The sequence below is a fragment of the Geotrypetes seraphini genome, chromosome 10 (assembly GCF_902459505.1).
Source record: "Geotrypetes seraphini chromosome 10, aGeoSer1.1, whole genome shotgun sequence".
In the NCBI taxonomy this organism is placed as follows: Eukaryota; Metazoa; Chordata; class Amphibia; order Gymnophiona; family Dermophiidae; genus Geotrypetes; species Geotrypetes seraphini.
The window spans coordinates 101,871,395-102,832,586 of record NC_047093.1 but is presented as its reverse complement, the minus strand read 5'-3'; the positions used below and the strand labels follow the sequence as shown (position 1 = coordinate 102,832,586).

Below are 961,192 nucleotides of genomic sequence, written 5' to 3'. Positions count from 1 at the left end.
CCAACCAAGTTTGTGGAGGTCTTCTGTGAAGTGATTGTCTAATGCATGCACCCTTCAGTGCTACAGAAATAATAGTAGTAGTAGCTGATGTGGGACTGAACTGTTCAGAAGAGATGTTGGCAGCCGAGGAGTGGGATTCAGAAGACTTGAACTGCCTGTACTTTTCCAGCTGTTGTAATGCAAGATAAACAGTTCTACCATATATAAACCCTAGAGTGCACCAGTCTCTAACAAGCAGAACAGCTCATCGGGCTTTGTACCATCCTTAATACAGCCACACACACTCAGTCTAGTTACTTATATGAATCATTTATTTACTCTGGTTAAAAAATAACCTTTAGATTAACAAATTAGTGCCATAACATGTGCATTAATACCCCTTTACCTCTCTGGGATACTGATACAGAGTTCAGGCAGACATACAGCAGCACTACTGCCCTACACTGGTGATTCTTATACCTGCACTGGGGTAACCCCAGCCAGTCAGATATAAGGAAAACCTGCTGGGATTCTCCTAGTACAGGTTTGGGAATTGTTGCCCTACAGAGTCATTCACAAAAAAGCTGTGAGTTTTCATTTGTGGCAGCCAAATGCAAAATGTGTCCCACAGCATTTGGTGTCTTGTCATCAGCTTCATGAATCTTCACCCCAGCCAGTCCAAGTCATCATCATCGTCGTCATCACTGAAGATAGGAGCAGAAGGTCGACCTTTCATACTCTGAAGGCAACAAAAGAGAAGGCATTAGTATTTGATATTCAATTGCTTACAAATATTTGTGGGACCTTCATCCTCCTAAGAGCGGTCCCTTGCAAGTTTCCAATAAAGCTTGCAAACTTGTCCAATAAAGCTAAAGGCTCTAACAACTACAGTGTAAGTTGTAAGGATATAAAAATGCTAAAATAAGTCAGATCTAGCTGATTGGGAAAGCACATAGAGAATCTAACTGAGCTCTCCCCACAGTCATAGCAAACAGCACAATAACTGATGAATGTCCCCATGTAATGTCACCATCTCCTACTGGTGTCCTTATACTGAATCCACTTTTAGACAGAGGTACACTAATTTTAGACAAACTAGGAGTACACATTAGTTTATCATTTATAATCCATGTTTGTCCAAGGTAAAGAACAGATGTTCTTGGCTTTCTCTCACTTCTGGCTTTATTCACAGGCCTTCCTCTACCTTTAAATCTTTTTAGGGTGTGGGGTTTTTCTATACATGACATGTATTGTCAACAGTCCTTCAGCTATGTGTGGTTGTCACTGTTTGTACATATCAGTCTAATATCTGCATGAGAATCAATGCAATTGTGCTCTCCCCCTCTCAATTTTACTTTGATTCTTAAATATGAGAGATGGCCAGATGATCTCTTAAAGCAGCATTTCAAATGGTAGAGAACTGCATTCTGCCTCTCAGAACATTTTGGTAGCTAAAGTGCTGTATAACTTCCCAACAAACGTCTTAGTTTATGGCAAGGTAGAAAGTACTAGAGAACCTGTATTTTTAATGTGCAAGTCACATTCCAATTTCGTTTCCCCCCCAGTGACAGGTTGTAAACTGAAAAAACACCATGAACACCTTCTCTCACACCAAGCAGCATCATGGGGTAAAGACCTAGAACAATTGCTTTCGCCCACTACTTATGAGGAATTTAGGAAACGTCTAAAAACACACTTGTTCCTAAAGCATCTAGACAACTGATCCTCTCTTTTCTCTCCCCTCTATAGCGATTAACTTATCCTATTGATCACTCTCTCCTCAACAATGAATTTCCTGTCCTATTAATTCTCTTTTTTCCTCCCCTCAATCAATTTGTTACCTTTGCTTAATCTTCTGTAAATTGCATAGAACTTCACGGTATTGCGGTATATAAGCTGTTATTATTATTATATTGTAAAAAAACATAACAGAAGCAAGCATTGAGCCATACCACCTCCTCGTCCTCTTCTTCCTCCTCTAGTCTGGAAGGAGCGTCTAACTTCAGCAGTGTAGGTGGTGCCATTTTAAACAAGCCCTCACTATCATGTTCATCCTCAAATTCACTAAAGAAAAATATAAAAAGGGTCACATAAGAATGAAGTGTGTACCGGCATTATAGAGTAGAGACTGGCTGAATGATTTGTGATTCACTCTTGTGATCCAATAGGGTGCAAGCTATGACTCTCTTGTTAGCCTATTGATCTAATGTTGCTTAAAAATTAAAGGTCATATTCTAAGATTGCTTGATCAGAAATCAGTATTAGAGAATGACACGGGGACAAATTTATCCCTGCAGGAACTCAATTTCCCCATTCCGCCCCGTTGAGTTTTGTCCCTGTCCCATTCCTGTAAGCTCAGCCTTAACTGCACAAACCTCGAATACATGATTTTAAAGTGTTTGAGGCTTGTGCAGATGAGGACAGAGTTTGCAGGAATGGGGCAGGGACAGGAAAAGAACTTCCTGGGACGGTATGGGAAAATGAGTTCCTGTGGAGACGGGGAAAAATTTGTCCCCATGTCATTCTCTAATCAGTATATTCATGATAAAAATACCAATCTGCTGGATCAGCCAGCAGCCCTCTTTTACACAGTGACAGTAGTTAATAAGAAACTGGGGGGGTAGGGTTGTCAAGCAAATTTCAGGATTAGGTTTGAATAAGGGAGCTGAGTGTGAACCTAAAAGGCAAAAGTAGAGGAGTCTGCTAAGCATAGGACATGAGTATAAAGCATAGAAGCAGCTTTGGTTAGCTTGCAAACGGAAATGTGTGAGTAAGGACTAGTGTAGCCTTTCTTCTTCCTGCCTGAACATGAAACAATCATGGTCTGAACTGCAGATTTGAATGCAGAAGGAAAAGGGGGCAGATCTTGGACAGCTTATGTTAACCATAGCCTTTCCTGAGCATGCAGGACCCAGTGGCATAGTTCATGGTTCTCAGCCACTTAAATGATATTGCAATAGTATTTTTGCTCCAGAGATTACAGGATGGGCAGAATTTGGCATCTGTGAAAGGTAGACCTTAGGATAGGGCATCACCACTATTGGTGCTCCACTAGCTGTAAAGTTACTTTGTGTTAAGGGGCCTCCATGGAAAAGCAGAAGTTGGAATACTGGGAGGCTGTGCAGGAAGTGGCTCACCAGCTGACCCAGAAGGCTCACCAGCGCCGCTGACATAAGCTTGCCAGAGCAAGTTCAGGTGTAAGGGTATAGAGGACCGAGAACCTCCTTCAAGAGGAGGGTTAGAGCGCTTTCTTTTCACTTTGGGGTCATCAGAATCTTTATTAGGTACTGGCGCCACATTACTGGACCCCAGGAGGGTAAAATTGTCCCCCAACCATCCTAATAGTCATTTGGCAGCACTGGTCAGAGGCTGAACCAGAGGTTTTTGCCTCCCCAGCATGCACTGCATAACATGTGGCATAAAGGTGCTTTTCGGGCATAAACTTTGCATGAATTCATGTAAATGGAGCACAAGGACTCCATCCCTGATGGTTAGAATAAAAAAAATGAGGTTTTTTGAAGAAGTTTGATAACTTAAAATTCAAATCAGGAAAAATTCAAGATGGCCGCTGCTCGGGTTTCCTTCTGAAAAAAATGACTAACTCCAACGAGGACCAAAAACCCAGTGATTTTAGAATTTCTGGGATGGGGAAACAAGGCTACAATGAAATATAATCTTAAAACCAGAATTTGGTGCTCAAACTGTCCTGTGGGCTGTTAGCCCTACTCACAGGCCAGATGCTGAGAAGATGTGCTACAGCTTGCCACAGCTGCCTCTTCTGCTGACAGTCAGTCCAGAGCCAGACTGAGGCTCAACCCCGTGGACCTTCAAACGCTGCGAAGATGGGGGAGGAAAGTACAGCCGACTATGTGTGCATTCTGAAGAAACGCAATTGGTGCCCCTACAGCCTGCACTAGCACTCCTAATCAAGTCATGCAGTGAGTAAACAGCAAGGGAAACCCTCGAGCTCCACAGTTCAAGTAGGATGGCTCAGCAGGTCCTCACAGGATCCACCTGTCCAGCTGCAGACTGAAGTCTACTCCTCTCACACAGGGTAGGCAATCACTGGAACTGAACAGGAACACAAAATCCTGCAAAAAATATTAGAAAACCAAAAAAGACCAAGCAGGTCAAAGTTGGTCCTGCAGGCTCGCTTGCAGAAGAAATAACTGACTGGGGGAAGAAGAGCAGGGAGGAGGAGGTAAATAGTAATTAGTATCTCCTGCAATGGACTCGCAGGAGCAGATGCATGACCCTTGGTTCAGAATACCATCCCGATTGCACTGGAAACAGATGATATAGAGCAGGGACCTCAAAATCCCTCCTTGGCTGCAATCCAGTCAAGTTTTCAGGATTTCCCCAATGAATATGCATTAAAAGCAGTGCATGCACATAGATCTCATGCATATTTATTGGGGAAATCCTGAAAACCCGACTGGATTGTGGCCCTCAAGGAGGGACTTTGAGACCCCTGATATAGAGTAATAAAGGATTACAAATACTCAGACTACTGGTCTCCACTCCCATTTCACCACTACTATACAACATTTACACAACCACACTAACTTCAATAGACTTGGATTCTGGAGAATGGCTCTTCTAAGCCATCAATGTCCATCAATGTCGGGATCCTCGACAACATGGATTTACTAAGGGGAGATCATGCCAATCCAACCTGATCAGCTTCTTTGATTGGGTGACGGAGAAGCTGGATATTGGGGAGTCCCTGGACATCGTGTACCTGGACTTTAGCAAAGCATTCGATAGCGTACCACACCGCAGGTTGCTGGGCAAGATGAGTTCTATAGGATTAGGTGACACATTGACGCAATGGGTTGGGAACTGGCTTGGAGGTAGGCTTCAAAGGGTGGTGGTGAATGGCACCCCCTCCGAAATGACGGAGGTGATCAGTGGAGTGCCACAGGGCTCAGTCTTGGGCCCAATCCTATTCAACATCTTTATAAGGGACTTGGCAGAAGGGCTTCGAGGTAAAATAACATTATTCGCCGATGACGCCAAACTAAGTAATGTAGTGGGCAAATGCACAACAGACAAAGATTCAGTGCCCGACAACATGATGCACGACCTACTCCTGCTGGAGCGCTGGTCTAGGACATGGCAACTCAACTTCAATGCCAAAAAATGCAAAATTATGCACCTGGGCAGCCAAAATCCATGCAAGTCTTATACCCTTAATGGCGAGATCCTAGCAAAAACGGTAGCAGAACGAGACTTGGGGGTGATTGTCAGTGAGGACATGAAGTCTGCCAATCAAGTGGAGCAGGCTTCATCCAAGGCAAGACAAATAATGGGTTGCATACGAAGGGGTTTCGTCAGCCGTAAGAGGGAAGTCATTATGCCATTGTATAGATCCATGGTGAGGCCCCACCTGGAATACTGTGTGCAATTTTGGAGGCCACATTATCGCAAGGATGTGCTGAGACTGGAGTCGGTGCAGAGAATGGCCACCCGGATGGTCTCGGGACTCAAGGATCTTCCATATGAAGAACGGCTTGACAAATTACAGCTATACTCGCTCGAGGAGCGCAGAGAGAGGGGAGACATGATCGAGACGTTCAAGTATCTTACGGGCCGCATCGAGGCGGAGGAAGATATCTTCTTTTTCAAGGGTCCCACGACAACAAGAGGGCATCCGTTGAAAATCAGGGGCGGGAAACTACGAGGTGACACCAGGAAATTCTTTTTCACTGAAAGAGTGGTTGATCGCTGGAACAGTCTTCCACTACAGGTGATTGAGGCCAGCAGCGTGCCTGATTTTAAGGCCAAATGGGATAGACACGTGGGATCTATTCACAGAGAAAGGTAGGGGAGGGTCATTAGGGTGGGCAGACTAGATGGGCTGTGGCCCTTATCTGCCGTCTATTTCTATGTTTCTATGTTTCTATGTTTCTTTTAGTCCCTGCTGATCCGAACAGAGAAATCCCGAGCATCAAAGTAACTAGAGAGATAAGTAGCATACAAAACTGGGCAGCAAAATACAGTCTAAGTCAAAACACAGACCCTCCCCCCCCCAAAAAAAAAAAAAAAGGTTTGGACACCATATTCACCTAATCCCACCTGCTAATTTAACAAACAGTATCAGAGTCAACAAATACCACAAAAGTCCTGGAAGTCATCCTAGATATCTCACTGAGCCTAGATGACCATGTAAACAACCTAGTCAGAAAATCGTTTGCTACCCTATAGAAGTTACTGCTGCGAGAGGCAGGAAAAGCTCAGCGAGCAGCGCACGAGGCAGGAGAGGGCTGTGAGGCGCAAGGCAAGGCGAGCGGCAAATACTACAAACAGCATCGGGGTAGCAGCGTGAGTAGCTCCGCCCACCCCCACCGCATCAGCAGTAGGCGCCGGGCCCCTCCATAAAAGGAGGCGAGCCAACGGCGCGCAGCCGTTCGGCGTGCGGCGAAGGCGAGCGGCAAAGGCGAGAGCGCCTTTGCAAAGGGCCTTAAGAAGGGACTAAAACAAGGCTTTACCTAAACTTTTCACTCTCCTACTCGATCAAACACACTCTTCCTCTTTTCTTCTTTTCTTCTCACACCCATACACTTTTCTTACACTCTCAGTCAGATACTTAATCCTCCCTTGAACCTCTCAGACCCTTTATAAATTAAAAAAAATAATAATAATTTTCTTCCTCTTTTTCCTTATATACTCTCTGACATCTCAACCTTTCTCTTTACAGTGATATATCTCTCAAACTTGGAAATGGCAGGGAGGACACGGAATACCAAAGCTACTATCAAGACCAACGCTCCTGCATCCGGAGGGGCCCAGGGGATGGCCAAGGTCTGTACTCAGAAGGAGGAAGGTGACACGGAGCAAAAGGTAGAGGTCTCTGTGCAGACCGAGACCATCCCCCTCCCCCCTCCCAGGGTACACTACAGTCTATACACAGACAGAGGAGTTGGGAGAAGGAAACTTAGACGAGGATATCTTACAAGAACTGCTTAACCTCAGGGAGGAGGTTAAACGCCTGAGGAGCATCAGGGAAGACGAGACCTTCATCGACGATGCCATCCTGGAACTGTCACACATCGCAGAGAGAACCCACGACAGGTCCATTCTCGACACGCCCAAAACTACAGCCCTAAATACAACGATTGGAGTACAGGAGATGATCGGTGACGCCGGTCCTTGGCAACTGGTCACCTCCTCTACAGGCAAGCAAAAGAAACCCACCTCATTCTCACTTTGTTCTTCTTCTTTTTCTCGCCAACAGGATACTTCTACAACAATACCACATCTCACTCTTAGAAACAGATTCCAGATCTTACAAGAAGGAACCTCCGAGGAAATAGCAGAAGGGGCTCACGAAGACACCCAGCTCACAACTTCGAATCCAGGGCCTGCAGACCGACCCCCCCCCCGGAAGGAACGAAGAGTAATAGTCATTGGAGACTCCATGCTAAGGGGCACCGAGGGACCAATTTGCAGGCCTAATTTGCAGACAAGAGAGGTCTGCTGTCTCCCTGGAGCCAGGATCCGGGATATCACCACCAGTCTAGATAAACTCCTAAAACCTAACGATCATTTTCCTATGTTTCTCATCCATGTAGGTACGAACGACACTGCTAGGAATACCACAGAGAACATTCCAAGAGACTTCGGAGCGCTGGGAAAGAAATTGAAGCAGATAGGAGCGCAGGTGGTCTTCTCATCAATTCTCCCAGTAAGAAACAAAGGCAGAGCTAGAGAAGAGCGTATCCATCAGACTAACGAATGGCTCCGCGAATGGTGTGCAGAGATGAACTTTGGATTCTTAGACCACGGCGAGAAACTCCAGGGACTACTAGGACCAGACGGACTCCACCTAACCAGGAGAGGTAAGAACGTATTTGGACATTGACTGGCCCGCCTACTCCATAGGGCTTTAAACTAGGTAAGTTGGGGGAGGATACATACTTATATCCCAGAGCAGTAAAGAACCATCCTGGGGAGGCATGTCGCACTTCTGAATCTGAGGTAGGTACCAATGATATCCACAATAAGTCAGGAAATATTATCAATGATAATTTAGGAGACGCACAATCTCATAAGGGTATCTCTTCACAGATATGGAGGGCTATGTATGTTAATGCACACAGCTTGGGCAATAAAATTCTAGAATTAGAGACTGAAATAATAAACGCCGATCTAGATGTGATAGCGATATCCGAAACCTGGTTCACGGACTCGCATGGGTGGGATATGGTTATATCGGGATACAATTTACTTCATTGCGACAGAGAGGGTAAATTGGGAGGAGGTGTAGCACTGTACACCAAAGAATGCATCAAAACTACTAGAATCACAGATGTTAGATACACCGGGGAATCCCTCTGGGTGAATCTGGCCAGAGGGTATGAAAAATGCCTATACCTTGGTGTGATCTACAGACCTCCCAAACAACAGGAAGACAAAGACATGGAATTAATAGAGGACATAGAAAACATCACACTGCGTGGGGATACAGTAATACTAGGAGACTTCAACATGCCAGATGTAGATTGGAACACACTCTCCGCGACTACATGTAGCAGCAATAGAATTCTAACATCCATAAAGGGTGCACGTCTCAAGCAAATGGTATTGGAGCCCACCAGGGACCAGGCGATACTGGACCTAGTACTCACCAACGGAGATAGTGTCTCGGAGGTCTCAGTGGGTGATACACTGGCCTCCAGCGACCATAATATGATAAGGCTAAACCTCAGGAAAGGCTTCTCTAGGACAAGCACGGCAACGAGGGTTCTGAACTTTAGAGGCACAGACTTCAAAAGCATGGGAGTTTTTGTCCATCAAGAACTACATAAACATGCAAAAACTGAAAATGTAGAGGATATGTGGTCAACTCTGAAATCCATCCTACATGAAGCAACAACCCGCCACATAAAAACAATAAGTAAACGCAGGAGAAACAAAAGACCTCAATGGTTCACCAAGGAAATTTCAGACCTAGTTAAAAAGAAAAAAGAAGCATTTATCACCTACAAACATTCAGGAAACCAGGAGGCGAAAGAGGACTATCTAGAGAGATCTAAAGCTGTCAAAATAATAGTCAGAGAGGTCAAACTCCGAATGGAGGAAGAGCTAGCATGGAACATTAAGAAAGGGGATAAATCTTTTTTCAGCTATATTAGTGACAGGAAAAAAAACAAAGATGGGATTGAACGCCTGAAGCAATCAGACGGTAACTTTGCAGAATCAGATTCTGCCAAGGCAGAACTGCTAAACGATTACTTCTGCTCAGTCTTCACATGTGAAGCACCGGGAGATGGTCCACAGATTCAGACGGGAGATAACCAGAAAGACCCGTTTCAAGACTTCGAATTCACGCCCAGTAGCGTCTACAACGAACTATCGAGACTCAGAGTAAACAAAGCCATGGGGCCAGACAACCTACACCCCAGGGTGCTCAGGGAGTTAAGTGAAGTCCTGGAGGAACCACTATCTGCGCTTTTCAACCTTTCTTTACGCACAGGAAAAGTCCCCTTGGACTGGAAAACCGCCAACGTAATCCCACTCCACAAAAAAGGCTGCAAAACAGAGACAGCAAACTACAGGCCAGTGAGTCTCACGTCTATAGTGTGTAAGCTCATGGAAACTCTGATCAAACAAAATCTTGACATAATCCTGGATGAAGGAAACCTACGTGATCCCCACCAACACGGGTTCACCCAGGGAAGATCCTGCCAGTCCAATCTCATTAGCTTTTCTGACTGGGTTACTAGACAACTGGATGCCGGAGAATCACTGGACGTGGTATATTTGGACTTCAGCAAAGCATTTGATAGCGTCCCACACCGAAGGTTATTGAACAAGCTGAAATCGACAGGATTGGGGGACACTCTAACTACATGGGTTGGAGACTGGCTAAGTGTTAGACTACAGAGGGTGGTGGTGAACGGTACCCCATCAGAAGCGTCGGACGTGCTCAGTGGAGTGCTGCAGGGCTCGGTCTTGGGCCCGATTCTATTCAACTTATTCATAAGTGATATGGCGCATGGACTTAGAGGAAAGGTATCACCGTTTGCCGACGACGCCAAAATTTGCAACATAGTTGGCAAAAGCTTGTTACCTGACAATATGACACAGGACCTACTGCTGCTGGAACGATGGTCAACGACTTGGCAGCTGGGCTTCAATGCTAAAAAATGCAAGGTAATGCACCTGGGCAAGAGAAATCCACACAGAACTTATGCACTAAATGGTGAGACCTTAGCTGTGACCACGGCAGAGTGTGATCTAGGGGTGATCATCAGTGACGACTTGAAAGCTGCCAATCAGGTAGAGAAGGCTTCCTCCAAGGCAAGACAAATGATGGGTTGTATCCGTAGAGGTTTTGTCAGCAGGAGACCTGAAGTCATCATGCCGTTATACAGATCCATGGTGCGGCCTCACTTGGAGTACTGTGTCCAATTCTGGAGACCACACTACCGTAAGGACATACTGAGGATCGAGTCGGTTCAGCGAATGGCCACCAGGATGGTCTTGGGACTCAAGGATCTGACAAACGAAGAAAGACTAAAAGAATTGCGGCTGTACTCACTTGAAGAACGAAGAGAGAGGGGAGACATGATTGAAACGTTCAAGTACATCACGGGTCGCATCGAGTCGGAAGATGATATCTTCTGTCTCGTGGGACCCTCGACCACCAGAGGGCACCTGCTGAAAATCAGGGGAGGGAAGTTTCATAGTGACTCCAGAAAGTACTTCTTCACCGAAAGAGTGGTGGATCATTGGAACAGGCTCCCACTGCAGGTGATTGAGGCAAGCAGTGTGACGGATTTTAAGAGAAAATGGGATGCTCATGTGGGATCTTTAGGGGAGTAAATTCAGGGGGGCGGGCACTTGGAATGGGCAGACTCGATGGGCTATGGCCCTTTTCTGCCACCATTTTCTATGTTTCTATTTCTTCCACCAACATTACAGGATATCCTGTCTTCACTAGATTACTGTAATGCATACTCTCTGGAATCACAATGAAAGCAATGAAAAGAATTCAACTGATACAAAACACAGCAGCAAGACTTACATTGTCTCGTAAGCCTTCTTGAAAACAGACTAAAGCCTACTCAGGGCAAGGACACCTTAAACTGCAACAAAATACCATAGAAACCTAACATGAAAGATAGCTATCCTTATAAACATTAGTAATAATGTAACTGAATTTCACCTCTGTCAGATATATATTTAAATTTTTATATGTCTGGCAGCTATGGATTAAGTCTATATGTATTAAGACCATGCTTCTAGTACTTTTGTAACCCGCCTAGAACTCCAGTAAGTGAGGATTTGGTGGGATATACAGTAAGTCTGAACATAACACAACAAAATGCTTCAGGAGTTTTGGAGGAGAAATTAAAGGGAAAATAACCTCTTCAGATGGAACGTGAGTTTTTTTGCTCCCTATGATGTGTTTGCATTATTCCATAGTCCCAGTGTATTATTTTGTACCTTGCAAATGGCCTGGGGATTCAACGGTCATTGATCTATTGCCTTTGCGGGGTAATCCAGCCTTTCCTCTGGGTGGGGGAGTCCCGGGAGTACTTATTATGGGAAGAGAGAGGAGTTTCTTGACTAGAACATCTTTTGGGGGCAAATTTGCTGGCTAAGGTGGGGGAGATCTGGGGAGCACAGTTCGCGTGTCATCAAGCGGAGCATTATTTGGGATCCCTCGACAGAGCACAATTGCACAAGCATTTGGGGGCCAGGCTGCGGGAGTTGTTTGCTCGGGAGGAGGGGGGTGTCCCTCTCGGTGTCTAGCATTCATGCTAGTTTGCAAGAATTACAACTAGTTAAGGATTACCATCTCATCCGGGGTAAATGGGAGGAGGACTTGCAGATTAATTTGGGACAATGGAATGTAGCCCATATACTGAGGGCTACCCCTGGGGTAACCCCATGTGCTTGGTTGTGAGAAACATATTATAGAGTGACCTTATGCGCTTATTATACTCGTACACAGTTGTATTACAGTGGAGGTCTGCCAACACCGCTGTGTCATAAATGTGGGACGGGGTGTCACACATTGGGGTATGCCTTTTGGTCCTGCCACATTATCCAGCGCTTCTGAAGGTGCATCATTTCTTATATGTCAGGGTTAATTGGTAGAGTCTTGCATAGTACTCCGGCCCACTTTGTATTGAATTTGCCAGAGGCTTTTGGCCATTTGCCTAGGGGACATCGGGCTCTCTGTAGGACGATGATCTTACTGGCCAGGAAATGTATTCTTCAGTGCTGGACGGTCCCTAACCCTCCGGCGTTTTGGCATTGGCGGAACCAGTTGCATCAGTTAGCCACCTGGGAGGCGCGAAATGCCGGAAGGGCTAGGAACCAAAAGATGCTGTTCTTGAATATCTGGGAGCCATATCTGCAGTCCTTGCATCCAAAGGGACGCAGTGAGGTTTTAAGATGGGTGTCCTAATCTGGGTGCTCAGTTTGTAGGGCTGAGAGAGCAATGGTAAGCAATGGTGGGGCGGGGTGGAGAGTAACACTGGGGGGGGAGGGATGGGGGGACTTGGGGAGGGGAGGTGGGGGGTATTGAAAGGTTCTGGCACTTAGTCACGGGTATGTTCTGTGGGGTTAGGTGGGGGGGGGGTTGGCATCTTCAGAGCTCATCAGAGTCCAAGGCCTCGGAGTGCCTTTCCTCACCTCTGGCCTCGCTTGCCCTGAGTAGATTAGGGGGGTTGTTTTGTTGCTATTATTCTTCTACACATGCTTGTTACATTGTATATGATGCATCATTGTTTATACTGTGCACCATTTGTGTGCCTTTGCATTGCTTTTGCTGTTGTTTGCATCAATAAAAAATTGTTTGAACCTAAAGGGAAAATAAGTATTACTGCTTTTACTTCATAGAGGCAAAAGCTATTAAAATAGATCTCCAGTTATAAGAACAGGAGAAAGTTATTTCCAAATAGAAATATAGCTTTGTAAATAGTGACAATGTTAAGTTATGTTAAATGTATGTTGAAAAAATTCAATAAAAATGAGATAGAATTAGAGAAGGGGCTAAGGATGCAGAAGGAAGAAGGGACAACAAGTGGAACTGCCTCTTCTGGATGGACCCAAGGGAAATGTTTTGAGAGCCAAGGTATGGAAACCCCCCCCAAACATTTTTATATAAGCCCCCTCTTTTGCCAGATGAGCACCAGGTGAGTTATGTTAAGTAACTTTTGTATGGGCCAGGACAAGCTTGAGCTGGAAGGTCAATGCTGGGTTGGGCTCCTTCTAAATGGATAAATGTTCTCTGACTTGGAATTAGAGATGTACAAATGGAGAATGGAGCCCTCTCCCCAAATCCTTGGGCAATATGATATGGAGAATCAGAGCTCCTTATTGTTTATTGAAAGCTTTTATACAGCTACTAATGGCTGGGAAGCCAATTCAGAGTGGTTTACCTGAGATTCTGTAATGATGTTGCAATATATGAGCTTCTGTAAAGGAGTTACAATACATGAGCTTCTATGCTGGTGGTACAAAACTGAGTTTGAGTGTTTCTGTGATGGTTTACCATACAAGAGTAGAAGAGTGTTACAGTACAGATTTAGAGTTTCTTAGGTTCTGAAGGTTCAATGTTTCTATGCTGTGAGGACAGACTTTTATTACATGCATAGTCTTGTCATATTGCTTAGGGTAGTGCTTGAAACTTGCCAGCATGAAGACACAGAAAGATGAGCTATTGTCTAAAACAGATTCTGGAGGTTGAATTATCTTCTTTCATGTAGTTCTCGGAAATACTAAGAGAATCCCTGAACATAGCAGATAGTTAGATGTGTGTTTGAGTGATAGCATGAATACTAAAGACAAGGAATAGGAACTAAGTGGAACCTGAGCATGTTTGGAAAGACTTCTCATTCTTTCAGAATCCTGAAAGAAATGGCCCATGTTGACATCACCAGATGATGACCTTTTCTTATATGGCAAATTCAGCCTGTTTATAGAAAATTAATACTTAGGCCCTGATTCTGCAAAGTGCGTCCCGATTTTAGACAGCTGTAGGCGTCCTACAGCTGTCTAATCAGCCAATCGGGATGCACGTTTAAAAAAAAAAATGCTCCCCGAGCAGGCCGCCTATATTGAAGGCACCTCCGCCTAAGCTCGCCTAAGAGCCCTAGGCGAACCAAGGCAGCCCTACACGTCTCCCTAGTAGAGGAAGAGACGCTTACAATATAGGCCAGCAAAATGCTGGCCTACATTGTAAGCAGAAGCAGCCGTTATACTTATCGCAGCAAGTTACAGTTACACGATACGGGTTAGAGTAGACACGATAAGTATAGTGGCCGCCTGTCCCCCCACCCCAATTGCCGGCAGGAGGGTGCTCAACCCCTCCTGCCGGAATGCTGCCCACCCGACACCCCGATCGCCGGCAGGAGGGTGCCAAACCCCTTCTGCCAGAGAACGCCCTCCCTACCGCGCTAATACTCCCCAATGAGCCCCCTAACCTCCCCCAACTAACCTCTAATTGTTGGCCGGCCGGCTGGGTCTTGCTGCCGTCGAGCCGGCAGGTCCGCCTTGTCGAAATGAGGCGGGCCCGCCCCTTCCCGGCCCATCCCTGCTAAGCCTAAGGCCTGACTGGCCCAGGCGCCTAGAGCCTGGGCCAATCAGACCTTAGGCTTAGTGGGGATGGGCAGACCCGCTAAGCCTAAGGCCTGATTGGCCCAGGCGCCTAGAGCCTGGGCCAATCAGACATTAGGCTTAGTGGGGATGGGCAGACACGATAAGCCTAAGGCCTGATTGGTCCAGGCTTGTACAGCCTGGGCCAATCAGGCCTTAGGCTTAGTGGAGATGGGCCGGGAAGGGGCAGGCCCACCTCATTTCGACGAGGCGGGCCTGCCGGCTGGACGGCAGCAAGACCCGTCCGGCCAACAATTAAGAGGTTAGTTTTGGGGGGGAGAGGTTAGGGGGATCATCGGGGAGAGCGCGGCGGGGGGGGGTGTTAGCATGGGGGGGGATCCGGAGGGGGATGTCTTCCAGCAGGAGGGGTTGGGCACCCTCCTGCCGGCGATCAGGGGCATACCTATCGCGTCTACTCTAACCAGATTCTGTAACCGGCTTCTGCAACATGGACACCGGTTTCAGAATCGGGGTTAGTGTAGGCCCGATTCTGTATAGGTCATCCCTCCCGGCCGTCCTATACAGAATCCGGGCCTTAATGTCCACATGCTAAGACAGTAGTCAAATTTCCTTCCCCTACCTTAAGGAAATTCACATTTCAACACACTTGGTAATGTGATCTTGGTAATGTGATCCTATAAAATTTATCATATTTTCAAATCTTTTATCAACTGACCTGAGACTGGAATTATGTTTGTCCTTCAATTCTGAAGAGCTTCCATCCTTGTTTACATTAACCTCTGCCATATCCAGTGTTGGAACAACCAGCAAGCTTGTGTCTCTTTTAGAGATAGGCTCCTCTGCTTTACTACAACTATCAGTATCTTCCTTATTTTTCAATGGAGAAGTTGTTCCTTGTTTTTCCAACTCTTTTTCCTTCCTTTCTTCCTGATCCTCCTGTTTATTGTTCCATAATAGTGCTTCAGCAACGCTTGCTGTGGTATCACAGATGCTTCCTTCCTTAATTACTACTTCAATTATGGGTACTAGATTTTCCTCATTCTGAATTGTCCTACTTTCTGTAGGTACTTCACTATGCTCAGAGAGCACCAAGTGCAGAGCCTCCTCCATCACTGTTTGTCCTATACATCCCATGTCAGCAGCAAGTATCTGAGTGAAAGATTCTGGGATTTCTTGGGATATTGGTAAAACTGTTTTAATAATGACTGGCTCTTCCTCTTGCACTTTTGAGCTCCCCTGTTTAAAAGGGTCTTCTGCTTGAGCCTTATGAAAATTCACCTCTTCTGTACTTGCTGTCCTAGTCAGTTCCAGGTCCCCTGTTTCTATCTGGTGCTCACTGCTCTGGGTTTGAACGTTGTTGACAACAGCCTGAAATTCTTCATCTAGTTTAGGAGGAATCTCCTCCTGTATCCCTTCAGCATTTTCTTCCACCCTCTTCCCCAGGTTCATCTCTTCATTCTCTTCACTGCTGCTCTCTTGCTTCTCTTGCTCTGGTGGCATGTGTAGCAGATGGACGGTTACAGTCTGAGGAACAGATTAAGAAAAGTAGGATTAGTGGTTCAAGAAAAAACAAACAAAAGGTCTCTTGGTCTGCTGCTGTATTTTGTTCAATGATCAGCACAAATTGATTTTTTGGTGGGTTTTTTAAAATCCATAGCTGCATTTTTATGGGAAACAAATTTTAAATGGGAAAAAGACAAGCAATTCCCTATTGTCCATGCCAAAACAATTCAGACAAGCGAGCTGTCCCTCTGCCAGTAAAGGGGGATGATGGTTGGGGGGAGCTTAGGTCTAATTATATTCATTTCAGAGCACTGGTGTTACTTCCTTTCTTCAGATGGTATAATTGTAGACCTGCCAGTAACTGTGTTACTGACATGTCTGCCATAGTCAGCCACAATGGCCCCAGAAAAAAGGAGAGGCAGGAAGGATGCTCACTCCCTCTTGTCACAGAAACCCAGACCCCTCCCTCCCTTCCACCAGTCCAACATTTTTTTTTCTCTCTCTTCCTCCTGCATACTTCTCCTCTGGTCCTCCTTCCCTCCCCCAACCAACATCTCTCTCTCTCTCTCCATGAGTCCAACTTTTCGCTCTTTGCCTTCTCCCCCTTCCCCAGAGTGTAACATTTCTACTTCCCTCCTTTCTGTCCTCCCCATACATCTCACCCTCGCCATGAGTTCAACACTTTCTGCCTCCTACACGCTTTCGCTCTATCCTTGCCTCTTCCCTCAAGTGGCATCCCTCCTTCTCACCCCCAACCCAACATGCTCTCTCCCTATGCACCATCTCACCCTCCGCTCCAGTGTGTAGCACCTTTCCTTTCCCTCCCTTTCTGCCAGTTCCAGCAGCACCTCTTCTCCGCCCTGTCCAGCAGTACCCCTTCCCTTCTACCCCTGTCCAGCAGTACCCCTTCCCTCCTCCCCCCTGTCCAGCAGTACCACTTCTCCTTTGCCTGCTCCACATATCCAGCAGTACCCCTTCTCCTTTCCCAGCAATACTTCTCCTCTCTCTAGTTTCAAATTTTATTAAATTTTAATATACCGACCATCAACAAGTATCTAGTCGGTTTACAAATTAAGATAGGATAAAACTAATACAATAAATAAGATATTTGGAGTGGGGTTGTGAACATTCAGACTTTAACTGGACATACTAGATAGTGATGGTAAGGAAGAAAGCGGGGAAGGGAAAAGTTACATTGTTAAAAGTTAAATAAAAAATAAAAAAAAGAAAGGAAATGGAAAAGGGAAGGATAAAACATTAGGAATGGGATCGCTTCATGAAAGCGGTTGGAGTGTTTAAGAATAGACTATATTCAAGAGCAAGAAAACGCGTCTTGAAATAAGAATGTTTTTAATTTGGTCTTAAATTTATCGATTGATTTCTCGTGGCGGATTTGAGATGGCAATGCGTTCCATAAAGTAGGAGCGACTACAGAAAAGTTGGTTTTCCTGGTGTAGAAAAATTTCTTAATAGAGGGAATGGAAAGCAGGTTCTGATCTGCCGATCTAAGGGTCCGTGAGGGAAAGAAAGGGATTAGAAGTTTATCTAGAAAAGAAGGTTGATTGGTAAGTTTGATTTTGAAAACTAGCATGATTGTTTTATATGTGATGCGATGAGTTAAGGGTAGCCAATGAGCTTCTTTCAGGAGAGGTGTGACATGATCAAATTTCCCTAATTTGTATATAAGTTTTATGGCCGTATTTTGTATAAGTTGTAGTCGTCTTAGTTCTTTTTGAGGGATTCCACTGTAGAGAGAGTTGCAATAATCAAGATGAGAGATGACAAGTGAGTGAATTAGAGTAGTAATTGCTGCAGTGTCAAGGATAGATGATAGGGAACGTATAAGCTGAAGTTTGTAGAAGCAGGTTTTTACTACTGTACTGATTTGATCATGAAAGGTAAGATCCTTATCTATGTTTCCTGGATGGGGCATATGGAGGTAGTCTGGATGATGATTCTACCTAAGTTTTTGTATTTTTTTCAGGTCTTGCCTATTGAAATCCTAAAGCAATATTTTCAGAGTTGGCATAGAAGCTTGATGCGTTTCATTTGGGGAGGGAGAAGACCCAGGTTGGCACGGTTTACCATGATTAAGTTTAAGGCGGAAGGAGAATTAGGTATTCCTCATTTGGAGCATTACTATCATGTGGCGCAGTTACGGGCTGGGGTTGAATGGCATGTGGTACCATTAAAGCTGTGGGTGCAGGTGGAACAAGGCTTATTGGAGAGCTATTTAGGAGAACGGGATTTGGGATCCCTGAAGTGGCCCTCGCTAATCTGTTCACTAGGTGGATGTTGAGAGTCTGGAAAGGGGATGCTCGCCAGGTATTGGGAAGGGTTAAGGGGTTGCTCCATCTCTCGTTGCAGTTTACATCTGATTTTGTACCGGGTAGAGAGGGGGAATATTTAAGAGATGGGAGCGACGATGGTTGTAGTACTTTGGCCAATTTCTGGAGGGGGAATCCATTAGGGCCTTTCCAGTGATGAGCAATTTGTTTCAGGGATCTTTTCCTACTTGCAAATAAAAAAACTACCTCATGAGGGCACATCAGATTGATCCTATCATTTATAGGAGTTCTAACTTTGAACAGATGCTAGGGATGCCTATACAATGGTGATGCATATCTAAGCTGTATCAATTGGTGCATAGGGACAAGGGTCGCAAACCGTCTTATTTATTGGCTTGGGAAGCGGATTTGGGGAGGGTCCTTGAGGGGGATGAATGGGAGAAGATAGTGTTTCGGATCCATCATGTATGCTAGGGTGCCTGTATTGGTGGAGAATGCTCTCAAATTGCTGGTGCGATAGTTTATGACACCTTTTACCCTGAGCAAAATATCCGCCACTAGTACTGATACTTGTTGGAGGGGATGTGGGCAGCGGGGTACATTTTTTTCATATGTGGTGGAGTTGCCTGGAGCTTCAGGTATATTGGGGACAGGTATTTGGCTATGTGGAACAACTTCTTCAGGTGCCTTTGGAGGAGAGGGTGGAAATAACACTCCTGGAGATGCCCGGAGGGGGGGTGTTGATGATACTCAGGATAAAATGGTTAAGCTAGCATTCACAGCGGCTAGGTTGACTGTGGCTCACTATTGGAAGAGCTTGACTATGCCCACTTTGCAACTTATGTGGGAAAAACTGGGCTGGATGTGTGATCAGTATAAGCTCTCGGCCTTGTTGACTAGGACATGACAACAGTATTTGGACATTTGGGGTAGATTCTTGGCAGTGGAGGGATTGGATTTGGAGAAGAATGACCAGATTGATGGGGGGTGTCTTCGGAGGGGGTTGGGGGTCCCGATAGTTCTTTTCATTATTCTATCTCTTGGTTAGTTTACATTTGTTGTACCTGGGGTGTGTAATTGTTGTGGGTATGGGTTGGGAGGCTTTTGCCTGCTGTTTGGGGATGTGGGGTAGGGGTGTGGGGTTATAGGAAGTTGAACTGTTCATCGTGTGGGAGGGGCTTGTTTTCTGTATTGCAGTTTCTGCTTGATAACATGCTGCTTGTGTTTTGTTTTTTTCCTTTTAAATAAATAATTACAATAAAAAAGAAAAGCCAAGTGAGGAAAGCCATAGCAAGGGTCATCATTCCTAAGTCAGGCTTAGGCCTCCCTTATACATTCCTAGTTCCTTCACAATTTGGATAGGCTCCTTTGGCTATGGATGGACCCTAAAATTACACAGTAACATCTAAAGCATTGATTTCCTAAGTCATCAAGAAGACAATTGCCTCTACCCACATCAGCAAGAGTTTGCAGCAACCAGAAGGCTGAATGGACCCCTTGATGAGGACTAAGGAGTTTTTGTAACCAGTTCAAATTTATTAAATCCCTTTCCAGAAGATAAGAGCAGGACAAAGACCTTGTCTTCACTGTGTATCCACTCTTCAGTGCTCAGGCCTGGAGAGTCTCAGCTTTGGCCACAGATGTGAGAATTGTGGCTTCTTCCTTGCCAGTCTATGTTGAGCCTGAACAGTAAGGAAGGTGAAATTTAAACATACCTCTTAATTCCTCAAGTATGTTATTTGGCTACAACTATCTTAATTTGAACGTACTGTATATCACCCAGAACAGTTTTTCAACTTTAAGTTTTTTAAAAGTGATTACTGCAATCTTTAATATATGGCAACCATCTTGTCTATTGTGGAATGGATGGGAGAAAGAAGGAGGACAATAATCAAACATTGAAAATCCTGAAAGATGCCAAAATTGAACTTGATTTTTACTCATGCACTACTGATTTTCTTGTTTAGGGTATTGTGTTTTAGAGTCAAGAATTCAGATTGACAAGTTTAGAAAACTGAATAGCAAATGTACTGTTGCCCTTGCTGAAGTTATTTGGGGCTGTTTCTCATGGTTCAGGCATTATATTCTGCTTCTCCTTCTGGATTGCTGACCAATGATAGATGTTTTTAGTTTCTTCCAGTTCAGTTTTGATAGTGATTTAGAAGCTTAAAAAATGTTGTCATCATCTTCTATGGGGTTTTAATTGGTTCTTGGCCTTGACAAAAGCAGCACCTAACGTCCTATAAGTGGAATAGAATTCAGTTTTTGCACTTTTTGTCCTGTCTTCATCTAGTGGCAGAGGGACATAACCCACTTATCTGGACTGGTTTAGCACAACTCAAGGAGAAGAAATTAACAGATTAGTTAAAAATTCTCCTTCTCTTAGGTAAACTCCATATGGCACAGACTTCTCACATGTTCCACTATTATGAACTAAAGGTTAATGTCACAAGCAAAAAAATTGAAATGTTCTTATAAACCAAAGGTATATGAACACTTTAGAGTAGTATATCAGAAACTGTGTGCCCCAGAAGATTCCAGGTGTGCCCCGAGATGCCGGTGAGGAGGAAAGGCATGGGTTGACTGCTTATAGGATGTGCCTCTTGTGGCAAAAATCCATCTTCTGTACCATTTTTTGTGTATGTCTGAAATCAGTATGGGATCTTTGTGACATACACTGCATAGGGAGGATGGAAAGGATGAAGAGAGATGGGGAAAAGAGCAATATACCAAAGGTTACTATTGTTGAGAGATACCACCAGAAGTGAGATGAGGAAGATGTGGGTAATCTGCAAACCACCAAAGATGGCATTACCTTCTATACAGTTAATTTTCTTTCATTAAAGGTCATTTAATATTAAGACAAAGCGGGCATAGGCAGCACCAATTATTTAACCTCTTCCAACACACACAAACTTCTGAAGTTCCCAGCAGAATGCAGAGTCAATAGCTACGAGACTGATTTCAGCTTGACTGTCAGTACCCTTTTGTTTCATTCCAGGACCACATAATCAAGTCTGCTTCCCAGAATCCATAATTCCCTCCTTTGAAGAATGTTTATAATTTAGTATCAGACAAAAAAGAAGAACAAGTCCTACAAATATATCAAAAACTCACAAGAAATAGGGCAGTTTAGATGACTTTCCTAAGAGATCAATAAAGATGTGTGCAGATCTTTTCTTCAAATAATAGTCTTTATTGATCAAAATAAACTGAACAAGGATCTGAGTTTCATAAATGCAAGATTGCCTTCATCAAGGGTTAATCTCTATGACATCTTCCATACCAAGTAATTGAAGAATCAAGCGCACTTTAGTAAGATTATCATGCCTTTATGCCTTTATGAAAAGATTATCATGCCTTTATGCCGGGCCATGGTACGCCCCCATCTGGAATACTGCGTCCAACACTGTTTGCCGAACATGAAAAAGGACATAGTACTACTGGAAAGGATGCAGAGAAGAGCGACAAAAATGGTTAAGGGACTGGGGGAGTTGCTGTACAACAAGAGGCTAGAGAAACTATGCCTCTTCTCCCATGAGAAGAGAAGACTGAGAGGGGACATGAATGAAACATTCAAGATATTGAAGGGAATTGACTTAGTAGAAAAACAGAGACTGTTCACCCTCTCCAAGGTGAAGAGAATGAGAGGGCATTCGCTGAAGTTAGAAGGGAAAAGATTCTGTACAAATGTAAGGAATTTTTTCTTCACCCAGAGAGTGGTAGAAACCTGGAATGCTCTTCCGGAGGCTGTTATAGGGGAAAACACTCTTCAGGGATTCAAGACAAGGTTGGATAAGTTCCTACTAGAACAGAACATACACAAGTAAGGCTAGACTCTAATAGGGCACTGGTCTTTGACCTAAAGGCCGTCACGTGAGTGAACTGCTGGGCACGATGAACCAGTGGTCTGACTAAGCAGCGGCAATTCTTAAGCATGGAGGATATAAGTGAGGAGAGATATTGGGAGGCTTCAGCTCTAGTGAATGCACTTGTAAGTCAGCAAGAGGAGTTTAAACTGTATTTGGAAATGGATAGGGAGCAAAGAAGTGACTCGAGGAGAGGGGTAATGTGAGAATAGCACTCTCACAAAATATGAGTCGCGCAGCAGAATTTTAAATGGATTGAAGAGGTGAAAGACAGGTGTGCGGGAGGACTGAGAGAAGTACGTTACAGTAGTCTAAGTGAATTTTTTGACTGGGTGACCAGAGAACTGGATTGAGGATATATGCTAGATGTAATTTACTTAAGATTTTAGCAAAGCCTTTGATACAGTTCCTTATAGGAGGCTCTTGAACAAACTTGAAGGGCTGAAGTTAGGACCCAAAGTGCTGAACTGGGTTAGAAACTGGCTGTCAGACAGAAGCAAGAGGGTAGTGGTTAATGGAAGTCACTCGGAGGAATGAAAGATGAGTAATAGGGTCCCTTAGTGTTCGGTGCTGGGGCCGATCCTGTTCAATATGTTTGTGAGTGACATTGCTGAAGGGTCAGAAGAAAAAGTTTGTCTTTTTGCGGATGATACCAAGATTTGTAACAGAGTAGACACCGAAGAGGGAGTGGAAAATATGAAAAAGGATTTGCAAAAGTTAGAGGAATGGTCTAATGTCTGGCAACTAAAATTCAATACAAAGAAATGCAGAGTAATGCATTTGGGGATTAATAATCGGAAGGAAACGTATATGTTGGGAGGTGAGAGACCGATATGCACGGACGGGTAAAGGGACCTTGGGGTAATAGTGTCCGAAGATCTAAAGGCGAAAAAACAGTGTGACAAGGCAGTGGCTGCTGCCAGAAGGATACTGGGCTGTATAAAGAGAGGCATAGTCAGTAGAAGGAAGAAGGTGTTGATGCCCCTGTACAGGTTGTTAGTGAGGCCCCATTTGGAGTATTGTGCTCAGTTTTAGAGACCGTATCTGGTGAAGGACGTAAGAAGGAAAAAACCAGGGGAAAAAACAACACCACAATATGCAAAAATCAAAGTGGAATTGTCCAGATAAGAATGATGTGCACTAAAAAATGTCCTCCAATTTGTCTAGTATTATGAAGATCTTTATTGTTCAAACATCAAAATCACACATGCAATGACTCAATGACTCGACATGCGCATGTTTTGGCCAACAGGCCTGCCTCAGGAGTCTTAAAAGTCATGAGGATTTGAACACTAATCAATTAAAGAAGAGTGCCATGCTGCATGAAGTACGAGTGCTGTCAACTGACACATGCATCCAATACATAAAGCAGTCCAGAGGAGGGCGACAAAAATGATAGGTTTGCGCCAAAAGATATATGAGGAGAGTCTGAAAGCCCTGAATACATATACCCCTAGAGGAAAGGAGGAACAGGGGAGATATGATTCAGACGTTCAAATACTTGAAAGGTATTAACGTAGAACAAAATCTTTTCCAGAGAAAGGAAAATGGTAAAACCAGAGGATATAATTTGAGGTTGAGAGGTGGGAAATTCAAGAGCAATGTAAGGAAATTCTACTTTACAGAGAGGGTGGTGGATGCCTGGAATGCGCTCCTGAGAGAGGTGGTGGAGAGGAAATCGGTGATGGATTTCAAAAAAGCGTGGGATGAACACAGAGGATCTACAAACAGAAAATAATAGTAAATATTGAACTAAGGCCAGTACTGGGCAGACTTGCACGGTATGTGTCTGTATATTGGCTTTTGGTTGAGGATGGGCTGGGGAGGGCTTCAGTGGCTGGGAGGATATAGATGGGCTGGAATGAGCTTTGACGGAGACTTCAGAAGTTGGAACCCAAGCACAGAACCGGGTAGAGCTTTGGCTTGTTGCCCAGAAATAGCTAAGAAGAAAAAATTTAAACAAAATTTAAATTGAATCAGGTTGGGCTGACTGGATGGACCATTTGGGTCGTTATCTGCCATCATCTACTATGTTATTATGTATGTTAGTATGTGCGAGGTGAAGAGAGCGTGGATAAGGGTTTTACCAGTATTGCCTAAACTCAGATCCTTGGGTTTATTTTGATCAATAAAGACCGTTATTTAAAAAAAAGATCTGCACATTTTTATTGATCCCTTAGGAAAGCCATCTCAACTGCCCTATTTCTTGTGTGTTTTTTATAATCCAGTATCTTCATACCTTGATGGTGTTCATAACAACATTCAGCACAGCTCTACCACTATACACCTCTTCTAGCTCAAACTCCCTTCGTAGATGCTGGAACACATTGTTCATAACCTTCTTGACCTGGGAGATAAAGAAAAACAGCACATGTTTTGCTCTAGAACATCTTGCACAGTGGTAGAAGATCATGGTGAACCAAATCTCTCATCTCACTGCTTGCTTCTTGTATCTTAACTGGTTCAATTACAAAGTCAAGAACTTTTACTATGATTTTTTTAAAACCTTATAACTGTATTAGAGAATGACACGGTGACAAATTTTTCCCCATTCCCGCAGGAACTCAATTTACCATCTCGTCCCCGTGAGTTCGTTTCCTTTCTCTGTTTGAGGCTTGTGCAGTTAAGGCAGAACTTACAGGAATGGGGCAGGGACAGTGATAAACCTAATGGGAATGGGATGGAGAAATTGAGTTCCTGCAGGGACAGGGACATATTTGTCCCCATGTCATTCTCTAAACTGTATCTCCTAGACATCCATGTAGGAATCCACTATAAAATATTTAACAACTGATTTCCTGGTTCTCCTAGTTGCAGTGTTGTGTTGTGATCAGTCAGTTACATGAACAGCCAGAGATGATGAGCCATGTGTATGAACCTCTTGGTCCTCTGTTGACATCCACTTAAGGAAAAACACTTGCTCTGATTTAAAGATCAAGCCTAAAAATGCCTTAACAACACAAGATAGCACATCATAGTAGGCTGCTAGCCCTGCAATGGCTGAGAAACACCACACATTTTTGACATATTTTAAAAATATGTTTGAGCATGTTTTGCACCATATTGGTCAGTCTGGTTATTGATGGTAAAAACAGTATCTAAGTAATTAAACTGAATTTAAAAAAAACTGATGGAAAGACCAGATAGCATGGTGGGGTGAAGGAGGCACATTATCTGCTAGAGCTCTACCAGAGTTTTAAAAATCACACCAAAGAGGCTCTAAACACTGTCATATGGTTTTGACCATATGATAGTTTCACATGATATCCATGCTGATGTCTTCTTATTTGCTGGGACACATGAAATGAGGATGCACTGTCACTAGAAAGATACATAGCCTTGGAAGACAGACAAACAAAAAAAAACATCCAGTTTCCCCCCTTGAGTAACACAGTAGAATGATCTACACAGTCCAGCTACTACCCAACATTCAAAATTTCAGGAACAAATGGACTGCAAATGAAAATTGGCATCTACTACCGACCCCCAGGGCAGTCCGAAGAAATTGATGGGGAAATGACAGATGAGATTAAATGCAACTGAGGCAATGCAGTTATCATGGGTGACTTCAACTATCCGGGGATAGACTGGAACCTAAGCACCTCTGGCTGCGCTAGGGAGACCAAGTTCCTGGATAGTGTAGGCGATTGCTTCCTGGAACAACTCATCAAGGAAAATACGAGAGGAAATGCAATTCTGACTTAATTCTAAATGGACTGCAAGGACTGGCACAAGGTGTAGAAGTAGAAGGGAAACTGGGAAGCAGCGATCACAATATGATCTGCTTCGACCTGGATGCAGGTGAGAAACATCGGTCCAAAACAACAGCCACAGCGCTGAACTTCCAAAAAGGGAATTAGATCAATTAGAGAATGGTAGATCTCTTTGGAGATTTGATAATGCATTGCTTGTGGATGACAAATTTTTGGAAAATTTTAAAACACAAATTAACGATTTCTTTCAAATAAATTTAGTAGAGGATACATCTATAGAGAATGTATGGGATGCATTTAAAGTAACTATGAGGGGTAATATTATATCATATTCAGCTTTTATTAGGAAACAGATTAAAATACAATATATAGAATTAGAAAAAGAAATAAAAATATTAGAAGCTAAATTGGTAAATAAATGGGAATATGAAGTTTTGCAAGCTCTTTTGAAAGCAAAAGGTAAATATAATGAATTAACTTCAAAAATGATAAGAAGAGATTTGTTTTCCAAGCAAACAATGTATTATGGAAATTCTAATAAGGCGGGGAGATTATTGGCAAATTATCTTAAAGCAAAAAAAAGAAGAACTAATATTAATGGAATAAAAGATGATAATGGTATAATAACAAATCAAACAAATATAATATTAAAACAATTTTTAAAATTTTATAAGGACCTGTATTCTTCCGAGCCTTATTTGGAGAGACAAAAAGATGGAAAAAATTTTTTAGATTTAATTAATGGACCTAAGGTTCCTGATCATATAAAACGGAGTTTAGATGAACCTATATCATTAAAAGAATTAGAAACAGCATTGAGATCTCTTAGAGTTGGATCCGCTCCAGGTGGTGATGGTTATACAGTAGAATTTTATAAAACATTTCAAAATATCCTTTCCCCACATTTACTAAATTTATATCAGACACAACTTATAAAAGGTAATATTAAAGGTACTATGGCTGAATCAATAATAATTGTTTTGCCTAAGCCAAATAAAGATCCTACTTTGGTTTCAAACTACAGGCCTATATCTTTGATAAATGTTGATAATAAACTTTTGGCGAAAATTTTGGCTTTAAGATTAGCCAAAGCTCTCCCACATATTATAGATATGCATCAAACGGGTTTCGTTGCTAAAAGACATTCCTCTAATAACTCTAGACTATTGTTTCACATGTTAAACTTATCAAAAAAAATGGATGAACCGGCTTTTACAGTTTCATTAGATGCTGAAAAAGCATTTGATAGGGTAGAATGGAATTTTATCTATCAGGCTTTAGAATGGTTTGGTATAGGTTCTGGATTTATACAAATGGTAAAAACATTGTATAGCTTCCCGATTGCAAGACTAAATATTAATAATAAGATATCTGATGGTTTTCAATTGCAGAGGGGAGTTAGACAAGGTTGTCCTTTATCTCCTTTGTTATTTGATGTTGTATTAGAACCCTTATTGTTAGCAATACAGCAAACGAGGGAGATACAAGGTATTCCATATTCAGATATGGAATATAAAATTTCGGCTTATGCTGACGATATTTTACTTTATTTGAGAAATCCAGAGTCTACCTTATCTTCTTTATTGGAATTAATTGATAAGTTTGGCAAATTTTCAGGTTATAAAATTAATTGGAATAAATCTGAAATTATACCCTTGAATGTTCATTGTGTAAAAGGATTATTTGATACTTTTCCATTCATATGGAAAGAAGAAGGATTTAAATATCTTGGCATTCAAGTTAAAAATACAATTGAAGATACTGTAAAAGAGAATGAAAAATACGTATTAAAAAAAGTTACGGAGCTATGTGAACAATGGAACCCATTACATATTTCTTGGTGGGGAAGAGTTCAAACTATTAAAATGATGATGTTACCTGTAGTTTGTTACCAAATGAGTATGATACCTATTTATTTTCAGGGGTCCTTTTATAAAAAGCTTAATAGCATTTTAACAAAATTTCTTTGGCTTGGTAAAACACCTAGAATAGCTTTAGTAACTTTGCAAAAATCAATTAAGGAGGGAGGGGTAAATTTTCCAAATTTTTATAGGTACCATCAAGCCTATATTCTACGTCAGGGTATGTATTGGATCCTCCCAGAACTTATAGATAATGTACCAGATTGGTTATATTTGGAATGGCGCCTTATGTTTCCCCTAAATTTAGTTCACCTTCCAAGTATTAACATGCCTAGAAGATACAGAGAAAACAAAATATTAATGGATACTTGGAAAACGTTGAGATTTATTAGTAAATTAATACCTATCCCAATAAACAAATCAACAAATCAATCTCTATGGATAAACTCCAAGATCAAAATTGGCGGAGCTCAAATTCTTTGGAAGAACTGGATTATTGCAGGCATTAGATCTTTAGATGACGTTATTTCAGAAGGTAAACTGCTGGATTTTTCACAATTGCAACATAGATTTGGTCTTAGTAAAACACAAAGTTTTAAATGGTTGCAATTGAAGCAGGCCATTCAGGTTGGGTTCCCTGAATGGAAAACATTGAATAATCAATATAGTTTAAAGTTCTTATGTTTTCAAGCAGACTTCCTAGGACATCAAGCCGCATTGTGGTATAAATTAATATCTGGATATTTGAATAAAAAACCAAAAAATGGTCTAAGAGATATTTGGAGCATTGAGATTAAGCATCAAATTAATGCATCTCAATGGCCACTAATTTGGTCTTGGAGAATGAGATGTACAGTGTCAGCATCTATGAGACAAACTTGGTTCTTTTTATTACATAGAGCTTTTTGGACCCCTACACGTTTGCAAAAATTAGACAGTTCTAAGTCTAGTAAATGCTGGCACTGTAATCTGGAACCAGGGACATTAGATCACTTACTTTATCATTGTCCCTACATTAAAACTTTTTGGAATTCAATTTGGCCACAAATTAACAAATTAATGGAAAATCATATAGCAATATCATATGATACGGTATTATTTGGAATGATGATGAGGAAAAATAGTCAAATTTCACCAGAAAATAACAAGCTTTTATTAATAATGACAGGGGTTGCCATTCAACATATAACCAATAATTGGAAGAATTATAATAACCTAAATTATACATTTTGGTGGAATACAATATGTCACATATTTAAAATGGAAAGAACAATAGCAATACAAAGAGGGACATATACTAAATTCATAAAAATATGGGGGCCATTGACAAAATACTGCAATGAATAAATATTAAGATTTCTCTTCTTCTTTTCTTCTTTTAAGTATCTTTTTTATGACGCACATAGAGGGGGGGTAATGAAAATAATATTTACATAATATGTTATAATATGTTATACAATATGTATGAATGAAAAATAATAAAAGGGTGGGGGGAGGGAGAGGGGATATAAATATATTTAGAATATGATGTATTAGATATAAAAATGATATTGTGTATTTATCAATTGTAATTTAATATTTTGTACATTTTATGTAAAATTTGAAAATTAAAAATATATTAAAGTAATAAAAGGGTGGGGGGAGGGAGAGGGGGAAAATCAAATTTAGATATATAATGTATTAGATATAAAGGTGATACTATGTATTTATCAATTGTATTTTAATATTTTGTACACTTTATGTAAAATTTGAAAATAAAAAATAATGGGAAAAAAAAACAAAAAAACAAAAAGGGAATTACGAAGGGATGAGACTCATGGTGGGGAAGAAGATTAAGAAAAGGATAAGCAGCTGAAATGTCAAATTGCAGTATTGTCTGATGTCCTGTACTGAGTAGTTGTTTGGTTTTTGCAATTAAAGTGAGGATGAGAAGTTCAGTGCTGTGTTATTGACGGAATCTGAATTGGGTCGGGTGGTGACATGAATGTTGCTCGATGTAGACTGCAAGTTGTTTACATATGTGGGTCTTGATGATTTTTGTTAGAATAGGTTTGCAAGCAATGGGTCTGTAGTTGGAGGTCAAGGAGAGATATGCCTTTGGATTTTTTTGGTATAGGAGTAAGTGCTATTTTTCCCATTGTTTCTGGTAATTGGCCTTGGTTTAGGGAGGTATTGAGAAGGTTAGTGATCCAGATGATGATTTGCTTGGGCGCAGTTGCAAGGAGGTAGGTGGGGCAGTTGTCTAGGGGACTGCGATGAGCTGACAGTTTGGATAGTAGTTTTGTTGTATCTGAGATGGACAAGCCAGAGAATGAAGTCCAGATTTGATCTGCATTAGTAGGTTCTGTGGAATGCCTCAGAGTGTCAGGAGAACGATGTTCCATGATAATCGCTTTGGTTACATCGTATTGAACTGTCTTGATTTTATTTAGAAAGAAGTCTGCTAGATCTTGTGCTGTGATTTTGTTGGGGTGACCTGTGGAGTCTTGGTTTGGTGGGGTAGTGAGCTGTGTTCTTGTGTTCAACTTTTTCTCCATTACCTTTCCAGTCATCTGCATAGTTGTTTATTCTCAGTGATTCGGTGAACCAGGGGGACGTTTGATGTTGCTTTATTTTTCGGGAGTGGGGGGGGGTGAGGATGTCCAGTGTGCTGGTTATGGTATGGTTCCAGCTTGCTATCATTGATATAGTGCTGTAGTGCAGTTAAAAGGGGTAATTAGGGATTTTGTTACTATGTTCCAGAAGAGGTTTGGTTGTGTCCTTCCTCGTACTAATTTTTCTTCACTGGTGGTTTTGTCACTCCGGTTCTCCATTTAAAGGTTTAGGTGAAAGTTTAGGAGGTAATGGGCAGTCCATGGTACCGGGGTCCATTTGATGCCTGTAGTAAGATTGGTGGGAGTAGTTGCAAGTATATCTAGGGTGTGACCTTTTTCTTGTGTGGGTCCTAAAGGCATTACAGTGATTTCCCAGTCGTTGAGTAGTGTGTTGAATTTATGGACATCTTTGTTCTCCGTGGATTCAAGAGGGAGGTTGCTATCTCCGAGTATAATCAGTTTGGAGTGTTGGCTTGTCAGGTTAGTTATTAGTTCTGTCATTTTGAGGATAGAGCTTGATTGAGAGTTGGGGGGGGGGAAGTTCTATAGATCAGAAGAATTCCAATGTTGTTGAGTGTGGAGTTGGGCTTGTCTTCCAGTTTGCAGATGATATATTCTAGATCTTGATGGGTAGCCGAGTCTAATTCAGTGATGGTGTATGAGCTTTTGTATCACTGTCCACTGATACTGGCTTTCTGGAGATCTATTTAGAGCAAAATTACTTTAATCCTTAGGATTCCTATACAATTATCTTACGGGATAATTTTATTTGGTACATCTCCGATGCCTGAAAGTCCACTTGATGATCATAAAGATAGGCTGCTTCTTATAATGTCCAGAGTTGCAGTACAACTAATTACAGTCTCTTCCTTTGTAGAAATTGGAAAAATTGGGATCATTAAACTTTTCATTCTGGTGGGAGACACTTTGTCTATACAGTGGAACCTCGGTTTGCGAGTGTTTTGCAAGATGAGCAAAACACTCAGCAAACTTTCATCTCGCAAAATGAGTGTTGATTCGCTACATGAGCTCTCACTATGGTGGCCCAAGGGTGGGTACCTGCTTGTGGGTGCTGCAGCCCTTGTAGCGTGGTGGCTTCCTTTCCCCGGGGTACCCGTGCGGCTCTCTTCCCTCTTCGGCCTCTGCCTCTGCTGTTCACCAGCGCCTCGCAAGTTCCGATTCAAGCCGGCCATCCTCCAGACGCATGCGCAGGACCTCTGAACTCCCCCTTCAAGCTGGCGCTGCTCCAACAACACGCGCACCACGTACAAGCACGCCGGACGTCCTGCGTGCTTGTACATGGTGCGCATGTTGTTGGAGCGGTGCCGGTGTCAGAAGGATGGCGGCCGGCTTGAATCAAAAGCCTGGAGGCACTGGTGAACGGAAAAGGCATCGGCCAAAGAGGGAGGAGAGCCGCACGGGGACCCTGGGGAAAGGAAGCCACCACGCTACAAGGGCTGCAGCACCCATAGGCAGGTACCCATCCCTGGGCCACCATAGTAAACCTTGGTTGTGGAACGAATTGTTTCAGTTTACATTGTGGCCTATGGGGACATGTGCTTTGATATACAAGTACTTTGAATTACGAGCATGCTTCTGGAATGAATTATGCTCGTAAACCAAGGTACCACTGTATTATCGATATGAAAGAATGTTGGCAGAACGAAAAGGTGAATCCTGAAAATTTTAAGAGATTTGGGTTCCATTAGATTCCTTTGTCAAACATTTTTAAATTTAGATGATTTCTTTGATGGATATCTACCAGATTCAATTTTTCTTTATTCCGCTTCATACACATCTAGGATGGGACGGGGGGGAGGGAGGGTTATTGTTTTGTGAATTAAGAATAGCATGAAAATGTTGTTGGTTGATTTTCTGCTATGTTCAATGTTCCACTTTATATAAGCTGTTTTATAAAATCAATAAATAGTTATAAATAAAGCAGGGTTAATAATAATAATAACTTTATTTTTATATACCACAAACAGTTCAGAGTGGTTTACAAAGGAAGAGACTGTATACAGACAGTGATATTACAAAAAACTTGGTAAGATTAATCAAATCTTTCCTGGAAGTGTTTTAGAGGTACATCAAGGCAGAAATGGAGTCAAAGAAATTTATCAAAGAGATAAGTTTAAAGGTTTGCTAAGAAGGTTTGGTAAGAAGGTGCGTTTGAGATAACGTTGGTTAGACATTTATTCCATTTGTCTGCTTGGAATGATAATGTTCTATTGAGGAATCTCTTGTAGATACAGCCCTTCAAGGATGGAAAAGCGAACAAGTAGGCACTATGGCCCTGATTCTGTATAGGACTCCCATCCCGGGTGTCCTATACAGAATCAGAACAAAACCCGCCCAAACTAAACCCGATTCTGTCCATATTGCAGACACCGTTTTCAGAATCGGGTTTGTTTAGATGCAGCCGCTATACTTAATCGCAGCAAGGGATCTCCCTGTTGCAATTAGTATAGTGCCGCGGCTACGGCCGCTAGTCTCCCCTCTCCCCCCCACGATCGTGGCAGGAGGGTGGCCAACCCCTCCTGCCCAAAGAACCCACGATCGCCGGCAGGAAGGTGCTCAACCCACCTGCTGGCAGGAGGGTACCCAACCCTCCTGCCGGACCCCCCCAATGACCCCCCCATCAAAATGCCCCAATCCCAACGATACCCCCACCCCACGAAACCCCCTACCCAGGAATCCCCGCTCGAGCTTACCCAGAAGTTGGCCGGACGGGTCTCACACTGTCCGCCCTGCAGGCCCGTCTCCATCCAAATGAGTTGGGCCCGCCCCTCCCCTGCCCAACCCACAGGATCATAGGGCCAGATTGGTCCAGGCGCCTAAGGCTCCTCCTAGGCGAGCTTAGGCGGGCTTGCGGGCCTCCCTTGGCTCCCAAAGGCATCTTCAATACAGGTGACCTGCCTGAGGAGCATCTTTTTAGAAAACGTGCCTCCTGATTGGCTGATTAGACAACTGTAGAAGCCTACAGCTGCCTACAATCGGGACGCACTTTGCAGAACCTGGGCCTACATGTACAAGTTGTGCCTGGAAATTCAAAATAATGAGATAGATAGATGGAGGATGAACTTGTTATGATTTTGAAGCAAAGGCAAGCAAACTTAAAAATAACCCTTCCTTCCACAGGAAGCCAGGGTTATTTTTTTGTAATACGAGCTCACATGATCTGATTTCTTGAGACCGTAGATGATATGGACTGCAGCATTCTAAACGATTCTCAGTCATTTGATGGTTTTCTTAAAAGATCCCAAGTATATAATATTAAAACAGTCTAAGATACTTAAGATCAAAGATTGATCCAGCAGTCAAAAAGAGAAGAAATCAAAATAGTGTTTAATGGTACGAAGTTTCCATAAAGTGAAAAAACATTTTTTAACCTGAGAGTTAGTGTGATCTTCAAAAGTCAGGCTTCGGTTCGGTCCAAGATAACACCCAGGATATTGATGGTAGAATTAATTGGGTGGTCTGACCATTTAATCTCAAAGAGGTATCCGTGATCTTGTTATTAGGACTTGCCAAAAAGGGGAGGAATGGTTACTTTTGATTGGTTACAAGATGAGTATGGGCTCTTGCACTCCGATGTGTTACCTTATGCGCAACTGAGACTTTTTTTTTACATAAACGGACCTACTGGGATTTGGTCTTGGTGGAACCAAATTGGAAATAGCTTTGTGGAAATGGATTGGGTGGGGAGGGATTTCCCGCCTAAATTGGGGTTTATTACTCAGGGAGGTGCCTGAAGATAGCTACAAGCATGCTTGGGAGAGGGAGATGGGGAGAATGTTGGCTGAAGCAGAATGGGGTAGGTGTTATAGATGCCTCTTTTCTTTGCCGATTTCTGCTTCTCTTTTGGAAAATGGGTTTACAATATATTACCACTGGTATTTGACACTGGAGAAATTAACTCACCTTGGGGTGTCTGGTTCTGATAAATGTTGGAGGGGGTGTGGGCATTTAGGATCCTTCCAGCATATTTGATGGACTTGCCCTAGGGTTAAGGACTATTAGAATATGGTAGGGCAGTTAACTGTCCAAATTCTAGGGAGACATTTTCCGGTTTTGATGGAGTACTGTTTGCTTAATGCGCCTGTACCTGGGTTTCTACCTCAAGAGCACTGCTTTGCCCTTTTTGAGGTTATGGTAGAGAGGGTGGTTTTGGCTAATTGCTGGCATTCTGCTAAGCTACTGGAGTGGGGGCAATTACTTAATTGTTTGGATTTTGTTCAGCTTATTTGCAAGTTGACAGCAATGCGTTGGATGCATATGGAGCCCTATCGGAAAATATGGAATAGCTATGTATCCTGGCGGGCATCTTCACTCCACTGTGGGCTTGAGATGGGTAAGATGGGGTTGGGAAGGGAAAGGAGGGTGGGGGATTTAGATGGGGGGAGGGATTAGCTTGGGTGGTGGGAGGATGATTATTGGGCAGGGGGGAGGTGCTATGTTGATGGTTCCTTATTAGGCAAGGTGATTATTGCTAGTAGCTAGGATGTGTTGGTTTATGAGAGGTTCCATGACTTCTGTGTGTAATTGAGTGTTTCCTTTTGATGTGTATTACAGTTTGTATTTTCTACTCAAAAACTTTAATAAACACTTTTTTTTTTTTGGGGGGGGGGGAAGTTAAAGTGGCGATACACTCTTAAAGCTGTCCGTACCAGGGCTCCATGGATAATGTCACCCACATGTGAGAATATGCTGCCTGCTTGTCCTGGGATAAATTGTATTACAAATTGTTTATGCTAATAGAATTCATTAAAACCTCATTTTTTGTTTCTGATGACTTTAATCATGTATTCCAGAGATAATCACACATGCCAGCATAAAAAAAAGATATTTGAGCCCAAACTGTTGAATCACTTCCTCTGATGACTGTACATATAAAAATAGGGAAAAGTAATGACCTCAAAAGTTTTCCCTCCAACCAATGCCCACAGCCTATAAGAGCAGTCCATCACTACCACCTGAGTCTTGACTACTGAGACCTACATTTTGTAACTACTGCAGAAGTGCCTCACGCTTGAGCAAATAAGAAAACCAACACTGCTTTTGACACTATCTCTACTTAACAAAAAAATATCTGAAAGGAACATCAATGCTACTTCTATTCCAAATCCCTTTTTAAAATCCAGAATGGAAGGGATCTGTTATCTTGAATTAACTACTATGTTCTTCAGTGTTCCCTCTAAGCGGGCGGGTGTTGTGAGCAAACTTTTTTCACTGTGAGCTAAAAATATCGGGCGCCAGCAAGTTATGAGCCAAATAAATATGTTGCTTTCTACCACAGAACTTCCTTACGTTTGTATGGAATCTATCCCCTTTCAACTTTAGAGAGTGCCCTCTCGTTCTCCCTGCCTTAGCTACTAAGTCTATTCCCTTCAGTACCTTGAATGTTTCTATCATGTCCCCTCTCAATCTCCTCTGCTCAAGGGAGAAGAGGCCCAGTTTCTCTAATCTTTCGCTGTACGGCAACTCCTCCAGCCCCTTAACCATTTTAGTTGCTCTTCTCTGGATCCTTTCGAGTAGTACCGTGTCCTTCTTAAAGTACCAGTGCTGGACGCAGTACTCCAGGTGAGGGCGTACCATGGCCCGGTACAGCAGCATGATAACCTTCTCTGTCTCTTCAGTCCAGCATCTGCCCCTTCCATTCATTGTCTGTCTTTCCCTGCCATCTCTCCTCCTGCCCCCCCCCACCTCCCAATTTGGTCTAGCATCCATCATCTTCCTTCTGTTCCCCTCATGGTCTGGCATCTCTATCCTTCCCTCCCCCCTGTGGTTTTTAGCATATCTCTCTTCTCATTTCCTCCACTCAGATCTGATCATTCTCTGCTCTCTCTTCCCTTTTCTTCTCTGGTCTTCCTTCTCTATTTTCTGCCTCCATCTAAATTAAATTCTTTCTTACTATTTAGTCCCGTTTCCCTCTTTTCACTGTGTCTACACACAGCTTGTCACCCCTTTCCCTCACCCCTCCATTATCTTACTATTTTCTTCCCCCTTTATTTATCTCCTCCTTCCATCCAGTATGTGTTCTTTCCCCACTTCCATTCAGCATCTGCTCTCCCTTCTCAACTGACATCCATCTGCCTTCTGCTCTCTCTCCCTTCTTCTCACTTCCATCATCTGTCCCCTTCTCTCTCTCTCTCATCTCCTCCATTCCTTCATCTGCCCCTTCTCTCTCTCTCTCCCCCCCCCCAACTTCCATCATCTGCCCCCCTTCCCCTCACCTTTGTGGGTCACTTTCTTTCCCCTGAGGGTGGCTCATGTCACAGGGAAGCTTTGGCCGAGCAGAACCGCTTGATTGACAGTGGAACTTACTTGATTGATGTCGATGCTGGGGCCCGTTGCCGTTTGAAGGAAAAAAAAAAAGGTGGAAAAAAGGAACCTGTAAAGGCGAGAGGAAGGGAAACCTCCAGGACAGCTGCTTTTTGCCCTCCTTCAGCGGCCCAAGAGTTCAGACCAGCAGCGGCAGCTCTGTATGCTTTTAACTTCGGCACAGAGCTGCCCCTAATCAATAGTTTAGCGCGGTTTCATGAGGCAGCCTCGGGGCCTTTGATAGCCGGCCCGCTTCGATGATGCGATGTGGGCCGGCCTAGCAAAGGCCCCGAGGCTGCCTTATGAAACCGCGCTAAACTATTGATTAGGGGCAGCTCTGTGCCGAAGTTAAAAGCATACACAGCTGCCGCTGCTGGTCTGGAGGTGCGGAGACAAGGCAGGAGGCAAACGCGGTGGAAGGCAGGAGTCCCGGCGAAGGCAGGAGTCCCGGCACAGCGACTGCAACAGGAAGTTGCAAGTCAGCTGACGCCGGCCTTTCGTTGCGGCGGGGACCGAATCCTTCGCGGACCGGCAAGATTTTGTTTGCGGACCGGCGGTTGAAGAACTGTGCTTTACACTGTGTGCGCTGTGACGAGAAACTTGTGCGCTGCGAGGTAATATTTTGTGCGCCAGCGCACCCCAGCGCAGCTTAGCGGGAACACTGAAATTTTGTTCTTATACTTGTTGAAAAACTGCCTTCTATTAAAGTACTAAAATAAAGAATGTTTAAAAACAGGTCTGAAGTTACTTCAAATACATCACATCCAAGTTGGATTTGTTCTTTAAACAATTGTTCACTGTTGATCACTCTCACCTCAACAGACTTGGTTTATAGAGGCTCAGCTCTCCTCTCTTAGGGTATGATGGCTTGGATAGACTCATCTTCTCAACAGCAATGTAGTCTGTGGAGGATCAACCACCTAATCCCACTGTTTACCTTAGTTGTTCACTGAGCTTTCACAGTTTAGATCACTGCTGTTCTTCCCATCCCCTCACCTATTGCAGTATTAAGCTACTACGGACTAAGCCACCACTCACTATACCCACCCCAATCTCACCTGCAGAGCAGTGGCTTGATCTGTTGAAACTTGTTTTATCATAAAATCTGGCAGTTGCCCAGGGTCTGAAGACTTAAGACAGGCTCACCTGCTCACCAACAGCCTGGTTTGTGGATCTCCAAGCCTTTATAAAGACCTGTCTCAGCTTGTCCAGTTCTGCCCGATATGACTTGTGAATCTCTTCCATCTCCTCCTCTGCCTCCTGCCGTTCCAGTTGAGATTTCATTTTCTGCTCTGCAAGGTCCTGTATTAAAATGCATGACCTTATAGCTTTTAGCAGATATGACCTTGATTGATTGTTATCTAAGATGCATTTAGCTTTTTGCTGGTCTTACTTTAGAAACAAAGACAAAAAACCAATGAACACAGTACCGAAGAAAATAATTCATGAAAATACCTCTACCCTGTAGAGCAGGGGTGCCCACACGTTTTGGGCTTGCGAGCTACTTTTAAAATGACCAAGTCAAAATGATCTACCAACAATAAAATAAAAAAAAACACAACGCACACTGTATGCATAGAAAATGTTAATTATCATTCCTATTCCAGGGTTTTTCAAAGAGGTCAAAGCAGATGACTCTATGCACTATCACCTCAGTAACAACCATACAAAAATAGACAAATATACCCCCCTCCCTTTTTACTAAACCACGATAGCAGTTTTTAGAGCGCAGGGAGCTGCGCTGAATGCCCAGCACTGCTCTCGACGCTCATAGGCTCTCTGCGCTAAAAAAACTCTATTGCGGTTTAGTAAAAGGGGACCTTAGTGTAAAATATAGACAGCAGATATAAATTCAGACACACTTTGATCACTAAATTTAAAATAAAATCATTTTTCCTACCTTGTCTGGTGATTTCATGAGTCTCTGGTTGCACTTTCTTTTTCTGACTGTGCATCCAATCTTTCTTCCCTTCTTTTAGCCTGTATGCTTCCTCTCCTCCAGACCTCGTTCCCTCCCCAAACTTTTCCTTCCTCTCTCCCTGCCCTTTCTTTCTCTCTGCCTCCCTTTCTTTTTTTTGTTTCTCTTCTTTCCTTCTGTCTCCCTGCCTGCCCTTTTTCTTTCTTTCTCCCTGCCCTCCCCCAAGCCACTGCCATCGGGGACCAAGACCCAAACCGCCACCAATAACAGGCCCCAAACCGCCACCAATAACAGGCCCGAAAGCCGTCGCCGCCCCAACCTCTCCCTGCTTCGGCCGACCAGCATCGCGATCGAGCTGTTGGGGGGAAATGCTGCCGGGTTCTGCCTTCGCGGAAACAGAAAGTAGGCAGGACCCGGCAGCAAGAAGAGGAAATGCTTCACTAACCTGTCTCCTGCCTTAGCCCATAGCGAATGCTTGCTTCACGGCTCTCAACATGTGCGTGCCGGCTTCCCTTCTTCCTCCCCCCCCCGGAAATAGCTTCCGGTTTCGGAGGGAAGAGAAGCCAGCACGCACACGTTAGAGCCCAGAGCATAAGTTCGCTACAGGCTGAAATCTCCAAGCCAGTTTTTTTTTTATGTTCAGCAGCGGCGGCAGCAGCAGATGACAGCTGGGCGGACCGCCCAGCTAAAAGGCCCTAGAGAGAACACTGGAGAGGAAGGCTGATCGGCCCGGTAGATCAGGACGGCAACACGAGTCTATCACGGAGCCCGGGATGGGCTCCGCGATCGACTCGCGTTGCCTTCCTGAACTACTGGTCGATCGCGATCGACGTGTTGGGCACCCCTGCTGTAGAGCTACAAATTTGACCAAAAAAAGGATAAAGGAACTGCACAGGAGCATGAAGCTTATTCTAGTGCCAACACAAGCAATTATACTTGTATTAGTCTGTCACAGCATATGAGCAGATTTATTTACTAGTTAACATTCTATTAACACAAAACAGCCTCTCGTTTCAGCATAAATTGTCTGGCTCTTATTGCCAGTTTCTACTATGTAGCAAGCACTATGGTAACATGAAAGCAGCTCTTGCCAAGGCATTACATTGAGGGAAAGCAATTAGAATAATATAGTGCATCTGACGGAATGGACACATCCCAAAAGCTCATGCTTTGAAAAATTTATTAGTTTATAAGGTGCAATTTATTTTTATCAGTATCAGTGACAGCACTGACCATGAACAACAAAAGATTAGGTTCTTACCTCATTAATTTTCTTTCTAGTAGACAAGACACTCCATTACTGAACCTCTGGGAAGTCAACCTCTTCTCGTGAGAATTCTTGTAGGGAGCTTCATTTGCATTCTTTTGCTCTGAATCCCATCTTCCTGGGCTGTCCTCCAATTCCTCAGTTCATATCAAAGCAGATGTCAGCCCTGAAGAGGAAGAAGGGAAGGGTATGGGGACACACTCTGAGAAATATGTCTGTTCTGTTCCTATTATTAAACATAATCACTAAATATATACAGCCATGTGAAAAAATTAGGACACCCCATGAAATATTCAGTTCTTTCTTAAGAAATGCTCACATATCGATGTCAAATCTTTTCTTTTTATTTTAAATCTCTGGAAAAGAAAGAGATGTAATTGCAGGTAAACAACAAACATTTTCCTTGATTTACTCATGAAACAAAAGATATCCACAAAAATGTGTATTCTAACTAAGAAATAAATTAGGACACCCCCACATTTCCTCCCACTTAAAGTGGCTCAAATCACACACTCTATTCCTGAACTTTTGGGACATATTAAAGCAGTCCCTTGAGTTTACGGTGGGGCAGATGCCATCAGAAATGAAAAGTCAAATGTGGAGGAAATGAAGTCAAATGTGGAGACCTGTTCGGCCACCACATCCACGCTGTAAAACTTCGAGCACGTATGGAGAGAAGACCAAGTGGTCGTTCTACAGATTTCTTCAGGGAACTGCTGAATATTTTCCCATGAGAAGGCTAGTAGAGTGCACCTTTACAAATATAAGTGGACAATTTCTACTTCTGATATGGGCTGAAGAAATGGCCATACGGATCCATCTTGAAACGGTCGCTTTCGAGACGGGTTGACTTTTACAGACAGCTCCATCCAGAATGAACAGATGATATGGCAATCAAAATTCGTTTGTGATTAGATACCGCAGCAAATCGGCGCCCATCTAATAATTTCAACACCTGATCACTCAATCCTGAGGATGGGAAGGCAGGCAAGTGTACTTCTTGGTTGATGTGGAAACTGGAAATCACTATTGGCAAGAAAGAGGGGACTGTGCGCAAGATTACGCCTGACTTCGAAATCCTGAGAAATGGATCTCTGCAGGACAAAGCCTGAAGTTCTGACACTTCTTGTGTGGAGGTGATCGCCACCAAAAACACTGTCTTGATAAGTGAGCTTTCACAGTTTAGATCACTGCTGTTCTTCCCATCCCCTCACCTGTTGCAGTACTAAGCTACTACGGACTAAGCCACCACTCACTATACCCATCCCAATCTCACCTGCAGAGCAGTGGCTTGATCTGTAGAACCTTGTTTTTTCATAAAATCTGGCAGTTGCCCAGGGTCTGAAGACTTAAGACAGGCTCACCTGCTCACCAGCAGCCTGGTTTGTGGATCTCCAAGTCTTTATAAAAACCTGTCTCAGCTTTTCCAGTTCTGCCCGATATGACTTGTGAATCTCTTCCATCTCCTCTTCTGCCTCCCATTCCAGTTGAGATTTCATTTTCTGCTCTGCAAGGTCCTGTATTAAAATGCATGACTTTACAGCTTTTAGCAGACAATTATCAGCCCTGGTGCGCTATGATCTTGTGCTGAAGTCGGCCTACACTGGGCCCTGTAGGGGAGGCATAAAAAGATTTGACTTTGGCTAATGTTGCAGCAGAGCATCCAGGTCTTTGCTTCTTGGCTTGTACCTTCAACTAAAGAACCAAACCACCATCAAGATCAAATATTGGATGCCCCCACCAATCCACCATGCTAGTAAAGGCTTCCGGATGAGGAAATCTACTTGCACAATGTCTACTCCTGCCACATATAACATACCATAGTAGATGATGGCAGATAAAGACCCGAATGGTCCATCCAGTCTGCCCAACCTGATTCAATTTAAAATTTATTTTTTTTTCTTAGCTATTTCTGGGCAAGAATCCAAAGCTCTGCCCAGTACTGTGCTTAGGTTCCAACTACTGAAGTCTCCGTCAAAGCTCACTCCAGCCCATCTACACCATCCCAGACATTGAAGCCCTCCCCAGCCCATCCTCAACCAAACAGCCATATACAGATGCAGACCGTGCAAGTCTGCCCATTACTGGCCTACTTCTTTAATGTTTACTATTATTTTCTGATTCTAGATCTTCTGTGTTCATCCCATGCTTTTTTGAACTCTGACACAGTTTTCCTCTCCACCACCTCTATTGGGAGCACATTCCAGGCATCCACCACCATATCCATAAAGTAGAATTTCCTTACATTCTCTTGAGTCTACCACCTCTCAATCTCAAATTATGTCCTCTGATTTTACCATTTTCCTTTCTCTGGAAAAGATTTTGTTCTACGTTAATACCTTTCAAGTATTTGAACGTCTGAATCATATCTCCCCTGTCCCTCCTTTCCTCTAGTGTATACATATTCAGGGCTTCCAGTCTCTCCTCATATGTCTTTTGGTGCAAACTTCCTATCATTATGTTGCCCTCCTCTGGACCGCTTCAAGTCTTCTTATGTCCTTTGCCAGATTAGGTCTCCAAAACTGAACACAATTATCCAAGCGGGACTTCACCTACGACCTGTACTGGGGCATCAAAACCTTCTTTCTTCTATTGGTTATGCCTCTCTTTATACAGTCCAGCATCCTTCTGGCAGCAGCCACCACCTTGTCGCACTGTTTTTTTGCCTTTAGCTCTTCGGACACTATCACCCCAAGGTCCCTCTCCCCATCTGTGTGTATAAGCCTCTTACCCCTCAGCATATATGGTTCCTTCCAATTATTAATCCCCCAAATACATTACTCTGCATTTCTTTGCATTGAATTTTAGTTGCCAGATATTAGATCATTCCTCTAACTTTTGTAGATCCTTTTTCATGTTTTCCACTCCCTCCTGTGACTACTCTGTTACAAATCTTGGTATCATCTGCAAAAAGGCAAACCTTTCCTTCTAACCCTTCAGCAATGTCACTCACAAACTTATTGAACAGGATCGGCCCCAGCACCGAACACTAAGGGACTCCACTACTCACCTTTCCTTCTTCTGAGCAACTTCCATTAACTACCACCCTCTGGCGTCTGTCAGACAACCAGTTTCTAATCCAGTTCACCACTTTGGGTCCTAACTTCAGCCCTTCAAGTTTGTTCAAGAGCCTCATATGAGGAACTACGTCAAAGGCTTTGCTGAAATCTAGTTTTGCTGAAATCTAAATTACATCTAGCATATGTCCTTGATCCAATTCTCTGGTCACCCATTCAAAAAATTCAATCAGGTTCGTTTGGCACGATTTAGCTTTTGTAAAGCCATGTTGCCTCGGATCCTGTAACCCATTAGATTTTAGAAAATTCACTATCCTTTCTTTCAGCAACAATTCCATTATTTTTTCAACAACCAAAGTGAGGCTTACCGGCCTGTAGTTTCCTGCTTCATCTCTGTGACCACTTTGTAAATAGGGACCACATTTGCTCTTCTCTAGTCCCTAGGAACCACTCCCATCTCCAGAGATTTGTTGAACAAGTCTTTAATAGGACCCTCCAGAACCTCTCTGAGCTCCCTCAGTATCCTGGGATGGATCCCGTCTGGTCCCATCGCTTTGTCCACCTTCAGTTTGTCAAGTTGTTCAGAAACACTTTCTTCCGTGAATGGTGCAGAATCTACTTCATTTTCTTGTGTAACTTTGCCAGACAATCTCAGTCCTTCTCCAGGATTTTATTCCATGAACACAGAAGTATTTGTTTGGTACATTTGCTTTTTCCTCATCACTCTCCACATATTGGTTTTCAGCATCTTTTAGTTTAGCAATTCCATTTTTCATCTTCCTCCTTTCACTAATATATTTGAAAAATTTTTGTCTCCCTTTTTTACATTTTTAGCCATTTGCTCTTCCGCCTGTGCTTTCTTCAGACATATCTCTCTCTTGGCTTATTTCCTTTCTGTACTCCTCTTCTTCGGGGGTTTTTATATTTCAGGAACGCCAACTCTTTTGCCTTTATTTTCTCCACCACTAGTTTGGAGAACCATATCAGTTTCCTATTTCTCTTATTTTTATTTATTTTCTTCACGTAAAGGTCCATAACCATTTTTTTTGCTCCTTTCAGCTTAGACCAGTGTTCTTCAACCACCGGTCCGTGGACCGGTGCCGGTCCCACAGAAATTTCCTGCTGGTCCACAGGGCCAGTATGTGCATCAGACCCAAAATAGTGTTCTTAAACCACCGGTCCACGGTGCGATCGATGCAGCATTATCTTCGAGCCAGCTCCCTCTTCCTCACTGATTCAGTGCACAAAGCCACGGGCAGTGACTCCTACAGGCATCCTGCGCCTGAAATGGAAGCCTTCTCTCTGACTTTGCAACGTCAGAGGGAAGGCTTCCAGATGAGGCACGGGAAGCGCAAGGAGCTGCTGCATGCAGCTTTGTGCACTGCATCAGTGAGGAAGAGGGAGCCGGCCTGAAGATAACACCGGGGGCGGCATAAAATGGCCAGGCAGGAGCAGGCTAGAAGGTAAGGCATAGCATGGAGGGAGGGAGACAGCAAAGGTAGGGGGGAATGATTTTATTTTTGAATTTAGTGATTGAATAATGTAAATTTTGAGAATTTACATCTGCTGTCAATGTGCTTTGTGTAGTTTAATTTTGTGGTTAACCATTATGTGTTGTTAATAAGATTATATTGTGTATCTGTGAAAAATGAATGGAAAAAATAGTGTTACAATTAGTACTATTATGGGGGCGGGGTCTGGGGTGGAGATTGGGCAGAGATGGGCGGGGTCTGGCCCACGACTTAGCCCAGTGTTCTTCAACCGCCGGTCCAAGGACCGATGCCGGTCCACAGAATAATTATTTTATTTCTGCCGGTCCATAGGTGTAAAAAGGTTGAAAAACACTGGCTTAGACCACTGTTTTTCCACTTCTCCTATGTCCTCCCATCCTAACAACTCTTTCTTCAGGTACTCTTCCATTTTATTAAAATCCATATGTTTGAAATTTAGGACTTTAAGTATTGTGCGGCTGCTCTCCACTTTAGCTGTTAAATCAAATCAAACTGTTTGATGATCGCTACTTCCCAGGTGAACACCCACTCAAACATTAATAATAATAATAAATTTATATACCGCAAAGCCATAAAGTTCTATGCAGTTTACAAAAAATAAAAAATTACAATTAAGAGGAAAAGTTAGCTAAGCAAATACTTAGAAATAATACTATAATGATCTAGTACAGTGTTTTTCAACCTTTTTACACCTATGGACCGGCAGAAATAAAATAATTATTCTGTGGACCAGCATCGGTCCGTGGACCGGTGGTTGAAGAACACTGGGTTAAGTCGTGGGCCAGATCCCGCCCATCTCTACCCAATCTCCACCCCAGACCCCGCCCTCATAATAGTACTAATTGCACCTTGCACATCCCGTGCCTCATCTGGAACCTTCCCTCTGACGTTGCAACGTCAGAGAAGGCTTCCAGTTTAGGCGCAGGATGCCCGTAGGAGCCACTGCCCATGGCTTTATGCAATGAATTAGTTAGGAAGAGGGAGTTGGCTCGAAGATAACGCCGCATCGATCGCACCGTGGACCGGCAGTTGAAGAACACTGTTTTGGGCCTAATGCATGTGTTGGCACTGTGGACCGGCAGGAAATTTCTGTGGACCGGCACTGGTCCATGGACCGGTAGTTGAAGAACACTGATCTAGATGGCTCATTACAATATCCTTGCCAGTTATCTACCTAAGTGTTTCATGAAGAAATATGTCTCCTGAATTCCACATAGGAATCAGAAAGCATAATCAGATGTTCCAGATCCTTATCCCATAATGCTGTTTGATATAACAAAAGATATTGATGATGTTTTTTAAATTTACAGCCTCTAACAGGCGGAAAAACAAAATTCAAATGCAAATTTCACCTATGTTTATTGGTTGCAAAAGAAAAGAGCTCAATTATATATTTAGGAGATAAACCAAACAGAGCCTTGAAGCAAAAGCAACCAAACTTAAACTTCATCCACGCCTCCATTGGCAACCAATGCAGTGTTCGATAGGAGGGTGTTATGTGATCATATTTCTTCAACCCCAAAATCAGCCTGACCACATTTTGAACCATGTGCAATCGCTGCATATTCCTCTCCCCATTTGTGAGGACCAGATCCGATATTGCTTTTTCCCTCGTGGGTTCCGTCACCATTTGTTTGAGCAGAGCCTCTTGAAGGACATCCACAATCTCCCTACTTTTTTCCGATTCCGCAGACGGAACTTTCCAGTCTGCATCCGGCAAGTTGAAATCTCCCAAAAGTAGCACCTCCTCTTTCTTTCTAAATTTTTGGATATCCACAATCAGATCTTTATTAATTTGCTGTGATTGAGTCAGAGGTCTGTAGATTACACTCATGTAGACAGAAGTTCTATCTTCTCTTTTCAGAGCGATCCATATCGCTTCTTCCTCTCCCCAGGTCCCTTGCATTTCATTCGCTTGGATATCGATCTTTACATAGAGAGCTACCCCTCCACCTTTTTGCCCATCTATGTCCTTCCTAAAAAGATTATATCCCGGTATGTTTGCATCACATCCATGGGATTCACCGAACCAGAAGATGGGCCTCTACCCATCAAAACAGCATCTGGGATCCACACGAAGAGTAGTACTCTTGCTGCCCCACTAGGCTACCGCTGTTGGGTTGTCTAAGAAAACTTGTACTGCTTTGTTCTGTAGTTCACTCCCGATCGTCTGAAGCGTGAGGAGGGTGGATCGAACATTCATGTGGTTGATTGACCTCTTTCTCTGGGAAGGGGACCAGTGTCCCTAAACTGAATGCCTCTGCAATGCATCCCTGAGGCATACAGGCTGTCATCCATCATCAGGATCACCCAAGTAGAGATGCAAGGGGGAACTCCTCTGGTAACAGAATGCAATGAGCTTCCACTGTGCAAGGCCACTGCTGACGAAGCACATACCTCTACAAGCACCATCAGTAGAGGAGAACATCCTGGAGCGGACGCAAGTGCACCCTTGCCCAGGGTACTATGTCCATGGATGCAACCATGGATTCCATAACCTGCAGATAATGCCAGGCCATCGGAGCAGACTTGCTCTGAAACTCCCATATCTGATGCAGAAGCTGCTCTCTAAGGCTTCCAGGAGGAACAATTTATTTTCCCTTGCATCAAACCAGATTCCCAGATACTCCAAGATCTGCATTGGCTCCAGGTGGCTTTTTCGAAAGTTGACCACCCAGTCCAGCTTCTACAGCAGTTGATTTACTTGGTGAACCACTAGTCTGCCCTTGAATTCGGACTGAGCTCTGATCATCCAGGTAAAGAGGGACTTGTATATCTCTTTTGTGCAAGTGTGCTGCAACCTCCACTATCATCTTGGTGAAGGCCCATGGTGCTGAGGCCTGCCCTATGGGCAAGACTATGAACTGGTAGTGTTGCTCTAGCACATGGAACTGCCAAAACTTCCTGTGTTCTGGAAAAATGGGATTGCGCAGATAGGCCTCCATCAAATACAAGGAGGTGAGAAATTTCCCCAGCGCCACTGAAGTAATCACCAACCTCACCATCTCCATTCAGAAACAAAGTAATTTGAGGGCTGCATTCACGGCTTTGAGGTCTAGAATCGGCCTACAATCTTTTGAGCCTCTTTTGGGCACTATGAAGCATATTGAGTAGCTGCCGTTGCCCAAGTCTTCCTCTGGTATGGCTCTATGGCTTCTAGATCCAGCAACCTTATTCTAGTTCCAGCAATATTTTCACTGTTGTTCTGACTTTGGCTGCTTTTCCAGCTTCCAAGCTGAAGAGTTCAGAAAAAGGTCCAGTAGAGGATGAAAGAACTCAAGCTTGTACCCCTCTTGTAAAATGTCCAGATTCCAGCGAGCTGTGGTGATCTCCGCCCACACTCCCCAATATGCTGATAACTTTCTGCCAATGCATGGAAGGTCAGCCAATGGCTTGGCATCACAACTGCTTCTTGGGAACTGTTGCAGAGTGGGATCCTGAAGATTAGGGGCACCTAGTCCCTCCAAATCCTTGTCTTGAGCTTTGAATTGATCTCTGTCATGAAGGCTCTGTCGAGAACTGGCGATATTATCTGAAGACCCAGAAATCACTGCAACCTCACCTCCTAGGGGTTCAAGGTCTGCTGACTAGTAAAAACTTACACTTGTGTTCCCATACACTAGCCATACAATTGTCCAGACCATTCCCAAAGAGTAAATGTCTCTGACATAGCAATTTACTCAAGGTCTCCTTGGAGGAGGAATCCCCCGCCCACTGTCTGATCCATTTCTGCCTGTAGGATGCTATGGAATAAGTAGACATCATACTTATGTCTCTGATAAGGTCATACAGAGCATCAGCTACACAATCCACTCCAGACATTATAAACTCTTGATCCCTCCTGGCATTTGCCTCTGGATCATGGTGCAAGTCAGAATGGCAAATGACAAAAGATGCCACTGCAGCTGCATTCAAACCTGAAGCTCTGGTTCCGATTTTATATATTTATCTTTTATTTTTAGTATTTAAATACCACTTATATCCTAAGTGGTTTACATTCAGGTACTCAAGCATATTTACCTATCTTTCCCAGTGGACTCCCACTCTACCTAATGTACCTGGGGCAATGGGGGATTAAGTGACTTGTCCAGGGTCACAAGAAGCAGAATGGGATTTGACCCCACAACCTCAGGATGCTGAGGCTATAGTTCTAACCACTGTGCCACACACTTCCCGAAGAGCTTCTTATGAACCAAGTCCAGCCTGTGGTTCTGGGATCCTTCAATACCACACCACCTTCACTAGGAAGGGAGGTACACTTGAGAACCTGCACCACCAGGAAATCCACTTTTGGAGAAACAAAGAGCTGGTTAAATTCAGCATCAATTGGGTAGCGTCCTGCCATTGCTTTGGCCATCCAAAAGGGCCCCTCCAGGACCTCCCAATGGTCCATGAGTACTGTATTTTTCTTTTTCAACATCCTAATGCAGTGGGTTTCACTAATTTTTAAATGAGAGCCATTTGGGGTCCAAAAGGGCTGACAGAGTCAACAAATATCTTCCTACGTGGGGCTATGACACAATGCTTCATGCCATTCATTTCTACCAGAACATCTGGCCTTGATCACACATGCAGAACAAAGATAAACCCTATGCAAATACTGGACTACAAATGAAAAATCCTAATATACACAAATGAAACCCTAAAATGCCAGACTCTGCATGCAGTACAGCACCAGGCATAGAAAGAAATGCATTTCTTCCTGAACAGTGCAAAATATAGACAGCATATGCAAATTCTGAAAACTTACACATTTCAATCACTAAACTGAAAATAAAATAACTTTTCCTACCTTTGTTGTCTGGTGATTTTATTTTTCTACTCATCTTTTCCCAGTCTCTGGTTGCATTTCCTTCCGTCTGTGCTCTTAACTCTGTTTCCAGGGCCGCCTTATCCATTTGCTGTTTTTCTCTCCTTCACTTTCTGCCTCATATACATCTTTGTTCCTTAAGTAAATTCACTATGAACTATGAAAACAAGGTAAGAAAAAAGTTGCTGTATAATCAAGAGAACTGACCCCTAAAGGTAATATGTCTGCAGAGGGTGATCAAAAAATTATATATAAAAAAGCTCAGAGATATGAAACTCTGAAGGGAAGGCTGAAAAACCTCCCTTATGTAAAGAGTTGGTTGGAAGATTTTTGGACATTCGGAAGTTACATTTTCAACCACCCAGCAGTGATGTGATTGCATGTCACGAAGCTCACTAGGAACGCCTTGAATAGCACTCAGGACTGCTTTTGATAATGCACTAGTCGGGTCTCCTGAGGCAGGGATCGAAACAGGGCGACGTTGGGACCCCATAAACCCTGTTTTCAAGCTAAGTGAACGCATTTTCATCTTATTTATGCAGTGACTTTTTGCATGATTGATATAAGAAGAGAGAGAAATTATCATCATTTGAATCAAAAAAAAATTTTTAATACCATTTCAAGTCACATCAAGTCTTTGAGCATGATCAAAAATTTTTATGAAGTTGCAATGACTGGAAGGTGAACTCTTTACATAAGGGAGGTTTTTCAACCTTCCCTTCAGAGTTTCATATCTCTGAGCTTTTTTATATATAATTTTTTGATCACCCTCTGCAGACATATTACCTTTAGGGGTCAGTTCTCTTGATTATACACCATATACATCTTTGGCACTAACTTTAAACATTCAACTTTTTTTTACTTCCTCCTCAAATCTATCTACTTTTCCTTGTCTTCCCTTCCCATTTATTCAAGATCTCCTCCCTTCCTCTGCTCATCTATCCATAAACAGTATTTCTTCCATCTCTCTTCCCTCTCCTTTGGCTGGGATCTTTATCCTCTCCTTACCAAAGTCTGGCATCTCTCTCCCCTCTTTCCCTTTCTTCCTCCCCTTTTGTGGCCTGGCATCTCTCTGCCTTCTCTTTCCCTTCTCCTCTACCTCCTTCCCTTCCCTGATCTGGCATTTCTTTCCCTTTTCCTCTCTCTCCAGTAGTCCATCTCTCTTCTCTCTTTCCCTTCCTTCTTCTTCCCTACCCTAGTCTGGAATCTCTCTCTCTCCTCCTTCCCTCCTCCTCCAGTAGTCCATCTATCCTTCCCTTTCTTCCTTCTTGTGGTCTTGTAACAAGAGGGCATCCGCTCAAACTCAAGGGTGGGAGACTTCATGGCGACATCAGGAAGTACTTCTTCACTGAAAGGGTGGTTGATCGTTGGAATGGTCTTCCACGTCAGGTAGTCAAAGCCAGCAACGTGCTCAACTTCAAGAGATGATGGGATAAACATGTGGGTTCACTCCGGGGAAATGCTTAGGGGAGGGTTCTTTTAAGGGGAGGGTTCTTTGAGTGGGCAGACTTGTTGGGCTGTTGGCCCTTTTCTGCTGTCATACTCTATGTATTTATGTATCGAATTCCCCCCTCCTCCCCCCACCCCCCTCTCTAAGGGAACCATCGCTGCAACCACTTGGACTGTAGCACGAGTTGCAGAAAAGGTCTCCGCAGATCGCCATTGACTCATGAGCCTTGCAATGAAGACCACTGCCCTAATGAAAAGGGAAAACAGGTGGTCTGTGCTTTGTGTACTGCTCATGAGTAAGCTCTGTGTAGCAGAGGATATGGAGTCTCTATCTTTAATTCCTATAGGGAGTCTGTGATCACTTCCAAAAGCACTGAAGGCTTAAACAGTCAGGGCCTCTCCAAGATCAGAGGCCTCCACTAGATCTGGATCCCCCCCTCCGGATAGGTAAAGCAGAACCTCCTGGTTCAGAGGATCCTGACTGGGAGAGTAAAGGCATCCAAAGAGAGCCCTCTCCATCCCAGTCTTCCTCAAACTGGATCTCCCCCCATCCTTCGCACGGCACTATAGCTGGGGAATTGCGCTCGGGGGTGAGGGGTGGGGACCCTGGCACCCCCGAGGATGTCATGTGGTCCTTATCAATCCTGTAAGCTTCAAACACCACAATGATGAATTCAGGGGGAAAGCCCTGTCCAAGATGTCCAGACAGCCCCTGTGGATGCTCATGAGCTCCTTTCTGGGACTCCTTTCTAAGCTTTGCCGGGAATGCACTTGTGGTGCTCCCTGGCTCAAACTTGGATTTTTTTCTCCTGGCCCTTGTACCATCTGGGTATTAAAATCCCCTGAGGGACCAGGGGAGGCTAAGCCATTGGTTCCCATCCCCCCTCCTTTACATACTACACGGTGCATGGGACATGGACAATTCTCAGATGGCCATCTGAGAATCTGGCCTAAATCCAAGGTATCCTGGCCTGAGGAGTCCATCATATATGTTTTTAAGCAAAACTGAAGTCTTTTGAGGCAGATGAAGGCTTCTATTTTCAAATCAGGAAATCCAAGATGGCCCCCATGACAGCGATTTTAGCATCAAAAACAGCCCAGAGGAGCTCACTGGGGAATAAAAAATAGCAATTTTAGGATTTTAGAGGTGGGGGAACCTAGCTCTAATCTCAGAACCTAAAAAAAAAAAAAATAATAATAATCATAATCATCTTACAGACCCTCCCCCCTGATTTTGTCTGTCAGGCTGCCAGCCTGTTATTCATTGTTATGCTGTGTTCTGGGAGCTGCATATATGGAAGCTGCAAACAGCTTACAGGGAGAACCTCTGTTTCAACAAGCCTGGAATCTGAACTGCTTGTGTCTTCTGACTGCCTCTCAGGCCCAACAAACCAGCCAGAGACCTCAACCCCCAATGGATCACACACACGCAAACATGGGGAGGAAAGCAGATAGTCCTGATCCTGGAAAAACTGCCTTGGAGTCACTCATCCTGTGCTCAAGCTCACAACAGATGAACCTGGGGTGAGCCTTGCTCCCAAGGGAATGGTCCCTGAGCCCCCACACTAATTTATTTAAAACATTTCTAATCCGCTTTTCTCCAAAGTGACTCACAACTTAACATACATAGTTTTAAACATAGTGCAGGCTGTCCAAGCGGCTGAATTGCAAAGCACTCTGCCTCCTGGAAATAGACTCTCGACCTCAGAGTCTGCACTCTCCCACAGCCAGACATATCCCACAAGAGGGATCCTCTGTAGTACCAAAAAGCCTCACAAATGGTAAATTAAAAAAGACCAAATTTAATTGAAAAGTAACACAAGCAGAAAAGACAAGCTCCTACCATCTTGCTTGTAGGAAGACAACTGAGGAATTGGAGGACAGCCCAGAAAGAAGAGAAGTGGAGAACAAGAATGCAAATAAAGCTCCCTACAAGAGTTCTCACGAGAAGAGGTTGACTACCCACAGGTTCAGGAATGGAGTGTCTGTCGCATTAGAATTTCTTTTTTTCTCATTCTTTCAGTTGGTAGAAGGTAGAAGTTAGAAAAGAAAAAAAAACAAACAACTGGAAAAATATTCTCTTTAGAGGCCTGACAAATCTCAGGCACTTTCAGACAAAACTCAGGCACTCAGGAATGTTCCTTCTAAAAATGAAAGCTTGTTTTTGTGGCAGAAGCAGCCAGGCTAGGGTTACCAGAGGACAAGGAAAACTCAGACATGTCCTCTTTTTAGAGGACTGTCCGGGTGCCTGGACGGACTTTCCAAAACCTGGTAGTTTGTCCAGATTTTGGAAAGCCTCGACCTCCCGGTTGTAGTGCCTCTGAGCATGCATGGATGACATCACACGCATCAGAGGTCCTCCAGATGCGGTCTGGAGATCGGAAAAGAAAGACGTGGCTTTGTGGGGGGCAGGGCTGGAGGTGGAATGGGGTGGAACCATGTGTTTGGGTTTCTCCATGGATAAATCTGGTAACCCTAAGCCAGGCATGATTAGGGAAGGAAAACTGCTGCATAAAGGGTCTGAACTGGATACCTATGTGGGAGCAACTAATGAGGAAGGAGGTTGCGCCTGCTGGGCACTGCTGAATATGTATGGAAGAGTGTCAAGACCATTTGTCTCATGCCACCCTTCGGACAGACTGATGAGGCTTGGGCTACCGTGTTAGGTGAAGCCAAGAGGTAAATGCATCAGGGCACAGCTTTAAGGGGGATGGTCATATGTGGCTAGCAACAAGTTTTGGAAAGGAGAGAGGCCTGTATTTCTGCCAGTGTTATGGCATGGCACATAAAGGGCTTTATTGGGAAAAACTACCTTAGTAAATCAAGCCCTAATGAACTGCAGCAGACAGAGGATATGCCCCTCTCCCCCCACCCCCCAAAAACACTTTGGTGAAGACAATTATAGGAAAGAGGTAATAGCAAATGTTCTATAATTAACAAGTGTTGGATGGATTCTGTAGCAGCCAAACTCCATTTTATTGTGCAGGTTGAGCACAGAAATGTGCATTTCCTGCCATTTTACCTTTTCTAAACTCTTCTTCTCCACCATTAAGTCTGCAACTTCCGCCTCCAGAGATGTGATTTTTACCCCCAACTGTTTATGGCTCTGCTTCTCTGCTTTGAGATGACACTTAGCATGCACAGATGCCTCTTGGAACTCTAAAAATAACAAATGAAATACATTGTTTACTAGAATTGTCGAAAAACTTGACAATTTCAGGGGCATTCAAACTACCATGGCCTGGGGATGGCAGGGATATAAAATTCTTTACAGCAACCCCATGATAAAACTTTAAAAGGGACATTATAAATTCAGTGAAGAGCTCAAATCCAGCAACAGAATTAAGCAAGCACCAGAGGATATAAAGTTACTTTCCTGTCACAGGTGTTTTCTGAGGACAGCAAGATAATATATTATAAACATACACACTGATAGCATATTTTATTTTGGGAGCTGAAAGAAATGGGCCTAGAAGAGTGGAGTTGGATTCTAGATCTCAAATAGATTCCCAAAAAAGACTGACCAAATCAACTGTTGCATCAAGGATCCTGTTCCAAAAGGGAGTGAGATGGGAATGTGTGGACGGAAGACTATGGTGCAGTTCTGTAAATTTCCTTTATGAAGACTGATCTCTACTGGGCTACTGACATTATGAAATGTGATATGACCCTCTGGACATAGCTCAGCATGGGCATTAAATAAAGGAAATACACTGTGCTAACCAATTAGAAGGGATAATAAAACCCCCATCCTGTTTGGGTCAAAAAAACCAAAGTTCGGTAAGCTTTCTATGCGCTTTAATAAACTCCAGAAGGCAAGATTTGCAGTCCAAAGTGAGCAGTGTACTTTCAAGTTTGTGGGTATGATAATGCACCAGTAGGGACTAAGCTTAAACTAGGCAACTGGAGATAACCTCCTGGTGGAGAATGAATGCTACACTTTATTTGGACAAAATGTTTTGAGTGTACCTTAGAAGTGCTTGGCAAATCTTTGCGAGAAAAATATGGAGAATGTAGGTCTTAGGATATCCTGGGAAGCTGCCAAGGCAGTTATTTAAGGGGGAGAGGAGAAGATCATTGCCTAAACGTGAGGGAGAATAAAGAACATTCTAGAGCTTTCAAGTAGTATACAGAGAGCAAGGAAATTTTTCTTGCTATCAGATATTGAGTAAACCAAACAGGAATATTTCTTACTTAGGAAGAATTTCAGAACCTATTAGACAGTTAAAGCAGTACAGTAAGTATGAAATAAATAAAACTGCATAAATACTGTCTACACAATTGGGGCAACAAAACTCTTAGCCTCTTGTCATGAAACAACATTCTTTCTGTAGTCACACAGGTAAAATAAAGGGGATCACAGAAGGAAAGCAAAGTTACTCTGTTCTCAGAGGACAGTAGGACAATACATGTTACTTTTAGGGCTGCAGGAAGATTAAAAAATGTAATTGGGATTAATCATGTTGTGTGTTAGCAATCACTAATACTAAGATTTTTTTTTTTAAATGCAACAAACACAAATAAAAAATTCCTGAAATTAAGCAAAAATCACTTCTTTATCTGTAGTTTCTTCTCTATCTTTTATCTACTACCTAATCCGCCATTTTCTCTCACCCTTTCAGTTCTATCTTGGTCTCTCCTTTCTCTTCTGCTCAGACCAGTATCTCTCTTTCTTTTCTTTTCTCCACCCGCCTCTTATATCCAATCTCTCTCTCCCTACTTCTGTGCATCCAGTTTTCCCCTATTCGTCCTCAATCACCTCATTGGATTTCTCTTCCCACCCGCTCCCCAAGTTCAGCATCCTCTTTCCCTCCTAAAACCCCTCAATGTATCCTTCCATACCCCCTCCACAAGTTCAGCATCTCTATTCCTCCTTGTCCCCCTGTGCAGCACTTCTCTCCCTCCTTGCTCACCCTCCTTTTCCTCCTTCCCCAATACAGCACCTCTTGCTTTCCATGCCCCCCCAAGCCCAGACTTTATTTCCTCTTCCATGTCCCTCATGCAGCACCTCCCTCCATCCTTGCTTGCCTTCCCCTCAATGCAGTCTAGTGCTTCTTTCCTTCTCCTTGCCTCCCCCCATGCATCACCTATTTCTCTTCTTGCCCTCTCAATGTTGCAACTCTCTCCCTCCTTGCCCCCACAGATTACCTGGTCTGCGTTGGGATCAGCCTCTTCTTTGGATCTGAAAGAGGCACTGGTGTCAACGTCAGTGTGTTTGTGCTGGCGCTAGATCTGCCTGACTCCGAAACAGGAAGTTACATCAATAACTTCCTGTTTCTGGGTTAGGCAGAACTAGTGGCAGCATGGACACACCGACACCATTGTAACATAGTAAATGACGACAGATAAAGACCTGAACAGTCCATCAAGTCTGCCCTGTAACTACATGCATTAAAATTTCATGATTGAATATCTTCTTTTCTCTTTGTTTCTTCTGGGCCACAACCCTTAGAAGTCCTTAGGTTCCAACTACTGGAGTTGTCACTGAGCTTATTCCAGCCTATTCAAACCATCTCCTTTGCGGGATTCAGACAGTGAAAGTTTGCCCATTCATATTCTAGTTAGAGATCCTTTATGTTCATCCTACACTTTTTTGAATTCCATCACTGTTTTCCTCTCCACCATCTCCCTTGGGAGGGCATTCATCACCCTCTCTGTAAAAAATAATTTGCTAACTTTGCTCCTAAGTCTACCACTCCTCAACCTCAAATTATGTCCTCTAGTTTTACCAATTTCCTTTCTCTGGAAAAGATTTGATCCTATATTAATACCTTTCAAATATTTAAATGTCTGTTTAATATTACCCCTGTCCCTCCTCTCCTCCAGAGTATACATGTTGAGATCCTCCAATATCTTCTTGTATGTCTTTTGGTGCTACCATTTTTGTTGCTTTCCTCTGGACTGCTTCAGGTCTTCTTATATCCTTGGCCAGATGCAGGTTTCCAAAACTGAACACAATACTCCAAGTGGGGGCCTCACCAACAACCTGTGCACCAACACCTCCTTTCTTATGCTGGTTATGCCTCTCTCTAGACACCCTGGCATCCTTCTGGCTACAGCCACCATCTTGTCACACTGCTTTGTCGCCTTCAGGTCCTCAGACACTATCACCCCAAGGTCCCTCGCCCCATCCATGCATATCAGCCTCTTGCCTCCCAGCACATACATCTCCCTCAGATTTCTACTCCCCAAATGCATCACTCTGCACTTCTTTGCATTAAATTTTAGTTGCCAGATATTAGACCATTCTTCCAACTTTTGCAGATCCTTTTTCACGTTTTCCACTCCCTCTAGGTTGTCCACTCTGTTACAAATCTTAGTATCATCCACAAAAAGGCAAATCTTTCCTTCTAACCATTTGGCAATATCACTCACAAACATATTGAACAGAATTGGCCCCAGCACCTTGAGGCACTCCACTACTCACTTTTCCTTCATTTGAGCAAACTCCGTTAACCACCACCCTCTGATATCTGTTCACCACTTTGGGTCCTAACTTCAGTAGGTTAAGTTTGTTCAATAGCCTCTTTCAGAGCCAGAGAAGCGGGGTTCTGACACAGGAAGATCAGGTAACAGTGATTACATTTTTTAAATCAGTGTTAAAAGATTTAATGCATTAATCACATCTGCAGCCCTAATTACGATGAAGGGTTGACCTCATTTTAAATTTCTAGAAGCTGTTGGCAGTCTCAATTGTGCATGAATGCATACCTTCCTGACTGCCTCAGTCACATGGAACCAGATAGTTAAATATGAAAATTTAAAGAACATAACTCCTAGAGGAGGTGGGAGGTATGTAAAAAAAAACCAACAACAAACAAACCTATGTTCTGCTGCCCTTGGAGAATACCTCTGAGGACAAGCATGACTATATATACCAGGGTCAGACATAATATATGATCTCATATCCCATACTCTTGATAACTTAATGCCTGAACCTTCTGAGAAAGCTTCCTGCATCCCTTATGCACGGTTCAATCGCTCAACAACGGGTAAGATATAGCATACTGGGTTTCCCCGCCCAGATGACTGTACAACCTAAGAGAGATTTGAACTCATAATGGGAACTGTTTATCTTCATAGCTTGGAGATTCTGCAGGACAGGGGACGTGCTGCTATAATGTTGGAGGTAAGAGAGGCATCTGCGAAGGGCAGACTGGCTGTTTAAGGGTACCGCAAGCTTGCCTTCATTTCAAAGAATAAAAATAAAAAAGTATGGGAGATGTCAGCCTAGCAATCAGCATTTTCAGTTGGCATAACTAATGTCATCAAAGGCCTATGGGAAATTATATCAATCTGACTCTGGGATGTTGATGCAGATAGACCACATACAGTAAGCATCCAGGCAGACTGTTTCAAATAACCTTAATTCAATCAGTGCTTAGAGGACCTGGCAGTAAAAAGGTGCTCTAAGAGGTGTTAAGAAGATGTGTTAATGTCTGATACTTAGGATGGACAGCTTAGGATATAGAATGGATCCAGTCATTGTCAGAGGCATACTGAAAATTACATTTAACTTCAGTCTATTCTTCTCCTGTCTAGCACAGTTTACTAAGGATAGGGATGCTTAACTTCTATTGAAGTTCAACAGATTCTATATCTATAATAATAAAACACTAAGCGTGCATGTGCACTCGCGCCGCGTGTTCCCTGATCCCTGATCTGTTGGGATCTGGCGGCAAGAGTGCGCATGCGCGCTTACTAAGTCGTCGGCTGTCAGGAGGAGGGCTTTGAGGGAGCCGGCTATAACCGTGTCGCCAAATTACGAAACACTATCTTGACATAACGTAGGCAGCAGCACGCACGCTTTCTGGGAGGGGTGGAAAGGGAGCTTCCCTGGGAAAGCCACCAGCTGCTGCACTAAATCATTTGTGTTTATTCTCTTAATTTATTGAATCATCAAAACCTATCTAATTTATAGAGACCGCATTTTTTTGGTTCCTTGCTCTCTCATTTTTATTAATCTGAATGAATTATTCCGTTGGATTTTAATGATATAAATGTCTCTCCCTTTGTACACTACCCTCATTTTTAGAAGGATTGCAATTAATTTTTATCCTTGTCTATACTATACATTTGCTGTCGCTACTTAGAATATTGAAGCTTTGTATATGTTCATTATCAAATTGATTACTTGCTTATATCCTTAATTGTTATGTGCATTGTTGTCCCTGTTACCATGATATGTCTTAGACTTCTGATAGATAATCTTGTATTTGACAGATGCTTTCCTCCTTTTATTTTTAATAACTCCTACCTTAGACTTCCTCTTCTATATTTAATTCCTGCTCTTCTGTATATGCTACCAATTGGCTATGGAGAACACAGGACCTGCATTGTGTTTAAGTTACCTATTCCTTTTACACCCTTGTAAACTATATATGAATTACACTTGTGCAATGGATAATCTTACTAATGGATTCTCGAACCTTTGAACCATTATAATTTTTATTGTATTTATGCTGAATATGATATGAACTGTTTATTCTTGCTTCCTTTATTAAAAAAAGTATTTTAGGCCATTATTCTCATTTCAACACTTTCTTCTTGTCTGAGTTCTAATTTTTTTTTCTACCCTTATCTGGTCTACTTTTCAGTGTCTGGCTTTCCCATCTCAAGTCCTAGAAACTGGAGGCTGTCTTCTTACACAGGCGTCTCTTGTTTGGTTGCTTTTCCCCCTTTATCTCAATCACTTCTTTCTGGCTGAGCTTTTTTTTAGCTCTCTATACCTTGCTTATATATTCTCCCCCAGAGGCCCCTTTCTTCTACTTTCTCTCTTTTTCTGTTCTTTGCTATGCAGTATTTTGTACATTTAAGCCTTACCCACTATTATCATGGCCCCCAATGATATGTTCTCCAAGCTTACTTTTGTATCCTGGACTGTTAATGGTTTGAGACACCCCGTAGTAAAGAGGAAAAAAATTTTCACTCATCTAAAGAAACTTAAATCATCCATTGTCTTTTTGTAAGAAACACACATTTCTAACCTATCTCATTTCATAGGTGCTAATGACTGGCTGACTCACATCGCTGAAGCACCGGCGCTAGGTAGGAAATATGGGATTGCAATCTTATCTCACAAAAATGTTCCTTTCCAACCTTTTGGAAATAAAAAAACGATGCTGAGGGTAGTTTGCTTGTTGTTAAAGCACGCATCTTCTCACAAGAGGTTCTCCTCGTTAATGTTTATGCTCTCCTGAATTTTTAAGCAATTATTCCACACTATTTCTGATTTTGATCCCCTTCCTCTAATACTGGCAGGTGATTTTAACATGCCTTTAGATACCTGGCTTCACACTGTTCCATTACTTCATCTAAGGAGAATCATACCTTGCATTCTTTGCTTAAACATTATGGCCTCACGGAGTCCTGGAGACTACTCGGAGAGAGCCAGACCAGAAGGCTTTGAGCATGCGCAAATGCTCAAAGCCTAGTCCAGCCCGGCACAGGAAGAAGGAGGATCTCTCTCGCACTGCCCAGCCCAGCCCAACCCAACGAGGGAGGATCTTCATGCATTGGTGCTGGTGCCGGTGCCCAATCGGATAAGAGTTGTCTTTGCGGTGCTGGGGGGGATGTAGGATCGCCGGGGAGGGGGGGGGGTGACGCGAGCGGGGGGGGGGGAGGATGCCGGTTCACAGGGGGAATGCCGGATTCGAATGAAAAAAAAAAATGCTCTCTCGGGTAAGCGAGCGGGGGGGAGGATGCCGGTTTGCAGGGGGAATGCCGGATTCGAATGAAAAAAAAAATGCTCTCTCGGGTAAGCAAGTGGGGGGGAGGATGCCGGTTCAGAGTAGGCGGGAGGAGGTTTTAGCATGCGCGGTATATGGCGTGTGCGCGCTATATTAAACTTTTTTAACATAAATTTGTGTTCCTCGCGCGCTATACCCGTGTGCGCGTTTTACACGGGTGCGCGGTATATGGGTGAAAATACGGTAATTTTCCTAGGTTAACATTGGTACCACCTAGAGAAATGTTTAAGAGATATTTCCTTGAAGTTTTGGGGGCCCTGGAAGATTCGATACCTCCTTTATCACGAGTTTATTACCTACCTAATAAGAATCAATCGTTAAAAAGGTCTTTGGACCAAGGCTTGCTGAATGTACCAGAGTTATTGGAGAAAACAGATAAAGAGACAGCAGAACCAAACACCTTGATTATAACAGTAGCTCTTTCTATTGATAAAGTTTGGTTGTTAAAACTATTCTTTAAAAACAGATAAAGAATTTATGGGCGTTAAAATACAGATATTTCCTGATTTGTCACGGGAGACTCAGAAGCGTCGTCGCAAATTTCTTATGTTGAAACCAGGTGTTATATCTTTAGGTGCTACTTTTTACTTGCGACATCCTTGTAAGTGTATAGTGCATCACTGCTCAGTTAAATATGTTTTCTTTGAACCTAGTCAGTTGACTTCCTTTTTAGCACTCTCCCGATTGGAGACAGAAAAATCATAAGCCCTAAGATTATAGATTAATCCCTGCAATCAGTCTTATTGTCATTTCTATGTATAAGAATATACAATTTGTTTAATCCTATTTCTTTTATTCTCGCTAAGAAAATCTTAGATCCAAATTGAGGACTTGAGCATATTAGTTATAAATTATTCCAATGTTAATTGAATTATTTTCTTGTTTTATATAGAATCACTAATCTTGCTTTCTGTACAAGTTATTCTTGGTTGTTTTGATTTGAAAATCAATAAATATATTAAATAACACCCTACCTGCTACGATGCAACATAACAGTGATATCTGTATTAATACAGATTAATACAGTTTAAAAAGTTATTACAGTCCTGGCACCCCTTTCACTTCTCCTGGTGGGGCAGAATAGAAACTATTAAAATAGTTCTTGCCCCTAAGATTACATTTGTACTTAGCATGATACCTCGAATATTCCCAGCTTTGTTTTACAAAATAATTGATAAACATATTTCTGCCTTTATTTGGAAACATAAGCCTCCCAGAATTGCTCTCAAGAAACTAAAAGCTCTGAAAGATAGAGCCAGGGTTTTGCTGCCTGACTGTGTATCATAAAGCTTTTATACTACAACAATCCAGCCATTGGTTTTCCTTGGCCTCTGACTAGTGCCCTCTTTGGTTACGACTGGAACACACCCTTTGTACAACCTCTCCATCACTTACTGCGTTATTGACCTCAAATACACCATTTCATAAAACTAGTCTTATCATCTCCCAATCGGTAACCTCCTTGCTCAAATTGGATAAATCTCTAGATTTCTCAATTACCAACTCTACACTAGTCTCTCTTTGAAATAATTCATGCTTTTTGATTAACAAATCACCAATATTTTGGGCTCAACTTGGGATATGGTCATTGGCAGATGTTTGCACACCTTCCCTACAACTTTTGACCTTTGCAGAGTTACAAAATAAATTTGCTCTCCCAGCATCAGCGTTCTACCAATGGCTACAACTTTCTAGTGTAATCAAAAAATTGAAAATCCTACATGCTTGTGTTGCAGGAGTTCCCTCCTTGATCCCTCTTTATTCTAAACTTCTGGCTCTGGTCATATAGCGTTGCAAATATATAAGATTATCATCAAATCCCATTTTGATATGAACGTTTCTTTACGCAAATCATGGGAGCTTGACTTAGGTTGTCAAATTCTTGACAGACAATGGGCAGTCACTTGGTCAAAAATCATTAGAACCATTCCTTCGGCTAATTCGACACAATCTATGTTTCTCTTGCACCACAAAACAACTTGGACACCACAAAAGCTACACGTAGCTGGCCTTATTTCCTCTAATCAATGTTGGAATTGTAAGTCATTCCCTGGTACCTTATTACATACTAGTCTTTAAGCCCGTTACATTAACGGGTGCTAGAATATATGTTTGTCTGTCTTTCTTTATTTCTGTCTCTCTCTGCCGCTGTCTTTCTTTCTTTCTTTCTGTCTCTCTCCCTGCCCCTGTCTCTTTCTTCTATTCTTTCTGTCTCCCTCCCTCCCACTATCTGTCTTTCTTTCTATCTGTCTCTCTCCCTGCCCCCTTTGCAGCAGCATTTCTCTCCCCTCCTCCACTTCCCTGTGCAGTAGCTACATCAGCATTCCCTCCCCCTCCATTTCCCTGTGCTGCAGCATTTTCCTCCCACTTCCCTGTACAGCATTTTCGTCCCCCCCCCCCAACTTCCCTGTGGTCTCTCTGTCTGTATTTGTTTTGGTGTTTGTCTGCTTGGCTGCTGTATGTGTGCTTGTTTTTTTTCTGTGTGTGTTGGTTGGCAGGTAAACTTGCTTCCCAGTAGCGGTAGCTGGATGGGGCTGGAGACCGGTTGTTGAGGGGTTGGTATTATCCAATCAGTGGTGATACTGCGAGGGCCCAGTTCTAGATCGCCTTTCACTACCATCCCAGCGAAACACAACTGGTGGGCCAACTGTTGTGGAGAGAATAACCGGTCCCGGGGAACCAGCGGAGGAAGCAGCCGAGAGCTACCCACAGCCGCCATCCAGGATCTTTCCTCACATATCACCGGCCGGCAGGGAGCTGAGGATGAGCGTCCGGACCTCCGAGCAGCCCCTGGAACCGCCCGGCAGCTCTGACCTGGCCGATGTTGCTCCGGCCCGGCAGTTTCCCGGGGGCGAAGCTGCCAGGCGCCCTAAGGCAGCTCCTGAATGCGGCGCTGCCCTCCTGGCATAGTCGGTCGACGCTGAGCCGCTGGTGGCAGAGAACCGAGCCGTCCGCGGACGGACTGTGTGAGGTGGGCGGCTACACGGATCACCGGGGACTGCTGGAGCTGGAGCTGCCGTGCGAGCTGACGGAGGGTGTGGTGGTGGGTGGGCAGGGGCGCTGCTGCTGGTGTCGGAGCTTCGTGATGGTCTGTGTCTTTCAGGACTTAAAAAACTTACCAAGACCGCGAGAGAGGAGCCTGCACGGACCGAACAGGCCGAGCCCCGACCAGTTTAACATTCCGGCGGCTCCTCTCATGATCGCCGCCTTCTCCGATGCAGGAGCCCGAGCCCCGACCAGTTTAACGCTCTGAGGGCTCCTCTCACACTAGCTTTAGGGCCTATAAGCTAATAGATCTTAGTGCTAACGCCCGATGCATGGTAAGTGCGCATGCACACTCTTGTGGTCACATCCCGATAGACCAGATCTCAGGGAACACGGCTTAAGAGTGCGCATGCGGTTTAAGCATTTTATTATTATAGATGATGGTTGAATGTCCCTGCTTGCAAACCTTTTGTACTGATGTCTGGTATGTCATTCAGCTCATTTTTAAATTTCAGTCCAACTTAACTCCCTGTATAATTGTGTTGAAATCAGAGGCTCCCTCTATTGATATTTCTAGATCCCAACACACATGCTTCGATACACTTCTCATTATTGCTTTGAGACTCATTCTATCCAAGTGGAAATCATTTGATTCGCATACTGTGCATTTTTGGTTCCAATCAGTGTTGCTACAACATAGCGCAAAATGTTGATCTCTTCTACTTTGCCTCTGTCCACTAAAGTTGTGACGAAGTGGGCCGCTTTCAAAGACTATTTGGACTCTCTCTAAAATTCTATTAATTCCACATATAGGACTACTTTTCGGCTCTCTTCTCTTCTTCTTGACCTCTGGGGGATCTCCTCCTTTTCCCCCTTACCGTCTTTTCGTAGTCCTTCCTTGCCCCCTTTATTTCCTCTTCCTCCCCCTTTTATAAGCCTTCCTCCCTTTTTTCTTTTCTTGTACCACAAAACTGGAGGAACTGTTATTGCATTGCTAATTGGTCTAAAATGTATATGGCATTTCTCCACAACAATTATTGTGAATGTTCATTGTTGATATTGCTTTGATTTCTTTTTCTGTATTTTGAAAAATTTCAATAAATTATAAAAAAAAAAAAAAAAAAGACAAAACACGCTCGAGAAATGGGCCGCGACATGGCAAATGAGGTTTAACGTGGATAAGTGTAAGGTGATGCATGTCGGTAACAAAAATCTTATACATGAATACAGGATGTCCAGTGCAGTACTCAGAAAGACCCCCCAGTAAAGAGACTTGGGAGCACTGGTTGACAAGTCGATGAAGCCACACGCGCAGTGCGCGGCAAAAAGGGCGAACAGAACGCTAGGAATGATTAAGAATGGGATCACAAACACATCAGAAAAGGTCATCATGCCGCTGTACCGGGCCATAGTACGCCCCCACCTGGAATAATGTGTCCAGCACTGGTTGCCGTGCATGAGGAACTATCTGTACACCCCTCTCTACCTACCGATACACAAAAAGCAACAGTAACAATTGGACCCAAAATCTAACATTTTACCTGTGTACATATAAATCAGCAGATCAAGAAGTAAGTACCCATAATTACACCAATCTCCTGCATCTGCTTCTTGACATGCTGAAGCCCATGGATTGACTCTGCTAACCGCAACCTCTACCCCCTTCTCAAGCATGTCAAGCACATATCCACCCCTCCCTATAGTCGAGCCCTGGTCCCAAAAACCAAAAGGCCTAGAAAAAATGAATGGAAATATTTTGTAACATCACAGTTTAAGGAGTTGTCAAGCTGCAAAACAAATCAAGAAGCTTCCTCCAGTTTATCAAAAAGTTGAGGTTTCCTTTCATAATAAATCTTCAGCTTGGCTGGATAGAGAAGGGCAAATTGAATATGCTTCTGATGGAGCTCAACACATAATGGGGCATAGGCTTTGCATTGTAAACATAGAAACATGACGGCAGATAAAGACCAAATGGCCCATCTAGTCTGCCCATCTATAGTAATCATTATCTCTTTCTCTTTCCAAGAGATCCCACATGCCTAGCCCAGGCTCTCTTGAATTCAGATACAGTCTCCACCACCACAGAGGGTGGTGGATACATGGAACGCGCTACCGGAGGATGTGATAAGCAGAAGCACGCTACAGGAATTCAAAGAAGGTCTGGACAGGTACCTGGAGGACAAAGGGATTGAGGGGTACAGATAGGAGTAGAGGTAGGTAATAGGGATAGGATTAGTGGCAGTTACAAAATTAGTCAGGGACACTGTTCAGACAATTAGGCCTGAGGGGCCACCGCGGGAGCGGACCGCTGGGCAGGATGGACCTCTGGTCTGACTCAGTGGAGGCAACTTCTTATGTTCTTATGTTCTCTGTTTGCACCATCTCTTCTGTGAGGCTGTTCCATGCATCTACCACCCTTTCCGTAGAAAAGCATTTCCTCAGATTATGCCAGAGCCTATCACCTCTTAACTTCATCCTATGCGCTCACATTGCAAAGTTTCCTTTCAAATGAAAGAGACTCGACTCATGTACATTTATATTACGTAGTTATTTAAATGTCTCTATCATATCTCCCCTCTCCCGCCTTTTCTCCAAAGTATACAGACTGAGATCTTTAAGTCTGTCCCCATATGCCTTATCACGAAGGCACAACAGCAAAGTGGAATTGACTCAATCAGAATGGCATGCACCAAAAAAGTGTCCTTCAGCTCATCTGATAAATATAAATGCCTTTATTCTTCCAAATTCATCCAATGACTCTATGACCCGACATGTACATGTTTCGGCCTAACCGGCCTGTCTCAGGAGCTTGAGTCCGGCTCCTTCTGCTCCTCGTCGCGCTGGCCCGCCACCACAACTAAAACGCCTTGTAAGCCATGGGATATTTAAATAGAGTTGGCGGGTGACAGCAACTGGGCCCTTGTAGAGGCGGAGGAAGAGTGGAGGGGAGAACAAGACCAATCGGACCCTCTCTTTCTGGAGGACAAATTGGGTCCTCTCTTACAGGAAGAGTGGAGGTGAGGAGGACTAGCCCAGTCCAGCACCGGCGTCACTGGAGGCAAGAGGACTCTGCAAGTCTGCAGGCACACACCATTTTAGTAGCCTTCCTCTGGACCGACTCCATCCTTTTTATATCTTTTTGACAGTGCGGCCTCCAGAATTGAACACAATATTCTAAATGAGGTCTTACCAGAGTCTTATACAGAGGCAACCTAGCATTCTTCTAGTTTTTGCTATCACCTTTTCAACCTGTTGGCCACTTTAAGATCATCACATACAATCACACCCAAGTCCTGGTCTTCCGTCGTGCACATAAGCTCTTCATTCCCTGTCTGCTAAAAATTCCCTCTTCATAATTGTATCCTGATATTCACTGATGTTAGAATATTTTCAATTGTAAGATGTAAAATAGTTATTTATATATTACTTGTTGGAATATTCATATTTATCTCTATCTCTACCTCTGTCTTTATATTTTTATCTTTATTTTTCATAAATTGTTTCTTCAGGTACTTTAGTTAAATTGTGAGCCTTTGGGACAGTAAGGGAAATTTTCCAAGTACCTATCTTATTTATTTTTATTTACGGTATCTTTGTAATGCATCATTTTTGTAAACCGCTTAGAAACCTCACGGTTATTAGCGGTATATAAGAATTAAATTAAATTCAATTCACCCCCTAAACTGTATAGTTCCTCTGGATTTTGCAGCCCAAAAGTATGACCTTGCATTTCTTAGCATTAAATTTTAGCTGCCAAATTTCAGACCATTCTTCAAGCTTCACCAGGACTTTCTTCATATTATTTACACCATCCAGCATTTCTATGCTATTGCAGACTTTGGCATCATCCGCAAAGAGGCAAATCTTACCCGACAACCCTCCATCAATATCATTTATAAAAATCTTAAAAAGAACAGGCCTAAGAACAGAAACTTGAGGCACATCACTGGTAACATCCCTTTCCTCAGAGCGATCTCCATTGATCACTACCCTCTGTCACCTTCTACTCAACCTTTTCCTGACCCAGCCCGTCACTTTGGGACCCATCCCAAGGGCACTCAGTTTATTTATTAGATGTCTGTGTGGAACCCTGCCAAAGGCTTTGCTAAATTCTAAATACATCATAAGAACATAAGAATTGCCACTGCTGGGTCAGACCACTGGTCCATCCGGCCCAGCAGTCCGCTCACGCGGCGGCCCCTAGGTCCAACACCAGTGCCCTGAGACTAGACTTACCTGCGTACGTTCTGCTTCAGCAGGAACTTGTCTAACTTTATCTTGAATCCCTGGAGGGTGTTTTCCCCTATAACATCCTCCGGAAGAGCATTCCAGTTTTCTACCACCCTCTGGGTGAAGAAGAACTTCCTTACATTTGTACGGAATCTATCCCCTTTTAACTTTAGAGAGTGCCCTCTCACTCTCTCTACCTTGGAGAGGGTAAACAACCTGTCTTTATGTAATGTAATGTAATGTAATTTATTTCTTATATACCGCTACATCCGTTAGGTTTATCTACTAAGTCTATTCCCTTCATTATCTTGAATGTTTCGATCATGTCACCTCTCAGTCTCCTCTTTTTAAGGGAGAAGAGGCCCAGTTTCTCTAATCTCTCATTATACGGCAAGTCCTCCAGCCCCTTAACCATTTTAGTCGCTCTTCTCTGGACCCTTTCGAGTAGTACTGTGCCCTTCTTCATATACGGCAACCAGTGCTGGACACAGTATTTCAGTTTGGGGAGTACAATGGCCCAATACAGCGGCATTATAACCTTCTCCGATCTATTTGTGATCCCCTTCTTAATCATTCCTAGTATTCTGTTAACCCTTTTCGCCGCCGCTGCACATTGCGTAGATAGCTTCATTGACTTGTCGACAAGTACTCCCAAGTCTCTTTCCTGGGGTGTCACTTGAGAGGCGCCCTTACAAACGCCAGGTCCCAGGTTCAGTTCCCTCACTGAAGATTCACCAGGAAGTAGAATCAAAGAGGCACAGCCAGAGGTGATTGCATAAAGAATATATTATAGAAATAGTCTTACAGAAAAGCAATATTCTGAAGCATTACAATGAAGCATTACAATTAAGTAGAGAGCAAAGCAGTTTCCCTGCCTTACAGAGTCCAGAAGGAAGCGTGAAGTTCCAGGGAAAGGCAGAGAGAGAGAGAAAAGGGTTATGCGGTGATGGTCCAAGCTTCATATTCCATAGATAAAGAGAAGGATAGACAGAGAAAGAAAGAGAAGGATAGACAGAGAAAGAGAGAGAGCTAGAACTCTTGATGTATTGCAGAAAGGAGGCTTTTATAGCTTGGAATCTTATTCTGTGTATAGAAACTATTGTATGTCCCAGTATCTTTCTGTTTAGAATTTGTAAACTGTTTGAAACAATGGTTAATTTAAGTGATAAGGAGGGTGTGATACTTGCAGGCATGGTAGATGGGATTAGTCTCTGGCTTCTTTGTCCCATTCAAGCAGCCTATCTTCTTGATCTGTGCACCTGGACCCATTGTCCTAAGCACCCTCTTAATCAGACATTAACACTTTTTAGCTAATCATGATTCAATCAGGGCTACTTAAAACATATCAATCAGGGCTACTTAAAACAGTCTCCCTGCCCTCAGGGTCTATCTGCATTCACATGCCAGAGTCAGATTGATATAATTTCCCATAGGCCTTCGCTGACATAAGTAATGCCAACTGAAAATGCTGAATGTTAGCGATAGCTATGCTGACACATATATTATGTACATGTCATCTATTTTAGTATATACTTGTAAAGGCAATATTTATAAATAAAGTAAAATTCTGGAGTCTCTCGTGGCACACCCAAAATATCTTTGGGGCACACCACTGTGCCATGGCACACAGTTTGAGAGACACTGGCCTAAAAGTGTAGTAGTCATGATATGACCGCCTATCTGCTATTTATAGAATTTTTAAAAAAGGGAAACTTTCACCCCAGCCCCTCCCCCCAAAGAAACATCAATTCAGGCACCATATAACAAACATCATCTAAATTAGAGAACAAAACTAACAAATCAGCTTTTATCAATGACCTGTATAGAGTCTTTATTATTTTTACCTATAGCAGGAGTGTCAAACCCAATCATATTAAGGGGCCAAAATCCAAAACACAGGCTAAGTCATGTGCCAGACCCCGCCCATCTCCTCCCAATCTGCCCCCTAGACCCTGCCCCCATAATAGTACTAATTGTAACACCATTTTTTCTATTCATTTTCATATATACACACACACAATATAATCTTATTAACAACACATAATGGTTAACCACTAAATTATCTACACAAAGCACATGTATGCTTTTCAACATTCATTCCTACCAGAAGAAATATGACCATGTTATGTTATTTTATTATGAACTACACTGGTTGCCTATGAAGGCCCAGGTATTATTTAAGTTGGGCTGCTTCTGTTATAAGGTTCTATATGGCGTAGCCCCCTACTTACCTGGTCAATAGTTTCTCCATAGCTACACATAAATACAGCAGAAAAACTCATGCTTTGTTTAATTTTCCCTCTATAAAGGGCTATAAAAGCAAGAAATTCCACAATCATTCCTTAGCATCTCAGGCAGCTTCGCATGAAAAAGAATTTTGATAATTGTTGCTCACAGCTGTTTTCTATAAACACTTTAGAAAACAGTCGAAAACTTACTTTTTCTCTAAATACTTGACTACTTAATTCATTTTATTCCACAGATCATGTCTACTGTTTTTAATATTTTGTAAACCGTGTAGAACTTCTGGTAACGCAGTTAATAAGTACAATGTTATGTTATGTTATGTAACACAGATAACCCCTATGCAAATATGGGACCGAAAAAGCACAGTTACTTACCGTAACAGGTGTTATCCAGGGACAGCAAGCAGCTATTCTTGGCTGATGGGTGACGGCACCGACGGAGCCACGGTACGGACAATTTTAGAGTGATTGCACTCTAAGAACTTGGAAAGTTCTAGCAGGCCGCACCGCGCACGCGCGAGTGCCTTCCCGCCCGACAGAGGCGCGCGGTCCCCAGTTAGGAGAAGCCAGCTAAGAAGCCAACCCGGGGAGGTGGGTGGGACGCAAGAATATCTGCCTGCTGTCCCTGAATAACACCTGTTAAGGTAAGTAACTGTGCTTTATCCCAGGACAAGCAGGCAGCATATTCTTGACTGATGGGTGACCTCCAAGCTAACAAAAAGAGGGATGGAGGGAAGGTTGGCCATTAGGAAAACAAATTTTGCAAAACAGATTGGCCGAAGTGTCCATCCCGTCTGGAGAATGCATCCAGACAATAGTGAGATGTAAAAGTGTGAACTGAGGACCATGTAGCAGCCTTGCAGATTTCCTCAATAGGCGTGGAACGGAGGAAAGCCACAGATGCTGCCATAGCTCAAACTTTATGGGCCGTGACAGAACCTTCAGTGACAGTCTGGACTGAGCATAACAAAATGAAATGCACGCTGCAAGCCAATTTGACAATGTACGTTTAGTAACAGGACGTCCTAATTTATTCGAATCAAAGGACAGAAAGAGTTGGGGAGATGATCTGTGGGGCTTAGTACGGTCTAAATAGTAAGCTAGAGCCCGCTTACAGTCCAAAGTATGCAGAGCCTGTTCTCCAGAATGCGAGTGAGGTTTCGGAAAGAAGACAGGCAGAACAATGGATTGGTTGAGATAGAATTCAGAGACAACCTTAGGGAGAAACTTTGGATGTGTACGCAGAACCACCTTGTCATGATGGAAGACCATAAAAGGTGGATCCGCAACTAGTGCATGTAGCTCACTGACCCTCCTGGCAGAGGTAAGAGCAATAAGGAAAAGTACCTTCCAAGTGAGAAACTTGAAAGAAGCGGTAGCCAAAGCTTCAAATGGAGGCTTCATTAAGGCGGAAAGAACTACATTGAGATCCCAGATAACAGGAGGGGCTTTAAGAGGTGGTTTCACATTAAAAAGACCCCGCATGAACCTGGGCACCAAGGGATGAGCTGAGAGGAGTTTTCCATGGACTGGCTCATGAAAAGCAGCAATAGCACTGAGGTGGACTCTGATTGAAGTAGACTTGAGGCCAGAGTCAGACAAAGAAAGAAGATAATCCAACAAGGTCTCCACTGCAAGGGAAGTGGGATCATGATGATGAAGAAGACACCAGGAAGAAAACCGTGTCCATTTCTGATGGTAACATTGCAGAGTGGCCGGTTTCCTGGAGGCATCCAGAATGGAACGAACGGGCTAAGACAAAAGAGTATCATGAGAAGTCAGCCCGAGAGAAACCAAGCTGTCAGGTGCAGAGACTGAAGGTTTGGATGCAGAAGGGTCTCCTGATGTTGCGTAAGCAGCGAAGGAAACAATGGAAGGAGAAAAGGCTCCCTGGAACTGAGTTGAAGTAGAAGGGAGAACCAATGTTGCCTGGGCCACCGTGGAGCAATCAGAATCATGGTGGCTCGTTCCCTCTTGAGCTTGAACAAGGTCCTTAACATGAGAGGTAGAGGAGGGAAAGCGTACAGGAACAGATTGGACCAATCGAGGAGAAATGCATCCGCTGCCAGACGGTGAGGAGAGTAGAGTCTGGAGCAGAATAGGGGCAGCTGGTGATTGTGAGGAGCTGCAAAGAGGTCTACCTGAGGAGTGCCCCACTGAGTGAAGATGGACTGCAGAGTTAAAGGATCGAGTGTCCACTCGTGAGGCTGGAGAATTCTGCTGAGCTTGTCCGCCAAGGAATTCTGTTCTCCCTGGATGTAGATAGCTTTCAGGAATAGATGGTGATCTGTGGCCCAAGCCCAAATCTTCTGGGCTTCTTGGCACAAGAGGCGAGAACCTGTCCCACCCTGCTTGTTGATGTAGTACTTTGCAACTTGATTGTCTGTGCACAGCAGGAGGACTTGAGGAAAGAGAAGATGTTGGAAGGCCTTGAGGGCATAAAACATTGCTCTGAGTTCCAGGAAATTGATGTGATGCTTCATTTCCTGAGCTGTCCAAAGTCCTTGAGTTTGGAACTCGTTCAAATGAGCCCCCCAGGCATAAGGGGAGGCGTCGGTGGTGATGACAAGTTGATGAGGAGGTAGATGGAACAGAAGACCTCTGGAGAGATTTGAGGATATCAACCACCATTGTAGAGACTGACGAAGAGATGATGTTACAGATATGTGACGTGAGAAAGGATCCATCGCTTGGGACCACTGGGTAGCTAGGGTCCATTGAGGAGTGCGCAGGTGAAGACGTGCAAGTGGTGTGACATGAACTGTGGAGGCCATGTGACCCAAGAGTATCATCATTTGCTTGGCAGAGATGGAACGTTGTGGAAGCACCTGCTGACATAGAGATTGAAGCGTTTGAAGACGGTTGGACGGCAGGAACGCTCTCATGAGGACTGTGTCCAAGACTGCTCCAATGAATTGAAGTCTCTGCGTGGGGATGAGATGAGATTTGGGTAGATTGATCTCGAACCCCAGCAAACGAAGAAATAGGATGGTCTGGTTGGCGGCCTGAAGTACTGTTTGAGATGAATTGGCCTTTATCAACCAATCGTCCAGGTAAGGAAACACCTGAAGGTGGTGGGAACGCAGAAAAGCAGCCACCACAATCAGACATTTGGTGAACACTCTTGGAGAGGAGGCAAGACCGAAGGGTAGTACCTTGTACTGGTAATGACAACGATTGATCATGAAGCGTAGGTACTGTCTGGAGGCCAGATTGATCGGTATGTGAGTGTATGCTTCTTTGAGATCGAGGGAACATAGCCAGTCGCCTTGATTGAGAAGAGGGTAAAGAGTGGCTAAAGAGAGCATTCTGAATTTCTCTTTGACTAAGCATTTGTTGAGATCGCGAAGATCTAGGATGGGTCTGAGATCTCCTGTTTTTTTGGGAACTAGGAAATAACGGGAGTAGAATCCCTGCCCCTTTTGATCTAGAGGAACTTCCTCTATGGCGTTCAGAAGGAGGAGGGATTGAACCTCTTGAAGAAGGAGTGAAACCTGAGGAGAGTTCGAAGCAAACTCTCTTGGCAGACTTTGGGCAGGAAGTGTCTGAAAGTTGAGAGAGTAGCCGTGGTGGATGATGTTGAGGACCCACTGATCCGAGGTGATGGTTTCCCAACGGCTTATGAAAAGAGTAAGGCGTCCTCCTATGGGCTGCGGAAGGTGGGCAGCAGGATGGAGACTGGCTATGTCCTGGAGAACCAAGTCAAAAGGGTTGAGTGGATTTTTGTGAAGGGGGAGGCTTCACTTGTTGTTGCTGCTGTGCTGGTCTAGCAGCTTGTCTCTGTTGTTGCCTCTGACGCCTGGGTTGTTGTGGGGCCTGTGGTAAAGGACGAGCCACAAATCTACGCTGGTAGGCCAACTGCTGGCGAAAAGGCCTGGTAGGTGGGGTCTTCTTTTTGGTTTTGAGAAGAGTATCCCACCTGGTCTCATGAGCTGAGAGCTTTTGTGTAGTGGAGTCCATGGATTCTCCAAACAGCTCATCCCCTAGGCAAGGTGCATTAGCCAGTCGATCCTGATGATTGACATCAAGTTCTGAAACTCTGAGCCAGGCCAGGCGACGCATGGCCACCGACATAGCCGTGGCCCGAGAGGTCAGCTCAAAGGTGTCATAGATCGATCTGACCATGAACTTATGGATTTGTAAGAGCGATGAAGAAGTTTGGCGAAAAGCAGATCTTTTACGGTCAGGGAGGTATTTTTCAAAAGATGACAAATTCTGAATGAGATGCTTTAGGTAGAACGAAAAATGAAAAGCATAGTTCCCAGATCTATTAGCTAGCATCGCATTCTGGTATAACCGCTTGCCAAACTTATCCATGGCCTTACCTTCTCTGCCAGGAGGGACAGAGGCGTATACACTAGCCCCCGTGGATTTCTTTAAAGTAGATTCCACTAGTAAAGACTCATGGGGGAGTTGCGGTTTGTCAAAGCCAGGAATAGGTATGACCTTATACAAGGAGTCTAGTTTGCGAGGAGCTCCTGGAATGGTCAAAGGTGTCTCTAGATTTTTATAGAAAGTCTCTCGCAAAATATCATGGAGAGGCAATTTCAAGAATTCCCTTGGAGGCTGGTCAAAGTCCAGTGCATCGAGAAATGCCTTGGATTTTTTGGACTCAGCCTCCAAGGGAATAGAGAGAGAGTCGCACATTTCTTTGAGAAAAGAGGTAAAAGAAGATGCATCAGGCTTAGAGGACGGATCTAAAACAGAAGGGACCTCGTCCCCTGACGAACACTCTCCGTCAGAGAGAAGCAGCTCCTCTGAATCACCCCATAGATCAGGGTCCCTCACCTGAAAACTACGGTCCCGAGACTCCGGTGTGGAGGGTTCTAGGTGTCGAGTTTTGTGAATCGACTTACCAGACCTCTGTGAAACGGTACCGGGAGATGTTATCGGGCGTGCCGGTGCCGAAGTTTGCACCGCCTGGTGTAAAGACCTCGGTTCCGGCGCTAAAACTGGCATGGATACCGAGGAAACTGTTTGTACCGGTACCGACAAAGTGGATGCCGATAAAAGAGGCTGCTCCACTGCCGGTACCGGTAGCTCAGACCGGACCGGGACTGGAAGGCTCGGTGTCAGAAGAGCAGGCAGGAGCTGCTGCAATTGCTCTTTAAGCTGAACTTGCAGGACGGCAGCAATTCGCTCGTCCAGCGAAGGCACCGGTACTGCTTTTTTCTTCTGCGGTACCTTTGGTGCCGCTCTACACTCCGAAGAGGAACCCGAGGTCGAAGGGCTAACCTCAATCGGAGCGGAGCGCTTCCGTGGGCGCCTCGAGGTCGGCAGGATTGGGCTCGCTGCCACTGAGACCGGAGGGCGCTCCAGCGGGGAAGGCTTCTTAGCCGGCTTACCTGAGGAATGCGACGCCGGCGCGGTATCGCGCGGTGTCGATGAAGTAGGTGCCGACTGCATCGGGGCCGAAGTCGGAGTCGGTGCCGCCGAATCCGACATCTCGGTACCAAACAACAACCGCTGTTGAATTTGGCGGTTTTTAAGAGTTCTCTTTTTCAGAGTGGCACAGCGGGTGCAGGTGGACGCCTGATGGTCAGGACCGAGGCACTGTAAGCACCAGTTGTGCGGGTCGGTGAGAGAAATGGGCCTCGCGCACCGCTGGCACTTCTTAAAACCGGGTTGGGGGGGCATGAATGTAAAAACGGCTTCTGTCAAATCGAAGGCCGAGGCCTCGATGGTGGCAGCAGGCCCCGCCGGGGCAAACCCGAAAAAATGAGAAAAAAAGAAAAGAAAATTCTTCTTTTTTTTTGTAAAGAAAATAAGTAAAGAAGGGAATAAAATACCGAAAAGTTTACGCGAGCGGGAAGGCGTTAGAGGAAAAATTTTCAACAGCCGTTGAAAGTGCGTCTTCTTAGCTCCGTGGAAACTAAGAAACTGGGGACCGTGCGCCTCTGTCGGCGGGAAGGCACTCGCGCGTGCGCGGTGCGGCCTGCTAGAACTTTCCAAGTTCTTAGAGTGCAATCACTCTAAAATTGTCCGTACCGGGGCTCCGTCGGTGCCGTCACCCATCAGTCAAGAATATGCTGCCTGCTTGTCCTGGGATAACTAAAAGTACTAATACAGTATATAGAAATGAAACCTTAAGATTCAAGACTCTGCATGCAGTACAACCCCCAGAGAAATAGAAACAAATGCACTGTTCTTCCTGAACAGTGCAAAATATAGACAGCAGATGAAAATTCTCAAAATTGACACAATTCAATCACTAAATTTCAAATAAAATCATTCCCCCTACCTATGTTGTCTCCCTCCCTCCATGCTTTGCCTCAACTAGGTGCCTCCCTCCCCCGGCTGTCTTACTTTCTGGATGGCTCCCACCTGGCCGTTTTATGTGGCCCGTGGTGCAATGTGGCGTTTCCATTGCCACTCCTGGTGTTATCTTCTGGCCAGTTCTCTCTTCCTCACTGCTGTAGTATGCACAAAGCCACGAGCGGCGGCTCCTACGCATATCTCGTGCCTGAACCGGAAGCCTTCCCTCTGACATGGCAACATCAGAGGGAAGGCTTCCGGATGAGGCATGGGATGCGCAAGGAGCTGCCACTCACGGCTTTGTGCACACTGCGGCCACATTATACCGCGAGCCACATAAAATGGCCAGGCAGGTCGGATTCGGCCCGCAGGCCTTGAGTTTGACACCTGTGACCTAAAGGTACAACTTCTACCTATGCAGTCCAATATTACTTCTGTTCTGGCCTCTGTCCATCCTCCCTCCATCATGTACTACTCTCTTTCTCAGACTGAAGAGATAAGTGGAAAAAACAGAAATAAATCATAGCTAGAGAAAGAAAACGAACATTCAAAGCATAAACCTGGACAAATATAGAAAGGTTAAATTATAATTTTCTATTTTCATTGAATCTATGATTAGAAGAACTTGAATGGGTGGGAAGGAAGTCCTGTTAGCTTGCAGTGCCCACTCAGTTCATCTACTTACAGTATTTTCAATGCCCTACCTATAAGCTGAGCCCGCAGCAAGTTCAACTGCTCCCTGCGCTTCTCGGCCTCTTGCTGGGCAGTTGTCAATTGACTTCGCAGTTCCATTTCTTTCTTCTGTTGGGCTGCGATTTCAAGCTGCAGGCAGGAGATCTGTCCCATTGCAGCTGCCAGTTTCTCTGCTACCTTGGCCTAAAAACAGCACAATCACATATTAAAGATCCTTTATTACTCCTGGTGAAATTCTATGCAAAACATTTAAGAATTCTGATAAAAATGAGCAAATTCTGCAAGTTTTAAAGTCAAAATTTTTAAAAAGAATTTGCTATTTTCAAAATGTAAACAATATACATTAAGAAAAATGTAAGCGTAGCAAAATCTTCATGCTAAATCCCAAGACAAACATCAAAGACTGTATACTTTTCACCAGAAAATTATCCACCTATACACCCCATCCATCCCACTGCTGTCCATCCTCCACAAAAATCCAAGAAGTGGTACCTAAACACATATAACAACTCCAACATTCAATGTGCCAAATGTCAACATAAACATTGGAGCATAGTAACATATGAAGCTCAAATTAACCCAAACTCTGTTTAAGCTCCAAATAACTGCCCCATATTAATTCAAATTGCTGCCACTGATGGGATAACAGGGCAGATAGTCAATAATGACCACAAACCCACCCAAGTTGAACATGAACCTGTGCCAAAGTAAGAAAAGGAGACTTGTCGTCATTGTTGGACAACAACCATTCTAGCTGCCCTAAAGGCCAACAACAGTAACATCTTGAAGACCCCCCCAGGATCCACAATGAAACCCCTAGAAAGGCAATCACCATATCTTATAGTGGACCAATTTATTCACATGCTCAAATACTTGTGCCCCCCCAATTTTTTTTAAACAAGGAGCAGCTCCATAACATACGTTTGAAAGTTCCCTCAAACCCACACCCTTTCCAGCATTTATTCTCCCCATTTTTAGATATTACACCTAACAAGGCTGGTGTCATGTACCATCGAATTAACATTTTTAATAGCATTTTCCAAATTTTGAGGTGCCAAGGCAATATGGTGAGGACGCAGCAAGTGGTCTCCCCAAATCTTGTTCCCATGCCAGCATATACTTTTTTTTGCACTCCTTAGCCACCTGGAGCTGCTTATATTTAATGAAATACATCCTTGCCTAAGTGGTGCACCTAACAACCCCTCAAATACAGTTTTCATCAAAAAAGCTGAGAATCTCAATCAATATATCTGTATACAGTACACCCCCATGAAGTCGCGGTTCAGACTTTGCGGACTCAGTCATTCGTGGTTTTTTCCAAGTCTCCCTGCTCATAATTATTTCCGCTCAGAGCCTTTTTAAAACAGTCCTATGTGGTATGCAAGGTATGCCTGCTAGGAGTATCCCTAAGGTAGCAGAGCCAGTTGTGGCTGTTTGAGACATTCCAGCTTTGAGAAAACAGAAAATCCTGAAACTGGTGTTGTTTTCTCCAGAAGCACCAGAGGGAGCAAGAGAGCAGATGGGTATGAAGTGCAATTCACATTGAACTGAAAGTAAATAGTTTTAATCAGGAAGCAGGCAGCTGCATAGTGCCATAGAACTCCTTCACCTGCTGGTTGGGGGTGGGGCACTTGCCTATTAAATGCTAGATGCACTTCTAAGAGAGGAGGTGTCCTAGGACAGGAAAAGAGAGCGGTCCATATTGAGGAAGTAGCCAAGCCACTTGGCCAGGGAGAAGCCAGGGCTGAGGGTCAGGCAACAGGAGAATTGCCATAAACCATGGACCTAAGAGAGGCAAATGTAGACCAACAAGCAATAGTCAGCTGTTTGAATTAAGGCAACTTTGGTAGAACACACAAACTGTTTGAACTAAGGCAACTTTGGTAGAACACACTTTAGACTCCCATTTAACTTTGGTAGAACACACAAACTTGATGGTGAAAAAATGCTTTTTCACATTATGGAAATTAAAGACCATCAAAAATTATTTTGATTTTTTATCCTTTAGACTGTTGGTGCAGGCATTGTATTATCCATATTGCACTACTGTAATATTGTCTACTTGGGCGCACCAAAGAAAATTGTGAGAAAATTAAGAATAGTACAGAATACGGCTGTTCGCCTGATACTTGGAGTGAAGAAAAGCCAACATATCAGCACTGGTTACCAGTGGAGGCACAAGTAATGTTTAAATTCTCATGCCTCTGTTTTAAATCAGTTTGGGGATTGGCACCTACATACTTGCTATCTCATTTCATGCTATATAACCCCATGAGGATAACCAGGAATTGTAACCTATTTGCTTACCCGAAGATTTTAGGCTGCAAACATAGGTCTTATTTAGACAGGATGCTTGCTTTTCAAGCAAGCAAACAACAGTTCTGGTTGGGTAACTATATCAGCAGAGCCATGCTGTCCTATGGCGCTTTTAGAAAAGAAATTAAGACAGTATTATTTGACGAATTTATCTCTTAATCTGTGCCTTTATCTTTAACATAATTAATTTTACTCCATTAACTTTAAATTTTTAATGTCTTTTTTAATATAACAGGCTGTATTCCTTTTCTTATTATTTTGTATTTCACTGATTGTCCAGTTTTTCTCTTTTGTGGAAACCACCTAGAATTCTTCTGATTTAGGCGGTATTGAAAAATGAAGTTATGTTATTATTATGAAATGCTGACCGTGTTTAAAAGTGGAGTGGTTTTGCCTCTTGCTGATGACCAGTGCTAGACACTTTTTGAGTTTCTTCTTTTATAATAAGGATCTCTTTGCTACACAGTATTGTGTGATACCCAGGTTCTAGGAGGAACTATTGAAAGTTTTATTTTTCTTTTGTTTTTTCTCTTCTCTGGGATTGTGTAAGAGACTGGCTAGTGAAGAAGCACAGGGCTCTGAAAAGAAGTTTGTTTTCTTTTCTGCTCTAATTCACTGAGATTTATGTTTGAACTCAGGGTGAGAACAGAACTCTTTTGCAAAGATTCTACCTGTGTGCACTTCTGCCTGCCCTACATATGGCTTAAAGCACACCTGAATAAAGACTCTGAGGCACAGAGAAACCCAGGAACTGTTTCCAAACGTTTTTTTCTTTTATTTGTTGCAAGTATGAACTGATGCTGAAATTTCCTTTGATTGGGAGCATTCTGACACTATATACTGTATTCTGATTTTTGCCTTTTTTGAATTGTTCTGTTTGGACTTTCTTTTGAAGCTTGGAAAAGCCAGATACCTTTTTGAACTGAGTTATAATAAAGCATAGTTCATATTTCAGTTACAGATGGTGTGAGATGTCTTAATGGTTAAACACCAGTACTCAGTAGTCTCCTAAAACCTGTGCAACTCCTAGAGGCACGTGCTAACCCCCGTCTCATGCCACTCAGACCAGCTGCAACCAGAGAGTGGTTGTGACAAAGTGGTGTCCTTTATGGGATAATTACTGAACATAAGAACATAAGAAATGCCTCTGCTGGGTCAGACCCGAGGTCATCGTGCCCAGCAGTCCGCTCACGCGGCGGCCCAACAGGTCCAGGACCTGTGCAGTAATCTTCTATCTATACCCCTCTATCCCCATTTCCAGTAGGAATTTGTCTAATCCTTTCTTGAACCCCAGTACCGTACTCTGCCTTATAACGTCCTCTGGAAGCGCATTCCAGGTGTCCACCACACGTTGGGTAAAGAAGAACTTCCTAGCATTTGTTTTGAATCTGTCCCCTTTCAACTTTTCCCTGCCTTCTGTTGGAGACTGCGTGTACAGCACCAATGAGTTGGGTTTTTTTTTTGTAAACAGTACTTTAAGCTGTGAGTTTTTTCTTTTTAAAACTGAGTGAACGGTAAGCGGCTGGAGTGTGGAAGGCATGTGATAGAGTGGCATGGGACCAGATGGAGAATCCAGGGATGACATCCACGGGCAGGAACAGCAGACCCAGACGGCGGAACCTGTTGGGGCCCAGTTGAGATCCAGGAATCCTGGCCAGCTGTCTGACCCAAGGCCTAGGTTTACCAGTTCTTCTGGTAAGGGTACCAAAGGGGAGACTGGTGAAGGATAACAGGGTTGGCAGCATAGCTGGGGGATGGTAGTCTGGATCAGGCTCCAGGAGTACTTTAAAAGGAAGCCGCACTTGGGTTTTATTTCTCTGTTGTTTTCCTTTCAGCCACAGCATGGATGTCCAGCTGCTCCTAGCCTTACTCGCCACAGAGCGCCAGAAGCAGTCCGAGGATGTAAAGGCTCTCCTCAGGAGTCATCAGGAGCTTTGGTACAAGCCATGAAGGATCAGATACAGACACTTGCATTGTGGCTGCAGGGAGCCAGTACCAACGCAGCCAGCACAGAATTACCAGCAGCACCAATACTCCAGTAGGATAGAACCTTTTACCTAACATACAGCTATGTAAGATAGGTCCTACCGATGCCACAGATGACTTTTTGTATGCCTTTGAATGGATGGCAGTGGCCATAGGTTGGCCAGAGCAGCAATGGGCAACAAGGCTGATACCCTGCTTAGCTGGAGAATCGCTAGCAGCTTATCAGACCCTTGGCCCTGAGCTGGCGAGTAATTATAGAGACCTCAAAACCCATATCCTAGATTATTTGGGTTATAGTAAGGAATACTACAGACAGGAATTTAGAAAGGTTCAGATGTTTGAGAAGGAGCAGCCGAAGGCACTCCTACACTGCCTTAGGAAGTTAGCGGAACGCTGGCTACAGCCATGCCTGGCTGATTCGCAGGCTTTATTTATGGAACTGCTTTTTGAACAGTTCTTGGAGATGGTTCCAAGAGATCTTAAAACCTGGATCAAGAGGCAGGGATGTCACACTCTTGACCAAACTCTAGTTAGCTGAAGCATATGTTGACTCCCATCTTGCTATGGCGCCTGGATTAGGTGAACACCTGGGCATGCTTTCAAGGCAGGGTCAGGCTGCACTCACTAAGGATAGTGTTAGACCTAATAGCAGCAGATCCCTGGCTCAGAATAATCCCAATCTTCAACATTTCCAGGGAAACCAGACATTCTTTGTTTTAAGTGTGGGAAGCCCGGGCACACCCAATGCCTTTGTAAAGACAAATTGATCTTGATGGGGTCCCACAGTGTCGGTAGGGAACAAGTCGACGACTCCCCCCTCCCGCACCAACCGCTGCCGCTCCTGTCTGAAGCGGCCTGATGAGGTTCGCGGCCGGCTGTAGCGAACCTCGCAGGCCGCTCACCACATGAAGCACGTTCCCTCTGACGCGATCGCGTCAGAAAGAACATGCTACCATATGGAGAGCGGCCTGCGAGGTTCAATACAGCCACCCATGAACCTAAGCAGGCCGCTTTGAACAGGAACAGGAGCGGCAGCAGGAACCATGGATGGATGGACGGAGGTAAGAACGGGAGGGGAAGCCAAAAAAGAAGGGCTATGGAGCAGGCAGAAAAGGGAGCTGTTTTGGTGGAAGGGTTGTGCTGAGTGCACGAAGCAGGCAGGCAGGCATTGCACAACAGGGGGAGAGACAAAGGGGGCTGCTTTGGGGGGATGGTTGTGCTGGGGGCCGACAGCAATCATGGGGGGAACAGAAGAGGGCCACGGAGCAGGCAGGCATGGCACAACAGGGGGTCAGAGGGAGAGCGAAAGGGGGCTGCTTTGGGGGAGGGGTGTGCTGGGGGCAGAAAGCAATCATGGAGGGGGGAGGAACAGAAGGGGGGCCACGAAGCAGGCAGGCATTGCACAACAGGGGGAGAGGCAAAGGAGGCTAATTTGGGGGGATGGTTGTTCTGGGGGCAGAAAGCAATCATGGGGGGGGAGGAATAGAAGGGGGCCATGGAGCAGGCAGGCATTGCACAACAGGGGGATAGGGGGCTGCTTTGGGAGGAGAGTTGTGCTGTGGGCAGACAGCAATTATGGGGGAGAACAGAAGGGGGCCACGGAGCAGGCAGGCATTGCACAACAGGGGGAGAGGGAAAGGGGGCTGCTTTGGGAGGATGGTTGTTCTGGGGGCAGAAATCAATCATGGGGGGGCATAAGGGGGCCACAGAGAAGGCAGGCATGGCACAACTGGGGGCCAGGGGGGAGGGAAAGGGGGCTGCTTTGGGGGGATGGTTGTTCTGGGGGCAGACAGCAATCATGGGGGGGAACAGAAGGGGGCCAAGAAGCAGGCAGGCATTGCACAACAGGGGGAGAGGGAAAGGAGGCTGCTTTGGCAAGCAGGGGGGCCAGGGAGACAGACAGAAAGAAAGACGCACAGACAGGGGACCAGGGAGAGACACAGACACAAACAATGACAGACAGACAGCATCCAGTGAGAGAGAGAGAGACAAATAAAAAACAAAAAACAGACATACAGACATCTACTCTAGCACCCGTTATTGTTAACGGGCTTAAATACTAGTTGTTAATAAATGGTCACAAGATCTCAACATACAACTCATGGACTAGATTATGGTCTAAAATTAATAGACTATTACGATCTGCTAGCATGTCCCAATCTCTATTATTTCTAATGTGGCGTGCCGTCTGAACGCTTTATAAGATGAAAAAAGCCAAATTAATATCTGATGATCTATGTTGGCATTGTTCAAAATCCAAAGATTTGCTTTCACATATGCTCTTTTCCTGTCACATGATCCAACATTTCTGGATGCAAATATGGTCTTTCATATGTTCCATTTCAAATTGTACTGCAGATTTATCTTTTGATATTATTATAATGTGTTTCTTACATCCTTGCTTTAATCTTTGTTTCTGTGATCCAAAATTAATTGATATAATGATATCTATTGCCAGTGGCGTACCTAGGGTATGTGGCACCCGGGGCCCATCATTTTTTGACACACCCCCCCCTATGTAAAAAAATATTTTTTGTAATGACCATGAAACGGAATAAATGGTCATAATAGAAACAGGCAGTGAAAATTTTCTTATATTCCAAACATAACATAACATAAATTATGTCTGAATTGTCATGACATCAGAAGTACATATGGAGTAGTTGCAGGTGATGCTTGGGACAGTTCTGATTGTGTTAGTTCGGTTTTATGTGTTTTTTGAATAGAAGGGTTTTTATTTCTTTTTGAAGGTTTTGTAGTCTGTGGTCGAGGTCAATAGGTTGTAGAGTTGGGGGTCGAGTGTTGCAGCTCGAATGGCTAGGAGGTTGTCGAACAGTTTTTTTCTTTTGACGTTTTTGGTTGGAGGGTGTGTGAATGGTGCGTGAGTTCTCCTATGTCTGGTTGAGGTGGATTGAATTATTTAGCTGAAGAAATTAGTTACCCCCTCATCCCACACACATTAATTCTCTTCCATTTTTGTTCCCATTATAAAAAACACTGATAAGTTCCCAGAAAAAAAATACATTAAAATAAGAAGTGAAAACAAAGGCCCCTACAGATGAGAACATAACATAAGAATAGCCTAACTGGGTCAGACCAATGGTCCATCATGCCCAGTAGCCCATTCTCATGGTAGTCAATCCAGGACACTAATACCTGGTCAAAACCCAAAGAGTAGCAACATTCCATGCTACCGATCCAGGGCAAGCAGACACTTCCCCCATGTCTTAATAACAGATTATGGACTTTTCCTCCAGGAATTTGTCCAAATCTTTCTTAAAACCAGCTACACTATCTGCTTTTACCATAACTTCTGGCCACTTCATTTTTAAGTTTAGATCTTTCCTTTCAAACAGAGACCTTGCTAGATGTCAAATACAGCACAAGGTAACTTCACATGGACTTAGCTGTGCAGGAAATGTGAATCTCCTCATACACCCACCATATAGTGCAAAAATGTGCAAAGGTCTGTTTTTTTCTTTCGATCACTACATAGCCTAATGCCACACAAGCAGCGCTGTTACAAACATATTCTGTAGGTCAATGCTAAGGATAACAAAGTTTCCTTCCTTGGACCAGAAGGAGATAAACCACTGGAAGAGATCCCAAAACAACACCCAAAGACCCACTCAGTGTGTGAACCAGTTGAGTGGAGTGGACTAACTGGGGGGTGGAAATGGGCCCGGAGTTTGCTCAGCAGAATTTCCCAGACCACCTCTTCCTCTCAACACATTGACACGCTGCCACCATCACCACTAGGAACACCTCACTGGGTAGGCCAGCTATGCTATAAACTTTATAAAACACATTATTATATTTTCTTATAAAGCACATATTTTAACTGACCTCTCTGACATCCTCAGCCTTTCCATTCACAAAAATAGAAGGAAGAAAAGTTCCCATTTCCTGCTGTCTCATGTCCCCGGCCTATACAATATTTTTTTTCTGCAGACCCTTCAAAAGTCTGACCAAATCCTCGTTTCACTTGCATTATAAAGTACTGAGGATGCCATCTCTCCTCAATCCCAGGTCCTAAAGTCTAAGACAGTAGCGCAAACTAATGCTGCCAGATACAGGAAAAAAATTTTTTGATTCGATTCAGCCCTATTGAATTGGTTTTTCAATTCGATTTTCCTGCCCAGTTGGGTGATTTTTTTCAAAACTCCTGGTGGGTTTTATAGCTTTTTCACCCCCTTTGGCTTCTCCTAACCACACTGGCGCTGTGGTGTAAATAAAATAAAGAAACAAAAAGGACTTTTCCTCTTTCTGTTAAATCCTAGCTCACGTTTGCAGTCCAACACCAGCTCTGGCAGGATACACATTTCAAATCTGACATATTATAATCACAAAACAGAAAATAAAATTAATTTTTCTACCTTTTGTTGTCTGGTTATATTTCAAATCTTGTTGGTCCAAGGCTCTGGTTTTCTTCTGATAACTTGCTTGCCAGGGTCTCCTTCTTTCTGCATGCTAACCATCCATCTGCCAACTCTGTCCTCCCTTTCCATTTCCCTTCCCTTCCCAGGAAGTCTGGTATCTTTCCTTTTTTTCATCTCCCTCCACAGATCCACCTTTTCTTAAATACCCTTTCATCCGGCATCTCTCCCTCCTTCCCCACCATCCCAGAGTCCACCATCTCTCCCTTTCTTTTCCTAATTACCCTCCTATCCAGTATCTCTATCCCTCCTCCACACCATCCCTTGTGTCCAATTTCTCTCCCTTTCTGTTCCTTCCCTCCCTAAATCCCATGGTCCATCATCTCTCTCCCTCTCCTCTATTTTCAGACCCATTATTTCTTCCCCCCCCAAAGTTTGGCATATGCACGTCTCTTTGAACACCCCCTTCCCTCCGTGTACTTCTAAATCATGGTCCCCCCCAAAGGCCTGTCCCCCCTTAAAGGTCTGCCTGTCCCCCCTTGTAGGCCTGTCCCCCCCTTGTAGGCCTGTCCCCCCTTTAAGGCCTGCCTGCCTGCCTTTCCCCCCCTTGAAGGCCTGTCTCCCCCTTGAAGGCCTGTCCCACCCCCTTGTAGGCCTGTCCCCCCCTTGTAGGCCTGTCCCCCCCTTGAAGGCCTGTTCCCCCCCTTGAAGGCCTGCACCCCTTGAAGGTCTGCACCCCCCCCGAAGGCCTGTCCCCCCTTGAAGGCCTGCCTGCCTGCCTGTCACCCCCTCCCCCTTGAAAGCCTGCTTGCCTGCCTGCCCGCCCCACCCTGAAGGCCTGATGCCCCGACCCACCCCGAAGGACCGCTCGCCCCCTTGGCCTCCCCGCACCACCTATGAAGCAGCCGCAGCAGGATCGCGAAGTCAGCGTCAGCGATCCCTGCGCTGCTTCCTGCGCCACGGTCCCGCCCCTCCTCTGACGTCAGAGGAGGGGCGGGATCGCGGCGCAGGGATTGCTGACGCTGACTTCGCGATCTTGCTGCGGGCTGCTTCACAGGTGGTGCAGGAAGGTCAGTGGGGCGAGCGGTCCTTCGGGGGTGGCGGGGGACTGAACGGCAAGGCCGGGAACACCCCCTTAGGGCTGGCACCCGGGGCGCACCGCCCCCCCCCGCCCCCCCCTTGGTACGCCACTGTCTATTGCTATTCAATAGATTCTCTGCAATTGGAAATCTGCATCTTTACTGAATTACACCTTTTGGTGGAACTCTATATGCCTCTTTAAGTGATTTGAAAAACATGCTACAGATAGTTGAACCACGGACAGATGACTCCTAATCGTAATAATATTTGGAAACCCACTGACATTTATTTACAGTCTATTTGATCAATTCAATTGTTTCCTGACAGTTCCTTCATCTACCTTGATATGTGTATATCTTTTGATGTTGTTTACTTACCTGAACTGTGTTTATTTGTTACTGCCTTTTTATAAATAACTCAATAAAAAGATTGAACTTAAAAAAATATGTTTGGTTGTAACTCCCTGCAATCAGGACTGAGGTCTATGCCTTCATGCAAGGAATTGAATGCTGATGAATCACCATTGTAGTGCTGGACTAAAGCTGAATTTTAAGCTCATAGTATTCTCTGTACTGCTTGCCACAGACATATGGTTTCTTTTGACTTTATTTTGAAAATTGATTTTTTGTGAAAAGCTAAATGTGTTTTGCTCTATGCTATACCCTTTTTGGCCACTGAGGTCAGAATAAAGACCATTCTTGGCTTTGAGAGATTCCGCCTGAGTTTTGTATTTGGTTGGTTGAACCCAGTTCTTTTCTTTGCTCCAAGGCCTAGTCAGTTACCTAGGGCCAAGTAGAAGACCTGAAGTTACCCCTGGTAGTAGGGGACACACCAGATCATAGTTTTTGTCATTTTTCAACTCTGCTCTGAGGAGTGTTTGTGACACCACCCCTACCTCTGCTGCGCACACCGCTTTCCTGTCCCTTCACCTCTGTAACATTCCTGGTGCGAGCAGCAACCCCCAACCTGCTCTCTCACCTGCATCAGCTCTTCTTCTGACATCACTTCCTGGATCCGGGATACAGAGGAAAGAGCCTAAGGAAGTCCCAAGGGGAGCAGCCTGAGGCATCTGAGCCAATTAGGGGCCTTAGGCCCTTCCCCGTGCATAACTTGATGCACCAGAAGGGGAAGGCCCGGTATTGTCGACTGAGTACCCCTCCTCCTCCTAACTTAAAAGGTATGGTGGGGGGGGGGTTGAAGGGGGCCTCTGGTGGCAGGAGGGTAGGGGATGATTGGTGGGGGAGCAAATGGCGGGGGGGCCTTCTTGACAGGAGGGAGTGTGCAACCCTCCTGCCATTTATTATGGGTTCAGAGGGACAGTGGCTCAGGGGTGCTGGCTCGGGGGGGGGGAACACATTTGTCAGGGGTCATCAGGGAGGGCTGCCATCGGTGGCGGGGGACTTATTTTCATTTTTTTTTAATGGAACAGATATTTTGTGTGTGCAAAACATGCCAAATATCTGTGTCATTGAAAAAAAAATGAATAAAACAAAGCAAAATATGCAGACCTGTCGGTAACAGTTACCGACAAGTTCTAGCATAGTCGGTTTTTATGATCGCTAAAACCCCGTTTGGAATAGCCAAGCGATATTAGTGCATCAATCGATTGGTTATTTTGCATGGGGTTTTTGCTAATTTGTATGGCCGAATTGGAAAATGGTTGATCGAGGGGAAACTCAAAAAGACTAAATGATTATCTATTACAGTGGTACCTCGGTTTACGAGTGCACCGGTTTACGAGTGTTTTGCAAGACGAGCAAAACATTCGCAAAATTGGTGCCTCGGAAACCGAGCGCGCCTTGATTTGCGAGCGCCCCCCCCCCCCGCGAACCAGCACCCTCCCCCCCCACGATCTGGCATCCTCCCCGCCGCCATCGGGCACCCCCCCGCCGTGACCTGAGGTCCCCCAACCCACCCGAACCCTCTTCTTACTTTAGTGTAGCCTCTGCACCGGCACTGGCACCAGTGCCAGTGCCGGTGCAGAGGCTACACTAAAGTAAGAAGAGGGTTCGGGTGGGTTGGGGGACCTCAGGTCACGGCGGGGGGGTGCCCGATGGCGGCGGCGCCGGATCGCGGAGGGGAGGGTGCCAGTTCGAGGGGGGGCCTTCGTGGGGGGGGAGCAGCGCTGCTGGCCTCGGGGGGGAACCTATCAAAGCGAGTTTCCATTATTTCCTATGGGGAAACTCGCTTTGATAAACGAGCATTTTGGATTACGAGCATGCTCCTGGAACGGATTATGCTCGTAATCTAAGGTATCACTGTAATTAAATAAAAATATCAAAAAAACCATAGACTGAAGTCAAAAGGAACTGCAGAGAATTTTTAACTTAATTGTTATTTAGACAAACAGGAACAAGAATCAGACTATGGAGTAAATTTTCCCATTCTGGGATTTCTTACAAGAGAAAGAAGACTTCTTTTCTCTTACTCCTAATCACATCATTGGCTTGAACCTCCCTCCCTCCAAAGACTAAAAATAATTATTTATTAAATTGATATTTATTTCATAAGTTAATACCTAATCTTAAATTAATTTATTTAGAAAAATCTAAAAATCCTCTTTAATTCATTACTCTAAAAAAACTCTCTTTAATTCATTACTCTTTCATGGTAAGGGATTTTATCAGTAAAAAACTGCAACTCATTTCAACACTCAAAACCAGCAAACAGCTGTACTATAATTTTCTATAAAGTGCACTAGTGCTTCAAAGTGCCTTATAGAAAGTGCTTATGTGCTATAATACTTTAATTGATTCAATAATTTCTCCAAACTTAAAGTACTTAGCTTTTTTTAGAAAAACTAGGGCCGTTGCTTAAACTTTTAGTCTTCCGACAAGGCCTGCGTTTCGCAGGATAAAATTACATCCCCGCTGCGTCAGGGCTAGGTCTCATTACCAACACTCCTCTAGTGTTTTCTTGAATGGGTTCTTGGCTAGCTTTCTCATTCCAGTTCTCCCCAGGACTTAAATGCAGCCACGGCTAGGGAAGGTTTCTCTCCTTTGGGATCCTCTCACTCTGGGACCTCTCCCTAATGATTCTCCTCTGTGGCAGATAAACACCTTTCTTTAGTGCATCTAGCCCTGTGTTACAACATATTCAATTTTGGTCTTCTAATTCTTGTTCTAATTCTGGTAGCAGGAAGCTGAGCAAAAAATATTGGGAGGAAGTTAGAAATTCAGAACTGAGCACAGACCTCAAAAATAGTGGCAATCCATCAAACCCTCCAGCCCTCTGTACTTGCTACTAGTTGTACCTTTTCTTGCTCTGCATGTAGCACTCTTGCTAGAGTATTCTCAGTTGTGCTCTTCAATGAGTCATTTCTCTGCTCCATCAGAAGGTTACTATTCTCCACATACCTTGGGGAAGGACACAAAGGGAAAAGGAATGTTAACAGGCTGGCAGAACAGAAGAGAAAATTACATTACTTTTGAAAGAGCAACTGAGTACCTTCCTATGACTAGAGAAAGGAGAAATTATATTTTTCTTTTCTTTAGTCAGTGACACTATTCTAAACCCTTGGTGTTATCCTTTCCTACTGGCAGATGGAGACAGAGGAAACTGAATTCAGACAGTGACATCACCAGCTTATGGAGAGGTGCTTCCTGGAACAATCCAGTATGCAGCACTCATGCCCCATCAACCACTGCAGCTGCAATGATAAGAGAACAAACCACCATAAAATGGTACTCATTACCCTGCAAATACCTGGATATAGCCATATCAAAGGAACCCATATGGCTGCCAATAAAATGAATTTCTCTTTCTTTTTTTTAGAAGCCCTGAAAAGAAAGCACAGAGCACACACAGGCTGAGGTCTTCCAAGGGTAGGCCTTCAGAACAGTGAGGCTGACTATAGAAAATTATAAGAAAATAATTTCTCTATTCTTAGCATCTGCTTCACTGTTCTGAACCAACTGGATGTACCAAAGCAGATCTATTGAGTGGGGGAAGGACAAGGCCCCCCAAATGATGGCTCTGCCAAAGTCCGAGTGGGTTCTGGTCAGGTCTAATCTGTAATGCTTAGCAAAGAAGAAAACAATAAAGTCACCAGCTTGCAGACCACCTCAGAGGATACTGCCTGAGCTTGTGCCTAAGAAGCAGCCTGAGTTCTAGTAGTGTAGGCTATGAGGTCCTGAGGCAATGGACTATTCTTGCATATGTAAGCAGACTCAACAGCCATTTTATTGCATTCAAAAAAGATATAGTGGCACTAGAAAAGGTTCAAAGAAGAGCGACCAAGATGATAAAGGATATGGAACTCCTCTTGTATGAGGAAAGACTAAAGAGTTTAGGGCTCTTCAGCCTGGAAAAAACAGCTGAGGGGAGATACGATCAAAGTCTACAAAATCCTGAGTGGTGTAGAACAGGTACAAGTGGATCAATTTTTTAACTGCATCAAGATTTACAAAGACTAGGGGACACTCCAGGTTACAGAGTAATACTTTTAAAACCAATAGGAAGAAATATTTTTTCACTCAGAGAATAGTTAAGCTCTGGAATGCATTGCCAGAGGATGTGATATGAGCGATTAATGTAGCTGGTTTTAAAAAGGATTTGGATAAGTTTCTGCTGGAAAAGTTCATAAACTGTGTATGGTAGATCAGGACAATATAAGGAATAATAAAAATCAGTTTATATACCGCAAGGCCATAAAGTTCTATGCGGTTTAAAGAAATTGAATAGAACTAAAAAAGTTAAAAGCCAATAATTTGAGACGCTAAAATGATCAAAATAGTGCACAATAAAATTTTTACGAATTAGCTGCCTAAATACTTCGAAAACAGATATGTTTTTAGATGTCTACTAAATTCCCCATTAGAGAATGACACGGGGAAAAAATTTGTCTCCACAACCACCAACCCTGTCCCTGCCAAATCCCCACAACCACTGTCCCCACCTCCACAACCTCTGTCCCTGCCCCGTTCCCGCAGCATCCAAACAAGCCTCAGTACTGTAATATTTAGCTTATTTCTTCCTTATAAATCAAAGTTCTGGCTGCTGAACTAAAGAAAGAGATGTTCAGCTGGCAGGGCTTTATTTATAAATTTTTATCAACACAATTAATAAACTACTTTATCCTAAAGCAAAAAAAAAAGTTATATATATATATATACAGTGGTGCCTCGCATAACAGACGCCTCGCACAGCGAACGCTGCGCACAACGAACTTTATGTCTTGATCCGTACAACGAACTTCGTTTCACACAACGAAGTCGCCCGAGCTGCATACTTCCGCGCAGGCACTGCGCTTAACTGCCCTCTCTCCGCCTGGTTCCCTCTTGCCCCCCCGACTCCCCGACACGATCGGGGCAAGAGGGAGCTCAAGCCCTCTTGCCCCCCCCGACTCCCCGACACGATCGGGGCAAGAGGGAGCTCAAGCCCTCTTGCCCCCCCGACTCCCCGACACGATCGGGGCAAGAGGGGGCTCAAGCCCTCTTGCCCCCCCGACTCCCCGACACGATCGGGGCAAAAGGGAGCTCAAGCCCTCTTGCCCCCCCGACTCCCCGACACGATCGGGGCAAAAGGGAGCCCAAGCCCTCTTGCCCCGCCGATTCCCCAACTCCCCGACAATATCGGGCCAGGAGGGAGCCCAAGTCCTCCTGGCCACGGCGACCCCCTCACCCCACCCTGCACTACATTACGGGCAGGAGGGATCCCAGGCCCTCCTGCCCTCGACGCAAACCCCCCCTCCCCCCAACGACCGCCCCCCCCAAGAACCTCCGACCGCCCCCCCAGCCGACCCGCGACCCCCCTGGCCGACCCCCACGACACCCCCAACCCCCTTCCCCGTACCTTTCTGTAGTTGGCCGGACAGACGGGAGCCAAACCCGCCTGTCCGGCAGGCAGCCATCGACGGAATGAGGCCGGATTGGCCCATCCGTCCCAAAGCTCCGCCTACTGGTGGGGCCTAAGGCGCCTGGACCAATCAGAATAGGCCCGGGAGCCTTAGGTCCCTCCTGGGGGCGGGGCCTGAGGCACATGGGCCCAACCCGACCATGTGCCTCAGGCCCTGCCCCCAGGAGGGACCTAAGGCTCCCGGGCCTATTCTGATTGGCCCAGGCGCCTTAGGCCCCACCAGTAGGCGGAGCTTTGGGACGGATGGGCCAATCCGGCCTCATTCCGTCGATGGCTGCCTGCCGGACAGGCGGGTTTGGCTCCCGTCTGTCCGGCCAACTACAGAAAGGTACGGGGAAGGGGGTTGGGGGTGTCGTGGGGGTCGGCCAGGGGGGTCGCGGGTCGGCTGGGGGGGCGGTCGGAGGTTCTTGGGGGGGGGGCGGTCGTTGGGGGGAGGGGGGGTTTGCGTCGAGGGCAGGAGGGCCTGGGATCCCTCCTGCCCGTAATGTAGTGCAGGGTGGGGTTAGGGGGTCGCCGTGGCCAGGAGGACTTGGGCTCCCTCCTGGCCCGATATTGTCGGGGAGTTGGGGAATCGGCGGGGCAAGAGGGCTTGGGCTCCCTTTTGCCCCGATCGTGTCGGGGAGTCGGGGGGGCAAGAGGGCTTGAGCTCCCTTTTGCCCCGATCGTGTCGGGGAGTCGGGGGGGCAAGAGGGCTTGAGCTCCCTCTTGCCCCGATCGTGTCGGGGAGTCGGGGGGGGCAAGAGGGCTTGAGCTCCCTCTTGCCCCGATCGTGTCGTGGAGTCGGGGGGGCAAGAGGGCTTGAGCTCCCTCTTGCCCCGATCGTGTCGGGGAGTCGGGGGGGCAAGAGGGCTTGAGCTCCCTCTTGCCCCGATCGTGTCGGGGGTGCCAGGGACTACACGGAGTCACCCACCGTACCACCCGATTCGGGTAAGCGCAGGTATCGGTGGGTGGCTTATTTGCGGGGGGGTGCCTTATTTTACATTTTTTTCTAAAAAGGGGGGGGCTGTCTTATTTGATGGCCCTGCCTTATCATCGGGGAAACACGGTAGAAAAAAAAAAAAAAATGAACAGTTAAGTCCCAGTTTTTGCCGCTGAGACTCTGCCCTCTCACTGTAAAATTAGACTCTACTTAGTCTGTCTTTAAATTTAAAAAATGTGTGTTGTTTTAAAAAACAATTATGTTTTTAGATGTATCTAAATAAAAATAATAACCAAAAATTTATCTTTTTTTATGTCATCTTAGCATATTTTATGCTACAGAACGAATTATTTTGTTTTACATGTATTCTTATGGGAAAACGCGTTTCACACAACGAACGTTTCACATAACAAACTTGCTCCTGGAACGGATTAAGTTCGTTGTGTGAGGCACCACTGTATATATAAATATAAATTTTTTTCTACCTTTGTTGTCTGGTTCCTGCTTTCCTCATCTTCTCCTCATGTATTTCCTTCTATCCACTGTCTGCCTTCTCTGTCTCTTCCATATGCTTTGTTACTGTGCCTCTCCCTTCTATCTCTCCCTCCACCCTCCACCCCCCAATTGGTCTGGCATCCATTTTCTTCCCTCCGCTCCCCCAGTTCCCTTCAGCATCTGTTCCTCCGCACCCCACCTTCCCCAGTTCCCTTCAGTGTCTGAGCCTCTCTACCCCAGCTTCCCCAGTTCACTTCAGCATTTGTTCCTCTGTACCCCAGGTTCCCCAGTTCCCTTCAGCATCTGTTCCTCCCCACCCCACCTTTCCCAGTTCCCTTCAGCATCTGTTCTTCTCCACCCCACCTTTCCTCCCTTTCTCCCTCCCTGCCCCTTACCTTCACGGCAGGCAATTTCTAAATGTGCTTCCTACCAGCAGCTGGAGCGTTGAAATCATGTGTGGCTACAGGAAAGGTCGTCTCTGATGCAACTTCCGGTTGCCACACGCAATTTCAATGCTCTGGCTGCTCATAGGAAACAGATTTAGAGAAACTGCCTGCCCCGAAGGTAAGGGACAGGGAGGGAGATGCTCAGGCGGTGGCGGCGATTGGGCAGCAGCAATCCGTAAGGAGGGAGGGAGATGTTTGGGCAGTGGCGGCAGTGGCTATCAGTAAGGAGGGAGGGGACGCGATTAGTGACCACGCGCGTTCCTCGCTTAACTGCGGAGACAAGACCATTCACCGCTCCACGGGGCAATGAATGGTCTTGTCCCTGTAGCCGCGGTGAACATTGTTTTCCTCCCACCGTTTTGGCGGGTTACCTGCAGCTTACCGTGGGTAGCAGCCACCATGTCATTCTCTATTCACCATAAGTATTAGTAAGCAAAAATATTGCTCTAAATTCTTACCCCATAATACTGCTTGATATGAAAAAAGATTTTGATGATGATTTTTTAAGTTTACATCCTCTAACAGGCGGAAAAACAAAATTCAGATGTGAGTTTCTCTTATGTCTGTTGGTTGCAAAAGAGAAAAACTCAATTATATATTTGGGAGCTAAACCAAACAAAGCCTTAAAACAGAAGCAACCAAACTTAAACTTCACCCGCGCCTCCATTGGCAACCAATACAGTACTTGATAGGAGGGTGTTACGTGATCGTATTTATTCAACCTAAAAAACAGCCTGACCGCCACATTTTGTACTATTCGCAATCGTTGCATATTCTTCTGGGAAATTGCCAAATAGGCAATAATGCAGTAATCAAGCTGGCTTAGTATAAGAGACTGTACCAAAATTCTAAATGATGAAACATCAAAATACGCCGTAACGGACCAAAGCTTCCAAAGAGTAAAGAAACCCTTTCTGACCAAGAGTCCACCTGATTCTTCATAGTCAAGCCCTGGTCCAGTATTATTCCTAAAACTTTAAAGCTAGTCAGAAATGTATTTAGTTCAATAAAAAGAACCACTTTATTTTCATAAGAACATAAGAGATGCCGCTGCTGGGTCAGACCAATGGTCCATCGCGCCCAGCAGTGCGCTCAAGCGACGGCCCTTTTCGTCAAAGACCAGTGCCCTAACTGAGACTAGCCTTACCAGCGTACGTCCTTGTTCAGTAGGAACTTGTCTAACTTTGTCTTGAATCCCTGGAAGGTGTTTTCCCCTATAATAGCCTCCAGGAGAGCGTTCCAGTTTTCCACCACTCTATGGGTGAAGAAGAATTTCCTTACGTTTGTACGGAATCTAACCCCTTTCAACTTTAAAGAGCGCCCTCTTGTTCTCCCTACCTTGGAGAGAGTGAACAACCTATCCTTATCTACTAAGTCTATCCCCTTCAGTATCTTGAATGTTTCGATCATGTCCCCTCTCAATCTCCTCTGTTCGAGGGAGAAGAGGCTCAGTTTCTCTAATCTGTCACTGTACGGCAGCTCCTCCAATCCCTTAACCATCTTAGTCGCTCTTCTCTGGACCCTTTCGAATATTACCATGTCCTTCTTCATGTACGGCGACCAGTGCTGGACGCAGTACTCCAGGTGAGGGCACACCATGGCCCGGTACAGTGGCATGATAACCTTCTCCAACGTGTTTGTGATCCCCTTCTTAATCATTCCTAGCATTCTGTTCGCCCTTTTCGCCGCCGCCGCACATTGTGTGGACGGCTTCAATGACTTGTCAATCAGAACTCCCAAGTCCCTTTCCTGGGAGGTCTCTCCAAGTACCGCCCCGGATATCCTGAACTCTTGCCTGAGATTTTTCTTACTGACATGCATTACTTTACATTTATCCACGTTGAATCTCATCTGCCATGTTGATGCCCATTCCTCGAGCCTGTTATGTCACGTTGTAGATCTTCACAATCTCCCTGCATCTTCATTACTCTGAATAACTTTGTGTCGTCCACAAATTTAATCACCTCGCTCGTCGTACCTTTGTCCAGATCGTTTATAAAGATGTTGAAGAGTATGGGTCCAAGCACCAAGCCCTGCGGCACCCCACTGGTGACGCTCTTCCAGTCTGAGTATTGCCCATTCACCCCCACTCTCTGTTTCATATGCTCCAGCCAGTTTTTAATCCACGTGAGTATTTCTCCCTCGATTCCATGGCACGCAATTTTCTGAAGTAGTCGTTCATGCGGAACCTTGTCGAATGCCTTTTGAAAGTCCAGATATACATTGTCAACCGGGTCACCCTTATCTATCTGCCTGTTTACTCCCTCAAAGAAGTGCAGCAAGTTCGTCAAACAAGATCTGCCTTTGCTGAACCCATGCTGGCTGGTCATCATCAGACCATGTCTGTCAAGGTGATCAATGATGCGGTCCTTTATCAGTGCCTCTACTATCTTTCCCGGTACCGAGGTCAGACTCACCGGTCTGTAGTTTCCCGGATCTCCCCTCGAACCTTTTTTGAATATCGGCGTAACATTCGCCACCTTCCAGTCCTCCAGAATCTTTCCCGTTTTGAATGACAGATTGGCTATTAGTTGAAGTAGTTCAGCTATGGTCCCTTTCAGTTCCTTGATGACCCTCAGATGGATGCCATCCGGTTCCGGGGATTTATCACTCTTAAGCCTATCAATCTGCCTGTATACCTCTTCTAGGCTGACCGTCAACCCTGTCAGTTTCCCGTTTTCACTTCCAGCATATAACCTGATGGGTTCCAGTATGCTGTGTATATCCTCTTTGGTAAATACAGATGCAAAAAATGTGTTCAGTCTATCGGCGATTTCTTTGTCCTCCTTTAGTGCTCCCTTTATTCCTTGGTCATCCAACGGTCCCACCGCTTCCTTTGCGGGTCGTTTTCCTTTAATATATCGAAAGAACGGCTTGAAGTTTTTCGCCTCCTTGGCTATTTTTTCTTCATAGTCTCTTTTTGTCGCTTTTACCGCCTTATGGCACCTGCGTTGGTGTTGTTTGTGCTTATTCCAGTTTTCATCCGTTTTAGATCTTTTCCATTCAATAAACAAGGTTTTTTTGTCTTTGATCACTTCCTTAACCTCTACAGTGAGCCACGCCGGTTCTTTATTCTTTTTCCTCTTTGATCCCTTGTTGATACATGATATATATAGATTTTGCGCCTCGGTGATTGTATCCTTAAAAAGAGACCAAGCTTGCTCCAGCGTTCTTATATTGTTTATCCTCTTCTTAATTGTCTTCCCCACCATGCATCTCATCCCATCGTAGTTTCCTTTTCGGAAGTTTAGGGCTATGGCCGTCATTCTGGGCCAACATTTCGCCCCTATTTCCAGGATGAAGCTGATCATATTGTGATCGTTGTTTCCCAGCATCCCTTCTACTTCTACATCCTGTGCCAGTCCATTTTTGGTTTATTTAAATTTTAATGTAATGGTTGGAATATGTTAGCTTCTGAAATTTATGCCTGTATCTTTATATTTTGCACAGTACTAGGGAGCATGCATCACTGTTTATGCTTTTCTGGTCTTATACTATGGCTTTTTATAGGGTTCAGTTTAATTTTTGTCTACATATTTCTATTGTTAGTTTTTGGTTACTTTTCAATATTTAGTGAGGGCCAATCTGTATTCTGTGCTTGTAAAAGACACCAGGTATTCTGTTGGCGATGCATGTTGGTATAGGATCAGTCTGAATTAATCTTGCTTGTTTAGGTTTCCAGTGGGCATATTGATATCCTAGTGCTCGCTGCAATGTTTTGCAATGTTTATAGTGCTACTTTTTCCTTCACAGGACCTTGTTATGCAACTCCTGGTAGTTGGTGATATTATAGCAGAATTGCATTATATGCCCTGAGTAACTTTTGTAAGTTTTTTTTTAGGTGAAACAATTTTTATTGAAAAAGCCAGAAAAAAGAACAATGTAGATATAGTGGTTCAAGAAACTATACAACAAAAGTCCTTCAGTCCCAAGATCCCACACCAACCCACCACCCTACTCCCCTCCCCTGATCCCTTGCCCCGCACAACAATAAACCAAATTAGAGAACTACAGAAGTAGCCGCCAGAAGAATACAGAGGGCGTATTAATCCTGTTGAAGACATAATAAAGGAAACTAGTGGCATGGTAGCTAAGAAGGAGCAAGTATCCCAACCCACCAAACTGAGGAGGTCGAAACTGGACCAAAGCCAAATCATGACATTCAGGGCCCTGGATTCCGATGAGTCCCAAAAGACAATGCATAGGATCTCCCCCTCCAAAGGCCCCCACCCCCCAAACCCAAAACACCTAAGGAAATGCAAACCAAAGAAAGAAAGAAACAAATATGCCAAGCAGGGGAAAGGCCACTCCGAGACTGCGAACCCAGCACCACTCAAGTCAAACTAAATAGGCAAGGTATTAAGAATCAGACTACAGGTTCTGTGCGACAAGGAGTATATATAAGGACCCCAGACCTGCAAAAAAACTTAGATTGGGCAAGGAGTGACGCAACTGATACCTCTCAAGCAACATCAAAGCATGAAAGTGTTTGCGCCAAGTCCAAGAAGGAGCGCGATCTGAAACCCACTCCCCCAAAATAATTTTCTTAGCTACCAACCCAGCCTTGCGCAAAAATAGCCGGCTAACACCCGGGGGAAAGCGAAAAGCCTCATATTTATCCAAAAGAATCTCCACCAGATTGAGAGGGATAGAATGGCCTAACAAAAATTCCAAATAGCGGACCACTCGCCTCCAGAACGCCCGGACCACCGGACAACTCCAGAAGGCATGGAAAAAAGATTTAGGAGCACCCTTACATTTCTCGCATTGTGCGGATTCTGCAAAACCAGAATGAAAAAGTTGAACCCTTGTGAAATATGCGCGATGAAGCACCTGAAATTGACATTTCCGGAGATCAGCCGAAACTGAAAGGGTTGAGTTATGTTGAATAAGGCAGCCCATGTCTAGATTTGCTGGATACAGGCCCAGATATGGAGCCCAGCGAGTGCATAAGGACTCCTATGACCTAGGCAGAGCAAGAGAGCTCAGTGCCCGATGCAACGCGGAGACAGACAGGCCGTCCTCCTCAAATTGGTCAAAAAAAGCACGGAGCTTAGTCCCTAAACCCAGCTGTAGGTCCTCCACCGCTAGAGAGCGCACATAATGACCCAACTGTAAATCTGCAAAAAAGTCAGCTGCCTGAATCCCGGCTCAGTGTTGGAAAGTACACCAAGGGGGAAGAGTACCATCTGAAATGAGGACATGCTGCAACACAGTCAAACCCAACTGGGCCCAGGGTCAAAAGGGGGCAGAAGAGTGACTGGGCAGAAACTGAAGGTTCCCTTGGATAGGCAGTAGATCAAACAGCCCTGGATTTCCCCCCCCCCCCCAAGCTGAATATCAAAAGCCTCCAACTATCGCATAAGGAGCCCAATAAAAAGCTAGAGTGCAAGTAGGAAGGAAGAGAGGATCGAGGAGCATGTAAAAAAGAAGATAAATGCCAGGGGGAATAGAAAGCTTCTTCATAATCAAAACAGGTATAGTCTTGTTGGTCCAGGATCCAATCCCACAAATAACGAAGTAAACAAGCAAGATTATATTTCTGCAGATCAGGAACACCCATACTGCCTCGCGACCAAGATCCCAGCATGTAACAGAAAACCATGCGAGGCTTCCGTCCTCCCCAAATAAATCGAGATAAGAGCTGATATGACCTATGAAGATCCTTCCGCAAGAGACAGATAGGCAGCACTTGTAGGACATAGAGTCATTTAGGAAAAATAACCATATTAAAGAGATGAATGCGACCTTGTACCGAAAGGGGGAAGAACTTCCAATTATCCAAGCATTGGCGAGTAGTGTCAAAAAGCAAATGCAAGTTAGCCTGTTTGATAGAGAAGACAGAGGGAGTCAGTTGAACACCCAAATATTGGAAGGTCCCATCCGTCCACTTCAAAGGGAAAGTCTCCGGCCAAGCACTGTGAACCTCTGAGAGCGTAGGAAGGGCCAAAGACTTATCAAGATTCAGCTGAAAGCCAGAGAAATCCCCATACTCAGCCATCACCAACAAGAGAGCAGGCAAGGCCGTAACAGGACGGGTAAGATGAACCAAGAGATCGTCCGCAAATGCCGATAATTTAAATTCCACCATACCGATGGTCACCCCACAAATATCTGGGTTGTGCAAGATGTCTCGTACGAGAGGATCCCAGGTAAGAACAAACAAAAGGTGGGATAGAGGACAGCCCTGCCTAGTACTCTGCTGAATTTCAAAAGGGTCAGAGAGCAGCCCATTAACCCAGATAGCCAAAAAAGGAGACGCATAGAGGGCAGAGATATCGTCAAAAAAAAAAAACCCATCAAAGCCATAATGGCGTAGTGTGGTGAACAAGAATGTCCAGGAGACCCAATCAAAGGCCTTCTCCTCATCGAAGCTAACCAACAGGGAAGGCGTATGACGAGAAGCCACATATTCCAGAGAAGTTAAAATGCGTCGAATGTTGCGCGCCACCCTACGATGGCGAACAAAGCCCACCTGAGGATCAGCTATAAGATCAGAGAGAATACGGGCCATCCGGTTGGCCAAGATTTTAGCAAAGAATTTAGACTCAGTGTTAAGAAGAGAGATAGGCCGATAGGAACTGGGCAAGGTGGGGTTCTGCCCCGGTTTCAAAAGCACCATAATGTGAGCATCACGCAGAGACAGTGGTAAAGACCCCTGGGCAATGCAGGCATTAAAGGTGGAAGTCAGCACCAGAGTAATTTCCAGGGAGAGCAATTTATAAAATTTGGTGTGAAAACCATCAGGTCCAGCTGCCTTCCAAAGCTCGCTAGACTGGATCACCAAGGCAACCTCCTCAGCTGAGATAGGAGCATTTAACATCCGTTGATGATGATCAGACACTCGAGGAGCGTGAATATTATTAAGATATAACTCACTCGGCATCTCTGGGTCCCCCAAACATGCATAAAGTTTCTGATAAAACTGGCAAAAAACCTTCACAATCGCTTTGTCAGTACAAATCAGTCCCACCTCCTCCCCCATCACCCGGAGCACTTGCTAAGGGCCATCCGAAGCGCGCACCACGTTAGCTAAAAGCCGCCCTCCCTTATTATCATGTAAATAAAATTGATGTTTAAAATATTGAAACGAGCGGACAGTCCGGGCCCGCACCAACTCATTCAAAAAGGCCTGGGAGGCCAACAAAGTACTTCTGCGGGTAGGGGTAAGATGACAGGCATACCATATCATGTCTGCCCGAACCTGCCTTTCCAAGCATAGAATTGCTCTGTCTTGAGCCACCTTCTTGAAACTAGCATAGGCAATAATCTCGCCATGCAGCACTGCTTTAGCCGCATCCCACTACAGCACAGGATCATCTTGATGGGCCCCATTGTGTAGCTGATAATCCTTCAATTTCCGAATTAAATGATCGAGAAACCCAGGATCCTTATACAAAGCCAGAGGAAAGTGCTAACAACTGCCACCACCACCCGCCCCCATAGTCAAAGTGTACCAAATAAAGGCATGATCAGAAACGCAATAGGGACCAATCCCTGCAGAATGGGTAGAGGAAAAAAGACTAGTAGACAGAAGCCAGTAGTCTATCTGAGATTGGGCGCCATGTGCTCGGGATAGATGAATATAGTTGCACTCCCCAGGGTGGACAGTACGCCAAATGTCTACAAGATCCAGAGAGGAGCAAAGGTAGGGAATACCCCAAGAAGAATCCATGCACTCCTGCAGGCGGGAATCGGATTTGTCAACAGTGGGATCATGAACAAGATTAAAATCACCCCCTAGCACCTGAGGCATGTCAGGGAAGTCACTCAAGGCCTTGAACATAGTATTGTAAAAAGCCTTGTCATAGACATTCAGCGTGTAAATATTACAGAGAAGCAAAGGTTGCCAGTCTAAACCTATATCAGCTAAAACGAACCGGCCAGAAGGGTCTGCATACACCCCATGAACTGTCACATCCAAGGTTTTCCGGATGAGAATCAAGATCCCTGCTTTCCGCCTCAGCGCTGCAGCCCACATTACCCCCCCCAACCCACCAGCGAGCAAATTTATCATGTTCCAGAGAGGTCAAGTGTGTCGCCTGTAAAAAGGCAATATCCGCCTTGTGGTGATTCAAAGTCTACAGTATCTTTTGTCGTTTAACAGGGGAAGTAACCACATTAACATTCCAAGAAATTAGTTTAACCATTTGAAATCTGAATAACCAAGAGCAGTGATGAAAATAATAGCAAAAAAAAAGGAAGGAGGGGCCGTCCCAGCATACGGCCCCACCAAGTCCAAAGCCTCATAAGAGCGATGTGTAAATTCACCCAAAGCCCAAAAGAGGGGCCACAAACCCCAGGGTGACCTCCCCCAGCTCGGCTACAAAACCAAAATGAAAGACAAAACAAAAAAAAGGAAACCCAGTAAACCAGAAAAAAAAGAGCAGCCCCCTATCCCAAGCCCATACCCAAATGTCCCCAGTCCCCCTCCCCCCAAGGAAATAGTCCCCATACTCCCCAGAAACACATGTGTCTCTTGGGACTACCCAGGGCTGCCCCGAACCACCCAGAGCCCCGCTCTCCCAAACAGAGATCAGAGATGAATCAAAACATGGAAGAACAGCGGCATGTAACCCCTCACAAATCCCACAAAAACCCTGATACAATTGGCGCAACAGAGCCCACCAGTGTGAGGCAAGTATGACAAAGAAAACCCATACCCCCGCCATAAACACCAAGCCACAAACCACATCTTCTCACCACACCCATGCACCCAAATGCCACCAAACCCAAGATGCGAAGTGGCCCCCAACCTCCCTGAACTGCCCCCAAAGTTGGTTACCAATTCAGCCAAAAGGACCCCATCACCAGGCAAAACCCCAGTAGACAAGGAACCAAAAAACTTAAAAAGAACTCCAGCCATCTCCCCTATCCCAGCAAACCAGAACCCAGCCATTCGTTCACCCACACACACCCAGCAAGCAAAGCCCCCCCCCCAAAAATACTCAACAGGTGCCCCAATGTCACAACGTGTTGGAGTATCATGATGTTAAAATCAATCCAGGAGTAGGCCTGCAGTCTCCAACATCCCGCCGCAAGGAAACCAGGGACAGCTGGCAACGCAGAACTCCAAGTGTCGCAATGCAGGCACCAAAGTGATCAAAGTAAGGCCCACATAGCTAGCTCACTGAGTGGAAGCAGCAGATTGTGACAAAGGGAGAGCAGACAACACCCATCGGGGTATTGCGGCGCGGCATGCTCTACCGGTTCAAATGCAGAAGAAATTGAGAGAACTCAAAAGTAACAAATGGGAGCCACTGCATCATCAATCTCAGCAAACTGAAATCAAAGTACCTCCGGGAATAAATCCAGGGCCGCAGTTAGCTCGCAGAGCTGGTGGATGGGACAGCCATCTGAGCCACGAAGCGAATGGCGATCGCCAGCTGGTCAAAAAAGTGAGGCTTGCCTTCATAAAAAAATCTTCAACTTTGCAGGATATAACAGGGCAAACTGCACGTAATTACGATGAAGATCCGCACAGAGAGAAGCGTAGGCCCGACGCTGGGTGGAAACACGTGGCGAATAATCCTGGAAGCATAAAACAGTGTGATTTTCAAATATAAGAGGCCCCTTCGATCGGATTGCCCGCAGGATTTCCATCTTGTGCACATAGTTGAGGAGCTTAAAGATTACCACGTGTGGCTTCTCCTTCGAGGCACACTGGGGCCCAAGCCAGTGGGCACACTAAATCCTCACTGGTCCCACCTCAGAGCGCAGATCTAGGGTGTCCACAATCCAGTGTTCCAAGAACCCACGAAGCCTGAGGTTGCTGCGGCGGGAGCAATTTTTGATATCATCTAGCTTGTCCTCCAAAGTCTGGAAGCAGGTTTGCATCTCCGTTTGCATGCTGGTCACCTGGTATATATTGTCTTCCAGTGCCAACACATGCTGGCAACAGGCAGTAAACTCTCCTGTTAATGATTCCAGCCGCCCATCCATAATATCAAGTTTATCAGCGATAGATTGCAGGCGCTGGTCCAGGGATGATTTTATCGCACCTTTCACCTCTGTGACAACCTCCTGTAGCCAGACCGAGCTCACAGTAAAGCCCTCTGGACCATTGCTTCCGCCATCTTAGGCTCCGTGGTCTTTGCTTTCACTTGATCTTTTCGCACAGTTTTTGAGGCCATAACCCCTAACACAGGTGGGAATCTGAAGGGGCACCCGGTACACTGCCGCAAGATAGAAAATGCAGCGGAAAGGGGCAAAATTCAAGCAGTCCAAATGCTGATGAAGAGAGTGGGGTTGAGGAGCTCGAGACACACACATCTGCCCTCTAACTCAGCATCATGTGACCCCCCATGGCTTTATTATATAAGATTGATTATGTGTGTCTGACGTCTCAGATGACTGTGCATAGGACAGGGGGGCAAGTAAATGATTTTCATAAAGTGTGGGATGTGTATATGCAATGGAGGGAATGTAATGTTTATGGAGGATATGGCTCTGAGGAAGTGTTGGGCTGATAGGGTACCAGGGTAGGGGTGGGTGGGGGAGGGATGTGTTCATTCATTGTTTGTATAAGCCTTGACTCTGTTTTTGCTGTTTGTTGGTTATTATATGTATTTGCTGGAAAATTTTCTAAATAAAAATGGAAAAAAAAGAAGAAAATTTGGTGGGTGAATATAGCTTCATCAAGATAAAATTTTTGCCCCCCAATAACACTCCTCTTATCCAGCCCATGGACCAGCAGGTGATCTCGAACTTCAAAAAAAGGCTATGTTCCAGAGTTGTTTTGAAGTTACAAATGAAACGGAACTCACCCTCTGAGAGTTCTGGAAAGACCACTATAATATCCTCCATTGCCTAAGAATCATTGAGAAAGCACAGAGGGAAGTGTCTTTGAGGTCAATGATCTCTGCCTGGAAAAATCTCTGGCCTGAATGTGTTGCTGAAAGGAACTTCGAAGGCTTTGAGGAACCACCTGTTGTTCCTGACATCGTATCTCTGGGCAAGTCCATGGGTCTTGAAGTCAGCAAAGAGGATGTCAATGAGTTAGTGGACGATCACAGGACTTAGCTGACAACAGAGGAGCTTCAGCACCTCAACCAGCAGCAGCAGAAAGAAGTTGCAGAGGAAACTTCTTCAGAGGAGGAAGAGGGAGACACTGGTACCATTCCCACTGCTGAAATCAAGGATCTTCTCAACATGTGGTCAAAAACCCAAGCAGTCATTGAGAAGTGGCACCCCGATAAAGCCCTTGTTAACAGGTGTAACATCGTTGAACATTTTAGAAAAGTTCAAAAAGGTCACCCATCATCAGACCACTTTGGAACGTTGGTTCTCAAAAGACACCATGACCAGTGACCCCAAGCCCTCTACAAGTGGTACCTTAGCAAAGAGCATAAAAAGGAAAAGAATGCAGACACAAGAACCACCAGAAACGCAGTTACCTGATGTTACCATGGAAGGTGACTTGCCTTCCAAGTAATAATCTCCCTCCTCTTCCTCCAGCTTCCACATCATCATTCCTTTTTAATTTTATTACTTTACATTTTTATTCAAATATTATATTTGGTTAATATTTTATCTTAAAATTCAGTGTATTTACTGTTAAAATCATTTGAAAATCCGAGTTTGTGGGACCAAGGAATGGATTAATCCCGTTTCTATTATTTTAAAGGGGAAAAACTGTTTTGGAACTCGAATGGGGTTCTGGAATGGATTAAGTTCAGATTCCAAGGCATCACTGTATCTGTATTCCCTTCAGCAATGATCATTTGCTTTTCAGGCAGCTAGTTCAGATGACAAACTTTGAAAATTGTTATCATCATCTTACCTGCACTTTAGAAAATTATTGAAATCATCTTTGTTCATTAGATTTTTAAGAAATTGATGTCCTTGGTAACTTTTAGTCCTTTATGAATATTGATTGCTTTTAATGACTTTTGTAGATCGCTGTCATTGTACAGTTCCTTCTTTCTTTGTAAACCGTATTGAACTGAAAGGGATTTGCGGTCTAGAAATGGAAATGGGAAAGAGAAAGAGATGTGTGGCTGTGCGGCTGTGACCAGCGGAGCAGGGAGCGGGGAGCTATGCCAGGAACAAGAGCACAATCAGCACAAACTACTACCTGCTGAAGATAGAGAAAAACACTATATTACTCCAGGAGCACCCCTGCTTATGCTGGTGATATCACTCGCAAAATTCAGTTCTTTCAACCTCCACCTGCTGGAAGGAAGGGTTAACAAAGTTGGTTCAGAACAGTGTAATCAATACTAACAAATAGACCTTTACCAATGCCCTCATATATTTTGTCATGTGCAATTTAGATTGCAAACGCAATGGGGTAGGATTTTCAACCTCAGTTTTATTTTTATGTTACAGTGTAATATTGTCTCCCATAAAAAATTAAAACTACACTACTCTGCCCAATATTTCATCCTTTAATGGGCAGACAATAGCCTCCTTCTCACTACTCCTCGCGCCACTACCACCACCAATGCACTATATCTCCCAGAATACACTGCATCCCCTTACCTTTGGTTGCATTGGATGAGGGCACTAATCTTCTCATTCTGCTCTTCGATTCGACTACTCTTTTCAAACACTTCCTGCTTTAGTTGCTCATTCTCCTGACAACAGAAAAAATATGATTTCTTACATGCCATTCTCATTATACTACTTCATTTTGGAAACATTTCAGTAAATCACTGACCTTAAGCATTTTAAATTAGTATTATAGTCAATATATGTTTTTATTAATATTGTACACCACCTAGAAGTCTGATTAGGCAGTATAAGAAATTTTAAATAAACTTAAAACTGACAAACACACATCAGGAGATGATTCCCATGAGGCATGACTGATACTCAAAGCTTTCAGCAAGACAACTAAGGACATCCTGCATGGTGCGCCTGTTGTTGGAGCGGTGCCGGCTTGACGGGGGAGTTCAGACGTCCTGCACATGCATCTGGAGGATGGCCGGCTTGAATCGGAAGCTGGGAGGCGCTGGTTAACGGCAAAGGCATCGCCGAAGAGTGAGGAGAGCCGCACGGGGACCCTGGGGAAAGGAAACCACCACGCTGTAAGGGCTGCAGCACCCACAGACAGGTACCCACCCACCCCTGAGCCACCCTAGTGAGACCTCGTGTAGCGAGTCAACACTCGTTTTGCGAGACGAAAGTTTGCTGAGTTTTTGCTCATCTTGCAAAACACTCGCAAACCGGGTTACTTGCAAACCGAGGTTCCACTGTAGTATGTGTCACAAGAAACATTCATTTCATGTTTGTAAACATGAGGTTATTTTAGGATTAATCTAGAAGTGATCTACTTTTGAATGTCTTATTTGGATGTTCTTTATGTGTATAGATTTTTAAACTTATTTTTATACTCTTGTTATCTTGAATTGATTTTTATTGCTATGTTTAAATATGATTATATATATATTTTTTTGTTTGTTTTTAGTTGTTCTTTTGTTTTTAACTCATACATGTACATATGTGAGTTAAAAGACACAGTTTGGTTTATTTACAGACTCCTGAGGAAGGTACTTTTCAGCACAGGCGTTGGAACAGGGTAAGCCACAGGGGCCATGGGCTCCCCAAAAACTGGTGCCCGCCTGCCCTCCCGACTCCGAGGGTTTAACTTAAAATGATCAGACAGCTGCCGCCATGCAGTTTCAAGGAACAGACCTGTCCCTGGAAGTAGAATGAAGACTTCCGGGGGCAGGCCTTCTTCCTGATGCTGTGCGATGGCTGCCCAATCATTTAAACTTGAAGCTGCTGCACGATTTCGCCGGGGCTAAGGCATAGCATCTTGGTCCCCCCAAACAAGACAGCATTCTGCTGCCCCTGCTTTTCAGTACCGAAAGGCTTGCAGCGTTGAGCCTTTGTATACAATAAAGATCGCGTTTCGGAAACCTCTCACTGTTCCCACTTGTTTTTCTACAGAGATAGGAAGAAAACCAGGTGAGAACAGAACCCTGGAATCCCAGAGAGGACAGCGTATTAAGGAGTAGGTGGTGATCAAGTGTTTCTGAATTAAGATGGATTAAAAGCAGGATATAGAAAACTAAAGCTCCAGTGCCTGTGTGGCCTTTATTCAGAGTCATGCCCTACTATCTTATGTATACTTGTGCACTGGGATAAGATGTGAAATTATACTAATTTTCATCTTTCAAGTTTTACTACCATTGTGCACAATCCATTGTTCACTAGGAATGAATCCTGATTATCTTAGGAAGTGGGTAACATGGGGCTTGTCCTGTTGGGGCAAACCTTTTGGCGATGATTTCTGACAAATTTGCTCACTACTACCAATTGTCTCCTGGTAATATTTTTCCTTATAACCATTGTAGACAATATGCTGAAGTCTTCTGAAGTGTGCGGCAGCAGCCAAAGAACAGAATAACATAGTAACATAGTAGATGACGGCAGATAAAGACCCGAATGGTCCATCCAGTCTGCCCAACCTAATTCAATTTAAAATTTATTTTTTTTTCTTCTTAGCTATTTCTGGGCAAGAATCCAAAGCTTTACCCGGTACTATGCTTGGGTTCCACCTGCCAAAATCTCTGTTAAGACTTACTCCAGCCCATCTACACCCTCCCAGCCATTGAAGCCCTCCCCTGCCCATCCTCTACCTAACGGCCATACACAGACACAGACCGTGCAAGTCTGCCCAGTAACTGGCCTTAGTTCAATATTTAATATTATTTTCTGATTCTAAATCTTCTGTGTTCATCCCACGCTTCTTTGAACTCAGTCACAGTTTTACTCTCCACCACCTCTCTCGGGAGCGCATTCCAGGCATCCACCACCCTCTCCGTAAAGTAGAATTTCCTAACATTGCCCCTGAATCTACCACCCCTCAACCTCAAATTATGCCCTCTGGTTTTACCATTTTCCTTTCTCTGGAAAAGATTTTGTTCTACGTTAATACCCTTTAAGTATTTGAACGTCTGAATCATATCTCCCCTGTCTCTCCTTTCCTCTAGGGTATACATATTCAGGGCTTCCAGTCTCTCCTCATACATCTTCTGGCGCAAGCCTCCTATCATTTTCGTCGCCCTCCTCTGGACCGCCTCAAGTCTTCTTACGTCTTTCGCCAGATACGGTCTCCAAAACTGAACACAATACTCCAAGTGGGGCCTCACCAATGACCTGTACAGGGGCATCAACACCTTCTTCCTTCTACTGACTACGCCTCTCTTTATACAGCCCAGAATCCTTCTGGCAGCAGCCACTGCCTTGTCACACTGTTTTTTCGCCTTTAGATCTTCGGACACTATCATCCCAAGGTCCCTCTCCCCGTTCGTGCATATCAGCTTCTCTCCTCCCAGCATATACGGTTCCTTCCTATTATTAATCCCCAAATGCATTACTCTGCATTTCTTTGCATTGAATTTTAGTTGCCAGGCATTAGACCATTCCTCTAACTTTTGCAGATCCTTTTTCATATTCTCCACTCCCTCTTCAGTGTCTACTCTGTTACAAATCTTGGTATCATCTGCAAAAAGGCACACTTTTCCTTCTAACCCTTCAGCAATGTCACTTACATACATATTGAACAGGATTGGCCCCAGCACCAAACCCTGAGGGACTCCACTAGTCACCTTTCCTTCCTTCGAGCAACTTCCATTAACCACCACCCTCTGGCGTCTGTCCGACAGCCAGTTTCTGACCCAGTTCACCACTTTGGGTCCTAACTTCAGCCCTTCAAGTTTGTTCAACAGCCTCCTATGAGGAACTGTATCAAAGGCTTTGCTGAAATCCAAGTAAATTACATCTAGCATATGTCCTCGATCCAGCTCTCTGGTTACCCAATCAAAAAATTCAATCAGGTTCGTTTGGCACGATTTACCTTTTGTAAAGCCATGTTGCCTCGGATCCTGTAACCCATTAGATTCAAGGAAATACACTATCCTTTCTTTCAGCAACACTTCCATTATTTTTCCAACAACTGAAGTGAGGCTAGGCATTTTTAGGAAATGGTTGGTAAATAAAACCAAGAATGCTATAATGCCTCTGTATCACTCAATTGTACAGGTGTAGAACAACAAAAAAAAAAAATTAATGTCATATGTGCCTAACGTGGCCAAATATTTCTGTTCTGTGTTTATGGCTGAAGCGCCGGGAGTGGGACTGCAGAAGACAAATGTGAATAGGGATGGTGGAGTGGTAGACCCTGATCAATTTTCAGAGGGTTGTGTTCATAAGGAGCTAGCTAAATTAAAAGTAGACAAAGCAATGGTGCTGGATGGTGTACATCCGAGGGCTAAAGGAACTTAGAGAAGTTCTGGTGGCTCCATTGACTGACCTTTTCAATGCTTCTCTAGAGTCGGGAGTGGTACCAGAGGACTGGAGAATGGCGGATGTGGTCCCTCTACACAAAAGTAGAAGTAGGGAATTATAGGACTGTAAGTCTGACTTCTGTGGTAAGCAAATTAATGGTTTTAAAACAGAAAACAGTGAAGTTTCTGGAAACCTGTGGATTACTGGACCGGAGGCAACATGTATTCATTAGACGTAGGTTTTGTCAGACAAATTTGACTAATTTCTTTGACTGGGTGACCAGAGAATTGGATAGAAGGAGTGCACTTGATATGGCATATTTAGATTTTAGCAAAGCCTTAGGCAGTGTTCCATACAGATGTCTAATAAATAAACTAAGTGCCCTCGGGATGGGCCCCAAAGTGACGAGTTGTGTCAGGAACTGGCTGAGTGGAAGATGACAGAGGGTAGTGGTCAATGGAGATTGCTCTAAGGAAAGGGATGTTACCAGTGATGTACCTCAAGGCTCTGTTCTTGGGCCTGTTTTTTAAAAACATTTTTATAAGCAATATTGCTGAAGGGCTGTCGGATAAGATTTGCTTCTTTGCAGATGATACCAAAATCTGCAATAGAGTAAACATCCCGGATGGTGTGAACAACATGAAGAAAGACTTAGCGAAGCTTGAAGAATGGTCTGAAATTTGGCAGTTAAAATTTAATACTAAGAAATGCAAGGTCATACATTTGGGCTGCAAAAACCCGAAGGAATGGTACACTTTAGGGGTTGAAGAACTTATGTGCATGACAGAAGAGCAGGAATTGGGTGTGATTGTATGTGATGATCTTAAGGTGGCCAAACAGGTTGAAAAGTTGACTACGAAACTAGGATGCTATGGTGCATAGGAAGAGGTATGGCCAGTAGGAAAAAAGAGGTATTGATGCCCCTGTATAAGACTCTGGTGAGACCACATTTAGAATATTGTGTACAATTCTGGAGATATAAAAAGGATGGAGTCGGTCCAGAGGAAGGCTACTAAAATGGTGCGTGGTCTGCATCATAAGGTGTATGAGGACAGACTTAAAGATCTCAATATGTATACTTTGGAGGAAAGGCGGGAGAGGGGAGATATGATAGAGATGTTTAAATACCTACTTGGCATAGATGCACATGATGATTATAATCAGGAGTACAAAAAGCACAGTTACTTAGCGTAACAGGTGTTATCCAGGGACAGCAGGCAGATATTCTCACATGTGGGTAACGTCATCCATGGAGCCCCGATGCAGACAGCCTCGCAAGCAGACTTGCTTGTAGAACTTAGAAAGTTTGCAACTGCCTTGCCACGCATACACAAGTGCCTTCCCGCCCAGTGCAGGGCACGCGTATCCTCAGTTCAGATAGCTAGCAGAGAAGCCAACCCGGGGAGGTGGGTGGATTGTGAGAATATCTGCCTGCTGTCCCTGGATAACACCTGTTACGCTAAGTAACTGTGCTTTATCGAAGCAAGTAACTGATCGAGGCAAGGATCATCTTCAAATCTGCCTGCCTCTGCTTCAAAACCTTAAAAGGCTTATCCCCAATCTACATGTCACACCACTTTGTATTCCCAAGCTCCACTCACACACGCAACGCCTGTCTGTCTGCCTTCCCCTCCCTAAAGGGCTGCATCTACAAGAGATTCCTTGATAGAACACTGTCATTCCAAGCAGGCAAATGGAATAAATGCCTAACCACCATCATCTCAAATACTCCCTCCTACCAATCCTTTAGGAAATCAATTAAAACCTATCTCTTTGATAAATTTTTCTGACTCCTTCCGACCTTGTTGTACTTCAGAACTACTTATTGCATCCCTGACACCAATGTAATTTGAAACTATTCTTTGTAACATTCTCTGTAACACTCTCTGTAACATCGTCTCTGTAATACTATTGCATCCCTGACACCAATGTAACTCGAAACTACTCTCTGTAACATCATTGTCTATGCACAGTCTCTTCCTCTGTAAACCGCTCTGAACTATTTGTGGTACTTGCAGTATACAAAAATAAAGTTATTATTATTATTATATTATCCCAGGACAAGCAGGCAGCATATTCTCACATGTGGGTGACCTCCAAGCTAACCAGAATGGGATGGCGGGAGTGTTGGCAATTCAGGAGAATACTGCCTGGCCAAAATGGCCATCCCATCTGGAAAAAGAATGCAGACAATAATGAGAGGTGAAAGTATGAACAGAGGACCAAGTGGCAGCCTTAGATAATTCCTCAATAGGAGTGGATCTGAGGAAAGCTACTGGTGCCGCCATGGCTCTGACGTTGTGGGCTGCGACTTGACTCTGTAGATGCAGTCCAGCCTGAGCATAGCAAAAAGAGATGCAAGAAGCCATCCTTCCCTCCCTTCTGTGGTTTTTATCATCTCTCTCTCTTTTCATTTCCTCCACTCAAATCTGATATCTCTGTATCTTTCCCCGTTATCTGGCATCTCTCTCTCCTTTCTCTTCCCTGGTCTTTCTTCTCTATTTTCTGCTGCCGTCTACATTAAATTCTCTCTTACTATTCAGTTCTCAGTTTCCCTCTTTTCACTGTGTCTACCCACAGCTTACCACCCCTTTCCATCACCCCTCCACTCTCTCACTAACTCTATCTTCTTCCTCCCGTCCAGCATATGACCTTTTTCTCTATACCCTCCTTCCATCCAGTATGTGTTCTCTTTCTCCACTTCCATTACTAAACTAAACTAAACCTTAAGTTTGTATACCGCATCATCTCCCCAATCGTAGAGCTCGGCACGGTTTACAGGAAATGGTGTAGAAAAGGAACTCCAGAGAGGGTAACAGGACAGTGAAGAGAAAGTTTAGAGGGACTTAGTATAGCAAGGAGGAGGACATATTACATTTTTGAGAATAGCCAGGTTTTCAGATGTTTTCGGAAAAGTTGGAGGACGCCCAGATTCCGAAGTGGGGCAGAAAGGTTATTCCAGAGCTCAGTGCATCTGAAGGAGAGGGCTGCACTTAGTTTTCCTGGAAGGGATATGTCTTTTAATGAGGGGAAGGATAGTTTGAATTGTTGGGTGGCTCTGGTGATGTTGGGATTTGAGGAATTCCAAGATAGTGGGAAAAGGGGAGAAAGGATGCTATGTAGGATCTTGAAGGTTAGGCAGGCGCATTTAAAGTGGACCCTAGAACTACTGGAAGCAGTGAAGTTTGGACAGGAGTGGGGAGACATGGTCAAATTTACTCTTTGCGAAGATTAGTTTAGCCGCAGTGTTCTGGATCCGCTGAAGTCTTTTATTTATCAGGCTTAAGTAGATGGAGTTACAATAGTCCAATCTGGAGATTGTACGAGGACAGCAAAGTGAAAACAGGATCTTGTTTTCCTCAGCATGTGAAGGCTGAAAAAGCATTTGAGGTGGTCATTGAAGGATAGTGTAGAGTCAATGATGATGCCCAGAACTTTGCTAGAGAACTCAAGCTGCAGTGTGGTGCCCAAGGGCAGAGGGATGAGGGTGGGTAGCTGATCTAATTTTAGGCCGAGCTAAAGTAATTTTGTTTTGGACTTGTTTAGTTTCATTTGTACGGTGAGGGCCCAGGATTGGAGGCTTGTTATACATGAGGAAATGTTCTCAGAGAGGTTGGTGAGGTTCGAGTCGGTCTCGAGGAGGACAAAGATGTCATCAGCATAAGTGTAAAGTGTTTCCAGGGGGAAAAGGTGGAGGAGTTTCAGGAAAGACATATAGATGTTGAAGAGAATAGGGGATAAAGGTGAGCCCTGCGGAACTCCACAAATCGGTTTCCAAGGAGAGGATGAGGTGCATTCATATTAACAGTGTAAGAGCGGGAGCGTAAGAATTTCGAGAACCAGTCTAGGACTGTAGAGTTAATGCCAATCTCAGAAAGTTGGAAAATAAGAATATCATGATGGACAACGTCAAATGCTGCAGAAAGGTCGAATTGTAGAAGAACAGCAAACTTATTATGAGAATGAAGTTGTTGAACCTTTGAGATTAGTGAGGCCAATAGGGTTTCGGTGCTGAAGTTGGGTCTAAAGCCATATTGGTAAGGAAGGAGAATGGAGAATCTCTCTAAATAGGATGAGAGTTGGGTAGATATAATGGACTCTAGCATCTTGGTGAGGAGGGGAATATTTGCTATTGGGCGGTAGTTGGAAGGTGAGGAGGGGTCTAGGTCAGCTTTTTTCAGTAGTGGGGACAGGGCAATATGACCCATTTCTGCAAAAAAATAGGCCTGACAGTAGGGCAGAGTTTTATAAGTTTGGTAAGAGATGAGATGAGATGGCCTGTGCGGGAATATTCTCATATAGGTAGGAGGGGAATGGGTCCAAGGCGCAGTTGCAGGCTTTCAGTTTGAAGCAGAGTTTAGAGACCTGGGATTCGTATACATGCTCAAAGGCAGTCCAGGATATGTCAGCTGGGATAGGGTTGGAGACAATCAGGGTAAGGTTGGAGTCGGAGGGTATCAGGGAGTTGTAAGAAACTGCTGGTGGGAAGGAGCATCTTAAGGTAGTGACCTTTTCATTGAAGAACTTTGCTAGATCGTCAGCTGATGGAGAGGAGGGGGGCATGATGGAGTCGTATTTAGAGGTTAAGGAGCGCTAGATGTTAAACAATGCACTACTTTGGTTGTTGGATCTGGAGATTTTATCACCGTAGAAGTTTTTCCTTGCTTTTTTTAATACTGTATTGTAGAACTTCATATTGACCCTCCAGGACTGTTTGTCTGTAGGGGATTTAGATTTTTTCCATTTGCGCTCCAGTGCTTGACATTTCTGCTTCAGTTCTCTGTGATATGGAAGGTACCAAGGGGCCTTATGGGAGTAGGAGACAGTTTTAGTGGAAAGAGGGGCGAGAGAGTGGTAGGTGGTCTCGGAGAGGGTGACCCAGTTGTGCCAGATGGTTTCTGGGATTGCAGGCATAGGAGTGGAGGAGAATTGATTGAGAAATTTGGTCTAGAACAGTTCACTCACAATTTTTTTGTGGAAAGTAATGGAATATGAGGTGCGGGGTGAGGAATCAATGTGCGACATGAAAATGGGGAGACAATCTTTAATATTTTGTACACTTTATGTAAAATTTGAAAATAAAAAATAATGGGGAAAAAAAAAAGAAAATGGGGAGACAGAAAGCCCCTAAGAAGTGGTCGGACCAAGGGACGTGTTTCCCAGCGGGTGTCATCGACTGAAGTTTTGTAATCTGTAAGATCAAGGAAGCTGATGATATTTAGTGTGTGCCCCTTTTCATAGGTTGGAAAGGAGGCAGGGTGGGGAAAACCTAGAGAGGTGAGGAAGTTATTAAATTCAGTCGTATCCTTGTTGGTGATGTCATCTAGGTGGAGACTGATATCCCCAATGATCAGTAATCTTTGAAATTTGAGGAAGGCGTTTGATATAGTCTCGAGAACTAGCTCGGAGAATTTGTTCCAGGGGGTTGGTGGACAATATAGTAGCAGAACGCTCAGTGGGTGAGGGTGGAGTTCATCGGTGACTAGTAAGGTGTGGCTACTTTTTTCGAGGAGCTGGACATCAAAGAATGATTTGTAGAGGAGTGCCAGGCCATCTCCTTTTCGGTTAGTTCTGGGGGAGAAGAGGCCTTGGTAACCATGGGAACAGAGATCATTTTGTGTAAATAAGTCATCTTTTTCTAACCAAGATTCCGTGATGCATAAGAATCCAGGGTTAAGATCCTCAAGTAGGTCCTTCAAAATTTGAGTCTTGTTGTATGCGGATCTGGCGTTGCAATAAAGAGTCGGGACTGGCGTGAGAGAGTCAGAGGCATGGATGGGAAGATTGGCAGGGGAGACAGGCTTTAAAGAGGCGTGGTTGATTCTTTGAGGGTTTTTTTTTGGAGGGATGACTTCTGGTGCGTATAAGTGTGGGGCTTCTGAGGCCAGGGCAAATGTTACTGCCATTTGTGGAGTCAAGAAAGTTGGGAGAGGGGGGTTTCAAGCAGAGGGTGGTAATGAAAGATGAGCAGAGTAGGAGAAGAAGGAGCCACGGAGGTAGCTTCATGGTGAGAATTAGGGTAAGCCTTTGGGAGAGCTGGGAGGCAGGTCTTAATTGTTTCACGAATAAGTAGCTTCGAACTGAGGAAAGGCTTAGCATTGACTCGGGGAGAGAGCGTGGGATATATTTAATTTCTGAGTGGTGGTTTAAATCAGGAGAGCAACTCGGTAACTAGTTGCTGCTAATAAGACAAGAGCAGGGGTGAACTTGAGTGTCTATTGGATTTAAGTGGGAGCTAGATTGGAGGTAGAACCCGGTAACTATTCCATTCAGCATCTGCTGTCCCCTCTCAACTGGCATCCATCTGCCCTCCTCTCTCTCTCCCTTTTCCCCACTTCCATCATCTGCCCCTTCTCTCTCTCCCTTCTTCCCACTTCCATCATCTGCCCCCAGGCAATTCCATTGTGTTATCCTACCCCCTCACCTCTGCTGCTGCTTTCCCACGCTTCTGACATCTCCCTCCCTTCCCTTCACCTTCGCAGGTCACCATGCTTTCCGATGTGTGGTTTTTTTGGTTTTTTTCCAAATAGTGATGTCCCCCTCCCCAGCCTCAACAGTGAGTACATTCGGCAACCGTTATCTTGTAAGCAGTACTGCTCAGCCAAAGCTTCCCCTATGATGCAAGCTGCCTGGAAGGAAACAGGAAGTTGCGTCAGAGAGGATACTTTGGGTTGAGCATCGTTTGCAAGGTAACGGTTGCCGAACATACTTGCCATCGATGCCAGGGCTTGTCACCGTTTGGGAAAAAAAAACATTTGAAAGGAAGGTAACCCACGAAGGTGAGAGGAAGGGAGGGAGATGGGCCAACTAGAGGAAGAAATTCTCGGACCTTCAGCAGGCCCCCCCTAACAATTACGAGACCAAGGCATGTGCCTACTGGGCCTTCTCTTTAATCTGGCCCTGATTCCTTTGAGAAGCAGCATAAAATCTGTTTTACTGCTTGGGATCTTGCTAGGGACCTGGGTTGGCCACTCTTGAAAACAGGATACTGGGTTTGATAGACCTTCAGTCTATCCCAATATGGCAATTCTTATGTTCATAGGTGGAGCCGAAAAATGAAGATGATGCCTTCTAAACAAACTCAAGAGTACGAATATACAACCCTATTGGTGAAGACTCATATGCTTTTTTGCACTAGAAAGAGTATTTGCTGAGATTTTTTTATATTCTATAATTGCTTTGATCTTGTTGTTTCCTGCTCTGGTGTTGATAGTAAAGATTAAATAAAACAACAAAAAGATTGTGGAACAGAAGATTGGATGTACATGTTTGTAGTTTAATAAGCATCCAAATAACTTAAAAACAATCCACAAAGAGTGTATTCAGTCACAAGTGACTCACAAAATAAAAACTGGTACATCCGATCTTCTGTTCCACAATCCTTTTGTTGTTTTGCTGCTTCATTTCCTTTGTGGAATCTTTTGGGGCTACTTGGTTTTTGTAATAAAGATTAAGTACATGAAGAACAGCTCCAGGACAAGCTATACCTGGATGATGCACTGAATATTGTTCAAGATCATGGCTGTCTCCATAGTAGCCGAGGAACGCCTTGGCAAAAGTGAATCACTGGCATTTTGCTTCTGAATCTCATGTACCTGCAGGGGGATGGGGAAAAGAAAAGCAAAAGATGTCAATGGCTCATCTTTGTTAGACATTCCCATCCCCTACTGTAAAACACTTATGCAACACTTTTTAGAACTTTGATTCACAGCTCACCGTACAAGCAAGCTGGTCAATTTTATCAGCTATTTTGTTGAACGCCATTCGGATCTCTGTATTATGCTGACGTGCTTCTGTCATCAGGAAGGAAGTAACATCACCAGATCCTAGAAAGAAAAGGGAAGAGATAACATTATCAGGATGAAATTTCAACACTCCCCCACGCCCACATACTGAATTCAGCTTTAGGTAGGAAGGCTCTTCTCTAGTTTGATAAGCCCAATTTTTTTATTGGTCATTCAAGTCAAGTGAGACAACATTTTCTACCTATTCCAGTAACCATTTCTGTCACTTTTCACAAAAATAGTTACAGGGAAGTTGGAAAGTAATGAAAGCACTTCTGAAGGACAGTGTAGGTTCTGGATCTAAAGGATATCATGGAAGAGGGTGATTTGGATTTAGTGGTGATCACAGAGACATAGTTCACGGAGAGCCATGACTGGGATATAGTTATATTGAACGGCACAGAGAGGGACATAGAATACCAAACCCATAACAGCAAAAAAAGCACAAAGAACCTCATTGAATAAGATCTTGTCTTTATTGATCCAACATGAGCCATGTTTCAGCATACTACACCCGCATCAGGAGTTGGCCAATGAGCAAAATACTTTGGGGATCAGAATCAGTCCTAAAGTCTGAGCACAGACAGCAATCTCAAAGTCGTCTGTTATTTCAGCAGGAAAGTGAAAGTGCAGTGCTCAATGCTACATTTAAAAAATTGCCCAGACATGCTTTCTGAAGCATGGTTGAGATGGCAATCTGGCTGACACATAAGAATAACCATACTGAGTAAAACCACAGTTCCCACAGTGGCCAATCCAGGTCATAAGTATCTGGCAGAAACCCAATAGTAGCAATATTCAATGCTACTGATCCAGGGAAAGCAGTGGCTTCCCCATGTCTGTCTCTATAGCGGTAATCACATCCTCTGGAAATAAGTTCTAAAGCTTAACTATTCTTTGAGTAAAAAATATTTTCGCCTATTTGTTTAAAAAGTTTTCCATGTAATTTCGTTGAATGTCCCATAGTTTTTGTATGTTTTGAAAGGGTGAAAAATCAATTCACTCCTGTTTTTATGCCACTCAGGATTTTGTAGACTTTGATCATATCCTCCCTCAGCCATCTTTTTCCAAGCTGAAAAGCCACAACCTTTTTAGCCTTTCCTGATACGAGAGAAGTTCCATCCCCTTTATCATTCTGGTCGCTCTTTGAACCTTTTCTAATTCTGCTTAAGGTTACCAGAATTCCTCTATAAAAAATAAAAAAGAGGACAATTGGCCATGCCCCGGGCCACACCCTGCGCCATCTCTGGCCCTGTCCAGTTCTGACCCAAACCCACCCCATTCCACCCCCAGCCCCACACAAACCTCGTGTTTCCTGCTCTGAGTTCCAGGCCGTGTCTAGAGGGCCTCCACAAATGAATGTCATCACATCAACATCCGTACATGCATAGAGGCACTCCAGACATGTCCCCAAACTCGGGGCTTTCCAAAATCCAGACAAATTGCTGACAAATATCTTCCTACTCAGGGCCAAGACACTCATAAAGCTTAACAATATTCATTCCAGAGAAAAAAAAACCTCTGTGGAGTGACGATGTTCCTAAATGGACTTTATTTGAAAATGTCAAAGTTACAAAGGTACACTGAAATCATCCACATAAAATAATTCCATCCACATAAAAGTAAGAGCCTTAAAGGACCTAGTCCGCTAGGGATATAGGACCCAACACAGTCCGCGTTTCGACAAAAAGTCTTCTTCGGGGGTCCCTGGGGGGTCCTATAAAGGTGAGTACGTGGGAAACAATTGTGTGGTGAGCCTGGCCTTGGTCACATGTGCAGAACACAGATAAACCCTACACAAATACAGGACCACAAACTAAAAAGCACAGTTACTTGCCGTAACAGGTGTTACTGGAGACAGCAGGCAGATATTCTCACATGTGGGTGACATCATTCATTGATCCCAGTATGGACAGTGAAAAGTGCACTAGCATTTTAAGAGCTTAAAAGCTTTCAGACTGCCTGTATGGACCCTAAGGGCCACTAGAGAAGGATAGAGCAGTGTTTCTCAACATGCGAAACGCGTACCCTTGGGGGTCCGCGAACCGCCTATTGGGGGTATGTGGCCTGGCTGCTGCCAGGGATCCTTCCCTGCCTCCTGCCAGGGATCCCTGCCTGCCATCGGGGATCCTTCCCTGCCTCCCTATCTGCCTGCCAGCTGCACCACCCCCCACCCCCACCCCCGAAGCTGACCCTGCCACCAAAGCCGGAGCCAACATGCTCCATTTCCCCTCCCCTCCAACAGCAACTCTGCACAGGGATGGCCATAGCACGTTAAGGAACTCACACACTGCTGGCCCACAAGCCTTCCCCCTGATGTCAATTCTGACATTGGAGAGAAGGTTCTGGACCAACCAATCACTGCCTTACTGGCCCGGAACCTTCTCTCCAATGTCAGAATTGACATCAGGGGGAAGGCTTGTTGAGTCGACAGCGTGCGTGTGAGTTGCTGCACATGCCATTATGAACTGTCCCTTCACAGAGTTGCTGCTGGGGGGGGGGTGATGGAGCGTGTCGGCTCTGGTTTGGTGGAAGGGTCGGCTTCGGGGGTGGGGGGATGGTGCAGTGGGCAGGCAGACAGGTAGGGAGAGTGGTTTCGGCTTCAGTGGATCTCCGGCGGCGCCTGCAGCTTCTGGAATTATATTTAAATGCCATGGTAAGAAAGCACCGGCTCCCATCCTCCGGTGGCATCGAATGACAGAGGCAGTCAGCCAATTGCAGTTTTTGATGAATGGTATTTTTCTACACTCATTTTTGACAAAATGATTAATTCTTCAGCTATTTCAAGAAATATCTCTCTGTCCTGCAGACAAAACAATCCTGAGGTACTGATTGGTTAATATAATTTGTTCTGTTCTTAGAGATACATGACATTGTTTTCAGGTTATCTGAAATTTGCTGGAGAAGCTTCAGTAAGATTGAAAAACGAGATCTTTGGAGGCTTACACAGCTTTCTTAACAATTTATATTGAACAGTATATTGAATAGATTAAGGACGGAAGGAGGGGAGAGATAAATATGGGAACATAATAGAACTTGAGACACTAGATTTGATGAATATCAGTGAGACACTAGATTTGATGAGTTTCAGTGAAAATCTTCACCACAGACTTTCACTGAAATATCCTCAGGTTTTTACTGTAAAGCAGAGACTCCCCAAAATGGCCAAGCATTGCTGAATTCACTGAGTTAGGTTGGCACATGTCTGAGGCTCTCATTCAGTTAACCCTTACTTCTGTAACCTTAGTGTTATCAGCCAGACTCTGTAGTTTTTTGAACAATTTTCTTTAACAATTTGTAGTAAAGAATAAGCACTCACTATGTGATGATTTTAAGGCAGTCCAACTTTGTTTACAGAATCTTCTCACTCAACCAGCACATCCTATCCAAGGGGAAGCTGGAAGTGTGTCGACACACCTTGTGGGGAACAACACTGTGCGCCAAACTTAGATACTGATTAGGCTAGCGGAAATAAAGGGTGAAAGCCTGGTGAGAGGATAATGTTAGACCTAAGTTTTCATGCAGTCATGTGGTCTCAAAAAAATGGCCACTGTTTTCTCTCAGACTGAAGAAGGTGGTGGGCTCCAGTAAGCTAAATTCAAACACTCTGGGAGTAGCTAAGCACTCTGGGAAATTGAATCCATAGAGCACACTTTGGGCTCCTTTTACAAAGGTGCGCTAGCGGTTTTAGCGCATGCACTAGCCGCTACCGCCTCCTTTTAAGCAGGCAATAATTTTTCAGCTAGCGCACATTAATCTAGTGTGTGCACTAAAAACGCTAGCGCACCTTTGTAAAAGGAACCCTTTGTTTACACATTTTAGAACAGACAATCTATATATTTGTTTTATACAAGAACTGAGAAACTGCCCACATAAAATGGGGGCAGAACAATCTCTGTGTTTTTACAGGTCATTGCAGAAATAATTCTTTTTTCTCATGCTAGTTTCAAAGCAAATGGAGCAGACTTACAACATGATGGCACACTTAATTGTTAATTTAAAATAATAACAATGTTAAATGTTATCACTTAGAATGCTTACAGTGTTAGCTCACCCCATAAAAAGAAAAAAAAAATATCCATGGCACTGCACTGTAGAAGGGCTGACATCATGTTTAAGATACCCATCTTAGTGATCAGAAACATCACAAGTTGGATAGAGAATGGGTGAGCCACTGTTATTTCTCCAAGTGCCAGTGATCAGAAGAGCTGGCACCACCACCCTAATCAAAAGAGCATTCCTATATACATGTTTCTCATGGTAGGTGGGTGATAGTTCATTGATCCTTGAATTGCCACCCCTATTTGACAGTATTTTATTTATTTATTTATTTATTAATTTTTTGAGCCCATCCTTCCAAAAGAACTCAGAATGGGTCACAAATCAGGTATTCAAGCAATTTCCCTATCTGTCCCAAAGGACTTCCAGTCTATCTAATGTCTTTATCACTTGAAAATCACTGACCATTGAGAGATTTCTTCAAAACTCAGAACAGGAAATAATAAGGGAGCCAGGTCAGGACTGTAGGGTGGATGGTTCAGCTGCTGAAACTCACATTCTCGGATGGCAGCCTGTCATGAAGCAGCAGCATGCCAGCTATGAGTTTTCCTCATCTTTTCTCCTTGATTGACTCCCACAAAGTGATCATTGTGTTGGTGTAACTCTTCCCAGTTGTCTTGTGTGGCATGAACTCCAGAAGCAAAAGCTCATCATTCCAGAAGACAATTGCCATGACTTTGCCTGCAGATTTTTGTGTCTTTAACTTTTTAGGGTGGGGGATGACTTGTGCTTTCACTGCATTGACTCCATTTTGGGTGATAGACCCAAGTCATCTCCAGTCACCAAACAATGAAAAAAAATTCATTTGGTGTTCAGCATTTTTGGAGCCCATCTTGCACTAAAACTTTGGACATGCCCAACTTTTCATGAATTATTTTCCAAACTGTACCTGCCGAGATGCCCATTTTTTCAGCTATTCGGGAAACCTTAATTCATCTGACAAAATTAAATCCTCTTCTGTCTTGCACTTTTCTGTGGAAGTTGCTTCCATGGGCCATCTAGTGTGAGGGTCATCTTCAAAGGACTCTTCTACCCCACTTAAACAGCTTGTTTCAAAATTTTACTTTGTAGGATGATTGGGCAGACTCACCATAAACTGCAGTCATATATTCATGGATCTCCTTTGGCCTTTTCCCTTCTTTTGTGAGAAATGTTGTCACTGAACAGTGCCCCAAATCTAGCAGTTTCTTACTTTATTTGCACGAGGATTCTCTTAACATCCTGTCTTTTGGTATGTTAGACTTGCACTGAGCCACAACTATGCATTAGTAACCTTGAGACATGCCACAACATGCACAGACTTGTTTCAACACGCTTGCTACTTTCTTTCATACTCAGGTAAATTATTGAATTCCCATCGTACCTGGGAAATGCTTATAAGAGAAGGTGACAAGCTATGCTTCAAAACTGTTTATTGGCTAATATGACAGATATTGTTGAAGGAATGAGGGCATTGTGTCTTTTCTTAAGAAAAGCAATGCTAATTGCAAACAGAAATTTGTTACTATACTACTATACTGGATGGGAGATTCTCCCCCAAGTCTCAAATTATGGCATAACCAGATTTATGTTTCCAATAGACAGGGACAATGTAGCAAAAAGAGTCAGAAAAGTAGCTGAGCTGTAATTAAGAGACTGACTCAAATCAATTAAACCAGCATATGAGAAGGACTCGTTATACTGTAACGTAGCTCAGAGACATATAACTCTGAAGGGGGGGAGGTAACCCCCTCTTAGGTTAAGAGTTTTTCATCCAATCATAGCATGATATTTAGTAAAAACGAGTCCAACTCTTGAAGGTATAAGTTAATTAATAACTGTATTCAATACTTGAAATAAAACTGCTTGCAAAACTTTTAAAGAATACAAAAAAGTGATTGCATTCAGGTTGTGCTGAAGGTGTGAAAATGTACTTAGCTGAGATACAACTTCTCAGGGTCCCGACGCGGCCCCGTTTCGGCGTCTGCTTCAGGAGACCCCGCCAACCGAGAGTTAGATTTTTTCAGAAAAAGTCACACCATGTATAAATTCTTTAACTGTGATCAGTCAAAAACTAAAAAGTTGCACGGAACTTTTTAGTTTTTGACTGATCACAGTTAAAGAATTTATACATGGTGTGACTTTTTCTGAAAAAATCTAACTCTCGGTTGGCGGGGTCTCCTGAAGCAGACGCCGAAACGGGGCCGCGTCGGAACCCTGAGAAGTTGTATCTCAGCTAAGTACATTTTCACACCTTCAGCACAACCTGAATGCAATCACTTTTTTGTATTCTTTAAAAGTTTTGCAAGCAGTTTTATTTCAAGTATTGAATACAGTTATTAATTAACTTATACCTTCAAGAGTTGGACTCGTTTTTACTAAATATCATGCTATGATTGGATGAAAAACTCTTAACCTAAGAGGGGGTTACCTCCCCCCCTTCAGAGTTATATGTCTCTGAGCTACGTTACAGTATAACGAGTCCTTCTCATATGCTGGTTTAATTGACTTGAGTCAGTCTCTTAATTACAACATAACCAGATTTATGACTTATTGACTATGGAAAGATTAGGCTACAATTGGTATATAAATACTAAATAAAAGAAAAAGAAATAAATTATCTGTAGAAGAACACAGGAGACAGACTAAGAAACGTTTTTTAAAGTTGTGGCTGCCTTATTTACACACATTACCTGAGAGGGTAAATTTAACTTTCATTAGAATGTTGAACCTGTAGCTTTAACTCTGACTAAACATAAATCTTTGCATATACTGTATGCTTCTAAAAGATCTGTTATAACAAGAATTGTGTCTGAGTTTGCTGTTTCTTTATATGTTGTTCATGAGCATTGCAAAGACAATAAATATATTTAAACATGAAAGCCAACACTAACATGCAGTTGAAAGAAGTCTTCATCAAAGCCTTGGAAAAGAGAAATTTATGTCTCCCTTACCTTGGAAATGAGATGGCTGTGAGATTACGGTTGGATACATCTCTCCTATGGCCTGCAGCTGGGAGGAAGGAGTAGGAACTGGGGAGTAAGTGTAGGCCACACCTGTATATGATGACTAAGGAGAACCAAGCAAAAACATACTTAACACTGTATTGGAGTTCAGTAACAAGCAAAAAAGTCAACATTTTTTTCTCTATTTGAAAAAAAACAAAACAAAAATAAAATAAACTTTCAAATAGTTTCTCAAGTAACTTGACAATTTCATTATGCATCAAAAAACGTTATGAAGTGAATTACAAAGCAGCTGAAAAGAATGGCCAAAAGTTCACTCTTTGTAATTGTCATGGTAGGCGAGTTTTTCCATTCCTTTCCTGGAAATTAAAAAGGTATGAAAGACAATGGGTGAGTGGAAATTGCAGAAAACCTGATGAGGTGAGGGGAAGGCTAAATCTCTACCTCCTCTGCTCAAATTTTCAGTGCTTCTCTGCAACCTGTACTGGTAGCTAAAAATGTTTTCTTTTTTCTTTTCCTGAGTGGATGAATAAATCACTTCAGTGACATTAAAAATGTTAAGTGGGGGACCAGAGGGAGGTGCAGGCACGTGCATACACATACACTGTATATCAGAACAAAAGTCTGCTCAACAGTGCAGTCTTTCCCCTCCCCCCAAGTCATTATCTTCCTACTTTTCTGTTTCATATCCAGAATCTCCTTATTGTCACTTTCCTTCTCTCATCTCCATTTTCCTGATATGCCAAGAAGTTTGTTATTTGGGAACACTGTTGAATTTAAATCTAATCAACTACCGTATTTTCGCGGATATAACGCGCGCGTTATACGTGATTTTACGTACCGCGCATACCCCTCGCGCGTTATATGCCTGAGCGCGGTATACAAAAGTTTTTAAACATAGTTCCCACCCCGCCCGACGCCCGATTCACCCCCCCAGCAGGACCGCTCGCACCCCCACCCCGAACGACCGCTCGCACGCGCTCCCACCCGCACCCGCATCCACGATCGGAGCAAGAGGGAGCCCCAGCCCTCTTGCCCGGCCGACTCCCCGACGTCCGATACATCCCCCCCCCCGGCAGGACCACTCGCACCCTCACCCCGAAGGACCGCCGACTCCCCAAAAATATCGGGCCAGGAGGGAGCCCAAACCCTCCTGGCCACGGCGACCCCCTAACCCCACCCCGCACTACATTACGGGCAGGAGGGATCCCAGGCCCTCCTGCCCTCGACGCAAACCCCCTCCCCCCAACGACCGCCCCCCCCAAGAACCTCCGCCCATCCCCCAGCCGACCCGCGACCCCCCTGGCCGACCCCCACGACACCCCCACCCGCCTTCCCCGTACTTTGTGTAGTTGGGCCAGAAGGGAGCCCAAACCCTCCTGGCCACGGCGACCCCCTAACCCCACCCCGCACTACATTACGGGCAGGAGGGATCCCAGGCCCTCCTGCCCTCGACGCAAACCCCCCTCCCTCCAACGACCGCCCCCCCCAAGAACCTCCGACCGACCCGCGACCCCCCTGGCCGACCCCCCCACCCCCCTTCCCCGTACCTTTGGAAGTTGGCCGGACAGACGGGAGCCAAACCCGCCTGTCCGGCAGGCAGCCAACGAAGGAATGAGGCCGGATTGGCCCATCCGTCCTAAAGCTCCGCCTACTGGTGGGGCCTAAGGCGCGTGGGCCAATCAGAATAGGCCCTGGAGCCTTAGGTCCCACCTGGGGGCGCGGCCTGAGGCACATGGGCCAAACCCGACCATGTGTCTCAGGCCGCGCCCCCAGGTGGGACCTAAGGCTCCAGGGCCTATTCTGATTGGCCCACGCGCCTTAGGCCCCACCAGTAGGCGGAGCTTTAGGACGGATGGGCCAATCCGGCCTCATTCCTTCGTTGGCTGCCTGCCGGACAGGCGGGTTTGGCTCCCGTCTGTCCGGCCAACTTCCAAAGGTACGGGGAAGGGGGGTGGGGGGGTCGGCCAGGGGGGTCGCGGGTCGGTCGGAGGTTCTTGGGGGGGGGCGGTCGTTGGAGGGAGGGGGGTTTGCGTCGAGGGCAGGAGGGCCTGGGATCCCTCCTGCCCGTAATGTAGTGCGGGGTGGGGTTAGGGGGTCGCCGTGGCCAGGAGGGTTTGGGCTCCCTTCTGGCCCAACTACACAAAGTACGGGGAAGGCGGGTGGGGGTGTCGTGGGGGTCGGCCAGGGGGGTCGCGGGTCGGCTGGGGGACGGGCGGAGGTTCTTGGGGGGGGGCGGTCGTTGGGGGGAGGGGGTTTGCGTCGAGGGCAGGAGGGCCTGGGATCCCTCCTGCCCGTAATGTAGTGCGGGGTGGGGTTAGGGGGTCGCCGTGGCCAGGAGGATTTGGGCTCCCTCCTGGCCCAATATTGTCGGGGAGTCGGCGGTCCTTCGGGGTGGGGGTGCGAGTGGTCCTGCCGAGGGGGGAGAAGAATCGGACGTCGAGGGGGGGCATCAGGCTTTCAGAATGGGGACAGGACTTCAAGGGGGGACAGGCAGATCTTCAAGGGGGACAGGCAGACCTTCAAGGGGGACAGGACTTCAAGGGGGGACAGGCAGACCTTCAAGGGGGGACAGGACTTCAAGGGGGACAGGCACGGAGAGGCGGGGCAGTGCACCGAAAGTCAGGGCGGGTGAACGGTGAGTCGGGGCAACCAGAGGAGAGTCGGGGCAGTGCACCGAAAGTCAGGGTGAGTCGGGGCAACCAGAGGAGAGTCGGGGCAGTGCACCGAAAGTCAGGGTGAGTCGGGGCAACCAGATGAGAGTCGGGGAGGGCGAAAGGAGAGTCGGGGTGGCCAGAGGAGAGTCGGGGAGAGCGAAAGGAGAGTCGGGGTGGCCAGAGGAGAGTCGGGCAGCATGCGCGTTATATGCCTGAGCGCGGTATAGAAAAGTTTTTGTACATATCATCGTGATTTCTGCGCGCTATACCCCTGTGCGCGTTTTACAATGGTGCGCGTTATATCCGCGAAAATACGGTACTTATAAATCAGGCATGTGGTAAAAGGTGAATTTAATAAGTTTAGGCTGTTGAAATGATAAGGTTGTTTCTGTCACATGATGATTTCTTTACCATCTTGTAACAACCAGTTCTTGTCCCAGTAGATTATTGCAATGTCCTTATATATGGAGCTTCTAGCTTCCTCTATTAAAGCACTGCAACAGACTCAAAATGTGGCTGCTTGGTACTAGATCTCAATAACTGGAAAAGTTAAGAGAGACTGGTCAAGTAGTCAGGAAAGCAAAGTTTCAAGTTTTTATTAAAATTTGATGCTATTGCTTATAACACTTCTAAGCGATTTACAGATAAAAATTGGGAAATCATACAGAAATAAAAAAAAGCCAAAGATGCAAATGGAAGAAAAAATAGTCATCATGATAAAATGGGAAGACAAGATATTTTTTATTGATTTCTTGGAAGAACTGCAAAATGTTCTTCTACAATGTAATGTAACTTTCCCCATGTCCCTACATGAGCCTCTTACCTTGTAAATTGCCTTGAACCTGGATAAGTATGCTTCAGAAATTCAGATTAGATTAAATTAGAAAAGTAGCATTGTGAGACAAATTTGAAAGGGAGAAATATGTAGAAGCTAATAAAGATAAGGCTGAAGTGCTTAAAAAATCTCTGTTTTATGTTCACAGCTGAAGCGCTGGAAGTGGAACCACAGAAGACAAACACAATTAGGGCTGGAAGTGTAGAAGACCATAATCGATTTTCAGAGGATTGTGTTTGTGAGGAGCTAGCTAAACTAAAGGTGGACAAAGCTATGGGGCTGGATGATATACACCTGAGGGTAAGAGTCTGGATGTTCCACAGGCTGACCTTTCAAATGCTTCTCTAGAGCTAGGAGTGGTATTGGAGGAATGGAGAAGGGCAGATGTGGACCCTCTCCATAAAAGTGGAAGGAAGAAGTAGGAACAATGACCTGTAGGTCTGACTTTAGAGGTAAGTACATTAACGGAAACACTTTAAAAACTGACGTTTCTGGAATTCAGTGGATTAGAAGACCCAAAGCAACATGGATTCACTAGAGGTATGTTTTGTACTCATAAGACAAATCTGATCGATTTCTTTGACTGGATGACCTGAGAATTGGATAGAGGGAGAATACTACCATGTTTACCCGAAATTAAGCCCTAGTATGATTTTCGGGATAGATCTTAATATAAGCCTTACCCCCAAAATGAGCCCTAGTTGGATCAACACCCGAAGTCCCTCCCGAATGTCCCTGACACTACCCAGTTTTCCGGCGACAGCACTTTCTCTCCACCTCCCATATGCAGCATCTTTCCTCCCCTCTTACCTATCCCCTTGCGCAGCATCTTTCCATCCCTCCTTCCCAACCTGTGCAGAATCTCATCGATCCTCCCACCGCGAGGCCCACATACCTCTCTTCCAAACAGCAGCGGCGGCAGCACTGAACAGGCTGCTTCGCGGCCTTCCCCGCCAGGGCCTTCCATCTACTGTGCCATGAATGATGTCATCAGTGATGTGGCACAGGGAAGGCCCCGGCGGGGAAGGCCGCAAATCAGCCTGTTCAGTGCTGCTAATGCTGCTTTTTGGAACGGAGGTATGTCAGTCTCGTGGTGGGAGGGTGGTTGGAGTTCTGCTGCATGGGGGAGGGGGGAATGGCTCTAGACTTTTATTTCAGAAATGTTATGACATCTGAAATTAAGTTTATTTAAGGATGATCTGTAATTTGTTTAACCATTTAAAGCTCTGTTTTTTAAGGAAGATGTGGCATACAAGAACAATGCTTAGCTTAGATCTAACGCAACACAATGAAATTGCTTTCGGGGTTCTGCTGCACCGGGGGGAGGGATAGAAAGATGCTGCACAAGGGGATGGGTGAGAAATGATAGTTGTACACACACAAAAAAAATAAGGCATCCCCAAAAATAAGCCCTAGTGCGTTTTTTGGATCCATAATTAATATAAGACAGTGTCTTATTTTCGGGGAGAACACATTAGATGTGGTGTATTTAGATTTTAACAAAGCCTTTGACAGTGTTCTACTCAGGCATCTAACAAATAAACTGAGTACCCTCGGTAAGGGCCCTAAAGTGATAGATTGGGTCAGGAACTGGTTGAGTGGAAGGCAGCAGAGGGAGTCAATGGAGACTGCTCTGAGAAAAGGGACATTACCAGTGGTGTACCTCAAGGTTCTGTTCTTGGGCATGTTCTTTTTAACATTTTTGTAAGCGATATTGCTGAATGGCTGTCAGGCAAAGATTTGCCACTTTGCGAATGATACTAAAAGAAAGATTAGGTTCTTACTTTGATAATAATCTTTCCTATAAACGGAAGCAAAGATCTTGAATTAATGGATAGTCATCTCAAAACTGCAAGTTTCCTTGCATAAGGTGCCAATCATCTTCCTGCATGGCTCCACCTCTCCTCCCAGAAGGCTATGCTGCAGCCCCTCAGTTTGTCCCAAAGCAATGGTATTAACTAACAAATAACACACAGAAAGTAGGGGCATGGAGAAACTCCCCGCTTAATAGTTATAACTCTGTTCTGCTCTGTAAGTAACATGCATATACCACATGATATAAACATTTAAATGCATAACAAGGTGGAATAACATTAGCTACCTACCTGAGTACAACTTGCACTAACATTTAAGGAGTTTCATACAAACTCTGGATAGGCTCTTACACTTTTGACCCTGCTTGAAAGGGGAATTCAAACAGCTGTTGATACATACTTGTCTGAGGCAGATAGCGCAGCCTATCACAGTACCCTTCAAAAACAAGAAGCAGGTGATAGTAACATCTGAAGGGTGGTCTTCAGGATCTATGCTCCCGTTTATAGGAAAGAAGATTATCGAGGTAAGAACCTGCAATGGGAGCAGAGATCTTTAACTAATCGGATGTACCTAAGCAGATGAGCTTGCTGTCAGCACTGAGGACCCAAAAGCTGTGTTTTGGCGAGCTGCTATATCGACCCTGTAAAACTTTGTGAAAGTACAGAGGGTGGAACATGTTGCCGCCCTATAAATCTCCTCAGGTGGCATCATCCAGGTTTCTGCCCAGGGAGCTGCCACTCCCCTAGTTAAGTGTGCTTTCAATGAGATCAGGGATTGTTTCTACTCCTGGTGTATGCTGAAGATATTGCCATGCAAATCCATCCATCCAGCCTTCCATGCCAGCTCAGATTCGTTAAGATGAACAATGGCAATGGCAGACAGTCAAAACTCATTGGCCACTTCGAGGTATATGAGAAAAACTCCTGGTATCTAGCAACTGTGAAATCTTAACTTCTTTTCTGGAATCTGTTGGATTGAACCAGACCTCTTGATTAACATGAAAGGCCAAAACTACTTTCGGCAAAAAGGAAAGAACCGTCCACATCGAGACTCTGGCCTCTGAGAACTGGAGAAACGGATCTCTACAGAACAAAGCTTGCAACTCTGAAAACCTTCTTGCTGAGCTGATAGCCACCAAAAGGTGGCTGTAAGGTCCATAAGCAATACTCCTTGAAAGGGCTCCTACGGTGCCCGACAGAGAGACTTTAGAGTCAAATTAAGGTTCCCTGTTGGAAAAGGATGTCTCACCTGTAGACATAACTGCAACATTCCTTGGAACATCTGGAGACATCCGGGTAAGAGGCTAAGAGGCCTTATCCACTCACACTTGAAAGCATGGAAGACCTGCGATCTGTACCTTGACCAACCCAACTGCTAGGCCCTTCTTGAGGACATCCTGGAAAAAAGCCAGGACTATAGCAATTGAAACCATAGAGGGTTCCACTTTCCTGCTTGTACATCAGCCTCAGAAGCTCTTCCAAGTCTTAGTATAGGCGCAAATCATCACTGCTTTCTTGGACCGAAGAAGGGTTGCAATAACTACCTCTGAATAGCCTTTATGCTCTAGTGATGAGTGTTCAAGAACCATGCTATCAGCCCCAAAGTGGTCTGGATCTTCCAGGGCAATTGGACCCTGAGAGAGCAGCATTGGATGAACTGGGAGACTGAGTCTCCTGTCTTTCTTCAGATGCACTAGATCCATGTACCAAAGCCATCTTGGCCAGTTCTGGGCAACAAGAATCACGAAACCTGAGTGGGCTGATATTCTTCAAATGACCTTGCCTATCATGGAAACATGCAAAAAGAATACCACCTTGCCTTGGGATATAAACAGTCTGACAAAAGGCAAGGGAGGCGTCTTTTCAACCATAAGAACATAAGAAGTTGCCTCCGCTGGGGCAGACCAGAGGTCCATCCTGCCCAGCGGTCCGCTCCCGCGGCGGCCCATCAGGCCACTGCCTGAACAGTGGTCTCTGACTAATTTTGTAATTTACCTCTAATCCTGTCCCTATAACCTTACCTCTACTCCTATCTGTACCCCTCAATCCCTTTGTCCTCCAGGTACCTGTCCAGACCTTCTTTGAAGCCCTGTAGCGTACTTCTGCCTATCACATCCTCCGGCAGCGCGTTCCATGTATCCACCACCCTCTGGGTGAAAAAGAACTTCCTGGCGTTTGTTCTAAACCTTTCCCCTTTCAATTTCTCCGAGTGCCCCCTTGTACCTGTGGTTCCCCTTAGTTTGAAAAATCTGTCCCTATCCACTTTTTCTATGCCCTTCATGATCTTGAAGGTTTCTATCATGTCTCCCCTGAGTCGTCGCTTTTCCAGGGAGAAAAGCTCCAGCTTTTTCAGTCTGTCAGTATTTGAGAGGTCCCCCATACCTTTTATTAGCTTAGTTGCTCTTCTCTGGACTCTCTCAAGTACCGCCATGTCTTTCTTGAGGTACAGCGACCAGATCTGGACATAGTACTCCAGGTGCGGGTGCACCATTGCACGATACAGTGGCAGGATGACTTCCTTCGTCCTGGTTGTGATACCTTTCTTAATGATACCCAACATTTTGTTCGCTTTCCTTGAGGCTGTGGCGCACTGCGCCGACGCCTTCAATGTTGTGTCCACCATCACTCCCAGGTCTCTTTCAAGGTTGCTCACCCCTAGCGGTGATCCCCCCATCTTGTAAGTGAACATCGGGTTCTTTTTCCCAATATGCATGACCTTGCATTTCCCTATGTTGAAGCTCATTTGCCACTTTTTGGCCCACTCTTCCAGCGTTGTCAGATCTTTTTGGAGGTCTTCGCAGTCCTCCATGGTTATGACCCTGCTGTATAATTTAGTGTCATCCGCAAATTTAATAACCTCACATTTTGTTCCTGCCTCCAGGTCGTTAATAAATATATTGAACAGGAGCGGTCCCAGCACCGACCCCTGCGGAACTCCGCTCGTGACCCATTGCCAGTCTGAGTAATGGCCCTTTACTCCAACCCTCTGTTTCCTGTCTGCCAGCCAGTTTTTGATCCATCAGTGCACCTCCCCTTGCACCCCGTGGTTCCATAGCTTCCTTAGCAGTCTTTCGTGTGGTACCTTGTTGAAGGCTTTTTGGAAGTCAAGTTAAATGATGTCTATGGATTCCCCTCTATCCACCTGGCTGTTCACCCCCTCAAAGAAGTATAATAAGTTCGTGAGGCATGACCTGCCCTTGCAGAAGCCATGTTGGCTCGACTTTAGCTGCCCATTGTTTTCGATGTGTTCCTAAATGCTGTCTTTAATCAGTGCTTCCATCATCTTTCCAGGGACCGAGGTCAAGCTCACCGGCCTGTAGTTTCCTGGGTCTCCCCTTGAGCCTTTCTTGAAGATGGGCGTGACATTTGCTATTTTCCAGTCCTCTGGGATCTCTCCAGTTTTTAGGGATAGGTTGCATATTTGTCGAAGTGGCTCAGCTATTTCGTTCCTTAGTTCCTTGAGTACCCTTGGGTGAATGCCGTCCGGACCTGGCGATTTGTCGCACTTTAGCCTGTCTATCTGCCTGAGGACATCCATCTTGCTCACCTCTAGTTGGACCAGATTTTCATCCTGATCTCTTTTTCCGATCTCTTCGGGTTCCGGAATGTTGGTTGTGTCCTCCATTGTGAAAACTGACGTGAAGAACTCATTTAACCTGTCCGCTATCTCCTTTTCCTCTTTTACCACTCCCTTTCTGTCTCCATCATCCAAGGGTCCTACTTCCTCCCTAGCTGGTTGCTTCCCCTTGACATACCTGAAGAATGATTTGAAGTTTGTTGCTTCCCCTGCCAGTCTTTCTTCATATTCTCTTTTTGCTTTCCTAACCACTCGGTGACACTCCTTTTGGTGTCTTTTATGCTCCTTTTGGTTGTCTTCTGTCTGGTCCTTTTTCCATTGTTTGAATGATGCCTTCTTATTGCTTATTGCCTTTTTCACTGCATTTGTTATCCACACTGGGTTTTTTGTTCTATTTTTCTTGCACCCTTTCCTGAACTTGGGGATGCACAGATTCTGTGCTTCGTGCACCGTGCCCTTGAGTAGGGTCCAGGCCTTTTCTACGGACTCTATCTTCCTTGTGGTATCGATGAGTTTCTTTCCCACCATTTTCCTCATGGCATCATAATTCCCTTTTATGAAGTTGAGTGCTGTCGTTGTGGTTCTTTTCACCTTTGATGGTCCAATTTCTAGCCTGTACTGGATCGTGTTGTGATCGCTGTTTCCTAGTGGGGCTAGTACCGCCACCTCCTTAACGGGTCCCCCTTGATTAAGTCTTTATTTAAACTAGTGGTCCCAACATTTGGCTTTTATACCGCAGGATGTTAAAGCTCTATGCGGTTTACAAAAGAAAAAATTATTACAATTGAACAGAATAGCTTAGTTGCTCAAATATTTAGTAAACAAGTACGTTTTTAAATACCTTCTAAATCTCGGCATACTGAAGACACCTTCCTCAGGGGACACTTTGTAAAAAAACAAAAACAAAAAAACCTCTGAGAGAAAACGATGTTCAGAGCTGTGCAAAATGAAAGTATCATGGGCTAAGGGGGAAACACATACAGCAGCCCCATCTTGGGCCACTGTTGTACTAAGGTGTCCATGCCTGCGCTTCCGGGTTCAGCTTTCTTGTTGGTCACTGTTGCCATAAGATCGAATATTAGTCACCCTGCCATACAATGCTTTCGAATGCTCTTTGGGATAGGTACCACTCCTCAGGGTTCAGGGTTGCTGGCTCAGGTAGTCGGCATGAACATTTTTCTCTACTCCTGCTATGCAAAGTGGCTGAGAGCACCTGTAGGTGAACTTCTGCCCACTGAAACAACAAATGTGTTTCAGTCTCAGGGGATTGCCCTTGATGCCTCCCTAGCTGTCGACATAAGCCATCGTCGTGGCTTTGCCCCAAAAGACCCTGACTGCTTGGCCCTCCAGATTATCTTACCAACTCTGCATCACTAGCCAAATGGCTTGCGACTTCAGACGGTTGATTGACCATTTCTTCTGAGAGGACGACCATGTCCCCTGAACTGGATGTCCATTGCAGTGACCTCCCCAGCCATACAGGCTGGCATCTGTCATCAGGATCACCCAAGAGTCTATGTGGAGTAGCATTTCCTTGCTCAAGACCTATGGACAGAGCCTCCAATGTAGGCTGTGGCATGCCTCTGGGGTCCAGGCCAGTTACCTGTGAAGAGAATCTGTTTCAGGCAACCAGCATGACAACAGCATGTCCTGAAGGAAGTGCAAGTGGGCTTTCACCCAAGGCATTACTTCTATGGGCGCTGCTATCGATCCTAGCACCTGTAGATAATGCTAGCCTATGGGAGCATGCATCGATAACATTTTTGTAATCTGGTGCCTCAGTTTCTGTCTGTGTGCTTGGGAAGAAAAACACGACCCACTACCATATCGAAGAGAACTCCTAGGTATTACTGGGATTGAATTAGCTCTAGGTGGCTCTTCCAGAAATTGATTATGGTGATGTGTTAAAGTTTAGAAAATTACTGAAACACATTCCTTTGCTCAAGCCTGATGCATGATGGACCTCAGGTCTGACCCAGCAGAGGCTCGGCTTATGTTCTTATGTTATGCTCTTAATTTTTGTTTTACTTTTATTGTTTTGCTTTATATTGGGAGATAAGTTATGTCCTTTGATATTATGTATGTTTATTGTGATCCACTTAGGCATTAAACAGATTATAAATATTTTAAATAATTAAAAAAAAAAAAGAAAAAAGAAAAAAAGATTATCCAGCGCAGATGCTATAGTGCCTGCACTACCTGTTCCACTGCTCTCTCTCCCTCAGGCATGGATGAGGCTCTGATAAGCCAGTCATTCAGATACGGGTGTACTTGGACCCCCTAAATTGCGCAAGTACACTGCTGCAACCACCATTACCCTGGTAAAGGTGTATGGTGCTGTTGTGACCTCGAAGGGGAGAGCTGGGAACTGAAAATGTTGTTCCAACACATGAAAAACTGCAAACAAATGTACAAAGATGCAGACTAAATTTATTATACCAAATTATTTGGTATAATAAATTTAGCCTGCATCTTTGTTTGTTTATTTTAAGTTTTTCTTTGTTTTTCCTTGTGTTATCTTTTTACTGCAGACTTTGTTGGTTTTCTTTTTGTTGTTTGTTCCAACACATGAAACTACCGAAACATTCTGTGAGCTGGAAATTTGAGAATGTGGCAATAAGCCTCCATTAATTTAAGCGAAGCTAGGAATTCTCTGGACTCCACTGAGGCAATGACTGATCTCATGGTCTTCATTTGGAAATGAAGCACCTTTAGTGCTGTGTTGACTGCCTTTAGAACCAGAATCGACCGCTAGTCTAAGTCTTGTTTTAGCTCAATGAAGTATATAGAATATCTGCTTAGACCTGATTTGCTGTCTGGGACAGGGTCAATGGCTAGAATATCCAAGAGCCATTGTACAGTTGCTCGGACTTTTACTGTTTTCACTGACTGTTCAGCTAGAAAGCCCAGAAATTGTTCTTGCAGAGGGCCAAGACCTACTAGTCTGAGCAAATCTCCACCCAGGTCTCCCAAAAAGCACAGTTATTTACCGTAACAAGTATTATCCGGGGACAGCAGGTAGATATTCTCACATATGGGCGATGTCATCCAAGGAGCCCGGTATGAACAGTTTGAAAGTGAACTGTCACTTTAAAATTTTTAAAGTGCTCGCAACTATCCGCACTGCTCATGCGCAACTGCCTTCCCACCTGAAGAGGCTCAAGGCACCTCAGATCCATAAGCAAGCTAAGGTGAGATGTGAGAATATCTGCCTGCTGTCGCCAGATAATACCTGTTATGGTAAGTAACTGTGCTTTATCCTAGGTCAAGAAGGCAGCATATTCTCACATTTGGGACTCTCTCGCTTATTACAATTGTTTGGTGGGAGAGTTGGCCATTAAGAGAATAAATTTTGTAACACTGGCCAAAGTGACCATTCCATCTGGAATAGGATTCCAGACATCAATGAGAGGTGGACTGAGGACCAAGTAGCTGCTTTGCAGATTTCATCAATGGGAGTGGAATGCAATAATGCAACTGAATCTGCCATAGCTCAGACCTTATGTGCTGTTACACGACCCCCGAGCTGCAGTTCAGCCTGAGCATAGCAAAATGAAATACAGGCCACCAGCCAATGTGGAAATAGTTCTTTTAGATACAGGGTGGCCCAATCTTTTAGGATCAAAGGAGATGAACAATTAAGGAGATGTTCTGTAAGAATGAGTACTTTGAAAGTAATAAGCCAAGGCTCGTTTGCAGACCAAGGTATGAAGAGATGTTGCACCTGGAAGAGAATGAGGTTTTTGAAAGAAGACTGGAAGCACAATCTATATTGATTGAAGTGAAAATCTGTGACCACTTTTGGTAAGAATTTAGGATGGGTGCATAGGACTACCTTAAGGCTGGTTTGACTCAGATCTGCTGCTAGTAAAGAAAGAGCTCAGAAAAGCAGAAAGAGCATGGCAGAAATCAGGAACCCAAGAACACAGACTAACCTGGAGACATAAACTAAAAAATTACAAAAACCTCATTAACGAAAAAAGAAAAAAATTTTACTCTCACAAAATAGGTAACACTAAGACCAACAGCAGTAACCTATTTAAATTGGTTAATGACCTTTACAACATCGATACCTTCACAAATATACATGAAGAAGCCACTCTCACTGCCAACTCCCTTGCAGACTTCTTCAACAACAAGATCCAAAGATTAAGATCAACTTTACCTACCAGGTCCAATCCCCTCGAACAGTTCCCCATCCTACCAGACTCTAATACACCTAACTCAGACACGGGCATAATTAAACCAGACTCAGGAGCCAGAACAAACCTTAGCTGGAAACAACTCTCAACAATTGACTGGAAAGCCTTTAATACCTACTATAATAAATACAACCACTCCTTCTGCAAATTGGACACATGCCCACCAAACATCATGAAAGCGGCCCCGAGCCGCTTCAAAGCAAACATGATGACATGGGTTAACTCTCTATTATCCGCAGGAAGCTTTCCACCAGAGCAAGGTCACATCATGATTACCCCCATTTTAAAAAATGCAAAAGAATCACCAAACTCCCCATCCAACTACAGACCGATCGCAAGCATCCCCATATTCACCAAAATAGCAGAAGGGGTAGTAAAGGCAGAACTCTCCACATACCTTGAAAAATTCAACATCCTAAGCGACTATCAATCTGGCTTTCGCACGGAACACAGCACCGAAACCATCTTAGCCACCCTTCTTGACCATCTCTAAACACTCTTTAGTCAGGGCTCTAGTGCATTGATTATACAACTAGACCTAACCAGTGCCTTCGACCTGGTCGACCACACCATTCTCCTTGAATGCCTGTCACACATTGGTATCTCTGATCAGGTCCTCAACTGGTTTCAGGGGTTCCTAAAAAACAGATCCTACAAAGTACACCAGAACAACGCTTTCTCATACAGCTGGGAAAACACCTGCGGGGTACCGCAGGGCTCTCCTGTCCCCCACCCTGTTCAATATCTACCTAGCCTCCCTAGGTAACCTACTACACACCCTCAAGCTCAAATTTTTCATCTATGCAGATGATATCACTTTAATCATCCCTTTTACCAGTTTCTCACCTGAAACACTCGATCACATCACAAATATCATCAACCAGATTGAGCTCTGGATGCTAGCATTCAGGCTGAAACTAAATTCCGACAAAACAAAATTTTTTCTGGCCTCTCCCAACGACAAAATCAAGGACACCACAATCCTACTGAAAGGAAGGCCTTTCCCCCTTGAAAACACCGTAAAAATCCTGGGTGTTATGTTGGACAGACATTTATCCTTAGAAACTCACACCGACCTCAGCGTCAGGAAATGCTTCGCGGTACTCTGGAAACTCCGCACCATAAAGAAATACTTCAATGACTCCTCATTCCGCCTTCTAGTGCAATCTGCCATTCTCAGCATTCTAGACTACTGTAACATTATCTACCTGAACTCCGCGAAGAAAACCACCAGGAGACTAAAAGTGATCCAAAACACCGCCGTTCGCCTCATCTTTGGCCCTTTCTACCACCAACTTCACTGGCTGCCTTTCGAATCCAGAGTGCTCTTCAAATTCGCATGCTTCTGCTATAAATTGGTTAATGGCCTCTCGCCAAGATACATCAATCCCCTCTTTAACCTTTACTGCTCCAACAAGAAATCCCGCAGAATTCAACTGTTCGCCTACCCCTCACTAAAGCTCTGTCATCTTAAAAGATTCCTAGACAAAACCTACGCCTTACAAGCAGCCAAGATGAACCCATAGATCACCCAAATGATTCTAGAGGCTCCCACTTACCTCGACTTCAGAAAAACACTCAAAACTTATCTATTCAACAAACAAGTCCCGTAACGCCACCTCTCCAGAATTACCTGGCCACACGCTGGACCCTTTCCCCCCCTTTATTGATCGCTGTCTTCCAGCTCCCCTACCCTCCTCCTTCCTCATCAGCCAAGTTCGGCTAAAGTTGTTGTAAAATCGGCCAGTTCGGCCCAGCCCCCCCTCTACTGATCGCTTTCCTCCTTCTCTCCTTCCCTCTTCCGCTTCATCAGCCATGTTTGGCTGAAGGTGTTGTAAATCCAATACATTGTTTGTAAATCGGCATGTTAATGCGGATCCTAATGTAATTGCTGTGAACCGCCTAGAACTCGTTGGGCATGGCGGTATATAAGAATAAAATTATTATTATTATTATTATTAACATGGTGGAATACTGTAAAGGGTGGATCCCACACTAACATCTGAAGCTCACTCATGCGACGTGCAGAAGTGATGGAAATTAAAAATACCACTGTTGAAGTGAGATATTTAAAATGAGCAGAAGACATTGGTTCAAATGGATACTACACCCAGCTAGTGATAACAACAGTAAGATCTCAAACCACCGGAGGTGCCTTAAAAAGTGGTTTGATATTAAAAAGGCCTGCCATAAACCTGGAAACAAGAGGATGTGCAGCCAGAGATTTATTGTTGACCTGAATATGGAAAGCACTGATTGTACTCAGGTGGAGTCTGACTGAAGTGGTGTTAAAAACTGAGTTGGATAAGTGAAGAAGATATTCCAACACTGAAGATATGGAGGAGGATGAAGCATCAAGATGCTGAAGATCACACCATGCTGAAAACCATGTCCACTTCTGTTGATAGCACTGCCCTGTGGAAGGTTTTCTGGATGCAGGATCAGAGAGATAAGCATCTGTTGAGGTCAAGCTGAAAAGTAGCAATCTGAGTGAGAAGAGACGGCAAGATCTGCAGGGTTATTGGATCTTTGACCGTGAGCTGAAGTAGAAAGGAGAACTATGGTTGTTTGGGCCACTGAGGAGCTACGAGGATCATGGTGGCTGATTCTTGAGTGAGTGGGATCAGTGTTTTAAGTATGAGAGGAATTGGAGGAAGTGAATCAGTCAAGGATTTGCTCAGAGATCCCTACAGCAGCGAGTCTTTGAAGTAGTAGTTGGTGGTCTATGGTATCAAAAGCAGCTGAAAGATCTAAAGAAACAAGAATAACTGATTTGTGCTGATCCAGAAAATATTGTACAGATATAGTTAGACCTATAAGTGAGTGTTCCGTCAAGTGATTTTTACGAAAACCGGTTTTATCTTTAAAATTGTACTTCTTGCCCATTATCCAAGTTCCAAGTTTATTAAGTATTTGATTAATCGCTTATTCCAAATTCTAAGCAATGTACAAAATATTAAAATATTAAATTACAATAATCAAAGGGAAACAAACTGTATAAATATGACTGACACGACAAAACGAAATACAAAAGAAATGGAATGGGAAAGAAATACAGATTAAAAAATAGTAAAGAAGACATGTAAGGGAAAAAAATAATAGGGAATGGGAGAACAGTAAGCTTCAGAGAACTGAAAAGCCAGGGCACAATTGAATCCTCTTGTTTCCACCTGTTATGGTTTTATGTCTCCAAAAGTCTGTCGCCTCATGTCTTTTTAAATTTGTATTTTAGCTATTGTATGCTTTTATGATTTTGTACACTGCCTAGAAGGCTGATTAGGCGGTATAAGAAATTTTAATTAAACTTGAAACTTGAACAGCTTCAGTTTTGTCAAAAAAATTAGAGATCTGGTTAAATACATTTTTTTCAGTTAATTTTGAAAGAAATGGAAGATTTTAAATTGGCCTATAGTTGGAACAGTCCCGAGTGCTTTCTTTATTATTTTTGATCATAGGATAGATAACAGAATGTTTCCAGGATGATGGCATTGTCACTATGGTAAGGCTTTTGTTGATTAATTTAAGAATGAATGGGCCAAAAATCAAAAAGTAGTGCTTTAAGATAAAGGGAGAAATCGAATCACAATTTGAGCCTTTAAGATTTAAGGATTGCATAATGCGCTGAATGTTAGACAAGGACGACCCAGACGACATTGTATATCTAGATTTTCAGAAGGCATTCGACAAGGTCCCTCATGAACATCTACTTCGAAAAATTGTGAGCCATGCAATCAAGGGTGATATACTCACGTGGATTAAAAACTGGTTGGCGGATAGGAAACAGCAAGTGGGGGTAAATGTTTGGATCTGGAAAAGCGTCACAAGTGGAGTGCCGCAGGGTTTGGTGCTCGGGCTCGTACAACATATTTATAAATGACCTGGAAATTAGTACGAGTGAGGTGATTGAATTTGCGGACGATACAGTTATTCAGAGTAGTGAGGACAAGAAGGATTGTGTTTCTCAGATATACTATGTTTGCAGAAGTACTTACACCTGGAAGAAAATGAAAGAGCAGAAAAAGCCTACCAAAGTAACGTCCTGTTCCTGGTTAGCTGAATAGCCAAAAATGCTCCCCCTTGGGGTCATCTGTATAGTCTGATCTTTAAGAAAGTCCTCAGAGTTCAGTCTCAGATTAGGAGGCTGAAACCAGCCAGAGGTCTTTCCTCAAGGAGAATTTTTCAGTTAGGGTGAGAGGATTCACACACCCCTAAAGTATAGCACGCTTAACCTGACTTAAGAGTTTTCCAGACCTCTATCCCACTTACTACTCCCCAAAGTCTCAAGAAGGTCCTAAACAGATCCAAAGAAGCCTTTTAGTCAATAGCTCTCTCCTCAAGCAAATATATGCAAATCATATATGCAGTTCACAGGCTGCTGTGAAAACTATCTTTAATGCTGAACCTCTACAACCTCTCTTAGAACCAGGCTTATTGAGTGTTAGGCACTAAGGCAGCATTCCTCCCCTCAAGAGTCATCTGTGGAGTCTGATCTCTAAGAAAGTTCTCAGAGTTCAGTCTTTATTTTGTTCATTCTGCATAATCTAGATATAACCTTATATTTTGGGAATATGTACCATCCTCTGACCATCCTCTGTGTATATGAAAGGTAAACAATGTATATGAATGTTGATATAAAGGGATGCCCCTTAATGAGGCTCGGGGTAGCTCATCTGTGGAATGAATGCATGTGTTGCCCAGAAGTTCCTCCCATGGAAGAACCGTAATGGGTTACCCGGTTTGTGAGAGGCTGTGAATGCAGGCAAAGCATCCATGGTATGTATTATTTCCTTTTATTAATAACTACTATATTTAGTTTTAAAAGAAACTAGTGTGTGATGTCTATTATACAATAGAAGGACAGTAGGTAAAAAGGGTTTTGTGCTAGCTTGTTGTGACAGGTATGGCTAGGCAAAACATGTGGTCATAGCCTGACAAAATGAAGGGCTGAATTGGAGGTCTGGTCTCAGCTCTGGGGAAGCTGTTGTGGCTTGTGACAATCCTGCAACCCCGAGGCTTGTCACAGAGAGATTTGGGAGGAATTACAAGCCCAGATGCAGGAGGGCGAACCAAGTCAGAGCCCGGGGGAGTAAGTCAGCTGACTATCCTGTGAACCCAGTAGGAGAAAGGGAAGCAGGTCCAGAAAGCTGGGACTGCTCGGATAATGTCTGGAGGTCAAACGGTAAAGATTGGCCTGATGGGTTTGCAGAGTCTGTGCAGCAGAAGGCAGCACAGCAGGGAGCCTGGAGAACGGTTCAAGCCAAGGGAAGAAAACTTTCTCCCCTGCTGGAAAAGGGGAGTGGTTTCTTCCCTCAGCTTAAACGGAGACTCTCTAATGAACTAGGGAGGAGAGCAGGATCATGGCAGAAAGGAACCAGCAGATTCCCCAGGACAGCAGCAGAGCCGGAGCCAGAATCCCAGCATGAGGCTGAACTAGCCTGGAAACACTCAGTGTCCCTGTCTCTGACCGATTGGGACATGCCAGAGGTACAGGTTAGACACTCTCCTGTGGATCCATGTATGCCTGAACCTATGTTGATAGGAGAAAGCTATAACTTAGGAGAAACCCAGAGTGAACCCATGGAAATCTCCTAAGGAAAGGTGGGGGCAGGGAAAACATTTCTTCTGCCTACTGGTCTTCTGCTGATCTGCTGGAATGTGGGAAAAGCTAACAGGATGTTAAAGTGGTGTAAACTGCCAGGTTGTGTTCCTATATGCTGGATGTGAGAAAAGCACTAGAGCTGATGGGAGGTGTTTAGCCTAGCTTACTAAAGCAAACGCTGTGCAGGGAATCTGCCTAAATGTTTGTGAATCATAATACCAAACTGTGCAGGCACAGCTGTTAGCTAATTACATTAGCAAACTGTGGGAGGTAATTTAACTCCGTGTGCTTTTTGAACTGGATAAAGCTCCAACTAAAAGGACTGTTCTGTTTGACCTGCATTATCTCCTGCAGTACAAACGCAGGAAAATTGTTGCCAAATAAACAGGTTCTACAAGACTGCTTAGAATAAGAGAACCTGGAACTTTGAGGGCAGTTAGCCCCTTTAATGAATGCACTCTGGTGAAGGAAAATGCTTGTACTATGAGGCATTTAGGAAGTCCAGAGTAGTGGGAATTATATTTTTGATTTTGAATGAACTTTTTTCTGTGTACAAAATTTATGTTAGACTGGTGAAACTGGTCTTGCCTGAGGTTGCCAAGGCCAGTGGCCCAATAAAAGCTATGATTTATTATTGAAGCCATTCTGACTACTGGAGTTTTCTGTGCCAAGAACACACCACATCTAGCCCAGGAAAACCATAGGGGTATCCAGCCTGCAAGGTAGCCCTACTTTAAAGGGGCTCACGCCAGGTGTTAGAAGTGTGTCACTGCCTAGCGTTGGAAAACCGCTCGGCCAAAGACTAGGTGGTGACAGGCTGCATCATGGAGGGGGTAGCACTCCTGTGAGCTCCAACACTTCTCAAGCACTGGCATCCTGGAGCTCAAGGCACCAAGCTTCGAGGATGTCTAATGATGGTGCTTCTTTGCCCGATGTTGACCCTACGGAGGTGAAGATAGATGTATCTGTCTTGTCTTCCTCTTGGGAAAATATCTTTTTCCAAGGATGAGCAACTTTCTAAGCCAATAACTATTTAAGAAATTTTACAAGTAATTAAAGCTCTGCCTCTTGGCAAGTCACTGGGCTTGTATGGGTTCTCAAATAAGATAGCAAAGTTGCTTACCTGTAAAAGGTGTTCTCCGTAGACAGCAGAGGAATGCAGCCACACTTGCTGATGAAGTCCTTTGACCGAGCTTGCATGCAGGAGCTCTCACCTAGAGCCAGTAGACACTTATTTTCTACTGCACATGTGCAGATTACCTTGCCTCTGGGATTTTGCCTTCCAACTGTCAGTTATGTAACTAGCTAATAGAACTAGTGAAAAAAGGGGATGGTGGGCGGGCATGTGTGGCTGCATTCCCCTGCTGTCTATGGAGAACACCTGTTACAGGTAAGCAACTTTGCTTTCTCCAGATACAAGCAGGGGTAATGATTTCTTCCAGGAGCTCAATTCGGGCATTAAATTGAGAGAGCTGGGTGGACATATGGGAGATGTTCTGCTATATTTCTGCAGTAGTCTGTAGATTTTTCTGTGTGAGTTCTGTGAGGTGCTAAATGTTGTCGATTAGCGAGTCATCAGGGCAATCATGGAGGTCAGGCGGGAGTGGAGTGTGTTGGGCCTTCTCTGGCATAGGCAAGTCTTTCTTTGATCACTTTGTCACGAAGTGAACAGCTAAGGCACTGTCGTTCTTAGCAAGTTTTGAAGCCATGCTGTTAAGAAAAGTGTTTTTCCGATCGCTAGGCAGTGGCGACAGGTTTTGGCTGGTTATTTTTGATAAAACGGCCCCGGAGCTGGCAGAGAGATCGTGCTAAGCAGCCATGCTGTGCAACGTCACATGACACCCCCTTTTCTTTCTTTTTATTTTTATGCAATGCATCTTTCCCATTTACCTTAATGTACCTTTATGTCTGTACTGTTCATTCTAATCTGTTGTCTACCTTTTTATATTTTTTAAATTTTTACTTCTGTATAATTGTAAACTGATTTGCATTTAAAAGCGGTATATCAAGACTAAATAAACTTGAAACTCTTCTTTCAGCTTGCAATTTTAGAGGTCTGTTTGGGATATATGTTGATAGTTTTCCTGACATGTAGGCTGGGAGCATATTGTCAAGGAATTTGAAGGCTAGTGTTAGGGTTTTGAAGATACATCTAATGGGTAGCCAGAGTGCCACAGCCAGTGCTGGAGTGATGAGATTGGGGAAATTTAGATTTTTGAGTAGGTGAACTGCTGCGTTTTGTACACATTGTAGTCGTTGCATGTTCTTTGAGGATAGCCCTATGAATAATGAGTTGCAGTAGTCCATGCAGGATATTATAAATGCTTGCATAGTTTAGAGCAGTGTTTTTCAACCTTTTTACACCTATGGACTGGCAGAAATAAAAGAATTATTCTGTGGATTGGCATTGGTCCATGGACCGGCGGTTGAAGAACACTGGGCTAAGTCGTGGGCCAGATCCCGCCCATCTCTACCCAATCTCCACCCCAGACCCCGCCTCATAATAGTACTAATTGCACCTTGCATGTCCCATGCCTCATCTGGAAGCCATCCCTCTGATGTTGCAATGCCAGAGAGAAGGCTTCCGGTTCAGGCGCAGAACGCCCGTAGGAGCCGCTGCCCGTGGCTTTGTACACTGAATCAGTTAGGAAGAGGGAGCTGGCTCAAAGATAACGCCACATCGATCGCTCCGAGGACCGGCGGTTGAAGAACACTGTTTTAGGCCTGATGCACGTGCTGGCCCTGTGGACCGGCAAGAAATTTCTGTGGACCGGCACTGGTCCTTGGATCGGTGGTTGAAGAACACTGGTTTAGAGAATTCTACTACGGAAAAGTATGGTCTTATTTTTTGTAATTGGTGCCGGTAATAAAAAGAGGTTGATACAATCTTGGAGATATGAATTGTGAGTAATAGGTCAGAGTCGAGTATAACTCCAAGGCTGTGCACTTGGTCTTTGGCCGTGAGAGAGTTGTGTTATCCCAGGAAAGAGAAGGGTGAGGGTGGGTACACCTTTTCTTGCGAATCCATAGTAGTTCTGTTTTGGGTGCATTTAGTGGTAGTTTGTTGTCATTCAATTTTTTTATTTCAGATAGACAGTGTCATAGTTTTGAGATTTGAGTGGCTTGGTTGTTTCCTAATGAAAGGTTAAGTTGGATATCGTCTGCAAAGGAATGAGTTAGAGAATGACACGGGGACAAATTTGTCCCCATCCTTGCAGGAACTCAATTTCCCTGTTCCATCCCTGCGAGTTTTGTCGCTGTCCCTATCCCATTCCTGTAAGCTCCGCCTTAACCGCACAAGCCTCGAACACTTATAATTTAAAAGTGTTTGAGGCTTTCAGGAATGGGGCAGGGACAGGAAAAGAACTTGCTGGGACAAGAAAATGAGTTCCCGCGGGGATGGGGAAAAATTTTTCCCCATGTCATTCTCCATTTCATATTTTGAGGCGATGTCGAATACTGGTCTGATGTACACGTTAAAAAGCAGTGGTCTTTCTCAGACCACAGCTTAGGGGAGGAGAATTCCATAGAGTAGAGAGACTCAAAAGAAGAAAAATAAACCAATAATTGGAAATGTCTTAACAGCTATAACTCCATATTTATAACTACTGTTCTACAGTTTCTGATATACCCCCTTTTGCCAGAGTCTTCAGATCCAAAAAGGATCATAATTGGTCCAGTACAAAGAAAACATATTTAATTCCCAGAAATTTTATTAAACATTTACAGGGTAAACTAGTAGAAATGTTCCACCAAGAGCTAATGTCTCCTTTCTCATCGAAACATAAGAACATAAGAATTGCCGTTGCTGGGTCAGACCAGTGGTCCATCATGCCCAGCAGTCCGCTTACACGGCGGCCCTCTGGTCAAAGACCAGCACCCTAACATAAACTAGCCCTACCAGCGCACGTTCTTGTTCAGCAGGAACTTGTTTAACTTTGTCTTGAATCCCTGGAGGGTGTTTCCCCCAATAACATTCCTCCGGAAGAGCGTTACAGCTTTCTACCACTCTCTGGGTAAAGAAGAACTTCCTTACGTTTGTACAGAATCTATCCCCTTTCAACTTTAGAGAGTGCCCTCTCGTTCTCCGTACCTTGGAGAGGGTGAACAACCTATTCTTATCTACTAAGTCTATCCCCTTCAGTACCTTGAATATTTCAATCATGTCCCCTCTCAATCTCTTCTGCGTAGACCTGGTGACATCTGGGAAAATCCAAACTTTTTTCCCATGAAACATACATTGTGAATTTTGGAAAATATAATTTCATGATAGTGTTCAGGTCCTGCTCAAAAACAAATGATATCAACAGGGTAGCACTCTGATAAAGTAGTTTCCAACAACTCAGTGATATTTAAAGAAATATTTTGCTGAATCTGTGTTTCCGGCATAGCTCCAGTAACTTTTTAAGCAAATAATAAATTCAATTTAAGGCAAATAATAAATTCAATTTATCGGCAGTATATGGTCTGAGGAAATTTTTAATATTTCTATCAAGAATCTTTTAAACATATCTAATGGAGCCACGCCATAAGCTTTAAGAAAATTCAATATATAAATGTTTAATCTCCGATTATAATTTTCCAGCTGTTCAGTTTTTCTAAGCAAAACGTTCCTCTCTTTAATCAGATCATTAGTAACAGCCTGAACGTCTATCACGGTTGTTTTAACTTGTTGAATTTCATTAGAAAATTCTTTAGTATTTTGAAAAGACTTTCCAAGAGTATCCACAGTACTTACAAGACTCGCAATCTCCTGTGAAGACCTGGTCATTGAGGAATTCAGCCTCTCGAGAGCTTCCCAAATACTCTCGAGAGTAATAACCGCCGGTTTTGATGTTAACAAGCTGGTTTCCAAGCCGGCTCTTTGTTCTCCCTGGCTTGCTGGAATTATCGCGAGTCCAGCCCCCTGACCTGGGGTTTCCCCTGGCTCCACCTCCACATAGGGGTCTCCTGGCAGGACCGCAACTGCAGCAGGGAGTGGTGGAGAAATAGTTCCTGGAGGGGAGAGTGATATTTCCAGCTGAAAGTCTCCAGCCGCTTTCCCAGATGAAGACAACCCGAGCATTCCTTCAGGTATACCTCTGGTGTTATTGGAGGCGGCAGTGAAATCCAAAATTGAGCGCTGAACAGGGGTAGATGTCCTGGTCACAGTAGAGTTGGCTCAGACACTGCCCTTGCGCTTCGTATGCGGCATTTCCAAAACAGGAACTAGAGCAGGCAAAAAGCATGCTATCGGGTTCCGATGTTAATTCAGTCGCCTCCGTGCAGCCGCTATCTTGACTCCACCCCCTCCCTATTTTCAGCTTTTCTTACCTCTCTTTTTATCAGCCTTAGGTTTTCTTTTTTTAAAAAAAAATTATTTTTATTAATTATAACTTTTTCACAAGTATAACAACTTGTTTAAGGAAATACAGAGCCATATTTCAACATGAAATTAATCTAAGTACAAACTAAGACTCCACCTTTTTTGTCGGGGTAGGAACCACTGAAAGGTTTCAATGACATCAAGGAAAAACTAGCCAAGGTGAAATGAAAAGGGGTTGTGGTGGTGGTGGTGGTGGGGGGGGGTGGTTCACACTTGCAGCTCGCTTAGGCCTTAGCCCTTGGCCAGGACTGCAAGTGTGAAAAAACCCAAGAAACTTAAAAATGCCAAAAAATACATTACAAATTTAAGTAGACTAAGAAAAAAAAAAAGCCCCATTCTATTTACAAGTAAAAATTCCAATCTGTCTCTCTTGCACCATAGCACAGAATAAAGATATGGAGACAGGCCAGGGCAATTAAAAAACAAATAATAAATTTTTTAAAACACATTTTATAATCTTTCCTCAACATCAAAGTCTACATAAGCAATATATTTTCAGTACCTGAAAGGACTGCATATTTCCTGGACTGGTAGGCTGCACCTGGACAGTTGCAATAGGTAGAAAGGCAGTAGAGGTGGGCTGACGCCCAGAAACTGTATGGTGAGGTACTAACAACAAAAGAAAGAGAACAAATTAGAAAGTACATTAGCAAAAAAACAACACTTTTAGAATCGCTTTTACTACTCACATTATTCATAATAACTTCTTCAGGCTTACCTTGTGTTGTTAATTGAGGGGGGATGATGTGGCTTAGATGTGGAGTACAGTGGACTGGAGGTGTGGCTACTGGATGTGCCGAGCCCCTCATTGCACTGGGATCCTGAAAACAAAGTGCCATATGTTTCTCTCAGTATCTCACAAAGGTTAAAAAAACAACCTAGCTCTGGACTGAAACAATACAGAATATTCTAGCATCTCAATCCAATTCTTTTAAGGTATGTGTATTCTGGCTCCATTCTTTAAGATCATTCAGTCACTGTATCTACTGCTGAGTTTCACAACTCTCTAATTTGGTAGGATAGCCTACCATTTGTAAACTAAATGTAAGAGGGGTACAGCACTGGCTCTTTTGTCATATTCTTGGCTACCACACAATGTCCCTCATTGCACTGGGATCCTGAAAACAAAGTGCCATATGTTTCTCTCAGTATCTCACAAAGGTTAAAAAAACAACCTAGCTCTGGACTGAAACAATACAGAATATTCTAGCATCTCAATCCAATTCTTTTAAGGTATGTGCATTCTGGCTCCATTCTTTAAGATCATTCAGTCACTGTATCTACTGCTGAGTTTCACAACTCTCTAATTTGGTAGGATAGCCTACCATTTGTAAACTAAATGTAAGAAGGGCACAGCACTGGCTCTTTTGTCATATTCTTGGCTACCACACAATGTCTGGTAGGCAGCATGTGATAAATGATGGAGATGGACCCCATCAGTCATTTTGTTTGTGCCTATTAGAAATATTATGCCAGCTATTTTCTGGCCTGCTATAGTTCTGCTTTGGAAAAGCCATTATTCTACCCACTGTTGGTACATAGCTTAGTTATGGCTATGGCATAGGGTTTTCCAAGCTCCTGGTACCACACTGTTCAGTTCAAACACATTGCTTCTAGCCATCTACAAACAAATTGCAACAGGTTAAAGAATTAAAGTTAGAAGCAGAGCTCAAACTTTCTGTTTTAAAAAAGTGTTTCTGTTCTTTGCCAAAAGGAACAGGAAGCAGTGATTCCGATTTCAATTAGGTGTTAATTAAGGTTCTGTGAGGAAGGCAGAATAGCTGTAAAGGTCATATGATTACTAAGGCCCAGATGCACTAAAAATAGTGATTCAATCGTTGTTGGCCGATTCTTGGCTGATTTTGAAACAGCGATTGATTCACTATCTTTTTTTGCATGCAAATAATTTGCATGGAGGTGCAAATCATTTGACACACACAAAATATCTGGCCAACAAAATAAAATGAAGAAAAAAAAGCCGCCCCACCCCCTGACAAAGCACTCTCTCCCCCCAAAAATTTGGCCATCGGCGCTCCTCTCACCGCACTCAAAAATATGGTAAAAGGGATGCTGACTCTCTCCTGCCATTGGGCCGACTCCTTCCTTCCCCCCTCCCAAAACAAACAACAGGGGGGATGCTAACTCCCTCCTGCTACTGGATGTGGATGCCCCCTCCCCGTACCTTTAAAAGTTGGGAGCAGGAGGGGTGCTCAGTCCCTCCTGCTCTGGAGGCCTCCAGCGACAAACTGCAGGACTTAGGCCCAGCCCTGGTGCATGTGATGCACGGGGAGGGGCCTAAGGCTCTAATTGGCTCAGGTGCCTTGGGTTACTAAGGAAGTCCTTGATTGGCTCAGGTGCTTCAGGCCATTCCCAAGGGAGAAGCCTGAGACGCCCGAGCCAATTAGAACCTTAGGCCCCTTCCCGTGCATCACATGATGCACAGGGGCGGGTCCTAAGGTCCACAGTTCGTTGTTGGAGGCCTCCGGGGCAGAAGGGACTGAGCACCCCTCCTGCTCCCAACTTTTAAAGGGAGGGGGGGATGGGGCGTCCAGGGGCAGTAGGGAGTGAGCAACCCTCCTGCTGTTTGTTTTGGGGGAAGAAGGAGTCGGCCCGATGGCAAGAGGGAGTGGGCATCCCTCTTGTCATTTTTGGGGGGAAGGGTAGGAGCGCTTTATCAGGGGGAGGCTTTTTTTTTTATTGGCCAGATATTTTGCGTGTGCAATACACACAAAATATCAGTACCATTAAAAAAAAAATGAAATAAAACCAGGCAGACCTATTGGTAACACAGTTACTGACAGGTCTACAGCAGTCATAAAATCCGATGCAAAATAGCCAAGCAATTGTTAGTGAATCAATCGCTTGGCTATTTTGCATGGGGTTTTACTCATTTGCATGGGTGGACTGGATCAGATAAGAGATTCATCGGGCAGCAATTTTGTGAAGCTGATAGCACTGCAGTTTGATGTTTATTAATTTATATTAATTTATATTACTTTGCACTGAGCACTTTAAATATTATTATTATTGATTGTGCACAGTGGGGCCCATGATGGTGCATGGTGAAACTTGAAAGAGAGTCCCGCTTCATTACGTTAAGCCAGGAGCACTGGTTTCCAGCGCACCATAGCTTTGACTCTTGCACTGAGGCCTCACTAATATATATATATATAAAAATATGAAGTTTCCCTCTGTTGTAGGATTGTGATATTTGACTGCAGTGCTACCCACTTTTCTTGATTTATACTTGGGGATTTTGTTATCATTGCTTGCATCCATTTTTGGCATTAACTTAACATTCAATTTTTCAGCTTTCCTCTCAAAATCTACTTTACCATGTTTTACCTTCCCTACCCCCCCTCTCTCTCTCCCCTTCCCTCCCCGTTTCCATGGTCTGACATCTCTCTCCTTCCCTCCATTACCCCCAGTAGCCAACATCTCTCTCCTTCCCTCCTAGTGGTCCGACATCTCACTCCTTCCTTTCCCCCTTACCAGTCTGGCATCTCTCTACTACTACTACTATTTTTATTATAGTGCTTCCAGACTCCCCTCCTTCCCTTCTATTCCATGGTCTAGTATCTCTCTTCCTTTAGTCATCTCTCCTTCTACCACCCTCACCTCCCAGTGAAACATTTTTCTCTCCTTTCCTCTTTTCTGCCCCCTGCAGTCCATCAACCTTCTCTTCCTCCTTTCAAGCCTCGCTCCCAGTCCAACATTTCTCCCTCCTTTCCACCAGCCCAACATTTTTCTCTCTCTTCTTCCTACATGCTTCTTCTCCTCCGGGCCTCCTTCCCTCCCTTAACCAACATCTTTCTCTCTCTCTCCCTCCATGAGTCCAATTATTCACTCTCTGCCCTCTCCTCCTTCCCCCAGAGTGTGACATTTCTCCTTCCCTTTCTGTCCTCCCCATTCATTTCACCCTCTCTGAGTCCAACCCTTTATACCTCCTGCACACTTTTTTTCTCTCTCTCTCTCCTTGCCTCTTCCGAGTGACATCCTTCATTGCCATTCCTCAACTCATGTTCTTTCCTCATGCATCATTTCTCCTCTGGTCCTACAGGAGATGCCTCTCACAGTGAGAGGCAAGTCAGCTGGCCAGTGCTTCTTTTCCTCCTCAGTAAGCTGCGGCACACTTGGAATCTCAGGAGGCACACTAGTGTGCCATGGCATACAGTTTGCGATAAACTGCTCTATGGTGTCAAAAATAGCCTCAATTGTATGAGTTATGTTACTCAACGATGTTATCCAAGGGACTATAATAGTGATATCGTCGGCATAACTAAACAACTTTACATCAAATTTAGACAATCTTGGTCCGAGAGAAGAGAGATAAACATTGAAAAGTGTCAGGGACAGGGGTGATCCCTGAGAACTCCGCAAGGGTTTTTCCATGATATTGAGTTGACATCATTAATTCGGACTTGGTAGGTGTGCGATTCCAAAAATCCCTGAAACCATGAATAGACTTTATCATGGATACTAATGCCATCTAGGCATTCCAGAAGTTTTTCTTTGGTCAACCAGATCAAAGGCACTACTTAAGTCAAACTGTAATATAAATACATTACTGCCTTTACTGAATAAATTGTGAAGGTAGTCAGAACGGAATCCAGATTGTGAATCATGTAAAAGAGAGTATTGCTCAAGGAAATTTGATAGTTGCAGTTGTACCATTTTTTCCAGTATTTAAAAAGAAAAGAAATTGAAGCAATTGGCCTGTATTTGGAAACTGTAGATATTGGTTCTTTAGAATTCTTAACAATAGGCGTGATAATAATTTGACCTTCAGTGTACAGGAAAGAACCTGTTTTAGGAGATGAGACAACCAAATATATAAATCAGATTTAAGATTTGGTGGTACTTTTTTCATAAGCGCTGGAGAACAGATATCTAATTCACAAAAAGAGTTTGCATATTTGTTATACAGTTTGATGAATTGTGTCCAGTCCTGTTTTTCAAAAAATAACCAAAATTGGTCTGCATGGATGTTGTTTTGTTGAAAAGGTGGTTCATGGATTACCATGTCTTCCTTAAAGGAGCAAGATGATCTTAATTTTACTACCTTTGAACTGAAGAAATTGGCTAAATCATTGGAGGATGGAATCGATATATATAAGAAGGTTGTATATAGTAGGAAACATTAAAGGCATTGTTAACTATCTGAAATAGCTTTTTTTGTATTGGTGGTAACTTTACCTACTTTTGAGGAATAGTATATGTCTTTCTCTTTTCCTTTATCAAGAGTTTCCCCTATCTAATTTAGTTTTTAACCATTTTTTCCCCATCCATCTGGCTGCTCTTTTCATTTTATGTAATTCTGTATTATACCATTCCTTATTTTTATCTGAACGTTTCTTAACATAGGGCTCCTTTTACAAAGCTGTGCTAGCGGTTTTATCACACGCACTGGAAATCTACTGCCTGCTCAAAAGGAGGCGGTAGCAGCTAGCGCGTGTGGCAATTTAGCATGCGCTATTCCGCGAGTTAAGGCCCTAGTGCGGCTTTGTAAAAGGAGCCCATAGTGTTTGGGAGCCATTTCATCTAAAATAGTTTTGCATGTACATTCCCAGTGAGTGAGGAAATCTGTGGTACTCTCAACTTGAGCTGGCAATTCAAATCGTTTCCAGAATTCAACTGGATCTGGTATATTTCTGATAGCAACTTCATGTTTTAACGTAGGTGATTTTACCTTAAAGACTTGCAGCCAGGACAGATTAAAATAATAGATGAAATGATCTGACCAAATTGAAGGGCTCCAGGTTCTGTTAGTTAGGAGGATCTTAGGTGGAAGGTCATCTTTTGTTGTTAACGTCACAAGATCTAAATGGTGGACCTTTTGTGTGATTGTAAAAATTGAGGAATAATAAAATCTAAAGTTGCTAAAAAAGCTTTTAAATCCATCACTTCTGGGTTGTCTTCCTCCTCTAAATGGAAATTGATATCCCCTAGCAAAAGATTATGAGAAGTGTTTAACGAATTATATAATATAAACTCATAACAATCCTCTTTAGCTTTAGACCAATGGCCAGGAAGAATATAAAATAAAATACAGGAGAGAGAATCTGAAAAATCAGTCCTGCTCAATGTACAAGATATTATTTCTAGGTAATTTGTCATTTTGACATCCGGTAGTTTAAAATTAAAATCATCTCGAATTATAATTGCTAAGCCTCCACCTCGCCTTCCATTGTGACAAAGGGGGATAATTTGGTAGCCGGAATGGAGCAAATCACCAATAACAGGGTCCTCATCAGATAGAAGCCATGTTTCAGTAATAAAGAGACAGGTTAGATGTTCGGTAATGATCTAGTCTCTTATAAGTTTAACTTTTCCTCTAACTGACCAAGTGTTTAGATAAGCACATTTAATGTCAAAGCAATCCATCAGTTGACACTTTCTAGTGGGATTGAGATTAATTACTTTTAAATCTCTTGATCTTTTCTGGTATACTCTGGATTGTCTATGGTTGCTCAGATGGACTTTAATGGGATAGGTCACAGAATCATTCATTTGAATTGTGCTGTAAGATGGTTGTTGAGAAGCAATTTGAATTGTCTGTATACAAAATGTTAGAAGCCTAAAAAATAAGATAGGCACATTACAGTATATAGCATTGAATGAAAGAGTCGATATAACAGGCATCTCAGAGACCTGGTAGAAGGAAAACAATCAACAGGAAACCATGCTACCTGGGTACAAATTGTTTCTCAATGACAGAGTAGATCAAATTGGAGGATGAGGTTACGCTATATGTTAAAGAGGGAAATGAATCCACAAAAATAAACATTCTGCATGATATACATAGCAGCATGGAATCCTTATGGATTAAAATTCCATGTCTCATGGAAAGGAATATCAAGTTTCAAGTTTATTAGGATTTTAAATACCGCCTATCAAGGTTATCTAAGCGGTTTTACAATTAGGTACTCAAGCATTTTCCCTATCTGTCCCGGTGGGCTCACAATCTAGCTAATGTACCTGGGGCTATGGAGGACTGAGTGACTTGCCCAGGGTCACAAGAAGCAGCGCGGGGTTTGAACCCACAACCCCAGGGTGCTGAGGCGGTAGATCCAACCACTGCGCCACTACCGTCCCCCAAGAAGATGAGCCGACAGATAAGAAATGTTTACAGGGATTAGGGAAGCTGGCAAATTAGCTAACACTATAATAATGGGTGATTTAAATACTGACTGGATAAATGTCACATCAGGGAATGCTAGGAAGGTAAAATTCCAAGGCTGCTTCTTTGAGCAGTTGGTCCAAAAACCAACAAGAGGGGGATGGTATTTTAGATTTAGTCCTTAGTGGAATTCAGGGCATAGTATGAGAGGTAACTGTGTTGAGTTTGCTGGGAAACAGTGATCATAACTATTAGATTCAAACTGACATATAGTGTTTCATAGTTTATTAAAATTTTTGATTAAACGCTTAACATAGCATTCCAAGCTTTGTACATTAAAAATAATTTTAAAAATATAAAACGGGGAACGGACAAGTAGTAGACAAATCCTCATATATTAGACATACTTAATTTGGGAAGGGGTGATTGTAAACAAGAGGAAAGTAGGGAGAACTACAATTTTTTGAGCAAAGTAAACTTGAAAAGAAAATACAATGGGGTAAGGAGAAGTAAGGAATAGATTCAAATTATAAAGATTGAAGATTGAAAATCTCATTCGTAAGCACCTTTAAACAAAAAACATTTCAAATTACTTTTGAATTTGTCCAACCTTTGTTCAGCTCTAATAAAAAGTGGGAGTGAGTTCTAGATGACAGGAGCAGTGACCAAAAAGAGAGGATGGGAGAGGGCAGGGAAGGGAGGGGTAGGGTTGGTTTGTAGGGGAATTCAGTTCTGGCAGTTAGTGGGTGGGGGATTTTTCTACTTTGTAGTTGGATGACTGAGAGACACTGGAGCTCACTCTACTCCAAAGGGGGGATTTTCAATGAGAAAACAGAGGGGGGTTGAAGGCTGGGCTAATACTGATCAACATCTGTTTCATAGGGGTCTGCAGGTGGAGGTGAGGCAGCAATGGCTTGATCCTGAGGGCAGATATGTCATAGCTTGTGTGGAGATTGATGGGTGCCTCTTGCTTCTATGTAATACTTACATGTACGATCAAAAAATTTTTGCACTTTGATATCTAAGGAAGTACCCGTCCTTATGGGAGGGGACTTTAACTGAGTATTTGACTCTAATATGGATAAATCCCAGCCCAGAGTAGGGGATCAGATGAACATAGGGAAAGGCCTTCCAATGCTGTGTTCAGTTCTGGATTTGCTTGAAGTCTGGAGGGTGTTTTTCCCTGTACCTTTTCCTTTTATTTTTAATATTGTATCCTTACCCTTTTCTTCCTTCATTTTATTTTTGTCTCAGCAGTTACTTTTAGTTTTGTTTGTCATTCCCCTGATTTTTAACTATTTTTAAATACATTGTAAAGATGTAAACTGCTTAGGTTTGTAAAAGTGGTATATCAAGACTTAATAAACTTGAAACTTGTTGCATCCAGGGGAGCGAGACTACACACACCTTTCCAAGCACATGCATCCCAGTCTCGAATTGACTACTGACTGGCTTCAAGCATAGTTTTTTCTTACATCTTGTGACCAGTCAGATAGGCTCCCTGCCCAGGTCCCAGTTAGAACAAGAAAAATTGAAGCAATAAAGGAAACCCGGAGTGGAATTGGGAAGGGACAGACTGTGGTTAGATGTAATAACGACCTTAACCACCGGGGGAGCCCAAGGGGTCCTTGGAACTCAGCCAGGGCTGACAAAGCAGGGTGTCGCCCTAATGTACTTAAGCCCAGGAAGGAGAGCAGAGAAGGAAGCAAGATAGGGAGAAGATTTAATCCTTTCCTCCCTAGGGTGCCCTCGCAGCCAAGCAGGAGCAACGATCCAGTCCCTATGGAGGTGCTGGAAGAGGGGTCTGCTGAAAAACCTATGTTTTCCGGTGAGCTACCCATGGAATTGGGAGAAACATTGGCAGAATGTGCTCCTGAAGTTATTGAGGACATGCAGGTGAACTTTGTTGCTCTCCACAAACAGTGAGTGTGATTTGGGAGTGTTGAACTGTTGGAGAAACATTTTCTTCTGTTTTTTTTGTGTGCAAGCTGAGGAGTGATTTCTTTGAGGGAGAGGTTTTGCTGATATCTTGGGCGGGCATAGTGAGAGTCAAGTGAAAGACTTTTGTATGCAAAACCTATCACTCCCCAGTTTCCTGGCAGTGTAGGAAACTTGCCAGAGGCTTGTAGGAACTGTACAATTGTTGTGCTGAGAAGAAAAGTACCTGGAACTGTTTTGTGTTTTTTTTTTGAATTTTGATACTGACTGCATTTGCAGCAGTCAGGGTTTTGACCCAGTGGGGTTGCAAACCAGAGACACAGCTGAGGTGTCCTTATCCCTAAATATAAGTCAAGGACTTGTGGCTTTGCTACTGTTTTTTTGCTGACTTGTTTAAGTTTATTATTTTTGTTTTAGTCCTGCTGTACAAAGCTATTCTGACCAGCTTAGCAGCTTTATTGAAAAGACTATCTACCTGGAGACAAACCAAATAAAAATAAGATTATTTGTTTGCACAGTAATGGTAGTGATTTTGTTTTGATTTTTCTCTTTCTGGCCATTGTATTGGGAAGAGTGTGAATCCGATCCTGCAGGGCGGCTCCGGTCCGGGCCACACGTCAAGGTGCTATCTTGTGGCAGTCACTGAGTGCTAAGGAATCCTATTTTGTGCTACAGTGGACCACAATCTCTGGGGGGACATTAAATACTATGATTTCAATTCACCTTCAGTTTGAAGCCTCTCAGAGGCCACCATATTCCTGGAATTTTCCACTATTCTTATATAGGGACCCTAAATTTCATGGTCCATTGCAAGCTAAATGGGCAGAAAATAAGTCTTCATTTGGATAATCCACCGTTATACTGGGAAGCAGCTAAAATGGTCCTTAGAGGCGAAATTATCGCTTATATAGTAGCTAGTTGTAGGGCTCGGGACATTCAATTGGAAAAACAGACACGCGCCTTGCATCCTATGGCACCCCTTAAAGCTAGACTTCTGACTTCTCAATGTGAGCTTCAGGAGTTAACTTCATGATAGAACTAATAAATCGTTCATTTATTATCAATACCAGCTGTTTCTTCATGGAAACAAGAGAGTAAAACTGCTGGCACAGGTGGTAAAAAAGGAAAGAGGCTCCACCAAAATAATATAGATGTGGTCTGGGGCCAGGGATAGAATGCGGGGTGACAGAGAGATTAGCATGCTTTTTCCAGATTATTACAAGACCTTATACACCAGGCAGCAGGACTTGATAGTGGGGGGCATCTATTTGGACAGTCTCTCTTTGCCTTACCTTTCAACAACCACATGGACCAAGGTCAATGCTGTAAAAAAAAAAAAAAAAAAGACTAGCTCCAAACTCTCAACAAGGCAATTGGGACTGTGGGTTACTTTCAGGCTGTTGCATAGAAAACCTTAATTACAATTCTTAGACTTAGGGCTGTTCGATCAGTTTATGGGAACTTCTCATAGATAGTAAGAGTTCACCAGGGTCTATTTGCACATGGTAGCACACTAGGGTGCCCAACAGGAATAACCCACAAACATCCTTTGTGTCCAGCCCTGAGTGTGTTTTTTAAAAATTAAATAAAAAAACAGTGCTAGTGACTTGTGTAAAAAGCACAGTTACTTACCGTAACAGGTGTTATCCAGGGACAGCAGGCAGATATTCTTGACTGATGGGTGACAGCACCGACGGAGCCCCGGTACGGACAATTTTAGAGTGATTGCACTCTAAGAACTTGGAAAGTTCTAGCAGGCCGCACCGCGCACGCGCGAGTGCCTTCCCTCCCGACAGAGGCGCGCGGTCCCCAGTTAGGATAAGCCAGCTAAGAAGCCAACCCGGGGAGGTGGGTGGGACACAAGAATATCTGCCTGCTGTCCCTGGATAACACCTGTTACGGTAAGTAACTGTGCTTTATCCCAGGACAAGCAGGCAGCATATTCTTGACTGATGGGTGACCTCCAAGCTAACAAAAAGAGGGATGGAGGGAAGGTTGGCCATTAGGAAAACAAATTTTGCAAAACAGATTGGCCGAAGTGTCCATCCCGCCTGGAGAATGCATCCAGACAATAGTGAGATGCAAAAGTATGAACTGAGGACCAAGTAGCAGCCTTGCAGATTTCCTCAATAGGAGTGGAACGGAGGAAAGCTACAGATGCTGCCATAGCTCGAACTCTATGGGCCGTGACAGAACCTTCGAGTGTCAGTCCGGTCTGAGCATAACAGAATGAAATGCACGCTGCAAGCCAATTAGACAACGTACGTTTAGAAACAGGACGTCCCAATTTATTCGGATCAAAGGACAGAAAGAGTTGGGTAGTTGATCTGTGGGGCTTAGTACGCTCTAAATAGTAAGCTAGAGCCCTCTTACAGTCCAAAGTATGCAGAGCTTGTTCTCCAGAATGAGAGTGAGGTTTTGGAAAGAAGACAGGCAGAACAATGGATTGGTTGAGATGGAATTCAGAGACAACCTTAGGGAGAAACTTTGGATGTGTACGCAGAACCACCTTGTCATGATGAAAGACAGTAAAAGGTGGATCCGCAACTAGTGCATGTAGCTCACTGACCCTCCTGGCAGAGGTGAGAGCAATAAGAAAGACCACTTTCCATTGAAAAGACCCCGCATGAATCTGGAAACCAAGGGATGAGCTGAAAGGAGTTTCCCATGAACTGGCTCATGAAAAGCAGCAATGGCACTGAGGTGGACTCTGATGGAAGTAGACTTAAGGCCAGAGTCAGACAAAGAAAGCAGATAATCCAACAATGTCTCCACTGCCAGGGAAGTGGGATCAAGATGATGAAGAAGACACCAGGAAGAAAATCGTGTCCACTTCTGATGGTAACATTGCAGAGTGGCTGGTTTCCTGGAGGCATCTAGAATGGAACGAACGGACTGAGACACCGGAGGAGCCTGAGATTGGCGGTTTGCCCCGCCCCCTAACAGCCACTTCGGCACCGCCCACTGTGAACCGCCGAAGAGGAAGGCTATTTCAAGTCCGTGGCCTGATCGCCACGAAGAACGCACGGATGGCTTAACGGCTCCTCTTACACACCTGATTTAATATAATCTGTGCTTTTGCAATTTGATTTTCATTACATTTAAATGCGTAGCAATTTAAAAGTGTGCATCAAATAGAAATGCCGGTAAGACCGGCAAAAACACCTAAACATAAATTATCCTGCTCAGAACTTAAAATGGCGACGTCAATGGGGAGATTGGGCCCAAGAAATCTCAAAAATGGTCACCGAGGCCCTGGAAGAAAAATTTCTTAAATTACAACTGGCTGTAGACTGTATTAATGATCGTTTTGAATCACACGCTGGATGTATTGCAGCAGTGGAGCAAAGGGTGTCTGATAATGAAGATGCAACTTTGCAAGATCGTGAAAACGTAACTGCATTGCAAAATCAAATAGCAACACTGACAACACGTTTGGATGACCAGGAGAATCGTCAACGCCGCAACAATCTACGAGTAGTGGGGCTACCTGATCTCCGTACTGATCAGGATCTATACTATTTTTTTCAACTTTGGCTCCCAAAACAACTTGGCCTAGTGACCCCTGACTCTGGTTTTCCATGCGAGCGGGCACACCGCTTGAGCCAACATACAGAGAATAACAACCGCCCGAGAGCAGTTATTGCTAGATATATCAACTGGAAAGATAAAGATCTTATCATACAAGCCTTTCAAAAATATGGTCGACTTGAATATGAAGGTCAAAAATTACTTTTGTTCAACGACTACTCCCTACATGTATCCACCCTTCGCAAGACGATGGTGCCACTATGTTCTACATTGCATCATCGAGGAGTGAAGTTTGCACTTGTGTATCCAGCGACTTTACGCATATGGAGAGAAGGGAAATCACACTCATTCACAGACAAAGCAACCGCACAACTATTTATAGACTCTATACCTGAGCCAAATACTACCCCAACGGGCTAATATTATCAGCCATATAGTTTACTTTGAGGTATCTGTCTGATTAAATCAATTCCAAATTTAATATTTTAATCTGAGCCAATAAGCTCTTATCTTAACATGTTATGTTATGTAATGAAATACAAATTTTATATAACCTACTAAATTAAGCACACTAATCTTCACATTTATATTACTGATTAGGTGTGGATCTTGTTAGATGTTAGATGCTTCACATGTGTCATTCTTATATGCTCATAGAAGCATCCTTAAAATATTTTAATATGTACATGATAGTTTGGTTTATCTATTTTCTGACCACATATTATGAGGTCATTACTATTTTCTTCTTTCTTATTTTAATGTCTTTTCTACTTTTCTTATTAGACAGGAGTGTCTACCTTATCTCACTAATATATCAGATATCTTCTCTCGACAAATGTGATATACTGCATATCTCTCCAACGCAAATCATATATTATGGCTGACCTACATGTTTTTTCCTTTAATGTGAATGGCCTGAATCATCCCATTAAATGAAAAAAGATATCCAATTATGTGTCCAATAAACATCCAGACGCAATTTTATTACAAGAAACCCACCTCCCATCTGCTGCCGCCACGAAATTTCAACTAAAGGGATACTCTGCTCATATATACTCCCCTGCGACTTATCAAAAGAAAAATGGTGTTTCAATCTTTCTTAAAGATAAACTCTCTCCCATTATTCATTCAATTAAAACAGACACGGAGGGAAGATGGTGTCTGGTACATGCTGCGTTGCACTCAATAGACTTTGTTCTTCTCAATATTTATGGCCCGGTTAAAGATCACCCGGATTTTTTTAGAGACATTCAACTAGCACTAATTGAATTCAGTTCTTGTTCTCTGATATTGGGTGGAGATTTTAACCAAATCCAAGACTTGTATATTGATAGATCTTCTTCCTGTAAACCATCCAAGACCAAGTCTTTCACAGCTCAACAGGCCCTAAAAGATGCTTTCTCCCTTGTAGATCCTTGGCGACTACTTCACCCGAAAGGTAGAGAATATTCACATTTTTCACCACCACATAATACATACTCGAGAATTGATTTCTTTCTTATATCCTCCTCTCTCATTCATGACCTTACTAATACTAGTATACATCCAATCTCCCTTACGGACCATGCTGCCATTTCTTTATATATTTCTATTTCGGCTCCACATAATGAATCTCCTTCTTGGCGACTAAACAACGCCTTACTCTTGGATGAAGAAACTGTTGAAAAAATCAACTCATTTACATTAGAATTCTTCGAAAATAACTCTAAAGATCCTGAAGTTTGTCCTTCCATAATCTGGGAAGCTTATAAAGCAACCCTTAGAGGTGAATTGATAAAAATTGCCTCTTGGAAAAAAAAAACAGTCCATGAAAAAAGAAAAAGAATTAGAAAACGCTATTAAAACATTAGAAATACAACATATGTCTAATCACTTACATGACCCAACTAGTCTCCAACATATCCAAAAATTTAAATATGAATATAATACTTTAGTTTCATGCACAGCCAGACGAGATATCTTCATTTCCAATTCTGGTCACTATATGGGGGATAATCTTATGGGTCGTCCACTGGCCAGATACCTTAAAATTAAATCCAAAAGATTACATATCACATCTATCCAAAATTCATTAGGACAATTAGTCAAAACCAGATCTTCAATTTCTTCTCAATTTGAAAATTTTTATACTTCATTATATAAATCTGAAGTTGTGGCTCCTGAATCAGATATAGACTCTTTTCTTTCCTCCTTATCTCACCCGACCATATCGGAGCCTGTTAAATTGGAACTAGATTCTCCGATAACCATAACAGAAATAGAAACTGCTATATCTTCCCTACCGACTGGAAAAGCCCCAGGTCCGGATGGTTTTACTAACGAATTTTATAAACTATTTCGAAACATCTTAGCTCCTCATCTTCTTACATACTATGATTTCCTCCACTCCTCTCCAGATAAACAATTTAATTTCACAGAAGCCACCATCGTTGTAATCCCTAAACCTGACAGAGACGCTACCTTGGTCAAAAACTTCCGTCCCATCTCTCTCCTTAACTTAGATTATAAAATAATGGCAAAGTTACTTGCATTAAGACCCACCAAAGTGATTCCACATCTTATACACAAAGACCAAACGGGATTTATTAAACAAAGATATATAGGAGATAACCTACGACTTTTTCACCACATCAATGCTCATGCTAAAACATTGACAGACCCAATAATAGGCCTAGCTATAGACGCTGAAAAAGCCTTTGATCGAGTGGAGTGGTCTTTTCTTTTCAGGGTCCTAAAATGGTATAACTTTGGATCATTTTTCACGAAATGGATAAAAACATTATATCATAGTCCTAATGCTCGTATTCTAATTAATAACTCTTTATCCAATAAATTTCCCCTTCACAGAGGCACTAGACAGGGCTGTCCTCTCTCACCACTATTGTTCAATTTAGTGTTGGAGCCTCTTCTCTCTGCTATTCGACAATGCCCGCTAATTAATGGTATTCCCTCCTCTGATCGAGACTTCAAACTAACAGCATATGCTGATGATGTATTAATTTTTCTAAGGAACCCTCAATCTTCTCTCCCTCATCTTATACATATCATCAAACAATATTCTAGCTTCTCAGGATATTCTGTAAATTGGGAGAAATCAAAAATCTTTCCTCTGAACAATAACATTCTTTAATCAGACTTGGCTAATTTTCCATTCACATGGTCAAATGAAGCTGTGAAATATTTAGGGATTTTAATACACAAAGATCCAGTCTTTGCTCAAGATCTTAATATATCCAAAATCAAAAATTTAGTTCTTAACACTACATCTAGGTGGTCTCCACTTTATTTGTCTTGGTGGGGTAGAATAGCATCCATCAAAATGACCCTAGCACCTCAAATTAATTACATCCTCTCAATGCTTCCTCTTTTATGCCAGAAATCATTTTTCCATTGGCTAAATAAGAAGCTATCTGAATTTATATGGAACAAGAAAAAACCTCGAATTGCTCTAGCCAAGCTGAAGACCTCTAAAATTAACGGTGGTCTTAACTTTCCAGATTTCTACCACTACTATATTGCTTCATTAACTAAATATGGAGCTTACTGGGTCAATGACTCCTTCTCTCAAGACCCTCCTAATTGGTATGAAATGGAATGTTTTCTATGCAAACCTTTACACATCTCTTGCCTATTAACGATATCAATACCCAGACATTTGAGAAAATACTCTCTTTTGAATTCAACGCAGCATGCTCTCCATCATTTAGATAAAATAGCTGATATCTCAATTAGTGTTAGCCCACTCATGTCCCTTTGGAATAATCCCAATATCCAAAACCAAGGCAAATCCCTTTCATGGAAACGGTGGCAACGGACAGGTATATGGTTTGTTCATCAATTATATACTCTTAATAAACTAATCCCTTTTGATATACTTTGCTCCACATACCTACTAACATCCTCTGCTTATTCACAATGGATCATACTCAGTGAAATACTGTCTTCTGTACAGATACAATATGACTTCATATCTTCTAAAAATACTATTTACCATTGGTCTTTACGGTCTCTATCAAAAGGGAAAGCTATATCTTTTTTTTATAATATTCTAAGAGACCAATCCTTCACTTTCTCATATCATGCTATGAAACACTGGGATAATATAATAACCATTCCACTTTCTGACATTGACTGGGAACTCTTTTGGTCTTCAACAAACCGCCCACTTTTATCTTCTAGAGTTTCACAATCAATGCTCTTTGTAATGTGGAATGCAATATGGACCCCATTTCGTATGTGGAAAGCCAAATTAAAACAAGATTCTATCTGCTGGAACTGTTTGAAAGAGGAAGGAACTCTTGATCATATGTTCTTCCATTGTACTCTGGTCCGTTCTTTTTGGTCCAAAATCTGGAATACCATACAATCTATCACCAACTGCTCAGAAGAGATTTCTATGGACATTATAATCCTTCGACCTCAACACCCCTGTTTCGCGCAATCAAATTGTCCTCCTAAACTCATTGATACCATGTTTGTGACTGCTCTCATGCATATTCTGAAAAATTTGAAATCATCTTCGTTATTAGATTATACTTTTTGGTGGAACTCTCTATGTATGTACCACAGATTTGAATCATATGCATATGAAAATAAAATTTCACTCCGTAAATCCATGAATTGGAAAAACAAAAAATCACCCTGGTCATTTTTAGATTCATATGTACATTCTACTATGTAGACACTCCTGTCTTCTCTTCTCTTTAAAATTTTTTTTTTTTTTCTTTTCTTTCTCTCTTCTTTTTTCCTCTCTCTTTCAATTTTTACTTTGTCCTATTTCACTTTCTATTGTCATACATCACCACAAACAAATCCAATACTCTGAGCTTTTCTTAATAATATGGGCCTTTATAAATAACTGTATATTAATGCAAAATGTTATACTACTTTTATGTATTTGAATTGCTCCTTGTATTTTTTAAAATACTGAATAAAAATTTATTGAACTAAAAAAAAAAAAAAAAAAAGAACGAACGGGCTGAGACAAAATAGTATCATGAGAAGTCAGCCCGAGAGATACCAAGCTGTCAGGTGCAGAGACTGTAGGTTGGGATGTAGAAGGGTCTCCTGATGTTATGTAAGCAGAGAAGGAAACAGTGGAAGAAGAAAAGGCTCCCTGGAACTGAGTTGAAGTAGAAGGGAGAACCAATGTTGCCTGGGCCACCGTGGAGCAATCAGAATCATGGTGGCTCGTTCCCTCTTGAGCTTGAACAAGGTTCTTAACATGAGAGGCAGAGGAGGGAAAGCGTACAGGAACAGATTGGACCAGTCGAGGAGAAATGCATCCGCTGTCAGACGGTGAGGAGAGTAGAGTCTGGAGCAGAAGAGGGGCAGCTGATGATTGTGAGGAGCTGCAAAGAGGTCTATCTGAGGAGTGCCCCACTGAGCAAAGATGGATTGTAGAGTCAATCGAGTGTCCACTCGTGAGGCTGGAGAATTCTGCTGAGCTTGTCTGCTAAGGAATTCTGTTCTCCCTGAATGTAGATAGCTTTCAGGAATAGTTGATGATCTGTGGCCCAAGCCCAAATCTTCTGGGCTTCCTGGCACAAGAGGCGAGAGCCTGTCCCACCCTGCTTGTTGATGTAGTACATCGCAACTTGATTGTCTGTGCACAGCAGGAGGACCTGAGGAAAGAGAAGATGTTGGAAGGCCTTGAGGGCATAAAACATCGCTCTGAGTTCCAGGAAATTGATGTGATGTTTCATTTCCTGGGCTGTCCAAAGTCCTTGAGTTTGGAATTCGTTCAAATGACCTCCCCAGGCATAAGGGGAGGCGTCGATGGTGATGACAAGTTGATGAGGAGGTAGATGAAACAGAAGACCTCTGGAGAGATTTGAGGACATCAACCACCATTGTAGAGACTGAGGAAGAGATGATGTCACAGATATGTGTCGTGAGCAAGGATCCGTCGCTTGGGACCACTGGGTAGCTAGGGTCCATTGAGGAGTGCGTAGGTGAAGACGTGCGAGGGGTGTGACATGAACTGTGGAGGCCATGTGACCCAAGAGTATCATCATCATTTGCTTGGCAGAGATGGAACGTTGTGGAAGCACCTGCTGACATAGAGATTGAAGAGTTTGAAGACGGTTGGACGGCAGGAATGCTCTCATGAGGACTGTGTCCAGCACCGCTCCAATGAATTGAAGTTGCTGAGTGGGGATGAGATGAGATTTGGGTAGATTGATCTCAAACCCCAGAAGTTGTAGAAACAGGAGGTTTGGTTGGTGGCCAGGAGTACTGTTTGAGATGAAACGGCCTTGATTAACCAATCGTCCAGATAAGGAAAGACTTGAAGGTGGTGAGAGCGTAGAAAGGCAGCCACCACAATCAGACATTTGGTGAACACTCTTGGAGAGGATGCAAGACCGAAGGGCAGCACCTTGTATTGGTAATGACAATGATTGATCATGAAGCGAAGGTACTGTCTGGAGGCCAGATTGACCGGAATGTGAGTGTATGCCTCTTTGAGATCGAGGGAGCATAGCCAGTCGCCCTGAGAGAGAAGAGGGTAAAGAGTGGCCAGAGAAAGCATTTTGAATTTTTCTTTGACCAAGCATTTGTTGAGATCGCGAAGATCTAGAATGGGTCTGAGATCTCCTGTTTTTTTGGGGACCAGAAAATAACGGGAGTAGAATCCCTGCCCTTCTGATCTAGAGGAACTTCCTCTATGGCGTTCAGGAGGAGGAGGGATTGAACCTCCTGAAGAAGGAGAGAAGACTGAGAGGTGTTCAAAGCAGACTCTCTTGGCAGACTTTGTGCAGGACGTGTCTGAAAGTTGAGAGAGTAGCCGTGGCGGATGATGTTGAGGACCCACTGATCCGATGTGATGTTCTCCCAACGGCTGATGTAACAAGAAAGACGTCCTCCTATGGGTCGAGGGAGATGGGCAGATGGTGGAATACTGGCTATGCCCTGGAGAACCACGTCAAAAGGTTTGGGTAGACTTTTGTGGTGGAGGAGGCTTCACCTGTTGCTGCTGGGCTGGCCTAGGTGGTTGTCGCTGTTGCTGGCGTTGACGTCTAGGCTGTTGAGTAGCCGGTGGCAAGGGACGGACAGCATAGCGGCGCTCTTAGGCAGATTGTTGGCGAAAAGGCCGAGCAGGAGGAGTCTTTTTCTTAGTCTTCAGGAGAGTATCCCACCGAGTCTCATGGGCAGACAGCTTTTGTGTAGTGGAATCCATGGACTCTCCGAAGAGTTCATCCCCCAAGCAGGGAGCATTCGCTAGGCGGTCCTGATGATTTACATCGAGCTCTGAGATCCTGAGCCTTGCCAACCGACGCATGGCAACAGACATAGCCGTGGCCCTAGAAGTCAATTCAGAAGTATCATAAATTGACCGAACTAGGAATTTGCGTAACTGGAGAAGAGAGGAAGAACAGGCATGAAAAGCAGATTTCTTGCGGTCAGGGAGGTACTTTTCAAAAGCAGCCATGTTTTAAATGAGGTGCTTTAAATAAAATGAAAAATGAAAAGCGTAGTTCCCTGACCTATTGGCTACCATGGCATTTTGATATAAACGTTTGCCAAATTTGTCCATGGCTTTTCCTTCTCTGCCAGGAGGGACTGAGGCATACACACTAGCTCCCGCTGATTTCTTAAGTGTGGATTCTACCAAAAGAGACTCATGCGGGAGCTGAGGTTTGTCAAAACCAGGAATGGGGATAACCTTGTATAAGGAGTTCAATTTACGAGGAGCTCCTGGTACAGTCAGGGGAGTCTCTAAATTTTTATAAAAAGTCTCTCGTAAGATGTCATGGAGAGGAAGTTTGAGAAATTCCCTTGGAGGCTGGTCAAAGTCCAGAGCATCAAGAAATGCCTTGGATTTCTTAGACTCAGCCTCCAAGGGAATAGAAAGAGATTCACACATCTCTTTTAAGAAAGAGGTAAAGGATGTGGAATCGGAATCTTGTTTAGAAGAGGGATCAGCAACAAGTTGATCCTCTTCATCAGAGGAACACTCACCCTCAGACAGAAAAAGGGTCTTCAGAGTCACCCCACAAATCAGGGTCCTGAATCTGAGAGCCACGGTCTCGAGACTCCGGAGTGGAGGGTTCCAAGTGTCGGGTTTTGCGCGCCGACTTACCCGACCTCATAGACACGGAGATGTGACATGCTGCGTCGGCACCGAAGTCTGCACCGCCTGGTGTTGAGCTCTCGGTTCCGGTGCTAAGATTGGCATAGAAGTCGAGGAAGCAGTGTGAACTGGTACCGACAAAGTGGATGCCGATAAAAGAGGGCGCTCCACTGTCGGTACCGGTGGCTCAGACCGGACCGGGACTGGAAGGCTCGGTGTCAAAAGTGCGGGAAGGAGTTGTTGCAACTGCTCCTTAAGTTGCACTTGCAGGACAGCAGCAATCCGCTCGTCCAGCGAAGGCACCGGTACCGCCTTTTTCTTCTGCGGTACCTGTGGTGCCGCTCTACGCTCCGAGGATGAGGAACCCGATGTCGAGGGGCTCACCTCAATAGGAGCGGAGCGCTTCCGTGGACGCCTCGAGGTCGGCAGGACTGGACTCGCTGCAATTGAGACCGGAGGACGCTCCAATGGGGAAGGCTTCTTAGCCGGCTTACCTGCGGGATGCGACGCCGGCGCGGTATCGTGCGGTGTTGACGAAGTAGGTGCCGACTGAGATAGGGCCGATGTCGGTGCTGCGGAATCAGACTTCTCGGCGCCAAATAACAACCGCTGTTGGATCTGGCGGTTTTTTAGAGTTCTCTTCTTTAAAGTCGCACAGCGGGAGCAGGTGGACGCTCGATGGTCAGGACCAAGACACTGCAGACACCAGTTGTGCGGGTCTGTAAGTGAAATTGGTCGAGCGCACCGCTGGCACTTCTTAAACCCGGGTTGAGGGGGCATGAAAGTGAAAACGGCTTCTGCCAAATCGAAGGCCGAGGCCTCGATGATGGCAACAGGCCCCGCCGGGGCAAACCGAAAGGAATGAAAAAACAAAGTTTTTTTTTAATAAACTAAAGAAAAGAAAAGAAATAAAGGAAACTTTATTTCCAGAAGGGTTTACGCGAGCGGGAAGGCGATTACAAAAAAACTCTTTCAACAGCCGTTGAAAGAGACGCGTCTTCTTAGCTCCGCGGAAACTAAGAAACTGGGGACCGCGCGCCTCTGTCGGGCGGGAAGGCACTCGCGCGTGTGCGGTGCGGCCTGCTAGAACTTTCCAAGTTCTTAGAGTGCAATCACTCTAAAATTGTCCGTACTGGGGCTCCGTCGGTGCCGTCACCCATCAGTCAAGAATATGCTGCCTGCTTGTCCTGGGATAACAGTTTTTTACAAGCCCTAAAACAATACCCACAGTGCCAAGTGCATAGTTTTGTATGAGAGTTTGAAAAAAATTCAACAATGATGATAAATCACTTCAAAAAGTCCCCATGTATCATGAGCAAAGTCATATTCAAACATCCATCAAGCTCTGATAAATATCAAAAGGGGAATTTATCTTGATGAAGCCTGCAAAGTTGCGTCTGTTATGCAAACCATTAAAGTTCATTAAAGGGAGTGCCCTACAGAGCCCCATTTTGTATTCTTCATCAGGAGCAAACTCAGGGGCACATTACCCAAATAAGAAGTACGATGCTGCTCCTCATGAATGCGGCTCATACAAAAGTGAAGTTGAGTTTGGTTTTATAATCAGGAGAAACGCCGTTAAACCCTGCCTCCAGCTAATCATAGATCATTCAAAGCACTCTTCGAGGGAATTACATCATAGCTCAGAGCCTATCAGGGGGACAAGGGGGCGTGTTTGGAGTGGCTACCATGATCTTAAATTGCCTGCTGTGAGCCAATCCACTCCTTCATTCATGCCAAATGGGGCATAAAATTTTAACGTATAAATCCAATATTGCTCCCTTGCAAGGAGAAAAGCTCTCCTAGTCCCTTGAAATGTCACTGAAATGTGCTTAATAATTGACCATCTCATGTTTACAAACAAGTGCTCGGTTTCTACCCCATGGCTCAGCATAGGGGCATTTTGTCTGCTCAATGCTCCCATCTCTGAGATTTATGGAGATTTATTCAAGGAGCCTGGCACGGACGCATTTAGATTGGAGTTCTACAAACTGCTAAAAGAGGATTTGTTACCCCTGTTAGCTACAGTATTCAATCAGATTGTTCAGATGGGTCAACTGCCAGGTGTACATAATAGCACTTTTGAAACCGGGAAAGGACCTGATGCACCCATTCTCCTATAGGTCCATCTTGCTGATCAATGTGGAAGCAAAGCTCTTAGCCAAAATCATGGCAAATCGACTGGCACATCACTTACCTTCTTTGTTGGTGGAGTCACAGGTTGGGTTTGTACGTGGTCACAAGGTGACCAAAAATGTGAGAACAATCTTGGCATCATTGGCTTGTAAACGGATCCTGTCTATACTGGTCAGCTTTGACACCGAAAAGGCCTTTGACCGTGTATCCTGGAATTTTCTGTTCAAAGTACTTACAAGATTCATGATAGTAGGTTTTTTCCAAGATGCCATGAGAGCGTTGTACATGGGACCCCAGGCCATTTTATGGGTCAATAATATTTGATAGAGAGGAGTACTAGACAGGGTTGCTTATCGTCCCCTTTGCTATTTATCCCGACGCTGGACCCTTTATTGCGGTAGATGTTGACAAACCCGGAGATCCGGAGGGTTCAGATGGATCCCACAGAGTTTAAACTTTCAGGGTTCGCCAATGATCTTCTGGTCCACATTATGGACCCCCGGGTCTCCGTGCCCACCCTTATGGACAGTTTTCGGGAGTATGAAGATTTTTCCGGATTCAAGCTTAACTTAGAAAAATTTTTGTCATTGCCTATCTCCTGGAGATTCCTGGACAATGAGTGAAACCCTTTCCATGGGAGTATAAATACTTTCGGTATCTGGGTGTCATTCTTACCCCAAGGACTTCGGATCTATACGAATGTAATATCACCCCTCTCATGGAGCACACTAAAGGATGTCTCGAGCGATGGTCTGTGCTGCCAGTGTCACTACGAGTAGGATCCATTTATTTGGCATGGTCTTTTTTCCTAAATGGCTATACACATAACTATTTTTTCTGTGGCCCTCCAAGTACCTACAAATCCAAAATGTGGCCCTGCAAAGGGTTTGAGTTTGAGACCACTGCTTTAATGAACAGGACAGCATCAGAAAGGCTCACCCAAAAACTAGTGACTGGCCATTTTATTGAGATTATGATATCATCAATTCATTAGTAAAACATACGCAGTTGGCACATCTTCCAATTAGATTACAATTGTTTCATTAAAATCCAATTATAACTTGCATACTTCAGGTTCTATTCAAGTCACATGGTTTCTGGTTAATCATACTTCATAAGTAATTTTCCCTAGTAACAATGATGGTTCAGGCATTACATGCTATTGGTGTCACCTCTGTCAGTCACTTAGGACATGATGCCCTAGGACTCACCTATTTCTCAATCTTACAGGAAATAACAGCTGTGGCACACATCTATTTTAAAACTTTACATTTGCTAACCAAGCAATATTATTTTACTGTAATTCTGAAGCATTTCTATCCTTCAGCTTCAGTTTTTATTTTCAGGTCTGAGGTAAGGGGTGTCTAATACATATTTGGTTATGTGCCCCCCCCCTTATATCCTGCTTAATACAATTAGTGCCATCAGCCATTTGACCAAGTTGCTATAGTGTACAATTCCTCTGTCAGTGGAGGGCCTGCTGCTAGATCAATATGAGATCTTCAAGTTAGCTAATAAAGGACACTGCCTTTTGGTGCGTAAATGCACCTTAGTGGGTAAAAAAGTAATTTTGTCGGTCTGACTGAGTGAAGATGCCCCCTCTTTCTGGGGTTGGAAAAACAAGCTACATGCCTTGTTGTTATTGGAACTTAATTATGCTAAATTCACTTTGAAGCACAAGAACCATGATTTTAGGGTTTGGGAAGTATTTATCTTCTCTCTTTCTCCAAGAGCAGGGGTGTCAAACTCAGGCCCGCAGGCCAAATCTGGCTCGCAGTGTAATTATATTTGACCTGCGAGAAAATACCAAGGCCCTGATTCTCTAAAGTGCATCCTAATTTTAGGCGTCCTACAGCTGTCTAATCAGCCAATCGGGATGCACGTTTAAAAAAAAAAAAATGCTCCCCAGGCAAGCCTGAAGGCACCTCCGGGAGCCTAGGGAGACCCGCAAGATGCCTAAGCTCGTCTAAGGGCCTTAGGCGGGCCTTAGGCTGAACCTAGGCGGCCCTACGCGTCTCCCTAGTAGAGGAGAAGCTTAAAATGTAGGCCAGCAAAATGCTGGCCTACATTGTAAGTAGACGCGGCCGCTATACTTATCGCGGCAAGGGATCTCTCTGCCGCTATAAGTATAGCGGGCCGCGGCCCCCTGACCAGGAAGGTGCCCAAACCCTCTGCCCGAAGACGCACCCCCCCCGACACTACCGACCGCCCCCCCCCCGACACTACCGACCGCCCCCCCGACATTACCGATCCCCCCCCGACAATATCGATAGCTGGCAGGAGGGTGCCCAATCCTTCCTGTCCGAAGACGCACCCCCCCCGGCGCTAACCCCCCCCAAACCTCCACTCCACCAAACCTGTTCTTAGAAGAGTCTTGCACGTCTTGAGCCGGCAGGCACGCCTCGTCGAAATGAAGCGGGCCCGCCCCTTCCCGGCCCATCCCGCCGAAGCCTAAGGCCTGATTGGCATAGCGAGTCCGCCCATCCCCACTTAATGCACTGCTGAAATCTAACCTCCATTTTCCTCAAAGACTCAGTGTTTTGTTATTCGTGATTTCACGGTTTGTAAACTTTTTCAGGAAGCATACTAAGGTGAATAACAAGAACGAACTGTATATATATATAACCAATCATAATGTTGCAACACACCTCCAGCTCAGAGTCACTGGAATCAGGCTGAGGAGCAGTGGTCCCTGTAAGGAAGGGTAGCATTGGCTGTCCCATTTTAGCCATTCGAGAAATCAACTTTGCTTTTGTTATATCTGGATTCTGTAGAAAAATAAATCACTTTATTTAAAAAAATGCATCAACTTAAAAGTACAAAAGTTGAGTTACCAGTCATATCATAGATGTGAGATCAGAAATTGGGTTTTAGAGAAAAAGAACACCCCCCTCCCAAAATTTTTTTTAAAAAATAAATATGTTTCATAGCTCTACAATGTTTGATAATGTTTTAGATTCTCCTATTGTCTTAGTCTGCAGCAACAGCAGCAAAAAAAAACAAACACCTTATAAGGATGTGAAAAAGTAGTCTAATGGTTAGAACAGTCAGCTGAGAACCAATAGAAACATAGAAAATGACGGCAGAAAAGGGCCACGGCCCATCTTAGTCTGCCCACTCTAATGACCCACCCCCTAACTTCCTCCATGAAGAGATCCCACATACCTATCCCATTTTTTCTTAAAATCTGGCACGCTGCTGGCCTCAATTACCTGTAGTGGAAGATTATTTCAGCGATCGACCACCCTTTCGATGAATAAATATTTTCTGGTGTCGCCATGAAATTTCCCACCCCTGATTTTCAATGGATGCCCTCTTGTTGCCGTGGGTCCTTTAAGAACAAATATGTCTTCTTCCACCGCGATATGACCCGTGACATATTTGAACGTCTCAATCATGTCTCCCCTCTCTCTGCATTCCTCGAGTGAGTATAGATGCAACTTACCCAGCCGTTCCTCATACGGAAGACCCTTGAGTCCTGAGACCATCCTGGTGGCCATTCTCTGAACCGACTCAACTCTCAGCACATCTTTTTGGTAATGTGGCCTCCAGAATTCTACACAGTATTCCAGATGAGGTCTCACCATGGATCTGTACAACGGCATTATGACCTTGGGCTTACACTAACGAAACTTCTACGGATACAATCCATGATTTATCTAGCCTTGGATGAAGCTTTCTCCACTTGATTGGCAGTCTTCATGTCTTCACTAATGATCACTCCCAAGTCTCGTTCTGCTGCAGTCCTTGCCAGGGTCTATTTAGGGTGTAAGTTCTGCATGGATTTCTGCTGCCAAGGTGCATGACCTTACATTTTTTGGCATTGAAACTTAGTTGCCAAGTCTTTGACCAATGCTCCAGTAAGAGTAGGTCCTGCATCATACTGTTGGGTACTGGGCTTTTGCCTACTATGTTACATAGTTTGGCGTCATCGGCGAATAATGTAATTTTACCTCGAAGCCCCTCAGTCAAGTCTCTTATGAAGATGTTAAATAAGATTGGGCCCAAGAACGAGCCCTGCGGCACTCCGCTGATCACCTCCGTCATTTACCACCACCCTCTGAAGTCTACCTCTAAGCCAGCCCTTAACCCATGCAGTTAATGTTTCCCCTAATCCCATCAAACTCATCTTGCTCAATAACCTGCGGTGTGGGATGCTATTAAACGCTTTGCTGAAGTCCAAGTACACGACGTCCAGGGACTCCCCCATATCCAGCTTTCTTGTTACCCAGTCAAAGAAGCTGATCAGATTGGATTGGCAGGACCTTCCCTTTGTAAATCCATGTTGATGGGGATCTCGTAGATTCTCTTCGTTCAGGGTTGTATCCAATTGGTGTTTGATTAATGTTTCCATAAGTTTACTCACTATCGATGTGAGACTCACCGGTCTGTAATTCGCAGCCTCTATCCTGCATCTCTTTTTATGGAGTGGAATGATGTTAGCCGTTTTCCAGTCCAACGGGACTCTTCCTGTACTTAGGGAAAGATTGAAGAGTGCAGATAATGGTTTCGCCAGGACGTCACTCAACTCCTTGAGCACCCTGGGGTGTAGTTTATCTGGTCCCATAGCTTTGTTCACCTTGAGTCTTGATAGCCCACTACTGCTCTTTATGATCTTAAGCAAGTTGCATAATCCTCCACTGCCTCAAGTACAAGCTTACAGTATATACTCGAATAAAAACCAAGGTAACCTTCCCCCCCCCCCCAAAAAAAAAGGAGGATATAAACTGGGGGTTAATATTCAAGTGCAGTGCCTTGCACTGCCAGGCTCTGCACCCTGTTCCTCCTCTCTCCCTGCTCTGCCAAGCTCTGCATCCAGCCCTCTTCACTCATTCTCTCCCCTTTCCAGTCTCTGCCCTACCCCATCCTCCCTGGTTCTGTACCCCTTCCCCCCTCCTTTCTTATGCCTTGCAGGCCTCCACCGGGCCTGCCGTATGTCCTGGAGGTCCAGCGGTAGGTCCAGAGAGCAGAGATCCTCCCACCTCCTGTCCCAGCCAATTCTAAGAATTTTTACTTCCCTCCCGTCTCCCCGTGTATATTTAGAATCCCTGGTGGTCCAGCGGTGAACCGCAGCAGGAGCGACCTTCTTCCTTCACTCCTGCCCCTGCAGAGCCGCTAGCTGATTGACTGATTTTTTGTTACCTGTTCGCCGGACCTCCACAACCCCTTCACGGACCGGGAGCACGTGGGGCAGAGCGGGAGCAAAGCAAGACTCGATCTGGGCGTGGGAGCGAACTCCGCCCCTCCCCTCCCGACGGTGCACCGCTGAGCCAGTTGGAAGGCTCAGCAGGATCCCCCCAAGGTTTAAACTTCGTTGGTTTTACTTTTTTGCCTTTGTTACCTCTTCGCCGGACCTCCATAACCCCTCCACGGACCGGGAGCACGCGGGGCAGAGCGGGAACAGAGCAAGACTCAATCTGGGCGTGGGAGCGAACTCCGCCCCTCATCTCCTGACGGTGCACCGCTGAGCCAGTTGGAAAGCTCAGCGGGATCCCCCCAAGGTTTAAACTTCGTTGGTTTTACTTTTTTGCCTTTGTTACCTCTTCGCCGGACCTCCACAACCCCTCCACGGACCGGGAGCACGCGGGGCAGAGCGGGAGCAGAGCAAGACTCAATCTGGGGGTGGGAGCGAACTCCGCCCCTTCCCTCCCAATGGTGCACCGCTGAGCCAGTTAAAAGGCTCAGTGCTCAACGGTGCGCAGCCGTTCGGCGCGCCATCGAAGGCACGTGGCAAAGGCGCTCGCCTTAGCGAGAGCGCCTTTGCGAAGCGACCAAGAAGAGACCAGACATCCATACCAGACCTCTCTACCACAACCTCCATTCCTAATATCTCCTTCCACAACTCATACTCCTACCCAAACAAAGTACATGAACAACAACCTAATCACTGGCTGCCTATTACCATCTGTTCCAACCTTCATAATAAAGCTAACACCACAAACAAACACCCAGATCCTCCTATTGATAATCCTTCTTATCTCCAGCTGTAAGGTAGAAGCAAACAATCTACCCAACATTCCCACCAACTCAATTACAAACAATACACATCACCCTAACAGGAGAGCTCCATCAGACAGAAACCCTAACCACCAAACAAGCATTCAACACCCCATAACAACTACATGGGGAAGAAGAGCAACACAGAAAAAAGACACATTTATCACCTACAAACATTTAGGCAGAGAGGGGGCGAAAGAGGACTATCTAGACAGATCTAAAGCTGTCAAAACAGCAGTCAGAGAAGCCAAACTCCGAATGGAGGAAGAGCTAGCACGGAAAATTAAGAAAGGGGATAAATCTTTCTTCAGCTATATTAGTGACAGGAAAAGAAACAAAGATGGGATAGTACGCCTGAAGCAATCGGACGGTAACTTTGCGGAATCAGATTCTGAGAAGGCAGAACTACTAAACAAATACTTCTGTTCAGTGTTCACCCGCGAAGCGCCGGGAGCTGGTCCACAGCTGCAGACGGGAGATAACCAGAAAGACCCGTTTCAAGATTTCGAATTTACGCCCAGTAGCGTCTATGACGAACTATCAAGACTCAAAGTAAACAAAGCCATGGGACCGGATAACCTACACCCCAGAATGCTCAGGGAGTTAAGGGAAGTCCTGGCAGAACCATTATCTGTTCTTTTCAATCTTTCCCTAAGCACAGGAAGGGTCCCCTTGGACTGGAAAACCGCCAACGTAATCCCACTCCACAAAAAGGGCTGCAGGACAGAGACAGCAAACTACAGACCAGTGAGTCTCACATCTATAGTGTGATCAAACAGAATCTTGACACAATCCTAGACGAAGAAAAACTGCGTGATCCACACCAACACGGGTTCACCCAGGGTAGATCCTGCCAATCTAATCTGATTAGCTTTTTCGACTGGGTTACTAGACAACTGGACGCCGGAGAGTCACTGGACGTGGTACATTTGGACTTCAGTAAAGCATTTGATAGCATCCCTCATCGAAGATTACTGAACAAGCTGAAATCGATAGGATTAGGAGACACTCTAATTACATGGGTTGGGGATTGGCTGAGCGGTAGACTTCAGAAGGTGGTGGTGAACGGTACCCCATCCGAAGCATCGGACGTGATCAGTGGAGTGCCGCAGGGCTCGGTCCTGGGCCCGATTCTATTTAACTTATTCATAAGAGATATGACGCAAGGACTTAGAGGAAGGGTATCACTGTTCGCCGACGACGCCAAACTTTGCAACATAATAGGCAAAAGCTTATTACCTGATAATATGACACACGACCTACTGTTGCTAGAACAATGGTCAACTACTTGGCAGCTAGGCTTCAATGCTAAAAAATGCAAGATAATGCACCTGGGTAAGAGAAACCCGCGAAGAACTTATGTACTAAATGGTGAGACCTTGGTTAGGACCACGGCGGAACGCGACCTAGGAGTGATCATTAGTGAAGACATGAAGGTTGCCAATCAAGTGGAGAAGGCTTCCTCCAGGGCAAGACAAATGATGGGGTGTATCCGCAGAGGTTTCGTCAGCAGGAGACCTGAAGTTATGATGCTGTTGTACAGAGCCATGGTGAGGCCTCACTTGGAGTACTGTGTTCAGTTTTGGAGACCACACTACCGAAAAGACGTGCTGAGGATCAAGTCGGTTCAGCGAACGGCCACCAGGATGGTCTTGGGGCTCAAGGATCTCACGTATGAAGAAAGATTTAAAAAATTGCGGCTGAGGAAAGAAGAGAACGGGGAGATATGATTGAAACATATAAGTACATCACGGGACGCATCGAGTCAGAAGATGATATCTTCTGGCTCATGGGACCCTCGACCACCAGAGGGCATCCGTTGAAAATCAGGGGAGGGAAGTTTCATGGCGACTCCAGGAAGTACTTCTTCACCAAAAGAGTAGTGGATCATTGGAACAGACTCCCACTCCAGGTGATAAAGGCCAGCAGCGTGACGGATTTTAAGAGAAAATGGGATACTCACGTGGGATCTTTAAGGGAGTAAATTCAGGGGAGAGGATACTTGGAATGGGCAGACTTGGTGGGCTATAGCCCTTTTCTGCTGCTTTTTTCTATGTTTCTATGTTTCTAACCTAAAATCAAATCTCACCAGAATACAAAATCTCTCACCTACCCTAAAACAAATCAGAATCACCATACTGAAACCACAACTCTTAAATGTGCCTACCTAAACATCAGAGCCCTAGGCCCAAAACCAGACCTCATAAAATCTGGTTAAAAAACGAAAATCTAGACTGCCTCTTCCTCACAGAGACCTGGCTCACATCAGACACAGACCCTAGAATCACAGAAGTCTGCCCTCAAGGATACAAAATTACAATGACTTGCAGAGAGAAAAAAAGAGGAGGAGGTTTAACAATCATAATTAAAGATTCCCTAACCCTAAACATACTAAAAAAGACATCCACCCCACACATGGACCTTCTAGCATGTCAAATATCAGCCACCACACTAAAAAACTCACTAAACTGCATGCTCTGCTATATAACACCGGGAAACTGGGCTAGGCCTGACTTTGAAAACTTCATATACCAATACTCACTTACATCTACACACAACCTTATCCTAGGAGACCTAAACCTTCATCTTGAAGACCATTCATCCAAACCCGCACAGGACCTCCTGTCCTTCCTCAAAGCCTTATCCTTCCAAATTTTAAACCCTAAAACGACTCATGAGAAAGGGCACCAACTTGATATTGCAGCCTTCATGTCCCACCAAACATCCAATCTAGAAATTCAAACACCTACTGGAACTTGGTCCCCTTCCCTCTGGTCAGATCACCACGCATACACCTTCGAAATTAACTGGACCAAAAACAAAACCAAACTTACATCCAAAACAACAACCTACACAGCACGCAAATACATCGAGCCTACCATATTCTGGTCAAAAGTAGATGAAATAATCCAAGAAGACAACCCCATAGACTTCTTAACACACTGGAGCAAACTGAGCAATAACATCCTCGACGAACTAGCCCTGAAACGAACAAGATCCGTTTCTTGGTCCCGAAACTGCCCTGCAAAACACTCTGTCATCTGGAGGCAATTCCCCTTAGAAAGAAAGATAGGTAGACAGTTTTCTAAAGAGATTTTGCCTGTTTTATTATCAGTCTGCATTCATTTATATATCTTCAGTGGTATTAGCAGATGACGTAAGTACAGACCATATCTAGTGACAGGATACATAGGCTTCAAAGAAGTAATCAACACCAGAAAAGGGGGGGGGGGATGAATGAGCAGGATATGTACTTCATTGTTTAAATCTTAAAGGTGTCAAGAGCTGTGGGGGGTTGAGCCTTCATTGTCTCAGACAACTAACTTCGTTAACATAAATTAAATGACCTCTTCCCAAACCATTAAGAGAGTAAACATGAACATTCTGCATTTGATTACTTCCAGCATAGACAAAGACAGAAAACTTATCCTTTCCTTTCAAGCCCCACTACGAACCAAAACCAGAACCTGCAGAAGTTCAGACCAATGGTTCAATGACGAATTACTCACACTCAAGAGACAATGTAGACGTCTGTAAAGAAAATGGAGAAAAACCAATCTAGACCACATAAAAACCTCCTGGAAAAAAGCGAACAAGCAATACAAACTTCTATTAAAAGAAAAGAGAAAAAAACACTATACTAACCTAATAGGCACGGAAACCCAAGACACCAAAAAACTATTCCAAATATTAAAAGATCTAACGAACACCAAACCTTATATGACCACAAACAATAAGCTCTCCCCTTCAGCCTCTCTCCTTGCAGAATACTTCAAGAATAAAATCACAAACACCAGAGCTTCCCTCAAAAATAACCCAGCCCACCTAATTGACATCATAACACCTCCCACAGAAAAAGAATCATGCGCTGCAGACAGAACTTGGTCCCAATTACCTAAGATACACTGGACCGAATTCAACAAACTCTACAAGAAATACAACCATGCATTCTGTGAACTCAACCACTGCCCACCTTATCTCCTATCATCAGCGAGCACTAAGTTCCGTACCCTACTCCTACACTGGATACAAACCATGCTCACAGATGGCACCTTCCCAACTAATCTCAGCGAAATCATCATCACCCCAATCCTAAAAGACCCTAAAGGTCCAACAGATAACCCATCCAATTACAGACCAATTGCCTCAATACCTCTATATATCAAACTAATAGAAGGGCTAGTAGCCAAATTCCTCAACAACTATCTCGAAGACCATGACCTACTCCATCCCACGCAATCTGGCTTCAGAACTAACTTCAGGACTGAATCACTATTAGGCTTCCTTATCGACACAGTAAGACAACACCTCAGCACTGGAAAAAAAATGCTACTAATACAGCTGGACCTGACAGCAGCTTTGACCTAGTTGACCATAACATACTTCTCCAAATTTTGGACACTAGAGGCATCTCAGACAAAGTATACTCATGGTTTGAAGGCTTCTTAAAATCCAGATCATACAAAGTAAAATCAGACAAAGAAAAATCCAACCCATGGTCCAACCCCTGTGGAGTCCCACAAGGATCTCCTCTTTTCCCTACCCTCTTCAACCTATATACAGCCTCTCTCGGCGTGTACCTGAACAAACAAGGTCTAACCTCTTACAGCTATGCTGATGACATCACCATCCTCATACCCTTTGACCAACCAAAGCTAGCAATGACAGACACACTACACCGAACACTAGCTACAGTTACTACGTGAATGGAAAATCACAAACTGAAACTCAACCCAGACAAAACTAAATTCATCCTCCTAGAAAATAACAAAGTCCCTACCACTACCAACTTAGTAATCAACTCTATCAATTACCCTCTACAAACCTCCCTAAAACTACTTGGAATGACTATTGACAGGGGATGCACCATGCAAACACAAATAAACAAAACGATACAGAAATCGTTCACAGTCATGAGGAACCTTAGACAGGTCCGAAAATTCTTCGAAAGACCACAATTTTTGCTTCTAGTACAATCACTAATCCTCAGTATACTCGACTACTGCAACATCCTATACCTCCCCTGCCCAGGAATAATGATTAAACAACTACAAACAACTCAAAATACAGCTTTGAGACTCGTCTACTCTTTGAAGAAATATGATCACAACACGGAGGCATACATCAACTCACACTGGCTTCCAATCCAAGAAAGAATACAATTCAAATTTTACTGTATACTATTTAAAACTATTAACGGGAAAAGCCCAACCTACCTAAACAACCGCTTTATCCAAACTACCTCTACCAGGCATAGAAAAACACACACCCCTTTCACTCACCCCACAATCAAGGAAGTAAAACAGAAAAAACTTTATGATGGCCTACTAGCCACTCAAGCAGCAAGACTAGATAACCAAGTCTCCATCCTACCGACATCAACTCCTGACTACAAGAGGTTCAGAAAGGATATAAAAACTATACTCTTCAAAAAATTTCAGAGTAAAGCCTAATACCATGAACACCTCCCCTAACCCTGATCCTACCTTTCCCTCTCTCAGAAACTACCTCTGATCTAACTTTGTAACCCTTCCCTCCACAACTCTTATTGTAATCCGCTTTGAACCGAAAGGTAAAGGCGGAATAGAAATCTGTAATGTAATGTAATGTAACTTGCGGCAGCCATTCAGCTAGCAGCTCTGCATAGACAGGAGCAAAGGAAGGTCACTCCTGCCACGGTTCACCGCTGGGCAACCAGGGATTCTTAGAATTGGCTGGGACAGGAGCAGTGGCATACCTAGCATATGTTAGAGTAAACACTTTCAACACTGAATGTGAAGATGTCCAAAAATGTAAGACAGGAACAGCATAGACCTAACTCAATCCAAAAAATGAAGGAAAAAGCCTCAGAAAGGGCCCTCCCACCTCACCAAAACGGCTCAAAGAGGTGGTCGAGTGTTCACCTCACTGGCAAAAAACCTTCATTATGTGATAAAGTCTTATGCTGTGCTGTGATGTGCCAACGAAAATTAAATAATAGAGGAATTATTCCACTCATCTTCACTGATCGGTATACCTTCCTTCCCACTCCACACCATGGTCTGGCATCTCTATCTCCTTCCCTTTCTTCCCCCCATGCCATGGCATCTCTTCCTCCCCCTCCATGGTCTGGTATCTCTTTTCCTTTTTTCGTTTCCCTCCCTCCCATGGACTTGGCATCTCTGGTTCTTCTCCCTTGTCTTTCTTCTCCCTCCTCCCCACTCTCTCCCCAGTTGGGTGCTGCTGCAGCAGCAGCAGCAGCATTTCTCTCTCCCCTTCCCTGTGCAGCAGCAGCATTTCTCCCCCCTTGCCTGTGCAGCATTTCTTCCCCCCTTGCCTGTGCAGAAGCAGCATGTCTCCCCCTTGCCTGTGCAACATTTATACACCTCCCCATCCCTGTTCAGCAGCAACATTTCAATGCCTCCCCCCCCCACTTCCCTATGCAGCAACAACAGTTTTCTTCATTGCCCAGCATTTCTGGCTGATTCCCCTGCTCAAAGTCACGGGTGTCTACACCTCACATGATCCGCGGCTGCGTCGGAAGCCTTCTCTCTGATGTTGTGACATCAGAGGGAACGCTTCTGATGCAGCCACGGATTGCGCAAGGAACCGACGCCCGCAGCTTTGAGCAGGGGAGCCAGCCAGAAGCTGAATAACGCCGGAGTGAGCACCTGCGGGCTCCCCTGTTTACTGCCACTGCTGCTGGTTAAGGAAAGCAGCAGCGGCAGAATAGGGAGGATGGCCGGCTGTGCACCCCCTTGGGGCATGCATCCGGGGCGGACCGCCCCCCCACCCCGTGGTACGCCACTGGACAGGAGGCGGGATGGATTTCTGCTGTCATAGCCCACTGCTGGACCATTTAAAAGGTAAACTGGGGAGGGGGAGGGAGGTAAAAGTTTAATATTAGTGTTGGCCACGACAAGAGGTGGAATGGATCCCTCCTGTCTCGGCCCACCATTGGCCCACCAGGTTTCACTGCAGCCCCGGCAGAAGCCTGCAACAAATTCAGGAAGAGGGGCAGGACATCGCTGACCCAAATTAAACAGAGACCCTCATTTTTTGGACCAAAAACCTTTGCTTATATTCGAGTACCGGTATATACAGTAGACCGAGTCCTGCAAGTACAGGATATACCTCTACTGTATCTGAATTTAACTTGGCTTGGACCATTACTAAAAAAGGTTTAAGCTAAATTCCAACAGGCCATTTGGCTATTACTTCTCTTCTCTGCTTGACAGAAACTGGAAAGTGGCTCCAAATGGAAGCTGATCATAACCCTTGGAAATCACCCCCAAAAAACTAAGAAGCTTTCTGTCAACACAGACCTACTGCACTACTAGATAGCTGTAACAGAATTCTCTGAGACCAGCAGGACATGTATTTTTACATATAGGTAATGTTATCTAATAGAGCCTTAGTGTGGATGCTACTCAGCACTCTATTTTTAAGAAATCTTTGGCAGCATTGCACTGCACTGCACATACTCAAGTGCATTCCTGTTTGACATGAATACAAAGGAACAGCAATACAATATCAAAGTTAAAAGAATACAACTCCTAGGGGAAGTGGGAAGGATGTTCTCAGAGAACAATCAGGATATATATTCTCACTAGTGTTTAAGCCCGTTACATTAATGGGTGCTAGAATATATGTCTGTCTGTCTTTCTTTCTTTCTGTGTCTCTCCCTGCCCCTGTCTCTTTTTTCCTTTCTTTCTGTCTCTCTCCCTCCCGCTGTCTATCTTTCTTTCTTTCTATCTCTCTCCCTCCCGCTGTCTATCTTTCTTTCTGTCTGTCTCTCTCTCTCTCTGGCCCCGTCTGTCTTTCTTTCTTTCTGTGTCTCTCCCTGCCCGCTGTCTTTCTGTGCGTCTGTCTTTCGTTCTCGTGCACTGACTGCCTGTCTTTCTGTCTCTCTCCATGACCCCCCTTCTGTCTCCCCCCCAAAGCAAACCAAGATTGCTCCCTGGCCCTCTTTCCCTTCTCCCCCCCACTTCCCTGTGCAGCATCAGCATTTCCCCCCTTCCCTGTGCAGCAGCAGCATTCCCCTCCTTCCCTGTGCAGCAGCAGCATTTCCCCCCTCTTCCCTGTACAGCAGCAGCATTCCCCCCTCTTCCCTGTGCAGCAGCAGCATTCCCCCCTTCCCTGGGCACCTACCCCTTGCCTGCTCCCCCTGTCATGCAGTAGACTTTCTCCCTTCCTTTAACTTCCCCCCTGTCCAGCAGCACACATTCCGTTCTCCCTGTCCTGCAGTAGCCCTTTTCCCTTACTTTTCCTTCCCCCCATCCAGCAGCACCCTTTCCCTGCTCCCCCTGTCCTGTAGTAGGCCAGCCATCAGTAGCGCTTCTCATCCCCTCCTCCCCTCTCCTCCCGGGTCTCACACGATGTTGGCAATGGGTAAAATCGGCGCTGCAGGCTCCACTTACATGCCGCAAATCAAACCGCCACAGACTCCACTGCTGCTCATGTGCCGCACATAGAACACGGCCACGGAAGCAGTAATCATGGTGGCAGGGATCACGCCATTTCAACAGCGCATGCGCGGGTAAGGGCTTTACTATATTAGATGTATGGGAACCCCAAACTACTGAAAACAACAAACAGAAGACAAAAGGAACTTGCAATGGCAAGGTCAACCAGAAACCAACTGACCTTACCTTATTATCAAATAATTTTTTATTGAGCTCAGCACAACAAAGGTACAGAAGACACAAACTGGCAATGTGAAGCTCACATTTCAAAAAGAATATAAAATAAATCTCCAACAGTCAACCCCTCCCCCCCCAACCAACGGGAGGCCGAGAACCAGGGAAGCCCAAGTCAAATTCAACTGAGGTTCCTTGCAACTATGGGCAAATTACTTAACTCTCAATTGCTCAGATATGAGCTTAGATTGTAAGTCATGCAGGAACAGGTAAATACATTCAGGTACAGTAGGTAACTTACCTTGAGGTACAACTGAAAAACACAAGCTAAATTCAAACACTTTCCCTTATATATCACCAAGGTATAGCAAGGAATTTTCCTCTATACACTTAATATGAATGTAGTTCAATATCTTGTAATCTGCTTTGAGTAGATTCTAGTGTGGAATATGCAACCCTACTATAGTATCTGTCAGAAGAGTCATGCATAACACTTATTTCTCTTGCTGCTTTATTTCTTGGTCAGTGCTTTAACACTTACCTCACTGACAGAATTGGACTTGGCCTGAACAGCAGTCTCCCTAAAGCAAGGAAAGAAACATTTACAGAGTGTTTGGGAAAATGGTCAACAACTGATACTTGTCTCTTGCACCTGTTAGAAAACAGACTTAAAATCAAGGTATATAAAATGGATTCTCTGGCTTTCTTGGCTCATATGGCCTGCTACTACCAATCAGGTAAAGGCTTATTAACTACTTGTAGAGTAAGATGAAAATTTACATTTCTGCAAAATCAGAGGCTAGAGGGCCTATACAACTAAACTACAGAAAGGAGAGAAAAGTGATGTCACAGCCCAGAATGGCTGCTTAGTACCAGAGCTCTCCTGAAACCAAGGATTATCAAGCAAGAGGATATTCCTCTTAACACAATTCTGCTGAACATTAGACAATATTTGGAACAGTGATAATGACTGCAACATAGAAAGTGGTGGATCTAAAACAATATACTAACTGGGAGGCATGTTTGCTCACAGAGATTCAAGTTTTATGGTAGCTGCTGACCAAATGCAAGATGACATGGCATAACACATAGTGAACAGGAAAACTCATAGCCTAACTGTAAAGAAAAAATCAAAGAACTAAACCCCACAAAAAGACAATAGAAAATCGTACGAGTGGGGATGGAACTGTACACATCAACCAGAGATAAATTTAAAAAGTAAATATTTATTGAAATCTTAATACAATAGTCTTTATCATATATTCACTGTGTGTTGTGGACCCAACACGGTTCGTATTTCAGCATTTGAGCCTGCCTCAGGGGTGTAATTGACATCTAAAGGATGAATTATTAATATTAGTATAACAATGGACCAAAAATGTAATAAATGAAAAGAACAATAAAAAATAGTTACATGAAAAATATCAGCAAGACAAATGAACCCAAGAATATACAGCCAAAGATCATGCAACCATGAAATTTTGTGTAAACTGTCATTTTATGTACATAAGGTTTATAAATGAAAGTGTAGTGTTTAAAGAGGAAAAATGTGTGTGAATAAAATGGAAAGAATAATGTCATGTGAATAGTGGATGGAAGTTCATAAAAGTTGAGTACAGCAGACCCTCAATATTCACGGGGCTTAGGGGCAGAGCCGGCCAGCGAATAGTGAAAATCGCAAATAAGTTTTGGGGCCAGCTCTGATCCACCCCCGCCTCCCTCCTGGAGCAACGTTTCTAAATTAAAAAGCAAGGCGCAAAATAATCACGAATAACCAAATTCGTGATTGGGCAAACCGTGAATTGGGAGGGGGAGATGTATTTGGAAAAAATGTCATACCCAGCAGGTGGCGATCTCATGACGCCAATGATTGTTAAACAGACCACATGAAATCTCCAAAAGAAATACAATTTAAATTTAAGATATGATCCGCTCAGAACAGACGAGAGAAAAACGAGAGAAATGTATTAAAGAGAAAAGAAAACACCAATAAAAAGACATGAACACACAACAGGAATGAAGAATAAAAATAAAAAAGATTAAAGATCGGAATCAAAGTTTATACCAAAAGTGCAAGGCACAAAAAAATGGACATTATATATAAATACTTCTAGGGATAGCCCACATAATTAAGAAATGCCTGTGGTGATGAATCAGATAGAAGCCTAGAAAAAAAGGGTAGCCTTAAAAGAAAAATACATTAAGAGACAAGAGCCCAACATGGCCTAAATAATTCCTAAGAAAACATGTTTGAAAATGAAACTAAAAACGTCATTTAAAAACTCACCCTCCACTGGGATAAGCAGCAATATAAGATTAGGTTCTTACCTTTGCCAATCTTCATTCTTATAAATCCACACTTTATTCCGGGACCAGTGGGTTATTTCCATTTACCTGCCAGGACTTTATAGGAAGCCTCAAATTTCAGAGGCTTAAACCCCTCCCCCTCTTACCTCATCACTGTCCCTGTGAACATCAGTTAGTCTTAAAACAGCCAGGAACATTTGTAGAGGATAACAACAAGAGAGAGGTAAATGGGGAAACTCCCCAGCAAGTAAGTCAATTCTGCTCATATTAACAAATGCAAAACAGCAACAATGAAAAATGAGAGAACAGGTTATGAAATATTAGAAACCTGAACGACAAAACAGTGCTATAACGAGACACTGTCAGAAGGGGGCATCTGAACTAAGGACCCCCCCCCCCTAAACTAAGTGCTAAACCCATTCTGATGGCACTCTTATGAAGGCTGGTCGAGTGCTAGTCAGAAAACAGAAATCCAGCTTACCAGTACATGTAAAGGTAGACTACCAGAGAATCAGCAAGGTATAGGGTTCCCGGAATAAAGTGTGGATTTACAAGAAGATTAGCAAAGGTAAGAACCTGTATCTTTTTTTCTTGTACAATCCCACTTTATTTCGGGACAAGTGGAATATAACAGAGCAGTCCTGAAAATTCAGGGTGGGACTGATGAGTCTGCTGCCAAAACAGAGGCACCAAAAGCAGCATCCTGCTTGGCTGTCACATCGATCCTGTAAAACTCGATGAAGGTGTTCAAGAGGACCAGTCTGGAACCTTAATGTAGTGCTGTCTGGCTTTGCCATGGCCCCTTTTGAACTGCTGAGAGATGCTTCTCTCTGGGATTTAACTCTCCAGACTGCTTTTTTTCTGGTTGCTCTCTCTTAGGACCGTAGAGTTTCCGAATGGCAGGCGTTGTCTTGTCGACACCCTTTGCTCCGAGTTCCTGAGAGCAGACAGTTCCTTCTTTTTTTGCAGATGGTGGTTTTGGCTTTCCATGTCCATCCGGAAAGTATGTTCGCCGGTTGTTCAGCTGACGGGTTTCAATCTCAGGATCGTCTGCCAAAGGACTTGGATGTGCGCAGGATGCTCCTGCATTATTGGTGGGTCTTTCAAGAGTTTTGCTCTCTGACTACCTGTTGTGGTGGCTCATTTTATTCTGCGGGGTTCTCCTGCTTCTAAGGCTATGATCTAGATGGATCCACAGAGCCATTTAGTCCACTTACATTCTTGTGGGGCAACTGTCCCCTATTTATGTTAAGCCACTTTCTGCCAGGAGTGTAGCTTCTTCATGGATGGAAGTTAGATCTGTTTTTCCTGAGGAGATTTGCAGGGCCGCAGCATGCCAATTTCTACAGAATGGATGTTGCTGCCAGACAGGACTCTGCCATTTGGGTCCTTGGTCTTAGGAGATAGCGCAGCAAGCCCCCCTAGCTTTCTTGGGGAACTGCTTTTATATGTCCCTATGGTCTAGAACAGGGATCTCAAAGTCTCTCCTTGAGGGCTGCAATCCAGTCAGGTTTTCAGGATTTCCCCAATGAATTTGCACTGCTTTCAATGCATATTCATTGGGGAAATCCTTCAAACTCGACTGGATTGCGGATCTCAAGGAGGGACTTTGAGATCCCTGGTCTAGAATGTCTCACCTATTGCACTAGAAAAGGAGATTATGTACTTACCCTGGTAAGCTCTTTTCTAGTAGATAGGTGAGACATTCTAGACACCCACCCTGTCATTACTGTGCCTGTTTCAGTTTCAGATTCAGTCTCCTTCTGCTTATCCAATCTATTTATTGGAGAGTAGTCAACCCTTTGTGGTTAATAAGAGTTTGTATATATGTATAACCTGTTGTGGGAGTAGTTCTGAACTCCTTTGACGCCTCTGTTGGCTGTTAACAGTACTGTTTAGTTGTTTGAGCAGAACAATAGTTTAGCCCAGGGGTGCCCACACTTTTTTGGCTTGCGAGCTACTTTTGAAATGACCAAGTCAAAATGATCTACCAACAATAATATTTTTAAAAACACAAAGCACACTGTACACAGAGAAAATGTTAATTATAATTTATATTTGGTGTTTTTTTTTTCAAAGAGGTCAAGGCAGATGACTTTAAAATAAGCAATGTCACTTCAGTAACAACTATACAAAAATAGACAAATATACTCCTTCCCCTTTTACTAAACCGTGATAGCGGTTTTTAGCACAGGGAGCTGCGCTGAATGCCCCACGCTGCTCCCGACGCTCATAGGCTCCCTATGCTAAAAACCGCTATTGCGGTTTAGTAAAAGAGGGCCATAGTGCAAAATATAGAGAACATATATAAATTCTCAAAACGGACACATTTTGATCACTAAATTGAAAATGAAATCATTTTTCCTACCTTTGTTGGTGATTTCATGAGTTTCTGGTTGCACTTCCTTCTGACTATGCAACCAATATTTCTTCCCTTCTTTCTGCCTCCTGCATGCTCCTCTCCTCCAGCCCTCATTCCATTCCTCAACCAACATCTCTCTCTGTCCCTCCATGAGTCCAACTTTTTCTTCCTCTCTCCCTGCCTGGCCCCTGCCACCCGACACACTCCATTCCCTCCCCAAACTTTTTCTTTCTCTCTCTGCCTTCTTTCTTTCTTTCTCTCTCCCTGCTCCCCCTTTCTTTCTGTCTTTCTTTCTCTCTCCCCCTTTCTTTCTTTCTGTTTTTCTCTCTCCCTGCCCCCCAAGCCACCACCACCGATTTAAGCCTGCTTCCCCAACACTGCAAAAGCCAGGCCCATGCAAGCTCCGGGCCCACAAGCCTCTCCACCCCTCCCCACGACATCAATTCTGACGTCGGAGAGGAAGTTTCGGGCCAGCCAAGAAGCAATTGGCTAGCCCGGAACTTCCTCTCCGACGTCAGAATTGATGTCGTGGGGAGGCAGGGGGAGAGGCTTGTGGGCCCGGAGCTTGCATGGGCCTGGCTTTTGCAGTGTCGGGGAAGCAGGGAGAACACAAAGGCAAGTCATCCAAAGTCAGACATAAGCAAAGGCACATTTTTGAAAAGTACGTCCTGTCACCAACACTCCTCAGAGCACAGCTAACCTGTGACAAACACTGGAATTCTGGCGTGTCCCCTTTAACCAGGGGTATCTTCAGGACTTTTTGGTTGGCACTAGGCGACTGCTTAGGCCGGGGAGAGAAAGGTAAATATGACCTCCTAAAACACCACCACTCAGACAAAATGCTCCAAGGCAAAATAAGGTGTTTATTCTGACCTTAGCGGTCTAAACAGTGTAATACAAAGCAAAGACACTGCAGTATTTCATCCAAAAATAAAGTCAAAGGAAAATGAGAAAATACAAAAGTCAAAAATCCCTATATGGGTTTGTTTTGTCCAGAATCTTGTACTTTGTTACAGTCCTGCATTTTCAATGATATCCCAAACATGCTTTACATTTCTTCTCAGCAATATTTGTCAGAGGCATGAAACAGATACTTTCAGCAGTCAGGCAAAGTTCAGAACAAAACCTTCCTACAGGCAATATCATGTATCTTATCAGGCAGTAAGCCTCAGCACAGCCTTGCACAGCACAGCTTTGCAAAAACCCCAGCGTTTCTTCAGCTATCTCATGGCAGGCAAAAACAGCTGTGAGAGATTAGCTAATTAGCTTCCAAGGAACGGTAGCCACAGCAGGATTTCCACAATTCAAAAATAAACTCATTTATTCCACTCTCAGGCTCTCTAGCCCAAACTTTACTTTAAGTAAATCCAGTGGCAGCATTCAGGTAAGTATTGTGCTTAAATCAAAAATAATATAGCTTAAAACACATAGAAATGCTTCAGGTTTGTTTTTTTTTCCTCCCACAGAAAGAAAGCATGAGAAAAAAAAACATCAACTGTTTCACAGTTACTCACTCTCTCTCTTTCTCATTCAATGTCCATGGATTCTGCCTGGCTTTCTATCACAGGACCAGCGGTTTGTACCTCCATGCTTTCCACACCATTAGGAAACTGGAAGCCTGAGGTGGGGAGGAACTCTTCCACCTCCTGCATAGGCCAATCTGGAACTTCTGGCTCTGCTGCCTGGCTCCACAGCTCCTGCCCTGCCTTGGGCTGTGGGAGTGACTCACCCTGGTCACTCGCTCCTCTCCTTGCTGCTTGCATCAGTCTGCTCTTAAGCAGCTCAGAGCCAATCCCCTTCAGCCTTTAGAGGGGGATAGGCTTTGGTTCCAAAGCAGCCTTTCTCTGCCTGGGTTTACTTGGTGCAGCTAAATTCCTTGTAGCTTCTCTAGCTGCCCTATAGCCTGACGGCTGCTGTTGCCAGTCTGCCTGCCTCTGTTCCATACTAGAGAGCTGCACGGGAACGGGGATGACGGGAATCCCGCGGGACCCGCGGGTTCCCCCTTTGGGTCACGGGGATCCCGTGGGGACGCCTCCGAGGGTCGCGGGGTTCCTGCGGGGTTGGATCGCAGCGGGGTTGGTCGAGCCGCGAGGGTAGTCTCCTTCTCCTTACCTGCCCTGTCGCAGCACACATCCGAACAGAAATCTTCCCGATGTCAGCGCTGACGTCGGAGGGAGGGCTTAAGCAAAGCCCTCCCTTCCTCCGACGTCAGCGCTGACATCAGGAAGACTTCCGGTCGGCTGTGTGCGGCAGGGCAGGTAGGAAGAAGGCAATGGCGTATGAAAGAGGGGGGAGGGGGCGGACCGCACCGGAGAATGTGCACAGCCGGTAAGATCCCCCGATCGACCGACAACAGGCCCGGCCGACAAATCTCCCTGCCCTGTAGCCGCGAATCTAAATTACCTCTTACAGCAGCTTCACTACTCCAGCTGCTGTAAGAAGGTAATTTAGATTCGCGGCTACAGGACAGGGAGATTTGTCCGACCGGGCCTGTTCTGTTGTCGGTCGGGTGCAAAAGCGCCACAAAGGTGGAGGCAGGGAGGGAGGAAAGGTGGAGTGGAGAAGAAAAGACGCTTAAGGGGGGAGAAGGCCGCTAAAAGTACTGGGGAAGACAAAGGGGTGGAAAAGAACGCTGAAAGGACATGGGGTAAACGGGAGAAAGGGGGGGGAAGGACCCTGAAAGCACTGGGGAAGACAAAGGGGTGGAGAATGCCACTGAAAGGACATGGGGAAGACAGAGGGGGGAGAAGGCCGCTGAAAGGACATGGGGAAGGCAGAGAGGGGAGAAGGATACTGCCAGACAGGACATGGGAAAGATGGTGGGGGAGAAGGACACTGAAAGGAAACGGGGAAGAGGGAATGGGAAGAAGACGCTGGCAGGGAAGAAGACAGAGGTGCCAGACTATGGGGGGAGCGGAGGGAAAAAGATGGGTGCCAGACCAATTTGGGAGGGGGGAGAAAGGGAGAGGCACAGTAACAGAGCAAATGGAAGACACAGAGAGAAGAGAGGCAGTGGATGGAAGGAATTGAATGAGAACATGAAGAAAGCAGAAACCAGGCAATAAAGGTAGGAAAAAATTATTATTATTTTTTTTTTTGCTTAAGGATAAAGTAGTATATTAGTTGTGTTGATAAAAATTTATAAACATTAGAGGCTCTGGTAGAAACCCGTTTACAAAGTATGTATTCTTCCCAATTAATATTTCCAAATTAATAAAGTCTTTTTGCTTATTTTTAAATGGGTTTCTACCAGAGCCTTTAATTCAGTAGCATAATTAAATGAAATAACTATTTCTGTAGTTTATAGGGACAGGCGGGGACGTAGGGGATTCCTCGCGGGGACGGGTGGGGACGGAGGGGATTCCTCGCGGGGACGGGTGGAGACGGAGGGATTCCTCGCGGGGACGGGTGGGAGTCCTCACGGGGACGGGTGGGGACGGGTGGGACTTTGGCGGGGACGGGTGGGGACGGGTGGGATTTCTGTCCCCGCGCAACTCTCTATTCCATACCATTATTGCTCTGATTATAGGGGCAAGAGGAGTCAGCCTCAAGTTGACCGCCAGAATCAACCTGGTCAGCTCTTCTGCACCGGATCTTACCAGAGTCAAAACTAGAGCTGGTGCTGGGTTTGTCACAGTCCACAATTTTTTTTCCACGAAAATCGTCTAACTATACATCCAGCCATCTGATCATCCAGGCTGGATATACCACATTTTCGTCCAAATATTTGTCCAAGTCAAAAACGCCTAGGAAAAGACCTTTTGGACGTGGGAGGGGTCAGCAAAGTGATGGACTGGACACCCAGATATGGCACCTGAATAGTGGGGTACCTTACAGAGCACTGCTGTGAACTTCACAAAAAGGGTGCCACATAAACATCTCACTACAGCTCCCTTATACATCATGGTGAACACCCCAAAATACCCCCAAAATCTACTCAACCATCTATCTACAACCCCAATAGCCCTTATAGCTGCAGGAGCCACCTATATGACAGTACAAAAGGGTTTGGGGGTATTTTGGGGAATGCATGTGTTTCACCATGAATGCAGTGATTACAGTGGCTTATGGGCCTAGATCCTCCTCTCCATGGTTCACTAACCCATCCCCAAGACCACTTAAGCCATCTCTGTGGAGCTCTACTAGGCTTTCCTATGGCAGGCTGCCATGTGCTGATGTGCTGGAGGCAGATATTTAAAGTTGTGATTACGATTTTTAGGGGGGGGGGTCGGTGATCATTGGGGTAGTGTGTGGGGGTCTGTACTTTGTGTCTGCAGTTCTTATATGCTCACTTTCAATTGCTTTTTGTGATTTAGACCATGTTTTAAATGGCCTAAGTCACAACGTCCAAGTTCCGTCTAGGCTGTGTTGTAAAACCTTCGGTTATACATGCAGTACGACTATGGACCCACGGCCCGCCCAAATCCCACCCTCGACACTCCTCTTGAAATGCCCCATTTAGCTCTGAAAAGCTAAGTCACTATCATGCATTGAATAACTTTACATTGTTTATCATGTTTACAAACAAGCACAGACACTTTATAAATTATTATAAGTCAAAATGCACACTAGTTGAAAATATCACATTATAAAAAGTTCCAGTGAGGACGGCTACCACACAATTTCATCGTGTGGCATTCTGAGGAACAAAGTGTGATTTGAACATATATGCAATGGTGGACTGTTTTTGATTACCACTTAGCTCTGGTCATTCAAGCAGCACTGGGAAGACCTAAGTCATTTTTAAATACGTCCAGAACCCAGTTCGTTTATCGGCACTTTGATGTCTTTCATTGAAAATTGTCCAAGTGCTGATTTAAGCCGGTTTTTAGACGTTTTTCTGTTTCAATTATGAGCCCCATAGCATCTGTGCCCATCAAAAAAAAAAGATTTCCTGCCTCTCAGCTGTTTGGGCTTACCTTGCCGGCTTTGCACATGTGTGAGAGTCACTCTCACAGCGATCAGTCGGACAGGAGAGATGGGTATTATGATGAACCGCCACGTTAATCATTTGCCTGCAAACCTTTTAGTACATCAATAGCTCTTTTTGAATCGGCCAAAAATCAGATCGGAGCAGACCCACAATGTCTTACCAGTCTTCTTTCGTGCATCTACTGGCTAGACTTCCAATTTTTCCCTTTACAGCTGAATTCTTGTCCTGGCAGTTTACGAGGGAGTACTGAAAAGTTCTCAGCCCCACCAAGAAGGAAATGATGTGGAGCCATAAAACTTACAAGTTATTCCACATATTCACCCATAAGTTCAGCACACTTGGCACATTGTGTCTGAAGTTTCTGTAACTCTTCCAAATAATACTCTGATGTCTGGTCACTGAAATACTGCTCCGCTGCTGAAATCACCTCCAAATTCACTTGAAAATTGTTTGGAAACAGAAAATAGTCAGATGGCGCAAGTTCTGGTGATTATGGTGTAAGGTTTGTGCACTGAAACTGCAACTGCATCAAAACATCCATCGTTTTGCCAGCCTTTTGAGCAGGTGCATTTTCTTCCACAAAGAGAACTCCTGTCTTCAGCTTCCCTCTCCTTTTTTCTTTCAATGCCTCCTTTAATCAATCAGCACAGAAAGTTACAGTAGCATTCTGCATTATTTGTTTGGCACCTTGGAAGATAGTCATTACACTACCTTCCTAATCCCAAAACATTGTAGTCTTCATCATTCCTGCTGACTTTTAGGTCTTGAATTTCCTTGGCCTTGGAGAACCTGAGTGCCACCATTGCATGGACTGTCTCAGGATCATAGTGGTGAAACCATGTTTTATCAGCAGTAACTAGTCATTCCAAAAAGTTGGTACCAGATCACTGAAAATGCTACAATCAACTTGGAAGTGTCCACTTGACGTTATTTCTTGTCAGCATTCAAACATTTGGGCCCCCACTTGGCTGATAGCTTCTGCATACCCAGCTGCTCATAGATTATACACCCAGGATATTTGTAGTTTCTTAGCAACTGTTTTAGCCAATATCTGCTGATCTGCCAAAATCATGTCATGGACATGGTTAACAATTTCAGGAGCTGACACCGTTTGAGGCCTCCCAGACCTTTTAACATCTTTGGTCTTGAAATCTCCACGCTGAACGTTTGTACATTTCTTCACTGTGGAGTATGATGCGCATTTGTCACTCAGGGGAAGATTCTCAAATGTTTGCAGTAAAATCCAACGGGCTGCTATTGTAACAATTGTAAAAAAAAGGTGAATTATTCTTTAAAATACCACAGGATGGACGCTAAATTTGCATGTGCCGATCACTGCTGATAGCAATTGGCACATGCGCAGAATAAACCCACAATTTTTTTTTTTTTTAAAGACCCCAAATCAAAGATCAGAATAAGGGATGCCCACTCCCTCCTGCTGCTGCCAAGCAACCTACCTGACACACACACCGTCCCGTCCCCCGGCAGTAGGAGGGATGGCCACTCTCTCCTGCCTCTGCCGTCAAGTAACCCCCACCCTCCCAAAACTCCATCAAGCGACCCCACCAACTGCCATCAAGCGACCCCACCACAGGCAGCAGGTGAGATACCCACTGCCGTCATGCTGACGACCACCCCCTGTGCCTCCGATGACCCAATGCTCCCTCCCTACCTTGTTCATGATGGATGGCTGAATGGATGCCTGCAATTCTGATTGGCCTAGGCTGCACCGGGGAAGGAAAGGCCAGCCATTTTAAAGAGGTGGATCTATAGGTTGAAAGGATTAGGCATTCCTCCAGCCAGCCATCGTGAACCAGGTAAGGGGGGGGGGGTCGTCGGAGGAACGATAGTGGTAGCAGGAGGGAGTGGGCATCCCTCCCGCTGACTGGGAGGGTGTTGGGGGGGTGCACTTTACTGTGACGGCAAGTGTAGGCATCCCTTCCACTGCCAGGGGGGAGGTCTGCTTGACGACAGCAGAGGGAGGGAGTGGGTATCCCTCCTGCTAGGGGTGTCGGGGGTACAAGGCAAAATCTTTCTGGCAGATCTTAGCTGTCAAACCTTACTTTCCTGTCAATGCCTGAGCCGATCAGTGCTCAGGTGCTGACCAGAAAGCAAGGTTATGACAGCTCAGACCTACTGGAAAATTTTGCTCGCAAATGTAGGACAGCAAGATTAGGGAATCACTCGGCGATAATAGAGAATTTCCAGGAGTGCTCGTTTAACTATTAATGACCTCATTCTAATACATTTACATGGCAGTCAGATTCTGCCAGGAAGCTCAGAAAAGAATGTGGTGAGCCCTTTTGAGAATTGGTCGGTTGAATACTTCCATGCTAAACCGGCTAGAACTGGTTTAGCGACCATGGTTAAAGGAACGGTGGATTTTGAGAATCTTCCCCTCAGTGTTTGCATAAAACTTTCAAGGTAAGGACATAACTTTGGAATTTTCTTTTTCAGCAATAGAAACTTCATGACGGCTTGGAATTCCATACTTGAAAATTCCACACTTTTTGTTGACATTTTTCAAGCAATGATCTGAAACAATGTCAAAACATAACATTAAGATTCTGCAAATTGGCACTTTACAAAATAAAATAACACTCTTTTCAGCTACAGTTGCAAAAATAACACTCAGAATTTCCAACACCCTGGAAAGCTGCAGTGATCAAACCATTGCTGAAGAAACCCTCCTTAGATACACACACGCCAAGCAATTCGCATCAAAGCTCCTTGAAAAAAACAGTGCTCCACCAAATATCTATATTCATCAAGAACCAGAATGTCCTCTCCACTCACCAATCTGGATTCAGGAGCTATCACAGTACCGAAACAGCATTTCTAGATTTAATAGATGACTGCTGACAAAGGTCAGGATGTACTTCTCATCCAACTGGACTTGAGTGCAGTCTTTGACACACTTGACCATGAGATCCTACTAGCCAGATTATTTGAAACTGGGATCAAGAATACAGCACTTTCCTGGTTCTCATCATTCTTGGACCAAAGGCAACTATGCTTCCTAGCGAACTCAGTATTCTCTAAACCGAGAACCGCAAAATATGGAGTATCTCAAGGTGCACTTTTATCCTCACTTCTATTCAACATCTACATCAGAACAGCCCTTGATATTGCAAAGAAACATGGAATCAACATACACTCCTTCACCGACGATATACAACTCTACATTCCTACGGCAAGGCGCGGTACTCACAATTAGAGACCCTAAAAACCTGCCTCGTGGAGATTAAAGCATGGATGACAACCAACAAACTTCAAATAAACCCATCCAAGACTGAACTTTTATGGATTGGCCATGATTCATGTTCTGCCTCTTGTCCTTGCATCTCCTGGGACAATATCACTCAGGTACCCCAAGACCAAGTGTCCAGGTTGGGCATTACTGGACGTTGGTCTGACTCTTTCAACACAAATCTCCAAGGTAGCATCCTCCTCCTTCTACTACTACTTACAGCAACTAAAGCCCATCTGCCATTATTTCACTAATTCTGGCTTCACCCAATTGTTTAGTTTAGTTATATGCCTTTGTTTTATCCACCTAGACTATTGCCTAAACTATCGCCTAGACTATCCGCCTAGACTATTGGTCTACCGGCCAAAGAGCAGAACCACCTACAGAGAGTCCAAAATGCTGCAGTGCGACTCCTAAAAAACCTTGGCCCTTTTGACCATATCTCTCCAGCATTGATCCAGGTTCACTAGCTCCCAATACAACAACGCAATATCTTCAAACAACTAGTATTAGCGTTTAAACGCTTCCACAACATGACACCTGATTATGTAGAGAAGAAACTCCCAATATACCACTCTCAGCTGTCCCTCCATTCACAATGGGAACTCAGGCTTTCCAACCCTCCAGCAAACAACTTCCACTGGGAGACAGCCCAAAAGCAATCATATTCATATAGCATACCTAAATTATGGAGTCAACTCCCTCTTGCCATTAGGGAACTGATAACCTACTGACCTTCCGGAAAGCAGTAAGGACGTTTCTTTTCATGGACTGAATCAATTCTGGTCTCAAACTTTGACAGACCTTGCTTCAATGTATCTTATCTCAGAACATCTGTGTCTTCTACTGTTCACTGCAGATATGTTAATACCCATTTATGACTCTATGATTTATTTTCTTAGATTCTACAAAGCATGCATTCTTAGCCAGATATTCTTTATAAGTTGTAAGTTATTGATTCTATAGCTTTGTGTTTTGATCATGTAGCATGTTATTGACTCTGCAATGTATGTATCTGTACAGGTCATTGGTAAGGCCCCACTTGGAGTATTGTGTTCAGTTTTGGAGACTGTATCTGGCAAAGGATGTAAGAAGTCTTGAAGCAGTCCAGAGGAGGGCGACGAAAATGATAGGAGGCTTGCGCCAAAAGATGTATGAGGAGAGACTGGAAGCCCTGAATATGTATAACCTTAGAGGAAAGGAGGGACAGGGGAGATACGATTCAGACATTCAAATACATAGAACAAAATCTTTTCCAGAGAAAGGAAAATGGTAAAACCAGAGAACATAATTTGAGGTTGAGGGGTGGTAGATTCAAGAGCAATGGGTGATGGATGCCTGGAATGCGCTCCCGAGAGAGGTGGTGGAGAGGAAAACGGTAACTGAGTTCAAAGAAGCGTGGGATGAACACAGAGGATCTATATTCAGAAAATAATATTAAATATTGAACTACGGCCAGTACTGCACGGTCTGTGTCTGTATATGGCCATTTGAGGCAGGATGGGCTGGAGAGGGCTTCAATGGCTGGGAGGGTTTAGATGGGCTGGAGGAGGTTTTAACGGAGATTTCGGCAGTTGGAACCCAAGCACAGTACCGGGTAGAGCTTTAGATTCTTGCCCAGAAATAGCTAAGAAGAAAAAATTTAAATTGAATCAGGTTGTGCAGACTGGATGGACCATTCGGTTCTTTATCTGCCGTCATCTACTATGTTATGTTACTATCTGTTCCTGAAAACTTTGTGTATGTATCCTTGTAATCCGTTCTGGGCTCCTGGGGAGGACGGGCTACAAAAATGAATAAATACATTTATGAAGTTGGTTGAGCTGAGAACTTTTCAGCACCCCCTTGTACTCCATTGGAAATTCAGTTCTCCAACTGCTTCCATGTTAGTAATTCTAGAACTTTGTGAATCTCATTGCAAATATATAAGCTATGGTATTAGTTTATAGATATGATTTCTGATGATCGCTTGTGTGTCTGTTTTATTATGTTTTTACAAAATTATGTATGTAAATTATGTAAACCGTTTAGTTTTAAATGGTATAGAAATTTTACAAATAAATTAAAATAAAATAAGTGCTTCCCAATATTAGCTCTCTGTATACAACAGTTTTGTTCAGTTAATTACCCAGGTTTGAGAAGCAGCATTGGAAACTCCATTGAGAAACCATCTGTGCTGGAAACTGGGGATAGTGCAGCTGAGTCTCTTGAATCAATGCTCTGTCTGTCAAACCCAGAATCCTTTAACTTCACCTAAATAAGAAATCAAGCATTAAGCCTTTGTAATAACAAAACAGAAAAGAACTAAAAAAGGGGTAGAAACATTTAATGCTTATGCACAAGCGAAAATTAAGAGCCTGCCTTTTTAAATCCTGTTTGCATTTACTCTTTCCTTTCCTCCCAAACTTGTTTAACTACCCTCCAGCTTCTCTCACTAAATTTCTTGTGTCTTACACAATCCACATTTTGGCCCAGATTCTGTATAGGACGCCTGGGAGGGGTGTCCTATACAGAATCGAGCCTACACTAACCCCAATTCTGTAACTGATGTCCATGTCATAGACGCCAGTTACAGAACCGGGTTAGAGTAGACACGGCCGCTACACTTAACATGGCAAGGGATCTCCCTGCCGCGATAGGTATAGTGGCCACCTGTCTCCCCCCCCCCCGACGATCACCAGTAGGAGGGTGCCCAACCCCTCCTGCTGGAGGTCCCCCCTCCACGCTAACACCCCCCCTGCAAACCCCCCCAGATGGACGGACGGGTCTTGCTACCATCCGGCTGGCAAGACTGCCTTGTCGAAATGAGGCGGGCCCGCACCTTTCTGGCCCATTCCCGATAAGCCTAAGGCCTGATTGGCCCAGGCTCCTAAAGCCTAGGCCAATCAGGCCTTAGGCAGGCCCGTCTCATTTTGACAATTTATTATTTCTGTAGCACTACCAGATGCACGCAGCACTGTCATGTCCTGGAGAATCATTATCAGTCCTTGGCTCTTTTTTGGGGGGCTAATGACAGCTGTTTGCACCATCACCACTCTGATGGTTGTGCTAGCGGCTAACCTGCGCAAGAAACTTCCTGTGGGCTGGCTAAATAGGAACATACAAGTAGGCCTTTGTCAGATCCAAAGAGGCAAGAAACTCTCCCAGGGTCACCATCGCTATGACAGAATGAACCATCTTCAAGAGCAAATGTGGAACTTTGAGTGCTGCATTGACTTGAGAAAGGACTAGAATGGGTCTTCAATCATCAGAGCCTTTATTTGGCACGATAAAGCATAAAGAGAATCTGTCTGAGACCAAGAGTTTGGGCGGCACCAGCTCTATAGCCTGAATGTTGGATAACCTCCTCAAAGTAGCTTGAACTTTGTCCTTTTTTGGGCGCCCTGTAGAAGAGACAACAAACCAATCTGGCAGAGACTGAGCAAATTCCAGCTAGCAGCTAGACCAAATAAAAGTCCAGAACCCAATGGCCAGATAAACTCTGGACTCAGGCCAGAAGAAATGCTGAGAACCTGCCCCCTATACATAAAGGGACCTCCCTCGGCCTGGCATCATTGTGATGACTTGGAAGATGAAGCAGCATGGGAAACAGAGGAATGGTTACTCTTGCATCTGGAGAATCTCTGCCTGTAGTCCTAGAACAGGGGTGTCCAATGTCGGTCCTCGAGGGCCGCAGTCCAGTCGGGTTTTCAGGATTTCCCCAATGAATATGCATTGAAAGCAGTGCATGCACATAGATCTCATGCATATTCATTGGGGAAATCCTGAAAACCCGACTGGACTGCGGCCCTCGAGGACCGACATTGGACACCCCTGTCCTAGAACAATCTCTGCAACATGGAAATGTAATACAGTCAAAATCATTTGTATCTAGGAAAAGAAGAGCGCCCTGAGTCTCTAGAGGTTCTGGGTCTACCATCAGGCAGAAAATAAGTAAGCAGACACTTTATCCAGGACACGTATAATGCCATACAGGGAGTCAGCCACATAATCCACACCAGATAATGTTGAGGAGGAGTTTCATCTCCCTCACTCTCCAAAGTACGCAGCCTGGACAAACATAAGTGAGATAGCCTTGACCACAAAGCCACCGCCTCAAAAAGTCTCCTGAGAACTACATCCACTCGACAGTCCTACATGTCCTTGAGCACCACACTGCCTTCTCTCGGAAGAGAGGTATACTTATTGACCTGGGCAACCAGGAATGCACTTTAGGCTGACTAAAAAATTACTGACATTCCCGAGACATGGTTCTTGCTACTTTGAGAGACCCCTCCAGAGAATCCCACTGCTCCGAAAGTAAAAGTTAACATCAGGATGCCCAGGAAATGCCGAGAAGTGAACCCTCAATTCCACACATAAGGGAGGAGGAAATAGAAGAAGCCTGATGAGTGACTAAATCCAACTCCTGCAGAGACTCCAAAATAAGATATAGCAAAGCAGATGACAAATATCATCCGTCTCTCCTAGAAAAAAGGTCTCCCAAGCCCTGAACAGTGGCAGACATGTCTTGTGAGTTTATGCTGCGAGGAGACAAGTCCGAGAAGCAGCAGGACAGCACAGAAGTATGGCTCTCATGCAAGGCTTTCCACAAAAAATTCCAAACTGAGCGAAGGCATCTGGACTAGAGAGCGTTGAGTCACCCTATGACAACAGTATTTTGCGTTTCTTGGGCTGCGGGGTATCCGCGTCCTTACACATGGACCGGTCACTATTTCCATGCCCCAAAAATAAAAAAGTGGCCGCCTCAATAGGCTAGCTGCCCTTCTTGGCATCTCACTATGTAGATGAGAGGTTAAGCTGGCCGCTCCTACCTCTCTGGTCTGTGCCATGCTGCATGTGGCGTAAGAACACTCCTGATGCGCAAACCTTGCGCACTCTTAGCATGAATTTGAGGTAGAAGAGCCCAAGGACTCCATCCCAACAAGATTTGAGGCAACAACCGCAGTTTTGGAAGTGCAGGGATCCTTTGAAAAAAAAAGATCGCTAAAAAACCAAGATGGCCATCAAGATTTTTTGCGCATAAAATCAATAATTAAACTAACTTACTGAAGTTAAAAAAATGACAATTTGGGGGTTTTTCAGGAGGGGGCACATGCAGGAACCTTAAAAAACCTGAATTTCAGACACTCTCCGATTCACTTCACAGGCTGTAACAGCCTTACTCACTGTGATCTGTACTGCAATCTGCTGTAGCCTGCCTCAGCTCTCTTAAAATAGCTGGAATGGAGAAGAATCACTGTCTCATGCTGGAAATGCCTCTTTTCACAATGACATTGTGTCTGACCACTCTCCCACCCCCGCAGACCGACAGATGCACTACCAGAAAAGGGGGGGAAGAGACGAAAAATGCAGCCGGCACCCTGCGAGTCACCGCTGAGCCTCCTACGAATACCAAACAGCCTGCGCATGAACCCCTGCTAAGCAGTAGGTGAGAATGAAAGGCGGGATGGCCCCGAGCTCCAAAAATACTTGTGCAGGCTGGCTAACAGGTATCACCAGGGATCAGTCTGTCAGCTGCAGACTGCAGTCTGCTACTTCTCTGTGCAGGCAAAGCAAAACCAAGGATGAAAGCTCCAACCACTGAAGATACCGACAACATCGAAAAAACACCGAATAAGATAACAAAAGGGGACAGCGGAACTAAAACACTCCTTCTAGCTTGCGTGGAGAAGAGAAAAACTGCAGAAGGTAGTAGAACTTCCAGTGAAGAAGGAGGGAACATAGAAAAAATCCGGAGTGGATTTCTTTTGCTTATGGCTCGTAGCCATGGGGAGATAACCTACTTGTCTAGAATGACACACCTATTACACTGGAAATTAAATTATATACCACAGACATCATAGCACCTTAGAGGACAACATAGAGGGTTTTTCTGTTTCGGTTGAAAATGAAATCGCAGCTAAAATTCGACACTAGGGTTCAACTGAAACTGTCATCCCCTAGAAGAAAGTGGGCACCCTGAGTTCTGCTATCCCACTACACATAGGCTTTTCTGCATCAGAGGAACATGTGGCCACTTTAACGACTGAACTGCAGGAGACCAGGGATGTTGCAGCGCAGGCAGCGTTGAGTTTACTGAATTTACAAGCGCAGGTTGAGGATCTAGAAAATATATCTCGACGAAGTAATCTGTGGTTTAAAGGAGTTCCCGACGTCGAGAAGTTTAAAGACTGTAAACAGGTTGGGCGAGTTTTGCATCCAACTTCTCATAGTGGAAGGCGGAGAGGCTCCCGAGATCATCATTCTGCTGCATACACATCACAGTTTGGGACCCGCTTGTGCTACAGGACCATGAGACATAATAGCTTGTTTTAGAGACTACATAGGTAAGGAGCAAGTTCTTCAGGCAGCAAGGTGCTATCCGGACTTTCAATGGAATAAATCTCAGTGGGAGTTTTTCAGGATCTAGCCTTGGTGACCTTACAAAAGAAGAGTTTTTCTGGAGGTGAACCAGGTTTTGCACTCAGAAGGACACCACTACAGCTGTCTTTTCTCATTTGGCATCTGAATGACTGTGAATGGCAAGTCACGTAAGGTGGACACGGTGGCTGATGCTTGGTTGGTGTTGAAAGACTTGGGATGTTGGAGTTTACCGGAGCTCCCCCAGAAGCCGTCCAGCGCTAAGGGCCTTGGATCAGCTGGAACCTGGCAAGACAGTTTCACGCAGGCTAAAAAAATCTACAAAAATTGTGTCATGAGATTTGGACGGACTGGTTCAGCTTGATTGTGTCTACCAAGAACAAATGCTAGTCTTTTCTGGACTTTTGATAAAATACAGGATGTGGTTTGTTTGGGAAGTTATGAGCATTGCGTGCATGTTGAGAGTTGAATGGTGGAAGGTTGGCTGTTTTGGATATTGGAAATGTTGCTGTGTTATAGTGTTTTTCTTTTGTTTAGGAGAGGGGGGCTGAAAGGAACAAAGGCCTTCTATTGATGACTTCATTTTTCTCAGAATGGCTGATCCTGATGGAGTAGGATCAGAATGTCAGGGGAGGGGAGGGGAGGGAAGGGGAGGTGGGGAGGGAGGGAAAAACAGGTAGGAGGTTTAAGAGTTAATTGCAGGAGCAGAAGGGGAGGGTGGGGGAGCATATGAGGTTTATGATTTGTTCCTAGAATATAAATGGAATAAATAGTCCCGGTAAAAGGAGTGTGGTTTTTCAAGAACTGAAAAGATTGCAATGGGATATTAGTTTGTTACAAGATACACTGCAGCTACAAGATGCGGCTCTATTGAAATCCTCCCACTTTGAACAGATTTGGACACATCAAGGGGCAAATCCACATAAGAAAACAGGGGGTATTGCCATCCTGGTTAGGCAAGGGCTTAGAGTAGATGTCGATCAAATTTACCAGGATAGTTCAGAGAGGTGTCTTGCTTTGTGGGGCACTTTGCAAGGTTGTTTGATAATTATAAACATTTATGACCCTAATACTGCTCAGGCAGAATTTTACCAGACATTCCAGAGAGATTTATTGGGGTTTGTGAGGGGTTCAGTTTATTTAGGAGGGGACTTTAATGTACCACCTGATGTACATTTGGATCACTCTAAGGGAGGGAGGGAGGGGTACAACTAAAACTCACAGTAGGGCTCTGTTATCTTTGATGCAAACCTTGGGTTTGGTAGATTGTTGGTGACTTTCCCATGGGACACACAGAAACTATACTTATTTCTCTCATGCTCAACAGACTTATATAAGAGTTGATGGTATTTGGATACATAGAAACTTGTGCGATACGGTGCAAAAGCTGAGATAGAAGTTATTCAGATATCTGATCATGCCCCTACTTGGATTGCATATGTAGGAAATCATCAGGGAGGAGGAGCACATTTTTGAAGACTGAATGAAACACTACTGGGGTCCCTTAAAGTGGTGGAAGAGGTGCTTCGACTATTGTTACTTTTTTTGAATTTAATGATAATGGAGAGGTACAAGATGGGATTCTGTGAGATACTTTAAAAGCTGTGGTGAGGGGTATACTCATTAAAAAGGGGGGCAAGATTTTAGAGAGAAAGGGCGCAGAAATAATTACATTTAAGTTTACCAGGAACGTTTGCTAGTTTTTGGTTGTTTGTTTGTTTTTTTTTTTAGAACTACAGGATAAACACCATCAGAACTCCCTTATCCTTCACCACCATCAACAGGTGAGAGCAGAATTGCATATACTACAAATGGATGAGATCAAGCTTAGTCCTCATAAAATCAAACTGAACATCTATGAACACAGTAATAAATTGAGTGCTATGCTGGCTAGATATATTAGTATTAAACAAGCTAAGGCTACCATTACAAGAGTTAGAGATGGACGGGACGAGTTACAAGTCACTGATCTTGCTGTTCGCAAGGCCTTTTCTGATTACTATCAGCAGCTTTATGGTACATCTGAACTGCGTGGTCATGGGGAAGTTCTACGGTTTTTGTAAGGGCTCCCTATTCCTCAGCTAACTCAGAGTGAATATGAACCCCTTCATGAACCTATTTCTTTGGGAGAAGTTAAAGGAGTTATAATGTGACAGCAGGAAAATCCCCTGGACTCAATGGATATATTAGTAAATTTTACAAACTATTTAAAGAATTGTTGGGACCACTATTGGTTAGGGTGGCTAATGGGATACAAGAGGGACATTCATTACCAGCCTCGATGGGTGAAGCGGGTATATGGGTGCTTTTAAAACTAGGCAGAGATCCACAGAATTGTGGGTCTTATATACCAATTTCCCTACTAAATGTGGATGCCAAGATTATTGCTAAGATACTTGCCATTCAATTGGGTAAAGTGTTACCAAGTCTGATAAATATGGATCAAGTCGGTTTTATACAGAGGCAGCAAGTGAGTGATAATATCAGATGTACCTTGCATTTGTTGTGGGCATCTAGTCAGAAACCTGATAAAGCTGTACTTCTGACGGTCGATGCCGAGAAGGCTTTTGATAAGAGTTATTTGGGATTTTTTGTGGATAGTAATGGAACGGATGGGCATGGGTGGCCCCTTTTATGAATGGGCGAGAGCATTTTATGCATCTCCTCGGGCTTGTCTCAGGGTTAATAATGCTTATACTGATTTTTTCACAGTAGCATGGGGGATCCGGCAGGGGCGTCCCCTCTCAACTTTGTTATTTGTTATTTAATAGAGCCTTTGGCTATACTTATTAGGGAGCACCCATCTCTATGAGGGAGCCCTTAGTGGGGCTGGATCATCATATTGCCTTGTTTACTATATATATTAGAGACCGTGCAGAATCCATACCCACCCTTTTATCTATTTTTGAGGGCTTTGGGAAAATTTCTGGGTTCAAGGTTAACCTGGATAAATCGGAGTTTTTAAATCTGACCCTTGAAGATGCGGACGTTCAATATCTTTTAAGACGTTTACCATTTCGGTGGGTGAGGACAGGGATACGATATCTGGGAATTCAGATCTCCCGAGATTTATCTTGTTTATATGAGGTCCACTAAATACACATAATTAGGAGAGTTCAGAAGAACTTGCAGAATTGGCATGGTTTGTTATTATCCTGGTGGGAGAGAATAGCAGTAGTGAAGATGAATATTTTACCGAGGTTGCTGTTTCATTTTCAAACTCTGCCTATCCCAGTGCCTTGTCATGCTATAAAGCGGTTACATGCTTCATTTAAGCGCTTTATTTGGCAAAGGAAATCTCCACGTATATCTCAGAAAGTTTTGTAGGCAGCCAGAGCACTGGGAGGGAGGGAGGGCTGTCCCAAATTTGCAATGCTATTATCATTCTGCTCAGTTGCATTTGCTACTGGATTGGGAAATAGCTGATTATAAGTGGGGAGTGCAGATAGAACAGCATTTGGTGGGGTCTGGGAAATTGAAGTATTGGTTTTGGACCTCCCTTTTAGAAAGGATGAAGTTTCAAGAGGTGGAAAACCCTTTTCTGCAGCATTTGATAAAAATTTGGGTTTGGTGAAACGTACTTTGGGTGGGGTAATACAGTTTCCACATTAGCTTTAATACGTGAGGAGCCACAGTTCATAGCAGATAGAGAGAATAGAGTTTTTGAAAGATGGGCACAACAAGGACTAGTTTCCTTGAGGACTAGTTGGTCCTCAAGGGCTGCAATCCAGTCAGATTTTCAAGATTTCCCCAATGAATATGAATGAAATCTTTTTGAATGCACTGCTTTCAATGCATATTCATTGGGGAAATCCTGAAAACCCAACTGGATTGCTGCCCTCGAGGACCGACTTTGACACCTGTGATTCAGAGACTTACTGCATATGGGAGGTCTGGTGCCTTTTGAAGTCTTGCAGAGAACATATGCTTTGCCAAAGAGGGACTACTTAGCTTATCATCAAGTTAGACATTTTATTCATTCAAAAGGCTGGGATAGGATGACTCTGGATAAGGGGGAACATCTTGAAAAGTTCTGGCGGACTTTTAAATTATTGCCGAGACCAATTTTGGTAATTTATCAATATTTCAGAGGGCAACAATTATATACATTTATTTTTATGATAAACTGGGAGGGTCATATAAGTGGTATTACGTCCCAGAGAGATTGCAAAAGATGTTTCCACAGGCATTGAACCGCTGTTGGCGCGACAATGTACTACTGTTCTAGGTTCCTTTTCATACATCTGGTGGGAATGCCTGATAATGAAGCAGTTCCGGAGAGATGTTGAGGACTGTTTGTCTGGGTTATTGGGCAGGCTCTGTTTGCTGGGATTATATAATATTTGCCCTTTAAATGGCAGACTAGATTATTATGACTGGGGCTGGCTGTGGAAAAATGTTTAATTGCTTCTCACTCAGGAGTGGAGCTTAAAATTGAGAACTATGGGAGATCTCAAAATATTAGTAGCAAAGAGACAAAGTTATTATGCCTGAACAATGATTTCAGAAAAATTAACATTTATGAAAGGATAGGAATACTCAATTCTTGTACAATCCTTCTGGAGCCTGAACTATCAGGTAATGCATCCATTCCAGCCTTGGCTGCAGAACTTAAAAATAACACCAACCCCCTCTGCGATTCACCTGTGCGGCCACTCCCCTTGAAGTTCAGTTTGATTCTGCAGCCTTGCTGAGAACTTCTAGTTTTCTTCTGCTCGTGATTTTATTTCTCAGTTCCTAGTATTTTATTTTCTTCGGTACCGCGGGTTTGCCCTCGTACTGCGGATCAACTCTGTTTGAGTGATCCTTCGGCAGGAGATCACAGACATTTTAAAGTTTGTCTGCTTCTGAAGGGTGCTCTGTAAGCCTGAAACTGCAGTAAGCCTTCTGGACAGCCTGCAGATTGAATCAGGTCTCCAGGTTCAGGAGCCATCTCTCCCCTGGTTCGTCCGCAAAGGGGTAGAGCGCAGGCTGCTGCAGTTCCGAGGAGGTATGCTGGGATCAGAACCGCGCCGCTTGTATTCCCTGATTTCCCTTAGGGGTCCTGGTGGTCGTGATCTGAGGTGACAGGGAAGTTGTGGTGGCTAGAAGATCTGAAATATCCAGTTTAATCAGCTCCTGAGGTAATGATCTCCCTATGCCTGTACTGTGTATTGCTGGCTGCCATTGAAATGCATTGCAACACATGTCTGTGGTGTCTGTGAGTCACAGACTTTGACGATTTGGAGGGGTCCTCAAATCAGGGTTTTGGGGGGGTTTCCCTGCATGCCCTGGTCCCCCCCACCTGTAAAATCCTAAAATCGCCATTTTTAGCATTTTCCTGCATTTTTAACGGCTGTTTTTCTGTCACAATCGGCACCCGCGGTGGCCATCTTGGATTTTCGTAAAAGTTTTTTAAAGTATATTTTTTGGTCTTAGAAGCTTCGTTTTTGCTCCAAACTTCACAGATGGCCATCTCAGGACAGGATGGCATGGATTCATGTCTTAGATGCAGCGGATGGTGGCTGGATTAGCGGCCGTTTATCCCATGTGCTGTGGGCCATGGGGAGGAGTGAGACATAAGAACATGTGGGCAGGAACCAAGTGTTTCTGATGGATTCCGGGACGGTCAAGCTTCGGAGTGCAGTCAGGACATGTTAGTGGCTCCAGCCCCGACAGCCTAGCAGTATCTGCAGGTATTGGGTCTATTGGTGACGACCATAGTTGTGATCCGTGGACAAGGGCTCACATTCATTCTCTTTAGTTGTCCCTTCTGTCCCGGTGGAATCCTCAGCGGGATGTGCTGTGGTGAAGTTGCCATGCTTGGCAACGACTTTCAGCTGTGAGGTGTTATGGTTCAACCTGGTTTCTCTGTACAGAGGGCTCCCTCTGCGCGTCTTGAACTGGGTGCCTCTGGCGACGAACGCAAGTCTCTCCGGTTGGGGAGCAGTTTGCCGGTCTGTGCCGGTCCACTGTTAGTGGACTGCTTTGGAGAGCAGATGGTTGTTCAATCAGCTGGAGATGTGTATGGTCTGTCATTCCTGCTACGATTTCACGGGATTCTCTGCGTATTCTCGGACACTGCACCTATGTCTTCTTGTCAGAGGGGCATGAGGAGTCCCCTGCTGAGCCTAGAGGCTTGGATGCTCGTTGCCTAGGCAGAGAAGCGTCTGCTGGCCTTGTACTCCACTTCTGTGGCAGGGGTGGACGATGTTCTGGTAGACTTCCTCAGTTGTCAGATTTTGGACCCGGGAGAATGGTCCCTGTCCGGGCGCGCGTTCGAAGCCATGTTTCATCGGAGGGGTCACCCCACCTTCGATCTGATAGCGTCCTCGGGGAACCGGAAGGCAGACCGGTTCTTTAGCCACTGATGGGAGGTCGACAGAGCAGGGCTCGGCGCTCTGGTTCAACCATGGACTTTTGGGGAACTTCTATGGCTTTTCCCCGTGGTCTATGATAGGGCACGTTCTGGGCCGGGTGGAATCTCATGCAGGTCCGGTGTTCCTAGTGGCCCCTAATTTGCTTGGCTGTCCTTGGTATGCAGACCTGGTACGGTTGAGGGGTCTGTGTCTTCCTTGCCATTGAAGATTGCTCACGCAGGGCCCGATAGCCTTTCCAATTCTGGATGGCTTGGTCTTGTGACCTGGGGCTGTATGCACAGCCTTGAGGGCTAGGGGCTTCTCTTCTGCTGTCATTGCCACGTTTCTTCATGGCAACAGGAATTCGATGGGGTCAGCCTCCGCGAAGGCCTAGAGGTGCTTTTCGGCCTGGTGTGCAGTACTTCACATGGATCTTTTGGCTCCATTGGTGGCGCCTGTTCTGGCCTTCCTGTGGGCTGGCCTCAGGAAGGGTCTGTTGGTTTCTTCTTCCAGGTCTCCATTGCGGGACTGTTGTGTTTGGGTCCCTCTTCTCTCGGGGGTTCTCTGGTGTCTCCCCATGATGTTGTAGGCTTCTTACGGGAGGGGGGCGGGGAGGCTGTGGCCTCTCTTGCGACTGCCGGGTTCTCCAAGGGATCCAAGTCTGGTTCTCCACTCACTGGCTCATCTGATCTATGAACCCCTGGCTGGGATTTCTCTGAGAGATGTTGCCCTTAAGACTGATTTCCTCGTTACGGTCGCTTCTGCTCAGGGTCTGTCGGAGCTTCAGGCTATGTCATGCAGGGATCCTTTTCTCTGCATTACGGAGTCTGCGGTTGTTTTGAGAGCCGTGTCTTCTTTTCTTTTGCACATGGGGTCAGCAGTCCATGTCTCCCAGAAGTTCGGTTACCCACTTTTGTCGGGTTCCAAGTCTACGACCCGTGTTTTGTGGTCTCTGGAGGTGCGGCGTCTCCTTTTGTGATGCCTTGAGGCTACTAACGACTTCCGTCTGTCGGACCATCTGTTTGTCCTGGCGGACCCGCACACCAGAGTCGGCCTGCTTCCGAGGCTACCTTCTCGCATTGGTTGCATGCGGGCAGTTCCACGGCCCATGTGGCGGCAGGGAAGCAGCCTCCCCTCAGCGTGAGGGCTCACTCTCCTGGAGGAAGGGCTTTCTCAAGGCTGAATCTCATGTGGTCTCACATGAGGAGATTTGTCGGGCAGCAACGTGGGTTTCCCTTCATATTGTTTTTCCGGGTTTTACTGGCTTGATGTGGCAGCGATGGGTGTTGCGGCCTTTGGCCCTTCTGTTCTGGCGGCGGGCTCATTGGGCCCCCCCTGAGATTTGGGACTGCTTTGATACGTCCCGATAATTCAGGCTCCAGAGGGATTGTACAAGAATGAAAGATTAGGTTTCTTACCTCTGCTAATCTTCCTTCTTGTAGATATCCTCTGGAGCCTGAACTCCCACCATCTGTTTGGTCCAATTCGCAGGTTGTCTGCCATTAACTGGTAAGTTGGCTTTCTCTCTTTGACTAGCCTCGCTAACATTTCCCCGCTTGTCCTTTTATTTAAGCTTATGGGGTTTTAGGGGTCCTGGGATGCGCGGGGGGGCTTTGTGAACGGGGTGGGGGGAGCAGTGCCGCTGGCCTTGGGGGGAGGGGAATGTATCAAGCGAGTTTCCATTATTTCCTATGGGGAAACTCGCTTTGATATACGAGTATTTTGGTTTACAAGCATGCTTCTGGAACGAATTGTGCTCTTAAACCAAGGTTCCACTGTATTCCTAAGCCTGCTAATTTAACTCCCAAAGCAGCCCCTAAGAATACTCACAAGCCAAGCCTTCCAGCAAGGAAATCTCCTCAAACTATGCCTAAAACATCCAGCATTGGTTTAGCTTTCTCCAAGCCAGCTGTAGGGAAACAGCCAGAAAGACTACATGTCCCAGCAGCCATAGGGCCAGAGAAAGGAAAGAGCAGGAATGGAATACTGGCCACACCCAAACAAGCTCAAACTGGTTTAGGCCAGGTGAGAAGTTCTCTGAGGGCAGGCTACCCTAATACACCTGCAGGGTGGACTAATTAGCTCCCTGCAGTGAAAGAAAAAGGTTTAGCTTTCCCACAGAGACAGTTCCAGGGCCAGCCTCAGAGTGCACACTCGCTCCAGACCCAGCAAGCCAGAGCCATTCAGCAGGCTGCAAGCAGCAGATTGCAAGCACAGAGAACCAGAAAGCCACAGTCAACCTTATGACAACAACCCCAGGCAGAGGTTGGTGAAGAAGAGGCTTTGAGAAAGGTGATTCTGTGTTTGAACAAGATAGTGAGAAAGGTAGTAGGGGGGGTGATGACCTTACTTGTGATATGGAGATAGAGAAACAGTTTTGTCTAGCATGGAAGAGATGGAGTTATGTTAATCTCCTCAGGATAAAGGGGGCTGGGTGAAATGGATTGTGCACCAGATCAAGATACAGCTGATATTTTGTAGAACCCTTCTAGGCCACCAGGCAGCCATTTTTGTTAAGGGAACTACAGGATCCCTTCCTTGGGCTACTAAGTAAATCCCAAGGGGAGTTGTGCCTGGCAAAAGAAAAATTTGCAGTTTGGACAAGATTTTTTTCCTTTTCTGATACTGAGGGCTTGGAACTGAAAATTGTTTTGTTGTCTGAATGCTGAAATGATACACAAGAGGATACAAACCTGAAAATCTCATATGGAAGTTTGTTTATGATTTTGTGAACAATAAAATTATACCAAGAAACTGCACCATTATTGTTGAAACTCTTTATTATACCAATACAAGGCTAGCAAAAGAACCTCGAAAAACCGCTCGGCCGAGGTTTGTGTGCACTAGGGACGGTCATTTGCTAAGCCCAGCTTGGCCGCGCCCGGTCACAAGGGGGATATTGAGTAAATTTTGGTACAAGGGGACGTCCTGAAGTATTTAAGGATGGTCCCACCCATATGCTGGCAGTGGCAAAGGAACTTGATTTTCTTTACTATGTGTTCTTTATAGTTTTTCATCTTTTCTGAATTGGTGTATTTTTCTCTGCTGCTTTGCTTTAAAATGTATCACTGTTTGAGCTACTGCTTGTAGTGTTCTTTGAAAATTCAATAAAAATTTAAGTAAAAAAAAAAAAGAAAGTCAAATTCTTCTGCACTAAATTAATTGTAGCCTCTGTGTCTTTCTACCTGAATAAAGTTTAGAAGATCAGACCCCAAAGGTTCCTTCGACTAGTGCTGTTTTCTATAATCCAAGAACTGTGTTCCAAATAAGACTAAAGAATCTGGTTCATTTGTGAATTATGCTTTTCTAGCACACAGATTTTATTGAAGAGCTCCATAAAGCCTTATAGAAAATTAAGGAAAAGCTAGTTCTTTAACTACAGGCATACCCCACCTCAACCAGATTCAAGCCTTTCCTGCTATAAAATGCACCACTTGAAATATGTTTGCATGGTTGTGGTTTGTTGAAAACAGCCCAAAAGTTTTCACTTACCCGTTTAATCTCCACTTCAAATGCCAAAGTAGAATTGGGGGGAATATGATTGGCAACTCCCTGAGAACCATATGCTAAGGCAGGTGAAATGATGACAAGTCGCTTCCCACCTTTCTTCAACCCCACCATTCCTTCTTCCCAGCCCTGTGTAAAAAAGTATAATTGATCAGCAAAATAAGAATCACAAAGAATAGATAAGATTTGTTTAAAATGAAAAAATCCACAAATAAAATTGTTCTCAGAATTATTTTTTTTTTAGTAGAACAAAAGAATCGATATTTTGAAAACAGAAAAAAGTACTGAAGAACTGAAGTTAGCAGGGATGCAAACAGAGAATCTTCCATGGGTCCACAAGCCTGCCTGAACTGAAGGAGATACAACCTTCTGGTGGGATTTGGGGCACTATCATGTTTACCAATGGCCTTGCTGAAGGGATAGTCTCATAATAGATTAGAGCACAGTTCTTCAACCGCTGGTCCGCAGGAAATTTTTGCCAGTCCGCGCAGGGCCCTTCAATTTCCTGTCGGTCCGCGCAGGGCCGGCAAGATCAACAGCTGAAGTTTGCGCTGGGCCGGAGAGATCTTGGGGAGCCTCCGACAGTGGCTTTCTCCCCTCTCTGCAGCTCTCCTTTACTTCCCAGCGAAGCGATTCACGAAGGCAGCCTCGGGGCTTTTGCTGAGTCGCGGCTGCCTCTGATGATGCAACTTCCTCTTTCCTCAGAGGCGGCACGACCCAACAAAGGACCCGAGGCTGCCTTCCTGAATCGCTGTGCTGAGAAGTAAGGAGAGCTGCTGGGAGGGGAGAAAGCCACTATTGGAGTCTGGGAAGCTGCTGGGCAAGGGGAAACAGGGACAGCTGCTACTAGAGAGGGAGAAGGAAAGATGCTGCTAGGAGGGGAGGAGGGAAATGAATCTGGGGAGCTGCTGGGTAAGGGAAAAAAGGGACAGCTGCTACTGGACCTGGAGGGAAGGAGAAGGAGAGATGCTGCTGGGAGGGGAGGAGGGAAAGGAGTCTGGGAAGCTGCTGGGCAAGGGATAAAAAGGGACAGCTGCTACTGGAGAGGGAGAAGGAGAGATGCTGCTGAGAGGGAAGGAGAGAAAGGAGTCTGGGAAGCTGCTGGGCAAAGGAAAAAAAGGGACAGCTGCTACTGGAGAGGGAGAAGGAGAGATGCTGCTGGGAGGGGAGGAGGGAAAGGAGTCTGGGAAGCTGCTGGGCAAGGGAAAAAAAGGGACAGCTGCTACTGGAGAGGGAGGAGAGATACTGCTGGGAGGGGAGGAAGGGAAGAGAGTTACTGCTGGACAGGAGGAGGAGGGAAGGGAGAATGAAAAAAGGAAGGAAACAGCTGGCAGAGAGATTAGAGGAGGGGAAGGGGAGACACAGGCATGAGAAAGTAGAGAGATTGATGATAGAAAAATAAGCAGAGAGGGACAACGATGATAGATCTGGTGTAGGAGAGATAAAAATGAAGAGAGCAGTGAAGCTGGAATGAATCATGTAAAAAGGAGAGAGGGGGCACAAGCTGGATGGAAAGGGGAGAGGGGCATAGAAAGAAGACAGATACCATATGGAAGGGGGAGAGAAATGACAGTGGATGGAAGGTGCAGAAGCTGGATTGAAGAGACAGAAGGCAGATGCTGGAAGGAAGAGAGTGAAAAGAAGATAAAAGCAGAAACCAGAGACGACAAAAGGTAGAAAAAAATAATTTTATTTCTATTTTGTGATTAGAATATATCAGATTTGAAATATATATCCTGCTAGAGCTGGTGTTAGACATAACTGGGGATTGCAAAACCCAGGCAGTGCTTCTTTAGCTTCCAGCTGGCTTAGGGCGCTCTCTGATCAGGGGGCAGTTGCCCTAGTTGCACTCCCCTAAAACTATTCCTGTCATGTGTGACTGCAGTATTCTGTGTAGCATTCTGTAATAATTTGGCTTGTTAAGTTTTCTTGATAGTAATGGGGATATATGTGAAGGGGAGGGGAGACAGGGGTTTTGTTGATCCTTGCTCTGAATTATTTGTATTTAAAAAAAATGACAATTGTACAGAATATTGTTTCTTTTTATACTTTAATAAAATACATTCAATATAAAATCATAACTGAGGCTTGTGTGGATGGGATCAGATGATTTGTGGGGATTGAGCTCGCGGAGATGGGGCGGAAATGGGGTTTTAAAATTTTAGTCCTAGTAGTTTGCCGGTCCACAAAATAATTATTTTTTTTCTGCCGGTCCACGGGTGTAAAAAGGTTGAAGAACACTGGATTAGAGTATCACATTTGTGTCATGTGACTTGCGCCACAAATTGCTAGAGTAATATCAAGAGAATTATTTAAACTACCCTCTGTACACTCTTCTTCATATGTAGCAGGATCCTGAACAATGAATTAACTACCAATCAGGTTGTGGGGCTAATTTTCCCATTTACCACATAGACTTATTTATATATTTAAAACATTTATAGATCGCTTAATATCTAAGCAGTTTCCAACAGCAAACACACATAAAAATTTATATTGAACTTAGTTAAAAAAAAAAAAATAAATTACCATAAAACATATTAACATAAAAGATCAACATTCTCAAAATCTCATCTTCTATGGTGACAATTAATGCTGCCCGATTCAAATCGATTCACCAATTCACTTTGTATGAATCGATTAGAATTGATTTTAAAACACAAAAAAACAGCCTCCTGATTCGGCTGGCTGGCCGCTGCTGCTCCTGCTTTAGAGGGCGAGGGGGCAGGGTCAGTTGTGAAGTGCTGGTGTCCAGCTTCCCCCGCATCCATTTACCTAATTCCAGCAGCGGAGCAGCCTGCAGAGAGGATCGTCAGTGCTAGCGATCTTGCAGGTTGCCATCGGCCTCTGGAGCTGTTTCCTCTGCTGCGATCTTGCCTCTGATGTCAGAGGAGGGGGCAGGACTGCGGCAGAGGGAAGACAGCTCCAAAGGCCTATGGCAGCCACCAAAGATCACTAGCACTGGCAATCTTCTCTGCAGGCTGCTCAGCTGCTGAAATTAGGTAAATGGATGCGCAGGAGGTAAGGGGGGAACACGCAGGCCTTCGGGGGGGGGGGGGACGGGGACAGGCAGGCCTTCAGGGGTAGTGGTACAGGCCTTCAGGAGGGACGGTGCACGCCTTCGGGGGAGGGGGATACTGGTGTAGAAGTACATGGAGGAAGGGAGGGAGAGAGGGAAGGGGGTTCAAAGAGATGTGCATATGCCAGACTTTGGGGGAAAGAAATAATGGGTCTAAAAACAGAGGAGAGGGAAAGAGATGGTGGACAATGGGATTTAGGGAGGGAAGGAACAGAAAGGGAGAGAAGTTGGACACAAGGGATGGTGTGGAGGGGGATAGAGATACTGGATAGGAGGGTAGTTGGGAAGAGAAAGGGAGAGATGGTGGACCCTGGGGTGGTGGAGAAAGGGGGAGAGATGCTGGATGAAAGGGTAGTTGAGAAAAGGTAGATCTGGGGATGGAAACGATAAAAAGGAAAGATGCCCGACCTTAGAGGGAGGGAAGGGAAACAGAAGGGGAGGACAGAGATGGAAGATGGATGGTTAGAACGAAGAAACCCTGGCAAGCAAGCTATCAGAAGACAACCAGAGCCTGGGACCAACAAGATTTGAATAATGACCAGACAACAAAAGGTAGAAAAAATAATTTTATTTTCTATTTTGTGATTACAATATGTCAGATTTGAAATGTGTATCCTGCCAGAGGTGGTGTTAGACCTCGAACATGAGCTAGGATTTAACAGAGCGAGGAAAAGTCTTTTTTGTTTGTTTATACCACAGTGCCAGTGTGGGTAGGAGAAGGCAAAGGAGGTGAAGAGGATAAAATAAATCCAAAAGCAAAACAAGAAAAACCAATGGGGCCTCCTTTGCCCTCTCCTACCCACACTGGCACTGTGGTATAAACAAACAAAAAAGACTTTTCCTCTCTCTGTTAAATCCTAGCTCATGTTCGAGGTCTAACACCACCTCTGGCAGCCATGCCTCCTGTGAACTCAACCATTGCCCCTCATATCTCCTTACCACCTCTAGTGTAAAATTCCGCACCATAATTCTACAATGGATTCAATTCACGCTCACAGAAGGCACATTCCCTGCTGACCTCAGCGAAATCGTCATCACCCCAATCCAAAAAGACCCAAAAGCACCACAAAACCACCCATCTAACTTTAGACCTATAGCCTCAATTCCGCTATATGTCAAAATTATAGAAGGCCTAGTAGCCAAACTCCTCTCCAATTACATAGATGACCACAACCTACTCCACCCCATGCAATCAGGCTTCAGAACAAACTTCAGTACAGAGACACTACTAAGCTCCCTTATGGATACCATCAGACAACACCTAAGTACAGGAAGAAAAATGCTTCTCATACAACTGGACCTAACTGCGGCATTCGACTTAGTGGATCACAACATCCTACTACAGATCTTAGACGCAATAGGCATCTCAGACAAAGTATACTCCTGGTTTGAAGGATTCCTAAAACTCAGAACCTACAGTGTAAAATCAAACAAAGAAAAGTCAGAATCTTGGTCAAACCCCTGCGGCGTACCACAAGGATCTCCACTATCCCCTACCCTCTTCAATCTCTACACTGCTTCTCTAGGAACGCATCTGGACAAACTGGGCATAACCACCTATAGTTATGCGGATGACATCACCATCCTCATCCCATACGATCAGTCTAAACCTACCATGACAGACAAACTTCACCAAACACTTGAAACAGTCACAACCTGGATGAAAAATCACAAACTTAAACTCAACCAAGACAAAACCAAATTCATCCTTCTCGAAAATGACAAGGTCCAAACCACAACCAACTTAGATATAAACGCAATCAAATATCCCATCCAAACCACCATAAAACTACTTGGCATGACCATAGACAGATGCTGCACTATGCAACCGCAAATAAATAAAACAATTCAGAAATCATTCGCAATCATGAGAAATCTGAGGCAAGTTCGAAAATTCTTTGAAAGAACACAATTCCAACTTATAGTTCAATCCCTAATACTAGGTATATTGGACTACTGCAACATCCTCTTCCTTCCTTGCCCTGCAACCATGATTAAACAACTCCAAACAATCCAAAATACAGCTTTGAGACTCATCTACTCATTGAAAAAACATGACCACATCACTGAAGCCTTCATCAACTCACATTGGCTCCCAATCCAAGAAAGAATCCAATTCAAATTCTACTGCATATTATTTAAAACCCTACACGGAAACAGCCCATCATACTTGAACAATCACCTCATCCAAGCACCCACTACCAGACACAGAAAAACGCACTCCCCATTCATACCCCCCCCAATCAAGGAAGTAAAAAGAACAAAACTACACAACGGCCTCCTAGCCACTCAAGCCGCAAGGCTGGACAACCAGACCTCCAACCTTCTGATGACCACCCCAGACTATAGGACGTTCAGAAAAGAAATAAAAACCACACTTTTCAAGAAATTCCTGAAGCAGCAATAACATCACGACCTCTAAGTAACTCCAAAACTGACATTTGATCTACCCATTACTGCACTAATAATAACAAATGAACCCCACTATGACCACCTATTAACTCTTTTACAAACCACCTCACCCTCAACAACCCGCTAAATGTTTAAATGATCTACAACTTACCTCTCGAGCTAATCATTGTAACTTTATTTCTAAATTAACCTTTTGTAATCCGCCTTGAACCGCAAGGTAATGGCGGAATAGAAATCCCTAATGTAATGTAATGTAATGTAATGTGTTGTACATGTTTTTAAGATTGTTGCATTTCAAATAAATTCCTGCACCCTGTACATTGTCCTGCAGTTTTGTTTTGGCTTTCGTTTTATAAAATAAACCCACCAGGATGTATGATAAAAGCACCCGATTGGGCAGGAAAATCAAATAAAAAAATCGATTCAATAGGCTGAAATTTTTTTTCCTGAATCGGGCAGCACTAGTGACAATATATCAAGGCAGTTGGAATGAAATTAGCCTCATTACAAATAGGCCTCAACAAAAAGTTGTATCTTTAAGAGCTTCTTAAAGTTAGTACAATTTGCACATAATCCTAGATGTCCAGGTAAATTATTCCATAGATGTTCACCAGCAATACTAAACATTTTTGATTTTGAAGCAATGTACTGTACTTACAAACTAGTTTTAAACTAAAAGCTCTCTAGGGTTTCCCTCTAAAACCTGAGACCAATGGGTAGATTTATATGCTCTGAAGAAGGTGCAAATATCTACATATTAAGCATACAGTACATGGGTATTTTAAAATGCAGCCTTTGTATGTAATATGCCTCATTCAGTCTTCTTCACAGTGTGGATATCCATGTAAAAAAAAAAAAACCCCAAAAAATTGTTTGCACCATGCTTGGTTGAAATAGTCTCAAAAAGAGGTAGGGCGTTACAACTCAGTATGATAGGAAATCAGTATTTGATGCCAGTGTCTAACTTCTGCTCCTGGGGTATAATTACCTAGTCAGCAGCTACTAGCAATTTGTAGAACAAAACCCATAATTTTGGTCCTTGTTATTGGCTATGTTTATCTTGGACCTTTTTCATTTGAAATTTCCTATTAAAAACAAAACACAACACAGGCCTATGCTGTCACTGGATATTAACATGGCTTTAAACGAAATGAAAGGTACTACTTTCAGCTTCTCAACCCTTATGGCCTTGTGAGTTTTGAGTACCTCACCTGAAAGGCTGCATTTTTTTGCTAGCTGTCACTGGTCCACAGAGTCAACAAGGTATCTAGGAATCATAACACCAGATGCTGATACTCCAAAGTTTAAAAAGTGTTTTGAGAGTACTAGTAGTTTCCATCAATTTCCTATGTGATCTATTACTATAAATGAGAGAAGTGTTTCAGAGTCAGAAAAAGGGATCCATGGGAATTTGAGTCTTGAGCCTTACAAGAAATGCTGGGCAAGCCATTGGGTTCGGTCTGCCTGTCACATTGTAGATCAACTTAATCAACTCATAGCATGAAGAACTTTCACCATGTCACAGTCCTCATGTTCTGCTTCAACCTAGCATTCAAATCCTCTCAAGCACTCAAACAGTGAGGAAGAAATTCATGCTCTCAGCCTTAATGCTATGGTCAGGGGCTGAGGTCACTAAAGACTACGTGGCCAAGGTTTTGGCACTAGCTGGTCTCGATATTGCAGTCTGACCCTTGTCATGTACTCTGCAGCTAGGTTCAAGTTGGACATGGTTAGATCTATGAGGCATGCTAGAACACACACAACAAAATAAGGTGGTAAATATCCCCCCAATCTAGAGGAAAAGCAAAATTCAGAAGCAAATAACCCCCTTCCCCCAGTATCCACTAAATGTCTTTTAACCTTTAATGAATGCCAAGAGATTTTTGCTTAATTTTAAGTTCTGAGGCAGCAATCAAGCCTCTCCTGTTTGATCACTGAACAGCAGCCTTAAAAATGAAGCATAATTTGATATAAATTTCCACACAAAAATGTGAAATGGGGAATGGAGGGAACTAGGAAAATAAAGATCTGGGAAAATTTATTATAGTTTTTTGATTAATTAATTAATTTATAAGATTTTAAATTTTTTACAAGCATTTCACCACTTGATACAGACCAAAAAAATATACATATGGTAACAAACATAGGAAAATATTATTATAGTTTGTTTATACCATGCACTATATTACTACTAAACCACTGGCATACCAAGGGTTGGACGGAGAACAGTTCGCACAGGATGCAGGGAGCTCGGGTGTGTTGAAACGGTCACGAGTCTGCCGGCACCCGCCCCTCTTATGTCAACTTCCTCTTCCAAAGCAGGGGACCAGCAGAGCTGATGACCGCACACAGGCAGAATGCAACTCCGCAACCAATCTATGTACCTTTCCTCTGCCTGGAGGAGGGGTTGCTTAGCCCTGGGTTCCTGCCCCACCAGGTATGCCACTGTATTAAATATTTCATAATTAAAATCTTTTGCGAGGGGGGGGACGCTAGTGAGCACCATTGAAGATGGGCGTGTGGTGAATTAGCTCCAGCAACAATCTCCAGAAAATCGAAGAGAAACACCATTGAATCCATTAATTGGTGGATCGTTTGAATACCAAGTTAATTACAAATATGTCACCGGCAAAACCTAGCAAGCGCAAGAATGCTGAACCTTCTTCTCCACTGAAAAGCACAGATGGGAAATCTGAGGACATATTGACAGCCTCCCTCGTGGAAGAACTGTGATCGATTTGCGACTTGATACTGGACACTAAGCAGGATATATCAGAGCTGAAAGAAGATATAACCAACCTGAGAGAGGAATTCAGCAACATACCATAATTGAGAGGAAGAAGGAAAGGGCAAAAGCATAAATAATGTTGACATACCATAACTGTCGCATCGCGTCTGTAAGAGAGGAAAAGGGAGAAGTTAGCTCTTTCCCGCTAACTTCTCCCTTTTCCTCTCTTACAGACGCGATGCGACAGTTATGGTATGTCAACATTATTTATGCTTTTGCCCTTTCCTTCTTCCTCTCAATTATGGTATGTTGCGACTCTCTTTTTTAAAATCTAATCTAATTTCCATTTTATATACCGGATCATTCCAGTAAGGACTCGAGCAGGTTAACAAAGTTTAAAAGAATATAATGTAAAATAATAATAAAGATAATAGAAAAATTTTTCTACTGCTATACTTTTAAATCTTTCTGCACTCTTGTCTTATGGATATATATCTGGGATCTATCCCCCAATACTGTTCTTCACTGTCTTGCTTACACGAGAGTTTTTCCCTGCAACAGCTTTCTTTATGCCTTATTCAACATTGTTCGCTGGGATCTATAGTAATTTGTCTATACTACCATTTTGTCTCATATTTCTACCTTTTGTGGCTGCTTTACTTTACTGGTCACTTCCTATAGAGCTAACTGACACCAAACCCTACCTGACCACTAACAATACCCCTCCCCCTTCTCAGCCACCCTCTTAGCAGAACACTTTAAGAACAAAATTACAAATGCCAGAGCTACCCTCAACAGTACCCCAACCCACCTAAAATAAATCACAATACCCCCCACAGAAAAAGAATCAACGGCTGCAGAGAGAACCTGGTCCCACTTCCCCACTTTACAATGGTCCAACCTGAACAAACTCTACAGAAAAGTACAGCCACGCATCATGTGACCTCAACCACTGCCCACCAAATCTCTTAAAAACCGCTAGCACAAAATTCCGTGCCATTCTCCTACAATGGATACAAACCATGCTCACAGATGGCCTTTTCCCAAATGACCTCAGTGAAATCATCGTCACACCAATCCTAAATGACCCTAAAGAAGCAAAGAATCAACCATCCAATTACAGACTCATTACCTCAATACCTCTCTATGTCAAACTAACAGAAGGGCTAGTAGCCAAACTCTTCACCAACTATCTGGAAGACCATAACATACTCCACCCCACGCAATCCTGTTTCAGAACCAACTTCAGCACATAGACACTACTAGGCTCCCTTGTTGACTCAGCAAGACAACACCTCAGCACAGAAAAAAAAATGCCACTCATACAACTGGATCTGATTGCAGCATTTGACCTGGTAGACCAAAACATCCTACTGCAAATTTTGGACACAATAGGTTTCACTGATAAGGTATACTCATGGTTTGAAGGATTCCTAAAATCCAGAACCTACAGAGTAAAGTTGGACAAAGAAAAATCAGAACATTGGTCCAACCCCTGCAGCGTACCCCAAGGATCCCTACTATCCCCTACTCTCTTCAATCTCTATACTGCCTCTCTCAGTGTGGACAAACTAGGCCTAACCTCATATAGCTATGCAGATGACATCACCATTCTCATACCTTTTGATCAACCCAAGCCCTCTATGACAGACACACTACACCGAACACTAGAAACAGTAATAACATGGATGAAAGATCATAAACTGAAGCTGAACCCAGACAAAACAAAATTCATCCTCCTCAAAAATAACAAAGTCCCAAGCATAACCAATATAGAAATTAACTCAATTACCCCATTCAACCCACCTTAAAACTACTAGGAATGACAATAGATAGATGCTGCACCATGCAACCACAAATCAATAAAATAATACAGAAATCATTCACAGTTATGAGAAACTTAAGAGAAGTTAGAAAATTCTTCGATAGAACACAATTCCGGCTCTTAGTACAATCTCTAGTCCTAGGTCTCTTAGACTATTGCAACATTCTCTACCTCCCCTGCCCAGCCACAATGATAAAACAACTACAAACAATCCAAAACACAGCACTGAGACATATATATTCTTTGAGGAAATACGACCACATTACGGAGGCATACCTCAACTCACACTTGCTTCCAATTCTGGCAAGAATACTATTCAAATTCTACTGTCTACTATTTAAAACCATAAACGGCGACAGCCCAACCTACCTGAACAATCACCTCATCCAAACTACATCAACTAGATACAGGAAAACCCAGACTCCATTCATGCACCCTTCAATCAAAGAAGTCAAACAGAAAAAAACTATATGATGGCTTCCTAGCCACACAAGCAGCACAACTCGACAACCAAATCTCCAATCTACTACTTATGACCCCAAACTACAAAACATTCAAAAAAGAAGTAAAGACACTACTTTTCAAGAAACTCCTGCAAACGACTTAATACTACTAGCTCCTTCCCACCTCCCAATACCACTTCCCAATACCCTCTCGATTCTCCAAAGCAACCTCATCTACTCCTTATCTCCTCTAGAAATTACCAGATATCTTATCTTCTTCTTGTAATACATTTTTTGTAATCCGCCTTGAATCGCAAGGCAATGGCGGAATAGAAATCTCTAATGTAATGTAATATTTCTACCTTTTGTGGCTGCTTTACTTTACTGTAGAGAACTCCTAAAGAGGAAAGATTAAAAAATGTATAAGACAGGTACTTTTCTTTTTTCACTCATACACTCAGAAATGTGTAGTTCAGCCAGGGGTCGTTAAAAGCTCACTATTATCAGAATAGCAAACATCTAGTATTTTTTCTAAATCTTCATACACAGTGATGGGGCGGTAGGTTTGGCTATAGGAGCTTCGGCCCCTGGCTGAACTACACATTTCTGAGTGTATGAGTGAAAAAACAAAAAAGAAAAGTACCTTTCTTATACAATTTATTTAATCTTTCCTCTTTAGGAGTTCTCTACAGCATTGGTATTTCATACAATTACCTCCTAAAACTTGCAAGACCTAACAAACTAATTAACCCCCTACTACCTTCATATATTGCTTTACTTTACTGGTCACTTTCTATAGCGCACGATGTAAAAGCCCCTTGGATTGCTCTTAATTATAGCTTCCTATCTACACATTTGTTTCTACTTTTTCTTAGTCTGTCTCTATATCATTATACTGGCATCTCTTTCTCTCCTCATTGGGCTTTGACTACTTTATACATATTGTATGTTTTGTTCTCCATATTATTGCTCTCATCTTATTGTTCTGCACTTGCATCTCTAAGGCAATGCAGTTCTGCATTGCAGACATTTTGCATATCGTTGTTTGCACTATTATCATTTTTATCAATGTTTGGTTACACTCTTAGATTTACTGTGGTATGTTTTGCAGAGTGCTCTCATTACTATGTTAACTTTCCCTGCTGCAGGATTAAGGTTACATCTTGCTGTTGTTACTTGAGTAGCATGCCATGCTTACACCTGTTACTGCTATTACCTGTACATTGGAATATCTGGTATCATTATGAACTTAGATATCTTGTCTATTACATATCATTTTTTCTCTGTGTGGGCATCTTCTCCATATGCCTTTCAATAATACCACCTGTATATTTGAGCATCTGGGTACATCACAAATTCTGCTGCAGTGTTTCTTATGGAATAAGCATCTGAACATAGTCTGGGAAGGAAGCCAGTCCTTCCAGCTGAACCAGAGCCAGCACAAAGCAGCTCCCCCGCGGACCCTATTGACTGGGAGATGGAGGAGCTTGCTGATAGCCATACTAAGCCAGTCACAGAAACCCAGCCAGAGGATTATGCCATGGAGTTTCAAGAGACTATATTTTGCCTTAGTGAGGGGCAGATGGTGTGTGAGTAGGCTGTTACGCCAAGCAGTTATTTTTTCCTTTTTCACTGGAGTTTCATTTTTGATGGGGTTTTCACAAATCTGCCTGAGTGTTTGTGCTGGGGACATTGTAGGGTGTGTCCAGCCACCCTGAAGAACTATAAAGCAGTAGCTGCATTTTTTTGTTTGTTTGTTTTATTTTGGAACAGCCTGGGCACTGCTCTGAGTTGTGCTTTGAGGGTGAGGAATTAAAAACTGTGCCTGTCTTTTGGGAGGGCAGCAACACTTGAGGTGTACGTGCCTATCTCCTCCCAGCCTGTTGGGAAATTTGGCTCTACCCAACAGAGCTTCAGCCAGAACCAGAGTCTGTGCTTTTCAAAAGGAAAATGTTTGTATGAATGGACTAATTTTGATAGGCAGGCTAGTGTGGCCAAAAGAAAAGTTTTTGGATTTTTGTTTTTGAAAGTTGGACTTTATCCATTGCACTGGTTGTGCTTTTTGGACTTCAGTGACATACTTTGAGCTAAAGGAGAACAGTGTGCTTAGAGCTCAAGTGTGGAAAGCTGTGAAACTACTTTACCTTTGAATTTTATTTAAGGATACGAGCGTCCTAGGGAGCTCGTGCCATACCTACCATCCTGTTTAAGTTTTGTTTTTGCCATTAAAGTGTTTTCTGCATTATACAACAGGGGAGTCTCAGTGTGCAATCTGTGGGAGGCGCTGAGAGCTGTGTTCCACTGCCTTCATTCAAACTCTGGGACAGGGATTCAGAGGAGCAACTAGGCCTAGCCAGGATCCTGTCCCACAGTCTTCGGGCAGGAGGGGTTGGGCTCCCTCCTGCTGCGATCTTTGTCGGGGGAGGGGGGGAGGGGGGAGGGGGGAGTGTCTTTGGGCAGATGGGGCTGGGCTCCCTCCTGCCGCAATCTTCGTCGGGGGGGTCATCGGGCAGGAGGGGTTGGGCTCCCTCCTGCCGCCATCTTCATCAAGGGGTCTTCGGGCAGGAGGGGTTGGGCTCCCTCCTGCCTCGATCGTTCAGGGAAGGGGGGGATTGGCAGCCGCGGCCACTATAATTATCGCGGCAGGGAGATCCCTTGCTGTGATAAGTATAGTGGCCGCGTCTACAGTAACCCGGTTCTGTAACCGGCTTATGTAACATGGACTTTGGTTACAGAATCGGGTTTATTTTGGGCGGGCGTAGGCCCGATTCTGTATAGGACATCTGTCCCGGGCGTTCTATACATAATTCGGGCCTTGGTCTACTATAAAAGACATTTTTTCTTTAAGTATAGGCATATCGGATTCTATTATTATTTATAAGGCTTCATCCACTATGTTAAAGCTATCAGATAAGCAACATAAGTTGTTTAATATTCTCATAAATATTACTTTGAAGTTGATTATGTCTAATTGGAAGTCATTTGACTTGCTAAATGTTCATTACTGGTGGCAACCTGTATTGCAATATCACAATTATGAGTCTATATTATCTACAAGTTTTTGTATGCCTAAACGAAAGAGAATTTGGAAACTGGTTGAAATTTACCTTAAATGTTTATCATAGACAATATTATTATTTAGTACTAATGATAATATTCAAGTTTCTTTCTTATATAATTACATATATCTCACTATTACTATTGTTCTCAATAGCCTCTGAAACTTTATATTTCTTTTTTTTTACACCTTTTCTCCCCCCCTTTTTTTATTTCTCCCTTTAGAACATTTTGTAGGAAATGGGTTAATATATTTTTAGATATAATGTTTGTTATGATTTTTATTGTATTATATATTATGTTGATATTGAAAATTGATAAAATTTCATGAAAAGAAAACATGTACAATTTTGCTTGTATAAGGAGTAAAGACTAAAGCTAAAATTGCATCTAAAAAGCTAATTCAGTTATAAGAATCTAGGACTCCTGAGGCAGGATTTTAGCCGAAACACAGCCTGTGTCAAGCTGAATCATGACACTGTTTTATGTGCATGGTTGTTATTAAATTCCCTTTGGTTTGAAGACCTGGACTGTTTTGCTCTTTTTGGACTGATTTGTGTATGTGCAGAAGTTAACATTCCCTTTTGATTTAGTTGACTGCATTCATAAAACCCAACTGGCATGAGATGATCTACAGTTCTGGATAGACATACTTGTATGAGCCATTAAGCAGGCGAATAAGTATACGAACAGGACGGGGCATTAGGATTAGGATTCTTTGTTAACTGAAAGAGATTATCGAGGTAAGTACCTAATCTTCCCTTCTGTTACACAAAGCATATGAGTCCTGATAAGTGGGACATATCAAAGCAGTTCTTGGAATCTAGGATAGGACAGATGAGCCTTCCCTTAATACTGAGGACTCAAAGGTGGTGTCCTTTTGCGCTTCTACGTCTACTCTATAAAACTTAGTAAAGGTATGAAGTGTGGACCATGTAGCCACCCTGTAAATCTTTTTGGATGGGATAGTCTGGGCCTCCATCCATGAAGATGCTACATTTCTCAAGGAATGAGCTCTCAAAGATAATGGTAGCTGTTTGCCAGAGTCCATGTACGCTGGTGATATCGCCATTCAAATACATCTGGAAATAGACGCTGGCTTGCCTACCCTGGACTTACTCATTAGGACAAAAATACGGTCAGAAGAGTTGAAAATCATTTGCCACTACAAGATAATAAGGAAAACTCTCCTTATATCCAGTACCTTCAACAGTTTATCCTGTTCCTTCAAACCAGTGGTCTGAAATGCCAGCAGGCAGACCTCTTGATTGACGTGAAAAGCTGAAACTACCTTCAGCAAAAAGGAAAAAACTGTGCACAGAGAAACTCCAGGTTCTGTATGCTTGAGGAAACGGCTCTTCGCATGAAGAGTGCCTGCAACTATGAGACTTGTCTCGCCAAAGTGATAGCCACTAGAAAGACTGTCTTAACCGAAAGATCAAGCAGAGACACATCTTGCAAAGGCTCATATGGAGCCTTACTGAGACCCTGCAAAACAATGTTAAGGTTCCATGACAGACAAGGTTATCTTACCGGAGGATGCAATCTGAGTGCCCCCTTCAAGAATCTGGCTATATCTGGATGAGAAGTCAGTGAAACCTTTTCCACTTGGGCTCTAAAGCACAAAAGACCAGCTACCTGTACTTTAAGAAATCTAACCGCTAGACTCTTCTTGAGTCCACCCAGGACTACTGAAATTGGCTCAAGGGCTCCACATTGTCTTTAGCATACCCAGCTGAAACAACTTCTAGGCCTTAGCAAAGATCATGACCATCACCGGCTTCTTAGCTCTAAGGAGAGTAGTAATAACCACCCCAAAAAGCACAGTTACTTACCGTAACAGGTGTTATCCAGGGACAGCAGGCATATATTCTCACATGTGGGTGACGTCATCTACGGAGCCCCAGCGCGGACAGCTTTTCAAGCAAACTTGCTAGAAGTTTCAAGTTTGCACACTGCACCACGCATGTGCTAGCCTTCTTGCCACTAGAGGGCGCATCCCCACCTCGTGGTCCTCAGTTCCATAACATAGCAAAGAAAGCCATCCCCGGGGAGGTGGGCGGGTTGTGAGAATATATGCCTGCTGTCCCTGGATAACACCTGTTACGGTAAGTAACTGTGCTTTATCCCAGGACAAGCAGGCATGATATTCTCACATGTGGGTGACCTCCAAGCCAACCAAAAAAGGGCAGGTGGGAGGATGGCAAATTATGAAAACAGATTACGTAACACCGACTGGCCAAACCGGCCGTCGCTTCTGGACAAAGTGTCCAGACAGTAGTGGGAGGTGAACGTATGAACCGAAGACCAAGTGGCAGCTTTACAAATATCCTCCATAGGCGTAGATCGGAGGAAAGCCACAGAAGCTGCCATCGCCCGGACTTTATGACCCGTAACACGACCCGCAAGCGGGAGACCAGCCTGAGCGTAGCAAAAAGAAATACAAGCAGCTAACCAGTTGGACAAGGTGCGCTTTGAAACCGGGTGTCCCAAACGATTAGGATCAAAGGACAAAAATAATTGAGTAACCTTCCGAAGAGACTTGGTACGGTGGAGATAAAATGCCAACGCCCTCTTACAGTCAAGGGTATGAAGCGCCGCCTCACCAGGATGAGAATGGGGCTTCGGAAAAAACACCGGAAGGACAATAGACTGATTGAGGTGGAAATCAGACACAACTTTAGGTAAAAATTTGGGATGGGTGCGGAGAACCACCTTATCATGATGAAACACCGTGAAAGGAGGATCCGCCACCAAAGACTGTAGTTCACTAATTCTACGAGCCGACGTGAGTGCAATCAAAAAGACTACTTTCCAAGTAAGAAACTTAAGGTGCGACTTGTCGATGGGCTCAAAGGGAGGCTTCATAAGCTGAGCCAAGACCACATTAAGATCCCACACCACCGGAGGAGGTTTCAGAGGAGGATGGATATTCACTAGCCCCTTCATGAACCGCGTCACCAGAGGATGAAGAGAGAGAGAACGACCCTCAAGATGCCGATGGAATGCAGCAATGGCACTGAGATGTACCCGAATGGAAGTCGTTTTCAGGCCAGACTCAGACAAATGCAAAAGATATTCCAGAATCGAAGCCACAGGCACCGAATCTGGTCGCAGACTATTCAAAGAACACCAGGATGTAAACCTGGTCCATTTCTGAGTATAGCAAAGCCGAGTCGAGACCTTACGCGAGGCCTCCAAAACGTCCCTCACGGCCTGAGAGACCGGACACGCAGTCAGAGGGAGAGAAACCAAGCAGTCAGATGTAAAGACTGAAGATTGGGATGCAACAGCGAACCCCGACTCTGAGACAGCAGAGAGGGAAACACCGGTAGAAGCAGCGGTTCCCTGGTACTGAGTTGAAGAAGAAGGGAGAACCAGGGCTGCCTTGGCCACCGAGGTGCAATGAGGATCATGGAGGCTCCGGTCGATCTGAGATGAACCAGCGTTCTCAAAATCAGAGGGAACGGCGGAAACGCATAAAGGAACCTCCCCTCCCATTCGAGGAGGAAGGCATCCGCTTCGAGACGATCCGGAGTGTAGATCCGAGAGCAATAGAGAGGTAACTTGCGATTCTCCGGAGAGGCAAACAGATCCACTTGAGGAGTTCCCCAGCGGTTGAAAACCTCGCGAAGTACTCGGGAGTTCAGAGACCATTCGTGCGGCTGGAGAAGACGACTGAGTCTGTCTGCCAGCTGGTTCTGCTCTCCCTGAATATAGACCGCCCGTAGGAAGATATTCTGGGAAATCGCCCAGTCCCAAAGACTGAGAGCCTCTCGGCATAGGGGCCAAGAGCCCGTACCCCCCTGTTTGTTGACATAGTACATCGCTACCTGATTGTCCGTCCGCACGAGTACTACCTGGTCGTGCAGCAGGTGGACAAAGGCTCGCGCAGCCAGAAAAATGGCGCGAAGCTCCAGCACATTGATGTGGCACCGACGGTCTTCGACCGACCACAGACCCTGCGTCCTCAGACCGTCCAGGTGCGCTCCCCACGCGTACTCGGAAGAGTCCGTCGTCAAGACCTTGGTGTGAGGAGGAACGCGAAACAGCAAACCCCCTGACAAAGTGGAAGAGTCGGTCCACCAACGGAGCGATCGACGTAAACAAGGAGTTACTGATATCCGGGAAGACACCGGATCGCGATCCTGGCGCCACTGCGACGCCAGAGTCCATTGCGCGATTCTCAGGTGCAAGCGAGCGAACGGCGTGACGTGAACCGTCGACGCCATGTGACCCAGCAAAACCATCATGTGCTGGGCCGACACCTGCGATTGCCCTCGACAATGGCGACTCCACCGAAGCAGAGTCTCCCGCCGGGGCGGGGGAAGGAAAGCGCGAAGGCGAACCGTGTCCAGCACGGCTCCAATGAACTGGAGAGACTGCGCCGGACGCAATTGGGACTTTGGAAAGTTCACTTCGAACCCCAGGTCCTGTAAAAGACTGATAGTCTGTCGGGTCGCTAAGATAACCCCCTCCCTGGACGGTGCTTTGATCAGCCAATCGTCCAGGTAGGGAAAGACCTGTAGACCCCGCGAGCGCAGGGCCGCCGCCACCACCACCATACACTTGGTGAAGACCCGAGGGGAGGATGCCAGCCCGAAGGGAAGAACCCGATACTGCAGGTGCAAATCCCCGACCTGAAAACGTAAGAACCTGCGGTAAGCGGGATGCACCGGAACATGGGTGTAAGCTTCCTTCAAGTCCAGGGAGCACATCCAATCCCCCTCCTCCAAAAGAGGGTAGAGAACCGGAAGCGATAACATACGGAACTTCTCCCGGACCAGGAACTTGTTGAGCTTCCGGAGGTCCAAAATGGGGCGCAAGTCCCCGGTCTTTTTTGGGACCAAAAAGTAACGGGAGTAAAACCCCTGGCCCCTCTGATCTCGAGGCACCACCTCGACCGCCCTGAGGCTCAACAAGGCCCTCGCTTCTTCCAGGAGAAGGGCCAGCTGGTTCCGATTGGGAGGGCAAGCCCCGGGGGGCAAGTCCGGAGGCGGACAGGAGAAGTTCAGCGAATAGCCGTCTGAGATTATCCCGAGCACCCAGGCGTCCGACGTGATCACCGACCAGGCCCCGGCGAAGGCCGTCAGCCGACCCCCGATGGGGAGGGGGTGGCTCGATATTGCGGTGAGGGCCCGCCCCCAACCGCCCATCCCGTCAAAAGGACGGCGCGGCCTTGGCGGCCCCCTGCGCGGCAGGTTTAGAGGGGCCGCCTCTACTCTGCTGGGGCTGTCTTCGAGGGGGCGGTCTGGAGAAGGCCGGTGTGGACTTCTGAGGGTATCTCCTCGGAGGCTGCCTGAAGGGGCGCTGGGCAGGCGCCTTAGGCTTCGGTTTCACCAGAGAGGCCAGGGAGCGTTCCTGCTTGGAAAGTCGCTCCGTCGCCGCATCCAAAGTGTCATCAAACAGTTCCACGCCAACGCAAGGCAAATTAGCCAGGCGTTCCTGCAAATTGGCCTCCATTTCGAGGGTACGGAGCCACGCCAGCCGGCGCATGGCCACTGCACAGGCGGACACCCTCGAGGCGAGTTCAAATGCATCATAAACCGCGTGGAATAAATATAGGCGCAGCTGGGTCAGGTTGGAACTAAAGGTGGCGAACCGGTCCCTATGCGACTCAGGCATCACCTCACGAAAGGAGGGGAGGTCCTTCACCATCGTACGGAGGAAGGAAGAGTACGAGAAGGCATAGTTCAGGACCCTGGTCGCCATCAGAGAGTTCGCATAGAGACGGCGCCCAAATTTGTCAAGGGTCCGGCCCTCCCTACTAGGCGGGACCGTCGCCGAGACCCGGGAAGGCTGAGATTTCTTGACCGCCGATTCCACCAGGAGCGAAGTATGGGAAAGTTGGCCCTTCTCAAACCCCTTGATGGGAAGGGTGCGATACTTAGACTCCATTTTGGCGGGGACCACAGCGACCGTCAATGGAGCCTCAAGATTCCTCAGAAAGGTCTGACAGAGGACCTTGTTAATTGGAAGGCGCGGCGACTCCCTGGGGGGGGCAGGAAGATCCCGCTCCTCCAAAAACTCCTTGGTGTAAGTGGACCCTTCAGACAAGTCAACACCCAAAGCCGCAGCCATATCCTGCACAAACCTGGTAAAGGACGAGGGTTTAGCAGGAGGAGAGGGAGACCGAGACTTCCCGGCAGAGCCGAAGGGCGAGGCCTGGTTGGAGTATCTGGGTTCCCTACCCGACCCCGACCCCAAAGAGGCACAGTCCTGCGACCTCGACGGAGTCGGAGACCGGGTGCGCCTGGAGGAACCCCTCGGGGATCCCCCCGGGGTCCGAGGCACCGAGGCCCGCCCCTTCGGCCCGGGCGAGGAAGCCCGAGAGCTCTCCCTGGCCGGAGACCGGAACAAAATGGGGTTATCAACCCGCAAATCCCGAACTTGCAAGGCACTGCCCCTGGCCGGTGACGAGCGACCACGCCGCCGAGGCGAGGTCCGAGATCTCTTAGCCTTCCTCGGCCTGCGCCTCGCTCGAGACCTGCCCGAGGGAGACGAACCCCTCGAGGACCCCGAGGACGACGACGAAAGTCTTCGTACTCGGCGCCCCTTGTCCTTCGGGCGCACACTACGCTCCGGCGGATCTCGCGAAGCCGGGTCCGAGGGAACCACCGAGGTCGAGGCCGTGGGCGCCTCGGGAGCCGAGGCCCCGGTACCCGAGACCGAGGTCGCCAACTGCGGGGCCACCGGGGCCGAAGCCTCCGAGGCCGAAGCTGCCGAGGCCGAAGCCTGGTGCAGCTGGTCAATGGCCCCGGTGAGCTCCGAGGCGATTAACGCCCGGAGCAATTCCTGGAACACGGGGATTGACATCCCCTGCGGCAAGACCTGCCGCTGCTCCTCAGAGGGCGACCTCGGTCTCGAGTATTCCCTCGGGGCAGCGGACGATGGCAACTTGGGCTTCACTGAGGCGGGCCCACCCGCCGACGAGCCCGAGGATGGCTTCTTGGATGGAGCTGAGGAGGGAAGCGGAGACTTACCCGAGGCCTTGGAAGAGGGCAGCTGCTTCGAAGGCACCGAGGCCCGAGGCGAAGCCGACGGTCCCGAAGCTGAGGCCGAGGCCGATGTCGAGGCCGAGGTCAAGGCCGGGGCCGAAGCCGAGGCCGAACTCGAGGCCTTCCCCGGCGGGGACTCCACAGAGAAAAGTTCCGCCATGCGGGCCTTGCGGCGTTTAAGTGCCCGCTTCTGAAAGGTGGCACACTTATCGCAGGATGCCGTCGGGTGTTGGGGCCCCAAACACCGCAAACAGCACCTGTGCGGGTCAGTAATCGAAAGGAGCCTTTCACAGCGCCCGCACTTTTTAAAGCCCGTTACGGGCCGGGACATGGGCCCACAAGAGAGCCGGGAACAAGCGAGGTTCCTCGGCCACGGCTACCGGGAGCCCCCGGTAGTAACGAATACGAAAGTTTTTTGTTTTTTTTTTTTTGAAAAAGAAAGAAACAAAGCAAAAAGAGACGAAAAAACGCAGCGACCGTGCGAAAAAACCCCACACAGCCGCGGCGACAGAAGGCAAAATTAGCACAATTTCTCCACAGGGCTTCTGGCTCCGCGGATGAAAAAGAACTGAGGACCACGAGGTGGGGATGCGCCCTCTAGTGGCAAGAAGGCTAGCACATGCGTGGTGCAGTGTGCAAACTTGAAACTTCTAGCAAGTTTGCTTGAAAAGCTGTCCGCGCTGGGGCTCCGTAGATGACGTCACCCACATGTGAGAATATCATGCCTGCTTGTCCTGGGATAATACCCTTTCTGCACTAAAGCTGCATGCTCAAGAGCCATGCTGTAAGCCCAAAGTGTTCCATACTTTCCATGAGCACCGGACCCTGTGACAGTAAATCTAGATGTACTATGTATAGAATATCTGACTAAGCCCCATTCTTCAGGAGGCACCAGCTCTATGGCTCGTATGTCTAATAGTCTTGTCACCATCGCCTGGAATTTGATTGCTTTCTCTGGCCTCCTGACCATAGAGTTCACAAATAGATCTGGAAATGGGTGAGAGAATTTGAGCTTGTAACCTTCTCAAATGATGCCCAGCACCAGAGGTCCAAGCAAATCAGCTCTCAAGCCTCCCCATAAGCTGACAACCTCCCACCTATCTGCAGATACAGGGCAACTGACCTGGCAACATTGGGATTTCTTGGAGGCTGCTGTGGTGCAAGAACTAAAGGAACAACGTCACCTACTGTGTTTCCCCCCAAAATAAGACCTACCCCGAAAATAAGCCCTAGTGATAAAGAAGTACAACTCGGCCCCCTCCAACCTGTGATGTCTCCACTGCCGACAGCTGGAAAATCACTTACAGCACCTGCACGGGTTTCCCTGCAGCTGCTGAACGCTCCTCTGACCTGCCATCTCTCCACCGCTGAAATCACTTACAGCAGCCACATGGGTTTCCCTATGGCTGCTGAACGCTCCTCTGACCTGCCATCTCTCCGCTGACAAAGCACAGTTACTTACCGTAACAGGTGTTATCCAGGGACAGCAGGCAGATATTCTTAACGTATGGGTGACGTCACCGACGGAGCCCCGGTACGGACCTTTATAACTAGAAAGTTCTAGTTGGCCGCACCGCGCATGCGCGAGTGCCTTCCCGCCCGACGGAGGAGTGCGTGGTCTCCAGTTAAGATAAGCCAGCTAAGAAGCCATCCCGGGGAGGTGGGTGGGTCGTAAGAATATCTGCCTGCTGTCCCTGGATAACACCTGTTACGGTAAGTAACTGTGCTTTATCCCAGGACAAGCAGGCAGCATATTCTTAACGTATGGGTGACCTCTAAGCTAACAGAGAGGGAGGAGGGATGGTTGGCCATTAGGAAAATAAATTTTTTAACACAGATTGACCAAAGTGTCCATCCCGTCTGGAGAAGGCATCCAGACAGTAGTGAGAAGTGAATGTGTGAACTGAAGACCAAGTAGCCGCCTTGCAGATTTCCTCAATAGGTGTGGAACGGAGGAAAGCTACAGAAGCAGCCATAGCTCTGACTCTATGGGCCGAGACAGCTCCTTCCAGTGACAGGCCGGCCCGAGCATAACAGAACGCAATACAGGCCGCAAGCCAATTGGACAGCGTTCGTTTAGAGACAGGATGACCTAGACGGTTGGGATCGAAGGATATAAAAAGTTGAGGAGAGGAGCGATGAGCCCTGGTACGGTCAAGGTAGTAAGCAAGGGCACGCTTACAATCCAGCGTGTGGAGCGCCTGTTCTCCAGGATGAGAATGGGGTTTGGGGAAGAAGACAGGCAGTACGATGGACTGATTGAGGTGAAAGGCTGAAACCACCTTGGGGAGGAATTTCGGATGGGTGCGCAGAACCACCTTGTCATGGTGAAAAACAGTGAACGGTGGATCGGCGACCAGTGCATGCAGCTCACTAACCCTCCTGGCAGAGGTGATGGCAATGAGGAAAAGCACCTTCCAAGTGAGAAATTTGAGCGAAGTAGTAGCAAGAGGCTCAAAGGGAGGTTTCATGAGGGCTGACAAAACCACATTAAGGTCCCAGATGACAGGAGGAGGCTGTAGAGGTGGTTTGATATTGAAGAGGCCTTTCATGAACCGGGAAACCAAAGGATGAGCCGTGAGAGGTTTTCCGAGGATAGGCTCATGAAAAGCAGTGATGGCACTGAGGTGGACTCTGATTGAGGTAGACTTGAGGCCAGCATTGGACAGAGAGAGCAAATAGTCCAGTACGGTCTCCACCGCCAATGAGGTGGGATTGTGATGATGCAGGAGGCACCAAGAGGAAAACCGGGTCCACTTCTGATGGTAACATTGGAGTGTGGAGGGTTTCCTGGAGGCATCCAAAATTCGACGGACAGGCTGAGACAGGTGTTCCGGAGAAGTCAGCCCGAGAGAAACCAAGCTGTCAGGTGGAGGGAAGACAGATTGGGATGTAGTAGAGACTGATGCTGCTGTGTAAGCAGAGTAGGAAAGACAGGAAGAGGAATGGGCTCCCTGGAGCTGAGCTGAAGCAGGAGGGAGAACCAGTGTTGTCTGGGCCACCGAGGGGCGATGAGAATCATGGTGGCCCTGTCTTTGCGGAGTTTGAACAGGGTCCGCAACATCAGAGGAAGTGGAGGGAAGGCATAGAGGAACTGATCCGTCCAGTTGAGCAGGAATGCATCCGGGGCCAGACGATGCGGAGAGAAGAGTCTGGAACAGAACTGGGGCAGCTGATGGTTGTGAGGAGCTGCAAAGAGGTCCACCTGCGGGGTGCCCCAGCGCGCAAAGATGGAGTGGAGAGTGGGAGGGTCCAGGGTCCACTCGTGAGGTTGAAGGATGCGGCTGAGATGGTCGGCCAGGGAGTTCTGTTCGCCCTGGATATAGACAGCTTTGAGGTAAAGGTTGTGGGCTGTGGCCCATGTCCAGATTCGGAGGGCCTCCTGACAAAGGAGACGAGATCCGGTGCCGCCCTGCTTGTTGATGTAGTACATGGCGACCTGGTTGTCCGTGCACAGGAGAAGAACCTGAGGGTAGAGAAGGTGCTGGAAAGCCTTGAGAGCATAAAACATGGCTCTGAGTTCCAGGAAATTGATGTGATGTTGACGCTCCTGAGGGGTCCAAAGACCCTGGGTGCGGAGACTTCCCATGTGAGCCCCCCATGCATAGGGGGAGGCATCCGTGGTGATGATCATGGAATGAGGGGGTGGATGAAAAAGGAGGCCCCTGGAAAGATTTGAAGAGTTCAACCACCATTGAAGAGATTGCCGAAGAGACGATGTCACAGAGATGGGATGAGAAAGAGGATCCGTGGTCTGTGACCATTGGTTGGCGAGGGTCCATTGAGGTATCCTGAGGTGGAGTCGCGCCAGAGGAACTACATGGACTGTGGAAGCCATGTGACCCAGAAGAATCATCATCTGGCGAGCAGGGATGGATGGTTGGAGGAGCACCTGTCGACAGAGGCGAAGCAGAGTCCGGTGCCGGTCGGCAGGAAGGAACGCCCTCATCAGATCGGTATCGAGAACTGCTCCGATGAACTGAAGGCACTGCGTGGGGAGCAGATGTGACTTGGGATAATTGATCTCGAATCCCAAGAGATGGAGGAAAGAGATGGTGTGGTGAGTGGCTTGCAGTACAAGCGGAGACGTAGTTGCTTTCACCAACCAATCGTCCAAGTAGGGAAACACTTGTAGGTTGTGGGACCTGAGACAGGCCGCTACCACAATCAGGCACTTGGTGAACACCCTGGGTGATGATGCGAGACCAAAGGGTAGCACCTTGTACTGATAGTGGCGATTCTGTATCTGAAATCGGAGGTAACGACGTGAAGTCTGATGGATTGGAATGTGAGTGTAGGCCTCTTTGAGGTCCAGGGAACATAGCCAGTCGTGTTGAGAAAGAAGAGGATAAAGCGTGGCAAGGGAGAGCATCCTGAATTTTTCCTTGACCAAACACTTGTTGAGGTTCCTGAGGTCGAGGATGGGACGGAGATCCCCTGTTTTCTTGGGTACCAGGAAGTAGCGGGAGTAAAATCCCTGACCTCGTTGGTCTGGTGGAACTTCTTCGATGGCATTGAGAAGGAGGAGGGATTGGACCTCCCTGAGGAGGAGAGGAGTTTGGGAGGAATGAGAAGCAGACTCTACGGGAGGATGGTCTACAGGAAGAGTCTGGAACCTGAGTGAGTATCCGTGACGGATGATGTTGAGAACCCACAGGTCTGATGTGATGGCCTCCCAGCGGCGTAGAAAGATGGTGAGGCGGCCTCCGATAGGTTGAGGAAGAGGCATCGACGGTTGTAGACTGGCTATGCCCCGGAGAAAGGAGTCAAAAGGGCTGAGGAGGTTTAGTCTGAGGGAGAGGCTTGGTCGCCTGGTGAGATTGAGAGCGAGCCTGAGAGTGTTGTTGTTGTTGTTGGCGAGGCCGACGAGATTGCTGTTGAGGGGGATTAAGTGGCCTAGCAGAAAAACGACGCTGGTAAGAGGACTGAGGTCTGTATGGTCTTGCAGGTGGAGTCTTCTTTTTAGGCTTAATGAGGGTGTCCCATCTTGTCTCATGAGCCGAAAGTTTTTGTGTCGTGGTATCCAAAGACTCCCCAAAAAGTTCATCACCAAGGCAGGGCGCGTTGGCGAGGCGGTCTTGGTGGTTCACATCAAGATCAGATACTCTCAGCCAGGCGAGGCGACGCATGGCTACAGCCAGTGCAGAGGCTCTGGAAGTGAGCTCGAAGGAATCATAAATTGAGCGCACCATGAATTTTCTGAGCTGAAGGAGGGTGGAAATCTGTTGTTGAAATAATGGAACCTTGCGCTCAGGGATATATTTTTGCAAAGCAGAAAGTTGTTGTACCAGGTGTTTCATATAAAATGAAAAATGAAAGGTATAATTGTTGGCTCTGTTAGCCAGCATGGCATTCTGGTACAGGCGTTTACCAAATTTGTCCATCGTTTTTCCCTCTCTGCCAGGAGGGGTGGAGGCATAAACACTGGAACCATGAGATTTTTTGAGAGTGGATTCTACCAGGAGGCTCTCATGGGGTAATTGGGGTTTATCAAATCCCGGAATAGGGATGACCCGGTATAAACTGTCCAGTTTCCTAGGGGCACCTGGAACTGTAAGGGGATTCTCTAAATTTTTATAAAAAGTTTCCCATAAGATATCATGTACGGGCAGTTTGAGAAACTCCTTGGGAGGTTGGTCGAAGTCCAAGGCTTCTAAAAAGGCCTGGGACTTCTTGGAGTCGGACTCAAGTGGTATGGAAAGAGCCGCAGACATCTCCCGAAGGAATTTTGAGAAGGAGGATTGCTCGGGCTTGGAGGTGGATTCAGCCATGGAGGGTTCCTCATCTGTAGAAGAGGCATCCTCCTCGGTACCGATTGGGGATTGCTCCCATAAGTCTGGGTCCCTGACGGCCGGCTCAGTATGGCGGGTTTTAGAAAGGGATTTTCCAGATCGCATGGATACGGTGCCGGGGGATGAAGACCGGCGTCGATCCCTGTCCCGGGAGGAGTGGTGCCGATCCCGGTCCCGAGATGACCGGTGTCGGTCCTGGGGCCGGGAGGGGTCCTCCGCAGCGCAAGTCTGAAGTGCAGGTTGAGCCGATAAGACCGGCATGGAAGTGTTCATCGGTACCGAGGGGGTGGATACCGGCGGAGTGGTGCGAGGCTCGGGCCGGACCGGTACCGGAAGGAGCGGTGCCAATAGGGTCGGAAGCAGTTCCTGAAGTTGGTGCTGTAGCTGTTCATGCAATTTGTCCTGGAGGATAGCCGAGATACGGTCCTCCAATGGGGGCACCGGTACCGTTTTAGTTTTCTTGGGTACCATCGGTGCTGCTCTACGCTCCGGCAATGAGGAGGCCGATGAAGAGGCACTCACCGTGATCGGAGCGGAGCGTTTACGGGGTTTGCGGGACGCCGGAAGGACCGGTGTCGCCGCTGTGGCTGGAGGGCGCTCGAGGGAAGTGGAAGGCTTCTTAGCCGGCTTACCTGGCGCTATCGACCCCGAAGAAGGATCAGGCGGTGTCGATGTTGACGGTGCCGATTTAGTCGGTGCCGTCGACGCCGGGGTCGGATCCATAGCAGAACCGGTGCCGAAGAGGAGATTCTGCTGGATTTGTCGATTTTTAAGTGTGCGTTTCTTGAGAGTAGCACAGCGGGTGCAGGTGTCAGCCCGATGTTCCGGACCCAAGCACTGCAGGCACCAGTTATGTGGGTCCGAAAGGGAGATCGGGCGTGCACACCGCTGGCACTTCTTAAAACCCGACTGGGGGGGCATGAAGGGAAAGACGGCCTCCGCAAAATCAAAGCCGGAGGCTTGTATGATGACAACAGGCCCCGCCGGGGCCGGTTGAAAAAAGAAAGGGAAAAAACAAAGTTTTTTTTTTTCAAATTAGAAGGGAACAAAAAAACCCGAAGGGAAAAAGAGAAAAAATAAGAAATTACGCGAGCGGGAAGGCAAAAAAGAAGTTTTCAACGGCCGTTGAAACCACATGCGTCTTCTTCGCGCCGCGGAAACGAAGAAACTGGAGACCACGCACTCCTCCGTCGGGCGGGAAGGCACTCGCGCATGCGCGGTGCGGCCAACTAGAACTTTCTAGTTATAAAGGTCCGTACCGGGGCTCCGTCGGTGACGTCACCCATACGTTAAGAATATGCTGCCTGCTTGTCCTGGGATAAAATCACGTACAGCAGCAGCATGGGTTTCCCTGCAGCTGCTGAACGTGCCCCCAGCCTGCGCGGGTCGCGAATGTTGTCTCTGGCGCCGGAAAAGCAATTACAGCAGCCACACATGCCGCCAACCTGTGCAGGTCCTGGTTGCCTCCACCGCCAACAGAATTTAAACCTTACTGCCCAATAAAATAAACTGTGCTTTCCTACTTCTGCACAGGGAGCGGATTAATAAATTTTTTCAGCTGCTTATAGCAGTTGCAGTACGGCCTGAAACCGGGACTTCTGGTGGATGCCCCAGGGTCCTAGAATCCACTGCCAGTGCAGCTCCATTTCGATCTGCTGCCTCTGTAGCATTGAACTTGCTCTCAGTCTGTCATCACCTTCAGGTATTGGGCACCAGGGAGCAATAAACTCTGCCCCCCCCCCCCAAGAAGACTTCCCAGGACTTGGGCTCTATAGTCCCCCACTATATTGAAGCACTTGAAGTGGTATCTCATAACCTTGGGAAGAATCCTTTGAAGCATACTTCCCACCACTCTACGGAAATAATATTTTGACTCCCAGCAAGATGAGTGCAAAAAGAAAGAGCTATTCTGTGGAGTAGGACTCCCAGGGCAAAAATCTTACTGCTTTCTGTGAAAAGAAAAAGTTGGATATCCGAATGGTCCGAAATGGCGAGCAGAATACAATAACTTCAGTTAACAGGCATACAACAAAAATGCTAAGAAGCGCAAGTGTGGATCAGGTCGCCAACCATTATTTCCAGAACTGGAAGACATGATCTGTGAATGGGTTGCTGACTGGAGAGCAAGGGCATTGGTTGTGCGCAAGGCTGATATTCAAGCATTTGCCCTTACAATGGCACCACTGTTAGAAATATCCTCAGAACAATTCAAAGCATCACAACACTGGCTGGATGGCTTTCTTCAGCGATATGAACTGTCTCTAAGAAGATTGACAACAATATTTAAGCTAGAAGATGCTGAAGTTATTAAATGTGCACTTGAATACAAGTTCTTTGTTGATGACATTGACTTTTATAAATACCAACTTTCTATCATGATTGCTATGGATGAAACTGCAGTGTTTATGGGCCAAGGAACCCAAATGACAATTGATCAGCGGGGTGCATCTTCAATCTACATTCCCTCCACTGATTATGAAAGTTACCTGTATTTTGGCAATTCGTCTGGATGGAAATAAAGCCCCACCTCTAATCATCGCTAAGGGCAAGAAGGATAAGATCGAACATGTTTCAGGCATTTATGTTCTTGAAACTGAAAAAGCTTGGTGCACACAAGCAGTTATAAGGAAGTGGGTCAATTTAATGCTGTCACTTGTTTTGCGAGGCAGCCAAAGAGGTCTGCTAGTCTGGGATTCAGCCAGCACACACCATGCTAAAGACATGAAGAGCTTCCTTCAAAAGAGAAGAATAGATCAAATAATGATTCCCGCAGGAATGACTGGCTATCTCCAGACTCTTGATATGCCATTCAAGGACCATTTGCCTATCTAAATTAATGACTACATTGAAAAAGGAATAGTCTTAGAGACATTTGGAGCATTGAGATAAAGCACCAAATTACTGCATCTCAATGGCCATGACTTTGGTCTTGGAGGTTAAAATGTACAGTGTCAGCGTCTATGAGACAAACTTGGTTTTTTCTTTTACATAGAGCTTTTTGGACCCCTGTTCGTTTACAAAAGATAGATAGTTCTAAGTCTAATAGATGCTGGCACTGTCATGTTGAAGTAGGGACATTAGACCACCTTTTATTTTATTGTCCATTCATCTTATCATTCTGGAAAACAATTTGGCCTCAAATCAATAGGATGTTAGAAAATCCGGTAGCCTTGATCATATGATACTATTTTATTTGGCACAACTATGAGAGCAAAAAGTCAAATTTCGGCAAGCAACAACAAACTTCTGTTTATTTTAACTGGAATAGCAATACAGCAAATAACATATAATTGGAAAAAACATGACATGTTAAACTACAATTTCTGGTGGAATTCTGTATGCCATATATATAAAATGGAACTTACTATTGCAACACAAAAAGGATATGTGAGTAAATTTCAAAAAGTCTGGGGACCGTTAACAGATTTTTGTAATGATTACTTTTCCCAGGATAATATTTTTTTGATTAGAGGAGATCGGGGTGGGATTTTATTTCTGATTATTATATACTATACCAATATTTAATGAATTCTTAATAAAGTTGAATTTAGATATATTTGATTGGGAGTGAGGGAGGGAGGGGTGTGGGATTACTATATTCAATAAGAAATATATTTATTTAGATTTCTTACATATTAATATAACTTTATATAATATTAATTTCTAAAGAAATGTTAAAATTGATGTTATTATGTGAGTTAATCAAGTGTGTATATTCAAGTTTCTAATAAGTTTATTTGAAACACTTGTTGTAACATAAGAAAATGAATAAAGATTTATAAAATAAAAAAAAATGAATAAAGAAGTTAAAAAAAGAAAAAAGAAAAAGGAATGGAGAGAAATCAGTGTGGAAACTTTGTGAAGCCTAAACTGCAAGAGGTTGTGACTTGGGTGAAGAATTCATGGGATAAAATCACTAACAGTTGTGTTGCCAATGCACTATGAGCAGGCTACATGGACAAGACGTGCTCATTTAAGGAAAGCTCCATTGCTAAACATGAGAGATTGGGGCCAATGGTTGTAAAGGAAATGGAGTCACAAGAAATTCATGATGTAATTTGTTGTTTGGAGAGTTATGATGATGTTCCAGAAGATGACTAACTGTATTTGACTAACTGTTTATTTTTGTTCATGAATACCGGTAAATGTAGATTGTTGTACATGGAAAAACAGTTTGGAAAGTTATAGTATGATGATGCTTCAGAAGATGGTGACATGACTGTATTTGAATAAAAGTATATTTTTGTTCAAGAAAAAATGTGGAAAAATAAGACATCCCCGAAAATAAGCCCTAGTGTGTTTTTTGGGCCCAAAATTAATATAAGACAGTGCCTTATTTTCGGGGAAACATGGTAGTACTTCTGTAGCTTTGTCTAGATCCTTGATATGATCTCTAGTTGAAGGCTCTTCCCGAAAATTGATGAAATTGCTGAGAGCTTTGAAAATTAGCTTAGGGGCTAGTGGTATGCTGTCAGGCAAAGCTTTAGGGCAACAATCTGTCACACATTTGCCCTTTAAAAGGGAGCTGTTCAGCTTTGCTTTAGAAGCTGAATCTCCTGCCCATTGCCTGATCCAGAGCATTCTACGATCGGAGACAGCATAAGCAGAAACCTTACTCATGACTCTAATTATATCATACAGAGCATCTGCTACTTGGTCAACTCTCGCCATCAGCAGCTGGAGGTAAATGTCATCATCCATTGAGGGAGTCTGATGCATTCTGGTATGACAAGCGCATGCCATGAATGAGGCCATCTAGCTTCCTTGATTCCCAAGGTCAAGGCCTCAAACTGTCTTTTGAAGACAACATCTACCCTGCGATCTTGTGCATCCTTTAAAATGACACCTACCTCATTAGGGAGGGAAGTACACTTGGTAACTGAGCTACCAAAGAATCCACTTTAGGCTGAATAAACAGCTGCTGAAATTCAGGAGTCATGGCATACAGCTTGAACACTGTCCTAGCAACCCCCAAGGAGCCCTCCAGGGTTTCCCAGTTCTCCCTGACTAGCAAAGTAATGTCAGGATGCAAAGAAAAAATGCAGACTGGATCTCAGATCCGCTCATAAGAGAGCGCTGTGTAGCCAGGTCTGTAGAGGTTCCAGATTTAATTCCCACTGGGAATCTGTAATAACTTCCAGCAATGATATGGGCCACCATCATCTCCTAACAAGCGGCCTCTGCTTGAAATTCCAAATCTCCTAAAGTGAAGATTCAGTCTGGGGAAGTAAGGGTATGGAATAGAGAATTACAGTGCAGGCTAGCTATACAGGTTCCTCTACGGTTGCCCTGCCAGTAGCAGACAGCTCATCTGAAGGTCTGCGTCCTCTCTCAGGCAGAGTTGCTCCAGGGTCACTGAGGACCTCGAGTACCGCAAGCCTCAAAATTGGATAAAAATATCCAAAAATAATAAAAAGAGCACATCAAAAAGACACCTTCCAGTTTATTTGCAGAAGGAAAAATTGAAGGAAGGCAGTACAAGCCCACTGAGGAAGGAGGCAGAGCTGAAGAAAATGTATTGATTCTTTCTGCAGCAGCTTGCAATTTGGGGGGCTTTAACCCACTTGTCAGGACTCGTATGCTTTGTATAAAAGAAATCATTAAAAAAAATTTGTATTGCAACAAGCAGCAGGAAACAATTGTACAAAGGGTAAAGGGATGGGGCTTGATATACCACTTTTCTGCAGGTACAATCAAAGCGAATCTCTTTCAATTGAAAGGCAGTTCCAGAATGAGAGGGCATGGGATGAAGTTAAAAGGTAATAGGCTCAAGAGCATTGGAGCCAGTTCTGTGGGTGCTTGAGCATCCCCAATATTGAGCAAACTCCTTAACTGGAGGGCAAATTTCCATTGGGTTTAGCACCCCCAATCATTTTACAAAGTTGGCTCCCATGCTCATGAGTAATCTAAGGAAATACCTTTTTATAGAAAGGAAGGTGGTATATGCATGGAATAGTCTCCCAGTAGAGGTGGTGGAGACAAAGGCTGTCTGAATTCAAGAACGCATGGAACAGGCACATGGGCTCTCTTTGGGAGAGGAGGAGATAGTGGATGCTGTGGATGGGCAGACTGAATGGGCAATTTGGCCTTTATCAGCTGTTAAGTTTCCATGCAATGGAAGGTTAAATGACTTGCCCAGAGTCACAAGGAGATGCAGTAAGAATCAAATTCAATTTCCCAGGTTCTCAAGCCACTGTACTAACTACTATGCTTTCCCTCCTTCAGCATAAGATTAGCTTTACATTAGATCTTCGAAACATCTCCCTAATAAGAAACTCATTTTAAGTATATTAAGAATAGCCTTACTGGGTCAGACCAATGGTCCATCAAACCCAGTACCTCATTCTCACGGTCACTAGTACCTGGCTAAAACCCAAGGAGTAGCAATTTTCCATACTACTGATACAGGGCAAGCAGTGGCTTCCTCCATGTCTTTCTCAATATCAGACTATGGACTTTTCCTCCAGGAACTTGTCCAAACCTTTCTTAAAACCAGCTATGCTATCCACTCTTACCATATCCTCTGGCAACGTGTTTCAGAGCTTAACTATTCTCTGGGTGAAAAAAAAATTTCCTCCTATTGGTTTTAAAAGTATTTCCCTGTAACTTCATCGAGAGTCCCCTAGTCTTTGTAATTTTTGACAGAGCGAAAAATTGATCCATTTGTACCTGTTCTACTCCACTCAGAATTTTGCAGACTTCAATCATATCTCCCCTCAGCTTTCTCTTTTCCAAACTGAAGAGCCCTAACCGTTTTAGTCTTTCCTCTTATGAGAGGAGTTCCATCCCCTTTACCATCTTGGTCACTCTTCTTTGAACCTTTTCAAGGGCCACTATATCTTTCTTGAGATAAGGGGACCAGAATTGAACGCAATACTCCAGATGAGGTCGCACCATGGAGCGATACAGTGGTATTATAACATTCTTAGTCTTGTTAACCATCCCTTTTTTAATAAATCCTAGCATCCTGTTTGCTTTTTTGGCTGCAGCCGCACATTGGGCGGAAGGTTTCATTGTATTGTCTACGATGATACCCAGATCCTTTTCTTGGGCGCTAACCCCCAAGGTGGACCCTAGCATTCAGTAACTGTGATTCAGATTATTCTTCACAATGTGCACCACTTTGCGTTTGTCCACATTAATTTCATCTGCCATTTGGACGCCAAGCACTCTAAGTCCACTTGCTATCCATAGTGTTTTTATTCTATCTTAATGGCCCCTTCCCACTCTTGCTAACACCCCACTTTCTTTTTCTTAATTCCTAATCACAGAAGTTCCTCCATGCCTAACTATAATGGCTGGCACTATTTTTCCTGCATGCTGAACATCTGTGGACTCCAGTTTTATAATCACCATCATTCTTAAGGTATTCAATTTAAATTGTGCTGACATAATTTTGTTAACGTTCTACTAACTAACCAATACTACCATAGGCAAATTAAATCCTACTAATAGAAATACAGTACTCTCCGAAATTCGCAGGGATTCCGTTCCAGGACCCCCTGCAAAGTTTGAAAAACCACAAATGCGGTTTTTAGGTAGGGGAGACAGGAGAGGGCAGCTGGAGAGGCAGGAAAGGGCAGCTGGAATGCTGGCGGGTGAAGGAAATCACCCGCGGTCTGCTCCGACCGCCTCTTCCTGTAGTAAAGTCGGGCTACACCAATCAGGAGCTGCGTGTCAAAGCAGCTCCTGATTGGTGTAGCCCAGGGGTGTCAAAGTCCCTCCTGGAGGGCCACAATCCAGTCGGATTTTCCAGGATTTCCCCAATGAATATGCATAAGATCTATTTGCATTCACTGCTTTCATTGTATGCTAATAGATCTCATGCATATTCATTAGGGACATCCTGAAAACCCGACTGGATTGCGGCCCTCCAGGAGGGACTTTGACACCCCTGGGCTACACCAATCAGGAGCTGCTTTGACACACAGCTCCTGATTAGTGTAGCCCGACTTTACTACAGGAAGATGCAGTCGGAGCAGACCGCAAATAACCAGATCCGTGATTTACGAATCCATGGGGGAACACTGTGCTATCTAAAAGTTTATCTCATCTCAGTATTCTTAATTATTTTATTACACTAACATTTGGTCATTTTACCCTTAGGTTACTACAACCTAAGTTGTTCATGTCAAATTACACCTGTTGTACACCACCTTGGGTGAATTTCTTCAGAAGAGGCAGCTAATTTTTAGTGTTCAAAGTTGACTACTTCAAGTTTGTCAATCTATAAATATTAACAAAATAGATCACATGACCTATTTGTAATGCTTCAAATGAGGGTGCCTGTAAAATCACACAAACATAACAGATAATAATAATGCTTTACCTTAATGACTTTCCCAGATCCCAGTTTCAGACGCAATAATTTGTCTTTTTTTATGTTCGAGTCAAACACCTAAAAAATAAATCACCAATATGAGGGAAAAAATCAGATCATTCCAAGTCCATCAATGAATACAAGCATTCTGTCAGTTAGAATGATCAAATGGTGTTTGTTCTGAATAACTACATGAACTACGTGATCAGACCTTCTTCCATCTCTGGAGGAGGCCAAGGAAATAATTATCAAACACAAAAGTATAGTTTAAACATTCAAGGCCTTGGGGGTTATTGGCTCGTCTTACTAACTGGTAGGGTACCAACCAAGATTCTCCCTAAATTACAAGTGTCTGGCCATTTTATTGGATTTATGAAATCATCACTTAATTCATTATTAAATATACGCAGAGTGAGAGAACTCTGGGGAGATTCTGAATGCTATGGATTTAAATAATTGTTTAGAATCCTCCCTGGAACTGGTCACCCAGAGAGGTGCAATTAAATTACAATTGCTTCATTGGGGTCTAATTTGGCAATAATGCTTAACCAAGTAATAATATTTTTACTGTAACTCTTAAGCATTTCTATCCTTCAGCTTCATCTCTTTATTTATATACTGCAAATACTCGAATATAGGGGTATGATTAAAAAGATACAAGAGGGGCTATAATAAAAGATACAAGGGGGGTTATGATTAAAGGTACAAGTGGGGGGTATGATTAAAAAGATACAAGAGGGGATATGATTAAAAAGGTACAGAGGGAGATATGATTAAAAAGGTACAGAGGGGGATATGATTAAAAAGATACTGGGGGCTATGATTAAAAAGATACTGGGGGCTATGATTAAAGGTACAAGTGGGGGGTATGATTAAAGGTCCAAGGGGGGTCTGATTAAAGGTATGGGGGATGATTAAAAAAGGTGCTGGGGGATATGGGGGGATGATTTAAGGTACTGGGGGGGTACGTGGGGGATATGGGACCTGCCTGCCTGTCACTAGGCCACTAGGCCTGCCACTAGGCCTGCCTGCTCTGTGCCCTGTCCCTGCCCACCTTGTGCCCTGTCCTGGCCTACCACTGGACCACCAGAGGGGGGAGGGGGACAAGGGACAGAGCCTGGCAGGGAGAATTTGGTTCAGAATGGTTCTTTTCCTCCTCTAAATCTAGGGTGCGTCTTATGGTCAGGCGCGTCTTATGGTGCGAAAAATATGGTAACCAAGAATTTTGATTTACCGGATGATCTCAAAACTTATTTACAACAACAAGGCCATGCAGAAATGAAGTTTCAATCTTCTCCCAATGACTGACTGTGGATATTTCTGGACTTTTGATGAGTCTGACTCTGGATTATATATTTGAGTTTGATGATATGTTAGGAATGCCTGCTGGGTTTGCTATAATAATAATAATAACAGTTTATATACAGTTGCTATCTGTTATTGCTTTCTTTATTTTCTTTATGGGAAAAATTTCTAAGCTAGCTGCATATCTGTTTCTTTTATTTTTCTCTCATTATTGCTGCAGTGGCCTGGCAGGAGCCTTTTGAGCCCCTTGGCATGCATGTTACTCACCTCATAGAGGGATTTTCCCTTATGTTCCTGGAAGTTCTTTTTTTCACCTCTCTACATAAGACTCACGGATATTTCCACCCACTTTTGGGTGGAAAAAAAGTGTGTCTTATAGAGCGAAAAATACGGCATGCTTCTAACAAGGAAGATCCTGGCTTTTTGAAATAAATTTTTTTATCTCCTAGAGCTTGTTAGTGCTATACCATTGTTAATTGATGGAGATTTCAATCTTTGTTTGGATCCATATATTGACAGGTCTTCGTCTCGCAAGGTGAGTCACTCCTTCATTCGTTCCACTCTGAAATCCATTTCGGAGGAATATGGCCTAATTGATCCTTGGAAATTGTTGAATCCAATAGGATGGGAGTATACTTGCTGTTCGGCTCCTCATTCATCCTATTCACTTATAGATTATTTTTTAATTTCTAAGCAATTAATGCCTCAAGTGATATCTGCTCATATACACAGTAGCCTTGTATTGGATCATGCAGCAGTAAGTATAACGATCTCGGGGGAGTTTTCTTCGACTCTACATTCTAGGTGGAGATTCAATACCTTCTTATTAGCTGATGATCTATTCCCCTTGCTGAAGTGGAAAGATTTATTACTGACTTTTTTCGGCTTAATGATGATGTTTCTACTTCAGTTATGGAGCAATGGGACTCTATGAAAGCTTTCTTTCGTGGTTTCATTATGTTTCTAAATGGCTGGGGAATGGCCAAGATGGTGGCACTGAGTAGTTGTTTGTGAGTTTTCTCTTATCGATTTTGTTGGCATCTCACTTTTCCTCATCTCATATTATGCCTTATAAACGTAAAGGTATTGTGAGGGTGGTTCCCCCCACGACAATCTCATAACCACCAGTTCAACAAACGATTGAGCGATTCCTTGCCAGAGTTTGTCCTGGGAACGGGAGTCGGGCCTCACCGCGAGAGAGGGAGGAGAAGGCCCGATCTTGCTGGGACATGAAACATTTTTATCGCCTCCAATATCAGTTGCGCCTCCCTGCCCAGCATTGGCCGCTGCCGAAGGAGTAGAATCTCAGGCTTCTGGAGCTGCAGCGAGAGTTCTCATGTGTGGAGGCCCTAAGGTGGATGAGCTTCCGCTGAAAGATATTACATCAATGGAGTTAATCTTCTCTAGAGAGGGACACACTTGAGGTGATTTGGAAAATTTTACAGAAATTGGACGCTGTAACATTGAATACATCTGAAGAGGTACTTTCTCTTCGAGGGAAAACAGACTAACCCCCTCTTTTAAGAAACTGTGATAGCAGTTTCTAGCGCGGGGAGCCGTGCTGAATGGCTCGCACTGCTCCCGACCCTCACTGAGTTCCTATGAACATCGGGAGCAGCGTGGGCCATTCAGCGCGGCTCCCCATGCTAGAAACTTCTATCGCAGTTTCATAAAAGGAGGCCTAAATTTCTAGATCTTTAAATCAAAGTAACATTGAGACAAAAAATTCAATAATTGAAATTCAAACTGAAGTTCAGACTCTTCAGGATTATAACTCTCTTGTAATTAAAGATAATACGATTTTACATAGAAAGATTAAGAATAAAGAAAATTATAACCGAAGACTAAGGGCTCCTTTTACAAAGGTGCACTAGCTTTTTTAACATACGCACCGGATTAGCGCGCGCTAGCCAAAAATCTACTGCCTGCTCAAAAGGAAGCGGTAGCGGCAAGCGCATAGGGCAATTTAGCGCGTGCTATTCCGCGTGTTAAGGCTCTAGCGCAGCTTTGTAAAAGGAGTCCTAAATGTGTGGATCTTGAATTTTCCCAAAATGCCTGGAATTGCTCCACTTGACATGTTCAAAAATTATTTGATAGAGATAATAAAACTTATTCATCAGAATATTTGAGTATCTACCTATACCTTTTAAACAAATCCAGAGAGTAATGGAAGAGAATAATGCTCAATCTGCTCAAATAGATCTTAATAAAATTTCAGCTATATTAGAAGAATCTATTACAGACTCTTCTACTGTAGGCTTCTTTCATATTTGAACAGGATTTAAATGCCTTTATGAAACAATATTTTCGAAATTCTAAGGAACTATTTCATGGTAAAAGAATATGGGCCTATTTGAATGTAACAAGATCTACACAATAAAGAAGAAGATAATTTCTTTCTATACGACAAGAGATGAGGGCAATGGGTACCATGTTTTTACCTGCATACCTATGTAAATGTATTGTCAAATTTGCAGAACTTAAATACATTTTCTTTGTCCTGGAGCAATTGAAAATCTTTCTGGAATTAAAGAAAATTGCCTCGACATAACTGAAGAATGAAATAAGTGACAGATTTAGCAGTACTATAGCCTTTCTTTAAATGATATTCCTTTAATTTACTTCTCTTTATTTTTGGTGCTTTCTCCCCAATTCTTTTTGTGGTCCAGAATGTGAACTCGCAGGCCTTGAGCATGTGCAGATGCTCAAGGCCCAGCAGAAGAGGAGGCCGATTTTCGGGCACCGGCACCAAGCACAGGACATGCCGGTGCCAGTGCCCAGATGACGGTATGAAGCGGCGGGGGGGGGGGGGGGGCCCAATCACGTTGGGGGGGTGCCGCATCGCAGGGGGAGCAATGCCGGTTCTCGTGGGGAGAGAACGTATCAAAGCGAGTTTCCATTATTTCCTACGGGGAAATTCGCTTTGATAAACGAGCATTTTGGACTACGAGCATGCTCCTGGAACGGATTATGCTCGTAATCCAAGGTACCACTGTATACCTCTTTGATCGAACCTATTATAAATTACTAGAATCTAAAATTAGTAGGTTCTTATGGTGCAATAAGCCTCCCAGAATCTCCAGACCTTTTTTGCAGCAAACTAACCTCCTCTTTTACTAAGATGTACTATGCTTTTTAGCACGCGTTAATCACACACTAAACGCTAACGTGTGCATGTTATCCTTTGAAAACGTTAGCAAATCGTGAGAACTGACGGCAGCCACTTACAGAGCAGTGCGGGACCAGGCAGGAAGCGCAAAGATCATGCTCTGTTCTGCAACAAGAAAGGCAGCTGTCCAGTAGGAGACTGCGCTGAACCACCACCAGTTAAAAAAAAGGTACTGGGGGCTGCAGGCTTCCCAGCACTAGACGCACCAACATGCAGAGGAGGAAAAAGCAAGAAAATAAAATTCTGAACCAAACTTTTTTACTTGGTTTTTCCTCCTCTACATGTAGGTGCATTTTATGGTCAGGTGCATCTTATAGACGGAAAAATATGGCAATTACTGGGACCCTACATCACACTAGTGGCACGGGACAGTATTACTCCCTTTGTCTCAAGAAAAAATTGTAACTGAGAGGGCTCAAAGAAAATATAGGAATTTTGATCCAGAAGGATCAAACATTTACACTTTGAGGTCTTTTTTCCTCTGTTAAATTATACTGTACATCATTTGCCATACTTAGTGTTCACATATTACCTTGGGATTTATATTTGTCAAGGTATTTTTATTGAAAGATTTTATAAAAGAAAATAGAAATGCAAACCAGTGGAAAATACTAGTACATTAACCAGTGAATATGAGATGAATATAACAATAGCATGGTACATAATGTAGCAAACATAAAGTTATGTTGAAGTAACAGCAATAAAATAGTGGTACCATAAGAAAACATCTCAATAAACAATAACAACTATCCACTAACAGGTAGAATGAATCATCCTGGGAACAAATAAATAAATGGGACTAATAAAATAAAATGGGGTGTACTATGAACATGGTAATCATTTGTTATTAGGAGAAAGGTAGTCTTTTAACAGATTCCACCTGGAATGAAAACGAGGCATCCTGTTATATGATTTTGCAAGGTGAGCCTCCATTCTATACGTTGAACAGACTAAATTCCACCATTGTGGATGGGAGGCCTTAGATAAATCTTTCCATGTTGATAAAAGAATTTTTAGGGCTAGGGTGATTAATATATCCAGTAAATAGAAATCCATTTCAGAGATTAAATGGTTAAGTGCGAAAGATTTAAGAAGGAGCATTTGATAGGAAAGGGCAATATTTATGTTGAAAATTGAGCAGATTGTTTTCCAAACAGCATGCCAGAATGTTTGGATCAGTGGGCAGGAATATAATAGATGGTGCAGAGATCCTTCCTCCCTCTTACAAGACCAGCAGTTTTTAGAATATGAAGCATCTATCTTGTTAGATTTGATAGGAGTCCATTGTGCTCTGTGAAGAAAGAAGAACATATTCTGTAGGATTGAGGCAGATCTAGATGTTTTGAATGTGGAAGTAAAGATGGAGGACCAAGCAACGTCAGATATAGCCATCCCAATATCATGCTCCCATGCTGATTGCAAAGATGACAAGTGATTGGGCGAGAAGGATTTAAGTAATTTATAAAAGTGAGATGCTGAATGACCCTGAGCTAGAAATTTCTGAGAATAGGTGTACAAAGTAGGTGAAGAAAGGGAAAGCGAGGAGAGAAGACCTGATTTTTTAATAGCTGACCGGAGCTGTAACCATCGGAGAAAGTTAGATTCGGTGAGGGAAAAAGAGGCCATCATTTCCTGAAAGGTGAATAGTGATTTGTCTGAATGACACACTGACCCCATATCCCATATGTGATGATGTTGGGACCAGGAGGGCCAGGAGAAGGGTTTCTTATCTATCAATAAAAATTTGTTAAACCAGAGAGGACAAAATGCTGATTTATTCCAGGGTATCTCCATCAGAGAATCAAGAGTTGTTAATACCTTGTGGGTGGTGTACAGGACAGGATTATGTTTAATATGTGGAAAATTGTGTGTTCCCATAAGACGGAGTAAGGGGAAAGGATATATAAGGGAAAACTCTAAGCGTAGACAATTAGGGATATCGGTAGATGTGGGATTAGAAAGCCATTCTGCACCTTGTCTCAATATAAAAGCTTTGTGATAGAGAAGGAGATCTGGGAAGTTAACCCCACCTGAGATACGTGGAGCTTTTAGTTTCTGGAGAGAGATTCTATGGGGTTTTTCGTTCCATAAGAAACGCAAAAGTAGGTTCTCAATTTGTTTGTATATAGAAGATGAAAATAACACAGGAAATATGCTGAAGATGTACGTAATTCTGGGAACCACCATCATTTTTATGGTGTCTAAACGACCCCACCAAGAAAGGTGCAAGGGGGACCAGGAGGATAAAGAGTTCTGAATTTGTGTGAGAATTTTGGAAGAGATTAGTTGTTGGGACGATCTAATATCTCTATCAAATAATAACCCTAAGTATTTGATACCTGTGGTGACCCATGTAATGGGTTGAGTCGCTTGAATGAGGGAAGGACTACAATCATGAAGGGGCATGATCTCGGATTTATCCCAGTTGATTTTATATCCTGAAAATAAGGAGTATGATGAGATTAAGCGTGTTAATGCAGAAAGCGAATGTTCGGGGTCGGAAAGATATAAGAGGACATCATCTACGTAGGCAGAAATTTTTATTTCTATTGATGCAATGGAAATTCCTTAAATATCGGGGGAGAGGCGGATGGCTGTAAGGAGGGGTTCTAGAGCTAAATTAAATAAGAGTGGGGACATAGGGCATCCCTGACGGGTGCCTCTGTGTAGGGTGAATGGAGCAGACGCCTCATCATTGACAATAAGTTTGGCAGTGGGGGAGTTGTAAAGTAGGGAAATCATATGAATAAGGGATGGGGGAAAACCAAATCTAGAAAGGACGGCAAATAAGTATTTCCACTCCACTCTATCGAACGCTTTTTCAGCTTCTAGAGAGACAAGAACTGATGGTTGAGTGAACGATTGAGAGGAGTGGAGTACATGACATAAAAGTCTAGTGTTGTCTGCGCCATAGCGACCTTTCAGAAATCCCACTTGGTCTCTATGAATCAGACAAGACATTATCTTTTCTAAACGAAAAACCAAGATTTTAGCATAAATTTTATAGTCCAAATTTAAAAGAGATATAGGTCTATAGTTCTTCACAAGATCAGGGTCTCTGTTCGGTTTTGGTAGAACTATAATGTTCGCTTCAAGAAATCTATGTAGAGTTGCCGGAGCTTCCTGGATACCCTGGTAATAAGAGAGTAAATGAGGAGACAGAAGGGCTGAGAATGATTTGTAGAATTCTGAAGATAGTCCATCGGGTCCAGGCGCCTTAGCTGAAGGTAGAGATGAGATGGCACAAGTGACTTCATCAGTGGAAATAGGTGTTTGCAGGGAATGACGTTGTTGGTCAGATAAAGTCGGTAGATCAAGTGAATGGAGGAAATCTTGAATAGATGAGGAGGAGGAGGAAGAATCCGAAGTGTAGAGGTCTTCATAGAATTTACGAAAGTCTTCTAAGATGTCCTTGGTTGTATGGTGAATATGACCAGAATTGGTTTTGATGTGTGTGATGTGGTTCTTTAAACGTTTGCCTTTCAGGTAAAGAGCAAGAAGATGGCCTGATTTGTTGGAAGAGGCATAGTATGTGGTTGATCGTCGGAACAAGGAAGCAGAAGCCATGGAACTGAAGAGTTCATTATATTGGAATTTGAGTTGCTGCAACTTTTTGTACAACTCAGGATCATGATGGTTGTAGAGTTGTGATTCATAAGTATGAATGTCATTTTCGAGTAGGTATAATTTAGATTTTTTTTGTTTCAATTGGAAGGCTGAGAAGCTGATGACTTTTCCACTTAGCCATGCTTTGTAAGTTTCCCATACTATGGAGAATTTGCTAACTGAAGAGATGTTAGTATCGAAGAATGATTGAGATTCTTCCTTGATATGCGAGATGAAAGAGTCATCATGTAAAAGAAAGTTATTAAATCTCCATTGCCTGGATGTGGAAGATGCAGCCCAATTGAGGTGGCAGGAGACAGCCGCATGATCTGAAATAGTGATGTCATGTATGCGTGATGAAGAAACAATGTTTAATAAGTCTTTAGATCCAAGAATATAGTCAATTCTTGAGTAGGTTTGATGGGGTGCAGAGTAGAAGGTAAAATCCTTAGTGGATGGATGCAATATTCTCCAGATATTTGACCAGCCGAATGAATCCATTAAATTTTTAACAGTAGATCTAACTCGAAGTTTTGCTGGACGACATTTCGATGAGCGGTCAATAAAGGGGTCCAGAGGGAAGTTAAAGTCACCTGCAAAAATGGTGTCTGTGGTTAGTGAGGAGTGGCAGTGTTTGGAATGCTTGAAAGAAAGAGGGGTCATCTGCATTAGGGGCATAGATGTTGAACAGTTTTATCGGCCTCCCAGCTATGGAGCCCTCCAGAAAGGACCAGCGACCAGAAGGATCAAATTTGTGAGCTTGAAATTGAAAATTAAGAGATTTCTTTATTAGAGTGATAACCCCATTTTTCTTTCCTGAAGCAGGGGCAGCAAAGCAATGTTGAACCCACCCTCCAGTAAGTTTATTAGCTTCTTCTGCACTAATATGTGATTCTTGTAGGAGACATATATCTGCTTCAAGGTGTTTGAGATAGTGTAGAATTTTCTTTCGTTTAATAGGACTGTTGATTCCTTTGACGTTTAGGGAGACGATGTGTAGTTTAACCATTAGAGAGCGGTTGATTGAAAGGGTCCAGTGATGGCTCTCGGAAGAAACATCTAGACACTGCATAGCATAAGATGAGGCATGGATGAAGGTATGAATACCATGAGTTGAACTTGTAAGTGTCACAGTATATAAAAAGAGAGGACAAAAGTAAAAAAAAAAAAGAGGATGATTCAGTCTGACAAAGATCTGGATCAAAAAATAGAGAAAGATCCAGAGATGGGATCCCATGCTGACAAGAGGTGCTCAGTTAGTCCTCCCCTCGAGCCAAGAATGAGTATCAAATAATGTTATTTAAACCTCACAAACAGTAAATTAGATAACAGTTCGAAAAGAAAGGTCAAGTCATAGCTCTTACTGTGTTATCCAAGAATTTTTGTAGGTCGACTGGATCATCAAAATTCTTTGTGGTGTTATGGTAAGTAATCTTCATCCTCGCAGGATAGAATAACCCGCTCCTATATTTTTAAGCTCCTATATTTTTAAGCTGAGGTCTCATTGCCAGGAAGGCTTTTCGTCTTTGTGCTGTTGTTTTGGCCAGGTCAGGGACCATTATAATTTTTTTACCATCCAGGTGTATTGCAGGAGAAGATTTAGCAGCTTGCAGAATTTGGAGAGCTTGAGTGTAGCGCAGAAGTTTTAGGACTACAGGCCTGGGAGGTTTGGCTGGCAGTGGCGGACCCGATGGGACCCTGTGCGCTCTCTCAATCTCGAGCGGAGAGTCAAATTGGAGCTTTAGGGTGGTAGGAATGAAGGAAAGCAGGAAAGACATGAGATCAGTTCCTTCATATGATTCTGGAAGTCCAATAATACGGATATTACTCCGGCGCATTCTATTAGAGAGATCTTCGATGTCACGTTGCAGTACATTCATCTTGCGAAAGTCACGTTGGATTTCAAGATATTGCGAGTCATGCGTTGCGAGTCTTTCTTCTGCCAGATCGATGCGAGCATTTTGTTGCTTGAGTTGAGTAAGTATGCCCCCGATTTCATTTTTAATATCAGCCGTAGCGGCTAGATTTTCCTGCATCAATTCTCTTAACACGTGGAGATCGTGGGAAATTGAATCACCCTGTGCTGTAGCGCCAGGCGCGGAGGCCTTGATCGGGGAGGCGGTTCATACCTGGATCTTTTCGGCGCTGGATGCGCCGCCGACGGACCCGGTGGAGGAGCGGAATCAGGCTTATTAGCCTTAGTCGACATTCCGCTGCAGATGATCAATGCGTACTGACCTGAAAAAGCGCTTCGTGAGGTTAAATTTAGATTTTCAGCGAGGCTCGGATCGGAGCGAGGGCGCTAAGCGGCCATCTTGAAAACGTGCACGTGACGTCCCCCCTTGGGATTTATATTTGAACATTAATTTGAGTTCTGCACTTGAAACAAGTCAGTTTGCACTACATAATAATGGAGACTATGGAGAAATCGTGGAGCACTGGTCTTAGTTTTTCAGTTGATAAAGCTAAGACATTAATGAATGCATTTGAAACATTGAGCACACCGACATGTCCAGGGGAAACATCAGACAATAATGACTTTTTGATCAAATTTAAATATTTAGCCAGATTAGAACTAAATGGCTCAGCTCTTGTGGAATACTGCTACTAGTCATTGACTGGAGCAAAAGGGTCATAAACAAAGAGAAGGCCACTTTGGATAATGACCTCATTAATTTAAAATCCAAGGTGGGGGAACAAGAATTTGAGAACAAATTTAAAGATATTACAACTCAGGTCGATAAAGATTATGAAACCAGTAGAGTTTATCTGTGGATATACAGGAAGAAAAACCCCAGCACGGCAGCGGTTCAAATAGGCACTCAATCTTCTCAGAGTTCATCAGTGCACAGCGATTCTTCAGATGATGTTTTGGCCACAAGAAGAAGGAATTACCGAACACCCAGAGGGGCAAGAAACTACAGAAGAGGCCGGGAATTTCGAGCACAGAATCAATACCAGCCACGATTAATTTATCATCACATCCATTAACAATGGATGAAGAAAAGATTCTGTCACTGTGTTTATCTTTTGTTCCATTTAATCATTTCAATGGTTTTCAGTTTTGGATTGATTTTGAAAGGTTTATACGATCTCTACAATTAAAGATATTTTTTCAAGATAAGGGTACTAATGTTGTAAGCCAAGAAATAGCATTTGTGGGAATGCTACAAAAAATATATGAAAGAATAGGGTCAAGTAAACATCTTTTGTGACCAAATTTAGCACAAAGCTTCAACAGTTGGCATTCAGTTATTATATTAAAATTGTGCCAGTATCTGTCAACTTGAGATCTCATCAGGAGATTTTTTTAGTACAAGGTAAGTTGAATAACCCTGAAGTGTTGGAAAAAGATGACCTTATAGTTAGAATTTTATCACTGAAAAAAAGTAGCCAATTTTTCTACAGAAGGTCTAGTAAATTTGTCAGCCTACCGAGATGTTGTTGTTGATAGATTTTCACAGTAGAAATAAGGCCTTATTTTGTTACCATAATATATTTTCCTAGCTTTAATGATCTCATAGTTGTATTCCTTTATCTTTCTTTTCCAATTTGTCTTATCTATTTCAGCATTGCTTTTTCTCCACTTACTTTCTAACTTTCTACACACCTGCTTAAGTTGATGATGGCAGAGAGAATACCAAGAGGCATTTTTCTTGTGAAAAATCTCCTTAGTTTTAAAATAGTGGTCTCAAACTCGAGGCCCAGGGGCCACATGCGGCTGCCAGGTACTATTTTGAGGTCCTCGGTATGTTTATCATAATCACAAAAGTAAAATAAAACAGTTTCTTGATCATATGTTTCTTTAGCTATAAATGACAATACAGTGGTGCCTCGCATAACGGACGCCTCGCACAGCGAACGCTGCGCACAACGAACTTTATGTCTTGATCCGTACAACGAACTTCGTTTCACACAACGAAGTCGCCCGAGCTGCATCCTTCCGCGCAGGCACTGCGCTTAACTGCCCTCTCTCCGCCTGGTTCCCTCTTGCCCCCCCGACTCCCCGACACGATCGGGGCAAGAGGGAGCTCAAGCCCTCTTGCCCCCCCCGACTCCCCGACACGATCGGGGCAAGAGGGAGCTCAAGCCCTCTTGCCCCCCCGACTCCCCGACACGATCGGGGCAAAAGGGAGCTCAAGCCCTCTTGCCCCCCCGACTCCCCGACACGAGCGGGGCAAAAGGGAGCCCAAGCCCTCTTGCCCCGCCGATTCCCCAACTCCCCGACAATATCGGGCCAGGAGGGAGCCCAAGTCCTCCTGGCCACGGCGACCCCCTAACCCCACCCTGCACTACATTACGGGCAGGAGGGATCCCAGGCCCTCTTGCCCTCGACGCAAACCCCCCCCTCCCCCCAACGACCGCCCCCCCCAAGAACCTCCGACCGCCCCCCCAGCCGACCCGCGACCCCCCTGGCCGACCCCCACGACACCCCCAACCCCCTTCCCCGTACCTTTCTGTAGTTGGCCGGACAGACGGGAGCCAAACCCGCCTGTCCGGCAGGCAGCCATCGACGGAATGAGGCCGGATTGGCCCATCCGTCCCATAGCTCCGCCTACTGGTGGGGCCTAAGGCGCCTGGGCCAATCAGAATAGGCCCGGGAGCCTTAGGTCCCTCCTGGGGGCGGGGCCTGAGGCACATGGGCCCAACCCGACCATGTGCCTCAGGCCCTGCCCCCAGGAGGGACCTAAGGCTCCCGGGCCTATTCTGATTGGCCCAGGCGCCTTAGGCCCCACCAGTAGGCGGAGCTTTGGGACGGATGGGCCAATCCGGCCTCATTCCGTCGATGGCTGCCTGCCGGACAGGCGGGTTTGGCTCCCGTCTGTCCGGCCAACTACAGAAAGGTACGGGGAAGGGGGTTGGGGTGTCGTGGGGGTCGGCCAGGGGGGTCGCGGGTCGGCTGGGGGGGCGGTCGGAGGTTCTTGGGGGGGGGGCGGTCGTTGGGGGGAGGGGGGGTTTGCGTCGAGGGCAGGAGGGCCTGGGATCCCTCCTGCCCGTAATGTAGTGCAGGGTGGGGTTAGGGGGTCGCCGTGGCCAGGAGGACTTGGGCTCCCTCCTGGCCCGATATTGTCGGGGAGTTGGGGAATCGGCGGGGCAAGAGGGCTTGGGCTCCCTTTTGCCCCGATCGTGTCGGGGAGTCGGGGGGGCCAGAGGGCTTGAGCTCCCTCTTGCCCCGATCGTGTCGGGGGTGCCAGGGCCACACGGAGTCACCCACCGTACCACCCGATTCGGGTAAGCGCAGGTATCGGTGGGTGGCTTATTTGCGGGGGGGTGCCTTATTTTACATTTTTTTCTAAAAAGGGGGGGCTGTCTTATTTGATGGCCCTGCCTTATCATCGGGGAAACACGGTAGAAAAAAAAAAAAATGAACAGTTAAGTCCCAGTTTTTGCCGCTGAGACTCTGCCCTCTCACTGTAAAATTAGACTCTACTTAGTCTGTCTTTAAATTTAAAAAATGTGTGTTGTTTTAAAAAACAATTATGTTTTTAGATGTATCTAAATAAAAATAATAACCAAAAATTTATCTTTTTTTATGTCATCTTAGCATATTTTATGCTGCAGAACGAATTATTTTGTTTTACATGTATTCTTATGGGAAAACGCGTTTCACACAACGAACGTTTCACATAACAAACTTGCTCCTGGAACGGATTAAGTTCGTTGTGTGAGGCACCACTGTATTATTATTAAGACTTAGGCAAAAGGAAAGATTTATAAACTTTAAAGAGTTTTACCTCACGCAAAATTGTAATTTCTTTAATAAGACATTAACTATTTTTTTCTGAGGCCCTCCAAGTACCTACAAATCCAAAATGTGGCTCTGCAAAGGGATTGAGTTTGAGACAACATTATACAACACTTGGAAGATCACAACTTAATAAGGGCTAGTCAACACGGCTTTAGGAAAGGGAAGTCATGTCTGACAAATTTGCTTCAATTCTTCGAGAAGGTGAACAAACAATTGGATAGTGGAGATCCAGTGGACATAGTTTACTTGGATTTCCAGAAAGCGTTCGACAAGGTTCCGCATGAAAGGCTTATGAGAAAACTTCTGAGCCATGGAATAGGAGGAGAAGTGCATAGATGGATTGGCAAATGGCTAGAGAACAGAAGGCAAAGGGTGAGCATAAATGGGCAATTCTCGGACTGGGAGAGAGTGACTAGCGGAGTGCCCTAGGGTTCGGTTCTTGGGCCTATTTTGTTTAATATTTTTATAAATGACCTTGAAGAGGAAACAACATGCAATATAACGAAGTTTGCAGATGATACAAAACTATGTCGGGTAGTTGGCTCTCTAAGGGACTGCGAGGATCTCCAGAAGGATCTAAACCAGCTGGAAACTTGGGCGAAAAAGTGGCAGATGAGTTTTAACATAGACAAATGCAAGGTGATGCATCTAGGAAAGAAAAACAAAGAACATGAGTATAAGATGTTGGGGGTGACATTAGCCAAATGCGAACAAGAAAGGGATTTGGGGGTACTGATAGACAGAACCCTAAAGCCTTCAGCTCAATGTGCGGCGGCGGCGAAGAAAGCAAATAGGATATTGGGCATGATTAAGAAGGGGATCACGAGTAGATCGGAAGAGGTCATAATGCCACTTTACAGAGCAATGGTCAGACCTCACTTGGAATACTGTGTCCAACACTGGTCTCCATATCTTAAGAAGGATATAACTCTGCTGGAGAGGGTGCAGAGACGAGCCACGAAACTAGTCAAAGGTATGGAGAATTTGAGCTACGAGGAACGTCTCAGAAAAATGGGTCTGTTCGCCCTAGAGAAGAGAAGACTGCGAGGGGATTTGATAGAGACTTTTAAAATATTAAAAGGATTTGATAAAATAGACCAGGAAGAAGCATTGTTAACATTTTCAGAAGTCACACAGACACGGGGTCATAGCCTGAAACTGAGTGGCAGCAGGTTCAGGACAAACGTCAGGAAGTTCTGTTTCTCACAGCGAGTGGTTGGAGCTTGGAATGCTCTCCCGGAGGAGGTTGTGGCGGAGACTACTGTTCTGGGTTTCAAGCGCAAGTTGGATGCACATCTTCTTGAAAACCATATTGAGGGGTACGGGAAATCTGGGTCTCCCAAAAGGTGTACTTAAATGGGCCACCGCGTGCGTGGATCGCCGGACAAGATGGACTTCGGTCTGATCCAGTGAAGGCATTTCTTATGTTCTTAATGATTCAAAAATTAATTTGGATTTTTCAGTCCAAATTTTTAGTATTGTATCAACGTTAAGTTCACAGGGAGAATTAGGTAAATTCTGTATTAGTTGTTGCCAAAATTTTATCAGGATTAATTTTACTCTTTATCTTAATTGTTTCTTTCAAAGAGTCATTTTGAATCTTAGCCAAAAAAATAGGGGTTCTAAAACAGCCCAGAAAATGATCAGTCCACGGTTGTTCGTACCATTCAGTTTCCGAAATTGAAGATCTTAAATGGTTAGAATCTACATAGCAGATGTCTAAAGAATGACCAAGGTCATGAGTAGTAACTTGTGAAAAATTAAGGTCTAAAGAATTTAGGAAAGATTTAAAACTGACCACGTCATTATTGTTCTCATCCTCAAGGTAAAGATTAAGGTCACCTACTAATTGTAATCTAGGAAATTTTAATGAAGCATGTAGGATAATCTCTGAAAGTAGATCAACAGACTTATTCCAAGAAACAGGAGGCCGGTAAAGTAATACTATACCCAAAGGGTAGGTTTGTAATTCATCATTTATAGTTAAAATCATATATTCTAGATTTGGACCATTATTTTGCTCGAGTAAACTAATATCTAGAAAAGCACGATAAATAACAGCTAAACCACATCCCCGTTTATCCACCCTAGATGAAAAGTGACCTTTAAAACCAAATGGAACCAGTTCCTGCTGAGTGAAAGTATCTCCAGTAGGCAACCACGTTTCTGTCACAAACAAAAGACCAACATCATTGTCAGTGATTAAACATGGATAATCTGTTGCTTTTTACATATCGATCGAGCATTACAATAGAATAAATGCACTGGGGTAAGAGAGTCAGTTAGAGACTTAGAAGGAAAATTTTCTATAGCTAATGATCTTAACACATTTAAATTCCTATGCTTCAAGGTTTTTCTACGAAAGAATCTCCTGCTACTAATATGTCTATCCTGAATTGAGTTGTTTAAATCCAAAGATAAAAATGAGGAAGGATAAACACGAACAAAGTTACAATATGTAAAAAGCAATAAACAACACAGCCAGTAATAAAAATCCATAATCAATTAATAAAAGCAGTAAAAACTAAATATAAAATCTTAGTTAATATTTGGTTATTCAAATAACAGTACTGTAAAATAAAACTATACTTTTCATACCAAACAGCTGCTATGCTTAAAAGAAGTATGCAGGAGCGGAGGGAATTATTTCTTACTATGTGAAATAAAACATTAACTCTTGGAGCAATATTTTTACTAGTTTATCCTTGTAAATGTTTAGTAAAATTTTGGGGAGTTAAATATGTCTTTTTTTACACCAGATCAATTACGATTTTTTTGGGATTTAAAGAACCTGGCAATGGAGTAGGGTCAGAAAATTATAGAACAGCAGTTAAAGATTAACCCCCTCTTCTACAAAGCCGCACTAAAGGCTGCTGTGCGGTAACGGCACCAAAGCTCTTTAAATCTCTATGGGCTTCAGGGATGTCACCACGCTGCTTTGTAGAAGAGGGGGTAAGGGAACATTGCTGTTAAGCCTGTTTCTTGCTGACTTTGTTTTCCTCTTTGAGTCTCTCTTTACTCTATCATACCCGCCTCCTCCATAGTGGTAGTCTGAGGAAGATGATCCATTTTTCTGTTTTGTAGTTTAGCATTATTGCTGAATTTTCCAATTTATGTTTTCTTTCTGTTTTTCTTGTACAAGAGGATTCTTGTGTATAATATTTGAAATTCAATTTAAAAAAAATAAAAGAAAAATTAATAGTCTATAAGTCGCAGAGTGGTCTGTTGCCAGGAATCATAAAATATAAGATTAAAAAATCATATAAAAATCTAAAACCAGTAAAATTAAGAAAAAAAAATACCAATCCATTTAAGTACATTTTTAAAGAGGTTCAAAATTTTGAGTATGTAGGCTCACAACATAATTCATTTAGCAAAGAATTCCATAAATTTGGAACTGATGCAAAAAAGGCAGAATTATGAGTGGACTTTAGTCTAACTAGATGAATAAGTGGTAATGCTAATCTGTTTAAAGTCACTGAACTCAAAGTTCAAGATGGTTTATATGCAACAAGCAATTTTGCAAGGTAATCAGGCTGCTCACTGTTTAGTATTTTAAATGACAAAATTAATGCTTTGTGCATCAACCTATATTTAATAGGAAGCCAATGATATTCTCTACCCTCTTCTACCAGTGTCTGCCGCCCCTCTCCCACCCAACCCACATTCACCAGCACTTTCCTCTCTCTTCCCCAACCAATATACACCAGCGCCTGCTCCTTCTTTCCCACCCACCTCACATCCACCAATGTCTGCTCCCTCTCTCTCCCCTACCCCATATCCACCAGTGTTTGCCCCCACCACTGATGTTGCTTTCACGAATCAGCAGCAGCAGCAGCAGCAGCAACAACAACAAACTGAAACAAACCAGCTGCGGGACCTTCCCATACATATCAGCTGCAGGACCTTCCCATATATATCCTCAGCTGCTGGCTTTTCCACAGAAGATGTGGTGATGTCAGGGGTATATATGGGAAGGTCCCACAGCTAGTTGGTTTTAGTATGCCGCCACCGCTGCTGCTGCTTCAGGAAAGCTACAGCACAAGATGGAAGAGTGATACTGGAGGGGTGCTTGTTCTGACTCCACTGGCTGCGTGGTGGGGCTGAATGGCTGCGCAACCTCCTGCTAAAAGATGCACAGCTGCGCAGCTTAGGGGGAACATTGCTTGGAACTATTTTGTTCTCTGTCTCCTTCCATTAGTGAATAGACATAACATTTGTCTGGACTGGTCTGGACTGATCTGGTATGATGACAAGAAAATATATTCTTAGATCAGTCTATCTAGAATGAGCAGCACTTCTTCCAAAAGTCCCATAAAGTGACATTCCCTGCATGATGTATTAATACCTCAACCAAGTTTCTCAAAAATCAGAAAAGATTCTCACCTGTCCAAGCCCATGGTTTTGAAATAACCAGCCTGTATAGGCTACCTCCATTGAGTCTCCTACTTCTACCGCCCGCCCTTCTCCCAGAATAAGTTCTTGGTACAGCACAGAGTCCAGGGATAACCTGCAGTTCCATTTGGCAATGCAGATCTGCAGAAGAAAAAAAATGCTTAATAGTGAGCACAATTACAACTCAACTGCAAGAAATATTCTGATATTTTTGGATAATCAGAATCCATTCAAATTGTTTTCTCTCTATCCTGTATTATATCAGCCAATCTCCTAACAGCAGCAGAAGCACAGACCTATTTACTCTTTTCAGTGAGTAAGACAAGAAAAGGAGCTACAAAAAATATATTTTTTTTGTCCTAGTAGATTCCTCTTGTTCATTTGTCCTCTGTTAAGCTATGAAACTGTAAACTTTAATTCATCTAAATGAGCGATTCCCCTTTATTTTCTTCCCAACTCAATCTAGTTATCAATACAACAATCCTCAATCACAGTCTGTACAGACAGTGGCTCCATTTGAAACCTAGTTGTCACACATGAGCAGAAGTCAGGTCTGGAGTAATTTCAGGACTTTGAAATTAAAGTACACAGTATGTCATTAAGCCACTAGGCTTGCTTAAAATTAGCTTGTTTCAAAAGGAATTTATTTATTTAATTCGTTTTCTATCCCATTGTCCCCAAAGAGCTCAGAACGGGTTACAAGTTGAACATACATAATGAAAGATTAGGTTACTCACCTCTGTTAATCTTCCTTCTTGTAAATAGCCTCTGGAAGCTTCACCTGAGGGTTCTGTATCTATTCCAGCCTTGGCTGCAGAACTTACAAATAAATCTATCCCCCTTTGCTAGGTCATCTCTCTGGACACTCCCCTCTAAGCTCAGTAGGTAGTAAAGCCAGGAGGATCTAGTGTAAACAGGAAACACAAGAAAAGAGAGAAGGGGTGCAGGGACTCCCTGCTACAAATCGATTCTGCTCATGATAACCAAACCCATAATCAACGAACGCCAAAAAAGCCAAATTTAGCATAACAAGAAAACTGAGTAACTTTCCACTAAAGGAGACACAGCCTGAAAATCAGAAGGGGCACTAGTGTGTTACTAATTGAGAATGAGAAACAAATTACTATTGAGAGATGTTTGGAGATGCCGATTGTTAATAATCAGAAGTAGTTTTAATGAGATGAGATGAAGATGTACATAAGTGTACAAAGTACATGCAATGAAATTGAGAACATCCAATTCCAATAATTCCTTAAAGTTATATAACAATATAATGCAATTGAAAGATATGAGAGTTTGAGAATTTATAGTGAAAAGTAAATAGTAGTCAAAGACATCAAGAATACTAAAATTGGCTACTCAAGATTCATCTCTGTGATAATAGGCAGTAAAGCAATGTAACAGCGTCATTTGATGCAAAAGTAGTAAATCATGTGTCATATATACTAAGATATACATGAGATACAAACATATATATATTGATCATTTTGAATAGACTTTTAACATTTTATGTATGTAACCCCTTGTGAATCGTTTTTGGATAAAAACAGTATAGACATTTTAAAAATAAATAAAATTATTGTATTACTCCTTTCTTTCAAGCAATTTACATAAATATAACCCCCGCGGCAAGCCTAAAAACTAACTCCTCGTCAATAGAGGAGTTAGCAACTAGCGCGGCAGGCGGTTCAACGCGTGATATTCCGCGCATTAACCGCCTACCGCACCTTGATAAAAGGAGCCCTCAGTATAGTATAAATCAATTGCTCAGAAAATAGCTGAGTCTAACATTTGCCTAAAAGAATTCCTCTCTCCACATTTTCAAATTTGGCTAACAAGGCCATTCCATAGCTTAACTCCTACACATGTAAAAGTCATAGCGTTCGTATCTACATGTTTAGGATTGGCCTTTGTTTTCAACAATACAGCACCTGCAGAACGCAGGGACTTTTGTTGGTGCTAACGAGACATCATATTCTTAAAAATTTCAGGCATCGTACCATATAAGCATTGATGACATAACATGTTTGCCTTGTACTGAATTTGAAACGCAACTGGCAACCAATGCAGTTGTTGAAGATATGGAGTAATATGAACATATTTTGATGTTCCAGTTATCAACCTAGCTGCAGGATTCTGGACCACCTGCAATGCCCTACATCTGGTCTTAGTTATTCCTAGGGTACAGGACATTGCAGTAGTCCAGCCGTGACAAGACCATTGCTTGTACAACAGCATGGAAGTCAAATAATGACAGCATATTTGCACTATTTTTACTATTTGACAGTTCATAGTAAGCCCTGGGTCCAATTTTACTCCTAGTACTGTCATGGACTCCCTCACTAGTAGAACCTCATCCATTACTTTTAATATTTTTGGCCATTTAATGTGGTCTGGTTTCCCACAAACATTACCTCAGTCTTGTCTACATTCAATCTTAAACCCTGCTTCTCCATCCATCCAGAGATTTCACTCATATAACTACTCATCAACTTTTCCAACGCATCTCCCCATACATACACTGGAAAAAAATATATATCATCCACATAAATGCGGTATTCAGCTCCTAAAGATTGAAACAACTGACCAATGGTAGCCATACAGATATTAAATAAAAGCACTGAAAGCGCCGAACTTTGAGGAACTCCACGCCACACCTGTAAGTTACTCGAAATTTTAGTCCCATTCCTTACTTGAAAAGTATGGTCTATCAGGTATGAATTTAACCATTTAAAAACGGTACCACCCACCCCAAGATCTTTCAATCTCTGCAGCAACTTCTGAAGATCTACAGAATCAAAGGCTCCTGATATATTCAAGGATATCAAGCAGAAGATTACATGCTGATCCAACCCTAAGCACAAAATATCTAGTAACAATGTCAATAATAACTCTACACTATGGGCTTTCCTGAAGCCAAATTGATTGCAGTCCAAGCAACCAATTTCTTTCACAAAGTCATCCAATTGAGGCAAGACAATCTTCTCCAGGACTTTACCAATAAAAGGTACTATTGAAATCGGTCTAAAATCTTTCATTACATTAGTATCCAAGCCTTTCCGTTTCAAGGCTGGCCTTACAGTTTATTATTTACAGTCCTTGGGAAAAACTCCCTCTCTCAGTGATTTATTAACTATTCTTGTTATCTCAGGAGGAGACACCTTCTCTGCCATCTGTCTCATGACAGATGACGAGAATGGGTCCTGGATAGCGCATGTAGGTGTACAACTATGAATAGCATTACACACCTCCTTCTCATCTATATTAACAAATTCTATCCATCTTCCTGGTTCATTATCTATTTGCTCATCCAAACTATCATCCAGTGAGTGGGGTTGATTTCCTATCATTTTACCAACTAAGATATGTGAATATTTCTCTGGGTCTGTCACAAGGAGGTTCAAGTACTTAGTATAAGCAAATAAAAATAAGAAATTGAACATAAGTGACCTTTCCATTCCAGCTTGTGAGATAGATAAATTATCATTAGTAATTACCTGGAAATGGTAACCATTGATAGTCAATAGCACCCTGAGAAAGGTATATATTGTGAGGTGTACAGAGTACATGGGGAAGAGAAAAACTGATATCTTGAGATTCTAATTATCAAAATAACATAACTATAATATGCAGCTGAGAGAATGCAAAATTAAGTACATGCAGAGCAAAACAGGCATTTATCAGAGACATTATTAGTATCAAGTGGGAACACAAGATCCACAACAGTATAATAGATGTCAGCAGAGCACTGTATATAAACTGAGTGGCTGCATTGGGGAGATTCAACATGCGAGATAAATTAGTATACTGTATAATTGGCAGTAAATCTCAGAGGTATGGTGACATATATTATCATAGTCAGACAATATGGTGAGAGGTGTTTTGAGTATCTTATATTTACTACTAACCTTATTTATAGTAGAGTCAGTAATAAATGAGGAAATTTATAAATGAGAAAGTGGAAAGAGTGGAAGAGTTACAGCTAATTCCAATATTGGAAAGCACCAAACTATTCATATAAAATAAATACTTTGATGAGATTTAGTTAAGGAAAACTGTTCTCTCTTTGATTAACGGCAGCAACTGACGAGATGTCCATAAAATTTTAATGAGCGCTGAAACAGTCACTGCCATCGCCAGTCCCAAAACCCCCACCACACGCCAGCAAAGGAGGAAAGAAGGGGATATATTATTCAATCACACTATGTGAGAAAATAGCCAATAATCAATTTCAGTTTTAGAAAGCCAGTATTGGCATTAAGGAGAGAATTTTAAGTATACGAGAGTATTCAGACAATACGATGAGAGATATGTTCAGTATCTTATATTTACTACTAACATTATTTATAGTGAAGCCAGCAATAAATGAGAAGATTTATAAATGAGAGAGTGGAAGAGCTAATTCCAATATTGGAAAGCACCAACCTATTTATATAAAACAAATAAGTTGATGAGAAGGAAGAAAAATGGTTGACTCAAAAATAGGACAGGGGCTTAATATTCAAGTGTCATACCCAGCCAGGATCTGTACCCAGTGTCCCCCCTCCCTTAAGTCCCTCCACTACCAGGCTCTAAACTCAGCCCCCTTCTTTGCTAGGCTCTGTACCTAGCCCCCTTCCCTCCCAGGCTCTGCACTCAGCCCCCTTCCTACCAGGCTGTGAACCCAGCCCCCTCACTCCCTGCCAGGCTCTGCACCCAGCCCCCTTCCCTCCCTGCCCTATCAGGCTCTGAAATCAGCCCCCTTCCCTGCCAGGCTCTGCACCCTGCCCACTTCCCTCCCTGTCCTACCAAGCTCTGAAAGCCCCCTTCCCTGCCAGGCTCTGAACCCAGCCCACCTCAGTCCCTACCAGGCTCTGCACCCACCCCTTCCCCTCCTTGCCAGGCTCTGTATCCTGCCCCATCTTCCTTCCCTGTACCCTCTTCCCCCCTCTAGTTGTGTAGTGGTAGGTCGAGACAAGAGGGATCCCTCCCGTCTCCCGTCCAATACAAACAATTTTTTACCCCTCCCCCATATACCTTTTCCCTGGTGGTCCAGTTGGTGTATGGGCAGGAGCGAACTTTCTGCGCTAAAGCTCCTCCTTCCGATCTTGTGGCCAGCAGCCAGCAGTGCACCCAGGTCGGCAGGCAGGAGCAAGCTTTTCGAGCTCCCGCCCAGCCTTGCGCCGGTCCCTAAATGGCTGCCACCAGTTCTTGTGAGTCCCAAAAATCTCGTCCTATATTCGAGTATATACAGTAGTTGAGGAAAGCTGTTCTCCTCTTCGATTAATGTGCACTGTGGGCTCCAGCCCCAGTGATGGCGGAACTCACCCAACGCCCATAAAATTTCAATGAGCACCGAAACAGTCACCGCCATTGCCTGCCCCAAAATCCCCGCCACATGCCAGCAAAGGAGGAAAAAAAGGGATGTATTATTCAATCACAGTATGTGAGAAAATAGCCAGTAATCATTTATAGTTTTAGAAAGGCAGTACTGGCATTAAGGAGAGACTACTCTACTGTATTATTAATATGCATACTTGCATGCATTTCAAGTAAACGAGAGGAACAGGAACCAATAGTGACAAGGCATAATATGCATGCAGTAAGAAATTCCTTTAAAGGTTAATGATATAAAAATATATAGTGATATAAAATGTACATAAACATTATAGTACCAGATCTGCATCGCTGAGAGTATCTTTGGAAACATCAACAAGAGAAATTAACTAGAAACTTTAAATCTTGAGATATAGTTCAATCTGGAGAAAAAAACATCTTTTGTAATATAAAGCGTATGAGGTTGAGAATAATATATGTGATATTTGTCAGTTGGTCTGGGGTGAGTTAGACAAGGTTTCAGATGTGAAGGAGTTCTGTGAGCCTGTTCAAACTGCAGGCAGATCTGTTGAGATATTAAGGAGTTGTGGAAGTTGCTCCACAAGAAATTTAGTGAGATTTGTTCCTTCAGAGCTTTCTGCAAGTCCTATTATTCTAATATTGTTCTTCCGGTTCCTGATAGAGAGATCTTCAATTTCCTGTTCCAGTTTTTTCAACTTTTGCTGCATCTGTTCTTCAAACTAAGCTGCTGAGATTGCAGCCGTGTCAGCTCTGGTTTCTAGTGCATCAATTCTTGTTCGACAATGCTTGAAAAGAAGCAGTAAGGGATGTCAGATCTTATTTTAAATCACAAGTAACTTCATAATGTTTAGTAATGAGATCCTTTAAAGCTCTAAGCTCCTCATCACTATTTCTGAAGGTGTTGCCATGTGTTTGCTGGCAGATGATTTATCTGGTAAAGGAGGATCATGTTTCTGGCGTTTAGAGCCTGATGAAAGAGAATTTGATATTCTGCTTTGTCAGATTTGTTCCCAGACATTGTTCTAGTTTTATCAGGAAAAAATCCAAATAATATATGCGCTCAATTTGATTTTCTGGAGCTGCAAGGAGGAAAGGCTTTATGCAGCCTTCTTAGTTCTCAGCTCAATAGCGCACCCCCCCCCCCCCTATTCTTGCTATAAACTTTTGGTTTGAAGGATGCTGTGAGTACTCTCCTGAAATTCTGGAAGTCTGTCAGATGGAATATACTGTTGAAAATCAGCTAATCCTTAATGAGTTGTTTAAGGTAAAATGACATATAGAAATTACAACTGAAAACCCTATTAGCCAACAAAGAATTTTGGAAGAGGCAGTACCCAAACTTGTCCATAGTGCGGCCTTCACATCCTGGTGGAGCAGTAGCATATACTCTAGTACTTGAAGATTTTTTAAGAGTACATAAGAATTGCCACTGCTGGGTCAGACCAGTGGTCCATTGTGCCCAGCAGTCCACTCCCGCGGTGGACCTTAGGTCAAAGACCAGTGCCCTAACTGAGACTAGCCTTATCTGCGTACGTTCTGGTTCAGCAGGAACTTGTCTAACTTTGTCTTGAATCCCTGGAGGGTGTTTTCCCTTATAACAGTCTCTGGAAAAGAATTCCAGTTTTCTACCACTCTCTGGTACCACCAGTAGAGACTCGTGTGCCAGTTGTGGCTTATTAAAGCCAGGACAGGACTGAAGTCTATGTAAAGAATCTATCTTCCTTGGAGCTATAGAAAGAGTGTGAGGAGTCTTCCAGTTCTTAAAAGAAGCCTCCTTAAGGAAATTGTGTAGAGGCAATTTAGGAGGTTCATCAAAGTCCAATGCTTTAAGGAGCTCTCCTCTGGGTTCAATATTCGATTCCATCTTAACAGGCAAAGCTTTTACCATCTGCCAGATGAATATGATAAAACAAAATCTTTCTGGATGGAGGAGATAGGCAGTGGAGGAGATAGATCTGATGGGATGCCGTATGACTCTGGAACAGATAAGTTAGGTTCAAGATCAGAGTCAGTGTCTCATTGAGAAACATCAGAATCAACATCTGCAACTCCAGGAAATTCTCTACATGAATAAGAAGAAGGATGCTTCTTTGTCTGAGAAGTACAATGACTGTGAAATTCCTTCAGTGATGTTGGTACCGGTCTGATGAAGAGGAAGATGAAGTGCATGGATGAGAATGTCTAGATCTTGATCTGCTTCGAAAGGAACAGGAATCAATACTGTGTGATACGCACTTAGATTTAGAGGAGTGATCATCGGTACCATGTGATCTCAATGTCTGTCAATTGAGCCAGAACCCTTGGGCCTCGATGTACCATGCTCAGGCTAGGCTGGTACCGGAGGGAGTTTCTGTAAGCACTGGTGCTGTATGCAACTTAAACAGGTCACTGAGCTCCCTCCGAACAAAACTCCTTCATTTGGTCCTGGAAGGACTGCACTGGTACCATTGGCTCAATAGCCGGAACCATCAGTGCTGCAGTGTGTCGAGGGATAGGTAACCTCGATGAGAAAGCATGCCCTAAAGGAGATGGACTGCACAGGAGATCGATGATAGCATCAGTACTTGAAGGACTTGATGCTGATGATGCCTGCGATGCTGGTGGAGTAGAGGACAGCTTCTTAGCAGATTTACCTGATGCAGGAACAACATCTGATGTTGTGGGAGGCATCTATGTCAGTTCTCTGGCTGGTCCAAATAACTTTATCTGCTGAACTTATCAAGCCTTAAGAGAGCGTTTTTGCAGCGTCAAACAGCTAATACAAGTGTCCACTCGATGCTCCGGGCCCAGACACTGAATACATCAACTGTGCAGGTCAATGATGGAGATGGACTGCTGGCGCAGAGTGCACTTTTTAAAATCAGAAGAAGGTCTCGACATGTGAGGGAAAATCTCAGTGGCTAAAGTCATAAAAATTCAATGGTTGCATCCTGAGAAAAAAAAAGTTAGAAAATACCAAAGAAAAAGGGCCCAACTGAAGAAAATAAAGAAAATAACATTTAGAAAAAAAAATTATTTTTAAAGAAGAACCACAGGAAGACTATTACTAGTAATATAAAAAGAAAGAAAACTGAGCCAAAAGCAAAAAATATTCTGGGAAGACAATGCAATTTGGACAGAGCCCAAAATACAACTTCTTTGCTCCGCAGAGAATGAAAAACAAAGGAACCGTAAGCTGATGATTATGCTGCCTGCTTGTCCCAGGATAAAACTCAAATAGGCAAGCTACTTAGGTTTATAAACTAACTGTATGTAAATATATCAACAGATTACTAGTACAGTCATGAAACCAAGATGTGTTTATGCTCAGCCTTGCTGTGTCACCTGTTCATTTCAAAGATCTTTACCTGCTTATTGAAGTCACAGGCTGCTTTCTCTGACTCAAACATAACTGACCAGTTCTGTCTCTGATCATCATAAAAGTTGCTGTAATTATTGGGTTGAACCTGAGAAAGACAAGGAAAAAGTTTACATTGAAGCAAAAAGATGATCCCATTTCATACCACAAATTTGTACACCTTACCACAAAGTCAGTAATAAATGAAGAAATTGTGGGGTTTTTTTGTTTTTTTTTTTTGCTTTAGTCCTACCAGACTAGTCTGGACTACTGAGAATAGTTGGGTCTGTCGACCAGCAGATGGAGAGCTCTTTGTGAGTTCCCCCAATGGTATCACACAGCTCTGAAATCATGCTCATGATCGTAGCGCCAATCAACAGGAATCATTCAACACCAACAAGTTAGGCGGAACATCAACTAACATGTAACAGTTCCACAGTCAGGAGATATGAGAGACAGAGCAGATTGACCCTCAACTAACACTCAGCACTTCCACAGAGACAGGTAGTATATGAAATGGATTTGAGAGAGGAAAATTCTGCATGTCAGTAGAGGCTCAAAGTCAGGTGTAACTGAGTAGATTCAATCTCTACTGATCGGCCACACTCCACTCAAACTGGGCTTCACTGTCCTTTAGAGATCCTACATACTTGTCCCAAGTTTTCTTGAATTCAGATACTAATTTTTGTCTTCATCACCTCTATTGCAAAGCCATCCCATTAATTCACCACACTTTGTGGAGTATTTCCTCTATCCCCCTTCACCCATGAATTCACCTCACTTTTTATGAAGTATTTCTTCTATCCTCCTTCACCCATGAATTCACCACACTTTTTGTGAAGTATTTCTTCTATCTCCCTTCACCTACATTCTATGTTTCAAGTTTTATTTAAAATTTGATATTCGATTAATCATACTAGTAAGCGATAAGCATAGCTAAAAATTTTACAACATTCAAGGGGTACCATATGTCAAACTTACAAAAGATGTACAGGACTTACTGTGCCAAAGGGAAAGGAGGGTACAAAATAAAATATCGGATAGGAAAGAAGACAAGTAGGGGAAGGACAACAGGATGGGTGAGTAGGAACCAAAAGAAAGTGGAGAGGAAAGCAACTAGAAATGAAGTAAAGAAATTAGAATGAAGAATAAAAGAGAGTAAAGCAACTACTACCTCAGCATTAAAATTGTTTAAACAATATTGTTTGGAGATTCTAAAAGTCCCTCAAAATTCTTTTCCGTCTATTTCCAAAATTTATTATATTTTCTTGGGAAAGAAGAAAGCTCCGGAAGATCATCAGGAACCTGCAATAGATGTATTGGACTTGACAAATTTATTAGAGAAATCAGACTCAGAACAGCTTACATTTGCTACATTGTTCAATTAGCCCTAGATTCAGACAGTGGCTTTTGAAGTTGTTTTTCAAATATAAAGATGTTTTGTTTCTGCATCAAAAATAAGAATGTATCCAGATGTGTCCAGATTAACACAAAAAAGATGAAACAATGCTTGCTATTGAGACCCCAGGTTTTAAAATTGGGTGTTACCTTTGTATTGAAATTTCCATGTAAATGACTGCTTAACTTCAAAGGAGCTATATATTTTTTGTTTGATTCTACACAATTATCTAGATTTATTTTAGAAAAAGAGGCGAGGTCTGCAAGTACTCCTGTCAATTCTCAGGAATAAAAGTTTGAAGTTAGAAGGTTGGGTTCACTCCAGGTTAGATGTCTGATTTCTTTAATAAATGGAGGGGGGGGGGAAGGAATCCAAGATGGCGGCAGCCCCGGGACAGCTTCTCTAACTGCTATCTATAGAGCAGTCCATTTCAATTCCTAAAAACTCTAATGCCGCATTTGAAGCATAAGGGGACAGTCCGGACTGATTCCCCTGCACTCCGGACCCCAACCCCTACCCAACGCTCCATTCCGGACTTTGTTACCGTACCTAGGAGTTCCAGACCAAATGTTGGAGGGATGTCTGGCGTTTCCTTGGGGAAAAGAGGAGCCGAGGTATCGGACTGGGAGATTTCTCTCTCCCCTCTGGCTGCTGTGCTTCCACCATGCCCAGACTATCCTGCAGCTGATTTGAGGGAGCCCAGCAAACCTTCTTTCGCGAGGGAGACCCCAATTGCAAGGGCAGAAGCAGTGGAAGTCTTGGTTGAACAACAAGATTTGGAAGGGAAGGTGGCAACCTCCACTCCAGCAAGATCATCTCCGGTGGTTACATTAGAGAGCATTTGGAATGCTCTCTTGAAGCTCAACTCTTCTGTTGACAAATCTTCTCAGGAGCTAACAATACTTGTGAGTACTGTTAATTCTTTATCTGAAAAATTTGAAGGAACTAAGCAGCAATTAACCTCAGAGGTTAAGCAGGTGAAAGAAAAAGTAGAAGATCTCCAATCTTTATCCTTAGGATTGGTTAAAGACAAAATTCTTCTTAACAGAAAAATAGAACAATTGAAAAACTATAATCAAAGGCCTAATGCTCGCTTGTTAAATTTTCCAAAATCATTAGGAGTCACCCCCCATTCAAATGTTCAAAAAATTATTGATTGAAGTTTTTAACTATTCTGCTGACTGCATTCCACCAGTCAATCGTATTTACTATATACCTCTTATAAAAAAGGACATGAGAGCCACACCGGATGAAGGTGTCCAGAATCCATCAGACGCTGTTTTGAATCTCACAGATTTTTTTGAGACTTCAATAACTGAGACCTTAGAGTGCACCACGTTAATTGTTTCCTTTGTCTTTGAGCAGGATATATCTGCTTTACTTAGGCAATATTTCCTTAATCCTCAAGTACCATTCCTGGGGGAAAAGTTTGGATCTATCCAGACATTACCAGATAGACGCAAGAGCGCAGGAAATTATTTCTTGCTATGAGAGTCGAAGTCATAAAGCTGGGTAGGAATTTTCTTTTGGCTTACCCCTGTAAGTGTATTATAAAGTATTTGGGAACAAAATATGTTTTTTTCACCTGAACAACTACGTACTTTTAAAGATATGAAGGGGGGGCGTGGCTTGGACGCGAATGATGACGGTCGGGTGAAGGAGAAGCTCCGTATAAACAAGCTTATTTTGCAGAGATTACTACAAAAAAGTAATTTACTATAATCTAGATGGAGTGATGATTAAGGTCTACCTCCTTGGCTAAGACGGAGAAAGTTTGAGAGACGATCGAAAGTAAAAGTAAAAGTAAAAGTGCCGTTTCTATATCCAAAGAAGGGAGGTGTAAAAAACGGGAGCTTGACGGAGTTTAAAACTGTTGGTGAGCTGTCTAACAACAAAGATAAAAATTTTCTTCTTTGTAAATGGTATATTAGAAGAATACCGTAGTGCCTGTTATGCTGTGGAGATAAGCTATTTTGAAATGGCATTCTCCTGCCGGTGATAAAGCGAAGTTTGCTGTAGAACATACTTGGCAACGGTTTTTTTTTTTTTGGAGCCATTTCCTTGCTGCCAATTTCGAAAGAATATATGACTTTACTTCACTGTGAATGATTAATATAAATATAATATAAATGTAAACCTCCTCTGCTGAAATTGAAACAGAATCCGATATAAAAGCTTTGGCTGTGAGAAAGATTATAGAATAAAGGAGTAACGGTTTTTTTTTTTTTAACATGAAGAAAAGTAATATCGAGATAATTGAGAGGCGCTGAAAACTGATAAAGACATATACTTCAAGAATACTAGACAAAGTATTGCTCTCCTTGGTAAGGGCTGCGATTGGGCTTATAAAAGGAGAGAAAAAAAAGGATTATCAATCATTCAGCGCTGATGTAAAGTGACTAACAGAATTAGTAAAATAAACATATAAAAGATTGACCAGCCAAAAAAAAAAAAAACCTAAGGGGAAAAAACGCTGTTAATTTGAGTGTTATTGCCTTCATAGAGGCTGAGATAAGGCATGAAAGAAGAGAAATAGAGAGAAGGACTACTGACATTTTTTTTACTCACAGCAATAGAACTAGAGACAAATAACTGACAGTTGCTCTAAGAACACTGAAATAAAAGTCTTGAGTCTGTTCTAAATACAAGATTGAGACAAAAAACTAAGAAAAGAAAAAGGCTGAAAAAGAAAAAGGAAAAAAAAATTTTTTGTCTATTTTAAAAAATAGAAACAAATCCTGATAGAATATCACCATTATTTTCTTTATAAAATTGATATAGCAAAATTGTAAAAACATAAATTGAAGACTCAAAAGAAAAGAGAAAAGCGGCAAAATATTGAAACTGATACAAAGAGACAGTAAATATAAGCTGAGATAAAGAGAAGAAAAGAATAACAAAAGATGACATCTAAAAAACAACAAAACAAAAATGATTCAGAAGCAAGTGGTTCCGGTATTGGTAGCAGCAATAAAAGATCAAAACCAGAGCCAAATAACACACCCTCAAAAGTTCCGTTACCATCAGATGAAACCCCTGACGTCATGGAAGAGTTGAGACAAATTAAAGAAATAGTATTAGACAGCAATAAAAAATTAAAAAAAGCAATTGAAGATGCTGCAATTCTCACCAAAAGAGTGGATATAGTTGAAAATAAAATAAATGACATAGAAAACAATACAGAACAACTGAATACAGACATGAGAAGATCTAAAATAATATGGAAAGAAGTTGAAGAAATTAAAAGAGACTTGGAAGACAGCAGAAATCGAGAAAGAAGAAATAATTTAAGGATCATCGGAATTCCGGAAGGGGTAGAAAAAAATGACCCTATAACATTCCTGGAACAATTTCTACCTAAAATACTACCTTTAAAATTCAAAACTGCATTAGAAATAGAAAGAGCACACAGAATACCAACACAGAATAAAAACCTTCAATCAAGACCAAGAACTTTAATATTCAAACTATTGAGACACCAACAAGCAGTAGAAATCTGCCAACTAGCAAAGGAAAACAAAAACCTCAAATGTCAGGATGCAAGAATCCACATAGTTCCTGACTTTGCAAAAGAGACTGCACTACGAAGAAAACAATTCCTGGACATGAGACCCCAACTGCGAGCTCTAGGGGCTAGATATGGCCTTCTTTATCCAGCAGTAATGAAAATTACCATTGCTAACAAGACTCAAAATTTTCTAGATCCTACAAAACTTCAAGATTTCCTCGATCAATATGAACAGCCAATGACCTCATAAACAAGAACTTATTATCGAATAATACTAATAACTATTTTGAAAGGAAAAGATAATCTCCTGAAGGTTGGACTGTGGAGAAATCTGTTCATCCTTTGTGACTGCCTTCAAACATATACCTAAGACTTAAAAATATAAGTTATAATATTTGAATTATAATATTCATTATTTTAAATTAATTCATATCTAACTGAATTTGTGGTATACAATGTTGTCATAAGTAATAATTTCCTTAAAGAAAGGGAAAAGAAAATAATTTAAACTTAATATTTAAAAATGAAAACATTTCTAGACACCACTTAGAAATTACTGTTAAAAAACAATTACTTTATTATATAATACAAACCAAAATATAATAATAAACTCAAAAAATAAATTATACATTGGGAATTTATAATAAATTAAAACACCTCTAAAGGGAAAATATAATTAAAAAAAAAATAAATAAATAAAAAAAAAATAAAAAATAAAATAAATAATAATTGTAGTAAATATAGTTAAATATTTTAATAGCTTGTAGGAGTTATATACACCTAACCTCAAAATGCGTATCCAAGTGGTCATATTAAAATGGGGGGGAAGGGAGGGAAGGGAGGGAAGGGAAGGGGGAAATATAATGAAGAATGGGAAAAAAAAAGGAAAAGGGTATATTCTAAAATATTTAAAAATTGGGAAAAAAAAATTAAGAAAACTAATTCATATAATTTTAAGGAAAATATATCAAAAATGCATAAATGGATCTTAAAATAATATCCTTAAATGTTAATGGTCTAAATCATATGATAAAAAGGAAAAAAGCTCTATTATTTTTAAAAAGACAAAACGCGGATTTATGCTTTATACAAGAGACCCACCTCTCAAATATTGAATCTAGTAAACTACAAGGAGGTTGGGTCAAACATTGTTTTTTCTCACCAGCTACAAAGAAAAAAGCAGGTGTTGCTATTCTGGTAAATAAAAAATGTACTGCTACATTCAAATTAAAGGCAACAGATATTAATGGAAGATGGATAATTGTGGAAATGAATATGGGAAATACTACCATGACGTTGTTTAATATATACGCCCCTAATTCGAACCAAAATGAATTTTTTAAAACTCTTCAACAATTGATATTGCCACTGGCTACTTCAAATCTAATAGTAGCTGGGGATTTTAATGCTGTTATGGATCCTCTATTGGACAAAAACCCAAGTAGATATATGAAATCAATGGGATTAGATAATTTAATACAAACTTGTGATTTAATAGATATTTGGCGAATACTTCATTTTAATGGACGGGAATTTTCATTCTGTTCTCATGTTCACAATTCCTTTTCAAGAATAGATTATATTTTTATATCAAAACACCTAGCACATCAAGTAACAAAAGCTGCCATTGATCCAATTATTTTATCTGATCATGGTGGGGTATGGATTGAAATTAAGATCACAGATCAAAATACAAATAGACCAATATGGAAGTTTGATAATACATTGCTTGCTGATCCAATATTTCGTGAAAATTTTCAAATAAAAATGAAAGATTTTTTTCAAATGAATGATAAAGATGAGATCTCTAGAGAAACATTATGGGATGCATTTAAAGCATCAATAAGGGGACAAATCATTTCTTATTCGGCTTATCTTAACAAAAAAAATAGAAAACAATATGCTAATTTAGAAAAAGAAATTAAAAATTTAGAATTAAAACTAATAGAAAAATGGGAATATTCTATACAACAAGAACTATTAAAACTCAAAGGTAAATACAATGAAATATCATCAAAAATGATAAGGAAAGATTTATTTGCACAGCAGGCATTGTATTATGGAAACTCAAATAAGTCGGGAAGAATATTGGCAAATTATCTAAAAGTGAAAAAAAAGAAAACAAAAATAATTGCTATAAAAGATGAAAATGGTGAAACACTTACACAAATTGAACCAATCTTAAAACAATTTCTAAAATTCTATAAAACTCTTTATTCTTCCGAGACTTATTTAAATAAAGAAAAAGAAGGTTTAGAATTCTTGAAATTATTAAAGGGTCCAAAAGTTCCTGAACATATAAAACGAAGTATGGAAGAACCAATATCACTAAAAGAATTAGAAACAGCTTTGAAATCCCTTAGAGTTGGATCCGCTCCAGGTGGGGATGGTTATACAGTTGAATTTTATAAAACATTTCAAAACTTTTTATTACCCTATTTATTAAATCTTTTTCAATATCAACTTAATAAAGGTTGTACAAATGGCACTATGGCTGAATCATTAACAATAGTTTTGCCAAAGCCAAATAAAGATCCCACTTTGGTGTCGAACTATAGACCAATTTCTTTAATAAATGTAGATGGAAAATTATTAGCAAAAATCCTTGCGTTAAGATTGGCTAAAGCTCTCCCACATATTATAAGTATGTCTCAAACAGGATTTGTTGCTCAAAGACATTCATCTCATAACACTAGACTAGCATTCCATATATTATACTTAACAAAGAAAATGAACGAGCCTACTTTTGCTGCTTCTTTAGATGCAGAAAAGGCTTTTGATAGAATAGAATGGACATTTATGTATCAAGCAATGGAATGGTTTGGTATAGGTCCTGGATTCACACAAATGATACAAACATTATATAGCTCCCCTTCTGCTAGATTATACATTAATAATATGTTTTCAGAAAAATTTAATCTACAAAGAGGAGTTAGACAAGGTTGTCCTTTGTCTCCTTTACTGTTTGATATAGTTTTAGAACCCTTAATATTAGCAATCCAACAAGTAAAGGAGATACAAGGTATAAATCATTCAGATAAAGAATACAAAATATCAGCTTATGCTGACGATTTACTATTATATTTGAGGAATCCGGAAACTACCATTCCATATCTACTTGAACTAATAGAAAAATTCGGAAAATTTTCAGGATATAAAATAAACTGGAATAAATCAGAAATACTTCCATTAAATATACATTGTACAAAAAGTTTATTTAATTCATTCTCTTTTGTTTGGAAGGAAGATGCTATTAAATACCTTGGAATTTGGATTACAAAAAATTTGGAAGATACAATGAAAATTAATGAAAAAAATTTATTACAAAAAGTGACAGAGATGTGTGAGCAATGGAACCCCTTACACTTATCATGGTGGGGAAGAATACAAACTGTTAAAATGATGATATTGCCTGTAGTTTGTTACCAAATGGGAATGATACCAGTTTTCTTCCAAAATTCTTTTTATAAAAAATTAAATAAGATATTAACAAAATTTATTTGGCTTGGGAAAAACCCCAGAATTGCATTAGTGTCATTGCAAAGACCAATTGCGGAGGGAGGGGTAAATTTTCCCAACTTTTATAGGTATCATCAAGCCTATATTTTACGTCAAGGTATGTATTGGATCCTCCCAGAACCCACTGGAAAACTTTAAGATATATAAGTAATCTAACTCCTATTCCAATTAATAAATCAACAACTCAAACAATTTGGTTAAACCCCAAGATCAAAATAGGCGGTTTCAAAATAATCTGGAAAAACTGGATAATAGCAGGTATTCGTATTCTAGACGACATAATAAAAAATGGTAAAATGCTGGAGTTTTCACAATTGCAACATAAATTTGATCTTAATAAAACACAATATTTTAGATGGTTGCAATTGAAGCAATCCATTCAGGAAGGGTTCCCTGAATGGAAAAATCTTACTAATTATCACAGCTTGGAATTCTTGTGTTTCCAGATAAATTCAATAGGACATGAAGCTGCACAGTGGTATAAATTAATATCCGGATATATAAATAAAAAACCAAAAAATGGTCTTAGAGACATTTGGAGCATTGAGATAAAGCACCAAATTAGTGCATCTCAATGGCCACGACTTTGGTCTTGGAGGTTAAAATGTACGGTGTCAGCATCTATGAGACAAACTTGGTTTTTTCTTTTACATAGAGCTTTATGGACCCCTACACGTTTACATAGAATTGATAGCTCTAAATCTAATAGATGCTGGCACTGTCATGTTGAAATTGGGACATTAGACCATCTTCTATTCTTTTGTCCATTCATCTTAACATTCTGGAAATCAATTTGGCCTCAAATTAATAGGATGTTAGAAAACCCAGTAGCCTTGACATATGATACTATATTATTTGGAACAACAATGAGAACAAAAAGTCAAATAACATCAAATAATAACAAACTTTTATTTATTTTAACTGGAATAGCAATACAACAAATCACATTGAATTGGAAAAATCATGACAAATTAAATTACACTTTCTGGTGGAATTCTGTTTGTCATATATATAAAATGGAGCTTACCATAGCAACACAAAAAGGATATATTAATAAATTTCAAAAGATATGGAGACCATTAACAGAATTTTGTAATGAATGATTAAATTTTCCCAAGTTAAAATTGATTAGAAGGGAATGAAATGGGATTTTATTTTTGATTTTTACACACTATATCAATGTTGAATGAATTTACAATAAAGTTGTTTTTAAATATTATTGATTGATTGGGAGGGAGGGAGGGGGAATTCTACATTCAAAAGAAATTATATAAATTTAGATTTACTGCATAATATTATAAAAATTGTATAACATTAATTTTCTAAAAAAACTTAAACTTGATGATGATAAGTATGTATATCAAGTGTATGTATTTAAGTATTTAATAAGTTTATATGAAACACTTGTTGTAACAAAAGAAAATGAATAAAGATTATATAAAAAAAAAAAAAAGAAATTGTCAACAGGGGGAGTTTAGTGCTTACAACACAGTAATGTAAAAGGTTGGAATTTTTTGTGAAGTCAATACCTGTATGTTTGCTTTAGAGGGTTCTCTTCACCATTTTCTGATTCCTTTCCCTGGAGGGTTCTATTGTGGTCTAAGGAAGATATTTCTTTTTGCTATCTATGTTTAAATATACCTCATTTTGATTTTCTTATCTGTATTTCTTTTGCAAGAGTTATCTTGTATATTATTTCTAAACTCAATTAAAAAATAATAAATGGTAGAATAAATTAGTCTGCGGTTATATTGAAACTCCTCCTTCATTGTGGACTAACAGTTGAAAGAATGTTTAATTTTTCCTTGTTATATTATTTTCTTCACTAGTATTTTAGCCCGTTACATTAACGGGTGCTAGTTGTCTGTCTTTCTTTCCCTCCCCACTTCCCTGTGCAGCAGCCACAGCAGCATTCCTTCCCCCTCCATGCTCCTATGCAGCAGCATTTCCCCCCACCCTACTTCCCTGTGCAGCAGCCACAGCAGCAGCATTCCCTCTCCCCACACCACTTCCCTGTGAAACAGTAGCATTTCCCTTACCCCCCTTTCCTTCCCGCGGTCCTGCCCCCACACAGTACCCTGTGCACCAGCAGCATTTCCCGGCCTTCCCTGTGCAGCATCAGCATTTTCCGCCACCCCCTTCCCAGCCGCCGCGTTGAAATTAATAGAAAAGCGCTGCACCGTGCTACCGCTGGCTTCGGCATCTTCTATCCACTGTGGTCAACCCTAGCGGAAACAGGAAGTAGTCAGAGAGGGCGGGCCACAGTGGATAGAAGACGGCGAGGACTGCGTTAGCGCGGTGCAGCGCTTTTCTCTTAATTTAAAGGCGGGTGAGCCGGCCAGGAGGAGGCTTTGGCGGTGGTGGTTTGGGCGGGAGGGGGGAGTCGGCAGCTGTGCTGTTTCTCCGAGTTGTCTGGCCGCCGCATCGCACTCCTCATCGCACTCCTGCTTGCCACGGACCTACTGATCACAGATCAGAGATCATGGAAGCACGCAGGTAAGTGCGCATGCGCGGCTAGGGTTTTATTATATAGGATTATATAATTTGTATTACGATGGATACTTTTTTTTTGCAATATGATTGTATTGTCATAAAAAATTTCAGGAGCTCTAAACCACGCCCCCTAAGCCAGGGCGGGAAATCAGACTCAGGCATTTCTCTAGTAGGTTTCTTTCCCTTGCTTCTAACAGCCCTCTGGCTTAAAGGGACTGAACTACATACCTGCCATAGTGTAAATCCTGGCTATTCAGAGACAAAAACTCTGAATTAGCTCTGTATTTGTCACAGTACATCACCCATTAGATTGTGACTATACTCATAAAGCCCGGGCACATCAATCTATGTCGTGCATTGACATTATTTTGGTAGGCGAGTGTTTCCTAGAGTTGTTAAAATGCATATCTGTAGTTCAACTTTGTCAGTTCATGGTCTGATTTGCAGGGGGTCCTAAGGGGGATGCGTAGAGGATGGTGATTTCCAGATCATTTATATCAGGACTCCCAATTTCAGGCACTGCTGGTGACTAAATGGCAACAGTTTGTTGCAGATAATGCACAGCATGTGACGGTAAGTCGGACCTTAGGGATGAGATAATTGCGTATGTGGCCCATAAGCGTAGGGAATATGTGAGGGAGGTACTTTATTTTGGAAAAACAGGTGGATCGATGTAAACGGTGGTGGATTGGGACGTGTACTGCTGTGGTGAGACATAACTTGCAGGATGCTTGGGTGGCTCTTAATTTCAAAGTGCATGAACGTGTAATTCGGTCAGATTATTATTACAAACATCATTTTTTCAGATTTGGGAATCATACGGGTACCTTATTGGCCAGCTTGACTCATCCATAGGGGGGTGGGGTGTACAAGGCTGTGAGACATGTGAGTACAGTAGTTACAGATAGTCAAAAGATCGGGGCCTTGTTTGCTCAATATTATGAATGTTTATATCAGTTTAGGGCAGTTCCCCCCTGAGCAGGTTAAGGCCTGTGACCTTGTTGAATGTCCAAGTTCTGCAAGAGGAGGACGCACAGGGGTTGCATGTTCCATTATCAGGCGCTGAAATTAGTGAAGCTACGCAGTAGGCCCCTTTGAGAAAAGCCCCAGGGTCTGATGGCCTATTAGCTGAATTCTATAAGTTGTTGCGGGATCACATTTCTTTACCGCTAAAGGCCTATTTTGATAAGGTTCTGCAGAAGGGGTCCTTTCTTTTACATGCTAATCTATCCACCATTATTGTTTTACTAAAGTCTAGAAAGGACCACTCACTTCTGAAACCTTATAGGCTTATATCATTAATTAACTTCGAGGTGAATTTATTGGCTAAGATTTTGCCTCAGCGCCTGGCTCCTCTGTTCCCAGGGAGGGAGAAATCACAACACTGAGGTGCAAGATACAGATTTTTATCATTTAAACTACATTAACCTGCTCAGATAGGGAGATGATAGGTTAAAATGATCATAGTGTCTAAAATCTAATAGCAATAGATCTTATACTGATAACATTGGGCATTTGATGTGACATTTTCAGTGGTTAATGATAAGTGCAGTTACTGTACTAAACATCATCCCCACTCAAGACTCTGCATGTTGTAACCCTTACCGTAAAGATGAATTCTGGATGAATCCTTGCAGCTGTGACTGGCTGCTGCTGGCTGACATACAAGAGAATCCTGTACTGGAGTCCAAAAACAAAGAAAAAGAAATTGGTTAAAATTACTAAGGTTCCCACCACAGTTTGGTTTTTAAGATCTGTTGAGATATGTCTAAATAAAAAGGAAACCAAGCTATGATGGAAAAAAAAATCCAGTAAGAATAAATTGTATTACACCTAGAAACAGACACACCTTTCCTCCTTCCCTCTGCATTTCCCTAAGCATGTTATGGTAGGCTTACCAGAATAAGGGAGGGGGGAGCGAGGAAGAAATACAACCTAAGTAATTATTGAAATTCAGGTTTCTAAGTAAATACGCTTAATTTTAGGAACTAAGCACAGAGATCCAACACAAAAAAAATGATTTTCAACCCAGTCCTTGATCAGGGAACAAAATTAAATTTGTAGGTCTACCTTGTTTTTAATGGAGGTCCATTCTTACAATTTGTTTTATGTAATTTTATTAAATTGTAAACTGCTGTGACCTGTAGAAGCCAAATAGTACAGTAAAATTTAATATACATTAAGGGGTCCTTTTATCAAGGCACTGTAGGGGTTTAACACGCGGAATACCGCACGTTAAACCGCCTGCCGCACTAGTTGTTAACGCCTCCATTGACGAGGCATTAGTTTTTTGGCTTGCCGCAGGGGTTAGCGCGTGATGAAATGTCCGACAGGCTAACCCCCGTAGCGCACCTTGATAAAAGGAGCCCTAAGTGTATTTGGTGCTTAACACTAGGCTCCCAACTTGAGTGCCTAAATATAAGCATGTAGCAACTTTGTAGGCACCTCAACAACTTTGCAGGTGTCTCAAAATTGAGCAAGTTTTCAGCTAAAACCCAAGTTTATAAAAAATTTGCCAACTTTAATGTACCTGAGCTTTTTTAAAAAAATTTTGGGTGGGAGAGTAAGCAGGCAGGCAGTAAGTTGGAGGCTGCTCGCACCGAAGTTAAAAATGTACGGGGAAAGGAAGGGGCAGGCGCATGGCAGAGGAAGGAGTGGGACGGGACGAAGAGGAGGGTTGCTGGCGCCCTGAGGAAAATGGTGCCCAAGATGGACTGCCCCTCTCGCCCACCTTTAATATGCCACTGAATTTTTCATTCATCTGCCGAGTTTTTAAAGTTGCTCTATCAACGCACAGCAATATGCAAAAGCTATGGGTGCACTCTCACCTCTTTGGTGGCATGATTTGCCAGAATAGCTACTCCAAATTTGCCTTGTTTCACATATTGACCGTTGACACTTTAAAAGAAAAAAGGTAATATATTTTAGTAGGAATAGGCATCAAAGTGCCAGCTCATGCTGGCAAAGACTGTGCTATTTTCCTGTACACTATGCAACTGTATCTCTGCTCCTGTTTCACACATTCTTGTCCATTAAAACTGTGTAAACTAGAGAAGAGTAAAAATGTAAAAAAAAAAAAAAAATTATTTTGTTTACTTACCCAAGATCAAAAGGTCCACCGATTTAGTCACCAGTTTACTCCAGAAAGTCAAAAGTTATGTTCTAAATGTTTCAAAAAATGAAAACTGTACCTTAGCAGTATGATGATGATGAAGTGTAAATTCTGAATCCACCTCAAACGTATGACAAAGTGATGAACACACTTAGGAGTAGCCTAGCAGTTAGTGCAGTGCACTGGGAACCTGGGGAAATGGGTTTGATTCCCACTGCATCTCTTTGTAACTCTGGGCAGAGTCATTTAACCCTCCATTGCTCCAAGTACAATAAAATTGTGAACCCAGTAGGGGCAGAGAAAGTGCCTGTATATAATAAATATATTGACTGTGTCAGTATAGCTATCGCTACCATTCAGCATTTTCAGTTGGCATTACTTATGTCAGCGAAGGCCTATGGGAAATTATATCAATCTGACTCTGGCATGTGAATGCAGATAGACCCTGAGGGCAGGGAAACTGTTTTAAGTAGCCCTGATTGAATCATGACTAGCTAAAAGGTGTTAATGTCTAATTAAGAGGGTGCTTAGGACAATGGGTCCAGGTACACAGATCAAGAAGATAGGCTGCTTGAATGGGACAAAGAAGCCAGAGACTAATCCCATCTCCATGCCTGCAAGTATCACACCCTCCTTTATCAATTAAATTAACCATTGTTTCAAACAGTTTACAAATTCTAAACAGAAAGATACTGGGACATACAATAATTTCTATATTCAGAATAAGATTCCAAGGTATAAAAGCCTCCTCTCTGCTCTATCAATCTATCTATCTATCTCTTGGCTCTCTTGTCCTTTCTTTCTCTCTCTCTCTGGCTCTCCCTAGAACTTCAGACTCTCTGTCACTTTGTCTCTGAACTATGTAAGGCAGGGAAACTGCTTTGCTCTCTGCTTAATTGTAATGCTTAATTATTGTAATGCTTCAGAATATTGCTTTTCTGTAAGACTATTTCTATAATATATTCTTTATGCAATCACCTCTGGCTGTGCCTCTTTGATTCTACTTCCTGGTGAGTCTTCAGTGAGGGAACTGAACCTGGGACCGGGCGTTTGTCAGGGCGCCTCTCACTTAACCCCTACCACTTAATATTGTGGGGGCCACGAACAAACCTGACAGACTGCACCACACAAATCCCATTATATAGTTTACACTTACTCTGTTCCCAAGAGAGAACTACAGAGCTGGTTAATGGCAAGTCACTAGGTTGATAATTTTCTGGTCATAGGGGTAAAAATTATCAGATCACAGGGGAGAAAACCAAAAGACTCTCCGCTTACCATGGTGAACAGCATACTTACAATCGATAAGCATGGACTGCAGTAGCAAACAGCACTTGTGGAGCTTCCGCTGCTGTTAAATTAGATGTCTTTTTATCAACTAAAAGCAAAAAATAAAATAGACATGTAAGCATCAAATTAGTTACGTTTGAGGTTCTTACATTACTTTAAATTTATAAACTGCCTCTAATTTTACATCCAGGCTAGTCTCGCAATTATTTGCACTGCTAGCTCTAAATCTCATGTTGACAATTGCAGCCTGTCCTTTCTAATCAGGACAGCAGAACATACACTTCCCCCTCCCCATTTGCGGTTTCAACACTCATGATTTCACATATTCGCGATTTTTATTGGGGAGGGGCAGGGGGAGGGGGAACCCCCCATGGTTTAGCATGTTTCCACCTCTCTCCAGCCTTCCTCCCGGCATCCTGGCCTTACCTGGTGGTCTAGCGGACTTTCGGGGCAGGAGCGATCTTCCTACGCTCCTGCCCCTTGTAGATTGCCAATAGGAAATGGCTGCTGTGAGCTCCCGTCATAGTCTTGAGAGACTATGGGAACTCACGGCAGTCATTTCCTATTGGCGATCTGCACGGGGCAGGAGCGTAGGAAGATCGCTTCTGCCCCGAAAGCCTGCTAGACCACCAGGTAAGACCAGAATGCTGAGGGGAAGGCGGGGATGGGTCAGAGCCGGACGAGAAGATATTTGCGGTTTTTCTCAATTCGCGATCCGGCTCTGCCCCTATCTCCCGTGAATACCGAGGGAGAAGTGTATACAATTATATACTGCCTCATGTCTTCACAAACGGATGTTCAAAGGGAGTTGTGTAAAATATATTTTACAAACATTATAGTATAGTCTTGATTATCCTACTTGAACAGGACCAAAGTGTCAAATAAGTGAAAAGTCAGATAATACAGGAGACAATGGTAACCCTTTAAAAATGCATGGAAAAAATACTTTAGGCCTAAAGAACAGGCATAGGTTACATGTGTTTAAACTATTATAAACATAGAAATATGATAGCAGATAAAGGTCAAATGGCCCATTCAGTCTGCATAGCCACAGCATCTACTATATACTCCTCTCCCTAAGAGATCAACAGTAATTATCAACAACAACAAAAAAATAAAATTGTAGAGGGTTCTTTCGAGGCCTGCACTTCAGTAAGAAAGCTAAGAAGCAAACTAGTGGAGATGAGCGAGTTGTGAGAATATATACCGTATTTTCACGCATATAACGCGCGCGTTATACACGATTTTTACAAACCGAGTATAACCATGCGTGTTATATTCGTGAGCGCGTTATCCCCTTTTTTTTTACATAGTTCCCCCCCACCGACGTCCGATTCACCCCGCAGGACCGCTCGCACCCCCACCCCGAAGGACCGCTCGCACCCCCACAGCCTCCCCACCCCCCATCATGTAGAAGCTGCCTACCGTCGTCCTGCTGCTTCCTCTGCCGGCGGTCCTGCCCCTTCTCTTAGCCCTGCGCCTACGCTGCTTCCTCTTCCGGCGGTCCCGCCCTTTCTCTGACGTTTTACACGGGTGTGCGGTATTTGAGTGAAAATACGGTACCTGCTGTCCTCAGAGAAAGCACAATTGCTTACCGTAAACGTTTGTTATCCAGGGACAGCAGGCAGATATGTGGGTGACATCATCCACGAAGCCCTGGTGCAGACAGTATTAAAAGTGCACTGTCACTTCAAGTTTTAAGAAAACCTTGCGACTGCCCGCACCACACATGAGCAAGTGCCTTCCCGCCCAACGTAGGCTCGCGGTACCTCAGTTTCGTAAGCAAGCTAAGAAACCAACCAGGGGAGGTGGGTGGGTTGTGAGAATATCTGCCTGCTGTCTTTGGTTAAAGTACAGTTACTTACCATAATAGGTGTTATCCAGGGACAGCAGGCAGTTATTCTCACATGTGGATGACGTCATCCACGGAGCCCCGGATGCGGATAGCCTCGCAAGCAGACTTGCTTGTAGAAACTCTAGAAGTTTTGTGACTACTGCACTGCACATGCACAAATGACTTCCCGCCCAGCGTAGGGCGCGTCTCCTCAGTTCAAATAGCTAGCAGAGAAGCCAACCAGGGGAGGTGTGTGGGTTGTGAGAATAGCTGCTTGCTGTCCCTGGCTAACACCTGCTACAGTAAGTAACTGTGCTTTATCCCAGGACAAGCAGGCAGCCTATTCTCACATGTGGGTGACCTCAAAGCTAACCAGAATGGGATGGTGGAAGCGTTAGCAATTCAGGAGAATAAATTTTGTAATACTGCCTGGCCAAAATGGCCATCCTGTCTGGAGAAAGCATCCAGACAATAATGAGAGGTGAAGGTAGGAACCGAGGACCAGGTGGCAGCCTTGCAAATTTCCTCATTAGGAGTAGATCTGAGGAAAACTACAGAGGCCGCCATGGCTCTGACTTTGTGGGCTGTGACTCGACTCTGTAGATGCAGTCCAGCCTGGGCATAGCAGAAAGAGATGCAAGCAGACATCCAGTTGGAGAGGGTGCGCTTGGAAATTGGATGCCCTAATTTGTTTGGATCAAAGGAAACAAAAAGTTGAGGAGCAGTTCTATGTGGTTTGGAGTGGTCTAAGTAGAAGGCCAAAGCACGCTTGCAGTCCAGAGTATGAAGAGCCGATTCTCCAGAGTGAGAATGAGGCCTTGGAAAAAACACTGGAAGCACAATGGATTAACTGAGATGAAAATCTGAAACCACTTTAGGTAAAAATTTAGGATGAGTACGGAGGACCACCTTGTCATAATGGAATACTGTGAAAGGTGAATCAGCATCTAAAGCTTGTAGCTCACTGACTCTCTGAGCAGATGTAAGAGCAATAAGAAAAACCACTTTCCAAGTGAGATATTGAGATGAGCCGAGGCCATTGGTTCAAAAGGAGGCTTCATCAATTGAGCAAGGACAACATTGAAATCCCAAACCACTAGAGGAGGCTTGAGAGGTAGTTTGACATTGAATAGTCCATACATGAATCTGGAAACCACAGGATGAGCAGAGAGGGGTTTCCCCTTCTACCGGCTGATGGAAAGCAGCAACTGCACTGAGATGGACTCGAATGGATGTTGACTTGAGGCCAGAGGTATATAAGTGCAAAAGATAATCCAAGACAGAAGACAAGGAGGTAGCTTGAGGACAGTTAGGGAAAAATGCTTGAATAATTTGTAATCCGCATAGAATTGTAGGATATGCGGAATATAAATTATTATAAAGAAATAAAAAGAATCCTTGCGATATGTGATGCACCAATTAGAAAATCTAGGCCATTTTTGGTGATAGCATTGTCTAGTGGCAGGCTTCCTGGAAGCCTCTAAAATGTCCCTAACAGATTGAGAGGTATCAAGCTATCAGGTGTAGAGACTGCAGGTTGTGATGACTCTGTGTAAGCAGAGATGGAAAAACTGGTAGAAAAAATGGCTCCCTGCTGCTGAGTTGAAGTAGAAGGGAGAACCACGGTTGCCTGGAAACTATCAGAATCATAGTGGCATGTTCGGTCTTGAGTTTGATAAGAGTCCTGAGAATCAAAAGGAATGGAGGAACGCATAGAGAAACTTGTCCGTCTATTCCAGAAGAAAAGCATCTGCCTCTAGTCAGTGAGGAGAGTATATCCTGGAGCAGAACTGAGGCAGTTTGTTGTTGTGGGGAGACATGAAGAGATCTATCTAAGGACTCCCCCACTGAGAGAAAAGAAGAACATAAGAATTGCCGCTGCTAGGTCAGACCAGTGGTCCATTGTGCCCAGCAGCCCCCAGGTCAAAGACCAGTGCTCTAAATGAGTCCAGCCTCACCTGCGTACATTCCAGTTTAGCAGGAAATTGTCCAACTTTGTCTTGAATCCCTGGAGGGTGTTTTCCCCTATAACAGACTCTGGAAGAGCGTTCCAATTTTCTACCACTCTCTGGGTGAAGAAGAACTTCCTTATGTTTGTACGGAATCTATCCCCTTTCAATTTTAGAGAGTGTACTCTCGTTCTCCCTACCTTGGAGAGGGTGACCAAACTGTCTTTATCTGCTAAGTCTATTCCTTCAGTATTTTGAATGTTTCGATCATGTCCCCTCTCAATCTCCTCTTTTCAAGGGAGAAGAGGCCCAGTTTCTCCAATCTCTCACTGTACAGCAACTCCTCCAGCCACTTAACCATTTTAGTCACTCTTCTCTGGACCCTTTCGAGTAGTACCATGTCCTCCTTCATGTATGGCGACCAGTGCTGGACACAGTACTCCAGGTGAGGGCGCACCATGGCCCGGTACAGTGGCATGATAACCTTCTCCGATCTGTTTGTGATCCCCTTTTTTTATCATTCCTAGCATTCTGTTTGCCCTTTTCGCCGCCGCCGTACATTGTACGGACGGCTTCAGCGACTAGTCAATCAGAACTCCCAAGTCTCTTTCCTGGGAGGTCTCTCCAAGTACCACCCCGGACATCCTGTATTCGTGCATGAGATTTTTGTTAACGACATGCATCACTTTACACTTATACATGTTGAACCTCATTTGCCATGTCAATGCCCATTTCTCCAGCTTGATTATGTCACATTGCAGATCTTCACAATCCCCCTGTGACTTCACTACTCTGAATAACTTTGTATCGTCCACAAATTTAATCACCTCACTCGTCGTACAAATATCCAAATAATTTATAAAGATGTTAAAGAGCACAGGTCCAAGCATCAAGCCCTGCGGCACCCCCCTGGTGATGCTCTTCCACTCCGCGTATTGTACATCTACCCCCCCCACTCTCTGTTTCCTATGCTCCAGCCAGTTTTTAATCCAGGTGAGTATTTCACCCTCAAATCCATGGCTCGCAATTTTCTGAAGTAGTTGTTCATATGGAACTTTGTCGAACACCTTCTGAAAATCCAGATATATCTGCTTGTTTACTCCCTCGAAGAAATGCAGAAAGTTCGTCAAGCAAGATCGTCCTTTGCTGAAGCCTTGTTGGCTGGTCCTCATCAGATCGTATCCGTCAAGGTGATCAATGATGCGGTCCTTTATCAGTGCCTCTACCATCTTTCCCGGTACCAAGGTCAGACTCACCGGTCTGTAGTTTCCCGGATCGCCCCTCAAACCTTTTTTGAAGATCGGCATAACATTCGCCACCTTCCAGTCTTCTGGAATCTTTCCCGATTTGATCGGCAGATTGGCTATTAGTTGAAGCAGTTCAGCTATAGTCCCTTTCAGTTCCTTGATGACCCTCGGATGGATGCTTTCGCTCTTAAGCCTATCGATCTCCAGCATACCTCTTCTACACTGACCGTCAACCCTGTCAGTTTCCCATCTTCGTTTCCAGCATATAGCCTGATGAGTTCCGGTATGCTGTGTTATCCTCTTCGGTAAATACAGACACAAAAAATGTGTTCAGTTTGTCAGCGATTGCTTTGTCCTCCTTTAGCACTCCCTTTTTCCATGGTTATCCAACGGTCCCACCGCTTCCTTTGCAGGTCATTTTCCCTTACTGCCTTATGGCACCTGCGTTGATGTTGTTTGTGCTTATTCTAGTTTTCGTCCATTCTTGACCTATTCCATTCCTTAAACAAAGTTTTCTTGTCTCTGATCGCTTCCTTCACCTCTACAGTGAGCCATGCTGGTTCCTTGTTCTTTTTCCTCTTGGATCCCTTGTTGATAGGTGGTATATATAGATTTTGCACCTTGGTGACTGTGTCCTTAAAAAGGGACCAAGCTAGCGTTTTTACAGTGCTTATCCTCTTCTTAATCTTCTTCCCCACCATGAGTCTCATCCCTTCGTAATTCCCTTTTTAGAAGTTCAGTGCCAGGGCAGTCGTTCTGGACCGATGTTTTGCCCCTGTGTCCAATGCGAAGCGGATCATATTGTGTACACTGTTTCTCAGCATCCCTTCTACTTCTACACTTTGTGCCGATCCTCGCAGTCCATTTATAATTAAGTCCAGAATTGCATTTCCTCTTGCATTTTCCTTGACAGCATCCAGGAACTTGGTCTCCCTAGCGCAGCCAGAGGTGCCTAGATTCCAGTCTATCCCCGGATAGTTGAAGTCACCCATGATAACTGCGTTGCCTCCCTTGCAGTTGCATTTAATCTCGTCCGTCATTTCTCCATCAATTTCTTCGGACTGCCCTGGGGGTCGTTAGTAGATGCCGATCTTCGTTTCCAGTCCATTTAATTTTGACCCATAGAGACTTTAACTTATCCGTCTGTTGTGGCGTGTTCTCTCCTGTAGATTCAATTCCCTCCTTTGATGTACAGTGGTACCTTGGATTACGAGCATAATCCGTTCCAGTAAGAAATAATGGGTCTAAAAACAAAGGAGAGGGAGAGAGATGATGGACAATGGGATTTAAGGAGGAAAGGGAGAGATGTTGGACACAAGGGATAGTGTTGGGGGGGATAGAGATACTGGATAGAAGGGTAGTTGGGAAAAGAAAGGGAGAGATGGTGGACCCTTGGGTGGTGGGGAAGGAGGGAGAGATGCTGGATGAAAGGGTAGTTAAGAAAAGGTGGATCTGTGGATGGAGATGAAAAAAAAAAGAAAGATGCTAGACCTCCGAGGGAAGGAAGGAAAACGGAAGGGGAGGACAGAGATGGCAGATGGATGGTTAGCACGGAGAAAGAAGGAGACTCTGGCAAGCAAGTTATCAGAAGACAACCAGAGCCTGGGACCAACAAGATTTCAATAATGACCAGACAACAAAAGGTAGAAAAAAGCACAGTTACTTACCGTAACAGGTGTTATCCAGGGACAGCAGGCAGATATTCTTGACTGATGGGTGACGGCACCGACGGAGCCCCGGTACGGACAATTTTAGAGTGATTGCACTCTAAGAACTTGGAAAGTTCTATTAGGCCGCACCGCGCACGCGCGAGTGCCTTCCCGCCCGACAGAGACACGCGGTCCCCAGTTAGGATAAGCCAGCTAAGAAGCCAACCCGGGGAGGTGGGTGGGACGCAAGAATATCTGCCTGCTGTCCCTGGATAACACCTGTTACGGTAAGTAACTGTGCTTTATCCCAGGACAAGCAGGCAGCATATTCTTGACTGATGGGTGACCTCCAAGCTAACAAAAAGAGGGATGGAGGGAAGGTTGGCCATTAGGAAAACAAATTTTGCAAAACAGATTGGCCGAAGTGTCCATCCCGTCTGGAGAATGCATCCAGACAATAATGAGATGTAAAAGTATGAACTGAGGACCAAGTAGCAGCCTTGCAGATTTCCTCAATAGGAGTGGAACGGAGGAAAGCTACAGATGCTGCCATCGCTCGGACTCTATGGGCCGTGACAGAACCTTCCAGTGTCAGTCTGGTCTGAGCATAACAGAATGAAATGCACGCTGCCAGCCAATTAGACAACGTACGTTTAGAAACAGGACGTCCCAATTTATTCGGATCAAAGGACAGAAAGAGTTGGGGAACTGATCTGTGGGGTTTCGTACGCTCTAGATAGTAAGCTAGAGCCCTCTTACAATCCAAAGTATGCAGAGCCTGTTCCCCAGAATGAGAGTGAGGTTTCGGAAAGAAGACAGGCAGAACAATGGATTGGTTGAGATGGAATTCAGAGACAACCTTAGGGAGAAACTTTGGATGTGTACACAGAACCACCTTGTCATGATGAAAGACCGTAAAAGGTGGATCTGCAACTAGTGCATGTAGCTCACTGACCCTCCTGGCAGAGGTAAGAGCAATAAGGAAAAGTACTTTCCAAGTGAGAAACTTGAAAGGAGTGGTAGCCAAAGGTTCAAATGGAGGCTTCATTAAGGCGGAAAGAACCACATTGAGATCCCAGATAACAGGAGGGGCTTTAAGAGGTGGTTTCACATTGAAAAGACCCCGCATGAACCTGGACACCAGGGGATGAGCTGAGAGAAGTTTTCCATGAACCGGCTCATGAAAAGCAGCAATGGCACTGAGGTGGACTCTGATGGACGTAGACTTAAGGCCAGAGTCAGACAAAGAAAGCAGATAATCCAACAATGTCTCCACTGCCAGGGAAGTGGGATCAAGATGATGAAGAAGACACCAGGAAGAAAATCGTGTCCACTTCTGATGGTAACATTGCAGAGTGGCTGGTTTCCTGGAGGCATCTAGAATGGAACGAACGGGCTGAGACAAAAGAGTATCATGAGAAGTCAGCCCGAGAGATACCAAGCTGTCAGGTGCAGAGACTGAAGGTTGGGATGTAGAAGGGTCTCCTGATGCTGTGTAAGCAGAGAAGGAAACAGTGGAAGAAGAAAAGGTTCCCTGGAACTGAGTTGAAGTATAAGGGAGAACCAATGTTGCCTGGGCCACCTCGGAGCAATCAGAATCATGGTGGCTCGTTCCCTCTTGAGCTTGAACAAGGTTCTCAACATGAGAGGCAGAGGAGGGAAAGCGTACAGGAACAGATTGGACCAGTCGAGGAGAAATGCATCCGCTGCCAGACGGTGAGGAGAGTAAAGTCTGGAGCAAAAAAGGGGCAGCTGGTGATTGTGAGGAGCTGCAAAAAGGTCTATCTGAGGAGTGCCCCATTGAGCGAAGATGGACTGTAGAGTGAAAGGATCGAGTGCCCACTCGTGAGGCTGGAGAATTCTGCTGAGCTTGTCCGCTAAGGAATTCTTTTCTCCCTGAATGTAGATAGCTTTCAGGAATAGATGGTGATTTATGGCCCAAGTCCAGATCTTCTGGGCTTCCTGGCACAAGAGGCGAGAGCCTGTCCCACCCTGTTTGTTGATGTAGTACATCGCAACTTGATTGTCTGTGCACAGCAGGAGGACTTGAGGAAAGAGAAAATGTTGGAAGGCCTTGAGGGCATAAAACATCGCTCTGAGTTCCAGGAAATTGATGTGATGCTTCATTTCCTGAGCTGTCCAAAGTCCTTGAGTTTGGAACTCGTTCAAATGAGCTCCCCAGGCGTAAGGGGAGGCATCGGTGGTGATGATAAGTTGATGAGGAGGTAGATGGAAGAGAAGACCTCTGGAGAGATTTGAGGATATCAACCACCATTGTAGAGACTGACGAAGAGATGATGTCACAGATATGTGACGTGAGCAAGGATTCATCGCTTGGGACCACTGGGTAGCTAGGGTCCATTGAGGAGTGCGCAGGTGAAGACGTGCGAAGGGTGTGACATGAACTGTGGAGGCCATGTGACCCAAGAGTATCATCATTTGCTTGGCAGAGATGGAATGTTGTGTAAGCACCTGCTGACATAGAGATTGAAGCGTTTGAAGACGGTTGGATGGCAGGAACGCTCTCATGAGGACTGTGTGCAAGACAGCTCCGATGAATTGAATCTCTGAGTGGGGATGAGATGAGATTTGGGTAGATTGATCTCGAACCCCAGAAGTTGAAGAAACAGGATGGTTTGGTTGGTGGCCAGGAGAACAGTCTGAGATGAATTGGCCTTGATTAACCAGTCGTCCAGGTAAGGAAAGACCTGAAGGTGGTGAGAGCGTAGAAAGGCAGCCACCACAATCAGACATTTGGTGAACACTCTTGGAGAGGAGGCAAGACCGAAGGGCAGCACCTTGTATTGGTAATGACAACGATTGATCATGAAGCATAGGTACTGTCTGGAGGCCAGATTGACCGGTATATGAGTGTATGCTTCTTTGAGATCGAGGGAACATAGCCAGTCGCCTTGATTGAGAAGAGGGTAAAGAGTGGCCAGAGAAAGCATTCTGAATTTCTCTTTGACCAAGCATTTGTTTAGATCGCGAAGATCTAGGATGGGTCTGAGATCTCCTGTCTTTTTGGGAACTAGAAAATAACGGGAGTAGAATCCTTGCCCCTTTTGATCTAGAGGAACTTCCTCTATGGCGTTCAGAAGGAGGAGGGATTGAACCTCTTGAAGAAGGAGGGAAGACTGAGGAGTGTTCAAAGCAGACTCTTTTGGTAGACCTTGGGCAGGAAGAGTCTGAAAGTTGAGAGAGTAGCCGTGGTGGATGATGTTGAGGACCCACTGGTCCGAGGTGATGGTTTCCCAACGGCTTATGAAATGAGTAAGGCGTCCTCCTATAGGCAGGGGAAGATGGGCAGATGGAGGGATACTGGCTATGTCCTGGAGAACCAAGTCAAAAGGGTTGTGAAGGTTTTTGTGGAGGAGGAGGCTTCACCTGTTGTTGCTGCTGTGCAGGTCTAGTGTTTTGTCTTTGTTGTTGCCTCTGACGCCTGGGTTGTTGAGCTGCCGGTGGCAAAGGACGAGCCACAAATCGACGCTGGTAGGCCGATTGCTGACGAAAAGGCCTGGTAGGTGGGGTCTTCTTTTTTGTTTTGAGGAGAGTATCCCACCTAGTTTCATGAGCCGAAAGCTTTTGAGTAGTGGAGTCCATGGATTCTCCAAACAGCTCATCCCCCAGGCAAGGTGCATTAGCCAGTCGATCCTGATGATTGACATCAAGTTCTGACACTCTGAGCCATGCCAGTCGGCGCATGGCCACCGACATAGCTGTGGCCCGAGAGGTCAGCTCAAAGGTGTCATAGATCGACCTGACCATGAACTTTCGAAGTTGTAAGAGCGATGAAGAAATTTGGCGAAAGGCAGATTTCTTACGGTCAGGGAGGTACTTCTCAAAAGCAGTCAGATTTTGTATGAGATGCTTGAGATAGAATGAGAAGTGGAAAGCGTAATTCCCTGACCTGTTGGCTAACATCGCATTCTGGTACAACCTCTTGCCAAATTTGTCCATGGCTTTACCTTCTCTGCCAGGAGGGACTGAGGCGTATACACTAGCTCCCGTGGATTTCTTTAGAGTGGATTCCACTAATAGAGACTCATGTGGGAGCTGTGGTTTGTCAAATCCAGGAATCGGGATGACTTTATATAAGGAGTCTAACTTGCGGGGGGCTCCAGGTATGGTCAAAGGTGTCTCTAAATTCTTGTAAAACGTCTCTCTCAAGATGTCATGGAGAGGTAATTTGAGATATTCCCTTGGAGGTTGGTCAAAATCCAGTGCATCAAGTAAAGCTTTGGATTTCTTTGACTCAGCCTCCAAGGGAATAGAGAGAGAGTCACACATCTCTTTTAAAAAAGATGAGAAAGAGGTTACATCTGGTCTAGAGGATGGGTCTAAAGCAGAAGGATCCTCATCACCAGATGAACATTCCCCTTCAGAGAGAAGAGGGTCCTCTGAGTCACCCCACAGATCAGGATCCCGAATCTGAAAACTGCGGTCTCGAGATTCCGGTGTGGAGGGTTCCAGGTGTCGGGATTTGCGTGCCGACTTACCTGACCTCATAGACACGGTACCGGGAGACATTAAGGGCTGCATCGGTGCCGAAGTCTGAACAGCCTGGTGTTGAGCTCTCGGTTCCGGTGCGAGGACTGGCATGGAGACCGAGGAAGCAGAATGTAGCGGTACCGACAAAGTGGATGCCGAAAGAATGGGCTGCTCCACTGTCGGTACCGGTGGCTCAGACCAGACCGGGACCGGAAGGCTCGGTGCCAAAAGTGCAGGAAGGAGTTGTTGCAACTGTTCCTTAAGCTGCACCTGCAGGACAGCGGCGATCCGCTCGTCCAGCGAAGGCACCGGTACCGCCTTTTTCTTCTGCGGTACCTGCGGTGCCGCTCTACGCCCCGAGGATGAGGAACCCGAGGTCGAGGGGCTCACCTCTATTGGGGCGGAGCGCTTCCGTGGACCCCTCGAGGTCGGCAGGACTGGGCTCGCTGCTACTGAGACCGGAGGACGCTCCAACGGGGAAGGCTTCTTAGCCGGCTTACCTGAGGGATGCGACGCCGACGCGGTATCGCGCGGTGTCGACGAGGTGGGTGCCGACTGAGACGGGACCGATGTCGGTGCCGGTGCCGCAGAGTCAGACATCTCGGCACCAAACAATAATTGCTGCTGGATCTGCCGATTTTTCAGAGTTCTCTTTTTTAAAGTCGCACAGCGGGTGCAGGTAGACGCTCGATGGTCAGGACCAAGACACTGTAGACACCAGTTGTGTGGGTCAGTGAGTGAAATTGGTCGTGCACACCGCTGGCACTTCTTAAATCCAGGTTGAGGGGGCATGAAGGTAAAAACGGCTTCTGCCAAATCGAAGGCCGAGGCCTCGATGGTGGCAACAGGCCCCGCCGGGGCGAAATTGAAAGAAGTGAAAAAAAAAACCAAAGTTTTGTTTTTTTTTTTTAAAGAAAAGAAAATAAAAGAAAATGAAGGAAATAATATTTCCTTAAGGGTTTACGCGAGCAGGAAGGCGATATGAAAAAAGTCTTCAACAGCCGTTGAAGAAAACGCGTCTTCTTAGCTCCGCGGAAACTAAGAAACTGGGGACCGCGCGCCTCTGTCGGGCGGGAAGGCACTCGCGCGTGCGCGGTGCGGCCTACTAGAACTTTCCAAGTTCTTAGAGTGCAATCACTCTAAAATTGTCCGTACCGGGGCTCCGTCGGTGCCGTCACCCATCAGTCAAGAATATGCTGCCTGCTTGTCCTGGGATAACTAATTTTATTTTCCATTTTGTGATTACAATATGTCAGATTTGAAACATGTATCCTGCCAGAGCTGGTGTTAGACCGCAAACGTGAGCTAGGATTTAACAGAGAGAGGAAAAGTCTTTTTTGTTTGTTTATTTTGTTTACACCACAGCGCCAGTGTGGTTAGGAGAAGGCAAAGAGGGTGAAGAGGCTGTAAAATAAACCCACCAGGATGTTTGAAAAAAAAAAAAAAAAAAAAAAGCAATTGGGCATGAAAATCGAATCGAATCGAAAAACCAATTCAATAGGCTGAATCGAATCAAATTTTTTTTTCCTGAAACAAGTAGCACTAGTGCACATCCGGCCGGGTCCGGAAGCTCCCGCGCTGCTGAAAACAGCATCTGAGCGCGGCTGCCGTATTTATTCCAGAGCAGAGTTGGCAGCCACGCTGAAGTGCACGAAGGTCCCGCGATGACTACTTCTGCTGCCGTTGCTTCGAAAGAGGTAAGTGACATCGGAGGGGGGGTTGACCGGCAGCAGCAGTCATTGCGGGACCTTGCCGCAACTCCCTGCATTTGTCGGCCCAGCCCCCCTCCGACGTCACTTACCTCTTCTGGAGCAGAGGCAGCAGAAGTAGTCATCGCGGGACCTTGCTGATGGAAGGGTGGTGGAAGGAGAAAAAGGGAGTCAGGGTGGTATGGAAGCATGATGAAGGGTGAGAAAGGGGGCAGATGCTGATGGAAGTGGGGGGAAGGGAGAGGAGAGAGTGAAATGCCAGACTATGGGGGTGTGGGAGAGATGGAAGGGGGAGGCATAAAGTTTCTAGAAAGTGAATAGAAAGAGAGAAGATATATAGAAGGGGCAGAGAGAGGGTAGACAGTGGATGAAAGGAAGAGAGTGACAAAAAGATGCTTTAGGGGAGATGCATCGCTGTTTCTGTGGTGTTGCATTGTATGCAGAGTCCAGCTTCTTGGTGCTTCAGTTTAATCTTTGTCTACGTATTTTTATTCTATCTCCCCATTTACAAAACTGTAGAGCGTTTTTTAGCGTTGGCATCTGAGCTGTTACCACCATGGCTAAAAACCACACTACAGTTTTGTAAAAGGGGGAGGGGATAGTTTGTGATTACATACTAGGCGAAGGTGTTTTCTGTGTTTGAAAAGACATGGTTTTCTGTTAGGATTGACTGTGTAGGGTTGATCTGTACTAGTCTGGCTTGTTTAGTTTTACAATGGGTGTATTGATGTACTGCTCACTGCAGTGTGTAAGATGCTGCCTTTTCCTAGGTACACTCTTGTGTGACGTGTGGATTGTTACTAAAAATCATGTTTTTCATACTGATGGGGGGGTCAAAAAATGATGGGCCCCGGGTACCACATATGCTAGGTACGCCACTGACCCCTGGTCTAGAACCTTTGCTTTTGAATGAGCCCTCTCTATACCCATCTTAATATTAAACCGTACCATGCAGTGATCACTGGATGCCAAATGATCACCCACTGTAACATCAGAAACACTTAACTCATTTGTAAGCACTAAGGGCTAGATTCACTAAAGATCGCGACTTAATTGTTGTTGGTCGATTCTCTGGCTGATTCTTCAACAGCGATTGATTCATTATCAAGTTTGCATGTAAACGATTTGAACGGAGGTGCAAATCATTTGCATGCAAACCCAACCAATTCAATCGCTCATTGAGCGATTGAGATATGCACACAGCCTTAACAGAAGTGACAAGGAAAGCAGCCTCCTGTCACTGCTGTTAGGGCTTCTGCCATGCCATGCCCCCCCCCCCCGTGCCAGCAACCCACAGTCACCCCCCCCTCAAATAAAATTTTTTTTTTTTTAAAAGGCAGGAAGGATGCCTTCCTGCCACCGGATGCTCCTGCTGCCCCCCTAAATCAAGAAAAAAATTATAGTAGGGATGCCCACTCCTTCCTACCACCGGATGCTCCCCCCCTCCCGAGCCAAGAAAAAATGGCAGGAGGAATGCCCACCCCCCCTGCCACCAGACGGCCCCTCCATCTCCAGGCCCCCATGCCCCCTTACCTGTACTGAAAACAGCTCCAGCTCCTCCCACGATGACACTGGGCCTTAGGCCCCTCCCCTGTGCATCATGTAATGCATGGGAAGGGGCCTATAAGGCCCTGATTGGTTCAGATGCCTCAGTCTCCTCCCTTGGGAGGGGCCTGAAGCATCTGAGCCAATCAGGGTCTTAGGCCCATCAGAGGGGAGGGACTAAGGTCCAGTGTCGTCGCGGGAAATGTTTTTAGTACCTCCTGCTCCCAACTTCCAGGTACGGTGCATGGGAGAGGGGGAGGGGCATCTGGTGGAAGGAGGGAGTGGGCATACCACCAGAAATTTCCGCTCCTCCGGAACCAAGAAAAAAATGGCAGGAGGGATGCCCACTCCCTCCTGCCACCAGACGCCCCCTCTCCCTCCAGGCCCCCTTACCTGTACTGAAAACAGCTCTTGCTCCTCCCACGATGATAGGTCTACAGCAGTCGGGTTTTAGGATCGGTAAACCCGATGATGGCTACCATGAGAACAGCTCAGGGCCAGGCAGGAGCACAGAAAGATTGCTCCTGCCCGATAAACCGCTGGGCTGTGAGAACTCAAGGCAGCCATTCAGGGAGGGGCTCAGCACAGGGCAGAACTGCAGAAAGCTCGCTCCTGCCCGGTGCACCACTGGACCACCAGGGATTCAAAAAGATACACAGGGGGAGCCGGGAAAGAGATAAAAAGATTGTCAAAGTCAGCCGGGACAGGAGGGATCTTTCCTATTCTGGCCCACCAAGTCATACAGGAGGCCTGCAAGACATCGGGAGAGAGGGGTTTAGGGTACAGGACAGGGAAGTGGGACAGGGTACACAGCCTGGCAGGGAGGGAGGTGTGAGGACAAGGTAGAGAGCCTGACAGGGCAGGGAGTGAGGGGGGTTGGATGCAGACCCTGGCAGGGCAGAGCACATGAATATTAACCACCTGCAGCTTATATTAGAGTCAACCTTTTTTCCTCTTTTTTGGGGGGAAAAAAGGTACCTCTACTTTTATTTGGATCGTCATATTCAAGTATATAAGGTATTCCCTTCATTTCCTCATAACTCACTCACTGTATAGCACAGCTGGCTAATATACCTCAATCTATAACAGAGCTGGGTGATAAATGGAGTTAAGGAAGAGAAATCTGTAAACACTGCAGGTAGACATGGAAAGCTCTTTCCTCAATTTCAACACTCTCCAGAATTTCCTATTCTCAAACTTTCTCACCTCACTCTGAAACAGAGCTAGCTGGCTGATTTAAAGGGAGAGAGGGATGGAGTCTATAAACGTTGCAGGCAGAGATAGAAGGTAGAGAATGACACGGGGAAAAATTTTGTCCCCGTCCCTGCGACTACCGTCCCTGTCACTGCCCCATCCCCACGACCACTGTCCCTGCCCCGTCCCCGCGACTACTATTCCTTTAAGCGTCTGTTCCTTTCCTCCACCACCCTTCCCTCTCGCCACCTCCCCGCCCTTTAGCACCCCTTGCACGGCCCCCTCCCTCCTTCCTACCTACCCGAATCTATCTATCTCCCTCCTTCCCTTCCCTTTACCTTTGCGGCACATTTTGAGTAACTTCTTCAAAGCCGTCAGAGCCTGCAAGCAGTAGCGTGCGTGTGTGAGCAGAAGCTTCTCTTCTGACACAACCGGAAGTTGCGTTACAGGAGAAGCTTCTGCCCACACACACACACACGACTGCGGGTAATATCCACCATGTCATTCTCTAATGGAAGGCTCTTTTCTCAATTCCAACACTTTCCAGAACCTCCTGTCCTCAAACTCTCTTCGATTTAGTTTTTCTTAATTTGGGGTTCGGCCACTAGACTACCATGGATGTTGTTAGGGGGAACAGGAGGGGTGGCTAGACCACAACGGAGGGCAATGCAAGTATCCAGAGCACAGTGGTCATGGGGGGGAGGAGAGAGAGAAGACTAGGAAGGTGCCAAAAGTAACTTTTAACCAAGATGCTGGTATACATTTTCCCCAGTAATTGCATGACCAGAATTTCTAGGGGGGAGGGGGAGTTTTTTTGGGTTTTTTTTACATGCCACGGGATAGCAAGTTTAATGCATTTGCATGTATTTAAAGGCAATTCAGGTATGAGAGTTCGTGAAATCCTTCCTGATTTGCTATCCCATGATAAAATTGAGCTAAACCCACAGGAAGTTTTCAGCATCAGATCTGAGAGAGGAGGAAAAGAAGCTGGGTAAGAAAACAAACCCTGATTTCATTTTTAGTTTTAGTCTCTTCATGAAGCAAAATTTCTATACCTTTGTTAATATACTTACTGGCTACTGCTTGTGCTTTTTTGGGCTGTTTAGGTGCAGTGTACTGGAAGGACTCATTCTCCTTGCCCAATGCTCTCTGATCCAGTCCAAAAAGAGAAGCCAGTTTGGTCCTAAAATAAAACAAAACAATAATAAAAAATGAATTACATAAAATCCAGTACTCTTAAAGAGCTTTTAAATAAATGAAGACAACTTGTTTAATTGTTTAAAGAGACACACAAACAATTAAGGCTTACAAGGTTTGTGTTTTTTGCAAGATTAAATGGAGATCTGCAACAATGTGATTTTCATTAAGAGTCTGGAAATGAGGAGCATATACTAAAGCTTGAATCAAGGTCAAGTATCTTATAACTAAACCCCTCCCCCCCTTTTACAAAGCCATGCTAGCAACTGCCGCTGTAGTAACTGCCCCTAAGCCCATGGAGATTTAAAGGGCTTTAGGGCTTTTGATGTGCTGCAGCCACTAGCACAGCTTTGCAAAAGGGGGGAAATGTTAAGATTTAATAGCCCAACTATCTCAAAACAAACAGGATTAGAAATCTTTACAAGCAGCTCTCTAAAAAGCGTGGAGGGGCATAATCGAAAGGGACGTCTAAGTCCGTTTGCGTCTAAGTCGCAAGTCATCCAAAGTAAAAAACAGCCTAGGACACATTGAGTGGGGAGAAGACTGAGGAGAATTAAGACCTTCATAAGAATGAAGGTGGAGAAAGAGAATAAGGAGTAAGACTTTCATTAAAAGTGAAGGTGAAGATTCAGACCCTCTTGCAGACCATGAAAATAAATATTTACTGTGTAGCTGCATTAAAACTTGTCCAAGTCTCATGCACATTGTAAAAACCATATCTCATTGTGTCAGCATTAACAAGAACCTATCTAGGAGTGAAAGGTCACTTGGACACACAAAGTCAGAGGCGTGAAGAAAGTACAAGAGGTTTATTACAGCATTCTTCGAAAAAACACAATTTCAGCTCCTAGTACAATCTCTAATCCTAAGTATCCTAGACTATTGCAACATCCTCTACCTCCCCTGCCCTGCAATAATGATTAAACAACTACAGACAATTCTGTCTCAGAAGTCACCCCCAAAGCAAAAGAAGTACTAAATTGGATGGAGCAATGGATGACTGAATTCAGACTAAAACTAAACTCAGAGAAAACAAAATTTTTCATAGCATCGCCATACCCACTCGACACTAAAGCCCCAATATGCATCAATAACCTTAGTTATCCCATTCAAACTACTATGAAGATATTGGGAGTAACACTGGACCAGAACCTGACTATGAAAGACCAGGTAGACTCCTTGATCAGAAAAATCTTTCTCACCCTCTGGAAGCTTCGGTCCATCAGAGTTTACTTCGATGCCTTATACTGAGTCAACTCGATTATTGTAACATCGCCTACTTGGCACTCCTCCAGAAGTATATGCAGCGATTGCAACTAGTTCAAAATGCAGCGGTTAGACTACTTTGTGGACTGAAGAAGTTTGATCACGTGACACCTTCCAAGCGACACCACTGGCTGCCGATGGAGGCAGGTGTGAAATTCAAGTTTGGTTGTTTTTGCTTCAAGGTACTCTATGGCTTAGCCCCTAAATTCATAACAGACCTTTTCTCTTTCACAACCAACATACAGAAGCGAAGCTCACATCTGAACTTTGTTTCTCCACTGGTTAGAGGCTGTAAATTTAAAAGTCATCACCAACATCTTCTCGCACATCAAGCAGCATTATGGGGTAAAGGCCTTGAACAATTACTCGTGCCTACTACCTATGGAGAATTCAGAAAACGCCTAAAAACACATCTGTTCCTGAAATACTTAGGAAACCAACCTAATCAATCTTAATCCTCAACAAATGATCGCAAGAACTATCAATCACTAAGTCTGTACTTGTTTATTCACTCAATCTGTAACATTTCTAATCATTGTAAACCGCATAGAACTTCATGGTCCTGCGATATATAAACTGTTATTATTATTATTATTAGCGTCTTTTAGCCGGGGCGCTCCGCCCAGCTAATTTAGGTAAGCGCTCGGCTGTCTTCCTCAAATTACATGCTTCCCTCTCAGTGTCCTCTGGATTCCCCCCTAGTCTCACTGTCTCACCTTTAAAACGCTTCCCCCTCAGCATATTCCCACCGGTCATGCTGCTCCCGCCCCACCACCCACACACTACCTCCCTGCTGCCTGTGCCCCGCAACTCATGCATCGCCTGCCCGCAGTGCCACCGCAGCCTGATCCTGGACAAGCGGGAGCTGCGCAGCTTCGTCAGGAACTGAGTGCTCGAGAGGGTCATCGACCGCTACCAGCAGAGCAAGGGGATGGCACTCAAGTACCAGCTCTGTGTGAAGATCCCCAAGGAGGCAACAGTGATGTGCGAGCAGTGTGATATCTTCTGCTGCAAGCCCTGCCACCTGCACAGCCACCTGCCTTGCAGGCCCTTGGCTAAGCACTGTCTGGCACCCCCCGCTCAGGGCCAGGTGAGCCGCAAGCTGAGCCCCCGCAAGATCGCCACCTGCACAGACCACGAGCTGGAGAACCACAGCATGTACTGCGTGCAGTGCAAGATGCCCGTCTGCTACCAGTGCCTGGAGTTGGGTAAACACTCCAGCCACGGGGTCAAGGCTCTAGGGGTCATGTGTAAGTTGCACAAGGTGAGTGCATGAAATTAGTGTGTAAGACAGTCCTAAACATAGAGACAGACAAATTTGGGCGTAAAATGTCAACAGACACAATTTTTAAAAAATACCTTTTTTTACCACTGCACATACATGCCCCCTGAACGTCAGACAAGAATCTAGTAAAACCCCTAAATATTTTACCTCCGTGGATATTGCAATAGTAGTACCTATCAGGAAGAGCATATCCCAATGAACAAACAAAACATATAACCTTTGTTTTCTGAACACTCAGTTTCAATGTTACAATTCATTCAATTATTAATCTCTGTCGCCGCTGAACTGCCTTTCCAAAATCCCCATCAATAGGGAGCTTAAACTAAACATCATCCGCATAAAGCCGATACGAGACCTGTGCGGACCACAGCAGTCTACAGAGGGGGATGAAATAGAGATTAAACAAAACAGCTGACAGGGCCCTGTGGCACACCTATTGTAACTTTGAGACATAAGGTGTGCCCACTGGGCAGGCAGGGAAAATGCTTGAGTACCTGAATAAATTCATGTAAACAGTTCTGAGCTCCTCTGGGAGAATACTATAGAAAATTGAATGAATAAATAAATAATGTGGAGAATCCACAGTGCACCAAAGGTGCAATGCCTACTTTTATTATCATTGGCTCATAATCAATGTAAATTTTGGGAAAAAGAAGAACAGTGTAAAAAAAAAACAAAAAATCTCCCCCAAAAAGGAGAAAAAAGAAACCATTCCCAAAAATCCAAAAGAGCAATATCTTGTAAAGAGCACTAATCCAGGCATTTGTCAGATTCTAGAACTTTGCAGCGCACGAAGATGACTGGGTAGAGGATTAGCTCTGTTGTGACAGGCAAATTTTATTAAGATTTTGGCAGTTAAAATTAAAGAAAAGTGAAGGAAAAGAGAGAATTGAAGTAAGAAATGGCTTCGGGTAAAACTAGTAAAAGTAATCCGGTGAATTCAGGAGCAGGAAGTAAAAAAAGAACAAAAATTGATTCGGTATCCCCGACAGCGGTCCCTTTGCCTCAGGAAGAAATTGATAACAGTGATTTGATGAATGAACTTCAGAAAATTAAAGAAATAGTAAGTGATAACGCTAAAAATATAAAAGATGTGAAGAAGGAAATAGAGAGTCTGACAAATAGAATGCAGGCAGTTGACTTCAAAATTGAGCAGTTAGAAAAGCATGCTGAGAAATCTGAGGCAGAGATGCTGGTGTGTAAAAAAGATCACAGAGAAATAGAGGCGTTGAAAAAGGATTTTGAAGACTTATCAAATCGTGAAAGAAGGAATAATTTGCGTCTGATTGGGATACCTGAGGGGATTGAGCAGAATGATCCTATTCAATTTGTGACTAATTTTATCCCAAAGATCTTGCCATTTAAAAGTTCTTTTCCTTTGGAGATAGAAAGAGCACATCGGATACCGATGAAAAGATCAAATAGTCAGAAGGGTCCCCGTCCAATAATCTTTAAGCTGCTAAGACATCAGCAGGTGGTAGAGATTATAAAGCTGGCTAAAACAAACAAGGATCTTAAATGCCAGGATTCTAAGATCTTTATAGTACCTGACTTTGCAAAAGCTACAGCCTACAAAAGAAAACAGCTTTTGGATTTAAGACCTAAACTGAGAGCAATGGGAGCAAGATATGGATTGATATACCCTGCTATTATGAGGGTAACTTATGAGAATAAAACTTATAATTTTGAAGAAGCAGGCAAATTACAGGAATTTCTAGATCAATATAATTTGCCTATGGTTTCATGAAATTATTTAGAAAATGTAATAAATAATATACTTAGATTATTTTTGGTTTATATTTTTGAGTGAAAATTGAAAGATATTTTATAAAGAAGGAAAAAGTGGAAAAAAAATAGAAAAGGAGAAAATATTTTCTAGAAAATTGTTGCAGTTAGGTTTAAGGGGGATCAACATTTCAAACAAGATTTAAAGAAAAGAAATGAAAAATTTTAAAGAGACAATAAGAAAAGAAGAAAAGAAGATTTTGACAAGGTAAGAAGAGAGATGGAGCATATAGGAAGTGAAGAAAATATGAGGAACAATTATAAGATTTGGATGGTTTCTTAATGTGAATTTATAATTTGCATTTGAGAGTGACTGAGATAATATGAGGACACATAAATGCTGCATTGGAGAAATGTGGGAACTTAGAATATAATAAGATGAAAAATACAAAAGACTATTGATGTAAAGAGAAGAAGATGTGAAGATGGACTGATGGAAATGACTTGAGCATTATTTAGATTTACAATTTGCATCTGAAATTGACTGAGATATAAGGATGATGTTGCAAAAATACTTTATTGGAGAAAGATGAAATAGCAATCTGCAAGAAGATGGAATAAGAGACTGAAACAGCAGGATGAAGATGTACAAGTGTTACAGTTGTGCAGAATGGAGAATAGACTGTAATAGATTGAAGATGCAATGAAAATTAATGAGAGTTTTAAAAAAATATGAGGTCTGCTTGGTTGAAATGTTTGATCCTTCTTTTGATGTAAGGTTAAAAAAAAAAAAAAAAAATGAATATTATAGGATGGAGTGATGTATGTTCCATTGAAGTTGTGAGAAACTTAGCTTAAAAAAAAAAAAATAATAATAATAATATTAATCTTGGGGGGGTATATATTGTAAGAAATGGTTTCCGAAATATTGGGTATATACTTTTATAAATATATTAGAGGTATAGGATGGAAGAATGTTTGGAAATTTGAATGAGAGGGGAAGTATATAATAAAGAATTATAGTAAATATAGGTATTTAGGGTATTGAAGAATGGATTGACTGCAGGATAATTTAGTGTTGGTTGTTTGAAAGATTAGAGAAAGAAAAATGAGTATGTTATTGCCTGTGGGGAGTTTATTTTTGCTCAGTAATATGTGCGTTTCGAAGTTTGCATTTGTGTTAGGGGAGGGGAGGGTGGGGGATGGGAATAGGGGGGATGGGGAAAGAGGGGAGGGAGGGAGACTCATATATTGGTTTAAGGAAAAAGAAAAAATGTATATTTTATGTTTGAGTGGATTATATATGTATTTTATATTTTATTTGTAAAATGGGTTTTAAAATTTTTTCTTTGAATGTAAATGGCCTTAATCACCCTATAAAAAGGAAAAAGGTATTGGAATATATTAAACAACAAAATATAGATATATGTTTCTTGCAAGAGACACATTTGTCTGGAACAGAGTCTATGAAGCTGACAGATAAGTGGATAAAACAATGTTTATTTGCACCAGCGGTAAAAAAGAAGGCAGGAGTAGCAATATTGATTAATAAAAAATGTTCAGCAACATTTAATATGGTAAAGGCAGATCCTCAAGGAAGGTGGGTACTTGTTGACATGAGCATGGGCAGTAATACAATGGCATTACTAAATATATATGCACCTAATTCGAATCAAAGTGAATTCTTTAAATCTCTACAACAATTAGTTTTACCACTGGCTACTACTAATTTAGTGGTGGCTGGGGATTTCAATGCTGTTATAGATCCAATAATGGATAAAAAGCCTAGTAGAATTATGAAATCAATGGGATTAGAAAATTTGATACAAGCATGTAATTTGAAAGATATATGGCGTATTCTTCATTTTAATGATCGGGAATTTACATTTTGTTCACATGTTCATCAATCGTTTTCAAGAATTGATTATATATTTGTTTCAGATCAGATTGTACAGCAAGTTGTAAAAGCTGACATAGAACCAATAGTAATATCTGATCATGGTGGTGTGTGGATAGAAGTTAACTTATTAGATCAAGATAATTCCAAACCTGTATGGAGGTTTGATAATACTTTGCTTGCTGATTCTAAATTTTGCACTGAATTTCAGATAAAAATGAATGAATATTTCAGACTTAATGACCTAGAGGAAATGTCGATTGGAATATTATGGGATGCTTTCAAAGCAACTATGAGAGGACAAATTATATCATATTCTGCGTATAAAAAGAAACAGATAAGAAAGCAATTTGCAAATTTGGAAAAAGAAATTAAAAATTTGGAATTAAAATTGGTTAATAAATGGGAACAAGAGACATTTCAATTATTGTTAAAAAAAAAAAGTGAATATAATGAAATTTCCTCTGGATTAGTAAGGAAAGATATTTTTGCTCAGCAAACGATGTATTATGGTAGTGCAAATAAGGCTGGAAGATTATTGGCAAATTATTTAAAAGCAAAGAAAAGAAAGGAGAAAATAAGCATAATTAAGGATGAATTAGGACATTCTCATTCTCAAATTGGAAATATATTAAAACAATTTTTAAAATATTATAAGTCACTGTATTCTTCTGAGTCTTATTTAGATAAAGAGAAAGATGGGTTGGATTTTTTGAGTTTAGTTAAAGGACCTAAGGTTCCTGATCATATAAAAGGAAGTTTAGATAAACCTATATCATTAAAAGAGTTACAAATGGCATTGAAATCCCTTAGAGTTGGGACCGCTCCAGGTGGAGATGGATTTACAGTGGAGTTTTATAAAGAATTTCAAATTTCCCTTTTACCATATTTATTAAAACTATATCAGGACCAACTGAATAAAGGTTGTATATCAGGCACTATGGCAGAATCTTTAACTATTGTTTTGCCAAAGCCAAATAAAGATCCAACATTGGTGTCAAATTACAGGCCTATATCTTTAATAAATGTAGATGGTAAAATATTAGCTAAGATTTTAGCATTAAGATTGGCTAAAGCTCTTCCGCATATAATAGGAATAAATCAAACTGGATTTGTTGCTCAAAGACACTCTTCAAATAATACTAGACTGGCATTTCAGATGTATTATTTAACAAGACAAATTAATGATCCGGCTTTTTCAGTATCACTAGATGCTGAGAAGGCTTTTGATCGTGTAGAATGGAATTTCATGTATCAAGCTATGGAATGGTTTGGTATTGGATCCGGATTTATACAAATGATTCAAGCACTGTATAGCTCCCCAACTGCTCGTTTATACATAAATAATAATTTTTCAGATGCTTTTAAATTGCAGAGGGGAGTTAGACAGGGTTGTCCATTATCTCCTTTGCTCTTTGATATAGTTCTTGAACCCTTGTTAGCTATTCAACAGGCAAAGGACATAGAGGGTATTCCATGTGCTGGAGTGGAATATAAAGTATCCGCTTATGCAGATGATATATTGCTTCATTTGAGGAATCCGGAAACAACAATTCCATGTCTACTGGAAATAATAGATACATTTGGAAAATTCTCAGGATACAAAATAAATTGGAATAAATCAGAAATTTTACCTTTAAATGTGCATTGTACAAAAGGTATACTTGATTCTTTCCCTTTTATTTGGAAAGAGGATGGTATAAAATACTTAGGTATTTGGTTGAATAAAACACTTGAAGAGACAATGAGAATAAATGAAAAATTTTTATTACAAAAAGTAACAGAGTTATGTGAGCAATGGAATCCTTTACATTTGTCATGGTGGGGAAGAGTTCAAACTGTTAAAATGATGATTTTGCCTGTAGTTTGCTATCAATTGGGAATGATACCAGTGTTTTTTCAGGGGTCTTTTTATAAAAAATTAAATAGTATTCTGGTTAAATTTATTTGGCTGGGTAAAATTGCAAGAGTGGCTCTAGTGTCTTTGCAAAGACCAATTGAGGAGGGTGGGGTAAATTTTCCCAATTTTTATAGGTATCATCAGGCCTATATCATGCGCCAAGGTATGTATTGGGTCCTCCCAGAGCTTTTGGAACAATTACCAGAGTGGTTAAGGGTGGAGAGATCACTTATTTTTCCACTTAGGCTTGATCTTCTGCTTGGTATAAAAGTGCCTAGAATACGTAAAGACAATAGAGTATTAATGGATACTTGGAAAACATTACGATTTGTAGATAAATTAACTAGTGATTCTATTTTAAAATCGAAACAGCAGACTATTTGGGTAAACTCCAAGATACAAATAGGCGGGTTTAAGATTGTCTGGAAGGATTGGATTAAAGCAGGTATAAGATCCTTAACGGAAGTAATTGATAATGGTAAGCTGCTTGATTTTTCACAATTGCAACATAAATATGGTCTGAATAAAAAACAAAGTTATAAGTGGTTGCAATTGAAGCAGGCTATTCAGGTGGGGTTCCCTGAATGGAAATCTTTAAATGATCATTACAGCTTAGAATTCTTATGTTTCCAGGCAGATTTTCTGGGACACCAGGCCGCAAAGTGGTATAAAATGATATCTAATTATTTGAATAAGAAACCAAAAAATGGATTAAGAGATATTTGGAGCATTGAGATTAAGCATCAAATTAATGCATCTCAATGGCCACGTATTTGGTCTTGGAGAATTAAAGGTACGATGTCGGCATCTATTAGGCAAACATGGTTCTTTTTGTTGCATAGAGCATTCTGGACCCCTACTAGATTACAAAAATTAGATTGCTCTAAGTCTAATAGATGCTGGCATTGTAAAATTGAAATTGGAACTTTAGACCATCTTTTATTTTATTGTCCATGTATTCAGGCATTTTGGATATCAATATGGGATCAAGTTAATATATTGATGGAAAATCATGTAGCATTATCCTACGACACAGTGATTTTTGGAATGTGTATGAGGGCCAAAAGTCAAATATCTGCAGCAAACAACAAATTATTGATGATTCTTACTGGAGTGGGAATTCAACAAATAACGACTAATTGGAAAGACTGTTCTAGATTGAATTGTAGTTTTTGGTGGAACTCAGTTTGTCATTTATATAAGATGGAAAGATTTCTTGCCGTACAGAGGGGATATTTTAAAAGGTTTAAGGAGGTGTGGAGGCCATTAATTGAATATTGTAATGATTAAGGGTTATTCTTTTTCCTTAGGGGATAATTTGTAAAAATGGGGGGGAGGGAGAGTCTAAATATGTATATGTTTGGATAAAATAATTTGTTGATAGGGGAGGGGATGGGAGGTGGGTGGAGGGAATTAAAACATGTGTAATAATATTGCTTAAGAATGTCAAGTGAGTGATGTGAATTACTTGTAATAATATTGTACACTTGTTGAAAGAAATAAAAAGGAATAAAGATGAAAAAAAAAAAAAAATAATAAAAAAAAAAAAAAAAAAAAAGAGCACTAATCCAAAATGAAGGTTTCTGAGGCATTGTTATTTAATGATATACAGTAGGGGGCTCATAATCAAAAGAGAAAAACATCCAAAAACTGGCCTAAGTTGGCACTTGGACGAACATTGAAGAGCAAAGGGGATAGCGGTGATCCTTGTGGAATGCCAGATGGATTTCTCCATGTATCTGAGAGATCATGATTAAAACAGACTTGATAGGTGCGTGATATAAGGAAACCTCGGAACCAGTTCAGAACTTCTCCTCTTGATTCCAATTGCGTTTAGGCATTGTAACAGTTTTCCATGGTCCACCAAATCAAAGGCAGAACTCATGTCAAATTGCATGATTAAGGCATTGAGGCCCTTACTGAATAAGTAAACGCAAATTGTCCAGAATGGCCGCAATTACTGTTTCAGTGCTAAATAGAGGCCTAAAACCAGATTGAGTTTCGTGCAGAAGAGAAAATTGGTCGAGATATTCCATTAGTTGGGTGTGTACCAATCCTTCCATGATTTTTTACCATAAATGGAATAGATGCTACTGGTCTATAGTTGGTTATTGATGTTGCTGATTCTTTACAATTTTTTGGGATTGGGGTTATTATAATATGACCATTGTTGGTGAGGAATTTTCCATTGTTTAGGTTATTGATTAGATAATTCAATAGGGATAGTTTAAAGCCTAGTGGAGCTGCTTTCATAATCTCTGGGGGAGAACTTCGACGGTTACAACTCATTCAAAATACCGCAATCAAACTTATTTACAGAATTGGAAAGTTCGAACACGTCACTCCTCTTCTTAAAGAGGCTCATTGGCTCCCAGTCACCCATCGGATAACTTATAAAATCATACTGCTTACTTTTAAAATTAAACATTCTCATCTGCCCTTATTTCTAGACAAACTATTAATCCCCCAAAGTTCTTCTCGTTCCTTAAGATCAACCGATCAAAAACTGCTTTTCATTCCTTCTTTAAAAGAATCCTACTACACCAGAAATACTAACTTTGCTATAACTGCACCCACATTATGGAATTCTCTCCCTCAATTTCTTCGGGATGAAATCCAATTACCAAAATTTAAGACTAATCTTAAAACTTATCTATTTCATGATGCCTTTCCCAAATCCTAATCTTTTCTTGGTTCACCTGTTGATCTCTTTCTCAAAACTAACCTACTCTTCAGCGCATATCTCTCATACCACGCACCCTAACCCCTCGTGTTATATCCCTCCCCTCTATCCCATTTCTTCTAAGATTATGTAACTTTTCCCTTCCTCCCCACTTATCCTCACTGTCAGGTTTGTCCGTATGTTCTATATGTTTTTTCTTTTTTTTTATTTTTCTTACTAATCTTTCTAATACACCATTAAACTATTCTTCCTTTCCTATTTCAAATTTTATTGTTAACCGGTCAGATATTTGTTTTATGATCGGGATATTAAAAACCAATAAACTTGAAACTTGAAACATGAGTCCAGGACACAGTATGATTTAGAGTATTTGTTATATAATTTGATGAAGTTATTCTAATCTGAGTTGTGGAAGGAGCACCAGATCATGTCCGCTGGTATTTCATTTCTTGGTATGTCAATTGATTGATGTTCGTATGCAGCAATTGTCGAGTAGTTAGTTCTTAGGTTTTTGATTTTTGAGTCAAAATGTTGTGCTAGTTCGTTTGCTGAGGGTAATTTGATATTATGCATGGGTTGAGTGTGGCGTCGAATAAATTAGTAACTATGTTGAACAGTTCTTTTGTGTTGGCTCCTTTTGAGCTAGTATTAGATGAGTTAATTTTGGTCGAGTAAAAAGTTTTACGTTTTTCTTTTATCTGTTGTTTGTAAAGTTTTATGTTGGCTCTCCAGATGTTTCAGTCTGACAGTTTTCCTGTTTTTTTCCAGATTCTCTCTAATCATCTTATTGATTGTTTCATTGTTACTAGTTCGACGTCAAACCATTTGTTGAATTTATTTGAGCAGCTTTTGCTCTTTCATATTGGGGCAATTTTATCTAAGATGGACGTGCTAGTTTTCATCCAGTGAGCATAGAAGTCAACTCCTTCTTCTTCTATCTTCGCCTGTAGATCGTATTGTGATCAATATTCCTCTGGATTGATATGGCCCCTTGTAAGTTTCAAGTTTATTAGAAATTTGATGAATTGCTTATACATAATTTACTAAGCGAATTACATTAAAATCCAAAATATGCATACAACATACAATTTAAAAATATAACTAAAAAAAAGGGGGGTTGGACGAACAGACAAGGCTGAATACGAAGGGAGTAAAGGGGTAAAGTTACAAAATTAATAATTTTGAAAAGAAGAGAACTATAGAGGGAAAAAACATAAGGAGGGGTATCCATTTTTTCTTTCTTTTATTTTTGATTTTTGGTAAGGAGTCTATTGCACTGTATATATTCCAATCAGAGGATAAAAGCATCTTTAAACAAGAAAGTTTTTAAATTATTTTTAAAACGGCTAATGTCTTTTTCATCTCTTATGTATTGGGATAGGGAGTTCCAGACTTGGGGGGCCACTATTGAAAACATATCATGTCGTCTAGTGCCAATAACTTTTAAAGAAGGGACTACAAGTAGACTTTGGGCCGTAAAACGAAGAGAGCAGGATGTGTTATATGGAATAAGTATCCTATTTATAAATTGCGGCTCGCTTGTAGATAAGGTTTTAAATACTAAGAGTAGAGTTTTAAAGGTAATGCGATGATTAATGGGAAGCCAGTGTGAATCAACCAGGAAAGGAGTTACATGATCATATTTTTTACCGTTGTGAATAAGTTTAACGGCAAGGTTTTGAATTATCTGTAAACGTTTCTTTTCTTTTTGAGTAATGTTTAATAGTAATGAATTACAATAATCTAGCTTGGCAATGACAAGTGAGTGTATAAAAATATTCAGAGATTTTGGTTCCAGAAACTTGGAAATAGAACGAATCATACGTAATCGATAAAAACAAAATTTAATAATGTTACTTACGTGCTCATAAGAAAAATTATCGTCGATGATGACCCCAAGTATTTTTAATGATGAAACTAAATCAATATGAATATTATTAATGATGAAGGGAGTGCACAACTTTATTCCTTGTTTCCACGGGAAGAGTAGGGCCTTTGTTTTTTTAATATTTATCGATAGTCTGTTAGAGTTAAGCCAATTTTTGATTATCTCTAGTTTTTTGTTAATCTGATATATCTCTTCCAAATTTTCTGGATTTAAAGGATGAGACAGTTGAATATCATCTGCGTAAGTATAAATAGTAAAGCCTATAGATTGGCATAGACTTAGTAAGGGTGAAAGAAAAATGTTGAACAGTAGCGGAGACAGTATAGAACCCTGGGGAATACCATAATTAAGAGAAAAAGATTTTTGTCCGTGGGCGTGTCTTAGATTTTAGACGGGTCCAAATTAGATTGAAATAATATGTGAAATGGTCGGACCAGATATCATGACACCAAGTACCGTTCAAGAGAGAGATAGGGGGGTTTATGATTTCCTTTATAGACATCGCTACCATCGGGTCGGGGCTTGTCACATCGACATGTTTCGCCGTGAGGCTTTTTCAAGATACAGTCCCCCTTTTTTCAATTCAAACTGACCATCCCGATATCCAAAACCTTCTGATCTATCCAAGATCAAAAGCCTCACGGCGAAACATGTCGATGTGACAAGCCCCGACCCGATCCTATTAAGGAAACGACAATTTGTTAAGATAAATTAACTTTTTTTTAAAAAAACTATTTATGGGAAGCACTTTATATACAAAAAGCACTTTATATACAAAAAGTAAGAGAAACTAAAAAATATAAAAGACAAGAGAAATTGAAAAATAAATATATATGGGCAAATGAAGAAGCCACAGCCATAGCCATATAAAAACATGTTTTGTATCGCTAAAAATATTAGCGAAACAATTAATGGCATGTCTGAAGCCCTAAAGAATTTGTAAATTTGACGAATTAGTTCACATTGGTCTGCTGGTATATGATGTTAAAAAGGGACTAATGTTAAGGAAGTGACTGGACATTTACTCTTAAGGAGATGTGCATCTAGTTTACCCTTAAATCCTAGAACGGTGGATTCTGCAATTACTTCCTCTGGGAGAGCATTCCAGGTGTCCATCACTCGCTGCATGAAACAGAACTTCCTGATATTCATCTCGGACCTGTCCCCCCTCAGCTTCAGTCTATGTCCTCTTGCCAGTGTCACATTGGATATTGTAAATAACTGCTTTCCCTGCTCCATTTTGTCGAATCCTTTCAGTATTTTGAAAGTTCTGATCAGATCCCTCACAGTCTCGCATGTTACACCTCTTTTGTCCAAAGCTCATTGGTTACCTATAGAGCATAGGATCACTTATAAAATTCTACTACTAATCTTTAAAACAAAATAGACAGCCAGAATTAATTAACAACTTACTTATCTCTTATAATCAATCAATCAAGGACCATACTATCCACCGCACATAATCTTCTCACTGTTTCCTCATTGAAACATATTAGTACAATGAGGAACACAATCTTTTCTGTAAGTGCTCCATTTCTTTGGAACAGTATCCCCAACTACTTGCGGGAAAATACATCACTGATCAAATTTAAGAAAATGCTAAAGACATTCTTATTCCATGATGCTTTTGTAACCTAAACTGTCCTTTTAAGGACGACTTAGTTTTAAGAAAAAAATTTTTAGTATTACTTCCCCACCCTTCTGTTTTTTCCCTTTAAGTGTTTTCTTTTCTTTCTATTAATTGGAGTTCCTATTATCCCCTCTTCCCTTTTGTTCCTGTTCGCTTTTTGTCTTTGAATCGTTTTTTTTTCCCCTTGGTCTGTTTTAGATTAAATTATACTGTTATTGGTATATTGTTATGGCATTTTTGTACACCGCCTAGAAGTCTTGAGTAGGAGGTATAGTAAATTTTAAATAAACTTGAAACTTGACTCCATCCTGTTTATATCTTTTTGAAAGTGTGGTCTCCAGAAATGTACATAATATTCTAAATGAGGTCTCACCAGAGACTTATACAGGGGCATCAATACCTCCTTTTTTCCTACTGGCCATACCTCTCCATATGCACCCCTAGCATCCTTCTAGTTTTGCCTTTTATAAACTGTTTGGCAATCTTAAGATCAACACATACTATTCACACCCACGTCCTGCTCCTCTTCAGTCTCCTCCATTGCCTCAGGAACAGTACCTGTATATACGTTTGTAAACTGCTTTGAATGTGTAACCACAAAAAGGCGGTATACAGGTCCCATTCTCTTTCCCTTTTGTGCACAAAAGTTCTTCACCCCCAAACTGTACCATTCCCTCGGGTTTCTGAAGCACAAATGCATGACTTTGCATTTATTAGCATTAAATGTTAGCTGTCAAATTTCAGACCATTCTTCAAGCTTTGCTATGATTTTCCTCATATTATTTACACCATCGAGGGTGTCTACACTATTGCAAATTTTTGTACCATCTGCAAAGAGGCAAATCTTACCCAACAGCCCTTCAGAAATATCACTTACAAAAATGTTAAAAAGAAGAGGCCTAAGAACTGAAGCACACCACTGGTAGCTTCCTCGGTGCAATCTCCACTGACCACTATCCTCTGTAACCTTCAAATCAACCAGTTCCTGACCCAGTCCGTCACTTTGGGGCCCCTACTGAGGGCACTCAGTTTGTTTATTAGATGCCTATGTGGAACACTGTCAAAGGCTTTACTAAAATCTAAATATACCACATCTAGCTTTCTCCCTCTATCCAATTCTCTGGTCACCCACTCAACGAACTTGACCAAATTTGTCTCACAAAACCTGTTTCTAGAGCAGGGGTGCACAACTTCAGCCCTTGCCAGGCCAGGTTTTCAAGATTTCCCAAATGAATATGCAAGAGATCAATATGCATACAATGGAAGCAGTGCAGGCAAATAGATCTCATGCAAATTCACTGGGGAAATCCTGAAAACCCGACTGGATTCGGCCCTTGAGGACCAGAGTTGTGCACCCCTTTCTAGAGAATCCATGTTGCCTCGGATCTTGTAATCCAGTGTTTCTCAACACATGGTAAGTATTGTCACAATCCTACCCCTGTAGCTCCGCTTGTACCAGATATGCCTGGGACTATACCCTGCCCAGCCATTCAGCGAGCTAACCACGGGGATAGGATTGTGACCAGCCATAGGGAGAAATATGTATTCCCCTTTAACTCAGATCTGTCTGATCTGCAGGGAGTAGAGGAGGGGGAGCAGAACAGCTCAGAAGAGCCCCAGAGGAACCTCCCTCCCTCTGCATACTCCCAGCTGAAACAAATAACGAGGAAGCCGAGACAAGCTAGGCAAACTTTGCAAGCAACTCCTCCCCCTCAGAAAGCAGGGCGTGATCATTTGAATACTTTTGAGGCTGCCCTGAGGAGAAGGAGTTCAGTTTGTCCTGGGCCAGATCAGGAAAGGGTCTCCACTGATTGTGCTCCTGGGTGTGAGGACATCGAAATGAGGGAGGCAGACGCTGACCCTTTTGCCAACCAGCTAGCACTGCCAGAACCCATGGACTGTGTGGAAACTCCTAGCCTGCCTGAAGATATTCTAATGGAGTAAAGCTAAGTGGCAGGGCTGGGAAGTTTGGGGTTCGTTAGCATACTCTGTGTGATAGTGTCTTGCTAAGAAAATGTGCTGTCTATTGGAAGTTGAATGGGACTTGTGCTGCTTTAACTAAAAAAAAAAACAAAAACACGTTTTTAAAAAAAATCTTTGTTTGCAGTTAAGATAAACTGGCCTTGATTGTGACTCACTTAAATGTGAGTGAGGGAAGTAAACCAAGGGGAGAATTCACTGACCATCCAGGTTGGGTTAGTGGGGCCATTAGTGGCATTCTGAGAATCAGAAAATTAAGTAGTGGATTCGTTTACTCCCCTCCCCCCACCAACAACTTCTGAGTTGGTTGGAGTCAAGCCATAATAACTGCAGGGCTTGTGCCCAGAACTAGGGAGAGTGCTAATAGGTTTCTTTACCTAGCTAAAGGTAAAGTCAGTGGCACTTTAGTTCTGTTTGGTGTTTATTTTTACTTACCTGGATTGCCTGACTGAAGGTAGGAGTTGGAACCCAATCCTGTGGGACCAACTCTATTTCTTTTTATTTCTTTTTTTCTTCTCCATTTACTTTGAAGAGATTGATTTTTGGTTGCTTAAAGTTTGGACTAAGTGGGGAGTAACTCCCACCAACATACCACTGAATAAAGTGGATATTGTATGAACAGTAAAATTGACTCTTTTTGGCCTTTTTGATTGCATGCCTGGAATGTGAATGTGAGCCAGCAGGACTTCCTTCCTTCACAGGAAGCACGCCGGAGTTGCGCTAAAGTGAGCAGAGACCGGACCTCCGGAAACCACAGGTACCGGCTCTGTCACAGTATACCCTTAGGTGTATGCGAGCCACTTGTTGTGGGTACATGACTGCCACTGAGGATATTGCCTGCCCACCCCGAAGGCTTTCCCCCAGTGTCAGAGCTTGCATTGGAGGAAAGCTTTCCAGGTCAGCGAGGGAGTCCTAGTTACCTCCCACCTTCGGCGGCATTTGATGGAAGCTTTCATGCTGCACATAGCTGACCTGGTAACCTTCTCTCCAAAGTCAGAGCTGATGTCAGAGGGAAGGCTTGTGGGTCAGCCATGTGCAGCATGTGAACTGCTGCCTGCACATCCCTGCAAGTGCTGCTGAAGGCAGGAGCAGCCCTGAAAGAAGCTAGTGCGGCTCGAACAAATAAGGGAGAGAGGGGACATGACCTGGGACAAAGGGAGAAGGGGTGGAGGCGCAAGTTGGAACATGGGAGGAGCATGATTTGGGGACAAAGGCTGCAGGGAGGGGAGCATGAACTCAGGACACAGAAGGAAGGGAAGGGGCATGAACATGGGACACAGAAGGGAGGGAGGAAGAGGGCACTAACTTGGGATATAGGAGGAAGGAAATAGGAAGAATTGTTGGGCGTGAGTGAGTGAGAGGGAAAGAGATGATGCACATTAGGAAAAAAAGAAAGGAAAATTGTTAGGCATAGAGAAAGAGAGATGAGTGAAGTAGAGATGCATGAGGAATAGAAGGATGAGACGGAGAACTGTTGGATATGGTGGTGCACAAGGGGAAAGAAAGAAGGTAAAATTATGTCCTTACCTGATAATTTTTTTTCCTTTAGACACAGCAGATGAATTCAGAGTCTAGTGGGATTACATCCATCAACCAGCATGTGGAGATAGAGAGCACTTGATTTATTCTCGGGTATATCTTGGATGTAAAGCCTCCTGGCCAACCAGTATAGGTCTTCTCAAAGTAGTTGAAATAAAACACATAAAGTAAAGCACATAAAAGGCATGAAACTTATGAAACATAAGTGCTACATGCACCATTGACGCTTCAAAATCGAGAATGAAATTTCAGCTGAAAAGCATGCTGATACTGCTCCCAAGAGCAACAAAACCTCGCAACAGAGTGGGGCTCTGGATTATCATCAAGTAAGGACATCATTTTACCTTCCTTGTCATCAACAGCAGATGAATCCAGAGACTAGTGGGATGTACCGAAGCAGTCTAAACATAGGGAGGGAAATAAACAAGTGAACGGGAAATCCCTCGCCTCTAAATCCTGCCCTGCAGCACCTGTCCAAAGAGATACTAAATTCCAGAGAGTATGTCTTCCCCGAACATACAGAGGTTAACGTATACGGATGGATTAAACACTGGTTGGCAGCAGAAAGCAAAGGGTTGGAGTGAAGGGCCACTACTCAGACTGGAGGAGGGTCAGGAGCAGTGTTCCACAGGGGTCGGTGCTCAGACCGCTGCTGTTCAATGTATTTATAAAATGACCTGGAAACGGGGACGAAGTGTGAAGTTATAAAATTTGCGGATGACACCAAACTCTGTAGCAGGGTTAGAACCACGGAAGAATGTGAAGACCTACAAAGGGACCTTAACAAACTGGAAGAGTGGGCAAATAAATGGCAAATGAACTTTAATATAGAGAAATGCAAGGTCATTCATATAGGGAAAAAGAACCCGATGTTCAGCTACAAAATGGGGGGATCAGTGCTGGGGGAAAGTAACCTTGAAAAAGACTTGGGTGTGCTGGTGGATACAACAATGAAATCAACGGCACAATGTGCAGCAGCCTCAAAGAAAGCAAACCGAATGTCCTCAGACAGATAGACAGACTAAAGAGCAACAAATCACCAGGCCCGGACAGCATCCACCCAAGGGTACTAAAAGAACTGAGAAACGAAATAGCAGAGACACTTCACCAAATATGTAACCTCTCCCTAAAAACTGGGGAGATCCCAGAGGACTGGAAAATAGCACGTCACGCCCATCTTTAAGAAGGGATCAAGGGGTGACCCGGGAAACTACAGGCCTGTGAGCTTGACTTCGGTTCCAGGAAAGATGATGGAAGCAATGGTAAAAGACACAATCTGCGAACATATAGAAAACAATGGACAATTGAAGGCGAGCCAGTATGGCTTCTGCAAGGGAAGGTCGTGCCTCACGAACTTGCTGTACTTCTTTGAGGGAATAAACAGCCAGATGGATAAGGGGGAATCCATAGACATCATTTACCTTGACTTCCAAAAAGCCTTCGACAAGGTACCTCACGAACGGCTACTTAAAAAGCTGTGGAACCACGGGGTGCAAGGGGATATATACCGATGGATCAAACACTGGTTGGCAGGCAGGAAACAGAGGGTTGGAGTGAAGGGCCAATACTCAGATTGGCAGTGGGTCAAGAGCGGAGTTCCGCAGGGGTCGGTGCTGGGACCTCTACTGTTCAATATATTTATTAACGATCTGGAGACAGGGACAAAATGTGAGGTTATCAAATTTGCTGATGACACCAAACTCTGCAGCAGGATTAGAAACACGGAAGATTGTGAAGACCTGCAAAGGGACCTAACGAGACTGGAAGACTGGGCAAAAAAGTGGCAAATGAGTTTTAACGTAGAGAAATGCAAGGTCATGCATGTAGGGAAAAAGAACCCGATGTTCAGCTACAAAATGGGGGGAACACTGCTAGGGGTGAGTAACCTGGAAAGGGACCTGGGGGTGATGGTCGATACATCACTGAAACCATCGGCGCAATGTGCGACAGCCTCAAAGAAAGCAAACAGAATGCTGGGCATCATCAAAAAGGGTATCACAACCAGGACGAAGGAAGTCATCATGCCGCTGTATCGCGCAATGGTGCGCCTGCACCTGGAGTACTGTGTTCAATACTGGTCACCATACCTCAAGAAGGACATGGCGGTACTCGAGGAGTGCAGAGGAGGGCGACTAAACTGATAAAAGGTATGGAAAATTTTTCATATGCTGACAGGTTAAAAATGCTGGGGCTGTTCTCCCTGGAGAAGAGGAGACTTAGGGGGGACATGATAGAAACCTTCAAAATCCTTAAGGGCATAGAGAAAGTGAATAAGGACAGATTCTTCAAACTGTGGGGAGCCACAAGCACTAGGGGTCACTCGGAGAAATTGAAAGGGGACAGGTTTAGAACAAATGCTAGGAAGTTCTTTTTTACCTAGAGGGTGGTGGACACATGGAACACGCTTCCGGAGGATGTGATAGGCCAGAACTCTGTACAGGGGTTCAAGGAGGGTTTGGATAGGTTCCTGGAGGATAAAGGGAAAGAGGGGTACAGATAGAACTTGAGGTAGGTTATAGAAGTGGTCAGAAACCACTTCACAGGTTGCAGACCTGAGGGGCCACCGCGGGAGCGGACCACTGGGCGAGATTGACCTCGGTCTGACCCAGTGAAGGCAACTTCTTATGTTCTTATTAAGAAGGGTATTACAACAAGGACGAAGGAAGTCATCATGCCGCTGTATCGCGCGATGATGCACCCGCATCTGGAGTACTGTGTCCAATATTGGTCACCATACCTCAAGAAGGACATGGCGATATTTGAGAGGGTTCAGAGAAGAGCTTCGAAAATGATAAAGGGTATGGAAAACCTTTCATACGCAGACAGGTTAGAAAAGCTGGGGCTCTTCTCCCTGGAAAAGCGGAGACTCAGAGGAGACATGATAGAGACTTTCAAGATCATGAAAGGCATATAGAAGGTAGAAAGGGACAGGTTCTTCAGACTATTGGGAACCACAAGAACAAGGGGGCACTCAGAGAAATTGAAAGGGGATAGGTTTAGAACCAAAGCTAGGAAATTCTTTTTCACTCAGAGGGTGCTGGACACCTGGAATGCGCTTCCGGATGTTGTGATAGGACAGAGTACACTACCGGGTTTCAAAGAAGGATTGTATAAATTCCTGAAGGATACAGGGATTGAGGGATATAGATAGAGCAGTTATCTCAAAGTCCCTCCTTGAGGGCCGCAATCCAGTCGGGTTTTCAGGATTTCCCCAATGAATATGCATTGAAAGCAGTGCATGCACCTAGATCTCATGCATATTCATTGGGGAAATCCTGAAAACCCAACTGGATTGCGGCCCTCAAGGAGGGACTTTGAGACCCTGAGATAGAGATAGAGATAGGTTATGAAAGGGTATAGATAGAAGGACAAGGGGGATTAAAGGATTTAGACAAGGATCACCTTACAGGTCATGAACCTGATGGGCTGCCGTGGGAGCGGACTGCTGGGCGCAATGGACCTCTGGTCTGACCCAGCGGAGGCAACTTCTTATGTTCTTATGCTCTAATCTCCCTAGCATATGTGAGCAGGAGTAATCCTCGCCTGAGAGCACCATGCTGCGGAAACCACAGCTACATCGCCCCTCCATGAATAGAATGAGTGTAGAGCAGCCTCCTATCATGACCATGAGGCCCCAAATAACCTCCTGTGGAATAGAACCATCATGTCTTAGCAATGGTCTTAGCTGATGTCAAAACCCATGAGCACCACCACAGACCAGACCTTCTTTCCCTCACAAGGGTCTAGGGAATCAAGCCTGGAAACAGGACAAGAGAAGACTTCTCCTCTAACTGAAGCCCTCAGAAGCATAAAATCCATAGGGCTCCCACAGGAGGCAAACTGCTGACCAAAGTCAAGAAGAATGCCAGAGGAGAAGCAAGACACAAAACTGTACCCAGGCCCCGAAGTGGCAAGTGCCTTTCCCAGAGCCCCAAAGAGATACAGAGACAACCTCAGACACTGAGGCAGCTGATCTGACTTTTAGTCCAGTCCTCCACATGAATGACCCAGAAGGAGTGGAAAGAAAAACTCTGAACCAGAGAGAAAGAGCAGCAAATTAGCCCACAACTAGCCTAGCCCCCAGCCAGCCAGGATTAAACAAGGTACACTAGGCTGCAAGCAAAATGGTGCCCTGGCCAAGGCCAACCTCCCCCCTAATGCCTTTGCAGTGGCGGCTGGGGCCTGCCGATTAGTGAGGGAAAAGGCATCACTGCCAGAGGTGGCATCCCTCCTCCGAGAGGAGAAAGACTGAGAGCGGGAGGGAAGAGTCTTGGCCGACCGCCCTCAGGGCCTCCTACTGCTCGCTGCTGCCCAACCTAGCTGAAGCCAGTGGCCGCGCACGACTACGGCCAAAACAGCCTCAGTTGCCCTATGCGGCAAAGGAGTTACAAACTCCTCCCAGCGGTGCCTCTCCGAAGAGAATTGCAACCTCTGTAGCCCCTCGCTCACAGAACAAGTGAGCTTATAGGACTTAGGTATCCAGGTTCTTCAGGGGGGAGGGGGGAAGGGACTTGGGAGCCCAGGTGTTGCCTCCCCCCCCAAAGATGGCACTGCACAGCCCCCATCCCGCAGCTACCCTGAGGCCTGGGCCCCAGGCACACCTCTCCCCCGAGGCCTGAGCCCCAGGCACACCTCTCCCCCGAGGCCTGAGCCCCAGGCACACCTCTCCCCCGAGGCCTGAGCCCCAGGCACACCTCTCCCCCGAGGCCTGAGCCACAGGAACACCTCTCCCCCGAGGCCTGAGCCACAGGAACACCTCTCCCCCGAGGCCTGAGCCACAGGAACACCTCTCCCCCGAGGCCTGAGCCACAGGAACACCTCTCAACCGAGGCCTGAGCCACAGGAACACCTCTCAACCGAGGCCTGAGCCACAGGAACACCTCTCAACCGAGGCCTGAGCCACAGGAACACCTCTCAACCGAGGCCTGAGCCACAGGAACATCTCTCCACCGAGGCCTGAGCCACAGGAACATTTCTCCACCGAGGCCTGAGCCACAGGAACATTTCTCCACCGAGGCCTGAGCCACAGGAACATTTCTCCACCGAGGCCTGAGCCAAGTACTCATGTGCTCCCTCACTACCAGAAGGCAAAGGGAGAAGTGCTTGTGCTGCAGCGCACAGGGAACTATACCGGCTCCTGGGGTCAAGCTTTTCTTCTTACGGGAAAGGACTCTCTGACCACGTCCACAGAACATTTCTCCTCTTCACCAGCAGGAAGGGTGGGGAAGGGATCTGGGTGGGCCCAGGTGTTGTCCCTAAAGTTGGCTCAGCCTGAACAACACCCCTAGGCTCTACTGAAGCCGCAGCAACAGGAGCAAACAGCCTTCTGTCCTCAGGAGCTGAAACCAGGAACCAGAATGATAGCAGCCTTTTTCCAGATCCAGGAAACTGGTGCCGGTAGCTACAGCCAAGCCTGGCTCGAAATCCACTACAGAATCCAGGAGCTGTGAGGAACTCATCCATCAGCCTGCTGGAGATAGAGTTTACTGGTTGGCCAGGAGGCTGTGCATCCAAGATATACCAGAGGATAAATCAAGTGCTCTTTTTCTCCACCTGCTGGTTGATGGATGTAATCCCACTAGTCTCTGGATTCATCTGCTGTTGATGACAAGGAAAGGAAAATTGTTAGGCATAGAGAGAAAGATAAGTGAAGTAGAGATGCATGGGGAATAGAAGAAGAGGGAGACATGTTAGATATGGTGGTAGAGAGGAAACAGAGGGACAGATTGAAGGGGATGCAAAGGGGAGGAATGTTGAGCATAGTGATGGAAGAAGAGATGTGGCATGATGGGTGACGGGATAATCGCGCGCCGACAATTCGGCGCAAGACAGAAGCGCACGGGGGAAAAAGTAATTTTTAAAGAGCTTCGACTGGGGGTTTGGGGTGGCAACCCCCCCACTTTATTGGTTAGTGTTTGTGCTGCCGTTGCGGGGGTGGGGGGGTGAAACCCCCCACATTATAGAGAAACGGAACTTTTCCCCCCAAAAATAAGAAAAAGTTCCGTTTTCGCTATAATGGAGGTTTCTAACCCCCCGAGCCCCCCTCCCAACAGCAGCAAATACTAACCAATAAAGTGGGGGGGTTGCCACCCCAAATCCCCCGTCGGACCTCTTTAAAAATTACATTTTCCCCCGTGTGCTTCTGTCTTGCGCCGAATTGTCGACGCTGGATTGTCAGCGCGCTGGCATCTTGCGCGCCACTGTCTATGAACCGGCATGATGCTAGAGAGGAGTGATAGAAGGAGAAATTGGCATGTGGCTGGTGGGCAGTGGTGAAAAATGCTGCACATGATCCAGGGGAAAAGAGGGATAAATGTTGCCAATAGGGGTGGAGGAGAGAGGAAGAAAAGTTGGACTCATGGAAGGACAGAGAGAGATGTTGGTTAGGGAAGAGAATGAGGTTCGGAGGAGAGAAAGTATGCAGAGACAGAAAGAAAGAAATACAGGATGCACAGTCAGAAGGAAGTGCAACCAGAGACTCATGAAATCACCAAAGGTAGGAAAAATTATTTTTCAATTTAGTGATTGAAATGTGTCAGTTTTGAGAATTTATTTCTGCTGTCTATGTTTTACACTATATTTGTCTGTTTTTCTATAGTTGTTACTGAGGTGACATAGCATATTTTAAAGTCATCTGCCTTGACCTCTTTGAAAAACAAACAAACGAATATAAATGATAATTAATATTTTCTCTGCACACAGTGTGCTTTGTGGGTTTGGGAGTTTGGGGTTTTTTTGTTACCATTTTGCATTAATAAGATTATGTTGTGTGTATATGAAAAATGAATGGAAGAAATTGCATTACAATTAGTACTATTATTATTGGGGGGGTCTGGGGCGGAGCTTGGACAGGGAGGTACTCAGTTCATATATGTTAGACTTAGGGAGTATTTGGCTTGAAAAAAAAAATTGAGTTCTTGTAGTGGGCATTTCTCATACTAGCAAATCAAATATTTTTGTCTCAGTATTATATAGCCTCCCCCGATATCAGTAGTCTCAAACTCGAGGCCCCGGGGCCACATGCGGCCCGCTAGGTAGTATTTTGAGGCCCTCTGTATGTTCATCATAATCACAAAAGTAAAATAAAACAGTTTCTTGATCATATGTCTCTTTAGCTATAAATTACAATATTATTATTAAGACTTAACCAAAAGGAAAGATTTATAAACTATAAAGAGTTTTACCTCATGCAAAATTGTCATTTCTTTAATAAGACATTAACTATTTTTTTCTGAGGCCCTCCAAGTATAAGGTGACCATATATCCCGTTTTCAACGGAACTGTCCCGTTATTGGACCGACCGTCCCGTTGTCCTGACCCACCGCTTCGGGACGCCAAAATGTCCTGTTATCAGGGAAAGCGTCCCAAAGCTGTCCACAGGGACAATGGACCGGTGATCGCTTCCCCTCCCTGACGCGCTAAAGTCTACCTCTCTCCCTCCAGCGCCGATTCAAACCCCACCCCCCTTCCTGGTATGCCTCTGCTTCTTGACGCCCAGAAGCCTTCTTCCCGACATCAATTCTGACATCGGAGAGGAAGTTCCAGGCGATTAGTTGGCCCGGAACTTCCTCTCCAACGTCAGAATTGAACGTCAGGAAGAAGGCCTCTAAGCAGCAAGAAGCAGCGGCTGCGACGGACCCGGGGGGGGGGATTTGAATCAGCGCAGCAGGGAGGGAGTGAGGTAGGCAGGAAAGGCTTTGGCATGGCAGGCAAGCAGGTAGGCTGAGGGGGTGGAACATAGGATGGAAGGCAGTGAGGGGGACATAGGAAGTAGAGAATGACACGGGGAAAAAATCTGTCCCCGTCACTGCCCAACCGTCCCTTTCACTGCCCCGTCACCACCATCCCCGCAGCATCCATATAAGCCTCAGTACTGCAATATTTAGCATATTCCTTCCTTATAAATCAAAGTTCTGGCTGCTGAACTAGAGAAAGAGATGTTCAGCTGGCAGGGCTTTGTTTATAAATTTTTATCAACACAACTACATAACATAGTAGATGACGGCAGATAAAGACCCGAATGGTCCATCCAGTCTGCCCAACCTGATTCAATTTAAATTTTTTTTTATTTATTTATTTATTTTTTCTTCTTAGCTATTTCTGGGCGAGAATCCAAAGCTTTACCCGGTACTGTGCTTGGGTTCCAACTGCCGAAATCTCTGTTAAGACTTACTCCAGCCCATCTACACCCTCCCAGCCATTGAAGCCCTCCCCTGCCCATCCTCCTCCAAACGGCCATACACAGACACAGACCGTACAAGTCTGCCCAGTAACTGGCCTAGTTCAATCTTTAATATTATTTTCTGATTCTAAATCTTCAGTGTTCATCCCACGCTTCTTTGAACTCATATACTACTTTATCCTAAAGCAAAAAAAAAAGAAATAGAATTTTTTTTTCTACCTTTGTTGTCTGGTTTCTGGTTTCCTCATCTTCTCATTCAATTCCTTCCAAGCACTGTGTGTCTTCTCTCTGCGTCTTCCATTTGCTCTGTTACTGTGCCTCTCCCTTCACCCCCCCCCCCCCAATTGGTCTGGCACCCATCTTCTTCCCTCCGCTTCCCCATAGTTTGGCATCTGTCTTCTTCCCTTCCAGCGTCTTCTCCCCACTCTGGTCTTCCACATTTCCCTTCAGGGTCTGTTCCTCTCTACCCTCCTGCAATGTCTGTTCTATTCCTTTCCACCACCACCCTTCCCTCCCTCCTTCACCATCTGTTCCTTTCTACCACCCTTCAGCTCCTATCGCGCGGCCTATCTATCTATCTACCTCCCTCCCTCCCTCTTACTTCCGTGGGACGTTACAATGTAATTTGTGCAAGCCACTGGAGCCTGCGATCCTTGATTGCCTCACTGCGGAGACAAGACCATTCACCGCTCCATGGGGCGGTGAATGGCCTTGTCCCCGTCCCTGCAGTGACCACTATTTTTTCTTTCCCCGTTTTGGCAGGTTAGCCGTGGGTAACGACCACCGTGTCATTCTCTAATAGGAAGGAGGCACTGAGGGCACTTAGGACATGGGAAGAGACACTAGGGGCACTAAGGACATAGGAAGGAGGCACTGGGGGCACTAAGGACACAGGAAGGAGGCACTAAGGCCATGGGTAGGGGCACTAAAGATATAGGAAGGAGGCACTGGGGCACTAAGGACATAAGAAGGAGGCACTGAGGGCACTATGGACATAGAAAGGGGTACTAAGGACATAGGAAGGAGGCACTGGGGGCACTAAGGACAAAGGAGGGGACACTAAGGACACAGGAGGGGACACTAAGGACATGGGAAAGGGCACTAAGGACATAGGAAGAAGACACTGAGGAAACTTAGGACATGGGAAGGAGGCACTAGGGGCACTAAGGACATAGGAAGGCGGCACTGAGGGCACTAAGGACATAGGAAGGAGCACTATGGACATAGGAAGGAGGCACTGGGGGCACTCAGGATATGGGAAGGAGGCACTAGGGGCACTAAGGACATAGGAAGGAGGCACTAAGGACACAGGAGGGGGCACTAAGGACATGGGAAGGGGGCACTAAGGACATGGGAAGGAGGCATTGTGGGCACTAAGGACGCACTGGAGGCACTAAGGACATAGGAAGGAAGGAGGGAGGGAATAGAAAGGGACAATTGTTGGGCCTGAGTGCAGAAAGAAAGAAAGGATGCACAGTCAAAAGGAAACGCAACCAGAGACTCATGAAATCACCAGACAGCAAAGGTAGGAAAAATGATTTTATTTTCAATTTAGTGATCAAAATGTGTCAGTTTTGAGAATTTATATCTGCTGTCTATATTTTGCACTATATTTGTCTATTTTTCTATAGTTGCTGAGGTGACATTACATATTTTAAAGTCATCTGCATTGACATCTTTGAAAACCCCCTAAATATAAATGATAATTAATATTTTCTCTGCATATACTGTGCTTTGTGTGTGTGTGGGGGGGTTAATTTTATGGTTACCATTATGAATTAATAAGATATGTGTACATGGAAAAATGAATGGAAGAAATTGGGGGCGGGATTAGGGAGGAATTGGGGGCGGGACTGACAAATAGATGTCCCGTTTTGATGAAAAAAAAAAAAATGGTCACGTTATCCAAGTATCTACAAATCCAAAATGTGACCCTGCAAAAGGTTTGAGTTTGAGATCACTGCCCTATATTAACTACAGAGAAAACCTCCTTCAAACTACTCGGTCACAAAATAGACCACTGCTTCCCAAGAACTGTATTATCTCTGACTGTTGAGGGGAGGAAGGGGTAACCGGCCACAAGCTGAAAAGTGCTACTTCTCCTGTGGTTGTGCTAATATTAATTTATTTATTCGCAACTTGCTATTCTGCTTCAGCTATCAAGCAAATCCGTAAATCAAACCCCTAAGTCAAACACAACAGTTAACGCTCTACTATTAAATTGCTCAGAACAGGTAATCAGCTGAGAAGCCCTTAAAAAGCGCCCGTGTTTGATAGCAGATAAAAAAACTCACCCTCCCGTAGGAGAAAGAAAATCCACATCATCTTCACCATCCCCAAACATGACGATACCAGGTCGGAAACAAGCTGGGTCACCAATTTCAGCAATCGCACATCCAGGCCCGTCAACTGATTCCAGTCATCTGACACCTCTTGTCACAAAACTGCCACAAAATTCCCGGAAAAAAAAAAAAGACGTTATCACGCCTCTGTCTCCTCCTCAAACGTTATCTGTGCAATGTTATTTATGCTGTGCCATGCTCGTGCAGTTTGAAATGCAATTTTTACTTGAGCTCTCACATTTGTACTTGAAGCATCGCAGTTTTACGTGTTCTGGCGATAACGATTCTTCAATAAAACTAGGAAGTGTCACTCTGGGCACTGTTGGCCCCGCCTTCAAGGCAACTCTCAATGTGCGCCCCCGGAATTTGCTTAAAGAATTCATTGGCCAAGCTGCTGAAGGGAAGAGGAACTGTGATTTAGAATGAGGCTTGAAACGCAGTACTGTACATCTGTGCTGCTATACACTTTACGACTGCACTGGAGTCGTGGACTACTGGGTTGAGAGTCGGTGTAAGCAAAAGCAAGGAGAAGGGGAGGATTTTGCTATTGTTATCCTTGTTTTAAAAACGACAGGTATGATGGGCGTATGCTTCTCTGGTGTTGACAATTTTGGAAACAAAAAGATTAAAGAAAAAAAGCAGTTATTTGGACATTGCTACAATGTGTTTGGTCTATAAGTGGTAAGGGGGTTCTTTGTAGTGCTTGCTTTGGGGGAACCTTTTGAACAAGAAGTTGCTCTGTTTGTATTGTACGATATTTCAAACTTCTTCATGGCGAATGGAATTGTAATACTCGTCCTGTAACTCGTAGTCTTTTCGTGTTAAATCACTATTGTAAATGTCCATCCAGTTTGCCCAGTATTTACACGTATTATAACTTCATAATTACATTAAATTGTATTTTTTTTCGGAGTTGTTTCTGGGCCATTAACTGTGAAGTCTGACCAATATTGTCCTTATATTCCAGCTAATGGAATTGTCTTCAAACTTCACTTATCAAACCAATTTATTTGTGGAATACAGACAGACCTTAGAGCAGTGATGGCGAACCTTTTAGAGACCGAGTCCCCAAACTGCAACCCCAAACCCACTTATTTATCACAAAGTGCCAACATGACGGGCTGCTGGGCAGAGGGGGGCAGGTGATGTGAGAAATGTCCTCAGGCGTGTGTGGAGGTGGAGAGGGGGAGGGGAGCAGCCTAACCTCACATCCCTCTGGCTTTCAAGTATCATGTTTTCCCCAAAATAGGACACTGTCTTAATTTTAATTTTGGGTCCAAAAAACACACTAGGGCTTATTTTCGGGAATTCTTATTTTTGTGTGTACAATGATCATCTTTCCCTTCTTCTCCTCCACCCCAATTCTTCCTCTTTCCTTTCTTCCCCCTCTCCCCCCCCCATGTGCAGCTACTTTCCTCCCCTCTCACCATCCCCTTGTGCAGCAACTTTCTATCCCCCCATGCAGCAGAACCCCAAAAGCAGTTTCATTGTGTTGCCTTAGATCTAATCTTGTATGCCACATCTTCCCTATAAAATGAGCTTTAAATAGTTAGCAAATAAATTACAGATCCTTAAACTGAATTTCAGATGTCATGACATTTCTGAAATAAAAAAGTCTTGAGATCTTATAACAGAGCAAATTCATTAGTGTAAAATGAGCGATAAGAGTTTAAACAACTTGGACAAACTACTGGTAGAACTTGTTTTCCAGCTCAAACAGGACTCGCACTCTAAGGAACATAGAGCAAATTCATTAGCGTAAAATGAACAATAACAGTTTAAGCACCTTGGACAGATAATACGAAGCCATTCCCCTGTGCAGCAGAACCCTGATGACTCCGCCAACCCATCCCCTTGCACAGCATCTTTCCATCACTCCTTCCCATCTCACGCAGCAGAACTCCACCGACCCTCCCACCGCAAGGTCGACATACCTTTGTTCCAAACGGCAGCGGCTGTAGCACTCTGAACAGGCTTCTTCGTGGCTTTCCCTGCCTGGGCCTTCCCTGTGCAGCATCACTGATGACATCATCAGTGATGCAGCAGAGGTAAGGCCCCAGCGGGGAAAGCCGCGAAGCAGCCTATTCAGAGTCCTGCAGCTGCTGCTGTTCAGAACGAAGGTATGTCGGCCTCGTGGTGGGAGGGTTGGTGGGGTAATGAACTCTGTGCTGGGGCGATGGTGCGCATGCCCACAGAGAGGGCTCTGAGTTCCCCCTCTGGCACGCGTGCCAAAGGCTCGCTACCTCTGCCTTAGAGTTTGCCCAGCACTGTGCTATTCCAAATTATTGTAGTTCCAGTCAAAGCCCTTCCCAGCCCATTCTGAACCGAGTTGTCATATATGGGACACAGACTATGTAAGTCTGCCAGAAATCAGCTTTAGTTCATCAATTTATACCATTCGTTTTCTAATTAGAGATCTTCTGTGTTCATCCCACTGATTTTTGAATTCTGTCATCGTTTTCCTTTCCACCACCTCCCTCAGGAGGGCATTCCAGGCATCCATCCCCCTCTCCATGAAAAAGCATTTCCTAACATTACTACTAAGACTACTATCTCGCAACCTCAATTTATGCCTCTAGTTTTACCATTTTCTTATCTCTGGAAAATATTTGGTTTTATATTAATACTTTTCAAGTATTTAAATGTCTGTATCATATCTCCCCTGTCCCTCCTCTTCCAGTCTCTTCTTGTACATTTCTTGGCGCAAACCCCTTAACATTTTTGTCACCTTCTTCTGGACTGCCTCAAGTCTGCTTATATCTTTCGCCAGATGCAGCCTCCAAAACTGAACACAGTACTCCAAATGTGTCCTCAATGACCTCTGCAAGGGCATCAACCCCTTTCTTCTGCTGGTTACACTTCTCTCTATACCAGGGGTACCCACACATTTTTGGCTTGCGAGCTACTTTTAAAATGACCAAGTCAAAATGATCTACCAACAATAAAATTTTTAAAAACACAAAGCACACTTTACACAGAGAAAATGTTAATTATCATTTGTATGCGGGAGTTTTTTTCAGAGGTCAAGGCAGATGACTTTAAAATATGCAATGTTACCTAAGTAACAACTGTACAAAAATAGACAAATATACCCCCTTCCATTTTACTAAACCACGATAGCAGTTTTTAGCGCAGGGAGCTGCACTTAATGCCTCTCGCAGCTCCTTGCACTGAATATCCCTCATAGGCTCCCTGCGCTAAAAAATGCTAAGGCGGTTTAGTAAAAGGGGGCCATAGTGCAAAATATAGACAGCAGATATAAATTCTCAAAACGAACACATTTTGATCACTAAATTGAAAATAAAATAATTTTTCCTACTTTTTTGTATGGTGATTTCATGAGTCTCTGGTTGCACTTCCTTCTTCTGTAAATATAATATTTCTTTCTTTCTGCCCCCTCCCCTTTTCTTTCTGTCTCTCTTCCCCTGCCCCCCCAAGCCATCGCGCCGATTTCTCCACTTCCCCGATTCTTTCCCTAACCCCCCCACCCCAAGCCACCACACCAATTTCTCCCTGTTTCCCCGAGCCTGGCCTGACACATACAAGTGCCAGGCCCACAAAACTTCACCTCCGATGTTAATTCTAACATCGGAGAGGATGTTCCAGGCCAGCCAGGCAGCAATTGGCTGGCCCAGAACTTCCTCTCCGACATCAGAATTGACATTGGAGGTGAAGTCTTGTGGGTCCGGCGCTTGTACGCGCCTGGCCTAGCTCGGGGAGGCAGAAAGAAAAAGATCCTCAAAATAGGCAAAACTTAACTGTGAGTGTTTAGGAAGCCAACTTGCTACAGCAGGTACAGGTGGGTCCTTCAGGCTCTTCAGAGAACCCCCATGCTGGATGGAACATCAAGTTCAACAACTTCCTGAATCTTCACTTCTAAACCGATTGCATTTCCTGTTCACAGCTCTTTGGGAACTTTCTCTGTTTGAATTTCACCCAGTTGTTATATTGGGGGATTTATAAACAGGCAACAGATGGCGCTACAGTAGCACCCATAGCTACACCTTTTACTTGTAAATAATACTGATCTAAAAAAAATAAAATAATTGCACTGAATAACCAATCTAGCAAATGTTTTTAACATATCTTTATGTTCCTGAGATAAACTCATAGAATCAATAAGATGATCTAATAATATTATAGCTTGCTGTTGAGAAATGTTAGTGTATAATGCATTAACATCTAACGTAGCCATTATCACAGGGCCTGTAAGATCCATCTTGTCCAATTCCTCAATCAAATGCCTCGAATCTTCAACGTATGAAGGAATCTTTTGAACCAAATCATGCAAATAAAAAAAATCTAGATATTGAGATAAGGGCTGAAATAGGGAACTGGAACTAGCAACAACAGGTCTCCCCGGAGGCAGCGTCAAAATTTTATGTATTTTAGGAGTGAAATATATAGACAGTATCTTCAGATATTTAACTAACAGATTGCGATATTCTTTCATAGAAATGATCTGTTTCATTCTTGCTTCATTCAAGCATTCCATTATCCCAGGACAAGCAGGCAGCATATTCTCACATGTGGGTGACGTCATCCACGGAGCCCCGACGCTGACAGCTTTTCAAGCAAACTTGATTGAAGATTCAAGCTTGCTATGCTGCACCATGCATGTGCATGCCTTCCCGCTCCACTAGAGGGCGCATCCCCACCTCGTGGTCCTCAGTTCTAAAGTTTCCTTGGAGCCAGAAGCCCTGATCTTTTGTTCTCCGTGCGAATTGCCTTCTAGCACCGCGGCTTTGTTATTTTCTTTTTTCAGAGTCGCTGTGCGCTTTCATTTTCGGTTGTTCTACAAAAAAAAACAAAAAACATTTTTGGTCGTGTTTAGGCATCCGGGGGCTCCCGGATTGCCGTGGCCATGTGGCCTCGTTCGGTCATGGCCTTGGTTTTCATGTCCCGGCCGTTGTCTGGTTTTAAAAAGTGCACCCGGTGTGATCAGCTGCTGTCGATCACCAACCCCCATCGGTGGTGCATCTTGTGCCTGGGGGCTGATCATCCTACCGATTCGTGCCCCAGGTGCGCGACTTTCCAATCCCGGGCTCTCCGACGCCGTCGGGCTTGTATGGCGGACCTGTTTGTGGTGGAGCCGGCCTCGGTCCCGGCCTCGACGTTGGTCTCGGCCCCGGCCTTGACCTCGGCCCCGCCCTGGCTGTCCTCGGCTTCGAAGTCCTCGACATCGGCCTCTAAGTCTTCAGCTCCGGGTAAGTCCCCGCTTCTCTCCTCAGGTTCCATGCTGGTGAAGAAGTTGTCCGTGGGGACAGTGTCGGGGCATGGTGGGGGTGCGCCGCCCTCGGCCCCGGTCCGGTCCTCCAAGCCTGTGCCTGCGTCCATTCCAAGGGAATACTCTGTGTCGAGGTCGCCCTCTGTGGAATGCACTGCCACCTCGGATATGCCGTCCATGATGGCGGTCCCGGTGTTTCAGGACATGCTCTGTGCTTTAATTTCGTCGGAGCTGTCCTCGGCGTTGGCCCACTTGCAGCCTGCCTCGACTTCGGACCAGCCTGAGCGGGGCGTTGGGGCTCCTCGGGGCAAGGTGCGCCGGTCCCGGCGGCTCTCATCTTCTGATTCTTCGCCCCGGGCCTCGGGCCATTCCTCGCCCTCGGGCTGGCCTCGGTCGAAGCATCGATCGAAGCATCCTTCGTCCCTGCTCCGTCGGTCGTCGAAGTGTCCCTGGAATTCCCCCCGAGGCGGGGTCGCTCCCCGACGGCCCGTACCGTCGAGGCTCTTCGGATCTCTGATCTCTCTCTCTCTAACCCACAGTTGCTCCGCTCGCCTCCTCGATTGGGTGTCTGGGCCCGGACCACCTTACTATCGAAGGGTTCTCCCCGGGGCTCTCGGGACCCTTCTACGAGGCATCGGCGGGTTTCGCTACTGCCTAACCCGAGGTCTTCCCCGCGGGGGTCCTCGGGGCCTCGTCGGTCCTTGACGCCGGCGCGTTCCTTCGCCATTTCCTCTTGGGGTTCGGAGCAAGGTGTTGGTCGTGAACCCCGCTATTCTCACGAGGCTTCACCCTCCTTTTCGGCAGCTCACCGTTCACGCTCGCCTACCCCTACGGACGGCCGGGCCGGAGCTCGCCCTTCTTCATTCTCGAGATTTGTGCTGGACATGAGATGGGCGCTGGATTTGGACCTTAAGTCAGACTCCAAATATACAAAGAAGTTCCTGGCAGAGATGGACTTGCCTTCCCCGCCCCGGGAGTCTCTCCGGCTTCCCTTAAACCCAGTGCTCCGTCAGGCTTTTCTGCGGAACCTGGAAACTCCGTATGCTGTCACTGCTGTTCCATCTAAGATGGAGTCGAAGTACCGGATGGTGCCGTGTCCGGGGTTTGAGCGGGCCCAGCTGTCTCACCAGTCGCTGCTGGTGGAATCCTCGCTTAAGAAGTCTCACCCTTCCCGGATTTCTGCGGTGGTTCCCCTGGGGCGCGAGGGCTGTACTCTTGATAAGTTTGGACGGAGGCTGTATCAGAACTCGATGATGGCCAATCGCGTTCTGAATTACTCCTTTACTTACACCTCTTATCTCAGGCAGTTGGTGAAATCCCTGCCTGCCTTCCAGGGGGGTTTGCCGGATTCTCACCGGGACGAATTTGGGGAGTTGGTCGAGTCCCTCTCTCAACTGCGTCTTTACCTCTTTCATGCCACCTACGACGCCTTCGAGCTCACCTCCAGGGTCTCTTCATTCGCTGTGGCCATGTGCCGGCTGCCGTGGCTCAGGATCGTGGACATGGATCCTAATCTTCAGGATCGCCTCGCTAATCTTCCCTGTGTGAGCTCGGAGCTCTTCAATGACTCCATCGAGGCAGCTACGAAGCGCCTCTCGGAGCACGAATGGTCATTTGCTTCCCTGGTGAGACCTAAAGCGAAGCCTGTCACTCCGAAGACCTATCGGGCTCCGCCCCGGCGGTACCCACAGAAAACAACTCCGGCTTTCTCAAGGCCGCCTCCTCGACGCCCGCCTCAGCAGTCCCGGGTGCAGTAAAAGCCTCAAGTGCTGGCGGCGTCTAAGCCCACGCCTTCCTTTTGACGGTCTGAGCGGTTGAGGGCGGGCCCCCTCCGCTCTGCCATCGGCCCCTCTTCCCATCAGGTGGCGATGTATTACGTCAACACACAGGGGGGCACGGGGTCCCTGTCTCTTTGCAGGGAGGCCCTTCACCTTTGTGATTGGGCGTTCCGCCACAACATCTTTCTTCGTGTGGTTTACATTCAGGGAGAACGCAACTGTTTGGCGGACAAACTGAGTCGTCTCCTGCAGCCGCACGAATGGTCTCTTCATTCTCAGACTTTGCATCAGGTGTTCAAGCGCTGGGGGACTTCTCAGGTAAATCTGTTTGCTTCCCCCCTCAATCACAAGTTGCCTCTCTTCTGTTCTCGGATATACTTGAGGGCTCGTCTCGAGGCGGATGCTTTCCTCCTGGCTTGGGAGGGAAGGTTCCTTTACGCGTTCCCACTCTTTCCTCTGATTTTGAGAACGCTGGTACATCTCAAGTTGACTCATGCCGATCTGATCCTGATTGCGCCTTGGTAGCCTCGGCAGCCCTGGTTCTCCCTGCTTCTTCAGCTCAGTGTCAGGGAGCCTCTTCTTCTGCCTGTTTTTCGTTCTCTGCTGTCTCAGAGTCGGGGATCACTGTTGCATCCCAATCTGCAGTCTCTACATCTGACAGCTGGATTCCTTTCCACCTGATTCCTTCTCTTCAGTTGTCCCAGTCGGTGCGGGATGTTTTGGAGGCCTCTTGTAAGGCTTCTACGCGGCAATGTTATTCCCAGAAGTGGACTAGATTCACTTTCTGGTGTGCTTCGCATTCTATTCATCCTTCGTCAGCAACTTTGTCTTCAATTTTGGAATATTTGCTTCATTTGTCCCGTTCTGGCCTTAAGACAAATTCTGTTCGGGTCCATCTTAGTGCGATTGCTGCCTTTCATCAGCAGCTTGATGGCAATCCCATTTATGTTCATCCTTTGATTTCTCGCTTTATGAGAGGGCTCTTGAATGTCCATCCTCCTCCTGTGGTTTGGGATCTCAACGTGGTTCTTGCTCAGCTAATGAAGCCTCCGTTTCAGCCTCTGGATAAGTCTCACCTGAAGTTTCTTACTTGGAAGGTGATCTCTTTGCTTGCGCTCACCTCTGCTCGCAGGATTAGTGAGCTGCAGGCTTTGGTGGCGGATCCGCCTTTTACTGTATTCCATCATGACAAGGTGGTTCTCCGCACTCATCCTAAATTCTTGCCCAAGATGGTGTCTGATTTTCATCTCAATCAGTCCATTGTGCTTCCTGTCTTTTTTCCCAAGCCACATTTTCATCCTGGAGAGGTGGCGTTGCATACTCTTGACTGTAAGAGGGCATTGGCTTTCTATCTTCAACGCATTCAGTCTCATCGGAAGGTTCCTCAATTGTTTTTGTCCTTTGATCCCAATAGATTGGGTCGGCCGGTTTCCAAGCGCACCTTGTCCAATTGGTTGGCGGCTTGTATTTCCTTCTGCTACGCTCAGGCTAGTCTCGCGCTGCAGGGTCGGGTCATGGGACATAAGGTCCGAGCGATGGCGGCTTCTGTCGCTTTCCTCAGGTCTACGCCTATCGAGGAGATCTGCAAGGCTGCCACTTGGTCTTCGGTTCATACCTTTACCTCACACTACTGTCTGGATACTTTGTCCAGGAGCGACAGCCGGTTTGGCCAGTCGGTTTTGCGTAATCTGTTTTCCTAAATTGCCATCTTCCCACCATCCCTTTTTTAGTTGGCTTTTAGGTCACCTACATGTGAGAATATGTCCTGCTTGTCCTGAGATAAAGCACAGTTACTTACCGTAACAGGTGTTATCCAGGGACAGCAGGCAGATATTCTCACAACCCACCCTCCTCCCCGGGGATGGCTTCTTTGCTGGCTATATGAACTGAGGACCACGAGGTGGGGATGCGCCCTCTAGTGGAGCGGGAAGGCATGCACATGCGTGGTGCAGCTTAGCAAGCTTGAATCTTCAATCAAGTTTGCTTGAAAAGCTGTCTGCGTCGGGGCTCCGTGGATGACGTCACCCACATGTGAGAATATCAGTCTGCTGTCCCTGGATAACACCTGTTACGGTAAGTAACTGTGCTTTACAGTTTTCAAATATTCATCAGTAGGGTCATTAGTACCTAGATGATGATAATATTACACATTATTTAGTTACATTACATTAGTGATTTCTATTCTGCCTTTACCTTGCAGTTCAAGGTGGATTACATAAGAATTGTTTTGATATTAAGAATTACATACTGATAAGATATTAAGAAGTACATATTGATGAGATATTAAGAAGTACTTAAGGAATAGTTTGAATGTTTTCTAATTTGCTAAGGAGTAGTTGGTAATGCAGGAGAAGTTCGGAGCATTATTGGTTTTATATATTTTTGAAGAGTAGGGTTTTTGTTTCTTTTTTTAAGGTTTTGTAGTCTGTGGTTGAAATCAACAGATTGGTGAGTTATCTGATGGCTTCTTTAATATAGTCAGTAGTATCTAACACTACCACCGCACCTCCCTTATCAGCTCTGGTAATCACATTGCTATTATTATCCTCCTTCATATCCTGAAGTGCTTTAACTTGTTTCTCAGATAAATTATGATACACTGGCATCTCATCCTCTTCAACTTCATTCAATCCTTGTAATACTAATTGCTGGAATGTTTCAATTATAGGGTCATTATGTCCTGGGGGCATCCACTGGGATTTATATTTATATTTTTGCATAAAGGTGCATTCCTCCTGTTCACTATTGCCATCATCCAAACTTTCCTGATTGTGCTGAGAAAAATATACTTTTAAGCGCAACTTCCTAAAGAATCGATATAGATTGACCCTAGTAGTAAAAGCATCATACTGAGAATAAGGAACAAAAGAAAGACCCAATTGAAGGACAGATAATTCAGGACCAGATAATTGTCTAGAGGATAGATTAATGATATTAATCCACTCTTGGCTTGACGCCTTGTTTTGACTCCTTCATAATTCCCTTGTGCTGTCTTGTTGCCTGGTTTTGGTTGTAACCGCAAAAAATCAGTGGCTAATTTACTCCCTTGCTCACTGTTACTAGTGCTATCGCTATTTTGCAGTTCTTCTGTTGACGACGCGCTTAATGAATGATGCTAGTGTGGTTTATATAAATTTGTGATAGTTGTGAGTGAAATTATATATGAGAAATAAATTTTAAATGATTATATGTGTTGCAATTACTAATGTGCTCTCTCTATGGTGTATCAAATGATGTTTTAATGTATGAGAGCAATTGAATCGAAATTATAAATCCCGTTGTTATTTAATAAGTAATGAATATGCATGAGATCTATTTGCATGCACTGCTTTCATTATATGCTAATAGATCTCATGTATATTCATTGGGGAAATCCTGAAAACCCAACTGGATTGAGGCCCTCGAGGAGGGACTTTGACATCCCTGGTCTAGAGAATAACCCAGTAAAGATTCCCACTTCTTGGTGTAGAACTTAGGAGGATCCCCTTTACACAGTAGCGCTTTATAAATGCAAGAAATACTCCTCCCTTTCAGAGTGAGTATCCCACACCCTATCCCACAGTGGGTTCTTAATGCATAAATCCAGCAATGCCCATTTGCAGAGAAATGCGTGAACCTGACGGTACTGGAACTGGTGCATCAACGTAAGATCATAAGACCACATAAGCTCTGACAAAGGGAACAGCTGCTCCTCTACTGAGAATTGACCCAATGTTATGAGCTCTCCCTCCACCCAAGTTTTGTAGCGTACATCTGTCCCACCAATTGAAAAGCCTTCTGCCACTACTAGTGGGGTTTGCTTGAAGTAGGATTAGTGTTTGAACACCATAGCTCAAATTTTAACCCATAACTGTAGTGCCTGCAAGATAAATGGATGCACTTGTCCTATCACTACCCTGAGGTTTTTCAAAGGGAGCCAAGGGAGGTGGCTAAGTGATATGGAATCATGGTATATGGGCAATATATCTACGCATGTCTTGCTGCCAGTGCCACACCAGGCCAACAAGATGCGAAGCTGTGCCGTTGGAAATTAGGGACCCCCATACCACCCCATTCTAGTGGTTGAAACTTCATATCCCGTTTCACTCTTGGGGACCTGTGATACCAGAAATAATGAAATATCCTCTTATGTATTGTTGCAAAAAAGCCCTTAGACCAGGGATGTCAAAGTCCCTCCTCAGGGCCGCAATCCAGTCGGATTTTCAGGATTTCCCCAATGAATATGCATGAGATCTATTAGCATACAATGAAAGCAGTGCATGCAAATAGATCTCATGCATATTCATTGCGGATATCCTGAAACCCAACTGGATTGTGGCTCTCGTGGAGGGACTCTGACACCCCTGCCTTAGACAGAGGGGGGGGGGAAATGCATGGAATAGATATAGGAGCCTGGGTAAAAGCACCATTTTAATTGCATGCACCCTCCCCATCCAAGAGATTTGCTGGTGTTCCCATTTATTTAACACTTGCCACACTTCCCTCATGACATGTGGGTAGTTCAAATGGTACAGCTCATTCAAATTTACGGAGAGGTGGATCCTCAAATATTTAATATCCGTAGTTGCTCAACAAACAGATATTGGCTTTGCAGCCAACGCTTATCATCTGAACTCGCTGTTAAAATTCAAAATATTGGATATGTTCAGATTTATTTGAAATCCCAGTAAATGCCCATGAGTCGTTAAAATGGTCAAAATCTTGGTTAAAGATTCATGAGGCCTATCTACCGTAAGTAGGATATCATCCGCAAAAAGTAACAGTTTCTGCTCCTCCCTCAGCACGGATACTGCATCTCTTTTTATTTTATTTTTTTTAATTCTTTATTCATTTTTAATCTTACATCAAGTGTACAAATAATAAAACATTTGAAATTAAATACAATGCAGATACTGCATCTCAACACAAACATACTTACTTTTGACACCAATAACTCACACAAAGGTATACATTTTCAATAAAAATAATATTTTATTCAATTTATATTAAAATTAAACTTGAGGTTATAATTAAAATGGCAATTATATGCATTTCGATAAAACATAATCCCATAATTGCCCTTTGTATGATGGCTGGGTATATGCTTATATAATTATAACATGTCATCACTCCTAGCTCCAATACTTAATCAGCTCATCCCCTTAGAAGGCAGTATTATTTCAGACAAAGAAAATTCCTTAGATTTTAAAACATAACAGGCTTAAAGGAAGTTTACAAAGTTAGGTACGTTTCTGTTACAACAATTTCTAAAATATTCTAAATATATATTTAGAATTACATAAAATCATATGATATGCACTCTTAAAAGGAAAACTCCTTAGCACCACTATCTTAGTGCAGTAAAGCTACCAGTTTACCAAAGGAATGCAAGAAAGTAAATTAATCTAAAGGAGACTGATAAGTGGGTTAAAGAAGTAAATTAAATTAAATGAGATGAAATAAATTAAATTAAATATTCCCCCCCAGCTCCCTCCACCGCCCAAGAAGAAACCAACGGGGATAGCAGGACCAACCACAGAAAGGAATTAAATATTTTGTATAATCGCTTAGTATAACGATAGGCGATATATCAAATAGCCATTAAACTTTAAACTTAAAGACTTGTTTTTAGAAAGAAAGATATATCTTATCCTTAAATAGTACCTTTTTTTATAAGCAAGCAAAAGATCCTTGTTTTCAAAACAGAAAAGATTCCAGGAAGTATGCATTATTGAAGATAGACAATAATTTTACCCTTAGGGAAAAAAAATGAAAATATCTTTCATGAACAGCATGTCCTTAGTACTGGATTGTAATGCAAGCTAAGTTACCATTCTGCCCATTGTTTACTAAAGGAATATAAAACATACTTTAAATAGAAATACTATTACAATCTTAAAGAAAGAAACCTTAAATGCAAACTTTAAAGAGATTTGTGCTAAAAGCAAAATCCTTCCATGAAGTTTTTCTCTGGAAAAGCAACTGACAGCCTCAGTCTTCAACGCTGAGTTCAACATTCTCTTAATGGTTTACTTTTTTCTTTTCTTTTTTTTTTTTCAAACTATGGGCTTCTTCTATTAAACTGCACTAGCAGTTTCTAGCGTTATGGTCCAGCGTGTTTCCACCCTCGTCTTATTTCCCGGCCAGTGGCACACAGATCAGGAGCGCAGATGTCAGGAGCAAGCTTTACGCTCTCCTGCTCGGCCCTGTGCTGCTTTCCGAATGGCTGCCGTAGGTTCTCGCGGGACTCACGAGAACTTATGGCAGCTATTCGGAAAGCAGCGCAGGGCCGAGCGGGAGAGCGTAAAGCTTGCTCCTGACATCTGCGCTGCTGATCTGTGCGCTGCTGGCCGGGAAATAAGGAGGAGCCCAGCAGAGCGAAGGAATTGTGTGATTGTTTTTAGACATTATGTTTTGTTATTATTATTAATCAATATAGGGTTTGCAGATAACATTATCTTCCCTAGCAACAGCAGCAGATGAATCCAGAGACCAATGGGATAGCTCACATCTACCAGCAGGTGGAGATAGAGAAACTGATTAACAGGTGTTCTTATTGGCTGGCACTCCTCCTGTCTCATCAGTATGCTCTATCTCCCAGTAGGGGAAAGTCGCTATTCACCTAGCTCCTGGATTCTGGCTGTGACTGAAATCCTATTTCTCCTGTTGAGATTTTTCTCTTCAGTGAGTTATCAGTGCTTATTTCTCCTGTTGAGGTTTCCTCTTCAGTGAGACAGGGGTGTCCGGCTGAATGGTGCCGGCTTTAGGGGTTACACCTGGGCCCCCCCAGGTCCCTGCCTCACCCTCCCTCCTATGATAGAGGGTTTGACTGAGTCCCTATTTTTTCTTCTTTCCCTGTAAAAAAAAAAAAAAAGGCTGAGCAACCGGCTTTTACCGGCATATACCAGCACTTACGGGCTCAGACCTATGTATGTGAGTATGCTTCTTTTTAGTTTGGGGGTGTTTCAGTCGCGGATGTGTGTGTGTTCGGGACGTTTGGTTCCTGGGCGGTGATATTTGTATTTGGCACGCTGGAGCTGGTGAACGGTCACGGTGGTGAGGAGTGCTGGTGGTCTCCTTGATATTTTTGGCCCAGGAATTTGCAGTACCTCGGGACCCTCCGGGAGTGTGGCTGGAGGTCGTAGTGGCTATGCTTTTGCTGCGTGCTAGGGGCATGCATTTTTTTCTTGGCGCTGATGGAGTTTCCTCTTCGTGGGGACCTAGGTCGTTCCCGCTCGCGGAAGGCACGCTCGTTGATTGGTTTCCCGGGCGGTGGCTTTGCGGCGGTTGCAGCTATCACATGGGCTCGGAGTGTAAGAAAAAAAAAAGGCAGCTTGCAGCAGTTAGACGCAAGCGTGTTTTCGTCTGTTGGGGAAGCTCCGCCACGGTTTCGGTTATATTCTGGAGGTGGCGGGGCGATGAATATGTACTTTCCCGACAGTGGAGGGGATCCGTTTTCCCGCGCTCGGGGAAAGCACGCTTGGAGTCCTCCTTTGCGGGCGGCGCCACAGCGGGTCGCCTGTTATTTTCCCTGCTGGCTTTGAACGGGTGCAACGACCTCCCCGTTATCAGCTGCGTTGCAGCGTGTAATCTTTTTGTTCACAAGGCCTCCCTAGTGTTTGATTTCACACGTGGTGGTGGAGCAGCCCCATTTGGATGTGAGGCAGCGCTTGAGGTCTTAATGAGTGTTTATTTTTCAAATTAAGGGGCACCACAAGCACAAGGGGGCATTGGGAGAAATTGAAGGGGGACAGGTTTAGAACAAACGCTAGGAAGTTCTTTTTCACTCAGAGGGTGGTGGACACATGGAACGCGCTTCCAGAGGCTGTTGTAGACAAGAAAACATTAAATGGTTTCAAAGAAGGTTTGGATAGATTCCTAGAAGAAAAAGGGATTGGGGGGTATAGATAGGTATAGACCATTGCTCAGGCAATGGGCCTGATGGGCCGCCGCGGGAGCGGACCGCTGAGCAGGATGGACCTATGGTCTGCCTGAGCGGAGGCAACTTCTTATGTTCTTATGTTCTTATTTGCTGCACTTCTAGTTGCGGGATAACCTTGCACCGTAGGATTGGGAGCATATTGGAGGGAGACTTCAGTTTCTGATCCTCTGCCTAGTTCGACTTTTCACGGCACAGGGGGACCGGAAGGTGCAGTACTACAGGATGCGGTTTGCAGCTTGAAATTACCCGGCACTTGGTGGGGGTTTCTCTTTCTTTCTTTCTCTTTGGATCTCCTAAGAGAGCATGTGCATAATTGAATGTTTCTTTTCGCTTCCCTGTGCAGTGCTTTGTGTGTCTGGTTGCATTATAGCATTCATTTTGGTTCTGCGGTTATGTTTATCTGTTAGGGGTGCAGTTTGGGGGCGCAGTGTGTCTGGGAGTGCTGCGGAACTGCTTTCTGTCCCTATGGTGCGGTTCTAGGGGCATGAGCCGCCTTGTTGCCTGTGGGGAAAAAAAAACAAAACCCCACAACAAGGTTGCCCTTTGGGTGCTGTTGGTTTTTGTAGCACCTGGCAGGCAGTTTCAGTTACTGCAGGCGGCTGCAGTTCCTTATTATTTTTGACTCTTCCGTCTTGGTCATGGATACATTGCGAGTATAGTTGGATTTCAGGGGTATCCTGTCTTCTTTGCTGAAATTGTGTTTGTCCTCCAGCTCTTTTTTATTACCGCTGCTGTACTTAGTGAGGATCCTTCCTTCCACGGTCAGCTCTTTAAGCTTTCTCGGGGACAAAGAGCTGGCATATGAGCAGGTCACAACACTGTTATCTAATTCCTGTTGCAATGCTGTTGTTTTCAAAAGGACGCTGTATACAGCATCTTGATTGCATCCAGTGCGTATTCCCTTTAAAGGCCACATGTATTTCACTCACGTGGCATGGAGGTAGGCCTGCTGCATGGGTCACATTACACACCTTGATTTTTTTTTTCTCCCCTAGGAGAATTTCTTTCTTCTTACCGTTCCTCAATTACTCATCCTGCCGTTGACTGACCTTTTGCACGGCATTCTGTGGGGATCTTGACTTCTTCCTAGGCCTCGTCAGGCTTTCTCATGGGGGAGTAGTCCCTATCCTTCAAGGTCAGGGGGGTTGTGTACCTTTTTCAGGATGCTTGCACCTTTACTTCCTACTCAGGTTTACTGTTCGTTCATTGAGTCTCCATGTTTTGTGTTTCTCTCTGAAGTTTTTCTGGTCCTCAGCACGGTTCTTGTAGTTCTTGGGGAACCACTTCTTACATGGTGGCCAGGATGGGAGGCATTGGGCAGGTTGGATTCCATTCTGCTGAATTAGTTTTTCGGGTTCCTCATTTCTGCTGCCTACCTGGGAGTCTATTTACCTTTTCTCTATGAACTCCGAATCGGCACTAGGTTTGCCTGCCTCTCTTGGAGCTGCGCTTTCAGTTTGGCACATGCCATTTCGCCTACCCGAGGCTTCTCGAGCGCTTAGTTAATTTGGGCGCTACCAGGTGATTCATCTAATTTCTTCTTGACTGCCTGTTGTCTCGGATGACTTCCAAACATTTGACTGACGCGAAAAAGGTGGTTTCTTTTCCTCAGTCCTTTACACGTGCATTTTCGAATTTGCAAGCGCTCTTTTCTCCGGTGCTATTGATATGTATGTTGGGATGATGTTTTTATTCATATAGGAGACAAAGGTATTTCTTTCCGGGACCTTAGGTGTGAGATCTCGGTTTCAGATTGGCATTCTTCTTCGATTTCCAGGGCGATGAGTAAGGGATTCTGTACAGTTTCTAGGGTCCATGTTGCTGTCTCCACTGGGAACTTCGGCTTGCTTTTCCCTTCTTTCGCTTCAGCAGTTGCTTTTGTTCTGGTGGTTTCCGGTATCTCAGGGCTCCAATTTTTTTGGTATGTTCCTTCTGCATCACTCTGTTTGTTTTGGTGGCTCGGCGCGATTTCTCTTTTCAAGACATGCCTTGGTCTTTGTTAGACTATCTCATGACCACCGCCCATCCCGGGCAGTCGGGTTGGGGGGCTCTGTGGCTTCCATTCTCAGCTCCAGGAGTCTGGTCTTCTGAGGCGGCTCAGTGTTTGTTCATTCTTCTAGTCTGGAGCAAGGTCAGGCTACTTTTCTGGAGCTTCAGATCATTCTTCCGGTAGGACGCTGACGGTCGTTTTGGTCAGTATTTGGATGCGGGTATTTCTCTACAGCTTGGGCAGTAGGGGTTGTACTCAGTTGGCAGGTGAAGTTGTTCGGCTTCCATTGGGTGGACTCTCATCTTCATCTTCGGTTGGCAGCTCCTTTCATAAATCTAGATAAGAGTTTAGCTATAATCCGTGAAATCTGAGCATGGACCATTTCTGGTAGGTTACAGAGTGCTGGGGGCACTCTAGAGAGTGTGCATGTTAATACCAGTGTTTCTTCTGCATCCTGGATATTGACATTTGTGGCTCAGGCGTTCTTGCTCTTTTGGTGAACGTGAGATCTCCTGGGCCTAATCTTCATGGCCTCGTCTCTCGATGCTAGGCTTCCTTGCTTGTTTGGCGGGCCCAGGGAGTGGGAGTTAGAGGGGGTTACAGCGGGGCTCCTTTGTCGCCTCTGCCTTCTCTTTTTCAGTGTTTGCCACTTGCTGGTGATGGCTTGGATTCCCATCTCGAGCTCGCCTTCCGGGCGCGGTATTGATAGTTTCTCTAGATGAGAAGCGCCATCCTTACTATACGGATTTAGTGAGTCTTTCGACAGACGGGCTATAGATGTGTCCGAGTATCTCTGTCTTTGCTCCCTGGGGTCCAATCAACATGGATAATTGTACTACTGTAGTATTACGTCCTAGCTTTTTGGAAATCTTGGCTGACTTGTACTGGTTAGGCGAAGCAGGTTGTTTCTTCGCTTATCCGGGTGCTACGGACATCTTCTACGGTGGCTTCTGCTTCCTTTTGGAGGTTTTTTGTTTCCTTTCTTGGAAGCTTCTTAACGTTTGAACCACTCCAAAGTTCCTTTTTGACACAAGTGTATGGCCAAGGGCTTAGCGTTCAATTCCATTCCGCTTCTAGAGCCTTTTCTTGGCTTGTTACAAGGTCTGGGTAGGTTGCTCTTCGTTTCCTTCTCAGCTTCATGTAGTTCAGTTCCTACACAGAGTGCGGTTTGTTCGGGCATCTCATGGAAAGCCCAGTTTGGAGTACATTCTTCACGTACTTCTTCACAGTTTACCGAGGGCTTCATTTCATCCTTGTCTTTTGGGATTCCAAAGGGCTGTGCCGTTGAACAGGGTGTTTCTTGTGGCCTTAGCTTCAGCTCTGCAATCTTCTATGTTGCAAGCCTTGTTCAACGGGGATTCCTATTTCTGATTTTCGAACTATGGGGTATCAGTTCGGCTGGTACCACTATTCTTTCTAGGAGAGTGTCATTCTCTCTTTTACGTCATGCTCGTTTTTCCTTCCTTCTTCCCGGGAGGGGATGTTGGGAGCAGTGCTTTTATTTACTGCTTTTTTTTTTTTTGATTCGTATGTCGCGCTCTCCGCGAGCTCGGTTTCTACCAACTGTTGGTTGTTTATATCTCCTTCGATATTCTTCAATGGAAGCCTCAGGTGTATGGCGGCGTCCAATGCCTACTTCGCTCATTGGGTCCAGGAGGACATTCTTTATGCTTGCCTGCTGGCAGGGGAGCGGGTGGCGATTGATCTTCATGACCATTCCGCTGAAGCGATGGCTACTTCTTGGGCTCGACCCAGAGGTTTTTTGCCTTGGAGGAGTGTTTGTCTCGCGGCTAACTGGTCTTCCGAGAGTGCCTTCTCTCCAGTTTCTGCTTGTTTGTGAGCGCACATGCGATAGGGGTTTTTTGGTGCTTCGGTTGTTGCGGACGCGGCGTTTGCTTCCCACCCAGATTGAGGATTGCTTTGCTACATCCCATTGGTCTCTGGATTCATCTGCTGCTGTTGCTAGGGAAGGTAAAATTATGTCCTACCTGTTAATTTTCTTTCCCTTAGACACAGCAGATGAATCCAGAGCCCCACCCGTTCTGGTATTTGGTTGTCGGGTTTTTCGTGTGCGACTTTTCGTGATTGGTGGTGGTTAATGGTTGTATTCTGTATCGTTGCCTCTTGCGATTTGTTCTGGGAAAGAAGTTTTTTACATGCTATGCCTATTGATGGTTAAATGTGCTTGGGCAAGGAGCTATACTGATGAGACAGGAGGAGTGCCAGCCAATAAGAACACCTGTTAATCAGTTTCTCTATCTCCACCTGCTGGTAGATGTGAGCTATCCCATTGATCTCTGGATTCATCTGCTGTGTCTAAGGGAAAGAAAATTAACAGGTAGGACATAATTTTACCTTGTTCATGTTCAAATTATTTATGCATATGTACATTCATTATCAGGTTTAGCAAAGACAAGCATTTTCAACATATCCATTTATTATTCGGTATCAGGTTTAGTAGAGATATGCATGTTTTACATTGTCTTTTAAAGGTTTTATATATATGTGTATGTATATATATATATATATATATATATATATATATACATATATATACATATATATATACACATTATTAGAACATTTGGATTGGTCTGTTTCATAGGTATGCTCTTACGTTTCACATAACGCCGGAGCACTCATGCACTGTTTAAATTACATCACTCAGTGGTCATCATTTTCTAGTTCCAGAACGCCCTGGACTTTTTTGGTTCTGAGTACTGTTGCCGAAGTTTTTAGTAAGTTTTTTTCTTGTGCCTTAGAGGTCCCTGCATAATTTTGTCTAATTGTCAGTAGTGGAAACTGCCTCACAGTTTGATTTTCAATGTCAGGGTTCCATTAGTAAGTGTTTTTGGACATTTTGCCAGCATTGTCTGAATTCAGCAAACGTAGCTAACATTATTTGAATGTTACACTCATCGGAGCCCTGCATAGTGGTTTCACTTTCACATTGTTCTGTATTGTATTAATATTGTTTAAATATGACATTTTAATTTACAGCGAGGTTTCAGAATTTTTTAATCGCAGCAATAAGTTTGTCACTGCATTAGGATGCCTGTTTTTAACTTTTCGACACAGCTGTGATTTATGTCACTGGGCTGATATCATAGCTTACGGTTCCTTCAATCACTTTAATTAGACTTTGAAGGAAGTGGTCCCATTCAGCAATCATTTAATTCCGCTTTTATTTTGAAGCAGTTTTTTTAGTTTGGCAGTAGACCTGCACACATAATCACGGTGGTCACCTTGTTTTCTTGACTTAATACGAAATATATTGTGCAAACCTTTTCTTCTTTTTTTATTCACAGCAACGTAGCATTGACTTGAGAGCCTAATCAAAACACCGTCCGTTACAACTCAGTAGATTCTCAAGGTATGTTTGCTTTTAATAACGCCTATGTTTTAATTGCACTTCATTAGGGCTCAATACATTGTAGATTGTTCATAAGCACATTTAAGGGAGTAAATTTAAGGGATCTTTAAGGGAGTAAATTCAGGGGAGGGGATACTTGGAATGGGCAGACTTGGTGGGCTATAGCCCTTTTCTGCTGCTTTTTTCTATGTTTCTATGTTTCTAACAGGTTTAATCAAGTTTTTAAGCTGATATTTTTTGTCAATGAGACTTCTACCCTAGCTATTGGTCATTTAGACTGCTGTGTTTTTATGCTGTTAGTTCTATATATGATAATACATTGTTTTGCATTTAAATATATATAGTGTTAATAAGGTCTTTATATAATTATGAATTTAATCTTTAGTAGATGTTGTATCTAGCATATTTTAATTTATCATAGGCCTCTGATTGCTCAATTCTGTCCTTGTGTGTTTGCATGGGATTAGTTCTTATGCTTTTTTATCAATGGTTTTTATTAATACTATGATACACATTTTATTTCATAAACATTGTTATTTTATATGTTGTAATATTTATTGTTTTGTTTGGGCCATCTTGAGCTTTTAAATGCATGATGTACACTTAAATTTCATCTTACTTCCATCTCACCATCAGTTGTTAAAAGTTTTTATTTATATCCCATATACATCATCAGTTGTTCAAAAGGTTTTTTATTTATATCCCATATACAGTAAACATAATTGGTTCCACATTATATAAAAATCTTTCGCCATACTATTAATTATCCAAGGTTCTTTATTTATCATATATACAGTAAACATAGCTTGTTCTACATAAATATATATATTTTTTTATGACATGGTTTTAAAATTTCATCTTATAATTGCTGTAAGTTTTAAAGTATTGATTTATGTATATGAGATATATATTTAATTATAATATTGGTTTTAATCTTATGTATTATTAATATTTTGTCTTTATGTGCTATTAAGTATTTCTAAGTTATAAGGTGCTATGTTTATGTCGGTATGCATTTATTCATATTCATATGTTTTTTTACTTGTGATCTGATGCATTTTCATGTTGTTAATCTATTTATGTATGTATATATTTGTAGACTCCTGAAGCAGGCCTGTTCGGCCGAAACATGTACATGTCAAGTCATTGTTATTGGATGAATAAAGCGATTTGAACATTGGATGAGTAAAAGAACATTTTTACAATAGATTGTGGTCATCAGTCTAATTAGAACAATTCCACTCTTCATTTTATTTATTTTATTTATTTACTTACCCATACTAGCTGCTCCATAAAGCAATCCTTAATTTCATCAATGAATTTTACCTCTTTAGCATGCCCTGATGTTACATTTACCTAGTCAATATTGGAGTAGTTGAAATCAATTCTTATGAAAAAATATACATCCCAATTCAATCATAGGAGCCCATTTCCTTTTCAACGTTCAAAACGGATTTTAAAAAAAGTGGAGAAAAAGACCTCAGTTCTGATTCATGATAAGTCAAACTCATGATAAGTCAAATGCATGATCAGTCAAACTATGAAGTGGTAAATACCACTGATGCAGCTATAGGCAAAACATGGCGTGTAGTCGGGAAAGCAACAATACAAAAATAGCTGACATGGTAAAACGGGGAGACAAGACTTTTTTAGATATATTAGTGATAGGAAGAAGTGCAAAAGTGATATTGTGAGACTCAAAGGTGAAAGGAAGGAATATGTAGAAGCTGATAAAGGCCAAATTGCTTAACAAATATTTCTATTCTGTGTTCAAGGCTGAAACGCTAAGAGTGGGACCCCAGAAGACAAACGTGAATAGGGATGGAGGCGTAATAGACCCTGATTGATTTTCAGAGCCTTGTGTTCATGAGGAGCTAGCTAAAATAAAGGTAGACAAAGCTGGATGGTGTACATCCTAGGGTGCAGAAGGAACTTAGGGAAGTTCCGGTAGCTCCGCTGAATGACCTTTTCAATGAGTCTCTAGAGTCAGGAGTGGTACTGGAGGACTAGAGAAGGGTAGATGTGGTTCCTCTCCACAAAAGTGGAAGTAAGGAAGAAGTAGGGAATTACAGGCCAGTAAGTCTGACTTCTGTGGTAAGCAACATGAGGCAACGTGAATTCACTAGAGGTAGGTCATGTCATTCAAATCTGATCAATTTCTTTGACTGGGTGACCAGAGAATTGGATAGAGGAAGTTCGCTAGATGTGGTGTATTTAGATTTTAGCAAAGCCTTTGAGAGTGTTCCACACAGACATCTAATAAATAAACTGAGTGCCTTCGGGATGGGTCCCAAAGTGACGGGCTGGGTCAAGAACTGGTTAAGTGGAAGGTGACAGAGGGTAGTGATCAATGGAGCTCGCTCTGAGGAAAGGGATGTAACCAGTGGTGTGCCTCAAGGTTCTGTTCTTGGGCCTGTTCTTTTTAACATTTTTATAAACGATATTAATGAAGGGTTGTTGAGTAAGATATGCCTCTTTGCAGATGATACAAAAATCTGCAATAGAGTAGACCTGGCGAAGCTTGAAAAATGGTCTGAAATTTGGCAGCTAAAATATAATGCTAAGAAATGCAAGGTCATGCATTTGGGCTATAAAAACCTGAGGGAACAGTACAGTTTAGGGGGTGAAGAACTTATGTGCATAATAGAAGAGTGGGATTTCAGAGTGATTGTATATATCTTAAGGTGGCCAAACATGTTGAAAAGGTGACGGCAAAAGCTAGAAGGATGCTAGGTTGCATAAGGAGAGGTATGGCCAATAGGAAAAAGGAGGTATTGATCCTCCTGTATAAGACTTTGGTGAGACCTGATTTAGAATATTGTGTACAATTCTGGAGGCCACACCTTCAAAGAGATATAAAAAGGATGAAGTCGGTCCATAGGAAGGCAACTAAAATGGTCTTCATCATAAGGCATATTATGGGGAAAGACTTAAAGATCTCAATCTGTATACTTTGGAGGAAAGGAGGGAGAGGGGAGATATGATAAAGACGTTTAAATACCTACGTAATGTAAAGGCGCATGAGTCAAGTCTCTTCCATTTGAAAGGAAACTCTGCAATGAGAGGGCATAGGATGAAGTTAAGAGGTAATAGGCTCTGGAGTAATCAAAGGAAATACTTTTTTACAGAAAGGGTGATAGATGCATGAAATAGTCTCCCAGAAGAGCTGGTGGAGACAGAGACTGTGTCTGAATTCAAAAGGGCCTGGTATAGGCACGTGGGATCTCTCGGAGAGAGAAAGAGATAATGGTTACTGCGGATGAGCAGACTAGATGGGCCAGTTGGCCTTTATCTGCCATCATGTTTCTATGTTAAAATACAAAGGCATTTCAAAAAGTAACAGCAACTTGAATATTTTGAGATACATAATTCAATTAGATACAAATTATATGCACCAACTTATTTATTCCATTGGGAAAAAAACATTTTGGTTCTGCCATCACCCAGGAATGCACCGCTTTTTTGACCTAGTCATCGCTTCCAAATCTTCGTCCTTTCAAAGCGTCCTTCAAGGGTCTAAACATATGATAATAAGAGGAAGCGAGATCAGGGCTGTATGAAGAATGCTGTAAGATCTGAAATCTCAATCTCCAGATGGTGTTCAGAGTTGCAGTGGCTGTGTGAGGGCATGCGTTGTTATGTGCGAAACTGGACGGCATTCTGGGGTAAAAGCAGGTTATATAGAAAGGACAGACTACACCTCGCCAAAGAGGGAGTGAGAGTCCTGGCGGAGAACTTTAAGAAGGCCATTGAGAAGGCTTTAAACTAAAAATCAGGGGAGAGCCGACAGTCGACAACCGGTCGATGGCCCGGACACCAGGAGGAGGTAAATTCAAACACAGATCTGGGGCAAGATCATGATGACACAAGAGGCAATGAAAAAGATCCAATGGATACAGAAAAGGATGTGAGGACCACTAAATTCAGTAAATTGGCACGAATAGAACTTAAATGTATGTACACGAATATTCGCCAGAAGCTTAGGAAACAAAATGGGCGAGCTGGAAGAATTAGCAAATAGGAAACAACTGGATATCATAGGAATAACAGAAACATGGTGGAATGAGGAAAATTAATGGGACACAGCATTGCAAGGATATAAACTATACAGAAGAGATAGGATTGGGCAAAAAGGGGGAGGTATTGCTCTCTATGTCCAGGATGAAATAGAGTCAGTTAGAAAAGGAGACACAGAAGAAAATGGTAAACTAGAGTCACTCTGGATAATGATTCCGGGACAAAAAGAAGCAGACATACAAATTGGCCTCTATTATCGACCCCCGGGTCAGACTGAGGAAACAGACAACGAAATGATGGAGGAAATTATTCGTAATTATAAATCAGGAAATGTGTCAATTATGGGAGACTTCAACTATCCAGGAGTAAACTGGAAATTGGGAACATCTAACTGCAGAAGAGAGATAAAATTCTTGGAAATGATAGGAGATTGCTTCCTTGAACAAATGGTAGTAGAACCGACAAGAGGAACTGCGATCCTGGACTTGGTCACAAGTGGCATTACTGGAAGGACAGCGGATGTAGAGGTTAAGACTCCGCTAGGGACAAGTGACCACAATATGATCAATTTTACCATTGGCATCGGAATGGGGAAACCAATCAAGACTAAATCCACGGCCTTTAACTTCAAAAAGGGGAACTACAACAGCATGAGAACCATGGTTAGAAAACGGCTCAAGAAGGGCAAAGCGGAATACCAAACAGTCGATCAAGCATGGTCTCTACTGAAAAATACCATCACAGAAGCACAGAATCTACACATTCCGAGGTTATCCAAAGGAAAGCGGAAAAAGAACAAAGGTGAACCAGCTTGGTTATCCAGAGAGGTGAAAGAGGCAGTGAAGGAGAAGAGAAACTCGTTTAAAAGATGGAAAAGGGAAAAAACAACGGAGGCCTGGAACTGTCACAAAATCGACCAGAAAAAGTGTCACAGAGTGGTAAGAAACGCCAAAAAAGTCTATGAAGAAAAGATAGCACAAGAAACCAAAAACTTCAAGCCCTTTTTTAGATATATAAAAGGAAAGAAACCAGCAAGAGAGACAGTGGGGCCTCTAGACGACCAAGAAATGAAGGGGTCAATTAAAGAGGACAAACAGGTTGTCGATAGGTTAAATTCATTCTTTGCTTCGGTCTTCACAAATGAGGACATTTCATCAGTGCCAGACACAGGGAGGATATTAACCGGAGGCATAGAGGACAACCTCGAAACAGTAAATGTGACGTTGGACATGATATACGTTCAGATTGACAAACTAAAAAACGACAAATCCCCCGGACCAGACGGAATTCACCCGAGAGTATTAAAGGAACTTAAGGTGGAAATTGGTGAACTATTACAAACCGTAGCAAACATGTCAATTAGATCAGGGCAAATACCAGAAGACTGGAGAACAGCAAATGTCATCCCGATTTTCAAAAAAGGATCAAGAGGTGATCCTGGAAACTACCAACCTGTGAGTGTCACATCGGTTCCTGGGAAGATAATTGAAACACTTATTAAAGACAGCATTGTGCAACACTTGGAGGATCACAATCTAATAAAGGCTAGTCAACATGGCTTCAGGAAAGGGAAGTCTTGTTTGACAAATTTGCTACAATTCTTTGAGAAAGTAAACAAACATGGATACTGGAGATCCAGTAGACATAGTTTACTTGGACTTCCAGAAAGCGTTTGACAAGGTCCCACATGCAAGGCTTATGAAGAAATTACTAAGCCACGGAATAGGAGGAGAAGTGCATAGATGGATCGGTAAATGGCTAGAGAACAGAATGCAGAGGGTTAGCATAAAAGGGAAATTCTCGGACTGGGTGAAAGTGACTAGTGGAGTGCCCCAGGGCTCGGTTCTTGGACCTATTTTGTTCAACATTTTTATAAACGATCTTGAGGAGGAAACAACATGTAATATAATAAAGTTCGCCGATGATACAAAATTATGTCGGGCAGTTGGCTCTCAAAGGGACTGCGAGGAGCTTCAGAAAGATCTGAGACAGCTGGAAACATGGGCGACTAAGTGGCAGATGAAATTTAACATAAATAAATGTAAGGTGATGCATCTAGGAAAAAAGAATAAAGAACATGAGTATAGAATGTTTGGGGTAACATTAGCAAAATGCGAACAGGAAAGAGATTTGGGGGTACTGATTGACAGAACCCTGAAGCCATCGGCGCAATGTGCGGCGGCAGCGAAGAGAGCAAACAGGATGTTGGGCATAATTAGGAACGGGATCACGAGTAGATCGGAAGAAGTCATAATGCCACTTTATAGGGCAATGGTCAGACCACACTTGGAGTACTGTGTCCAACACTGGTCTCCTTACCTTAAGAAGGACATAACTCTGTTGGAGAAGGTGCAAAAGCGAGCCACGAAACTAGTCAAAGGAATGAAAAATTTGAGCTATGAAGAACGCCTCAGGAAACTGGGACTGTTCACACTCGAGAGGAGAAGACTGAGAGGCGATTTGATAGAGACTTTTAAAATATTAAAAGGAGTGGATGAAATAGACCAAGAAGCAGCATTACTAACATTTTCAGATGTGACACGGACAAGAGGTCATAGACTGAAACTGGGTGGCAGCAGGTTCAGGACGAATGCCAGGAAGTTCTGTTTCTCACAATGAGTGGTGGGCGCTTGGAATTCTCTTCCTGAGGATGTTGTGGCGGAGACTACTCTTCGGGGTTTCAAGCACAAGTTGGATATACACCTTCTTGCAAATCATATTGAGGGATATGGTAATTTCAGGTTTTCATAACAGAGAACCTAAACGGGCCGCCGCGTGAGCGGATCGCCGGACTTGATGGACCTCGGTCTGATCCGGTGAAGGCATTTCTTATGTTCTTAAGAACAATTTTACACAAAAGTCATTTGTGACAGTTCCGTATTTTTGGCTTCAACTACTCCTCCAACATATTCACAGTCATCGTTTTTCTGATAGTGCTTCAAACTTGGTCCATTCATATCCCAGAAGAGTGTGAACAGGATCTTTCCAGTGGAAGGTTGAGACTTGAACTACTTCTTGACTAGAGATGATGTCTGACGCCATTGTAAAGACTTCCTCTTGCTTTCAGGCTCATAGTGATGAACCCAGGTTTTGTCCCCTATAACAATACTTGCCAGGAAGCCTTCTCCTTCATTGTTATACCATGCCAAAAAGACTATGGAAGTCTGCACATGAATCATCTTGTGCTATCAGTCAGCATCCTAGGCACCCATCAGGCACACAACTTGCAATACTTAAGAACCTCCACGACAATGATATATATGTATCCTATACTGACATCCAATTCCCTGGCCAGAACTTTTAAAGAAATGTGCTTGTTTTCACGAATAATGGTGTTTGCATGACCTACCTTCTCATCAGTGACAGCCATGCTGGAACATCTGGAGCGTTTCTCATCAGGAATTAATATTCACCCATTTTTAAATGCATCTACCCACTCGTGCACTATTCTGTCCCCAATGCAGGCATCTCCATACTGTTGCAGCATTCTTCTATGAATTTCACGAGGTTTCACACCCTCTGACCACAAAAATCTGATGACTGCTCACTGTTCCTCTACCATGCAAACACCTAAGGGCGCTGCCATTTTGTATATGGTTCCCTACCAATTAAGTACGCCATGCCATCTATTGGGCAGTGTCAACACTTCCTTTAAGAATGTATCTTCCCTGTTAGGGTGTTTGAAATGCCAGGGATTTTCGTTTCATGAAATACTGTCAATTTGCTGTTACTTTTTGAAATGCCTTTGTAGATTCCGTACTGTGGACATTAAAAAATCCCGATTGTTGGGGATGTAGCAGATAGTGTTTGAACAACTATTAACATATAGAAGCATCCTATCTTACTACTACTATTTATTATTTTTATAGCGCTGAAAAGGCATACGCAGCACTGTACATTTTAACATACAATAGACAGTCCCTGCTTACATAAGAACATAAGAATTGCCACTGCTGGGTCAGACCAGTGATCTATCATGCCCAGCAGTCCGCTCATGCGGCAGCCCTTAGGTCAAAGACCAGTGCCCTAACTGAGACTAGCCGTACCTGTGTATGTTCTGGTTCAGCAGGAACTTGTCTAACTTTGTCTTGAATCCCTGGAGGGTGTTTTCCCCTATAACAGCCTCCAGAAGAGCGCTCCAGTTTTCTACCACTCTCTGGGCGATACAGTAGGTATAGGTTTCTGACAGCAGTGAGTAGGAGTTAAGAGTTGAAAGCAGTTTCAAAAAAGTGGGCCTTTAGCTTGGATTTGAAAACTGCCAGGGATGGAGCACGACGTATTGATTCAGGCAGCCTGTTCCAGGCATACGGTGCCGCAAGAAAGGAAGGATGCAGTCTGGCGTTGGCAGTAGAAGAGAAGGGTACAGATAAGAAGGGCTTGCCAGATGAGCGGAGATCATGGGGGAGGGGGGGGGGAAGAGCATAGGAGGAGATAAGTGAGGAGAGATATTGGGAGGCTTCAAAGTGAATGCACTTGTAAGTCAGCAAGAGGAGTTTAAACTATATTTGGAAATGGACAGGGAGCCAATGAAGTGACTTGAGGAGAATGTTTATGTGAGAATAGTGGCTCTCATGGAATATGAGTCGTGCAGTAGAATTTTGAACGGATTGAAGAGGTGAGAGACGGGTACGAGAGAAGTATGTTGCAGTAGTCTAAGCGTGAGGTGATGAAAGTGTGGATAAGGGTTTTGGTAGTGTGTTCAGAGAGAAGAGGATGGATTTTGGTAATATTATAGAGGAAGAAGTGGCAGGATTTGGTGGTTTGTTGGATCTGAGCAGAGAAGGAGAGAGAGGAGTCAAAGATCACCCCAAGGTTGCGAGCTGATGAGACAGGGAAGAGGATAGTATTATAAATAAATAGAGAATGGCAAGAGGGGGGAGGTGAGTTTAGGCAGAAAGATAAGGAGTTCAGTTTTAGCCATATTCAGTTTGAGATGGCGGCGAGACATCCAAGCAGCAATGTCAGACAGGCAGGCTGAAATTTGGGCCTGAACTCCTGTAGAGATATCCGGTGTGGAGAGGTAGATCTAGGAGTCATCAGCATATAGGTGATATTGAAAACCATGAGAGGAGATCAGTGTACCAAGAGAGCGGGTATATATGGAAAAGAGGAGAAGGCCCAGGATAAAGCCTTGTGAGTTTGGCCAGAAAAGATAAGGTGGATACTGGGTGGTAGTTCGATAGTAGAATGGTCTAAGGCAGGGGTGTCATACTCAGCCTATGTTTTAGATATCGACCCCTTATATGATTAAGTCACGGGCCGAAGTTTTTATTAAGATACTTAGGGGTCCTTTTATTAAGGTACGCTAACCAATTTAGCACGCGCTAAATGCGCACCTTAATAAAAGGACCCCTTAGTCTTAGTAGAAGTATAGGGTTACAACCTCTCCAACTTCACACCGGCTCTGTGATGTAAACAAACTAAATAAAGACTTTTCCTCTCTCTTTTAGGTCCTAGTTCACGCTTGCGGTCTAAATCCAGCTCTGGCAGGATACACATCTCAAATCTGACATATTGTAATCACAAAACAGAAAATTAGATTATTTTTTTCTACCTTTTTCTGGTTGTCTGGTCATTATTCAAATCATGTTGGTCCCAGGCTCTGGTTGTTTTCTGATAACTCGCTTGCCAGGGTCTTCTGCCCATTTGTCGTTTCCTTCTTTCTCCTTGCTAACGATCCATCTTCCATCGCTGACCTCCCCTTCCGTTTCTCTTCCCTCCCCTGGAGGTCTGGCATCTTTCATTCTTTTCGTCTCCATCCCCGTAGCTGTAGCAATGGACCCCACCATCCCCAGATCCACCATCTCTCCTATTCTCAACTACCCTTTTATCCAGCATCTCTCACTCCTTCCCCACCACCCCAAGGTCCACCATATCTCCCTTTCTCTTTCCAATTACCCTCCTATCCAGTGTCTCTATCCCCCACTCCACACCATCCCTTGTGTCCAACTTCTCTCCCTTTCTGTTCCTTCCCTCTCTTTATCCCATTGTCCACCATCTCTCTCCCTCTCCTCTGTTTTTAGACCCCTTATTTCTTCCCCTCCCCCCACCCTCAGCCCGGCACCACTTCTTCTCTCCCATCCCTCTGTGTACTCCTACACCAGGGCCCACCCACCCCCTCCCAGGCCACTCACCTCCCCCCTACATGTTTTCCTCCTTTTTAGCATCCTCCGACTTCCCGTTCTCACCTTCAAAGCAGCCTGCGAGTCGGCTCTAGCGATCCTAGTAGGCTGCCATCGGCCTCCGCAGCACGTTCCCTCTGCTGTGGTTCCACCTTTTCTCTGACGTACGGGACTGTGGCAGAGGGAACGTGCTGCGGAGGCTACAGCAGACTGCTAGGATCACTTCAGCCGACCGACAATCCTCTTCAGGCTGCTATGAAGGTGAGACCGGGAAGCCGGGAGAAAGATGGTGGACAATGAGATGGAGGGAGGGAAGGAACACAGGCTATTTTCTTGGAGGCCAAATTTAATTACCCTGCAGGCCAAATTTGGCCCATGGGCCTAAGTTCGACACCCCTGATATAAGGAATCTTCCTTTAGGATTGGATGCGTTTTCCATAATGATAAAATTTATTCTGGTCAATAAGCTCTGTGTAATGATCTGGTTGGCTCAAGAAAGAAGGTTAAGATTGGTAAGTTTTAGAAAAACTAGCTTCTACATTGCTTGTTCTTTTTTTATTGCTTCCTTATGTGGGAGATGGGAGATACATTTTATAAAGCTTTTTTTCCTGTATAATATTGTTTTATATATGGAGAAGACCTTTTTTTAAATAAAATTATCCTGTAGTATATGTGCACATTCATATAGTCACAAAAAAAAAAGATGCCAAAAAATCCCTCTTCAAGCGAGAGATATCGCACAACACAGTGAGGAAAAAACAGCACAGTATTTGGATGAGCACATGAAAATTTATTATAGCAATTCTTGATTGTAGCAGCAAAGAACAATCTTCCAGTGTAGATAGATGTCAAACTTCTACCGGAGACCCAACATGGTCCACATTTCGACAGATTGTGCCGTCTTCAGGATTTCAGAATGATCCACTATTTTATTTTATTTTTTTTAAACATTGGAGACCAAATATGTGTGTCACACTTTTTGACAGTTTGGGCGCAACAGGAAAATAATAAGTGTCCTTATTTAACCTAGTACGTGTTGTAGTTCGTCTAATAATTTTGTATTTTCGTTTTTTTTAAAAAAGTTTGTTTTAATGGTAATTCTGTTTGTTACAATGTTATTTTATCAAGTGCTTTGTACAACGCTTTGCAGAATCGATAAAGCGTTTAATCAAGAAACTAATTAAACAATAAACAATAAGTGATGTAGAAGGTAGTAAAATTAAGGTAACCATTAATTTTTTTCCTCAAAAGGGGACATCTACTAATTTCAGCCCCATCCCCAATCCTGCCCTAACCCCACCCCCGCCCTAGCCCCAGCACAATCCAGCACACAATTTCTTCCATTCATTTTTCATGTACGCACAATATCTTATTAATTCATAATGGTAACCATAAAATTTTTAAAAACACAAAGCACGCTGCAGAGAAAATGTTAATTATCTTTTTTTGTAATTATTTCTGTTAAATTTCAATGATTTCTATTAAATTTCCCTCCCTCCCATCCCTCGTGCAGCAGGACCCTTGCCCAGCTTCCCTTCCCTCCCTCCCATCTCTTGTGCAGGAGGATCCTTGCCCAGCTTCCCTACCCTCCCTCGTGCAGTAGGACCCTTGAGCAAGCCACATGCATCCGACCCCAAGCACTACACCTTGGGCCCCGCTGGCTCTTCCTTTGCGCACTTGGGCTTCCATCTAACTCTGAGCCCGGCAAGAAGCAGGCACCGCCAGGCCAACTACCATCGCCTGCTCCGTCAGAGGAGTGGAGGTCTCTCCACGTGGCCTGGTCTCCCTCGTCTTGGCAAAGACTGGGACCGCAGCTCCCGCTCTACTGACCACCAAACAGCACCCTTTGTCCCTTTCAATTCCCTCCCTCCTATGTCCTGAGTTTGTGCCCCTATCCACTCACTGTCTTCCAGCATTTCTTGTGCCCCGCCTTGTTGAACTTCTCATTTGTCCCCTGCGGCACTCCCTGCATCACTATGTCCAGTATCCCCCCACCCCCCTCTATTCCATCTCCATTATTCTATTGAAAAAAAATCATCTCGACCTTCTGCCCTTCTCTGCCTTCCAGCATTTGTCTCCCGGCCTTACTTACTTTAACTGCTCCTGCTCCTCTTTCAAGTGCTCCTGCTTCAATTGCTCCTCATTCCCCAGCACTGCAGCACTCCCCCCCAATGCACAACGGTGAGTGGTTGGATGGCACGGCAGAAGACGAGAGCGAGACAGCTACCCTACACATGGCTGACCCACAAGCGTCTCTCCAACGTGAACTCTGACGTCGGAAAGAAAGCTTCTGGGCCAGCCACTTACAAAAGAGAGTGGGGCTCCAAGGGGCGGGATGAGGCAGCGTGGTGAATCGCCAGTGCAGGATCAGGGCAGCAGGATTGCGATGGTGTCAGCGATTTGCGTCCCGTTTGTTTTCCGCCGCTGCCACAAGGATCAGGGCAGCAGGATCGCGAATGATAGCAGCGGCAGAAAATGGGACATGGACAATGGCTCTGGACAACAGAACGGTGGGTCTAATAACGGGACTGTCCCGTTGAAAATGGGACCTTAAGTAAGATGCCAGGCCTAAAAAGTTCATTTTATTTTATTGGATTCCTTTCTGCTTTGTTCTCTCTTTATGTAGAGAAAACAAATGGGAAAGGCATATGTGGACCGTGACCTATGAAATTCTTTCCAACCCTTGTGTGTGTGAGTTCTGAATTAGCACATTTAAAATTTAGAGTACGGTAGTAATTCTAGTTAGATGATAATTTAGATCCTTATAGAGTGCCATAGAATCCTTGTTTATCACTGTACTTTTGAGATTGGGCTTCCCTCTTGAGCAACATTTATTTCAATGAATTTTACTTTGATTATAAAGGTTTATCAGTTGCATGTTTTGTAAGGCGTCTTCTAAAATAATGGCAGGGGAAAGTACAAAGATTATCCTTTTCAAATATTTTTAGGATATTATTTTTGCTTTATTCTTTTTTTTTTCCATGGACATAAATATGGCAGTGTTTTCAGTGCTAATTGTATGCCATACATAAAGGTGAATAAATATAATCAGCTACAGATTACTTGCTTGTGATATTCTCTCTAAATTCTGTGTCCACATGCATAAATCATGGTCAGCAGCTAACTTATTGATTGGTTGAAGTCCATCAGTGTTTTAGTCATTGATTAACCCAGGAGGACAAATCACTGATGGAATTATGATTGTCAGCTTTCTCAGGAGTTGTTCCTTAAACAGACTTTGATCGAAGTGAAAGGTATGGTGTTAAGAAGAAAATAAAACAAAGAAAAAATGGCTGGAGCATGAAATCCCAGGCTGTGCATAATCTGTATACAAGTATTTATCATGCTTCCAAAATATTTACAGAAAAGATATTTGAAGTATGAAATTTAAAGAGTAAATGTGCTTTTCAAAAATGGCTTTTGGGAATTACTACACATGAAAAACCCACTGGTAAGGGAAATAAATGTAAGGGAGCTATATTGGTCACTCACTTTTTTCACTTTTTAGGGGATAAGGAGCCTCAGAATATGGAGCTTCTGTACTCAATTTAGGTTGTATTGTGAATAAATTCACTGGCTCCTGCTCACGTCACAGGCTGAAACTCTAGTTCTTATGGGGGTTTTTTTCTTTTAATTAATTTTCATTTTACTTTTAATTACTTTTCATTTTATTAAATCCCTGTATTCATGCTTTAATAAATCCCCTACTTAGAAAGACTTTTTCTAAAATAGTGTTCTCTCTTTTACATCCACATATTGTTTGATGGCCAGCTATAATAATAATAATAACAGCAGCTTATATACCGCAATACCGTGAAGTTCTATGCGGTTTACAAAGATTAAGAAAAGGCACAAATCGATTGACTTTAAGAGGGGAGGAAGAAAGAGGGTTAATAGGACAGAAAATCCATTTTTGAGGAGAGAGTGATCAATAGAACAAGTTAATCGCTATAGAGGAGAGAGAAAAGAGAGGATCAGTTGTCTAGATACTTTAGGAACAGGTGTGTTTTCAGATGTTTCCTAAATTCCTCATAAGTAGTGGGCGAAAGCAATTGTTCTAGGTCTTTACCTAGATGCTGCTTGGTGCGAGAGAAGATGTTCATGGTGTTTTTTCAGTTTACAACCTCTCACTGGGGGGGAAACGAAGTTGGAATGTGAGCTTCTCTTGTGTCTGTTGGCTGAGAAGACGAAAAGGTCAGTTATATATTTAAGGGCAAGTCCGTGTAGTGCTTTGAAGCAGGAGCAGGCAAATTTAAACTTTACGCGCACCTCCATTGGCAGCTAATGCAGCTGCCGGTAGTAGGGTGTCATGTGGTCAAACTTCCTCAGCCCAAAGATCAGTTTGACCGCTGCATTTTGCATCAAATGTAAACTCTGCAAGTTCTTTTGGGAAATTGCTAAATAGGCGATGTTACAGTAGTCAAGTAGACTCAGTATGAGGGATTGGACTAGGGTTCTGAATGCCGCTGTATCGAAATAAGCTTTAATGGATCTGAGTTTCCAGAGAGTGAAAAATCCCTTTCTGATCAAGGAGTCCACCTGGTCTCTCATGGTTAGGCACTGATCCAAAGTTACACCTAGTATCTTTATGGTAGGTTGGATAGGGTAATTAAGATTATTGATACATAGTGGTGATTTGGTGTCAATCTACCTTACAATTCATTTCAATCCAGAAACGGCAAACTTGTTTTTCAAGACTAATAACATACACTCAGTTATATCTGTAGAAGTGAATCAGTACTTATCTTGAGTATACTTCTTTTTTTTTTTCTTTAACTTATTGATGTCATGAAGTTGATTCCATACTTCTTATACTAATGCCGTTGCTCATCATGCATGGACTGTTGTTTTGTCTCAGCATCATGGTGGTGTAACTGTTTCATCAATAGTAATTAGTTATTCCAAAACGTTGGCACCAACTTGCTGAAAATGCTGCAAAATCAACTTGAAAAAGTGTCCATTCAACTTTGTTTCTTGTTGGCATTCAAACATTTCAGCGTCCACTTGGCTGACAGCTTCTGCATACCCAGCTGCTCATGGATTATACATCCAACATGTATTCCTGGATATCTGTAGTATCTCAGCAATTATTTTAGCCAGTATTTGTTGATCTGACAAAATCAGGTCATGGACATGGTCAATTTCAGGAGTTGACGCCATTTAAGGCCTCCCAGACATTGCTGTATCTTTGCTCTCAAAATCCCTACGCTAAAAGTTTGCATACCACTTCTTCACTGTGGAGTATGATGGACATTTGTCACTGAGGAGAAGATTCTCAAAACTTAATGTTGCCTTTAACGCGGTCGCTAAACCAATTCCAGCCGGTTTAACGTTCATATATATTAGTGGCAGATTATCAAAACTGCGTACCATGGTCTTTTCAGAGTTTCTTAGCAGTTTCTGACTCTGCCATGCAAATGCATTACAACAAGGTCATTAATATTTAAACGAGCACTCCAAGTGATTCCCTCTATTATCGCTAGGTGATTCCCTAATCTCGCTATCCTACATTTGCAAGCAAATTTTTCCAGCAGGTCTGAACTGTCATAGCCTTACTTTCTGGTCAGTGTCTGAGCACTGATTGGCTCAAGCTTTGAAAGGAAAGTAAGGCTTGACAGCTCAGACCTGCCAGAAAATTTAGCCCCCTCCCCCTAATACTCCTACAGGAGGGATGTCCACTCCCTCCTGCCACCAAGAAACACCCGCAACACCCCCCCAGCAGCAGGGATACTCACTTCCTCCCACCGCCAAGCAACACCCCAACACCCTTCCCGCCGGCAGTGGGAGGAATGTTCACTCCCGCCGCCAAGCAACAGCCTCAACATGCCACTCCTCTCCCTCCCCGACAGCAAGAGGTAAGCTCACTCCCTCTCTCCACCACTGCCCTACCCCCAATGACCAGCCTGTGCCTCTGACAACCCCCCTCTACCCCCCTTGTTTACGAAGGCCAGCCGGAGGGATGCCTCCTACCTCCGGCAATCAGGCCTGCCTCTTCAAAATGGCGGACCTTCCTCCCCAGTGCATCCTGGGAGGTGGCAGGGAGGGGCCTAAGGCTCTGAATGGCCCAGTTTGCTTAAGGCCCTCCTCAGATTTACGTGAGCAACAGAATATACCCTAAAACAGTGTTGACAATCACGCTGACATCTATACCGAAAGTATCAGGCCTTGATCTAACCAGGGTTGAGAGCTTCAGTCCCATAGCCGGAATACCCTGGCCTGTGAAACTGTTAGAATTCTGCATAAATGCACAACTATCCAACTTCCTTGATAAGGTGGATGGACTCCACAGCTCGTAACACTGCTTTAGAGCTATGCACAGTACTGAAACCCTACTAGTGCAGCTAATTTCGATAGCCAAATCCTACCTGAGAAAGGCAAACAGTCAGTCTTACTACATTTCAAAATTTCAGCTGTATTTGATGCTTACTTCTTATATTCTGCATAGCCAACAAATCATTGGACGATACATTACAGCTCATATAGGCTGTTGAAAGCCTGAGTACATGGGCTCAGACCAACTTCCTTAAGATCAACAAACAGAAAGCCAGGGTGCTCTGGTTTGGGGACTATAACCAACTTCCTTGCAAGTAACTGATGCTTCCTTCAGGTGAGATGCTCACGATACAAAACACTGCTAAGGTACTGGGAGTCAACTTCGACTCCTTTCTATCATTCAAAGACCAGACCACAACCTTGGTGAGGAAGTTCTTCTTCAGACTAAGATAAGTGAGAACAATCAGGTCAGCTTTGACCCAAGACAACATTAGGAAGGTGGCACAAGCTATTCTGCTACACTACCTAGATTGCTGCAACTCCCTCTACTATTGCATCACAGAGAAGGAACTGAAGTGACTACAAATGTTCCAAAATGCAGCAGTGAGGCTAATTTTAAATCCAGCTGTTTTGAGAGAGCTAGGCCTTTTCTGCTTAAACTGCATTTGCTACCAATGAAAAAAATATATATTCACTACACGGCTATCTCATACACCTTCCTGAATTCAAGATCTACACAGCGCTACAAGATTCCTTTCCTGTCTTCTAAACAAGTATGCAGGAAGAAGATGCGTTCCTGTGACTGCACATCTGGAACAGTCTGCCTGAATATCTGCGGCAACCTATCACATACTGCCTTTTTAGGAAAAAGCTTAAGACATACCTTTTCCTCTTGTAACTACTAAACGCCATTTGAAGACTTCGTCCCTATCCCATCAATGTTATTTCAACCTGAGTTATCCATGTTAGATTTGCTTATCTCTAAACTAGAGTCACTAATGTAAAACCCTTTTTGCTGTAAACCATGTTAATTCCATGGAGAAAATTAAAGGATACAAGAATTGTAACTGTGATACCTCAAAAATATTCCATTCCATTATGCAAAAAAATGCATTGGCAAGGAATGTTTTCACAAAATTCTGGGCCCCAATCTGATACACTTGAGGCCCCAACAGAAACTGCAGCCTCCTCTCTTGGGTAGCTCTCAAAACATCTGGAAACACCCAAAGCTTCATACCACAAAACAGTATATGCCTTTTTCTAAAATACTTCCATGGATCCAAGTCCTAAGCAGAAACTAACAAAAACATAGGTAACAATCAATGCAGCCTCCTGAAACTGAGACCTATCAGTCTCAAAGTGTCTTGACTGAGTCACACAAACAGTCAGCTATAACAGAAGATTGTTGAACCTGAATCTCAGGAAACAGAAGATGCAATATATCTTAATTAATTTTTTATATCTTAATTAAACCAGCCCATAGGAGCCCAGAATCTCAATAAACGAATTCTTTATAATTGTTAATGCAAACATTTAAATCTTTCTTTGGAAAATTAGTAATCCTTAAGTTATTCGCCTCTACATATTTTCTAGTAATTCCAGTGTATTGGACAAAGCAAATTTGTGTATTGGACAAAGCACATTTCAAGTATTTAATTTTAAACAGTCTTTCTTCCAAATTTTCCAACTTTTTACCTTGGGCTTCAAAAAGAGTAGAATGTTCAGATACGGTGCTTATCCAGAAACAGCCACCTAGGTACTCAGTCTGCTAGCCAAATCTTTACCAAAAGTACTGTAATCAGTTGGTTTCTCCACAGTAAACAAAGCAAAGATCTCTTCATTAAAAAACATAATACCAGTAAATGAAAGCAAAGGTTAAGTTCAGAGAGATAGGATGGTTGGTAGTAAGATGATATAAGGGCTCATTTTCAAAGCACTTAGACACACAAAGTACCATGGAAACCTATGGGACGTTGTGTGTCTAAGTTAGTGTATCGCAACCTGGCAGATTCCAGGTGTGCTGTGAGTTGCCGGGAAGGAGGAGAGGCGCTGGCTGACTGCTTATAGTCACGGCAAGAAGCACGTCCTGTAGTCAGTCAGCCGTAACCTCTGCTTCTTCTCCTCACCTCTCCTTCTGCAGCACACACACACACACCGGCAGTAATAGAAGGCTCAGGGTCGCGGCTGGAGAACATTTACACATGTGTGGATGTCAACGTGTTGACTTCTGCGCATTTCCAGGTGCCCTCTGGCCGTGAGATTAATGTGCCTCACCTTAAAAAGTTTGTGATTCACTGGTCTAAGTGCTTTGAAAATGAGTCCCATAGTATCTGAATGTTTGGTTTTGAATGGAAATATGCTATACAGTACTTTTATTCCATCCCATTGCTATATAGGGATGCTCTGTGTTTATTCAATATGTTTTTATCATTAATCATTTTTATTGAGCACATACAAAATCTAGCAAAAATGAAAGAATAACAATGTAAACAACAAATATTAGGCTCAAACAATTTTCAGTATCAATCTCTAATTCCACCATTCCAACCCACCTCCCTCCACCCATTTAACCCCCACCTAATATCCAGAACAGATGTATTCAGTTATTTAAACTATATTTTAAATACCAACTAGTTATATAACTAATTTTTCCTACCCGTTTCCCCTCACAGGACTGCATTAAAAAAAACAAAACAACCCACCAACAAATAAATTACCTAAGGTCTTCCTAACAAAACACGACTGCGAGCAATGGGAGTCAATTAATCTAAAAATGGTTGCCAAGTTGTGAGTAACACTCTACCCTGTTTCATACCCCAATCAGAAATAGACATAACCTCCATAAGTACAAGATTTAACATTCTAGCGCTCCAGTGACCATAAGTCGGACCTGTAGGACCTATCCATAAATAGAGAATAGCTTTTAAACCTGAAAGAATCACCCGTTTAAAATTTTAGGTATAGGATGTTGAATATCAAAAATCCAAAATAAGCTATAGCTATTATAATGCCATTTAATATGCCACATACGACTAACTTGAGAAAAAATTATTGACCAAAATTTATGAATCGAAGGACATTCCCAGAACATATGTGCTAAAGTCGATATGTTTTTTAAATTCTGTCATTGTTTTCATTCTCACCATCTCCCCCAGAAGAGTATTTCAAGCATCCAGATCCTTTTCTGTGTGAAAAAGTACGGTATTTCCTGATGCTGCTTTTCAGTTTCCCTCCTGCACTTTCATTTCTTGTCCTCTAATTTTCTAGCTTCTTCTTTTATGATAAACCGAAGTCTGTGCTGCCGAAGCCAAAGGGAGCACTTTGGGTGAGGGACATAAAACTCACCTATGAAACATGGATGCTAGAGAATGACACGGGGAAAAAATCTGTCCCCGTCACCGCCCCGTCACTGGCCCACCATCCTCTGCACCGCCCCGTCACCGCCGTTCCCTTCACCGCCCCGTCACCGCCATCCCTTTCACCGCCCCGTCACCGCCACTGCCATCCCATTCACCGCCCCGTCACCGTCCCCGCTGCATCCATATAAGCCTTAGTACTGTAATATTTAGCTTATTCCTTTCTTATAAATCAAAGTTCCTGCTGCTGAACTAGAGAAAGAGATGTTCAGCTGGCAGGGCTTTGTTTATAAATTTTTATCAACACAACTAATATACTATTTTATCCTAAAGCAAAAAATAAATAAATAAATATAATTTTTTTTTCTACCTTTGTTGTCTGGTTTCTGCTTTCCACATCTTCTCATTGAATTCCTTCCATCCACTGTGTGTCTTCTCTCTGCGTCTTCCATTTGCTGTTACTGTGCCTCTCCCTTAACCCCCCCCCCCCCAATTGGTCTAGCACCCATCTTCTTCCCTCCGTTCCCCCATAGTCTGGCATCTGTCTTCTTCCCATTCTGTCTTCCACATTTCCCTTCGGGGTCTGTTCCTCTCCACCCTCCTTCAATGTCTGTCCTATTCCTTTCCACCACCACCCTTCCCTCCCTCCTTTACCATCTGTTCCTTTCTACCACCCTTCAGCTTCTCTCGCGTGGCCTATCTATCTACCTTCCTTCCTCTTATTTTCATGGCACGTTACAATGTAATTTGTGCAAGCCACTGGAGCCTGCAAGCTCGGTCCCTGTCCCATCCCCACAAACCATCTCGCTTCTGTGCTCCTATTTTCCCCATTTCTAATATCTCCCATATGTATCTGCCATTGCCCCCCCTGTGTCCATATACCATCCCCATGGCATGTCCCCTTTATGTCTCTGTCCCTATGCCCCATGCACATAATTTCCCCTCTTTCTGTTACCTTCCTGTGTCCAGATTTCCCCTATCTTCCTCTTCCATACCAGTGTGTCTCTTCTTTTCAACCCCATCTAGCTTTTTTCCCTCTTTCTTTCCCCCCCCCTGCTTCTAGCATCTGGCTCACCTGCCAGTCCTTCCCTTTCTTTCCTGCTGTGGGTTTTTCTTTCCGACTTCATCCCCTTTCCCTTTCACTCCCTCCTTCCAATTTGAGCCGGGAACACTAGCGATCGCACGGTCCCCGCAGTTCACACCCGCCTGCCCAATCGATTCTAGTGTTTAGCCAGCTCTCTCCCTTCTCCTCACCTTAGTTTGTAGATTTTCTTTTTCGGCGACCCGCACGCTATCAGAGAGCTGCGCACTCGCGGCTGCTCAGTGTTCAATCTTCTGCTCTGCTGCAACTTCCTGTTTCCGGTTGCGTCAGAGCAGAAGATTGAACACTGAGCAGCCGCGCGTGCGCGGCTCTCTGATAGCGTGCGGGTCGCCGAAAAAGAAAATCTACAAACTAAGGTGAGGAGAAGGGAGAGAGCTGGCTAAACACTAGAATCGATTGGGCAGGCGGGTGTGAGCTGCGGGGACTGCGCGATCCTTCATGCCTCACTGCGGGGACAAGACCATTCACCGCCCCGCGGGCGGTGAATGGCCTTGTCCCCGTCGCCGCAGCGACTGCTAGTTTTCTTCCCCGTTTTCGGCGGGTGACCCGCGGCTAAAATGCGGTGGCCGCGGGTAAACCGCCACCGTGTCATTCTCTAATGGATGCCTCTCAAGAGACTACTATACTTCATTGTAATCACTGCACATTCTCTGTGGTGGCACTCTGAGTCACTCTTCCGCTGAACCTCCAACACCTCTTCTTCCACACAGGGAGGCTGTCTGTAGCCCTTGTTGCTCAAAATGGTGTCGCAAATCAAAAAGGGGCTGCCACCTTTCCAAATATAGACAGATCTATCAGCAGTTGAGCACTTGAGATTCCAGATAAGCCTGAGCTGTGCGGCAAAGCCTGTGCAAAGGACCAATAACAGACAAAGGAGTCAACTGCCCCACCGCATCTCAGGGGGTATCTTTTCTATGTATTTATTCAAAAAGGTAAAATTCCACAAGCAAGGAACACAGCTTTTCATTCCAGGAGAGTCGCCATCTTGCTCCATTCATCTAAGCCTGCATAATTTGAGAATGCATGCTGACACAGATTGTACATCATGGCCAGCAGCTATAGGATACAAGAGGCTGAATACTGGCAAATAGAATCAGGGGGGGGGTGGATGCTTATACAGCTCCCCCTCCCGATTCGCGGTTTCTCCAATCGCGAATTCGGTTATTCGTGATTTTGTTTTTTGGCCCTTGAATTTTTAATTCAGAAACGCTGCCCTGGACATCCCCCAAACCTTACCTGGTGGTCTAGCAGCGACCCGGGGCAAGAGTGATCTTCCTACACTCCTGCCCCGTGCAGAGCCGTCATCAAAATAGCTGCTGTGGCTTCCCATTGTAGTCTCAAGTATTAATATTTCGCTCATGCCCCGCGTCACCGCTAGACCACCAGGGAGGCGGGGGTGGGTCAGAGACGGTCCCAAAAATTATTTGCGATTTTCTCTATTCGCGGGCCAGCTCTGCCCCTAACCCTCACAAATATTGAGGGTCTGCTGTAACTGGTTATTTGCTTCATTTCTATGGAAAATGAAAATGGTATAAAACTCATCATCCTTTTATCAAGCCGCGCTACCAGGGTTAGCGCGTCGGACATTTCATCACGTGCAAACCCCCGCGGCTGGCTAAAAAACTAACGCCTGCTCAATGGAGGTGTTAGTGGCTAGTGCGGCAGTTGGTTTAACATGCAGCATTACGTGCATTAAACCCCTACCGCAGCTTGATAAAAGGACCCCCAGACTCCTTTCTCCTTCCTTTTTTATATACTACATCTATCATTCTTCCTTCATTTGCCCTATTATCTTCTCTCTGTGTCTTCCCCTTCTATCCTGTTGCAACAGGTCCCTTCCCGATACGAGCAACTTTAAAGAAAGATAAGTTTAACTTATAAACATTATTTGATTAAATGAAAAGCACATAGCATTTTATAATTAATTTTACAAAAAAATTCAAAAAAGCATTTAACCGGGTTTGATGACGAGGCCAGTGTAAAAAAACTTCTTAGCCATTGAAAACAGTTGGCTAATACTGACATTTCTGAAGACCTGAAGAGATATATAGAAAAATGTTGTAACTAAAGTAAAACATTACATGCATGTATTAAACTGTTCTGGTTTCAAATCTGCGGATGAATAAGAAGTTATTCCTCACCACACTTCCAATAGCTTCCCCCCCCCCCTTCCATACCTCTGTTTCTACAAATCTACAATGGAAAATATTTTAAAAACTGCCTTTCCATGGTTTCCTTACTTATGCAGTGGCATGATGCAAGTATTAATATTTCCTTTCTGTATTTCCTTTCTCCTGTAACAATTGAGTTAATAATGGCCAGCTTGCAAGTTATTTTTAACAAAGCCAATGGCATTAACTTGCCAAGTGGTTCCAGATATGTATGTTATCTTAATTCAGTTTATCCGGATGGATAACTGGACTAAAACACAGGCATAGAAACATGAAGGCAGATAAAGGCCAAATGGCCCAACTAGTCTGCCCATCCACAGTAACCATTATCTCTTTCTCTCTCCGAGAGATCCCATGTGGCCATCCCTGGCCCTTTTGAATTCAGACACAGTCTCTGTCTCCACCACCTCTTCTGGAAGACTGTCCAATGCATCTACCACCCTTTCTGTAAAAAAGTATTTCCTTAGATTACCCCGGAGCCTATCACCTCTTAACTTCATCCTATTCCCTCTCATTGCAGAGTTTCCTTTCAAATGACCTTGCATTTCTTAGCATTAAATTTTAGCTGCCAAATTTCAGACCATTCTTCATGCTTCTCCAGGTCTTTCTTCATGTTATTCACACCATCCAGCGTATCTACTCTATTGCAGATTGTGGTATCATCCGCAGAGGTACAAGTCCTTGCATGCAATGAAGTCAGTACTGGATCAGTTTGTCAGCAGCATATCTGGAGCCTGTCATATTTCACAAAATGTTACCAGAAATTAGTTGTAATTTTTTTTCACCAGTCTGATTTTATATTACTTAGTTTTTTCCAAGAAGGCCCTACTTCTCTGTGCCTTCTCATGTGACTTCAGAAGGATTTCCATTGCCTACCCATCAGCCAGATGTATAAGTTAGTGCTGCCTTCCAAAATATGTTACTCCCAAACACATGCTTACCTTGCCCTGATGATAGGTTAGGCAAAGAGGATTTAAGAAGCTTAAAATCCTGCCCTCTATAATTTGCTCAGACCCCTCTTCCTCCCCTTCCCTATGCCTCTTTCCTCTCCTTCCTCTCCTTCCTTTTCTTATCCTTGGTACCCTTCAATCTCAACCCTGATTCTCCCTCCCTCATGATTTAAGCAGTTCTTTGCTCTAATCTGCAGGAGAAGAAATTGCCGACAGGCTGCACTGCCAGAAAGAGATGTGCAGATGAGGCTACAGAAGCTTGAAGTTATAGTCTCTGACTAAACTTGTGCAAATTGAGCTTTGCCCCCACCCCTTCCAATTACAAGGGTTAAGCCTAGCAGAGCAGCACTGGGAGATGTGCCAGAGCTTGTAATCAGAATAAGAGTGGAAGAACAGTCCATCAGCTCTTCTACTCTGAAATCCCCCCTCCCCCTACTTATTGTTTTTACAGTAGAATCCCAGTTAATTGGCACTCAACCAACCAGAACTCTCAAGCAGCCGGAAAAAAAAAAAATCTCCCCTCTCCCACAAGACCACCTTCACTGCTATCCTCCACTCCAAACCCTCTCCCCGAGGCCACCAGCGCTGTTATCCTCCAATCTAAATCTCGGTCCTTGAGCATCTGTACATGCACAAGGCCACCCTCTCCAAGATTTTCAGAGGGTGAAAGAACAGGAAGGCTTTGAGCATGCAGTGATGCTCAAACCCCTGCAGTGGCCCAGAGTAGAACATCGGTGGCAGGCTTTTTCAGCACCAGCATGCGTATGGAAAGCACTGCCCTGGTCAGTGTGGGGAGGATATGGACAGCAGCACCAATCGTCTTGGACATGAAGGGAGGGAACAGTGGATGTAGCCTTGGAGGGGGGGGGGTGCATTGCATTGGAAGATAGCAGCGCTGGTGGCCTGGGGGGGATTTGGAGTAGGAAAACAGCAGCCACAGTGATCTTCAAGGGGGGGGGGCAAAATCTAAACCAAAACCCATTTATTGGGGCCAAAAATCTTGGTTTATATTTGAGTGCTATATATATAGTAGTTAAGCCTATTTTTAATAGCAACTCTCATGCAACCAGAAACTACATTTATCCGGCATATACCAATCCCCATGGGTGCTGGTTAAGTAAGAGTCTACTGTAATAACAAAGCTAAAGGCAACCAGAGTGGGAAGGATTTGCACAGGTGAGATGGCGGGTAGGAAAACTCACTTTATGTAATGTAATGTAATGTAATTTATTTCTTATATACCGCTAAACTCCGTTAGGATTCTAAGCGGTTTACAGAAAAATAGACAATACTGGTGTTCCAGTTTCAATTCAGCCCTCCATTAGAGACAATTGTCTGCAATCCATCTTCAGAGGAGCTAGGGCATTCTGGCACAGCATTGGGCAAACTTTCTGGTGTAGAATAAGCTAGAAGAAACATAAATACGGGCCAGAGTTGGGAACTGAGGGGCAGATTGCAGCACATCTGTGCTATACAATAATAATGAGCATGCAAAATACTGCCGCATTAAAATCAAAGCAGTAATGGGCAGCACATTGATGATACATGCCACCTTTCCTCTCCATGCTGGATCGGTGACTGGCTCAGACACTGACAGGAAAGGTGACCTTAAAAATAAAATAAAAGACAAGCATGCCACAGCATTTTGCCTATCCTGTCTCATACTGACCTCAAAATTACTTGACCCCGATCCCTCCCAACCTCCCTCTGACATGATCAGTCCCCTCCCTTCCTCCTTCCCACCTTCCCAAACTGTTTCCCTGGTGCAAAGCACTTGCCCAGAATTTAAAACCAAGTTGTTCTTGGTGTCTAATGTTTTCCCTCTCCTCATCCAGCCCCCCATCCTCCAACCCAGTACTTCTTTATAGGACAAGATCGATGCCCACTCTTGTCTCAGGTGCCATCATTTTGAAAATGGTAGGGCACTGCCCTACCTGGTGCATTCTGGGATGCTACTAAGTAACAGGGAAACCGTTTGGCTGGGCGGGAGGAAGGAGGAATGTGCCAGGGAAGGGAATAGGGTCCAGTGAGAGGGTGCTAGAGTGGGGCAGAGGGGAAGGAGATAGTAAGTGAGCTCTACCTGGTAGTAGATGCTGGTGTTGAACCCTCATGGTAGACATCAGTGTTCAGTCCAGCATGCTAGGGTAGCTATGTAGTGTGTATTTTAATATGCTATGTGCTGATGTCTACCATGGCTTTGCAGAAGCCCTTTCAGCATACAACGGCCATTAACACGCAGGTGAACTGCTTGTTAAAGGCGCACTGTAGCCAGCAGTAGCTTTCTGCATCGGTCCCTGAGGGATCCAAGAGTCAGGTGAGTAGAGAACTCTGATAGAGGCTGGTGACTAGGTTTCTAGCTCTTGTTGTTTGAGGATAGAGAGACATGGTTACAGATTTCCTCTTTAGAAAAAGAGGACCCATGGTCCCGTCCCATTCTGCCTCTAGCCCTGCCCCAGGCCCAACCCACACTAACCTCTGGTCTCCTTCCCCAAGCTTGGGGCTGCATCTGAAGGCCCTCTGCGCATGCTTGGACATAACGCAATGACATCATGTGCATGTGTGCGTATGACATGAACATCCGCGCATGCGCAGAGGACCTCCAGATGCAGCCTCAAGCTCGGGGACTTCCAGAACCTGGACAAACTACTAGGTTTTGGAAATCCCTCTGAGCACCTGGACAGTCCTCTAAAAAGAGGATATATCTGGGTTTTCCTGGATGTCTGGTAACCCTATGCAATGCTTTTGCTTGGCTATACCATGGAAAAAAATGCACCATATTGTTCCCATGGGATGGTTACACATCTGTAGTCACAGTAATTCCATTTAAATTTTTATCGCTGCATTTTCTAACAGCTCAGAAGCACTGATACATCAGTTCCTTTTTATTTTTTTGTGTTTATTTTTATAGAAACAGTTTCAGACCTAAAGGTTTTGATAGTACTTATATCGACAGAAATCTTCTCTTACCGTGTTTCCCCCATTATAGGACCTCCTCCTTTAGTAAGACACCCCCCTTTTTTTCCCCACCTGGGAAATATAAGGCCCCCCCCCCCGAAAATAATGCACTATTTGGCAAGCATGTCTTGGCGATCCAGAGTACTGGTACAGTACCGTATGCGTGGTCACACAACTTCCTGCTTCCGCTGTCCAGGAAAACAAGCCCAGGAACAGCCTCTGTACACCGAGGCCCTGATTTTCCAAAAGTGCGTCCCGATTTTAGGCAGCTGTAGACGTCCTACAGCTGTCTAATCAGCCAATCGGGATGCACGTTTTTAAAAATAAAATGCTCCCCAGGCAGGCCGCCCGGGAGAGGCGTCCTATACTAAACGCCGATTCTGTAACCGGCGTCTTTAGAGAATCGGGTTAAATTAGACGCGGCCGCTATACTTATGGCAGCAAGGGATCTCCCTGCTGCAATATGTATAGCGGCCGCGGTTGTTGCGGCCACCTGTCCCATCACCGACAGGAGAATGCCTAACTCCTCCTGTCGGAACCCCTCCCCCCCTCACCCCCAAACTCGTAATCGCCGACAGGAGAATGTCCAACTCCTCCTGCCGGAAAGCCCAACGACCCCCCGCCCCAACTAATCTCCCTCCCCCAACTAACCTTTCAATGTTGGTCAGCTGGACGGGTCTTGCTGCCGTCCAGCCGACGGGTCTGCCTCGTGGAAATGAGACGGCATGCCCCTTCCCGGCCCATCCCCACTAATCCTAAGGCCTGATTGGCCAAGGTGCCTAGCCTGGGCCAATCAGGCCTTAGATTTAGCGGGGATGGGCCGGGAAGGGGCGTGCCGTCTCATTTCCACGAGGCAGACCCGTCGGCTGGACGGCAGCAAGACCCGTCCAGCTGACCAACATTGAAAGGTTAGTTGGGGGAGGGAGATTAGTTGGGGCGGGGGGTCGTTGGGCTTTCCGGCAGGAGGAGTTGGGCATCCTCCTGTCGGCGATTACGAGTTTGGGGGTAGGGGGTTCCGGGGTTCCGACAGGAGGAGTTGGGCATCCTCCTGTCGGCGATTACGAGTTTGGGGGAGAGGGGGGTTCGGGCTTCCGACAGGAGGAGTTGGGCATCCTCCTGTCGGCGATTACGAGTTTGGGGGGGAGGGGGCTCGGGGTTCCGACAGGAGGAGTTAGGCATTCTCCTGTCGGTGATGAGACAGGCGGCCGCAACAACCGCGGCCGCTATACATATTGCAGCAGGGAGATCCCTTGCTGCCATAAGTATAGCGGCCGCGTCTAATTTAACCCGATTCTCTAAAGACGCCGGTTACAGAATCGGCGTTTAGTATAGGACGCCTCTCCCGGGCGGCCTGCCTGGGGAGCATTTTTTTTTTTTTAAACGTGCATCCCGATTGGCTGATTAGACAGCTGTAGGACGTCTACAGCTGCCTAAAATCGGGATGCACGTTTGGAGAATCAGGGCCTTAAATGTTTTTCTGGTTTGTGATACAGTTTTTCTGGTTTGTGATACAGCTTTTCTGGTTTGTGATGACCTGTACCATATACAGGTAATAAATGTCTTTTTTTCAGCAATAAATGTGTACTGTATTCTTCTTCATGGAAAAATAAGACATCCCCCCTGAAAATAAGACCTTGTGCATATTTTGGAGTTTTTAAAAATATAAGACAGTGTCATATATTCGAGGAAACAGGGTATTTGCTCAGTTACAGCATTAGAATTTTACTGATGACAGAACAGACTTTTCCCCTTATCTGGTAGTGAAGCAGTTAAATCTAGAGTGGGAGCACATCAGGAAATTGAATAAATTGCAGGCAGGACGGTTAAGTCACAGTATCAGCTGCACCGGTTATCATACTGTATGAATATGATGACTGGATTCTTTTCACAACCTGTGGCTTTACAGATACAGATGAAATTTGAAGACCATTGAGGCTCAGTGCTAAATCTACAACTTTGAGTACAGTAAGTACAATTCTTATTGTTGGTGTAGTCAGGGTGAGTGTTATACACTGGTGAGTCTCACCGTGACTGCTAATAGTAGTGGTGAAGGAATACAGCAGAGATGGTGGTAGCAGTCCCTGAACATCAGGACTAACATAAGAAATGCCTGTACCGGATCAGACCTGGGGTCCATCTAGTCCGGTGATCAGCACACGCGGAGGCTCAGCCAGGCGTACCCCGGCGAATACCTTAGTCACTCGTATCCCTCGATGTGTCCTGCAAGAAGATGTGCGTCCAATTTTTCCTTAAATCCTAGAATGGTGGTTTCCTCCACCACCTCTTCTGGGAGAGAGTTCCAGGTAACCATGGGTATAAAAGTATTATTGCTATATGCAGTCCCTAGTTCTAGAGCTGCCTAAGGTATACAGTTGGGATTTGGAATGTTTCTGTACCTGGAAGTGAGAGGTTATCAAGATGGTAGTAAGCAGGTGCCTGCAGACTTGCTGGAGCCTGGAAAGGGCCAGACTCCTTGTTCATGGTGGGGGCTGGGTGTTTCAAGCAGCACAGCACTGAAAGGAGACCAAAACAGACTTAAGACCTATTCTTGGGAGGGAATTATGTCTTTTAGGTTTATCTCCTACTCAATGGTCTAGGGTCTACCCAACCAGGAGGATCCTTGCCATCTGACAAATTTCTACACCTCCAGGAGATTTTTGTACAGAGTTGGACATTGATCATTGTTGTTTGGCGTTGGATTGTGGTTCAAGAAATCAGCTCTTCTGTTTCACAGAAGAGTAAAGTTCAGTTGGAAGTTGCAATCTTTGGTGTAGTCTGCATTTCTTTGGAGGAGTAAGAGACTGAGTGGAGTGTGCCAGTGTGAAGTTGGTCCCAGCTCATGGTCGTAAACTGAACAAATTACTTTGTGTGACCCTCCCTTCCCAGCTGCCGAGTAAGCAAGGGACTTACATTGAGATGAAAAACATAAGTGTCTGTTTGAAGAAAGAAATGGCAGTCTGTTAACATGCAGGTGATGAGAGACACAACAAAATAACAACACAGGGTAATTTATATTATTTTTTGGCTTTCAGATCACTTTGGAATGGAGTGTTTCCAAGAAAGGTGGTATAGAAATGTAACTTGTTCTCTCTCAGGAAAGGAACTGCAGTTTTATCAGAGCATGATGACTAACTGGCAGTGTTTATTTATTCTGTTGGTGTACTGTGGCCACTATGCAATGCCTAGATATACTGTAGCTAAAAGAAAGAGAAGGGCACTCTTAAATCAGTATTCTGGCCATTGTTTGTGGATTCTAGCATGGCCATTTCATTGGGAAGTTATGACAAGGCTAGGTTGTGTACAGAAAGACCCTGCATAGTGTTAAACAAGTTAATGTCTAGAACAGGAATCTCAAAGTCCCTCCTTGAGGGCCGCAATGAATATGCATTGAAAGCAGTGCATGCACATAGATATCATGCATATTCATTGGGGAAATCCTGAAAACCCGACTGGATTGCGGCCCTCAAGGAGGGACTTTGAGATCCCTGGTCTAGAATAACTAGTTTGTTTTGTTTGCTTATTTGAAAGTAGTTGACTAGAGATTATTTTGAAAGGATAATAGCTGTCTAGATGCAAATTCTCAGGACACAAGCCCCATTCACTAAGACTTGAGCATGGGATCTTCGAAGTAGGCTTTTGGTTTGATTGTTTGTTAAGAACTGTAAGCATATTTTAGAAGCAGCAATATAACCGTGGAGGAATAGCCTAGTGCAGGGATAGGCAATTCCGGTCCTCGAGAGCCGGAGCCAGGTCAGGTTTTCAGGATAGCCACAATAAATATACGAGATAGATTTGCATCTAAAGATTTGCATTGTGGATATCCTGAAAACTTGACTGGCTCTGATCGTCGAGGACCAGAATTGCCTACCCCTGGCCTAGTGGTTAAAGCAGTAGGCTGAGAATCAGGGAAGTTAGTACAGTAGTACCTTGGATTATCCCAGGACAAGCAGGCAGCATATTCTTAACGCATGAGTGACGTCACCGACGGAGCCCCGGTACGGACCTTTTTAACTAGAAAGTTCTAGTTGGCCGCACCGCGCATGCGCGAGTGCCTTCCCACCCGACGGAGGAGTGCGTGGTCCCCAGTTTCTTCGTTTCCGCGGATCGAAGAAGACACATGTGTTTTCAACGGCCGTTGAAAAACTAATTTTTTGCCTTCCCGCTCGCGTATTTTCTCACTTTTTTCCTATTTTTCTTATTGGATTCCCTTATTTTTGTTTTCAAAAAAAAAAAAAAAAAAATCGTTGAGTTTTCCTTATTTTTTCAGGCCGGCCCCGGCGGGGCCTGTTGCCACCATACAAGCCTCCGGATTCAATTTTGCGGAGGCCGTGTTTCCCTTCATGCCCCCTCAACCGGGTTTTAAGAAGTGCCAGCGGTGTGCACGCCCGATCTCCCTCACCGACCCACACAATTGGTGCCTCCAGTGCTTGGGTCCAGAGCATCGGGCTGACACCTGCACCCGCTGTGCTACGCTTAAAAAGCGTACTTTGAAAAATCGGCAGATCCAGCAAAATATTTTGTTTGGTACCGGATCTGCCATGGAACCGGCTGCAACGTCGACGGCACCACAAAAGTCGGCACCGACGACATCGACACCACCGGACCCTTCCTCGGGGTCGTTGGGCCCAGGTAAGCCGGCTAAGAAGCCTCCCACTTCCCTTGAGCGCCGTCCTGCCACGGTTGCGACACTGGCCCTCCCGGCACCGCACCGGCCCCGCAAACGCTCTGCTCTGATCTCGGTGAGTGCCTCATCATCGGCCTCCTCATCGCCGGAGCGTAGAGCGGCACCTATGGTACCGAAGAAGAAAAAAGCGGTACCGGTGCCTCCCCTGGACGACCGCATCGCGGCCATACTCCAAACACAGTTACAGGAGCAGCTGCAACAACAGCTCCAACAACTGTTGCCGGCGTTGCTGGCACCGCACCTTCCGGTACAGGACCGGTCCGAGCCTCACATTGTCCCATCGGTGTCGACCCCCTCGGTACCGATTAATACTTCCATGCCGGTGCTCTTGGCAGAAACACCTACAGTACATACCCGTGATGCTGCCGACCCTGTCCGGTCCCAGGAACGACATCGGTCTTCCTCACCCGGTACCGCCTCGGTGCGCTCAGGCAAATCTCTTTCAAAGACCCGCCATGCCGAGCCCTCCACACCGATGTCCAAACGTACGCACCCCGACGTTAGGGACCCAGATTTGTGGGAAGACTCCCCTCACGGTACCGAGGAGGACGCTTCATCAACCGATGAAGAATCCTCCATGACCGGCACCGTCTCAAAACCAGAGCAATCCTCTTTCTCCAAATTCCTTAGGGAGATGTCAGCAGCTCTTTCCATTCCCTTAGAGTCTGACTCTAAAAAGTCTCAGGCTTTCCTCGATGCCCTAGACTTTGAGCAACCTCCCAAAGAATTTCTGAAGTTGCCCGTCCACGACATCTTACGGGAAACTTTCTATAAAAACTGGGAAGCTCCCCTCACGGTTCCTGGAGCCCCTCGTAAATTGGATAGCTTGTACCGGGTTATTCCAATCCCAGGGTTTGACAAACCTCAATTACCCCACGAGTCCCTCCTGGTGGAATCTACTTTGAAAAAATCTCAGGGTTCCAGTGTATATGCCTCCACCCCTCCTGGCAGAGAGGGAAAAACCATGGATAAATTTGGTAAGCGCCTTTTCCAAAATGCCATGTTAGCCAATAGAGCCAACAACTACACCTTCCACTTCTCCTTCTACATGAAGCATCTGGTGCAACAGCTCTCCTCCTTACAGAAATATCTTCCTGAACGTAAGGTCCCTCTTTTCCAGCAACATATTTCCAGCCTCCTCCAACTCAGGAAATTCATGGTTTGCTCCATCTACGACTCATTTGAGCTGACCTCTCGCGCATCTGCAATGACGGTGGCCATGCGCCGTTTGGCATGGCTGAGAGTCTCTGACCTAGACATTAACCACCAGGACCGCCTGGCTAACGCACCTTGTCTGGGTGATGAACTCTTCGGAGAGTCCCTGGTCTCAACAACCCAGAAACTCTCAGCACATGAGACCAGGTGGGACACTCTGATTAAACCTAAAAAGAAGACTCCACCTGCTCGCACCTACAGACAGCAGTCTTCCTACCAGCACAGGTTCTCGGCCAGACCTCTCAACCCGCCTCAACAGCAGCCACGCCGACCTCGGCAACAACATCAAACTCAGGCTCGCTCTCAGTCTCACCAACCTGCCAAGCCTCTACCTCCGTCAAAATCATCTCAGCTCTTTTGACTCTTTTCTCCAGGGCATAGCCAGTCTCCCAACATCATTGCCTCTTCCTCAGCCTATCGGAGGACGCCTCCAACTCTTCCTCAGCCGTTGGGAGGTCATCACATCAGACCAATGGGTCCTCAACATCATTCGCCACGGCTACTCTCTCAACTTCCAGACTCTTCCACCAGACAATCCTCCCGTAAAGTCTGCTTCTCACTCCTCCCAAACCCCCCTCCTCCTGAGGGAGGTCCAATCCCTCCTTTTTCTCAATGCCATCGAAGAGGTGCCTCCGGACCAAAGGGGTCAGGGATTCTACTCCCGCTACTTCCTGGTTCCCAAGAAGACAGGAGACCTCCGCCCCAACCTCGATCTCAGGGACCTCAACAAGTGTCTGGTCAAAGAGAAGTTCAATTCGATTTCAAATATATTTATTGAGTTTTATGTAATCAAAACAGAAATACAAAAAGAAAAAAAAAAAGGGTACAATGAACAAGTGAGCAATGAGGTTCAACCGAACCAAGAAAAGTTCAGAATGCTCTCCCTGGCCATGCTTTACCCTCTTCTCTCTCAACACGACTGGCTATGTTCCCTGGACCTCAAAGAGGCCTACACTCACATCCCCATCAATCTGAATTCACGTCGCTACCTCCGTTTTCAGATTCAGCACCGCCACTATCAGTACAAGGTACTACCTTTTGGCCTCACATCATCGCCCAGGGTGTTCACCAAGTGCCTTATTGTGGTAGCGGCCTTCCTCAGGTCTCACAACCTCCAGGTGTTCCCCTACTTGGACGATTGGTTGGTGAAAGCAACTACGTCTCCACTTGTGCTGCAAGCCACTCATCACACCATCTCTTTCCTCCATCTCTTGGGGTTCGAGATCAACTACCCCAAGTCGCATCTGCTTCCCACACAGCAACTTCAGTTCATCGGAGCAGTTCTCGACACCACTCTGATGAGGGCGTTTCTCCCCTTCGACCGACACCGGACCCTGCTCCACCTCTGTCGTCAGGTGCTCCTTCATCAAACCATCCCAGCTCGACAGATGATGGTCCTCTTGGGCCACATGGCCTCGACAGTCCATGTACTTCCTCTGGCGTGACTCCACCTCAGGACACCTCAGTGGACTCTAGCCAACCAATGGTCACAGACCACGGATCCTCTTTCTCATCCCATCTCTGTGACATCGTCTCTTCAGCAATCTCTTCAATGGTGGTTGAACTCCTCCAATCTTTCCAGGGGTCTACTCTTTCATCTACCCCCTCACTCCATGATCATAACCACGGATGCCTCCCCCTATGCGTGGGGAGCTCACCTGGGAGATCTACGCACCCAGGGACTCTGGACCCCTCAGGAGCGTCAACATCACATCAATTTCCTGGAACTCAGGGCCATGTTCTATGCTCTCAAGGCCTTCCAGCACCTTCTCTGCCCTCAGGTTCTTCTCCTGTGCACAGACAATCAAGTCGCCATGTACTACATAAACAAGCAAGGTGGCACCGGATCTCGCCTCCTCTGTCAGGAGGCTCTCCGCATCTGGACCTGGGCCACGGACCACAGTCTCTTCCTCAAGGCTGTCTACATCCAGGGCGAACAGAACTCCCTGGCCGACAATCTCAGCCGCATCCTTCAACCTCACGAGTGGACTCTGGACCCCGCAACACTCCGATCCATCTTTGCTCGCTGGGGCACTCCACAGGTGGACCTCTTTGCAGCTCCTCACAACCATCAGCTGCCCCAGTTCTGTTCCAGACTCTTCTCTCCTCACCATCTGGCCCCGGATGCATTCCTGCTCGACTGGACGGATCGGTTCCTCTATGCCTTTCCTCCACTCCCTCTGATGTTGCGGACATTATACAAACTCCGCAGGGACAGGGCCACCATGATTCACATCGCTCCTCGGTGGCCTCGCCAACAGTGGTTCTCCCTCCTGCTTCAGCTCAGCTCCAGGGAGCCCATTCCTCTTCCTGTGTTTCCTACTCTACTTACACAGCAGCATCAGTCTCTACTACATCCCAATCTGTCTTCGCTCCACCTGACAGCTTGGTTTCTCTCGGGCTGACCTCTCCAGAGAATCTGTCTCAGCCTGTCCGTCGCATTTTGGATGCCTCCAGGAAACCGGCCACTCTCCAATGTTACCATCAGAAGTGGACCCGGTTTTCCTCTTGGTGTCTCCTGCATCATCACGATCCCACCTCATTGGCGGTGGAAACTGTACTGGACTATTTGCTCTCTCTGTCCGATGCTGGCCTCAAGTCTACCTCAATCAGAGTCCACCTCAGTGCCATCACTGCGTTTCATGAGCCTTTCCTCGGAAAACCTCTCACGGCTCATCCTCTGGTTTCCCGGTTCAAGAGAGGCCTCTTCAATGTCAAACCGCCTCTGAAGCCTCCTCCTGTCGTCTGGGACCTGAATGTGGTTTTATCAGCCCTCATGAAACCTCCTTTTGAGCCTCTTGCCACAACTTCGCTCAAACTTCTGACATGGAAGGTGCTTTTCCTCATTGCCATCACTTCTGCCAGGAGGGTTAGTGAGCTGCATGCACTGGTCGCCGATCCACCGTTCACTGTTTTTCACCATGACAAGGTGGTTCTGCGTACCCATCCTAAATTCCTCCCCAAGGTGGTCTCGGCTTTTCACCTCAACCAGTCCATTGTGTTGCCTGTCTTTTTCCCTAAACCCCATTCTCATCCTGGGGAACAGGCGTTGCACACGCTGGATTGTAAGCGTGCCCTTGCATACTACCTTGACCGTACCAGGGCTCACCGCTCGTCTCCTCAGCTCTTTCTGACCTTCAATCCTAACCGTCTAGGTCGTCCTGTCTCTAAACGGACGCTTTCCAACTGGCTTGCTGCCTGCAATGCGTTCTGTTATGCTCGGGCCGGTCTCTCACTGGAAGGTGCTGTCACGGCCCACAGGGTCAGAGCTATGGCTGCTTCTGTGGCTTTCCTCCATTCCACGCCCATCGAGAAAATCTGCAAGGCTGCCACTTGGTCCTCAGTTTACACGTTCACTACTCACTACTGTCTGGATGCCTTCTCCAGACGGGATGGACACTTCGGCCAATCTGTGTTACAAAATTTATTTTCCTAATGGCCAACCATCCCTCCTCCCTCTCAGTTAGCTTGGAGGTCACCCATGCGTTAAGAATATGCTGCCTGCTTGTCCTGGGATAAAGCACAGTTACTTACCGTAACAGGTGTTATCCAGGGACAGCAGGCAGATATTCTTACGTCCCACCCTCCTCCCCGGGTTGGCTTCTTAGCTGGCTTATCTTAACTGGGGACCACGCACTCCTCCGTCGGGCGGGAAGGCACTCGCGCATGCGCGGTGCGGCCAACTAGAACTTTCTAGTTAAAAAGGTCCGTACCGGGGCTCCGTCGGTGACGTCACCCATGCGTTAAGAATATCTGCCTGCTGTCCCTGGATAACACCTGTTACGGTAAGTAACTGTGCTTTACGAGTATAATCCTTTCCAGGAGCATGCTCGTAATCCAAAATGCTCGTTTATCAAAGCGAGTTTCCCCATAGGAAATGATGGAAACTCGCTTTGATGCGTTCCCCCCCCCCCCCCCCCCCGAGAACTGGCATTGCTCCCCTTGAAGGCCCCCCCTGCGATCAGGCACCCCCCCTGCGATCCGGCACCCCCCTGCCTCGAACTGGCACTCCCCCGCCACGATCCAACCCCCCCCTACACGATTGGGCACCTCCCCCCCCCCGACACGATCCGACCCCCCCCCCTGACACGATTGGGCACCCCCCCGACACAATTGGGCACCCCCCCCACCGCTTCTTACCCTCATCTGGGCACTCTTGAAGATCGGCCTCCTCGTCTGCTGGGCTTTGAGCATGCTCAGATGCTCAAGGCTCAGCAGACAAGGGCCGATCTTCAAGAGTGCCCAGATGAGGGTAAGAAGCGGCGGGGGGGTGCCCAATTGTGTCGGGGGGGGGGGTCGGATCATGTTGGGGGGGTGCCCAATCTTGGCAGGGGGGGGTCGGATCGTGGCGGGGGGGGGGGTACCAGTTCGAGGCAGGGTGGGTGCCGGATTGCGGGGGGGGAGGGGTGCTCGTAAATCGAGCCATGCTCGGTTTCCGAGGCACCGATTTTGCAAATGTTTTGTTCGTCTTGCAAAACACTTGCAAACCGGTGCACTCGTAAACCGAGGTACCACTGTATCTCCTTCTGATCGTAGATTTGTCACAACCTTGTCTTGCCTCAGATATAAATTTAGGCCCCAGTGCTCAATCTAACCCTGCAATGCTCAATAGCAAATGGCATTCAAATTTTATGCGCACTAGTAAATTGGAAGCAAGGGGGAGGAATGTGCATGTGCACTCACAGCTTTTGTTTCGATCGCCCCAAAAAAACAGAATGCAAGCACAGGCTGGTGCCATTCTTCTATACCTTTAAATATAAGCCTTTTTTTTTTTTTTTTAATTATGCTTAAATTTTTGAAAGATGGAACAATGGGTGCAGATATGTGCTTGCTTTTTTAGTTTTGATCAGACACTAACTGCGCTTAGAGGCTTCACGGGCTTCCTATCACTTTGAAAAGAACACACAACCAGTATTTTAATATGAGAAATGAATAAGAAATCCTGTTTTTGAACCCTTACATTACATTACATTAGTGATTTCTATTCCGCTTGTGCCTTGCGGTTCTAAGCGGATTACATTAGAAGATGGCTGGACATTTCCAGGCGATGACAATACAATTATTTGTATAACTTTACAAACTTTGCAAACCTAACTTTACTTAACTTTTCGTACATAACTTTACATAACTTTACGTACATAACTTTACGTGGAGTTACTTTGTGTTACTTTACATTATCCTTACCGTGCTTGCATAACTTGCATTAAGTTTACATAATTTATCTTACATAATTTATCTTACATAACTTTACAAGACTTTACGTAGAGTTATTTTATGTTATTTTACCTTATTATTCCAGTACATTGCATAACTTACATTACATGATATTACAAAGCATAACCTTATGTTATATTACAACGCATAACCTTATGTTACTTTACATAATATTACAACGCACAATCTTATGTTACCAAAAAATCGTCTGTTCCTAGGTTGCTATATCTGATTTTTTCGGTATTTGGGGAGACTGTGTTTCTAGATATGAATTGGCTTTACGCCCGATGCAGCTAGATTAGATGTTGCCTATGGGGACGAAGTTGCAGTTGGTTGAGAGTTGCAGTAGGTTATGAAGGGAGAGAAGATGATGGTAGATTATAATATTGGGATGTGTTTTTTGAATAGTATGGTTTTTATATCTTTTCGAAACGCTTTGTAGTCCGTAGTTGTGGTCAGCAGCTTGGATATGGTGGGGTCAATTTTCGCGGCCTGTGTAGCAAGTAGGTTGTCATATAGCTTTTTGCGTTTTGTGCCTTTGAGTGAGGGGTAGGTGAATGGAGTCTGGGTTCTCCTTACTCTAGTTGAGAGGTTTCGGGTTAGGCGGCTGTTTAGGTAGAGAGGTGCTGTTCCGTTTAGTGCTTTGAATAATAAACAGTATAGTTTGAATTGAGTTCTTGCTTGTATCGGTAGCCAGTGTGAGTCGAGATAGGCATTAGTGATGTGATCGTATTTTCCTAGCGAGTAGATAAGTCTGAGTGCTGTGTTCTGTACTGTCTGTAGTTGTTTGGTCATGTAAGCGGGGCATGGTAGATAAAGGCTGTTGCAGTAGTCTACAAGTCCTAGTACAAGTGATTGGACTAAGATCCTGTATTGAATTTTGTCAAAGAATTTTCTTATTTTTCGCAGGTTGCGCATGGTGTAGAAGGCTTTTTGGATGGTTTTGTTAGTATGAGTCTGCATTGTGCATCTCCTGTCTATTGTTACTCCCAGGATTTTGAGTGCTGGCTGTATTGGGTATGTGATTGCATTTGTCGTCAGATCAGTTAAGGTAGGTTCTTTGTCTTTTTCTAGCAGCAGGAATTTGGTTTTATCCGTGTTCAGTTTCAGTTTGTGGTTGGTCATCCATGTTTCTACCGTTTCCAGAGTTATTTTCAGTCGTCCTGATGAGTTGGGGTCTTGGGTATTGAAGGGGAGAAGGATTGTTATGTCGTCTGCGTAGCTGAATGAGACTATATTTAGGGAGTCTAGAGTGGTGCCCAGTGAGGATACGTAGAGGTTGAAAAGTATGGGTGATAATGGAGATCCTTGTGGTACTCCACAGGGGTTTGACCAAGGGTCAGATATGTGGTCTTTTGTCTTTACTTTATAAGTTCTAGTTTTTAGAAAGCCTTGGAACCAGTTGAGTACCAAACCTGTGATCCCTATGGCGTCTAGTATCTGGAGTAGTATGTTGTGATCCACTAGGTCGAAAGCTGCTGAAAGATCTAGTTGGATAAGTAGTATCCTGTTCCCTTTGCTGAGGTGTTGGTGGGCTATATCCATTAGAGATACAAGTAGTGTCTCTGTGCTGTGGTTTTTTCTGAAACCTGATTGTGATGGGTGTAGTATGTTGTGGTCTTCTAAGTAGTTGGTGAGGTATTGTGCTACAAGACCTTCTTGTAGTTTGATATATAATGGGATTGAAGCGATGGGTCTGTGGTTGGCTGGATTATTGTTTGGAGCTTTGGGATCTTTCGGTATGGGGGTGATAATAATCTCGCCTAGTTCTGGTGGGAAGTGACCATCTGTGAGCGTGGATTGTAGCCAGTTCATGAGGTTAGCTTTGAACTTGATGGATGCGGTTGTTAGCAGGTACGATGGGCAGCTGTTTAGGTCACAAGAAGTTTTACTATATTTGTTGTATAGTCGAGTCATGTCGTTCCATTGTATTTTGGGGAAGTTAGTCCACGTTCTGTCAGCTACTAAGGCTTCATCTATTGTTGGTGTTGTTATAATCTCATCGAGGAGGGTTAATGAATTGTTGAATGTGGATCTGATATTGGTGATTTTGTGCTTGAAGTAGTCTGCTAATTGGTGAGCTGAAGGAGATTGGTTTCCTTGAGCAGCTAGGAAAGGTTTGGTGTCTGTGAGTTTTCTTACAATATTGAAGAGTATTTTTGAGTCTGGGTTTTCAGTGCCTATTAGTTTGGAATAGTATGCTTTCCTTTTTTCCTTTAGTTTGATGTTATATTGTTTGATTTGGATTCTCCATGCTACTTTTGTTTGGTCTTGTTTCTGTTTTTTCCATATTCTTTCGAGGTGTCTGCATTGTCTTTTTAAATGGAGAAGTTCAGCGTCGAACCATTTGTCTGAAGGTCTACAGATTTTGTTTTTTGTTTTTATTGGTGCTAGCTCGTTCAAAGTAGCTTCGCTAATGGTACGCCAGTGAGTTACAAATTCTTTGGGGTTGATTTGGTCGAATGCTGGATCTACCTTCTCCCAAAATGTAGTAGGATTGATTTTCTGTCGTGTGTTGATGTGGATTTTTTGGGGTGCGGGTTTGTGGTTGTTTTGAGCCCAGTTTATGGTGAAAGTGTATTTGTAGTGGTCTGACCAGAGGGAGGGGTGCCATATACCGTTGGATGTGTGTATGTTTTGAGTGTCAAGATTATGGGTCGTGAATGCTGCAATGTCCAGTTGGTGGCCTTTTTCGTGTGTGGGTTCGGGGTTAAGTATCTGATAGGATAGGGTGTCGAGATATGAGAGTATTCCCTCTACTTGTTTGGAGGAGTGGTCTTCTAGATGGAGATTTAAGTCTCCGAGGAGTAAGTTGTGGGTGGAAGTTAGTGAATTCTGGAGAATGAATTCTTCGAGTTCTTGTTTTGATGTGGACCATTTCCCTGGTGTGACATAGCATAGAATGCAGGTCAGGTTTCCAGAGAGAGTGTTATCGGAGAGTTGACATGCTAGAAGGTCCAGGTGAGGGGATGAGTTCTTGGCTAGGACTTTTAAGTTAAAGTTGTTTTTTACTATGATGGCTAACCCTCCCCCTCGTTTGTTTTCTCGACAGACAAGCTCTAATTTATATCCTTTTGGGCAGAGATCTATTATGCTTGGGTCGGAGTCTGAAGTGATCCAGGTTTCAGCTAGGAATAGGCATCCTAGATGATCTTTGATTAGCCAATCTTTGATTAATTCCACCTTTGGATTGATTGATCTTATGTTCATGTAAGCACATTTTATTTGTGTGAAATTTGTGAAGGAGAGTTGTGAACTGATTGAGTTGAGGAAGATTCTTGGGTGTGTCAAGTGTTTATGGCTGTTTATCTTGGGTTTTGGCGGAGGTCGTTTACCCCAGAATGTTGGGATGCTTTCTAGGCTGGAATTAGGACATGGTGTCAGAGTTCTGAAGGAGTGGAGTTTCCTGGCTGGTGGAGTTTGCCTGAGGTCTGTTGTAATGATTGGGATGGAGTAAGTATGGAAGCCTGCTGTTTTCCAGTTGGATATGAGGAGGGCGAGCAACAGAAGGACAAGCAGGGTTTTAGGAAGGCGGGTTGCCATTGTTGGTGAGTAGGGTTGCTGGGGTGTTGGTTGCTAAATAAACGATGTGAGTGATCTGATTGAAAGGATTATCTCTTAGCTATTGCTTTATCCTATTTAGGGGAGCTGGTGAGCTGCTTGTTTCTAGTTTGCTTCACTACTGCCGCTTCACTACTGCCGCTTCACGAAGCCGCTCACTAAGGCGCATGCGCCTTTGTCGTGCGCCTTCGTCGGCGCGCCGTGGGCAGTCCAAATTTCACCCGATCTGTCCCTCGCTGGTCACGGGAGAGGGGCGGAGCGGAGCTCGCACGCTCTCCTCTCCTCGAATCTCCGTCGGCTGAGATGGCCCTGCAAAATGGCTGCGCGCCGTGGGCAGTCCAGATTTCACCCGATCTGTCCCTCGCTGGTCACGGGAGAGGGGCGGAGCGGAGCTCGCACGCTCTCCTCTCCTCGAATCTCCGTCGGCTGAGATGGCCCTGCAAAATGGCTGCGCGCCGTGGGCAGTCCAGATTTCACCCGATCTGTCCCTCGCTGGTCATGGGAGAGGGGCGGAGCGGAGCTCGCACGCTCTCCTCTCCTCGAATCTCCGTCGGCTGAGATGGCCCTGCAAAATGGCTGCGCGCCGTGGGCAGTCCAGATTTCACCCGATCTGTCCCTCGCTGGTCACGGGATCTCCCTTCCCCTTCACTGTGCTGGAACAGGGAAAAAGGCCCGGTCTGCAGAGCCCTTAAGAGGGATGGAAAAGCAGGCCAGGTGCCTAAGTGGCTGCTGGGGGCGGGGCAAACCGCCGAACCCTTGACCACCATCCACAAGCTGTGGTAAGTTTTTAGCATTAATGCCAGCATTTGCTTCTTCACTATCTTCTGAGCATTGGGAGGGAATACCATATTACCTCATTAACATCCATTTTAAATACTGTACAAGTTGTAGCCATTTGGAGTGCACAAATTGATACCTGCACTAGTGCACTTTGAATAGGGTTACCAGATTTTACTACTGTAAAATCCAGGCCTCAGGCCCCCCAGTTCTGCCCTGGCCTTGTCCCCCCAGCCCTTCCCCCTTCAACCGGTTCTTGTGCTCAGAGCCACATCAGGAGGCCATCTGCACATGCGCAAGTGTGATGCGATTATGTCACATTCAGGCGCGTGACTTGCATGCGCAGATGCCCTCCTGACGCAGTCCCAAGCTGGAAGCTTTTCAAAACCCAGACAAAGTGCTGGGTTTTGAAAAGCCATCAGGACACCCGGACATGTCCTTTAAAAAGAGGACTCAGCCAGTCAGGTTTTTAAGGATACCCAAAATAAATATGCATGAGATACATATGCATGTTCTTCCTCTTTTGTGTGCAAATATATCTCTTGCATGTTCGTTGTGAATATCTTGAAAATCAGACTGATCTGGTGTGTCCCAAGGACTGGGTTGAGAATCCCTGAATTAAAGCATTGAGCTTGAAAACCTGGGAAGCCATAATTCAAATTCTCTGGAGCAATTCTCTGATCTGATTTGTGATCTTAGACAAATCTGTTTATCTTTCCTTTTGCCTCAGATACCAACTTAATACTAAGCTGTATTAATGCAAACCCCAGTATTTGTGGGTCATATTTACTAGTAACTTAGATGAATTGTAATAATACACTTGACATGCCTTTAGATTACAAATCCGGACGTCTGGTAACCCTAACTCTGAATATTCTGCACACATTAACATGCTCTACTATCTGCTTTAGGTTTTGAGCATCGCAAACACAGGAAAATGCCTATTGTGCCCAATGTAATTTATCTTAAATTACTGAGAAAGGTGTGAGCATATGTTTTCTATCTGTCTACCTGTGACATTGCTATAATAATAATAATAATAACAGTTTATATACCGCAGGATGATTATAAAAAATGTTACAAATTGAATAGAATTGACATAGTAATGCATTTGGAGATTAGAGATTAGAAATTGGAATGAGCTGTATGTGCTGAGAGATGAGAGGCACGGATGGGGAGAGGGACCTTGGGGTGACAGTGTCTGAAGGTCTAAAAGCGAAGAAACAGTGTGACAAGGTGGTGGCTGTTGCCAGAAGGATGCTAGGCTGTATAGAAAGAAGGTGTTGATGTCCCGGTACAGGTCGATGGTGAGGCCCCACTTGGGAGTATTGTGTTCAGTTTTGGAGACCTTATCACAGATTTTATTTATTTCAGTATTTGTATACCACTTATAACCTAAGTGGTTTTACATTCAGGCACTCAATGAAGATCGGTGATGGGGTAGGCAGGCAAACAGGAGAAGAAGCAGAGCCAGCAGCAGCCGAAGCAGCAGAACTGGGAAGTTAATGTCCAGTGAAAGCAGTGCATTGAAATCCTTATGTTATCAGTGGAGCAGCATAATGCTGTTAAATGACATAATTTTAATTTGTTGGATGAGCACACACATCAGTCCAAACTGTTAGGAATCGGGCACTTGCAGCTGTACAGTTGGTTCATAGACAGCACTAATCTTTCAACAGAACAGAATTGTTGTTATAAGCAGTGCTTAGGAACAACTCCTTACTTTGCTCAGATGGCAAAATAATAATAAATACAATGTAGAATAAGTTAGAACAAAATGTTACATTCAGATATAAACCTGGTAGGAAAACTAATCAACACCTGCATGTGGGATGGTGGAAGCTCACTGGAAACTCACCAGCATTTTATGACTGCTTGTGGATTAGCTGTGCAACAGCTCGTTCTGTTTCATAACAGGTAGTAGCTATTTTCTTCCAGCAAGTCTGACTGGAAGAAACAAACAGAGCTGCATTGTGTCATGAGTAAAATAAGGAAGAAGGTCTGGTTTAATATAAATGGGAGGCTGGAGGCAATTTTACCTCTGCACATATGTGCAAAGAACAAATACATTTTGTATTGTGTAAGGATTTTGGTGTAATGTTTACCATATGTTAGTTCACAAGAGACGAGGCCAGTCTTTATCTCCCCCTTCCCCAATCTACCAAGACAGTTTCTACCTGGGTCTCAGCACATCCAGCCCTGACCATAGAATTCACCAGTGCTTCTAGTTAATGTTTATTTTCATAAACCCTCTGGCCTAAATAATTTTGGAATTTGCACTTCTGTTTGCTGCAAAATCTTACTTGAGGTGTAAAGACAAGCAGTCCTGTTAGAGCAGGGGTGCCCGCACTTTTTGGGCTTGCGAGCTACTATTAAAATGACCAAGTCAAAATGATCTATCAACAATAAAATTTTAAAAAACACAAAGCAAACTGTACGCAGAGAAAATGTTAATTATCATTTATATTCTGGGGTTTTTTTCAAAGAAATCAAAGCAGATGACTTTATGCAATGTCACTTCAGCAACAACTATACAAAAATAGACAAATATACCCCCTCCCTTTTTACTAAACTGCGATAGCAATTTTTAGTGCAGGGAGCTGTGCTGAATGCCCTGCGCTGCTCTCTATGCTCATAGGCTCCCTGCGCTAAAAACCGCTATTGCGGTTTAGTAAAAGGAGCCCATAATGCAAAATATAGATAGCAGATATAAATTCTCAAAACAGCCACATTTTGATCACTAAATTGAAAATAAAATCATTTTTCTTACCTTTGTTTTCTTGTCATTTAAATCTTGTTGGTCCCAGGCTCTGGTTGTCTTCTAATAACTTTCTAGTGAGGGTCTCCTTCTTTCTCCTTTCTAACCATCCATCTTCTATCTCTGTCCTCCCCTTCCGTTTCCCTTCCCTCCCCTGGAAGTCTGGCATCTTTCCTTTTTTTCGTCTCCATCCACAGATCCACCTTTTCTCAACCACCCTTTCATCCAGCATCTTTCCCTCTTTCCCCACCACCCCTTTCTTTTCCCAACTACCCTCCTATCCAGTATCTCTATCCCCTCTCCACACCATCCCTTGTGTCCAACTTGTCTCCCTTTCTGTTCCTTCCCTCCCTAAATCCCATTCTCCACCTTCTCTCTCCCACTCCTTTGTTTTTAGACCCATTATTTCTTCCCCTCAAAGTCCAGCATATGCACGTCTCTTTGAACCCCCTACCCTCCCTCCCTTCTACACCAGGGCCCTCTTTCCTCAAAGGCCTGCACCATCCCCTCTAAAGGCCTGCCTGTCTCCCCAAAGGCCTGCACCTTACCCCTGAAGTCCTGCCTGTCCCCCCCGAAGCCTGCACCCCACCCCTGAAGGCCTGCCTGTCCCCCACAAAGGCCTGCACCACCACCCCTGAAGGCCTGTGTCTTTCCCCCCCCCCCCCAGAAGGCCTGCGTGTTCCTCCCTGGTGCCCCTCGCATCCCTTTACCTAATTTTAGAAGGGAGCAGCCCACAGAGAGGATCGCCAGTACTTTAGCGATCCTTGCAAGTTGCCATAGGCCTCAGTAACTGTCTTCCCTCTGCTGCGATTCTGCCTCTGACGTCAGAGGAGGGGCGGGACCACAGCAGAGAGACAGATCCTGAGGCCTATGGCAACCTACAAGGATCGCTAAAGTACTGGCGATCCACTTTGCAGGCTGCTCCCTGCTAAAAATGGTTGCACGGGAGGCCAGGGAGAAAGCCGGACACCACAGTACGTCCTGACTGACCCTCCCCCCTCGCCCTCTAAAGCAGGAGCAGCAGCTCTGCGATCGACTGGGGTTGCCTGAGCGATCAACCGGTCGATCGCAGTCGACATATTGGGCACCCCTGTGTTAGAGCATTGTACAAGTTGTGACCTGACACTGCGGGGAGGGGGGATATCTTTCTGGAGCTCTGATTTCAATAAGTTCAAGGGGAGACGTGCCTAACAAACTTATTGCACTTTGAAGGAATTAACAAACGGATGGACAGAGGAGACCCCATAAACATCATATATCTAGATTTCCGAAAAGCCTTTGACAAGGTACCCCATGAACGCCTACTTCGGAAACTGAAGAACCATGGGGTGGAAGGTGACGTACATAGATGGGTCAGAAACTGGTTGGCGGGCAGGAAACTGAGGGTAGGAGTAAAGGGCCACTACTCGGACTGGAGGAGGGTCACGAGTGGTGTCCTGCAGGGCTCGGTGCTCAGGCTGCTGCTATTTAATATATTCATAAATGATCTAGAAACAGGGACGAAGTGTGAGATAATAAAATTTGCGGACGACACCAAACTATTTAGTGGAGCTCGGACTAAAGAGGACTGCGAAGAATTGCAAAGGGATTTGAACAAACTAGGGGAATGGGCGACGAGATGGCAGATGAAGTTCAACGTTGAGAAATGTGAAGTATTACATGTGGGAAGCAGAAACCCGAGGTACAACTATACGATGGGTGGGATGTTATTGAATGAGAATACCCAAGAAAGGGACTTGGGAGTAATGGTGGACATGACAATGAAGTCGACGGCACAATGCGCAGCAGCCACTAAGAGAGCGAATAGAATGCTAGGTATAATCAAGAAGGGTATTACAACCAGAGCGAAAGAAGTTATCCTACCGTTGTATCAGTCGATGGTATGTCCGCATCTGGAGTACTGCGTCCAATATTGGTTGCCGTACCTTAAGAAGGACATGGCGTTACGCGAGAGGGTTCAGAGGAGGGCGACGCGTCTGATAAAGGGGATGGAAAACCTTTTATACGCTGAGAGATTGGAGAAATTGGGTCTCTTTTCCCTGGAGAAGAGGAGACTTAGAGGGGATATGATAGAGACTTACAAGATGGGCAGTGTGTGTTGGTCTGTACTTTGTGTCTGCTGTGCTTATCTGGTCACTTTGGATACCTTCTTGTGACTTAGAGCTAGTTTTAGATGGCCTAAGTCACAACGTCTAGGTTCCATCTAGGCAGTGTTGTAAAACTTTCAGTTATACATGCAGTATGATTAAGTCTAAGACGGCCCACGTCCTGCCCTCGACACTCTTCCTGACATGCCTTTTTTAGCTCTGGTCATTCAGCATCACTGTGAAGGCCTAATCGTTTTTAAATATGTCTGAAACCTGGTTCGATTATTGGCACTTGGACGACCTGTCTCACTGATCGTCTAGGTGCCGATGTAGGCTGGTTTTCAGACGTATTTCCATTTCGATTATGAGCCCTATAGCACATCTGATGGAGTATTTGTGACCGCTAAAGAAGGAGGTTATCTGTTGAAACACGGCCCCATGTCAGGTCTTTTTACCTGTCGGTGCTTTGCCAATAAAAGAGTGTTTTATATTCTACACTTGCGTGCAGGAGAGTTCTTGGTCCACCCCTACCTTTGAGTGACATTTATTTATTTACTCACATTTATATACCATTTTTCTGATCAAAATAGATAATTTAAAATGGTTCACAGGCAAATAAAATAATAACAGTACAGAACACAGAGATAAATATTCCAGAAATGAAATAATAATGACAGCCAACCCTAATCAACCCGCTTCAATATAAAATTCAGTAAGATCAAATAACTGGGGGTGATTCTATAAATGAGCGCCTAGAAGTACGTGTCACATGGGCGCATCATTGATAATTAGCATTGACCTGGGTATTTGCACTGGGCGCTATTCTCTTAAGGTATTAAGGGGATCATCCTGAAGAAGTCCTTTTTCCTCCAAAACTTACTTGCTCCACTTCATCACTGAAGCTGAAACCGTGGATTGAAGACAATGTTTTATTTTTCTGTTTTTCCAGTTTATGAATTATTTTTAATCTTATTCATTGTTTTGCCACTTGTTTTTGTTTTGTTCTATTTCTATCATTTAAATTTCTCCAGAATTCTTTTGTTCAACGGTTCCTCCTTCTGCTTCTATTCCTTTCTCTCCTCTCTTCTACCTTCCAAAATACTTAGTTCAATACAGTCTTGTTAGAATGTTTATTTTCTTATTTTTCCTCTAACTCTACTTTTCACTTCTTTATTACTCTCTAGGTACTTTAGTTAGATTGTGAGCCTTCGGGACAGTAAGGGAATTTCTAAGTACCTTTCTTACTTATAATTTTAATGTATATTTTCTGTAAACCGCTTAGAACCTAACGGATGTAGCGGTATATAAGAAATAAATTACATTACATTACATCATCCATGTGGGCAGAACCTGGAGAAGAGGAGAATTAGAGGGGATATGATGGAGACTTGCAAGATCATGGGGGGCGTGGAGAGAGTGGAGAGGGACAGGTTCTTCAGGCTTTCGAGGACTACAGGAACGAGAGGGCATTCAGAGAGGCTGAAAGGGGACAGATTCAGAGCCAATGCTGGAAAGTTTTTCTTCACCCAGCGGGTGGTGGACACCTGGAATGAGCTTCCAGAGGGCATGATACGACAGAGTACGGTATTAGGGTTTAAAAAGGAATTGGATGATTTTCTGAAGGAAAAGGAGATGGAGGTGTATAGATAGAGGACTACTACACAGGTCCCTGGACCTTTTGGGCACGATGGACCTCTGGTCTGACCCAACAGAGGCACTTCTTATGTTCATAAGGTAATTACATTACATTACATTACATTAGGGATTTCTATTCCGCCATTGCAGTTCAAGGCGGATTACAAAAGAATTATCCAAGATGTATTACAACAAGAACTTACAAAAAAAAAAATTGGTCATTTTCAAAAAGAGTAAGAAATGGGTAAGGTTATTTGTTTGGGGTAGTTGGCTTTAGTGAGAGGTGGAGTTTGAGACTTGCGGTATTATTTATTTTTTCAGAGTTTTTTGGAAGAGTATGGTCTTTATTTCTCTTCTAAAAGTCTTGTAGTCGAGGGATGCCGTCAGTAGATTGGTGATTTGATTGTCTAGTTTGGCTGCTTGAGTGGCCAGGAGGCCATCATATAGTTTTTTCCGTTTGACCTCCTTAATTGGGGGGTATGAGAATGGGGTGTGAGTTTTCCTATGTCTGGTTGCGGTGTTGTGGATGAGGTGGTTATTCAGGTAGTTTGGACTGTCTCTGTATAAAGTCTTAAATAGTAGGCAGTAGAATTTAAATTGTATTCTTGCTGGGATCGGAAGCCAGTGCGATTGGAGATATGCTTCTTTAATGTAATCATGTTTCTTTAATGAGTAGATAATAATAATAATAATAACTTTATTCTTGTATACCGCAATACCATGGAAGTTCAATGCGGTTAACGAAAGAAGAGACTGTACATTTACAGCGATGTTACATATATGGCAATGATAAGGCATATAATATGGAGGCCTGACATAGACAGGACAATTAGATAAAACAGAGATTGATTAAGAGAGGCCATATAGTGGCTTGGCAAAGTGGGCGAAGTCAGAGAATTTGGAGGCATATCGAGGTTGGGGAAGGGGGCAGGGAAGGAGGGAAGGGAGAGTTAGCGGAATTTGTCGAAGACAAGGTTTTTAGTGACTTCCTGAACAGGTGGTAGGGCGGAGAATTGGAGATGAGGGCGGTTAGGCAATTGTTCCATTTGCCCGCTTGGAATGCTAGGGTTCTATCAATGAATCTCTTGTAGAGGTAGCCTTTTAGGGAGGGAAAGGTGAACAGGTAGGCGTTTCATGTGCGAGAGGGGCCTGCTATTTCAAGGTGCTCAGACAGGTAAATTGGGGAAGAGCCTGTTAAAGTTTTGAAGCAGAGGCAGGCGAACTTAAAGATGATCCTTGCCTCTACTGGAAGCCAGTGGAGTTTGGTGTAGTAGGGGCTAACATGGTCGTATTTTTTGAGATCGTAAATGAGGCGGACGGCCGCATTTTGGACTATTCTTAGACGTTTGATGGTATTTTTATAGGATCCCAGGTAAATGATGTTGCAGTAGTCTAATATGCTTAATACCAGAGATTGAACGAGTAGTCGGAAGGCTAGGTGGTCGAAGTAACGTTTGATGGTGCGCAGTTTCCAGAGGGTGCAGAAGCATTTTTTCACCTGGGCGCTGGTATGGTCATTGAAGGTCAGGGTGCGGTCCAGGATGACTCCGAGGATTTTTATGGTGGGTTGGATAGGGTAATCTAGACCATTCAATTTGAGGGAAGTGTTTGTTAATTTATGGTTGGGACTCGCTAGGAAAATTTTGGTTTTTTCAGTGTTCAATTTTAATTTGATTTGTGAGGTCCATAGTTCTAACTTGGTGAGGATAGAAGAGGTGAGTTGTTCCGTTTCTTGAGTGAGTGAAGTAACGGGAATAATGATGGTGATGTCATCTGCATATATGAATGATTTTAGGTTTGAGTCTGCTAGGGTCCGTGCCAGAGGGGCCAAGTAAATATTGAATAGGGAGGGGGATAGGGGAGAACCTTGTGGGACTCCACAAGGGTTGCGCCAATGGTGGGAGAAGGTTCCGTTACTGTGACCTGGTAGGTACGGTTAGTTAGGAAGCCTGTGAACCAGTCTATTACCTGTCCGGAGATGCCGATGGAGTCAAGACAGCTGAGCAAAATGTCGTGGTCGACCAGATCGAAGGCACTGCTCAGATCGAATTGAAGTATCAGGGCGCTTTTGCCCAATGAGAACAGGTGAAGGAGGTAATTTGTCAGGGCGGTTAAGACAGTTTCTGTGCTATGGTTTGGGTGGAAACCGGACTGGGAGTCGTGAAGAATGTTGAACTTGTCAAGGTATTTCGTGAGGTCGTTGTTAACAAGACCTTCCATGAGTTTTGGAAGAGTGGTATGTTGGCGATGGGTCTATAGTTGGCGGTGGAAGAGATTGGTTCCTTGGGGTGTTTTGGGATAGGGGAAATGAGGATGTGGCCGAGTTCAGTCGGGAAGTGGCCAGTGGACAGGCATAGAGAGACCCAATTGAAGAGTTCGGCTTTGAATGTGGGGGGGGGGCGGATTGGCAGTTGGCGTATTTAGCATAAAGCTTGAGGAATAGATTCCAGTCAGGATTTTCGAAGGAGGTCCAGGACATGTCGGCTATTGAACCTTCTGTACCTGCTGCGTGTAGTTTGAGTGATGGTTCAGGGCTGGGAGCTGCAAGAGACAATTTTAGAGTGTGAATTTTGTTGGCAAAATGGTCGGCTAGTGTGATAGCAGAGGGTGGGAGGTCTGAGATGGGGCGTTTGTGAGAATCTGTGTCGAGTAGGGAGTTAACTAGTCTAAAAAGTGCTTTACTGTTTAGAGAAGGGGAGTTTATTAGTTAGGAGTAATGTTTACTGCGCTTTTCGTTGATCAGTTTTTTTGTATTCTTTGACTTTTAGTTGCCAGGTGAGTCTGTCTAAATCAGTCCCTGATTTACACCAAGTTCTTTCTAATTTCCGAACTTCTCGTTTTATGGCCAGGAGGTCCGTGTCAAACCAGCTGTTTGAGGGGCGAAGTGTTTTCGTGCGAAGTCTTAGAGGGGCAGTGGTGTTAAGAACTTGGTCGCTAAATTTTTTCCAGTTTAGGTGGAAGTTGGGGTCTACTTCGGAGTCGGAGATGAGGGTGTAATGTGTCCAGAAGTCTGCTGGATTTAGTTGTTCTCTTGTCCAGGTCAATTGCTTTGTATGGTTGGGGTTAGGCTTCTTATCTGGTTGTTTTTTGTGCCAGGCTAGTTCAAAGTGCACAGGAGGTGGTCGGACCAGGGGGTGTTTGACCAGGTTTGGTCTGAAAGACTTATATTGGGGATGATGTTGGTATTGGAGAGAAAGGTGATAAGGTCGAGGTGGTGGCCTTTGTTGTGTGTTGTGGTTTGGGGGGGGCTTGGTGAAGCCTAGCGACGTGAGGAAGGAGAGTAGGTCTGCGACATTTGAGTTCTCTTCCTGCTCTAGGTGTAGATTAATGTCTCCTGCTAAGAGATTGTAGGTGCCTGCTGACGAGTTCGTAAGGAGGTACTCGTAGTAATCATCTTTTGCTTGATTCCATTTATTAGGGGGTATGTAGAATAGCGTGACGATTAGGTTATCTATACAGTCTGTTTTGGAGATTTTGCAGGTGAGGATTTCCAGGTCATTGGTTAATTTAATAATAATAATAACTTTATTCTTATATACCGCCAACAATCTTGCGACTTCTAGGTGGTTTACAATGAAGAGAAACTGTACAGACAGCAAATTACAGAGTATAGCATTGAACATCTAGTGATAGTAACAGGAGAGTTACAGGGCTGTGTATTACATGGTTTCACAATGAGTAGCATTATACAGTCGACGATATTCAGAGCATAAGTAGGAGAAGAGAAAGGAGATTGCGCTTTGAGTTACAAAGGTGCAAGGCTGCGAAGGTGAAAAAGATAACATAAGATGTTGATGAGAAGTAAGTTGTTAACTTGGTACATTTGAACGAAGGACGGGCACCAGTGGGAAAAACTGGTAACAATTAAAGATAGAAATTTTGGCAGAAGAGGGTAGACGGACTCCTTGGGATGGGAGGAGGCTCCGATTTTAGGGGAGAAGTCTGGTTAGGTTATAAATTTCTTAAACAATGTGGTTTTTAGTTCTTTCCTAAAGATACTATATGATTCTCTGGCGGCATCAGTGAAGTAGCCTGTCCAAGTTTGCAGTCTACCTGCTTGGAATTTGAATGTTCTATCAAAGAAGGTGCGATATCTACAGCCTATGATATTTGGGTAGGTAAAGAGGTTACGGTTTCTGGTAGGCCTAATAGAAGAGTGGAATTCGAAGTGAGGTAGTAGGTAGCTGGGGGCCAGTCCCCAGATTAGTTTATAGCAGAGGCAGGAGAATTTGAATAGAATTCGTGCTTCAATTGGTAACCAATGAAGGAGTTTGTAGAATGGACTAACATGATCGCTCTTCTTTAGTCCGAATATTAGACGGATGGCCGTATTTTGAACTATTCTCAGTTTTCTCACATTTTTTTTAGATAGGACTTGGACTTCCAAGTCTAGGACTTGGAAGTGGAAGTGGTTTCAGAGAATGATAGCGAGGCCACCTCCTCTTTTTAAGTTTCTTGAGAGGGGGATAATTTTGTAATGTGGAGGGAGAATGTCCCCTATGATAGTGTCCTGGTCGGAAATGAACCATGTTTCGGTTAGGAGAACAATGTCTAAGTGAGTTTTTTCCAGCCAGTCTTTGATGAGTTGGGCCTTATTTCTAGATGAGTCTTAGTGCTGTGTTTTGGATAGTTTGTAGTTGTTTTGTTATGGTTGTAGGGCATGGGAGGTAGAGGATATTACAGTACTCAAGTAGGCCTAGTATTAAGGACTGAACTATGAGCTGGAATTGAGTTTTCTCGAAGAATTTCCGAACTTGTCTTAAGTTTCTCATGACTAAGAATGACTTTTGTATTGTTTCATTGATTTGCGGTTGCACGCACGGGTTAAAACCACGGGCTCACTAGTAAAAAGTCCAAAAATAAAAAAGCAAAGATTTCTTCATGGACAGCAAGCACATTCACAGACCATCTAAAGGCAAAGAAGATGGTCTGCGCATGCGTCAAGATCTCCCCCTAATGATCCGTGTAGTTGGTGGGGGGCGTGCCTCCAATCGGCCTACTTTGCATGCGGACGCGTTGTGAATCGGGCACCGGGCTACGGATCGCCCATGGACTGGATGGGAAAAGAGAGGTTAGTGAATATGGCCCTATGTCATAATTTTTGACCTTTAAGAACCCTGCCAGTTAGAACTGCTGTGTAGAATTAGTTATCCTTTGTGATTCACTACCCTTTAAGAATAACCATTGCCATTGTTTATTAGCAAGCTAGTCTTTAAGCCCATTATATTAATGGGTGCTAGAATAGATATATGTGTGTGTCTTTCTTTCTCTCACTCTCTTTCCTTGGCCGCTGTCTGTCTTTTTTTCTTTGTCTCTCTCTACTTGGACACTGGCTGGCTGGCTGTCTTTCTTTCTGTCTGTCATTCTTTCTGTCTGTTAGAGAGCTGAACGGGGACTACGGGAATCCCGCGGGTTCCCCCTTTGGGTCATGGGGATCCCGTGGGGGCGCCTCCTAGAGTCACGGGGATCCTGTGGGGATGCCCCCTAGGGTCGCGGGGATCCCGTGGGGACACCTCAGAGGGTCGCGGGGTTCCTGCGGAGTTTGATGGTACTCACCGCGAGGCTAGTCTCCTTCTCCTTGCCTGCCCTGCCGCAGCACACAGCCGAACGGAAGTCTTCCCGATGTCAGCACTGACGTCGGAGGGAGGGCTTAAGCAAAGCCCTCCCTTCCTCCGAAGTCAGCGCTGACATCGGGAAGACTTCCGGTCGGCTGAGTGCGGCAGGGCAGGTAGGGAGAAGGCAATGGCATACCAAAAGGGGGGGGGGCGGTCCGCCCCGGTTGCAGCCATGGGGGGGGAGTGTGCACAGCCGGTCAGGTCCCCTTACCTTTGTGGCGCTTCCCCCAACCGACCGACAACAGGCCTGGCCGACAAACCTCCCTTCAATACTCCAGCTGCTGTAAGAAGGTAATTTAGATTCGCAGCTACAGGGCAGGGAGGTTTGTCCGACCGGGCCTGTTCTGTTGTCAGTCGGGTGGGGAAGCGCCACAAAGGTAAGGGGCAGGGAGGGAGAAAGGGAGGAAAGGTGGAGTGGAGAAGAAAAGACGCTTAAGGGAAATAGGGGCAGGGAGGGAGAAAGGGAGGAAAGGTGGAGTGGAGAAGAAAAGATGCTTAAGGGAAATGGGTAAAGCTGAGGGGGGAGAAGGCCGCTGAAAGCACTGGGGAAGACAAAGGGGTGGAGAAGGACGCTGAAGGACATGGGGAAGATGGGAGGGGGGGAGAAGGATGCTGAAGACAGAGAGGGGAGAAGGACGAAAGCACATGGGGAAGACAAAGGGGTGGAGAAGGACACTGAAAGGACATGGGAAGACGGGGGGAGAAGGACGCTGAAAGGACATGGGGAAGACGGGGGGGGAAAAGGACTCTGAAAGGACATGGGGAAGACAGAGGGGGGAGAAGGACGCTGAAAGGACATGGGGAAGACGGGGGGAGAAGGACGCTGAAAGGACATGGGGAAGACAGAGGGGGAAGAAGGATGCTGAAGGACATGGGGAAGACAGGGGGGAGAAGGACACTGAAAGCACATGTGGAAGGCAGAGGGGGGAGAAGGATGCTGACAGGACATGGGGAAGATGGGGGGAGAAGGACGTTAAAAGGAAATGGGGAAGAGAGAGTGGGGAGAAGACGCTGGCAGGGAAGAAGACAGAGATGCCAGACTATGGGGGGAGCGGAGGGAAGAAGATGGGTGCCAGACCAATTTGGGAGGGGGGAGAAAGGGAGAGGCACAGTAACAGAGCAAATGGAAGATGCAGAGAGAAGAGAGACAGTGGATGGAAGGAATTGAATGAGAACATGAGGAAAGCAGAAACCAGGCAACAAAGGTAGGAAAAAAATTCTTTTTTTTTTTTCTTCAGGATAAAGTAGTATATTAGTTGTGTTGATAAAAATTTATAAACATTAGAGGCTCTGGTAGAAACCCATTTACAAAGTATGTATTCTTCCCAATTAATATTTCCAAATTAATAAAATCTTTTTTGCTTATTTTTAAATGGGTTTCTACCAGAGCCTTTAATTCAGTAGCATAATTAAATGAAATAACTATTTCTGTAGTTTATAGGAACGGGCGGGGACGTAGGGGATTCCTCACGGGGAAGGAGGGAATTCCTCGCGGAGACGGGTGGGGACGGAGGGATTCCTCACGGGGACGGGTGCGAGTCCTCACGGGGACGGGTGGGACTTTGGCGGGGATGGGTGGGATTTCTGTCCCCGTGCAACTCTCTACTGTCTGTGACTCTCCCTGGCCCCCTGTCTGTCATTCTTTCTGTCTGTGTTTCTCCCTGGCCCCTTGTCTGTCTTTCTTTCTGTCTGTGTCTCTCCCTGGTCCCCTGCCTGCCTGTATTTCTCTGTTGTGCCATGCCTGCCTGCTCTGTGGCCCCCTTCTGTTCCTCCACCCTCCCAGAGCAAAGCATGATTGCTGTCTGCCCCCCAGCACACTCCTCCCCCCAAAGCAGCCCCCTTTCCCTCTTCCCCTGACCCCCCGTTGTGCCATGCCTGCCTGCTCTGTGGCCCCCTTCTGTTTCCCCCCTCCCAGAGCAAAGCATGATTGCTGTCTGCCCCCAGCACACCCCTTCCCCCAAAGCAGCCCCCTTTCCCTCCTCCTCTGTTGTGCCATGCCTGCCTGCTTTGTGGCCCCCTTCTGTTTCTCCCCCCCCTCCCAGAGCAAAGCATGATTGCTGTCTGCCCTCCAGCACACCTCTCCCCCCCAAAAGCAGCCTCTTTTCCTTCTTCCCCTGGCCCCCTGCCTGCCTGTATTGCTCCCAAACTGCCGTGCTTACCCTCCCTCCATCCCAGCTTCCTGGTCTCTTCTGGCCCACTGGCATGAGCCGTTGCCGCCACTGCTGCTCCTCTGCAAAGCAGCCTGCTGAGGATCATCAGCCGGCTGTAGCGAACCTCGCAGGCTGCTCTCCACCTCGGTAGCATGTTCCCTCTGACCCGATCCCACTCGTCCTCTGATGTACGGGATTGCGTCAGAGGGGAACGTGCTACAGAGGTGGAGAGCGGTCTGCGAGGTTCGCTAAAACCGGCCGGCAATCCTCAACAGGCTGCTTTGAAGAGGGGCAGCAGCGGTTTGTTGTCTGACGGTGAGTGAGGGTGGGAGGGGGGAGTCGCCGGCATGTTCTCCATGTCTGTGGTCGCCAAACTCCGCAAGTGCAGTAGCGTTCTACTGGCACGGAGTTTCAGATCACGGACGCAGGGGTTAGGGTTTTATTATTAGTGATGAAAAACATTCCAGTCTGATACATCTCTAGGAGATTTTGTATGGAGGTTTTTTTTTAAAAAAATTTATTTTGCATAACCTAATTAGGTAGAACTTTGCCTTTAGCACTTAGAGCTTTTATCTCAACCTTGTGAGGAAGATGTCATTGAGAAGGGTTCTGGAAACCTGAGTCAGAGCATTAATGATGCCTTAGGCAACTATAGACCTTTCTTTCTGTGATAATTCTTGAGCCACGTTAATATGAAGCTAGATGTTGCTGCCAATTAGTTGAATTAAGAACAATGGAAAGCCTTCAGGGAGATAAAATTTAGTGATTTCAAATCCATTTGGGAACAATTAGAGGCAATAATGATGTTTGTCCAGTGTCTGCCTACAAATGTAATCTTTTGCATTGTTCCTTGGTAGTTTTATTTTATTCTCTCTGAGGCTGAGACTTTAGATTCTACCAGCTTGGTTTAGTCTAATCTTTATCCAGGACTCTAAAGCAGTTATCTAGCTAGGTGGGATGAAAGAACCATGGGCTAGATTCACTAAACAAACCGATCATATACTGATCATTTTGCGACCCGATTTTCCTCTGACCCCACTAATCTCTGTGCCGATCCAATTCCGATCCATGCATGCAAATGAGGTGAAATGGCATGCAAAGTAGGCAAGCAGTGATTCACTAAACAAATCTGGGACACTGACTGGGCTGGCCGATCAACAGAAGAAGCGACTGCTGGGGCCAGTCGCTCACGTCCTTTCCAACTGTCCTCGCCCTGAAATCCCAGCCCTGCAGCCCATTAAACCATCAAAAAAGCCCCCTGAATCTCTGCCACTCTGCTCTCTGCCCAGAAAAGTGCGACCTGCTCTCTGACTTCCTGACTCTCTCTCTCTCTGCCGTTGCAAACCTCTGGTGCTCTCTACCTCCCCATGCAGTGTCTTTCTCCTTCTCCCCCGTCTCTGTACTTCCACATCTCCCTGTGCGCCTGGTGAATGACAAGACGTCCTGACTCTCCTGCCCTTCCCCAAGCAATGTGAGCCCACAAAGTAAAGTAAAAATAGTAAATTAAAGTAAAAATCACAGCTCTTCCTTCACGGAATAACCTGAATAACCTAAATCACAGTTACTGGATGCTGGAATCTAGGGATACCAGACATCTGGATTTCCACGGATAGGTCCTCCTTTTGAGGGCATGCCCAGGGGTCCGGATGGCTTTTTAAAACCCGGCACTTTGTCCGGGTTTTAAAAAGCTTTTGACGTCAGGACAGTATCCACGAATGTGCAGATGCAATGCAGTGATGTCATGCACACATGCAAAATGTCATCACATTGCATGCTTGGATGCCATCTGAGAGGAAGAGGAAAATGCGGAAAACTCTGGTATAAAGGAAAATACACTTATAAAGTCCTTGTATGATACAGGTGAAGAATATTAAGTCCTTTGGATAACACTAAAGGTGAAGAGACCAGACCTCAAAGAAGAAAAATCCCCTTTTCTCCCTCCTGCACTAATAAATCAGTATATTAACAATGTAAAAGACATTTCTTACTACATTTGCCAGTTGTCATATACTGATTGGGAAATACCCTGCTGAGTTAACTGCTGGGCTAAGCGAAACTTATGAGAAGGAACAAGCAAGCAAGACTTAACTCTTTTGCATGGCAATAGGGCCTCACACCTGCCAGGATATTATGAAAAGATGAACACATCTCATGGTCGAGAATAAAATTCTAAAGAAAATTATTTAGCAAGAGTATCTTGTGATAAGGGCAGGGCTTGGAATTGCTGATGTGGTAGGATTAAAAGGACATATGCGGGTAAAGGATAGGCTTTCTGGTAAACTGGACATACGTATAGCATGACACAAATATTATAAACCAATTAATGAATTAACTAATGTAATGATGTGTAAGAAATAACCAATAAAGATTTATCATGTGATTTAGACCAACATGGTGCTTTCCACCAAGAAATGTATAAAAACAGGCATGTAAGAGGAAGTAGGTAGAACAGACATCAAAGGATCCTCAGGCCTGAAGATCACATTCTGTTACTCTATATGCTGAATGATTTATTCTTGTAAGCTGTTACTGATTTGTTAATAAATATACTTATTGATTGATACCAGTATATAGAGTGTGAGGTCTCTATTAGAGAATGACACGGTGAAAAAATGGTCCCCGTCACCGCCCCGTCCCCGTCTCACCATCCTCTGCACCGCCCCTTCACCGTCATTCCCTTCACCGCCCCGTCACCGCCACTGCCACCTCATTCACCGCCCCGTCACCGCCACTGCAACCCCATTCACCGCCCCGTCACCGTCACCGCTGCATACATAAAAGCCTCAAACGGGTACGATTTTATATACTTTTCTAATATCTCCCCTATGTATCTGCCATTGCCCCCCCCTGTGTCCATATACCATCCCCATGGCATGTCCCCTTTTTGTCTCTGTCCCTATGCCCCATGCACATAATTTCCCCTCTTTCTGTTACCTTCCTGTGTCCAGATTTCCCCTATCTTCCTCTTCCATACCAGTGTGTCTCTTCTTTTCAACCCCATCTAGCTTTTTTCCCTCTTTCTTCCCCCCCCCCCCTGCTTCTAGCATCTGGCTCACCTGCCTGTCCTTCCCTTTCTTTCCTGCTGTGGGTTTTTCTTTCCGTTTTCATCACCTTGGCCCAGAATCCTTTTCCCTTTCACTCCCTCCTTACAGTCTGAGCCGGGAACACGGGTGATCGCACGGTCCTCGCAGCCCCCACCCGCCTGCCCAATCGATCGTAGTGATTAGCCAGCTCTCTCCCTTCTCCTCACCTTAGTTTGCAGGCTTTCTTTTTCAGCGACCTGCACGCTTTCCCAAAGAGCCGCACACGCGCGGCTGCTCAGTGTTCAATCTTCTGCTCTGCTGCAACTTCCTGTTTCCGGTTGCATCAGAGCAGAAGATCGAAACTGAGCAGCAGCGGCTCTTTGATAGCGTGCGGGTCGCCGAAAAAGAAAATCTACAAACTAAGGTGAGGAGAAGGGAGAGAGCTGGCTAAACACTAGAATCGATTGGGCAGGCGGGTGTGAGCTGCGGGGACCGCGCGATCCTTCATGCCTCACTGCGGGGACAAGACCCATTCACCGCCCCGCGGGCGGTTGATGGCCTTGTCCCCGTCACCGCAGCGACTGCTAGTTTTCTTCCCCGTTTTCAGCGGTGACCCGCGGCTAAAATGCGGTGGCCGCGGGTAAACCGCCACCGTGTCATTCTCTAGTCTCTATCTCGGGGTAGGCCTAAACAGCTGGCCGACCTCACATCCCAACATGAACAGGTTAAGGGGTGGGGCTGGGGGTTTTGCCATGGGACCGGATTTTGCTTCAGGAAAATCTGGTAACTCTAGTAAGGTCCACCTTGGGGGTTAGCACCCAAGAAAAGAATCTAGGTCATTGTAGACAATACGATGAAACCAATACGATGAAACCTTCTGACCAATGTGCAGCGGTGGCCAAAAAAGCAAACAAGATGCTAGGAATTATTTAAAACGGGATTGTTAACAAGACTGAGAATGTTATAATGCTTCTGTATCGCCCCATGGTGCGACTTTACCTGGAGTATTGCGTTCAATTCTGGTCTCCTTATCTCAAGAAAAAATTGAGTGGCACTAGAAAAAGTTCAAAGAAGATCGACCAAGATGATAAAGGGGATGAGGAAAGACTAAAAAGATTAGGGCTCTTCAGCTTGGAAAAGAGACTGCTGACAACAAAATACCAGGATCTAAATTGCATATATACTAATGCAAGGAGCCTAAGAAACAAAATGGGGGAATTAGAAGCCATGGCCAGTGCAGAGGACATAGACATCATTGGAATCTCTGAAACATGGTGGAATGAGGAAAACAAATGGGATAAAGCACTGCCGGGGTACAAGCTCTATCGCCAGGACAGGTCAGGACCAAAAGGAGATGGAATAGCCCTATACATAAAAGAAAGCATACAATCGACAAGAATGGACACAGCAGAGACGACCAACAAGCTGGAATCTCTATGGGTTAAAATACCGGGAAGGAAAGGGCCTGAAATAAAGATGGGCCTATATTATCGTCCACCCAGGCAAATCGGAGATATCGATGAGGAAATGGAAGCCGAGATGAAGCGAGAATGCAAAAGTGGCAACACGGTTATTATGGGAGACTTCAACTACCCCGGGATAGACTGGAGTCTTGGAAGCTCAGAATGAGCTAGGGAGACAGAATTCCTGGAGGCTACATAAGATTGCTTCATGGAGCAGCTTGTTAGAGAACCAATGAGAGGGAATGCCACCCTGGATCTAATCCTAAATGGGTTAAGGGGACCTGCAAAGGAAGTAAAAGTAGTGGGACCGTTGGGAAACAGCAATAATAATATAATCAAGTTCAAGGTTGAGGTAGGAGTACCGAAAGGAAAGAGAACCATAGCGACAACTTTTAACTTCAGGAAAGGAAACTACGAAGTAATGAGGGAAATGGTAAGGAAGAAACTTAAGAACACTTCCAAAAAATGGCAAACAGTAAATCATACCTGGTCTTTCTTCAAGGATATGGTGAGCGAGGCGCAAAATCTGTATATCCCCAGATTCAGAAAGGGGTGCAAAGAGGGTCGAACAAAAGACCAAGCGTGGATAACCAAAATAGTAAAGGAAGTGATAGGCAATAAGAAAAATTCATTCAAGAAATGGAAAAAGGACAAAACTGAGGGGAACTGGAAAGAGCACAGGAAGTTTCAAAAAGAATGTCACCGTGTGGTTCAAAAAGCCAAAAGGGAGTATGAAGAGAGGCTAGCAAGGGAAGCAAGAAATTTCAAACCGTTCTTTAGATATGTTAAAGGGAAGTAGCCTGCTAGAGAGGAGGTGGGGCCGCTGGACGACGGAGACAGGAAGGGAGTGGTGAAGGAGGAGAAGGTAGTGGCGGAAAGGCTTAACATGTTCTTCTCGTCTGTATTTACAAATGAGGACACGTCCAACATACCAGAACCTGAGCAATTCTTCAATGGAAGTCAAGCAGAAAAATTAACATCTATGGAAGTGAGCCTTGAGGATGTGCGCAGGCAGATAGAAAAACTAAAAACTGACAAATCCCCGGGTCCGGACGGCATACATCCAAGGGTTCTGAAAGAATTAAAGGAGGAGATAGTGAAACTACTGCAGCAAATTTGCAACTTATCCCTGAAAACAGGCGTGATCCCAGAGGATTGGAAGATAGCCAACGTTACGCCCATCTTTAAAAAAGGATCAAGAGGTGACCCGGGAAACTACAGGCCGGTGAGCCTGACCTCGGTTCCGGGGAAAATGGCAGAAGCACTGATAAAAGAAAATATCAATGAACATTTTGAAAGAAACGAACTTCTGATAACCAGCCAACATGGTTTCTGCAAGGGGAGATCATGCCTAACGAACTTATTGCACTTCTTCAAAGGGATTAACAAATGGATGGACAAAGGAGACCCCATAGACATCGTATATCTAGATTTCCAAAAAGCCTTTGACAAGGTGCCCCATGAACGTCTACTCCGGAAACTGAAGAACCATGGGGTGGAAGGAGACGTACATAGATGGATCAGAAACTGGTTGGAGGGTAGAAAACAGAGGGTAGGAGTGAAGGGCCACTACTCGGACTGGAGGAGGGTCACGAGTGGTGTCCCGCAGGGCTCGGTTCTCGGGCCACTGCTATTTAATATATTCATAAATGATCTAGAAACATGGTCGAAGTGTGAGATAATAAAATTTGCAGATGACACCAAACTATTTAGTGGAGCTTGGACTAAAGAGGACTGTGAAAAATTGCAAAGGGACTTGAACAAACTAGGGGAATGGGCGATGAGATGGCAGATGAAGTTCAGTGTTGAGAAATGTAAAGTATTACATATGGGAAGCAGAAACCCGAGGTACAACCATACGATGGGAGGGATATTATTGAATAAGAGTACCTAGGAAAGGGACTTGGGGGTAATGGTGGAACTCCACTCGTTACCCATTGCAAGTCTGAGTAATGGCCCTTTACCCCGACCCTCTGTTTCCTGCCTGCTAGCCAGTGTTTGATCCATCGGTGGACATCCCCTTGCACCCCGTAGTTCCACAGCTTCTTGAGCAGTCGTTTGTGAGGTACTTTGTCAAAGGCTTTTTGGAAGTCAAGGTAAATGATGTCTAAAGGGGAATCCATAGACATCATTTACCTTGACTTCCAAAAAGCCTTTGACAAAGTACCTCACGAACGACTGCTCAAGAAGCTGTGGAACAACAGGGTGCAAGGGGATGTCCACTGATGGATCAAACACTGGCTGGCAGGCAGGAAAAAGAGGGTCGGAGTAAAGGGCCATTACTCAGACTGGCAATGGGTCACGAGTGGAGTTCCATAGGGATTGGTGCTGGGACCGCTCCTATTCAATATATTTATTAACGACTTGGAGAAGGGGACGAAATGTGAGGTTATTAAATTTGCTGATGACACCAAACTCTGCGGCAGGGTTAGAACCACGGAAGACTGCAAAGACCTACAAAGGGACCTAACGAGACTGGAAGGGTGGACAAAAAAGTGGCAAATGAGTTTTAACATAGAGAAATGCAAAGTCATGCATGTAGGGAAAAAGAACCCAATGTTCAGCTACAAAATGGGGGGATCATTGCTAGGGGTGAGCAACCTTGAAAGAGACCTGGGGGTGATGGTGGACACAACATTGAAAGCATCGGCACAGTGTGCGATAGCCGCAAAGAAAGCGAACAGAATGTTGGGTATCATTAAAAGGGTATCACAACCAGGACGAAGGAAGTCATCATGCCGCTGTATCGTGCAATGGTGCGCCCGCACCTGGAGTACTGTGTCCAGTACTGGTCGCCATACCTCAAGAAGTACATGGCAGTACTTGAGGGGGTACAGAGAAGAGCGACTAAACTGATAAATGGTATGGAAAACTTTTCATACGCTGACAGGTTGAAAATGCTGGGGCTGTTCTCCCTGGAGAAGAGGAGACTTCAAAATCCTGAAGGGCATAGAGAAGGTAGACAGGGACAGATTCTTCAGACTGTGGGGAACCACAAGTACTAGGGGGTCACTCGGAGAAATTGAAAGGGGACAGGTTTAGAACAAATGCTAGGAAGTTCTTTTTTACCCAGAGGGTGGTAGACACATGGAACATGCTTCCAGAGGTTGTGATAGGCCAGAGCACAGTACAGGTGTTCAAGGAAGGTTTAGATAGGTTCCTAAAGGATAAGGGGATTGAGGGGTACAGATAGAAGCAGAGGTAGGTTATAGAAATGGTCAGGAACAACTTCACAGGTCATAGACCTGATAGGCCGCCGCAGGAGCGGACCGCTGGGCGCGATGGACCTCTAGTCTGACCCAGTGGAGGCAACTTCTTATGTTCTTATGACAATGAAGCCAACGGCACAGTGCGCAGCGGCCACTAAGAGAGCGAATAGAATGCTAGGTATAATCAAGAAGGGTATTACACCCAGAACGAAAGAAGTTATCCTGCCGTTGTATCGGCCGATGGTGCGTCCGCATCTGGAGTACTGCGTCCAATATTGGTCGCCGTACCTTAAGAAGGATATGGCGATACTCGAGAGGGTTCAGAGGAGAGCGACACGTTTGATAAAAGGTATGGAAAACCTTTCATACGCTGAGAGATTGGAGAAACTGGGTCTCTTTTCCCTGGAGAAGAGGAGACTTAGAGGGGATATGATAGAGACTTACAAGATCATGAAGGGCATATAGAGAGTAGAGAGGGACAGATTCTTCAAACTTTCGGAAAATAAAAGAACAAGAGGGCATTCAGAAAAGTTGTTGAAAGGGGAATATGAAGAGAGACTAGCGAGAGAGGCAAAAAATTTCAAATCATTCTTCAGGTACGTAAAGGGAAAGCAACCAGCGAGGGAGGAAGTGGGGCCCTTGGATGACGGGGATAGAAAGGGAGTAGTGAGGGAGGAAAAAGAAATAGCTGACAAGTTAAACGACTTCTTTACATCAGTCTTCACGAGGGAGGACACATCCAACATCCCGGAACCAGAGGAAATAGAAAATGGAGATCAAGATAGCAAGCTGATCCAACTAGAGGTGAGCCAGGAGGATGTCCTCAGGCAGATAGACAAGCTAAAGAGCGACAAGTCGCCAGGTCCAGACAGCATCCACCCAAGGGTGCTCAAGGAATTAAGGAATGAAATAGCAGAGACACTTCAGCAAATATGCAACCTATCCCTAAAAACTGGAGAGATCCCGGAGGACTGGAAAATAGCTAATGTCACGCCCATCTTCAAGAAGGGTTCAAGGGGCGACCCGGGAAACTACAGGCCGGTGAGCCTCACATCGGTCCCGGGAAAGATGATGGAGGCACTGATTAAGGACGGCATCTGTGATCATATCGAAAAAAATGGACAGCTAAGGTCGAGCCAGCATGGGTTCTGCAAGGGTAGGTCGTGCCTCACAAATTTGTTATACTTCTTTGAGAGGGTAAATAGCCAGGTGGACAAAGGTGAACCCATAGACATAATTTACCTAGACTTTCAGAAAGCCTTCGATAAGGTACCACATGAGCGATTGCTCAGGAAACTATGGAATCATGGGGTGCGAGGGGAGGTCCACCGATGGATTAAAAACTGGCTGTCGGAGAGGAAGCAGAGGGTTGGTGTAAAGGGCCACTACTCGGACTGGCAAGGGGTCACGAGCGGGGTTCCTCAAGGGTCGGTGCTGGGACCGCTCCTGTTTAACATATTCATCGACGACCTGGAGGCGGGAACAAAATGTGAGGTCATCAAATTCGCTGATGATACCAAACTATTCAGCAGGGTTGAAACCACGGTAGATTGCGAGGAGCTCCAAAGGGATCTTACGACACTGGAAGAATGGGCAAAAAAGTGGCAAATGAGCTTCAACGTGGGGAAGTGCAAGGTCATGCATGTAGGGAGAAGGAACCCGATGTTCACTTACAAAATGGGGGGAACAATGCTAGGGGTCAGTAAGCTGGAAAGAGACCTGGGAGTGATAGTAGACACGACATTGAAGGCGTCGGCACAGTGCGCCACAGCCTCGAGGAAAGCAAACCAAATGTTAGGTATCATTAAGAAGGGTATCTCGACCAGAACGAAGGAAGTCATCCTGCCACTGTACCGGGCTATGGTGCGCCCCCATCTGGAATACTGTGTACAGTACTGGTCACCGTACCTCAAAAAGGACATGGCAATGCTTGAGGGAGTCCAGAGAAGAGCAACTAAACTGATTAAGGGTATGGAAAACCTTACATACACTGACAGACTGAAAAGGCTGGGGCTGTTCTCCCTGGAGAAGCGGAGACTCAGAGGAGACATGATAGAGACCTTCAAGATCCTGAGGGGCATCGAAAAGGTTGACAAGGACAGATTTTTCAATTTGAAAGAAACCACAAAAACAAGGGGCCACTCAATGAAATTGAAGGGGGACAGGTTTAGAACAAACGCAAGGAAATTTTTTTTCACACAGAGGGTGGTGGACACATGGAACACCCTTCCGGAAGCCGTGATAGGAAATAGCACAGTACAGGGTTTCAAGGAAGACCTGGATAGGTTCCTGGAGGACAAAGGGATTGAGGGGTACAGATAAGAGCAGTGGAAGGTTTAGAGATAAATGTAGAGGTAGGTATAAAATTAGTCAGGGACTGCTGCTCAGGCAATATGCCTGATGGGCCGCCGCGTGAGCGGACCGCTGGGCGGGATGGACCTCTGGTCTGCCCTGGCGGAGGCGACTACTTATGTTCTTATGACTGATTCAAAACGAATGCTAGGAAGTTTTTCTTCACTGAACGTGTGGTGGACACCTGGAATGCGCTTCCAGAGGGCGTAATATGGCAGAGTACGGTACTGGGGTTCAAGAAAGGATTGGACAATTTCCTGTTCGAAAAGGGGATAGACGGGTATAGATAGAGGATTAATGCACAGGTCCTGAACCTGTTGGGCCGCCGCGTGAGCGGACTGCTGGGCACGATGGACTCAGGTCTGACCCAGCGGAGGCATTGCTTATGTTCTTATATTGGGTTTAATAACACCCCCACCCACCAAGTAACCTAGATAGCATACTTGCGCTTGCCCGAAGGTACCTTTTTTCGGGTTAACCGTCAAACCTGCTTCCTGCAAAGCTCCCAATACAGCTTGTATAGCCCGTATGTGTGCTTCACAATTGTTCAGTCAGCTCTGGTGTTACCCTCTGTGATGCTTGCACCCCTCCCCCTCTGTCTGCTGCATCTTTGCCTGTTGCATTCTGCCCTGTTCTGCACTCTGAGTTAACCGGCAGTGCCTTTGTATGGCTAAGGTTGGCAATGCTGTCCTTGACTGGCATACTGTATGTCTTAGGGCTTGGTCCCTTTTGCCTGCCACAATATATATTGCATAAGTTCTGACAATTGATCCTTTACTCCTCTAGAGTTTTTTTGAGGGTTTTCTTAATATGGTCTGAGTACTATTCCCTACCAGGCATCTTGTTTCATAAGCCCTGCAATCCCCCCAGCCCAGCTTTACTCCTCTATGCAATATATATGGTCCCTCAAGAGCATTGAGAAGTTAATTGTTTTTAAACAGCGTTCCTCCCAATGATGCAAGCAGGTTATCTTCTGTACCGTTCCATAGCTGCTATCGGAAACACATGCTGCTGGCCAAACAGGGGCGATGTTGATTAGTTCACCAACTCTTGCCTAAGATTGCAAGCGGCATGGATGTGTTCTACACAGAAGCAGCACTGGAAGAGCAGTTGTTAGGGAAAGGTCTCTTCTGCCAACAGATTTAGGAGGACAATGATTAATAAAGAGCCACACATGTATTTAATTGTAGTTTGCAGACCCCCTTGCTCTAGAAAGTATACAACTGTCATCATTCCCCTGTGGCCAGCAATGTCTCTTCTTTGACCGAGTACAAAGATGTGTCAGCTCTGCCACCATACCACAAGGCTAGACCTGAAAAATCTGGCATGCATTTTTCCAATTTTTGTTTTTGTTTGTTTCATAGTGGTGGTATTAGCGGCCACTCATTTTTGTATTTTGGGGAGGAACTTGTACTTGAGCATTTGTTATAGAAATAAGAATGCCTACTGTGCAAAATAAGTCACTCTCTACTGATTAGTTTTAACTTTTTGTTATTGTGTTTTTTTATTCACAGGAGATTGATCAGTTGCTCCCTTTCCTCTAATGATGAATCACAATCATAGTAACCATGGGATGTCTGCTTCCATGGACCAAGTTTCAGATCCCCATGTAGACCACCAACACCATACCACAGCAATGCCAAGTCATGACCACAGCAGCAAGAATATGATGGTAGGTGAAATACAGTGACTAGGTAGATGTGTAGCTATCAACTTCTCAATAAAAAGAAACAATCTTGTAGATATAACCTGAAATACCAGGTTTAAAAAAATGTTTATCATGGTTATTCAAATGGTGTCATATGATAGTAGTACGAAAGAATAATTGAATTAACAAGGATTAAATTGAAAAACAACAAGCAAAAAACAAAAGGAATTGACCATTTGGGAACATCGTCACTCCACAGAGTTTTTTTTGGTTTTCTTTAAACTGAAAAACAACATATCTTATGCAGCAAAAGTGATAGAATCCAGTAAACAAAATAATCAAGAGTAGTCTGTTGCACATTTTAAAATGTTAGAAATCAATCTGATCCCATTTTGAAAATATATACCATAAAACTTTTCATGTCCAATCATACATACAAACAAGTTTCAAGTTTATTAGGTTTTAATATACCGACCATCAAATAAATATCTGGCCGGTGTACATTACAGTAAAATTTTAAAAAAGAAGAGAAGTTAATATATTCTATATTTAGAGGACAGACAGTGTATATTAAAACATAGACTAGACAAACTTGATTGTGAGGGAAGGGGTTGATGGTAGGGTAAAGTTACAATGTTGAGAGAAAAGGGAGAGAGAGGGGATAGGAAAAAAACATTAGGGTGGGGAAAAGTCTTTGAAGTAATTTTTATTTATTTATTTTTTTTTTTTGAAGTTAAATAATTAAAAAATAACTGAGAAAGAGATACTAAACTGTAATAAATGCATCACGGAATAGAAAAGTCTTTAGGCCAATCTTAAATTTATCCAGTTGTTGTTCGTCACGAAGAGATTGAGGTAAAGAATTCCATAGTGTTGGAGCAGTGACAGAGAAATTTATTTTCCGTGTGTAAAAAAAGTTTTTAATAGAGGGAATCAAAAGAAGATTTTGGTTTGTGGATCTCAGAGTACGGGATGAACATTGGGGGATGAGAAGTTTATATAGAAATGAGGGCAAATGAGAAGATTTTATTTTAAAGGTCAGGAGAATAATTTTATATGTAATTCGGTGGGCCACTGGAAGCCAGTGGGCATCTTTCAAGATTGGAGTGACGTGATCATATTTCCCTAGTTTGTAAATAAGTTTTATTGCTGTATTTTGAATCAATTGAAGACGTCGGATTTCTTTTTGTGGGAGACCATTAAAAAGGGAATTACAATAGTCTAGGTGAGAGATGATCAAAGAATGAACCAGGATTGTAACATCCATTCCACATTTATTTTTCTGTTATGTGCTCCATTTTGCCTGTTGTCCATTCATAGTATGGGTCATAGTATCAAGGATAATGATTTGCCTTGAGAGAACTCTCAAAAGTAGGACAACATTCTCTCTATATCTGAAATAAAGGTGTTGAAAGCATTCCCACAGCTTCTTGTAATGTACCCATTCCATTTTTGTTTTAGTTTTATGGGTATGCAATTCGAAGGAGGCCATTGTAATAATTCCATGATAGTCAAGATCTCATTCCAAATTGTCAATTTGGAGCATTCCAAGAAGGAATGTATCAGGATGCCCTGTAATGATTGACATGGCCAGAGAACTAATTTAACATTTGTTGACTCTAGTCAATTATGCTCTGTGTAGTAGTTTATATTGAATTTACAGTAGGTTAGAATCTTTCATGTTCACATCTATATTCTGAAAAAAATATCTGCAAATCAAGCCTATAGGGAGGCATTTGTCCAGGAATTTTATCCCTAGTTTGTAATAAATGTTAAGTATGATAGTTCTATCCATAGTACTATAAACATAGTAACATGGTAGATGACGGCAAATAAAGACCCAAATGGTCCATATGCCTAACTTGATTCAATATAAAAATTTGTTTGGGGTTTTTTTTTCCTTCTTCTTCTGAGCTATTTCTGGGCAAGAATCCAAAGCTCTGCCCATTACTATTCCCAGGTTCCAACTACTGAAGTCTCTGTCAAAGCTCACTCCAGTCCATCTACACCTTCCCAGCCATTGAAGCCCTCCCCAGCCCATCCTCCACCAAATGGCCATATACAGACAAAGACCGTACAAGTCTGCCCAGTACTGGCCTTAGTTCTTCAATATTTACTACTAGTCTTATAGCCCGTTACATTAACGGGTGCTAGAATATATGTGTGTGTGTGTGTCTGTCTGTCTTTATTTCTTTCTCTCTCCTTAGCCGCTTTCTTTCTTTCTGTCTTTCTTTTTCCTTGGCTATCCATCACCACCCCTTGCCTGCTCCCCCTGTCCATTCTCCCTTCCTTTTACGTCCCCTGTGTCCACCACCACCACTGCTCTCCTTATGCAGCAGCAGCCCTTCTCCCTTTGTTTTACCCCTGTCCAGCAACACCTCTTTCCTTCTCCCCCTGTCCAGCAATAGGCGTCCCTTCCTTTTTCTCCCCCTCCTCCTTCTTATCCCTATGATACACTTACCTTGCTCTGCCCCTGATCAGAGGTTCCCGACAGCCGCCCAGTTGCACCCATTGGAAAAGTTCCCTCTGCTGCATCCCGCACCCCTCCTGACGCGACTCCCGCTGTCTTTCTTTCTGTCTGTCTCTGTCCCTGGCCCCCTTTGTCTGTCTGTCTTTCTGTGTATCTCCCTGCCCCTGTGTCTTTCTTCTTTTCTTTCTGTCTCCCTTCCTCCCTATGTCTGTCTGTCCAAAGCAGCATTCCCTCCCCCTCCATTTCCCTACCTCCACACCAGTTCCCTGTGCAGCAGCATTAGCGTTTCCTCTACCCTCCTTTCCCTTCCCGCAGTCCCGACTACAAACCTGGTGATTCCAGCAGCGTGTGCAGCAGTCTCCACACGCTGCTTCGGGTCCTTCTACTGCCCTGATTTACTCTGGCACATCCCTGATGACATCATCAGAGACACGGTAGAGCAAATCAGGGCAGTAGAAGGGCCCGAAGCAGCGTGTGAAGACTGCTGCACACGCTGCTTGAATCGCCAGGTTTGTAGTCGGGCCCGCGTGAAGGGAAGGGGGGGCGGCAAAGGACTCGGATCCCGGGCAGTGGGGTCAGTTTAAGAGCCGGGGCGGAAAGTTGCTGGGCTCCTCGGTGGGGGCGCTGAGCGGCCATGATCCCTCTCCTCCGAGACCCTCCCCGCTGGAGGAACGGAGATCGGCGGCTGGCTGCGGTCCCGGCTTGTGGAGGCGATCGGCGGCTAGTGACGTATAAGCACGCATGCGCACTCCTGCGGTCACAGACCTACTGATCATGGAACACGCAAATAGGATTGTGCATACGCGGCTAGTGTTTTATTATATAGGATTATTTTATGATTCTAGATCCTCTGTGTTCATCCCACGTTTTTTGAACTCTGTCACCGTTTTCCTCTCCGCCACCTTTCTCGGGAGCGCATTCCAGGCATCCACCACCCTCTCCGTAAAGAAGAATTTTCTTACATTGCTCTTTAGTCACCCACTCATCAACCCCATTCCTGTAAGCTCTGCCTTAACTTCACATGCCTCAAACATTTATGATTTTAAAGTATTTGAGGCTTGTGCAGATGAGGACGGAGCTTGCAGGAATGGGGCAGGGATAGGAAAAGAACTCGACGGGAAAATGAGTTCTTGCGGGGACTGGGAAAAATGTGTCCCCATGTCATTCTCTACCCCCTACTTCTAGAAGATCCCACAAAAGAATGCCCCAATCACATCCGGCATGTTAAAATCACCGATTGGTAAAACTTACCCTTTTTTTTAGCTATATTCTGAGGCCCCGTTTCTATAAAGGGCGCCTAAGTCATGCCTAAAGTTAGGCGTGCTTTAGGCACCCATTCTAAGTGGTTAATGAGCCAATTAGGGGTCTTAACAAGTGATAATTGATACTTAGGGGTCAAAGGATGTAGAAGGCACTTTGTAGACGCAGCCAAAATTTAATGGACGCCCATGTTTAAAGCTCACGCCTAACTCAATAGGTTTTGACGTGGAATGGGCGTGGTTTGGGCAATGACTCAATTTGGGCATGCTTTGATTAATTTACATAACACAGCAACCTAGGGCGTCCATCTATCCCTTGACAAACACACGGACAATACCGTCAGAAAAAGTATCTCGGTGCTCTGGAAACTCCGCACCATAAAAAAATACTTTGACGACACTTCATTCCGCCTGCTAGTACAATCCTCCATTCTTAGCATATTGGACTACTGCAATATCATTTACTTGAGCTCCACAAAAAAAAACCATCAGGAGACTCAAAATGATCCAGAACACTGTTGTCCGCCTCATATTCGGCCTGAAAAAATGGGAACACATCACCCCTTTCTACCACAAACTCCATTGGCTGCCATTAGAATCCAGAGTCCTATTCAAATTCGCCTGCTTCTACTATAAAACAGTATTTGGTTTATCCCCAAGCTACATCATCCCTCACTTCGCCCTGAATCGCACCAAGGATTCCTGCAGAATCCAACTCTTCGCCTACCCTTCCCTAAAACTTTGCCACTCTAAAAAAATTCCTCGACAAAACCCTCGCCTTCCAAGCCACTAAGCTAAACCCATGGTTATCCCAAATGGCCCTCAAGGCCCCCAACTACCTCGGCTTTAGAAAACTACTCAAAACCCGCCTCTTCCAAGACCAGGATCCTAACGCCCCTTCCTAACTAAACAATCCCTCTCCCCTCTACATCCTTCCCTCACCCCCCCCCCCCCCAATGGCAACTTTGATCACTTTGATATTGAACCACTTGTAACTCCGCTCAATTGATGTAAACCACTTGTAACCTTGTTTAATTGATGTGAACCGCCTAGAACTCTTCCGGGTATGGCGGTATACAAAAATAAAGTTATTATTATTATTATTATATTGTAGGCAAATGAAAACCAAGTCTACGTTTGAGCTTCAAATAGATCTGAGTTCTATGGACAGAACTTTAGACACTCTTTGGACGTTCTTAATGTGATCTGCTAAATAGCTCTCTGGGATTTATTTTTGCTTTATTAAGCTCATAATATATTTAATAAGGCACCACATAAACAGGGCACATCAAAACAGATATATTTCATGCAAAACCTTCTATTTTTGTGGACAAACAGTAATTAGAGAAAAAGATCCATTAACTGAAGCACAGCATATGAAAAACATAATTTTAGTTTTCTTGCTAAAAAGCTACCCTTTTTTCCAACTAAACTGTGCTCCAATCAGCTCATTCTTGAAAGTAAAGAAAGCGCAGGGCAAAAATATATAGATTGCATACATAACTTCATTTGCAAAGGTTAAAAACAAAAAAAACAGATATGGACCTTAGCATGGCTTCTACGTCATTGCAAATGGAGGTTTGCAGCTGCACAATGGTGACCTCATTGTGAGATCATCAAGGTGCACTGCAAGGTAGAATGCCACAATTAAAATATGTGCGGGGGAGCTGGTTGGGATTTGAACCCATGACCTCTGGAAGATGAGTACAGGGCTTTTACTTATTCAGCTATATTCAGCTCAATAAGTAAAAGCCCTGTGCTCTTCTTCCAGACATCATGGGTTTGAATCCCAACCAGCTCCCCCAGCACATATTTTAATTGTGACATTCTACCTTGCAGGTGCACATTGATGATCTCACAATGAGATCACCATTGTGCAGCTGCAGACCTCCATTTGCAATGACATAGAAGCCATGCTAAGGTCCATATCTGGTTTTTTTTCTGTTTTTAAGCTTTGCAAATGAAGTTATGTATGCAATCTATATATTTCTGTCATGTGCGTTATTTGCTGAATCTACCTGTTTCAAGAATGACCTCATTAGTGAGAAAAAAGGGTAACTTTTTAGCAAGAAACATAAAGCTGTTTTTTTCATGTGCTCGGCTTCAGTGTATATATTTTGAGCTTAATAAAGCAACAATAAAAACCCAGAGAGCTATGAGCAGATTGCATTAAGCATGTCCAAACTGTGCCTAAGTTCCGTCCTTAAAACTCAGGTCTATCTGAAGCCTAAACTATGCTCAAAAGTAGACCCTTACAATGCCTATAAGACCTAGTTTTACAATTGCTATGCAGCTTGCTAGCTCACTCTGTAGCACACTGGTTAAACCTTCTACCCTAATGTTGCTGGTTCGAATCCCAATCGGGCTGTCTGATGGAAGAGAAATAAATAAAAGCATTAAACAGCTCCAACTTCCAGTACAATTATAATGAAAAACAGCATAAAATTGCCATTCTGATAACATAATAATAAAATATTATAACATTAAGGACATTGGATGTCTACTCTAAATCTCACCTAAACATGATTTTTTAAAGGACGCCTAAAAAGTTAGGCATCTAAACAGTGCTGAATGCTGCTGAGCGTGATTCTATAAAGGATGCCTAACTTAGACACCTAAATGGTGCCCAACTTTAGACGTGTTTTGCAGAATCAGGGCCTGAATGTCTACTATTAAACCTCTGTCCACTTCTTACATTTGTGAAGGAGGCCTGTATATCACACCAATTAAATATGTTCACCATTCCCTCTTTCCAAATTGATCCACAGTATCTCTTTCTTGCCCTGTAGATCCTGCAATTGAGTGGCTTTAATATGATCTTTAACATATAACGCTACTCCCCTTCCTTTTCTTCCTACCCTGTCTTTCCTGAACAGATTATAGCCCGGTATACATACATCCCGTTCATGGTTCTCCATGAACCACGTCTCCATGATTGCCACTATATCCAACTCATCTTCTTCCATCACAGCTTCTAAATCCAGAATCTTGTTTCCCATACTTTGAGCATATATACTACTTTTCAGACATTGCCCCCTTTTCCCATCCGTGTAGAGGTATTCAGTAATTTACTTACCTGGGGGCTTTGATCACCCTGCCCCATCACTTCTAGTTTAAAGCCCTCTTCAGTAGATTAGCCAGCCTGCTGCCAAAAAACACTTCTTCCCTTCTTTGATAGATGCACACCATCCCTACTCAGCAGCCCTTTGAAAATCATCCCATGGTCCAGGTAGCCAAAACGTTCTCGACAACACTATCCACGTAGCCATGCATTCATCTCCAGGATGTGAGCTTCTCTGCCCTGGCTTTTACCCTCGACAGAGAGGATGGACAAGAATACCACCTGTGCTTCACCTTCTCTCCCAGAGCCACAAAGTCAGTTTTGATGCGTTCGCAGGGGTATCTGGCAGTATCATTGGTGCCAACGTGGATGCGCAGCATCGGATAATAGTCATCAGGCTTGATGAGTCTCAGCAAGCTCTCTGTAAACCCACAATCATTTTCATCTCCCTGGTTCACAGAAGCCCTAAGAGCAAAAAAAAAAAAAGGAAAGGAAAGTCGGTAAAGCAAAAACTATGTGGTGCAAATTGCAAAGCACAGAGAACAAATAAATCCACTTGGAAGAAGCTCCTCGCAGACTACAAATCAGCAACACACGAGACAAAACAGGCCTATTTCTCCAAACTACTATCAAAGATCCCAAAAAGATCAAATGCCATCTTCACACCATAAACCTGTTCTCAGACTCACAGGGGAATAATCAGTCCGCACTAACAAAATTGTACAGCAAGACCCTCTGTACATTCTTCCATCAAAAAATACATTGCATACATGAAGCCCTAGACTCAGAAGGCAAGACCCTACCAAATAAAAATCTAGCCATTAAGCCTAACACACACAGCCCAGAAACTGTTTATCACTTCAAACCAGTTACCTATAATGACTTCAAACCATAGTAGGTTCTCTAAGCCCCACAACATCTGTCCTAGACACATTCCTTTCTTATACTCTTCTGTCTGTCAATGAAGTCTTCCTAGAATCCATTCTGCCCTTAATAAATGAGTCCTTACTGTCGGGTAAGATCCCACCGATCTGGAAATCTGTGGTAGACAGACCACTTCTAAAGAAACTTCCTTAGATCCAGACAATCCAAGTAACTTCAGACCGGTCTCGAGTCTCCCGTTTATGTCCAAAATTCTGGAAAAGGCAGTACTTGTACAACTACAAGATTTCATAGAAAAAACGACTCCTTCTCTACCTACCAATCAGGTTTTAGGAAATCTCACAGCACAGAAACAGACATATTAGACATCATACACAACTGCTGGAAATTTCTTGATAAAGGTGGCGACATATTACTGATCCTTTTAGACCTAAGCACTGCGTTTAACACCATAGACCATTCCCTCCTCTTATCCAGGCTGAAGCACATTGGAATCTGTGATGTTGCATTAGAGTGATTCTCCTCCTTACTAAGTGAACGATCTCAGAGAGTACTACTAGGCCAGACCATATCTGAACCAAAACCACTCAACTAGGGGGCACATGATGTCGGGACGCTGAATAGACGTGCCTCTTGAGTAGCTCCGGGCCTTGCCGACATTTCTCTCTATTAAATCCTGCTAAAACCCTTCGGTGTTGCGCTACACACGGCGGAATCAGCAGCTCTCCTCTTACTGCCTCGAACACGCAATTTTCCAACCACGGTGCATGTAGATGGCAGCGAAGTCAGCAAGATCCGCGAAGGACAGACCGCGGGTGCAGGATGGCAAGATGGCGGAGGCGCACGAGGCACCTGTGCTTACGCTGGAGGCGGCAGTGGTCCAAGAACTCACCTGCTTGCTAACCTTGGTTATGGAGGATAAACTTCCCACTATTCATACCTTCATGGCAGACATCAGGGAGAGTTTGGACTCCCAGGTGGGTAGGCTTCAGCGAGCAGAGGACCGGATAGCTCAGCAAGAGGACATTACGGCCAACTTTGAAGAGCATCTTCGTACCTTAGAGTCGGCCAATAAATCCATGGCGGAGCGCCTTGAAGACCATGAAAACAGGGGCCGGTGCAATAACTTGCATTTTGTGGGGATCCCAAACTTCATCCGGGATATTGACCTCTGTCAGTGGCTGGAGGACTGGCTGCCTCAGGCCGTCACCCTACCTGATCCTCTGGCACCTTTTTCTATTGAACGAGCACACCGTTTGGGATCTCGCCGTGACAAGGATCCGTGGCTCAGACCGGTCATCGCCAAATTTCTCAACTATGCTCTGAGGGAGCGCATTTTGGCCCACTATCGGCGGGATAAAGATTTTAATCTACAGATGGAGGGCCACAAGGTGCTCATTTTTCAGGACTTTTCACCCCAGGTCTCCTCAAGGCGCCGAGCCATGGTGCCACAGTGCAGTGAATTGTTCAAGCGTAACATCCGCTTCTCCCTGCTATACCCTGCTCGGGCCAGAGTGATCTACAATAATACCACTGCATTCTATAACACACCGGCTGAGCTGGAGGGATTCATTAAAACTTTTCCCGCTATGGCTCTCGGGGACCGCCGCGTTCCCTGACTTTGCTTCGTATCTGGCTTCGGGTGGGCGGCTATGCCAGTTCTCACATTACTACAGAGAGAGTTTTTGTTTTGTTTTATTATCCATGGCACCGCATGCTGAACACATGGCAGTTGCCCAATGATGTTTTCTTTACTTTGTCTGTGCTTATCTATTTATCTCTTGGCTTGCCCATGTCTGGGGACATTTCTCTCTTTATAGCGCTGACCTGCAGATCTCACTTCCTTTCTTCTGATCGGAGGCAGTCCATTGTGGAAGTGACTTTGCTGATCTTATTCTCAGATCTCTGCTGCAGACCGACTCTTTTGCTTTTGCTGCCAGGGTCCGACAGGGCCCTGCCTTGTTGTGCCCTACAGGCCTGATTTATGTCACAATTGTGCTCCCTCACTCTGCAGGGGACCGCTGGCTCTTGGGCTCTGCTTATCTTGTGAACTAGCTTTGCTTACGGACTGCCTCAGTGTCTGCTTTTTTTTATTTTGTTGCTGTCTATTGTGATTCGAGTTTGTTATGCTGTCTGCATGCCTTGTGTTTTCTTCCTATTTACTATGGCTGGAACTGCATTTGGATTTTCTAGTGTGAGGCTGCATCCTGTTTGGGCCGTGCACTATCTGGATGGGTTACTGCCTGTTTTGGTGGGACCTGGGGCTGCCTATTTTTCCTGTTTTTTGGGTTTTGGGTTTAACTGGGACTTTCCCTGCTACAGCAGGGACAGGGGTATGCTTGGGAGGAGGAGGGGGTATGTATGTCTGGACTGTGTGTTAGGTATGTATGGGATGTTGTGTGTGGGTATGCCTGTTTGCTCCTCTCTGCCGGGAGGATCCATGTGCATGAGGTTCTCTCCTCATCTCTCTGTTTTCCACATTGCTGTTGACTGTGTTCTCTGTGGGTGGGATATGGTTGGGACGCCCACCCGCACCATACTCTTTGGCGCAGGTCTGGTTATTATTCTGTGATATTACCGCTATGTTATGACACAATTAAATGTGAAATCTCTTAATGTAGATGGGAACCACTCCCCATTAAGTGCACAAAGATACTATCCTATCTCAAAAAGGAATGCACTGACATAGCTTTTTTGCAAGAAACCCACCTGACTTCTATCGAACACACCAAACTCCGTAGGGAGTGGGTGGGACAGGTGGCCTACGCTTCCTTTACAGCACGAAAGTGTGGGGTGGCTATACTCATTCATAAAAACATACACTTTCACATCCACAGACAAATGGATGGTTCATAGTACTAATTGGGGAACTCTGGGGACAGTCCTTAGTTTTATGCAATGTATACACTCCCAATCTTTACTCTCATGCCTTTTTCTCCTCCTTAGTGGGGCATTTGGCTCCGCTATCTTCTTCTCTACTAATATTGGGTGGAGACTTCAATGTGGTAGCTCATCCCCGCTGGGATCACAAGCCTGCTAGACCGGTACCAAGGAGTCACTTTACTCGAGGGGTAAACTTTCTCCTGAAAGAACTGGGTCTCTTAGATTCGTGGCGCACTTTGCAACCGAATGAGTTTGATTTCTCATTTTATTCCCATTCCCACTCCACTTACTCTCGCATTGATTACATTCTGCTTTCTGCTTCTCTTTTCCCACACTTGTCTGTTGCCACGCTTACTGCTCCCATAGTCTCTGATCATGCTCTTTTGGGCCTTACCTTGCAGTTTGGCTCCCAGACAGGGGATAGGATTTGGCGTATGTCACCTTATCTTTACATGGACGTTAATTTTCATGCTTACTTTCGCAAGAAATGGGCTGACTTTGTACACACCAACTCGGTGGAGGACGCGGGCCCTGTCATCTACTGGGAAGCTGCTAAAGCGGTCATGCAGGGTCATATACTTGCTTATTCCACCTCACTGAAGCATCGTCGGGATGGGGAACTTCTCTCTCTCTCCCGGGAACTTGCCACTATGCGGACCCTTCACATCTCTCGCCTTGACGACACCACTAAAAAGGCCATGGGTCTTCTCAAATCCAAAATAAATGCTTTACTGGACCAGAAGGCGTCGTAATATTTACTGTTACAAATATAAACTTCATCATGGGGCGACAAAACAGGTCACCTTCTGGCCAACTTGGTCCGCCCACACAAAGCAAAATATATTATTACTTCCATTAAGGACCCTGCGGGCGCCACACACACCACCCATCAGGCCATTTCTCAGCAGTTTGTGAAATTCTATACAGATTTATATTTTGCTCAGCTGTTTGACGCTGCCGCTAGTGAGAACTTTTTCCGCAAGCTTGCTCTCCCTCAGCTGTCTGACCATCAACGTAACGCTCTCAATAGTCCCATCACTGGTGAGGAGATTCAGCTGGCCATTAAATCACTGAAACTGGTTAAGGCCGGGTCCCGATGGGTTGGGCCCTGAATTTTATAAACTTTTGGACCCCATGGCATATTTACCTTTGCAGGCCTATTTTGCAGGGCTGCGCACTGCTACTCCCCCAGGGGCTACTCATAACAGGGCTCACGTCATCCTCCTGCCCAAGCTGGGATGCCCGCTCGATGTTCTTGGGTCTTATAGGCCCATCTCTCTTTTAAATCAAGATATTAAAATTTTGGCGAGCATTCTTGCGTCACGTCTAAATATTTTCCTCCCCTCCCTCATACATGAGGATCAGGTGGGATTTGTACCTGGCCGCCATGCCTCCATGAACCTTCTGAAGGTTCTCGCAGTGTTGCAGTCCCCTCACGCCATCTCCGACAGGGCACTTATCACTAGTCTGGATGTCGAGAAAGCTTTCGACATGGTCTCATGGCCCCAACTTTTCAGGACTTTGGCCCGTTTCGGCATCAGGGGCGATTTTGTTGATTGGCTGTTTGCTCTATATCATAACCCCCACTCTCACCTATTGGTGAATGGCGGAGTGTCTGACCCTTTCCTTTTGGGGAGGGGTACGCGACAGGGTTGCCCCCTATCACCGCTTTTATTCCTTTTATCCCTGGAGCCCTTAGCCATCCGGATCAGGCAGGACCTAGCTTTAGAGGGACTTCGCATCGGCAGTCAGGAATTCCACATCAGTATGTTCGCTGATGATATGCTACTCTATGTTAATCATGCTGATCGAACTGTTCCTGCATTAATGGAGCTCATTAGGTTTATGGCAAATTTTCGGGCCTCAAAATTAATTTCGATAAAACAGAGGCTCTCTTACTTGGTGCATCCACTACGGAGCCCTGGTGCGCGGGGCTGGGTGTTGGCATAACGCCTGGGAAGTTGAAATACCTAGGTATTATGCTCTACCGGGATCCTAGTAAACTGTATGCTGCTAATATCACAACCACTATTGGGAAGATCAAGACCCTTTGCCATAAATGGCGTTCGCTACCCCTCTCTTTGATGGGCAGGGTGGCTCTGGTAAAAATGGTGCTATTTCCCAAACTGCTTTATCCACTTCAAACCATTCCAGTCTGGATATCACGTACTGATGAGCGTTCTTATCAATCCATTATTCGTGCTTTTATCTGGGGAGGACGGATGGCCCGTATTAGCGCTCTTAAACTGGTTCAGCGAAGGGATCAGGGAAGGCTCGGCCTGCCTACACTCCGCGTTTACAACGTTGCAGCGCTCCTCCGTTGGATACATGAACAACTCGTATCTTCTCGTCACTACTCTCCCTCGGCTTTGCTTGAGGACTGCTGTTACCCCTGGTCTTTTTCGTCTGTCCTCCATGAGTCAGGGGGAGGGAGTGGGGGGCTTCGTCCTCCTGCGTATCTGTTTTTGGTTCCACTCCGTAAGGCCTGGCACTGGTGGAGGCGGCTGCAAGGAAGGTTACCCTCTGTGTCTCCCTTTCTCTCCCTCCTCCATAACCCGAACTTTGTCCCAGGAATGGAGGGCCTGGCGGGCTTGCGAAGGGGTACGGGGCGAGCACTGACCTTGGGCTCGGCTTTATCTTTGGGTGGGGGCCATTTTCCTTCTCTAGCACAGGTGCAGGCATCCTGGCATCTCTCTCCCGCTCACTCTTTCACATACTTTTAAATCCATCACTACTATCACACTTTGATACGTACACATGGGGAGCAGTGGAACTATGGTAAACTGGATCTGACTTTCCTTTCCACCCCCACTCCAGAGGATAGGATTTCCACTTGGTATGGGGCGGGGAGGGACTGTTCTGGGGAGGGGTGTTTCTCAGCCTTGGTTCGGGAATGGTCCAATGAACTGGGGGTAGTGGTTTCCATACATGATCTCCATATGCTCTTTCAGACACTTTTCCTCCATGTGAAGGCGATCACTTTGCAGGAGACGCAGTTTAAAGATTGTAGCAAAAGAGAAGAACCTAAGGACCGAAGCACAGGGAAAGTAAATGAAGACAACAAAATACCAGGATCTAAATTGCATATGTACTAATGCAAGGAGCCTAAGAAACAAAATGGGGGAATTAGAAGCCATGGCCAGTGCAGAGGACATAGACATCATTGGAATCTCTGAAACATGGTGGAATGAGAAAAGCAAATGGGATTCAGCATTGCTGGGGTACAAGCTCTCTCGCCAGGATAGGTCAGGACAGAAAGAAGGTGGAATAGCACTCTACATAAAAGAAAGCATACAATTGACAAGAATGGACACAGCAGAGACAACCAACAAGCTAGAATCGCTATGGGTTAAAATACCATGAAGGAAAGGGCCTGAAATAAAGATGGGCTTATACTATCGTCCCCCCAGGCAAACTGGAGATATCGATGAAGAAATGGAAGCCGAGATGAAGCGAGAATGCAAAAGCGGTAACATGGTTATCATGGGAGACTTCAACTACCCCGGGATAGACTGGAGTCTTGGAAGCTCAAGATGCGCTAGGGAGACAGAATTCCTGGAGACTACACAAGATTGCTTCATGGAGCAGCTTGTTAGAGAACCGACGAGAGGAAATGCCACTCTGGATCTAATCCTAAATGGGCTAAGGCAGTGGTCTCAAACTCAAACCCTTTGCGGGGCCACATTTTAGATTTGTAGGTACTTGGAGGGCCGCAGAAAAAATAGTTAATGTCTTATTAAAGAAATGACAATTTTGAATGAGGTAAAACTCTTTATAGTTTATAAAACTTTCCTTTAACATTTAAAAGGAAAGATATATAAACTATAAAGAGTTTTACCTCATGCAAAATTGTCATTTCTTTAATAAGATATCAACTATTTTTTCTGCGGCCCTCCAAGTACTCTATTTTTTTCTGCAGCACTCACATTTAAAGTTCAATATCTTTTCTTCCTCAAAACTGGCACATTTCAATCACAAAATTGAAAATAAAATCATTTTCCTACCTTTGTTTGGTAATTTCATCAGTCTCTGGTTGCACTTTATTCTTCTGACTGTGCATCCAATACTTCTTCCCTTCTTTCAGCCTCCTGTATGCTTCCTCTCCTCCAGACCTCATTCCCTCCCCCAACTTTTTCTTTCTTTCTCTGTCTGCCTTTCTCTGATTCCGTGCCCCATTTTTTGCTTTGTTTCTGGTTCCCTGTCCCCCCTCCTTCTTTCTTCCTTCCTTCGTGCCCCATTTTTTGCTTTTTTTTTTTGGCTCTCTGTCCCCACCCCCCCTTCTTTCTTTCTTCCTTCCTTCCTGCCCTCCCCCATGCCACCGCGGAATAGGCTGCTGCCACTGCCGCTGTCGGGAACAGGCAGAGATCTCCCTGCTTCTCTTCTGCACGGGGCCGACCAACTTTCGCCGCCCGACGTCAATTCTAATGTCGGAAAGGATGTTCCAGGCAGCCAGGCAGCGATTGGCTAGCCAGAACGTCCTCTCGACGTCAAAATTGACGTCGGGCCGCGAGAGTTGGTCGGCCCCGCAGGGAAGAGAAGCAGGGAGATCAAAGAACACAGTGCCGGCCTGATCCCCGATGGCAGCAGTGAGAAGAGAAGGGAAGCAGGTTTGGCACCACTGCTCTAGACGAGCTGCGAGCCGCACTCTAGGGAGAACAGTGGACCGCTCCCCCCCTTGGTACGCCACTGGAGCAGCAGCGTGTCTGGCCGGCTCGTTCGTTCAAAGCCGTGGGTGGCGGCTCCTTGCGAGATCCGCGCCTGCGTCAGAAGCCTCTCTGATGTTGTGACATCAGAGAGGCTTCTGATGCAGAAGTGGATAGCGCAAGGAGCCGCCAACCCGCGGCTTTTAACAAACGAGCCGGCTGCTGCTCCAAAAGGAAGAGAATGATCGCCTCCAGACCGCGGGCCGCAAATAAAACCTGGAGAGCCACATGCAGCCCGCGGGCCGCTTGTTTGAGACCGCTGGGCTAAGGGGACCTGCAAAGGAAGTGGAAGTAGTGGGACCGTTGGGAAACAGCGATCATAATATGATCAAGGTGGAGGTAGGAATACCGAAAGGAAAGAGATCCATAGCGACAACTTTTAACTTCAGGAAAGGAAACTACGAAGCAATGAGGGGGAATGGTAAGGAAAAAACTTAAGAATACTTCCAAAAAATGGCAAATGGTAGAACATGCCTGGTCTTTTTTCAAGGACACGGTGAGCGAGGCACAAAATCTGTATATCCCCAATTTCAGAAAGGGGTGCAAAAAGAGTTGAACAAAAGACCCGGCGTGGATAACTAAAATAGTGAAGGAAGCGATAGGCAATAAGAAAAATTCATTTAGAAAATGGAAAAAGGACAAAACTGAGGAAAACTGGAAAGAGCGCAGGAAGTATCAAAAAGAATGTCACCGTATGCTCCGAAAAACCAAAAGAGAGTATGAAGAAAGGCTAGCCAGGGAAGCATGAAATTTCAAACCGTTCTTTAGATATGTTATAGGGAAGCAGCCGGCTAGGGAGGAGGTGGGACCGCTGGACGACGGAGACAGGAAGGAGGAGAAAGAGGTCGCTGAAAGACTTAACATGTTCTTCTCGTCTGTATTTACAAACGAAGATACAACCAACATACCGGAACCTGAGCAATTCTTCAAAGGAAATCAAGCACAAAAGTTAACATCCATGGAAGTGAGCCTTGAAGATGTGCACAGGCAGATAGAAAAACTAAAAACTGACAAATCCCCGGGTCCGGATGGAATCCATCCAAGGGTTCTGAAGGAATTAAAGGAGGAGATAGCGGAACTACTGCAGCAAATTTGCAACCTATCCCTGAAAACAGGCGTGATCCCAGAGGATTGGAAGATAGCCAACGCTACGCCCATCTTTAAAAAGGGATCAAGAGGTGACCCGGGAAACTACAGACCAGTGAGTCTGACCTCGGTTCCGGGGAAAATGGCGGAAGCACTGATAAAAGAAAAAATCGATGAACATCTTGAAAGAAACGAACTTCTGATAACCAGCGAACATGGTTTCTGCAGGGGGAGATCATGCCTGACTAACTTATTGCACTTCTTCGAGGGAATTGACAAACAGATGGACAGAGGAGACCCCATAGACATCATATACCTAGATTTCCAGAAAGCCTTTGACAAGGTGCCTCATGAACGTCTACTCCGAAAACTGAAGAACCATGGGGTGGACGGACACGTACATACATTGGATCAGAAACTGGTTAGCGGGTAGGAAACGGAGGGTAGGGGTGAAGGGCCACTACTCGGACTAGAGGAAGGTCACGAGTAGTGTTCCGCAGGGCTCGGTGCTCAGGCCGCTGCTATTTAATATATTCATAAATGATCTAGAAACAGGGACGAAGTGTGAGATAATAAAATTTGCGGACGACACCAAACTATTTAGTGGAGCTCGGACAAAGGAGGACTGCGAAGAATTGCAAAGGGACTTGAACAAACTAGGGAAATGTGCAACGAGATGGCAGATGAAGTTCAACGTTGAGAAGTGTAAAGTATTGCATGTGGGAAGCAGAAAACCAAGGTACAACTATACGATGGTAGGGATGTTACTGAATGAGAGTACCCAAGAAAGGGACTTGTGGGTAATGGTGGACATTACAATGAAGCCGACGGCACAGTGCGCAGCGGCCGCTAAGAGAGCGAATAGAATGCTAGGTATAATCAAGAAGGGTATTACAACCAGAACGAAAGAAGTTATCCTGCCGTTGTATCGGCCGATGGTGCGTCCGCATCTGGAGTACTGCGTCCAATATTGGTCGCCGTACCTTAAGAAGGATATGGCGTTACTCGAGAGGGTTCAGAGGAGAGCGACACGTCTGATAAAAGGGAAGGAAAACCTTTCATATGCTGAGAGATTGGAGAAACTGGGTCTCTTTTCCCTGGAGAAGAGGAGACTTAGAGGAGATATGATAGAGACTTACAAGATCATGAAGGGTATAGAGAGAGTAGAGAGGGACAGATTCTTCAAACTTCAAAAAAATAAAAGAACAAGAGGGCATTCAGAAAAGTTGAAAGGGGACAGATTCAAAATAAATGCTAGGAAATTATTCTTTACCCAACGTGTGGTGGACACCTGGAATGCGCTTCCAGAGGAAGTAATAGGGCAGAGTACGGTACTGGGGTTTAAGAAAGGATTGGACAATTTCCTGCTGGAAAAGGGGATAGAAGGGTATAGATAGAGGATTACTGCACAGGTCCTGGACCTGTTGGGCCGCCACATGAGCGGGCTGCTGGGCACGATGGACCTCAGGTCTGAGCCCAGCAGAGGCATTGCTTATGTTCTTACATAGGTTCTACATTACACGCGCACGAGGGAGGGTCATGGGGTTGTGGCCAGATGACAAATGTCTCAAAAGTAAAATCCAATCGGGTACGTATCTGCACTCCTTTTTTGAGTGTCCCCGATTGTTCTTCTGGGACTCTGTACAACGCTGCTTGGCTAGTTTACTGCAAGGGGACATACCCTGGAATGAGCCTTCGTTACTATTGGGGGACGCCCAGGAGCTGCAACAACATGGCTTGGTTCTGTCCTCACAGAAATTTGTCTTGCATGCTGCTCTTTTGGGGAAAAAACTTATTCTGAAGTATTGGACATCTGAGGAGGCCCCCCCTTATATTCTATGGATTAATTTGATGACACAGTAAGCACGCTATAGGCTGGATACCTATTCGACTCGCCCGCAGGACAGCTGAAAGCCTACTGCGCTTTATGGCAGCAGTTTTTGGACAATAACGCCTGAATGTCAGTATTCGTATTGTACTGTACTATCTTCTTTGTTGCATCTGATGTGCTGCCGCTCCTGGACCGGCCTCGCCAGACTGAGTGTACCTGTTTGGGGAGGGCACGATCCCTCGGAGGGGAGAGAGCGAGTGTGTGCGCGTGAGTGCATGAGCATGTGTGTGTTGGTCTGTGTGTGTGTAGGGATGCACGGCTGGTGCATCCTATGCGCATGAGATGGCTGCTTGTGTTGAATCGTTTGGGGATTCTGTCTGGTTTACTTTCATAAATGGACGGGGGCTACTGAGTGGCGAATCTTGATAGCCTTCTTCTTCTGGTATTGATGGCCTTCCATTGACATGTTTCTTTGGTCTCTTCTGTTTTCTCGCTGGTTGTACCATCTTGCCCATGTATGAGTTCACACCTGTTCTGATGTACCGTTTTTGTACTGGTTGTTTTGCTTGCTGTTCGGTTGCCTACTGTCTTAATAAACATGATTTAAAAATTTTAAAAAAACCACTCAACTACGGAGTGCCATGGGATACCTTACTATCGCCGCTACTTTTCAACATAGAGTTATGTGAAAAAATTGGGACACCTCATGAAATATTCAGTTCTTAAGAAATGTTCACATATCGATGTCAAATTTTTTTTTATTTATCTCTGGAAAAGAAAGTGATGTAATTGCAGGTAAAAAAAAACAAAAATTGGCCTTGATTTAATCATGAAACAAAAGATATCCACAAAAATGTGTATTCTAACTGAGGAATGCATTAGGACACCCTACACCCTAATCGCTAGTGTTACCCCCTTGGGCTGAAATAACTGCAGTGAGATGCTTCTTGTAGCTATCTACCACTCTCTGACATCGGTCTGAGGAAAGTTTGGCCCACTCCTCAATGCAGAATTCTTTCAGCTGTGAGATGTTTGAGGGGTTTCTTGCATATACAGCCCGTTTCAAATCACCCCACAGCATCTCAGTGGAATAAAGATCAGGGCTTTGACTCGGCCCCTTCAGGACTCTCCATTTTTTAGTTTTCAGCCAGTCCTTGGTGGATTTACTGTTATGTTTTGGGTCATTGTCGTGTTGCAGGGTCCAGTTTCACTTCAGCTTTAATTTTCTTACAGATGGTCTCACATGTTCCTCAAGCACCCTCTGATACACAGTAGAATTCATGGTGGATTCTATGATGGTGAGCTGGCCAGGTCTTGCTGCAGCAAAGCATCCCTAAACCACGACACTTCCACCTCCATACTTCACAGTTGGTATAAGGTTCTTTTTCTGGAATGTTGCATTTGGTGTATGCCAAACATGTCCTCTTTTCTGGTGTCCAAATAATTCAATTTTAGACTCGTCTGTCCGTAGAACACCATTCCAGAAGTCCTGGTGTTTGTCTATGTTCTCTCTGGCAAACTTCAGTCTGGCCTTGATGTTTCTATTAGAGAGCAAAGGTTTCCTCCTTACATACTTCCCATGAAGTTAAATTTGTGCAGTCTCTTTCTGATTGTAGAGGCATGCACTTTCATATCAACAGTAGCAAGAGCCTGCTGAGATCCCGTGATGACATTTTAGGGTTTTTGGAGAATTCTTTTAGCATCTTGTGGTTTTCTCTGGAGGTCAACTTGCTTGGACAACCAGACCTGGGCATATTGGCAGTTTTTTTGGAAAGTCTTCCACTTGTATACTATTTTCCAGACCGTGGAATGGCTAATGTCAGACTCTTTTGAGATCTTTTTAAATCTATTACCAGACTTATAAGCTGCTACAATCTTCTTTCTGAAGGCCTCAGAGAGCTCTTTTGATCTCAACATGGTATTCACTCTCACCGCAACAGTCATGAGCACACCAAACTAAATGTCTGAGGTTTAAGTAGGACAAACCTCCTTCAAAATGCTGAGTAACGATGTTCTAATCATGTGCACCTGATGTGATACACCTGTGTGTAGGGAGGATATGTGGGGGTGTCCTAATTTATTCCTCAGTTAGAATACACATTTTGTGGATTTATTTTGTTTCATGAGTAAATCAAGGAAAATTTTGTTGTTTACCTGCAATTACATCACTTTTTTTCCAGAGATAAATTAAAAAAAAGATTTGACATCGATATGTGAACATTTCTTAAGAAAGAACTGAATATTTCATGGGGTGTCCTAATTTTTTTCACATGATTGTATATGTCAGACCAAATCCATCTTTTGCCGACGATATCCAACTCTACTCCCCCTGGGCCAAAATTGAACCGAGCAAATCAAGAAACTGCAGTGCCGTTTATCCAAAATAAAGGATTGGATGACCATAAACAAGCTAAATGCTTCACAAACAGAGCTCCTCTGGGTTCACATAGAAAACTCCACGTACCCTCATCCCCACCTCTCTTGGGGAAATAATACCCTCACAGCCAAAGATGGCGTCTATAGCCTTGGGAGTAATATGGGACTTGAATCTATCACACTCTGACAACGTCTCCTAAATAGTGTCAACCTCCTGTTACTACCTCCAACAGCTGAGGAGCATCCGTACATACTTCTCTGAACCTGAATTTGCCCAGTTACTATATGCCTTCGTACTGTCTTGTATGGACTACTGTAAGGCTCTACTAGTAGGCCTATCTGCCAAAAACCTATCCCGCCTCCAGTGCGTCCAAAATGCTGCAGTTTGCCTATTAAAAAACTTGAGCATCCGCAACCACGTCACTCCAGCGCTAGCATCAGTTAATTGGCTTCCTATCAAGAAGCGTTGCATCTTGAAAGCCCTAGTCCTGGCATTCAAAACCTTCAAGAAATTGATACCAGGCTATATGATTCCCAAGCTACCAATCTACAACCCAAGCCGACTGTTAAGATCCCAGAAAGAAAGACAACTGTCCTTACCCCCGGGATGCGCTCTAAAAACAGATTCAGCCTGCAGGCATGCCCAATCTCTGGAACCTCATCCCCCCCATCTATCAGAGAACTGAACAACCTATGGACTTTAGGAAAGCCACGAAAACCTTCCTCTTCACAAATTCAGCCCCATGAAAAGTCCAAGCCAAATTGATCTCAGACGAACTCATCAACTAAGCCATAACGCTAAGTTCCTGACCAAATCATGTATAGTTAGAGTATCTCGGATGTTCATACCTACTATAGCCGATTAGTGTTCTTGGATGTTTATATCCACTATAGCATGTGTAGTTAAGTAATTCTGTTATAGCAATTAGGTTATAGTAATTCTGTTTAATTCTGCTCTAGCATGTATAATCACCTACTATATCTCTGATGTTCTCTATTTACCATAGCTCAGTCGTTGTACCACTCGCTTTCCAAATATGTCTTGTCCATATTTGTTCTTACTATGCTGTGTATGTACTTCTGGGCTCTTTTGGGAGGACGGGCTAAAAAAATGAATAAATAAACAAACAAACTGTTAAAAGTTGTTAAAACGCATGCAGATTGTTAAAAATTGCAGGCAGACCTTAGCAAATTGGAAGAGTGGGCATCCAAGTGGCAGATGAAATTTAATGTGGACAAATTCAAAGTGATGCACATTGGGAAGAATAACCCAAATCACAGTTACCGTATGCTAGTGTCCACCTTGGGGGGGTTAGTGCCCAAGAAATGGATGTGGGTGTCATGACAATGCAATGAATCCTTCCGCCCAAAGTGCGGCGGTGGCCAAAAAAAAAAGCAAACAAGGTGCTAGGAATTATTAAAAAAAGGGATGGTTAACAAGACTAAGAATATTACAATGCCTCTGTATCGCTCCATGGTGCGACCTCACCTGGAGTATTGCATTCAAGTCTGGTCTCCTTATCTCAAGAAAGATATAGCTGCACTAAAAAAGATTCAAAAATGAGCAACCAAGATGATAAAGGGGATGGAACTCCTCTTGAATGAGGAAAGACTAAAAAGGTTAGGGCTCTTCAGCTTGGAAAAGAGACGGCTGAGGGGAGATATGATTGTAATTTTTGATGGAGTGAAAAATCGATCCACTTGTACCCGTTCTGCTCCACTCAGGATTTTGTAGACTTCAAAGACTAGGGGGCACTTAATGAAGTTGTAGGGAAATACTTTTAAAACCAATAGGAGGAAATATTTTTTCACTTACAGAATAGTTAAGCTCTGGAACGCATTATCAGAGGTGGTGGTAAGAGCAGATAGTGTAGCTAGTTTTAAGAAGGGTTTGGATAATTTCTTGGAGGAAAAGTCCATAGTCTGTTATTGAGAAAGACATGGGGCAAGCCTCTGCTTGCTCTGGATTGGTAGCATGGAATGCTGCTACTCTTCGGGTTTTGGTCAGGCACTAGTAACCTGAATTGGCCACCATGAGAACGGGCTACTGGGCTGGATGGATCATTGGTCTGACCCAGTAAGGCTATTCATATGTTCTTAATCCCTGCCTTGCGTAAGCACACTGCTGTCATCATCGTCACTCCTGTAAGGATGGGAGGTGCTGTTGCCAAATCGAAATGGAGTGCCGGAAACTGGAAATAGCTTTCCAATGCCTAGCTTATTAAGCCACTGTAAATTGCAACGAGGTATAGGAATTTCCTTGGCATTACCAAGGTTCTGACTGGTCTCCATTTGGCACCTGGGCACCTGCAGTGCTGCACTGAGGTTTCTAGTCATCTGAGTCTTTCTGGGACACAATAAAGTATCCGCCCAAGCCTGATTCTGCATCTGCATAGACTGTATGGCCTGAATCTCCAGAAAATTATAACTGAGTGGTATTAGTAGTCAGTATACAATAAGAATCAATACTCCACTCATATAAAATGATCTGTATTCTGTCACTCATTCTTATACTCCGGTCCTGGTTCTGGTAGTTTGTGGTGGCACATAGTAAATGAAATCTATGATTGAAAACTGAACCACTACAAACTTGAGAGAGTCCAAAGGAGAGCAACGAAACTAGTAAAAGGGCTGGAACACTGCCCATACGCCGAGAGGTTGGATAGGCTGGGGCTCTTCTCTCTGGAAAAAAGGAGGCTCAGGGGAGATATGATAGAGACCTTCAAGATCATGAGGGGCATAGAGAGGGTGGATAGGGACAGATTCTTCAGACTGAAGGGGACAACAAGTACGAGGGGGCATTCGGAGAAACTGAAGGGAGATAGGTTCAAAACAAATGCAAGGAAGTTTTTTTTCACCCAAAGGGTCGTGGACACTTGGAATGCGCTACCGTAGGAAGTGATCAGGCAGAGTACGGTACAGGGATTCAAACAGGGATTGGACGGATTCCTGAGGGATAAAGGGATCGTGGGATACTGAGGGAGGAGCTGGGATGTAACACAAGTATAGAAAGCTAACCAGGTAATAAGTATAGAAACCCAACCAGGTTGTGCATGTGCAAGACCGGAGGGTTAGGACTTCGATGGGAAGATAGGACTTCAATGAGAAACCAAGGTGGCAAGGGAGCCCCTTCTGGTGATTCAGACAGGTCGTGACCTGTTTGGGCCGCCGCAGGAGTGGACTGCCGGGCAGGATGGACCTATGGTCTGACCCGGCGGAGGCACTGCTTATGTTCTTATGTTCTTATAAGTAAACCTCTGTTAGTTTTTTCAAACTGTGAAGTGGTCTGTATTCAGAGCTCCAGTGTGGAATATATTAATCACAAGCTACAATTAAGAAAAAAAGATAAAATAGATTAAAAATAGTTAAAGAGTTATAAGTTAAAGACTAATAGTAAAAATGCACTAAGCAGGATTTTGGCCAGTGATTATAATATGGAGTATACATTTGAAATATATCTACACTGACAGTGAATGTCTCTGAGGCCTTTTCCTGCACAAACAGTGTGCTTAAAAAATGCTTATAAAATGCTCAACACATGACTAATCAACTGGTTTAAGACTAGTATAAGAATGAGTGACGGAATATAGATCATTTCATATGAGTGGAGTATTGATTTTTATTGTATACTGAATCTCCAGAAGCCATTCTACTGTTGCTTGGGCTCTGACTGCTATTAGTAATACCATCAGTCCCCAAATTATTCTATTATACTATTCGAAAGGCTATATTTGGAACTCCCTATCCCTACATATTAAATTAGAACAATCTGTAGACGAATTCCAATCCAAAGTCAAGACATTTCTTTTTAAGGATGCCTTCAACATTTAAAACCTTTTTGCTTCTCCTGATATGCATAAATATTTTGGCAGAGAACTACAAACGTTTCCTAAGAAGCGACCACCCCTTTCTTGTTTCTCCCCTTCCCCTACTCCCACCTTTTATTTTATTTTCATCTCGATGTAATTTAATTCCCTAGTGTACTTCCCCATTAATCATGTACGTTTTCTCTATCTTATAACCCCCCATTTCTTTTATTTTAATATACAATGTCTTTAATTTTATGTTCATTTTAAGTTATAGTTTATGAAATTTAGCCCAACTTCTCTATGCCTATGTACTCTCCAAAATGGACTATTGTAACCCCATCTTCAGTGGAATCACCGGAAAGAATTCAAGCGCCTTCAGCGAGTCCAGATCTCTGCGATCCACTTCCTACACGACCTGGATTACCATGACCCCATCTCCTCAGCCCTCCGTGCAGTACCCTGGCTTCCAGTTAACAAATGCTGTGTGTTCAAAGCCCTTGTTATGGCCTACAAGAGATTCCACCTCATCACCCCTGCCTACATCACATCCAGACTCTCTCAATATACTCCTGCCCGCCCACTCCACTCTCAAACAGAGAAACGACTATACATCCCTCCTGGAAGATCTCTCCAAATAAGAACAGTTCATAAACGCCACTTCATCCACCGTCTTTGGAACCAATTGCCTGCCCAGATAGGATCACCTTTTGGAAAACGCTGAAGACCCATCTCTTCAATTGAACAGTGCTAATGGACTACCTCCTCCTAGCTCCCCTTCCTTTTTCCTCCTCCTCTCCTCCCTCTCCTGTTCCTTGCTCCCTTTCTTCTAATGCCTTGCTACCCTACTGCTCCACCTCCCCTTCTCTCTCTACATCCCCTCACTTGCCTCTTTTTTGAATGCCCATAATTTTTTTGTCCTGTAACTTTACTCTGAATGTCAATTGTAACCCGTTCTGAGCTCCCGGGAGAACGGGATAGAAATCCAAATAAATAAATAAATAAATTTGTAAACCATTTAACCATTTCAGATAAATGGTATATCAAAAAACAAAAACCTGGAACTTGCTTTCTCTGGCCTACCAGCTGGATAATCTGCAAAGAAGTCCCCAAAAAGTTTGAGCTTGTAACCCTCTCGAATGATGTCCAGTATCCATTTGTCAGAACAAATCTTTGCCGAGGCCTTCTTAGACTATTTGGGGAAGCTCAGGCTCTGGCTTGGTATCATTAGGTCTTCTTGTGAATGGCTGCTAGCAGGAACCTGATGTCTGAGTTTGTCTGGAGTCGCTAAACCTCCATCTAAACGCATGAAATAATTTCTGAGCTGAGGATCGTTAACGCTGTTAAATGTCTGTAACCCTGAAAGGAACCACAGCGCAACTCCCCTGGGGCACGTAGTATACTATCTGGCAGAGGCTTAGGACAACAGTCTGCCACACTGGCTGTAAGGTCATCCAACCCTTTGCCCAAGAGTATTTGCCCTTTGAACGGGAGCCTGCTCAAAGTTGCTTTAAATCTGCCCATTTTCTGATCCAGAGCATTCAGCATGAGCAGAGATGGAATAAGCAGACACCTTGCTCATGATCCTGAACTGGACATATAGAGCGTCGGCTACATAATTCACCTCCGACACACCGAGTGGAGTGGAAAGGGTAGATGTGAAACACTTGTTCAGTCTTTCCAAAAATGCTAGGACTAGGGGGCATGCGATGAAGCTACAAGTAATAGGTTTAAAACAAACTGGAGAAAATATTTCTTAAACTCTGGAATTTGTTGCTGGAGAATGTGGTGAAATCAATTAGCTTATCAGGGTTTAAAAAAGGTTTGGATAATTTCCTAAAGAGAAGTCCATAGGCCATTTTTGAGATGGCTTGGGGAAATCCACTGCTTATTACTAGGATAAGCAGCATAAAATCTGATTTACTCTTTGGAATCTTGACAGGTACTTAAGACCTGGGTTGACTACTGATAGGAACAGGATATCGGGTTTGATAAACCTTTGGTCTGTCCTAGTATGACAACACTTATGTTCTTCTTTTTTTTTTTTTTTAATATTCTTTATTCATTTTCAAAATTACATTAAGTGTAAAATATATTCATTCACAGTAACAATAAATATATCACTTATAAACAATCATTGGTACATTATATAAATTTTTATCCCTTCCCCTTTCCCATCCCTCCCATCCATATCTTCCATTATTATATAATATATGTAATAATAAAAATACCCCCTCCCTATATCCTGAACTGATAATTAAAAGGGAAATAATTTTACTTAATCCTTACAATATTTTGTTAATGGTTTCCACACATCCTGAAACTTATGTTCTTCTAATCTGGGGACTACTGGCTAGTGCCACAGTTGTCAGATATAATATTCAGCAGAACTGTCTGGTTAAATGCCACCAAATATTATGTCCTGAACTGATCAGTACTATTTAATCATGTAGGAGATTCTCCTACATGGTTAAATAGTGCTGAATATCCACTCCTCTATTTCTTAGACTATATGCTGTACAGGGTTAGAAAAATGAATTAACTTGTCTTGAGCTACAAGTGAAAAGGCAGGCACTAAACCCAAAAATCAATTTCCCTTCCCTTGTGTTATGAGATTTGTATGGTCTGGTTATTGACATTTCTACTATCTTGTCATTGTAACATGAGTTAAGATATCTGGGTTGGCCATGTTGGAAATAGGATGCTGACTTGATGGACTTTTGGTTTGTCCCAGTATGACAATTCTTATGTTCTTATGCATCCAGAGATCACCATGATGCTGACAGAGCACTGGGAGGTGCCAGAGAGCCCTCTGCAGGTTACCAAGGCTATGGAAAAAAATTGTGCCCAATGGCTCCTGATTTCCAACAGTTTGTTTTGTCCCACCTAGGTGGATTCGTTATTAGCGAAAGGATGAACAGGATAGCATAAAACAGTTTTGAAGCTTTAGCTTTGGATCTATATGTGGTGACTGTTGCTTCCTTTGGGTTGCACACTTGCCAAAGTTGCTCCACTAGACTCTGTCCGTAGAGGAGAGCGCGTACCTTGGTGAAGATTGAAGCAAATAATTCATTTAATCTCTCCGCTAAGACCTTGTCTTCCCTAGGAGCCCTCTTTATCCCTTGGTCATCTAGCGGTCCAACGGCTTCTTGCTTTTAATATACCTAAAAAAGTCTTTACTCTGTGTTTTTGCTTCTAGTGCAATTTTCCTTTCAAGGTCTCTCTTTGCCTTTTTTATTAGCACCTTGCATTTGACTTGCTATTCCTTGTGCTGTTTACAATTATTTTCAGTCGGATCCTTCTTCCACTTTCTGAAGGATTCTCTTTTGGCTCTAATAACTTCCTTCACTTCACTCGTTAACCATGCTGGTTGCTGTTTTAGCTTCCTTTCTCCTTTTTTAATACATGGAATGTGTCTAGTATGGTATTCCAGGATTGTATTTTTGAATAACATATAGAATGGGTCTTAGAACTGCTCATAAGTGAAATTTGAACCATGGAATCCTGCAGGGGTTTCCAGTTCAATTCCTGCAAAGATACTGTAATGACTTCCATCAGATCCACTGGTTTAAAAAGTCTGCACACCATTGGGTCCTCTCCCTGGTCTAAGACTGCCAGACTCTTGGCTGGTAGACCCCATGTGAAACCCAGAATCTTCTCTGAGAATTGAATTTGAGGGAGTAAAGGAATTGACCCTGAACTTCAATCATTCCACCCTTTTCTGACTGAATTTCTGGTTCCTGTGACAAAATTTCCCACTAGGGAACTGGACTTTGCAAAGATAAACCCCCGTGCACAACCACTGGCAACACTACAGACTGTGCAAATTACTCTTTGTATTTCACTTAAGCTTCAAACATCAAACTTACAAGAGCAGAGCCAAATCCCTGACATGGATCTTCTGAGGATCTCTGCAGGGGAACTTCTTGTCTCTTCATGTGTTCAGAGGTGTCTATGCATTTACGTTTCGATGCCGAGTCATCATTCAAGGACTCTAGAAGGGATTTATGTCCCACCAAATGAGCTTCATGTCACTATAAGAAGTTTTTTGATAGAATGTTACCATTTCAGGTCGCTAACCTGAATACATGGCTGGGAAAACCTATACTAGAGGCTACTTCTTATTCTGACTTTAGAAAATCGCTAAAGACACGCCTGTTTAACATGTTTACATCTTAGTTGTGGCACTGTTTACTTCTCTTGCTTTTCTACTTTTAATTGATGCATTTTTGACTGTTTTAATGTACTTTATATATATTGATCGTATGTATTTTTTACTCTGTTATGAACTGCTTCGAACTTTTGGTATAGCGGTATACAAAAAATAAATTATTATTATTAAACCCAGTATTCCTACCCCCTTTACATGCTCTGCGGCACGTAGTGCACAGACACTGCTTAGCCAGGCATGCAACTTGAGGAGTCCATAGTAACCAATTTTTTTATCAAAATTGAGGAGTTTTGAGGCAGATAGAGGCTTTTAAAATAAAATCAGGAAATCCAAGATGGCCACTGCGGTAGCATTTTGACACTAGTAAATGGCCCGGGAGAGCTATACTAAAGTTCCAAAAGTTCAGAAAAGGGAGGTAGGGAACCCTATAGGAAGCCCCAGAAACTCTCAAAAGGTCATTTTCAGGACTACCCCGATGTCTCCCATGCACAGATATAAACTGTACTCGCATAACTGCTTGGTCTGTGCCTGTATCAAGTGTTTAATATCCTCTAGTCATTTGTATCTTCAGGTTGCCTTTTAGACAGTCTTTTAGAGCCTGAAATCCTTGACCCCTCTAGCTCTTCACGCATCTTCGGGCGGGGCAGGGGGGTGGGATGCAGCTGGCACCCGCAATAACCCTCTGGACCAATACGGAGTCTCTCAGCCTGCGCTCAATGCCTGATAAATCAGGGGGATGCCTGCTCCCAAGGGAACACACTCTGAGCTGTTCTTAGGGTCATTACAGGCTGGTTAGATAAGCTCCCTGTGAATGGGTTTGCCCTCCCCCCACCCCCGCTACAGTCTTCTGATACAGAGACTGTATCTTCTCCCAGGTAGAGCTGTCCCAGAAATCCTGAGAAACCGTAGAGCACCAGAAATCCTGGAACTTCAGTTTAAATACCCCAAAAATACTAATTCACCACCTTGCTTACCACTGAAATTACCTGCTGTACCTCTGACATATTTCCGTCTATTCCTAACCTCTCTTGGCTCACCAATTTAATTTGAAATTTTGTTACCAATGTACTTGACAATACTTTCTGTAACATTGCTGTATATGTACAGTCTCTTCCTCTGTAAACCGCTCTGAACTGCTTGTGATATTGCGGTATACTAAAATAAAAAAGACGCCTTCTCAACTTGCAAAAGGAAAAACTGAGGAGCTGAGGCATTATCCAGTGACACAATGAGGCAAAGTTGAAAAATGTAGATGATGCCTTCTGCAGTCCTTGCAGGAGAAGTAACCCATTGATCAAAACATGTCTCTCTTTAGCACTGGAATTGTACATTAGTTTCATGATTTTTAGAGTGACTAGTAGAATTCAGATTGTTGATGTTTTGCTTTTTTGCAGCACATGACATTCTACTTTGGGTACCAACATGTGGAGCTGCTCTTTTCTGGACTGACGATCAACACAGCTGGAGGTTAGAATTATTTTATTATGTACAGTTAAAATATAGAATACTGGAGACCAGCTTATCTACCCATTCTCTGTTATTTCAGCAATATAAAAGATTTCACTTCTGGCTCTAGGCTCATTTCACAATGCCTGAGGATTCTGTGTACTTGGTTCAGGCTTTTATGAAATCTAATATTGCATTTGCTATTGCCATCTTGATTAAGGGAGCTATTTCATCCAGTACCCTGTCTGTGAAGAAGTATTTGTTTTAGCTTATTCCTGAATTTGTCCTCTTTCAACCTCAAACTATTCCACCAAAATACGTGTAATACTTATGCGTCATTTATTCCTCTGAATTAGATCTTGACAAAATGCCTGAAAGCTCATTTTAGTGCAACATGTCTAGTGGTCCAGAACCATAGGGTCTTGTATTTGAACCCGCAAGTTGCTTGCAGAAAACTATCAATCATGTTTTCAACTCCCAGGGAGCTGCTCCTGCCCCCCCCCCCCCCCAGTTTGTTTCCTGCAAGCAAGTTATTCAGAAGTGTTTCTGATCTGATCTGCAGTTTTACTCCATGTACTTTATTTTACCAAAGAAAAGCTTAGAAGACTGGAGACTAATTCTAGACCTCAAGTCTGTCAGTGCAGCTCTAAAGATGTCACACTTCTGCATGGAGACAGTTTGTTTGGTCAGTCATAGCGGCAGTGGCACCAGGGAAGTTCTTCACTTCCCTCGATGGAAGCCTATCTCCACATTCCCATTTTGCTGGCTCATAGGAGGTACTTGCAGTTCCATGTACTGGACCAGCATTCTAGTTCTCAGTGCTTCCCTTCAGTCTAACAAAGACGCCTCACACCTTTACCAAGGTGATGGTGGTAGGGGCAGCATACCTCCGCAAGACTGGGATCCAAGTGCACCTGTACTTGGATGATTGGCTCATCAGAGCTTTGTCCAAGGAGGAAGGCAAAGAAACAGTTTTGAGTGATACAACTCCTCCAAAACTTGGGTTGGATCGTCAACTTCAAGAAGAGCCAGCTGGAGCTGACTCAGCATCTGGACTACCTGGGAGTCTTGTTCGAAATGGCTTTGGGTCTGATATTTCTTCAAAAGCCATACAGACTGAAGCTCCAGAAGCTACAAGCTCTATATAAATTTACCCCCTCTTCTACAAAGCTGCGCGGTAACGGCCCCGAAGTCTATAGAGATTTAAAGGACTTCAGGGCTATTGCCGCCTGGCAGCCGCTAGTGCGGCTTTGTAGAAAAGGGGGTTAGTGTTTGTTTATTAAAAACTTTATATACCGCATAACAGCCTAAAAGAATCAGAGCGGTTTACAATGTATAGTTCACATTCAGCAAGAAAAGAACTCCATTTAAAAATAGAAAAGGAAAGATTAAGAACAAAAGTTAAAAAAAAAAAATTTCCATAAAATATTATAACAAGCAACATCTCAATAATAACAGTTCTAATGGTAAAACAATCCAATCTCAAGGAACCATAATTCATACTTTCAACTAAAAATATTCCATTACAAAATTAATCATAACATAAACTCAGATCACAGTCCCAAACTCTATTCTAAATTGAGAAAGTCAATTGAAAAAAATGTGCTTTTAAATAATTTATATAAGATTCTTCTTTTCTCAAGTCTATGGGCAAGTTATTCCATAACCACGGAACTAAATGTGCTGGTTGCACACATTTTTATCTGTTTTTATAGCTATATAGCTACTGTTTGAATCTTATTATGTTTATTGCTAATGTTAGTTATAGAGCAGAACAGAATTGTACTATCGGGGATGCCTCCCCATTTCCCTCTTTCCAGTTATGGCTTTCTTTACAATGCTGCTTGATTGCTTTTGCATGAACTGAGCAGCTCCCGGAAAGGAGGTGGAGTTGAAAACATGGTTGACAGTTTTCTGCAAGCAACTTGTGGGCTCAAATACAAGGCCCTACAGTTCAGGACACTAGACACATCTACAAGAAAGAAGATTATCAAGGTAAGAATCTAATCTTTCTTTAGATCTTTCCAATCACAGGAAAAAGGAGTGTCTTAATGGTTAAAGCAGCAGCTGGGAACCTGAGAGGTCAGTTTCCAGTTCCACTGCTGCTCCTTGAAATCTTGAGCAAATCCTTTAGTCCTCTATTGCATCAGGTACAAACGTATGCTGTAAGCCCTCCAAGGATAGAGGAATACCTGTTGGACCTGAATATAATGTGCCATGAGCTAGATCCAAAATTCCTTCCCCTTATCATCCCCATTGAGGCTGAAAAATGTGTGTGGGGGGGAGGAGGGGTGTTTGTTGCCTTGTCTAGTGATAATATTGAAGGGTGCGTTGAAGAAAAGCCTGTTGGTCAGGTTCTTAACACCCCATTGCTTCACCTATCACTGTTTTCCAGGTCTCCATTGGTTTCCCTTCTTTTCTCATCTATTCGCACCTTGTCCTCTGTAGTCTCTCTCTTAATCTCCCTCTTTCTCTCAGTCCCTCCATTCTGTCTTTGGTCTCCTCTCTCATAGTCACTTCACCCCCATCTCCAACACTCTTTTAGTAGTTCCCTCCCTGAAAATTATTGGAACTCGACGACAAGATATGTTCTCGGTGATAGCTCTACAACTTTGGAACACTTTACCTCAGCAATTGAGAGAGGAAAATAATTTGAGTCATTTTAAAAGTAACTTAAAAAGTTTTCTTTTTAAAGATGCTTTTAATCTTTAAATTTCGTTCAAAAATTTTACATTACCTTCTTCCAGGTTTCCACCTCTCCCCACCCCTAATGTTTTTCCATTTATGGTTCTCTCCTGCACTCTAAAAATATTGAATAGTAGTTCTGTCCTTTTTTTACCTAGTGTCTCGGTTGGTCTGTAAGTCTGTTGGTCTTAACTATTGTTTTAAAATTTTTAAATGTTATGTTAAAATAAATGATTTTTTTTTTTTTTTTTCAATGTTGTAACTCGCTTAGTAAAAATTAAATTAAGCAACTTATCAAATTAAAATAAACTTGAAACTTGGACTTGAAACTTCCCTCCTCCTTTCTCTACCTAGTCTCAACTACCCTACCTTTATCAGTCATCTGTCTAGCTAGCTAGGTAGTTACCTCCTGAATTAGCCAATTTCATTCACACCCTAGACACCTTCATCATCATCAAATTAGCTATCATTTAACTTTATTAACTAGTTTAACTTAAACTTAATTAACTTAAACTCAACCAAGACAAAACCAAATTCATCCTTCTCGAAAATGACAAGGTCCAAACCACAACCAACTTAGAAATAAACGCAATCAAATATCCAATCCAAACCACCATAAAACTACTTGGCATGACCATAGACAGATGCTGCACTATGCAACCGCAAATAAATAAAACAATTCAGAAATCATTCGCAGTCATGAGAAATCTGAGACAAGTCCGAAAATTCTTTGAAAGAACACAATTCCAACTTATAGTACAATCCCTAATACTAGGTATATTGGACTACTGCAACATCCTCTTCCTTCCTTGCCCTGTAACTACGATTAAACAACTCCAAACAATCCAAAATACAGCTTTGAGACTCATCTACTCATTGAGAAAACATGACCACATCACTGAAGCCTTCATCAACTCACATTGGCTTCCAATCCAAGAAAGAATCCAATTCAAATTCTACTGCATACTATTTAAAACCCTACACGGAGACAGCCCATCATACTTGAACAATCGCCTCATCCAAGCACCCACTACCAGACACAGAAAAACACACTCCCCATTCATACCCCCCCCCAATCAAGGAAGTAAAAAGAACAAAACTACACGACGGCCTCCTAGCCACTCAAGCCGCAAGGCTGGACAACCAGATCTCCAACCTTCTGATGACCACCCCAGACTATAGGACGTTCAGAAAAGAAATAAAAACCACACTTTTCAAGAAATTCCTGAAGCAGCAATAACATCACGACCTCTTAGTAACTCTAAAACCGACATCTGATCTACCCATTACTGCACTAACAACAACAAAAGAACCTCCACTATGACCAACTATTAATTCTCTTACAAACCACCTCACCCTCAACAACCCGTTAATGTTTATAAAATCTACAACTTACCTCTCTAGCTAATCATTGTAACTCTGTATTTTTTAAATTAACCTTTTGTAATCCGCCTTGAACCGCAAGGTAATGGCGGAATAGAAATCCCTAATGTAATGTAATGTAATGTAATTGTAGCAGCTTCTAGCCCTCACTGAACATCTGTTTTCTTCTGCTGGCACTATATAGCTTTTGATGAATCTGAGGCACATGGTACTTGAACTCCTGTGCTGGCTTCACAGTCTAGCAAGAGTTAGGCACTATATGGCTCAAATTCACTGAGAGGAACCATGAATGACTGAGGAGGAGGGATAACATCTGCCTCCTAGTTTATTGCAAGGCCCAGGGGCCAGTGGCAGCCCCCATTGACTCTAATTGTGGCTGTCTGATTTTTTTCCTGGGTACACAATCTTCCCTCACCTTTATCTCGGACCCACTGCTAGCATACCTCAATAGAAGGTGCTTTCTTTAATATCTGTACAATGCAGCTCTCAGTAGGACTGAGTTATAGGCTACTCAAAATAGCATTCTGTTCTCACAAGACAAGAGAGATCATCATGTAGTTAAAACTTATTGCTAACTATGTGGTGCTGGAAGAAAAGAGAATAGCTATTCAACAGGTAGCATGATATACAGGCCTTCAGAGAAAGTATAGGAAGAAATTAAAAACTGGAGAGAGGAAAGCCATCCTGATTGAATGTTTGTCAATGGAGCTAGCAGAATCTCTCAGTTCCAGTGTATTTATCTTAATAATAAAACCCTAGCCGCGCATGCGCACTCTGAACTGCGTGCTTCCATGATCTGTAGGTCTGTGGCCGCAGGAGTGCGCATGCGCGCCTAGTTGTGACAGTGGCCGGCAGAGAATCTGTACGCGTGACTCCCTGCTCTTCAGCTCCTCCAGGCAGTGGCAGACCAAACAGGACCCGATTGCGGAACCCAAGGTAATGTTCTGACCGAAGTTATTTTTAAGTTCTAAGCCGCCGCCGCGGCTCCTCTCACGAGCTGCACCTGCATCGGAGAAGGCTTCTGACGCAGGCATGGATCGTGAGAGAAGCCGCTGCCGCGGCTTAGAACTTAAAACTAACTTCGGTCAGAACTAAGGGAGTCAAGGCCCCAATTGTAACGGTCGGCGGCGGCGTCTTCGCCCCTCTCCCCGGCACACCCGAACCCCCATTCAGCCTCCCATCCGACCCTCCCTTCCCGTGGTCTGGCCGGCTCCCTTAGTCCCTTGCCGCCGCTCCTCTTCTCTTCCGCAGTCCCGACAAACGTCCTGATTCCAGCAGCGGCCGCAGCACTCTAAACACGCTGCTTCGCAGCCTGCTACTGCCCTGATTTGCTCTGCCCGATTGGGTCGGATGGGAGGGAAAGGGGGCTGCTTTGGGGAAGGAGTGTGCTGGGAGGCAGACAGCTTTGCTTGGGGGGAAAGACAGAAGGGGGGCCACGGAGAGACAGTCGAGGGGGAGAGGGAAAGGGGGCCGCTTTAGGGGAGGGGTGTGCTGGGAGGCAGACAGCTTTGCTTGGGGGGAAGACAGAAGGGGGGCCACGGAGACGCAGTCAGGGAGGAACTGGAGGGGGAGAGGGAAAGAGGGCTGCTTTGGGGGAGGGGTGTGCTGGGAGGCAGACAGCTTTGCTTGGGGAAGACAGAAGGGGGCCACGGAGAGACAGTCAGGGAGGAACTGGAGAGGGAAAGGGGGCTGCTTTGGGGGGAGGGGTGTTTGGGAGGCAGACAGCTTTGCTTGGGAGAGGGGAGACAGAAGGGGGCCACGGAGAGACAGTCAGGGAGGAACTGGAGGGGGAGAAGGAAAGGGGGCTGCTTTCTAGCACTCGTTAATGTAACGGGCTTTAACACTAGTTAAGTTATATTTATCATACTGTATCAGTTTAAGCACAAGGCAAGTGACTCCTATGTCTTGGCCACATTTGAGTTCAGCCATACTTGCTTCTGTAAATGACCATTTCTACTTCTGATGCTTAGCTGTGGTTCTTCAAATGCAGTAGAGAAATCTGAAATGAGTAAATTATTGTTGCAGTAAATAACCAGGATTATTTCCAAAGGGAATTCATGACCCTCCTACAGCTTATGTTGTTTCATGGTATGCAATGGAACCTTGTGTTCTATAGTTGGTAATACCATTATGCTTTTGTGCAGTGCTCTCCAACCTGTTGTAAGTATATCGCTGTTAAAAAAAAAAATCAGTCAAACGTAGGACTAACAGTACTGGATCTTCCAAAAAGACAATCTCCATTTGAAGCTTCCCCCTTCTTTTTTTTTTTTTTTGTAATAATTTTATTATTTTAAAAACTACAACAGTGTAGTACATTTGATTGAATACAGAAAAATATTACAGAGATTACACCATTTTATACAATTAGGCCTAGATTCTGTAAAGTGCGCCTAACTTTAGGCGTGCTTTATATGTCCTTGTGGCGCAAATGGCAATCAGCATTATTTAGGCATTGTATAGATGTCTCTAATGCACGCATTCCCAAAAACTCCATATAGACGCCAGATACCGTCCCTACGATGTTATATATAAAAAGGTACTTTTTACTGATTTGTTATCATTATTTCAGGACTGTAAGCTATAACATAATTAACCCAAAGTATACCACCATTAAAAGGATAATAAATACACAGTATACCATGTTTAAAAGGATATTTATAATATATTAGTTTCAGTGGGAGTTGATCTGAGAACATCAGCATGGAAGGGGAGAACTTTTACTCCTGTGCTACACAGAAACTTGTATAGCAATGGTATCATTAGCTCCTATAAGAAGTGTAAAGCATAGGATTTTGAGCTCCGTATAGGCTTCAAATAGACGTGGTTTAAGCTCCAGAAAAGCTTTAACACAATACATGCTATTTAGGTTATCCAATCAGCTTTCTCTGGGCATCCCACAGACATTATTTGAGAGAGGTTTTTAGAAGCGATTCCTTGCTCTAAATAACACTCTCTTTGTCATGAAACATTGCTACAATCAGCTCATTCTTTAAAGCAAACAGAAAGCCCATAACTTCAATTGGCCAAGCTTAAAAACAGAATAAAACACAGAACAGGGAGATCACGTGATGCACTGAGCCAAGGCAGAAGCAGGCTGCCTGAGCTCCCGGGCCCCGAGTCCTGAAGCGCCCTGTTACTAGCCTTTGGAGGTGAGCTGGGAGACAGCGCTTTGCAGCGCTTGCTGTGCACAATATATGGACAGATTTCTGTCCTCTCCTGCGTCGCTGATGTCCACCCGCACTCAAAAAAAGGATCGGGACCGCCCGCAGCACGGCGCTGACAAAATGGCACCGGTCACCTCCTTAGCCGCGATTCAGCAAATAGCGCCGGAAGCGCTGACTGCCCTTACTCAAGCAGTAACAGTGGCAATGCAGCCCAGCATAGAAAAACTTTCTGAACAGCTCCAAAAGCTTGAAAATCTACTTATGGAGACTACTAGCCGCACCACAGCGCTGGAGACTCGGTTTTCCAGCATTGAGGATACACAGCAGGCACATGACACCACGTTACAGGAACTGCAGGCTCTGACTCAAAAACAAGCAGAAAGACTGGATGATCTTGAAAATAGATCCAGAAGATCTAACTTATGTTTTTTGGGGATTCCGGAAATAGTACCCGGTCCTAAGCTCCTGCAGGTGCTGGAGGCCTGGCTGACCAGTTCCTTTCCCTTGAAGGAGGGCCTGGGGCCTATTCGACTGGAGAGAGCACACCGGCTAGGCCGAGAACAAGCAAGAGAGGCGAGGCCTCGCATGGTAATAGCCAAACTTTTAAACTATAACCATAAAGTGGAAATCTTGCGCAAATATAAACAACGTCGGGAGACTTTAGCATTTGAGGAGTCTGAGGTGCGCATTTTCCAGGACTACTCTGTGGCCCTAACGGAGCGCAGGAAGCAATTCTACCCACTTTGCTCCTCTTTGGCTGAAAAAAAAATACGCTTTCTCTTTTTATATCCAGCCACTTTGAAAATTTACCATCAGGGACGCTGGCAGGTATTTGAGGCCGCGGCTGAGGCGGCCCTTTATGTGAACACTCAGGTGTTGCCCCAGTCGGACCTTACATGAAAGAGCACATGGTGTGCTTCCTTGTTTGTCACATGCTCCTGTGTGCCTGTGGCATTGTGGATGCACCGGGATCTCCTGGTTTGGGGGAAGCCTGGATCTTAGATAATATGGCTGTTACTTGCTATTCTGGTTTAAGTTTGTTTACAATTTTGTGTTTTTTCCTGTTCTAGTTCAGAAATTGATATACTGTATATTTGAGCTCATCCTAATGTTCATTTGCTCTGCAGACTGCTCTTATGACTATTGTATTTACTGTATGGGAACTCGGGGCCCGGAGTGGCATTGTTTTGTGATCTTTCACACCTTTGGGACCGCCTAGGGCAAACCTGAGGCTGTGACCACAACCATGCAATTGGGGAGAAGGTTGGGAATGGAGGGGGGGTTTGGGGTTCCAGGGGGGGGAGTCTTTGGCCTACGTGGTTGCTGCTGGTATTCTTTCGATTATTGGGAAGGGTGGGATCAGACCCTGCTGCGAGACTCCTGCACCTGACATTTACCATGGTACTGGTGCTGCTCGGGCAGGTCCTGAGCGTCATGTGGCTGCCCTGGGTATGGCTGGGAACCCGGGGTGGATTTTTTCCACACTTAGCATTTTATATGTTTGTACTAGCCCCTTTTGTACCTGCTGGCTAACACTTTGAGAATAGTATCCTGGAATGTTTCGGGCATTACCTCTCCCATAAAACGAACAAAAATTTTAACACAGCTCAAACGATATAAGGTCGACATAGCCTGTCTGCAAGAAACCCGACTTACAGACTTGGAACATCAGAAATTGAGGAGGTCCTGGGTAGCCGCAGTGCATGCAGCATCTTCAACTCATAAGCGGGCAGGGGTGGTGATACTGATTAGTAAGACATTGCCTTACACTGCGAAAGTAGTAGCCTCGGACCCACAGGGCCGCTACCTCTTGCTGCAGTTGTCAGTAGGCACATATTCCTTTTACTTGATAAATGTATATGCACCTAATACCTATGACCATTCCTTCTTTGAGGGTCTAACTGTCATGCTTCTTGGGCGGGTTACTGATACATTGCAGGGGATTTCAATCAGGTGTTTGACCCGACTTGTGATCGTTCTCAGCCGGGACCTGGTGCAAGTATATCTCATACCAGAGGCCTGCCCTATCTTTGCGCCACTTTAGATCTGGTGGACCCGTGGAGAATTCTCCATACCACTGAACGGGATTACACACACCGCTCCAGAGCACATAACACACAATCTAGGATAGATTATATCCTTACCATGCGCAGAGCATTTCTAAATGTGGATGCAGCGGTAATAGGCCCGGCGGTGATTTCAGATCACGCGATGATCTGGCTAGATGTGAATGTGGGCTTCGGTTTACGCGGACCTGTACGTTGGCGCTTCCCTAGTTATCTATTTTCTGATGACCATTTCAAAACATACCTAACGACTAAATGTGGTGAATTCCTAGACTTTAATGGTCAGCATAGCAATGATCCGACACTGTTTTGGAGCACGGCTAAGGTGGTGCTTAGAGGAGATTGTATAGCTTATGTAATAGCGCGTAATCGCCGTTTGTCCCGGGGAATACTGCGGTTGGAAAAAGAACTAGCAAGCGCTAAGCGTCAGTATACTCTGTTCCCAACCCGCCACGCCCTATATACATGAGCGCACGGTGAAAATGCTCTTGTATCAAAAATTTCGCTACCATCGCTATGGAAATCGGGCAGGGAAGTTATTAGCCTGCTTGACTTCCCAGGCGCGGGGTCACCGTTATGTTCTGGGATTGAGGGATAGTACAGGCCAATTTCACCACAGTACCGAACACATTACACAACTTTTTCAGTCCCACTTCGGGAAAGTATATGGGCGCCAGGACTCGGGAGCTGAACCCCTTATTAAGGACTATTTCACGGATTCCGGTTTACAGCTGCTCTCTGACTCGGATGTTAGGTTTCTTAATGCACCCATCACCCCTAAAGAACTACATAAAGCTATCCACAATCAACGAAATTTTTCGGCTCCAGGGCCGGATGGCTTTACGGCAGAATTTTATAAACTGCTCTCAGACACCCCTGTGCGCCTGTTACAGGACTACTCCCCTGCGCTACAGGAACGCCGGAGGCACTTCTCTCCTGTGTGTTCAGCTTTCTACGAACGAAAACAACGATTCCAGCTTCTTTACCCGGCGCAGCTCAAGATTTGGACTCCTTCGGGATGGCAGATGTTCCACTCTGCTGAAGCCGCGCAAACCTATCTTGATGCGCTACCCGGGGAAGCAGGGCCTTCTTCGGCCCCCTGAGTTTCCTGTCCTGGCTGCTGCGCTGACCTAGCACTCATCTGTGGAGCGCTTCTCCTCTTGATTGCGAGTCCCAGCTTTGTGACTAATGGATGGCCCCCTGCTTCCCTTTGTACCCATTGGCACTCTGGCCCTTGTTGGAGTGTGTCTACTCCCTTGTTTGTTTGGTTATTCTTTGGGTCTCTATATATTACGGCATTTACCTTGCTCCTCTGTCTTCTGATGTTGTCGCCTCCTGGTATCCCCAGCCCTGCACTTTTGGCAGACCCGGTTCTACTTGTTTGGTTGGTTGCTATACTACTGGGTTTACTTGGGGCTTTTGCGGGCCGCCTGCCCGGGTGCGGGGCCTGAAGGGGCTAATGCCGTGCCTTTGTTCCAGATACCTTCTAGGGTTGACCTCTCCCAGGCTTGCCCTGTGGTGGGATCGGTTTTTGGAGGGCTTTCCCGAGCCGCCTGCTCACCATTCCCCCCTTTCTAGTGGGCCTAGTGGGCTCCCTGCTTGTTTTGCACGGATGCCGATCCTTTCTAGTTGGGCTGCTTGTGGGGTTTTGTATGGCTTTGGTCCTGCTGTGAGTGTGTTTGACTGGTGTGTTTGCAGGGGGGAAGAGACTGCTTGTTTCTTGGTTTGACTGGAATTTGCATGGTTTGGGGGTCGCTTTTCAGTTTTCGTTTGTTGGGCCTCTGGTGCGCTGACTGGATGTGGGGGGGTGCTATTCTACTGGCAATTCGAGGGATTCTCTGCTTCTGTGGTTTGCTGCCCTGCCGCATTTGTGGCACTTGTTTCTCCTGATTTTTGCTGAGGTTTGTTTGACTGACTGGATGCGTGTAGTGGTGCCTGGGGTGCGTGTGTTGGAAGTGGGATTGGGGATTTGGGGCCCCATTTACATCTTTGTGTGACTCCTTTCTGTTCCACTTCTGTGGAGCGGTTTTCTTTCTTGGGGTTGGGATGGGTTGGGTGGTGAAGGGTTACTGGGATAGGGCGGGTTGGGTTGGATTTGGGGGGTGGGGGGTCCTCCTTCCTTTTGTTTTTATTCTGTTACTGTCTGGAATGATATCACGGGTTCTCTCCTTGATTTATGCTATTGTGTGTTCCTGCTCTGGGGGGTGGCTGGGCCCTTGGGGTAGTTTTTCAACCTTTTTTCTATTCTTTTCTGTGCCTTTTTCTGATTTTCGGACCTGAGTACCCCGTTTAAACTCACCTCTTGTAATGTTGGGGGTATTACTTCCCCCGCGAAGCGGTCTAAAATCCTGGCTGCCTTGCAGCGGGGTCACTCGGATGTTGCTTGTTTACAGGAAACTCGTCTAACTGACGCGGAACATCTTAAGTTGCGTCATTCCTGGGTTGGGGAGGTTTATTTTGCTTCTTCTCAGGGTCGTCATGGTGGAGTTGCAGTGTTGGTTCGGAAATCTTCTCCGCTTGGGGTGCAAGTTCTTGATAAGGCCCCTGATGGGAGATCTCTGCTTTTGCACCTTACCTTGGGGGACTGTTCCTATCTTCTTCTTGTGGTCTATGGCCCCAATTCCGGGGAGTCGGCCTTCCTACGCCGCCTGCTTACTCTTTGTTCTCAGTTTCCTAGGGATCCCCTTCTTATGGGAGATTTTAATTTGGTTCTGAGCCCTGATGTGGATAAATCTAGTTCCCCAGTTTCTTCTTCTGGCGCTAAGGGTCGTCTTCTTTCTGACTTCTGTGATACTCTTCTGTAGTGGACCCTTGGCGTCTTCTTCACCCTGAAGTCCGTGACTACACTCATCTTCTCGTGCCCATGGCACCTGGTCTCGTTTAGACTATATTTTCCTTTCTTCTTCTTTGTTTCCTTCTGTAAGGTCGGCTGAGATCGGCCCCCTATCCATTTCCGGCCATGCTCCGATCTGGGTGGATGTTGTACTGGACTCAACATACTACCGGCTTTCATCCTGGAGGTTTCCCTTTTTTCTTGCTCGGGATGAGGAATTTCGGACCTTTCTCCAGACTCAATGGGATGACTATTCTACCAATAATGCCCAACCTTGTTTTGGGAGGCTGGGAAAACGGTGATCCGGGGGCATATTATCTCTTTCTTGTGCGTCCGTAACAAAAGCATCAATCAAGGAATAGTTACTTTAGAACGAGCCTTGCGTTCGGCGAAGAGGGCCTTCTCTCTCCATCCTTCCAGGGAGACTCGAGAATGTTATCTTTCCACTCAGGCTGCATTGAATTCTCTTCTTCACTCTCGTTCTCAAAAATGTAAAGCCTTCTATCAGCATAGATTTCTTCGTTACGGGAACAAGCCTGGACGTCTTATGGCCCGTTTAGTTTCTGCTACGACTGGCAGGAAGCCGATTCTATCTTTACGGACCCGGACGGGTGGGATGGTGTCCCAGACTTCTGAAGTCTCTGGGGTCCTGTTTGACTTTTTCCACCGGTTATATGATGCTCCGGATGATGCCTCACCGGACCTGTTGACGGACTATCTTCATTCTTCTGGTCTTCCTCGTTTATCGGCTGACGTGATTTCTTCTCTTAACAGTCCGTTTCGGGCGGTTGAACTGGAGGCTGCCATTAAAACGCTTCATTCGGATTGGGCTCCTGGCCCGGATGGGTTCTCGGGCGACTTCTACCGGCTTCTTTCTCCTACTCTTTATGGTCCTTTGTTGGCGTATTATAATGCAGCCACTGCCTGTGGTTCTTTTCCGCGCTTTGCGAACGAGGCTCTTATTACGTTGCTCTTGAAGCCGGGTAAGACAGCTGATTTACCGGGGTCATATCGCCCCATTTCTTTAATAAATGTTGACCTCAAAATCTTTGCACGCATGCTGGCTGATCATCTAGCTCCTCATTTACCACAGCTTATACATGAGGATCAGGTTGGCTTTGTTTGGGGTCGCCAGTCTGTCCACAATGTCCGCAAGGTACTTCTTGCTCTTGCTCAGTGTCAATCTCACCAAATTCCAACTCTGTTAGTCTCGATGCTTCTAAGGTGTTTGATAGCATTCACTGGTCCTTTTTATTTCGCACCTTAGAGTATGTGGGGCTCGGGGGGGGTTTTCTGGATGCTGTGCGTTCCCTCTACTCCAATCCTCAGGCTTCACTGCTTGTCAATGGGACTCGCTCAGACTCTTTTCCTATTCTTCGGCAGGGTTGCCCACTTTCCCCCCTTCTGTTTCTTCTTTCTTTGGAACCCTTATTATGCACTCTTCGGGGGTTTGCAGAGGTCTGAGGTCTTTCGGTTGGCGCCCGCGAACTTAAGACTCTGGTGTACGCGGACGACTTGTTCTTAATTCTCACCCAACCCGAGGACTCTCTCCCGGCGGCTCTGGATCTCATTTCGGAATTTGGTTTCTATTCAGGGCTGTCTCTCAATTTAGATAAGTCCCTGGCTTTACCCTTACCACCGGCTTTACGAACTGCGTGGAGGGGTGCTTTTCCTCTCCATTGGGCTGATTCCGCTTTGCGATACCTGGGGGTTACCATTCCACTGGATTTATCTAGTCTTTACCGGTTGAATGTGACACCCTTGTTCCAGGTTCTACAAAATAAATTACTCCTTTGGGAAAATCTTCCTTTCTCGCTTCTGGGTCACGTGCACCTATATAACATGCTCCTAGTTCCCTGTTGGCTTTATGTTTTTCAGGTTCTTCCCCTTTATTTGACTTCTCGAGACAAGCGGAGACTGGAGCAGCTGGTCCAGAAGTTTCTTTGGGCTGGTAAAAGACCTCGTTTGTCTTATAAGCGGGCGGCGACTCCCTGGTATAGAGGGGGTTTAGATTTATTGAATCTTAGATACTTAACAGTTAGTTGTGGGATGAGGCATATCAATGACCTCTTTAGGGGTACTTCAGCGTTCACTAACACTCCTCTAGAACTTACTTGTTTTCATTCTACTCACTTTAGTGCCTATCTACATTCTGTCCCTTCTATTGCACCTGAGTCTCTTTCTCTGAAAGTATTGCATCGACCCTTGAAGAAGGTTTGGCGTTGGGTCTGTAAATTTCACACTCTTTCTTCCTCTGTTTCTCCCTTTCTACCTCTAAGCTTTAATGGTTCTTTCCTGCCTGGGATTGATGGGCCGAGTTTTGTTCGGTGGGAAACGAAGGGCATTCATTATCTATTTCACTTGGTTAATGATGATGGTACCCCTAAATCTTTTGCTCAATTGCAAACAGATTTTGATCTTCCCCCTTCTGACTTTTTTGCTTATATGCAAATCCACCATTACATTTCTTCCTTACCTTCTAGCTCCTTGCAGGCCTCCTGCCAAGAGTTGTTGTCCACGGCCTTTACCATTGGTTCACAGGAGCCGGTCCCCCTCAAGTTCCATCATCGCCACTTGAAAGATGAATGCCCTTTGTTTGACCATTCTCGGCTGCGAGATGCTTGGTCTTGTGATCTTGCTGTAGACTTGCCTTCGGACCTACTTCTTCAGGCTGTCCGACGTCTGCCAGCATTTCGTAAATATACCACCTTTTGGGAACAACATTTTAAATTGATTTTTCGTTTATATCTCTCTCCTAAAAGGGCTTATTTGGCTCACTTTCGTTTAAACGCAGCCTGCCTTAGTTGTCAGGCTCCGGAAGCCAGTTTGGGACATATGTTTTGGACTTGTCCTCAGGTACAGCATTTTTGGACTGCTATCTTTGCTTTTGTTGAGAATCTTTGGCATGTTACCATTCGCAGCTCACCTTTGCTTTTGTTTAGGATTATTCCTCACTACTTTCCACGTTCCAAAGGAGTTGCAGCTTTCCTCAAGTGGTCTATCCTGATTGCTTTGAAATGCATCTTGCTGAAATGGCTTGAAGCTGAGGCTCTGGACTATTCCCTTTGGAGGAGCCGCATGATTGCTCTCTTGATGTGGGAGCGACGGGATGTGACTGATTTGTCCTCTCGCCAGGGCCGCCTTTTCCAGACTACTTGGGAACCTTTCTGGACTACTTTGACCCCTCTGGCTCGTAGCCGGATACTTAATTGATGCTTTTTGTTGTGCTTATTCTTTTGTTTCATTCTATGTATAGCTTGCTCTTTGTTTCTTTTTGGTAATTGGAAGGAGGACCCAGGGGTGGGACTGGGGGGGAAGGGGGGTGTTTTGGGTTGGGTTTGGGGGAGGGAGGTTCTTTGGGGGGATATTTCACAACTCTTTTGAGCTGGTTTTTGACTTTGTTGTGTCACTCTGCTGTTTTCTTGACTGCTCAATAAAATATATTTGACCATAAACTGCTCTCAGGGCAGCTTAGTCCTTTTTTGAGGGACTATTACTCCCAGGTAATCCAGGATGAACATTTCCCTGGAGAAGCGAATGAGGCTTTAATCACGTTGATATTGAAGCCTGGCAAAGACAGTTCTGCTCCCGAGTCCTATCGCCCAATTTCTTTGCTGAATGTAGACATCAAAATTCTGTCCAAAATCTTAGCTGATAGATTAGCGACCCTTCTCCCCGATGTGATTGCATCCACACAAGTCGGCTTTGTACAGGGTATACAAGCAGTACACAACGTACGTAAAGCATTGATAGCCTTAGCGCACACGCAACTCCATCACACTCCTATGCTTCTACTCAGTTTGGATGCGGCACAGGCGTTCGACCAGGTCAATTGGACGTATCTCTTTGAAGTGTTAAATTGTATGGGGATATCTGGCTGGTTCGCCTCGGCATTACGCACTTTATATTCCACTCCAACAGCAAGACTACTTGTCAATGACATTATTACTGACCCAATACCTATTGAGAGGGGAACTCGACAGGGCTGTCCCCTGTCACCCCTCTTATTTCTATTATACCTCGAACCCTTTCTTCGCACAGTGTCTCAGGACCCCGACATAGTGGGTGTGGACTTCGGGATTCATTCACTCAAAGTGTTGGCCTTTGCAGATGACCTATTATTTTTGCTAACTGACCCCGCTCACTCTGTTCGATATTTATTGCAAGCGCTTGACGAATTCAACTTTTATTCGGGATTTACGTTGAACTACCAGAAATCTATGGCCCTAGCTAGCCCCATGACACTACAACAGACATGGAGCAGTCACTTCCCATTTACATGGGCTCAGACTTCAATTCGCTATTTGGGGGTACAGATCCCCCAAGACCTTATGACCCTGTACACCAGCAATATCACCCCATTGCTTCAAGACACCTCACAACATCTACAGAATTGGTTCACTTTTCCCTTATCGGTGGCGGGCCGGGTAGCCCTTTTTAATATGGTGCTCTTTCCCAAATGGTTATATCGCTTTCAGGTTTTACCTCTGCTGCTGTCCCATGCCCATAACATTCGTTTAACGAAAGAGCTACAGCGTTTTCTATGGGGTGGTAAGCGACCACGTATGCCCTTGCTACGGATGTGTCTGCCCAGGGATAGGGGGGGGGGCTATGGTTTATTAAATGTACGTTGGTATGCTATGGCTTTTCAAATGAGACATATTAATGATTGGTTTAGAGGAACATCTGATTTTTCTGCTACACCACTGGAGTTATCTTTGCTGGCTCCGTTCCATGTGAGCTATTTTCTACATGTGGCGGATCCGAGGATGTGTCCTTTGGTGTCTCACTACCCCATTTTTACGCCAGCCAGAAGGACATGGAGATGGGTCTGTAAAACAGCCAAATTGTCTTCTAGAGTGTCTTTATATTTGCCTATACAGGGCAATGCAAAATGCCACCTTTCTTAGGTGGCAAGCACAAGGTCTACAATATCTTTTTCACTTGTTTCGGAGGAGGGGAACCTGGTCACATTTGCCGAGCTGCAACGGACTTTTGACCTACAGGCTAATGATCTCTTCGCCTATTACCAGATCCGTCACTATGTTCAGTCCCTCCCAGTGGCTGCCCTTACTGAAGTCTGCAGGGAGGCGCTTTCGGAACTCTTCAGCCTTTCAGCCCAACAGAGGATTCCTCTACGATTTCATATTGTGGGGATCCGGGATTGCCAACCAAGTACGAATCTGGATATATTAGCGACAGCGTGGGCTGAGGACTTGCATTGCCAGTTGACTGCTCAACGGTTACAACGGGTCCTGAATAACATTCAGAAGGTGTCACCCAATATTACTCACTGGGAAAAGCAATTGAAAATTGTTCTTAGACTTTACATTCCACCAGAATGTGCAGCCCAGATGGGGATTACTGCGTCACATTCTTTTTAATTCTTTATTTAATTTTATAATTTGACATAATAAACAGTCAATTCAAAGAAATATTCCAATATCAGTCTCAACCATTGTTACATTATAATCAAAAAGGTAAATAAAATAGCAAAAAGGAAAAATAAACAATTCAATAATAGGAAAAATTTTCCTTAAAATTCTAATTATACTGGATTGGAGAAATTAGACCTCAATAAAGGGGGAGAAAGCTACTTTAGCTGAGTTTCAAATCAAACATTACTAAGAAAATACAGATGGTATTGAGTAGAGGCAAGGAACCTAATTAAACTAAGCGGGTTGTAACTACAATTCTCTCAGGAATATTAAATTTGCTCTTTTGCAGAAATAAATTTTATCAACTGCTGAGGTTCAAAATAAACATGTCTATTCCCCTGATAGACCATCACACATTTACAGGGGTATCTGAGTACAAACGTAGCACCCAGCTGTATGACCCTCGGTCTCAAAATGAGAAACTGTTTTCTTCTCTTTTGGGTCAACCTTGACACATCAGGATACATTCTCACAGTTTTTGTCATAAATGGTATGTCCTTAAACTTAAAAAACATCTTAAGCATCCATTCTCTGTCAGAGTCTATAGCAAACTGTACCAGCAGCGTCGCAGTTGCCGGTGGCTCATTATCCGACCTCTCAAGGAAATTTGTTAGGTCCAAACTAGCTATCAGCAGACAAATTCTGCTGGCCTGGTTCCTGACCCAATGTCCTGGTTGGCAAGTAATATATTTTAGTGAGAGGTGGATAAGAAGTTTCGGGCACTTTCAAAATCTCTTTCAGGTATTTCTTAAACATATCTTGTGGAGAAATAGTTGAAAGTTTTGGAAAATTTATAATCCGAAGATTACATCTTCTGGTCATGTTTTCCAACATTTCAACTTTAAAATTAAGATTTCCACTATCCCTGACCCACACCGAGGCCTGGGACTCCAGAGATTTTATTCTGGTCTCATGTCCATCCACTTTTGTTTCCACACTAGATAGTCTATTTTTCAGTTCCATATTTTCAGAAACAACAGTTGTATATCTTGTAGTAAGTTGCTGCATTTGGGATCCTAAAGAGAGTTGCAAAGTAGATATTGCTTCCCATAATGTTTCCATAGTGAAAACTTTGGGCCTCTGCATGGGAGTTAGTTCAGACCCATGACCCTCTGTTGCAAACAAGTTACCTGATACCTCTGCTGGAGATACATTCAATTTCAAAAAATCCTGAGGAATTTGCAGGTTCAATTTCTCCAAGTGCACAGATAATTCACTTGGCTTCCCTTCACCGCTCTCCGAGACGTTCCCCGCTCTCGGTAGCGTTGGTGAGGAAACACCCTGGGGCGCTCCGACCTCCATCTGCTGGTCTAACGCCCCCGGGCAACTCGGAGGACTCCGCTCCTCCGGAGACAGTGATGTTGCTTTGAGGGAGAGATCTGACGCCTCAGCCAGCGCGTCTCTCCCTGCCGAAGAAAACTCCAGTCGAGTCGTTCCAGCCCCATGCTGGAGGAAAGCGTCCATCGGGCCCACGGCTGCCATCAAAGATTCCTCCGGGAAAACCCGGAGCTTAGACTTCCGTTTGACCATTGTACCGGTCCAGGTAAAAAAACTAACAGCACTGAGTCTTCGTGAATGCTCAACGCCAGGTACTCGCAGCCATCTTGTCCAGCACTACTGCGTCGCATTCTTGCCCGAAATGCAATCAGGCTCACGCATCTTTGAGTCACATGTTTTGGGCCTGCCCCGCAATCCAACAGTTTTGGAGACATCTTGGCCTATATACCACATCACTTTGGGGAAGGCGATGGCTTCCGCAACCAAGGGCGTTATTTGGATTTTATAATATAGCCTCGCCCAAACCCAGGGGAATGTCAGCATTTATTTCCAGAGCCCTTTTGATGGGAAAAAAAGCCATCCTCACCAACTGGCTCTCCCGTGATCCCCCGTCATATGCACAATGGAGATCCCTAATGATAGTGCACGCAACACTGGAGAGACGCATGGTGGGAGACTTGACTCTTGGCCCGGGTCACAAATTTTGTCAGGTGTGGGAGCACTTCTGGCAGGACCTCACACCGTGTGCTCGCAGTAGACTTTTGAATCTTTAAGATTTTATTCCCACTCTCAGCTGTTGGACTAGCCATGGATTCTTGGGGAGGGGAACTGATTATATTGTTGAAAATGTTATTTCCTGAATGGTACTACTGTTTGTATTTGCTTCTTACTGCTGGAATAATAAAAATCATTTAAACATAAAACACAGAACAGAACTGAATGTGGCTTCTAGTTCATTGCAAATGGAGGTATGGAGCCGCACAATGATGACCTCATTGTGACATCATCAAAGTACACCTGCACGAGTAAAAGACAGGCCGGGAGTTGAACTCACAACCTCTGGAAGATCAGGACAGCACTTTTACTCATTGAGCTACAGCACCTTCCGCTCCAGTTTCTCTGACTCCCCTGTCATATCATAGTTTAGTGATCTGCTAAGGTAAAATCTGCTTAGCTTTCATCTCATAGTTAGCTGAGACAAAAGACTGGTAGCTCAATGGCTTAAAGTGCTGCTTTCATTGTCCCAAAAGCCAGAATCTCAAGTTGGGTTCAATAAATGTGACATGGATTCAAATACTGCTGTTTTGTATCAAATGCAAACTCAACTTTTGGAATAGACTGTTTCTAGTATTGCTAATGTTGTACTGTTTGAGATGAAAATTAGATGTGATTGGTCTGTAGCTTGTAATTTTTATTAAAATGAGTATTTTGTCAGCTGAAGGACATGAGGCAGTCGAACCCAGAACAGGCTCACACCCCAACCTTCATTCTAACCCCTGTGCTACAGAATCAGCCATAAAATCAAAGCAAGTCTAACTGGATTATACTGTGCTGTTTAGGCATCCTTTGGGCACCCAAAGAATGCAGAATCGGATGCAGTTCAGCATATCTCAAGCTGTCAGGGTAGAAAACTGACTGAAAGAAGCCACCAAGTTAAGGCACCTAGTTCATCCTCTCCACCTCTCATCTAATCTCATGTTCTCAAATATTATGCTAGTTGCAGGCAGTGAAGCAGGAGACATGCCAGCTACCCTGTTTGCCACCCCATCCCCCCTTTGCAGTTTGGGACTCATGGAACACTAGATAAGACAAAGGTCAATGTGACCAAGGAGCTGAAGTAGTGCTTATTAAAGAAACACTAATGCCTGGCTGCTACTCAATAGAAATAAGCACAAGGTGAAAAATGGTATAAGATTTTTATTGCACAGTCCAGGAAAGCAGCAACTGCAGTTTGATGAGATAGATAACAGGTATGCAGAGTAAGGCACTCGTAGGTCCAAGTTGTTACTATGGTAGAATTGGTAAGGTCCCAGAATCTGCTCCTGGTAGGAGAAGGCAGGCTGAAGAAAAAGGAAGATGGATTGAGACAAATTAAGAGTTGATTGGTGAGTTTTAAGCTGCTTTTTACAAATCCACACATGCACTAACTACTAACATGTGCATAGGATAAAATGCATGCGTTAATCTTTACCACACACTAACGGTGCCTAAACAGTGCTGCTTCAGCGCGCGGTAAAACTTTATGTTATGGTAAAACTTTATGGTATGTTATCCTATGCACACGTTAGTAGTTAGTGCATGCATGGATTTAGCACACCTTTGTAAAACTCACCAATTGACTGTTTTCTCAGAAAATCTTCTATAACTACACCTTTCTGAAGGGGAAAAAAGTGTGAAACATGTTAGTATTGTGAAAATGTAGATAATTCATCACAAGGGCAAACAAAGGTTTCAGTACGTCATTCTTACCTATTCTGTCTGTTTTAGTATTTGAGCTTTGTCCAGGTGCAAGCTCTTGTGCTGAACTCAGTTTGAACAGACCTGGGGACAGGAAATCAGGAGAAAAGGGGGAAAAGGTCAAGACATATGTGGAAAAATAAAATGCAGCACAGTCTCAGAATATCAGCGAGAATGAACAGAAGCAAAATAAACACTGTTCCTTTTTTAATAATAAGGATACCTATCAATTATGACTCTAAAAAGATTTACCTTTAGCTCTATGAGGAAAAGCACTGCTATAGGTTCCACATATTCATGTAACTTGCATATCCATTTTGCTGGCACCAAAGTTTCAAACAGCAAGGGGGGTTTTTTCAGACAAGATTCCTGGAACCAATTATTATCATCACTAATTCTCAGACCTGCTAATGACCCTGTGGAATGGAGAGAATTGTGGCAGATTTCAGAGGAAGAAAAAGTTAATGGAGAATCACCATAAGCATGGGAGTCCAAAAGAAGAAATCAGTTCTGCCTGAGCTTTTATATAATTAAGACACCTAAATAGCTAGCAATATATTATTCTCACCTAGATTTGTTCCTGGAAAGATGAAAAAGGTTAGACAAACATCAAAATTGCAAATTACTATAACTGCTAATGGTCCTATGAAATGGAGAGTTGTGGCAGATGAAAAGGTTAAAATATAATCAAGAAAAGTAAAGTCTCAGAAATAAGCATTGACACAGAATTAGGTGTCCTAAAAGAGAAAACACTGCTCTGATGGACCTTCTTATACTAAGGAAGCCTAAGTAGCGTCTGACGTCATAGGCACCGTTTGGACTTCCCACCAGAAAACTTTCAAATCTGATTGGGCGTGCTTTAGGTATGGTTTGGGCAAACACACCTGTCCTGACTTTTAATCAATTCCTTCCCTTCTCAAAGCTTTTACTAGAAGCCATTTGTCATCTGCTTAGTCTTTAGAGGCACTGTTACCAAATTCTAAACAAAGTTCCTTCTATAGCTCTATGCCTTAAGATGCTACTTTTATCTTCCATAGGTCAGGGGTTCAAGTCTTGAGTGTGGTTAGCAAATATTTGATATTAATTTTTCTACCAGAAAACCTTCAAACTCTTTGGCCATTCCTTTGCTTAAACATATTTGAGTTCATCTTTATTTTTTGTAAACGAACTGGGGTCCAAAAAATCCTATGTAATAAAAATAACCACATTTGCCTCATAGATGCTAATGCTGTACATTTCAACTTCCAAGTCCAAATTCGTGGCCAACGAGATACAGAAATATACTGTTTAATCTCAATGCTCCAAATATCTCTGAAACTATTTTTAGGTTTTTTATTCAAAAATTCAGAAATTAATTTATACCACTGGGCAGCCTGATGTCCTACTAAATCTGTCTGGTAGCAATAGATCTGCAGGCTATAATAATTTTTAAAATTTTTCCATTCAGGGAACCCACTCCGAATGGCCTGCTTCAACTGCAACCACGTATACTGTTGAGATTTTTAAATGACAAATGATTGTTGCAGCCATGAAAATTCCAGCAAATTCTCATTGGATATAACATCATCCAATGTCCGAATACCTGCCTGCATCCAATTCTTCCAGGCGATCCCAGCACTGCCCACTTGAATCTTGGAGTTTAACCATAAGGACTGTAAAGTAGATTTCAATATAAGAACATCTGTTAGTTTATCAATAAATTTAATTGTTTTCCATGTATCCAATAAAATTATGTTGTCACTAGCATAGCTAGGTAATCTGATACTTAATACATGAGAAAGTCGCATTGGGGACATAATTTTCCATTCCAGGTGTAGCCAGTCTGGCAGATGCTTCATGAGCTCGGGGAGGAACCAATACATTCCCTGGCACATAATATAGGCCTGATGGTATCTATAAAAATTTGGAAAATTTACCCCACCCTCCGCAATCGGCTTTTGTAAAGTTACCATAGCAATTCTAGCATTTTTACCCAGCCAAATAAATTTAGTAAGAATACTATTCAATTTTTTATAAAAAGAGCCCTGGAAGTAAACAGGTATCATACCCATTTGGTAACAAACTATAGGCAGAATCATCATTTTTATAGTCTGAACTCTCCCCCACCAAGACAAATGCAGTGGGTTCCAATGCTCACACATCTCTGAGACCTTTAGCAATATGGATTTTTCATTTACCTGCATTGTTTCTTCCAACGTTTTCTGGATCCAAATACCTAAATATTTAATACCTCCTTCCTTTCACAAGAAAGAGAATTTATCAAATAATCCCTTGGAACTGTGAACGTTTAAAGAAAGGACCTCTGATTTACTCCAATTTATCTTATATCTTGAAAATTTCCCAAATCTTTCAATCAGCTCAAGTAAATGTGGAATGGTTGTTTCCAGATTCCTCAAATGAAGCAAAATATCATCTGCATAAGTAGAGACTTTATATTCCCGACCTGCATAAGGAATACCCTGAATCTCCTCTGCCTGTTGAATCGCCAATAACAAAGGCTCCAAAACAATATCAAACAGCAGAGGAGATAACAGACATCCTTGCCTAACTCCCCTCCCCAAACAAAAACGCTCTGAAAAAGTATTATTAATATACAATCTGGCAGAGGGGGAGCTATACAAGGTTTGAATCATTTGAATAAATCCAGAACCAATACCAAACCAGTCCATCGCTTGATACATGAAGGTCCATTCTACACAATCAAAGGCCTTCTCTGCATCCAAAGATACAGAGAAGGCCAGATCATCCATAACTTTTCATAGATTTAACATATGTAACGCCAATCTAGTGTTATTAGAAGAATGTCTTTGAGCATTCCGATGATATAAGGGAGAGCCTTAGCTAAGTGTAAAGCCAATAACTTAGCCAAAAGTTTACCATCTACATTAATCAAAGAAATAGGCCTGTAATTTGAAACTAACATAGGATCTTTATTTGGCTTCGGCAAAACAATAGTTAAGGATTCTGCCATAGTACCTAATATGCAACCTAAGGGACTTCAATGCTGTTTGCAATTCCTTTATCGATATGGGCACTTCGAGACTACCTTTTATATGCTCGGGAATTTTAGGACCCTTAATTAATTTTAAAAATTCTATACCATCCTTTTCTTTATTTGAATAAAGCTCAGAAGAATACAAAGTTTTGTAAAAATTCAAAAATTGTTTTAGAATATTTCCAATTTGTAAATGAGTGTCACCTTTTTTGTCTTTTATCGCAACAATTTTTGCTTTCCTTTTTTTTTGCTTTGAGGTAATTAGCCAGTAATCTTCCCGCTTTATTCGAGTTTCCATAATACAGAGCTTGTTGAGAAAACAAATCTTTCCTGGCCAACTGTGAAGAAATCTCATTATATTTATATTTAGCTTTTAAGAGGGCCTGTAAAGTAATTTGTTCCCATTTCGCAGCGAATTTTGTCTCCAATATCTTGTTCCAAATTAGAAAATTCCTTTTTAAGTTGCTTCCCCCTTCTTGATGTTCCTTCTGAGTGAGAACCTTGCAGACATGAGCTACAGGGTCATTTATCCCAGTGTTTCCCAAATCAGTCCTGGAGTATCCCTTTGAAAGTTATAAGATTGATTGGCATTCACTGCCTCCACTGTATGTAAATCTTTGACGAAAATTATAAAAGGGATGGTATGACTCCCCTATGAGGAAAGGCTAAAGCAGCCAGGGCTTTTCAGCTTGGAGATGAGATGGTTCAGGGGTGATATGATTGAGGTCTATAAAATACTGAATGGAGTAGAAAATGTAGATGTGAATTGCTTGTTTACTCTTTCCAAAAATACTAAGACTAGGGAGCATGTAATGAAACTACTAAGAAGTAGATTTAAAACAAACCAGAGAAAATATTTATTCACTTAACGCTGGAATTTGTTGCCGGAGAATGTGGTGAAATCAGTTAGCGGGGTTTGAACAAAGTTTGGATAATTTCCTAAAAGAGAAGTCTGTAGGCCATTATTGAGATGGCTTGAGGAAATCCACTGCTTATTCCTAGGATAAGCTGCATAAAATCTGTTTTACTACTTGGGATCTAGCTAGGTACTTGGGACCTGGGTTGGCCACTGTTGGAAATAGGATACTGGGCTTAATGGACCTTTGGTCTGTCCCAGTATGGCAAGTCTTATGTTCATATTCATTGTGGATTTCCTAAAAACCTGACTAGCAAGGGGTATTCCAGAACAGCTTAGGGAAATGCTGATATAACCCATTTAGGAATGTATTTTGACAAGGTAGGGAAAAGATGAAAGAGACCTGGGTGTCTCAATAATACAATTAACACTGACCCACCAAGCCAGCCAGCTAAGAGCTAGATGCACTAAAAATAGTCATTAAGACCATGCAGGTCACTGTGAGCCAATTTTGTTGGCCGGTTTCTAAACAGCAATCAATGTTCAAACGGCTTCCTATGCAAATGAGTTTTGCAGAGGGCAGTCATAATCCCATCCAATCGCTTCCTTAGATACCGGCTCTCACACATGCGCAGAGCCGGTACGGGGTAGCCCAAACAGCTAAGTGGCAGGGGAAGTCCCAAAACAGCCTGCTTCCACTCGGTTGTTCTGGGCTTTTTTCTTTTTTTTAATGGTACAGATGTGCATGTGTTGCTCATGCTCCCTAAAAAAAGGTGTCAACCCCCATCCCGATAACCCATTCCCTATTGAGTTAAACTAACACCCCATCCCTCACCCCACTGCCAAGACCCCCTTCCCTACTCCCCATCCTTCAAAAAAAAAAAATCAGCAGGAAGAATTTCCACTCTCTCCTGCCATCGGATGGTACATCTTCTAATTAAATTACAATTGCTTCATTAAGGTCCAGTGATAAATTGCATACTCCAGCAATGTTCTTTTGGTTAGTTATGATCACATGATTTCTTGCATTAGTAATTTTCCCTAGCAACAATAATGACTTAGTTATCATATGCTATTAGTTTCAATCCTGTCAGCTTAGCTTAGAGCACAGTGACCTTTTTCCCTGTTCTAGGAAATAGATACTTCCTCTATTCTGTTAATGGAAAAGGATGTAACTGAGTCGAATATTTAACCAAGCAATATTCTTTTTACTGTAACTCTAAAGCATATCCTTCAGCTTCATCTTTTATTTTTATATATACTGATGTCTTTTCAGGTTTCCCAGGCAAGGGGTGTCTCATACATACTAGGTTATGGGGCCCCTTAATACTTAATGCTTAATACTATTGTTGCCATTAGCATCAGCAATGTCACTGAACCACCTGTACTTGACCATGTTGCTTGACCTTCTTTCACAATTAAACACCAAGGCAGTTTACAAAACAAATAAAGGATTAGACACACAATCAACAGTAGATCAGAGAAAGATGTCCACTTGTTAGTAACGATTGATTTTAATGCATGTTCTTTGAATGTATCCCATGTTCTTTCAGATAAAGTTTTATGGGCCACCTTTCTTCATGGAAGGATGTGTGTACATGTTTCTATGTTTCATATTAATAATCAGTTTTTCATCTTCTCATTTTTCCAGAAATGGCTGGAGCCTTTGTAGCTGTTTTCCTATTAGCTGTGTTTTATGAGGGTCTCAAGATAGGCCGTGAGAGTTTACTCAGGAAATCACAAGTCAGCATTCGCTACAACTCCATGCCTGTGCCAGGACCAAATGGAACTATCTTAATGGAGACGCACAAAACTGTTGGGTAAGAATGAGCTTGTGTAGGAGACAGACATGCTTGAGCTCATACTCCAAAAACATTTGCTGAATGAGAAAATAATTTCTGTCTTGCAGGAAGGAATGGCCTAGTTGTTAGAGCTACAGCCTCAACACCCTGAGGTTGTGGGTTAAAACCCACACTAATCCTTGTGACCCAGGGCAAGTCATATAATCCTCCATTGCCTCAGGTATGTTAGATAGATTGTGAGCCCACCAGGACAGATAGAGAAAAATGCTTGAGTACCTAAATGTAAACTGCTTAGACAACCTCCACTGATAGGTGGTATACAAATAAATAAATAAAATGGTGTAGAAGCCATGGTAGTCCACTTTTAAAAGGTATTATATAAAAGTAAAACACTATATAAAGGAAAAAAAATTGATACCTTATTTATCGGACTAACTTAATACATTTTTTGATTGGCTTTCATAGAAACATGACAGGAGATAAAGGCCAAATAGTCCATCCAGTCCACTATTTCCTCCTCTCCCTAAGTGATTCCACATGCCTGTCCCACACTTTCTTGAATTCAGACACAGTCCTTGTCTCCAGCACCTCTACTGGGAGACTATTCCACACAGCTACCACTCTTTCTGTAAAAAGTATTTTCTCAGATTACTCCTGAGCCTATCACCTTTTAACCTCATTCTATGCCCTCTCGCTCTAGAGCAGGGGTGTCAAAGTCCCTCCTCGAGGGCCGTAATCCAGTCGGGTTTTCAGGATTTCCCCAATGAATATGCATTGAAAGCAGTGCATGCACATAGATCTCATGCATATTCATTGGGGAAATCCTGAAAACCCGACTGGATTCCGGCCCTCGAGGACCGACTTTGACACCTGTGCTCTAGAGTTTCCTTTCAATTGAAATAGACTCACTTCATGTGTATTTATGCCACATAAGTATTTAAATGTCTCTATCATATCTTTCCACTAGTGGCAAGTAAAATGCATGCAAGACAAAAGCGCGAAGACAAATGAGCGCAAGACAAGTGAGCGCAATGACAATTGAGCACGAAGACAATCGCACACAAGACAATTGAGTGGAAGGACAAATCAGCGCAATGACAATCACGCACACGTTCACATTACTATGGTTACGTTAGCTCGTTTTTTACGTGCTCAGAACAGCCCGCCTTCATTTCACTAGCCTCTTTGTGATTGGTTACGTTAGCTCCTTTTTTACGTGCTCGGAACAGCCCGTCTTCCTTTCGCTAGCATCTTTGTGATTGCCACCATTCTGTTCCATAGTTATTTTATTGGGTCTCGAACAAATATGCGCAAAACAATTGCAAATATTTGATAGTAAACCCTTCTACACATGCATGCTGCACATTCATATATATGCGACTCACATTAGTATCATAAGGAGCAATAAGCCAGCACATGCATACTTCGGATATCATCTGCGCATGCGCAGTTCAGTCTCCCCGCGTTGACACCAATGTATTCCGAGTTCTCAGTAAACTATGTTTTTGGAAGACAAACATAAAGAAATTGCACACATTTGATGTTTAACACGTCAATTGTGCGCTGGGAAAATCCGTCAATTGCGCGCAAAACAACGATAACTTTAAAATGAGGACAGACGTCATCACCATGCACAATGGATGCATGCTGATGTCATCACGCGATTCATAGTCAATTCGTATGCCCGCCACGCTGATGTAAATTCTGTGTTTTGCTAAAGTAAGATAAAACAAATATGCTTCACAATTCACACATGCTCAATTAACATGCGCATTTCACTATTCGAATGCGTGCTTTCAACATAATATAATCTGTGCTTGACCTTTCAAATCACAAAGAGGCTAGCGAAATAAAGAGTGGGCTGTTCCGAGCACGTAAAAAAGGAGCTAATGTAACCATAGTAACGTGAACGTGCACGTGACTCCGCTGAATTGTCTTGCGCTTAGATGTCTTTGCACTCATGTTTTTGCACTCGTCCACGCGCTTATGTCTTGGCCCAGTTATCTTGCACTCACTTATCTTGCGCTCACTTGTCTTTATGCTCACATGTCTTGCGCTCACTTGTCAGCGCGCATTTGTCCGCGCACTTATGTCTTGTGCGCATCTGACTATGAACCCTTTCCACTCCCGCCTTTCTTCCAAAGTGTACATATTGAGATCATTAGGTCTGTCCCCTGTCACAAACACTCCTCAGAGCAGAGCTAATCTGTGACAAACACTGGAATTCTGGCGTGTCCCCTATAACAAGGGTATCTTCTAGTTAGCCCTAGGTGCCTGCCTAGGCTTGGGAGGCAAGGGTCAATATAGGCTTCAAGTTATCACTCCTCAGACAGCATTCTTAAATAAAGAATCAAAGCTTTATTCTGACCTTGGTGGTCCCAAAAAGGTGAAACATAAAAGGCAAATATTGGCAAAATAAATTCAGCTGAACAAAAGGGAAATCAAAATATACAAGCAAAAATCCCATACAGGTTATCTTGTCAGAGTTCTTGCACTCTGATTCAGCAATATGCTTTATAATGGTATTCAAACATAACTCAAACTTCTTCTCAACAGTATTTGTTAGAAGCATAAAACATAAATAACTTCCAGCAGTCAAGACAGGGACTAAACAAACTTGTGTCACAGCAAAGGTTAGAAACTTTGTTTGGCAGTAAGCCCCAGCACTGCCTTGCAAAGAACCCCGGTCTCTTCAGCTACCTTCAGGAAGGCAAGGCAGCTGTGTGAGATCAGGTGATTAGCTGCCAGCAAACGGTAGCCACAGTATGTTTGCAAAATTCCAAACAAACTCATTCACACAGTTCACAGGTTCTATAATTTCAACCTTTACTTTTAGAAAAATATCAGTTGCCAGCATTTAGGTAAGTCAATTTCTGAAATCAAACTATTAGTTAGCTTCAAAAGCAAATGGCAAATTCTTCAGGCTTTCTGGCACAAAAGGAAAGGCAGAGGAAAAAAACCCAAAAAAAACCTACATTCACTGCTTTCCAGCTACTCACTGCCTGGCTCAATTTGTGTCCATAAGATCTATCTGGTTCTCATGTACAGGACCAGCAACTTGTACATCCATGCTTTCCACACAATCAGGAATCTGAAAGCTTGAGGTGGGGAGGATTTCTTCCACCTCCTGCATGGGCCAATCTGGCACTTCTGGCTCTGCTGCCTGGCTCCACGGCTCCTGCCCTGTCTTTAATCAAATATCAGAATACATTGAAAAAACTAATATTTTACATCCAAATCAGACAGGATTTAGGCTTAATCACTCTACAGAACATTCTTTAATCGGAATGACTTCATCCATTCTGTATCATTTAGATCATCATACCTCTGTATTGTTAATTTCACTCGACCTATCATCAGCATTTGACACAATTGATCATACCCTTTTAATAAACAGGTTACAATCTATTGGCATAACAGACCATGTACTGCTATGGTTTAAGTCTTACTTTGAAAACCGTTCATCAAATGTTTTTTTCAATAATTCATCTTCAGATTATTTTTCATTTCCCTATGGCATACCTCAAGGATCAATACTTTCACCTTTACTATTTAACATTTTTCTTGCTCCACTCATGACTCTATGTCAATCTATTGGATTTTCTATATTCGCATATGCAGATGACATTCAGTTGATACATCCAATTGATCCTAACAACTTACAAGAAATAACAGCAATTAATGGAAAACTTGATCAAATTCATTATTGGCTAGATTCCAACAGACTAGCCTTGAATATTAATAAAACGAACACTATGCTTTTTCCATGGAAGGATTGCCCTAGACTACTTTCTCCCATCTCCATCAAGGGCATCCCTTTGCACATGGCTCACAATATTAGGATTCTCGGAGTGATATTTGATAATAAATTAACGTATCATGATCACATAAGTCATGTGGTCAAATCTACTTTCTATCGACTCCGACAAATTCGTTCAGTGGCAAAATTTTTATGTGCAAAATCTCTGAATATTTTAATTCATTCATTAGTAATTTCCAAAATTGATTATTGTAGTGCATTATTTAAAGGTATATCGCAGAAAGAAATCAGACGTCTGCAAATTATTCAGAACGCCTCTGTTAAAATAATTTATAAAGCCAAAAAATTCGATCATGTCTCTCCACTTCTCAAAAAAGCACATTGGCTCCCAGTTGCACACCGAATCTTATTTAAAATATGTCTGCTTACATTTAAATCATTATTATTTAAAACCCCCACTTTTATTTTTAGTTTTAATTCCTTATCATACTTCGAGACAGTTAAGATCGCAGGATCAACACTTATTGGCAGTGCCCTCACTGAAAGTTATCAATACAAGGAGTCACACCATTTTCTCAATAACAGCTCCTCAATCTTGGAATGATCTCCCACTATTTCTTCGAGAGGAAAGGAACCTAGATAAATTTAAATCCAAACTTAAGAGCTTCCTTTTTAATGATGCTTTTAATGCATAAATTTTATATCCTAAAAACTTTTTTACTTTTCACTTTTTATTCTATATATTAAATATACATTTTATTTGTTACCCTTCCTATTGTTTTTTCCTTAAATGTAATTAAATTAAATTAATATTGATTGTAACCCTTTAATAAACCTTCCTTTGCCTTGAAATGATATGTAGAAATTATGTATAGCAATGTCTGTAATTATTATTTTTAACTCACTTTGAATATTGTTTGTTATATTTGTCACCCCAATATGATTTCTAATGAGATTGTACATCGCCTAGGAAATGTGATAGGCGATTAATCAAATTTTTCTAATAAACTTGGAAACTTGGAGTGACTCACCCTGGTCACTCGCTCCTCCTCCTCCTCCTTCTGCTTGCATCAGTCTGCTCTTAAGCAGCTCAGAGCCAATCCCCTTCAGCCTGTAGCGGGGGATGGGCTTTGGTTCCAAAACAGCCTTTCTCTGCCTGGGTTTACTTGGTGCAGCTAAATTCCTTGTAGCTTCTCTAGTTGCCCTATAGCCTGACGGCTGCTGTTGACAGACTGCCTGCCTCTGTCCCACACCACTATTATTCTGAATATAGGGGCAAGAGAGGTCAGCCTCAAGTTGACCGCCAGAATCAACCTGGTCAGCTCTTCTGCACCGGATCTTACCAGAGTCAAGACTAGAGCTGATGCTGGGTTTGTCACACCCCATACACCTTATGACATATACCATCAACTATTTTAATTGCCTTCCTCTGGACCGACACAATATTATAAATGAGATCTCACCAGAGTTTTATACAGGGGCAACGATACCTCTTTCATACTGGCCATTTCTCTTCCTGTATACCCAAGCATCTTTCTAGCTTTCACTGTCACCTTTTCAACCAGTTTGGCCACCTTAAGATAATCGCATACTATCATACCAAGTCCCACTCCTCTTTCATGTACAAAAGTTCTTCACCCCTTAAACTGTACCATTCCCTTGGGTTTCTGCTTCCCAAATGCTTGACTTTGCATTTCTTAGCATTAAATCTTAGCTGCCAAATTTCAGACCATTCATCAAGCTTCGTTAGGTCCTTCCTTATGATTTCCATACCATCAGGGATGTGTACTCTATTGCAGATTATGGTGTCTCTGCAAAGAGGCAAATCTTACTAGTCAGCCCTTCAGCAACATCACTTACAAAAATGTTAAAAAGAACAGGCCCAAAAACAGAACCTTGATGCACACTACTGGTAACATCCCTATCCTCAGAGTGATCTCCATTGACTACTACCCTCTGTCGCCTTCCACTCATCCAATTCCTGACCCAGTCAGTCACGTTGGGGCCCATACCGAGAGCACTCAGTATATTTATTAGAAGCCTGTGTGGAACATTGTCAAAGGCTTTGCTAAAATCTAAATGCACCACATCTATCCAATTCTCCAGTCAACCATTCAAAGAAATTGTTCAAATTTGTCTTACAAGACCTGCCTGTAGTGAATCCATGTTGCCTCTGGTCGTTTAATCCACTGGATTCCAAAAACTGCACTATTCTCTGTTTTAAAAGCATTTCCATTAATTTACTTACCACAGAATTTAGACTTACCAGCATGTAGTTCCCTCCTTCTTTACTTAAGAACATAAGAAATGCCTCTGCTGGGTCAGACCCGAGGTCCATCGTGCCCAGCAGTCCGCTCACGCGGTGGCCCAACAGGTCCAGGACCTGTGCAGTAATCTTCTATCTATACCCCTCTATCCCCTTTTCCAGTAGGAATTTGTCCAATCCTTTCTTGAACCCCAGTACCGTACTCTGCCCTATTACGTCCTCTGCTTTTGTGGAAAGAGGCCACATCCGCCCTTCTCCGGTATCACTCCCAACTCTACAGAAGCATTGAAAAGGTCAACCACTATGGGATCTTGTAGCCAATTTGGCAAGATCTATAAACCCTCAGTTACAGCAGCTGAAAGGGAAACTTAATAGTCAAGAAATTGAGATTAAAAACTTAGACTGAAGTAGAGGATTCTAAAACTTCTGTACAGACTGTCCACCAAGAATTAAAAGCCTCCAAGCAAATCACTGAGACATTAATTAAGGACAATATTAATTTGAGAAGGAAGGTGGAGGCAATGGAGAACTTTTCCCGAAATAATAATCTTAGACTAATTAATTTCCCTAGGGCTTCAATGGTAGCTCCTAGGGAAATGTTGAAACGTTACATGTTGGAAGTATTGGAGGTTCCTGAGAAGTCAGTACCTCCATTCACACAGGTTTATTACCTTCCAAATATGGAACAAGACCAACAACAGCAACAGGAATTGGGACATGATTCAATTAACATATCAAATCTGTTTGAACTATCTGATAAAGAATTGGTGACCCCAGCAACTTTACTTCTAACAGTAGCCCTCGCACCAGATAAAAACTGGTTGCTGAGACTTTTCTTTAAAAACAAACAAAAAGAATTCCTAGGCCTTAAAATACAGATGTTCCCAGATTTGTCTAAAGATACACATATAAGGAAACATGAATTCTTACTAATGAAATCTGGTGTTACAGCCCTGGGGGTGACCTTTTACTTACGTCATCCATGCAAATGTGTAATTTATTGCCGATCTCATAAATTTGTTTTCTTTGAGCCGTCTCAACTGACAAAGTTTCTCTCAACGTCACACTTGGAGAAAGATGAGATCTGAGTGCTTTGTTAAAGGAAAGAGTGCCCTAGTCTCACCCAACTAGTTTATTGCCTGGGTAAATGTAATTTTCTTTAATATTCGCTTGCTACCCATTTTGGATCATCTTTGAGGACTTGAGTCAAAATTTAAGCTTATATTTAATTTCTTTTTATAATGTAATTCTTACTTTATTATTCTTTACATAAGAACATAAGAATTGCCATCTCCGGATCAGACCCATGGTCCATCGAGTCCGGCGATCCGCACACGTGGAGGCCCAGTCAGGTATACACCTGATTGTTCTAATCACCCATATCCCTCTATGCCTCTCATAAGGAGATGTGCATCTAATTTGCCTTTGAATCCTAGCACAGTGGATTCCTTAATAACCTCCTGTGGAAGAGCATTCCATGCGTCCACCACTCGCTGCGTAAAGCAGAACTTCCTGACATTTGTCCTGGACTTGTCACCCCTTAGCTTCAAACCATGTCCTCTTGTCCGTGTCACATTGGACAATGTAAATAATTTGTTTTTCTGCTCTATTTTATCGATGCCTTTCAGTATTTTGAACGTCTCTATCATGTCCCCTCGCAGCCTCCTCTTCTCAAGGGAGAACAATCCTAGTTTCTTGAGTCGTTCCTCATATTCCAATTTCTCCATACCTCTTATTAGTTTCGTTGCTCGTCTCTGCACCCTCTCCAGCAGTTTTATATCCTTCTTTAGGTTGGGAGACCAATGTTGTACACAGTATTCCAAGTGTGGTCTGACCATTGCTCTATAAAGCGGCATTATGACTTTCTCCGATCTACTCGTGATTCCTTTCTTTATCATGCCCAACATTCTGTTTGCTTTCTTTGCCGCTGCCGCACATTGTGCCGACGGCTTCAGGGTCCTATCAAGTTATGCTTGATTCATAATGAAACTCAATAAATATATAATAAATAAAAAAAAGGTCAACCAGCAGAACTGCCAGAAGTTCCCTAAGTTTATTCTCTCAAGACTACGGCGGAAGCTCAAGGCAGCCATTTCCTATGAGTGATCTGCATGGGGCAGGAGCGTGGGAAGATTGCTTCTGCCCCGAAAACTCGCTAGACCACCAGGTAAGGCTTAAGGGGGGGCTTACAGGGCTTAAAATAGCCGGGGGGAAGTGGGGGTTAGGGGCAGAACTAGCCCGAATATTATTCATATTTTTTTAAATATTTGCGGGCCGGCTCTGCCCCTAACCTCCGTGGATACGGAGGGAGAAGTGTAAAGTAGAAAAATACATAATTAAACAGCTACTTCAGCGCACCAAGGTTAAGTACATGCGTACCAACCTGACAAAATTTTAAAAGGGGGGATGGTAAAAGGGGGCACTAATGGTTATGCAGCGAAATCAAAAAAATCCAAGATAGATATTCATTGAGTAATAAGTACATAAGTAGTCGCCTCCGCCGGGGCAGACCAGAGGTCCATCTAGCCCGGCGGTCCGCTCACGCGGTGGCCCATCAGGCATATTGCCTGATCTGCGGTCCTTGACTAATTTTATGCCTACCTCAACACTTATCTCTAAACTTTCCACTGCTCTTATCTGTACCCCTCAATCCCTTTGTCCTCCAGGAACCTATCCAGGTCATCCTTGAAACCCTGTACTGTGCTATTTCTTATTACGGCCTCCGGAAGGGTGTTCCATGTGTCGACCACCCTCTGTGTGAAGAAGAATTTCCTTGCGTTTGTTTTAAACCTGTCCCCCTTCAATTTCATCGAGTGACCCCTTGTTCTTGTGGTTTCTTTCAAATTGAAAAATCTATCCTTGTCAACCTTTTCGATGCCCCTCAGGATCTTGAAGGTCTCTATCATATCTCCTCTGAGTCTCCGCTTTTCCAGGGAGAACAACCCCAGCTTCTTCAGTCTGTCAGTGTATGTAAGGTTCTCCATACCCTTAATCAGTTTAGTTGCTCTTCTCTGGACTCCCTCAAGCATTGCCATGTCCTTTTTGAGGTACGGTGACCAGTACTGTACACAGTATTCCAGGTGCGGGCGCACCATAGCCCGGTACAGTGGCAGGATGACTTCCTTCGTTCTGGTCGAGATACCCTTCTTAATGATACCTAACATTTGATTTGCTTTCCTCGAGGCTGTGGCGCATTGTGCCGACGCCTTCAGTGTTGTGTCTACCATCACTCCCAGGTCTCTTTCAAGGTTACTGACCCCTAGCATTGATCCCCCCATTTTGTAAGTGAACATCGGGTTCCTTCTCCCTATATGCATGACCTTGCATTTCCCTACATTGAAGCTCATTTGCCACTTTTTCGCCCATTCTTCCAATGTCGTAAGATCCCTTTGGAGATTCTCACAGTCTACCATGGTTTCAACCTTGCTGAATAGTTTGGTGTCATCTGCGAATTTGATGACCTCGCATTTTGTTCCCGCCTCCAGGTCGTCAATGAATATGTTAAACAGGAGCGGTCCCAGCACTGACCCTTGAGGAACCCCGCTCGTGACCCCTTGCCAGTCCGAGTAGTGGCCCTTTACACCAACCCTCTGCTTCCTGTCTGCCAGCCAGTTTTTGATCCATCGGTGGACCTCCCCTCTCACCCCGTGATTCCATAGCTTCTTGAGCAACCGCTCATGTGGTACCTTATCGAAGGCTTTTTGGAAGTCTAGGTAGATTATGTCTATGGGTTCACCTTTGTCCACCTGGTTATTTACCCCCTCAAAGAAGTACAATAAGTTTGTGAGGCACGACCTACCCTTGCAGAACCCATGCTGGCTCGACCTTAGCTGTCCATTTTTTTCGATATGGTCACAGATGCTGTCCTTGATCAGCGCCTCCATCATCTTTCCCGGGACCGATGTGAGGCTTACCGGCCTATAGTTTCCCGGGTCGCCCCTTGAACCCTTCTTGAAGATGGGCGTGACATTTGCTATTTTCCAGTCCTCCGGGATCTCTCCAGTTTTTAGGGATAGGTTGCATATTTGCTGAAGTGTCTCTGCTATTTCATTCCTTAATTCCTTGAGCACCCTTGGGTGAATGCCGTCCGGGCCTGGCGACTTGTCGCTCTTTAGCTTGTCTATCTGCCTGAGGACCTCCTCCTGGCTCACCTCTAATTGGACCAGCTTGCTATCTTGATCTCCATTTTCTATTTCCTCTGGTTCCGGAATGTTGGATGTGTCCTCCCTCGTGAAGACCGACGTAAAGAAGTCGTTTAACTTGTCCGCTATTTCTTTTTCCTCCCTCAATACTCCCTTTCTATCCCCATCATCCAAGGGCCCCACTTCCTCCCTCGCTGGTTGCTTTCCCTTTACGTACCTGAAGAATGATTTGAAATTTTTTGCCTCTCCCGCTAGTCTCTCTTCATATTCCCTCTTTGCTCTCCTAACCACTCGGTGGCATTCCTTTTGGCTTTCCTTGTGTTCCTTTTGGTTGGCCTGCGTTTGGTCCTGTTTCCATTTTTTGTACGATGCTTTCTTGTCACTGATCGCTTTTTTTACCGCAGCCGTTATCCATGCTGGGTTCTTAATTCGATTTTTCTTGCACTCTTTTCTGAACCTGGGGACGTACAGGTTCTGTGCTTCGTGCACCGTACATTTGAGCAGGGACCAGGCTCTTTCTACGGACTCTATCTCCCTTGTGCTGCCGTTGAGTTTCTTCCCCACCATTTTCCTCATTGCATCATAATTCCCTTTTCTGAAGTTGAGCGCTGTCGTTGTGGTTCTTTTCACCCTGGTTGATCCCAGTTCTAGTCTGCACTGGATCATATTGTGATCGCTGTTCCCCAGTGGGTCTAATACTGCTACTTCCTTTGCAGGTCCCCCCAGTCCACCGAAGATTAGATCAAGAGTGGCTACTCCTCGTGTAGGTTCCGTGACCAGCTGTTCTAGGAAGCAGTCCCTCATGGCTTCCAGGAATTTGGTCTCTCTCTCGCAACTTGAGTGCCCGATACTCCAGTCTATCCCAGGGTAGTTGAAGTCCCCCATCACCACCACACTTCCATTTTTGCATACCTGCCGCAGTTCCGTCTCCAGGTCCCGGTCGATTTCTTCCGATTGGCCAGGCAGACGATAGTATAGGCCCAATTTGATGTCTGCTCCAGATCCTCCTGGTAGTTTAACCCATATTGATTCCAAGCTTTCCGACCTTACTGTTGTTTCCATTTTGGTTGAGGGTATGGAGTCCTTTATGTATAGCGCTATTCCTCCACCCTTCTTGTGTGTTCTGTCTCTCCTGTAAAGTTTGTACCCTGGTATGACCACATCCCATTTATTGTCATCAGCCCACCATGTTTCTGTGATTCCAATTATATCCAGGGCTTTTTGACTGGCTATAATTTCCAGCTCTCCCATTTTGGCCCTGAGGCTCCTCGCATTTGTGTAGAGGCAATATAGGTCCTGATTTGTCGCCCGCCCTGCTGTTTTCTTTCCTTGGCTCGGCGCTCCCACCTGGCTTGCCTTTACTCGGTCCTCCACCTCCCGTGGCGTGTCTGTTCTACCCCCATCCAGTATCCCCTTTTTTGGATGGTCCCCTGGCTCTCCTGTTGCATCTGTGGGCCCTTTTTCTGAAGATTTCCACTTAGCCCTTTTGTCCAAAAGTTCCCTCCCAGTCCCTTTGTCCAAAAAGTCCCTCTCAGCCCCTTTGTCCCAGAGTTCCCAATCGGTCCTTTTACCAAAAAGTGTCCCCTCAGTCCCTTTGTCCAAGAATTTTCTCTCAGTCCCTTTGTCCATCAGATCCCACTCGGTCCCAAGCTCTCTTTTGCAATGTCCTTGCTCAGTATCATTTTTTGATACCAATGTCCGGTGTGTCGAGGCCAGATCGACTTCCGGCTTTCCCCTTCTCCTCAGTTTAAAGCTAGGTCTATGGCGTTTTGGATGTTTCTTGCCAGCTGCCTCGTCCCAGCTGTGCTCAGGTGCAGTCCATCTCTCCTGTAGAGCTTGTTCTTCCCCAAGAAGGTCGTCCAGTTTCGAACAAAGTGAAATCCCTCCTCCTCGCACCATCTCCTCAGCCATCCGTTCATTTCTTGTAGTTCGCTCTGTCTTCTTGCGTCTGCTCTCGGTACTGGCAGGATCTCCGAGAAGGCTATCCTCTTTGATCTCAGCTTCAGTTTCCGCCCCAGGATCCTGAACTGCTCTGTCAGTGTAGTCCGGTTGAAATGAAAGCCAAACAAAAAGCATTCTAAAATGTCACAAGAAAGAGATGAAAATCTGTCTTGTTCCCCGTTTTATCGTATCTGCTATTTTTTTTTTCCATTTGCATCTTTGCTTTCCTGACTATTCGACCTGCCTCTTAATTTTTCCAGATATTTTTGCCTGTCTTCCTCTTTCTCAATCTTTTGTAATATATCTTTTTCCTTACCTTCTCAGCTATTAGTTTTGAGAACCAAAGCAACCTTCTTTTCCTCTTGTACATACACTTCTCCCTCCGTATTCATGGTTTCAGCATTTGCGGTTTCGATTATTCACGGTTTTTAGCTTGCTGGTTCCTCCCCCCAAATTACATCAGCTTGCATAGAGAAATCACGGATTCCAAGCATTTACAGAGAAAAATTGCTGTTTCCTAGCACTTTCTTCACTGTGTTTTGCCTCTCCTTGAGGAACAGGCCAGGTCTCCCACCATGTTATTCGCGGTTTCACCACGTTATTCGCGGTTTCATCACATTCACAATGGTTTTTAATAGAAAACAGCAAATAATATATGAAAAAGTTATTCGCGGTTTTTCTGTATTTGCGGTTCTGTTAATCTCCTATCACAGCGAATACTGAGGGAGAAGTGTACTTTCTTTACAAAATAGTTTGTTACCCTTACAATAGCTCCTTTCAGTTTTGCCCACTGCTTTCCTACTTCTTCCAGATGTTACCATCTAGACAACAATTCCTTGACATAATCCCCTATCTGAATAAGGTGGGTTTTTTAAAAAGTTAAACCTTCACTTTTGAATGAGCCCCCTCTACACCTGGTGATCACTGGATGCGAAATGATTTAAGTTTCAAGTTTATTTAAAATTTTATATACCGCTTAAAATACAATTGTCTAAGCGGTATACAAAGCAAATAAAATATAAAATTTTTAAATCAGTGGGGTGGCGTGACTTAAGACATAAACAATGACAATACTAATTGATACATGTGGAGAGGGGGAGGAAATTGAATTTAAAATAAGAAAGAGAAACATTAACAGGTAAGTACAGTAGGAGGGATTTGCTCTTCAATATCATTCTTTACAGATAGGAGAGTTATAAATTGTAGGCATCTTTTAAATAGGAATGTTTTTAAATTTGATTTAAATTTGTTGGTAGAGGTTTCTTCACGCAGGTGTTGTGGTAGTGAATTCCAAAATGTTGGCGCTGTCACTGCGAAGTTCTTTTTCTGGTGGTGTCATAGAAAAGGTGACATAGGGAAGGAATATTCAGAAGATGTTGGTTACTAGATCAGAGTGTTCTAGAGGAGCAGTAAGGAATGATCAGCCTGTCCATGAATTCTGGGGAATGTAAGGTCTTAATTTTAAATGTGAGTAGTAAGAGTTTATAAGTGATTCTATGAGTGATTGGTAGCCAGTGTGATTTTATTAAAAGATGTATTACATGGTCAAATTTTTTTGCTTGTATATCAGTTTGATAGCTGTGTTCTAGATGATTTGCAGTCTTTTCAATTCTTTCTGACTTATTCATTGATACAATGAATTGCAATAGTCAAGTTGTGAGATTTCTAGGGAATGTAGTAAAATGTTAAGGGATGATGGTTTCTAGAAGATTGGAGATTGATCTCATCATTCTTAATCTTAAAAAACACTTAACCCCCCCCCCCCTTTAACTAAGGCGCGCTAGCTGTTTTAGCGCATGCTAAATATTAGCACGCGCTAAATGCTAACACATCCATAGAATATAATGGATGCGTTAGCAGTTAGCACGCTAAAACAGCTAGCGTGCCTTAGTAAAAGAACCCCTTAGTCTTAATCTTAAAAAACACTCTCTGACTACTGATGAAATGTTATCTTGTCATCGATGATAATATCAAGAGTTTTAATAGAATTAGATAACTGCTAGGCACTGTCAGTTTTCTATCCAACCCATAAGATCCCCAAGAAAAAAAAAAAAAAAATTGTATCCTCACTGGAAAATGTCCAGTAAAATCCTCTGTAATGTGATCATCACTGGAAATGTCCAGTCAAATCTTTTGTAATCCGCCTTGAACTGCAAGGTATAGGCGGAATAGAAATCCGTAATGTAATGTAATGTAATGTAATAACTGAATTGGAATAGATTTGAGACAGATGGAGAAATCAGATTTTCATTATTGTTCCATGAAAATATCAACCCTTTTGATTTGGCTCATTTTTTTGTTTTTTGTTGATATTCTAAATATCTTGTGAGTCAGTTAGATCTATTGGGTGAATCAGTTAGATGTCATCAGTGTAAGTACAGACAGTGAAGCCTATTGATTGTGCAACTGTAAGTAGAGGAGATGTGAAAATGTTGAATAGCAGAGGAGAGAGAATAGATTCATGTGGTATACCATAATGGAAGCAATCTAATGTGGTTTGACCTCAAAATACTTGAGAGGTACAATTTGAGAAAAATGAGGAGAACCAGTTATAAGCTGTTTCTGTCAGTCCTATGGAAGTAAGTCTATTTAACAAGAGTTGATGATCTACTGCGTCAAAGGCAGCTGATAGATCTAATGATACAAGTAGGACAGTTTTTCTTTATCTAGGAGACTAAGAATTGATGATGTGAGTCATATCAGAGTGTTCGGTTGAGTAATATTTTCTGAATCCAGTTTGGTTTGGATGAAGGATGTTGTTTTTTCTGTGAAGTCGGAGAGCAGATTAAAAGATTATGTACTTATCCTGGTAAGATCTTTTCCAGTAGATAGGTGAGACATTCTAGACCATAGAGTTATTTCCCTTTACCTGCATGGACTGCAGAAGAAAACCATTCCAGGTTTTCCACTCCGCCTCTAGAGTATTTCACAGGTTAGCTGAGCTCCTTCCGTCAGTACCCAAGCATGAAAGGACACTCACATCCATGAAGTAGAAGCACCTGTAACGACAGGCTAAACATTGTTCTGCTCAACATAGGCTTCAAAGGAGCTCAGGAACTACTCCCCGAATAGGGTGAACTTATGTACAATTAACTCCCAGCCCCTAAGGGCTAACCAGTCTCCATGAAACAAGATGGTAACAGCAAAGGAGACTGAAATGTAACAATTAAGTCTGAATTCTGAATCTGATAACTGAAAGCAGGCACAGCAAGAACAGGGCACGGAGTCTAGAATGTCTCACCTTGAGAATGACACGGTGACTGTTACCTGCAGCTAGCCACGGGTAGCTGCGGATAACCCTCCAAAACGGGGATTTTTTAAAAACCTGGTCGCCGCAGGTACAAGGACAAGGCCATTCACCACCCCGTAGAGCGGTGAATGGCCTTGTCCCCGCAGTTAACTGAGGGAATGTGCGCAAAATCTCCGATAATGCGGTCCAGCAGCCCCCTCCCTTCTTCCTCCCAAATGCAGTCCGGACATCTCTCTCCCTCCTTCCTTCCTTTCCCTTTCCCTTATCTGGCGATGTTTATTTTTCTCTCAATAAGCAGCTGGAGCCTTGAAGTTGCATGCGGCTGCTGGAAAGTTCTCCTCTGATGCAACTTCCTGTTTCCGGTTGCATCAGAGGAGAACTTTCCGGCAGCCACATGCAACTTCAAGGCTCCGGCTGCTTATTGAGAGAAAAATAAACATTGCCAGAGAAGGGAAAGGGAAGGAACGGAGGAAGATGCTCGGACCGCGGTGAGCTGGATGGAGGAAGGGAGGAGGCTGTAAACAGATTCTAAGGGAAAAAATTTAAACTACTAACCACTTCTGGGGTTGTACAAAAAATGTTTTTTTCACTGACTTGGATTGTATGGTGATACTATGGTTTAACTACTAACAGTGAGCCTTATAATTTGTAGGTTTACTACTAACAGATCACTACAAGACAATTGTTAAAGGCTTAAACTAAGATCACTTCTTGTCATCTTGAAATCTACCCAGCGATGCTGTTCATTAATTTTGTTCAAGTGAATGTGATTGCTACAAGCAGAAGACGTTCTAAGATCTAAGTAGAGGTGCAGGTAGGAAGCTGTCTGTTGATTTTGCAGCTGTAAGAGCTCCAGGAGCAGGAAATGTGGGAGGGAGGGAGGGGGCTGCTAAACTGCATGAAGGGTGCTGAAGGGAAGGGGGGAGAGGAACAGACGCTGAAGGGAAATGAGGAAGAGAGAGAGCGAAGAAGACGCTTAATGAAAGTGGGTAGGAGAGAGAGGGGAGAAGATGCTGAAGGAAAGTGGTTAGAGAGTGGAACAGACACTGAAGGGAACTGGATGGAAGGAGGGGGATAAAGAAAAAAAACAAAAAACACATGCTGGATTGGGAAGGCAGATGCCAGATCTGAGGGGAGGACAGGAGGAGAGAGATGCTAAAAAACCACCTGGGGAGGGAAGGGAAGACAGAGATGCCAGACTATGGGGGGAGTGGATAGAAGAAGATGGGTGCCAGACCAAAGGGGGGGTGCAGGGAGAGGCACAGTAACAGAGCAGATACCATATGGAAGAGGTAGAGAGAAGGCAGACAGTGGATGGAACGAAGAGAATGACAAGAAGATGAGGAAAGCAGAAACCAGACAACAAAGGTAGAAAAAAAATTATATTTCTTTTATTTTTTATTGCTTTAGGATAAAGTAGTATATTAGTTATGTTGATAAACATTTGTACACAAAATCAAGAAAGACAAAAAAAAAACCAACTGAAAAATCAAAAATGATAAACAACAAAAATGTGGGGTGAAATAACTATTACCAAAGATCATAAATAATTTATTAATTAATACCGAAAAGAGTGGTAAGGCTGAGCTTTCATTCAAAATATAAAACTCATTTATGGTGAGACCTCAGAAATTCATTCCCCAACTCACTATAGGGCAGGCTAAGCTGATCCATTTGGGGGATTAATTTATCAATCACCGGTCAATCACCACCTCCAACCTTGATGCAAAATCTTATCGTGTTAAAACAATAAATATTGTAAATATTATAAATATTCTGTAAACATTGTAAGTGTGGAACTTAGCTTTGAACAGCAATGAAACTTCACAATCGTGATCTCAATGTGGCCCGTTTCTCCCATGGTTTTGTCAGGAGATCAAGAAAAATAACTATAACTGAACATGTTCCAACCACATTTAATGTACAGTGACCAATTGGCAGAAAGCTTAATTTGACCCTTGCCCCTATGCAATCATCCTCATTAGGACTTGTGCTCCATGAAGACCACGAGAACTTCTGCCCTGTAATGGCGTCAGCATGAAAAAAACGTTGTGGCAAGACTAAAGTGGCACAGGTGCTCATCCCTCCAGATAACATTCTTTTGTCCTTCAAGTTGTTATTTTAACAAAGCCTCCATTCTAAAGAATGACATGGGGAAAACATTTGTCCCCATCTCTGCGAACTTATTTTATTAATGTATAAAAAGAAACAATATTCTGTACAATTGTCATTTTATAAATCACAAATACAGAGCAAGGATCAACAAAACCCCTGTCTCCCCTCTCCTTCCCTTCACAAATATCCCCTCCACTATTGAGAAAACTGAAGTCAAATACTACAGAATGCTACATAGAAAAATCAAGCTAACAACATACTTCAGTCACACATGGCAGGAATAGTGCTAGGGGAGTGCAACTAGGGTAACTACCCCCGGTCAGATCCCTAAGCCAGCTGGAAGCTAAAGAAGCACAGCCTGGGCTTTGCAGTCCCCGGTTATATCTTAACACTAACTCTAGCAGGATACATATTTCAAATCTGATATATTCTAATCACAAAAGAGAAAATAATTTTTTCTACCTTTTGTTGTCAGTTCATTTTATTCTTCACATCACATTGGTCTCAGGCTCTAGTTTCTGTTTCCGTCTGTCTATTCTTAATTCACTCGCCAGGGTCTCCTGACCATTTGTCATGTCTTCTTTCTCCATGCTCACCATTCATCTTCCATCTCTGTGTATGTTTCCCCCATGTTCAACAAGCATCTCTCTTATCTATGTCCTATACTTCCCTTTCTAGTATTTCCCCTGTGCCCATCTCCCTGCCTTCATTATTTCACGATCTATGATACTCCCCCCCAAAATTCACAGAGGTTACGTTCCAGGAGCACCCGCAAACTTCAAAAAACCGCGAATATTGGATGCGGGGATTGGAGGTGGAAGAGGACTGCAGGGGCAGCGGCTCGCCACTTTGCTGCTTTTTTTTTTTTTAACTTAGATCTCGCCGGAGGTGCCAAGGACTTCTACCCATCTGCAGTTAGCTGCCGATCTGCTCTGCCTCCTGCCGTCTTGTGCTTTTGGGACTTTCTCTGGAGTCATTGTAATCTAAAAACACGCACAGAAAAAATCCGCAAATGACTCATTCCACGAATTCGGAACTGCAAATTTGCAGGGGTATACTGTATCCTCCTCCTCCTGTGTATAGTATCACTCCTCTATATCCCTATTCCCTGCCTGTCCAGCATCTTCCTTCTGCGTTCTCATTCTCTTCTGTGTCCATATACCCTCCCATGTCTAGCATTACCCCTCTGTGTCCATATCCTACGCCCATGCAGATGCATCATTCCCCTTTTTGTCCCTGTTCCTATTCTCCCATCTATGCCCACATTTCCCCTCATTTTGTATATCTCCCTTGTCCAACTTCTCCCCTCTCTTACTCCCTTACACCAATGTGTGTCTCACTCTTTCCTCTCTCCCTCTGCTATGTTCAATATATCACTCACTCTTCCTTCCCCAGTCCCCAGACCATTTCCAGCAACTTTCTAGCTAGTCCATGTGCTGCAGTCCAAGCAGCTCTCTCCCGCCTTCGCAAGTGCAGCAGGCCCCCCCCCCCCCCCAACTCGCTTTTCCAGGAGTCCCCCCTCCCTCCCTATCATGGGACAAACAGCTTTGCACCCACCTTCGCTCCCGATGGTGGATGGCAAAAAAAAGGCTGGTAGGCCCAACCTGGGAGATGCAAAGGGAGAGTCACACTCGCAGGTTTGTTGTTGCTGGGGGTTTTTTGTGCCACCCACCATCTCTTGTTTTTGTCAGGAATCCACTGCCAATGGGGAGTGAGCATTGGTTGTGAAGCACGTGGAAGCTCTGAATCCTTCCAAAGACCAGCCTTCCTCAGCTGGCTATGAGCTTCTTGGAGGGTTTTAGCTCTGTACAATTTCCTACTGATCGTAAAAGATAGTTCAAAAGGAAACTGCCATTTATATTTTAAGCACTCTGCTGTAGTAAAGCAGTGACTTCTAAAATTCCTTCTTCTTTGAAGAGTAACTACCAGATATCCTGATAGAACTCAACTTTAGCATTCTTGTATGTGATTTTTTTTTTTTTTTTTTAATCTTTCTAGCCAGGTTCAGTAATCTCTCTTTCAGAGTGGAAGCATACCATAGTATCATGTGGCAAGTTTAATATCCATTTCTTTAAATAATTCAGACAGGTCCTTGTGGAGGATTTGCGGACACAACTCCTGCACTATCGGGAATACCCGCTCTTTCCCTTTGATTTCGGGATACCCCCAAGGTGTAATTTATTCCATCTTGAGTAGTTTTTTTAGATCTTCACTTTTTTTTCAGAGCAGTAACAGTAGAGCCAATAATATCCACAAAATCCACTGTCTCTCACAGGACATGTGATCATCTAGCTGAGTTTCCATCTCCACCACTCTGTAGCACAGATCTTTTAAGCCACCATAGAGGTCTGCAGTCAGGGCTTTTAACTCCCAAGCGAAGGTGACAGCATCTTGCTGTAATGCATATTTGAGGTCTTTTAACATAGGTTTTAAGTCCCCTTTAGTAAGAGGGGGACTGATTGGCTAATGGATCAATCTTCTCCTGGTCGAAGTCCAGCAAGGCTGCATCAGGAGACTCAAACACCTCTTCGTGCATGTTGATGCCATATGGTTATCCTCTCTCCCCACTGCTGAAAAATAGTGTTTTATCTTGCTTCTTCACCATAACTAGTAGCTACCAAAAGAATGTCTCACTTCTGCTGTGAATAAAATCACTAAACACAAAATTTTAGGAACTATAAAGGGGTTGTGTTTAAACGTCTCTAACATATCTCCCCTCTCCTGCCTTTCCTCAAAAATAGCATAGTTGAAGGGATGGTGTAGTATAAACCTCCCTTAGGTACCTTCTATACCAATATGATTTATCAAGTGAATTCTCCAGGCCCTCAGAGGTGCCACCAAAAGTTCAATAAACTTTCATAACCTTTGGTTTTATGCCCCCTATCGTCATCGGGTCCCTGGTATATTAGTTAAAGATGTGCAATGCTTATTTAGTATGTTTTCAATAAGTTAAATAAATTAAATAGGTTATAAAGTGCAGTTTACTTAACTTGGGTGGTTAGCCAAGAGGGACAAAGTCGCCAACATGTTTCACCCTGTTTGGGTTTCCTCAGGGCACAATCCCTCAAAACTATATTGTGCCCTGAGGAAACCCAAACAGGGTGAAACATGTTGGCGACTTTGTCCCTCTTGGCTAACCACCCAAGTTAAGTAAACTGCACTTTATAACCTATTTAATTTATTTAACTTATTGAAAACATACTAAATAAGCATTGCACATCTTTAACTAATATACCAGGGACCCGATGACAATAGGGGGCATAAAGCCAAAGGTTATGAAAGTTTATTGAACTTTTGGTGGCACCTCTGAGGGCCTGGAGAATTCACTTGATAAATCATATTGGTATAGAAGGTACCTAGGGGAGGTTTATACTACACCATCCCTTCAACTATGCTATAGAATTCATCCTTCTATAAAGAATTCGTATATTCTAAGCCTTATACAGTAATTTCCTCAAAAATATACATATTGACAAATTTCAAATTACCTCCCGTTTATTTTATTTGTTTGTTTTTGTTATTAGTTATTATTTATTTTATTCATATTTCATATCACAGTTGTATTTAAGGCCTGCACTAAAATTTGATTGATTTATTAATATTTTCTTTCTTTCTTTTTAATAATCTTTATTCATTTTTACATCTTACAACAAGTGTATCAATAAATTGACAATTGAAATTAAGTACATCACTTGAATTTCTTTCATATTTAACAGTAATACATAAAATTTAACCCCTTCCCTCCCACCCTTACCATAACATATTTTCCTACGTTCCGATTCTTTTCCTGCTCTCATTTTCTTCTCTTTCTTTTAATTTGAACCTAATATTGTCTACACTTTCTACTCTTATTTGTACAAAGTTCTCATCATTACTTTCTAGGCACCTTAGCATAGATTGTGATCCCTATCTGGGACAGATAGGGAGATCTTGTGTGCCATACTTCCTCATGGTTTAACCAATTTTAATGTCATATTGTCACCTTGTATTCTTTTGTATACCGCCATGAACTGAAAGGCATATGTGCGGTATATAAATAAAGAATTATGTTATGTTATGTTATATTGAGATCTTCAAGTCTGTTCCCATACACTTTGTGATGAAGACTATTAACCATTTTAGTGGTTGTCTTCTGGATGGGCTCCATCCAGAATTGTATGCAGTATTCTAAATGAGGTCTCACCAGACTCTTAAATAAGAGCATCATTTTCCTACTGTCCATTCCACTCTCTATGTATCCAAGCATCCTTCAAGCTTTCATTGTCGCCTTTTCTACCTGTTTGGCCATCTTAAGATCAGATATGCTCATACCCAAATCCTGTTCCTCCATATTGAAAATGACTTGTTGCGAGTTCCAGTGGCAGTCTTGTGAGATTGCCATGGAAACTTGAGGCAGCCATTTTTGGTACACAGTTCACTGCTCCTGCCCCAGCTTGGCACTGGACCACCATGGCTGTAAAGTAGGCCTGGAAAAAGGGGGGGGGGGGGGTGTGGACTGTGGTTTTACAACAGGAGGGAAGGAGGAAATGAGTGGGTATTTCCTGCTTGGGTGGGGGGGGAGGCAAGCCTGCCACAGCTGAACACTTTAGGAAAGGGAGTGAACGACAAGAATGCTAGATGCTTTGGGGAGGGAAGGAATAAAAAAGAGAACTACAGTGGTACCTTGGATTACGAGCATAATCTGTTCCAGGAGCATGCTCGTAATCCAAAATGCTCGTTTATCAAAGCGAGTTTCCCCATAGGAAATAATGGAAACTCGCTTTGATAAATGTCCCCCCCCCGAGAACCGGCATTGCTCCCCCTAATGCCACCTCTGAGATCCGGCACCCCCCCCCGACACAATTGGGTATCCCCCGCCACGTTCAGAACGTGAACTCGCAGGCCTTGAGCATGCGCAGATGCTTAAGGCCCAGCAGAAGAGGAGGATGATCTTCAGGCACCAAACACAGGACATGCCGGTGCCGGTGCCCAGATGACTGTAAGAAGCGGCGGAGGGGTGCACGATCGCGGCATGGGGGTGCACGATCGCGGGGGGAGGGTGTCCGATCGTGGGGGGCGCTCGTAAATTGAGCCATGTTTGGTTTCCGAAGCGCCGATTTTACAAATGTTTTGCTCGTCTTGCAAAACACTCGCAAACTGGTGCATTCGTAAACCGAGGTACCACTGTACTTTAATACAAACCATCAGTTTATATTAGAGGTAACATTTTTTATTGTTTCATATGTGTATGACCCTTGATCAGAAGGGAAACCAGACGTTATTTGGATGGGTTTATATTAGAGTATATACTGTACTTACCTGTAGTAGGTGTTCTCCAAGGATAGCAGGCTTGGAATCCTCACAAATCCATTCTCCTCTCCAAAACATTGTATTCTGTTTATGTTTGAAATGGGCTAGTAAGATCCCAGGCATGAACAGGCACATATTTCTGGTAAAACACACTCAAAATGTATGGAAAAGTGCCAGAGAGATGTTTACATGCAGGTTTTATCAAATTATATTACCCATATCTGAAGATTCCTATCCAGTGCTCCTTTCGGAATACCCTGCAACTGTGTTTTCTGGTGGTTAAATCAAAGCTATCACAGCTACAAAGAATTCTTTGTATTAGTAATATCTTAAAACACTGTGCTCCAGGGTTTTAGAACGATTATTTTAGGTTGTGCTGTGCTTTTGTTTCCCCCAGGCAACAGATGCTGAGCCTGCCTCACCTGCTTCAGACCGTGCTTCACATAGTTCAGGTGGTTATAAGTTACTTCCTCATGCTGATCTTCATGACATATAATGGATACCTCTGCATTGCTGTGGCTGCAGGTGCTGGCACTGGCTACTTCTTCTTCAGCTGGAAGAAAGCTGTGGTGGTGGACATCACCGAGCACTGTCATTAACGCTAGACATTGAACAGGACCTTGCCTTCTATCTCTGTCCATGCTCTAGCAGTGGCCAGTGAACAATCAAGGATCTGTACTGAATCTCCTACATCGATAATTTGTTTTTCCTTGAATTTGGATAAATTTGCATAGTATCTGTATGTAGTTGCAGTCTGATGCTCAGTCTGCCTTTCTTTGCAGTGCATAGAATATCTGCAGTTAAACATGCTTATTTTATTTTGTATAAATGAAATGATGAGTTGGATTAGGAGATTAGATTCACTGCTCCATTTGATTACAGAAGAGAGAGGATTGTGGTTTTCCTCTCTGTTTGGTATCTGAAAGGGACCTGATGCGTTTGGGGGTTTTTCCACAATTACATAGTTGCCATATTTTCTTTTATATATATAGTGATTTTTGTTTTAGAAGAGATAATGTAAGAAAGTGAGCCTAATGGAAATCTTGTGCAGTTCCAAATGAAAATGATAACGGAGATGGATGAACATTTTAATAAAGGATTTCTGTAGAAAACTAAGGTTTCAATGTGAACAAGTAAACTCTCTTAAACTAAAAGGGTACTTTATTTGAATTTTAACAGGCTGTGAGAATATCTACATAAATGTGAGGCAGCATATGATTCCCTCTATCTTCAGAATTTTATTTCTAGAATGAACTTTGTGTCTGAAGACTTTATAAAGAGCTATGGCAGCAGCAGTGGTTCAGATTCAGACATCACACTTGATACATGTAAAGTGTCACTATAGCACAAGCAGAGATGTACTGTACATGTATTTAAAAAGAGATTAGATTCTTGCCTTGCTAATATCTTTTCTAGAAGATACGTGTGTCATTCTGGACGATGGGTAATATCCCCATGCGCATGAGCCATTCAGAAGGAATCCACTCCAGCTTTTGAATCCCTCTTCCTTCACTAGAGGGTTCCGATGATGTACCAAAGCAGGCAATAGCTCTATATAGAAACACATGTGAAGGAGGGGTACAGGGAAACTCCCCAAACTACAACTCTGTTCTGCTCTGACATTGCCATTAAACAGGGAAAACGTCAAAACAATCATGCCAATCAGAAATATTTATGGAGCTCAAGTACTCCCTATGTGTTACAGCAATAGATTATTCTTTATATCCTTAAGGTCTGACTGATATCCAAATTGCCAAAATCACTAAATATATTAATTCACTCTTTAATTATTGCTAAACTTGATTACTATAACTCTTTTTATTAATAAATATCACATAAAAAGAAAAGAAGCGCTTTCATAACGGAAAAAAATATGATCATGTCACTCCTTTTCTGATTAAATCTCACTGGCTCCCAGTTAATCACCGTATTACTTTTAAAATTTTACTCTTAGTATTTAAAACCTTTTCCACTAATGAACCTCAATTTATTAATAAATTACTTATTCCTTATAGTACATTGCGTTCTCTCCAGTCCACTAATCAAAAGCTCATAGTAGTCCCCTCTTTGAAAGTTATCAGAACTCGACGACATGATTTGTCCACAACTTTGGAATACTTTGCCTCAGCATGTAAGAGGAAAATGATCTGAGTCATTTTAAAAGTAATTTAAAGAGTTTTCTTTTTAAAGATGCTTTTAATTTTTAGATTATGTCCAAATTTTATATTAGTTTCCTTCCAGGTTTCTACTTTTCCCTCCCTAATGTTCTTTCCATCAGGGTTCTCCTCTGTACTTTAAAGCATTGAATTGTAGTTCTGTCCCTTCTTACCTTGTGTACTGATTAGTCTGTAAGTCTGTTGGTCTAACCCATCATTTTTAAAATTTAAATGGTATGTCTAAATATATGTTTATTTTTTATTAATGTATCTCGCTTAGTAAATCTAAATAAGCGATTCATCAAATTAAAATAAACTTGAAACTGGACTTGGACTTTCTGATTATTATTAGGCAGGCGCAGGAGATAACTGACAGGGCGGGGGTCCAGAATGACACATGTATCTACTAGAAAAGATATTAGCAAGGTAAGAACCTAATCTCTTTTTCTAGTGCAATAGATGTATCATTCTGGATGGGCGGGATGTAAAAAAGCAGTCCCAGAAATCTAGGTTGGGACCACTATGCTGCCTTGTACTACTGAGGACCCAAAGGCAGATTCCTTTCTTGCTGCTACATCCACTCTGTAAAACTTGGAAAATGTATGTAGAGTGGACCAAGTCTCTGCCCTACAAATCTCAGGAGAGACTGCCTGAGCTTCTGCCCATGAAGAAGGCATGCTTCTAGTCAAATGCGCCTTTGTAAAGACTGGTGACTATTTTCTACAGGCAATATGCTGAAGAAATGGCTCTATAAATCCATCTGGAAATTGTGGCCTTGGAAGCCGGTGTGCAGTGTCTAGCCTGACCAGGGAGTACAAAAAGATGGTCTTACAGCCTGACCTCATTGGTGACCTCAAGATTTCACAGAAGCACCCTTCTCACTTCCAACGTTTCAGAATCTGGTCCTTCTTTCTTGAACCTGTGGATTGGAACACTGACAATCTGACCTCCTGATTGACATGGAAAGCTAAAACAACCTTTGGCAAAAAGGATGGAACTGTGTGCAAAGAAACTCCTTGAACTTGAGGAAATGCTCTCTGCAAGAAAAAGCCTGTAGCTCCGAGACTCTTCTCACTGATGAAATAGCCACAAGAAAAACCATCATGAGCATCAGATCCATCAAGGCAGCTTTCTTTAGTGCCTCATATAGAGCCTAACTGAGGCCTTGTAAAACCAAGGTTCCTTGAAGGAAATGGGTATTTTACCGGTGTCCTTAGCTGCAGCTTCCCCTTTTGGAATCTGGCTATGTCCAGATGAGATGCTAATGAAGCGTTGTGCTTGGACTTGGAGGGATGCCACTGTAAACCCCTTGTCCCTGCAGGAAGGCTAATACCACAGAGATTGGAGCAGAGAAAGATTCTGCCTTCTCTTTAGAATTAAATCTTTTTTATAAGCGAACAAGAGAACACTGAACAGTACAAAATATACAATATCAATTTTGAAAAAGTTAAAAACCTGGTTGTTTTCACAACAGTTAATTTGATTTTAGCTGTCAAATAGTAATTTTAAGCAATTCAACATACTTTTTTTCTAACTTTTTCCATCCATCTAATTAACCAATTTCTGTTTTTATCCCACAGTTTTTACTTATGTTTCATTTTTTAACAAACTTTAAACCGAATCGAGCTCCTTAGGGAGTAGATTCGATATATAAAATGAAGATTAGATTAGAATAGAAAATGGCTAAACCCGAACAAAGAGTGACAATCCCTCCCTCTCACCGCCCCCATCCCACAAATCTCATATGCCATCAGTATGGCAATAAACCATATGGCAAAACAGCAAAAATCCAAGTATCCAAATCCACCCCCACCCTTCCCATCACAGCCAATCATGAGTCTGGGAACACAGGGCCAACAGAAAGACTTAAAGTCCAGGTGGGGGTCTCCACCTATCCAAAAACACTAGTGCAGGGGATACTAAAGACAAGCGCCGCAAAAATCAAGAGCTCAAGATATAAGGACAGGGGGCCCTGGACAGCCCTATAGGGATGCATCCCCTAAAGTGTTCAAAAGACGACTACGTGCTCTCTGGGGCAAGGATCATAAATATGGATTCCAGATAGATAAAAAAAGCTTCCTCCGTTTGTATGTATGTTGCGCATATTGAACTTCCCAAGCAATCTGCCTAGCAATATGAGCTTGCCAAGTCCAATAAGAGGGGGAATATGGAGCAGTCCAAACTTGCAAGATCGTTGTGGCCCACGAGACATAATTTTCGAATTCAAGAGAGGGTTCCCCACCCAGTGACGGTAAAAGCCTCTGGAAAGCCCAATAAAAGGAGCGTGGTATCGCCCGACCCAACACACGTCACACATACGCACAAACTCTTCCCAAAAAAACCTGGGCAGGTCCAAAAAAAATGAAAATAATTAGCGCTTTCCGAAGAACACTTAGCACAAACAGCGCTATCCAAAAAACCTATACGATGGAGCTGCGCTGGAATGATATAAGCCCGATTAAGGAAGCAATAACCACATTCATGGAGAACAAGGTGAGGAATGCCACCCAGGCTGGCCCCAATATCCCAAGCCTGAAGAGAGATCCCAAGATCCTGTTCCCAGGTAGCTCTCAAAGGTGAAAAATTCATGAGTGGGCCCAAAGAAAGTAAAGCTATATGGATCCCAGCAATAGAAGGTCGATCTGGGTCCACATCAAAGAGCTTCGAAACTTACAACCCACAGAAAAGGTCACTGGATCAATGGCAAGGGAAATAAAATAATGTTTAAGTTGATGGAAAGCAGAGACGCATGGTGGGAGACTTGACTCTTGGCCCGGGTCGCAAATTTTGTTAGGTGTGGGAGCACTTCTGGCAGGACCTCACACCGCGTGCTCGCAGTAGACTTTTGAATCTTTAAGATTTTATTCCCACTCTCAGCTGTTGGACTGGCCATGGATTCTTGGGGAGGGGGGGGGGGATGGGAGGGGAACTGATTATATTGTTGAAAATGTTATTTCCTGAATGGTACTACTGTTTGTATTTGCTTCTTACTGCTGGAATAATAAAAATTATTTAAACATAAGTTGATGGAAAACAAAGCAATGCCCCCAACCCGCTAACTCTCTCCGGGAAAACTCCTGTTAAGAAGGAAAAGCGCCTCCAGGATGGAATATGTGCTCCAGAAGAGAAATCCCCAAGACCACTCAGGAAGAAAAAACGCCAGAGGAAATTCCAAATTCCTATGAATCAGTAAAAGGTCAGAGACTCGAGGATTGCCACCAAGGCATGTAATCACCATCCACCACGCATCCCTCAAGGGCCGAACCACCCAGACAGCACGAAGATGAGCAGGAAGGAGATGAATTAGGGTCTGCAACAAAGAGGCAAAGTGGTAGGGTGCGAGGTATGCCCACTCGTAGCATGTATAGCCATATTCCTGTGTTGCTCGCAGCCAATTACAAAGATGTTACAAAAGGCAAGCATCATTATAGGACCGAAGATAGGGTAGACCAAGGCCACCTGCCTTCCAAGACCCAAATAAATGGACAAGGGGTAGCTTAGCCTTTCTATCTGCCCAACAAAACCTATGAAGGATAGTGTGCAACAAGCGAATGTCTTTCTCCCTAATTCTGAGGGGAAGCACCTGAAAAGGAAACAGCCATTGAGGAAACAAAGACATTTTATATAGGTTGATATGCACAACCAACAAAAGAGAAAGCGAAGTCCATGCCTCCAGGCGAGGACAAGTGACATTGAGGAGGCGAGGAATGTTACTAACAAAGAGTAGTAATCCGACGGGGGAGAATAATCCCTAAATAACAGAAGGAATCCTGCACCCATTTGAGAGGAAAGGCCGGGCCCTTCTCTCAACACAAATCAGCCAAGGGAGCCATGGCTTCAGATTTATCTAGATTCAATTTAAAGCCATGCTCCCGGATAAGTTCGAGCAAGATCGGCAAAGATTTCTTAGGTTCCAACAGATGCACTAATAAGTTATCTGCAAAAGTAGCCACTTTAAATTCATGATCCCCTAGCCGAATACCCAAAACCTCCGGATTGCCAATGATATCCCGTAAAAGAGGATTAAGCGTCAATACAAAAAGCAAGGGGGAAAGAGGGCACCCCTGCCGAGTACACCGGCAGATAGGGATTGAGTCAAAAAGACAGTCATTTATCCATAGATGAGCACAAGCAGTGTGGTAGAGAGTTTGGATGCCCTGTGCAAAAGTGCTCTGGAATCTGTAGGCTTGAAGCACCACATAAAGAAAGCTCCAGCATACATGGTCAAAGGCCTTCTCCGTGTCAAAACTAATGACCAGACAAGGTTTCCAAGCCCAGGCCACAGCCTCCATGGCCACTATCATTTGTCGCATATTGCGAACAATATATCTACCCTATACAAAGCCAACTTGTGAATCATGAATCAAGTCAGGCAGCACCCTCGACAGTCTATTGGCCAACACCTTCGCCAAGAGCTTGGTTTCAAAGTTGAGGAAAGAGATAGGTCAATAAGATCCCGCTAACAACAGAGCCTTCCCGGTTTCAAGAGCACCACAGTATGAGACTCCTGAAGACTACTAGGCAAACATGCGGACCGATGCCACAGTAATTTCAGTGCTAACAAGTTTATAGAATTCCACCCAATATCTGTCAGGTCCTCGTGCTTTCATTAGCACACTTTGGGCAATCGCACAGTCAATCTCCTCTTCCGTAATAGGGGGATTAAGCTGATTATTAGCCAAAGGGGAGACCTGCAGAAGCATAATCATCTGCAAATACAAAGAACTCTCCAGTCCCGACTTCCCCAGGGTTTCATAGAGATGTTGACAGTAATCTCAAAAAATAGCCATGATGCTGGTGGTGTCCATATGTTCCTGGCCTGATCATCCCACAGACATAGAATAGGTTTAAGACCTTTAGCGAGCACCACCAAACAGGCTAACATCTTGCCACCCTTATCGCCATGCCAGTAGAATTTATATTTATAATAAATGAATGATTTGCGCGCCCACTGATGTAACAGCGTATTAAAGGCCCAGATTCACTAACCTGCCCGATCTGGGCAGGTCTGACGAATTCTGGAAAGGAAAATATGCAGATGGGAGCAATCTGAGGAATGCCCTATCTGCCTGCCCGGATCACTGGTGTGCGATCCCTGCGCATGGGCAGATCATCTGCAGGGAAAGTAGATGGTCTGCGCATGCGTTTTGTGTCTTTTTTTTTTTTTTTTAACTGGTTTTTGGGCCTGACTCTCCTGCTCCTATCTCCAGCCGAGGTGGTCTGATCAAGCCGGGAGCGGCGAGCAGAGACAGCAGAGGCTCCCGGACTGAAAGACTCTGCCTGCCCCAAGCACCTGGGCTTTAGCCTGCAGCTCTTTTGTAAAATGGCCAGCAAGTGGCTTGCGAACAGTGTGTGGCCAGGGAGCATAAGGGTTTATTCCATGGGTGGGGCGCCTGGTAATTGCGACTCTTCCCTCCTTCCCTGCAGTGCAAGCCTGTGGGTTTAAATCAGGACTGCACTGCGGCATGCAGCCCCGCTTTAAACCCCCAGGCTCGCACTGCAGGGAAGGCAGTAGAGATCAGTCAGCTCTCCCTCCTGCCCAGGGCTTCTGCAGCCTCTGAAACAGGTAGCGAGAGCAGGGCAGAGGCGGCAATGGAGCAGGAGAGTTGGTACAGATGTGTGCAACTGGTCCCCAGCAATCACTTTAGGAGTTGATCGGCCAGCCCAGTCAGATCGAGAATTTTGTGTTGTGAATCGCTGCCTTCCCTACTTTTGAATGTCCCTCCCCTCATTTGCATGCACAGATCGGAGGATGGTCGGCAAATAGGTAAGTGAATCAGGCCGGAGGTGAATTTGGTCGCTAAGGGGTCGCAAGCCAATCAGTACACAATTGGTTTGCTTTGTGAATCTAGCCCTAAGTGCTGTTTGGGTCTGCAGCAATTGTTCTTTAGCCATAGCAGTGGGCGAGGCTCCAAACTGGCACTGATGTTTGCACAAAAGGGTCTCTAAACGGAGAATTTTACTTGCTCTGACTTTTTTCTGATGAATGGAGTAACTAATAATATGTCCCCTTAGGACAGCCTTTGTGGCCTCCCAAAATAAAATCAGATTGGACAAATGGGCAGATAATGAATCAAAAAATCTGGGATCATTATCAAGTTTATTATGTAATTTGATTAATCGCCTATTCCAAATTCTAAGCGATGTACAAGACAGTAAAAATACACAGTTAAAGGGAACATACATAACTAACAAAGGGACTAAGTCTACTAAACATGATAAAAACCACTTATTAAAATCATAATGAGACACTAGGAAAGGCAAGAAAAGAAATACAATCTAATTAATATAGGAGTAAACAATTAAGAGTTAAGAACAGCGGGAAGGGAAAGACAAAACTGATTAAAAGGTTTAAAAATAAACAAAAGAGCAATAGGCAATTCAATTAAATATTGCATGCATCTTTAAAAAGAAAACTCTTTTGAGCTTGCTCTTAAATTGACACGGTGACTGTTACCTACAGCTAGCCGCAGGTAATGTGCCAAATGGTAAGGAAAGACCTGTGTTCACAGTGGCTACAGGGACAAGGCCATTCACCTCCCTGTGGAGCGGTGAATGGCCTTGTCCCCGCAGTTAAGGGAGGGAACGCATGCGGTCACCTATCGCGCTCCCTCCCTCCTTACTGCCACCGCCAAGTTTAAATAGCTCCCTACTCCCTGTCCCTTACCTTCGTGGCCGCGATGTCTAAACTGCCTTCTTATAATAATAATAATAATAACTTTATTTTTATATACCGCCAACTATCTTGCGACTTCTAGGCGGTTTACAATAAAGAGAAGTGGTTTACAATATAGAGAAACTGTAGTTACAATATAGATAAACTGTAGTTACAATAAAGAGAGACTGTACATACAGCGGATTTAAAGGGTATAGCATTGTACATCTGGTAGTTCCAATATTAATAAATATTAACAGCAGTTTGTGTGCCGTGCTGCTTACACATGATTAGAAATGTTCCTTAAATTGAATATAGTGTTCATGGTTGGTGATTGGGTTGGGGTTTATAATTTAATGATTTGGGTATGTTGTGGTATTATAAAGGGGGCTGATGTTCTGGTTCGTTATCTAAGTATTTCAAGAACAGGTATGTTTTTAGGTGTTTCCTAAATTCACCATAATTGGTTGTAGATGCAATTAGTTTTTCTAAGTCTTTGCCCCATGTGGCTGCTTGGTACGATAATAGTTGTTGATGGTATCTCTTATATTTACACCCTCTAGCCGGTGGGGAGACAAATTTCAGGTGTGTTTTTCTTTCATGTCTGTTGGTTGGGAATGAGAAGAGGTCTGTGATGTATTTAGGGGCTAGACCGTTTAATACCTTGAAACAGAGACATCCTAGCTTGAACTTCGTGCGTGCCTTCATCGGCAGCCAGTGTAGGAGTCTGTAGGAAGGGGTTATGTGGTCGTACTTCTTCAACCCAAAAATCATCCTGACTGCTGCGTTTTGTATGAGTTGTAGTCTTTGCATTTGCTTCTGGGGGATTGTCAGATGGGTGATGTTGCAATAATCCAGGTGGCTTAGTATAAGGGATTGTACTAGAATTCTGAAGGTTGAAGTGTGGAAGTAAGCCTTAATAGACCTAAGTTTCCAGAGGGTGAAAAACCCTTTTTTGATTAGGGAGTCTATATGGTCTTTCATGGTTAGACCTTGGTCCAGCATTACTCCCAGGACCTTCATCGTTGGTTGAATAGGGTATTTAAGATTGTTAATGTGTAGTGATTTTGTCGTGTTATGTGCCTGTGGCGAGGCTATAAAGAATTTAGTTTTCTCTGAATTGAGCTTCAGTTTGAAGTCTGTGGTCCATTGTTCCATCATGTTTAGTGCTTCAGTTGCTGTTGGGGTGATTTCGGAGGGCGATGTATTAAACGGGATAATGATTGTGAAGTCGTCTGCATAACTAAATACTTTTACGCCTCGCTGTGTCAGCTGCGTACCCAGTGAGGCTATGTAGACGTTGAAGAGTAGTGGGGATAGTGGGGACCCCTGTGGAACGCCTGATGGATTTCTCCATATTTTGGAGAGGTTACAATTGGAGCGCACTTGATAGGTGCGGGTCGTAAGGAATCCTCGAAACCAGTCCAGCACCTCGCCTCCGATGCCGATTGCGTCTAGGCATTGTAGTAATTTTTCGTGGTCTACCAAGTCGAAGGCCGAGCTCATGTCGAATTGCATGACTAAGGCTTTGTGGCCTTTGCTGAATAGGTTGCGTATGTAATCTAGGATCGCTGCGATCACCGTCTCCGTGCTAAACAGCGGTCTGAAGCCTGATTGGGTTTCATGTAACAGCGAGAACTTATCTAGGTAGTTCATCAGTTGGATTTGTACTAAACCTTCCATTATTTTTACGAAAAATGGGATGGATGCTACTGGTCTATAGTTAGTTGCTGATGTTAGAGGTAGTTTATGATTTTTTGGAATTGGGGTGATTATGATGTGACCATTTTTTGATGGGAATTTTCCGTTTTTGAAATTGTTAGATATGTGAGTCCATAGTGTTATTTTAAAGTCTAATGGGGCTGCTTTCATTATGTTGGGAGGACAGGGGTCTAGGATGCAGTTTGATTTAGTGTATTTGTGATAGAGTTTTGTGAAGTTATTCCATTCTGGGTCCTGAAAGGAGTTCCAAAACATGTCAACTGGTGTTTCATTTTCATGTAGGTTGGCTATTTGCTGTTCATCTGTGTTTTTTGTTGGGCAGTTGTTCCTTAGGTTCACAATTTTTGAGTCAAAGTGTTGTGCTAGATCGTCTGCTGTTGGGAGTTTGTTGTCGAGCGTGGATCGTCTGTGGCGTGTGGTATCGAATAGATTTTTAACTAGATTGAACAATTCGTGAGTGTTAATTCCTTTTGGACTTGTGTTGGATATTTGTATTATGGATGAGTAGAATGTTTTCCTTTTTTCTTTTATCAGTTGTTTATATTCTTTTACGTTTGATCTCCAATTGTTCCTGTCAGTCTTATCGTTTGATCTTTTCCAGATCCGTTCTAGTCTTCGTGTTGATTGTTGATTACAGCAGCCGGAGCGTTGAAGCTGTGTGTGGCTGCCATAAAGGTCATCTCTGACTTCATATAACTTTATTATTAACTTTGACAATCACAAATTTATTTATACAAAATCATAAAATCTATTTTAAAAAATTTTTTAAATATCAATTATAGCACTTAATGAATTATTGCATTCACATGAAAAGGATTGAGGCGGACCAATGATTGAAACCATAATATTGCATTTGTCAATAGCCTTTGGCTGTTATGAGACATAGCAATACGGTCTGAGATTTTGCCTTCTTCCATTTATGATCTATCAGTGCAGTTGAATTGACAAAGTTAATTTTTGTTTCATTCCACTTTGTGTATTTTATTTTATTGCACTCCAAAAGTATCAGGTGAAATCTGGGAAAATATTTTGTAGACAATAACGGAATTGACTTTTAATATTCATATGGATAATTTCCAAGCCCCACATTCAGCTGCTTTTTATACTCATCTGGATTCATTAAATATGATCCAGTGGGTACATCAACTGACTCACACTGGGGGTCACCACTTAGATTTGATTTTCACAGATATATGTTCATCATTTGTAGTATCTGTGAGAAATATATTAGATATAGCTTGGTCAGACCATAAGGCTGTTTTGTTTGACTACACCTAAGTCACCTATCAAATACAAAAAAGATTTGGCAAAATTTGTCAAGAGTTTTAGCCCCCTGAACTAAACTCACAATACAGCCATAATATCTGCTGTCATTATGGGATAAAACTAAGTACAGTTCAACAAAAGAGAGACCTCAGTACTGGGGGAATGCAATTGATTGATAAAGCAGTTTATACTCCGAGACAGAACTCAAGGATGGTAACAGTTGAACTTGTGCTTAAATGAGTCTGCTCCATACTTTCTTAATGTCTCTGATTTTTTTTACAATTATATATGAAAATCCCAATTCCAAAATAAAGTGCTCTTCTTTGTGAGATAAGGTTCATCCATTCAGTGATCACACAGACTGTCCTTGAATCTCCCTTATTAATTTAAGTGATAAAACAAGATCTTCTTCTGAATTTAAAGTTCTCCGTTCCTTACAGCAAGATCAACAACTAGTTATTAAACCAGCTGTTAAAGGCAGTTCGATCGTAGTTTTGAACTGTGATTAATACAAGGACAAGGTTTTACATCAGCTGGGAGATGTTCAAAATTATATCCCTTTGACATCTGAATTACAATCTTAGAGTAGTAAAGTACATAAGAACATAAGAACATAAGAAGTTGCCTCCGCTGAGGCAGACCAGAGGTCCATCTCGCCCAGCGGTCCGCTCCCGCGGCGGCCCATCAGGCCCATTGCCTGAGCAATGGTCCCAGACTATCCCTATAACCTACCGCTACTCTTATCTGTACCCTTCAATTCCTTTATCCTCTAGGAACCTATCCAAACCTTCTTTGAAGCCTTGTAACGTGCTCCGGCCTATCACAGCCTCCGGGAGCGCGTTCCATGTGTCCACCACCCTCTGGGTGAAAAAGAACTTTCTGGCATTTGTTTTAAACCTGTCTCCTTTTAATTTTTCCGAGTGCCCCCTTGTACTTGTGGTTCCCCGTAATCTGAAAAATCTGTCCCTGTCTACTTTTTCTATACCCTTCAGGATCTTGAAGGTTTCTATCATGTCTCCTCTAAGTCTCCGCTTTTCCAGGGAGAACAGCCCCAGCTTTTTCAGTCTGTCAGTATATGAGAGGTTTTCCATACCTCTTATCAGTTTAGTTGCTCTTCTCTGGACTCCCTCAAGTACCGCCATGTCCTTTTTGAGGTACGGCGACCAATATTGGACACAGTACTCCAGATGCGGTCGCACCATTGCACGATACAGTGGCAGGATGACCTCCTTTGTCCTGGTCGTGATACCCTTCTTAATGATACCCAACATTTTGTTTGCTTTTCTTGAGGCTGTGGCGCACTGTGCCGACGCCTTTAAAGACGTGTCCACCATCACTCCCAGGTCTCTTTCAAGGTTACTTACCCCTAGCAGTGATCCTCCCATTTTGTAGCTGAACATCGGGTTCTTTTTCCCTACATGCATGACCTTGCATTTCCCTACATTAAAGTTCATTTGCCATTTTTTGGCCCATTCTTCTAGCGTCGTTAGGTCCCTTTGCAGATCTTCGCAGTCTTCCATGGTTTCAACCCTGCGGTAGAGTTTGGTGTCATCCGCAAATTTAATAACTTCGCAATTTGTTCCCGCCTCCAGGTCATTAATAAATATATTGAACAGGAGCGGTCCCAGCACCGACCCCTGCGGAACTCCGCTCGTGACCCCATGCCAGTCTGAGTAATGGCCCTTCACTCCAACCCTCTGTTTCCTGTCTGCCAGCCAGTTTTTGATCCATCGGTGGACCTCCCCTTGCACCCCGTGTCTCCACAGTTTTTTAAGCAATCTTTCGTGCGGTACCTTGTCAAAGGCTTTTTGAAAGTCAAGGTAAATGATGTCAATGGATTCTCCTTTATCCACCTGTCTATTTACTCCCTCAAAGAAGTACAATAAGTTTGTGAGGCATGACCTACCCTTGCAGAAGCCGTGCTGGCTCGTCTTTAGCTGTCCATTGTTTTCTATGTGTTCACAGATACTGTCCTTAATCAGTGCTTCCATCATTTTTCCCGGGACCGAGGTCAAGCTCACCGGCCTGTAGTTCCCTGGGTCCCCCCTTGAACCCTTCTTGAAGATGGGCGTGACATTTGCAATTTTCCAATCCTCCGGGATCTCTCCAGTCTTTAAGGATAGGTTACATATTTGGCGAAGTGGCTCTGCTATTACGTTCCTTAGTTCCTTTAGTACCCTTGGGTGAATGCCGTCCGGACCTGGCGATTTGTCGCTCTTTAGTCTGTCTATCTGCCTGAGGACATCCTCTTGGCTTACCTCTAGTTGGACCAGCTTTTCATCCCGCTCCCCATTTACGATGTCCTCCGGTTTCGGAATATTTGATGTGTCCTCCCTCGTGAAGACTGACATGAAGAACTTATTCAACCTGTCAGCTATCTCTTTTTCCTCCTTTATCACTCCCTTTTTGTCTCCATCATCCAATGGCCCCACTTCCTCCCTTGCCGGTTGCTTCCCCTTCACGTACCTGAAGAACGATTTGAAGTTTGTTGCTTCCCCCGCCAGTCTCTCCTCATATTCCCTTTTAGCTTTTTTAACCACACGGTGACACTTCCTTTGGTGTTCTTTGTGTTCCATTTGGTTGTCCTTTGTTTGGTCCTTTTTCCATTTTTTGAACGATGTTTTCTTGTCACTTATCGCCTTTTTCACTGCAGTTGTTATCCACGCTGGGTTTTTTGTTCGGTTTTTTTTTGCACCCCTTCCTGAATCTGGGGATGTACAGGTTCTGTGCCTCTTGCACCGTGCCCTTGAGTAGGGACCAGGCTTTTTCTACAGACTCCATCTTCCTTTCGCTACCATTGAGTTTCTTTCCCACCAGTTTCCTCATGCCATCATAATTCCCTTTTTTGAAGTTGAGTGCTGTCGCTGTGGATCTTTTCACCTTTGATGGTCCAATTTCCAGCTTGCACTGGATCATGTTGTGATCGCTGTTTCCTAGGGGTTCTAGCACCGCCACCTCCTTTGCAGGTCCCCCTAGCCCATTGAGGATTAGGTCGAGAGTTGCATCCCCCCGTGTTGGTTCCGTGACCAGCTGTTCCATGAAACAGTCCCTCGTGGTTTCCAGGAATTTGGTCTCCCTTGTGCAGTTTGAGTGTCCAATACTCCAGTCTATCCCAGGGTAGTTGAAGTCTCCCATCACCATCACGCTTCCGCTTTTGCATATCTGCCTCAGCTCAGCCTCCAGGTCCTGGTCGAGTGCTTCCGTTTGTCCAGGTGGGCGATAGTACAGGCCCAAATTTATGTCTGCTCCAGCTCCTCCAGGTAGCTTAATCCATAGTGATTCCAAGTCGTCCGCCCTTACTGTTGTTTCTATCCTGGTTGAAGGTATGGAGTCCTTGTAGTTCAGGATGATCACTCAGGCAGAAAGCCGATTCTTTCAAACTTCCCATCCTAAGACTCCAGTCTTTTATACAGTCCTAAAAAATTCACAAGTCCTTGTCTGCATCTCTGGGGAGATCCATAGTCTTTCTACAGGGTACAGTGCTTGAACCACTCAAAATTTGTTGCAACCCTTTGTGAGGAAAGCTAGGTCATATGTCAAAGATACTACAGATTTAAAAAAAAAAAAATTGCAGATTTGGCAGAAATAATCTGTTTGGTCACTCTGGACATAGTAGCTCTGTACACAAGCATACCTTAGGATGAAGCTCTGAACATAGTTGAACAAACTTTAAATTTGAGAGAACCTTCCAGTAGAGTATCTACATCATTCCTCGTGGCTTTGGCTCACTTAGTATTAATAAGAGATTATTTTTGTTTTGATGACCAATTGTTCCAACAAGTTTCAAGTTTTATTCAACTTTGATGAATCGCTTATTTAGTTTTACTAAGCGAGATACAAAAGTAATAAAATATAAACATATTTTTACACACAATTTAGAATTTAAAATAATGGGGTAGATGATTAGACCAACTAATACAAAAGGGGAGAGAGGATAGAACTACAATTAAGTATTTTTAAAGTTCAGAGGAGAGACATATGGTAAAAACAATAGGATGGGGAATCTAAAAAAAGAAAGAAAATAAAGGAAAAGAGATTAAAAAAGGCAATTAGTAAAGGAATTTTATATAAAAACCGAATGTACTTTAAAGGTTAAAAGCATCTTTATAAAGAAAGCTTTTTAAATTACTTTTAAAACGGGCCAAATTGTTTTCCTCTCTTAAATGTTGTGGCATAGCATTCCAAAGCTGTGGTGCCTTCACTAAGAATATATCATGTCGTTTCCCAATAACTTCCAAAGAGGGGACTGTTAGGAGTTTTTGATTTATAGACCGAAGTGAATGAGAAGTACTGTAAGGGATGAGTAATTTATCAATGAATTGTGGTTCATTTGTAGAGAGAGTTATACATGATAAAAGTAAAATTTTGAAAGTGATTTGATGGTTAATTGGAAGCCAGTGAGATTTAACTAGAAAGGGTGTTACATGGTCATATTTTTTCCCATTATGAAGGCAGTGTTCTGAATTATCTGAATGCGCTTTTTTTCTTTTTGTTTGATGCCTATTAGTAGAGAATTACAGTAATTGAGTTTTGCGATGATTAATGAGTGTATTAATATATTTAATGATGTTCAAAGGCCCCTCCAAAGTAAACACCCCCACAAACATTACAACTTTCTCACAGTGCCCAAACCATCATTTGCACTCATCTATCTCACAACTGAGCCCAGGAATTACCCAATAACTTCTCTCCAAAAATATTATTTTCCAGAAGCACAACACACATCTCACATGCACACAAAGAAAAAAGATGATATATAAAAAATATACACAAGCAAGCAAGATTTTATAAGGCCAATATAGGTATTACAACTGCAGTATAACCACAATTTACAACAGAGGGTGAAGGATATTTATACATGTAAAATAAAAGCAAGAATTTTCTCTAGCAATTCAAAAGCTTTCTATAATGGCTGTCCCTAATTCACAGTATGCTGCATTAGAGGGAGAGTAATCTGATTCACGCTGGGAAACTAAAGTTCAGACAGAAACTCCGGACTCGGAGCAGATAGTAACAACAGTTAGAATAGGTTAGAAAAGAGAGCCATATATCACAGAGGAATGAGAGAAACATAGAAACATGATGGCAGATAAAGGCCAAATGGCCCATCTAGTCTGCCCATCCGCAGTAACCATTATTTCTTTCTCTCTCTGAGAAATCAAAGGCCCTCTTGAATTCAGACACAGTCTCTGTCTCCACCACCTCTTCCAGGAGACTGTTCCATGCATTTACCACCCTTTCTGTAAAAAAGTATTTCCTTAAATTACTCCGGAGCCTATCACCTCTTAACTTCATCCTATGTCCTCTCATTGCAATTTCCTTTCAAATGAAAGAGACTCGACTCATGCGCATATACATTATCTAGGTATTTAAACGTCTCTATTAAATCTCCCCTCTCCCGCCTGAAGTATAGGCTGCTTATTCTACCTCACTGGCGATCCTTCTGAAGGAAAACACGGAATGACATTGTATATTCTAAAACAGATAGTAACATAGTAGATGACGGCAGATAATACTTTTATTATTAGAATAAAAAGTTATAGCAGCATAAGCATATCACAAATAAATCAGTCTGGATATACAATGGAGAGAAATCATGCCAGCATATTTCTGTAAGTATGGCGCGCTTCTCTGAACACTCTGCCCAAGCATGGGGGTTTTATGCAGAAAGTTTTTTTGTTCTATAAACCACACCTCCAGCTCTGTTCATGTATCCCCCTATAGATGCAAATCTACCTCCCCATGGGGTGCCCAGAACAGGAATATTCCTAGAACTTTCATTTTTTCACATGAGCCCCCACTTCTGGGGTTTTTATGCTGGTATCATGTATGAAGTGCTCCTTTCCTGACTTGTAGATTTATTAAAGCGCCATTCAAAAAAAATTATTCTCTATATTCGGGTCCCTTCCTCATTGAAATGATTACCCAAAGTCTTTCAACCAATGTTGTTCCGAAAACCTGGAAATCAACCCTAGTTTTCCCCAAACTAAAAAAAAACAACAAAGCTTAGATGAAACACAATGCTCTAATTTTCTGTCCCATTGCCAACTTACCCTTCATTGCAAAACTCACACAAAAAAAGTTTTTTTTATCAACTCTCAGAATTCTTTGAAAAAACGAATGCCCTTCATCCAAATCAAACGGGCTTCCACATTAATCATTCCACTAAACTGTCTCTTCACAGACTTACCACCATCATCTACTACTTCCTGATCACTGAAAATCAGTCCTTCTGATATCTGATACGTTTGATATGATTGCTCATGACCTGCATCTTAATTGTCTTAAAAACAGTGGTATAACAGACTCTAATCTCCTTTGGTTCTCCTCTTATTTCGCAGATCGGAATTTCAAAGTTCACTCCAAAAGAACATCTTCTCCCACAATCTTTCTAACTTATGGTGTTCCATAAGGCTCTATTCTGTCTCCTCTATTTTTCAACATCTTCCTAGCTCCTCTCTTGACTCTAGCTCAATCAATTGGATTCACCTTTGCTTATGTCGATGACATTCAACTTCTTCACCTCATTAACCCCACAAACATCAACAATATCCAAGAAATCAATACCAAATTGGACAAAATCAGCTTATGGCTATGAACCAACAGACTTTCCCTAAACATAGTCAAATCTTTAGGAATACTATTCCCAGTTAAAAACAATGATACTCGGAGGAAGTGACGTCATCTCGCCGAATGGCAGCTTAAAGCAGGAGCTCCGTCGGGCTTTTGCTTCCTTACGTGCTGAGCGCTTCCAAAGAGCGGGGTTTTTGCCACTTATTGAGTGATCCGGGGTCCCCTTTCTATGGCGACTCACAAGCGCCTCGAAAAATTTAAATTTTTGGGTGATCCGCCCGAGAAATCGGGCTCGGAGGCGGCGAGCAGTGTGGGAGAGAAAAAAAAGATGGCAGCCGGATCGGCGATTCCCTCTGAGTCGGAGGATGAGGGCATACCAGATCAGATGGGGGACGCTGGAGAGCTGCCCCCGAAATCCATAATGGACTGGTTCAAGGATTTAAAAGCTGAAATCGTCGGAGTGAGGGGGGATGTCAGAGCAGTGATAACGGAGCTGAAATCAGAGGTCAGTGCATTGGGAGCCCGAGCCTCGGCTTCTGAAGACCACGTGGCCACACTTACTACGGCGGTGTCTACTACCAAAGATGTTACAGGCCGCCTATCTAACGAGCTCCGGGACCTACAGAATCAAGTTGAGGACCTTGAAAACCGCTCTCGGCGCTGCAATCTGCGCTTTAAAGGAATCCCTGAAACTGAGGCTTACAGAGATTGTAAAGCGGTGGTTAGAGCTTTTTGTGAACACCTGCTGCGAGCTGATGGGGCTGATATACCGGAGACTATTGTGCTGGTGCGTGCCCACCGTAGTCTGGGAGCTGCCCGAGCCCAGGGCACTCGTGATATTATCGCTTGCTTTGGGGAGTTTACCTTAAAGGAAAGGATTTTGCTGGCAGGCCGTCGACAGTCTGCTCTCCGGTGGAAAGATTTGGCTGTGGGAGTGTTTCAGGACCTGGCTTGGACTACATTGCAGAAGCATAGAGCGTTTCACGAAGTCACGCAAGTGTTGCGCTCTGGGGGCCATAAATACCGTTGGCTCTTTCCCTTCGGCATGTGGCTGACCATTAATGGTTCCTCTCGGCGTGTGAGCATGGTGTCGGAAGCCTGGGCGGAGATGCGAGCCCTGGGCTGTGGGACTCTACTGGACGGAGAACGGCCTCCGGCTGTGGCTTCTACATCTGCACAGAGTGAGCCTTGGAGTACTGCACTGCGCTCTGGCAAGAAATCCGCGAGGCCCCAGTCCTGAAAACACCGGTTTCTCTTTTTTTGGTCAGCCTTGATACCAGGCTTTGCCTTGGCTGGTTCTGAGTGGACTTTCTGGAACTTTCTGGTGGAGCTGGAGGCTTTAGTTAGCCCTCTGCTCTATTGGACTGGAGATTTCTAATTTCCTTGTGTTGTTTAATATTTAGCAAGTAATATTGCCAATTTAGCATGTAATATTGCTAATTTCGCATGGTAATATTGCCAATTCTGCATGTAATATTTCAAAGTGCGGGTGTTGGGTGGTTTGGTTACCTGGTTGTTTGGGTTTGGATTGTGATGAGATTTATGGTTTGCCTGCTGGGGGTTTGGTGAGTGGGGGGAATGACTGGGAGTTGAATACAGGGTGGGGGGGTGTGGAGTGGCACATTGTGACAGTGAGTGGAGGTACTCTTTGGGAGTTTCTTGGACTTTGTGGATGGGTGATGATTGCCTGTAGGGGAGGATTGCACTTTCTACACGCTGGCGAATCCTGGAGCTAAGGGTTTGAGGCAGCATAGGGGAGGGGGAGGGGGAGGGGGGTGGGGACTGGGGGGGTTAGGGTGGGGAGGGGGAGGGGGAGGGGGGATGAGAAGCTTTTCACTGTAGGTTCGTGGAATGTTAATGGGCTTAATAGTCCGGGTAAGCGTAGTATTGTATGTAAAGAATTGGCTCGACTGCAATGGGATGTTTGTTTACTTCAGGAAACACACTTGAGGCCTCGAGATGTGGCAGTCTTACGCTCCCCCTTTTATGATTAGATTTGGACTCACCAGGGGTCGACCCCAGGGAAGAAGGTGGGGGGTTTGGCTATATTAGTGCGCAAGGGTTTGGGGCTTGTGGTTAATCAAGTTTATCGTGATGGTGCAGGGAGATGTTTAGCCCTTGTGGCTACTTTACAGGGTCATACCATCACTCTTATCAACCTGTATGGCCCCAATGCAGACCAGGCCAGCTATTTTGGGTCTCTTAAAGCTGATCTGGTTGGTTTGGCGAAGGGCTCTGTTTACCTTGGTGGGGACTTTAATGTTACGCCAGATGTTGTTTTGGATCATTCTGTAAGTGGGACTCGCTCTCCGTCTAGGGCTGCTAGACGGGCTTTACTGTCTTTGTTTTCTTCTCTGGGCTTGGTGGACTGCTGGAGGTTGTCTCATCCCACACAGCGTTCCTATACTCATTACTCCCATGCACATAAATCGTATGCACGTATAGACGGGTTATGGACCCATCGTAATTTGGGGGGGGGATTCGACAGGCTGAAATAGGAGCTATTCAAATTTCCGATCATGCGCCAGTATGGGTGGCTTGTACGGGTTATTGGGCTGGGGAACCCCAATTTATAGCAAAAATGATTATCCCATACAGACCATCTCGCTCTCTAAGATCCTCTTCATCACAACTGCTCTCTATCCCATCGCTTAGAATAATAGGAACACGACGCAATGATATGTTCTCCGTGAAAGCCCCTACATTATGGAACTCTCTTCCAAATTTTATTAAAAATGAAACAGACCTTGTCTCTTTTAAGAAAATTTTAAAGACATACTTATTTCAAGATGCTTTTGATGCATGAAAAGTAATATTTCAGGTTTCCATATTCTTTTTTTCTATTAAAACCCGCTATTACCTAATGTATTTTCCCATTTATGTTAAATTCTAAATATAAAAATTGTAACTTTTCCCCTCCTCCCCAACCCTTCTTGTTTGTCCAATGTTATTTGTCTTTTGTTTAAAATTTTTTGTTAATTTTTTGTTACTCTAATTGTATTACCACATCCTTGTGGTTTTTAAAATGTACATCGCTTAGATACTGTTATAAGCGATTCATCAAATGATTATTAAACTTGAAACTTGAAACTAAATGAGTCTTTATTGAAAGATCCAGTGGTGGTTTGGGTGGTGAGTGTGACGGTAGACCAGTACCTTCAGATTAATGATAATAATACGGTCAGCGATGCGACTCTGTGGGATGCCCTGAAGGTGGTGGTGCGGGGTATTTTCATTAAGTGGGGGGCTCGTCGTAAGCGTCTACGGGCGCAGCGTTCATTGGCATTACATGAACAGTTAGAGCGGTTGGGGAGGCAGCATCAGAGACACCAGGACCCCTTAGCGTATGAGCATCTTCTTAAGGTATGTGCGGAACTTTCTTTACTGCAGATGGAGGAATATGAGTTTTTGAGGGAGCGTTTGCGTCAAACGGTTTATGAGTATAATAATACCCCTGGATCTCGTTTGGCTCGGCTTATTAAGCTGAAGCAGGCGAGAGCAGCTATTACAGCGATAAGGGATTCGCGGGGTACGGTACATCGTTCGGATTCGGCTATTAGCTCGGTCTTCCTTAAATATTATTCTGATTTGTATCGGACATCCGGGGGACGAGATACCACGGCTATTGAGGGATATCTCTCGGAGTTGCGGCTTCCTCGACTTTCGGACGTGGATAGAGATTTGCTTAATGAGCCTATTGAATTGGGAGAAGTCTTGGGAGTCATTGCTAATTTGAAGTTGGGTAAATCGCCTGGCCTGGATGGGTATACTAATCAGTTTTATAAACTTTTTCGGGAGGTTCTCGCTCCGCTATTGGTTAGAGTTGCGAATGGGGTACGGGGCGGTTCCCCGTTGCCCTCTACTATGGGAGAGGCCGGGATCACAGTCCTGCTTAAACCGGGCAGGTATCCTACTGGGTGTGGGTCATATCGACCGATATCATTATTGAATACGGATGCAAAAATTTTAGCGAAGGTCTTAGCGCTTCGCTTGGGACGGGTACTGCCCTCTTTGGTGCACTTGGATCAATCGGGTTTTGTTCAAAGGCGGCAGGTTTGTGATAATATTAGACGAACGTTACATCTCATGTGGGCGGCACAGAGGACTTCTGGCAATTGATGCAGAGAAGGCTTTCGATCAGGTTGACTGGGAGTTCTTGTGGGGGGTGATGACTCGGATGGGGTTGGGAGCTTTTTTTTTGGCTTGGGTGCAAGCCTTTTATGCGGCCCCTAGAGCCACAGTGCGTGCTAATGGGGTTTATAGCGAGTTTTTTTCCATAGCGAGAGGCACTCGACAGGGTTGCCCTTTGTCTCCTCTGTTGTTTGCTCTCTCTATGGAACCTCTGGCCATTCGTATTAGGGAACATGGAGATTTATTAGGTGTGACGATTGGGGATATGGAACATCGTTTAGCACTGTTTGCCGATGATGTGTTATTGTACGTCCGAGACCCGGAGGACTCGTTACCTATTTTAGTGGATCTTTTTTTGGACTATGGGCGGGTTTCGGGGTTTACGGTGAATATGGATAAATCTGAATTGTTGAGTGTAAATTTGGGGGCAGAGGATCAACGTCGATTAGCTGCCAGGTTTCCTTTTCGCTGGGCTCCTGGGGTTATCCGCTATTTGGGGATTCGTTTACCTGTTGACTTATCCCAATTGTATACAGCTAATTATGCTCGGATTATTCACCAAATCCGGACGGATATTCAACGCTGGAATGGGTTTTGGTTGTCTTGGTGGGGTCGCATCGCAGTTTTAAAAATGAATATTTTACCCCGCTTGCTTTTTCTTTTTCAAACGTTACCGATTTCTGTTCCCAATTTGGTGTTGAAACAGTTGCATACTTTGTTTTTTCGTTTTATTTGGCAGGGGAGATCCCCTCGTATTTCCAGAGCTGCGTTGTGGGCGGCCAGGGACAGAGGGGGGCGAGCGGTGCCGAATCTGTTTTGGTATTACCGGGCTGCTCAGCTGTGGCTCCTATTGGATTGGGAAATCGCCGACTTTAAATTGGCGGTACGCATAGAACAGCATTTTGTGGGACGTCCATGCTTGAAACATTGGCTTTGGTCCTCGTCCATTGGAGTCCGGAAGTTGGCGGTTCCAGGGAATCCGTTTTTGGACCATCTCGTGAAAGTGTGGTGTGTCACTCGAAAGCGTTGGGGGGCTGGGGTAGTCCCATCGGTGCTTGGTGCGATGCGGGAGGAGCCCATGTTTCCGGCCGGTAGAGAGAGTTCTGTTTTTGTGCGGTGAGCACAATTAGGGATATACACCTTTCGGGATGTGCTTCAGAAGGGGGTCCTGGTGTCTTTTGAAGCCTTCAGGATTAGTGCTGCCTTGCCCAGAGGAGATTTTCTGGCCTATTCTCAGATACGTCATTTTCTTCACTCCCAGAAGTGGGATCAGGGGTCTATTCAGTCTCTCGATCCCTTGGCTCACTTGTGGGTCACTCTTAGGAACCTTCCTAAACCGGTTTCTGTTCTTTACCAATATATTCGGGGCTCCTTTTCTTTTCCGGCTCTCTACCAACGGGCTTGGGAGGTGGATCTGCATTGTACCTTTTCGGTTGAGGAGTGGGCACTGATTACTACAGAAGTAGGCAAGGCATCCTCTTGTGCACTTATTAAGGAAAATGCCTATAAAGTGGTCATTCGGTGGTACTATACGCCGGAACGTCTACACCGAATGTTTCCTGGTGCTTCGGCATTGTGTTGGAGATGTGGGTTGGCCTTGGGGACTTTTTTGCATATTTGGTGGGACTGTCCTATCCTACAGCCTTACTGGAGGAAGGTCGTGGGATGTTTATCACAATTGTTACAAATTTTATTGCCCTTTTCTCCACAGGGATGTTTGTTGGGTCTTTATAATGTGTGTTTATATTTCTGGCAAACTAAACTTCGACGCTGGGGTTTGGCGGCAGCTAAATGCTTGATTGCTGCTCATTGGAAGCAGGGACTGGCACCTACTCAATTGGATTGGACTTTAAAGCTTCAGTTTATTTATCAAATGGAACTGTCTATTGCAAAGCTTCATGGTTACTATTATACTTACACACGGATTTGGACACGAATACTTGAAAAAATCGAATCTTTGTTTTAAGCTTCTTTCTGGGGGGGGGGGATTTTGGATGGGGGGACTCTCCTGCAGAACCAACAGGGTGTCCCTCTTTGCTAGAGGTAGTGCTGGGGGGTGGGGGGGACATAGTGGAGTTTGGGTTACTGCTTCATATTGGGGGATTGTTGGTATTATTGGGGGCACTTTTTGATGATTGTATTGTTGGGGGAGCTTTATGAGACTTATAGATCTATTGTTGTGGTCTTTGTATGCTTGTTTACAACTCTGTTGTCTCTGATATGCAATTTCTGGTGTGTATAATTTTATACCCAAAAAACTTTTAATAAACATTTATTGATAAAAAAAAAAAAAAACAATGATACTCTAAAAGGACAAATATGTATCGACTCCTGTCCACTTCAAACAGAATCCAAACTAAAATTACTAGGAATCATTCTTGACAAAGATCTTACGTACCACGTAAGATCAAATCAGTTCACTAACCAAAAAAATGTTTCTATAAACTGTCTAATCTATTCTATAACCTCTCTATTCTAGAGCCTGCCTCTATTCAAACCTTAATCCATTCGCTGATCATCTCACACATCGATTACTGCAATTCTCTATACCATGGAATAACTCAAAAGTAAATTCGTCAACTACAACCAATTCAAAACACCACTGTTAAACTCATCTACAAAGCCAAAAAATATGACCATGTCACCCTGCTTCTTCGTCACACTGGTTACCAGTTTCACACCAAACAACATACAAAATACTTCTATTTGCCTTCAAAATTAAGCTCTCTCACTCATCTGCTTTCTTAGATAAATATCTTATCCCACATACACCTTCTAGGGCCCTCAGATCCACCGATCAGAATCTACTGACAATCCCCTCGATTAAAGACCCTGATTACACCAGAAACACCATCTTCTTCGCCACAGCCCCTACCCTTTGGAACGCAATGCCACCACATCCCCACAGCGAAAACTCTAATTTAAAACTAATCTCAAAACATTTGTTTCAAGACGCAAAACTTCAATTAAGATCCTTCCTCCATTCCTCTCCAAGGAAAAAAATAAAAAATGAAAAACTGCTTTTAAGAAGCGACTTCCCCACTCTTCTGTATTCTCCTCCCTGTCTTCCCTCCCTTTTACTTTCATTTTTTGATGTAATTTAAAAATCTTCCTCTTCCCCCAGTTCCTCTCGTATCCAACATGTCCATTCTCTGTCCTTGTCCCAGCTATAATTTGCCTTATATTATTTTTGTTTTTTATTAGTTTTAGAATTGTAAACCATCCAGATACTTGTTGATGGTTGGTATACCAAACTATAAATAAACTTGGAAAAGACACTGAAAACTCTTTACATCAGGGAATAAGCACTCACAAAGATACACAAGTAGCAATCCAGAGAAACCCAGTCCTGGTAACCCATGACTCACACTGAATAAAAGCAGCAAATGTCCAGCTTGTGTTTTAAAAGATCTTTTCATCTCATCCTCTATAAAAAGTATTTCATCTCACGCCTTTCCTCCAAAGTATACAGATTGAAATCTTTAAGTCTTTCCCCATATGCCTTATGATGAAGACCACATACTATTTTGGTAGCCTTCCTCTGGACCGACTCCATCCTTTTTATATCTTTTTGAAGGTGCAGCCTCTAGAATTGTACACAACATTCTAAATGAGGTCTCACCAAAGTCTTATACAGGGGCATCAATACCTCCTTTTTCCTACTGGCCATACCTCTCCCTATGCAACCTAGCATCTTTCTAGCTTTCACCGTCACCTTTTCAACCTGTTTGGCCACCTTAAGATCATCACATACAATCACACCCAAGAGGGGAGAGATAAGCAGAAAGAGAGTAGTCCGATAAGGCAGGCAAAAGTCTCATGAATGTTACTGAAAAAATGCCTTTACCTAAGTGCAGGCAAAAGCTGCAAGAATAAACTCTTAGGAATACTTAGAGCAGACTAGAAAATATTCTTATCAGTATATAAAGTAAAAAGAAGCAAGGATAGGAAGGAAAGATCTCCTTTAGTGTCTCAGGCCCAAAGATATACACAGGCACACAAAGAGATTAGGACCATAATTAGATGAAGGTAGATGCACATAACCTAAAGACAGTTCTGTGAGGTACAGCATGATAGTTGTCAGCAAGCACACACACATACACACAAAGAAAAAAGAGATGTTTTATCAGTCACAAGCATCCAGATTTACATAACAGAAAAGATATTCATACTTAGGAGAGTTCCATTGCGGTAGCAAGAGCTCATGCATATCACAATGGAAGTCCACTGGATATGCGAAATCAGCAGGAAGTTATATGGTTTTGGTCCCATTCCCCTCCAATGGAAATGCCAATTAGTTCTCCCTGATCTACAGGGTCAAGGAAATAAAGTTTCTCAGTGACAGTCATACACACAGGTATTTGTTGCTCCTTGCCCAGAAATAATTTGAAAGATACCATTAATCGGACTGGGCTACAGATGAGACAGACCCAGATGTGCATAATGGGGGCAAAAAGGCACCAAAATATTCATTTTGACAATCTTAGCCTCATGCCCTGAAAACAGTCATACTTTATCTAATGGGACAAAAATCTAACTAAGGTCCTTGGGCCTATATTCTAGGACCCAATTAAAGAGAATAGCCTATGCTAAGAAACATGATGATTGAAGAAAGGCAGGACAGAAGTCAGGAACAAGAAGAATATAGGACAGTTCAAGGAGAATGAGGCCTGCAAGCCTTGTCTAGCTGGCAAATATTTTTGTGCACAATTTTTATGAATATTTTTATCCAGCTTCCTTGGGGCTTAACCCTTTCTCTCTGTTCCCTTTCTCTGTTTGCTCATCAGGGTTTCAGCTTGCTAGACCTAGTGCATATATCAAAAAATGTCAAAAAATTAAAATGGCTTAAACTGTTTAAGCTCCATGTTCTCCATGCACTTGCACATGCTTCAGAGAAGACACCAATTGCAGTGATAGTAACATAGTATATGACAGCAGATAAAGACCCGAATGGTCCATCCAGTCTGCCCAAACTGATTCAATTTAAATTTTTTCTTCTTAGCTATTTCTGGGCAAGAATCCAAAGCTCTATCCAGTACTGTGCTTGGGTTCCAACTGCCGAAATCTCCATCAAAACCTACTCCAGCCCATCTACACCCTCCCAGCCATTGAAGCCCTCTCCAGCTCATTCTCCTCCAAACGACCATATACAGACCATGCAAGTCTGCCCAGTACTGGCCTTAGTTCAATATTTAATATTATTAGAAACATAGAAAAAAAACATAGAAAATGATGGCAGAAAAGGGCCACAGCCCATCAAGTGTGCCCACCCTAATGACCCACCCTCATAACTTCACCCCGCTAGAGATCCCACATGCGTATCCCATTTTTTCTTAAAATCTGGCACGCTGCTGGCCTTAATCACCTGCAGTGGAAGTTCATTCCAATGATCGACCACCTTTTCGGTGAAGAAATACTTCCTGGTGTTGCCATGAAATTGTCCGCCCCTGATTTTCAGCAGGTGCCCTCTTGTGGTCGAGGGTCTTTTAAGAAAGAAGTTATCGTCTTCCACCTTGATACGGCCCGTGATATATTTAAACGTCTCAATCATGTCCCCCCTCTCTACGTTCTTCGAATGAGTATAGCTGCAATTTATTCAGTCTTTCCTCATATGGGAGATTCTTGAGCCCTGAGACCATCCTGGTAGCCATTCGTTGAACCGACTCAATTCTCATCACATCTTTTTGATAATGTGGCCTCCAGAATTGTACACAATGGATCTGTACAAAGGCATTATGACTTCTGTGATAGTGATCTAGTATTGGTGCATTGACAGCGAAGCATGCCTGAAGGGGGAAATATGTTTGTGCATCTTAGCTTTCTTACAAGGTTGCTCCGAGGAAGTAGCACTGATGAAGCAGATGTGGAATGAGTGTTGATGCTGGTGTCAATGCTGGAGATATTGGCTGTTGAGTCGGCTTGTCCAGCTATTCTCGATGTACAAGAAGTTGACCCAAAAAGGTATTTGTACTGCAGCTTTCCTGGCTTTAAGCGATCTCTTCTACAATTGAGAACAGAACATGCAGGAAATGTCTCTGTGTTCAGGACCTAGGGACTGGACACACCACTTATGTGGGTCTGTACCTGAAATGGTCCTGTGGCACTGTGAGCACCGCTTGAAGCCACTAGGAGCCTTGGACATTGAAGAAAAAAACACCCAACGCGAGGTCAAAGAACTCTATGGTAAGCTGGAAAAAGCTCAATACTCCTGCAAACAGGCTGAAGAGAGTCCAAAGAACCAAAATAAGAATTCAGTAAAAAAAAACACAAAATTTTTAAACCAAAAGGAAGAAAAATATGATGAAAATAAGGGAAAAAAGAAACAAGAAAGCACAAAAAATATACAAGTTTGATTCACTTAGAGAAACTCTAAGGAACAGCTTCTCAGCTCCACAGAAAACTGAGGTCCTGACAGCTGACACCGGATGAGAAGTTGTCAGCATACATGTGGTACAGGCGGTCTTAAAGATTTAAAGTGACAGTACATTTTTTGACTGTCCAGGCCAGGTTTCGTGAATGATGTCACACACATGTGAAAATAAGCTGCCTGCTTGTCCTTGGATAAAATAATGTACATTAAAGCACTTGCAGAAATAAGATTGGATGACTTTCAACAAATTGCAGTTAAATTCCTCTCAAACAGAATTATTATGGGTGCACAGAGATACTTACCAACATACTCATCCATTCTGGTAGCCAAAAAACAAATTCGTTACTCTAACTAATCATTCATCACAATTAGTGTCTATTTCTTTTTATTATTGTCATCAATTGCAAAGGCTTCGTATATATTTTTCTGAGTTTGATTTTCTGCAATTGCTGTACACATTGGAAAGAATAACCTGAATCACAGTTACCGGATGCTAGGGTCCATCTTGGGGGTTAGCACCCAAGAAAAGGATCTGGGTATCATTGTAGACAATACGATGAAACTTTCTGCCCAATGAGTGGCGGCGGCCAAAAAAGCAAACAGGATGCTGGAAATTATTTAAAAAGGGATGGTTAATAAGACTAAGAATGTCATAATGCCCCTGTATCGCTCCATGGTGCGACCTCATCTGGAGTATTGTGTTCAATTCTAGTCTCCTTATCTCAAGAAAGATTTAGTGGCGCTAGAAAAGGTTCAAAGAATAGTGATCAAGATGGTAAAGGGGATGGAACTCCTCTCATATGAGGAAAGACTAAAACGGTTAGGGCTCTTCAGCTTGGAAGAGACGGCTGAGGGGAGCTATGATTGAAGTCTACAAAATCCTGAGTGGAGTAGAACGGGTATAAGTGGATCAATTTTTCACTCCGACAAAAATTATAAAGACTTGATGAAGTTGCAGGGAAATACTTTTAAAATCAATAGGCGGAAATTTTTTTTCACTCAGAGAATAGTTAAGCTCTGGAATGTGTTGACAGAGGATGTGCTAAGAGTGGATAGCATAGCTGGTTTTAAGAAAGGTTTTGACAAGTTCCTGGAGGAGAAGTCCATAGTCTGTTATTGAGAAAGACATGGGGGAAGCCACTGCTTGCCCTGTATCGGTAGCATGGAATATTGCTACTCGTTGGGTTTTGGCCAGGTACTAGTGACCTGGCTTGGCCGTGAGAACAGGCTACTGGGCTTGATGGACCATGGGTCTGACCCAGTGAGACTATCAGGGCCGGATTAAAGGGTAGACCCAGTAGGCACGTGCCTCGGGCCAGAGGAATTCAGGGTAACCTGATGCCCAGACATATCCTCCTTTTGCCTTCAGGCGGGCTCATTTGTCTGAGTTTTAGCATTGCAGGGGGGCATAAACAGGAGAGCAAAAATAAAAAATCAGCGCTGCGCTACTCTACTCTACTCTGGAGGACACAGCTGTGGCAGTCGTTCAGACGCACAGCCTCGCCAACACATGCCGGCTAGTCACCTGATGCTGCACTGGAACCTCCTCTTTCCAGTCTTCGCCCTCCCACCTCATGCACACACAGTGCAGTGCATGCCAGACGGCCAAAGACAGAAGGTCTCTGAGCTTGGCGAGGACTCTCATCCTCATTAGGGAAAGGCAAACTGGACAGCTGCCCGTTTCTCTCTCCTTTTTCATCTTAAGCAAGGCACTAATTTCATGCCTTTTGATCTTGGTAGTTGCTCTATGTTTTATTGGTGCAGCTGTTACCCCCAGAACAGACAAAACAGGTTAAGGGTTCAGCCTTGACACCAGGATTCTTCAGAGCAAAAGTAAGGGGTGACAAGGAAGAGGCGAGGCAGAGAAAACAAATAATTCTCCTTGCTTTCCCATTCCGTTTAAGTCCAGTTTTATTGTCCAAATCTGTGTAAGGACAGGATTTGAGTTACCTGTGTTGGGGTAGATTCACAATGGTAAGCAGAAAGTGTTTGTCTCCTGTAGTTACTGATACTTCTGCTGTCCAGTTTTTTATTGATGGGAGGTGGCATCAACGCAGGTGCATATTTACGTTCTAATGTACAAAACAATACCAATTCTCTTCCTCAGTGGATGGAGAGAGAAGTGGGTTGGGCTGTGGAGGTAAGGGGGAGAGGGAAATTAAGGTAACAGGCTAGGAAGGAAGAATTGGAGAGCAAACTACAAATGGGAAGGTACATAAATAGAATACAGTATAAACAGCTAAGAGGAAAAAGTGAACAGGTAGAAAAGTGTTGAGAAAAATAACTATTTGGGTTTCTGACTGGTACTTGTGATCTGGATTGGCCACTGTGGAGGCAGATACTGGGCTAGATGGACCATTGGTCTGATCCTGTATGGCTATTCTTATGTACAGATCCAGGGGGCCCCACGGTCTGAACTTCTCTTCCCCTTCTCTAAATCTCCCTTGCTTCCCGATCTGTTACTTTTCAGTGGGACCCCAACATGGCAGCCGTCCCGAAGCTTTCTCTCTGCGGCAATCTGCTCTGTTGTAAACAGAAAGTTGCGGCAGTGGGAAAACTTCGGGACAGCTTGTGAGAACGGCTGCTGTGTTGGGGCCCCGCTGAAAAATAACATTTGGACAAGGGAAAGGGGAGGGTGGAGAGAGGAGAAGACTTCCCCGGGTGCTCCAAGGCCTGGTGTCATTAACTTCTTTGGGCAGCAACAGCGTTTACAATTCACTGCTTTTGCCAGCTTTGGGCCTTCCTCTCTGCCGGGTCCTGCCTACTTCCTGTTTCCATGAAGGCAGGACCCGACAGAGAAGGCCTGAAGCCAGCAACAGTGAATGCTGCTGCCTAAAGAGGTTCATGACGCCAGGCCTCGGAGCACCCGCTTAGATGTCGCACTGCTGACGGGGATGGGGTGATAGGAGGAAAGGGGGCAGAGGGGAGAGAATTGCTGCACCCAACTGGAGGGAGAGAGAGCGGGAGAAGAAAGATAAGGAAGAAAGGGGGGGAGAAAGGAAAGGAGATGCCAGGGCATGGAGGGAACATAAGAAGTTGCCTCCGCTGAGGCAGACCAGAGGTCCATCTCGCCCAGCGGTCTGCTCCCGCGGCAGCCCATCAGGCCCATTGCCTGTGCAGTTGTCCCAGACTATCCCTATGACCTACCTCTACTCCTATCTGTACCCCTCAATTCCTTTATCCTCTAGGAATCTATCCAAACCTTCTTTGAAGCCTTGTAACGTGCTCCAGCCTATCACAGCCTCCGGAAGCGCGTTCCATGTATCCACCACCCTCTGGGTGAAAAATACTTTCTGGCATTTGTTCTGAACCTGTCCCCTTTTAATTTCTCCGAGTGCCCCCTTGTACCTGTGGTTCCCCATAATCTGAAAAATCTGTCCCTGTCTACCTTTTCTATACCCTTCAAGATCTTGAAGGTTTCTATCATGTCTCCTCTAAGTCTCCGCTTTTCCAGGGAGAACAGCCCCAGCTTTTTCAGTCTGTCAGTATATGGGAGGTTTTCCATACCCTTTATCAGTTTAGTTGCTCTTCTCTGGACTCCCTCAAGTACCGCCATGTCCTACTGGACACAGTATTCCAGATGCGGGTGCACCATTGCACGATACAGTGGCAGGATGACCTCCTTCGTCCTGGTCGTGATACCCTTCTTAATAATACGCAACATTTTGTTTGCTGTGGCGCACTGTGCGACGCCTTCAAAGTTGTGTCTACCATCACTCCCAGGTCTCTTTCAAGGTTACTTACCCCTAGCAGTGATCCCCCCATTTTGTAGCTGAACATCGGGTTCTTTTTCCCTACATGCATGACCTTGCATTTCCCTACGTTAAAGCTCATTTGCCACTTTTTGGCCCATTCTTCTAGTGTCGTTAGGTCCCTTTGCAGATCTTTGCAGTCTTCCATGGTTTCAACCCTGCGGTAGAGTTTGGTGTCATCTGCAAATTTAATAACCTCACATTTTGTTCCCGCCTCCAGGTCATTAATAAATATATTGAACAGGAGCGGTCCCAGCACCGACCCCTGCGGAACTCCGCTCGTGACCCATTGCCAGTCTGAGTAATGGCCCTTTACTCCAACCCTTTGTTTCCTGCCTGCCAGCCAGTTTTTGATCCAGCGGTGGACCTCCCCTTGCACCCCGTGTTTCCACAGCTTTTTAAGCAGTCGTTCGTGCGGTACCTTGTCGAAGGCTTTTTGGAAGTCAAGGTAAATGATGTCAATGGATTCCCCTTTATCCACCTGGCTGTTTACCCCCTCAAAGAAGTACAATAAGTTTGTGAGGCATGACCTACCCTTGCAGAAGCCGTGCTGGCCCGACTTTAGCTGTCCATTGTTTTCTATGTGTTCACAGATGCTGTCCTTAATCAGCGCTTCCATCATCTTTCCCGGGACCGAGGACAAACTCACCGGCCTGTAGTTTCCCGGGTCCCCCCTTGAACCCTTCTTGAAGATGGGCATGGCATTTGCTATTTTCCAGTCCTCCAAGATCTCTCCAGTTTTTAAGGATAGGTTACATATTTGGCGAAGTGACTCTGCTATTTCGTTCCTTATTTCCTTGAGTATCCTTGAGTAGGATTAGGTAACACATTGACGAAATGGGTTGGGAGCTGGCTTGGAGGTAGGCTCCAAAGGGTGGTGGTGAACGGCACCCCCTCCGAAATGACGGAAGTGATTAGTGGAGTACCACAGGGCTCAGTCTTGGGCCCAATCCTATTCAACATCTTTATAAGAGACTTGGCAGAAGGGCTTCGAGGTAAAATAACATTATTCGCCGATGACGCCAAACTGAGTAATGTAGTGGGCAAATGCACAACAGACGAAGATTCAGTGCCCGACAACATGATGCACGACCTACTCCTACTGGAGCGATGGTCTAGGACATGGCAACTCAACTTCAATGCCAAAAAATGCAAAGTTATGCACCTGGGCAGCCAGAATCCATGCAAGTCTTATACCCTTAATGGCGAGATCCTAGCAAAAACGGTAGCAGAACGAGACTTGGGGGTAATCGTCAGTGAGGACATGAAGTCTGCCAATCAAGTGGAGCAGGCTTCGTCCAAGGCAAGACAAATCATGGGCTGCATACGAAGGGGTTTCGTCAGTCGTAAGGCGGAAGTCATTATGCCATTGTATAGATCCATGGTGAGGCCCCACCTGGAATACTGTGTGCAATTATGGAGGCCGCATTATCGCAAGGATGTGCTGAGACTGGAGTCGGTGCAAAGAATGGCCACCCGGATGGTCTCGGGACTCAAGGATCTACCATATGAAAAACGGCTTGACAAATTACAGCTATACTCGCTTGAGGAGCGCAGAGAGAGGGGGGACATGATCGAGACGTTCAAGTATCTTACGGGCCGCATCGAGGCGGAGGAAGATATCTTCTTTTTCAAGGGTCCCACGACAACAAGAGGGCATCCGTTGAAAATCAGGGGCGGGAAACTATGAGGTGACACCAGGAAATTCTTTTTCACTGAAAGAGTGGTTGATCGCTGGAATAGTCTTCCACTACAGGTGATTGAGGCCAGCAGCGTGCCTGATTTTAAGGCCAAATGGGATCGGCACATGGGATCTATTCACAGGGCAAAGGTAGGGGAGGGACATTAAGGTGGGCAGACTAGATGGGCCGTGGGCCCTTATCTGCCGTCTATTTCTATGTTTCTATGTTTCTACCCTTGGGTGAATGCCGTCCGGTCCTGGCGATTTGTCGCTCTTTAGTTTGTCTATCCTCTTGGCTTACCTCTAGTTGGACCAGCTTTTCATCCCGCTCCCCATTTACGATGTCCTCCGGTTTCGGAATATTTGATGTGTCCTCCCTCGTGAAGACTGACATGAAGAACTTATTCAACCTGTCAGCTATCTCTTTTTCCTCCTTTATCACTCCCTTTTTGTCTCCATCATCCAATGGCCCCACTTCCTCCCTTGCCGGTTGCTTCCCCTTCACGTACCTGAAGAACGATTTGAAGTTTGTTGCTTCCCCCGCCAGTCTCTCCTCATATTCTCTTTTAGCTCTCCTAACCACACGGTGACACTCCCTTTGGTGTTCTTTGTGCTCCTTTTGGTTGTCCTTTGTTCGGTCCTTTTTCCATTTTTTGAACGATGCTTTCTTGTCACTTATCGCCTTTTTCACTGCATTAGTTATCCACACTGGATTTTTTGTTCGATTTTTTTTTTGCACCCCTTCCTGAATCTGGGGATGTATAGGTTCTGTGCCTTGTGCACCGTGCCCTTGAGTAGGGACCAGGCTTTTTCTATGGACTCCATCTTCTTTGCATTTCTGTTGAGTATCTTTCCCACCATTTTCCTCATGCCATCATAATTCCCTTTTTTGAAGTTGAGTGCTGTTGCTGTGGTTCTTTTTACCTTTGTTGATCCAATTTCCAGCCTGCACTGGATCATGTTGTGATCGCTGTTTCCTAGGGGTCCTAGCACCGCCACCTCCTTTGCAGGTCCCCCTAGCTCGTTGAGGATTAGGTCAAGAGTGGCATCTCCCCTTGTTGGTTCGTGACCAGCTGTTCCATGAAACAGTCCCTCGTGGTTTCCAGGAATTTAGTCTCCCTCATGCAGTTTGAGTGTCCAATACTCCAGTCTATCCCAGGGTAGTTGAAATCTCCCATCACCATCACACTTCCGCTTTTGCATACCTGCCTCAGTTCAGCCTCCAGGTCCTGGTCGAGTGCTTCCGATTGTCCAGGTGGGCGATAGTACAGACCCAATTTTATGTCTGCTCCAGTTCCTCCAGGTAGCTTAACCCATAGCGATTCCAAGTCGTCCGCCCTTACTGTTGTTTCCATCCTGGTTGAAGATATGGAGTCCTTTATATAAAGCGCTATTCCTCCACCCTTCTTGTGTGTCCTGTCTCTCCTGTAGAGTTTGTACCCTGGTATGGCCACATCCCATTTGTTGTCATCAGTCCACCACGTTTCTGTGACTCCAATTATGTCCAGGTCCTTTGTACTGGTTATGACTTCTAGTTCTCCCATTTTGGCTCTTAGGCTCCTGGCATTAGTGTATAGGCAATTTAAGTCCCGGTTGTTTGCCTTCTTCGCTGGTTCTCCTCATGGTTTGGCGCTCCTGCCAACCTCCTCATAGGTTGCCAGCCCCCGAGCCTTGTTGAAGGAAGAAGGTATGCCAGACCAAGGGAAAAGGAAGGAGGAAAGGAGATGCCAGAGCAGGGGGGGAAGGGTAGGAGACAGATACCACATCTGGGAGGAAGAAAGGAGGAAGGAGACAGATACCAGATTGGAGGGGAAGAAAGGAGAGGGATGCTAAAATCTGCTGGGAGAGATGGAGAGATGGAAGGGAAGAAGACAGATGCCACACCATGGGGGGGAGCAGAGAGAAGTAGATGGATGCCACAACAATGGGCAGGGAGGGAGAGATGGAAGGGAGAGGCCGACAGTTTTCTGGAAGAGGCATAGAAAGAGAGCAGATGTCATATGGAAGAGGCAGAGAGGGCAGACAGTGGATGAAAGGAAGAGAATGATGAGAAGATGAGGAGAGAAGAAATCAGACAACAAAGGTAGAAAAAAATTTATATTTGTTTTATTTATTTATTTTTGCTTTAGGATAAAGTATTATTGTAGCAATGTTGATAATCATTTATTAATAGAAAGTGGAAATAAGGTGATCCTGTTTATTGGACTAATTTTAATGCAGTTTTTACTAATTCAGCGACCATAACTCTTTTCCTCAGGTCAGGACAGGGATACTGTAACAGCAGTACAGTTTACTGACCTGATGAAACAGGTTTTAACCTCTGATAGCTAAGTGAGAAATGTATTAGTCCAATAAAATGGCAGGCACTAAATTTTCTTCCCACCATGCCCCATGACTTCTACCAAAATGCAAAATATAAATTGGTGGGCTTCCCAAAGCCCTGCCAGCTGAAGATCTCTTCCTTTAGGAAGGAAGGGGGGATTTGTTCAAAGGTGTTTGGAAGTTGCATAGAAGAAAAACTGTACTCTGGTAATCTTTGTTTTGAATTTTAAAATAAATGGAAAAAAAAGAATAAGTGGAAATAAAGAAGAAAATGGGTAAATAAATGGGGCATAGTGGGGCAGGAGGCCCAGTGGACTTGTGTGCCAAATTAATCCTGTCCTGGAGGCTATTTTTATGTTCTTAAATGACCAAACAATATATATGAGGTGTAACTTAAGTTAAAAATAATAGCATTGCATTTATGCAGCTTAGGCCTATGAGTTTGGGCAATGGGAGATGTTTACTTTTAAAAATTTCCTTGCAAGTGTTGGTCATATGGAATTGTGGGGGAGGAATGTGGGGTTTTATAAGTTGATCTTTATGCAAAATGATACTGCCTCTTTGAGCTATCTATGCTATCTCTCACTGTATATGGACAAGAATAACATCTTGTATGTTTTCAAGCATGGCTTAGGCCACAGGCCACATAGTGTACCATAGTATGTTCTCTTATTTTGTCTCGATGCTTTATTTGGTTGGATTATGGTGCAGTTATCAATAAAAATGTTTCATTATATAAAAATTTCCTTGCAAGTATTTGATTACTTAGGATAATTCATATGTATTTTTGGATCCTACCCATTTAGAAAATTTGTTTCTTCTAGGTGTGGTTACTGCACAGGATAATTGACTTTTTGTGTTGGGTTACATAGGGGTTATAAATAAAATTTTACCCTTCCAAATATGCAATATTTTGGTTAAAGTTTATTTCTAAATAATTTCCAGTTTATAAAGACATAAGAATCTATCAAACAAAAAATGTAAGCTTTAGCAGCTAAAGTTTCATATGGTATCTTGTGAAAGATCCTTTTCTCTGATGCACAGGAGTCTAGAACTGCACATGAAGACTTGAAGCACTTTTGACTGGTACCCTTGGAATGGCAGTTTCTGCACTATTTATTTAGAAAAAAAAAAGCGATTATATGGAACCAAATCTCTAAAACTCAAAGTTTCCAAACTGTGCAGTATGGCTATTGGGCTTTGGCTGAGGTTTGTAGCCGATTCGGTCATGGATCATTTGCTCTCTGCTTTTAGAGTCACTGCTGAGTGCAACTGCACCATCCACGTTGTTGGCTCCTACCAGATCCACCTCCTCATGCTGCTTCTTACGGTTCTACAAGAAAAAGTGCAAGTGGTTAAGGAAAACAAGGGCACTGGGCCAGCATTTGCTCATTTAGAATTGTGCATTTTTCTAGAATAGCATGACATGTACAGTGACTTTAAAATGTTTTTACTTCCCCAACTTGATTTCCCCTATTACTGCCACACTAAATGATTTCTATAGTCTGTAATATGAGACAAAAGAATCCACCCACTTAAAAACGTGCAAGGCCAGCCGAAGGGAGACTGTAGGAGCTGTGCCTAGTCCTGAGCACATGGTAGAACAGTCCTGAGCACACGGCAGAACAGTGAGCGGAGCAGGGAGCAGAGAGTGTGCTAGCAGGAAGGATCTGAGAGAGGAGCAGAGAAGGCAATGCAATGTTTAAATTTTTTTGGTAAATGAATTCCATTAATCCATTCATAGTGTCACAGGCAATTTTTCTATACGATATTACCACAGATGCTTGGATTTGCATTTCTCAAAACTGTGAATTTGTATCAGAAGAGATAACATGCTGCTTCACAGCAAAAATGTTATAAAATATACAAATTTGGGAACCCCCCCCAAAAAAACCCCAACAGCCTCCATTAGAAACATAGAAAGATGACGGCAGAAAAGGGCTACAGCCCATCAAGTCTGCCCACTCTACTGACCCACCCCATTAAGTCTGAGTGCATATGACTTAGTTCCTTAGCTCGACCTTCGTAGGGATCCCACATGGATGTCCCATTTATTCTTAAAGTCGAGCACGCTGGTGGCCTTGATCACCTGCACCGGAAGTTTGTTCCAATGATCCACCACCCTTTCTGTGAAGAAGTACTTCCTGGTGTCACTACTAAATTTCCCTCCTCTAAGTTTAAGCGGGTGCCCCCTTGTGACCGAGGATCCCTTGGGAACGAATATGTCGTCTTCCAGCTCTACACGACCTGTGACGTATTTAAATGTCTCAATCATGTCACCCCTTTCCCTGCGTTCCTCTAGAGTATAGAGCTGCAATTTGCCCAGTCTTTCTTCGTATGAGAGACCCTTGAGTCCGGAGACCATTCTAGTGGCCATCCGCTGGACCGACTCGGCTCGAAGCACATCTTTAAGGTAATGTGGCCTCCAGAATTGCACACAGTATTCCAGATGAGGTCTCACCATGGCTCTGTACAGTGGCATTATGACTTCAGGTTTGCGGCTGACGAAGCTTCTCTTGATACATCCCATCATTTGCTTTGCCTTGGACGAGGCCTTCTCTACTTGTTTGGCAGCCTTCATGTCTGCACTGATGATTACTCCCAAGTCCCGTTCTTCTGAAGTCCTAGCTAGTGCTTCTCCATTCAAGGTGTATGTTCTGCATGGATTTCTGCTGCCGAGATGCATGACCTTACACTTCTTAGCGTTGAAGCCCAGCTGCCATGTCGAGGACCAGTTTTCCAATGTGATCAGATCCTACGTCATATTATCCTTGAGATTGCTTTCACTTACTATGTTACACAGTTTGGTGTCGTCAGTGAACAGTGCTACTTTTCCTACATTGTTCCTTTGCAAATTGATGTACACAGAATCAACCTCTTACCTCTTAAGTGCTAAGTTTATATCTGCACAAGGAACTGTGTGAGGAGAGGCAGGCAGTAAAAATGAAAGTGAAACTTTTCGAGCAGAATGCTCCACAAGTCTTGGTATTTTTGTTAGTATAGCCTGAAGTTTATAATATTATTCTCCAAGTGCCAATAATCAAAACGGGTTTTCAGACGTATCCAGAGACTTTTTAGGGCCTCTGAATCCTACTATGTGCCCAGAGCCGATAGGGGTGTTTTTGAAGGAGTGGTCCGACCTAGACTCGTTTTACGAGGCTGTCTGGACGGAACTTAGACCTGTTTTCAGATCACCTAAGTCACAACGTATAAGTACCCAGAAAGTATCCACTGCAGATAACCACTGCAGACACAAAGTACAGACCCCCCCACACATTCCCCCATACCACGATAAAAATCGGAATAAAAATGTACATACCTGCGTCCAGAACATCAGCACCTGGCATAGGAAAGTCTAGTAGAACTGCACAGAGATTGCTTAGTCTAGGGGGATGGGATAGAGGACCCAGGCCCATAAGCCACTTCAATGGTGGAAAATGTGAGTCCACCAAAACCCCCTCAAACCCTACTCTACTGCCATATAGGTGATACCTGCAGCCATAAAGGCTATTGGGATTGAAGGTATAGTAGGTTTTAGGGGGCTCACCATGACCTATAAGGGAGTTCTAGTTAGATGTTTATGTGGCACACTTTTTGTGAAGTTCACAGCAGTGCCCTATAAAGTGCCCCACTACTCTGTTGCCATGTCTGGGTGGCCAGTCCATCACTTTGCTGACCCCTCCCATGTCCAAAAGGTCTTGTTCTAGGCGTTTGGGACTTGGATAATTTTTTGGATGAGAATGTAGTATAAAGATAGACATACTAGCGGTCTGGATGATCAAATGGCTGGATGTAGAAGTAGATGATTTTTTTTTTTAAAGTTTTGGACGTATTTTCAAGCATGGAATTTGGACACTGCCGACTTTGGGCGACTAGTGCCTTAAGCCCAAAACGGACTTAGACATTTGTTTTGATTATGCCCCTCCATGGAAATACTACAGGATCTAATTAGTCAGAAATTTTGTAAACTGAAAAGTTTTCAACAGTTTTCTAAAATGGTCATAAGAACTAGATCTAAGTAGCAGTGATCAAAGATCTTTATCATAATGAGCTGCTTGGTAAGAAAGTGTGTGCTTATGATATTTCTTACTTTTGCAGACCTTAATTGCCGGAAATATAAAAAAGGAATGTGATTTTCTACTATTCTTCTGTGACATAAGAAAGCTTTCTGCAAGATATAGTGGAGCAGCTCCGAAGGCGACTGTATAACACAGACATCCTAACTTAAAACTAACCCGGGCCTCTACGGGGAACCAATGCAGCTCTTGACAACAAGGTGTCACATGGTCATATTTCCTCAGACCATAGATCAGTCTCACCGCGGTGTTCTGAACTAAGTTCAATCTAGCCAGATTTTTCTTAGTACTCATCAGATAAACAATATTACAATAGTCAAGTATACTCAAAACCAATGACTGAACTAAAATTTTGAAAGCATCTGCTTCAAAATAAGATCTGACGGTATGCAATTTCTACAAAGTGTAGTATCCCTTCTGAATCACTGCTGTAGCCCTTTTCTGCCGTCGTCTTTCTATGTTTCTAACTATTTCTTCAGCGGCCCTCCAAGTACTGTATCTACAAATCCAAAATGTGGCCCTGCAAAGGATTTGAATTTGAGACCGCTGATCTATAGGGATGTGAAAAAATGAAGACAGCAAACATCCCAAATGATATTGAGAACTCAGAGGTGGGAAGGTGATCAACTGCCAACAATGAAAATAAAGTTGAAGATGACTTCCAATTGGCAGAGGGAGAGGCAGATACAGAAGAATTGAAACTATGCTCTCAAATAACTGGTCAAAAACTGGTGGATTTAGAAGGAGCAGATGTCTGAAATTTCTGAGTGCGTTGCTGCTTTTGTTTCTTCTGTTGTGGTCTGGAAGTAGCAGATGGCTGTATCTAGAGAATATAAAACCACTACATAGATATTCATATACTATTACCAGAGACTTCAATATAGCAGGTATACAGAATATCCAGAGAAAAAATCTCAGTGTTCCAAGAGGCAAACTCGGGGAACTTCTATGGCAATTATGAAATTGTCATAGGAAACACATCCTTGGTCTGAAAAACCGTATCTGGCGAAGGACATAAAAAGACTTGAAGCGGTCCAGAGGAAGGCAACGAAAATGGTAGGAGGCTTGTGCAAGAAGACGTATGAGGAGAGACTGGAAACCCTGAATATGTATATCCTAGAGCACAGGTGTCAATCTCGAGGCCCGCCTGACCATTTTATGCAGCCTGCAGTCCAATGCCCCTGGTGTTATCTTGTGGCCAGCTAACCTTCTCACAGCCGCAGTGCACATGAAGCCACGTGCAGTGGCTCCTCACATGTCCCGCGCCTCATCCAGAAGCATTCTCTCTGATGTTGCGATGTCAAAGAGAAGGCTTCTGGTTCAGGTGCAGGACGCGCGAGGAGCTGCTGCAGGCGGCTTCGTGCACACTGCAGCTGTGAGGAGGAGGGAGCAAGCCACAAGATAACACCAGGGGCATCGGATCGTGGGCCGCATAAAACAGCCAGGTGGAAGCTAGCCAGAAGGTTAGATACCTGCCGGAGGGAGGCACAGCATGGAGGGAGAGAGACAACAAAGGTAGGGGGAATTATTTATTTTCAATTTAATGTTTGAATTGTCAATTTTGAGAATTTTAATCTGCTGTCTATATTTTGCACTGTTCAGGAAGAAATGAATTTGTTTATTTTTCTCTGGATGTAGTCTTGAATCTTAGGGTTTCCTTTGCATATATTAGTACTTCTAGTTTTTGGTCCCGTATTTGCATAGGGGTTATCTGTGTTCTGGTAGGAATGAATGTTGAGAAGCATACCATATGCTTTGCATAGTTTAATTTTGTGGCTAACCATTACACTTTTCCCTCCGTTTTCGCGGTTTCCGAATCTGCAGATTCGCTTATTCGTGTTTTTGGGATGTTGACTCTGTCCCCTCAAAATTACATCATCACTAAAGTTCTTTTTCCTTTTACTGTACCGATAAAAAAGTTTATCGCTTACCATTCACTCTGAAAATCACTGCTTCCATGCTTTCTCCCACAAATTTGCTGCTTCCATGCTTCCCAGAAGAAAAACGCTGCTACCCAGCATCCATAGGCTTCTTACCAGCTTGCTTGCCTAATCCAAGCCCAGACATCGCTGCTTGCTGCTCCAAGTTATTTGTGGTTTCAATAATAAAAACAAAGGCTGACAGGGAACTGGGATTCCAAGATGGCCGTGGAACAGACGTGCTGAGAGGTACGCACCTGAACCGCTTCACTCAGTCTTCTTTTTCCTTTTCACTGAGGCTTTTGTGGCCCAGGTTTCACTGATGCTGAAGAGGAAGGGCAGGAGTGCTGCTGGCGCCTCGCGGTGCTCCGGTATGCCGACTCTCAGCAATATCGAGGAGTTGTTGCGATGGATGCAGGGAGCTGCATCATTAACGTCAGAAGTTAGCCTGCTGAGGGCACCTGGACACGGCAAAACCGGAGCTACGTCTCTTGGGCCGGATACTACATTCAGCCCCAACGTGAGAGCTCCACTCCCGCAACCTCAGATTACCAGTTCTCCAAGTTTCCCCTGAGGCGGCAAATTTGACATCGGAGACCGTGGAGACAGAGCTCCCTGTTCAGGGTGTCTCTGCAGGAGAATCTGGGCTGATTCAGCAACAGGAGGTGAAGAAAACCAGCCAGAGCAAAACCAAAAATCTTTTTCTTCTTCTGAGGGTGAGCATTTTTACACTCAGCAAAAGTTTTCAATTTGGGAGAAGCCTGCACAAGTGACCCTGGAGTCCTTATGGGATTTAGTTGTGAATTTTACCAAGACTATTAGCCCCAATTTCCAGTATATTGAAGGTAAATTGATTCAACATACTAAAGAGCTGAAGGGTTTAAGTGATGAACCTTGAAGCTATTATCCTCCGTGCACACAAACCCCAGCCACCGCCCTCCTCCATGCATGCCCCACTCCCCATTGTGCTTACCATTAGCACTGGAAACCTGCTGCCACCATCAATGCTGTATTCTGATCCGGTGTGGGGCTTTGAGAATCTGTGCATGCTCAAGGCTTGCCTATTCCCCCTTTCTCTGAGAATCTCAGATGGGGAGGGAGATGGCAGGTAAAGCTCCACACAATACAGCATTGACGGTGGCAACATGTTTCCAGTGCTATTGGTAAGCGCAATGTCGGGGAGTGGGGTGTGCATGGAGGGGATTTGTGTGCACGGAGAATAGCGGCTTCAAGATTCATCACGGGGGGGGGGCATGTATTCAGTGGGGAGAGCGGGGGAAGGGAATCGTTCTATTGAAGATTACAGGCCTGGTGGTCATCGGGAGTTAAATGGAGGACAGCCATACCATCAGTCGGGTGGTGGCTCAAATATAAGCCAAGAACCTGTATAAGCCTGGTTTGGCGCAATCTATGCAGAAGCATTAGCAGGGCATGACAGAGACCTTTCTAGTCCTGATCAGAGGGTCTTATATACATGCAAACACATTTAAAACTTTGGAAAAGTCAGGATAATACACAAAAGACCAGGAAACCGATATATAGAATAGGAAAATGGGAATTCACTATTTGTGTGAGGTGTTAGGTGGGACAGGATCATATGGAAATCAGGTACCTGTAGGTACCTGTAGGTACCTGTAGGTACCTGTAGGTGTATAAATAATAATACATAGAGGTATTAAACTGCCTTCATGTTTCTTTCTGTCTCTCTCTCTGTGTCTTTGTGCAGTTTCCTGCTTAGAAAAGGCCTGGGTTGCTAGTGTTCTTTGTCTGGATTGTCATGAAACCTCATGGCTTACGTATTAACAAATGGTCCTGACATTCCAATGCCGGGTATAGAAGAAAAAAAAGTATCGAATATGAATGAAAATATGTCGTATGATTTATGAATGTTTGGGGCCCCGAATAGAAATGAATGTATAAGAATGTGTTTGATAATATGTGTGTGAATGTATATTAAACATAGAATTGGTTTTGAAAACATATTTTATATATTTTAAACCTGAAGAAAATCCTGAGAAGTAGCACATATGCAGTTTGACCTATTTGACCTTTAAGCTAGCCTACCATAGAAACTTGTGAAGGGAGGGCTGTTCAGCCCACAAAGCAATTTCCAGTAGGGGAGGATATATGGGTTTTGTGTGTGTCAGTGAAATTTGAAGCTGTCAGCATTACTGAGTTTTGGTCAGAAGGCTGGTTTGATTTAAACTTTTTGAGAATTACAAAGTGTTTACTGGATATGTTATAATGTGTAGTGCATTCAGATGTAAACAAAAATATGAATTTTTCCTATGTTAAAAGAAATTTTCTTTGTTCATACCTAAGGTTGGCCTCTCTGTTGGCTGATTGGTTGACAAGTGTGATGTCATACTAAGCATTACAAAAGTATAAAAGTGAACCTTGTGAGAGCAGTTCCTTGAGATCATATTTGCCAGGAGAGATGTACATTGACATGCCTGGCTTGAAAGATGCTGATGTCAAAGCTAATAAAAAATAACCGATTGGAAAAGATGTGTGCAATTGTCATTATTCCCGGAATGTCACAACATCAGAGAGGCTTCAGACGCAGGCACGAATCTCGCAAGGAGCCGCCACCCGCGGCTTTGAACGAACGAGCCGGCCAGACACGCTGCTGCTCCAGTGGCGTACTAAGGGGGGGGCGGTCCACTGTTCTCCCTAGCGTGCCGAACCTGCTTCCCTTCCCTTCTCACTGCTGCCATCGGGGATCAGGCTGGCACCGTGTTCTTTGATCTCCCTGCTTCTCTTCCCTGCGGGGCCAACCAACTCTCGCGGCCCGACGTCAATTCTGACGTCGAGAGGATGTTCTGGCTAGCCAATCGCTGCATGGCTGCCCGGAACGTCCTTTCCGACGTTAGAATTGACGTCGGGCGGCGAGAGTTGGTCGGCCCGGTGTAGAAGAGAAGCAGGGAGATCTCTGCCTGTTCCCGATAGCGGCAGCGGCAGCAGCCTATTCCGCGGTGGCATGGGGGAGGGCAGGCAGGAAGGAAGGAAGAAAGAAAGAAAGAAGGTTTGGTGGGGTGGGGACAGGGAGCCAGAAAAAAAAGCAAAAAATGGGGCACGGAGGAAGGAAGAAAGAAGGAGGGGGGGACAGGGAACCAGAAACAAAGCAAAAAATGGGGCACAGAATCAGAGAAAGACAGAAAGAGAAAGAAAGAAAAAGTTGGGGGAGGGAATGAGGTCTGGAGGTGAGGAAGCATACAGGAGGCTGAAAGAAGTGAAGAAGTATTGGATGCACAGTCAGAAGAATAAAGTGCAACCAGAGACTGATGAAATTACCAAACAAAGGTAGGAAAATGATTTTATTTTCAATTTAGTGATTGAAATGTGCCAGTTTTGAGAAAGAAAAGATATTGAACTTTAAATGAGTGCTGCAGAAAAAAATAGAGTACTTGGAGGGCCGCAGAAAAAATAGTTACTGTCTTATTAAAGAAATGACAATTTTGCATAAGGTAAAACTCTTTATAGTTTATATATCTTTCCTTTTAACTGTTAAAGGGAAGTTTTATAAACTATAAAGAGTTTTACCTCATGCAAAATTGTCATTTCTTTAATAAGACAGTAACTATTTTTTCTGCGGCCCTCCAAGTACCTACAAATCCAAAATGTGGCCCCGCAAAGGGTTTGAGTTTGAGACCACTGTATTAGAGTATATACGGTATTTATTTATTGAGCACTCCCCATCATTTTCAAAAGTTGGATCCAGTTGGTGCACTGGAAGTTAAGTGACTTTCCAGATGTCCTAAGGAGATGTAGAGGGAATCTAATCCAGTTCTCCTGGTTCTCAGGCTGTTGCACTAAGCATTAGGCTACTTCACCACTCCAGGGTGATAAATGCATGGAGCAGCCTCCCAGTGAAGGAGTGGGAGACAAAGGGTTGGATTTAGTAACGCCTTATTCCCATTTTGTCTTTTGGAAAATATGATGCAAAGGCAGAAACGGAAGTGTAAAAGGCACAAGATAAATATGAAGACATGAACATGATTAGAACTAAAGTAAGATTAGATGGTCCTTATCTGCTACCAATTTCTGTTTGTAGTTTTGAATCATAATGATCCATAAATATGTATCTAATTTTTATAGAAAATCAATTTAAATAACTGATGGCCCTTTAATTCTTTGCTACTGCCTTCTTCATTTCAAAAGGCCACTGGCAAACATTCTGCAATTCAAATCTTGATTAGGAAATCTCTGGCAGCTTTCCAATATAACTTCTGATCTGGGAACAGCAAGCCTGATTTTGCACTGTTAATCAAAATAAGATCAACTCACAATCATTCCCACTTCCTCTTACCTCCAAATCTTTCCTGATGCTCTCAAATTCTTCTATATCATCCAGTTTCAGTTCCAAGCGAGTTGGTTTTCTGCGTAGCATTCCGGTTGATGTTAGGCACAAACAGCAGTTTAAATTCTTTTTAATTTAAAAGAAAGGAGAGATCAATGGGAAAAATACTTCTTTACACTGGAAAAAATATAAAGTTTAACAACAGAATTATATCTCCAAAACCAGCCTATACATCTTATCATAGCACACAGAAAAAATATTACAGGCCAAATTATCTCCATATACAGGGTGGGCCAAAAGTAAGTACTGGAAGATTAGGTTCTTACCTTAGTAATCCTCTTTCTATTAGAACACATAGGATTCTGTATTGAAGCTGTTGTCCTCCTACAGTTGTGAACTTTGCAGAAAAGCGTCAATCAAACCTCTCAACTCCTCCCCTTCATCGTTGGCGAATAGCTCCCTCTTCAGTTAGTACCAAAGCAAATCAAATACCACTGAAACAAACAAACTACATTTCTGTTCTGCTATGTAAATCATGACAAACGAACAATGATTAACAATAATTAACATGAACTTGAACGTAGCCTTATCCAGGAACCAACCTGCTATGTGTAATGAGCACTAAGAATAGCTTAATATCCTTTTTCCCCCATCCAAATGATAGGAAAAGATGAAACCTTCCACCCAATGTGTGGCGGCGGCCAAAAAAGTAAACAGGATGCTAGGAATTATTAAAAAGGGATGGTTAACAAGACTAAGAATGTTATAATGCCCCTGTATCACTCCATGGTGCGACCTCATCTGGAGTAATGCGTTCCATTCTGGTCTCCTTATCCCAAGAAAGATATAGTGGTGCTAGAAACGGTTCAAAGAAGAGCAACCAAAATGATAAAGGGAATGGAACTCCTCTCGTACGAGGAAAGACTAAAATGGTTAGGGCTCTTCAGCTTGGAAAAGAGACAGCTGAGGGGAGATATGATTGAAGTCTACAAAATCCTGAGTGGAGTAGAATGGGTACAAGTGGATTGAATTTTCACTCCGTCAAAAACTTCAAAGACACTCAAAGTTACAGGGAAATACTTTTAAAAAACCAATAAGAGGAAATTTATTTTTCACTCAGAGAATGGTTAAGCTCTGGAACGCATTGCCAAAGGTTGTGGTAAGAGTAGATAGCGTAGCTGGTTTTAAAAAAGATTTGGACAAGTTCCTGGAGGAAAAGTCCATAGTCTGCTATTGACAAATACAGGGGGAAACCACTGCTTGCCCTGGATTGGTAGTATGGAATATTGCTACTCCTTGGATTTTGGCCAGGTACTAGTGACTTGGATTGGCCACCGAGAGAATGGGCTACTGGACTTGATGGACCATTGGTCTGACCCAGTAAGGTTATTCTTATGTTCTTATATTCTAAGACCTGTGACAGACACCATCAATATATGAGGCAGTAACAAAGAGAATCAGGCACAGAGCGGGTCATACAAAATCCTATGTCTTCTAACAGAAAGATTATCAAAGTAAGAATCTAATTTTCCATTCTGTTGCAAAAACAGGATTCTGTAATAAAGCCAACATACCAAAGCAGTGCCAGACGTCTAGGGAGGGACAGATGAGCCTGCCCACAGCACCAAAGACTCAAAAACGGCATCCTCTCGGACCACCACATCCACACTTTAGAATCTCGTAAAGGTATGGAGAGTAGACTAAATAGCTGCTCTACAGATTTTAAATCAGGTGGAATAGCCCGGTATGCCGCCCAAGAAGCAGCAACACTTCTAGTCAAATGTGTTGAAATAGAGATGTGGCAGTTTTCTTCAGGCAATATATGAAGAGGAATTTGTCATGCAAATCCATCTGGCAATCGAAGTCTTGGAAGTTGGCTTGCCTCGTCATGATTGGCTAGATCAGCATACAAAGATGGTTGAAGAGCATAAAAAGATGGTTGAAGAGATGGAAATCATTGGTCCTCTCCAGGTAGTGGAGACTATTTTTCACACATCTATCCTGTTTGGCTGAACTCATAGGGTGAAATGCGGGCAAACAAATCTCCTGACTGAGGTGAATAGCTAAGACCACCTTTAGCAGGAAGGAAGGTACCATTTGTAGAGAAACACAGACTCTGTAAGCCTGAGGAAAGGTTCCCTGCAGGATAAAATCTGAAATTCCAAGATTCATCTTGCTGATACTATGGCAACCAGAAATACCATCTTGATCATAAGGTCCAAAAGGGGTGCATCTTGCAGAGGCTCGTATGGAGCATGAAATAAGCTCTTAAGAACGACATTAAGATCCCATGATGGGAAAGGCCAATGCAAAGGGGGATGCAATCTGAACGCCCCTCCCCCCTCAAGAACCATGAGACGTCTAAATGGGATGCTAATGATTGCTTATCTCTTTGAACCCAAAAGCACAAGAGGCTTGCTACCTGTACCTTGAGTGATGTGGCCGCTAGACCTTTTTCTAGTCTGGCTTGCAAAAATGTCAGGATCACTGAAACTGGGGCCTCAGAAGTCTCTACCCCTTAATGCACCATAGCTGGAAAGTCTTCCAGGTTTTAGCATAAGCTGCAAATGTTGAAGGCTTCTTAGCTCTAAGAAGAGTCGCAACGACTACTTCCGAATAACCTTTACAAGTTAGGGCTCTGTGCTCAAGAGCCATGCTGTAAGACCAAAGTGTTCTGGATTCTCCATGTGAACTGGACCCTGGATGAACCAGCAGCTTGAGACACCTATCTCTTTGTAGATTCTCCAGATATGAATACCAAGGCTGGTGAGGCCAATCCGGGGCCACCAATATCACCAGACCCTGGTGGCTTGCGACTCTGCAGATCACTTGGGCTACCAAGGCCTCCAGTAGGAACACACTTTCTGTGGGCCAGGACTGAATCAAGGCGTCTAGCCCTGCACTTCTGTTCTGCCTACCTGTACCCTACAACAGGCCAGTGCAAAACTTTAAACAACCTGCCGATTTCCATTAATAGAATAATACACACCAACTTCTACTGAAACTACATATAGGGGCTTCTCGGCAGTGAGAAATAAGAAAATACCATTTTATTGGACTAATCCATTTTTCAATTAGCTTTCAGAGGCCAAATCTTTCTTCAAGACAGTACAGCAGGGGTGCCCACACTTTTTTGGCTTGCAAGCTACTTTTTAAAATGACCAAGTCAAAATGATCTAACTACAATAAAATTTTTAAAAACACAAAGCACACTGTACGCAGAGAAAATGTTAATTATCATTTGTATTCGGGGTTTTTCTCAGAAGTCAAGGCTAAGGCTAACTATCAATGGGACAGTCCCGTTTTCGGACCGACTGTCCCGTTGTCCCGACCCACCGTTTCGGGACACCGAAATATCCCATTTTCAAGCGGTGTGCGGGGACACTGGGATGGGTGATCGCTTTCCCTCCCTGCCGTGCCGATTCAAAGCCCAGTCCGCTGCCGCTGCTTCTTGACGACGCCAATTTTGACGTCGGAAAGGACGTTCTGGGCCAGCCAATCGCTGCATGGTTGGGCCAGAACATCCTCTCCGATGTCAAAATTGACATCGGGGAAGGGAGGAGGAGGAAGAAGGTTTGTGTTCCTACCACATTAGGGAAGCAGAGATAAAGTAGACAACCATCGCGGCCCAAAACAGAGTGCCTGGGGCAGATGCTCTCCTTGCTCCCCAATTTAGTTTAGCAAATTAGTTTGGACCGCTGCCTCCCCCCCGGATCTGTTGTTGTTTGCTCCCCCCTAACGCCAGCCTTAGGCACCTGCCTCCGGGGCCTACCCTTTAATCTGGCCCTGGACGCGATCCGCTCTTATCCACAACCTGTGAGGACCAACTTCTGCCCAGAATTCCTTCCATATTCAGCTTCAACCTAAGTCAGAATTTTTTTTTTTTTTTTGGGGGGGGGGGGGGAATCTTGGATCCATTGTTTGCTTGAATATAATCTGTTTGTAGATGTGGAACGACTGAAGAAAGGAATTTTTTGTTTTCGTGGCAACAGTAGGGAAATCTACTAGATCAGCGGTTCCAGGCCAATCGGGTTTTCAGGATAGCCCTAATGAATATGCATGAAGCAAATTTGCATGCCTGTCACTTCCATTATATGCAAATCTCTCTCATGCATATTCATTAGGGCTATCCTGAAAACCCGATTGGCCTGGTGGTCCTCCAGGACAGGGTTGGGAACCACTGTACTAGATGACAAAGTAATTTTGAGGTGTCGGGGCAGGGGGATGCAGATTTGATGGCTTAAAAAAACAAAGTCCACCTTCTTGTCAATGCTGAGTCAATCATTCATGCATAAGATGACCATACATCCCGTTTTCAACAGGACAGTCCCATTTTCAGACCGACTGTCCCACTGTCCCAACCCACATAAGGATATAGGAAGGAGGTACTGAGGGCACTAAGGATATAGGATGGGACACTAAGGACATAGGAAAGAGACACTGGGGGCACTAAAGACAAAGGAAGGAGCCACTGGGGGCACTAAGGACAAAGGAAGGAGCCACTGGGGGCACTAAGGAAATGGGAAGGAGGCCTTTATGAATTAATAAGATATTATGTGTACATGAAAAATGAATGGAAGAAATTGGGGGCAGGGCTAGGGCGGGATTGGAAGCAGGACCGACAATTAATAGATGTTCCCTTTTGATGCATAGCACAGTTTCCCAGAAGAAGTGGTGGAAACACGAGACTTTGTCTTAACTTCAAAAAAGTGGGGATAGGCTCATGGGATCTCAGAGAGGAAGAGATAATGGTTATAGTGGATGGGCAGACTGGATGGGTCACTTGGACTTTATCTGCCATCATATTTCCATACAGAGGCCCAGCGCTGCTGCCTTCAGTTGTAAGAAGGTTTATGGCCCCTTCTAGCATGGGTGCCCATGCAAGTGCCTTGTTTCAATCCCACTAATGCCAGCACTGCTAATTGGACAAAATACTTTTGAATATTAAATCATGCTATATATCTACGGTATATAATGCTGCATGTATAAAGTATTTTCCAAAAGTTATTTACTTAGATAAATGGGGTAGTTGAAAACACCCACTGCAAGTAAAGTAATATATTGATGATTCTTTGTGTTTATTTGGCTATCGAGATCTATTGCTTTGCTTTAACTGTTGCTGGTCTTTATTGCCCCTCAGAAGAGGCCTTGGTTAACTGCTCACTGGCCCTAAAAGCAACCCCTACTATCCCCCCACAATTAATGGCTGTTTCCTAAAAGACTTCCATTTTTCTGATCTAAACGCATTTTTAAAATAATGGATACGCATCTTAATTAAGCTAAAACCCGGATCCTTCCTAAACTCCACTATCTGCATTACTCACACGACAAAGAACCAGCTGTGATCCAGACGCCTTTTAGCTTCCTTTCGGTGGTGACCTCTTTCCTTTACACCGGAAGTAATTGCGGTTGCGTGGTGCTAGCCGGAGTGGAGGTAAGAAGCTGGAAGTTTAGGTGAACGGGAATTATGGCGATTTGTTTGTTCCCGGGGCATATTCTGGTGAAGGGAGCAATTTCTTTTCTTGTTATATAGTGTGAAGAACTCGGCGATCTATGGAGTCCCGGTTTTGCCTAGTCTGTTTTCGGGCCGGTCTAATGTCTTTTTTTTTTTTTTACGTGAGCTGTTGACGTTTGATTACTGCCATTTACATTTATTATGAAAAGAAACTTGATTTCAAAGCCAACCACAATAAAAAAGCGGGTATTGAACATCGTACTTTTGCTTTAAAAAACAGCACTACATAATGGCTAAAGATGTAAGAATCAAAGTTCTAGCCTTCTTTTTTTTTTTTTTAGAAAGAGTAACAAATAGAACCTGAATTTTATGCCGTCATTGGCTTCACAAACTACGCATCCACTGTCGGAATAAACTTAAGGACCTCTTTTACTAAGGCCGATACGCGGGCTGGCGCGTAAATACTCAGAGGAGTGCACGGGTTTCGGAGCTTTCGTCGCACAGACTGGGCTGCGCAGCTTAGTAAAAGGGGAGGGGGTAAATCTTCAAAAAGGTCTATGACAAAACTGGTCATTGTAACTATAATGATATATCAGTATCTGTAAAATGTCTTCCCCAACTCTTTATATTTATATTAATTTGCCCATTACAAATACACAAAGGCTGTCAGCAGTGCAACAGGACATCTCATACCTGACATCGATGGACGAATGCCTTTCAGCCATGCTTAACCGTGACCATTTATTTTTTTCATCAAAACTGGACCTCTGTTAATTTTCAGTCCCGCCCCCAATTTCTTCCATTCATTTTTCATGTATACATAATATCTTATGAATTCATAATGGTAACCATAAAAAAATTTTTAAAACCCACAAAACACACTATACGCAGAGAAAATGTTAATTATCATTTATATTTGGGGGAGGGGGAGTTTCAAAGATGTCAAGGCAGATGACTTTAAAATATGCAATGTCACCTCAGTAACTATAGAAAAATAGACAAATATAGTGCAAAATATAGACAGCAGATATAAATGCTTAAAACGGACACATTTTGATCACTAAATTGAAAATAAAATCATTTTCCCTACCTTTGTTGTCTGATGATTTCATGAGTCTGACTGTGCATCCAAGATTTATTTATTTCTTTAGCCCCATCCCCTTTGGGTCCAGGTCTCTCTTTCTTTCTCCAGCCCCATCACCTTTGGGTCCAGGTCTCTCTCTTTTCCTTCTGTTACCCTCCCCAGATCTAGTGTCAGTTCTTGGTCTCCCTCTCTCTCCCTCCTCTGTTATGATCTTGTTTCTCTCTGCTCTTCCTCAGGGTCTCTTCCCCTCTGTCTGTACCTCGCATAGTCCTGCATCTGCCTTCTGTCTTTCCCCTTTAGTCCAGGACTTTCTCTCTCTAGTCTTTCTTCTGCTTACAACCCCCCTCCCCATTTCTCTGCCTCTTTCTCTCCTTCCTTCCTCCTTCCTATGACCCCCTCACTGCCTTCCAGCTTTTTTCCCACCCCCGAAGCCAGCCTGCCTACCTACCTCCCTGTCGCACTAAAGCCAGTCTGCCTCCCTCCTTCCAGCGCTGAAGCCTGGCCTACCACTGATTCACACCCCCCCGGCCCGGCCCCCGCTGCTGCTTCCTGCCCGCCGATGCTGCAAATGAAGAAAAGTCCAGGCGCCGGCCCACAAGCCTTCCCAACGTCAATTCTGATGTCGGAGAGGAAGTCCCCTGGAACTTTGGGAAGAAAGTTTGTGGGCCGGCGCCTGGACCTTCCTTTTCTTTAGTTGCAGCGGGCGGTAGCAGCGGTGGACCGGGGGTGGGGTGAGGGTGGGGGTGAATCAGCGGTAGGCCAGGCTTCAGCACTGGAGGGAAGGAGGCTGGCTTTGGCGCTGCAGGGAGGGAGGGAGGGAGGGAAAGCAATCGCCTGTCCCGTTGTCCCCACGCACAGCTTCGAGACTCTATCTTTGAAAACAGGACATTTTGGCATCCTGAAGCTGTGCATGGGGACAATGGGACATGGGATCTAAAAACGGGATGGTCCCGTTCAAAATGGTCCAAGGTTGCTGGCACAAAATTTACAACATACATGAGGTGCCCAAACTTATCTTGATCTCCAATTTTGAAGCTAAAATAGTTAATGGGCTTTCCTTATGAGTACAGTCATATTTCTCTTCTGAGACATAATTGTATAAACCACAGATGTAACAGAAGACGTCGGGGTGGTTCGCATACTTTCTTGACATGATTATACTAACAAAACAAAAATGTTTCAAAAGCAACAACTTGATAACTAAGAAGCAAAAAAATCTTGATACAAAATCGACAATTTAATCTCAACTGTGCTGATGAAGTTTGAAAATTGCTGATGATGCAATAGGCCTACAGAGAACTGCATATTCCAGCTCCGCCTCCTACCCATAATAATTTAATTATATAGCACATTATCACATCATTAAAATTAATACTTTAGCTAAAAAATCTAATTTGAGGCAAACTGTTTTAATATTTCAGAGATTGTTATAACATTTACTCCAAGCATTAGAAAAATATAGCTAAAATGTTAATTTTTTGCATTATAATGCTCTAACCCAGTGGTCTTAAACTTGTGGCCCGAGGGACACATGTGGTTCGCCAGGTACAATTTTGAGGCCCTCGGTATGTTTATCATAGTCACAAAAGTAAAATAAAACAGTTTCTTGATCATATGTCTCTTTAGCTATAAATTACAATATTATTATTATTATTATTAAGACTTAGCCAAAAAGAAAGATTTATAAACTATAAAGAGTTTTGCCTCATGCAAAATTGTCATGTCTTTAATAAGACATTAACTATTTTTTTCTGAGGCCCTCCAAGTACCTGCAATTCCAAAATGTGGCCCTGCACAGGGTTTGAGTTTCAGTCTCAGCAGGTATGGTAAGCTGTGCCAGTCTTCCCTGAAAATGGTTAGTGTAGGCCTGTTGGAAGTTGTTTAGTGGTCTTCTTGTCCCCGTTTGGTGCCGGATTGAGCTTGGGGAGACCCTTTCAGGGGTCCATCCAACCTCAGAGGGGGGGGTCACACTCAACGGCTCATGAGTTGAGTTTCTCCCCCCCATTTCCTCCACCTCCCCCAAATTTTTCTAGAGGTGCCTCAGCTGTAAGCCTTGCCACCAATACCGGCAAGGCATATGGCATAGAGAGCCAGTGGAGTCTGTTCTGCCAGGAAAAAAAAATCCTGAGACAGTGCCAGTCTGAAGGGAGCCTTCAGTTCATTTTTATTGCTAGCCGGAACTTTTTCCCTTAGCTATGTCGCGTATTGTGCAATGAGCACTTTTAAAGGGAAAAATTGCTCATTGTGCTCCAGATGCAAAGTCGATGCGGCTGGCCTGCGCTTGTGGTGTACTGGCCACTGCGAAGGGGAATGAATCCTTGTCGGATTTGGGTGCCGGCGTCCAGGGATCCCCTTCAAGAGTTCCTTGCACACCCAACAGCGGTCAGCAGGGAAACCCAGGCTTCCCTTGCCGCCCACACAGGGATTCCCCCAGCCACTGACAATCAGGAAAATAAGGTTTCTCGTACCACCAATGCTGCTGGGGACTCCCTTACTAATGCTGCCAGCTTGCCTGCTTTAGCGGCTTAGACGGTTCAGGCTTGTTAGCCACTACAGGCCTCGGGGGAATGTTTTTTGGTGAGCTTAGCTCTGATTTTGGCGGGAAGTGCCTCCATTTTGTCTGCTGCCTCGGGTGACCTTCCCCCCTGTATTGGAGAGACAGGGGCAGGTTTCTGCTGGGTCCTCTGCTATGGCAGTAAGTCCCATTTGGCCGGCCACCATGGGGTTTTTCCCCTGATTTTGTTTTCGCCTTGTGTAAGGCTTATCTTTAGGGGGCCGGGGGTCCTGCTTCCAGTCTTGGGGGGGAGGGGGGTTTCCCTCTGCTTCCACTCCGGTTCGGCCCTCCCCACAATGCCAGTTTTTTCCTAGTCTCCTCCTCTCTCGTCCAAGCGGCTGAGGGTCTCTTGGGACGATGATTTTTTTCTATGGGGAGCAGTTTTCTCTTGCTATCCTAGACCCTTTGGGAGACCTCCAGGATCCTCTCAAAGGGATGGATGCCGCTGGTGGCGTTTTTTCGGTTCCGTCAGCTGGCGAGGATGCGTTGGTGGTGTGCATCTTTCAGCGGGAAGAGCTCCAGGAGCTTATTGTTCAGGTCTCCTGCGTTGCATTTTAAGGAAGACGCGAAGGAGCCTCCATGTGTGGTGGACCCTCTGCTTTAGGGGATCCGCTCAGCATCCCGCTCTATTCCTGTGCATCAGGATATTCGTGATATTGTGCTTGCGCAGCAGAGGCGCCCTTTTGTTTTGCGTGCTCTATGGCTTGCCTGTATCCCATCCCAGAGGGGATAGGGATACTTTGAAGTCGCCGGTGGTGGATGCGGTGGTCTCTGCCATCACGAAGCAGCATACGGTGCCTGTTGAGGATGGTACTCAGTTGCGAACCTTTTACAAGGGGTCGGACGAGATCACAACAGATCAGTGGGTCCTAGAGGTGATTTGGGATGGTTATACTCTGAGGTTTTCCCACTCCTTGCCAGATCACTTTATCACTTCTCCTTGGCAGGCGGCATAGAAGAAACGGGCCTCTCGCCAGATGCTAGATTGCTAGATCTCAAAGCAGTAGTGCCCGTGCATTCGCAGGTATTCGATTTACTTCATGGTGCCCAAGAAAGAGGGGACTTTTTGGCCCATCTTGGATCTGAAGGGGGTCAACAGGGCTCTGCGAGTTCTGTCTTTTCATATGGAGACCCTGAAATTGTCATTCTGGTGGTTCAACCGGGGGAATTTTTCTCCTCTCTCGAACTTTTCAATTTTTATCAATACTTTTAAAATTTTTTACCCTCCTTTTGTACTTTCCTTTCATGTGTCCTTTACTATGCTTATTGTAGTTCTCCCTACTTCCCTTATGTATCAGTACGTCATGTTCGTGTGTGTCTGTTATTAATAATTAAGACCCTGTTTTTAATTGTAAATCGCTTTGAATTAATGATATTGCGATACATCAAAATTTTAATAAAACTTGAAACTTGATTTGACAGAGGCCTACTTGCATGTTCCGAATCGCACCTCTTATCAGCTGTTTATTTGCTTTGCGATCTTGGGATGGCACTATCGATTTTGTGTGCTTCGTTTTGGTCTGGCCATAGCTTTAGGGACCTTCACCAAGGTTATTGTCATGGTGGTGGCCTTCCACAAGGAAGGCAGTCTGGTTCACCCCTATCTGGACGACTGGATGATCCAGACAAAGTCTTTTCAGGAGAGTTCCCAGTTACGGCTTGGGTTGTGGAGTTCCTGCAGTCACTGGGATGGGTAGTCAACCTGTCCAAGAGCTGGTTGGCTCTGTCTCAGTGCCTGGAGTACTTTAGAGTTCTTTTTGACACCAATTAAATTCGACACATAAGGTGAGGGGGAGGGAGGGAAATGGCAGGAAACGGCGATCGGGCGGGAGGGGGCTCCTGAACCGTGCAATTTGTGACCGCATGTCGTGTTCCTTTCACTGTGGAGACAAGACCATTTACCGCTCCATGGGGCGGTGAATGGCCTTGTCCCCATCCCCATGGCAACTACTATTTTCTCACTCCCTGTTTCGGTGGGGTAACCACAGGTATCAGCCACCGTGTCATTCTCTAGTTCTTACCTTTGCTAATCTTCTTTCTTGTAAATCCTCACTTTATTCCAGGAACCCACTCTATACTTGCTGAATTATTGAATCTGCCTTACAAGTACTGGTAAGCTGGATTTCTGTTTTCTGACCAGCCTTTTTAAGAATGCCACTTAATTTAGGGGGGTCCCTAGTTCAGGCATCCCTTCTGACAGTGCAGGCTGTGTCTACTTTTAGCACTATTTTGTCGTTCAAGTTTTCAATGTTTTATAACCTGTTATTTCGTATTGCATAAGATGCTGTATTTGTTTATATGAGCAGAATTGCTTTGCTTGCCAGGGAGATCCCTGTTCCCCTCTCTCTCTTGTTCTCCTCTACAGATGCTCCTGGCTGTTTTAAGACTGAATGTATGCTCAGTGATGAGGGAGGGGGTAAAAACTTCAAATGTTTTGAGACTTCCTTCAGATCCCTGGCAGGAGGAAGGAAATAACCCACTGGTCCCAGAATAAAGTGAGGATTTACAAGAAAGATTAGCAAAGGTAAGGATCTAATCTTTCGTTGTTGCTTATTCCCAGGGATAAGTATTGGTTTTCCCCCAGATCTACCTTAATAACAAATCTCTTTTAAAACCAACTGCATTGACTGCTTTTTGGTAATCATCTGCCAAGACACTACAAATAAGTAACTAATGGCACAAATAGAACTAATTTAAAAATTGCTTATCCATGTTATGTATCTTTTTTTCCCCCCTTTATAGAGCTACCAATATTAACTTCTTGCTAACTGGTGCATATGATAACACTGCAAATGTCTGGACTCATCCTGACTGGGCCCCACTGAAAACACTGGCTGGCCATGAAGGCAAAGTCATGGGACTAGACATTTCACTGGATGGAGAACTGATAGCCACATGCTCATACGACAGGGCCTTCAAACTTTGGATGGTGGAATAGGTGGCATGTGTGGTACCCTGGACTGTATGAGTTAAATTCCTTGTTTTGCATGTTCTCAAATTAATACATTGTGCATTGTCTTCTCTATTAGTTTTATGTAGCTCAAACTGGTCTACAAAAACAACATAGCAGCATGCTGCTCCAATGTAATTCTTACCTTTCCTAGAATGCAAGACTGCCAGACAGCTGAAAACATTGGGTGATAATTCTTGTCTATGCTGTGCTTTAACTGTTCATTTCAGTGACCGAGAGGATTTGAACTGGGAACCAAGAACATATACCATATATACTCGAATATAACCCATGATTTTTGGGTCAAAAAATTGGCCCAAAAATGGGGGTCCCGGTTTATATTCAGGCCAGCACCCCCTCCCAGAATTATTGCAGGCTGCTGCCAGGCTCTGCAACTTGTCCTTCCTCCCTGTCCCTCTACCTCCTCTGCCGATCCCTGGTGATTCAGAGGTGCAGCGGGCAGGAGCGAGCTTTTCGCACTCCTGCCCCACTGCTAACCCAATCAGTGGTGGCTGCTGCGAGATCCAGTTTCTTTTGCTGTTGAGCGAGAATTCGCGGGAGCCAGACAAGAAGCCGCTCAGCGTTGAGCAGGAGCACCAAAATGTGCTTCTCGTTGCCCCTCAACCACAGAAGAAACCGGATCTCACAGCAGCTACTAATGACCAGGTTAGCAACGGGGCAGGAGCGCGGAAAGCTTGCTCCTGCCCGCTGCACCTTTGGACTACCAGGGATCGGCAGAGGAGGTAGAAGGAGAGGCCAGGGAGAGGGGATAGGGTGCAGAACATGGGAGGGAAGGGGTCTGGATGCTTGAATATTAAGTGGGTGCTTGAATATTAAGCCACTCCCTCCTACCAACGGAGGCCCCCTCCCCCTCCAGGCCCTCGTGCTCCGTACCTTAAAGTTAGAAGCAGGAGGTACTGAAAACACCTCCTGCACAGGGCACTTGAATATTAAGCTGCCCAACTTATATTTGAGTCAACCATTTTTCCTCCTTTTTGGGGGGAAAATGGGGGTCTCGACTTATATTCGAGTATATACAGTAAACAACTAGAAGGGGCTTATTTACAGAGTATGACTATATGCTGTTTGTGTATGCTATACTTGTCATACATTAACAGGATATAAAAGAGATTGCTATTATACTTATGTGTTCTCTTTCCACAGACATTTGTCCTGGGAGTACAAAATATATTGTGGACCAGTATGGCTTGTTTTTGTGGGGTTTTTTTTGCTTTTAGACATTAAGATCTTTGTTTATTTTTAGAGTATCAAAATCCTGTGCATGAAAGCAAAAGCTTCTTCCCTTATCTTATAATTGAATTGTTAGTACTAAGAAGAAAACATCTCCATTCTCAGAAAATTTCAACAGCTTCCCATACTGCTATTAGTTGCTTTCCTTCTAGGTCAGATGTTGTAGGGTCCCTACTTTGTTACTTCTTCTAAACAATGCCTTTTATAATAAAGAAAAAATACCAGTTTTAATCCACTGTTAAGTAAATTGCAATGAAATACATTTGCATACTAAACCAGAAAGCTAAATCTATGCTACACTAGCAATTCATGCAATTTATATTGGAGTGTGAGAGCAATGTTTGTTAGTGTGTGTAATCTTCTTTTGCATATGCTAAAGTTTAGAAGTCATGAGTAGAAAAGCATTAAAGGAGGAATTCATCAAGCAACGTTAGGACTTAAACACATATTAAGGGAAGGTAATGTTAACTACTAAGAAGTCCATTTTATATCTACTAGCTGCTTAGCATTTACTGCAAAATCTGTAAAGACACCTAAAGTTAGGCACCTAACTTAGGGCAGGATTCACTAAAGTAAGCTATCGAGCTAAACCTGTTTTCACAGGTTTAGCAGTGATCGCTGACCCGATTCACAAAACAGCCCACCGTGTGTTTTTCCCTTCAATCGTTCATTTTCCAATCTGGCCATGCAAAATAGCCAAGTGATTAATTCACTTACATTGCTTGGATATTTAGCATCAGGTTTTACCAATCCTAAAACCCGATTGCTCACCGACAGATCTCACGGACCTCACGGATCTAAAACCGCAAGTCCTTAAAAATCCGAGGTCCGTACATTGATAAGTCTACCTTCGCTTTCCCTTCAGCTCAGCTGAGGCCCCCGGCTCCCTCGCGGACCTCACGGATCTGAACTGCACGTCACATCCTTAAAAATCTGAGGTCCACGTCACTTTTGAGGTCCATGCCACTTTTAGTCTCTGGCTCTGACAGAGCTCTTTGACAATTTAACTCTGACGGATCCTAATGCTTTTCCCTCCCTATGCTAGGATCCGTCAGAGTTAAATTGTCATAGAGCTCTGTCAGAGCCAGAGACTAAAAGTGGCACGGACCTCAAAAGTGATGCGGACCTCAGATTTTTAAGGACATGTGGTTTTAGATCTGCAAGGTCCGTGAGGTCCGCGTTTTACCCCTTCCCAGGATATATTAACTAAAACATTCAGCGATTGTTCAACAGTAAATCATCGTTGTAGCAATGAGAAATAATAGCATCTTTAACATAGTATGTACAGCATTTAAACCAAATGCAAAGAAACAAAACAAACCTTATATTCCAAGTCATATTCCAGAACCATAAATTGACTCTGGCATACCATGCCTAATATAGTGTCTGAAACGATACCATAACTAAAAAGAATAAACAATGCAAAAAGGAAAGAAGATTCACTAATCCAATCAGGCACCCAAACAGTTTCCCTGTCAGTCCCAGCGGGTTCACAATCTATCTAACATACCTGGGGCAACAGGACAATCCTAGACCAAAGGGAGAGAAGTGAAAACAAGTCTTAACTTTCAACTGAGGTTACAAGTTCTAATCACAGATTACCCAGTGAGTTAAAGTCTTAACAATCTTCTTTTCTTTTGCAAATGCTCCTTAAACAGGACACTCTAATTAGAAAGTGTGTGTGCCATGACAGCAAAAGAGAAAATGCAGAAAGGAAAAGGGTGTCAGCAGAAGCAATGTGTTGTAGAGGGCCATCCAGAATATTTTATAACAAAGTACTCCCTTATTAAAGGAAGATTAATTAGAGCCTGTTAATTAAAATAGGCTGGCGCTTACAGATTTTGGATAAAAAACTGGCAACATCGCGGCAGTAATATGGGAATCATGCCCGCACATCCGAAAAAAATGCATGGTTCCATCCCACACTCATTCACCCCATATTGTTTAACCCTTGTCTCGGACTGTTGCTCATAAACACAAAGCATGTCCTATGACTTTCATGGGAAATCTGCTCAGGGCAAAAGTAGCAGTGCGCTGGGGCAGCTTTAAACACTGGAGTAGTGCAGTGCTTAGAAGGTATTCCCTTCCTCTCGAGTAAACAAAAGAGAGAAAATATATTGCACAAAACTAAGATCTTATACCTGGAAGAGATGGTGAAGGAAACCACCATTCTAGGATTTAAGAGAAAATTGGATGCACATCTTCTTGCAGGACACATTGAGGGATACGAGTGACTAAGATATTCGCCAGGGTACGCCTGGCTGAGCCTCCGTGTGTGCGGATCACCAGACTAGAATGGACCCCAGGTCTGATCCGATGCAGGCATTTCTTATGTTCATAGTGAAACACAACCTAGCTTCAGTTCAGATTTTTTTCCCCAAGTTTCAAATAGTTCACATTCTTTAAAAGAGCAAAGCAAGCAGAACAAATCAAAGCAAGAGCATAAAACACTGCCTGTCAGCTGGGGAACTTTGCTTGTATAACCTTCAGCGTTAAGACAAATAAAATATAATAACCTAAGTGCAATATTCGAAAATATTGTCATGATCATTAAAAATAAACCCTGGATGTCCAGCAACCATTATAGTGCACTAATTAGTCACATCCCCTAAAATGTGTTCTTCAGATACACCGTGTCATACACACAAAAAAATTCTCTTAGTATTGACAACGGTAGAAGTGAAGAAAAATCCTTACTCCCCCTCTTTTTTTTTCAGTGCTGCTGAAAAACAGACCAGCATCTCATGATTAAAAGCAGTACTGTATACATTATATATATTGCCCCTCTTGTAAGAAGGAAAAACAAGGAACTTCTAGGAATGCCAAGGGATGGAGGGAAAAAGAAAATTAGACAGTATGCATACCACAATTAGAATAAAACAGAAGGCAAAGCAGTGTGTTTTATAAAAAATAAAAAATTCCCTGTTCTTTTCTGCAAAATGGGTCCTGAGCACTGGTAAATCACAGGACCCTACAATTAGGATCTCATTCGTTTGTTAACATTTGCCGTACCCTGTCATTTGAATATAAAAAATACTTGTATTTCTTGTACCATTTTATGGTTGTATAGAAATTATAAATAAATAATTAAAAAAAAAAATACTGTGCATCATGGGATGTTCAGGGTTAAGACACACTGTCTTATCTATGCAGATCCAAAACAATTTGGTCAGTAAACACTATCTTCGTTGCTTCTAGTGTGTGTCCTTGCCAACAGATAAACTTACAGAAATGCATTTTAGGTCATATCTGCTCTTTCTAATTATTCCTGACTTAATATATTGGACTCTTTTTATTTGTACTGTAAAGCAGTGGTTCCCAACCCTGTCCTGGAGGAACACCAGGCCAATTGGGTTTTCAGGCTAGCCCTAATGAATATGCATGAAGCAAATTTGCATGCCTATCACTTCCATCATATGCAAATCTCTCTCATGCATATTCATTAGGGCTAGCCTGAAAACCCGATTGGCCTGGTGTTCCTCCAGGACAGGGTTGGGAATCACTGCTGTAAAGGACTAAACTTTAAATTAGCTAGGAACCCCTGGGTTATTTAAGGAATAAATTCTTACTTTAAACATTTAAGCTAGGAAATGCTTTCAGCCCCTCCCATCTCACTTTGAAGCACAGTCTCAAAGTCACAGAGTTTCCAGGAACTAAAACAGCACTGTTCACTCAGTACCACATTTCAAGCAGGAAAACTACTGAGAAGCAAAGGCACTATATAATAGGTGATTAAATGTACATTTCAAATTGGGGATAATATTCCATGTTTTTTTTTATTCTTGAGTACTCATAAATGAAAATCAACAAGTAATTTCCTAAAGTGCACTGTATCCAAAATACAGTCGTAAAAAGAAGACTGCAGTTTAGAGCTCTAGAAAACAAATAGGCATTAATAATGGGGAAAAAAAGTGATGGGAAAGCGATGGGCAAAGCCCTTAGCAATCTCTCGGACTGTAAAGATAAAGGGTTTATCTTACAACATTCAATAAACATGAAATTAATCAAAATGAGCTCACATACTTATTGGCAGTCAGTTTTCTATTTACTACCATGCAGATTTTGTCACAAACAAGCAAGGACGTTCCATCATTCATTCAACATTCACTTCATTTGTATTCCTTTCATCAACATATGCTATCCTATCTGCAACCTTTGGTAGCCTCCTGCATTTCCCTTGTATTGTCAGATCCACACTAACTCAATCACAAACATGTGTCTGTATCCAACCTAAATCACTTCATGTCTCCCATATCAAGCAAGACCTCTGCATACTTTCTCACCTACTTTTTCTCTACTCCGTTATGTACAAAAACAATGGTTGTTTAAATCCGTCTACTAAATTTATACCCAGAATTTCCCTAATTCACTCGTTGGTACTGGGGCAAAGCCGGGAAAGGCTTGGTGTAGCCAGAAATGCTCCCTTTTATGGAGAAGAGAGGCTCAGAAAGATAGCAAGAGGACATATATTTTATGGGCATAAAGCCCACTCTCAAAAATATGTCTGAACACAAAGTATGCACCAGCCTTTAACAGGTTGGAAGTTTTAGGAAGAAATATAGTTTAAGGAGAAAAAAAGGTCAGGCACCAGTTCCCATATATTTCAATAATATATGTTCACCAAGATGCACGCTGACAGAAAATGGATATAAACAGTTAACAGTGATAGATTAGATTAGAGTTTGGTTACCAAGGATAGATTTGTAAGTGACTGTTTTCACTTGGTACCAATGGTGACGATTCATAAAAATAGCACAATTCAATGTCAAATTCAAAGTAAAGCATAAAAAAAACCCCTCAAAGCATTCTAAAAGGCAGCATAATACAACAGCCATGTTCTCACTTCAACGTTTCATAGTATTCTGAAAAACACCAAGTAGTACACAAACTAAATGTTAATTACTAATTGCCATATCAACTTGAAGACCTAACAATCATACGATACTCCCTCATACAACTCCCTGCCTTTTCCTTTTGTATTGTAAACCACAAAAGAACAAGAGACAAGTTCAGTGCCCCTGAACTGAGCGATAACAGTATCAGAACAGCAAAGAATCCACGGTCACAAAATTACAAACATATAAAAGTCCCAATGGGACTCTTTGGAATGTGAACATTCGACCTTCACCTCTCCTTCTCTTTGGCATTTCTCCGTCATATCATCCGAGGCCATCGGGATTGAGTGCATTCCTTCGGTGGTCCATTTTATGTGCTTTAAAATGTATTTTTCTTAAATGGCTGAACACTGAGGCTCCTACAACCCACATGTGGCACTCTCAGATGAGTCCCCTGTTGGCTTGGGAGCACAGAGATGTGCCTGATCTTTCTACTGTGCAGGGGGAGCATTTCATGGCTATCTGGGAGCTTTTTTGGAATACCATGACTCCAATGGCCCAAAGTCATGTTTTGAACTGTTGATTGTGACTTTGCTGTTCGTATTTATGCTGCTACTTTATGTGCTTAATATTGGGGACTCTGGTCCTGGGGGGGGGGGCTTGGGGGGTTGGGTAGGGAAGGTGGGGGGAATGTTTTCTATAAAACTGTTTTTTGGAGCACTGCTTGTTAGGATGAATCTTGGTACCTGTGTTTTTATCTGCTCTAATAAAAATCATTTTACCATAAAAGTCCCAAGTGTTATAATTACCAAGGGCGAACCGTAAAACACCTAACTTCAAAAAACAGGACAAGAAAATAAAAAAAAAATCTTACAATAAAGGGCACATTGTTATATCATTTTCTGGAAAGCCCCACCCTTTCTTGTTTTTGGAATGGGGTGTTTCAAGCACTGGGGATGGTGGTGGATCGCCCCTTTGAATGGTCTTATAGGATACTCTTGTTGGGTCTTACTTCTGAATTGGAACAGCAGGGCTACCAAGAGAATGAATGTCACTTCCTTAGGGTGGGCACCTTACTGGCTAAAAAAGTGATCTTACACATGTGGATAGCCATGGAACCACAGGTTTTGCCCAAGTGGACACATAGTATGCTAGAAATGGCCACTTGGAAGTGCCTCCGATGCTCCCAGCGTGGGTCACCTTTGACTGTTTATGTTTCTCTTTGGCAGCGGTATTGGACTCTGTGCCATGTTTCCTCCACAGCTTCAGGGGGGAGGGAGGGGGATGTGGTTAGGGGGTGGGGGGGGAGGGAGGGGGGATAGAGGGGGTGGTGGGTGAAAACTAAAAATTTGATTCAGCTTGGGGCTGGTGTTACTGGCTTCCTGGTGTTTCCACTTCATTGCTGTTTGGCTGCTTTTGTTTCTGTATTTGCTCTTATGTCTGTATAGTGATATGTTACTCTTGTGTTTGTACAGTGGTGTGATGCCATTGCTTGTAACTCATTTCAAGTTGATTTAAATAAAGTTTTTTAAAAAAAACTGCCTGAAACTCCTTCACACAACCTTATACCTATGTAGAACACTGCTGAAATACAAAGAAAGGGATTCTGAACAAATTTTAGTTTCAAAACTAAAATCTCTTTCTAACTGCCTGAAAGTCTTTCACACAGCCTTATTCCTGTGTAGAACAGAAATTTGATTTCTATGTATGTCAGGGATTGAAGACAAAGTTAGACACGTTCCTGTTAGACCAGAATGTATTGTAGCGTGGCCGTCCCTTAGGGCATAGCAGGGACCAGCACACAACCACTGGCATGCTTCCCCAAGATGGAGGAAGTACCTGTGGTGGAGATCTTACCTTGTAGATAAAAGTCAGAATGGCATCACACAGATAACTAATCAAAGTAAAGCAATAAAATTTATTAATCATCCAAACTTGGCCAAACAAAATGTGGCAAGAGAATCCAAAAATATCAGCAATCGTGAGCGAACCAAAACAATAATGCTATTCTCACTAGCCTGGTCTGGTTAATTTCTAAGCGTTCAGCTTATGTCCCAGGTAAGTCCTAATAAACACTGGCCTCAATAGAATAAAGGATAAGTTCAGTCACAAGTAGTCTTTGGGCCAAACACAAAACTATATCTTTGCAATGCTGTAGCTCTTCTCTCCTTTGCAGGGATTAAGGAGCAGAAGGTTGGTGGATTTGCCAAAGTAGTACCTTGCCGAAGCAAAATACAAAAATAGACCCACAAAAACCTACCACATAGATGTTGGGTAATCCTGCCCCAACCTTCAGGGTTTTTCAATTTTAAGAAGGACACTGCTAGTGATGCTTCACTACAGCCAAGCCTCAGCTTGCAGCAGTCATCTTGGCTCTAAAAAAACCTTCCAAACAAGCAGAATAAATTACTAGCATACTTCCTTCTTCTAGCATACACAGAAAATTCACCTCTCCAGCAGTGACTTTCTCCAAAGCATAACAGCAGTTAAATAATTGTCCCAGCAGCCAGCCAAAATCCAAAAAGTCCAGAAAAAGAAAACTTTTCAAAAACAAGCACACAATCCAATTAGCTTACTTCGATTTCTTTAGGAAGCACAAACTGGCAAAGCACTCCAGTCCATCTCCTCTGGTTCCTGGTTTATCTGGGCTGCTTCTTCTGTCTCTGGGTTCAGCATTTCCACATCTACTGGCTCTCGGGAGCTGGGCACGATGAACCACTGATCTGACCCAGCAGCAGCAATTCTTATGTTCTTACGTACGGACTTTAATAAAATGGGAGAGTACCTGAAGAAAAAGCTGTTAGGATGGGAGGACATAAGAAAACTGAAAAACAGTGGTCTAAGCTGAAAAGAGCAATAAAAATGGCTACAAACCTTGAGCTTAACGATGTTGAGTTTGCTTGTTTAGAACAGTCACTACACTCTTGCAGTGTTAGAGAAGAACCATCAGCTCTGTTGTGATGTGTGTACTGTATACTCTCAGTGGTGTACCAAGGGGGGAGGAGGGGGGGGGGCGGTCCGCCCCCAGGTGCAAGCCGTGAGGGGGTGCTCCCGGCCTTGGCGTCCAGTTCCCCCCCCGATGTCCGGATTTTCCCCCAGCCCCCCCTTACCGTTTTCGGTGGAGAAGCAGCCAGCAGCGGGATCGCGATGCCAGCGATCCCTGCGCTGCTTCGGCGCTGCTTCCTCCGCCGTGGTCCCGCCCCTCCTCTGATGTCAGGAGGGGCGGGACCGCGGCGGAGGAAGCAGCGCTGGGATCGCGATCCTGCTGCGGGTTGCTTCTCTACTGTAGGTGGTGCGGGGAGGCCAGGGGGGCGAGCGGTCCTTCAGTGTGGGTCGGGGCATCAGACTTTCAGGGTGGGGCGGACAGGCAGGCCTTCAAGGGGGGGCACAGACAGGCAGGCAGGCCTTCAAGGGGGGGATAGGCCTTCAATGGGGCATAGGCAGGCAAGCCTTCAAAGGGGGGACAGGCCTTCAAGGGGGACAGACAGGCAGGCCTTCAAGGGGGGGGGACAGGCCTTCAAGGGGATCAGGCAGGCAGGCCTTCAAAGGGGGGGAAGGCCTTCAAGGGGGCCAGGCAGGCCTTCAAAGGGGGGATGCAGACTTTTAAGGGGGGGACAGGCCTTCAGGGAGGGGGGGCCCTGGTGTAGAAGTACACGGAGGGAAGGGGGGGTTAAGAAGAGACGCGCATATGCCAGACTTTGGGTGGGAAGAAATAATGGGTCTGAAAATAGAGGAGAGGGAGAGAGATGATGGACCATGGGTTTTAGGGAGGGACGGAACAAAAAAGGAGAGAAGTTGGACACAAGGGATGGTGTGGAGGGGGAAATAGAGATTCTGGATAGGAGGGTAGTTGGGAAAAGAAAGGGAGAGATGGTGGACCCTGGGGTGGTGGGGAAGGAGGGAGAGATGCTGGATCAATGGGTAGTTAAGAAAAGATGGATCTGTGGAGGGAGACGAAAAAAGGAAAGATGCCAGACTTCCTGGGGAGGGAAGGGAAACGGGGAGGATAGAGATGGCAGATGGATGGTTAGCATGCAGAAAGAAGGAAGAAGGAGACCCTGGCAAGCAAGTTATCAGAAGACAACCAGAGACTTGGACCAACAAGATTTGAAAAATAACCAGACAACAAAAGGTAGAAAAACTAATTTTATTTTCTTTTTTGTGATTACAATATGTCAGATTTGAAATGTGTATCCTGCCAGAGCTGGTGTTAGACTGCAAACATGAGCTAGGATTTAACAGAGAGAGGAAAAGTCCATTTTGTTTCTTTATTTTATTTACACCATAGTGCCAGTATGGTTAGGAGAAGCCAAAGGGGGGGGGGAGGGGTGAAAAAGCTATAAAATAAACCCACCAGGATGTTTGAAAAAAAAACAAACACCCAATTGGGCAGGAAAATCGAATCGAAACACCGATTCAATAGGCTGAATCGAATCAAAATTTATTTATTTTTTCTTGAATTGGGCAGCACTAGTTTGCGCAACTGTCTTAGACTTTAGGACCTGGGATTGGGGAGAGATGGCATCCTCAGTACTTTATAATGCAAGTGAAATGAGGATTTGGTCAGACTTTTGAAGGGTCTGCAGAAGAAAAATATTGTATAGGCCAGGAACATGAGACAGCAGGAAACGGGAACTTTTCTTCCTTCTATTTTTGGGAATGGCAAGGCTGAGGATGTCAGAGAGTTCAGTTAAAATATGTGCTTTTATAAGAAAATATAATAATGTGTTTTATAAAGTTTATAAGCATTGCTGGCCTACCCGGTGAGGTGTTCCTAATGGTGGTGGTGGTGGCAGTGTGTCAATGTGTTGAGAGGAAGAGGTGGTCTGGGAAATTCTGCTGAGCAAACTCCGGGCCCATTTCCACCCCCCAGTTAGTCCACTCCACTCAACTGGTTTACACACTGAGTGGGTCTTTGGGTGTTGTGCCTGGGTAGTTGTTTGGGGATCTCTTCCAGTGGTTTGTCAGTATCTCCTTGTGGTCCAAGGAAGGAAACTTTGGTAATCTTAGCATTGACCTTCAGAATATGTTTGTAACAGCTCTGCTTGTGTGGCATTAGGCTATGTAGTGATTGAAAGAAAAAACAGACCTTTGCACATTTTTGCACTATATGGTGGGTGTATGAGGAGATTCACATTTCCTGCACAGCTAAGTCCTTGTGAAGTTACCTTGTTCTTTCTGTATTTGACATCTAGCAAGGTCTCTGTTTGGAAGGAAAGATCTAAGCTTAAATATGAATTGGCCAGAAGTTATGGTAAAAGCAGATAGCGTTGCTGGTTTTAAGAAAGGTTTGGACAAATTCCTGGAGGAAAAGTCCATAGTCTGTTATTAAAACATGGGGGAAGTGTCTGCTTGCCCTGGATCGGTAGCATGGAATGTTGCTACTCTTTGGGTTTTGACCAGGTATTAGTGACCTGGATTGGTTACCATGAGAATGGGCTACTGGGCATGATGGACCATTGGTCTGACCCAGTTAGGCTATTCTTATGTTATGTTCTCATCTGTAGGGGCCTTTGTTTTCACTTCTTATTTTAATGTATTTTTTTTCTGGGAACTTATCAGTGTTTTTTATAATGGGAACAAAAATGGAAGAGAATTAATGTGTGTGGGATGAGGGGGTAACTAATTTCTTCAGCTAAATAATTCAATCCACTTCAAACAGACATAGGAGAACTCACGCACCATTCACACACCCTCCAACCAAAATCGTCAAAAGAAAAAAACTGTTCAACAACCTCCAAACACTCGACCCCCAACTCTACAACCTATTGACCTCGACCACAGACTACAAAACCTTCAAAAAAGAAATAAAAACCCTTCTATTCAAAAAACACATAAAACCGAACTAACACAATCAGAACTGTCCCAAGCATCACCTACAACTACTCCATATGTACTTCTGATGTCATGACAATTCAGACATAATTTATGTTATGTTTGGAATAATGGTTATATATATGAGGTTCAATAAAAGAAAATTTTTACTGCCTGTTTCTAGTATGACCATTTATTCCGTTTCATGGTTATTATAAAAAATATTTTTTTACATGAGGGGTGTCAAAAAATGATGGGCCCTGGGTGCCACATACCCTAGGTACGCCACTGTATAATCTATGTACTTGTATTGCAAGACATTGTTTGTATATCAAGTTAAAATTTAATAAAATGTTCATGTTACTTTCACTTTCTCTTCTGTCCTCTGCCCTGTCTTTTCCCTGGAGGTATGGTGTTTAGAACATTTGCAATGCTGAGGTAGGACGCTTTTAATTGCAATTAATCATGATTAATCAATGTGCAGCCCTAATAAATATATATGGTTTATATATTTTCATGATTTTGTAATAAGTTTAATTGGCTCCTGTCAGTTTGCTGCATGATTTCACTCCCATCCACCTTACTCTAGTTTTCGGCGGGGGTGGGGGGATCTCATCCCCTGCCTTAGGCAGCAGGTTTTGAGGCTCCCCTATACAGAATCCATCACCCTTGCACTGGTTGTGTTTACTCAATTCCTAGATCTAGTTAGCCTTCTAGTGAAGAACATGTGGTCTATTAGCTTATTTGTCAGATGAGAAATGAGTGGTACAAAGGTCTTACCTAGAGTAAATACCCCAGGGACAATCTTTCTATAAGGAAACACCATATCAGTGCTTGTGCTGCAACACTTTGATCTTGTCTGTTTAAATCCTAGCAACAAAACAAGAATGAAACAGCTTACAACTTCAATAAAAACATCACCTCATTCTCTCATGCTCTAATCACATATTCCACATATGTGATACTTAAAAAACCCACTAAAGACACAACCAGTAACTAACCCTGTCCATCCCACACTAGCCCTTGCCTTCCTTTGGGTGTGTGTTTATTTAGTCAGGAATAACAGCAGATTGGTTAGCTGCACCTAGGTGGAGCAACGGCTGGGACTGCTATCAGAAGCATACAGAAGGAATTCCTGTGCCAGGCTGAGAGGTGTACAGCACACTGAATATTTCATGACAAAAGACAGTGCAGGAGCATTGATTTCAGTTAAAGTTTTTGATTTGGACAAGAAATAAACGGTAAGGTTACCTTTCCTGTTTGGTACAACAGTTCATATCAGATGTACTGTGTACTTCTGTCAACTCAGGGAGCAGTTTGCAGTAACTAAGGGAGCAGTTTGCAGTAGTTATGGTGGAGTCCTGTATGCTGACGTCTGTATTTCTTGCTGTATGTGCTCCTAATAAAATGTTTGTTTCAAATTCTGTCCAAACCAGATTTTTTTAGGATATCTCCAGAGGGAACAGGGAATGATTGGAGGGGGGGGGGGGGGTGTTTTTTTTTAATCCACATAGTTAGGAGAACTGCAGCTGCATGTCAGAGAAGGTAATTTTCTTTAGTTCCAAGTGGGAGTTTTTATTTTTTATAATGAATAGAGTCTGGAATGTGAAATATTTTTTGAGTTAGTCATACTGATTAAACAGCCTTCTTTAAAAAAATAAAATGTCCAGTATATGGAGAATCTGCAGTGGCTCTGCTAAACTGCCAGAAATCAGTTGTGGGTTTTCTATGGATCTGCTCTGGCTCTTCCACAGTTTGATCAAGAAAATCTAATAGAACTTCCTAAGATATTTGAGGAAATTCAAAGGTTTTCGCAAACTCATCAAAAAACATCTCTACAAATTTACTTCTATACCATAAATTAAATAAATAAATTAAAAATAAATAAATAAACCTACAGAAAGTCCTAATAAAGTGCACAGGAGTGCTTTCAAGGTGCTATAAAGCACAGTTACTTACCGTAACAGGTGTTATCCAGGGACAGCAGGCAGCTATTCTCACATCTGGGTGATGTCATCAACGGGGACGCTTGGATGTGGACGCTTCTCAAGCAGATTTTCTTGAAGAAACTCGAAGTTTCGAGTCGCCCGCACCGCACATGCGCGAGTGCCTTCCCGCTCAGCGCAGGGCGCGTCTCCTCAGTTCAGATAGCTAGCAGAGAAGCCAACCAGGGGAGGTGGGTGGGTTGTGAGAATAGCTGCCTGCTGTCCCTGGATAACACCTGTTACGGTAAGTAACTGTGCTTTATCCCAGGACAAGCAGGCAGGTATTCTCATATATGGGTGACCTCCAAGCTAACCAGAATGGGATGGTGGGATTGTTGGCATTTTAGGAGAATAAATTTTGTAATACTGTTTGGCCAAACTGTCCATCCCATCTGGAGAAAGTATCCAGACAATAATGAGAAGTGAAGGTATGAACCGAGGACCAAGTAGCAGCTCTACAAATTTCCTCAATAGGTGTAGATCTGATGAAAACTACTGAAGCTGCCATTGCTCTGACTTTATAGGCTGTGACTTTACTGTGAAGGGGTAATCCAGCCTGGGCATAGCAGAAAGAGATACAAGCCGCCATCCAGTTGGAGATGGTATGCTTAGAAATAGGATGGCCCAACTTATTTGGATCGATGGAAACAAAAAATTGAGCAGTTCTGTGTGGTTTGGTGCATTCAAAGTAGAAGGCCAAAGCGCGTTTACAGTCTCCAGGATGAGAATGAGGCTTTGGAAAAAATACTGGAAGGACGATGGATTGGTTGAGATGAAATTCCAAGATCACTTTAGGTAGGAATTTAGGATGAGTACGAAGAACCATCTTGTTATGATGGAACACAGTGAATGGTGGGTCAGTTACTAAAGCTTGCAGTTCACTGACTCTTCGAGCGAAAGTGAAGGCTTTGAGAAATACCAGTTTCAAGTGAGATACTTCAGATGAGCCTTATCGATTGGTTCAAATGGAGGCTTCATGAGTTGAGAAAGGACAACATTGAGGTCCCAACCCATAGGAGGCGGTTTGAGAGGAGGGTGAACATTAAAGAGTCCTTTCATAAATTTGGAAACCACTGGATGAGCAGAGAGGGGTTTCCCTCCAATAGGCTGATGGAAAGCCGCAATTGCACTGAGATGGACTTAGATAGATGTAGACTTGAGGCCAGAATTGGATAAGTGCAAAAGGTAGTCCAAAACAGAAAATAAGGAGGAATGCTATGGCTCCGTATGAGAGAAAACTGAAGACGAGTTACGTTGAAAGGAACCAAGCTGTCAGGTGTAGAGACTGCAGGTTGGGATGAAGCAGAGATCCTTGACTCTGTGTAAACAGAGAAGGAAAGACTGGTAGAAGGTATGGCTCCCTGGTGCTAAGTTGAAGGGAGTACCAAGGTTGTCTTGGCCACCAAGGAGCAATTAGAATCATGGTGGCATGATCGTTCTTCAACTTGACCAGAGTCTTGAGAATGAGAGGGAATGGAGGGAATGCGTAGAGGAAGAGATTCGTCCATTCCAGAAGAAATGCATCTACCTCGAGGCGGTGAGGAGAGTATATCCTGGAGCAGAACTGAGCCAGTTTGAAGTTGTGGGGAGCCGCAAAGAGGTCTATCTGAGGGGTTCCCCACTGTGAAAAAATGTGATGAAGAGGCGAGGAATTGAGTGTCCATTCATGAGGTTGCAGAAGACGACTCAAGTTGTCCGCCAAGCAATTCTTCGCCCCTTGAATATAGACAGCTTTGAGGAAGGTGTTGTGGCGGATTGCCCAGTCCCAAACCTTCAGAGCTTCTTGACAAAGGGAGGCAGATCCCATCCCTCCTTGCTTGTTGACATAATACATGGCAACTTAATTGTCCGTCCGGATGAGGACTACCTGGTCGCAAAGAAGATGTTGAAAAGCATTGAGAGCCTTGAGAATCGCTGTGAGTTCCAACAGATTTATGTGACATTGACGATCCATACTGGTCCAGTGGCCTTGAGTACGGAGACCATCGAGATGAGCACCGCAAGCGTAGGCCGAAGAGTCTGTCATGAGGACCTTCTGATGGGGGGACGTTTGAAAAGCAAGCCTCTGGAGAGATTGGAAGAGAGCATCCATCAACGGAGAGACTTCTTCAAGGAAGGAGTGACTGAAATGTGTCGAGAAGGAGGGTCGCAAACTTGCGTCCATTGAGATGCCAGGGTCCACTGAGGAATTCTGAGGTGAAGTCTGGCAAAAGGAGTCACATGTACTGTAGAGGCCATGTGACCCAGAAGTACCATCGTGTGTCTCACTGAGATGGAAGAGCGTGAAGACACTGTATGACAGAGTTGTAGAAGAGCTTCTATACGTTGTTGTGGAAGGAATGCTCCGAGTTGGACAGTGTCCAGGACAGCTCCAATGAATTGTAGATTCTGTGAGGGCTGAAGTTGAGATTTGGGAAAGTTGATTTCGAATCCCAAACTTTGTAGGAACCAGGTAATCTGTTGGGTCGCTACAACAACCCCTTGAGATGTGGAGTCTTTGATGAGCCAGTCGTCGAGGTAGGAAAATACCTGAAGACCATGGTTCCAGAGAGCTGCCGCTACCACTACCAGGCACTTGTGAACACTCTGGGAGACGAGGCCAGGCCGAAGGGTAGTACTCTGTATTGAAAATGCAGATTCTCCACCCAAAATCTGAAGAATTGATGGGAGGCCGGATGAATGGGGATATGAGTGTAGGCCTCCTTGAGATCCAGAGAGCATAGCCAGTCGTTCTGCTCGAGAAGGTGATAAAGAGATGCCAGGGACAACATTCAAAACTTTTCTTTGACTAAAAATTTGTTGAGAGCCCTGAGATCCAGAATGGGTCGCAGATTGCCCATCTTCTTCGGAACAAAGAAGTAACGGGAGTAAAACCCCCTGTTCTGCTGTTCCAAGGGAACTGGTTCAATGGCATGGAGAGAAAACAGAGCTTGAGCTTCCTGAAGAAGAAGGGCAGTCTGGGATGGATTGGAAGGATACTCTCTTGGAGGAAGCTCTGGTGGAACCTGAGTGAAATGAAGAGAGTATCCTTCTCAGATGATGGTAAGCACCCAGATGTCGGATGTAATTATTGTCCATCGGTTGTAAAAATGATGGAGACGACCTCCTATAGGGGGAAAAGGAGGCAGAGACAGAATGGTGGAGGTTATGCTCTGTTGTAAACAGTCAAAAAGGCTGAGAAGCCTTAGGTGCAGCAGAAGGTTGGGGTTTTTTCAGAGGAGGGCAAGTGTAAGGAATCGGCTTTGGAGCAAAACGCCTTTGATAGATAAGAGCAGGGCGTGCAGGCTTGGCAGGAGCTGGCTTTGGCTTAGGTCTGACTATAGAAGCAAATGATTTTTCATGGTCAGATAATTTCTTGGTGGCTGTCTCGATGGATTCATCAAAGAGGTCGTTGCCCTCACAAGGAATGTTAGCCAAGCGGTCTTGAAGGTTAGAGTCCATGTCAATGGTATGAAGCCAGGCAAGACGACGCATAGCTACAGAGCAAGCAGCCGCTTGGGCAGATAACTTGAAGGCATCATAAGATGATTGGAGGAGATGCAGACGTAATTGAGAGAAAGAAGCAATGACTTCCTGAAACTCAAAATGCATTTGGGTATCCAAATAATCCAAAAACTTTGGTAGAAGAGAAAGAAGAAATTCAAAGTAAGTGATGAAGTAAAAATTATAATTGAGGACTTTAGAGGACATCATAGCATTCTGGTAGATGCGACGTCCGAATTTGTCTATAGTTTTCCCTTCCTTTCCAAGAGGGACGGTGGCGTAAACTTTGGAAGGATGGGACCTTTTCAAGGAGGACTCGACCAGCAGAGATTGATGAGATAACTGAGAATTTTCAAACCCTTTGAGATGCACAGTCTTATATCTAGAGTCCAATTTTCCTGGAACAGCAGGTATGAAAAAGGTGTTTCCATGCAACGATTCAAAAGCTTATAAAGTGGAAGCTTAAGAGACTCTGCCAGAGGTTGAGGAAGATGCATGACTTCAGATACTCCTTAGAATATTTGGAGCCAGTATCCAATTGAACATCCAAATCCACAGCCATCTGTCGCAGGAAAGACGAGAAAGATAGCTGATCTGCCAATGCTTTGCCTCGAGAAGGACTCGAGGTTGTCGAGGCAGCCTGTGTCGAAGAAGAAGCTTCGTCAGGGAAAAAGGCATCCAAGGAACCTGGTGACTTGGATGAAGCAATCGAGACCGGAACATCCTCGGGGTCCAGCATCGGAGACCTCGAATGAGGAGTCGGTGGTCTGGTCGAGGTTGGAGTAGATCGAGGCTTCGAGGAAGAAGATCTGTCGTGAGACAAAGAACTATGCCTGGAAGGATGCCTCGATAAAGGCTTCAAATGTTGGTGAGAACTGTGTCTGGAACCAGATCTCGAGGATCGAGGAGACTTCGCCTCGGAGACGTGGGCAGCCGAAGCCGATGTACGAATAGGACTAGAGGCTGTAGATCGAAGCTCCAGAGGCTTGGTGGAGGAACCTCGATGCACTCTCAAAGACTCTGCTCCTTGTATAGAGTGTGAGGATTCTCGTTGAAGCATTTGCAAAGAATCTGCTCCTTGCTTTACATGCTTGGATGCCAGACCAGACACTTGCAGAGACTCTGCTCCCTACTGCTGAGGCGGAACCGACTGCTGAGCTATCTGACCTGAGGAAACAGGGGAAGATATAGCAGATGACGTCGAAGCAAAAGCCGCTGCAAACGACGAAGGTCTGATGAGGCTCGAGGTGGAAGCAGTAGGTGCAGAAGGAGCCTCGGTGGAAGTCGAGGCTGAAGACGCCTTCGAAGTTGAGGGATCAGTAGGAGACTCCATCTCGAAGAGCTTGTCCACCAAAATGCAACGACGCTTGAAAGCACGAGGCTGAAGTGTTTGGCAAGGCAGGCACGACCTAGGATGATGTTTTGGCCCAAGGCACTTGAGGCAGCGTCCGTGAGGGTCCGTAAGAGAGATCGCGCGCTGATACTTGCTACATCTCTTGAAGCCCGTAGCAGGCTGGGACATAGATGGAAAAATAGCCGCCGTAAAATCGAAGCCCTCGGGCTGCGGCTGAGCGGCCTGTCCCGGAAAAAGAACGGAAGAAGAAAATTTTAAAAAAAAAACTAAAATAAAAGAAATAAAATAAAACAGCGATATGTGAGGGAAAAAACACAAACCGCGGTTGTAGAGAAGGCACAAAGTGAACGAAGTTTAACGCAGAGAGTCAAAGACGGACTTCTCGGCTCCGTGGAAAACTGAGAACTGAGGAGATACGCCCTGCGCTGGGCGGGAAGGCACTCACGCATGCGCGGTGCGGGCAACTCGAAACTTCGAGTTTTTTCAAGCAAGTCTGCTTGCGAGGCGTCCACATCCGGGCTCCGTCGATGACATCACCCATATGTGAGAATACCTGCCTGCTTGTCCTGGGATAACAATGTTATAAAGTGCTCAGTCACCAACCAAAAAGTGCCGTAATACCATGAAATGTACCAGCGCTGGTTGTAATGAGGGACCATCATCGCACTACAGAGTCCCTCTTGCTGCCAGCCAAAAAACAATAGTATACTATATGCTGTAATATATCATTGAAAACTTTTGCTTTCTTTACTTATCTGATTAAAGCAGAAAAAAACTCAGGATTGGAGGCAGATCAACAGCGGTGGTGCAAACGTTGAAATCATTTCATTTAATTCAAAGAGATGTAAACGCTCTAAACAACTCCTGTGTTCAATTAAAAGCTGGCCTCCCTTCGATTCGAGTTTCGCAACAGTGTCATCAGGAAGGGGGCATTATGCAGCCAGAGGACCCGCTCTACTTTTGTTTCCCCCTTCAAGGTTTCAATTCTGTTTTTAAAATTCTGTTTGAATTTATATGTAGCTCAGATCATATGAGAATCTGTGTGTATTTATGTTCTCCTTTACAGTACATGGTCAATAAATATTAAAGAAACAGTCCTCAAAATAAAGTACTGTAGTTTAAATGAAAGTGAAGGATATCAGGCTCTGCCACAGCAGGAAAGCACCTCTCCCTCCTCCTTCCTTCCAGCCGCACTTATTTCTCTTCACACAGCCGCAGACAGCGTTTCATACACGCTGCCCACGGCTGACCTGGAAGTCTTCCCTCTGAGCATAGAGTTGTGGAAAACTTTCTTTTTCCCTCCCAAAGTCTGATTCTAATATTCTTCCCACCTCCTTGAGGACTCTCTTGCATCCCTTTCTATCTGTCCCACTGTTCCCTTTCCTCCACCACATCTAACATTTCTCCCTCTCATCTCTCTTCTCCATACATCCCATTCCCCATACCTCACTCTTCTCCCATCACTATGTTCAATAATTCTCTCCCCCTCTCTCTGCCCAACAATTCTCTTTCTTTATTTTCTCATGTGCACCTCTTACTCAGACACCCATGCCCAACAATTCTCCCTTTCTAAATAAAGCATATAATATAATCCTAGGGCTATCTATACTAGTCTAATATATTCCTAGTAGTTTAATAAGATTTAATTAATTAATCAGCTCAATAATAACATGCAGACAGTAGCCAAGAGGGGTGCTATCCAGTCTTTTGCACTGAATCTCCCGGTTGGCAAGAAGTTAAATGTGTGTGATCGCTGCAAAGAAAACAAATATGCTCCCTTCAGGCTAGAGTAGCGGAGAAGCTGAGGGAGAAAGACTACAGCTAAGCCTAAGGAAGTTCCTGATTGGCTCAGGTGCCTCAGGCCCCTCCCAAGTGAGGAGCCCAGGGCGCCTAAGCCAATCAGGGCCTTAAGCCCCTCTCCGTGCATCACATGATGCACAGGGCGGGGCCTAAGGCCGGCATTGCATCGTGGGCCAGGCGGAGAGGAGCAGGAGGACTTTACGGTTCCTCTTGTTCTCAAAGAATGGAGGTCTACGGAGCAGGAGGGGTGGGTACCGGGGTGGGGGTTGTACCGGGGTGACCTGGGCTGATGGTGTTGGGGGGTTCTGACAGCAGGAGGGAGTCGGCATCCGTCCTGTCTTATTTTTCAGTGCAGGTGTTCAGTGCATGGGGTGTTCAGCCGGCCGTGGGCGACCAGATGGCAGGAGAGACCGGGCATCCCTCCTGCCATAAGAGGTTCGGCGAGTGGTTGACAGGAGCCCTGACAGCAGTGTCAGGAGGCTGCTTCTCCTATCACTACTGTCAGAGCTCATAGAAACATAGAACATGATGGCAGAAAAGGGCCACGGCCCATCTAATCTGCCCACACTAATGGCCCACCCCCTAACTACCTCCATGAAGAGATCCCACATGCCAATCCCATCTTTTCTTAAAATCTGGCACGCTGCTTGCCTCAATTACCTGTTGTGGAAGATTATTCCAGTGATCAACCACCCTTTCGGTGAAGAAATATTTTCTGGTGTTGCCATGAAATTTCCCACCCCTGATTTTCAACGGATGCCCTCTTGTTGCCATGGGTCCTTTAAGGAAAAAGAGATCCTCTTCTACCTCGATACGGCCCGTGACATATTTGAATGTCTCGATCATGTCTCCCCTCTCTCTGCGTTCCTCGAGTGAGTACAGCTGCAACTTACCCAGTCGTTCCTCATATGGGAGATCCTAGAGTCCTGAAACCATCCTGGTGGCCATTCGCTGAACCGACTCAACTCTCCACACATCTTTTTGATAATGCGGCCTCCAGAATTGTACTTAGTATTCCAGATGGAGTCTCACCATGGATCTGTACAATGGCATTATGACCTCAGGCTTACGGCTGACAAAACTTCTACGGATACAGCCCATGATTTGTCTAGCCCTGGATGAAGCTTTCTCCACTTGATTGGCAGTCTTCATGTCTTCGCTAATGATCACCCCCAAGTCACGTTCTGCTACAGTCCTTGCTAGGATCTCACCATTTAGGGTGTAAGTCCTGCATGGATTTTTGCCGCCAAGGTGCATGACCTTGCATTTTTTGGCATTGAAACTTAGTTGCCAAGTCTTTGACCAATGCTCCAGCAAGAGTAGGTCCTGCGTCATACTGTCGGGCATTGAGCTTTTGTTGGGCACTGTGCTTTCATCTGTTGTGTGGTTGCCTACCATGTTGCATAGTTCGGCGTCATCGGCGAATAATGTAATATTACCTCGAAGCCCCTCAGCCAAGTCTCTTACAAACTTACTGCACTTCTTTGAAGGAATAAACAGCCAGATGGACAAAGGGGAACCCATAGACATCATTTACCTCAACTTCCAAAAAGCCTTTGACAAGGTACCCCATGAGCGACTACTTAGGAAGCTGCGTAACCACGGGGTGGAAGGGGACATATACAGATGGATTAAACACTGGTTGGCAGGCAGAAAACAAAGGGTTGGGGTGAAGGTCAATACTTGGACTGACGGAGGGTCACGAGTGGTGTTCCGCAGGGGTCGGTGCTCGGATCACTGCTGTTCAATGTATTTATAAACGACCTGGAAATGGGGACGAAGTGTGAAATTATAAAATTTGTGGATGACACCAAACTCTGCAGCAGGATTAGAGCCGCGGAGGAATGCGAAGACCTACAAAGGGACCTAAACAAACTGGAAGAGTGGGCAAATAAATGGCAAATGCGATTTAATATAGAGAAATGCAAGGTCATGCATATAGGGAAAAAGAACCCGATGTTCAGCTACAAAATGGGGGAATCGGTGCTAGGGGAAAGCAACCTTGAAAAGGACTTGGGTGTGCTAGTGGATACAACAATGAAATCAACGGCACAATGTGCAGCAGCCTCAAAGAAAGCAAATAGAATGTTGGGTATTATTAAGAAGGGTATCACAACCAGGACGAAGGAAGTCATCATGCCGCTGTATTGGGCTGTATCCACCACATTCTGAGTGAAGAAGAACTTCCTAGCATTTGTTCTGAATCTGTTTCCCTTCAATTTTCTTACGTGCCCTCTTGTTTTTGTTTCCCCCGCCAGTCTGAAGAATCTGCCCCTCTCTACCTTCTCTATACCCTTTATGATTTTGTAAGTTTCTATCATGTCTCCTCTAAGTCTCCGTTTTTCCAGGGAAAAGAGCCCCAGTTTCTCCAGCCCACTCCACACCATGGTGAGGTATCTCTATCTCTATCTCCTTCCCTTCCCTCCCCCCAAGCCATGGCATCTCTTCCTCCCCCTCCATGGTCTGGTATCTCCTTTCCTTTCATCCCTCCCATGGACTTGGCATCTCTGGTTCCTCTCCCTTGTCTTCCGTCTCCCTTCTTCCCTCTCTCTCCCCAATTGGGTGCAGCAGCAGCAGCAGCAGCATTTTTCTCACCCCCTTCCCTGTGCAGCAGTAGCATTTCTCCCCCCTTCCCTGTGCAGCATTTCTTCCCCCCCCCCCTTCCCTGTGCAGCAGGAACATCTCTTCCCTGCCCAGCATGTCTGGCCAGTTCCCCTGCTCAAAACAGCAGGCGTCTACACCTCACACGATCTGCAGCTGCGTTGGAAGCCTTCTCTCTGACATCGTGACGTCAGAGGGAACACTTCTGACGCAGCCGCGAATTGCGTGAGGAGCCGATACCCGCGGGTTTGAGCAGGGGAGCCGGCCAGAAGTGAAACAACCACCGGAGGGAGCACAAGCTGGGACGGACACCACTGTTTACAGAAGGGATGCCCACACTTTTTGGGCTTGCGAGTTACTTTTAAAATGACCAAGTCAAAATAATCTACCAATAATAAAATTAAAAAAAAAAAAAACACAAAGCACACTGTACGCAGAGAAAATTTTAATTATCATTTATATTCGAGGGGGGGTTTCAAAGAGGTCAAGGCAGATGACTCTATGCAATGTCACTTCAGTAACAACTATACAAAAATATACAAATACCCCACCCTTTTAATTAAACTGCGATAATGGTTTTTAGTGCAGGGAGCTGTGCTGAATGCCCCGCACTGCTCTCGACGCTCATAGGCTCCCTGCGCTAAAAACCACTATTGCGGTTTAGTAAAAGGGGGCCATAGTGCAAAATATAGACAGCAGATATAAATTCTCAAAACGGACACATTTTGATCACTAAATTGAAAATAAAATCATTTTTCCTACCTTTTTGTCTGGTGATTTCATGTCTCTGGTCCTTCTTCTGGTCCTCCTTCTTTCTCCTCCTGGTCCCCCCTCTTTCTTTCTCTGTCCCCCGGCCCCCTCTTTATTTCTGCCTTTCTTTCTCTCTCCCCCTGGCCCCCTCTTTATTTCTGTCTTTCTTTCTCTCTGCCCCTGGTCCCCCTCTTTATTTCTGCCTTTCTTTCTCTCTCCCCTGGCCCCCCTCTTTATTTCTGCCTTTCTTTCTCTCTCCCCCTGGTCCCCCTCTTTATTTTTGCCTTTCTTTCTCTCTCCCCCTGGCCCCCCTCTTTATTGTTGCCTTTCTTTCTCTCTCCCCCCTGGCCCCCCTCTTTATTTTTGCCTTTCTTTCTCTCTCCCCCTGGCCCCCCTCTTTATTGTTGCCTTTCTTTCTCTCTCCCCCCTGGCCCCCCTCTTTATTTCTGCCTTTCTTTCTCTCTTCCCCTAGCCCCCACAAAGCCATCATGCTGATTTCCCCACTTCCACGATTCTTTCCTTACCCCCACCCCCAAGCTGGCAGCCGATTTCTCCCTGCTCCTTCCCCGAGCTAGGCCCGACACGTACAAGCATCGGGCCCACAAGATTTCACTTCCGGCTCAGTTCTAATGGGGAGGAAGTTGCCGGCCAGCCAGACAGCGATTGGCTAGCCCAGAACTTACCCTCCGACGTTAGAATTGATGCCGGAGGTGAAGCCTTGTGGGCCCGACTCTTTTTCCCCGCCCACCAGCCCGCCTCATCTTTTGTCTGCACCTACCAGTTGCCGGCCGGGTTAAGGAATGACGCTGCGGGGGAGCCGGTGCCAGGATACGGTGGTGAGCGGCAAAATAGGGAAGGTGGCCGGCTATGCACCCCCTTGGGGCGTGCACCTGGGGTGGACGGCCCCCTCCCCCCGCCCCCCCCCTTAGTACGCTACTGAGCTGATGCAGGTAAACTTGAAGAGTATTCTGGATTCCACCGGCAACCAGTGGAGTATCTGGAAGTATGGGGTGATTTGGCTCTCTTCTTTTCTTTTACTGTGGTATTCTTATATAACTTTTAAGGTCAATAAAGAGTTCTAGGTACCCTAGGGAGGCAAATCTTCTAGTCTGTGACTCCCAATCCACTTTCAATTAATTTAAGATCTAAGAATAGCCATATTGGGTAAGACCCGATGGTCCATCTAACCCAGTATTATTAAACACACCACTACATGATATTGAGGCAATTTCCAGTAAATTTTCAATAAATGGTTTTTTTTAAAGTTGCCCACCCAGCTTCGTTGTAGATAAGTTCTTTTGCTGATGGTTTTTTGAGATTCTGTGGTTATCAAGATCTAGTGTTCTGTTTTAACTGCAGCTGCCACTCTAGGGAATCACCTAGTTTAATTAATGGTAAGCCATCCATGATAACCTTTGTTTTTTGTTTTTGGAGGGGAGGGGGTTGTCCTAATCAAAAGGCCATATTTGTTTTTGGAATAAAAGACATGCATTTTATTATTAGGGTCATCTTCACTCCCAAATTGTTTCATTGTCAGCCCTGAGAATCTTCTCTTCATCTGTCTGCTACATTCATTCGTTTCAAATGATAACTACATGAGGTTTAAATAATGACCAAGATAGCAGTACTCCTTGCCCTCCATTTTCTGTCATAAGCTTCGTGCTGGTTTACCCCGCTTGCACTCTCTTCTATCCAGGTCCTGCCACAAACATACTGTACTGCTTAAAGTAGATACATGGAGCACTGAACTCATGCAATGTTCCCATGCAGGAACACAAGGAGAATGGTAGGAGGGCCACAGAACTGATTGAGAGAGAGAGTATGTTCTTTATTTTATTCTTTTTTGATTTTATTATTGCTTTTCATTGAAGTACATGAAAGTGGTTTACATACAGAAAATAGTAAAAATGAAAGAAAAATTAGGCACTAGCTGTGGTCCCTGCTGGGTCTAGAGAATTAGACGTTGTGAAAAGGCTTCTCAAAAAGGTTTTTAAATAGGTTCAAATGCTTTTTAAAGAAAAGGGAGATGAAGATAGGGTGGTGAAGAAAAACGAGATAATGCAGAGAAAATATGGACAGAAATATATGATGAATGAGAGAAAAGCAAGGAAGATTCCTGGAGCAGATGGAGGGGCAATAGGTTACAGGGGAGTGATGCTGAAGACAGGGAGGAAGTAAAACAGTGAGGGGGATTGGGGGAAAAAGAGGGAAGATAAATAAAATGGAATGGTGAAAGACAGTAGATGATGGACTAGGAATACCTGTGCAGAGGAAAGGTGATGGAGATAATTATAGACATCACAAGTTATTACTGAATGCACTTGGATGGCTTTAGGAACGACAGAAGTTGGTGTGGCAGGCAGAGGAAAGAAGACAGACATTAAGAGGCTGAAGAAATAAAAAGCAGATGGGAAAATGAGAAGCTAGAAGACGGGAGGAATGGGTTTTCTCTGTGCATACCACAACAGATATGAACCCTATTTCACTCAGTGTATTCCAGGGGCATGGGGTATGATCTCTCTACTCATTATAAAACTTGCATTGGACCATAGAGCTTCCTTGTGGAACTCATGGAACATGATTTATGCAGGTAAGACATTGGGGTGCATTTGGAAGTTTCTATTTATTTCCCGCCCCACGGGGGCTCATAACACTCTACATCACATGTGTCAAACACAAGGCCCTTAGGGTGAAACCGGCCCACTTAGCCGTTTGGTGCGATCCACGGTGACAGGAACCTCCTTAAGTCCTGAATCCCCTACCTACCAACTCCCCTCCACTTAAATTTAAAATTTTCAGGCTGCCATCGCGAAGCTGGCCTCTCGCTGTTGCCCTGCCCTGGGAGTGTCTTTCTGCAGCATTCTGCCTGCACAGGAAGAGGAAGTGCTGCAGAAAAACACTTCTGGGGCAAGGCAATAGTGGGAGGCTGGCTTTATATTGGCTGCCTGAAGATTTTAAATTTCAGAAGAGGGAAGGTGGTAGGTGGGGGAGTCGGGAATTAGGGTCTGTTGTACTGTATGATCCAAGTGAGAGGGGAGGGATGGGGTTGGGAATGAGAGAAGGACAGATGCTGCACGGGCTGGGGGTTAGGAAGGGAGGGAAAGAGAGATGCTGCTGGTGGGTGAGGGAAGAGAAAAAGAAAATTCTTGGACATAGGTGTGTGGAATGGGAGCGAAAGAGAGATGGTATACATGGAGAAGATGGAGAATTGTTGGATATGATAGTGGTGGAGAGGAGGGAGGGAAAAATGTTACACTGGGAGAAAGGAGAGATGACTCAAAGAAGGGAGAGGTGTCAGATTCCGGAGAAGAGAGATGTCAGATCACTGGAATGGGAAGGAGAGAGAGATGCCAGACCACGGAATGGAAGGGAAGGAAGGGAGAGAGAGATGCCACACCGCAGGAAGGAGAGAGACGTTAGACCTCGGGAAGAGGAAGGGAAGGAGAGAGATGTCAAACCATGGGAGAGGAGAGAGATTCCAGGCTACGGGAAGGAGAGGAGAAGGATGCCAGACCATATGAGGGGGAAGGGGAAAGACAGAGTTGTCTGACTAACGGGAAGAGAGGGATTATATGGTGCACAGGGATGAAGGAGAAGGGGAGAGAGAGGGAGGAGATGGTACACATGGATAGATGGGAGGGGAAGACATGAGAAAAAAGCAGAAAAATGGAAGAAAGTTGAATATTAAAAGTTAATGCTAAAGATGGATTTATGGCAGAAAGTGAAGGAGAGAAAAACAGCAAATGGATGAGGTGGTCCTGGATACACAGTTAAGTGCACAGACAGAAGGAAGTGCAGCCAGAGACTGTGAAAAAATGGTTTGAAAAACAAAATAATTGAACAACAAAGGTAGTGGAAATGATTTTCTTTTCAATGTAGTGATTGAATTGTGTCAATTTTGAGAATTGACATCTGCTGTCTATATTTTGCACTGTTCAGGAAGACATTTGTTTCTATTTCTCTGGGGTTGTACTGCATGCAGTTTGTATATATTAGTACTTTTAATTTGTGGTCCCGTATTTGCATAGGGGTTATCTGTGTTCTGGTAGGAATGAATGTTGAGAAGCATATACTGTGCTTTGTGTTGTTAATAAGATTATATTGTGTGTATACAGTATATGAAAAATGAATGGAAAATGGTATTACAATTAGTACTATTATGAGGGCAGGGTCTGGGGTGGAGATTGGGCAGGGTCTGGCCCACAACTTAGCCTGTGTTTTAGATTTTGGGCCCTTAATGTGATTGAGTTTGACACCCCTTCAAGCTATACCATGTTTGTGTGTGAGTATGAGAGACCACACAACTGATGAGATGCACAGTCTGTATGTGCGTGGGTGTGTCTATGTGTAAAAGCATGTAGCACACATATTATCAAGGTAATGCCACACAGGCTATGATAGACATACTGTAAATATGATTCTTCAACTTCCTGCAGGCTGGTGTAAGAATGAATCTGGCGAAGAAGGACTTTATTATTGGATTTCTCATAGCAGTGACTGTCGTGTCTGGAATCATCACCCTCATTCTCAGCATTGTTGAGGTGCAAAATGTTTTATTGCCAGCAAGCATTAAGGTGGGTGCAGACACATGGATACGCTAAAAAATAAAATAAAATAAACGAGGCATGGGAAAATAAGGGCTTTCTAAGAAGAGTGAAGGATTAAATGAAGTCTGTGTTGAGGACTTCTCTCTTCCTAAGTATCCCAGAAGCCAATATTCAGTAGTGTTTAGTAGTAAAGTTATCTGGAAATCTTTATCTGGGAGTAAATAAAATCTATCACAGCATATAAAAGATTCAGTACTATATTGCAATATATTAAATAACAACAAATAAATACATGAGAATATGAGGAGAGATTGGCGGGGGAAAGCAAGAAACTTCAAACCATTCTTCAGGTATGTGAAGGGGAAGCAACCAGCCAGGGAGGAAGTGGGACCCTTGGATGATGGAGACAGGAAGGGAGTGGTAAAGGAGGTAAAAGAGATAGCTGACAGGTTAAACAATTTAGAGGGGACTTAGAGGGGACATGATAGAAACCTTCAAAATCCTGAAGGGCATAGAGAAGGTAGACAGGGACAGATTCTTCAGACTGAGGGGAACCACATGTACAAGGGGGCATTCGGAGAAATTGAAAGGGGACTGGTTTAGAACAAATGCTAGGAAGTTCTTTTTTACTCAGAGGGTGGTGGACACATGGAATGCGCTTCCGGAGGTTGTGATAGGCCAGAGCACACTACAGGGGTTCAAGGAGGGCCTGGATAGGTTCCTAAAGGATAAGGGGATTGAGGGGTACTGATAGAAGTAGAGGTAGGTTATAGATATAGTCAGGAACCACTTCACGGGTCATAGGCCTGATGGGCCGCCGCGGGAGCGGACCGCTGGGCACGATGGACCTCTGATCTGACCCAGTGGAGGCAACTTCTTATGTTCTTAAAGACCTGCATAGAAAAGAGCCACACCTGCCACTCCATGTACACTCTTTAATGATCTAATATTGGTATCACAAACAGGGTAGTTGGCAATTCACTTTAATGGTAATCACATATAGGCTGTTTTATCGCAATCTTGGAAGAATGGTTTTAAAGTTATGGTTGCAACATAGTCACATTCATTGTCAGTATTTCATTAAACAAACAATACAACATTTTACTCTCTACCAACTCTAGAGCATAAGACCAAAAGTTTATCAAGGCCAATATCCTGTTTCCAACAGTGTTCAATCCTGGTCAAAAGTACCTGGAAAGATCCCATAAGATTTTATGCTACTTATCCTAGAATGGCTTGTGGACTTTTCTTTTTAGGAAATTAACCAAACCATTTTTAAACCCTGCTAAGCTAACTGTTTCACCACATTCTCAGGCAACAAATTCCAGAATTTAATTACACACATGAGTGAAGAAATATTTTCTCCAGTTTATTTTAAATTTACTACTTAGTAGTTCTAGTATTTTTGAAAAGAATAAACAACCAATTCACATCTAGCCATTCTACTTCACCCACTATTTTATAGACCTCTATCTTATCTCTTCTGAGCCGTCTCTTTTCTAAGCTGAAGAGCCCTACCCACTCTAGCCTTTTCTCAAGTTGTCTCATCCCCTTCTCTGTACCTTTTCTAATTCCTCTACAAAACTCTGGTTTGTAGCCGATATGGAAAAGATCACAGCATGACATAACAAGACTCTGACTAAATGGGAGACTATATAGAAAATCTTTCTTGCTCATTGCTCATATAGGCAACCTTTTAACAACCCGCATTAGGGTTTTATATTGTCGGTATCAGTGTCACCCTGTGCTTTTAAAGGAAACGCTGAAGCGCTCAGAATATAGGGATAAAGATATGAGTAAGACTCTGAGGGGTGAAACACCTGTCCCTAATTGAACTATGTATTTTTTCCCCTTCCACTTCTTTTCCCTACCATCACTTTCCAGTATGTCCAGTTAAAGTCTAAATGTTCACAATCCCCCTTCTTTTTTTTTTTCTTTTCAATTATTTTGTATATTGTATTAATTTTATTTTTTTTAATCTTATTTTAACTTGTAAACCGGCTAGATATTTGCTGATAGTCAGTATAGTAAAAATTTAATAAACTTGAAACTTAAAGATAGGCCCAGAGCACTGCAGCACCAAGAATCACCTTTAAATACTTGTGCCAAAACTGTCAAATTGCCTAAGACCTGTTCAGATTTTTATAGGAAATTGACATTAGGGAAAAGCAAGGAACTACAAACCCCAGCATGCCCCAAGGTGGGAAGTATACAAGAGAAATCAAAAAAGCACTGTGGAGCGACGATGATCCTGAAATGAACTTTAATGAAAGACTCAAACCAGGGCTGGAACTACTAGGACAACCAGCCCAGGTGGGAAAAGCTGTAATCAGCTGAGAAGAACCCAGAAGGTTGCTGACATGAGGCAGGGTAGCTCAGCTGGTATAAGTTCTAATCAGAACAGAGTGGGAGAAAAGGGAGTGGCTGCTAGGGAGCAAGAGAAAACAAAAAACCTCTGTGGAGTGACGATGTTCCTAAATGGACTTTATTTGAAAGAGTCAAAGTTCCAAAGGTACACAAAAATCATCCACATAAAATAATTTCATTCACATAAAAATAAATTCATTCACATAAAAATAGGTTATTCACATAAAAGCCTTAAAGAACCTAGTCCGCTAGGGATACAGGACCCAACACGGTCCGCGTTTTGACAGAAAGTCTTCTTCAGGGGTCCCTGGAGTTCCTATAAAGGTGAATACGTGGGAAATAATTGTGTGGTGAACCGGAGGTGAGACACTGCTTGCATTTGCAATAGAAAGGGAGCAAGAGAAGCCTACACCACCTCCCAGAGCAAGACTGACTGACGTTGTTCGTGATCATACGCAACGTGCTGGTGGGACGGCACTCGGCTGCGTAGGCTCAGATAGAGGCTCTCCAACATGCGGAAGGCACCCTATGTGGAAGGCTGGCCGGCGGACGGAAAAGGAATCCCCTGAAGTGGCGCTTCCTGCAACTGTAAGTGCTCGTTTATCAGGGCAGTGCTCAGTTTGCGAGACAAAAGTTTGAGTGTTTTGCTCGTCTTGCAAAACACTTGCAAACCGCGTTACTCACAAACCAAGGTTCCACTGTACTGTATTACTATCCTCCCTCCCTCCCTCCCACCCTGGATGTGCAAGGCGGTAATCTAATAAGAAAAAGTACATGTCAGCTAATGTGACCCTATATATGTAGTCAATGGACTCCACACCTTATTGAATGCATTACTATGTCCCAAACATTCAGCGTTCATTCTCTCATACTTATAAATTGAACATAAGTTTGCCCACCAAAATGTGTAATTAAGTCTATCGCAACTCTTCTAGTTACGTGTAACCATCTAGATAGCTATTCCTGTCATTATTAAGAAAAGCCAGCTTTTATACCGATCCAAAGACGGTTTAAGATGTAATATAGTACCACAAATTATGGCTTCAGAAGTTAACGGAATTGATACCTCAACAGTACAAGATTAATTTGACCCCAAATTGACTTCCAAAAATTAAGTATCAATTGACAATAGAACAACAGATGATCCAAGGTCCCTATGTTAACATGACAATGCCAGCATCTATTAGATTTAGAACTGTCCAACTTTTGCAAACGAACTGGGGGGGTCCAAAAAATCCTATGCAACAAGAAAAACCAAGTTTGTCTCATAGATGCTGATGCTGTATATTTCAACCTCCAAGTCCAAATTCATGGCCATCGAGATGCAGAAATATACTGTTTTATCTCGATGCTCCAAATGTCTCTAAGACTATTTTTTTGGATTTTTATTCAAAAATTCAGAAATTAATTTATACCAGCAGGCGGCCTAATGTCCTAATAAATCTGTCTGGAAGCATAAGATCTGCAAGCTATAATAAGATTTTAAGTTTTTTTAAATCAGGGAACCCACTCTGAATGGCCAGCTTCAACTGCAACCACCTATAATTTTGAGACTTTAAAATACCAAATGAATGTTGCAGTCGTGAAAAATCAAGCAGTTTCCCATTAGATATAACATCATCTAATGTACGAATACCTGCCTGCATCCAATTCTTCCAGGAAATCCCAGCACCGCACTTTAACTGTTAAAGGAAAGATTTATAAATATAAAGAGTTTTACCTCATGCAAAATTGTCATTTCTTTAATAAGACATTAACTATTTTTTCTGCGGCCCTCACAGTTAAAGTTTAACATCTTTCCTTTCTAAGAACTTAAAACATTTCAATCACTATACAGTATTGAAAATAAAATATTTCCCTACCTTTGTTGTCTGCTGACCTCATTTTTCTGTGCTTTTAACTATGTTTCAAGGGCCTTCTTGTCCTTTGACTGTTTTTCTCTCCATCTTCATGTTCTGCCTTGCATCCATCTTTGATGAAAAATAAAGACTGACTGCATTGGTAATAAATATCAGCGGTGAGAGGGCTGATGACAACTTAGAAAAACGCTCAGAAAAAGTGAAACTCTGAGGGGGGTGAATACCTCCCCTTGGGCAAGAGTTTACAATCCAATCATTGCATTTGCTGTTTGAAGCATCACTCTCTGACCGCTGGTAAAGCTTAATCAATTCAATAATTTTGGTTGACAAAATTTTTGTTCAAAAATCTATCATACACGAACTCTCTTGCTCTTTAAACGATACTGTACACTTATCTGTGCAAGCTTGTAAGGATTATGGTAGTAAGGGCTCTAGGGGTCTCAACGTGGCCCCGTTTCGATAATCTTCTTCAGGAGACCCGATACTGCACACTCTGAGACCTTGTGCTAATCGTATCTTTGCAACAAGAGATGATCTAAAATTACAACAGACATTTATCAATCACAGCGCACAAAATATACTTGCAGTGCGCTGTAAAAACTTATACTTGTTTGTAGCAAACATGAAGGTGAGAAGCGCTGTGTATAGACAAGTAGAACATGAAAGCAGAAAATTATCCACATACCGTTTGCCAAATTTAGAAAGTCCAAACGACGGAGACCGCTTCACTCCTCACTGGTTTTATACTACTGTGAGGAGGAGGGGTGACCTCCGACGGAACGTGATGACGTCACTGAACTGCTGACGTCAAAGGTTACTGTAATGATTATGGTGCAATCACTGTAAATAAAGTTCATTTGAAAAAACACCAAAATGTCCAAACTACTGGCCAGATTCACTAAAAAGGCTGAAATCATGGCAAAGCTGGAATCAAAAGCTGAAATCATAAAAAAGCCACCCACTCAATCTCGTTATTAAGTCCATTGGGATGAAGTGTGTTCAGCTCGAAAATCCATTTCTGTTCCTTCTGCCAGAGGAGTTTAGGTATATTACCCCCCTCTGACAGAATGTACTGTGTCTAACACAGAAAATTTTAAACCAGAGATGTCATGACGCTGTTGCATCCAATGCTGTACAAGGGGGGCTTCTTGTATGCCTGAGTTTATTCTACTTATATGTTCACCTATTCTAGTCTTGACACTCCGCACTGTGCAACCCACGTAACATAAGCCACAAGGGCATTGTACTATGTACACGACTTGTTTCGTGTTGCAATCTGAGACAAAAGAAATTGGTCTTCTTTTGATGTTGAGACTCATATCCTGTAAAGGAACACTATACTGGCACATTTTGCAGTGACCACACGGATTATGCCCACTCGTGGCGGTGGGGGTGTTCCGTTGACAGCATAAAAACTGGGAACGAACCAGCCTTTGCTTCAAGTTTTGATTTCTGGAAAACGCAAACCGAGGGGGCTCCTGAAACTCCGAATGGTACTGCATCACATGCCAATGTTGTTTGATAGTGCGTTTGATGTGGAATGCCAGGTGAGAGTAGGGTAACACACATACTAGAGGTTGGTCTTCCCTTCTAGGATGTGGTTCTAACAGTAAGGTACGATTGGCATACAAGCCCCTCTTATATGCTTTCTTAATTACAGTGCCAGGATACCCTTTTTCTTCAAATCTAGTTTTCATGGTTTCTGCCTTAGAGATGTAATCCTGTGTAGAAGTACACAATCTCCGGAGTCTCAGAAATTGTCCGGCAGGGATATTGTCCCTTAGATGTTTTGGGTGAAAACTGTCATATTGAAGTAAATTATTACGATCAGTGGGTTTTCGGTAGATGCTCGTTTGAAAACTCCCATCAATCAACCGGATATTGATATCCAAAAAAGGCACTTGGTGGTAGTCTTTCGTCAGCGTGAAATGCAAGTTAACATCACAACTGTTTAACCAGGCTAAAAAATGGTCCAACTCGTCTGCTGTGCCTGTCCATATACCAAAGATGTCATCTATGTATCTTTTCCAGAAAACCAGATGTTGCCAATGTATGGATGGATACAGAAAAACTTTCTCAAATTTAGCTACGTAAAGGCAAGCTACAGAAGGAGCCACTTTGGCTCCCATGGCGGTGCCTTTAATTTGTTTGTAAAACACCTCTCCAAACTGAAAATAGTTACAGCCTAGTACTATAGAAGCCAACTCCAACAAAAATTTGATCTTACTTCCAGAAATATCCATCCTCTGCAATTCTTCCTTGATGACATCAATGGCATCGCTTTGTGGTATATTTGTGTACAGCGCAGTGATATCTAGGGTAAACAATATGGCACCATGTGGAATGTTGGTGAACTGAGCCAAAAATTGTATCATACTAGCAGAATCCAGAACATATGAAGGTGCTAGGGGGACTCGTCCATTCAGGTAGGAATCCAGCATAGATGATAAAGGTTCCAATATTGATCCTATACCTGAGACTATTGGTCTACCTGGGGGGTTATTGAGTGACTTGTGAATCTTTGGAACAAAGTAAATGACTGGAATTTTAGGGTACTTGCAATGTAAAAACCTATATTCCTTCTCAGTGATAACTCCCCTTTCTACCCCCTGTACCAAGATATTTGAAATGACATCTTGTATGTCTTCTACTGGATCATGATGAAGGACCTCATAGTATGTAGTATCAGATAATTGGCGATGGGCTTCTGCCACATACTGTTCAGTATCTAAAATAACTATACCTCCTCCCTTGTCAGCGGGTCTTATGATAATGCTATCATCTCCAGCTAAGGTGTTTAAAGCTTTTTGCTGTAAACGCGACAAGTTAAAACGGAGGGGAGACTGCTGATGTTCTAGATGGGCAATGTCCTTCAATATAAGATTCTCAAACGTTTGAATGTGAGGATCCACGGTGCCAGGAGGGCACCATGTAGACTTCAAATATAACTTTGCTTGTACTGGAAGTTCTGGATCTGCCATGTTATCATCATGACTAACTGTCTCTTTGTTGTGAAAAAAATTTTTAAGTTTGCATTTCCTAATAAATTTGAACACAGCTATTCTGGTGTCCACAGGTTGATAAGTGTGAGATGGTACAAAAGAAAGCCCTTTGTTCAACACAGAAGTTTCTACTGCAGTAAGATTTCTGTGAGATAAATTGAAAATGCTCGATGTTAAGGAGGATTCCTGGATTGTTTTGCTCTGGTGGACCTTTTTACGCTGGGTTTTGGCCCCCCTTGAAAATGGACATTAGGGCCTCCTGCTGAGGTTTTTTGTCTTTTATCATCTTCAGATGAGTCGGATGACGTTTGAGTGTAGGTGGGGTGTTTTGTACTGCGCCTGGTGGATCGGGATTTGTCCATCCACGCATAGACAAACCCCTTTGTATAATCCAACTCGTCTCGACGTAGTTTTTTAATCTTGTTCTTCCTGAGATCTTCCCTGAACCCTTCTATTTTGGTATTGAACTCCTGTAAAGACTTACTATAATCATCAACTGCTGAACCACCTTCTAATCCCTCTTTAGCTGTTTGAAACTCAGCAGTATATGTTTGTAATTCACTTTTAGTGGTTTCTATAACTAGGAGCATTAGATCTAAGGAGCACTTGTTTAAAATGGCGTTCCATTTGTCTAAAAAATTGACATTATCCAAAAATAGTCTAGGTTCAGTGCGCATACGCAACCCCCGCGGAATTCTTTTTAAACGGCAGTATTCTGCCAAAGTGGCTGCGTGTAGTTCCGCCCTCACCATACGCTTCTGTAACATCTCTAAATGATCCCAATCTGATGGAATGGATATGTTATCCCCAGTGGTGAATAGTTGGAAAGAGGACAGTAGTTCATTTGCTTGCTGTTCATTATATGAGTGCGCTTCCCACCCCATAGTCGCCATGACAAACCCTGTAGTTTAGGTACAACTACGTTAAAGAAAAAAATACAGGGACTAATATATAAAGGTCCAAGTCAGTAAAGATGATTATGATGAAAAATAAAGACTGACTGCATTGGTAATAAATATCAGCGGTGAGAGGGCTGATGACAACTTAGAAAAACGCTCAGAAAAAGTGAAACTCTGAGGGGGGTGAATACCTCCCCTTGGGCAAGAGTTTACAATCCAATCATTGCATTTGCTGTTTGAAGCATCACTCTCTGACCGCTGGTAAAGCTTAATCAATTCAATAATTTTGGTTGACAAAATTTTTGTTCAAAAATCTATCATACACGAACTCTCTTGCTCTTTAAACGATACTGTACACTTATCTGTGCAAGCTTGTAAGGATTATGGTAGTAAGGGCTCTAGGGGTCTCAACGTGGCCCCGTTTCGATAATCTTCTTCAGGAGACCCGATACTGCACACTCTGAGACCTTGTGCTAATCGTATCTTTGCAACAAGAGATGATCTAAAATTACAACAGACATTTATCAATCACAGCGCACAAAATATACTTGCAGTGCGCTGTAAAAACTTATACTTGTTTGTAGCAAACATGAAGGTGAGAAGCGCTGTGTATAGACAAGTAGAACATGAAAGCAGAAAATTATCCACATACCGTTTGCCAAATTTAGAAAGTCCAAACGACGGAGACCGCTTCACTCCTCACTGGTTTTATACTACTGTGAGGAGGAGGGGTGACCTCCGACGGAACGTGATGACGTCACTGAACTGCTGACGTCAAAGGTTACTGTAATGATTATGGTGCAATCACTGTAAATAAAGTTCATTTGAAAAAACACCAAAATGTCCAAACTACTGGCCAGATTCACTAAAAAGGCTGAAATCATGGCAAAGCTGGAATCAAAAGCTGAAATCATAAAAAAGCCACCCACTCAATCTCGTTATTAAGTCCATTGGGATGAAGTGTGTTCAGCTCGAAAATCCATTTCTGTTCCTTCTGCCAGAGGAGTTTAGGTATATTACCCCCTCTGACAGAATGTACTGTGTCTAACACAGAAAATTTTAAACCAGAGATGTCATGACGCTGTTGCATCCAATGCTGTACAAGGGGGGCTTCTTGTATGCCTGAGTTTATTCTACTTATATGTTCACCTATTCTAGTCTTGACACTCCGCACTGTGCAACCCACGTAACATAAGCCACAAGGGCATTGTACTATGTACACGACTTGTTTCGTGTTGCAATCTGAGACAAAAGAAATTGGTCTTCTTTTGATGTTGAGACTCATATCCTGTAAAGGAACACTATACTGGCACATTTTGCAGTGACCACACGGATTATGCCCACTCGTGGCGGTGGGGGTGTTCCGTTGACAGCATAAAAACTGGGAACGAACCAGCCTTTGCTTCAAGTTTTGATTTCTGGAAAACGCAAACCGAGGGGGCTCCTGAAACTCCGAATGGTACTGCATCACATGCCAATGTTGTTTGATAGTGCGTTTGATGTGGAATGCCAGGTGAGAGTAGGGTAACACACATACTAGAGGTTGGTCTTCCCTTCTAGGATGTGGTTCTAACAGTAAGGTACGATTGGCATACAAGCCCCTCTTATATGCTTTCTATACATCCTAGAAGGGAAGACCAACCTCTAGTATGTGTGTTACCCTACTCTCACCTGGCATTCCACATCAAACGCACTATCAAACAACATTGGCATGTGATGCAGTACCATTCGGAGTTTCAGGAGCCCCCTCGGTTTGCGTTTTCCAGAAATCAAAACTTGAAGCAAAGGCTGGTTCGTTCCCAGTTTTTATGCTGTCAACGGAACACCCCCACCGCCACGAGTGGGCATAATCCGTGTGGTCACTGCAAAATGTGCCAGTATAGTGTTCCTTTACAGGATATGAGTCTCAACATCAAAAGAAGACCAATTTCTTTTGTCTCAGATTGCAACACGAAACAAGTCGTGTACATAGTACAATGCCCTTGTGGCTTATGTTACGTGGGTTGCACAGTGCGGAGTGTCAAGACTAGAATAGGTGAACATATAAGTAGAATAAACTCAGGCATACAAGAAGCCCCCCTTGTACAGCATTGGATGCAACAGCGTCATGACATCTCTGGTTTAAAATTTTCTGTGTTAGACACAGTACATTCTGTCAGAGGGGGTAATATACCTAAACTCCTCTGGCAGAAGGAACAGAAATGGATTTTCGAGCTGAACACACTTCATCCCAATGGACTTAATAACGAGATTGAGTGGGTGGCTTTTTATGATTTCAGCTTTTGATTCCAGCTTTGCCATGATTTCAGCCTTTTTAGTGAATCTGGCCAGTAGTTTGGACATTTTGGTGTTTTTTCAAATGAACTTTATTTACAGTGATTGCACCATAATCATTACAGTAACCTTTGACGTCAGCAGTTCAGTGACGTCATCACGTTCCGTCGGAGGTCACCCCTCCTCCTCACAGTAGTATAAAACCAGTGAGGAGTGAAGCGGTCTCCGTCGTTTGGACTTTCTAAATTTGGCAAACGGTATGTGGATAATTTTCTGCTTTCATGTTCTACTTGTCTATACACAGCGCTTCTCACCTTCATGTTTGCTACAAACAAGTATAAGTTTTTACAGCGCACTGCAAGTATATTTTGTGCGCTGTGATTGATAAATGTCTGTTGTAATTTTAGATCATCTCTTGTTGCAAAGATACGATTAGCACAAGGTCTCAGAGTGTGCAGTATCGGGTCTCCTGAAGAAGATTATCGAAACGGGGCCACGTTGAGACCCCTAGAGCCCTTACTACCATAATCCTTACAAGCTTGCACAGATAAGTGTACAGTATCGTTTAAAGAGCAAGAGAGTTCGTGTATGATAGATTTTTGAACAAAAATTTTGTCAACCAAAATTATTGAATTGATTAAGCTTTACCAGCGGTCAGAGAGTGATGCTTCAAACAGCAAATGCAATGATTGGATTGTAAACTCTTGCCCAAGGGGAGGTATTCACCCCCCTCAGAGTTTCACTTTTTCTGAGCGTTTTTCTAAGTTGTCATCAGCCCTCTCACCGCTGATATTTATTACCAATGCAGTCAGTCTTTATTTTTCATCATAATCATCTTTACTGACTTGGACCTTTATATATTAGTCCCTGTATTTTTTCTTTAACGTAGTTGTACCTAAACTACAGGGTTTGTCATGGCGACTATGGGGTGGGAAGCGCACTCATATAATGAACAGCAAGCAAATGAACTACTGTCCTCTTTCCAACTATTCACCACTGGGGATAACATATCCATTCCATCAGATTGGGATCATTTAGAGATGTTACAGAAGCGTATGGTGAGGGCGGAACTACACGCAGCCACTTTGGCAGAATACTGCCGTTTAAAAAGAATTCCGCGGGGGTTGCGTATGCGCACTGAACCTAGACTATTTTTGGATAATGTCAATTTTTTAGACAAATGGAACGCCATTTTAAACAAGTGCTCCTTAGATCTAATGCTCCTAGTTATAGAAACCACTAAAAGTGAATTACAAACATATACTGCTGAGTTTCAAACAGCTAAAGAGGGATTAGAAGGTGGTTCAGCAGTTGATGATTATAGTAAGTCTTTACAGGAGTTCAATACCAAAATAGAAGGGTTCAGGGAAGATCTCAGGAAGAACAAGATTAAAAAACTACGTCGAGACGAGTTGGATTATACAAAGGGGTTTGTCTATGCGTGGATGGACAAATCCCGATCCACCAGGCGCAGTACAAAACACCCCACCTACACTCAAACGTCATCCGACTCATCTGAAGATGATAAAAGACAAAAAACCTCAGCAGGAGGCCCTAATGTCCATTTTCAAGGGGGGCCAAAACCCAGCGTAAAAAGGTCCACCAGAGCAAAACAATCCAGGAATCCTCCTTAACATCGAGCATTTTCAATTTATCTCACAGAAATCTTACTGCAGTAGAAACTTCTGTGTTGAACAAAGGGCTTTCTTTTGTACCATCTCACACTTATCAACCTGTGGACACCAGAATAGCTGTGTTCAAATTTATTAGGAAATGCAAACTTAAAAATTTTTTTCACAACAAAGAGACAGTTAGTCATGATGATAACATGGCAGATCCAGAACTTCCAGTACAAGCAAAGTTATATTTGAAGTCTACATGGTGCCCTCCTGGCACCGTGGATCCTCACATTCAAACGTTTGAGAATCTTATATTGAAGGACATTGCCCATCTAGAACATCAGCAGTCTCCCCTCCGTTTTAACTTGTCGCGTTTACAGCAAAAAGCTTTAAACACCTTAGCTGGAGATGATAGCATTATCATAAGACCCGCTGACAAGGGAGGAGGTATAGTTATTTTAGATACTGAACAGTATGTGGCAGAAGCCCATCGCCAATTATCTGATACTACATACTATGAGGTCCTTCATCATGATCCAGTAGAAGACATACAAGATGTCATTTCAAATATCTTGGTACAGGGGGTAGAAAGGGGAGTTATCACTGAGAAGGAATATAGGTTTTTACATTGCAAGTACCCTAAAATTCCAGTCATTTACTTTGTTCCAAAGATTCACAAGTCACTCAATAACCCCCCAGGTAGACCAATAGTCTCAGGTATAGGATCAATATTGGAACCTTTATCATCTATGCTGGATTCCTACCTGAATGGACGAGTCCCCCTAGCACCTTCATATGTTCTGGATTCTGCTAGTATGATACAATTTTTGGCTCAGTTCACCAACATTCCACATGGTGCCATATTGTTTACCCTAGATATCACTGCGCTGTACACAAATATACCACAAAGCGATGCCATTGATGTCATCAAGGAAGAATTGCAGAGGATGGATATTTCTGGAAGTAAGATCAAATTTTTGTTGGAGTTGGCTTCTATAGTACTAGGCTGTAACTATTTTCAGTTTGGAGAGGTGTTTTACAAACAAATTAAAGGCACCGCCATGGGAGCCAAAGTGGCTCCTTCTGTAGCTTGCCTTTACGTAGCTAAATTTGAGAAAGTTTTTCTGTATCCATCCATACATTGGCAACATCTGGTTTTCTGGAAAAGATACATAGATGACATCTTTGGTATATGGACAGGCACAGCAGACGAGTTGGACCATTTTTTAGCCTGGTTAAACAGTTGTGATGTTAACTTGCATTTCACGCTGACGAAAGACTACCACCAAGTGCCTTTTTTGGATATCAATATCCGGTTGATTGATGGGAGTTTTCAAACGAGCATCTACCGAAAACCCACTGATCGTAATAATTTACTTCAATATGACAGTTTTCACCCAAAACATCTAAGGGACAATATCCCTGCCGGACAATTTCTGAGACTCCGGAGATTGTGTACTTCTACACAGGATTACATCTCTAAGGCAGAAACCATGAAAACTAGATTTGAAGAAAAAGGGTATCCTGGCACTGTAATTAAGAAAGCATATAAGAGGGGCTTGTATGCCAATCGTACCTTACTGTTAGAACCACATCCTAGAAGGGAAGACCAACCTCTAGTATGTGTGTTACCCTACTCTCACCTGGCATTCCACATCAAACGCACTATCAAACAACATTGGCATGTGATGCAGTACCATTCGGAGTTTCAGGAGCCCCCTCGGTTTGCGTTTTCCAGAAATCAAAACTTGAAGCAAAGGCTGGTTCGTTCCCAGTTTTTATGCTGTCAACGGAACACCCCCACCGCCACGAGTGGGCATAATCCGTGTGGTCACTGCAAAATGTGCCAGTATAGTGTTCCTTTACAGGATATGAGTCTCAACATCAAAAGAAGACCAATTTCTTTTGTCTCAGATTGCAACACGAAACAAGTCGTGTACATAGTACAATGCCCTTGTGGCTTATGTTACGTGGGTTGCACAGTGCGGAGTGTCAAGACTAGAATAGGTGAACATATAAGTAGAATAAACTCAGGCATACAAGAAGCCCCCCTTGTACAGCATTGGATGCAACAGCGTCATGACATCTCTGGTTTAAAATTTTCTGTGTTAGACACAGTACATTCTGTCAGAGGGGGTAATATACCTAAACTCCTCTGGCAGAAGGAACAGAAATGGATTTTCGAGCTGAACACACTTCATCCCAATGGACTTAATAACGAGATTGAGTGGGTGGCTTTTTTATGATTTCAGCTTTTGATTCCAGCTTTGCCATGATTTCAGCCTTTTTAGTGAATCTGGCCAGTAGTTTGGACATTTTGGTGTTTTTTCAAATGAACTTTATTTACAGTGATTGCACCATAATCATTACAGTAACCTTTGACGTCAGCAGTTCAGTGACGTCATCACGTTCCGTCGGAGGTCACCCCTCCTCCTCACAGTAGTATAAAACCAGTGAGGAGTGAAGCGGTCTCCGTCGTTTGGACTTTCTAAATTTGGCAAACGGTATGTGGATAATTTTCTGCTTTCATGTTCTACTTGTCTATACACAGCGCTTCTCACCTTCATGTTTGCTACAAACAAGTATAAGTTTTTACAGCGCACTGCAAGTATATTTTGTGCGCTGTGATTGATAAATGTCTGTTGTAATTTTAGATCATCTCTTGTTGCAAAGATACGATTAGCACAAGGTCTCAGAGTGTGCAGTATCGGGTCTCCTGAAGAAGATTATCGAAACGGGGCCACGTTGAGACCCCTAGAGCCCTTACTACCATAATCCTTACAAGCTTGCACAGATAAGTGTACAGTATCGTTTAAAGAGCAAGAGAGTTCGTGTATGATAGATTTTTGAACAAAAATTTTGTCAACCAAAATTATTGAATTGATTAAGCTTTACCAGCGGTCAGAGAGTGATGCTTCAAACAGCAAATGCAATGATTGGATTGTAAACTCTTGCCCAAGGGGAGGTATTCACCCCCCTCAGAGTTTCACTTTTTCTGAGCGTTTTTCTAAGTTGTCATCAGCCCTCTCACCGCTGATATTTATTACCAATGCAGTCAGTCTTTATTTTTCATCATAATCATCTTTACTGACTTGGACCTTTATATATTAGTCCCTGTATTTTTTTCTTTAACGTAGTTGCATCCATCTTTGGCATTAACTTAAGATTCAGTTTTTCCCGCTTTCTTCTCAAAATCTACATTTCCATATCTTCCCTTCCCTTCCTATCTATCTCTCTCTCCTTCCTTCCCTATTTTCATGGTCTGACTCTCTCTCCTTCCCTCCTTCCCCTCCAGTGTAACATTTCTCTTTTCCTTCCTCCTTTCTGCCCCCTGCAGTCCATCTTCCTTCCCTTCCTCCTTTCTGGCCCCCCTCCCAGTCCAACATTTTTTTCTCTCTTCCTCCTGCATTCTTCTCCTCTGATCCTCCTTCCCTCAACCAAACAACATCTCTCTTTCTCCCTCCATGAGTCCAACTTTTCACTCTGCTCTTTCCCCCCTTCCCCAGTGTAACATTTCTCCTTCCCTCCTTTCTGTCCTCCCCATCTATCTTGCCCTCTTCTTGAGTCCAACACTTTCTGCCTCCTGCATGCTTTCTCTCTCTGTCCTTGCCTCTTCTTCACACCCCCGCAATCCAACATGCTCTCTCCCTACGCACCATCTCACCCTCCCCTCCAGTATGTAGCATCTTTCCTTTCCCTCCCTTTCTGCCAAGTCCAGCAGTACCTCTTCTCCCTTCCTTTTACCTCCCCTTTGTCCAGCAGAATCCATTCCCCCTCCTCCCCTTGTCCAGCAGTACCCCTTCTCCCTTCCTTTTACCTCCCCTTTGTCCAGCAGAATCCATTCCCCCTCCTCCCCTTGTCCAGCAGTACCCGTTCTCCCTTCCTTCTTCCCTTCCTCCCCTTGTCCAGGAGTACCTGGTGCATACTGGGCAGGAAGAGAAGCTCTGGCGTCAACTGACTAGCAACTTCCTGCAGCCGCATCATATGCCGGGACTTCTGCCTTCACATATCCGGCATATACACGAAGGCAGGAGTCCCGGCATACGATGAGGCTGCAGGAAGTTGCTAGTCAGCTAACGCCGGAGCTTCTCTTCCTGCCCAGTGTGCGAGATCATCAGCTGATTTACAACTGCCTGTTGCCATCGCGTATGCCGGGACTCCTGCCTTCGCTTATCTGGCAGATGCGCGAAGGCAGGAGTCCCAGCATACACGACGGCAGCAGGCAGTTGTCCAGATTGCGGGATCATATTGCCCAGTTGCCCAGATTGTGAGTTCGGGTACTAGACTGGGGGCCGCAAAATAGCAGCTGGGGGGCCGCATTCGGCCTGTGGGCTGCGAGTTTGAGACTGCTGATATAAACCTACTCTCTGTTTTCTGTCTTTCAACCAGTTCTTAATCCATAATAGGACATTACCTCCTATCCCATGACTTTCTAATTTCCTTAGAAGTCTTTCATGAGGTACTTTGTCAAATGCCTTTCGAAAATCCAAATACAAAATATCAACCGGTTCACCTTTATCCACATGTTCATTCACCACTTCAAAGAAATGCAGTAGATTGGTGAGGCAATATTTCCCTTGACTAATTCCATGTTGGTTTTCTCTCATGCTTATGTATATGTTCTTCTCAAAGCTTAATGAAATAAGGCAATCATAAGTATTTTGTCCAGACTGGAATGATGTAAATAAATAAGTGCTGTTATCTGGACACCTATACAGTTAAATCATTTCTTGCAAAATCCAAACAAGACGCCTCAGCCCCACCACTCCACCGCTGTAATGACTTATACCGCGGGAAGCATGTTGTGGTGCTTCATCATTGGCTGTCTATTTGAAAAGCTATTTGTTATTTTAACTTTTTTTTCTTCTTTCTTTCTTTTTTCTAAATATTATATATAAGAAACTTCATTTCTTGAAATTTTAATATGTACTTTAAAAGTAGATAGTACTTATCTCAGCCAAAACCTGGGGATCAGACCCGACATGTTTCACACAACCGAGTGTTTTATCAAGGGTCTCCCTGTAAAATAAGAAGGAAGCTGTCACATACAATTGTGCCCTGCTCCTCTCCCATCAAAAGTTTTACCAGACTAATACAATTATTACATATTGTGCTCACCAAGGCTGCCGCTGTCATCCGACTCCAATTCAGTATGAGAAAAGATGGCGGCGGCGTCCTTAGCTTGAAGTTTTAAATCCTCCCTCTCTGACATGTAGTGTACCTGCCCCCTGCAGCCATTGGTTCCAAACCGCAATTACATCAGCGATCCCCACTCGATTTCACTGTTCAACCCACGGGGTTCAACAGTGTCCAGCTTAAAAATAAATCTTTGTTCAGACTCATTTAACTTGACATGATTATTCCCTCCCTCTCCCCCTACTTTATTTATGACACGCCATCTCAAATCCTTAATAGTATGTTTAGCTGTCACCCAATGCTCAACCAAGGGTGCTTGCATTACCTCATTACAAATGCGAGACTTGTGTTCTGTCAGCCGTGTTTTTATCTTTCTATTGGTCCTACCCACATATATGAGGTCACAGGGGCACACGATGGCATAAATTACTCCCTGGGTGTTACAATCGGTAATATGTCTGGATTTTAAAGATAACGTCCTCCCAGGGACCTTCCAAACATCTCCCTGAATGGTGGAGGGGCACCACTGGCATCTACCACATGCCCCATGGTGCCCCTCCTCCAATACAGGTCGGGTCCCATATTTTTGGAAATCACACCATTGACCTAGTGTGATCCTCCTGGTGTATGTTATCCTCGGGAAAGACCCTAAAGGTTTATGGGATTGTACAATAAACCAGTATTTCCTGAACATATCTACCATCGCTTTGGTCGCCTTTGAAAAAGGAAGAACACACGTAAGCTGATCACCCTCGCTTTGAGAAATGTTAGAAGGTTCCTGCAGGAGTAAATCCCTCTATGCATATCTCCCCCTATTGAAAGCCTGCTTAATAGATCTTTCAGGGTAACCTCTAACCCGGAGTCTCTCAGTCAGTTTTTTAGCCTGTACTCTATACTCCCCCACAGAGGAGCAAACCCTACGCACACGTAAAAACTGTCCAATGGGTAAGTTAAATCGCAGTTTGAATAGATGAAAGCTATCAAAATGCAGTATAGTGTTACGAGTAACTGGCTTTCTGTAGAGGGATGTGGTAATGCTGCCCCCCTGCACTTGGACCGTAATGTCCAAAAAATCAATTTTTGTCTGATGGCACGTCATAGTAAATTTTATGTTCGAATCCACTGAATTCAAAAATTCTACAAAAGAATCCATGCTTCCCGCGGTATAAGTCATTACAGCGGTGGAGTGGTGGGGCTGAGGCGTCTTGTTTGGATTTTGCAAGAAATGATTTAACTGTATAGGTGTCCAGATAACAGCACTTATTTATGTATATGTTCTGTCATCATATTCTTTATAATTGTCTCTACCATTTTGCCCAGCACCAACATCAGACTCGCCGGTCTATAATTTCCCAGATCACATCTGGAACCCTTTTAAAATATCAGCATCATGGTCACAATCCAGTCTTCCGATACTATGGTAGATTTTAAAGAAAAATTACAAATTACTAGCAATAGCTCTGCAAGTTCATTTATCAATTCTATCAGTACTCTGGTCTAGGTGATTTTCTAATGTATAGTTTGTCAAATTGATTTTTTAAAAAGTTTCTCTGATTCATCAGAATTGAATATCATTTTTAGCATACCCCCCCCCCCCCCAACATCTTCCTCAGTGAAGACTGAAGCAAATAATTCATTTAATCTTTCTGCTATGGCCTTGTTTTCCCTGATGGCCCCTTTTATTGCTCAGTTGTCTAGCAGTCCAACTGATTCTCTTCCCAGCTTCTGAAGATCCTGCTATCACGGCCTTCACTGACAGACCACTCAACTCTCTTTATGCTGGTTCAAATAATATGAATTTAATAATCAAATAGCAATAGCTTACAGGAACAAATCACACAGCATACAGAGTAATAGAGCATACACCAGGCTGGCCAGACTGATGGAGAACTTCCGACGAGTTCTGAAACTATGGTTCAAGGAGCTTTCTTTTATATGATTCTGACAGCTCTGGCCCACGTTGGTGCATGTTACATTTCACACTTTCATTGGTTAATCATATTCTTTATCTCATTTATTAATCTATGGATTGGTTAACATAATTGAGTGATACTGTGTGTCATGCCTTTTTTCATCTACTTCTCCCTTACTTCCCCGTAAATGTCCTATTAATATATCAAGAACCTCCCTTGAACATCTGGGCCTAACGGCTTTTCAGTTCTGTGGTCAGCTCTCTTGCATTCTCATATCCCTTGTTTCCTGTACAGCATTCGTCCTTCTTCTTGTGAAACTTCTTCTCTTTTTCACTAGAATTGTTTTTCTCTCCAGCTGTGCCTTCTGTTTGACCTTGCTTTCAAGAAAGCAGAAATGTCTTTCAGAGCTGACAGTTTCTAGTCAGAGTGTCCATTTTGCTCTTTCAGCAACCATTTTAAGTTTTAGCTATATTGGCCTGTTTTCTGCTATATTGGGGAATTCTTCACCTGGGCTTTTTCTACACAGGACATCTCTGCCCTTCTTCACTTCTTGCTTTTAAAAAGTTTTTACTGTTTGTTTTTGCTTTCAGTGCAATCTTCTTTTGAGGTCTCTCTGCCTTCCTTATTAGTACCTTGCATTTGACTTGCCATGCCTTGTGCAGTTTACAATTATTTTCAATCAGAACCTCCTTCCACTTTATTTTAGATCTAGTAGCTTCTTTCACCACACTGGTTAACAATGCAGGTTGCCATTTAGTCTTCCTTCTCCTTTTTTAATACATGGGCTTCCAGAATGGTTAAGGTAGAGCCCATCTTTACAGAAAAGGTTGATATAAATTTATGACCTTTGCAACTGCTCTTCTAAGTTTCTTTTTTACCATTCTTCTCATATTATCATAGTCTCCTTTTTTAAAATTAAATGCTGTTTTTCAAGTTTTATTAAAATTTGATTGAATCGCTTATCTAAATTCTAAGCGAGATACAAATTAACATATGATTAAGAACATAAATACAAAAAAAGCATAAACATATTTAAAAATAAAAAACAACGCCAATAACCAAATAATTAAAAGAGTTTAAGGAAAACATCAAATGTTGTACTGATTGGTTGACAATTTAACAGACACACATAAAACAGGAAGGAGGCTGGGTTGGAAATACAAGTTATACAGGACAGAAAACCAAATAAGGAACAAACAAAATGGGATTACCTGTGTGAACTTATTCCAGGGATTATTTCAAATCTGGTCATGTTATTATCACTTATCAAGTTGCCCCAGCACCATTACCTCTTACACTAATTCATGCACTCAACTAATAACTAGGTCTAAAATTGCTTCGCCTCTTGTTTCCTGAACCAGCTGTTCCATAAAGCAGTCTTTGATTTTATTAAGGACTTTTATCTTCCTAGCATGTTACATTATCTTCCTGATGTTACATTTACCCAGTTTATATCACCCCTTATTATTGTATTACCCAGTTTATTAACCTCTCTAATTTCTGATAACATTTTAGTATCTGTCCGTTCATCCTGTTTAGGTGGATGGTAATACAATTCTATCACTATCCTTTAAATCATTTTTTTAAATTGAGCATACATAAAAATTAACAATGTAAAAAGAATAGCAATATAAATATAATTTTTTTAAGTATAAATCATTTGTATTAATTAAAATAATAGTATACAATATATAAATGAGTGAGTACAATCATGTATTAACATATAAACACAAAAGTAAACAATTCATAGAGTAATGAAATAAACTATATTTCAAATACAAGTTTATTAAAAGATTTTTTTAAACCGCTTAATCAGGTTTCTTTTTTTTTTTTTTTAAATTCTTTATTAATTTTTAAATTTACAATAAGTGTAACAATATATCCAAACAAATTAACAATAAATATAACACTTAATAATCATCAATGGTACAAAAATATGCTCTTATCTCCCACCCTTTCTTATCATTTAATCAATACCTTATACAATATGTAACAATAAATTTACCCTTCCCTCCCCCCCTCACAATCAAACTTGTAAATTTAAGGGGAAAAAAAATTAAAATAAAATGTCATCTAATCGGTACAATACTTTGTAAATGGCTCACACACATCCTGAAATTTCCTGAAGAAAACCGCGCTGTATTGCAATAAATCTTTCCATTTTATAATCATGACATAAGGAATTCCACCAGAAATTAATCAGGTTTCTAAGCGGTGTACAATAAAAAAATTTACATAAAAACATATTAAAACTGGGGATACTGGATAAAATCTAAGAGTCATAATAAAGCACTGATAAGACGTATAGACCTACTTCAGACAATAGGAAAAAGGGGAAGAACTACAATCGTAAAAGACAAGTGCAACAAAAAAGGGAAAATACAATAGGTTAGGGTAAAAAGTAATAATTTTAATTTAATTTTTTTTTTGTCCTTAAGAGGACAGTTGTTGTCCAAATGCATCCCGGAGCAAGAATGTTTTTAATTTTGCTTTAAATTGTTTTATATTGGATTCACTGCACAAATGGTTAGGCAGCAAATTCCAGAGAGTAAGGGCAGTGACGGCAAAATTATTGGAGCGCAATGCATTGATTAATTTTAAAGAAAGTATGATGAGAAGATTCTGAGACATTGAACGAAGAGATTTTAATGTATTATAAGGAATTAAAAGTCTATTAAGAACATAAGCAATGCCTCTGCTGGGTCAGACCTGAAGTCCATCGTGCCCAGCAGCCCGCTCACGTGGCGGCCCCAACAGGTCCAGGACCTGTGCAGTGATCCTTTATTTATACCCTTCTATCCCCCTTTCCAGTAGGAAATTGTCCAATCCTTTCTTAAACCCCAATACCGTACTCTTCCCTATTACGTCCTCTGGAAGCGCATTCCAGGTGTCCACCACATGCTGGATAAAGAAAAACTTCCTAGCATTTGTTTTGAATCTGTCCCCTTTCAGTTTTTCTGAATGCCCTCTTGTTCTTATATTTTTTGAAAGTTTGAAAAATCTGTCCCTCTCTACTCTCTCTATGCCCCTCATGATCTTATAAGTCTCTATCATATCCCCTCTAAGTCTCCTCTTCTCCAGGGAAAAGAGACCCAGTTTCTCCAATCTCTCAGCGTATGAAAGGTTTTCCATTCCTTTTATCAGACGTGTCACTCTCCTCTGAACCCTCTCAAATAACGCCATATCCTTCTTAAAGTACGGCGACCAATATTGGACGCAGTATTCCAGATGCGGGCGCACCATCGCCCGATACAGCGGCAGGATAACTTCTTTCGTCCTGGTTGTTACCCTTCTTGATTATACCTAGCATTCTATTCTCTCTTAGCAGCTGCTGCGCACTGTGCCGTCGGCTTCATTGTCATGTCCACCATAACCCCCAAGTCCCTTTCTTGGGTACTCTCGTTCACTAACATCCCTCCCATTGTATAGTTTGTGGCAAGGCCGGTGCCGGGTTTTGACTTAGGCCCCGTTCACCGTTCAACCTCGACTGACTTATACGTGCCTTCAAAATAGGTTGAAGATTACAAAAAATAGATAGTAGTAAATCTAATAGATGCTGGCATTGTAAGATAGAAGTGGGGACATTGGATCATTTACTTTTCTTTTGTCCCTGTATTAATTCCTTTTGGAAATTAATTTGGCCCCAAATTAATAATTTATTAGAAAATCATGTTGGACTCTCATATGATACAATATTATTTGGAACAGCAATGAGAAAACAGAGTCCGATATCAGCTAACAATAATAAACTTTTATTAATATTAACAGGGGTCACCATTCAGCAAATTACTCAGAACTGGAAAGATTACCGTACACTAAATTAAATTACACTTTCTGGTGGAATTCAATTTGTAATATATATAAAATGGAAAAAGTATTGGCATTACAACAAGGATATATTCAAAAATTCAATAAAATATGGGGACCATTGACTAATTTTTCTACGGATCAGATATCATAACACATGTATAGAGCATATAGGGGGGGTAGGGAGGGAAAACTTTTGAAATATTATTCTGTTATATAATTCTGATAAAGAGATATTTTAATTTACAATGTAAGAACATTTATTAATAATTTCAAGTGTCTATTATAATTGAATGTAATACATGTATTTCACTTGATGTAAGAATTTAAAAAATAAAAATTTATTTACAAAAAAAAAAAAGAATATAAAAAAAAACAATTGGTCAGAATTAATAAAGTTCTTTTTCAAAGAGTGTCTCATTTTATTGGCCTTGAAACACTTCATTCATTGTAAATTTTCCAGTTCAAAGCAATATGCAAAATAAACTAGGGCTTTCAAAAATATAGCCCTCACCTTCTCGTCAGGTACAAACAGGTAAGTCCCAAACACTACCTGAGCCCAGCTCCAATAGTCCCAATATCTGAGTAGGTAAAGAAAAATACCATACAGCTATCCTAATTGTCCAGGTTTGCAAAAGTCTTTCCAAAAGGTTGCTCCTAGGCTTGAGAGCAATGTTGCAGAGGCCTGATTCGTAACAGGCCTGCCCAACCAGCTAAGCACACTGGTGGGGAAGGGAGTAGCTGAATCCACCTAATATCAGCTTTTAAACAGCTTGCCAAAAATTGGCCCCCCAATCCCAACCCGAGGATGGTTGGTGGATTCTCCCCGCTACTGTTCCTTCACTCAAATCAGCAATACAAGTCCCACACAAACCGCAAAAGGCAAAACTTAAAAATTGCCAAACAAAATCAAACCTGCCTTAAGGTCCCACAAAACCAGGCACCCTTGTAGCCGTGAGCTCCTCACTGCTCACTTGGCTTTACACTGGGGCTTGCATGCATTCAAAAACAAAAATCTTCAAAACAGAAAAAAGTAAAGTTATTGCACTTAACTTTCATCCATAAAGTCCTCCTGTGGCTCCATGGCAGTTTCCAGAAATTCCATGGGTTCAGGGCTGGAGGTTTGGCTGGCTTCAGGGACAGGAGCTGCCTCTGGCATTTCAACATCCTGGCCTTGGGCTGCTTCAGGAGACCGGTCCTGAGAGCCTGCTTCCTGGTCAGAGCCAGGATAGACACCTCCTCAGTGCAGCCTCTAAAGCGTGCAGCTGACCACGCCCTAACCTGTAAAGGGGCAGGGCAGCTTGCTGCTTGCACTGAGTTTTCCTTCGGGCCTTAATTAGTCCCTGCAGCTGGGCTTTACCTGTCCTAGGAGCTTGTTTCCTAGGCTGTTCCTTTAGGTGACACCCCTCCTGCTGCTCTGGGCTATTCTCACCTTCTTCCTGCCCTCCCCAGGGTTCAGGAACTTGGTGTCTCAATTCAAACTCTGCTCCTAGCTGTGAACTAGAGTTTGCCCTGTCATATTGGTTAGCCCTCTTTAGTGTAATGCTAGGGTTAGGAGGAGACTTGCCTGGAACAAGCTTAGCTTTAAGGCTAGGGTTGTGACAAGTTGTACCTCGGGTTTCTGCTTCCCAGATGCAATACTTTACATTTCTCAACGTTGAACTTCATCTGCCATCTCGATGCCCATTCCCCTAGTTTGCTCAAGTCCCTTTGCAATTCTTTGCAAATATACCCCTTCCCTTTTTACTAAACCGCGATAGCGCTTCATTTCCCAATCAGAACAGATATAACCTCCATACATACAAGATGCAACATACGAGCTCTCTACTGACCATAAGTCGGACCTGCAGATTGTATCCATAAATAAAGAATAGTTTTTAAACCCATAAGAATAACTCTTTTCAATAAACCTTTATAACCTTTAGGTATTGAACGTTGAATATCAAAAATCCAAAATAGGTTATAACTATTACAATACCATGGTACCTGCCACATATTGCTGACTTTGGAAAAAACCTCTGACCAAAAACTGCGAACCAAAAGACACTCCCAAAACATATGGGATAATGTTGCTTTTGGGTAATTACACTTCACTTGATCTATAGGCTCTCCAAGGTGCTATATATAAGCGACAAATAAATTTGTACCCTATCGCAAAAAATGAAATGTCAGATAATAAACCATATAATAATTGCAAAAAACATTTACTATGAGTACCTTGTGAATTTATTTGTAATTCAATATTCCAAGCAGAGGCCACTTTATCGTAATCCATGAAAGGAGAAAACATTGAGAGCTCCTTTTACGAAGGTGCGCTATGGGTTTTACCGCATGCACCAGGTTAGCGTGCGCTATAGTGCGCGCTAGCCAAAAACCTACCGCCTGCTCAAAAGGAGGTGGTAGTGGCTAGCACACGTGGCATTTTAGCGCGTGCTATTCCATGTGTTAAGGCCCTAGCACGCCTTTGTAAAAGGAGCCCTGAATGTCTAAAATATTTTAAAGGTACTATCAATTAAGCTTCTAACCAAAGTACCTCTGATAGAGTCTCAAAAATTGTGGAACATAAAAATGTAGAATTCAGCGAGGATTCATAAAATCATAATTGAAGATATAAAAAAATATCATAGTCAGTACGCAGCTGAGAACAAGTTGGCAGAGTACCATCATCTCTAAGAATCTGATACAAGTAAGAGTCCCCCTCTTTTCTGCTCTAAAACTAGTTGATGACATACCAGGCTGAAATGATCCATTACCACTTATAGGAAGCAAGGGATTGAGTTGAAAATTAATTGACAGTTTGTCATAAATTTGACGCCGAGTAATTCTTAAAGGGACCAACAAAAAGTAATAAGTGTTCCTCAGGACAGCAGATTCTAATCTAGAGGAATGCAAAAGATAACTAACGTGATAAGGCTTCCAAAAACAAAGTTCAACCGGAGTCCAAGAAAAATGAGATGTAGAAAGAAACCAATCATGTATATGTCTTATATGACAAGACTCCACGAATTGACATAAATATAGCAAACCAAGATTACCCTTATTTATTGATAGAGCTACCATGCTTCCATACCACCCTGACCCCCTTTCTCTCCCTTCACCACCCTTGCCAAAGAAATCCTCAAATAAATTTATTCAATTGTATCTCAATTCTTTTATAAAAACAAACAAACCAAGAGGGAGCATCTTGTAAATATACAACCATTCAGACAATATAATCATATTACAAAAAGCAATATGACCCATCAATGAAATTGGAAAATGACGCCACAACTAAACACGTGATTTAATCTTATCCAGCAAAGGTTGTATATTTACCTCATGAAGCTGAGCAAGATCTTGTGGGATCATTACTCCAAGATATATTACCTTACCAGGTGCCCAGGTTAAAGGAAAAGTGCTTTTCCATTGAGAGGGTAATGCCGAATAAGAGGGAAGAACCATCGACTTCTGCAAATTTAACTGAAAACCCAAATGAAAACCGAATTTGGCTAAAGCATCAAGCAAACGAGATAAAGAGCACTCCGGATTAGTTAATATGACCATGAGATCATCTGCAAAAGCCATAACTTTCAATTCTCTACTCACAAAGGATAGGCCAGTGATATGGTTAGTGGTTAGGAGAGCGAAAAGGGAATACGAAGAGAGGCTAGCCAGAGAGGCAAAAAACTTCAAATCGTTCTTCAGATATGTTAAAGGGAAGCAACCGGCGAGGGAGGAAGTAGGACCGTTGGATGATGGAGACAGAAAGGGAGTGATAAAGGAGGAAAAAGAGGTAGCCGACAGGTTAAACAAATTCTTCTCATCAGTCTTCACAAGCGAGGACACAATCAGTGTACCAGAACCCGATGTGATCTTCCATGGAGACCAGGAAGAAAAACTGTCAACAATAGAGGTGAGCCATGATGATGGTCTCCAACAGATAGATAGATTGAAAAGCGACAACTCACCAGGCCTGGACGGAATCCACCCTAGGGTACTAAAAGAACTAAGAAATGAGATAGCGGGAATACTCCAGCGAGTTTGCAACCTATCCTTGAAAACTGGCGAGGTCCCGGAGGACTGGAAGATAGCAAATGTTACACCTATCTTTAAAAAGGGGTCAAGAGGAGACCTGGGAAACTACAGGCCGGTAAGTTTGACATCGGTTACGGGCAAGATGGTAGAAGCACTGATAAAGGACAGCATCTGTGAGCACATTGAAAAAAATGGGCTGATGAAAGCGAGTCAACATGGCTTCTGCAAGGGAAGATCGTGCCAAACAAACTTACTGCACTTCTTTGAGGGGGTAAACAGCCAGTTGGACAAAGGGGAACCTGTAGACATCATTTACCTCGACTTCCAAAAGGCCTTTGACAAGGTACCCCATGAGCGGTTACTTAGGAAGCTGTGGAACCACGGGGTGGAAGGGGACTTACACAGATGGGTCAAATACTGGTTGGCAGACAGAAGGCAGAGGGTTGGAGTGAAGGGTCACTACTCGGGCTGGAGGAGGGTCACGAGCGGAGTGCCGCATGGGTCGGTACTTGGACCGCTGCTGTTCAATGTATTTATTAATGACCTGGAAACGGGGACAAAGTGTGAAATTATAAAATTTGCGGATGACACTAAACTCTGTAGAAGGGTTAGAACTGCGGAAGAGTGTGAGGACCTACAAAGTGACCTAAACAAACTAGAGGAGTGGGCAAATAAATGGCAGATGAACTTCAATGTAGGGAAATGCAAGGTTATGCATATAGGGAAAAAGAACCCGATGTTCAGCTACCAAATGGGGAGATTAGTATTAGAGGGAAGTAATTTGGGTGTACTGGTGGACACAACAATGAAGTCAACAGCACAATGCGCAGCAGCCGCGAAGAAGGCAAACAGAATGTTGGGTATTATTAAGAAGGGTATTACGACCAGAACGAAAGAAGTCATCCTGCCGTTGTATTGGGCAATGGTGTGCCTGCACCTGGAGTACTGTGTTCAGTGTTGGTCACCGTACCTTAAGAAGGATATGGCAATACATGAGAGGGTCCAGAGGAGAGCAAAACGAATGAGTAAGGGCATGGAAAACCTTTCATACACTGAAAGATTGGAGAGACTGGGGCTCTTCTCCCTGGAAAAGCGGAGACTCAGAGGAGACATGATAGAAACCTACAAGATCATGAAAGGCATAGAGAGAGTAGAGAGGGACAGATTCTTCAAACTTTCAAAACATAAAAAAACAAGAGAGCATTCGGAAAAGTTGAAAGGGGATAGATTCAAAACGAATGCTAGGAAGTTTTTCTTTACCCAGCGTGTGGTGGATACCTGGAATGCGCTTCCAGAGGGTGTAATAGGACAGAGTACAGTACTGGGGTTCAAGAAAGGATTTGATAATTTCCTGCTTGAAAAAGGGATAGAGGGCTATAGATAGAGGATTACTGCACAGGTCCTGGACCTGTTGGGCCACCGCGTGAGCGGACTGCTGGGCACGATGGACCTCAGGTCTGACCCAGTGGAGGCATTGCTTATGTTCTTATGAATGTCACGCAGTAAGGCACGCAATAAGGGTACCAAATAAATAATAAAAAGTAATGGGGATAAAGGACAACCCTGGCAAGTTCCTCAAGAAATATTAAAATGCGAGGAACGAATCCCATTAATGAGAATAGAAGCACGCAGGCCAGTATATAGAGTGTGTAAACAATCAAGAAACCAACCTGAGAAACCCATTTGATGAAGCATTGAAAAAAGAAAAGACCACTCCACTCCGTCAAAGGCTTTTTGAGCATCTAAATTAGACAAAAGTCCAGATATTCCTTGTGCCTGACCCATCGCCAACGCCATTAGAACTTTACGAACATGCAAAACTGATTGTAGACCATGAACAAACCCAACTTGATCTGGACCAATAATATAGGTAAGTGAATAGAGAGCCTACTGCCAAAACTCTAGCAAAAAGTTTTAGATCGACATTAAGCAGAGTCAACCATATGTGGATCATAAAAACATAGAAACATAGAAGATGACGGCAGAAAAGGGCTACAGCCCATCAAGTCTGCCCACTCTGCTTACCCACCCCCTATCTATGCCCTAATGACCCAATTTCCTTATCTTGACCCTTGTAGGAATCCCACTGGGTATCCCATTTATTCTTAAAGTCTGGCATGCTGTCTGCCTCGATCACCTGCACTGGAAGCTTGTTCTAATGATCAACCACTCTCTCTGTGAAGAAATACTTTCTGGTGTCGCCATGAAATTTTCCGCCCCTGAGTTTGAGCGGGTGCCCTCTTGTGGCCGAGGGTCCCTTGAGAAAGAAAATTTCATCTTCCACTTCGACACGTCCCGTGAGGTACTTAAATGTTTCGATCATGTCTCCCCTCTCCCTACGTTCCTCAAGAGTGTAGAGCTGCAATTTGTTCAGTCTCTCTTCGTACGAGAGACCCTTGAGCCCCGAGATCATCCTGGTGGCCGTCCGTTGAACCGATTCAGTTCTGCGCACATCTTTACTGTAATGTGGCCTCCAGGATCCTTCCTAGGTTTCGGAATTAAAGTGATTAAAGCATCCGTAACACCAAGAGGGAAGGAACCCTCTTCCACACATGAGTTAAAATATCGCACTAACAATCCTGGAAGATGGTAAAGCAACATCTTATAATATTCAGCCACAAATCTATCAGGACCGGGTATTTTGCAGGTAGATAATGATTTAATGACCTGCTGAACTTCTACTGCTTGCAATGGGGCATTTAAAGAGTCTCTCATCTGGGGAGTTAAACTTAGCAAAACAGAATCTTCCAAATATGATTGTACCAATGAGGGTTGTGAAGAGAAGTTTGCAGTATACAGTACAGGCAAGAAAAATACTCACAAAAAATCTGAGAAATTTGAATAGGATCATTAGTATAAGTTTAATAAATACAAGACAAGATACGATCTTTGCAGTTACAGTGCCCAGAATATGGAATTCCTTACCATCATTTATTAAGGAAGAAAAATCACTAAGTAAATTTAAAGGACTGTTAAAATGCTGGTTGTTCAAGGATGCTTTTGAGACCTAATTATCGGAGTCTCTATTGATCCCATTCGTTGCTTAAAATCACTTGTACTCTGTCCTAGGCTCTGAGAAATTGAATTAAAAATTTATAAAAAAAATTAATTTTCTTAATTTTCTATTATATTTTTTGCAATGCTTTTAAAATTTCTTACCCTCCATTTGTATTTTCCTTTTATGTATCCTTTACTATACTTATTGTAATTCTCCCTACTTCCCTTATGTATTATTACGTCATGTCCGTCTGTGTTGGTTTTAGTTAATAATTAAGACCCTGTTTTAATTGCAAATTGCTTTGAATTAATGATATTGCGATACATCAAAATTTTAATAAAACTTGATAACTTGGAACTACTGTCCAGAAGCTGAATTAAGCGAGACCCACTCCATGCCTTAGTGAGACGAGCAAGGTAACAACCAGGTCGATTATCAAAATGAAGAACCCAAAATGTACGATAAAAGGTACTGCACTTAAATCGTTCATGAAGAAGAGTATTTAAAGCCACTTCTGCTATCAACATACCCTCTTTATGAGCCAAGGTAGGACGTCAAAGTTAAGTTTTTTTTGCAGTTTGAAAATGATTTTCCAGATATATAATTTTAGAAGCAATGCAATGATTACACCCCGTGACATAGGCGATAACATCCCCACGTAGCACAGCCTTGGAAGTTTCCCAATAAAGGATCGGATCAGCTTCATGTTCCCATCACTCCACAAGAATTTGTTGGAAATGGGAATAAGCCGGAAAACGCCAATGATCTCTATGAGTACCCAATTCCAAGTCTATAAATATCAAAGCATGATCAGATATGGCCATTGAGCCAATAGTAGAAGAGAGTAATTGAGGAAATAAGAATTGAAATACAAGAATATAATCAATTCGGGACCAAGTGGAGTGAGAACAAGAAAGATATGTATAGTCTCGTTCAGTAGGATGCAATAATCTCCAAGGATCGACTAAATCTAATGTGGAACATAAATAAGGAATACCTTTATGAGGAATAGAAATTTCTGCCTTGAGGAAGACCTGTCCATGGAAGGATCTAGAATTAGAGGATAGGCCTCAAATTTCAAAACAGTTTGAGCCAAAGATTGGAAAAAGGCATGTTCATAAACTGTTGGAGCATAAACCACTAATAGATTAAAAGAGAGGGCACTCAGATTCACCTGCAACAAAAGAAAGCGACAATAAGAATCCTTGGTCAGCAATTTGGCATGGCATTGCAAGCGTTTATTAATTAAAATAGCTACTCCTCCCTTTTTATAATTAGTTGAAGAGCTATATACTTCTCCCACCCAACCAGTTTTGAGCTTCATATGTTCCGTTTCAGACAACTTTGTTTCCTGCAAACAGGCTATGTCTATATCCTGACGCCTGATATAAGAGAGTAATTTAGCACGCTTAACAGCTGAGTTTACACCTGAAACATTCCAAGAAGCAATACGCAATATGAAGGCGATTTAGCCACCATCATCACAAACAGAAGAAAAAGTAATTTTAAATAAGACAAAATAAAAACATCTAGGGGCCCAGCCCATCCCCCAGATATAAATTCGCATCAAAGTCAGATTTCAATGATATATGAAAAACCAATAGCCAATATACAAAATATGCAGTCTTGGTAATCCACCCAACCCTTCAGTATTCTACACCTCCCCTCTCCCCATAACACCCCTCCCCTTTCAATATTTTCCATGGCATATCTGATTTCCCTATTGAACAAATAGGAAATCAGGGAATTAGAGTCACAAAGATGAAACATGCCCCCAAGTCTCAACCAACCGATTAATATCCCATGAATAAAAAATAAAAGCACAAATCTCAAGAAAAGGAAATAGAATAATTAAAAACATTACTATTAGGGACCTAGCCTTGAAAAAGCTTTTGTAGCGAAACATGTTGGCGAAAGAAAGTCCCTAACAGAGAGAGACCATAACATAAAAGCTAAGTTATATATTTATAAAGTATTTAAAACATTGAAAATATTTAAAAATTATAATAGATTAAGAACTTAACAATTAAATAAATAAAAAATAAAAACAAAGTTGATCCGGTGAAGATAATATACATCAAGCTTAACGTGATGAAAAAAGTTTGAATGTGGAGTGGTGCATCTGAGGATCGAGTTAGCATTCTAATGACTGGTTTCTAAAGTGGAACGAGTTAAATAGAAGATCATTTATGAATGAATGCTCACATAGTTTATAGAAAAGAGTGCAGTAATATCGTAAATATATATGTAAGCATATATACAGATAATAAAGGGCTCCTTTCCCAAGCATGCTAGCCACTACCACCTCCTTTTTAGGAGGCGGTAGATTTTCAGCTACCACGTGCGCGCTAAAAATCCTAGTGCACCTTCATAAAAGGAGCCCAAAGAGATGGGTAAATAAATAAATTGATAAATAAATTATTCATATGAGTATACTAATAGACTTACGAGTAAGCATGTATATAAATAAGTGCCTATATAACTAAATTAAATAAATAAATAAAAATTAATCAATTGAACAAATAAGTAAGTGAGCAATAAATATATAAATAACTGAACAAATATACTGATAAATAATTAAATGAATAAATGATAACTAGTTATATATACTGATAAAAATTAAAGGCCAAAGAATATAAAATATACTGTATAAGAACATAAGAACATAAGAATTGCTGCTGCTGGGTCAGACCAGTGGTTCATCGTGCCCAGCAGTCCGCTCAGGTCAAAGACCAGTGCTCTAACTGAGACTAGCCTTACCTGCGTACGTTCTGGTTCAGCAGGACTGAAGGTTGGGATGTAGAAGAGAACCGTGACTCTGCGTAAGAAGAGATGGGAAAATTGGAAGAGGTATTAGCACCTTGATACTGAGTTAAGAACATAAGATCTGCCGCTGCTAGGTCAGACCAGTGGTCCATCATGCCCAGCAGTCCGCTCATGTGACGGCCCTCTGGTCAAAGACCAGCACCCTGAGACTAGCCCTTCCTGCATACGTTTCGGTTCAGCAGGAACTTGTCTAACTTTGTCTTGAATCCCTGGAGGGTGTTTTCCCCTATAACAGCCTCTGGAAGAGCATTTCAGTTTTCTACCACTCTCTGGGTGAAGAAGAACTTCCTTATGTTTGGACGGAATCTATCCCCTTTAAACTTTAGAGAATGCCCTCTTGTTCTCTCTACCTTGGAGAGGGTGAACAACCTGTCTTTATCTACTAAGTCTATTCCTTTCATTATCTTGAATGTTTCGATCATGAGCCCTCTCAGTCTCCTCTTTTCAAGGGAGAAGAGGCCCAGTTTCTCTAATCTCTCACTGTACGACAACTCCTCCAGCCACTTAATCATTTAGTTGCTCTTCTCTGGACCCTTATGAGTAGTACTGTGTCCTTTTTCATGTATGGCGACCAGTGCTGGATGCAATATTCCTGGTGAGGGCGTACCATGGCCCGGTTAAGCAGCACAATAACCATCTCCGATCTGTTCATGATCTCCTTCTTAATCATTCCTAGCATTCTGTTTGCCCCTTTCAACACCGTCAAGCATTGCACGGATAATTTCATTGACTTGTTGACCAGTACTCCCAAGTCTATTTCCTGGGGGGTCTCTCCAAGTACTGCACCGGACATCCTGTACTCATGTATAAGATTTTTGTTACCGACATGCATCACCTTACACTTAAACCTCATTTGCCATGTCGCAGCCCATTTTTTGAGCATGTGTATGTTACATTGCAGGTCTTCGCAATCCTCATGCGTCTTCACTACTCTGAATAACTTCGTATCATCTGCAAATTTAATCACCTAACTCGTCGTACCCCCACTCCGAAGGACCACTCGCACACACTCCCACCCGCACCCGCACCCCCACCCTGAAGGACCGCTCGCACCCCCACAGCCTCCCGACCCCCCCATCATGTAGAAGCTCATACTGGTATCCTGCTGCTTCCTCTTGGCGGTCCCGACACCCGACACGATCGGGGCAAGAGGGAGCTCAAGCTCTCTTGCCCCAGCCAACCGCGGCACCCCCGACACGATCGGGGCAAGAGGGAGCTCAAGCCCTCTTGCCCCCCCGACTCCCCGACACGATCGGGGCAAAAGGGAGCCCAAGCCCTCTTGCCCCGCCGACTCCCCAACTCCCCGACAATATCGGGCCAGGAGGAAGCCCAAGTCCTCCTGGCCCTGGCGATCCCCCCCCGCTAGTTGTTCGGGCCAGGAGGGAGCCCAAACCCTCCTGGCCACGGCGACCCCCTACCCCCACCCCGCACTACATTACGGGCAGGAGGGATCTTCATTTTATAAATATGTTGAAGAGCACAGGTCCAAGCACCGAACTCTGCGGCACTCTACACGTGACGCTTTCCAGTCCGAGTATTGCCCATTTACCCCCCACTGTCTGTTTCCTATCCGCCAGCCAGTTTTTAATCCACATGAGTATTTCACTCTCGATTTTAATGGCTTGCAATTTTTTGAAGTAGTCGTTCATGCAGCACCTTGTCAAACTCCTTCTGAAAATCCAGATAAACAATGTTGACTGGGTCGCCCGACAATGTCGGAGCACAAATTCCTATTGGCTTAACTACAACTGTTTTAATATTAAATTCCATTTTAGTTTTAATATATCAATAAATAGTTTATATACTTAATGATATTAATATAGATGAATGGAGGCCAGAAGGGAATTGTATAATTGGCATATTATTACCACGTGCTCTCATGAGCTCTTCATCTAAGAAGTTACGTTCCAAATTCACTGACGAGACCTTTTAAGACTATTCATCAGATCTTCTTCATAGCTCTACTATATATATCTATTTCTCCCATGCTTTCTCTCAGTAAGCTTCCACCTCATGTCAAGACCTTACATATTCTTGTAGATGAACAAGAAATGGTTCATATTTAAGGCTCTATTAAGCCATTCCGAAAATAAATAAATTAATAATCAAATAGATAAATAAGCAATTAAATAAATAAATAGGAGATTAGATAAGCAATCAAATGCACATTAGTTTGATTTGAAGATACTACTCATTCAGTGATTCCGGAGCCATAACAGTAGATGGCAGGGAGTTCAGATAGTCACTTGCAGAAGAAACAGAATCAAAAGACTGCCAGCCTGTAGAGGAATAAATTCACAATATAGCTGAATAAGCCAATGTAAACTGCAGTTTGCGCTGAGACAGAGCAACACAGTGTGGTAGTGACGCTTGGGTTAGGTTGGAGTAATCAAAACATTCAAGATACTGAAGGGAATAGACTTAGTAGATAAAGACAGGTTGTTCACCCTCTCCGAGGTAGGGAGAACGAGAGGGCCAGTGGCGTACCAAAGGGGAGGCGGGGGGGGGGGGGGGGAAGTCCGCCCCAGGTGCACGCTTCAAGAGGGTGCACAGCTGGCTGGGTCCAGAAGCTCCTGCGCTGCTCAAAACGGCACTTCAGCACAGCTGCCGTACATATTTCAAAGCAGAGTCGGCAGCTGCGCTGAAGTGCAGCAAGGTCCCGCAATGACTACTGCTGCCTCTGCTCTGGAAGAAATAAGTGATTTCAGAGGGGGGTGGACCGGAAGACGCAGTCATCACGGGGCCTTGCTGCAACTCCCTGCGTTTGCCAGCCCAGCCCCCTTCCGACATCACTTACCTCTTCTGGAGCAGAGGCAGCAGAAGTAGTCATCACGGGACCTTGCGATTTGGATGGAAAGGAGCATAGCAGGGTGGTGGAAGGAGAAAAAGGGGGTCAGGGTGGCATGGAAGGGTGGTGAAGGGAGAGAAAGGGGGTCAGGGTGGCATGGAAGGGTGGTGAAGGGAGAGAAAGGGGGTCAGGGTGGTAAGAAAGGATGTGGAGGGTAAGAAAGGGGGTCAGGGTGGTATGAAAGGGTGTGGAGGATGAGAAAGGGGATCAGGGTGGTAAGGAAGGGTGGTGAAGGGAGAGAAAGGGGGTCAGGGTGGTATGGAAGCATGGTGAAGGGTAAGAAAGGGGGTCAGGGTGGTATGGAAGTGGAGGAGGGAGAGGAAAGGCAGATGCTGTTGAAATTGCAGGAAAAGGGGAAAGACATAAGGGTTAAGGATACTGCATGGAATTGGGTTGCTGGGAGAGAAAGGGAGCAGATGCTGATGGAAGTGGGGGGAAGGGAGAGGAGAGAGTGAAATGCTAGACCATGGGGGTGTAGGAGAGGGAAGGGGAGGAGAGGAGAGAGATGCCAGACCATTGGAGGAGGGACGGGAAGAAGATGGATGCCAGACCAATGGAGGTGAAGGGAGCGATGGAAAGGAGAGGCATAAAGTTTCTGGAAGGGGAATAGAAGGAGAGAAGATGCCATATAGAAGGGGCAGAGAGAGGGTAGACAGTGGATGAAAGGAAGAGAGTAACAAGAAGATGAGGAAAGCAGAAACCAGAGAAGGCAAGGTAGAAAAAAATTATATTTATTTATTTCTTTTGCTTTAGGGGAGATACATTGCTGTTTCTGTGGTTTTGCATTTTATGTGGATTCCTGCTTCTTGGTGCTTCAGTTTAACCTTTGTCTACGTATTTTTATTCTATCTCTCCATTTGTAAAACTGTAGAGTGTTTTTTAGTGTTGGCATCTGAGCTGTTACCACCATGGCTAAAAACTACACTACAGTTTTGTAAAAGGGGGAGGGGTTAGTTTGTGATTACATACTAGGTGAAGGTGTTTTTCTCTGTTCTGTGTGTTTGAAAAGACATGGTTTTTTGTTAGGATTGACTGTGTAGGATTGATCTGTACTAGTCTGGCTTGTTTAGTTTTACAATGGGTGTATTGATGTACTGCTCACTGCAATATGTAAGATGCTGCCTTATCCTAGGTACACTCTTGTGTGACGTGTGGATTGTTACTAAAAATCATGCATACCGGGGGGGGGGGGGGTGTCAAAAAATGATGGGCCCCGGGTGTCACATATGCTAGGTACGCCACTGGAGAGGGCACTCTCTAAAATTTAAAGGGGATAGATTCTGTACAAATGTAAGAAAGTTCTTCTTCACCCAGAGAATGGTAGAAAACTGGAACACTCTTCCAGAGTCTGTTATAGGGGAAAACACCCTCCAGGGATTCAAGCCAAAGTTGGACAAGTTCCTGCTTAACTGGAACATACGCAGGTGAAGCTGGACTCATTTAGAGCACTGGTCGTTGACCTAAGGGCCTCCACGTGAGCGGACTGTTGGGCACGATGGACCACTGGTCTGACCCAGCAGCGGCAATTCTTATGTTTTTATGGAGGGGCTGAAAGCTCTGAATGGGGGAGAGTTGTTCCAAGCCATAGAACTAGGACTGTCTGAGCAGATGGCTTATGAGATGGGAGCTCGAGTGAGCAACTCATGGACATTGAGCCAGCCCAAGAATCTGATGAAATGGAGCTATGTAACTCCACTAGAGCCAACAAGCAGCTATGAGGAAGTAATGAACTTTTGTAAACTGTTTTTGTGTTGTGCTATTTTTGAAAAAGTCTGTTCAAAGACAACAGGATTAACAGAGGCAGAGTTTTTTTCATTTTTTGTTTTTCTGTACTGTTCTGTTTCCCCCATTGTGTGTGAGTGGGGGTAGGGCATTGGCTGCCTGTGTGTAGCAGGAAGAGTGAGGAAACTCTGCTTTGCTTCAGTGGTGGGTTTACGTGGGCTATTTTTGTTACAACTTTTTCCATCCAGCAGAGTCACTCTTCAGCAGTTAAACTGCTGACAACCAGTGTCCTAACACTGGAATGGGCTAGGTAAACAGCCATATAAGCCTACATCATATCAGAGGAATTGATTGTTGTACTATTATATATGAAACTAATGAACTGCAGGCTCGCTAGAGCCCAGAACTGCCATAGAACTTTCCAAAGGAACTGTTCCTGAGGGTTTTTTGAATGTTTACCTCGACTCCACTCCCGTGGAGATGATGCGGTATATAAACTTAAGGTTTAGTTTAGTTTAGTTTAGTTTAGTCTAAGCAATCCTGTGTTTTGTATTTGATTTGTTTTTGTTCCCTGCTCAGCTGAATATGAAGCTATCTTTTCCTGTTGAACATTATATTTTTGGCTTGGGAGCCAAAAGCCTTGTTTTTCTTGATTTTCTCCCTGAGGATAATAAAGGGACAAGATATGAGAACTGAAACACCGGTGGTGTGTGTGACTTCATGCTCACGTGCCTTTTTCCTGACTATTCCTATGAGACCCAAATTGACCCCATTGGTTATTCAATTCTGCCATAGATTACCCCACGAGCCATCGCCCTAAGGAGGTCTATGACATATTTCAACCAAGATTAATGGATTTTCCAGTCAACAATGAAGTTGTCTTATTTTCTTTTCATAAAGTAGGAGGGTGTAGCAGGGTGTTTAAATAAATCAGTTCTGTCCCAATTTGTACTTATTTTCAACAGCAGGCATGATTATTTCAGTACCAGGAGTGTCTGCCATAAACGTACATACAGTCACATTGCTTCCCACTTTACATCTGATCAGTTTGACCAGAGGAGCATCAAAAGAGAGGGGATCCGTTATTTTGCAAGAAACCCAAAATGAACTAGTGGATGGATCTTTAAAAAACACACTTTCACATCAAACGTCTCTGGTTTTAGCATACACAAAGTAATACTCGTACTATCTGAGAATGCAGTCCAGAATGGATGCAATTATCACTGTACAACTAGCAGTTTATTAAGGTCAAAACAAAATGATTGATAAATATATGAAAAATACGTTTTGTAAAATCTAGTTATTAGTAGGGAAACATCCAGGTCATGTATACCAAAAACAAAGCTGACAACACATAAACCAAAAATTGAAACGGAGAAAAAATAAACCTCAATTGAGGGAGGTTGGGACTACACAAGCGCCCAACCATCCACACATCATCACGGGTTTATAAAAAAACTCCGTAAACATGTATATGAGTAACTGCTTCACTCGTTTCCATTCATACAAAATCTTATTTTGGTCACTTTTTTTCTTTTTTTCTCCAAAGTCTTTTTTGTGTATAAACGTCAGTGTATAGCAATACAGGCCAGAATCCCAAACTTAACTGAATTAATTAGCAAGGGCTACAGCTTAATTACATTAGTGTAAGAGTTCTTAAAGGTATGGAGCACACAGTCAAAAACGATACAGAAAAAATACACTCATCTGAAAAAGGCTTTTCACCAAAGGCTTCCAACTCATTATCACTGTGCCAGGAAAACAACTGCAGCGTTTCTTGCCCCAGGAAAGGATTAAATATGTATTAGATATATTACACATTTTTCCAAATCTGAGCTGAAGACATGTGACAGGAGTTATTTCCTTGCCTAAATCACAGAGGGTGATTAACATGTCCAAAGTCAGGTTCTTGCCCACTTCCCTACACTAAACTACTCTACTCTTCTACTCACTACCTGAATGACCACTTTTCTACCTAATTATAAATATATAAATGGCAGTCACTCAACTGAGATTGCCAAGTGCTTTCTAGTTCCAAAAGTCCTTCTGAACATCTTTGGGGTTGCAAAGCCTAGCTTCTAGTTTTGTTGGCATTTGCAACTGTGTCCAAAGGATAGAGTGGATGAGCCAAGGATATCACTGTTATTTTTCAATCACAAGTAGGTAAACTGAGTAGGGAGAGAGAGAGAGGGAGGAGGGATGCACATTATCTGGGAGGTGTACAGAGGCAGTGGCTGCTTTTAAGATGAATGAAATGAAATGATGACAATGATCAGTTGGTCCATCCAGTCTGTCTGCCCAATAAATAGGTCAGAGTTGTAACTGCATCTCTGTGCACGTTACCTCCCTAATGTTTTTTGATGCTTCTCCAAGTGTCACATCCCTCTCCCTTGCTTTGTTATGTAGTTTTTAATTTACCTCGTTCCTACTTCATATCATGCCCTATTTTTTCATTATCTTGATTAAACTTCTATATCATATCTCCTCTGCCCCTTCTCTCCTGCAGAGTATAGCTATTTAGGTCTTCAAATCTCCACATACTATCTAGGTCACCTGTGAGTCTCAGGAGTCCTTTAGACTCATAAATTATTTCTGCTGTGCTTGGTGAAATGATTGAACAGTGCTTACTATAAAGGTGTTCTAGGTATCAATAATATTAATAGTAAATAACACTCTCTCTTTCTTCCTTTAGTATGGGATTGTGTTCGATGCTGGTTCATCACATACTTCTCTATATATCTACCAGTGGCCAGCAGATAAGGAGAATGATACAGGCATAGTCAGTCAAGTTCACACATGTGCTGTGAAAGGTCAGTATAAGTCCCTTTGCCTTCATCAGCAATTATGGCACTTTGTGTAGTGTACAGGGAATTGGTTTTCTGGTTCACTGTTCTTTATCTTTCAAGGTTCAATTTACTTGAGTGACTATTTAAAATAACATCTTCAAAGTGGAATACAATAACAATAGAATCACATAGGCCCAGATTCACTAAAGATAGCGATTCAATCGCAGTTGGTCAATTCTCTGACCGATTTTGAAACAGCGATTGATTCACTATCTTTTTTGCATGCAAATGATTTCCATGGAGGTGCAAATCATTTGCATGCAAACTCCCTTACTCAGTCGCTCAGTGAGTGATTGAGTTGGGACAGAACCCTGACAGTAGTGTCAGGAGAAGCAGCCTCCTGACATTGCTGTCAGGGCTTCTGCCGGGTTTAAAAAACATTTTTTTAAAAAATTGACTAGATATTTTGAGTGTATTACACACGCAAAATATCTGGCCAATTAAAAAAAAAAAAAAAAAGAAAGCCCGAGGTGCCTGAGCCAATCAGTGACTTCCTTAGGTAGGAGCCTGAGGAAATCCCTGGCCAAAACATGTCACAAGGGCGCCTGAGCCAATCAGAGCCTTAGGCCTCTTACTGTGCATCACATGATGCACCGGGGTGGGGCCTAAGGCCCGCAGTGCACTGGAGGAGCCAGAGGAGCAGGAGGCACCCCTCCTGCTCCCTATGTAAAGGGAAGGGAAGGGGAGGCAGATGGCAGGAGGTAGTGGGCATCTCTCCTGCTGGGTTTTTTCAGAGTTGGGGGAAGGAGGGAGTGGGCATCCCTCCTGCCGTTTTATTCAGGGATGGAGGGAAGGAGTGAGCACTCTTGTGGCAGGAGGGAGTGAGCATCCCTCCTTCCGTTTTTTTTAGGGTCACTGCATTTGTCAGGGGGCCGCGTTTGTCGGGGGTCATTGGGGGGGGGGCTGTTGGCAGCAGTGGTGGTTTTCCCATTTTTTTTATGAGCAGATATTTTGCTTGTGTATTACACGCAAAATATCTGTGCCATAGTATAGGTCTCTTGTATACAACCCAAGGAATAAAGCTGGACAATCTGCAAATTTTAGAATAGAGCTGGACAATAAGGCGAATTGCAGAATGAAGCGAAATACAGAATAAAGTGGATTACAGAATAAAGCGAAATACTGAATAAAGTGAGTTACAGTATAAAGCGAATTACAGAATAAAACTGGACAGTCAGCAAATTACAGAATGCAAGTAGTGAGGGTATAACTTATTAACAAGAAATAGTTAAAAGGAAAATATGAAACTTAAGTATATAATTTAGGTCTCATGTATGCAACCCAAGGAATAAGGCTGGACAATCAGCGGATTGCAAAATGCAGAAAGTGAGGGAACAACATATTACACAGGAATTAACAGAGGGAAAAAAATAACTTTATAAGTAGTAAGGACAAAAGCATTCTTTTGACCACCTGGAAAACCTTTAAATTTATTGATAATTTAACATCTGTACTGGTACAACAGTCCACGTGTCAATCCTTATGTTTGAACTCCAAGATTCAAATTGGTGAGTCTAAGATCCACTGGAAGAATTGGCTGTAGGTAGGCATATGTACATTAGATGATGTAATATCAAATGGGACAATGCTTGATTTTTCATGACTGCAACAATCATTTGGCATTACAAAGTCTCAAGCATATAAATGTTTGTAGTTGAAGCAGACCATAGTAACATAGTAACATAACATAGTAGATGACAGTCTGCCCAACCTGATTCAATTTAAATTTTTTCTTCTTAGCTATTTCTGGACAAGAATCCAAAGCTCTACCCGGTACTGTGCTTGGGTTCCAACTGCCTAAATCTCCGTTAAAACCTACTCCAGCCCAACTACACTCTCCCAGCCATTGAAGCCCTCCCCAGCCCATCCTCCACCAAACGGCCATATACAGAAACAGACCGTGCAAGTCTGCCCAGTACTGGCCGTAGTTCAATTTTTAATATTATTTTCTGATTCTAGATCCTCTGTGTTCATCCCACGCTTCTTTGAACTCAGTCACAGTTTTACTCTCCACCACCTCTCTCGGGAGCGTATTCCAGGCATCCACCACCCTCTCCGTAAAGTAGAATTTCCTAACATTGCCTTTGAATTTACCTCCCCTCAACCTCAAATTATGTCCTTTGGTTTTACCATTTTCCTTTCTCTGGAAAAGATTTTGTTCTACGTTAATACCCTTCAAGTATTTGAACGTCTGAATCATATCTCCCCTGTCTCTCTTTTCCTCTAGGTATACATATTCAGGGCTTCCAGTCTCTCCTCATACGTCTTCTGGCGCAAGCCTCCTATCATTTTCATCGCCCTCCTCTGGAATGCTTCAAGTATTCTTATGTCCTTCGCCAGATACGGTCTCCAAAACTGAACACAATACTCCAAGTGGGGCCTTACCAATGACCTGTACAGGGGCATCAACACCTTCTTCCTTCTATTGGCTACGCCTCTCTTTATACAGCCCAGCATCCTTCTGGCAGCAGCCACTGCCTTGTCACACTGTTTTTTTTGCCTTTAGATCTTCGGACACTATCATCCCAAGGTCCCTCTCCCCGTCAGTGCGTATCAGCTTCTCTCCTCCCAGCATATACGGTTCCTTCCAATTATTAATCCCCAAATGCATTACTCTGCATTTCTTTGCATTGAATTTTAGATGATAGGCATTAGACCATTTCTCTAACTTTTGCAGATCCTTTTTCATATTTTCCACTCCCTCTTCGGTGTCTACTCTGTTACATATCTTGGTATCATCTGCAAAAAGGCACACTTTTCCTTCTAACCCTTCAGCAATGTCACTCACAAACATATTCAACAGGATTGGCCCCAGCACCGAACCCTGAGGGACTCCACTACTCACCTCCGAGCGACTTCCATTAATCATCATCCTCTGACGTCTGTCAGACAGCCAGTTTCTAACCCAGTTCACCAATTTGGGTCCTAACTTCAGCCCTTCAAGTTTGTTCAACAGCCTCCTATGAGGAACTGTATCAAAGGCTTTGTTGAAATCTAAGTAAATTACATCTAGCATATGTCCTCAATCCAGCTCTATGGTCACCCAATCAAAAAATTCAATCAGGTTCGTTTGACACGATTTACCTTTTGTAAAGCCATGTTGCCTCGGATCCTGTAACCCATTAGATTAAAGGAAGTACATTATCCTTTCTTTCAGCAGCACTTCCATTAATTTTCCAACAACTGAAGTGAGGCTCACCGGCCTGTAGTTTCCTGCTTCATTCCTGTGACCACTTTTATGAATAGGGACCACATCCGCTCTCCTCCAATCCCCAGGAATCACTCCCGTCTCCAGAGATTTGTTGAACAAGTCTTTAATAGGACTCGCCAGAACCTCTCTGAGCTCCCTTAGTATCTTGGGATGGATCCCGTCTGGTCCCATCGCTTTGTCCACCTTCAGTTTTTCAAGTTGCTCATAAACACTCTCCTCCGTGAATGGCGCAGAATCTTCTCCATTTTCTCGTGTAACTTTGCCAGACAATCTCGGTCCTTCTCCAGGATTTTCTTCTGTGAACACAGAACAGAAGTATTTGTTTAGCACATTTCTTTTTCCTCATCACTCTCCACATATCGGTTCCCAGCATTTTTTAGTTTAGCAATTCGTCTTCCTCCTTTTACTAATATATCTGAAAATATTTTTGTCTCCCTTTTTTAGATTTTTAGCCATTTGTTCTTCTGCCTGTGCTTTCGCCAGACGTATCTCTCTCTTGGCTTCTTTCAGTTTCACCCTGTAGTCCTTTCTGCACTCCTCTTCTTGAGTTTTTTTTATATTTCACCAACGCCAACTCCTTCGCCTTTATTTTCTCCGCCACTAGTTTGGAGACCCATATCGGCTTCCTTTTTCTCTTGTTTTTATTGATTTTCTTCACATAAAGGTCTGTAGCCATTTTTATCGCTCCTTTCAGCTTAGACCACTGTCTTTCCACTTCTCTTATGTCCTCCCATCCTAACAGCTCTTTCTTCAGGTACTCTCCCATTGCATTAAAGTCCGTACATTTGAAATCTAGGACTTTAAGTATCGTGCAGCCGCTCTCCACTTTAGCCGTTATATCAAACCAAACCGTTTGATCGCTACTTCCCAGGTGAGCACCCACTCGAACATTAGAGATACTCTCTCCATTTGTGAGGACCAGATCCAATATCGCTTTTTCCCTTGTGGGTTCCGTCACCATTTGTCTGAGCAGAGCCTCTTGAAAGGCATCCACAATCTCCCTACTTCTTTCCGATTCTGCAGACAGAACATTCCAGTCCGCATCCGGCAGGTTGAAATCTCCCAACAGCAGAACCTCCTCTTTCCTTCCAAACTTTTGGATATCCACAATCAGATCCTTATCAATTTGTTGCGATTGAGTCGGAGGTCTGTAGGCTACACCCAAGTAGATAGAAGTTCCATCTTCTCTTTTCAGAGCAATCCATATCGCTTCTTCCTCTCCCCAGGTCCCTTGCATTTCGGTCGCTTGGATATTGATCTTTACATAAAGAGCTACTCCTCCACCTTTTTGACCATCTCTGTCCTTCCTAAAAAGATTATATCCCGGTATGTTTGCATCCCATCCATGTGATTCACTGAACCATGTCTCTGTGATAGCGACAATATCTAGATCTGCCTCTAACATCAGGGCTTGCAGATCATGAACTTTGTTGCTTAGACTGCGAGCATTTGTGGTCATCGCTTTCCAACTAGTTTTCAGCGGTAATCTCCTTTTTCGTTTGGATTTTTGTTTCGTTTCACTTTCCGTTGCAATGCTAAGAAATGAGTTGCTGATATTGCTTATGTTGCAGTCTTTACTACATTACATTACATTACATTAGGGACTTCTATTCTGCCTATACCTTGCAGTTCAAGGTGAATTACAAAAGAGCTAACTGGACATTTCCAGTGAAGTTACAATAGTTTTGAGGGTTTTTTTTTTTTGGTTACAAGGGAGGAGAGGTACCTGGATTAATTCCGGAAGAACTTGCAAATTGGATATTAAATTGACTGTACATTACTGTGTGATATAACAAATAGATTACAGTTAGAGTACAAATAAGATTACGTTACATTTCAGGGATCTGAATACTTGGTTGGTGTTTTGGGGAGGAAGAGATTATTTAAGTGGAGGTTTTGGGGGAGAATTTATCTAGGAGTAGGGGGAAGGGTTGGGTTAAGATATCTGGATAAATTTTTTGAAAAGTAGGGTTTTGATTTCTTTTCGAAAAGTTTTGAAGTCGCCCGTTGCCATCAACAGGTTGGAGATGGAGTGGTTAAGTTTTGCTGCTTGCATCGCCAGAATGTTATCAAACATCTTTTTGCACTGAGGGCCCTTGAGTGGAGGGAAGGCAAAAGGGTTCGGAGTTCTTCTTTGTCTTGAGGTGAGGATCTGGTTTAGGCGGTTGTTTAGATGGGGGGGGGGGGGCGGCGGAGCCGTTTAATGCTTTGAATAATAGACAGTAGAATTTGAATTGAATTCGTGCTTGCATAGGTAGCCAGTGAGAGTCTAGGAAGGCAGTTGTAATATGATCATATTTTCTCAGGGAGTAGATCAGTCTGAAGGCAGTGTTTTGTATAGTCTGAAGTTGTTTTATCATGTTGGCAGGACAAGGTAGATAGAGGGAATTGCAATAGTCCAGTAGACCTAAGACTAGGGATTGGACAATTAGCCTGAATTGTGCTGGGTCGAAGAATTTTCTTATTTTACGTAGATTTCTCATAATTAAAAAAGCTTTCTGGGATGTTTTATTGATTTGGGACTGCATTGTGCAGCATCTGTCTATCGTTACTCCTAGGAATTTGAGTTTGGGCTGTATTGGGTATTTGGTGTTTTTAATTTTCAGTTCTGTAATGGTGGGAGTTTTGACCTTTTCGAGCAGAAGAAATTTTGTTTTATCTGAGTTTAGTTTCAGTTTGTGGTCTACCATCCATTTTTCCACTGCATCTAGGGTTATTTCCAGTTTTGCTGTAGTGGTGAGCTCTGATGGGTCGAAGGGGAGGAGTAAGGTGATGTCATCTGCGTAGCTGAAGGATGTAACATTTAAGTTATCTAAAGTGGCTCCAAGGGAGGAAATAAAGAGGTTGAAGAGCGTAGCTGATAGAGATGATCCTTGTGGAACTCCGCAAGGGTTGGACCATGGTTCTGATTTGATATTATTGGACTTTACCCTGTAGGTTCTTGATTTGAGGAATCCTTGGAACCAATTGTAGACCTTGCCTGAGATCCCAATGGCGTCAAGCATCTGTAGCAGTATGGAGCGGTCGACCAGGTCAAATGCTGCGGGGGTGGTCTCTATAATTGTCCTTCGTACATACACCACCCCCACCTTCTAGTTTAAATGCCTAGAAACATATTGTCTAAATTTCTCTGCAAGGTTTCTTTTTCCTGCTGTAGTAATATGTAGACCATCAGTGCAATATAGCTTCTTGTCCTTCCATGTATTTCCCCATCCTCCTATGTACCTGAAGCCTTCTTGATGATACCAGGCTTTGAGCCATCTATTAAAGTCCTCTGTGTTTTTTCACTCTTTGCTCTCCCTTTCCATATGCAGGCAGTATTACAGAAAAAGCTAAAGTCTTTACAAAAGGTTTCAAGCCCTCACCAAGCTCTCTTCTGTGCTGCAAGTGTGGAGTTGTTGGCCAGGTCATTTATTCCCAGATGGATAACAACATCAGTGTTAAAATCCTTAGTTTCTTCCTTAATTATAGTCTGTATTTGCCTGGAACTCCTGGTAGCTGAGGATCCTGGAAGACTATTTTGGTCTCCTCGCTTTGTGTTCCAAGGTTAATGCCTCTGATGATGGAATCTGCCAACAGTAATAATTTTCTGTTTTTGGCTTTTTAATTTGTGCTTAGGGTGCGCTTGTTCTCTTCAGTTACCTTTATTGGTTCCAGTCCCACCTCCCTTCTGTTTTCTTGAGTATCGCAGTGCACTAGTGGAGCGAAGGAATTCTGTAGAGGTAATATTTGTGAAGGTGGATGTTTCTGTGTTACATGTCGCAGTCTTCCTGAGCCTACTGTGACCCATTTATTCCTGGGCTGTTTTATTCTTTGAGGTAGAGGTGGTAAGTTGGTATGATTTTGTGAAGTGATGGAAGCTACTTTAATTGTATTCAATTCCTGTTTAAGTTTGCAGAGCTCCTCCTTAATACTAGCAAGTTGAAGACAGATGCTCATACCTTTCTTGCTCTGCTTTATTCTCTGAGAGGTAATCGGCCAATTCCATATCTTTACACTTAACTTGATCAGCTCTTTTGACCAGGGACTGTGTTCTGTTTTTACTAACCCCTGATATAAAGCCAGGGCTGGCAATTGTTTTGTCACATTCCCCCCACCTCCACTTAAAGGATGACTACCCTGAGGAATCTGAGGATCCCCAGTATTTCAGGGATTCTGGAAAGAATGTCTTCCTAATGAATTAGTGATGCCTCCTATTCCTCCCCCTACTTACAGGAGGGCACATATTTGGACTGGGGTCTCGGAAATCATCAGGCCATTGTAACACAGGATACTCTACTAGTGCTTCTGCCTCTAGCCCACCTGCACTTTCCAAACCTCCAAGTGCCTGCATCCTCTGGGCTATGACCACTGCAGCCTCTGAAACTTCACCAAGTTCACCCTGTTGTATTTTCCCCATTTGTACCTGTAGGTTGTCTACATTGCCCCCTACTTCATCCAAATAACTTTTTAAGTTTCCCTAGCAGGGTCCTATGCTGCTCTAGCTGGGTGCTAATTGCTTGATTTTGTTTTAGCAAATTTTCAGTTTCCACCCCACTGTCTCTCATTTTTCCCTGAAGGTTTCTATTTTCTCCAGTTGCTGTCTCAACTCTTTCTGTTGAGTCTGTTGCTCTGTGACCTGTTTCCCAATCTGTACTAGATGGTCTGTCACATGCGCCAAGGTGTCTGTGTCCTGCTGGTACTGATGCAGTATTTCATGAGAGGCTTTTTTAGCTGCCATCTCCTAAGTGGCTGTAATAGTCTTTAATTCCTGTTTTAACTCCTTAATTTCCTCTCTTAAGGTCAGACTCCCACATCCTTCTAGGGCAGGCGCCTCTTCTTTATGGGGGGGGGGGAGAGTTACAACCGGAGTTGTCAAAACTGGGTTAAGTTCTTGACCTTGTACTCCCACCCCATCTCTGTGCTGTTGATCAACCCCTATCTGTTTATTAGTCTCCTGCTGACTCCTGGGGTTTGTTCTTCAGATGACCCAAATCCTTTTTCCCCTCTATTGGTGGACGGGAGCTGTACCCAGCACTCCAGTCTGGATGGCCAGATACGTTCACACAACATCTATGATCACCAGGCTGGACTAGATATGGGATGTCCACATGCTTGACCAGTAGGACAGATACATTTCCCCTAAAATCAGGGTCAATAACACCTGCTGCTACATCTAGGGCCTTTTTCAAAGCCAGGCTGGATTGAGAAGCAATCCTCAAATATGATCTAGGGGGACAAGAGACCTATAGGTCCATATAAACCAGAGCCCTCCCTTTAGCAGGAATCTGCTGTTCATGCGCTGCATATAAGTCCCTTACAGACTTGCGTGGGCGTGGTAGCCTTATCAGATAATGGCACCCATCTAATAATGGGTTGCCATCCCCTCAGCCTGGGTCACTGACCCCTTGACCTACCAGGACTCTTAGTGTAAGGCCTCTTCCTAGACCATGTCCCCAATACACATAGACCTTTGTGAGGAACACATTTCCTCTCCCTATTGGCTGGCCTGGCAGGAGAAGTTTCCAAAGCCCGCATATCAGTCCAGTCATGACCTAGTATCAGGGAATAGGGTAAGTTCTCAATAAAGGCCATTTTCAATGTGATCTGTTTGCCCTCCAACTTAAAGAACACAGGGAACAGGGGATATTTATTTTTACGTCCCCATGAACACACGTCCCCATGGCTTCATCTCTATCCTTACTGCTGGGGCTAAGCCCCCTTATTTGCTGCCACGGTCCATTACACTCTACTCTGCTCCAGTAATTATTAGAGCAGTTACTAACCTTTCAGGGTAGTAACTTTGTACTTGGGTAAGACACTCTCTCCTAACTTCCTTGTCAGAGTTACAGACTATCCTTTCTTTGCACTCTTTTTACCTATGCCCTCTTTTCCCATGCCTATAGCACTGAAGAACATTAGGGTATGTGCAGAAGTTGATTTCCCTATCAACTAGTGGATTTAATCATTAATGAACATAAACGTGCAATAAATAGGTCCTGGACAAATAAAAATTAGCACCCTTTACTGAATACTTTCATGAAATGTGTCACAGAAAAACAGTATGATCAATTTAATTGTTAAGACCCGCCAGTCACTGTGTCAAATTCATAAATAAGTCATTGGTCCTTGCAGAGGAGTATTTGATCTATATTACCTCCGGTTCACGGAAGTTTCGCCCCCCACATTTCGCCCCCAGCAATTCGCCCCTCACATTTCGCCCCCCACATTTTGCCCCCAGACACATTTCGCCCCCCGGATGTTTCGCCCCCACACATTTCGCCCCCGCACATTTCGCCCCTGAGTGTCAGACTATTCCTCTCGCAGGCGATTTCTTTGCCGACACGACGGCAGGCTACAAATTCAAAGTGCACAGCTGGCTGTTCTCACTGCCTCTAATGTCGGCCCTGCAGCTCCGGACTTCCCCACACCTGCTCTCTCCCCCCCCCCCCCCCCGATCACTATTATTTTAAATGTTATGGCAGCCACGGCGCTGTATCCATCGGAGGAGACTTCTAACCTCGGCCATGAAGTTGCTGTTGCAGGAAGAGTTCCGGGGCAGGCCGAGGTTAGAAGTCTCCTCCGATGGATACAGCGCCGTGGCTGCCATAACATTTAAAATAATAGTGATCGGGGGGGGGGGGGGGGAGAGAGCAGGTGTGGGGAAGTCCGGAGCTGCAGGGCCGCCAGCTGTGCACTTTGAATTTGTAGCGGTTTTTTTTTTTAAGGAGTCAGGGAGTATGCTGATGCGCCCCCGAACGCCGGCGCCGCCCCCCAGCGCGAAGAGAGTCGCTCGGCGCCGCCAGCCCAAACGCGGCCCGCGCAGAGGCGCGGCCCCCCCCAACGACCAGCCGACCCCGAACGCCACCGCGAGCAGACAACCCCAACGCGGCCCGCGGCCCGGCAGTAGGGGAGCGCCGGTCCGCTGCGGTCGGCGCCGCCAGCCGCTACAGGGGGAGCGCCGGCACGCGCGTTCTGCGCCGCGAGCTGCTGGCCCTAACGCGGCTCGCGGCCTGGGAGGAAGGAAGCGCCGGTCTGGTGCGGTCGGCCATTGGTGCCGGAGGGGGAGAAGGAGCCCCCAAGCGGCCCGGCCGGGAGGAGGGGAGCGCCGGTACGGTGCGTTTTTGCGCCGCGGGCCGCTGGCTCCAACGCGGCCCGCGGTATGAGAGGAGGGAAGACTACCGGCTAAGGGCAGGAATCCGATCCGACGCTCCCGGGCAGGCGGACCAGCCCGCACGTGTGGGGCGACCCGCCCCGCTCATATAGTTGCCAGGAAGAGAGTTGTTCGGTGCCGCGAGCCGCTGGCTCACACGCGGCCCGCGGCCTGGGCAGAGGTGCCGCCCCCCCCAACGATTAGCCGACCCCGAACGGCAAAGCAACCTGCGGCCAGGGAGGAGGGAGTCGGCGGCCCTGAAAGCCGGCGCGGCCGACGCCCCGACTCCTTGCAAGCCGCACCCCCCCTCCTGCACCAGCTCCACGCGGGGAGAGCCGGCAACAAGTTTAAAAAACGCCGAGGGCAGAAAGCCGATCGGCAAGAAGGCGCAGCGCTCTAAGGCGGGCGGACCCGCACGCAAGTTCCGGGCGGGCCGCCCCCACCGTCCTCTCCCTCATCGAGAGCGCCGTCGTGTCGGCAAAGAAATCGCCTGCGAGAGGAATAGTCTGACACTCAGGGGCGAAATGTGCGGGGGCGAAATGTGGGGGGCGAAATGTGAGGGGCGAATTGCTGGGGGCGAAATGTGGGGGGCGAACCTTCCGGATCCCATTACCTCCCCACCAAGGAACAAAAAAATTGTAGGTCACTGAATTGATGGTTAAAAGTCATACAATGTTCAACAAGTGGTGCACTGACATTTCCCCTTCTAATATTGCTCCTATGTTCTACCATCCTAGTTTTGACTTTCCTGGTAGCCTTATTACCTGGTAATTGCTCCAACTTCAAGATCATATAGAAAATCTCTAGAATTTATGTCTCTACAGACATAATTGCTCCAACTTATAACCCTAATATGGTATGCAGGGAAATTAGGGAAATCCCTTTTCTTCAAATTCACTGAACTTTGGAATAACCTCCCTGCCCCGCTGCGGAACCTAGGCTCATTCCAATTATTCCGAAAGCATCTGAAAACCTGGCTTTTCTCCAAAATGTAAAGCTATCTATTTAAAATGTAAAGCTAGCTATCCTCTTCATAACCTCTAATTTCTTATTATGTCCTTCCCTCATTTATTGAATTACCTGTAAACCGTGCCGAGCTCTATCTTTATGGAGATGATGCAGTATACAAACTTAAGGTTTAGTTTAGTTTATCTATATATAATAACATACATAAGCAAATAATGATGTATATCACATTTTGAGTGTCACAATTAGAAAAATATCTAAGGACATATACTCGTCCTGTATGTGGGTGTGCAATTTCTGTGACTGTTATTGATGACAGAGGAGATTACCACAAGAGAAGTGACTGAATGTATTAGAAATATTCTGCTTAGGCATAGGCAGTGTCACTGGAATTGCAACAATTTGTCTCTGGAATTTGCAACAATACGTTCCTTATTCTTAAAGCAAGGGGTTCCAACAGTTCAGTGCTAAGCTTTAACAAATAGTCCAAAATGCAGCTGCAAGGCTAATTTGTGGAGTTAGAAAATTTGACTATTTAACACCTTGGTTGATGAAATTGCACTGGCTACCTGTGCGATTACGCATTATTTTCAAAACATTAACTTTGATATTTAAAGTCATTTACCATGGGATTCCTTGGTATTTATCACAGGCTATGGAAATTTACCGATTGCTCAGAACTTTGTGTTCTGAAGGTGCAATGTGATGGCCTTGATAGATTTCATAAAAATACACTATGACAGCACAAGAACATTAGCCATTTCTATCATGGGAGTAAAACTGTGGAACAAATTAATTGGACCGCTAAGAGCGTTACTGGATATTCAGAAGTTCAAAAAAAATCCTTAAAACCACACTAGTTTTAGAAGCATTCCAATAAAGTTGACACGCTGAATGCTGGTTTTAAGATGAACTGTACTGTAAAGATCTATTTAAAATGCGATTATTCATCTGTAAACCAACACGTTTGTAAAAGTCTTGTCTGTCATATTCTGTGCATGTTATTGTTGTAATGCTGCCTAGAAATAGGCGGTTGATAAATTTTTTAAATAAATAAATAAAATATGGCAATATCTTATGTTATTCCTCCTGCAGCCTTACCCTGGTCGTAACAGAGATGTAAAATATGCTTTATGTATTTCAGTATTGTTTTAAGATCTTACTGTTAGTTATTTCCTGCCAGGACATGTGAGACAAGTATTATGGGAAATGTAGTCTGAGAAATTATACAAACTTTATTTCCATTGGTGTGTATTCCCTCTCAGCTAAACTTGGATTCTCTTTGTCTATCTTCACTTCCTGGCTATCTCTGACCTCTGCCTGATAAGGTCATTCAAGGTACTTCCTTTTCTCGGCCACCTAGAGCTAATCTCAGCTCTGATTGGCCTCTTGCTAGTGCCCCCCTCCTCTTACATGGTGAGCTTCCTTCAGTACCTGAGTGCCCTTACAGTCTTGCTGTTACCTCTGCTGGAACTCACCTTTGACCACACGGTCCGGCCATATGGTTTATGGCCGCATGACAATTCAGGCCACCCTGATGTCCCTCTTTGAGTAGAGGACCATCGTTTTCACCTTTTTCCAACAGACCTTTCGCAAGAATCATCCTGTTACCCTCTCTGGCTCTCGGACTTTCAGTATTCGCCTCGCCCCTTCCCCCCATTCTTCTAACCTTATCACCTTTACATCATACATTAATAAAGAAGCTGTATCCAGAGGGATTATTTCCATCTGTCCTCTGAGAAACTCCACAACTGTGAGTATCTATGTTATATTTACTCAATAAAGTATATCTCAAAAAACAGAAAGAGTATCTGCATTTGAATCTGCATGGAGGGGTTTAACTCCGCTTAAAATATGGCACATAATCTGGGATTTCCTCGTATTAAAGTGGCAAATCTTTACAAGATCTTTTTAGTTTCATTTGACAAAGCTGAAAACTTTAGAGTGCAAACTACATCTAGATTGATTCTATCTTTGTAACTCATACCTATCTCAGATTTAGCTTTCTGTGGTCCTTTTTCTACATATTATTCTGGATAACCATACTGAAAAGATGCATATTCCTAAAGTGGTTTATTATGTTCCATCGGCTCGTTCGAGTCCTAGTGACTTGATAATGATATCAAGTTTTTGTGGCAGAATGCAGTAGATTCCTGGGCCTTTCTTCTGCATAGTATAAATTCGATGTTATCATCATTGTCGCATCAAATGCGATCCCCTACCTCCCAACACTGCCCATCTGCTGCTGTCCAGATGGGTTGTACATCGTTAGTCTGACATCTCCACTGAAACCTGTCCTCCTTGGGAGGCCCTGCTGGTGGTGAAACTTTCAGCTTCATAGATGTATGCAAGCCCCAGTGGCATGACAATCCCATGTACCATGGTTGGAGAAAAGTGGTATAGAAAATCTTAATACATACATAGATGATTTGCAAGTGTGTCACTTAACTATAGAGATATGTGTCACCTCGCTGCTACATCTACACCATTGGATCATTGTCCAAGCTCTCGTAACCTCACGCTTAGATTACTGCAATCTATTCCTAACTGGTATCCCTCAGTGTGCAATCTGTGTAAAACTCTGCTGCATAACTCACCTTCTACCAACCTCGCTACGCTCATGTCACCCCTCTCCTTAAGTCACTTCACTGGCTCCCTATATGCCATTACATACAGTTCAAGATCTTATTGCTGACCTACAAATGTGTCTCTCCTCGCTTCTCTCTCCTTATACACCTCCCTGAGAACTCAGTTCCTCAGATAAGTCACTCTTAGCTTTACCCTTCTCCTCCACTGCCAATTTCAGACTTAGTTTCTTTCAGCTAGCTGCCCCCTATGCCTGGAATAAATTACCCAAGTTTGTCTGTCAAGTCCTTTCCCTTCTCTTTTTAAAAGCAGACTGAAAACCCCACCTTTTTGATATAGCCTTCATAATAATAATAATAATAATAACAACTTTATTTTTGTATACCGCCATACCCCGAAGAGATCTAGGCGGTTCACATGGGTTAGAACAAATTATAAGAGGTTAGGTCGAGGAATTTTTTTGAGTGGCATAGTTTTAGGGAGGGGTAGGCGAAGAGTTGGATTTTGCGGGAGGTCTTATAGTTGTGGTTTAGGGTAAAGTGAGGGGTGATGTAGCTTGGGGATAAACCAAATATTGTTTTGTAGCAAAAGCAGGCGAATTTGAATATGATTCTGGATTCTAGTGGGAGCCAGTGGAGTTTGTGGTAGAAGGGGGTGATGTGGTCCCATTTTTTCAGGTCAAATATGAGGCGGACAGCAGTGTTCTGGATCATCCTAAGTCTCCTGATGGTTTTCTTTGTGGTGCACAAGTAAATGATGTTGCAATAGTCCAATATGCTGAGGATGGAGGATTGTACTAAGAGGCGGAAGGAAGTGTCGTCAAAGTATTTTTTTATGGTGCGAAGTTTCCATAGTGTCGAGATACTTTTTCTGACTGTGATATCGGTGTGTTTCTCCAGAGATAGATGTTTGTCTAGTGTTACTCCTAGTATTTTTAAGGTTTGTTCGAGGGGGAAAGTGGATCCTTTTACTTGAATTCAATCCTTAACCCCACTCCTCTGCCCTCCAACTCAGCCAGCTGATAAACTGTTCCTCTTAACTGTATCCATGACATCCTGTTTGCCTGTCATGGCTATTTAGATTGTAAGCTCGTTCGAACAGGGACTGTTTTCTTACTCTTTGTGACTCTGTGCAAAGCTGTGTGAATCTGGTAATGCTAGAGAAATAATTAATAGTAGTATTTTCATGTCTGCTGCTTTTTTTAAATTTAGGATCAGGGATCTCCTCTTATGTTGATAACCCATCACAAGCTGGAGAAAGCTTGAAAACCTGTCTTGATGAAGCCTTGACCATTATTCCATGCAAGAAACAGATGGAAACACCAGTTCTTCTTGGAGCTACTGCAGGCATGAGGCTTCTCAGGTAACCTAGTATAATAGTGAACTGTAACATATATATAAGGTTCCTCAGATATCCTAGTATTATTCTGAATGGGGTTCCTCAGGTATTTATAACACATGAGACTGCTCAGGTATTCAGCATTGTGGATGACAGCACATAAAGACTGAAATTGCCTATCCAATCTGCTCAGTAAGCTGTTTAAAGTCACTGCTCCATGCAAGTTACTCCTCCATGCTTTAATTCTGGGGGCATTTGTGTGGAAATAAATATACACTAGCCTGTGATCAGTTCAACAAATATCGATATATGAGAATCCACAGAGCTAGCCGGTCACCAGCCAGTCCTTTATATAAGGAATTTGGCATCTTGTATACAAAGGATCAAAGGAATACATAAAAACTAGATTTGTTATTACAAGTTCATAGGTCAGGTTACTAATGACAGCAAACATATATTTTATACCTTTCATGATATTCTCCTTCACCCCTTCACCATCTGGATGCCAATTTATTGAGATTATAGAGTGGTCACTACCCAAAATATAAATGACTTGCAATATTTTCCCTTCCCAAAAGTCTCTGTGTCAAGTATACCCTGTTATTCACATTTAAAACAGTAAGGTAATGCACATCCAGTAAGGTTAGTTAGGGCATAGGCGCCAACTCTGTGGGTGCTGTAGATACTTGAACACCCCCAATGTTTTTGGGACCTCATGTGACCCCATACACACTACTTTACCAAGTACCAAGGAGAGAGGTGCTCCAGTCCAGAGTCCAGTCTCTCTATGCTGCAGCCTGCAAGCTTCAGGATACTGGCAATGTTAATGAGCAGCCCTGGAAGCTTTCGTTCTGCTGCAACATCCTGCCTCTGTGGGGACAGAAAGTTGAATCAGAGGGAAAGTTGAATCAGAGGCAGCATGTTCAGCACATTAGTGCTGCCAGTGGCCCGAAGCATACAAACAGCAGAGAGAGAGAGAGAGGTACGAGAAATGTAGCACCCAGTTGGAGGGAGGGAGGGATAAAAGACAGAGCCGCCAAAAAGGAATGAAGCGAGAAGAGAGAGAGATACTAAACCATGGGAAGCAGAATAGAGGAGAAAGATGGAAGGGAGGGAGACAGAGTTGCCCCCATGGGGTGGGAGCTAGGACAGAAAAAAGGGAAGGGTGAAGAGAAAGATGCCAGACCATGGGGGAAGGAGCGAAGGGAAACAGAGGAGAGAATGCCAGAGTATAGAGAGGGGAGGAAGAAGGCAGGGAGAGATGGAAGGAGACAGCATGGGGTAGGGGCAGGAAAGAAAAGAGAAGGGTGAAGAGAGAGAGATACCAGACCACAGGGAGAGGGAAGGGATGGAGAGGAGAGAGATGGCAGCACATGGGAGGGTGGGTGGAGATATGGAATGAGTTAGCATCTTCTTTAATACCAGGCAGCAGTATGGGGCAAAGATTTAGAACAACTGCTTCTGCTTACCGAAATTTATGGGGAATTCAGAAAACATCTAAAAACACATCTGTTTTTGAAGTATTTAGGAAGCTAATTTGTAAATTTTTATTATGCAATATTCAGATCTTTTAGGGTTTTTTAGTCATTGGTTTTAATTCTCTAATTTTCTTTAATTTATATTATATTTTAAATGATGTATTTTAAACGATGTAAACCACATAGAACTTCACAGCTTTGCAGTATATAAATAAATTGTTATTATTATTATCATTATTATAGAGATGCAACCATGGTGGGAAGGGGAGGGAAAGAGACAGAGATGTCAGACCATAGGATAGGATGGGGGGGAGAGAGAGATATGGAAGGGAATATTGAGATGGGGAGGAAAGAGATGCCAAACCATTGGGAGAAGGAAGGGACAGATGAAAGGGAAGAAGACAAAGTTGCCAGACCAATAGGGTAGGGTGGGTGAGGAAGGAAAGGAGAGGCGAGATATGTCACAGTACGGGAGGAGGGTGAGACAGAGAAAGGTCCATTCACTGATCGTGTCGAGTCAGTATTATTTAAATAAAAGAGACCGAGCACCAACCAGTCACCTTCTTTGCTTGCTTCTTTGCCTGCGGGTTACAGATCACTAACAGCAAATCAGAAATTTCAAGTTTGAGTTCTTTCCGTATCCTTGGATGTATGCCATCTGCTCCAGGTGATTTATCTCTCTTTAACTTGTCAATTTGGCTTAGTTTTTCTTCCAGGTTCACCAAGATTTCTTTCAATTTCTCCACCTTATCACCCTTGATATGCGGTTCAGGTAGATTTCTTACATATTCTTCCATAAAGACCAAAGCATTCCGTCTCTCCATTCTTGGCTTTATCCTCCCTGAGTGCACATTTTACTCCTTGATCATCCAAAGGTCCCACGGATTCCCTCACAGGTTTTGATGTACATAAAAACAATTATTACCATGAGTTTTTGCCTCTTTGGCAAGTTGTTCTTCATATTCTTGTTTAGTTTTCTTTATCAATGCTTTGCATCTAACTTGCCAGTGCTTATGTCTCTTCTTATTTTCTTCATTGGGATCCTTTTTTCATTCTTCAAAGAATGTTTTCATGACTGGAATAGCCTCTTTCACTTTGCCTTTAAACCATACCAGCTCGATTGCCAACCAAGTACGAATCTTGATATATTAGCGACAGCGTGGGCTGAGGACTGCCAGTTGCCAGTTGACTGCTCAATATTTACAACGGGTCCTGAAGAACATTCAAAAGGTGTCACCCAATATTACTCACTGGGAAATACAATTGAAAATTGTTCTTAGACTTTACATTCCACCGGAACGTGCAGCCCGGATGGGGATTACTGCATCGCATTCTTGCCCGAAATGCAATCAGGCTCACGCATCTTTGAGTCACATGTTTTGGGCCTGCCCCGCAATCCAACAGTTTTGGAGACATCTTGGCCTATATACCACATCGCTTTGGGGAAGGCGATGGCTTCCGCAACTGAGGGCGTTATTTGGATTTTATAATATAGCCTCGCCCAAACCCAGGGGAATGTCAGCATTTATCTCCAGAGCCCTTTTGATGGGAAAAAAAGCCATCCTCACCAACTGGCTCTCCTGTGATCCCCCGTCATATGCACAATGGAGATCCCTAATGATAGTGCACGCAACACTGGAGAGACGCATGGTGGGAGACTTGACTCTTGGCCCGGGTCGCAAATTTTGTCAGGTGTGGGAGCACTTCTGGCAGGACCTCACACCGTGTGCTCGCAGTAGACTTTTGAATCTTTAAGATTTTATTCCCACTTTCAGCTGTTGGACTGGCCATGGATTCTTGGGGAGGGGAGGGGGGGATGGGAGGGGAACTGATTATATTGTTGAAAATGTTATTTCCTGACTGGTACTACTGTTTGTATTTGCTTCTTACTGCTGGAATAATAAAAATCATTTAAACATAAACCATACCAGCTCTCGTTTTCTCTTCTTTCCACCTTTAATACGTGGAATACATCTGGTCTGTGCTTCCACTTTGGTATTTTTGAACAACATCCACGCCTGGTTTACACTTCTGACCTTTGCCACGGACCCTTTTAGCATCTTTAACCATTTTACTTATTTTATCTTAGTCACCCTTGTGAAAATTAAATGCCGCTACAGTAGATTTTTTTAGCAACGTCACTCAAGTTATCAGCTCAAGCAGCACCAGCAAGCAACTCAAAATGTGTTGGAGGAGAGTGAAAGTTAATAAGCCCTGAAGAAACGGTTTTGACCGTGAAACGTTGGCTATTATTCAAACATCACTTTTTCCCATACAATAGAGGCAGCAGCTATCTTAGTCCTGCACTAATAATTGAATGTGGTATTTGCACATTCTCTTCGGAAGTTTTTTGCCGATGATGTGGGTGGAAGAGGTTTGAGCATTTATGCCCTACCTGACTAAAAACCTGAGGCTTTTTCTTCCGTTGAGATAGTGCTCTCAAGTTTAAATAGTGGAGTATTCACATTGAGTATTTATTATTTATTACCCACTTTCACCAAATTTAGATATAGTGTTGCAGTTGTAATAAATTTAGCATTTTCCCATTTGAGATCACAGCCAATGTTTCCAGAGGATCTGACACTCGCCAATTTGAATCTTGGAGTTTAACCATAAGGATTGACACGTGTATTGTTGTATTGGAATAAGTGTTAAATAATTAATGAATTTTAATATGTTCCAGGTGGAAGAAAGAATACTATTGTCCTTATATATTCTGGGCAACTTGATACTCAAAATATGGCTCAAACAGAATGGGTTATAAAGTCACTGGAAGTACTAAATATACTGTACTCTTATTCAATGTTGTATAGCTATATGTACACTACCAAACATATCATAGCTACATATGTAAGAAATTTTTGTATGGACCTGCAGGCTGCAGTTGGACACTAAATCCTTCCCACTGCTAACCACTTCATCAGTCCAATTTTTAATGAAAATATCTAGCTATTATATTTATTTCTTCTTTATGTATATCTTCATTTGTATATATCTTCATTTATCAATCCTTTATAATCGTACAATCACTTATATAAAAACCCATTTGAATCAATTTGAATCACTTAGCTCTAGATGTAGTTTTTTTTCTATTCTTTTTCAAATTTCATCAAAGCCACCTCTCCCGACATGCATGTTTCAAATGAAACTTTCTTCAGGGTCAAGAGGAGCTAGAAACATAGTATAAAAACAAAATCGTACTATCATAGCTTCTAATAACTAAGGGCTCCTTTTACAAAGGTGCACTAGCTGCTACCGCCTCCTTTTAAGCAGGCGGTAAATGCTAGCGCACCTTTGTAAAAGGAGCCATAAATATTGTGCCTCAGAGATAGTGTACAAACAGGGGTCTCAAAGTCCCTCTTCGAGGGCCGCAATCCAGTCGGGTTTACAGGATTTCCCCAATGAATATGCATGAGATCTATTAGCATACAATGAAAGCCGATTGTGATTTTTGTAAAGATACTAAAGCTATTCTACCAGTTTTACATTACATTACATTAATGGCTTCTATTCCGCCTGTACCTTGCAGTTCTAAGCGGATTACATCAAAAAGATAACTGGACATTTCCAGGAAGAGGAATACAATTAAAGGCGTTGGGGCCTCATACAATTTTGAAGAGGGGATACTAAGTGGTAGAAAGAGGGGAAAATAATGGGGAGTTAGGACATCAGGATGAATTTTTTGAATAGTAGGGTTTTGATTTCTTTTCGGAAAGCTTTGAGGTCTGTTGTTGCTGTCAGCAGGTTGGTGATGGAGGGGTATAGGATCAGGATTTATTCAAATGATTCAAACCTTGTATAGTTCCCCTTCTGCCAGATTATATATCAATAATACATTCTCAGAAATAAATTTCATAAGAATACCATTTAATTTCTTATAAAATGAACTTTGAAAAAACACCGGTAACATACTCATTTGGTAACAAACTACAGGCAAAATCATCATTATGATGGTTTGGACTCTCCCCCACCAAGAAAGAATTAGTGGGTTCCAATGCTCACACATTTCTTTGACTTTCAGCAACAAAAACTTTTCATTTACTGTCATTGTGTCTTCCAAAGTTCTTTGAATCATAATACCCAAATATTTTATTCCCTTTTCCTTCCAAAGGAAAGGGAATGGGTCAAATAAACCTTTTACACAATGCATATTTAATGGAAGAACCTCTAATTTGCTCCAGTTTATTTTGTAACCAGAAAATTTACCAAATTGATCAATCAATTTCAGTAAATACGGAATGGTAGATTCAGGATTCTTCAAATTGAAGCAAAATATCTCTGCATAGGTCAAAACCATATACTCTCGACATGAATATGTAATTCCCTGTATCTCCTTTTCCTGCTGAATGGCCAACAAGGGTTCCAAAACAATATCAAAAAGCAAAGGAGATAGGGGACATCCTTGTCTAACTCTTCAGACATAAACATTCTGAGAATGTATTATTGATATATAATCTGGCAGAAGGGGAACTATACAAGGTTTGAATCATTTGAATAAATCCTGATCCTATACCAAACCAATCCATTGCTTGATACATAAAAGTCCATTCTACATGATCAAAGGCCTTCTCTGCATCCAAAGAAATAGAGAAGGCCGGATCTTCCAATGTTTTTGCTAAATTTAACATATATAATGCCAATCTTGTATTATTTGAAGAATGTCTTTGAGCAACAACACCCATTTGGTGCATACCGATCATATAAGGGAGAGCCTTGGCTAATCGCAGAGCCAATAACTTAGCCAGGAATTTTCCATCCACATTAATTAAAGAAATAGGCCTGTAGTTTGAAACCAACATGGGATCTCTATTTGGCTTCGGCAAAACAATGGTTAAAGATTCCGCAATAGTACCTGATATACAACCCTTAGTCAGTTGTGATTGATATAAATTTAAAAGATGAGGTAATAGTATAATTTGAAATGGTTTGGAAAAACTCTACTGTAAATCCATCACTACCCAGAGCAGATCCAACTCTGAGAGACTTTGGTGCTGTTTGGAGTTCCTTAAATGATATAGGCACTTCAAGATTTCCTTTTATATGCTTAGGAATTTTTGGGCCATGAATTAATTTTAAAAATTCTATTCCCTCAATTTCTTTATTTGGATAAAGCTCAGAAGAATATAAAGCTTTGTAATAATCCAAAAATTGTTTTAAAACATTTCCAGTTTGAGTATGATTTTTACCTTTCTCATCTTTAATGGCTTCAATCTTTTCTTTTCTTTTTTTGGCTTTAAGATAGTTAGCCAATAATCTTTCTGCTGAGAAAACAAATCTTTCCTAGCCAATTGTGAGGAAATCTCATTATATTTATATTTAGCTTTCAAAAGGGCCTGCAAAGTATTTTGTTCCCATTTTGAGGCAATTGTAACTCTAAAGTCATAATAATTTGTTCCAAATTGGAAAATTCTAATTGTAGTAGTTTCCTAATATGCGCCGAATATGACATTATTTGCCCTCTCATTGTGGCTTTGAAAGCATTCCATATAGTTTCCAAAGAGATTTCCTCCGAGATGTTGAGTTGAAAATACTCATTCATTTTTATTTGAATTTCCTCAAGAAATGTATTAATAAATCTCCAAACAGATCTATTATAATCTTTTTCAGTGCACAGATATTCTATCCAAATTCCAGCATGATCCATCAAAAGGATCGGGTCTATGCTGGCTTTTGTAAACCTGTTGAGTTAAATGATCTGAAACAAAAATATAATCAATTCTTCAAAATGATTTATGAACGTGGGAGCAAAAGGAAAATTCACGAGCATTAGAATGAAGAATCCGCCATATTTCTTTCAATCCACATGAATGCACAAGAATGTCTAAACCCAAAGATTTTAACTGCTTGCTAGGTTGTTTGTCCAATAATGGATCCATGACAGCATTGAAATCTCTGGTTACAATTAAATTAGACATAGCCAGTAACAGGTTTAATTGTTGGAGGTTTTTTTTTTAAAGAACTCAGCCTGATTTGAATTAGGAGCATAAATATTAAGAAGTGTCAGGGCATCATTTCCTAAAGTCATATCAACATGAAGCCATCTGCCCATAGGATCAACTTTAATATTACCAAATACGGCAGAACACCTCTTATTGACCAGGATAGCCACACCAGCTTTTTCCCCCACTGCAGGTGCAAAGAAATAGTGCTTTATCCACCCTCCTTCCAAATTAGCAGCTTCAGATAGTATTAAGTGCATTTCTTGTATAAAATAAACATCAGCCTCCTGCTGTTTCAAAAAATTAAGTATTTTTTTCCTCTTGATGGGATGGTTAAGTCCATTAACATTTAATGAATATAATTTTATAGCCATTCTAAATAATTAAACATAATAATAAAAAATATATCGATTCCAAATTAGTGCTATTTACTTTTAACTCTCCTATTTTATTTTTTAGACTTCTAGTATTTGTATATAGATACTTCAAATTGTGTTTTTTCCTTGTAAGTACAGGCTGCTGAGAAGATAGAGAAAACTTGAGTCTTTCACTCTGCCTTCCTCTTAAACCTTCTGGCTTTCTTTCACCATTATTAGAACTTCTTTACTGGGACTCCTTAAATATGCTGTTTCAATAGTATCCTTCAAGGATACCTCACATCAAACCATCCGCTCCTGGGCAACTGTCAGCTTTCTCCAGCATCTCAGTTTAAAAGCTGCTCTATCTCCTTTTTAAACATTAGTGCCAGCAGCCTGGTTCCATCCCAGTTAAGGTAGAGTCCATCCGTTTGGAACAAGCTCCCTCTTTCCCAGAAGGTTGCCCAGTTCCTAACAACTCTAAATCCCTCATCCCTGTATATTGTCTCAACCACAAATTGAGACTTCGGAGCTCTGCCTGCCTCTTGGGCCTGCATGTGAAACTGGGAGCATTTCTGAAAATGCTACCCTGGAGGATCTGGGTATGCCTAGATTTGACTGGTGTTAGATTTATGAACATTGAACTAAACTATTGCAAGGAAGGAGGATGGAGTATTTTTAATATATGTCTGAACTGTGTTGTTTTAATGTTTGTTTGTTTTTTTTTTAATGTATGTTCAGTTGTTCCCCTCTGGGTAAGGCCAGGTTACAAGTAATAAACTATAACTTTTTGAGTGCTTACTAGCTGCACTGCTTTTTTCTTTCCTTGAGATATTATACAAATATTTATCTTCATTCTCCCTAAACATACCCAATCTTGGCATAAATAATGTCTTCCTTATATATAACCTTTCCTTCTTTCACTCCATTCTGATCTTCTTTCTCCTTTTCTGTTCCTTTGCCCATAAAAAAATCGTGGAAAAAGGAGATCAAATTATCCATTGCATTTATGTCTCCTTGCCAGATTGAATATTTATTTATTTAATTTGTTTTCTTTCTCATTCTACCCAACAAGCTTAGAATGGGTTAAACTATATAGTGTCATTGGATCATCCATCTTTCCACCTCCATAGTAATCTGAAACAGAAAAGACTGCATAAGGAGGGGATTGTGCATTTTCTTATGACTAAATATTTAAAACATATTTTGTATATGACAAATATGTATCTTATAATTCAAGACACTGATGAAACTTCAATAAAATGTTTTGTAACTTTCAGGGAGCAGAATAACACACAAGCAAATCAGATCTTGGATGAGGTCTCCAAGTCCATTAAACAGTACCCTCTGGACTTCCATGGAGCATACATCCTGTCTGGAAATGAGGAAGGATCCTTGGGTTGGGTTACAGTGAACTATCTTCTTGACTCCTTTGTTAAGGTGAGTGGTATGATCAAGAGAGATGTGTAAGAATGAAATTAGTTTGCAAAATGTTTCCATTCATGATGAAGTGGATTTATCAAAGTAAAGCCAGTAAAATGCCGTGGAGTGTCTACCAGAAGTTGTATGAGAAAATACATCAAGACCTGAATACACTAATCTAATCTAATCTATGATTTATGGATCGCTCTATGTCTTTAATGGTTCAAGGTGATTTACAATTACTTTGAGTATATTCAAACCAAGGAAGGGTTACAATTACATATGAGGATAATCAGGAATGGAAAGCTACAGAAGTAGTCATGGTAGTACAATCAACAAGCAATGATTACAATTACTTATTAGCATTTTCAGGTATGGAGAACTGAAGTAGAAGTCACGGTAGACGATTGCAATAAGAGGGGCTCATGAGACAAGAGCTGAATATGCGAAGGGAGCATACAGGCAATTGCTACAGGGATCTACTGTCTCTGAACAATAAGGGAGTAAGTAGTCATTTTTGAATGATGGAAAGCGGTTCTTGGTAGCTTTGGGAAGTCTTTTGGATCATTCTGTTTGGTTGGGATGTGGTTTTCATAGATAAATGTTTTCAGTTTTCATCATGTCTAAGGGGAGTTCATTTCAATTCTTTGTTGTGATGTAGGTTAACAATGAGTTGAATAGATGCCTTTCAGTGAGGGGATGGTCATCTTGGCAGCGTTGAAGAGTCTGGTAGATTAGAGAAAATATGAGTTATTGTATCAGCCATGTTTGAGTGGCATATCTGGTGTAGGATGCAGGATGTTTTGAAATAGATTCTGGCTATTATGGGTAGCCAATGCAGCTTGTAAAAATAATCAGATATTGAATCAAATTTCTTTAAGCAAAAGATAATGAAAGATTAGGTTTCTTACCTCTGCTAAATCTTCTTTCTTGTAAATCTCCTCTGGAAGCTGAACGGTAGTGTAATCAATCACTATCAGCCTTGGCTGCAGGGACTCGCAATGAAATTGTAGCTTTTCCCTCTAGTGGTGATATCCCTGTACTTCTAGAATACCAGTTGGGAGGATTCGGGGGTGGAGTTTTACTAAGATGGCGGCCTGAAGACTGCAGGGAGACGCCGACACGATCTTTATTAAAAATTGACCTAACCTTATGGTGAAAAGGAAATCCAAAGCCCGGGATTTCCTGGAAGAATCTGCAATTCAGATTGGGCCGATGGACTCCTTTGTGCAGCATGTCCCTCGAATGCAGCAACCGGAGGAAGCCTTGACAGGAGGGAATGTGCTAGCTGAGGCACAGGAACCCTCCTTTGAGGGTGTCAGCTTATCTCTGGAGGAGCGAAGTCCTCCGGCTCGTCCCGCGGTGGCGGGATCAGCTGGAGTGGTGAAGGAGCTGCTGACGCAAGGTCTGATTCGGGACGCTCCCACACCGACAGGGTGGGGGGATCTAGCCCTGTGAGGAGACAGGAGGAGAGCTTTTTGCCAGCACTGCAGCCGGAGGAGACATTGGAACCAAGAGAAAATCTTTTGAAGATTCTTAATACTGCAAATGCAGGTACTGGTGTTCTTGCAGAGGGTTCCAGCATTGGGTTTTTGCCTCTACAGAAGCCTGAAATCTTCAATATGGAGTCTATTTGGGAAGCTATATCTACTCTCCAGATCTCTCTGGGAAATCAGATACAGCCACTTTCTCAACGTTGTACTACTGTACTTTCAAAAAGTTTGGAATTAAAAACTAAAGTTTCAAGTTTGGAAAATAAATCAGAGGACCTTGACACCAGATTAAAAACTTTGGAAATACAAGCACTAACTTGGGTTAAGGATAGTGCAAGTCTTCATTTCAAGCAAGAAATAGTGGAAAATTCAATAAGATGTAATTTGCAGATTATTAACTTTCCAAAAGTGTTTTCTATACCTGCAATAATTATGTTTAAATGCTATTTAAATGAAGTTTTGAAAGTACCTGAGTCCTCTTATCCACCTCTTTCTAAAATATATTACCTACCTAAAAGAATTAGGTCGCAAAATCCCAATCAGCAGAATTTATCTGCTGACAGTTTGGATTAATCTAATTTCCTGGAGGGGTCCAAAACAAGAAAGGGGGGCAGGGAGAGAGAAAGACTGAAAGAAAGAAAGGGGGCAGGGAGAGAGAAAGAAAGACTGAAAGAAAGACTGAAAGGGGGCAGGGAGAGAGAAAGAAAGACTGAAAGAAAGAAAGGGAGCAGGGAGAGAGAAAGAAAGACTGAAAGAAAGAAAGGGGGCAGGGAGAGAAAGAAAGACAAAGAAAGAAAGGGGGCAGGGAGAGAAAGAAAGACTGAAAGAAAGAAAGGGGCAGGGAGAGAGAAAGAAAGACTGAAAGAAAGAAAGGGGGCAGGGAGAGAGAGAAAGAGAAAGAAAGGGGGCAGATAGAAAGAAAGACAAAGAAAGAGAGGGGGAGCAGGGAGCGAGAAAAAAAGAGGGGGCAGGGAGAGAGAAAGAAAGACTGAAAGAAAGGGGAAGGGCATGGAGAGAGGAAGAAAAAGTTGGACTCATGAAGGGACAGAGAAAGATGTTGGTTGGGGAATGGAATGAGGTCTGGAGGAGAGGAAGCATGCAGGAGGAAGAAAGAAAGAAATATTGGATGCACAGTCAGAAGGAACTGCAACCAGAGACTCATGAAATCACCAAACAACAAAGGTAGGAAAAATGATTTTATTTTCAATTTAGTGATCAAAATGTGTCAGTTTTGAGAATTTATATCTGCTGTCTATATTTTGCACTATATTTGTCTATTTTCCTATAGTTATTACTGAGGTGACATTGCATATTTTAAAACCATCTGTCTTGACCTCTTTGAAAAAAACCTGAATATAAATGATAATCAACATTTTCTATGCGTACAGTGTACTTTGTGTTTTTTAAATTTTTATTGTTGGTAGATCATTTTGACTTGGTCATTTTAAAAGTAACTCGCAAGCCCCAAAAGTGTGGGCACCCCTGCTCTAGGTTACTTTGCTGCTTATGGCAGCAGTAGTAGTTCGGACTCTGATGGTGGGGACGAGGAGCCAGTGAGGCGGGGGCTGAAAGCGGTGGTGGAGAACAAGGCTCAGGAATGGGTCAAGGCCTTAAAAAGGCTACCGAAACGGGACAAGCTCTTCCAGAGTATCACATAACCCTCCTTTCTCAGCAACCCGCTGAACAATGCCGGCATCCTGAACTGACCAGGATAGTTTTAATTTTAAAAAAATGTTTAATGCTGGTATGTTTCTTTTGGGAGGTGCAGATACCATGATGTGGGAGATGCTGTGGGGAGGGGGTAAAGAAAGGTAGGGCTAAGCTGATGCTTTGCTACAGAGAGGAGTGGGGAAGGGCAAGGCTGATTCTGGGCAGATGAGGCGGGGTAGCAAGGGAAGGCTAGGACTGATTCCAGGCTATAGGACAATTTATTTATCTATTTTACCCCCTTTTACTAAACTGTGATAGTGGTTTTTAGCACAGGGAGCCATGCTGAATGCTCCGCGCAATAATTGATGATTTTACCTCTGCAAAAGCAAGGAAGGTCCACTTCACCTCTAAGGGCTCCTTTTACTAAACTGCGCTAGTGGTTTTAGCACGTGCTTAGTGCGCGCTACAATGCCATGCACACTAGACACTAACGCCTCCATTGAGCTGGCGTTAGTTTTTCCGCATAGCGCAGGGGATTAGCGCATGCTAATCTGCAGTGCGCGCTAAAAACTCTACCGCAGCTTAGTAAAAGGAGCCCTAAGTGATTTTGTTCACATTTCTGATGTTTTATACTGTTGAAGAAATCTGTTCCAATTTGTCAGTTTACAGAATGTAGGGTATTTAAAGTTGTATTATCTGTGGTACTAATGGTGAGTGGAGATTAGGAGGGCAGGGAGGTGAAGGAATCTTTAGTTTATCAACTATGCTTTCTCGTTTTTCCAGCTGGCATAGCAATCGGAGTCCCTAGTATTTTAATTATGCACAGCTTTTTTACACAGCTGGTTAAATATTTGTAGTTCTGACTATTTTAAATATGCAGCTCCGGCTTGTTTATAGATTTTCACAGATATGGTTTCTATACTATCTCATTAGATTATTGTCTCAAGCACTCAGTGTCCTTGGGTTTTTAATTATGCACAGCACTCTTATATAGCTGGTTACATATATGAAGATTTGTTTTTTCAATGTTTTAATTGCACATAGCAAAGTGTATTCATTTTTTTTTTTTAAATCTTTATTCCTTTTTATTTCTTTCAACAAGTGTACATGCAAAGTGTATTCATAAAACCATGTGATATTAGTAGCAGCTCTGACCTCTTTATAGATCCTCACAGATCTGGTTTCTATACTATCTCATTAGATTATTAGCTAACTTATTTATTTATTTAATTCGTCTTCTATCCCGTTGTCCCCAAAGAGCACAGAATGGGTTACAGGTTAAACATACATAATATCAGTACAAGATTACAATACAAGTTTTTATCTTAGTTGGCACACATTAGGTGTAGTTATCCTTATGTGATGCAGACTAGTTCAGTTACCAAATATACAATTCTTTGTAGTCCATGGATCAAGGGCACCCACCTGGACTGGCTAGCAAGGACAAACAGATGGTCAGAAAAATGGAAATCATTGATCCTCTCCAAATAGTTTCATGTTTATTAAAATTTTAATGCAAACGCTTATAACCTAGTTTCAAAGCAAATTCCAAATATAAAAAGGGGTAACAGGAACATTTTCACACATATGTCAACAAAAATAGACGGACTTACAGGCAGCAATGGGAGAGGGGGTGGAACTCCAAAATTTTTAGAAAAAGATAACAATAAAAGGTCACTTAATAGGGAGGGGCTAAAAGCAGAAGCAAACGTTTTCAAAAAACTTTTAAACTTATCTAGAGCAGATTCTCCTCTAATATATTCAGGCAAAGAATTCCATAATTGAGGCGCAGCTACTGAAAATATTTCTGCTCGTCTCGTGCCGATAACTTTAAGAGATGGTACTGAGAAAAGGTTTTTGTCAGAGGTTTTTGTCAGAGTTCTGGATGCAGTATAAGGGATCAGTAACCTGTCCAAAAAGGTAGGCAGATTAGATTGGCAGATCTTAAATGAAAGTAATGCTATTTTATAAGTATAGGATATTGACAACCAATGAGCATTTTTTTAAAAGCGGTGTTACATGGTCGTACTTTTTTGAATTTGTTATGATTTTTATTGCAGTGTTTTGGATAAGTTGAAGTCTCCTTATTTGTTTTTGGGTGATGCCTTTTAGTAGAGAATTACAATAATCGAGTTTCGAAATAACCAGAGAGTGGATAAGTATATTGAGTGCTGATGGTTCTAATACTTGTGTTAATGACCTGATCATGCACAATTTGTAAAAGCAATTTTTCACTGTTTGTGTTATGTGGGCTTGGTATGTTAATTTATGATCTAAAATGGCCCCGAGAATTTTTATGCTTGTAACCTGCTGTAGGGGAATATTGTCGATTTTAATCGGCTCTTGTAGATTCTGATCTTCTTTCCAGGGGAATAAGATAATCTGTTTGACATGAAAGTCTGAAACCACTAAGAAGGATACACCAGCCTCCAAGATCTGGAGAAAGGGTTTTTTTACAAGAGAGACCTGCAACTCTGAAATATGCCTGGCTGAGACAATTTTTAAGCTGGGGTTGTTTTGGGTCCAAAAAGGCTGAAGAAGAACTGACAAATATCTTCCTACCTGGTGACACGACACTAATCATGCAGAAAACAGAAAAACCCTCTTCAAATATAGGCCCACAAACAAAATCCTAAGATGCTGGCAGTGGCATAGTAAAGGGGAAGGACTGTTCTGGGTGCCATCTTTGCAGGGGGCATGGCACCTTTCTTCCTCTCTGCCCTCCTCGTACCTCTCTATATGTTCGCTGGTGCAAGTAGCAGACGTGTTTTGTTGTTCTTTCTCCCTATGGGTATGAGTTGAGACTCAGGGTCCAGAAAATCATTGGGCCACTGTAACACTGGGGCCCCGTACTTAGCTTCCAAAGCTACCGTATCATTACTTTCACCACTCTCTAACTCATCAACCTGTTTCACTAGAGCAGTCATGATATTCGCAATTCTTTCCAGTTCTTCTTCTCTCATCTTATTGACTTGCTCCTTCATTTCGCTCATTCCTCTCTCCACTTGAAAGTTTCTAGAACCTTTCCAAACTGCTGTTTATGCTGTTCAAGCTGGTCCTTCTGAGCCTGCTTCTGCTTAGCCCATTCTTCCGTTTCCCCCTGTTTGTCTGCTAGTTTTTTGCATAATGTCTTTACTTCCCCAGCACATTGATTTACGCCCTGTTGCTGGGCTTGACTTTCTGCAAACTGCATTTTAACCTGATGTAATTGTGTGTCCATCTGGGCTCTCAGTTTTTAAAGCATTTCTGACTCATGGTAGCATTGTGCTAAAATTTCCCCTCCAATTTTCTCACTGAGTTGTTCTGATAGGTCTTTCGTGAAAGGGAAACTAGCTTCTGTCCGTGAACTTTGTATCAGCTTACACTTTTTCTGAGCTGCTTCCAGCTTTCCCTTTAGGGCCAATATTTCTGCTTGGAGGGCTGTTAGGCTTCCCTCCACCGGGTTTTAGGCGGTTGCGGGATCCCCTGGGAGCTGGCACTCAGGTCTATCTCCTTATTGTCTCTACCCCCTGGTTTCTGCCTGGGGTCATCTTCCTGAGTTTCCTCCGGGGAACTGGCTCCTGTTGACCCAAATCCTTTCTGTCCCCTTTTTGTGTCCGGAAGCCGTACCCATTGTTCCAACTTGGCGTGCCAAATTCGCTCGCACACCATTTGGGCGATACGGTCTCCGGACTGGACCCTGTACTCAGTATCCCCCTGGTTAACCAGCAACACGGCCAAATTCCCCCTAAAGTCATGGTCTATTACTCCGGCAGCTACATCCAAAGAGTGTTCTAGCGCTAACCCTGACTGAGGAGCTATCCGTAAATAGGAGCCAGAGCTGTTCCTTTGGCTGGGATGATTTGTGGCTGGGCTGCATATAGGTCAAATCCCGCTGCCCTAGCATAAGCTTGCATCGGCGCATCAGCTTCATCTGAAAGGGGAACCCAGCGAATAGTCAGGTACCACCCCTTTCGACCCGGCCCTCGTGATTGACACCTTCGCCAAGAAGGAAGTCCTGCCTGTTTTCCCCCCTCTTTTACTTTGGCTCCTAGCACCCATCTGGCCTGGTTCCCAGGGGTGCTTTTCCTTTCGTTCCCCAGGATTTCCTCCTGAGCCCCTATGTGAGTCCGGCATAGCCAGTCCCTCCCTAGGACCAAGGGATAAGGGGTTGAGTTCAACACCACCACTTTGATGTCCGCTCTCTCCCCTTTATACTCAATGATAATGGGACAGAGTGGATACTCTTGGGACATCCCAAGATGCACAAAATGGGCACCTTCTCAGCACAATTCCTCAAGCCTTCTGCTCCTCGCACTTGTGCCCAGAACTGGCGGGATACCGCTGATTATTCGGCCTGTGTCTACCAGGGCCAACACTTCTCTCTCTTCAAAATGAAAGGAAGGTTAGAACTGGGTGAAAATTAGAAACTTGTGAAGAGTCTAATGTAGGATTTTTCAAAATAGGATGAACCACTGCTGTTTTCCATTCTGGGAGAATGACTCCAGATTTCGAACTATTAGTAATCATGCTCAACAACAGAGGAGATAGACTATGCTTATTTTCAAGGAGCCAAGTTGAAGGAAGAGATCAAGTAAGCAAGTTATCTTCTTCATTGAATTTGTTTTTTCTAAGGTAACAAGAGAAGGAAGAGTAAATTTTGACCAAGTTGATGAAAGATCAAACAAAAATCTGTCAGATGATGAATCATCCTCTTTACTCAGAAACTCTAATGATGATGAACAAGGAAATATTCCTCTTAGTAGTGATATTTTAGTTGAAAAATAATCAGCTAAATTCTGGGCTGACAAAGAAGAATCGATGGAAGAAGATTTAGAATTAGATAATCTGTTCAAAATTGCAAACAACTTGGGACGATTGGTAGCACGTTTTATCTGAGTTGTATAGAAATTGCATCTAACAGTTTTTAAGAATGCACGATATTCAGAATGCAACAACTGAAAATTCTGGAGATTGAGAGTAGATTGAGACCTACGCCATTTACGTTCTAACATAATTGCCTTTTAAAGGATCGACAATCCATATTAAACCATGGTTTATTCCGTGAGTTCAAATGGAATCTGTTGAGAGGAATTTTTTCCACTATTGCTGATTCTAATGAATGATTCCATAAAGATTCCAGAGGAAGTGACAAGAAATCTGATGGAAAACTAGTAAATAAAGGCGATAAAGAGACACAATTGTAAAAGCAAAATTCTCATGTAAGAAAAGGATTTAAAGATTTATTCAAACAAGAAGATTTAGAAAGAGAAAACTGTATAAGTGAATGATCTGACCAAGGAACCAATGAGATAACAGGAGGTGTAATTGTCCAAGAATCAGAAAATAGTATAAGAACGAGGTCAAGAATGAACATAAAAACATAAGTATTGCCACTGCTGGGTCAGACCAGTGGTCCATCGTGCCCAGCAGTCCGCTCATGTGGGTGACCCCCAGGTCAAAGACCAGTGCTCTAAATGATTCCAGCCTCACCTGCATACGTTCCAGTTTAGCAGGAACTTGTCCAACTTTGTCTTGAATCCCTGGAAGATATTTTCCCCTACAACAGACTCTGGATGAGCGTTCCAGTTTTCTACCACTCTCTGGGTGAAGAAGAACGTCCTTACGTTTGTACGGAATCTTTCCCCTTTCAACTTTAGAGAGTGCCCTCTTGTTCTCCCTACCTTGGAGAGGGTGAACAATCTGTCTTTATCTGCTAAGTCTATTCCCTTCAGTATTTTGAATGTTTTAATCATGTCCCCTCTCAGTCTCCTCTTTTCAAGGGAGAAGAGGCCCAGTTTCTCCAACCTCTCACTGTATGGCAACTCCTCCAGACCCTTAACCATTTTAGTTGCTCTTCTCTGGACCCTTTTGAGTAGTACCGTGTCCTTCTTCATATATGGCGACCAGTGTTGGACACAGTACTCCAGGTGAGGGTGCACCATGGCCTAGTACAGCGGCATGATAACCTTCTCCGATCTGTTCGTGATCCCCTTCTTTATCATTCCTAGCATTCTGTTTGCCCTTTTCGCCACCGCCACGCATTACGTGGTCGGCTTCATCGATTTGTTGATCAGAACTCCCAAGTCTCTTTTCTGGGAGGTTTCTCCAAGTACCGCCCCAGACATCCTGTATTCGTGCATGAGATTTTTGTTACTAACATGCATCACTTTACACTTATCCATGTTGAACCTCATTTGCCATGTTGATGCCCATTTCTCAAGTTTGATTATGTCACGTTGCAGATCTTCGCAATCCCCCTGTATTTTCAGAACTCTGAATAACTTCGTATCGTCCACAAATTTAATCACCTCACTCATCGTACCAGTGTCCAGATTATTTATAAAGATGTTGAAGAGCCACAGGTCCAAGCACCGAGCCCTGCAAGTATTGTCCATTTACCCCCACTCTGTTTCCTATGCTCCAGCCAGTTTTTAATCCACGTGAGTATTTCACCCTCGATTTCATGGCTCGCAATTTTCCGAAGTAGTTGTTCATGTGGAACCTTATCGAATGCCTTCTGAAAATCCAGATATACAATGTCGACCAGGTCGCCCGTGTCTATCTGCCTGTTTACTCCCTCGAAGAAGTGCAGCAAGTTTGTCAAATAAGATCTGCCTTTTCTGAAACCATGCTGGCTGGTCCTCATCAGACCGTGTCCATCCATCCGTCCGTCCTCATCAGACTGTGTCCGTCAAGGTGATCAATGACCTGCAGTATGAGTTGCAGTGCAAACATGTTGAGATAATCCTAATTCTTCAATGAGAGAGAATACATGAAAATCAAAAGATCTTTGTGGTTTATCGTAGTGAATATTGAAATCACCAAGAATCAATAGATTTGAGTATTTCAATGAGATATCCAGAAGAAGAGTTAGAAATGAATCTTGAATTGAAACAGATGGAGCTGGAGGTAAATATATTAGTAATATATGGAGAGATAGCTGCCACCTGAACTCGAAGGACACTATCCTGCAAAAAGTCAAGGATGCGAGAAAGAGAAGCCTGAAAAGGAAAAATGCCCTGTCTACACCAAGAATCAAAGACACGCCAAATCCTAGCATAAGCTGTGGACGTAGACCTTTTCTTTGCTTGTAGAAGAGTGGAAATCACCAGCTCTGAAAAGCCTTTATGCCTCAGCCTTGACCCCTCAAGAGCCAGGCTGTAAGACCAAAGCGTGAGGGATCTTCCGCATGAGCAAGTCCAGCATCACCCTGCATGAGCAAATCCAGCATCACCGGAAACCTGATGGGATCCCCCATAACCAGGCCCATCAGATCCACATACCATAGATGGTGAGACCAGTCCTGAGCCAACAAGATCACCGAATCTCGAAAGTGAGTGATGCAATGCAACACCCGGCTTATCATCGGCCAAGGGTAAAAACATACAGAAGCCTTCCCAGAGGCCACGGGAGAGCCAATGCATCCACCCCCTTGAAATTCTGTTCTCTGTGTCTGATGAAGAACCGAGGAAGTTTGGCATTGCAAGCCGACACCATGAGATCCAACTCTGGAAGGCCCCATTTCTGAACTACGAGTTGGAAAGCCTCTCGAGATAGTACCCATTCTCCTGAATCTAGAAAGTTTCTTGCTGAGGAAGTTCACCTGAATGTTGGCCTTGCCCACAATGTGAGCCACCATCAGAAGCAGAAGCCACGTCTCGGCCCAAAGAAGAAGTGTCCGGTCTACCCATGCTAGCAGAGGGTTCTTCGTGCCCCCCTGCCAGTTGATATAAGCGGCCACCGTGACATTGTCCGATTGAACCCTGGTCTGCGTGCCTTGGATCAGTGACCAAAACTCCCAAAGAGCCAGCTGAATTGCCCTCAATTCTGGAAGATTGATAGAACATTGTGCGTACTCTGGAGACCATGTGCCCTGGGTCGAGAACTGAAGGCACTGAGCCCCACAGCATCGTTACCACCAACCAGTCCAGGGACACAAGAGGCATACCCTTGAACAGATTGGCATAGAACATCCACCAATCCATACTGCACAAGACCTGGGGAGTCCACCGCAGGCGATGACTATAATCCTGAGACACTGGCGACTGCCTGTTGCAGAGGCCTCATATGAAACTCCAAAGTCGCTACCATTGACCCCCAGCACTTGTACATAATCCCAAACTCTCGGATGTGGAACCTGATGCAATGAGCGAATCTGTGATTGTAACTTCTCGCCCCTATCCCAGGGCAGAAATACTCTCCCCTGGGCCATGTCAAACAGAACTCCCAGATGCTCCAAAGATTGCGAGGGAATCGATGAACTTTTCAGAAAATTGACGACCCAGCCTAGTGACTGCAGTAAGGGTGAACTTGAATTCTTCTTTCCAAAAAAATGCCACGACCACCCCCCTTTTAAAAAAACTTTTATTCAACATGTTGATATTGCGTTTTCTCACTAATTATATTCTATATTCACTGACTGTTCAGTGACATCTTCGCCATTTGTATTCTGAAATTCGCTGGTTGTCCAGCCCTCTTCACTGTAACATGTTGATATTATGTTTCTCACTAATTGTACTCTGTAATCACTGACTGCTCAGTGATATCTTCCCTATTTGTATTCTGTAATTCGTTGATTGGCCAGCTCTCTTCACTGTAAACCGCCTAGAAGTCGCAAGATTGTGGCGGTATAGAAAAAATAAAGTATGCTTCTTTGAGATCCAGCGCTGTTAGAAATTTGCCCAGCTGGATCTACCCATTTGCCCAGCTGGATAACTGATCTACCCATTTCCATACGTAAATGCCTGACATTGAGGAAGCGATTGACCCGCTTGATATCTAACATTGGCCTGACTGACCCCCATTTTTTGGGTACCATGAATTAAATGAAATACCTCCCCTGACCCTTTTGATCCTGGGGGAACAGGCAACACTGCCTCCATGTCCAGGAGAACTTGCAGGGTATCCTTTACCGAAACTACCTTGTCTGCTCCTGAAAATGGGGATGCCAAGAAAGAATCTGTGATGAGAGAGGAGAATTCTAATTTGTAATTGTCTCGAATAATGTCCAAAACCCACTGATCAGACGTTGTCTTGGCCCACACCGCCAGAAAGAAGGACAGCTATCCCCTGATCAAATCAATGGAGAGAGCCGAGACCCCATCATTGGGTAGTACGGGAGTCCCAAGGACAGGTCAACTTAGAGTTGGAAGCTTTGTCAGGTCAAAAGGAACCCTTCTGCTGAAACTTCGATTTGGCATTGGAAGAAGAACCAGAAGGGGAATTGTATAACAGCTTACCTGGCCTATACCGCCTGGTATCCCTAAAATGCGGGCAGGATGGCTGTATCTTAAAGGAACTCCTAGGCTTATTTCTGGGACTTGGAATCCCCAAAATCCTTAACTAACTTTTCCAAGTCCTCGCCAAACATCAGATGGCCCTTAAATGGAAGCCGAACTAACCAAAACTTTGACACCATATCCACTGCCCAATGACAGAGCCACAACGACCGTCATGGGAAACGTCACTGCCAGAGACACCACAGCTAGAGACATCTGCTTAGCCGAAGCCAAATGATGTCATACAAGGCATCTGTCAAATACGCCAAACCTGCTTCAAGGCCCAAATGATGTCATACAAGAAATGATGTCAAACAAGGCATACAAGGTCGCTGTGGGAAGTGGCACCACTGCCGTAACACTACAGCCAGAGACATCTACTTAGCTGAAGCCCAAATTATGTCATACAAGGCATTTTCCAAATACGTCAAACCTTTCTCAATATCCAGGAACTTAGGAGGCAAGGCAGAGCCAATCTCCACCAACTCATCCACTATGTGTTGCACCCACTGCAGGTAAGCCTGAGCCGCATACGAACTACACATGGCTGCTTGCAACATCAGTGCCGCCACCTCATAGGATGATTTCACTGAAGCCCCTAGCTTCCTATCTTGAGTGTCCTTCAATGCACCCCCCTCAACTGGCAGGGTGGTCTTCTTGGTGACCGCCGCCACGAGAGCAGCATCCACCTTAGGCACAGGGTACAATTGTCGCATAGCCTTTGCTATATATAGGCCCACCTCCGGTGTAGCCCACTGAGCCTCAATGAGCTCCTGCATGGCCTCATGAATAGAATAGGAATTGGAGGGCTTCTTCGTGACGGCTTCTTCGTAGATGACTGCGGCACCTCTTGGGAAATATGTAGCCCCTGGAGTGCCTTAGAAATAAATGCAGAAGGCTCTTCCCTATGAAAAAGACAATGGGCAAGGGGTCATCCGCCTCTCCAACCAGAAACTCCCCCAGGTCCTGCAAATCTCCATCCCCCACAGACCCCATGAGAGGATGAGACTGATCAGGGCCCATAGTAGGGTATTCCCCTGCCGTGGAACCCACCCTGTGGCATTTTGCCCCTTGAACCCTGACCCGAGCGTTCCTTGGGAGCTGCACCATCGACAGAGTCCTCCCATGAACTGACCCCAGGCTTTTCGCTTTCAGCATAGCACTGTGACGGAGCTTACCAGTTTCGTCTTTTATCATCTAAATTGCACTCTTTTATCCAGTTGTATACCAAATGGTTCCCTAGAATGTGGTTTTAATACTCTTTGGACCCTCTGAGGAAGAATTGTTTTTCGAAACACAGACTGTGTCGGGTCCTGGTTTATTACCTTATGTGGACCATATTCTTTGGATACAAACTGCTTACTTATTGATTAAAGACTTGTTTTTTTTGTACATCATTTTTTCATATGCATTAACAAAACAAATTCAGGGGAAAAAGGCGGAAACCAGAAATCCAGCCTGCATCAATGCTGAATCCGATGTGCTCTGAACCATAGCCACTCCGTCAGACAGATTGCTGTCCTTTGCGGACTCTTCCTGTCCTGATACCCTTGGTGCTCTGCACCCCGCAGACTCAGGTGGGAGAATTGAAGTTGCAGCGTCTGTGCGGGAAATTAAACTGTCCCCAGCCACCATACTTTTCTCCATGAGGATGCCATCCGAGCAGCCCGCCATGCAGAGTCCTAATGGTGTTCGTTGCTTCCCACAGCGCGAACACCATTTCACTCCCTCTGCCGCCATGAACCATGAAGATGTAAACTGCAAACTGGAGCCGCCGACATACACACATGGAATCCAACACACACACACAAAGAATCTACTCACAGAACCCCAAATTCACCAGCCAGCACTGTCGCTCTTGTTAGGGCTAGCAGTTGCAGCTGATCTGGGGAGGATAGTGAGAGCACTAATCCCTCTAAACAGTCTTTTTTTTTTTTTTTCTTTCAGAAATCAACTGTGAAAGAAAAAAAAGCACAGAGACTGAAGGAAATCCCTCAGTCACTGGAGGGGGGGGTCGGGGGGTGGGGCTTGAAAGGGACCTGGGAGGGGGAGACCCAGGTATAATCCTCAAAGCCGCACCACTCAGCCAGACACCCCTGCACTTTCTGAGCCATAGCAACAGTAGTGAGATGCACTTTGCAGCCAGTGAAGCCAGGAGCTAGAGGAATGGCAACCATCCGTCTGCTGGAGAAAGAGCATATTAATTGGCCAGGAGAGATTCCATCCAAGACAAGCACCTGCAAATCAGTTCTCTATCCCCACCTGCTGGTAGATGTGTGCTTTCTCACTAATCTGTGGATTCATTTGCTGCTATTGCTAAGGAAGGGGGTGTTATACCTTAAATCCTCCAGTGGTCTTGTCAGTTTGGGCACCTTTGTGGAACTTAGACGCAACTCAGACAGGTCTAGCTGCCAGCGTCTTAAGTTCCCTCTAGTAATGCTTTGATTAAGGCTGCAGTATGTCCAGGTTGAAGCCTACCTGATTCCCGCCCATAACACACCTCCCAACACATCCCTTTGATCTCTGGACACACAGCAGCTTAGAAGTGCTGCTGCATGTCCAGAAAGTTGTTTTTGATTATTGGCATTTGGACGTGCCGACTTAGGCTAGTTTTTGGACATTTTAAAGTTTTGATTATGAGCCCCATAATAATCTGTTAGATATAAAGTGCCCTGTTGTTGAAAATTGACCTCTCAATAGCTATCCTGGAAGGGTTTTTGTAACTAATCTGTTCACATTTTGTTTTCTAAATTTTGCATTCTTTCAGTATTCTTTCACAGAGGAATGGATACATCCAAATCCAGATCAAACCCTGGGGGCTTTGGATCTTGGGGGTGCATCAACACAAATAACCTTCCATCCCAGTGGTGCCATTGAAGATACAGACACTAAAATGTTCTTTAGGTTATACGGTTATAACTACAAAGTCTATACACACAGTTACCTCTGCTATGGACAAGATCAAGCACTGAAGATGCTTCTGGCAAACCTTACCAAGGTATTAAACTTTATTGCTGGCATACTGTTCTGCTTCACAAGTATCCTTTATCTGTTTCTAATAATTTATTCTGTGGCATGAACTAAAAGTAATCATCATACTTGAACACATTTCCATAACTTCCTATGGGAGTAATAATCAGCCAATAGTAGTCAGTGTTTTGTTAAATGCTGGCCACTTCCAATTGAACTGTGTCTAGTTATTCATTGCTGGGCCAAATCCTGGTACCAGCATTGAATATCTGGATCAAAGGCAGCCAGCCGGAGTTATTCAGGTACTGCTGATATTCATTGATGGCACCTGATTTGCTACCCAGTTGACAGGGGGATGTTGGAGAAGACTAGGGATATCAGGAGGGGTGTATGGTTGCCATATTTGTGAAGACAAAAAAGAGGATACATGACCCTGCCCACACTCCACCCACAGCCCCGCCCATACTCCATCCATTTCCTTGGTCTCTGTTCCCATCCTCTGTACCCTTTTAGTGCTTCTCTCTCCCTTCTTCCAACCCTCCTCCTCCATGAGTGCTTCTCTCTCTCTCTCCTTCCAACCTCCTCTTCTGTGGGTGCTTCTTTCTTTCTCTCTTTCTCCTCCAAACCCCCAATCCCCTCCCATGGGAGACCCCTCTCTCCTTTCAAACTCCTCTCTTGCTGGTTTCTGTCTCTCCCCTCCCTTCCAGCATTACCTTACTCCATGTTTTTTCTCTAGCACTCTCTCTTTTCGATAATGCTTCTTCAGTCCTCCCTCCCTCCATGCTGTTTTTCCAGCCTTGCCTCCCTCCAAGTTAGTTTTCCAGGCATCTCGCCCTCCTTCCATACTGTTTATTCAGCCCCCTCCCTCCTTTCCTCCCTTCATGCTATTTTTCCACCCCCCTACATCCCTCTTTCCATCTGTGCTGTTTTTCCAGCCCTCCCTCCCTCCATGCTGTTTCTCTAACCCCCCTCCCTTCCCTTCATGCTTTTTCTCCAGCCCCCCTCCATGCCATTTCTCTAGCCCCCTCCTCGTTGTTTCTCCTGCCCCTTTCCATGCTGTTTCTCCCCTCCCCTCTCTTCCTCCGAAGTTGCTCTCTAGCTCTCGACTCCCCCACCTATCTCTTCCCCAGACCGGCTGCTGTAATTGAATCTTCAGGCAGCCAGCAGCAGCAACAAGGTAAGCCTGCTGCCATCAGCCTGCTCTGTAAGTCGTCTCTCTGCAGCAACTTTCGGTTCCAAGTAGGTGGGACTTGGAGAGGTAACTTCCGGGGCAGGCCAACAACAGCAGGCTGCTGCTGGCTGTCTAAAGATTCAAATACAGTGCCTGCCCTGGGAAGAGGTAAGTGGGGAAGTCGAGAGCCAGCTAAACCTGAACAGATTTTCCCATTTTTGAAAAACTGTCTGGGCACCTTTACAGACCTCTCAAAAATTAAGGGACATATCTGGGTTTTCCCAGACATCTGATAACCCTACCCAGTTAATGTCAGGAAGCCTTTTTGCTGCTCTGATTTAACCAGATAGTTGGCCAGGCACCCTAATCACCCTGCAGTAACTGGATAGTGCTCTGACAGTCTGCCTGGATTTTCAGTGGTTATGTGTTACTGAAAATCCAGATATGACCTAGTCAGTTCTAGAAAACTAGGCGGGAACCTCTCCTACCTGATTAAGTAGAGCTGGACAAGAGCTTTGTCTCTCAGAGGTGCTCATTGGAAAAATCCTCTTGTTTAATACTTTATCTTTTCCCTACTGAAATTTTTCTAAGAATAAAGGAGAGTGTTTTAGCCTTTATATATAGGGTACCTTTATACACAGGGTACCTTTATAAAGAGCTGCCAACTGAAATCTTCAACAGATCTATAGATCAATCAGTCCAAATTGAAAAACAGCAGCAGCAATCACAATCCTCTTCCTTGGCACGTAAATGTATAGAATACTAGCACTTAAGTATGCAAGTATACACTTACTTGTAAAAGTGACATCAGGGCATCTAAGCACTTCTATAAGAGTGTGCTTAAATGGCACAGCACATAATCGCAAGGGGATAGAGCATGGGTGGAACATGGGCTCGTATATGTATGAAACTTAGAGAATGCTGTAAGTTATGTGCACCCTAACTGCATTTAGGCATCTGTGGTTATGCCAGGTCTATGGCTGGTGTAACTTTAGGCAAAAAACAAAAGGAATAGACCCCAAAATATCCACAGAGAAGAAAATCCAGAGAAAACCCCAAAAATTCTGTGGAGTGACGATGTTCCTAAAAGGACTTTATTTGAAAGTGTCAAAGTTCCAAAGGTACACTGAAATCATCCACATAAAATAATTTCATCCACATAAATAAGTTATCCACATAGAAAGGGCCCTTTCTATTGCAAATGCAAGCAGTGTCTCACTTCCAGCTCACCACACAATTGTTTCCCACGTATTCACCTTTATAGGACCCCCAGGGACCCCTGAAGAAGACTTTTTGTCAAAACGCAGACATGTATCCCTAGCGGACTAGGTCCTTTAAGGCTTTTATGTGGATAACCTATTTTTATGTGGATGAATTTATTTTTATGTTGCTGAAATTATTTTATGTGGATGATTTCAGTGTACCTTTGGAACTTTGACACTTTCAAATAAAGTCCATTTAGGAACATCGTCACTCCACAGAATTTTTGGGGTTTTCTCTGGTGTAACTTTAGGTGCATAAATGTTGGGCACACATAACAGAATCTGGGCACCTCTCATCATGTTTTATTGGGGCAGCTAAATGGCAGTAATCATTTATAGAATTGTCTCCTATATGGGTATAATTGCCTATCTACCAATTTTCAATTACACTATCCAGTAAAGCCGCTGAAAATTCTTATAGGACATTCTGCCTAACACAGAGGCATATTTGTGTGTCTGTAAGTGCTTTGAAAATGAGCCAAATAGTAACATAATAAATATTCCGGTGCAAAAGAGATACGAGTCTTGACCAGTGGGCCATTCTCCTTTATCCGCAAGTTTTGCAGATGTTTTTTTTTTCAAGTTTCAAGTTGGGTTGTTTTTGTTTTAAGGTTTTGTATGGCACTGTTCCACTCTATCTGGTTAATAGATTTTCCATAGCATCATACAAACATAGTCAAAAATCTCACGCCTCGTAAAAACAAGAAATTTCTTGATCATACTTTGGCATTTCAGGTAGCTTCCTATGACAAAGAATTCCAATCGTTGTTGCTTATTTCTTATTCCTATAAACATTTTAGAACTCAGCTGAAAACTTATCTTTTTTCAAAATACTTGGTTAAATAATTAATTCTGTTCTTAATGATGTTACTCATTGTTTATAGTCTTTTGTAAACCACTTGAACTTAAGGTTACGCGGTTAATAAGCATGATGTTATGTTATGTTATGTTCAATCTTCTGTAATGCCCCTCCAGAAATTCCCTATGAATGTCCTCAAATTATTGTATTGTACTGTCCAGCCTTGCCCTTTTGTGACTGTATTGTATGTATATTTATCACCAAATGTACTGTTAAATGTAACTTCTGTGAATGTTGGCTTTTAACCCGTTCTGAGATCCCGAGAGGACGAGATAGAAATCGAATCAAATAAATAAATACAGCTTTCTGTTTCATTTCCTCTTATTTCCCATTCTTTCACTAACTCTATCTCCTTTCCGTTTCTCTTCTTCCTTCCCCCTCTTCCATCTAGCATCTCCTTTCTTTCTCTCCCCTTCCTTCCATCTCACTCTTTCCCTCCACTCAGCATCTCCCCTCTTTTTCTGCCTCCTTCCATCCAGCTATTGTTCCCTCTTTCTCTTTTTCAACCATTGTCTACTGTTGGCTAGGGCAGGGGTAAGGTCTGGAGTCAGATCAGGGGGATTTGGGGTAAAGCCACCGCTGACCAGTGACAGTTTTCATGGCAATGTGTGGTACCAAGCCATGCGCTCCCATCCACTCCCCCATTAGGAATTTTTATTTATTTTTATTTATTTAGTCAATTTTCTAAACGTTCTCCCAGGAGAGCTCAGAATGGTTTACATGAGTTTATTCAGGTACTTAAGCATTTTTCCCTGTCTGTCCCAGTGGGCTCACAATCTATCTATTGTATCTGGGGAAATGGGGGGATTAAGTGACTTGCCCAGGGTCACAAGGAGCAGCATGAGTTTGAACCCACAACCCCAGTGTGCTAAGGCTGTAGCTTTAACCACTGTGCCAAGAAAGCTGCTTTTTCAGTGCAGGAGACAGTACTGGGTTTGTAATTTTTCTAAACATTGTGAGCAGTTTTCTTGTGTCTTTGCTAATACTTTCATTTGCTCTCTAGGAAAATAACTTTTCCAGTTCCATCAACCATCCTTGCTATGCCACAGGATACTCACAAACTATCTCACTGAAGGACATTTACAATAGTCCTTGTGTCTCTGCACCTCCCTCAAACAACCCTGCACAGAATATCACAGTGAATGGAACAGGGGATCCAGCAGAGTGCAAGAGTGCAATTGACAAGCTCTTCAATTTCTCAGCATGTGGCACAAGCAAAATGTGTACCTTCAATGGAGTCTACCAACCTCCTGTGCATGGCCAGTTTTATGTAAGATGATCTTTCTTTGTTATGCCAGTTTACCTCCCTCACCAGTCGAGGCACAAGTCTAGGTTCTAGGCAACATACTTTGTATTTTGTTGCTATGAAATTCAGTTCATTAGTGTGCTTTTTAAAAAGAAGTGCAAGTTAAATTGATTTAACGTGTGTTAAGCTATGAATTAATATATATTAGGTCAATTACTTTGTATTTTTATTTAAAGCAAATGTGTGAAACAAGCAAATTCCAAAAATAAGGGGAAAAGACCAAATGAACTGAAAACAAAAGATGAAAATTCTTTCCCTATCTACATCTCTATCTCCCCCCCCCCCTCTTTATTAAGCTAAATGATCCAATGCTGTTCCAACACTTATAGAATTCTTATGAGTTGAGTGGCAGAGCATTTATCGCCCCTGGCCACAGCAGAAACTTCTACCATAGCTTAGTAAAATAAAGGGCCTAAAATTGCTATTTTCATATAAACATAGAAACATAGAGTATGACGGCAGAAGAGGGCCGGCGGCCCAACAAGTCTGCCCACTTAAGAACCCTCCCTCCCTGTGTACCCCTCTTTCATGCATAACTTTGTAACACTCCCACCTGTTTGTCCCATCGACTTTTGAAGTCTGGTACACTACTGGCCTCGACCACCTGGCGTGGAAGTTTATTCCATCGATCAATCACCCGTTCAGTGAAGAAGTATTTCCTGATGTCACTATGAAATCTTCCCCCTTAAGCTTTAGTGGATGCCTTCTTGTCGCCATGGGACCTGTAAGAAAAAAGATTTCTTCCTCCACCTCAATTCATCCCGTGATATATTTGAATGTTTCTATCATGTCCCCCCTTTCTCTGCGCTCGAGAGAATATAAGCGTAGTCTGGTCAGACGTTCTTCATATGGAATGTCTTTAAGTCCTGAGACCATCCTAGTGGCCATTCTCTGGCTCGACTCCATTCTCTTCACATCCTTTCGATAATGTGGTCTCCAAAATTGGACACAGTACTCCAGGTGAGGTCTCACCATGGATCTGTACAGCGGTAGTATGACTTCAGGCTTCCGGCTGATAAAGCTCCTCCTGATGCAACCCAGCATTTGTCTTGCCTTTGCTGAAGCTTTCATATCTTCCCGGATGAGAACTCCCAAGTCCCTTTCTGCAGTGGTTCTTACTAAGTTTTCGCCATTCAAGGTATATGTTCTGCATGGGTTTCCGCTCCCAAGATGCATCACTTTACATTTTTTGGCATTAAAGTTTAGTTGCCAAGTACTGGACTATTGTTCCAACAAAAGCAGGTCCTGCTCCATAGTGTTGGGCCTGGTTGCGTCACCAGGCTCTTCTGCTCTGCCCACAATATTGCATAGTTTAGCATCATCTTATATAATAAAACCGTATGCGGCGCATGCGCATTCTTATCGGCGTGCTTCCATGATCCGTATGTCCGTGGCCGCCAAGAGTGCAGCATGCCCCGCGCTTACTACGGGCCCACGCGCAGCTGAGTTCGGCACGGCGGTTTCCCCAGATAGGGGAAGTCGAAAATCTCACTCCCGACGCGCAGCTGAGTTCGACACGGCGGTTTCCCCAAATAGGGGAAGTCGAAAAACTCACTCCCGGCTCTCCTCGGCACGGCGGTTTCCCCAGATAGGGGAAGCCGAACAGCTCACTCCCGCCTCATGGTCCTGCCGCCGCTCCTGTTCACAGCGGCCTGCACGTCAACGACTCCCCCCCCCCATCCTCCCGCAACAGCCGCTACCGCTCCTGTTCAAAGCGGCCAGCTGTAGCGAACCTCTCAGGCCGCTCTCCACATGGTAGCACGTTCCCTCTGACGCAATCGCGTCAGAGGGAACATGTTACTGAGGTGGACAGCGGCCTGCGAGGTTCGCTACAGCCGGCCGCGAATCTCAGCAGGCCGCTTTAAATAGGAGTGGCAGCGGTGGCAGAAACCATGGATGCACAGGCACAACTAAGCGCCAGCTCCTCCCGAACTCGCCCGAACTCACACACACACCTAATTGTCAGCTCATTTGAAGAGCCCGAACTCACAGCCACACCTAAACATGCAGACCGGGATCGTGGGAGGATGCGCCCTGGCAAGTGGTGCACAGGGACTTGAGAGGGAGGGAAATTGGCTGGGGAGAAATACAGGCAGACAGCTTTGTGATGTTCCCAGAACAAATGTGGCAGCTCAACCTAACCTGAATGGAAGTAAAGAGGTATGTACGTTCTTCTTTGCTTCCACAGTTGTCAAAACAAATTTCAGACACTCACAGAAGGATAGGAACACTGGACAAGGAGAGAGAGACACACAGACACTCACAGAAGGACAGGGGCTAAAAAGACAGATTAAAAAAACAAACAAACAAAAAAACACCACAGAGGACAAGGACAGAGAGACACACAGACTCACAGAAGGACAGGGGGCTAAAGAGATAGATTGAAAAAAAAAATAAAAAAATACAGTGGACAAGGAGAGAGAGAGACAAAGACACTCAGAATTTCTGGACAGGGATCTAAAGAGACATTGAAAAAAAAAAACACAAGAAACACTGGACAAGGAGAGAGAGACACACAGACACTCAGACTTATACAGATTTGCAGAAAAAATGGACAAAAAAACAATTTATTAAGCACAAAGTATGCAACAAATAGGAAAAATATAAAAACTTTAAATAAATCAACCATACGATGGATATTAAAGCTCTCACATTAAGTTTTCAGTAATTTTCACATATATTCTAGCACCCGTTAATCTAACGGACTTAAACACTAGTCAGCAAATAATGTAATTCTGCCTTGAAGTCCCTGAGTTAGATCCATAACAAAGATATTAAATAGCATCGGACCCAAGACCGAACCCTGTGGCACTCCGCTGGTCACTTTTGATGTTTTTGAGGGAATACCGTTCACCATTACTCTTTGAAGTCTGCCACTAAGCCAGTCTTGTACCCATGCTGTCAGTGTTTTACCTAGTCCTAGTGAGTTCATCTTGTTTAATAATCTACGGTGTGGGCCAATCACACCTTAGGGTTAGTGGGGATGGGCGGACCCACTATGCCTAAGGCCTGATTGGTCCAGGCTTCTAGAGTTAGGGGGGGCGGTGTTCCGGCAGGAGGGGTTCGGCACCCTCCTGCCGGCGATTGGACAGGCGGCCGCTATACTTATCCCTTGCCGCGATAAGTGTAGCGGCCGCGTCTAATCTAACCCGATTTTCTAACCGGCGTCCGTAACATGGACGCCGGTTACAGAATCAGGGTTAGTGTAGGCCTGATTCTGTATAGGACACCTCTCCCAGGCGTCCTATACAGAATCAGGGCCTTAATGCCAGGCCTAATCTAAGTACCAGCGTTCAATATCTGGTTCATACATCACCACTGGAAATTATTTCAGTTCTGGCTGATATTCACACCAGCATCAGATAACTGTTCAGATAAAGTTAGAACAACCTTTTTGCTGTCCTAATCTTTATCCCGCATGGTTCTTGGGCTAAATATCGCACTAATTAGATAAATCCTGGCTATGCCCAAATTCTGCCTCTGAACCACGCAACATAACTAGATAGTGCCACAACAATCTTCCCAGATTTGCAATGCCCTATTCTGTACTACATGATGGCAGATAAAGGACAAATGGCCCATCTACTCTACCCATCCGCAGTAAACATTATCTCTTTCTCTCTCTAAGAGATCCCACATGCCTATCTCAGGCCCTCTTGATTTCAGACACAGTCTCTGTCTCTACCACCTCTTCTGGGAGACTGTTCCACGCGTCTACCACCCTTTATGTTAAAAAGTATTTCCTTAGATTACTCCAGATCCTATCACCTCTTAACTTCATCCTATGCCCGCTCATTGCAAAAGAAAGAGACTCGATTCATGCACATTTATATTATGTAGGTATGTAAACATCTCTATCATATCTCCCCTCTCCTGCCTTTCCTCCAAAGTATACAGATTGAAATCTTTAAGTCTGTCCCCATACGCCTCATGACGAAGACCACGCACCATTTTAGTAGCCTTCCTCTGGACTAGCCATCCTTTTTATATCTTTTTGAAGGTGCGGCCTCCAGAATTGTACACAATATTCTAAATGAGGTCTCACCAAAGTCTTATACAGGGGCATCAATATTTCCTTTGTCCTATTGGCCGTACCTCTCCCTATTCACCCTAGCATCCTTCTAGCTTTCGCTGTCACTTTTTCAACCTGTTTGGCCACATACAGTCACACTCAAGTCCCACTCTTCTGTTGTGCACATAAAGTCACACCCAAGTCCCACTCCTCTGTTGTGCACATAAGTTCTTCACACCCTAAACTGTACCGTTCCCTCGGGTTTTTGCAGCCCAAATATATGACCTTGCATTTCTTAGTATTAAATTTTAGCTGCCAAATTTCAGACCATTCTTCAAGCACACTATTGATATTACTGCCAATGGCAGAATGCTGAGGGTGCAAGAGAAAGGAGAATGCAATGGTGGCCCTGTGGGTAGGGGGCAAAAAGTGATTAATTTTTAAAATCACGATTAGTAAATATCACATTAATTGCGGTGACTTGCTGACAGGGCTAGATGCATTAAAAAGGGTCGGGAATACCACGTGGGTTCACTGCAATCCGATTTTTGGCCGATTCCAAAAGAGCAATTGATGCACTAACAAGTTTGCATGCAAATGATTTACAAGGAGGTTTGCCATAATCACTCAGTCCCAATAGAAGATGAAAGTGAGGTTATTCAAACCTTAACAAGTCAAAACTCCACCTCACTCTATGAGAAAAGGGATTCAAAAGGGTTTAAACGGCTAACTCTCAAAAATGGAGATATGCCAAACCATCCACATTTGATAAGTTGTATGTTTTTAACACTTGCTGTGATCTGTCATTCTCCAATCTTTCCAGAAATAAAACAAGTCAACAGCATCTGATATTTCAATCATTTATTGATTCTTCATAATGCAGAGTTACTAGCATGCTCTGGCGCTCTGCATAATACAGAAATTTTTTTATTACAACATATCTTAATTATTATAATAATATCTTTTTAAATAAATCATTTTATTCAATATTAACCAAATCTCTAAAAACTGTGTATACTGTTTTTCAATTTCTGTTCAGACCCTAATCTAGTACATTAACAATCATATTCAATTCTTCTAATTTTCAAATTTTCCAAAGATTTTTAAAAGGAGAAGTATGACACTTAAAATAAAATGTGTTCTTAATCCTATATTAACAGCTTTTGTTTAAATCAACATGTTATCAAATCAGACAGTTTTAATTGTAACCATATTAATAAAGACATAATAAATAACTATTTCAAAAATTTTTTTTAGTAATAAGAATATAAAATGATTAACTCCTTTCCTTTAAAATTACTTAAACCAATCCTATAAATTCATCATCAATCTTAAAAAATTTACTAAAACCGTGTATTAATTATCTTAATTATTCTATTACTGTAAAGCTTACCATCTCATTACTTCTTTATAATTAATTCCCAGAATAATTTATTATATAAATTAAGTAGTCCTACTTTGTAACAGCTCTTAAGATGATTATGTAATACTTTAACATATTTTTTAAAGCTCATCACCTCTGTGGTTTTCATATAGTTAATTACATATTTCAAAAAGTTACCTATTTCAAAAAATTCCTAAAGTTAAGTACTAACTACCTTAATTAATTACTGAAATTGTATACTAACTACCTTAATTATCTTAATACTCTTAAACTCACCATCTCATTGTTTCTTTATAATTAATTCCAAGAGGTACTTGTTATATAAATTAAACACTCTTACTTTAAAACACTCTTATTTTATGACAGTTCTTAAGATAATTATATAGTACTTTAACATATCATTGTTATATAACAGTTCTTTAACATATCATTATTATATACTAATTCTTGTGATAATTATATAGTACTAATCATTATTTTATAACAGTTCTTAAGATAATTGTATAGCACTTTAACATATCATTAAAAACTAATTATCTCTGTTTTAAAATTACTTAAATTAATTATACTTAAAGTTATTAAAACTATATATTAATTAACTTAATTATTCTATTACTTTAAAACTCACCATCTCATTATTGTTTTATAATTAATTACAAGAAGTGCTTATTGTGTAGATTAAACAATCTTACTTTATACCAGTCCTTAAAATATTAGTATAGTACTTAAACATATCATTTAAAACTAATTATCTCTGTGATTTTCATATACTTATTTACCTATTTCTAAAAGTGCTTCTTCTATCTATTAAAAGCCAAAATATAAAACTAATTTTCTTAGTGACTGGTTAAATTTAGCATCTCATTATTTCTGTCTAATTACTTTTCAGGTTATTTTTAAGAGTTCATTATATCAATTAAAAACCTTACTATTATTTAAGTAAACCCATTTAACTTACTTCATGTGATTTAAAACTTATTAACTTAATACTTTTCTGTGGTTAATTCCCTACACCTGAAGTGTTTGTGCAATCTAACTGGTGAAATGACGATCTTTATTGTTCAAACATCAAATTGACAAATTGACTCGACATGTGCATGTTTCTGTCCTGCTGCTTGCGCCAACGTTGGTTTTAACTCTGATGTCACTTCCTGGCTCTACGACCAGGAAGTGATTTCATAGGGGAGCCAGTCCAGTGTGAGCAGCAGGCTGGAGAAATTACTTGTGCTGGTGAAGATTTAAAGAGGTATGGGGGAAGGGAATGCATGAGTATGGTGTGTGGGTGTGTGGGTGTGTGGGGGGGGGGGGGGGCGGGGGCGCAGAGAGGTGCTGGTGCACCTACCAAGATGATGCCTAGGGCTGTTCACTCCCCTTACTTCACCATTGGCAGCATGTGGGGTAGAGGGAAGGGACATGAGTGTAGTGAGGTTGGTAGAAGATAAGTCATGCAGCAGAAATTTGCACAGATTGCAGGAGCGAGAGGCAGCACTGCGGGAGACCAGTTAGAAGTATATTGCAGTAATCTAAGTATGAGATTACGTGAGTATAACAAGTGTTTTGTTTCTCACATTAATCACAAACAAAAGCCAAGAGACTTTTTCCCCTCTATTGTCTCAGCAGTCTTTTGTTTCTTCCACTGTTTACAAACAAAAGTCAGGAAACTTTTATACTAACAGCTTCCCTATGTAGATTAATCCCCTTTATTCAAAATCCATGGAGAGATTGCCTGGCTCTCCTTCTGCTAAGGAACTAGTGCAGCTTGTCATTTCTTCCTCTGGGGCTTCTATCTTCTGCTGGTTCATAAACCTCTCACTCTCTTACTCTCCTCCCTGGAGCATTTCTTTCAGCAATCCTCCCCTTCATCACTGCCTCATCCTGTCCCATTTCCATGTCTTCCCCCTCTGCTATTAGTGTATTTGGCTGTTCCTCAGCTTGCTCCTTGGAGACTGGTCTGTCTCTGCTTCTCAGGGATTGATCATGTCTCTGTAAAAAGAAAGACTTTGTTCTGTTGTTCCAATGGGACCCAATCCTGCTCTACTCTGAGTATTTCCAGGGTCCTAAAGAATTTTGGGATAAACTTTTCTTCTCCCTTTGTGAGTTTATGGCTTTGGGGAAAGGAGTCATTCCAGGACTCCTCTTTGGCTGGGACAGAGAGGGGCTTCTTTCTTTTAAGGGGAGGTTTTCCTTATTATCTTTCTCTTGTCTCACTTGGGGAACCTCTTTCCTGGGACTTCCCTTCCCTGCACTTCGAGTCACTGGCTCACACTTTGAAAACATTGATGTACTTCTAAAATATGCCAATGTGTTCTAATAATCCTTGTGTGAAAGATGAGAATATTTTAAAGTACAATGTCCAGAGGTAATCTAATCTTTTGACCTGTTTTAAGAAGATCTTCACGTTGTTGGAGTTTAGATTGCTCATATCCTTCTATGATACATCTAATGGGATATCTTCTATGTACAAATCTTTTAGACAAAAGATCTGCTTGTCTTTTGAATTCCACTAGTTTAGAGCAAAGTCTCTTCAATCTTAAAAATTGGCTAGCAGGAAGATTGTTTCTGAGCTGAGTTTGATGGAAACTGGTATAATGTAACTAGCTATTCTTATCAGTTGGTTTTCCATATACTGTGGTAGAAAATCCCCCCCAAAAAATTTGTTCATAATTATATTCCATCTTGAATTTTAAATTGTTATCACAAGAATTAATCCAGGACAAAAATAGATGTAGCTGTTCTACATTACCTTTACACAGAACGAAAATATTATCAATGTTTCTTCTGTATAATTGAACTGTGGAAAAAGGATTATTTTCTAGAAAAGTATGTTCAAAATTGGCTATAGAGAGATTGGCTATATCCAGTGCCATAGAGGCACCTATCACTATTCCTTTTATTTGCAAATAAAATTTGCCATCTAAACTAAAATAATTTTGGGTGGGAAGGGGTAAAACGCGGACCTCACGGACCTGACGGACCTTGCGGATCTAAACCCGTACGGCCTTAAAAATCTGAGGTCCGTGTCGGTCCGTGTCTGTGGCGTTTGTAATTGCTGTTGCTGACAGACCTTGATGAGATTTTTGCACTGACGGATCTGTCTCAGCATAGGGAGGGAAAAGTGTTAGGATCCGTCAGCGCTAAAAATCTCTTCCAGGTCTGTCAGAGCCAGAGACTCGTGCTGGACTTTGGAGACTTCTTTTCCATAATGCACATCCAAAACCTATGTCCCCGCTCTCTTGGCTTCTGCTCTGCCGCTCCAGCACTAGTCTCTGGCTCTGACAGACCTTGAAGAGATTTTAGCACTGACGGATCCTAATACTTTTCCCTCCCTATGCTGAGACGGATCCGTCAGTGCAAAAATCTCAAGGTTTGTCAGCAACAGCAATTACAAACGCCAGGGACACGGACCTCAGATTTTTAAGGCCGTACGGGTTTAGATCCGCGAGGTCCGTCAGGTCCGTGAGGTCCGCGTTTTACCCCTTCCCATTTTGGGTCAAAGCTATTGTTGTACATGTGATGATTAATCTATTAGGTATCTAATTTAAAAAAAATAATTTATATTCCACATATCCTACAATTCTATGCAGATTACAAATTATTCAGGTACTTAAGCAATTTTCCCTAACTGTCCCAGTGGGCTCCCACTCTTATCTAATGTAAGAACATAAGAATAGCCTTACTGGGTCAGACCAATGGTCCATTAAGCCCAGTAGCCCGCTCTCATGGTGGCCAATCCAGGTCACTAGTACCTGGCCAAAACCCAAGGAGAATAGTTAAGCTCTGTATAATGTACTGTATCTAATATATACACTTCTCTGTCCGAATTCACTGTGATAGGGGATTAACAGACCTGCGAATACAGAAAAATCATGAATAACTTTTTCATGTTATTCGCTGTTTTCTATTAAAAACCATCGTGAATATGGTGAAACCGCAAATAACATGGTGGGAGACCTGGCCTATTCCTGAAGGAGAGGCAAAATACGGTGAAAAAGTGCTGGGAATCAGCAATTTTCTCTATAAATGCTTGGAATCAGCGATTTCTCTATAAAAACTGATGTAATGTGGGGGGGGGGAGGATCCAGCAAACTAAAAATCGCAAATAATTGAAACCATGAATGCTGAAACCGCAAATAAGGAGGGAGAAGTGTATGTATAAAAGTATTCTTATTTTTTTTAATGTTTGCTCAATAATCCTTATTTATTCCCTGAAATAATGGATCTTCCTGGTAGATCTACCAAAGATTTATGTATTTTCAGAACTATATATATAGTGGGAATAACAGAAAATTCCACTATCAAAATAGTTTTTTCCTTTAATGTGAGAAATCTGCTCTATGTGCTGTATCCACTAATTCTTTGATTTCAGATTGTAATACTTTAGTTGGATCTGACTCTAAGGTGTTATAGAAATGTGGATCTGTGATCTGTCTTAATACTTCCCTGATATAAGTTTCATGATCCATAACTACAATACTACACCTTTTGTCTGCTGGTTTAATGACCATTTTCAATTCTCTGATAGGAGTTACTTCATAATCCATCAAATTCAGATGTGGACATTTACCTCTTTTTCTCTCTGTTCAATATCTCGAAGAATGCATTCATGAGTAGATCTGTGGAACCAAGTGGAATCCATTTGGAATTTCTTTTGACAACAGATGTCTGAAAGAGACATATCTGTGTTTGAAAAAAAAGTGATGAATTTGGAGTTTTATTTTAAGCCTAAACAAGTCTACTTGTGTTTGAAAAGAGTCATAGTCTGTGGCTGGAATGAAGGATAAACCTTTCTTTAGCACAGAAATTTGATGTGTGGTTAATTCTCTTGAGGATAGATTGCTTGTATGTCTTCTACCAGAGTCTCGAGTGTGTGTGTGTGTGTGGGGCGGGGATGAAATCACCTGCCTCTGCTCCTCTCCCGATCGCTGGAAGGAGGGAAGCATGATTCTAATCTTATCTTCTTATTCTACAGGTTGTTCTGGTGTTGCTAATGGTAATACAGGAGGGGTGGTAGGAGCCATGCTACAAGATGTTGTAGGGCTAGTGGGTGGGTCAGAAACTATGATAAGATCTTTTCTAGGCAAAAATTTAGCCAGTCATCCCACATTCCCAGTTGCCATCAGCAAAAAAAAAAAAAAAGGAATTGGAACCACAGCTCTTCAACAATTTGAGCCAGCAGGGCAAAATACTGGTAATAAAACTGATCCTTGAGGGATCAATTCAGTTCTTACCATGTGCACAACAAAGAATTACCCCTCTAAATAGGATCTAAACTGTTTAAGAACCTGAGCCCTCCCCCCCTGCAATCTGCAACAGAATGGGGTGATCCATTGGTGTACCTAGTATATTTGATACCGGGGACGATCTTTTTTTTTTTTTTAATTTATTTATTTTCCAAACAATTCACACGAAATCCTCTTGTTACAGTAAATCAGAGTATTCAAATCTTAATTTTTAACATGAATAATACCTAAGTCAGCAAAAGAAATAACCAAAATTATAGATGATGAATCAATATTCAACTTAAATTGTCAATTAGGTATATAATTTGTTACCAAATTTAAACTCTTATATGTCCTCAAAAAACAAGAGCATAGAGAAACAATATAAGATAAGATCGAGAGCTCTAAACAATTCGAGCAACTATTTAACAGAAAAGGCTTAACGTGAAAACATTCCCGGCTAATTTCTTATAAAGCAGCCTTTTAATAGGAAAACTAAGATATTTTCATCATGTCCAAGAAGCTTCGAAGTTGCTCCGGTATTAAAAAAACATATTTAGTCCCGGCATATCTAATGAGACATTTGCATGGATAGTTTAACTGGAAGGTAGCTCCCAAGTTTTTTGCCTCTTCCCTCATATCCAAAAACAACTTTCTACGGTCTTGAGTAGATTTAGTAACATCTGGGAATATCCATATTTTTTGACCAAAAAATTGAGTATTAGAATAGTGAAAGAACATTCTTATTAAGGCATTTAAGTCCTGTTCAAAAACAAAAGAGATTAGTAATGTCCCTCAGTATTCAACTACTTATTGTGAGGTTTCCAGTATATCTGTAATATTATTAAAGTCAAACTGTTATAAATTGTCAGCCTGAATTCTTTGAGATGGTAATTCAGTCTTCTTCCTTGGGCGATAATACTGTATATCCTGTTTACAGGAGGAATAGCTTCAGAGGTATATTTTAAATTTTCCATTAAATATTTTTTTTAACATATCCAAAGGGGTAAATGCAGGAAACTTAGGAAAAGTCAACACTCTCAGGTTAAGCCTTCTATTGTAATTTTCTAGATATTCAATTTTTCTTTGAAGAAACATTCTCTCTTTTACGAAGGTACCTGAGAGTTTCTCTACAGAGACAATCTCTGCATTCATTTGATTAAATTTAAGATTTGTTTCAGTTTGAATAGTTTGCAAAGATGCTGATAAAGTATCAGTTGTACTAAGTATAGCTGAAATATCACCTGCGGACTTCGTTGTTGCTACTTCTAGCTTCTGAAGGACAGTCCATAAGTTTTCCAGTGTCACCTGTGGAGTGCGGGTATCTTCCGCGACTTGTCCAGTTGAAGACTTGGCGTTTTCGGGAATGTGGGGCCCCCCACTTCGCAAAGATGACTGACTCTTCTGGTCTTCCGTATTTGCGTGCACCACATCCTCTGATGCTGGATTCGGTGGTAACCGGGCTGCTGGAGGGGATAACGAGGTCTCAAGTCCCAAGACTCTGGCGGCTCCCTCCGCCAAAGTAACCGCTGGGTTTCCACCCTCTATACTAGCCAGCAATCTAGTGAGAAATCTGACCAGCGAAGCTTGTCAGGGTGAAGGAGGGGCCACCCTGAAAAAGCCCTTGCCTTTTGTATGAGGCATCACAAAACTCAGAAGAGTAGACAGTTTCCACAAGTAAATTCACAAGGATATGCGGAGCAGATCGACCTCACTGCTACCATGCCGCCGCCATTTTGTTTCTCCTCTACCCATGCCGATCTTTTTTTTTATTTTTTATTAATTTTTAAAGCTCCCAATAAGTATAACATATAATACAATCATTTATACTTAAATAACACTTAATATATCATCAAATTCTAAACTACATCAAAAAATCCCTCTCCCTTGTATCCAATAGTTATTCATAAGTAAAAGAAATCATAAAATATTCCCATCTCCCACCCCACTCTGGACGTATATGAACCAAAGGGAAAAAATAATAATGTGTATTCTATACAATACTTTCAATCTTTGCAGTATTTTGTTAATGGCTCCCAAATAACCTGAAATTTTTTAAAATTTCCCTGCTGTATAGCAATTATCCTTTCCATTTTGAATATGTGGCATAAAGAGTTCCACCAAAAGCTGTAATTCAGCCTCTTCCAATTTTTCCAGTTATTCGTAATCTGTTGTATGGCAACCCCTGTCATAACGAGCAGAAACCTGTTGTTATTAGAGGATATTTGGTTTTTAGCCCTCATTGACATGCCAAACAATACAGTATCATAGGATAATGCCACTGGATTTTCTAACAAATTATTTGACCTCATATTGATTTCCAAAAAGCAAGAATGAATGGACAATAGAATAACAAATGATCTAATGTCCCAGCTTCAAGATGACAGTGCCAGCATCCATTAGATTTAGAATTATCTAACTTCTGTAACCGAACTGGGGTCCAAAAAGCTCTATGTAACAGAAAAAACCAAGTTTGTCTCATAGATGCTGACACTGTACATCTCATCCTCCAAGCCCAAATATGTGGCCATTGAGATGCAGTAATTTGATGCTTGATCTCAATGCTCCAAATGTCCCGAAGATCAGTCTTTGGTTTCTTATTTAAAAATCCAGATATTAATTTATACCACTGAGTAGCCTGATGTCCCAGGAAGTCCACCTGAAAGCACAAGAGCGGCAAACTATACTGATTACTGAAATTTTTCCATTCAGGGAACCCAGCCTGAATGGCCTGCTTCAACTGCAACTATCTATAATTTTGTGATTTATTAAGACCAAATTTGTGTTGCAATTGTGAAAAATCAAGCAGCTTACCCTGAAATGACATCATTCAAAGTACGTATACCTGCCTTCATCCAATACTTCCAGATTATCTAAAATCCGCCAATTTGAATCTCGGAGTTCAGCCTTAGGGTCTGATGAGTTGATTTATGAACCGAAATAGGTGTTAAATTATTCACACATTTTAAGGTTTTCCATGTATCTACTAGGATTCTATTATCCTTATATAATCTAGGCACCTTAATACTCATCACATGCTTCAACCTCAATGGTGATATGAGTTGCCATTCCAACCATAACCAATCTGGGAGATTTTCCTTGAGCTCAGGGAGGATCCAGTACATACCCTGACGTAAAATATAGGCTTGATGGTACCTATATAAGGTGGGAAAATTTACCCCACCCTCCACAATTGGTTTTTGTAGAGATACCATAGCAATTCTTGCTGCTTTCCCCAGCCAAGGAAATTTTTTTTTCATTCTGAGAATAGTTAAGCTCTGGAACGCATTTCCAGAGTGCGCATAATGTAGCTAGTTTTAAGATAGGTTTGGACAATTTCTTGGAGGAAATGAGTTTTATATTTTGACTGAAAGCTCAGCCTTTCCACTCTTTTCAGTATTGATTAATGAATTATTTATAGTTTTTGGCAATAGTTATTTCACCCCACATTTTTGTTGTTTATCATTTCTGTTATTGAGAAAGACATGGAGGAAGCCACTGCTTGCCCTGGATCAGTAGCATGGAATATTGCTACTTCTTGGGTTTTGGCTAGATAATAGTGACCTGGATTGGTCACCGTGAAAACGGGCTTCTGGGCTTGATGGACCATTGGTCTGACCCAGTAAGGCTATTCTTATGTTTTTACTTCCAGTTTCAGTGAAGGTAGGATCTGGAGGAAGGCCTGACACCGGTAAAGCAGTGAGTTGTGAAGACTGCTGCTACAGGGAAGATGTTCATGACGCCGGCCCTTGGAGCCCTTATGGACTGCACCAGGGCGAATGACCCTCCTCCCATATCAAAAGCAAATGTAAGATTTAAAAGTAACCATCTGATCAAGTAAAGATATGTTAATTAGTTTTTCAGGTTCTTGAACTTTTTTCTTTATCCTGTCTAAGGCAGTTTTGTATTTGATTGTAGTTGAAGGGCTCAGGAGTTCTTTCTGATCTTGTTTGACTTTAACATAACCACAGTATTATATTTAGAGAAAAGCCATATGTTTAAAAGTTTATGAAATTTCAGTAAATATGTTAAGGGAAAATTCTACTTGATGTGTTTTCTGTAAAGAGAATTTGATTTTATGTACCACTGGGACAGACAGGGAAAAATGCTTGAGCCTGAATAACTCATGTAAACCATTCTGGGATAATGGTATAGAAAAAATTGAATAAATAAATAAATTCTATATAAGGCACACCTGGTGAATTTGATACTCATAAATGTAGAATAGGCACCACTTATATGTGCGCTTGCCCAACCCCCTCTCACATCCCCTCCCCCCCTTTCTTCTGCAACATTCCCCTCACACATTTGTAATGCGCTGAATGTCCAGCCTTCTTTCAATGTGAACTGTCTAGAAGTTGTCTGACTATGGTGGTATAGAAAAATAAAGTTATTATTATTATGTTAGCTCACGAATAAGTGGCATAAAATTGGCACTCTCTGTGGATGCCAAAAAAGTAGACACCAATTTACATAATTGCTTCCTTAGATGTATATCTTGACTTCTGACTGGAACCAGCTAATAATATCCTATTGACAGTTACTGAGACATTCCTATTGGAAAATTCTAATCTGTTACAACTCAAGATACTGTTTCTTTTTCTTTTTAGGCATTTTCTGCATTTTATTATACCTTCAGTTTTTTTAACCTGACCAGCGGACAGTCTCTGGGTATTGTTAATGAGACCATCTGGAATTTCTGCACTGAAGAATGGACTAAGGTGAGAAAGACCAAACATGGATCAAAAGTGTCTTCAGTGACTTTAATAATCTTCATCACATACTGCTTGATTGAGGTCATAAGAACATAAGAACTGCCATCTCCGGATCAGACCTTCGGTCCATCAAGTCCGGCGATCCGCACACGCGGAGGCCCTGCCAGGTGTACACCTGTCGTAATTTATAGTCCACCATATCCTTATATGCCTCTCTTAAGGAGATATGCATCTAGTTTGCTCTTGAAGCCTAGGACGGTCGATTCCGCAATAATCTCATCTGGGAGGGCATTCCAGGTGTCAACCACTCTCTGAGTGAAGCAGAACTTCCTGACATTAGTCCTGAACCTGTCCCCCCTTAGCTTCATTACATGTCCTCTAGTCCGTGTCAAATTGGACAATGTAAATAATCTTCTCTGCTCTATTTTGTCAATTCCTTTCAGTATTTTGAAGGTCTCGATCATATCCCCACGCAGTCTCCTTTTCTCAAGGGAGAACAATCCTAGTGTTATAAGTCTGTCCTCGTATTCCAGTTTCTCCATACCCTTCACCAGTTTTGTTGCTCGTCTCTGCACCCTCTCCAGCAGTTTTATATCCTTCTTTAGGTAGGGAGACCAATGTTGGACGCAGTATTCCAAGTGTGGTCTGACCATTGCCCTATAAAGCGGCATTATAACTTTCTCCGATCTACTCGAGATTCCTTTCTTTATCATGCCCAACATTCTATTTGCCTTCTTTGCCGCTGCCGCGCATTGTGCCGACGGCTTCAGGGTCCTATCTATCAGTACATCCAGGTCCTTTTCTTGTTCACTCTTCCCCAGAGTTGCACCTGACATTGTATACTCGTATTCCTTATTCTTATTGCCTAAATGCATTACCTTGCATTTCTCCACATTGAACTTCATCTGCCATTTCTCCGCCCATGTTTCTAACCGACACAAGTCGCTCTGGAGTTTCTCTCTATCCTCCTGCGATCTGATCGCCCGGCATAGTTTTGTATCGTCTGCAAACTTGATGATCTCACTGGATGTTCCTTCCTCCAGGTCATTGATATAAATATTAAAAAGGATCGGCCCAAGTACCGAGCCCTGGGGTACACCACTAGTCACTTTCTCCCAGTCGGAGAACTTCCCATTTATGCCCACTCTCTGCTTTCGGTTTTCCAGCCATTTGCCATCTTTGTATATCCCCCTCTATGCCATGGCTTTGTAGTTTCCTGAGAAGTCTTTTGTGTGGAACTTTGTCGAACGCTTTCTCGAAGTCCAAGTATATTATGTCCACCGGCTTCCCACTATCAATTGGTTCGTTCACGGTCTCAAAAAATTGGAGTAAATTCATCAAACATGATTTCCCTTTCCTGAATCCATGTTGACTGGGTTTCATCAAGTCGTGTGTGTCTAAGTGCCGGACCATGCTATCCTTGATCAGTGCTTCAACCATCTTGCCGGGGACAGACGTAAGACTCACAGGTCTATAGTTGCCCGGTTCCCCTCTCGATCCTTTTTTGAAAATTGGGGTGATGTTCGCTATCCTCCAGTCGTCCGGTATCTGTCCAGTTCTGATTGTCAGGTTTGCAAGTTTTTGCAATAACTCTCCGATTTCAACCTTCAATTCCTTTAAGACTCTCGGGTGAATTCCATCCGGTCCAGGGGATTTGTCACTTTTAAGTTTGTCGATCTGATAGTATATCTGGTCTAAGTCCACTTCAACTGTGGTGAGACTGTCTTCTATTTCTCCTGCAAACACTTTCTCCGCTTCAGGTATTGTTGAGGTGTCCTCCTTCGTAAAGACGGACGCAAAGAAGGAATTTAGTTTGTCTGCGATTTGTTTATCTTCCTTGATGTACCCTTTTCTTCCCTGGTCGTCCAAGGGTCCCACTGCCTCTTTTGCAGGTTTTTTCCCTTTCACGTATCTAAAGAAGGGCTTGAAGTTTTTGGCCTCCTGGGCTATTTTTTCCTCATATTCCTGTTTTGCATCCCTCACCGCCTTGTGACATTTCTTCTGATCATCTTTATGTTTGTTCCAGGCTTCGGTTGTTTTTATGTATTTCCATTTTTTGAAAGAGTCCTTCTTTTCTTTTATGGCTTCCTTCACCTGTTTGGTAAGCCATGCCGGTTCTCTTTTGCTCTTTGATCTCCGATCTTTGGAAATCCTCGGAATGTAGAGATCTTGTGCTTCTGTGATAGTATTTTTCAGTAGGGACCATGCCTGATCTACCGTTTCAAGTTTGTCCACCTTCTTTTCGAGTCATTTTTCTACCATGGCTCTCATGCGATCGTATTTACCCTTTTTAAAGTTCAAGGTGGTGGTTAAGGTTTTGGCATGTTTCCCTTTCCCGATGTCAAGTTTAAAGTTGATTACATTGTGATCACTCGTTCCCAGTGGAACCATGACTTCCACTTCTGTTATCGGTCCCGTGAGGCCATTTAGGACCAAGTCCAAGGAGGCGTTGCCTCTTGTCGGCTCTTTTACCATTTGTTCCAGGAAGCAATCCCCTAGCATCTCCAGGAACTTGGCCTCCCTGCCGCAGTTGGAGGTTGCTAGTTTCCAGTCTATCCCTGGGAAATTGAAGTCTCCCAATATAATTATATTGCCTGTCTTGCATTCTTGTTTGATTTCCTCCATCATTTCTGAGTCAGTTTCCTCCGCCTGTCCTGGGGGACGATAGTAAAGGCCAATTTTTGTATTTGCGCCATATTGACCAGGAATCTTGATCCAGAGTGACTCAAGCTTCTCTTTCATTTCTGTTGTAACCATTTCAACAGAATCTATTCCCTCCTTAACATATAGAGCAATACCTCCACCTTTCTGCCCTACTCGATCTCTTCTATACAGCTTGTATCCCTGTAGTACTGTGTCCCATTTGTTTTCTTCATTCCACCATGTTTCTGTTATGCCAATGATATCCAATATGTCATGTCTTGCTATTGTCTCTAGTTCCCCCATTTTGTTACCTAGACTTCTAGCATTCGTATACATACATCTAAGTTCCCTTCGTGTTACCTTTTTGGACCTTCTACTCTTGGCCGTCCCTGTAGTTTCAATTATGGTATCCTTTGCTGCTCCTGTGTTATCACCCTTGTTTGCTGTGTGGTCGTCCCCTCCTGTGTCTGAATTGTCCCTTCCTGCTTTTTCTCCCTTATTTGCCGTGAGGTCGTCTTCTCTTGTGTAGGAGTAGTTTTCCTTGGCTTCTTCATCGGGGCATCCTGCTATCCGTGCCATCGACCGGTGGTCGACTGTCGGCTTTCCCCTATCTTTCAGTTTAAAGCCTTCTCGATTGCCTTCTTCATGTTGCCTGCCAAAACTCTTGCTCCTTCCTTGTTGAGGTGTAGTCCGTCCCTTCTGTAGTACTTGCTTTTTCCCCAGAACGCCGTCCAGTTGCGCACGAAATCGAAGCCTTCTTCTTCGCACCATCGTCTCATCCAGGCGTTGATTACTTGCAATTCCCCTTGTCTCTTTCCATCCGCTCTTGGTACTGGGAGGATCTCAGAGAAGGCCACCTTCACCTCCCTGATCTTCAGTTTTCTTCCGAGTGAGCGGAGCTGGCCCTTCAGCTCTTCCCTGTCATACTTCCGCCCGCTCACATCATTTGTTCCCACATGGATAAGCACAGCGGTGTCCTCTCCCCGTGCGCCATCTATGATCCTGGAGATCCTGTTGGTCACATCCTTCACTCTTGCTCCAGGCAGACAGGTGACGACTCTGTCCTCTCTTCCTCCTGCGGTGTTTGTCCACATGTCGTATAATGGAGTCGCCTACGATGATCGCCATCTTCTTTATTCGGGGATTCCTTGGGGGGCGTAGGTCCACGTCCTTGGAGTAGGGCCAGTCTTCTTCCTCCAATGAAACTCTTGAAATTGTTTCCTGTTCTTTGGGTGGGGCGATGTCTTCCTGTGCTCTCACTATTCCTCCTGATGTGCGGTTGTCTCCTACCTCGTCTTCGGTTTCTTCTGTGTTTGCATGGGTGTCTTCTCTACTCACATCAGTTTCCTGAGTACAGTTTTCCAGCCCTGGGATCTCTACGTGGTGCTGATGAGCTTCCTCTATGAACATTTCTAGTTCATAGTCAAGTCATAGTCAAGCTGAGTGGTTCTTTGTGCCCCAGCCTGAAAAGCAGGGCTGATACAAGGGTTTTAGGTGTCTTAGGTGAACCTTCAGTCTTGTGCCTCCCTCCACCAGTTTATTTTCAGGTGCGTAATGAAGGCAATTTACAAATGTCATTTACCCGGGCAATCAGCAGGGGGGAGGGTAACTTAACTCCACTTTACCAGTACTTTAAATGCTTTAGGTCTTCGTTGGCAGCAAGCAGAGAAATACTTTAAAAAAAAAAAATCTTTATTCATTTTAAAGCCAAAAATAAGTGCAACATATTATACAGACAGTTTACACTTTAACAGCACTTAATTCTATCAAATTATATTTTATAACAAATACATATATTATCCCCCCTTTCTACATATCCAACAATTGCACTCAAATTGAAAGTATCTCCCCCCTCCCCACCCCCCACCTAGATGTGTATGATCAAAGGGCAAAATCAAAAATTACTTCTTACTGAATTTTGTCAATGGCTCCCAAACATCCATAAATTTCCTATAATGTCCCTGTTGTATGGCCATCATACGTTCCATTTTAAAAGTGTGGCACAGAGATTTCCACCAGAAAGTATAATTTAACTGATCCCAATTTTTCCAATTCCTCAAAATAAGCAGCAAAATACTTATAAGAACATACCCTAATAGCCTTACTGGGTCAGACCAATGGTCCATCAAGCCCAGTAGATCATTCTCATCCAGATCTCTAGTACCTGGCCAAAACCTAAGGAGTAGCAACATTCCATGCTACCGATTCAGGGCAAGCCATGTCTTCCCCTGTGTCTTTCTCAATAACAGACTATGGACTTTTCCTCCAGGAAAATTTCAAAACCTTTCTTAAAACCAGCAACGCTATCCGCTCGTATCACAAACTTTGGCAATGCACTCCAGAGCGTAACTATTCTCTGAGTGAAAAAAATTTCCTCCTATTGGTTTTAAAAGTATTTCCCTGTAACTTTATCAAGTGTCTCTTAGCCTTAGTAATTTTTGACAGAGTGAAAAATTGATCCACTTGCACCTTTTCTACTCCACTCAGGATTTTGTAGACTTCAATCAAATCTCTCCTCAGCTGTCTCTTTTCCAAGCTGAAGAGCCCTAACCTTTTTAGTCTTTCTTCATAAGAGAGAAGTTCCATCCCCTTTATCATCTTGGTCGCTCTTTTTTGAACCTTATATAGCCCTGCTATATCTTTCTTGAGATAAGGAGAGCAGAATTGATCACAAAACTCCAGATGAGGTCGCACCATGGAGCATTACAGGGGCATAATAACATTCTTAATCTTGTTAACTATCCCATTTTTAATAATTCCTAGCATCCTGTTTGTCTACGATGACACCCAGATCCTATTCTTGGGTACTAACCCCCAAGGTGGACCCTAGTATCCGGTAAATGAGCATCACTTTGCATCTGTCCACATTAAATTTCATCTGCCACTTAGACATCTAGAGGGGCATAATAAAAAAAAAGTCTAAATTCCCTTTTGGCCCTAAGTCCTTCCAAAGTGTCCATAACCAAAACAAACGTCCTTGTTTTGATTATGGCCTGCCTCTACTAAACGCCCCGATCACCACTATGTCTAAAAGTACACCCCCACGACGTCTACACTTTTTGCCCATAATGAACCAAAAAAATGCCTAAGCCCAAACGTCCAACAGAAGGGCTTTTAGACGAAGGAGGAGCCAGTCCTTCACCTAAAAGCTGGATTCTGTAACCGGTGTCTGTTAAAAACAACACCGGTTACAGAACCCCCCCCACAACGATCCAGGCAGGAGGGTGCCCAAGCCCTCCTGCCATGTCGAACTGCGAACCCTCCCCACCGACAACATCGGGGCAAGAGGGAGTTCAAGCCCTCTTGCCTCGGTGATCGTGCCCTCCCCCGATGACATCGGGGCAAGAGGGAGCTCAAGCCCTCTTGCCCCGGCGATCTTAAACCCCTCTCCCCCCGCCGAGTACGAGCAGGCTAGGAGGGAGCCCAAGCCCTCCTGGCCCCGGTGACCCCCCCTTCCGAAAGGAATGGGCCAGGAGAGAGCCCAAGCTCTCCTGGCCCCGGTGACCCCCCTAATGGATTGGGCCAGGAGGGAGCCCAAGCCCTCCTGGCCCCGACGACCCCCTACCCCCCACCCCCCACTACAATACAGGCAGGAGGGATCCCAGGCCCTCCTGCCCTCAACACAACCCCCCTCCCTCCCAATGACTGCCCCCCAGAACCCCCAATCGGCCCCCCCCCACTGACCTGCGACCCCCCGGCTGACCCAACGACCACCCCTTCCCCATACCTGTAAGTTGGCTAGACAGACGGGTGCCAGGCCCTCCCATCCGGCAGGCCAGCCGGGTCCAGAATGGGGCCAGATTGGGCCAGGTGATAGAAACCCCGCCCACAGGTGGGGCCTGAGGTGCCTGGGCCAATCAGAATAGGGCTAGGAGGGAGCCCAAGCCCTCCTGGCCCCGGCGATCCCCCTCCGAAAGGAACGGACCAGGAGAGAGCCCAAGCTCTCCTGCCCCGACGACCCCCCCCCTCCGAAAGGAATGGGCCAGGAGAGAGTCCAAGCTCTCCTGGCCCCGGCAACCCCCCCCCCCTCTGAAAGGAACGGGCCAGGAGAGAGCCCAAGCTTTCCTGGCCCCAGCGACCCCCCCTACTGGATTGGGCCAGGAGGGAGCCCAAAATGGTAGTTTCTAGCAAATATGAGAGTTGTTATTTATTTTGTCTCTTTTTCTACTTCTGTACTAGGTAGAAGTCAAATTCCCCCAGGAAAATGTAATACGGCTGCGAGACTACTGCTTCTCTGGTTTGTACATCCTCACGTTGCTGTTGGATGGCTACAAATTCAATGACCAAACTTGGACCAACATCTATTTTCGTAAAAAGGTAACGACTGATCTTCCTATGTGGTGGTGTGCATCCTGTGCAGTTACATCATCTATAATGTTGATCCTGTACCATAGTGCAATATGCCTTTGTCATATGCATTGAATACAATAAATTAAATATGTCCCAATATATATTTATGTGCGTGTATGTGCATATAAATTCTGTTTTTGTTTTTTGTGATATGCAGTGAATACAGCATTAGATGTTGATCTAATCTAATCTAATCCTTAGGTTTGTATACTGCATCTTCTCCATGTTGATGGCTGATAACTTGATTATTTTTTAATTTTATTATTTATTTATAGAATTTTATAATATTACCAAGCATATACATCTTGTACAGCAAAGTGCGGTCAAAACATAATAAACTGAGTCCAAAATTGAAATATGAAATGTACAGTGATACAAAATTAAATTTAAAAATACATAAAGTGAAGATAATCTAATTTGGTCGCACACTAGTCCTCAATAATTGGATCCAAGATTTAAAGAGTAGAACAAAATAAGTCAAAGAAAGTTATCAGGAATGCCATGTCTACTGCAGTACGGAGAGCTAATCTTCCTTAGGTGCAGTTATTCCCTTCTCAAGACGTTTCATTGAGAGAAAACTTATCAGATGGGATAGCTCTGTAAAAATGTACTTCAAAGATAAGTATCTAACTACACATTTACATAGATATCTCAAAAAGAAAATACCCCCTATTTGAGTCACTCCAGGTTTCAGAAGTAGAAATTATTGATAAGGTTATTTTGTGTAGCTCCTATCCTGCTGGATAAACTATCACAAATCTCCCAAAAACATGATAAAATGAAAGTTGATCATGCATCTCCAGGACTTACTTTCCTCACCTCAGCCAGCCAGTTATGTAGATTCATCATTCCTTTGATGTGCTGTGCAGGCTCACTAGATGTGTGTATGATACCTTGCAGTCACATAAGGTACACATTCTATAAAGAGGATGCATCAAGAATCCACATAAATATCCAGAATACTAGCATATAGAAACATGATGGCAGATAAAGGCCAAATGGCCCATCTAGCCTGCCCATCCACAGTAACCATTATCTCTTTCTCTCTCCCAGGTCCTTTTGAATTCAGACACATTCTCTGTCTCCACCACCTCTTCTGGGAGACTGTTCCATGCATCTACCACCCTTTCTGTAAAAAAGTATTTCCTTAGATTACTCCGGAGCCTATCACCTCTTAACTTCATCCTATGCCCTCTCAATGCAGTTTCCTTTCAAATTAAAGAGACTCGACTCATGCGCATTTACATTATGTAGGTATGTAAACGTCTATCATATCTCCCCTCTCCCGCCTTTCCTCCAAAGTATACAGATTGAGATCTTTAAGTCTGTCCCCATATGCCTTATGATGAAGACCACGTACCATTTTAGTAGCCTTCCTCTGGACCGACTCCATCCTTTTTACATCTTTTTGAAGATGCGGCCTCCAGAATTGTACACAATATTTTAAATGAGATCTCACCAAAGTTTTATACAGGGGAATCAATACCTCCTTTTTCCTACTAGCCATACTTCTCCCTATGTAACCTAGCATCCTTCTAGCTTTCACCGTCACCTTTTCAACCTGTTTGGCCACCTTAAGATCATCATATACAATCATACCCAAGTCCCGCTCTTCTGCCGTGCACATAAGCTCTTCACTTCCTGATCTGTACCGTTCCCTCGGGTTTTTGCAGCCCATATGAATGACCTTGCATTTCTTAGCATTAAATTTTAACTGCCAAATTTCAGACCGTTCTTTAAGCTTCACCAGGTCTTTCTTCATGTTATTCATACCATCCGGCGTGTCTACTCTATTGCAGATTTTGGTATCATCCGCAAAAAGGCAAATTTTACCCGACAACCTTTCAGCAATATCGTTTATAAAAATGTTAAAAAGAACAGGCCCAAGAACAGAACCTTGAGGCACACCACTGGTAACATCCCTTTCCTCAGAGTGATTTCCATTGATCACTACCCTCTTGCCTTCCATTCAACCAGTTCTTGACCCATCCTGAGGGCTCTCAGTTTATTTATCAGACGTCTGTGTGGAACACTGTAATTGCGCACATGCGTACTTATAGCTTTCTAGGGTTGTAAAATGAAAATGGAAAAAAAATAATGATGCAAAATATTTTCATAAAATCCAAAAATCTTATTTTTTATTAGATATCAATATTAGATCATAAGAGTACGCAATTAATTTTATTAGCAAATCAATTGAGTATCTTTTGCATCAGAGAATTATTACAGAAGCCAAAACGCTGGCCTTGCTCCTAACAATTCTAATGTCTTATCAGTTACACGTCCATATATATCCTAAATGACGACATTCCTTCGTTACAATCCATCTGCAGTCTAATTGGTTCACATTATTTATTCCCATATAAGACTAGCTTCATATAGGCGTGTCACAAATTACATTCTTATATCTAAAAAAGTTACATTCTCACATTAAGCTTACATATTTTATAAAAAGAAGAAATACATAGATCAATATTATAATACACTTACAAAACTCCTCAGATTTTATATTCTTTCCTGTAAATGTCAGTGTTCTCTATTCTGAGATCTCTGTCTCACAAAGACTGAACAAAGAAAAGATGGAAAGGAGCAGGTACCCCTCCCATCAAGGTTCTACGTAGAAAAAAGTTGCTCTCCAATGAAGTAGAAAAAGTTGCTCAAGGTCAGAGGTCAAACACCATCTGTTGCCTTATCAGGATCTCTTCAGGATTTCAGATATATGAAGATTAAAATAAACTATATTCCTAATCTTTATGTTTTGTTAGTTTATATTCCTAATCTACATTGGTTGTTAACATATTACCTATAACTACCTAAGTAAATTTCTATTATATAATTTTTCCTAACTTTCTGATAGCTAACTTTGGATCAATTCATACCATGATACACATGTGGTTTAGATTTGTCCTTAGCAAACTCAAGTCATGGTAAACCTAGGGCCCCCTGGTATGTGGATACCAGGTCAAAAGCCAACTCCTGTCTGCCTACATTTCCCTGAGGATTGGCCTAGTTCAGGCTGGTCACTCTAACACAAAGAAACTCTATAAGAAACCTAATCTTCTCATCTGGAGTACATTTGATATGGTAGTCATCAATCACAAAAATGTCTTAGCTTGCCTCCCTATATCCATCAAGCACATGACATATATCAAATCCATATGGTAACTTAAAGTCCCTGTTTTTTAAACTTTTTGTATTTCTGATCATTTTATTCCAGATTATCCAATTTTCATTTATTAATTCATAGCTACTAATCCACATTCTCACTTGCTCTTGGATCAGGCCTTATCTAATAGTTTTTCTTTTCTTTCTAGCTAGTAAATCCTGATGCAATGTGAGAAAGTGTAATAGCTGAATTTTTTTATTTCATGTTGGCTCACTCTTACCTGTCCAGGTAAACAAAGCTGGCCCCATTTCAAAACTACTTAAGGTATAGGACCAGGTCCTTAACTGTCAAAGGCTTTACTAAAATCTAAATACACCACATCTAACGCACATCCTCTATCCAATTCTCTGGCCACCAAGGCAAAGAAATTGATCAGATTTGTCTGACAAGACCTACCTCTAGCGAATCCATATTGCCTCTGGTCCTGTAATCCACAAGATTCCAGAAACTTGACCATTCTCTGTTTTAAAAGTGTTTTTATTAATTTGTTTACTACAGAAGTGAGACTTACCAGCCTGTTATTCCCTACTTCTTCCTTACTTCCACTTTTGTGCAGAGGGACCACATCCACCATCTCCTGTCTAGAGACTCGTTGAAAAGGTTAGTCAGCGGAGCTACCAGAACTTCCCTAAGTTCCTTCAGCACCCTAGGATGTACACCATCTGGCCCTATTGCTTTGTCTACCTTTATTTTAGCTAGCTCCTCACGAACACAACCCTCTGAAAATCGATAAGGGTCTATTACTCCTCCATCCCTATTCACATTTGTCTGCTGTGCACATATGCGTATAAGTGCCATCTGTGAAGATTAATAATCTTCACAGACCCAGACACATTTGTACTTACAGCTTTGGTGTTTTTAGTGGGCATTGCATTAGTTGTTTTGCCCCTAATATAGCCATATAAGCAAAACACAGCCACATTAAACAGGAATTCTGTACTTTCCTGTCTAAACATGCTCCCATTGTTATTTAGTAAGTACACAAACACATGATTGCCAATTAAAATTAATTTATTCATAGTCATTTAATGACATAATCTTACATCACAGGCTCATAAATATGATTGCATTTGTACAAAGGGAATCCATCTCTTCAATAGTGTAACTTCATCTTGCTGAAGGGAAGAATTCCAATATGCCATAGGAATTCTGTCACTTATATATATTGTTCCTACCTTCATATGATTGGCTGAAATATTCCTCCTACCATATAAGGCATTTCATACATGATAGGGGAGTAGCTTTCGCTTAACAAAGACATTCTTAGCTTTTATAGATAGCAGGCTTAAAGAAAAGTTCTACAGAATTATATATTTGCTTATAGCAATCTACATAAATATGCATTATAATGTATATATTTTATAAGAACTCCTTAATTCCATTTAGGTTTAAATTTTACCAAAGATATACAAAACTTATTTATTGTAGGTAAACGTTAATTGTACCCTTAGACAAAGAATGTATCCTTAAAAATTTGAATCAAAACAGCTCTGTGACTAAGGGCTAGATTCACTAAGCAAACCGATCATGCACCGATCAGTTTGTGACCCTGACCCGATTCACTAATCTTCTGGCCAATCCTGTCCGCACCTGATCCGATCCGCGCATGCAAATGATGGAAATGGCATGCAAATCTAGGAAGGCAGCGACTCACCAACATTTTCCAGGCACACCGACTGGGCTGGCCGATCCAAAACTGAGCGACTGATGAGGACCAGTTGCTCACTCCTTTCCTGCTCTCTCCCGCGCTGAAATACCAGCCCTACAGCCCTGAAACTCCCTGCTTGCAGCTGACCATGGATACAGATAGGTGGAGAAACTTATGAAGTGTGGGGCAGCCATGTGTGCGCTACGTGGAGGAGCCAGACCAGCAGCAGCAGCAGAAACAGACCTTGGGGGAGTTAATAAAGAAGAGCTTAAGGAAAAGATTCAGCCCTGAAAAAACTCTGCTGAGTCTGTGGAGAAAAATGCCACCCTGACTCTCCTGCTCTCTGCCGCCATTCCCTGCTTTAAAACCACAAGCTCGCACTGCGGGGAAGGGCAGCAGAGAGCAGGAGAGTCGGGGCGGGTTTCGTGTTCAGTTCCGTGTCTGGCAGTTCCCCCCTCGGCTTTTTTAAAAGAGGCTGCAGCAAGTCCGCCTTTGCTGCCTTTGCCTGCCATTACTTCCCCAACCCTTCCCCCTTTGTTTTGACCTCACTGGTGCAGGAGAACGGCGCATGTGCGGATTGCATGTACAGCCATCAATGATGGTCTGCGCATGTGTCGCGATCGGTCTTCAGTGATCCATGGGATCACTTGTGGGCGTGTTTCCGATTAGATGATTTGCATGGGGAGCCTTTAGTGAATGGGTCGTCCAGCAAGACTCGGAAATGGAGCAGAACAGGATCGGACAGGTAAGGGGGCTTTAGTGAATCTAGCCCTATGTCTCTGTAAGCTGACAGTCTGGGCTTTTCTCCTGTGTCTGACTCTGTCTCTCTAAAGCTGACAGTTTCACAGCTACTAAAGAAAACCCATGCACCCAGAAGCCCCCCTTCATATATTAGCCTGAGATCTCAGATGCTTAAACCAATTAAAGAGACTTTTTGCATTCCTACTTTGTTTTGCTTGCTTATTTATTGTGAAAAAGAAAACCCAAAGATTATTCTTCCTAAGACCTAATACAGAATCAGAAAATTAAAGAAAGTTACAGTACTCAAACTTTTGTCGCTCTTTCATATTCCACAGCTAGTTTCCATGGTAACCCAAAGATCAAATAAGTCAAACTCCATATACCCGGAAAATCCAGTTCCTCAGGATTTCCCAGGTTCTTGAATCTTATAAGTGTAAAGGTTTTAAGTTAAATACAATCACACTATCACACATTTCATTCTCTCCTGGATCCAGGGCAAATCATACACATACATATACCTATATGATAATTATTATGAAAGTACAGTAAAACCTTGGTTTGCGAGCAGAATTAGTTCCAGAAGCATGCTTGTAATCCAAAGCACTTGTATATCAAAGTGAATTTCTCCATAGGAAATAATGGAAACTCAGACGATTCCACAACCCAAAAACTTTAATACAAAATACTATACGTACTTGTATTGCAAGACTTTGCTCATTTAGAACAGTCACTACACTCCTGCAGCGTCAGAGAGAGAAGAACCATCAGCTCAGCTGTGATGTCTGTATACTGTATGTACTTGTATTGCAAGACATTACTTGTATATCAAGTTAAAATTTAATCAAATGTTTTGCTTGTCTTGCAAAACACTTGCAAACCAAGTTACTTGCAATCCAAGGTTTTACTGTACATATCTTTAGATACAAACTGTCTTGCTCAGGAATGTGATATCCTATATCTCTTCCTTACCACTACTAGGCTAAGAGCCATCTGGTATTAATTAAGCTTCAAGGCTAACGAGGCTTCAAGCGGGAAAACTTAAACAAAGAAAGGAAGGACAAAGAACAAAGAATCCTTATAATTCTCACCTTCACCTCTACAGATATTTTATATATGCAACCGATTATAATATTGCTTATCCAGCAATATTTACATAAATACTGAATTCCCATTTTTCTTCGCTATATAAATTCCTGGTCTTTCGTTAATTATCCTGACAAATTTTATTTATGTTCGCTATATATACACTTTCTGTCCATGGAAAGATCTCTGCCACACCCTGCTATTTGTTCTGCGCTGTTCATGCCAGATGGTGAAACTCCTCAACATGAGGCACATTCCTGTGTTCCTGGAAGTATTTGGTCTGCTTCTTTGTTTTGCCATGTGGTGAACCAGCTGTCTTCTTGTTTCTTTACATCTGATGATAAAGGCAGTTAGTTAATGCTCCTGGTAGAGGTGGTCCCCAGTTGGTGCTACTGGTATTTATGGTTTGTGACCAGCGGTGATTGTTGTTATCTGATCAAACCATCATGACTAATATGCTACTCTGTCCTATTTTTTTCCAGGCTGGTAATGCAGATATTGGCTGGACATTAGGTTACATGCTGAACCTGACCAACATGATTCTCTCAGAGGCTCCTGTAACTGTGAAAGGGCACAACTCCAGCATCTGGGCTGCTGCACTATTTTTCATTGCATTAAGTATTGCTGCAGGGCTGATAGCCCTTCCACTTTTCTGGTGGTTACAAAATAAATCTTTGCGATTTTGATGCTGAACTAAAATGGGACAAAAACCCCCACAACCCTTCTAGGTGCACATGGCCAGTGACGACTACTACTACTAATCATTTCCATAGCGCTACTAGACATATGCAGCGCTATACATCAAAACATATGAGGGTGTTTCATAAAGTAACAGCAAATTGAATATTTTAAGATATATAATTCAATTAGAGATACAAATTATATGTCATTTTTCTACATAATCAATACATGTCTCACACTATTGCACCAACTTCTTTATTACATTGGAAAAAAACATTTTTGGTTGTGCCTTTAGCCAAGAATGTACCGCTTCTTTGACCTCATCATCATTTCCAAATCTTCATCCTATCGAAGCGTCCTTCAAGGGACCAAACACAGAGGGTGCATGATCAGGGTTGGAGGATGCTGTAAGATCTGAAATCTCAATCTCCAAATGGTATCAAGAGTTGCAGTGGCTAGAGAAGAACTCCTTTAGACAAAAGTCCTCTGTGAGGGCTCCAAAATGGTCCATTCATATCCCAGAAGAGAGTGAACAGAACCTTTCCAGCAGAGGGTTGAGACTTGAACTTCTTTTTGACTAGAGATGATGTGTAATGCCATTGTGAAGACTACCTCTTACTTTCAGGCTCATAGTGATGCACCCAAGTTTTGTCCCCTGTAACGATACATGCCAGGAAGCCTTCTTCTTCATTGTTAAACTGCACCAAAAAGATTGTGGAAGTCTGCACATGAATCATCTTGTGCTCATCAGTTAGCTTCCTAGGCACCCACCATGCGTACAACTTGAGATACTTGAGAACCTCCGTGATAATGGTATGTATGGATCCAATACTGACATCCAATTCCCTGGCCAGAACTTCTAAAGAAATGTGCCTATTTTCATGAATAATGACATCAGCATGACCCACCTTCTCATTACTGACAGCTCTGCTGGGACAACCAGAGTGCTCCTCTTCAACGATTGATGGTCACCCATTTTTAAACGCATCTACCCACTTGTACACTCTTCTCTCACCAATGCAGGCATCTCCATAATGTTGCAGCATTCTTTTATTAATTTCACAAGGTTTCACACCCTCCCAACACAAAAATCTGATGACTGCTCGCTGCTCCTATACCGTGCAAACAGCTAAGGGTGCTATCATTTTGTATATGGGCCAGTTTTAAACATGCTGGGGCCAAGGGCAGATATTAAAGATGGGGCCTCCCTGTCCCCTCCTTCAATCTCCCCACCTGCTATTACTACCACACGTACAACAACTTTTAATGACTTCTTCACACACAAAACACAGACATTTACCAAACACAGAACAAGGAATCAAATAGAAATAGAAACTGAACTGGAAACCCCACGAAATTAAACTCAGCAAATACTTCAATACTGGAGAAATAAAAACAGATTCACATTTTTTTGTATTGAACACACAGGGGTCCCAGGCCCAGGTACCCCAAAAATTAGCCACCTCTCCGGCTGTGGCTGGTGGGGATCTCAAAGCCCTTCCAGCAGAAGATCACCTCCTCTGGTCTGGCAGCCAGAAATCTCCAAGCTCTGCAGCTAGCAGCAGTGACCCTGAGATGCCACCAGCTGCAGAGCTTGAAGAGTTCTGGCTGCTGGACTGGAAGGAGATGTCTTCAGCTGCCAGGGCTTTGGGATCCCCACCAGCCACAGCAGGAGAAGTGTATCTATATTTTGCATTTGGGCAAGGGGCATGGGGGAGGGCAGGGAGAAAATTTGGTGAGATCTGCTCCCTCCCTCCATCACATCAGCTGCCTGATAAGCCACTGAATACAATACAAAGATCTGTATTACACATATCCCAAAGCTAACATATTCCAATTAATAAATTCAAAATAAAACACTTTTTTTTACCTTTGTTGTCTTGACATTTTATTTTTCCATCATGTTGGTCTCCTTTTGTCTCTTCTGCTTTCCTTTGTGTTATAATAATTCCCTTTCCAGTGGTTGCTATCCGTTTGTCTTTTCTCTTCTCTCCTGTCTTGCTTCATTCCCTGACTACACCTATCTCTGATATATTGATATTTCTTTTTTAGCTCTTCCCTGCATCTCTGTCCACTCAAATTTCACCCTTCTATTTCATACTTTTCAGCTACCTACCAACTTTTCATCTCCCTTTCTCGTGCTCCAGCTCTATTTCCCTTCTTACTCCTTTCCCAGCCTCTTATTCCATTCTTTCAACTCACTCTATGCCTCATTACATTTCTACCTTAATACTTACTATCTTCTTCTCATTCATCTCCTTCCCCTGACTCTCCAACATGATTCCACAACTTGTATATCCCCACCCTCTATTCTTTTAGCCCAGCATTTCTTCTCTCTTTGTTGTTTCTGGCCTAACATCTCCTTATCCTTTTTTCTCCACCATCTTCCTAACCCATCTCTCTTCCCTCCTGTCCCTTCCCCCACTTTAGTAAAGCTTTTGATAGCGTTCCGCACCGCAGACTATTGAACAAGATGAAATCAATGGGACTGGGAGAGACGTTAACTACATGGGTCGGTGATTGGCTAAACAGTAGACTTCAGAGAGTGGTGGTAAATGGTGCCCCTTCAAAAACGTTGGAGGTGATCAGTGGAGTGCCTCAGGGCTCGGTCTTGGGCCCGATCCTCTTCAACATATTTGTGGGAGATCTGACTCAGGGGCTTCAGGGTAAAATCACATTATTCGCCGATGACGCCAAACTATGCAACATAGTAAGTGAGAACACTTTACCAGACAGTATGACGCAGGACCTACTTCTATTGGAACATTGGTCTTCGACTTGGCAGCTAAACTTCAATGCTAGAAAATGTAAGGTCATGCACCTCGGCAGCAGGAATCCATGCAAAACTTACACACTAAATGGTGAAACCTTAGTTAGGACCAAGGCGGAACGTGATTTGGGGGTGATCATTAGCGAAGACATGAAGACTGCCAATCAAGTGGAGAAGGCTTCATCAAAGGCAAGACAAATGATGGGTTGCATCCGAAGAAGTTTTATCAGCCGGAAGCCCGAAGTTATAATGCCATTGTACAGATCCATGGTGAGGCCTCATCTGGAGTATTGTGTACAATTCTGGAGGCCACATTACCAAAAGGATGTGCTGAGAGTTGAGTCAGTTCAAAGAATGGCCACCAAAATGGTCTCGGGACTCAAAGACCTCCCGTATGAAGAAAGGCTGAATAAATTGCAGCTATATTCACTTGAAGAACGTAGAGAGAGAGGAGACATGATAGAGACGTTTAAATATATCACCGGCCGTATTGAGGTGGAAGATGATATCTTCTTTTTTAAAGGCCCCTCTGCCACAAGAGGCCATCCGCTGAAAATCAGGGGTGGGAAATTTCATGGCGACACCAGGAAGTTCTTCTTCACCGAAAGGGTGGTCGATCGTTGGAATGAACTTCCACCTCAGGTGATTCAGGCCAGCAGCGTGAAGGATTTTAAAAGGAAATGGGATACACATGTGGGATCTCTAGGGGGGTAAATTCAAGGGGGTAGGGTTGTTGGAGTGGGCAGACTTGATGGGCTGTGGCCCTTTTCTGCCGTCATCTTCTATGTTTCTATGTCTAATCCATCATTTCACTTCCTCAAGGCCCAACATTATTCCCACTCTCTTTCCTCATGTTCTTCCCTCCTCTCATCCCCATGATCCAGCATCTATCCCTCCCTCCCACCAGGTCTAACATTTCTTTCCCTCTATCTCATCCCCTGCTTCAATATATTTCTCTTTTTTTCAGATTGCCCTTATATCCAATATCTTCCCCTCCCCGGGCCTGCCTCCCGGGTCCATCTATGCCATTCTCTTCCCTCCCCTTATCCCATTGTCATTTGTATACCTATCTTTCCCTCTTCTTTACAGTTACCTTTGTTTCTGGGACCATAATTTATTTTTCTAGTCCTCTCCCCTACCTCTGGTCTAGTATGTCCCTTTCTTTCTCACCCTCCCAGCCAGCACCCCTGAGCAAACTTAAAACAGCTCCAGGGGGCCCCACAGTTCAGGTATCTCTTCCCCTTCACCATGGTCCCTCCCTTCCCCTCACCTTCCCTGTTTTCTTTAAAACTCATTCTCATTTTTTGGAGGGTCCTCACTGTGTAGCTGCAGCGAACATCAGCGAATGAATGCCACAAAACTCTCCTTCTGCTGCAATCTGCCCCAGAAACAGGAAGTTGCAGCAAAGGGAAAGACTCATGACATCCATTCGCGCAAGTTCCCTGCAGCTACCGCATCAGGGCCCCTACAAAAAAGGGAGAACAATTTTTAAAGAAGATGGGGAAGCATTGGCATAGTGAGGGTGAGAGACACCTGAGGCGGTGGCACCCCTGCTCCTTCCCCCTGCCTGTGCATGCCCCTTTCACTGACACAAGCGTCATCTCCAACTTCCTCACAGGACCTGGAAGTAATGTCAGAGAAGCACCGAGGCTGGTGCTGCAAAGAGCTAGAGGTACAGTGGGGGAGGAAGTGAAGGTAAACGCTGTGGCGGGGTAAGGGATCAGCAAAAACCAAGCCCCACCCTCAATACAGCCCAGCCCAGTGGTAACAATACAGTAGTCTACACTTTTGTGTCAAAATAAAAAGTTCTTTATTGGCTCCCATTCTGGGACATTGCAACAAGTCCAAGATTCACCAGAGTGCTTCCTGCAGCACTGCTCTGCTTCAAAAGAATATCAGTTCCTCCACAGAAACCCCCCCCCCATAGGCTTTCCAGTAATAATTTGTTAGTCATTTGAAAACAGTACATATGACAGCCTATCAAGAATCTGCTTCTTCTTAAATTTTTAAGTGAATTGCAGCTTTTGCCACCAGTGCTTTTAGTGGCTGTACTATACAGGCTTAGGCTGGAGCCTCTTGTGTTCAGGCTTGGAGAATGCCTTATCCTGGTTTATGGGACCCTGTCCCTGGATTAACTGCCACTATATTAAGGTGCAGGAAACCTCCATGCTCTGCTAATTACTTCACATTCTCATATTACCATGCATTGAGCTTAATCATTAACCAGTATTACTGATTCAGCTCTCCACTGAGCCTCTAAATATTGTTCCAGGCTCAGCCTGGAACTCCAAATAGACGATTTTTGAAAAATAAATTTATTCTAGATTTTTTTTTTTTTAAATGTGCATTTTCCCACTGCTGACTAGAGGTCTACATGGGAACAGGGATTGTGGGAACCCCACAGAAATCCTCCCAGGCAGTGGCGTACCTAGGGTATGTGGCACCCGGGGCCCATCATTTTTTGACACCCCCCCCCCCCCCCTCATGTAAAATTTTTTTTTTTTTTTTTGCAATAACCATGAAATGGAATAAATGGTCAGAATAGAAACAGGCAGTGAAAATTTTCTTTTTTTTTTTTTTTTTTTTTTCAAAAGTATTTTTATTGAGAATGGCAAAAGGTCCAGACAAGCAACCATGGTCTGTACAGAAACTTATACATTATCAAAAAGAACACAGAATGAGAGTAACAGCAACAACAAGCATGAACAAGCCTCTCCCAAGAGAAAATTGCCAATGAGAGGCATAGCAATACACAACAAAAGGCCAAAACTTGGGGCAAGCAAACAAATCCCACCCCAGAACCCACAAGAATAATAAGCCGGACTAGACCCTCAGCCATATTTTATAATGAAAAAAACCCCCACAAGCAACAACACCCAGACCGCTCACCAGACACACCAATCCGCACAACAAGCACCCAAGAAACACCCAGCCACCACCCAGACAAAACTACCAGACACACCTACCCCACCAAGCCCAGACCCAACCCCCCCTCCCCAGAGAGTGCAAGCGCAAAGTGGACCGTGAAAAGGGCAGCTGCAGAAGTGGAAAGCCCCAGATAAGTAGGTTAGCTAAAGAAAGCCCACAGATAGAAGAAATCAGGATAACAGAAGTTCCAACAAATGCTCCCACAGAAAATTTTCTTTTATTGAACCTCATTTATGTAACCATTATTCCAAACATAACATAACATAAATTATGTCTGAATTGTCATGACATCAGAAGTACATATGGAGTAGTTGCAGGTGATGCTTGGGACAGTTCTGATTATGTTAGTTTGGTTTTATGTGTTTTTTTAATAGAAGGGTTTTTATTTCTTTTTTTAAGGTTTTGTAGTTTGTGGTCGAGGTCAATAGGTTGTAGAGTTGGGGGTCAAGTGTTGCAGCTCGAATGGCTAGGAGGTTGTCGAACAGTTTTTTTCTTTTGACGTTTTTGGTTGGAGGGTGTGTGAATGGTGCGTGAGTTCTCCTATGTCTGTTTGAAGTGGATTGAATTATTTAGCTGAAGAAATTAGTTACCCCCCCCCCCCCCATTCCACACACATTAATTCTCTTCCATTTTTGTTCCCATTATAAAAAAACACTGATAAGTTCCCAGGAAAAAAATACATTAAAATAAGAAGTGAAAACAAAGGCCCCTACAGATGAGAACATAACATAAGAATAGCCTAACTGGGTCACACCAATGGTCCATCATGCCCAGTAGCCCATTCTCATGGTAGCCAATAGTGCTGCCCGATTCAGAGAAAAATATTTCATTCGATCCGATTCACCCTGTTGAATCGATTTTTCGATTAGATTCACTGTTAATGACACCGCTTTTTAAGTTTAAACAAAGTATAACAATAAATTTCACAACAACAATAAATTTCACAAAGTACTTAAAAAAAAAAAAAATCACATTTTTCCATTAAAGCAGTTCTGGAGACATTTGCTTGAACAGTCTTTTTTCCCAGTCCATAAGCAAGCAATATGAAAAAGATTTCCTTAATTATCTACTCAAACATTTTTGCTATTTACTTTCATTGTACCTATACTATTATTCAGTAGAAAAAATGGACTTAACTGTGCAGGAAATGAATCTCCTCATACACCCACCATATAGTGCAAAAATGTGCAAAGGTCTGTTTTTTTCTTTCGATCACTACATAGCCTAATGCCACACAAGCAGCGCTGTTACAAACATATTCTGAAGGTCAATGCTAAGGTTGACAAAGTTTCCTTCCTTGGACCAGAAGGAGATACTGACAAACCACTGGAAGAGATTCTAAAACAACTACCCAGAAATAACACCCAAAGACCCACTCAGTGTGTGAACCAGTTGAGTGGAGTGGACTAACTGGGGGTGGAAATGGGCCCAGAGTTTGCTCAGCAGAATTTCCCAGACTACCTCTTCCTCTCAACACACTGACATGCTACCACCACCACCAACACTAGGAACACCTCACCGAGTATGCCAGCAATGCTTATAAACTTTATAAAACACATTATTATATTTTCTTATAAAGCATATATTTTAACTGAACTCAGCCTTGCCATTCACAAAAATAGAAAAGTTCCCATTTCAAGCTGTCTCATGTACACTTTTCAAATCTAACATATTGTAATCACAAAACAGAAAATAAAATTATTTTTTCTACCTTTTGTTCTCTGATCAATATTCAAATCTTGTTGGTCCCAGGCTCTTGTTGTCTTGCTTGCCAGGGTCTCCTTTCTCCGTGCTAACCATCCGTCTGCCATCTCTGTTCTCCCCTTCCGTTTCCCTTCCCTCTCCCGGAGATCTGGCATCTTTCCTTTTTTTTGTCTCCATCCACAGATTCACCTTTTCTCAACTCCCCACCACCCCAGGATCCACCATCTCTCCCTTTCTGTTCCCAACTATCCTCCTATCCAGTATCTCTATCCCCCCTCCACACCATCCCCTGTTTCCAAGTTCTCTCCCTTTCTGTTCCTTCCCTCCCTAAATCCCATTATGCACCATCTCTCTCCCACTCCTCTGTTTTTAGACCCATTATTTCTAACCCCCAAAGTCTGGCATATGCATGTATCTTTGAACCCCCCCTTCCCTCTCTCCCTCTGTGTACTTTTACACCAGGACCCCCCTCCCCCGAAGGTCTGTCCCCCCTCCGAAGGGCTACACCCCACCCCTGAAGACCTGCACCCCCCGAAGGACTTTACCTCCCACCCGAAGGTCTGTCCCCCTCTGAAGGCCTAAACCCCACCCCTGAAGGACTGCACCCCCCCCCCCGAAGGCCTGCACTCCCTTGAAGGTCTGCACCCCCCCGAAGGCCTGTCCCCCCCTTGAAGGCCTGTCCCACCCCCTTGTAGGCCTGTCCCCCCTTTAAGGCCTGCCTGCCTGCCTTTCCCCCCCTTGAAGGCCTGTCTCCCCCTTGAAGGCCTGCACCCCCCTTGAAGGCCTGCACCCCCCCTTGAAGGCCTGCACCCCCCCTTGAAGGCCTGTCCCCCCCCTTGTAGGCCTGTCCCCCCCCTTGTAGGCCTGTCCCCCCCCCCTTGTAGGCCTGTCCCCCCCTTGAAGGCCTGCCTGCCTTTCCCCCCTTGAAGGCCTGCACCCCCCTTGAAGGCCTGCACCCCCCCTTGAAGGCCTGCACCCCCCCTTGAAGGCCTGTCCCCCCCCTTGTAGGCCTGTCCCCCCCCTTGTAGGCCTGTCCCCCCCCCCTTGTAGGCCTGTCCCCCCCTTGAAGGCCTGCCTGCCTTTCCCCCCTTGAAGGCCTGCACCCCCTTGAAGGTCTGCACCCCCCCAAAGGCCTACACCCCCCCCGAAGGTCTGCACCCCCCTGAAGGCCTGCCTGCCCCCCTTGAAGGCCTGCACCCCTTGAATGTCTGCACCCCCCCCCCGAAGGCCTGTCCCCCCTTGAAGGCCTGCCTGCCTGCCTGTCACCTCCTCCCCCTTGAAAGCCTGCTTGCCTGCCCGCCCGCCCCACCCTGAAGGCCTGATGCCCCGACCCACCCCGAAGGACCGCTCGCCCCCCTGGCCTCCCCGCACCACCTATGAACAGCCGCAGCAGGATCGCGAAGTCAGCGTCGGGTACCAGCCCTAAGGGGGTGTTCCCGGCCTTGCCGTTCAGTCCCCCGCCACCCCCGAAGGACCGCTCGCCCCCCTGGCCTCCCCGCACCACCTATGAACAGCCGCAGCAGGATCGCGAAGTCAGCGTCAGCGATCCCTGCTGCTTCCTGCGCCACGGTCCCGCCCCTCCTCTGACGTCAGAGGAGGGGCGGGATCGCGTCGTAGGAAGCAGCGCAGGGATGCTGACGCTGACTTCGCGATCCTGCTGCGGCTGTTCATAGGTGGTGCGGGGAGGCCAGGGGGGCGAGCGGTCCTTCGGGGGTGGCGGGGGACTGAACGGCAAGGCCGGGAACACCCCCTTAGGGCTGGTACCCGGGGCGGCCCGCCCCCCCCCGCCCCCCCCCTAGGTACGCCACTGCTCCCAGGTTCAGGGGATTCCCGCAGGGATCGCCCCTAGGTCCATGAGACTCCCGCGGGGATCCCCCCCAGGTCCACAGGACTACCGCAGGGATGGACGCTGGTTCTCGGGGTTCCCACGGAAATGCTAGCCTACCTTTTTTCCAATGTTCCTTCTAAGCTTCTTTGATCCCTCAGCGCACCAGTTGCTGATTGCCATTCACTGGGAGAGCTCTGTACCAATACCAATCAGGGAGACAGAGCTGGAGCTTGATGGCCAATCATAAGCATTTTCTTGTAGAAGTGCTCACAGATTGGTGGATGTGCAGAGTTCTTCTAGTAGTGAGCCTGGGCGTGAGACCTCCCCGTCAAGAATCTCGTTGGCTCAAGCCTGCCACCACTCACTGTGGCTGTGCAGAGGAGCATGGGAGAGACTGGACAGCATAACGCAACTGACATCTCCAGAGCTCCCAGGCCACCTCTCTTCCTCCGGGGCTCGGTGTGTGAGTGATTTCCGCCCCCCAGTAACAGCTGGGAACACTCCTGAACTGCAGCAGTTGAGCCGTTTGCCTACTCCTGCCTTTTGCCTGCTCACACCGCAACTGACATCTCCAGGGCTCCCAGGCCACCTCTCTTCCTCCAGGGCTTGGCTTGTGAGCGAGCTCCGCCCCCCAGAAGCAGCCGGGAACACTCCTGAACTGCAGCAGTTGAGCCGTTCGCCTGCTCCTGCCTTTTGCCTACTCCTACTGATACCGGCAAATCGCACTACAACCGACTCATCCGCTGATTGTCCGCTGGCTTCGGCCATTGAGAGGAGCGTCCCCCACAGCCACCACCGTGAAGGGAAGGCCATGGTTAGCCCGGATGGCATGGTCACCGAGGAGCCGCGCACGGTCAAAATGGCACAATACCTGTCCAAAAAGAGACAAGTTCATCAGGTTTGGCATGCAGGAGGAGGATGTGAACTTCTTGGATTTGGGGCTTCCGATGTGTTGGCAAGGATCGGATGATACCTGGTGAAATTTGGCGGCCTAACAGTGAAGTCATCTCAATCTGGACTTTAATCCGACTGTTCTGATTTTTTATTTGTCACTTTTTTCCAGTTTATGTTTCATTGTTAATTTCATTCATTGATTTGCCCCTTGTTTTGTTTTATTTTTTAACATTTGAATTTCTCCAAAATTCTATTGCTCAACGGTTCCTCCTTTCTGCAGCTATTCCTATCTCTCTTCTTTTCTACCTTTCAAAGTCCTTGGATCAATGTAGCCTTGTTGGAATTTTTATTTTCTTATTTTTTTCTTCTATTTCTATTTCTTACTTTTATTACTCAACTAATTGTTAATTTTCCAGGTACTTCAGTTAGATTGTGAGCCTTCGGGACAGTAAGGGAAGTTCTAAGTACCTATTCTTTATTTATTTATCTTTATTTATTCATCTTATTTTTATTGTATCCTTTAATGTATATTTTCTCTGTAAACCTATATTACTTATAATTTTAATGCATACTATTGTCTATTTTCTGTAAACCGCTTAGAATCCTAACGGAGTTTAGCGGTATATAAGAAATAAATTACATTGCATTACATTACAAATTACATCTCTGGAGCCGGACTACCCTGCATTAGACTGCTTCAGCCCAGCAGGCACCAACATTAAATATGTAACTTTTTAAAAAAAGAAAAGTGTAGGGGGAGAGAATTGCTGCACCAGGCAAATTCTGTTTGTCAAATTCTGCCTTAAATCTACTTCTTTGGGATAGAATTTTGTTGATATGCCAACCCCACCCGACTGGGGAGAGGAAGGGAGAAGGGGTATTGGCTTTATGCCTGTTCTGGCAGATGTCTGACTTTGTTTTGAATTTTCTTTAAAATTCAATTAAAACTAAAATCAACTATCAGAAGTAATTGCTTTTTATGGGGACAGGTAATTTTTATGGGGGTACTGAGAGGATTCTTCACAGGGACAGGTGGAGACAGGAGATTCTGGTGGGAATAGGTGGGGATAGGCAGAATTCTGGTGAGGCGGAAGGGGATGGGCAGGATTCTGGCAGGGACAGTGGGATATCTGTCCCTGCGCAACTCTCTACTGCTGACTTTGGGTGTTTAGCACCATACGCCCAAATCGGACTTAGATATATGTTTTGATTATACCTCTCTATATGTTCAAGAAGAACCAAGGCATAGCCAACGAGAGATATATGTTGTAGGGTCAATATGACATTATCCCCTGTAGATGACCTGGTACCTTAGTTAATGGAGCTCATAATGACCCAGATAATAAGTTCTGGGAAAGGGGTTATGGCCTGTATTGAGCTGGACCAGGGGATACAGGGGTAGAGCTAACCTAAGCCAATGAGAAAGGGCCAGGTGTGATAGTTTTCTTCCATCCAGGAAGATTGTATCATCAGCTTCAGCTTGCCTTAGGACACAAGAACATGAAATTTTGTGGACTTTCCATTCAAATAGCTGTTTGGTTTAAGATATATAAGGTCCTATATCAGGGAATAGGGAGGAAGACTTCCTTATTTCCTGAATGGGAACAGGCTTCTGTGAAGCTTGAAGGCCAATATGGAAGAGACACTTGGGTAATATATTTTTCTTTCCAACTTAATTTTACATTTAAAGGTTACTAAGTATAACAGCTGAGGAAATTATGTTAATTTTAAAATATATGAACAATATTAATATAACAATAAGAGAAAGAGCATAGTAGAATTTAGATATTTGATCAGTCTGTTTTGAAATATATATGTTTGCTATCCAGTTATACGTTAACCAGTTGTACTAAATTTCTCTCTGTAATTCATTAAAATTAATTCTTACAATAAATCTCTTTAATTTTAAGCTGTGCTTCTGTTTTTTCTTTGTCATCTTTGGGGAAGCACAGCTTAAACAGATTTAGGGACAAAAACCTTAACAATATGATAGTCTTTTGAATCCTTAAAAAATTCCTTCAGTTCTGCTTTAGTCTTTTGAAACCTTTCAGTTCTGTTGGTCAAGGCAGTAGCTGCAAGCTCCTCCCAATTCTGCTCTTACTGTAGTCTCCTGGATGCTATTCTTGAGCTCTGAGAACCGCAAGCTCCTAAGAGCTCTCCTCCTCTACTTCTAGGGAACCTTGTCCTTCTGCTGTGCCGATTGCACACTAGAGACACCACCGCAGGAGAGTCTTCAGGGCTTGCGCCTGCTTTCTAGACCTTACAGACCAGCAATGTATAAATAGATACCGCTTTGACAGTATTCTGTCAGAAGCTGAAATTCCTCTTGCAGGTACCACACACAGGAATAACCCTATATTTGTTTACCTCAAGGTCACCGTTTCCCTCACCTTCCTAGGCACTGGGAGCTTCCAATCCTAGCAGCCAACACAGTACTCACCAAGCCTGCCATCTCTAAGTGCCTCACCCAGTTCCTAGAAGCCTTCCTCACCCACACCCGCAGCCACCCTCACCCACGAATATATCACCTTCCCTAGTCCTAAAGAGCACCATGGATGAATTCTACAGCATAGCACACTTCCCCTCAGCCATAGGTGTAATAGATTGCACATACATTGCACTCAGAGCCCCCCCCCCCCCTCCCGGGAAGATGAAGACAGCTACAGAAACAGGAAAGCATTCCATTCTATGAATATGCAAATTGTGTGCAGTACTCAGGGGGAGATAGTGGATGTGTGTGCTAGATACCCAGGCTCAACCACGATGCATACATCTTCCAGCATTCTGGAATTTACAGGAGAGTGACCTGAGGGGAGTTCAATAGCAGTTGGCTGCTAGGTAAGCACCACAGGGACACAGCAACCCTATACCCCCCCTAGCCTTCCTACCATCCCCCAACACTCTTTTTTGCAAACTCCTACTAATCTCCCACTTGAACTGCACCTCACTGCCATTCCCCATCTCTCCCTCTCTCTCTCCCATAGGTGACAGAGGGTATCCATAGTGAGTGTGGCTAATGACCCTCATTGTGCACCCTCAAAATGCTGAAGAGGAGGAATATAATAGATGACACAGAAGTACCAGAGCCATCATCAAGAGCACCTTTGGCCAGCTCAAGAACCGCTTCAGATGTCTTGACCATTTGGGGGGCAGGGCAACTGCTTTACCGACCTGAGGTTTCTCAGATATACATGGCCTGCTGCATGGTCCATAATATTGCCCTCCGAAAAAGGCAGCCATTCCCAGACCCCCCAAAGCAACACCATCAACAGCCACAAAATACAGATGATGAGAAGCCTCCTCCTCTATGTCACAGAGCTGACCAGGGTGCATTCCAGGAGAAGGTCTGCGCCAGGCAACGCTTAATACAGACTGGCAAGATAGATGCAAAGCATTGATAAAGACGGCTAAGAAAGAATATGAAGAGAAACTTGCAAAAGAGGCAAAAACTTTTAGGTACATCAGAAGCAGAAAACCTGTGAGGGAATCTGTGGGACTGTTGGATGATCAAGGAGCAAAAGGGGCGCTCAGGCCATAGAAGAAAGACTGAATGAATTTTTTGCTTCGGTCTTTACGGAAAAAGATGTAAGAGATCTACCTGAACCAGAAATGGTTTTCAAGGGTGATGATGTGGAGGAACTGAATGAAATCTCAGTGAATCTGGAAGATATACTAAGCCAAACTGGCAAGTTAAAAAGTGATAAATCACCAGGACCGTCTACAGCCCAGACGGAGAGAATCCCAAAGACACCACCTAATATACCAAACGGAATCTCGCTAAAACTCACATGCCACCGCAAATTGCTACCACTTTTCTCTGACAACAAAGATGCACCCACCTACAAAGAAAGCTATTTCACTCCCTAGTGTATCTATACTGGAACTGCTGTAATTTAAGCCACCTTATGGCCACTAAGTCTGTATTTGTAAGTCTGCATGGTATGTCTATACTGTAATTGCTGTAATCTAAACCCTTTTGTCCATGCTGTAAATGCTGAAGAGTCTATGTCTCGCTAAAGTTTGTCCTACCCATACTATGAATGTACTCCTGTAACCCGTTCTGGACTCCTTTGGGAGGACGGGCTAAATAAATAAATAAATTGGTCTGACCCAGTAAGGCTATTCTTATGTTCCAGTAAAGTTCAGTGAAATGAACTGCTTTATTTCTACAAACTGTCTGTTGTAACCACCAAATCCACACCCCTCCCTCCACACCCCCAAATCCACCCCCCCACACACACACATCCACAAGAACGGCATCTAAAGCCCCTAGCCTACTTCCCCTCCCCTTGCCTCAGCTCCTCCATCCCCCACACCCCTCTGGGCCCTCCCCACACCTCTCTGAAGCACAAGAGGCAGCTTCTGCCCCACACCCAACCCTGCCCCATTCCATGCCAGCATGTGCAGATGCCCTTCTGGTGACAGCCCAAGCTGGAAACTTTTCAAAATCTGGACAAAGTGCAAGGTTGTTGTTTTTTTTTAAAATTCTTTATTCATTTTCAAATTTACAATAAATATAACAATATATCCAAGTAAATTAACAATAAATATAACACTTAATAATCATCAATGGTACAAATAATATGCTCTTATCTCCCACCCTTCCCACCCTTTCTTTTCATATAATCAATACCTTATAAAATATGTAACAATAAATTTACTCTCCCCTCTCCCCTTCACAATCAAACTTGTAAATTTAAGAGGAAAAAAAATAAATAAAATGTCATCTAATCGGTACAATACTTTGTAAATGGCTCCCACACATCCTGAAATTTCCTGAAAAAACCGCTCTGTATTGCAATAAATCTTTCCATTTTATAAACGACATAAGGAATTCCACCAGAAATTATAATTTAATGTACTCCAATTTTTCCAATTATACATAATTTGTTGAATGGCAACCCCAGTCATTATAAGTAATAATTTGTTATTATTTGTAGAAATCTGACTTTTTGCTCTCATTGCCATACCAAATAGCACAGTATCATATGATAATGCCACTGGGTTATCTAATAAACAATTAATTTGGTCCCAAATTGATTTCCAGAGATTCATAACAAATGGACAATAGAATAATAAATGATCTAAAGTCCCTGCTTCGAGATGACAGTGCCAACATGCATTAGACTTAGAGCTATCCAATTTCTGTAATCGAACAGGGGTCCATAATGCTCTATGTAACAGAATAAAACAAGTTTGTCTCATAGATGCCGACACTGTACATCTCATCTTCCAAGTCCAAATTCGTGGCCATTGAGACGCAGTAATTTGGTGCTTAATCTCAATACTCCAAATGTCTCTCAGTGCAAGGTTTTGAAAAGCTGTCTGGATGCTCAGACATGCCCTCTAAAAAAGAGGACATGTCCAGGTAAATCCAGATGTATGATAACACGACTCATCCCCAGTATCATTGGTGTCATTGGCTTCAGGTGCAAGCCTGTGAAATTTGGCCATTTGAGAGGTATGTAAGATGGCAGGCATGGTACAGGGCCCAGGATTTGGGGCATGGTGCTGTTTGGCAGTTGCTTTGCCTCTCTGCACTGGCATAGTGCTGGAGCTGGATGGTGTTGTAGGCTGCTGAGCAGGGGACTGGATGGTGTTCTGATTTCTAATGAAGTTCCGTAGGTTGCTCCGTAGGCTTTGGATCTGGATGCTGATGGCTGTGTGACCCTCTGGGCTTCCAAGTCCTGCCTCATGAGCTGATAATTATAAAGGGAAATGTTGTGTCCCAGCAGCCTTTGAGCCAGGCTGATCAGGTGTCTGCACTGTCGATTGGGTCCCCTCCTCTGGGCAGGCTAGCCTCCCTCACTGCCCTAATCCAAGTCAGCACTTGCATCAGAAAATTCATTGGGAGGGGGGAGAATAGGCTGCAAAGAAGCAGCATCCTTACTCTCCCTCACAACAGCTACAGCCTCCTCAGATTGTGCTGCTGCCACATCCTACAGGACTTCAATGGATGTCACAACTACATCCCCTACTGCTCCATCACCATGCGGTGGCAACACTTGAAGACCACAGCATACCAATGTTTCTGCCTTTGCCTCTCCAGGTGCCCATTTTTCATTTTTAAATCTCTTTATTAAGATTTTAATACAACAACATAAACTCTGATAACAAATACATCTGAAATACAATATTCTGTTATATAGAGAATCGGATATTAAAACAGAAAAATAGGCATGTAGAGGCATAAGCCAGAAAAAAAAGTTATGCCCACATGCATGCCTAAGAAAAAATTTAAGAGTAACAAGTAGGTAAGATGATACAATATATGATGAGATACACCATATCAGTCCAGTCATAACATATATTCGGATGTGATATCAGTAATCAATACAGAGAGGGCAATGAAATACAGGGTTCATAGACAGTGGAGCGCAAGACGTCTCCCCCTCCAACAGCAGCGTGAACACTAACCAATAAAGTGGGGGGATTGCCACCCCAAACCCCCAGTCGGAGCTCTTTAAAAAATTATTTTTTCTCCCACACGCTTGTCTTCCGCCGAATTGTCGGCGCTGGATTGTCAGCGTGCTGGCGTCTGGCGCGCAATTATCCCATCACCGAAATACAGTGAGAAAGCATCAGATGTTGGAACCGTTATTTTGAGAGAAACTAGCAAAAGGTGACTGTATCTTTGCAACCTTATAACCATTAATTGAATTGCATGTCGTGTGTTAGCATAACAGTGGCACACCAAAATGTGATATTTAACAGATTAGCTGATTTACAGTTAGAAAAAATCATTTGAATCGTTAATGTGAGAAGTGTGTCTAGTAATCTTTTCTGTTCCCAGTTCAGAATATCAAATATACACTGAGACCTAAAAATAATTCAATCAAATGTCAGTGAAGATGATAGTGGAAGAATTTTGCAGATTATGCTCAAGATGTCCAAAAATCATGAACTAAGGCACAAGAATATATCATGTGTTTTAAATCGCCTAATACAGAATTACAGTGCCAGCACATAGTAGAATCCAATAAACCCGATCTCTGTATACTATCTCTTTCACAAAGCTTTTTGGACTCCCAGAAAATGCTGGGAGTGCAAAAAGCTTTTTGAAAGAGATAGTATAGCGATTGCATTAGATTGCATTAAATTAGTAGAGAGAGTAGGGACCATTGAGCATCTGAGCCATTCCAAGATGTCACCTCGGCCCAAATCCTCCTAGATTTGTTTAAGAGGGGAAACATGTGGTCTCTAAATATTTTATAGAATAGTGATGTAGCCTGAAGCTAGTGATTTGATGGCCAACAGTACCTCTTCTTCACTGGAAATGAGCTTGAGAATAAATATAACAAAACCATCAATGGCTGCCGATGGAGGCACGTGTGAAGTTCAAGTATGGTTGTTTCTGTTACAAGGTACTATTCGATTTAGCCCCTAAATACATAACTGACCTTTTCTCTTTCTCAGCCAACAGACATAAGAGAAGTTCACACTCAAATTTTGTCTCTCCTCCGGTTAGAAGATGTAAATTCAAAAGACATCATCAACATCTCCTCTCACACCAGGCAGCATTATGGGGTAAAGATCTAGAACAATTGCTTATGTCTACTACTTATGGGGAATTTAGGAAATGCCTAAAAACATATCTGTTCCTAAAGTACTTAGGTAACTAACCTCATCCCACAATAACTGATCCCTAGAGTTGTTAGTCACTAGTTTTTAACTTTGTTAAATCCACTCAATTTGTAGCATCTTTCAATCAATGTTAACCGCCAGAACATTGTTAAATCCATTCAATCTGTAACATCTTCTAATTATTGTAAACCGCATAGAACTTCACAGTCCTGCGGTATATAAACTGTTATATTATTATTATAATGAAGGACACGGTAAGTCTCTTAAAAAACCTTGTTGTAAAGAATGTGATTATGTGATTTGTGAGAAAAGATTATTGTAGAATTTTATAAACTCATGTGCTATATCAGAGTTAGATGTGACCACCATACCATTATCTGATGCAATAGAAGCTATTTTGGACCTTTGATTTTTGGCAGCCAGAAATCTGGCTAAGTATCTACCTGCTTTGTTTGCAGCAGAGTAATGGCCAGATTTTGAAACCAGGATATCAAGGCAGGCCAAATTACTTGCATATTGTTTATATTTATATTTTAACTGTAATAATTTAGGTAATAGAGATTGTAGATGTTCCAAAGCCGTAATTTCAGATTCCATTTTTTTAGATATAATATTAGCTGATATCTTCTTCTAAGCTATGTAGCTAATGATTTCACCACATAAGCAAGATTTGAGAGCTTCCCAAATAGTAGTATAAGATTTAACAAAATGTGTATTATCTTGAAAAAAGTCAGAGATAAATTTATTGATTTTTAGAATGAAATCTGTATCTAAAAGGAGAGATGAATTACATCTCCACTGATTGGGATGAGCTTGATTGTAGAGAGAAATATCCATGGAAATTAGTGCATGATCTGATAATGAAATGGGAGAAATAGAAACATTAGAGATATTGGACATTAAAGACTTGGAAATTAAAAAAAAAAAAAATCAATCCATGTATAGGTTTGATGAGGAGCTGAGTAGTAGGTGAAATCTGTACCCATAGGATTGAGAGTTCTCCACGGATCTGTTAAACTAAAGTTCTTAATCAAGGAGTGCAGATCATACCACAATGAAGAGGGACATAATTTAGATGAGGATTGCCTGTCTCAAATTATGTCCAAGGGCATATTAAAGTCTCCACCAAGTATTATGGGATGAGAAATATATTCCAAAATAATATTCCTGAGATCGGTAATGAAGTCTTTACAATCCACGAGGCATATAAATTCAATAAAGAAAAAACTTGAGAGTCAATTTGTAGCATAACAATGGCCCATCTCCCTCTGTTGTAAGATACTATGTTGAAGAGATTTTTAGATGTCACAGGAGAGTCTGAAAAATTCAAGTGGATTTCTTGTAATAATGAAATATCTATTTTTTTCTGGAAAACATAATCTGATACTTTTTTATGTTTAATAGTGTGGTTTAATCCATTTACGTTCTAAATAGCAATTCTAACACTAGCCATAGCAATATATTGGAGAAGATTTCTGGAAAGTTATAATAAACATAGAGAATACATAGTGTATGAGAGAAATTCTGTTATAGCAGTATGAAATATCAAATATATGTCCATATATGTAAGACCTTACAAACAATGGACAATGTATATGTGACAGCCACGGTCTTACCACCAGTAAGCTCTGTGACGTAAAGTAACTTATTATGCAAGAAAGGACAACTGGGAATTTGAATCTAATATATTCATAAGGAAAATATCTTGAACCTGTAAGGTGTCATGATAAGTGTGTTATGATATGTGAATTAATATTTATTTATTCATTTTTCTATACCATTCTCCCAGGAGAGCTCAGAACGGTTTACATGAATTTAATCAGGTACTCAAACATTTATCCCTGTCTGTCCCGGTGGGCTCACAATCTACCTAATGTACCTGGGGCAATGAGGGTGACTTGCCCAGGGTCACAAGGAGTAGCGTGGGTTTGAACTCACAACCCCAGGGTGTTGAGGCTGTAGTTTTAACCACTGCACCGCACTCTCCCTTTGAGAGATGCACAATAGTGCTAATCAGAAATAATATTAGGAGACATTTAAAGGTTTTGGTAATTGTACACATAGGACTGAAAATATTCAGTAACAGACTGAGAGTATTCCTGGAAAAGGAAAAGCAGGATTATATACATAAAGTCACCCCAGAATAATTTGCTGCATCCAAACCATTAGGCCAGTACAGTGTAATGAAATGTGTAATAACAATTTATACAGAAAAAGGCATCATATTGGTAAACTGAGATAATCTTTATGAGATGTTGTTTAAGGCTTTGTTTACCTGAAATGTAAGAATGAAAAAATGGAAATTCTGCAGTCGTAAAACTGAATGTAATGATACTGAGAAATGCATAATAACGTTAAACAGAAAAACAATAAAGGCCTCATTAACTTTAAATGTGAGAATGAAAAATTGTTCAGTAAGAAACTGAGCATATTCTTGTAAGGAATATTTGGGAAAAAGTCACCCCATTTTAATTTGTTGTATCCACTTTTGCAGAGCAGGATCTGTGGAGTTGTGGTAGGTGACTTTCATGCGTGCACTCCAATATCTTTAAGATCTTGCCTAATTGTTAGAAACTCCTTACATTTTGCGGCGATTGTGGTAGCGAGATCTGGAGCAATCAGGATCTTTCTGCCCTGATAGATGTTAGAAGGCTTACTATTAACAGCAAGTAAAATTTGTAATAAAAACAGAGGAAAAAACGAGAGGAAATGATTGGGAGAGGATTAAAATTTGTAAAAAGTAAGAAAAGAGTAGAAATGCATGAGATACATCAGTTGTATACATCTTTAAAAAGAAAGCATTTTTTAAAATATTCTTTATTCATTTTTTCATCTAACAACAAGTACAACAAATATTAACAGTTAAACTTATACAATATCACTTGAATATCTATTCTTAGTAATTTCACAATTAAAAATAAAAATAAATCCCTCCCTCCCAACCCTATTCTTACACATGTGATTACATATATATATTGTTCTTTATTAATCCAACCCATCAATTTATAATTAAACTTCTTCCCACCCACCCCTTCTTTGTACAATTATATCAGCTTGGGAAAAATGATTATTCATTTATTACAATATTCTATTAATGGTCTCCAAACCTCCTGAAATTTATTAAAATTTCCTTTCTGCAATGCTAACATTCTTTCCATCTTATACATATGACACAGTGAATTCCACCAAAAACTGTAATTTAATCTATTCCAGTTTTTCCAATTAAACGTATACCAAACCATTCCATAGCTTGATACATGAAGGTCCATTTCACCCGATCAAATGCCTTCTCTGCATCCAAGGAAATAGAAAAGGCTGGATCATTCATGGCTTTGAGCAACAAACCTAGTTTGGTGTATACCAATAATATAAGGGAGAGCCTTGGCTAAACGTAAAGCCAAAAGTTTATCATCTACATTAATTAAAGAAATAGGCCTGTAATTTGAGACTAATGTAGGATCTTTATATGGCTTTGGCAAAACTATAGTTAAAGATTCTGCCATAGTGCCTAGAATATTACCTTTATGTAGTTGAGCCTGATATAAATTTAACAAATGTGGTAATAAGGTATTTTGAAATGATTTTAAAAACTCTACCGTGAAACCATCACCACCTGGAGCGGATCCAACTCTAAGGGACTTCAACGCTGTTTGCAATTCTTTTAATGATATAGGCTCATCAAGATTTCCTTTTATATGTTCAGGAATTTTAGGTCCCTTTAATAATTTTAAAAGTTTTAAACCATCTTTTTTTTAATCTAAATAAGGCTCAGAAGAATAGAGAGCTTTATAAAATTTTAAAAATTGTTTTAAAATAGGTTCAACTTGAGTACATGTATCACCTTTCTCATCTTTAATGGCAACTATTTTTGACTTTCTTTTTTTTTTGCTTTAAGATAATTTGCCAATAATCTTCCTGCCTTATTTGAATTTCCATAATATAAAGCTTGCTGAGAAAATAAATCGTTCCTTACCAACTTGGAAGAAATCTCATTATATTTACATTTAGCTTTTAAAAGATCCTGGAATACAGAATATTCCCATTTATCAATCAATTTTAATTTCAAAAATTTAATTTCTTGTTCCAGATTGGAAAATTGTTGTTTGACCTATTTCCTAATATATGCCGAAAAGGAAATAATTTGTCCTGTCATGGTTGCCTTAAAAGCATCCCATAAAATTTCACTTGAGATTCCTTCAGTGGCATTAAATTGGAAATATTAATTCATTTTTATATGAAAATTTTCACAAAATTTTGGATTAGCAAGCAGTGTATTATCAAATCTCCATACAGGTCTACCATTGTTTTGATCTCCTATTTTAAGTTCAACCCACACCCCTCCATGATCAGATAAAATAATTGGGTCTATGGAGGCTTATGTTTTCTGTTGTACTAATTGGTTTGAAACAAAAATGTAATCTATTCTTGAAAATGATTTATGAACATGGGAGCAAAAAGAAAATTCCTGTCCATCAAAATGAAGTATTCGCCATATATCTTTCAAGTCACATGAATTTACAAAATTATCCAAACCTAATGATTTCATAATTTTGCTAGGTTTTTTTTATCCAACAAAGGGTCCATAACAGCATTAAAATCCCCAGCCACCACTAAGTTAGAGGCAGCCAGTGGTAGTATCAATTGTTGTAAAATCTTGAAAAATTCATTTTGATTCAAATTAGGGGCATAAACATTAAAAAGCGCCATTGTAGTATTTCCCATGCTCATTTCTACATATATCCATCTCCTTGAGATATCTGCAGCCCTTAGTTTAAACAAAGCAGTACATTTCTTGTTTACTAAAATAGCTACACCAGTCTTTTTACCAATCGCAGGGCAATAAAAACATTGCTTAAGCCAATCTCCCTCTAGTTTTTTAGATTCTATATCTGACAAATGAGTCTCTTGGATATAACAAATATCTGTATTTTGTTTTTTTAAAAAACATTAATGTATTTTTTCCTTTTTATCGGATGGTTGAGATCATTAACATTTAACAAAAAAATCTTAAAATCCATTATACCATTTATATTTGAAACTTAAAATTATCTTCCAATAAGGTAATTTATAATTAATGTTTAATAAACAATCATTTTCCCCAAAATTAAAATCAAAAATATAATCCCATTCTCTCTCCAAACCAACCCTTTTATACGCTCCCCTCCCAAATAAAAAAGAAAAGAAAGCATTTTAAACTACTCTTGAATTTATCTCGGCTTTGTTTTGCTCTTAAATGTAGAGGAAGCGAGTTCCAAATTGAAGGTGCCGTTACCAAAAAAATGTATGCATGGCGAGTGCCAATTATTTTTAATGAAGGAACATTAAGGGTGTATTGCGATGAGGACCTTAAAGTTCTGGGGGATCATATGGAATAAGGATTCTGTCTGTAAAGTCCAATGTGAATCACAATAAGTTAATCCAGCTCAAGTTAGATGTTGGGAACATACGTGGCCAAAAGAATTCGTAAACTATCAGTATAATAAGGAGTCTAACATCAATTCAAAGCTTGTGCCAATTTATTTATTTAAAGGCTTGTAGCCCACATATCAACCATCTATAATGAAGCAGTTTGGCGATGATGGTCCTAGGGTATTTTGCGCCAGGATTCAACTTCGAAGGAGAACGGTGCACTCTCTCAAACTCCAATGATGATGAGAAATCAATATCCAAGAATTTAGGGATCCATTTAGAGAGGAATGAAATCATGTCTGATCCTTTGATACCTTCGATGACTCCCAAAATGCGAATGTTGTTATGTCTGCTCCTGTTGGTGAAGTCTTCAAGATCATCTCTTAGCTTTTTAATTGCTACAACATTCTGTTGAATTTGAGACAATATTTCTTCGATTTTCGAAGTTCTAGTTGTTAATGTTTCCAGCTTTTGTTGAGAAGTAGCTAATTGCATATGTATTTCTTCAAGCTCATTTCTTATGTCTCTCGATATTACCATATCATTTAGTATGTTGTATCATTTCTCATGTCTCTCGATATTACCATATCTGAAGCTTTGGGCCTTCCAGTTTTGTCTGGAGACAGTGGATTGGATTTTAACTGTTTTAAAGTGGAAGGCAGGTTAAATTGCATCTCCTTTACCTTTTTTCATAGTGATAGTAGTTATCTTCTAATAGATAAGATTTAACTCTGATGTAATTGGGTTGTTGTCCAAAATTAAAGCGATGATTGTGCTGTATGCTGGGAGCTCACCTATTCAAGCAGCCATATGATTCAAGAGCACACTGGAAGTCCAGGTGCCCTTCCAGTTTCTAGGTGAGAAGAGGTGCCAGTATGCATCACTACATTCCCACCTACCAGAGCACAATGTGTAGGTAAAGTGTGTTGGTGTGATGTGAAGGGGTCTAACCCAAACACCTGGGGTGAGCAGTCATACACAGAGGAAAAGTGAGAGGAAAACAGGCTTATGATTTGGGGGAAGTTAAGGGACATTGCTATTTGAATGGGGATTAAGGGAACAGTTTACCGAGGCCTATGTTCCTACAGAGGTGGCCTGTGGCAGTTGGTGAAACAAAGCTGAGCACCACTTGTTCCAGTGGGTGGAGGCCGGACATATCTGCATCAGCAGACCTGTTGCCAGCTTTTGCCCGTATCTCTCTCTTGAGGTTCCCTCCACTTTTTCTTGCAATCTTCAACATCTCTGTTATGGTAGTGAATGGCATTGAGGCGGCTGGCTATGGCAGCCCACACCTTACGTTTGGAATAGGCCCCTAGCCATTTTCCCTTAGGAGAAAAGAGCTGTTGATGGTGAGCTTGGATCTCTCTAATCTCACTGCAGACCCTTATACCACAACCCCCATTCCTGTCCACATCTCCTTAAACCGCTTGGTAAAACCAAAAGTTCCTTCAGTCTCACCCCACACTCCACAGAACCAACCTAATACCAGTTCATCCCCTAATCCTCCTCCCTCCCGCTACCCTCACAAGCTCTACCCAAAAAAACCTAGGTCGCTAAAAAAATTAGCCTACTCTCACGATTACCCAGTCGCCCACTCCAACCAACAGAACCTACTAGGTTTCTACCTAAATATTAGATCACTGAGAAACAAAGCCATTCTGATCAAAGACTGGCTGACCGAAAATAACCCCGACTTTGTCCTACTCACTGAAACCTGGTTGCACTCTGACAAGGATATCATAATCAAAGACTGCCTACCCCCAGGATATAAGATTCTCTCCCTGGCCAGAACCTGGGGAAGAGGAGGAGGTCTAGCTATAATCTTTCGAGACCACCTCAATTGCTCTTTACTAAACACCAAGTCCTCCCCTAACTCTGAAATACTAGCCTGCTCTCTCAACTCCAAATCCCTGTCCGCCTCCCTAACTATCACTCTAGTCTACATCCCACCAAAAAAATGGAACCTAGCCAAAGACGACTTCGCGGAAGCCTTACTCACTAACTCCCTAACAAGCCCATACAACCTTCTATGTGGGGACATTAACATCCACCTAGAACAGCTAGATCAACCAGAAGTATCGGATTTCTGGTCACTCATCACCCAACTAAGCTTCTTCAAACCCCCCCTATCAAAACTCATCAAAGAGGTCATCAACTAGACTTGGTGACCTTCTCCTCCAAAGTCCTGTCCAGCCCAAAATTTAATTGGACACATGCCAATTGGTCAGATTCCCTTTGGTCCGATCACAGACTCTGTGACTTTTCCATTGTCTGCCAACAAAAACCCTCAAAAAATGGCAAAACAAGAAACATCAAAACCCTCACCACCAGGGGAAAGATAGACCCAGAGGAATTCTGGGCCCGCTATGAAAAGAACACAAAACTTAGCGATGAAACAGAACAACTTATGACAGACTGGATCAACGACAGCACAAACATTTTAAACGAAATAGCCCCCATAAAAACCCGCCAAATCAGAACCACAAAGCAGGAGGGATGGTTTGATGCAGAACTATTACAGATGAAGAGGGACCTTAGAAAATCGGAAAGAGTATGGCGAAAATCAGAAACCCAGGAACACAGAGATGCCTGGAGACTCAAACTAAAAATCTATAAAAACCTGACCAAAGAAAAACGTAAAAAATTCTATTCACACAAAATTGGTGACTTTACAAATAACAGTAGCAATCTCTTTAAGCTAGTTAATGACCTATACTACATTGAGACACTCACCAACAACCACGAAGATTCCACATTAACCGCAAACACCTTAGCTGATTTCTCCATCTCCAAGACCCAAAAACTAAGATCTACTCTACCTGCCTCGACTAATCCCCTTGAGCTTTTCCCCATTCTTACTGATACCGGCATATACAAACCAGACCAAGGGTCCAGAGCAGATCTATACTGGAACCAATTCAATATACTGGACTGGGAAACCTTCAATAAATTCTACAACAAATACTCTAACTCCTTCTGCAAACTAGATACCTGCCCTCCAAATGTCATGAAAACTGCACCCATCCATTTCAAAGCCAACATGTTATCCTGGGTGAACTTTCTACTTTCCTCAGGATACTTTCCACCTGAGCAAGGCCATATTATGTTAACCCCAATCATAAAAAACACGAAAGAACCCCCAAACGCCCCTTCTAATTACAGACCTATCGCTAGCATTCCTCTATTCACCAAAATAGCTGAAGGGATAGTAAATGCTGAACTCACCGCATATCTGGATAAATTCAACATACTATGTGACAATCAATCGGGCTTTCGAACTGACCACAGCACTGAAACCATTATTGCAGCCTTATTCGACTACTTGCACACCCTCTTTAGCCTGGGCTCCAGCGCCTTGATCCTTCAACTCGATCTGAGCAGTGCGTTCGACCTAGTAGACCACAACATTCTCCTAGAATGCCTGACCCACATTGGCATCTCCGACCAGGTCTTCAGCTGGTTTCACGGATTCCTACGAAACAGATCCTACAGAGTTCGCAAAAACGATTCCTCCTCATCTAGCTGGGTTAACTCCTGCGGGGTGCCGCAGGGCTCCCCCCTGTCCCCCACACTATTTAATATCTACCTCGCCTCCCTGGGTAACCTCCTTCAAAACCTCAAACTCAAATCCTTCATCTATGCAGATGACATCACAATAGTCATCCCACTCACCACCTTCTCCCCAGATCTACTAGCCTACATCACAAGCATACTTAATCAGATAGAACTCTGGATGCAATCCTACAGATTAAAACTAAACCCGGACAAAACAAAATTCTTCCTAGCCTCTCCCAATGAAAAAATCAAAGTCTCCACAATCCAAGTGAAAGGCTTGGTCTTCCCCCTCGAACAAACATTAAAAATACTGGGAGTCACTCTAGACAAACATCTATCCCTAGAAAATCACACCAATCTCACTGTCAAGAAATGCTTCTCGGTGCTCTGGAAACTGCGCATCATAAAAAAATACTTTGACGACTCCTCTTTCCGCCTTCTGGTACAGTCCTCTGTCCAGAGCGTACTAGACTATTGCAATGTCATTTATCTGAGCTCCACAAAGAAAACCCTTAGGAGACTAAAATTGATCCAGAACACTGCCGTCCGCCTCATATTCGGCCTGAACAAATGGGACCACATCACACCTTTCTACCACCAACTGCATTGGCTCCCCTTCGAATCCAGAGTCCTATTCAAATTCGCCTGCTTCTGTTACAAAACTGTTTTTGGCCTATTACCTAGATACCTCAATCACCATTTCACTCTGAACCTCACCAACAAGAAATCCCGCAGAATACAGCTGTTTGTCTTCCCATCCCTAAAATTATGTCATTTCAAAAGATTTCTCGACAAAACCTTTGCTTACCAGGCAGCCAAGCTGAACCCTTGGCTTGCCCAAATGATACTCGAGGCCCCCTTTTACCTTAGCTTCAGAAAACTTCTCAAAACGCACCTTTTCCGTGAACAGACCTTTTAATCCCCCTTGCCCCCTATTTTCTCCCCTTTCCCTCTCTACCCCGCCCCTTCGGCTGTCCCTCTCTCCCCCCCCTCCCGATTTTATCTCTCTCTCGCTATATCATATCTTACAACCCTCCCTTCTGTAATACCGTTACCTCGACCTAATCTCTTCAAAGAGTTCCCCCCCCCACACTTCATTGCCTATATCTTTGTCAAAATTTTGTAAATCCGTGTGTTATCACGGACCTTAATTAATGGATGTGAACCGCCTAGAACTTTACGGGTATGGCGGTATACAAGAATAAAATTATTATTATTATTATTATTATTAATCAGCATCTCTGTCTCTGCTTGTATTAAATTAGGCTTTCGGGACAGAGGCTGAGTTAGTTTTTATTGCTTTTTGGGAATGACTACAAAGTGCCATAGATTTGAGAAAATAAGGTTAGCCATCTATATAGCCATTGCAATACATCCTAGGAGGAGCTCACTTGAGGTGCTGGCATAAGACATCCAATTAAACAGTTATGGACAAATTAGTGGGACAACCACAGAATTTTCTGCCCTCTAACCCTGATTTTCAATTGTTTATTGGTACATTTAAAAGTCATGTGGTTGGTGTACATCTACACTGATTTTTGTTTGTTATTCATACTAGGATGCCTTCATATCTGCACAGCTGTTCTTCACTTGGTAGCTGCCTGATGCTGAGGGGACTATGAGCCTACTGAACCCTTCTGCTGTTGCTGTGTTCTGGTAAGCTACCACTCCTGCTCAGACTGCTCCCCCTGTAACCTTGCACATGCAGCTGTTCCATGACCCTCCTACTAAGAGCCTCCTTCTTCTATTTCAGGACCTGGCTAATGGATGGCAGATGCTACAGCCACTGACTACAGAGGAAGGGGTGGAGCTGATTCCTGTGAAACACACATTTTGCCTCTCCCCTTCCTCCATCCTATTCCATTTTTTGGGTCCTCCCTATTTGTGCATCTAGGTCCTTTCTAGAACATTCATCCTCCCTCCATCACTTTTACAGTATATGTCCTGGCCACTTCATGCTTGCCTCACTTTCCCTTGCTCTCTCTCCTAGGCCCATCCTTCATCCTTTCCTAAACTTTTTTCTGTCTTAGACCCATCCACCAGCACATTCTTCCCCGTATAAGTCTCCTACTCTCTTCTAACAACACTCCCCCTGCTGCTGTCCAGGGCCTACTCTCTCCACCCTGATTTGTCCTGTGCTTCCAAACAACCTCTCAGTTTCTATGTTCTGGAATCCTCCAGCATTCCTTTCCTTACCCTTTCTTGGTCCTGGGCATGTTCTGTCTCTGTTGGGTTGTCCTTGCCTCTCCAGTGCTAGTGCAGGATTCCTCTCCACAGATCTTAGAGTCATCGACACCAAACTGGAGGGGGGCTGCTACACTCTGTGGCATCTGGGAACTGGAAATCTAGTAGAGTGAATGCTCACAGTTCCTGTTCAGGGAGAGAGCACTGGTATTGCTTTGCAGCATACCCTGGTGGCTGGAAACTGCTAAGAAAACATCTACACTCTAACTCCCAATTTCTCCTAATTTGCACGCACAACTTAATTGATTAAATGACCTAACTGGCATCAATAATTGGCAATTAATACCTCATAACTAATGCTAATTGACACTAATAAAAGTTACGTACACAACTTGGAAATTGTTATTCTATAAAAAAGCATGCGCCAGTTCTAGTGTGGAAAGGGGCGTGTCATGGGAGGGGCATGGGCAAATCATGGGCATTCCTAAAAGCTATGTGCTTTGTTATAATGTGTTTGGCAAAACTTAGGTGCATGCATTTAGGCCTGGTTTTAGCTGGCCTAAATAGGTTATGTGATGCACAGGTGCATAGCACAATTCTATAAAACGTATGTGGACTTTCTAGAATTGCTTTTTTGGGTGCTATTTATATAGAATCAGGCCATAAGTCAATAAAGAGCAGTCTTTAGCTGGGAAAGAAGACCAAGACTGTTTGCTTCACAAGTCTTCAACCATCATGACTACCTTGGTTTATATGATGGGGCAGACAGAGGAATGGTGATGGAGAGATTTGGGAGAGTGATAACAGAACTGACAGAGAGAAATAGAGGATATATAAAAAAAGTTTCAAAAGGGTCCATCCATTTTGACAGTCTTAATATACATGGTCTGTGCCTGCTGTTGGAACTGAACCCAATTTTGGCCCTTGGTTGCACAAAGATTGCAAAAAGTTTTTCTCTGCTATAATCTCTTTAGTGGACAAAATTTTAGATCATTGAAAGGTGTTTAAAATTCTCAAGATTATATATTCCAGGCATGTTGATCAGAGTCAAAAATACAATAATCGCTCTTTCATTCACTAGGAGGTTCCATCGGGGCTAGCCAGAGCTGCGAAACATTTGGGGAAGATTCCAATATGGCCATTGCATTGTCCTTCCAGCCAGAAATCATTCACTGCATCATAGGAAAAGAAAGGAAGGATTAGTTTCTCGATATTAGGATGTTCTACAATTCATTGCTTGTTTCTTTCCTGACCAGAAACTGTTAAATATCACCTTTTGACTAGCTTTTTTGGAGTTAATATCCTTTCCTGAATAAGCAAATCACAGCAAAAGATAGCATTGCAAGGCAGTCAGCAGGAGGGGCTGAGAAAGAGGAGGTCTCAGCAGCATCAGATCTCTTTAGAGCTCCTATCTATAATAGTAGCAGCAAGCATGTACCACCTATACCCTGACAAGATAGGGTGATCACTCATCTTGCCTGCTCTTTCCAGTCTTCTAATGGCCCTAAGAATACAGGGGCTTGGATTGTCAGAATGATGAAACAGGGACAGAGAGGACATAGAATTATTTCTAATACATAGGTAAAAATCAACTCTTTTTCATTTTTTGGTGAGTTCTGAAATGTTTGATCATTTTCATTTCAAATGTCTTAGATTGTTCTGAACTTATTATCCTGATCATGACGTTTTCAAGTTTTATTAACATTTGATATATTGCTCTTTGCTGAGGCTTCTAAGCAGTTTACAATTTTAAAATAGTAATTATAGAAATTAGGAGGGTAGAGAAAGCACAGTTACTTACCGTAACAGGTGTTATCCAGGGACAGCAGGCAGATATTCTCACATATGGGTGATGTCATCCATGGAGCTCCGGTACAGACACTTTAAAAGTGCATCGCCACTTTAAGAAATTTAAGAAAGTTCACGATAGCCTGCACCACACATGCGCGAGTGCCTTCCTGCCCGATGTAGGCGCCTAGATCCTCAGTTCAGTAAGCAAGCTAAGAAGCCAACCAGGGGAGGTGGGTGGATTGTGAGAATAACTGCCTGCTGTCCCTGGATAACACCTGTTATGGTAAGTAACTGTGCTTTATCCCAGGATTGGTTGGACCTAGTATTCTGTGGTTCTCCCTGTCCTGGGAAGCTGTTCTATCTTCTATCATCAGCTTCAGCTAAGTCGGCTTTTTGACCTTTGTGGGAGTTCTCTGGGGGAGGTTCTCAGAGTGACTATTTGCATGACCTTACTTGTGTTATTATTGTGCTTTATTTTGCACTTTTTTCACGTTTTGATTGATTTATTTATTTCACACATCACGGTAGTACCCTATGATGGTGTGGGGGCAGGGACTGGTTGGCCCTTGTCTCAGATGTGAAGCGTAGGAGTATTGCTCCCTTCGCTGCTTTATCACACTGAGGGTATACCATTATCAAATTACTTTAATTTCAAACGTGACTCTTCACTATTGGTGTTCATAGGCTGGTCAACAAACAGTTTCTCTCAGAACCATATGATCTTTACTGCCTCCTTGTTGGTATCTTATCCCAGGATAAGCAGACAGCATATTCTCACAAGTGGGTGACCTTCAAAGTAAACAGAATGGGATGGTGGGAGTGTTGATCTTTTAGGAAAATAAATTTTGTAATACTGACTGGCCAAGTGTCCATCCCATCTGGAAAAATATTCCAGACAATAATGTGAGGTGAATGTATGAACCGAGGACCAAGTAGCAGCTTTGCAGATTTCATCAATTGGAGTACAGCGAAGAAAAGCTACTGAAGCTGCCATAGCTCAAACTTTATGAACTATGACCTGACTCTCTAGTTGCAGCCCAGCCTGAGCTTAACAGAACAATATGCAGGAAGCCAACCAGTTGGAAATCGTTCTCTTGGAAACAGGATGCCCCAACTTGTTAGGATGAGAATGAGACTTGGGAAAAAACACTGGAAGCACAATCGATTGATTGAGATGAAATTCGGTGACAACCTTTGGTAAGAACTTTAGATGAGGGTGAAGCATAACTTTGTCTAGTGGAACACTGTAAAAATTGGGTCCGCCACTAGCGCTTGAAGTTCACTCACTGTTCTGGCAGAAGTGAGAGAAATGAGAAAAACCACTGTCTAGGTAAGGTATCTGAGATGAACCGTAGACATTGGTTCAAATGGAGGCTTCATCAACTTAGCAAGAACCACATTCAGATCCCAAACCACTGGAGGTGGTTTAAGAGGTGGTTTCACATTAAAAAGTCCTTTCATGAATCTGGAGATCAGAAGATGAGCAGTAAGTGGTTTACCATCCACTGGTTGATGAAAGGCAGTGATAGCACTGAGATGAACTCTAATGGATGTAGACTTGAGGCCAGAGTCAGATAAATGAAAAAGATAATCCAGAAACAATTAAATAGAGATGGATTTTGATGAAGGAGACACCAGGAAGAAAAACGTGTCCACTTTTGCTGATAACACTGCTGAGTGGCTGGTTTTCTAGAAGGTTCCAAAATGAGTCTGACAGGTTGAGAAAGATGAAGATCAGTTGGATTCAGCCCGAGAGATACCAAGCTGTCAGGTGTAAAGACTGAAGGTTGGGATGTAGAAGAGAACCTTGACTCTGCTTAAGAATAGATGGAAAAATAGGCAGAGGTATTGGTTCCTTGATACTAAGTTGAAGTAGACGGGAGAACCAAGGTTGCCTGGACCACCGAGGAGCTATGAGTATCATGGTGGCTGACTCCTGCTTGGCTTTGACAAGTGTCTTGAGAATGAGAGGAATAGGTGGAAACGCATAGAGGAACTTGTGCATCCAATATAGAAGAAAAGTGTCCACCTCCAGATAATGAGGAGAGTAGAGTCTGGAGCAGAATTGGGGCAACTTGTTGTTGTGGGAAGATGCAAAGAGATCCACTTGAGGCATCCCCTATTGAGAAAAAATGAGATGAAGAGCTGCATAATTGAGCGTCTGTTCGTGAGGTTGAAGAAGTCTGCTGAGCTAGTCTGCCAAGACATTCTGTTCACTCTGAATGTAAATAGCTTTGAGAAAGATGTTGCGAGGAATCGCCCAAAGCCAGATTTTCTGAGCCTCATGACAGAGAAGGAAAGAACCTGTGCCTCCTTGCTTGTTTATATAATACACTAGTGTTTAAGCCCGTTACATTAACGGGTGCTAGAATATATGCCTGTCTGTCTTTCTTTATTTATGTCTCTCTCCCTGCTCCTGTCTCTTTCTTCCTTTCTTTCTGTCTCTCTCCCTCCTGCTATTTTTCTCTCTCTCTCCCTTGCACCCTTTGTCTGTCTGTATTTCTTTCTGTCTCTCTCCCCCCCCACTTTCCTTTGCAGAAGCAGCAGCGGTATTTCCCTTCCCCTCCAGGTCCCTGTGAAGTAGTAGCAGCATTTTCCCCCAGCCCCCATTCCCTTCTCTCCCCCCCCACACACACTTTCCTTTGCAGAAGCAGCAGTGGTATTTCCCTTCCCCTCCAGATCCCTGTGAAGTAGTAGCAGCATTTTCCCCACCCCCCCATTCCCTTCTCTCCCCACACACTTTTCTTTGCAGAAGCAGCAGCGGTATTTCCCTTCCCCTCCAGGTCCCTGCTGAAGCAGTAGCAGCATTTTCCCCCACCCCCCATTCCCTTCTCTCCCCCCCTTTCCTTTGCAGAAGCAGCAGTGATATTTCCCTTCCCCTCCAGTTCCCTGTGAAGTAGTAGCAGCATTTTCCCCCACCCCCCATTCCCTTCTCTCTCCCCCACACTTTCCTTTGCAGAAGCAGCAGTGGTATTTCCCTTCCCCTCCAGGTCCCTGCTAAAGCAGTAGCAGCATTTTCCATCACCCCCATTCCCTTCTCTCCCACCCCACTTTCCTTTGCAGAAGCAGCAGTGATATTTCCCTTCCCCTCCAGATCCCTGTGAAGTAGTAGCAGCATTTTTCCCACCCCCCATTCCCTTCTCTCCCCCCCCACACACTTTCCTTTGCAGAAGCAGCAGCGGTATTTCCCTTCCCCTCCAGGTCCCTGCTGAAGCAGTAGCAGCATTTTCCCCCACCCCCCATTCCCTTCTCTTACCGTGAGCTGTCCTGCTCCATTCGGCCCCTCCCCCTTCCCTTCCCGCGGGCTGGCCTGCAAAGTTTCAAAGTATTGGCGGCTCTTCTCACGATCCCCATGGTGGCTGATCCTCCTGTAAAGAGCAGCCTGCGATGGTGTCCAGCTTTAGCGAACCTCGCAGGCTGCTCTCCAACTCGGTAGCACGTTCCCTCGGACGCGATCCCGTGCGTCAGATGGAACGTGCTACCGAGGGTGGAGAGCAGCCTGCGAGGTTCGCTAAAGCCGGACACCATCGCAGGCTGCTCTTTAGAGGAAGATCAGCAGCAGCGGCGAGTTAGGGCAGAAGGTGTGTTCCCTGCTGAGGACGCGGGCAGGGAGAGAGCTTGCCTGGCTTCCATGGTGAGTGAGGGCGGGAGGAGGGGAGTGGCCAAAATGTTCCCGGCCGCTGGATTGGCTGCCATGGATCAGAAATCACAGTGGCAGGAATCACAAAATTTCAAGAGCGCATGCACGCTCTAGGGTTTTATTATATAGGATGGCTACCTGGTTGTCCGTGTGAAGCATTAAGGACATGAAACATAGAAGATGACGGCAGAAAAGGGCTACAGCACATCAAGTTTGCTCACTTTGCTTCCCCACCCCCTGTCTATGCCCTAATGACCCAATTTTCTTATCTTGACCCTCGTAGGGATCCCACATGGGTATCCCATTTATTCTTAAAGTCTGGCACGCTGTCTGGTTGACTATTAAATGCTTCAAAGCTTTGAGGGCATAATAAATCGCTCTGAGTTCCAGGAGGTTGATTTGAAATTGGATGACCAATGACCCTGAGTTTGAAGGCCATCCAGATGAGCCCAACAAGCATAAGTGCATGCATCCGTGGTCAAAACTTTTTGATGAGGAGGTGTGTGAAACAGAAGACCTCTGGATAGATTAGAAGAATTCATCCACCACTGAAATGACTGTCGAAGAGATGAGGTGACAGAAATGTGCTGCAAAAAGGGGTTGGTTGCTTGAGACCATTATGAAGCCAGAGATCATTGAGGTGTCCTGAGGTGAAGCCTCACAAAAGGAGTTACGTGGACTGTAGAGGCCATGTGGCCTAAAAGAACCATCAGTTGCCTAACCGAGGTGAACTGGAACCGGGCCATCTTATGACAAAGCTGAAGCAAAGCGTCCTGATGCTCTTAAGGAAGAAATACCCTCAGCTGAGTTGTGTCATGAAGAGCTCCAATAAACTGGATCCTCTGAGATGGATGAAGGTGGGATTTGGGAAAGTTGATTTTGAACCCCAAGTTCTGGAGAAACAGTATGGTGTAATTCATCGCTATATGTACATCTTGAGATAGATGAAGGGTCTTTGATGAGCCAGTCATTTAGGGTGACTTGAAGGCCCTGAGACCTCAAGGCCGCTGCCACCACCACCAGGCACTTGGTGAAGACTCTGGGAGAGGATGCCAGGCCAAAAGGGAGAACCTTATATTGATAGTGGTGATGGGATGCTTGAAATCTGAGGTATTTCCTGAAAGCCAGGTGAATTTTGATATGAGTATAGGCTTCCTTGAGATTCAGAGAGCATAGCCAATCGTTGTGAGCCAAGAGGAGATATAGAGTGGCTAGAGACATCATGCAAAACTTCTTGATGAGAAAATTGTTGAGGGCTCTGAGATCTAAAATAGGTCGGAGACCTCCTGTCTTCTTCAGGACTAGAAAATATCGGGAGTAAACCCCCCCTGTTTTGCTGATCCACAGGAACATACTCGATAGCATTGAAGATTAGTAAGGAATAGATTTCCTGAAGAAGAAGGGAGGACTGGTGAGGGTTGGAAGTAGACTTTATCCCAGGACAAGCAGGCATGATATTCTCACATGGGGGTGACGTCATCTACCGAGCCCCGATGCGGAAGCATTTTCAAGCAAACTTGATTGAAGATTTAAGTTTGCTCTGCTGCTCCACGCATGCGTGCCTTCCTGCTCCACTAGGGGGCGCATCCCCTCATGGTCTCCAGTTCAAAATTTTCCGCTGAGCCTAGAAGTTGTGTTTTTTCAGGCTCTGCCCCAACTGCCTTCTAGCATCGCAATTTTTTCTTGTTTTTCTCGATTTAGTCGCTGTGCGCGAGTTTTTTTCTTGTTTCAACTGTTCCTGCTTCGTTTTTCAACGACCCGGAGGCTTCCGGGTCCCCGTGGCCGCGTGGCTATTTGAGCCGCGGCCAGTTTCGATTCTATGTCCCGGCCTTTGACCGGCTTTAAAAAGTGCTCCCGGTGCGAGCGGCTTCTTTCCATCACAGACCCGCATCGCCGGTGCATCCTCTGCCTGGGGGCCGCTCATCCAACCGACTTCTGCCCCCAGTGCGCTACTTTCCAGAACCGGGCCCTCTGTCGAAGGAAAGCCTGCATGGCGGATCTTTTCGCCCCAGACCAATCCTCTACCTCGGCCTCGAGGTCGGCCCCGGCCTCGGCCCCGGCCTTGACCTCGGCCCCGAATACCTCGGCATCACCTCGAGACTCGAACCCGAAGCCCTCAGGACAACAGAAAACCTCGGCTCCGGGTAAGTCCCCTCTTCCCTCTTCAGGTTCTGTACCAGCAAAGAAACCGGCCTCGGGGACACCGGCGACGCATGGCGGAAGTCCCATGTTTACAGCCCCGGCGAAGCCCTCCAAGCCTTCGGGCCGTGCCTCCACCACACGGGAATACTCTGATACGAGGTCGCCCCCGGTGGAGTGCACCGAGGCAGTGGACATGCCCTCGATGCTGTCCGTGCCCGTTTTCCAGGACCTACTCCGAGCGATGATCTCGTCGGAGCTGTCCGCTGCAATGGCCCATTTGCAACCGGCCTCGACCTCGACCCCGCATGTGCCAGACCAGCCTGAGCCTTGCGTCGAGCCACCTTGAAGAAAAGCGCGCAAGCTTCGCCGCATTCCATTTTCCTCGGACTCCTCACCGAGGCACCCGAGGCACTCTCCCTCCACAGACCGCCACGGTGCAAAACGTCGTGCTAAAATGACAGAAACCTCGAACCGCCGTACCTCCAAGAAGGCCCGGGGTTCCCCCACTCTACGAGGCCGTTCACCTATACCTCGTACGGGACCGCTAAGGGTGGCTGAGTTATTACTCTCCAACCCGCGCATCCTCCGAACTCCCCCTCAGACCGGGACTCCAACCCGAGGTCGCAGGTTTTCACCGAGGGAGTCCTGGTCGAAGTCGCCGATTCGACATCGATCGGTACCTCGAACCCCGACATCGTCTCCGAGGGGCTCCTCGAGACATCCGAGATCTACGACCCCGGAACACTTTCACAGTACTTCCCCGGTCTCGGAGCGTGGATCGGAGCAGGAACCTCGATACTCGAGGGAAGCCTCCCCATCCTTCTCCACCCGACGGAGGTCTCGTTCACCGACCCCGCACGGGGCCTCGGGAACATCTCGCCCATCCTTCACTCGCTTTGTCCAGGACATGGGCCACGCCTTGGACTTAGACCTCCAGTCCGACTCCAGGTACTCTAAGGAATACCTAGCGGAGCTGGATATGCCATCCCTGCCCAGAGAGTCCCTCCGCTTACCACCTAACCCGGTACTCCAACAGGCCTTCTTCAGGAACCTGGAGACCCCCTACATGGTCACAGCCGTACCCTCCAAAATGGAGGCCAAGTACCGCACAGTACCCTAGCCGGGATTCGAACAACCACAGCTCTCCCACCAGTCGCTGCTAGTAGAATCCTCCTTGAAAAAGGCCCACCCATCCCAGGTTTCAGCCACGGTCCCCCCAGGCCGAGAAGGCCGAACCCTAGACAAGTTCGGCAGGAGACTATATCAAAATGCCATGATGGCCTCTAGGGTGCAAAGCTACACTTTCACCTTCACATCCTACCTCAAACACCTCATTGGACTATTGAGAGCCTTTGAGACTGACCTACCGGCCTCCCGCCAAGGAGCGTTTGGCCTGCTTTTAGAGTCCCTCTCCAACCTGCGCCTCCATCTATTCCACGCGGCCTACGATGGCTTCGAACTCTCCTCCAGAGAGGCAGCCTTTGCTATCGCCATGCGCCGACTAGCTTGGCTGCGCCTGGTCGACATGGACCCCAACTTACAGGACCGGTTGGCTAACCTACCCTGTGTGGGAAAAGAACTGTTCGATGACACGATCGAGGCGGCTACAAAACGCCTCTCCGAACACGAACGCTCGTTTGCCTCCCTCGTCCGGCAAAAGCCTAAACCGCCCGTGCCCAGGCTGTTCAGGGCCCCTCCACGCCGCTACCCTCAAAAATCCACCCCTCCCTTCTCGCGGCCTCCACCCAGGCATCCGCAAGCCCACCACCGGGCCATGCCCAAGTCCCAACCGCCTGCGACTTCCAAACCATCCCCGTCCTTTTGACAGGATTCACGGAAGGGGGCGAGCCCCCTCCACCATAGTCACAGGCCTCCTTCCCATCGGGGGCCGCCTCAAAGCCTTTTACCCTCATTGGGAACAAGTCACATCGGACGCATGGGTCCTTGGCGTGATCTCATCAGGATACTCTCTCAACTTTCGGGCCATTCCTCCAGACAACCCCCCAAGGAATAGCCCTCCCAACCGGACGCAGCTACCCCTACTCCTCTCCGAGGCTCGAGACCTGCTTCGCCTCAGGGCAGTGGAGGAGGTTCCCCCCGACCAACGGGGGAAGGGCTTCTACTTCCACTACTTCCTGGTACCGAAAAAAACGGGAGACCTACGCCCAATACTAGACTTGAGACGCCTCAACAAATTTTTAGTACGGGAAAAATTTTGGATGCTTTCCCTACCGACCCTCTACCCCCTGATCGACGAGGGCTACTGGCTCTGCTCCCTCGATCTGAAGGAGGCGTACACACATGTCCCAGTACACCCCGCTCACCGCAAGTTCTTGTGTTTTCAGGTAGGGGACTGGCACCTACAATACCGAGTCCTCCCCTTCGGCCTAGCATCATCACCTCGGGTCTTCACCAAGTGCCTCGTGGTGGTCACAGCAACCTTACGTTCCCAGGGCCTCCAGGTATTCCCCTACCTGGACGACTGGCTGATCAAAGCCCCGTCCAGGGAAGGGGTTATCTCAGCGACCCAACAGACTATTACCTACCTACAAAGTCTGGGGTTCGAAATAAACTTCCCAAAATCCCAACTACGCCCCTCGCAGTCCCTACAGTTCATCGGGGCCACGCTGGATACGGTTCGCCTCTGTTCCTTCCTCCCCCCTCCGCGCCTAGAGGCGTTAATAAGTCTGAGTCGAAGGATCTCTCTGCTGACCTCGGTATCAGCTCGACAGATGATGACTCTCCTAGGCCACATGGCCTCTACCGTCCATGTCACACCCTTCGCCCGCCTCCATCTGAGAATCCCTCAATGGACCCTGGCCTCTCAATGGCGTCAAGACCGTGACCCGATCGACCGTCCCATGACAGTGACTCCTTCCTTGCAAAGATCGCTCCGCTGGTGGGCCGACTCTTCAAATCTTTCCAAAGGTTTACTCTTCCTCGCCCCTCATCACAGCAAGGTACTCACCACGGACTCGTCAGAGTACGCTTGGGGAGCCCATCTGGATGGCCTACGCATGCAGGGGATGTGGTCAGCGGAAGACCGCCGCTGTCACATCAACGTGCTAGAGCTCTGGGCCATCTATCTCGCAGCTGTAGCCTTCCAACATCTGCTCCACGACCGGGTGGTCCTCATCCGAACCGACAACCAGGTAGCAATGTACTATGTAAACAAACAAGGAGGAACAGGGTCTTGGTCCCTCTGTCGGGAAGCCCTGCGCCTCTGGAAATGGGCAATCTCCAACAACACCTTCCTTCGAGCGGTGTACATACAAGGAGAACAAAACTGTCTGGCGGACAGACTCAGCCGCCTCCTCCAGCCTCACAAGTGGTCATTGCACTCTCAAACCCTACGACAGGTGTTCAAACAGTGGGGGACACCTCAAATAGATCTGTTCGCATCCCCCCACAATCACAAACTGCCTCTCTTCTGCTCCCGGATGTACTCCCTGGACCGGCTCGAGGCCGACGCCTTCCTCCTCGACTGGGAGGGAAGGTTCCTGTATGCGTTCCCGCCGTTTCCTCTGATCCTGCGGACGCTTGTCCACCTGAAAACAGTACAAGCCACCCTGATCCTGATTGCTCCTCGCTGGCCACGCCAGCCTTGGTTTACCCTTCTACTTCAACTCAGTGTTAGAGATCCACTGCCTCTGCCTCGGTTTCCCTCTCTACTATCACAGGGTCAGGGTTCACTGTTACATCCCAATCTTCAATCTCTTCATCTGAATGCTTGGTTTCTTTCCCCCTGACTTCTCTCCCCGTGTCTCAATCAGTCAAGGAGATATTGGAGGCCTCTAGAAAGACCTCAACGAGAACCTGCTACTCCCAAAAGTGGACCAGATTCTCAGCCTGGTGCTCCTCTCACAGCCAGGACCCGGTGTCGGTCCCTGTCCCCCTGGTCCTTGACTATTTACTTCAATTATCTCACTCCGGCCTAAAGACCAACTCCATTCGAGTACACCTCAGTGCGATTGCAGCCTTCCATCAGCCCCTGGAAGGGAAAGCCCTCTCGCTCCACCCCCTAGTCTCTCGCTTCATGAAAGGTCTTCTGAATGTCCACCCTCCTCTCAAACCTCCTCCGGTGGTTTGGGACCTTAACGTGGTTCTGGCTCAACTAATGAAACCTCCATTTGAGCCCCTAGACAAATGCTATCCAAAATTCCTCACTTGGAAGGTGATTTTCCTGCTTGCGCTCACTTCCGCTCGGCGGGTTAGTGAGCTACAAGCTCTAGTGGCGGACCCACCCTTCACGGTATTCCATCATGACAAGGTGGTACTCCGCACTCATCCAAAGTTCTTGCCTAAAGTAGTGTCTGATTTTCATCTCAATCAGTCCATTGTCTTACCTGTGTTTTTTCCCAAGCCCCACTCTCATCCCGGAGAGGTGGCGCTCCACACTCTTGACTGTAAGAGAGCGTTGGCCTTCTACCTCCAATACACTCAACCACACCGGAAAGTCCCACAATTGTTTTTGTCCTTCGACCCAAACCGGTTAGGCCACCCAGTCTCCAAGCACACCTTGTCCAACTGGTTGGCCGATTGCATCTCCTTCTGCTACGCTCGGGCTGGTCTCGCACTGCATGGTCGAGTAACGGGACACAAGGTCCGAGCGATGGCAGCCTCCGTAGTGTTCCTCAGGTCCACACCTATTGAGGAAATCTGCAAGGCTGCCACGTGGTCTTCGGTTCATACTTTCACCTCCCATTACTGTCTGGACTCACTGTCCAGGAGCGATGGCCGATTCGGCCAATCGGTTTTACGAAATCTATTTGCTTAAATTGCCAACTTCCCTCCATCCCTTTTCAGTTAGCTTGGAGGTCACCCACATGTGAGAATATCATGCCTGCTTGTCCTGGGATAAAGCACAGTTACTTACCGTAACAACCCGCCCACCTCCCCGAGGTTGGCTTCTTTGCTAGTTAAGTGAACTGGAGACCACGAGGGGATGCGCCCCCTAGTGGAGCAGGAAGGCACGCATGCGTGGAGCAGCAGAGCAAACTTAAATCTTCAATCAAGTTTGCTTGAAAATGCTTCCGCATTGGGGCTCCGTAGATGACGTCACCCCCATGTGAGAATATATGCCTGCTGTCCCTGGATAACACCTGTTACGGTAAGTAACTGTGCTTTTTGGAAGATGATCTGGAGGGATAGAAAATGAAGAGAGTAACCCTCTCAAATGATCTGCAGAACCCATAGATCAGAGGTGATCAACTCCCAACGATAAACATAGAGTTGGAGACGACCTCCAATTGGCTGAGGTAGAGACTGAAGTATTGGGATTGCAACTATACTGTCAATTACTTGGTCAAAAAGACTTAGCAGGAGCAGATGTCTGAGACTGTTGAGGACATTGCTGTTTTTGTTTCTTCTGTTGTGGCCAGGCAGGAGCAGAAGACTTTGCTGAAAAACACCTCTGATAAGAAGAATATGGCCTAAATGCTCTTGATATGGAAGGCCTGAGTTTAGGTTTAACCAAGGTATTCCATCGGATTTTATGAGCAGTGAGTTTTTGAGTTGCAGTATCTGTGGAATCCCCAAATATCTCATCTCCCAAGCAAGGGACATTTGCTAATCTATCCTGAAGGTTAACATCCATATCAGACACCCTGAGCCATGCCAATCTTCTCATGGCAACAGATATAGAAGAAGCCCTGGAAGTGAATTCGAAAACATCATAAGCTGAATGAACCATATACTTACTCAACTGAGTGACAGTGCTAATAAGGCGTTGAAAATCTTTCAGTTTGTGAGAAGGAAGATATTTTTGAAAACCAGAAATGCTTCACGAGCTGTTTCAAATAGCAAGAAAAATAGAAGTTGTAATTGAGGACTTGATTGGCTAACATAGAATTTTGGTAGAGCCTTTGGCCAAATCTATCCATAGTCTGTCACTCCCAGCCTTGGAGGACTGAAACATAGACCTTGGATGGTGTGGATTTCTTTAAAGTAGACTCCACAACAAAAGATTGTTGAGGTAGTTGAGGTTTGTCAAATCCTGGAATTGAAATAATTATATAGAGAGAGTCCAATTTCCTGGGAGCAACAGGAACAGAAAGAGGAGATTCCCAATTCTTGTAGAGGGTTTCTCTCAATATTCCATGTAAATGAAGTTTTAGGAGCTTCTTAGGAGGCTGCTCATAGTCCAAAGTTTCCAAAAATTCAGCACTTTATTTGGAATCTGAATCTAGCTTCACAGAGAGATCCTTTCCCAACTGTCTAATAAAACGAGTAAAAGAAAGTCTCTCTGAAGGAGAAGATGTTCTAATTGGAAAGTGATTAGGAGACTTCAATGCAGGAGAATCTTCGGTAGCTGAAGGAGAAGGATCCGGATTTGAGTCATCCTTTAGGTCAGAATTAGAGAATGACACGGTGGCTGTTACCTGTGGCTAGCCGTGGGTAACCCGCTGAAATGGTGAATGGCCTTGTCTCCGCAGTTAAGGGAGGGAATACATGCAGACACCAATTGTGCGGTCCAGAAACCCCCTCCCTCGTTACTAATGATTGCTGCCATCCATCCAGGCATATCCCTCCCTCCTTCTTACCTGGGTGATTTTTAATTTTATTTCTCTAAGCAGCCGGAATCTTGAAGTCGCATGATGCTGCTGGAAAGTTCTTCTTTGAAGCATCTGGAAACAGAAAGTTGCATCAGAGAAGAAGTTTCTGGCAGACACATGCGACTTATAGGCTCCAGCTGTTGTAGAAAGAAAATTAAAAATCACCACTAAGGTAAGAAGGAGGAAGGGAGATACTTGGACCATGGCAGGAGGGAGGGGGCTGCTGGATTGTGTGATGGGTTCTAAGGGGGGTAGAGAGAAAGATGGAGGGAGGGAGGGGGTGGAGAGGAACAGATGTTGAAGGGAAATGGGGAAGAAGAGTGCTGAAAAGGTGCTGAAGGGAAATGGGGAAGAGAGAGGTGAGAAGACGCTTGAAGGGAAATGGGAAAGAGAGGTGAGAAGACGCTGAAGGGAAATGGGAAAGAGAGGTGAGAAGACGCTGAAGGGAAATGGGAAAGAGAGAGGTGAGAAAACGCTGAAGAGAAATGGGGAAGAGAGAGTGGGAAGAAGACACTGAAGGGAAATGGGGAAGAGAGAGTAGGGAGAAGACTGAAGGGAAATGGGGAAGAGAGAGTAGGGAGAAGACTCTGAAGGGAAATGGGGAAGAGAGAGTAGGGAGAAGACTCTGAAGGGAAATGGGGAAGAGAGAGTAGGGAGAAGACTCTGAAGGGAAATGGGGAAGAGAGAGTGGGGAGAAGACCATGGAAGGGAAGAAAACAGAGATGCCAGACTGGGAGGAAGAAGATGGGTGCCAGACCAATGGGGGTGTGTGGGTGTGGAGAGAGAGATGGAAGGGACAGGCATAGTAACAGAGCATATGGAAGAGGTAGAGAGAAGGCAGAGAGTGGATGGAAGGAATTGAATGAAGAGAAGATGAAAGTAGGAACCAGACAACAAAGGTAGAAAAAAATTATATTTATTTTCTTTTTTTGCTTTAGGATAAAGTAGTATATTAGTGGTGTTGATAAACATTTATAAACAAAGCCCTGCCAGCTGAACATCTCTTTCTCTAGTTCATCAGTTAGAACTTTGATTTATAAAATGACAATTGTACAGAATATTGTTTCTTTTTATACTTTAATAAAATAAGTTCATTATAAAACTATTTGAGGCTTGTCTGGATGGGATCAGATGGTTTGCAGGGACAGGCCTTGCAGGAACAGGATGGGGATGGGGATGGGGATGAGCTCGCAGGGACAGAAGGAGAATGATGCATGGACTGGTGCTGCTCCAGTGTTGAGAATTCCTTAAAATGTTTTCATTTATGAGAAACATGCTTGGATTCAGAGGAACTCCTGCTAGACTGTCTTGAAGATGAAGATTGATGCTTTGAGGAGGTGGAACGATGTCTGGAGGAACGATGCTTTAATGCAGGACTAGATGGACATGAATGGTGTTGAGATCCATGGCGTTGCATCGATGGAGCATTGACGGTACTGGAAAACCGGAGGAGTCGGTGTCGGGTTCATAAGATTAAACTTATCCTGAAACCCCTCATGAAACAGAGCATCAAGCTTCTGTTGAAAAGAAGACACAAGTACCTTTGGCTTAGTCGCCAATACCAACGGTGCTGTGACTTGTTCCAAAGAGGATGGCTCAGCTGATGATGCACCTTTCGATGTTGGAACAAGTCGCATAAGGGGTTTTCACTTGGTCGTCATGAATGGACTCGATGCCTTAGTGACCTGTGACCACATCTGGGAAGCTGTTGGCTTTTTAGCTGGATTACCAGATGGAGCGGTTACCTGGGACACCTGGGTTGATATTGCATCAGGTGGTGTCAGTGTCTTCGGCATTGCTGCCTTCGATATAGATGGTGTCGATAACAAATCTCCCTCCATGCCAACACTGAACAACTTTTCTTGCTGTAAAATGCTTCAAATGGTGTGCATCTGTAGAGATGAAGAAAGCACACAAGATGGTGCTCTGGACCCAGACACTGGAGATACCAGTTGTGAGGGTCTGTGATTAAAATTGTCTGAGAACACTGATCAAGTTTCTAAGTTTATTTACAGTTTGATAGACTGGCCATCAGCAAGTATCTGGTCGGTTTACAATACTAAAATAGAAGTTTAAAATAATTAAAATAAAATGGGGTAGTACGTGGACAGGACCGAGACAACAGGGAAGGGGGAATTGATACAGAAGGTGCTAAGGGGAGGGAAAATTCAAAAAATACATTGAAGTTAAAGTAAAAGTTAAAAGAGTGGGAAGGAGGGGAAGGAACAAGTGAGGAGGGGCGGTCACTTCTTGAAAGCTGTTCTTAATAAACATTGAAAGATGGCTAGAGAAAGATCTAACTTTTATTTTGTTAGGCATCTTGGAATAGAAAGATATTGAATTTGATTTTGAATTTGTCAAGGGAGTTTTCAAAGTGAAGGTGTGACGGCATGGCGTTCCAGAGGGAAGGGGCAGTAGCGGAGAAGTTGGTGTTTCGAGTGTAAAAAAGTTATATGATTGAAGGAACAGTTAGAAGGTTCTGATCGGTTAGAAGGTTCTGATTAGGGCCCGAGAGGAAGCGTAGGGGATTAGATGTTTATCTAAGAAGGATGTGGAATGGGTCAGCTTGATTTTGACGTGGCATCGACATGAAGTTCGCCTCAGCCAAATTAAACTCAATGGCTGAAGCGTGGAAAAGACCCGCTGGTCAAACCGCTGGATGGTTGACAAAGGAAATTCAAACTCCCGAAACTTTTTTTTTAAAACCGAGGGAGAAATTAAATAAACAATAAAAGAAAAAAGAATAAAATAACACGCAAGCAGGAAGGCAACGCAAAACGAAGAACATTTGAAGAAAATTACTTCTAGCTTCGTAGAAAAACAGAACTATGGAGCCACGTGCCTATGTCAGGCAGGAAGGTACTCGTGCATGCATGGTGTGGGCTCCTTGGATGACGTTGATGGTGATAATTGTATTATGCAGAATATAAGGGGGGCCCATTACTCCTTAAAGTTTTAACTAAAATTGTATCTAATACATATTAGATACAATTAGATACAATTTTAGTTAAAACTTTAAGAAACTAATATTATATGAAAGATGTAGCTGAATAATAGAAATCCTTCAGAAACTTGTGACACAGCAAAGTATAAACAGAGTAGATATTTTTATTAATAGAACAAAATATTTTGATTTAATGTCTGGAAAAGATGGAGTCGCAACATAACGGGTCGCTTGAAGAGATAGGGGAAATCATGTGACTATAACCCTGTGGTTTCAGCCTACAGAAATGAGAAAAATATCTGTAAAATATTCTGCAATAGAAGAGAACATGTCCGATTCCTTCTGTTGTTGGCAGAGGAATTTCCTAAGAAGCTAACTAGGAAGGAGAAAACAGCTTTGAACAGCTTGGAAAGTATCTGTAAAAGTATCTGTAAAATATTCTGCAATAGAAGAGAACATGTTCGATTCCTTCTATTGTTGGCAGAGGAATTTCCCAAGAGGCTAACTAGGAAGGAGAAAGCAGTTTGGAACAGCTTTGTTGCAGTGGTTTAGAACTTCCTGGATAATCACAAGGCCAAAAACTAGTGGAGTTGGTTGAGAATTTGGTGAAAAACAGTAAAATGGTCTATAGGATGTTCTTGATGCTCATCTTGAGACATTCAAGGAGAACATGGGAGCATACTCAGAGTAGCAAAGTGAGCACTTCCACCTGGACTTTCAAGGAAATAGACTTAGTAGATCAAGACAGGTTGTTCACCCTCTCCAACGTAAAGAGAACGAGAGGGCACTCTCTAAAGTTAAAAGGGGATAGATTCCGTACAAACATAAGGAAGTTCTTCTTCACCCAGAGAGTGGTAGAAAACTGGAACGCTCTTCCAGAGGCTGTTATAGGGGAAAACACCCTCCAGGGATTCAAGACAAAGTTAGACAAGTTCCTGCTGAACATACACAGGTAAGGCTAGTCTCAGTTAGGGCACTGCTCTTTGACCTAAGGGCCGCTGCGTGAACAGACTGCTGGGCACGATGAACCACTGGTCTGACCCAGCAGCAGCAATTCTTATGTTCTTATGAACGCCGCTACCAAGGACAATATAAGAAGAATATGAGAGACTACATCTGGGGGCTGATTTGTGAAAGTGACTTACAATATTATTGCAAATCTCAAAAAACTCACTTCTAAATTTTCTGTGGTCATCTTTGTATAACTTCAATATAAATACAAGTTAATCGTGACTCATATGTTACTTTTTATGACTTTATAAGAATGAAAAGATGAAAATTCAATGTTTTTATGTTATAAAAAGGTAAATTGCAAAATTTGACTATCCTAGTCACAATAGTAAAGTTTTTTGGAAATAACAGACCAGGACATTGATATGAGCAATTAGGAAATTATACTTACTGCCCAGGAACAAAAATTGTGTTACATAGTGATATCCATGTGATAAATTTCCATACAATAGAGGCAGTGCTTGTAAATCTGTCTCTGGCATAATCATTGTTAGATATCCTGAAAATAGACTGGCTTAGTGTGTCTGTAGGACTGGATTGAGAACACATATTTATTTATTTATTTCAGTTTATATTCCATTCTCCCAGAAAGCTCAGGACGGGTTATAGGAAAACATGCATAGATTCCCTACTGTTTTTTTTTTAAAGTTATCTACAACCCATAGGAGCAGAGCAAAACAGGCAAGACAATCTGATAGCTTATAATGAATGATCACGGGGAATACATGCATAATATGTCAGATCACATAGTCTATGGCAATCTGGAATTTTTTCACTTGCTCCATAATTAAACTTTGGAATTTATTGCCAGAGGATGTGGTAAAAACAGCATAGATGGGTTTAAGAAAAGGTTGGACAAGTTCCTGGAGGAAAGTCCATAAGGCATATCTGGAGAAAGCCAATTTTCATATCTGGAGGTAAGCAACATGGAATCTTGCAATGATTTAGGATCCTGCTAGGCATAGGCATTGGAACGGAGTAGGGGGGCCACAGGGGCAATGGCCTCCCCCAAATTTGGCTGTGGCTCCAGGACTGGCGTTAGGGAGGAGCAAACACTATCTCTTCCCCCTTCCCTATCTCACAAAGCCATCAGCTGCGCAGCATTCACAACTGGCTGCTCCTGCTTGCTTCAGGCCTTCCTCGCTGCCGGTCCCACCTACTTTCTGTTTCTGCGAAGGCAGGATCCAGCAGCGAGGAAGGCCCGAAGCACGCGGGAGTAGCGAGTTGTAAGCTTCTCTCCCTCGCTGCCCTATCTCCCGCTGTAGCCTACAAACGAATTCACCCATGCTCTGGGGCTCTAACTATGCTTGCTGGCTTCACTTCTCCTCCCTCCTCCCCACATAATGTACCTTCCGGTTTTGGAGGAGAAGGATCGAGAAGCCCCAGAGCATGGGTAAATTTGCTTGCAGGCTATGGCAGGAGATAGGGCAGCGAGGGAGTCGAAGGGAGGGAGGGAGGGAGGGAAGCGTATAACTCACTGCTCCTGCCTACTTCGGGCCTTCCTCACTGCCGGATCCTGCCTTCATGGAAACAGAAAGTAGGTGGGACCTGGCAGTGAGGAAGGCCCGAAGCAAGCAGGAGCAGCTAGTTGTGAATGCTGCGCTGCCAACAGCTGTGTGAGAAAGGGAAGGAGGGGGAGGGGAGGGGGAAGAGAAATGCTGCTGCATCCAATTGGGGAGAAAGAGGGAGAAGGAAGATCAGGGAAGGGAGAGGAAGGAACGAGAGATGCCAAGACCATGGGAGGGAAGCAAAGGAAAGAAGGAAAGGAGATACCAAATCATGGAGAATGAGGGAGAGGTGCCAGACCAGGGGAAAGGAAGAAGGGAGGGAGAGAAAGGAAGGAGTGGAGATGCCAGATTATGGAGGGGGTGGGGGAAATGGAAGGAGAGGAGAGAGATGCCCGGGCATGGAGGGAGGAAGGGAAACTAAGGAGACAAATGTCAGCCCAGAGAGAAAGGAAGGAGAGGAGGTGCCAGAGCATGGAGGGAGAGGAGAAAGATGCCAGACCATGGGATGGAGTGGGAAGGAAGGAAAGAAAGGAGAAGAGAGAGATGCCATAGCATAGGGGAAGGGGTGGAGACAGAAAAAAATGGAGAGGGGGTGAAACTGAAATGAATAATGTACAAAGGAGAGAAGGGGCACAGGATATACAGTTTATTGAAGGGACATAGAAAGAGGGAAAATGCCATATGGAACAGAGAGAGGGTTGACACTGGATGGAAAGGGCAGAGAGTGGACAGTGGATGGAAGGGGTAGAGGCTGGGTGGAAGGAGCAAAGAGAGAGGGCAGATGTTGCATGGAAGAGAGAGAGGACAAACACTGTATAGAAAGAAGAGAGCGAAGAGAAGATGATTAAAGCAGAAACGACAAAAGGTAGAAATTTTTTTTGTTGCTTTATGTAGAATCAAGTAGTTTGTAACTGTATTGACAAAAGTTTATAAATAGGAAATGGAAATAAGGCAATTTTGGGGGAACTAAACCCCTTTCCTCAGGTCAAGCCAGGATACCATCACAGCAGTATATTGTACTGTCCTGAACAAAGATTTGGCCTCTGAAAGCTAATTGAAAAATGGATTTGTCTAATAAAATGACATTTTCTTATTTCTTATATTTGTTTTATTTCTATTTGCTAATTTGTAAAATGGTGATTGTTATGTATCAGTTTTTTCAAATTTACATCTACTGTCTTCATATTAGGGGACATGTGTCACTGTTTCTGTGGTGTTGCATTGTATGCACAGTCTTGCATCTTAGGGTTTCATTTTTAGATATTAGTACTTTTAGTTTGTGGTCGTGTATTTGCATAGGGGTTATCTTTCTGCTTGTGTGACCAAGGCCAGGTAGGAATGAATGTTGAGACACATACAGTGTGCTTTGTGTAGTTTGATTTTGTGGTTAACCATTATGTGTTGTTAATAAGATTATATTGTATGTATATATGAAAAATAAATGGAAAAAATGGTATTATGGGGGCAGAGTCTGGGGTGGAGCTTTCAGGCCTGCCCAAACAAAAAAGCGTTCCGCTACCTATGCTGCTAGGTATCTATGACTTGGATTGGCCAGTTTGATTTGATTCAGTAAAGCATTTAATATATTTTTGTGACCGTTATGTTCTGAATTCAATATTTTTCTTTTATTATTATTTTGATGACTCCTTCATACACTGTCCTCGCTTGGATTCTGTGAATCTGTCCTCCTACCTCTCCCAATGCACCTTTAGTGTATGTGTTGGTGGGTCCTCTTCTGCTGCTAACCTGCTAGTGGTTGGCGTACCCCAGGGTTCTATCTTAGGACCTCTTCTCTCTGTACACCTCTTCCCTTGGTGCACTAATCTCTTCCCATGGCTTCCAGTATCACCTATAAGCTGATGACTCCCAGATCTACCTCTCTACATCTGAAATTTCACCCACATCAACAAAGGTCCTTAACTTTAAGGGCACTAACTTCAAGAGCATGGGAGATTTTGTCTATGAGGCGCTGCAAAACCAGGACACAACAGATAATGTGGAGGTAATGTGGTCAGCTCTGAAATCTACCCTACAGGAAGCAACCAATCTCTATGTAAAAGCCGTGAGCAAACGATGGAGAAATAACAAACCCCAGTGGTTCTCTGCGGAGATCTCGGAACTCGTAAAACAGAAGAGAAGAGCATTTGTATCCTACAAATAATCACAACGACTAAAAGTCAAAGAAGCCTATCTAGAGAAATCTAGAGCTGTCAAAACAGCGGTCAGAAACGCCAAACTCCAGATGGAAGAAAAGTTAGCTATGAATATTAAAAAAGGGGATAAATCCTTTTTCAGGTATGTTAATGATAGAAAGAGGAATACAGACGGGATAGTGCGCCTAAGGAAACCCGATGGTACTTATGCAGAATCGGACTCTGATAAAGCCAAACTACTAAACAATTACTTCTGCTCAGTCTTTACCTGTGAGGCGCCGGGATCCGGTCCACAGCTGCAAACAAGGAAAAGCTTAGAAGACCCATTCAGGAATTTTGAATTTACTACCAGCAGCATCTACCAGGAATTATCAAGGTTCAAAGTGAACAAAGCCATGGGACCAGATCAATTGCACCCCAGAGTGCTTAGGAAATTGAGACGTCACGGCAGAACCGTTAAACGAACTCTTCAAACTTTCCCTGAGCACGGGAAAAGTTCCATTAGAATGGAAAACAGCTAACGTCATTCCGCTTCACAAAAAGGGATGCAAGTCAGAGACTGCAAATTACAGGCTGGTAAGTCTTACATCAATAGTGTGTAAACTCATAGAAACATTGATTAAACACAAATTAGATATGGTTCTGGATGATGAGAGGCTGAGGGATCCCCACCAGCATGGATTTACAAAGGGAAGGTCCTGCCAATCCAATCTAATCGGCTTTTTTGACTGGGTAACAAAAAAACTAGCTAAGGGAAAGTCCCTGGATGTAGTGTATCTGGACTTCAGTAAAGCTTTTGATAGTGTCCCGCACCGTAGATTATTGAACAAGATGAGCTCGCTGGGACTAGGAGAAACATTAACTACATGGGTTAAAGACTGGCTCAGTGGCAGACTTCAAAGGGTGGTAGTAAATGGCACTCCCTCTGAAACATCGGAGGTGTTCAGTGGAGTACCGCAGGGCTCGGTCCTGGGTACAATCCTATTTAATATCTTCATAAGGGATTTACCTCAGGGACTTCGAGGTAAAATTGCATTAGTTGCCGGTGACGCTAAATTATGTAATGTAGTAGGCGGAGGTACCGTACCCGACAGTATGACACAGGACCTACTTTTACTGGAGAAATGGTCTACTATTTGGCAGCGGAGTTTTAATGCCAAGAAGTGTAAAGTTATGCACCTTGGTAACGGAAACCCTTGTAGAACCTACACTCAGAACGGTGAGATCTTAACTAGAACTGTTACAGAACGGGACCTGGGAGTAATCATTAGTGAAGATATGAAGGCTGCCAATCAAGTGGAGAAAGCATCATCCAAGGCTAGACAAATGCTGGGTTGCATCCGGAGAAGCTTCGTCAGCCGAAAGCCCGAAGTGGTAATGTCGCTTTACATGTCCATGGTGAGACCACATCTGGAATACTGTGTTCAATTTTGGAGGCCACATTATCAAAAGGATGTGCTGAGAATAGAGTCGGTTCAGAGATTGGCCACTAGGATGGTCTCAGGACTCAAGGATCTCCCATATGAAGAATGTCTAGGTAGGTTGCAGCTATACTCTCTCGAGGAACGCAGAGAGAGGAGAGACATGATAGAGATGTTCAAATATGTTACTGGCCGTATGGAGATGGAAGAAGACATCTTTTTGCTTACAGGACCTACAGCGACAAGAGGGCATCTGCTAAAAATCAGGGGTGGGAGATTTCAGGGGGACATTAAAAAGCATTTCTTCACCGAAAGGGTGGTTGATCATTGGAATGATCTTACACTTCAGGTAGTAGAGGCCAACAACGTGCTCACTTTTAAGAATAAATGGGTTAAACATGTGGGTTCACTTCGAGGAAGTGCTTAGGGGGGTGGGTTATCCAAGTGGGCAGACTTGTTGGGCCATCGGCCTTTTCTGCCAACATACTCTATGTTTCTATGTTTCTAAAGTCCAAGAAAGTCTCTGCCTGTTTGGCTGACATTTCTGCCTGGATGTCCTGCCATTATCTGAAACAAATATGTCCAAGACTGAGCGGGCTCCTCTTTCCTCCTAAACCCTCTGCTCCTCCTCCTCCTTTCTCCATCTCAGTAAATAATACTGTCATTATTCCAGTCTCCTCTGCTCGCAACCTTGGAGTCATCTTCAATTCTGACCTCTCAGTTTCTACACACATTCAACAAGCTGCTAAGGCCTGTCACTTCTATCTCTTCAATATCACCAAAATTCACCCCTTCCTCTCTGAGCACACTACCTGGACCCTTGTCCACGCTCCTGTAACCTCATGCTTAGATTACTGCAATCTACTTCTAACTGATCTCCCACAGTGATTCCTCTCCCCCTTACAATCTGTGGAAAACTCTGCCATGTGACTCATCTTCTACCAACCTTGCTACACTCATGTCACTCCTCTCCTTAAGTCACTTCACTGGCTCCCTATCCACCATCGCATACAGTTCTAGCTCCTATTGCTGACCTTCAAGTGTGTTCTTTCTGCTGCCCCTCAATATCTCTCCTCTCTCCTTATACACCTCCAGAGAACTCCGTTCCTCAGATAAGTGCTCTTAGCTTTACCCTTCTCCTCCACTGCCAATTCCAGACTTTGTTCCTTTAGCTACTTGAATTTGTCCGTCAAGTCAGACTCCTGGAAGGCAGAATATTGGAACTGGAGGCACTTCAAGCAGGGGAGGAGGGAGACAGAGATGCAGAGAACGTCCAGACAGAGGAAGCAGAGAACAAGACAGAAGACACCATCAAGGAAGAAGTCCGAGAGCTGGAGAAGTTCATAGAGGAGGCATAAAGGGAGGCCGTGGAAAATCACCAGCAACAGTGGAACTGCCGAAAGACACCTACAGAGAGTGTGGACCACCCGACAGACAACCACCAGGAAGAAATGGGTGATACAGTAACGAGAACGAAGGATATGGACCTGCGGCAGGAGAGATGGACATACACCAGGAGGCTGGAGAATCAGGAGAAGATAGAGAGGACAGCAATCGTTGTGGGTGACTCCATCATCAGACAATTTGACAGCCACATAGCGGGAGGAAGACTTGATCGGCTGGTGACCTGCCTACCGGGAGCCAAGGTAGAAGACATAGTGAGCCGCATCGACAGGATCCTCAACAGTGTGGAAGAAGAAGATAAGGCGATGATGATCCATGTGGGGACTAACAACGTGAGCAATAGGAACTACAACAGGGAAGTACTGAAGGACCAGTTCCGGATGCTAGGAAGGAAGCTGAAGACCAGAACGCAGAGGATAGCATTCTCGGAGATCCTGCCGGTACCCAGGGCAGATGAGAAGAGGCAGATGGAGCTGCAAGCAGTCAACACTAAATGGTGAAACCTTAGTTAGGACCAAGGCGGAACGTGATTTGGGGGTGATCATTAGCGAAGACATGACGACTGCCAATCAAGTGGAGAAGGCTTCATCAAAGGCAAGACAAATGATGGGTTGCATCCGAAGAAGTTTTATCAGCCGGAAGACCGAAGTTATAATGCCATTGTACAGATCCATGGTGAGGCCTCATCTGGAGTATTGTGTACAATTCTGGAGGCCACATTACCAAAAGGATGTGCTGAGAGTTGAGTCAGTTCAAAGAATGGCCACCAAAATGGTCTCGGGACTCAAAGACCTCCCGTATGAAGAAAGGCTGAATAAATTGCAGCTATATTCACTTGAAGAACGTAGAGAGAGAGGAGACATGATAGAGACGTTTAAATATATCACCGGCCGTATTGAGGTGGAAGATGATATCTTCTTTTTTAAAGGCCCGTCTGCCACAAGAGGCCATCCGCTGAAAATCAGGGGTGGGAAATTTCATGGCGACACCAGGAAGTTCTTCTTCACCGAAAGGGTGGTCGATCGTTGGAATGAACTTCCACCTCAGGTGATTCAGGCCAGCAGCGTGAAGGATTTTAAAAGGAAATGGGATACACATGTGGGATCTCTAGGGGGGTAAATTCAAGGGGGTAGGGTTGTTGGAGTGGGCAGACTTGATGGGCTGAGGCCCTTTTCTGCCGTCATCTTCTATGTTTCTATGTTTCTATGTTTCTAACACGTGGATGTGGCGCTGGTGTGAGGAAGAAGGGTTCCACTTAATGCGCAACTGGACAACATTCTGGGGGAAGAGTAAGCTCTACAGGAAGGATGGACTCCACCTCAGCAGAGATGGAATGAGGCTACTTGCAAGCAACATGAAGAGAGAAGTGGACAAGTTTTTAAACTAGGAAGAAGGGGAAAGCCGACAGTTGACAGAGAGAAAGTTGATGGCTCGGGAACTGGTATACCGAGAAGATACCGTGCAAGAAGATAGAGGGAAAGACTCACCAGATTACAGGCAAGAGAGATCGAAAAGGACACAAGAGGGAAGGAAATGCAAGAAAGGAAAAAGTTGCAAACTCAAGTGTATGTACACAAAAGCAAGGAGCCTTACAAATAAGATGGGTGAATTAGAAGCCTTAGCACAAAAAAGATAACGTTGACACCATAGGCATCACGGAAACATGGTGGACTGAGGAAAATGTCTGGGACACTGTGCTACTGGGATACAAACTATACCGCAGAGACAGAGTGGCTCAAAAAGGTGGGGGCGTTGCCATATACGTCAAAGAGGAAATTGAATCTGCTGGAGAGAACACGCCACAACTGATGGATAAGTTAGAGTCTCTATGGGTCAAAATTCCAGGAACAAGTGGCCTGGAAACGAAGATCGGTATCTACTACCGACCCCAAGGGCAGTCCAAAGAAATTGATGGAGAAATGACAGACGAGATTAAACGCAACTGCAAGGGAGGCAACACAGTTATCATGGGTGACTTCAACTATCCGGTTATAGACTGGAACCTAGGCACCTCCGGCTGCATTAGAGAGACCAAGTTCTTGGATGCTGTAGGTGATAGCTTCCTGGAACAACTTGTCAAGGAAAATACTAGAGGAAATGCAATTCTGGGCTTAATTCTAAATGGCCTGCGAGGACCAACACAAGATGTAGAAGTAGAAGGGACGCTGAGAAGCAGCGATCACAATATGATCCACTTTGATCTGGACGCAGGGGAGAAACTTCGGTCCAAAACGACAGCCATGGCACTGAACTTCCGAAAAGGGAATTACGAAGGGATGAGACTCATGGTAGGGAAGAAGATTAAGAAGAGGATAAGCACTGTAAAAACGCTAGAGCAAGCTTGGTCCCTTTTTAAGGACACAGTCACCGAGGCGCAAAATCTATATATACCGCGTATCAACAAGGGATCCAAGAGGAAAAATAACAAAGAACCGGCGTGGCTCACTGTAGATGTGAAGGAAGCGATCAGAGACAAGAAAACTTCATTTAAGGAATGGAAAAGGTCAAAAACGGATGAAAACTGGAACAAGCACAAACAACATCAACGCAAGTGCCATAAGGCGGAAAAAGGGGCCAAAAGAGACTACGATGAAAAAATAGCTAAGGAGGCGAAGAACTTCAAGCCGTTCTTTTGATATATTAAGGGGAAACGACCCGCAAAGGAAGTGGTGGGACCGTTGGATGACCATGGAATAAAGTGAGCGCTAAAGGAGGACAAAGCAATTGCTGACAAACTGAACACATTTTTTGCATCTGTATTTACCGAAGAAGATGTACACAGCATACCGGAACCCATCAGGCTATATGCTGGAAATGAAGACAGAAAGCTGACAGGATTGCCGGTCAGTCTAGAGAAGGTATGTAGGCAGATTGATAGGCTTAAGAGCGATACATTCCCGGGACCGGATGGCATCCATCCGAGGGTCATCAAGGAACTGAAAGGGACCATAGCTGAACTGCTTCAATTAATAGCCAATCTGTTGATCAAATCGGGAAAGATTCCAGAAGACTGGAAGGTGGTGAATGTTACACCGATCTTCAAGAAAGGTTCAAGGGGAGATCTGGGGAACTACAGACCGGTAAGTCTGACCTCGGTACCGGGAAAGATGGTAGAGTCACTGATAAAGGACAGCATCATTGATCACCTTGACGGACACGGGCTGATGAGGACCAGTCAGCACGGTTTTAGCAAAGGCAGGTCGTGTTTGACAAACTTGCTGCACTTCTTTCAGGGAATAAACAGACAGATAGACAAGGGCGATCCAGTCGACATTGTATATCTGGATTTTCAGAAGGCGTTCGACAAGGTTCCGCATGAACGACTACTTCGGAAAATTGCAAGCCATGAAATTGAGGGTGAAATACTCACATGGATTAAAAACTGGCTGGAGCATAGGAAACAGAGAGTGGAGGTACGGACTGGAAGAGCGTCACCAGTGGGCTGCCGCAGGGCTCGGTGCTTGGACCCGTGCTCTTTAACATCTTTATAAATGATCTGGACATAGGTACGACGAGCGAGGTGATTAAATTTGCGGATGATACGAAGTTATTCAGAGTAGTAAAGACGCAGGGGGATTGCGAAGATCTGCAACGTGACATAATCAAGCTCGAGGAATGGGCATTGACATGGCAGATGAGGTTCAACATGGATAAGTGTAAAGTGATGCATGTCGGAAACAAAAATCTCATGCATGAATACAGGATGTCCGGGGCGGTACTTGGAGAGACCTCCCAGGAAAGGGACTTGGGACTTGGGAGTTCTGATCGACAAGTCGATGAAGCCGTCCACACAATGTGCGGAGGAAAACAAAAAGGGCAAACAGAATGCTAGGAATGATAAAGAAGGGGATCACGAACAGATCAGAGAAGGTTATCATGCCGCTGTACCAGGCCATGGTACGCCCTCACCTGGAGTACTGCGTCCAGCACTGGCAGGGTACATGAAGAAGGACACGGTACTACTCAAAAGGATCCAGAGAAGAGCGACTAAGATGGTTGAGGGGCTGGAGAAGCTGCCGTACAGTGAAAGATTAGAGAAACTGGGCCTCTTCTCCCTCGAACAGAGGAGATTGAGAGGGGACATGATCAAAACATTCAAGGTACTGAAGGGGATAGACTTAGTAGATAAGGACAGGTTGTTCACCCTCTCCAAGGTAGGGAAAACAAGAGGGCACTCTCTAAAGTTGAAAGGGGATAGATTCCGTACAAACGTAAGGAAGTTCTTCTTCACCCAGAGAGTGGTAGAAAGCTGGAATGCTCTTCCAGAGGCTGTTATAGGGGAAAACACCCTCCAAGGATTCAAGACAAAGTTAGACAAGTTTCTGCTGAACAAGAACGTGCACTGGCAGGGCTAATCTCAGTTAGGGTGCTGGTCTTAGACCAGAGGGCCGCCGCGTGAGCGGACTGCTGGACATTATGGACCACTGGTCTGACTCAGCAGTGGCAATTCTTATGTTCTTAAGCCCCTTGTTTAAAAGCAGAGTGAAAACCCACCTTTTTTATATAGCTTTCAATCCTTAACCCTACTCATCTGTTGTTCTATTGTCCTCTGATACTTAGCTTCTGGAGATCAATATGGGATAGAATAAATAACATTTTGGAATCAACAATTCCTCTAACGTATGAGGCAGTTATTTGTGGTACAATGTTACATGTTAAACCCGTTAAAGATCAATATAAAAGTCGTCTTTTCTTTATAATGACCGGGATAGCCATCCAGATGATCACCCAAAATTGGAAGAAATGTGATCGTTTAAATTTTTCATTCTGGTGGGCAAGTCTTTGCTCTAGTTATAGATTTGAAAGAATAAATGTTGAAAATTTAGGACATGATAATATATTTAAATTAATATGGGGCCTATTGGCATCTTATGTTACCTCACTGTAATTGTTTGTTGACTGTGAATCAGTTTGTTCTTTACTATGGTACATATCCAGGGCAGGGGGGGAGAGGGATTCTTTATGTCATAAATTGATTTTTGAATATTTATAATTGGGATGGATTGTGAAGATATCATTATTCAGAATAGATAGGATATTTATGATAATATAAGTTTGTGTTATATGGAATAATTGTTTGGGTGGATGGGTGGGTAGGTGAAGGGGGGGGAATGGATGATTATGAACATGAGAAAGATGAATGTGCTTTTATTGTATTACTATGAGATTGCATTGGTTGTATTGCACTGTTGTAATTTTTGAAAATTAATAAAAAATATTTTAAAAAAATACCCTACTCCTCTGCCCTCCAACCCAGCCAGCTGATTAACCATTCCCCTTAATGGTATCTATGACATCCTGTTTGTCTGTCTTGGTTGTTTAGATTGTAAGCTCTTTCGAGCAGGGACTGTTTTCTTCTTCTTTGTGACTCTGTACAGCACTGTATACAGTATGTCTGGTAGCGCTATAGAAATAATTAATAATATTAGTAGTAGTAGTAGCAATTTTATTTGCACTATGTGGCTTATGCTATGTGGTTTAGATATTTAACTTTGGACAACCCTCTGGAAAGTCCAAGAAGTCAATTTATAAGATCAATCCATAAATAAATACTCTTAAAAAAAAAAAAAAAAAGAACTTTTATTAAATAATATTAGAGCAAAACATACCTCCCTTCAATCTCATCCATCTCCTGATTTTAACAACCCTTCCCCCAACCAGTTTTAATCTCCCCAATCTTCTCATATGGAAGTCTTACTCCTAGCAGTAATACCATGAAAATACAACTAGTAGTCATTTTGAACATAGAATGGGCCAGGGCAGCAGCAGAGAGTGTCCATACCTGCCCCGTCCTACTAAACCACTAGGAATATCCCCTGGGTAAATCCTAGGTGTAGCAGGGTATCTTGGGGAAGGTGCATTGCAAGATTGTAACTGATATAAGATCAAGGATTATTATTTTATTCCATTATTTAGCCTGTCCTCCCAACAGTGCCCAGAATGGGTTATATAATTATCAAGATCGGTAGCAAATGGAGGGGAGTGGGGTTGCTAGATTATGGCCAGGTGCTAGTGACCTGGATTGGCCACCGTGAGAACAGGCTACTGGGCTTTATGGACCATTGGTCTGACCCAATAAGACTATTCTTATGTTTTTATGTACTAAACTGGTGTTCAGGAGAGGGAATTGATTCTGCAAGGGCCTTTCTGTTGGAAGAATTTTTTGGGGGGAATTACAGTAGTTCTCAGGAAATTCAGACTGTACTGGAGAGAAACACAAAAGTGGAAGGTATAAAAATCATAGGTAGGATGGGGGGACTCTATACAGGAAACATTACTAGTCCTGTGTGAATGCCCTCATGACATAGACCCTAGGACACTTCCAGGGAAGATTGTGCCAAACACTGAGGCCACACCCTGGAAAATTCTAGCAGTGAAAGAAGCTAATGACCCTTCAGAACAGACAGATGGCTTTTCTCTAATATATAACATCTCCTTCCTACTTCCCCCTTTTCATATGCCCTTGTAAACTCTCTCTCCCCTCTTCTTGTATTTTTAAGCTTTGTAAACCGTGTCGAGCTCCGCTTGCGTGGAGATGATGCGGTATATAAACTTAAGGCTTAGTTTAGTTTAGTTTAGTTTAGACAGATGATAGCAAAATACAAATGAAAGTTAAGACATCAAACTTGCTCAGAGAATGAACAAGAAAGCTGCGACTCAGACCACTGTGCAGAATTTTCAGAGTCTGAGGATTCCATATTTCATTTGGGATACTATATGGACCCACCAGCATCGCAAGGCCTAGATAAGAACATAAGAATAGTCTTACTGGGTCAGACCAATGGTCCATCAAGCTCAGTAGCCCATTCTCACGGTGGCCAATCCAGGTCACTAGTACATGACCAAAACCCAAGGAGTAGCATTATTCCATGCTACCGATACAGGGCAAGCAGTGGCTTCCCCAATGTCTTTCTCAATAACAGACTATGGACTTTTCCTCCAGGAACTTGTCCAAACCTTTCTTAAAACCAGCTATGCTATCTGCTCTTACTACATCCTCTGGCAATGCGTTCCACAGCATAACTATTCTCTGAGTGAAAATTTTTTTCCTCCTATTGAGTTTGGGAGATACTTCACATATAGGTCACTAATTAAGACAGTGACTGAAAGAAATGTTAGAAGAGCAGAGGATTTTAGTGAACCCTATGCAGCTATGCAGATGACATCACAATCCTCCTTCCATTCAACCAACCAACCCCCACCGCAAGACTCAGTACACAAAACATTAGAGACAGTAACATAATGGATGAAAGACCACAAACTGAAGCTAAACCCTGACAAAACAAAAATCCTACTTCTAGAAAACCCCATAGCCCCAACCACAACAAAACTGGAAATAAACTTTTCCACATACCCCTTACAACCCCACCTAAAACTTCTAGGGGTGATGCTAGACCAGGGGTGGGCAAATCTTTTGACTCATGGGCCACAATGGGTTCTTAAATTTTCCAGAGGGGCCGGGTGACCAGGGGTGGTGTCTAATGTGCCCCACATTTCCGCAAGAGCAGCATTTCATGGCTGCTGTAGAACGATAATGGTAAGAGAAAGGGCTAAGGCAGAAAGAAAGAAAGAACCCCCTCCCCAAAGGGCAGACTGTTGTCTCTGGTTTCTGCTTTCATCTTCTTTTCACTCTCTTCCTTCCAGCATCTGCCCTCTCTGTTTCTTCAATCCAGCATCCGCCCTGACCCCTTCCCCTCCTTTAATCTCCCTGCCAGCTGTTTCCTTCCTTTTTCCTCCTCCCCTATCCAGCAGTACCCCTTCTCCCTTCCCTCCTCCCCCTATCCAACAGTAACTCTCTTCCCTTCCTTTTCCCTCCTTCCCTCCCAGTAGCATCTCTCCCTTTATTTTCCTTAGTGCAGCAGCTTTCCAGCCTCCAACAGTGGCTTCATCCCCTTCCCTCCCCTCCCAGCAGCTCTCAGTACTTGCCTGCAGCAGTGCAGGTAGCGTCAGCATATTGATTCACTTAGCTCCTTTGAAAGGTCGCGCCCACCTTTGAGGAAAGAGGAAGTTGCATCATTAGAGGCAGGCTGCGACTCAGCAAAGGACCCAAGGCTGCCTAAGTGAATCACTGTGCTGACTCTACTGGCGCTGCTGCAGGCAAGTACTGAGAGCTGTGAGGAGGGGATGAAGGCACTGTTGCTGGGAAGCAAAACATCTGAATTCATCGTGCCCCCCTGATCTTGCCAGCCCTGCACAGACTGGCACAAAATTTATGCGTACCGATCTCGCCAGAAATTTTCAGCGAGCTGGATTAAAACATTAAATGGGCCGGATGTGGCCCACGGGCCATAGTTTGCCCATGTCTGTGTTAGACAGAGGTTGTACTATGCAACTACAAATCAACAAAACAGTGCAGAAAGCATTCGCGGTTTTGAGAAACCTAACACATATCCGAAAATACTTCAATAAAACTCATTTCTGCCTCCTGGTCCAGGCCCTGATATTAGGACTCCTAGACTACTGCAACATCCTTTACCTACCCTGCCCCACAACCACAATAAAACAACTACAGACAGTGCAAAACACAGCTCTCAGACTGATCTATCTCACTGAAGAAATATGACCACATCACCGCAGCCTACCTAGACACTTAGAGGGGCATAATTTAAAAAAACATCTCAGTTCCCTTTTGGCCTAAGGCCTTAAACGTTGAAAGTAGAAACAGGGAAATGTCCATTATCAAAAAAAACGTCCAAAAGGAGTTTTTTTTTTATAATGGCCTGCCTCTACATTCAGCTGTTTAAACGCCCAGACCACCACTATGTCTAAACTTATACCATATAATCAACCTAAAAATAGCCTAAGCCCCAAACGTCCAAAATAAGGGCTTTTAGGCAAAGAATGAGCCAATCCTTCACCTAAAAGCTGGATTCTGTAACCGGTATCTGTCAAAAACAACACCGGTTACAGAATCCACCCCCCCCCCCCCAATGACATCGGGGCAAGAGGGAGCCCAAGCCCTCTTGTCCCGCGAACCCCAATCCCCACCAATGACATCGGGGCAAGAGGGAGCCCAAGCCTTCCTGCCCCGCGGCACCCCCGAACCCTGATTACATTCGGGGCAGGAAGGAGCCCAAGCCCTCCTGTCCACTCGACCCCCACCCCTTACAAGGTTGGGCAGGAGGGAGCCCAACCGCTACTGCCCAGGCGGACCCACTACCCTCCACACCCACTAAAATAGGGGCAGGAGGAATCCCAGGCCCTCCTGCCCTCGACTCAACCCCCCACGACCGCCCCCCCAAATCTCCGATTGGCCCCCCTGCCTACCCGCAACCCCCCCGCCGACCCCAAGACCCCCTCACCCCCAATCCCACCCCTCCATACCTGGACATCATTGGTCGGACGGATGGGTGCCAAGCCCGCCCATCCGGCAGGCCAGCCAGTGCAGGAATGGGGCCGGATTGGCCCAGGCGGCTCAAACCCCGCCCACAGGTGGGGCCTGAGGTGCCTGGGCCAACCAGAATAGGTCCAGGAGCCTTAGGCTCCTCCTGTGGGCGGGGCCTTAAGCACATGGGCAGTGGGATTGCTGGGGGATCACAGGGGGATAAGCTGGACTACTGGGATCGAGAAAACAAGAAAGAGATGCCAGACTTCCGGGAGAAGGAAAGTAGAGAGCTGCACGGGAACGGGGATGACGGGAATCCCGCGGGACCCGCGGGGATCCCGCGGGTTCCCCCTTTAGGTCACGGGGATCCCATGGGGACGCCCCCTAGGGTCGCGGGGATCCCGTGGGGACGCCTCCGAGGGTCGCGGGGTTCCTGCGGGGTTGGATCGCAGCGGGGTTGGTCGAGCCGCGAGGGTAGTCTCCTTCTCCTTACCTGCCCTGTCGCAGCACACATCCGAACGGAAATCTTCCCGATGTCAGCGCTGACGTCGGAGGGAGGGCTTAAGCAAAGCCCTCCCTTCCTCCGACGTCAGCGCTGACATCAGGAAGACTTCCTGTCGGCTGTGTGCGGCAGGGCAGGTAGGAAGAAGGCAATGGCGTACGAAAGAGGGGGGAGGGGGCGGTCCGCCCCGAAGAATGTGCACAGCTGGTCAGGTCCCCCGATCGACCGACAACAGGCCCGGCCGACAAACCTCCCTGCCCTGTAGCCGCGAATCTAAATTACCTCTTACAGCAGCTTCACTACTCCAGCTGCTGTAAGAAGGTAATTTAGATTCGCGGCTACAGGACAGGGAGATTTGTCCGACCGGGCCTGTTCTGTTGTCGGTCGGGTGCAAAAGCGCCACAAAGGTGGAGGCAGGGAGGGAGGAAAGGTGGAGTGGAGAAGAAAAGACGCTTAAGGGGGGAGAAGGCCGCTGAAAGTACTGGGGAAGACAAAGGGGTGGAAAAGAACGCTGAAAGGACATGGGGTAAACGGGAGAAAGGGGGGGAAGGACCCTGAAAGCACTGGGGAAGACAAAGGGGTGGAGAATGCCACTGAAAAGACATGGGGAAGACAGAGGGGGGAGAAGGCCGCTGAAAGGACATGGGGAAGGCAGAGAGGGGAGAAGGATGCTGCCTGACAGGACATGGGAAAGATGGTGGGGGAGAAGGACACTGAAAGGAAATGGGGAAGAGGGAATGGGAAGAAGACGCTGGCAGGGAAGAAGACAGAGGTGCCAGACTATGGGGGGAGCGGAGGGAAAAAGATGGGTGCCAGACCAATTTGGGAGGGGGGAGAAAGGGAGAGGCACAGTAACAGAGCAAATGGAAGACACAGAGAGAAGAGAGGCAGTGGATGGAAGGAATTGAATGAGAACATGAAGAAAGCAGAAACCAGGCAATAAAGGTAGGAAAAAAATTATTATTATTTTTTTTTTTTGCTTAAGGATAAAGTAGTATATTAGTTGTGTTGATAAAAATTTATAAACATTAGAGGCTCTGGTAGAAACCCGTTTACAAAGTATGTATTCTTCCCAATTAATATTTCCAAATTAATAAAGTCTTTTTGCTTATTTTTAAATGGGTTTCTACCAGAGCCTTTAATTCAGTAGCATAATTAAATGAAATAACTATTTCTGTAGTTTATAGGGACAGGCAGGGACGTAGGGGATTCCTCGCGGGGACGGGTGGGGACGGAGGGGATTCCTCGCGGGGACGGGTGGGGACGGAGGGATTCCTCGCGGGGACGGGTGGGGACGGGTGGGAGTCCTCACGGGGACGGGTGGGGACGGGTGGGACTTTGGCGGGGACGGGTGGGGACGGGTGGGATTTCTGTCCCCGCGCAACTCTCTAAAGGAAAGGGGAAAACACCCTCCAGGGATTTAAGAGAAAGTTAGACAAGTTCCTGCTGAACAAAGACATACGCTGATAGGGCTAGTCTCGGTTAGGGCGCTGGCGTTTGACTGGAGGGCCGCCGCGTGAGCGGACTGCTAGACATGATGGCCTACTGGTCTGACCCAGCAGCGGCAATTCTTATGTTCTTATGGAGGGGCTGAAAGCTCTGAATGGGGGAGAGTTGTACCAAGCATTTGTTTGATAAATTAGAGGGGTTTTCAGCGACAATTGTTTGGGCTACTTTTTGCCATGAGTTTGGCTAGAAATTTTTTTTGCCTCTGGCAACCCCAGTTTTTAGCCTGAGAACAGTTAAAAGGAAAATTTGTGTGGGAAGGGGAAGTGAGCAGCTTGTCTCTCTCTGGTTAAAAGTTTTGTGGGAGCTGGCAAAGAATTTCTTTAAGCAGCTGGCTACTTCTAAACATATAGCTCTGGGGTAGGGTTACCATACGGCCATGAAAACCCGACATCTCCTCTTTTTAGAAGACTGTCCAGGTGCCCGGAGGGATTTCCAAAGCCTGGCAATTTGTCCGAGTTTTGGAAGTACTGAGATCAGAGGCTGTGTCTGGAAGCCTTTGCGCATTTGCAGCAGGCACCGTGATGACATCATATGCAGGCACGCATGCTTGTGATGTTATTGCGTTGATGTCCACGCATGCGTGAAGGCTTCAAAAATGTGACCTTCAAGCTCAGGGAGGTTCATGTGGGGGCAGGGCTGGGAGAAGAATAGGGCGGAGGCGGAACGGGGTGGGACTGGGGGGCGAAATGGGGCAGGGCCAGGCATCCTCTTTTTTCAAAGAGGAAATCTGGCAACCCTATTCTGGGGAAGAAATTCTATTTGTTCTGTTTACCCTCTTTTTACCTGATAGTGTTATTCTGGCCTGCCTCCTATGCACAAAACCAGCCATAGTTTACCACAGGAGGCCAGGAGTTACACATGTCTTTATTTTAATCTCCCTAATATGTTTTATAGATGCGATGGTGCTTTCATAGTACTAAGCATATATTACCTTCTGACAGAATCTCTAACTCATCTCCTTCTTCAAACTCCAGATCCTCTGGACCCTGAGCTGTGTATCCATATTGTGCCACCATCCGGTACAGAACAGGTCTACCACTTGCAGAGTCTGCATCCTAGAACAGCAAAACAGAATCAGTTCTGTTCAGAAATAATGCAAAACTGGAAATAATGTAGAACACATGTGTGAGATGATACTGAATGGTGCCTTCTGCACTGTTCAATGTAAATGCAGGATGTGCCTAGAGGTTCACTATTGTTTATGCAGGATATGCCACAGGGGGTTCAACCACTTATAATTCACCATTTATTTTTAATGTAGAGTGTGCCACAGAAGGCAGTGATAGCATTGAGTGTTCCACAGGAAGGCTAGTGTTAATGAGATGCATACTAAAGGAGAAGTCACTGCAGAATTAGTGCAATGAACATAGATTTACTACCACTAGTTAAAATTTATTCTCTGTAAATCAAAATTATAATAAGACTAGGACCCCCAAATCACATACTTTCATATTCTACTTTTTGGAGGATTTTACATACACTTCACACGTAAAATTCTCCAAATGAATGTTAAGTGCTAATTGCTAATTTTTGTATTTATGATGTGCTGGTCTATTTAGAGGTGTACTCGGATGTTTCTGCTCCTCTCCCTCTTCCCCTTCAGGTTCAAAGCACAGAAGAAAGGTTGGACATCTCTTGGATTGCATTGGGCTGGTAGAACAAATAAGTTCCAATATTCAAAGTAATTTAAACGGACAGAAGAGGCTCCTGCCCACTTAAGTCACTCTTGGTCAGTCAATCACTGATATTCAGCAAGCACTTAATCAGGTAGTGCTGCTGAATATTGGCTCTAACCAGTCATCAAAAAAGTGGGCAGGTCAGGGGAGGTACAATGGGAGGAGTTAGAGAGGAGCCAGAAATTATGTGGTTGCTGGCAATATACAGGGCTGGTACTCGCACAACTAAGCAGGTGAATTTAGGACTGCTTTTGAATAGTCCTATAATCATCCAGTTAGTTATATGGGTACCAGATTATCCAGATAAGAATGTGAGTAAATTTAGCTGTCTACCCCTGTAAATTTCCAAACATTTTTGTCTGCCTACCTAACTGTGATTAAGCAGCTACATTGCCTTGAAAATGTATCTCTAAATAATTAATTGTCTTCTAGAACTGCTTAATTACTATTCAGCCTCAAGACAGAAATTTTCAGAATGAGATAATGGTCACCTTTCTTTCTTATTCATTAAGGTATTCTCCCATTCACAGAGGCTTCATATACTTTTCTGTAAACTGACAAATCAATATTATATATAAATGATAATAATGTTTATATTTTTTGAGTGCTGTGCTTATTCATTAAGGCATATATATTCCATGCTACCGATCCATGGAAAGCAGCGGCCTTTCTTATGTCCCTCTCAATAACAGACTATGGACTTTTCCTCCAGGAAATTGTTCAAACCTTTTTTTAAACGAGCTATACTATCTGCTCTTACCACATAAGAATGCCAAAAAGCAGTAGCTATGCACATAAGTGCTAGGCGCTTCTCTATAACAGTTGCATGTAATTGCTATAGCAGATATAGGAGCATGGGTAAGCCATGGATTTGTTGCCAATCAACACAAACAACTTTTTACATTATGAATTGTGCATTCATAGAAGCCTGGATCGTGGTGATGACAGATGCCAGCCTTCGAGGCTGGGGAGCACATTGTAACTGTTGATACCCTCTCAGTGAAAGTGGTCAATCAACCAGTTGGAGTTCAGAGGCATTCAACTAGCTCTGATGAGATTGCAGAAGACACTGGAGGGCCAAGAAGTCAGGGTCTTCTCCGATAATGTGACAGCAATAGCCTACTTCAATCACCAGGGAGGAACCAAGAGAACTCCTCTGGCTCAGGAAGCCCACCTTCTTTTTCTTTGGATGGAGCGTCATCTCCTAGTTCTTATGAAAGTGCATGTGGCAGAAGTAGACAACGTTCAAGCAGACAGACTCTGAATCCAGGTGAGTGGGTCCTGTCCCCATAGGCATTCCAAGCAATAGTGGGGCACTGGGGGAGGCCCTGCTTCGACCTCATGACCATGACAATAAACATAACAGATCACTTCTTCAATTGAAAATCCAAGCCTGGAAGCAAGGGGCTCGATGCTCTGGTGCAGCTGTGGCCTTCGAAGATTCTCCTGTATGTTTTTCCTCCTTGGCTGATGATCGGCCAAAACATTCAGAGGATCACTGCTCATCTGGGCCGCGTCATTCTGGTGGTTCCAGATTGGCATCACAGACCATGGTACGCCTGATGAGGCTGCGCAAGGGTCGCAGCCTTTGGCTGAGTGCCTATCCAGACCTTTTCACATAGGGTCTGGTATCCATGGAAGAACTGGATCACTTTGCTCTTAAGGCATGCTCTAATATAAAGGCTATTCTGGCCTGGTTGTCACTCTTCTGAAGTCTAAGAAGTTTTCAACGGTGTCAGCTTACACTAAGGCATGGAAGGCATTCCAACATTAGTGTGCCCTGGAATACATGTAGGTGGACCCTTATTCAGCTCCGATCTCACTAATTCTCGCCTTTCTTCAGGCTGGGTTGGATAAAGGCCTTACTGTGGCTTTTCTTTGGGTCTAAGTGGCTGGGCTCTCCTGTTTTAGATCCTGGAAGTGTTGGTCTTCCTTGGCAGGATCGTCGGTCTTCCTGATGTCACTAGATTCTTGAGAGGGGGGCTCTTCATGTACGAACACCGGTCAAGCATCCTTTCCCTTCCTGGAACCTTAACTTGGTGTTGTCTAGCCTTACCAAGGCTCCTTTTGAGTCTCTTCGAGATACTACCCTCTTGGACTTGATGATCAAGACTATTTTTCTGGTCACCATTACTTCGGTGTGTCATGTGTCGGAACTGCAGGCTTTCAAGTTTCAACTTTATTTCGTATTTGATAAAATTGCTTTTTTCAAAGATTACAAAGCAATGGACAATAAATAATTTTCAAATAAGGGGGGACATACGATATAGGGATGGACAGACATACACTTTGTAGGGAAGGCAGGGAGGAACTACATTTTGATATAGGAAAGAGAAAAAATAAGGCTAAAACAATAGGGGTTATGTTATATTAGATCAGTACTTGCCTACATCAAGTGGGAATAGTAACTCGGTTTAAAAGACTAATTAAAAGCGTCTCTATATAAGAAACTTTTTAGTTTTGTTATAAATTTTCATAGGTTCTTTTCTTCTCTTACCTGAGCGGGTAGTAGTTTCCATGTTTGGGGAGCGGTAACAGAGAAGAGTGGTATGTCTAGTATTTATGATTTGTAGGGATGGAACATTAAGTAGATTTTTATCCTCGGATCATAAGGAGCAGAAAGGAGAATACGGAATAATAACTCGGTCTAGGAATAGCGGTGCATTGAATTGTAAAACTTGAATGTGATGAGTATCTGTTTATAAGTTATTCTGTGGTTAATAGGAAGCCAATGTGCATTCTTTAGTAATGATGTGACATGGTCAAATTTTCTTTTACCTGCGATGATTTTTATTGCAGTATTTTGTATTAGTTGAAGACTTCTTATTTCCTTTTGTGTGATTCCTTTATAAAGTGAATTACAGTAATCTAGTTTTGAAATGATTAATGAATGAATTAAAATGGTTCGTGAGGGAACATCCAAAAAGTTAGCTAAGGATCGAATCATACAAAGCCTATGGAAACAACTTTTAACAAAAGAATTAATTTGATCATGATAATTTAGTTTATTATCTATGATGACTCCAGGAATTGTTATCTTATTGATGGACTGAATTGGAAAGTTATTAATGCAAATTGTTGGTGGACTCTTGAGTCCCTCTTTCCATGGGAAAAAAACAGTTTTAGTGTTTTCCAGATTTAAAGATAACATGTTATCTTGAAGCCATTGGGGTGTTTTTTTTGGGGACAATTTTTGGTTGATGTTAAATATCTCCTCATCTGAATCTGAATTAATTGGGTGAAGGATTTGAAAATCGTCAGCATAAGCATAGACTGAGAACCCAAACAAAGGTTAACAAAGAGGCCGTAAAAATGTTAAATAAGAGGAGATAAAATTGAGCCTTGAGGGATTCCATAGTTAATAGAAATTTTTGAAGTGGAATTATTAAATCTAACCTTAGAGGCTCTTTCAAAAAAGTACAATGTGAACCATGCCAGAACTGAGTCACTTATGCCAATTGACTCAAGCCTTTTTAATAAAAAATGATGATCGATCATGTCGAATGCGGCCGACAAATCCAATGAGATAAGAATAGCAGATTGGTGGTGGTCTAGTAAATAAAGAATAGATGAGGCCATACCAATCAAAGAGTGTTCGGTGGAATGATTTTGGCAGAAACCTGTCTGGTTAGAATGAAGAACTCTAGTTGTTTCGACAAACTCAGAGATTTGTTTGAACACAACCTTTTCTGTTAGTTTTGCAAGGAAAGGAATATTCGCTATGGGTCTATAATTTGAGAAGTCGCTATGGTTGCCTTTTGGTTGTTTTGGAAGTGATCTTATGGTTCTTTTGGAAGTGATCCAGATGTAAGACTATGTGAGATAATTGTTTGGATGATTGGACCGAAGAAAGAGAAGAAGCGTTTCAAAATAGAAGGGGGAATTGTCTCTGCGCTGCTACCTTTGGTGTTAAGACTCTTTAAGAGTCGTTTCAAGTTTGCTAATTGATGGAATGGAGAAATTGGCACATTTTGCAAGGGGCATGTAGCTATTTGTTTCTTGTAGCTTGTCATCGCACCTGGGTTAGTTAAAAATTTGGTGATGAATTTTGGAGATTTTTTGCGTGAAAGAATCTGCTAACTCTTGAGCTGAGGGCAGATCTCCTTCAGGAGTTGATTTTGGAGGCAGGGGTTTCCCTTTGGATGGCTCCTTCCTTTCTGCCGAAGGTAGTTTCGGCTTTCCATGTCAATCAGGAAGTATGTTTGCCTGCTTTTCAACTGACAGGTTCCAAGACACAGGACCACCTGTTGAAGAAACTGGATGTGAACAGAGTTCTTCTGCATTATCTAGAGCAGTGATTCCCAACCCTGTCCTGGAGGAACACCAGGCCAATCGGGTTGTCAGGCTAGCCCTAATGAATATGCATGAGAGAGATTTGCATATGATGGAAGTGATAGGCATGCAAATTTGCTTCATGCATATTCATTAGGGCTAGCCTGAAAACCCAATTGGCCTGGTGTTCCTCCAGGACAGGGTTGGGAACCACTGATCTAGAGGTCACCAACAAATTTTGTTTCTCTGACCATTTATTTATGTTGACTCATTCAGTTAAGCGGGGCGCTTCCACTTCCAAGGCCACAATTTCATCAGCCTACATTCTTTCGGGGAAACAGTCTCCTGTTTCTGTTAAGACGCATTCTACCAGGAGTTTGGCTTCTTCATTGGTTGAAGCTAGATCTGTCTCTTCTGAGGAGATTTGCAGAGCAGCGATGTGGTCTTCTCATCACACTTTTGCCAAGTTCTACGGAGTGGACTTGACAGCGAGACAGGACTCCGCCTATGGGTCCTTGGTCTTAATTTGTATATGTTTCCATTTATTTGGGAGTAGTTTTCGAGTTCTTTTGAAGCCTATGTTGGCAATTAATGGTACTGTTTAGTTACTGTTTGAGCAGAACAATTTGTTTGAGCCTGTTGCTACAGGGGCCTCTACTTCAAGTTTTCTTTATTTTTGATATACTGTTTATCATACAAGTATCTAAATGGTTACCAATAAAATAGAATATAAAAATTAAAAACTTTAAAATAAAAACATGGTTAAGCGAAAAGGAGGGAGGCACTTACGCATGGTACATACATGTACATACATGAAACGGAAGGGAAACAAGGGGAAAGGAAAATTATTAAATACATCAAAACGGAAAAATAAAGGAAGGGGAGGGAAGAACAATTGGTATGGGGCGGGGGGGTCGCTTTAAAAGAAGCGTTTTGGTTGACAATGACGTTTTACAAAGGAGGAGCAGTAGCTGTCACGATCAGGGTTTACAAAGTATAGGGGTCTTTAAAAAAGAAAGTTTTGAGTTTGATTTTGAATTTATCTAAAGAGTTTTCTAAGCGAAGATCAGCAGGAAGAGCATTCCACGTGTATTGGGTGACTCTGCATGCTTGGGTACTGACTGAAGGTGGTGCTACAGTGATAACAGAGGCAGAATGAAAAGTCTGGTGTGGATTCCTTCTGCAGCATGCAGCTAAAGGAAAATAACCCTACTGCCTAGAATGTCTTATCTATCTAATGGAAAAGAGCTTACAAGGGTAAGTACATAATCTCCTTTCTGGCATTGTTGTGCAGAAGCTATGGCTCTTGTAGAAGATCTGCATCTCCAAATGCTTGTTACTTGGCACTGTTGCTCTTGTTCAGCATCAAGTTATGTAAAGCAGACTGAAAACCCACCTTTTTCATATAGCCTTCAATCCATAACCCTATTCTCCACTGCTCACCACCCTAGTCAACAGATTAACCATCCTGCCTAACTTTATCCCCCACCCTGACATCCTGTTTATTTAGATTGTAAGCTCTTTTAACAGAGACTGTCTCCCTCATGACTCTGTAAAGCACTGCGTACATCTAGTAACGTTCTCAAAATAATTAATAGTAGTACCAACTGAATATTGGCTGACAGTCCCATAAAAAAAAAATATGCAGAAACCTCTGATCATCCTCCCTTGTTCCTGGTTATCCCCCCTCCCCCATTTGGTCCAGATCTCTGAATCAACCCCAAGACTAAGGTGACCATACATCCCGTTTTCAACGGGACAATCCCGTTTTCGGACCGACCATCCCGTTGTCCTGAACCACCACTTCGGGACACCGAAATGTCCCGTTTTCAGGGACAGCGTCCCGAAGCTGTGCGCCAGGAAACCAGGACGGGCAATCATTTTCCCTCCCTGCAACACCAATTCAAACCCTGGTCCACTGCCGCTGCTTCTTGACTTCTTCTCGACGTCAATCGCTGCCTGGCTGGCCCGGAACTTCCTCTCCAACGTCAAAATTGACATTAGGAAGAAGGCAAGAAGCAGCAGTGGCAGGCTGGGGTTTGAATTGGCGCGGCAGGCTGGCAGGCAGTGGCAGTACACGGACGGGTTGGGGGGGTTGGTTTGAATCAGGCACTGGAGGGAGGGAGGTAAGGAGGCAGGCAGGCTGGCTTCGGGGGAGGGGGTGGGACAAAGGCTGGAAGGCAAGAATAGAAAAGAGGCACTGGGGGCACTAAGGACATAGGAAAGAGGCACTGGGGCACTAAGGACATGGGAAGGAGGCACTGGGGGCACTAAGGACACGGGAAGGAGGCACTGGGGGCACTAAGGACACGGGAAGGAGGCACTGGGGGCACTATGGACACAGGAAGGAGGCACTGGGGGCACTATGGGCATGGGAAGGAGGCACTGGGGGGCACTATGGACATATGAAGGAGGCACTGGGGGAACTAAGGATACAGGACAGAGGCACTGGGGGCACTAAGGACATGAGGAGGCACTGGGGACACTAAGGACACAGGACAGAGGCACTGGGGGCACTAAGGACACGGGAAGGAGGCACTGGGGGGCACTGTGGACATAGGAAGGAGGCACTGGGGGAACTAAGGATACAGGACAGAGATACTGGGGGCACTAAGAACATGAAAAGGAGGCACTGGGGGCACTAAGGACACAGGACAGAGGCACTGTGGGCACTAAGGACACGGGAAGGAGGCACCAGGGACACTGGGGGGCACTATGGACAGGAAGGAGGCACTGGGGGAACTAAGGATGCAGGACAGAGGCACTAGGGGCACTAAGGACATGAGGAGGCACTGGGGGCACTAAGGACATGGGAAGGAGGCACTGGGCACTAAGGACACAGGACAGAGGCACTGGGGGCCAGGGCCGCCATCAGGGCAGTACTACCAGTCCTGCATTCAGGGGCCCGGAGCTGACAGGGGGCCCGGGCTCCCCCAGGGTCCTAGGCAGTGTTCTAAGGCAGGGGCGCCAGTAGCTCGCCAAGGCAAAGTGAGTCGATCTAATCTATCGGGCCGATCAGTCTTCCTCTCCCCGACGTCAATTCTGCAGTCGGAGAGGAAGTTCGGGCCAGCCAATCGCTGCCTGGCTGGGCGGAACTTCCTCTCTGACGGCAGAATTGACGTCGGGGAGAGGAAGACTGATCAGCCTGAAGCAGGGAGAGCATGCGTCGGCGTCAGTTTGGGGCCTGTTATCCATTGGTGGGTCCTGTTCCCCGATGGCAGCGGCAGCGGCAGTGGCAGTGGCTTGGGGAACGGCAGGGAGAAAGAAAGAAAGGGGGCAGGCAGGGAAACAGAAGGAAAGAAGAGAAACAGAAAAAAAGAAAGAAAGGTCAGGGAGAGAGGAAGAAAAAGTTGGGGGAGGGAATGAGATGTGGAGGAGAGAAAGCATACAGGCTGATAGAAGGGAAGAAAGATTGGATGCACAGTCAGAAGAAGAAAGTGCAACCAGAGACTCATGAAATCACCAGACAAGGTAGGAAAAATGATTTTATTTTAAATTTAGCAAAGTGGAGGCATTATTACCACAGTTTTCAAAGGAATTTGCCCAAATAACTTAATAGTTAACTGGGTAAATTCCCAGAGATGAAAACTTCCCTTCACTTACTATGCACAGTTCTGAATTTATATCTGCTGTCCATATTTTACAATATGGTCCCCTTTTACTAAACTGCAATAGTGGTTTTTAGCGCAGGGAGCCTATGAGCGTCAAGAGCAGCGCTGGGCATTCAGCGCAGCTCCCTGCGCTAAAAACTGCTATTGTGGTTTAATAAAAAGGATGGAGGGTATATTTGTCTATTTTTGTATGGTTGTTACTGAGGTGACAATGCATAGAGTCATCTGCCTTGACCTCTTTGAAAAAAACCCAGAATAGGAATGATAATTAACATTTTCTCAGCGTATAGTGTGCTTTGTGTTTTTTAATTTTATTGTTGGTAGATCATTTTGACTTGGTCATTTTAAAGTAGCTCACAAGCTCAAAAAGTTTGGGCACCTCTGAGCTAGAGTGTTGAAACTGTGTATTTCTATTTTATCCCCCCTCTTACAAAACTGTGGAGCGTTTTTTAGCGCCAGCCGTGGTGGTAGCAGCTCTGATGCTCAGAATTCTATGAGTGTCAGGGCTGTTACCACTGTGGCTAAAATCCACACTACAGTTTTGTAAAAGAGTGAGGGGTTAGTTTGTGATGACATATTCCATACTAGGCGAAGGTGTTTTCTGTGTTCTGTGTGTTCGAAAGACATGGTTTTCTGTTAGGATTGACGGTGTAGCATTGATCTGTGCTGGTCTGGCTTGTTTAGTTTTACAATGGGTGTATTGATGTACTGCTCACTGCAATATGTAAGATGCTGCCTTTTCCTAGGTACTCATGTGTGACGTGTGGTTTGTTACTAAAAATCATGTTTTTCTTACAGATGGGGGGTGCCAAAAAATGATGGGCCCCGGGTGTTACATATGCTACATACGCCACTGTATGTAAAGATACCAGAAAGCTGGCTTAGCAAAAACTTTAAGTAAATTGTTATTCTTCTAAGTTTTGAGTATTTAACCCTCCCACAATCTCACGGGCACTCGTTTCAAGTTTCAAGTTTATTGAGATTTTGATTTAAACACAATATCAAATATTTTCAATGCGTATAACAAAAGTAAATTTGGGGAAATAAATAAAACCATTTGAACAATAAACATACAAACATATCCATAGATGATTAAAATTCCATAAGGAGTACAAGGATAAAATACATTTGTTTAAAAATGCGTTCTCCGCGCCTGCTCATAAATTTGTTGACTGGAAGGATCCAGCAATGTGGCCAGATGCCATTCAGGACAAAGACAGAGAAAGAATTGTGCAATTTGGATTAATGATGGAAGATGATTTAAAGCAAATGGCACAGTCTATGAGTAAAGATCTTGACGGACGTTCTTTTTATGAATATCTCCTCTATGCCAAATCACCCAATGGACGTGAGAAGATTTTACAGGACTGGTTTAGGTGGAGCATTAGCAGAAAAGTATGTGTGTATTCGGCCCATGGAAGAAGGGGAGGGGGTGTCGGGGGGGGGAAGGGGTGCGTGGGGGGCCCAATAGGATTGCTCAGTAAGGGGCCCAGATATTTCTGATGGCGGCCCTGCTGGGGGCACTAAGGACATGAGAAGGAGGCACTGGGCACTAAGGACACAGGACAGAGGCACTGGGGGCACTAAGGACATGGGAAGGAGGCACTGGGGGCACTAAGGACATAGGAAGGAAGGAGGGAGGGACTAGAAAGGGACAATTGTTGGGCCTGAGTGCAGAAAGAAAGAAATGAAAGAAAGGATACACAAACAGAAGGAAACATAACCAGAGACTCATGAAATCACCAGACAGCAAAGGTAGGAAAAATGATTTTATTTTCAATTTAGTGATCAAAACGTGTCAGTTTTGATAATTTATATCTGCTGTCTATATTTTGTACTATATTTGTCTATTTTTCTAGTTACCTAGGTGACATTGCATATTTTAAAGCCATCTGCCTTGACATCTTTGAAACCCCCTAAATATAAATGATAATTAACATTTTCTCTGCGTATAGAGTGCTTTGTAGTTTTTTAAAATTTTATGGTTACCATTATGAATTAATAAGATATGTGTACATGAAAAATGAATGGAAGAAATTGGGGGCGGGGCTAGGGTAGGATTGGGGTGGGGCTAGGGTGGGTTTGGGGGCAGCACTGACAATTAATAGATGTCCCCTTTTGATGAAAAAAATAAATGGTCACGTTACCCAAGACCCCTGTCATTTTCCCAACATGCAAAAACCCTGGTAGTCGGGGTGGGGGGGGGGGGGAGCAAAGGGGAACTGGGACCAGAGGGAGAGAGGAGATTGGAGAGCCTTTGCACATTTTTTTAATACAGGTCCCATCTAGTATTCATTCAGGGCCTGCATATCTGTCTTATGCTGGCCCCGACTGAATATCAGCTCAGACAACTAGCACAGTGATAATTGACCCTGGATATCAATGGATAGCAGATGACATCCAGCTGCTCCTCCCACTAGGCGAGAACCGATCGTCCCAAATTACTAACCTCCAACATTGCCTCTCTGATATGAAAACTTGGATGTCAAACAACAAACTTCAACTAAACGCCACTAAAACAGAACTCTTATGGATCAGGAAAAAAAGCACCAAATTCACACGTCCTACCCTAGCATGGGACTCCACTCTACTAACGGCAACAGATCAGGTACGCAGCCTAGGAGTAACTTTAGATGGACACTTATCCCTATCTGCCCACATATCCCAAGTAATCTCCACCTCCTTCTACTACCTCCGCCAACTGAAAAGGATCAAACCCTACATCTCCACACCTGACCTCGCCCAACTCCTCTACGCATATGTCCTCTCCAGAATGGATTACTGTAACTCCCTATTTAATGGACTAACCAAAAATAATCTCAAACGCCTCCAACGTGTCCAAAATGCAGCTATCCGCCTCCTACACAACCTCAACTACCATGATCCCGTCTCCCCAGCACTCCGCGCTGAACACTGGCTCCCAATTAGCCAGCGCTGTGCTTTCAAGGCCCTAGCAGTAGCCCACAAGAGAATTTATGCCACCACCCCCTCCTACATAAAATCTAAGCTTCCCATCTACACCCCCACTCGCTCCCTCCGCTCAAAATCGGAAATACGCCTATGCATTCCCCCTGGAAGGTCCCTCCTCTCAGAAACTGCCCGCAAACGATCCTACAGCCACTTCATCCCACATCTCTGGAATAAACTCCCCCCCCAACTCAGGCAACAGAACTCTTTATTGACATTCCGTAAAATGGTAAAGACCCTCCTCTTCAACTAAAGATCTCCCTCAGTCTACACCCCCCCTTAAACCCCACCTCACTCTTCTCTCCCCTATTTAACTTCTCCTAAATTTCAGTATAGTCCTCTCTTAGTCTGTACTCTGATAAATTGTCTGTACTCTGAAAAATTGTTTGTACCCTGATAAATACTGCACAATTTTGTATGTCCAAGCACCTAAACCTATTGTACATCTTATTTGCCTAATTACTTCTACTGTGTATGTTTACTTGTAGACCGTTCTGAGCTACTGGGAGAACGGGATATAAATCTAAATAAATAAATAAATAAATAAATAAAAGATATCGAGTGCCAGTGCCCATATATGGCCCAACACTAAATTTCCAGGGCTAATTTAACTGGCAACAGTCAGAGTTTTCAAAAATGCTGTCCACTGTCGGTTGAATATTGACTCGATAGATAACATCAGTGAGTCCTGTGCAGAAGCAGAGCCTCACATCTAATTCTGCCAAGAATCAGAAAAATTAAAACCGCAAACTGACCTTACACCACAGTGTCAGCTTCCCTTCAGTTACATGCTGCCACACTTTCTCCAGGTCCTTGTCATTTGAAACTTGTTTTAATTCTCTGCTCTCCAGATCTCTGTACCTGCAACATTTGGACAGTAAGCAGGGCATACTGCTTACTAAGACAGATGAAGGTCTCATAATACGACTGAAATATGGGGTTAGCATTTTAGGAAAGGGGAAGGCAGCAAGTCCTTCTCTCTGTTACGTTGTTGTAAGAGTCTGGTATGATGAACCTTTGCAGCTAGTTGGGGATTTTCCCCTATTTCAATATACTGTATTTTAGTAGAACCCCCCTCCCCCATTAAAGGATGTTCAAGAAAGTAAAGATGCCTTGCAGCCTACTCACCAGTAGATCCTGTAACTGTGAACATACATATGAAAGATACAGATTCATTTCCTATGAAATGTACTTTTACTGCACCTCAGACTGGCACTTCCAAGGAAGTTGAACATTAAGTAAAAATTATTATTGGAAGACCGCTTAAGGTCATGTCATATTGGGTCTACTGAGTCCAACATCCTGTTCAAGTCATTAAGAAATACCAAAACAAGTAGACACATGCTTTCATAAAGATTTACAGCAGAGAGTGACTGAACTGACCACCTCATGGTACATTTATTTACTGTAAATATTTTCATATTAATAGTCTTGTGAGAATGATATCTCTTTTCTATTAATTTTATGGAGTTCTTGTTCTGTTTGTTTAGATATTTTAATTTTGTACACCACATAGATATACAGTATAATAAATCGGAATAAACAAACAATGCTTTGTTGTTCACTTCATTTGAGAGCGAATACTGCTTTATTAAAAGCCAAGTTTAAAACACCCTAAGGGGCTGGTATTATATCTTCCTCTACTTCCCATCCCCCCTTTGAGACTGGATCAACTGCTGCAGTTTCAAGCAGCACCCACAGCATAAGTCACTCTTCTAGGTAAGAGCATAGGAAGGAGGGCCATTCAGTACCTGCCATAATATTCTATTTTGTAAAACATGGATTCAAATTAAGGGGTCCTTTACTAAGGCACGCTAGCCATTTTAGCGCACACTAAATATTAGCGCTAACACGTCCATAGACTATAATGGACCGCGCACTAAACCTTAGTTAAAGAGCCCTTAAGTGAATGAATGGTTATATTAAACCATAGGTCAGGAAAGGTCTCTGGACATGAGTTCCTGATGCTTTACTCTCTGCTTTGATTTATTTCAGCTTATTTATTGCTATAATCATGAGGTCTTGTGGTGAAATTGGTAGGTAACCTGCCAACTGTGCCCACAACCTGACTTCAAATCCCAAACTAGCTAGACTCAGACCAACTTAGCCTAGCCAGGGGGTAAAGATGATTGGGGAAGGCAATGACAAAACACTGACTAGTCTTCTAAGAAACTGTCCTGCCATAAGCCCCTATTTTTGATTTGGCACTTGCATTTGAAGGACTACCTTTCCCAGTATATTAAAAAAGACACATTCTGTGGTTTACAGTAATCACCAGCTTCCTGTAGGAACTTAGGAATATTATTTTATCTTCTTTAGCCTCCAGGATCCACTGAAAACCAAAGGGCCCTATATTCAAAATAATTTAACCAGCTGCTGACTTGGTAAAATTGCTTCGTCTCGGCTAGCTGCTAATATTCAGCTGTATGTTGGTGGCATTCCGAGGGTAAAGTCAACACTTTTGGTTTACCACATAAAAGTCTGTTCTATTTTTATGCATTATCTCATGACCACTTAAGAGATGAATATCGACAGGTGGCTATTAGCTGGCTTATAAATAACCGGATATTCAAAGTTTAAGGTTCCGGCTTTGAATATTCAGGAATAATAGCATCAGAAGTAAGCAAATGCTCACCGCCAACAGCTGAATATTGACCCTAAAATGTTTGCTTTCACCTGACGTTCCCTGGCAGCATTTAGCGAAATGTGCCATATAACAACTGATTGGCTCACCTACTGCTCTAAGTAATGCAACTGCTAAATGTCTTGAAAGGGAGAAGAAGAAACCAAAGACGAAGAAAACTGAACAAACCTCAGTTGCATTGCCATTTGTTTCTCTGTAAGCAGATGCTGCAGGTCCAAGAAGCTTATGTCTGCCGTCACTTTCAATGTTGCTGTATAGGCGCAGCGCACCGTCAGCATAATGGAATTGCTCTCACCTGAGGAAAGGGTATCCAGGGACGTCGGAATCTGTGGTCAAACATGAAAAACAAATGCTTACCAGATCCTCTAATATGTACCTGCAATTGCCAACTTTATGACTGTTATCCAGAACTGAGCCATCTTTAGATTAATCATCATATGATATTTAAAGTTTAGATTTGCCTAGGATCGATATTCACAGTGATATATCAAAGCAGGAGAGTCTACAGCCTGGTTAAATCATTTGTATCTTGCAGAACGCTTTTTTGTTTGGAGGGCCCAAAAGCTCCGCCCCAGGCCCCACCCCCATAATAATAGTACTAAATGTCATTTATTCCATTTATTTTTCATATACACACAATATAATCTTATTAATACACAATGGTAACCACAAAATTAAACTATACAAAGCACATTCTTTTCCCTCCCCACCGCACAGCACAGCATTTCTTCCTCTCTCCTCCACCCCTATGTGCAACGTTTTTTTCTCTCTCTCTCTCTCTCATTCCCTCCCTTGCTGCAAAGGGAGTGGGGAAAAAGAGAAAGAGAGGGATCCAGGGTGCATCTCTTCCACCCCCTCTATTGCCACATCCAACATTTCTCCCTCTTATCCCCCAGACTGTGTGCAGCATCTTTCACCCCTGCCCACCAGCCCCATGCCCAACATTTCTCCTTATATCACCCCTCTCCAGCTCCATGCCACATCTCTTCCTCCATTCCCTTCACCAATATGTCCAACATTCCTCCCTTTTGAATCCCTTTCATCTGTCTCACTGTTCCCTCTCCAGCACCACATCTAACATTTCTCCCTCTCATCTCTCTCTACCTCACCCCTCTCCCATCACCATGTCTAACAATTCTCTCCCTCACTATGCCCAATTCTTCTTTCTTCCTTTCTCTTTTACTCACACCCATGCTCAACAATTCTCACTTTCTATTCCTCCCCTCCCTCCATCCTATGTGCCAAATTAGTGCCCCTCCCTCCTTCCTTCCAGCCTTTGTCCCAAGTCTGTGCCCCCTTTCTCCCTTCTGTGTCTCAAATTCATGCCCTCCCTCCTTTATTCCTTTGTCCCTAGTTCATGCTCCCTTCCTTTCTTCTGTGTTTCAATGCGCCCCTCTCCCTCCCTTCCTTCCTTCCTCATATCTCTCCTTCCTGCCCTCATTTGTCCAACATTTCTCCCTTCCCTCACTCCCTCTCCCAAGTAACATACATAGTAACATAGTAGATGATGACAGATAAAGACCTGAATGGTCCATCCAGTCTTATATGCTCCCTTCTCTTCCCCGAATCTGAAATGTCACTCCGGTGGAAGAGGCACCTTTTTACCGGCCAGCGTCCCCTCGCCGACTTCCACTCCTTCCCACCGTGCGTATACCTTTAATTCCTCGTAAAAGTGCAGTGCCGTCCTGACGTCAGCCCTGGCGTCTTCCCTCCACTGCAGCTCACCCTCCCTGATAACTTCCTGTTTCTGCTAGGGCGGGCGATAGCGGAGGGAAGATGCCGGGGCCATCAGGACAGCACTGCAATTTTACAAGACATTAAAGGTATATGCGTGGTGGGAAGAAGTAGATGTTGGCGTGGGGCCACGGCTGAAAGTGTCAACCAGCATGCATGCTGGCCGGTAGCAAGATGCTGCTTCTTTCCCTGCAGGATTGCTGTCGAGCCCTGTTATATTACTAGCAATTTTGGGGGAGGCCATGGCCCCTGTGCCCTACCCCCCCATTTTGTCACCTATGCTATCCGCTAATATTTTGCGGCACTTAATCAGACTGTCTCTGTATTGGCCTGTTAGTACTATCTATGGACAGAGCTTGAGTGAAGCCAGTACCTTCTGGCTAGCTGCTAAAACCAGATATTCAATACCAGACCCTGATTAAGGCGCAGCACTGAATATTCACAATAAGTTCAGCCAGTTGCTTTCAGCAGCTTAAAAACCACTGACACTGCCTGCCATTTAAATCTCTTCCAGTTGCCTAAGTGGGGATATTTAGCAGCACTTAACCAGAGAGTGCTGCTGAATATCCCCACAGTCTGCCTAACCAAAAGGCGGGCAGGTTGAGGATGGCACTGGGGGCATCATTGGAGAGGAGCCCGTTTAGCTATGCAAATCAGAGTTTCTTCCACTAAATGTGTGGAGGGGCATAATTGAAAGGGACGTCTAAGTCCGTTTACGTCCATCTCCCAAGTCGTCCAAAGTTTAAAAGAGCCTAAGACACATTTTCGAAAGATACATCCAACTTTTATTTACTTTCAAAAATCGTCTAATTATAAGTCCTGCTGATCTGATCGTCAAAGCCGCTAAATCGTCCATCTTTATACCACATTTCGGTCCAACTTTCCGTCCAAGTCCAAAACGCCTAGAACAAGCCCTGTTGGACGTGGGAGGGGTCTGCAAAGTGATGGACTGCACACCCAGACATGCCACCTAAATAGTGGGGTACCTTACAGGGCACTGCTGTGGACTTCACAAAAAGAGTGCCATGGCTTCTCCTCACTACAGCTCCCTTATAGGTGATGGTGAGCCCCCCAAACCACCTCCAGAATCTCCTAGACCCACTTATCTACCACCCCAATAGCCCTTATGGCTGCAGGAGCCACTCATATGCCAGTAAAAAAAGGTTTGAGGGTGTATAGGGCAGTGCACATGTTTCAGTATCAATGCAGTGATTACAGGAGCTTATGGGCATGGGTCCTCCTCTCTATGGGTCCCTAACCCACCTCCAAGACGACTAAAGCTGCCTCTGGGCTGGGCGACTAGGCTTTCCTATGCCAGGCGGCCAGGTGATGATGGTCTGGAGGCTGAAATTTAAAGTTGTGAATACAATTTTTATGGGGGTGGGGGGTTGGTGATCTCTGGGGTAGTGTGTGGAGGTCTGTGTTATGTGTTTGAAGTGCTTATCTGGTGAGTTTAGGTGGGTTTTTGTGACTTAGACCATGTTTTACATGGTCTAAGTCACAACGTCCAAGTTCCGTCTAGACTCTGTTGTAAAACTTTCGGTTATAAATGCTGTATGACTAAGTCTAAGCCAGCCCACGTCCCGCCCAACTCCCGCCGTCGACACGCCTCCCGAAATGCCCCATTTAGCTTTGGACGTTGAGCGGCACTATGAAGGCCTAGGTCGTTTTTAAATACATCATAAACCCGGTATTATTCTCAGCGCTTGGACGTTTTTGAGAAATGTTCATCTAAGTGCCGACTTGGGCTAGTTTTTGGATGTTTTTCTCTTTCGATTATGAGCCCCATATTGTAAAAAAGGATTATTTGATTCATTCCCCTTTCTTTGGAAGGAAGAGGGTATAAATAATTTAGGCATTTGGATAAAAAGTACTCTAGAAGAAACTATGAAAGCAAATGAAAAATCTTTATTGCTGAAGGTCACAGAAATGTGTGAGCATTGGAATCCATTACATCTGTCTTGATGGGGGAGAGTCCAAACAGTTAAGATGATGAATTTGCCTATGGTGCCTATGGTTTCTTACCAAATGGGAATGTTACCGTGGTTTTTTCAGGGGTCCTTTTATAAGAAATTAAATAGTTTTCTGACAAAAATTTATTTGGCTGGGGAAAGCAGCAAGAATTGCCATGGTATCTCTACAAAAAACAATTGCGGAGGGTGGGATAAATTTTCCCAACTTTTATAGGTACCATCAAGCCTATATTATGCGTCGGGTATATACTGGATCCTGCCTGAGCTCATGGAAAATCTCCCAGACTGGTTATGGTTGGAATGGCAACTCATGTCACCATTGAGGTTGAGTCATGTGTTAAGTATTAAGATGCCTAGATTATATAAGGATAATAGAATCCTAGTAGATACATGGAAAACCTTAAAATGTGTGGATCATTTAACACCTATTTCGGTTCATAAATAAATTCATCAGATCCGATGGCTGAACTCCAAGATCCAAATTAGCGGATTTAAGGTCATCTATAAGTATTAGATGAAGATGGGTATATGTAATTTGGATGATGTTATTTCAGATGGTAAGCTGCTTGATTTTTCACAATTGCAACACAAATTCGGTCTTAATAAATCACAAAATTATAGATGGTTGCAGTTGAAACAGGCTATTCAGGTTGGGTTCCCTGAATGGAAAAATCTCAGCAATCAGTATAGTTTGTTGCTCTTATGCTTTCAGGTGGACTTCCTGGGACATCAGGCCACTCAGTGGTATAAATTAATATCTGGATTTTTAAATAAGAAACCAAAAACTGGTCTTCGGGACATTTGGAGCATTGAGATCAAGCATCAAATTACTGCATTTCAATGACCACGTATTTGGGCTTGGAGGATGAGATGTACAATGTCTGCATCTATGAGACAAACTTGTTTTTTTCTGTTACATAGAGCATTTTGGACCCCGGTTCGTTTACAGAAGTTAGATAGCTCTAAATCTAATAGATGCTGGCACTGTCATCTTGAAGCTGGGACATTAGATCATTTGTTATTCTATTGTCCATTGATACTTGCTTTTGGGAAATCAATATGGGTCAAATAAATAGTTTGTTAGATAATCCGGTGGCATTATCCTACGACATCATATTGTTTGGCATGTTAATGAGGGCTAAAAGCCAAATATCCTCTAATAATAATTATGACAGGGGTTGCCATACAACAGATTATGAATAATTGGAAAAATTGGGATAAGCTGAATTATAGCTTTTGGTGGAACTCTTTGTGTCATACATTTAAAAATGGAAAGGATAATTGCCATGTAGCAGGGAAATTTTAAGAAATTTCAGGTTATTTGGGAGCCATTAACAAGATACTATAAAGATTGAAATTACTACATAGAATAAATATTAATTTTTTCCCTTTTGTTCATACACGTCCAGGGTGGGGTGGGAATATTTTATGATTTAAGAACATAAGAACATAAGCATCGCCTCTGCCGAGTCAGACTATAGGTCCATCGTGCTCAGCAGTCCGCACTCGCGGCGGCCCCCCCAGGTCCGTGACCTGTAGTGATCCTTTACTTAAGACATTTTATCCTTTATAGTACCTCTCTAACTATACCCCTCAATACCCTTTTCCTTCAAGAACATGTCCAACCCCTTTTTGAAACCCAAAATCGTACTCTGCTCTACCACCTCCTCCGGAAGCGCATTCCAGGTATCCACCACCCTCTGAGTGAAGAAGAACTTCCTAACATTTGTTCTGAATCTGTCTCCCTTCAATTTTCTTGCGTGCCCTCTTGTTTTTGTTTCCCCCGCCAGTCTGAAGAATCTACCCCTCTCTACCTTCTCTATACCCTTTATGATCTTGTAAGTTTCTATCATGTCCCCTCTAAGTCTTCGTTTTTCCAGGGAAAAGAGCCCCAGTTTCTCCAGCCTCTCAGCATATGAGAGGCCTTCCATGCCCCTTATCATCTTTGTTGCTCTTCTCTGGACCCTCTCGAGTGTTGCCATATCCTTCTTAAGGTACGGCGACCAGTATTGAACTCAGTATTCCAGATGCTTATGAATTATTGTTAGGTATAAGGGAGGGGATATTTGTTGCGAGTTAGAATTTGATGATATATTAAGTGATGTTAAAGTATAAAATGATTGTATTTTATGTTACACTTACTGTGAGTTTTAAAAATGAATAAAGATTAAAAAAAAAAAAAAAAGAAACCCCAGATGCCAGCCTTGCAGATACCCACATTGCCAGGGAAGAAGGCAAAGAAATGAGAGTACACACTTTAACTGAAAAGGCTCAGGAAAACTATAAGTCAGAAGTGCAAAATACCTCATGACAGTAGTAAGCCTCTGGTCTAGAGTGACACAGCAGATAAGTTGGACATTTTAGTCATAAGAACATAAGAATTGGAGCAGGCTTAATTACAGTTTCTGGTGGAACTCTGTCATATATTTAAAATGGAAAGAATTTTAGCCACACAAAAAGGAAATTTTAATAAATTTCAGGAGGTTTGGGGTCCATTAATAGAATTTTGTGATGAGTGAATATCATTTTTTCCATAATGGTACAATTGTAAAGTGAGGGGGGGAGGGATCTCGGATCTGTTATTAAAAAAAAGAAAAGAAAAAGAATAGCCGATCCATCAAGCCCAGTAGCCCGTTCTCACGGTGGCCAAACCAGGTCACTAGTACCTGGCTAAAACTCAAGGAGTAGCAACATTCCATGCTACCAATACAGGGCAAGCAGTGGCTTCTCCCATGTCTTTCTCAATAACAGACTATGGTCTTTTCCTCCAGGAACTTGTCCAAACCTTTCTTAAAACCAGCTACGCTATCCGCTCCTACCACATCCTCTGGCAACGCACTCCAGAGCTTAACTATTCGGAGTGAAAAAAAATTTCCCCCTATTGGTTTTAAAAGTATTTCACTGTAACTTCATTGCGTGTCCCCTAGTCTTTGTAATTTTTGATGGAGTGAAAAATTGATCCACTTGTACCCATTCTACTCCACTCAGGATTTTGTAGACTTCAATCATATCTCCCCTGAGCCGTCTCTTTTCCAAGCTGAAGACCTCTAACCATTTTAGTCTTTCCTCATATGAGAGGAGTTCCATCCCATTTACCGTCTTGATCGTTCTTCTTTGAACCTTTTCTAACGCCACTATATCTTTCTTGAGATAAGGAGACCAGAATTGAACACAATACTCCAGATGAGGTTGCACCATGGAATGATACAGGGGCATTACTGTATAACATTCTTAGTCTTGTTAACCATCCTTTTTAAAAATAATTCCCAGTATCCTATTTGCTTTTTTGGCCGCCGCCGCCGCACATAGAGGCTGCTAATCAGAAATATAAAAATACAGCAGCAGAATTTTATGCTTACTTTGCCAGAAAGCACATTCAAGATAGTATGGCCCAGTCTGAGCGCTAAAGGGCCATTAACCAGATATGGCAGGCCATAGTAAATGATGCTCTTAAAGAGAGAGCAACCAACAGAAACCCCAGATAAAAACACTGAATCCCAATATTCAGGGAGTTCTAAAAAGTCAACAAGAAGTTCCAGAACCAGTAGAACATCTAGAATACACAAAACATAACACTCAGGACACTCCAGCAAATCATCCATAGTCTCCATGTCTGTTAAATTGAGAATGGAGGCAGAAGCTGCAAAAACAAAAGTTTTTTTAATAGCCAGAAAGCAGCATCTATAGAGATACAGAATTTAAAACTAGAAAAGGCAGAGGCAGAAGCAGCAACAGAGAAGGTAGAGCTAGATATCACCTTGAAGATTCTCCAACAAGAAGTCGCTGCCATTGAGGCACAGCTTAAGGTGCTGGAAGAACTCACTAAGGCTGATGACCGGGAGAGTCAGCTTAGCCATATCAAATGGGATGGTCCCACACAGCGTACATTAGAATACATGAAGGCACACCTCAGAGCAAGAGAGCAATCAGTCTGACTCAGTGGAGTCATACAATGAAGGGAAGGCACATTCTTCAGCAGCGGAGTCGAGATCACTTGTGACAAGCAAGCCTAAGGTGGAGCACACTATGGATACACAACATCATTACTGTTGTCCATACATAAGTATGCACACGAACATACTACCACCGGTTCTAACTCCAGAAAGGCTCACCGAGAAGAACACTTCATCTCAAGCAAAGACTGGCACTATACAGGAACCTTGCTCCAGTGAAGTCTGAGCACCACAGTCCCTTCAGCACACTGTGATTAAGCAAGAGGCACCTTACTCTGTACCTGTTTTCAGGCAGACAGCAGTGAGTAGTCAGCTACAGTTACCCACCACCAGCACTGTAGGGATCTGAGAAAGAGAAGATCTAGCAACATACATGGCGCAGAAGAAAATAGTGAACATGGGACTCACCCAATTCAATGACCACCCAGAAAATACAGTTACTTATCGTAACGAGTGTTATCCAGGGACAGCAGGCAGATATCCTCACACATGGGTGATGTCACCAACGGAGCCCTGGTACGGACACATCAAAAGTGCATCGCCACTTTAAGACTTTCAGAAAGTTAGCGATATCTCACACCGCGAATGCGCGAGTGCCTTCCCATTCGACGTCCCTCAGTTCAGATAAGCCAGCTAAGAAACCAACCAGGGGAGCAGGTTGGGTTGTGAGAATATCTGCCTGTTGTCCCTGGATAACACCCGTTACGGTAAGTAACTGTATTTTATCCCAGGACAAGCAGGCAGGGAGCCTATTCTCACACATGGGTGACCTCCAAACTAACCAGAATGGGATGGTGGGAGTGTTGGTCTTTAAGAAAATAAATGTTGTAAAATCAGTGTTCCCGCTAAGCTGCGCTGGCGTGCGCTGGCGCACAAAATATTACATCGCAGCGCACAAGTTTCTCGTCACAGCGCACACACGCGTCGCAAAGGTAAGGGGAGGCTGGGGGAGGAATCGGACGTCGGGGTGGGGGTGCGAGGGTTCACGGTCCTCTGTTCTCCCTAGAGTGCGGCTCGTCTAGAGCAGTGGTGCCCAATCTGCTTCCCTTCCCTTCTCACTGCTGCCATCGGGGATCAGGCCGACACCGTGTCTTTGATCTCCCTGCTTCTCTTCCCTGCTGGGCTGACCAACTCTCTTGGCGGCCCGACGTCAATTCTGACGTCAAGAGGACGTTCTGGCTAGCCAATCGCTGCCTGGCTGCCCGGAACGTCCTTTCCGACGTTAGAATTGACGTCGGGCGGCGAGAGTTGATAGGCCCTGTGCAGAAGAGAAGCAGGGAGATTTCGGCCTGTTCCCGATTGCGGCAGCAGCAGCCTATTCCGCGGCGGTGGTGGCATGGGGGAGGTAGGAAGGAAGAAAGAAAGAAAGAAGGTGGGGTGGGGGGGACAGGGAGCCAGAAAAAAAAGCAAAAAATGGGGCACGGAGGAAGGAAGGAAGAAAGAAAGAAGGGGGGGGGGACAGGGAACCAGAAACAAAGCAAAAAAATGGGGCATAGAATCAGAGAAAGACAGACAGAGAAAGAAAGAAAAAGTTGGGGGAGGGAATGAGGTCTGGAGGAGAGGAAGCATACAGGAGGCTGAAAGAAGGGAAGAAATATTGGATGCACAGTCAGAAGAATAAAGTGCAACCAGATGAAATTACCAAACAAAGGTAGGAAAATGATTTTATTTTTAATTTAGTGATCAAAATGTGTCTGAATTTATATATGCTGTCTATATTTTGCACTATGGCCCCCTTTTACTAAATTGCAATAGTGTTTTTTAGCGCAGGGAGCCTATGAGCGTCGAGAGCAGCGCTGGGCATTTAGCACAGTTCCCTGCGCTAAAAACTGCTATTGTGGTTTAATAAAAAGGATGGGGGGTATATTTGTCTATTTTTGTATGGTTGTTACTGAGGTGACAATGCATAGAGTCATCTGCCTTGACTTCTTTGAAAAAAACCCAGAATAGGAATGATAATTAACATTTTCTCAGCATATAGTGTGCTTTGTGTTTTTTAATTTTATTTTTGGTAGATCATTTTGACTTGGTCATTTTAAAGTAGCTCGCAAGCCCAAAAAGTTTGGGCATCTCTGAGCTAGAGCGTTGAAACTGTGTATTTCTATTTTATCCCCCCTTTTACAAAACTGTGGAGCGTTTTTTAGCGCCAGCCGTGGTGGTAGCAGCTCTGATGCTCAGAATTCTATGAGCGTCAGGGCTGTTACCACCGTGGCTAAAATCCACAGTACAGTTTTGTAAAAGGGGGAGGGGTTAGTTTGTGATGACATATTCCATACTAGGCGAAGGTGTTTTCTGTGTTCTGTGTGTTTGAAAGACATGGTTTTCATTAGCAGTTCCAATACTCTGGATCCTTTCACTATTTTGGTTGTATACAAATGATTGTAGATATGTATTTTTTCTACACCAAATGTTTTTACTCTGATTCTATGTGTTTGAACTGCTTTCTGTATATTTCTCATAATATTCAATAAAATTATTGAACTAAAAAAAAAAAAGACATGGTTTTCTGTTAGGATTGACAATGTAGGATTGATCTGTGCTGGTCTGGCTTGTTTAGTTTTACAATGGGTGTATTGATGTACTGCTCACTGCAATATGTAAGATGCTGCCTTTTCCTAGGTACTCATGTGTGACGTGTGGTTTGTTACTAAAAATCATGTTTTTCTTACAGATGGGGGGGGGGTGCCAAAAAATGATGGGCCCCGGATGTTACATATGCTAGGTACGCCACTGTATGTAAAGATACCAGAAAGCTGGCTTAGCAAAAACTTCTAAGTTTTGAGTATTTAACCCTCCCACAATCTCACGGGCACTCGTTTCAAGTTTATTGAGATTTTGATTTAAACGCAATATCAAATATTTTCAATGCGTATAACAAAAATAAATTTGGGGAAATAAATAAAACCATTTGAACAATAAACATACAAACATATCCATAGATGATTAAAATTACATAAGTAGTACAAGGATAAACTACATTTGTTTAAAAATGCATCCTCCGCACCTGCTCATAAATTTGTGGAGTATGTAACTTGTCGCTCATGCATATTTTTTTTTGCACACACCTCATCAAACCTTAGAGGGAACATTGGTTGTAATACTGACTAGCCGAAGTGCCCATCCCATCTGGAAAGAGATTCCAGACAGTAATGAGAGGTGAATGTAAGAACCGAGGACCAGGTGGCAGCTTTACAGATTTCCTCAATAGAAGTAGATTTGAGGAAAGCCACAGAAGCCACCATAGCTTGGATCTTGTGGGCTGTGACATGACTCTCCAGTTGCAGTCCAGCCTGAGCATAGCAGAACAATATACAATATACAGATGTAGCGTGATATTATCTGCAAATACCACTTTATCATATGTTACAACACTCCGTACACAACAGGGTCTCTCTTTCTTTCTTTATACTATCCTCCCTCTCTCTCTTTTTCTTTCTCTTCCTTTCTTTCAGGGTTTAATAAGTATTTTGAATATAGTTTATTATAGTAATTGCATCCTTAGTAGAATGTGTGCTTTAATCTTATATTCCCAATTATTATATATAGTTTTATTGGAGGTAAATTATTTAAGTTTGCTTGAAATTATGGACTTAAAGTAAAGAAAATGGGAGTCTGAAAAGTTTGAATTCAGCCCTGCTGCTAACCATCTTATCCAGGTGTTGTGCTAAACACTGAGCCATTTTACCTTTAGACAGGGTTAAGTACAGGACAAAGACATGGCCAGATGCAGAATAGACAAAAGCATGGCTGGGTATGCCAATATCCCTGCCCCCCCAGTCTGCAAGAAGATTTAATCATGACATCACCAAGGACAAGACTGCCCCAAGAGATTAGGAGTCGACACTGGGAGAAGCTGAATCGGAACCAACATTTGGAAATGTTCTCCGAGCTCCTATCTAAGCAGGGCATCGATCTTCTGTTTTAGAGTGAGCACCGGTACAGAAGGCTTAAGCTTTTTCACCAGTACTGAATGTGCAGCAACACGGTGTCAACTCGATGCAACTTTGACCTGGGTCCTGGAGGGTGAAGGGGAAGGCTTCTTAACTGGCTTACCCAATGGTATGGTGTATTGAGAGACCAGAGTCTGTGACAATGGTTCGCAATCAAAACCAGTTTTTGGACTTATTCAGAAACTTTTTAGGCCTCTGAATCCCACTGTGTGCCCAGAGCTCAAAGGGACGGTTTTGGAGGAGTGGTTAGGGCGGGAGGTGGGCAGGATGAGGGCCGACCTAGACATAGTTGTCCTGCAGCGATAATCGAAAGTTTTACAAGTTGCCTGGATGGAATTATAACTTATGACTTAGATGAAGTCAAAACAGGTATAAGTGCTGCATCAGGTTGCCGCTGAGCTAATTGCAGCAAGGGATCACCCTGCCGTGATCAGTTTAGAAGCCCAGGAAACCTGTACCCGCCCCCCTATGAAGACTACTGGCAGTAAGAATGCCCAATCCCTCCTGCCGGAACCCCCCATGAACCCTGAAAACATCGCTTGCAGGAGGGATGCCCAATCTCTCCTGACGGACACCCCCCCTGAACCTCAAAAACATCGCCAGCAGGAGAGATGCCCAGTCCCTCTTACCGGATAGCCCCAAAGAACCCCGAAAACATCACCAGCAGCCCCCAAGAACCCTGAAAACATCACCAGCAGAAGGGATGCCCAATCCCTCCTGCTGGACTTCCCCCACCCAAGAAAAAAACAACACATTGCCGGCAGGATGGATGCCCAGTCCCTCCTGCAGGACACCCCTCACCCCTGACAGTAGGTGGCCACTGGACCCCCCTTCCAGCCCAAATGAACCCTAGCCCCATAGCCCAACCGGACATCCCTCAGCCCAGCCAGAGCCCCTCAGCCCTGCTAGACTCCCATACTTTTTTAGTTGGCTGGCCAGTCGGATGGTTTCTCCATCCGGCCAGCAGGCCCGCCTTCACCTGAATGATGGTCCTTCCCCTTCCTGGTGAGGGAGAGATGTCAGACCACTAGAATGAGAAGGTGAGAGATGCCAGATCACAGAATGGAAGAGAAGGGGAAAGAGAGATGCCAGACTTCAGAAGGGAGAGGAGAGAGATGTTAGACCTCGGAAAGAGGGAGGGAAGGAGAGAGATATGCCAGACCATGGGAGAGGAGAGAGATTCTAGGCTATGGGAAGGAGAGGAGAAAGATGCCAGACCATATGAAGGGGGAAGGCAGAAATGTCTGACCATGGGAGAGTGATGAGATGATGCATAGGGATGGAGGGGAAGGGAAGAAAGAGGGAGGAGATGGTACACACAGATGGAAAGGGAAGGCATGGAAGAGTACGGTAGATTTTGAGAAGAAAGCAGAAAAATGGAAGAAAGTTAAAAGTTAATGCTAAAGACGGATAATATGACAAAAAAGAGAGAAAAACAGCAAATGGATAAGGTGACCCTGGATACACAATTAAGAGCACAGATAGAAGGACGTGCAGCCAGAGACTGGGAAAGATGATTTGAAAACCAAAATCACCAGACAATAAAGGTAGGGGAAATGATTTTATTTTCAATTTAGTGATTGAATTGTGTCAGTTTTGAGAAATTACATCTGCTGTCTATATTTTGCACTGTTCAGGAAGAAATGCATTTGTTTCTATTTCTCTGAGGGTTGTTCTGCATGCAGAGTGTTGCATCTTAGGGTTTTGTTTGTATATATTAGTACTTTTAGTTTGTGTTCCTGTATTTGCATAGGGGTTATCTGTGTTCTGCTTGTGTGACCAAGGCCAGGTGTTCTGGTAGGAATGAATGTTGAGAAATATAGTGTGCTTTGTGGTATTGTTAATAAGATTATATTGTGTGTATATATGAAAAATGAATGAAAAAAATGGTATTACAATTAATACTATTATGGGGACGGGATCTGGGATAGAGATTGGGTAGGGTCTGGGGCAGAGCTTGAGCGCCCCCCAACCAAAAAAGCATTTTGCTGCCTATGTATTGTTGATTGTACATATGATATAACATACACTATGGGGCTCATAATCGAAACAGAAAAACCAGCCTCAATCAGCACTTGGACGATCTAAAAGACAAGTCGTCTATGTGTCGATAATCGAACAGGGTTTTAGACGTATTTAAAAACAACCTAGGCCTTCACAGTGCTGCTGAACGACCAGAGCTAAATGGGGAGTGTCAGGAGGAGTGTGGAAGGCGGGATTTGGGCGGGACATGGGCCGTCTTAGACTTAGTCGTACTGCATGTATAACCGAAAGTTTTACAACACTGCCAAGACGGAACTTGGACGTTGTGACTTAGGCCATCTAAAACCAGATCTAAGTCCACAAAAGGTGTCCAAAGTGACCAGATAAGCACTGCAGACACAAAGTATAGACCCCCCCACACTGCCCCAGTCATCACTGCTCCCCTCCCTAAAAATCATAATAACTTTACATATCTGCCTCCAGAACATCAGCATCTAGCAGCCTGGCATAGGAAAGCCTAGTAGAGCTGCACAGAGGTGGCTTAAGTGGTCTTGGGAGTGGGTTAGTGAACCATGGAGAGGAGAACCCAGGCCCATAAGCAACTCTAATCACTCCATTCATGGTGAAACATATGCATCCCCCCCAAAAAAAACCCCAAACCCTTTTGTACTGCATATAAGTGGCTCCTGCAGCCATAAGGGCTATTGGAGTGGTAGATAGGTGGGTTAAGTAGATTCTGGGGGTGTTTTGGGGGGCTCACCATGACCTATAAGGAAGCTGTAGTGAAATGTTTATGTGGGACCCTTTTTGTGAAGCTCACAGCAGTGCCCTGTAAGGTACCCCACTACTCTGGTGCCATGTCTGGGTGTCCAGTTCATCACTTTTCTGGCCGCTCCTGTGCCCAAAAGGTCTTTTTCTAGGCATTTGTGACTTGGACGAAAATGGGGTATAAAGATGGACTACTTAGTGGTCAAGTTTCAAGTTTATTAATTTTAATATACCGACCATCAAACAAATATCTGGCCGGTTAACAATAAAATTTAAAAGATAGGAAGACTAAGAACTTGAAGGTATAATAATTGGTGCATTAAATATATGGTGTGGACATAGATAATATCAACAGGACAAACTAGAGAGTGAAGATAAATGGGAAGGGAGGGGAAAAGTTACATATTTAAGAAGAAATAGGAGATAGAGGGATTGGGATAAAACATATGGGGTGGGGTCGCTTTATTAAAGCGGTTGGTTGCTTAGAGAGAAGAGGAGAGAGGATAAGTCTAAGCACTGACAAATGCGTCACGAAATAAGAAGGTTTTTAAGCCTATCTTAAATTTATCTAGGCGTTGTTCATCGCGGAGTTGCTGTGGTAGAGAGTTCCATAAGGATGGAGCAGTTACTGCAAAATTTGCTTTTCGTGTATAGTAAAAATCTTTTATGGAGGGAATAAAAAGAAGTTTTTGATCAGTTGACCTTAAAGTGCGTGGGGAACAATGGGGTATGAGAAGTTTATCAAGAAAGGAGGGTTGGTGAGAGAGTTTTATTTTAAAGGAAAGTAAAATGATTTTATAGGTAATACGGTGAGTGATGGGGAGCCAATGTGCTTTTTTTAGAAGAGGAGTGACATGATCGTATTTACCTATTTTATAAATGAGTTTTATTGCAGAGTTTTGTATTAGTTGTAGGCGTCGAAATTCCTTTTGGGGGAGACCATTGAAAAGTGAGTTGCAATAATCTAAATGTGAGATAACTAAAGAGTGTATCAGAATAATGATTGAATCGGTCTCCAGGACAGAAAGTAAGGACCGGATGATACGTAGTTTGAAAAAACAGATTTTTACAACTGAACTTATATGATCGTGGAAGGTAAGATCCCTATCGATAATGACGCCTAGTAGTTTTATTTTTGTTTCCATTTGAATTGGGATAGATTTGATTGAAATTTTTTCCAGTAAGGATTCTGAAGTTTTGATTGGAAGGAGGAGGCCTCGGGATTTATCTAAGTTGAGGGAGAGTTTATTTGTAAACAGCTAGAGAATGACACGGTGAAAAAATTGGTCCCCGTCATCGCCCCGTCCCCGTCTCACCATCCCCGTCACCGCCCCGTCCCCGTCTCACCATCCCCGTCACCGCCCCGTCCCCGTCTCACCATCCTCTTCACCGCCCCGTCACCGCCACTGCCACCCCATTCACCGCCCCGTCACCGCCACTGCAATCCCATTCACTTTTCTTTATTTACGTATAAAGGAAACATTCTTTAAAACTTTAAAACTTAGTTAAATATTAGTTAATAACTATACAAAAACAAAACACGCAGAGAAAAAATTAATTAATATAAATTCTCAAAACTGACACATTTTGATCACTAAATTTAAAATAGTTATTTTTCATACAGTTTTTCAATCACTAATCTTCCACCACCCCTGGGGCTAGCAATGCAAAAACAAACACGACATGTACTTTAAATGCTTACAATGTTAGCCTATATGGTAATTAGACGCGGCCGCTGTACCTAATCGCGGCAAAGATCTCCCTGCCGTGATTAGCATAGTGACCGCGGCTACGGCTGCAAGTCTCCCCTCCCTCCAGCGATCACGGCAGGAGGGCACCCAACCCCTCCTGTAGACCCCCCCAACGGCCCTCCCGACAATCGCAGCAGAAGGGTACCCAACCCCTCCTGCCGGTCCTCCCAATGGCCTCCCCTAAGATCGCCGGCAGGAGGGTACCCAACCCCTCCTGCTGGACCCCCCCCCCCCCAACGAACCCTCCCACCCCGGAACCCCCTTAGTCTTACTTTCCAAGTTGGACCGGACGGCTCCTCACACGTATGGCCAGCAGGCTTGCCTCCGTCCAAATGAGGCGGGCCCGCCCCTACCCTGCCCAACCCACAGGATCCTAGGGCCTGATTGGTCTAGGCACCTAAAGCCACTCCCGCTATAGGAGGGGCCTTAGGTGCTTGGGCCAATCAGGCCCTAGGATCCTGTGGGTTAGGCAGGGGAGGGGAGGGGCGGGCCCGCCTCATTTGGACGGAGGCAGGCCTGCTGGCCAGACGAGCGAGGAGCTGTCCGGTCCAACTTGGAAAGTAAGACTAAGGGGGTTCCGGGGTGGGAGGGTTCGTTGGGGGGGGGTCCAGCAGGAGGGGTTGGGTACCCTCCTGCCGGCGATCTTAGGGGAGGCCATTGGGAGGACCGGCAGGAGGGGTTGGGTACCCTTCTGCTGCGATTGGCAGGAAGGGTTGATCTGACAAATGAGGAGCACGGTGAAACACAGGTAAATAGCGGTTCCTAGAAGGGGGTACATTGGCCCGCGGGGACAAACCTGTTCACCGTTTCCGTGGTCGGTGAATGGCCTTGTCCCCGTCACCGCAGCGACTGCTAGTTTTCTTCCCCGTTTTCGGCGGTGACCTGCGGCTTAAATGCGGTGGCCGCGGGTAAACCGTCACCGTGTCATTCTCTATAAACAGCCAATCATTTATAATGTCCAGTTTGTTATTTATATCTTTTATGTCAGAAATGTTTGATGTGTTAACTGGATGAAGAAGTTGTATGTCGTCTGCGTATGCGAAGATTGTAAATCCGATAGATTGGGCTAATGTTAGAAGAGGAGAAAGAAAGATATTAAATAATAAGGGGGATAGGATCGAACCTTGGGGGACACAGTAAGAATGGGTTGTAGCTGAAGAGGTTACATTGTTTACATGAACAGTACTGAGGGAGGCAGTCAGGGCGGCTGAGGGACGACCGGAGCAGCGGCGAGAGTAAGCTCCGCCCACCCCCTACGCGTCAGCGACTCGCGACCGGGCTCCTCCTTTAAAGGAGGCAAACCAACGGGCGCAGTCCGGATTCAGCAGCAGGAGATCTAAGGAGCACGTGGGGAGGCAGAGCAAGCGCTGAGAAGCGCTGAGGCAGTCGGGGCGGCTGAGGGATGACCGGGGCAGCGGCGAGAGTAAGCTCCGCCCACTCCCTACGCGTCAGCGACTCGCGACCGGGCTCCTCCTTTATAGGAGGCAAGCCAACGGGCGCAGTCCGGATTCAGCAGCAGGAGATCTAAGGAGCACGTGGGGAGGCAGAGCAAGCGCTGAGAAGTGCTGAGGCAGTCGGGGTGGCTGAGGGACGACCGGGGCAGCGGCGAGAGTAAGCTCCGCCCACTCCCTACGCGTCAGCGACTCGCGACCGGGCTCCTCCTTTAAAGGAGGCAAGCCAACGGGTGCAGTCCGGATTCAGCAGCAGGAGATCTAAGGAGCACGTGGGGAGGCAGAGCAAGCGCTGAGAAGCGCTGAGGCAGTCGGGGCGGCTGAGGGACGACCGGGGCAGCGGCGAGAGTAAGCTCCGCCCACCCCCTACGCGTCAGCGACTCGTGACCGGGCTCCTCCTTTAAAGGAGGCAAGCCAACGGGCGCATTCCGGCAGCAGTAGATCTAAGGAGCACGTGGGGAGGCAGAGCAAGCGCTGAGAAGCGCTGAGGCAGTCGGGGCGGCTGAGGGACGACCGGGGCAGCGGTGAGAGTAAGCTCCGCCCACCCCCTACGCGTCAGCGACTCGCGACCGGGCTCCTCCTTTAAAGGAGGCAAGCCAACGGCGCACAGCCGTTTGGCGCGCGGCGAAGGCGAGCGGCAGAGGCGCTTGCCTTAGCGACAGCGCCTTTGCGAAGGGCCTCGAGAAGGGCCTTATACAAGGCCTAATCTAAACTCTTTTTCTCATACTCAACCAAACACACTCTTCCCTTTCTTTTCTTCTCACACCCATACGCTGTTCTTCCCTCGAACCTATCAGAGTCACTAAAACTCTCAAACTCTCTAATATCTCTATCATCATCTTTATCCTCTCTAATATATCTATCATCATCTTTATCCTTACTCACTCTCTGACATCTCAACTTTTCTCTTTACAGAAATATATATCACATACTAGGAAATGGCAGGGAGGACACGGAGCACCAAAGCTACTATCAAGGTCAGCACTCCAGCATCCGGAGGGACCCAGGGAATGGCCGAGGTCTGTACAAAGAAGGAAGAGGGAGACACAGATCGGAGGGTAGAGGTCTCAGTGCAGACCGAGACTATCCCCCTCCCAAGGTACACTACAGTCTCTATGCAGACGGAGGAGCCGGGACGAGGAAACTTAGATGAGGATATCCTGCAGGAACTGCTGAGCCTCAGGGAGGAGGTAAAGCGCCTAAGGAGCATCAGGGATGACGAGGCCTTCATCGACAATGCCATCCTAGAACTGTCACACATCACAGAGAGAACCCACGACAGGTCCATCCTCGACACGCCCATACCTACAGCCCTAAATACAACGATTGGAGTACAGGAGATGATTAGAGATGCCGGCCCCTGGCAACTGGTGACCTCCTCTACGGGCAAGCGAAGAAAACACACCTCATTCTCACCTTCTTCTTCTTCTTTTTCTCTCCAACAGGGTAGTTCTACATCAATACCACAACTCACTCTCAGAAACAAATTCCAGATCCTACAAGAAGGAACCACCGAGGAAATAGCAGATGGGGCTCAGGAGGATGCTCAGCTCCCAGCCTCGAATTCAGGGCCCCCCCGGAAGGAACGTAGAGTGGTAGTCATTGGAGACTCCATGCTAAGAGGCACCGAGGGACCCATTTGCAGGCCCTTTCTCCCTCTCACCCCTCTTACCATATTTCAGGGTCAAATCTTTGTCCTAAAGTTCTTCCTCTTGAATACGCTATCCGAGGAAACTCGCTCCAAGATGAATGGAGCTGTACTATATGCCAATGTTGGCGTAAGTACCACACCATCAATTTGGTAGCCTTAGAGTAAGGGAGTACGCACGTCAATGGTTCGTGAGTATCCTCCTCGGGGTCCCCTGGCTCGCCCAAAAGCAACTCCCTCTGGGCAAATCTAGCCCTTAAATAGGCTTGGCGAATAGATTTCTCCGGATAGCCCCTTTTGCGAAATCTGTCAGCTAACAGATCCGCCTGTATTTTGTATTCCTCTAACGAAGAACAGACCCTACGCGCCCTTAAGAATTGGGCTATAGGAAGATTGAATCTCAGTTTAAAAGGGTGGAAGCTATCGTAATGGAGAATAGTGTTCCTTGTAACCGGCTTGCGGTATAAAGAGGTCTGGATCCTTCCTTCATAAACCTGAATGGTAATATCCAAAAACACCATTTGAGTACGGTGGCATACCATGGTGAATTTTATATTATCATCAACCGTATTCAAATGGTGTAAAAAATGATCCAACTGTTCTCTTGTGTCCTCCCAAATGAAAAAAATATCATCAAGGAAACGGCCCCAAAATGCAACAAATGAAAACCATTGAGATGAGTATATGTATTTCTCCTCCTTATATTAGGGACTCCTCGGATTTTCTCCGAAAATTAGCAATAAATGAGATCAATATGGAGGGAAAATGGATGGTGACTCTGGATGTCATTTCTCTCTATACTCAAATACCCCAGTTAGAGGCATTGAATGTAATATCTGAGACTCTGCACCACCGTACCCCTCCCCAACGTGTATCAACCGGTTTCCTTATGCAACTGGCTAAATGGGTCATTCAAGATAATTATTTTCAATACCAACAGGAGTTTTACCAGCAGATCCAATGATATGTTCTCCGTGAAAGCCCCTACATTATGGAACTCTCTTCCAAATTTTATTAAAAATGAAACAGACCTTGTCTCTTTTAAGAAAATTTTAAAGACATACTTATTTCAAGATGCTTTTGATGCATGAAAAGTAATATTTCAGGTTTCCATATTCTTTTTTTCTATTAAAACCCGCTACTACCCAATGTATTTTCCCATTTATGTTAAATTCTAAATATAAAAATTGTAACTTTTCCCCTCCTCCCCAACCCTTCTTGTTTGTCCAATGTTATTTGTCTTTTGTTTAAAATTTTTTGTTAATTTTTGTTACTCTAATTGTATTACCACATCCTTGTGGTTTTTAAAATGTACATCGCTTAGATATTGTTATAAGCGATTCATCAAATGAATATTAAACTTGAAACTTGAAACTTGATCCAAGGGGTAGCCATGGGGGCCACTTTGGCTCCCTCGGTTGCAGCCCTTTTCATGGCCAAATTTGAGGAGAAATACATATACTCATCTCAATGGTTTTCATTTGTTGCATTTTGGGGCCGTTTCCTTGATGATATTTTTTTCATTTGGGAGGACACAAGAGAACAGTTGGATCATTTTTTACACCATTTGAATACGGTTGATGATAATATAAAATTCACCATGGTATGCCACCGTACTCAAATGGTGTTTTTGGATATTACCATTCAAGGTTTATGAAGGAAGGATCCAGACCTCTTTATACCGCAAGCCGGTTACACGGAACACTATTCTCCATTACGATAGCTTCCACCCTTTTAAACTGAGATTCAATCTTCCTATAGCCCAATTCTTACGGGCGCGTAGGGTCTGTTCTTCGTTAGAGGAATACAAAATACAGGCGGATCTGTTAGCTGACAGATTTCGCAAAAGGGGCTATCCGGAGAAATCTATTCGCCAAGCCTATTTAAGGGCTAGATTTGCCCAGAGGGAGTTGCTTTTGGGCGAGCCAGGGGACCCCGAGGGGGATACTCACGAACCATTGACGTGCGTACTCCCTTACTCTAAGGCTACCAAATTGATGGTGGGGTACCTACGCCAACATTGGCATATAGTACAGCTCCATTCATCTTTGAGCGAGTTTCCTCGGATAGCGTATTCAAGAAGAAGAACTTTAGGACAAAGATTTGACAAAGATTTGAAATATGGTAAGAGGGGTGAGAGGGAGAAAGGGTACCACAGCCCCTGCGGCAAATGCCAGTGGTGCTCCTCTACCATCATAGGGGATGTGTGGAGGGTTCCGGGTAGGTCATTAAGTCTATATTCTAACACGGTTACGGATTGTACATCACAGGACGTGGTATATGCGATTGTGTGCCCATGTGAGTTGATTTACATAGGCAGGACCAATTGCAAGATTAAGATTAGACTGAATGAACATAAATCACGCATTATTAACAACGTTACTCAGGCCCCTTTAGTTGCACACTGGCATAGGTATAATCATGGGGTTGATCAACTTAGATGGCGAGTGATCAAGAGGGTTACGGGGAGGGAGGCTGGGAAGGATTTGCAGAGATTAAATGAGGTAGAACAGAGATTGATTTTCACTCTAGATACAGTAGAACCACGGGGCTGAATGGAGAGATTGACTGGATTACGTTGATTGGAGGATGATTGGACCAATGGGTTTCCTGAGGGGAGTGGTTATGTTAATTTATGCATTTAAATGTGGACCAAGGACGCCGGCGCCATCTTTCACAGACTTTGTACTTGCGAGTCGGATGACTTCGGCGACCTCGGTGAGTTGGGTTGAGATGGGGAAAAAGATTCACATAGAGATGTATATGGTTTTTGGGGGGGTGGCAATGTGTTGAGAAAAGCCTCATTACAGCTGCCCTAAGTGTTCTGGTTTTACTTTTATACAGAGAGACCCTTGAGATAGCATGGAATGTGCGAAACATGTCGGGTCAGACTCCCAGGTTCAGCTGTGTATAGAAGTTAAGTATACACTCTTACACATTTTTATACTACTTTATTTATTGTAAAAAAAAGGAACAAAAAGCATCTATATGAATACAATCACAGCAGTAAATAACGAATTACCTATGATGAGGCACCACAGAAATCTCCCGCTTTAGAAATCATTATAGCGGTGGAGTGGTGGGGCTGAGGTTTTTCGGTTAAGATTCTTACATTGAAATACACCAACCTAGTCTTTTCTGTTTATGTATCCTATTAGAGAGGGTTGGTAGCGCACACATTTAAATTTACTGGTATTCGGGCTATTGCTTCAAGGTAGGCATCTACACCGAGATACCTACCAGCAAGTAGGCATGATTAGAGGCAGATTTGGGGTGGATTTTGGGCATGGTTTGACTAAGGTGCACTCATTTAGGCCATGAAAACCCTGGTCTAAATAGAAGTGTGCCTAAGGATTCAATGCCTACTAGCCCTAAGACTGCTTAGGCATGATTCTATATATGGCACGATTCTATATATGGTGCCTAGCGGATGATTGACAATTGCACTCAACGGGGCCTAGGAGTTAGGCACAGTTTATAGAATCAGGGCCTATGTGTATCCCATCACCTCTGTCATGCGTGCATTTCTTTTAACTTTCATACTTTTATACACCTAAAAATTGTATCATTAAATATACACTCACCTTTACAAGATTTTGAGAATTATCTGAAGAGATTGGAGATGGTTTTGGTATATCTGCTGTAGGATTTCCTAGAAAGCAAAAACATTGAAGGTTTTCTATAGTCTGCAAAATACAGCACAACTCTCTCAGTAAAAACCCAACTGTATGCCAGGTCTGTGTTACAGTTTACAGAGAGGGTACTGTAATTCTATATTAGGGGGCCTATTTTTCTTTACAGGATGCTAGTGCAAATGGCTAAAAACCCTATGTATGGGGTAAATACTTGCACCTAGATGATGGATCAGGAATTGGTTGGCAGGCAGAAAGCAGAGGGTAGGAGTGAAGGGCCACTACTCAGACTGGAGGAAGGTCACAAGTAGTGTTCCGCAGAGGTCGGTGCTTGGACCGCTGCTATTCAGTGTATTTATAAATGATCTAGAAACGGGGATGAAGAGCGAAGTAATAAAATTCGCAGATGACACCGAGCTATTCAATGGGGCTAGGACTAAAGAGGACTGTGAAGATTTACAAAGGGACCTAAACAAACTAGGGGAGTGGGCGATGAGATGGCAGATGAAGTTCAATGTAGAGAAATGCAAAGTCTTACACGTAGGAAATAGAAACTCGAAGTACAGCTACACAATGGGAAGGCTGTTATTGAGTAAGAGTTCCCAAGAAAGGGACTTGGGGGTAATAGTGGATATGACAATGAAGCCATCGGCACAGTGCGCAGCGGCTACTAAGAAAACAAATAGAATGCTAGGAATAATCAAGAAGGGTATTACAAGCAGAACGAAAGAAGTTAACCTGTCCTTGTATAGGGCGATGGTGCACCCGCTTCTGGAGTACTGTGTCCAATATTGGTCGCCGTACCTAAAGAAGGATATGGCGATGCTCGAGAGGGTTCAGAAGAGAGTGACGCATTTGATAAAAGGTATGGAAAACCTATTATACGCTGAAAGATTAGAGAGACTGGGGCTTTTTTCGCTGGAGAAGCAGAGACTTAGAGGGGATATGATAGAGACTTATAAGGTCACGAAGGGCATAGAGAAAGTGGAGAGGGACAGATTCTTCAAACTTTAGAGACTTATAAGGTCACGAAGGGCATAGAGAAAGTGGAGAGGGACAGATTCTTCAAACTTTTGACAACTACAAGAACGATAGGGCATTCCGAAAAATTTAAAGGAGACAGATTCAGAACCAATGCTAGGAAGTTCTTCTTCACCCAACGGGTGGTGGACACCTGGAACACGCTTCCAGAGGGAGTGATAGGACAGGAGTTGGAGTTGGAGTTCAAGAAGGGATTGGACAATTTTCTGAAGGAAAAGGGGATAGAAGGGTATAGATAGAGGGCTAGTATACAGGTCCTGGACCTGTTGGGCTGCCGCATGAGCGGACTGCTAGGCATGATGGACCTCAGGCACGGCTTATGAATTCTAGAATTTACATGTATATCTGCGCACTTCAACCACATTCTGCCTGAGCATATGCCCACTGTCAAAGTATATGACATCAAATCATAGAACATATTGTTCCACTAGTTGGTATTCTATAATAAACCATTTCTGCACATTATTGCTAACTAATGGCCCCTTTTATTAAGCAGAGGTACAGCATTTTAGCGCAGGCCGGCAAGGTAAATGCTCTGACACTCATTCAATTCCTATGAGTGTCGGAGCATTTACCTTGCCTGCCTGCGCTAAAACGCTGTACCACGACTTGATAATAGGGGGCCTAAAATTATGTGGTTCCTTATGCTCCTCTCAACAATATCTTTTAGCGGTCCCTTCAGTTTGTCAATTATTTTATGACATAACACGTAAAACAATTTTTTCAGTAACCGCACCCACACTGTAGAATAGTTTACCTCTGACCCTGAGACAAGAAAAGAATCTCAACTTTAAATCTAATCTCAAAACATTTCTTTTCAGAGATGCTTTTGAGATTTATACTTAGTCTTCCTTATTCAAAAACCTCAGACATCAGGCCTTACATTAAAGATCCCCTTTACTCCTTTTGTTTTTGCCTCCCCTTTCTTTTATTTTAAGCAATGTATTCTCTCCATTTGCCCATGTGTATCATGTTATGTCTGTTTCGTAACTGTGAATTTGTTCCCTCTGGGAAACAAGATCCTGGAACTGGAAACAGAAATGACAAATGCCGACTTGGATGTGGTGGCGATATCTGAGACCTGGCTCACAGACTCCCACGGGTGGGACATGGTTATACTGGGTTACAACTTGCTTCGCTGGGACAGTGAGGGCAAAATGGGAGGAGGTGTAGCATTATATACTAAAGATGACATTAAAGTCACCAGAATCACAGATGTACGGTACACTGGGGAATCCCTTTGGGTAAATTTGGCCAGAGGGAAGGACAAATGCCTGTATCTTGGCGTAGTATACAGACCCCCAAGACAACAGGATGACCAAGATATGGAATTAATCGGAGATATAGAGAATATCACCTTGCGTAGGGACACAGTATTGATAGGTGACTTCAACATGCCTGATGTGGATTGGGACACGCTTTCCTCTGCTTCAGGCAGCAGCAGGAGGCTATTAAACACCTTGAAGGGAGTAAGACTAAGGCAACTGGTGTTGGAACCAACAAGGGATCAGGCAATCCTAGACCTGATACTTACCAATGGAGAAAGTGTCACAGAGGTCTCGGTGGGCGACACATTGGCCTCCAGCGACCACAACATGGTATGGTTCAATCTCAGGAAAGGTTTCACTAAATCTACCACACTGACCAAGGTCCTTAAATTCAAGGACACAAACTTCAAAGACATGGGGAACTTCGTTCACCAGGCGCTACAAAGCCAAGCAGAAACCGATAACGTGGAAGAAATGTGGTCAACTATGAAAGCCACCATACAGGAAGCAACAAACCGCTATGTTAAATCGGTAAGTAAATGGAGTAGGAACAATAAGCCACAGTGGTTCTCTGCGGAGATCTCGGACCTCATCAAGGGGAAGAAAAAAGCATTCATCTCTTACAAACAATCAGGGAAACAGGACTCCAGGGAAATCTATCTGGCCAAGTCAAAAGCAGTCAAAACAGCAGTTAGGGAGGCCAAATTCCGCATGGAGGAGTCTTTAGCAAGGAACATAAAGAAAGGAGATAAATCCTTTTTCAGGTATATCAGTGACAGGAACAAGAACTCAGGTGGGATAGTACGCCTTAGGAAACCAGAGGGAGACTATGCAGAAACAGACTCGGAAAAAGCCCATCTGTTAAATGAATACTTCTGCTCAGTCTTCACCCGCGAGGCGCCGGGACTTGGTCCTCAGCTGCAGACAAGGGTTGACTCAGCTGATCCGTTTAGTAATTTCGAGTTTACGCCCAACAGTGTCTACTGCGAGCTGTCAAAACTCAAGGTTAACAAGGCAATGGGGCCTGACAACCTACACCCCAGGGTGCTCAGGGAGTTGTGTGACGTCTTGGCGGAACCGCTATCCGCGCTCTTCAATCTCTCCCTTAGTACAGGTAACGTCCCATTGGACTGGAAAATGGCTAACGTCATCCCACTTCATAAAAAAGGCTCCAAGATGGAGACAGCAAACTACAGACCGGTGAGTCTCACATCAATAGTGAGCAAACTAATGGAAACTCTAATCAAACGCCAATTGGATACGATCATGAACGAGGAGAATCTACGGGATCCTCGTCAACATGGATTTACTAAGGGGAGATCCTGCCAATCCAACCTGATCGGCTTCTTTGACTGGGTGACGAGAAAGCTGGATGTTGGGGAGTCCCTGGACATCGTATACCTGGACTTCAGCAAAGCATTCGATAGGGTACCACACCGCAGGTTGCTGAGCAAGATGAGTTCTATAGGATTGGGCGACACGTTGACGAAATGGATTGGGAACTGGCTTGAGGGTAGGCTTCAGAGGGTAGTGGTGAATGGCACCCCCTCCGAAACGACGGAGGTGATCAGTGGAGTGCCACAGGGCTCCGTCCTGGGCCCGATCCTGTTCAACATCTACATAAGAGACTTGGCAGAAGGGCTCCGAGGTAAAATAACATTATTCGCTGATGACGCCAAACTAAGCAATGTAGTGGCCAAGAGTACAACAGACAAAAATGCAATGCCCGACAACATGATGCACGACCTACCACTACTGGAGCGCTGGTCTAGGTCCTGGCAACTCAGCTTCAATGCCAAAAAATGCAAAGTCATGCACCTGGGCAGCCAAAATCCATGCAAGACTTACACCCTAAATGGCGAGATCCTAACAAGAACTGAAGCAGAACGTGACCTAGGGGTGATCGTCAGTGAGGACATGAAGGCTGCCAATCAAGTGGAGCAAGCTTCCTCCAAAGCAAGGCAAATCATAGGTTGCATACGCAGGAGTTTCGTCAGTCGTAAGCCTGAAGTCATTATGCCATTGTATAGATCCATGGTGAGACCTCACCTGGAGTACTGTGTGCAATTTTGGAGGCTGCATTACCGAAAAGATGTGCTGAGCATAGAGTCGGTCCAGAGAATGGCCACCCGGATGATCGCGGGTCTCAAGGATCTCCCGTACGAGGAAAGGCTGGATAAGTTACAGCTCTACTCACTCGAGGAACGCAGAGAGAGGGGAGACATGATCGAGACGTTCAAGTATCTCACGGGTCACATCGAAGTGGAAGAAGATATCTTCCTTCTCAAGGGTCCCACGGCAACCAGGGGGCACCCGTGGAAAATCAGGGGAGGGAAACTGCACAGTGACACCAGGAAATTCTTTTTCACTGAAAGAGTGATTGACCGCTGGAATAATCTTCCACTTCAGATCACTGAGGCCAGCAGCGTGCCTGATTTTAAGGCCAAATGGGATAGACACGTGGGATCTATTCACTGAGTTAGGTGGGGAAGGGTCATTGCGGTGGGCAGACTAGATGGGCCGTGGCCCTTATCTGCCGTCTATTTCTTTGTTCTATGTTTCTATGTTTCTATTTTATATTTTAAAAACTTTTAATACTTTGTATAAATTGGAAACCACTTTGCTTATAAAAGCTTATATAACCTCCAAATATGCAAATCATCACAAAATGCAAAACTACCCGGTATTATTCCACCACTAAAAAACAATCCTATTAAAATTGCTCTTTTAAGTGACACTGCAACTTTATTTTGGCAAAAAAGTATGAAAATAATAATTTTGGTCTTTGGTAATTTACCCTCCTTTCACAAAATCGTGCAAAAGTTTTTTAGCGCCAACCGGCTCGCTGAATGCTCCGACTGCTCCGACAGTCATAGGAACTCTGATCATTGGAGCAGTGTAGAGCAGTGTTTTTCAACCTTGTTACACCTATGGACCGGCAGAAATAAAAGAATTATTCTGTGGGCCGGCATCGGTCCATGGACTGGCTGTTGAAGAACACTGGGCTATGTCGTGGTCCAGACCCCGCCCATCTCTACCCAATCTCCACCCCAGACCCCGCCTCCATAATAGTACTAATTGCACCCTCATCTGGAAGCCTTCCCTTTGACGTTGCAACGTCAGAAATAAGGCTTCCAGTTCAGGCACAGGACGCCCTTAGGAGCCACTGCCCATGGCTTTGTGCACCGAATCAGTGAGGAAGAGGGAGCTGGCTCGAAGATAATGCCGCATCAATCACACCGTGGACCGGCGGTTGAAGAACACTGTTTTGGGCCTGATGCACATGTCGGCCCTGTGGACCGACAGGAAATTTCTGTGGACTGGCACTGGGACATGGACCGGTGGTTGAAGAACACTGGTGTAGAGCATTCAGTGCGCTGGCTGATGTGGTACTATGGCATAAATAAGAAGGGCGTAACAAACCTTTCTATGATTGGGGATGCAATGAAGGAAGCAATTTGTGAGTACAGGCAGTCCATGAGTTACAGACGCCCGACTTAAGTACGAGTGGTTGCAACTTCATTTAATTTCACTGAACAGTATTAACATCTAGATCTGAAAAGGCCCATTCACCTGCCATCTTCCCACCCCCATTCCCCTACACCCTACCATTCCTACAAAACATCTTATACCCCACTATCAGCATTATAAACATTCCTTATACAAAAACACTTGGACACTGCGATTGGTGAAAATAGGCCACAGCACTGTTTATTGGAACCATAAAACATAACATACAACAGAACTTCAGAACCCGAGCTACCATAGAACAGTCTTCAACTTTTCAACCCCCATTTTCCCCACCATTCTTATTAGCTAGGGCCTGGGGGTGGCATGATCTCCATGCACCTTATCATTAACAGTCACTGACGTTCGCTCCCTGAGCTCGCATCCTCTCACCATTCATCGCTGGATGATCCCCCTTCCCCCCCATTAGCGCTCAGTAACTCGGGGCACCACCACTGCCTATAATGCCATTACAGGCACCCCCCAATCAACAGGGCTGCAATCATCCCCAATCTGCTGTGAGTCACCTCTCACAGCAAACAACAAAATCATTCAAAAAAAGATCTAAGTCCACATCAGAGAGATGTACCTGGTCTCAGGCAAAAAGGCCGAGGTATGCAACATCTACACAATCATGGTGCAACTGCAACCCTCCCGGGCCTCCAACCATGTCCCCACCTGGTGATTAACTTTTGTCAATCCTCGAGTCCACTGCTTAAACACCAAGCATCGAGGCCAGGGAATAATATCCGACCAAACAATCCTGGTGTCAGGGAACCATATCAGCGTGAAACACAATTTGTCCCGAATTGTGTGAATCAGCCTCTTCACCGTCCAGGTATCCACTTCAGTGCCACCGAGGTGGAGAATCAGCATATTTGGACGATGAGGGTGATCCCATAAAGAACCCAACAACAGCAAGAGCTGGGACCACCGCATTCCATGCTGCCTCCACCAGGAGAATTGAACTCCTGACATCTGAAGGCCGAAATGCACGCCTCCCAGGCAACTGACAGCTCTCTCTCCCACCTAGTGGATGAAGGAGTGACCGATAATCCATACAGCATAGTACGGAGGCCCAGCATCTGCAAAATTAGCATAAGAGTTCGAATCGCGAAGGCGATAACTGCAAAGGTTTAGTAGAGGAAAACAAAAAAGAAAAAGAGCGCATGCCAACAACCAAAGAGCAACAGGCTCAAGGGAAAGTGCCAGTATGCGCCCATCCCAACTCAAGCACCCCTCCCACTGGAGGCCCCTACTTCCGAACCTGACCATTCAGACCAATCCACCCCGGGATGCTGCGACCTGAATATATCCCCTAAATGCACCAGACAACCACCTTCCTAAGTTTTGAATACCTTGATCCAGCACTCGTAGCTGCCCCAAACCAGAAGGAGTGAGTCCCAAACTTAGCCGGATCCTCCCCACATGCACACAAGGTCTTCCTCAATACCGCTAAGAACTGATAACAAATGAGGGGGGAGAAGCTGATGAACCAGCAACACGGTGCTTCCTGCAACGCCAACACCAGGCAGGTGACACACCCAGGAATTCAGCACAAATGCACAGTCTGCCCACAGTCCCCCTGGTCCATTTTGGGATATTCTCTGGGATATTCTTTGGGATATACACATACATTCTCTGAGTGTTTGTGTATCCCTGAATTCCTGGGTGTGTCACCTGCCTGGTGTTGACGTTGCAGGCATACCTGGCCAGTTGGCCCCAAGGAAGAGCCATGTTGCTGGTTCAGGGGCAGGCCTTCAAGGGGTGAATGTGCAGGCCTTTTAGGGGGGTGCAGACCTTCAAGGGGACAGGCAGGCCTTCAAGGGGTGGGGTGTAAGCCTTCAGGGCCCTGGTGTATAAATACACGGATGGAGGGAGGGAGGGAAGGGGGGTTCAAAGAGATGTGCATATGCTGGACTTTGGGGGGAAGAAATAATGGGTCTAAAAACAGAGGAGTGGGAGAGAGATGGTGGATTTAGGGAGGGAAGGAACAGAAAGGGAGAGAAGTTGGATACAAGGGATGGTGTGGAGGGAGGGGAGGGAAAGAGATACTGGATAGGAGAGTAGTTGGGAAAAGAAAGGTAGAGATGGTGGACCCTGGGGTGGTGGGGAAGGAGGGAGACATGCTCGATGAAAGGTTAGTTGAGAAGGGTGGATCTGTGGATGGAGATGAAAAAAAGGAAAGATGCCAGACTTCCAGGGGAGGGAAGGGAAATGGAAGGGGAGGACAGAGATAGAAGATGGATGGTTAGCACAGAGAAAGAAAAAAGGAGACCATGGCAAGCAAGTTATCAGAAGACAACCAGAGCCTGGGACCAACAAGATTTGAATAATGTCCAGACAAAAAAGGTAGGAAAAATGATTTTGAGAATTTATATCTGCTGTCTATATTTTGCACTATGGCCCCCTTTTACTAAACCTCAATAGCGGTTTTTAGCGCAGGGAGCCTATGAGCATCGAGAGCAGCGCAAGGCATTCAGCGCAGCTCCCTGCGCTAAAAACCGCTATTGCGGTTTTGTAAAAAGGGAGGGGGTATATTTGTTTATTTTTGTATGGTTGTTACTGAAGTGATTCACCACTTTATAAAAAAGGACCTCTCTGAATTTCTAAACAAACTGTATATTATAATTGCTGCATTTCTAAGATTCTGTATACTGTAATTTCTCTATCTGCATACTGTAAATCGCTATTGTCCAGCTCTCTTCAGATGTAAACCGCCTAGAAGTCGCAAGATTATGGCGATATAGAAGAATAAAGTTATTATTATTAAAGTCATCTGCCTTGGACTCTTTGAAAAAAAAACCAGAATATAAATGATAATTAACATTTTCTCTGCATACAGTATGCTTGTGTTTTTTTTTTAAATTTTATTGTTGGTAGATCATTTTGACTTGGTCATTTTAAAAGTAGCTCGCAAGCCCAAAAAGTGTGGGCACCCCTGCCCTAGAGGAAAGGAGGGTCAGGGGAGATGTGATTCAGACATTCAAATACTTCAAAGGTAACATAGAACAAAATCTATTCCAGAGAAAGGAAAATGGTAAAACCAGATGGCATAATTTGAGGTTGAGGGGTGGTAGATTCAAGAGTAATGTTAGGAAATTCTTTACAGAGAGGGTGGTTGATGTGTGGAATAAGAACATAAGAATTGCTGCTGCTGGGTCACACCAGTAGTCCATCGTGCCAAGCAGTCTGCTCACGTGGCAGCCCTCTGATCAAAGATCAGTGCCCTGAGACTAGCCCTACCTGAGCACGCTCTGCCTTGCGAGGCGTATTGTCAACTCCCATTTCCGCCAGGTATTCCTGGGTAAAGCAGGAGTCAGCCTGAAGATCCAAGTTCAAAGCTCTGCCCATGTCAGAGATGAAACGAGAAAAGGAGGAGGACCAAGAAGAAGATTCATCCTCCGGGGGAGACTCCGACTGAGAACGTGGTGCGGCCGAGAAAGAGGGAGAAACTTCCCTGGACTAGTAAGCCGGAGCCTCAGAGTCCCGTGAACAGGAGACTGAAGAGGTTCGACTAAGGCGTGTAGGGGCATTGAGGAACGGCCCTGCGCTAGATGGACGGGGGAAGACCCCGGGGTCTGAGGAAATCACTGGGGAAGCCTCGGAGAAGACGGGGTATAGGAAAAATCCCCAGCTGGCTTCGAAGCAGTCCCTTTAGAAGCCGGCAAGCGCCTCGATGGGGAAAATACACTAGAGTCCAATTCGAGGACAAGCGTGTGTCTGGACGGTTTCAAGGTCGGAGACCTGCCCTAACAGAGCGGGGAAGACCGGGGTCGTTTAGAAGAGACGAGCCTCGCCGCAGTAGCGAGGGAAAAAGTGGCTCCCGGCCTGGACCCCTGAAAAGTCACCGGTGACTCAGGGGAGGAAGACTCGCTTGAGGGAATCTGACAAGTCTTACGGGTGAGGCCTCGAGAGACGAGGGGACGCTCAGGCTGGTCAGACCGCGACTGGGTCGAGACCGAGGTCAAAGGTGTCGAAGTCGGGACTAGTTGGCTTACCACCAAGGAAAACTGTGTGGTAATAATAGCCTTAACCATGTCCTCAAACATAGGCACCGAGACCAATGTTATGTGGATTGGAGGTGCAGCAGTGCGCTCCTTCGGGGGCGACCTTGAGGAAGAGTATTCCCTACGTGAGGAGGCAAGCTTAGATTGATATCTCGAAGACGCCGATGAGGCGACGCTGACATGAGACTCCGAGGTAGGCTTCTTCACTGGCATACCTGAGGGGGGAAGAGGAGACTTACCCGAAGCCGGAGTAGCAGGAGGGGCCAAGGCCGACGGGGACTTTGAGGCCGATGACTTCGAGGCCAAGGCGCCCAACGAGGGCTTCGAGGCCGAGCTTGAGGCCAGTCCCGCAGGATCCATGAGGCCAAAGAGTTGGAGAATCTTGGCCACCTGTCGACGAAGAGCCCGCGGTTGTAAAGTCGCACAATGGGGACACGACTCAGCGCGGTGCTCTGCACCCAGGCACTCCACACACCAACGTTGAGGATTGGTGATGGAGATAACCCGGTTGCACTTAGTACAGTTTTTAAATCCGGAACGAGGCCAGGACATAAGAAAAAGGAGGGCCGCGGCCCCGTGAGGCCAGGCTGCCAGGAGAAGACCGGGAACCCGGTCAAAAATATATGAACTAAAAAAAATGAAAATAAAGAAAATAAAAGACGCGAGCATAGCGATTCAACAGAAACTAACTAAACAAGCCATGGTGCATGAGGGACAACGATATTGCGCGAAGCAAGGGAGCAGTGCTTCTGGCTCTGTGGAAAACAGAGAACTGAGGACATGCTGAGGAGACGCATGCCCTAGGCAGGAAGGGGCATGTGCGCATGCGCAGGCCAATCGCAAGCCTGAAGGTCTTCGAACAAATCTGCTTGCGAAAACGTCCGCTAGGGGGCTCCGTCAGTGACATCACCCACATGTAGAAAATATGCTGGCTTGCTTGTCCTGGGATAATATAGATAAAGATATGGTGTTAGAGGGTCCAACTAGCAGTATTACACTTGGAAGCCTGATCAGAGAGTTCAGCAAGCTTTGAATAACCATATGGCTCCAGAAAACAGAGGAAAGCAGTCATCGCGGGACCTTGCTGATTAGAATGATTAGAATCTTTTTCTCATACAGTCTTCACAAACAACTCCATTACTCTGAGCTTTTCTTAATACTATGGTCCTTTATAATTAATTTTATATTTATAGATCATATATATATACAAAACGTTATCTTATTCTTATGTATTTGAATTGCTCCTTGTATTTTTCAAAATACTCAATAAAAATTTATTTAACTTAAAAAAAAAAGAATGGAGAGAGAAAGAAGCATAGCAGGGTGATAGAAGGAGAAAATGCGGGTCAGGATGGTATGGAAGCATGGTGAAGGGCAAGAAAGGGGGTCAGGGTGGTGGAGGGAGAGAAAGGGCATCAGGATGGTATGGAAGGGTGGTGAAGGGTGAGAAAAGGGGTCACGGTGGTATGGAAAGATGGTGAAGGGTGAGAAAGGGGGTCAGGGTGGTATGGAAGGTTGGTGAAGGGTGAGAAAGGGGGTCAGATTGGTATGGAAGGTAGGTGAAAGGTGAGAAAAGAGCTCAGGGTGGTATGGAAGGGTGGTGAAGGGTGAGAAAGGGGGCAGATGCTGATGGAATTGGTGTGCAAGGAAAGAGAAAAGAGACATAAGGGGAAGGATACTGGATGGAATTAGGTTGGAGGGAAATAAAGGGGGCATATGCTGATGGAAGTGGGGGGAAGGGAGAGGAGAGAGTGAAATGCCAGACCATGGGGGTGTGGAAGAGGGAAGGGAAGGAAAGGAGAGGAGAGGAGACAGATGCCAGACCATTGGAGGAGGGAAGGGAAGAAGATGGATACCACACCAATGGGAGGGGGGAGGAGAGATGGAAGAGAGAGGCAGACAATTTCTGGAAGAGGCATAGAAATGGAGCAGATGCCATATGGAAGAGGCAGAGAGAGGGCAGACAGTGGATGGAAGGTTGAGAAGATGAGGAAAGCAGAAACCAGACAACAAAGGTAGAAAAAATTATATTAGTTTTATTTATTTATTTTTGCTTTAGGATGAGGTATTATTATAGCTGTGTTGATAATCGTTTATTAACACAAAATGGAAATAAGGTGTTCCTGTTTATTGGACTAATTTTAACATATTGTTTACTAATTCAGAGACCATAACACTTTTCCTCTGGTCAGGACAGGGATACTGTAACAGCAGTATAATTTACTGACCTGAAGAAAGAGGTTTTAACCTCTGAAAGCTAATTGAGAAATGTATTAGTCCAATAAATTGACGGTTACTAAATTTTCTTCCTGCCATGCCTCTTGCCTCCTACCCAAATGCAAAATATAAATTGGTGGGCTTCCCAAAGCCCTGCCAACTGAAGATCTTTTCCTCTAGGAAGGAAGGGAGAATTTGTTCAGAGATGTTTGGAGGTGGCATAGAAGAAAAAAATGTACACTGGCACTGGTATGGTAATCTTTTTTGTTTATTTTGAATTTTAAAATAAAAGAAATAAAGTGGGCATAAATAAGTAAATAAGAAAATGGGTAAATAAATGGGGGTGGGGCATGACGGGGGGGGGGGGGGGGGTGTCAGGGAGCCTAGTGAACTTGTGTGCCTAGAGGCCTCGACAAATTAATCCTGCCCTGTGTGTATGGTATTTATATTCAAGTTGTTTTTTTAAAATAAAACATACAGATACAAAATAATCATATAGAATTTCCAAACACACCCATATAGGTTACTTATACATATTACATCTTATGAACTGCAGAGGAAAGTTCTCTTTGGCATGATGCAAATTCTACACCAAGTATTAGGTACCTATTACTGCTATTATAAAGACCTTAAATAAGTTACATAACATGCTTTCAAATAATACTTTGTTAATAAAGTGAAAGTCAATCAACAAATACTATAATAATTATCTAATTAGAGGGTTGTGCTCAGAGACATGGATGAAAAAGGGGAACATGTTCCCCCAAAAACCTCACTACCCAATCATTGCTATACCCTCAAAATGTAATGAACACTTTATCTTCAGCAGATTGAGATTGAATGGTAAGCCTTTTTGACATCATAAATACAAGTGCTACTCCTCCCAGCTTTCAGTGTTTTTACTCCCATAGACTGGCTTTTTAAGCGATTTTGCATTATTATTTTTTCTAACTAGGTACCTTCTTGTACCTTACACAAAATACAAGTTTTTCTACGTCATGCATCAAGGCATTTTACACGTTTTTTGGCGCGAAGCTTTTCCTTTAAACCAGGGGTGTCCAACCTTTTGTCTTCCCTGGGCCGCATTGGCTGAAAAAAATGTTTCTGGGGCTGCACAAACATGCAAACGCTGTAGCAAGACATAGGAGGGAGCTGGCAAGACGGTAAACACCCGGGGGCAGCAGAGGAAAACACTGCATCGCCCTTGACTGGGGCCGCACAAAATACTTCACAGGGTCGTATGCGGCCCTCGGGCCACAGGTTGGATACCCCTGCTTTAAACTTTCTGTCGGCGTCCCTCTGCAGTTGTAAGCTGACGTGTAGGAGACTTTTTCCTTTACAAAGTTTTTGAGCTTTAACAGGTACCCTTCCGATTATGGTATAAGCACATTAATATGATGTTTGAGTGCTATTTGAGGTTTATGTAGTAGTGGTTTTTTAAATACTGATTAAACTTTTGGTTTGTGTTTCAGAGACTGACACCCTTAAGAAAGACATTGGGCTCCTTTTACAAAGGTGCGCTTGTGTTTTAACACACGCACAAGATTAGCGTGCGCTAGCTGAAAAAATTACCGCCTGCTTAAAAGGAGGTGGTAGCGGCAGTGGCGTACCTAGGGTATGTGGCACCGGGGCCCATCATTTTTTGACACCCCCCCATTGTAAAAAAAATATTTTTTGTAATGACCATGAAACGGAATAAATGGTCAGAATAGAAACAGACAGTGAAAATTTTCTTATATTCCAAACATAACATAACATAAATTATGTCTGAATTGTCATGACATCAGAAGTACATATGGAGTAGTTGCAGGTGATGCTTGGGACAATTCTGATTGTGTTAGTTCGGTTTTATGTGTTTTTTGAATAGAAGGGTTTTTATTTCTTTTTGAAGGTTTTGCAGTCTGTGGTCGATGTCAATTGGTTGTAGAGTTGGGGGTCGAGTGTTGCAGCTCGAATGGCTAGGAGGTTGTCGAACAGTTTTTTTCTTTTGATGTTTTTGGTTGGAGGGTGTGTGAATGGTGCATGAGTTCTCCTATGTCTGTTTGAGGTGGATTGAATTATTTAGCTGAAGAAATCAGTTACCCCCTCATCCCACACACTTTAATTCTCTTCCATTTTTGTTCCCATTATAAAAAAACACTGAAAAGTTCCCAGAAAAAAAATACATTAAAATAAGACGTGAAAACAAAGGCCCCTACAGATGAGAACATAACATAAGAATAGCCTAACTGGGTCAGACCAATGGTCCATCATGCCCAGTAGCCCATTCTCATGGTAGCCAATCCAGGACACTAATACCTGGTCAAAACCCAAAGAGTAGCAACATTCCATGCTACCGATCCAGGGCAAGCAGATACTTCCCCCATGTCTTAATAACAGATTATGGACTTTTCCTCCAGGAATTTTTCCAAATCTTTCTTAAAACCAGCTACACTATCTGCTTTTATCATAACTTCTGGCCACTTCATTTTTAAGTTTAAATCTTTCCTTTCAAACAGAGACCTTGCTAGATGTCAAATACAGCACAAGGTAACTTCACATGGACTTAGCTGTGCAGGAAATGTGAATCTCCTCATACACCCACCATATAGTGCAAAAATGTGCAAAGGTCTGTTTTTTTCTTTCGATCACTACATAGCCTAATGCCACACAAGCAGCGCTGTTACAAACATATTCTGTAGGTCAATGCTAAGGATAACAAAGTTTCCTTCCTTGGACCAGAAGGAGATACTGATAAACCACTGGAAGAGATCCCAACACAACACCCAAAGACCCACTCAGTGTGTGAACCAGTTGAGTGGAGTGGACTAACTGGGGGGTGGAAATGGGCCTGGAGTTTGCTCAGCAGAATTTCCCAGACCACCTCTTCCTCTCAACACATTGACACGCTGCCACCACCACCACTAGGAACACCTCACTGGGTAGGCCAGCTATGCTATAAACTTTATAAAACACATTATTATATTTTCTTATAAAGCACATATTTTAACTGAACTCTCTGACATCCTCAGCCTTTCCATTCACAAAAATAAAAGTTCCCATTTCCTGCTGTCTCATGTCCCCGGCCTACACAATATTTTTTTTCTGCAGACCCTTCAAAAGTCTGACCAAATCCTCGTTTCACTTGCATTATAAAGTACTGAGGATGCCATCTCTCCCCAATCCCAGGTCCTAAAATCTAAGACAGTAGCGCAAACTAATGCTGCCAGATTCAGGAAAAAAAATTTCGATTCGATTCAGCCTATTGAATTGGTTTTTCAATTCGATTTTCCTGCCCAGTTGGGTGATTTTTTTCAAAACTCCTGGTGGGTTTTATAGCTTTTTCTCCCTCTTTGGCTTCTCCTAACCACACTGGCGCTGTGGTGGAAATAAAATAAAGAAACAAAAAGGACTTTACCTCTCTCTGTTAAATCCTAGCTCACGTTTGCAGTCCAACACCAGCTCTGGCAGGATACACATTTCAAATCTAACATATTGTGATCACAAAAAAGAAAATAAAATTAATTTTTCTACCTTTTGTTGTCTGGTTATATTTCAAATCTTGTTGGTCCAAGGCTCTGGTTTTCTTCTGATAACTTGCTTGCCAGGGTCTCCTTCTTTCTTCTTTCTGCATGCTAACCATCCATCTGCCAACTCTGTCCTCCCTTTCCATTTCCCTTCCCTCCCCAGGAAGTCTGGTATCTTTCCTTTTTTTCATCTCCCTCCACAGATCCACCTTTTCTTAACTACCCTTTCATCCGGCATCTCTCCCTCCTTCCCCACCACCCCAGAGTCCACCATCTCTCCCTTTCTTTTCCCAATTACCCTCCTATCCAGTATCTCTATCCCTCCTCCACACCATCCCTTGTGTCCAATTTCTTTCCCTTTCTGTTCCTTCCCTCCCTCCCTCCCTAAATCCCATGGTCCATCATCTCTCTCCCTCTCCTCTATTTTCAGACCCATTATTTCTTCCCCCCCCAAGTTTGGCATATGCACGTCTCTTTGAACACCCCTTCCCTCCGTGTACTTCTAAACCAGGGTCCCCCCCAAAGGCCTGTCCCCCCTTAAAGGTCTGCCTGTCCCCCTTTGAAGGCCTTCACCCCCCTTGAAGGCCTGTCCCACCCCCTTGAAGGCCTGTCCCCCCTTGAAGGCCTGCCTGCCTGTCCCCCCCTTGAAGGCCTGTCCCCCCCTTGAAGGCCTGCACCCCCTTGAAAGTCTGCACCCCCCGAAAGCCTGCACCCCCCCCGAAGGCCTGTCCCCACCCTTGAAGGACTGTCCCACCCCCTTGTAGGCCTGTCCCACCCCCTTGTATGCCTGTCCCCCCTTGTAGGCCTGTCCCCCCCTTGAAGGCCTGCCTGCCTGTCCCCCCCTTGAAGACCTGTCCCCCCCTTGAAGGCCTGCACCCCCTTGAAGGTCTGCACCCCCCCGAAGGCCTGCACCCTCCCCGAAGGCCTGCACCCCCTGAAGGCCTGTCTCCCCCTTGAAGGCCTGTCCCCCCTTGAAGGCCTATCCCTCCCCCTTGAAGGCCTGTACCCCTTGAAGGTCTGCACCCCCCCCCCGAAGGCCTGTCCCCCCCCCCCTTGAAGGCCTGCCTCCCCCCTTGAAGGCCTGCCTGTCCCCCCCCTTGAAGGCCTGCCTGCCCCCCCCTTGAAGGCCTGCCTGCCTGCCTGTCACCCCCTCCCCCTTGAAAGCCTGCCTGCCTGCCTGCCTGCCCGCCCACCCCACCCTGAAGGCCTGATGCCCCGACCCACCCCGAAGGACTGCTCGCCCCCCTGGCCTCCCCGCACCACCTATGAAGCAGCCGCAGCAGGTTCGCGACGTCAGCGATCCCTGCGCTGCTTCCTGCGCCGCGGTCCCGCCCCTCCTCTGATGTCAGACGAGGGGCGGGACCGCGGTGCAGGATGCAGCGCCCAAGCAGCTCAGGGATTGCTGACGTCGCGATCCTGCTGCGGGCTGCTTCATAGGTGGTGCAGGAAGGTCAGTGGGGCGAGCGGTCCTTCGGTGGTGGGGGGGACTGAAATGGCAAGGCCAGGAGCACCCCCTCAGGGCCGGCACCCGGGGTGGACCGCACCCTCCGCCCCCCCCTTGGTATAGGGATCCTTTTATCAAGGCACGGTAGCGGTTTAACGCGCAGAATACTGCGCGTTAAATCACCTGCCGTGCTAGTACCTAACGCCTCCATTGATGAGGCGTTAGGATTTTAGGCTGCCGCGGGGGTTAGTGCGTGATGAGATGTCCGATGTGCTAACCCCGCTAGCGCGGCTTGATAAAAGGACCCCATAGTGTCTTTTTGAATTCATTATTTGGCTTCCTGATGAAATATTGAAACGTGGCACGTCGAGACCAAAGAACATTGCTCAACAGATAAGTTTTTGTTTGATGTTTTGATACTTTTGCACATCAGTATTTCATTACATTTTGATGGTATAGCAATGATTGGGTGGTGAGGTTTTTTTTGGGGAGGAACATGTTCCCCTTTATCATCCATGTCTCTGAGCACAGCCCTCTAATTAGATAATTATTATAGTGTTTGTTGATTGACTTTCACTTTATTAACAAAGTATTATTTGAAAGCATGCTATGCAACATGCTTATTTTGTGTGATTTTTTTCACGTTGTCTTCTTTTTTGAAGAATTTTTTCTTCCACATTTTGTTTTAAATTATACAGACCTATACAATATCCTATGGAATGCTACCTGCCCTGTTGTACTTTAGGAATCCTCAGCACTGGGAATGCAATTTACCATTCTGCAGGGGTATAGTCCTTTCCATGCCAGAACTCACAGGGGGCCGGCTGGGAGGCATTTTCAAGGGGGGTACTGGGATCCCGCTGTTGATTTTCTGCAGTAAGACAACATAAAACAGGCAATGCAGCGGTAACATATGTCCTAGAAACAGAAAAAAATGTTTGCAGTTCCTGTGCACCATCTCTAAAAATTTCTGTTGCATCAGGGAAAAGCATGAAAAAGCTGGAGGAGTTCTGTATGAATTCATAATTCTAGAAACTGATAAATTCATATTAAAAAATCTAGTACCTGAGACATATGGCCCTTGGCTTTAAACATTGAAGATGATTTGCTTTGAATTGGTAGATTCCTTAGGTCACTTCAGTATTCAAAAGCAATTATGTATTCACCAGAAACATGATGGCAGATAAAGGCCAAATGGCCCATCTAGTCTGCCCATCCACAGTAACCATTATCTCTTTCTCTCTCAGAGATCCCAAGTGCCTTTCCCAGGCCCTCTTGAATTCAGACACAGTCTCTGTCTCCACCACCTCTTTTGGGAGACTGTTCCACACATCTACCACTCTTTCCATAAAAAAGTATTTCTTTAGATTACTCCGGAGCCTATCACCTCTTAACTTCATCCTATGCCCTCCCATTGCAGAGTTTCCTTTCAAATGAAAGCGACTCATGCACATTTATATTACGTAGGCATTTAAACATCTCTATCATATCTCCCCTCTCCCGCCTTTCCTCCAAAGTATACAGATTGAGATCTTTAAGTCTGTCCCCCATATGCCTTATCACAAAGACCACACACCATTTTAGTAGACTTCCTCTGGACCGACTCCATCTTTTTTATATCTTTTTGAAGGTGCAGCCTCCAGAATTGTACACAATATTCTAAATGAGGTCTCACCATAGTCTTATACAGAGGCAACTTTTTCCTCTTGGCCATACCTCTCCCTATGCATCCTAGCATTCTTCTAGCTTTCACCATCACCTTTTCAACCTGTTTGGCCACCGTAAGATCATCCCATACAGTCACACCCAAGTCCCGCTCTTCCGTCGTGCCCATAAGTTCTTCATCCCCTACAATGTACCGCTCCCTCAGGTTTTTGCAGCCCAAATGCATTTCTTAGCATTAAATTTTAGCTAACAAATTTCAGACCATTCTTCAAGCTTCACCAGATCTTTCTTCATGTTATTCATACCATCCAGTGTGTCTACTCTATTGCAAATCTTCAGCAATATTATTTATAAAAGTGTTAAAAAAACAGGCCCAAGAACAGAACCTTTAGGCACACCACTGGTAACATCCCTTTCCTCAGATCTCCATTGATCACTACCCTCTGTCGTTCCTGACCCAGCCCTTCACTTTGGGACCCATCCCGAGGGCATTCAGTTTATTAATTAAACGTCTGTGTGGAACACTGTCAAAGGCTTTACTAAAATCTAAATACACCACATCTAGCACACATCCTCTATCCAATTCTCTGGTCACCTAGTCAAAGAAATTAATCAAATTTGTCTGACAAAACGTACCTTTAGTGAATCCATGTTGCCTCTGGTCCTGTAATCCACAGGATTCTAGAAACTTGACCATTCTCTGTTTTAAAAGCGTTTCCATTAATTTGCTTATAATAGAAGTCAGACTTACTAGCCTGTAATTCCCTACTTCTACCTTACTTCCACTTTTGTGGAGAGGGCCTTTCTCCAGTCCTCCAGTACCACTCCCAACTCTAGAGATGCATTGAAAAGGTCATTTAGCAAAGCTACCAGAACTTCCCTAAGTTCCTTCAGCACCCTCGGATGTTCACCATCCAGTCCCAACGCTTTGTCTAACTTTATTTTAGCTAGCTCCTCACGAACACAACCCTCTAAAAATCAATCAGGGTCTATTACTCCAATATCCCTATTCATGTTTGTCTTCTGTGGTCCCGCTCCTGGCGCTTCAGCCGTGAACACAGAACAGAAATATTTGTTAAGCAATTTGGCCTTTTCTTTAGCAGATTCTACATATTTCTCCCCTTCACCTTTGAGTCTCACAATGCCACATTTGCACTTCTTCCTTTCACTAATATATCTAAAAATGTCTTGTCTCCCCGTTTTACCGTGTCAGCTATGTTTTCTTCCATTTGTATCTTTGCTTTCATGACTACACAACCAGCCTCTCTTAACTTTTCCAGATATTTTTGCCTGTCTTCCTCTTTCTGCGATCTTTTGTTGTTTATGAAAGCTAACTTCTTATTCTTTACCTTCTCAGCTACTATTTTTGAGAACCAAAGCGGCCTTCTTTTCTGCTTACTTTTATTTACTTGCCTCACAAAAAGATTTGTCGCCCTTACAATCGTTCCTTTCAGTTTTGCCCACTGTATTTCCACTCCTTCCAGACGCTCCCACCTACTCAACAATTCCTTGACGTAAACCCCCATCTGAACAAAGTTAGTTTTTTTAAAGTCTAGAACCTTTGCTTTTGAATGAGCCCTCTATATACCCATCTTAATATTAAACCGTACCATGCAGTGATCACTGGATGCCAGATAAAGACCCGAATCGTCCATCCAGTCTGCCCAACCTGATTCAATTAAATTTTTTTTAAAAAAAATTTTCTTAGCTATTTCTGGGCAAGATTCCAAAATCTACCCGGTACTGTGCTTGGGTTCCAACTGCCGAAATCTCCGTTAAAACCTACACCAGCCCATCTAAACCCTCATAGCCATTGAAGCCCTCTCTAGCCCATCCTCCCCCAAACGGCCATATACAAATACAGACCGTGCAAGTCTGCCCAGTACTGGCCTTAGTTAATTATTTAATATTATTTTCTGATTCTAGATCCTCTATGTTCATCCCACGCTTCTTTGAACTCAGTCACCATTTTCCTCTCCACCACCTCTCTCGGGAGCGCATTCCAGGCATCCACCACTCTCTCCGTAAAGTAGAATTTCCTAACATTGTTCTTGAATCTGCAAAAGGAGTAGGGAGAGAGAGAGAGGGAGGGAGGGATCCAGGTTGCCTTTCTTCACTTCTCTTTACTGCCTCATCCAACATTTCTCCCTCTCCTATCCCTCAAACTGTGTGCAACATATAAGGCACCAGCATTCCTCTCCCCGATGCCAATTCTGCCGTCGGAGAGGAAGTTCCGCCCCTCCAGGCAGCGATTGGCTGGCCCGAACTTCCTCTCCGACAGCAGAATTGACATCGGGGAGAGGAAGGCTGATTGGCCCGGTAGAATTTTCCGGACCTGGCCGGCTGTGCACCCCCCCTAAGGCTGCACCCGGGACGGATCTTCCCCCCCTTGGTACGCCACTGTGTCCAGCTTAAATGGCCTGAGCAGAAAACAGCTCAGGAGTAAAATCTTGATTAAGTGAAAGGTAGTGTAAAGTGTGATGCTGAGTCATCAAGTCAATCTTGGTCTATTTCTTTTCAAAAGTGCTCTAAATTAACCATGTTTGACTTGGAGATTCTCTTACCCAATTATTGGTCTTTGGGGGGTTGATTGGCTCCAGGATATCAGATGGAAGAAGAATTTTCTGAGGAAATGAGAAAGACAGTTGTGTTATTTGCAGGTCTGAATATATACTTTGGATTCAGCCCCCACCACCCCACCCCCCAAAAAAATGCATCACCATCTGCTGCATCAGTAAGGGATTCTAAGGCCCCAGTAGCAGAAACTGTCCTCCACCAGCAGCCTGGCAGTCAGCAGTTCTTTACATTGATCACCACCACCCTCTCTGCCCCAGAGGGGAGGTAGTCATACATATGGCAGACGGTGCAAAAAACTGGGTAGCTCATCTTGCTGCTCCTGTCTTCAGCTTCCATAGCTGCTGGTGTCCTCTCTCTCTCTCTCTGTCTGCTGCTGGTGTCCTCTCTCTCTCTCTCTTTCTCTCTCTCTGTCTGCTACTGATGTCCTCCTTCTCTCTCTCTCTCTGTCTGCTGATGGTGTCCTCTCTCTCTCTCTCTCTCTCTCTCTCTCTCTCTGTCTGCTGCTCGTGCAGTGATTCGCCCCTTCTGAAGGCCCTTTCACAAAGGCGCTCTCGCTAAGGCGAGTGCCTTTAACGCTCGCCTTTGACGCGCACCGAATGGCTGAGTGCCGTTGGCTCCTCCTCTTTTAAAGGGGAGCTCCAGATCAGTGCCTGGCTGATGTCAGAAAGGTGGGCGGAGCTATCTCTCGTTGTTGCCCCTCACTCTAGCCTGCCCTGCTTCTCTGTTCCTCTCTTCCTCTCCTCTCTCAGCTCCCGATTCTTGTCTGCCTCCTGACTTTCTCCTGCCTGCCCTGCTCACTGGGCTCCGATGTACTACAAGATACTTCAAGATTTGGTTTCTCGGCCATTGTGTAACATGTGCAATGCCCTGGTGCAGGCTAAGGGCCCCACTGGGGAAAATATGGCCCATGTGATGCTTCTCGCAAAACCGGGTAAAGACCCAGAATTGGTCAGTTCCTATAGGCCTATTTCCTGAAAAACCAGGAAGCAAAGTTCTCGCTCCTGTCCCCACGAACTACATCTCCCAGGGCTGCCCTGCGAGAGGACGTGCCTTACCACACAGAGTGCCATAACATGCATACTGCAACTCTCCGCCTAAGTGACTGGACTTGCAGCAGCTTTGGAGGCAGAAGCGTGAGGCTGCGGCTGCTCTGTTGGGATTCCCGAGAGTGGGAGAGGAAATCTGTGGTGGGCTGCCTCCCCTCTCCCGCCCCCTCCGCGCTCCCATCTGGCTCCAGAGGCCGCCTAGAGCCCAGCCGAGGCCAGTCCGTCCCTGTTGTGGGGAAGCTGCTGACATGCTGAATATGTGGAAAGTGCAGGAACTGGTGGATAAAGCGTGAGTATGGCTTCCTCCGGCCAGGGAAGAGGTACCCCCTGGCTCCCCCTGCCTACCATCACCCCTCTCTCTCAGCTGCTGAGGAAGACCAGTCATGGCAGCGCCGGGCTCAATTTGAAGGAGGCCGCAGGCAGGGCAGGGAAAGCTGAAACACCATATGATAAGTTATTTGCTGTTTTTACATATTCGCGGTTCAGTTCACCCCCAATCACTATGAATACGGAGGGAGAAGTGTAAATGTCAGTCTTATGTCCTGGCTATCAACCATCTTATCTGTAGCTCACTGTTCTGTGCTGCAGTTATCAACCTCTGTTCTTTCGGTTTCAAGTTTGCCTCTCCTTAACCATTCCAGTTTCAGAATTTGATCCACATCAGGTTACTGAAGTAACTATTGTATTTCCCAACATTTTTGCAAATTGTTTTTCCTTGTTTTCTGATCTGATATTATAAAGAGGCTCCTTGTTCTGGCTGTTTTATTCTTTCTGGGGGCTTTTTCTTATTTTATTGTATGGCAAAGAATTAATTTTCTCCAAAGTTTCTTGAATATAGAATGAATTAAATATTTTTAAAAAAAGAAAAGCATTTTTCTGTGCATGCTCTCCTGCTGTTTTCTCTATGTATGCAGTCTAACAATGGAGACCAATGACAGCTGTTTGCTGTCATGCTTCAGTAATTTTTGGACCTTTTGTTTATTTATTTATTTTGTTTTCTATCCCGTTGTCCCCAAAGAGCTCAGAATGGGTTACAAGTTGAACATACTGTACATAAAAGAGAGTTAACGGGTTATGATTTGCCATAATTACAGTACAATTTATGATGCAAGTTTTTTTTTAATCCTAACTTGTTATACTGTATACTAGGGGCCTAATACCAATATACTTAATATACAATTTGTAGGTTTTGATGCTATTAAGTATGCTTAGAAGCTTATGAAAGTAGCTATATATGGATTATCTATATAAGATCCATATAATCATAGCATACACAGGTTCTTATAGATTAGCTGGTGGACACAATAGAATTTTTATTTATGCCAAGATTTTTATGGAGCTGACCTATAATTCCAAAGACAGCAGGAGTGCAGGAATTGATAGCTGATTGATAGCTTTTATCTTATTCAAATAATTTTATAAAATTGGTTTCAGTCTGTTTTAAGAGTCTTTGTTTATAAATAAATAAAGTTTTCCAAATCTACCTTTAAACCCTTTTAGCTCTGGAAGCTACAAGAAGGATTTGAAATACTCTAAAGGTACATTCTGTTGATATATACTTTATTGGTATACTCCTCTTGTATTCTCTGATGATATATATGCTACAGCAGCACTTACTGGACTAACCTCATTCACTCACCCGTCCATCATGAATGGTGGTTGCCCAGTCATCTTCCTTACTGAGGACAAAGACTATACTGTTTGCCTTCATTGCAGTCTCTTTTGTATTCTCAGGGTAATAATGAAAGAGGACTCTGTAGTATCCAGCACTCCGGCTTCTAAGAACAGAAATATGCAGTTTGAGTTTGAGTTTATGCAGTAAAGACACATACACTATTTTAGAGAATGACACGGGGGGAAAATTTGTCCCCGTCTCCGCCCCGTCCCCGCGAGCTCACCCCAGTCACCGTCCCATCCCCATGGGCTTGGTCCCTGTCACCGTCTCGTCCCCTCAAGTTCAGTCCCTGTCACCGTCCCGTTCCCGCAAACCTAGAGAGAAGATTGTTCTTTAAGTAGAAGGAGTTAACCAAAGTGGATGGGATTGGGGAAGGGAGGTGGGGAGGTAAGGAGAAAAGGCAGGGGAGATCGATAGGGAAGAGTCAAAAGGGGATAGCGATTCAAATATTCTTAATCTATCCTCTTTCCCAGTGTCTTCTTCCCACTCTCTCTTCCCCAGCGTCTTATCCCCACTCTCTCTTCCCCATTTCCCAGCGTCTTCTCCCCACTGTCTCTTCCCCATTTCCCAGCATCTTCTTCCCACTCTTTCTTCCCCATTTCCCAGCATCTTATCCCTACTCTCTCTTCCCCATTTTCCAGCGTCTTCTCCCCACTGTCTCTTCCCCGTTTCCCAGCCTCTTCTCCCCACTCTTTCTTCCCCAGTTCCCTTCACGCTGCTTCAGCGTCTTCTCCTTTCCATCCCCCCCAGCACCCTTCGCGCGGTCCAGCAGCTCCCTTCCCCCGGCCAGCCATGCATTTTCCTCCCTCTCTTCCCCTTATCTTCTCTTCGTGGCGATTTCTATAAGGCTATGCGTTGTATTGCAGCTGAAGCCTTGAAGTCGCATTGCGTTGGCTGCTGGAAAAGTCTCCTCCGATGCAACCAGAAACAGGAAGTTGCATCAGAGGAGACTTTTCCAGCAGCCACACGTGACGCGACTTCAAGGCTCAAGCTGCAATCTAGAAATCGCCATGAAAAGAAGGTATGGGAAAAGGAGGAAGATGCACGGCTGGAGAGAGGGGGCAGGAGAGAGGGGGCTGCCAGACCGCACGCTCATTCAATGCGCATGCTCACTCCTTTAACTGCAGAGACAAGACCATTCACTGGCCTTGTACCCGTACTTGCGGTGACCTTTCTTGTCACCGTTTGGCGGGTTACCCACGGCTAGCCGCGGGTAACAATCACCATGTCATTCTCTACTCTTTTCCTCTCTTTAATAGAGAAGTAACATACAGTATATGAACAAAACAAAAGGATACTTTGTAAGTGATCATTGAGAAGCATAAAAAATTGTTCTTATTTCACTTATAAATCATTAAAGTCCTTAGGAACTGAGGAGAATTTTACCCCAGGGCAGTCTGAAGAAATTGACGTAGAAATGATGGACGAGATTAAACACAACTGCAAGAGAGGCAACGCAGTTATCATGGGTGACTTCAACTATCCGGGAATAGACTGGAACCTAGGCACCTCCGGCTGCATTAGAGAGACCAAGTTCTTGGATGCTGTAGGCGATTGCTTCCTGGAACAACTTGTCAAGGATCACTTGTCAATATGCCTGATGTAGACTGGAACAAACTTTCCGCTACGACCAGCTGCAGCAGAAGACTACTAACCTCCATAAGGGGAGCACGACTCCAACAGATGGCCCACTAGGGATCAGGCGATACTGGACCTAATACTCACCAATGGAGATAGTGTCACAGAGGTTTCGGTGGGTGATGTGCTGGCCTCCAGTGACTACAACATGGTGTGGTTTCACCTCAGGAAGGGTTTCACTAAGTCAAACACATCCACAAAGGTCCTTAACTTTAAGGGCACTAACTTCAAGAGCATGGGAGATTTTGTCTATGAGGCACTGCAAAACCAGGACACAACAGATAGTGTGGAGGTACTCTGGTCAGCTCTGAAATCTACCCTACAGGAAGCAACCAACCTTTATATAAAAACAGTGAGTAAACGACGGAGAAATAATAAACCCCAATGGTTCTCCGCGGAGATCTTGGAACTCATAAAACAGAAGAAGAGAGCATTTGTACCCTACAAACAATCACAACGACTGGAAGCTAAAGAAGCGTATCTGGTGAAATCCAGAACTGTTAAAACAACAGTCAGAGATGCCAAACTCCGGATGGAAGAAAATCTAGCTAAGAATATTAAAAAGAGGGATAAATCCTTTTTCAGGTATGTTAGTGACAGAAAAAGGAACACAGATGGGATAGTGCACCTATGGAAACCCAACGGGAACTATGTAGAATCGGACTCCGATAAAGCTGAACTACTCAATGAATACTTCTGTTCAGTCTTTACCTGTGATGCGCTAGGTTCCGGTCCACAGCTGCAGACAAGGGAGAGCTCAGAAGACCCGTTCCGGAATTCTGAATTTACCACCGGCAGCGTCTACCAAGAACTATCAAAGCTCCAAGTGAACAAAGCCCTGGGACCAGATAAACTGCACCCCAGAGTGCTTAGGGAATTGAGAAATGTCCTGGCGGAGCCATTAGCTTTGCTCTTCAATCTTACCCTAAGCACGGGAAGAGTCCCATTGGACTGGAAAACAGCTAACGTCATTCCGCTCCACAAAAGGGATGCAGATCAGAGACTGCAAATTACAGACCGGTAAGTTTAGCGACGAGAGGCTGAGGGATCCCCACCAGCATGGATTTGCAAAAGGAAGGTCCTGCCAATCCAATTTAATCAGCTTTGACTGGGTAACAAAAAAGCTAGATATGGGAGAGTCCCTGGATGTCATGTATTTGGACTTCACTAAGGCTTTTGATAGTGTCCCACACTGTAGATTATTGAACAAAATGAGTTCGTTGGGACTAGGAGAAAAATTGACTGCATGCTCAGTGGCAGACACCAGAGGGTGGTGGTAAATGTACTCCCTCCGAAATGTCAGAAGTGAACAGTGGAGTGCTACAGGGCTCGGTCTTGGGTCCAATCCTATTTAATATCTTTGTACGGGACCTGCTTTAGGGACTTCGAGGTAAAATTGCATTATTTGCTGATGATGCTAAACTGTGCAACATAGTGGGCAAAAGCACCGGGCCTGACACTATGACGCAGGACCTACTCGTACTAGAACAATGGTCCACAACTTGGCAACTGAGTTTTAATGCCAAAAAGTGTAAGGTTATGCACCTTGGCAATGGAAACACACGCAGAACTTACACCCTGATTGGTGAGACCTTAACAAGAACTGTTGCAGAACGGGACCTAGGAGTAGAGAGCTGCACGGGAACGGGGATGACGGGAATCCCGCGGGACCCGCGGGGATCCCGCGGGTTCCCCCTTTGGGTCACGGGGATCCCGTGGGGACGCCCCCTAGGGTCGCGGGGATCCCGTGGGGACGCCTCCGAGGGTCGCGGGGATCCCGTGGGGACGCCTCCGAGGGTCGCGGGGTTCCTGCGGGGTTGGATCACAGCGGGGTTGGTCGAGCCGCGAGGGTAGTCTCCTTCTCCTTACCTGCCCTGTCGCAGCACACATCCGAACGGAAATCTTCCCGATGTCAGCGCTGACGTCGGAGGGAGGGCTTAAGCAAAGCCCTCCCTTCCTCCGACGTCAGCGCTGACATCAGGAAGACTTCCGGTCGGCTGTGTGCGGCAGGGCAGGTAGGAAGAAGGCAATGGCGTACGAAAGAGGGGGGAGGGGGCGGTCCGCCCCGGAGAATGTGCACAGCCGGTCAGGTCCCCCGATCGACCGACAACAGGCCCGGCCGACAAATCTCCCTGCCCTGTAGCCGCGAATCTAAATTACCTCTTACAGCAGCTTCACTACTCCAGCTGCTGTAAGAAGGTAATTTAGATTCGCGGCTACAGGACAGGGAGATTTTTCCGACCGGGCCTGTTCTGTTGTCGGTCGGGTGCAAAAGCGCCACAAAGGTGGAGGCAGGGAGGGAGGAAAGGTGGAGTGGAGAAGAAAAGACGCTTAAGGGGGGAGAAGGCCGCTGAAAGTACTGGGGAAGACAAAGGGGTGGAAAAGAACGCTGAAAGGACATGGGGTAAACGGGAGAAAGGGGGGGGGGGGAAGGACCCTGAAAGGACATGGGGAAGACATAGGGGGGAGAAGGCCGCTGAAAGGACATGGGGAAGGCAGAGAGGGGAGAAGGATGCTGCCTGACAGGACATGGGAAAGATGGTGGGGGAGAAGGACACTGAAAGGAAATGGGGAAGAGGGAATGGGAAGAAGACGCTGGCAGGGAAGAAGACAGAGGTGCCAGACTATGGGGGGAGTGGAGGGAAGAAGATGGGTGCCAGACCAATTTGGGAGGGGGGAGAAAGGGAGAGGCACAGTAACAGAGCAAATGGAAGACACAGAGAGAAGAGAGGGAGTGGATGGAAGGAATTGAATGAGAACATGAAGAAAGCAGAAACCAGGCAATAAAGGTAGGAAAAAAATTATTATTATTTTTTTTTTTGCTTAAGGATAAAGTAGTATATTAGTTGTGTTGATAAAAATTTATAAACATTAGAGGCTCTGGTAGAAACCCGTTTACAAAGTATGTATTCTTCCCAATTAATATTTCCAAATTAATAAAGTCTTTTTGCTTATTATTTCCCTGAAGAAGCCCTTTCTGGAAACTTCAATCGCTCCTCCTAAACTTACTTGCTCCACTTCATCACTGACGCTAACCCATTCTGCTTCTATTCCTTTCTCTCCTCTCTTCTACCTTCCAAGTATTTAGATCAATGCTGTCTTGTTATTTTATTTTTCCTCTAACTCTACTTTTCACTTCTCTATTACCCTCCAGGTACTTTAGTTAGATTGTGAGCCTTCGGGACAGTAAGGGAATTTTTCAAGTACCTTTCTTATTTCTAATCTTAATGTATATTTTCTGTAAACCGCTTAGAACCTAACGGATGTAGCGGTATATAAGAAATAAATTACATTACATTACATTACATTTTTAAATGGGTTTCTACCAGAGCCTTTAATTCAGTAGCATAATTAAATGAAATAACTATTTCTGTAGTTTATAGGGACAGGCGGGGACGTAGGGGTTTCCTCGCGGGGACGGGTGGGGACGGAGGGGATTCCTCGCGGGGACGGGTGGGGACGGAGGGATTCCTCACGGGGACGGGTGGGGACGGGTGGGAGTCCTCACGGGGACGGGTGGGGACGGGTGGGACTTTGGCGGGGACGGGTGGGGACGGGTGGGATTTCTGTCCCCGCGCAACTCTCTACCTAGGAGTAATCATTAGTGAGGATATTAAGACTGCCAATCAAGTGGAGAAAGCATCATCCAAGGCTAGACAAATGCTGGGTTGCATCCGTAGAAATTTGTCAGCCGAAAGCCCGAAGTTGTAATGCCGTTGTACAGGTCCATGGTGAAAGCTCATCTGGAATATTGTGTTCAATTTTGGAGGACACATTATCAAAAGGATGTGTTGAGAATGGAGTCGGTTCAGTGAATGGCCACTAGGATGGTCTCAGGACTCAAGGATCTCCCATATGAAGAACGTCTAGGTAAGTTGCAGCTATACTCTCTCGAGGAACGCAGAGAGAGGGGAGACATGATAGAGACGTTCAAATATGTTACTGGCCGTATTGAGGTAAAAAAATACATCTTTTTCCTTACAAGACCTACGGCAACAAGAGGGCACCCGTTAAAAATCAAGGGTGAGAGATTTCATGGTGACACTAGGAAGTATTTCTTTACTGAAAGGGTGGTTGATCGTTGGAATGATCTTCCACTTCAGGTAATTGAGGCCAGCAACGTGCTCGATTTTAAGAAAAAATGGGATAAGCATGTGGATTCACTTTGAGGAAGTGCTTAGCGGGGAGGGTTCTTAGAGTGGGCAGACTTGTTGGGCCAATGGCCCTTTTCTGCCGTCATTTTCCATGTTTCTATGTTTCTAAGGAAAACACTAGAGGAAATGCAATTCTGAACTTTATTCTAAATGGCCTACGAGGACCAGCACAAGATGTAGAAGTAGAAGGAACGCTGGGAAACAGCAATCACAATATGATCCGCTTCAATCTGGATGCAGGGGAGAAACATCAGTCTAAAATGAACTTCCGAAAAGGGAATTATGAAGGGATGAGATTCATGGTAGGGAAGAAGAAGAAGAGGATAAGCACTGTAAAAACGCTAGAGCAAGCTTGATCCCTTTTTAAGGACACAGTCACCGAGGCGCAAAATCTATATATACCGCGTATCAACAAAGGATCAAAGAGGAAAAAGAATGAAGAACCGGCGTGGCTCACTGTAGAGACAAGAAAACTTTGTTTAAGGAATGGAAAAGTCAAAAACGGACGAAAACTGGAACAAGCACAAACAACATCAACGCAGGTGCCATAAGGCAGTAAAAGGGGCCAAAAGAGACTATGAGGAAAAAATAGCCAAGGAGGCAAAGAACTTCAAGTCGTTCTTTTGATATATTAAGGGGAAATGACCCGCGAAGGAAGTGGTGGACCGTTGGATGACCATGGAATAAAGGGAGCGCTATAGGAGGACAAAGCAATCGCCGACAAACTGAACACATTTTTTTGCGTCTGTATTTGCCGACGAAAATGTACACAGCATACCGGAACCCATCAGGCTATATGCTAGAAATGAAGATGAAAAGCTGACAGGATTGACGGTCAGTCTAGAGGAGGTGTGCAAGCAGATTGATAGGCTTAAGAGCGATAAATCCCCGGGACCAGATGGCATCCATCCAAGGGTCATCAAGGAAGTGAAAGGGACCATAGCTGAACTGCTTCAACTAATAACCAATCTGTCGATCAAATCGGGAAAGATTCCGGAAGACTGGAAGGTGGCGAATGTTACGCCGATCTTCAAGAAAGGTTTGAGGGGAGATCCAGGAAACTACAGACTAGTGAGTCTGACCTCGGTACCGGGAAAGATGGTAGAGTCGCTGATAAAGGACCGCATCATTGATCATCTTGACGGACACGGGCTGATGAGGACCAGTTAGCACGGTTTTAGCAAAGGCAGATCGTGTTTGATGAACTTGCTGAACTTCTTTGAGGGGGTAAACAGACAGATAGAAAAGGGTGACCCGGTCGACATTGTATATCTGGATCTTCAGAAGGCGTTTAACAAGGTTCCGCATGAACGACTACTTTGGATAATTGCGAGCCATGGAATCAAGGGTGAAATACTCACATGGATTAAAAACTGGCTTGATCATTGGAAACAGAGAGTGAGGTAAATGGACAATACTTGGACTGGAAGAGCGTCACCAGTGGGGTGCCGCAAGGCTCTGTGCTTGGACCCGTGCTCTTCAACATCTTTATAAATGATCTGGACATTGGTATGACGAGTGAGGTGATTAAATTTGTGGACGATACGAAGTTATTCAGAGTAGTGAAGACACAGGGGGATTGCAAAGATCTGCAATGTGATATAATCAGGCTCGAGGAATGGGCATCATCATGGCAGATGAGATTCAACGTGAATAAGTGTAAAGTGATACATGTAGGTAACAAAAATCTCATGCATGAATACAGGATGTCCGGGGCAGTACTTGGAGAGACCTCCCAGGAAAGAGACTTGGGAGTTATGATTGACAAGTTGATGAAGCCGTCCATGCAATGTGTGGTGGCAGCGAAATGGGCAAACAGAATGCTAGGAATGATAAAGAAGGGGTATCACGAACAGATTGGAGAAGGTTATCAAGCCGCTGTACCGGGCCATGGTATGCCCTCGCCTGGAGTACTGCATCCAGCACTGGTCGCCGTTCATGAAGAAGAACACGGTACTACTCGAAAGGGTCCAGAGAAGAGCGACAAAGATGGTTAAGGGGCTGGAGGAGTTGCCGTATAGTGAAAGATTAGAGAAACGGCCTTTTCTCCATCGAACAGAGGAGATTGAGAGGGGACATGATCGAAACATTCAAGGTACTGAAGGGAATAGACTTAGCAGATAAAGACAGGTTGTTCACCCTCTCCAAGGTAGGGAGGACGAGAGGGCACTCTCTAAAATTGAAAAGGGATAGATTCCATACGAACGTAAGGAAGTTCTTCTTCACTCAGAGAGTGGTAGAAAACTGGAACGTTCTTCCGGAATCTGTCATAGGGGAAAACACCCTCCAGGGATTCAAGACAAAGTTAGACAAGTTCCTGCTGAACCAGAATGTACGCAGGTAGGGCTAGTCTCAGTTAGGGTGTTAGTCTTTGACCAAGAGCCGCCGTATGAGTGGACTGCTGGGCACGATGGACCACTGGTCTGACCCAACAGCAGCAATTCTTATGTTCTTATGAGGTCCTGATTAGCTCACTTTTAAGCACAATGGAGTGCTTTATATCCGGAAGGCATACGGAACTTCTCTCTCAGCCTTCAATTCCAGCTGGTGACGTCTGGAGGGGCATTTTTGAGTTTAGAAGTTTTGCTGAAAACTTACACAAAAATCCCATACTTACACAAAATCCCAAACTTACACAAAAATCCTAAAGCAAACAATCATTTTCAAAGCAGTAAAACGTCCATCTTTTTGTTTTGAAAATAGCTATTTCTCAGATGTTTGTCCTCAGTGCATTCATCTTTATGAACTATTTTCAAAAAAAGAAAATCCAAAAGAAAATAACACATAACAAGCTATTGGGATGTAGGAGGGGGGGTCAGCATTTTTAGTAGACTGGTCAAACAGACATCCCAGCAGAGCAGTAGGGCACCCCAGGGACACTAGTGAATTTCACATAAAAAGTCCCAGGTCACATCTCACCATAATCCTCTTATATTGTATGGTGGGCCCTCTAAAACCTACCCAAAACTACTGGACGCAACCGAATACCACACCAATATGCCTTCAGGTGTCACCAAAATATAGGTATAGTGAGCTTAAGATGGGGTTTAGAAAGCTCATATATCCCACCGTAAGTAGTTAGAATGGGATCTGGGCCCGAGTCCCCATATCTATAGTTCACTGCACTTACCACCGGGCTACTCCAGTAACATAGGAACATTGAAACAAATGGCCCATCCAGTCTGCGAATCCACAGCATCCCATACCTCCATCTCTCTCTAAGAAATCCTTTGTACCTGTCCCACACCTTCTTGAACTCAGTCACAGTCTATCTCTACCACCTCTACTGGGACACTATTCCATGCATCCACCTCTACTGGGACACTATTCCATGTAAAAAATTATTTCCTTAGATTACTTTTGAGCTTATCACCTCTTAACTTCATCCTATGCCCTCTCATTCTGGAACTTCCTTTCAAATGAAAGATTCACCTCATGCGAATCTAGGTAAGTATTTCAACATCTCTATCATATATCTCCCTTCTCCCACCTTTCCTCTAAAGTATACATACTGAGATTTTTAGTCTGTCCCCATACGTCTTATGATGAAGACCACTGACCATTTTAATAGCCTTCCTCTGGATTGACTCCATCCTATTTATATAGTAACATAGTAAATGATGGCAGATAAAGACCTGAACAGTCTGCCCATAAGTTATACCCATTAAAAAATACATGATTAAATTAACTTGTCTCTTGAATGGGACACAGTACTGCAGGGATACAAGCTATTCAGAAGGAACAGAATTGGGTAGAAAGGGGGAGGCATTGCCCTTTACGCCCAAGAGGGAGTAGAAGCGATCAGAGAAGGGAACACAGAAGGGAAAGAGAAACTGGAGTCGCTCTGGATAAGGATTCCCAGACAGAACAGAGCAGACACAAAAATTGGCTTCTACTATAGACCCCCAGGACAGACGGAGGAAATAGACGCAGAAATGACAGAAGAAATAAGGCAAGGATGTAAGGCAGGCAATGTAATGATCATGGGAGACTTCAACTTCCCGGAGATAGACTGGAACCTGGGAACCACAAGCTGTGGCATAGAAACAAAGTTCCTGGAAATGATAGGAGACTGCTTCCTTGAGCAAATGGTAGGGGAACCGTCAAGAGGGAACGCCACATTGGACTTGGTCCTGAATGGCATAACTGGACAGACAAAAGATATAGTAGTCACGGTCCCGCTGGGGATGAGCGATCACAGCATGATCAACTTTAAACTGGACATTGGGAAAGGAAAGCGAATCAAGAAATAATCCACAGCCTTTAACTTTATAAAAGGAAGATATGACAATATGAGAGCCATGGTAAGAAAACGGCTCAAGAAAAGGATAGCCGAAATCGAAATGGTAGAGCAGGTATGGTCCCTACTAAAATATACTATCACCGAAGCGCAGAATTTATATATTCTGCAGATAGCCAAGGGAAGGAAAAATAAAGGAAAACCAGCTTGGCTAACCAAAGAGGTGAAGGATGCAATAAGGGAAAAGAAGAACTCATTTAAAAAATGGAAACACAAGAAAACAATCGAGGCTTGGAACAGCCACAGGGACGACCAGAAGAAGTGTCACAAGGTAGTGAGAGATGCCAAAAGGAACTATGAGGAAAGGATAGCACAGGAGGCCAAAAACTTCAAACCTTTCTTTAGATACGTAAAAGGGAAGAAACCTGCCAAGGAGGCAGTGGGCCCTCTCGACGATCAAGAAAGAAAAGGATACATCAAAGAAGACAAACAGATTGCAGATAGATTAAATTCAAGTTTCAAGTTTCAAGTTTATTGATTTTTGATATCCCGATCATAAAACAAATATCTGACCGGTTAACAATTTTAAAAAAAGAATTTAAAATAGGAGAGTAAGAACTAGTTATTGGTGTGTTGGAAAAATTAACGAAAACATATTAGACATATACTGACAAACATGACAGTGAGGAAAATTGGGAAGGAAGGAGAAAGTTACATAATATTAGAGGAAATGAGATAGAGGGAAGGGATAGAACATGAAGGACAAGGGTGCAAGGTATAAATGATATGTGCAGAAATGAAAGAGATCTTTTGTGAAAAGGATGAGTAAGTAAGTGGATATAAAAGATTAGGATTTATTAAAGGCATCCTTGAATAGGAAAGTTTTAAGATTAGTTTTAAATTTAGGTAAATGAATTTCATCCCGAAGAAATTGAGGGAGAGAATTCCATAATGTAGGGGCTGTTATAGCAAAATTTGTTTTCCTTGTATAGTAAGATTCTTTTAGGGAGGGAATGAAAAGGAGTTTTTGGTCAGTAGATCGTAAGGTACGGGGAGAACTTTGGGGTATTAGTAATTTGTCCAAAAATAAAGGCAGATGTGAAAGTTTGATTTTAAAAGAGAGCAGTAAAATTTTATAAGTTATACGGTGTGTAACCGGGAGCCAATGAGCCTCCTTAAGGAGCGGGGTAACGTGTTCGAATTTACCCGTCTGGTAAATGAGTTTGATTGCGGTATTTTGTATAATCTGCAAACGGCGAATTTCTTTTTGGGGTAGTCCATTTAATAATGAATTGCAGTAGTCTAGATGAGAGATAACCAAAGAATGAATAAGGATAGTGATCGAATCAGTATTTAGGGTGGAAATAAGTGAACGAATGATACGAAGTTTAAAGAAGCAAGTTTTTACAACTGTACTTATGTGATCATGGAAAGTGAGATCTCTATCTAGAGTAACGCCCAGTAATTTTATTTTAATGTCCATAAGTAGGGGTGTGGATTTGATGTAGATTGTTCCTTCTTTGCGTCGGTCTTTACCAAAGAGGACACCACATCTGTACCCGAAACAGTGAAAATATTCAAGGGAGTAATAGAGGAGAGCCTCAACACAGTAAATGTGGATCTGGACCAGATTTACTATCAGATCGACAAACTAAAAAGCGACAAATCGCCTGGCCCGGATGGAATTCACCCGAGAGTATTAAAGGAGCTATAGGTAGAAATCGGAGAACTACTGCAATCCCTCGCTAACATGTCAATTAGAACCGGAAAGATGCCAGAAGACTGGAAGATAGTGAACGTCATCCCAATCTTCAAAAAAGGATCAAGAGGAGAACCGGGAAACTATAGACCTGTGAGTCTCACATCGGTCCCTGGGAAGATGGTTGAAGCATTGCTTAAGGATAGCATAGTCCAACATCTGGATACCCATGACCTAATGAGAGCTAGTCAACATGGCTTCGGGAAGGGGAAGTCATGTTTGACGAATTTACTTCAGTTTTTCGAGACTGTGAACAAACATGTTGATAGCGGAGAACCGGTGGATATAATATACTTGGATTTCCAGAAGGCGTTCGACAAAGTTCCACATGAGAGACTTCTCAGAAAACTACAAAGTCATGAATAGAAGGGGACATACTAAGATGATTGGAAAATGGCTGGAAGACAGAAGACAGAGGGTGAGCGTGGGAAGTTCTCGGACTGGGAGAAAGTAACTAGTGGAGTGCCTCAGGGTTCGGTTCTTGGGCCTATCTTATTCAATATTTTCATAAATAACCTGGAAGAAGAAACGACCAGTGAAATCATCAAGTTTTGCTGATGACACAAAGCTGTGTCGGGCAATCAGGTCACAGACGGACAGCGAGGAACTCCAGAGAGATTTGAGACAACTAGAAAAATGGGCAGAGAAGTGACAAATGAAGTTTAATGTAGAAAAATGCAAAGTGATGCAACTGGGCAGGAAAAACAAGGAGCAGCAGTATACCTTGTTTGATGTAACTTTGGGCAAAAGTGAACAAGAAAAGGACCTGGGAGTAATGATAGACAGGACCCTGAAGCCGTCGGCTCAATGCGCAGCGGTGGCAAAAAAAGCAAACAGGATGTTGGGCATGATAAAGAAGGGTATCACGAGTAGATCTGAGGATGTCATAATGCCGCTTTACAGAGCGATGGTAAGACCACATTTGGAATACTGTGTCCAACATTGGTCTCCCTACCTAATGAAGGATATAATACTACTGGAGAGGGTGCAGAGGCGAGCGATGAAGCTTGTAAAAGGTATGGAGAACTTGAGCTACAAAGATCGCCTCAGAAAACTAGGATTATTCACCCTCGAGAAGAGGAGACTGTGAGGGGATCCGATAGAGACTTTTAAAATACTGAAAGGATTCGACAAAATAGAGCAGGAAACAACTTTATTCACATTGTCAAAGGTGACTCAGACAAGAGGTCATGGACTGAAGCTGTGGGGGGCCAGGGCCAGGACACATGTCAGAAAGTTCTGCTTCGCACAGTGAGTAGTGAACGCCTGGAACGCTCTCCCAGAAGAGGTTTGGGAGGAAACCACCATTCAAGGGCAAGTTGGATGCACATCTTCTTGAAAGACACATTGAGGGATACGAGTAACTAAGGTATTCGCCAGGGTAGGTCTGGCTGGGCCTCCGCGTGTGCGGATCACCGGACTAGATGTACCCAAGGTCTGATCCGGTGCAGGCATTTCTTATGTTCTTATGTTCTTTGATATTTCTGGGCCATAGACTGTAAAGTCTGGTATTGTCCTAGGTTCTAAATGCTGAAATTGCCATCCAAGCTCACTCCAGCCTATCCAACCATCTTGTTGTTTGCAGGATATCTACCATAAAGTCTGGCCAGTAACATCCTCATGTTCCAAATCAGTGGAGTTCTCATTGATGCCCACCCCAGCCCATCCTACACCGAATCACCATATATGGGACACAAATCATGCACGTCTGTCCAATATCGGCCTTAGCTCTTTAATTTACTTCCTTCATTTTCTAATTAGAGATCCTCTATTTTTATCCCATGCTTTTTTAAAATTTCATCATCGTTTTCCTCTCCACCACTTCCCTCAGGAGGGCATTTCCTAACATTGCTCTTAAGTCTTCCTCCCTGTAACCTCAAATTATGCCCTTTAGTTTTACCATTTTTTCTTCTCTGGAAAAGATTTGGTTCTATATTAATCTTTCAAGTATTTAAACGTTTACATCATATCTCCCCTGTCCCTCCAGAGTATACATATTTAGGTCTTCCAGTCTCTTCTCATACTTCTTTTAGATCAAAGCTCTTACCATTTTCCTCGCATTCTTCTGGACCGCTTCAAGTCTTTTTATATCCTTTGCCAGATAGGGCCTCCAAAACTGAACACAATACTCTAAGTGTGGCCTCACCAATGACCTATACAGGGGCATCAGCACCTCCCTTCTTCTGGTTACTCTTCTTTCTATACACCCTAGTACCCTTCTGGCTACAGCCACTGCCTTATCAAACTGTTTTTGGTTTTGTTTTTAAAAATGTATTCTTTATTTCCATTTGTTACATAAATAACAAAATTAGGTACATCACTATATTACTTAAAGAAATAAACTGAAACAGAGAAAAATGTAGTACTGATCTAGTCTATATCATTAGGGCTATCTTGCACCAAAAAAGAGTAAACAAAAAAAAGAGGCACTGGAGATGTCAAATCCAACCTGTGGTGACCTATGCTTTATTGACAGTTCATAACAAATTCCAATAATAAGTCCTTTAAATGCTAAAACAATTAAAGTCCCGATGTGGTCCAAGTTTCGGCAACTCTGTCGCCTTCCTCAGGGGACAACAATATACAGTACTGGTAATATGCTGCAACCAGTGCATGACAATGTGCTTCTTTTCTGAAACAGATGCTGATGCATTTTCATGCACTGGTTGCAGCGTATTACCAGTACATTGTTGTCCCTGAGGAAGGCGACGGAGTTGCCGAAACTTGGATCCACGTCGGGACTTTAATTGTTTTAGCATTTAAAGGACTTATTATTGCAATTTAATATGAGATATGAATTGTCAATAAAGCATAGCTCACCACAGGTTGGATTAGACATCTCCAGTGCCTCTGTTTACTCTGCTTTGTTTCGAGGCTTGCACCTTCTTTCCTTTTTCCTCTATCTTGTACCATAACATAAGGCAATAGATAATATTATCACAAACAGGCAGAAAAAGGCCTTAACCTATATGTCACACTTTATCATCAACCTCAATGTTAGTCTCTAATGATTTCTCAAATAAAGGTTTATGTTTTAGGAAATTCTCTAATTGAGACGGATCCACAAATATATATTTGTCTGTTCCATAACATACTAAACATTTACATGGAAATTTAAGGAAGAAAGAAGCTCCTATTACCAAAACCTTAGGCTTAAGCTGTAGGAACTGTTTTCTCCAAAATTGCTGACCACAGAACAAGTCCTGTTTTTTGGCAAAATATAATTTAAGAATAGTTTGCTTTTCTAATTCTGTCTTAAATGTAACCAACAAAGTTGCTCGCTTGGTTATAATATCTTTGGATGATTCCAAAAATTGAGAAATATTTAAATTATCAGGTAATACTAATTCATCAATTTTTCCTTCATCAACGCACCCCTGGAGCTCCTGGGAATGTAGTACAAATTATCAGGTGCAAACAAATCCACCTGAGCATATTGAAGAACATCTTTCATGTACATCTTCAGGAGCTCCAGAGGAGCATAGTTAATGAGAAATAGGAAAATTCAAGAACCTAAGATTTTTAACTCTCATTAAGTTTTCCATTCTTTCTAAATATGCATGCAACAATGCACTATGTTTTATACTTGACATATCTGTTTTTTTGTAATGTATTTACTGAAGAATCTAGTCTATCCAATTTATTTCCAATTAAAGACAATTCAGTCTCATGTTTAGTTACTTTTAAAGTTATCTCCAATGAAAATTGACAAAGTTTGGAAACAGTACCTTGTAGTGAAGTTTCAATCAGGTTAACCACCAATCAGACATCTTGTAAGGTAATAGTTTTATCTTTAGGAAGAGGGTTTATCATGTCTCTTTGGAATAATCCCAAAATCCAAAACCAAGGCAAATCCCTTTCATGGAAACGGTGGCAGCGGGCAGGTATATGGTTTGCTCATCAACTGTCTACTCTCACTACGTCAATTCCTTTTGATATACTTTGTTCCACATATATGTTGCCCTCTTCTGCTTATTCACAGTGGATCACACTCATTGAAGTGCTGTCTTCTGTGCACATACGATATGACTTCATGTCTTCCAAAAATACTATCTGCCATTGGTCTTTATGGTCTCTAGCAAAAGGAAAAGCTATATCTTTTTTTAATAATATTCTGAGAGATCATTTCTTCACTTTTTCATACCATTCTATGAAACACTGGGATAATATACTCATCACTCCGCTTTCTGACATTGACTGGGAACTCTTTTGGTCTTCAACAAACCGCCCACTTTTATCTGCTAGAGTTTCACAATCAATGTTCTTTATTATGTGGAACGCAACATGGACCCCATTTCGCATGTGGAAAGCCAAATTAAAACAAGACTCTGTTTGCTGGAATTGTTTGAAAGAGGAGGGAACTCTTGATCACATGTTTTTACATTGTACTTTGGTCCGCTCTTTTTGGACCCAAATTTGGAACACCATACAATCTATCATTAACTGCTCAGAAGAGATTTCTATGGACATTATAATCCTTCGATCTCAACATCCCTGCTTTGCGCAATCAAATTGTCCTCCTAGACTCATTGATACCATGTTGGTAATTGCCCTCATGCACATTCTGAAAAATTGGAAATCATCTTCGCTATTAGATTTTACGTTTTGGTGGAACTCTTTATGTATGTATCATAGATTTGAATCATATGCATATGAGAATAAAATTACACACCGAATCTCTAAGAATTTGAAAAGCAAAAAATCACCCTGGTCATTCTTAGATTCATATGTACGCTCTGACTTGTAGACACTCCTGTCCCCCTGTCCCCCTTTCCTTTTCTTCACTTTTCCTCTTTCTTTCCTTTTTCCTTAATTTTTATTCTGTTCTATTTCATCTTTTTCTCATACAATCTTCACAAATAACTCCATTACTCTGAGCTTTTCTTAATACTATGATCCTTTATAGTTTATTCTATATTTATAAACCATATATATATACAAAATGTTATATTATTTTTTATGTATTTGAATTGCTCTCTATATTTTTTAAAATACTCAATAAAAAATTTATTGAACTAAAAAAAAAAAGGAAGAGGGTTTATATTTGACTCTAGTGACAATTGAACTGGAGTCAAACAATATGCACCTGCTGTTTCTGTGCATTGGTTAGAAAAATCTATACTTGGGTCCAAGTCAAATAATTGTAAGGGAGAAGAATCTACCCCACCTTTGGAGGCCGAATCTATTCTCCCTTCAACGGTTGTAGTTGGTTGAAGAAGTGGTGATGGTTCCCTTGAGGACAGGGAGACTGACTGAGAGGATAAGTTTACTTTATCATCCAGTGATGGTAATGGTAGGGGCTATAGATGTTAGTCCATAGGACCCATAATAGAAGAAATAACTATCTTCGCTTTTCTTTTCCCGAGTGCGCAGTGTTAGAGCCCCGCGGCCTGGGTTCAGTTCGCTTACGGGCAGCGGGCAGCGAGGGAATGGAAGGGAGATGGTGGGGACCCAAGAGGCCAGGGCATGAATGTCTGGTTCATTTCGCTCTAACACTGTGCGCGCCAGCTTCCCTTCTCCTCCCTCCCCCTCATGATGAACTTCCTGTTTCAGAGGAGAAGGAAAGTCAGCGTGTGCAGTGATAGAGCCCCGTGACCTGGATTCTGTTCGCTTACGGGCAGCGAGGGAGTGGAACGGAGGGAAGCTGACCTCACCTCGCCAGGCAGTCATGGGCCCCCTGCCCTGTTTGCTCCCCCCTAATGCCGGCCCTGGGGCCCCCTGATATTTTCGGGCCCGAGCCATCTGCCTACTGGGCCTACCCTTTAATCCAGCCCTGGGAAAGAGGTGCTAAAAACCCCCAAACAAACCCAGGAATGGCCTGCAATCTCCTCCGACTCAGGGCAGGAACTGCTAGTAATGTCAACATGGCTGTACAAGTGCAGAAACAACAGCAAAGAATTGTAAGGCATTAGTGCAGTGACCATACAAAACATATACTTACTGCATGCTGTCTGGATGTGGCTCATAGAAACCAGGTTTCTGTAAAAAGAGATCACATATCAGAAGTGTCAACCAGGAATTAATAGGGTGTTCTTTAATTTCCTGTCTGTCACATTTAGTGGCAAATACTAGTTATAAACCAACTTTGGGCTAGATTCACTAACCTGCCAGAATCGGAACAATTCGTTTCCGATTCGGGCTGGTCTGATTGATTCACAAATCAGTCATATTCAAATGGGGGCGATCAAAGGAACACCCCCATTTGCGAGCAGGGATCGCAAATGTGCGATCCCTGCTCATGTGCAGACTCTGACAGGAGAAGCAGCCTCCTGTCACTGCTGTCAGGGCTCTGCCATGATCTCTCCTGCCTGCCCTGCTCTGCCCCGATCTCTCTTACCTGCTCGCCCCGACTCTCCTGCTCTCTGCTTCCCTTCTCCACAGTGCAAGCCCGTGGTTTTAAAGCAGGACTGCACAGCGGGGAACAGCGGCAGAGAGCAGGAGAGTCAGGGCAAGCAGGCAGGAGAGATCGGGGCAGAGCAGGGCAGGCAGGAAGTGTCTGCAGTAGCCCGAAACTCCGGCCTGGCCCGACACCCCCCCTGAATCAACCCCGACCGGCCCCACCATCTCACTTATGACTGGCCCACTCGCCCCGCATACCTTTTAAATTGTTGGGAGCAGGAAGGGTGCCCGGTCCTTCCTGCTCCTTACGGTAAGGCTCCTCTTCGGGAGCAGGAGGGGTGCCCGGTCTCTCCTGCTCCTGCCCAAAGCCCAGCAGATGAGTCGCTGGACCCGGAGGAGCATGAGGGAATGAGCATCCTTCCTGCTCCCAATATAGAGGTATTGGGGGGCCGGGCCAGGCAGCGGGTGGGGTGGGAGGCCTACAGAGCAGGAAGGACTGTGCGCTCCTCCTGCTTCTAACTTTTTGGGGCCATGCCAGTAGGGGGGGAGGGGGCAAGGGCTGTGCCAGTTGGGGGGGGCAGGAGGGAGAGTTGGCATCCATTCTGCCATATTCGTGCGGGATGGGGGGCAGCATCAGGAATGTTTGTTTGTTTTTTATTGAATTGCCGATGACAGGAGGGAGTTGGCATCCCTCCTGCTTTTTTCTTTGGTGGGGCACATTTGTGTGGGGGGGCATGTTTTTTTGACAGACCTGCCTTTTTATTAATTTTTTTTTATGGGGCAGATATTTTGCATGTATAACACACACAAAAATATCTGTGCCATGGAAAAAAAAATGAATAAAAAAAAGACAGGCATGCCTGTCAAAAAACCTGCAGACCTGTCGGTAACTCAGTTACCGACAGGTCTGCAGCAGTCGGGTTGGCCAATAGTACATCCCGATTAAAAATAGCCAAGCAATTGTTAGTGAATCAATCGCTTGGCTATTTTGCATGGGGTTTTGCTAATGTGCATGGGAAGGTCAGGATCGGATCGCTACAGGCTTTAGTGAATGGGGTTGGAGGGAAATTTGGTCGCAAAGGGCTCGCAAACCGATCGGTACACAATTGGTTTGCTTAGTGAATCTAGCTCTTTGTATTTCAATGGTGAGAGGAAAAGAGACATTAATATTAACATATGCATTTCTATTCTGCTTTACCTTTCAGTTCAAGGTGGATCACACAATAAAAGCCTAAAAAAACATCATAAACAAAAATCAATTCTACGTATACATTCCAATTTACTAATCCTCTAAAACATCAGCCACTGATGTGCTCTTTACTACTGCCATGTAGATACCACCCTAAGATTGTATATAGCTTGTATATTCTTAGATTCACCAAAGCCCATGTGTTCTTAGTCCTCCTTCTGAGATTCTATTTAGCTTGTATACTCTTAGAGGTCCTTTTATCAAGCCGCGCTAGCCGGATATTTCATCATGCGCTAACCCCCGCGGCCGGCTAAACAACTAACATCTGCGCAATGCAGGCATAAGCGGCTAGCGCGGCAGGCGGTTTAATGCGCGTTAAATCCCTACCGCAGCTTGATAAAAGGACCCCTTAGATTAACTAAAGTAAGTATGTTCTTAGCTTGTATACTCGATTCACCAAAGCATGTGTGTTCTTCAAGTTTTTATTAAAATTTGATTTGATCACTTATCCAATTTCTAAGCGAGTTTACAATGTAAAATATAAAAAGGAAAACAAAAACATTAAAAAAAAAAAAAAATAATGCCATTGACAATTCCATTAACATAAACAGAGGAAGTACAATTTAAAAGAAATGCCCACTGGTACATGGTATTTTAAAATGGGACACATGTGACAGACAAACGAGAGACAAAAGGAAATTGGGTTAGAACTACAATTTGGATAGGAACAGAAGCCAAATAAGGAAAAAACAAAGGGAACATTGCTTCTTAGTTCCTTGAGGGAATTAGAAAGATACTATTAACAATTAAATCAAATGTTGAAAGCTTCTTTGAATAGATGACTCTTGAGTAGGCCTTTGAAACGCTCAAGGTTAGTCTCCTCCCTTATGGGAGCTGGTAGGGTATCTTTCCTATAACATGTATATTATCATATTCCGTCGCAATTTTCTATAATGTGTGTGTACTGATCATGTAGCTCGCTATTGTTCCTGTAAAATGTCATAAAAACATAAGAACATAAGAAGTTGCCTCCGCTGAGGCAGACCAGAGGTCCATCTCGCCCAGCGGTCCGCTCTCGCGGTGGCCCATCAGGCCCACTGCCTGAACAGTGGTCTCTGACTAATTTTACAATTTACCTCTATGTATGCTATCAATCCTGAAACTACTGTGTATGTATCATTGTAACCCGTACTGGGCTCCTGGAGAGGATAGGCTATAAAATTATATAAATAAATAAATAATCACAATTAATTAATCTAACCTTAAATATTTTTGGAACAGCCATGTTTTCAATTGTTGTCTACACAACTTATAAAATGATAACATTCTAAGTTGCCTAGGCAGTATATTCTACAAAAGAGGACCCTGGCCCAAAATAGTTTTATGCCTTGTAGATTGTAAATGAATCTCAGATAAGATTGGGACATTCAATCTAATTTTAGACTCTGACCTTAAACTTCATCTTCAAGTGTATAACCTACAAAATTTTGGCATATAATTGGATACCATTCCATATACAATTTTGAAAACAAATATTATAAACTTTAAACTCAATTCTTGCCCTTGACAATACTTCTTTAATCCTAAAATTGAAATGCATCAAGAATGTAGTATTTTTAGGGGACACCACAAACAGAAACATGATGGCATAAAAAAGGCCATATAGCCTATTCAGTCTGCCCATCCGCAGCATCCACTATCTTAGGGATACCATATTTTAGACTGTAAAACCCCAGACACATGGCCCCACCCTGTTCTGCCTGCAGCCCCGCCCACTTCTGCCTTTGGCTCCACTCATTCTGCCCCAGCCCCGCCCAGTTCAGCCTCTCTAGCCCCACCCTAATCCACCCTCAGTCCCACCCCCACAAACTTCCTCTCTTCTTCCCTAAGCTCCAGCCACGTCTGGAGGGCCTGGAGCATGTGCGGATGTGTGCGATGTCATCTGCGCATGCTCAGAGGCCCTCTAGATGCGGCCGGAGCTTGTCGGGCCTTTCCAAAACCTGGACAAACTGTCAAGTTTTGGAAAGTCCTTCCGGGCACCTGGACAATCCTCTAAAATGAGAACATGTCCGGGTTTTCCCGGACATCTGGTAACCCACACTATCTCCTCCGCTCCCTAAGAGATCCCATGTGCCTGTCCCACGCTTTCTTAAATTCAGACAGTCCTTATCTCCACCACCTCTACCAGGAGACTATTCCATACATCTAGAGAATTACACGAGGAAAATATTTGTCCCTGTCACCACCCTCTCCCTGCGACCACTGTCCCCACCCCGTCCCCAAGACTACTATCCCCACAGAATCCATACAAACCTCAGTACTGCAATATTTCATTTATTCCTTTCTTATAAATCAAAGTTCTGGCTGCTGAACTAGAGAAAGAGATGTTCAGCTGGCAGGGCTTTGTTTGTTTATAAATTTTTATCAACACAACTAATATACTATTTTATCCTAAAGCAAAAAAAAGAAAAGAAAAGAAATAAATAAACTTTTTTTTTCTATTTTTGTTGTCTGGTTTCTGCTTTCCTCATCTTCTCATTCAATTCCATCCATCCACTGTCTATCTTCACTCTGCATCTTCCATTTGCTCTGTTACTATGCCTCTACCTTCACCTCCCCAATTGGTCTGGCACCCATCTTCTTCCCTTTGCTCCCCCCATAATCTGGCATCTCTGTCTTTCCTTCCAGCATCTTCTCCCCACTCTGTCTTCCCCATTTTCCTTCAGCATCTTCTCCCCACCACCACTACCCTTCCCTCTTGCCACCTCACCGCCCTTCAGCATCCCTCGCGCGGCCCAAAAATCTCCCTCCCTCCCCCTTACCTTCGCGGCGCAATAATAAAGTAACTTGCTCAAGCCGGCTCAGCCTGCTTACAGTTGCGTGCATCTGTGGGCGGAAGCTTCTCCTCTGATGCAACTGGAGGAGGAGACACTTCCGCCCACAGATGCATGTGACTGCAGGCAGGCTGGGCCGGCTTGAGCAAGTTACTTTACTAACACGCCACAAAAGAAAGGGGGAGGGAGGGAAATAGATTCGGTAGGTAGGAAGGAGGGAGGTGACCGTGCGCGTTCCCTCCCTTAAATGCGGGGACAAGGCCATTCACTGCTCCACAGGGCAGTGGATGGCCTTGTCCCCATGCCTGAGGTGAGTAATTCCCCCCCTACCATTTCAGTGGGTTACTCGCGGCTAGCCGCAGGTAATAGCTACCGTGTCATTCTCTACATGCATCTACCACCCTTTCTGTAAAAAAAGTATTTCCTTAGATTACTCCTGAGCCTATACCTGTTAACTTCATCCTATGCCCTCTGATTCTGGAGTTTCCTTTCAATTGAAAGAGACTCTCCTCATTTGCATATATGTCACGTAGGTATTTAAATGTCTCTATCATATCTCCCCTTTCCTGCCTTTTATCCAAAGTATACATATTGGGGAAAATTCTATAAACAGCGTCCTGACTGTAGGTGGTGGTAGGTGTCCTGCCACTGTCTAACCAGCCAATCAGGATGCATGATTTCTAAAACAAACAAACAAACCCCAAAATAACCCCAAGGCAGGCGCCTACACCGTAAGGTTAAAGGAGACACATCAGGACACTTAAGCTCGCCAAAGGCTGGGCATGGGCGTAGTTTCACCCAGAAGTGGCATTGGGTGAGCTTAAGCAGACCTAGGCATCTCCCTAGGGCCGTGATAGTTTCAAGTTCATTTAAAATTTGATAAAATCGTTTTTTGAGAAATTTCAAAGTGATGAACAGTACAAATGGGTGAAACAAACAATTTATTGGGGGAAACACTGACACACTTCAAACAAGAGAAAAGTAAGAGGAGGAACTACAATCGGTATAGGAAAGAACGAAAAAGGGAAATGTTGAGAGGGAATTATATTGATCAAGGCTTGCCTACTTAAGTGTCGATGTTGGGTTTGCTCTAAACCAGGAGTGTCGAACCTGCGGCCCCGTGAAGTATTTTGTGTGGCCCCGGTTGAGGGCGATGCAGTGTTTTCCTCTGCTGCCCCCGGGTGTTTACTGTCTTGCTGGCTCCCTCCTCTGTCTTGCTGCAGCGTTTGCGCATTTGTGCGGTCCCAGAAACATTTTTTTCAGCCAATGCGGCCCAGGGAAGCCAAAAGGTTGGACACCCTGCCCTAAACTGAATTAATCAAAAGCGTCCCTAAATAGGTAACTTTTTAATTTCCCTTTAAACTTGCCAAGTATTTTTTCTTCCCTTATCATGGCCGGTAGCAGATAGATACCTGAAATGTTGGCCTACATTTCAAATAGACGTGGTCACAGAGCTGATCGCAGCAAGGTAATCTCCCTACTGCTATCAGCTGAGTGGCCATGGCAAGGAACCCGCACCCTGCGAAGTCCCCCAGCAGGAGGGATGACCATTCATCCTTCCGCCAAACCCCCTACCCGTAATACGCCGGTTAGGAGGGATGGCCACTCCCTCCTGCCCCTGAATCCCCGCCCCCCCACTGAAGACCGGCAGGATAGATGCCCACTCCCTCTTGCCAAAACCCCCCAAACCACGGATACTGTGCGAGGCTGAAACCTTCTGACAACCCCATGGCTGCAGGTCCCCCCACCCCTAAACTCTACCCTCCCCCCAACCCCACATACTTTTTAGCTGAAAGGCTGGCCAGAGGGATGCTTACACCCTCTAGCCGGCAGGCCCACCACTCCAAAAAGGTGCATTCTGGGAAGCACCGGGGAGGGGAAAAAGGTTCTGATTGGCTCAGATGCCTAAGGCCCCTCCCATAGGAGTCTTAGGCCTCATTCCCAATGAATCCTGGGATGCAGTGGGAATGACCTAACACTCTAGTTGGCCCAGGTGCCTAAGGCCCCTCCTGTGGGATGCACCAGGAAGGAGCCTAAGGCTCTGATTGGCTCAGATGACTAAGGCCCCTCCTATATGTCTCTCCCATCCCAGGATGCACTGGGAATACGGCCTAAGACTTCAGTTGGCCCAAGTGTCTATGGGAGGGGCCTTAGGCATCTGAGCCAATCAGAGCCTCAGGCTCCTCCCCGGTGCAGGGTTGGGACCTGCAGCCCTGGGGGGTATCAGTTTTTTTTTGGCTTGTGTAGTATCAGTGGTTTGGAGGAGTGGTAGCAGGAGGGAGTAGGCATCCCTCCTGCTGAAATTCAATGGGAGGGGGGGTTATATGGGCGCCATTTAGAGAATTGGGGCAGTTATGCGGGGTTAAGCGGCTATCCCTTAGGGCAGATGCAATTCTATATAGAACACCAGCATCTGATTCTCAGCCACTTCTTAGGCAGCTGCTGAAACTGGCATCCTATATAGAATTTCCCCCACTGAGACCTTTAAGTCTGTCTCTGTATGCCTTATTTTGATGACCACCAACCATTTTAGTAGCCTTCCTCTGGACCAACTCCATCCTGTTTATATCTTGACAGTTCATCAGAAGACCAGATACCTACAGTTCGCACTCTAATTTCTCCCTCCAATATATAGATCAGTCTATGGGGCACATGTGTAATCCCAACAAAACCATGATTCCTATGGTTTTTTATGGTACATCTCTATAGGTGCTGTGGGTACCCGAGCACCCCAAATATTTTTTTGGGACCTCACATGACCAGGGTCGGCGTACAGTCTGGGCATCTCTTCCCCCTTCCCCTCACCTTTCTGGTTTCCTTTTAAAGTAAAATCTTTTTAGAAAGGCCTCGGTGTGGCAGCCATTGTCACAAACTACCAGCGCTGCCCTGAATATTTCCCTCTGCCGTAATCACCCCCCACCCCCACCCATTTCCACCAGGGAAGATTGTGGTAGAAGGAAATCTCTGGGGAAGCATCAGCAGCTTGTGAGAATGGCTGCTGCCTCGGGGCCCCTCCAAAATGAAGATTTGACTTTAAAAGGAGACCGGAAAGGTGAGGGGAAGGGAAGGAAAAAGACACAAGGGGAAGAGATGCCCAGTTCATGGGGTCCCCTGGAGCTGTTTTAAGTTATCCCAGGGATGGGGGTGGGGTGAGGTTGGATGAGAGTAGGGGGAAATGCAGATAGGGGGAGGGGGAGGGGGAGGGAAGGAGAGAAAGATGCTGACAATGGGAGAGATGCCAGGCTGTTGGAAGGAGAGGAGAAAGATGCCAGGGGAGAAGGGGGAAGGAGTATTACAGAGATGTCAGACAACGGGAGGGGGCGAGAGAGGGAGGAGATGATACACATGGATAGAGGGATAGGAGAGAGATAGAAGAAATGCTTCTTATGGCTAGATGGGAATAGGGGAGAAGAAAGAGGGACAAGATGGAAAACTTGGATAGATGGGAATGGAAGACATGGAAGAGTAGATAGATTTTAAGAAGAAAAATGTAAGAAAGTTGAATGTTTCACTAAAGATAGATGTAGGGCAAAAAGTGAAGGAGAGAAAAACAGAAAATGGATAATAAGACCATGGAAACACAATTAAGAGCACAGACAGAAGAAAGTTAATCCAGAGTCTGGGAAGAGATGATTAGAAAAATAAAATCACCAAAAAAAACCTGACTCATAACAAAGACCTATTATATTGAAGTTTTTGTTTATGTTCATACACTTCCAGGGAAGGGTGGGTGGGATATTTCTGTCCTAATCTTGGCATTTGAGTATTTACATTTAGGGGTGGGTGGGAGGATGAAAGGATAGTTTTAATTGTAATAGGGTAAGGCTATGGAAAAAAATAAATAAATCATTTAAAAAAAAAATAAAAAAAATATATATATATATGTATTGGGTGGGTGGATGAGAGAAAATGGTTTGGTTATGAATATGTGTAAGTTGAATGTGCTTTTTTGTTGATTAAATGTATGTAATTTATTTATATATTGCACTATTGTAGTTTGGAAAATCAATAAAGAATTTAAAAAATAAATGAATTGGAAAAAAAATAAAAATAAAATCACCAGACAACAAAGGTAGGAAACATGATTTTATTTTCAATTTAGTGACTTGAAATGTGTCAGTTTTGAGAATTGCACTGTTCAAAATAAAAAAAAAATATTTCTCTCTGGTGTTATACTGCACGTAGAGCATGGCATTTTAGGGTTTCTTTTGTGTATATTAGTAATTTTAGGGATCCTATTATCAAGCTGCGGTAGGGGTTTAACACACATAATACCGCGCATTAAACCACCTGCTGCACTAGCCGCTAACACCTGCATTGAGTAGGCGTTAGTTTTTTAGCTGGCCGTGGGGGTTACCGCGTAATGAAATGTCTGACGCGCTAACCCCGCTAGCGCGGCTTGATAAAAGGACCCCTTAGTTTGTGGTCCTGTATTTGCATAGGGGTTATTTGTGTTCTGCTTATGTGACCAAGGCCAGGTATTCTGGTAGGAATGAATGTTGAAAAGCATACAATGTAGTTTAATTTTGTGGTTAACCATATAATAAAATTATATTGTGTGTATATATGAAAAATGAATGGAAAAAAATGGCATTATAATTAGTACTATTATTATGGGGGTGGGGTCAGGAGTAGAGCTTTAGTGGGATCTAGGGCGGGGGCTTTTGAGCATCCCCAATCATTTTGAAAATTTGGTTCCTATGTCACTAGGTATCACTTTAAAAACAGCATTTGGTGTTTTTTTTCCTACTCCAAAGGGGTCTGAAGGGCCAGTCAAGCAGATGAAACGATACTTTTTGAAGACTTTCACTACTGAACCCTCCTACACACAAAAACATACCACCATAGTGGTTCCTACTTTTAAATAAATATACCCAATAGGACCTCAAAGCAATTCCAAACCGGGATTTAAGCGCTGTGAAGTATTTATCCCAGAAGGAAAGCAGGATTGGAGATTGTGTCCTTCAGATGTGACAAGAAGTCACAAGTTAAAGTGTGCATCAAAAAAGAACCTTCAACGCACATTCTCATGAACCTTACAGATAGTAGAAAGGTTATCATGCTCACTGACCATATAGCTGAATGTTACATGTGTATTGCTTTTTTTGAGATGCTTTCATGTCACACCTTATGCTCAAGGTACATGCTTTTTGTTAAAGAGTGTGGCACGGGAATGGGAACTACAGGATTCGAGTTAAGGAACTAGGTCATTAGCACTCAGACTTAATGAGGTGGGTCAGTAGAGTGGGCAGACTTGATGGGCTGTAGCCCTTTTCTGCCGTCATCTTTCTATGTTTCTATGATTCCCACAGAGATAGAAGAAGTTGCCACAGGATTCCCATGGGAGTGTAGTGAAAATCTCTGGTGATTCCAGAATGAGACTTGGAATGCACTAGGAAAGGCAATTGAAGTACCAGATTGAGACTCATTGGTTGAAAAGTATGGATGGGGATGGAGGAGTGTCTACAGATTAAGGGGTTTTCCCTCCTCCATGCAAATATTATACCCCCCGGGCAGCAGGAGGTGCTAATCAAATGTAGAACTATAGGTCCCAGCATGCATTGGGCTATGGCGTTCAGTGTTGAGTCACAGGGGCGGGACTCACAGGAGAGAGGTATTTCTATCCAGGCTGGGTTTATTCTACAGAAGTCCCTGAGGGAGAAAGAGGAACCCAAGTTTTCCCTAGAGAGAGGCAGAGGCAGGCTTTGAGAAAACAGACTGATGCCTGCAGCAGTTTGGCTGAGGTAAGCCAAATTCATTCTATTTTGTATAACAAATAAAAATTCTTTATATGCAATTGTGTCTTGGCTGTATATATGCTGACCTCTCTGGGCAAGCTAGGCTAGCCAGCCAAATCAGGCTAGTCTCCCACATATAGTGTTTCTTATTGGTTTTTAGCTTCTACTGCAGAGAAGCTGACCAAGGGTCTGTAGAGGCTGGGGACCTCAATACAGAAAGTTCTATTTTTTTTAATTTTTTTTTGTTGATCACCTTTAAGAGATCAGCTCCAGTTGAAGGGAGCGAGGAAATTTAAAATAGGCATTTAAAGTCAAACAGGCAGGATTTTATTTGGTTTAGTTGTGTACTGCATTACCACAAGGCAGAGAGAAAAAGAAAAAGTGCTTGTGTGTATACAGCTCCAGCTACTGACAGGTTTAGTTAAGCTGCTGTTGGCACCTGCTAAGCCAGCAGCATATCTGTGAACTGCAGCAGTGAGAGAGTGAGAGCTGCCTTAAATTACCCCTAGGGTTACCATATGGCTCCAGAAAAAGGAGGACAGATTGAGAGATATGGATATGGGTTTTACTTCCATTGCTTTCAATGGCAGAAAAACCCAGATGTATCAATCCGTCCTCCTTTTTCTGGAGCCATATGGTAACCCTACCCCCATTGAATTCAGCTGGGAATATCTACCTGAGTTGTGCAGAGAAAAGAAAATGCTATAGGAACAGGAATTGTTGGAAATCCTAGAGTGGATTTACGATAAAGGCAGTAATACAGGCTGTATAAGAGAAGGTGCAGCTTGCTGCCAAAAGGAGCCAAGTGTTTACTTTGAAAATTGTGACTGCTGCCTGTGTGGAATAAAAGCAGTGGAATGTCTGTAGGGAAGTGATGATTTTACAAGTCAGTACTCCAGTTAATACTAGTGTGAGACCAGAATCTGAGAACCCAAAATGGTAATTTGGGAGCAAGAGTGGCAAGAAACCTGGCTGATCTTGCAACAGAATCCTGGCAGGGTCAGAGGAGCACAAGAGATTAAGTGCCCTGTAGCTAGTAGACAACTAGGAGGCAGTCAAGGGACTGGCCAGCAGAGAGAAGCAGGTTTTAAACCCAGGAGAGTGGGAAACAGAAGCCCAAAAGTTCCAAGAACGGGAAAGGAGATCAGTGAGGGGTTTCAGGTGGCGTTCCAATCCCTGACTCATGGACAGCCCAAGAGAAGGAGCCCACTGAAGATTGGTATGAAGTATCTACCATGGTGTCTCAGTCGGAAAGGGAGACTGAGCTCCAGGAGGACTACCTTGAAGGGGTCCAAAGCCAAAGCCAAAGCCCACAGGAGATTACTGACAGTGGGTAGGTTAAGACTGTCAAAGGAACAGCTTGTTGTTGTTGTGCCACCAGTTAATGACTCTAGAGCAGGGATGTCAAAGTTCCTCCTTAAGGGCAGCAATCCAGTTGGGTTTTCAGGATTTCCCCAATTAGCTAGAACAGGCTAAGCGTCAAATTAAAGACCTGTTAGAAGACCAGCTTTTTTCTGCTGAATATGTAGCTAAATTAAGGGAGAAAAAGAAAAACTTCCAGAGGTAACTGGTGGAAGTCCAGGACCAGTTGTTTAGGCAAAAGGAAAATACGGAAGAGGCTCGAGAAGCCGACAAAGCTGTTTAGACTCAGTTGATTGAGATGGAAGTATCTAAGAATAAAATAGTGAAGGAATGAGGTATTGTCCCAAAAGTTAAAGGAACAAGTCAGTTTAGTAATAGTCCAGATGGACTAAAGAACTTCTGTCAAAGAAAGTGATCTCAAGCCCCAGCAGGGAGAGAAGGAAGGGATCTGGCAGAACATCCCTCCTCTCCCCACAGAAGTGGAACACCATATGGCCTTGAGTTGAGGCCACTTTGAAAAAGTTAAAGGGCAGTTCCACTACCATCAGGAGCTGCCCCAATGAGAGATCATCGGGCTGCAGGAGGAGCAAAGTGTTGGGCTGGTGTGAGAGGCGCACTCCACCACCCGACGTCTCTTCCAGAGCAGCGCCGCTTAAGGTGATATGCCTAATGGTAAAATCCTTTACGCAGTGACTGAGGGCAACAAGGAACTTTGAAAAAGTTGAAGGGCAGCTCCACTGCCACTGGGAGCTTCTCCAATGAGAGATCATCGTGCTGCGGGACTGAATGCAGCTAGGAACTTCACTGCCTGTTTATCAGTTCTCCGACCTTAACAGTATTCAGAATGCTGGCCCCCAACCTAAACTGCTAAAACATGCCTACTGCTAACAGCTTAGAACAGGGGTGCCCAAAAGGTCGATCGTTATCGACCAGTCGATCGCAAAGGCAACACGAGTCGATCACGGAGCCCATCCCGGGCTCCGCGAAAGACTTGCGTTGCCTTTGCATTCTCTCTGTTCCCTGATGCAACAGGCCAGCAGCAACTACTGAAGCGCCGGGAAATCCAGCTTCTCTCCCTCCCCCCACATCAATTCTGACGTCGGAGAGGAAGTTCTGGGCAAGCCAATCGCTGCCTGGCTGGCCTGGAACTCCCTCTCCGACATCAGAATTGACATCGGGGGGAAAGCTGCGGTGTCGGGAAACAGGGAGAACTCTGAAGCAACGGCGGTGGTGGTTTGGGGGCCTGTTTCCAGATGTCGGAAGTGGCTTGGGGGCCTGTTTCCAGACGACAGCCCCGGTGGTGGCTAGGGGAGAAAAATAAAGGAACCAGAAAGACAGGGAGGCAGAACAGGGAACCAGAAAGACAGGGAGGCAGAACGGGGAGACAGAAAGACAGAGAGACAAAAAGAAAGAAAAGGGGGCAGGGAGACAAAGAAAGAAAGGGGAGGGGGGCACAGAGAGAGGAAGGAAAAGGGGGAGGGAATGGAGTGTGTCGGGTGGCAGGGGGCAGTCAGGGAGAGAGGAAGAAAAAGTTGGACTCATGGAAGGACAGAAATGTTGTTTGGGGAATGGAATGAGGTCTGAAGGAGATGAAGTATTCAGGAGGCAGAAAGGAAGGAAGAAATATTGCATGCACAGTCAGAAGAAGAAAGTGCAACCAGAGACTCATTAAAATCACCAGACAACAAAGGTAGGAAAAATAATATTATTTTAAATTTAGTGATCAAAATGTGTCCATTTTGATAATTTATATCTGCTGTCTATTTTTGCACTATGGACCCCTTTTACTAAACCACAGTAGCGGATTTTAATGCAGGAAGCCTATGAGCATCGAGAGCAACGCGGGGCATTCAGCGTAGCTCCCTGCGCTAAAAACTGCTATTGCAGTTTAGTAAAAAGGGAGAGGGTATATTTGTCTATTTTTGTATAGTTGTTACTGAGATGACATGATTAAAGTCATCTGCCTTGACCTCTTTGAAATAAAACCCCAAATAATAAATGATAATTAACATTTTCTCTGCGTACAGTGTGCTTTGTGTTTTTTAAAATTTTATTGTTGGTAGATCAATTTGACTTGGTCATTTTAAAAGTAGCTCACAAGCCAAAAAAGTGTGGGCATCCCTGGCTTAGAACAATAGGAGCAGATTAACGAGATTACTGACAGTGGGTAGGTTAAGACTGTCAAAGGAACAGCTTGTTGTTGTTGTGCCACCAGTTAATGACTCTAGAGCAGGGATGTCAAAGTTCCTCCTTAAGGGCAGCAATCCAGTTGGGTTTTCAGGATTTCCCCAATTAGCTAGAACAGGCTAAGCGTCAAATTAAAGACCTGTTAGAAGACCAGCTTTTTTCTGCTGAATATGTAGCTAAATTAAGGGAGAAAAAGAAAAACTTCCAGAGGTAACTGGTGGAAGTCCAGGACCAGTTGTTTAGGCAAAAGGAAAATACGGAAGAGGCTCGAGAAGCTGACAAAGCTGTTTAGACTCAGTTGATTGAGATGGAAGTATCTAAGAATAAAATAGTGAAGGAATGAGGTATTGTCCCAAAAGTTAAAGGAACAAGTCAGTTTAGTAATAGTCCAGATGGACTAAAGAACTTCTGTCAAAGAAAGTGATCTCAAGCCCCAGCAGGGAGAGAAGGAAGGGATCTGGCAGAACATCCCTCCTCTCCCCACAGAAGTGGAACACCATATGGCCTTGAGTTGAGGCCACTTTGAAAAAGTTAAAGGGCAGTTCCACTACCATCAGGAGCTGCCCCAATGAGAGATCATCGGGCTGCAGGAGGAGCAAAGTGTTGGGCTGGTGTGAGAGGCGCACTCCACCACCCGACGTCTCTTCCAGAGCAGCGCCGCTTAAGGTGATATGCCTAATGGTAAAATCCTTTACGCAGTGACTGAGGGCAACAAGGAACTTTGAAAAAGTTGAAGGGCAGCTCCACTGCCACTGGGAGCTTCTCCAATGAGAGATCATCGTGCTGCGGTACTGAATGCAGCTAGGAACTTCACTGCCTGTTTATCAGTTCTCCGACCTTAACAGTATTCAGAATGCTGGCTCCCAACCTAAACTGCTAAAACATGCCTACTGCTAACAGCTTAGAACAGGGGTGCCCAAAAGGTCGATCGTTATCGACCAGTCGATCGCAAAGGCAACACGAGTCGATCACGGAGCCCATCCCGGGCTCCGCGAAAGACTTGCGTTGCCTTTGCATTCTCTCTGTTCCCTGATGCAACAGGCCAGCAGCAACTACTGAAGCGCCGGGAAATCCAGCTTCTCTCCCTCCCCCCACATCAATTCTGACGTCGGAGAGGAAGTTCTGGGCAAGCCAATCGCTGCCTGGCTGGCCTGGAACTCCCTCTCCGACATCAGAATTGACATCGGGGGGAAAGCTGCGGTGTCGGGAAACAGGGAGAACTCTGAAGCAACGGCGGTGGTGGTTTGGGGGCCTGTTTCCAGATGTCGGAAGTGGCTTGGGGGCCTGTTTCCAGACGACAGCCCCGGTGGTGGCTAGGGGAGAAAAATAAAGGAACCAGAAAGACAGGGAGGCAGAACGGGGAACCAGAAAGACAGGGAGGCAGAACGGGGAGACAGAGAGACAAAAAGAAAGAAAAGGGGGCAGGGAGACAAAGAAAGAAAGGGGAGGGGGGCACAGAGAGAGGAAGGAAAAGGGGGAGGGAATGGAGTGTGTCGGGTGGCAGGGGGCAGTCAGGGAGAGAGGAAGAAAAAGTTGGACTCATGGAAGGACAGAAATGTTGTTTGGGGAATGGAATGAGGTCTGAAGGAGATGAAGTATTCAGGAGGCAGAAAGGAAGGAAGAAATATTGCATGCACAGTCAGAAGAAGAAAGTGCAACCAGAGACTCATTAAAATCACCAGACAACAAAGGTAGGAAAAATAATATTATTTTAAATTTAGTGATCAAAATGTGTCCATTTTGATAATTTATATCTGCTGTCTATTTTTGCACTATGGACCCCTTTTACTAAACCACAGTAGCGGATTTTAATGCAGGAAGCCTATGAGCATCGAGAGCAACGCGGGGCATTCAGCGTAGCTCCCTGCGCTAAAAACTGCTATTGCAGTTTAGTAAAAAGGGAGAGGGTATATTTGTCTATTTTTGTATAGTTGTTACTGAGATGACATGATTAAAGTCATCTGCCTTGACCTCTTTGAAATAAAACCCCAAATAATAAATGATAATTAACATTTTCTCTGCGTACAGTGTGCTTTGTGTTTTTTAAAATTTTATTGTTGGTAGATCAATTTGACTTGGTCATTTTAAAAGTAGCTCACAAGCCAAAAAAGTGTGGGCATCCCTGGCTTAGAACAATAGGAGCAGATTAACGAGATTACTGACAGTGGGTAGTTTAAGACTGTCAAAGGAACAGCTTGCTGTTGTTGTGCCACCAGTTAATGACTCTAGAGCAGGGATGTCAAAGTTCCTCCTTAAGGGTAGCAATCCAGTTGGCTTTTTAGGATTTCCCCAATGAATATGCATGAGATCTATTAGCATACAATGAAAGCAGTGCATGCAAATAGATCTCATGCATATTCATTGGGGAAATCCTGAAAACCCGACTGGATTGCGACTCTCGAGGAGGGACTTTGACACCCCTGCTCTAGAGGCTTGCTAGTAGTTAGAAGTGCTGCTTGATTCAGGAAAAAAATTTCAATTCGATTCAGCCTATTGAATCGATTTTTCAATACGATTTTCCTACCCAATTGGGTGTTTCTTTCAAACACCCAGGTGGGTTTATTTTATAGCCTCTTTACCCCTTTTATAGCCTCTTCGCCCCCTTTGCCCTCTCCAACCCACACTGGCGCTGTGGTGTAAACAAAATAAACAAACAAAAAAGGCTTTTCCTCTCTCTGTTAAATCATAACTCACATTCGTGGTCTAACACCAGCTCTGGCAGGATACACATTTCAAATCTGACATATTGTAATCACAAAACAGAAAATAAAATTATTTTTTGCTACCTTTTGTCGCCTGGTCATTATTCAAATCATGTTGGTCCCATGCTCTGGTAGTCTTCTGATAATTTGTTTGCCAGGGTCTCCTTCTTTCTCTGTGCTAACCATTCATCTTCCATCTCTGTCCTCTCCTTCCATTTCCCTTCCCTCCCCCGTAGGTCTGGCACCTTTCCTTTTTTTGTCTCCATCCCCACAGCTGCAGCGATGGACCCCACCATCCCCAGATCCACCATCTCTCCTTTTCTTAACTACCCTTTCATCCTGCATCTCTCCCTCCTTTTCCACTACCCCAGGGTTCACCATCTCTCCAATTCTCTTCCCAACTACCCTCCTATCCAATATTTCTATCCTCCCCCCCTCTACACCATCCCTTGTGTCCAACTTCACTACCTTTCTGTTCCTTCTCTCCCTAAATCCCATTGTCCACCATCTCTCTCCCTCTCCTCTGTTTTTAGACCCATTATTTTTCCCCCCTCCCAGTCCAGCATATGCACTTCTCTTTAAACCACCTCCTTCCCTCCCTCTCTCCGTGTACTTCTACACCAGGGCCCCCCTCCCATGAAGGTCCGCACCCTCACCCGAAGGCCTGCACCCCCCCTGAAGGGCTGTTCCCTCCCTGAAGGCCAGGGCTGTTCCCCCCCCTGAAGGCCTGTCCCCCTTGAAGGGTACCTGCCACATGTTAATCACAGACAGATGCCACTTACAGAATTGTTGCTAGCAAGAACCCTAGGCACCAGAAATGCAGGGCAGGGTTTTATACAACATTGCACACAATTTTCCAAAATGCCCTGACCTACCCATGCCCCTCCCATGGCCATTCCACCTTTTCAGATCCGTACAGAAAATTTACACACACATATTTATAGAATAGCAACCATAAAGATGTGCATATAAATTCCAATTATTGCCAATTAGTACCAATAATCGGTGCTAATTGGCTCTTTAAGCAATTAAATTATGTGCAAAATTTGGCACGTATCCAAATTTGCACGTGCAATTTTGAGTAATATATATAGAATAGGGGGTAAATGAATGAGTGGTAAAGATGAATCAAAAAAGCAATAGCAAACTACCCCTCTAATATTCTGCCAAGCAACTGTCACTCAAGTGGCAGCTCCCATAAGTCATTCTTATGACTACCTGCTAAGCAAAGATCCAAGATGGATGCCACTACCTGCTAGCTGAGAGGACGCCTTCGATTAGTGTCCCATTTTTCCTGCAAATTGGTGAGAAGTGCTCTCTACCCATGCCGAAGAGAAGGGGGAAGAGTGTTAGTGGAGCCTCCCGACGCTCAGAACCATTCATCTATTACTATAGATGACTTTCTTAGACGCCTCCAACAAGGACAGATGCCATCGGGGAATTACCCGCTGGAGCCGCCGGCAGGGAGTAATGCCTTGGTGGCTATCCCTGGGCTAGATGTTACTCTGAGCCCTGACCTTAGGAATCCGCCTCTACAGCCGACACTGCAAAGAGCAAGCTCCCCGCAAGATGAGACTACCCCGGAAGAGGAAGTTTTCTCAGTCTCGGAGGCCAGCATATCGAAAGGCCTGCCTGTGGAAACAACAAGGAGAGGTATTTCCTCTCTGAGTGGAAATGCGGTCAGGATATCTTCGGCTCGTGAGGCACAAGCATCTCAGGAGGTAAAATAATCTAAAGAACTGTACTGTGTTACACCTGCAGTAGCTTTTTCTGCATCTAAACTCCTAGAGATTACCATAGACTCCCTTTGGGACTTGGTGGTGAATTTAGGTAACTCTCTTAGTCCACGTATAGAGCATTTGGACAAAGAATTAAAAATTCAGAAAGAGGAAATTAAGCTTTTAAAACAGGATTTGTCATTAGTGACAATAGATAGTCAAAAAATTGATAAAGAGATAACTACAGTTAAACAAAATCAAGATTTAATCGTGAAAGACAATGTTATTTTGAGGAGGAAGTTCGAGGTCCTTGAGAATAGTAATTGTGCTAATAACTTGCGCTTGATAAATTTTCCCAAGATTTCTTTGATCATTCCTCGTGATATGATTAAATGTTATTTCATAGAGGTATTGGAAATAACAGAAAATTCCCTACCTTCCTTTATTAGGGCTTATTATTTACCTATAAAGCCTCAAGAAATTCAGAACCAGGATCATGAACATCAAGAAGGTCCTTTGGATGTTACTGCACTTTTGGAGAAATCCGATACAGAAATAGCTCTTCCAGCTACTTTATTGTTGACTGTAGCGTTATCTCCACATAAAGATTGGATTCTCAAATTGTTCTTTAAAAATAGAGTTAAGGGCTTTCTGAGGTTTAAAATACAGATTTTTCCTGACGTTTTGAGAGAAACTCAGAAGAGGAGATGAGAATTTCTAATGTTGAAAGCAGGGGTAACCCAACTAGGAGGTATCTTCTTTTTACGTTACCCTTGCAAGTGTATTATCAGATACCGTTCTTTTAAATATGTTTTTGTAGATCCTTCTCATTTAGTTAGTTTTCTCTCCCTAAGACGCTTGGAGAATGAAGGTGTAACAACTCCTGCATAAATCGAATAAGTTCTTTGTTTCAGCAGCAGATATACATATCTTTATTATTAATATTGTGCTTCAGAAATTACTCTTTTTCCTACTTCTTGGATCAGAAATGTTTTATTTTCTTATTCTTGATGATTTTTTTTTTTTGTTTAAATTGTTATGCCTTAGATTACGCTTTCTGTATAAGATGTTAAAGCTTGGGATATACTTTTGAAATCTAATAAAAATATGTATTAAGAAAAAAAACCTTGCATTCCAGGAACCACCTTTATCTTTGTTTTCCCCTTCATAAATGGTCTAATTGTATCTCACCTGTGGTCGGAGAGGTTCAAATCCTATGTAGTCATCATTCGGAATGATGGATGAGATTACCTGTCAAGTTCAAGAATAGGAATTACTATATCATAAATCTGTCTCAATTTTGAACCAATCAGACAGTTCCTAAGCCCACAATCTAACATACAGCTATGGCTATCTTGACACAGGGAGATTCCTGTTTGTTATTTAATTAATAATATGCCATTCTCACATGGCTGGTGAATAATATGTGAGTTGCTCTTCTTAAACCATAACAGTTATTCCAAAAGAAGCTCTTTACCATAATAAAGCTAAAGAGATGCTGATGATGATTGTCTGCAGGATTCTATGAGATGCTTGACTTCCAAAAAAATACCACCATAACCAAACAGTGTCAGAAGAAGGTGAAAAAAAAAAAAAGCTTTGGAATTAGGGGATAATTTTTAAGATGGTCACTTCTACTGCACATATGGGCAAATACATGTGCACTCCTGCGTGTATTTTATTTATTTTTTTTATAAATCTTTATTCATTTTTAAAAGCCAACATAAAGTGCAACACGTTAACAAACAATTCATACAATAAACAGCACTCATTACAATCAGATGATATAATAAGTACTTAACACCCCCCTCCCACCCACCCTTCCTGGATGTGCATAGCACTCATTCAGAAATCAAAGGGAAATAGCCTCTTTAGTAGCCTCTTGGCTACTAAATTGAAGAAACAGGTTACCCTTACCTCTATTTTGCAAATATACGATGGTCAGCATCAGCTTCAGACTTCTACTGGAAATATTAGTGATATATTTCAGGAGTTTTATAAATCTTTGTATAAGGCACACGATGCGGATGCGGAGGCTGCTATAGACACCTACCTGGATTCTCTTCAGCTGCCCAGTCTGTCTGAGGCAGAAGCCATGGGACTCTCATGGTAGATGAGACGTTGCAGGCCATTCCATCTTTGCCGGCGGGAAAGTCGCCGGATCTCCACGGATTTTCAAATGGGTTCTATAAATCTTTTGCTTCCCTGTTGGTTTCTTTACTAACCAAGGTCTTTAATTCCTTAGCAGATGGACAGCCGCTTCCCTATTCTTGAAAGCTAGCAGCAGTGATATTGATTTTGAAACCAGGTAAGTCCCTCTTGGAATGCCAATCTTACCGGCCGATTTCACTTTTAAATAGTGATAAGATTTTCACTAAAATATTGTCAGCAAGATTGCAGACTGTAGTGGCAAAGTTAATCTATAAAAACCAGTATACTGAAATACTTGCAAACATCTGATGTATGAATGTATTTGATTTATTCTCTTATGTAACATTGTTTGTGTTTGTACTGCTCTGTGCCTCTGTTACACTGGTTTTTTTATAAAATCAATAAAAATTTTCATGGAAAAAAAACCAAACCTGTATGTATATAATAGGCAAACATTCAATAACATCAAATTGGCTTTTCATCTTATTTGGGTGGCCAGGAGGTCTGGCTCACCCTCTCTTATTTTGTCTCTGGATGCTGAAAAAGCATTTGATAGGGTGAGCTGGACCTTCCTATATAAAATGGGGGTTGGGGGGGGGGTCAATTTTTTGCTTGGATTTCGGTGCTCTACCTATCCCCTTTGGTGAATGTATGGATCAACGGATCTTATACGGAGCCCTTTGGTCTTTCCCAGGGTACCCAACAGGGGTGTGCTCTCTTCCCCCTCTTGTTTGCTATCGCAATAGAGCCCGTGGCCTGTATAGTGGGGCAATGTTCGGATATATGGGGGATTGTGATCCACAACCAGCAGCATAAATTTTTGTTATTTGCAGATGATATTCTCTTGACTCTGCAGGAGCCGTAGGCGTCCCTGGTTGCGGTGTCACAGATCTTGCAGGAGTGTGGCGAGCTTTCAGGTTTTAAAATAAATTTTACTAAATCAGAAATTTTGAACCTTACAGTGCAACCTGAGCAGGCTGCAGTACTATGGTCCACCTTTCCGTATCAATGGGAGCAAATGAATTCTGTAGGTGCAATTGTGAGGATGTATGTTTCTGTATCACAGTATGCCTGACCCTACTGTGATCCATTTATTCCTTGATTGCATTACTCTGAGGCAGTGGTGGCAAATTGGTATGGTTCAGTGGAGCGATGGAAGTTGCTTTGATTGCATTCAATTCCTGCTTAAGATTTCTGAGCTCCTCCTTAATACTAGAAGGCTGAAGACAGATGGGGTAAGCCCTAAGTGTCCAGATGGTGCACCTTGGAACTAAAGCACCACAGTGATTGCACTAAATAAAGGTCATCTTGATTGGATGGTTTAGGAAGTGTACACTCAACTGCGTACTTTCTTGCATAAAAGGGCTTTTTGGGACCTCTGTTTGGTGGAGACAATCCTGGAACGGGCCCTTCATTCAGGGGCTGGCAAGGGGGTATCTCCCCGCTGGCATGGCAGAAATGTTATAAACAGCTTTTTCAACTTTCTGTATCATACACAACAATAGAAAATGGGTACAAAATGTATTATCATTGGTACCTAACACCTGTCAAACTTCACCAGTGTGTAAGCATGACTTCTGATAGTTATTGGCGAAGATGTGCTCTTAAGGGGGGACTTCTTTCATATGTGGTGGACATGCCCAGCTATCCAGTGCTATTGGCATCAGGTGGGGCAAGTGGTGGTGCGAGTGCTGCAGAGACATTGTCCTTTGCTTTCTGCCTGCTGCTTGCTGAATATTCCACTACTGGGATATACAAGGGCTGAGCAGCATTTGGTGACATATATTTTTACAGCTGCTTGCTTGGGGGTGGCTTCAAAGTGGAAGCAACCCAAATGTCCAGAACTCTCTTTGTTTTATGCTAAATTGGACTATCTTCAGTTAATGTCATAAATGATTGCAATTAGACATGCTGCCTTGCCTGCTTATAGTAAGATCTGGGATGTTTATGTGGAATGGAAGGCCCAACAAGGGTAAATTGTGATGTTGTTTTTCAAAGTTTAGAGCTCTTGCTTGCATTAACTGCAAGACTGTAGGGGAGGGGTGGGGTGGGGAGGGGAGTTGGGATTTTGTAGGAGGGATTGCTTTTATTGGGAGTGAAAATATGATGCTATGTAGATCTTAGTTGGCTTGTATTTGTTTGCATTTTCTTAATAAACTTTTGAAAAAATATATATATTTTTTAAAGAGTCCAAGAGAGGCTAAGATGCAATTGATAACTGAAACTTAACTTGATTGCAGATGCAAACTCAACTATTTACAGCTTCTTTTCTCAGATGAATAAGCCAGATGGTAAAATTTTACAGTACAGTCAATGCACATATTTCCTCCAATGTGTTTTCCAAACTCTTCAAACAATTCCTTAATACACACAGTGAGCTGCTCCATTCCCTCAGCCCTGGACCACGCTATCTTCCTGTCCAGCTGAAACACTGCACACAGGCTCTGCTGTAAGCAAGGTCTCTCACACTCACATTTTTCCCACAATCCTTGTTCTGTACTCTCCTGATGACATCCTCGGGAAGGCAAAGTCCCAATTATTCTCTTGTTGAACGGTTCACCAAGAGAATAATTAGGACTTTGCCTTCGTGAACCACTCCAAGTAGGGTTACCAGATGTCCGGGAAAACTGGGAAATGTCCTCTTTTTAGAGGACTGTCCAGGTGCCTGGGGGAGATTTCCAAAATCCAGCAGTTTGTCTGGGTTTTTGAAGGCCCCGAACTCAGGACCATGACTGGAGGGTCTTTGAGTGTGCACAGATGCAAAATAACATCTTGGTGTGGTATACAGATGTCCAAGCAACAGGATGACATAGACAAAAAATTGATTGAAGACATCGAGACCATCACTCTGCGTGGAGAGACTGTACTGTTGGGAGACTTCAATATGCCTGATGTAGACTGGAACAAACTTTCCGCGTCAATCAGCGGCAGCAGAAGGCTACTAACCTCCATAAGGGGAGCACAACTCAAACAGATGGTATTGGAGCCTACTAGGGATCAGGCGATACTGGACCTGGTGCTCACCAATGGAGACAGCGTCACAGAGGTTTTGGTGGGTGATGCGTTGGCATCCAGTGACCATAACATGGTGTGGTTTCAGCTCAGGAAGGGTTTCAATAAGTCTAACACATCCACAAAGGTCCTTATCTTTTTTTTTTTTTTTTTCAAATATGTTTTATTATTTTGTAGAAGAAATACAGACACACAGAAATGCAATGGTGTACAACAATGTAAAATGAGTACCAATATCCATCCCAACTTCACCATATACCAGATCTGTCCCCCAAAGGTCCTTATCTTTAAGGGCACTAACTTCAAGAGCATGGGAGATTTTGTCTATGAGGCACTGCAAAAACAGGACACAACAGATAGTGTGGAGGTACTATGGTCAGCTCTGAAATCTACCCTACAGGAAGCAACCAACCTCTATATTAAGACAGTGAGCAAAGGACGGAGAAATAATAAGCCCCAATGGTTCTCCGTGGAGTTCTCGGAACTCGTAAAACAGAAGAAGAGAGCATTTATAGCCTACAAACAATCACAATGACTAGAAGCTAAAGAAGCCTATCTGGTGAAATCCAGAAATGTTAAAACTGCAGTCAGAGATGCCAAACTCCATATGGAAGAAAATCTAGTTAAGAATATTCTGTCACTAACATACCTTTTTCAGGTATGTTAGTGACAGAAAAAGGAACACAGACGGGATTGTGCGCCTAAGGAAACCCGATGGTAGCTATGTAGAATCGGACTCCGATAAAGCCGAACTACTCAATAAATACTTCTGCTCAGTCTTTACCTGTGAGGTGCTGGGATCCGGTCCATAGCTGCAGACAAGGGAGAGCTCAGAAGACCCATTCCTGAACTTTGAATTTACCACCGGCGGCGTCTACCAAGAACTATCAAAGCTCAAAGTGAACAAAGCCATGGGACCGGATAAACTGCACCCCAAAGTGCTTAGGGAATTGAGAGATGTCCTGGCGGAGCCATTAGCTGCACTCTTCAATCTTTTCCTAAGCACAAGAAGAGTCCCATTGGATTGGAAAACAGCTAACGTCATTCTGCTCCACAAAAAGGGAAGCAAGTCGGAGACTGCAAATTACAGACCGGTAAGTCTCACATCAATAGTGTGTAAACTTATGGAAACGTTGATTAAGCACAAATTAGATATGATCCTGAGCGACGAGAGGCTGAGGGATCCCCAGCAGCATGGATTTACAAAGGGAAGGTCCTGCCAATCCATTCGAATCAGCTTCTTTGACTGGGTAACAAAAAATATAGATATGGGAGAGTCCCTGGATGTCGTGTATTTGGACTTCAGCAAAGCTTTTGATAGTGTCCCACACTGCAGGTTATTGAACAAGATGAATTCATTTGGACTAGGAGAAACATTGACTGCATGGATTAGAGACTGGCTCAGTGGGAGACTCCAGAGGGTGGTGGTCAATGGTACTCCCTCAGAAACATCGGAAGTGATCAGTGGAGTGCCGCAGGGCTCAGTCTTGGGTCCAATCCTATTTAACATCTTTGTACGGGACCTGCCTCAGGGACTTCGAGGTAAAATTGCATTATTTGCCGATGACGCTAAACTGTGCAACATAGTGGGCAATAGCACTGTGCCAGACTCTATGATGCAGGACCTACACTTACTAGAACAATGGTCTGCAACTTGGCAACTGAGTTTTAATGCTAAAAAGTGTAAGGTTATGCACCTTGGCAGCGGAAATCCACGCAGAACTTAAACCCTGAATGGTGAGACCTTAACAAGAACTGTTGCAGAACGGGACCTAGGAGTAATCATCAGCGAAGATATGAAGACTGCCAATCAAATAGAGAACCTCTGATAATATATCTTCTTATATTAGTTTACCGGGATCAAATCTCTAAATGTACTATAATCATATAAAGAAACAAGCATAGCTAAATCCAGCCAACACCGGGGAGTTTAACCCAAGGGTCTCCTGAGGTGCAGCGTGTCATCCGACTCATTCAGTGTCTACTCTAGACACTGAATGAGTCGGATGACACGCTGCACCTCAGGAGACCCTTGGGTTAAACTCCCCGGCGTTGGCTGGATTTAGCTATGCTACTTAAAGCTAAGTACAATTAAGTACATTTGATTCTTACAGCTAAGATGGTTTTATAGATACACATAAAAAAGATACAAAAAAAGAATTAAAAAACAAGACTAGCAGATTTAAAATGACTATGAGCGGCCAATGATGAAGTGCCACATAAATCTCGCCGCAGTTAAGAGCTAGCACAGCGGTGGAGTGGTGGGGCTGAGGCATACTCATAATTCATTGAAACGATTTGAAAATACTCCATACCGGTTTCTTTATATGATTATAATCAAATAGAGAAAGCATCATCCAAGGCTTGACAAACGCTGGGTTGCATCCGTAGAAGTTTTGTCAGCCGGAAGCCTGAAGTTATAATGCCGTTGTACAGGTCTATGGTGAGACCTCATCTGGAATATTGTGTTCCGTTTTTGAGGCCACATTATCAAAAGGATGTGCTGAGAATGGAGTCAGTTTAGCGAATGGCCACTAGGATGGTCTCAGGCCTCAAGGATCTCCCATATGAAGAACGTCTAGGTAAGTTGCAGCTATACTCTCTCAAGGAACGCAGAGAGAGGGGAGACATGATAGAGATGTTCAAATATGTTACTGGCCGTATTGAGGTGGAAGAAGACATCTTTTTCCTTACAGGACCTATGGCAACAAGAGGGCATCCGTTAAAAATCAAGGGTGGGAGATTTCATGGTGACACTAGGAAGTATTTCTTCACCAAAAGGGTGATTGATTGTTGGAATAATCTTCCACTTCAGGTAATTGAGGCCAGCAACGTGCTCGATTTTAAGAAAAAATGGGATAAGCATGTGGGTTCACTTCGAGGAACTGCTTAAGGGGGGAGGGTTCTTAGAGTGGGCAGACTTGTTGGGCCGATGACCCTTTTCTGCCGTCATATTCTATGTTTCTATGACATCACATTGCATCTGTGCATGCTCAGAGTCTTTCCAGATGTGGCCCCGAACTTGGGGAAGAAAAGACAAAGTTGTGTGCGGGTGGGGGTTTGGGGTGGAACAGGATGGGGCTGGGATAGAATGAGACAAGGCCACGTGTCCTCTTTTATTTTTTTTTTTACAGATGAAATCTGGTAATTCTAACTCTGGGTCTTACCCACACTATCTTCCCACCAAGCTGAAACACTCTGCTGACTGCTTTTCTGGCAAATCTAGACAGACTTTCCTTCCACAAGCTGTTAGAACTTATGTTCTTACAAGTTTCCCTCAGTACCAGGGTGCTGGTCAGGATGACCAAAAGCCCTGCTTCTACTCCCTTTTATACTAATGCCCGCTTCCACTCTGCTAGAGGCCTCCAACTCCTTCCACATGGTTCTTCTATCCACACAAACCCATAGACTCCAGAAGAATTCTGTACCCAGTGGCGTACCTAGCATGTTGCATTCAGGGCCCATCATTTTTTAACACCACACCCCCCCATCTGTATGAAAAACATGATTTTTAGCAAGAATCCACACATCACACAAGAGTGTACCTAGGAAAAGGCAGCATCTTAAATACTACAGTGAGCAGTACATCAATGCACCCATTGTAAAACTAAACAAGCCAGACTAGTACAAATCAATCCTACACAGTCAATCCTAACAGAAAACCATGTCTTTTCGAACACACCTTCGCCTAGTATGGAATATGTAATCACAAACTAAACTCCCCCCCCTTTTTACAAAACTGTTACCACCACGGCCAATGCTAAAAAACACTCTACAGTTTTGTAAATGGGGAGATAAAATAGAACTACGTCGACAAAGATTAAACTGAAGCATCAAGAAGCTGGACTCTGCATACAATGCAACACCATAGAAACAGTGATGCATCTCCCCTAAAGCAAAAAAATAAATAAATATAATTTTTTTTCTACCTTGTTTTCTCTGGTTTCTGCTTTCCTCATCTTCTTGTCACTCTCTTTTTTTCATCCACTGTCTACCCTTTCTCTGCCCCTTCTATATGGCATCTTCGCTCCTTCTATTCCCCTTCCAGAAACTTTATGCCTCCCCCTTCCATCTTTCCCTTCACTCCCATTGGTCTGGCATCCATCTTCTTCCCTTCCTTCCTCCAATGGTCTGGCATCTCTCTCCTCTCCTCTTCTTCCCTCTCCTACACCCCCATGGTCTGGCATTTCACTCTCTCCTCTCCCTTCCCCCACTACCATCAGCATCTGCCCCTTTCTTTCCCTCCAACCCAATTCCATGCAGTATCCTTCCCCCTTATGTCTCTCTCCCCTTTCCATGCACACCAAATCCATCAGCACCTGCCCCCTCTCACCCTTCACCACCTTTCCAAACCACCCTGACCCCTTTCTCACCCTTCACCACCTTTCCATACCACCCTGACCTTTTCTCACCCTTCCATACCACCCTGACCCCCTTTTTCTCCTTCCACCACCCTGCTATGCTCCTTTCTCTCTCCATCCAAAACAGCAAGGTCCCTATAACTGCTTCTGCTGCCTCTGCTCCGGAAGAGGTAAGTGATGTCGGAGTCAAGTGAGCCAGCAGATGCAGGGAGTTGCGGCAAGGTCCCACTTCCTCCGATGTCACTTACCTCTTCCGGAGCAAAGGCGATAGACAAAGGCATCGTGGGACCTTCCTGCACTTCAGTGCGGCTGCCGACTCTGCTCCGGAATAAGTACGGCAGCCGCGCTGAGGTGCCATTTAGAGCAGCATGGGAGGTGCCGGACCCGGCTGGCTGTGCACATGGGGCGGAGCGTGCACCCAGTGTGGACCGCCCCACCCCCCCTTGGTACACCACTGTCTGTACCTCCTGCTTTGTAGCAGAGGCATTCTTCAGGGGAAGGGTGTCACATAAAATTGCCTGTTTTTAAGTATTTTGGTATAAGTAAGGGAAGGCAGTTCCTCTGCTAGTCATGACCTGCAATTCACTTTAGAAACCCATCCAGAGTTCCTAGAATACCCTTGTTTGCTGATCTGTTTGATAAGCTCAGCACACTGCTTTATAGTTCATTTATGTTGCCATTTGTAAATAGGGCCCTTACCTTTGGTTTACCAAAGAAATCCTTAGAATTCAACTGTTCAACTTCCTGTTTACGAGGACGGAAAATTTCCCCTTGTGGCACCTGCAGGGGTTCCAGGAAATGATGATTCTATAAATGAAACCAAAGACAGTCTATGACTTTGTATTCCAGTATTACTAAGGTGACCATTTATTTTTTTCATCAAAAGGGGACATCTATTAATTGTCAGTCCCGTCCCCAATCCTGCCCTAGCCCCGCCCCCAATCCCGCCCCCAATTTCTTCCATTCATTTTTCATGTACACATAATACCTTATTAATTCATAATGGTAACCATAAAATTTTAAAAAACTACAAAGCACACTATACGCAGAGAGAATGTTAATTATCATTTATATTTGGGAGGGTTTCAAAGATGTCAAGGCAGATGACTTTAAAATATGCAATGTCTCCTCAGTAACTATAAAAAATAGACAAATATAGTGCAAAATATAGACAGCAGATATAAATTCTCAAAACTGACACATTTTGATCACTAAATTGAAAATAAAATAATTTTTCATACCTTTTCTGTATGGTGATTTCATGAGTCTTTGGTTGCATTTCCTTCTATGTGTGTCCTTTCTTTCATTTCTTTCTGCACTCAGACCCAACAATTGTCCCTTTCTATTCCCTCCCTCCTTCCTTCCTTCCTATGTCCTTAGTGCCCCCAGTGCCTCCTTCCTATATCCTTAGTGCCCCTTCCTATGTCTTTAGTGCCCTCAGTGCCTCCTTCCTATGTCCTTAGTGTCCCCAGTGCCTCCTTCCTATATCCTTAGTGCGCCCAGTGCCTCTTTCCTATGTCCTTAGTGCCCCCAGTGCCTCCTTCCCATGTCCTTAGTGTCCCCAGTGCCTCCTTCCTATATCCTTAGTGCGCCCAGTGCCTCTTTCCTATGTCCTTAGTGCCCCCAGTGCTCCTTCCCATGTCCCCTTCACTGCCTTCCAGACTTTGTCCCACCCCCACCCCCGAAGCCAGCCTGCCTGCCTACCTACCTCCTTCCCTTCCTGCCACGCAAAAATAAAAGCCTCTCTCCAGCGCCCGATTTAAACCCCCCTCTCGGTCCGCTGCTGCCGCTGCTCTCCTTCTTACCTCCCTGCTGCTGCTGCTGGCAATCGCCGCTCAGAAGCCTTCTTCCCGACGTCTGGGCGATTACCAGCAGAAGGAGGGAGGTAAGAAGGAGGGCAGTGGCGGCGGCGGACCGGGGATGGGGGTTAAATTGGGCGTCCATCTTCCCAACTCCATGTCCAGCCCTGGCTCCTCCTCCCGCCCTAACTATGAGTAGCAGAAGGAGCTGAGCTAGAGGGCAGACCCTTCTATGACTCTCTCTGCCCCAGGAACTGTTCTGACCAATCAGCACTGAAAGGAATTGAAGACCGTGTGTCACTCAGCCCTCAGTGAGAAGATCCGCCTCTTCGTTGTGCCAGATAGAAAATGGCTCGTTTCCTGCTTTCATTGTTGCTCTCATTTGCAGATAAACCGGAGATCCCCAGCTCCAAATTTCAGTCTCTGCACTTCTCTCCCTCCCTTCAGCGCTGGAAGAGGCCAGAAAAAGAGACTTTTTTTTTTTTTTTTTGCACGCGGCAGGGAGGGACAGGAAGTGATCGCCTGTCCCATTGTCCCTACGCACAGCTTCGGGACGCTGTCCCTGAAAACGGGACATTTCAGTGTCCCGAAGCTGTGTGTGGGGACAATGGGACAGGGGATCCAAAAACGGGATGGTCCCGTTCAAAAAGGGACGTATGGTCACCTTAAGTATTACCAGCACATGCTCCCCTTTGATTGCAAACCTCTAAATTCTTGTGACAATTCTGGGCTCTTCATACCTACAGTGAGCAAATATCTCCATGTCTCAGCATCTAAGAAATTAAAATTTCTTTGTCTGAAAACTGTCACAGGGAAGCCCCTGTGATCAGAAAACCAGCATTAAAAACAGGGAGTTAACACATAAAACTGTTTAACATAACATCTAGAGCAGCACCTAGGGCCAGGAAAGTATTTCTTTAATAAATCACCATCAAACAGTGCCCAACAAATCTAACACCGATTTATCTTTTCCCAATTAATCATATCTCCCCTCAGCTATCTCTTTTCCAAGCTGAAAAGCCTTAATCTTTTCAGTCTTTCCTCATACGAGAGGCGTTCATCCCCTTTATCATCTTGGTCGCTCTTTGAAGCTTTTCTAGCACCACTACATCTTTCTTGAGATAAGGAGACCAGAAGTGAACGCAATACTCCAGATAAGATTGCACAATGGAGCGATACAGGGGCATTATAACATTCTTAGTCTTGTTAACCATCCCCTTTTTTAATAATTCTTAGCATCCTGTTTGCTTTTTTGGCCGCTGCTGCACATTGGGCGGAACGTTTCATTGTATTGTCTACGATGACACCCAGATTCTTTTCTTGGGTGCTAACCCCCAATGTGGACCCTAGCATCCGGTAACTGTGATTTGGATTATTCTTCCCAATGTGTATCACTTTGCATTTGTCCTCATTAAATTTCATCTGCCAATTGGACGCCCAGTCTTTCCACTTTCCTAAGGTCTGCCTGCAATTTTTCACAATCCACATGCGTTTTAACAACTTTGAACAGTTTAGTGTCAGCTGCAAATTTAATCACCTCACTCGTTCCAATTTCCAGATCATTTATAAATAAGTTAAATAGCACCGGTCCCAGTACAGACCCCTTCAGCACTCCACTGTTTACTCTCCTCCTTTAAGAAAAATGACCATTTAACCCTACCTTCTGTTTTCTATCCGATAACCAATTCCTAATACTCAACTGAACCTTGCCACCTATCCCATGACTCTTTAATTTTCTCAGGAGCCTCTCATGAGGAACTTTATCAAAAGCTTTCTGAAAATCTAAATACACTACATCAACTGGCTCACCTTTATCCACACCTTCAAAGAAGTCAACCTATAACCCATTCTAAGCTCTTTTGGGAGCAAGGATAGAAAACAAATTAAATAAATAAACAAATAAACACGAGTGTAGTTAGATTGATAGATGAGTCGTGCAGCAGAGTTTTGCACAGATTGTAGGGGGAGAGACAGCACAGCAGGAGACCAGTTAAAAGTAGATTGCAATAATCTAAGCGTGAAGTTACAGGGAGTGTGGACAAGGATCCAGGTAGTGTGCTCAGAGAGGAAGGGGCGAATTTTGGTGATTTTGTAGAGATAGAAGCAACAGGCCTTAGCTGTTTGTTGGATGTGTGTAGAAAATGAGAGGTCAGAATTGAAGACAACTCCAAGGTTGCGAGCAGAGAAGACTGGAATAACGACAGTATTAATTATGGAGATGGAGAACTAAGGGAGAGGAACAAAGTGTTTAGGAGGAAAGAGGAACAGTTCAGTCTTGGACATGTTTAGTTTCAGATGACAAGATAACAAGGCAGTAATTTCAGCCAAACAGGATGATAATTTTTCTTTGACTTTAGGTGAAATTTTGAGTGTAGAGAAGTAGATCTGGGAGATATCAGCATGCAGGTGATACTGGAAGCCATGGGAGGAGATCAGGACACTGAGAGAAGAGGTTTAGAGAGAAAAAAAGAAGAGGTCCTAAGACAGAACCCTTCTTCTCTCCCCCAGGTTCAACTCTCTTACTCCCTCTCTCACCCCAGGTCCATTTCTCTCATTCTCTCTCACTCCTTATCTCCCTCAAGTTCAACTCCCTCCCTCTCTTCCCACAAGTCCAAATCTCTCTCCCCCTCTCTCCATTATATCCATCTCTCTCACCCTCCCTATCTACTCTACTCTCTTTCCATCCCTCCCCCCTCCCCCCCAGGTCCAATTCTCTCTATTTCTCTCACTCTCTCCCCAAGGACCAACTTTCTTTCTATCTATCTCTCCCTCTTTTCCCCAGGACCAACTATTTCACTCTCTTTCCCTCCTTCTAACGTCCAACTCTCTCCCTCTCCCAAGGTCCAACTCCTCTGCATTCCTAGTTCCGACTCTCTCCCTCCCTCTTTCCCTCAAGGTCAAACTCTCTTCCTCTCCCTCCCGGTCCAACTCTCACCCCAGGTCCAATTCTCTCATTCCCTCTCACTCCTTATCTCCATCAAGTTCAACTCTCTACCTCTCTTCCTAGGTCCAAATCTCTCTCCATCCCTAGCAACCCCAGTTCCAACTCCCTTTCCCTCTATCTTTCTCCTTTTGTCCTTCTGTTCCTCTAAGTCCAACTTTCCCCTCTTGACCCATCTATCTCTCCTTCTCTCTCCCAGGTCCAACTCTTTCTCTCTCCCTCTCTTCCACATGTCTAACTCTCTTTTTCTCTGTCTGTCTCCCTCTTTCCCCAGGTTCAACTCTCTCCCCTCAGATCAAACTTTCTCTCCTCCTCCCTATTTCACTTCATGTCAAACTCTTTCGCTAACCCTCCCACCCTCCTCCTCCCCTCACTGGTCCAACTCTCTCCCTCCCACTTTCTGCAAGGTCCAATTCTCTCCCTCACTCTCTCAGGTCCAAATTGTTTTTCCCTCTCTCTCATCACCAGGTCCAACTTTCTTCCTCTCTGTCTACTTCCATCTCTCCCCAGGTCAAACTCTTTCCCTCTCTTCTCCCAGGTTCAAATCTCTCACTGTCTATCCCTCCCTCTCTCCCCTAGGTCCAATTCTCCACCTCCCCTCCTTCTTTACCCCAGGCCAACTTTCTCCCTCCCCATGTCTCCCAGATTCTACTCTCTCCCTCCCTCCAGTTCTACTCTATCTCTCTCCCCCCTCTCCCCAAGGTCCAATTCTCTCTATCTCCTCCCTCTTTATCCTCATGGTCCAACTCTCTCTATCCTCCTCCTTCTCTATCCCCAAAGTCTAACTCTCTCTCACCCCTCCCCCTCCAGGTCCAATTATCTCACTCTCACTTCTCCTGCCTTTCTCCCTCCCCCCCAGGTCCAACTCTTTATCTTTATCTCTCCCTCCCTCTCTTTATCCAGTTCCAACTTTCTCTCTCTCTCCCCCCTCAGGTCCAACACTATTTCTCTCTAACCCTTCCCTCTCACCCACCAGGTCCAACTCTCTCTTTCTCTCTTCCACCAGGTCAAACTCTCCTACTCTCTCTCTTCTTCCTTTCCCCCCCAGGTACCACCTCTCTTTCTCTCTCCATCTCTTACCCCAGGTCCCACTCTCCCTCTCTTCCCTAGGTCCCACCTCTCTTTCTCTCTCCATCTCTTACCCCAGGTTGCACTTTCCCTCTCTCCCCCCAGGTTCAACTCTCTCACTTCATCTCTCCCCCAAGTCCAGCTCTCCCTCGCTCCCCCAAGCACAAATCTCTTTCTCTCCCACCCTCTCCCCTAGTCCAACTCTCACTCCCTCCAAGTCCAACTCACTCTCTGTACCTCCTTCCCTCATCCCCCTTGATTCAACTCTCTCCTATTCCCTCAGGTCCAACTTTCTCTCTCAGTCTCTTCACTCTCTTCGTAGGTCCAACTATCTCTCTACCCCCAGGCCTACCTTTGTTTCTCTCCATCTGTCCCTCCAGGTCCAACTCTTTCTCTCTCTCCCTCAGGTCAAGCTTTTTCTCTCTCTCTTCACTTCTTCTCCCAGGTCCAACTCTCTCTTTGTCCCTCTCTCACCCAGGTCCAACTCTTTCTCTCTCTCTGTCTGTCCCTCTCTCACCCAGGTCCAACTCTTTCTCAATATCTCTCACACTCCCTCCTTCTCTCCCCTTAGTCTAACTCTCCCTCCCTCCAAGGTCAAACTCTCTCTTCCTCTCTTCTCAGGTCCAATTGTTTCTCCCTCCTCAGGTCCATCTATCTCTCCCAGGTCCTATTTTCTTTCTTTCTTTCCCTCTCTCACCCAGGTCCAATTTTCTCTCCTTCTCTCACCCAGGTCCAACTCCCCTAACCCTCCTTCTCTCTCTAAAGGTACAACTCTATATCCCCATCCCTCCCTTTCTCCCCAAGGTTTAATTCTCTCTCTCTCTCCCTTCCCTCTCTCTCTCAAGGTCCAATCCTCTCAATCTCTCTTCCCCTCCCTTCCCCCAAAGTCCAACTCTCTATCTTTCTCTCTCCTTCCCTCTCTTTACCCAGTTCCAACTTGGAGGAAGAAAGACTATCCCCCCAATCCAAATCGCTTTTTCTTTCTCTCCACCTCTCTCCCCCAGGCACATCTCTCTATCTTTCGATCCCTCCTCCTCCATCCAACTCTTTCTCTCTCACTGTTTCTCCAAGGTCAACCACTCTGTCTTTCCCACCAAGTCAAACTCTCCCTACTGCCTCTCTATCCCTCCCAATCTTCCCCCAGTTCTAACTCTCTCTCTCTCCCCCCCAGGTCCAACTCTCTCCCTCTCTCTCCACTCCCCACCCCCCAAATTCAACCATCTCTCCCTCTCTTCTCCCAGGTCCAACTGTCCCTCTCTGTCTCTTCCTCCCTCTCCCTCTCCCAAGTCCAACTCTGTCTCTCTCTTAATGCAAAGGGAGCATATACACATGCAGAACATAGGTGTGTTTCACAAACTCCCGGTTTCTATAACAGACACCCAAATATCCGTGCCCAAATTTGGGTATGATTCAGAGATTTGCTCAACCTAATTGATCAACAGACCAATTGACATTAATAAATGTTTGTTACCATATTGTTATGACAAAAGATGAGTGAAAAGTATTATTAAATTGGGCAAGGTCTTGATAATAAAAAATCTAGCTGAAGCCTACACAGGGTCTTTGGTAGCCTGAACCCTCATCAAGACCCAAGAAGTTAAGGGGGATATCCTGAACCTGGCAAAAGAAAAAGGAACTGGGAAGAGAATATTTAATGTGTTACATTACATTGATGTCTTCTATCCCGCCAATACTTTTCAGTTCTAGGCGGTTTACAACAAGAAATTAGCCTGGGCATTCCCAGGGAGATTACAAGGTTGATAGCTATGGTACGCGTCGGGATCTGGGAATGGTCGATACGGTTTGGTTAGATCATTTGACAAATTTCTTGAATAGTATGGTTTTCATCTCTTTTTTTTTTCTCCTCTCTCCTGCCTCTGCCTCGGGCTGCTACATTTAGAAACTCTAGCGGTTCCCCGCTGAGCTATTGCTAATCCCGCACTTAGGAGTCAGCGCAGTTACATGCTGGTGGGGACTTGACTTTTGTTATTTCGGTAAGAGAGACCACCTTCTGCCTGAATGTTTTGTAGTTGGGCATTGTGGTCAGCAGATTTGAGAGGTGGTGGTCTATTTTTGCTGCTCTGGTGGCTAGTAGACCATCATATATTTTTTTGCTTTGCATGCCTTTGACTGGGGGTGGGTAAAGTGTGCTTGAGTTCTCCTTGGTCTGGATGTGTTTTTCCAGGTTAGGCGTTTGTTCAGATAGCTTGATCCATTTCCATTTAGGGCTTTGAATAAGGTGCAGTAGAATTTGTGTTGTATGCGTGCTTGTATTGGGAGCCAGTGTGAGTCTTGGAAAGCTGAGGTAATGTGGTCGTATTTTTTCAGTGAGTATATTAGTCTTAGGGCTGTATTTTGGACTGTTTGTAATTGTTTTAGCATGTTGGCGGGGCATGACAGGTAAAGTATGTTACAGTAGTCCAGGAGTCCTAGGATTAGAGCTTGTACTATGAGTTTGAATTGTTTGTTGTTGAAGTATTTTCTTTCCCACTAGCTGAGACACTGGGAGTAAAGTACAGAACCCACCCACCTACCCACCCAGCCCCACACACACAATAAAGGGGTCTGGAATCCCAGAGAGTCTGTGTTGCATCAGCCTATCAGTGAGGGAGGTGGCTTAAAAGAACCACATTTCAAGAAGCAGATGGAAGCTGGAGGGGGGGGGGGGGGAAAGAGCCCAAAGAGACTTTGGAAGAATAGGCAAAAGGCCAGCCCAGGTTGTTCTATCAGGCGGGATACAAAAGAACCCGCCAGGCATGGGATGTGACAGTGGCTTTAAAATAAGGTTTTACATGTCATCATCCTATTTTTCAAGTTTACCGTATGCAAAGATTATTCAGATGATCTTGTTTCCAGTGGCATAGTTAAGGGGGATGTGGGGAGAGGGAAAAAGTCCACCCTGGGTGCTGTCTTCCTCGGCGCATTCGCACCTCTCCTGCTCTCCACCCCCTGCCATATGTGCGCCCCTTCTGCAGTACCTTTTTGTCTTTGGCATGAGCAGCCATGAAGTAGCTGCTCGCATCAGCTTCAGCGCTCTGTGACGTCATTTCTGAGACCCGTGGCTGCTCATGCCAAAAATAAAAAGGTATGGGGGGGGAGGGAAGAGGGCAGTAGAGGGGTGCTACCACCCCGGGCGCCGCTCACCCCCGCTATGCCACTGCCTGTTTCCGTTAGTAAAGTTGGACTGTCTTTATAAAACCTGGTGAGTAGAATTCTTGTAGCGGAATCTATGAGAGACTGACTGATGGGAGGTAAGATCCCCCAGCCTACCTGGATTAACCCCAAGCTCTACCCCAATCTGACATGATTTTTTGGTAAATCCTGGTCCATGTATCTATCCTAAAGAGCAGGGGTGCCCACACATTTTTGGCTTAACATAATAACATAGTAGATGATAGCAGATAAAGACCCGAATGGTCCATCCAGTCTGCCCAACCTGATTCAGTTTAAATTTTTTTTTCTTAGCTATTTCTGGGCAAGAATCCAAAGCTCTACCCGGTACTGTGCCGAAATCTCCATTAAAACCTACTCCAGCCCATCTACACCCTCCCAGCCATTGAAGCCCTCTCCAGCCCATCCTCTCCCAAATGACCATATACAGACATAGACCGTGCAAGTCTGCCCAGTACTGGTCTTAGTTCAATATTTAATATTATTTTCTGATTCTAGATCCTCTGTGTTCATCCCACGCTTCTTTGAACTCTGTCATGGTTTTCTTCTCCACCACCTCTCTCGGGAGCACATTCCAGGCATCCACCACCCTCTCCATAAAGTAGAATTTCCTAACATTGCTCTTGAATCTACCACCCCTCAACCTCAAATTATGTCCTCTGGTTTTACCATTTTCCTTTCTCTGGAAAAGATTTTGTTCTACGTTAATACCCTTCAAGTATTTGAATGTCTGAATCATATCCCCCCTGTTCCTCCTTTCCTCTAGGGTATACATATTCAGGGCTTCCAGTCTCTCCTCATATATCTTCTAGCGCAAGCCTCATATCATTTTCGTCACCCTCCTCTAGATCGCTTGCGAGATACTTTTAAAATGACCAAGTCAAAATGATCTACCAACAATAAAATTTTAAAAAACACAAAGCACACTGTACGCAGAGAAAATGTTAATTATCATTTCTATTCGGGGTTTTTTTCAGAGGTCAAGGCAGATGACTTTAAAATATGCAATGTCACCTCAGTAACAACTATACAAAAATAGACAAATATACCTCCTCCCCTTTTACTACATCTTAATAGCGGTTTTTAGTGCAGGGAGCTGCGCTGAATGCTCCTCAAAGCTCCCTGTGCTAAAAACCACTATCGCGGTTTAGTAAAAGGAGGCCATAGTGCAAAATATAGACAGCAAATACAAATTCTCAAAATGGACATATTTTGATCACTAAATTGAAAATAAAATCATTTTTCCTACCTTTTTGTCTGTAAATCCAATATTTCTTTCTGCCTCTCTTTCTTTCTCCCCTGCCCTCCTCTTTATTTCTGTCTTTCTTTCTCTCTCCCCCTGCCTGCCTCTCTTTCTTTCTCTCTCCCCTTGCCCCCCCAAGCCACCACACTGATTTCACCCTGCTTCTCCGAGCCAGGCCTGGCACATACAAGTGCTGGACCCACAAGCCTTCACCTCTGACATCATTTCTGACATCAGAGAGGAAGTTACAGGCCAGCCAAGCAGCGATTGGCTGGCCCAGACAAGTGCTGGACCCACAAGCCTTCACCTCTGACATCATTTCTGACATCAGAGAGGAAGTTACAGGCCAGCCAAGCAGCGATTGGCTGGCCCAGAACTTCCTCTCCGATGTCAGAATTGATGTCAGAGGTGAAAGCTTGTTGGTTCGGTGCTTGTATGTGCCTGGCCTTGCTCGGGGAGGCCGTAAGAACAAAATCGCAAAGGCAACACAATCGACTCGCATTGCCTTTGCGATCTACTAATTGATCGTGATCGACCATTTGGGTACTCCTGCTAAAGAGCATAAGCAGTTTCGAAAACTGTTATGAGTGGGATTAGGGTTATATTTTATTTTATTTTGTGGATATGGCACAAATTTTCAGAAATAGCTCAGGATGAATTACGTACAAGTACACTAGGGTACTTCCATGTCCCTGGAGACTAGTGCTGCTCGATTCAGGAAAAAAAAAATTGATTCGATTCATCCTATTGAATCGATTTTTCGATTCGATTTTCCTGCCCAATTGGGTGGTTTTTTTAAACATCCTGGTGAGTTTATTTTATAGCCTCTTCACAAAACAGAAAATAAAATTATTTTCCTACCTTTTGTTGTCTGGTCATTTTTCAAATCATGTTGGTCCCAGGCTTTGGTTGTTTTCTAATCAGGCTCTCCTTCTTTCTTCTTTCTCCGTGCTAAGCATTGAGGAGTAGTGGCTCGTGGCCAGTAGGGGGTGATGTCTATGGGACGGTAATGGAATGGACGTCAGGACATGATGGTGCAGTATTTTGTGGAATTTTTCTACAAAAAAGAGCCTGTTTTTCATATGATTCTGGGTAACTCTAGTTAGATACAAGCATATGTGTTAGTTAAGGCCACGTCCAATAGAAGCGTATGAAAAATTGGTGAATAAAAATCTGAATATGGATGTAGCCAGGGCCAGAAAAACACACTACAGATTAATATTAAGGAAAAGCATAATAATATTCTTTTTATGTACTTTGCTATTAGGCTAGATCATAGAGGAAATCAGGATATATATGGACTCCATTTTGTTCTCTGTCTTTCTATGTCTTCTGCTTTGGTTTTACTCCATTTTGTGTTCAGCCTGTGTCCCTTTTGTTTAGTTTTCCTGCTTCTAGCATTGTGGTTCTAATTGATACCAGATGTGCCTTAGGCTGGTTAGGAAGAGCATATTAGATTAGGTATCCCAACCTGAGATATAACATGCATTAAATATGAATGAAATACATGGTATGAATGAAATTATGAATGAATGTTTGGGGCCCCTGAATGTGATATGGGGTGATATAAATGGTTTATAAAAAGAACACTAATGAAAAATCCTGAACACAGCATCTGGAAATGGTTAAGTTAGAATCAGAGATTTGTAACATAGAAACATTTCTAGCATAGAAAGTAAGGAAACAGCCCCTCCTTTTCCTCTAAGGCTGACCAGTTTTCAGCACTGTTTTTAGTTGTTCAAAGCAGGAGGAGGGAGTATCCCTCCTCCAGGATAAGGCTGAGAACATTTCAACAGCTTGCCTGATACTAGACAGGCTGTCTGAAATAAGTTTTAAGAGGGACAAAAAGAATATTGGATATGTAATAAAATGTTAATGTATATTCAGAAATGAATGTAAACAAAACAAATATGACTTTTGAAACTTTTAAACATGTAGAGGAATTTTCTTTGTCTAAACTTTAAACACCACCTCTGTTAGTTTGGATTGGCCTACAGCCAATGATGTCATACTGGACTAAAGGTATATATTGGGGAGCTTCGAAGTATCGAGTTGAGTTCGTTATCAGAAGGCCAGTATTTTGGCAACTATAACGACCTCCCACTAATGCAACTAACTTTTGAGATCCTTAATAAAAAATACAAGAAATAAAATTATATTTTGGTGAAACTTGCGTTTGCATCATTTTCCATATTTTTGTTATTTTGCACACCTTGAGTGAAAGCTAGCAGCTTAATTGGCAACTGCAGCTTTATGAGTGCGCTGGTGTCCAATGCCCATGCTCACCATCCATCTTCCATCTCTGTCCTCCCCTTTCCTCCCCCGGAGGTCTGGAACTTTCCTTTTTTTCATCTCCATCCCCCCGCAGCTGCAGCACTGGACCCCACCATCCACAGATCCACCATTTCTCCTTTTCTCAACTACTGCGAAGGCACTCTTCTTCCTCCTCCCTCTGCACAGGCCTGCCTCCCCGCCATGAAGGCCTGCTCCCCATCATGAAGGCACTCTTCCTCCTCATCCCTCTGCACAGGTTTGCCTCCCCACTGTGAAGGCCTGCTCCCTCCGTGAAGGCCTGCCCCCCTGCCGTGAAGACCTGTCCCCCCGCAAGCCTGCATGTTCCCCCAGCTTCCCGCTCTTACCTTAAGCTAATACAGCAGCTTGCAGGATCGCTGGTGCTTTAGCTATCCCTGCAGCTGTCCTCAGTGGCACGTTCTCTCTGCCATGATCCTGACTCTGATGTCAGAGGAAGGACGGAACCGTAGCAGAGAGAACATGCCGCTGAGGACAACAGCAGCTGCAGGGATTGCTATAGCACCAGCGATTCTGCAGGCTGCCGTATTAGCTTAAGGTAAGAGCGGGGAAGCTGGGGGAACATGCAGGCCTTTCCAACTGACCCTCCCCCTTCAAGCAGGAGCAGAAGTGGATGGCCAGCGCTGCCACTCCTGCTTTAGGAAGGCTTGGGGGGAAAGGTTGGTCATTGAATCAGGAGGCTGATTTTTTTTATTGAATCAATTCGTATTGGTGAATCGGGCAGCACTACTGGAGACATAGGCATGGTAATATAACAGGGCTCAATAGCGATCCCGCTTGGAAAGAAGCGGCATCTTGCTACCAGCTAATGTGCCTGCTGGTCGGCACTCTGTGCTGCATCCCCTCACCAACATCTAGTCATTCCCACCGCGTGTATACCTTTAATTTCTCATAAAACCGCAGCGCCGCCTTACGTTGGCCCTGGCATCTTCCCTCCACTGCAGCCCGCCCTCTCTGACAACTTCCTGTTTCCGCTAGGGCGGGCCGCAGTGGAGGAAAGACACTGGGCCGGTGTCAGGACGGTGCTGCGCTTTTATGATAAATTAAAGGTATACGCATGGTGGGAAGGAGTAGAAGTTGGCGAGGAGATGTGGTCAAGAGAGTCGACCAGCAGGCACACTGGCTGGTAGAAAGGTGCTTCTTTCACCGGAGTGACATTTCAGATTTGGGGGAGAGAGGGAGCATATAGGACTTGTGAGAGGAAGGAAGGGAAGGAAGAGATGTTGGATTCAAATGAGGGTAGGAGGGAGAGATGTGAGGAAGGGAGGGAGGGAGAAAGGTGCATTGGGTCACAGGAGGGAGGGAGAGGGGTGAATTGAGACACGGAAAAAAGGAAGGGAGCAAGAACTGGGGACAAAGGAAGGAAGAAGGGAGGAGACACTATTTTGGAATATAGGATGGAAGGATGGAGGGAGGGGAAAAGAGATACTGAGGTGGGGGTAGGGAGTAGAAAGGGAGAATTGTTGAACATGGGTGTGAGTGAGAGGGAAAGGAAGAAAGAGAAGAATTGTTAGGCATAGTGAGGGAGAGAATTATTGGTGATGGTAGAGGAGTGAGGTAGAGAGAGATGAGAGGGTAAAATGGTGGATGTGGTGCTGGAGTGGGACAGATGAAAGGGATGCAAGAGGGAGGAATGTTGGACATATTGGTGGAGGGAATGGAGGAATAGATGTGGTATGGAGCTGGAGAGGGGTGCTAGAAGAAGGAATATTGGGCATGGGGCTGGTGGGCAGGGGTGAAAGATGCTGCACACAGTCTGGGGGATAAGAGAGGGAGAAATGTTGGATGTGGCAATAGAGGGGGTGGGAGAGAGGCACTCTGGATCCCTCTCTCTCTCTCTCTCTTTCCCCACTCCCTTTGCAGTAAGGGAGGGAAGGAGAGAGGGAGATGGTGGACAGTGAGAGAGAGGGAGATGTTGCACATAGAGGTGGAGGAGAGAGGAAGAAATGCTGTGCAGTGGTGGAGGAGGGGAAAAGAATGTGCTTTGTGTAGTTTAATTTTGTGGTTACCATTGTGTATTGTTAATAAAATTATATTGTGTGTATATGAAAAATGAATTGAAGAAATTGCATTTACAATTAGTACTATTATTATGGAGGTGGGGTCTGGGGTGGGGCTTGGGTGGATTTGGGGTGGAGCTTTTGGACCCCCCTCCTCCTAAATAAAAAAAGTGTTCCGCTGCCTATGCCTGGAGGGCTTACAATCTAAGTTTATACCTGAGGCAATGGAGAGTTAAGTGACTTGCTCAAGAATACAAGGAGCTGCAAGATGTCATACAATCCCCCCACCTTACCTGCACTCACTCCAGGGCAGTCTATAAACCTCTGTTTTATCTGCATCACTCTACTCCATACACAGACCTCTGCCTGATCTGCACCCATTCCAGATTAGTCTACACACATTCTTGCTTTACCTGCACTTGCTCTACAGCAGTTTCCAAACTCTGTTTTTTTCCTTCCAGCTTCTGTTCAATAGCCTGATCCAGCTTCTCTCTTGCCTGTTGCCACTGACCAAGGTGACAATGTACAGCTGCTGTGTTATAGATGACCTGCAATGGATAAAATAAGGTTCCCCTGTCACACAGAAATTCATTTCAGCCAGCATTAACTACTGTCCTCTTAATGTAGCAAGATTTAGTAGCAGGCATATTTACTTCCTTTGCCCATATTCTTAAAGAGTTATTACCATTTTGTTTCTCTTTGAAAAAAATAGCACCTGCAAAGTCAAGGTACTACAAGTATTTGCAATTTGCATCTGCTATATGAGTAAGTGGTCAGCATAGGACAAACTGTACCATATTCATAATTTACTTAGCTTCTCTCTGTTGCCAATTACAATGAGAGTCAACTAAACAAACTTAGAATTTTTTTTTTTAAAGGTGGGCACATCATAGTGCATCTGTTAATCAGATCATAGGATCTCTTATAACAGTGTTTCTCAACCTGCAGTACGCGCACCCTAGGGGGTAAGTGGGCCGCCTGTTGGGGGTACGCAGGCTAGCCGTCGCCCGGGATCTCTCTCTGCTTGCCTCCCTCACTGAAGCCACCACCCCCGCTTCTGCCGATTTCTCCCTGCCTCCCTGCCCTACCCCTGAAACTGCCACACTCCATTCTCCTCCTCTCTCTCTCCCCTGCCGACCCTGCCACGCTCCATTCCCCCGCTGCCGATTCAGCAACAAAGATGGGCCAGGAGCATGCACAAGTGGCCAGCCCACAAGCCTTCCCCCCCCCGCCCCCCCTCCAACATCAATTCTGATGTCGGAGAGGAAGTTCTGGGCCAGCCAGGCAGCGATTGGCTGGCCCGGAACTTCCTCTCCAACATCAGAATTGACATCGGGGGAAGACTTGTGGACCGGCCGCTTGTGCAGTTGCTGCACATGCCTGGCCCATCTCTGTTGCTGCATCGGTGGCATCAGCTGCTGGGGAATGAAGCGTGGCAGGGTCAGCAGGGGAGGGAGGGAGGAGGGGAATGAAGCATGGTAGCTTTGGGAGTGGAGAGGCAGGGATAAATCTGCAGTAGCGGCGGTGGTGGCTTCAGTGAGGGGAGCAGGCAGGTTGAGATCCCGGGCGGCGGAAATGGAGACACAGAATGGAGAGAAGAAGAGGGCACTAACTTGGGACATGGGGGGAGGGAATAGGAAGGGAGAATTGTTGGGCATAAGGGTGAGAGAGATAGTGCACATGGGGAAAGGAAGAAAGAAGAAAATTGGGCAGAGAGAGGAGTGAGGTAGAGATGCATAGAGAAGAGAAGGATGAGGGAGAAATGTTGGTGGAGAGAGAACAGAGGGACAGATTAAAGGGGATGCAAGGGGGAGGAATGTTGGGCATAGTGATTGAAGGAGAGATGTGGCATGGTGTTAAAGAGGGTGATAGAAGGAGAAATGTGCATGGGGCTGGTGGGCAGTGGTGAAAAATGCTGCACATGATCTGGGGAATGAAAGAGGAAGAAAAGTTTGACTCATGGAGGGACAGAGACGTTTGTTGGGGAATGGAATGAGGTCTGGAGGAGAAGAAGAAAGAAAGAATTAATGGATGCACAGTCAGAAAGAAGTACAACCAGAGACTCATGAAATCACCAAACAACGAAGATAGGAAAAATGATTTTATTTTCAATTTAGTGATCAAAATGTGTCAGTTTTGAGAATTTATATCTGCTGCCTATATTTTGCACTATATTTATCTACTGAGGTGACATTGCATATTTTAAAGTCATCTGCCTTGACCTCTTTGAACCCCCCCCCCCCCGAATATAAATGATAACATTTTCTCTGCATACAGTATGCTTTGTGTTTTTAATTTTGTGGTTATCATTATGTATTAATAAGATTACATTGTGTGTATATGAAAAATGGAAGGCAGAAATTGTATTACAATTTGTACTATTATTATGGAGTGGAGTGAGGGCTGGAGTTTGGGCAGGTCTGGGGCAGAGCTTGGGCAGGGGTACTCAGTTGGTATTTGTTAGGCTTAAGGGGTACTTGGCTTGAAAAGGTTGAGAAACACTCTTATAACATAATGCTATTCCAGATCCCCATCGAGGAGGGGTTTGAGGATGAAGGCAGAAGGAATTTGGCATCTCTCCTGCTGCAGACAGTGTAGGGGAGGGGGTCCCTGCTGCTCAGTTGATTGCAGCAGGAAGATTCTCTTGCTGCGATCAGTTCAGTGCAACACAATTCTCTAACTTGCGCCTGTGATATGGGTGCTAATTAGAAATTCAGGGTTGTTAGGCAGGGGTTAAGTGTCTGTCCCTTAGGGCAGACACGATTCTGTATAGGACACCGGTGTGCAATTCTCAGCCGCTAATTAGGTAGCTGCAGAAACCAGCATTCTATACAGAATTTCCCTCTAAGTAAACAAGTTGACTCCTGGAATGGTCTAACTTATAGACTGTATACAGAGTTCAGCAAATGTAGAAAACTTGCTTCCGACTCTTTACTGCTCTGTACTGTACCAAACCAAATATTAGTTATGTTTACTCATGGAGGTAGGTGATCACCAATTTACAATCCTGTAGTTCTAATCTAGTTGCATGTTATTGCTCACACATTTTGTGCCATTAGGGATACAGCACAGATGGAAGCTAGCTTGAGTTTGTCATTAATGAACCCTGTTTTCCACACCTACCTCCCAGGCATAGAGCATATGTCGTAGTCCCAGCTGCTTGTAGTCAATGAAGGCATTGGTTCTCATGTGAGTTAGTGCAAGTTTGCAGTCCTCAAGAGCTTCCTCATACCTGTAGGACAAGGAAAAGAGAGGTAGAGAAAAGAGCGACATATGTTTCGCCCCCACTTTATGTGGACATTTGCTCAGTTTCCTATATAAGAACAAGTTTAAGTGTATTGTCCCTGAACCTTTATTTCATGTTTTTATGAAGATATTATTATTATTGCAATTTCTTTTAGATTGTAAGCAGCCCTGAAGGTTTTCCCTAGGGCGGGGTAGAAAATTCTTAATAAACTTGGATGTATGAGTAAGGTGTGCACTGAGGACTTAATTCCCCAGAGGGCCTTGCTTCTTCTTAAGAGCTAGGCTGCATTCACAGAGCTGAAGCCCCACCCTTCTTCTCCAGTATGAGAGAGAACTGTTGTCATATTTGAGACCGCATGACTGTATGAGAACCTGCATTCTGTTACATCCCATAATGATTCCATACACTAGGTGTTCAATCCTAACCCACAGTCCAGGTATTGCAGAATTCACATGTTTTTTTTTAGCACATGCTGAGAGAATCAGTAAATTGCCTTTGTTTTTCAATTCTGCAAGCAGTCCAAGCAGAAGTCTTTTGCTGTTCTTCTGCTTCTGTTTCTTATTTTTTTGCTATTTTTTATTTTTGGAAATTTATTTTTGCTATTTTTGGTGTGAATTTGTGATGGCGGCCATCTTGGATTTTAAAATTGATCTTTTTTTCTAACTTCTTTTTCTGCCTCAAAATCCCCTCAATTTGATTAAAAAATATTTTGATTGGACTCCCAGCCTCTATCTATTGAATTTGTGCAGTGGTTGCATCAGATTGGTACTGGATCAATTTCTGTGTACCGCATGCAGTAGCACTCGGAGAGGGGGCAGGAATTTGGCTGGGGAGCTGACCTGGATCATTGACTTTGGAAAATAATTTATCCAGTGGTCCTTCTGACTTCTGGTGCAAAATGTCAGCGTTCCGAGTCTAGGGACTCTTGTGTTGGAGTGCATGTATCTCAACAGTTCCCTGCTATAGAAGTCAGATTTTATTTGGCTTCTCTGTAAGGCATTTTCTACGGACCCAGGACATTCGGCACGGCAGTTGGGTGTGGCGGCGCCTTCTAAACCTGTTATGCCAGTGGCACAGCTTCCTGTTCAGGAGCCCGCTTGTCCAGCTGTGGCAGACCTCAAATGCATTGGTTTCCAATCAGATGTGATGCCTCTGCAATCTCTTGATACTGCTTCTCTTTTAGATCTGGCTGATACCATTGGCGGGACTAGTCACTTCGGTCACCCTGCAATTCCAGATCTGGGGGATGACCCTACAGTTTGCTGGCTCTTTCAGCATAGCTCTGTTTCTTTTCTCTTTGCTGACGAGGGTTCTCAAAGAGCTTAAACTGGATCCTCTTCCTTCTACTTCAGTCCTCAGTCCTGGACCACTCTAAGGAGCCGTCTGCCTTTTTTTCTGGTCATCTGCAGCTTCTTGGGCTGCTTCAAGTGCAGTGGGACTCTCCAGAAGGCTTTGTGGTGCAGGGAGTGTGTGGTGCAGTGGTTAAAGCTACAGCCTCAGCACTCTGGGGTTGTGGGTTCAAACCCACGCTGCTCCTTGTGACCCTGGGCAAGACACTTAATCCCCCCATTGCCCAGGTACATTAGATAGATTGTGAGCCCACCAGGACAGACAGGGAAAATGCTTGAGTACCTGAATAAATTAATGTAAACCGTTCTGAGCTCCCTTGGGAGAACAGTATAGAAAAATAAATAAATCTTTGCGAGCTTCTAAAGCTATGTTGAAGCTTTATCCATTGGTGCCTAAATTTTGTCCCTTCAGATGCTGCTCCCTGGATGGAGCCAGCTCACAGCAGCCTGGGGCTTCCGGGGGAGGATCTCTGGCAGGGCAGGCTTCTTCAAATATCAGAGTGGATGACTCATGACGGATGCCAGCCTCTCAGGTTGGGGGACTCACTGCAGGGTGTAATCTGTTCAAGGGCAGTGGACTCGTCATCAGAAAATATTGGTCAGTTAATCATCTGGAACTTTGGGCAATTCAATTGGTGTTACTCGCTTTCCAGCCTCTTCTGGACAGAAAAGCGGTTTGGATCTTCTCAGACAACACCACAGAGGTGGTGTATGTCAAACATCAAAGGGGCATGAGAAGCACTCACTTGGGCCAAGAAGCTTGGATGCTGTTCCGGAGGGCAGAGACTCACCTTCTTTCGCTCTCAGATGTTCACATAGCCGGCGTCAATAACATTCAACAACAACACACTCCTAATTTGCCAAACAAATCCTAAACTAGAAAAAACAAGGAAGGCAACCAAGTCACATCAAGGTCTGCGAGGGGGAAGCTCAAAGTGCCTAACTTGGCTCACAACTTACAAACCAAATATAGTGTAACATGTCAAAAAACATGTCACATTATATGATGTTATAGGGCGCTCTCAGTGTGAACCCTCAGTGATAGGAGCACAGCTCCGACACTTCACTTCTGGGTCAAGGCAATAAGCCTCCACCCGCACACCATCATCGAGCGCCCTGTGTGTGCAAAAATCAAACCAATCAACAATCAAAGTGAGTAAATGAAACTCAACACAAACAACCTGAGCGACCCCCACACAGACCCTGCCAGCCAAACCCCCTCAAAAAGCTCACACAAAATCACAAACAAAGTCAAAAACCATGCCAAAAAGTGAAAAACATATCCAAAAGAAACAATACTTATCCAAAACTGTCACACAAACGGAAAAACCGCGCCAGGAGGAAAGGTTCAACTGCGCTGGTTTCGGGAGGAGCCCTTCTTCAGGAACCTGGCCTCCAACAGAACACAAGCAGAGAGGAAGGCTGGAGGGCGGGGTGCCCGGGAGGGAGAGCACACTGGCTGAAACAGATCCACAGGTGACATCATGCACGAACCAACCAATCATACTGTGCCAGCACTCAACACAATCAGAACCACAGAAAAGAGAGAGAGAGAGGGGGAGGGAAAGAGGGAGGGAAAAGGGAACACCCACTAATAGGAACACCACAATCAAAAAAGTCCCCCCCACACACACCACACACAAGCACACCACACACTGCACCCAAAATCCACTATCCAAAAGGAGCCAAAAGGAGACAGTTTTGGATACGTATTGTTTCTTTTGGATATGTTTTTCACTTTTTGGCATGGTTTTTGACTTTGTTTGTGATTTTGTGTGAGCTTTTTGAGGGGGTTTGGTCCAGGCACCTAAAGCCCCGCCCACAGGAGGGGCCTAAGGAACTGGGCCAATTACAGTTGGCCCAGGCACCTATCAGGCCCTAAGGCTTGCCATTCTGCGGATGGCGGGCCCGCCGGATGGATGGGCTTGGGACCCATCTTTACGGCCAACGAAGATGAGGTAAGGGGGGTGTCGGGGGTGGGGGTGTTGCGGGGGGGGCTGATCGGGGGTTCAGGGCCGTTACATCGAGGGCAGGAGGGCCTGGGATCCCTCCTGCCTGTATCTTAGTGGGGGTGAGGGGTAGGGGGTTTTGGTGGGGCAGGAGGGGTTGGCTCCCTCCTGCCTGTATCTTAGTGGGGGGTGTGGGGGGGTTCAACAGGGCAGGAGGGGTTGGGCTCCCTCCTGGCCCGATCTTGTCATGGGTGTGGGTTTCGGCGGGGCAGGAGGGCCTGGCCTCCCTCCTGCTCATATTGGATCAGGCGGGCGTGGGGCTGTGTCGGGACAGGAGGGGTTAAGCTCCCTCCTGACCCGATCCTTCTGACTGTGCATCCTTTTTTCCTTTCTTTCTTTCTTTACTCAGGCCCAACAATTGTCCCCTTCTGTTCCCTCCCTCCTTCCTTCCTATGTCCTTAGTGCCCCTTCCTATTTCCTTAGTGCCCCCAGTGCCTCCTTCCTATGTGCTCAGTGGCCCTTCCTATGTCCTTATGGCCTCCAGTGCCTCCTTCCCATGTCCTTAGGGCCCCCAGTGCCTCCTTCCCATGTCCTTAATGTCCTTAGTGCCCCTTCCCATGTCCTTAGTGCCCCCAGTGCCTCCTTCCCATGTCCTTAGTGCCCCTTCCTATGTCCTTAGTGCCCCTCCCTTGCCAAAGCCAGCCTGTCTGCCTGCCTCCTCCTCACTGCCTTCCAGCCTTTGTCCTACTCTCTCCCCCAAAGCCAGCCAGCTTTCCTCCCTTGCTGAATATGAGAAAGCTGAACTGCAGGACTCCTGCCTGTCTGTCTGTCTGCCTCCCTCCCTCCGAAGCCTATCTGATTCTTCTGCTCCTTTCTCCCTCTGATCTGCCATCCACTGCTACTTCCTGCCCTTGCCGCAACTGCAGGAAAGGCATGTCCAGCTGCTGGCCCAGAAACCTTCTCCTCAACGTTCATTCTGACATCAGAGAGGAAGTTCCATGCCAGCCAGGCAGTGATTGGCTGGCCCGGAACTTCCTCTCTGACGTCAAAATTGACGTTGGGGAGAAAGCTTCTGGGCCGGCACCTGGACATGCTTTTCCAGCTGTTGTTGCAGTGACAGGCAGGTAAGCAGGGAGATTACCATTCTCCTGTGATCACCTATCCTGTTGTCCCCAAACATAGCTTTGGGACACTGTTGCTGAAAACAGGACATTTCAGCATCCTGAAGCTGTGCGTGGGGACAATGGGACAGGGGATCAGAAAAAGGGATGGTCCCGTTCAAAACGAGTTATACCTGCTATACGACTATGTCTAGGTCGGCCCACCTCCCGCCCTTTCCACTCCTCTAAAAACGCCTCTTTTCGCTCTATGTGTTTAGAGGCAGGGGAAAGGCCTAAGCTGGTTTTAGATACGTCTTAAACCAGTTTTGGTTATGGGTACTTGGACGATCAGGCTTTTTGATCGTCCAAGTACCCATTTAGGCCACTTTTTAGACATTTTTTAGTTTTATGAGCCCCATACATATATTGTGACAAATCTAGCTCTCCTCTTAGCTTCGTCACAGGATTAACTAGGAAGAGCAGTAAGCCCCTATGCAAGAGAGCTGACCAGGTTGGCTCTGCTGAGTATGATAGCGCTGACCTCCCTTGCACAGAAATTGATGAGACAGACAGTGACTGCCAGGGAGAGTTCAGGCCAGCTGTAGGTTACTCTTCCAAGCCTGCTGTTAGATCTCATAAGACTTCAGGAGCCAGGAAACTACATCTCCCAGAAAGGCAGAGAACTAACAGGAAGCTGTCTTGTGAGCAGACACAGCTGAAGAGGGAGCTTTCTCCCTTCCCCCTCTTCAGGGAGGGGTGGCTTGGAGCCTGTTAAAACAAGGCAGCTGATACCCAGAAGGGGGGCGGGGGAGGAGCAGAGAGGCTGGGAAGGGAATGTGAGCCTGAGAGGCAGCACAACTCAGCTGAATGTTGCAGAGCTGGGACGAGACTGTGAGATGGTAGTTATGACAGAGGTGTCTGAACCCACCAATGAGAAACAGTTGGAAAGCTGGGAACCCATGGATATTGGTATGCCCAGTGTGCTTAATGAGAGATTGGAAGCCATGGACACAAGCTGAAAGGTTGGAAGTGTTATGATACTTTTTCTTACCTGTTTTTGTGAAAGCTTTGGGACTAAGTTTGTTTTGTAAGCAGAATTGTCTAAACTTTCCAGAGCTAGGCTCTGAAGAACTTTTCACACTGTTTATTGCCTTAAATTGCTTGAACATTTGCAAACTTAGAAGCTAATTATCTGGTGATAAGCTACTGCAGGGAACGTCAGCCATGAAGGAGCTCCATTTGGTATAAATTCCCTAGCTGCAGGCAGTTTGTGTCAGAGTTCCAACTTTGGCAGTTTTCTTTTGGGTTTTTGAAAAGTGTTATTTTCATGCAACAAGAACCTTGTGTATTTTTCCCTACTGCTCCTTCATAGTAAGAGTGTATTGCTGAACTTATCTTTACCCTTTTAAAGCTGGTGAAGAGGACTGAATTGCAGAGACTGAAGTCCAGCCACAATTCTGGTTTTGTGTTTTTTTTCTCTTTTGATTTTTGAAATAAAAACCATGTTTGTGAAGCCACTGTGGCCAGGTTGGCCCAGCATTGTATGTTTTGGTTTCTGAAAGAATGTGTTGGAAAGCATTACAGCATACCGTTAATATCACAGCAACCTGACTCAGGGTCAGGAATAAAAGTTTATCTTTATTTTTGACCTTTCTAGATGTGTGTGATTTTCCTTGCCTGCTTTTACTGTGGTCATTCACCTGATGTTTTCACCCTAGGCCGGTGCCTAGGGAGCTTGAAGGATTCCCTGGTTGGAAGGAACGCGCTGGGAGCAGTATCAGTCGCTGTGAACCGGGCTCGCTGCACGTATCAGGAGCCTGGGTTGCGACAATACATACATAAATATATATTCCTAGGGGCTGCTTTAGGAGTTAAATTAGCAGGTTTAGGAATACTTTTAATGTTTTTAACTTTACCTTCCTCTTTTGGTAAGGCTTCCTCACTCGGAACAGGGGCAGAGTCCTGTGACAATCTATATATAGATTGTCACACACACACACACACGTATATACTAGGCTCTGCACCTAGCCCCCCCCATCCCCTCATTCCCTGCCAGGCTCTGCACCCTGTCCCCCCTCCCTACCAGGCTCTGTACCCTGTCCCCCCTCCCTTCCCTATCTAACATGAGCTCTGGCAGGTTACATCATCTACCATTTCTACTCCACTCAGTAATTTATAGACCTCTATCATATCCCTCCTGAGCCGTCTCTTCTACAAGCTGAAGAGACCCTAGCCACTTTAGCCTTTCCTCAAAGAAGTTGTCTCATCCCTTTTATCATTTTCACTGGCTTGCTGTGTACTTTTCTAATTTCGCTATATCTTTTTTGAGATACGGTGACTAGAACTGCACACGGTGCAGCCGTATCAAAGAGCGATACAAGGTCATAACATTTTCATATTCACCCTCCCACTGTGTTCCACTGGACATTCCCTATTCATCTATATCACAGGTGCCAGTCGGTCCTCGAGGGCCACAATCCAGTCAGGTTTTCAGGATTTCCCCAGTGAATATGCATGAGATCTATTAGCATACAATGAAAGCAGTGCATGCAAATAGGTCTCATGCATATTCATTGGGGAAATCTTGAAAACCCGACTGGATTGCGGCCCTCGAGGACCGACTTTGGCACCCCTGATCTATATATAGAGAATTTATTTCTTCCTTTCCTGCTCTCCAAATGAAATCATTTGTAGAAACTAATATGGAAGTCCAGAATGACCAATGTTTTGGGAAACTTCTAAAGCAGTTTTGCAAGGTGAAATTATAGCCTACTCCTCCTTCCAAAAGAAAATGAGACATAAAAAAGTCCTACAATTGGAAAAGCAAATCACTAGTTTGAGACATTCATTCTTTTCCATTCAGAAGCAATTGTTGGAGGCCCAACAGGCATTAAATGAGCTTCTTCATCAAAATACCATGAAATTCCTTAGCTATTATACATATAGGCTTTATACAGTAAATTTGCCAAGAAGAGAAGTAGATTACTGGCAACACTGATGAGACATAGTAAGGGTCCTAGAAGGATAGCTATTCTTCAAGAATTGTGTTCTAGGCATTGGTGTTGATTTTTCAAGCTGCTCACAATGGGGTACCTTAGTATCTATCACAAGTTATGATATATCGTTCACATCACTCATTAAGATCTTAGATGGTAAAGCATTTGTCATTTGCAAAAGGTGAAATATGCTAATACCAGAACAAAGAATCAAAATGGAGAGGGAGTCAAAGTACAGACTAAACACGAAGCACAAAGGACCTTCAACTTCACAGCAATCAAAAAGAAAATTTATTGAAGGAACCGACAGTCCATGTTTCAGTGTGTCCGCCTGCATCAGGGGTCGTTCAATGCAATCTACACAAAGATTAGCCAAACAAATAACACCTAATACTGACGTGCTCAACAAGCAGAATCCTTGGCATAGCAAGAATAAGAATGAAAAGTGCACAGATACGTACTGACTGCTCCACATATTCTCTGCCTAGTGACTTGATTTTAACATTGAAAAGTTGCTTAAAGCATCTGTAATATCTTAAAGGCCCTTTGATGAATATCTTTCTTCCTAGCAACAAGAATCCTGGTAATTCTTTTTGAAACAAGGAGATGGGGTTAACAACAAACAACATACTCTTCCATCATTCCACAGTCCATACCCTCTATACCCACAGTAATAACCAGCAATCTGTTCCATCATATCATTTCACACTTTATGTCGCTTCCAAGCCTGAAGAAATTTCCTGTCTACCAGTGCCTGGGGCTAATATTAGGTGTGTTTGGGGCACTTGCAATCAACAAGTTTCTGGCACTAGAGGGGAGTAACCAGTATAATGCTTCTACTGTCTGCTGTATATGCCCAGTAGTCAGAGGAACATACAACTAGAAATTCAACATTTTTGTTAATTTTGGCAAAACTCAAATCCATAAATTCTGAATGGGTGGTAAATTTGTCAAAATTAGCTTTCTGTGGCATTGTGGACGAATACATTTACAGTTCAGACACCTTGGGAAACAGTTGGGCAATTCCAAAGATTCAAAGAATGGTACTTACATTTCTAACTGAATATGAACTACTCCTCTTTGGAAGAAACCAATGGCCAAAAAGGGGTCCTTATTAATGGTTTCATGAAATGCCTGAGAATGACACAAAGAAAGACATATTGGAAAAGGTATACAGCTTCATGCTATTGATTGCTTGTCAATGAGGTAAAATTCTATTGACCTAGATAGACAGACAGGAAATGGAGGACTATTTAGAACAGAGTTTCTCAAATCTAATTTTCAGCAAGTTCCATTTTTGCGGATATGGCCAGTCATTATTCCAATAGCACAAAGTCAGAGCAGACAATTCCCAATCACATTATGTAAATCTGTATATCTTAGGGTTTATTTTTTATAACTGCTTGCAGTGGTGAAAAGTGTGTGCATACTTTCATTTTGAAAATTATCCCAAGAGAAGTACTTGCCTAAAACTTGTACAGATAATCAAGTTTCAAGTTTATTAGGTTTTTATATATCGCCTATCAAGGTTATCTAAGCGGTTTTTACAATCAGGTACTCAAGCATTTTCAAAGTAAAAATATGGGTGTAAGTAAATGGGACTTGTATACTGCCTTTTTATGGTTACACATTCAAAGTGGTTTATGTTTATACAGGTGCTTATTTTGAAGGATTAGATGAGTTGCCCAGGGTCACAAGGAGCAGTTCTATCACTAGGCCACTCCTCAGTGAAAATAACACACACATATGGGTGTTCATTTTCAAACCGAACTGGCCAAAAAACCGGCATAAAGTGACATTTGGATGGTTAAATTACCTAAACATTCAAATCACCATTTTCAAAACCTATTTCCTAGATGGCTTTCTATGCTGTTCATCTGCTGTTCACCTAAATTCCAAGGGGGAATATTAGAGGCGTTGTTTGGACAGGAGAAGGGCGGACTTAGGATATAATTTGGGCATTTGGGGCTAGACTTGCTTGAAAATGAATACGTATCGTAAAGGTGTCCAAACTGATCAGATGACCAATAGGGGATTGTAAGCATGACTCCACACACGCACTTCCCCAGTGGTCACTGACCCCTCCCCCCCCCCCCACTTCCCTACCCTCCAAAAATGTGAGGGAAACAGTACATACATGCCTATATGACAGCTGCAGATATTATAGCCAGTCCTATTAGAACAGCAAGCAGGTGTCTGGAGTAGCCTGGTAGGTCAGTGCAATGAACTCCAAAAAAGGGACTCAGGCCCATTTCCCACTCTAACTAGTACACTTGTTGTAGAAAATGTGAGCCCATCAAAACCCTACTGTACTGACATACAGGTGACAACTGTAGGGCTCCAAAAGGGCTATTGGAGTAGTAGGTTTGGGGAAGGTTTTAGAGGGTTCCCCAAACAATGCAAGGGGTTAGAGTGAGATGTGTACCTGGGATCCCTTAAGAGAAATTTATTACTTTGCTCCCTAGTGTATTCCACTGCTCTGCTGATATATCTCTGTGGCCAGTCTACTAAAAATGCTGGCCCCTCCCACATCCAAATGGCTTGTTTTGTGCGTTATTCATTTGGATGTTGTTTTTTGAAAATGGTAAAAAAAGATAAACACACTAACGGCGAACACATCTAGAAAGGTCATTTTCGAAAAAAATAAGATGTTTTGTGGTTTCAAAATTGACCATATTCTCTACCCAATTTTGGACATACTTCACAAAATGTCCAAACTTGGCCTTAGACATTATATCAAAAATGCCCGTCATGGTGGCACTGCTCAACAAAAAAGGCCCGGATTTATTTATTTATTATTATATTTTATTTAATTTGTTTTCTATCCCGTTGTCTCCAAAGAGCGCAGAATAAGTTACAGGTTAAATATACATAATATCAGTACAAGATTACAATGCAAGTTTTCATCTTAGTTGGCACATATTAGGTGTAGTTATCCTTATTTGACACAGACTGGTTTGGTTACCAATATACAATTCTTTGTAGTCCATGGAACAAGGGGGGGGGGGGTCAGACGAAAAGGTATGTTTTTATTGCTTTTCTGAAGCTGAGGAGACTTTCAAAAGATCTGATCTGCAATGGCAGTTGATTCCAGTGGCTCGGTATAAAGTGGGAGTAGGATCGTTGTTTGGCAGTTTGTAGTTGAAGGGCACGACCAGGGGGCATTTTGAGGCATATTTCATCCTGGGAGCGGAGGAACCAGTTTGGCACATATGGAGGAAGTTTAGCCATCACATAGCCCGGTGCCATGTCTTGCAAGGATTTGAACACTAGCATCAGGCCCTTGAAGACACGTTTAGCTACAGGCTGCCAGTGAGCAGATGCTAGAGCCTGGGAAACAGGGTCACAGGCATGGAGGTTTTTTAGAAGCCCGATTGCCGCGTTTTGAACACACTAGAGCCGTCGTACATTCTTTGCCTTGAGACCATTGAATAACACATTGCAGTAATCCATGCGGGAGAGTATTAGGGCATACAGTAGTTAGGCAAAGTCAGACTCTGAAAAGTAGTTCCTTATTTTTCAGAGTTGTCGCAGGTAGTAAAATGAGGAAGATACCGCCTGAGAGATATGGTTGGAGAGTGACAGGTTGTAGTTAAGGAGTATTCCTAGGCTGCATACTTGGTCTTTTGCAGTTAGAGTAGGCAAGTCCCAGCACAGCGAGGGATGGGCACGGTCGCAGCGTTCTTTGCGGATCCAAAGGAGTTCTGTCTTGGAGGCATTTAGTTGAAGTTTATTGATGGATATCCAGTTTTTGATTTCCGAAAAGCAGTTAGGAGTTTCTCAATCTGGGCATCACGGGCTTCTCTTAGCAGTAGGTACAATTGGATATCATCCGCAAAGGAGTGAATCTGAATTTGATATTTGCGAGATATGTTTAGGACAGGTCTAATGTAGAGATTGAATAATAGGGGGGATAGTAGAGCCCCTTGTGGAACACCATATTGATCGGTTTCGGTTTTGATAGCGTGTGTTTTCCAGGAACGAGGAGAACCATTGTAGCGCAATGTCTCGGATTCCAATTTCAGAGAGCCGTTCAATGAGGCGAGAATGGTCAATAGTGTTGAACGCCACACTGAGATCTAGAAGCACCAAAAAGACATCATTACCCTTGTCCATGAGTTTCCAGCAGCCATCAATGATATCTAGAAGGACGGTTTCAGTACTGTGGAATTTCCTGAATCCTGATTGGAAGGCGGATGCTTGTTAGTCGATGAAGGAGAGTAATTGGTTTAACATTGTTTTCTCCAGGATCTTGGAAACGAAGGATAGGTTGGAGACAGGTCTAAAGTTGCTGGGCACATTAGGGTCAAGTGTTGGTTTTTTCAAGATCAGCCTGATAACTGCTGACTTCCAATTTGAGGGCACTATGCCTGTTTGTAGTGAGGTGTTGATGAGAGGAAGGATAGAGTTTATATAGGCATCTTTCACTGCCATTAGGAGATGTGGCGGACAGGGGTCCTGATTGAAGCCAGAAGGGTGAATTGTGTCTAGTATTTCAGCGATGTTATCGTGGGAGACTGTTTTGAAGTTAGGTTCCCAGCTGTGGTTTTAATAATAATAAAAACTTTATTTTCATATACCGCAATACTACAAATAGTTCAGAGTGATTTACAGAGGAAAAGACTGTATACAGACAGCGATAATACAAAAAACTTTCGAAATTACATTAGCATGTTAAGATTAATTTAGTTTATCTGGGAGGATTTTGGGAATGCATCAAGGCAGAAGTGGAGTCAGAGAAATTTGTCAAAGAGATAAGTTTTGATTGAATTCCTAAAAGTTTGATAAGAAAGTGCGTTTGAAATAAAGTTAACTGTTTTGCCTAAGTCATTGGGGGGGGGGGCAATGTCTGCAGTGTGGCAGAGTCAAGGTGAGAACATATTTTGTCTACTTTGTCAGCAAAGTAGTCTGAGTGTTTCGCTGTCTAGTTCAGTGCTAAGGTACCGATTGTCTCCTTGTGATGTTGTATCTTTTTTGTTAGTTTGAAAAGATTTTTTGATATATATATTTTTTTAAATAATTCTTTATTCATTTTTAAACTTTCAACAAGTACATAATAATACAATCATATATACTTTAATATCACTTATTAATCTTACATATATTGAAACCATAATACTTTTCCTCCCTCCCTTCCTCCATTATAGTCTTGTAGTTTCAGAAAATTTAAAATTAATCCCACCCTCCCCCACCCTATGCTTCAGAAATAAAGGGGAAGAAATAAATTATTAATTATAATCAATCTTTACAATAATTTGTTAATGGCTCCCAAACACCAATGAATTTTTTATAACGTCCCTGCTGAATAGTTAATATCCTCTCCATTTTAAAAATAAGACACAGTGAATTCCACCAAAAACTATAACTTAATCTATCATAATTTTTCCAGTTTCTTGTAATTTGTTGAATGGCAACTCCTGTCATTATGAGTAAAAGTTTATTATTTTTGGAGGAAATTTGACTCTTTTTCCTCATTGATGTACCAAACAATATCGTATCATATGAAAGTGCTACTGGGTTCTCAAGTAAGTTATTAATTTGACTCCAAATAGATTACCAAAAATTATAAACTAGAGGACAAAAAAACAATAAATGATCCAATTTACCAGCTTCAAGATGACAGTGATCTATTGCAAGTCCTTGATAGTTGTTCAGTGTAGTACTTCTTTTTAGTCTCTAGGGTGACTTTTTTATATCCTTCATGTAATTCTTTCCATTTGAACCTGTCACTGTTAAGTCTGGATTTCTACCATTTCCTTTCCGCTCACCTTAGTTCTCTTTTCTTAGTTCTTAAGTCATCAGTAAACCATGGGGAGGAATATTTGCAGGGATAGTATTTGATTTCTTTGACCAGGACTAGCCCTTCATATAGGATTTTTACCTCAGTATATCAGTCCATAGCAGCTTCGTCAACAGATTGAGAGTTTGATTTTGATGATCCTGCTAAGTTAGAAAGGCCTGTGGAGAAATTTTCTAGGTTGATTGCGTTGTTGTTGTACATCATCTTATGTTGGGGTTGCTTCCTGGTTGATGGTTACTTTGTTGTGTAGGTATGGTTGAATGTGATCATATGGTGATCAGACCAGGGTACTGGTTTGGCGGTGCAGGCTGGGGTTTGTATGTTGAATAAAGTGTCTATCAACCTAAATGGAAAAAACTTCCCAACTAACCCTACCATCAAAATCCTTGGAGTCACCCTAGATCAGCAACTGACACTCGAAGCCCAAACCAACATCCTAATTAAAAAATGCTTCCACTTACTATGGAAACTATGCATGCTAAAACCAAACTTCAATTTCACATCATTCAGACTGTTGGTCCAGTCTCTGGTCCTAAGCTCACTGGACTACTGCAACATAATCTACCTAGGATCTCACAAAAAAAAAAAACATCAAGAAACTGAGACTTATCCAGAACACAGCTGTTCGACTAATCTTTGGCTTGAAAAAATCTGACCACATCACCCCAGAAACTTCACTGGCTACCTATCGAGGGCAGAATAATCTTTAAATTTGGTTGCCTCTGCTTCAAGACTCTTTTCAGCACCTTACCCACCTACCTCCTGAAACACATCACTCTACAGGACAAACTCCGCTTCTCTCGCAGAACATTACTGTTCACATTTCCTTCTCCCAAAGGATGCAAATTCAAAAGATTCCTCAACAGGACATTCTCCTTTCAAGCAGGGATCTGGAACACCACCTTAAGCAACCTAATCCTGAATGCACTAACATACCATTCATTCAGAAAATCATTAAAACCCACTTATTCGACAAATTTATCTGATCCTTCAATTCTGCTCAACATCTACCTCGTCTTACACGTTTCCTTCCTCCTACCCTATATTGCCCAGTCACATAACTGTCTATCTACCCCTTCCCAAATCTAACTGAAATTACCTCACTGTCCTTACAGCATCTCTTGCGCTACACCGTCTTGAACTGAAAATTTATGATGGGATATAAATAAAGCTATTATTATTATTAAAGATTAGGTCTAGGATGTGGCCCAAAGAGTGAGTTGGTGAGAAGACCCTTTGTTGGAAGCCTAGGTCTGACAGTGAAGTGATAAAATCTGCTGGGGCTCCGATGTTGTGTGGGTAGCTTGTGAAGTTGAAGTCTCCAAATATAATGATTTGATTGTGTGTGATGACCAGTTTGCTAAGGATGGATAGTAGGTCATCTAAGATGGTCATTGGAGAGTGTGGTGCTCTATATATCAAAGCAAAGGTTAGGTGTCTGTTGTGGCCCACCGAGAAGATATGTCTAGTATGATGGGGTCTATCAGTCTTGGGTTGAGGTTGGACTTTATGATGGCAACTACACCTTCACCTCTAATATCAATGAGTAAGCAAGCTATTGCTTGGTATCCTGGAGGGTACAGCATACCCAGGGTAGTCCCATCGTTGTCTTTGAGCCAGGTTTCGGTAATTAGGAAGATGTCCAAGGTATTGTCTGTGAGGAGGTCACTTAATATTGTATCTTTGTTGGTTATAGATTTTGCATTTGCCAGTGCTATTTTGAGGTTACTGGGTGTGGGTGAGTGTAGGGTGATAGGGATAGTCCAAGGTATCGGGGTCTGTGTGGTAAGGATTTCCTATGGGGAAGGTGACAGAGATTAGCATATCTACCCTGGCTTGTGATGACTGGTATGGGGAAATACATGCTGGTAAGGAGAGCAATTGGTATTAAAATAGGACAATGACAGAGATTAGCATATCTACCCTGGCTTGTGATGACTGGTATGGGGAAATACATGCTGGTAAGGAGAGCAATTGGTATTAAAATAGGACAACACAGCTTGTGGCCTTGGTAGCATGAAGGCAATGTAATTTTGAGTGGGAATGGTGGTCAGGTTAAGGACACAGGGTTTTGGTAGGGTAACAAGTGGAGCATGTTAATGATGATTAGAAGGTGACTATATATGTAGTGTTTGCCTAGGGGTGGAAGGGTCAAGGATGAGTTTGCTGTGTGGGTGTGGAGACTTGTAGTAAGCATACGCTGTCAAGGGGTGAGGTTTATAGAAGCAAAGAATCTCTGATAAAGGCAGAGATAGAAGAGTAGTGCAGCTTCTATTGTGCTTCCACAGATAGAGGTGGGATAATGGCTGCTTCAAAGTTTAAGCAGTCTGTTTTAGGAAAAAGGGACAGATCGAGAGATTTTCTATAGGGCGCCGATATCAGCGACCACCTTAAAGTGGCTGCCATTTGCATGCCAATCACACGATGGTGCCCTATAGAGAACTGTACCTCCGCGAAAGATAGGTGCCAGAAATGTAGGCTAGAGTTTTCTGGGCCTACATTTCTGGTGCCTCTCTTTCTCATGAATCACACCTACTTAAGCGCTTTAGTCCCCCTAATGCCACTTCCGGCATTAACCATAGTGGTGTTAGGCAACCTAAAGCACCTATGTAGACATGATTCTGGTGATTATTGAGGCACCAGTAGGTGCTTTAAAGTTACATTTTTTTGCCATTTTAAATGGCATTTGTTAATTAACTTATGTGCCTGTAGGACACTTACTAGCGCCTAAGTTTAAGCACCGTTTCTAGAAGTTCCCCCTAAAGGCATACTGGAAAGCTATAAGTTATAGGATTAAGAGACAGCATTATTTTTTTTTTCACTACCAAACCCCATTCTGAAGGGGTTCCAAAATCTTAGTCAGGCATTGTCTAACAGCAGCTAAACTGAACTCAGTAGCCTCATGGAAACAAGTGGCTCTACCTTCATGACCAAGTGGCTAATTAGCTTTTCTATATTATGGGCATCCCACATTCTAACAGCATTATGTGCAAGAAGCAATTAGTTAAGTCTGAGAAGGGAACCATTTCTGAGGGTATATGCAGTGATAGGAAAAAGGCAGAAACCCTTAAAACCCCTAGGTTTCAGCCTGCAAGCCCTGAAACCAGCCCTGTCACTGAGAATAAACCCAAGAGTAGTGCTAATCAAGGACAGCAAAAGGCACTAGGAATTAAAGATATTCCAAGTGCAAAGGCTTATTTGCCTTTGCATAATAAAGGTCCTGTGAATAAGAATCCAATCACACATTCCACATTTCCCACACCACGTAAAGACAAGAGAGAGGGTAGGGTGGAACAGAAAACTTTAGGACACTTTCCGGTTGCCTAAGCAGTTGTCAAAGCCTTAGTCACCTGAGGAAATAGTTAAGCAGGTGAAGAATCCTGATACCAGGTAGAGAGAATCTAATTCCAGGAGAGAGACTCCACCTCAGCAGGCAGCTGAAACCCAAACATTCCATTCCTCTGAAGCAGCAAGGAAATAGCAGATATCCAACTCTCACAGTCGTTAAAGGAAGAAAGGCTGACAAAAGGAACCAGGCTAAAGGACTCAGCCAAGCAGATGCCTCTCCAGGGTATAAAACTAATGCCACATGAGCAGAAGATAGAAATGCTGTCACTTATGAAATGCTGGGAAAGTGGGAATGAGCTATGGTTAGATGAGAATATAGATTTTGAGAAACATATTTCTGGTTGCCCAGATGATAGCGGAGAAATTCAATGGGAGTCAGAAGTTCAGATTTAATGTATGAGTGGTTTCAGTATGAGTGTGGTGTTTATGAGTGTTAAGCCAAGGTGAAAGTAAGGCTAACACATTGTCAGTGTTTTGTTATGTTAGAAAAATTCCCAGTGGGAGAAGGGATTACTTAACCCTTCCTTGTCAGTGCTAGTAATAATAATAATAAAAAAAATTATAACCCGCTACACCTTAACAGTTTACAACAAAGAGAATCTGCCAGGCGCAGATGAAAGACATATGGAATTATATAACTTGCATAGTTGGGTTTCTTAAGCCAAAATTGTCATGAGATTTCACAAATTTAAGGTATTGTTCCAGACACTAGCCTGGTAAGCTAAATTTTTGTCCAGGAATCTTTTTACAATATATCCTTTTAGTGTAGGAAAAGAAAATAGAGAAATACTCCGCATGGGTCGAAGGATTGTTGAGAATACAAAGTGGATGACAAGATAAATGGCACAAACATGCAAGTTTGAAAATAATTCTGGCCTCCACTGGCAGCCAGTGTAATTTCCTGAGGTAATGTGATCTGATTTTTTTTTCAACCCAAATATCAAACATACTGCAGCATTTTGAATAATTTTCAATCTCCTGATAGTTTTTTTTGAATGATCCTAAATAAATGATGTTACAATAGTCCAATGTGCTCAGTACCAAAGATTGAACTAACAACCTGAAGGATGAAAAATCAGAATAATGTTTTAATGTACATAATTTTAATCAAGATGTCGGTATGTATTTCTAAAGTTAAAGATTGATCCCTAATGTAACACCTAGAATTTTTATTGTGGGATTGATAGTATAGTTCATTCCATTTATCAGAAGAGAAGAATCCATGATTTTGTTAGATGGACTTGCAAAGAATATATTTGTTTTTTCTGAATTCAATTTAAGTTCCAAATCTTTAGCCCATTTTTCAATGAGATTGAATATAGATGTTATATAAACCTTTGTTTCTAATGAGAGCATGATAAAAGGAACAATGGTTGTGATGTTATCAGCATAAATATATGTTTGTAAGTTCAGTTTAGATAGTTCTCTTCCCAGAGAGGCCATATAAAGGTTAAAGAGAAGGAGACAGTGACGACCCTTGTGGAACGTTTTTTTTAATGGGTCTGAATGAATGGTGAGAGTTGATCACCTGGATGAGAAAACGACTGGCTTCTGAACAGTCGTACAAGGTGGAGGATAAGTAATTGGGCCTGTCTGTCTTAACATGTCTATTATAAGAATAATGAACCGGAATAGGTTCGATCATTAGTGCGTGAGAAAACCAAGTTCTAGCATAAATTATGTATGAAATGAGAAAGATCAGAAAACATTTCCTAGATAAATCCTTTTTTATTTCAGTTAAACTTTTCAATCTGACCATCAACCAATTGAATAAACTGGTAATGGCTATCAGCAGCTAGGTAAGAAAAATATTTTAGAATGAGTACTTGTTCAATGAGAGGTTCCAGTGCTTCTTAAGCCGCTGCGCAAAGGCGTGCTCTAAGGTCAGGGGTTTCTTTGTGGAGTCTAACTTGGTCCGCACGAAGGGCCACACAAAGAACCCTTTGGTGGGGCCCGCTGGCTCAGCAGCCCTTTAAAGGGCTGTAGAAGGCTCTGAATTTTTTTTTTTTTTTTAAAGGAAAGGGCTTCCCGCCAAAGAAACATTGTTCTCAGAGATGCTGTTTCTCTAGGTGTAGTGAGGGGGATGACTGGTTTCCCTTTGCCTCACTGTGCTTGGTGATCAACCGGCTGCACATTGGAGCAGAAGCCCTTTATAGGGCTGAAGAAGATGGCTCTGAATCAAAAGAGGGGCAGTGTTTTTTCCACCAAAAAAACGTTGTTCTCAGAGATGCTGTTTCTCTAGGTGCAGTGAGGGGGACGACTGACCTCCCTTCCCCACACTGTACTTGGCTGCATGTGATATAAGTTCTAATGTTTAGAGGTTACATATATACAACATAGTGGGGTTACATAAGTTTCAAGTTTATTAAGTTTCAAGTTTATTAAAATTTTTGATTAATCGCTTAATCTTGCTTCAAAGCGATGTACATACATAAAAGAAAATATTTAAATTACAATTTTAAAATAAAATTACAATTTTAAAATTAAAAATAAAACATTAATTCATATATAACCATTAAAATAAAATGAACTATATACGAACTTAACAAACATGAGTAAAGAGGAAAAGGGGATATGAACTACAACATATAATAGAAAAGAAGGTCGGGAAAAACATAAGGATGGGAGTTCAAATGAATTGTTGAAAACAGCATTATTGAATTCAAGGGAAAAACTTGTTAATCAAAAGCATCTTTAAAAAGGAATGTTTTTAAATTAATCTTGAATTTATCGATATCATGTTCTTTTCTTAAGTAAATTGGCAGGGAATTCCAAATTTGTGGAGCAGTGACAGAGAAAATAAATTGTCTTCTAGTATTAATGATCTTGAGAGATGAAATGCTGTTCGTTGGATCGCAATATTCTATTTGTGGAGTAAGGGATTAGTGTTTTAAAAATAAATGCAGGTGTTTTAAAAAGCATTGCTTTAAAAGTGAGTAGGCTTAGTTTATATGTTATTCTATGCGATACTGGAAGCCAGTGAGCGTTCTTGAGAAGTGGTGTTACATACATACAACATAGTGCTTTATTTCAACCTTATTACCGGGGTTTGGGAGGTGATACCATCCACAGGAGGCATACCCCTACCTCACTGAGTTAGAGATAGTAGAAACTCAGTGAATGACTGTTTCTAACAGTAAATAAGGTGAGAATAATTTAGACTAATGCACATTGGTATGAGAGAGCATGAGGATGCCTTGTAGATCTGCATAGTGGTCGGTTAACCCAGGAGGAATAAAAGGGAACTGAAGCCACTTATAAGCCAGACCAAGCTAAAGCCAAGCTGGAACCCTGAGGGGCTGAGTAGAAAGCCCATACTGATCTATGCAGCATAGCCTGTTCAAACAAGGTCTGACAAAAGTCAGTGATAAAGAATCCAGAACTTGGGGGGCCTATGTTTTGTTGTTTGAAAGCCAAAAGGAATAAATTCTTTTGGGGCTTAATTTGAACTACTATCCTGAGGAAGTAGCATGTGAGATAAGACTGTGGGAATATTATCATTGATGGCACTAATGTTACACTAAGTTTGGGGTGCAAATGAAGACACCCGCATGAAATCTTTTCTGTATTGAAGTTTGTGTAATAACAAGAAAATTCACATTTATTTTTGCAAGGCATATTTTATTATGAGTTTGCAATCCTACTTGGTCACTCCAATTCCGCTTGGCTGATGCAATGTGAGGGATTAGGACAAACCACTTGCTTCCCTTACACCCTGCCATATAGCATTGTAGTGGCAGCGGTGAGATATAGCGCCTCAGGCAGGCCAAAGTGGAGATTTCACTCTATTTTGTGCAATGCAAAAGTGGAACTTTTGAGAGAAAGTTTGTTAAGAAGCAGTCTAAAAAGGGATATGTTATGTGTGTTGGCTGATTTGAAGCCAAGAACTCCCCAATGGGGAACGGATTACAAGGTGCAGTGAAAAAGTTCTTTATTTTGAAAGTTTGCTGTTCCTGGTCTTTGTTTGGCACTAAGAGAAATTTTGGTCGTGTCCTGAGAGAAGCATTGCCCAGAGCAGTGGTCAAGCCAGAGAATCCACTGGAGGAGTTCATGTCCAGCCACCGGAAGTGATGTGGAGATCCAGATTCCTGTGAAGTGGGCTGTCCAGCCATACACTCTAAAGGTGCAGACTTGTCTATGCCTCAGGTAATGGTACCCGGAGGCACTGGGGGAGGTCATTTATTGTAAGCCTAGGTGGGGGCTGGAAAGGGGACAGAATCCTATTCCCAGGAAGCTGCACTTGGTGTGTGTCTCTTTCTTTTCCTTCACAGGACGGATCCTGCTCAATTCGCATTGTGATGGGAGGAAGAGAAGTGTCAGACCCAGGAGATGACGGAGAGAATCCTGAGTGGGCAAATGGATATATGGAGAGCTGACGACTGTGCCCAACAAGAGACATATACCGAACTAGTCAATTTGCTGACAGAGCAGGTGCAAGCAGGTGAACCTCACAGAAGAATGAGAGCCTCAGAATGGACTCTGCCATCAGTAATCTGGTAGGGGCTCCTGTAATGGAGCCAGTGAAATTGTGCAAAATGACTGTGCAGGCTGATATTGAAGACTTTCTGATAGTGGTTGAAAGAATTGCTTTGGCTGTACACTGGCCACTTAATCAATGGGCACTCAAGCTAATACCCTATTTGACAGGCAAATCTTTAGAGGCTTTTAGAACCCTATGTCTTGAACAATCTATACACTACAACATCATAAAAGGAACACTTTTAGATTACATGGGGTATTCTTCCCCCCCCCCCAATTATCTTTATTAACAATTGCAAAGGAACACACAACCATGAGCAGAACAAGCAGAAAATAGAGCAGCCAGAAACAGCCCAGGAGATAATGACAAGCAGTGCTCAGTACAAAAACCCCATGGGTAAAATTGACATTTTAAGATATCAAACCTCGCCAAACAAACACACACAAACTCCAAGCCCTCACCACAGACCACAACAAACACTCCACACTCAAACCTCTAGACATCCATACTCCCAAACGTGCACTCCCGCACACACCGAGATGCAGCTACCCAGGGAAAACAAAAAGAAAAAGATAAAATAAAAAGACAAAAGGAGAGAGAGCAACAGCCCCCTCTAGAAGAATAATCAAGGGGAGGATTCCGTGCCCACTGTCTCCAAGCTGGAACAGACCTTCAACGCCCGCTGCCACAGATCTCAATAGCACCGGTGGGTCAGAGTCCCAGACCTAGGGGCACGTTGAAGCTCATACCGCCCCACCGCGGCCAAACGAGCCCTCCATTGCGGAAAGGATGCCACAGAGTCGTCCAACCAATGCTGCAACAGGAGCTTTTTTACCACCAAGACAGCCATGTAGAGAACCCTGCGTTGGGGAAGCGTGAGCCCCCCCTCAATCAATTCACGTTGATCTCCCAAGAGCAGAAAACCATAAGACCATGGCACAGCTCGTTGGAGAATGCGCTCCAAGAAGGGGAGAGCCTGCAGCCATAATTCAGAAGCAGGGCATTCCAAAAAATGGTGGGTAAGAGTACCTAAGAAATGATTGCATTTGGTACAAATGCCCATACGAGCTCCCTGAGCCCAAGAAATATAAGCCCGATGCAAAATTTTAAATTGCATTTCCCGAAAATCCGTGGAACCCCCCAAGGCGTGCACAGGGGCAAAGAGATCAAGAAAGGCCTTACGATCCAGGGTAGTGCCAAGCTCTGATTGCCACTGGGAAGCCAGGCGATCAATAGAGCCCAGTTCCGATGCGTTCTTCAGAATCCGATACCAGGTAGCTAATTTGTTAGAAGCAGGAGATACCTGAAAAAATTGAACATCCAAGGGACCACAGAGCCAAGCATCCCCCCAGCGACGCCCTAAGGACAAGTAATAATGCCGGACCTGAAGGTAAGCCCATAAGTGAGTTGTCAGTTGCCAGTGAGTCTGCAGCTGGGCAAAAGAAGGAAAATGACTCCCCCCACACAGTAAGAATATCCTGAAGAGTTCTACCCCTCTCTCTGCTCCCACTGCCGAAACCAGGCGTGGCCCACTCCCGGTGGAAAGTCAGTATTTCCATACAACTGTAACAAAAGGGAAGCTGCCGGAGTTTTCCCCTGCCGACGCCGCCACTACCGCCACGCATGCCGCAGAGGTAAGAGATACGCAAACTTAGCCCCTCCCCCCGGTATAGCTGACAATGGGGTGTGCAGAAGGGACAGGACCGAGTGAGGGGCACACCAGGACTCCACCCAGCCCTGTGAAGAGAATTTATAACATCCTGACCACCCTTCATGAATAAAGCGAAACAGAGTGGCGACATTATAATAGCGAAGATCGGGAAGGTTCAAACCACCCCTATATTTATCCAAAGCCAAGGTGGCATAGCTAATCCGGGCCCACTTATGATGCCAAATAAAAGAGCAAATAATTGAACGAAACAGACGCACCTCTTTGTCAGTAACCCAAAGTGGCATAGCCTGCAACGGATACAAAATCTTGGGGAGAAGTACCATCTTAGTCAAAGCCACCCTCCCCCAAACACCCAGCGGGAGATCTCTCCATTTATTACACAAGTGCTGAATCGCCTCCAGATGACGGGTCACATTGGATTGGTACAGAAGCTTGAGGTCCGGGCTTAAATATACACCAAGGTAACGTCACCAGTGGTATCTCGAGACTCGCATGCCAGGACTCCACCTTAGTGGACCGCAAGGGAAGAAGTTCAGATTTATCACAGTTAATGCGCAGACCACAAAGATCTCCAAAGGAACGGACCAGAGCGAGGACCCGCCCCAAATCCCGTCTGGGTTGGTCCAGATAGAGGAGAATATCATCGGCAAAAAGATTAATGCGACTCTCCTTACCCCCAATACGGATGCCCTGAATATTCGGATCGCCCCGAATCCGAGCAGCCAGTAGTTCGATAGCTAACACAAAAAGTAACGGGGACAACGGGCAGCCCTGTCGCGTCCCCCTTCCCAAAGCAAACGGTGCAGTAAACTGACCATTGACTAAAAGTCTGGCCTGCGGCTATATATATAAGCTACTGATCCAATGATGAATAGAACCCTCTATGCCAAACTGACGCAGAACCCAAAAGAGATATTGCCAAGAGATACTATCAAATGCCTTCTCAATGTCCAGGCCTACAATAGCCGATTCGCCCTCCAGACCACACCTGGAGTGAAGGGCCATCAAAGCTCTGACCAGATTCATCGACGCATATATGCCCGGCACAAAGCCTGCCTGGTCCTCATGGATCAACAGCGGCAAAAGGCATTCAATCTATGCGCCAAGATCGCGGCAAAAAGCTTAGCATCCTGATTAAGGAGGGAGATAGGCCGATAAGAACCCACCTGGGCTGGGTCCTTGCCAGGCTTAGGCAACAGCACAACATGGGCCATATTAGGAGTCCCCAAACCCCGATTCTCATAGAGCGCATTAAACGCCCCTGCCAAAGCAGGAAAGATCTGATCCGACAGAATCTTGTAATACTCAGAGCCAAACCCATCCGGGCCCGGTGCCTTAGTTAATTTAAGCTTCTGAATACCAATCTGTACAACCTCTGAACTAATAGGGGCATTCAGTTGCTCCAACTGGGCTTCTGACAACCTAGGGAGCCTGAGCCCCTGAAAGAAAGCATCCCTATCAGCGTCCGAGAACGGTCGGTTAGCATACAAATTGCTGTTAAATCTGCCGTTCCTGCGTGTAACAAGCACCCTTCTGGTCCCGGATGGACAGGATAACCTGACGGGTGCATGGAGGCCGGACCAAATTGGCCAGCAATCTCCCGGTCTTACCCTCCCAGGCGTACAACTTATACCGTTGAAAATAGATATCTCGGGAAGCCCGCTGCGTCAAGATTGTATCTATCTGCCGCCGGATGGTCAGCAAATGAAGTTTATCATCTGTCGAAAGAGAAGTACAGTGGCGTACCCTCAATTGCCAAAGCTCCCCCGACAGAGTCAGTAACTCCGCATCCAGGGACTTCCGCTTGCGAGAGAGATAAGCAATAATGAACCCCCACAAAACCGCCTTGGAAGCCTCCCAATAAGTCACTGAATGAACCTCAGCAGTGTTATTATGAGAATTATACTCCAACCACTGTTCCCGAAGATATTTATGAAAGTCAAGATCTCTATAAAGATAACACGGAAATTTCCAATGTCGCTCCTCGGGTTCCAGCGTAAACTGAAGCTTCATGACAACAGGTGCATGGTCCGACAAAGGAACCTCCTCGATAGCTATCCCAGACCCTGGGGAGCAGAAAGGCCGATACCAGCAAATAATCCAACCTAGCATATACATTGATCCTCTCTTCTCTCTCCCCTCTATAGCGATTAACTTGTTCTATTGATCACTCTTTCCTCAAAAATGGATTTCCTGTCCTATTAACCCTCTTTCTTCCTCCCCTCTTAAAGTCAATCAATTTGTATCTTTGCTTAATCTTTGTAAACCGCATAGAACTTCACGGTATTGCGGTATATAAGCTGTTATTATTATTATTATTATTATTATTGTGGAGGTGGGAATAAAAGGTATACGTGCATTCCGTGGGATGCAAAATCCTCCAAGTGTCCAGCAACTGCAACTGACTAAGCAGAAAATTTACCCCCTTAGCTCCGTGGTCCCCTGCCACTGTCTTCGCTGGACTATAGTCCAAGGCAGGATCCACAGTGATGTTGAAGTCCCCTCCCACCACCGGTTGGTAAGCAGGATACATGGCTATCTTGGCAAGCAAAGCTGAAAAAAATTTATGATTATACACATTAGGAGCATACAAATTGCAGAATAACCAGTTGTGCCCCCATAGTTCCCCCAACACCATAACATAACATCCCTTTGGGTCTTGGAGGACCTTGTGGAGGTGGAAGGGCAGTTGTTTATGAACAAGGATTGCAACCCCTCGTTTCCTGGTACCAAAGGAGGAATGATAGAACTCACCCACCCAATCCCTGCGAAGCTTGAGATGTTCTGCCGAGGAGAGATGGGTTTCCTGCACAAATGCAAAATCCGTTCCCCTCCGTTTGAACCAGGTCAGAACCAGTGTTCCCGCTAAGCTGCGCTGGCCTGCGCTCACGCACAAAATATTACATCGCAGCGCACAAGTTTCTCTTCACAGCGCACACACGCGTCGCAAAGGTAAGGGGAGGTAAGGTAAGGGGACGCATTGGGGGGATTGCACTTCCCCACAATTGCCATGCTTCGGTTCCTCTTCTTCCTTCCTTCCTCCCCCCCCCCCCCCGCGGGACCCTGCGGCACCATCAACTCTTACTCCCTCTAATGTCGGCCCTGCAGCTCCAGACTTCCTCGCACCTTCTCCCCTCCCCCTTTGGATCGCTATTATTTTAAATGTTATAGCCGCGGAGCTGTATCCATCAGTGGAGATGTCTAACCTCGGCCTGCCCCGGAACTCTTACTGCAACAGTGACTTCCTGTTCCTGCCTAGACGGGCGGCTGCTGCAGTAAGAGTTCCGGGGCAGGCCGAGGTTAGACATCTCCACTGATGGATACAGCTCCGCGGCTATAACATTTAAAATAACAGCGATCCAAAGGGGGAGGGGAGAAGGTGCGAGGGAGTCTGGAGCTGCAGGGCCGACATTAGAGGGAGTAAGAGTTGATGGTGCCGCAGGGTCCCGCGGGGGGGGGGGGGGAGGAAGGAAGGAAGAAGAGGAACCGAAGCATGGCAATTGTGGGGAAGTGCAGAGCTGCAGGGAAGAGTGTTGCGGTACCCAGCTGGAGGGAGAAGGAAGATGAGGGAGGGAATTAAAGGAGATGCCAGGGCTTGGAGCGTAGGAGGAAGATATGCCAGTCTAAGGGAAAAGGAAGGGGGAGATGTGAGAGCATGGAGGGGGAGCGAAAGATGGAAGAAAAGGAAAGGAGAGAGATGCCAGAGAATCAGGGAAGGGGAGATACCAGACTATGAGGAGAGGTGTGGGAGAGGGAAGGCGAGGAGAGAGATGCCAGACCAATGGGGTGAAAGGAGAGATGGAAGGGGGAGGCATACAGTTTCTGGAAGGGGCATAGAAGGAGAGAAGATGCCATATAGGGGAAGAGAGACGGCAGACAGTGGATGGAAGGAAGAGAGTTACAAGAAGATGAGGAAAGGAGAAACCACAGAAGACAAAGGTAGAAAAAAATTTCTATTTATTTATTGCTTTAGGAGACATGTGTCACTGTTTCTGTGAAGCATTGTATGCAGAGTCCAGCTTCTTGCTGGTTCAATTTAACCTTTGTCTATGTATTTTTATTTTATCCCCCCTTTTACAAAACTGTGAAGCGTTTTTAGCACCAGCCTTGGTGGTAGCAGCTCTGATGCTCAGAATTTTATGAGCATCAGAGCTGTTACCTCCGTAGCTAAAATCCACACTACAGTTTTGTAAAAGAGGGAGGGGTTAGTTTGTGATTACATATTCCTTACTAGGCGAAGGTGTTTTCTGTGTTCTGTGTGTTCGAAAGACATGGTTTTCTGTTAGGATTGACGGTGTAGGATTGATCTGTGCTGGTCTGGCTTGTTTAGTTTTACAATGGGTGTATTGATGTACTGCTCACTGCAATATGTAAGATGCTGCCTTTTCCTAGGTACTCATGTGTGACGTGTGGTTTGTTACTAAAAATCATGTTTTTCTTACAGATGGGGGGGGGGGTGCCAAAAAATGATGGGCCCCGGATGTTACATATGCTAGGTACGCCACTGTATGTAAAGATACCAGAAAGCTGGCGTAGCAAAAACTTCTAAGTTTTGAGTATTTAACCCTCCCACAATCTCACGGGCACTCGTTTCAAGTTTATTGAGATTTTGATTTAAACGCAATATCAAATATTTTCAATGCGTATAACAAAAATAAATTTGGGGAAATAAATAAAACCATTTGAACCAGTGTTCCCGCTAAGCTGCGCTGGCGTGCGCTGGCGCACAAAATATTACATCGCAGCGCACACGTTTCTCGTCACAGCGCACGATCGGAAGAGGCGTACGGCAGATGGCAGGGCGGCGAGAGGAGAATCGGGCGAGTTGGCTCATAACTTGCTGGCGCCCGATATTTTTGGCTCACGGTGAAAAAAGTTTGCTCACAACACCCGCCCGCTTAGAGGGAACACTGGCAGAACCTTCTTCCTCTTGACAGGAGAGTGGATCCCATCCACATTTAAAGTGGCTATAGTCAACTTAGTCATGTAGGAAAGAGACTTCCAGATTTCACACACATCCATTCCTTCCCCCCGCCCACACGCACCCCCACCACTCATACCAGCAAGCACACACATCTATCAGCACTCCCCTACACCACTCCCATACCCCTCCCTCCCCCATCCCCACCCAACCCCTCCCAACCCCCCAGAGAACCCCATCTTCAAAGGCCCCCCCAAAACTCCAGCCCCCCCTCATAATAGAAGAAACTAAGAACAAAAAACTGCACTCCCAAAAAGAGGAGCATCCTAAAGGCCAGGGTTGAACTCTCATAGACCCACAGTTTCCCACAAAGACAGCCTTCGCCATGTCGGGAGAACGGTCAACAGTTCCTGAAGCCCCCACTGATCTCACCAGCAGTCCAAACCCACTAGAAACCAGTCCAAAAATACTTGCAGGAGGCAGGGACTAAAGGCACTGTATCCAGGAGCAGAAAGTCCATCTCGCAGGACCAGACACAGACCAGTGGCCCAAGCGGAACACCAGGCCCAGAGCCTTCCAGACAAGGCAACATGCCCCCCGCTCAGGTCAGCGAACGCCGATCAGAACTGTCCTCAACGGTCCGACGAGAACCAGGAACTGTCGCAAAGAGAACAGCACGGCTGATAGCAGATAAATTTAAACAGCTGGATCCGCCGCCAGGGCTCCGCCATTCACTATTACTGGCAGGGAGTTCATAAAATCTGTGCTGCACCTCTGTCGGTGAAAGTCTGTGGCCTCCCATCTCTCCAGATGCGCAGAGACGCTGGGTACACTAGCGCAAACCGCACTCCCCGGCGATGAAGCGTGGAGCAAAGCGGCGCCATTTCCTTGCGAAGGGAAGCCACACGTAAGGAATAATCATTGAACAGCAACAGCTTTTTTCCTTCATATTCCAGCTGCCCAGATTTTCTAAAGGCCTGCAGGATAAGTTCTTTGTCCTTCCAATTAAGGTATCTAGCGATCGTTGCTCGGGGTCGGTTGTTATCCCCCACGCTCTGGCCCACGCGGTGCGCTCACTCGCAGGCGAACCCAGCTGCCGGCATCTCCAAACCAAGCTATGTGGGGAGCCAAACTTGAAAAAAATGATAGAGATCCTGGTCCGCCCGTAGCTCAGGCAGCCCCACAACGCGCAGATTATTCTGGCGCTGGCGATTCTCCTGGTCATCCAGCCGGTCCATCAGTGTAGTCACCTGGGACTGCAGAGCAGCCACACTCGCTCGGTCCTGCAGCGCTGCATCCTCCCCATCAGACACCCTCTGCTCCACTGCCACTATTCTCCCCGCTTGCGCCTCAAAGCGCTCATGGATGCAGTCTACAGCCGACTGCAATTTATGTAGCCTGTCCTCCAGGGCCGCGGTCACCATGCGCGATATCTCCTGGGCCCATTCACCCCATTGAGCGGGAGTCGGGGACGCCGTCATCTTGGGCAGAGAAACCGCAGGCTTGTGCTTTGGCGTTTTCGCCGATCTTACCGGCATTCCGGGCCGAAAGAAGCTGACCTCCGGTCCCACACATGCCCTCCCCTGTGCGGAACGGGCCGGGAATCGCAGAAGCAGACAAACAATCAAAAATGGTGAGTTAAGCCGGTGTTTGAAGACTGCGGATTAGAGAGCTCACAAGCACACGCATCACGTGACCCCCACATGGGGTATTCTTAATGTGACCATATGTCCCATTTGGAATGGGACCGTCCCATTTTTAGATCCTCTGTCCCGTTGTCTCCACGTACAGCTTTGGGACGCCAAAATGTCCCATTTTCAGAGAGCGTCCCGGAGCTGTGTGTGGGGACAACGTGACAGGCGATCGCGGGGCCTGAGCTCTCTCCCTGCTTCCCTACTGCCGACGCAGCAATAGGGCAGGGCCAGGCCAGGTGAGTACAGCGGCTGCACAACGGCTGGCTCACAAGCCTTCTCCCCGAGGTCAATTCTGACGTCAATTCTGACGTCGGAGAGGAAGTTCCGGGCCAGCCAGGCAGCGATTGGCTTGCCTGGACCTTCTCTTCGACGTCAGAACTGACATCGTGGGAAGGCTTGTGGGCCAGTGCCTGGACCTTCCTTTCCTGCAGTTGTGGTGGTGATGGGCAGCGGCGGACAGTATGTGTGTGTGTGTGTGTGTTGTAAAGAATTGATGGTAGACCAGGCTTCGGCACTGGAGGGAGGCAGGCAGTCTGGCTGGCTGACTTTGGGAGTAGGACAAAGGCTGGAAGGCAGTGAGGGGGACATAGGAAGGAGGGAGGAAGGAAGGAGAGAGAGAGAGATAGAGAAAGGGGGGGGGGCTGTAAACAGAATAAAGACTAGAGAGAGAAAGGCCTGAACCAAAGAGGGAAGTCAGGAGGCAGATGCTGGACTATGGGAGGTATAGAGAGGGGGAGAGATCCTGAGGAAGAACAGAGAGATGGAAGATTATAACAGAGGAGGGAGAGAGGGGGAGACCTGGAACAAAGGTGGTGGTAGGTACAAAGGAGAACTGGCACTGGATCTGTGGAGGGTAACTGAAGGAAAATATAGAGAGACCTGGACCCAAAGGGGATGGGGCTGGATTGTGAAAGAAATGTTGGATAAGAAAGAAAGAAATATTGGATGCACATTCAGAAGGAAATGCAAGCAGAGACTCATGAAATCACCAGACAACAAAGGTAGGAAAAATGATTTTATTTTCAATTTAGTGATCAAAATGTGTCAGTTTTGAGAATTTATATCTGCTGTCTATATTTGCATTATATTTGTCTATTTTTCTATAGTTACTGAGGTGACATTGTATATTTTAAAGTCATCTGCCTTGACATCTTTGAAAAAACCCGAATATAAATGATAATTAACATTTTCTCTGCGTATAGTGTGCTTTGTGGTTTTTTAAAAATTTTATGGTTACCATTATGCATTAATAAGATATTGTGTGTACATGAAAAATGAATGGAAGAAATTGGGGATGGGGTGGGACTGAAAATTAATAGATATCCTGTTTTGATGAAAAAAATAAAATGGTCACGTTAGGTATACTCCTGAATACTCTAGAACAGTGTTTTTTAACCTTTTTACACCTATGGACCGGCAGAAATAAAAGAATTATTCTGTGGACCGGCATCGGTCCGTGGACCAGTGGTTGAAGAACACTAGGCTAAGTTGTGGGCCAGACCCCGCCCATTTCTACTCAGTCTCCACCCCAGACCCCACCCCAATAATAGTACTAATTGCACCTTGCACGTCCCGTGCCTCATCTGGAAGCCTTCCCTCTGACGTTGCATCGTCAGAGAGAAGGCTTCCGGTTCAGGCGCAGGATGCCCGTAGGAGCCACTGCCTGTGGCTTTGTGCACTGAATCAGTGAGGAAGAGGGAGCTGGCTCGAAGATTACGCCGCATCGATTGCACCGTGGACCGGCGGTTGAAGAACTCTGTTTTGGGCCTGATGCACGTGCTAGCCCTGTGGACCGGCAGGAAATTTCTGTGGACCGGCGGCACTGGTCCATGGACCGGTGGTTGAAGAACACTGCTCTAGAACTCAGTTTAGAGGTGCAAGGGTGAAAGAAAATGAGAGGCCCAAAGCATTAGTCTAGAGACTAAGGAGATTAGCAGAAAGGTGGTTATAATAATAATAGTTTATTTTTTATATACCGCCAAACCATCAGTCCTTAGCGGTTTACACAATAGTAATTACAACAAGTAATTAAAATACAGATCCAAATTACAATATCTTATAAAAGAAAAAACACAATTCAATAAAAAAATACTAACAAAATGCGACCCTAACTTACTCAAAGTAAAAGATAAAATATGCACAATACAATTATTTATACTAAGGGGTCCTTTTACAAAGGTGCGGTAGCGGTTTAACACGCAGATTACTGTGCGTTAAACCGCCTGCTGCGCTAGTACCTAACGCCTCCATTGACGAGGCGTTAGGATTTTAGGCTGCCGCGGGGGTTAGCGCGTGATGAAATGTCCAACGTGCTAACCCCCATAGCGCGCCTTGATAAAAGGAGCCCTAAAATAGATAAGAGTCTGTAAACATTGTTCCATAAAGATAATAAGAAATCCACTTATCAAGATAATTTTGAAATCTATTAAATATTGTATTGTTTAAAAAGATAGGTTTTAAGATCTTTCCAAAATTGATAATAAGTGAGGATTGGAGAAATAAGAGCATTCAAACATGAAATGCCAGAGTCCTATCTAGGAATTTCTTAAAGCGGCACGATTTCACTGAAGGAAAATAAAACCAAACAGATCTACGTATATTTTTTTTACATGTGAAAAATCTAAAATGAGCAACGAGATAAGATGGAGCTAACCCAAATAAAACTTTATAACAAATACATCCAAATTTAAACAACACTCTAGCCTCAAATGGCAGCCAGTGAAGTTTTTGATAATATGAACTAATGTGATCATGTTTTTTTAAATTAAAAATCAGACGAATAGCTGTGTTTTGAATTAATCTTAATTGACTGGTTGGTTTTTTTATGAGCACCCAGATAAATAACATTGCAATAGTCTAATATTGAAAGAATTGACGATTGAACCAGTATTTTAAATTATATAAAATCAAAATATTTTCTAATGGTACGCAACTTCCAAAGAGTAATAAAACATCTTTTGACCAATAAATCTGTGTGAGCCTTAAATGATAAAGTACGATCTAATGTAACTCCTAATATTTTTAAAGTAGGGGCTATTGGATAGGTTTGACTGTTTACAGTAAGCATTGTTTCAGTAAGCTTATCATTTGGGCTAGCCAGAAAAAAATTGATTTATCTGGATTCAGTTTCATTTTGAAATTAAAAGTCCAGGATTCCACTTGTGTAAGAATGAAAGAAATCTGATTTAAAATTTCTGGTGTGAATGCAGTTAAAGGAATCAATATCGAAATATCATCTGCGTAAATGAAAAATTTTACTTGTAAACTATATAAAAATGACCCAATGATGCTAAATAAATATTGAATAGGGTTGGAGAAAGTGGTGATCCTTGAGGAACACCACTTTCATTTACCCACCAAGAGGAAAATTGTCTAGCACTAACAACCTGATATGACCTATTTTTTAGGAAACCTTGGAACCAATTCCATACCTTTCCTGAGATTCCAATAGAATCCAAACATGATAATAAAATGTCATGGTCAACCAAGTCGATAGCACTGCTCAGGTCCAATTGTAAAATTATTGCACTTGAGCCTGTTTTAAACAAGGTGTGAATATGATCAATTAATGAGGCTAGTACTGTCTCGGTACTGAATCCTGATCGAAAACCAGACTGATAACTTTGTAAAACTGCAAATTTATCCAAATAATCCACAAGTTGTGCATTAACTAAACCTTCTATCACTTTTGTAAATAATGGAATAGAGGCCACTGGTCTAAAGTTAGTTGTATTAGTAATGGATTCTTTCTAATCTTTTATAAAATCTTACCTATTTCCTTTGGAAACATTCCTGTTTCTTTTTTTTTTAAACGTATTTATTCATTTTTAAAACTATAATTGTGCACAGTAAATTATGCATTTACATAAAATATTAATATTACAGCACAATAAACTTGTTAAAAATAATGACAAAAATTATTTTCCCCCACCCATTTATCCAATTGACCAACAACTCATAAAATTACCTATAAACAACCTACCTTTTAAACAGTGTCAAAACATACCCCCTCCCCAGGATGTGTATGTTTTTCTCAATTAGATAAATAAGTCATTCCTTACAATATTTAGTTAATGATTCTCAAACTTTCATAAATTTTTCATAACTTCCCTTCTGAATGGCCTATTTTAAAGATATAACATAGGGATTTCCACCAGAATTAATAATTTAATCTATCCTGATTTTTTAAGGTAAGCTGCATGGCAACCCCCGTCATTATAAACAAAAGTTTGTTATTTTTTGCCAAAATTTGACTTTTTGCCCTCATATATGTTCCAAATAAAATGGTATCATATGATAGTGCCACTGGATTTTCTAATAAATTACTAACTTGATCCCAATTAGATCTCCAGAATTTTAGCATCATGGACTATAGTATAGTAAATGATCCAACGTCCCAACTTCCAGATGACAGTGCCAGCATCTATTAGACTTGGAACTATCTATTCTATGTAAACGAACTGGGGTCCAAAAAACTCTATGCAACAGAAAAAACCATGTTTGTCTCATAGATGCAGAACCAAAGCTAGGAAGTTCTTCTTCACCCAAAGGGTGGTAGACATCTGAAATGCACTTCCGGAGGATGTGATAGGACAGAGTACGGTATTGGGGTTCAAGAAGGGACTAGATAATTTCCTGAAGGAAAAGGGGATAGAAGGGTATAGATAGAGGATTACTGTACAGGTCCTGGACCTGATGGGCCGCAGCATGAGCAGACTGCTGGGCATGATAGACCTCTGGTCTGACCCAGCAGAGGCACTGCTTATGTTCATCCTCCAGTCCCACATTCCAAATTCCCCATACCAGGTAAAGACAAGAGAGGTGGAACTGACAGAAACAGAGAAAACTTTAGGGCACACAAGCTGGTTGCCTAAGCAGCAGCTAATCAAAGTCTCAGTCACCTGTGGAGATAGTAAAGCAAATGAAGAATCTGAGACCAGACAGAAAGCCTCAGTCCAGTAGAGCGCCTTCTTCACAGCAGGCATCTGAAACCCAAATGCTCCATTCCTCTGAAGCAGAAGGCAATTGCAGATGCCTAACTCTCGCAGCCATTAAAGGGAGAAATGCTGACCAAAGGAACTAGGCTAAAGAATCCTCAGAAACCAGACAAGCAGATAAGTCTTTCAAGGGTATAGAACTAATGCCATATGAGCCATGGTTGGCATGCTGTCACTGTCTGAGGAAAGTGGGAATGAGCCATGGTTAGAAGAGAATATAGATTTTGAGAAATGTATTTCTGTTTGCTCAAATCAGGGTTAGGCAATTCTGGTTCTCGAGAGCCAGAACCAAGCCAGGTTTTCAGGATAACCACAATAAATATGCATGAGATAGATTTAAATCTCAAGGAGGCAATGCATTCAAATCCATCTCATACATATTCATGTTGGAGATCCTGAAAACCTGACCTGGCTCCGGCTCTCGAGGACTGGAATTGCCTACCCCTGGCTCAGATAGTAGCAGAGAAATGCAATAGGAGTCAGAAGTTCAGACTTAGGGGCTCATAATCGAAAGAGAAAAACATCCAAACACCGGCCTAAGTCGGCACATGGATGAACATTTCTCAAAAACGTCCAACTGCCGATAATAAAACTGGGTTTTGGACGTATCTCTAAATGACCTAAGCCTTCATAGTGCCGCTGAACGACCAAAGCTAAACGGGGCATTTCAGGAGGCATGTCGAGGGCGGGAGTTGGGCGGGACGTGGGCCAGCTTAGACTTAGTCGTACAGCATGTATAACCGAAAAGTTATACAGCCCAGGATCAACAGAACTTGGACGTTGTAATTTAGACCATGTAAAACATGGTCTAAGTCACAAAAAAATACCTAAAGTCACCAGAGAAGCACTGCAAACACATAAAACAGACCCCACACACTACCCCAGTGATCACCGACCTCCTCCCCCCACCCCCATAAAAATTTTAATCACAACTTTAAAATTTAGCCTCCAGACCATCATCACCTGGCTGCCTGGCACAGGAAAGCCTAGTCGTGCTGCATAGAAGCATGTTAAACCGTCTTGGGGGTGGGTTAGGGACCCATAGAGAGGAGGACCCATGCCCATAAGCCCCTGTAATCACTGCATTGATATTGAAACATGTGCACTCCCCTATACACCCCCAAAACCCTTTTGTACTGGCATATAAGTGGCTCCTGCAGCCATAAGGGCTATTGGGGTGGTAGGTAAGTGGGTCTAGGGGATTCTGGAGGTGGTTTGGGGGGCTCACCGTAACCTATAAGGGAGCTGTAGGGAGGGGAAGCCATGGCACCCTTTTTGTGAAGGTCACAGCAGTGCCCTGTAAGGTACCCCACTATTTAGGTGGCATGTCTGGGTATGCAATCCATCACTTTGTAGACCCCTCCCACATCCAACAGGGCTTGTTCTAGGCATTTTGGACTTGGACGGAAAGTTGGACGAAAATGTGGTATAAAGATGGACGATTTAGTGGCTTGGATGATCAGATCGGCAGGACGTATAATTATCCTAAATGTTTGACCCAAGATTTACAAGGAACTGCAAAGGGTACAGAAGGGTTTTTTTTAATGTAGTATGGGTATATATGCATGTAACACAAAAACAAAACTTCAAGTACTTATAGAAAACATTGAAAAACAATTTAATGAGACTTTTGACACTGTATTCCCTCAGAGTTATTCCATGTCCATATCTCCCTCTCTCCCCATGCACCATCTTTTCTCCCCCCCTCCCCCCCTTATGTCCAATTCTCCCTCTCTTACCACTCTCATCCCTTCTGCAACATATTTCCTTCCCCCTCAACTCCAACCCCACTCACAAATATTATGCTTTTTCTTGCTTCAATGGCTCAGCGGTGATTCTTACAGATGCCTGCCGCTAACCCAGAAGCCTCTCCACTGTTGAGTCCCACCCAGGCAGAAACAGGAAGTTCTGACAAAGGGTGGGATGTGGCAGAGGAGAGGCTTCCAGGTTACTGGCAGGCAGCTGTAGGAATTGCTGCCGCTAACTTGTTGAAGCAAAAGAAGAGCTGTAGCCACATGGTCAAAGAGACACATATGGCTCGCGAGCCATGTGTTGCTGACCCGTGGGTTAGAGCAATCTTATTCAACTGCAAGGCCTGGGAGCCAATGGTAGCTTCTAGAGGTTTTTGGGGCAGCCCATCATTATTCGGTGATTACACCTTCAGTTAAGGCATGTTAATTGGCCACTTGCACTAGCATTTTATAAAGAAAAGTAGGCACTTATTTTTTTCTAGAATAGGTTTAAAATAAGTGCATTAAATAGTGTTATCAATAGGCACTGTTATAAAATTACCCACTCGGGGACTCCTTTTAGGTATCCCTGATATCAAGCGGTGACAGCTTATTCTATAATGGCATCTGGGTACCTGAATTCCTTTATAGAATACTAGTGTATCCTGGCATTATTATGCCTACCAGCCTTGTACTTGGCATAACTGCAGTCAGTGGCATAGTAAGGGGGCGGTTCCACTCCAGGTGCCGTCTTGGTGCCATCGTCCTCTCTTTCCCCACTCCCTCCCACTGCCATGCATGAGTGCTGCTTCCCTTCCCACATACTTCTGTAACGTTCCTGGCAACCCCCAACTTGCTGTCACGCCAGCATCAGCTCTTCCTCTAGCATCAATCACATCCTGGACCTACAGCTAGGAAGTGACATCAGAGGAAGAGCCAACACTGGAGCAACAGCAATTTGGGGGTTGCTTGCTTGTGCCAGGAACGTTACAGAGGTATGGGGAAGGGAAGCAGCACGCGCATGGCAGGAGGGGGAAGGGAAGGAGCATGGGGGGCAGAGAAGAGGGTGGGGGAGGGGGCACTACCACCCTGGGTGCCTCTCACTCTCGCTACACCACTGACTGCAGTCACTTATATATGGCAGGGGCTTGTATAAATAACAGTATGCACCTTACACCCTGCCACCATTTACAGTGTAAATTAATGCTAGTATTCTGTAAATGTGTGCTCGTGGCATGCAAATACAAGCATCCAGTGACTAGTGGAGTCCCTTAGGGTTCGGTGCTGGGGCCAATCCTGTTCAATATGTATGTGAGTGACATTGCTGAAGGGTTAGAAGGAAAAGTGTGCCTTTTTGCAGATGATACCAAGATTTGTAACAGAGTAGACATCGAAGAGGGAGTGGAAAATATGAAAAAGGATCTGCAAAAGTTAGAGGAATGGTCTAATGCCTGGCAACTAAAATTCAATGCAAAGAAATGCAGAGTAATGCATTTGGGGATTAATAATAGGAAGGAACCGTATATGCTGGGAGGAGAGAAGCTGATATGCACGGACGGGGATAGTGTCCGAAGATCTAAAGGCGAAAAAACAGTGTGACAAGGCAGTGGCTGCTGCCAGAAGGATGCTGGGCTGTATAAAGAGAGGCGTAGTCAGTAGAAGGAAGAAGGTGTTGATGCCCCTGTACAGGTCATTGGTGAGGCCCCACTTGGAGTATTGTGTTCAGTTTTGGAGACCGTATCTGGCGAAAGACGTAAGAAGACATGAGACGGTCCAGAGGAGGGCGACGAAAATGATAGGAGGCTTGCGCCAGAAGACGTATGAGGAGAGACTGGAAGCCCTGAATATTATACCCTAGAGGAAAGGAGAGACAGGGGAGATATGATTCAGACGTTCAAATACTTGAAGGGTATTAACGTAGAACAAAATCTTTTCCAGAGAAAGGAAAATGGTAAAACCAGAGGACATAATTTGAGGTTGAGGGGTGGTAGATTCAGGGGCAATGTTAGGAAATTCTACTTTACGGAGAGGGTAGTGGATGCCTGGAATGCGCTCCCGAGAGAGGTGGTGGAGAGTAAAACTGTGACTGAGTTCAAAGAAGCGTGGGATGAACACAGAAGATTTAGAATCAGAAAATTGAACTAGGCCAGTTACTGGGCAGACTTGCACGGTCTGTGTCGGTGTATGGCCGTTTGGTGAAGGATGGGCAGGGGAGGGCTTCAATGGCTGGGAGGGTGTAGATGGGCTGGAGTAAGTCTTAACAGAGATTTTGGCAGTTGGAACCCAAGCACAGTATCGGGTAAAGCTTTGGATTCTTGCCCAGAAATAACTAAGAAGAAAAATAAAAAAAAAATAAAATTTACAAATTTTTTTAAATTGAACCAGGTTGGGCAGACTGGATGGACCATTCGGGTCTTTATCTGCCGTCATCTACTATGTTACTATGTAACTGCCTTTATAATGTTTTCCTATGCTTTTATGCCTATTTATAATTTTGATTTATGTATGGATTCCACAGGTTATTTAGATTATATCCTTCCTGAAATTGCAAATTTAGGCAGGTTATCAAATTAAGAATAAACTAATCTAAAAGCCTAATCAAACCTTAAGGTCTTAAACATACAAGAAAGAATGAGAAACATTTGGCAGATATAGTCCAGTTTTAATTCTATCAACCTGAATCAGTGTTTTATGTCTTCTTACCTGCAAAGCTCCCCGTAGGTCTCCTTTTAAGAGATAGATACTGCCTTTGTTGAAACAGATCTTAGAGGTAGGTTCTCGGATGCTGGAAAAAATCTTCATAGCTACATCCCACTCTTTCTTATCCATGGCCAGAACTCCTTCATGCCATTTTTGGATTAGTTCTTTGTAGGACATTATCCTTTGGTAAATGTAAATAAATGTATTTTATTTTAAAAAGGAAGAGAAAGAATAAACTCACTTTCTCTTCCTGACTTTGATGAAGAGTTACTTGTCTCATCTGACACAGAGCTGCACCTGTCTTGAAACCAGATCCAACCAGGAAGCGTAAGCTCTGTCTGGAATGAGAGCAGTGATGTCAGCCCTTTGAAATGCCATTGTTGCAACACAGAGAATCAGTAACACCCATTTAAATTGTTGGAGTAGTTTAGTAACTTAGTGGTTGATGGGAGAAACAGTCCAACTGACCCATTCAAATTGCTAACAGTATTCTAGGATGGAAACATTTTAGAGCAAATACACTAGCAATTCAAAGAACAATTCAAGGCCCTCAAAATATACTTGCTAGAGTTAAAAAACGGGGTGGGAAGATCGTTCATTTTAGTATGGGAGGTTGGAAATATTTCAGGTAGAAGGAAGTTCATGCATTAGGGAGGTTTGATAGGTGTGAATGCGTTGGGCGGGCCGAGGATGAGGATTTGTTAGAGACTGATGGCGCTGCTGCAGAAGGGGTGGGGTGGGCTGGGGGTCAGCCAAAGGAAGGGGAGCGGGGCGCAGGCGGGGAACAGGAGGGAGGGAAAGAGACAGAAAGACAGACACACAGACGGCGGCCAAGGAGAGAGAGAGAGAGAAAAAGACAGAAAGACAGATACACAGACAGCGGCCAAGGAGAGAGAGAGACAGAAAGGCAGACAGACACACAGACAGCGGCCAAGGAGAGAGGAAGAGACAGAAAGACAGACAGATAGTAGCCAAGGAGGCATTTCTGTGGGAGAGATGGCGTGGGAGCTCTGCTCCGCCCCTCTCCTTGATCGGCGGGGGACCAGGCGCTTGGGGGCTTCGGCGATGACGGCGCGAGGCCACTCATCTTTGTTGGTGGCTTACAGGGCACGGAGGTAGACTGGGGGGAGGTGGTGTGGGAGCTCTGCTCCGCTCCTCTCCTTGTTCGGCGGGGGACCAGGCGCTTGGGCACTTCAGCGGTGGAGGTGCGAGACCGCTTGATATTGTTGGTGGCTTGCAGGGCACAGAATCAGTCTGAGAAGAGGTAGCATGGGAGCTTTGCTCCGCCTTTTTCCCTGGCCTGCGGAGGACTCAGCGATTGAGGACTTTGTGAAATGCCTGCATTTTATTGAAGTTTCCCTGCAGGATGATCGGGTGATCTTTGGAGATGAGAAGAAGGGGATGACCTGATCGTTGTGAATCATCAGAGATACTCTTCCCTCTCCTCTTTGGAAAATTTTTAAAGCAGAAAGTCCCCTCCCCTTTTGCAGGAGTCACTATTTTATACCAAGTCCACTCACAGAAGAATAGAACTACAACATAGGGGGTAGGACTTTACAGTAAAAATTTTCACTGTCGCTGTCATTAAAAATGAGCAGTCTTTCTTAAGAGGGTCTGCACTACATCTTGGAGATTCTGAGAATCCTACATATTTCTAATTTTACAGTGTTCCTGGGGTTTAGAGAGCTGAAGGGGAATAGTTTTTGTGATTGGAAAATTTATTTCCCACAGATGAATATTGCTTCCACAAGAACAAAAAGGATAAAGTGAATGGAATCTGATATTGATCCTGTTCAGTTTGAATATAACTCAGATCTTACAGCTTCTTAATGTGCAGTTTAATCTAGAAATGTGACAGTAATTAGAGGCTCGTCATAAGTTTATTGATGTATGGTAGGAGTTACTGTGTCTCTGGAGTACATATGCTATAGCAGTAAGTGGGGGCTAAATTTTGGTTCCTTTTCAGTAATGAATGGACTTGAGTGCTGAAGGACATTAATAGAGATGGGAAATTTGTGGAGGAAACTTAGTAAGATTGATGGGAGGAAAAGGCTTGTAGAGTTGAATTGCATTGAATGTTTTGTGTGCATCTGCTGGATTGAGTGGCTGTTTAAATGGTGATGATTGATAACTCAGTAGTTATGTTTGGAATAGGTATTTGTTTCATGTATATTTTTGTTTATGTAATATATTTACAATATAGGAGGAAATTATATCAAAAATTTCTTCTTGAAGATAAGTTTCTAAGGATAAATTTGCTGAAAGAGGAAAATTCTCAGTGTAATGATGTTAAGATAGGTGAAATGTCTAATTTGGAAAATTTTTAAATTGCATACTATATAAATGAGTAAAGCGAAATATTATTTAAATTTGAATTAATATATTTGATTGTTATATTCCACATATAGCTTTAGAATTAATTCAATTTCATTTAAGGGGAATTTTAAAGAATTTTATAATTCTTTTGGGCTTTTGGTTTTTAAATACTTATTATTATAAATAATAAATTATATAATTCTGTATGGGAATGATGTTTGATGGAGATTTATATAATAGAATTGGGACATATATAAAGGGGAAAATAGGAATTTAAATATATGGAAGGATTAATTTTATAATGTAGAGGAAATAGTGAAGTGAGTTGCTTGGGGGAGGGGGAAGGGGGCTGGTCTGTTCGTTTGTCTTCAAGTTATCGCATTACAAGAAAGGGAGGGATAAGGGAGGGATTAGGGAGGGGATTTGGGGTTTTTATTAATATAATCTTTAAGGAATCAAGTGAGGAGAGGGATGTATCTTACAATATTTTAAGGGAAATGAAATGTCTACAAGAAAAGATTAAAATTCATATTTGATAGTAATAATTATATTAATGGAGCTTAAAATACTTTCGCTTAATGACAACAGTCAGACGACAAAACCCACCAGACACCATGGAAGTAGGGCCTTGCGGGGAAACTGGACAGGCAGATGAGGAGGAGACCCAACAGAACCCAGAGGAAGGACTAGGTGACTGCGCCACTGATACAGACCTGAGATCGGAGAGACAGTTGAGGAAGGGGAGATCTGCTATCGTAGTAGGAGACTCAATCCTGAGAGGAGTGGACAGTCACATAGCCGGAGGGAGAGAGGACCGACTAGTGACATGTCTCCCCGGGGCAAGAACGAAGGACGTCATCAACAAAATTGAAAGGATCCTGGAAGGGGCCGAGACAGAGGAGACAGCTGTAGTAATCCATGTTGGAACCCACGACGTCAGCAGGAGGGACTACAACAGGACTGCACTAACTGATCAGTTCAGGATCCTGGGGAGGAAACTGAAACTGAGGGCATGCAAGATAGCCTTCTCGGAGATCCTGCCAGTACCGAGAGCGGACACACGGAGGCAGAGTGAACTACAATCAATAAACGGTTGGCTCAGGAGATGGTGCGAGGAGGAGGGTTTCCTTTTTGTTCGGAACTGGACAACTTTCTTGGGAAAGAATAAACTCTACAGGAGAGACGGACTGCACCTGAGCACGACTGGGATGAGGATGCTGGCACGCAACGTCCAGAGCATCATAGACTTGGCTTTAAACTAAAGAAGAGGGGAAAGCCGACAGTCAATCTGACACATCGGACAAATGTATCAAATAAGGATACTGAGCAAGGACATTGTAAAAGAGGGCATGGGACTGAGTGGGAATTTTTGGAAAAAGGACCTAAGGAAGCAATACAAGGGCCTAGGGCCAGGGGCATTGAGCAAGGACATTGTAAAAAAGGGATCGGGGCTGAGTGGGACTTTTTGGGAAAAGGACCTAAGGACGCAATGCAGAGGACCTGGGCCAAAGATATTGAACAAGGGCACTGTAAAAGAGGGCTCAGGACTGAGCTGAAATTTATTGAAAAAGGACCTAAGGATAGATCGCAGGAGTCTAGGGCACAAATGTCATTGGTAAGCAGGACTAAAAGAGAACAACGGATCCCAGAGGGACAATCAAAAATGGGGAACAGGCTGAGGACGAAATAGATACACCACAGGAGGAGGATGACCGAGATGAGGCTTGAGGACTAGCAACTTACGAGGGGGACACCAGGAGTGCCAAACCACGAGGAAAACCAGCAAGAAAGGCGAACAACTGGGACTTACATTGCTTGTACACTAACGCTAGGAGCCTAGGGGCTAAAATGGGAGAGCTGGAAGTATTAGCCTGCAAAAAGGGCCTAGACATAATCGGAGTCACAGAAACGTGGTGGACTGATGACAATAAATGGGATGTGGCCTTACCAGGGTTCAAACTCTACAGGAGAGATAGGTCACACAAAAAGGGTGGAGGAATAGCGCTATATATAAAAGATTCCATACCTTCAACCAGGATGGAAACAACAGTAAGGGCGAACGATTTGGAATCAGTATGAGTTAAACTACCAGGAGGAGCAGACATAAAATTGGGTCTGTACTATCGCCCACCTGGACAATCGGAAGAAATCGACCAGGACCTGGAGGCCGAACTGAGGCAGTTATGCCAAAGCGGAAGTGTGGTGGTGATGGGGGACTTCAACTACCCGGGAATAGACTGGAGCCTCGGGCACTCAAACTGTACGAGGGAGACCAAATTCATGGAGGTCACGAGGGACTGTTTCATGGAACAGCTGGTCACGGAACCAACACGGGGAGATGCCACTCTTGACCTAATATTCAACGGACTAGGGGGACCCGCTAAGGAGGTACTAGCCCCACTAGGAAACAGCGATCACAACACAATCCAGTACAGGCTAGAAATTGGACCATCAAAGGTGAAAAGAACCACAATGACAGCACTCAACTTCAAAAAAGGGAATTATGATGCCATGAGGAAAATGGTGGGAAAGAAACTCATCGATACCGCAAGGAAGATAGAGTTCGTAGAAAATGCCTGGACCCTACTCAAGGGCACGGTGCACGAAGCAGAGAACCTGTGCATCCCCAAGTTCAGGAAAGGGTGCAAGAAAAATAGTGTGGATAACAAATGCAGTGAAAAAGGCGATAAGCGATAAGAAAGCATCATTCAAAAAATGGAAAAAGGACCAGACAGAAGACAACCAAAAGGAGCATAAAAGACACCAAAAGGAGTGTCACCGAGTGGTTAGGAAAGCAAAAAGAGAATATGAAGAAAGACTGGCAGGGGAATCAACAAACTTCAAATCATTCTTCAGGTATGTCAAGGGGAAGCAACCAACTAGGGAGGAAGTAGGACTCTTGGATGATGGAGACAGAAAGGGAGTGGTAAAAGAGGAAAAGGAGATAGCGGACAGGTTAAATGAGTTCTTCACGTCAGTTTTCACAATGGAGGACAAAACCAGCATTCCGGAACCCGAGGAGATCGGAAAAGGAGATCAGGAGGAAAATCTGGTCCAACTAGAGGTGAGCAAGAAGGATGTCTTCAGGCAGATAGACAGGCTAAAGTGCGACAAATCGCCAGGCCTGACCACATTCACCCAAGGGTACTCAAGGAACTAAGGAACGAAATAGCTGAGCCACTTCGACAAATATGCAACCTATCCCTAAAAACTGGAGAGATTCCAGAGGACTGGAAAATAGCAAATGTCACACCCATCTTCAAGAAAGGCTCAAGGGGAAACCCAGGAAACTACAGGCTGGTGAGCTTGACCTCGGTCCCGGGAAAGATGATGGAAGCGCTGATTAAAGACAGCATCTGGGAACACATTAAAAAAAATGGGCAGCTAAAGTCGAGCCAACATGGCTTCTGCAAGGGCAGGTCATGCCTCACAAACTTATTATACTTCTTTGAGGGGATAAACAGCCAGGTGGATAGAGGGGAATCCATAGACATCATTTACCTTGACTTCCAAAAAGCCTTCGACAAGGTACCATACGAAAGACTGCTAAGGAAGTTATGGAACCATGGGGTGCAAGGGGAGGTCCACCGATGGATCAAAAACTGGCTGGCGGACAGGAAACAGAGGGTTGGAGTAAAGGGCCATTACTCAGATTGGCAATGGGTCACGAGCGGAGTTCTGCAGGGGTTGGTGCTGGGACCACTCCTGTTCAATATATTTATTAACGACCTGGAGGCGGGAACAAAATGTGAGGTTATTAAATTTGCAGATGACACTAAACTATACAGCAGGGTCAAAACCATGGAGGACTGCGAAGACCTCCAAAAAGATCTGACAACGCTGGAAGAGTGGGCCAAAAAGTGGCAAATGAGCTTCAACATAGGGAAATGCAAGGTCATGCATGTTGGGAAAAAGAACCCGATGTTCACTTACAAGATGGGGGGATCACTGCTAGGGGTGAGCAACCTTGAAAGAGACCTGGGAGTGATGGTGGACACAACATTGAAGGCGTCAGCGCAGTGCGCCACAGCCTCAAGGAAAGCGAACAAAATGTTGGGTATCATTAAGAAAGGTATCACGACCAGGATGAAGGAAGTCATCCTGCCACTGTATCGTGCAATGGTGCGCCCGCACCTGGAGTACTGTGTCCAGTACTGGTCGCCGTACCTCAAGAAAGACATGGCGGTACTTAAGAGAGTCCAGAGAAGAGCAACTAATCTGATAAAGGGTATGGGGGACCTCTCATATACTGACAGACTGAAAAAGCTGGGGTTTTCTCCCTGGAAAAGCGACGACTCAGGGGAGACATGATAGAAACCTTCAAGATCATGAAGGGCATAGAAAAAGTGGACAGGGACAGATTTTTCAAACTAAGGGGAACCACAAGTACAAGGGGGCACTCAGAGAAATTGAAAGGAGAAAGGTTTAGAACAAACGCCAGGAAGTTCTTTTTCACCCAGAGGGTGGTGGATACATGGAACGCGCTGCCAGAGGATGTGATAGGCAGAAGCATGCTACAGGGCTTCAAAGAAGGTCTGGACAGGTACCTGGAGGACAAAGGGATTGAGGGGTACAGATAGGAGTAGAGGTAAGGACAGGATTTGAGGTAAATTATAAAATTAGTCAGAGACCACTGTTCAGGCAGTGGGCCTGATGGGCCGCCGCGGGAGCGGACCGCTGGGCAAGATGGACCTCTGGTCTGACTCAGCGGAGGCAACTTCTTATGTTCTTATGTTAATGGTTTAAACCATCCAATAAAAAGAAAAAAAACACTTCTGTTTTTGAAGCAACAAAATATTGATATTTGTTATATTCAAGAGACTCATTTATCAGCTCTAGAGTCTCTAAAGTTAAAAGATAATTGGATAAAACATTGTTTTTATGCCCCAGCTATAAGGAAGAAAGCAGGAGTTGCAATATTGGTAAATAAAAGATGTAATGCTACTTTCAAATTTAGTTCAGCTGATCCCATGGGAAGGTGGTTACATGTAGACATGAATCTGGGAAATACTACAATGGCGTTGTTCAATGTATACGCACCTAATACGAACCAAATTGAATTTTTAAAAACTCTACAAAAATTATTGTTACCACTGGCTGTTTCAAATTTAGTTGTGGCTGGGGATTTTAATGCTCTCATAGATCCTTTTATGGACAAAAAGCCTAGTAGGAGTATGAAATCATTAGGATTAGATAATTTGGTACTAAATTGTGATTTGAAAGATATATGGTGAATATTTCATTTTAATGATCAGGAATTTTCGTTTTGTTCCCATGTTCATAAATCTTTTTCGAGAATTGATTATATATTGGTTTCAAATTCATTTGTTTAACAAGTAACACAAGCCTCCATAGATCCAATTATATTATCTGATCATGGTGGGGTGTGGATTAAAATTAAGATAATTGATAAAGAGGATAGTAGACCTATATGGAGATTTGATAATACATTGCTGGTGGAACCAAATTTTATTGAGGAAATGCAAGTGAAAATGGATGATTATTTTCAAATTAATAATACGAAGGATATCTCTATAGAAACATTATGGGATGCTTTTAAGGCAACCATGAGAGGTCAAATTATTTCTTTTTTGGCATATCTTAAAAAACAAATTAAAAAACAATTTTATAGTTTGGAACAAGATATAAAGATATTAGAGTCAAAATTAGTTGAGAAGTGGGAATATTCTACATTACAAGACCTCATGAAAGCTAAAGGGAAATATAATGAGATTTCTTCTAAGTTGATTAGAAAAGATTTATTTTCTCAACAGGCATTGTATTATGGAAATTCAAATAAGGCGGGAAGATTATTGGCAAATTATCTAAAAGCAAAAAAACGGAAAACAAAAATAGTGATGATTAAAGATGAGAAAGGGAATACTTATTCTCAAAGTGGATTGATTTTAAAACAATTTTTAAATTTTTACAAAAAACTATATTCTTCTGAGCCTTATTTAGATAAAGAGAGGGATGGTTTGAAATTTTTAAAATCAATTACGGGACCGAAAATTCCTGAGCATATAAAAGAAAGTTTAGAAAAGCCAATATTAATAAATGAATTGCAAGCAGCATTGAAGTCCCTTTGAGTTGGATCCGCTCCAGGTGGAGATGGTTTTACTGTAGAGTTTTATAAATCATTTCAAATTACCCTGTTACCATATTTATTAAATTTATATCAGACTCAACTTACTAAAGGTTGTATTATGGGTACCATGGCTGAATCATTAACTATAGTTTTGCCAAAGCAAAATAAAGATCCCACACTGGTATCAAATTACAGGCCTATTTCTTTAATTAATGTTGATGGGAAAATTTTAGCTAAGATTTTGGCTATACTTTTGGCTAAAGCTCTCCCTTTTATTATTGGTATGCATCAAACAGGATTTGTTGCTCAAAGACATTCTTCTAATAATACTAGGCTTGCATTGCATATGTTGAATTTGTCTAAAGCCTTAAAAGATCCAGTTTTTTCTGTATCACTTGATGCAGAAAAGGCTTTTGATCGTGTTGAATGGACCTTTATGTATCAAGCGATGGAATGGTTTGGTATCGGCTCAGGTTTTATACAAATGGTTCAAGCATTGTATAGTTCCCCTATTGCTAAATTATATATTAATAATAATTTTTCAGAAGGTTTTAGGTTGCAAAGGGGGGTTAGACAAGGTTGTCCTTTATCTCCTTTGCTTTTTGATATTGTATTGGAACCCTTGTTATTAGCCATTCAGCAAACAGAGGAGATACAGGGTATTCCTCATAAAGATCGGGAATATAAGATTTCGGCTTATGCGGATGATATATTGCTCTTTTTGAGAAATCCTGAGACAACCATTCCTTGCTTACTTGAAATAATTGAGAATTTTGGAAAATTTTCAGGGTATAAGATCAATTGGAATAAATCAGAAATTCTTCCACTCAATGTTCATTGTACAAAAGGTTTGTTTGATTCTTTTCCCTTTCTTTGGAAAGAGGATGGAATAAAATATTTAGGCATTTGGATTAAAAATACATTAGATGAAATAATGAAAATAAATGAAAAATCGTTATTACAGAAGGTTACGGAGATGTGTGAGCAATGGAATCCTTTACACCTTTCATGGTGGGGGAGAGTCCAAACTATTAAAATGATGATTTCACCTGTGGTTTGTTATCAGATGGGTATGTTGCCGGTATATTTTCAAGGGTCCTTTTATAAAAAATTAAATAGCATTCTTTTTAAATTTATTTGGCTGGGTACAACTCCGAGAGTGGCTTTGGTATCCTTACAAAGATCAATTTCAGAGGGAGGGGTAAATTTTCCAAATTTTTATAGGTATCATCAAGCCTTTATTTTGCGCCAAGGTATGTATTGGGTCCTCCCAGAACTCATGGAAAAACTCCCTGATTGGTTGTGGTTAGAATGGCAACTTATGTCTCCATTGCGTCTGTGCCATGTGCTTAGTATCAAACTGCCTAGCTACAGTAAAGATAATAGCATATTAGTTGATACATGGAAAACATTGCGGTATATAAGCAACTTAACAACTATTCCAATCCATAAATCTACAAATCAGTCTATATGGGTAAACTCCAAGATCCAAATTGGCGGAGAAAGGCTAGTCTGGAAGCATTGGATGATAGTAGGAATACGAATATTGGATGATGTTATTTTTAATGGTACTATGCTTGAATTTTCACAGTTGCAACATAAATTCGGTCTTAATAACTCAGAAAATTTTAGATGGTTGCAACTGAAGCATGCCATTCAGGCGGGGTTCCCTGATTGGAAAAACCTTAATAATCATTATAGTATGGAGTTTCTTTGTTTTCAGACAGACTTCTTGGGTCACCAGGCCGCCCAGTGGTACAAAGTGTTAAGTGGATTTACTAAAAAGAAATTAAAAACTGGTCTAAGAGATATTTGGAATATTGAGATCAAGCATGTAATTAATGCATCTCAATGACCACAAATTTGGTTTTGGAGGATGAGATGTACGGTGTCGGCATCTATGAGACAAACTTGGTTTTTTCTGTTGCATAGAGCATTATGGACCCCTGTTAGGTTACAAAAATTGGATAGTTCTTTGTCTAATAGATGTTGGCACTGCCATCTAGAAGCAGGAACTTTAGATCATTTATTGTTTCATTGCTCATTTATTATGAATTTTTGGAAATCAATTTGGGACCAAATTAATAATTTATTAGATAACCCAGTGGCATTATCCTATGATACTGTGATATTTGGTATGGAAATGAGAGCAAAAAGTCAGATTTCTGCAAACAACAATAAGTTATTACTTATAATGACTGGTGTTGCCATTCAGCAAATTACATATAATTGGAAGGATTGGAGGAGATTAAATTATAACTTTTGGTGGAATTCTTTATGCCATATCTATAAAATGGAAAGGTTTATTGCTTTATAACGTGGATATTTTAAAAAATTTCAGGATGTGTGGAAACCATTAACAAAGTATTGTAAGGATTAATTGAAATTGTTTCCCTTATATTTTATCAATTTAAGGTGTAGGGAGGGGGGAATATTATTATTATATGTTTTATATGAGAATGGAATATATGGGTGGGAGGGATGGGAAAGGGGAAGGGATAAAAATCTATGTAATGTATCAATGATTGTTTGTAAGTGATGAATTTATTGTTAATGTGAATGAATATTTTTAATGTAATCTTGAAAATGAATAAAGAATATAAAATAAAATAAGGCGTCATAAGGACAGAATTAAAAATCTCAATATGTAAACTTTGGAGAAAAGGCAGGAAAGGGGAGATATGTTAGTGATGTTTAAACACCTACGTGGCGTAAATGCACATGAGTCGAGTCTCTTTCATTTGAAAGGAAGCTCTGGAATGAGAGGGCATAGGATGAAGTTGAGAGGTGATAGGCTCAGGAGTAATCTAAGGGCTCCTTTTACTAAGGTGCGCTAGCGTTTTTAGCGCACGCAAGAAATTACCATGCACTATGCTTCTAGAACTAACGCCAGCTTAATGCTGGCATTAAGGTTTAGCGCATGCGGCAATGTAGCTTGCGCTATTCTGCGCATTAAAGCCCTAACGTGGCTTAGTAAAAGGAGCCCTAAGGAAATACATTTTTGCAGAAAGGGTGATAGTCATGAGTAATCTAAGGAAATACATTTTTACAGGAAGGGTAGTGGATGTGTGGAACAGTCTCCCGGAGGAGGTGGTAGAGACAAGAAACTGTCTAAATTAAAGAAAGCGTGTGATTGCTTAGAGAGAGGAAGAGATAGTGGTTACTGTGGATGGGCAGAGTGGATAGGCCATTTGGTCTTTATCTGTCATCATGTTTCTATGTTTCTTCCACTCTTTTGAAAAGGGGGGAGGGGAATTAAAATGTATACAAAAACTGAACCATAAAGAAGCCAGGCTCTGCATACAATGCAACACCACAGAAACTGTGGTGCATATCCCCCAATACTGTACAAAATATAAAGATAGTAGATGTAAATTTGAAAAAAGAGAAATAACAAATCACTTTACAAATTAACAAATACAAATAAAATGAACAATAGAAAATAAAATACCATTTTATTGGACTAATACATTTTTAAATTAGCTTTTAGAAGTCAAAACCTCTTTCCTTAAGTCAGTAAAGTATACTTGCTGTTACAGTATCCTGTCTTGACCTAAGGAAGGAGAATTTGGTCTCTGAAAGTTAGTTAAAAATGTATTAAAATTAGTCCAATACAACGATCACCGTATTTCAAGTTTAAGTTTCAAGTTTAATAAAATTTTGATTAATCGCTTAATCTTGATTCTAAGCGATGTACATAATAAAAAATACAGTGTTGGGGAAACAAAACAATGCATGACAAAAACGAATGACTATTAACAAACTTGACAAAACTAAAAACAGAAGGAAAAGGAAAAGAACTACAAGTTATTTGACAGAAAGCGAGACATTCAGGGAAAAAACATGGGGGGGGGGGGTGTGAAGTTAAAAAGCTTCAATAAAATAATAGAGTCAGATTAAAATTGACTAGATAACTAATTTTTTATTTATAAACATTTATCAACACACAGTTACAATACTACTTTATCCTAAATCAAAAAAATTTAAAATATAATTTTTTTTCCTACCTTTGTCTTGATTTTTATATAGACTCTATTAGCTGAGTTATGTGTTTGGGTATTCACATTTGCTCTAGAGTTCTCCATAGTTTATTGCAGGGGTCCCCAAAGTCCCTCCTTGAGGGCCGAATCCAGTCAGGTTTTCAGGATTTCCCCAATGAATATGCATTGAAAGCAGTGCATGCACATCGATCTCATGCATATTCATTGGGGAAATCCTGAAAACCTGACTGGATTGGGCCCTCAAGGAGGGACTTTGGAGACCCCTGGTTTATTGTAATCCACAGTCAAAAGCTTTGCTGTAGTCAATGAAGTAAAGGTATAAGGGTTTTTGGTATTCTTTGCTCTTCTCCAATATTCATCTAACATTAGACTAGGACTCAAACATGAGTTAATGGCACCTAACAACCTTTGTTGCCTGGTTTCTGCTTTCCTCATCTTCTTGTCATTTTCTTCCTTCCATCTACGGTCTGCCCCTTCCAGAAACTGTCTGCCATCCCCCTTCCATCTTTCCATTTCTCCTCCTGCCCTCCCCTCCCCCCATCCTTTGGTCAGGCATCCATTGTCTTCCCTCTGTCCCCCTCATGGTCTGGCATCTTCCATCTCTTCTTCCATCCCCCTTTCTCTTCTCTTTTCCTTCACTCAGATTTGATATCTCTGTTTCCTTCCATCTCTCTCTTCTTTATTTTCTGCCATGGTCTAAATTAAATTGTCTCTTACTATTCAGTTCTCAGTTTCCTTTTTTTCACTGTGTCTACCCACAGATTGCCACCCCTTTCCTTCATCCCTCCACTATCTTACTAACTCTCTTGGAAGTACAAAGATCTTCAAGTTTGGCCATTTGGAGCAGTTCCTGGGGCAGAAAATCCTTTTTCTCCATTCAGTTGCAGTGTAACAGAGCTGGCAGGCAGGCACTTCACAGATTGCAAGTACACCTCCATTATTTCCTATGGGAGATTCAGGGTGGTCTGTGGAACTCTGTAAAACTTATTTTTCAGAGTTTCTGAGGGTAGGATTCAGGTCTCCCACTTCACCAAAACCCAAATTTCTATTTTTTTATTTTTAGACTTTCTGTATTTTTGTTGTTTTTGGTATGAATTTGTTGGCAGCAGCTATCTTGGTTTTTAATCAAACTTTTTTTCAAAGTTTGATTTCTGCCTCAAAATCCCTTGATGTTGCTGCAAATTGATTGGGATGGACTCCTCAGCCCCTAATATGTTACTGCATATATGTGTTGTACTAAATTGGCACTACAATGTGTATTGCGTGTCGCAGCATGCTGGGGGGAGGGGTGGGAGCTTTGGGCTTCATTTCCTCTGGGTCCTCCAGGGCTGAGGAGCCAGCATGAGTCTGTGTTTTGGGCTATAGATCTTATCCACTGTCCATTCTAGATACTGGCACCAAACACCTGCATTCTGAGTCTAGGGATTCTTTTGGCATGGCAGAGGCACCTTAGCTGGACTCAGCAGTGACCGCGGGTGTTCATTCTTCCCCAATTTCCTTTGGCTTTTTTGGAGAGCATGTTTTTCGGAGCTGGCTCATTTGATGAAGCAAGCAGGTGCATTACCTCCTTCCAGGCTGGTCACTCTGGTGCCCGAGGTCCCTGTGTGGGAGCTGTCTCCTCTAATTATGACCGATCTCGATTACATTAATTGTCACATGGATATTATGCCTATCCTGTCTCCTGACACTGTATCTCTTTTGGATGCTGCTGCTGCTACCCTTGCAGGGACTTGTCAGCCCAATACCTCGGAATGTCCAGATTTGGATGAGAACCCCACCATCTGCAGACGTTTTAAGTCAGTCTCTGTCCACCATTTAATGCTGATGCCCTGAAAAGGCTTAAATTGGACTCTCAGCCTTCTATGTCTCAGTGTTCGGTCATGGACCGTACTAATGTGCGGTCCTCCTTTTTCCATTCCACGTGCAGCTTTTTCATCAAGTGACAGGCCATTGGGATTCCAGAAAGCTCTTTCAAACTCTAAAACTCTGGCCACTCTTTCTCCATTGGCTTCGGTAGTTCAGCACCTTTGAGCAGCCAAAGGTGGATTCCGCCATGACACAGATCACTCAGCACAAGGCCCTCCCTGCTTAATGACTCCAAGATCACAGCATGCTCATTATCTTGAAAAGACTTTTTGAGTTGGCTTCTTCAGGTATCAAGGCTGCGGTGGCAGCCTTCTTTGTGGCACCTGCTTGTCTCTTGAGATTGGTGTACTCTCTATGGAGGACAATGCCTTCCCTCACATGGTGATGGATGGTGTGACTTATGTGGAGGATGACCTTTATGATCTCTTCAGTGTTCCCAGTAAGGTCTCGCCTTACAAGGTGTCGGCATGTTATTGGGCTGGGGACTCCGCCTCCAAAGTCATTTTCAGCAGGGTCAGCTTCTTTTTGGAAGAGGCCTAAGTGTCCTTGGAAAAGGCCAAAGCGACCTCCTGGTCAGTGTTGCTGACCAAACTTAGGGAGGGGACCGTAGTACTTTTTGTCCCTCCCGCAGCTTTCATCAGGGATCCTCGGGCTTTTCCACCCACACATATATTCCCAGAGATACTATCCCCGTTGCCACACTTCTAATTCAAGACATCCTCAGGCATCTAGATCCTGTGTCACTGCTGCCCCTAATTTAAAAAAAAAAAGCTCCAATGACGCCAGAAATCAGGTGGGGCTCCTTCTCTCAGTTTTACCAAGAGTGGTCTTGCGTATCCTCAGATCAATGGGTGCTGGATATCGTTAAAGAGGGGCACAAGATGGTCTCCGGATTTATTTCTGTACTCTCCAGCAGGTCGGCTGGAGCAGGAGTCAAAGGTCTGTGCTACCTTGCAACATCTCTTTGACATAAGAATTAAGAACATAAGAATTGCTGCTGCCCCAAGATGGCATTTGGTATCTGCTGACTGAACAGACACTGTGAGAGTCGCCATTTTCTTGGGCGGATTTCTACATTGGTTTTCATGCGATGCCGAAGAAACGGGGTAGGAGTACTGCTGTAGCCTTGCAGCGCATCGTAAACCCCCCTCTCGCCTAAATTGAGTGGTTTTTGTAGTGACTGGAGAGGGAGCCAGAGACGGTGGGGAGTCGCCAGCTGGAGCCATCGACGCAGACCCAGAAGTCCTTGGGCTGGAAACCACCCTGAGCCCCGACCTGAAGCATCCACCTCCCCCGCTGCTGAGTGCTAGCTCACCACGTGAAGGGAGTGAGCTCGAAGCAGCAGCATTCCCTGACTGAGAGGCTGTACCATCTGGGAGCCTGTGGATGGAGGTCTCAATGGACTTGTTAAGTCTAGAGACTGCATCAGCGGCGAGAATAATGATGGGAGGGAAAAACCAGGACCAGCAGATTGAAAGTGGTCAAGGTGAGCTGAGACAAAGCTTGCATGAACTTTCCTTTCATTATGTGAAGCCAGCTGAAGTGACCCTCAATATGGGACTTGGTTTCCAAGCTAGGAGACTCATTGTCTAAACAGATTAAGGATGGGGAAAAGAATTTAAAAACTCAGAAACAAGTAATAGAAGAAAATAAACAAGAAATTTCCAATGTTAAATTAAAAATAGGAGAAATAGAGAAAGAAGTGACTGAGGTTAAACAAGTTCAATTGACAATAATAAATGAAAATCAGATTATTAAAAGGAAATTGGAAACAGTAGAAAATAGTTATCAAGCCAATAACCTGCGCTTGCTGAATTTTCCAAGAATTTCCTCTATAAGTCCAAGGGAAATGATAAAGAGGTACTTTATGGAGATTTTGAACATTCCTGAGGACTCAATACCTCCTTTTACTCGGGTGTATTATCTGCCGAGTAAAATATTGGATCAGCAAGTGGAGGATAAGATTCAGCCTGAGCAGGAACCTCAATTAGATTTGACTGCAATGTTGGAAGTATCTGATAAGGACTTGGCTATACCAGCAACTCTTCTATTATCAAAGACATTATTGCCAGACAAAGAATGGATATTAAAAATGTTTTTTAAAAATAAATTCAAGGAGTTTCTAGGTTTGAAAATCCAAGTTTTCCCAGATGTTAGTAAAGAAACTCAAAATCGTAGACGTCAATTTCTTTTATTGAAACCAGGTGTTGCTCAGCTAGGTGGTATTTTCTTCTTACGTTTTCCATGTAAATGTGTAGTAAGGTACCGAGATAATAAATATGTGTTTTTTGAACAGGCTCAACTTACAATTTTCCTGACACTGAAACCCCTGGAAAGGAAGGAACAACAACGGCTAGTTAAAGTAGAAATATAAGCCCCTTGAATCAGTCATCAGATACCTCCTTTCTTATTTTGTTTAAAGTTTATTCTTTGAATTCACTCAGAGTCTTGGATCATTTGAGGACTTGAGAATGTGTGAATAGAGTGAAGTTATTGAAAATGAATTTTCTTTTACTAGTCTTTATAAGGCGTTCTATTCATATAATCTTTCTGTACAAAATGTTTGACTTTGTTAAAATGTAAAATTGATAAATAAATAAAGAAGAAAAAAATAATTGCCGCTGCTGGGTCAGACCAGTTGTCCATTGTGCCCAGCAGTCCGCTCACGTGGCGGCCCTTAGATTAAAGACCAGCGCCCTAACTGAGACTGGCCTTACCTATGTACGTTCTGGTTCAGCAGGAACTTGTCTAACTTTGTCTTGAATCTCTAGATGATGTTTTCTCTATAACAGCCTCCGGAATAGCGTTCCAGTTTTCTATCACTTTCTGGGTGAAGAAGAACTTCCTTACGATTGTACAGAATCTATCCCTTTAACTTTAGAGAGTGCCCTCTCATTCTCTCTACCTTGGAGAGGATGAACAACTTGTCTTTATCTACTAAGTCTATTCCCTTCATTATCTTGAATGTTTTGATCATGTCCCCTCTCAGTCTACGCTTTTCAAGGGAGAAGAGGCCCAGTTTCTCTAATCTCTCACTGTACGGCAACTCCTGTAGCCCCTTAACCATTTCTCTGGACTCTTTTGAGTAGTGCTGTGTCCTTCTTCATGTATGGCGACCAGTGCTGGATACAGTATTCCAGGGGAGGGCGTACCATGGTCCGGTACAGCGGCATGATAACCTTCTCCGATCTATTTGTGATCCCCTTCTTAATCATTCCCAGCATTCTGTTTGCCCTTTTCACCCCCGTGTATTCGTGTATAAGATTTTTGTTACCGACATGCATCACCTTACACTTATCCATGTTAAACCTCATTTGTCATGTTGCGGCCCATTTCTCGAGTGTGTTTGTCACATTGCAGGTCTTCGCAATCCTCCTGCATCTTCACTACTCTGAATAACTTCGTATCGTCTGCAAATTTAATCACCTCACTCGTCGTACCAATTTCCAAGTCGTTTATAAATATGTTGAAGAGCACGGGTCCAAGCACCGAACCCTTCGGCACTCCATGCGTGACGCTTTCCAGTCCGAGTATTGCCCATTTATCTCCACTCTCTGTTTCCTATCTGCCAGCCAGTTTTTGATTCACGTGAGTATTTCACCCTCAATTCCATAGCTCGCAATTTTTCAAAGTTGTCGTTTATGCGCAACCTTGTTGAATGCCTTCTGAAATACAAAATATACAATGTCGACTGGGTCACCCTTGTCTATCTACCTATTTACTCCCTTGAAGAAGTCCAGCAAGTTCATCAAGCAAGATCTTCTGAGTGATAGAGTCCGTTCCGGAAAATGAATTGGGCTTAGCCAGATACTCCTTATACATCATTGTGCCAGAGACAGGCTTGGAGGACTGAAGACTCCTTTGGGACCTTTCCGAATAGAAACCGTGCACACAGTCATTGCTGCTGTCTCTCCCAGGGTATTTCTGGCATCCTTGGATCTCACGGAGGCATACCTCCATATTCCAGTCTATCCAGAGCATCGTAGGTTACTACGTTTCCATATTCTGTGACAGCATTTCCAGTTTGCAGCTCTGCCCTTTGGGCTCGCAACAATGCCTCTATCTTTCGCTAAGGTGGTGTAGTTGTAGTGGCTTTTCTCTGCACACAGGGTGTCCAAGACTATCCTTACTTGGACGACTGGTTGACCTGGGCTCCATCTCGGCAGGAATGGGTGTGAGAGATGGAGATGATGGTGTCTCTGCTACAATGCTTAGGTTAGATTGTCAAGTTCAAGAAGCCAGTTACTGCCATCGCAGACTTTGGAGTATTTGGGCATTCTCTTTAACACCTGCAGGGCTGAGTGTTTCTTTCCGAGCTACGCAGACAGTAACTTCAGAAGCTGTCTCAGCCGGGCATTATTTGCAGGTGCTGGGGTCTACGATGGCCTTCCTGGTGGTGGCCCTTGGGTCAGAGTGCCCATGCACCCTCTACAAGTCTCTCCTCTTTTGGTGGTCTCTGTAGCATCATCCCCTTCAGATGCCGTTCCCCTGGACAAAACCAGCTTGTAGCAATCTCTGCTGGTAGCTTCAGTGTGAGGCTCTCGGCCAGGGAACTCCTCTTCGGCCACAGAGCAGTTAACTTATGATGGATGGCAGCCTATAGGGCTGGGGTAGCATAACATAAAAATTTATTTCTATACCGCAATTACCTTTAAGTTCTATGCAGTTTACAAAAAAAATAAATAAATAAATACAATGGAATATGAAGTTTTATTACCTAAATATCAAGTGAACAGGTACGTTTTCAAATGTCTCCTGAAAAGTTGGTAAGTACAAGAAGCCGCGATCAAAAGACTCAAATCCTTATTCCAAGATGCTGCCTAGTATGACAAAAGATGGTGACGATATCTTTTAAATTTATACCCTTTAACCGATGGAAAGATAAATAATGCATGTGAGTGTCTGGAGTATTTAATATTAGCACATGTAAACAAATCTATAAAGTAGTTAAAACCTTGTAACAAATACAGCCAAACTTAAGTCTGACCTGAGTCTCCATCGGCAACCAGTGGAGTTCATAAGCAAAAGGAATAACATAATCATACTTTTTTTTTTAAAGTATGCTACATTCTGAACAATACGGAATCTGTACAATTTTTTTGTGTGCCAGCCAAGTAGACGATATTACAGTAGTCTAGCTGACTCAAAACCGAAGATTGAACTAACAGGCTAAATGAGGAGGCATCAAAATACACTCTAATAGTGCACAGTTTCCATAATGTATGAACATCTTTTCATGTTTGAACATCCATTTGGTTCTTCATAGTTAAAGTCTGATCCAAAATTATACCTAAGATCTTAATAGTTTGTTGGATTGGATAGGTTATTAAATTTAGAACCAATGATGTTTCAGAACAATTTTGGCATGGGGATGCATAGAAGAATTTTGTTTTTTTCTGAATTGAATTTCAATTTCAATTCAGTTATCCACAGTTCAATGATTAAGAATACTTCAGTAACCAAATGAGTGATCAGAAATAAAGAGTTCGAAATAAGAATCAAAATGGTTATATTGTCAGCAAAGCTAAACATCTGTTGCAATAATCTGTTACCCAGTGAGGCCAAATAAAAAAAGTAAAGGGGAAAGTGGAAGACATTGTAGAGCACCACATGAATTACTCCAACTGATGGAAAAACATCCTTAACACGAACCTGATAAATACACACTGTAAGAAAACCCCAAAAACTATTCTAAAACTTTGTCACGAATGCCTATCGCCTCCAAACATTCTAATAAATTTTTTATGATCAACTAAATCAAAAGCAGAGCTCAAATCAAACTGTGTTATAAGAGCATCAATGCCTTTATTAAACAAATTATACACATTTTCAAGAATAGCAGCGATCACTGTCTCAGTGCTATGTAAAGGCCTAAAACCTGATTGAGTTTCATGCAGAAGAGAGTGATGCTCCAAATATTCAAGTAACCAGGAGTAAATGAGACCTTACAGTATCTTTACAAAAAAAAGGGATGAATGCAATTTGCGCTGCAGAAAGAGCCGGAAGATGTAACATTCCCCAGTGAAACAGTATGCAAGCTTCCTGGCTCAAGGGAGCACAATTGGCCTGTAATTTGTAACTGTTGCTATGGATTCTTTAGAAACATAGAAACATGATGGCAGATAAAGGCCAAATGGCCCATCCAGTCTGCCCATTTAGGTTTTTCAGGTATAGGGGTAGTTATAATATGTCCATCTGTTGTAAGAAATAAACCAAATTCCAATATACCAATTAAATAGTCTAGCTTAGCTAGCTGGAAATTTGGTGGCACTACTTTCATGATCGTTGAAGGGCAAGAATACAAAATGACTTTGCATACTTCTGTTTCATTCAGGGGCAGTGGGCTACCATGTCAGAAGCTTTGGTCAATCTGGAGCTTCGGACCATTTGGCTGGCTTTTCTCACTCTCCTGCCTACTCTGACAGGGAAAGAGGTATGAGTGCTCTTTGACAATGCCATGGCGGTGGCGTATGCGAATCATCAAGGGGGCACTAGAAGCGCTTCCTTGGACCAGAAAGCGTGCATACTGTTTCACTTGGCAGTGTTATATCTTCTGGCACTCTCTGCAGCACATATGTCTAGAGTTGAAATCATAAATCCAGTCTTCCTCAGTCGATAAGAACTGCACGAAGAGAATCCTGTCTTATCATGCAGTGCTATAGCCTGCCACAGCTGGACTTGATGGCTTCAGCCAGGACCTCGTAACTCAGGCACTTCTTCAGTTGAAGAATAGAGCATATAAATTTAGGTCTGGACGCCTTAGTTCTGCTCTGCCCAGCTCACGACCTCCTCTATGTGTTCACTCTGTGGCCTCTCGGTTGATCTGCTGGATAGTGTTAGATGGAGACTACATGGTGCTTTGGTCTTTTGGCATAGCTCTTGAGCGCTCAGCCTTGATGGAGCATGGTTATTCTGATGTGTCCATTTCAACCTTTTTGAAATCTAAGAAAACCTTTACTTTGGCTTCTTATGCCATAGCCTTGAAGGCTTTCCGACAGTGGTGTGCCACAGACCCAGTAGAGCCTAAGCAGTGATTCTGTCTTTTCTTCCAGTGGGCTTAGATATAGGTTTAGCTGTGGCCTCCCTTAAGGTTCAGGTAGCAGGCTTTTCATGCTTCTGAGCACATAGGGGTTCCAGTTCACTTATTGTTCATCCCAATTTGACTAAATTTTTGAGAGAGGTGCTTCACATGCAACCTCACTTGCATCTTTCTTTCCCTTTATAGCATCTTAACCTCATTCTGCAGGGCTGTGTGAAAACTCCATTCAAGCCACTTAATGTTGCTTCTCTTCTGGATCTGACAATCAAGTCTGTGTTTCTGGTCACCATTGTCTCGTTACAGTGTGTTTCAGAGCTTCAGACTTTTTCGTACAGTAAACCCTTTCTACAGATCACAGAAATGGGGATGGCTCTCTGGACAGTACCTTCTTTTCTATCGAGGGTGGTTTCTGGTTTCTATGTCATCCAGGAGGTTCATTTGCCTGCATTTGACTTTATGGGATTGGTGCAAAAGTGTCATATCTTCTGCAAATTGGACATCAGGAGAGTCTTGCTCTACTATTTGGAGAAGACTAATGGCTTTTGTCCGTCTGATCATCTCTTCGTCCTGACTATTCCATCTTGATCAGATGGACCGGCTTCTAAGTCCACAAACACCCTTTAGATTGGTATGGACATTTCTGCAACTTACATCACCCGCAGTAGGCAGCTTCCAGTTTCCCTTACAGCCCACTCGACTAAACATGTTGCTGCCTCATTGGCAGAGTCTCGAGCAATTCATCCACATGAAATTTGCAGGGTAGCTACTTAGACCTCTCTTCATACCTTTACCTGGTTTTACCGAATGGATGGAGCAGCTCGTTCTGATGCCGTTCTTGGGACCTCGGTGTTGTGGGCAGGCTCTTATCTCCCTAGATGTTGCCTTTGCTTTGGTATGTCACCTAGAATCTGGAAGGGACCTAACAGAATGGAAGATTAGGGTTTTACCTTTGATAATCTTCTTTCTGTTTGTCCTTGTAGGATTCCATATGACACGCCTTCTCTGTGCAAGCTCCATTGTGTCAGAATCATCTGCTTTTCTTTCTGCCTTGGTTATTCTCCTTACAAGCTTCAGGATCTTCCAGAAAGTCAACAGATCCTGGGGGCATTTCGCTGTTCTGTGAGTATGCATCTTGCTGATGGCTGTTTCATGTGGCTGCTCGTTGCACACAGCAGTTTAGTTCTACATTGTTCCTCAATGTCTTTTCTGTGTTGTATTTTGCCCATTTATTACTTGGTTTTATATTTTGCAGAGCTGATCTTAACAGAAATTGCTTGTTGCTGGAGAGGTTCCCCTGTACCCCCTTATTTGTCATGGATTGGTTCTGGTATGGTTGATTGGCTTTGGGACTGAAATGTGGGGGGGCTCTAACTCATTTTCTAAGGTAGGAGGAGCACATGCTCATTACAGTGTTTGGATTTCTTCAGCTTCTGGATTGCGGGAAAGGAATGAACATCTAGAGCAGGGGGTCTCCAAAGTATGGCCCGTGATATTTTATCCAGCCCACGGAAGAATTGTGTAGAAATGCGCCAATTGGACTAATTTTCCAATGAGAATCAGAAAAAAAAAAAGGGGTGTTGATAGATTTCAAATGCATTAATTAAAATTTTGTTCAAAATATATTGATATTCCATATTATGTTAATATTAATATTATTTATCATTTTATTTAATGCTGAATCGTAATTGTATACTTCATGGTATTTCTTTGCACTTGTTCAGCCTCGATCAACAGTGCCAATTTGTGGCATTGTAGGTAGCTCTGGTGCTAAGACTAATTGCATAAATTTATATTTAAAGGTGCGTATTCACTTATTCACACATTTGCTTGTATGGAGTTCTCATGATTTTAATAACTTCATAATTATTTATAAATGTATTCTCTTTTACAGTTTTAACATGAATGGGGAAAAGAAAAGTTGATAATGAATGTCGTGTGTTTAATGAAGAATGGGACATAAAATACTTCTTCATATAATCAAAGTCAAAGGATAAAGCCGTATGTCTCATTTGTAGACACTGTTGCTGTGTTGCAAGAATACAATATATGCCGTCGCTATGAAATAAAACATGCTTCAATGTTTTCACAATTTAAAGAAAAGGAGCGTTCAGATAAATTTGAATCATTATGTTGTTGTCTGCTTTCTCAGCAAGACTTATTGATGAAAGCAAACTCAGAAAATGAAGCCTTAACCTTGGTAAGCTACAAGGTTGCTTATGTGTTGGCTAAAAGAGGAAAACTATTCATCAATGGCAATTTCATCAAAGAATGTATGATGGAAGCAGTGGCTTAGTTATGCCTAGAAAAAACTTACTCCCTCTTCTACGAAACTGTGCTAGCAGTTTCTAGCGCAGGAAGCCATGCTAAATGGCCCACACTGTTCCCGACACTTATAGAGTTCCTATGAGCATCGGGAGCATTGCGGGCCATTCAGCATGGCTCTCTGCACTAGAAACTGCTAGTGCAGTTTCGTAGAAGAGGGGGTTAATCTTTTTAAAATAAGTCTTGCGTCAAATACTATTGCTTGTCAGGTCAAAAATATGGGAAATAGCATTATCCAGCAAGTTGTAGGCAAAGCACAATGTTTTAGTCGGTATTCTCTCATGCTGGATGAATCAACTGATGTTTCTAATACCTTGCTGGATTAAAGGGTATGCCCAGTACGCACGTGCCTAGGGCCCAAAATTGTCAGGGGGCCTGCTGAAGGAGGGCAAAAAGAGCAGCTGCCTTGGGGGTCTCCCTTGCCCTCACCTTCATGGGTCACCTCTCTTTCCAATTTTTTTTTCCAAACGGCGATGGGCCCCAGCATTGACAGTAAGTATATTCAGCGACTGCTATTTTGCAAGCGGTGCTTAGCCCAAAACTTCCCCTGACGCAGCTTCCTGTTTCCGCCTGGGTGGCTCACATCAGAGGGGAAGCTTTGCCTGAGCAGCACCGCTTGCAAGATAACTGTTGCCGAACTTACTTGCTGTTGATGCCGGGGCCTGTCACCATTTGAAAAACAAACAAACATCGGAATGCAAGGTGACCCACAAAGGTGAGAGAAAGGGAGGGAGATGGGCCTGGGCTGGAGGGACAGATAGAGAGAGAAGGGGCATATGATGTAAGTGGGAAGAAGGGAGAGAGAGAGAGAGAGAGAGAAGGGGACAAATGGTGGAAGTGGGGAGGAGGGAGGGAGAGAGAGAAGAGGGCAGAAAATGGAAGTGGGAGAAGAGAGAGAATAGGGCAGATGATGGAAGTGGGGAGAAGGGAAAAAGAGAGAGAGAAGGGGGAAGATGATGGAAGTGGGGAGAGGGAGAGAGAAAAGGGCAGACATTGGATGTCAGTTACATAAAATTGTGGAACACGTAGATAAACATGATTTAATGAGACGGAGTCAGCATGGGTTCAGCCGAGGGAGATCTTGCCTCACCAATTTGCTTGACTTCTTTGAAGGTGTGAATAAAAATGTGGATAAAGGTGAGCAGTTGATGTAGTGTATCTGGATTTTCAGAAAGCTTTTGATAAAG

The 961,192-nt window shown here is 43.8% G+C and overlaps 5 protein-coding genes and 1 long non-coding RNA gene across 25 annotated transcripts; 3 read left to right on the top strand and 3 right to left on the bottom strand.

Annotated features, from left to right (window-relative positions):
• Positions 1-293: 293 nt before the first annotated feature.
• On the bottom strand, positions 294-338,212 carry FKBP15 (FKBP prolyl isomerase 15). Of its 4 annotated transcripts, XM_033960334.1 has the most exons (27): positions 338,107-338,212; positions 337,821-337,970; positions 309,428-309,537; positions 292,746-292,824; positions 291,163-291,232; positions 289,940-290,014; positions 277,426-277,524; positions 268,733-268,882; positions 250,527-250,595; positions 215,849-215,992; positions 201,784-201,908; positions 187,345-187,384; positions 174,837-174,956; positions 150,108-150,210; positions 149,892-149,998; positions 125,329-125,443; positions 118,269-118,378; positions 118,040-118,147; positions 106,797-106,891; positions 89,851-89,953; positions 76,851-77,022; positions 53,704-53,840; positions 37,856-38,011; positions 24,456-24,563; positions 15,272-16,080; positions 1,932-2,043; positions 294-718 (listed from the first exon to the last, which is right to left on the bottom strand). In XM_033960334.1, exons 2-27 carry the CDS (start codon positions 337,868-337,870, stop codon positions 644-646), a joined length of 3,441 nt encoding a protein of 1,146 aa, XP_033816225.1. In that variant the 5' UTR covers positions 337,871-337,970; positions 338,107-338,212; the 3' UTR covers positions 294-643. The 4 variants fall into 4 exon arrangements, with proteins under 4 accessions (XP_033816225.1, XP_033816226.1, XP_033816228.1 ...); XM_033960335.1 differs by having other exon boundaries at positions 1,935-2,043; positions 337,821-338,195; XM_033960337.1 differs by lacking the exon at positions 1,932-2,043 and having other exon boundaries at positions 337,821-338,197.
• A 45-nt stretch (positions 338,213-338,257) lies between these two features.
• On the top strand, positions 338,258-508,266 carry SLC31A1 (solute carrier family 31 member 1). 5 transcript variants are annotated; one of them, XM_033960339.1, is made up of 7 exons: positions 338,263-338,442; positions 358,093-358,157; positions 387,010-387,068; positions 426,361-426,518; positions 456,417-456,489; positions 483,275-483,443; positions 506,586-508,266. In XM_033960339.1, the coding sequence occupies exons 4-7, from the start codon at positions 426,390-426,392 to the stop codon at positions 506,785-506,787; spliced, it is 573 nt and encodes a 190-aa protein (XP_033816230.1). In that variant the 5' UTR covers positions 338,263-338,442; positions 358,093-358,157; positions 387,010-387,068; positions 426,361-426,389; the 3' UTR covers positions 506,788-508,266. The 5 variants fall into 5 exon arrangements, with proteins under 5 accessions (XP_033816233.1, XP_033816230.1, XP_033816229.1 ...); XM_033960342.1 differs by lacking the exons at positions 387,010-387,068; positions 506,586-508,266 and adding an exon at positions 483,533-483,645 and having other exon boundaries at positions 338,258-338,442; XM_033960338.1 differs by lacking the exon at positions 387,010-387,068 and having other exon boundaries at positions 338,264-338,442.
• A 35,456-nt stretch (positions 508,267-543,722) lies between these two features.
• Positions 543,723-558,589, bottom strand: CDC26 (cell division cycle 26). Its single transcript, XM_033961703.1, has 3 exons — positions 558,436-558,589; positions 553,121-553,237; positions 543,723-544,149 (listed from the first exon to the last, which is right to left on the bottom strand). The coding sequence occupies exons 2-3, from the start codon at positions 553,199-553,201 to the stop codon at positions 543,973-543,975; spliced, it is 258 nt and encodes an 85-aa protein (XP_033817594.1). The 5' UTR covers positions 553,202-553,237; positions 558,436-558,589; the 3' UTR covers positions 543,723-543,972.
• On the top strand, positions 558,441-567,366 carry LOC117368248. 2 transcript variants are annotated; one of them, XR_004540933.1, is made up of 4 exons: positions 558,485-558,545; positions 564,268-564,316; positions 564,570-564,728; positions 564,947-567,366. It is a non-coding gene; the product is annotated as an uncharacterized LOC117368248 (long non-coding RNA). The 2 variants fall into 2 exon arrangements; XR_004540934.1 differs by lacking the exon at positions 564,268-564,316 and having other exon boundaries at positions 558,441-558,545.
• A 10,783-nt stretch (positions 567,367-578,149) lies between these two features.
• Positions 578,150-736,308, top strand: ENTPD8 (ectonucleoside triphosphate diphosphohydrolase 8). Of its 10 annotated transcripts, XM_033961777.1 has the most exons (13): positions 578,150-578,295; positions 593,464-593,601; positions 633,551-633,668; positions 648,811-648,961; positions 657,991-658,150; positions 673,303-673,533; positions 677,801-678,067; positions 693,329-693,439; positions 700,256-700,393; positions 725,286-725,396; positions 727,243-727,276; positions 735,976-736,073; positions 736,171-736,204. In XM_033961777.1, the coding sequence occupies exons 2-11, from the start codon at positions 593,476-593,478 to the stop codon at positions 727,264-727,266; spliced, it is 1,437 nt and encodes a 478-aa protein (XP_033817668.1). In that variant the 5' UTR covers positions 578,150-578,295; positions 593,464-593,475; the 3' UTR covers positions 727,267-727,276; positions 735,976-736,073; positions 736,171-736,204. The 10 variants fall into 10 exon arrangements, with proteins under 10 accessions (XP_033817668.1, XP_033817667.1, XP_033817670.1 ...); XM_033961776.1 differs by lacking the exon at positions 727,243-727,276 and having other exon boundaries at positions 736,171-736,308; XM_033961779.1 differs by lacking the exons at positions 725,286-725,396; positions 727,243-727,276 and having other exon boundaries at positions 736,171-736,308.
• A 665-nt stretch (positions 736,309-736,973) lies between these two features.
• On the bottom strand, positions 736,974-936,661 carry NOXA1 (NADPH oxidase activator 1). Of its 3 annotated transcripts, XM_033961770.1 has the most exons (15): positions 936,377-936,661; positions 906,083-906,165; positions 897,514-897,622; positions 894,804-894,938; positions 880,558-880,665; positions 871,526-871,585; positions 852,207-852,244; positions 834,439-834,577; positions 831,741-831,800; positions 828,286-828,382; positions 810,471-810,538; positions 787,844-788,001; positions 785,787-785,892; positions 773,437-773,560; positions 736,974-737,773 (listed from the first exon to the last, which is right to left on the bottom strand). In XM_033961770.1, the coding sequence occupies exons 1-15, from the start codon at positions 936,548-936,550 to the stop codon at positions 737,679-737,681; spliced, it is 1,554 nt and encodes a 517-aa protein (XP_033817661.1). In that variant the 5' UTR covers positions 936,551-936,661; the 3' UTR covers positions 736,974-737,678. The 3 variants fall into 3 exon arrangements, with proteins under 3 accessions (XP_033817661.1, XP_033817663.1, XP_033817664.1); XM_033961772.1 differs by lacking the exon at positions 785,787-785,892; XM_033961773.1 differs by lacking the exons at positions 736,974-737,773; positions 785,787-785,892 and adding an exon at positions 750,763-750,800.
• Between the last annotated feature and the right edge of the window lie 24,531 nt (positions 936,662-961,192).

Coding starts and splice junctions, on each gene's coding strand:
- ENTPD8 (XM_033961775.1), top strand. CDS start 593,476: ATGAATCTGGCGAAGAAGGACTTTATTATTGGATTTCTCATAGCAGTG. Junction 593,602..633,550: donor TATTGCCAGCAAGCATTAAG/GTGGGTGCAGAC, acceptor TTCTTCCTTTAG/TATGGGATTGTGTTCGATGC. Junction 673,534..677,800: donor TTCTGGCAAACCTTACCAAG/GTATTAAACTTT, acceptor TTTGCTCTCTAG/GAAAATAACTTTTCCAGTTC.
- SLC31A1 (XM_033960339.1), top strand. CDS start 426,390: ATGATGAATCACAATCATAGTAACCATGGGATGTCTGCTTCCATGGAC. Junction 426,519..456,416: donor ACAGCAGCAAGAATATGATG/GTAGGTGAAATA, acceptor GCTTTTTTGCAG/CACATGACATTCTACTTTGG. Junction 456,490..483,274: donor GACGATCAACACAGCTGGAG/GTTAGAATTATT, acceptor TCATTTTTCCAG/AAATGGCTGGAGCCTTTGTA.
- CDC26 (XM_033961703.1), bottom strand. CDS start 553,201: ATGCTACGCAGAAAACCAACTCGCTTGGAACTGAAACTGGATGATATA. Junction 544,150..553,120: donor GCATCAGGAAAGATTTGGAG/GTAAGAGGAAGT, acceptor TTTTTCTTGTAG/AACCGTAAGAAGCAGCATGA.
- FKBP15 (XM_033960334.1), bottom strand. CDS start 337,870: ATGTTTGGGGATGGTGAAGATGATGTGGATTTTCTTTCTCCTACGGGA. Junction 125,444..149,891: donor GAAATATGCAGTCCTTTCAG/GTACTGAAAATA, acceptor GGTTCTCCTTAG/TCATCATATACAGGTGTGGC. Junction 118,379..125,328: donor ACAGCCATCTCATTTCCAAG/GTAAGGGAGACA, acceptor TTTTCTTTCTAG/GATCTGGTGATGTTACTTCC.
- NOXA1 (XM_033961770.1), bottom strand. CDS start 936,550: ATGTCCTACAAAGAACTAATCCAAAAATGGCATGAAGGAGTTCTGGCC. Junction 906,166..936,376: donor ACCTACGGGGAGCTTTGCAG/GTAAGAAGACAT, acceptor TGTCATTCTCAG/GCATTTCATGAAACCATTAA. Junction 871,586..880,557: donor ATTTCTTTGGTAAACCAAAG/GTAAGGGCCCTA, acceptor TGAACTTGACAG/GTAATCTCATCCATCATTCC.